At 44.9% G+C, this 1,143,267-nt stretch overlaps 15 protein-coding genes, 7 long non-coding RNA genes and 3 pseudogenes across 105 annotated transcripts; 13 read left to right on the forward strand and 12 right to left on the reverse strand.

Annotated features, from left to right (window-relative positions):
• The first annotated feature begins 3,133 nt into the window (after positions 1–3,133).
• NAA25 (N-alpha-acetyltransferase 25, NatB auxiliary subunit) lies at positions 3,134–74,750 on the forward strand. The gene is made up of 24 exons (XM_082698380.1): positions 3,134–3,842; positions 16,458–16,543; positions 17,543–17,681; positions 20,560–20,678; positions 25,875–25,949; positions 27,130–27,237; positions 27,713–27,791; positions 31,936–32,047; positions 32,652–32,741; positions 34,298–34,467; positions 36,678–36,790; positions 42,752–42,959; positions 43,762–43,851; positions 48,863–49,043; positions 49,665–49,764; positions 54,261–54,412; positions 55,021–55,146; positions 58,815–59,058; positions 59,477–59,600; positions 60,679–60,744; positions 62,224–62,321; positions 63,838–63,948; positions 67,745–67,891; positions 74,400–74,750. The coding sequence occupies exons 1-24, from the start codon at positions 3,785–3,787 to the stop codon at positions 74,520–74,522; spliced, it is 2,919 nt and encodes a 972-aa protein (XP_082554506.1). The 5' UTR covers positions 3,134–3,784; the 3' UTR covers positions 74,523–74,750.
• A 6,613-nt stretch (positions 74,751–81,363) lies between these two features.
• ERP29 (endoplasmic reticulum protein 29) lies at positions 81,364–89,378 on the reverse strand. The gene is made up of 3 exons (XM_082698562.1): positions 88,997–89,378; positions 83,989–84,127; positions 81,364–82,181 (listed from the first exon to the last, which is right to left on the reverse strand). Exons 1-3 carry the CDS (start codon positions 89,135–89,137, stop codon positions 81,679–81,681), a joined length of 783 nt encoding a protein of 260 aa, XP_082554688.1. The 5' UTR covers positions 89,138–89,378; the 3' UTR covers positions 81,364–81,678.
• TMEM116 (transmembrane protein 116) lies at positions 88,571–270,256 on the forward strand. 17 transcript variants are annotated; one of them, XM_082698511.1, is made up of 12 exons: positions 88,693–88,939; positions 106,620–106,666; positions 107,108–107,171; positions 115,278–115,409; positions 146,228–146,332; positions 150,173–150,222; positions 151,385–151,468; positions 151,831–151,966; positions 154,112–154,256; positions 155,193–155,266; positions 194,464–194,515; positions 194,936–195,116. In XM_082698511.1, exons 1-12 carry the CDS (start codon positions 88,829–88,831, stop codon positions 195,022–195,024), a joined length of 1,089 nt encoding a protein of 362 aa, XP_082554637.1. In that variant the 5' UTR covers positions 88,693–88,828; the 3' UTR covers positions 195,025–195,116. The 17 variants fall into 17 exon arrangements, with proteins under 17 accessions (XP_082554631.1, XP_082554637.1, XP_082554633.1 ...); XM_082698507.1 differs by lacking the exon at positions 194,936–195,116 and adding an exon at positions 194,617–194,822; XM_082698499.1 differs by lacking the exons at positions 194,464–194,515; positions 194,936–195,116 and adding exons at positions 98,915–98,944; positions 156,267–162,871 and having other exon boundaries at positions 88,766–88,939.
• On the forward strand, positions 89,530–93,015 carry LOC309847604 (cytochrome c oxidase subunit NDUFA4 pseudogene; annotated as a pseudogene). Its single transcript has 2 exons — positions 89,530–89,603; positions 92,696–93,015. The product of its transcript is annotated as a cytochrome c oxidase subunit NDUFA4 pseudogene (transcript).
• On the forward strand, positions 187,346–188,780 carry LOC309847598. The gene is made up of 2 exons (XR_014302517.1): positions 187,346–187,395; positions 187,807–188,780. It is a non-coding gene; the product is annotated as an uncharacterized lncRNA (long non-coding RNA).
• On the reverse strand, positions 191,205–193,882 carry LOC309847780 (disintegrin and metalloproteinase domain-containing protein 1a pseudogene; annotated as a pseudogene). The gene has a single exon. The product of its transcript is annotated as a disintegrin and metalloproteinase domain-containing protein 1a pseudogene (transcript).
• On the reverse strand, positions 206,072–209,535 carry LOC309848443 (disintegrin and metalloproteinase domain-containing protein 1a-like). Its single transcript, XM_082700023.1, has one exon. The coding sequence runs from the start codon at positions 209,212–209,214 to the stop codon at positions 206,734–206,736; it is 2,481 nt and encodes an 826-aa protein (XP_082556149.1). The 5' UTR covers positions 209,215–209,535; the 3' UTR covers positions 206,072–206,733.
• Positions 227,255–231,356, reverse strand: LOC309848260 (disintegrin and metalloproteinase domain-containing protein 1a pseudogene; annotated as a pseudogene). The gene has a single exon. The product of its transcript is annotated as a disintegrin and metalloproteinase domain-containing protein 1a pseudogene (transcript).
• On the reverse strand, positions 235,615–273,148 carry MAPKAPK5 (MAPK activated protein kinase 5). Of its 6 annotated transcripts, XM_082698469.1 has the most exons (16): positions 272,403–272,969; positions 272,153–272,278; positions 266,033–266,170; positions 259,019–259,092; positions 258,250–258,325; positions 257,590–257,687; positions 255,964–256,072; positions 254,305–254,394; positions 253,453–253,548; positions 246,237–246,317; positions 243,365–243,552; positions 241,453–241,573; positions 237,806–237,936; positions 237,430–237,545; positions 236,325–236,429; positions 235,615–236,000 (listed from the first exon to the last, which is right to left on the reverse strand). In XM_082698469.1, the coding sequence occupies exons 6-16, from the start codon at positions 257,673–257,675 to the stop codon at positions 235,906–235,908; spliced, it is 1,218 nt and encodes a 405-aa protein (XP_082554595.1). In that variant the 5' UTR covers positions 257,676–257,687; positions 258,250–258,325; positions 259,019–259,092; positions 266,033–266,170; positions 272,153–272,278; positions 272,403–272,969; the 3' UTR covers positions 235,615–235,905. The 6 variants fall into 6 exon arrangements, with proteins under 6 accessions (XP_082554595.1, XP_082554594.1, XP_082554593.1 ...); XM_082698468.1 differs by lacking the exon at positions 272,153–272,278 and having other exon boundaries at positions 272,403–273,055; XM_082698467.1 differs by lacking the exon at positions 272,153–272,278 and having other exon boundaries at positions 237,424–237,545; positions 272,403–272,983.
• A 21-nt stretch (positions 273,149–273,169) lies between these two features.
• LOC309847787 lies at positions 273,170–302,508 on the forward strand. 2 transcript variants are annotated; one of them, XR_014302616.1, is made up of 4 exons: positions 273,170–273,359; positions 273,518–273,631; positions 273,747–273,822; positions 274,747–274,887. It is a non-coding gene; the product is annotated as an uncharacterized lncRNA (long non-coding RNA). The 2 variants fall into 2 exon arrangements; XR_014302617.1 differs by lacking the exon at positions 274,747–274,887 and adding an exon at positions 302,414–302,508 and having other exon boundaries at positions 273,179–273,359.
• LOC309847794 lies at positions 293,128–299,105 on the reverse strand. The gene is made up of 3 exons (XR_014302625.1): positions 298,941–299,105; positions 295,729–295,912; positions 293,128–294,474 (listed from the first exon to the last, which is right to left on the reverse strand). It is a non-coding gene; the product is annotated as an uncharacterized lncRNA (long non-coding RNA).
• Positions 302,509–303,721: 1,213 nt separating the features above from the next.
• ALDH2 (aldehyde dehydrogenase 2 family member) lies at positions 303,722–335,158 on the reverse strand. The gene is made up of 13 exons (XM_082698464.1): positions 334,901–335,158; positions 323,708–323,812; positions 321,867–322,007; positions 320,705–320,784; positions 318,214–318,325; positions 317,580–317,708; positions 317,011–317,124; positions 315,238–315,340; positions 314,485–314,669; positions 311,139–311,303; positions 309,398–309,555; positions 307,546–307,660; positions 303,722–304,152 (listed from the first exon to the last, which is right to left on the reverse strand). The coding sequence occupies exons 1-13, from the start codon at positions 335,024–335,026 to the stop codon at positions 304,120–304,122; spliced, it is 1,566 nt and encodes a 521-aa protein (XP_082554590.1). The 5' UTR covers positions 335,027–335,158; the 3' UTR covers positions 303,722–304,119.
• BRAP (BRCA1 associated protein) lies at positions 323,975–424,840 on the forward strand. 6 transcript variants are annotated; one of them, XM_082698437.1, is made up of 12 exons: positions 323,975–323,995; positions 398,196–398,357; positions 399,055–399,253; positions 400,581–400,770; positions 406,312–406,425; positions 408,092–408,240; positions 412,729–412,804; positions 413,460–413,598; positions 413,979–414,088; positions 414,984–415,073; positions 420,133–420,236; positions 422,417–424,840. In XM_082698437.1, exons 2-12 carry the CDS (start codon positions 398,204–398,206, stop codon positions 422,778–422,780), a joined length of 1,689 nt encoding a protein of 562 aa, XP_082554563.1. In that variant the 5' UTR covers positions 323,975–323,995; positions 398,196–398,203; the 3' UTR covers positions 422,781–424,840. The 6 variants fall into 6 exon arrangements, with proteins under 6 accessions (XP_082554563.1, XP_082554560.1, XP_082554564.1 ...); XM_082698434.1 differs by lacking the exon at positions 323,975–323,995 and adding an exon at positions 395,980–396,268; XM_082698438.1 differs by lacking the exon at positions 323,975–323,995 and adding an exon at positions 395,982–396,395.
• Positions 360,387–455,991, reverse strand: ACAD10 (acyl-CoA dehydrogenase family member 10). Of its 7 annotated transcripts, none has more exons than XM_082698418.1 (14): positions 455,864–455,991; positions 436,712–436,866; positions 390,779–390,978; positions 386,074–386,222; positions 383,491–383,685; positions 380,205–380,363; positions 379,009–379,168; positions 377,487–377,628; positions 375,768–375,836; positions 373,384–373,565; positions 367,848–367,998; positions 366,717–366,868; positions 365,178–365,351; positions 360,387–360,975 (listed from the first exon to the last, which is right to left on the reverse strand). In XM_082698418.1, the coding sequence occupies exons 1-14, from the start codon at positions 455,864–455,866 to the stop codon at positions 360,854–360,856; spliced, it is 2,013 nt and encodes a 670-aa protein (XP_082554544.1). In that variant the 5' UTR covers positions 455,867–455,991; the 3' UTR covers positions 360,387–360,853. The 7 variants fall into 7 exon arrangements, with proteins under 7 accessions (XP_082554544.1, XP_082554546.1, XP_082554543.1 ...); XM_082698420.1 differs by having other exon boundaries at positions 360,387–361,258; XM_082698417.1 differs by having other exon boundaries at positions 375,768–375,839.
• ATXN2 (ataxin 2) lies at positions 455,299–569,982 on the forward strand. Of its 37 annotated transcripts, none has more exons than XM_082698323.1 (25): positions 455,300–456,094; positions 491,094–491,127; positions 492,245–492,304; positions 492,842–492,913; positions 493,665–493,815; positions 520,653–520,777; positions 522,854–522,945; positions 523,641–523,838; positions 525,309–525,487; positions 527,286–527,531; positions 529,993–530,175; positions 532,188–532,385; positions 532,749–532,856; positions 533,115–533,185; positions 541,524–541,828; positions 543,312–543,375; positions 543,953–544,105; positions 544,487–544,553; positions 555,461–555,645; positions 555,968–556,100; positions 559,674–559,727; positions 565,046–565,191; positions 565,861–566,088; positions 568,338–568,506; positions 569,363–569,982. In XM_082698323.1, the coding sequence occupies exons 1-25, from the start codon at positions 455,382–455,384 to the stop codon at positions 569,389–569,391; spliced, it is 3,963 nt and encodes a 1,320-aa protein (XP_082554449.1). In that variant the 5' UTR covers positions 455,300–455,381; the 3' UTR covers positions 569,392–569,982. The 37 variants fall into 37 exon arrangements, with proteins under 37 accessions (XP_082554484.1, XP_082554450.1, XP_082554472.1 ...); XM_082698334.1 differs by having other exon boundaries at positions 544,487–544,547; XM_082698345.1 differs by having other exon boundaries at positions 455,301–456,094; positions 527,322–527,531.
• Positions 560,030–563,150, forward strand: LOC309847805. Its single transcript, XR_014302637.1, has 2 exons — positions 560,030–560,254; positions 560,302–563,150. It is a non-coding gene; the product is annotated as an uncharacterized lncRNA (long non-coding RNA).
• A 585-nt stretch (positions 569,983–570,567) lies between the features above and the next one.
• Positions 570,568–608,406, reverse strand: SH2B3 (SH2B adaptor protein 3). Of its 2 annotated transcripts, none has more exons than XM_082698448.1 (8): positions 608,033–608,406; positions 596,968–597,765; positions 575,009–575,110; positions 574,836–574,927; positions 574,655–574,749; positions 574,338–574,552; positions 574,072–574,243; positions 570,568–573,909 (listed from the first exon to the last, which is right to left on the reverse strand). In XM_082698448.1, exons 2-8 carry the CDS (start codon positions 597,736–597,738, stop codon positions 573,614–573,616), a joined length of 1,743 nt encoding a protein of 580 aa, XP_082554574.1. In that variant the 5' UTR covers positions 597,739–597,765; positions 608,033–608,406; the 3' UTR covers positions 570,568–573,613. The 2 variants fall into 2 exon arrangements, with proteins under 2 accessions (XP_082554574.1, XP_082554573.1); XM_082698447.1 differs by having other exon boundaries at positions 574,655–574,752; positions 608,033–608,387.
• LOC309847801 lies at positions 579,158–583,212 on the forward strand. Its single transcript, XR_014302633.1, has 2 exons — positions 579,158–579,310; positions 580,766–583,212. It is a non-coding gene; the product is annotated as an uncharacterized lncRNA (long non-coding RNA).
• A 2,702-nt stretch (positions 608,407–611,108) lies between the features above and the next one.
• LOC309847790 lies at positions 611,109–626,444 on the reverse strand. Its single transcript, XR_014302620.1, has 5 exons — positions 626,362–626,444; positions 615,034–615,221; positions 612,134–612,200; positions 611,852–612,007; positions 611,109–611,422 (listed from the first exon to the last, which is right to left on the reverse strand). It is a non-coding gene; the product is annotated as an uncharacterized lncRNA (long non-coding RNA).
• Positions 617,391–623,796, forward strand: LOC309847800. Its single transcript, XR_014302632.1, has 3 exons — positions 617,391–617,670; positions 617,763–617,848; positions 622,247–623,796. It is a non-coding gene; the product is annotated as an uncharacterized lncRNA (long non-coding RNA).
• A 2,672-nt stretch (positions 626,445–629,116) lies between the features above and the next one.
• On the forward strand, positions 629,117–633,722 carry PHETA1 (PH domain containing endocytic trafficking adaptor 1). Its single transcript, XM_082698569.1, has 2 exons — positions 629,117–629,255; positions 631,082–633,722. Exon 2 carries the CDS (start codon positions 631,105–631,107, stop codon positions 631,801–631,803), a length of 699 nt encoding a protein of 232 aa, XP_082554695.1. The 5' UTR covers positions 629,117–629,255; positions 631,082–631,104; the 3' UTR covers positions 631,804–633,722.
• Positions 633,723–640,308: 6,586 nt separating this feature from the next.
• CUX2 (cut like homeobox 2) lies at positions 640,309–965,951 on the reverse strand. Of its 11 annotated transcripts, XM_082698271.1 has the most exons (23): positions 899,612–899,734; positions 806,268–806,361; positions 739,811–739,921; positions 736,138–736,185; positions 697,832–697,910; positions 679,968–680,102; positions 676,879–677,002; positions 675,036–675,112; positions 674,098–674,164; positions 672,610–672,658; positions 669,032–669,136; positions 665,769–665,960; positions 665,622–665,680; positions 665,090–665,138; positions 664,900–664,999; positions 663,116–663,790; positions 662,145–662,246; positions 658,064–658,851; positions 656,932–657,091; positions 649,942–650,211; positions 648,549–648,737; positions 647,087–647,360; positions 640,309–643,321 (listed from the first exon to the last, which is right to left on the reverse strand). In XM_082698271.1, the coding sequence occupies exons 4-23, from the start codon at positions 736,171–736,173 to the stop codon at positions 642,520–642,522; spliced, it is 4,332 nt and encodes a 1,443-aa protein (XP_082554397.1). In that variant the 5' UTR covers positions 736,174–736,185; positions 739,811–739,921; positions 806,268–806,361; positions 899,612–899,734; the 3' UTR covers positions 640,309–642,519. The 11 variants fall into 11 exon arrangements, with proteins under 11 accessions (XP_082554397.1, XP_082554391.1, XP_082554395.1 ...); XM_082698265.1 differs by lacking the exons at positions 806,268–806,361; positions 899,612–899,734 and adding an exon at positions 965,787–965,804; XM_082698269.1 differs by lacking the exon at positions 806,268–806,361 and having other exon boundaries at positions 739,811–739,918; positions 899,612–899,795.
• A 30,613-nt stretch (positions 965,952–996,564) lies between these two features.
• Positions 996,565–1,004,601, forward strand: MYL2 (myosin light chain 2). The gene is made up of 7 exons (XM_082698581.1): positions 996,565–996,648; positions 998,128–998,217; positions 1,000,306–1,000,381; positions 1,001,488–1,001,592; positions 1,002,198–1,002,276; positions 1,002,365–1,002,413; positions 1,004,414–1,004,601. The coding sequence occupies exons 1-7, from the start codon at positions 996,646–996,648 to the stop codon at positions 1,004,510–1,004,512; spliced, it is 501 nt and encodes a 166-aa protein (XP_082554707.1). The 5' UTR covers positions 996,565–996,645; the 3' UTR covers positions 1,004,513–1,004,601.
• Positions 1,004,602–1,005,320: 719 nt separating this feature from the next.
• Positions 1,005,321–1,034,633, reverse strand: CCDC63 (coiled-coil domain containing 63). Its single transcript, XM_082698463.1, has 11 exons — positions 1,034,545–1,034,633; positions 1,033,978–1,034,147; positions 1,030,941–1,031,130; positions 1,027,029–1,027,148; positions 1,023,227–1,023,408; positions 1,021,995–1,022,176; positions 1,020,168–1,020,388; positions 1,014,462–1,014,536; positions 1,010,847–1,011,039; positions 1,007,641–1,007,844; positions 1,005,321–1,005,523 (listed from the first exon to the last, which is right to left on the reverse strand). The coding sequence occupies exons 1-11, from the start codon at positions 1,034,551–1,034,553 to the stop codon at positions 1,005,378–1,005,380; spliced, it is 1,692 nt and encodes a 563-aa protein (XP_082554589.1). The 5' UTR covers positions 1,034,554–1,034,633; the 3' UTR covers positions 1,005,321–1,005,377.
• Positions 1,034,634–1,112,869: 78,236 nt separating this feature from the next.
• On the forward strand, positions 1,112,870–1,133,154 carry PPP1CC (protein phosphatase 1 catalytic subunit gamma). The gene is made up of 8 exons (XM_082698543.1): positions 1,112,870–1,113,203; positions 1,123,820–1,123,951; positions 1,124,913–1,125,143; positions 1,128,846–1,128,950; positions 1,130,250–1,130,473; positions 1,130,681–1,130,815; positions 1,131,802–1,131,862; positions 1,132,762–1,133,154. Exons 1-8 carry the CDS (start codon positions 1,113,149–1,113,151, stop codon positions 1,132,830–1,132,832), a joined length of 1,014 nt encoding a protein of 337 aa, XP_082554669.1. The 5' UTR covers positions 1,112,870–1,113,148; the 3' UTR covers positions 1,132,833–1,133,154.
• The last annotated feature ends 10,113 nt before the right edge of the window (positions 1,133,155–1,143,267 follow it).

A 1,143,267-nucleotide genomic window follows, 5' to 3' on the forward strand; every position in this document is an offset into this window, starting at 1 on the left:
GCCGAGAGAGAGGAGGAAGCAGGCTCCCTGCTGAGCAGAGAGCCTGATGCAGGACTCGATTCCGGGACCCCGAGATCATGACCTGAGCTGAAGGCAGCAGCTTAACCCACTGAGCCACCCAGGTGCCCTAGACCTTATTTGAATTTCAACTGTTTTTCCACAATGGCCTTTTTCTGTCCCAGGATCCCAACCAAGATACCATATTACTTTAGTTGGCATGTCTCCTTAGGCTCCTCTGGTCTGTGACAGTTTCTCTGTTTCCATAATTTTTCATGACCTTGAAAGTTTTGAAGAGTACTGGTCAGACATTTTGTAAAATAATCACTCAGATTGGATTTGTTTAATGTTTTCCTCCTGATTACTCTGGGATTAGGAGTTTTCTGGAAAAATACTACAGAAATAAAGTTCCTTCTTCATCATCTCACATTGGGGTACATGGTATGAATATGAATTATCACTGGTAATGCTAACTTTGATCACTTAGCTACGGTAGTTCTTACTAGGTTTCTCAACTGTTATTTTTCCTTTTCTATACTTAACTCTTTGGAAACTGGCCAGTAATTCCAGGGTGTGGATTTGGGAGTGAGATGACCACAAATTTCATCCCAGACTGTGTGATCTTGGGCAACTTACCTAATATCTCTATGTTTCAAAATTCTCATTTTATTTTATTTTAAATTTTTTATATTTTATTTATTTATTTGACAGTGAGAGATCACAAGTAGGCAGAGAGGCGGGCAGAGAGAGAGGAAGGGAAGCAGGCTACCCGCTGAGCAGAAAGCCCGATGTGGGGCTCGATCCCAGGACCCCGAGATCACGACCCGAACCGAAGGCAGCGGCCCAACCCACTGAGCCACCCAGGCGCCCCCAAAATTCTCATTTTAAGATGAAGATTGAAAAGGTACCTATTCCACCAGTTTGAAAAAGTGAAGTGAGAAGGTATATGTGAAAGAGCTTGGCACAGTCTCTGGCACAGTGTTCATTAATGTACTTTGATTATTGTTATTATCATCACTAGTTCTTTTCTAGGAATGCATATTTAAATTTTAATAGTAATTGTTAACTTGCTGTTATTGTAGATCCTAAAGACTTTTGATGGGTGCCTGGCTGAGTCAGTGGGTAGAGCATGCTCTTTTTTTTTTTTTTTTAAAGATTTTATCATCCATTTGATGCAGAGAGAAAGACAGAGAGCATGCAGGGGGAGGAGCAGGGAGAGAGAAAGGGAGAAGCAGATTCCCCATGGAGCAGGGAGCCTGATGCAGGGCTGCATCCCAGGATCTTGGGATCATGACTTGATGTGAAGGAAGCCACCTAACGGACTGAACCACCCACGTGCCCCATTTTCTTTCTTTCTTTCTTTTTTATTTTGTGCGTGTGAATCTTGATCTCAGAGTTGTAAGTTCAAGCCCCATACCAGGTGTAGAGATCACTTAAAAATAAAATCTTAAAAAAAAGTAAATAAAAACTTTTGATCTAGATCCTTTAATTAGTATTTTTTCTTTCTTTCTTTCTTTCTTTTTGTATTTTAAGACTTTATTTATTTGTTCGAGAGAGAGAGCATGCACAAGCATGGAAAGTGGCAGGCAGAGGGAGGAGTGGGCTCCTTGCTTAGCAGGGCAAGGAGCCCGATGTGGGATAAATCAGTATTTTCCAAAGTGTGGTCTTCATCTTTTTTTTTTTTTTTTTTTAAAGATTTTATTTATTTGGGGCGCCTGGGTGGCTCAGTGGTTTGGGCTGCTGCCTTCGGCTCGGGTCATGATCTCAGGGTCCTGGGATCGAGCCCCGCATGGGGCTCCCTGCTCTGCAGGAAGCCTGCTTCCCTCTCTCTCTCTCTCTGCCTGCCTCTCTGCCTACTTGTGATCTCTGTTTGTCAAATAAATAAATAAAATCTTTTTTTTTTTTTTTATTAATTTATTTGACAGAGAGAAAGATCACAAGTAGGCGGAGAGTCAGGCAGAGAGAGAGGAGGAAGCAGGCTCCCGCTGAGCAAAGAGCCCGATGCGGGGCTCGATCCCAGGACACTGGGATCATGACCTGAGCCGAAGGCAGCGGCTTAATCCACTGAGCCACCCAGGCGCCCCATAAATAAATAAAATCTTAAAAAAAAAAAAAAAGACTTTATTTATTTGTCAGAGAGAGGGGGAGAGAGCGAGCACAGGCAGACAGAATGGCAGGCAGAGGCAGAGGGAGAAGCAGGCTCCCTGCTGAGCAAGGAGCTCGATGTGGGACTCGATCCTAGGACGCTGGGATCATGACCTGAGCTGTAGGCAGCTGCTTAACCAACTGAGCCACCCAGGCGTCCCCAAAGTGTGGTCTTCAGATTGAATTAGCATCTCTTGGAGTAGAATACAGGAAACTCATGTTTATCAAGTTTCCCAAGGGATTCTGATGTGCACTGAAGTTGGAGAATCATTTTCTTGGACACTGAAAAAGCCAAGAAAGGAAGAGGGAAGGAACTTCAGTAGAAGGGGTCAACCCCAGCTGGTCAAGGCTGACACAGGGGACACTGCAGTGCAGGGGATTACTCTGGTTCTCTACTCAGAAAGACCTGAGTTTGAATCTAGTGACTAGTGTGGCCTTAACTTAGGTTATGACTCTACTGAGCCTGGCACACCCAAGTGGCTCCATCCCTCTCCAAGTCTTTGATAATTAACACTTTATCAGCTAGGATTTCCCTGACCACATTATACATATAAAATTGCCTCCCTCTTCCACTCCCCAGTCCCTGTTCTACTTTTCTCATTATCATTTATCATCATCTAATATGCTATTTTGTCTGTCTCTTCCACTACAAGTAAATCTCCATGAAAATTTTATTTATTGATGTAGCCTGGCACATAATAGGCATTCAATAACTATGTGTTGTATGAATTTAATTACTTTTACCCTCCAGTTTTACTGAGGTTTAATTGACAAACTGACTGGATTACTATGAATCTAGGATGTTTCTTAGCTGGTTGAACCCAGGAGAAGGCTGAAGAGATCTTGAACTTTTCAGGCAGATTTTTAGTGTAGATCAGCATCCCCCCCCCTTTTTAAAAAGATTTTATTTATTTAACAGACAGAGATCACAAGTAGGCAGAGAGGCAGGCAGAGAGAGGAGGAAGCAGGCTCCCCACCGAGCAGAGAGCCCGATGAGAGGCTGGATCCCAGGACCCTGAGATCATGACCTGAGCTGAAGGCAGAGGCTTTAACCCACTGAGCCACCCAGGCGCCCCTCCCTCCCCCTTTTTAAATAAGCTCTCTGCCCTACCTGGGGCTTGAACTCATCAACCCCAAGATCAAGAGTCTCATGCTCTACAGATTGAGCCAGTCAGGCACCCCTGATCAGACCCCTTTTCCCCCACAGTTCCTTGGGTCAGTCTCCCAGAGGAGTTCCTGGTTCCTCAGCAGTTGGGTCACAGACAAGTCTAACTGGTCCTCCTTTGGACACAGGGGATAAATACGACAAGCGGGAGCAGCTGAGCTCAACTTTGACCAAGAGTTTCTTCCCTCCTTTCCTCACTACCCAGTACGTGACTCCGAAGGGATTTCAATACCAACAGCCGTCTCTTCCAACCTGGTTGATTCCATCGGGCAAAAGGAGGAAAGATTCCTAACGAAGAACCCATCGCCGTACCCGTAGCGGTCCAAGGAGCTCGGGAGCTTCCGCTTCCGCGCAAGGGAGGTCAATCGCGGCTCTGCGACTATCGCGATAGAAGAGCGAGATCGGCGCTGGCCCTTTAACAGCCCCTTCCCGAGGGCCTGCCCCGCGCGTGCGCACTGCGGTTCTGCGCTTGTCATCATGGCGACGCGGGGCCATGTGCAGGACCCTAACGACAGGCGCCTCCGGCCCATTTACGGTGAGTGCCTGGGGCCAGCCTGTTATCGGCCGGACGCGTCGAGGGCTGTTGAGGCCAGGGCGAAGGTCCGGGAGGGGCGCTGAGGGGGCGGGCGCGGAGCTGGCGGATGCGAGGGGCTGACCGCGCGGGCCTCTAGGCCGCAGCCACCCGCCTCGCGTAGGCGCCGGCCCGGCCTTCCTGCGCCCTGCGGTGGCAGCGGCGCAGTCCAGGCAGCGTCAGGTCGGCAGAGCCGGCCCGACGTGCAGGCCCTGTGAGACACACACTCGCTGAGACGTGCGCTGCCCGCAGGCTGCGTTGTTAATGCCACATCAAAGAAGACCCAGAATCTCAGATGGAAAGCGTGAGGGTGCGACACTCTTATTTGAGCGAAAATTCCTCACCGAAGACTTTTTTACTTCCGAGAACCCGGTCTAGGGGGTTGTCTAACTAGCTGTACTCGGTGCACATGGAGAAACATGTCCAAAGAGGGGAAGGGGCTGATGCAAGGTCACCCAGATCGAGTCAGGAGCAGGCCGTATTGGAGGCTCCCAATCAAGAGCTCTTTAGTGGAGAAACAGCTGCTCTGGGTGCACGTGGGAGGCGGGGTGGGGGGGGTCGTGGGCCCAAAATAGCGGTGAAGAGACAGTGTTAGCTCTTGTCAGACGGGCATGCAGGGCTGCTGCAGGGCTTTTCCTTTCTGCAGCTTCCCTTGTGCTTGCTAAATGGATCCCCCTCCTTAACGCCCTCAGACTTTAAGACCTTGATGTCACCCTCCTACCCGGCTGTGAAAAATCAAAAGATTTGAGTCAGGGAGAAACACCTTTTCGGTAACCGAGATGCTCTGTAATTGAGCAGTGGCCCTTTTCCTCTCTCTCCTCATAGATGGTTGGTTTATCTTAGTGAACAATGAGGAAGGCTTCAAGGTCAGTGGTTTTTGCCAAATTAGACCTCGAGCTTATAGTGTAAATGTTACTGAATGGAGGTTTCTCCACATGACTGACATCATTCAACTTTTTTGGAGGGGGGGGTGACTTTATTTCTGGCACAGTTGGTCCTGCTTTTAAAATTTGTATGATGCTTTACTCACATCTCATTTGATTTTAGCAGCAACCCTTTGAGGTAGGAAATAATAGCTAACATGTGTAGACCGATCATTCTGTCATTCTCTGTTATTGACCCTTAACATGGCTTATCTCATTTAATATAAACACATTCTCCTGAGGTGGGTAGTTTCTTCCAGTCCTGCAAATCCCTCCCCCCACCTTTTTTCTCCCCACAGATGAGGAAAATGAGGCATTGTTGATGTTGTCTAATTTTCCTAAGGTCACTCAGCTAGCATTTGATGGAGTAGGATCTGAACCCCAGTGTCCCAAGCTCACCCTCTTCACCACTGCTAGAAAATACCTTACTTTGAGCTGAAGACACTGACTTGCCAAAGGTCACACTGGTGGTGAGTTGCAGAGATAGGACTTTCTTTCCATTTCCCCGCGGTGTTTGTTACCATACCCTCCAGTATATATTTTCAGAGGGCAGGAATGAAATAAGGATGATTGAAGGGAGGAACTGAATCTAGCCAGGGTTCACAATTTCTGGCTTATTATGGCTCTGCAGCAGGAACTGTTTGCAGACTTTTTTTTTTTTTCCCCCTTTTAAGATTTTATTTATTAATTTGAAAGAGAATGAGAGAACATGGGAGGGGGAGGTTCAGACTCCCTGCTGAGCAGACAACCCAATGCGGGACTCCGTGTGATCATGACCTGAGTGGAAGGCAGTCGCTTAACCAACTGAGCCACGCAAGCTCCCCCACCTTTTTTAGAGTTTATTTATTTATTTAAATAATCTCTTTACCCATCATGGAACTCGAACTCAACTACCCGAGATTGACCCTGAGATGGAGCGGCTTTCTCCTCCTACTGAGTAGCCAGGTGTGCCCTACCCCCACCTTGAAACTAAAAAGATTCGGTACTTTCCCTTTTTTTAATTTAAATTCTAGTTAACTAACATGTAGGACAGTATTGGTTTCAGGAGTAGAATTCAGTGATTCATCATTTACATATAACAAACACCAGTGCTCATCATAACAAGTGCCCCCTTTAATACCCATCTAGCCCATCCCCTACCCACAAGATTAAGTACTTTTTTTTTTAAGATTTATTTATTTACTTATTTGACAGAGAGAGAGATCGCAAGTAGGCAGAGCAGTAGGCAGAGAGAGAGGGGGAAGGAGGCTCCCCGCTGAGTAGGGAGCCCCTTGCGGGGCTCAATCCCAGGACCCTGAGATCATGACCTGAGCCAAAGGCAGAGGCCTAACCCACTGAACCACCCAGGTGCCCCTTTTAAAGATTTATTTACCTATTAGAAAGGGAGAAAGCACTCAGATGCTTGGAGGAAGGGGGATGTTGGTGGGGGGAGAAGCAGAGGGAGAGGGAGAAAAAAGAAACCCAAGTAGGCTCTGCATATGGAGCCTGACTCAGGGTTCAATTCCAGGACCTGAGCTGAAATCAAGAGTCTGATGCTTAGCTGACTGCGCCATCCTGGCGCCCTCAAGATTCGGTATTTTTGAGAATAATTGGATTTCTAAAATTGGCTCTTGAGGACCAAAGAAAATGCCTTTGGCATCCCATAAGTCATTTAGAAATAAGTGTTTTGAACTACCCAGTAAGAAAAACCTTGTTCATTTCATGTTGCTAAATATTATTATATGTTAACTAGAAGTGACAGGTTGTATTGTCAAAACTGAAGCCAGAATTATGTAGCTTTTGTTAAAGTTAAATGGGAAGAGTATTAGAAGTTTTCAAGAGTTCCAAGGCAATTAATATCAATTGGCAGGAATAGGACAAGAGAGGGTACCAGCTGCCCTTGACTAATGCACTTTTGACCTCCAAACTTTGGGATAGCCCCTGCTTTTGTGTTTGAATATATTAGTACCCCTAAACCACTGTTGTTCCTTGAATTCATTAGCTATTAAATAAAAAGCTTATGTTTAGTAGGTAGTGCTTGCCCACCAGCCAGAAGTTCAACAACTGTCAGCATTAATAGGGTGCTTATTTGTATGCTAACTGTCCAATAGGTAGTAAGATTATTGTGATCCTAGTAGTAATCTAAAGGCTGGAGATTAACTTGCTCAGAGTTGCAGCTGGTGAGTTGTAGATCTGGATTTTGAACACATTTTACTGAGTTCAGAATTAGCAGCGTCACTATCTTTGTACAGCATTATTTGTACTGTCAAGGTTTTAGCATTTTACAGCTGTTGGAAACTTGCCTGTGACCTCAGCTTTTGCTGAATATTGTTTAGGATAGACAGGACTGTACGGGTGATTAACTGTGAAATTGTGGTAAGCTGAGATGTGATGGGTTGAAATTATGTTTTCAGTGTTTAGGTTTGGAATAACTTTTCAGAAAGCTCATTAGTTGAAGCAATTTCAGAGTGCTTTTCATTACTCATAAATTGGTTTAGGTATTATATTTTTAGTGTTTGAAAACCACACCTGACCTTACCAGAACACTTACTTTATTCATTTTCCTTTTGCTAAAATTACTGTCTTGTGCTATGTGGTTCTTTACAGATTTTGTACTCTGACATGACTTGGTGAGCCCAGTGCCTTTTTTCTACCATTATTATTAATTTAAAAATGTTTTTAGTGGTTGGGGGACAAGCAGGGTGGCAGTGATGGTCAGGTATGGCATGTCATAAATTTGTGTAGAATACAGGAATTGCTAGGTAAGCAATTGTAAAATAGGTTTCAAAGAAAAAATATTCCCATAGTTTTTAGAATGCACATACACATTTTTACTTACTTTCTGGCACACAGTCTTTTGTTCTAATCTTTTACTGGCTTCCAGTGTTGCCGTAGTCTGGGTCAGATGTAACATACTTCCTAGCTGTGTTTCCTGAATGATAATGACTTCTTAGTGAGTTAAGACATTTCCCTTTGGTGCCTGGCCAATTCCAGGTAATTATTCTGCTGTAGTTCATTAGTAAATGCTTGTTAAGTCCTCAGTCCAGTGTGGTACTTATTCTGAGCCTTCTGTTGGGCATTGTTAGCCCTGCGAGTTTTGTCCTGTTTTTCATCAGGAGTGGCAGGGCATCTTGGTGAGTGAAGATTAATCTTGCCCTTCTTTAGAAAAATCACTTGGTATAACCTGTTTTCTTTTTTTTGAAATTATGACCATTTAAAAGGGTCTGACTTAGACCTATACATTCTAAAGCATTTTAGACTTAATGATTTGCATGCACAGAAAATTCTTAGAAGAGCAGTGCCTGGTTGGCTCAGTCCTTAAGTGTCTGCCTTAGGCTCAGGTCATGATCCCAGGGTCCTGGGATTGAGCCCTGTGTTGGCTCCCTGCTTGGTGGGAAGCATGCTTCTCCCTCTCCCCCTGCTTGTGTCCCTCTCTCGCTCTCTCTGTGTCAAATAAATAAAATCTTTAAAAAATACATGTTAATAAAAAAAATAAAATCTTAAAAAAAAAAAAAGGAAATTCCTACAATGAGTAGAGCATAGTGGGAGCATAGGGCAGGATTAAGAGACTAATCTTTTCATGCTATGCTCCTATGAACTGTTAGGATTTTTAAAAATTATTATTTTTAAACTGTGGCTTGCGCTGTTTCTGTTATTTAAAAAATTAGTTGGGGCACCTTGGTGGCTCAGTCAGTTGAACATCTGACTCTTGGTCTTAGCTCAGGTCTTGATCTCGGGGTCATGAGTTTGAGCCCTGCATTAGGTGCCATGCTGAGTGTGGAGTGGAGCCTCCTTAAAAAAAACTTAATGGAGGGGTGCCTGGCTCGCTCAGTTGGAAGAGCATGCAGCTCTTGATCTTGGGGTTGAGTTCAAGCTGTTGAGGATGTAGAGATTACTTAATAACTAAAATTTGAGGGGCACCGGGGTGGCTCCGTGGGTTAAAGCCTCTGCCTTCAGCTCAGGTCATGATCCTGGGTTCTTGGGATCAAGCCCTGCATCAGGCTCTCTGCTCAGCGGGGAGCCTATTTCTCTGCCTGCCTCTCTGCCTACTTGTGATCTCTCTCTGTGTCAAATAAATAAATCAAATCTTTAAAAATAAATAAATAAAACTTGAAAAAAGAACAGAAAGCTTTACAAAAATTAGTTGAAATGTGTGTGTGTGTGTATGTGTTTTAAGATTTTATTTATTTGACACAGACAACAGCGAGAGAGGGAACACAAGTGTGGGGAGTGGAAGAGGGAGAAGCAGGCTTCCTGCTGAGCAGGGAGCCCGATGCAGGACTGGATCCCAGGACCGAGGGATCATGACCCAAGGTGAAGGCAGATGATTAACGACTGAGTCACCCAGGCGCCCCTAGTTGAAAGATTTTTAAAAAACTTAATAGTATGAAGCCATCATTAATGATTGGTTCTTGGAACTTACTGTTGTGGTCAATTTTGTATGCATGTCATTTTCCTGATAGACTGCTCAATTTTTAGAAGACTGTCTTTTTCCCCCTTGTATGGTTTGTTCATTTCTCTATTCCTTTCTTCATTGACCTTATTTATTGAGGGCCCAATATGTGCTAGGCACAATGTAGATTCAGGGAATGAGTGAGTACCAAACAGCACAGCAGAGACATGGTTTCTGCTTTCAAGGAGCTTGTTTCTTAAAAATAATGGTACACATAATCATTACACTTGTGTTAAGAGCTTTTTTTTTAGAAGATTTTATTATTTGAGAAAGACTGCGTGTGCACGCGCACATGTGCACACACAAGCACACATGAGTGGTAGGGAGAGGGAGAAGCAGAGCAGGCAGCCATGGGGCTCAATCCCAGGACTTGGGGATCATGACCTGAGCCAAAGGCAGATGTTTAACTGACTGAGCCACCCAGGTGCTGTGTTAAGAGCTTTGAAGGAAAAATGTCGGTTCCCGTGAGTGCATACAATATGGGCATCTGAGCTGTCAGGGACAAGACAAGAAAAGGTTCCCTGTGGAAATGACGTTTTACTTTGAACGTGGAAGAGGAGAGGTTAGGCAGTATGGGGGAAGTATGTAAAAAGGAGCTTGCTCCACCCGAGGACCTAGGAAAAGGCTTGTGTGTTGGCACTGCAGAGATTGGTTGAGATGAGGCTACTGTGGTAGACCGCATGAACTTTGTAAGCCATTTTAAGAATTTTGAAATTTGTTTTAAAGATAAATGGGGAGCAGTGAAGAGATTTAACCAGGAGAGTGAGGTGTTCAGGCTTGCAATTTAAAAAGATAGCTCTGGGGTGCCTGGGTGGCTCAGTGGGTTAAGCCTCTGCCTTCAGCTCAGGTCGTGATCTCAGGGTCCTGGGATCGAGCCCCACATCGTGCTCTCTGCTCAACAGGGAGCCTGCTTCCTCCCCCTCTCTCTCTGCCTGCCTCTCTGCCTACTTGTGAGCTGTCAAATAAATAAATAAATAAAATCTTAAAAAAAAAAAAAAAGATAGCTCTGAATACCCTGGGGGAAATAGTTTAAAAGAGGGCAAATGTTGGGGCACCTGTTAAGCGTCTGTCTTCAGCTCAGGTCATGATCCCAGGGTCCTGGGATCAAGCCCCGCATCGGGCTCCCTGCCCAGAGGAAGGCCTGATTCTCCCTCTCCCACTCCCCCCTGCTTTGTGTTCTCTCTTTTGCTGTGTCCCTCTCTGCCAAATAAATAAAATCTTAAAAAGGGTGGGGGGCAAATGTAGGCTCTGAGGTGATTGGTTAGGAGGCGTCATTCCTTTTTAAATTTAACCCTCTCAGTCATCTTGGGAGTAGTAGGTATTTAACATTTGTTGACTGGAGGAATGTTTAACCTACAATTTGTATTCTTGGTAAAAGCAAGGCTCCTATTCTAAAGCATTTAGAATTTTAAGCAAAGATGGAGCTATGTTATATTCAGTCTTTTTTTTTTTTCTAAATTGTAGCAATATCTTTAGTAGTGTTTGAAGCTCTTCTAGGAAGTGGAAACATTGCAGGTTGTCATCTTAGCTGCTTTAGAGAATTTCACTACAGCTGCAAGCACCCAGAGCCTAAAGCCTTGCTAGCTCGCTTGCTTGCTTACTTTCTTTCTTTTTGGCAAAACTGACTCTCTCTCTCTCTCTCTCGTTTTTTTTTTTTTTTTTTTTTGTAAGGATTTTATTTATTTACTTGACAGAGATAACAAGCAGGCAGAGAGGCAGGCAGAGAGAGAGAGAGAGGAGGAGGAAGCAGGCTCCCTGCTGAGCAGAGAGCCTGATGCGGGACTCGATCCCAGGACCCTGAGATCATGACCTGAGCCGAAGGCAGCGGCTTAACCCACTGAGCCACCCAGGCGCCCTTAAAGTAAGCTCTATGCCTGACATGGGGCTCAAACACATAACCCCTGAGATCAAGAGGCGCATGCTCCATAGACTGAGCCATGAGCCAGCCAGACACCCTAAGACTGGCCTCTTTCTTAATATCAGTATCCCTAATTGTGATTGGACAAATTAATCCCAGGACCTCTTCTACCTGGCAGGTAGAGAGGCCTGCCTGTGTCAGGGTCTACTGTTGTCTGCATATATAAGGAAGCGTCACTTCTCTTCAAATTGTTACCCAGGAAGGTGGCTGGCTCAGTCATTTAACAGATTTTGATAGTCTGTTGCCAATAATTTAACCCAGTATTTCCCAAATTTCTATCATTCTTCTAGCCAGTCTGATGATTCCAGCTTTATTATAGTACTATCTGTACTATTAATTACTTAGAATTTTTCTCTAATTTGATTTTTAACTTAAATTTATTTTAAAATAACCTATCGGGGCACCTGGGTGGCTCAGTGGTTTAAGCCTCTGAGGTCATGATCTCAGGGTCCTGGGATCAAGCCCCACGCCAGGTTCTGCTCAGCAGGGAGCCTGCTTCTCCCTTCTCTCTATGCCTGTCTCTCTGCCTATCTATGATCTCTTGTCTGTCAAATAAATAAATAAAATATTAAAAAAAAAAGATAAAGATGAAAACAAAACAAAGTTGTTAAAGGTTTAACTAGATTCTGATATTTGTGTAGCTGAATCTGAAGTCTGTTCTTTGCTGTTAAAAGAAAAAACATTAGGGGTGCCTGGGTGGCTCAGTAGGTTAAAGCCTCTGCCTTCTGCTCAGATCATGATCCCAGGGTCCTGGGATCAAGCCCTGCATTGGGCTCTCTGCTCGGCAGGGAGCCTGCTTCCTCCTCTCTCTCTCTGCCTGCCTCTCTGCCTACTTGTAATCTCTGTCTGTCAAATAAAATAAATAAAATCTTTAAAAGAAAATGAAAGAAAAAACATTAGTATTAAGAGGTGGCTGGCTCAGTTGGAAGAGCGTTCAACTCTTGATCTTGGGGTTGTGAGTTTGAGCCCATGTTGAGTGTAGAGATTACTTACTTGATTGATTGATTTAAAACGATTTTATTTATTTGACAGAGAGAGAACACAAGCAGGGGGAGTTGTAGAAGGAGAAGCAGGCCTCCCTCCGAGCAGTGAGCCCGATGTGGGGCTAAATCCCAGGACTCTGCAATCATGACCCAAGCTGAAGGCAGCTGCTTAACGACTGAACCACCCAGGCGCCCTGAGAAAGAGAATCTTAAGCAGGCTCCACACCCAGTAAAGAGCTGGACGTGGGGCTCACTCTCATGACCCCGAGGTCATGACCTTAGCCAAAATCAATTTGGAGGCTTAACCTATAGAGCCACCCAGGGACTCTGGGATATCATTTTTATTGACCTATTTTCTCCAAGGGCTACATAATTTATATTCTAGAGTCAGGAATGTAAAATGAAAATAGACTTTTCCCTTCTAGGCATGTAGGAAAGGGGAGCCTGACAGCAGACTGGCTGAATATAGTGATACAGTGGAGTGTCTTAGTTAAACTTTTGAGTGCAAGGAGCAGAAACCCATTAACACAAGCTCTAGTGAAGGGGGCTTGTTGTAAACCCTGGTGGGAGCCTAGAGCATGAATGTAGTATTCAGCGTTTGATGGAAACTGGAGAGAGCTGTCCGGATCTAAAGTTTTAAAAATTTATTTATGTCAGTGAGAGAGCACAAACAGGAGGAGTGGCAGAAGGAAAAGCAGGCTCCCTACTGAGCAAGGAGCCCAATGCGGGACTTGATCCCGGGACCCTGGGTTCATGACCTGAGCCAAAGGCAGACACTTAACCGACTGAGCTGTCCAGGCATTCCTAAAGCTTTTCCCCCTCCCAATTTCCCCTGAACTTTTATCTATGTGTGTTTATTCTCTGCTGGGTTCTTCAGACTACCCCCCCCTTTTTTTTTCCTTTTTTTGCTTACTCATGAGTTTACCAGGGTTCACCATGTTGGCTTTGTGGCCATACCAAGATGTGATCTCTCCCTACAAGCTTCAATTAGTTAGCACTTCCCTGACCCCAATCCTTTGATAAAGATAAGTGACATTTTTAATACTTTTATAAATGTTATGTGAATGAAGAGGTGAGATAACTCCTTTTCTTTACTGCGCAGCAACTAACTTGCATCCCCTAAGGCTTCTTCAAAATGGAAATTCTGGAGCTGCCAATGGTAATGTCAGACTCAAAATATTTATTCCTTCCAGATGAGGTTCCCATAGTTTCCTGACTCTTGCTTTGTGACTCAGTGTTGCAGTTACAGTTTACTAGGGAAGAAACCTGATTTACCCTTAGGTCAAATATCCACCCCATTGGGTGGAGTTCCAAGGTCTAGACATGGTCATCCTATCCTGCTCCTGCAGTAGACGCAGTAGGAACCATTCCCAGAGAAGAGGGCATGGGCAGGTAGGTGTAGAGGGAAAAGTTAAATGCCTTTGTAGTCCTGACTGCTGGTCTCATCTTTTATGGGCACATCTTCAGAACTGGGTTCTCATTACAGATGAAATTACTCTTCAGGTATGTTCAAAGAACCTGGAGTCTTACAGGAATGAGTCAGAAGTACCTTAGAACTGACTCAGAAAGAGATCAGCCCAAGAGAAAGTATCCTTTATTGAGCTGAAATAAATGTCAGGTATTTCCCGTAAGGACAAATGATGGCATATTGGCTGGGCTATTTAAGAAAACTGGTGTTAGATATTTGGGTAGTTAAGCCAAGATAATATGCTTTTAGTGTTTTCTGGTTCTCCGGTCTCTCCACTCGAATATTAGGTGTTTTTTTCTAGACTGCACTTGCATCCACAGCGAGTCGGTCTCTCTTTGACCTTCCTCCCTATATTGTGATTACGTCAAAAGTAGGGCTTCTTAATCTCTTCACCTAGCATTCTTGGTGTTCGTCTGTGTTATGGCATTGAAGAAAGACCGAAGAGATGAAACTCATGGGTTCCTGTAGCTCTGTTTTAAGTTTTAGTCTAGTATTCATTGGAGGAAAATGGAATTCGTTCGGTAAAATGATAGTTTTTCTGTTTTGTGGGGTACTCTGGGCCACCAGCGGCATAGGTTATTTGAGTTGTTTATGCTTCCTTTGTTCCTTGCTGATTTGGGACTTTGATAGAGTGGGACCATAAGAGGTAGTAGATTGTGAACTGGCCTGCATTCAGTCATCTTTCTATAATTAGAATTGACAGCTATCACCTTTGTTGCCCACCTGTAACACTTCTTACTTTCCTTCTCTGGAAATGAATCTTTGTGTGTATGCACACACACGCACACATTTTATTAATGTGCCTTATTTGTTAGAGCAGTTTCAGGTTTACAGAAACTTGAGGGAAAAATGCAGAGTTCCTGTGTATCCCCACAATCCCACTCCCTCCCCCCAGTTTACTCTATTGTTAATATCTTGATTTACTATGGTACTTTGTTTCAGTGGCGGGGCCACTAGGATGGGTCAGTATTGTTTCTTTTTTTAAAGATTTTATTTATTTATTTGAGAGAGAAAAAGCATGAGAGGGGAGAAGGTCAGAGGGAGAAGCAGACTCCCCATGGAGCTGGGAGCCCGCTGCAGGACTCGATCCTGGGACTCTGGGATCATGACCTGAGCTGAAAGTGGTTGTAGTCGCCCAACCAACTGAGCCACCTAGTGCCTAGGTCTTTTGTTCTTTTCTTTTTTTTTTTAAGATTTTGTTTATTTTTTTTTTTGAGAGAGAGTAAGCACAAGCAGGGGAAGGTGTAGAGGGAGAATCAGATTCCTCACTGTGCAGAGAGCCCAATGCAGGATTCGATCCCAGGATCCTGGGATCATGACCTGACCCATCCAGGTGCCCTGATAGGTTATTTTTAACTAATGTCCATAGTTTGCTAGTTTACATTAGCATTTATTCTTTGTGTTGTATCTTCTGTGGTTTTTTTTTTTTTTTTAAAGATTGTATTTATTCATTTGAGGGAGAGGGATCACAAGTAGGCAGAGAGGCAGGCAGAGAGAGAGTGGGGGAAGCAGGCTACCTGCTGAGCAGAGCCGGATGTGGGGCTTGATCCCAGGACCCTGGGATCATGACCTGAGCTGAAGGCGGAGGCTTTAACCCACTGAGTCACCCAGGCGCCCCTTCTGTGGGTTTTGACAAAAGTATGATGAATTTATCCATCATTACAGAATCATACAGAATAGTTTTACTGCACTAAAAATCGCCCGTGCTCCACACATTCATCCTAACCCCAGCCCCTGGTAATCACTGATTGTTTCATTGTCTCTATACTTTTTGCCTTTTCCAGAATGTCATGTAATTGGAATCATAGAGTATGTAGCCTTGTCAGATTGGCTTCTTTCACATAGCAATATGCATTTAAAGTTCTCCAGTGTTTATTTGTCCTTATTTCTTTTTATCACGGAATAATATTTCACTGTATGGGTGTGTCACAGTTCGTTTATTCATTGGCCCATTGAAGGACATCTTGGTTGCTTCCAGGGTTTGGTAGTTGTGAATAAAACGGCCATAAACGCTTGTGTGCAGATTTTTGTATGGAGGTAAGTTTTCAGCTTATTTGGGTAGATACCAAGGAGCACGATTGTTGATCACATGGCAGAGTATGTTTAGCATTTAAAGAAACTGTCAGACTGTCTTCCAAGGTGGATATACCATTTTACCTTCCCAGCAGCACTGAGAGGGGTGCTGTTACTCCATGCACTCACCAGCATTTGATCTGTAACTTATTTTGAGTTATCTGTGCCTCATCTGCCCCGCACTGATTTGGGACCTTGATGAGCCAAGAGGGATCAGGAAGTAGTAGTAGGTTGTGGACTGACCTGTTTTAGAATTGACAGCTACCACCATTTCCCATTTATGACACTTCTCATCTTCTTCTAGATCTTCTAATCTGGAAATGAATCTTTGCTTTTGTTAGACTTGGATAATAATTGATTCTTTTTCCCTTACCACAATTTTATAACAGGTCCGAGAGATGACTACAGGAATATAAGATTGTATTCTGTACCATCCTAGCCATTTAGAGTTAAAATTGGCACCATGATTTTTTTTTTTAAAGATTTTATTTATTTATTTGACAGACAGAGATCATAAGTAGGCAGAGAGGCAGGCAGAGAGAGAGGAGGAAGCAGGCTCCCCGCTGAGCAGAGAGCCCGATATGGGGCTCGATATGGGGCTCGATCCCAGGACCCTGAGATCATGACCCGAGCTGAAGGCAGAGGCTTAACCCACTGAGCCACCCAGGTGCCCCCATGATGTTTTTAATACTGAATTAAAATACTTTATGAAACATCTCATACCAGCCTATGCATTTTTCTTGTCAAAGGAATATAACAACTATCATAATTTGTTTTCATAGATTATCTTGATAATGGTAATAATAAAATGGCAATTCAACAAGCAGATAAATTGTTGAAGAAACATAAGGATCTTCATTGTGCTAAGGTAAGGTCATTTGCTCTGGAGTTACTTGTATTTGGTGGGTTATATATTATAATCTTAAAAGGGAAAAAGTGTGAAATCTGTTTAGTGACTCTGTTTTTTCAGGTGTTTTTTCCCCCCAGGTTTTGTTTTGTTTTGTTTTTTAAGCAGGCTCCATGCTTAGTGTGGAGCCCAGCGCTAGTGTGGAGCCCAGCGCAGAACTTGAATTTATCTCTGAGATAAAGAGTCGCACACTCCACCATCTGGGCCAGCCAGGCACTTCTCTAAGCCATTTATTTTTCTGATTACTTAAATGCCATAAATACTATTTAATTAAAAGCTTACTATTTGTGTCTTTGGATATTTTTGACATAATTTAGCTAATATAATTATCTTATATTGATAGGCTTTATTTTTTAAGCTGTGTTTTGCCTTTATTTTTTTAAAGTAGGTTCCAGGCCCAGTGTGGGATTTAAACTCAACCTTGAGACCGAGCACTGTATGCTCTACAGACTGACAGCCAGGTGCCCCTGTTGTGCCATCTTAATATTACTGAAATAGAAAAGAATCTTTTTTTTTTTTTTTTTTTAAGATTTTATTTACTTGACAGAGAGAGTCACAGCGAGAGAGGGAACACAAGCAGGGCACGTGGGAAGAGGGAGAAGCAGGCTTCCCGCTGAGCAGGGAGCCCAGTGCGGGGCTCCATCCTGGGACCACGAGCCGAGCCGAAGTCTGATGCTTAATGACTGAGCCACCCAGGTGCCCCAGAAAGAATCTTGATGTGCTGAAATTTTTAGTAAAATATGGTTTACTTGATTAGCAGCCTAGGTGTACCTTACAACTTATCTTGTGTTTTCAAGTTGGCCTTCTTTGGCTCATTTTTTTTTTTTTTTTAAGATTTTATTTATATGACAGTGAGGGAACACAAGTACAGGGAGCAGGAGAGGGTCCCCTCTGAGCAGGGAGTTTGGCTTATATTTTCATTTCTGTCCTTTTAAAACTAATGTTTTTCCTGTGTATCAGGTTTTAAAGGCAATTGGTTTACAGAGAACTGGAAAGCAAGAGGAAGCCTTCACCTTGGCACAGGAGGTGGCGGCCCTTGAACCCACAGATGACAACTCGCTACAGGCACTGACTATTCTTTACCGGGAGATGCATCGACGTGTGTTTCTTTTTACTGTTTTTAATACTGAGCTGAAGTTTTTGTTTCTTTCCTTTTCTTTTTTCTTAAGATTTATTTATTTATTTTAGAGAGAGAAAGCATGAAAGGCGGGGAGGGGCAGAGGGAGAAAAGAGAGACACTCTTAAGCAGGCTTCATACCCAGTTTGGAGCCCAAGGTTGGGCTCCATCTCATGACCCTGAGATCATGACCTGAGCTGAAATTAAGAGTTGGACTTAACTGACTGAGCCACCCAAGTGCCCCAAGGTTTTGTTTATTTCTGATTGAGTTCTGTATTTGTTTCTTTTTGTTTGTTTGTTTTTTTAAGATTTTGTTTCTTTGTCTTACAGAGATCCCAAGTAGGCTGAGAGGCAGGCAGAGAGAGAGGGGGAAATAGGCTCCGAGAGCCTGAGCAGAGAGCTGAGCAGAGAGCCTGATGTGGGGCTCGATCCCAGGACCCCGGGATCATGAACTAAGCTGAAGGCAGAGGCTTTAACCCACTGAGTCGCCCAGGCACCCCGGATTTCTGTATTTGTTCATTTGACTAATCACTCGTGTTTTGAGTGGATGGCGATAGGCAAAATAATGCATTGACCAGGATTTACAAAAAGGATATTTTACATGTATAGTACCCTGAATTGGAATGAGAACTTGAGGTCAATTTATGACATTTTGATTTACTAAATGGAAGAGTTACCCTTTTTTACTATTTGATATGGAAAATTTCAAACATAAAAAAACAGAGCAGAATAATAAATCTCCCTATCCACCTTAAGCGATCATGTCACATGGCAAATTTTATCTGTATCCCATCCCCCTGCTAGATTATTTCTAAGCATATTCTATGTAGTCTACCATTTCACCTGTAAATAAAGTTTTTTTGTTATTAATTTCTCAAATCTTTTATTATGGAATGATATATATCTTCCATAGTACATATTATAGAAGGCACATTTTACATAACACACTAGAATACTTGGTATGGAATAATGAACATTCATGAATCCACCAACCAACTTAAGAAACAGAGCATCCCCTATACTGACAGATTCCTGTGTGTGTTCCCTGTCAGTTTCACTTCCCCTTTCACATTCCAGCAGGTACTTGCTTTCTTAAATATATTTTATTATCTTGCTTTTAAAAAATCTTTATCACATTTGTTTTCCTAAGTAATACTTTATTAATTTTGCTCAGTTTTGACTTAAAACGTTTTGCCCTCGGGGCACCTGGGTGGCTCAGTTGGTTAAGCATCTGCCTTCAGCTCAGGTTATGATCCCAGAGTCCCAGGATTGAGTCCACATTGGGCTCCCTGCTCAGCGGGGACTCTGCTTCTCCCCATGCTCCTCACTCAACTTGTGCTGTCTCTCATTATCTCTCTCTCAAATAAATGGGTAAAATCTTAAAAAAAGTTTTGCCCTCAAACTGTCATGTTGTGTACCTTAAAGTATACAATTTTTGTCAGTTATTCCGCAATAAAGCTGGAAAGAATAAAATTTTGCCAACCTAGTGGATAGAAATGTTACTTTAGAGTTTTGTTATTCATTTTTTTAAAAGATTTTATTTATTTGAGAGAGAGCAAGCACACGCAAGCAGAAGGGGAAGGGGCAGAGGGAGAGGGAGAAACAGACTTCCCGTTGAGCAGGGTGCCCAGTGTGGGGCTTGATACCAGGATTCTGGGATCACGACCTGAGCTGAAGGCAGACACTTAACTGACTGAGCTACGCAGGCACCCCTTGTTTTTCATTTTTATAAAAAGACAGAACTTAAGAGTTGGGGATTATATCTGACTATTTCGGGATTATGTTGATTGAGAGATACGGTTTCTCCCCGTGTTTTTTAAAAAAACATTTATTTCACACATAATGTTTCTCTGTGAAAAGTATTGTATCCAAGTCAAAGATGAAAGGGGGTCTCTCTGCCCCTGTGTTACTCACAGTCTATAAGGGGAAATTTCATTGGTAACTGGTTGGCTCAGTCAGTAGAGCATGTGACTCTTGATCCTCAGGGTCGTGGGTTTAAGCCCCACATTGGATGTAGAGCTCAATTAAAAAAAAATAAGGAAATTCATGAAAGGACTGTATTCTACATTATGTGTTAATAAATGTTTTAAGAGACTTACTTACAAAATTTAGAGATGGCAGAAGGAAGCTGTGATCAGACTGGGTAGAGGTGCAGAGACGGTGTTCAGGGAAGGATTACATTTGAACTTTCACAGTTCCTTGCAGTGAGGATAACATTTGAGCTGGGTCTTGGTCTTTTTTTTTTTTTTTTTTTTTTTTAAGATTTTATTTATTTATTTGACAGAGAGATCACAAATAGGCAGAGAGACAGACAGAGAGAGAGATGAGGAGAAGCAGGCTCCCTGCTGAGCAGAGAGCCCCATGCGGGACTCGATCCCAGGCCCCTGGGACCATGACCCGAGCCGAAGGCAGAGGCCCAACCCACTGAGCCACCCAGGCGCCCCTGGGTCTTGGTCTTGGATGATGTTCACTGAGTAGAAAAGAGAGGAAAGGAGAATCCAGGCAGAGGGAACAGAGTAAAGGTATGATACAGGGCAGGGGTTCTGCTGGAGCTACAGATAGTTCAGCGTGCTGGAACACTAAGTGCTGTGGGAAATAAGTACGAAGGAGACAAAGAGACTGAATCCTGAGGGGTCTTACTTATCTTGTAAATGTGTTGGGAGGCCTGAGCTATTTCATGCTTCATCAGCTAACACGCAACCAAGAGAAGAGTAATAATCAGATGAGGCAAAACAAATACTTTCTTCTTCCTTAGTGACAAGAGACCTCTATTTCCTCCAAAGGGGGGAAAAGTTAAATGCTGTTAAGATTTAAGATATGCTTCAATAATTAAAGAATATCCTATTTCTCTTTATCCTAGCGGAGTTAGTTACAAAACTCTATGAGGCAGCTGTGAAGAAAGTTCCCAATAGTGAAGAGTATCACTCTCACCTCTTCATGGCTTATGCCAGAGTGGGCGAATATAAGAAAATGCAACAGGTAACTTGATTCCAAACCTCCTGGACTGTGGGATTTGCCATTAGATACAAGTCTCCTTAAATGCGACTTAATTGTAGGAATGTGTGTCCATGTATGTGGATGTTTGCATCTGTGTGTAGAGCTGAATCTGTGTTTGTGTGTGGAAATCAGGGAGATACTTTCTTTGTGTGTGGGTGTGTTTCTTTGTGTGTTTTAAAGATGAACTATATTCAAGTTCTTTGTTTTATTTGGGGGAAATCTGGTTGTTCTTTGGTGTCCTGGTGGTATGTTTTCTTTGGTTCTGGTAAGTTGGCTTCAGATTGTCCCGGTGCATGAGATTGCTGTTTTATTTTCAGAAAATGAGCAGAAATCCCAGAACAAAAAATGAACAGAGTGTAGAAAGATTGAAGTTTGCATCAACTTTGTAAATTTAACTCCTTGTAGCCTGTTGAGATTTTTAAATCCACCGGGGAAAACTCCCCACTCTTTGGATATTTGTCTTTTTCGTCAGAGGTAGCTTATTCTCCAGTTAGCACATTTTAGATGTTCCATGTATTTAGATGTATTTGGAATAGTGGGTGGGTAAAGTCAACATCCCAGAGAAGTGAAACTGTTAAGCCCATAAAGGGTTATGATGTCAAACTAGTATTTTTTTAGAAATGGCTTTGTTTGTGGTTATGATTTTTTCTGAAAGCAAGGCTTTCTTACTTGTGTTTCTTATTCTTTACTTGAAATATCAGACTATCACAGTAGATAAATTAGGGAGCATGGAAGATACTATATTGATATAAATCCTTTCTCCTTAAAATTAATCCTTTGTATTTGTTTATAAAAGTTTTTAAATTACAAGATTTTTTTCCCCCAAATAACATTTTTTTTTTTTTTTAAAGATTTTATTTATTTATTTGACAGAGAGAGATCACAGTAGACAGAGAGGCAGGCAGAGGGAGAGAGAGAGGGAAGCAGGCTCCCTGCTGAGCAGAGAGCCCGATGCGGGACTCGATCCCAGGACCCTGAGATCATGACCTGAGCCGAAGGCAGCAGCTTAACCACTGAGCCACCCAGGCACCCCCAAATAACATTTTTTGAAGGTGTTTTATTTACTGATGGATTTTGTTCTCAGGAAAAATATGCAGAGATTATAATTTTTCTTTTAACGTAAAATGAGTATATATTTTAAAATTGGCAACAGTAATATGTATTTATGTATGTAAATCTTTAATATCATTTTTACTTCTGTGCTTGCTTTGGTAGCACATACAAAGGAATTTTTACTTCTAGGAATATGTTTTAAGTAAAATATATTAAATGTCCATTAATACAGGTAGAGTTAAAGGAATTATGCTTCATCCACATGGTAGAATAAAATGCAACACCCCACTTCCCCTCGAATAGTACTATGTCTCTGTCTTATATCTCTAAGGGAATGTACTAAAATGTTACCAGGATATAGGCCTATGATACTTTTCTTTCTCTTAATTTCTTTTTTTTTAGGTATATGTTAATTTTATGATCCCACAAAACATATTTTTGAACTATGTTTATTATATATACATGCAGTAAAATAACAAAAAGGACAAGTATGTGCAATGACAATATTAGGGTAAATTTTGAATGAAGGAGAAAGTTGAACTTTACATGTTGGCAGAGATACACATACTTTTGCATCCTGCTCTTTGGAGCCACTGCTTTGATGTGGCTTAATAGTCATTAATCCTTTGTATGTTGTAGCTATAGCTTGTTTTTTTGTTGTTTGTTTTAAAGATTTATTTATTTGAGAGAGAGAGAGTGAGCAAGAGAGAGAAGTGGATCAGGGGGAGGGGCAAACGGAGAGGAAGAAGCAGACTCCTCTGAGCAGTAAGACATGGGGCTTGATGACATGCGGCTGGATCATAGGACTCTGGGATCATGACTTGAGCCAAAGGCAGACACTTAACCAAAGGAGCCACCCAGGCACTCTGTGATAGCGTGTTTTACATTCTTCCATGCTAATATATTGGAAGAATGGAGCATTTCGGTGTTCAGTGTTTCAGAATGAAATGTCTTATTTTTGTTTTCTTCTTTCGCTGCTTAAGATAGTTACAGTTTCTTAGTTTTTGTGTATGTTTATTTTGAAAGTGATATGTCAGTCTGGGTAGAAGGTAGTTTACAAATTAAATGTCATGTTTCTTGAGTGTGAGCATTTTTGTTTTGTTCACTGTGGAATCTTCAGTGCCTAGAATAGCATCTACACAATAAATTTTTGATAATTGAATGATTTGCATTAACTTGTGGAGGTAAAAAAGTGAGGGAAGCCAGGGAATCAGAAAACTTAAGGATTTCTGCTGTCCCAAATGACATCCCTGGCAGGTAATATTTAAAATCATCTTTATTTTTTTTTTTAAAGATTTTATTTATTTATTTGACAGAGAGAGAGAGAGAGATCACAAATAGGCAGAGAGGCAGGCAGAGAGAGAGGGGGAAGCAGGCTCTCCACTGAGCAAAGACCCCGATGCAGGGCTCAATCCCAGGATCCTGAGATCATGACCTAAGCCAAAGGCAGAGGCTTAACCCAGGCGCCCCTTAAAATCATCTTGAATGAAGATTTGCTATGGGTTCAAAGGTGATTGGACTTTTCTTTTTCTATAATGACATTCCTTCGTTTATTTGTTTTTTGGCATCCCTGTATTGTCTCTCCAGTTCACAGCAGTGTTTTTTATTTTTATTTTTAAAAAAGATTTTATTTACTTATTTATTTGACAGACAGAGACTACAAGTAGGCAGGGGGCAGAGAAAGATTGGGGGAAGCAGGCTCCCGGCCAAACAGAGACCCCAATGTGGGGCTCGATCCCAGGACCCTGGGATCATGACCTGGGGCTAAGGCAAGAGGCTTAGTGAGCTACCCAGGTGCCCCCCCCCCCTTTTTAAAGATTTTATTTATTTATTTGACAGAGAGAGAGAGAGCACAAGCAGGGTGAAAGGCAGAGGGAGAGGGAGAAGCAGACTCCCTGCAGAGCAGGGGAAGCCTAATACAGGGCTGGATCTCAGGACTCTGGAATCATGACCTGAGCTGAAGGCAGTGGCTTAAGCAACTGAGCCACCCAGGTGCCCCTCACAGCCTTGTTTTTTAAACTTGTGTGTCTTCAGAAGTTTTCTGTATCAGCAGAGTATCAGTGTTTGCAGGCATGAAATTTTTGTCTTTTTTTTTTTGTATGAAAAGTTCATATTAATTTATATTCTCCTTTTTTATTTCTGTATGTCATTATAAAAATGTTTTCTTTCCCCAGATGGTCAAGTAAAATTGGTTTTCCAGCACTTTTCATTCCATTCCTCTAGGGTTTGATGTTAGAAGCAGGGACCTTAAGTCATCTTAGACTCTCCTTTTGTTCGATTTTCTTTTTTTTTTTAAGATTTTATTTATTTGTGAGAGAGAGAGGGAAAGCAGGGGAGAGCATGAGCAGGGGGAGGTACAGAGGTAGGGGGAGAAGCAGACTCTCCACTCAGCAGGGAGCCTTAGGCAGGGCTCCATCCCAGGACCTTGAGATCATGACCTGAGCCAAAGGGCAGATGCTTAACCGACTGAGCACCCTCCCACCCCCAGGTGCCCTTTAGACTCTCCTTATTCTGTATTGTCCATTTTGTCTCTAAATCATCTTGACTCTTTCTCTACAGTGTCTTTGATCTACCTCATCCTGGTTTAGTTCCTCATTGCCTCATCTCCTATTTTTTTCCTTCATGGTACAGCTAAAATACTCTTTCTAGAAGAATATAGATGTTTACATGTCACTCCCTTACTCTATATAACAGACTCCTTTTTGAGTGCTTTACAACCATGTTATCTGTTACCCTTTGGCCCTTTTCCCCTACCAGTCCTCTTAATTCTTATTTATAGCCAAACATCCTGTTTTTTCTTGTCAACATGTCTTTTCTTTCTTTAATATTTTTGTTCAGATTCATTTTTCTTCTACCTGGAATTGATTCACTCATTTAGCTGCTCACCCCAAATGTTTGTATTTGTGTATATGTATCCTTAACCCCATCTTTGCCTGTAGACATTCTGTTCGACCTTCAAGGTTCATGTGAAAGACTGCTACTTTGAAGAAGACTTTATGATTAAATTCCCTTCCCTACTTTCCTTTAAAGAAAGAAAAAGGAATGAACAAACTTAACCATGCCTTTTTTGGAAACAAAAAAAGCATTGTATTTTTGTATAGGATGTTTATTTTTTTGCCAAGTATTATTTTAGTCATTTGACTATTTGTCTTATCACTTTCCCTAGCTTGCTTTTTTTTTTTTTTAGTAAAGATTTTATTTATTTATTTGACAGACAGAGGTCACAAGTAGGCAGAGAGGCAGGCAGAGAGAGAGGAGGAAGCAGGCTCCCTGCGGAGCAGAGAGTCCGACGTGGGGCTTGATTCCAGGACCCTGGGACCATATCTGAGCCAAAGTCAGAGGCTTAACCCCCTGAGCCACCCAGGCACCCCACTTTCCCTAGCTTTTAAGTGTGTTTGGGACCAGGACTCAATCTCTGTATCATGGGCAGGTATTAATAGACATTTCCTTCCACTTAATAGGGACTCCATGTAATTTTTCAAGTGGATTGAAGATAGGCAAAAGATTAAAAAAATGGTAACAGAGACAATTATCTGAGTTCTTAGAATTGATTACTAATTGGCTAATTATGGGCAGATTCTCAGTTATACACGAATAGATCTATTTTGTTCCTTGTTGCCATGTCCCTGCTTTTAAGTATTTCATATTGTACATTTCACAAAGAAAGGGTTCAGTTCTGGTTAATGGTATTTTGAAAGAACCTGATTGTTTTCCTAACCTAGGAATTACTATTTTTTAAATAATGTCAGAGATAAGTTTTCTGATTTTAAGTTTAAATATACTGTCTGGATTTTTTTATTTGTTTTACTATAACTGGTTTGTACAGAATTTTTAGGTAAGTTTGTTGGTGTACATTCATAAGCCAAATTGTGTTTGTTGGTAGTCTGTCAGAACCATATTGGATTACTGTGCTTTCCAAAAATAATGGCTTTTAATTTGAAGAAATCTGGTTCAAAAGGTGAAATATTCCTGATGATATAAAAATTCACCCTTGTGATTACCTATATTGGTATCCATAGAAAATACCCATCAAATCACTAGGCACTTAAAGTAACTATCTAGATCTTTAATTGCCCTCTGTATGATGTTTTCTAAATTAAGTATTTATGGCTCTCTGTCTTTCAGGCTGGCATGGCTCTATATAAAATTGTCCCCAAAAACCCTTATTACTTTTGGTCTGTGATGAGCTTAATTATGCAAGTGAGTATGGTATTTAGAATGGGATTGAGATTTGTTTTTATTTTTGTGTATAGTTATTTGTCCTTGTCTTCTGAACAGCTTGGGTAATGTGTTGCATCATGTGTCAAACAGAGACTCTACATACTGTCAGTTGACTTTTTGAGTTGGGGGATTTGGTATTTATTCCTCATGAGTTGGTATATTGGTTTATTTGTGTGTAGCACAGACTGTATTTCCCCTGAATCTTAGATCCATTACTGGATTATTTGATTAAGTATGAGCCTCGAAATATTTGATATTTTGCTTGAGGTTTTTCTTTAAGACAATACTGTTTAGTGAACATGTTATTGAACTGGATGGCCTTGTTTTACCAATTCTGGTTTTTGAACCTCAGTTGCTCTTCCGCAGAATAGAGATCCTTATCTCCCAGAGCTACTGTCGGGGTCAAAAGGAGATAGTGTGTAAGAGAAGATGGGAAGGAAAGAGTTAAAATGTAGCAGTTAAGTCAGAGAGGCTCTGGGTGCAGACAGGTTTGCGTTCATATACTGGGTTTAGGACATGTCTTAGAGAGCTGTTGGGGAACCTCTTAGTTTAGCTACGAAATAAGCATGATAGCTACCTTGAGCTACTGAGCTCTGAGCGGAATCTCAGGCAATGTTAAAATTATTAATATGCTTTGATTTTAATTATCAATCTAAGATAATCTTAATTTTCGAAACTAGTTAATACTAGGCTGTATAAATGGAAGGTATTGGCTTTTTCCCTCCAATATGTGAGCATCTCAAAAGGACATCTGAAGGGCTTTTCTCTTCAAACACCTGATGATACCCTTTACATATAATGAGCAGTATAGGCATACCCCCTCTTAACACAGTCCTAGAAAAATGTATGAATAACCCATTAAAAGTTAGGCCATTTAAAAGCTTATTTTAGTTTATATAGGCCATTTATAGTTTATACAGGCCATTTAAAAGTAATGGTGGAAATCCAGTTTGTCAAAAATGTATAGAATAATGAATCTTTAACAAATCTCTTCTAAAGCAAATCTAAAGGATCTTCGTGGTAAGTTCAAATTAGGTCTAATTCTTGACGTAGTGAATGATAATTATCTGCTGGGGTCATGGTAATGGTCTGCCTGGTAATATAAATAGTGCAAGCGGGGGAGAAATTAGAATGAAATATTTATTTTTTTCTCCTATAGTCTATATCGGCACAGGATGAAAACCTCTCAAAAACGATGTTTTTGCCCCTTGCTGAAAGAATGGTAGAAAAAATGGTGAAAGAAGACAAGATAGAGGCCGAGGCTGAAGTGAGTAAGGAAAGTCCTACAAAAGCCCTACTTTGTATTCGCATGAGTTTGATATTGCTACAGTATTATGTATTATAGTATTACAGTATTACGAACTGCTGTCTTACTCCAGTTAGAGAGCTGGGTCCTCATTCTTGCCTTTTTTATAAATATGAAGTTTTAGGCTTAAGTATAATGAACATTCTTACTGCTGATTTCATCTCATTTGAAGATAGTGTTCTTTTCTATTGATATTTTTAAAATTAAATTAAATTAAAATTTAGTTTTTTTTAAGTAGGCTCTACACCCAGCATGGAGTCCAGGGCAGGGCTTGACTTCATGACCTTGATATCAAGAGCTAAGCTGATACCAGGAGTCCGACATTTAACTGTCCAAGCCACCTAGATGGCCCTAGATAACTTTTTAAAAACATGCAAGCGATTGTTCTTACTGAAAAGTTTTGATTGTTGCATTTCTTATTTGTTTTTTCTGTAAGGTTGAACTTTATTATATGATCTTGGAACGTTTGGGAAAGTACCAGGAAGCCTTGGATGTTATCAGAGGAAAATTAGGAGGTAATTTTTAAAGATTTCTTCAAGTTTTTTTCCTTCTATTTAAACATGAAAAAAATATTTTTAAATATTTTATTTATTTATTTGAAAGAAAACAGAGAGAGGAAGCACAGCTGGGTGAACAGAGGGAAAAGCAGACTCCCTGCTGAGCAAGGAGCCTGACTTGGGGCTTGATTCTAGGATGCTGAGATCATGACCTGAGCAGAAGGCAAATGCTTAACTGACTGAGCCACCCAGGGTGCCCCACACATGAAAAATATTTATTGTGGAAAATTTTTTTCTTATACAGAAACATAAAGCTATAAAGACATAAAAAATCACTTGTTTAATGTTCTTCCAGATTTTCCTGTATGATAGACATTTACTTTTAGAAAATATTTTATTTTTTAAAGATTTTATTTATTTGTCAGAGAGAGAGAGGGAGACAGCACAAGGAAGGGAACAGTAGGCAGAGGGAGAAGCAGACTCCCTGTTGAGCAAGGAGTCTGATGTGGAACTTGATCCAGGAGCCTGGGATCGAACCTGTGCCAAAGGCAGACACTTAACAACTGAGCCACCCAGGCATTCCTAAGTAATATCATAAAACTGAAAATAATTCATGGATTCAATAAATTTAAGATAGGTGAAAGAAAGATTATACCCCAGCTCTCCGATCCTTTGTCCTCTAGGTTCTTTGCCAGTTAACTTGTTCTGTGTATCCTTCTATAGATGTACTTTTCCCCTCCTTCTTCTTCCTCCCAGTTTTTTTTCTTTCTTTCTTTCTTTTTTTTTTTTAAGATTTTATTTATTTATTTGTCAGAGAGAGAGAGTGCACAAAGCAGGGGGAGTGGCAGGCAGAGGGAGAAGCAGGCTCCCCTCGTCAAGGAGCCCGATGTGGGACTCCATCCCAGGACCCTGGGGATCATGACCTGAGCCAAAGGCAGATGCTTAACTCAGCCACTCCACCCCCAATTCGCAATTCAAATTGCGAATTGAGAAGGTACTCTACCTAGCTCATAGAGTAATCTTACTCAGCTGACACAATGTTTCTATTAAAAAATTTTTTTCTTGAAGATCTTTTAAAATTAATTAATTAATGTTTATTTTTTAAGATTTTATTTATTTGACAGAGAGCACAAGCAAGGGGAGTGGCAGGCGAGGGAGAAGGAGATTTTATTTATTTATTTATTTATTAGGGAGAGAGCAAGAGAGTGAGTGTGAGCTGGGGGAGTAGCAGAGGGAGAGAGACAAGCAGACTCCATTCTGAGTGTAGAGCCAAGTGCAGGGATTAGTCGTAGGACTCTGAGATCTAGACCTGAGCTGAAACCGAGTTGGATGCTTAAACAACTGAGCCACCCAGACACACCAAACTTTCTTTCTTTCTTTTCTTTTTTTTTTTTTAAATATGTTCGACACCCAACATGGGGCTCAGACTCAGAACCCCGAGATCAAGAGTCACATGCTCTACTGACTGAGCCAGCCAGGTGCCCTATGTCAAACTTTAATATTTTTTAATCTGATAAAACATTTTACAACTTTTATTTAATTCTGAGGGAGGATAATTTTTTTATTTGTTTAAAAGCCATTATATTGGGGCGCCTGGGTGGCTCAGTGGGTTAAGCCGCTGCCTTCAGCTCGGGTCATGATCTCAGGATCCTGGGATCGAGCCCCGCATCGGGCTCTCTGCTCAGCGGGGAGCCTGCTTCCTCCTCTCTCTCTGTCTGCCTCTCTGCCTACTTGTGATCTCTCTCTGTCAAATAAATAAATAAAATCTTAAAAAAAATAAAATAAAATAAAAGCCATTATATTTTCTTTGAGATGCTTTTCTTTTTTCTTTTTTCTTTGGATTTTATTTATTTAACAGAGAGCACAAATAGGCAGATCCACAGGGAGAGGGAGAAGTAGGCTCCCCAGGGAGCAGGGAGCCCAGTGTGCGGCTTGATCCCAGGACCCGGGGATTATGACCTGAGCTGAAGGCAGACACTCAACCCATTGAACCACTCAGGCACCCCATCCTTTGCCTGTTTCTTTCTTTCTTTTTTTTTTTTAAGGTTTTATTTATATATCTGACAGAAAGATCACAAGTAGGCAGAGAGGCAGGCCGAGAGAGAGGAGGAAGCAGGCTCCCCACTGAGCAGAGAGCCCGATGAGGGACTTGATTCTAGGACCCTGGGATCATGACCTGAGCTGAAGGCAGAGGCTTTAATCCACTGAGCCATCCAGGCGCCCTGTTTCTGAAAATGTGGTTAATCGTAATGATTTGCAAGAGCATTTTATATGTTAAAGAAGTTAGCTCTTTTCCACTGTAGTGAAAATACTTCTTCCCTTTTGGTTGGAAAACTTAAATGTAGGAACTTCATAGATTGATCTAACCATTCCCCTTTGAAGATGTTTATGACAAAGATTTAGGTTCCTAACAATTATCCTTTTTTTTTTTTTAAATAGAGGGAGAGAGAGAGAGAGCAGGAATACAAGCAGGGGGAGTGGAAGGGGAGAAACAGTCTTCCCAGCGAGCAGGGATCCCAATGTGGGTCTCGATCTCAGAACCCTGGGATCATGATCTGATTGAGGGTAGATGTTTAACAACTGAGCCACCCAGGTGCCCCACATTTACCCATTTTTGATGATTTCCTTAGGAGAAAGTCCTAGAAATCCAGTGTTGTTTTGACAAACCTGGTTTTTAATTATGCCTTTACAGTCATTGGGGGAATCTAACTGTAGATGAGTAGCCTCAGATTTCTCATTAGGAATCATTAAAACATTTTATTTCAGGAATGTCTGAGTGGCTCATTTGGTTAAGCATCTCCCTTTGGCTCAGGTCATGGCCCAGGATCCTGGGATCAAGTCCCTCATTAGGCTCCTTGTGTAGCAGGAAGCCTGCTTTTCCCTCTGCCTGTTGCTCCCCCTGCTTGTCCACTCTTTCTCTGACAAATAAATAAAATTTAAAAAATAAAATAACTTTATTTCATACAGATATGTATAATCTTTACTTGACTGTGTGTGGTCAAAAAACTAATGCTGTTAACTAATTATATAAAATGAGGAGTTTTGTTATTTCTTTGTTTTTTAAAGATTTATTTATTTGAGAGCAAGAAAGGGAGCATGAGTTGGGGGACAAGAGAAGGGGCAGAGGGAGAGGGAGAAGCAGACTCCCTACTGAGCAGGAAGCCTGACCCCGTGGGCTAATCCCAGGACCCTGAGGGTGCTTAACCAATTGAGCCACTTAGCCACCATCCCCCGCTTTTTTTTTTTTTTTAAGATTTTATGTATTGTTTTAATGTTGCTTATCTTTAATTTCAGCCTCCTCGCAGATGGGTGAAGTCAGCCTTTCTGTTTTTACCCTGCTGGATTATAGTTTAGGATAGTTAAAATGAAGATTATCTGTAGGAAATTCATAATGTGGTTGTTGGTATCTGTAATTTGCTAAGCTGTTCTGAGAGGTCGGGGTAAATCTCATTTGGTCAGAAACAGTAGTCATAGATTTTCTGTTCCTTGCTGTTGGTAAAGTGTTTGATTCATCTCTGTTCATTTTTGTATTGCTCCTAACTTCTTACCTGGCTCATCCCATTCCAGTCCAAGCTCATTCAACATTTATTTTGTATAGATGGGAAGTCTGACTATGGATCAAATATACTAGTTCCTAAAGGCTTTTGGGGTTTTATTTTTTTATTATTATTATTTTTAAAGATTTTATTTATTTATTCGACAGACAGAGATCATAAGTAGGCAGAGAGGCAGGCAGAGAGAGAGGAAGGGAAGTAGGCTCCCTGCTGAGCAGAGAGCCCGATGCGGGACTGGATCCCAGGACCCTGAGATCATGACCCGAAGGCAGCGGCTTAACACACTGAGCCACCCAGGCGCCCCTGGGGTTTTATATATACATGTATCCCATGTATTAGATCCACAACTCAGTACATTCAGTACACTCGGTACATTCTGGATCCTTGTAGTTTATAGGAAAAATTATTATAAAAGTTTAGTATCAGAAATTTATTTTTTTCTTTTCAGGAAAATAGTCTTTAATAAGATAATAGTTTGTATGTACTAGTGGTCCCATTTTCTAAGGGAATAAGAAAATGTGACATTTTCCTTCTTGTGTTTGGACTTTATTCGGTTTTCTGAGGGAAAATGAAACCAGCTTATCAATTTTTATAACTTTTAATTGTAGAGAAGTTGACGAGCGAGATTCAGAGTCGGGAAAATAAATGCATGGCTATGTATAAGAAGCTGAGCAGGTGGCCAGAGTGCAATGCCCTTTCCAGGCGCCTCTTACTGAAAAAGTGAGTAGATGGTTCTCTCTGGGCCATGAGACTGGAGTGGGGCTCTCAGGTGTCACTACTGGATTTTTTTTTTAATCTGTTGTCTTTTATATTTCCTGGGCATAAATCTTGCCAGTAATGTGGCCTAGGTATTTTTTTAAAAGTTTTTGATGAAACTTTATCTTTCAGTAAAGAGGTGTAATGGAACTTAGGCCATCAGTGTGTGAAGTATTACGTCTTCAGAATGAATGCTAAAAATCATTAATTTGTCATAGTATTGGTCTAAAAGAAACATGTGTGTTGTGTCCCCCCCCCGCCCCCCGCCCTGCGCCACCAGCTGCCCATTTTGAGGAAGTACTAACATGAGAGTTTTCTGTTAAAAATACTAGTTTTCTGGACCTGTTTATTTTATTGAAGGAAATAACTTTTTCCTAAAAGTTTTTTACTTTGAACATGCCTCTCGAATTCCCTTTTCGGGTGGCAGAGGAAACTCTGAGGGAGGGTTGGGGTTCTCCTAGTAAAGACTAAAATGTAACCTAGAAAATAAATTGAGTATCATGGTTCCTAGGACAGACTTGTCACAACTTGGGTTTAATCCTGTGTGCACCATTCAATCTGATTTTAGCTCAGATGACTGGCAGTTCTATCTGACTTATTTCGATTCTGTCTTTCGACTGATTGAAGAGGCCTGGACTCCTCCTGCTGAAGGTGAACAGTAAGTTGACTCCTTTCCTGAATTATAGTGGCACTTTTTAGCATGGTGTAGCAAAATGATTTCATTGGAAGCCTAATAGAATTCTTATTTTGGTCTCAGTAGTGTGTTCCTTTGAAAGTAAGATATTTCATTTTTTTACAATTACAAAATAAATGAATGTAAGAAATCTTAAAACTAAGTGCAGAAATGTATGGGGTAGAAAGTGTTCCTAAATATCTTATCACCCCAGAAATAACATTTTTCCCCACTTTTATTGAGATATAATTGACTCAGAGATAATTTTTTTTTTTTTTTTAAGTAAGTTCTATGCCCAGTGTGGGGCTTGAACTCATGACTTCTGAACCCAAGATCAAGTCGCATGTCCTGCCAGCTGAGCCAGCCAGGTGCCCCCAGAGATAACTCTTGATGGCAGTTTAGAGTCCTTTCTTCCAGATTTAGTCAACAAACTAATGTAATTATTCTCATTATTTAACATAAAAATGCAGTTATATTAGACAATGGTTTGCAACTTCGTATTTTCTCCCTTAAAATATATCTTGGGCATTTTCCATATGTGGTATATATAGATTCCTTTCATTCTTTTTAGTGACTTAAGAGAACTCCATTTTAGAGATGTAATTCATTTAACCTGTTCCCCATTGATGGACTAATGAACACTTGGATTGTTGCTGGTTTCCTTTTTTTTTTCCTTTGCTAGTCTAGACAAAAACACAAACATAAATGGGATCTTTTTAAAAAGTAAGGATTTAAGGTGGTGATGAGCTGATGCTTACTTTGTAATATTGACTGAGTGATCCCATTTTTCTCAGCCTTCATTCTTAAAGCAATAAAGTAAAATTTACTTAGATTTTTTTTTATCAGGCAATATTTTATATATATAAAGTTATCCGTTCTTCCTTTTTCTTTTTTTAAAAGGTTTTATTTATTTATTTGACAGAGCGGTGGGGGGGGGGGACGCAGGCTCCCCGCTGAGCGGAGAGCCCAATGTGGGGCTTGATCCCAGGACCCTGAGATCATGACCTGCGCCAAAGGCAGAGGCTTAAGCCACTGAGCCACCCAGGCGCCCCTCCATTCTTATTATTTTTTTTTTTTTTTTAAGATTTTATTTATTTTTCAGAGACAGAGGGAGAGAGCGCGAGCGAGCACAGGCAGACAGAGAGGCAGGCAGAGGCAGAGGGAGAAGCAGGCTCCCTGCCGAGCAAGGAGCCCGATGTGGGACTCGATCCCAGGACGCTGGGATCATGACCTGAGCCGAAGGCAGCTGCTTAACCAACTGAGCCACCCAGGCGTCCCCCCTCCATTCTTATTTTAAAGAGAGAGGTAGAGAACTAGTCACAGATCAGTAATCAGATGCCAGAATTGGGAGTAATCCTTTGCCATGTTAGTTGTCAGAATGTGCTCATAGTTCTCTTTTACTCCCTTACTATTTTGTAATTATCAAATTACAAATTTTTATTTTTTAATTTGTTTCTTGAAGTCAGTTTGGCTTCACTTTTAAGTTTTAGGATGGACAGTAGAGGTACAACATACCTTTTTCCATGTGTGTTTATACCTAGCTCTTTAGAAGGAGAAGTGCATTATTCTGCAGAAGAAGCTGTGAAATTTATAGAAGATCGGATAACAGAAGAATCTAAAAGTTCCCGCCATCTCCGAGGACCACATCTTGCTAAACTTGAACTGATTAGACGTTTAAGACGTCAAGGTTTTAATGATGAGTACAAACTGGGTAAGAGCCCTTAATATGATTTGGGAACTTTGGAGAAGATACAGGGATGCTCTCCATACCCAAGTGCAGTGTTCATTCTCTGAGGTCTGTGATGATAAAGTCATGCTTGGGAAGCAAATACCTTCATAACCTGAAAATATTTACTCATGAATAGATTACTGTTCCATTATCTCTCAATTATGTCTTCAACTCGACACTAGCATCTCTTCCTTTTTTGCCAGCGTCTTTATCAGGCATTCTTTTTTGACTCAACATTAATGTCAAAATCAATTTCACAGTATAATAGCCAGTTTTGTAAAAGAAGTTTCAAGATTTCATGAAGTGGATGAAAGGTTTCTTGAAAATCTGCTTCAAACACTCACATCATTGATGAAAGAACATCTGCCAGAGTTAGAACAATTCACAGTTAAGAGAAAATTTATAAGGACAATGACAGGATAGGAGGAAAACATGATTCAGATGATAAAGCATGAAGAGAGGCCTTCAGGAAAGTTGAGGAACCCCTTAGATGTTTTTTTGAAAATGATGGATCTCATATATGCTAATTCAGTTTTGTTGGAAAATGGCACCCTTCCCCTCAAAAAGTGGTAATTCTTTGCTCATACTAATAATTAGCTTATGGTTTAGTTATAGCCTAAATTTTAAGTTTAAGATAATGAACTTTCTTAATTTTTTATTTTCATTTTTTTAAGATAAAGTTCCAAAGAACCCCCCGCAATTATCGTTATGAAAATTTGGTTCTCATTAAAAGAGGCTGCTTTTTGGCATCAGTTGTCCTGAGATGATGAGCACTTCCAGTATCTAAAGATACTTCTAGTATCTTAGATCATCTCTGTTCATTTTAATCATCTAATTAATGCTCTTTGCAGCTTATTCTTTTTTTTTTTTTTAAGATTTTATTTATTTATTTAAGAGAGAGACAGTGAGAGAGAGCATGAGAGGTGAGAAGGTCAGAGGGAGAAGCAGACTCCCCATGGAGCTGGGAGCCTGATGTGGCACTCGATCCTGGGACTCTGGGGTCCTGACCTGAGCCCGAAGATAGTTGCTTAACCAACTGAGCCACCCAGGCGCCCCCACAAAACTTTTTTTATACAGATCAGTAAGTGATTCTTAGTGTCTTGGATCAGCGTCCTTTGAGAATCTGATTAAAGCCATGGACTTTAGTTCTCTGAAATGTGGATAGAAACCAAGACCTAAAATCTTACAGAAACTCTGGTTTAATTTGAGAGCATTTTATTTTTTATTATTATTTTTTTTAATTTTTTGTTTTTAATTGTGTTTTTAATTTGAGGAAAAATAAAAGGCACTGGTAGCTTCTGTAGATACATGTTTAAATTTTCCACAGTGAGTGATCTTGTTGGGAGTTATTGGCTTGGTACTCTTCCCATTTTCTATTGTGTTGTGCATGTGAAACATTCCCTTCAGTTACCATTTACTACTTCCAAGAACTGTGGAAAGAAGCGTATTTGTTTAATGTTTCTATATAAACTTCAGTCTTTATTTAAATTTTAATGAAAACTTTTTAGGTATTTAAACTTTAATTAATGAAAAATGTCACATTTCCTAAGTGTAATAACAAGTAAACTAGTTGAGATTGTAAGATTCAGCTCCTTTTTAAAATATTTGTTTAAACGGGCAAGCCATCCTGCAGCCCTCATTGTTATTCTCATTCAGGTATTCAAGCAAAATTTTATTTATTTTTTTTAAGTTTTTATTTATTTATTTGAGAGAGAGACACAGAGAGCATGAGCTGGGGATGGGGTAGAGGGAGAAGCAAACTCTCCATTGATCAGGAGCCTGATGGAGGGCTTGATCCTAAGACCCCGAGATCATGACCTGGGTTGAAGGTGGATGCTTAACTGACTGAGCCACCCAGGTGCCCCATCAAGCAAAATTTTAATTTAATTGAAATAAATATTTTTTGGGGTTCCTGGGTGGCTCAGTGGGTTAAAGCCTCTGCCTTTGGCTCAGGTCATGATCCCAGGGTCCTGGGATCAAGCCCTGCTTTGGGGTCTCTGCTCAGCGAGGAGCCTGTTTCCTCTACTCTCTCTGCCTGCCTCTCTGCCTACTTGTGATCTCTGTCAAATAAATAAATAAAATTTTTAAATTACAAAAAAAAAAAGAAATAAAAGAAATAAATATTTTTCAAATCAGACCTCTTAAATTTGCAGAAGCAAATGTAGTGATTTCTTTTTCTCTCACTCTCTTAGGCGATCCAGAAGAATTAATGTTCCAGTATTTTAAAAGGTTTGGGGATAAACCTTGTTGTTTTACAGACCTCAAGGTGTTTGTTGACCTGCTACCTGCTACACAGTGTACAAAAGTAAGTACAGTTCAGAATTCTGTTGGGTACCTATATTACTTGTAACTAGGTTAAATCTGTGTGTGAGTGGTGAACATGAGATGCCAAGGTAACTGCTCTAGTAAGCCAAGGACTCCAGGTGCTAATAGAGTAAGAGATGATTTCTTGTTAAATTTAGCCATGAAGGGGCGCCTGGGTGGCTCAGTGGGTTGAGCCGCTGCCTTTGGCTCAGGTCATGATCTCAGGGTCCTGGGATCGAGGCCTGCATCGGGCTCTCTGTTCAGCAGGAAGCCTGCTCCCCCCCCCTCTCTCTGTCTACTTGTGATCTCTCTCTGTCAAATAAATAAACAAAATCTTTAAAAAAAAAAAAAGGTTAAAAAAAATTTAGCCATGAAGAGAATAAGCCTCTGATGGATAATTGGATTGTCTTTTTGTTTTATGGTGTTTTTGTTTTGTTTTGCTTTAAGATAATTATAGATGTACATGCAGTTATAAGAGAAATAATATAGAGAGCTCTGTATAGCCCATTCCCATTTTGCCCCACTGGTAACGTCTTGCCTAACTATAGTATAATACCATAATTAGGAAATTGACATTGACACAATTCACTGACCTTGTGGAGATTTCAGCAGTTTTACATCTGGGTGTGTACATGTGGTACATTAGTAAGTATTTAATGCAGTGTATTGCACGTGGACTCAGTGACCCCTGCCAGTGTCAAGATACAGAACAGTTCCACCACCAGGATTCCACGTGCTACCCCTTTTTACCCGCTGCCATCTCCCTGTACCTTCCCCTTTCCCTGTCTCTTTGTCCCCTGGCAATCACTAATATGATTTCTATTTCTGTAATTTTGTCATTTTAAGAATTTGTTGTAATAGAGCCATAGTATGTATAACTTTCTGAGACTGACTTTTTTCCTCCCTCAGCATAATTCTCTGGAGTTGCATCTATGTTAATGTTTTAATAGTTCATTCTTTCGTATTGCTGAATAGTATTCTGTCGTATGGATGTGCCACCATTTCTTTATAAACTGTTGAAGGACATCCAGTTTCCTGTTTTTGGCTGTTACAAATAGAGCTGATGTGGACATTGGTGTGTGGGTCTTTTTGTGTGAACTTGTGTCTTCATTTATATGAAAAAAATGCCCAGTAATGTAATGATGGCTGCTTGTTTAGTTTTTTTTTAAAGAAATGGCCAAACTTTTTCACAGTTGCCATTCCAGTTTAAATTCCGGTTAGCAGTAAATGAGTGATCTAGTTTCTCTGCATCTTCATCAGGATTTAGTGTTGTCACCGTTTTTTACTTTAGCCATTCTGGCAGGTATATAGTGATTTTCATGTGTAATTAATTCCCTCTTGGTTAATGGTGTTGAACGTCTTCTCATGTGTTTATTTGCCAGCTTTATATTCTCAGTGAAATGTGTTTCTGTCTTTTGCTCCTTTCATAGTTTGTTTTTGTTTCTTTACTGTTGAGTTTTGAGAATTTTGATATTCTAGATACTGCTCCTTTGTCAGATACGTGGTTTCACATATTTTCTCCCAGTCTCTGCTTGTCTTTTAACCCTTTAATAGGATCCTTTGCAGAGCAAGGTTTTACATTTTGATGCACTTATTTTAATAATTTTAGATTTATAGAGAAGTCACAAAGATAGTACAGAAAGTTACACTATAGTCTTAACCCTTGCTTGTTAGTATCTTAAATTACCATGGTGCACTTGTCAAAACAAGACACTGGTACACTATTATTAACTAACCCCTAGATTTTATTTAGATTTTCCCAGTTTTCCCATTACTGTCCTTTTTCTGTTCTGTGATCTAATCCAGTGTACCACATTGTAGTTAGTTGTCATATATTAGGAGTTTTTGCTGTAAATGAACCAATGTAAATTTCTTACATAATGAAATGGGGAATCTTATCTTTAGACTCTTCATCCACAGCAACATGTACTGGGTCAGATTGCTCACCCGTTGCTGGGTACTTCATACCCTGTTCCACAGTATGAGTTTTTAGTGTTTAGTCCAGAGTGTCCCTGGTAATGGGCAGGTGGAGTACCAGTTGGAAGAACAGTGTATGTGGGGTAGGATAGAGTGCCATGTAAAGAAACAGTGGCATGTATAAAAGAAAGTCTATGATTTGATCAGTTTTACTCATAAATACCTCTGTAATTAGTGAAGGTTGCAGCAAAGCCTTCCTATCACAGGGTTGCCACCACCTGTTATTCCAGAGTGCCTTCTGTCACCCTCATAGTGGAGGTTACTGGAGTATTTGTTTGGTGGTTTTATGTTCAGTCCACAAGGTTTGACGCTTTGCAGTTTTGAGGGTGACATATCTAGGGCAGATGGAGCAGTGCTTTCCCAAACTGGTAAGTAGCCAATGATCTCTCGGTTGTGAAATGACTGTCACCATTCACTTTGGTTTAGTAAAACTATTCTTTTTTTAAAATTTTATTTATTTTTTTATTTTTTTTTAGGGGGAACCAGCTTTTTTTTTTTTTTTAAGATTTTATTTATTTATTTGACAGACAGAGATCACAAGTAGGCGGAGAGGCAGGCAGAGAGGGAGAGGAGGAAGCAGGCTCCCCGCTGAGCAGAGAGCCCTATGCGGGGCTCGATCCCAGGACCCTGAGATCATGACCTGAGCCGAAGGCAGCGGCCCAACCCACTGAGCCACCCAGGCGCCCCTAGTAAAACTATTCTTGGAGTGCTGTGTTTACAGGGCTGAGGTCAAGCTTTAGAAGTTTCCAGATTAATTGTAGGATATCCAGAAAAGGAGTGCTGGGTTGTAGGAGGACTTGAAAGCATAGGAGAGAGAAATGGAAGTGAGGTTTGGTCTGGTGAGGACACAGTCCTTCCTTTCTCATAATTGAAAAGCTCCCGTACAAAAAGGGAATGAGAATTGGGGTCCGTAGGAAGTTGTTACAGGGAATTCAGAATTTGGCCAGTGGAAAAAAGGTCTTTCTAGTAGTTAGAGTCTCTAAAATACAATGTGTGAGTTTCATGTTAGTAGAGCGATTTAAGCAGAATCTAGAACTGTGTGGAAGAGATTTTTTCAGTTAGTATTTGTTGCAGATATTATGTACTAAGTGCTAAGATTTGGAACAATTGATCATGTCTTCCGCTGCTTCCCATCTTAAAAGTTGCAGCATCAACTAATGAAGCTGCATTAAAGGGACATTTAATTGCCTTCAGCTGAGATTCATAAGGGTTTGCTAATGTATATCTAGTATAAGCTCTACTGTATTAGTATGTTTGAAACTCTTAGGTCATCTCATGTGACCTCCTGTAGTAAATAATCTATTGAGTTGAACCCTCTAGAAATGCTGGAATACTAGCAGAGATGGGTAGTCCTTGTTCTGTGAAACAAAGGATTTAAAGCTGTTGGAATGAGTTTTGTAGACCCACATAAATTTTCATTGGGGGGGTAATTTTGCTGCCACAACTTTTTAAATGTAGGATGACTTCAGTAGCTAAAAATTCTGCCTCTCAGCAGTGTGTTTGTCAGAGGATTGCAAACCATTTAAGTAAATTTCAAGCTGAGAGCTATAGTCCCAATCTTTTTAAACTGGGAGGAGCCCCTACAGGTAGGCCACTGAATCCAATTATCCTGAAGTGGCTCATCCAGAGTGATGTTTTTATCTTTTGATTTCCTTTGCCCTGGGGTTTTAAGCTAAACAAATGATTACAGTTTTTAAAGAAGCTTTTTGCATAGCAGTAAAATGGTACAGACTAGAATAAAGAATGAATGCATTGTTTCATGACAAAACCTGTCTGGAAGATTCTTCAGCATTCCTTGAAGAAGGCATTAATGAGGGACGCCTGGGTGGCTCAGTTGGTTAGGCAGCTGCCTTCAGCTCAGGTCATGATCCCAGCGTCCTGGGATCGAGTCCCACATCAGGCTCCTTGCTCAGCAGGGAGCCTGCTTCTCCCTCTGCCTCTGCTTGCCATTCTGTCTGCCTGTGCTTGCTCTCTCCCCCCCCCTCTCTAATAAATAAATAAAATCTTAAAAAAAAAAAAGAAGGCATTAATGATAAGCATCACTAATATATAGAGTAGCTTACAAGAATGGAATAGCTGGCAATAGAAGCTATATAGGCATTTAATCAAAAATATGAAGACCAGGGCTGCAGTCTCTTTGTTGAACATGATTATCTGATCATAATAATTAAAATTCATACATTTGGGGACGCCTGGGTGGCTCAGGTTGGTTGGGCAGCTGCCTTCGGCTCAGGTCATGATCCCAGCGTCCTGGGATCGAGTCCCACATCGGGCTCCTTGCTCAGCAGGGAGCCTGCTTCTCCCTCTGTCTCTGCCTGCCATTCTGTCTGCCTGTGCTTGCTCTCACCCCCCCCCTCTGATAAATAAATAAAATCTTTAAAAAAAAATAAAATTCATACATTTGGAGACAACTTGAAGCAACATTGGTACAGATGCGAGACTGCATGAGTGGGGTTTCCTTTTTTAATTTTTATTTTTATGGAAAAACTTCATGGATAAAGTTGAAAAAGCCGAATGGTACTATCAGGCTTCTCTTGAAAGATAGTAGCAGCTCTTTGCCACCATCTCCCTGCTTCTGGCTCTCTATAGGCAGATCGCTTTCAGCTCCTACCTGTGTCTTCTGTGATTTACCTCAGTATTTCTAAATTACAGATTTGTATAACTTTATTTTTACAGTTATAGTCTTCCTTTGTTGGTGCCCTTCATGGAAGGATGATCATCTCATTTACATCCCACTTCTCTCCTTACGCTCGCCCCTCGATTTAGTTTAGTGTTTATTCAGAATTTGTATCGTTACGAAATTTTATGTATTTTATGGAGATTCCTTACACAGCTTACTTTCTCAGAATTAATCTTTTTTTTTTTTTTTTTTTGATTCACCCCAATCTGACAGAACCATGAAAGTATACAACTGTTCTTCAGTTAGTCTAAGACAGGAGGTGATGGTCTGTTTCATTCTACCGCAGACCTTTCTATCCTCCCACCCCTTACCCCTCACCTCAGAAAATACTTTTTTTTAAAAGAAGGATTTTATGTATTTTTTTTTAAAGATTTTATTTATTTATTTGACAGATCACAAGTAGGCAGAGAGGCAGGCAGAGAGAGAGGAGGAAGCAGGCTCCCCGCTGAGCAGAGAGCCTGATGCGGGGCTCAATCCCAGGACCCTGAGACCATGACCTTAGCCGAGAGCAGAGGCTTTAACCCACTGAGCCACCCAGGCGCCCCTTATGTATTTATTTAAGAGAGAGAGCTGAGGGAAAGGGAGAAGCAGACACCCCACTGAGCAGGGAGTCTGACATGGGGCTTGAGATCCCAGGACCCTGGGATCATGACCTGACCCAAAGGCAGATGCTTAACCATTGAACCACTCAGGCTCTCCGAAAATCATTTTAATGCAAAGTGTTAGCATCGGGAGAAACTGGATGCGAAGGGTACCTGGGATCTCTCTGTATTATTTCTTAAATCATGCATGTGAATCTGTATCTGAAAATAAAACCTTAAAAAAAAGCAACTTAAGGCCACTGACATGACATAACTATTCCTCTCAACATGTAATATTTTCTGTAAGAATTCACTTGTATTTCAGTTGTAATTGTAGGTTCTGTAAGAATTCACTTGTATTTCAGTTGTAATTGTAGGTTTGTTTTTAATAATCTGCTCTTTTTATAGCTTTTCTAATCAAGCTTTTCATTGTCATATCATTATATTATGTTGTGTGGAATAATTTATGAAACATTTTCACAATTCTTTTAATCTGTCAGTTGGTATAGTACCTGGTATTGAGAGATGACTTGTGGCCAGCAGTGAAGGAGAATGCCATTTCCGTTGGCCTTTTATCAGCATTGTGTGCTGTTAGAAATTTTTTTGTTTTACTAATTTTGGTAGATAGAAAATGCCTTCTTCTAGATCACTTCAGCATTTTTTAATTACAGCCTGCCAAAGATGAGTTCTGTTTTGAGATTGGTGCTTTTTTTCTACATTGCAGTTTATTAATCAGTTACTTGGAGTTGTTCCTTTGTCCACACCAACTGAGGAGAAGCTGGCGCTGCCTGCGGACATCAGAGCTCTGCAGCAGCATCTGTGTGTCGTGCAGCTGACGAGGCTGCTCGGCTTGTACCACACTATGGATAAAAACCAGAAGCTGAGTGTGGTCAGAGAACTGATGCTAAGGTATCAGCACGGACTAGAATTTGGTGAGCATTCTTTCAAAATGTGTAGTAGTTGCCTGATTTGCTAAGTTTTAGTCTGTTGGTTTTTGTTTTTATCATTCAGAGCACCTTGTTTTAATGAGTGTGGCAAGGAGCTTATTCTGTCAGATGGGAAGACTGTTCACATATAAAGCCTTTCTTAAGTTTGGAGTTTTGAATAATGATAGGTGTCCATATTCTTCTTGATTGAGCTAACTCTGTCCCACTGGGGCTCATATGAATTACATGGGGCTTATGATTAATTGTGACATTTTCTGCTTATAGGCCTTACTATTTTTAATATATAGACTGAAATTGAACAAAGTGAATGTCATAGATTATGAGATAAATGTTTAGTTCAGAAGTAGATGATCTTTTGCTAGATATATGTGATAAAGTATAAATTATGTGACCAGATGATGTCAGTGTTTCTCTAACTGTAATCTGAATCATTAGGTGAAGTAATGAGTGTACCATTATTTTAGTTGTACATGGCCCTTGGCTTCTGTTCTTCTCTTTACCTGAAACCTCCTTCCAAATCTTGCTGCTCTCCCTTTGGGGCCATTGCAGATAGCACCTTTGTTCTAGAACTCTTCCTTCTGCTCCAGCTGAGTGTGGCCTTACCTTCTTTTGAATCCTTTGATTCATGGCTTACCATTTTTCTTCTGGTATTTATACGCCTCTTATTACTTTCATTTCCTCTTTCTTATCTTCTCCCTCCTGTCACTTTCCTGCTTTAAAAAACTCCTTTGGGGCAGTGATAGTTGAACAAATGTTAAAATACAAATATGGGATTTTTTCCCTACAGGGAAATCCTGTTTGAAAACCGAATTGCAGTTTTCAGACTATTACTGTCTCCTTGCTGTCCATGTGCTTATTGATATATGGAGAGAAACAGGTAAGGAAGAGTGATTTCAGTTTGACTTTATGCTTTGCTTTTATTGATTATAAATCCTGAGACTAATTATTATAATCCAAGAATTTGATTTATGCTTTTAGGTTTTTCCTCCTTGCCCTTCTCCAGGGTACTTCTAGAAGAGCCCATTGCCAGATAATCCCCCTCTCTGTAATCCAGATAATCTTAAATCAGTGCACATCTGTTCTATTTTTATTTTTTAAATTTTATTAAAGTATAGTTCATACACATTACATTAATTTCAAGTGTACAACATAGTGCTTCGGCAGTTCTGCACATCATGCTCTCCTCACCACAGATGTGGCCAGCATCTGTCGCCATGAACCACTGTCGCGGTGCCAGTGACTGTATTTCCTACGCTGTGCCTTTCATCCCTGTGACTTAACTCATTCCATGACTGGAAGCTTATACCTCCCACTCCTCTTTTTTCCCCACCCTCTGTCCCTCCTGACAACCATCAGTTCTTTATTTCTAGGTCTGTGTCTCCTTTTTTGTTTGTTTGTTCATTTTATTTCTTAAATTACACATATAAGTGAAATCCTATGATATTCATTTTTCTCTGTCTAGCTTATTTCACTAGCATAATACCCACTGGGTCCATCCTTGTTGCAAATGGCAAAATGTTCTTTTTTATGGCTGAATAACATTCATGTGTGTATGTGTGAGCGTATGTGTGGACACACCACGTCTTCTTTATCCATTCGTCTATCGATGGACACTTGGTTTGCTTCCGTATCCTGGCTATTGTAAATAATGCTGCATATGCATATCTTTTTTGGGTTAGTATTTTCATTTTCTTTTGGTAAACACCCAGTAGTGGAATTACTGAATCATACGATATTTCTGGTTTTAATTTTTTTTGAGGAACCTCCATACTGTTTTCCACAGTGGCTGCACCAATTTACATTCCCACCAGCAGTGCATGAGGGATCCTTTCTTTCCACATCCTTGTCAACACATGATATTTCTTGTTTTCTGTTACGTTTTTAAACATTTTTGAAAAGTGAATAATGACTGAACTACCTATTACAAAGTTGCCACAGTTAAAATAAGAGAAACTGATTCAGAGAGAGATGTATAGGTCCATGAAATGGAATAGCCCTTTTTATTCACTTAAAAAAATGTTTAGGAGAATGTACTCTTTTGGGAATGTAATTCTAATTAACCTGTTCAGGATAGAAATACAATATATGCTGAAGGAAGCATCATATATCCTTGAGCAAGAAAAGGATGATTCAGCAAATGATACTGAGATTTCCTTTAGGTCTCACTCCTGACATTTTCTTTTACTAGCAGTTTTTTGGGAAAAAAAATTTAGGGTACTTACTGCATATTATTCACGAGAATAAATTGCACAAGAAACAAAGGGCTGGGGAGACAGTACTGTGGGTGGTGGGCACAAGCCCTGCCCTCGAGGGTCGTTTCATGGGCATTTGATTTTCATACCGTCACCCTCGGGCTGAAAACCCTTCAGAGATGCCCTGTTTTCCTGAGGGTAAAGGTCAGCCTCTTTAGGATAGTTAACAGTGCTCTGTATAACCTAGCCTCTGCTTATATCTCTAAATTCTTAGGTACTTACAGCCTCAATCTGCTGGGTTTTTTGCTAGTATTAGTGAGCGTCATGTGCCTCTTTGAAATAACTTCCTTCCTTCATCTAACTTTTACCTCTGATGAGCCTGTCTTGATTTCACACTCCCCCCCCCACCCACTAAAGAGTTTATGCCCCTTCTGAACTTTTATAGGATGTTGTATGTATCCCTGTGTAAGTACTTGTTATACTGTATTATATCGGAGATGGGGCTGAAATCCTTATCAGAGTCTTTGTCATCTGAGCCCCAGAATTGTGAGTTTGCATAGAGCTGTAAAACATCCATGAATGAACTGACCCCTTAGTAATTTGATCCCTACTCAGATACCCTTCCCCACTTCTTCTAGCATCCATTCTTGCTCATAAGTGACTATATGACTTTGCTAATCCCTTGGTTTTTTTTTAGCAACATGCCCAGTGTAGCAATAGCAGCTAACATTTGTTGACCAGCAGGCCCTTGAAAGTGCTTTATATGAATTAGGTAATTTAAACCTCATAATATAGTTAAGGTTGGTGCAGTTTTATAGATGAAGGAAAGACAGGGCAGAGAAAGAAGTTAAGCAGATTTTCCATAATCATACAGTACAGTACAGATACATTGAAAAATTGCCAATATTATAAAGATGCAGGGTTTCTTGCAGTCAGTGAAAGTGAGGTAGCAGTGCTCTAATTAGAGGCATAGTCATTGTCCAGAGTGGATCTGACAGATAATAGAAATTTGTAGAAATTCGGTATGAATGTTGGAAGACTGATTTGAATGTGAAAGATTAAGAAGAGCACTTTTAAAATTTCTTTTAAGATTTTACTTATTTATTTGACAGAGAGAGACACAGGTTGAGAGGGAGCACAAGCAGGGGGAGTGGGAGAGGGTGAAGCAGGCTTCCCGCTGAGCAGGGAACCTGATGTGGGGCTGGATCCCAGGACCCTGGGATCATGACCTGAGCTGAAGAAGGCAGACATGTAACGATTGAGCCATCCAGGTGCCCCTAAGAAGAGCACTTTAAGAAGTTGATGATGCTCTCAGATATTTTGCCAAAAGGCATTTGTTTATGATTCTGCAAAAGTAAAATGGGAAGTTAAGAATATCTTTTTTCCCCTCCAGTTTTATTGAAGAAATGTGATTGATATATTACGTTGTATTAGCTTAAAATTGTATAGCTTAAGATGTATAACATAATGATTTGATATATGTATATCATGAAATGATATGTATATCATGAAATGATTACCACCATAAGTTTAGTTAACATCTGTCACCCCATAGTTAGATTTTTTTCCTTATGATTAGAAATATTAAGATCTACTCTCCTAGCAGCTTTTGAGTATACAGAACAGTATATTAACTGTAGTCCATACTGTACATTAATATATCTCTAGAATTTACATCATTTTGTTATATTACAACATTCAGTTAGAAAAATTTTTCCCCAAAAAGCCTAATGCTCTTTTCTTTTTTTGCTTGATGCTCTTTTGATTTGGTGAAGAATTTGCATAGAGTTGTAGTTACAGCCTACATTTTGCAAAATAAAATAATAAATATCCTTGTAATGGTTTAATAGTTGAGAAAAAGTATAAATTATACTTGTTTTAATGTTTATTTTGAAATTTTGTTTCCATTTTAAGATTTTTTTTCAATACTAGTTATCTTTGAGTAACTAGGATTTTTTTCTTTTTTAGGATTTTTGTTTATTTGAGAGGGAGAGCATGAGCTGAAGGAGAAGCATACTCCCCTCAGAGCAGGGAGCCTGACACAGGGCTAGATCCCAGGACCCTGAGATCATGACCCAAGCCAAAGGCAGACCCTTAACTGACTGAACCACCCAGGCACCCCATTCTTTTCTTTTCTGTTTTAAGATTTATTTATTTACTTTAGAGAGAGAGTGAGGGAGAGCAAGTGTGCACACCAGTTGGGGGAGGGACAGAGGGAGGGAATACTCAAGGCAACTCTTGCTGAGCATAGAACCTGCCGGGGGCTCGCTCAATCCCAGCACCCAAGCTGAAGCCAGGAGTTGGTCGCCTAACTGACTGAGCCACCCAAGCACCGAGTAACTAGGACTTCTTAGAATTATTTATTCCCTTTAATTGTACAGCTCTTTACTCACCTCTGAGCCCCTTGAGACCAGGAACCACCTGTGACCTTTATCCTCCGGTCCTATATCTAGTGTTGCTCCAGAGTTTTAAGTTAATAAGTGTTGAATTCAATAAAATTACAATTGGGAAGACTAGGTAGCAACGTGGAAAAACACTTCAAAGAGCAGAACACAAAATTAGATGATGTCGTGACTGCTACTGTGTAAAAGTAATTCTGATTCAAAGGCAATACATTAAAGTCATAATGGTAGTTTGCATAGATTATAGGTATGCATAGTTTGGGTAGGATTATGGATATTTATCTAAAACCCCAATTTTTGATTATATCGCATTTCTTGTAGAAAAAAACCCACAGCATATAATTTGAAAAGCTCAAGGCATGGAGCTTTAAGTGTTTTAAGTTTTAGTTTAAGTTTTCTCTGACCATAAAAATAACTAATAAGTGTTGGGAAAGAGTTTATTTTAATCTTACTTAAGCTGGAAAGCTTCCAAAACACATTCTAAAAGCTGGTGTATTTCCTTCTCTTTTTTTCTGTGCGTGTCTTATAGACTAAAGATCACTTCTTCATAGTAATTTGAATTCTGTGTGTTTTACTGAACTGTTAGTGTATAAGTATTTTCCCTCATTACTAAAAACTCATTAATACCAAATGGCTGCATAATGTGGGCCTTATTATAATTTTCTTAATCATTCCCTTATTATTAGTACAATGAGTATTTTTGTATATAAATCTTTATCTCCATTTCATATTATTTCCTTAGGTTCATGAAAGAGAAGTTACTTAATCTTTAAGACTATTGATGTATGTAACCTTTTGTATTTTGGTAGGCCAAAAATAAGTTTGTTTTATTAATTTATTAGTGAATAGCTTTTTTCAAATATTATTTGACATCTGAATAGTAGAGTTACATATGGAAGAAAAATGTTGCCTAGAGAGAATATCTTCCTGGGGTCTGGTAAAGAAAATCCTGTATTGGGAAGGTTGGTGGACTCAAATTCTCCTTCAAGGTCTGTCTCTTCAGAATCTAGGATTCTCAGAGATTCTGTAACTTCCTTCCTAAATCTCACAACTTAAAGTTTGCATCACTTTTTGCATCTTTAAGAACTGAGGTAACTATTGAGAAACTGTCTATTCTGGGAAATTGCCTGTCTTGCTTACAGGTGTATATCTAAAATTTGTTCTTTGACACCTAAACTCATTCTTCAGATAGTTAAGGAAGGTGATAATACCAGTAAGTTTTTGTTTTTTGTTTATGAGGAATCTCCATCTGCTGCTAAGTACTGTGGATAATACTGTTACGTTTTGGTTCTAGGTGACGAGACTGCTGTGTGGCAGGCCCTGACTTTGCTGGAAGAGGGATTAACCCACAGCCCTTCCAATGCTCAATTCAAGTTGCTGCTTGTTCGAATCTACTGTGTGCTGGGGGCTTTTGAACCAGTGGTGGATCTGTACTCCAGCCTTGATGCTAAGCATATCCAGCATGACACCATTGGGTTGGTAGTATATACTCTGAATACTGAGCAGCCAGCTACATCAGGGTGGGGTCCTTACACATGGAGCTCAAGCTTTGCAGTTTCTGTTATTAAGCTTTTTAGATTAAGTAATCCCCCCCATGATTACCCATTGCAAAGCGGAAAGATTTTTATATCTTCCAGCATTTAATGGTAATTTTTAAATTTGCACAGTTTTGAAAAGGTAAGAGTTTTCCCCAGAGGTAGCAAATGGCTGTATACTTAGAACATACTTTCGTGAAGTCTTTATTTCTGCTTTGCAGTTGAGATTAATACATGTTCTTTATTTGATGACCTTAGAGATCCTTTGAATTTGTGTTTTGACTGTTCTTTATGATGAATCAAGGGTATTTTCTTTATCCCCTTCTGGTCCATTAATCATACGAGCGTAAGAAAGCATGGCATAAAACTTTAGTCTCCCACAAAACTGAATTAACTTTGCTCTTTAAAAAGAAATTAATTCTGTAAATGGGATGATTTCTGTGGCAGGCTGTTTTAACTTCCCTGTGTGCCTATTTATCTGCTATAATAATTTGAAGTGTAGTTGGTACTGGAGGTGGTAAGTATAACGTATTTTTTTTTCTTTCTTTCCTTCTGACCTAGCTATCTTTTGACCCGATATGCCGAATCCCTAGGTCAGTATGCTGCTGCATCCCAATCCTGTAACTTCGCACTCAGGTTTTTCCACTCCAACCAGAAAGATGTAAGTGAAAAATGCTTTTAAAAAATATGTTCTTGCCTGCTGAATGCACGCGAGTCAGAGAACACCTTCCCTCATGTGGCACGCGTGCACGTTGAATGCACCACACGTACTTGCAAGTGCCTTAGGCCATAGCTTACTGGCCACGTCTGTTAGGTGGAGGTTAAGCGTTTTTATGGTTGCTAGAGTGGGTGTGTTTAATAGAATCCGTGCAGAGGTATAGTTAAAACACTATTAGAGTGGTAAGTGGTATTCCTCTTAGTTCTAAGGGACTTTTTCTAAGGGTATAAGAGGTAACCCATATGTGTTTAGAGCCTGGGATGCCGTAGAAGATTCTGTAACAGCAGTTGCTCTCTGTTACCTTTTATTTCCGAAGTTTATACTACCATGCTCTTTGCCAATAGCCAGTGCACTCGTATTTTCTTAGAGTTACAAAATTGTCCAGTTGAAGGATATTTCAAGAAACTGTGTCAATAGTGTGTTTTTTAAAGTAGCAGTAAATAAGGTAGAGCTATGTGCCATAATGAAAGGATGGGATTTGCACCATATTTTTCACTGCAAGCAGACTTGGTCTCCACTTGTCAGTTAAGCACAAGTTTTGTATAGTCTCTAGTCAGTCAACCAACTGTGTAAATCCACCTTGAACACAGTTGGTTGATTGACTAGAGGTGAACACAGGTGAAAAGAAGGCAAGTCTCTAGGATGGTCATTGCCTGCTTTGTTCTCATGTGCTTCTAAAACTCATTACTTGGAATTCGGCCATGCCAGATATCTGCCCATACTTTTCTCTTTTCATGGTCTAACAGCAACTAAGGAACTTGGCAACAGAGCTGGTTTTTGGGGTGGTTCTTTTGTAACTGTTAACAACTGTGGTTAATCTATCTTCCATCGAATTTTTTAGCCTTGTATTAAACAGAAGGCAGAGCGGAAGCATTTCTGAACAATGGAATACAGGCTTATTGTTGTCAGCTTGCAGTAATTCTGTCCTGGTAAGCCTTATGGCAAGGCCTAGAGGGCTGATGTAGCAAGGGATAGTAAGCTGTGCATCATTTGTCTTTTAAGCCCTATTCCCCTTCCCGCATGGCACTTTCCCGTGTTTGGGATCTCTGTTCATACCTTATTTTGTGCCTTAGTTCCTGATCATGGAGAGAGGGAAGTAGGAATCAGTGTTTGAACATGCTGCCTGGAAAGTGCTGGCCTGGCTTAGAGATCTGAGGGCATCTCTAGGACCTTGGATTTCTAAAATATCTTAGCACAAGTAGGCAGTTGAGTTATGTCTGTGTGTTTGTACTGTGTGTTCAGGTATCTGTGCTTGCCCTTCTCTGTTCTTAAGAATTTTCACTAAGTCAAGGGAAAAAATCAAAAGTGTTTCTCAAATCTCATTATTCTGGCTGTCACTTCTGTATTTCTAAGAAAGAGGTTAAAGAAATATTTACCGATAACTCCTTTTCAAAGTTTTGTTTCTCTGATAGCTCTGAGGCAGAAGTTGGGGTAAATAGTGGATTAATCCTTGCCTGGTGGCTGGTTTTATTCCAGTTTTTAATCACCCAGCATTCTAGAAGCACCACATTGTTCCCGATTTGGTCAATAAGGCACATTTCATATGCTATTGAAAATTCAAACTTTGCTTTCCCCCTTTCCCCCACCAATTACTGTGTCTAAAGAGTTGTTTTGAAAACAAAACACACCTACCCCAAAACAACTCCAGTTACTGTTATAGAGAAAGGAGATCTTCAGGAATGATTTGAGAGGGTATGTTGTTCTCAGTGCCTTTTTTTGTCTCTGAAGTTTTGCTGATGGTTATGTGGGGCAGAAGTGACTAATTGATCTGAGTGTATGTGATGCTGGACCTGATCATTTTATTGATCTGGGAATAGGACTCTCTGCTTGAAATTTATTTTTATTACTACAAGAGAGAGCTTATTTAATCTTACTAAAGTAGATAATCTTTGGGGGGTCCTAGAGGCAAAAGCAAAAACCAGTACAGCAAGGAAAATGCACCTTAAACCTTCATGCCTAGCTTGAGTCCGAAAATAGGGAACTGGGCACTGTGGCATTGACTGTTTCCTATAGGAATTTGAGGATAAGAAAGAGCAGAAGTTTAGTGTTGCCTTGTATGTGTTAACCCTTCTGATAGTATTAGATCTTTGGAAGGCTAAAGCCCTGTGTTCTACATCTTTTATTCTTGGTAGTTTTTGAGCTCCTCAGATGGTTCTTTCTTGATTGACTGATGTATTTCAATTCCCACCTTGATCTTTGAAAGAACACTTTTGCTCCTTAACTGGAAAATCCAGTGTTCTGCTTTGTAAGGCTTCGTGCTATGGGATTGAAATTTATATTTGGAAGGTCTACACAGGGATTTTCTTTTTGGAAATGTCATCATTGTCATCTTACTTTGGAATAGATTTTTACAATGTGAGACTTAGAGACAGATTTTCTTATCTCTCAAAGTTACTTCTGTGTTTGTACTTCAAAAATAATTTCCTGTTACAAGTCTGTTTTAGGTATTCATGAAGATGATCATTCAGGGTTGATGTCCATCTATTTTGTTAATTCTTACAGTGACCAGGGTTCATTTCAGGAATCCATATGGGATATAACTAGCCTCATGGTGCATAAATGAGTAGAAATAGGTACGGACAACATTCTCTGATTTTCAGAAGTTTTAAAGTGCCTGTGGCTTCCAGTTTTGCCTGCAGTTCCAGTAGGGGTTGTCTCTTCAAATTGTGGATGCACAGGCCCTTTTCTAGCTCTGCGGTGATGCTTTGCTGCAGCATTAAAGGAGGACGATCTTAAAAACAGAAGCCAGAGAGCTGCAGTTACCTTCTCAGTTTGTTAAAGGACTGCATTCCCTGTCTGTTGCCCCTTATTTTTCTTTTTTAAAAGCCATTGCCTCTTTTTCAAAAGTGATATTCCATGGACCACTCAGAAATTAAGACTGCCTGTCTACTTGGTAAAGCTGGGTTCTTTTCTTTAATCAGCGTATTTTGGAGCTGTAATTGGTAAATTTGATTGAAATCCCCAGAAGTCCTGTTTTCCTCCTGATTAATTGCTGGATCATTATGTTCGTAAGCAGCTGGTTTTTTCAAGCTGTAAGTTCCTGCCGCAAGGACTGATAGTAAACCTTGCTTTTTCTAAGCCAAGAGGCCATCGGATAGGCCTGTGTGTTTAGAGTATCCTGGCCTCTTCTTGATGGGGCGTATCACTGTCCTTTAATCAGGCTAGAAGGTACACTTGAGCTTTTTCGGATAGTCCTTCTTTAAACCTGCAGGATCACAAGTAATCTTTTTAATTTTCTTGTGTCCGTCCGTCTTTAATTTCTCCAGATACTGCAGGCAAACAGCTCGCCGAGGTGTCCCATGGGGTTTAAAAGCCGCATCGAATGCAGTTGAATTAGCGCCCGTGGCGCAATCCCGCGGCCTGAAATGAACCCTGCGAGGCTGTGTATCAGAGGGTATGTTGTTGACTATCGGCATATTTTCCTACTGGGCAAATTATTTAGTCATAATGGAGATGGGGGCAGAGCTGACTAAGGTGTAAAAAAACTGGCTTTTCTGGAAAGGATCTTTGGGGCAAACATCTGCTTTCAGCTTAACGTTCCTTGGCCCAAAAGGGTACCCTTCTGATTTCTGATCCTGATGGTATAGGCCCACACCCCTGAAATGTTCTTCCCTGAGATTTTCTTCTATTGTGCCAGAATTTCTGTTGAGAATTCTTTCTCTTGTCTCTGTTCACAACATTACATCTGTACATATGTATTACTTTAAAATTAAAGTGCATATGCTGAGTGTTTCCTTCACTTACTTGTTCATGGAATTTTCCAGCATAGGTCTTACGTAGTTTGGATGGACAAGAAACTTGGTTCTTGTAGTCTTTCTGTCCTCAGAGTGGATTCTGATGAATTCTTATGGGTCTTTTGTTTGTTGTCTTCTGTCTTGATACAATGCACATATGCTCTATGTTTGTGATACATAGTACTCAGAAATAAACAAAACCAAGGAGCAGCCTGTCTTTTTTCTGGAAGAGGGTGATTTTTTATTTGGGTTGGTAGTGGGGTGGTTATATTATTCTGGTGTTTTTGGAACCTTTGTATAGAATGCAATTTATCTTAGATGCAGAAAAACATGGAGTAACATCCCTTCCATAATGGCACTAAACGAAATTTTTGACTGACATGGTATCACAAAACCTCCAGTCCTACCAAATTAAAAGACATAACTGCTAAGAGAAAGTCTCTGTGGGTAGCAGCAGCTGGGTGGTGTTGGTGGTAGTAGTGGTAGTAGTGGTAGTAGTAGTAGTGAAGAACACATATGACTGATATAGGAAAAAAGAAAAATAATGTTTTATAAAACTGATATTCTACTTGTGACCTTTAAAGATTAGAGTTCACATCTTAATTTTAGTTTGAGTGTAGTTTGGTTTGGTTTTGCCTGGAAAGTTTTGTCTTCTTTGCCTAATCTGTGAAATATTTATACGGAGGTGATGTCTTTCCTTCCCAGACCTCAGAATATATTATTCAAGCTTACAAATATGGTGCATTTGAGAAGATCCCAGAGTTTATCGCTTTTAGGAACAGGCTGAATAATTCTCTTCATTTTGCACAAGTCCGTACTGAACGGATGTTGTTAGACCTTCTACTTGAAGCAAATATGTAAGTATTTCACAAGAGCTAAAAAGAAACTCAGGGATTAGATCAGATCCTGCGAGCCGTTTATGGGCTTCTGGGTAATAATAGCAGGCCTAGGATAAGGACAAATGGGGAAAAAGAGAGAGAGAGAGAGAGAGAGAGAGAGAGGAAGTTGGTGAGAGCAGAGAAGCAAGGGGGGGGGGAGAGAGAGAGAGAGAGAGAAGAAGTTGGTGGGAGCAGAGAAGCAAGGGGAAATGACCCGTGCACGTCATGGAGAATGATCGCATAGCCAGCCCCATTGCGTGGCTTGTGCACAAACCAGACAGGCTGTGGTCATCACCCCAGTCCATGTGTTGTTTAAAGGCTTTCCCTTCCCCACTTAAACATGGGGTTTCGGGAATTAATGTAGACCCACTTTATTTTAGTTGAGCTTCCAGATGCTTTCTCTTGCTGTGTAGCAGGCCAGCGTGATATGGGCTTGGTTCTGTGTCATCTTCTGTGAACCTTTATTCTTAATAATAAATCTTTCTTCTTCTTTCTTTTACTTTATTTCTAGTAAGACAAAGTTGTGGCTAATATGTTTTCATGGCTGTTTTACTGTTGAAATAATACATAAATTTTCTGTATCACAGATCAACCAGTTTAGCAGAAAGTATAAAATCAATGAATCTTCAGCCGGAAGAAGATGACATTCCATGGGAAGCCTTGAGAGACAACAGAGACTTAAATGTTTTTTTCAGCTGGGATCCAAAAGACAGGTAACTGGAATTAAACCTCAAGTATTTATTTCTGAAGAATTGGGATGAATCTAAGAGTTACAAAAAAAAAATCTCTTTCTTATACAAATAAAATAACATAGTTGTTGTAGGAATAGAAGGCATAGGTAAGCCAAATGAAGAAAATGAATCTTACTCCTAGGTTGGATTGCTGGCTAATCTAAAAATTAGGTTTTCCTTCATAGTGTACATGAAAAGAGAATCCAGATGGATTAAAGAACTCCTTAGGAGTTCTACAAGAAAATTAAAAAAAAACACACACTTTTTTTTGTTTTGTTTTGTTTGAGAGAATGAGGGAGATTGGGAGCAGAGGGAGAGGGAGGGAGTGAATCCTGAGCAGGCTTCACACCCAGTGCAGAGCCTGACGTAGGGCTCAATTTCAAGATCAGGACCTGAGCTGAAATCAAGAGTCAGACATTTAATTGACCATGTCATCCAGGCACCCCTAGAAAATATTTTTTAATGGTTAGGGAAAGCCTTTCTTAGCATTACATCAAACCTGGAAATACAAAGGATTTGGTCTCTGTAAATATTAGCCTTCTATATAGAAGTAAATTTGTTAAGTTCTAAAGGTATGTGGTAGATTGGTAATTTTCTTTGTATATATTAATACCTTTCACATAAAGGAAGAACTTTTTTTTTTTTTTTTAAGATTTTATTTATTTATTTGTCAGAGAGAGAGCGAGCGAGAGCGAGCACAGGCAGAGTGGAAGGCAGAGTCAGAGGGAGAAGCAGGCTCCCTGCGGAGCAAGGAGCCCAATGTGGGACTCGATCCCAGGACGCTGGGATCATGACCTGAGCCGAAGGCAGCTGCTTAACCAACTGAGCCACCCAGGCGTCCCAGGAAGAACTTTTTTTTTAAGATTTTTATTTATTTGACAGAGATCACAAGTAGGCAGAGAAGCAGGCAGAGAGATGGGGGGAAGCAGGCTCCCTGCGGAGCAGAGAGCCCAATGCGGGGCTTGATCTCAGGACCCTGAGATAATGACCTGAGGTGAAGGCAGAGGTTTGAACCCACTGAGCCCTCCAGGTGCCCCAAAGGGAGAACTTTTAACAAACCAGTTAGAAGAAGATAACTAAAAAACAAATTGGACTTAAGCAATTCAAAGAGATGCACCTTATAGTGATAAAGATTTTTTTTAAACTGTTGGACAAAGATAAAAAAGATTAATACTTGTGGTCAGCAAGGTTGTGGGGGTAAAGGTGGTTGTGCATTGACATGAAGATGTAACTTTATATAATCTTCCTATAGAGAATTTTGGTAATCTGTATTAGGATTGAAAATTCCAGGGGTGCTTCGCTGGCTTAGTGTGTTTAGCCTCTGCTTTCAGCTCAGGTCATGATCTCAGGGTCCTGGGATCGAGTGCTGCATCAGGCTCTCTGCTCAGTGGGGAGCCTGCTTACCCCCTCTCTCAACCTGCCTCTCTGCCTACTTGTGATCTCTCTCTCTCAAATAAATAAATAAAATCTTTAGGAAAAAAAGATTGAAAATTCCATATCCCACTTAATTTAGCAGATCACTTTCAGGAAAGTACAACCAAAGGCAGTACGAGCACAAACGTGCAGAGATAAGTATATGAGGTAGTTCTGAATATACGTTTGATCCTTGAACAGTGTGCTGTTGGGGTGCTGACCCCTTTGTACAATCAGAAATCCAGGTGTAACTTTTAACTTCCCAGAAACTTAACTGCTAATAGTGTATTATTGACTGGAAGCCTTGCCTATGACATGAACAGTTGACCAGCACATATTTTGTAAGTCATGTATATTATATCCTTTATTCTTATAATAAAGTAAGTTAGAGGAAGAAAATGTTATTAAGAAAATTATAAGGGGGGGGGGCACCTGGGTGGCTTAGTGAGTTAAAGCCTCTGCCTTCAGCTCAAGTCATGATCCCAGAGTCCTGGGATTGAGCCCCACATCAGGCTTTCTGCTCCGCAGGGAGCCTGCTTCCTCCTCTCTCTCTCTGCCTGCCTCTCTGCCTACTTGTGATCTCTGTCTGATAAATAAAATCTAAAAAAAAAAAAAAAAATTATAAGGAAGAAAAAATGCATTTACAATACTGTACTGCATTTTCCAAAAAAAAAAAATCTTTGTAAGTGGACCCATGCAGTTCAAATCAATGTTGTTCAGATGTCAAGTGCACTGTGATTTGGGGATTGCCAAGACTGCATTCAGTGGTTTGCTAGGACTCATAAGATTTAACCTGTAGTTGTCTTCACAGCTAAGGTCTATTATAACAGAAGGAGAAATGACAGGATCAGCAAGGGAAAAAGACACAGAATCTGGACAACTCCATGCACAGACTTCCAGTGCTCTCTCCCTTCTGCGTTTCTTAGCAGCAAAAAATGCAGTGATGTGTGTGCAGCATTTCTGCCCAGGGAAGCCCATTTGAGATTTGGTGCCCCAGGTTTTTTTTTGTTTTTGTTTTTGTTTTTTTAAAAGTTATTTATTTATTTATTTATTTATTTATTTATTTATTTATAAAGATTTTATTTATTTATTTGTCAGAGAGAGAGGGAGAGAGAGCGAGTACAGGCGGACAGAATGGCAGGCAGAGGCAGAGGGAGAAGCAGGCTCCCTGCCGAGCAAGGAGCCCGATGCGGGACTCGATCCCAGGACGCTGGGATCATGACCTGAGCTGAAGGCAGCTGCTTAACCAACTGAGCCACCCAGGCGTCCCAAGATTTTTATTTATTAATTTAGCAGACAGATACCACAAGTAGGCAGAGAGGCAGGCTGGTGGGGGGTGGGGCGGGAAGCAGGCTCCCTGCTCAGCAGAGAGTCTGATGCGGGGCTCCATCCCAGGACCCTGAGAACATGACCTGAGCTAAAGGCAGAGGCTTAACTCAACTGAGTTGCCGAGGTGCCCCTAGTGCCCCAGGTTTTTACCAGCTGGTTATGTAGGTACCCTCTGTCTATCATGTGTCAACATTCCAGACTCCCAGAAGGAAAGCAGATGTTCACAATAGACCATATGGTTTGTACAAATAGCCTAGGTGTAGTGAGCCACTCTTATCATTTAGGGAATGGTTGGAGTGCCAAGTTCCTAGACATTAGCTAATGGTCAGCCTTGCAAGCTGGCCCTTCTAAAGATCATAGCCTCAGGCTTGCTATGGTAACTCTTTTTTCTATAGACTGTCCAGAAAGTATAAATATCATGAACCCATTTTATTTGTTTAAAATATGTCAAATTATATAAATGTCTTTAGTTGTAGTTTTGTTCATCTGTATTGTAAGAGTGAAAGAATTGATACCAAGCTTGTTAATATTGTAGGTGTTTGGTTATTAGGGTACATTTTTCTATTTTTCAGTTTTCTGTCATTTGAAATTTTTATATTGTGTATTTTGTTGAAAATGCATGATATAAAAATTTTCAGCAACATTTTCAGCAAAATACATAATATGTATTTTGTTGTTATCAGAAATCTCACTGAAGTGGCAAATTGACTTGTTCGGTAGGTTATCATTCCCCATTTTATTAATCCTGAATTGGGGACTTGGGTGATTGGGTTTATGTGAGATCATTCAGCTAGGAAGACAAGTGCTGGGATCATTCAATGGCATCTTGACTGATCGAAGTAAAGCTTGAAAGATGTAAAGGCAACACATTGAATAAAATGGATCGTTTGGGGATATTTCTTTTTAAGGGATGTTTCTGAAGAACATAAGAAACTTTCCTTGGAGGAAGAGACCATGTGGTTAAGAATCCGTTCCTTAACATTGAGGCTTATTAGTGGACTTCCAAGTCTGAACCACCCCATGGAGCCAAGGAACTCAGAAAAGACCACTGAGAATGGCGTGTCCTCCCGGATTGATATTCTTCGTTTACTCCTTCAACAGCTGGAGGTGGCCCTGGAGACGGGAAAGCGATTCATTGAGAAGGAAGTTCAGGTATCATCAATATGTGTTCACCATCAAAGCTGCAGTAACCTATGACTGTCTTTAAAAATAGGAATTTGGGGTGGGTGAATAGTAAAGAACAATATTTTGTCCTAGTTTATGGCACCTGTAGGAAAAAAACCCTGACTTTATAGACTTGGGAATTACAGAGGCTCCCTCACTATCCAAATTGGAGAGTGAGGAAAAGCAAAGTAGCTTTATTTGTAGTGGTATATTTTTAATAGCCAACAAACTAATACAGGGTTTCTGTTTTCACCATAATGATTCAGTTGTTAGTTTAGTTAGATAGTGAATTGCAACTTAATTGCTGAAATAGACTTTTATCCAGTAGTTATAGTCTGCTGTTTTCTTGTTCTTTATAAGTTTAGATTGATTTAAAGGACATTACTTTCCCCCCTTTTTTTTCCAGTATCCTTTCCTTGGTCCTGTACCTACCAGAATGGCTGGATTCTTTAGTTCTGGCTGTTCTCAGTGTCAGACCAGTTCTTTTTATCTTGTTAGTGATATTTATGAGCTGGACACCAGTGGTTTAGGTAAGTGTACATTTGCATGAGTGTATTTACTGGGTCTTTGTCTTTGAAAACTTAGTAAATGTTAACAGTTCACATATTTGGACAGATTGGGAGGAGATGGAAGCTGTTCTGGAAGTGTCTAGTTTAATATCAAAGAAGGTACATTCATAGATTATGAAGTAATGTTTTAGAAATTTAAGTCTTCCCTTTGGGGCGCCTGGGTGGCTCAGTGGGTTAAGCCGCTGCCTTCGGCTCAGGTCATGATCTCAGGGTCCTGGGATCGAGTCCCGCATCAGGCTCTCTGCTTGGCAGGGAGCCTGCTTCCCTCTCTCTCTATCTCTGCCTGACTCTCCATTTACTTGTGGTTTCTCTCTGTCAAATAAATAAATAAAATCTTAAAAAAAAAAAAAAAAAAGAAATTTAAGTCTTCCCTATTTAAAATCACTTGTTATGTCCAAAAGTTGAAAAAAATCCTTAATTTGTTGAAGTATTATTGAATTTCAGATTGAATTCTTTTTTTTTTTTTTTTTAAGATTTTATTTACTCATTTGACAGAGATCACCAGTAGGCAGAGAGGCAGGCAAAGAGAGAGAGGAAGGGAAGCAGGCTCCCTGCTGAGCAGAGGGCCCGATGTGGGGCTCCATCCCAGGACCCTGTGATTATGACCTGAGCCATAGGCAGAGGCTTTAACCCACTGAGCCACCCAGGCGCCCCTCAGATTGAATTCTTTACTAAACTTTGTGGAAATGAGTTTTTTCCTAACTCGGTGAGAATCACACATATTCCATTAATCCCCATCATCCCCCAATCATAAGGTTTGTGGATTCTGTCGTTGAGAGTATTTGAAGCACATGGATTTTAAGTCTTCTTAGAGAATTTTAGGTATTACTTTTGAGAGAAAGGTAGTTAATGCCTCTCTTTTTCTTTTCCTTTCTTTTATCTTTTTCTTTGTCTCTCAGTATTGGAATTTGATGCCTTTGAGTCTTAAGAATAAAGAAAATGTCCTTGTCCGTGAGTTGCTTGCAGGTGTTGATATTAATTCTTTTTCTCCCTAAAAAAATTGAGTGTTTTTGTTTTTGTGTTTGTTTTTCAATTTTAGAGGATACAGTGGAGATCCAGGAGAGAGTAGAGAATAGTCTTAAGTCTTTACTAGAACAATTAAAAGGTAAGCATTCTGACTGTGGAGTCCCATATTTTATTGTCTGACAGGATCTCATTTTTTAGCAGAAATTGCAAGAGTTGCAAACAACAACTTGAAAATAATAATGCATACTTTTGGTATTTTGGTATTTTGTTTTTAACTTTAAAAAGTGTTGATTACAAAAGTAGTAAACAACCTACTGTAAAACAGTTAACAAGTAGGTGTGGTCTTTCTTTCATTCCCAGCCCTATTTCCCCAGAGGGAAATAAATACTTTTACTTACAAGGTAAGTAACACTTTGGGGTCTGTACTTTTAGATGCCCCCTAAACAGTCTTCTATGTGTACGTGGAAATACGTAGTAGTGATTTATTTTTTTAAACACATGAAAAGGTTATAATACATACTTTTTATTTTAACGTTTTGTTGTCTTGAACATTTACCATGTCAGTTACTTATAATCACAGTATTAGAGCAATGTACTGTTAATTTATGTATGCCTCATGGAGTACATAATAGGTTATGTACCTGAGTTATTTATGATTATTTATAATAATGCTGAAATAAACATTTTGGGACATAAGTGTTTGGGTACTCATTTGAGCATTTCCTTGGGATTAAATTCCTGGAAATGGAATTGTTTGGTATAAATGTACATAAGTGCATTTCAAATCTATAAGGGTCTTTCTTTTTAAGAGCCTAAATGGTCTTTTAATTTATTGCCCAACTGAAGAATGATAAGTAAAAGACAAAGATTGTGTGAATAAAACATGGTATTTATTATGAAGGTGAATTTCTATCATGCACCTTAGTCTTTTAGTCCATAATGGCCCACATTCTTTTAAATCATTCATTTGGAGTCTTAATTTTATTGTGGCAGTGGCCTATTTGTGGAAAGGCTAGCTGGTTTTTAAACTATAGAATATGTCATTTATAAGGTCACCTTTTATATTTTGAAGTCAACAGAGCAATAGTTACATGGCTTTTTAAAGAGCTGAAAATAGGGGCTCATGGCTGGCTCAGTTGGTAGAGCCTGCAACTCTTTATCTTGGGGTCATAATTTTGAGCCCTACTTTAGGGATAGAAACTACTTAAAAATAAAATCCTTTTTTTATTTTTTTATCTTTAAGATTTTATTTATTTATTTGTCAGAGACAGAGGGAGAGAGAGTGAGTGAGCACAGGCAGACAGAGAGGCAGGCAGAGGCAGAGGGAGAAGCAGGCTCCCTGCCGAGCAAGGAGCCCCATGTGGGACTCGATCCCAGAACCCTGGGATCACGACCTGAGCTGAAGGCAGCTGCTTAACCAACTGAGCCACCCAGGCGTCCCTAAAATCCTTTTTTTTAAAAAAAAAGGTGAAAATAGATATCCTTTGTTGTTTGGTTCACTGGGGGGGGGGGGGACTTTCTGGATTAATCTTTTTATATTTACTTATTGCGCATCGTATTCCTAAAAATCATTGAAACAAAAGCTGAACGAAACAATAAAATATTTTCCTGTTTTCAGATGTCTTCAGTAGATGTAAAGGTGACCTCTTAGAAGTTAAAGATGGTAATTTGAAAACACGACCTGTTCTTTTAGAGAACTTAGTCTTCTTTGTCGAGGTATGTCTTTGTTCTCTTCCTGAGAAACTCGGTTTTCCTTTATTGAGTGAAGGATTAATTTTTAAAAAATGAACAGGTAATAGGCACCTTACACCTGTAATTTAATCCTCCACCCCCACCTTTTGTTAAGTGAAAAGCAATTTAAGTCATTTTTGAATGAGCTCCTTCCAGGCATACCAAGAAGGTTTTGTTCATCATGACTAAAACTTGCAGTTTGCTTTACCAATCTCTAAAAATTTCTCATATTCACTCCAAATCTGTTCTCTTGTTCACTTTCCTTTTTGACTACACGATTACATATTTTAAGTTAACTCCACCAGCTTTTTATTTATTATTATTATTTCACCATGAATGATTTCTCAGTTTTTATTAACATATAATATATTACTTGTTTGAGTACAGTTCTGTGATTCATCAGTCTTACATAATACCTTGCACTTACCACAACACATACCTTCCCCAGTGTCCATCACCCAGCCACCCCAACCACCAGCTTTTTAAATTTGTTGTTGCTAGTCATTAATTAACCAAGATTCTACCTTATAAAGGAGAATCTGGGCACAGATTTAGCAAAACTCTCTTTTTTTTAATCAGAGGGAAGAGGAGGATTGCAAACATTCCTAATCCATTATCTTATTTTCGTCACGTTTGTTTACTTTTCTCTTCCTCCTAGTCTGTTCTGGTGATTGGCACAGTATAAGTGTCTAAGGCTGAGCAAAACAGTAATAATTGCATGGGTATGTCCATGCACTCTGTAACAGAGAAGAAGCATGGTATAAACACCTAACTTCAAGGAGGAAAACATGCTGACCAAGGAGGATTCTCTGTTTTTTGCGTTTTTTGTCTGTCTGTCTTTCTTCCTTCCTTCCTTCCTTCCTTCCTTCCTTCCTTCCTTTCTAAAGAGAGCATGAGTGCTTTGGGGGTGGAGCAGAGGGAGAGAAAGAACCTTTTTTTTTGTCTAAAGATTTTATTTATTTATTTGAGAGTGCAGGGGGAGGTGCAGAGGGAAAGGGAAAAGCAGACTCTGCTGAGCGCAGAGCCTGATTTGGTGCTTGATCCCGTGCCTCTCTCTGTTTAAGATCTGTAGGGGAGGTACTATTTTACTGGGCTGGGAGGTGAGTGGGGAGAGGCATATGTAAAGAACCTTTGGATTCCAGGCAAGGAATTTGGACCTCTCTTTGAGTGAAAGAATTACTTCCTGCAAGGGAGTGAAAGGAAACTGGACCAAATGTAGGATGGCTTTAGGGCTGGGAGAGCTAGAAGGGAGGGTAAAGATTGAAGCAATTGTAGTATTTCTAGTATTTCGAGCAGTATTCAGATGAAGATCTTCGGGATCTGTGTGGTAATTCTAGAAAGTAATCTAATCTCTCTAATCTGTAGTGGAGAGCTAGAGGAGAATTTGAAAGGATTTGTGTAGAACTGTCAGCAAGGGTTGTTCAATCCATAATCCTTAATTTCCTGAAAGATGTCTTGAATATAATCCTTATTGATAAATCTGCAATTTTTCCTCCTTTAGACCATTTCTATTATCCTTTGGGTGTCCAGTTACTGTGAGAGTGTCCTGCGACCATACAAATTAAATTTACAGAAAAAGAAAAAGAAGAAAAAAGAAACCAGCATCATCATGGTAATAACAGAGAAAATATAACTTGGCTGCATGCTGCTGTTTCTTTTCACTGTTTTACTGCATATTATAAATATCTTAGAATCCTGTGTACATTCGTTTTCCCTCCCCAGCTTGTTTTTGTTTTTAAATTACACACCTATAGAAAAGCAAAAATGCTCCATCCACTTTGTTCCCATTGAACTGAACTGAGACATTTCAAGGAGTCCTGCTTGGTTCTTTTTTTTTTTTTAAAGATTTTATTTATTTATTCGACAGAGAGAGATTACAAGTAGGCAGAGAGGCAGGCAGAGAGAGAGGAAGGGAAGCAGGCTCCCCGCTGAGCAGAGAGCACGATGTGGGACTTGATCCCAGGACCCTGAGATCATGACCTGAGCCGAAAGCAGAGGCTTAACCCACTGAGCCACCCAGGTGCCCAAACCCTGCCTCGTTCTTTTATGGGGAGTGGCATTTCAAAACCAAGATGTAGGTGTTAGGTGTACTGATTGTTTTTTTTTTTTTTTTTTTTTTAAGATTTTTATTTATTTATTTGACAGAGATCACAGGTCGACAGAGAGGCAGGCAGAGAGAGAGGAGGAAGTAGGCTCCCTGCTGAGCAGAGAGCCCAATGTGGGACTCGATCCCAGGACCCTGGGATCATGACTTGAGCCGAAAGCAGAGGCTTAACCCACTGAGCCACCCAGGTGCCCCAGGTGTACTGATTGTTGATGGGGTTTCAAGTTTATGTTAGTGGAAAGAGGAAATGTATGTACACGTGTAAACACACAAAATAATTAATTCTTACTGATACCTCCAGTTTTAGTTCAACATTACCATGTTCTCTGTTCTTTTTCTTCTCTCATTCCAGTTTATAGTTTCCCCCCACGCCACCCCCAGAGTTTGAACACTGGTTCCCTATAGCATCAATGTATTTATTTCACTTGTTTTACAAGAAATACTAAACAGTTTTGGGATTACATTATTATATCATTTGCATTACTAGTTTCAGTAAGCCACTAAGTAAAGTTTAAATTTTTTTGCGGTTGTTCTTGTACCATTGGATACAGAGTTAAGTACTCGGTAAAAACACTGGAATTAAAAATAAATTATATTATTAGCATGGTATAAATAAGATTCATTTATTTTTCTTTGTCTTCAATTTTGGAGGGTCCTTCCATCTATTGATTTAATTTTCGAATGTGTAAAACATTAACATAATTTGTGTACTTTACATGAGCAAAGTTATTTAGGATTCATTCTGCACAGGACATGCTGTTTTTTTTTAATGTTTGAATTTGTCCTGTCATTATAAATGGGAGAGTGTTCTTCACTGTAGCAACATATAGTGACCATTGTCATTTGAAAATGTTAATGGTTTTAGTGGTAATATAGACTTCCTGCATAATTCAGTAACAATTCAGGAATTCTTTAGATTTGACACTGCTTTGCTGGATGTTTCATTCATTTAGAAACAAAGGGTAGTTATATTTGGATGAGGGGCTAAGTGAAGGAACCTTCTCTCTTCTTCTTTCAAGATAATTTAACAGATCATGAGTGTAAACTTTGAAAGTGTAGGTAAAAGTTTCTCTGTTAATCTCTTCTAATGAAAGCCCATGTACCTAGAACATTTCGAAGAGCTTATTGGCATTTGGATTTTGGGGCTTGGGTGGATTGTAGTTACTGCTTTTTTAATTTCTAAAATTGAGAACAGCCTTCCTATTTTCTTGATCATCAAAGTAACCTAAAGATGTGAATAAAGTGAAGTTCACTCATAGTCCCACCAGCCAGTGATCACCACTGCGAACAAACCAGAATTATACTCTATATCGGAAACCTGTTTGTGTTTTCATTTAACAGGGTACCTTAGACACCTCTTCTGGAGATACATGGATGTATCTCATTACCTTTTTTTTTTTTTTTAAGATTTTATTTATTCAATGGAGAGAGAATGAGATAAAGTGCATAAACTGCTCTTTACTAACTGATTGGACAGGTTTTTTGCATTTGTCTGATTTTTAAATTGTGTCACATGTTGCTGAGATTTCTTTGATATATTTTCTGTTCACATATTTTTTTTTTCAAGATTTTTATTTATTTATTTGATAGAGAGATCACAAGTAGGCAAAGAAGCAGGTAGAGAGAGGAAGAAGCAGGATCCTTGCTGAGCAGAGAGCCCGATGCAGGGCTCGATCCCAGGACCTTGAGATCATGACCTGAGCTGAAGGCAGAGGATTTAACTCACTGAGGCACCCAGGTGTCCCTTCTGTTCATATCTTTGCCCAAGTTTCCTGTTGTGGTAGTAATATTTTTCCTAATGATATATTTTAAGCTGTTGGGTTCTTAATTTAATAATGTTATTAATTCTATATCCCTAATGATGCAATTTTTTCCAGTTTTTCATTTATCTTTTAACTTGAGTAATTTTTTTGGTCAACATAGTAATTAAGAAAATTTTTTTTTTTTTTTTTTAAGATTTTATTTATTTATTTGCCAGAGAGAGAGTGAGAGCGAGCACAGGCAGACAGAGTGGAAGGCAGAGTCAGAGGGAGAGGGAGAAGCAGGCTCCCTGCGGAGCAAGGAGCCCGATGTGGGACTCGATCCCAGGACGCTGGGATCATGACCTGAGCCGAAGGCAGCTGCTTAACCAACTGAGCCACCCAGGCGTCCCAAGAAAAATTTTTTTAATGGTTCTTAGTTTGGTGTAATGTTTAAAAAGTCCTTTTCAATTATTACACAAGCCATTAACTAAGTTTTCTTCTGGTGCTTTGATGGATTTTTTAAACTTAGGTGTTTACCCTGTTTGGAATTTATTTTGGTACTTTTTATTTTGTTTATTTTTTAAAAAGATTTCACCCCCTGATTGGGTCACTTGGTTAAGTATTCAACTCTTAGTTTCAGCTCAAGTCATGATATCATGGGTTATTGTGCTTTGTGCTCATTGGAGAGTCTGCTTGAGATTTTCTCCCTCTGCCCTTATCCCTGCTCATGTGCTTGTGCTCTCTCTCTCTTTCTCTCAAATAAATAAATGTTTTTTAAAAATTATTTTTAAGTCATCCCTACACCGAAGGTAGGCATCCCTACACCCAACTCAAGACCACGAGCCCTAAGGTCAAGAGTTGCATGCTCTACTGACTGAGCCAGCCAGGTGCTCCTGTTTCATAATTTCAGATGTCTCACAAGTTATCTCAGTACCATTCATCCACTGGAAACCATTGTTTTGAGATGTTACCATTTAAATTCCCTTACACTCTTTGGTTTATCTTGGGACTTGTTTTCTTTCACTTTTTATCAGTTCACTTATATACCAGTACTGTCTGGATTTCATATAGCTTTATAATATAACCTCATATACTACTTTTTTTCAGAATTTTTGTGATTGTTGTTGTTACCCATTATTTTTTCTGTTGGAACTTAGAAAACTCTATTTCTGTTATTAATATTAGAGGAAATCTTAAAGACATAGAGAAGAAATGATACTTTTGTTCCTCTCATCTTCTTTAGTGTTCCAGAAGATTCTTAGCATGAAGTTGAGTAATGACCACCTAAAATATTTTCTCTTGGTTTTTCCATCTCCAGTTCCCCAGAGTGAATAAGCCCCATTTTTAAAAAATGCTTGTCATTGTTGCTGAGTTAAGCATTATTGGTACCAATTAAATTTACCTTGGTTTGAGAGACTGTCTTAATGTTCAAAACTGTATCTATCCTGCTTACTATTAATAGCATTAAGTAACTGTAGCATGAAGTTAATATAGCTTATGAGATGTAAGCAAAGGAAATATGTTTGATAATGTTTCATCTTTTTTATAAATCTTTTTTCCAGCCACCTGTCTTCACCAGTTTCCAAGACTATGTTACTGGGCTTCAGACTTTAATTTCCAACGTTGTGGATCATATTAAAGGGCTTGAAACACATCTAATTGCACTTAAACTTGAAGAACTTATTTTAGAAGATACTTCTCTCTCACTGGTAAGGGACTGTAGGTGATCACCAATAAGTTATTTGTAGATACTCAAGTGTTTCACTTTATCACAAGGATAAGTTAATTTTAGTTCATCATCTGCTCCATGTAGAACTTGTGATTGGAAGGTGCCTGGCAGCAGTTTTTTGTTGTGTCATTGGTGGTGGTGATTTCCCCTCTGCCTTCACTTCTCCCCACCCCATACCTGCTTTCTGTACATTTTTGGGGTTGTTCCTTTGCTATGAATACTGATGATTAGTTAATGAGGAGTGCAGTTAGAACTATCCCTGTTGTGAGCACCAGAGGAAACCAGCCATTGAGATCCAGGGATAGTCTCCTCGAGTGAAAAGTTATCTGATGCTGGGTTCGCTGGTTTCTTTGCTATCCCAGCGGTTACCAGCTGAAAAAGAGAAGCTGGACATCATAAATAATTATGTCAGTAATAATTAGGCTGGAGAGTAAGCCAGTCAAAAGGGGGAATGGAGCCAAGCATGGAATCAAGGGTACCACTCAATGAGACTTCTTTTGATAATTATTATAGGCTAGTTTCTTAAAAATTTGTTAGCAAAATCCTTATAAAGTCTTGCCTTTAAGATAAGTATTCTTTTAAAAAATGAACTAAGGGGCACCTGGGTGGCTCAGTGGGTTAAAGCCTCTGCCTTCGGCTCAGGTCATGATCTCAGGGTCCTGGGATCGAGCCCCGCATCGGGCTCTCTGCTCAGCAGGGAGCCTGCTTCCCCTCCTCTCTCTCTGCCTACCTCTCTGCCTACTTGTGATCTCTGTCAAATAAATAAATAAAATCTTAAAAAAAAAAAAAAAAACTAAGTAAACTTTCAGTCTGAAATGATTGAAGATTTAATGGTGTCAAGTGAGGTAACATTCATCAGTCCTAGTTGCTCTAGTGATGAAACTTCAGTTGGGAGGGAGTGCTCCCTTGAGTAGTTATCTGACCTGAGCCTCTGCTAGTGAGGAAACTCATCCACTAATGAGAGCAGCCATAATTTCTAGTTCCGGACCTTCCCCAGGGAGGAGAGGGAATGGAATATTGCTTGGCTCACCAGCGTTAAAAGATTATAAGCCCCTCTTTTGTAATGCTTCAACACATTAGAGCTATTAACAAGGGGCTTACTGTGGGAAGAGGCTCAGAGCCTTAAATAACATTTCCGAAGACTGGTTAAAGAAAGCAGATGAGTTCAGAGGTGAAACTAGAAGTTTGGTTTTAGATAGTTAAGCTGTCTTTCCTATATACACATTAGAATGAACATAGACTTCCGTGGTAAGTAGGACTAATTGATGGATTAATTCTTTAGTATTTTTGTTTTATTGATTTACTCTTTCTTTTTTTAAGCTTTACAATGTATTGGTTTTGTTTTGTTTTGTTTTGTTTTGTTTTAATTTATTTATTTGAGATAGAGAGAGAGAGAGATTACAAATAGGCTGAGCAGAGAGCCCGATGCGGGCCTCGATCCCGGGATCCTGAGATCATGACCGGAGGAGTTGAAGGCAGAGGCTTTAACCCACTGAGCCACCCAGGTGCCCCTACAGTGTATTGTTTTATAAAGTAAAATAAGTATATGGTTTAAAAAAAAAAAAAAGGTGGAATAAATAAAGACTATATAGTGAAATGTCTTCCTCCCATCCTAACACATTTCCTAGTTCCATTTCCAAGAAGGAACCTTTGTTGTTGGTAGTTTCTTGTACAATCTTCCTGAGTTCAATAACCCAGCTACAAGCATATGTCTCTTTCATTTCCCACAACCTTTTACTTTTAAACACAAATGATAGCATACTATACATTGGTGGTTCTTTTTTTTTTTTTTTTACATTGGTGGTTCTTTTTTGACTGTCTAGATTATTACAGGTAAGTACTTATGTACCTTAGTCTTCTTAATGCTTCTATAGTGTTTCGCTCTTTCTTTACACACAAAATGTATGTTTAAGAGAATTAGAAAGTAGAGAATAGCAGCTCTCATTTCTCAGCCCCAGATAAGTTCCAGTCTCATCATCCATAACTATTTCCACCTCTTCCCCTTCTGTATTCCTAGAACACATCTGTATCTGCCACTAGCCTTTATGCTTTTGGGCACTTGGGAAGCCAGTAAAGGCCTAGTAATTGAATCCTTGAGAAATAGGTACATCCTAGCTAGGATTCTGGCCTTCTACCTCCTACTTGCACACCATTCTGAAAGAAGGGATACTTGATCGCCCATTTGGAACACTTATTTACATATGGAGAAATATGGTAATTAGTGGCAGATTTTGAGCCATTCAACTTTTTAGGATAAACCCAAACTTACTCTCTGGTCCAAAATCTTATCCCCTTTCCTGAATACTGTAGAACAATAAAAACGTAAAATTGTAGTATCTATTCAAAAAAAAAAAAATCTTAGGGATGCCTAGGTGGCTGTCAATTAAGCATCTTCCTTTGGCTCAGGTCATGATCCCAGGGACCTAGGATTGAGCCCATGTTGGGCTTTCCACTCAGCAGGGAGCCCGTTTCTCCCTCTGCCTGTCACTCCTGCTTATGCTTGCTCGCTCTCTCTCCCTCTGACAAAATCTTAAAAAAAAATCTTAAAGATCACAAACTTGAATGAATGTCACATTGCTTCATGTTACTTGCTTCATTGGGCTTTGCTGGGTATTTGGGTTGTTAATTTTTAGATAGATATAAATATATTGAGGTTGCTGTTCTGGGTAAATGCTCATTAAATACAGTGATCAAAAGAACTGGCTGTAGGGGGGCCTGGGTGGCTCAGTTGGTTAAGCGGCTGCCTTTAGCTCAGGTCATGATCCCAGGGTCCTGGGATTGAGCCCCGCATCAGGCTCCCTGCTTAGTGGGAAGTCTGCTTCTCCCTCTCCCACTCTACTGCTTGTGTTCCCTGTCTTGCTGTGTCTCTATGTCAAATAAATAAATAAAAATTTATTTAAAAAAAAAAAAAAGACCAGCCTGTAGCTGGAAAATAGTATGGCATTTCCTCAGAAAGTTGACAATAAAGCTACCCTAACCCCCAGCAATTGCACTACTGGGTATTTACGCAAAGGATACAAACACAGTGATCACCTGCACCCCGGTGTTTATATCAGTAATGTCTACAAGAGCCAAACTATGGAAAGAGCCCAGATGTCTATCAAGAGATGAATGGATAAGAAAGAGGTGGTATAGCTATATAATGGAATACTACTCAGCCATAAAAATCGAAATCTTGCCATTTGCAACTATGTGGATGGAACTAGAGGTATTAATGCTAAATGAAATATGTCAGTCAGAGAAAGGCGATTATATAATCTCACTCATATATGGAATTTAAGAAACAAAACAGGACCATAGGGGTAGTGAGGGAAAAATAAAACAAGACAAAATCAGAGGGAGACAATCAATCCATAGGAGGCTCTTAATCATAGGAAACAAACTAAGGGTTGCTGGAGGGGAGGTGGGTGGGTGGGAGGGTAGGGTAGGTGGTGGTAGACATTAAGGGAGGAGCCGTGATGCAGTGAGCACTGGGTGTTATATAAGACATGATCACTGAAGTCTACCTCTGAAACTAATAATACACTATATGTTAATTTGAAAGAAAGACCCGGCTGTAAGATGCATACAAATTAATTTGGAGATATGATAGAGGCACAAAAACTGAGCAAGTCAGAAAGAGTTACCAGAGAGGCGGCATTTAAGGATTAAGTTTTCAGTAGGTAAACCAGAATGGATGGAAAGGAGTCCAGAGCAGAAAGAGGCAGACAAAAGCTGGAGACAGAGGTGAATTGTGTGGGGACATCGTAAGTCAGTTGGCAGAGCTGGAGCACATGGTATGTGGGAAGGACTGTCCAGTACAAAGATGACAGGCACAGTAGCCTGCTATTGCTGGTTGTATGGTGGTTGTTAAAGGATCTGTGCCTTCTGATGTGAGGAATGGGATTTCTCATTTTGAGTATTTGTTCTGAAGGTTATCTTTAACCTTGGGGTACTGTGGATTTTTCAAGACTTAACTCTGTCCTCATTTTTTTTTTTTTAAGGTTTTATTTATTTGGGCACCTGGGTGGCTCTGTCAGATGAGCATCTGCCTTTGGCTTAGGTCATGATCTCAGGGACGAAGGATCGAGCCTTGCATTGGGCTCCCTGCTCAGTGGGGAGTCTGCTTCTCCCTCTGCCTATGCCTGCTGTTTCCCCTGCTTGTGCTCGCTTGCTCTATCAAATAAATAAAATCTTTTAAAAACAAGATTTTATTTATTTGAGAGAGAGAGCATGAGCAAAGGGTAGGAAGAGAGGGAGAGGCAGACTCCCCACTGAGCAGGAAGCCCGACTTGGGGCTCAGTCCCAGGACCCTAGATCATGACCTGAGCTGAAGGCAGACACTTAACTGACTGAGCCACCCGGGTGTCCCTCTTTTTTTTTTTTTTTTAAAGATCTATTTATTTGAGACAGAGTAAGCATGTGTGCGAGTTGCGGGGAGGGGCAGAGGGAGAGAATCTCAAGCAGACTCTTCGCGGAGTCTAACACAGGGCTCCATCTCACAATCCTGAGATCATGACTTGAGCTGAAACCAAGAGTCAGATGCTTAACTGACTCACCCACCCTGGTATCTCATCCTCATCTTTGACCTGGGAAGTCACTTAACCTTTCTAGGCCTCAGTTTCTTTATCTGTATCTGTATTAAACTCTTTTATAGGATTATAGTGAGGCTTACATAAAACAGTTATGGAGGGGTATAGGAGGATGGGGTATTTAATTGCTTATTTTTTATTGAAGTCGTAATACCTGTAATATACTGAGCAGCACCAACTACCAAATGTAGGTTCCATATAGTGCTGGCTGTGTTGTCTTTCAGATGAAAAATATTTTTTTCTTCAATTTTCACTAGGTTTGCTTCTTTTTTCTTTCCTTCCTTCCTTTCTAAACTTGAAATACTATGCATAAGGCTTCTGAACTACCACCTCCAGTCATAGTCCATTTTCCTCTTATCTGGATGTATCCACTGAAACTGGTTGTGTGCCAAGAATTTTTTTTTTAAGATTTTACTTATTTATTTAATATTTTACTTACTTACTAGAGAGAGAGAGAGAGAATGAGAGCGAGAACATGGTGGAGCCGGTTAGAGGGAGAAGCAGACTCCCTGCAAAGCAGGGATCCCAATGCAGGACTTGATCCTGGGACTCCAGGATCATGACCTGAGCTGAAGTCAGTTGCTTAACCAACTGAGCCATCCAGGTGCCCCAAGCCAAGACCTTTTATGTTAATTTAAAATGTACTGTAATAGCTGCTATGTTTTTGAAAGTAAATGATACACTGTTTTACACTGAAACTTAGCTTGCTTTTCCGCTTAACCTTATATTCATGAGATTTGTTCAGGCTAATGCTGTTCTTTTAAACAGCTGTATAGTATTCGGCATATGAATGGATCATAGCCATTGGGTATTGTAGGTTGTTTATATACACTTACTTTTACTGCAATCCTGTATGAAGTGTATTTTACATACCTTCTCTACTAATGCACATGTGTACTTCCAAGGTAGACGAGGTCTCAAGATAATATTGTTTGGCCATAAGGTGTGCTTCCCTGGTTTCTTCAGGGCTTCGCAATACTGCTAACTTCATGTAACCCTAACCAGTTCTCAGCCAACCTCCTTTCGATGTTTGAACACTCCATCCCTTTATTTTTTTGTAGTCTCTATTACAAGTCAAGTATGTAGCACATATTTGAGGAAGTCTAGGAAAGCTTTGTTATTTTTTAGCTGTTTGGTCCTGGAACACATGGTCTTTGTCAGTATGGAGAGACACTTCTCAATATTGTAACCAGAGAAGTTGGCAAAGGTAAAAGGTAAATTTGATGCCTTTAAGAAGTGGCTCTGATAATGTCCAAATTAATAATTTCTACTTTTGTTTTATGATGAAATAATCAGAAATCTTAATTTTTCTATTTTGTACAGCTCATAACACAATGGTAGTGATTTTATATCCAGACTTCTTTGTAATAATTTTCTACCCATTTTTTTTTTTTAAGATTTTATCTATTTATTTGGCAGAGAGAGCGCAGGAGAGCAGTAACACAAGCAGGGGGAGTGGGAGAGGGAGAGGCAGGCTTCCTGCAGGCTTCCTGCAGAACAGGGAGTCTGATGAGGGGCTCCATCCCAGAATCCTGGGATCATGACCTGAGCAGAAAGCAGACGCTTAACGACTGAGCCACCCAGGCGCCCCTCTACCTTTTTTTCTGGATGAACATTAATGATCAGAAATCTCAGTTTTTTTATTTTGTATAACTTAAAACAGAGTACTGGTGAAAGAATTGAAATAATGACACTAAAGCAATAGGGTGTCAATGAAAATCACATGGAAAAATACCCATCTCTGATGAGCTTTAAGACTTATTTGCATTTTATGAAATTGAAAATGATCCATTGTATTCTGATGGAGCTTGCTGTGAGACCAAAGGTAATGGTAGTTTTTATTTCCGTGAGAGGAACTATAATCTATCTAAGGGAATGCTTTCAGACCAAGACTGCTAATTCTTATCTTCTTTGTAGGAAGAGAGAAAATTTTCAAAGACTGTGCAAGGGAAGGTGCAGAGCAGTTATCTACACTCACTTCTGGAAATCGGAGAGCTGCTGAAAAAAAGACTGGAGACCACAAAGAAACTAAAAATTTAATGAAGTGGGAACCACAGGCACCAGTGACTTTACACCAGAAAATGATATCATCTTCCCAGGCAAAAGCTCCATCTGGTTGACCATCATTTTAATCCAGAACTTCCTCATAAAATGCATGAAGGACTTTGATTGTGAATTAATTTTTTAGGTATTAAATGTATACAATTGATTAAATTATTGTATATAAATCAGAAGCAGGACCCTCATCTGGGTTTGACCACTTTTTATACATGTTCATATGCATATGGCAGCCACAAGAGAACCCCACTTTTCTTCTTTCCTCCCATCACCAGAAACATCTGGTGGGTGGGTGGGGGTCCTATAAAAGCAGCAATAGAAGTTAAGCATAAAGCATTGACCTCAGAGCAGCTGAATGGCCCTACCATTATCATAGTGGGTGTTTGGTCTGTCCTTGAGCCTTAGGAAGCAGAAAGCAGAAGTAGGGGGACCATAACTGGGAGCAGGCCCTCCTTCCACATTAGTTCAGTTTTGAGGCTTCCTCAGCTGCTTGGCTCCCACAGAACCCAAAGCAGATACCCAAAGGGCCTCAGATGAAATTTGGCATAAGCACCTGTCACTGAAGAGCGCCACTTAGATGACCATAGGCACTCAGTGTTTGGCTTAATAGTCCAATAGCCAAGAAATCCCCATCCTAGCTCCTGTGAGAGTTAAATCACAGATAGGCTTGTGTTAACTTACACCATATGGAAGGGAAAGCAGTGCAGACCACTTAGGAGCCTGCTAAGGACTAGCTTGCTGTCTTTCATCCATCTTTGGGAAAGATGGGAATCACTGTTTTAAAGAGACATGTACATAATTTATGCAGGCAAGTCTGATACCAATGTCATTGGTTTTGTGAGATATATATATATGTATATGCTTTTACATATATATTTTTCAAGCACACAAACACGTGTGTGTGTGTGCTTGAAAATAAAGATTTAATACTTTAGTGTTTTTTAAGTGGGGGGGTTTGGGGAGGAAGGAAGGAATGTATATTGTGGACTTAACTTAGGTTTTAAGTTTTAGGCTGGCAAAGAAATGTTATCCATTGGGTTTGATGTTTGGTCTGCTTTCTTCAAACTTGAGGATTACACCAGGATGGTGTTTACATTATTTACCTGGAGCTCTCCCTAAGACTATAGCTTCAGAGGTTGATCTGACAGAAAAGATAACATTGCTCTTGAAAATGTTATACAGTTTATACAATTGCTTTGATACCTTTTTGTGTTTGAATCTGTGCTTCTGTTTTTGGTTTTTGTTACTCGAACACCATTAAAGTTAGTAATTCTGTAAGAGCAAAGATACGACTTTGATGAGAAAATTCAAGTATCTGATGGAGGGTTGATTGGTCTTAAAGACCTTACAGTTCCCTTTTCTACTCACTTCTCCAGTGAAATGTGATACTTTTTTCTTTTAAAAGGAAACAAGAGAGCTTGGATAATCTCTGTATGCAAAACAATTGCATTTTGTCCCTTTATTGTGACTTTCTTAGATTCAGTTTGATAGGGTGATGAGTAACGGCTTGAACTTCCAAGGAAAATTTTAAGAAAATTACTACATTATCTGTTCAAAGTAAGACTTGCTGGAAATCCTAGTCCATCAAGTAATTCCAAGAAGTTATTTTTTACTGTAAGTTGGTATCCATAGCCATCATACCCCGTCCGAAAAGGAAGAACTGCCTTGAATAAGATGAATTGAAAATTCTGATTGATTCCAAATCTAATTTAATGACAACATAATTTCATAAAACTATTGCCTATTTAGATGGAACTTGGTGTGTGTATGAGGGTGGGGGTATGTGTGTATGGCATGTGTTCTTGAAATGATGTTTCTTTGAACATCCAAAAATATTGTACATAGAAATAGAAATGCTCTATGAAACAAGTCTTCAGCTGACCATGGTCAATCTAGCATATGTGTGCTCAGTGAGCTGGCTTTGGTCCTCAGGGACAGTGCTTGACTCCAGTGGTCTACCTAACTTGTCTTTTGCCTAGGGACACCCAGGACCTTTCCTGGTTTTAGTGACAAATAATGTTAGGACGAGGTTATGCTTCCTTTGTTACTTGCTGACTTTCCTACTAAATGTAGCATTTCAATTAGATCCAACCTCTTACATTTTGGGATAATTGTAAAAAGAATGAAATTATGCAGAGATGCCCAATATCTTTTATTGATCTGTTCTTTTGGAAACTGTTATGCACTATAAATTGTGTACAGTTTAAATATATATATATATATATATATATATTTACATATATATGTGTATATATATATATTTACATGAGTAAAAAGCACCCTCCAGCAATTGTATGTCATTGGTATTTGAAGAGAATTCCCAAATAACCCATTGCTGCTGCTGCTGTTTTTGGTTTGTGTGGGTTTTTTTTGTTGTTGTTGTTGTGTTTGTTTTTGTGTGGTAAATTGATATTTAAAAAAAAAAAAAGAAAGAAAAACACGACTACTGTTTACAGACTGAAAAATTACTGCTTTTTATACTACTGAGATCCTAAGTTAAGATTCTCCAAAGCAAACATTTGGTTTAAATCCTTTATCTGATGTGGATAAAGCATATAGAAATTTTTAGTGTTCTTCACATAATGGAAAATGTACAAATGCCTAGCTGTGTTGCCCATCAATTTTGTATATTTTCATAATTTTAATTGTTCAAAATTGCATTATATTTTGCAATCACTATGTTCAACCTGGATTTGTCTTTCATTTAAACTTTTAATATAAAAAGGGGTTTCAATGTATCTATGGCCTTGTTATTGAAACTCTTCCTACTCATTTGATATCATTTATAATATGGGAAGTATATATTCTTCCTTCAGAACTTAGTGAAACATACGTAGCCAATTAAATTAAGATGGGTTTATTTATTTATTTATTTATTTAGATTTTTAAAATTTATTTGACAGAGATCACAAGCAGGCAGAGAGGGGGGGGAAAGCAGGCTCCCCGCTGAGCAGAGAGCCGATGTGGGGCTCCATCTTGGGACCCTGAGATCATGACCTGAGCTGAAGGCAGAGGCTTAATCTGAGCCAACCAGGTGCCCCTAGATGGGTTGATTTACATAAACTCTTCCATTTTAAGTTGGGATTTCTGCCTGGGTCATTTCTGTTTGGATTCATAGAAGCCACACCTTTTAAGTGAGGTAATTCATCTTAATTTTGTACTGAGTGTTACATTCCTTGGCAAAATGGTAGTATTTATGAATTTAAAAGTTTTATCCCAAGGCCACTAGTCTTTTTTTTTTTCCCTTTTTAAAAAATTTTTATTTTTTAATAAACATATAATGTATTAGTAGCCCCAGGAACTAGTCTTTTTAAAAGTAGTACCTCAAAAAAAAAAAAAAAATAGTGCCTCACATGCTAGCATTCATGAATTCAACATACATGCATTGGATGCTTCTTTACACTTTAGACTCTGCGGTAAATAAGAGCACACATCCTAGTTAGTGGCCCAGGTGCGGGGAAGAGAGAACAACAATAAACATTAGTTTGTAAGTCCGTTTTAGGGTGCACGATAACCGGGGTCCACAAGCAGTGTCATCTGACCTGATTGTCAGCAACCGAGAAAGGAACCCAAGTGCAGAGGCCTCATGTTAGGAACTACTGGGCATGTTCCAGTGACTGACAAAAAAGGGCTCAAGTGTCTGGGCTTAAAGGAGTGGAAAGGGGGAAGTAAATGGGTGCGTGTGTGTGTGTGAGAGAGAGAGAGAGAGAGAGAGAGACAGCGCGCGCAATCAGGACTTTATAGACGGGGAAGGAAGGAGCTTTCTAAATGTAGTGGGAAGTTGCTGGAGGATTTCAGGCAGACTGATGATATGATTAACCCGAGTACTCAGGCCCACAGGCTGAGATCACACACTGACAGTACCGTGGAAGGAAGGAGCTCCTAGTTTCCTTTCTGTCCTAAAGTATTAAATGCCTTTGCGTGGGCCCTGAGAAGTCGGTTTCTGCCTGGGACTCCATCCCATCGTTCTTTTTCCATTAACAAAAGATGAGTACTTGGATATTCCTCAATATACCTCACCACCTTTTTTTTTTTTTTTTAAAGATTTATTACAGTGTGTGCATGTGTGCATGTGCATAGGGGAGAAACAGGGAGGGAGAGAGAATCCCAAGTTGGCTTCCTTCCGAGCGTGAGCCTGATGTGGGGCTGGATCTCGACCCCGAGATCACAACCTGCGCCAAAACCAAGAGTCAGCAGCTCAAATGCCATTTTTAATCTTCCTCAAAATCTTCAGGTTTATACTCTGTTCCATTTTTGGATGCTGTCACTGCCTTGATGCAGATATGTATTTCATATTAACAAGTAGAAGGTAAGCAACCATGAGCCAAATGCTTATAAAAATTACTTATGGGGTACCTATATACCAGTTTATACATGGAAGCACAGCACTCTCTTGCAACCTCCAGCTTCCACGTATCCCAGTAAAAGTGGGTCCCTGACAAGGTACTATTTCATATATGAGAAAAGGAGTTACTGAAGGTAAGGCTATCACCTAAGACTACCTAGCAAGGGAAGGGATTAGGGAAGATTCAAACTCTAAAGCATTGATGAAGCAAGTTGAAATCTAGACCACCCCCAACACACCATCTCATATTCTTAGTAGTCTTGATGGCTATATTCATATTTCCAGACTCTGCCTTATTGACAATCAATCTTTCCTGAATTAATTCTGATGCAACTTTTTTTGGTGGCACCAATTGCCAAGGATTATTTTAGGTAACTTATAAGTTCCTCAGAATGAGGTTCTTCATCTTGGATCCAGGGTTTTATTTGCTTCAGGTTATCTACAGATTCCCTAGAAATTGTATTTGATTCTGGGAAGCCAGTCCATAGCCTTCCTCATAGTCTGGTTAGCAGCACCTGAGCCACAATATTATTTAATTAGAGGAAGAAGAGGGAAGGAATCTATTTGACCTAAGTGTCAGGAAAGATTTAATTTTATGTGGCTTATGCAAATCACTTCAGACTCTACAGTTTAGAGGGCCCATCTTTAATGAAAAATATTTGCTTTAAAGAGCCTCTGATAGGATACTCTAGCCCTGCCCAATAGCTCTTCAAGACCCTAGGCTTATAAATAATACTCAGCCTGGACTCATCCAATTAAGTACCCATTGATGTGCTCCCACCATTTCTTTCCCAGCTGACAGGATCACATTCAGGGACTGTAGATGCATGTGGTTTGAAGAGTTCTTTCCCTACTTGCCATTTGTCTTACTGTATTTCCCATTACGACAGTGAATGCTTAGTTCTTTGGAAGTGAATCTGTTTTATACAGATGAGAAAAAACTAGAACAGCTAAAGCAAGTGTATCAGTGAGAAGCATCCAGAAAGATCTTCCAAAATTTTCATAATGAGTAGGGGAAATAAATATATACAGTTACATCCTTTTCTTAAATGTTGAGAGTAATTATGCTGGTCACCGGCAGGAGTTTAGGTCTGAACATCTTTTTTTTTTTTTAAAGATTTTATTTATCCATTGATGGGGGGAGAGGCAGAGAGAGAGAGAGAGAAAGAGAGAGAGAGAGAATCTCAAAGTAGACTCCACCCTGAGCATGGAACCCAACACGGGGCTCCATCCCATGACCCTGAGATCATGACCTGAGCTGAAATCCAGAGTCAGGCGCTCAACCCACTGACCTACCCAGATGCCCCTGAACCTTTTACTTAGTTGAACTGTGAGCCCAAGCTACCACAATTGTTTTTGTTTTCAGTGAATTTACCAATCCGGCTGAAATGGAGGAACACAAGTTAAGGTTTGACTTGCTAACTCTGTTCAACTAAAGTTTCTTTTTGTGACTGTAATAATAATTATTTCAGAAGCTGCACTTTGGTATTTCCAAGTTGTTAAATACGAAAAGTGAGTTATCAAGAACCTTACCATTACAGGTAGTTGCCCATCGCTCCTGAAAACAGATTCAAGTTAGTACAATGGTCTCCCACTCTGCTTCTTTAATATTGGTAGTTACTGACAGTGAAAAAGTAGCTTAGATGGAAAACAATCCCTTTTTAAAAAACCTTTCAAAACAGACCAAATTGTATCATTTAGCTATCTAAAATCCAACTTAAAAAAAACAAAACATCTGATTTTATCAATAAAACTAAGAATTTGCTCTATGTATTTTTCTTTTTTTTAAAGATTTTATTTATTTGACAGAGAGATAGCACAAGTAAGCAGAGCAGCAGGCAGAGGGAGGGAGAGAAGCAGGCTCTCTGCTGAGCAGGGAGCCCAATGAGGGGCTCCATCCCAGGACCCTGGAATTGTAACCTGAGCCGAAGGCAGCCACTTAACCAACTGAGCCACCCAGGTACCCCTACTCTATGTTTTTTTATGGAGTATGGAAAATGATTACATTGAGCTCCCTTAATGTTGCCATTCCACAGGTGCCTAGGTGGTTCAATCACGTAGATGTCTGCCTTGGCTCAGGTTGTGATCCTGGAGTCCTGGGATTGAGCTCCACTTTGGGCTCCCTGCTCAGTGGGTAGCCTGCTTCTCCCTCTCTGCCTGTTGCTCCCCATTTGTGCTGTCAAATAAATAAATCAAATCTTAAAAAATAAAAAAAAAGGTTGCCATTCTACTTTTAAGGACCAGAAAAAGGACAATACATTTTGCCACCCACAATCAGTCCGTTGGAGTTTGAACACCGGTGGAAAGTAATGAAGGCAGACCTTGAGCTGGGACCGGTTTCTACAGTGTTACAGGATAATCAATTACCCTGGTAGACTGGAGTCCATACCAGCTCAGATTAAAAAATAAATTCGAAGGCGAAAGCAGGTCACAGGCCAAAGTATAATTTGTGAAAGAAAACTGAATGGCTTCAGGTCCTTTTAACCAAAACACAGAAACTTTAATTGGGTCAGAATAACACCTGTCAAGGACCTGGACGGTACACTTCTCTTTATAGCACCAACTCCTTCTAAGGGGGAATTTCACAAGCCATCTGGTAAGTGCTCTGGTTCTACAAAGACTGGCTATAGGGATGTCCCAAGCACGGTCGTTATCAGCTTCAGTGTCCGGGCATGCTCAAATCTTTGGCTTAGTGCCACTTTAACCACCACTCTTACATCCCAGGTCTCTCAGCCAGCAGGGAACTCTCCCCTCCCCACCCCCACCAACCCCTGGAAAACCCGGAGTGCCTTTTTACAGCTCCTCCTTTTCGGCCCCCTTCTTCTGGAAAGCAGTCAAGATGTTTAAGCTCTTCTGGAGCTCTTCCTTCTTCCCATCACTCATCTTGTTCTTCTCAATCAGCTTGGTGATCCGGGTCATTTCTGACGCTGGGAAGTCCTCACCTTGGTCTAAGACCTTCCCCATGATCTTCAGGTACTGCTCAGCCCACTTCTTCTCAGTCTCCTTCACATTTGCAAGGTTGTCCTGCCCCTGCTTCAAGAGGGCCCGGCGGGCCTCCACACCTGAGGCCCTGATGAACTCCCCAGCAAGGGCGTCATAAGTAGGCAGGCAACCAGGCATACCTAGGTAGACTCCTTGCCCCTTCAGCCAGCGCTGGATGGCTCCAACCTTAACAGCCCCACTATACAGGACTGGGTTCTCAAAGTCCCCATCCCGAAAGAGGTAGAAGACCGGGTAGTTATCTTTGTCCAGCTTGTATTTCTCACTCAGTTCCATATTCAGCTTATCACCGTAATCTGTGAACAGAAATCAGGTATCAGGAGCAAGACCACGAGGAGGGAGGGCAGGAGATGGCTGTGAGGCCTATCTGAGCTGACAGCAAGGATTCTGGTTGTGTAGACATCCCTCTTCTGCTGCTTCCCAGACATGCAGCGTTAGGTCATTTATCCTCTCTGAACTTCACTTTCCTCATCTGAAAAATGGGAACGCTTCTGAATGTTTATTCTCGTCTACTACATGCCAGATTCTGTTCTGGGTGCCACAGATCTAGTTATGATTAAGAGTTTACAACTTCTCTGACCTCAAGGAGCTTATATTCTTTTAAGGGTAAGAAGAGAGATGGTAAACAAACATACCTGGTTAGTAGCAAAAAGATAAAAATAAAATGGAGTGATGTGACAGTAGGTAAGAAGGCTTACTCTGGGCGGTCCTGGAAGGCCTTTCTGCGGAGATGACATGAGCTCAAGGACTAGAAGTTTCAAGGGGCCAGACACGTGATAATCTGGGAAGAATGTCTCCGGTAGGAAGGACTGAAAGAGCCAAAGCTCCGAGGCAGGAATAAGCTGGGGGGATTGAAGCCTTGCAAGAGCCGTTCTGGCTGGAGCTTAGTGAGCAAGGGCAACGTGTGGTAGGTAACAGACAGCGTCTCTACCACATGTGAGGTGTTTAGGAGGACCCCGTGAGGAGATAAGTGCACTTGACCTGGAGAGTTCAGAGCAATATGTGGCATTTGCTATGTCCTTCCTAACAAGCAGTAGCAGTTCCAATGACTAAAGCTGTGACAGCAGGTTTCTTATATCTGGCCAAAAAGGGCCAAGGCCGCCCATTACAGGATAGTAGCATAGAAGTGTGGGTTCCAATCCTCATTCTGCCACTTCAGACTGTACGGTCTTGAGCAAGGTACTCTCAGCATGAAGCACAGGGGTCATAATACTTTCTTCCTAGAGTTGTCACAAGGATAAGACACATGGATAACACTTGGCACAGTGGCCTGGCACACTGTACATGTTTGATAATGTCAGCTGCTATTCTTCTTTTTCTAAAAATTCCCAAGGGAGTGGATTTGCGGCTGAGTCAGAACTGACTGCCTGCCCTGGAAAAGTGTGGGAACTATCTCTGCCCAGGATCAGACTCTCAAGCTAGCTAGGGAACCGGGGCATCCCTGCTGGAAGGAAGCGGAGAGAGGGAAGAACCCACTGGACTTGAGAATAAATACTGAGGTGGCGTTCTGGGTGGGCCACTTAGTTCCTTGAGCTTCAGTTTTCCTCAAGTATAAACACGGAGAACGAGTGCCTCACATTTTAGGCAGCGTTCAAGGGAAGATGTGAAGTGCACTGTCAACCACCACATGTTGGCAACTGTTATTGTTAGATTGGTCATTGTGGTAGGGAACGATCCTTGATTTAATGATAGCGCTGATGGATTTGAGTTAAAGCCATAATCCAATCATTTTCGTAAAAAATATCTGAAAAGAAGGTGGAGAAGTGACTATGGGGACCCTAGGAACCGTAATACCTCCTCCTCTGACCACAGTCCCCTGCAAGGAGAGCACCAGATTCTCACAGTAAGTTTCATGTCAGTGTAGGGTGAGGGTGAAGGGTGGGGGATCCCTTTCCCTTGGGCACCTGCAAGGATGAACTGAGGTTCTGTGGTATCAGATCTGCTCAAGCTAAGCCTGTCACCAGTTCCTGGAGGCCATGACTTCACTTACACTCCTGTGTGGCTTAGACAAAACGGTGTTGGGTATCCCACCTACGAGGAGGGAAATGATTCCTAGCTTCCTCCCCTTCTGCCCTCCACAGTCGGGTTTGGACTTGTCCATACCTGAGATCCCCACCTCTGCCACCAAAAGATCATCGCTGGAGGCCGAGTTTTCAGCCAGACGCTTGAACTCATCCTGTTTCTCACCGTAGGGGTACTGGGTGTCGAACTTCACCAAGACGAACTTGCTTTTGGGAATGACCTGAGGGCATAGAGAGCTGAGCAAGTCCAGGATTCCAGGGACCTTTGGGGCTAATTCCCTTTCACAAGGGACCCCTGTTTAAGAAACAGAATGGAAACTATGCCTGCAAGGGAGGTAAGTGCTCACACACTAATATTCATTCATTCATTCACTGACCCACTGAATCATTTAACATTTTACTGGTGTTGGGTACCCCGTTTGGTACTGGTTCACAGTAATCAAAGACATTTACAACCCTGCTTAGAATAAACAAAGCTGCAGAGGTATTAAGGCCTTCTCTTCCAGTGGCCTTTTCAGTAAGATTAAGGGAACCCTTAGAAAACACTACATTGGCCCCATGGCATGCCTATCATCCCAGAGGGCCTTTCTCAGTAAACAATGAACCAGTAATCTGACAAAAACCAACCAACCAACCATCTGTAAAGCGGTTGGCACCCATGGAGGTGTTTTGGCTAGGGAGCCGAGAGGTTCAACTCTGCAGTTTCAGGGTTCACAGAAAGTTGCTAAGAGGCAGACTTGGGACAATGTCCCCTCCCCGACCACCGCTCCCTTTGTCTAGGTCTCCAGGTCCTAAACTGTCAGAGTCAAGACCTTTCAATTGTGGTAAAATTCTCATCACACATCATTTACCATTTTAAAGTGTACAATACAGTGAAATTTAGTCCATTAATAATACTGTGCAATGATCATTAATACTGATTCCAGAACATTTTCATACCCTGAAAAGGAATCACATATCCATACACATTTTAAGCAGTCAACTTCCCATTCTTCCTTCCTTCCCCAGCTCCGGGCAACCACTTATCTGCTTGTTGTCTCTATGATGTCTACTCTGATGGAATCCTACAATATGCAGCCTTTGGTACCTGGCTTCTTTCACTCAGGATCACACTTTCAAGATTCACCCATGCTGTAGCATGTCTCAGTATTTCATTCCTTTTTGTAGGCAAATAATATTCCACTGTATGGATATGCCACATTTTATTTATTTATTCATCAGGTGATGGGACATTTGGGATGATCCCACCTTTTGGCTATTTGTAAATAGCACCGTTACAAACAATTGCCTACAAATGTTTGCACGCCTGTTTTCATTTCTTTTAGGTATATACTTAGGAGTGGAAATGCTGGGTTGTATAGTAATTCTATGATTAAGTTTTAGAAGAATCCCCAAGATCTTTGTTTTGATGGTTTCTCCCAATGCACAGCTTTAGTCTAACAACTGCCCTCTCCTCCTATAACTTTTTTCTTTTCTTTTCTTTTAAGATTTTATTTATTTATTTGACAGACAGAGATCACAAGTAGGCAGAGCAGTAGGCAGAGAGAGAGGAAGGGAAGCAGGCTCCCTGCTGAGCAGAGAACCCGATGTGGGGCTCGATCCCAGGTCCCTGGGAACATGACCTGAGCCGAAGGCAGAGGCTTTAACCCCCTGAGCCACCCAGGCACCCCAACTTTTTGCTTTTCTAATCAAAGTGATCACTTCTTGCCCATTTTTCATCATAGGCAATCATTATCATAATTAAGTCAAGCTGACATCATTCCAGTTTTTGTTAGTCTTTGTTGCTCACTGTGCGTTGATGTCTATTTGGTTTTAGCTTTTAAAAAATATTTAACACTGCCTAGGGACACAAGGAAAGAAGGAGAAGCTATCAGGAGAGTCAATTTTTAAAAAAAGATTTTATTTATTTATTTGACAGAGATCACAGGTAGGCAGAGAGGCAGGCAGAGAGAGAGGGGGAAGCAGGCTCCCTGCTGAGCAGAGAGCCCGAAATCTGCAGGATCTCAGGACCCTGGGATCATGACCTGAGCCGAAGACAGAGCCATCCACTGAGCCACTCAGGTGCCCCAGGGCAGGCAATCTTTTAAGTGATCACTGACCCCCAAAATCTGAGCTCTGGGGGCCTAAAAACAGGTAAGACTTTTTTTTCTTTTTCTTTTTCTTTTTTTTAAGATTTTATTTATTGGGGCGTCTGGGTGGCTCAGTTAGTTAAGCATCTGCCTTCAGTTCAGGTCATGATCTGAGGTGGGACTGAGCCCCATATCAGGAACCTACTCAGCAGGGAGCCTGCTTTTCCCTCTTCTGCTCCCCCATTTGTGCTTTTTATCTATTGTATCTCTAAAATAAAGGTTTTATTTATTTGAGAAAGAGAGAGGGAGAGCATAAGTGGCGCGGGGGGGGGGGCAGCAAGGGAGAAGCAGGCTCCCCACTGAGCAGAGAGCCCAATGTGGGGCTGGATCCCAGGACCTCAGGACTGTGATCTGAGCCGAAGGCAGATGCTTAACTGACTGAGCCACCCAGGTACCCCACAGGTTAAGTCTTAAAATGTAAACCAGATCACATCCCTCTGGCCTGACTGTCCTTATTTCAGTTCCACAAACTCATTTCCACTTAGGGCCTTTTCATTTGCTGTCTCTGTTGGCTGGAATACACTTTCCCCAGCTCCTTCCATGGATGTCTATCATTCAAAGCTCAGTTCGAATGTCCCTCCACCCACAATGGAGAGGCATCCTCCACTCATACCATCCTAGCATTCCTTTATTTCGCCCTCTTCTATCACATTACCCTGCTGTGCTTTCTTCACAGCAATAATCATTCACTAAAATTTTTATCTGCGTATTTGTTGTCTGTTCTCTCCACTAGAACATACACTATGAGTACAAGGACCTGGTCTGACTTGTTGTCTGCTCTATCCCTATTGCCCAAGAGTGCCTGGCATGTAGCAGATGCTCTGAAAATACTTGATAGACGAACACAACTAGGGTAGGCTATGGCAGCAGATGCTACATATGTCTGGGGGAAAATATTTTAAAAGTACAACACAGTAACCCTATCTTCGAAAAACCTACATTTGTATTATGGAATAATTAATAATTATATGGTGGTCTAACCCTGAAACAGAGCTGAGAGGCCTCCATCTTTTATTCTGCCATTTTAGGCCATCAGCAGAATGGTTTTGAATGGCACACATCTGCACACTGGATTTTTTCCTTTTCATTAATTAGCCTGTACCTCTTCATTTGCTTTAGAAATCTGTTTCCTTTCTTTATCCTTAAGGAATCGACTCCACCATATCCTATACTTAAGTAACTTGCTTTCTCAAGATGAAGATGATTTCATCATTCATTCATTCATTGAATAAAAAGGTACCTATCATGAGCTAGACACCACTCTATGTGAACACAGCAGTAAAAAAAAAGCAGGCAGGGTCTCTTATTTCTAGTGATGGTGAAGGGTAAGAAACAAAAGAAGACACTGGAAATTGCAGAAAGACAAAAGCACAGAACAAGGGCCCTGGATGCATTACCAGGTAGCTCTCGTTCTGTTCAGTGGTGATGGAAGAGGATCTAGACTGGAGAAGATATCTGTTCATTCATTCAATAAATTATTATTGAGTATCTTCTATGTAACAGGTAACCAGCTAGGTCGTGCAGATGATCAGTGAACAAAATAGACAAGGCAGTTAGTTCTTCATATTCTAGTGTGGGAGAAGATAAAACAGACAAGGAGGAAAAGGAAGTCAAAGAAGGGCTCCGAGAAGGTAAGTAATATTTAGCCTAAGCCTGAATGAGAAGAAGCAACCAGCCTTTCAAAGACTGGCAAAGAATGTTCTAGTCAGAAGGAACTGCCAGTGCAAAGGGCCCATGTCAGTGAGATGAGCTAGGAGTATTCAAAGGACAGAAAGCATGTGAGGCTGGAGCTGAGGGATCAAAAGGGGGAATGGTCAGGAAAGGCTGAACAGTAAGACCTGCAAGATTACTGTAATGACAGACGAGACCAGGGTGATACCAATAAAAACAGAGAGGCCTCAACAGTGCACAGTTTCCCTCTAAGTCACGCTTGGTCTGTGATGTTACCCCATTCCCCCTTTTTGGGGCTGGGGTGTTATTTTTCCAATAAAGACCCCAAAAGCATAGGGTGCTGTGGGGTGTGCCTGACAACCAACCAGCCATACCTACAGTTTCAAATATTTGAATAAACCACAGATGCCAAATCCAGGACAAGGAAACCTTTTGAGAACAGAAAGAGTTCAACCGCTTGAGACAGATTTAGAATTCCACTTTTTGGTTTCACTTCCCAGCAATGGGTACAAATTAAGAAAATAAAACGAATGGGTTCTCTCTCAATGCTTAGTTTGTCCATCTCGTAGGCGAAGCTGAAAGCTGCCAGTGGGTGAAGACAGGTGCCAGAGGAGGGAGCTGGGACTGCATTCAGCCTTCAACATTTCCAACGTCCACTGACCCAGAGGAATCCTTCCACGTCTTGACCCGATTTTATTCATTTTGTTCCCAGGCCCAAGATATTCCCTATAGAGTTCCCTTATTCTTAACGCTTGCACTTTTCAGCAAGAGACAGGATCTCTGGACATTGTTTGCGTATTGCAAAGCAGGGTGCACTCCGTGCTCCCTCCAAAGGAGGAGGGGCGCAGAAACGCCAGTTAACGAGCGGGCTTTCCAACCACCTCCCTCACTACCCCCGCCCCACCGCAGCCAGGAGCACTTGGTGTCCGCCTCACACCGCCCTCCAGGCCTCCCACTTGGGACTCGAGGATTGGATCTTGCCCGGCACCGCCTTCTCCCCATTGGGTGCGGGGAAGGGGCAGCAAGTTCCCTGGATTGCCTTTCTGCAGCTCTTTTACCAAAGAGGAAGTACAAATACTGCAAAGACAAGCGTGCGCGGGGGCCCTGGCTTGTGTGTGCCCCATGGTCGCAAGATGGTCCCGGCCCAGAGTCCACCGGCCCTTTAGGATGATGGGAAGCCCTGGGATCGTCGCTACAGACCACCTTCTGCCAGCCCTGCCTCCTTCCCCACAGGTGTGCGCTCCCCCGGGCGCTCAGGCAGCACCTGCGCGATTCCCCCACCCCCGTTACCTTGTAGAAAGTGACTGTATCCAGGGGAAGGGCGCCCTTGGTGTGCAGGCCGCTGCCGCCATGCGGAGCGGAAAGGAGCAGGAGGAACAGAAGGGGAAACAGTGGGGAGAGAGAAGCGGCGCGGGGAATGCCGGCAGCCATAACACCGGAATGTGGCAGTAGGAGCTAGGAAGGCTGTAGTGGAGAAAACGCCGAGTCGTGGGTCACGTGACTTGTAAGGCCGGCTCGGCTGCGCGCACGTGTACAGCCTGGGAGGCTCGCGCAGACCTAGGATGGGAGGGAGGGGCCACGTGAGAGGCGGAGAAATGGGGATGCTGCGCGCTCGCGCGCGCTCGGCGAAGCTCGCGCAGGCTTAGGGTGTGGGGGCGGGGCCGCGGGTGGCGGGTGGCGGAAAGAGGCTGCTGCGCACGCGCACTCGGCGAGGCTCCCAGTCCTCCTGCCCTTTTCCCGTCCTCCCCTGCGCGAGGAGAGGCTCGAAGCGCGTGCTTGGCGTCTTGCAGCAATTAGGTTGCTCTTTCTACTCTTCTTCGAAGATGACGAGGCTGGCCACCATTTCTTCCTGCTTTTGGCCCGTCTGGCAGTCCATTGAGACCCGCTACTGCTTTAGGTTAGTCTGTCAGTCAGTCTGTGCTATCGTCCTCGCGAGGTCGGTCATACTCCCCCAGCTCCCTCAGGACCGGAGCAGGTCACGCAGAGGCAGCTGTTAGTCAGCATGGCCGTCAGGGCCACCCCGAACCCTGTCCAGTGGCTCTGTGGTGAGTGCCTCAGTGGCGAGACGCCGGGCTTCTGTCGAGCCGGCATTACTGAAAGCGGAGTATCCGCCCTCCTGAAGGTCTTAAAACAAAAAACTGAACAAAAAGTTCTAATAATTCTATTCCCTAGATATTTGTTCAGGGCGTGGTTCACACCAGATCCTGATTTTGCCTCCGGGAATACGGAATAGAGGTGGAGGAGACAGAGCTCTGGGTGGAAGGACCTGTGTTCGGGAGGAGGTGATAAGACCCTTACAGTGTTGTGAGAACATCAGTGGAAATTCAGTTATCCCTGCTCAGGGCTGTCAGGGAAAGTGAAAGACAGGAAATGACTTTTAAACTGGATCGTGAAGGAGAAGGAGGCATTTACAAGCCAAACACCAAAGGATATTTCTAAAAAGGGGAAAAACATGGTGAATCTGTCAAAAGTAAACCGGGGTACACTGCAAAGGGTCTCATCAAGCTGAAGGGTTTGGAGCCACCACAGGTGTTAACCAGGACAGTGAGTTGGATTTGCTTTCACTTAGGAGTGAAGGGAGTGAATCGAAGAAGGGAGAAGGCGGGGAGACTAGTTAAGGATCAATTGTAGTAGTTTAGGTAAGAGAGGTTAAGGTCCTGCAGTAGCCCATAATGAGAGGGAAGGGTCCAACTGAGAGATTTTGTAGGTTACAATTCACAAAAATTTATGAACAAATGACATTATGAGGGTCTGAGCGTCATATTAACCACTGTATATGTTAATAAATGCGTGTATAAAATAGTCATCAAAGATCATAGGATCCAGTTATGGGCAACCAGTTTATATAGAAAAAATTTTTTTAAGATTTTATTTATTTATTTTATATAGAGAGAGATCACAAGTAGGCAGAGGGGCAGCCAGAGAGGGGGAAGCAGGCTCCCCACTGAGCAGAGAGCCCGATGCGGGCCTCGATCCCAGGACCCTGAAATCATGACCCTAGCGGAAGGCAGAGGCTTAACCCACTGAGCCACCCAGGCGCCCTTATATAGAAATTTTGAAAGAAAGAGTCAATGTGTGTGTTTGTTTTGGGGGGTTTGGAAAAATTTGAGTTTGCTTTAATAAGCTATTAAATGAGCTACATTTTATGATAGACAGTGGGGGGGAAATTATGAGCTCAAGTGGATAAAGAAACCTTCATGTAAGAAGTGGAAATGGAGTTAACTCTTGGAAAAAAGAACATTTTAGGTGGAGAAAAATGAAAAGGGAGCAGAAGTGGGAATAAGCAGATGGTTTAGGGAGACCAAGCTGGCTGGAAAGAGTTCTCACAATGCTAGTTAGAGTTTTAAATCCAAGCAACATAAAGTCTTGAAAAAAATCAAACTAAGAATTTTCTGTTCTGTCATGTACTCAATGGGGAGCTATTAAGAGTTTTTAGACCCTTGGGGCACCTGGGTGGCTCAGTGGGTTAAAGCCTCGCCTTCAGCTTAGGTCATGATCCCAGGGTCCTGGGATCGAGCCCTACGTCGGTCTCTTTGCTCGGCGGGGAGCCTGCTTCCTCCTCTCTGCCTGCCTCTCTGCCTACTTGTGATCTCTGTCAAATAAATAAATAAAATCTTAAAAAAAAAAAAAGAGTTTTTAGACCCAAGGGCACCTGGGTGGTTCAGTGGGTTAAGCCTCTGCCTTTGGCTTAGGTCACAGTCTCAGGGTCCTGGGATCAAGCTCCACATTGGACTCTGCTCAGCAGGGAGCCTGCTTCCCCCTCTCTTTGCCTGCCTCTCTGCCTACTTGTGATCTCTGTCAAAAAAAAAAGAGTTTTTAGAACCCTTTATAAGATGTTTAAACTGTTTTTAAATTATCACTTATGAACTTGTAAATGCTTTGGGTACACTTAATTAGCATAATCAATCAGGAATTACTTTCTAGTTACAGTTTTGAAGTAGGTGTAGAAACTAGTGAAGGAAGAGGATTGGTTGGAGAGGGAAGGGAAATATTGGTACTTTTGCTATGAATGGAAACAATTCAGTGCGATACAGTAATTGTCTCAGTGTTTTACTCAGAGGTAGGAAGGAAGAGGCAAGGCAGGTTAAGTTGATGCAAGATTGTTGAGCCCATTGGTCAATAAAGAATGCTTGAGACATTTTATGGTGCAAAAAGGTGTTTTTATTATAGTGCAGGGAAGGGATCTGTGGGCAGAAATAGCAGCACTGGGGTTGTGAGGAGTGACTGATTATATACTTTCAAGTTGGGAGGGAATAGGGATATGTGTAAGTCTCTAAGGAATTTGGAAGCAAGGTTTCCAGGACCTTGAGGGGTCATTTACTGCAGTCTAGTAAAACCTTAATCATGAGACCCTTCAGGTGTATATCAGTGGGCTGTATCTTTGGAGGATGATTGCTAACCTATATCTTAGGGGGTAGAGATAAAGGAAGTTTCCAAAGAGATTTCCCTCTGTTAAAGTGGATTTGTAGAATCCTAGAAGCCAGGATAATGTCAAGCTAAGGTTGCTTTTTGTCCCAGCAAAGCATTAGCATTGAGGGAGTTGAGTTTCTGGAGGAAGGTCACCCTGCCAGTCCCAAGTATTGTCAATGAGCTGTAAGTTGTAAGGAAATTTAACTGTGTCTATATTTCTTTTACTTTTGTTCTCCACATCAAAAGGAGTACGCACGTAACCCGATCGATGTGGGAGCTGGAGTGAGGAGGAAAAATATGGCATGATCTGCTAAAGCAACTAATAAATAAATTTCCATTTTTTTTCTTCTGACAATCATCAAGCCAGTGTGCCCCCAGTCTCATTGACTTCTTTGCTGTTCCTTGTATATACAAGTCATGTTCTTGCCTCGGGGTCTTTGTATTGGCTTTCTCCCTCTAAAACTTTTCTTTAAAATATTCATATGGCTGGCTCCTTCACTTTCCTGAAGTTCTTTGCTCATTTGTCAACTTCCTAAGATCTGCCCTGACCGTCCTTTAAAAAACTGCTCCTTCTGGTAGGGTCGACTTAGTTCCAGGCCTTGCATATTTGATTTTTACTTCTCCTTGGCTGGAGGGCTCTGCTACAACCAACTTATGCCAGATCCTCAGTCAGGCAAAGAAGCATCCAAATTTAGTCTCCCTTTTCATATTTATTGAGGTAGCAGATACTGGAGCAGTGCTGTATATCTTGCCCCTGGCATTGTGCAATCCAGACGTCAGTTGGGATAGGAAGAATAACTCAGAACCCTGTAAAAGACTGGGTCCTCAGTGATCAATACAAGTTGTACTCAGTGAATGTAAATTACAGCAAACTGAGGAAAGAAGATCTAGACTTCTAAATTAAATGTTTTGAGCACCTAGATGGCTCAGTCTTTAAGTGTCTGCCTTCAGCTCAGGTCATGATCTGGGAGTCCTGGGATCAAGCTCTGCATCAGGCTCCCTGCTGAGCAGGGAGTCTGCTTCTCTGACTTCCCCACCACTTCTCTGCTGCTCTTCCCACTCATGTTCTCTTTCTCTCCCCCTCTCTCATTCTCAAATAAGTAAATAAAAAATCTTTTAAAAAGTGTCTCACTATAAAGCTGCTTAGAATGAAGATGTCCCAGAAGCCATCAGCACAGTTTTCCACTTATCCAGGAAATAGTTCCCTTCTAAATGCTGAAATCATGTTTCTGTATTGTATTGGGGTTTACACTGATTAATAAATATCTGAAACGTGAAAAAAAAATTGTTCCTTCCTCATACTTCCTTGCTTTGTAGCTCCCTTCTTTTTTCCCCTCCATAGCTCTTTTCAGCTTGCTAACATATAATTTGCTTATTTTTCTTTTTATCTGCTCCCAGGGAGGGCTGGATTTATGTTTTTATCTGTTTAGATTAAGGTACTATAGCCCCCTGTCTGGCACATGGTAGGTGCTCAGTATATACTTTTTCAGTGAGTAAATAAATGAGAATGAAATTACTCTATGGCTATCTCTCAAAATTCCATTGGCTCTTTCTACATTCCTTTCTTAAGCCTCATACTGTTCTTCAGAGATATTCCATCCCTTAGAGCTAATTGTCTTTCCCTTGCAAATTTTTGTTGGTTTTAACACTAGTTCTTTTGAGATAGATGAACATCTAAATTGTCTAAAGAACAAAGCCGTTTTCATCTGTTAAAAATTGTTATGGAAAGATTTACCAGGAGTATGATTTTCTTTATGCCCCATCCTCCTCTAAGAATTCTTTGAATATTGGGGCACCTTGGTGGATCAGTCAGTCCATTAAGCATCTACCTTCAGCTCAAAGGTGTGGTATCTAGGGCATGGGATAGAGATCAGATTCCTTACTCAGTGGGGAGTCTGCTTTTCCTTCTCCCTCTGCCTGGCCTCCCTGCTTGTGCTTGCACATACACACTGTCTCTCTCTTCCTCTCTCAAATAAATAAAATCTTAAAAAAGGAATGCTTTCTATATGAAAAGAATTATATCAGTGTTTCAATAGTAACCGCTATTTAGTGTGCATTTTTCAGGTACCGTATACTTTTCTGAGGGTAGGGGTCACACTGGTGAACAAAATAGATGTGCTCCTTGCAGACCTAGTTGGGGAAACCAGCATTAAATAATCATACAAATAAATGTATAATTACAAATTGTGATAATTTCTAGAAAGTAAAGTTGAAGACCTATGAAAAAATATGATGGAGGGATCAATTGGGATTGGAGTTCATGGGAAACTTCTAGAAACAAGTATATGTAAGCTGAAGAAAGACCTAAAAGGATAAATAGGATTCAGCTCTCAAGGAACTTAGGCTCATGTAGTGACAAAAAATATTAATTATAAATCAATATGAAATTGCAAATTGGTGTATGTTAGGAAGGATTTTAGGAAAAGAAAAGAGCAAGTGCAAAGGTTCTGGGGTGAGAAAGAACTGAAATATTTGAGAACTTAAAGAATTCCACTCTAGAATTTATTCTTTAATAGCAAAGTCATCAGCATAGCAGGAGGTTATAAGTGCAGAGATTAGGAATAATTATTGCAGCATTGTTTGTAGATGAAAAAAAGAAGAAAAGAAAAAAACCTAAGGACAACTCACAAGAGTAAGTGTTGGATAAATGATGTTTGTTTTTTTTTAAAGTAGGCTCAATGCCCAGTGTGGGATCTGAATTCAAGACCCCAAGATCAAGAGTTGAACTCTACTGACTGAGTCAGCCAGGTGCCCCTAGAGAAATGATCTTATATAGAATATTATACAGCTATCAGAATGGGTTAGAACTATTTCCATGAAATACTGGATGAGAAAAGAAATGTGTACAGAAATATGTGATCCCATTTTTAAAATCCTGTAACTAAAACATAACATAAACATAATAACCCCTATTATGTATGTATGCATTTGGATGTGTTTTTTTTTTTTTTATTGCATAAAGTAAACTTCATATGCAGCAAATAAAGAGATCATGGGAAATAGCTTCTAAAGCTGTGAATTCACCCCAAGGGAGGGTGAATGGGTGCTTTTTGTTTAGGGTTAGGATGAATAGTTTTTATTTATTTGTTTTTTAGTAACTCTATACCCAACATGAGGCTCTAACTCACCAATTGCATGCTCTCCCTACTGAGCCAGCCAGGCGCCCCAGGATGAATATTTAGATAGGAAAGCCTTGTCACTGTATGTAGAGGCAGGCATAAAATCCTATAAACACTTTGTATGTTACATAAATGAGGTGGAGGCTCCTCCTTAGGCAGAGATTTTAGTATTATAATGAGGTAAAGATAATTGCAGGTTATTCCAGTGGTCACTCCAAGGTCCTTCTGGGGTTTAGCTCAAAAGATCTGGGCCGTCTGGGCTGGTGGGAGGTCTTGTTAGGGTTGTTGCTGTGCCCTGAGGGGTGGTTTTAGTTTTCTTTTTTAGCTGTTCCTTTGTGCTTCCTTCCAGCAACCCAAAGAGGGACTGTGTCCTTTGTCTCTATTAGGATATTTAACAAGCATAGAGAAAGATGCAGAGAAATACGTTAGGCTTTTAGCATTGGTTACAGTCTAGAGGAATGAAGAGAAAGAAATTAAGACTAACAAAAGAGAATAAAATTATTATGGAATAATGTTGAGAAAAATATAGAATATAAAATACTAGCTATACTAGCTATAAAATATGGATAGAAACTGAATATGTATAGGAACAAGGGCTTAAAGTAACAAAAATAAAAAGGACATTCAGACTAGCTGATGAGATTGTAGGAAACACGGATTTCTGTTATTTTAATATTGTTTTTTCAATGAAGTAACATTAAAAAATCTTAGAGATTTTAACATCTGTGGATCAAATTGTTTAAACAGAGATGTTTTTCTTCTTTTTGTTATGCCTGAGTTTTCGTGTCTGAGAGACCACCAAGGAGCCGACACCAATGCGATCACACGAGGGTTTATTTGACAAGCTTAAGCTTGGTCCCAAGTATACCCGACATAGAAGAGTAGGGACTTGGACCTTGAGGTGACATGCTTGGCCCCAAGTATACCCGACACAGCAGAGTAGGGACTTGGACCCCGAACCAGATTATAGTCAGAGTTTTTAAAGGCAGAGTAGGGGTGGACTCTTCGGTGGGTGAGGACAAAGGGGATGATGTAAGTCTCTGTAAGAAATTTTGGAAGCAAGGTCTCCAGGCCCTCGAGGGGGCTAGCTATTGTTGGGAGAAAGGTTATTTGTTACTAGAAATAAAAATCTTCTCATGAGGGGTGCCTGGTGGCTCAGTGGGTTGAGCCTCTGCCTTCAGTCGGGTCATGATCTCAGGGTCCTGGGATTGAGCCCCACATCGGGCTCTCTGCTCAGTGGGGAGCCTGCTTCCTCCTCTCTCTCTGCCTGCCTCTCTGCTTACTTGTGATCTCTGTCTGTCAAATAAATAAAATCTTTAAAAAAAAATCTTCTCCTGAGACCCTTTAGATGTATATCCGTGGGTCATATGCTTGGGAATGATTGCTGACACTATCTTGGAGGTTTAGAGATAAAGTTTCACACTTTCCTATCAAGTGTCCTTGTTAGTGAGATTTGGGTTTAGAAGAAATTTAACTTTATTTACATTTCCTTCTGCCTCAGCCTCCTTCAGTTTTATGGTGGGGAGGGCGACATTAGGGCTTGGGGAACTGAGTTATTTGCCTCTGAAAACTGGGCTGTTGTCATATCTCTAAGACATTTGTTTTTTGTGTGTGTTTTTTTTTTCCTAAAGATTTTTTACTTCTTCATGTAACAGAGAGAGAGATCACAAGTAGGCAGAGAGGCAGGCAGAGAGAGAGAGGGAGAAGCAGGCTCCCCGCTGAGCAGAGAGCCCGATGTGGAGCTCGATCCCAGGACCCTGGGATCATGGGATCATGGGATCATGACCTGAGCCTAAGGCAGAGGCTTTACACTGAGCCACCCAGGTGCCCCTCTCTAGGACATTTCTTTTTTTTTTTTTTTTTAAAGATTTTATTTATTTTTTTGACAGAAATCACAAGTAGATGGAGAGGCAGGCAGAGAGAGAGAGAGGGAAGCAGGCTCCCTGCTGAGCAGAGAGCCTGATGCGGGACTCGATCCCAGAACCCTGAGATCATGACCTGAGCTGAAGGCAGAGGCTCAACCCACTGAGCCACCCAGGAGCCCCTCTCTAGGACATTTCTAAACCGAGGGAGACTCCTGTCTTACAGGATTGTGATCTCTGCAAGTTAACTATTTGTATTTCTTTTAGGGCAGCCAGGGGTGGCTGAGGAATGTCACACATACTACCGAGGGGAGGGGAGCGGGTGGAGAGGGAGTGTAAGGTGCCAGCTTTTGCTTTGTCAAGATGGCTGTACTTAGACTCGAGGTGGGTACAGCCTTGTTTTTCTTGGCCTCCACACTTTTGTCCCACTTTGAATTCATGTTAATTTGTCTTATTTTCATACTCTTATATGCCACCTGAAATACTATCTAGGTCAAAGTGGAATATAAGTAAGTAAATAAAAGTAACCTAACTCTTGCCAATCTCTTCCCCCTTCAGTCTTTCCTGCACAGTGCCAACGTGTAATTATAATCACATAAAATAGGGATAATAGTAATACTTTTCTCATAGGATTGTGAGTGGATTAAATTAATTCACACTAATTTAATTAGTTAACACTAGTTATAAAGCATTTACAATAGTATCTGCCATATAGTACATAATTCGCTTAAGACTACCTATTATGGTTATTATGTCATACCATTTCTTTTCTTGGAAATTTGCTTGATTATAGAAATTTATAGTGACATTTTTGTAGGATAAAATCCAAATGCAAGAGCCTTCAACATCTAGTTATAAATTAAAGAGTCTAAATAAAAATGATATTTATAATATCACATATAGCTACTAAACTCTTGAAATGTGGCTGTTCTGAATTGAGATGTTATAAAACAATTTCGAAGATCAAAATTACAAATGTAAAATATATCAGTGATTTTCTTTCTTTTTTTTTTTTTAAAGATTTTATTTATTTGACAGATAGAGATCACAAGTAGGCAGAGAGGCAGGCAGAGAGAGAGAGAGGAGGAAGCAGGCTCCCCGCCAAGCAGAGAGCCCGATGCGGGACTCGATCCCAGGACCCTGAGATCATGACCTGAGCCGAAGGCAGCGGCCCAACCCACTGAGCCACCCAGGTGCCCCTATATCAGTGATTTTCTATATTGATTGCATGTTGGACAAAATTTGGATATTTAGGTTAAGTAAAATTTATTATTAAAATTTCATCTGTTTTTGCTTTTTTAGTGTGGTCACCAGAATCTTTTATTTATTTATTTATTTATTTATTTTAAGATTTTATTTATTTGAGAGAGAGAGTTAGCAAGAGAGCATAGGCAGGGTAAAGGGCAGAGGAAGAAGCAGATTCCCTGTTGAGCAGGAAGCCTGATATGGGACTTCATCCCAGGACTCTGGGATCATGACCTGACCACAAGGCAGATGCTTAGCTCACTGAACCACCCAGACACCCCCACCGGAAACTTTTAGATTACATCTGTAACTTATATTTTTATTGGCTAGCACTGCTCTAGATTTTTAAAGTAAAATGTTGCTACTTTTCATCCTAATCTTTGTCCAGTTGGTGTTTTAGATGCAAGGACAATATACCTTTATTTCCATTAACTTTTATCTCTTTAAATGAAACTCATTATTCTAAAGTATTTAGGTCTTATTAGATCTTAAATCTGTCATCTACCTCCCACAACTTGAGTACATTCATTCAATAAATACTGAGTACCTATTCTAGGCACTTTTTTTTTTAGGTATTGAAGATACTGGAGTGAATCAGAGAGGTAAGTTGCCTGTCCTCAAGGATGTTCCTTCCATGGGACGCCTGGGTGGCTCAGTTGGTTGGACGACTGCCTTCGGCTCAGGTCATGATCCCGGAGTCCCGGGATCGAGTCCCGCATCGGGCTCCCAGCTCCACGGGGAGTCTGCTTCTCCCTCTGACCTTCTCCTTGCTCATGCTCTCTCTCATTGTCTCTCTCTCAAATAAATAAATAAAATCTTTAAAAAAAAAAAAAAAAAAAGGATGTTCCTTCCAGTCTACTAGGGGAAAGCAGACAGTAAAAACAAACATGATATTTTGGAATTTGATAAATGTTACATCTCAGAGGTAATGACATTTAAGCTGATACTTGAAGGATGAGAAGGAGCTAGTCTTGTGATTATCTGGGGGAAGAACATTGCAGAAAGAGGAACGCTATTATAAATTACCTGAATTGGGAAAGTACTTGATACATTGGATGAAAACACAGTGGCAGACCCTAAGATAGTCTCCAATAATCCCTGCCTTTTGATATTTACCCTCTCATGTGATCCTTTCTCCTTGGCTGTTGGGAAGATATGTGGTCAAGAGAATACAGAAGTGGTGATAGAATGTCACTAAAGTGATTTTGTTGCATAAGGTTCTGACTTCCATCTTGATTGGAAGATATCTTGCAGAAATCCAGGTGGTGAAGAACTGAGTGAAGTGTTTGATCAACAACCCTGGAAGAACTGTGTTAGACCAACAACTTTGTGAACTTGAAAGCAGAATCCTTCCCCATTTGAGCCTTCAGATGAGACTCAGCCCTGGTTGATAATCTTTTTTTTTTTTTTTTTTTAAAGATTTTATTTATTTATTTGAAAGACGGAGATCACAAGTAGGCCGAGAGGCAGAGAGAGGGAAGCAGGCTCCCTGCGGAGCAGGGAGCCCGATGTGGGGCTCAATCCCAGGACCCTGAGATCATGACCCGAGCCAAAGGCAGCAGCCCAAACCATTGAGCCACCCAGGCGCCCCCCTGGTTGATAATCTTGATTAAGCCTTGTGAGAGACCTTGAAACAGAAGACCCAACTAAGCTATTCTTATACTCCTGATCCACAGAAGCTGTGAGATAATGTGTGTTTTAAGTCACTAAATTTGTGGAAAGTTGTTATGCAACTTAACACACACACTGATAAATGTGCCCACTATATTTTCTCTGAAGTCATTAATGAAAGTGTTTTACAGAACTGTGCCAAGTCAGAATGCTGATTAACCCCACTAGAAGTCATTTCTAAGTTGATATTGATCATTTAGTTAACTCTCCCTTAGGCTTATTTGTGCAAGGAATGCTGTTAATTGTGCTTCCACTTGGCCTGTATTTCCTTTTTTTTTCTTCTTTTTTTCAGATTTTATTTATTTATTTGAGGAGAGAGCTGGAATGGAGTAGAGGGAGGGGGGAGGAAGAAGCAGACTTCCCGCTGAGCAGGGAACCCAATGCAGGCCTAGATGCCAGGACCCTAAGATCAGGACCTGAGCCGAAGGCAGATGCTTAACCAACTGAGCAACCCAGGCACCCCCTCATTATTATTATTGTTATTTTAAAGTTTTTTTTAAAGATTTTATTTATTTATTTGATAGAGAGTGAGAGAGAGAATGAAAAGGGAGAGAGTCAGAGGGAGAAGCAGACTCCTCATGGAGCTGGGAGCCCAATGTGGGACTCGATCCCAGGGCTCCAGGATCATGACCTGAGCCAAAGGCAGTCGCCCAACCAACTGAGTCACCCAGGCACCCCTCATTATTATTTTTTAAGATATTATTTATTTGAGAGAGAGAGAGAGAATGAGCAGGGGGAGGAGCAGAGGGAGAGAGAGAATCCCAAGCAGACCTCCTGCTGAGTGCGGAGCCTGATGCACCTATGAGCCTGAGATTACAACCCAAGCCAAAATCAAGATTTGGACACTCAAATTCAGGTGCCTCTCCTTATTTTTATATCATGAAATTTCTCACCAAATGCTTTGTCAAAATAGCTTATATACTATGGTAATTCTATCCAAAGAAAGAATGGGGTAGTTTGGCATGATTTTTTAAATAAATCCATTCCAACTTATTTATTACTTTTTAAAAAATTGTTTAGAAGCACACTTTTTGGATGGTTCATTTTAGAATCTTATTTGGGATCAGTACTGAGATCTTTGATCTATGGTTTGCAGATTCTTTTTGTTTTTTTAAAGATTTTATTTATTTATTGGACAGAGAGATCACAAGTAGGCAGAGAGGCAGGCAGAGAGAGAGGAGGAAGCAGGCTCCCCGCTGAGCAGAGAGCCCAATGTGGGGCTCGATTCCAGCACCCTGGGATCATGACCTGAGCCGAAGGCAGAGGCTTAACCCTCTGAGCCACCCAGGCACCCCTGGTTTGCAGATTCTACCATCTTTTTTCCTTAGAAATAAAAATTTAGTTATCACCAATTTTCTACAATTTGTAGAAATTTCTATGATATTCTACAACTTCTAACAATTTTCCCATTTTTACACAAACTCTCAGATTTTATTCAGTGGTTTATTGGGTTAACCTGCAAGTTTTATTAAAGTCCTAGAGTATACTTTGTTCAGACCAGGAGTGGTGGATTCATTTAGAGCAGTCAGGTGCTCTCTTACTAACTTTATCTTCAGTTCCCTCTTAAAATGTTTGTTTTACACTTTTTATTCTAAATATTATTCTTTTCAGTAGGAAAGACAGAAACATGTTACCCATTAATCATTATACCATGAATTTCAGCAAAGGGTCATTTCCTTATAAAATTTGCCTATTTATAGTTTATCCTCTTAAAGTGTACAATTCAATGAGTTTTAGTGTATTTGTAAAGTGTGAAACCATCACCACTGTCTAATTTTAGAATATTTTTGTCACACTAAAAAGAAATCATGTGCCCATCAGTAGTCACTCCCCATTCTCTCCCAAATTAACTTCCCAGCCCTAGGCAACTACTAATTTTCCTTATGTGTGTATAAATTTGCTTATTTTGAAGATTTATACAAATGGACCCATGCAATATGTGGTCTTTTGTGATTGGCTTCTTTCATTTAGCATAATGTTTCTAAGGTTCTTGATGGTGTGGAATGCACCAGTACTTCTTTCCTTGTAATTGTTGAATAATACTTCATTTTGTGGATATACTACATTTTATCTATCCATTCATCCGTTGGTGGACACTTGTGTTTCTACCTTTTTTTCTTTTATGAATAACAATGTGATAAACATTTGTGTTAAAGTTTTTGTGTGGACATATGTTTAGTTTCTCTTGGGTATATACCTAGAAGTAGAACTAAGTTTATACTTAGCAGCTGAGTCATATAAGGTATGTTTAATCTTTTGAGCAACTGCCAAAGTGGCTGCAGTATTTTACATTCTCACCAGCAGTATATGAGTTTCTATTCCTCCACAGTTTCTGCAACAGTAGCTATTGTCTATCATTTATAGCTATCCTGATAGGTATGAAAAGTTATCTCATTGTGACTTTAATTTGTATTTCCCTGCTGGCTAATGATGTTAATCATCTTTTCCTGTGTTATTAGTCATTTATTTATTTGGGGAGAGAAACTTCTGTTTAAAACCTTTGCCAGGGGTGCCTGGGTGGCTGAGTGGGTTGAACAGCTGCCTTCGGCTTGGGTCATGGTCCCAGGGTCCTGGGATCCAGCCCCGAATCGGGCTCCCTGCTCAGCGGGGAGTCTGCTTCTCCCTCTCGCTCTGCCTGCTGCTCTGCCTACTTGTGCTCTCTGTCTGTCAAATAAATAAAATCTTTAAAAAAAATAAAGCCTTTGCCAGTTTTTAAATTGGGTTGAATTTTTTAAAAAGATTTTATTTATTTATTTGACAGAGAGAAATAATGAGAGAGAGAACACAAGCAGGGGTGGTGGGAGAGGGAGAGGCAGGGGTCCCACTGAATGGGGAGCCTGATGCCAGGCTTGATCCCAGATCCCTGGGATCATGACCTGAGCCAAAGGCAGATGCCCAGTGGCTGAGCCACCCAGGCGCCCCTGTATTGTCTTTTTATTATTGAATTGTAGGAGGGTTTTTTTTTTTAAAGATTTTGTTTTGTATTTATTTGTTTGTTTAAAGAGGGTGCACGTGAGTAGGGGGAGGGGCAAAGGGAGAGGGAGTGAGAATCTCAGGCAGACTCCTTGCTGAGCATGGAGCCTGTCCTGCGGTTTGATCTTATCATCCTGAGATCATGACCTGAGCCAAAGTCAGGAATCAGAGGCTTAACTGACTGAGCTACCAGGTGCCCTTGTAGGAGTTCTTATATATTCTCTATATAAGTCCCTTATCAGATACAGGATTTTTAAATATTCTTTCTATTCTGTGGCTTGTCTTCACTTTCTTGATGGTATCCTTTGAAGCAGAAAAGTTTTTAATTTTGAAAACGACCAATTTTTCTGTGTTTTCCTTTTGTTGCTTATGCATTTATTGTCATATCTAAGAAGCAATTGCCTAATAAAAGAGCTACCTTGATGTTACATTCCTTTTGTTTTGTTTTTGGTAAAGATTTTATTTATCTATTTGGGAGAGCAAGAGAGAGCATGGGGTGAGGGGAGGGGTGGAAGGACAGAAGGAAGCAGGCTACCTGCTGAGCAAGGAGCCCGATGCAGGACTCCAACCCAGGACCTTAGGATCATGACCTCAGCTGAAGGCAGATGCTTGAATGACTGAGCTACCCAGGTGTCCCAGATGTTACATTAATTTTTAAAATTATCTTTCCCTCTCTTCCTATTAACTAGTTCTCCATTAGAATATTGTGTGTGTTAAGAGTGCAAATTATGAAGTCAGAATGACTGGATTTGAATATTGGTATTACCGTTGATGACTCTATAACCATTAGAAGTGACTTCTTTAAATCTCAGTTTCTTCATCTGAAAAAATGTGAACATTAGTGGGGTGCCTGGTTAGCTCAGTTGGTAGAACATGGGACTCTTAATCTTAGGGTTGTGGGTTCAAGACCCACACTGGGTGTGGAGTTTCTAAAACTTTTTTTAAAAATGGGAATATTACTTTTTACCTCAAAATTTTTGTTGACAATTAGAATGCTTAGCATAGAGTCTTATACATAGATAGCACCTGATAATTGGTAGATGTTATTACTAGGAATCTTATTTGAGTTAAGTATAATTGTTGCTTAAATAAAAATATTTTACTAGGAAGGTTAAATGTAATTTAACCTTTTAAATGTAATTTAACCTTTAAACTAAATTTAATTTAGTTTTTTGACTTTGTATCCACAGTTGTAACTTGCTCATGGTAGAAGTTTAAAAAATATCTATTAATTTAATTGATACATGAAATATAGTAGCCCATTACATTAAATGAGCTGTGATGTTTTTGAGCTTACTAAGGAGCTAAGTAAAAAGAGATACTTACTTAAAAGTAAGTATCACCCACTTCATTTGGGCTTGGGTTAGCCCTTGCAGAAAAGAAAGATGGGAAGATTATGTTTCAAAAGATATTTCAGGGTGCCTGGGTGGCTCAATGGGTTAAAGCCTCTGCCTTCGGCTCAGGTCATGATCCTAGGGTCCTGGAATCGAGTCCCGCATCGGGCTCTCTGCTCGGCAGGGAGCCTGCTTCCTCCTCCTCTCTCTCTCTGCCTGCCTCTCTGCCCACTTGTGATCTCTGTCAAATAAATAAATAAAATCTTTTAAAAAAAGATATTTCAAGGGGGAATAGTGCTAAATATACAAAAAGCAGGGTACTAATACAGAGAGGAAAAATGGAAAGGTAAATCCCCAAATGGGAATTTGGTCAGTGGCATAAGACATTTTAGAAGAGTGCCAAAAGTGAAAAGTTCTTATATCAAGAGCAGCAGACTGATTTGGCATGGTTGTTTCTTGAACAATTTGAGATTTGTTCTTGACCAAGACAAGAGTCCTTTGTCCAAAGGCATTCTCTTATCACTTGGTGAGACTGTCATTAGTCCTCTCGCCCTTATTAGATGGATAGATGATTAGAGGCCTCAGAACACTCCCTGAGACCTTATAGTAGGGATTTCTGAACCAGAAATCGACTTGCGTTTTTTATTTGTTTATTTAGTACCTTAAGCAAAGTGGTTAGAACCTGCCTCTAATTTAATAGTTTCCTACCAAAAACCTACCTCTATTTAATGATGTCCCTTCTTCTACTCCACACTATGGTGAACAAATGAATCCTATATTAACCTCCTATGAATAAGTGAATCACATATTTAAATCACTGAACCTATGCAAATGATCCAATTTATGTTATCAGTCAAATATTTTGTAGAGTGTATGAAAGTATGTTTAGATGAAAGCTAAATGGTTACAAAGAAATATTCTCCTTCTGCTTTCTCCTTACTATAGTCCTTGTCCAAATTTTACCAGTTCTTCCAAATATTGTTCAAATGAAAGGCAGTGTATATTTTTTTGTGTGCAGATAATTTAAGATTCTGGCATTCAGGTAATTTTTCCTGCTGTATTATAAGCTCCTGGAAATCTGGGTCTGTCTCTTATTTGTCTTTGTATCTTCTATAGCACAATGTTTTACACAGATTTGATATATAAACAAGTATATTAAATGAGTCATGTAATATATTTCTGGTGGGAATTTTGGTACAGAAGATTTCAGATGTTACTATTAAATGTGAGATATTAACAGCCCATTCTCATCACAGCTTTTCTTGGTATTACTAAAAATTTACTGATTGCTTTAATATGCAGTCTCTCTTTTCCATCACAGGCTTTTATCCCTAAATGGGGCAAGTGTTAAGCAGACCTCCTTTTTCTTCCTTACCTTTCTCTCCTTTTTTTCTGTTCCATTTCTCTCTTGCAGCTCCATTTATCTTTTCACCATTCTCTCTATTTTTTATTATTCCTGTCTCTTCCTCTTATAATTCCTAATACTTTGTTTCCTTGTCACCTGCTCTTTCTATTTTTGTTCTTTCTGCTTGGCTTTCTCCTCCACTTGTCACCACCTCTTTCCTTGTCCTCAAGATACAGAGCGGGATTGGGTAGGGAGGAGCCCAGCAGAGCTGGGGGTGGAGCCACCTTTTCTGTGCTTCAGGATTCAGAACCTGAGAAAGATCGGCCTGCGTAAGCATAGCTGGGGCAGAAGTCCCCATGGCCTTCCTGCTGGAGGCTAGCATTCTGGAGGACAATTGGGACTTGGTGAGATTATAAGTTGTCCCTTTCTTTTTGCTCCTCCTTTCTTCCTCCTTGTTCTGTACTTTTCACTCACAGTATCTCTTTACTACTTCTTCCTATTTCTTTACTCCTTACTATTCTATTTTTTCTCTCTCTAGTTATCAGTCAACTCTATTTAGTATTTGTTTACCTTTCCCTGTACCTGTTCTTTTCACGCATGTCTATTCTCTCAAAATTTAACTTTTCCTTCCTCTTCTCCATTTTATTCTTTTCTTTTAAAATATGCTCATCCAACTCTCTTTTCTGTCCACTTCTCTACCTCTTTTCATTTTCTGTCCACCTCTCTACTCTTTTTATCTTACTGTTTTCGAGAGATGGAGCAGTAAGAGAGGAAACAAGGAACCACCCTGCCTTTCCAGAGGCCTTTCTGCTGTGTCTCAGACTTGTAGGGTATTTTGATTAGGCACTGAAGAGTTTGTGCTCTGCAGAGACAGTTAATAAACAGTGAAATTGGAGTAAGGTTGAATATTAAATGTTAAAGTTTTGGTTTTATTCTCTTTTATGTTTTGTTTAGGTTTTTTCTGCAATACAGTGGATACAATTTGTTATGGCTACTCTGAGGTAAATTTATTTAATCTTATGTTCTATGACTGTTTTAACTAGTAAAAGCAAAACTGTAGAATTCTAAAGTTTCCTGCATTTTTCCCCCTGGGTATTTGTTTTTACTCTTCAGGGAGAAATGCTGTTCTTTACCATGTTGATATTTTCTGATTAATAAAATGTAACATCAACAATAACAAAAAAACAGATTGAGTAATAACATCTGAAAATCAAAGGACTTGGGTCATCAGGACTGATTTGCAAAACCAGTAGGAATGATACAGAGATTAGCATGTCCCCTATGCAAGCATGACACACAAATTCATGAAGCTTTCCATATTTTAGAAAAGTGTGTGGTTTCTTTTTTATCTGTTATATATCAGTAAAGCTGTAAAAAATCATTAGCAAAAATGAGGGAGCCCTAGTAGTCTTCTTTTAATGATTATCTTTTATCTCTGTCAGTGTTATCGGTTCAAGTTCTCTTATTGCCTATGCTGTATTCCAGAATATACAGAAATCTCCAGAGGTGAGCAAACTCTTTTTTGTGTTGGATTTGAACATTTTTAGTGACTTAGCCTTTGAAATAAATAAGAGAAGTATCACCTAAAAATAATGGAATAAGTCTACGAATTACTTGTAAATTTGTCATTATGTTATTACATTGAGATATTTTAGACACAGTCAATAGGTTTCCCTTTTCTTCTAGGTAATTATTTTAACTATAACTTTGAATAGTGAGAGATTGGCTGCTAAAAGTACAATTTTTTTTGCTATGCACTAATTATTAAAGTTAGGAAATAGAGTTGTTTGAAGCCTCTAGTCACTCTAAGCACAGTATGATCCTGCCAAGAGGTAGTTTTCTGATATTGGTATCTTGGCAATATTGCTAGTGGGGCCAAGAAATAGCTCAGACTTTGTTTCCAGAAAATATTAGGTTTGCTGTTCAGGCCTTCTAGGCAATTACAATTTAATGGTGAAAACAGAACAAAAATACATCCTAGGTAAAATTATTCATACCAAAAAGATCAAGTAAAAATATTTTCCTTTTTTTGAGGTTAATTGACAAACAAAAATTATATATATTTAAGGTATAAACAAACAAAAAAACTTTCCGGATTGAGAGAGGATTAGAAAGAGAGAGTATTTCCTAGCTATGAAATAAAAATGTAACAACACTTTCTCTCACTAGGCCAAATGGCACAAAATTAGACAAAATATAGTTCACATATATAGGAGGGCTTTTGTATGTGGAAAATGTGATTGGGTTTTTATTGGGCCCACTTTCCTAATCAGAGTAGTTCCGTATGTTGAACACTTTCTGAGCTCCAAGTATGCTGGGTGCTTTACAGACTTTATCTATTGGTTTTCATTACTTTCCCATGGGAAGGATGGTATTAGCTCCATTTCACAGATGAGGAAATTAAGGCTCAAAGTCATGAAGTAACTTGTTGAAATTTTATAGTAAGTAGCAGGACAGAGATTTTTCAAAAGTCTAACTCTTAACTACAGTCCCCTTTCAAATTAAACACAGTATTTAGTATTTATTTTATTCTAGACAGATGTGCTCAGTGTTTTAAATACATTTTTCATTTAATCCTTAAAACAACTCTGTGAGGCAGATATTACTAATCTGATATTATAGTGAAGAAATGAAATCCTGGTAAGGTTGAGGGACTTTCCTAAGATCTTACATATAGCCAGTAATTTGTTAGAGCTAGAATTTGAGCACAGGATTGTCTTGTTCCAAAGCCATTCTCCATATATGCTTTTTAAGCCACTGAAATATGGTATGTAATGAAAATACGATTTGGGGTGCCTGGGTGGCTCAGTGGGTTAAAGCCTCTACCTTTGGCTCAGGTCATGATCCCAGGGTCCTGGGATGGAGCCCCACATATCGCATCGGGCTCTCTGCTCAGCAGGGAGCCTACTTCCTCCTCTTTCTCTCTCTCTCTGCCTGCCTCTCCACCTACTTCTGATCTCTCTCTGTCAAATAAATAAATAAAATCTTAAAAAAAAAAAAGAAAAAGAAAATAGGATTTTGAATTTCAGGCATAGAATGTGACTATGTAAGTAACTAGAAAGTAGAAGTCCTGGTACTGTATTGTCATTGCCTGCCAAAGTAATCTTAGGCCACATATCTTTCTGTGATTCAGATTTCTCTAATGTTTGTCTCCTTTGCTGAAATTTGAATTTATAGGTGACTAAGTTAATGAAGTATAAGTTACATAGTAGGACAGCTAAGCAGAGATTCTCAGTCTCTGCATTATTTATCTGTTGAACTGGACAATTATTTGTTGTAGGGGGCTCTCTGCACCTTCAGATGCTTTGCAGACTTTGCCCACTAGATGTTAGAAGCAAACCACCTCTCCATACATCTGAGGTTGTAAAAACCAAAATATGTTTAAATTTATTGCCAGATATCTCGTGGGGGAGGCAAAATTGCTCTGGCTCAGTGACCACTCAGGGGGTCTAAGGTGACCTCTGGCATGACAGTGGGTTAGAGCTTTATAAAGATGTAGGATCAGGGGCGCCTGGGTGGCTCAGTGGGTTAAAGCCTCTGCTTTCAGCTCAGGTCATGATCTCAGGGTCCTGGGATCAAGCCCCGCATCGAGCCCCGCATCGGGCTCTCTGCTCGGCGGGGAGCCTGCTTCCTCCTCTCTCTCTGCCTGCCTCTTTATTTGTGATCTCTGTCAAATAAATAAATAAAATCTTAAAAAAAAAATATGTAGGATCTGCTTTGGCCTAGGATGTGACCTTAAGTTTCTCTGGCTTCAGTTCCCATACCTTTCAAAACATAACCAGAGCTTAAAGGACCTTAACAACCACTAGTTCACTGGTTCCCACACATTCTGTTTTCTTGGTGTAGGAAAAATTCCAATTTTTCCAGATTAAGAATATCAGCCATCCTAGTTTTTCTTTTTTGTCCATTAAAGAATTTTTTTAAGATTTTATTTATTTATTTGATAGACAGGGATCACAAGTAGGCAGAGAGGCAGGCAGAAAGAGAGGGGGAAGCAGGCTCCTTGCTGAGCAGAGAGCCTAATGGGGACTCGATCCCAGGACCCTGAGATCATGACCTGAGCCGAAGGCAGAGGCTTAACCCACAGAGCCACCCTGGCGCCCTTAAAGAATATTTTTAATCACAAAAAACTTATGGAAGTCATAATCTGAAAAAGATTTTAAATTTAATTTAAATTAAATTAAAATAAATGTAGTAAATTGGAGAAATCCATAGGGAATCTTTGAGGTGATTAACTGATGAAACAGTGACTCAGAAAGGCTAACTGAAGAGAGAAGAAGGTGGCCAGACTAGCCAGTGTTAAATAATACTCAGGGCAGATATATTTTACTACACACTTATGTGACTTCATTTCCCCATAAAGATCACTTTTGATATTGTTTGTAACCTGATTTCATTTGAATAGAAATATTGGGAAGCAGGATTTTAGAAGAGTATTCATATGAATACTATTTTAGGTCTTTCAACTCACCAGAACCCACTTGGACTCAGAATCTCCCCAGGGAAACCCTTTCCCATAGTGCATGTTCTACCCCTCATCCTGCTCTTGATTTAAATGAGGTATGAATTGGGCATTTTTTTTTTTACAATTTTTTTTTTTTTACAAATTTCTATTTATTTATTTGACACAGAGAGAGATCGCTAGAGAAGGAATACAAGCAGGGGGAACGGGAATGGGGAAAGGAGAAGCAGACTTCCCACTGAGCAGGGAGCCCAATGTGGGGCTCAATCCTAGGACCATGGAATCAGGACCCGAGCCAAAGGCAGACGCTTAATGACTGAGCCACCCAGGTGCCACTAGGCATGTTTTTTTTTTAAAGCAAAACCTTTCAGGGGCGCCTGGGTGGCTCAGTGGGTTAAGCTGCTGCCTTCGGCTCAGGTCGTGATCTCAGGGTCCTGGGATCGAGTCCCGCATCGGGCTCTCTGCTCAGCAAGGAGCCTGCTTTCCTCTCTCTCTCTCTGCCTGCCTCTCTACTTACCTGTGATCTCTCTCTGTCAAATAAATAAATAAAATATTAAAAAAAAAAAGCAAAACCTTTCATATTTAGGACTATGTCTTTTGCTTTTATGTGTATTACAGATTACTGCACTGATTGCAGTTTCCTTAAACCATGGGCTATACCTTCAACATAGTATTTTATAGACATAGGTGGGGTGAAATTTTTCTTTGCTTCAACAATAGGTGCTCAGTTAATTTTTGTTGTTTATTTGACTGACTTTATCTCCTGTTACTAGAACTCACTGTTTTCTAAGTGTGAGTGAAAGTATATAAATCTCTTTTTATCCTCCATTTCCCTGCCAAAGACTTTAGTTATGTTTTAGTTGCAAATAGTGCTCTCTGTAAGGCTATTTATTGAATCAGTGACCATAAATAAAATTGCATTCTTGCTCACAAAAGCCTCCTGGCTGCCTTTCTCCTCCGGAGTTTATTTGGTGTTCACTTTTAATTTTTTACCCATTAACAGTTATAAACTTGTGGGAGGTCATGGGCCAGTAGAATCTGTGAATGTGCCATCTGGCTGGAATTTTAGTAGGCTTACCCAGAGCAAAGGCTATATATGGTAAAAATAATAATAATATCTGATATTTATTAATTATAGTTTAAAATGTAAAAAAAAAATAAAATGTTATTTCACTCGTTTTTGTTTTTGTTAGCCAAAGCAACTTGACCATTTACCCCTGCTTGCAAGGTATAGCATCTGACTTAGCTTTCCTCTCATTTGGAAGAGGGGTATGAGAAAAATTCCCTTTTGTACAGGTGAGATTAGTTTTTATATTAGGTAGTATGTGATAATAACTTTAAAAATTTTTTAATTTACTTTTTCTTGTGATATATATCAGATGTGGATTACAAAGCATAAAACCTGTATGCATTTTTTTTAAAGATTTTATTTATTTATTTGACAGAGAGAGATCACAAATAGGCAGAGAGGCAGGCAGAGAGAGAGAGGAGGAAGCAGGATCCCTGCTAAGCAGAGAGCCCGATGCAGGACTCGATCCCAGGACCCTGAGATCATAACCTGAGCCGAAGGCAGCGGCTTAACCCACTGAGCCACCCAGGCGCCCCTGTATGCACTTTTTTAAAGAATGATTATAACCAGTAAGAATAAGAAATAGAAATCGTTTTTACCAAAATGCTCCTTACTGGTCAACCTACTATGCTCCTTACTAGAAATTGTCTGTACCAAAATGCTCCTTACTGGTCAACCTACTATGCTCCTACTATGCTCCTTACAGTTCTCTTCCTCACCTCTAGAGGTAACCACTATCCTGACTTCTGTGATCATAATTTCTTTGCTTTTATGTACAGTTTTGTCAAGGTATGTGTATTTAAACAATTTAACTCAGCTCACTTTTGAAGTTTTTTGGAAATGGACTAATACTGTATGTATTTTTGTATAGCTTTGTGATTTGCTGTTTTTTGTCAGTGTTATTTGTAAGATTTATTCTTGTGTAAAGCTCTGGTTCATTTAATTTTCACTGATGTTGAGCATTCTCTACTTTGAACACATCATAATTTATGTATCTATATTATATTTGTATGGTGTATAGATATAATATGTATATTATATCTATATATAATATTTAATCTTGTCCGTGTCTTCTGGTGCACACATGCAAACATTTCTCTAGTGTATTTACCTAATGATAGAATTGCTCTAGGAGAGGCATATTCCTAGATAATGCCAAACTTTTTCTAAATGGTTGTGCCAGTTGGGTAGGAAAGGTTTCATTGCTTTTTGTTTCATTAATCCTGGATATTGTCAGATTTAAAAAATTTTTGCCATGAATGTATAATTTATTTTGTGGATTTAATTTTTCATTTCCTTGATTACTAATCATGTTAGGCATATTATCATATGTTTATGGTCATTTGGATTTCCTCTTAACTACCTGTTCACATCTTTTGCCTATTTTTTTCTACTAGATTTTTTTTTAATTGCTTTGTAAGAGTTTTTGTTTTTAATTTTGTTTTGATACCGGTCCTTTGTTAGTTTTATGTGCTGTTAAATAATCTTCTCCCATTTTGTGGCATGTTTTTTCACTTTCTTGGTGGTGTCTTTTGACATATTTTTCTTTTTTCACTGGTTGAATTTTTCAATTACTTCCTTTTAGAGCCTTTTTCTTTTGTTTAGGAAAAGTTTCCCTGGCCAGAAGTCAAAACATTCTCCTCTGTTATCTAAAAAAAATTTTTTATGGGTTTTGTTTTCCATATTTAGTTATTTATACCAGTTGGAACTCATTTCTGAGTGTGTGAGATAGAATATAGGGGTCCACTTTTATTTTTATCCATATAGACCCTAGTTGTTGCAACATCATGGTTGTTTTGTTTTTTAAGATTTTATTAATTTATTTAACTGAGAGAGATACAGAGAGGGAACACAAGCAGGGGGAGCAGGAGAGGGAGAAGCAGGCTTTCTCCTGAGCAGGGAGCCAGAAGTGGGGCTTGATCCTAGGACCCTGGGATCAGGACCTGAGCCAAAGGTAGACACTTAACGACTGAGCCACCCAGGCATGCTGCAACATCATGTTTTGAAAAGACTATCCTTTCTTTCTTGATCCAGAAAGCCACTTTGTGGGATGCCTGGCTGGCTCAGTCAGCAGAGCCTGCAAATCTTGACCTCAGGGTTGTAAGTTTGAGTTCCACAATGGGTGTAGAGATTACTACAGTAATAATAATAATTTTGCCAATAATAATAAAAATGTCCTTAAAAAGCCATTTCTAGGGGCACCTGGGTGGCTCAGATGGTTAAATGTCTGCCTTTGCCTTGGGTCGTGATTTTGGGGTCCTGGGATCGAGTCCTGCAGTAGGGCTCCCTGCTCAACAAGGAGTCTGCTTCTCCCCCTGCTTGTGGTCTCTCTCTCTGTTGAATAAATAAGAATTTGGGGGGCACCTGGGTGGCTCAGTGAGTTAAAGCCTCTGCCTTCGGCTCAGGTCATGATCCCAGAGTCCTGGGATTGAGCCCCGCATGGGGCTGTCTGCTCTGCGGGGAGCCTGCTAACTCCTCTCTCTCTCTCCCTGCCTGCCTCTCTGCCTACTTGTGATCTCTGTCTGTCAAATAAATAAATAAAATCTTTTTTTTAAAAAAAAGTATTATTTTTTAAAAAGCCTCTTCTATCATGTATCAAAAGTTTTTATATATGCTTAGGTTTGTTTGAGCTCTGTATTGTTTCATTTGTCTATTGCTTATCCCTATGCTAGTACCACAATATCTACACTCTAGCTTTATAGTAAGTTTTGCTATGTGTAGGACAAATCTTTCTCCTTTTTTATCAAGAATGTCTTGGTTGTCTTGATATTTTGTATTTCTACATCAGATATAGAGCCAGCTTGTCAACTTCCATAAGAAAATATGTTGAGATACAATTGAGATTGCATTTAATCTATATATCAATTTAGGGAGAACTTACATTTTTGTAATCTTAGGTCTTACAATCCATGAGCATAGTGTTTATCTTCACTCTAGATCTTCTTTGATGTCTCTCAATAAACATTTTATAATTTTCTCTGTATGGTAACCAATACTATTTTTAGAAAAGTGGGAGTTGGGAGGGCAAAAGGGGAAGAATACTAGAAAGTGACAAAGAAGGACAGACTTCACTGATAGGGTCAGAAATCGAAAAACAGCATATAAAATTCATACCAATATTTTTTCCTACTCTGAGTTTTCTTTCTTTTTTTTTTTTTAAGATTTTATTTATTTATTTGACAGAAAGAGAGAGAGAGAGATCACAAGTAGGCAGAGAGGCAGGCAGAGAGAGGGGGAAGCAGGCTCCCTGCTGAACAGAGAGCCCTATTTGGGGCTTGATTCCAGGACCCTGAGATCATGACTTGAGCCGAAGGTAGAGGCTTAACCCATTGAGCCACCCAGGCACCCCCTACTCTGAGTTTTCATTGATGAAATAAGATGAATAAAGTCTGAGGATAATGTGGTAACTATATCTGATAACACTGTTGTATAATTGAAATTTGCTAAAAGAGTAGAACTTAAATGTTCTTACCAAAAAAAAGTAAATGTGTGTGGTGATGGAGGTGTTAACTTGGGGAAATCCTTTCACAATGTACTTGTCTATCAAATCATCACATTGCACACTTTAAATATATCTTACAATTTTTTCAATAAAGAAAAGAATGAGAAAAATGCAAGTTAAACTGTATTAGGATTTTAAAAACCCATTTTTATTTTCTTTGAGTGTTAACCATATCCCTAAACACTCAGCTGATGATCTCATTTCCTATTGTTAGAAGATGTTGGCCGTGCAGCTCGAGTACTTTTAATTTTCTATTTGTGGTGTATCTCCCATCACAAAATTCCATATCTCTCCATTCTTTCCTTTGTCCCTAAATCTGAGGAATGAATGTGTCTATAAGGAAGTAGGTCAATGCTAATCTATCCATGAGTAGTCTTATTCCAGGATAGTTGGGATAGTTGAAATTACAGATTCCTTCCTACGTGGAGTATTCCTTTACATTCCCCACAGTCCACCAATGACAGAGACCCCAGAAAAATGATGCCCAGGTTTCTCCTAGAAAGATAAAACTTAAAAATAATTGATTGTTATTTTCCTAGCTACATCATTTATAAAATGAGGCTCTTGTTGCTTTGACAGATAAGGCCACTCTTTTATCTGAGCTTCTCTGACCTTCTCCTGGGGATATGCTGGCTCATTGAGGCACTTCTTTATGGAACTTCAGTAGCCAATAAGGATGTTGTCTGCTATAACTTGCAAGCAGTTGGACAGGTGAGTAGTACTAGACTGTGACTGTATCTTGTAAGACAGGTATACTTAGACCTAAATAGAAAACAAAGATAATCCATCTTGGTAAGTGGGATCCCTTTGTTTATTGTTATCCTTTGAAACAATAGCTCTTAATTTTTTTCCATATTTAAAAAACACGGCTTGTTGTGCTCACTTCAGCAGCACATATACTAAAAAAACACTGCTTGTTTATTATAGAAAGTGTGGAAAATTCAGAGAAGCAAAAAGATAATTAAAATCACCTATAATCACTCACATATTATTTTATATATATTATGTATGCTTCCAATCTTTTTCTCTGTACATATATGCATTTTAAAACAAATAACACATTAATACTTCATATAATTTGCTTTTATTTTTCAATATATCATGAGTGTACTTCCATGTAATAAAACATTCTTTAACAACAGCTTTTGAGAATATTACTTTTTTTATTAAAAGAATAAGCATTGACCCTGAAAAGAAATAAAATAAAATAAAATGGAAAAAAAAAGAATAAACATTGGCTTTAATTGGGAAATACTATAGATTATCATGTATAGATTATAGATTTTTCACAGATTTTATCAGTAGATTAACCCACACAGTACCATCTGTATATGTTTCTTATATTTCTCAGGCTTGCTGTGGGAAAAGGTAGAGGTTAAAATGCAATCGGTGGTGCCTGGGTGGCTCAGTGGGTTAAGCCGCTGCCTTTGGCTCAGCTCATGATCTCAGGGTCCTGGGATCGAGTCCCGCATTGGGCTCTCTGCTCTGCAGGGAGCCTGCTTCCTTCTCTCCCTCTCTCTGCCTGCCTGTCTGCCTACTTGTGATCTCTGTCTGTCAAATAAATAAATAAAATCTTTAAAAAAAAATGCAGTCGGGACTCACTGCTATGTGTTTCCTTTGACATTTGTTACTAGAGGGAATATTTCTTTCAATTTAGTATGAAAATAATACATGTAATTGGTGGTATGAAATCCATGTACTAATATATATTAAATATCTCGTAAGAATTTTAGTATCATAAAAACATACTTTATTCAGTCCTAATATCTCATAAATTGAGTAACACTATTCTCCGCTAAGGAAATAATATAGTTTTGGAAGTAAGAAAAAAAATCTGTATAGAATTCTGGACCCAGTTAACTTTGTAACCTGAGGCAAATAATTTCTGAACTTTAGTCTCCTAGTCTGTAAAATGATTGTTAATATTATTTACCTTGTGCTTGGCATAGGTATGATTAATGTTACTTTGTTTTTTTATAACTTTATTGAGCTATACATATAATAAATGAGATTTATTTAAAAGATTTTATTTATTTGAGAGAGGGAGAAAACATGAGCAGGGGTGGGGAGGGCAGAGGAAGAGGGAGAAGCAGAGAAGCAGAGCCCCCGCTGAGCAGGGAGCCCGATGTGGGGCTCAGTCCCAGGAGCCCAAGATCATGACCCAAGCCAAAGTCAGATGCTTAACTGAACCCCCTCAGGTGCCCCTACACAACAATATTTAAAGTGTACAATTTTATCTTTTTTAGTATATATATACCCCTTTCAAATCACTACCACATGGGGCACCTGAGTGGCTCAGTGGGTTAAGCCTCTGCCTTCAGCTCAGGCCATGATCTCAGGGTCCTGGGATTGAGCCCCACATTGGGCTCTCTGCTCAGTGGAGAGCCTGCTTCCCCTCCCCACCGCCTGCTTCTCTGCCTACTTGTGAGCTCTCTCTTTCTGTTAAACAAATAAATAAAATTAAAAACAAATCATTACCACAACTAAGATAACAAACATTTCTATTTCCATCACCCCCCAAAATATTTTCAAGTTTGTTTTCTTTTACCTCATGGAGCATATGAATTATAATAGTTGCTTTTAAAAATTTTGGTTGGTGGCCCTGGATGGCTCAGTCATTAAGTGTCTGCCTTCAACTCAGGTCATGATTCCAGGGTCCTGGGATCAAGCCCTGCATCAGGCTCCCTGCTCAGCAGGAAGCCTGCTTCTCCCACTTCTCCCAGCCTGCTTCTCCTCTCCCACTCCCCCTGCTTGTGTTCCCTCTCTTGCTGTTTCTCTCTCTCTGTCAAATAAATAAACAAATCTTAAAAAAAAATTTTTTTGGTTGGATATTTCCAATATCTGGCCATCTCTAAGTAGGTGTTTGTTGATTGTCTTCTCCCATGATAATGGGTGACAAATTTTTGTTCTTTGTGTGTCAAGTAATTTAGGGTTTCATCTTGGACATTGTGATTGTGACATATCATAGACTTGGGGTTCTTTTGTAATTCTTTGGCGAATGCTAATGTTTTTGTTTAGCAGACAGTCAACCTGATTAGGTTTAGAATGTGAATTCCTTTTTTAACAATTTTTAAAATTTATTTGAGTGAGAGAGCAGGGGTGGGGGAGGGTCAGAGAGGGAAGCAGACTCCCTATTGAGTAGGGAGCCTGATGTGGAACTTGGTCTTGGGACTCGAGGATCATGACCTGAGCTGAAAGCAGTCACTTAACCAACAGAGCCATCCAGGCGGCCTAGAAAGTGAATTTCATTTCATCATTTTTAGGTTCAAGTTCTCTATGCCAAGCATATGCCTTAGCTATGCCTGTTTTGGGCTGTCATGTGCGTGTATAGTGCAATGGTTAGGTTGAGACTTATATGGCATCATAGACAGAATTAGGATATCTGCTTTTCTTGCTCTGTCACTTTTGGGTTTCCACCTACACTTTCCTGCCTGAAATGGGACATTCTTTGGTTTATGTGGCCTAGAATATAGGTTTCTGTGAGGGTTTCAGGGGCCTTCATTGAGAAGCATTATGATTGGGATGTACACTTGAGGAAGAGCTATAAGAGAGCAAGAGAGAAAGGTTTGGGAAACTTAACTTTTGTGCAGTTAGCTTCTCTGTATTTGATTCCTTTTTTTGAGTGCTCGCTTCGGCAGCACATATACTAAAATTGGAACGATACAGAGAAGATTAGCATGGCCCCTGCGCAAGGATGATTCCTTTTTTTGATTTTTACTTTTCAGTCTTCAAGCAATTAATTTTTATATTTTCCCAGAGTTTTTGTTTGTAATCAATGGGAGGGATGGGCTGAAGAGGGCTAAAACACAGTAGCTTTTTTAGTTACTCTTATTTATTTAGTGACAGAGAAAGCGCATGTGAGTGGGGGAGGGGCAGAGGGAGAGAGAATCTTTCTTTTTTTTTTTTTTTTTAATGGATTTTTCTTTATTTGAGAGAGAGCACAAACAGAGGGAGAGCGCAGAGGGAGAGGGAGAAGAAGACTCTCTGCTGAGCAGGGAGCTGGATGTGGGGCTCAATCCTAGGTCCCAAAGATCATGACATGAACTGAAGGCAGTTACTTAACCAGCTGAGCCACCCAGGTGCCTGGAGAGAGAGAATCTAAGTAGTCTCCATACTCAACTTGAGCCTGATGCGGGGCTCCATCTCATGACCCTGAGATCATGACCTGAGCTGAAACCTGGAGCCCATGCTTAACCAACCCAGCCACCCAGGCATCCCTAGCTTTTTAAAAAATTGTGATAAAGTGCATATCATAAGACTATTTTAATCATTAAATTTTTTAAAAATTGGGTTAAAAACATGTAACAAAATTTACATCCTGACATTTTTAAATGTACAGTTTAGGGACACCTGGGTGGCTCAGTCAGTTAAGCATCTGCCTTCGGCTCAGGTTATGATCCCAGGGTCCTGGGATAGAGCCCCCACATCTTGCTCCTTGCTCCTTGCTCAGCACGGAGTCTGCTTCTCCCTCTCCCTCTGCCCTGCTTTTGCTCTCTCTGTCTCTCAAATAAGTAAATAAAATCTTTTTAAAAAATGTCAGTGATGTTAGTGATGTTAAATATCTTGTATGCTCATTGACCACTTATATATCTATTGTGAAGAAATGTTTATTCAAGTTCTTTGTCCATTTTTAAATTTGTTGTTGATTCATAGGGCTTCTTTATGTATTATTAATATTAATTCCTTTTCAAATATATGATTTATAAATATTTTCTCCTATTCTTTCAGAGGTTGCCCTTTCACTCTGTTTAATTTTGATGTAGTCCAATATGTTGTTTCTTTTGTTGCCCGTGCTTTTGATTTTGTATTCAGGAAATCATTGTCAAGCCCAGGGTCATGAAGCTTTTCCCCTGTCTTCTGCTAGGAGTTTTATAGTTTTACCTCTTAGGTTTAAGTCTTTGATCTATTTTAAACTAATTTTTATATATAGTGTAAGTGTCTAGCTTCATTCATGTGCATGTGGATATTCAGTATTTTATTTTTTTTTAAAGATTTATTTATTTATTTATTTATTTATTTATTTGACAGAAAGAGAAACAGCAAGAGAGGGAACATAAGCAGGGGGGGTGAGAGAGGGAGAAGCAGGCTCCCCACTGAGCAGGGAGCCTGATAATGGGCTTGATCCCAGGACCGGGATGACTTGAGCTGAAGGCAGAGGCTTAACCCACTGAGTCACCCAGGTGCCTGATATTCAGTATTTTAAATACCATTTGCTAAAAAGACTGTCCTTTCCTCACTAAATGGTCTTGCCACTCCTGTTTAAAATCATATGACTTACATGTGATATTTTATTCCAAGCTTTCTATTCTGTTCCATTATTTCTATTTGTCTGTCTTTAAGCCAGTATCACACCGTTTCAGTTACTGTTACTTTGTACTAAGTTTTGAAACTGGGAAGTGGGAGTCCTCCAACTTTGTTCTTTTTAAAGATTGTTTTGGCAGATATCAAAAAAAAAATCTTGCCATTTGCAACGAAATGGATGGAACTAGAGGGTATTATGCTAAGTGAAATAAGTCAATCAGAGAAAGACAATTATATGATCTCACTGATATATGGAATTTAAGAAACAAGACAGAGGTTCATAGGGGAAGAGAGGGAAGAATGAAACAAGATGAAACCAGAGAGGAAGACAAACCATAAAAGACTCTTAATCTTAGGAAATAGACTCAGGGTTGCTGGAGGGGAGTGTGGTGGAGGGATGGGGTAACTGAGTGATGGACATGTGGAGAGTATGTGTTGTAATGACACCGGGTATCATATAAGACTGATGAATCACAGACCTGTGCCTCTGAAACAATACATTAAATGTTAATTAATTGAATTTAAATTTTTAAAAAAGAAGAAAAAGATTTTTTAGCCAAAACAATCTCAGGGTCCCTTGAGGTTATGTGTGGATTTTAGGATGTACTCTGCTGTCACTGGATGGAATGTTCTATACCTGTTGATATGTCAGGTTGATTGATAGTGACCTTCAAGTCTATTAGATTCTTGCTGTTTTTCTGTCTACCTTTTGTATTCATTAGTGAAAGATAGTGATTTTCCTGATAATTGTGGGTTTATCTATTTCTCATTTTAGTTTTATCAGTTCTTGCTTCATGTATTCTTAAGTTCTCTTCCAAGGAGTATAGAAATTTAAGATTTTTATATTCTTTTGTTTAGATGAACTAGTTGCCATGATGAAATGACCTTTATCCTTGGTAATTTTCTTTGTTCTGTAATTTACTTTGTTTCTGATATTTAAATATCCATTTCACCTTTTGTTACTGTTTTGTTGTTTCACTTTCATTTATCATTGACATGGTATATCTTCTTATCTCCTTGTAAATTTAAATTATTTGTATATTTTTATTTAAAATGCATTTCTTGTAACCAGCATGTATTTAGGTCTTAGTATTTTATCCAGTCCAATAATCTCTGCCTTTTAATTGTGGTTTTTAGGCCACTTACACTTAATTTGATTGTACTGTTTTATTTGAATCTATCATTTTGCCCTTTGTTTTCTGTTTTGCTCTTTTTTCCCTTTTCTTCCTTTTTCCCCCTTTTTGGATTGATATATATATATACATATATGCATATGCATATGTATATATATATATATTTTAAAGATTTTATTTATTTATTTGACACAGAGAGAGAGAGATCACAAGTAGGCAGAGAGGCAGGCAGAGAGAGCAGGGGAAGCAGGCTTCCCGCTGAGCAGGGAGCCTGACATGGGGCTCAATCCCAGGACACTGAGATCATGACCTGAGCTGAAGGCAGAGGCTTAACCCACTGAGCCACCCAGGCGCCCCTAATATACTATTTTTATTATTACCTTTTATCTCCTTTGTTGGCTTATTAGCTAAAACCCTTTGTTGTGTTACTTTAGTGGTTATGTTAGGGCTCATAGTATACATTTTAACTTATCATAGTTGAAGTAATAATCATCTCTCTTCACATGTAGGGTGACAATCTTACAATGTAATACTTTAATTTCTCCTCTCCTGGCCTTTATGCTTATATGTATACTGTAAAGCTCATAATATATTTTTATATTTGCTCAGTTAATTATCATTACAGAGATTTAAATAATAAAAAAATATTTTACACTTATTATTCCCAATGTTTTTCATTCTTTTGGGTAAATTCAGATTTTTGTGTGATACCATTTATCTTCTGCCTGAGGCATACTCATTAACATTTCTTATGTTGTGGGTCTGCTTTTGTATGTTTGAAAATGTCTATTTTGCCTTTGTTTTTGAGAGTATATTTGTGGATTGAGAAAATTTTGGTACTTTAACATATTTCTTCACTGTCTTTTTGCTTGAACAGTTTCCTTTAAGAAATCTGATACTATATCTTTGTTCCTCTCTGCATCTTTTTTCTTCTGGCTGCTTTTAAGATTTTGTCTTAAAAATGAATAATTTGGGACACCTGGATGGCTCAGCTGGTTAAGCATCTGCCTTCAGCTCAGGTCATGATCCCAGAGTCCTAGAATCCAGTCCCACATCAGACTCTTTGCTTAGCAAGGAGTCTGCTTCTCCCTCTACCTGCTGCTCCCCCCGCTTGTGCATGTGGACTCTCTCTCTGACAAATAAATAAATAAAATCTTTTAAAAAATGAATAATTTGATTATGATGGGCCTTGGTGTCATTTGCTTCGTATTTCTTTTCCTTGGGATTAATTGAGCTTTTGTATCTATGAGTTTATAGTCTTGATCAAATTTGGAGAGCTTTTGTTCATCATTTCTTTCAAATATGTTGTCTGTTTCCCTTTTCCCCACTACTTGCACTCCTTTCGGCATCCTATTACCTATATATAATGGTACTTGAAGCTTTCCCATAGTTCACTCATGCTTTTTCAGTTTTTGGATTTTTGTTTGTTTGTTTGTCTTTTGGCTTTGTTTTTCATTTTGAATATTTTCCTTTGTTATACTTTCAGATTCATTAGTCATTTCTTCTGTAGTGTCTAATCTGTATATATTTTTATTTCCTCCATTGTAGTTTTTATCTTTAACAGCTCAAATAAGGTCTTTAAAAATGCCTTCCATGTTTCTACTTATTAAAAATATGAGATAGAATATAATAACTATTTTATTGTCTTTTACTGTTAATTCTAATATTTGTTTCAGTTTTGGGTAGTTTCAGTTGATTGATTATTCTTCTCTGTATGGATCATGTTTTACTCCCTCTTTGCATCTTTTATTGGATGTCAGACACTGTGAATTTTATATTTGGGGTGTACTAGATATTTCTGTATACCTACAACCATTCTTGTATTTTATCCTTAGATGCAGATAATTTACTTAGAAATAGTTTGAATCTCTCAGATCTTCCTTTTATGATTTTTTTAGTTAGTTCTGGAGTGATGCTCAGTCTCAGGCTAATTATTTCTCACAACTGAGCCAAGACCTTCCCGAGCACTCTACTTTATATCCTGTTGAATTACCAGTTTTTTGATATCTTGGTGGTAGGAACTACTTTTGGGCCTATGTGAACTCTAGATACTATTCTGTAATACTTTTAGATAGTTCTTTCAGCTTTGGATAATTCCCTGACACGCACACACATCAATCAGTACTTCGCTGAATACTCCAGGAAGATCTGCAAATATCCAGGGTGCTCTGAGCAGCTCTTTCCTCTCCAGAACTCTGTTCTATGAACTCTAGCAGCCTTAATCTTCCTGGATTCTCATTTCTAACTCCTCAACTCAGAGTTTGCCAAGCCCTCCCTTAGTTTTGTCTTCCTGTACTATAGCATGGAAACTCTTTAGAAAGTAAGCTGAGGTATGCCTGGGTGGCTCAGTTGGTTAAATATCTGCCTTTGGCTCAGGTCATGATCTCAGGATGCTGGGATTCAGTCCCGCATCAGGCTCCCTGCTCAGCCCGGAGTCTTCTCCCTCTACCTGCTGCTCTCTCTGTTTGTCTTCTCTCTTTCTCTCTCTGACCAAAATAAATAAATACATACATACATAATATATACACACAAATATATAAACTTTTATATGTTTATATATAAATTTTTTATGTTTATATGTTTTATATATATTTATGTATAAAAATTTATATATGTGTGTATATATTATTTATATATATGTTCTTATATATGTTTATATATGTTATATATAAAAATTTGTGTGTGTGTGTGTGTTTGTATGTATATATATATTATAAAATAAGCTGATGATGCCTGGGTGGCTCAGTTGATTGAGTGACCTTTGGCTCAGGTCATGATCCCGGAGTCTTGGGATCAAGTCCTGCATTGGGCTCCCTCCTCAGTGGTGAGTCTGCTTCTCCCTCTGTCCCTACCCCTTCTTGTGCTCTCTCTCTCTCTCTCACTTTCTCTCTCTCTCGTAAATAAATAAATAAAATAAAATTTTAAAAAAGTAAGCTGAGGTAGGGGTGTCTGGTGGCTCTGTTGGTTAAGTGGCCAACTCTTAATTTGGCTCAGGTCATGATCTCAGGGCTGTGAGATCAAGCCCCACATCTGGCTCTGTGCTCAGTGTTGGAGTCTGCTTGAAATTCTCTCTTTACCCCTCTGCCCTGCCCTCCCTCATGGGCATGCTCTCTCTCTCTCAAATAAATAGATCTTAAAAAAAGAAAAGAAAGAAAGCTGAGGTAGTTCTGTGGCTTATCTCATGTTTCCATGTTTCAGAGATCACTGACTTTGTTATCTGATGTCTTGTGTCTTGAAACTCTTGTTTGAAATGTTTTAACTGTCTTTTTTGTTTGTTTGCCGGAAAGGTGAATTGAGTTCTTGTTATTCCATCTTGGCCATAGAAATTCATAAGTAAAGCTTGGGACTAAGAATATGCTCAAAGAACTTCAGCGGTTTGTTGTTGTTTTTGTTATTTTTTAAGATTTTATTTATTTATTTGACAGAGAGAATAAATCACAAGTAGGCAGAGAAGCAGAGGGGGAAGCAGACTCCCTGCTGAGGAGAGAGCCTGATGCGGGGCTTAATCCCAGGACTCTGAGATCATTACCTGAGCTGAAGACAGAGGCTTAACCCACTGAGCCACCCAGGTGCCACTAAAAAACTTCAGTGTTTGGATATTCAGGGTTAACTTGGAGCTTTTAGGGGAATATATTATTTAAATAATTCTCAATAAATATTTAAGTTATTCTTTAGAGTAGAAAAATGTCTAGACTATTTCAGATTAATGTTTTAATATTCCCTTTGTCTTCCCTCCTGATCAACTCTGTCAGCTTGGAGGGAAAAAAAAAATGCTATTTAACTTGGGCCTTTTCTTTATGTTGGAACACACAATTCATTTGAATAGTCAGTTGGTCCATTTATTCAGCTTAAGGAGAGAATGAGACATAGGTATCCCTCACTTGTCAATAGTTTGTGTTATACCTCTTTGCTTTTAAGAAAGACCTACATGAGGGGCACCTGGGTGGCTCAGTTAAGCGTCTGCCTTGGGCTCAGTTCATGATCCCAGGATGCTGGGATCAAGCCCCACATCAGGATCCTTGCTCTGCTGGAAAGCCTGCTTCTCCCTCTCACTGCCCCTGCTTGTGTTCCCTCTCTCACTCTCTCTCTCAAATAAATAAATAAAATTAAAAAAGAAAGAAAGAAAGAAAGACCTACATGAATACCTGTCCTTACAAACCAAAAGAAATCCAAGGAGGATTTTGGCTTTTGTGGAAAAAGGCAAAAAAGCAAAAATAGCATCCAGTGTTTGTTTTGCAGCAAGCAATTATAGAGGCAGTGCGTTCCCCAGCCAGCGACCACCAAGCTCTTTCCCCAGGAATACGCTCAACATCAAGCTGCCATAACTATGAACTGCATATGTGGACTTCTATACTCTATCTCTATTTATTTTGTACATCCATTAGAAGATGTTTCCATTAGCAGGTGTATCAGAAATGACAATTATTACTGCATTGTTTTGCTGTTGAGACTTCGTATGATTTTGAGGAAGTCATTTGATTTTTACGACAATTATTATTGCTAGTTGGATATAATTAAGGATAACAGATGAATTGCCAGATAAACGGATACAGAAGTCCAAAAGGATCCTGAATGCAGGAGCTTCAGTCCCTGTGGAGCTGGATGTGTTTACCAGCCCAGAAGCTTTCCAAATCTTGTTTAGAGTTTTTTATGGAGGCTTCATCTTGTAGGCATGATCAATTATTAATTCAGTCTCTAGCCTCTCTCCTCACCCTGGAGATGTAGGGCTGAAAGTTCTAAGTCTCAAGTCACAGTTTGATCTTTCTGGTAACCAGCTATCCAGGAGCCCACCAAGTATCATCTCATTAGAACAAAAGGTGCTCCTATGACGTAGGAAATCTCAAGGGATTTAGGAGCTCTGTGTGAGATTCTCCTATCATTCTCATCACTCAGAAAATTCCAAGGGTTTTAGGAGCACTGTGTCAGGAACTAAGGGGGCAGATACCAAACATATATTTATTATGTCATAAGAGCAAACCCAAATTGGCTCTTTTATGTCTCTCTGTGTTACTGGAGAATCCTGGTTCCAAGTTCAATAACTCTTTAGAGACCTGGAGACTAAAAAATACATTCTTTCCTTAAAAATGGAAAATTTTTGGTTTTTTTGCTTTTCTACATAAAGATTTATTATAATTTATAAAATTAATACATGTTCTTAATAAAAATTAAAACACATGTTTTTGCATACCTGGGGTTTACAAATGAAAAGTAAAAGTTCAGTCCCTTTTCTACCCCTAATTTTCACAGTTCAACCAGCTGAGATTAATGTCTCTCGTTCCCCTGTAATTGGTTCTTGAGAAAAACACTAGGAGTGGGTGGAGGTGGGGCACTCCTTATTTGCACAAGCAGATGAGAGGTCCTAGATTTTCCAAGAGTCATAGTAAGGAAAGGACTTGTCACCTGATCTAAACAAACAAGATATTCAGGTTCCTTAATTTAAATTTCCAGTTTCATTCTTTGAACAGTGAGATCCTTTTATTTATTTTTTTTTTTAGGATTTTTTATTTATTTCTTTGACAGACAGAGATCACAAGTAGGCAGAGAGAGTGGGAAGCAGGCTCCCTGCCGAGCCTGATGTGGGTCTTGATTTCCAGGACTCTGGGATCATGACCTGAGCCGAAGGCAGAGGCTTTAACCCACTGAGCCACTTGGGCCCCAAGCGAGATCCTTAGAGAAAAAAATTTTTTGAAAACAAGTGCCAAGATTTTTAGAAAATATTTAGTAGTTATTAATTAATTCCACTGAAGCAGAATGAAAGAAAATGGGCTTAAGCAGTAGTAGGAAAATAGTATGGGTAGAAACCTTGAGGAGTATTATGCAGGAATAAATCATTAGGGTCAGTTTGGTGTTTCCCTGTCAAATGTATGTGTAATTTTCATCCATGTGAAATGGATTTCCAGGTGATACACCAGATAAGTGGTTCACAGATTCCTGGACTTCAGAGTTTCACAAATGAGTAAAACTAAAGAGAAAAATGTGAGTTTTCATACTGTTGCTATTTTGCTAAATTAGGAATACTTTTAAGCAAATACTACCTAATTTCACAAAAGGAATAACAATTCATACTAAAAAACTAGGCAAAATAGTCTCAGACGGGACCATGGACTCTTTATTTTTATTTTATTTTTTCAAAGATTTTATTTATTTATTTGACAGAGATAGAGTAGGTAGAGAGGCAGGCAGAGAGAGGCAGAAGCAGGCTCCCCGCTGAGCAGAGAGCTGGATAGAATGCGGGGCTTGATCCCAGGACCCTAGGATCATGACCTGAGCCGAAGGCAGAGGTTTTAACCCACTGAGCCACCCAGGTGCCCCAAGAACATGGACTCTTGAAATTAGTAGATTTAGCTATATGAAAAATTTAATTACATCGCTATCTTTTTCTTAATATTTCTTAGACCAATGCCTCTTTTGTCAGGGATCATCACTAATTTTTGAACTAGCACTTGGAAATTACTGCACTATATAGGCCTTCATAGCTCTTTCCAGGTTTCAGATGTTAAAGCTTCATTCAGGACATGTGGATTTTTGTTTTGTTTTGAGCTTTTCCTCCTCCATTGGGTGGGTGTGGGATGCAAATTAGAATCAGGCTTATTCACCTCTTGTGTTATTACCTTATTATGTGTCTGGAGTTACTGAGTTCTTGCCTGATTTAGATAATGAAAAGAGTTTTGTAGGAGACCCAGAGCTGGTCAGGGATGAACACTGGCTCACTGCAGCTCTGGTGCTTTTATGTGTCTTCAGTGAACTGGAACAGAAGAAATAATTTACTAAGAGCCAGTCATTTGTTCTGGAACTTATCTGAGAAGCAAAGTGAGTTTGAGAACTAGGCCATCAGAAATAATTTCATTCTTTGATTAATAAATTAAGATGTGAGATTTTCTAAGTGCTCTCTTTTTAGTAAACTCAGCCAACCAATAAATAGATTTTACCATGCCACCATAACATTGGAATCTGAAGGTTTTGTCTGGCGTATAGCATTTGGGTCTGAAAGATGGAATCTGATCCATAGTCTAAGATGCTGAGAATTTTTAATTCTGTTAGATGATTAGATCTATACCAAGAAGATTAATTTGTATATGATTGTCCCCCTGATCAATCTTGGGATCAGGAACAAATTTCTTGCTTTTTCTAAAAGGGTCTAGGATTATTGCTGTGCTAGTATTTTTGTTGATCAGAGATAACTGTGATAGAGAAATAAGATAAGGGAAAATGACAGTGCCAGACTTTGGGCTATTCTAGTGTTTATTTTGAAGTGTCAGCAGTCACTTTTTCTTCGTGAATGAACCATGTTTCATTTCCTAGAAGAGTATGCTGGTCACATACTTTAGAGATACCAGTTTGGATTGCAGACAACATGAAAATCATGGCTTGGGGTTAAAGCATAGAGTTTGGAGTCAAACAGATCTGGGTTTAAATCCCAGCTCTGGTACCTATTAGCTGTATGATTTTTTTTTAAAGATTCTATTTATTTATTTGACAGAGAGGGATCACAAGTAGGCAGAGAGGCAGGCAGAGAGAGAGAGAGAGAGGAGGAAGCAGGCTCCCTGCTGAGCAGAGAGCCCAATGCGGGACTCGATTCCAGGACCCTGAAATCATGACCTGAGCCGAAGGCAGTGGCTTAACCCATTGAGCTACCCAGGCGCCCTAGTTATATGATTTTTAAGTAAGTTATTTTTCCTAAGTCTTAGTTTCCCTTGTAAGATGTGAATAATGATGGGATTCTTAGGGTTGTCATGAAGACTAAATTTGGTAAAAATGCAAAGTACTTGCCCCTAGTGTGAATTATTGCTGTTCTTGTTATTTTTGGAGGTAAATAGGATATCTGCTGATCATCTTAGGAACAGAATTCACCTGCAGGCCTTTTGTTTCCTCCCCATATTTACTGATCTGTTACCTTCTGAATTTGTCTGGTAAAAAGCAGCCTATTAAAAATATTCTCTTATCTAGGATTTTACTTCATGATATTTGCTTGTTAATACATTCTCACTGCCTCTCTGACCTTTTGGACTTAGCCTACCTAACTCCAAGCCTAAATTTTACAGTGGCTGGTGGTTTGTGTGACATTATTATTGTGATTTTTAGGATCTGGTTTAAATATAATGGGACCTCAAGTAAACTTTTGCTAATTGATAGCTGACTTCTCTGGATTTAATTTCATGCTTAAAGGCCCTAAGCCCTTTTCTATGGGTAGATTTCTGATGCTAGCCCACTTTAGCTGCTATCTCTTTTAGCCATGGTGTACTAACCAACATCTGATTAATGCCATGGCACCATGTCTGATCTGTGACAGAACAGATTTGTGTCATGATCACTCGCCTTTGTTAAGAGTAAATACTTTTAACAACAATAGCAAAAATCCCTTGTATCCTTGGTCCATGTAACAGAAGTAGCTTTACCCAAACTGTTAAGATTTTGGGACATCTAGAATCTACTTTAGAGTATAATTCTCTTACCTTATTTTTTGTTGCTCAGAGAATGTGTTCTTATCTACAGAGACAAGAATGAATTTGTTCAAAAATCCCATCTGAGAGTATTTTTATACTAGATTGTACTATATTTCTATTTTCTTTTTTTTTTTTAAAGATTTTATTTATTTGTAAGAGAGAGAGAGAGAGAGAGAGTGAGAGCGAGCACAGGCAGACAGAGTGGAAGGCAGAGTCAGAGGGAGAAGCAGGCTCCCTGCGGAGCAAGTCCCCGATGTGGGACTCGATCCCAGGACGCTGGGATCATGACCTGAGCCGAAGGCAGCTGCTTAACCAACTGAGCCACCCAGGCGTCCCTATATTTCTATTTTTATGGTAAGTTTGAGCTGCTGTCTTTTCAAGACAAAAAAAAGTAGAAAACCACATTTTAAATTTAGGTATCTTCATTTTGTAAATGAGTGAACTAAATAAGCTATTAAAATCTTGTTTAGTTTCAGGATTCAATTAAAAAAAACAAAAAAGGGTCTGGCTGAAAATTGAGATTCTGGAGTTATCTTTTGGATCTGTTTTAGATTGGTGTAGGAGATATTTGGGGCAAATAAGTTCTTACATTGGTTTTTTACTAATTTAATAATAGCAGTGAGCTTGCTTCTGCTGTTTAACAGACCTTAAATAAGTCATCTTAAAGTACTAGTTTTGTTTTTTTATTACAAAAATAAGATCATATGTCAGTATATATGTAAAAGTACTTTTAAGTTATAAGGCATTATACAAATATAAGGTTGAATAGATGGTTCTTAATCATCTTCCCTATTATAAATTCTTCTTTATACATGGTAGCCATTCTGTAACTGTTTGCCTCACTGGGATATTAGGAGAATAAGGATAATGGATTTGATGAGTTGTGAGTGTCTCAAAAGACTACAAGTAGTTAGGATGATAAATTTATTTTATTTTATTGTTAAAAAGATTTTATTTATTTATTTGAAAGAGAAAGAGAGAGAGAGAAAGAGCACAAGCAGTGGAAGAGGCATAGGGAGAGGGAGAGAAACAGACTCCCCACCAATCTGGGAGCCTGACATGGGGCTTGATCCCAGGATCTGGAGATCATGCCCTGAGCTAAAGGCAAATGCTTAACCATTTCAGCAGCCCAGGTGCGCCAAAGGATGATAAATTTATAATTAGTCACCCCTATTTGATATTGAAGAATGTTAATATTAGTCATAATCATCAAGGTTATTAACAACAATGCTCTCAGGATTTTACAGATTTTTAAATTTGAAAGCTGAGAGAAGTGTCAAATTTAGAATGTTTACATATCTAGTGGGAGGGTGGAGGAATCAGTCAGATACGATGACATCCTGGTTCCCTCTACTGGGCTTAAATGAAATTACTTTTTTTTTTTTTTTTTTTAAGTTTTAATTTTAATTCCAGTTAGTTAACATACAGTGTTATTAGTTTCAGGTGTACTATATAGTGATTCAACACTTCCATACATCACCTGGTGTTCATCATGACAGGCGTAGTCCTTAATCCCCATCACTTATTTTACCCAAGCCCCCAACTCCCTCCCCTCTGGTAACCATCAATTCTCTAATTAAAAGTCTGTTTCTTGGGGTCTCTCTCTTTGATCTTTTGTTTTGTTTCTTAAATTCCACATATGAGTGAAATCATATGGTATTTTTCTTTCTTTATATCACTTAGCATAATATTCTCTAGATCCATCCATGTTGTTGCAAATGGAAGATTTCATTTTTTTTTTTTTGTGGGTGAATCATATTCCATTGTATATAATGGATACCTATTGCTTTTTAAAACTGCCAGTGTTGAATAGGCATGTAATTTAAAGGACACCACTCCCTACTATAGATCATCACTTCTCTCATATGTTTGTCATAGTAATGGTGGGAAGGTTTTAGGGATCTTCCTTTAAGATTTTTTCCTAAAATCTAAACTTTCATCTGCTTATGGCCTTGGGTAAAGGAACTCAGAGTTATTCGATGAAAACTTATTGTTTACAGTGTGGCAGTCATTATATTATACTTTGGAGCACACATCCTCTAAAGTCTGATCATGAGATTGCAGAAATTTAGTCTCATCTTCAGGCTCCACTTCTAGTTCTCTCCCAATTTCCACCACATCTGAAGTACTTCCTTCACTGAAGTTTTATTTATTTATTTATTTTTTAAAAGATTTTATTTATTTATTTGACAGAGAGAAATCACAAGTAGATGGAGAGGCAGGCAGAGAGAGAGAGAGAGGGAAGCAGGCTCCGTGCTGAGCAGAGAGCCCAATGCGGGACTCGATCCCAGGACTCTGAGACTATGACCTGAGCCGAAGGCAGCGGCTTAACCCACTGAGCCACCCAGGTGCCCCAACGGCTCCACTGAAGTTTTAAATACCTCAGAGTCATACATGCGGGTTGGAATCAGCTTCTTCCAAACTCCTGTTAATGTTGATTTTTAAAAATATTATCTTATTAACATATAATGTATTATTTGCCTCAGGGGTACAGGTCTGTGAATCCTCAGTCTTACACAATTTACAGCACTCACCACAGCACATACCCTCCCCAGTGTCCAATGCACAACCACCCTATCCCTCCCCAAACCCCATATTTTGACCTCTTCCAAAGAATCACAAATGTTCTTAATGTTACTAGAATGATGAATGTTTTCCAGAGGTTTTCAATTTACTTTACCTAGATCAGTCAGAGACATTACTATCTGTGACAGTTATAGCCTTATGAAATGTATTAAATAATAAAACTTGAAAGTCTAAATTACTCCTTGATCCCATGGGATGCAGAATGGATATTGTGTTAGCAGGCAGGAAAACAATATTGGTCTCATTGTGTATTTCTATCAGAGCTCTTGGGTGACCCAGTACATTGTCGATGAGCAGTAGTAATATTTTGAAAGGAATCTTTTTGTCTGAGCAGCAGGTCTCAATAATGGGTTAAAATTACTCAGTAAACCATGTTGTAAACAGATGTGCTGTCATTCAGGCAAGCTTTTTTTCTTTCTTTCTTTCTTTCTCTCTCTCTCTCTTTTTTTTTCATTTCTAGAGCACAGGCAGAGTAGACTTATGGGCATGATTCTTAAGGGTCCTAGATTTTTTTCTGAAAGTAAGTGAGTATTGGCTTCAACTTAAAGTCAACAGCTGCATTAGCCCCTAACAAGAAAGTTGGCCAGTCCTTTTATTTTATTTTTGTTAATATTTTTTAAATTTATTTGACAGAGAGAGAGAGATCATAAGTAGGCAGAGAGGCAGACAGAGAGAGGGGGGAAACAGGCTCCCCACTGAGCAGAGAGCCCAATGCAGGGCTCAGTACCAGGACCCTGAGATCAAGGCAGAGGCTTAACTGACTGAGCCACCCAGGCGTCCCCCTTTTTTTTAATTGAAGACTTTATTTATTTATTTATTTATTTATTTATTTGAGAGCGCGAGAGTGAGAGAGCATGAGCTGGGGCACGGTAGGTGGGAAGATATGTGAAGGGAGAGGGGCAGAGGAAGAGGTAGGAGCAAGTTGCTCATTGAACAGAGAGCCTGACATGGGCCTCAGTCCCAGGACCCTGGGATCATGACCGAGCAAGAGGCAGATGCTTAACCAACTAAGCCACCCAGATGCTCCTGAAAGTTAGCCTGTTTTTTGAAGCTTTAAAGCCAAGCATTGACTTCTCCTCTCTAACTAGGAAAGTGCTAGACAGCATCTTCTTTCAATAAAAGGCTGCTTCATCTATATTGAAAATCTGTTGTTTCGTGTAGCCACCATTAATTATCATAGCTAGATCTTACGAGTAACTTGCTGCAGCTTTTCTACATCAACACTTACTACTTTACCTTGTACTTTTATGTTATGGAGATGGCTTCTTAAATCTCATGAACCAACTTCTGCTAGCTTCAAAGTGTCCTGCTATAGCATCCTCATTGCTCTCAGTCTTCATAGAATTGAAGAGTTGATTAGGTTTTGGCTTAAGGCATTGTTGTGGTTAGTTTAATCTTCTATTTAGATCACTGAAGCTCTATCAGCAGTAAGGTTGTTTCACTTATCATTTTTGTGTTCACTGGAATAGCTTTTCTAATTTCCTTTAAGAACTTTTTCTTTGCACTCACAACTTTGCTAACTGATATAAGAGGCCAAGCTTTTGACCTTTCTTGGCTTTTGACATGCCTTCCTCACTAAGCTTAACCATTTCTGGCTTTTAGTTTAAAGTGAAAAACTGGTGCCTGGGTTGCTCAGTCATTAAGTGTCTGCCTTCTGCTCAGGTCACCATCCCAGGGTCCTGGGATTAAGCCCTACATCAGGCTTCCTGCTCATCAGGGAGCCTGCTTTTCCCTCTCCCACTCCCCTGCTTGTGTTGTGTGTGTGTGTCTCTCTCTCTGTCAAATAAATAAATAAATAAAATCTTTAAAAATAAAAAATAAATAAAGTGAGAAACAGGGGTGTCTCGGTGGCTCAATTTGTTCAGCATCTGCCTTCCGCAGAGGTCATGATCCCAGTGTCCTGGGGTTGAACTCAGTGGGGAGCCTGCTTCTTCCTCTCCTCCCCACTTGGCGCTCTCTCTCACTGTCTCTCTCTAAAATAAGTAAAATCTTAAAAAAAAAAAATCTGAGGGAACGCCTGGATGGCTCAGTGGGTTAAGCCTCTGCCATTGGCTCAGGTCATGATCTCAGGGTCCTGGGATTGAACCCTGCATTGGGCTCTCTGCTTAACAGGGAGCCTGCTTCCCCCTCTGTCTCTGCCTGCCTCTCTGTCTACTTGTGATCTCTCTCTCTCTTTCTCTGTCAAATAAATACATAAAATCTTAAAAAAATAATAATCTGAGAAAAATGCTACTCTTCCTTTTGGTTAAACAATTATAGAAGCCATTGCAGGTTATTAAGATGTTTAACTTCAATATTGTTATGTCTCAGAGAATAGGGAGGACCGAGGAAAAGGAGAGATGGAGGAATGACCAGTTGCTACAGCGATCAGGACACACACAGTATTTATCGATTAAGTTCATTGTCTTGTTATGGGTATGGTTTTGGGGGTCCCAAACCATTATAGTAGTGACATTAAAGATCAAAGATCACCATAACAAATATAGCATAATGAAAAAGTTTGAAATAGTTTGAGAATTACTGGAATGTAACAGAGAGACATGAAGTACACAAATGCTGTTGGGAAAATGGTGCCAGTAGACTTGGTTGATAAAGGGTTTCCACAAACCTATTTGTAAAAAATGCAATATCTGTAAAGAGCAGTAAAGTAAGGCACAATAGAACAAGGTATGCCTACTATTCTTTTGGAAATCAGCTAGGTTGGAACATCAGTAGTATTAGCAGGCAACATTTCTTTTTTTCGTTTTGTAAGATTTCATGTATTTGACACAGAGAGAGACAGTGAGAGAGGGAATACAAGCCCGGGGAGTGGGAGAGGGAGAAGAAGGCTTCCCGCTGAGCAGGGAGCCTGTTGTGCAGCTCCATCCCAGGAGGCTGGGATCGACCTGAGCTGAAGGCAGACGCCCAGGCGCCCCCAACATTTTTTACAGTAAAATTGACCCCTGATAAATGAAATATAACCAAACTAGGAAGGTTGTAAATAAAGCATTAATACCTGTTTGGAAATGATAACCTTTAGCTTCTCTGGATACCATGAATCTTAAAATTAGGCATGTTCCTTACAGAGATCTTGGAAGCTAAATTCATGGATTGTAGCATTTCATGGACTGAAGCTAAATTCATGGACTGCCTATCTGGGAAATAAACCAAGGTGGCTGTTATATCTTGATAATGACAGTGTGATTGTGTTCCCTCGTATTTAAGCTGTCATTTTTGAGAGGTCACTGACTATGTAGAGGTCAGTATAATACCATGTATGTTTGATTGATTGGTTGAGCTGGGTGGACTTTGCAAGAGATTAATTTGACCCACAGAATATGTAAATGGGAAGCTTCCAGAAGAAATAAAAAGTCCAATAAGTGAAAAGATGCTCAATCCTTCTAATAATTAAAGTATGAATTAAAATAATAATAAGATGGCATGGCACCTGGGTGGCTCAGATGTTAAGTGTCTGCCTTCTGCTCAGGTCATGATCCCAGAGTCCTGGGATTGAACCCCACATCGGGCTCCCTGCTTGGCAAGAAGCCTGCTTCTTCCTCTCCCACTCCCCCTTCTTGTGTTTCTTCTTTCACTGTGTCTCTATCAAATAAATAAAATCTTAAAAAAATAAGATTGCAAGATTTTAGAAGACATAATACAAACTGATGAGAATACGAAGAAAACAGGGTGCCTGGGTGGCTCAGTGGGTTGAGCCTCTGCCTTTGGCTTAGGTCATGATCCCGGGGTCTGGGATCAAGCCCCACATAGGGCTCTCTGCTTGGCAGGGAGCCTGCTTCTCTTCCTCTCTCTCTGCCTGCCTCTCTGCCTACTTGTGATCTCTCTCTGTCAAATAAATAAATAAAAATCTTAAAAAAAAAAGAATATGAAGAAAACAGGAATATTTGCTGGTAATATCAATTGGTAAAAATATTTTATATGCAATTTTGTGATATCTTTCAAAAAATAATAATTTTCATATGGTGGTTTTACTTCCAGAAATTTATTCTCTGGAAATATTTGCATGACTGGGCAAAAATGTTACTCATACATCATTTTTTGTAATAACAGAAGTTTAGAACTCAAATAACTATCAGTTAAAGAATGATTAAATAAATAATGGAACATGCAAATAGTGGAGAAGTATCCATGCTTTAAAAGTAATGATCCTGGGGGAGCCTGGGTGGCTCAGTGAGTTAAAGTCTCTGCCTTTGGCTCAGGTCATGATCCCAGCATCCTGGGATCGAGCCCTGCATTGGGCTCTCTGCTCCACAGGGAACCTGCTTCCTCCTTTCTCTCTGCCTACTTGTGATCTCTGTCAAATAAATAAATAAAATCTTTAAAAAAATAGTATGCTAGAAACTATAAAATATTGTTGACAAATAAAATCTAAGTAAATGGAAAGGAATTCTATGTTGATGGATCAAAAACAGTATTTTTTTCTTTTTTTATCGAGGTAAGTTCTAAGTCCAATGTGGGGCTTGAACTCACACCCCCTAGATCAAGGGTTGCATGTTCTACTCTCTGAGCCAGCCATGCATGCCTCACAAGACAATTTATTTTGAAGATTTATTTGAGAGAGAGAGAGAGAGAGAGAGCGCGCACAGGCTGAGTAGGGGTAGAGGGAGAGGGAGACAAGTAGACTCCCCACTGAACAGGGAGCTTGACCTGGGGCTCGATCCCAGGATCCTGTGATCATGACCTGAGGCAGAATCAAGAGTTAGTTTACCTAACCAACCCAGCCAGCTAGGTGCCCATATAAGACAATATTTGTTTTGTTTTGTTTTCTAAGTGTTTTTTTTTAATAAACATATAATGTATTTTTAGCCCCAGGGGTACAGGTGTGTGAATCGCTAGGTTTACACACTTCACAGCCCTACCATAGCACATACCCTCCCCAATATTCATAACCCCCCATCCTCTCCTGGTCCCCCTCCCCCCAGCAACCCTCAGTTTGTTTTGTGAGATTAAGAGTCTCTGATGGTTTGTCTCCCTCCCAATCCCATCTTGTTTCATTTTTTCTTTTCCTACCCCCCAAACTCCTCACGTTGCATCTCTACTTCCTCATATCAGGGAGATCATATGTTAGTTGTATAAGACAATATTTTTAAGATGACAACAAGATGATCCCCAAGTGACCTACAGTTTTATCACAATTCCTGTGAAAGTTCCAACTGCCTTTTTTTTTTGCAGAAATTTATAAGTTGATCCAAAATTTGTAGAAATACAAAGGACCCAGAGTGGCCAAAACGATCTTGAAAAAGAACAGAGTCAGACTACTCACACTTCCTGATTTTGAAACTTACTACAAAGTTTCATTAATCAAGACAGTGTGGTACTGGTATAAAGATGGATGTATATGTCATTGGAATAGAGCTGAGAGCCCAGAAATAAACCCTAACATTTTGAACAATCAGCTTTTGACATAGTGGCTAAAACAGTTCAGTGGGGAAAGTATAGCCTTTTCAATAAATTGTGTTTGGTCAGCTGGATATCTACATGCCAAAGGCTGAATTTACATTACACAACACACAAATATTAATTCAAAGTGGATTAGAGGCTTAAAATTTCAGAGCTGAAACAATGAAACTCTTAGAAAAACAAAGGAGTTTAAAAATCAGTTTCATGAGTATATAATGGTGTCAGCAATCAACAAAAAATATTGAGCAAGCTATATAGGGATAAAACTAATCCAACAACTATTTAGTTATTGGGATGTCATGACCAATTGTAATGTATAGAATCCTACTACATTCATTTGTTTAATTTTATTTAAATTCAATTAACATATCGTGTATTACTGTTTCGGAGGTAGAATTTAGTGATTCATCAGTTGCATATAACACCCAGTGCTCATTCCATTAAGTGCCTTCCCCCAGTTACCCCAACCCTCCACCCACTTCCCCTCCAGTAACCCTTAGTTTGTTTCTTCTAGTTAAGAGTCTATTATGGTTTGTCGCTCTCTCTGATTTCATCTTATTCCCTCCATTCCCCTATGGTCTTCTGATTTGTTTTTTAATTTCCACATATGAGTGAAGTCAAATAATTGTTTTTCTTTGATTGACTTATTTCGCTTATCATAATTCCCTCCATTTCCATCCACATCATTGCAAATGGTAAGATTTAATTCTTTTTGATGGATTAGTAATATTCCATTATATATGTATACACATATACATCTTTATCCTTTCATCTGTTGATGGACATCTGGGCTCTTCCATAGTTTGGGTATTGTGAGCATTGCCTATATGAGCACTGGGGATCATGTGCTTCTTCAGATGACTGCATATCCATTGGGTAAATACCCGGTAGTGCAATTGCTGGGTCATAGGGTAGCTCTGTGTTTAATTTTTTTTTAAAATTTATTTATTTGACACAGAGAGAGACATCACAAGTAGGCAGAGAGGTAGGCAGAGAGAGAGGGGAAGCAGGCTCCCTGCTGAGCAGAGAACCCGATGGGGGACTTGATCCCAGGACCCTGAGATCATGACCTGAGCTGAAGGCAGGCTTAACCCACTGAGCCACCCAGGTGCCCCTGTGTTTAACTTTTTGCGGAACCTCCATACTGTTTTCCAGAGTGGCTGTATCAGTTTGTATTCCCACCAACAGTGTTAGAGGGTTCTCCTTCCTCTACATCCTTGCAAACATCTCTTGCTTCCCAAGTTGTTAATTTTAGCCATTCTGACTGGTGTGAGGTGGTATCTCATTGTGGTTCTGATATGTATTTTCCTGATGCTGAGTCATTGAACATTTTTTTCATTTGTCTGTTAGCCATTTCTGTGTCTTCTTTGGAGAAATATCTATTCACGTTTTCTGCCCATTTTTTAAGGTGTTTTTTAAAGATTTTATTTGTTTGACAGACAGAGTTCACAAGTAGGCAGGCAGGCAGAGAGAGACAGAGAGAGAGAGAGAGGAGGAAGCAGGCTCCCTGCTAAGCAGAGAGCCCAATGTGAGGCTCGATCCCAGGACCCTGGGATCATGACCTGAGCTGAAGGCAGAGGCTTTAACCCACTGAGACACCCAGGCACCCCTTTTTGCCCATTTCTTGACAGGATTTTTTTGTTTTGTTTTGTTGGATGTTAAGTTTGAAAGTTCTTTATATACTTTGGTTACTAGCCCTTTATGTACTAAGACATTTGTAAATATCTTCTCCCATTCTGTAGGTTGCCTTTTAGTTTTGTTGACTGTTTCCTTTGCTGTGCAAAACTTTTTATTTTGATGAAGTCCCAGTAGTTCATTTTGCTTTTGTTCCTCTTGCCTTTGGAGATGTGTCTAGCAAGAAGTTGCTGTGGCTGAGGACTAAAGAGGTTGCTGCCTGTGTTCTCCTCTAGGATTTTGATGGATTCCTGTCTCATATTTAGGTCTTTCTTCCATTTTGAGTCTGTTTTTGTGTATTTTTTTTAAAGATTTTATTTATTTGACAGAGATCACAAGTAGGCAGAGAGAGGGGGGGAAGCAGGCTCCCTGTTAAGCAGAGAGCGCAATGTAGGGCTCGATCCCAGGACCCCAAGATCACCACCTGAGCTGAAGGCAGAGGCTTAACCCACTGAGCAACCCAGGCGCCCCTGTTTTTGTATATGGTTTAAGAAAGTGGTCTGGTTTCATTCTTCTGCATGTGGCTGTCCAGTTTTTTCACCATCATTTGTTGAAGAGACTTTTTTCCATTGGCTATTTTTTTTAAAGATTTTATTTATTTATTTGACAGACAGAGATCACAAGTAGGCAGAGAGGCAGGCAGAGAGAGAAGAGGAAGCAGGCTCCCCGCTAAGCAGAGAGCCCTATGTGGGGCTCGATCCCAGGACCCTGAGATCATGACCTGAGCCGAAGGCAGCGGCTTAACCCACTGAGCCACCCAGGCGCCCCTCCATTGGCTATTCTTTACTGCTTTGTCAAAGATTAGTTGACCATACAGTTGAGGATCTATTTCTGGATTCTCTATTCTGTTCCATTGATCCGTGTGTCTGTTTTTGTGCCGGTACCATATTGTCTTGATGATTACAGTTTTGTAATATATTTTGAAGTCTGGAATTGTGATGCCTCCAGCTCTGGTTTTCTTTTTCAAGATTCTTTTGGCTATTAATGGTCTTTTAAGGTTCCATAAAAATTTTAGGATTATTTGTTCCAGCTCTGTGAAAAATGCTGATGGCATTTTGATAGGAATTGCATTGAATGTGTAGATTGTTTTGGGCAGCATAGACTTTTTAACAATATTTGTTTTTCCAATCCATGAGCATGGGATGTTTTTCCATTTCTTTGTCTTCTTTACTTTCTTTCGTAATTGTTCTATATTTTCAGAGTATAGATCCTTTACCTCTTTGGTTAGGTTTATTCCTAGGTATCTTATGGGTTTTGGTGCAATTGTAAATGGTATCTATTCTTTGATTTTTCTTTCTTCTGTTTTCATTGTTAGTGTATAAAAATGGGCACCTGGGTGGCTCAGTGGGTTGAAGCCTCTGCTTTCGGCTTGGGTCATGGTCCCAGGGTCCTGGGATCGAGCCTCACATCGGGCTCTCTGCTCAGCGGGGAGCCTGCTTTCTCCTCTCTCTCTCTGCTTGTCTCTCTGCCTGCTTGTGATCTCTGTCTGTCAAATAAATAAATAAAATCTTAAAAAAAATGCAACTGACTTTTCTGTGCGGAGATTTTATATTCTGTGACTTTGCTGAATTTCTATATCAGTTCCAGCAGTTTTGGGGTAGTCTTTTAGGTTTTCTTTATAGAGTATCATGTCATCTATGAAGAGTAAAAGTTTGACTTCTTCTTTGCCTATCTGGATGGATTTTATTTCTTTTTGTTGTCTGATTGTTGAGGCTAAGACTTCCAGTACTGTGCTGAACAACAGTGGTGAGAGTGGATATCCCTGTTGTGTTCCTGACCTTAAGAGAAAAGCTCTCAGTTTTTACTTATGAAGGATGATATTTGCTGTGGGTTTTTCATATAGTTTTTATGATATTGGGGTATGTTTTTTCTAGCCCTATATAGCAGAAAGTTTTTAATCAAAAAAGGATGCTGTATTTTGTTAAATGCTTTTTCTGCATCTACTGAAAGGATAATATGGTTCTTGTTCCTTTCTTCTATTGATGTGGTATATCACACTGAAACAAGGGCTTTGACTGACACACTGGACCAGATTTATTTAATAGATATATTCAGAGCATTTCATCCTAGAGAACAGAATAGACATTCTTCTTGGGTGCACATGGAATATTCTCCAGAATAGATCACATGCTGGGTCACAAATCACATCTTAACATACAGAAAGACTGAGATTATACCATGCATATTCTCAGACCACAATGCTTTAAAACTTGAATTCATTCACAAAAACTTTGAAAGGATCACAATTACATGGAGGTTAATAAGCATCCTGCTAAAGAATGAGTGGTCCAGCTAGGAAATTAAAGAAGAGTTAAAAAAAATACATGGAAACAAATGAAAATGAAAACACAACAGTTCAGAACCTTTGGGATGCACCAAAGATGGTCCTAAGAGGGAAGTCTACAGCAGTACAGAAATTTCTCAAGAAATAAGAAAAGTCTCAAATACATAACCTAATCTTGCACCTAAAGGAGCTAGAAAAAGAACAACAAATAAAGCCTGCATCCAGAAGGAGAAGAGCAATAATGAAAATTAGAGCAGAAATCAATGATATAGAAATTGGAAATGGAAATGGAAAAACCAGTAGAACGTATCACAAGGAAACTAGGAGCCGGTTCTTCGAAAAAATATAATCTATAAATCCCTAGTAAGATTTAGCAAAAAGAAAAGAGAAAGGGCCCAAATAAACAAAATGATGAGGAGAAACCACAACAAAATGATGGTTGAGAAATCACAACGGACACCGAAGAAATACAAACAACTACAAAAGAATATTATGAGCAATTATATGGCAACACATTAGGCAATCTGGAAGAAATGGATGCATTCCTGGAAACATATAAACTACCAAATCTGAAACAGGAAGAAATAGAACAGAAAATAGAACCTGAACAGACTCATAACCAGCAAAGAAATTGAAGCAGTAATCCAAAAATCTCCCAACAAACAAGAGCCCACTTTGGATGGACTCCCAGTGGAATTCTACTAAATTTTTTTTTTAAAGATTTTATTTATTTATTTAAGAGAGAGTGAGTGAGCAAGAGAGAGCATGAGCAGGGGGAAGAGCAGAAGGAGAGGAAGAAGCAGACTCCCCTGCTGAGCAGGGAGCCCAATGATATGGGGCTAGATTCTAGGACTCTGGCATCATGACCTGAGTCAAAGGTGGACACTTAACTGACTGAGCCACCCAGGAGCTCCCCTACCAATCATTTAAAGAAGAATTAATACCTATTCCTCTGAAACTGTTTAAAAAAAAATAAATGAAACAAAAAATAATGAAAAATCCTCTGAAACTGTTTCAGAAAAATAAATGAAACAAAAAAATAAATGAACTTCCAAACTTGTTCTATGAGGCCAGCATTATCCTGACCCCAAAACCCAAAGACCCCACCAAAAAGGAGAATTACCAGTTTTCATGATGAATGTGCATGCAAGAATTCTTTCCAAGATACTAGCCGATAGGATCCAAGAGTACATTTAAAGGATTATTCACCAGGACCAAGTGGTGGGCTCTAGGGATGGTTTAGCATTTACTTTTAACAGCTTTATTGATATATAATTCACACATTTATTTATTTATTTTTAAAAAGACTTTATTATTTATTTATTTGACAGAGAGAGAGAGAGAGAGATCACAAGTTGGCAGAGAGGCAGGCAGGGAGAGAGGGGGAAGCAGGCTCCCCACTGAGCAGAGAGCCCAATGAGGGGCTCGATCCCAGGACCCTGAGATCATGACCTGAGCTGAAGGCAAAGGCTTAAACGATTGAGCTCCCCAGGCGCCCCTAATTCACACATTTAAAGTATACAAGTCAATGGCAACCATCATCATAATCAATTTTAGAATATTTTTAAAAATTTTATTATGTTCAATTAACCATCATTTAGCACATCATTAGTTTTGATATATAGAATATTTTCATTACCTCAAACCCCATACTTCCTATTCATCACTATCCAGTCTTCTCCTCCCAACCCTCGGTAACCACTACTGTACTTGTTGTCTTTATAATTTTGCCTATTCTGGATATTTCATTTAAATGGAATCATGCATTTCATATAAATGGAATAATACAATATATGGTCCTTTGTGACTGGCATCTTTCACTTAGAACAGTATTTTCAAGGTTCATCATGTTGTGGCATGTATCAGGATTTCATTCCTTTTTATTGGTGGATAATATTCTTTAAATGGATATAGCTCTTTATTTATTCATTCAACAAGTGATGGGTATTTGAGTTGTTTCCACTTTTTGGCTGTTATAAATAATGCTGGTCTGAATGTTTGTGTACATGTTTTTGGGTGGACATGTTTTCATTTCTCTGGGGTATATACCTAAGAGTACATCTTCTGGGTCATATGGTATAACTCTGTTTTGAACCTTTTGAGGTACTGCCAGTTTTCCAAAGCAATTACACTGTCTTATATTCTGATCAATAGTGTATGAGAGTTCCAATGACTGTATCCTTGCCAATACTTGTTATTATTATCTTTTTAGTTATATCCATCCTAGTAGGTGTGAAATCGTAGCTCATTATGGATTCATTAATTGACTTTAAATGTCAATCTGTCCTTCATTCTTTAGATTAATTATACTGTTAGTTATGTATTTCTTTTTATTTATTGATGTATTCAGTTGGTAGTGTTTTGTATCTATTCATGAAGTATATATTGCTCTGTAGTTTTCTTTCTTTGTTTTTGGTAGTATCTCTATAGAAGTTTTATAATCAGCTTAATTCTTTGTTCATAAAAACAGTCTGCATAGTGGCACCTGGGTGGCTCAGTTGGTTAAGTGTCTGTCTTTGGCTCAGGTCATGATCCCAGGGTCCTAGGATCAAGCCCTATGTTGTTGGGCACCCTCCCCAGCAGGGAAGTTTGCTTCTTCCTCTCCCTCTGCCCCTCCCTCTGCTGTGTGCTCTCTCTTGTTCACTCTCTCTCTCAAATAAATATATAAAATTAGAAACAAAAACAAAATAAGCTGTGTACTATAGCCTCCTTTTTTTTCCTGAAAGCACTATGCAGTACTTTCATGATTTCTTTAAAAAAAAAAAAAAAAGATTTTATTTATTTATTTATTTGACAGAGAGAGACAAAGAGAGAGGGAACACAAGCAGGGGGGAATGGGAGAGGGAGAAGCAGGCTTCCTGCTGAGTGGGGATCCCAATGTGGATTTGGGGCTTGATCCCAGGACTTCGGGATCATGGCCTGAGCTGAAGGCACTCGCTTAACGACTGAGCCACCCAGGCTACCCCTAATTTTACTGTGGTTCTTTTCTCTTTTCTTTTCTTTTCTCTTCTCTTGTCTTCTCTTCTTTTCTTTTCTTTTATATTATTTGTTTGAGAGGGAGAGGTAGAAAGAGCATGAGTGGGCTGAGGAGCAGAGGGAGAGGTAGAAGCAGACTCCCCGCTGAGCAGGGAGCTGGACACTGGGCTCAATCCCAGGATCGTGGGATCATGACCAGAGCCAAAGGCAGATGCTTAACTAAGGCACCCAGGTACCTCAACTCTAGTTCTTTCCTGATCTTAGTTTAAATGGTTACCAATTTTACTGGTTGAGTTTCTGTTAGATGCCAGACATTGGAATCTGCTCTGTGTGTGTGTGTGTGTGTATGTATACACATACATATATATATGTATGTATTTTTTGGGGGGGATTGGATGTAGTGAACTCTGAATCTATATGATGCTTTCAAGACTTGCTTATTTTTCTAAGACATACTTTTAAACTTTGATTCAGGCAGTCTTCCATGTACAGCTAATTTTGTCCCATTTGTGAGGCAATACTCTTCTTATGATTCTACCTTATTATGCTGTAATATCTTCATTTCATGCCTATGTATTAGGACATCTTTCCACTCTGAGTGATGGAAACACAAACTATTGCTTTGGAGATTGTTTCACCTATTCCTCTGTGGTTGTTCTGTTCCTGGTCTTCATGGTTTTCAGTCTCACATGCATAGATCAGTACTTAATCAAGGACTTGAGGGTACCACTGCAAATCTCCAGAGCACTATACCTGTGTAGCTACTTCTTCTTTGATAATCTACTTCATATATTATAGCTGCTTTGGCCTCTCCAAACTCTGAACTCTGCCTCTTCACTCACCAAGACAGCCCGTCTGTTGGTTTCCCCTTCATGGCACTCACTTTTTCCTGCCAGTGATTTGGGTCGTTTGCTTGTTTTTCTTCTTTCAGGGATTACTGTTCTGGACTGATGGTTACCCTAATATTTGAAAACAGGATTTTCCATATATTTTCTCCAATTTTTAGTTTTTAAGGCTGAAAGGCAAATTCTATTTCTATTATTTCATCAAAGATGGAAGCGGAAATTTTTTTTCTCTGGGATTTTGTCCTGCTTATCCATTGCTATCTTGTCAGTTCTTTGATCCTTTTAAGGATCTAAAAAATATTTCATCTACTATGTTTTGTTTTTTTTTAAGACTTTATTTATTTACCACAAGTAGGCAGAGAGGCAGGCAGAGCGAGAGAGAGAGGTGAAAGCAGGCTCTCCGCTGAGCAGAGAGCCTGATGCAGGGCTCGATCCTACGACCCTGGGATCATAACCTGAGCCAAAGGCAGAGGCTTTAACCCACTGAGCCACCCAGGTGCCCCCTATGTTTAGTTTTTTTTAAATGGGAAACTGGTTCAAATAATTCAAATTATTAGAAATGGAAATCTTTACAGTCTTTCCAATTAAAAAATAAAATAGAAAAATACTCTAGGATATCTTCGTAAATGTAGAACAGCTGGGTGAGAAAAGGTGGCTAATGATGTGATTTCTCTAAATAGTCAAAAGGATAAAATAAGGAATCCAAGACATAAAATAGGTAGGCCTGGGTAGAATTCTCAGACATGGCCCAGTTTTGCACATTATGGATATTAGATGGTACATTACTAATAGACCATTAAGTAGGATTCTTATGGTAGAAGATAATGTAATAAATTGAAAGAAGTCAGACTATAACAGTTATGAGGTTTTTTTTTTTATTCTCACCTAGATATTCTACATTTCCTCATTTCTTTACACCGTCAATTACATCTGGTATCTGTACAAAGAGTTGAGGATGAGACACAACCAGAATGGACAGAGCACATTTCCACTGGTAAGTTTTATTCAGAGTTGATAGTTAAGAACAGTATGCTACCTGAGCTGCCTAGGTGGCTCAGTGGGTTGAGCCTCTGCCTTCAGCTCCCGTTGTGATCTTAGGTTCATAGGATAGAGCCATGCATGGGGCTCTCTGCTCTGTGCAGAGCCTGCTTCATCCCCCTCTCTCTGCCTGCTGCTCTGCCTACTTGTGATCTCTCTCTGTGCCCAATAAATAAATAAATAAATAAATAAATAAAGTCTTAAAAAAACCCAAAACTATGCTACCCATAATTCTGTGGGCTCACCCCTCCCACCTTCTTTCCTCTGTCTTTAGTGCCACCATAGTGATGTGCATGAATGTCCTGGTACATGCTCTTAAGAGCATTAAAAATGCTGAAAAGAGGGGCACCTGGGTGGCTCAGTGGGTTAAAGCCTCTGCTTTCTGCTCCGGTCATGATCCCAGGGTCCTGGGATTGAGTCCCACATCGGGCTCTCTGCTCAGTAGGGAGCCTGCTTTCCTTCCTCTCTCTCTGCCTGCCTCTCTGCCTACTTGTGATCTCCGTCTGTCAAATTAAGTTTAAAAAAAAAAATGCTGAAAAGAGAGACAAAATCCAGGTTCTTATTAGGCTGTGCTCCAAAGTCATCGTCTGGTTTCTCACTGTGATGATGAAGCATGATTACATTGGCGAATTTGAAATCATTGATGATCACAGAGTGGGGAAAATTGTTGTAAACCTCAGGGGCAGGTTAAACAAGTGTGGAATGATCAGTCCCAATTTAATGTACAACTGAAAGATGTAGAAAAATGGCAGAATAACCTGCTTCTGTCCCACCAGTTTGGCTTCATTGTACTGACAACCTCAGCTGGTATCATGGACCATGAATAAGCAAGATGAAAACACAGGAGGGAAAATCCTGGAATTCTTTTTCTAGGGGTTTAATACGTATGTACAAATAAAATGTCTCAATGGAAAAAGAAGAGTATGATGAAACAAATCCATATATTCTTGATAAACAGTGCAAGCACTCAGGACTGGGTAGGTGAATTCATGGAGCTTAATAAAAGAGAAGTCATGTTTCTATTCTGTTGAAAAGATTCCCTCTTCTCTCTTGTCATCAAAAAAATAAAAAGGTTTTGATTATAGGAAACATTATTTGCAGTACTGTCATTACTGCCTGGTTCCATCCTTCTTAGCTCCATGCCAGTCCGGCACTGCTGCTAGCGTAAAGAATAAGATCTTGGGTAGAGTCAGGGAAGGTGCTCAGTTTGCTCACATGGGATTTGGGCTCCAGGTGTTGGAAAGGGAGAATGTCTGTTTTGCTCTGCTATAATTCTTCAATATGTGTGGATAACAGATGGTGGTTTGCAGAAGAGCAGAAGGTAATCTGTGTTTGGTAATCAGAAAACAAGGTGGATCCAGGGAATAGTTGTCTTCCCTTCTTTGGTTCAAAGAGAGTTTGGTGCACTGTCTAGTATGACATTTATAAAAGAGAGGAGAGCACTAAGTACATATGGATTTTTTGTGTGTGCATACATATTTTACTTATCACATAATTCATTTATTTTAAGTTACAATCCAGTGGTTTCTAAAGAAGACTTACTATCTTGTAAAATAATATCATAAATCAGTTCCAAAATATTTTCTTCACCCTAATTGAATTCTTCATGACCATTTATTGTTAATTTCCTACCCACCCCCTGTACTAGGGAACTGCTAATCTAATTTCTGACTCTGTAGATTTTCCTTTTCTGGACATTTCATATAGATGGAATCATCCAATATATATTCTCTTGCGTCTGATTTCATTTATAAGCTTTTGAAGTTTATCCATTATAGCATATGTAAGTCACTCTTTTTTTAGTGCTAAATAGTATTCCATTGTATAGTTTCTTATTCCTGATTCTTACGGTATATCACTAAGTGATCTTGGTAGAAAACATTTATAGGGGCGGCTTGGTGGCTCCATTTATAGGGGCGGCTTGTACTTCGGCTCAGGTCTTGATCCTGGGGTCCTGGGATTGAGCCCTACCTCAGGCTCCCTGCTCTCTCTTCCCCTTCTTCCTGCTCATGCTCTCTCACTCTCTCTCAAATAAATAAAATCGTTTTTTAAAAAAACATTTTTATGATGTTAGCAATTTTCATTTCTTTGGCTGTCCTTGTATATTTTAATCTTATTGTATAAATCTCACTAAATATTCCAGTTTTCTTATTTCTATAGTATCCATTCTATGGTGGTTTTTTTTTTAATTTTTTATTTTTTATAAACATATATTTTTATCCCCAGGGGTACAGGTCTGTGAATCACCAGGTTTACACACTTCACAGCACTCACCAAAGCACATACCCTCCCCAATGTTCTATGGTGGTTTTTTAAAAGAGTTTATCTTTAAGTGATCTGTGTGGCCAACATGGGGCTTGAACCTACAACCACGAGGTCAAGAGTTGCATGCTCCACCAACTGAGCCAACCAGACACCTCTGTTTTGGTTTTTTTGAAGGGGATTTTTTGTTTAAAAGCATCATGGAGTAAATGAATCTGGAGAACTTACCCACATACCTTTCTCTAGAGCCTACAGATCAGCTCTAGACTTAATGAAAGTGGTATACTATCATATGCATGATGAAACTCAATAAAAATTTGTTGAATGAATAAATGGTACTATTATCTAAGTTGTTTTTAAAAATCAGAGATTCATTGACAGTAAGGTAAGAACAAGAATTAAAAACAGTTTAGCCTGATGGGTAGAGGATAGAATAAAAAGGAAAGACGGGACACAGGTAGGAGAGATCACCCAAGATTGATTTTACTTTTCTCATTTTACTTAAAGTCAACAGTGACTGTTTTACTTGAAATCATTTACTCTTTCTGATCCATAGTTTTTAGGGCAAATCAATTACCCATCTCTGATTATTGATTAACTGCTCACTTAATGCTTATTGATTTTTAACAATGCCATTCTAAAGATTTATTTATTTATTTATTTGACAGAGATCACAGATAGGCAGAGAGGCAGGCAGAGAGGGAAGGGGGAAGCAGGCTCCCTGCTGAGCAGAGAGCCCGATGCGGGGCTTGATCCCAGAACTCTGAGATCATGACCTCAGCCGAAGCCAGAGGTCTTAACCCACTGAGCCACTGAGCCACCCAGGCGCCCCTAACAATGTCATTCTAGAATATAATAGGATCTTTTACCTCAGAACAGAAAAAAGCTGTTTTCTAGTCTATTCTCACTTTAAGGTGTTCTATTCAAATTCTTTTATCATAAACTTCCAGTGGGTAGATAACATTATTCTATAAATTATTTTTCAGTGTCTAACACAACTGGGGGTGTTTAGAATGTTCTTTCTTCTAGAGTCTAATAGATGTTATATCCAAAGGGCTTATTTGACCTCCCTCCTTTATACTAATTCTGGCCTACTAAGCTCTGCTGGTCATTTTATACATAGACTTCTGCTCCACTCTTAAGGTCTGAAAAGTCCACACCTCCCTGGATCTAAAAGAGAATAGGATTGAACTGTTATTAGAAGATGGAGGAGTACTGTATGATTTCATATTTACCTTTCTTTTTTAAAGAATTTATTTTGGTATCCAAGTCTTATATTAAGCTACTTCCCACAGGCTTTCCTTGTGGCTGCTGTTGCTGTTGTACTTTTTAGATTATAGTAATAGAGATAAAATTCTCTTGTCTCCAATGCTAAGGAACTATCTATTTAAATTGAGTTTTATAGCAAATATTGCTTGACAGAAGCAGGCTCTTGGGAATTTTTGTTTGTACAAATGATAATTAATGATCTGATATTTATTTTATTATGATTGACAGTATATTAAGACTTTACTCATATTTATTTTTTTCACAGGTTATAGATTATACTTGTCATGTTGGTCAAATAGCCATCATTTTGTCAAGGTAAGGTTTTTGCTTTCCTTTCCTAGCAAGGTGTAAACTCATTATTCTGTGGTCTAGGTGAGAACAAATAGGACAGTGCCCTTCATTTCCATAGAGTCTATCACTCCTAGGTCCTCACAGAGCCTTACTGAGTTAGAAGCAACAAACATATGATCATTGGAACCATATTCCCAGGTAGAATAGGCAAGCAATTTTAGATTCAGATTTTAACCTTAATTCTGCCATTAACTCTGTGTGATCTTCAACAAATATTTCGCTTTAAGTCTTTGGACTTCTAATTCCGTTTTATATCATAAAGAGTTATAACAGATAGCTTTCAAGATCTCATCCACCTTTATAACCCTGGGTGAGAGTCTTGGAATTATTTACCCTCAGAAGGGTCTGGATCTCACCTAATGTAGTAGTCATGTTAGAGTTGACATTAGAGTTTATAACTTTTACTTCTGGATCTTTCCCTCTTATAGGGAGCTGGCTGTATTTAGCTGGATTAATAATTGGTTATTTAAGTGTATGCTTTGAAAAAGCTCCTAGAAATGGGGTGTTGAAAATTAAGTTATTCCTGGTGGCCATGGAAAGTTAGCACATAACTCCCTGTTAGGTTTTTTCCTTTCACTTTGATCCACACCCAGAGACTCTCTGACACCATTATAGGGCTCATTAATTTAGGTAGGAAATGCATTCTCCACTCCACTTACCCACCAATTGGACAAAAAGTATACATAAGGGGTTTTTTTTTGACAGAGAGATCACAAGTAGGCAGAGAGGTTGGCAAGAGAGAGGGGTAAGCAGGTTCCCTACTGAACAGAGAGCCCGATGTGGGGCTCAATCCCAGGACCCTGAAATCATGACCTGAGCCAAATGCAGAGGCTTTAACCCACTGAGCTACCCAGGAACCCCTATATATAAGGTTTTTGAGGCATTTTTCTTGAAGAAATTATATCTATATAATTTCATATATATATATGAATATATAATATAATATATTTATTATATGTTATATATAATGTAATATATATATATATATATATTTTTTTTTTTTTTTTTTTTTTTGTGGAGAGTGGAGGGGTGATGGAGTTGGAAGAAGAACAGAGTATTTTGTGATGGGGAAAGGCCATGAAAATGCCGGACTATTAGGGTGATGTTTTTTTTTTGTCCCTCCCAGCCTGATACCTCTTCTGTTAATGATACCTGTATTCTGTCTGGGCAATGTTAGTGAATGTTTCCACAACTTCAGCCAGAGCCACAGGTAAGCAAGGGCCAAATCTGTCATTTCTGTGGTAGACTGCACCTTTTCTTTTCTATATATAGAGATGGAAAAGACTTTCTACATACATTCTCGCCAAGTTGCTTGTATTTGGAACAAGGTTCTATGGAACCTTGGTAGAGTCTATAGAACAAGGTATAATCAAAGCAAAAGATACATAAATAGGAATATAATGTGAAGTGACTGGAAGATAATGTATCTATAAGAAAGAATAAGGTATTATGGGCCAGGGTTAGCAGAATGGTAAGTAACATTGGATACTTAATAAATTTTGTTTTACCAAATATGTATCTCTCTAGTGTCATATCTGTAATAGTGGTCCTGTCCATTGATTCTCTTCCTAGGTGTATTCTGATGTTCTCACCACCATCAGCCATGGCTAAACTGCCTTATGCCAACACATCTGTCTGTAGCACACTTTATTTTTATGGGATCACCATTTTCCTGACCAGCTTTCTCCTCAGCCTCCTCACCATTGTGGTATGGTGCCATCTGCTCTTATGGAAAGAGAGGGGATTGGGAGCGATGGGACGTTATTCCCAGGGACTGGGGAAAATGGGATGGAGAGGCATTTCCTAAAGTCTTAGAACTAAGAAAGTAGCTAAGAGATAATTGACAGTTTAATTACCATCTCAGTATTTGGACTTCCCAAGATTAAATGATTAGGGGGGAAAGAGTCTCTAGTCATTACGTGAGAATTATGCTCACTCTAGGACTAATTAATATATGTTCCTGTGGATCCTCATGGAAGACCAGACCAGAAAATTAGTATATGTCATGTATACTCTCTAGTATATGTCAAGTATAACGCTCTAGAACATTAGAAATGTGCTGTGATTTAATTTGATTATTTTCCAAATAATGAGGGAATTTTTGCTAGTGCAGCTGGCACTTGTGAACAAAATAAAATTATGGAGAATTTCCTTTAACAATTTAAAAATAAATTGTGAGATTAAGAGTCACTTATGGTTTGTCTCCCTCCCAATCCCATCTTGTTAATCTCACAAAACAAACTGAGGGTTGCTGGGGGGAGGGGGTTTGGGAGAAGGGGGTGGGATTATGGACATTGGGGAGGGTATGTGCTTTGGTGAGTGCTGTGAAGTGTGTAAACCTGGTGATTCACAGACCTGTACCCCTGGGGATAAAAATATATGTTTATAAAAAATAAAAAATTTTAAAAAATAACAATAAAAAAATAAATAAATAAAAATAAAAATAAATTGTGGAGATAGCTTAGCTCAAATCAGCAACTTTGTAAAGAGGGTGAAATGAATAGTTTATATTAAGATGATTCTGATGATCTTCACTTAGAACTAATTGACAAGAGAGGCAGGTATCCCATAGCCTGGTACCCTGGGGATTCTTTTTTTTTTTTTTTTTAAAGAATTTATTTATTTATTTGACAGAAAGAAAGAGACATCGAGAGAGGAGATCAGGCAGGGGGAGTGGGGGTGAGGAGTTGGTGGGGAGTGGGAAGGGGAGAAGCAGGCTTCCTGTAGAGCAGCGGCCTGATACCGGGCTCAATACCAGGACCCTGGGACCATGACCTGAGCTACCCAGGTGCCACTACCCTGGGGATTCTTTTTTTTTTTTTTTTTTTTTTTTTTTTTTTTTTTAAAGATTTTATTTGTTTATTTGACAGAGAGAAATCACAAGTAGATGGAGAGGCAGGCAGAGAGAGAGAGAGGGAAGCGGGCTCTCTGCTGAGCAGAGAGCCCGATGCGGGACTCGATCCCAGGACTCTGAGATCATGACCTGAGCCGAAGGCAGCGGCTTAACCCACTGAGCCACCCAGGCGCCCCTACCCTGGGGATTTTTGATTGCTTTTTTAAATAATGCAATCTTCAGAACTGATTCTACTAGACATTAATATTCCCAAATAAGTGAAAGCCTTCTTTTGATTCCTATGTCTGTGGAGAAATGAAATTACATGGCTAAACTTAATGAAATAATTGGCTTATTAACTTAGAGAGTGGGTCTGGATGATTAGGGAGAATTTTAGATTTGTCAGATTTGTTACCAAAATTATTACCCAGTTTACTCCCCACAGAAAGCACATTGGAGGTCTGAACTGATTTATATTTGTTTCCTTAGCTTATATAGAGAGCCCCCAGATGTAAGGGGAAAACAGTCCCCTTTTCCATCTAAGGGCAAGAAGAGACTTCCTAAAACTTTATTTTGCTTTGAGTTGAGAATTTCAGCTCAGCCATGGTGCTAATGTATTTATTTTAAGGGTATTAAGCATAGAACACTTTCTAACACAGGCTCTAGTATAGCATTTTAAAAGAGGGCCTGGTTAGATCTTAGCTTTAACTTCCTATATATACTGTGATTAGCCTCAGTTTTTTTTTGGGGGGGAAGCCTGTGAGTTGATGTAAAGTTTATGTATTGAACATGGTAACCACAGGTTTGGCTAATATCTATCCATTTCCCCTGGGCTAGAAAAGTTCACTCTGAAGATGATTTTCTTTCAGAAAAATCCAGGCTTAGATGGTAAAGACAGGAGAACAAGTTTTCCTGCTGTCAGATCCTGAGAGAGGTGATCCCCCTATAACAATAGGAAGCTAGAGCTAGGAAGTTTTACCAAGCCTCAGGCAAACTACTCATTGATGTACCCCTGTTTAGGTCTTACTCATCCAAGCCCAGACCCTTTATAAAAAGTTTGTGAAAAAAACTGGCTTCCTGGGGAGTGAACAGTGGGCAGTGATTCACATTGTGGAGCAGCGAGTACGCTTCTACCCGTTGGCCTTCTTTTGCTGCTGGGGCCCAGGTGGGTATCTTAAAAGGAAGAGCTGGGCAATAATGAGAACACCTATTGGGTTCTGATGAAGCAAAGTGGTCTCACCAAGAAGAATGACTGCAACTTGTAAAATTCCTGTCCAACTGTAAAATCCATGTTGGTCCCACTTTCTTCTTTTTCTTCCTATGTTTTAGACATGAGATGCAACCTTAGAGAGGAAACATTCTGATAGAGTTCAGAGATACTAACACCTGTCCCTCCTAGTACACAAAATATAATGAAGATCAGATTGAATAGTACTTATGAAAGATCTTGGTGAATTCTGAAGCACCAAGAAGTGTAACTTATCTCCCCATAGTGTATCTTAACCAACATTGCTACACTGTAACCTGCAAAGTTTAGTCAGTGAGGAATGGAAGTTGGAGACTGGAGGCCCAGTGGTTCATGTTACTGGTTAATCTCATTCCTAGTCTTCATTATGCCTGTACCCTTATTTATCATGGTGCATAGGCATGTATACTGGGGGATTTTTTTTTTTTAAGATTTTATTTATTTGTCAGAGAGAGAGCGCGAGCGAAAGTGAGCACAGGCAGACAGAGTGGAAGGCAGAGTCAGAGGGAGAAGCAGGCTCCCTGCGGAGCAAGGAGCCCGATGTGGGACTCGATCCCAGGACGCTGGGACCATGACCTGAGCCGAAGGCAGCTGCTTAACCAACTGAGCCACCCAGGCGTCCCAATACTGGGGGATTTTTGTAAAGATTTTTTTTATTAGAGAGAGAGAGCACAAGCAGCGGGAGTGGCAGGCAAAGGGAGCCCCATGCAGGACTCAGTCCCAGGACCCTGGGATCATGCCTGAGCTGAAGGCAGATGCTTAACCGACTGAGCCACCCAGGTGTCCCTATACTGGGGAATTTTATGCTCAGACAGATAGGGATGGCAAGAAGATTTATACTTCGTGTTTTCACAGCTGTCATTCTGGTGATCATAAAGTTGACCAAGCTACAGGACATGAAGCTTCACATGGTCCTCTGTGTTCTCCAGGTAACACCTTCAGTATCCATTTTTACACTCTCTTATCCTGTTCTCTTACACTGACATTACTCAGTAAGCACAGTTTTTTTCCCTTAGTGTATTTATTTCTGTGTTGCAAAAAAGAAAATGTATTATTTATATTCAGTTATGAAAAGTGTTAAGTTTTCCTCACAGATAAAGTAGATACTTCTGTGAAAGTGTTGCCATGCATTCCAGAGCATATGTATCTCTGGTTAACTTCATTTTATTGGTGTGTTTTTAAGGAATGGGTAACAAAAAACCAAAATCTACCAGATAATGTTTTTTATGAAACACTGATAGTGACATAATCTCTCTCCCACCCAAAGCAAATTGAATGGGATAGATTAGCTATTCCAGGTAAATGAGGAGAGAGGAAGACAGAGATAGAACAGTTCTCTCTTTTCCTCTTTTATTAGACTTATGAAGTTTTTTTTGGGTTATTTGACTATACTGATAGGGCATTTTCCTCAAGCCTGACCTGGGAAATGGGGGTAATGAGAAAGGGGATTGAAATCCATTCATTTTCATTATGTTATGTGCCAAGAAGTATGACCAACCCTCAGTCATCCATAACAAGGTACGGTGCAAAGAGTGAGTTCAGGAAGAGCTAGAATGGGATGAAATCAGAGAGGTTGACAAACCATGAGAGTCGGGACCATGAAACAAACTGAGGGTTACAGAACAAAGGGGGTGGGGGAATTGGGTAACCGGGTGATGGTTATTAAGGATGGCATGTGTTATGTTGAGAACGGGGTGTTATATGCAACTAATTAATTGTTGAACACTATATCAAAAACTAATTATGTACTATATTTTGGCTAATTGAGCATAGTAAAAAAAGGAGCTAGAAAAATATGAAAAACTGACACCAGATTTTGCTGTTTGAGATAAAACAAATATAACAGTTCTTTATAAATGAGGGGAATGGGGACGATTCCCTGGATCTCTGAAAACCTGAAGGATGGGTTCCATCACTTCATCTCCTCAGGCTCTAACAGCATCATCCCAGGGTCTTCTCAACTGTGGAGTATATAGCTGGACACAATACAAGTTCTACCAACTAAAGCAACAGGCTCGGCGTGATGCAGACACCCAAACACCATTATTATGCTCACAGAAGAGATTCTATAGCAGGGGCCTAGATACAATGGAGTCTGCCCTTGGTTTTGATACCAGCCCTCCACCATTCTTTGAAACTGTAATACTGGAACATCCAGGAACCAGAATTATTCCACATTAATGGATTGAGAAGAGTGTTGGGGAACAACATCTCAGGTCTTTCCAACCATGCCTTAAACTATGGAAGTGAAAGAGGTTGTAGTGCTGTGGTTAGTAGCTTTTCTTGTTGAATTGGGCAGGATCTCTCTGTTATTCTCAGATTCACTAAAGTCTTTGTTCAGGGAGGTAAAGTCACTTTCCTTTTAAGAGATAGACTCCTATCACCTCAGTGAATACTATATTTTTTTAAATCTCTTCTGGATAATTTCCAAGTTATTACTTACATGTGCCATTTCCAGGCTCTCTACTCTTTGGTCATGTGGGAAGTAGGGTGGCATGTAGCAGCTTGCTGAGATTTTGCTAGTATTGTTATTCTCTCTGAAGTTGGACAAAGAAAGTCCTGGGTTTCTGTTTTTTGAAGAGTTTTTGAAACTCAGAAGAAGCGAGGACAATAACTACCAAAAAACTGACAGTGGGATCCTCAGGCACAGCCTCCTCTCTTATTTGTTCAGTGCTGTTCTAAGTCTTGACAGTAGGAACCATCTGCTCTAGGAAATTAAGGCAAATCTCATGAAGTTACAAGGGATAATACGATCTAAGAGAAATCAGGATTAAAAGAAACTTTAGGTATCAAAAACTCTCAACTCCCATTTATAAGCAGAAGTCCAAAGGTAGGTTTCATAGTCCCTGGATATAGAATTTGGTTGAACCATATGAACTTAGCATTTTTGTAGGTGCAAATGACCTAATATCATCAATTTTGCATGGTTTAACCTAATGGTAGGTGCTCAATGTATGTTTATAGAATAAATGAATGAATAAGTGAATGAATGGCTAGAAAGAACCTTTTGGGAAAGAAAAGATTCCCAGACTGCAGAGCCTCATTCACTAGCAAGAATGTCTACCTGTTTCGTCTTCCCCCTCCCCTCTCCTTCATCATCTTTCTCCTCCTCCTCTTCTTCTAAAAGATTTTATTTATTTATTTGAGAGAGAGCGTGCAAGCAGTGGGTGGAGCAGAGGGAGAGGGACAAGAAGACTCTATGCTGAGCATAGAGCATGACACAGGACTCAATCCCAGGACCCTGATATCATGATCTGAGCTGAAACCAAGATTCAAACACTTAACTGACTGAGCCAGCCAGGGACCACCCTTCTTCTTTAATCACACAACAAGTGATGTTTGATCTCTTTAGTTAAGTTATGAACAAAACCAGATACTAAGAGCATCAGATACTAAGATGCCGAAACAAAGAAGAAAAGCCAAATGGACAAAGTGGCTGGAATGACAATCAACTAAAACACCTGGAACTAATAATGAGATGCTTCGCACCTAATTTACTCCTTTGGTCTGTCCAAGGAAAAATCCTCAAGGTTAGAGATAATTGACAGAGTAGATTACAATGCTGAATTAGATAGGATACTATGAAACTTAAGTTCCAGTAATAACTCTGAAGGAACTCTCTGTAGAACTGTTAGGGAGATCAGTAACAGATCTTTAGGTTTGAGGCCTTACTGTGGAGGGTGACCTGGCCTTTTTACTTCAAGATCACATCTTGAGGCCTGTCATTGCCCCATAGTTCTGGAAACCTGATTTCTGGGTCGCACAGAACAAGAAAGATTGCTTCACATAGGGAGCTTCTTTAAATTCTTTTAATTTAAAAAATGAGTAAGTATTAACATTTGGGGTGGCAGATGGAAAAAAAATTCCTATTTCCGTAGACCTTGAGGGACACCAGAACTACGGAGTGTGATTCTTAAAAAGTTTTTTTAAGTGGGGTACCTGGGAAGCTTAGTCGGTTGGGCATCTGACTCTTAATTTCTGCTCAGGTCATGATTTCTGCATCATGGGATTGAGCCCCACAGCTCTACACTCATTATGCAGTCTCTTTCTTCCTCTTCCTCTGCTCGTGCTTGCTCTCTGTCTCTCTGTCTCTGTCTCTGTCTCTCTCTCACAAATAAATAAAATATTTTTTAGAAAGGTCTTTTTTGTATCATTCCATATTTGGCTTTATTATCAGAAAGAAGGTAATGATGAAATGTTTTTCAGGTTTGTTCATCTTGCTTCTCTGATTAATTTTTTGCACAGACATTGGTTTTAGATCTTCTATGGATGTAAGTAAACAAAAACATAGTAGGAATGAGAGACAGTAAAAGGCTAGGCAAGATCCAGATTAGGATTATAAGCTTTTTGTCATACTGAGAGTCAGAGCAGACACATGGAGCTGGGCCACTATTCAAACTGCCCCCCAAGTCCCTAGATTCACATGTAGGAGGGGTATGGATGTAGACACAGAGATATTCATAAAATTATTGCAAATACCCCTCCATAACACTTGTCCAGGTTGTAGTCATAGTAGATAGAGTATAGAGGTATCTAAGCAGGTTTGATTAATATAGATCTGTAAATGATGTTGGGTACCATCCCTCTCAACAGCTCTGTCCATGACTTCAAAAAATTCTGCACTCCAATACCACATGTCCTACATGGGGAACTGGGTAAGGTTTGATGTTTTTTAATTCAGTCAACAGCCTTTCACATTTTGCAACTTCCCAGGCTACCTTTTTGTCCTTTCCAAAGATTTTAACACACCAATTCTCCAGGCTTCAGCACCAGCCCTGGTAATAGTAACCTGTTCTTTGTAAGGAATGCCACCTTCCTTGTATCTGTCGGGCATTACCTGGAAATGCCATTTCAGTGTTCTGGGAGGTCACACTCATCTACTCTGAGGCAGCAGGGTGTAGAAATATGCTGGGTTTTTAGAAGGATCCCAAATGTTATCTGAACCTTCCTTCACTGGCATGAAGACAGACAGTAGTGATCCTTTTAATAACCAAGGACCCTGCCACAATCACATTCTTTTCCCTTATTAACTGTCTTTTCTTTTCCCCCAGTATGGCTTTCCAAAGGAGCTTTGGAGCTCAGGTTTTTTTAAACAGGCTATACCCTCTGTGCTTATGCAATAGTCATTGGAAGTAGTCAATGGTGCAGTTGCTGAAGCCCTTATCTACAGTAAGAAATTCATTCAGAGGTCAGAGGTTCTGGCCATGACACTTGCAGGCCCACATGGTCATGCTTCATTCCCAAGTTTTGGCCAAGCTTGTGAGCCATAAAAGCTGTAAAATATGTTATATTTTTATGACCGAAAGATTCAACACTGGTTGAATTCTTAGCAATGCAGGTCCCACTAAGAAATGCATGGCTTGGGGTGCCTGGGTGGCTCAGTGGGTTAAGCCGCTGCCTTTGGCTCAGGTCATGATCCCAGGGTCCTGGGTTCAAGCCCCGCATCGGGCTTTCTGCTCAGCAGGGAAGCTGCTTCCCCCCTCCCTCTGCCTGCCTCTCTGCCTACTTGTGATCTCTCCCTGTCAAATAAATAAGTAAAATCTTAAAAAAAAATGAAAAGAAACGCATGGCTCTGGTACTTCCCAAGACTTTGGCCAATGATCATATGAATGACATTTACACCTCACTCTTCTCAAAAGATGCCAGTCTCTCTAGCAGTTAAAATTTTGAAGTGTTTCTTGCAAGTTCAGGGAGATTTTTCACTAGGTTTCTTTCTGTCTATATCTTTAACCTAGTAAATAATACTGGGTTACAGTACATTTAGTTTCTTTTTGTACCTGTTAACATGAACATCTGTTACCATCTGTATTGTCTTGGTAGCATTATTATTCCACACTTGGAACTGCATCCTGTCAACTACAGTAAGTATTTCTGCATGCTTGGGTAGTGACCACATACACGACATTGAAAAGGAAGAGGGTTCTATTTTGCTCTGAAATTGTGAAGTGGTTAAGAGTCCCTCTTGTTTATCTCCACTCACTGTACAAGAATAACCTGATTTTAAAGATAAGCTGAAAACCATATGCCCAAAATTCTTTGAAGTATAGATGGTCTTAATGCCAAAGGCAGTGTCATATAAATTCCGGACTCCCTTTATACCCCTGAGCAAGTGCTGATAGTCACAGAGAATGCAGTTCACCCTCTGAACATCCATTCATCCTGAGTAAAAGGTATGTCTAATCCTAGTATCCCATTTTGATGTGTATAAACATGGTAGTTCTTGATAAATAATCCTTTCTTTTGCTTCATATTAATAAGAGGCTATTTTCCTTATATGAGTAGAATATAGGACAATTTTTCTGCTTTTTCTTTCAGAAGTTTGAATATCATCAAGTTTCTAGGGATGACTGTTTTATAATAAAGAGATTTCCATTTATAATGTACCCCTTGAAGAATAGTTATTATCAGCTATAAATATGTCATGCAGCTTAATGTAGGAAGGGCTCATTCTCAAGTGCCCATTCAAGAATTCTTGGAAGAAAAATCACTCTAAACCTTATCCATGACCACTTGATTTCATAGAAGGAAGAGCAAAAGGGAGGCAAAGTAACTACAGTTGTAATTTTCATGGCCCAGTTGAAACAACTAATAGTCTTCTACCTCTGTCTCAGTTGCCTTGCCTGAGATCCATATCTTTGTCAGTGACATAGTATGGTTAAAGCTCAAAGCTTTGCTGCCTGTGGCAAGGATAGCTGCTCTTATCCTGAGAGTTAAAAGAGGACATCTGTAGTTTGACTGTGCCTCTTCCTACTCCTGTTGTGTTTTCTCTTCTCAGGAGTGCCCTAACTTTGCAACCTTCATGAAAGCACAAAATTTTAGTGCTGCTTAATTGAGCTCCAGTTGTCTTCATAGAGGAGTGTACCAAGGAAAACTTGGTACAGAGAGGAAACTTTCAAAGGTCCTGCCAGTATTATGACTCAGGATCACACACCAAGAAAAGAAAAAGCTATAACCTTATTTGTTTAGTCCCAGTCCCCATGGAAGTCTTCCTCTCCTGTCATTCATTGTTCTTTTGAGTCATTGAAACCACAGATTTCTAGAGCAGGGGTTTGTAGATCTCTGGGTAGGTCATATTTTGTACCATCCCTACTCTGAATCATTCAGCCCTTTTCAAACCTCCAGTTCCTTTTCCTTTCTTTGTCACAATATGTTTATTGGCTAATTCCTAGAATACATGTAAAGTATTAGAGTAACCCATGTCTCTGTGAAAAGCACATATGTAAACTGAAAAATAATATTTGTATTCAATTCTTTTTTTCTCTTTAGCCTTACAGTATGAGGTCAAAATAATGTTTTCTAGAATTATCTAGGTTATACTTCTTTATCTAAACTTATTCGGCATGGTGATATTATTCATTTTGAATACAGCTAAATTCATGTATTACTGTTTGTATTTCATTTTGGGATTTTCCCCACATTTTGGATGATGATGATGTTTTTGGCATATGTGAAATGTTACCATGATTCTAAAACTCAGTAGTGTACTGAAAAAAGTATGCAGAGTATACCTCCTTGAGCCTTTAATCTGTTCCATGTCCTACTTCTTTCTACCCAGCTCCCAACCACCTATCTTAATAGTACTTAGTTTATTTTTCCTCTCTTTCTGCACAAATTAGAAAATGCATGTATATTTTCTTGTATCCTCCTCTCTTTTTTTAGGATTTTATTTGAGAGAGAGAGTATGTGCATGAGAGAGTGAGCATGAGTGATGGGGAAGGGTAGAGGGAAAGGAGAAGCAGAGAGGAGAAGCTCAGCAGAGAGCTTGATGTGGGGCTCAGTCCCATGTCCCTGGGATCATGATCTGAGATGAAGGCAGATGCTTAACGAACTGAGCCATTCAGGCATCTCTATCCTCTTCTTTCTTATAAATAAATGTAGCATAACATTTTGCATTTTCCTCTTTAAGCTTAAAGATACATCCTGTAAATAATCCCATAGCAGTTCAGTGAGAGCGTCTTCATTCTTTCTTTTTCACGGCTGCATAATACTCTATTTTATGGATATAATTTATTCAATCACTCTTCTCTGTATGGGCTTTTGAATTGTAGATATTGTTTTGAAATTACATACAACACATCAACAAATAATCTTGCACATAGGTATTTTTGTGGAGGCACGTTCCTTCACAAAATAGGGAAGCAGTGCCTCTGTAACTAACTGTAAATGTAGCTTTGTTTAATATTGCCAAATTCCCCTTCAAAAGGGTTTTTTCAGTTGCATTCCCACCAGCAATGTATTAGAATGCCCATTTTCCCACATTGTAAGCTACAGGGTATGTTACCATGCCATAAATTTTAATTTTCAGCCATTTAATAGGTGAGAAGGGGCATCTCAGTGCTATTTAACTTGTATTTTTCTACTTTGAGTGAATTTGAACAGGTTTTAATATGTTTAAGGTCATTTAAAAAAATCTTTTAATAGTTATCTTTTCATGTCTTTACCCCCTTTTCTATCAAGGTTTTGGTCTATTTTCTCTTTACCCCCCAGCTTTATTGAGGTATGATTCATGAATAAACTGTGTATATATGAAAGCATACAACATGTTGACTTGATATATATATGGACTGTGAAATATTTATTTACATATAAAACATAAATATATTTGTGTAAATGTAAATTTTCTAAAAGGCAAAGAAACTCATACAGTTAAAATAATTTTGGAGAAGAATAACATATGGGAGGAATCCCTCTTTTCAATTTGAAGACAGTGTGATATTGGTGATGGGATAGATACACTGATCAATCAAACAGAAGAGAGAACCCACACATGTATGGCCAACTAGTTTTTGACAAAGGAATAATATGAACTGCATGGAGGAAGGACAGTCTTTTCAACAAATGGTGCTGGAAAATTAGATATATAGAGACCAAAAAAAGTTACCTCAACCTAAACCTCACATACAAAAGTCACCTCAAAATGGGTCATAGTCTTAAATGTAAAATATAAAACTATAAAACTTTTTAGAAGAAAATATAGAACATCTTTAGGATCTAGGGCTTGGTGAGGAATTTTTTTTTAAGATTTTATTTATTTACTTGACAGAGAGATATCACAAGCAGATGGAGAGGCAGGCAGAGAGGGAGATAGAGGGAAGCAGGCTCCCCGCTGAGCAGAGAGCCCGATGCGGGACTCGATCCCAGGACCCCGAGATCATGACCTGAGCCGAAGGCAGCGGCTTGACCCACTGAGCCACCCAGGCGCCCCTTGGTGAGGAATTTTTAACATGATACCAAAAGCATGATCCATAAAAGAAATCCAAAAAAATTGGACCACATCAAAATAAAAACTCTTAATTTATAAAAGACCCTGTTAAGAATATGAAGACAAGCCAAAAACTGGGAGAAAACATTTGCAAACCACATACCTGATAAAGGACTCATTGAGAATATATAAAGAACTCATACTACTCAGCAATCCAGTTAGAGAATAGGCGAAAGACAAAGAGACATTTCACTGTACAGAATATATGGATGGCAAATAAGCACATGAAAAGATGTTTAACATTAATAGGCATTAGAGAGATGCAACTTAAGACCCCATGAGTGATCACTACAGACCTATTAGAATAGCTAAAATTTGAAAAATAGACAATGTCAAATGTTGGTGAGGATGCAGAGAAACTAGATCTTTCATACGTTGCTGATAGGAATATATAATTGTGTATCAATTCTGGAAAACAAGAAGTTTCTCTAAAAAAACTAAACAAATGGTGTGACTTAACAGTTACAGCTCTAGATACTTATTCCAGAGAAATGAAAATGTATGTCTTTATAAAAACTGTACACGGATAATCACAGCAGCTTTATTTGTAATGGCCCCAAACTGGAAACAATCAAAGTGTTGCTCAATAGGGGAAAGGTTAAACTGCGGTAAGTCCATATCATGTATTAGCAGCAAAAATGAATGAACCACTGATCCACAAAAATTAGCTGGATCTCAAGGGCATTATGGTGAGCGAAAAAAAGCAATCTAAAAAGGTTACATATTGTATGATTCCATTTGTATAACATTTTTGAGATGACAAAATTATAAAAATGGAAAACATATTAGTGTTTGCCAGAGGTTAGGGATAGTGGAGTGGGCGAGAAGTGGTATGACTATAGATGGGTAGCATGAGTGAGAACTTTGTGATAATAGAATAGTCCTCTATTTTTATTGTGGTGATGGTTACAGAAATCTTCACATATTATAAAATGGCATAGAACTATTCACATGTTATCAGTGTCAGTGTCCTGGTTATGATAACCTCTTGTATCAAGGGGAAAAGCTCAGTGAAAGGTATATATGATCTTCCTATGTTATCTTTGCAATTTCCTATGAATTATTTCAAAATACATTTAAAAAAAGAGGGCGCCTGGGTGGCTCAGTGGGTTAAGCCGCTGCCTTTGGCTCAGGTCATGATCTCAGGGTCCTGGGATCGAGTCCTGCATCGGGCTCCCTGCTCGGCGGGGGGCCTGCTTCCCTTCCTCTCTCTCTGCCTGCATCTCTGCCTACTTGTGATCTCTCTCTGTCAAATAAATAAATAAAATCTTAAAAAAAAAAAAAGAACCACAAGACAGCGCCTGGGTGGCTCAGTGGGTTAAAGCCTCTGCCTTCGGCTCAGGTCATGATCTCAGGGTCCTGGGATGGAGCCCCGCATTGGGCTCTCTGCTCAGCAGGGACCCTGCTTCCTCCTCTCTCTCTGCCTGCCTCTCTACCTACTTGTGATCTCTGTCTATCAAATAAATAAATAAATAAAAAGAACCATTTTATTTTTTAATGTCAAGCACATTTAAAAATCTGTTAGAATGTAACAGAGGAGGGGCAGGATGGCAGAGAAGTAGGAAATCCTGTTTCAACGAGTCTCTTAAAATGAGCTAATTATCTACCAGAACACTCTGATCACCCATGAAATCAGCCTGAGATGTAGGATTATACACTTCTGCATCTCTACAGGGGCAGAAGACACCAGTGGAGAGGTAAAGTGGAGTGGGAACCCTTGCACTGATATCTGAAGATAAACAGAAGGGGGCACTGGAAAGTAATACCTCAGTACGAAAGTGCCTTGTGATTGGGGATCAGCATTAACTTGGAATCTTGTTAAAAGCACTCAAAAAGAGCAAAAGAGGGTTCCCCTTTCTCCACATCCTCGCCAGCATCTGTCATTTCCTGACTTGTTGATTTTAGCCATTCTGACTGGTGTGAGGTGATATCTCATTGTGGTTTTGATTTGTATTTCCCTGATGCCGAGTGATATGGAGCACTTTTTCATGTGTCTGTTGGCCATCTGGATGTCTTCTTTGCAGAAATGTCTATTCATGTCCTCTGCCCATTTCTTGATTGGATTATTTGTTCTTTGGGTGTTGAGTTTGCTAAGTTCTTTATAGATTCTGGACACTAGTCCTTTATCTGATATGTCGTTTGCAAATATATTGGGAGGGAGACAAACCATAAGTGACTCTTAATCTCACAAAACAAACTGAGGGTTGCTGGGGGGAGGGGGTTTGGGAGAAGAGGGTGGGATTATGGACATTGGGGAGGGTATGTGCTTTGGTGAGTGCTGTGAAGTGTGTAAACCTGGTGATTCACAGACCTGTACCCCTGGGGATAAAAATATATGTTTATAAAAAATAAAAAATTAAAAAAAAGAGCAAAAGATCTTAAGGGGCAAATGGTGGAATTGGGCAGTCCAGGCATGGGCCTAAGCCCATGGACCCAGGATGGCCACTGCCCGAGACAACCCCTGCCAGAGAGAGTGCAGAGTAGCCCCTGGGGTTGTGTGGCTTGTACCACCCCTTGGCTGGGTGCACTCCTGCCCCTGCATGAGGGAGTCTGGTGATGGCACCAGCCTGCATGCGTTTCCTAGAACTTTTGTGCTCTGCATGCACTGCACGACAGGGGTCTGAACCACTCCCCTTCTGTGCCTGAGAAAGCTCCATTCGGGCACTAGCCAGCAGTCTATGGCAGAGTCTGGACTCTCCCAGCCAGGGCCTGAAGGAACTCAGCGTGATCTCTGGTTGTGATCCTGCAGTGGCAACATTTGCTGTTGTGATCCCAGACAGCAGTCCTGGCAAAGGCAGCCACCGGAAGCAGACTCCCTGGACCAATACACTTGCGGTTTTAGTGGCACAGGGATGCAGAAACAAGTGGGTGACCCCTAAGGGAGTCGAATGGCTCAGTGGAGTTTGCAGAAGGGGAGTCTGTGTTCCGGACCAACCAGAGGGGAGCAGACTGAAGCTTCTCTTTGAGACGGAGGTCTGGGTGCAGCTTGCTTTCCACTAAACCTCCAAAAACCCTCAGAAAGCCACCAAAACCCAAAAACCTCCAGAGAACAAAAGCCTGAAAAACTGGTTTCCACAGAGTGCAGCCCCTCGATAGGGGGCAGAAGGACTCAACCCAAAGCAAGACTGACTCAAAAACAGGGCAGGCCCTTCCTTGTAAAGCCAGCCAAAAGAACAAGAGGACAACCACCACAGACAGGGTCCCCATAAAACTGTAAACCTCCAATACAGGGGAAAACAATATATTAAACTCCCAGTATTGCCCTAAAACCTGTATATTTCATAAATACAACTTTTATTTTTAATTCGTTGTCACTATTCTTGTGCTTTTTAATTTTTTAACTTCCTAACCATTACAACTAGAGGTTTAATACAACATATTCCATAATAATCTTTTCACTTGAACTTTTTTCATACATATACCTGTGGTTTTTTTTTTTTTCTATTTTTAAAACATAGATATAAACTTCAAGTAATCCTCTTTCCTTAATCAATACTACCCATACATATAAACCAGTTTTAATCTCCCTTTATCTCTGGAAAGTTGAGTCCTTTAACAAAGATACCAAGATACACCCAGGAAGAATCAAAATAACCTTCCTCACCCACATTGAGGATTTATAACCACCCTCCCATCTTTTTCTTCTGTTAGTGTTTCTGTGTATTTGTTTTTATTCTGGTATTATATAAATCCTATTCTTGGGGTTCATTTTGGTTGGGTTCTTTTTCTGATTTTTTGTTCTTGCCATTTACTTTTGTTGGTCTTTTTGTTTGTTTACCTTATAAATCTTAACCTTTGGGACCCATTCCAGCTGGGTCTTCTGTCTTCTCTCTCTCTCTCTCTCTCTTTTTCTTTTTTCTTTCTTTTTGGTGGTGACTTCTGATTGCTTAGAAGCATTCCAGGGTGCACCTTGCCTGGATCGTGGTTGATATATTCAGATATACGTCCCCTGAACCACCTCTCACCAGAATGAGTAGGAGGAGGAATGCCCAACAGAGGGAAAATTCAGAGACTGTGCCCTCTCCATCAGAACTATTGGATATGGGTGCTTGGGTGGCTCAGTGGGTTAAAGCCTCTGCCTTCAGCCCAGGTCCAGACCCTAGCATCCTGGGATCAAGTCCTGCATCGGGCTCTCTGCTCAGCAGGGAGTCTGCTTTCCCCCTCTCTCTGCCTGCCTCTCTGCCTACTTGTGATCTCTGTCTATCAAATAAATTAATTAAATAAAAAAAATTTAAAAAGGAACTATTGGATATGGACATAAACAGTATGTCGGAAAGGGAATTCCAGGGTAACAATTATGCAGGCAATGGCTAGGATGGAGAAAATCGTTAGTGACAACATAGAATCTCTAAGAGCAGAAGAGAAAGCTGCCCAGGAAGAAGTTAAAAATGCTATCAGTGAGATCCAATCTAATCTAAATACTTTAACAGCTAGGGTAACTGAGGCAGAAGATAGAATTAGTGATCTAGAATATAAACTGATAGAGAAAAAGGATCAGGAGAAGCCATGGAAGAAACAACTTAGAAGCCATGAAAACAGAATTAGGGAAATAAATGATGCCATGAAATGTTCCAATGTCAAAATTATTGGGATCCCTGAGGGGGTGGAGAAACCGAGAAGACTAGGAGGTATAGAAGATATAGTTGAACAAATTCTGGTTGAAAATTTTCCCAGTCTGGGGAATGGAACCAGCGTTTGTGCCCTAGTGGTAGAGAGAACACCCCCAAGATCAGTGGATCTAGAAAGACCTCTCAAGACACTGAATTATGAGACTGATGAATCTAATTTTAGACAAGAGCTTCTGAGGGCAGCTAGGGGGAAGAGATTCCTTACATACAGAGGAAGGTCTATCAGAATAACGTCAGACCTGTCCACAGAAACCTGTCAAGACAAGAAGGGCTGGCAAGACATATTCAGGGCACTAAATGAGAAGAACATGCAGCCAAGAATACTTTATCCATCAAGGTTACATTTCAAAATGGATGGAGAGATAAAGAGCTTCTAAGACCAGCAAGGTTTAAAAGAGCATGTGACCACCAAGCCAGCACTACAAGAAATATTAAGGGTGGTTCTATAAAAGAAGAAAGAACCCAAGAGTGACATAGAACAGAAATTCACAGAGACAATCTATAGAAACAAGAACTCCACAGGCAATGTGATGTCAATAAAAATGTATCTTTCAATAATCTCTCTCAACATGAATGGCCTAAATGCTCCCATAAAACAGCACAGGGTTGCAGATTGGATAAAACGACAGGGCCTGTCCATATGTTGTCTACAAGAGAGCCATTTGGAACCTAAGGCTACATTAAGACTGAAAGTGAAGGGATGGAGAAGCATCTTTCTTACCAATGGGCCTCAAAAGAAAGCGGGGATAGTGATTCTCATATCAGATAAATTAGATTTTAAACTAAAGACTGTAGTCAGAGAAAAAGAAGGACACTACATCATTCTTTTTTTTTTTTAAGATTTTATTTATTTGACAGATCACAAGCAGGCAGAAAGGCAGGCAGAGAGAGAGAGAGAGAGAGGAGGAAGCAGGCTCCCTGCTAAGCAGAGAGCCTGATGCAGGGCTCGATCCCAGGACCCTGGGATCATGACCCGAGCCGAAGGCAGGGGCTTTAATCCACTGAGCCACCCAGGCACCCCGGACACTACATCATTCTTAAAGGGTCTATCCACCAAGTAGATCTAACAATTGTAAATATTTATGCCCTCAGTAAGGGAGCAGCCAACTACATAAGACAACTGTTAATCAAGATAAAGAGTCACATTGATATGAATACAATAATAGTAGGGAATCTTAACACGCCACTCACAGTAAGAGATCATCCATGCAGAAAATCAATAAAGAAATAAGAGCGCTGACTGATACATTGGACCAGATGGACCTCATAGGTATATACAGAACATTCCACCCTAAAACAACAGAATACTTATTGTTCTCAAGCACACATGGAACTTTTCCCCACAAATCAGGGATCAACCAATACCAAAAGACTGAGATTATTCCCTGCATATTCTCAGACTACACTGCTTTGAAACTGGAACTCAATCACAAGAAAAAGTTTGCAAGGAATTCAAACACTTGGAAGCTAAAGACCACCCTGCTTTAGAATGTTTGGTTCAACCAGGAAATTAAAGAAGAACTTAAACAATTCATGGAAACCAATGGGAATGAAGACACATTGGTCCAAAACCTATGGGATATGGCAAAGGCGGTCCTAAGAGGGAAATGCATAACCATCCAAGCCTCACTCAAAAAAAAAAATTGAAAAATCCAGAATACCCTAGCTCTCTTTACACCTTAAAGAACTGGAGAATCAACAACAAATTAAGCCAACCCCACACACAAGCAGGGAAATAATCAAGATTAGAACAGAGATCAATGAGATAGAAACTAGAGATACAGTAGAACACATCAGTGAAACTAGAAGCTGGTTTTTTTTTTTAATATTTATTTATTTATTTGACAGAGAGAGATTACAAGTAGGCAGAGAGGCAGGCAGAGAGAGAGAGAGGAGGAAGCAGGCTCCCCGCTGAGCAGAGAGCCCGATGCGGGACTCGATCCCAGGACCCTGAGATTATGACCTGAGCCGAAGGCAGCGGCCCAACCCACTGAGCCACCCAGGTGCCCTAGAAGCTGGTTTTTTGAAACAATCAATAAGATTTATAAGCCACTGGCCAAACTAATCCAAAAAAAAAAAGAGGACCCAAATAAATAAAATTATGAATGAAAAGGGAGAGATCACGACTAACACCAAGAAAATAGAAGCAATCATTAGAAATTATTATCAATAGGTTATATGCCAATAAGTTAAGCAACCTAGACAAAATGGATACATTCCTGGAAACCCATAAACTTCCAAAACTGAATCAGGAAGAAATTAACAACTTGAATAGAATATCTAGTAACAAGATTGAAGCAGTGATCAAAAACCTCCCAAAAAACGAGAGCCCAGGACCTGAGGGATTCCCTGGAGAATCCTACCAAACATTCAAAGAAGAGATAATACCTATTCTTCTGAAGCTGTTTTAAAAAATAGAAACTGAAGGAAAACTTCCAGACTCTGATTACCCTGATCCCCCAACAAAGCTAAGACTCCACCAAAAAGGAGAATTTCAGACCAAAATCCCTGGTGAATATAGATGCCAAGATTCTCAACAAAATCCTAGCTAATAGGATCCAACAGTACATTAAAAATCTGATCCACCATAACCAGGTGGGATTTATCCATGGGATGCAAGTGTGGTTCAACATTCACAAATCAATCAGTGTGACAGAACAAATCAATAAGAAAAGAGAGAAGAACCATATAGTCCTTTCAATTGATGCAGAAAAAGCATCGGACAAGATACAGCATCCATTCCTGATTAAAACCCTTCAAAGTATAGGGATAGAGGGAACATTCCTCAACTTCATAAAATCTTATCTATGAAAAACCCACAGTGAATATCATCATCAATGGGGGAAAGCTGACAGCCTTCCCTTTGAGATCAGGAACACAAGGATGTCCACTCTCACCACTGTTGTTCAGCATAGTACTAGAAGTCCTAGAAACAGCAGTCAGACAACAAAAAGAAATATTTATTTGGCAAAGAAGAAGTAAAACTCTCTCTCTTCACAGATGACATGATACTTTATATGGAAAACCCAAAAGACTCCACCCCCAAATTACTAGAACTCATACAGCAATTCAGTAATATGGCAGGATACAAAATCAATGTACAGAAATCAGTTGCTTTCTTATACACCAACAATGAAAATATAGAAAGGGAAATTAGAGAATCTATTCCATTTACTATAGTACCAAGAACCATAAGGCACCTGGGAATAAACCTAACTAAAGAGGTAAAAGATCTGTACTTGAGGAACTACAGAATACTCATGAAAGAAATTGAAGAAGTCACAAAAAGATGGAAGAGCATTCCATGCTCCTGGATTGAAAGGATAAACATTGTTAAAATATCTATACTGCCTAGAGCAATCTATATTTTCAATGCCATCCCGATCAAAATGGCTCCAGCATTTTTCAAAGAGCTGGAACAAGCAGTCCTAAAATTTGTATGGAACCAGTAGGGACCTGGAGTTGCTAAGGAAATGTTGAAAAAGAAAAAAAAAAAAAACAACTGGGGGCATCATATTGCCTGATTTCAAGCTTTACTACAAAGGTGTGATCACCAAGACGGCATGATAACTGGCACAAAAACAGACACATAGACCAGTGGAACAGAGTAGAGAGCCCAGATATGCACCCTCAACTCTACAGTCAAATAATCTTTGACATAGCAGGAAAAAATATCCAGTGGAAAAAAGATAGTCTCTTCAATAAATGGTGCTGGGAAAATTGGGCAGCTATGTACAGAAGAATGAAACTCGACCATTCTCTTACACCATACACAAAGATAAACTCAAAATGGATAAAAGACCTCAGTGTGAGGCAGGAATCTATCAAAACCCTAGAGGAGAACATAGGCAGTAACCTCTTTGACATCAACCACAGCAACTTCTTTCAAGACATGTCTCCAAAGACAAAGGAAACAAAAGTGAAAATGAACTTTTGGGACTTCATCAAGATCAAAATCTTCTGCATAGCAAAGGAAACAGTCAATAAAACAAAGAGGCAACCCATGGAACGGGAGAAGATATTCGCAGATGACACTACAGACAAAGGCCTGATATCCAAGATCTATAAAAAACTCCTCAAACTCAAAACACACAAAACAGATAATCTCGTCAAAAAATGGGCAGAGGTCCTGAACAGACACTTCTCCAAAGAAGACATAAAAATGGCTAACAGACACATGAAAAAATGTTCATCATCATTAGGCATCAGGGAGATTCAAATCAAAACCAGATTACACCAGTTAAAGTACTACCTTACACCAGTTAAAATGGCCAAAATCAACAAGACAGTAAAAACAAGTGTCAGAGGGGATGTAGAGAAAGGGGAACCCTATTACATTGTTGGTGGGAATGCATGCTGGTGCAGCCACTTTGGAAAACAGTGTGGATATTTCTTAAGGAATTAAAAATTGACCCTGCAATTTCACTACTGGGTATTTACCCCAAAGATACAGATGTGCTGAAAAGAAGAGCCATCTGTACCCCAATGTTCATAGCAGCAATGGCTGCAGTTGCCAAACTGTGGAAAAAAACAAGATGCCCTTCAACAGACAAATGGGTAAAGAAGATATGGTCCATATACACAATGGAGTATTATGCCTCCATCAGAAAGAATGAATACCCAACTTTTGTATCAGCATGGACAGAACTGGAGGAGATTATGCTGAGTGAAATAAGTCAAGAGGAGAAAGTCAATTATCATATGGTTTCAGTTACTTGTGGAGCATAAGGAATAACATGGAGGACATTGGGAGATGGAGAGGAGAAGTGAGTTGGGGGAAATCAGAGTGGGAGACAAACCGTGAGAAACTGTGGACACTGAGAAACAAACTGAGGGTTTTAGAGGAGGGGAGAAGGGGGTTGGGTAAGCCTGGTGGTGGATATTAAGGAGGGCACATATTGTACTGGGTGTGGTGCATAAACAATGAATTTTGGATCACTGAAAAAAAATTTTTTTAAAAACTATTAGAATATAAGGAATATAAAGGAAGGTATAATATAAGGAATATAAAGAAGATAAAAACATAATTTAAGAGAAAGGTTTTTGTTTGTTTGTTTTTCAAGATTTATTTATTTATTTATTTATTTGACAGACAGAGATCACAAGTAGGCAGAGAGGCAGGCGGAGAGAGAGGAGGAAGCAGGCTCCCTGCTGAGCAGAGAGCCCAACGTGGGGCTCGATCCCAGGACCCTGAGATCATGACCTGAGCCGAAGGCAGAGGCTTTAACCCACTGAGCCACCCCGGCACCCAAGAGGAGTTTTAAATACAGTATATATCATTCAGAATTTGCCAGTAAACTAAATAATAAAGAATGGTATACATATATAATAGAAACATATAAATAGGTATACATATATAATAGAAACAACAAACTTGATATTTTATACACATATATATATAATTGTTCCCTATAGAAAGTGAGTATTCTTATGCCCATTTAAAAACTGTAGAAATCAGTGATGAAAAAAATAATGAATTTTATAATAAACAGTTTTTTAAGGGGACATTAGCAAGATGGCAGGATAGTAAGCCCTGGGCCCTCATTTCCCTCAGAAACATATATTGATTGAAAGCTCCCTGCACCCCAGGTTAAAATGCATCCAGACTCTGATTGCTGATAGATTGGGGACACCTTCTTGCCAGAATCCCTACCCCTGTAATAGTGCTATATAATCAGAAGGAGACATCCCCCAGCTCCCATCTTCCTTTATGGGAAAGAAGAGGGATTGTTTGCATTTCCAGCACCCAGGTTTTCTGAGAGGGCTCTCCATTGGACTAGCTTCTGCCATGACAGTATTAGAGATCTTACGGGTCTTGCACAGTTTAGTTTCCTTGGGGGAGAACAGAGATGACAGTTTGGACAGGTAGACATCATAGTATCTACCCCCTGCTCATCACAGTGTGAGAAGATGAAAAATCCCACCTTAGCTTCTCCTTGAGGAAGGAGAGAGTTAATCTATATATCATATACCCCATACCCCAACTTTTCTTTCTTTTTTTTTTTTTTAAACGATTGTTTTTTTTTTTTTAAAGATTTATTTATTTATTTGACAGAGAGAGATTACAAGTAGGCAGAGAGGCAGGCAGAGAGAGAGAGAGGAGGAAGCAGGCTCCCTGCTGAGCAGAGAGCCTGATGCGGGACTCGATCCCAGGACCTTGGGATCATGACCTGAGCCGAAGGTAGCGGCTTAACCCACTGAGCCACCCAGGCGCCCAACCCCAACTTTTCTAGGACTGCTCCCAAACTGGCATCAGTCTTGCTGGACTTGGAACCTTGATGATCTGATTCAGTATAGTCACCTGGTGGAGAACAGAGATAAATGGTGATTTGGATTGATGGGCACTATACCTCCTACCTCTGGCTTAGCACAGAGGAAGAAGACAAAAACATAGCTTCCTGGTGCTCCCTGAGGGAGATAAAGAGTTGGTAGAGATGCCCAGAATCTCTGACTAGACTGATCAGTGGAGGTTTTCTGTATGAGGCCAGTCAATGAAGACTGAGGGAGGTGCCTTCTTTGTTTAATACAGAGACACAAACCGGAGAAGTCAAGGAAAATGAAGAATCATGCAGTTAAGTTTCAAATAAAGGAGTAAGATAAATCTCTAGAAACAAACTCTAATGAAATGGAAGCATAAGATTCACCTAATAGAGAATTCCAAATAACCATCAAGAAGATGCTTACTGAGGTCAAGAAAATAATGCATGAACAAAGTGAGAATTTCAACACAGTGGTAGAAGATATTAAAAAAAAAAAAACCAGACAGAAATCATGGAGCTGTAGAACACAATAATTGAACTAAAAAATTCACTAGAAGGGTTTAATATCATAGTAGATCAAGTAGAAGAAAGGACTGGTGAACTCAAAGACAGATCATTGGAAAGAATTCAGTCAGAGGAGAAAAAAAAAAAGGAAAAGAAAATAAATATTAAGGGACTTAATGGATACCTTGGATAAAAGAGCAATAATATAATAATATACACATTGTAGGAGGACAGAGGGGGGAAAAAGGACCAGAAATCTTAAATAAATATAGAGACTGAAACCTTTGCAAATCTGGAGAAGAAAATGAACATACAGATCCACAATGTCAAGATAACACCAAACAGGAGTCCACAGATAGGCACACTGAGACATGTCATGATCAAATTGTTAGAAGTCAAAGACAAATGTAAACTAGCAGCAAGAAAAAGTGACCTATTATATACAAGGGAACATTTATGACTCTAAATGTTTTGGGTTTTTTTCTTTAAGATTTTATTTGTTTATTTGACAGAGATAGAGATCACAAGTAAGTAGAGAGACAGACAGAGAAAGTGGGAAGCAGACTCCCCACCAAGCAGAGAGCCCAATGCGGGGCTGGATCCCAGGACCCTGAGACCATGCCCTGAGCTGAAGGCAGAGGCCCAACCCACTGAGCCACCCAGGTGCCCCTCTAAGTGGTTTTTTTTTGTTGTTTGTTTTTTAGCAGAAGCTTTGTAGACCAAAAAGGAGTTGCATGATATATTCAAACTGAGAAGATCCTTGCCAACCAAGAATATTCTACCTGTCAAAATTATCCATCAAAAACAGAGAGATAAAGAGTTTCTCAAAAAAAAGCTGAGGGGGTTCATCACTACTAGAACTGCCTTAAAAGAAATGATAAATGTAGGTCTTCAAGTTGAAAGGATGCTATACAGCAATACAATATCATAAGAAAATATGAAACTCATTATAAAAGGCAAATATATAAATACAAAAAACTATACTCCTATAATGGTGGTGAGTAAATAATTTTTAATTCTAGTATAAATTTGAAAGAGAAGTGTTAAAAGTAACTAAAAATATATTAAAAGATGCGCAGTGTGAATAGATGCTAATTGCAATGACAATAACAAAATAGGAGGAGAGGACTTAAATGTTGAGTTTTTTATGTGATTAAGCTTAAGTTGTTATCAGTATAAAATAAACTCTTCTATTTTATGTAAACCCCAGGGTAACCACAAAAATATATCAATTGAAGTTACAAAAGAAGAAAGGAATAAAACCTGCCAAATACCAAAAATTTAATAAAACAAAAAAGACAGAAGAAAAGGCCGACAAAAGGAACTGCAAGACTAACAAAAAACAGCAAAATCCCAATGGTAAATCCTTCCCTATCAGTAATTACTTTAAATGTAAATTAGGGGCACCTGGGTAGCTTAGTTAATTATCCAACTCTTAATTTCCGCTCAGGTTATGATCTCAGTGTCCTGAGATTGAGCCCCATGTCGGACTCTCCTCTGGATGTGGAGCCTCTTAAGATTCTCTCTCTCCCTCTGCCCCTCCCCCACCTAAAAATGAAATTAGAAAATACCTAGAGACAAATGAAAATGAAAACACAACATACCAAAACATATGGGATGTAGCAAAAGCAATACTAAGAGGGATTTTGCCAAATCAGTATTGAGAAAAACAACAAAGCTGGAGGCATCACATTTCCTGATCCAAAAATCTTTTATAAAGCTACAGTATTCAAAACAATTTAGTACTGGCATTAAGGCAGATATACAGACCGATGAAACAAATTCACACTGATGTGGCCAACTGATCTTTGACAAGGGTGCCAAGAATACACAACTGGGAAAGAATAGTCTGTTCAACATATGATGTTGGGAAACTAGACATCTATATGCAAAAAAATGAAATTGGACCCTTATTTTACACTATACACAAAATCAATTCAATGTGAATTAAACACTTACATGTAAGAACTGAAACCATAAACCTCCTAGAAGGTTTGACATTGGCCGTGGAATAATTTCATAGATATGCTACCAAGAGCACAAGCAATAAAAACAAAAATGAATGGGACTATCACAAGCTAAAAATCTTCTGTACAGCAATCAAGAGATTGAAAAGTCAGAGTGGGATAGTATTTGCAAACTTGATATCTGATAAGGGGTTCATCTCCAAAATATGTAAGGAATCCTACAACTCAATAGCAGAGTTAATATCCCAATTATAAAATGGGCTAAGGACTGAATAGAGATTTATTTCTCCAAAGAAGAGATACAAATGGCCAAAAAATGTATGAAAACTGTTCAGTATCATTAATAATTGGGGAAATGCAAATCATAACTACAATGAGAAAAAGAAAAAAAAAACTACAATGAGATATCCCCTCACATCTGTTGAGATGGCTGTTATCAACAAAGCAGTGTTGATTAGGATCTGTTGAAATTAGATCCCTTGCACACTCTTCTGGCAATGCAAAACAGTGTGGCCACTATGGAAAACAATATGGAAGTTCCTTAAAACAATTAAAAATAGAACTATCATATAATTCAGCAGTCTCATTTATGGCATTTATTTAAAAGATTGAAGTAAAGAATGCAAAAAGATACTAAATTTCCTTTGTTCAACGTAGCCAAGATTTACAATAACAAGATATAGAAACAGATGTCCAACAGATAAAGAAAATGTGTATGTGTATAACATAGAGTATTATCCAGTCTTAAAAAATAAGGAACTCCTTCAATATGTGACAACATGGATGAACCTTGATGACATTATGCTAAGTAAGGTAAGAAAGTACATAAAGACAAATACTGCTTAATTCCACTTATATGAGGTATCTAAGCTGAATTCATAGAATCAAAAAATAGAATGATGGTTGTTATGGGCTGGGGGAAAGGGATATGGGGATTTATTTATTTATTCATTTTTATTTATTTGACAGAGATCACAAGTAGGCAGAGAGGCAGGCAGAGAGAGAGAGAGGGAGGAGGAAGCAGGCTCCCTGCCAAGCAGAGAGCCTGATGCGGGCTCGATCCCAGACCCTGAGATCATGACCTGAGCCGAAGGCAGAGGCTTAACCCACTGAGCCACCCAGGCACCCCAGGGACATGGGGATTTATTAATCAATCAATGGCATCAAGTTTCAGTTAAGCAAGTTAAGTAAGTTCTAGGTAAAATATTGTAACCATAGTCAGCAATAATGTATACTACACTTAACATTTTGATAAAAATGGTGTGCTTGGGTGGCTCAAATGGTTAAGCATCCATCTTTGGCTCACGTCATAATCCCAGACTCCTGGGATCAAGCTCCACATCAGCTTCTTTGCTCAGTGGAGAGCCTGCTTCCCCCTCTCCTTCTGCCTGCTGCTCCCTCTGCTTGTGCTCAAATAAATAAATAAAATAAAATAAAAAGTTTAAAATTTTCTCAAAAAAGTAGATTTCTTATGTTGTTACTGCAATAAAAAACGAATAATTTAGGAATGTATGATATGGGTATGGAAGAAATTTGAAATTATACAAAAATATTTGTGCAAATCTGTTGTCACTAAATTTGAAAAGCTAAAGGAAAATATAGAAGGTTCTATATAGAGTTAAGATAATCATAATACCCTAACTTTATAAAGATAGCATTTTTTAACTTGATTATCTGTTTTTGGGTATTGAGTTTGAGAAGTTCTTTATAGATCTTAATTATCAACCCTTTGTCTATAGCATCATTTGAGAATATCTTCTCCTATTTTCATTGTTTTGTTGACTGTTTTTATTGACATTATTTTTTTGCTGTGCAGAAGCTTTTTGTCTTGATGAAGTCCCAAAAGTTCATTTTCACTTTTGTTTCCCTTGCCTTTGGAGATGTGTCTTGAAAGAAGTTGTTGTGGCTGATGGTAAAGAGGTTGCTTATTGCCTGTGTTCTCCTCTAGGATATTGATGGATTCCTGTCTCATATTGAGTTCTTTTATCCATTTTGAGTTTATCTTTGTATATGGAAGAGAATGGTCGAGTTTCATTCTTCTGTACACAGCTGTCCAATTTTCCCAGCACCATTTATTGAAGAGACTATCTTTTTTCCACTGGATATTTTTTCCTGCTTTGTCGAAGATTATTTGACCATAGAGTTGAGGGTACATATCTGGTCTCTCTACTCTGTTCCACTGGTGTATGTGTCTGTTTTTGTGCCAGTACCATGCTGTCTTGGTGATCACAGCTTTGTAATATAGCTTGAAATCCGGTAATGTGATGCCCCCAGTTTTGTTTTTCTTTTTCAACAATTCCTTGGTGATTTGGGGTCTTTTATGGTTCCATACAAATTTTAGGACTGCTTGTTCCAGCACTTTGAAAAATGCCAATGGTATTTTGATCAGGATGGTGTTGAATGTATAGATTGCTCTGGGCAATGTAGACATTTTAACAATGTTTATTCTTCCGATCCATGAGCATGGAATGTTTTTCCATCTTTCTTTGTCTTTTTCAATTTCTTTCATGAGTGTTCTGTAGTTCCTCAAGTATAGATCCTTCACCTCTTTGGTTAGGTTTATTCCAAGATATCTTAGGGGTTTTGATGCTGTTGTAATGAACAGGCACTTCTCCAGTGAAAACATAAATATGGCTAACAGACACATGAAAAAATGTTCATTATCATTTGCCATCAGGGAAATTCAAATCAAAACCACATTGAAATACCACCATATACCAGTTAGAATAGCTAATATGGCAAGAAACAGCAAATGTTGGAGAGGATATGGAGAGAGGGGAACCCTTTTACACTGTTGGTGGGAATGCAGGTTGGTGCAGCCACTTTGGAAAACAGTGTGGAGATTCCTCAAAAATTTTAAAATAGGGGCGCCTGGGTGGCTCAGTGGGTTAAGCCGCTGCCTTCGGCTCAGGTCATGATCTCAGGGTCCTGGGATCGAGTCCCACATCGGGCTCTCTGTTTGGCAGGGAGCCTGCTTCCCTCTCTCTCTCTCTCTCTGCCTGCCTCTCCATCTACTTCTGATCTCTCTCTATCAAATAAATAAATAAAATCTTTAAAAAAAAATTTTAAAATAGAGCTACACTATGACCCAGCAATTGCATTACTGCCTATTCGCCCCAGAGATACAGATGTAGTGAAAAGAAGGGCCATATGTACCCCAGTGTTCATAGAAACAATGTCCACAATAGCCAAACTGTGGAAAAAGCTGAGACGCCCTTCAACAGACAAATGGATAAAGAAGATGCAGTCCTTATACGCAATGGACTATTACTCAGGCATCAGAAAGGACGAATACCCGACTTTTGTATCAACATGGATGGGACTGGAGGAGATTATGCTGAGTGAAATCAGTTAAGCAGAGAAAGTCAACTATCATATGGTTTCACTTATCTGTGGAGCGTAAGGAATAACATGGAGGACATTAGGAGAAGGAAAGTAAAAGTATATGGGGGAATTGGAGGGGGAGATGAACCGTGATAGATTGTGGACTCCAAGAAACAAACTGAGGATTTTCGGGGGGAGGAGGGTGTGGGGATGGGTGAGCCTGGTGGTCACCCTTCCTCTCTCTCAGCATCGCATGGAGCACTGTGAGTTATGTGCAAACAGTGAATCTTGGAATACTACATCAAGAACTAATACAGTATTGTATGGTGACTAACATAGAACAAAAAAAATAAAAATAAAAATAAAGCTTTGATTAAAAAAAAGATGACATTTTTTAAGTCAGAGACAAATCTCACTTATTCTGAATGCGGATGCAAACAAAAAGATATATTACAGATCTTGTGAATTGGAGGAAAATACCATGCTCAAAAATAATTAGTGCCAGAAACATAACCATGAATTTGGCATTAAGAAATAATCATAACTCTACATCTAAAGAAATAATATAAAGAAATATTCCACATCTAAAACTAATGATACACTATATGTTAACTAACTGAATTTAAATAAAATAAGTTCAATTTTAAAAAATGGTTCATCATAATTCATCACAAAAACCTAAAGGAGGGGGCGCCTGAGTGGCTCAGTAGGTTGGGACCTCTGCCTTCAGCTTGGGTCATGATCCCGGGGGCCTGGGATCGAGCCCCATATCGGGCTCTCTGCTCAGCAGGGAGCATGTTTCCCTTCCTCTCTCTCTGCCTGCCTCTGCCTACTTGTGATCTGTCTGTCAAATAAATAAATAAAAATATTTTTTAAAAAAACATAAAGGAGAAAAAAATGAACATAAGAATACATGCCAAAAAATTGTTTAAATTCACCACCTATTCCTATTTTTGAAAATTTCATGGGAACACAAAAATACTACATAAACATAGTAAAGACCATTTACCAAAATCTAATGGCAAATAACATTTTAATTATTGAGGGGTGCCTGGGTGGCTCAGTGAGTTAAGCCTGCTTTTCTTGTTTGGTTTTGTCAAATTGGCTCACTATGCTTCCCAGAGAATCTGTTGGATAGGGTTTTTCTTATTCTGGGGTCCAGTTGGCATCTCATTACTCTGATTTCTGTCTGACACATACTAATACCACTTCGGTCTTGGAACTGTCGGTGGTTTGTCTTCATCTATGCATACTTTGGGGTTTGTGAGATGCCTTACCAGCTTTTGTTGTTATTCATAAGTTTTGATTTTACCATCCTAATGCTTTGTCTTTATGGAGTGATTTGAGGAGGTTCTGAAAAGGAGTGCTGTGCCATTTTCTACAAATCTCCCTTCCTTTCTCATAATTAAATATGTGTCCTAACCATTAAAAAGTAGAATGTTGCATTGTATGAAAAATAATTTTTCCATGGACTGCGATATGAAGCTTTACTCAAAAAGTTTTTGTTTTTATTTTTGTTTTGTTTTTAAACCTAGAAAACCTGAATTCAAGCCCCAGTTTGGTTATTTGCAAATTGTTATTTTTGTCATTTAATCTTTTTGAGCATCAGCTTCTTGTTTGTAAAGTGGAAATAACAATATATGAGATTTGTTGATTGTTCAACAGCATTTCTAGAAATGCTTTGCAAAGTAAAAAGTGTGAGGCAATTACAAAATACTGTTACTTCCTTCAAAATTTCCCTTTTGACTAAGAACTTTCCCAGGATTTCCCCTTTACCATGCATGTTTTTTCCCAAAAAGTTTTTTTTTTTTAATTTAAGGAGAATACAACAAAATTCATACTATATCATCAGGAATATTTGACCCATCACAGAGGCTCAGTGAATCAGCCAGGAATGAAATCCTTTGCAGAAATGACAGTGCCATCCCCAGATATAGTGATTCTGCTTTATTTGAATTATATCAAATATAGTAAGCATTTATAATGCCCAGGATCCTACCAGAGCACTTCTTTTGAAGACTTTTGTGTAAAATGGACCCATCTCCAAAATGTAATGAGTTTTTTAAAGCATTATACTATTTATGTTATACATATACTTATGTACATAAAATAATACCCTATATTTTCTACCTAAAAATGGACAAAACTGATAATAATGGTTCCCAATAGGGAGGACTGGGGAGAAGTGATTAAGAGAGATTTAGCCATATATTTAATGTTCTTCACTTTACTTATTTTTTTTAAAGATTTTATTTTATTTTATTTTATTTGACAGAGAGAGATCACAAGTAGGCAGAGAGGCAGGCAGAGAGAGAGGAAGGGAAGCAGGCCGTCTGCTGAGCAGAGAGTCCGATGTGGGACTCCATTCCAGGACCCTGAGATCATGAGCTGAGTTGAAGGCAGCAGCTTAACCCACTGAGCCACCCAGGCGCCCTGTTCTTCACTTAAAAAAAAAATAGCTTGGGGAACCTGGGTGGCTCAGTGGGTTAAGCCGCTGCCTTCGGCTCAGGTCATGATCTCAGGGTCCTGGGATCGAGTTCCGCATCGGGCTCTCTGCTCAGCAGGGAGCCTGCTTCCTCCTCTCTCTCTCTGCCTGCCTCTCTGCCTACTTGGGATCTCTCTCTGTCAAATAAATAAATAAAATCTTAAAAAAAAAAAATAGCTTTACTGGGCATCTCAGTGGCTCAGTCAGTTAGCAGCTGCCTTTGGCTCAGGTCATGATCCCAGAGTCCTGTGATCAAGCCCTGCATCGGGCTCCCTGCTCAGTGGAGAGCCTGCTTCTCCCTCTCCTGCCTGCCACTCTTCCTGCTTGTACTTGCTGTCAAATAAATAAATAAAATCTTTTTAAAAAATAATAAAAATAGCTTTTTTGATGTATAACATTCTAAAAAAAATTACCCATTTAAAGCTTATAATTCAGGGGGCCTGGGTGGCTCAGAGGGTTAAAGCTTCTGCCTTCGGCTCAGGTCATGATCCAAGGGTCCTAAGATCGAGCCCCACATCAGGCTCTCTGCGCGGCAGGGAGCCTGCTTTCCTTCGTCTCTCTCTGCCAGCTTCTCTACCTGCTTGTGATCTCTGTCTGTCAAATAAACAAAATCTTTTAAAAAATTAAAGCTTATAATTCAGTGGTCTTAGAATATTTACAGATTGTGCAGCTGCCATCATAATCTAATTTTAGAACTTATTTATTACTCCCCATTCTCTCTCCTAAACTGCTTCTACATATACTTTCTTTGATTTACCTATTTCAGATATTAATATAGATGAAATCATACAATATGTGAACTTTTGTGACTGGCTTTATTTACTTAGCATAATGTTTTCCTTTTTGGTGGCTGAGTAATACATATATATGCATATATATGTATATGTATATATTACATCTTCTTAATCCACTTATCAATTGATGCCAATTCTAAAATGTATATGGAACCAGGAAAAACTCGAAATAGCCAAAGAAATGTTGAAAAAGAAAACCAAAGCTGGAGGCATCACAATTGTGGATTTTAAGTTGTATCACAAAGCTATAATCATCAAGACAGTATGGTACATGCACAAAGGTGTGGAGGCTGAAAAAAATTAAGGCCATCCCACCTCAAGTTTAGCCTTAGTATAAGTACATACATCTCAGACCCCTATGCCCAAGGGCTGAACTTTCCCCCACCCTGCTTTAGTAAGCCCCACCCTGCTTTAGTTCCAGGAAGGCCCACCCTGCTTTGGTTCCAGAGACCCCCCACCTTGCTTTGGTTCCAGGAATCCCCACCCTGCTTTAGTAACAGGAACCCACAAATACCCCTGCTTTAACTAAGCTCGGGTTCCAAGTCCCTGTTCCACTGTGTCGGATATACTTGGGCCCAAGCTTAAGCTTTTCAAATAAACCCTTGTGTGATTGCATCGGTGCTTGGCTCCTTGGTGGTCTCTCAGAGGTGAAAACTCCTGCATAACAAAAGGTAGACACAGATCAGTGGAACAGAACAGAGAACTTAGAAATGGACCCTCAGATCTATCTTAAACAGAGCAAGAAAGAATAACTAATGGAAAAAAGACAGTCTCTTCCACAAATGATGTTGGGAAAACTGGACAGCCAGGTGCCGAAGAATGAAATCAGATCCCTTTCTTAAACCACACACAAAAATAAACTCAAAATAGATGACAAACCTAAATGTGAGGCAGGAGTCCATCAAAATCCTAGAGAAGAACACAGGCGGTAACCTCTTTGACCTTGGCTGCAGCAACTTCTTACTAGACCTGTCTCCAGAGGCAAGAGAAACAAAAGCAAAAATAAACTACTAGAACTTCATGGAGATAAAAGGCTTTTGCACAACAAAGAAAACAGTCAACAGAATTAAAAGGCAACCTACAGAATGGGAGAAAATATTTGCAAATGGCTTATCAGATAAAGGGCTAGTATCCAAAGTCTATAAAGAACGTCTCACACACAACACCCAAAAAAACCAAAAAATTCCAGTCAAGAAATGGGCAAAAAACATGAGTAGACATTTCTCCAAAGAAGACATAGAAATGGCTAAGAGACACGTGAAAAAGTACTCAACATCACTTAGCATCAGGGAAATAGAAATCAGAACCGCAATGAGATACCACCTCACACCAGTCAGAATGGCTAAAATTAACAACTCAAGAAACAACAGATGTTGGTGAGGATGTCGCGAAAGGGGAACCCTCCTACACTGTTGGTGGGAATACAAACTGGTACAGGCACTCTGGAAAACTGTATGGAGGCTCCTCAAAAAGTTAAACATAGAGCTACCCTATGACCCAGCAATTGCTTGACTAGGTATTTATCCAAAGGATACAAATGCAGTGATCTCAAGGGCACGTGCCCCCCATTGTTTATAAGCAGTAGTATCCACAGTAGTCAAAATATGGAAAGAGCCCACATGTCCATCAACTGATGAATGGACAAAGATGTGGTCTATATACACAATGGGATATAACTCAGCCACCAAAAAGAAATAAATCTTGCCATTTGCAACAACATGGTGGAACTAGAGGGTATTATGCTAATCAAAATAAGTCAGAGAAAGACAAATATACGATTTCATATGTGGAATTTAAGAAACAAAGCTGATGAACATAGGGGAAGGGAAGGAATAATAAGCTAAAAACAGAGAAGGACGTTTGGGTCCCCCCAAAATTGGGTACCCCAATAATGGGTCCATGATTAAAGGAGCGAGACTGATACAAAGCGAAGGTCAAACAAAGCTTTATTTCGCGCCAAGCATCAGGAATCAGACCAACTGTCAAACAGACGGGTCGGGGCTGTCCCTACCCGGACGACCCCTCCCTGCTTTCCAGACTAATTTTTATAGAGCAAAGGCCATGTGGTTGGGCCTAGCCACACACAGGTGGCCAATGAGATTGTAACACACACACAGGAAACTCCACAGTGATGCTAGGCATCCAATTGAATTACAATTTACCCTAGTAGACATTTGAACCAGCCTATCACCTAGTTCAGAATTGGCTCCCAAAAGGTGCCCAAAGAGCGGGGTCCATACTCCTTGGTAGCTAGGAGACCGTAGGCGCCTCCACAGATTGAATACCTACAACTGGCCTGACTCATCCTTGTATTTAGACTTTGTTTCCTGGGACTGGTTTCCCAGACTTGCTTTTAAGTAAGTTCCCCTGGGGTGGGGGCAAGGTCAATTTAAGTTTTACAACAAAATGGCAGTTCAGCCGGGGTGGGGCCACTCTGGCTGAATAGGCCCTTACAGAAGCAAAACATAAGTGACTCTTAACGATAGGGAGCAAAGTGGACACCTGTGTGGACTCAGTCACTTAAGTGTCTGCCTTCAGCTCAGATCATGAGCTCAGAGTCCGAGGATGGAGCCCCCACACTGGACTCCCTGCTCTGCAGGGAGTTTGCTTCTCCCTTTCCCTCTGACCCTCCCCACCCCCTGTTTGGCTCGTGTTTTCTCTTGCTATCTCTCAAATAAATAGATAAAATCTTTTTTATTTTTTTAAAGATTTTTATTTATTTATTTGACAGAAAGAGATCTCAAATAGAGATCTCTCTACTTGAGAGATGAGGGGGCAGGCGAGCAGGCTCCCCCTGAGCAGAGAGCCCTATGTGGGGCTTGATCCCAGGACCCTGAGGTCATGACCTGAGCGGAAGGCAGAGGCTTAACCCACTGAGCCACCCAGGCACCCTGATAAAATCTTTTTTAAAAAATAGGGAGCGGGGCGCCTGGGTGGCTCAGTGGATTAAGCCGCTGCCTTCGGCTCGGGTCATGATCTCAGGGTCCTGGGATCAAGCCCCGCATCGGGCTCTCTGCTCAGCAGGGAGCCTGCTTACCCCTCTGTCTCTGCCTGCCTCTCTGCCTACTTGTGATCTCTCTCTCTGTCAAATAAAATAAATAAAATCTTAAAAAAAAAATAGGAAGCAAACTAAGTTGTTGGAGGGGAGGGGAGTGGGGGCATTGAGTAAAATGGGTGATGGACATTAAGGAGGGCACTTGATGAAATGAGCAGTGGATGTTATATGCAAGTGATGAATCACTAAATTCTATCCCTGAAACTAATACTACACATATGTTAACTAACTTGAATTTAAATAAAATCTAAAATAAAAAATAAAGGCTTCCACAGTAAAGGTAACCATCAACAAAGTGAAAATGCAGCTATTGAATAGAAGAAAGTATTTGCAAATCATGTTCTTAATAAGGGGTTAATATCCAAAATATGTAAAGAACTCCAACAACTAAATAGCAATAAAACAATCCAAATAAAAAATGGGCAGAATAGACATTTTGCAGAGAAGACATACCGGATGGCAAACAGGTCCATAAAAAGGAACTCAGGACCATTAATCATCAGGGAAATGCAAATCAAAGCTACAATGAGGTATCACATTACACATGTTAGAATGGTTATTATCAAAGACATGGTAGGGGCGCCTGGGTGGCTCAGTGGATTAAGCCGCTGCCTTCGGCTCAGGTCATGATCTCAGTGTCCTGGGATCGAGCCCCACATCGGGCTCTTTGCTCAGCGGGAGCCTGCTTCTCTCTCTCTCTGCCTGACTCTCCGCCTACTTGTGATTTCTCTCTCTGTCAAATAAATAAATAAAATCTTTTAAAAAAAAAAAAAGACATGGTATAACAAGAGTTGGCTAGGATGTGGACAAAAGGGAACCCTTGTGCACTGTTGGGGGAAGTATAAATTGGTGCAGCCACTATGAAAAACACTATGGAGGTTCCTCAAAAAATTATAAAGAGAACTATGAAATGATTCAGTAATTCCACTACTGGCTATCCAAAGGAAATGAAAACACTTAATAGAAAAGATCTCTGTAGGGGCGCCTGGGTGGCTCAGTGGTTTAAGCCTCTGCCTTCAGCTCAGGTCATGATCTCAGGGTCCTGGGATCAAGCCCCTCATCGGGCTCTATGCTCAGCAGGGAGCTTGCTTCCCCCCCTCTCTCTGCCTGCATCTCTGCCTACTTGTGATCTCTCTCTCTCTCTGTCAAATAAATAAATAAAATCTTTAAAAAAAAAAAAAAAAGAAAAGATCTCTGTACCTCCATATTCGTGGAGCATTATTTACAATAATCAAGACATGGAAGCAAGCTATGTGTTTATCATTGGATGTATGGATAAAGAAATATATATATTTATATATATATATATAAAATATCAAATATATACCTATATATAAGGGAATGGTATATGTAATATATATACAATATTATTGAGCAATAAAAAGAAAGAAATCTTGCCATTTATAACAATATGAACGGCTCTTGAGAGAATTCTGGTAAGTAAAATAAGTCACTAGAGAAAGACCAATACCATATGATCTCAACTGTATGTGGAATCTAAAAACAAGCAAAAAGCAAAAATATCTCATAGATACAGAGAATAAGTTGCCAGAGGCAGGGCATGAGAGGGTTGGTGAAATGGGTGAAGGTGACTAAAAAGTACAAACTTTCAGTTAGAATAAGTAAGTCCTGTGGATATAATATACAGCATGATGACTAATTAATACTGTGTTGTGTATTTGAAAATTGCTAAGAGAGTAGAATTTAAAAGTTCTCATCATAAGAAAAATAATTGTAACTGTGTGGTGATGGATGTTAACTAGACTTACTGTGGTAACCATTTCACAGTATTTGCAAATACGAATCATGTTGTACACCTGAAACTAATGTTATATGTCAATTATATTTCAATAAAAATAAGCTTAAAAATGAAGTTTGAACATACAAAAAGCTGAATTTTTATCAAACATATGTCTTTGTTGTGGGCATAATTATATTCATGTGAGGTTATGAAGATATGATCTGGGTTTTCGATAAATTATTTTTTTTTAAAGTTTCTTGGGGCCCCTGGGTGGCTCAGTTGTTAAGCATCTGTCTTCAGCTCAGGTCATGATCCCAGGGTCCTGGGATCGAGCCCCACATCGGGCTCCCTGCTCAGTGGGAAGCCTGCTTCTTCCTCTCTCACTCCCCCTGCCTGTGCTCCCTCTCTCACTGTGTGTGTGTCTCTCTCTGTCAAGTAAATAAATAAAATCTTTAAAAAATTTAAAAAGTTTCTTTTGCTTTTCCCTGGGCCCCAGAGAATGTGGTGGAGTCTTATTCCAGGCAATAAGGATATTCTCACAAGCAGTCCTGCAGGAATAAGAGAGGATGTTGGGTCAGGTCTGAGGGGGGAAATGGCCTCTCTAAGTCTACCATTAAGGCATAAGCCCTGGACGCTAGGAGCACTAATACTTATCTTCAGCACCACATTTTCCTTTTCCACTTTGCAATTTCCCTTTGCTCCAAAATGTGGATAAAATTGTAGAGCCTGGATGCGGCTGTGCTTTGAGGAATTAAGGACCTGGGTCTCTGCTGGCCTGAGGCAGCACAGAAGAGACAATAGCCGAGCAGGAAAGACAGGTAAAAGGTAGCAGTAAGTCACCATTAGGGGAGCAGGTGGCTGGTGATTGCTGACACAGATGATTGGAACACGCAAGCATTCGTCAGAATCCCCCAGATGTAATGGGGAGAGGAATCAGATGAAGAGGTATACTTCCTAGAGGCAGTCAGACATAATGCAGAACTGTTGTCACCTGAGCTTTATAAGAAACTGACCCTTGAATGTGGAGATTTCACAACCCAAGTTACATCTAACTTTTTTCCTGCCCACATTAAAACTGGCCTCCTCCCCTACCATAGTCTACCCTAATGTGGGTAAAACTTCATTTCCTGGAATTCAAGATCTGATAAACTTTTTATTATTTACTTGACAATTTATAAATGTTTAGCAATCAGGGTGCCAGGGTGGCACAGTTGGCTAAGCATTTAACTCTTGGTTTCAACTCAGGTTGGGATCTCAGGGCCCTGGGCTCAAGCGCCCTGTCAGGCTCCAAGCTCAGCGAAGTCTGCTTAGGATTCTCTTTCCCCCTCTTTTCCTCCTCCCTCTCTAATATGAGTAAATTTTTAAAGTTTAGTATCAATACTGCATCTTACTAAGATTTTGGTTGTGTTAGGGAGTAGCAAGAGGCATTCTACAAGGGAATGAATCTGGCCCTGTATTTTAAGGTTAGCGCCAGTTAATTACTCATGTGATAGACATTTATTAAGCATTTACAATATGCTGAGTCCAAGCACTGAATAGGAAGACAACATGCTCTTCCATGATGTCAGGATGTCACAGGAGAAAAGACAGTTTCATCAATAATAATGACACAATTTGAGAACTCATAATAGAGTTCAATTAGTGACATATTGAGTGCTTTATCCATCATTTTTACCACAGGAAAAAGCCCATGAGGGAGTGGAGAACGGAGATGGAGTCATACCTGAGGAGTGATAAGGTTCCATCACTACCAGTTCTGGAGCAAATTTTCTTTGCTTCCTCATGAACAAGATGGAGATTTCATAGGAAAGTTGGGAGGATTAAATTGAGAAAATGAATGTGAAGTATTTAACATAGTTCCTACCACAGAATGAATAACGATATTATATTTGCTTTGTACTTCTTCATAGAGAAGTATCTACCACCTCTAAGCTCCTTTGCCTATAATTGGAGAGATTCCTTCTGATATGAGTCAGCAAGTTAATTGTTTCAATAAATTTAAAAAAACAGAACTAAGACAAAATTTTAGTTTTATACATATACTTAGCACTATGGTATGTTGGAGTTGTATACTGTTAGAAAATAAGCTTAGTTTTTTGAGTCTAGGTGATGCTCATCAGACATGAGACATTTAGAGGTCTGAAATTCATCCCATGAAGATTAGTAATGAGTAAAGTTTATGAAATCTTGTCTAGAACAAAAATAAATGAAACTTTTTAGGTGAAAGGGAATATGGCTCTATGAAATTCTTGGAAATGCTGGGAAGTAAACTCGATATACATACATCATGTTAAACACTTGCCAGATTTGAAAAGGTGGATGATTTTAACACTTGCCCCTTGACCTTGGGAAAATCAGGGTCTTCTGGCTTCCCAGATATACTACCTCCCACAGAGCCCCAGAACAAAATGGACTCAATAACTATGCCAAGTGGAATCTGAAGATATGTATAATCTGAATAGGGTTTTATTTATTTTTATGTTTAAACACTCTTCATTTAATGAAAGTACATTTATAAGGCAAACTAAAATGATCACACAAACAACTACCCTCATCATGGGTAGTGGTTACTTACAAAGTGAAAGTAATAAAGGTAGGCAAATGCAGTAGTACATGTCAAACAAGTGAGATGAGAGATGGCATGTACTAAAAAGTTTCTGGTGAATGGAAAAATTGGCCCAAGACAAATACATTGATGTCTACAAATGCCTGTGAAGAGTTCAAATGAAATGTGGAAAAGAAAAAGTAAAATATTTAGTATATTAAATAAATAAAAGCTTAATTACTAAAATGAGTTCCAAAAGTGGATGAATCCCTCCTCCTACATTAGTGTATTTTTATAGATGGTATATTTTTATTCAGGTCCCATTCCCGAGCCATCAATTCCCACTTCACTTGTACTTCCCTGAGCCTCATTCCCACTCAGTGCTTGAGATGTTTGATATATTTAGCTTCTTCCTCTCACTACTTCTTTTATGGCTCTGATTCTTCCTCTTCTTCCTCTTCTTCCTCTTCTTCCTCCTCTTCCTCCTCTTCCTCTTCTTCCTCCTCTTCCTCTTCTTCTGGCTGAACCTCTTCTGCCTCTTCTTTGGGCTCTGGAGGAGCTTTTCTTGAATGTTTACACAAAAGGGCAATAAAAGCAGTTACTAATATTAATAGTAGGAAAAAAAGTACGAGAAATATTATGATCATATTGTCTATGAACTCATGTTCATGTTTGGCAGCATTGAAAGAATTTTCAGATTCCCGTTGTAAAATAGGAGAGCCACTGTCCACACTACCCCCAGTTCCTATAGTTGTGCAGTCAGGAGGGGCATAGCCAGCCTCACAATGGCAGTGCTTTAAATTGTTGCAAACTCCTCTCCCATTACACATTCGTTGTGGTTCACAGTCGTATTTCAGCACAGCATGATCAATGCAGGAGAAATTCAGACAGATTTTTTCTGGAGCACAACGTGTGCCAGCGTCCACATGTCCATCATCAGGGATATCAGTGTTATTGTAGGCATCCACGCTCCAGCACCAGTCATCCCTATGAGGCACCTGGATCATTGTGTGCATGGACTTGACCACTGGTACATGTTTGACATTTGTACATATAATTTTCCCACAATATATATTTTCAGCTGTACACTTTACATATTCCTGGTTATCTGAAGTGGGAAGGCCACAGTTTCCAAACCGGTCCCCTTTAGTGTTCATGGAAATGTAACAGTCTTCTGGGGCAGACCTTGCAGGGTATCCAAAAACATTTACACATTGAAAATCAGCAGTCTTGCACAGACCATCAATGCAATAATGAACTCGTTCACAAGGTGTACCATCTTGCTTGTATGTGTTGGTGGGGCATTTGTCAGAGTTACCATCACAATACTCTGGGAGGTCACACTCTCCAAAAGGAGAACGGCACATGATTCCCTTTTCTAGATATCCACACGTTTCATTACAGCAGAGTCCAGAACTACACAGTGCCGTTGCCTTCAGCCTACAAGTTTCGTCACAGCACAGGTTATTACCACAGTCAGGTCCACAGTCACACTCCTCATACATATCCAACACACCGTTTCCACACGTGGCTTGCCTACGCAGGCGACCTTGGGGCCGCGGCTTGTTAAACAGGCAGGCCCCTTTGTGTTCTCGGAGGAACTGGTAGAAGTGGTCAGAGCTGCAGTTGCTGAAGCCACTTTCTTTAGTGATGTTCTCATGCATGAGGCAAGAGAGTTTATCTTCACAAGTGCAGGCCGAGTGGTCGTGCTGAATACCCAAGTTGTGCCCAAGCTCATGGGCCATGAGCGCCGCAAACAGGAGGACATCTTCATGGTGGAAGGATTCAACAGCGGCTGCAAAGCCTCTTGAACAGGCACCATTGAGAAATGCCTGTCCCACATCGTCTTCAGGGTGATGTCCCACGATCAGGTGGGCAACATCGTGCTTCACCCGGGGGAAGAGCTTCTCCTGTCTCCAGCTATTGAAATTCCTCAGTGTAACTCGCAAGTCCGCTGGGACTTCGATGAGGTCCCCCTCGGTCCAGATCTCCATTCCGGCCAGCACCACCTGGGTGTTTATGCCCCGAGTGAAGATGTTGGCCAGAGCAGTGATGTCCATTACTCTCTGGACTGTCTCATCGACGTTCCTGCCCCACATCTGGAAGCGCTGGTTGCTGACCACGACAAACATCTCCACGTACTTAGTGTGTGACCAAAAGGACGGCAGGGCCTGTAGACTGCGAGGCTTCCTGCTCCCTTGCTGCCGGCTGGTGGACACCACTTGGCTGCCTTTGGAAGTGACGCTGCAGGACACTCGAGCTTGGGGTGCCATGGTGTACAACACATGTTCAAACTGTTTTGAGGTGTCCCTGGGCTCAATGCCATAGGGCTTCCCCTCCTTAATCAGGATGCCCCTGAGGCCTGAACAGGTGTTGAGGGAAACAAAAGAACCCGGGACTCCTTCTAGGTAGCCTTCGTAGTGACAGTCATGAGGGATGAAAGGCACTTCTTGCCCCAGGACCCCATTGTGGTAGCTGAAGACTGGAAAGGCATTCACAAAATAGTCTCTCTTCACCTTCAGTTGTATCACCTGCTTCTGGCCCTGCATTACTAGTGTATAGGATGCCTTTTCCCCTGGGTCTTCCCTTCCCTTGACTGTCAGACTCTTGGGGATGACTGTTTCGTAAGAAGAGTAATACACAGATCCAGGGTCACAGTACAAGCCTGGCAGGAAAATCAGTACCAACACTAGCATGATCCCCAACCTGACACACGAAAGTCCCGGCACTACAGGTGCTCGCCTCCAGCCCTTCATTTGTGGAGCCCAAGCCGGAAGCACTCTGCCAGCCCCATAGGCAGCCACTTGATATTTCTGTAGAGAAGACAAGGAGGAGGCAGACTGTCTCAAAGAAGCTGCCATTGACATGGCCGTTGGGAATCGGTTGATGGTGTCCATCAGAAGCAGCTGTCCCTGACACAGAGACCCTCAGGCGTTAGCTCCAGATCTATGCTGGCCGCATAAAGGGTGGCTACTGCCTACCTGAGAGAAGCATAGCCTCTGGCTGTGTCCTTTCCAGTCTTTCCGATCTGTTATCCTTCAGGTAGTGTCCTTTCTATGTGACTTCTTCCCCAGCATCAACTTCAGTGCTCCCTGGCTAAGGTCCTTTTGACATCATGGACTGATGTAATCATGAAGGACTGCAGGTGCTAAAAGGCAAGACCCTGCCTGGAGAGTGGAAACAAAACCTCCATGCCTTCTCAACTGTGCCACACGGAATGCCCCACCCCCGCCCCTCCTGTCGTCCGTTGCTTGGCTAACTCCGAGTGTTCCAGACCTGAGGGCTTAGACATCTTTGGAGGCACACTCTGTTGCTCATTTCCCCTCCTTTAAAACTCTTGCTCTGTAACACACGGACATCATAACTCAGATTGTTCTTTGTCCATGGATGGCATTGTAGGGATATGCGTCATCTCACAGGCCAGTCTGTTAGAAAAGGCAAGTGGAGTGGCAGCCCTGTGCCACAAGATAGACCCGAGTGTGCCGGTGACTCCCAGGGCAAGGGTCAATACCCCTGTGTTTTAACATCGTCAGAGTTTGGTTTCTCACGTTCTGTTTATAGCACTGTCCAATCGTGTGTATGGGGATGCCAGTAGAGCGGCCTGCCCTTCTGGGTGAGTATCATGGGCCCATTGGTGGGTGAGTCCAGGCCCACACTCTTCACAGGATGGCCCTGACATCCTGGTATGCTAATAGTATGCCTGTTGTAATCTAGGTATCCTGAAAGTCTCTCCTGTGTTAGAATATGGCCTCCGTGTGTTCAGTGACCAGTTCTGTCTGTCCATCTTTATTATACCCTCAGGTCTAGGAGAGTGCTTGTCCGAAAGTAGACAAACAAGAATTACTTACCAAGTGAATAAATGACTCCCAGGTTATGAGTGCTGTGATGTCTCATCTGTTGTGTGTTATTTGTTTGTTCCTGCTTGATGCCTGTCCTGAATGGCTAAAAATGTCTTCAGGAAAACCCACAACCATGCTGACTAACAGCACATTTGTGATCTCAATATGTACCTCTTCCTACATTCGGCCAGCAGGTCACTCTCCTGACTTCTTCTGGCCTTACCTTTGGCTGAGAAAAATAGAAGCAGTCCAAAGAGTGCTTCCACGGGTCGGTGCCGGGTGAGCCCCCCTGTGTCTAGATCCTCTCCTACTATGGTGGATAAGTTGTCCATGCTCCAGTCGAAGGCCAGTCCCTCTGCTTGCATGCGGAGTCTCCTCCCCTTTTTAATTTCTCGTGGACTTTGTTTGCTTTTCCAGTTGTCCCTTCTCCCTTTTCTATCTTAAACAATAAGAAAGAAGAAATAAGAAACAAACAAAGGTAAGAAGTCAAACAAGTAAAACAACAAAACAATAAGCTAAATCCTGAGTGTATTTTGGTTTGTTTGTTAAAAGAAACTAGGTCTCAAAAACAGGAAAGGAAGAAAAACTTACATATATATTTTTTTGTATCTTTGTGTGTATATATCTCTCAACTTGTATGTGTAGGTCTCAAATAAGAAAGAATGAAAAACTTTTATATATAAATATATATAATAAGTATAATATTAATTTATATATAAATGTATAAAATATATAAATATATAAACATTTATTTATATAGAAATAAAAACTTACATGTAAATGTAATATAATATCATAATAACATAATAATATATAGTAACATGTTACTATAGTAACATAGTAACTATATATAATAAAAATGCCATAAAATACAACAGAAGGAAACATAAAGTATATATCACAAACTTTAATAAGAACCAAAAAAGAATTAAAAAAAATAAGAAAATACCTGAAAAGAGTAAAACTGAAAGACTAATGAATAATAATTATTTTTAAAAAGCTGTGAATGCTCTATACTGTCTTTCATTTCAAAAGCTGAAGTCTTCCAGTTCCCTATAATGGGAAAACTTGGTGCTAGCGAGTTGTTCCAGCTGGTCTTCTGGCAGAGGGGTCTGTTGCGGGGATGCTCGGGTATCCTTGCTTGGTGGAATTGCCCTGCTATTACCAGGGAGCAGGGCTCAGTGCAAGCAGCTCCAGATTGCACTGTGTTGCGCACCGTTTTGTTCTCTGAAGGCCTTCAGCACCGATGCGGTTGGGGGTATGGATATGGCCGTGCCCCGATCTCTAGCCACCACCACCCACCCACACTCTTCAGGGAGCCCTCACAGGTGCAGTGAATCACCTCTTGTCTCCCTGGTTTCCGACGGAACTCTTTGTTCACCCAGCCTGTGACCGAGCATTTTTATCTCAGGCACCCACCCAGCTCTGAATCTCCAAACTTGACAGACTCCTGCAGTGCGAACACATGCCATTTTTCCCAGGAAGGGGGGTGCGGGCCTCACTGTACTTCTGCCTGTTGCTGTCCCCTGCCCAGAGAGCAGTCATACCACCATGAAGCAATTCACAGTTCATGGCAACACAGAGCAGAAAGCTGGCCGCTAGGCCTGCTGTTTTCACCTGGCTTCCCAGCTCCTATCCCTGAAAATCCTGCCACACTCTGGCTCCCCACTTTCTTCTTGTGACCTTGGGGATCCCGGGACCACGCTATCCGATGTGGGATTCCACCCCACCTCGTCACCTGAGCATCTTTAAGCCAGGGACATCCCCCACTGTAGCAGATTCCTAAAGTTCCGATTTTGTGCTCCCCTGCTTATAATACTTTGAGGGCGCTTCCTTAAGCAGGCTTCCTCCCTCCGCCCTATCTACCCATCTATTGCCCAGGATTCACATCTTCATACCTCCTACCTTCCAAAAGGTGGTCACTTTCCTATGTGTACAATTGCAGCAATTCTTTTCTCGGAGCTCCGATTAATTTTGCAGGTGTTCAGAATGATTTGGGTAACTATGTAGCTGAATTCCAGGAACCAGACGAAACTAGGGTCCCCTACTCCTCTGCCACCTTAACTTCTCCTCTGTGATTTCCTTTAGAAGAGTTTCCTCAAAAGGTCAAGTTCATAGAGAAAGTAGAATAGAGTTGACCAGGAGCTGGGGAAAAGAGTGACCAGGAGTTATTACTGTCTAATGAGTACAGAGTTTCAGTTTGGGACGATGACAGGTTCTGGAAATGGATGGTGGTGAAGGCTGTCCAGCAGTGTGAATGTACTTAATGCTACCAAACTGTACACTTAAAAAATGGCAAAGACAGTTAATTTTATGTGATGTATATTTTACTGATGGAGGGAGACTGCTGAGTAGGTACAACCCGAATGACGTGATCAACAGTTTTTGCTCCATAGAAATCACCCATGTGCCATTGCCAATCACGAATCTCCTGCATCGGAGATAATCATGATCCCATCTCTCATGGAAACCACTTTCTCCTTTAAAAAAATTGTTTTGCTTCCCAAGTATGCATCCCAGTGTAACTGTGTAATTTTATTTTACTTGTCTTTTAGTAACACCTTTATTGAGATACAATTCACATGGCATGATCATTTTTGTTTAAGCAGTCCAGTTCAAATAAGTCAAGCAGAGAAAGTCAGTTTTCCTATGTGTTCACTTACTTGTGGAACATAAGGAATAGCATGGAGGACATTAAGAGAAGGAAGGGAAAATGAAGGGATGGGAATCAGAGGGGGAGATGAACCATGAGAGACTGTGGACTCCGAGAAACCAACTGAGAGTCTCAGAGAGGAGGGGTGGGGGGTGGGTTGGCCCAGTGATGGGTATTAAGAAGGGCACGTATTGCATGGAGCACTGGGTGTTATACACAAACGGTGAATCATGGACCCTACATCAACCCCGATGATGTACTGTATGGTGACTAACATGACATCATATGAAAATAAATAAATAAAGATTCCAGTTCAGGGGCACCTGAGGGGCTCAGTTGGTTAAGTGTCTGCCTTCACGTCAGGCTGTCATCCCAGGGTCCTGGGATCAAGCCCCACTGAGCAGAGAGACTGCTTCTTCCTCTCCCTGCCACTCCCCCTGTTTGTACTCTCTCTCTGTCTCTGTCAAATAAATAAATAAATTCTTCAGAAAGTAATAAAAAAATAGAGAGTCCAGTTCAGTGGTTTGTAGTATGTTCAGAAAATTATGCAACCATCACCGCAGTCGATTTTAGAACATTTTCCCTCACCCTCTAAAGAAAACTCTCCCATTCATTAGCAGCCCCTCCTCATATCTCCCCTCCCCTGAGACCTTGGCCACCACCAGTGTGTTTTCTAGGACTTTGTCTGTTCTGGGTATTTCATAGCAAGAGAATCCTACAAGTTGTCATCTTCTGTGATGGACTTATTTCACCTCACGTGTTTTCAAGGATGAGCCATGTTGTTGCATGTGTCAGTACTTCCTTTCCTTTGGGCCAAATAGTTGATTTCTTCTGAATAAGGAATATGCCACATTTATTTATTTGTTTGTTTGTTTGTTTTATTTATTTATTTTGGACTCATCAGGGGTTGACCATGTTGGTGGTTTCCATTCTTTGGCCATCCGTTGTTGTGGCACGCGTCAGGATTTCTTTTCTTTCTGAGGATGGATAGTGTTTTGTTGTAAGTATACACCACATCTTGCTTATCCATTGGTCATCCATCGATGGACATTTAGGTTGCTTCTGTGTTTTAGCTATTGTGAATAGTGCTGCATGTGAACCCAGACATACCAACGGCCCTTCAAGACCCTACTTTCAGGGGCGCCTGGGTGGCTCAGTGAGTTAAAGCCTCTGCCTTCGGCTCAGGGCATGATCCCAGGGCTCTGGGATCAAGCCCCGCATCGGGCTCTCTGCTCAGCCGGGAGCCTGCTTCTTCCTCTCTCTCTCTGCCTGTCTCTCTGCCTACTTGTGACCTCTGCCAAATAAATAATTAAAATCTTTAAAAAAAAAAAAAAAAGCCCCTGTTTTCAGTTCTTTGGGGCATATACCCAGGAGTGGAATTGCTGGTTTGTATGGCAAGTCTATTTGTGATCTTTTGAGGAACCAATTTACATTTTCACTGGCAGCTCACATGGGTTCCAATTTCCTCCACGTCCTCATCAACACAAGACGTCTTATTTTCTGTTTTTTGGATGGTAGCCATCCTCATGGGTGGGAGGTGGTATCTCATTGCAGTTCTGGTTTGCGTTTCCCTAATGACAAGTGATTACCAGCCCTTACCAAGTCTTCACGTGACCTGTCTCCATCCACAGCCCTCAACTGCTACTCCACCATGCCCACTCTGTCCAGATAATGCTGACCTCCTTGCTGCTCTTCAGACATGCCAAGCATGCTCCCATCTCAGGACCCTTCCACTTCGACTTCCCTCTCCCTGATGGGCTCTTCCCCTCTCTGACCATTGGCTTCAAATAGAATTCCACCTTCACATCACTCTTGTTCCCCTTGCACAGCTTCATTCTGCTCCATTACACATATTACAGCCTGACGCATCATGGAGTTATCTTTTTGTTGGTACCAGGTTTGCAGTCTTTTTTTTTTTTTTTTCATTGTTTCAGAGGCTTTGTCTTACCTTTTTTCCATGTCCCTAGTACTAGTACAACAGTTCATAGGTAAGGACTCAGCAGTGGTTGAATGAATGAATGAGGAGAGGTGACATGTCAGCTTCACAGTCCAGTTGGACTTGTGTAAAAAGCACCGAGATTGGACAGCAAGCCTCGAATGTGCAAGTTGGCCTGTCCTGAGCCATTTGCACATTAAGGACTAAGGATGTGGTCAGAAGAGGGAGAAAGCTGGAATCTTTGACTTAGGGTCCAAGCAGCAGGTTGCTTTTAATGCCACATGGTCTTGAAAGGAGGGCTCTAAGAAAAGGAAGAAAGTCCTTACCAGGCTTACCTGTAACTGGGCCCAAGGCAGAGATTGCCACATCAGCCAAATCTTACTCCTCCTCACCCACAGAAATTTTCAATTTAGGAGGGGAAGTAGAATGTGTTTGCAAATGATCATGTACGTGATAGAATGTCAGAGGTATAAAGGAAGTTCAGTACTGTGACTCGGTAGTGGTAGATCTTACCATAGCTGAACAACATACAATTCATACATTCTTACATCCATCGACCCAGTTGATTTTAGATCTCCTAAAATCAGTGTTGTTCTGCGTACCCATTGTATTCCAAGCAGTGCACTCGATACCATAACACACATCACCCAACTTAATCTCTCAGCCAGTCTGTGAGAGGCATCCTTTGTGTGGCCATCTTACTGAGGCAGAAACCTAAGCCTGAGGAAGTGAAGTTTGGTGTTTAAGACCAACCAGCCAGAGAGTAATACCTGGGTTTAGAGAGAAGGAAGATGAATCAGAAGAAAGGTGATTTTCTTTCTCTTTTTAAAAAAAATTTTATTTATTTATTTATTTGACACAGAAAGAGATAGCAAGAGAGGGAACACAGCAAGGGCAGTGGGAGAGGGAGACACAGGCTCCCTGCTGAGCAAGGAGCCTGATGTAGGGCTTGATCCCAGGACCTTTTGATCATGACCTGAGCTGAAGGCAGTAGCCTAATGACTGAGCCACCCAGATACCCCGACTCTCTTCTTTTTAGAAAGGTTATTCTTTACTCTCAATATCCTTTCTGGTTGGATTTGTTATGCTAGGAAAACGCAAGACTCCAAGCTTACACAGCTCTCATGTTCTTAGCATCCAAGGAGAAGAAGAAAAGAACTCTCCTACCCTACGACCCAGCAATCCCACTACAGCTATTTTCCCCAAAGATACAAATGTAGTGATCCAAAGGGGCACGTGCACCTGAATGTTCATAGCAGCAATGTCCACAATAGCCAAACTATGTAAAAAACCTAGATGTCCATCAATAGATGAATTGATTAAGAAGATGTGGTGTGTATATATATATATATATACAGTGGAATACTATGCAGCCATCAAAAGAAATGAAATCTTGCTATTTGCCATGATGTGGATGGAACTAGAGGGTATTATGCTGAGCGAAATAAGTCAATCAGAGAAAGACAATTATCATATGCTTTCCCTGATGTGAAGAATTTGAGAGGCAACGTGGGGAGTTTGAGGGATAAGGAAGGGAAAAATGAAACAAGATGGGATCGGGAGGAAGAGAAACCATAAGAGACTCTTAATCTCACAAAACAAACTGAGGGTTGCTGGGGGGAGGGAGGTAGGAAGAGGGTGGATGGGTTATGGACATTGGGGAGGGTGTGTGCTATGGTGAAGTGTATAAGTGCTGTGTAGTGTATAAGTGAAGTGTATAAGTGCTGTGAAGTGTATGGTGCTGTGAAGTGTATAAATCTGGCAATTCACAGACGTATCACTGGGGCTAGTAATACATTATATGTTAATAAAAGAAAGAAAAGAGCTCTCATGGTGCTTAGGAAAGGTAGTCTATTATTGTCTCTTATGCTTGAATTGTTTTGTAAAATACCACTAATGTTGACATAGGTCATAAATACAGCTAATGGGAGAATAAAGATGATTAAAAATTGTATCTGTTTTGGAAAAAGATAATGCATAAAAGGAATAGTTTCTTTTTTTAGGTGCATTGTTACATAAAATATAAGTACTGCAATAGAGACTCTGAATAGTTGGGGGATCTGATGTACTGGTACTTTGATGCAACAGTTTTATAAAGAGATTCTTGGTTTTAGGTTTTCCTTAAAACATGACACATCGGTTATTTCATAGTTGGGGTCCAGTCTGATTTTTACAAAGCATAGAGCTAATTGGTAGCCTTTGCCCTATTTGGCATCTTGTTTACATTTCTGTATTTTTCTGATGACCTAACTTACCTGTGAAACCATAAAGGAAGGCCCTGGTTGGATAAGGGATCAGTGGATGGTGTGAGGGAGAGCCTTCTTTCCTGTCCTCTGGCACCTACACTGTGCATTTTTTATTTCTGTTTACACAGAGGGAAATTGTCTGCACTCACATCCAGCTCGTGATTATTAGGTGACTGAAAATGCATTACTAGGAGAAAGGTTGTGGCTTTGGAGCTCTTTCCTTTTGTGTCTTGCAAGGCTTCCTTTCCATTTCTCCACTAACACATGAGTAGCTCTAGAATTGAGATTCTGAGAATATGTTACGTGAGTAAACACGTTTCTCACAAAGTCCTAACTGGAGATTTCACTCAAGGACAAGGATGGATGGATCCTCCCCTGTTCAACAGAAAGCAATCACTGGATGGTCTGTTGCAGACTGACTGCCCTATCGGACTCTCCATGAGTATCCTCAAAGAGAATCCATGTTTCCTTGAGAAAAGTAGAGAGAGATATGCTGGAGCAGTTTCAAGAGCCTCCCTGGAGGGACAAAGTTTGAACCAAGTAAGGGTAGGGAAGAGTCGAAAGCCCAGAGCAGAAAGTGGCCATGGCATGTAGTGAGGACACAGGTGCTTCCTGTCAGACAAACTGATATGAGGAATGAGGACATGCTTGTTTTCAAGTCACAGGAGACAATGGCTGGTAGTGGTCAGAAAGACCCAGTTGTCAGAGTCCTTTAAAGCCATACCAAGTTTATGTCATCTGCTCTAGATAATGAGAGAGCAGTGGACCTTCCTGAACTCCAGACTGTGGTGACAAGATTACTGTCCAAACAGCATTGGGAAGGTCATTAGAGAGCCTGGTTAGGTAGTTTTCAGCAGTAAAATGGGCATTGGTTTGCAAATACTTGATCAGTCATGATTCCACTTCCGGGTTCCTTTGTAAATATTTAGAAAATTGTTTTCTAACTGTGAGAAGAGTTGGGTGGCTTTGTCCTTCACAAACTAATCCAATGCCTTTGTTATCCTCATACATTTCATTACAGCGTGACCTCCTTAGGTAAGACTGCCATGATATTATTAAATAACAAAAGCCATATTGGACCTTCCCCCCAACTTCTTCCCTGGTCCAAAAAGTTTTACAGCTTAATGTTCAGAAGCAGGGAGAATATTAATTTTAAAGAGTCAACATTTTGCAAACATTCTTGGAGGAAGTCTGCTCTTGGTTTTGAGAAAACACTTCAGTGAGCATGTTTGCCGAAAGGAAACACCAAAATTCTGTTCTGACATTAAGTTTCTCAACACTGAAAGTTTTAATTTTAATTTTTAATACCATGTCAAGAAATTTTGCAGACAGTGAGTGCCTGGGTAGCTCAGTGGTTCAAAGCCTCTGTCTTCAGCTCAGGTCATGATCTCAGGGTCCTGGGATCAAGCCGCGCATCAGGCTCTCTGCTCAGCAGGGAGCCTGCTTCCTCCTCTCTCTCTGCCTGCCTCTCTGCCTACTTGTGATCTCTGTCAAATAAATAATTAAAAATCTTTAAGGAAAAAGAAAAGAAATTTTGCAGACAAGTGCAGAACTTTAGTTAGTGCAGTTGTATCTCTGTGAAATTGATAATGTCACCTGTGTTTAATGTAAATCTTTTCATTTTCCTTCAACTGAGCCCCAGAGGGGAGGTTGGTGTCTGGCTCCGAGTTCTGAGGACATTCCTAAAGTACTCCTACATGGACAAGGAAAGATGTTAGGTTGGGGACATCCAAGGAAAGAGAGGACGTATCCCAGTCTCCCAGGTAGGGGCATGACCTCTGGACTCCAGGAACATGAATATTGGCCACATCCAAATGCATTCTTTTTCACATTGTAGTTTCTCTTTGTTCCCTCTAAGTCTGGATAAAAGTCTAGAGCCTGGACTTGGCTGTGCTTTGGGGAAGCAAGGAAAGGGCTTCAGTGTCCACCAGTCTTAGGGAGCACAGAGAGGACAGTAACCACCCAGGGAAGGCGGGTAAAGGATGGCAAGGAGTCATCGTCAGAATCTCCTGCGGCTGCAGCCAGCTGGGTCATGAGTGACTACCCATGCAGATCACTGGTACATGTAAGCAAACACACCTCAGAATCCCCCAAACATTATGGGGGTAAGGAATTAGGTGATAAGAGTATGCTTTGTAGAAGCAATCACACAAATGCTGAACACTGAACCTTGACTCCGACTTACCCTACTTCCCTTATTTTGCCCACATTAAAATGTGTCCCCTCCTTTCTATAACATATGCTAAACAACTTCAACCAATCCCTGGGATTTGGAGTTTCCACACATTTTAAGATTTACCTGAGAGTTTATAAGTATGTCCAATTTTCTATCACTTTTTCAGAGGAAGTTCATTCAAATAGTGCTGACCTTTGTTTCCTGCTTTCAATGCAATCATAAGGACAGCCACTAAAAATTTAAAATGTTTATTCAACTTCCAACTTGTGTTATTTGCTAAATTTTTGTAAATTTTGTTGTGAAATATTGTTCACAACATTTTGGGTTTTTGTTTTAAAGATTTTGTTTACTTATTTGAGAGAAAGCATGAGTGCAGGGTTGGGGGCAGAGAAAGGAAGAGGGAGAGGCAGAAGCAGAATCCCCACTGAGCAGGGAGTCTGACATGGGGCTTTATCTCAGGACCCTAAGATCATGACCTGTGCCAAAGGCAGACGCTTAACTGACTGAGCCACCCAGGCGCCCCTTGTTGTGAAGTTTTAGATAAGTTTTAATGATTGATTCCAATTAGCTATCTGACTTTTGGTCTTTAAAGAATGCTATTAAATAGCTAAGCATAATTACCCCCTACCTAAATCATGATTCCCTTGTACTTGAGAAGCTAGTAAAACTATGTGATGCTTTTCAGCTCTTGGCATAGTTCCCATCACATGTGCAGTTAGGCAGGCCACCCCTTCTGTTCTCCACTGAAGTGCTTCCTACTAGAAATCCTCCACATCTTTTTTCAAAGTCTCTAAGCACAGGTTTACATGTGGATAAACTTACCCAGTTTTATCCTTATTAGCACAGCTCTTGGCTGATCACCATTTAATGTTCTAATTAGATGGTGGTCTAGGGGTGTTTTCACCATGCATCCTGACATTCTGGCATAAAACACTTTGAGATTCGGCTACCAATAACTCTCATGACCTGGAATCTTACATAACTAAAGTCCTGAGTTTGGATTTTTGCCCTTAAAAAAGTTCAGTTTTGTTCCAGCAAAAGTAATTAATATAAGCTTCTTTAAGGCAGAAGTCGGGTCTTACCATTCTTTTTTTTTTTTTAATTTATTTAAATTTATTTTTATTTATTTTATTTTTTAATTTTAATTTATTTTTAATTTATAGGCAGAGAGTCAGGCAGAGAGAGAGAGAGGAGGAAGCAGGCTCCCTGCTGAGCAGAGAGCCCGATGCAGGACTCAATCCCAGGACCCTGAGATCATGACCTGAGCTGAAGGCAGAGGCTTAACCCACTGAGCCACCCAGGCACCCAGGTCTCACCATTCTTTTTTTCTGTACTTTTCTGCTCATGTAGGTCAGGCAGTTAGAAGAGGAATTCAGCAAATGTATTCTCAGGGACTGATGCTCAGGAACATCCCTGAGACTCAGAACACTCAACCTCTGCACCCAAGCAAGTTTTGGCAAGTGGCATCCATAGAAGTTACCCTCGTATTTTAAGGTTCCCTCTGGTTAAGTCCTTCATTTGGTCAACATTTACTGAGCACCCACAATGAGCTGGGACCTCAGAGCTCCATGATGTTAATGATGTCAAGGTATAATAGGGGAAAAGGCACTTTCATCGGTAATGATTACACCGTGTGATAGGTTCATGATAGCAGTAAGGCATCCCTCTGTAAGGCTTTTGTTTCGTTAGAGTAAGGAAGGAAGAAACCATTATCTGGGCACTTAAAGAACATATTGACCGTCTTTCTGGTCACTTTTTTGTACTAAAGGAAGGGCTCATGAGATAGTGGGGAATGTAGATTCAGTTGGATGTTGGGTGAAACAAAGGTTGCTAGGTCTAGAATAGAACTCTTCGAGGTCTGTTTCCTCATGCAGAAGATGGGAGGTCTCATAGGACGGGAGGTAGGATAAAATTAAGACAACAAATGTAAAGTGTTTAGCACAGTGTCCCATTCTGAATGGATCATGTTTTTGTATAGGTACTTCTTTTGTATAGGTACTTAACTACCCTCCAGAGCTCTGGTCCTTTAGACAGTCAACAGTATATTAACTTAAAAGAATTGAAAATTAAACAGAATCAAACAAGATGAGAATGGGGGCGCCTGGGTGGCTATGTGGGTTAAAGCCTCTGCCTTCAGCTCGGGTCATGATCCCAGCATCCTGAGATCGAGCCCCGCATCGGGTTCTCTGCTCAGCAGGGAGCCTGCTTCCTCCTCTCTCTCTCTGCCTGCCTCTCTGCCTACATGTGATCTCTATCTGTCAAATAAATAAATAAAATATTTTTTTTTAAAGTAGAAAATAGAAGAAAGTAAAATGAGCACTAGTCAAGATCACCTCTTGGCCAGGTTGCCCACCCTTGTCACCCAGAACCAGGGTGATCATACTGCCATGAATTGAATGGAGAACCACAAAATGGAAGGAGACCCAGGTAATAGGCCACATAAAGCCCAAAGTGATATTGTTTGAAAACAGGTATTTATTTACTTTTTAATTTAAATCTTTTTATTTCATGGATACACTTCACAGAGCAATTAGAACAACAAACATAGAAACTACTTTCCTAATGTAATGTGTAGTTTTAAGTGGGGTGAAAAACCTGGACCCTAATAGATATAAACATGTAATACTGTATATCCAACACAGTCGATACAAGATGACATTCCCTAAAAAACAGTTACGTCAAAACTGGACCTACTGAAGACAAAATATTGAGCTGAAAGTTTCATGAGAGAATTTTAAATGTTTCATAAAATATGATAATGAAATATTAAAATATTTTTATAAATGATTTCATCTATGTATACATAATCAGTGAGTACACTGAAGAAGAAAAGCCCTTCCTTGCACAGTAGTACATTTCATAAGACTGTAGAGTCCCTATTAGGGCCACTGCTGCCATTGGTGTGCACTTCATATTTGTTCCACTGAACCTCCATTCCAGGCAGTGCTTGGGTATTGGCTATATTAGACTTCTTCCTATCACTACTTATTTCTTACCTCTACTTCTTCCTCTACTTGGCCTCCTTCCTTTTCTTGTACAGCTTCTTCTTCAGTGTCTTCTAGAGCCCCTTGTGAGCACTGTGATATCTCCTTTCCAGCCCCAACACTGGCACCAATAATCAGACTTAAAAATATTGCCACAAGTAGTAAGGGAAATATGTACAATAGATTGCCAAGACTTTTGCTTTCAAATTTATTCTCACTGCCCCTGCCAAAATTACCACGATGAAAACTAAGACCTCTAGTTTCATCTTCACTGACATTTCCATCATCTGGCTTGCCGGGGGGACCACTGTCCACACTACCCCCATTTCCTGTAACTTTGCAGTCAGGGGGTGCATAGCCCTCCTCACAATGGCAGTGCCTTAAATTGTTGCAGACTCCTCTCCCATTACACATTTCTTGAGGTTCACAGTCGTACTTGAGCACAGCACGATCAATGCAGGAGTAATTCACGCAGATTTTGTTTGGGGCACAAAGGGTGCCAGTGTCCACATCTCCATCATCAGGGATATCAGTAATGTTATAGACATCCATGCTCCAGCACCAGTCATCATTGTGAGCTACCTGAATCAAAGTATGGTGGGGTTTGATTGGTGGTACCTGTGTAATATTTGTACATATAAGTTTCCCACAAAATATATTCTCATCAGTGCACTTAACGTATCTAGGGACAGCAGCAGTAGGACAGCCACAGTTTCCAAACCGGTTCCCTTTCGTGTTCATGGAAATATAACAGTCTTCTGGGGCTGACCTTGCAGGTGACCCATATATATCCATGCACTGAGTATCAGGGTTCCTGCACCGGCCCATAAAACAATAGTGAATCATATCACACGATGTACCATCTTGCTTATAGTGGTCCCTGGGACATTCTCCAGAGGAACCATCACAATACTCTGGGAGGTCACACTCTCCAAGCGCAGAACGACACATGAAACCCTTATGTCTCCACTGGCAATTAAAACAGCACAGTCCGTCACTACACTGTGCATGCTCATTCAGCCTACATGTTTCGTCACAGCACGGGTTATTACCACAGTCAGGCCCACAGTCACACTCCTCATTCACCTCCAACACACCGTTTCCACACGTGGCTTGCCTACGCAGGCGACCTTGGGGCCGCGGCTTGTTAAACAGGCAGGCCCCTTTGTGTTCCCGGAGGAACTGGTAGAAGTGGTCAGAGCTGCAGTTGCTGAAGCCACTTTCTTTAGTGATGTTCTCATGCATGAGGCAAGAGAGTTTATCTTCACAAGTGCAGGCCGAGTGGTCGTGCTGAATACCCAAGTTGTGCCCAAGCTCATGGGCCATGAGCGCCGCAAACAGGAGGACATCTTCATGGTGGAAGGATTCAACAGCGGCTGCAAAGCCTCTTGAACAGGCACCATTGAGAAATGCCTGTCCCACATCGTCTTCAGGGTGATGTCCCACGATCAGGTGGGCAACATCGTGCTTCACCCGGGGGAAAAGCTTCTCCTGTCTCCAGCTATTGAAATTCCTCAGTGTAACTCGCAAGTCCGCTGGGACTTCGATGAGGTCCCCCTCGGTCCAGATCTCCATTCCGGCCAGCACCACCTGGGTGTTTATGCCCCGAGTGAAGATGTTGGCCAGAGCAGTGATGTCCATTACTCTCTGGACTGTCTCATCGACGTTCCTGCCCCACATCTGGAAGCGCTGGTTGCTGACCACGACAAACATCTCCACGTACTTGGTGTGTGACCAAAAGGACGGCAGGGCCTGTAGACTGCGAGGCTTCCTGCTCCCTTGCTGCCGGCTGGTGGACACCACTTGGCTGCCTTTGGAAGTGACGCTGCAGGACACTCGAGCTTGGGGTGCCATGGTGTACAACACATGTTCAAACTGTTTTGAGGTGTCCCTGGGCTCAATGCCATAGGGCTTCCCCTCCTTAATCAGGATGCCCCTGAGGCCTGAACAGGTGTTGAGGGAAACAAAAGAACCCGGGACTCCTTCTAGGTAGCCTTCGTAGTGACAGTCATGAGGGATGAAAGGCACTTCTTGCCCCAGGACCCCATTGTGGTAGCTGAAGACTGGAAAGGTATTCACAAAATAGTCTCTCTTCACCTTCAGTTGAATCACCTGCTTCTGGCCCTGCATTACTAGTGTATAGGATGCCTTTTCCCCTGGGTCTTCCCTTCCCTTGACTGTCAGACTTTTGGGGATGACTGTTTCGTAAGAAGAGTAATACACAGATCCAGGGTCACAGTACAAGCCTGGCAGGAAAATCAGTACCAACACTAGCATGATCCCCAACCTGACACACGAAGGTCCCGGCACTACAGGTGCTCGCCTCCAGCCCTTCATTTGTGGAGCCCAAGCCGGAAGCACTCTGCCAGCCCCATAGGCAGCCACTTGGTATTTCTGTAGAGAAGACAAGGAGGAGGCAGACTGTCTCAAAGAAGCTGCCATTGACATGGCCGTTGGGAATCGGTTGATGGTGTCCATCAGAAGCAGCTGTCCCTGACACAGAGACCCTCAGGCGTTAGCTCCAGATCTATGCTGGCCGCATAAAGGGTGGCTACTGCCTACCTGAGAGAAGCATAGCCTCTGGCTGTGTCCTTTCCAGTCTTTCTGATCTGTTATCCTTCAGGTAGTGTCCTTTCTATGTGACTTCTTCCCCAGCATCAACTTCAGTGCTCCCTGGCTAAGGTCCTTTTGACATCATGGACTGATGTAATCATGAAGGACTGCAGGTGCTAAAAGGCAAGACCCTGCCTGGAGAGTGGAAACAAAACCTCCATGCCTTCTCAACTGTGCCACACGGAATGCCCCACCCCCACCCGCCTGTCGTCCGTTGCTTGGCTAACTCCCAAGTGTTCCAGACCACATCTTTGGAGGCACACTCTGTTGCTCACTTCCCCTCCTTTAAAACTCTTGCTCCGTAACACATGCACATTATAACTCAGATTGTTCTTTGTTCGTGGATGGCATTGTAGGGATATGCGTCATCTCACAGGCCAGTCTGTTAGAAAAGGCAAGTGGAGTGGCAGCCCTGTGCCATAAGATAGACCCGAGTGTGCCGGTGACTCCTGGGGCAAGGGTCAATACCCCTGTGTTTTAACATTGTCAGAGTTTGGTTTCTCACGTTCTGTTTATAGCACTGTCCAATTGTGTGTATGGGGATGCCAGTAGAGCGGCCTGCCCTTCTGGGTGAGTATCATGGGCCCATTGGTGGGTGAGTCCAGGCCCACACTCTTCACAGGATGGCCCTGACATCCTGGTATGCTAATAGTATGCCTGTTGTAATCTAGGTATCCTGAAAGTCTCTCCTGTGTTAGAATATGGCCTCCGTGTGTTCAGTGACCAGTTCTGTCTGTCCATCTTTATTATACCCTCAGGTCTAGGAGAGTGCTTGTCCGAAAGTAGACAAACAAGAATTATTTACCAAGTGAATAAATGACTCCCAGGTTATGAGTGCTGTGATGTCTCATCTGTTGTGTGTTATTTGTTTGTTCCTGCTTGATGCCTGTCCTGAATGGCTAAAAATGTCTTCAGGAAAACCCACAACCATGCTGACTAACAGCACATTTGTGATCTCAATATGTACCTCTTCCTACATTCGGCCAGCAGGTCACTCTCCTGACTTCTTCTGGCCTTACCTTTGGCTGAGAAAAATAGAAGCAGTCCAAAGAGTGCTTCCACGGGTCGGTGCCGGGTGAGCCCCCCTGTGTCTAGATCCTCTCCTACTATGGTGGATAAGTTGTCTGTGCTCCAGTCGAAGGCCAGTCCCTCTGCTTGCATGCGGAGTCTCCTCCCCTTTTTAATTTCTCGTGGACTTTGTTTGCTTTTCCAGTTGTCCCTTCTCCCTTTTCCATCTTAAACATCTGTTTGTCTTCAAAGATCCAGTCTCATTATATGCTGTAATATCTCAGCCTATGAAACCATCCTTCTCAGCCCATGTCACTCTCCAGTCACATCCATTTTCTCTTCTGTTTCATAGTGAGCTCTTTGACGGAGTGTATAAACATTCTTGTTCCAGTTTGCATCACTCCTTTTTTCTTTTCAGAAATGCTTAACTTTGAATCACACCACAAACACATGACATGCATAAAACAGGAATGTGTTTTACACTGAATTATTAAAAAGAGAACAGCTGAGCCAGACACAAAAGGACAAATATTCTGATTTCAAGTACTTAAATTTTTTTAATTTAAATGCAATTCAATTAATATATGGTGTATTATTAGCTTCAGAGTTGGAATTTAGGGATTCATCAGTTACATATAACACCCAATGCTCATTCCATCAAGTGTTCTCCTTAGGGGCCATCACCCCATTACCCCCACACCTGCCCATTTCTACTCCAGACACCTCAGTTTGATTCCCATGGTTGAGTCTCTTATGGTGGGGCATCTGGGTGGCTCAGTGGGTTAAGCCTCTGCCTTCACCTCAGGTCATGATCTCAGGCTCCTGGGATGGAGCCCCACATTGGGCTCTCTGTTCCCCCCTCCCCCTCTGCCTGCCTCTCTGCCTACTTGTGATCTCTGTCAAATAAATAAGTAAAATCTTTAAAAAAATTTTTTTAAAAGAGTCTCTTATGGTTTGTCTCCCTCTCTGTTTACATTTGATTTAATTTTTCGTTCCTTTCCACTGTGTTTATCTGTTTTGTTTCTTTGATCCCACATGTGAGTGAAGTCATATGATATTTGTCTTCCTCTGCCTTATTTCACTTAGCATAATGCCCTCTAGTTCCATCCAAGTCATTGCAAATGGCAGGATTTCATTCTTTTTTTTTTAAGATTTTATATATTTATTTGACAGACAGAGATCACAAGTAGGCAGAGAGGCAGGCAGAGAGAGGAATGGAAGCAGGCTCCCTGCTGAGGAGAGCACATGATGTATGTATGGCTCCATGCAGGGCTTGATCCCAGGACCCTGAGATCTTGACCTGAGCCGAAGGCAGAGGCTTTAACCCACCGAGCCAGCCAGGCGCCCCAGGATTTCATTCTTTGTGATGGCTGAGTAATATTTCATTGCATATATACATATGCACACACACACACACACACACAAATATACACCCCACATTTTCTTTATCCATTCCCCTGTTGATGGACATCTAGGCTCTTTCCATATTTTGGTGATTGTGGGCATCAGTGCTATAAACATTGGTGTACATGTGCCCCTCGAGATCACATTTATATCCTTTGGATAAATACCTAGTAGTGCAATTGCTGGGTCTTAGTGTAGCTCTGTGTTTCACTATCTGAGAAACCTCCATATAGTTTTCCAGAGTGCCTGTCACAGTTTGCATTCCTACTAAGAGTGTTAGAGGGTTCTTCTTCCTCCACATCTTCGCCAACATCTGCTGTTCCCTAAATTGTTAATTTTAACCATGCTGACTGGTGTGAGGTAGTACTCATCGTGACAGTGATTTGTATTTCCCTGATGCTGAGGGATGTTGAGCATTTTATCATGTGTCTGTTAGCTATTGCTTTGTCGTCTATGGAGGAATGTCTATTCATGTCTTCTGCCTATTTCTTAACTGGACTTTTTGTTTTTTGGGTGTTGAGTTTGAGAAGTTCTTTATAGATTTTGGATACTAGTATGTCATTTTTCTGGTATGTTATTTGTAAATATTTTCTCCCATTCTGTAAGTTGCCTTTTAGTTTATTTTATGTTTAGTTCTTTTTTTAAAAAGATTTTATTTACTCATTTGATAGAGAGAGAGCCACAGTCGGAACACAAGCAGGGTAAGTGGGAGAGGGAGAACCAGGCTTCCCGCCAAGCAGGCAACCTGATCAGGGTTCAATCCCTGGACCCTGGGATCACGACCCGAGCCGAAGGCATCCACCCAAGTGCCCCTGTCTTTTAGTTTTGTTGACTGTTTTCTTTGCTGTGCAAAGAAAATTTTTGTCTTTTTGTTACCCTTCACGTTTGAAGGCGTGTCAAACAAGAAGTTGCTATAGCTAAGGCCAAAGAGGTTGCTGCCTGTGGTCACTAGTATTTTGATGGATTCCTGTCTCACATTTAGGTCTGTCATCTGTTTTGAGTTTATGTGTGTGTATGGTTTAAGAAAGAGACACTTCTCCGATGAAGACATACAAATGGCTATCAGACACATGAAAAACTGTTCATCATCACTAGCCATCAGGGAGATTCAAATTAAAACCACATTGAGATACCACCTTACACCAGTTAGAATAGCCAAAATTAGCAAGACAGGAAACAACGTGTGTTGGAGAAGATGTGGAGAAAGGGGAGCCCTCTTACACTGTTTGTGGGAATGCAAGATGGTGCAGCCACTTTGGAGAACAGTGTGGAAATTCCTCAAGAAATTAAAAATAGAGCTTCCCTATGACCCTGCAATTGCACTACTGGGTATTTACCCCAAAGATACAGATGTAGTGAAAAGAAGGGCCATCTGTACACCAATGTTTATAGCAGCAAGGGCCATAGTCGCCAAACTGTGAAAAGAACAAAGATGCCCTTTAACAGACGAATGGATAAGGAAGATGTGGTCCATATATACTATGGATTATTATGTCTCCATCATAAAGGATGAATACCCAACTTTTGTAGGAACATGGATGGGACTGAAAGAGATTATGCTGAGCGAAATAAGTCAAGCAGAGAGAGTCAAGTATCATATGGTTTCACTTATTTTTTTTAAAGATTTTATTTATTTATTTGACAGAGAGAAATCACAAGTAGATGGAGAGGCAGGCAGAAAGAGAGAGGGAAGCAGGCTCTCTGCTGAGCAGAGAGCTTGATGCGGGACTCGATTCCAGGACTCTGAGATCATGACCTGAGCCGAAGGCAGCGGCTTAACCCACTGAGCCACCCAGGCGCCCCTGGTTTCACTTATTTGTGGAGCATAACAAATAACATGGAGGACATAGGGAGATGGAGATGAGATGGGAGTTGAGGGAAATTGGAAAGGAAGGTGAACCGTGAGAGACTATGGACTCTGAAAAACAATCTGAGGGTTTTGAAGGGGTGAGGGGGTGGGAGCTTGGGGGAGCCAGTGGTGGGTATTAAGGAGGGCACGTATTGCATGGAGCACTGGGTGTGGTGCAAAAACAATGAATTCTGTTATGCTGAAAAGAATTTTTAAAAAATAAAAAAATAATAAAAATTACATATAAAGAGCCTTCCTAGGGGGAAAAAAAGAGGTCTGATTTCATTCTTCTGCAATGTGGCTGTCCAGTATGAGTTATGTATCAATAAAGCTATTGTTGGGGCGCCTGGGTGGCTCAGTGGTTACCTGCTGCCTTTGGCTTGGGTCATGATCCCAGGGCCCTAGGATCGAGCCCCACATCAGGCTCTCTGCTCAGCGGGGAGCCTGCTTCCTCTTCTCTCTCTCTGCCTGCCTCTCTGCTTACTTGTGATCTCTGTCTGTCAAATAAATAAATAAAATCTTAAAAAAAAAATAAAGCTATTGTTGAAGGTCAAGACGTATTGAACCACCCTGCAACCCAGGAGTAAATCCAACTTGGTAATGGTGAATTATCCTATTAATGTACTCTTAGATCCTATTAGCCTAGTATCTTGGAGAGAAGTTTTGCATCCATGTTCATCAGGAATATTGCTCTGTAATTCTCCTTTTTGGTGGGGTCTTGGTCTGGCTTTGGAATCAAGCTAATGTGGCCTCATAGAATGCGTTTGGAAGTTTTCCTTCCATTTCAATTTCTTCAAACAGCTTCAGAAGACTAGGAATTAATTCTTCTTTAAATGTTTAGTAGAATTCCACTGGGAGGCTGTCTGGCCCTGGTTTTTAGGAACGTTTTTGATTACTGCTTCAATTTGTTTGCTGGTTATGGGTATGTTTAAGTTTTCTATTACTTAAAAAAATTTTCCTTATTTGTCCAAGAGAGCACAAGCACAAGCAAGGGGAGAGGCAGGCAGAGGAGAAGCAGGCTTTCTGCTGAACAAGGAGCCCAATGTAGGGCTCCATCCCATGACCTGAACTGAAGGCAGATGCTGATCATGACCTGAGCTGAAGGCAGATGCTGAACCAACTGAGCCACTTGGATGGTCCAGATTTTCTATTTCTTTTTGTTTCAGTATTGGTTGTTTATATGTCTCTAGGAATGTGTCCGTTTCTTCCAGATTGCCTAATTTGTTACCATACAATTGCTCCTAATATTCACTTATAATTGTATTTCTTCGGGGTTGGCTGTGATTTCTCTCCTTTTATTCATGATTTTGTTTGTTTGGGTCCTTTCTCTTTCCTTTTTGGTAAATCTGGCTAGGGGTTTATTGATCTTATTAATTCTTTCAGAGAACCAGCTCCTAGTTTCCTTGTGATCTGTTGTACTGTTGTTGTTGTTTTTGTTGTTGTTTTTTAATTTCTTTATCTTTAATTTCTGCTCTGATCCTTATTATTGCTCTTCTCCTGCTGGATTTCAGCTTTGTTTGCTGTTCTTTCTCCAGCTCCTGTAGGTGTAAGGTTAGATTGTGTACTTGAGACTATTCTTGTTTCTTGAGAAAGGCTTGAATTCTTATATACAATATAAGTGCCTTTGGTGCATCCCAAAGGCTCTGAACCTTTAGTTTTCATTTTCATTTGTTTCCATTTATTTTTTAAATTCTTTAATTTCCTGGTTGACCCATTCATTCTTTTGTGGATGCTCTTCAACGTCCATGTATTTGTGTTCCTTCCAACTTTCCTCTTGTGATTGAGTCCACATTTTAAAGCCTTGTTGTCTGAAAACATGCATGATACGATCTCAGTCTTTTTTACCAGTTGAGACCTGATTTGTGACCCACTGTGTGTGACCTATTCTAGAGAATGTTCCATGAGCACTTGAGAAGAATGTGTATTTTGTTGCTTTAGGATGAAATGTTCTGAATATGCCTGCGAAGGCCATCTGGTGCAGTGTGTCATTCATTCAAAGCCCTTGTTTCTTAGTCGATCTTCTGCTTAGATGATCTGTCCATTGCCGCGAGTAAGGTGTTAATGTCCCCTACTGTTATTGTACTATTATCAACGTGTTTCTTTAATTTTGTTATTAATTGGTTTATACAGTTGGCTGCTCCCAAGTTAGGGACATACATACTTATAATGGTTGGATCTTCTAGTTGCATAGACCCTTTTATTATGATATAGTGTCCTTCTTCATCTCTTATTACAGCCTTTGGTTTAAAATCTAGTTTGTCTGATATAAAGATTGCTACTTGTAGTTATTAATCAATGTCCATTAGCATAAAACATGGTTCTTCATCCCCTCACATTCAATCTGGAGGTGGCTTTGGGTCTCAAATGTGTCTCTTGTAGACAGCATATCAATGGGGCCTTTTTCTTTTTAATCCAATCTGATACCGTGTGTCTGTTGATTGGAGCATTCAGTCCATTTATATTCAGAGTAATTACTGAAAGATATTAAGTGCCATTGTATTACCTGTAAAGTCGCTGTCTCTGTAAATTGTCTCTGTTCCTTCGTGATCCTTGTTACTTTTGGGCTCTCTCTGCACTCAGAGGATCCCCTTTAATATTTCTTGCAGAGGCTTCTGGGTAGCTTGGTTAAGCAACTGCCTTTGGCTCAGGTCATCATCCTGGAGTCCCAAGGTGGAGTTCCAAATTGGGCTCCCTGCTCGTCAGGGAGTCTGCTACTCCCTCTGACCTTCTTCTTCTCTCTCTTTCTCTCTCATTCTTTCTCTCTCATCTCTCTCACTCTCCCATAAATAAATAAATAAATAAATAAATAACTACGATTTTTAACAAAATATATTTCTTGCATGGCTGGTTTAGTGTTCAGGAATCCCTCTAGTTTTTGTTGGTCCTGGAAACTCTTAATCTTGCTTTCTGTTCTGAATGACATCCCTGCCAGATAAAGTTATCTTGGTTGCATATTTTTCCCATTTAGCACATTGAGTATATCATGCCAGTCCTTTCTGGCCTGCCAGGTCTCTGTGGACAGGTCTGCTGCCAGCCTTATGTTTCTGCTCTTGTAGGTTACAGACCTCCTGTCCTGAGCTGTTTTTAGGTTTTTCTCTTTATCTCTGAAATTTACAAGCAACACTATTGTAGGTCGAGATGTTGACCTATTTTTATGGATTCTGAGGGGGCGTCTCTGTGCCTTCTGGACTTGAGTGCCTCTTTCCTACCCCAGATTAGGGAAGTGCTCAGCTGTGATTTGTTGACATAAACCTTCTGCACCCCCTTCATCCTCTGGGACCCCTACTATTCGAATATTGTTTCACTGTATGGTATCACTGATTTCTCCAAGTCTCCTTTCATCATCCAGTAATTGTTTTTCTCCCCCTTTCTCAGCTTCTTTATTTTCCATCATTTTGTCTTATATATCACTGATTCTCTTTTCTGCCTCATTTATCGAAGTGGTTAGAGCCTCCTTTTTTTACTGCATTTTAGGAATAACATTTTTATTTTTCACCTGATTAGTTTTTACTTCTTTCATTTCTATAGTAATGGAGTGTCTAGTGTCTTGTCTGCTTTTTTGCAAGCATACTTTTTAAATAATTGTTTTGAATTCAAGTTGTGACATCTTACTTTTATCCATATTGATTAAATCCCTGGAAGTGAGTAGTACTTCCTCCTGTTCTTTCTTTTGGTGTGAGTATCTCCATCTCATCATTATGTCCAGAAAAGAATAAAAGAAAGAGAGAAAAGGCAAAAAAAAAAAAAAAACCCACCAGAAAAATACAAACAAAACTAATCAGAGGAAATAAGAAACAAAAAAAAGTAAGAAGAAATTAAAAACAAGTAAAACAGAACAAAACAATAAACTAAATGCTGAGTGTATTTTGGTTTGTTTGTTAAAAGAAACTAGATCTTAAAAATAGGAAAGAGAGAAAAACTTATATATATATTTTTGTGTATCTGTTTGTGTATGTGTATCTCAATGTATATGTATAGGTCTCAAATAGGAAAGAATGAAAAACTTTAATATATAAATATATATAATAATTATAATATTAATTTATATATAAATATATATTAGTATATACAAACATATGTATTTATACCGAAATACAAAATGCATATATAAATGTAATATATAATATAATATAATAATATATATAACATTATATATAATAAAATTACAATAAAATAGTACAGAAGGGAACATAAATAAAGTATATATTACAAACTTTAATAAGAACCAAAAAGAAATTAAAAAAAATAAAATACCTGAAAAGAATGAAACTGAAAGACTAATGAATAATAATTATTTTTAAAAAGCTGTGAATGCTCTATACTGTCTTTCATTTCAAAAGCTGAAGTCTTCCAGTTCCCTATAATGGGAAAACTTGGTGCTAGCGAGTTGTTCCAGCTGGTCTTCTGGCAGAGGGGTCTGTTGCGGGGATGCTCGGGTGTCCTTGCTTGGTGGAATTGCCCTGCTATTACCAGGGAGCAGGGCTCAGTGCAAGCAGCTCCAGATTGCACTGTGTTGCGCACCGTTTTGTTCTCTGAAGGCCTTCAGCACCGATGCGGTTGGGGGTATGGATATGGCCGTGCCCCGATCTCTAGCCACCACCACCCACCCACACTCTTCAGGGAGCCCTCACGGGTGCAGTGAATCACCTCTTGTCTCCCTGGTTTCCGACGGAACTCTTTGTTCACCCAGCCTGTGACCGAGCATTTTTATCTCAGGCACCCACCCAGCTCTGAATCTCCAAACTTGACAGACTCCTGCAGTGCGAACACATGCCATTTTTCCCAGGAAGGGGGGTGCGGGCCTCGCTGTACTTCTGCCTGTTGCTGTCCCCTGCCCAGAGAGCAGTCATACCACCATGAAGCAATTCACAGTTCATGGCAACACAGAGCAGAAAGCTGGCCGCTAGGCCTACTGTTTTCACCTGGCTTCCCAGCTCCTATCCCTGAAAATCCTGCCACACTCTGGCTCCCCACTTTCTTCTTGTGACCTTGGGGATCCCGGGGCCACGCTATCCGATGTGGGATTCCACCCCACCTCGTCACCTGAGCATCTTTAAGCCAGGGACATCCCCCACTGTAGCAGATTCCTAAAGTTCCGATTTTGTGCTCCCCTGCTTATAATACTTTGAGGGAGCTTCCTTAAGCAGGCTTCCTCCCTCCGCCCTATCTACCCATCTATTGCCTGGGATTCACGTCTTCATACCTCCTATCCTCCAAAAGGTGGTCACTTTCCTATTTGTAGAATTGCAGCAATTCTTTTCTTGGAGCTCTGATTATTTTTGCAGGTGTTCAGAATGATTTGGTAACTATGTAGCTAAATTCCAGGAACCAGACAAAATTAGGGTCCCCTACTCCTCTGCCACCTTAACTTCTCCTCTGTGATTTCCTTTAGAAGAGTTTCCTCAAAAGGTCAAGTTCATAGAGAAAGTAGAATAGAGTTGACCAGGATCTGGGGAGTGATTATTGTCTGATGGGTACGGAATTTCAGTTTGGGACGATGACAGGTTCTGGAAATGGATGGTGGTGAAGGATGTCCAGCAGTGTAATGTACTTAATGTCACCAAACTGTACACTTAAAAAATGGCAAAGATGGTTAATTTTATGTGATGTATATTTTACTGAGAGAGGGAGACTGCTTTGTAGGTGTTAGTTCCGTTATTAAATGAAATGAGACTGAGACAAAGTGAAAGTTATTTAAAGCTTTATTTTTAGAAGTATTAGAAGTTAGACTGATTGGTCAGGGGAACGAGACTGAGACAAGGTGAAAGTTATGCAAAGCTCTATTCTATGCCAAGCATTAGAAGTCAGACTGACCGGCCAGTGCCATCTCTGAAGAGAGCGACCACCCCCAGCTTACAGGCTCAAGAATTGATTGACTGACCGGTCAGGGCCGCCTCCAAAGAAGGCGACCCCTCCCCATCTTACAGATTACCTTTTATAGAGCAAAAGTCTGACCACACATAGGTGGCCAATGAGATTGTAGTCAGGTTAGGTCACACGCAGGTGGCCAATTGAATTACAATTTACCCTATAGTAGCTGTTTGACCTAACCTATTACTCTGGTTAGAATTGGTGCTCAAGGTTGGCACCCAAGCGCACCCAAGCGATGGGGTTTACATTCTTTGGTGGTTAGGGAAAAAGTATGTGTGTTTCTTACTGACTGGATTTCTCTACCTGGCCCAACTCGTCCTTGTATTCTGGCTTTGTTATCAAGAACTGGCCGAACTGGCCTTGTATTCTGGGCTCTGTTATTAGGAACTAGCTAACCATATTTTACTGGTTTCCCAGACTTGCTTCTAAGTAAGTTTCTCTGGGAGGAGAGGGGGCAAGGTCAGTTTAAGTTTTACTACACTAACAACAAAATGGCTTTTAACCAAGATGGAGTTGCTCTGGCTAAGTAGGTCCTTACAGTAGTTACAACCCAAATGACGGAATCAACAGTTTTAGCTCCGTAGAAGTCACCCATGTGCCATTGCCAATCACAGATCCTCCTGCATCACAGATAATCATGATCCTGTCTCTCATGGTGACCACTTTTCCTTAAGAATTGTTTTGCTTCCCACGTATGCATCCCAGTGTAACTGTGTAATTTTATTTTACTTGTCTTTTAGTAACACCTTTATTGAGATACAATTCACATGCCATGATCATTTTTGTTTAAGCAGTCCAGTTCAAATAAGTCAAGCAGAGAAAGTCAGTTTTCCTATGATTTCACTTACTTGTGGAACATAAGGAATAGCATGGAGGACATTAAGAGAAGGAAGGGGAAAATGAAGGGGTGGGAATCACAGGGGGAGATGAACCATGAGAGACTGTGACTCCGAGAAACCAAGTGAGAGTCTTAGAGAGGAGGGGTGGGGGATGGGTTGGCCCAGTGATGGGTATTAAGGAGGGCACGTATTGCATGGAGCACTGGGTGTTATACACAAACAGTGTATCATGGACCCTACATCAATGCCAATGATGTACTGTATGGTGACTAACATGACATCATATGAAAATAAATAAATAAAGATTCCAGTTCAGGGGCACCTGAGGGGCTCAGTTGGTTAAGTGTCTGCCTTCAGGTCAGGCTGTCATCCCAGGGTCCTGGGATCAAGCCCCACTGAGCAGAGAGACTGCTTCTTCCTCTCCCTGCCACTCCCCCTGTTTGTACTCTCTCTCTGTCTCTGTCAAATAAATAAATAAATTCTTCAGAAAGTAATAAAAAAATAGAGAGTCCAGTTCAGTGGTTTGTAGTATGTTCAGAAAATTATGCAACCATCACCGCAGTCGATTTTAGAACATTTTCCCTCACCCTCTAAAGAAAACTCTCCCATTCATTAGCAGCCCCTCCTCATATCTCCCCTCCCCTGAGACCTTGGCCACCACCAGTGTGTTTTCTAGGACTTTGTCTGTTCTGGGTATTTCATAGCAAGAGAATCCTACAAGTTGTCATCTTCTGTGATGGACTTATTTCACCTCACGTGTTTTCAAGTTTGAGCCATGTTGTAGCATGTGTCAGTACTTCCTTTCCTTTGGGCCAAATAGTAGATTCCTTTTGAATAAAGGAATAGGCCACATTTTATTTATTTATTTATTTATTTATTTATTTATTTATTTATTTTGGACCCATCAGTGGATGACCATGTTGGTGGTTTCCACTTTTTGGCTATCGTGAATAATACTGCTGTGGACATTGGAGTAAAAGTTTTTGCTTGGACGAGTGTTTTCATTTTCCTTGGGTAGGTGCTTGGGAGTGGAATTGCTCAGTCATGTGTTAACTCTGTGTTTAGCGTTTCGAGGAACTGCCAGCTCTTCTCTAAAGCAGCTACATACTTTTCCATTCTTGCCAGCCGCGAAGGAGGATTCCAGTTTCTCCACATCCTCACTGACATTCCACGCTGCCTGTTTTTTTATTTTAGCCATCCCAGTGGATTTTTTTTTTTAGATTTTATTTATTTATTTATTTGACAGAGAGAGAGACAGAGATCACAAGCAGGCAGAGAGGCAGGCAGAGGCAGAGAGAGAAGCAGGATCCGCACTGAGCAGAGAGCCTGACGCAGGGCTCGATCCCAGGACTCCGAGATCATGACCCGAGCCGAAGGCAGCGGCTCAACCCACTGAGCCACCCAGGCGCTCCTCATTTTAGTTTTGATGTGCACTTTTCTGACAATTCATGATATTGCACATCCTTTACATTCTCATTGATCTGTCTTCTTTGAAGAAATGTCTGTTCATAGCCTGTGCCCTTTTTAAAAAAAATTTTTTTATTTCTTTTGAGTGTAACAGTATTCATTGTTTTTGCACCACACCCAGTGCTCCATGCAATCCGTGCCCTCTCTAATAGCCACCATCTGGTTCCCCCAACCTCCCACCCCCCGCCCCTTCAAAACCCTCAGATTGTTTTTCATACACCATAGTCTCTCATGGTTCACCTCCCCTTCCAAATTTCTGTCCCCTTTTAAAATTGGACATCTTTTTCTGGTAAGAGTTCTTGATCTTTTCTGGGTACTAGTCCCCATCAGATATATGATCCGCTAATATTTTCTCCCATCCTGTGGGCCGTCTTTTCACTTTCTCAGTGCTGTGTTTCTCTAAGAGTGGATAAGTATTCCCTTTCTCCTTCCAATATATTTTTCACTACTATTGATTTCCAGGACTCCTTTTCATCGTAAAACCTATAACTGGAACTCTACAGTCATTAAGCTGTAAATCTCCATTGCCCATTTGCCTCCATCCCCTAGCACTACCATTCTACTTCCTGTCTCTAGGATTGTGACTACTCTAGGTGCCTCCTATGAGTGGACTCATACAAGACTCATATTTTAGGAACTGGCTTATTTCAACTTGGCATAAGGTCCTTGAGGGTCATCCATTGTTGTGGCACGCATCAGGATTTCTTTTCTTTCTGAGGATGGATAGTGTTTTGTTGTAAGTATACGCCACATTTCGCTTATCCATTGGTCATCCATCGATGGAAATTTAGGTTGCTTCCGAGTTTTAGCTATTGTGAATAGTGCTGTTATGAACACGGACATACCAACAGCTCTTCAAGACCCTGCTTTCAGTTCTTTGGGGTGTATACCCAGGAGTGGAATTGCTGGTTCGTATGGCAAGTCTATTTGTGATCTTTTGAGGAACCATGTTATATTTTCACTGGCAGCTCACATGGGTTCCCATTTACTCCGCGTCCTCACCAACATAGGACGTCTGTTTTTTGGACGGTAGCCGTCCTCATGTGTGGGAGGTGGTATCGCACTGCAGTTTTGGTTTGCGTTTCCCTCATGATGAGTGATGTTGAGCATCTTCTTATGTGCCCGTAGGCCATTTGTGTATCTTCTTTGCAGAAATGTCTCTTCGAGTCCTCTGCCCATTTTTTGAATCTGGTCGTTCCTTTTGTTGTTCGTGGTGGTGAGTTGTAGGACTGTCCCTGTATGTTCTGGATATTAATCCCTTATCAGACAGACACTTGATTTGCAAATATTTTCTCCCATTCTGTGGGTAGCCCTTTTCCTGTGTCAGGAGTGGGTTTTGATGCACAAAATTGTAAAGTTTCATTCAGTCCATTTCGTCTGTTTTTTTGTTGTTGTTGTTGCCTATGCCTTTGGTATCATGCCTCAGAGGGACCTTGGCCAAATCCAGTGCCGTGAAAGGTTTCCTTATGTTTGCTTCTAAGAGTTTATAGCAAGACAAGTCCTCTGAAGGGGGATTTTCTGGGGAACTGCCAGGCATAAAATTAGTAACATCTCTATGGCCATGGTGCTTTTGGGGGGGCTGTGAACTGTCCTGCCCATTCCACGGGGTGTAGGCTGCCTGTTTCACAGCTACCCTGGTTGCTATGATGCAGTTTTTCAAGGCTAGTGGGGACCTGAGGGAGAGGGATATGGGACTAAGGCAATTAAAACTTGACATAGCTCAGTGCTCTTACCAGGATTCAGCCGTTTTATACCCACTTTTGAACAAAGAAGCTTCACTGGTTCAGTGTCTTGGATTAATTCCCACACCTCCAAAAGGTGGGTGTTAACTCTTTTTGCCTGTGAGGGAACTGTTTGTATGGAGGAGGGGATTTCTGGAGGACCTAATTTTAACATTTTGGGAGTGCTTCCCATTTTACCTCTTAACTTCCTACGAATCCGTAGGAATGCAGCGTGGCCTCTTCTGTTCCACGTGGTATTTAAGGTTACACTTACTTACCCTGTTCGGTGCCGCCATAGTTCCTTCGCTGCCACATTGTTCTACCCTTGTATTTCTGTGTGTGGATCCATCACAACGTTCATTGTATTATCTGTGCACACACGGCTCTTTCCTTTTGGAATATTATGCAGAGTCCTTCTTATGACCACTATTGTCCAGTAACGGGATGCACATAAGCAGAAATTTCTAAGGCATTTGCCAAAGAGTAAAAGAGCTAAGTTATAGAGAACTAGAGAAAATAAATGTAACTAGAAAATTGAAAGTGCTATTTCAAAGTGTCATGCCACTTTATGTTTCTGAGGCAGTTTACGAGAGCTTCTGCTCTTCCACAGCAACACTTGGAATTTTTAGTTTTCTTAGTTTTTTTTATTTTAAGATTTTATTTATTTATTTGACAGACAGGGATCACAAATAGGCAGAGAGGCAGGCAGAGAAGGGGGGGGAAGCAGGCTCCCTGCTGAGCAGAGAGCCCGATGCGGGGCTCAATCCTAGGAGCCTGGGATCTTGACCTGAGTCGAAGGAAGAGGCTTTAACCCACTGAGCCACCCAGGTGCCCTGGAATTTTTAGTTTTAATAGCCAGTCTTGTGGTTGTGTAGCAACATCTTTGTGCGGCTATATGATCTGTGTTTCTGTGAATACTGATGACAGTGGAACACAAATGTTTGTTTGGCTCACCCTTGACACTTTGACTCCAGTAGAATAAGCTTTCATTCCCACCCATCCATCCAAACTGCTCTGCTCCAGGATACCGATGAATAACTCTCCATTGTCAAATCAAATGATCAACACTCGATCCTCTCCTTGGACCTACTGTTAAGACTTAAAAGATGATCGGAGTGTTCTGACTTACCTTTGGAAAAGAATCACTCTGTCCATTGGGTGGAAAACAGGATGCTAGGAGGGAGAGCCAGAGTGGAAGCAGAGAGACCAGTTAAAGACTTCTGTGGTTGGAGAAGGGAAGAAGGAGTTGATGATGGCTTGCAGTGTGCCGGAGAGTGGGGGTCGGTGGCAGTGGTGGTAAGAGGTCTCATTCTGGATAGATGTTGAAAGTAGAGCCACGAGAATTTGCAGATGGACTGGTGTTGTTGTGTAAGTCTCTCCTAGAAACACTTTCTTAGTTGGAACCACTGGGACAGCACTCTCTCCTGCTGGTTCCCCTACCATACCAGCCACTTCTCCTCCCCCCACTTCTTTCCTGAGTCCTCATTTTGTCAACACCTACACATGGAGCACCCTGGAGCTAAGCCCTCACCCAGTCCTTGGATCTGTTCCTTTCTCTGTCTGCTGGCTCTGCTCCCTGGGCAGTGGCCACCAGTCCCGTGGCTTGAATATCATCTCTGGACTGGCAGCTCTCAAATAGACATCTGTGGCTGACTTTCCTCCTGAGTTCCAGACCCAGTCTTCTTGCTACCTAGCTGCCATGCCCACCTGGGCATGCTCTTCATGTCTGAAGAGCAGCAAGGAGGCCTTCTGTGCTTCCCATCTCCACTGAAATAGAAACGTAAGTCCTTACCAGCCCTTACCAAGTCTTCACGTGACCTGTCTCCATCCACAGCCCTCAACTGCTACTCCACCATGCCCACTCTGTCCAGATAATGCTGACCTCCTTGCTGCTCTTCAGACATGCCAAGCATGCTCCCATCTCAGGACCCTTCCACTTCGACTTCCCTCTCCCTGATGGGCTCTTCCCCTCTCTGACCATTGGCTTCAAATAGAATTCCACCTTCACATCACTCTTGTTCCCCTTGCACAGCTTCATTCTGCTCCATTACACATATTACAGCCTGACGCATCATGGAGTTATCTTTTTGTTGGTGCCAGGTTTGCAGTCTTTTTTTTTTTCTTTTTCATTGTTTCAGAGGCTTTGTCTTACTTTTTTTCCATGTCCCTAGTACTAGTACAACAGTTCATAGGTAAGGACTCAGCAGTGGTTGAATGAATGAATGAGGAGAGGTGACATGTCAGCTTCACAGTCCAGTTGGACTTGTGTAAAAAGCACCGAGATTGGACAGCAAGCCACAAATTTGCAAGTTGGCCTGTCCTGAGCCATTTGCACGTTAAGGACTAAGGATGCGGTCAGAAGAGGGAGAATGCTGGAATCTTTGACTTAGGGTCCAAGCAGCAGGTTGCTTTTAATGCCACATGATCTTGAAAGGAGGGCTCTAAGGAAAGGAAGAAAGTCCTTACCAGGCTTACCTGTAACTGGGCCCAAGGCAGAGATTGCCACATCAGCCAAATCTTACTCCTCCTCACCCGCAGAGATTTTCAATTTAGGAGGGGAAGTAGAATGTGTTTGCAAATGATCATGTACGTGATAGATCAGAATGTCAGAGGTATAAAGGAAGTTCAGTACTGTGACTCGGTAGTGGTAGATCTTACCATAGCTGAACAACGTACAATTCATACAATCTTACATCCATTGACACAGTTGATTTTAGATCTCCTAAAATCAGTGTTGATCTGCGTACCCGCTGTATGCCAAGCAGTGCACTCGATACTGTCACACACGTCACCCAACTTAATCTCTCAGCCAGTCTGTGAGAGGCGTCCTTTGTGTGTCCATCTTACTGAGGCAGAAACCTAGGCCCGAGGAAGTGAAGTTTGGTGTCTAAGACCAACCAGCCAGAGAGTAACACTTGAGATTTAGGGAGAGGGAAGATGAAAGGCCCCTTAATCAGAAGGTTCTCTTCTTCTGAAGAGAAGAGTTGGATTTGTTAGGCTAGAAGAACACAAGATGCCAAGCTTACACAGCTCTCATGCTCTTAGCATCCAAGGAGAAGAGCTCTCAGGGTGTTTAGGAAAGATAGTTTCTAGTCTTCTCTCTTATGCTTGAGGTTTTTTGTAAAACACCCACTAGATATTGACATGGGTCATAAAAACAACTAACATGACAATAAAGATGATTAAAATTGTATCTGTTTTAGAATAAAAATCATGTTTCTTTTTTTTGGCGCATTGTTACATAAAATGTAAATACTGCAGTAGGACTCTGAATAGTTGGGGGATCTGATGTATTGGTACCATTTTGTTCCAACAGTCTTAAAGTTTCCTGTCTGTAGGCTTTTCTTAAACCATGACGCATAAGTTATCACAAAGTTCATGTATTGTTACCTGTAATTTTAGAGGTTCCCATGAATTGTCAATAGATAAAATATCAACTTTAATATAGAAACTAAAAAATCAAGAGAATAAACAAAACTCAAATGAATTCAACACTGTGTATGTGTCTGTCCCCTGGCCTCCATTGTCTACCCTGCCCCATTCTCCTGGATCCCTGAATCAGATCCAGCTCTTTCCAGAGAGCCCCAATTTTATAAACCCCAGTTCCTAGGCTGCATCGAGTCTGTGGTGAAGCTTCATCCAAAAATTGCCTTTATTTATTTTAAATTACCAGTATTTCATGAATAAAAACTGTCATAGTAAATTAGAGTACTCAGTAGATAACGTTCCTAAAATAATAGGAATAATCCCGGGATAGTTACAGATAATACAGTTGTGTCAAACAATGTAGATGGAAGATGGTATGCCCTGAAAAATAATTTTAGCTCAGAAATTGAGCCAAATGATACAAGGTATTGATACAATGATCTATGAGAAAAGGTTAAATATATTGTTTCATGAAATGGGATAAGGCAATACTACAGAATATTTTGTATTTGATTTCATGTATCAATGTATAACCGAATTGCTAAAGTAAATATTAAAACCTGGGTTGCTCCTCCCAGATTACTATGTTTCTCTATACTATATAGTCCAGTTAGAGCACTGGAGCCATCAGTTCTCACTTCACCTTTGCCTCTATGAGCCTCTCATCTCCCCTCAGTGCTTGAGATATTTGATGTATTTGGTTTCTTCCTTCACTATTTTTATACCTTCGGTTATACCTGTCCTTCACCTGCTACCTCTTATGGTGCAGACCCTCCTGGGACTTCTGGAGGTGGGGCCTGCGGGGGCGGTGGGGCTTCTGGAGGTGGTGGGGCCTCTGGGGGTGCAGGGGCCTCCGGGGGTGCAGGGGTCTCCGGGGGTGGAGGGGCCTCTGGGGGTAAAGGGGCCTCCGGGGGTGGGGCCTCTGGGGGTGAAGGGCCCTCCGGGGGTGGGGATACCGGTTGTTGGGGGACCTCCTGGGGTGGGTGCGCCTCCTGGGAAGGGGGCACTTCCTGGGAAGGGGGCGCCTCCTGTGGTGGGGGCTCCTCTTGTGGCAGGGGGGCCTGCTGTGGTGGGGTGACCTCCTGCGGTGGGGGTGCCTCCTCTGGTGGTGGGGCTTCCTTTGGAGCCCCCTCTGGACCCATCTTTGAGATATCCGTGGGTTTCTTTCCTAAGTCCTGTGGTAAGTCCTCTGTGTCCTCAGTAGTCTCTGTGGTCTCCTCTGAGGAGCCTCCTGGCATCTCTGTTGACTCAATTCCAGCCTTAAAGCTAATGGAAAATACTAAAATCAACAATACTAGCAAAAGAAATGAGGGTAGTATAAAAGTCACCTTGTAAAAAACATTCATTTCATTCTTCCGTTTAGTAAGAATGCCACTTCCTCCTACACTTAGATTTTCATCAGGTGATTTGCCGGGGGGACCACTGTCCACACTACCCCCATTTCCTGGAGCTTTGCAGTCAGGGGGGGCGTAGCCAGCCTCACAATGGCAGTGCCTTAAATTGTTGCAAACTCCTTTCCCATTACACATTTCTTTTGGTTCACAGTCGTACCTAAGCACGGCATGATCACTACAGGAGTAATTCACACAGACTTTGTGTGGGGCACAAAGAGTGCCAGTGTCCACGTCTCCATCATCAGGGATATCAGTATCATTAAAGGCATCCATGCTCCAGCAGAAGTCGTTTTGATGAGGAACCTGGATTAGTGTATGCTGGTGTTTGACTTCTGGTATTTTTCTAATATTTGTACATATAAGTTTCCCACAAAATATATTCTTATCAGAGCACTTAACATATTTTGGACTAGTTGAAGCCCCAATGCCACAGTTTCCAAACCGGTTCCCTTTTGTGTTCATGGAAATATAACAGTCTTCTGGGGCTGACCTTGCAGGTGACCCATATATACCCACACACTGAGTATCAGGGTTCCTGCACCGGCCCATAAAACAATAGTGAATCATATCACACGATGTACCATCTTGCTTATAGTGGTCCCTGGGACATTCTCCAGAGGAACCATCACAATACTCTGGGAGGTCACACTCTCCAAGCGCAGAACGACACATGAAACCCTTATGTCTCCACTGGCAATTAAAACAGCACAGTCCGTCACTACACTGTGCATGCTCATTCAGCCTACATGTTTCGTCACAGCACGGGTTATTACCACAGTCAGGCCCACAGTCACACTCCTCATTCACCTCCAACACACCGTTTCCACACGTGGCTTGCCTACGCAGGCGACCTTGGGGCCGCGGCTTGTTAAACAGGCAGGCCCCTTTGTGTTCCCGGAGGAACTGGTAGAAGTGGTCAGAGCTGCAGTTGCTGAAGCCACTTTCTTTAGTGATGTTCTCATGCATGAGGCAAGAGAGTTTATCTTCACAAGTGCAGGCCGAGTGGTCGTGCTGAATACCCAAGTTGTGCCCAAGCTCATGGGCCATGAGCGCCGCAAACAGGAGGACATCTTCATGGTGGAAGGATTCAACAGCGGCTGCAAAGCCTCTTGAACAGGCACCATTGAGAAATGCCTGTCCCACATCGTCTTCAGGGTGATGTCCCACGATCAGGTGGGCAACATCGTGCTTCACCCGGGGGAAGAGCTTCTCCTGTCTCCAGCTATTGAAATTCCTCAGTGTAACTCGCAAGTCCGCTGGGACTTCGATGAGGTCCCCCTCGGTCCAGATCTCCATTCCGGCCAGCACCACCTGGGTGTTTATGCCCCGAGTGAAGATGTTGGCCAGAGCAGTGATGTCCATTACTCTCTGGACTGTCTCATCGACGTTCCTGCCCCACATCTGGAAGCGCTGGTTGCTGACCACGACAAACATCTCCACGTACTTGGTGTGTGACCAAAAGGACGGCAGGGCCTGTAGACTGCGAGGCTTCCTGCTCCCTTGCTGCCGGCTGGTGGACACCACTTGGCTGCCTTTGGAAGTGACGCTGCAGGACACTCGAGCTTGGGGTGCCATGGTGTACAACACATGTTCAAACTGTTTTGAGGTGTCCCTGGGCTCAATACCATAGGGCTTCCCCTCCTTAATCAGGATGCCCCTGAGGCCTGAACAGGTGTTGAGGGAAACAAAAGAACCCGGGACTCCTTCTATGGTGCCTTCGTAGTGACAGTCATGAGGGATGAAAGGCACTTCTTGCCCCAGGACCCCATTGTGGTAGCTGAAGACTGGAAAGGTATTCACAAAATAGTCTCTCTTCACCTTCAGTTGAATCACCTGCTTCTGGCCCTGCATTACTAGTGTATAGGATGCCTTTTCCCCTGGGTCTTCCCTTCCCTTGACTGTCAGACTCTTGGGGATGACTGTTTCGTAAGAAGAGTAATACACAGATCCAGGGTCACAGTACAAGCCTGGCAGGAAAATCACCAACAGCAACACAATCCCCAATGTAACACACGAAGTTTTTGGCACTGGTCCCAGCCTGAAGTCCCTCTTTTGCTGAGCCCAAGTCTGAAACTTTATCTTACCCTCTTTCAAGGCCCTTTGGTTCTTCCATAGTGAAGGCAATATAGAGGAAGAGTTTCTCAAAGAGGCTAGCATTGACAATGCCATTGTGAGTCAGTTGAAGCTGTGTGGCCTATGTCCCACAGCAACAGCTCTCCCAGGCATGCCGAGACCCGGCGAGTCAGACATCAGCTCCTCCTCTAGGCTGGCTTACTAAGGGGTGGCTGCTGAGACTTTGGGGCTGAATTTCTATTTGGTCTTGGCCTTTGGTAGTTCCCTTACCATATGACTTCTTTCCAACAGTAGAAACTCTAATGTTCCTTGAGTTTGTTCCCTTTACCTTCACAGATATGCCATATAGGCAGACTGTAACGATTCAGACAGTACTATTAACTCGTAATTTGCCTAAATTATCCTTATTCTCAGCCCAGGCCACACTACTCCTGATATCCGTTAATCTGCTCATTCTTTGAAACCCAACATTCTGGCAGGAGGTAGGGGGAGGGGACAGGGATTCTTTGGGGATCTCTGAGCGGGACAAAGTTCTCTGTACCCACTGCTTCCTTTCCTCATTTCTGTAGTTATCAGGATATCGTTTCTCATCCCAACCCTCCTTCATCAGCCTATGTTCATAAGACAGTAGTTTAAACTTTTTGTATCTGTATGTAAACACAATTCTCCCCTACAGTAAGTTTTCCTAATACATATAAGCGATAAATGAACTAAAGCTAGTTTTATCATGGAAGTATACAAGTGACTAGGATCAACATTCAATTCCTCCTAACTGCCCCAACATAAAAACAAACTCTGATTAGATATCCAGTTACCATTTCATCAAGAAAATAAAAAATGGACCGTATAAGAATTTTTAAAATATTTTTTCACTCATAACTAAAATTGAACTGTAATGTCTATTTAAGTCCTTGTCCTTGGATTTGGTGTCAATTTCCTGGTGTATTTAGCAGTAATTTTATTTTATTTTATTTTATTTTTAAAGATTTTATTTATTTATTTGACAGAGATCACAAGTAGGCAGAGAGGCAGGCGCAGAGAGAGGAGGAAGCAGGCTCCCTGCTGAGCAGAGAGCCCAATGCGGGGCTCGATCCCAGGTCCCCGGGATCATGACCTGAGCTGAAGGCAGAGGCTCAACCCACCGAGCCACCCAGGCGCCCCTAGCAGTAATTTTAAAAGGGGGGGGGGGAGTCCTATCTATTTACTTTTCTTGCAGTTATTCTCTGGTACATTCTCTGATAAACTAAAATAAGACTGTAATATCTGTTACCCTGCATAAAAATAATTTTATATCAAGTCAAATATTTACAATATAAAACCTTTAAAATAAAGGTTGTGACTACAAGTAGCACTAAAAAATGGGGATATGCCCCAATTCAAAAAGGAATGGTACAGGGTCACCTGCATGGCTCAGTCCATTGAGCATCCTGACTCCTCTAAGGGTTGTGAGATGGAGCCCTGCATCAGGCTCTGCTCAGTGAGGAGACTGCTTGAGATTCTCTCTCTCCTTCTGTTTCTGGCCCTTCCCCCACTCTTACTTGCTCTATCAAGTCTACGAAAAAGGAATGGTTCAATACCGTAAGATCTCAGATATGAGCAGGAGAGCAGATCAACTCAATAATATTTAATTCCTAATACAGATTTTGAAATTTATCATTAGGATCTGGCAATAGAACTTGCACTGTTATATCACAAATCCACTAAAAAATTTATAGCAGAAAGGTAAAATGATTCCTAGCTGGACTTCTTTTATTTTATATAGGAGGAGAAAGCCTCTCAAAATTATATAATTTGGAAATCATCAGACTTAAGGTATTTCCCTTATTTGAACCACAAACAGGCATGGGCAAATTAGGTAAAGTCATTTTGTAGGATAAAATAATCAAATCAATAATGAAAGAACACTTCTATTTTTTAAATAAAAATTGTAACTAAGCATATCCAATTTTCCGATTCTCAAATTGAAACACATTTTCTTCAAAAAATATACATGCACATAAGCATTCATACACAAGATCTGACTTAGATCACTTGCATTCTTTAACCAATAATTCCTTCAATTTGTTCTTTCTCACATTAATACAACAAGCTCTTTTTAAAACGCTATCTTTTTAATTTTCTTTTTATTTCTATATAAGCTCTATGCCTATTGTGGGGTTCAAACTCATAACCCTGAGATCAAGAGCCGCAGGCTCCACCAAATGAGCCAGCCAGGCGCCCCTAAAAACTATATCCATTTTTAGCTTTGAAGAGCTAAAAAGCAAGGCGCCTGGCTGACTCAGTTGGTTAAGCATCTAACTCTTGATTTCTGCTGAGGTGGTGATCTCAGGGTCGTGAGATCTAGCTCTTGGGCTCAGCATGGAGTCTAGTTGTCCTTCTCCCTCTGTTCCTCCCCCTGCCTGTACGCTCTTTCCCTCTCAAATAAAAATTTTTTTAAGACTTTTTATTTATTTATTTGACAGACAGATCACAAATAGGCAGAGAGGCAGGCAGAGAGAGGAGGAAGCAGGCTCCCTGCTGAGCAATAGCCCGATGTGGGGCTCGATCCCAGGACCTCGAGACCACGACCCGAGCCGAAGGCAGAGGCCCCAGCCCACTGAGCCACCCAGGTGCCCCTCAAATAAATAAATCTTAAAAGAAAAAAAAAATAAAGAAAAAATAAAATAAGAAAAAAAAAAAGCTAAAAAGCTATCCTCTTATGTTTCAAAAAATAAATTTCTGAAAGGTATTCTCCTATGCTCATACAATATATTAACCAGAAAGATATACAAACTGTTTTACATCAAGCAGATCTGTTAACTATGGTGAAGTCCATAGGCATCTGAGTGATAAGTAATGGTTTTAGTTAAACAGAGGGTTAACAAATCATGTGGGAAAACTTGAATATGCTAACCTCCTGCCTACAAAAGTTGTTCTTACAATATGACTTCCTACAGGTATGAGCATTTAGAGATTTTATTATTTATTTGACACAGAGAGAGAGAGAGAGACAGCGAGAGAGGGAACACAAGCAGGGGGAGTAGAAGAGGGAGAAGCAGGCTTCCTGCTGAGCAGGGAGCCAATGCAGGGATCCATCCGAGGACCCTAGGATCATGACCCGAAGGCAGACGCTTAACTGACTGAGCCACCCAGGCACCCTGCAGGTAAAAGCCTTTAGAGGCTGGAAGAGATGAGGACAATTCTGTTTCACTACCAGTTACATGTGAAATTTGCCTTATTAGTCAACCTGACATAAAACAGGGTTTGCTACTAGCCTACAAACTCCACAAATAAAACTCCACTTGGAAGATCAAACAGTGCAGAGTCCTTTGGGGACTACTGTTTTGTCAAGAGTCCCAAGTATGACCCACTTTTATATTACAACAACTGGACCATCCTCCAGGGCATTCATAAACTTCCAGCACAGTACTCTCATGTGGACATGTCTGGACATAGCATTTATTTTGGGGGCCAGATTAATTCAGCCTGGTAAGACTAAGACATGGGCAACTGCTGCTCTCTGAGTAAAAAGAAGCACTATTTTGGATGTCCTAGCTCATGCCTAAAATTCACCACACACTAATGGAAAAAAGTTATCCTGAGCCTTTGGAAGCCACCCAAGTAAAAAATTAAGAAGGGAATGGTAGATAGGGCATACCAGAAGTTTCCTCTAAAGGGTAACAAAGCTAACTATGGCCTTCCTCTCTCCAGCCAATATCTCTACCCTGAGAAAAACAAGTGAACATTCAGTTGTTCTAGAAATAAGTACAGAGTTTTCCTGACTGCAGTGATTTGTAAGACTGCATTTCATTAAAAAACAATAATTTGATTTAGCACTTAATTCAACTCTCAGCTAAGTCTTCAAGTTAGTAAATAAAACCTTTTGTTTTCCTCTGCTGCCTAACTCTTCAACTTTGCTATGTTTAAAAGTATTGAATTCTCAGGGCGCCTGGGTGGCTCAGTTGGTTAAGCATCTGCCTTCACTCTGGTCCTGATTCCAGGCTCCCTACTCAGCAGGGAGTCTGCTTCTCCCTCTGCCCTTCCCTCTACTCATGCTCCCCACCACCCTCAAGTAAATAAATAAAATTGTAAAAAAAAAATACTGAATTCTCCTTACAAGGTATCCATTCACAACAGTTATTCATCACCTAAGATTAGGGAGCCTTACCTCAAAAAATATCTATTACCCAATGTAGTAAGGTAATTCTTACAAAATACTTTGTGTTTTTATCCTACATTTCCGGTCAATCACATACATATGGGGCAAACGAACCAAAGGTCATCCTGAAGACATACTCAGCCGAGTGGAAGAGTTGCAAAAGTAAGTGAGCTCTGTGAGATCAATTTTGGTCGAAGAGAATGTGATGGGATGAAAGCGAAGAACTTGCCTACAGATCGTCTTCCTCTGCCCTAAAATGCAATCTGCCTGCTAGACCTTCTATTTACCAACACAGGCACCCACCAAAAACTGCTACAATAAACAAATAAATAAATAAAACAATAAAAGCATCCGGCCTTGCTTTCTGTTCAAACAGCTGATCTCTGAGCCAGAACTCCCCTTCCTGAAACTGAAAGTATGGAACAAATAAATATAGCCCGGGCATGCCCACATGAAGCACAGGCCAAAGCATTCGACAGTAAAATGGCACATTTGAGAGAAAAAACCTGGTCTTAGCACTGGGGTATGGGGAGTAGACAGAACCAGGTTTTTCTTCTCTTCTTAGTTCAGTTTAAATGGTATGTAACTTTCTCAGAAAAATCATCCAATAAAAAGAGCCAAGAGACCAGAGAAAAGGAAGAAAAAGCAACAGAGCTCGGTGGGGCCCGTGAGGAAGGGGAGACAGCTGAGCGGGATCTCAGATGAACAGAAGGAAGCTCTGGTTCTGCGTGAAAAGAATAAACTCAAAATCCCGTTAAGATTTAAGAAGTACACCGATACCTTTTGAAAGATATAATAAAAAAGAAATGTTACCACTTTTCTTGAAATAATGAGGGACAAGAAAAATGAGGACTCTGCTTCCTGCCGCTTCCGTCATGGGAGCTGGTATCCTGTGGGTTCCAGCAGGCTGTCTACAGTATGAATCCATAAAAAATTTTCGGCACCAGAGGTAATCTACCAATAGTGCAGAAAGCAAATACACAGGGCAAGTGAAACCAGATTCCATGGTACTTGATTCAGCTGTTTACTAAAAAGACAGGTCAGTATAGTCAGTCCTTTGTCTACCACCGGCAAATGGTTTTTGTACACTTTATTACAAATAAAATAATCTTGTTTGACGATACCACCTGTCATCTTACAAACATATAAGAAGCAGTCCTAGGGTAAGAGTATATCTCTAGGAACTGAACTTTTCTTAAAAACAAACAAATGAACTATACTATGAATAAGTCCTGTATCTAAATTTATACAGCGTCTTTAGATAATGTGGAAATGAAATTACGATTTATTAATTTACATAAAAATTACTTTATACATTAAAGAAGAATTTTTCAAATTGTTAAAAAAACAAAGTCTGAAGCTGTCATTATTGGGATTCGTGGGACATGGTTTGCTCTTCTATCACTTGCTTCACAATTTCTGCCAGTTTTAGTCGGTCTACTTTATCTGTGAATCCACGACCTGAAATGTAAAAAAGAAAAGTCAGTCTCCACATGTGTGGAGCTGAGATTCTTGACAGGGACCCAATAAGGTACCAATGTGATGTACGACAGGGGCTCTGCAGGGCTGAATCTGCAGCACACTGTTTATCTGAATTCTGTAAAACAAGTGAAAGGGCCAAACATCTAGATATGCCTATGCAGTTAATGTAGGACTAACCCCCATCCCACAATACCCCTCTCACTTCACCTCAAATCAGCCCCAGCTCAGCCCCCAAAGATCCTTGATGTTCTACACATAGTCACTTCTCTGCATCAATGAAGAAAGGAAGAAGGATTTTCCTACCATTCCAGCTGAAGCTTTGCAGAGTATCTCTTAGAAGTTTGCATTCCCGGTTATACTTCCAAGCCTCCTGCATTACTTCATTCAACTTTTCGTCTTCATTCTCTCCTATTGATAAAGATGAAGAAGTAGTTGTGTTTTCCAGTGGCATCATGGGATTTTAAGTGTCAGAGATGGAAGGACACAATCTACAACTGGTTGAGAAGTGATGACTAAAGGCGCAAACTTTTGACACTGTTGTTACATAACCAGTCCCTACATTACATGTAGGCCACTTCTGGGCTTTGCATTCTTCTACTCTGACAGCCTCACACAAATCTTCTGATGTTCCCAGGGTCTTAGCACTAGGGTATGGGGAGTAGGCAGAATCAGACTCTGCTGCTGAGCAAAAACACATGGTTAATCTAAGAAACCAGGAGAAGAAGGGAGAACAAGGCTGAGTGGACCACCTTCTTTCTCCTAAGCTCTTTTCTTACTTTGGAAGCTATCTAAGTACACTATGTGAATTCTCTGAAAACCCAAGGAATTTAGATAGTTTTCTGGGTGCCTACTTGAGGAATCTCATTCATCTGCCAAGAAGAGCCCATTATACCCCACTGAATGGAGAGTCTACACTAAAAGAAAGCTCTCACTCAAAAGGAGACATGTGCAAGTCACAGCCTGGCCACGATACAAGTAGCAGCAAGGGGCATTTTTGAACGGGAGGCACTCTCTTTATATTCATGAGTTAATGACAGCCTAGCCCTCTAAAGGCTCTAGAAATGTTTCCTGACCTTCACAAGCTGATCCAGACCCTGTCCACATTTTCTGTTCTTCATCTTCTGTCCTGTGCCCTCATTAACAAACCAAGAAAACACAAAACTGCATACTGCACCAGACACTGGTAATTAAACCTCAACTAGCAGTTTCACAGAAAACCAAAGGAGGGGCAGAACTTACCACCTTTCTGAGTTCCCACTGCCGTCTCTTTTTAGTGGACACGGAATAATTTATATAATGTACTTATTCTCTTAGAACACAAAGATGAGGAAGACAACCTCAAATTAACTGCTCCTTCTAGCATGCGCACCCACGTACGCGGAACATTCATAAATGGCGTGACCTTTACCAGCCTGGGGGAGAATACACTGAGCAATCACGTCTCGGAGCTTTTCCAAGGCAACGTTTGAATCCTCGGCTCCGTTCTCACGGTCGTGGATATAAACACCATCCTTTGGCTTGGTGCTTTAAAAGTTTGGAAGAGAGGGAATAACAAGGTGAAATGTCAAAAACCAACTCTCTAGGTTTGGTTAACTCTAAACATAAGGCAGCACATTTTTCAGATAAACAACTACAGAGTGTCTCCAACTTCTGATGCTATTTAAAGGGCTTATCCTTTCCACCCTCATAAGAGGTAGCAAAAGGGCAAACCCCTGGCTGACCTTCTAGAACCCAGCACTCAGTCACACCAGCCATGAAGGAGAATCCACGGAATAATCAGTTACCCGAGTAATTTCCTCTTCCTCAGAATGGGGTTGTTCACAGAGTGAAGGGGTTTGAGGCTGACTTTCAGATCCTGGATTCTCATGTTGGCCAACTGTTCTGCGTGAGCCTGCTGGATTCCTGCAACCACCGCCTGAATGTAAACACTGTCATCAGTTTTCACGCTCACTTCAGGGCACCTAAAAAGCTAATCTAAGAAACTGTGAAGGAGAAGCTCTGAGAACTAAAAAGGCAATTTCGCTGCTATGCTGGCAGTATACACATTTTGATAAGCCAGAGTTCTTCTCCATGGACTAGCAAGCCCAGGGAATACCAGGCAAACCAAGGGTCATACAACAGCTAGCCCTTCCTCCCGCCACAGGGACATTAATGCAAGTTAAGAAACAGTAACAGACTCCTGCTCACAGTCATTGGCAAGAGCAAGTGTAAAGAGCGGCATTCATGTACATCAGGGAAAGGGTGGTAAGCTGTGCCCATGAAGCCTCCCACAGTGGCATTTACTCACTGCCCCCACAGTGTGGACAGTCACTTTAGCCCCGATGGCTCAGAACCCCAACCGCTTCATAAGATAAGCAAGTAGATCCTCAGGAACTCATCTACAAGTCAGTCAATTAATTTACAATGAGAGATAACTGTCATGGAGTCTAGAACTTTTGAAGCCTGTGTCTTTATGACCAGTTCAGGCTCTTACTATGGGCATACCAATTAAGGAAGGTAAATAATCAGCAGAAAGCTTTTTAAGAACAAAATGATTCCACGTTTATATTTTTAAAAAGGACAAATTGAGTAGATGTGTGTCTCCCCAGAAAAAGGGGAGGAAGGATACATTAAGCCAGAGATGACCTCATCTCTGAGGGATGAGATTGAGGCAGAGGAATGAAAAGGAATTTATGCTTTTTAAAAAGATACACCTCTGTATTACTTTAATTTCAACAATAAAATTTGACAATTTTAAAAAGTAGTTAGTTCCCTCTTAAGCATGCAATTAGAGCAGGTAGAGTTTGAACTCATTTAAAGGAACTATCATAGCTGGCTCTGGCTATACTCTACTGGATCCTCACATCACCCCTATCAGCAATGGCCCAACTGAGAGATGAGAATAGCTCCGGTTTGTGAGCTAAGGCTCCATCTCCTAGGCAGGCTTAGATGGATACTATTTAACATCTGCATACGTGGCCATTTTTCTACATTTCACATTTAGTTTTCTACACTTCAACTCACATCAGGACCCCATAATCTTTTACAAATGGGAATATACTGTCACCTTGCAGATCCACTTTATAGGCCTAGGGGCCACTCTTGAAAGATTCTGCACATCCACATTTGGCTTCATTATATACTAATTCTACAGTAACTCCAGAAAGCAATCTTATTTCTTCAACTTCAGGATTTTGAGGAAAGCCACACTGTAACCCCCACGTGCTGAGCTAAGCAATCCCTTAGGATTTTGGATTGATCAAACCAATTCTGGGCTACTAGGCTAATTTATTTATTTATTTATTTACTTACTTACTTACCTTACTTATTTTTTTTATTTATTTAATTTATTTATTTGACAGACAGAGATCACAAGTAGGCAGAGAGGCAGGCAGAGAGAGAGAGGGAAGCAGGCTCCCTGCTGAGCAGAGAGCCCGATGCTCGATCCCAAGACCCTGAGATCATGACGTGAGCTGAAGGCAGAGGCTTAACCCATTAAGCCACCCAGGCGCCCTACTAGGCATATTTAAACCAGAAAGACAACCATACACAAATCAGAGATTGCACAGAACTCTGCTCTTTCCAGTTCTTTCTTTCCCATACTACAGCAAAACTAAGGGAGGTCTTAGGATTCTTTTTTCCTGGGCGTTTGGGTGGCTCAGTTGGTTAAGCGTCTGACTTTGGCTTAGATCATAATCTTAGGGTCCTAGGATTGAAACCCACGGCGGGCTCCCCACTCAGTGGGGAGTCTACTTGTCCTTCTCCCTCTCCCTCTGTCCCTCCCTGCCCCTTGGCTCCTGCTCTCTCTCTCAAATAAATAAATAAAATCTTTAGGAAAAAAATAATCCTTTTTTCCTATCCCCTTACTCTTTCTCATACTTCAATCCCCCTCCCTTCTAAGTGGGTAAGACATATGCCTGTTTCTCTGCCTTTACCTCTCAACCACACTATGGTCCCACACAACACATGTCATTCATCTGTGTGTCCATCTAAGCAATATATAAAACCTGAAAGGGGCACCTGGGTGGCTCAGTGGGTAAAGCCTCTGCCTTTGGCTCAGGTCATGAGCCCAGGGTCCTGGGATCAAGCTCCACATCCGGCTCTCTGCTCAGCAGAGAGCCTGCTTCCTCTTCTCTCTCTGCCTACTTGTGATCTCTATCATATAAATAAATAAAATCTTTAATAATAAATAAATAAATAAATAAAGTCAAGAGACTTCCCTTGACTTAAATGAGCCTCGATCCTGATTTCCCTCTATTTTTCAATGAGATCACTAGATACCCATTATCCCCTTATTATCTAGTAAGTCACCCCAAATTGTAGAAATTTGTCTTCAAAAACACTGAGCCTATTCTCTTGTCTCTACTTCTCTGCTCCCAGAGCTGTCCCAGGCTTGCTCACTACTGCAGAAGTCTTGGGTCGGCAAATCTGCAAGTCTGGCTGACCATCCCTAAATACCTTCCCTGTGGCAAATCTCTTCCCCAAAACTGACAGTGGCCTCTCAGTTATGTGCTATTAAGACTTAAGTCCCGGGGCGCCTGGGTGGCTCCATGGGTTAAGCTACTGCCTTCGGCTCAGGTCATGATCTCAAGGTCCTGGGATCGAGTCCCACATCAGGCTCTCTGCTCAGCAGGGGGCCTGCTTCCCTTCCTCTCTCTGTGCCTGCTTCTCTGTCTACTTGTAATCTCTGTCTGTCAAATAAATAAATAAAATCTTTAAAAAAAAAAAAAAAGACTTAAGTCCCTCTGTGTACTTTCAAAGCCTGGCTCTGCCACATAGATTTCACTGACTTCCCATTAATGAAGCCAGGTGGTTTGCCCCACAGATGCACTTCAGTCTGTACTTGTTTGCTTCTTCCAGAGCTCACTGTGGCTCCACGTGCTCCTGAGGCTCATCTGGCCACGTATGTTCTCTACTCAAATTTTTAAAGGCAGCTCATGCCTAAACTAATGTGAATAGGTTAAAAACTGCCATGCAGTAATTAATAAATATGAGGGGTTTTGCCTTCTCTTTAGGAACCCTTCCCTAATTCCAGCCCTTCAAAGATATTCTCTTCTTCTGAATTCTCAGAGCATTTGTAGAAAATGTAGCATGCAAACCTCTGATATCTGAAATGTTCCCTCCTTATTTCACATAAATTGGTCTTTCCAGTCTTGTTTAAGCCCGTTGGGGGAAAGGAGGTTGTCTCATAGAACTCTGTGCCCCTGCCAACCCCAAAGCACAAATATGGAGGATTTGAGTTTTCACTTAGTGTATATTTACCGGGCCTTGATCTGGTCTTTTACGCAAAGAAGCTTTTATTTCAGATCCTGATTTTCAGGAAAGCAGGGATGTCTCTCTGGGAAAGACTGAGTTCTCTGCATTGCTCTGCCTTTGACCCCGCCCTGAGCCTTGTCCCAGCATTCCTTCTCAACACAGCCTTTTTGGTGAACAAAGTAAGCACATTCGAAACCTTATCCATCATCAGTTGAGCAGAGGGTAGCACATTATCCAAGGCCTCCGTCGAGTTGAGCCACGGGTGGTCCAATACTCCCTCAATAGTGAGTCTTTCCTCTGGTTTGACCTTCAAGAGCCTGTGGAGAAAAGGCCAACAGATTTACTTTCAGAAGGCTAGGAAGTTCCTGGGTCTGGTTCTAACCAGTTCTAACTTTTGCCTTTCTACCAACTCCTACAAGCTTAGGGTTTCCATCTGTTGGCAGGGGTGGGGATCTAGTACCTGACCCCTAGTGGTGAAGGCACTGTGTCCTTTGGTAAGTACTTTCTACACTAGGCAGAGTGTGATAAAAATTGTAGGGTAAGCTTAATCCAGTGATACTGCAGACTGAGTTCTAGGTTTAATAAGCCTACATACAGCTTATAGTTCCTGAGACTTGAATCTTCCACATCTATGTTTTTAGGACAGTGGGTTCCAGTTTCCTAAAGGCACTCAAAGTGCTCTTTTGGCTACAAAATTAGTTGAGGGGGGTCATGTGGTTGTGAAAGTCCAGGTTGCAACTTGTGATAAAACTGTTAGATGTCACCAAATGGCAGGACGTGAACACTTTATTCCAGAAATATTCAAAAGCCAAAAATCTAAAGTCTCTGACAAGGGGATGGCATTTCCTTCTAAGCTGAATGTATTGCTCTGTACCATCTGCTTTTTGATCCTACTTCTTCACATCTTGTCCATTCATGCTGATGCAATTCTTGGCCCACCTCAGCATGTTCTCTGGGGTTTTTAGCCCCTCCTTCCAACTACACATCCTCACACAGTAAATGTCAGTCAGGACAACATGTATACTTGCTCTTTTAGGTTCTCTGCAACCTTCTAGATCATTCTGAACAAAGAGCTTCAGATTCTGAAGAAACAATTATTTAGAAAAGAATCCCAAAGCTGAAAGAAGATAATACTGCTCTAAGTACAGGAAATATATTCTATAGAACTGACAAAGAACCACTTTGAGGATATTGATGTTTTGGTTAAGTAGCTGAGAATACAGTGTGGAAACTGCATGGGAAGACAAGTGATGCTTTAAACATTGCTCCACCATCCTAAAAACTTTTCCTTGTATATTTTAGAAACTAGTCTGTCTTTATATACACAGATTTTCAACCCATAGGACAAGCTCTCTATTGAAAGGGAGTAATCTCCATAGAGAAATGGTTATACTGTCAGGAGAAACCTCCCAGGCATTCCCCCTTTAATGCTTTTCTTTATCGTATTTCAAATGAAGAAAATGAAACCAAAAGAGGAAAAATTACTCAGTGAACACCCAGCAGTAGGAATACAAGAAGAATACCAAATCTCAGGCAGCTGAGCCTCCCACACAGGTGGGCAGGAAAAGAAAATATACATCAAATTTAGGTCTTACTTCTTACCTAGTCCTTCATCTACAAAAGTACTCTGTCAACTCTCCCTTAACCACTCACTAGGACTGAATTTTCTAAATTTATCTTAGCAGTGGGGAGGCTAGAGGCCCACACAATCAGCCACCTCCTCCCCACAGCAGCTAAGGAATGAAAAGACAAAATGTCATTGTCATCTTAGCCCGAGTTCAGTTCCTGGCGCCATGTCTGTTCCACATAACTGGCTAACATTCAGGAAGGGCACACCATGGGGCTTACCCTTTAAGATCCTAAATTAAAGCTCCAAGGGATCTGGATTCACAGCCTGGGGACAAATTCTAAGAATGCAACAAGAGGGAGCAAAGCTCCCATTTTCACCAAGGTGTGGACATGAAGAGCTCTCATCTCAGGCTCCAGGGATAAGATTTCTATGATGCACCAAGGGGAAGGAGCATGCCTAGGAAACCAATGACTTTTCCCTTGCGATCCACCACTTTGAGGCCTCCTTGGCCTCCCTACCCCACAGCCTGGGTACTCACTTCCTCACAACATCTTTGGCCATCTCTGAAATCTGGCTCCACTCTTCTTCTGGGAACTCAAAACTGCCTGTCATGATCTTTCTCCGCATATCCTTTGGGATAGTCCGGCTGTGGTGTTTGGAGTAAAAAGGAGGGTATCCGCACAACATCACGTAGATAATCACCCCTAGGGACCACAAGTCACAGCTCTGAAAAGAAAATTAAAATAGTCACTTACAGCAGAGGCACAGCCCCAAAATAAAGGACCAGCCCAGAAACAGCCCCTTACACAGGCTGCTATCTCCAAATATCAATTAACAAAGAATAGAAAATTTTCAAGTCTTAAGGGAACCAACCTTTCTCTCTACCATAGATACTCTAACCCATGTTTTTGCCTAATACTAATGGATATTTGTAGATGACGCAACCCATGCTACAGAATATAATTACAAAATTATAGAGGTGAGGTGCCTGGGTGGCTCAGCTGGTTAAGTGTCTGCCTTCGGTTCAGGTCATGATCCCAGGGTCCTGCTCAGCAGGGAGTCTGCTTATCTCTCTGCGCCCTCAGCCTGCTCATGCTCCTTCTCAAGTAAATAAATGAAATCTTAAAAAATTATAAAGGTGAGGGCGCCTGGGTGGCTCAGTGGGTTAAACCGCTGCCTTTGGCTCGGGTCATGATCTCAGGGTCCTGGGATCGAGTCCCGCGTCGGGCTCTCTGCTCAGTGGGGAGCCTGCTTCCTCCTCTCTCTCTCTCTGCCTGTCTCTCTGCCTACTTGTGATCTGTCTCTGTCAAATAAATAAATAAAATCTTTACCAAAAAAAAATTATAAAGGTGAAAGGAATCTTAAAAATAGTTCAAACTAGGACAACTGGGTGGCTTAGTCAATTAAGAATCTGTCTTTGGTTCTGGTTATGAGCCCAGAGTCCTGGGATTGAGCCCTACATCAGGCTTCTTGCTCAGTGGGGAGCCTGTTTCTCCCTTTCCCTCTCCCTGTTGCTCTACTTACTTATGCTTGCTCACTCTCTAATAAATAAATAAATAAATAAAATCTTTAAAAAAATAGTTCAAATCCCTCACTTTCCACATGAAGAAACTGATACTACTTTTTTTTAAATTAAGATTGATATAGTTATTTAATTTCTAAAAATTTAATTACATCCGATTACATATTTGTTAAAAAATTATTTGCAAATGTAGCATTCAGTTTTCATTTAGTTGCCAATATAAAGAGGACTATCTCTTAACTAACATATATACACATTCGAAAGTAATATGAGCTGTTTATTATTCCAACATGCTACTCATCTGCAGTGTGTAATTTTTATGAATGTTATGCTAATTCATGAGCACCATTAGGCTCACAAAATGGAAAAGGAAAAGAAGACAAAAATACTACTGGAAAATAATATATAACATAAGAATCCATTGCATGCATGCTGAGCAAATTTTGGCAAGTAAATTAAATGTCATCTAAGTGCTTCTACCACTCACTTCCTGCACACATCAAGAAGCAGGAAGCAGGGGCACCTGGGTGGCTCAGTGGATTAAGCCTCTGCCTTTGGCTCAGGTCATAATCTCAGGGTCCTGGGATCGAGCCTCGCATCGGGCTCTCTGCTTAGCAGGGAGCCTGCTTTCCTCCTCTCTTTCTGCCTGCCTCTCTGACTACTTGTGATCTCTGTCTGTCAAATAAATAAAATCTTAAAAAAAAAAAAAAAGAAGAAGAAGCAGGAAGCAGTTTATGACTCTGATGCTGTAATCAGCACAGCCCTCAAACCTTTACTACATAAGGGTAGAGCTGACTATGGTTTTGGGTTTGCAGGGCAAGAAGGTATGGAGCAGTGATTTCTTGGAAACTGACCAGAGTTACTGATGAAAGTAGATGTTTAGGGTTTTTGGACACACTGTCCCAGGGACAGGGTGGAGCACAGGACCCTGAATGGCAGAAGAGCCTGTGTGTTCTTTCTTACGTATGCTTGTGTGTATATGTGTGCACACACTATAGGAATATGTGGGGCCCTCTAAGTGTGGGACCCAAGAAGAGCCGATCTACTGCTTTTTACCACCCTCAGGTCCCTCTCTGTCACCTGTATTCAGCCATGAGTCCCCAAGAAGCATCTACTCAGCAACTCCAGGACCTGCTTTTAAGAGGCCCTAATCCTCTTGTGTTTTAGAACAGAGATACTTGATGTGTAGGCTACAGAATGAGAACTGTAGGACCAGGAACATTTGCGGTGTGCTGTAGACACTGTTCTAAGTTGGCTATTTTATGGGAAGAATGGTACCATAAATGGCCATGGAATGATCAAGAAATGGCGTCCAACTCAAAAAACAAAACAAAACAAACACACACACACAAAAAAGATAACCATGTCTTTAGATGTGGTCAGTGAACTACAACTATCCAGGTAACCTACAGGTGATCATTGCCCTTGGTTCCTGCTGCAAAACCTCAACTGTTAAGAACCTTATTTCCTACTTCATCAGACAAAAAACCTGAATTCCAAGGAATTTTCTGAATGGTTGGCTGCTGTCAGCCTTTTGGGCAAGAATATTAAGGGATAAGAATTCCCTTAGAAGTCCAAAGAATTGGGGTGCCTGGTTGGCTCAGTGGGTTGTGCCTCTGCCTTCGGTTCGGGTCATGATCTCAGGGTCCTGGGATTGAGTCCCACATCGGGGTCTCTGCTCGGCGGGAGTCTGTTTCCCCCTCTCTCTCTCTCTGTGGACCTCTCTGCCTACTTGTGATCTCTGTCTCTCTGTCAAATAAATAAATAAAATATTTAAATTAAAAAAAAAAAAAAAAGAATTCCAAAGAATTCATTCTCAGAGAACCACAAACACTTCACAGAAGAGGGGCTATACCTGAAGGGCGCAGGAAAGTATCTCCTCCCTTACCTTGTTGTAAGTGTAGGGCGTTGGCGAGGTAGGTATGATGCCAGATTTCTCCTTCTGGTGCCTTCTCTGTGCCTCCAGTACCTGTCAGAGTCAGACAAAAGGGGACAATTTACTGAAGACCACGCCAATGACCTATAACCTGAGAAAGAATGTTGAAAAAGAATGCTGAAAGAGAGAAGAAACTGGCAATTTTGACAATTAAAAAAAAAAAAAAAAAGACCCTCCAGAAAATACAAACTTTCAAAAACCTCTTAAAACCAGCAATTTATCAGTTTTTGCCCAGGTCAAGGACATGAAGATCAAATCCTTGGAAGAGATTTAACTCTTCTTCCTGCCCATCAAGGCATCCAAGGTCATGGACTTTTTCCTGAAAATACAGACATCCCTTACGCCTGTATAAAAGCAGACCAGTGCTGGCCAGTGGATCAGGTTCAAGGACTATAACAGTCACATTGTTCTGGGTAATAAGTGTTCAAGGAGGTGACCACTGCCATTCATGGGGCCATGATCCTGGCCAAGTTCTCCATTGTCCTCTGACTGAGAACCCTAGGGGAACAATACTGGTGTACCCCACAGACTCCTTGCAACTGCAAGGATGCTGCAACTCTGCACTGGTCTGCTTTCTCCTCTCACCCAGACCCATGCTATGGTCTTAGCCCCATGCCCACAAAGCTGCTGATGGCAGATGTTGACAACTGCCACACCTCAGCCATGGGCTGCAATGTCACCTGGGGGCAGTTTTGCCATCTCCAAGACCTACAACTGCCTTACCCCAACACTCTGGAAAGAGACTGTGTTCACCAAGTCTCCCTGTCAGGAATTCACTGACCATCTTGTAAAGACCCACATCAGAGTCTCCATGCGGAGGACCCAGGCTCCAACTATGGCCACCACATAGTGTTTTTATACAAGAAGAGTAAAGCGAATTAATAAACCTGAAAAAGAAAATACCATTTATAATAGGACCATAGAATAAATCTAACAAAGATGGGAAACACCTGTACACTAAAAACCACACAAATATTGCTGAGAAAAACTACAGGCAAAAATGAATGGAGAAATACAGCTTGCTCATGGGCTAGAAGGCTCAGTATTGTCCAGATGTCAGTGTCCCCATATTGAACCATAACTCTAAAACAACCCCAGTCAAAATCCCAACAGACTCCTTTGTAGAAATTAACAGCTGATTACAAAGTTTTAAGGGGGTGTCTGAGTGGCTCAGTTGGTTAAGCATCTGCCTACAGCTTAGGTCATGATCTCATGATCCTGGGATTGAGCCCCACATTGGGCTTGCTGCTCAGCACAAAGCCTGCTTCTCCCTCTCCTCCCCACCTGTATTCTCTGTCACTCTCTGTCTCTCTCTCTAATAATTAAAATCTTAAAAAAAAAAAAGTCTATACAGAAATGCAAAGAAATTATAATAGCCAAAATAACTATGAAAAAGAACTAAGTTAAAAGGCTAACTCTACCTTATCTCAATAGTTATTATAAAGTCACAGTAATCAAGACAGTACAGTACTGGTGTAAAGACAGACAAAGAGATCACTAGAACAGAACAGATAATCCAAAATTAACACACATTCTATTGATCTTTGACAAGACTCAAAAGCAATGCAATGGAGAAAAGACAGCCTTTTCAACAAACGGTACTGGAACTGGATATCCGAATGCTAAAAAAAAGAACTTAGATCCATACTCCTATATTATATAAAAATTAAATCAGTGGGGCACCTGGGTGGCTCAGTGGGTTAGGCCTCTGCCTTCGGCTCCGGTCATGAACCCAGTGTCCCGGCATTGGGCTCTGTGCTCAGCGGGGGGCCTGCTTCTTCCTCTCTCTCTGCCTGCCCTTCTGCCTACTTGTGATCTCTCTGTCTCTGTGTCAAATAAATAAATAAAATCTTTTTAAAAAATTAAATAAAAATGGATCATGCATATACATGTAAAACCTAAATCTATAAAACTTGTACGAGGAAATCTTGGTGATCTTGGGTGAGACAAAGATTTTTTACATAGGAAACCAAAAGCTGAGTCCATAAAGTACTTTTATAAATTGATAAATTGGGGGCACCTGGGTGGCTCAGTGGGTTAAGCCTCTGCCTTCAGCTCAGGTCATGATCCCAGGGTCCTGGGTTCGAGCCCCGCATTGGGCTCTCTGCTAGGCAGGGAGCCTGCTTCCCCCTCTCTCTCTGCCTGCCTTTCTGCCTACTTGTGATCTCTGTCTCTTAAATAAATAAATAAAATCTTAAAAAAAAATTGATAAATTGTGGGGCGCTGGGGTGGCTCAGTCAGTTAAGCGTCTGCCTTTAGCTCAGGCCATGATTCCTGTGATCGAGTCCCACATCAGTCTCCTTGCTCAGTGGGGAGCCTGCTTTTCCCTCTGCCTGCTGCTCCCCCTGCTCACGCTTGCTCTCTCTCTCTCTCTGACAAATAAATAAATAAAATCTTTAAAAATAAAAATCTTTTAAAAAATCAACTAATTCACCATATTAACAAAATAAAGAAGAAAAATATATTATCAGCCCAACAGATGCAGAAAAAGCACTGGACAGAATTTAACACATTCCCTTTCAGTAAACTAGAAATAGACAGAAACTTCTGAAAAAGGGCATCTACAAATATGTAACAGTTAATATGGTTAATGGTAAAAGATTGAGTATTTTTTTCTAAGATCAGGAATGAGGCAAGGATGTCTGCTCTAATCCCTCATATTCAGCTAGTGGTCCCAGCCAGTACATAAGACAAGGAAAAGAAATAAAAAGCAAACATACTGGAAGAAGCAAAGTAAAACTGTCATTATTCACAGACAACATGACTTTATATACATAGAAAATTTTAACAAATCTACAAAAATATCTATAATTGATAAGTGATTTTATCAAGATAAAAGGAAACAAAAGTCATTTGTACTTCTTTAAACAATCAACAACTGGAAAATGAAATCGTTAAAAATATAATTTCCAACAGCATCCAATAATATGAAATATAGGAATAAACTTAAGAAAGTATGTATAAAACCTATACACTAAGAAATATAAACATTTCTGAAAAAAATTAAAGACCTAATAGAGAGATCTACGATGTTCACTGATTGAAAGCCTTAATAATGTTAAGACGTCAACTCTCTCCAAATTCATCAGCAGATTAAATACAATTCAGATCACAATCCCAGGAGAATTTTTCTGATACAGAGAAGTGAATTCTAAAATTTATAGACAAGTACAAAGGGTTCAGAATAATCAAAACAATTTTGAAAAAGAAAAAAATTGAAGGACTTCTTACACTATCTGATATCTAAGGTTAAGACTTGATAGAAAGCTACAGTAATCCCACATGATACAGCTGTAAGAATAGGCCAATAAGCAGAATAGAACAGACTAATGCCTATATGATCAATTGATTTTTTTTTTAAGATTTTTATTTACTGGGGGGGTGCCTGTGGCTCAGTGGGTTAAGCCTCTGCCTTCAGCTCAGGTCATGATATCAGGGTCCTGGGATCAGGCCCCACATCAGGCTCTCTGCTCAGCACAGAGATCTACTTGTGACCTCTCTCTCTGTGTCATATACCTACTTGTGATCTCTCTCTCTGTGTCATATAAGTAAAATCTTTAAAAAAAAAAAAATTATTTATTGGGATGCCTGGGTGGCTCAGTTGGTTAACTGTCTGCCTTTGGCTCAGGTCATGATCCTGGGGTCCTGGGATGGAGTCCCACATCAGACTCCTTGCTCAGCAGGGAACCTGCTTCTCCATCTCCCTCTGCCTGCCACTCCCCCTGCTTATGCTCTTTCTCTCTGACAAATAAATAAATAAAATCTTAAAAAAAAAAAAAAAAGTATTTATTTATTTATTTATTTGAGGTGGGGAGGGGCAGAAGGAGAGGGAGAGAGTCTCAAGCAGACTCCACATGGAGTCTGATATGAGGCTCGATCCCATAACCCTGAGATCATGACCTAAGCCAAAATCAAAAGTGGGATGCTTAACTGACTGAGCCACCCAGATGCCCCTGTTCAACTGGTTTCTGACAAAACTTCAGGATAATTCAGTTCAACAAAACTTTAAGGTAATTCAATGATACAAGGTTATTCTTTTCAACAAATGATGTGGAAAATTGACATCTGCAAGGAAAAGAAATCTTGACCCTTATTTTATATGCGCGCGCACACACACACACACACACACACACACACACATACACACACACACACACACCACCCCTCAAATGAATTACACTCCAAAAGGTAAAGGCTAAAACTATAGGGGTACCTGGGTGGCTCAACTGGTTAAGCAGGTTAAGCATCCTGATCTCAGCTCAGGGTCATGAGTTCAAGCCCTATGTTGGGCTCTGTGCCCAGTATGGACCTACTTAAAAAAGGCTTGGGGGGGCAGATGCACCTGGGTGGCTCAGTTGTTTAAGTATCCAACTCTTGATTTTGCTCAGGTCACAGTCTCAGGGTCACGGGATCAACCTCTAACTCAGGCTCCATGTTCAGTGGGGAGTCTGCTTCTCTGCCTCTCCCCCTGCTTACTCACACTCTCTCTAAAATAAATAAATAGGGGCACCTGGGCGTCTCAGTGGGTTAAGCCTCTGCCTTTAGCTCAGGTCATGATCTCAGGGTCCTGGGATCAAGCCCTACATCAGGCTCCTTGTCAGCAGGGAGCCTGCTTCCCCCTCTCTCTCTGCCTGCCTCTCTGCCTACTTGTGATCTCTCTCTCTCTCTCTCTCTGTCAAATAAATAAATAAAACCTTTTAAAAAATAAGTAAAATAAATAAATCTAATTTTTTTAAAAAGCGAAAACAATAACCTTTAATAAGGAGCCATGAGAAAAATCTTCATGTACATGGGTATGGAAAGACCTCTTAAGAACAAAATCACCAATCATTAAAAAAAGAAAAAAAAAATGGGTGAGGGGTTCCTGGGTGGCTCAGGTGGTTAAGTGTCTAACTCTTATTTTCAGCTCAGGTCATGATTTCAGGGTTATGAGATCAAGCCCTATGTCAGGCTCCATGCTGGACACAGAGCCTGCTTGGGATTCTCCCTCTCCCTCTCATCCTCTCCTCTTTCCCTCTCTCTCTCTCTTCCCGTTCCTCTCAAAAAAAAAAAAAAAAAAAAAAAAGGATGAATTGGATTTGATCAAAATAAAAAACCAGGGTGCCTGGCTGCCTCTGTCAGTGGAGCATGAGACTCTTGATCTCCGATTGTGAGTTCAAGCCCCATGCTGGGGGTGGAGATTACTTAAATAGATAAATAAACTTTAACAAAAATCTAAAATTTTTAAAATAAAAAAACTGATGCTATTCTGCAAAGCAAGCCACAGTCTAAGAGAAATATTCATAATATGTATGTGGTGAGCAGAATAATGGCTTCCTAAAGATGTCCATGGAATCTATGAATGAATATGTTACCCTACACAGCAAAAGGGACTTAGCAGATTTTATTAAATGGAGGCTCTTGAGATGGGGAAATATCCTGGATTATCTGGGTGCATCTAATGTAAACACAGTTATGAAAGGGAAGCAAGAGGGTCAGAGTCAGAGAGACCAGGAGATGCTATATAACTGTCTTTGAAAATGGAGAAAGATGGGACACCTGTGTGGCCGTCAGTTAAGCATCTGTCTTTGGCTCTCACTCGCCCTCCCTCTCAAAAAAAAAAAAAAAAAAAAAAAAAAAGGATGAATTGGATTTGATCAAAATCCAATTCTGATTTGCCGCTCTGCCTGCCGCTCCCCGTTTGTGCTCTCTCCCTGACAAATAAATAAATAAAATCTTCCAAGAAAGTAAGGAAATGGAGAAGGAGGCCACCAGCCAAAGAATGCAACTGCCTCATGAAGCTGGAAAAGGCAAGAGAATGGATTCTCCCCCAGAGATTTCAGAAAAACACAGTCCTGACAAGACCTTGAACCGTTTGACTTCTAACCTCTGAAACGGTGAGGAAATAAATGTGTTCCTTAAGGCACTAAGTTTGTGGCAATTCATCACAATAGCAATAAAAAGTAATACATAAACACAACAAAGAACTTGTATCTAGAAAATAATAACTTCTTATACCTCACAATTATAAAACCAAAAATGGGCATGTAAGATTTATATCCATACTTCATGGGTTATTGTAGAAAATGCTGTACCCATATTTCACAGTAAAATATCTAATAAACACATGAAAAAATACAGAACAGTAACCATTAAGAAAATGTTATAATTAAATCCATAATGAAATAATACCAGACTTACCAGAAGGACTAAGAACATGAGCTGATGAACATACTAAGAACATACTAACGAACATGAGCTGACGGTAAGAACATGAAGAAACTGGAACTCTTATATATTACTGGGGAATAGGTAAAATGGTACAACCGTTTTGGAAAAGATGTCCCCCCAAACTTGTAAATGAATGTTCCTAGCAGCTTTATTCGTAACAGTCAAAACCAGAAAACCCAAAATGGCCATCAGTCAATGAATGGATAAACAAACATGGTTTAGTCCTCTATAAAAGAACACTACTTAACAACAAAAAAGAACTAACTGGTGATATATGCAGCAACATGGATGAATTTCAAACACATGCTGAGCAAAAGAAGTAAAACACAATAGGTAAGGGCGCCTGCGTGGCTCAGTGGGTTAAGCCTCTGCCTTCGGCTCAGGTCATGATCTCAGGGTCCAGGATTGAGTCCCACATCGGGCTCTCTGCTCAGCAGGGAGCCTGCTTTCCCCTCTCTCTCTGCCTGCCTGCTTGTGATCTCTGTCTCTCTGTCGAATAAATAAATAAAATCTCTAAAAACAAAAAAAAACAAAATATAATAGGTACATGAGTTCCATTCATATGAATTTCTACAACAGGCAAAACTAACCCATAAGGACAGAAAGCAGATCAGTGGTCACCTGGGGCAGACTGACTACAAAGATACATAAGAGCTCCTGACATGACGGAAATGTTTCGTACCTTGATCATGGTGGTAACCATGCAAGAGTATCTGTTTGTCAAAAGTCATCAAACTACACTTAAAGTAGGAGTATTTTATTGTACACAAATTTTACCTTGTTTTTAAAAGAAGCTGATTTTAAAATAAATGCCTGCACCTAATTAAGCAGACTGTTGGTTTCTGAAACTAAGCCCTCCCCTTCCCATTGGTAATACATGCCCGCTTATGCTGTCAAAGAGGACATGCCTACACACAGCCCAGTGATATAAGCTGTGGCAGAAAGAGCAAATGCTTACCTGAGGTGCAACATAATAAGGGGTGAATTGGGGTGTCATCAAGTCACCTTGGTCAATTTTGGCAAATCCAAAGTCACACAACTTCACTGGGGCATCCTGAAATAAAATACACGGGAGTCATTTCTCCAGAGTCCTCAGTAAACACCAGCGGAAAATCCAGGTGGAAGACAGGTTACCTTGAGCTCGCTCTCACGAGTTTCTGGCTGACACTCAAGCCTATGAATAGCATGTCCTCACACCTGAAGAAATGATTCATACTGAGGAATTTTTCTTACTATCACAGAGGTAAAGAATTTCTCCCCGCTCACAGCTGGCCTTGTTTCATGACTGGTATACGCAGTACTAAAATCAAGATCTTAGCCAACTGTCCCCTGACTCTATCTACTGGCCCATCGTCTCCCATCCAGGGTGCGATTTCACTTTTAGCATCAGCTTCAAGACTCCCAGAGCAACTTATTTGTTGGAACATGATACACGGGGCAGGGGGTGAGACTGGAGAGAAAAAAACACCTTATCAGCATTAACAAACAGCAAATACAACTGTTACATTTCAAGGTAATATTTAACATCTTACAGATTCCTGCCCCTCTCCAAAGTACCTGCAAATCATATCTAAAACCTAAAGTCTTACAAATGCATATCAGTACCATCCAACATCAATGCCAGGGGTATAGCAGAATGTCTCTGAGCTTCTAGCAAGGAAATGAGTGGGGAAAGTAAGCTGTTGGAAGCACTCTGGCTTCAAGCCTCTGCACCATGGATTCAGAGAACTCTGAATCTACACCTACCCACCCATTCCCAAACTGTGTTGAGAGTGGCAGCACTAAAATGCAGAAAAATAAGTCATCTCACCAACGAGTTATCCTTGAAGAGCAGATTTTCAGGCTTGAGGTCTCTGTGAGCAATGTTTAACAAGTGACAGTGCCGTAGAGCCAAAGCTATCTGGAAAAGGACATAATGGAGCAACCACATCTTAGAAAAGATAGCTCTTTAATACCCCTGGCTTAGAGAACTCAAGATATTAAAAAAAAAAAATCCTTAATTAAGTCCATTCAGACTGTGGTTGGTTTTCAATTTTACAGCAGAAATGAAATAAGACTTTGGGTACCAAGAAATAGAAATGAATTCAGCTTAGTTTAGCTGCAACCTGTATTTCATTAAACAAAATAAGTAAATAAATAAAACAGTAAAACACTTCTTTGTCCAAGTAAACTAATGCTTAAATCCTGTACAAAATGGGAATTCTACTCCTCTGAGATGCAACCAGCACAGCAGAGTAAACTCTATGCCGGGCAGTCTTCAGCAGGCCTGGGCTCGCCCAGTGAGGCAGTGGGCACTAACTCCTGGCTCCGGAGAGAACCTCACTGTCCGGGGGGCTCAACTCCAGGCTCTGCCTTCAAGAAAAATGGAAAGCCACTAACTGCATATTTTCCCACCTGATGGTCCAGTTTGCTCATCTCTTTTGCTGAAATGAAATGTCACCTGTTTAGGTGGGTTGGAAGGGTTTTTGTTTTATACAAGATTCTCAGAGTACATCCTAATATTTGAAACTTTGAAAAATACAAGATGTAACTGTTAAAATTAAATAGAACAAGTTCTACCTGTTCTTCAACTCTCAGTATGGAATTGTCTTGGCATTCCAAATATCAGCTCCTTCCTACCAGAAAGGAGTTGTCAAAAAATGTCTGAGGCTCCTGCACAGTGCCAGGGCTCACAGCCAGTGGGCTACCCGAAGGACAAGTCCTCCACTAACACCACAAGGGGCTCCTGCCCACTGAGCAGACTTTAATAGGAATTCTTGCTTTAAGGGAGAGAAAATTGCTTGAGGCTCATGGAAAATTTGGAAGAATTTTGTATTTAGAACAAATTGAGCTCTGATTTCTTCTTTTTGCCTTGCTTGCTTAGCCTGAAGATAACCCTTGTGCAGTTAGCTTTTCACCTCCTCAAGAGGTTATTTCCAGTTAGATTCCTAGTACCATTTGTGACATAAATCAATTTTCTAGCAATAAAATGTGATGTCAAAATAGAAAGACTATAATCAGGAATAACCCAGAATTACAAAGACCTTAGAATTCTATTAAAATCTGATAAGGTAACTCATAAGCAAAAAAAATCTTGTATACAGTTGTCCCAGAAGATATTTTTATCCCAATCTTTCAGGTGTTATCAATAGCAATTTATCTCAAAGTCCAACAGTGCTTGGACACTATGTACTCAAAGATATCTACAGTCTACACAGGATTTAAAAGATTACCTTCCTTTAAGAGTTTATTTAAGTTTTTTAATAGGCAAGCAATTGACAACCACTTAATAATACAGCCCCCCCCCCCCACCAAAGCATATAAGGGGTCACATTTCTCCTGTCAAAGCATCTTTTCTGATTACATAACAAAGCAGGCAATGAGAGATCAAATAGAGCTTTTCTTCAAGCTTTCTTTTATCCCCCCCAATGAAATTGTGCTTGTTAACCAACGCTGTTGGCAGTTTGATTGGTACCCGGGGTTAACTTGCCTGCTTTGTTACTTGGCTGGCTTGCTTCTCTGTAAAGTGCCGGTGCTGGCTGATTCTGTGAAATAGCTCTCCCCCTTCCATCATCTCCATTACAATTAAGAGTCGAGCCCTGTTTGAAAGCATTTGATTTTGTTAAGTTAAAAAAAAAAAAAAAAAAAAAAACTGAAACATCAAATAGCTAACCTAAAGATACCTCATCTACAAAGTGTGCAACTACTTTCTAAGTCTAGCCCTACCATGCCCCTTGGAGTTGGAACTCTTTGATAAGTAATAAGGAATATCCTTCATCCAAAATTTTCTAGGAAGCTAAAATGAGAGTAAAATCATTAAGTTCTGAAGACAATGATCCTTTTGAAGATACTGTACTTAACTTGTTATTACTAGATATTAAGGCGAGGGGGGAGTGATCCTTTAAGTGACATGTTTTTATATCATATTTAGGGCACCTAGATGGAAAGTGTATTGAAAATAGAATATGACTTTGTGTAGGACATGAATTTCAACTTGGCTGGTATTGGGCTACCCTGGTTATTCACTCATTCTGTGTCTGTGTCTGTCTCTGTCTATGTGTGTCTCTCTACACTCCTTCTCCCCACTATGCTAGTTTTCCATGTGACCCACAGCATACCCAGCAAGACAGCTGCTGGACAGGGTTACACAGGTACTAAAGAAAAGCAAAAATTCTCATGTTAAAAATTCTCATGAAAAAAAAAAAAAATCGGAACTCTGGTTACCATTCATTCTTTGATATAAATGCTTCCAGCTTCTATCCAAATGCTTTCACCAACAGAGCACAGTTGTGAGACATGGTCATAATTTCCCATTTGTTTTTACAAATCCATCTTCTTTCTCCACCTGGAAGACTCCTACCCACCCCCTTCAAGTCCTAGCCACGACATAAGCACTCTGTGAGACACCTCCCCTGCCCAGCCTATAGTCAGCAGCTCTCTTCTCCTTTATAAGCTCAAAATATGTTATGGAGGCCTCTTCTTGGTGCCTATCACATTGCTATGATGATAGGTTTACATCTCAGTCCCCAGTAGAAATCATACCTTATTTAACTTTGAATTCCCTGGAAGACACTTAGAATGCCACCCAGTGGGCTTGCCAAACATTTGGCAGCTAAAAGAATAATGTTGATTTCTGCCTTTAAAAGGATGTCAGACTAAGCAATAAGGGCTTGTTGCCATAGCAACTCTAAGCCAGTGCCTAGTATAATCTGGTCCCCTTTCACTAATTTGAAATAGAATCTGTTTTAATTCCACACTACATACTTTTTTTTTTTTTTTAAGAGGAAGTAATCACAATAATCAGGGGGTACCAGAGAGTGGTGGGGCAGAGATGAAACAAGACTGGCAATGAGTTGGTAACTGCTGAAGCTGGGTGACCGCTACCTGGGGATTCATTATACAATTCTGTCTGCTTTTACAAATGTTTGAAGATTTCCAAAATAAAAAGAAGAGAAGAGAGAAAAGAGGGAGGGAAGCAGGCAGGCAGGGAGGGAAGGAAGGATGGAGAAAAAGGGGAAGGCAGAAAAAAACAGCACAAAAGAGAAGAAAACCCCACTATACCTTGGCCTATGTGTAAAGAGGAGGACATGTGGTGATCACCTCCATGCGGTCTTACCTGGGGCTGGACTCATGAGGAAACTGTACACTGTTAGCAAACACTTCAATAATTTGAACTATATTTGGGTGTGTGGCACACATCATGTGCAGACGTACCTTAAAGAGAGCAGAGGAAACATACACCTCACCAACAGATTTACTTTCTGCTACCCCATTCATTAGCAAATGAAAATCTGGTGACTAACTTATTTTGTTTCAGAAATTATTCATCTATCTCTAAGCAAAAGAATACATCTTCCACTGCACATATTACTAGTATGTCTTCACCAGACCCAGATGACTTAAAACAAATGTATATTTTTTAGAACTAGAAACACATCCTCACAGCCCTCCTGCAGCACACTTGCAAGACACTAGTCGCCATTCTCTACTCTTCAAGGATTTTGTCCAATAAGTACAAGCTGAGGTAAACCTGAACACTTCAGGGTATAAGAACCACATTAATTGAAAAAGAACAAGAGGTGGTTCAAAGAAATTAAGACTGACAGCCTCTGGGACCACTTTGTAATGATAACAGGAACAGGAAAAAGGGGTATTTGTGGATATAAAATTCTTTGTGCATCTCTGTATTCCCTCCAGGAAGCTGCCTTACTTGTAAAAAGAATACTTCATAGGCACTTGAAATATTTAGGCAAACCAAGGCAATAAAGGGTCATACCTCATTTCTAGCTTTTGGACGATCAAAAAGAATTTTCAGTGCAAACCGTTCTTGAGTAGATTTCTTTACACAGACTCTAGATTTAGAGGAAAAAAATTCAATCAGAAATCATCTGTTATACTGAAAACTAATTTAACAAGTTTGTTCTTTTAGAATTGTACTTTTAATCAAGAATATATCTGGGTGCATTTCCAAACTTGCCCTGAGGGCTAGCAGGCAAAAAAGCCATTTCACCCTCCTGGCACAGGCCTCAGCTCCTGAGCCATGTGGAAGCAAACTGAGGACGGCCAAGGAAGGATTGGCCAAGGATGGCCGCTGCCAGCTAAAGGAAACTCTCATGGTAGCTCCATAGTTTCAATATCCTTTTCTTTCTTTTTGAGAGAGAGAGAGAGAGAGAATAGGGATTGAGGCAGAGGAAGAAGGAGAGAATCTTAAGCAGCCTCCACACCTAGGGTCACCCCAACACAGGGCTCGATCTCACAACCCTGAGATCATGACCTGAGCGAAAATCAAGAGTCAAACACTTAGCCAACTGAGTCACCCAGGTGCCCCAGTCTCATACCATAAATGATTCTATGTTACAGATCATGTGTATCAGTCATTTGAATATATTTCGAAATGGATGAGGAAAAATCTTACATAAATACATCCACTTGTTAAATTAAAGCTATTTCACAAATCTGGCACACCTGATGCTTCTAAAGTATAATATATGTCAAAAGGCCCTTTGCAGAGTAGTTCTCCCATAGTTTGCACGTGGGTCTCTTACCTAACTGGACCACTAATTCCAGCTCCCAGCTTCTGAGTCCAATTGATATTGTATTCCTCTAAAATGGAGGTTTCCTATTAAAATAGAAAAGGAAGAGGCAGACAATGATTCTCCAGTTAAAAAGCTGAATAACTGAGCAGGGTGGAACAGGTAACCTTATCACTCAGGATTTCATTTTCTTTCTTTCTTTTTTTTGTTTTAAAGATTTATTTATTTAACAGAAAGAGATCACAACAAGGCAGAGAGGCAGGCGGAGAGGGAGGAGGAAGCCAGCTCCCCACTGAGTAGAGAGCCCGATGCGGGGCTCAATCCCAGGATCCTGAGATCATGACCTGAGCCAAAGGCAGAGACTTAACCCACTGAGCCACCCAGGCACCCCAATATCTCATTTTCTAAGAGAAACTGATAAGCAGTGCTTTGCATTCTTTTGGCTTTATAGTTAGGTATTTCTTCTAAATGACTAAGTCAGGAACTGTTTTCCAGCAAAAGAGAAAGCAAACACTTTTGGGTAAGAAGAAATTCTTCAGCTCACCCACAAGATACTCAGTGTTTTTCAGGGGCTGGGGGAGTGTGAGAGGAAGATATTCTTTCAAAATGCTTCACTGCTGAATACTCAATTGCTAAAATGAAATGGTCAGTGAATTTTCTGAAGTTCCAGAAAGACTGCTCTGATACAGGCTTCTATGATATAGTAGCCTATATCCTTGAAGAAGTTAATCAAATTGTTGAAATAACTAAATAAATTGAGACTTTTAAAAGTTCAAATAAGGTAGTAGTGACTATAATAGTAAATTTATCTAATTTTTAACAGCTTCGTCTTCAGTACAAAAGTAGTCATATTCACTGTGTAACTACTTTTTTCCTACTACTACTACTACTTTTTTCAGTTTTTTATTTAGTTTTAATAGCTTTCAATAGTTCCCGATGCAGCCTCTATGATTTAGTGAAAGTTTTTATGGAATTCCTGTCTAATTACTATATGTTGAGCTTCCACTTACATAGGCTTTCAGGCATGAAAGCCATATATTTAAGTTATGGCAGGTTAAAATTCATTTTTCAGGGTTCCACAGGAAGAAAAGGAAACCAACAGAGACCTTGAGAAATTAGGCTGTTAACTCATGAGATTTTCAAACTGTTTTGTTGCATGAGAATCTAATAGAATCCCAATTCCCAGTATACAGGAACAGGATATCTGTCCATATAACACACACTCGTTGAGCAGTTGGTGTGTGTGCCAGACACGAGGCTAAGTTCAGAGATAGAAAAACTGAGCTTCTGCCCAATTAATATGCAAGTCTACAAAATAAGCTTACAGGGGCACCTGGGTGGCTCAGTGGCTTAAGCCTCTACCTTCTGCTCAGGTCATGATCTCAGGGTCCTGGGATCGAGCCCCGCATCGGGCTCTCTGCTCAGCAGGGAGCCTGCTTCCCCCCTCTCTCTGCCTGCCTCTCTGCCTGCTTGCAATCTCTCTCTGTCAAATAAATAAATAAAATATTGAAAAAAAAATAAACTTACAATAGTTATCTCCACTTTTCTGCTGTCCAGTTCTTGATAAAGGTTCTCATCATATAATAAGTGCTCAATAACTGTGTAATATGAGACTAGAAAGGTAAACTAAAGCTGGATGATAGAGGGATATTGATTTGAAAAAGATCAGTTAGATCATTACACAACTTTGGTTCTAAAAAGCTTCGGGCTTAAGGAGCTTGTCAAGGTGACACAGTGAGTTACAGGGACTAATAAGACTAGAGTCTATAGCTTTGGCATCTTCCCTAGCTTCATTCCAGCTATCAAAGTTAACTTCCTTACACTAAAGATTAGGGACAGATCTTGCCCAATCAGGGAGGTCCCAGGCTCTGTTCCCAGTCACCACCTCCTAAAAGAATTCAAACCTACCCATTTAACTTGCCTATCTCCTTCGTGTTTCTAGCGCATGGCCTTTAGAAGTGTTTGAGAAGACAGGGAGGAATACAGGATTGGGAAGGAGGGAGTTGAGAGTATAGTCTAAGCTTCATGGTGGAATAAAACCATTTGCTATACCCCTCCTTTTCCTCAACTCTAATGAAAACATACACTCAGAGGAAATTCATGGAAAAGAGATTTGTTCCATGGAATTATTGGACTGTTCAAAGGACTGTTCATTCACCCAGTTGCTAAGAAATAACATTAGACCAAATTCTTCAACTGTGCTGGTGCTTATTCCGATGGTACTCTGCCTGATACACAGCCAAAACTGTTCAACTTGTAGAGGCTCTGATGAGGCTCTGACAGGAGGTTTAGCACTTGACATTACAGAAAGTAAGAGAGGCCTCTCTACAGCCCTGATTTCTGAACTCTGTTTTCCTGATACCTTTTGTCCTCTTTGGGAGGTTTCATTCCTGCACCTCTGTGCACGGTGCCATAAACACTAACCAGTCTAAGCCCTCAAGAAGCCTGGCTGGGGAAGAGAAGCAACACTCTCTCATCTGTCAACTCTTATATGTGTAGATGGCCTATTTTCTCACATATTTTAATGACAAGGAGAATATAGTAAGGCATGGGTCAGTTAAAACCCTTCACTGAAGTAAATTATGGACTACTTCAAAGGCATCAATGACAAACACCCTGACTGAATTCTGCTAAAGAAATATATATACTGCCTTAAGTTAATAAGGATATAGATACATAGAATAAAGTAATTCTTCAGAATCCTTCTAGACCAAGGGTCAGGAAACCACAATCCACAGGCAAATCTATCCGTTGTTTATTTTTGTAAATAAGAAACAAAATATATTTGTGATAGATATAAAAATAATGATAGAGTAAAAATGTTAACATTTACTGGATTAAAAAAAGAAGATACAGCCATAGCTTTCTATAAAAGATATACTTTGGAATCAGAGAAGCAAACAAGTTAAAAATAAAAGGATTTAAATTATTATGCTGAGTAGACTGGGTATCCACATACAAGCAAAAGAACAAAGCTGGAAACTTAACCCCATATACAAAAGCTCAAAATGGATCAAAGACCTTAATATAAGACCTAAAACAATAAAATTGTTAGGAAAAAACATATGACACAAGTTTTGTAACATTGTATTTGGCAATGATTTCTTGGATAAGACACCAAAGGAACAGGCAACAAAAGGAAAACTAGACAAGATGAACATGAAAACGTAAAAATTTTGTGCATCATAAAGCACTATTAACAGAGTAAAAAAGGCAACCCACATAGTGGAAGAAAATATCGCAGCTCAAGTACCTGATAAGGGATTAATATCCAGAATATACAAGAATTCCTAAAACTCAAAAACAACCTGTTTCAAAAAATGGGCTGAAAACTTGAGTAGACATTTTCCCAGATACACAGATGGCCAATAAACACAGGAAAAGGTGCTCAGCATCACTAATCATGAAGAAATACAAATAAAAACTCCAATGAGATAAAACTTCACACCCGTTAGGATAGCTACTATCAAAAAAAAAGAAACAGTGGTGCCTGAGTGGCTCTGTTGGCTAAGCGTCAGACTCTTGATCTCAGCACAGGTCTTAATCTCAGGGTTTTGAGTTCAAGCTCCATGGTGAGTGTGGAGACTACTTAAAAAACAAACAAAATAACAAGTGTTGGTGAAGATATGGAGAGATTGGAACCCTTGTGCACTGCTGGTGGGAATGTACAATGGTATATTACCAATGTCATGAAAAACAGAATGGCAGTTCCTCAAAAAAAATTAAAAACACAATTACCATGTGATCCAGCAATTCCACTTCTGGGTATATACCCCAAAGAACTTAAAAAAGGGTCTTCAAGAGATATTTGTATATCCATGCTCATAACAACTATTCATAATAGCTAAAACATGGAAAGAACCTAAATGTCCATATACATATGATGGAATATCACTCCGCCTTAAAAAGTAAGGAAATTCACAAATATGCTACAATATGGATGCACCATGAGAATATTATGCTAAGTGAAATAAGCCAGTCACAAAAAGACAAATACTGTATAATTCCATTTTTCTGAGGTGCTTAGAGTAGTCAATATTATAGAGATGGAAAGTAGAATGGTGGTTGGTAGATGCTGGGGGAAGGAGGCAGAGGAGTTACTATTTAATAAGTACAGAGTTTCAGCTTTACAAGATCAAGAAAATTATACAGATGGATGGTGGTGATGGTCGCACATTATATATATATATATATATATATATATATATATATATATATATATATATAATACCAGTGAAGCGTACATTTAAAAATAGTTAAGATGATAAATTTTATGTTATGAGTGATTTTATTACAATTTTTTAAAAAGATTTTATTTATTTATTTGACAGAGAGAGAGAGCACGCACAAGCAGGGGGAACAGCAGGCAGAGGGAGAAGCAAGTCCCTGCTGAGCAAGGAGTCCGATGTAGGACTCAACCCCAGATCTCTGGGATCATGACCTGAGCTGAAGGCAGATGCTTAACCGACTGCCAGGCACCCCTTTTTACAACTTTTTAATGGAGAATAAAGTAAAAGGATGGAAAAAGATATACCATGAGTAACCATAAGAGAACTGAAGTAGCTATACAGACAATAAACAAAATAGACCTTAAAACAAAAGAGGTTAATAAAAAGGCACTTTTTATAAGGATGAAAAGGTCAATTCAACAGGAAGATAAGATGATTATAAACATTTATGCAACCACCTAACAACAGAGTCCAAAAATATATGAAGCAAAAATTGAGAGAATATAGGAGGAACATAGACAATTCAAAAATCAGTAACAGAAAACCATCAAGATGGAGAGGATAACACTGTCAACCAATTTGACCTGACATCTATAGAACACTGCATCCAACAACAGGAAAATATACATTCTTCCCAAGCACATATGGAATATTCTTCAGGATAAAGCATATGCTGAACCACAGTCTCAGTAAATTTTTACAAACTTAAAACATATAAAGTTCTTCAACCATAACAGAATTAAGCTATAAATCAATTAAGCTAGAAATCAACAAAAATTTTAAAATTACATAATACTACTAAATAATCAATGGGTCAAAAAAGAAACAGAAATTAGGAAATATTTTGCTCTTGGGGCACCTGGGTGGCTCAGTCATCGAGCGTCTGGCTTCAGCCCAGGTCATGATCCCATGACCCTGAGATGGAGCCCCATGTCGAAAGGAGCCTGCTTCTCCCTCTCCCACTCCTCCTGCTCGTGTTTCCTCTCTAGTTGTCTCTCTCTGTCAAATAAAAAAATAAAATCTTTAAAAAAGAAGTTTTGATCTGAATGAAAATAAAAACACAATACAGTAGTCACCCCTTATCTGTGGGGTTTCATTCCAAGACTCCCAGGGAATGCCTGAAATCAAAGCTGGTGCCAAATCCCATATATAAATTATGTTTTTCCTATCATACATATCTATGATAGAGTTTAATAATTTCGTTTATATAACTTAACATTATAAATTACAATTTATAAATTAGGAATGGTATGAGGCTAACAATAATTAATAATAAAATAGAACAACTGTAACAATCATCTGTAATAAAATTTACGTAAATGTGATCTCTCTCACACACACAAATATCTTTTTATACCACACTCACTCTTCCTCTTCTTGTGATGGTGTGAAATAATAAAGTACCTATGTGATCAGATGAAGTTAGGTGAATGACATATGCGACAAGGCATTAGAGTACTAATGACCTTCTGATGGCTCAGAAGAAGAACTGTCTGCTTCCAGACTATGGCTGACCATGGGTAACTAAAACCATGGAAAGCAAAACCATGACTCTGAGGGAATTATATGCTAAACTTTATGATGTGCAGGTAAAGTGGTGTTTAATGTAAATTTACATCTCTAAATCCCTAAATTAAAAAGATTACAAATCAATAACCTAAGCTTCCACCTTGAAAAACTAGAGAAAAAGAAATACACTCAAAGCAAACAGAAATAATAAAAACTAGGGTAGAAATTAAAACAGAAGACTGAAAATTCAAAACCAAAAGTTGACTCTTCAAGATGACAAAATTAACAAACCTTCAGCTAGACTGAAGAGAGAAAAAAACACAAGTTGTTAATATTAGAAATGAAAGAGGGGGCATCACAATTGACTTTATAGGAATCAAAGCATTATAAAGGATCACCATTAACAATTTTATGCCAAGAAACTAGACCACTAGATGAAATGAACAAATTCTAGAAAGACATAAATTACTAAAACTCACTCAGAAAGAAATAGAAAATCTGAATACATCTGTAACAAGAAACTGAATTAATAACAACAATAAAAATCTTCCCACAAAGCAAAGACTTGACCCACAGTTTTGGTGGTAAATTCTACCAAATCATTTAAAGTGCAGTTTCTCATCTCAGCATCACTGACATTTTGAAGCAGGTACTTCTTTGTTGTTAGATTGTCCTGTGCATTATTAAGATGTTCAGGAGCATTCCTGGCCTCTACCTGCTAGATGCCAGAAGCATCCCCCACCTGCACTGAATAATCATAATGTCTCCAGACACTACCAAATGTCTTATGAGGGACAAAAATTGCCCCCTATTGAGAACTATTGATTTGATGAAGTAATACCAAACCTCCACACAAATTCTTCCAGAAAATAAAGAAGGGTATACTTCCCAACTCATTCTGAGTCACGTATTACCCTCATACCAAAGCTAGACAGAGGCATCAGAAGAAAACTAGAAACCTGTATCTCTCATGAATACAGATACAAAAATCCTCGGCAAAATTATTAGCAAACTGAATACAGAAACATGTAAGAATAATTTTACATCAGCCTAAGTAGGGTTTATACCAAGAATGAAAGATTGGTTTAATATCTGAAAATCGGTTACTGTTACTATATACCACATTAAGAGTAAAGAACAAAAACTGTATGATCAACTCAACAGGTGAAGAAAAAGCATTTAACAAAAATTCAATACCTATTCCTGGTAAAAAAAAAAAAAACTCTCAGCAAACAAGAACAGAAGGAAACTCCTCAATTGGACAAAGGACATCTACAAAACCACTTACTCAGTGATAAGGCTTTAATGCTTTCCCCCTGAGATCAGGAACAAGGCAAGATGTCCATTTTTGCCACTTTCATTCAACTTTGTACCTGAGGTTCTACCCATGGCATAAGGCAAGAAAACAAAATTAAGAGCATACATCCTGTAAAGGAAGAAGTAAAATGGCATTTATTTGCTGTGAAAACATGATTTTTATATGTAGAAAATCCTAAGAACCTACAAAACAACAAAAACAAAATCTAGAACTTAGCAACTGTGATAAGGATGCAAAACACATTATCAAAATATATAAATGAACTATATTTTTATACACTAGTGACATACAATCCAAATGAAATTAAACAACTCTAAATAGCATCACAAAGAACAAAATATTAGGCATAAATTTATTAAAAAGTGTAAGATCCATACACTGAAAACTACAAACACATTGCTAAGAGAAACAGGAGAAGCCCTAATGAAATGGAGAGCTATACCATGTTCACAGATTAGAAGACAATATTGTTAAGATGGCAACTGTCCCAAACTGACCTACAGATTCAACGGAACCTCTGTCAAAATCCCAGCACTCTTTTTTGTAGAAACAGACAAGATGATTCTAAAATTTGTCTGGAAATACAAAGAACCTGAAGAGGCAACTTAATTTTGAAAAAGAGAAACCAAGTTTGTTCTCATACTATCCAATTTTGGAAATTTTACTATAAAGCTTCAGTAATCAAATTAAGTATGCTACTAGCATAAGGATAGTCCTATCAATCAAGAACAGAACAGAGAATCCAGAAATAAACTCACACCCTGATGATAAACTGATTCTTGAAAAAGGTAATACATAGTAACTGTATAGGCAAATGACAGTGTTTTGAACAAACTGTCCTGGAACAACTGGATATCCATATTAAAGACAAACAAACAAAACTTTAGACCTATATGTAACACCACACGTAACAGTTAATTCCAAGTGGATATTAGACCTAAATAAACAACTAAAAACTGCAAAATTTCTAGAAGAAAATGTAATTGAAAAGTCTTGTAAACTGAGGCTAGGCAAAGATTTCTTAGCTATGACACCATAAGCACAATCCATTAAAAAAAAGAAAAAAAAAGATAAACTGGACTTCATCAAAATTAAAACCATTAAAAGTGAAAAGATAAGCCATAGACTGGGAAAGATATTTGCAGATCATATATCTGATAAATCACTTTTATTCAGAGTTTAGAGAGAACTCTTCTAACTCAATAAAAGCAGCTCAATTTAAAAAATGAGTAGGGGTGCCTGCATGGCTCAGTGGGTTAAGCCTCTGCCTTCGGCTCAGGTCATGATCTCAGGGTCCTCGGATCGAGCCCCGCATCGGGCTCTCTGCTCAGCGGGGAGCCTGCTTCCCCTCTCTGCTTACTTGTGATCTCTCTCTGTCAAATAAATAAATAAAATCTTAAAAAAAAAAACTGAGTAAAAGATTTTAATACAATTAAATACCAAGAAAAAAATACGTGAATGCCAAACATATGAAAAGATGTTCAATAGCATTAGAATTAGTTTTTACTCAGAGCATGTAAAGAACTCTTACAACTCATTAATAAGACAAATAACCCAATTTAAATATGGGCAAATGATTTGAATAGACATTTCACCAGAAAAGATACACACGGGGCGCCTGGGTGGCTCAGAGGGTTAAGCCTCTGCCTTTGGCTCAGGTTATGATCTCAGGGTCCTGGGATTGAGCCCCACCTCCGGCTCTCTGCTCAGAGGGGAGCCTGCTTCCCCCTCTCTCTCTCTGCCTGCCTCTCTGTCTACTTGTGATCTCTGTCAAATAAATAAATAAAATCTTAAAAAAAAAAAAAGAAAAAAGAAAAGAAAAGATACATAAATGGCAAACAAGCACATGAAAAGCTGACCAGCAATATTAGTCATTATTGTCAGGCAAACGTGATACCACTACACTACAGAAACAATCATTAGTGAAATGCACACTAAAACCACAATCAGAACAACTACACACCCACTAGGATGGCTAAAATGGAAAGACTAACAATACCAAATATTTGTCAGAAGGGAAACAAAAATAAAAACAAAGACAAAAAAAAACAAAAAACAAAAACGGCCCCTCAAACACTACTGGTAGGAATGAATAATGGTAAAGCTACTCTGGAAAAGTTTTGCAGTTTCTTAAAAAGTTAAGCATAAACTTACTGTACCACCCAGTAATTCCATACCTCAGTATTTACCCAGAAGAAATTAAAACAAGGGGCGCCTGGATGGCTCATTGGGTTAAGCCTCTGCTTTTGGCTCAGGTCACGATCTCAGGGTTCTGGGATTGAGCCCTGCATCAGGCTCTCTGCTCAGCAGGGAGCCTGCTTCCCCCTCTGCCTACTTGTGATCTCTCTCTCTCTTTCTATCAAATAAATAAAATCTTTTAAAAACGTAATTAAAACAAATATTTACACAAAAACTTGTATGGGCAAGTTTATCATTTTGTTCATATTAGCTAAAACTGGAAACTAGAATCTAAATGTCTTATCAACTGGGGATGAATAAACAATAAAGATTACACGACAATAAAAAAAAAACTCCTAATATATGCACTAAAAAGTATTGTAAGTAAAAGAAGCCAAATACATAAGACTACGTATTCTACAGTTCCATTAACTTGGAATTCCTAGAGACAAAACTAGTGGCAGAAAGTGTATCAGTGGTTGTCAGGAGTGGGGAGAGGGAGTAGAGGCTGACTACAAAGAGGCAAAAGGAACTTTCTAGGGGGATAGAAATATTTTTATTTCTTTTAAAGATTTTATCCATTTATTTGAGAGAGGAGAATGCAGGGTTGGCACGGGGGAGAGGTCTGGAGTGAGGAGAGGAGAGGCAGAGAGAGAGAGGGAGAGAATCCCAAGCAGGCTCTACACCCAGCACGGAGACCAAGGCAGGGCTTGATCTCATAAGCAAGATCATAACCTGAGTCAAAACCGAGTCAGACACCCAACACACTGAACCACACAGTTGCCCTGGGATGGAAATATTCTAAAACTGGATTGAGATGATTGTGATGATAGTTGCACAACTCTGTAAACTTACTAAAAAGTCTTCAACTACACACTTACATTGAGTGAATTTTAGGGTATATAAATTATACTGCAATTTTTAAAATATTTTTTAAAACTAAGGAAATGAATTTTCACTAAATTCATCAAATATTAATAACTCTGCCATATACGGGGTGCCTGGATGGCTTAGTTGGTTAAGCGTCTGCCTTTGGCTCAGGTCATGACCCCGGGGTCCTAGGATCCTGTCTGGCATCAGACTCCCTGATCAGCGGGAAGCCTGCTTCTCCCTTTCCCACTCAACTTGCTTGTGTTCCCTCTCTCACTGTGTTTCTGTCGAATAAATAAATAAAATCTTTAAAAAAAAAAAAAGAAGAAGAAGAAGAAGAAGAACTCTGACATATACCAGAGAAGGCAAATACATAAGCGATCCCTCATTCCAAAATGCTTTCTCCAGGTTTAGCTAAGTGCCTTAAGAATAGTGAGGTCAGGGCGCCTGGGTGGCTCAGTGGGTTAAGCCGCTGCCTTCGGCTCAGGTCATGATCTCAGGGTCCTGGGATCGAGTCCCAAATCAGGCTCGCTGCTCAGCAGGGAACCTGCTTCCCTCTCTCTCTCTCTCTGCCTGCCTCTCCATTTACTTGTGATCTCTCTCTCTCTGTCAAATAAATAAATAAATAAATAAAATCTTAAAAAAAAAAAAAAAGAATAGTGAGGTCATGGGGCTAGAGGAGAAGAGACAGAAATGAGAAGACAGAGCCTAAGGTTGTTGCCTTGGCCATATCCTAATTATTCTGAAGAGAAATAGGATGAGATGTTAATCAGACTGCTCTTACGTAGTCAGGCAGCAAAAGTTTTTTTGTTTTCGTTTTTGTTTTTTAAGATTTTATTTATTTGTCAGAGAGAGAAAGAGAGACGGAGCAAGCATGGGGAGCCACAGGCAGAGAGAGAAGCAGACTCCCTGCTGAGCAAGGAGCCCATCCCAGGACCACGGGATCATGACCGGTGCCAAAGGCAGACACTTAACCAACCAAACCACACAGGTATTCTAGGAAGCAGAAGTTTAAATGGTCTGATTAGCCCAGGAAAACAGCTTTTCCAGCTAACTACACTGGTCTGACTTCACCACTGAGGGACAGTCTCAAGAAAGCAAAACAATGAATATAATACAATGCCACAGAGAAGTTCTATTTGATGTGATGCTGGCATGCGTGCAAGGGAGTATATCCTAGTCAGTACTGGTTGTCAGATCTGATATTTTCAACTCCACTTATTTATGTTGGTTGGACACACTCAAACTAGTAGGCAGACTCACCAATGACTGTCAAGTACATGAAGAAAAGCTAAAAAAATTTAAGAAAGTCAGATTGGGCAATAGTGATCAAGTGAAGAAATTAAGACTTTCTTAAAATACTCTTTAGTTGCTATGAGCTAATATTCATTAAGTTCCTACTAAATGTTAGGGATTATTGTAAGCACATTTAGATATATTTGTTCATTAAATACTCAAAAAACCCTATGAGCTGTGGAGTGTTTTATCTCCTTTCTATGAGTGGGGAAACTAAGGGACAGAGAAGTGAAGTGACTTACTCAAGGACACAGCTAATGAATGGCAAGGCTGAGATTTTAACCCTTGAGTTTACCTAGAGAAACAGTGGTAACCACTATATAACATTGCTACATTGCCTCCCCATTTATATATTTATCCATTGCAACTGTGTCCCTCTTCTGTTCAAAATTCCCTAGTGTTCCTCTGTACTCAAGGTCGAAGCCAAAGTCCCTACAATGGTCTACATTGTTCTCTAGCTTTCCATCATCTCCCTAAAACATAATCACTGACCTACTGCGTTCACTTTGCTGTTCCTGGATCACGCAAGACTTCTACCTACCTCAGAGCCTTTGTATCTGCTGTTCCTACTGCCTGTCATACTATTCTCTGAGAGAGTGGAAGATTGCTTCCTCGTTCCCTTCAGACCTCTACACAAATGTGACCTCCTCAGAGAGGCCTTCCCTGATTACTCTTCCTAAAATAATACCCCCCACCCTTCTCATAATTATAAGCACTTCGCAATGTTTATTACCTAACTCCACCATCTAGAATATAAGCTCCATGAGAGCAGGGCCATCTGGGAGTGTGGCTTTGCACCACCAGTGCCTAAGACAGCACTTGGCAAAAAACAGACAATACCTGAATTTAAAAATCTGCCATATATGTTTTGAGTCACAACCCAATCATATAACTTTAGGTAACAATTCATGACCCTGTACCAATAAAATCCAAACCAAAAGAAAAAAATGCAGTCTTTTATAACCTTTATTTCTATTACTTAAGATTTGATCTTCCTTAATGTGTATGTGTATATTTCCATGCCTTCTTTAAAAGGTGAAGTTCCTCTGGAAAGACAGATGACTTCTATAACTTTGCTAAACAAAAAATTATTACAAGTGTGACTTTTTAACTGTGTATCAAAGGGGGAAAATAAACCTAAGTTGCCAATGGATGCCTGTCCTTCAAGGGAAAATGAAATTCTTAAATACACTTATTTAATACTGCAAAATAAGTAAATGATACATATTGAACTTCGGGCTCAATTTACACAAGATTCTAATTTCCTAGAGACAGCTAGATGACTTTCTGACTATTAATACCTCAAAGTTAGCCTATTAAAAAAAAAGAGTAAAAAGCACATTTTTTAAAACTTTTCACTTTATTTGGGTCATTTTAGAACACACGTATTTGCTTTGCTGTGGTTGTTAACAGAGCAGTAAGTCACAGAACACCATGAGCTCTTCCTCAATAAATTAAATGCTCCCTAGGAGGAGAGGAAAAAGGAAAAGGTGAGGGAACATACGCAAAAGTAAACACAGTATGTGCCAAAAGACAGATTTTTGTAAGAAGGCGAGCCACCCCTTCTGAAACTCCAAGTTTTGAGGAGGCTGGTTTCAAACGGAGAGCGATGGGTAAAGTCCAACTCTCCAAATACTGTTGTAGATCATCCGGAAACAAATACTGGAGGCACTTGGAGAGTGATCGAAAGTGGAGTAGTAGGGCCCTCTCCTTCCCACTCATAACAAGTATCTCCACTCCACTCACCTTGCGATTTAGATGAGTACAAATCACATCCCTACTTTAATCAGGGAAGTCAGAGGGAGTCGGACATCCCTCCCTATATATACACAAACCATTCGCCCCAGGGCTGTAAAACGCAGTCCACGGAATCTGGAAAGACAGAAACCCGGAGTCGCTGGCATCTCTTACTCCAAGTTCTCTCCGCTTTCTGAGGCTGAGCCGAGAGGAATGCCACAGGGACAAAGCGGGGAGGAAGGGGGCATCTCCCCCTTACCTTGATGGCTTTCTCCATGTCGCTCTCCTCGGACATGCTCCGTGGCGCCTCTACGGCCGGGAGCGGCGGAGACTGCGCACCGTAGTCCCACCGTAGCCGAGGGAGCACTGGGCTCGGCGTTCGGGCCCCCGGACCTCGGGGAGACGGGCAGCAGCCGCCCCCAGGGACCGGCGGGGATGAGGGCCCCGGCGCCGGTTCCGCTTCGGTGGGCGGCTCTAGGCTGGCGGCGGCGGCCCCCGGGGACAAGCCTTTGTGCTGGGCCCCGCGCGGCCGCCTCCCGGCTTCATCCCCGGCCGGGGAGGCAAGCTCCCGGGGCAGGGCGAGGCGGGGAGGGTCCCCGTCCGGGGCGCGTTGTAGAGGCCTCGCGGGGCCGCCGATTAGGCCTGGGCTCGCCAGGTCCTAATGAGGAACCTGCGCCTCCGTCTCCGCCGCCGGCACCGCTGCGAAGCCGAAGCCGAGGCCGCCGCCGCCGCCGCTGCTGCTCCCGATGCCGCTTCAGCGCCACACATCGCCGGGACACCCGCGCCGGGCAGCCCTGCCGGCCGGCCGCCCGCCTGCCGGCTCTGTGTCCCGCCTGAGCTACGGGCCGCCCCTCCTGCCGCCCGACTCCTTTCCCCCACGGCTGCACGCGCTGCTCGCCGCCGTCCGCGGGGGTTTCCGAGCGCCCCCAAATCACGAGGTTGATTTGCAGGCGTCTGCCAGGGCCCCCTCAAACTGCGCCATACTCAAGACAGGCCCCGGGGCCCTCCGCAGCGCTGGCGTCGCGCTGATGGCGTAAGACGGGGGCGGAGCCACTGGAGAAGGCAGCCTGACTGGAGTGGCGTTCGCGCTGCTTGAAGACTCTCCCGCGGAGAAAGAGGTTTGTTCCGCGGCAAACAGACTTCGCGAAGGAGCCGGGGCGGGATGTTTCAACTCCGGATGAAGAAGAGGAGACGGAGGTCCTGGACGCGTCCAGCGGTAAGAGAACAGAACTGTGTATAATAATAGCAGTCATCGTTATATGTTCGGAGGGCTAATTTTACGTGAGGCTCTCTTAGCCCACCAGGTTCTTTCTGCTTGACAAAAGAGGCATTTGGTGCTGCGAGGTAAGTATGTTCTTATCCCCGCGTTTACAGGTTACATAGCTGAGAAGTGGTCAAGTCCGGATTGGAAGCCACGTTTGTGCCCCTTCCACTACACCAGCCACCTGTCCCAGGACCTTGTACGCGCTGTCGGCAGATCGCCTCTTGGTGGGTCTTCATTCGTTCAGTTACGTACTGAGCACCACCGTGTACCAGCCCTGCCCAGCACTTGGGAAACAACCGAAACAAGAGTCGGTACCTCCTCAGTGCATCTTACTTTCAGGAAAGCCAAGCAGCAAATAAACAGAGGGAGACACAGAGTTTGTAGATACTGAGAAGAAAGTGAACAGGATGCTGAGGTAAGAGGATAACTGGAGGTGGGGACTTTTCCTGGTTGATGATAGGGGAAGGGTTCCTAGGAGGTAACATTTAAGCTGAGACCCCTGAGAAACGAGAAGGAGCTGACCGCTGGAAATCTGAGGAGGAGAGTTCTGGGCGGGTGGAACAGCAGGTGCAAAAATCTTAAAAGGGCAAATAAGCTGAATATGTTCAAGGACCAGCAGAATGTTTGCTGGAGCAGAGCAAGTGGAAGGAGAAAGTGACCAAGAATGAGGTTGGAGAGGTGGGCAGGGGCTGTATCATACACCCTAGGGTCATGGTAATGACTTTAGATTTTATTCTATGTCACTGGAAGGTTTTTAACCAAAGAGTGATGCGGTCGAAGTTAGTTACGTTTTGAAAGATCATTCTACTAGATAGAGAAATATGGGCAAGCAAGAGTGGAGACATGGAGAGCTGTTGAGAGGCTATTGGCATAATCCAGATGAGCGATTATTTTGATGCTTGAACTCAGGCAGTGGCAGCAAAGATGGGGTGGACGGATTTATGGTATGTTTTGGGATCGAGTGGACAGTATTTCCTGAAGGATTCGATATGGAAGGTAAGAATAAGAAATGAAACAAGAGTAACTTATCCTGAGTCTGGCTTCAGCAACTGGAAGGGTGATGGTGCTGGTGAAGGTGGGGAATCCACAGTCTTTTGCTTTCGAGGATAATTTGAGGATTTTGTGTGATATAGCAGAGGATAACTCAAGTAATTGGATATATGTTGTGGTGCGGATGTCGTCGTTCTCTTTGTTGGCCATACGCCTCCTGTGCATTTCTCAGCCCCCTTTAAGTAGCAACCAGTGCTGTGTTCTTCCCAATGAAAAGTGAACAGGTGTGCACCATTGTCGGGCTGGGTCCGGAAAATTGGTCAACAGGTGCTCTTACTTACTCTGCCAGCTAGACGATGATGAGAAGGTTCTGGAGAAGGCAAGGCTTCAAGATGGAAGATTCCTGAGTAGTGGAGAACCTCTGCTCCATTGACTTATATATCCACCCAGGACTGTTATATGGGAAAAAAATAAACCTTTATTGTTTGGATCTTTTATGTATTTGAGTCTTTTTGTAATAGCAGCTTTACCTGTGCTAACTAATATAAATAAAAGCAGTGGTCCAGCAGCGATCTTTGGGAGGACATTTCTAGATGAATTGACATTATCCATAATAGGAAATAAAAGGTGCTTGGATTTATCCATTTGTTGCTTCCATAATAATTTATCAGGTGCCTTGCTGTGTCAGGCACTGTGTTACATATAGAAATCCAGAGATGAAGAGCTCATACACTGAATCTGGCAGCTCAACTCATTGACGATTACTCTACGTGTTCTTCAACCACATTCCAAATACCATTTTAGGGGCACCAGGGTGGCTCAGGTCATGATCTCAGGGTCATGCGATGGAACCCATGTTAGGCTTTGGGCTCAGCGCAGAGTCTGATTGAGATTCTCTCTACCTCTAGTTCACACTATCTCTCAAATAAATAAAAATAAAATCTAAAAAAACAAAATTTTTTATCAGAAAGACATGTCTAATTCTTACCCCCAATCTAAGTCAGATTTTCTTATTGTCTCATAACTTACTTTCTTGTACTTACCACAGTTTTTATTTATGTGTTTATTTGTTTGTTATTCTTATGGTGTTCTTTCCCCAGCTAGGCTGTAAATGATCTCAAGAGAAAGAATCTTACCTGTACTATTGACCACATCCTCAAAACTTAATCCATTGCAGGTGTTTAATAAATATTTGCTAAAGGAATCAGTGAATGGAGAAAGCAGAGCCCAGAGGAAGAAGTTTCCCCTGTTTTTTGCTGGGGAGGTGGCTGTGGTAGGCAACTTCTAATGTAGCCATCAATGATGCCCACCTCTAGGTATTCATGATCTTGTGTAATCCCCTCACCCTGCTTATGGGCTGATCTGGGGACTTGCTGCTGCTGCTTTTTTTTTTTTTTTTTTTAAGATCATACTGCTCTTTTTTTTTTTTTTTTAAAGTTGTTTGTTTGTTTGTTTGTTTGTTTTTTAAAGAGAGAGAGCATGAGAGGGGAGAGGGTGAGAGGGAGAAGCAAACTCCCCGTGGACCCAGGAGCCAGACGTGGGACTCGATCCTGGCACTCCAGAATCACAAGCTGAAGGCAGTCACTTAACCAACTGAGACACCCAGGCGCCCTGGGGACTTGCTTCTAATGATGAGATGTCCTGCCCCAGATTACATTACAGAAAAACTTTTATCTTCCATCTTGGGCACCCTCTTTTACTCTCTTCCTCATTTGCTCTGAAAGAAACCAGCTCAAATGTGAGGTCCTTTATTAGTTTCCTGGGGGCTGCCATAATAAATTACCATAAACTGGGTGATTTAAAATAACAGGAATTTTATTTTCTCACTGTTCTGGAAGCCAAAAGTCTGAATTCTATGTGTTAGCAGAGCTGTGCTCCCTGTGAAGTCTCTAGGGGAGAATCCTTCCTTACCTCTTTAAGCTTCTGGTGGCTTGCAGCAGTCCTCAGCATTCCTTGGGCAAAAGGAGTGCCTTACTCCAGTCTCTGTCTTCACATGGCCTTCTTCTCTGTGGCCTCTTCTCTTATGAAAACACTATCATTGCATTTAGGGCCTGCCCTAATCCAGTATGTTTTTTTTTTAAGATTTTATTTATTCATTTGGCAGAGAGAGAGAGCGATCACAAGTAGGCAGAGAGGCAGGCAGAGAGAGAGAAGGGGGAAGCAGGCTCCCCACTGAGCAGAGAGCCCCATGCAGGGCTTGATCCCAGGACCCTGAGATCACGACCTGAGCCAAAGGCAGAGGCTTAACCCACTGAGCCACCCAGGTGCCCCTGATTTTGTCTTAATTACATCTGCAAAGACGCTGTTTCTAAATAAGGCCACATTCTGAGGTTCCATGTGGACATAAATTTGGAGGGGAGGATACAAATCAGCCTACTATAGTTGCCTAGTAGAGGGACCCACATGTCAAGGAACTACTGTCTCTTGCCAACTAACAATGAGAACCTGAGACCTGCCAAAGACCAAATAAATGACCTTAGAATGGATCGTCCCCCAGTTGAGCCTTGAGGTGATTACAGCCTTCTGTGCCAGGAGGAGGTACCCAGCTAAATTGTGCCCAAATTCCTGACCCACAGAAACTGAGATAACAAATGTTGTTTTTAGGACATCAAATTTCGGAGTAATTTGTCATGCAGCATGGATAACTAATATAGATTTTGGTGCCTGGAAGTGGGATGCTGCCGTAACAACTACCTAAAATGTGGGAGTGGCTTAGAACCAGGCAGTGATGGGGCACCTGGGTGGCTCAGTGGGTTAAGCCTCTGCCTTTGGCTCAGGTCATGGTCTCAGGGTCCTGGGATCAAGACCCACATTGGGATCTCTGCTCAGCAGAGAACCTGCTCCCCCCAACCTCTGTCTGCCTCTCTGCCTACTTGTGATCTCTCTTTATCTCTCTCAAATAAAGTCTTTTAAAAAAAGAAAGAACCAGGCAGTGAACAGAGGCTGGAATGATTTTTAGGAGTGCATTAAAGAAAGCCTATCTTGAAGAAACTTATTAGAAATGTAGGCTTTGGGGGCACCTGAGTGCCTGGGTCGGTTAAGTGTCTGCCTTTGGCTTGGATCATGATCCCAGAGTCCTGGGATGGAGCCCTGCTCAGTGGAGAGCTTTCTTCTCCCTCTGCCCCTCACCCTGAGTGCTCTCTCAAATAAATAAAATAATTTTTAAAAATCTGGACATTGAAGATACTGTCAGTGAGGGCTCAAAAGGAAGTAAGGAACATGTTACTGAAAACTGGAGGAAAGGGGATCCTGGATATGAAGTAATACAAGGTTTAGAAACAGTGCCTTCAGCCATTATGTGGAAAGGGAGAATGTTCCCAATGAAGTGGGTGTTCTAATATGGCAGTTTCTTTTTTTTTTTTTTAATATATATTTTTTTAATTTTTATTTATTTATTTGACAGAGTTCACAAGTAGGCAGAGAGGCAGGCAGAGAGAGAGAGAGGAGGAAGCAGGCTCCCTGCCAAGCAGAGAGCCCGATGCGGGACTCGATCCCAGGACCCCGAGATCATGACCTGAACCGAAGGCAGCGGCCCAACCCACTGAGCCACCCAGGCGCCCCTAATATGGCAGTTTCTAAGCAGAAGGTACTGCCTGGTTTTTATGAAACAGGAAAGAACCAGGACTTGACAGTTTTGAGATTTTAGTCTCTAGATAGCATCCAGTGCTAAAATTTAGCAGTGGCTTTCAAGCAAGGATCAAACCCAGATTACTGCAAGGAAATCTGTCTATCTTAGGGGTGCTGTTAGAAAATACCTGGCCCCCAAAATTCATGTCCCTGCACCCAAAATACATTCATTCTATTTCAACAGGCTCAAAAGTTAACTCTCCTACCTCACCTCCAATGTCCAAAGAACCTAAATATCATCTAAATCACATGTGGGTGACACTAGGTATAATTCATCTTGAAACAAAATTCCTCTGTGAAATCAGATAAGTTACATGATTCCAAAATACAGTGGTAAGACATGTGCAGGCTAGCCATTCCCATTCCAAAACGGAGAAATCAGAAGAAGGAAAAGGGTGATGAGTGCCAAGCAAGTCCAAAACCTAGTAAGGCAAATACCATTAGATTTTTATTTTAAGGCTAGAGAATAATCCTCTCTGGACCCATTGGGGTTGCAGTCCTACCCCTGCAGCTTTGCTAGACGAGGTCCCACTCACATGGCTCTGCTAGGTGGCCCAGTCCTGCCCCCAGGCCTCAGATGAATCCTCTCTGGCCTGTCAAAACCAAGGCATTGGCCCTGATGATTCTGAATTGCCTTTGGGGTCATCTTTCTCTTTTCTTGAAGAATAGTGCACATTCACAGCCACTTAACTTTGTTGCCCTGTTTTATAGAATCTAAGAAGTCCAGAAGCCTTCCTTCATATCTTCCTGTCTTGGTTCCCTTCAGTTCAAACAAGCATTGTTTCTGCTCCTATAATCTCTATCATGTTAGTCTCTACTAACAAGTTTAGATGTATAATGTGTTATCTCTACTCATGATAGTGTCTATCATGTGATGGTCCAACCACATCCTTCGGTGTTCTCTTTCAAACACAGTTTCTAATTTTTTGGAATATGGACAGGCTGAGGATTTTCTTTTTTTTTTTTTTTTTTTAAAGATTTATTTATTTGACAGAGAGAAATCACAAGTAGACAGAGAGGCAGCCAGAGAGAGAGAGAGAAGCAAGCTCCCTGCTGAGCAGAGAGCTCGATGCGGGACCCGATCCCAGGACCCTGAGATCATGACCTGAGCCGAAGGCAGCGGCTTAATCCACTGAGCCACCCAGGCGCCCCAGGATTTTCTAAATCTTTAGGTTCTAGTTCCTTTTGGTTTAACAATTCTTTCTTAGGCTCATCTCTTTCCTTTCACATTTTATTAGTAGGAGGAGGAATCAAGCTGCTGTTCAAACACGTCTTAGAAATCTCTGTTGAGTATCCAGTTTCATTGCTCTCAACTTCTGCCTTCAAAAGCACTAGGACACAGTTCAACCAAGTTCTTTTCCATCTTGCAATAAGGATTACCCTTTCTCCATTGTCCAACAACATGCTCCCCATTTTCCTCTAAGCTCTCACCAAAATGGACTTTCCCATCCATATTTCTAGCACACACCCCTTGACTCTTCCAGTCTCTCCCCATTACCCAGTTCTAAAGTCACTTCCACATTTTTAGGTATTTGTCACAGCAACACCCTCACTACTCAGTACTAAATTCTGTCTTCATCAGCTTGGGCTACTATAACAAAATACCATAGACCGAGCATCTTAAAAGTAGACATTTATTCCTTACAGTTCTGGAGGCTGGGAAGCCCAAGATCAAGATGTGGGCAGATTTGACTCCTGGCAAGACCCTGTTCCTGGCTTGCGGATGACCACCTTCTTGATGTGTCCCTCACATGGTGGAGAGAAAGCCTCCTCGAGTCTCTTTTCTTGTAAGGACACTAATCCCATCATCCTCATGACCTCCTCCAAACGTAATGACGACCCAAAGGCCCTACCTCCAAATAACATCACGGTAGGGGTTGGAGCATCAACATATGAATTTGGTGGGGACCATAACATGGCCTAAAGGTAAAGTAGAAGGTGTGACTATATAATAGTTTGTGAAGACTTCAGACAATCAAAGGTGGTACCTCAGAAGCCTGTTCAGTCATGGAAAGGGTCCTCTAGAGACACTCAGGGTGCTTCTCCCAGATCCTGTCAAACATAAGGCCTCTAGGATGCTTGAGGTCATTGTTCCGCAGCAATCACAGCAGAAACTGAAGGTAGAGGAGGACTTTGTTCAGGGAGATTTGTGGGTGTGGCTTTGATTTAATGGTGTGAACACCCATTAAGATTCCAGGAAGCCCAGGAGTTCTTGAAAGAGTCATATTTGGACTCTTGGACTGAAGGAGAAAGAGACAGCATAGGCTGAAAAGAGGCCTTCAGACCTCCAGGATTCTGGCAGGAAGCCAACTGAGGTGCTCAGCTGCACATATGTGCTACTTTTTATGAAATAGGATGACTCAGAGTGGAGCCAAGAGCCATGGATAATCATTCTCAGGCTCTGAGAACTCCTGAGGGAGTTGCCAAAATTTGCCCAGCTGTGGGACTTACTGTGGGCCAGTGACTCCTTTGTGCCTCTCAGAAGAATGTCCATCACTGTTGTCCTCGGCTGGTCACACTGTAGTATGCTGGGGAGACAAATAATTTGCCTCCTTATTTTCATAAGTCTACAGATTGATAAAATCTATACGTTGAGGAAATGTACTTAAGGAACTATACTTAAGGGATTAATTTACACCTAGACTTGATTTATTTTTGAGATTCTGGACTTCCTGCTGATGCTATAGTGGCATGAGGTTTTTGAGGCCCTTCAGAGGGAGATTTTTCGTTTTTTGCATATGCAAAAGACATGAATCACTGTCTCCCAGAGGACAGGTTGTAGAGAGGGTAGCCTCTGGGGTGGTGCCTGGTGATACCTTTGTGTAGTTCCGCGCCCCCCCCCCCACTTGAAGGTGGTCTGGACTCGGTGATTTGCTTTTAATTAACAGAATATAGCAAAGTGATGGAATATCCCTTCTAGGATTAGTTTACAAACACACTGTGATGTGTGTCTTGGGCTCCCTCTCTCTTTTTTGCTCATTAGCTCTGAAGGAAGTCAGCTGCCATGTTGTGGGCTGTCTTAGAGAGGAGTGCACATGGCAAAGAACTTGTCTCCAGCCAGCAGCCCACAAGGCCCTGAGCCCCACCAAGAGCCATGTAAGTGAGCTGGGAAGTGGATCCTCCACCGTTTGAGCCATAGGATGACAGCAGCTCCAGCCAACACCTTGATCGTTGTGATGTTGTGAGTCCAAGCCCCGTACTGGGTATAGAGATTACTAAAGAAGAAAGCATTGTGGGTTTTAAGCTGCCACATTTGTAGTCATCTGTTCCATAGCAATAGGTAACTGATACAGGTGGTTAAAAAGAGGAAGAGGCATGCAGGTGAGAGGTCACAGTGACCTGGACTGAGACGATAGCAGCAGACCTCAGGGAGAAGGGAACAGATCCGAGATGTATTTTGCACATGGATTCGGCAGGAGTTGGTGATGGACTGGATGTGGAGGAGGCGGGGGAAGGCAGTGGCGAGGGTCATGCCTCGGTTATCCCAGGGCACGAGCTTCCAGTGGGGAGGGGTGACTTCCTAAGAGCAAACTCCCTGGGAGTAAAGAAGTACTTGTAGGGGCTCAATGAGTGAAATGTAAGGGTAGGTGGATAAGAACCTGCAGTCAAATGACACCACGTGTCATTTTCTCTGAGGCACGAGTGCTCTTCATCAGTTTCAGAAGAATGACCCTGGTAGGTTAGGGTTGGTGAGAATGTGAGGAACCTGGAACCCTCCTAAACTCTCATATATGTTTTTTTTTTAAGATTTTATTTATTTATTTGACAGAGAGAGAGATCACAAATAGGCAGAGAGACAGACAGAGAGAGAGATGAGGAGAAGCAGGCTCCCTGCTGAGCAGAGAGCCCAATGTGGGACTCAATCCCAGGCCCCTGGGATCATGACCTGAGCCGAAGGCAGAGGCTTAACCCACTGAGCCACCCAGGCACCCCTCATATATGTTTTATACTGGTTAGTGTGTAGATGATTTACAACTGTGGGAAACAGTTCGGCAGCTTCTCTGAAAGCTAACCATAGAGTTCCCATATGTTCCAGCAATTCTATCCTAGATATATACCCCCAAAGAACCAAAAATAGGTATTCAAGCAAATACTTGTAAACAAATGTTCATAGCAGCACCATTCACAACAGCTGGAGATGGAAACATCCCAGATATCTATCAACACGTGAGCAGATTAACAAAATGTGGTATATCCGCATGATGGAATATTATTTAGTCATAAAAAGGAAAGAAGCACTGATTCCTGCTACTAAACCTCAAAGACATGATGCAGAACAAGAGAAGCCAGAACAAAAGGTCACATATTGTATGATTTCATTCATATGACATTTCCAGAACAGGCAAACCCATAGAGACAAAAACCAGACCAGTGGTTGCCAAGGCCTGGGTGGAGAAGGGAATTGGGAGGAACCATTTCATTGATACAGAATTCCCTTTTAGGGTTATGAAAATGTTTTGAAATTAGATAGAGGTGGTGGTTGTATAGCGTTGAGAATGTGCTGAGTGCCACTGAATTGTACAGTTTAAAATAATGGTCAATTTTATGTTCTGTGAATTTGACCTTAATTAAAAAAAAACATTATTCTCAAAAGGATCTTTCCTTTTTAAACTGAATTATTTCATAACACAGTTAAAAGGCCAGTTAAAGTATTAACAGACCCCGGCTACTAGATGAATTTTCTAAGTGCTTGGAACAAGGGTGGTGAACTTGTGAGTCTGACGTGTTTAGTCAGTCACTTATTGGATAATCTGCTTGAGTAATTGCCAGGGAGGTATGTTCACTTTCTTTTCCTTTGGTGGCTTGGTATAGCTCTCATTCCAAGTGGGGTCTTTGAAGATTTGAGATAAGGAAGCAGTTGAAAACCATATAGCCTTTCTCCCCGGCCCCCATGTTTTCCCTCTAGTTGGAGTTTCTTTTCCAATTTCAGAAGCATTGTGTATGTCATCAGTTTTTAAGAGCTGAACAAGTATAGGGATGCCTGGGAGGCTCAGTTGGTTAAATATCTGCCTTCAGCTCAGCTCGTGATCCCAGGGTCCTGGGCTCAAGCCCCATGTTCGGCCGCAGGGAGGCTGCTTCTCCCTTTCTCTCTCTTTCAATCTCTCTCTCTCTCTCTCTCTCCAGCCCTGTCTGCTTGTGCTCTCTCTGTCAAATAAATAAATAAAATCTTAAAAAAAAAAAAAGAGTTGAGCAGTATAGCAGTTAATGCAAACAGTGGAAATCTATGAACTCACTACCAGAGGCAGCCTTTGTTAACTCTTTCCTACTGCCCTTCTCTGAAACCAGGTTTGCATTTACCTGCCCCTAGCATAGCACCTGTAACGGCAGCTAGCTTTTGTGGAAACACAACTTACCTCCTTTCCAGAAACTCTGCAGAAACCCAAGCTTTATTCTGTGGTAGGAACCAACACCTCTAAGATAATCTTCACCTACCTTATCTCATTGAACCTCCTAGCAGCCCTGGGAGGTGGGTGCAGACAGATAGATGACTGTCGTCATCCCTGTTTTATAGATGAGGAAGTAAGACTAATCGAGATTAACTAAGCTTAACTAATCTTCAGTAATTGATCTAAAAATGTTTATTGACAACCTACTGTGTCCAGCAATGAGCTGGATCACCCAGCTAAGTGGCAGCTCATCCTGGAACCGAGAACAGACCTGATTCTGGTGCCATAGCCCCATTTTCCAACCCAAGCACCATCAGTATAGCTGAGGCAAGGGTTACTACGATGTGCTCCTTACTGCGCCTTGCCCAGAAGCTTTCCCACCTACTCAAGACAAGAAGAAATTGGTCTGAAGGCCTAGCAACACCTCTTCTAGCACAGAACTTCCAAAACCTTAAGGTGCAGACAGATCCCACGGGGATCTTATTCAAATGCATGCTTGGGTTCACTCTGCCTGAGCTGGGGCCTGAGAGTCTGTATTTCTCGCAAGTACCCAGGTGAGATCAGTGCTGCTAATTTATGACCCATTCTTTGCCTAGCAGGGTTTCAGTGCTCCCTTAGCCACCGTCTTCAACCTTGAGAGGCCGTTTTCCATGCCTCCATGTCCCAGGCCCATGTTCCTGAGTTCAGAATAATGCAGTCTTTGAGTGGCACCCCAGTTCAGTTTTGTAAGGTATCACTTCAGGCATTGTAACACATATTCACTGAGCATCTACTCTAGGGATACAAGTTGGTCTCTACCATCAGAGAATTCAGGGTCTAAAGAAGGAAACAGGGGGCACCTGGGTGGCTTAGTCTCTTAAGCCTCTGCCTTCAGCTCAGGTCATGATCCCTGGGTCCTGGGATCGAGCCCCACATCAGGCTCCCTGCTTGGCGGGAAGCCTGCTTCTCCCTCCCCCTCTGCCTGCCTGTCTGCCCACTTGTGCTTTTTCTCTCGCTGTCAAATAAATAGATGAAGTCTTTAAAAAAATAATGAAGGAAGCAGATCAAGTAAAAGATAATATAGGCAACACGTGGAAGTCTGGGCTAAGTGCAAAGTGCGCTTGGGCTGGAGGAAATACCAGGTCCTGAAGGAAGTGAGTTGAGTACCATTCCAGAGAAGACATGGGTTGGGGACTAGCGCTGATGATTTAAGACATTGCAGTGAGAGTGAAGGGACCAGCAGCATGTTTGCCAGGCAAGTCAAATGAAGGAGAAGCTCCAGGACTCAGTGCTCAAGAGTTGTGGGGTTATCAGATCCAAGGAGAGCTGGTTCTCTAGTGCAGTCAAGTTCTGTTCCAGCTTGGACAAGTCGTACAATTCCTCCGAGCAGTTAGAGCCTGGTGAAAGCTCACCATCAGAACAGAAATGCTTTGCTCAATTTTACAGAAATAACGTGCCCAGAGGCGCACTAATCATCACACCCCTCTCCAGGTGACTTAAAAGTTCCAGTGATAAACTGGAAATCAGCAGGAGAAACCGACTGAACACTGGTTTTCCATTGTGGTGATGTCTTCCTTTTTTTAACTGTGATTTTTCAAAATTAAATTCTCCCTATTGTGTTTGCTGGTTATAAAAGTTATATTACCTGAATATCCATTAGTAGGGGCTCGTTCAATAGCTTATAAACACTTATGCATTAAATAACAGGGCAGCCATTGGACAAGAGGCCTATTATACGCACTGAAATGAAAGATGCTCATAGTAGAAAAAGTGAAAAGCAGTAAGATACTAAGCATTCGAGATAAAGGCAATGCTTCTCGTAAGTAATAATGAAGGATTGTATAAAAGTCTTATTATTGACACACACACAAAGGTTTATTATTGACACACACACAGTTTTCTATACTTCAGATGTTTTTATATGCACTTGTAAATGTGTATTTGCCTTGAGATAGGGATGTGCAGACCAGCAGGAAGTACAATTATTTGTGGCAGGTGGTTGATTTATCTGTTACCACTATTCTCCAGGAAAGGTCCTTGATTTGCTGAACAAGTTTGGAGGTGAGTGAGGGGGAGCAGAGTGTGCCCAGCTGGTCCTCTGTGTGGTGGAAAAGGATGAGTCAGGAGAATGCTGGGAGAGAGGAAGAGGAGGGGCCATGGAGAGTGAAGAACAAGAGAAAAGGAAACCCCTGGGCTAGGGGAAAGGGAGAGGATATGTATTAGGGTAGGAAAGGACTGGACTGATCGTTTGAACCCCGTGTGACGTGTCACTTCCCCTTGTTCCTCTAAAAAGCTTCAGTAAGTTTTGCTTTCAGGCATATATTTGCTTTGGAGCAGATGTACACAGTTCTGAGTCCTGTTTCAAGATTAACACTGGGTGATACCAGAAGCTGCCCAGCAGGGCCCAGTCACATCTGAGTTTGTTATGTGATTTTTTTTTCCCCCTACAAAAATGGAAGTCTAACCCAAGAGAAATGAAAATATGTCTACCCAAACACTTGTGCGTGAGTGTTCCCAGCAGCATGATTCATAATAGCCAAAAAGTGGAAACAGAAGATGAATGGACAGACAAAATGTGACCTGTCCCTATGCTGAAATATTGGGCCATACAAAGGCAAGAAGTGCTGATGCACGCTACACTGTGCATGAATCTTGAAAACATTCCACTACCTGAAGGAAGCCAGACAGAAGAGGCCACATACTGTACGACTCTATTTATATGAAATGTCCAGGCAGGCAGATCTCTAGACACAAGGTAAATTAGTGATTGCCAGGGAGGAGGGGAACTGGGGGAATGGGGAGGGGGCAGTTGGGAGATGAAAGCCAAAGAAAGCCAATGGGTTTCTTTTTTGGATGATGAAAATGTTCTACAGTTGGCTGTGAAGATATGAACATACTAAAAATTTGAATTATGTGCTTTAAATAGTTGAATTGTATGTATGACCTACAGCAATCAAATTGTTCAAGTAAGGGATGGAGGGAGGGAAGGAAAGATGGGAGGAAGGAAGGAACCAAAGGGGAGCCAACCTTCCGTTCTTGTGATGAACCAGTGTCTGTCAAACTTCAGTAGACATACCAACCACTAGGACCTTGTTAAAATGATTCCTAGGTGTGGGGGTGGAACCTGGGGTTTTGCATTGCTTGGAAGCTGCCTGGTGATGCAATTGCTTCCACATGGTCCTAGGTGGCTCTGATGAGCGAGTGTAGACACCTCCACGGTGCCCGTCACTCAACAGCCCCCCCCCCCTAGGTGATGGGCCTAACTACAAGCGAGTGCCGTATGATCTCATCCTCCAGCCACAGTTGACTGGCTCAGGAATAGGCATCTGACCCAAGCCGGGCCAACAGGAAGCTCCTGGCAATTGAGACTTAAACATTAAGCCAGTCACAGGTTGTAGTGTCCAGGCTGAGGCAGTCATTGTCTGTCCCATGAATATTGAAGTGGTGAAAGCCCTTCTGCGGAGCAAGGAGAAGGCTGTGGAGAGAAGCAGAAAGGAACAGTATTCCCAGCTTACTGCACTTCTTGTCCCACAGCCTTCTCCAAACATCTCCCTTTTGCTTAGAGTGGCACCTCGTCCCTCCAAATGCTATCAAATGGCCACTGTTTGGGTTTTTTTTTTTTTAATGGACATTTAAGTTGTTTGATTTTTCTGCTGTAGAAATAGCAATGACATGTTTTTCATACTTGTCCAGTTGTTTTATTGGGTACATTTTTAGCAGTGGATTCCTACTGGAGAAGTCGTACTAGGTTATATTCTCCCATAGCAGGAGAGCACACGCTGGTGGTGGTGGTGTTTGTTATTTCACCTAAACTTCTGTTCTTCAAATATATCACAATAAGATCTTACAGTCTGTGAATGGAAAATTTAAGCATTTGCTGAACTTGACTTGGCTCCAGTCCTTCAGCTTCTCAGAGTTGGAAGGAACCCTAGCAAACCTGTCCTGCATTTCCTCAGCATCCCTGCTTTGGAACACTTCCCTTGACCCGGTCTGAACCATCTCACACACAGCCTTTTCTGCCACTGGCTTCCCTCACTGTTTGCCAGTGGCCCAGGTCTCTCCTTTGGGAGCCACAGAAACACCATCGCTTTCCTGGGACAGATTTTCATATGTCTCACTTGATAGCCTTGTTACTTACTGTGATAAAAAAACAAAAACATGTAAGGTAAAATTTACCATCATAACCATTTCTAAGTATATAGTTGAGGGGATCTAAGTATATTCGCATTGGTGTACAATCAGTCTCCACAGCTTTCTCATCCCACAAAACTGCAACTCTGTGCTTATTAAACAACAGCTTCACTCTTGAAGCCCAAATGGAAAAGTGGATTTGGAAAAGGCACACTTACTAAAGAATTGTAATACCTCACTTGACAGTCGTGATTTCCACTTTCCAGCTGAGAAACAAGACACAGAGGTTACTCAAATATACAGGAATAGGACACTTCCATGTAGCCTAAAAATAAACTGTCAGACTCTCCATTTTTATCACCACCACCATCATCATCGTCATCATCTACCATCACCAGATAATGTACGGAAGTGACTTCCTTTCCACCACCCTGGCAATGGGATTAAAGAGAGGAGTCTTGGGGCGCCTGGGTGGCTCAGTGGGTTAAGGCCTCTGCCTTCGGCTCAGGTCATGATCTCAGAGTCCTGGGATCGAGTCCCACATCAGGCTCTCTGCTCAGCAGGGAGCCTGCTTCTCCGTCTCTCTCTCTCTGCCTTCCTCTCTGCCTACTTGTGATCTCTGTCTGTCAAATAAATAAATAAATAAATCTTAAAAAAAAAAAAAAAAGAGAGGAGTCTCCTCCCTTTCCCTCTCCCTCTGCTGCTCCCCGCTTGTTCTCTCCCTCTTTCTCTGTAAAATAAATAAGTAAAATCTTAAAAAAAAAAAAAAAAAAAAAGGAAAGGAAAGAAAGTAAGGAAAAAAGGAAAAAGGAAGCAAACACCAATCTTTCTGAAGGAATTTCTGGTCCCTCTTTTATTACGTGCGGTCCCCAAACCAGCGGTAGCAGCAGCATCTGGCACTTAGTAGGAACCCCTTAAATATTTTTTCTTGGGGCCACAAGATTGGGAGCCGGATTTATATTTCACTGATTTTCTTCTTACCATGTGTATTTCCTTTTGAAAAAAGGTTCATAAAATCAGTATGAATCAATATTAATAAATATCAGTCCCCTTTTATCCTTCACAAAATTGCTGAATGAGAGCTGGAAGTGACCATAGGGGTTACGCAGCTTGCCGGAGTTACCCCAGACAGCTCTGTGACTCTGGCTGCTGCTTTATTTTTTTTATTCGAGGGGAAATTCATAACCTAACATTGGCCATTTAAGGTTAACAATTCTTTGTCATTTGTAACATTCACAGTGATATGCAACTAGGTTTTTAAACATTACAGTTCCAAAACATTTTCATCATTCCAAAAGGAAACCCCACACCCATTAAGTAGTCACTCCCCAACCTCCAGCCTCTGTAACCACCAGTCTACTCCATCTCTATGGACTTGTCTATTCTGGACTTTTCATATACACGGAATCCTACACTATGTGGCATTCTGTGTCTGGCTTCTTTCTCTCAGCCTCATATCTTTGCGGTTCGTCCATGTTGCATCATGTGTCAGTGCTTCCACCTCTTTTCATGGTTGAATATATTCCATTATGTGAATAGACCACATTCTGTTTATCCCTTTATCTGGTGATGGACATTTGGATTGTTTTCCACCCTTTGGCTACTACCAGTAGTACTGCTATGAACATTCGTGTAAAAGTTTTTGCTAGAGTCTCTCTGTTCAGTCATTTGGGGTATGTGACCCTGGCCTCTTGAGTCCCTCATTGCATTGCCTGCCAGACGTAACTAATGGACACTGTGTCCTAACACGGTCTTTTTTTTTTTTTTTTTAAGATTTTATTTACTTATTTGATAGAGATCACAAGTAGGCAAAGAGGCAGGCAGAAAGAGAGAAGAAGGCAGGCTCCCCGCCGAGCAGAGTCCAATGCGGGGCTCTATCCCAGCACCCTGGGATCATGACCTGAGCTGAAGGCAGAGGCTTTAACCCACTGAGCCACCCAGGCACCTAACACGGTCTTTGAAAGACCCCCACCAAGTAGGTCTATCAGCTCTTGGAGAAGATGGCGCTGTAGTTGTACCTATTGCCCACGAGGTGGCGGTGACACTTAAAACAAATTTTTAAAAAACTTCCTGGCCAAGCCAGTTCTCCAGGCTACCAGGAAATTTCCTTGTGTCCTTTATTCAACCAGAAGCCAAACGTTTCCTCTTGGATACTCAGCAAGACCAAAGGCAGAAACAGCAGCTTTACACCCAATACTCCTGTGACTGACCCATATACAAATACCCAGAGAGATTAGGTTGTTCATAACCTGAGAACTTTGTTTTTCGTCAGACAGCTACTTAGGGGATCTAATTGGTTCCTGTCCCTGAAAACACGAGGAGATTAGTAAGTGTCTAGGATGTCTAAGTCTCAACATTATATAATTTAGTTTTGGAATCTAGGTAAGATTTGGCAGGATGAGGTCCAGAGACGACAATCAAGAAAGAATTCTTTGAAGCAAAATAGGGTTTTCTTAAAGCACCGGGACAGGACCCCTGGACCAAAAGTGCTGCTGCCCCAGGATTGTGAGGAGTGACTGATGCTTTACTTGGGATTTGAGGGAGGTGAGGAAAAGGGAGATTTTCAAAAGAACTTGCATATGCTTAAGAGGATTTACAAGACACTGGAGACGTCACCATTGTCAAGTTAAGGTGGTTTTTCCCTCCAGCAAGGCATTAACATTAAGACAATTATGAGCTTCCTGGAGGAATGTTATACTCTGCCTCCCTCAAGCATTTGTCAATGGACTGCAGATTATAAGGGCATTTAATTTTTAAAAGATTTTATTTATTGTCACCAAGAGAGCATGGACAAGCAGGGAGAGCAGCAGGAGAGGGAGAAGCAAGCTCCCCACCAAGCACAGAGCTCAATCCCAGGACCCTGGGATCATAACCTGAGCCCAAGGCAGACCCTTAACCGACTGAGCTACCCAGGTGCCCCAAAGGCATTTAATCTTATCTACATTTCCTTCTGGAAGTTAAGTTAGAAGGATTTTTTTGATTTTTTAACTTTTTTAATTTATTTAAGGCAGGCAGAGGGGGAGCGGGAAGCAGGCTCCCCACAGAGCGGAGAGCCCCATGCTTGGCTCTATTGTTGGGTCCCCAATGTTGTGTCCCCCAATAATGAGTCAGTGATTAAAGGAGTGAGACTGATCAAAGTGAAGGTCAAGCAAAGCTTTATTTCACACCAAGCATAGAGAATCAAACCAGCCGGCCAGGGCCACGCCTCTCACAGACTAACTTTTATAGAGCAAAGGCCATGTGGTTGAGCCTGGCCACACACAGGTGGCCAATGACATTGCAACACACAGAGAAAACTGCAGTCATGCTAGGTCACACACGGGTGGCCAATTGTACTACAGTTCACCCCATAGTAGCTATTTGAACTAGCCTATCTCCTTAGTCAGAATGGGTGCCCAAAAGGCACCCCAAGGGCGGGGCCCATTCTCCTTGGTAGCTAGGGAGACAGTCTGCGAGCTCTACGGATTGGATGTCTCCATCTCTGCATTCGGGCTGTTATCTCTACCTGACCTGACCCACCCTTGTATTTGGGCTTTTTTACCTGGGACTGGTTTCCCCAACTTGCTTTTAAATAAGTTCCCCTGGGGGCGGGGGGCAGGGTCAGGGTAAGTTTTACTGCATAAACAACAAAATGGCTGTTGAACCGAGGTGGGGCCCCTCTGGCTGAATAGGCCCTTACACTATTCTAGGACCCCAAGATTATGACCGGAGCCGAAGGCAGAGGCTCAACCCACTGAGCCACCCAGGCGCCCCAAGAAGGCTTTTTTCTTGTAAATCACTTAAGATCTTGTAAACCGAGGGAGACTCATGTCTTACGGACTATAATCTCTATAAATTAACCCTTTGTTTTTCCTTCCCTTAGCTTTAGGACAGCCAGGATTGCCTAAGAAATGTCAACTCATGTCCCATCCAAAGTGGGGGAGAAGGTTATGGGATTTTAGCTCGTGTTTTTCCTTAGCTTGCCTTTTGCTCCCTCGTCATTATAGACGTCTTCTTAGCTAGCATTTCCTTGTTTTTCATTGGTTTAAAGAGTAGATGTTCTTAAATTTACAGTTAAATTTGATTCACAGGACCCCAGGAGCAAGAAACCTTACAGTTCTCTCTTTTTTTTTTTTTTCAACACATTCCTAAACGGGTTCTGGGCAAAATTGTTTTTGCCACACATGTGGACTGGGAACAAAATCAAGGAGTGTGAGTCCGAACTCAGTGAGAGACACCAAAAGAGCTAAGTAAACATTAGCTTTCCTTTCATCATTACTAATACAATATTCCTTCTAAGCACTAAAACCAAACATTAAGTATTTAGTCCATGGAGGGTGATGTAAGCTCCCCACAGTATAATCCCACAATCTGGGGTTGTCTGTCATCCCATTGTGATGCTTCATTTGATGCACTCACTTGTTTCATTATCGCCACGGCTGAATACACAGTGGGACAGGTCATGTGCCTAGCTCCCTCACTGCAGAAGCAGAGCCCAGCACAGAACCTGGCCTAGGAGATGTGTTACTGAAGACTTACTAGAACAAAGAATAGATGAATAAATGGGAAAAAATAAACCCAGCATTCTTTGTGAAAGTGTTGCTGTAAGGAGATCCCCAACTCAAGGCTCCTTGATGAGGTTCTAGAACATAGGTGAGGTTTGGTGGGGTGAGGTCTGGATCCGATGACCAAGAAAGAATTCTTGAGACATCTTTGGTGCAAAATGGTGGTTTATTAAAGCACGGGGACAGGACGGGTGGGCAGGAAGAGCTGCTACTTCGGGGATGTGAGAAGTTGTCTACTATATACTTGTAAATTGGGGAGGGGATTAGGGATGATGTAAGTCTCTAAGGAATTTTGGAAGCAAGGTTTCTAGGACCTTGAGGGGCTAGCTATTGTCTGGGGGAAAATCTATTCATTAACAAAACCTTCACGTGAGACCCTTTAGATGTATGTCAGTGGGCCATATGCTTGGGAATGATTGTTGACACTATCTTGGAGGTTTAGACATAAAGTTTCCAAAGGAATTGTTCAATTAGACTTACAGGAGCCTGGTTGGTGGTAGGGGGTCAGTCAGGCTAGGATTGTCCTTTGCCCTTAGCAAAGCCTTAAGGTGGGGGTAGTTGAGTCCCTAGAGGAGAGTCACTCTGCCTGTTTTAAGGGCTTGGGAGTAGGTAAAGAAATTTAATAATTTTTCTTCTGCATCTGTTTTCCACACCACTCCTCATGTACCTCCACCCACATTGGCTTGGGCGGGTCTTAAATCTTATAGGTAGAAAAGAAGTAGTGAACCAAAGGTTAGGAATTGTTTAATCCGAACTGCTGGAGGGACTTTCTTGGAACCGTGGGAACAAGTAATCCTGCTTCCCAAAGTAAACTTCACCCAACAGTGGTGCTATAGGGATGATTTCAGTTGGATGGTAGGCAAGCTTTTGTTTTGATGATTGTGTATTTGTAAATTATCTAAAAATTGCAAATGTGGCGCCCGACACTAGCAATGTCTATCTCTTCCGCATCATGCCAAAACACAGTTTAACAGGCCTACACAGTGATCTCATTCTCTAGGACAAAAGTCAGCAAACTATGGCTGTTGGGTCCATGGTCAAAGGAGCAAGACTGATACAAAGTGAAGGTCAAGCAAAGCTTTATTTCACACCAAGCATGGAGAATCAAACTGACCGGCCAGGGCCGTCTCTTGCAAAGAGGCGACCCCTCCCAGTCTCACAGACTAACTTTTATAGAGTAAAGGCCATGTGGTCGAGCCTGGCCACACACTGGTGGCCAATTGAATTACAATTCACCCTATAGTAGTTATTTGAACTAGCCTATCACTCTGGTCAGAATTGGCGCCCAAAAGGCAGGGCCCACATTCTTGGGAGGTTAGGGAGGTGCTTTCCTGATTGGATGTCTCCAGCTGGCTTGGCTCAGCCTTGTATTCTGGGCTCTGTTACCTCCCCCTGACCTGACATGTCCTGGTATATGGGCTTTGTTATCAGTGGCTGGTTAGTCATATTTTTCTGGTTTCCCAGACTTGTTTATAAGTAAGTTCCTCTTGGGGGGACAGGGTCAATCTAAGTTTACTGCATAAACAACAAAATGGCTCGCTCTGGCTAAGCAGGGCCTTACATTCCCCCCTTTTCTTTGGAGATTAGTCAAATCCTTGACTTTTAGCCTAGTTCTATGTTCTTCTGTTGTAAGGGGTTATATTGAGCATGTACGACTAACATTTTTATCGCTCTAATTTTCTTTTGTACAAATGACATTAGGGCGTTTATAATGCAGGGTCCAAAAAGTAACATTAGTAATTATAAAACCAGGAGGCCTGCAATTGCTGATTTTAGGGAAGTCGTCCACGGAGACCAGTTGAACAAACTTTTATAGCATCCCTGTTGTGCACAATAGTACTCTGGTGGGCCCCCAGGCCTTTCCCCCCACTGCATTGGGGAGGCCCAGTGTTAGGGCACATGTAAAACTGTAAGGCATCTAAACAGGGGTTAATGGGTACCAATTTGCATAAAGTTACATTAAATTGCACAGTCAGCTGATGAGTTAGCCATTTACCACTTTGTATAAACCTAATTCCATTCGTTTAATTTCCCACCTATACTTTTCTGTCTTATGAGGTGACTTAGAAGCTCTTACAAAAACAGGTAACAATAGGAGCAACAATGAACTCATAGTCTTTGGAGTCTTAGCTTTAGTCCACGGTCAGCGGGGTCCATCAGCAGCAGCTTCCATCTGTAGGGGGTGTCCTCGTCCTCAGCTCTTTGAGGTGACCCACATGAATCCAGGCCCGGATGCCTTCTACTTTCACTGCTGTGGGGGTGGTCAGGCTGACAGTAAAGGTTCCTTCCAGCGAAGCTCCAGGTTTCCCACTTGGTGGTAGCGTATCCAAACCAAGTCCCCGGATTGATAAGGATGTGGTTCCAGCTCTGTCTCTGTCTCAGTGTGGGCAGTTCAGATCCCTGTGTGGGCTAGACAGACTGTAATGCCTGCAGTGACTGGAGTACAGACTGACCAATCATTTTTGCTAGGGCAACCTCTTGTAGCCGAGGGCAGAGCGGGGTAGGGGTGGGGGTCTCCCGAACATTATTTCAAATGGGGTCACCTTGTTTAAGCAGGGTGTACCTCATGCCCTGAGGAAGGCAAAAGGAAGGTGATCCACCCATCCACCACCAGCCTCCAGAATTAGCTTTGTCAGGGTCTCTTTAAGAGTCCAGTTCATCCTCTCTACTTGCCCAGAACTCTGGGGCTGGTAGGCACAATGTAGTTTTCAGTTAGTGCCCATGGCCTTGGCCAATGCCTATGAGATTGAACTCACAAATGCAGGGCCATTGTTTGACCCAGAGGTAACCCAAACCTCTAGTAGTTTTTTGGCTACCACTTCTGCCGTTTCATGTTTGGCAGAAAAAGTCTCCACCCAGCCTTAAAAGGTACCACAAAAACTAACATATACTTGTGTCCATATTTCCCCAGTTTCATCTCTGTAAAATCCATTTCCCAATAAATTCCTGGTTCCTTACCTCTTTTTCTCTTCCCTCTTCCCATTCTAGTTCTTCCCACATTTACTGCCTGACATTGAGCACATCTATCAACGACACCCTGAGCCATAGGCCATAATTTAGAAACCTGTAACTGCTTGCCCATAAGCTCCTTAAGCTTGCATGTCCCCAAATGAGTGCCCTGATGTATTTGGCTTACTAATTTCTTACTAGTCTTCAAGGTAACTTTTGTGTTCTAGTCTCAGCCCAGTCCCCTTCATAGTCTAGTTTAACCCATTTTTGTAAATACTTTAAATCTTCTTCTGAAGTTTGCCTCAAGTTGTCTAGCTTAGGTAAACAAACATATAAAGACAACCAAATCTAGAATTTAACATCCATAAATGCATGTTATTAAAATAATTTTTCTCTCTAAAATAACCCTCATTTCCAGAGATAGCCAAATTAGGACTAATTTATTTGAAAAACAAGTCCGGTTTTAACCAACTTGGCCTAATTATTTACATAAGTTCAGCAAGAACAGTGAATAATCATATAGATCTTCTAGAATCTGCTTTGCTGGAAATTCTTATAAGGAGACTCTAGGTTGAACTTTTAGTAGCCTCTCCAGGCCAGAAGCCAAGCCACATACTTGCCTTCAGACATGCCTGCAATACCTGTCGATTTGGGTGAATTCCTCTTTCTGAGGTTCCCAAAGTATCCTGCCAGGAAGCGACATTCTTTACTCACCTGGTGAGGCTGCTGGGAACTCTGTAAGCAAGGTATCAGGCCAACAGTTCCAAAGGGCTTTACAGCTCCAGGTTTTATAAGGTCAACCTTAGTTCCTTTAAGTTGTCTGGTCATATCTGAGTCTTTTCAAATATGACATTCCAGTCAAAGCCTTGGTAAAATAGCCGGTGTTTCCAATGCTGTCCTGTTACAAGGAGAACAGATTCTTGTTGAACTTATGCAAATAATTGCCATGGAAGAAATAATACTTACTGAGACCTTTTGGTTTCAGAAGGTTTAGATAGAGAGAAAAGTTGAATGCCTTGATTTGTTTGCAAATAAATATTTTTACATTTCTGTAAGTTATAGATAACTTTAGAAAAAGTTTTCCTAGTCTGGGAGAGCAAACATTACAGAACCAGTAATTGTTTAAAATAAGATGAAACATTAAGAGACACAACATTACAATCTTTCAGTTCATCTAGTCCCATGTTACTAATTCTGGTTTAGTCTGAATGCAGCTCTTACTTCTGTAAATTCTTACCCATTTCAGTTCCAGGATTTTAATATATCAAAGACCTATATTTGTCCTGAAAGTCTCCCAAATGAAGTTCTTTTAAGGCAGAATTTATCTTACAAGAGAATTAAAACAATTACAAATGGCAAAAACTCAGGATAGATATGGTTAAATTACCAGGTGATGACCTTATCAAAACATTAAAACTTTAGGAAATGCATAGAATCTCTAGAATAGTTACAGGATTTACCCAAATGTAACCCAAGGTTTATTATTGGTTTAGCAGTACTTACTGAGTAACTTAGTATACCAAGGAAAAGTCTAATGAGTCAAAGAGTTCTCATTTATAACTCTGGGCAGGCAAAGAGAAAACCCTTTACATTTCAATTAACCAAAGAAAACTTTGCCCTTTTAAACAGAGAGAAAACCAACTTTTCTATACCAGTGTCTTTCCCTTTTTTATTTTTAAGCGTGCAGTCTTAAGATATGAGTTTTCCCTCCCATCGTGAATGACATCGCAAACAAAGGGAGGGGGATCTTTCAGATGCTGTCCTGTTCACGTCCCTCGTGGGATCTTAGAAGCATCTTAGCTAAGGTCTGTCCGTATATACCCCGCACCAGGCTACTCTGTGGAGTAGATGCGTTATTCCATATAGACACATTCACAGTCAGGCATTCTTCAGATTCAAACAGGTTGGACACCTCACCTCTGGGTATCCCCGGCTAATGGGAGGTGGTCAGTCTCCCCTTCCATTCTTTTCGAATGGGTCTGGCTCAGACAGTGGCCCCTTGGCTTTCCTGGTTCAATGGGCGGATTGCGGACAATCTGAGGTGACCAAGGAAACCCAAACAGCACCCGGAGAGATGGGAGAACACAGCTTTATTAATGCTAGCGGGCTCAGTGGGATCTTTCCCAAAAACTGAGTACCGGACAGGGTTAAGAGTGAGTTTCTATCATTACAGGCAATGGGGGATGGTAATGGGGTGTTTTTGCAGTCTCTCAAGGCCCCACTGCTTTCCCAATCTCTCAAGGCCAAGTGGCCCTTTCACTTGGAAGTATAATCTATGTGGAGGTATGTCAGGAGAGTGCTAAATCACCTTGGGGGCTGTTTTTCTTTCTTTTCTTATTGAAACAGGATCAGGCATCTGGTTTTCTCTCTCTCTCTTTTTTTTTTCCTTAGTCCGTCCTGACCATATCTAAAATTCCTTTTCTGAAGATTTCCCTTCACAAATATTTTACAACTTTCCTTTGCATTCAGGTTTTGTCCCAAGCCATTTTTTTTTCAACATTTTATTTATTTATTTGACAGACAGAGATCACAAGTAGGCAGAGAGGCAGGCAGAAAGAGAGGGAAGCAGGCTCCCTGTTGAGCAGAGAGCCTGATGCGGGGCTCGATCCCAGGACCCCGGGACCATGACCCGGGCCGAAGGCAGAGGCTTGAACCTACTGATGTCGAGAGTGGATGCTCCAGGGGCCCGAAGATCCGTCAATTGCAGAGCTTTGCAAAATGGCGCCTGGCGATTTGCCAGAAGGTGTGTCTAGAGTGACTGATCGTAAACAGGAAGTACTACCTATTGGCTGTTGAACTATTGCTATGCTGTGGGTACTTGGTAACAAGCTTAAGATTGGTGGATGCATATCGCTGTCTATGCTGATTGGCTTAGCTCCCCTATATAAGCGATGGCCATATGAAATAAACGCTTTCATTTTTTTGAAACCCAACCGGACGGAGGGTCATTATTATCGCTGCTGGACAGCGATACACTGAGCCACCCAGGTGCCTTTTTTTTTTTTTTTAAACCCAAGCCATTTTTTTTTTTAAGATTTTATTTATTTATTTGACAGATAAAGATCACAAGTAGGCAGAGAAGCAGGTAGAGAGAGAGGAGGAAGCAGGCTCCCTGCTGAGCAGAGCCCGATGTGGGGCTCGATCCCAAGACCTTGGGATCATGACCTGAGCCGAAGGCAGAGGCTTTAACCCACTGAGCCAATCAGGCACCCCAAGCCATTTTTTTTTTTTTAGATAACCATTTCATTTAGGACAAAATTACCTTTTTTTACTTTCAACAAAGTGTACTCCCATTTCTTAAATCTTTCTTACATATCATCTACTTTCCTACATGCAGAGTTGTTTCCCTTATTTCCATCAGTCTTCGTTACACTTAGCAGAATTTTGTACTCTTAGAAACACCTTAATCAGTTATTAACCAATTGTGAATGGCCCCAGAATTCTTTAGAGGGCAAATGTATCAATCAATTAAGCACAAAACATGCTTACCAAGATTTAAATACTCTTAGTTTCTTTGCAGTAAGGAGTCAAAAGCATAAACCTACATCCAGTAATTAATGACTTAGCATTTTTTCCTGTTTGGTCAAGACCTAGATGTCCATAATTTAATTCCATTTGTCATTCAACCAAAACTTTAAAGTTTCAGGTTACCAAAGACTTTGAAAGTTACTTTAACAAAATACCCATTAAAACTTTGAGACAGACAATTAACCACCAGTTCAGTCATCTCTTTGCTAATAGATTTTAGCACAGATTTTAACAGAAATAACATGAGCTTATTTGATCTTAAGTAAACTTTGATTGAAGTTTCACATTTACTGCTGTTAACTCAAAAGACATGTTCATCCTAATTAACCCAACAAACTTAACTTAGTTCAAATAATGATTTACATTCCACCTGGGCCCACTCTACTTCGAATGTTTACCTGAGACCTGGTGGGAAGATCTGGAGTTGGGGGTGTTGGGTCTCAGGGCGGATTTCTTGTTTCCTGATAGTGAAGAACAGAAGTAAGTGCCGCCAGAAGGCAGAGGAAGGGTTCCTAGTTTTAGAGCTCATCAGCTCCAAGAGAGGAGCAGACACCATGCTTTCCTGCCAGCAATGGGAAGGGGTTAAGCAGTCAGGGAATTTCCCCGAAACAAAGGGAGTTTCAGCAGCTGCTTGGGAATATTCCTTACGGTCTCTGTCTGGAGTTAGACTAACCCCAGTTGGCTCCAGTTATAGTGTAGTGAGTACGAACCTTTAATAAATAAAGTGTAATAAATAAATGAATAAATAAATAAATAAATAAATAATATGTAGTAGGTGCGAACCCCTACTAAATGTAAACAGGCAAAAGGAACAAAATACAAACTAACCACATAGCAAATAAGCCTAGACCGTATGCGTGTAGTGATAAGATAGTGCGGAGTAACAAGTTGTAAATATTTTGACTGGTGCGAAATATCGTAAACCAAGACATGTTTACGACGTGTTTATGTTTTTGGTGTGTAAGCATAAGAAAAACAAGTGATGTGATGTGTTTATGAAGGAGACTTAGCACAGTATATAAAGAGGCATCGGGTTGGACTGAGGTGAAGCGAGTTCCCTGTCGGGAGAACATCATCGCCGATGCTACCGATGCCCCGACAGTTTTGTTGCCAACCACTCGTTGGTTCTCAGTCTCAACTTCTGTGGTGACCTCTCTGTCTAGATTGTGAGGCGACGTCTCCTTCTCCGTGACGTCAGCGGACCGTGACCGGGCCACGATAGTGGTGCGGACCTCGTCCCAATAAAAATCAAGTGAGTTACATCATATCCATCTCTCTCTCTCTTCTTTACACGTCGCGACCTCCTGGCGGGACGCAGGGGTTTTGCTCACGACCTATAGCCATTAACACGGGAAATGAGTGAGGGAGAAGCCCCACATCTATTAGGAGGAACGGAGAGATGAAAGAGCCCCCTTACTCTCTACCTGCCCCATTTCTTTAAACACAACAAACAACACAGCAGACAACCAAAGACAAGACAAAGACAGCCACAGACCCAGCGGCCCTTCGTCGACCAGATGTCAAGCCCAAAGGTGTGCAAGATATAATCCCAACTCAAAAACGCAACCTGCCGCTGGAGGGGATTTTCTTGGTCCCCTGACCACCTGGGAGGGCCTGTACCCCCTGCCGATCCCCGCCCCAGAGAGATGGGGCGTCCCCACATCCACTCCAGCCCTGGAGAGCAGTGCTGCGACCAGCTTCTCCCCGGTGGGCTTTACCCAGGAGCTCTGCAACTAGACAGACAGACAGACAGACAGGATCTCAAGGGATCTTGAGATCTTACCTCCGGAGGCTTTTCCCAGAAATTCTGATGCTGGCTCAGTTCTCGTCGTTTGATCGCGGACGAGCCCCCAGTGTTGGGTCCATGGTCAAAGGAGCGAGACTGATAGAAAGCGAAGGTCAAACAAAGCTTTATTTCGCGCCAAGCATCAATAATCAAACCGACTGTCAAACAGACCGGTCGGGGCCGCCCCTTACAGAGAGGGCGACCTCTCTCTCTTTCACAGACTAACTTTTAAAGAGCCATGTGGTTGGGCCTGGCCACACACAGGTGGCCAATGAAATTGTAACACACAGAGAAAGCTGCACAGTCATGCTAGGTGACCAATTGAATTACAATTTACCCTAGCAGACATTTGAACCAGCCTATCACCTTGGTCAGAATTGGTGCCCAAAAGGTGCCCAAAGGGCGGGGCCCATACTCCTTGGTAACTAGGGAGACAGTATGCGTCCCCCCACTGATCGGATGTCTCCACCTGGCCTGACCCACCCTTGTATTTGGGCTTTGTTACCTGGGACTGGTTTCCGGGACTTGTTTTTAAGTTCCCCTGGGGTGGGTGGGGGGCAGAGTCAATTTAAGTTTTACAACAAAATGGCAGTTCAACTGGGGTGGGGCTGCTCTGGCTGAATAGGCCCTTACAGTTCCCTCATTAATTAATAAGTAAAGGTTTGATCTATCTTATATTCGTTCATGAGTCATGTTTTTAACTTGTGAAAATCAGACTTTTGACGTAGTTTTTAGAGTGTGTGGTTGGGGTCCAGAGTTGATGGCTAAGAAAGAATTCTTAAGAGGTCTTTGGTGCAAAAAAGGTGATTTTATTAAAGCACAGGGACAGGACCCTTGGGCAGAAAGAGCTGCCGCCCCAGGACAGTGAAGGGCAACTGATTATATACTTTGGGGCTGGGAAAAGTAAAGCTAAGGAATATTCCAGAAGGATTTCATATGCTGAAGAAGACTCACAGCATCCAGAAAGTCTTGCATTGTCAAGCTAAGGTGGAGCTTTCCTAAAGTAAAGCATTCACATTAAGACAGTTGGGAGTTTGCTGGAGGAACGTTATACTCTGCCTGCCTCCTCAAGTATTTGTCAGGCAGCATGTTAGAAGGTGTTTAATTTTATCTACATTTCCTTCTGCCTTTGTGTCCTACATCACTTTCACATGCCTTTAGTATAGCTTAGGGTAAATACTAAGCAGATAGTAGTGGTACTCCTGCTTACATAACGGGCACAAGTTGTAGGGCAATAACCCAGGCTCAAGCCTTCAGGAACTGAACCTCTGCCAAGAAGCCTGGAAAATAAGTAAAGACAGCGTGAGTGCCCTCTAGGGAGCTTTCTTCTGAGCCTGCAGTCAACAGGGGCCCTTCTTGGCTTTCCATGACAATATCTGATCACGGTCATTGCACCCGGCACCTGTATTCTGTTATAATCACCTCTTTTTTCTCTTCCAAGATTTTATTTATTTATTTGACAGAGATAGAAGGTGAGCGAGCACAGGCAGGGGAAGCAGCAGAGGGAAAGGGAGAAGCAGGCTCCCTAGTGAGCAGGGAGCCCAACTCAGGGCTCGATCCCAGAACTCCAGGATCATGACCTGAGCTGAAAGCAGATAGTTAACTATAATCATCTCCTTGGAGAGTCTGACTGGGCTTACCAGATTCTGTGCTTCTGGAGGTGTAAGTGTGGCTGATTCATTCTTGCATTGCCAGTACCTAGCACTCAGTAACCTCCCAAAAAATGTTCACCGTGGATGAAGGTTAAGTGTGAAGGGAGTTTGTGATCTCTCCCTCCAGCTGGCCAGCTTGGGTCAAGCATCTCCCTTTCACACTCTCAGAATACCCTCTTCCTTTTATGTTCCTATGTTTACTGCCGCCCCTGCGCTCCCCCACCCACCCACCGGGTGTGTGTGTGTACCCTGACGGGCTGTCCAGGTTCAGCTGACCACCCCACCCCAGCTACAGTGGGCCCCCCTCAGCCTGGGAGGCTCCTGCAGATTGGGAGAACAGGGGCAGGTTCAAAGCTTTGCTAGCTTCATGTGTCCTGACACTGTTGTTGCTGGTTAGCATCAACGCTAAAATACAGAATCATTTTCTTGGCAGTGAACCCCATCTCATCCTGAAGTAAGAAGAAGAGGAATGTTTCTGCCCACTGGTCATCAAATCCTAGGCTCCTCATTGTGGCACACTGACTTCAGGTATGAACAACTGTGGAAGGAGTATATTTATGTGTGTGTGTGTGTGTGTGTGTGTGTATGAATATGTACATAATCCAAGTTATTTGTATTTTCTTATTTTAAATGTAGTCACATTGTTTTGCTTTCCTCTTTTTTGATGAGGCCTTCTATTTATGGCAGTTGAATGCAGTTTTTTATGTATGGCAATAAGGTCCTTCATTTTTTGTCTAAATAAGAGTCGATTTAAAGAAAAAAGTGATACAGGTATATGCATATGACAAAAATTAGGAAGCACTATTCAAATAAGTCAGATTAGTTTTTAGTGGAATAGGAATTGTTGACCAAGATGTGGCTTGGCCGGAGTGAAACCGGGAGTCAGGCAGCGTGCGCCACAACACCTGGACACTGTCGGCAAAATGATACAGAAGGCGGGTTTTCTTTAGGAGAAATGAGACTCGTCCTCACATTGTTAATCTGTGACCCACACATGATCACAACCTTGACAAACTACAGCTATACGGCTTTTTGCCGAGTCCATTACTCACCAAGGAATCTTCAGATTCCTCATTTACTAATAATCCTAATTACAGGTCCCTTAACTAAACTAGGGCAGTGTTCTGGACAGATTTGCGAGGTCTGGTTACAGGAATACAGGCCTCACTTAAGATGAATAAACAGACATCTGGCTTCCAAATTAATCTCGTGAACTTTATCAGCACGAACCTGTCTCATTTTACTTTGACCCAAGTTTTTCAACTTAAAACAAGGACAACAGGGGTGCCTGGGTGGCTCAGTGGGTTAAGCCTCTGCCTTCGGCTCCTCATGATCTCAGGGTCCTGGGATCGAGCCCCGCATCGGGCTCTCTGCTCAGTGGGGAGCCTGCTTCCTTCTCTCTCCGCCTGCCTCTCTGCCTACTTGTGATCTATCGAATAAATAAATAAAATCTTAAAAAAAAAAAGACAACAGACATTGGATGTGAAATGTGTCTTTCCTGGTTGACCGCCCCTTCTCTGAGGGCAGGGCTTGGGGGTCCTGTTTTGGTGCTTTCCCTAGGGGCCTAGCACAGGGCCGGCCCCAGGTAGACAGGATGGAGAGAGGAAACAAAAGCGATTTCCCCACAGGAGGGGAAGGGCAGTAGCATATATATGGTGTGACACACACACACAGAGGACAACATCCCTGTGTGGTGGTATTTCCATGGGTTACTGAGAGGCACAAAGACTTAACCAAAAAGTTAACAGCAGCATTGTTTTTAATGAATTTTAGTCCAGAATACAGAGGAAGGTACTAGCTGTTGCCCAACTTGTTAGTACAAGTATAAACAATGGCTTTTTGTTCCCCATTGACTCAAGTTACAGAAGTCTCTCCGATGGACAGGATAAGACACTTGAATCTAGTTTTGAAAACCCAGCCTGAAAACTAGCCGTACTGCTGCCAGGTAAAACTCTTCCCAGTACTCTCTGCCCCACACCCACTCCCATCTAGCAATTCAAGTTCTGAGACTTTCTTGATCAAGAGATTTTTTGAGAAAATTTCTCTTTCGAGACTTTTAGTGTGCCAGGGTCATTCTTCTTGATTTTGCTGCTGACGTCCTTGACCTCCGCTGCTGGATGAGGGAGTCGGCACAGTTCTTCAGGAGTTCTTCTGAGGCACTTTGATCGTGACCTGTAAGAAGAGTACAGAGCAGCTGTTCAGTCTTCATGCTTCCTTGCAATCTGTGGACACTCTCAGCTGGCGTGCTGCCTGAGAACGAGCACAACAGCTTCCTTTCCTTCTGATAACTTGACAGACAACTGGCCAATCCCAGGGACATCGCCAGGACCCTGTTCTGCATAACACTCTCTGCCTCCCCTTAACCCAGTCATTTTTTGATTGTCAGCGGGCAGAAGAGGGAAGGATCACTATGGCATCTAGTAGGTAGAAGTCAGGAATGCTGCTCATGGAATATCCTACAGTGCACAGGACAAACCCCACAAGAATTACACAACTCCTGGGGCACCTGGGTGGCTCAGTGGGTTAAAGCGTCTGCCTTTGGCTCAGGTCATGATCCTAGGGTCCTGGGATCGAGCCCCGCATTGGGCTCTCTGCTCAGCAGGGAGCCTGCTTTCTCCTCTCTCTGACTGCCTCTCTGCCTACTTGTGATCTGTCAAATAAATAAATAAATAATCTTTAAAAAAAAGAATTATACAACTCCAAATGTCGATAGTGCTGAGCTTGAGTGACCCTGACCTACCTCTGTACTTTCCTCCAAAACAATCAAAGGAAAAAAAATAACACGCTGATAGTTCATGGATGTCTCAGTGTGTTAAGTGGGAAGATTCCAGACTCAGGTGCAATTGGGGTTAAATCCCTGTTTTAACTCCCATGGGGCAAGGGCTTCACCTCTGTGTGCCTTGCTTCCTCATCTGTATGATGGGGTAATGACAGAATCTCCTTCCTGAGCCTGTTGTGAGCACTGACCCAGACGACCTGCATAAGGAAGTCTAGCAGATTCTGGACAAAGTAAGCTCTCTGTAAGGATGACTTCAAAAGAAGACATCTCATCAGTCCCCCTTGCAAACTGGATTTCTCTTCTGAACAGTTTTTATTCCTATCTATTTTTTTTTAAGATTTTATTTATTTATTTGACAGAGACACAGCGAGAGAGGGAACACAAGCAGGGGCAGAGGGAGTGGGAGAAGCAGGCTCCCCACCAAGCATGGAGCCTGAGGCAGGGCTCAATCCCAGGATCCTGGAATCGTAACCTGAGCCGAAGGCAGACGCTTAACAACTGAGCCACCCAGGCGCCCCTTTAATCATATTTTTGTCAGGATTATCACGCAAGGTCCCCAAACTCAAAATACAGGAATCGTTAGCATCACGCGCACAAAGCACAGTGCCTGGCATGGAGCTGAAGCAGCTGTGCCTCCTTCGCCTGCCTGCAGCCTCCACACTCCAGCCATCAAGTCCTGCCACTTCTTTTCTTCAAAAAGCTTCTTCCCATTCTCCAATATCCCAGTGCCCGAGCCCTCCAGCATCAGCAACTTACATCTGGATTCCTGCACAAACCACCTCAACTCAAGCCTCCTCTTTTCGGGCTCTGCCTCCCACTGCCCTCAAGCAATCCTGCTGCTGTGACTCCTGGGGCTCAGTCCTAGCACCGCCCCCCTACACCGGTCCTAAATAATCTTATCACTGTTTTGATGAGCAGTTACAGGCCAGTGAGTGTCATGGTCAAATCTGGGTCTTGCCTCTTATATGGGACAAATTTATTTATTTATTTATTTATTTATTTATTTAAGATTTTATTTATTTATTTGACAGAGAGAAATCACAAGTAGATGGAGAGGCAGGCAGAGAGAGAGAGAAGGAAGCAGGCTCCCTGCCGAGCAGAGAGCCCGATGCGGGACTCGATCCCAGGACCCTGAGATCATGACCTGAGCCGAAGGCAGCGGCTTAACCCACTGAGCCACCCAGGCGCCCCAATTTTATTTATTTTTTAAAAAGGATTTTTTTTATGTGAGAGAGAGAGAAAGTGTGTGAGCACATGAGCAGGGGCAGAGGGAGAGGGAGAAACGGACTCGCCTGCTGAGCAGGGAGCCGGACACAGGGCTTGATCCATCCTGGGACCATGACCCAAGCTGAAGGCAGAGGCTTAACCAACTGAGCCACCCAGGCGCCCCTGGGCAGTTTTAAATGAACAGGCAAACAGATTTATGTTAATCCAACGAGCTTCTCGAGAACACAGGTTGTGGCTTACCAGATGACCGAGGGAAGTGCCCATCGGCCCTTCTCACCTTGCTCCTCCTGGCTGGGTTGCATGCCCTGAGCCTTCGCTTTCCCAATCCCGGGAAAGTCCAGCTCCGCTGTTACTCTTTTCTTTAAATATCACTTGTGCGTCTGTTGCCTAGTTAAACTGTAATTAGTGTCCCTTGTAGAAAAAACCATTTTCGCTTTGGTGCCTTTCTTTGCTATCTTCTCCATAATTTAAAATAAAGGTACCTAAGTGTATATGTATGTATATATAGTCTTTATAGTGGGCTTACACTGCATGTATGGCTTTGTAGCCTATCTTTTCACTTTAAAGGATGATGATTTTCCATGTCAAATATCCTACAAAAGTATTTTTTAAAGGATTTATTTATTTATTTACTTATTTGAAAGCAGGAGAGAGCCGAGGCGGCCCACATGGGGGACGGGGCAGGGTAGAGGGAGAGAGAGAGAGAATCCTCAAGCCAACTCTGCACTGAGCAAGCAGCCCAACGTGGGGCTCGATCTCACGGCCCTGAGATCATGACCTGAGCCGAAACCAAGAGTCAGATGCCCAGCCAACTGTACCACCCCAGTTACCCCCTACAGAAAAGATTTTTAATGGCTACCTAGTAAATCATGATTTGGGTGTTCCATAATTTACTGGGCATTTATGTTACATCTGACTTTTCCATATTTGAGAGACCATGCTGTGATGAACAGTTAGGGAATGTCACTTTCTTTGTACTTCTGATTCATCCTTCAGGCTATATTCCTATCACCGACATTATAAAATCAAATGATATTGGTATATTTATGGCCCTTGGTCTCTAACATCTCACAGCTTGATTCTCTCTCTTTTTTTTTTTTAAGATTATTTATTTGACAGACAGAGATCACAAGTGGGCAGAGAGGCAGGCAGAGAGAGAGAGAGAGAAAGAGAGAGGAGGAAGCAGGCTCCCTGCTGAGCAGAGAGCCCGATGTGGGGTTCGATCCCAGGACCCTGGGATCATGACTCGAGCCAAAGGCAGAGGCTTTAATCCACTGAGCCACTCAGGTGCCCTTCACAGCTTGATTCTTATTAGAAGCTTTTCCCTTACTGCTTTGGCCCACTGGGATCTGTCCTTCTCTCAAGTCTTATGAAACTTGGAGTGTAACAGCCTAGCAAAGGAGTGTGTAGGCGTAGTGATGGCCAGGTGCCAAGTACTTCCCATGAGACAGAGCAGAGACTGGGTCCTCACCCTTTTCTGTGGCTTAAAACAAGAAATAAGTAATAAGTGCTGATGGGAGTCAGGCACCAGAGAGAGCTGAGAAGGTGCCCATACTCACCGTTTTCACTTCAGTGTACGCCTGCAGCCCGTACTCGCCCAGCTCCCGGCCGCTCCCAGACATCTTGTAGCCACCAAACGGGGACTGGGCCCCAAACACATCATAGCAGTTGACCCTATAATTTGAAACAAGATTTCAGTAGTAACTTATAGGAGATAGGGTGTCATACCCCTCCGACATCCTGAATGGCTCTAAAATATTACTGAGGAAAAATAGATGGGTCGACCTGTAGTTATGAACAGCCACGTAGGAGCTAAAAGCAAACCACATGAAAAAAGCTGTTAAGTCATCACCCCTCATGGTGTGGTCAGAGATGAATGTTAGTAACAGGGTGCACACATCAGAGCTTCCTGTTTGAATGAATCGTTTGTGCTAACCAGGTACTTTTTTTTTTGCCATTTAAAAAAATTACTAAATTAAAAAAATTTTTATTTCAGAGCACTAGCCACAGAGGGAGAGTGAGAGGGTGAAGGAGACTCCCTGTTGAGCAGAGAGCCTGATGTAGGACTTGATCATAGGTCCCTGAGATCATGACCTGAGCTGAAGGCAGACACTTAACCCACTGAGCCACCTAGACGCCCTTAAAAATTATTAAACATTAATTGAATTTGAAATTCACCACTTACAGGTGCACAGTTGAGGGGATATAGCAGACTCAGCGTGGTGCAATCATCACTTCCATCTAATTCCAGAATGTTTCTATCACCGCACAAAGAACTCTACCCAATAAGCAGTTATTCCCCACTGCCCTCCTCTCCTAGCCCCTGGAAGCCTCTAATCTACTTTCTGTCTTTATGGATTTGTCTATTCTAGACATTTCATATAAATGGTATCACACAGCATGTAGCCTTTTGTGTCTGGCTTCTTTCACTTACTATCATGCTTTCAAGGTTCATCTCTGTTTACAGAATGTATCAGCACTTTATTCCTTTTTTGGCTGAATGATAGTCCAGTGACAGACCACGTTTTGTTTATCCATTCATCAACTGATGTCCATTCATGACCTGATGGACATTTAGGTCATCTTCACCTTTTGGATATTATCAATAACCTGGTATGAACATTCAGGTATACTTTTTTGTGTAGACAGATGTGTTTTTGTTTCTCTTGGGTATATATACCTAGCAGTAGGATTGCTGGGTCCTATGGTAATTCTACATTTAACTTGCTGAGGAGCTGCCAGACTGTTACCCATGATGGCTCCAACATTTTATATTCCCACCAGCAACATGTAAGGGTTCAAATTTCTCCACATCCCTCATCAATACCTGGTATTTTGTTTTGTTTTGTTTTTTAAAGATTTATTTATTTATTTATTTATTTCACAGAGAGAGAGAGAGATCACAAGTAGGCAGAGAGCCAGGCAGGAGAAGAAGGGAAGCAGGCTCCCTACTGAGCAGAGAGCCCGATGTGGGGTTCTATCTCAGGACCCTGATATCATGACCTGAGCTGAAGGCAGAGGCTTAACCCACTGAGCCACCCAGGTGCCCCTTGTTTTAAAATTATAGCCATCCTAGGGTGTGTGAAGTAGGTGCTAAGCTCATAAGACCAGTATTACACATAGCTCTAGACCCTTAGCTCCGGTCTCCTGCCCTTGTTCACTTGGTAAGGAGCCCCCATCCCAGTCATCCACCTGTTTGCCCAAGAACAAACCTACATGGGCATATGTACTGGAGGGAAATTTAATCTGCTACAGGAGAGGGGACGGGAAATCTCTGTCTGCTATACCACGCCCTGACCCAGGAGGAACTGAGACCACGCCCCAAATTTTGGGGTGTGAGCACCAGATTCCAGAAGACCCTGGCTTGGGGATCCCTGCCTAGGTTGTGAGGGGTTGCCAGGAGGCTCTTACCACACAGTGCCTGCCTGGAGGGCTTGGGACAGATAATTGGCCTTGTCCAAGTCCTTGGTGAAGACAGCTGCAGCCAACCCATACTTGGAATTGTTGGCTCTCCCAATGACTTCCTCTATGGTCTTGAACTTCAGGATCTGCATCACTGGCCCAAAGATCTGCGGTGAGAGAGTGCACAGTTGGGAGGGTGTAGCAGACATGGAAACCGCCTGCCATCTAGCTTTCACAATGCTGAGCAGATCATTCCAGACATAGCCCAAGAGTTCCACAGGAAGACAACAGCTCCTGAGCTCAATGAAACACAAAGGGAAGGAAGCTAATGGCGATTGGTTACATTCTATATGCTATGTATTTACATAGCTGGTTTTATTACCAAACAGTCCTGCAAGGTAGGGGCTTCTGGCATGTTGTTACACATAGATTTCGTTTCAGAGAATTTACACCAGTTTTTCAGCAAGGCACACACTAAAAGCTGAAGAAGTAACTGTGAAAGAAACAGGGTCTCTGCTCTCAAGACATCCAAGTTTATTTTGTATTTTCTCTGCCCTATTCCTGGCATGAGCTATTTCTTCAAGGAATCCCTGTTCTTTTTAGTGGAGAATGAGATTCAAAAAACGAAGTCACAGGGGCCAGATATGTGGGCTGCTGGGGGTGTGGGAATGCAGTGTGGGTGGTTCTAACGTAGTCAGGGCCTTAGAAGGAACCGCTATAAGCAATGTAATGAGTGCTGGGAGCTCCTAGAAAGGCCAAATGGAGAGCAAGGGTGAGGCTTTGACGAAGTGACAACCAACCAGTGACACTAGCCAAACCAGAGTCCAGGTGGGGACCAGGGAGGAGGGAACAGAGTTCCAAGCAGAAACACACCCAGCGCCCATCCTCAGGAAATCCCACTTTTCACTAAAAGGAAGTAGGACTTCTTGAAGAAATGGCTGATTACAGGCCTGCCTGGGGAGTGTCGAGGCAAGAGGTGGGAGAAGGGTGCCAGGAGCTCATCATGGTTGGAGCAGGACTATGGGATGGGGCGTCATGTGCTTCAGGTACTGGCCAAGCAGAAGCACCCCCCATCCTTCTGGAGAAGAGGTATTTGAGATTTCAGAAAAAGCCTCAAATCGTCATGATGGGGAAAGAGGCAGAACTCTGTTGGACTTCCTTCCCCTGATTTTGCATTTTCATATTATTTTATTTTGAATTATATACGAAGAGGAAATGCTGTCCCTGTATACATGAAGGGGAGCGTGTGTGGACCCTAGAAGGGCAGGGAACACGTCTTGGATACCTCTGCATCTCCAGTGTCCGTTGAGAGCCTGGCACATAGCAGGCACTGAGTATTTGTGAAATGAATGAATGAGTGAGCCAGAGCTGCTCTCCTATGTTCATAATGAGTGCTAAGGGGAAGAACATCGGGAACCTTGCCACGTGGAAAAATCATAGCCCTTTGGTCAAGTCCAATGTCCTGCTTATATAAAGAGCATAAAAGGGCTGAGCAAAACCACTCCTTGACCCATGGCTTGCAGGGCCCACAACACAAAGGGCCTGGAAACTGTGCAAGGGAATCTGGAAGTTTCCCCCAACAGCCATAAAGGGTGGAAGAGGGGGACAAGATTAGATAGAATTTAAATAATCTGTCTCAGAGAGCCAGGATTTGGCCCAAAGCCAGAGGATGGGTCATGGTACAAAGACACCAGACTTAACCGTCCACTTCTCCTAAGAACATTCCCCGGAGTGCTGGCCCCATGCTAACCTCCTCCCTGGCGATGGTCATGCTGTCTTGCACGTCTCCGAACACGGTGGGCTGAATGAAGTAGCCACGGTCCGCAGCTGCCCCTCCACCACACAGCAGCTTCGCCCCCTCCTCCTTCCCAGATTTGATATAACCAAGGACCTTCTTAAACTGAGTTTCATCCACCTGTGGGGAAAAGGAGTCCAAAGTTTCAGAGACGGCTAGAGTCAGACCTCTCCTAGCTTTAGGCTTAGAACTACACAGGCAATGAATGACACAACTGAGCCACCGGAGAAGCTTAGGAATAAGCAAGGCTCAGAAGAGGAACTCCCAGGGGCCAGTAAACGTTAAGAAAAGGGTCAACCAATCTCGTTAGCCCTCGAAGAAATGCATATCAAACCCACTGTTTTTATTTTCCAACTATGAATAATTAAGAATTTAAAACGGTGAAAAAAAATAAAAATAAAAAAATAAATAAAATAGTGAAAAAATTAATGTGCTTGCTTCAGCAGCACTAAAATTGCAAGCATACAGAGATTAGCATGGCCCCTGCCCAAGGACAGCAGATTCGTAAAGCATTCCAGATCAAAAATAATAAGAAGAAAAAGAAGAAAATACATTGATAGCAAGGTATGATACATAATTCTCATATTCATATGCTCCCAGAAGGACTAATACAATGTCGTATGTCAGTTGTATCTCAGTTTAAAAAAAAGGCCTATAGAGTGGTACAGCCTTTTTGGCAGGTAGTTTATTAATACTGGTCAAAAAATGAAATACTCAGGGCACCTGGGTGGCTCAGGGGGTTAAAGCCTCTGCCTTGGACTCAGATCATGATCCCAAGGTCCTGGGATCAAGCCCCACATTGGGCTCTCTGCTCAGCAGGGAGCCTGCTTCCTCCTCTCTCTCTGCCTGCCTCTCTGCCTACCTGTGATCTCTGTCTGTCAAATAAATAAATAAAAATTTTTTAAAAAGCTCAGTTTAAAAAAAAAACAAAACAACAAAACACTGATCTGTGGACTGACACAGAAAGATACCCTAAGGTATTCTGTAAAGATGAGGGAAGCTTGTAGAATGTTATATAATCCTGTTTTTGTTCAAACAAATATACAGAAACGGAATTCTGTGTGTTTGTGCACCTGTGCACATATGTGGTTATCTCTGGGGAACAGACAGAAGGGAGCCAAGAGGGTTTTATTTTTTCCTTTAAACACTTTTTATCAAAGATTTTATACAACTTTGTATCACCTTACTAATTAAATAGCCATAAACTACAAAGAAAAACAGGAGAGGGAAAAAAAGGTGTTAGGATTCATAGTAGCACTATTCCCAATGGCCAGAATGTGGAAAGAACCCAAATACCCATCAGCAGGTTAAGTAGGTAAGGAAAATGTGGTATGTCCATGCAATGGCAGACTCCTCAGCCATAAAAAGGAATCAGCATCAAGTCACCAAAAAATATGAAGGAAATGTACATGTACATTGTTAACTGAAAGAAGCCAATCTGTAAAGGCTACATAGTGTACGATCCCAGATATAGGATATTCTGGAAAAGGCAAAACTATGCAGACAGTAAACAGATCAGTGATTGCCTAGCATTGGTGTAGGGGAGGTTTGAATGGGTGGAGCACAGGGGAATTTCAAAAACTATTCTGTATGCTACTGCAGTGGTGGATTCGTGTCTTCGTATGTCTGTCCACACCCAGAGAAAGCAACACCAAGAGTGAGCCCTGAAGTAAACTATGGACTTCAGTTAATAATAATGCAACACATTGGCTCATCAGTTATAGCAAATGTACCATACAAATGCAAGATGTCAGCAGTCGGGGAAACTGAAGGGGAAGGGTGGGGAGTGAAAGGAACTTCATACTTTCTGCTCTTTTTTTTATAAACCTAAACTGCTCTAAAAAGTAAGTCTATTAATTAGAGATGCCTGGGTGGCTCCCTCAGTTGAGTGTCTGCCTTCAGCTTGGATCATGATCCTGGGGTCCTGGGATCGAGTCCTGCATCGGGCTCCTTGCTCAGTGAGGAGCCTGCGGTCTGCCTCTGCCTGCCTCTCTCCCCAGCACTGACCAAAAAAAAACAAAAACAAAAAAGACTGGTTTTGACCAGGCCTGGAGCCTGGGGAGAGGATGGTCACTAGCAGCAGACACCCTCAGGAGGATGGGACCTGTACAGAGGCACCCGTGACCCCAGAAGTAGGTGTAGGGACCGGTGGGAGCTGGGAGCGCCCCTGGCCCTGTGGATTCCTTGCTTCTTGAGGGGGTAACGGGGGAAGGCCAGCACAGAGAGCCCAGGACAGGCGGGGTCTAAGAGCAATGCTGGAGTAAGGCTCAGGACGTGAGGAAATGGGCAGAGACACTATATTTCTTCTTGTTGTAATTACTGTTGGCTGTAGCTTTGATTAAAATGAGTATGTCCTCGGGCACCTGGGTGGCTCAGTGGGTTAAAGCCTCTACCTTCAGCTCAGGTCATGATCCCAGGGTCTTGGGATCAAGCCCCACATCGGGCTCTCTGCTCCCCGGGGAGCCTGCTTCCTCCTCTCTCTCTCTGCCTGCCTCTCCGCCTACTTGTGATCTGTCAAATACATAAATAAAATCTTTAAAATGAGTATGTCCTCATGGTAAAAAATTACATACATATATATTTGATATATGTAAAAATATAAATATAAATATAAATATATATGTATATATACACATATATATAATTTTTTTAAAAATTCAAACATTTCAGAATAGTATAAAGTCAAGTCCAGGCCATGGCTCTCTGGCCCACTCCCCAAAGATAACCACAGTTAACAGATAACGTGTGTCCTTCTGGAAGATGCATTTTTTTTCCCCTAAAGATATTATTTATTTATTTGACAGGGAGAGACACAGCGAGAGAGGGAACACAAGCAGGGGGAGTGGGAGAGGGAGAAGCAGGCTTCCCACTGAGCATGGAGCCTGATGTGGGGCTCAATCCCAGGACCCTGGGATCGTGACCTGAGCCAAAGGCCGACGCTTAACAACTGAGCCACCCAGGCGCCCATGGAAGATACATTTTTATGGATGGCCAAGGTCCAGGAAGCAGGCATTCCTTTTTACACAGATCCTCCTGATATTTATTATGTGTATGAAGTTTATAAGCTGGTTTCTATTATTGATTTCCATTTTAAAGCCAGCCCGTGAGTTCCAGAAAGGTGATTATTACAGATGAGAGAACGGTGGCGCAGAGAGGGTATGTGGCTTCCCAGGGACACACAGCTGGCACATGGCATAGCTGAGACTTGAAGCCAAGCCTCCCTGCCTTTGAGTCTGAGACCCCTTCTGTTCTTCCGTGCTGGCTCTGGACACCCAGACCCTTCTGCAGCAGCCGGGCTTACCTGTGGCCCTTGCTCAGTCTGGCTGTCAAAGGGGTTCCCAACTACACGAGACTTGGCCCGGGCAACGCTCCGCTCCACAAACTCGGCATACACGTCTTCTTGCACAAAGGTCCGGGAGCCTGCACAGCAGCACTGGCCCTGGTTGAAGAACAGGGCGAAGTGGGCCTGCTCTACAGCCCAGTTCACTGGGGAGGCAAAAAAGCCACCATGAGAAGAAACCGAGGATGAGCCTGGCCCCAGGGTCTGCTTATCCTCTTAACCCGTCCATGCCACCAACAGCACCGACCAGCACAGACCTGATCTCTCCTTCCCTGGGGTCTGGACACCCAGTGAACAAACACAAAGAGAAAGGAGGTCACAGCCCTCTGTGGTAACAGGCATGAGGGTGGTGGCAGGACCCACCCAGCCAGCCCACAGCAGTCAGGGAGGGGCAAATCAGGGGGCGCCCCCGCGGGACTGGGAAGCGGGCTAAGGAGGAGGCGGCGCGGTCTGCTCCGAGGGCAAGCATGCGGTATGGCCGGGCGACTGAGCACTGCGGCCCAGCAGCAGTGGGGAGCAAAGAGGAGAGAAGCTGGGGAGGGACCGGGTCATGCAGGCGGGAGGGCCATGCTGCAGACTCTGACCTTCCTCCTCGGGCCTAGGGGGCAGACACTGAGTCCAGTGGTTGCCGAAGCTCAGTAAAGTGAGAGGAGCCACGGTATGGACAGCGCGTGGCCACCTTTGTCCCACACCTCCTCCCTGAAAAAACCTTACTGTCTGCATCTGACATGATGATGTTGGGGCTCTTTCCCCCCAGCTCCAGGGTCACTCTCTTGAGGTTACTGCTCCCTGCAGCAACCTGGATTAGGTGGCCAACCTGTGGGAAAGCAGAAATACAGAAAAGCTCTCAGGAGGAGCAAAGAAGAACCAAGTGCTCTTCTAGATGCAACAGAAGGGAGCAGCTGGACTACAAGAGACCCGGAGAATTTCACCCAGTCTAGCTATTCATGTACCACTGCTGCTTCACCCCTCTGCAGTCCCAGGACAAGAATGACTGGAAACCGTGGGAGCAATATGACTTCTCTATACCGAGCGCGCCTACATACCAGACACCGTGCCAAGCGCTTCGTGTTCATTTAGTTCAATCCCTGCAATGACCTCAAAGGTAGGCACGACTCTTTGCCTTGCTTCAGAAATGTGGGAGCTGTGGCTCAGAGTGGTCAAGTCACTTGCCCAAAGTCACACAGCTGGTGAATGTGGAATCGGAATTCACACCTGGGCAGCGTGAGTCCATCACCAGGTCAAACCGCTATCCCGCCCCCTTCCCACAGTGTAGTTGAGTGTGGTCCCCCAGCCCATGGCACGCTCTGTGGGGGCAATGATGAGGGGCTCCTCACCTCCTTGGTCACAGAGCCTGGCACATCTGAACCTATCTGAATGAACAAATCTGTCTCTGTCAGAAAACCATCCCCTCGGTGAGAATCTCAGCAGCACCTCAAGGCATTCATCTGGGCAAAGCAAGGGAAGAGCTTGGATCATGCTCTCTTGGGCTCTGTCCCGGCCCTCCCAGAGCCGCCGCCACTGCGCACGGATGGAATGCTGGGCCGTATCTACCTCTGGGGGAACGATCTGAGACCACATTCCTTATGGTATTCAGTGTGCCTTCTGTGGAGCCATGTGATGAAGTCTCGCAGAAATTCAAGGACAGGAAAGGCTACTCTTCAGAAGGAATTCCGTCCTTGCTTCGAAGGAGATGATCACCAGACCTCTTACCTATCCCTGTTTCTCCCGGGCCTGGCACAGAGCTGCACGACATTCCTTACTCATGCATTCCCTCCCTGAGCACTTACTCTGAGCTAGACCCTTGCTGATCGCGTCGCAAGCTTCATCGCCCTTACTCCAATCCTGTGAGCTGGATGCACTTATCATCCCCGTTTTACAGATGAGACAGAGGCTTCGGGAGCCTGAGTGACCTGCCCAAGATGGCAGAGCTAGTAAGTGCCACTGAAACAGTAAGACTCTGGAGCCCCTGATCTTCCCCACTACACTACACGTATTGTCTCCACTGCCTCCACTGTCTCCGGATTGCCATCCTCATTTTAAAGAGAACAAATGAAACCCCGAAGGCATTCAGTGAATCACCCCATGTCATATTGGCGAGGCTGGGATTTGAACTCATGTCTTCCCAAAGTCCCTGCTCTGTAAATGTCAGGGCAGTGCTGGTTCAGGAGCCTGACACCGCCAAAGGGCTTTGAGCCCGGACAGGAGGTCCACTCTGGCCTTCATGAGGTATAGACGGTCTCGGCCTCTTTATTCCACGTGGTGTGCTGGCCCCTCAATTCAGCCAGAGTGTCAAGCGACCCACAGAGGGCTCCACCCCAACAGCCACTACTGGCCACGTGGGGCCCTCACTCAGGCTCCCCAGAGGCCATCTTGGGGAATCCTCCACGCAGTACCCAAAGGCGAATTTTCAACGCATCATCCTTGGAGGACAGTGGGAAATTGGGTCGAATATGCCACAAGCTTGAGGTCCTGGTGATGCCTTACCTCGGTGGAGCCCGTGAAGGCCACTTTGTCCACATCCTCATGGGAGGCAATGGCAGCCCCAGCTGTGGGGCCAAATCCAGGAATAATATTGACCACGCCAGGGGGAAAGCCAGCCTGTGGGCAAACAGACAGGGACACTGGGTGTCATTCTCCTGCTCCAAAGGGCTTGGACCAAAGAGCACACACCCCTCCCGGAGAGGCTAAAGTAGCCTGCCCAGTACCCAGACAAGCAGTTACCAGTCTGTGGGGCACTGCTCAGGAATTCCAAATGACACAGCAGAGACCCTACTTTTCAGGGTTCCTTGGGGCTGCCACTGCTCCCCTTTGGCATTCACCTAGAACAATGCTCATTCTTCAAAGGGGTCTGACAGTGAAACTCAGTGTAGAAAACAGGTAAGGGAGGGCCATTTCGGCTGGCCTGTATGAGGTACAGGGGGTGGGGGCAGGCTCAGTCCCTGCGCTGTGAACACCTGCCCCACTTTGGGGCCCCCAAAGCCCCTCTTAAGAACCCCCAAAGAGCAAGCCTGTACAAGGGCGTTCAGAGGTCAAGACTAACACAAACCACACACCTCCTTAATCAGGTTGGCCACATAGAGGGCGGTGAGCGGAGTCTGCTCGGCTACCTTCATCACAACCACGTTGCCAGTTGCCAGGGCTGGACCCAGTTTCCAGGCTTGCATCAGGAGAGGGAAGTTCCACTGCAATAAACAGTAACTCCTCTTGGAACCGAAGCTGAGATCTGCGCTGGCCAGGGCAGGGGGTAGCCCAGGGAGGAGAGGCTGCACCGACTTCTCTGAGCCCCTTGCGCTACCCCCACAACTTGGCTGTGAGCCGAAGACAGATGGACAAGGCAGGAGGATGGGAGCAAGAGCGACTCAAGCTCATTAGAGCTTTTTCCGTACTAGGCTCCATGCTGCGCTGTTGCATTTTATACCCCCACCCCCGAGACAATGCTGTGTTCCCTTCCACTTTTCAGATAAGAAAACTGAGTCTTAGGGAGATCAGTGATTTGCCCAAAGTCAGAGTCCACACACGGCAGCACCAGTTGGCTTTCTTAAAGCCTGTGTTCTCACCCACCACCCAGGCTGCCTTCCGACAGCATCCACAGACCCCACCACCTGTACAATCAGCCTGTCTGAGATCGCTGCATCTCAAGGCACTCCTGATAAGCTTTCCTGTGTTTATTAGGAGCCCAACACTCACCGGAATGATCTGCCCACACACCCCGACCGGTTCATGGCGGGTATAGCTGAAGAAGTCCCCATCGATGGGAATGGTTTGCCCGTGGTACTTATCAGCCCAGCCAGCGTAATAACTTAAAAAAAAAAAAAAAAAATCCAAGCTTAATCAATGACTGGCAGGGACCCCTGTACACCCTGGCAGGAAGAGAAGACTCAAACAGGCCCAATTATGTCCTTCTGATCATTGTTCTTGCTCTTGGCTTAATCCGAGAAAGACTTCCTGGGTAACTGCTAGGGTCACAGTAACCCGCTCCAGATAACTAACATCTAAGCCTCAGAGTCACCTGGGATGCTTCTAAAAAACACCACGTTTCAGGTGCCCACTTCCAACCTACTTAATCTGGAGCTCTGAGGCTGATCCCCAGGAATCAGTATTTTTCATAAACATTCAGATTTATGAAAAACTGTGACTGCTGAACCAGCCCTGCACCACAGATTAGCATTTGAGAACCATGGGTCGGATCTGGTAAGGAAGTGAAAACCTCTCTAACAGCCAGCACTTCCTGTATGCAGACAAGGAAAGACTGAGGGAACAGCCACCAGAAACAAATCTTCAGCTGGCCTCACTCCTCGTAAAGCCTTCTGTCTAGACTCACGGACGGAGGGGACAGTAAAGCCCAGCACACTGGAGAGAGGGAGAAAAGAGCAGCGTGGGTTTCCAGCACGTAAAGGTGATGTTTTCAGGGAAGTGGGAAAAACGAGAGAAGGGGAAAGATGAAATGTCGGGGAAAAGGAAGCGTTCTGAAATGATCGGGATGGCCACGGGAGTCGGAGCTCCACGCTGACCAGGCTTCAAACACAGGTCTGTGAACCTGGGGAGAAAAACAGCCAGGGAGTTGCCAATCTCTACAAGGAAAAGCAGTACCTCTCTCTCCCTTTCTCCCAGTCTGTGCGACGTGTGTCTTGTGAGCCCCGAAATGGTTACCTAATCAGCACAAAGGCATATTCCTAAAACTCAGGAGGGCACAGAACTTAGCCCGAGCTTCCCCAGGCTGCTCTCTCTGGGGCATCCTCACAGAGTGTTCTAATCTTGGCACTAAGATCATGCGGGGCTGGAAAATTCTTTGCTATGCTGGCCGTGCTGTGTACTGTAGGCTTTCTAGCAACCTCCCTGGCCTCTATGCAAACCGCCCCCCCCCGCCATGCTGTGATAACCAAAAATGTCTCCAGACATTGCCAGCCATCACCTGAGACACATGACCAATACCCTGGCTGAGAACCCATTATGTTGTCCAACCCCTACTTTCCCAGCACGGCTTCTTCTCTATCTCTGTCCACAGGGTCACAGGGAAGTACTCATTATTTGCACACTGATCTGTCCACCTGGACCACAGCTGGTCAGACTCGAGGCCAGCCAATCAGGGCGGCATCTGGCCTCTGAATCTGGCATTAAGACTCTGGCATTTGGCACTCGGAGAAGGACTGCAGTGTACTCGGTAGGATCACACAGACAGAAGCGAGCCCACATTCCAGCATGCACACGGGCCCTGACAGTGGCCAGGGGGTCACTGAGAGAAGATGAGGCAAGAGGGTTGACATAAACCATAGTGGGGCTCAGCAGCCTTCTGGATTTAAGGCCCCCGACCCTCCACAGTGCCCGAGTCAGGCCAAGGCTTTGTTACCTGCATCCCTAAAGATCCCAGCAGAGCTCTTTTTCCTCATCCTGTATTTCTTGGGCATTAAGATGTCTGTCAAACTAATTCCAAAGCTAGCAAGAAGACTATGGCAGCCGGGCACCTGGGTGGCTCAGTGGGTTAAGCCTCTGCCTTCAGCCAAGGTCATGATTTCAGGGTCCTGGGATCAAGCCCTGAATCAGGCTCTCTGCTTAGCAGAGAGCCTGCTTCCCACGCCCCCGCCCCCGGCCTGCCTCTCAGCCTACTTGTGATCTCTCTCTCTGTGTCAAATAAATAAGTAAATAAAATAAATAAATAAATAAAAATCTAAAAAAAAAAGAAGAAGAAGAAGACTACAGCAGAGACAGATGAAATAGAGAACAGGAAAACAACAGAGGAAATCAACAAAACCAAAAGTGAGTTCTCTGTAAACTCACTAGATTGACAAACCCTTCACTAGACTAAGAAAAAAAAAAAAAAGAAGAAGACACAAACTACTGAAAAACGAAATGAAAGCAGGGACATTACCACTACCTTACAGAGATAGAAAGGCTTATAAAGAGAATTTATGAACAACTATAGCCCACAAATGAGATAACCTACATGAAATGGACAAATTCCATCTAACATAGAAATTACCGTAACTGCCCTGAGAAGAAAGAGAAAATGCTTACAAGTTATAACTTTGGTACTGAGGGATTTTCTCCTAAGATGGAGTCTCACAGAACATGTTTCTCCAACTCCTGTGATCCTGTTAAATTTATCTAATTTCTGGCCCCCGCAAAACCTGCTCCCCTGGGGCACGGCCAGAATACAAGAGCAGGAAGCCTGAGCCCATACCGGATGCATTTGAGGACCATGTCCAGATCCACCAGGTAGGAGATGACATAGGGCTTGCCGTTATCCAGGGTCTCCAAGGCCTGAGAAAAGAAAACGGTCAGCACGGACATGCAGGCACAAGACTGAATCACAGCAGTCAGTGGCGACCAGTGCTGAACCTCAGCACAGACCAAGAAGGGCAGATGGGCCACTTTGTGCCACTGAATGCTGTGGCATTTCTGGCCCATCGCCCCTCCCTCTCCAAAGGCAGGAGAGCGAGGGGTGGGGAGAGGAATGGTGCCACCACTTCTCATGCAGTCACTTCACAGGCAGGTTCTGCTCTAAGCCAAATCCAGAGGCTGGGATAAGAGACAAACATAGGGGCTGAATGAGCAAAGCGCCAGTGACTCATGACCTGAAGCCTCAATTGTGAGTGTTAAAGAGTGCTAGAAAGGAGAAACCAGGCTTCCCAGCCCAGTCTGAGAAACCCTCTAGCCTAAACCTGAAGGATATGTAGCAGGTAACTAAGCAAAAGGGAAAGTACAAATGATGACAAAGCAAAAGCACCCCAAGCAGAGGGAACAGCATGTACAAAGGCCCTGGGGGCTCAAAGAAGCCAGGTAGTCAAGACGCTGAGGGAAGGCTGCTGAGCTGAGCTGTGTGCGTGTGAGGGCCACAGTCCAGCATGAGTTGGGAGATGGAGTCAGATGAGGCAGGGCCTTGTAGACCATGTTGAGGGAACAGGACTTTATCCTAAGAATATGTGGGATACCGTGGAAGGCTTCAGAGGGGAACACCATGGTATAATTTGCCTTCTAGAAGATTCACTCTGGCTGCTATTTGCAGATTGGACTGGGGAGAGGAGAGGGTATTGCCTCTTGGTTTCTTCAGCTTCTAGCAGCCACCCCACAGAGGGGCTCCAAGGGAGATGTCCGTCCCTGGAGGTCTCAGTAACGCCTCTCCACTGTGGCTCCCCTCCCCATCCCCAGTCTCCTCCTTTTTTAGCCATCATAGGAGACAAGGAGAAGTTCCTCTGGTTGGTACAGGGGCATACCCCCAAACGCCCAGCCTATGCCATTCTGACCAGCGACATGTCAGCAAAGCAGCCCCCTCCTGGCTGGCTGTGGGATGCTCGGAGCCTATTCACCAGGTGGGATGAGAGGGGAGAGGGGTGAGAACTCACCGCTAGGTAGGTCCGGTCCCGCTCAATCAGATCGGCCAGGCGGTTCAGGAGGCGGCCCCTGTCGGACGCATTCATGCGGCGCCAGGGGGAGCCCAGCTGGAAGGCGGCCCGCGCAGCCTTTACTGCCCTGTCCACGTCTTCCTGGAAAACACCCGCCGAGGAAGCTCAGGCCTTCTCAGCACTGTCTCCACCCTGAGGCGAACACACCTATGGGACTTCAGTCAATGCTTTGTGGCAACCTGACCCAAACAGCCCTTCCCCACCAGGAAGGGCTCTCCTGTGGAGTTTCAGACTCTCCCTTACAGGACTCACGGAGGGAGTGAGGATCCTGACTGTTAACGTTTCTGGATTTTCACCTCTGTGTTTAGAGGGTGACCATTTCCCCCCGTTCCTAAGAAAGCAAGCCCAGAGAACTTAGACATTCCTTCTCCGATGACTGGTAGTCTCCACCAAATGCAGGTTTAACCAGCTTCTCTCTCCTTGGAGAAGCAGTAAAATCGACACAGCTAGCATTTTTCATATAGGGAGATGTGTATCAGGAGGTTGGAAGCATGGTTTCCATTAATATTAAATATATTTACCGTCAGACTACTGTAAAAGTAGACTACCAAGAAAGTACTATATTCACATTTGCTTTTAGGAGAGGAAGCAGGGCTTTATACATGAATATAGAAAACTGTCTTAAAGCAGAGGGCAAGAGGCCTTCTTAAAATATTTTCAATGCTTCTTCTTTTTTAAGATTTATTTTTGAAATCAAGCGAGCATGAGTCGGGGAGGAGCAGAGGGAGAAAGAGAAAACCCCCCACTGAGCAGAGACCCCCCCCCCACCCGCTGTGGCACTCACTCTCACAACCCTGAGGGGCACCTGGGTGACTCAGTCGTTACACGTCTGCTTTCAGCTCAGGTCATGATCCCAGGGTCCTGGGATCTAGCCCCACATCCGGCTTCCTGCTTGGCGGAAAGCCTGCTTCTCCCTCTCTCACTCCCTCCGCTTTTGTTCCCTCTCTCGCTGCCTCTCACTGTCAAATGAATAAAATCTTAAAAAACAAAAACAAAAGCAAAAAAACCTCACAACCCTGAGATCATGACCTGAGCCAAAACCAAGAGTCAGATGCTCAACTGACTGAGCCCCCAGGCACCTCTCAATGTTTTTTTTTTTTTTTTAAAGAAAATAAGGAAGGAAGATAGATTTTTACTGAAAGTCTAATTTTTTTTTTAAGATTTTATTTATTTATTTGACAGACAGAGACCACAAGTAAGCAGAGAGGCAGGCAGAGAGAGAGGAGGAAGCAGGCTCCCTGCTGAGCAGAGAGCCCGATGTGGGGCTCGATCCCAGGACGCTGGGATCATGACCCGAGCCGAAGGCAGAGGCTTTAACCCACTGAGCCACCCAGGTGCCCCGAAAGTCTAATTTTTAAGTTGTAAAATTATTACTACTATTTTTCACTGCAAGTATATATAATTCCAACAAAGTACACTACCAACACTAAACTAGATCTCAGGAGACCCAAATTCTAATCCACAAGATGCCTCTATCTAGATGTGTACCTCCCTTCTCTGACCTTCAATTTTCAGGTCTAGAAAAGAGAGACTGGATTAGATGTTCCCAAATTTAGTTCCAAGTCTACAATTCTACTGCTGTGTGTATTGAACCCGGGTATAATCTAGCACCATTGTCTGAAGGAAGAGTTCCTGTTGATTCATTTACTCAAAAGATATTCATTGAGATTTTTGAGTTATGAAAATAATACACTCCTGGTAAAGTTTCAACCCCATAAAAACATAAAAAGTAAACAATGAAACCATCCTTGCCTGCTCCCGGCCCAAGGTAGGTCACTTACCTTGTCTCCTTCAGCTACCTGACATATGACTTCTCCGGTGGATGGATTGATGGTGGGGAATGTCTTCTTGCTTACAGCATCATGCCACTCATTGTTTATGAAGATCTACGAGAAGGAAGAAAGTTCTCAGGACCGGCTCTCGACCCAACACCGACAACCAGCGATGTGGGAAGGTAAAAAAAAACCAGAACACATATGAATTAGCCTTAGAATGATGTGGCAGGAGATTTAAAGCCCCAGCCCTGGAGACAACCAAATCGGAATGCCTTCTCTGCCAAGCAACCTTGGGTAAGTCATTTGCCCTTGGTTTCTTTTACCTGAGAAATGAAAAGAATGTGGGACAACAGTATGGACTCGGCAGCTTAAATGATCCATCTTTCTCTCACAATCGTGTCCACTGATTGAGCTCAGCTGCACAGGGCTTCCCTGGGCTGGCTCATGGGGTTGCAGAGCAAGAGTGCGTGGGGCTGGATGTGCACGAGGGGTTCTGCACCACAAACATGTCTGCTTAGGCCTCCTGACCGTATGGCAGACCCAGGTGTGTCAGCCTTCTCCCATGACAGCTGGCTTCCCCAGAGAGTGTTCCGAGAGACCCACGCAGAAGCTGAAAGGCTTCCTAAAATCCAGCTTCTGAAGATACACAGCCTCATTTCCACCACCAAACTCCACAGGTCATTGTGAGTCACAGGCCCAGTCCAGATCTCAGGGAGGGGAGAGACCTGCCACTTACTCCTTGGAAGGAGTGGCCAAGAATTTGGAGCCATCTCTCCTCTAGCACACTACTGCACAGGGTTGTCATGAGAATGAGGTCAGAATATTCTTTAATGATTCCGTAAACGTGCAGTGAACCCCTGCAATGGGCCAGGCACTGTTCTAAGGCTGAGGACACAGTGGAAACCAAACCAATAAGGACCTTTCTCTCTCATGGAGCTGGTGCTCTGATGGGTACAGACAGTAGAGAAGCAAGTAGAGAAGAAATACACAAGACAACCTCAGATTGCAGGGGTAGATACAGTGGAGGAAAACAGGATCCACAAAGAAAGTGGGGGAAGACAGACAACTTTACATGGGATGGTTGGTAGGGTCTCTGTGACAAGCAGATACTTCACTCAAGCCCTAACTGGTGAAAAGGAGCCTGCCACAGGAAGCGTAGGAGGATAAGCAGGCCAGGCAGCAGGGATAGCAAGTGCAAAGGCCCTGGGGTGGGAATTAAGACTAATGCATTTGAGAAAGAATGAAAGTGGCCAGCGTTAACTGGCTAACCAAGAAGGAAATGCTAGGAGATGGGATCAGAGAGGAGGGGGGGCATCCTGTGAAGCCCTCTGTTCAGCACCTGTCACCAGTCATTGCTGTTGCTGTTGTGAGGTTTAACAGCAATCAAGTCTGGAGAGGGACTGTATGCTGGTTTAATGAGGCCAAAGTAGTGGTGGCGGGGCAGGAACGGACAGAAGCCTCTTCATTCAAAGAAAAGGTCCTTATCCAAAGCTGCTTAGTCAAGTGCCAAAATTCACTCTCTGCTTCTAAAAGCCAGGCAATGGCCTCAAGGGAGAATAGGGAAGAACTCTCCCAGCAAGCTGTTCCCCTTCAGGATGGGGAAGCTGGTCCGGGGGTCAGGGACACTTGTCATTTTAGCCGGGCTGCACAAATGTCATAGTCAGGGTGAACATCAGTTCAAGGCTACTCCCACTTCCTTCCTCAAGGGTTCCCCTTGGCCCCACCATCCCAACATGGCCTGGCTCTGGCTTAGGACCCTGGGGAGCCATCCCCAGTTACTCTGGGCCAGAGTCTAGGACCACAAACAAGACCAAGCCACAAAGCAAAGTCTGGAGCTTGGCCAGGGCCAAAGAGTTTGGGGCCAGCAGGGCCCAGGGAGGACTGGCCCGGCTCCACGGTCAAGAGCAGCGTCAGGAAGAACACCTGGATAAACCCGGGCTCCTCTGATCCTAGTTGTTTCACACGGGGCAAGGAACTTCACCTCACTCCGTAGTAAGAATCATCACAGTACCCCTCATGACGTGGCATGTGAGGGCCCCAGGTGTATGCACAAAGTTCGGGAGGAGCAAGGCTGTGTCGGGGCCCATGGGACCGGGTGGTGCACGAAGGAGCTCATTAGGAAAAGGTCTACCAGGGGTCACTTTCCCAGGCTCAAATTTGGTATTTTGGCACCATCCCCACCCACCATCAGGGCAGAATCCGCAGCTACGCACCTACAGTGAAAGGCTTTTGGCATCTAGCAGGAGCACATAGGTAAACATCATCTGGAGTCTTTGGAAGTGTGCAGTGTGGATTCACATTAGCCGGCTGATCGTGAATCTTGAGGGACACAGACACCTTTGTTGCTGGGGCGTGGCAGAAAGAGGTCTGGCTCGGAGCCCAGTCGCCCTGAGTTCCAGTGGGCCCAGCCCTGCACACGTGCTCCCTGAGAATCGGCTTCCTCCTACTGGTGAGCTCTTTACCTGGTTCTCCTCCCGCTCTGGCCTCCAGTCAGAGCCCAAGTATGTGCCTTTAAGGAGGTGAGAACTCTTGTTTCCTAATCTCCATCTCCATGGTTTACATACTGCCCAAGTGCAGGTCTGATTTGGGGTTTTATTCTGGGGGGTAAAAAAGCACCAACCTCTAAGCCACACAGACCTGTGTTGGAAGCTCACCTCTACCCCTCACCAGCTGTGGCTAATCCCTGCACTTCCAGATGCTTCACCAGTCCCTGGGGGAGAATCTGTCTGGGGCTGATGTGAAGATTAAATGTAACAACGGGTATAAAGCTCCCGAGCCAGGAGCCAGGACTCTGCACACAGTGGCTCTTATCACAGCAGTCACTACACGTACGACAACACTCTGGACCCTGTGGCTCTCTCAGGCCAAAGATTTTTCGAAGCAAAAGCCAGGCAGATCCATATACCTCTGCCTGTGTTATTCCCTGTACCACAGCATACGGAATTAGTTTGTCCTGAAAAAGTTTTGATTGTTATTTTTGCAAAGATCAGAAGTATGAAGCAAGCAAGTAGGCCAGTCAGCCGAACCCCCAGGCCTCACCCCTTCCTCCCTGGGCCGGGCCCACACCATTGCCCTGTTCTTACACTAGGACCGGGGTTCCCCGGCACTATTTGCCTTTCAAAGCCTTGAACTTGCTGGGTCGTCTCCAGTGTTGAATTTTCAACAATCTACCCTTCTTTCTCGCTGATAAAATAAGCCTGAATGTGCCTGGTAGGAACCCAGAATCTTCCTTGTTTTGAGTTCCCATTTCCCTGCTTCTAGAGCCAGCGTTCAGTGGTCTCCCTGACCAACCCTCAGTCAGGGATGGGCAGCAGCGTAGGAACTGTTCTCACTCTGAACCTTGGCCAAAGTTCTCCTTCAAGCGAGCAGAGTTTCACTTAAGTAAACAACTGCTGGTATCAAGTCAAAAGCTTCGTAACCTCTTCGCCCGAAACCCAAAGCTTCACTCCCTAAACAGGCTTAAGTCAGTCACTGTGGGCGGTAGTTTTCCCAGCTCACGCTTCCAAACTCAAGTTTCCAGAGGCAGAGCAACATGCAGAGGGCTATCCTAGAGACATCCTAGCAACATCAGGAGCTAACGCTCAGAATCTGGACTGTGGGTAAAACTCCTAGGGCTCTTCCATCGACATATTTTAATAAACATGTCTCCCTTCATGTTGGACAAGTTGGACTCACTCATCCACGCAGTCCATCAGTTTTAACAGAGTGCCATGTCCATGCTGGGCACTGAGTGAAAAAGCAAAGTCCTGGCTCCCTGGGCTAAAGTCCTGAGGAGGAGAGAGGCAATCAGTACGCAGACCAACAAACCGAGAGACACAAACAAATAGGCAACAGTGAGGAACAGGCCAGGGAGTCAGATGACACCAGACACGGGACCTGAAGGAAGAGCTTGGGGACAGGAGGAACCCAAAGGGCTCCATGGCTGCAGAGTAAGGGTGAGGGACAGGAGAAGGGGGCGCTGGATCCCACACCTGCTGTGTGCGGGGAGCTGTGCTGGTGCTGGGGTGCGCAGGGAACGGAACAGAGGCGGGAGTGTCTGCTCTGAGTGGGATCATCGACTTTCTGATTTCTTCACTTGCCTTTCTCAGTAACGGTTTTTCTTGGACATTATTCCACAAGCAGATCACCCCATTATTTCAAGCAACACAGCAGTTCTCAGTATGAACAGACCACATTTTATGTTAGCACTTCCCACACGTGTGCTTTCAGGATGAATTTCACTATTCCTGACGGTGCTGCTGTAGCAAACAGCCTTGGACGTGCGTCTTTACAAACCTGGGACCGATGACCCTATAAAAATTAGAACTGCTGGGCGCCTGGGTGGCTCAGTGGGTTAGGCCGCTGCCTTCGGCTCAGGTCATGATCTCAGGGTCCTGGGATCGAGGCCCGCATCGGGCTCTCTGCTCAGCAGGGAGCCTGCTTCCCTCTCTCTCTCTCTGCCTGCCTCTCTGTCTACTTGTGATCTCTCTCTGTCAAATAAATAAATAAAATCTTTAAAAAATAAAAATGAAAAAGAGAACTGCTGAGTTAGAGTAAAACGAGATCCTTGGGCTGCCTCCAGAAACCTGGGTGGTGTGGTCAGTGCCCAGAAACTGGTGACCCCAGGGAGAAGGCCTAACCAAGGCGAGGACAGAGTGACATTCCAGTGCCACCCCCAACCCCAAGACACTGGACAGTCGTCATCTGTGCAGGGTCTCCAAGAACAGGTTTGGTGGTGTTCAGCAGCCCCAATGTAACAGGATGCATTTTGGAAGTTTTTTTTTTTTTTTAAGATTTTATTTATTTATTTGACAGATAGAGACCACAAGCAGGCAGAGAGGCAGGCAGAGAGAGAGGAGGAAGCAGGCTCCCTGCCAAGCAGAGAGCCTGATGTGGGGCTCGATCCCAAGACCCTGGGATCATGACCTGAGCTGAAAGCAGAGGCTTTAACCCACTGAGCCACCCAGGTGCCCCGCATTTTGGAAGGTTTTAATTTGGGCTTTGATGCATGAAAGAATTGGGGGTCTGTTACCTAGGAAATATATGTCCCTAGAGTATGTTCCTTTCCCCAAGGGTGAGGGAGGAAATGGGGCAGACTCTTGCTGGCATTTGCTTTTTCAACAGCAGTTAGATAACTTGTGTCCAATAGAAAATGGATGTCATCTTTCGTATTACAAGATTCTGAGGAGCTAAGTTCAAGAGAAACACGGAATGCCACAGCGTTCACATTTCTGAAACCTCGGGGTTAGTTTGGTGACAAGGCCAAGGGCAGCCAAGGCAGCCACCTCCCCCAGGCTTGCTGGCAACAGTCTGGCACCTGACCCAAGCCCCTGCCTCCTCTCCTCAGCTCCCAGGGCATTTTATCCTGCATTCCTGGATTTTTGGGGGTTCTGCTGCGGACTGTCTGCCAAGCAGTCACGCCTTCAGTCTGTTGATGTCCTCTGGGCTCATGACACAGCAACCTCTATCTTGCTGCAATCACTTCCCTTGGATAATTTTAGCCCTCCCTGCATGTTTTCACATTCTTTTCTTTCTTTTTTTTTTTTTTTTAAGATTTTATTTATTTGACAGACAGAGATTACAAGTAGGCAGAGAGGCAGGCAGAGAGAGGGGGAAGCAGGCTCCCCATTGAGCAGAGAGCCCAATGTGGGGCTGGATCCCAGGACCCTGGGATCATGACCTGAGCCAAGGCAGAGGCTTTAACCCACTGAGCCACCCAGGCACCCCATGTTTCACATTCTTATTCACACTCCCCTTCTGAGTGGAAATACTGTGCTCCTAGAACAGAAAATTATAAACATAGTTTTCATTCATTGCCTTCAATAAATATTTACTGAGCAGCAGTCCTATTTCTGATCTCGGTGCCTAGGGGCTACGAATACACATGTGAACACAAACACGGCTCCTTCCTTCTGATTGCAAATGTGTAAGATCAGTAATCCAAATATTCAGTAATCTAAATATTAACATCCTTCGGGTGCCTGGGTGGCTCTGTTGAGCTCTGACTCTTGACCTCGGTTCAGGTCATGATCTCAGGGTTATTAAGTTAGACTCTGCGCTCAGCGGGGAGTCTGTTAACTCTCTGCCCTTCCCCCATGTCTCTCTCAAGTAAATACATCTTTTTTTTTTTTTAAGATTTTTATTTATTTATTTGTCAGAGAGCACATGCACAAGCAGGCAGAGGGAGAAGCAGGCTCCTCTCTTCTGATGCGGGGCTCCATCCCAGAACCCCGGGATCATAACCAGAGTCGAAGGCAGATGCGTAACTAACTGAGCCACCCAACTGTCCCAATAAATACATCTTTAAAACAAAAAACACTGACATCCTTTTTTGACCATAGGGCCTGGCCATGAGGTACCACAGAATGTGGCTAAGGACATACACATCACAGCTGAACCCTGGTTTCAAACTTACTACTTAATGTTAATGTGCCCTGCCTGAGCCTTAGTTCCCCATATCTGTAACAGCTACAATACCTGCTTCATCCAGTTGCTGGAGGGATAAAAGGTAAAAATGTAGTTATACATCCTCAGCATGGGGACTGACAGAACTTAAGTGATCAGTAATTACAATTTATTCGATCAGGGGATCTGTACACATGTCCACAGCACACACAACTCTCCTCGCCACCTGAGCTCAACATCACAAGCCTTAGAGCCTGTCGCTTGTAACTCTGTGTTTCCACAGATGCACAGATTCTGAAGAGGCGGGAGGTAATAAAAGGCATTTTATTTATTTGTTCATTTATAATATAATTATTATTAGAAGCAGAGGTTCCCGGGGTGCCTGGGTGGCTCAGTGGGTTAAGCCTCTGCCTTTGGCTCAGGTCAAGATCTCAGTCAGGGTCCTGGGATCGAGCCCCTGTGTCGGGCTCTCTGCTCAGCAGGGAGCCTGCTTTCCCCCCCTCTCTCTGCCTGCCTCTCTGCCTCCTAGTGATCTCTCTCTCTGTGTCAAATAAATAAATAAAATCTTTAAATTAAAAAAGAAGAAGAATCAGAGGTACCAAGGAAGGCCTGGTGAACTCTTCTGATTAGCTGGGTTACCTGAATCTATTATTTCACAAGCCATAAAACCAGTATGGTTAGTGTGGAGGGAGATATTTCACTTGACTCATTCAACCCAAAGAGTTCAAACCACTGCTTTACCCAACATAAGTTGTGGCTCATTATGTAAGAATCTCCCAAGGAAAGCAAGGAACATAAAATTTGTCTTCTGTATATACTAACTGTTAGCAGTGATTATCTGCAGGTGTGGGCTATCAGAGGCCTGTCACTTTCTTTTTTCTTTTTATATCTGCTTACAGGTTACTTACCTTTAATGAGGTAAAACATTTTAACTAAAGCCAAAGTTCCCTTTAACCACTACCTACAAAGAGATTCTCCATGTAGCTCCCCTCCCTCAACCCTCACACCAATGTGCATATCCCTTACAAGTCTACTCACATTCAGTGTAAAAGTCTGTTTGGGTAGTTCAGTAAGTTTTATATTTGCAGAATCCCAGACCCTTTCCTGCCTTGACACATTGTTTTTTGAGACCCACGACTCATACACCTCCAGTGAATTCCTATAACCCCTGCTGGAACTGAATTATTCCTTCCTATAACCACAGCACCCGTTCTATTTCCCTATGGACGGCAAGCTGGCTTCCTGGGTCTTTGCTAATGTAAACTACTCGGCAATGAACATCTGTGCATGCCTACATGTATTTCCAGTGAGTTTCCACCTCACAGACTTCCATAATACTTGTCTTTTCATACTGAGGACGTATTAATATTGTAACCACAAAATTCTATACAGGGAGATCCTTTCCTGATTTCCTTTTTGTCAGTTCTGTCTTTCGTTCCTGAGTGCTGTGGTCAAAAAACTAAGAACAGAGACACAAATTTAACTCACCCCAAATTCAAGTTTACCAGGACCTAGCTCACCCCCTTCAGGAAACAAATTACAACTATAATATCTGTGGAATGAATGAACCTGCCCAAGTGAACTCCAGTGAGTGGCAGGCGGTCTGAGTCCGGAGGGCAACATGGTATCTAACAATACGGTCTTCATAATTATTATCAACCAACATGGGGAGTCTGGAAGATGGCAGAGTGGGAGAATCCTGAGCTCACCCTGTCCCACAGACATTCCAAGATAACAGCTACATCTATGCAACTGCCTCTGAAAACACCTGAGGACTGCTAGAACAGACCTTCCACAGTTCATCTTAGACAGGAGGCCATACTGGAAGGGTATTAGGATAGAAACAGAGTTGGAAATCAAACGTCTGGCAAGAAAAAGGGAAAGGACACCACAAACACGGAGAAGCAAATGCAAGAGATCAGACCCTACACTAGGCAAACCAGGCACTGGCAATCACATCGGGAAGACAGTCCCCATAATACCTGGCTTTGAAAAACCAGTGGGGCTTAACTTCAGGAGCTTCTAAAATCAGCAGGGCTTCACCTGGGGTACTTATTATCAACCAACATGAATTGGTGATGTCAAAGATGAAAGTAACTGTCACACTCCAGCCAGGGAGGTTATTTGCTGAAGCCACAGTCCCTTGGGTTTTCCTTTTAGTTGTCCTTCCAGATCTTGGTTACTCTCCAAATCAGGAAAGAGAAACTGAATGAAAAATGAAAATCAGTTTGTTGACAGAGATGTGTCTCTGAAATCGCCAAGGATAAGAAGTGTTCATCTTCAAGAAGCTTGGCCCTCCCCCCACAGGTCCATGTTTGTGAGCGGGGGAAGAAGAACGTGTTCTGAAATCTTCCCAACCCAACCAGTAAGTTTACCCTACCCTATAGCCTCACCCAAGACAAGTAGAGGCAAGAGGACCCCAGGAAGGTGGACCAAACCACCCTCCTCAAACTCTTTTGGATTGAGAGGAGGCAGGAAGGAGAACTGTTGCCTGCACCCCTCCCACCCATCCAGGTGAGAGAGCCAACAAGCCTGAAGTGGGACATTCCCTCAAAAGCCCACATGCCCCTGCAAAGGCCCTTGGCAAGAAAACCTAGCCTGCAGAATTGCAACTTCAAAGCCTACTGGACAAGCTCCTTTTTGGGAAGCTTAACTCAAGACCAGTTCATTGAAATTCAAGGACTCAATAACACCCTGGGAAATGTGCAGGAATATGATCTGATTTGTACCGGAGCTCCTGGCTCTTAGAGACTCAAAATACTCAGATTAGACTTTGTCATCCTTGCCAGCAGAGTTAGCAACAATGCCACAACTGAGAACAGCCCAAGGAACTTTAAGAGCCAGCCAGTTCCAACATGGTGGGATGCACTGCAACCTTGGGAAGAATAAAAAAGATATGAATGTGCTGAGCAGGATAACTCAGATAACATTGTTCAATGAGACAGGGCTTCGGAACAGTAAGTGCTAGTATCTCATTTATGAAAAAAAAAAAATCTGGTGCATGCCTGCTCACATGCACACAAAGAAAATGCAAGATCACAGACCTCCCTGTTAACAGTGCTCTTTGGAGGTGTGCAGTGGGAGATGGGGAAATGTTATTGTACTCTGTAATTTTACAGTGAACAACTGTTACTTTTATGATCTCAAATGTGATAAAGGAAAGCTGCTGCAGGGAGACTGCAGTCCTTTCCAACTTACACTAAGTCTGGAGAGCAGGACTCCTGCTATCTACAAGACCCATGTGCATGTGCATTTGGATGACATTTCCTCACCTCCATGTGACCACAAAGGAGGAAGATCTTAATTAGATCTTGTGTCCACAAAGGCCCGGGATGCTGGCACCTCTCCCTTAAGGATAATTCTGTGTGATCTTTCTGATGTTCAGTCTTCCAACCATGAACTCCTCATTAAGCAACCTACCAAAAGAACAAGAGCTGCTGCCTTTGGGGCTTGTGTTAAGCAAAGGGCATTTTATCCTGTTTTTATTCCCTCGCAAGTGACCATTTGTAACACTCCTTACAATCACAGAGATGTGCCTTTTCCCACCACCTGTGTGCAGATCTGCAGCCCAGCTCTGGGCCAGAGAAGCAAGTCCACTGCTAAAAGCAGTCAGCCAGGGATCAGCTCTATGGTGTCCTAAATCGGCAGTGACCCCTCTGTTCCAACCCTGAGTCGCATCAATAGTAGCACGGAACGTTCTAGTTACAGGCTTTCCCTTGGGAGTCTAGATGTGAACCCCAACTTTGCCAGTGGCTGCAATCTTCGGGCAACTCGCAAAATCTCTCTGTAACTCAGGCTGTTCATCTATAAAATGGAGATGATCACAGTGCCCGCCTCACTGGGCTGTTGTAAGGATGAAACTGACAAAACAGAATGGTGGCAGGCGCACAGAGGACAGCTGTTATTGCTTTAAGAGTTCACCAAAAGTAAGAGGCCGGGTGCTCACCCTCTCACCCACTTCCCTCTTTACAGAAAGAGAAATCTGAAGCTCACAGAAGGGCGGTTTGTTGCACATACAAAACGAACCCTTTTCACAACGGCTTCCTGCTCTGAGAATTCCAGCACTTTACCCAAACTCAAAGATCTAAAGAGGGAGTATTCCGAGCAAGAAATTGGCCTCTGGGAATCGGTATTATCCCGGAAAGCCCCTTCTTGGTTTGCTGGAAGAAAACCAGCTCCTTGGAGGGCTGACACCATTTGGATGGTACCCGGGAGGGCCGACACCATTTGGATGGCACCCGGGGGTGAAGGTCCCGTAACCCTTTCCGCATTCCCCGGAGTGGACGTGAGCGCTTCAGGTCGAGGGGCCTTGGCCTTTTCCTTAGCGAATGGGTGAACTTCAGCTGAGAAGGCCCCCTCCTTTTCTCGTTTTTCCTTGGGGACTTCCTTGGACGTGGGCAAGAATGAAGGGATAAGAAATGGCCAAGAAAAAGACAGAAAAGCTCCCGCTAAGACGGATTTTGATGGAAACGTCGTCTGGGTGGGCGATGAGGAAAGCCCAGTGCAGACACTGCAGCGACGAAGAGACCGAGGGGCGGAGACTGGAACCCCGAGTGGGCGCAGGGAAACGGACAGCGGGGGGACAAGAACAAATAAGCAGCCCAAGTCACAGCCGGAGGATGGAACGGGGGCCGTCAAAGTTGGTGAAGGGGCCACAATGCTAAGGAAGGAAGGCTAAGGGGTGCGTAAAGCCCAAACGCAGCAAACCTCTCAAGCCCCAACTGGGTAAAATGGGGCCCAAAAAACCTCAGGGCCTTCCCACTCGGCGGGCTCCTTCTCCCTGAGAGAACAAAGCCCCGGGGCCGGCGGCCTTACCTGGTTGTAGAAGACTTCAGGCTGCTGATTGGGGGCCGGCACCACTTCGGTGGCGGCGGCCGACAGGAGACGGCGGCCCAGGCGGGGCCCGAGGCCGGCGGCGGCGAGCGCAGCGGCGCGCAACATGCTGCGGAGGGAGCGGGCGCGCAGAACGGTGTGTACCCTGCAGCGGGCTGGCGCAGCGGGGGCAGGAGTACTGGGTTGGGGGGGTCACTGCGACGGCGACCTCTCCCCGCCCCTGGCGCGGCCGCCAATGGGCGAGCGCGGGGCGGGGCACGGGGGGGGCGTGCCTGCCACTTACCCCCCACCACCCCCCCGCCGGGTCCGCCGCGAGACTGCCCGGCGGCGCCCCCTCCGGCTTTCGGCCCTGGGCTCATTCCCCTCCGCTCCCTTTTGTGCCTCGCTACCGACCCCCGCGCGGCGCACCGGGTGTCAGCAATAACCCGACCTCGCAGATTCAGCGTGCATTGGACCCCTAATGTGTGCGTGAACCCTACGTGAACAGGCCTGACCTGGAGCAACCCTAGCCTTGACTTACGCAGGCTTACACTCTCGTCAGAGAGGCCGACCTCAAACTAAACGCGAGGTCATTTCGGAAAGTGGTAAGGAATGTGAAGACACCGAATGGAGTGAAGACAGGGTTGGAGCAGAGCACTGCTTTTAAATCCTTTGATCAGGAAGTGACAAGTGAGACCTGAATTGTCTTCAGAAGATGTTACGGTGGTGAGGAGTTCGCAGAAGGATGGAGTGCTTGATTTGCATCTTAAACTCACTGGTTTCTCATTCTGTGCAGAATGCACTAAAGAGAGCAGGGGTGGGGGCAAGGATCTTGCAGATCGTTTGATTACAAGAACATCCTGGAGCAGGGCACTGGGGAGCCGGGGAGGAATCGGAGCAGCTTAGCTAGGAAGGGGGATGGATATAAGGTCAGCCGTGTGCATTGCAAACAGAGGATCAGCCAAAGTCCGAGAGGAGTTGAAGAAATCTGGCAGGAAGACCTGGGCTGTGTTTTGCCAGCAGAGAAGCAGAGGGAAGGGGCGGATGTAGGCAGCAAGGGTATGGGTTGCTACTGAGACTCCAGTCACTGGAGCTAAGGCTGAAGAGGCTGACCAATACCAGGTATTAAGTGCCAGGCAAAGGTGTTCTAAGGTCTGATGGAGATTCACATGGTCTATGAAGTGTGTGCGTGTGTGTTTCGTTTTGCGTTAAAGAGCTAATGTGATATCAAAAGGATAACAGGGTGCCTGGGTGGCTCAGTGGGTTAGGGCCTCTGCCTTCCGGCTGGGGTCATGATCCCAGGGTCCTAATGGAGGCCCGCATCAGGCTCTCTGCTCAGCAGGGAGCCTGCATCTCCCCCTCCCCTCTCTCTGCCTGCCTGTCTGCCTACTTGTGATCTATGTCAAATAAATAAAAATATTTAATAAAAACAAAAAAAACACAAAAGGATAACACATGAATTAACAGAGCTCCTGTAACAGATACGCCAGGAAATTCCAGTGACTACCTACAATAAAGTCCCTGCTCGCACTGTGACTCACACAGATGTTCCCCTCCAGGCAGGAGCCCAGGGACCCAGTCTCTTTTCCTTGTATGACTCTGAGGTTAATAGCTGATTCCCAAAGCTACCGTGGAGCTCGGAGCTCGGCGTCATTTCAGACAACCAGAGGCAAAAAGAGCATTCAAGATGGCACAGAGGAAGTTTTTATGACTGAGCCTGTTTCACTGGCTCTTCAGTCACTTGGCCATTCCTCCGCCTAAGGGAGTGTGGGAAAAGAGCAGTGTGCCCAGGAAGAAGGGGCAATAGGTTTGGAGATCAGCTTTATCAGCTGAGACAAACTGAAAAGTGAATCTCCCTTTTTTCGGAATGCGGCTCTCAGCCCCCACTTCCCCTTCCCCAGACATCGTGTGTTAGGAGATGGTTCTGTATTGCAAACAGAGGATTTAATCGTGTGTTAGGAGATGGTTCTGTACCAGCACACAGTAAGTGTCCCCATTCTCTTTAACAGTTACAGGATTGATGTACCATTTTTATTTAAGGAATTTCCGGTAGATGGGCTTTTAGATTGTTTCCAGACTTTTGTCATTATAAACAGTGCCAAAATGTATATATCCTTGACTGACGTGGGAAATTCAGAGAAGCAGAGCTGCTAAATCAAAGGATATTTGCACCTTTAATTTTGTGTTGGATCTTGAACAATATGGATTTGAGCTGTGCAAGTCCACTTCCACGAAAATGTTTTGCAGTACAGTAAATCTATTTTCTTTTCCTTATTTTCTTAACATTTTCATTTGTCTAGCCTACTTTACTGTACGAATGCAGTACATAATACATAGAACATACAAAATGTGTGTTAACTGACTGTTTATGCAATCAGTAAGTCTTGTTAACAATAGGCTATTAGTTAAGTTTTGGGGAGTCAAAAGTTGCATGTGGATTTTCGACTGCGTGGGGGTAGGGGGGTCAGAGCTCCTAACCCCTGCATTGTTCAAAAGTTAACTGTAGGGCACCTGGGTGGCTCAGTTGATTGAGTGACTGTCTTCGGCTCAGGTCATGATCCTGGAGTCCCAGGATCCAGTCCTACATCGGGCTCCCTGCTCCGCAGGGAGTCTGCTTCTCCCTCTGACCCTCCCCTTTCTCATGAGCTCTCTCTCAAATAAATTAAAAAAAAAATCTTAAAAAAAAAGTTAACTGTAGATAATGCTGAATTATCCTCCATTGAGGTTTGACTAATATACAATGCCTTCCCCCCTGCCACTGTCATAGAGGAGTTTCCTCACACCCTCACCAATACAATTTATCAAGTTTTTTTTTAAGCCACGTTAATCAGATAGGTGAAAAATAGCATTTCACTATCACATTAATTTGCATTTCCCTTTTCAGGAGTGAGTAGGAACATCTTTGTCTACATGAAGTCATGTGTCCTTCCTCTGCTACAAACTGTACCTTGCTCATTTTTGCATTGAGTTGTTGTTGGTTTCTTTAAAATTGATTTGTAGGTGCTTTACATATATCAATGCAATTAACATTTGGTCATTTCATGTATGGTGCACATATTTTCTGCCAATCATCACTGATCTTTTCACTTAGTTGATGCCTTTTCTGGTTTTGTTTTTGTCTTAAGGGTTTGGGGTTTTTTGTTGGTGGTGACTGTGGTGTTGTTTTGAAAGGGGGGTGCCCAGTGTTTTCTTTTCTCTAATTTATTTATATATTTAAGTAATCTCCACACCCATCGCGGGGCTGGAACCCATGACACAAGATCAAAAGTCATGTGGTCTTCTGATTGAGCCAGCTAGGCACCCCTGTCCAGTGTTTCATGTCGCTGGCTTTTATGCTATGCCTAGAAAGCCTCTTCCACTCAGATTATTTTTTATTTTCTGCCTTATATATATATATTTTTTTAAAGATTTTATTTATTTATTTGACAGACAGAGATCACAAGTAGGCAGAAAGAGAGGAGGAAGCAGGCTCCCTGCTGAGCAGAGAGCCCTATTCAAGGCTCTATCCCAGGACCCTGAGATCATGACCTGAGCCTAAGGCAGAGGCCTTAAGCCACAGAGCCACCCATGCACCCCAACTGCTTTATATTTTTTTAAAGTTTTATTATTTATTTAAGAGGGAGAGCGAGAGAACACAAGCTGGCAGAGGGGCAGAGGGAGAGGGAAAAGCAGGCTCTCTGCTGAGCAGGAAGCCTGACGTGGGGCTAGATGCCAGGACCCTGGGATCATGGCCTGGGCCGAAGGCAGACGTCCTAACCAACTGAGCCACCCAGGTGCACCTCAGATTATTTTTTAAATGTCTCCTGGGGTTCCTGGGTGGCTCAGTCATTAAGCATCTGCCTTCGGCTCAAGTCATGATCCCAGAATCCTGGGATCGAGCCCCACATCAATCCCCACTTGGGCTTCCTGCTCTGCGGAAAGCGTGCTGCTCCCTCTTACACTCTCCCTGCTTGTGTTCCTTCTCTCGCTGTCTCTCTCTGTCAAATAAACAAAATCTTTAAAAATAAATAGGGATGCCTGGGTGGCTCAGTTGGTTAAGCCGCTGCCTTCAGCTCAGGTCATGATCCTGGGGTCCTGGGATCGAATCCCGTATCGGGCTCCTTGCTCCTCTATTTTTTCTGTTATTTTTCAACTTTATGGAGATGGACTTGATATATAACACTATGTAAAGTTCACAGTTGGCTCCCCTTACGTATTGCAAAATGATGGCCGCCATTGCATTATCTGATTCCTCCATCATGTTACATAATCACCATTTCTCCTTGTGTGTGGTAAGAACATTTCAGATGTACTCTCTTAGCAACTTTCAGGTATATAAATATAAAATGTAGTACTGTAATCACCGTGCTGGACCAGTTCCCCAGAACGTACTAATTTCACAAATAGAAGGTTGTACACTTTGACCAACATCACCTAGCCCCAGGTAACATCGTTCTGTGAGTCTGGCTTTTTTAGATTCCAAATATAATAGAGATCATACAGCCTTTATCTTTCTATCTGACTTACTTCACTTAGCATAACACCCTCAAGTTTCATCCACATTGCCGGAAACGGCAGGGTTTCTTTCCTTCTCACAGCAAATCGTATTCCATTCTATGTATATGAATTTTCTTTATCCATTCATCGGTTGCTGGACGCTTGGGCTGTTTCTGTATCTCAGCTATTGAGAATAAACCTACACTGACTATGGAAGTGTAGCAATCTCTTCAAAATCCTCTTTTCATTTCCTTTGGATATATATTTGGAAGTAGGATTCCTGGACCATATGGTAGTTCTTTCAAGAACTAGCTTACTTTTTTCCTTCCTTCCTCTCCCTTTCTTTCTCTTTCTCTTTCTTTTTCTTTCTTTTCTTTTTTTTTTTTTTTAAGATTTTATTTATTTATTTGACAGAGAGAAATCACAAGTAGATGGAGAGGCAGGCAGAGAGAGAGAGGGAAGCAGGCTCCCCGCCGAGCAGAGAGCCCGATGCGGGACTCGATCCCAGGACCCCGAGATCATGACCCGAGCCGAAGGCAGCAGCCCAACCCACTGAGCCACCCAGGCGCCCCTTTCTTTCTTTTTTTTCTTTCTTCCTTCCTTCCTTCCCTTCTTTCTTTCTTTTGATTTATTTATATATTTTAGAGAGAGAGGACCCTGGGATCATGACCTAAGCCAAAGGCATAGGTCATGATAACCGACTGAACCACCCAGGCATCCCTGTAATATCATTTTTTTTTTAAAGGTGCTGTTTATTGCAATTCTGTATTAGTTTTTTTTTTAATATTTTATTTTTATTTATTTGACAGAGAGAGATCACAAGTAGGCAGAGAGGCAGGCAGAGAGAGGAAGGAAAGCAGGCTCCCTGCTGAGCAAAGAGCCCGATGTGGCGCTCGATCCCAGGACCCCGAGATCATGACCTGAGCTGAAGGCAGAGGCTTTAACCCACTGAGCCACTCAGGCGCCCTGTAATATCATTTTTATCATTTCTCTTAACCAAGATATTTAAGCCTTGAAGTGACAAGTTTGCATGGGTGCTTTGAGGGATCCTCTGGAGACGACATAAAAAATTGGTTGTATGGGACCCCTGGGTGGCTCAGTTGGTTAAGCCACTGCCTTCAGCTCAGGTCATGATCCCAGTGTCTTGGGATCGAATCCCACATCTGGCTCCTTGCTCAGCGGGAGCCTGCTTCTCCATCTGCCTCTGCCTGCCACTCTGTCTGCCTGTGCTCACTCTGACAAATAAATAAATAAAATCTTTAAAAAAAAAATTGGTTGGAGAGAGGAGACAAGCCAGTGGCAGAGAGCTGACACGAGAGATGACAAGGGCCTCGTTAAAAGCAATGGGAATGGCTGCAGGAGGGAACAGGTAGAGGTAGAATTAATGGGTTGCCACTGTGAGATCAAAGTGTGGGAGAGGTGAAAGATGGTGCTGACGTTTCCACCCTGTGCTGTTCACCAAGAAGGGGAAGCCATAAATTTAGTTGCGGAGAAAGGGAGAAATTCGTTAGCTTACAGACATCCATATATGTTGAGAGAGTGGAAAGTGACATGCTTGGGTCCCTGCCAGCGTGCATGGTTCCGGGTCTCGCTATAGCATATATATTGGTTCACAGATTTATTTAGTTTAGTTTGTTCATCTGTGCTGCTCACCAGCTCCCATCAGCAGCTTTCCTGCCCCTGGTCTCATGTGCATCCTACCGTCTCTGCTTAAAGAAATCTTACCTATCAAGATTCTGGCCAGGGGCGCCTTTGTGGCTCAGTGGGTTAAAGCCTCTGCCTTTGGCTCAGGTCATGATCCCAGGGTCCTGGGATTGAGTCCTGCATCCGGCTCTCTGCTCAGCAGGGGGCCTGCTTCCCCCTGTCTCTCTACCTGCCTCTCTGCCTACTTGTGATGTAATAAATAAATAAATAAATAAAATCTTAAAAAAAAAATTCTGGCCAAATGCTATCCTCTGGGGAAGTCTTCCATAACAACAGCAGACTTCGTCAGCTTCCTTCACACAATCTTCAATTCCAAGTCATCCAACCACTGCAGACCAGTTGACTGAAACCCTAATATACTTGCTGCTCCGTGCAGCTCAGTGTGACTAGAACATTAACTAGAATGTCACTCTCCCCCTAGGTTTCTCCTTGACAGCGTGTGTTGGTCTTTTCTTTCTTTCTTTCAACTCATTTTCTTGCTCTTAAGTCTTTGTTCTGATTTAAAAAAAAAATTTTTTTTTCTCATTTTCTCTGGATCCATCTTTCTCTCTTGCTCTCCATTCCCCTTTGTCTGTGAACTCCTTACCAGGAACTGAGCTGACAAAAGCAAAGAATCTTTAAAGGGCAGAAGAGTGAGGCAAGGAGAGGAAGGAAGGAAGCACAGTGACATTTCTTTTTAGCATGATGAGGCAGGGAAAGATGTGGACTCTTGGATCTGAATTAGTGTTGTCCTTCCGCTGAACTGAGATCGCTAGGAGAAGCAGCAGGTTGAGGAAAGCTCCCTTCACTTGCTCTGAGAAGACAGACACCCTCTGAACTTTGCAACACTCTGAAGCATTTCCTGTTAGAGCCCAATTGTATGTTTTCACGTTGAAAATAATCTAGTTCCATTCATTCTCTAAAACAGCTGGTAACTAAAGTGTCCTTTGGAGTCACTGGAGGGTGAGATTTTAGATATTTGGTTAGGGAGTGTCCATCCATTCTGGGACACTGATTCTATCTAAGGGAAGGTCCCCCCCCCCCACCAAACAATAGATGTGAGGTGGGCAATTCAAAGCAACATTTATTTATTTATTTTAAAGATTTTTATTTATTTATTTAGAGACAGAGCAGGGGAGAAGGAGGAGAGGCAGAGGGAGAGAAAGAATCCCAAGCAGACTCCCTGTTGAACGCGGAGCCCAACATGGGGATTGATCCTGCAACCCTGAGATTGTAACCTGGGCCGCAATCAAGAGTCAGAGGTTCATCCGACTGAGCCACCCAGGCGCCCCCAAAGCAACATTTAAACAGGAAGATATTCTGCCTCAAAAGCAGGAGGAAATGTGGTACAGCCCTGGGCCCCGGCTGCTATCCTTATCTGCATATACACAGAAACCTGTGACACGTGTGGTATTTTTTTTTTTTTAAGATTGTATATATTTATTTGACAGACAGAGATCACAAGTAGGCAGAGAGGCAGGCAGAGAGAGAGAGAGGAGGAAGCAGGCTCGCTGCTGAGCAGAGAGCCTGAGGCGGGGCTCGATCCCAGGACCCTAGGATCATGACCTGAGCCGAAGGCAGAGGCTTTAACCTACCGAGCCTCCCAGGCAACCCCTGTGACACGTTTCATGCTAGCTCACTACCCCACACATGCAGCCAGGTGCACAGAGCAGATCCCATCTGCTCCGTGCCCGCTGTCCTCGAAAGGTGGTGAGGAGGTAGTCCCAAGATTATCAGCTTTGACAGTAGAATCAATGGGAAAAATTGATATACTTTCTTTATGGCAGGACATGCTACCCTTGACTCAATGGGGCTTCCTTTACTTCTTCCTCCTTTTCCAGGTGAGGCAGTCAGCACCTCTCAGGAAGCCCCACAGAGACCATAAAAATCCATGCCTCAGAGTGGAAAGAACTCTGCAGTCTCTGAATCTAGGTTCAAATTCATTGACCTTACACAAGTCTCTTTGAACCTCAGTCTCCTCACCTCCAAAACGGGCAGAGAAAAAGTAGTGACCAATTATTGTAAGGGTTCAAATAATATATAGATGGTTCTTGCACCTCGTGTACACTAAATACTCAGTAACTGTTATTCTAGTCACGTGGGGCAGCCTCACTCCCAGGGTGGGGGTCGACCCCGGAGCCCCCGCAAGCCTAAATCTCAGCTGAAGCACAGCCTGCTCTTTAACCCCCTGGGGAGCCCCCTTGGGACTCTGGCCACATACCAGCACGCATGCGCACTGCGTGCACTGCGGGCTTCTTACAAGCCATGCCTCCTCTCATCTAATCCCCAGACAGTCCTAGAGGGGAAGTGCTGTTCTCCCCATTTCTCAGATGAGATGAGGCAGAATATCAACTCAACCAGATGAAAAATGGCTTCCCAACATTGGCCTGCTAGTCTGTCATGGAGGCAGGTTCAAACCCAGGGCTGTTTGAATCCAGATCCGTAGCTGACAAAGATCCTCTTGGTCACCAAACTCCGCTCAGCTTCTCTAGGATTTCTTCTTGAGTAGCCCTCAAACTAGGCCTGTTAAAAACTGCAGACTCTCAGCACAAAAGATTTATGAATCTAGCCTCCACCCCCACATTACCACATCAAAAAAGATTTGAGCAAATTGCAGCAAAGTTTCTCACAACTCAAAGCTGCATCTCTACAGTGACCTCAGCCCAGGAAAGTGCTGCCTAAGACAATTCAAGACTGCCCAAAAGAAGGTATTCTGTTCCAGCCAACACTCCAAGGAAGGGCACTTGTCTCCCAGTCTCGGGTAGGCTCCGAGCCCAGCTTCAATAAGCGAGTGCCAGTCAGCAAACCCAGGTGGGTTTCACATGGACCAGCCCCCCACTTCCCGCTTTCTGTAGATCAGAAGGAAATTCCCTGTACAACCCTCTTCCCCACTCCTTCCCTTGAAAATGCTCATTCTAAAAAATAGAGGTTGGGAGGGCCTGGGTGGCTCAGTGGGTTAAACTGCTGCCTTCGGCTCAGGGCATGATCTCAGAGTACTGGGATTGAGCCATGCATCTGGCTCTCTGCTCAGCGGGGAGCCTGCTTCCCTCTCTCTCTCTGCCTGCCTCTCTGCCTACTTGTGATCTATTTCTCTCTCTCTCTGTCAAATAAATAAAATCCTTTAAAAAAATTAAAACTTAAAAAAATGGAGGTCAAGGGCAGTTTTTATGCTGCACCCTCTTCCCTATTGCAATAATACATTATTGATTAATGTCTCTCCTTCCCACTGTCATTAGCATCTGCCTTTCTCTTTGCCAGCCCTTTGCCCCGTGTTACCTATCTAGTGCTGATATGATAACAGAATTCCCAGAAGCTGTTCCTCTACTCAGCCATCTTGGTTAGAACAAACAGTTCCGGGAGTCCTTGTCCAACAGATTGCCGATTTGGACCCCTGGTTGCTGGAGTCCGAGACGCCTCCATCCGTGTGCTCTGATGCTCGCACACATTAGCGAGGTTGACGGAGGGTACAAGTCTGTAGCCGTGTTCCAACATGGAGGACAGTATAAATACCAACTCTTATGTCTCAGAGATGTTCAAGCATTGTTTCAAACCTGGGCTGGCACAGGGTTTCACAATGACCCAGAGGGGCAAGCTGCAGCACGGCCTGGCCCGCCCACGTTACCCCTGGGGAGCTCTGCAGCCCTGGGTGCTGACAGGCAATGGGCATCTCCAGGCAGCCAGTGGAGACTTGGCGGGGGTGGGGGGCATGTGGTGGAGCATACGGAGCCTATGCTCTGAGATCATTTCCAGCTGCTGTCTTGGGGGTGCCCCAGCCAGGCGAGGTGTCTGGGATTCAGTCTTTCTTCCAGCCTCTATAGGGTTGTTATGGAATTGTCTGATAGTATCTGAAATCAGGGCTTAGGGGAGCATGGGCGGCTTGTGGATGTCATGCCCACAATTTGCTGCAGGGAGAATGAGGAGCTGAGAAAACAGGAGGGGCTGAATGCCCCCCACCCCCACCCCAGAGTCCTTAGTCCTGATGGAACCCTGTGAATGTTTGACTGTCACAGGATCACTGGGGAGGGTTCAGCCCTACAGAAATCCAGCCCCTAATGCTGGTCAGGAGAGGAATGGAGGAATGTGCGTTCAGTTACTTTGGGATAGAATATTGCTGTGACAAGGGAAAAATCTTTAGCATGTTGTGATCACATGCTGTTCCCTTTCCCCCGGCTAAAAAGAGGACAGGTCTAGCCACGTAAAGATGGTAGCAAGATGATTAATGTTTCACAAATAAAACTGGTCAGGCACAATCATTACCACACCAAGTTTGCTCACTTCCAAGTGTGCACCTGCAGCCACAACACACTTGCGTTCTAGAGAAGCACAATGCTGACATCATCATCCCATTTTTACCACATTTGGCTTATCAGAAACGGTAACTGTTGGAGGTGGGAAAGACCAGGTTAGGACCAGGTTAGATTCCTATGTCCTCTGGATCCTTTGCGTTCTATCTTCTTAAGGCCCTGCCCCCACTTCCTTTTCTCTCTCTCCCTCCCCCCCCAACCTCTCTCTCTCTCTCTTTTTTTTTTTTTTTAACTTTCGCAGGTGATTCTTTTAGAGCCCTGTGCAGTGTTAGGGACCTTTAAGCCAGCTGTAATCCTCCTTTATTCCTTCTTCATTCGTTGAAGTTTGGAGAACAGAAAGATCTTGTCAAAACTCAAGTCATATCACACCACTTTCGAAATTCACCACTTTGTTATGCTTATTATTTTCTTAAGGTTTTACTTATTTATTTGACAGAGAGAGAGCGCACGTGCACACAAGCAGGGGGAGCAGCAGAGGGAGAGGGAGAAACAGGTTTCCCATGGAGCAGGGAACCCAACGTGGGGCTCGATCCTGGGACCCTGGGATCATGACCTGAGCCGAAGGCAGATGCTTAACCGATGACGCCACCCAGGTGCCCCTGTTGCGTTTAGAATCAGCACCAACTCCTGACCAAGGCCACTGAGGCCCGGCATGACCTGGCATCTCTAGTCTCTGCTTTTCACCCCAACGTACTGAGTTGCTCACCAGGGCACCCTTGCCTGTTCTTGTCATGCACCAGTGGCTCAAAGGCATCTTCTGGAAAGAGTCCCCTAAGCTCCCAAGCACCCAACCCTCCACATGCCCAGCAGTGCCTGCCACATCTCCCACCATTGTCTGGGGATACTCTTCACCATCCTCTGGTGAGATGTGAGATCCCGTTTTGTTTACCTGAACATTCTCCAGTGCCTAGACCATGCCAGGACCACTTGACATTGAGAAGTAGGATTTTTAACAGAACTAGAATCGTTGAGGGAGGGGCTGCTGGAGGTTGCATCCCAGAGACTTCTGTGACTTATCGTTCTTGGCACAGCATTCGAGGACCCAGAGCTTTTGCAGCCAAGGATCTGAGCGAGCGGTGAGGCTGTTCCCCAGCACTGTTTCTATTTTTATCCCTGCAGCTACCATACTTAAGAAGCAAGATTAGCCCCAGAGGCCATGAGAGCCAGTGGAGGGCCACCTGATGCGGCAGGCCACCACCCCAGGCACTTCCTTATTTTTAAAAGCCCGCCTCCTCCTCCCTCCTGTGGCCAGAGGCAAGAACCGGGGCTGTACTCTGACCCTGCGAGAGTTTGCAAAAGACTTTGCCTGGGCGGCTGGTGTTGAAATAGACATTCATTTGGGGGCCCAAATCGAACTTGATCTTTCCAGAGCAGCCAGCAGTATAGCTGGGGAGGGCTTGCGTCCCCACACTGCTGGGGTGCGAATCTCTTGTGAGCCCTTTCCCAAGGCACCCAAGCCTCTCCTGTTCGCTGATAGCACAGCCCTGGCTGTGGCTGGTGGCCATTCTCCTGGGTAAAGCTCTGCCCTTGAGGAGGGCGAGTCTGCAACACAGCAGATTTGAGCAGTCCCTGCCCATCTGGGCCAAGCCGGGAAGGGCAGCTAGCTTTTGGCCACATCCTCACAAATTATGAGATCAGCAGACTGGGTCCCAATAGCCAGTGGCTTCTCTTTGCGTGCCACCCAGGCCCATGGGTCACCTATTTCTCAAAGAACTCAGACCTCAAACAGTGAGCATTTCTGCCTTCCCCAGAGAGGGGAATATTGCTCTCTGAATTGTGATGCTGTATGGTCTACCATATATTCTCCCCCCAAAAATGACTATGAAGCAGATAGAAGGGTGTGGAAGTCGTAGGGGCCCTCACACACAGCGAGCATGGTCCTATGGTAACACGTAAGTGTCAGCGAGGCGCTGATTCAGGATGTACCAGGGCTCACAGCATCCGCACCCCCCACACGTATAGGCCAGTGCACTTTGTAAGATCCTCTGTAAACCCAAGGATCAGGAAGGAGCAGAGGCACTGAGACTGAGGGGCTCTAGTATGAACCTTTATTCTCAGTTCCTTTTGAGAACGTTCACTAAGTCTCTCTGGTGTGTTTTCTTACTCCTTTGTGTCCCCAAACGCCGTTTCCAAAATAATATCTTAATTAGCATTCTGGGCTATGGACCTTCCAATGAAGAACATCAGAAACCAGTGGCTTCATGATTTGGGCTCATTTCATTTTCCCAGGAGCATTCTGGTCCTGGGTCCTTAGGCTGTGGCCAGTCGTGGCTGTCCCTCTGCTGGCTGGGGAGGGCCCCAAGGAGTAGGAAGTCTGCGGGTTTGGGAGTAAGCACAGGGCTCCTAATGTGGGGCCACACTGCCACAGCCTTTACAGCCCACAGCCAGGAAGGAAGGGGCACAGCTTTGGAGATTGGAGACCAGCTTTCCAGGCTCTGTACACAACCCATTCAGCTCTCGGCGCACCCCCTTCCTCCTTGCCCGAAACAGCAAACTCACAGAAACGCCTTCTGTGGGGACATAAGAAGGTTGAGTTGGCAATGACCATTCCAGGATAGAGAAGCCGGGCAGGGTGCAGAGCACATCACTTACCACTTGGGGCACTGCAGGCCCGGTGCAGACCACTTCCACCTGCCACCATCCTCCAGCTCTGTCTTGGCCACTGCTGCCCGGCGCACCTAGTCAAGGCTGCTGGCAAAATGCAGGCAGGGGCCCAGGCAAAGAACAGAGCCGAGAGGTAGTTGCTGCTCAGCCGTGTTGCTCTGAAGGCCTGGAAGACACAAGGTGGGAAGGAAGGAAGCCCTGGGTGAGCCCTGAGCCCGGAGGGCCCCAGGAACAGGTGCCTGACTCAGAGTGGCTCAAAACAGCTCTCTTCCTGGGGATGTACCCTGACAGCTGTGTGATAACGAAGGTTCTGGAAGACTTCAGGTGAGACCATACCTGCTGTCCACTCTGCTAAGTGAGTTCTGCCACCAGGGGATCTCTAGGTTAAGTTTTGGGAAGGAGGCATGACTGAATGGTTAAGAGGCCATGCGCTGGTGTATTAAGGACCTAGAATTCCTAAAACTCCAAGATCAGATAGGCTGAGTGACCTTAAACAAGTCACTTCACTTTTCTGGGCCCCTGTTTCCTCATACTTAAAATGGGGTAGGATTGGGGACCCCTTATAGGGTTGATTCGAGGAGGAAACAGAAAATCACATCGTGGTAATCGGGCAACAACAGGCAGCTGCTGGAGTTTACAGGAGGTCGGGCAGCTGAAGGCAAAGGACCTTCGAACGAGCCAGCAATCCACAGTCTGTGCTCGCCGGATTAACACCATTGGTCATCTGGGAGGCCACGGATGGGGCCACAGTTTTCATCATGTCAATATCTAAAGCTGCAGCCTGCAAGGACTAGGAGGAGACCTGGGTAGAAGGGCACACCCGAGAGCAGACTACTTGGAAGAATCATCAGTTTCACGAGGAGGAGTGGAAACAGCAGCTCAGAACAGAGACCCGAGGTCCGGCTGGACCACAAGCTCCGTAAGCAGCCCCTGTCTGGTGCGTGGGCTGTGCCCGGCAGCTAGTGAGACGGCGTGGAGGACTCGGTGGTGACTGCAAGGGTGACCCAGGACGTTGTGTGAGCAAGTACCGGGCCAAGGACAGACTCAGGAATGTGGGAAAAGGGACATCTTCCCAGATGGCGGGGACCATCACCAGCACACACAGCACAGAACGGGGAGTGGCTTGTACTCCACTCAGGGTCACAGCCAGCCCTGTCTCCAACGTAACAAGGGACCAAGGCCAGCCAGGACTCTGGGGAATCAAGCTGCAAGGATCTGCCCTGGGTCAGGCATTCGAGGGGGGGGCCCCTGCAAGCCTCCCCTGTATCTGGCATTCGAGCTCCCATGAACCGGGACGTTGAGATTCTCAGCTGAGAGGTGGTAGCTACCCTGTGAAGAGTTGGAGAAGACAGGGGTCACTGTAGGCATCATGCCTGCCCACGAGGGATACTCAGACAGAGCCGCTTAAGGAATCATGTCACACTTGAAAAATCAATCTCTTTTGTTTAGTTCTTTTTCTTCCTCAGTTTGCCTGATACCTGCACCCCACTGGGCAGAGCTAAGGCCTGGCAACTGTGTGGCCCCCTGGCCCCGCTGCCTTAGAGACAGAAGTTCACCAGGCCAACAGACAGAACGTTCAGAAGGCTTTTATCGTCCCTTTTTCATTTTGAAAAGCTGCCCAAATACATCCACGCAGAAGTAAAGCAAAGTTATTAATGTCGAGGAGCCAAGCTCTTTCTCCACGATTAGCTGCATGGGGAAGGAAGTGTCAGTGTCAGGCTGGATTCCCTCGCTTCGACCTCACAACCTGTCATCCTTGGGGGCCCTTCGGCCTTCCGTCTCGTTTCCTGCCACGTCCACACGGTGGGTAGCTTTCTGCACCAGCAGCCGGGACTGATGCATCTCCATGGCCACTGGGCGATGGATGTCTGCCAGGAGTTTCCCGAAGGCCCCACGGGACCTCACCTCTGGACACAGGAGACACAGCCAGAGGGGCGACGCTGGTGCCCTGCAGAGGGGGTGGGTGGGAGCACACATGGGAGGAGACAGGACAGGGAAGGGAGAAAAGCAGGAGCCTGTCAGCCCTGTAGCCACAGGCAATTTCCAGGGAGAACAGCCAGACGCAGAAGGCAGTAACGTGCTCTGCGGGAGCTAATCACCATGGTGACTGCACAAATTACTTCCAGGAATCCCTTTCCTCCCACAGTTCAGCCCCCTCTGGGCAGGGCTGGCTGCCCGACAGAGAGCTGAGCTGGCCACTGGCCCAGAGCTTCTGGAAATGAGGCAGTGACTGTGGGGTCCTCCCAGGCTGGCCCAGCTTCGAATCCTCTGGACGCCAGGGAGCCAGGTTGGAGAAAGGTGCCAGAGCCCCCTTGTGGGCAATGGTTATTGCAGTGAGGATTCTAAGCCTGAAACTCACTAGAGAAGGTTATAAGGGATTCTTTTATTTTTTCCATTTTTTAAAAACTAAAATATACAAAGAATGTATGTCATGGCAGAAAAGGTACACATTTTCACATTTTAAAAAGGGAGAACTTAGGGGTGCCTGGCTGGTTCATTTGGAAGAGCCTGTGACTCTTGATCTTGGGGAGGTGAGTTTGAGCCCCACAGGTGGATAAATATCACTTAAATGAATAAATAAATAAAAACTTTTGTTGTTGTTGTTGTTTTTAAGGAAGATCGGGACTCCTGGGTGTCTCCATATGTTGAGTGTCCGACTCTTGGTTTCAGCTCAGGTCATGATCTCAGGGTTGCGATTTGCGAGTCAGCTAGAGATTCTCTCTTCTTCTGCCTCTGCTCCTACTCCCCCCTCCCAAATAAATAAATAAATCTAAAAAAAGAAAGAGTATATGGCGAACATCTATGTTAAGGAATAGATTTCCCAGGGCGCCTAGGTGGTTCAGTTATTAGGTGTCTGCCTTTGGCTCAGATCGAGCCACGCATCGGGCTCCCTGCTGGGTGGGAAGCATACTTCTCCCTGTGCCTGTATTTCTGCTCTTGCTGTGTCTCTCTCTGTCAAATAAATAAAATCTTTAAAAAAAAAAAAAAGTAACTTAAAAAAAATAGATTTCTCCAGCATCATTTTGGAATTTCACTGTAGCTCACACCTGGATTTATCTGACCAGGCTCCTTATAGGTTATCCTCACAAGTTGTTCCCAGCATTTTGGTGTTACAATCAGTGTTGCAGTGAACCCCTAGGATCAAACCTTTTGTCAGCTCCTATTTACTCCCGTCCTACCAAGTTCCATGAGTGGAACTGCCACTTCGATGCTGTGTACCTTCTGAAGACTTTTGACCGTGATGGTCAAACAGCTCCCCAGGAGGGCTGGTCTGAGCTTCAGCACAGGATGGGGCTATCCTACCGTATCTGAACCCTTAAACAGGAGCACTTTCTTTTTGTTTTTTAATTTTATTAAGTTTCTAATTTTACTTACAGTGTAGCATACAGTGTTATGCTAGTTTCAGGTGTACTATATAGTGATTCAACACTTCCGTACATTACTCAGTGCTCATCATGATGTGTGTACTTTTTTTTTTTTAAGTGGGCTCCATGTTTGCTTATTTATTTATTTATTTATTTAAGATTTTATTTATTTATTTGACAGAGAGAGATCACAAGTAGGCAGAGAGGCAGGCAGAGAGAGAGAGGAGGAAGCAGGCTCCCCCCCGAGCAGAGAGCCCGATGCGGGACTGGATCCCAGGACCCTGAGATCATGACCTGAGCTGAAGGCAGCGGCTTAACCCACTGAGCCACCCAGGCGCCCTATTTATTTATTTATTTATTTTTAAAGATTTTATTTATTTATTTTATTTATTTTATTTGAGAGATCACAAGTAGGCAGAGGGGGAAGCAGGCTCTCCGATGAGCAGAGAGCCCGATGCAGAGCTCGATCCCAGGACCCTGAGACCACGACCCGAGCTGAAGGCAGAGGCCCAACCCACTGAGCCACCCAGGTGCCCCTGGGCTCCATGTTTTATGTGGAATTTGAACTCACGACCTCGAGGTTGAGAGTCTCATGCTCTACTGGCTGAGCCAACCAGATACCCCTTGAAAGTGTACTCTTTTTTTTTTTTAAGATTTTATTTTTGGGGGGTGCCTCTGTGGCTCATTCACTGGGTGTCTGCCTTTGGCTCGGGTCATGATCCCAGCATCCTGGTATTGAGCCCCACATCGGGCTCCCTGCTTGGTGGGGAGCCTGCTTCTCCCTCTCCCGCTTCCCCTGCAAGTATTCACTCTCTCACTGTCTTTCTCTCTGTCAAATAAATAAATAAAATATTAAAAAGAAAAGATTTTATTTTTTTATTTATTTGACAGAGAGAGGGAGATCACAAGTGGGCAGAGAGGCAGGCGGAGAGGGGGAAGCAGGCTCCCCACTGAGCAGAAAGCCTGATGCGGGGCTCGATCTCAGGACCCTGAGATTATGACCTGAGCTAAAGGCAGAGGATTAACCCACTGAGCCACTCAGGCACCCTGAAAGTGTACTCTTTAATTCTCATCACCTTGTTCACCCATCTGCTTAGTTACCCCTCTGGTAACCATCAGTGTGTTCTCTACGTTTTAGAGTCTGTTTCCTGGTTTGCTTCTCTCTTTTTTTTTTTTCCTCTTTGGTCATTTGTTTTGTTTCTCAAATTCCACGTATGAGTGAAATCATATATTTGTCTTTCTCTGAATTATTTCACTCTAGCTCCATCCATGTCATTGCAAATGGCAAAATTTCATTCTTTTTTTTTTCTTTTATTTATTTTCAGCATAACAGTATTCATTATTTTTGCACCACACACAGTGCTCCTCTCTAATAATTTCATTCTTTTTTAATGGCTGGATTATATTCCATTTTATATATATATCACATCATCTTTTTCCTTTCATCTCTCGATGTATATTTGGGTTGCTTCCATATCTTGGCTATTGTAAATAGTGCTGCAATAAACATAGGGGTGCTTGTATCCTTTAGAACACTAAGTTTTTGTATTCTTTGAGTAAATACCAGAATGTGATTACTAGATCATAGGGTAGTTATATATATTTTTTAAGATTTTATTTATTTATTTGACAGAGATCACAAGTAGGCAGAGAGGCAGGTGTGGGGGGGGGAAGCAGGGTCCCTGCTGAGCAGAGAGCCCGATGTGGGGCTTAATCCCAGAACCCTAAGATCATGACCTGAGCTGATGGCAGAGGCTTTAACCCGCTGAGCCACCCAGGTGCCCCTGGTAGTTCTATTTTTAACTTTTTGAAGAACCTCCATGCTGTTTTCCAGAGTGACTGCACCAGTTTGCATTCCCACCAACAGTGTAAGGGGGTTCCCTTTTCTCTGCATCCTCACCAGCACCTGCTGTTTCTTATGTTGTTGACTTTAGCCTTTCTGACAGGTATAAGGTTGGATCTCATTGTGCTTTTGATTTGCATTTCCCTGGTGCTGAGTGATGTTGAGGATGTTGCACATCTTCGTGTGTCCGTTGGCCATCTGGATGTCTTCTTTGGAGAAACATCAGTTCATGTCTTCTGCCCATTTTTAATTGGATTATTTGTGAGTTTTCGGGTGTTGAATTGTGAGAAGCCCTTTCTTTTAAAAGGAATAAGAACTAGTCAGTCTCAGCTCAAACGGGTGTGAATCGTAGAAGCTTTTCTCAGTAATCCAAACACACAGGACCACCTTTGTTCTATCGGTAGAGAGGTACATGTGAGACATTGTTGGGTCTCAAGGGTTGGCTTCATTTTTGTGAAATCGACACTACTGATTTGAATTACCGCTCCCAGGGATAGCTCTCTTTTGCACGGGCTTCCAACGTTTGAGGGGATCAAGGAATAAAGTTTTCTGAGAACATGTTGGGGTACTGGGGTAGGATAGGGCTAGACACAAGAACCCCAGGTCCAAAAGCCACCAATGTGGGCTCTCTCTGCTATCTGATGTTTAAAAATGAGCTAGTAGCAGAAGTGGTCCTCCGCAGCCCCATGACCTTTTGGACCTTGGAACTTTGCCCCCTTCTGCCATAGAGTCTGGCCTTTTCCTTCTGATCACCTTGACAGAGGGAGACTCATTCTGTTCTGAATTTCACCAAAGTAATAGATGCAAAGCAAAGACAGGGACACAGCTTCCTGGCAAGAACATCATCTTGCTTCACCTGCTAAGTGCTCTCAGAAAACGATTAGGATTTGAGGTCCAAAAGCAAAACAGACGGGTGGCTCCGGGTCAGATCTGGCATAAGGAGAAGCGCTCAGTGGGCATTCCCGAGCACTGGGACCCTCTGTGACGACCCGGTCTGCTGTATGTCTTGGTGGATCCTGCTGGGCTCCAGTCTGCTCTGGGTGATCTCAAAGCCTTGGTCAGGTCAGCTTGCCCACCTGTTCAAACAGGACTTCACCAGGGCCCCTGAAACACCCGGAAGATTTCCACCGAGCAGTCTGTCTACCTGTTTCCCTTGGATGTGTTTATCCCTTGCAACAGTTCAGGTCACTGGCTGGCAATATTCCTGCCCTTTCCTCAGCCTCTAACTGGGACATGATTGATGGAGAAGGGAGGCCTGGAAGGAGCCTATTGAAAACGGAAAATAAATCACTGATTTGCAGTGTTAAATGAATGACTCTACCTTGAACTGAAACTCCTTGGTGGGATGCGACTCTAACAGTATAGTGATCCTTTGGAAACACTGAAAATAAAAATGCAAATGCTGTCAGTGGAGAGAAAGAGCCCCAGTGGGAGGGGCTCCAAGCCTGGAGGTCGGCTGAGTACTGCGATCTAGAAGAGAAAGTTTACAGTGCACGTCCCACCTACTGCTTCTGTGTTGTGTGCCCGCCTCATCTCACAGATTCTTGTCTTATCTTCCATGTTCAAAAGAGGGAAAAAAAAAAGTATAAAAATACCTGTCTGAAATTTGCCTTGGGGCCTACCAAATGTCATCATATTCTTGGAGGTTTTGTGTGCTGAGCTTGAGCAAGGGCTGCCCAGAGCCACACACAGAAGTGAGCTGCTCCTGGGATCCTAACCTGGACCTTCCTCACAGCCTGGATGGTTTCCGTCCTCGAGTATCCTTGGGAATGTGACTGCTGCCAGGGCTCGGGGCCTGTAGGTCTGTTTTTCCCCTAAACACACCAAGGTGGCAGCGAGGATCCGGGATGGAGAGGAAAGGAGAGAGCCAGACCCTCTCATCTGCCGCCGGAGCCACCAGCCCTCTTCTCGGATGCAGTCTGGCCCAGGAAAGCCGCAGCCAGCAAGCAGAGCGAGCTCAGGGAGACCTCACATCATCAGACTAGAAATGAGAGCTATTGGTTTTTGTCCCAGTGAGGAATGAATCCAACATCATAAGAGCATTTTTTTTAAAAAAAATCAGCACATAGAGTTGAAAATATAATTTAGAGACAAGAGTGACAACTGCTATGTTATCACTATCACAGCAGGTTCTTTTGTTCCCACAGGCTCTGTCAACGTCGTGGGCACAGGCTTCAGAATCAGGCCAACCCTGCACTCTCCAGTTCCCTACATGGGGGGCAGGGGGCTAGTACCATAGGCAAGTGACTCAAGTCACTTCTCGGTCCTGATTTCCTCCTCTGTCCAATGAGAGTGATAATTCGTACCTTCTGCGGAGGTGAGGTCCACACAGCCCTTAGAGTGAAAGCATGATGAAGGGCGGGATGATCACAGGCCCCTGTGATGTTGCACACCTTGATCTATCCGGAGGGAGAAGCCCCTGACATCTCTGCCTTTCCAGTGGAGAGGCCGGGGGGCACACCGAAGACAGTGGGGGAGTGACGGGGGTGGGTGGATTCCCGGCGCCTCACATGTGTGATGCCTCTGTTGACCCGTGTGATCTGGTGACCATGTCAGCAAAGAGCTGGCCAGGCTCCCTGCCAGCAGAGCTCAGAGGGGCCCCGCAGGGGTCTGGCCTGATGAGGAGGAGCCCCTGGGGCTGGGTCCTAGCAAAAGGGGAGCCAGCCTTTCCCTCTGGGAACAGAATCAGCCAGTGGACCTTTTGCTCCATATTCCCTGAATCTGGAACGGAACAGTTAAAGAACTAAAAAGGCGAGAAGGCGTTACAGTGACTCCCATGTCCATATTCAAAATTTCAAATCCCTGGAAGTGTGACCCAGCGCTCCTTCCAAGTCATATTCTCCTCTGGCACCTTCATGAAGGTTATTCCAGAAGCCCAGCCATAAACCTCCTTTGATAGGGGTGCCTGGGTGGCTCAGTGGGTTAAGCCTCTACCTTCGGCTCAGGTCATGATCCCAGGGTCCTGGGATCAAGCCCCGCATCGGGCTCTCTGCTCGGCAAGGAGCCTGCTTCCTCCTCTCTCTCTGCCTGTCTCTCTGCCTACTTGTGATCTCTGTCTGTCAAATAAATAAATAAAATCTTAAAAAAAAAAAAAACCTCCTTTGATGAAAGAAAACTGACTGGAACTGGGGAGCCGAAGACTCTAGAAGCAAGCCAGGCCCAAGCCTTGCATGGCTCCCATCTTTTCTGGAAGACTCCCATCCTGAGTGGCTTTCTTGCTCTGCCTCCAACCAGCTGCTGGAAGCCATCCTCCCTTATGAGAAGTTTGAGTTCGGATCAGTGTTCCTGCACCCCATGAAGCCAGAGGGAAGCCCGCGAAGCCGGAGGGGGACTGGCCTTCTTGTGGAAGACTAGAATATCCTTGCACGCTCAGGAAAATTGTAAAGGAGGAAACTCGGGAGCACACAGATGCCCAGGAGTTCACACAAATGTGCGCACTCAACATCGGTCAGTCCTGCTCCATATTGTTTTCTCAGGATCCATCTCCAAGGGTAGGAAAAGCTTCCAAAGTCTTTCAGCCTTGGCTTTCACCTAGCCCAGGAAAAATAAGTCCGGGAACTACAGTGGATTTTGGCCTATGGAAAATCGTGAAAGGGATTGGAAGGAGGAAAGTAGACAGCCAGAAATGAAGTGTGTGCCAAAAATAATGATGTGAGTCAGCATCACTGGGCTGGAGAGAAAGCCTGCAGATTTTTGGGTGGGGTGACCACGAGGAGGCCTGGGGTGCGGGGTCCTAGCTGCCATGGTGGCTGTCCGTTCACTCCGTGCAGGCTCCATATCCCAGACACCGCACATACCCGCCCCTCCACTGTTGTTAGCTTTCCTAGGGTTATAATGAATCTTCCAGAACATGCTCTGAGAACACAAGACACTGAAGGATCTATTAGTGTGCCTGGTAGGAAGCAGGCCCAGTACCTGTGCCTGCGACCTCAGCGGCTCTTATATGGTGCATAAGCAGACCCCCGAACCAGCTTCCTTGATGAGGGGCAGCTATGTTCCTTAGACAAGGAACCCCAGATTTCTAAACAGAGCTCCCGGCTAGGTAACTAGGAAGTCTAGCGTGAGGGGCAGGAACTCCGGCTTCAGTCAGATTACCTACTGTAGCACCACTCCTGCCGGGCGAGGTATTTGATCATTTTCTTCATCTGTGCAACAGGACATGGCAACCCACCAATCAGTCAGGAATCAGTCAGGACTACCGAGTTATAGCAGTAGACACCAAATGTCACTAACGAAAGGGGAAAAAAGGAACTGAATGGAAAGGTTCTTAGGAGCTCAGGTTAGAGAAGGAGCCTCCAAAACAGACATCCTAGAGGATCACAGGGGACGGGGCGCTCAGCAGTCCTGCCGGGGAATGAGTGAGTGTGCCAGTGTTTCTTCTCAAAAATGCTGTTCAGTCTCCCAATTCCAGAGAGTCTGGCTGGCCTCACTTGGCTCATGTGCCCATTTCTTGGCCAGCGAGGGCTGGGCTGTCACCCTGAGAATGTGGCCACTGTGTCCAAAGGGGGAAAGGAGTGCCCCCAGATGAAACTAGGTGCTGCCATTGAGAAAGGGAACTGACCACTAGGCAGCCGAAACCCAAGCAGGGTCTAGAACGCTCACCGGACTGGGCTGCTGTAAGGGTACATAAGATGACACAGGGAATATAAAGTGTCCGGCCCAGAAGCCAACAGGCTGCACTAAATATTAGTGAAATATAATTGCCATCACTTCTTCTCATGGGGAGGGGACCAGCTGGCCTGACTTTTACATTGATACTGGGCCTGTTCTGATGATGTACTTCCAAAATCAGTACATGCACTGGTCTCACTGTTGGTATTGAACTCATTAGCTCAGAGTGCAAGGAGCAAAAGGGAAGATTAACTGGAACAAATAGAGGAGGCTGGAGGCATATAGTAAGAAGCAAAGGAGTTCTAAATAGGCAGAATAAGGAAATGGATCTAATCATGTCCTTGTTATATCTGGGGGACCCACAGAATTTGAACCTAGGAGCTCTGGACAGGAATCCAGACGCTAGTATTCCTAGCTGTGTCCCTGGACTAATCTGTTTCCTACCTTTAAATCAAGGTTAACAATGTGTACCTCACAGGATTTGTGAAATGCACAAAGGGCCAAATGCATCCTCCTATTTTGGGGAATAAAGACACTTGGGAGGAATGTCATGAGCTACACTTTCACCTCTTTACCCACAAATCTTACCATCATGTTCCCATGCAGGTATAACTGGAAGTGGAATGATCCCTAATCTAGGTTTTGCCTCCGCATTCCTTTTAGAGTCCGGATGTGTTTGATGAATGTTTTCTTTCCAGTATTTCCATGCCCTTGACGGGCTTACATCACATGCACGAGGATGAGGTGTGTTGGTGGGAAGCAGTGGAGGGAAGAGCAGTTCATGCATTAATGATGGGGGCATAAGTTAGTGAGCAGCTTCTTGATCAAAACTCGGTAATATTTGGGTGCCTGGCTGGCTCAGTGCGTGGAGCATTGTGACCCTTGATTGTGAGTTCGAGCCCCATGTTGAATTTAGGGATTACTTAAAATTTTTTAAATCTTTAAAACAACTTGGCAGTGTTTCTTAAAACACTAAATGGTCTCATTCTTGGACCAGTGTTGTTTTTTTTTTAAGATTTTATTTATTTATTTGACAGAGATCACAAGTAGGCAAGAGGCAGGCAGAGAGAGAGGGGGAAGCAGGCTCCCTGCTGAGCAGAGAGCCCGATGTGGGGCTCCATCCCAGGACCCTGGGATCATGACCGGAGCCGAAGGCAGAGACTTTAGCCCACGGAGCCACCCAGGTGCCCCTGGACCAGTATTTTCACTTCAAAGAATTTATCCTGTTGAAGAAACAGTAAATATACATAGAAGTGTGTAAGAGCGTTCCATGCACCTTGCTTGCAAAAGAGCCAAACCACCTTCTTCTTCTTCTCCTCTTTTTTTTTTTTTTTAAGTAGGCTCCATACCCAGCATGGTGCCCAACTCAGGGCTTGAACTCATGACCCTGGGATCAAGACCTGGGCTGAGATCATGGGTGAGACACTTAACCGAAGGAGCCACTCAGCCACCCCAAATCACCTTCTTATCCTGGAGGACTCCCTCACTACATAAAGTTTAATGGGATCAAGACAGAGTCTCCCACTGCAGAAGGTGACGGGGGCCAGACATGCTTTCCTTCTCCCTGCTTCAGGGCAATGAAGGCGTGGCCTTGGGGCCTACTCCCCGGATTCCCTGCCCTCTGAAAATCCCCATCTCAAACTCCAGAGTCCTGAGGAAGCTTAACGAAGAGACCTCCCCGCCGGCAGCTCTTGTGACAACCTTGGCACGCTCTGTGGCCTGCCTTCCCTTGACTTCTAAAGCTGGGTCTCAGCTTCCCTGTCCATGTCAGCAGCTAGCTAGTGTCCTTTGCTGCTTAAGTGATCCAGAAATGACCCAGCCTGCCAAATGAGACCCTCACCGTGTCCCTCAGCCAAGGGGAGGGTAGACGAATTACGTACACCTGGACTGCGAACACCTTGGACGGTCCACCTCCAGGCGCTGATGTGTCATTAAATTAAATAAGCAAATGGGACATTTGAGTGTATACAACAATCCCATACAACACAGGAATATGTTAGTTTGTGATAGAGAAAAGCAGCTGGGAGCCTTATACACCAAACTTTTGACAGTGATTATCTCAGACAGCAGAGAATTTTAGAGAAGTATTTCTATGTCATGAACTCTTTTTTACTCTTCATATTTGAGCTTTAGTTATTTTGCAGTCGGTTTGTAACCAGAAAAAAAGTGATAATGCCATTTTCTTAAAAGCTAGATGATGGTTGGGGCACCTGGGTGGCTCAGTGGGTTAAAGCCTCTGCCTTAGGCTCAGGTCATGAGCCTAGAGTCCTGGGATCGAGCCCCGCATCGGGCTCTCTGCTTAGCAGGGAGCCTGTTCCTCCCCCTCCCCTGCCTGCCTCTCTGCCTACTTGTTATTTGTCTGTCAAATAAATAAATAAAATCTTAAAAAAAAAAAAAGTAGATGATGGCTGCATCATGGGCAAAATGTGTGCTCCTGAAGACTTCAAATAACTTAAAAACAAGCACAAGCTAAGACTCCTCCCGACAGAGAACAGCAGGAAATTTCCATCATCAGCTAAAGGGGTGTCCTTGTCTGTCAACAGTTTGCAGCAGACTCCAGCGCTCTGGCTTTGATGTTATGGGTTCTTCAAAGAGAGACTTAATGAACTCTTAATGAACGCATTTTATTTCACACGGCTTCACATTTATATCATACAAATATGCATAAAATAAGGAGCCCAGGAAGTGAGAGCTGAGTCATCTTGAGCTGGCTCTCCCCGATGACGATGCAAAGCCAAGATGAATTCACCTCGGCCCTCCTCTCTCTTCCCTGCTTCCAAGGGGAACAGACGTGTCCGGTCAGTGAGCTGAGGTCCTGCCCTGTTGACATCTTACTGGCTCACAACACGCTGCTCTCCGTCCAGCAGTGCCGGTGGTGGGGAGGCCGTGGCTCTGACTCCGCAGGGTGCCGTGGTCACTGGGGCAGGTCCCTGAGAGGTGCGGAAAGACTCTCTGGACAGAGAACCAGAGCATCCTTTGAGGCCCAAGCTGGGGAGGAGTCTGTGAGCTGCTCGAGCGGGTGGGGGGGTTGCTCAACAGGGGCCATGACCGGCCCGAGTGCGGCAGGACCTCAGTAGTGGTTTTGTGGTGGCATCTCTTTGAAAACCCGGAACCCTTCCTTGACTGCAAAATCCCAGGCCAGGTTAGACACATACTCAGTCAGCTTTTCAGCGGCTGCCAAGCCTGCTTGCCCTAAGCAGAAGCAAAGAAAAACAGTGATTACTCCCAAACGACCCTCCATAATAATGCTGTTAGCATCTCCTAGCATTTGCTGAGCACCTGTCACGTTCCAGACACGGTGCTAAGTGCTCTGCGTGTATGATTATAGCTCACTGAATTCCCGAAGCAACTGGTGATTTTATTCCCCACTTTATGGACAAGGATCTGGGTCTCAGAGAGAAGGCGTGCCCACGCTTACGTCAGTGGGTGGGAGCCAGGAGTCAGGCTCGGCGGGACTGCTCCCTGCTCCTCTGGTCTAAAGAAAATAAATGAAATCAGGAAGATCCCCAATATTTCTGCTGTTGCCGCTGAGCTTAGATTTTCTGTCATCCCCACCCTCACTGCCCTGGGTTTTCCTGAAGTAAATCTATGAATACTTCATTGATGTCTAAAATCAAAGACTTAAAAACACAGAATATCATCATCACGCTTAAAAAAGTTAGCTGTTCCTCCTTGATGTCATCAACTGTCCAGACGGTCCAGTGAGAATTCAAATTTCACTGACTATCCCGTTAATTTTTTATAGAGATCTAAAGATTCAAATGTTATAATGGCTGAGTGTCTTTTAAATCCCCTCCCCCGCCCCTTAAGAGATTTTATTTATTTATTTTACAGAGAGAGAGAGCGTGAGGGTGTGCCAGAAAGGAGGGAAGGAGGAGCAGAGGGGCAGGGACAGGGAGCGAGAGAATCTGAGGCAGACGCCTCACTGAGCGTGGAGCCCGGTGTGGTACTTGGTACTCGATCTTATGACCCTGAGATCAACCTGAGCTGAAACCAAGAGTTGGAGCTCAACCGACTGAGCCACCCAGGTGTCCCTTAAGTCCCTTGTGATCTTCAGGTTCCATTTTCATCCTTTCTCTTTCCCCCTGACATTCATTTGTTGAGGAATTTGTGAAGTGTCCAGAATCTGGAGTTGGTGAACGGCTGTGCCCGGCGGGTCCTGTTTAACATGCTCCTCGGAACCCTCTGTTTCCTGCGAGTTGGCAATTAGCCAACTATTAGTCGGATCCAGGTCTGACTTTCTGGGAGAAGCACCAGCCAGTACACAATGTCTGGCCGTCTCTCTCTTCCTGATGTTAGCCCCGTTGATGCTTATTTTCCAGATCCATTAATGTATTAGGGGTAGAAAACTGGTGATCTGTTAATTCTGCCATTCTGTCTGGGATGCTCTCCTAGAGAGAAACTTCCCCTCCTCAGTTACTTGGTTAGCCTGACCTAGAACTTGTACACGACAGGCAGGATAAATCCTTGATTTTCCCCCCTTTCTTTATCCATTTTTAGAATCACGGATTGCTTCCCTGGTGTCCTCCAAAGCCATCAATGAGATTTTGACTCTGTTTTAGCGTTGCTCTCTACTCTTGGATATAAATACACTTGATGAGTTCCCATCCATTTCAGCTTTGTCCTTGCTGGCGCTCAATGTCACCTGTCGTTAGCCAGTGGGGGCCTATTCAGGCTGACTCCTGAGTGCTGTAGAGATGACTCCAGTTGTCCTCAATAGCTCCCTAGCTTATTGGTACAACAGGTGCTCCAGGCTCACTTGTAGACATCCTGCCCTCAACCTGAACACAACCACTTTTCTAAGAAGTCCCAGTTCTTTCTGGTGGGAATGGAATTTAGAGATTATGACATAGGGAAAACTGGGAGTACATAGTGCTACTAGGACTTTTCTAGAACTTTCTGGGACTTTCTAGGACTTTCTGGCAGGGTCTATGTGCTTTCTTTCTGCCTGTCTTCTGTTCCACAGAGGAAGCAAACTATAATCTGCCTAGAATTCTAGCTTCTTAACTAATTTAGGAGAGAGATGATTTCATTTGCTATCCTGTGAGATTTAGAATTAAAACAAATAAGATTGTGCTACATACTCTCATATACATGTGAACATTCTATAGGTGATATGTTCATGTATATATACATATCCGATTCAACCGTCAACACTTAACTTTTCTTCCGAGGAGCTCAGATGCACAAGATATAATGCATAACTAACTCCCAGCTAGTTCAATAAAGCATTTCCCCATGTATGTAGACGCACCATGTAAGAAAACACAATCTTTTTTTCTCCTTCAGAAGTCATCTTACTGGACAATTTGGAAACATCTACAAAATTTTAAAATGCACATACTTTCAGGAATTCCAATTCTGGGGGTTTATCCTTTAGGTATATTCACAAATGTCTGAAAAAGGATGTTCACCATCCATCATTTGTGATTGCAAAAATGTGCAAACCATCCAAGAATACCTCAATAGGAGAATGGGTTAAATGAATCACACTACATCCATACAATGGAATGTTCTAGAGAAATCCGAAAGAATGATGTATATCTGAACATACTCATGTGGAAAGGTCCCTCTCAATATTGTTGTTTTTTTTTTTTTTTAAGATTTTATTTATTCATTTGAAACAGACAGAGATCACAAGTAGGCAGAGAGGCAGGCAGAGAGACAGAGAGAGGAGGAAGCAGGCTCCCCGCCAAGCAGAGAGCCCGATGTAGGGCTCGATCCCAGGACCCTGGGATCATGACCTGAGCTGAAGGCAGAGGTTTTAACCCACTGAGCCACCCAGGTGCCCCCCTCTCAATATTGTTAAGTGCAAAAAACAAGCAGGGAATATATCTTACATTGTTGTGAAGTATATCTATGATAATCATATATATCCTATACATATACACATCATATCTTATATATGTACATACACAAATATTTCATAAGAACTGTTAAGCATAAAATTTTTTTTTTTAAGATTTTTAAAATTTATTTATTTGACAGAGAGATAGAGTACAAGCAGGCAGAGAAGCAGGCAGAGAGAGAGGAGGGGAAGCAGGCTCCCCGATGAGCAGAGAGCCTGATGTGGGGCTTGATCCCAGGATTCTGGGATCATGACCTGAGCCGAAGGCAGAGGCTTTAACCCACTGAGCCACCCAGGTGCCCCAGCATAAAAAATTTTTTAAAATCAAGGTACTAAAAATGCATGTAGGCTAGTCACATTTTTATAAAACTTAGAGGAGGGGAGCCTGGGTGGCTCAGTTGGTTAACCATTAGCCTTCGGCTCAGGTCATGATCCCAGGATCCTGAGATTGAGCCCCACATCAGGTTCCTTGCTCTGTGGGGAGTCTGCTTCTCCCTCTCCCTCTGCCACTCTCCCTGCTTGTGTACTCACTCTCTGTGTCAAATAAACAAACAAATAAATAAATAAATAAAATCTTTTAAAAACTTAGAAGACAGAGACACAAACAAAATTGGGGTCGGGCGTGGGTCTGGGTGGCTCAGATGGTTGGGCATCTGCCTTCAGGTGGGTCCTGATTTCCAGGTCCTGGGATTGAGCCCCGCCTCGGGCTCTGGGCTCAGCAGGGAGTCTGCTTCTTCCTCTCCCCCTGCCTCTCCCCCTGCTGCTGCTTGCTCACTCTCTCTCTCACTCTGTCTCAAGTAAATAAATAAAATCTTTAAAAAAATTGGGGGGCCCATTTATCTTTGAGAAATGATACTGAGAAGAAAGGAAAATAATTTTATATTCTTTTTTTTTTTTTAAAGATTTTATTTATTTATTTGACAGAGAGAGAGAGATCACAAGTAGGCAGAGAGGCAGGCAGAGAAAGAAAGACGGAAGCAAAATCCGGGGCTTGATTCCAGTTCCCTGAGATCATGACCTGAGCCGAAGGCAGAAGCCCAACCTACTGAGCAACCCAGGTGCCCTAATTTTGTATTCTTTATGATTTAATTCTTGCCATGTAGGTTTTTGCTTTATTTTTTGTATGTTAATAATTTTTAAAAGTTTGGGGCACATGGGTGGCTCAGTTGGTTGAGCGTCCGACTCGTGATTTAGGTTCAGGTCATGATCTCAGGTGACGAGATTGAGCCCCAAGTCGGGCTCTGTGCTCAGTGGGGAATCTGCTTGAGATTCTCCCTCTGCCTCTGCCCCTCCCTCCACGTGCACATGGTTGCTCTCACTCTCTCTCATAAATAATTAACTCTTAAAAAATAATTTTCAAAAGTTTAAATATTTTAAAGAATACACACATGCCATTAATGACAGATGGAGGAATTAACCGAATCTTATAGAATTCTGGCAAATTGGTCCTTCTGAAGCCTCTGTGGCCACAGTGGTGGCAGTGGGAGGGGGCCTTCCTCCGGGGAGAAGCTGCGTGGCTGTCACTCAGACCCTAAGGCAGCATTACCTGGGAGCGAGCGCTTGTGGACTCCTTGCAGGATTATGGCCATTCGGAAAAAAGACAAAGCCATGTAGAAGTTCCAGTTCTCAGGGGGAGGGATCTCCGAGTGACAGCAGTACATTCTGAGATACTCCTCTGCCGTAGGGATTCCCAGCTGAGTGAGATCACAGTCACGCAAACCTGGGGCGACAGACAGAGCCATCTCTGTGCGGGCAGTCAGTGACCGCCCACACCCCTGTGGCTGCAGGGATCTCAATTATGAAAATCACTTTCTCCCTTGGCAATGAGCTTCATAGCTAGTTCACAGCCTCAGCTCTGTATTTCAGCAGCTCTTCTGCCCTCACGAGGCTGGGATCCCAGCACGAAGCTATTCACAAATCGGCCCTCAAAAGTTTCATTCTAAATTGGCAATAAAGGTGGGGTGCCTGGGTGGCTCAGTCGGTTAAGCATCTGACTCTTGATCTCAGCTCAAGTCTTGATCTCAGGGCTGCGAGTTTAAGACCCACACTGGGCTACATGAGTGGGGGTGGAGCCTACTTTAAAAAAAAAAAAAAAAGGTCCTGCCAAATTATGAAAAAAAAAATTAACAACAAATAATGTTTTTTACTGACTTGCTTCATTTGTAATCTTTGCATGGCTTAGAAGCATGTAGCACGTTTTGTTCCTAGGATTTTGTCCAGGAGTATACTTTATAATATAGGCAAGGTTATTCCTACAAAGATGTTCACTGCTTTTTGGTGAGGGCTCGGGGGAGGTAATAGAAAGAAATAAGAAATAAATTAAATATCTAAATAGGAATCAAACATCTTGATTAAGTTAATTCTATTCAATAAAATCCTATTCCATGATTAAAAATGATGTTGTAGAAGAAATACTTAATGGCATGAAAACATGTCCAAAACATGTAATTAAGTAAAAAAAGCCATAAAATCGTTGAATCACATTTTCATTTAAACAAACGTATGGGGACGCCTGGGTGGCTCAGGGGGTTAAAGCCTCTGCCTTCAGCTCAGGTCATGATCCCAGGGTCCTGGGATCGAGCCCTGCATCGGGCTGTCTACTCTGCGGAGAGCCTGCATCCTCCTCTCTCTCTCTCTCTCTGCCTACTTCTGATCTCTGTCTGTCAAATAAATAAAATCTTTAAAAATAAATAAATAAATAAACAAACGTATGTATGCATGCAGAAAGATGAAAATGTTGACAATGGTCAGGTCTGGGCCTATCCACGACTTTAACTTTTTCTTTCGTTGTCTGTTGGCTGCAACGTTTTAAAATAAATTTGTATTTTTAATTTAGAAAATTAAATAGAAATTAGTTGTGTAAAAACACAAGAGGGGTCTATGCACATACCCTTCTCACTTAAAATACACCCTATACCCATCTCCCCCTGCGGACAGAAATGCATTCCAAGTGCACTTTCCACCCAAACCACCAGCACCTCAATTTCACTCACCCAGGCCACCAGCCATCACCGCTACTTTTGTGCCTCAGGTGCTTTGAGAATGGAGCTGCCTCTTCCCTCCTCCCGCCAACCCCAGTTCCTACCTCGCAGCAGGGAGCCGGGAAAACTGGACGGCAGGTAGTGAGCGAGGCAGCTGAAGGCCACGTCCGCAAGGGGGTCGCCTAAGGTCGAGAGCTCCCAGTCAAGGACAGCAAGCACCTCGGCCCTCTCTGGGTGGAACAGCAGGTTGTCCAGCCTGAAGAAGGAATGTGGAGAGACAGCTCTAAGGAAACTGAGCCCTGGGGTGTGTTCTGTGCCGAGGGTCTTCTATTTGGCCCTCCCAACCCGCTCAGCCCCTCGGTGCCCCTGTCCGCGAGCTCCCCTGCCCTCTGGCTCAGGTGGACCTAGCCAGTGAGGACACCAGCAGGAGACAGGACGGGGGGCAGGTGGCTGAGGGGCTCGGTATCCCTCTCCCAGAGCCCAGTTTGGGTCAGGTAGCCCTCTCCACATAGCGATCCTCTCTGCGTTCTGGTAATTCCTCCTTCCCTGTGAAGGGTTCAAACAGGTCTGGAGTTCTTGGACACGCCTTCCACAAAAGGAAGAGTCTAATTCTTTGCCGGTTGAAGCCTTTGGCTTCTAACAAATAGAACCGGCAAGTGAGACTACGTGAATGCAGAGCCTCAGAAAAGGGGATCAGCTTCCAAGCAGCCCGGCCTCTCTCGGAACGCACACCTTTGCAGCCCCGAGCACCCCCAGGGTCGAAGGAGAAGCTTCGATGCTGGAGCAACCATGCGGGGACCACAAGCAGACAAGAGAGGCCCAGGGAGCCCAGCTGTTCAGTCTTCTCTGCCCCAGTGCCAGGCATGTGAGCGGCCCCCAGCCTGACCGCCACCCCAGCTGAAACAGACTTCGGATTCGTGAGCCAAACGACGGCTGTCTGTCTGCAGCCATGTGGTTTGGGAGATCTGAATGTAGTCGTAGTAACTGGAGCATGCGTGTGCACTTTCAAACCTGGGGGCAGTTAGGACAGCCCACCATCATTACCAATTATCTGGCCCCAAATGTCACGGGGTCAAGGTGGAGAAACCCCACCTTAGAAGGCCACCGACAGGGAGATCTTTTGTAAAGGGAATCACCCGCCACTGTACGTCAGGCTCAGGCCAGCTGCTTCATTTCCCCTTCAAGTGTCCCGCCCACCATTTGTCACATCTAGACACTGGCTGCTCCTCACAGACCTGAAGTTCCCGTGCACCACTGTCGTCTTCTGTTGCTTGGGAAGATGGCGGGGCAGCCACTGGATGAGCCTCTCCATCGCCGGGATGGTGCCGGGTTCTGAGGCTCGATACTGCTTAATCCAGGTTTGCATCTGCTGTGGAATATAGTCCTCTGAGGGAAAGAGAATTCGAACATGGTAGGCCACTCTAACATCCTATCCTCCAAAGGTTCCAGAAAGTAACCAAAACACTGAAAGTGCTGGTAGTGCTCTGCTGATGACCGAGGCATTTCTCACAGGACGCTCCTGCCACCCTGGCTGGATCAGTGGGACTCGGGTGTTGCTCCCCGCCACAAGGCCTGTGAGCCTGATCCCTGGCCTCTCAGACATCCTACCAGCTTCCTAACAGCCTTCAAGAAATCCCTTTTTGGGGGCACCTGGGTGGCTCAGTGGGTTAAGCCGCTGCCTTCGGCTCAGGTCATGATCTCAGGGTCCTGGGATCGAGTCCCGCATCGGGCTCTCTGCTCGGCAGGGAGCCTGCTTCCCTCTCTCTCTCTCTCTCTGCCTGCCTCTCCATCTACTTGTGATTTCTGTCAAATAAATTTAAAAAAAAAACAAAAAACAAACAAACAAAAAAAAGAAATCCCTTTTTGGCTAAACAACAGTGGTTGGCTAAGCGCAGGGACTGGGGCCAGACTCCCTGGGTGTGATTCCCAGCTCTGCCATTCTCTGTCTTTGTGATCTCAGACACATCACTTGACCTCTCTGTACCTCAGTTTCTCTTCATCAGAGAGATGCTCCTTAGAGTTGCTGGGAGGATGAAGTATATAAAGCCCCTGGAAATGTTTCTGGCATGAAGTAAGTTCTACATGAGGATTTGCTATCATTACTCAGCTGTTTGCTAAGAAACCCAAGAGATTCTACCATTGAGGAACTTGTGAGTTCTGTCTGGGACTGGACACTGGAAGGAATTCTGCAGTCAACTCGGCTCACAGTCAAGGTCTTCAATGGATGTAACTGCACCATCCTCCCTTGGTGGTTCTGTATGAATGTACGGATACTTCCATAGGACTATTTTTGTGAAGGCTAACCAAATTCCTTCCTAACGGGCCAAATACTGAGCTGCACAGAAGGCCACTCAATTTGTCCTGATTTATTGTCAACTGACAATTATTAATTGTCCCTATTAATATAATTAATAAAAGTGTCAGGACCCTGGCTCTAAGCCAAGCCCTCATTTATCAGCTGAGAGAAAAATGGTCCACAGAGGCTGATGGGTTTGAAGACAAGGAAAGAAAGATCAGGTTCTTTCTGTGGAGTCCACTGCACAGCTGGACCATCTAGACACTTGCCCTTTGCAAGATCTTGCTGGACCATGGGAAGTGGAGATCAAAGTCCATAGGAATTTAATCCAAAACAAATCAAGCCTTTAGAATTATATAATTTACAGAAGACAGAAGTAAATAAAACCATAAGGAAATAATCGAGATAAATACATAACACACTGACTTGGTCTGTTAAAAATTTCATTGAAAAAAAGAGATGGGAGGGACTGTTCTAGATTCTTTGATCAGATCCCAATTGAGGGGGGGGAACTCATTTATAAAAGATTTAAGGGGAGGGGCGCCTGGATGGCTCAGTCGGTTAAGAATCCACCTCTTAATTATGGCTCAGGTCATGATCTCAGGATCCTGCAATCAAGCCCCACATCTGGCTCCACGCTCAGTGCAGACTCTGCTTGAGATTCTCTCTCTCTGTCTGCCCCCACCTTCTCTCTCTCTAAAATAAAGAAATCATTTTTAAAAAGATATAAGGGGGTAATTGATGAAATGTATCTGAATATGGAGTGGGTTTTAAATATTCAGGGAAAGTTATAAATTTTCTTTAATGTGAGAGTAGTACTGGGGATCGTCCTTATTTTTAGGAAATGCATACTGAAGTATTTAGGAGTCAAGTGCTAGGGTCTCTACAGCTTTGTTAAATATATATAATTATATACAGAGAGAGACAGAAACAGAAGGAGAGGGAGAGGGAAAGAGAGGCGAATATGGCAAAAGTTAACCCCTGTTAAAATTAGTAGTGGGAATATGTCATTATATAATGTACATAGTACAATAGTACATATGTACTATTCACATTTCTGTAAGTTTGTAAATTATAATCATAAGTTAAATACAAAGACCATAGGAACTGAGTTAGGCGCCTGGGTGGCTCAGGTGGTTAAGCGTCTGACTCTTGGTTTTGACTCAGGTCATGATCTCAGGGCTGTGGGATCGAGCCTTGCCTCAAGATCCATGCGCAGGAGAGTCTGCTTAAGGATTCTCTCTCTCTGCAACGCCCCCCCCCCCAACTCACACACAACTATGCACACTCTCTCTCTCTGTTTCTGTCTAAATAAATCTTTAAAAAAGAAACACACACACAGGACCTGAGGCTTTGTGAAAGGAGCCTTTCACGAAAATCTCCTATACTGGGACGCCTGGGTGGCTTGGTCGGTTGAGCATTCGACTTTTGATTTAGGCCCAAGTCATGATCTCAGGGTTGTGAGATCAAGCCTCACGCTGGACTGCTTAGTGCAGAGTCTGCTTGTCCCTCTCCCTCTGATTCTCCCTCTGCTCTCTCTCCCTCTCTCTCTTTCTCAAATAAATAAATAAAATCTTTTTTTTTAAAAAAAGGAAAATCTCCTATACGGTTTTGGGAGCTCCCACCCCAAACACACCAACTAACGCTGCACACATTCTCTTCTCCTGGGAAACAGACGCAGCTGCCCCTGTCTCTGGCTCTGTTGGCCACTGGCCGCTATCAACCCTGCCAAGGCACTGAAACATTTTTCCTCAAGCAGACTGCCCCTCTGGGATAAGAAAAGAGGATTATGTGCTCTTTGTAGGTCACTGGTGATGGAAAGGTTCTTTGTGGTAACTGGACTGTATCTAAAGGATCTTTGTCAAAAGTGCCACCTTTTTTTTTTTTTTTAAGATTTTATTTATTTATTTGTCAGAGATAGACAGCATGAGCAAGCGGTGGCGGGGGGGGGAGGGTAATGCAGGCTCCCCACTGAACAAGGAGCCCAATTCGGAACTCGGTCCCTGGACCCCAGGATCATGACCTGAGCCGAAGGCAGCGGCTTAACGGACTGAGCCACCCAGGAATCCCATCAAAAGTTCCTCTTAATTAGAAATCATGTTTGTGTGCAATCTCCCTCTCTCTTATTATTTTAACAAACGTAAATGTGTGTGCTCTTGAATAGATAATACATACATGGCTTGGAATAAAGTGACAGAAGGGCACACGGTACTCTTTCTCGCACCCTCTGCCAGCCACTCCGCTCTTTTTCCCAAAGGCAACCCACGTGATGAGTTTCATGGAGATAATCACTTGCGCAAGCAACTATTTAAATATATTTGAATATGTAAATTTATTCAAATATGCCACCCTGTGCACAAATGGTGGTGTCTATTTATAGCCAATGCCCTGCCCAGCAGCTGGATTCCTGACATCACCAGAGAAATTGCAGGTTTCTTGAAAAGGGAGAGCTGATGCGTCCCTCATCAGTGAACCCGAAGCATGATGAAGCCGCTTTATGCTATTAAGCTCAAAACACAGCTCGTGGCCCAGGATGCCGGCCCTTGGCTCATGTGAAATCACATCAGATTTCTGCTCTGCCTCTTTGCGCTAAGAGGTCAGTGAAAAGAGCATCAAAACAGTCTCCTTTAAAAGTAAAAGGCAAAGGATCCACTCAGCACAGAAGCTGCTGTCTGTCCAGGGCAGGACGTCACACTGCCCATCACTGCACCTGCCTGAGGCTTTACCTTCATTCAAAGCACAGGGACAGCTACCACCTGTGAGGGAGGGAGTGCAGGACATTTTGTTTGTTTGTTTTTTAACCCAACTTTTACTACCTTACTATAGAGAAAACTATAACAAAGTAAGGAGACTTGTCCAAGATCCCTGACAAATTAGCATCCAGCTTCTGCTCCAATGCTCTTTCCATCTTGAAACATGGATCAATATGGACAACATGTGTTGTCTTTGCCTATTGGCCATTTTATTGGGGATGACGGCTGCCAGATCAAATATAGGATACCCAGTTAAATGTGAATTTCATATAAACAACAAATACATTTTTATTTCCAAATGAGGTAGAGGGGAACTCACACTGAGTTGGTATCCCTAGTCAACAGGTTAGAATATGGGGGAGATGGGGGCACCTGGGTGGCTCAGTGGGTTAAGCCTCTGCCTTCGGCTCAGGTAGTGATCAGTCCTGGGATCGAGCCCCGCATTGGGCTCTCTGCTCCGCGGGGAGCCTGCTTCCCCCACCCCTGCTTATTTGTGATCTCTCTCTCTCAAATAAATAAATAAAATCTTAAAAAAAAAAAAAAAGAATATGGGGCGAATGGATCTGGCTGTCCTTGGAAGGGATGGGGAGTACCCCCCTCAATTTGGGCTGGGAAGTCAGTAAGCTTTCTCTTTTGTAGAAAAGTGTTTCAAACTGATCACTTGTGGGGACTCAGCTCATGTGCCTGTGGAGAGGTGGAACTTTAGGTGACTTGGCAGAAAGGGCAGGAGGTTGATGTATGCGGGAGATGTACATGGGAGACTACAGCTTCTGATGTGGTCCTATCGAAAACACATTTTGGCTAAAAGCAGAGAATGAAAATACAGCTTAGCTGGAAGGTTCTTTTTGACTAGAGCCAAGCATACATATTGATCAAGAGTCAGATACTCTTGAATTTTCCAGGGAAGAAAAAGTGAAATTCTTTGGCTCGTGCTAAAGTTGGTGCATGGAGACAGTGGTGATGGTGGTTTTAAAATTATGTGTGTTTGTCAAATATATAGAATGTTACACTTCAATACACCTGACTTCAAAAAAGAAAAAAAAAAAGGAAGGAAGAAAACTGACAATAACAGTGAGGACGAGGAACAACTGGAACTCTCAGACAGTAAAAGACAAGCAGAAACACACTCTACCAAGAAAATGCCTTGGCATAATGGTATTTTAAAAGTCTATCCCTGTTGAAAAGAGTATTTAGGGGAAAGAGTATAAAACAGTAGAAAGTATCTTTTTAAAAAAAGATTTTATTTTTATTTATTTGACAGAGAGAGAGAGAGAGAGAGAACAAGTGGGCAGAGGGGAAGGGAGAAGCAGGCTCCCCGAGGAGCAGAGACCCCGATGCAGGACTCGATCCCAGGACCCTGAGATCATGACCTGAGCCGAAGGCAGAGGCTTAACCCACTGAGCCACCCAAGTGCCCCAGAAGAAAGTATTTAAAGTACTCTTGGCCAGTACCAGAAAAAATAAAGATTGAAATGGTCCAACAAGATCAAAGTTGCACGGGAGAGAGATTCTATAGGCCAGGAAGAGACATAATGAGGATAACGTATTAGGTAAATGACACCTCCATTAAAATGAAACTGGATGTCCAAGGAGGGGGCTAAGAAGCCCCCCTCACAGTTAGCAAACACCAGATGTGTGAACACCCTGACATCTTGCAAATCCTGAGGGTAAGGGCACCAATGAGGAACCCGTCAGCACAAAAGACAAATGGCGGCCTGCTCACCGTGTTTCCCGTAGTCTTCTAGGCCGGCAGCCTTGAGGTCCACACTGTGAATTTTGCACAAGACTCTGTTCATGGCAGTGTATATGGCCCGCCTCTGGCTGGGGTCCAAGCCTGGCAGAGAGGGGTCTCTGTAGATGAGGCCTGGGCAGTACTCCATCAGATAGAAGGGCATGCCGATGACCCTGGGAGGGACACAGGTGGGGAGTTTCAGCCCAGCTTCAGGCTGTTAGGGTATTGCTCTTTTTCTTTTTTTTTAAGATTTTATTTATTTATTTGATAGATCACAGGTAGGCAGAGAGGCAAGCAGAGAGAGAAGGAAGCAGGCTCCCCACTGAGCAGAGAGCCCGATGCGGGGCTCGATACCAGGACCCTGAGACCATGACCTGAGCCGAAGGCAGAGGCTTAACCCACGGAGCCACCCAGGCACCCCTCTTTTTTTTTTTTTTTAAAGACTCTTTATTTTAGAAAGTGCGCGTGCATGAGAGAGAAGGGGGAGGGGCAGAGGGAGAGAAAGAACTCTGAAGCAGGCTCCCCACTGAATGTGGAGCCCAATGTGGGGCTCGATCCCACGCCCCTGAGATCATGACCTGAGCTGACAAAAGCCAGCCGCTCAATGGACTGAGCCACCCAGGCATGTAGCACTGCTCTTTCTGTTTGTGCTAAGTGCTGGGGAACGAGTTCAGACCCAGAGTGCTGGACACTTCCTTTCCTTCGTACATAAGCACAGAGGGTTGGAAGTACCCCATCCCCAAACCACCACACATACAGCCCCGTCTATACGTTTTTGCCAGCATGTCTCTCTTGTGTTTGGTCTACTCATGCAAGCGACAGGAATGAAGTGTTAATGGAGGAAAGCGCCATGTTGAGGCGGGTACTTTGGAGCCACACAGAACCAGGTCTGAATCCTGCCTCTGCCTTTTCCTAGCCGTGTGATTGTGAGAGATTTACTGACCCCCTCTGGGCTTTGTTGTTTTAATCTGGAAAACTTCAAAGGGTTGTTATAAGAATTAGGGGAGCAAATATACAAGGATTGCCTGGTTCCAATGAGGCTTCAATAACTATTCCATCTCATTGATGTTATTTCTGTCATTCTCTGCTGGTGTGAGTGGCACATACACTCCCCTGTGGTATTAAGGTGATACACCAAACTCTCATTAAACCATTTTTTAGTCATTATTAGAAATCAGTTTACAATTCTAAAAAGTTGTTTTGAAAAGGCTACCATTAAAACTGTTTATCCTGGGGCACCTGGGTGGCTCAGTGGGTTAAGGCCTCTGTCTTCAGCTCAGGTCATGATCCCGGGGGTCCTGGGATCGAGCCCCGCATTGGGCTCTCTGCTCAGCGGGGAGCCTGCTTCTCCCTCTCTCTCTTCCTGCCTCTCTGCCTACCTGTGATCTCTGTCGGTCAAATAAATAAATAAAATCTTAAAAAAAAAACAAACTGTTTATCCTGTCTTAACCATGGGCTAGATATTAAATTTATTATTAAATTATTGTTAATTATCTTAAGTATAATAACACTGCTGTGGTTATGAAAGAAAATGTCTTTATTTTTAGGCAGTTTATGCTGTATGCAAAGCACTTCAAAAAATTCAGCCAATTGGGGCACCTGGGTGGCTCCATGGGTTAAGCCTCTGCCTTCAGCTCAGGTCATGGTCTCAGGGTCCTGGGATTGAGCCTCACATCAGGCTCTCTGCTCAGCGAGGAGCCTGCCTGCCCCCATCTGCCTCTCTGCCTACTTGTGATCTCTGTCAAATAAATAAACAAAATCTGTTTTAAAAAGATTCAGCCAAAAATAACTGATATAAAGTGAGAGAGAAAACAGTTATTTATTTATAAAATGTGTAAAGTTATAAAATTATTAGATTGTATAATTATTGCTATTAAAGTTATTCACATAAAATACATCTATATACATACATCTATAAATATAAAAAGCAAATATGGCAAAATTTTAACAATGTTTTAATCTAGATGAAGGACTCTTTATACTATTTTTTTTCTTCTTTCAACTTTTCTGTATGTTTCAAAATTTTCTTAGATAAAAAGTTGGGACAAAAAGAGATAGATTCAAAAACCTTATTACAAAGCAGTTTAGAAGGACCATAATAAAAAAATTAGTAAAAATAAGCAATATGAAAGTAGATGGATATAAATTTTTAAATGATAAAGAATGTTTTCTACCAATTTTCACAAAAGCAGGCATTTCTTTCAGGACAACTTAAGGACCTGTGAACCTCCAGGGGAGGTTGCTATAAAGTCTCTTTTCTCTCCTACCCCAAATGTATTTGTCTTCACTCTAACAAACTGGTATTTGAGTTACTATATGGGCTTTTCTCTTCTGTAGTTTGAATATGTAATAAAAGAAATAAATCAGAACATTACCCTGAATCTTCACAGCGGTCAAGAACTTTGGGAACAGGCACTCCAGCATTGGCAAGTGCTTTCATTATCCTGCTGGAACAAAGAGAAATGAGTAGCAGTGCTGGCTCAATTGAGATTTTCTTGAAACTATTTTTCTGAATTAAAATCAGTACATCCAGAAATTAAAGCAGAATTCTAAAAAATATTCAATTGACCCCAAGATAGTCAAGAAGAACAAAAGACCTGGGAAAAACAAGAAACAAATAGCAAAAATTATGGAACTAATTCAAACATCGATAGTTACATTACATTTATTAGACTAAACATTTGAGACAGAGATTGTATTACTGCCTAGAAAGGCAAGACTTAACGATATGCTGTCCACAGGAGACATTCTTTTCTTTTCTTTTTTTTTCCTTCTTTCCTTTTTTTAAGATTTCATTTATTTGACAGAGAGAGAGAGCACAAGCAGGAGGAGTGGCAGGCAGAGGGAGAGGGAGAAGCAGGCTCCCCACAGAGCAGGGGGCGCCCCATATGGGACTCAATCCCAGGACTCTGGGACCATGACCTGAGCCAAAGGCAATGGCCAAACCATCTGAGCCACCCAAGCGTCCCATTCTTTTTTTTTTTTTTTTTCTTTTTTAAGATTTTATTTTTTTAATTTGAGAAAGCGTGCCTAAGAGAGAACAGGGAAAGGGGCAGAGGGAGAGAGAGAGAGAGAGAGAGAATCCCAAGCAGACTCCATACTGAGCGTGGAGCCTGACTTGAAGCTCAATCTCATGACCCTGAGATCATGACCTGAGCTGAAATCAAGAGTCAGATGCTTAACTGACCGAGTCACCCTAGGCACCCCCAAGGAGGAAATTTTTAAATGTTTTAAACAGAAAAATAATTACTCGGTCTTATCACCAGTATTTGGCATTTTTAAGTGTTTTAAATAGAAAAATAATTACTCGGTCTTGTCACTAGTATTTGGCATTTTTAAGTGTTTTAAATAGAAAAATAATTACTCGTTCTTGTCACCAGTATTTGGCTCCTGCTTTTGCCTGCCTGGTGTCCTTTCCCTGCTTCATGTTCTGATATTAATACCTAGGGTTTCCTTTGGGAAACGGCTCTCTGTAGCTACTGTCAGTCCACAGAGTTTGGATGGGACTGACCCAGTGCTTGTTTCCAGGGATGGGCACAAGAGCCAGATTCGGCCAACCTGAACAATGCAGCCTCCTGACCCCAGATGATGGTTCACCATCTCCAGGAACTGAAAAGTCCCAAGGACAGAGAGTAAACTGTACGAACAAGAAGGGGCCAAGAGACATCACATTTCCTTTCCGACTCTGCAGCTCTCCTTCTGCAGAGCATCGAGGGCTGGAAGGGAGAAGGGAGCAGAACAGGAGAAAGGCGTCAGGAGAATAAGCCCCCAACCAACGGATCCCATCCAGAATTTTCTAGTTTGGAACTAGGTTTTTCAACCTACTATGTTTAATATTTCCGATTTCAGGAACATTCTTTTTCACCCAGAGGTCCCCCCCCCCCAAAAGTCTGATTTTCTAGAGGTGTAGGTCTAGAAAAGCAAAAACAAACTTCGGGATAAAATTAGGTGACATGTTCTTATTGGAAATAATTTTGGAAATTCACACTTGCACATGAAATGTGTCAGGGCTTTCTGATGGGGCGCTGGCTTGTTAGTTCGGGGCTGAGCTGTGGAGGCTGGAGGGTGAGGACACCCCGGCTCTGAGAAGTTACCTGAACTCCCTCTCTACTGCATGGGTGGACGGAACAAGTGTCCCCAGGGGTTTCCTTTTCAGAACCAGCTGGTGGTTACCGAGCCTGACATAGTAGGTTGGACTGGACTGCCCATGATCAAACCGAAGGAGTTCCAATGGACCTGCAAGTTTGAAAACCAAGAAAATGAAAGCAGTTCTGGAGGAAAGAGCTGGGCATTCCTGCTTTCTAATGAATACCACATTTGGGGTGTGCAGAACATTCTGATTTGGGCTACACCTCCTCCTCGGGCACCAGAAATGACTGAGGGCCAGGGGTACCTGCCTCCCCTGCCCCAGCTCAGGGCCACTACCATGTGGCAAAGGCCACTCCGTTCCTACCACCGTCCTTCTCACTTTGTACAGGTGTCCGATTTTGTCCCTCTGGCCCACTCCCGTTCTGCGAAGAAAAGCTTTTTTGATTCTGTTTATCAGCCACCAGCACAATCGTGACAGCCAATCAGGCGAAATGGGATGCTTTAAGCCTGAGGATGAGCCGTGCCCTTGTGTGTCCCTCAGCCCATACCCGGCCAAACCATGCCTGACACTGGCATGACGGCTGAAAGCAGCTTCTGCAGAGGCCAACAGCTGAGCCAAAGTGCTTTCACGGGACGTGCTCTCCCACCCCAGTGGGCTGAACTCTGGGGCTCCCTCCCAGGAAGATCCTGATGAACCCTCAGCTTCATCGTAAGACCGAACTCCGGACATAGACTCGTCTCACATGATCAGAAGAAGAGGCAATGGGAGTTTGCCTGAGTTCATGGGTCTGCTCCGAAAGGAGACCCTAAGCACAATCCAATTCCTGGAGAACAGAACTGTGAAGCACAACACAAAATGTCTTTTTCAAGGACTGAATGTATGGAAGCAAGGCTTTATTACCATGTGGGAATGTCTTCCTTCCCTGGGTGGCTCAGCCTTCAGCTCGGGTCATGATCGCAGGGTTCTGGGATCAACCCCTGCATCAGGCTCCCTGCTCTGTGGGAAGCCTGCTTCTCCCTCTCCCACTCTCCCTTGCTGTGTCTCTCTCCATAAAATAAATAAAATCTTAAAAAAAAAAAAAGAGCCCCTGAGGCAGCTAGCTGTCCCCCCCCCACCCCCCACCCCCCCAGCCCAGACTGAAATTCAAAGAATAAAAGAAGGACCTTGTCCCATTGTCAACTCAGGGAACTTCTTAAGTCACCTTCACAAAACAGGCTGTTGCCTCAGAACAATTAGACACACTCCAGTGCTCCTGGGCACATACCACTGGCTCCAGGTCCCAGGGGACCCCCGTAAACCTCCCCCCAAACATACACACACTCAGGTGGAAGAGGGGGCACATGACCTTTTGGGGTTAATGCTTTTTCCCAAGCAAGACTGAAAGCTGCTTTCGGATCCACTGAGCCCAATAGCTGTTTACCTCATCACACCGCCTGTCTCCAGCATATTCCACAGGGATTTCAAAGGGAGAGCCAGACTGAAAGCTGAGCCTTAAGAGAGTCAGCAAAATACAAACACAGAAATACCTGTGCTCTGGGTCCCCAGTAGGTCTCTGAGGTACTTCTCCAAGGACTCTCGTGGAATTTCCACTGTTTCTCTCACAGGGCCAGTGTTTGGAATAATCATTCTCATCGTAAAGCCTAAAAGGGTTTCTAATTCCTTTATGGCAGTTTCTGGGTCATTAACCTGGTTTCAAAGAGAATATTGAACATGTATCACCAGTCAATCCTCACCTGGCCTCCTGCCTGTTCTCCAAAAGGGTAGTTTTGTGGGTTTTTTTTTTTTTAAAGATTTTATTTATTTGAGATAGAGACAATGTGAGTAAGAGAGAGAGAGCATGAGCAGGGGGGGAAGGGGCAGAGGAAGAGGGAGAAGCAGATTTCCTCCTGAACAGGGAGGCCGATGTGGAGCTTGACCCCAGGACCCTGGGCATCCTAGGACACGAACACAGGTGCTTAGTGGACTAAGGCACCCAGGTGCCCTAACAGGGTAGTTCTTTAGAGGGAAATAGCCAAGAAGTCAGGTCTTTGGGCAAGGGCCTTGAAGGCCAGGATAGTCAGCTAACGAGGAAGCTGTAGAATGAGCTTCCTCTTCCCATTTAATTCCTAACCACATTAATCATTCTTCTCCACTGGGAAGAGTGCCAGTGAAGAGTCCGTGATGCTCCCTCACACCAGGAGGCCAGCATACAGCAGCATCCAGCACCCAGCACCCAGACGTCACAAGCCAGTCAGAGACCTCCTCTTGTGGCTTCTCACCCTTCACAGCCATCACCTGGGCGGTCCGTGTGCCCTAACCCAGAACAGCATTACTAGGATAGCCTAACTGCCATCCCAAATGTCCTAAGCCTGCCAGCCACGTCCTTGTGTAATTCCTTTTTTTCCCCCTAAGATTTTCTTATTTTTTTTTTGAGAGAGAGAGAGAGCATGCAAGGGGAGAGGGTCAGAGGGAGAAGCGGACTCCCCACTGAGCAGGGAGCCCAATGCGTGGCTCGATCCTGGGACTCCGGGATTATGACCTGAGCTGAAGGCAGTCACTTAACCAAATGAGCCACTCGGGTGCCCTTCCTTGTATAATTCTTTCCTCAAACTGACTTTCTGGTAAGTGTTTGTTCTCCCTCCCTTTGGAAATGTGAGTGGCTCGTCACATAGATTTCCTAATGTGCCTGTTGCACATTAGTGCCTGTTGCACAGCCGGGGTTCCAAAAAATGGTGACCGTTACCTGAATGGTGCGAATGCCAAGGCTGGCAGCAGCTTTTAGATTTGGTCCAAGATCGTCAAGAAAAATGGACTCCGACGGCTGCAGGCCGAGCCGCTCCAAGCACAGCTTGTAGATCCTGGGGTCTGGCTTACAGACCCCTTCTAGGCAGGATTCCACGACCTGAGCAAGGGACAGGAGTGAGAGGTGAGTGTCTCTAAAAGGCGGTGCTCCCACATGCGTCCTGCTATAGTTTTTGAAGAGAAATAATACAAGGACAGTTGAGATTTGTTGTAACAAGTAACTTAGGAGTTTTATGATGTAAAATGATGTTGCTTTTTAAAGTTGGACATGGAAATCCTGGATTGCTACCTGGGAGCAAGCTTGGAAAACCGGAGTTCTGCTTCAGACACAGTGACCTTTGGCAAACAGTGAGGCCATGATGGGCCTCTGTGTCCTCATCAGTAACACGGGGATGTGAACAGCTATCTTACCTACAGTAGCAATCGTTGAGAACTTTATTTTTTTTTTATTATATTTTTTAAAGATTTCATTTGTTTATTTGACAGGGAGAGAGAGAGAGAGTACAAGCAGGGGGAGCAGCAGGGAAAGGGAAAAACAGGCTCCCCGCTGAGCAGAGAGTCAGACATGGAGCTCGATCCCAGGCCCCTGGGATCATGACCTGAGCCTGAAGGCAGAGGCTTTAACCCATTGAGCCACCCAGGCGCCCCTGATATGTGGGTTTTTACAATAAAAAACAATGTAAAAGCTTTTTAAATTAAAAAAAAATAGATGAAAAAAAATTCTTAAAGCCAAGACAGATTCCTACAATACTGAAGAGTTCAGTCTCTAATGCTGTTAGACATTTCAGGATTGCTTACACTATCTTTATTCCAAGAAATATGTGTGTGTGTGTGTGTGTGTGTGTGTGCGCGCGCGTGTGCCCGTGCACGTGTGTGTGTGTGTGTGTGTGTGTATGTATGTATGTATTTAGAGCCTTAGAGAACAAAAATCTAAATCGTTGCCCTTGAGGAAATATTTTTAAAACTCCAGGTCTCCCCACCAGAAAAGCTGCTGAAAGCACATGCCAGAAAGCCTGTGAACTCTAAATAAACAAGTCCATTTTTTATCAAGAAGCTCAATAGGTCTTTTAAATTGTAGCTTCCCTTGGAGGGCTCAGTGTGAACCTGACCAGCTTCCGTTGTCCAGAGGACGATATCATTCCTATAGCTGCCCTGGATGGAAGGAACCTCTGAAAATAACTGCCATGCGCCCGGACCATGCAGGGAGCTTTGCATGCATTATTCTGTGGGGGGCACACAGCTACCCTACAACTAGAAATTGCTATTCCTGAATTACAGATGAGAAAACTGAGGTTCAGGAGAGCAAGTTTGCAAGCTGCAGAAACAGGACGGAATCTGGCCGAGGTTCGGAGCGCTCACAGGGGAGGGAGCTTGGAAGAGGTCTGTATGTGTACTGCAGGGAAATTAACCATCTAAGCAGGTGGGGAGCCAGGCATGATGTCCAGGGAGGTGAGGACTTCATGTCTGATGGGCTTTCTACAAGAAGGAAGGGGGGTGTGGCAGGTGAAAACAGTATGGGCTGCGAAGCTAATTTCCAACCTTCGTGCTCTGAATTTCTGCCTGTCCATGCGACTAGATTTCATGTTCTGAACTAGCACTATCTGATAGAGCCTCCTGCAGTGATGGAAAGGCTGTATCTGCATTGTCCGATATAGCAGCCACTAGCCACATGTGGTGAGTGAACCCTTGAAATGCAGCAACTGTGTGCTCCAGCAGGCAAAGATCATCCGTCACATGCGACACGGTATCCCTTTGTGCCTCGCCAACACCCTGCACAGAGTAACGGCTCAATGAGAATTTATTCTCTAACTGAAGTTTAAGCAGGTCATCTAAAAATAATTCGTTATCTATCCTAGGATAGTACTCTATTTTCTCTTGGGGAAATGGGGAATCCTTTATAGGTACAGTAACTCCTAGCCCAGAAGACCATCTCTGCACTCAGTATGTCCTCAGTGTAGTTTGACAGTCTAGCACTGGGCTAGCCAATACAGTATGTGATTATTTACATTTTTTTAAAGATTTTATTTATTTATTTATTTGACAGAGATCACAAGCAGGCAGAGAGGGGGAAGCAGGCTCCCTGCTGAGCAGAGAGCCCAATGCCGGGCTAGATCCCAGGACCCTGAGATCATGACCTGAGCCGAAGGCAGAGGCTTTAACCCACTGAGCCACCCAGGCGCCCTGATTATTAACATTTAAACTAATAAAAAATGAAATAAAATTCAGTTCTTCAGTGATGCTAGCCACATTTCAAGTGTTTAATAGCTGTGTGTGGTAGTAGCAACCATATTGGACATTTCCATTACTGCAGTAAGTTTTGTTAGCACTAGTCTCAGGATTAATGCCACAGAAATAGAGAGCAACATCACTGGTCTTTTTTTTTTTTTTCTTTTTTGAGGGGGAGGGCAAAGGGAGAGGGAAAGAAAGAATCATCTTAAGCAGGGACTTGAGCTCACAACCCTGAGATCATAACTCTGAGACCATGACCTGAGCCAAAATCAAGTGTCAGACGCTTAGTCAACTGAGCCACCCAGGTGCTCCTTTTTCTTCTTTTTTTTTTTTAAATATTTATTGGGATGCCTGGGTGGCTCAGTTGGTTAAGCAGCTGCCTTTGGCTCAGGTCATGATCCCAGCGTCCTGGGATCGAGTCCCACATCGGGCTCCTTGCTCGACAGGGAGCCTGCTTCTCCCTCTGCCTCTGCCTGCCATTCTGTATGCCTGTGCTCGCTCTCTCTCTCTCTCTCTCTCTCTCTGAAAAATAAATAAAATCTTAAAAAAAATTATTTATTTAAGTAATCTCTAGACCCAACACAGGGGCTCAAACTCATGACCCTGGGATCAATATTCACACACCCTCCCGACTGAGACAGTCAGACACCCCAACAGGACTGGTCTTTAAAAAGGTCAGCAGGCCCTTTAAGACGTGAGGCCCAATGGAAGTTTGTGTGTTATATGACGAATAAGGTTCAAATTCAGAATGTGAAAGAGTCTCTAAAGCTGAGGTTTCAACCATTTGTCAAATCCCATAAATACTGGACTTTGCTGAGAGCTCAGTGACCTTTTAAATGTCCTCTTTTCGTCCTGTTATGTCTAAACCTAGTTTAGTCAAGTTAGTCTGGATAAGAAAACCCATTCACTCAAGATCAGCTAAAAGGCAGCACTTAATGATGACTCCTGAAGCAAGGACAGAGTCTCTGTTTTGATAGTTTGGGTCACTTCAAGCTTACCACATCAAACTGTTTCCGGTCCAGGGGCAAAAAGCTTTTCCCATTGGGAAGATAAAAATTATTGCTCAAGACTGCAGTCCGAAGGCCTTTTGCCCGAATTTGAGTTATGGCCTCAGTCATCACTGGGAACTGCTTTGCCATTTGGTCACTGGTCAGCAGAGAGAAAAAGGAGCCCACGGGTACAGAGGTCTTCACCTAAAAGCGGGGAGGGGAGAGGAGAACTGATAATAATTAAGAGTAGGAGGAAGAGCTTATCACCAACAGAGAAAAATATTGTTGCCTAGGGAATTCTCCTTTGGCTGTTGTGCAGAACCTTGCATACAAGGTTGTAAAAACTGACTTTCCATGCCAATGGTAGAGGCTGGAGCCATCTATACCAATATTCCTGATAAGTGAATTCCCTATTTTACTCATGGATTGGCAATCTTCAGAAGTAACAACTGCAAAAGTATATGAGGCAGATCTGATTTAATCCTTAATGATCCAGAAGACATGTAATGATTTTCTTTTTTTATATATAATTTATTTATTTGATAGAGAGAAAGAGAGATCACAAGTAGACAGAAAGGCAGGTAGTGGGAGAGGGGGAAGCAGGCTCCCCACTGAGCAGAGAGTCTGATGCGGGACCCGTTCCCAGGCCCCTGAGATCATGACCTGAGCCGGAGGCATATGTTTATTGCCTGAGCCACCCAGGAGCCCCTGATTCAAAGTTTCTTGTTTGATTGTTTGTTTTTTTAAGATTATTTATTTATTTATTTTGAGAGAGAGACAGAGAGAGAGAGCATGAGCGAGGAGAAGGTCAGAGGGAGAAGCAGACTCCCCATGGAGCTGGGAGCCCAATGTCGGACTCGATCCCGGGACTCCGGGATCATGACCTGAGCCAAAGGCAGTTGTCCAACCAACTAAGCCATCCAGGCATCCCTGATTCAAAGTTTTTAATATGTTCACAAGGTTGTGTGACCATCACCACAATCAATCTTAGAACATTTTCATCACTCTGAAAAGAAACCCCACATACACTGGCAATCATTCCCCATTCCACCTCCCATACCCCAATACTCTCAGCCCTAGAAAATTAGCAATTTACTTTCTTTTCCTATAGACTTCCCTATTCTGGGCATTTCATATAAACGGAATCATACAATATGCGGTCTTTTTTGATCAGCTTCTTTCTTTCGTTTAGCACAATGTTTTACATACATATTTGAAATTGTGGTAAAATATACCTAACACAACATTTACTATTTTAGCCACTTTAAGTGTCTAGCTGGGTGGCGTTAAGTACATTCATTATTGTGCAACCAATACAACCACTGATCCACAGAACTTTGTTTACTATAATTTAAATCATTTTAGTAGGATTACTGTGAAGTCCACACTTGAGTTAATGTAAATAAAGAACTTAGAACCAGGGGCACCTGGGTGGCTCAGTCAGTGAAGTGGGTGCCTTCAGTTCAGGTCATGATCCTGGGGTCCTGGGATCGAGCCCCATGTCAGGCTCTTTGCTTGGCAGGGAGCCTGCTTCTCCCTCTCTTTCCCACTAATGCTTGCTCTCACTATCTCTGTCTCTCTCACTCAAATAAATTTTTAAAATCTTAAAAAAAAGAACTTAGAACAATGCCTAGTACAGAGAAAAGGGTCAATATTATTACTGCTTTTTAAAATTTTTTTTAAACTTTTTTTTTTTTTAAGATTTAATTTATGTATTTGAGAGAGAAGAGAGACAACATGAGTAAGAAGGGCAGAGGCAGAAGGAGAGGGAGAATCTCGAGCAGACCCCATGTTGAGCACAGAGCCTGATGCAGGGCTCAATCCCAGGACCTGATCACCAGATCACAACCTGAGCTGAAACCAAGAGTTGGACAATTAACGGACTGTGGCACCCAGGCACCGCTTATTATTGCTTTAATTAAGCTTTCCAATCAAAGCTGTTATGCAGACAGCTCCTTTTACAGATGAACAAGAATTGATAGAGCTCAGTAAGGAATACTTTTACTTATTCATATCTGTAGCTACAGTTGAGTTCCTGGGAATGGAAGAAATACATTAAAAACTTTTACTATAGGGGCACCTTGGTGGCTCAGTGGGTTAAGCCTCTGCCTTCAGCTCAGGTCATGATCTCAGGGTCCTGGGATCGAGCCCTACATCAGGCTCTCTGCTCAGCAAGGAGCCTGCTTCCCGCCCCCGCCCCGTCTGCCTCTCTGCCTACTTGTGATCTCTGTCTGTCAAATAAATAAATAAAATCTTAAAAAAAAAACTTTTACTATAAATGGGGGATGGGTGTTAAGGAGGGCACTTGTGATGAACACTGGGTGTTGTATCCAAGTGATGTATCAACTCCTCCTGAGACTAATATTACACTGTATGTTAACTAACTAAAATTTAAATAAAATTTTGAAAAAAATCAACCAAACAAAATAAATAAAAACTTGAAATATTGAAAAAAACCCAAAGAAATGAAAAACTTAAAATAGATTATTAGGTTTTACCTCTTTATCTGCAGTTTAATCAATTTACCGGGTGAGTGGGGCGTCCCCTATCTGGCAAAAATAATATGTAAATTCAAGTGTTTTTATCACTCACAATTTCAGAGCAAAGTCTCCCAAATTCTTGCAAGAAATCCTCTGTTGATATCTCTCCCCTCATAAGTTTCATCCAGGGCCCATTCTCGCCACCTGAGATCCAGGCCTTCCGTATAGTTCCAGGAGGGATATCATTTTGTAGTTCCCATTCTATAGGAAGTAAAATATGCAGTAAGTGAAGCACGTGGACCGATGGCTCGATGGCTCGGCTTTGGGAAGCCTGGGGGAATTAGCATCCCCGACCCGAGGCACTGCCATGGTGCCAGGCGGATTCTGCTGGGAATCTGCAAATTCAGGAAATGCAAAATCTCAGTGGGAGGCCTCCAAGGCGACAGGGATACTGAGTGAGGGGACACCGCTGCTAAGTGTCAGGTCTTTACCGGCTGCTTGACTGGACTCGACACTGCATTATGTCTTTTATTCCCAGGTCTCTCATTAGCCGGCTCATTCACACGGGCCTGGCAGGTAGTAAGGGAATAACATGCATAATAATCCGGACGCTGCCGGCACTCGTGAACAAGCCTGTCATTTTGTAAACTGTAGTAATCCTGTATGGCAGTGGGGCTGGTGGTACACGGAAATGTTTGCTTGGGGGATGCCGTCTTTGTGGACTAAAGAAGGAAATTTATTTTTTTTTTAAAGCGTTTACTTATTTATTTGACAGAGAGCCCAAGTAGGCAGAGAGGCAGGCAGAGAGTGAGAGCAGAGAGCGGGTGCAGGGCTCCATCCCAGGACCCTGAGATCATGACCTGAGCCAAAGGCAAAGGCTTTAACCCACTGAGCCACCCAGGAGCCCCCAAGGAAGAAAATTTCTATCCACAAGATGCTCACGCAGTGAACAGATCAGCATTTGTCTACACTGGGGACCTTTAGACAGGGGCTGCTTTTTCTTGTACAAGGTTGTTTTTTCTTTCTAAAATATAGCTGCTAGGGGGCAAAAATACATAAAGCGGGGCGCCTAGGTGGCTCAGTTGATTAAGCAACTGCCTTTGGCACAAGTCATGATCCTGGAGTCCCAGGATCGAATCCCGCATCGGGTTCCCTGCTCAGTGGGGAGCCTGCTTCTCCCTCTCCTCCCTGCCCCCCCATCTCTCACTATCTCTGTCTCTCTCTCTCTCCAACAAATTTAAAAAAAACAACAAAAAACAAAAAACCTTAAAAAATATATAAAACTATTGTAATTGTTTCTAAGACATAATATGCTTTACACATTTTTTTTTTGTTTGGATAAAATAAGGCCTGTGCACTGAAAATATCTCACCATAGAAAGTATAAAATAAGAGAGTAAAATGATAATCTCATTCTTCAGAAATAATCAGTGTTACTGATCTGATCTATTTTTCGAGAACTGCAAGACTTTTTTTTTTGAGAGAGTGCAGGAGAGTGGGGAGGGCTAAGGGGGAGAGGGCAAAAGAATCTTTTTTTTTTTAAAGATTTTTATTTATTTATTTGGCAGACAGAGATCACAAGTAGGCAGAGAGGCGGGCAGAGAGAGAGGAGGAAGCAGGCTCCCTGCTTAGCAGAGAGCCTGATGTGGGGCTCCATCCCAGGACCCTGGGATCATGAACTGAGCCGAAAGCAGAGGCTTTAACCCACTCAGCCTCCCAGGGGACCCAGGGAGAAAGAATCTTAAGCTGACTGGACCCTGAGTCAATGAGTGGCTCAGTCCTACCACTGTGAGATCATGACCTGAGCCAAAACCAAAAGTCGATGCTTAACTGACTGAGCCTCCAAGGTGCCCCAAGAATAGCAAGGCGTTTAAAGCTCAATCCAAACAATCCTACTTGTTTAATCTGAGAACTAAAGTGTGTCACATTTTTTATGGTCTGAGAATTGGCAAGTACGTAAGGGAGCTGGCACTCTCATATACTATTGATGGGAGTGGGAACAAGCACAACCTATATGGAAAGCAAAATTTTAAATGTATATCCAATGCAGTAATCCTACTTTCTAGGAATCTCTCCCACAGATAGATCTATAAAAGTCAGCAAAGGATATGTACAAGGCTGTGCAGAATTACTTGTAATAAAAAGAATCAGAGGGCGCCTGGGTGGCTCAGCTGGTTAAGCATCTGCCTTTGGCTCAGGTCATGATGCTGGAGTCTCTTGGGATCAAGTCTTGGGATCAAGTCCCGAGTCTTCCTCTGCCCCTCCCCGCACTTGTTTTCTCTCTGTCTCAAATAAAGAAATAAAATCTTTTTTTAAAGATTTTTTTTTTAAATTATTTGACAGACAGACATTACAAGTAGGCAGAGAGGCAGGCAGAGAGAGAGGAGGAAGCAGGCTCCCTGATAAGTGGAGAGCCCAATGTGGGGCTCGATCCCAGGACCCTGAGATCATGACCTGAGCCAAAGGCAGAGGTTAACCCTCTGAGCCACCCAGGCAACCCAAGAAATAAAATCTTTTTTTTTTTTTTAAGATTTTATTTATTTATTTGACAGAGAGAAATCACAAGTAGATGGAGAGGCAGGCAGAGAGAGAGAGAGAGGGAAGCAGGCTCTCCGCTGAGCAGAGAGCCCGATGCGGGACTCGATCCCAGGACCCTGAGATCATGACCTGAGCCGAAGGCAGTGGCTTAACCCACTGAGCCACCCAGGCGCCCCCAAGAAATAAAATCTTAAGGGGGGGAAAAAAAAAAAGAGAAAGAACCAGAAACTTAAATGTATATTAATAAATGGCTTGTTAAATCACCTATGGTACATTCATATAACGGACTACCTCACAGATGTATAAACTAAAGCAAGGGTTTGCAAACTTCCAGTTTGAAGCAAGGATGGCCTGGGAACCAACTCTGTGTCCCATGTGTTTTTGTGAGTAAGGTTTTATTAGAATACAACCACACCCACTCATTTACTGCTGTCACTGTTTTCTTGCCACAACAGCAAAACAGAACAGTTGTGGTATGGCTTGCAAAGCCTACTTAGCCCTTTATAGAAAAACCTTGCTAACCAAAACATACCTTGGTAGAGGTTACACTGACATGCTAGCCAGGAACATTCTACCCAGGGAGGAGGTCAGAGAAGGCTTCCCAGAAGCGAAGTCTTAAAATCAATACTAATAATCACCACAAGATGTAGTGAGTGTGCAAGACTCCAGGCACTGAGCCAGTAATACACTGCTTCACTTACCATCAAAAGTACCGGGAGGATTTGAACAGGTAGACAGGACGGGGAAGGGCAGCTGCCAGCAGAGGGGAGAGAACTTGCAAAGACACAAGAGTGTAAATGTGTTTGGCAAGTTTAAAGAACAACAAGTCAGTCCATCGCAGCTGAAATGTGGGCGATGCTGCAACACAAGGACAGGAGGGCTAATCTGCAAGAGGCCTTCGGATACCAAGTGAAAGCTTCTGGACTTCATCTAAGGGGCAAAGCACAGGCACTCAAGGATTTGAAGCAAGGAAGGGAGGGGATAAGATCTGTATTTCAGAAAGGTAATTCTGGGGGCTGTGTGGAAGGTGGCACAAAACCCAGAGTGCTGCAGGTGGGGGGGGGGGGGCAGAGACTGACAGCTTAGGAGGCTCACGTGATGGTGCAGGTGGGGGAAGATAGGGAGCTAACCCTGGGCCGAGGCACACGGAGAGGACAGAAGCGAATACTCCAGATACTCCGGAGAAAGTTAAGAAAACTTTCATTTCTGTCCAATGATCTTGGTCAAAAGGAGACTCGGCTGCCGGTCAAGGAGGCAGGTTTGTGGCGCGGGGAGTAGGATGGCTGTTGGGAAGGTGGGAACTGCCCGGTCGTAAATGCCAGTGGAATATGAGCAGAGGAATAGAGAAGCTAAGGGCCCAGCTGCCGCTGGAGGTCAAAAACTGCTGAGTCCGCTTGCTTATTAGCTGGGTCATGTGAGAAGGGAAACCTTCCTGAAATGAAGCCAGGCGGCCAGAAGGGGGAGCCCTCACGCCCTTCCGAGTCCCGTCAGTTACAGAACCCAAAAGAACCATCTTCAAAAGGAAAGGATCATCACTTCCCGGCCTCAGCAGGAGAAAGATGTGTGCTTAACTCACTACCCCAGCACCTCCGCTGATGACAAATCATTGTCGCCCTGAACTCCTGCCTTTCTCCAGTGGACTTTTGTTCAAAACAAGCCCTCCCAGTTTCCTCCTCTTTCTCCACAAAATAATGTTCCTCTCCTTTGTGGGACTAGCCTGTGATGTTGGCCATAGCTTGCTTGTCCCAAACTGCAATTCTCTTGCTATTCCCAAACAAACTCATTCTCTTTTTAAGATTTTATTTATTTGACAGAGACAGAGGTCACAAGTAGGCAGAGAGGCAGGCAGAGAGAGAGAGGGGGAAGCAGGCTCCCTGCTGAGCAGAGCTGGATCCCAGGATGACCTGAGCTGAAGGCAAAGGCTTTAACCCACTGAGCCACCTAGGCACCCCCAAACTCATTTTTGCTGGCAAAATAACTGCTTCATGTTTAAGGTCAATAGGAAATATTTACTCAGGGGCATGTAAAACCTGTACTTGGGTTCGCTTAGCATGGAAAACTGCCCAAGCAGCCACCACAGGAGGTCAGTTCTTCTGCCTTTTTTCCTTCCTGCTGGCTGGAATGAGAACGTGATGGCAGGAGGTGAAGCAGCGAAGACAGGCCATGAGGTGACATGGAAATGAAGAGCTGCCCAAACGTTCCTCTCAGCCTCCCCTTACACGCTTCATTCCCCCTGCGCCGACCCTAGTTTCCAAAAGTGAAACAGAATGAAGAGCTCACCTGCCGCCACTCTCCCTGGAGAAGGAATGAGAACTCCACTCATGTCAAAAATCACCGCTCTGTAGGTGCCGCCTCCAGAATGTGTCCATCGCCTGGCTCGCTGGAGCCTCCCCTGGCTGTGTTTCGGGAAGGTTGCCCTCCAAGCCCACTGGAGATGTGAGGACCGGAAGAGCTGCCTCATGTACATGTTGAGGCCAAGGCTGCACGAGAAGAAGACAGGGCACAGCTTGCTTTCTCTGCCTCCAATCCAGACCTCCATCCGGGGGCTTAGGCGTGCCAACTGGACATCTCCACTGATCTCCCGCAAACACTTCAAACAACCACTAGAATTGAGCCCTCCCGGACTACTCTGTTTTCTAGGCTCCTTAGCCCAGGAAAAGGTTCCACCATTCAGCTAGCTGCTCAAGCTACAAAACTGGGATTCGCCCCTGACTTCTCTCAGTCAATTCCATGTGCTCTATGCTGTTGTCTTCCTTCTGAAAATCGCCATCTACCTCTCTCCACTTACTATCCACAGATGGTCTTGCCTACAGATCGTTGCAACATGTTAGCCTCTTATTGGGTTCCCTTGCTTCTTCTCAAACTCTTCATTCTTTCTCCACTCTTCAAGCAGAGTTGAGTGTGCCTTCAAAATTGCAAATTTGGCCACATCTTATTCCCATTTAGAACTTTCTTTTTTTTTAAGATTTTATTTATTTTATTTATTTACTTATTTACTTATTTGACAGACAGAGATCACAAGTAGGCAGAGAGGCAGGCAGAGAGAGAGGGGGAAGCAGGCTCCCTGCTGAGCAGAAAGCCTGATGTGGGGCTCGATCCCAGGGCCCTGGGATCACGACCTGAGCTGAAGGCAAAGGCTTTAGCCCACTGAGCCACCCAAGTGCCCCCCATTTAGAACTTCCCCACTGCCCTCAAGATAAACTCTCGGTTTCTTAACCTGCCCCAAGAGGCCCTTTAAGATCTGTCCCCCTCCTTGGCAACAACTCTCCCTCTTTTTTTCACTTTAATCTGGATGATGTGGACATGCAAATCTACATGCAGCTTCTTCAAACACACGATGTTCTCCTCCAGCTACCATGCCTTTTCTTGTGCTGTTTCCTTGCCCCGACTGCTCCCTTCTACCTGTTACCTGGCTAATTCCGAAGTGTCCTTTAGGTTGTAGTTTACCTGTCACTTCCTTCATGAAACCCCCTCTGGCTACCAGAAAAGACCGATGAGAAGCCTTTCCTGTATACTCCCAGAATGCCTGGTACTGACCTCCTCCTAGTACTGACGGTGCCTCCCATCACATCAACAGGCTCCTAACTGTTCCCCATTTGTCTCTTTTCTAAACACACTTTCAAAAGGTAAAAAAAAAAAAAAAAAAGCCTATACACACACAACACACACACACGTATATAGACACATATCTATATATGGGGGTAAAGATAAACCAAATGTGGCAGGATTTTTAGTCAATCTCGGTGAAGGGCATATGATTGAGAGTATATAAGAGATCATTCATTGTATGTTCTTTCAACTTTTCTCTATGTCTGAAATAAAAAGCTGGGGTGAAAAAAAAAATGATGAAAGCAAATTCCATTTGCAGTCAGTTCCACATGAAAATCTTTGCTTTTCTATAGCTTCAAAGCTTACTAAAAATCAGGTTTGAACAAAATACTATGGGAAGACAGCCTCTAAGTTTACAGGAGTCACTTCCGTGAGGCCATGAGTGTTCAATAAAACATAGAAAACTCTAGGGGCGCCTGGGTGGCTCAGTGGGTTAAGCCGCTGCCTTCGGCTCAGGTCATGATCTCAGGGTCCTGGGATCGAGTCCCGCATCGGGCTCTCTGCTCAGCAGGGAGCCTGCTTCCTTCTCTCTCTCTCTCTCTCTGCCTGCCTCTCAGTGTACTTGTAATTTCTCTCTGTCAAATAAATAAATAAAATCTTTAAAAAAAAAAAAAAAAGAAAACTCTAAGGAAAGGGTTCTTGAGCAGTAAATCTTCAAGATGATACTATGTTTTTCATGTAATTGGAAATTTGCAGAATGGGGGGGGTTTAGGTTTTGAAATGAAAAACTCAAAGGTTGATTTGCATTTTCAGTTTTACTTAGGTTCCCATGCCACGGCCAGAGTTTATGATGAAAGGAGTTTATTTATAGGCTCATAAAAGCGTCAAAAACTTTGTGTCAGGGCTTAATGGCGACGAAAGGCGTCTCTGGGGCCTGAAGGGCTGACTTGCATCTCCACGGAGGGTACTAATGGGTGAGTGGGCAATGCTCCCATGACCAGCCTGGTTATTCCTTCCAACTAGAGATGACAGTTCTGTTCTAGCCACTTCCCAGCACTCTCTTCAGAGAGGCCAAAACCCTGATCTCTCCCACCTCCAGGCTTTGGTACCTGCGCACTGACCGTGACGGCTTTCCCTGCTTCATCTGCATATACATTTCCACTTGTTTTTATATCACAGCCTCAGCTTTATCTCCTCTGCAGAGGCTTTTTAAAATTATTATTTTTAAAGATTTTATTTATTTGTTTAACACAGAGAGAGATCACAAGTAGGCAGAGAGGCAGGCAGAGAGAGAAGGGGAAGCAGGTTCCCCGCTGAGCAGAGAGCCCAATGCAGGGCTTGATCCCAGGACACTGAGATCATGACTTGAGCCGAAGGCAGAGGCTTAACCCACTGAGCCACCCAGGCGCCCCTAAAATTTATTATTTTTTTAAGTAGGCTCCACACCCAGCATGGGGCTCAAACTCAAGAGTCTCATGTTCTGCTGACTGAACCAGCCAGGCACCCTGAGGATTTTTCTTCCCAGGCAGCCTCTAGTACTACTTTTTTTTCTCCCCTTAAACTCCTATTGTTTCTTCTCCATACCTTCACTAGAGCATTTACTCCACGACACAGTAACTGTTTGCAAACTCATCTGCTCCTATCGTTATAAGCTCCTTAAATCAAGGCCCATCTTGTTTTTTCATCTTTGTATATATTTCATTTTTGTATATACCCATCCCCCTGGGGCCCAGCACTGTATCTAGACACACAGCAGGTGTTCAGTATAAATGAGCAGGAAGGATGAATTACACTGGATGAATGAGAAATTAGGGAAGGCAGCAGGACAGGTTTAGTTGTTGATCGCCACAAAGACCGGTAACAAGCCCAACTTGCCCGTCACTAGTCAACTATTCTCTGGAACTAGCGTCTTCCTTCTGTACCATTCTGACTTTCAGAATGAGATTAGTATGATAATGTAGCCTTACTACTTAACTCATGCTTTTATAAATATGCACACGTGTGTTGTCACATATTAAGAAGATATTTCAGTAAAGAGGTTGAATGTGGCTCTGGAATCAGACTGCCTGGGTTTGAATTCTAGCTTTGCCACTTACTGTGAGATCCTCAGCAAGTTTCCCCAAGATTCAGGTTCCTTCTCCCTCTGTAAATGGGAATAATTATACACCAGTCTCATAAAGTTGTTACTATTACATGAGATAAAGTATGTAAAGCACGCAAGTTAGTAGCTGGCACACTATTAAATGTTAGTACTGCTGGGGCTCCTGGTGGCTTAGCTGGTTTAGCATTTGATTCTTGGTTTTAGCTCAGGTCATGAGTTCAAGGTTGTGAAATCAAGCCCTGCGTGGGGCTCTGCTGCTGGTCATGGAGACTGCTTAAGATTCTATCTTTCTGTAAGACTCTTAATCTCACAAAACAGTGGGTTGGGGGGCGGGAGGGAGAGGGTGGTTGGGTTATGGACATTGGGGAAGGTATGTGCTATGGTGAGTGTTGTGAAGTGTGTAAACCTGGCGATTCACAGACCTGTACCCCTGGAGCAAATAATACATTATGTGTTAATAAAAAATAAAAAATTTTTTAAAAAATTTTTAAAAAACACACTAAAAGAAAAAGATTGTCTCTCACTCTCCCTCTTCTCCCCACCCCCTTCCCTAAAGAAAAGAAAAGAAAAATGTTATCTACTACTGTAGTATACTCTAAAAGGTTCATGAGGTCTCGCACGTTATACTCACATACTATGTGACTATGGCATATGAATTTTCACAGCCATTCTCAACAAGGTGTGATTTTGGTCCCAAGGGGTCAATTGACAATGTCGCGGTCCATTTTTGGTTGTCACCATTTGGGGGGGTGCTACTGGTATCTAGTGGGCCAGACCAGGGAGGCCATTAAATATCCTATAAAGTATAGAACACACACCCCAAAGAATTATTGGGACCCAAAATGTTAATAGTGCAAAGATTGAGAAACCCTGATCTAAACAGTGTGTATTGATTGAAACCTATTTCGTAAGATGCAGTCAACATAGCATGGGTTAATGTTATATGTATATGTAGTCCATGGACCCACACGTGTCCAGGATGTGCTGTGACACATCTTAGAAATCCTTATAGCGTATGCTTGGAATAGCATCCTATGTCCGACGTTTAGGTATTGATTGTGGCTTCCAGTATCTATATGCTGAAGGCAGTCTGACACACCGGAAAGAAAGCTGAATTTAAGAAAAAGCGATACATGTAGAGCCACAGGCTCTATTTCATGCGCATGACTGTGTATCATCCAATTTTATGTCAAAACCTAGCTCAAGGTCATCCAACCGATCAAGGTCGACTCCATTTGAGCAGGAACTGTGTGCTTATCACGAAAATGGGACCACCCCAGCAGTGCTTAGGTTCTCAGTAAACATTTGTGTTATGGGGCGGGGAGCAAGACCCAGATCTTACTCCCAATACCATGCGCTAAATCAGCCCACCGCCCTATCTCGTCAGAAACTCCGCAATCGAGTCCCTATTCCTCAAGGGCCTTCAGAGAGGCGGAGACCCCTCTCTGCACGTCTCTGAGCTTTGGTGTACCTATGTGTAAAGGTGGCTAACACAAAGCAACCCCTCCAGCGCTACAGCGAGGGGTCCGACACAACAAAAGGGCAAGAGCTCGCCACAGGTCACGGTTCCTCCCACAATTCGGGGACCTCGCGGACTCGGGGACCCCTCACCATCGGGAGGCAGCCTGAGGGTAAGACCTCTCAAAGAGGCAAACTCGAGCCTGGGCGCAAACCGACGAATCCGCCTAACGATGCACCCAGCTCCTCAACCTTCTTAAGCCTCCTCCTCCCAAACCTCCTCAAGACCCGGTCGGGGAACGCAGACTCACCTCCGCGCCGTTACGCCAGTCACGTGGCGGCCACCCTAGCCAATCAGAGCGAGCGCTGCTCCGCGCACGCGGGTCGGCGACGGCGGCCGGGAGGCGGAAGTGAGGGTTGTTGGGGCTCGGAGGGTAGCGCGCGGAACTGCTGCTACTGAGGCAGTGGCGGCGGCGCTGAGGCGGTGGCAGCGCTGCCGACCCTGGGCCGCTCGGCCTCTCAGCTCGCCTCCCAGCGTCGCCTGAGCCCGCCGGGGCCCGTGCCGGCCAGCGCCTGCCCTATGAGTGTGTCACTGGTTGTCATCCGACTGGAGCTTGCGGAACACTCGCCCGTCCCCGCCGGCTTCGGCTTCAGCGCCGCCGGTGAGTCCCGCGGCCTCGGCAGCCTTCCGTCTAGCCCCGCTCCTGGGCCCGAGAGGCTCGCCCTTCCAGAGTACCGGCCCGGGGAAAGGCGGCGGCGAGGGCCTTTGTGTCAGGAAGAAGCCCGGAGGTAGTTGAGATCCGTCTCATTCCATCGGTCCAAAATAGGCCTCTCGGATGTCATCTCTGGGAAGCCCTCCCGGTCCCTCCCTCCCGGTGCCTTCCCACGGGCACTCTGTTTATACCTGGCGCGTCGCCCTCTCCGCCCAGGGTTGGAGTCGAGTTGTGTAAGTCGCTCTCCTCCAGGCTTTGTGAAGGCAGCAGCTGGATCCCAGAGATGGTGACGGTTCGTGGTTTAATGAAATCGTTCCTCTTTGGGAGAATTTCTGTTTAGGCGCCCTGCAACTCCAGTAGTGACTGTAGCTAAAGTCCGCACACTTGCTGTGTCGCAGCACTGGACCGAACACCTTGTGTGCATTGTCGTCTTTCATGATCTTCACACCAGCCCTGTTGGGTAAATGTACGTGCTTTTTACAGATTGAGAAACCGAAGCCCAGTGATTAAATGACTTGCCCATAATTGTGTGTAAGGGACGAAACTGGGCTTCTAACTCAGAGCCGGACTTGAGAGTCTGACCAGCCCCGCAGCCCCCTTCCTGGGGAATGCAGCTGTGACTGTGTTCCTTGGACCTTAAGCAATTTCCTAACAATAACATTTATTCAAGAAGTAATTACCCAATGCTCACTCTCTGCTAGGACTTTAGTTGTTTGCAGAATCACACATGGTCCCTGCTTTAATGGCACCACCAGCTCAAATGAGGTAGACAGATGAATTAAATAATTACAGAATGAATGTGGAATTACATCCATGAAAAGCTGTGAAGGAAAAAAAAAAAGTCTGGAAAGCTATCACAAGAGGATCTTTTTGGTTTGTGAGGTAGCCTGGGGCAGGTAGAGAGGGTGTCCTTAGAAACTCCCCCTGAGTGTGTGAATTTTGGAGCTGCAAATTAAATTGAAAATGACTTAAAAATTTTTTTTAAATTTTATTTATTTGACAGAGATTACAGGTAGGCAGAGAGAGAGAGGAGGAAGCAGGCTCCCTGCTGAGCAGAGAGCACGATGCTATCCCAGGACCCTGGGATCATGACCTGAGCCGAAGGCAGAGGCTTTAACCGACTGAGCCACCCAGGCGCCCCTAAAAATTGAATATGACTTTAATGGGTTACAAGCATCTTTCAAGTACAAGTGATCCCTAAGTTGTGAAAGTCAGCTAAATTGACATTAGGCACGTATACACTTCTACACAGGCCAGTCGTTGATTCACTGATTCAGCAAAACTTCAAAGACCTTCCAGGGTGTGCTACGTGCTGTGGTGTAAGTGCTGGGGATAATACAGTGGTGGGCAAAACAGGCCTGGTTCCTGCTCTCGTAGAACTTATAGTAAGAGTATTTCAATCAAGTCTCCAAATTCCTTTTCCATTTTTACATGATCACAGATTTTCATGGTATGATTCATGGCTTGAGACGAATCCAGGGTTTTTAAGAAGACTGCTGCCAAAGGTTTTTCACATTTTTATTTAGGGATTTAAGACCTTCATTTGGTGCTCAACACAGTTTCACTTTACTAGAGATTACTTAAAATGTTGGTTCATTGTTGACATTACTGCTGAACCTTCTTTAAAGCTCTTATTTTCATTGATTTGCTTTAAAGTGCATGATTTCACGAAAACAACCCCGCATTTCTGAATTTATTGCACTGGGTGTTTATTACTGGGTACTGAGGAGCCCCAGAGGTGAGTGAGAGATGCAAAAGCCCCTTATTATCTTGGAGGAGGGCAGCAGAGAGAAAAGGGAAGCTTATCGATGGATACATTGAAAGTGTAGAAGAGCTTGTTTTATTATCAGATATTAATCATTCATGTGTTCCTTAGCCGGGGAAATGTCTGATGAGGAGATCAAAAAGAAGACACTAGCTTCAGCCGTAGCCTCTTTAGAAGGGAAGTCACCAGGGGAGAAAGCAGCAATCATACATCAGCATCTTGGCCGTCGAGAAATGACAGATATGATCATTGAGACCATGAAGTCCAATCCAGGTATGCTTTCTAAAACCCCAGACTTGTGTAACATAAGTCCCTGGTTGCCTGTCTTATACATGTTATTCCATGAATCCATGATTTTGACCTCTAGTGTACTTTTATCTTTCACTACCTGTGTGCCTTACATCAGATTGTGAGGCCACATTTCAGCATCTCCAGACATTTCTCCTAAATTAATACTAACTAGGTAGGTTGACAGCTTTATTCAGTGAGGAGAGCTTCTTGCCAACTAGGTTAGTGGCAGATAACCACTGAATCCAGATAAGCATGTTGTGTCTCTCCCCTCACCCTGTACACACACTGCCAGCTCACTCCAATCCAGAGACTGGCTGTGTACTGTATCTCCAGCGTGGAAGTGAACAGAGCTGGTAGATGTGTTTTTCCAAATTAATAGCCCTGAATATCCCATTTAGGAGCACATGATGGAAGACATCTGTTTTTATTATGATACTGCTAAATGTAAGAGCCACCCTTAAGTTTCTGCGGGTATTAGTGAAATTTTTATGGGGCAAAGAGTGCTTTCAAGTTTAGATGCTCCTAAAAACTTGGCTGCTCTGTAAATATAGTTCTTAATGCAATACATTACACTTTCTCTGTTGAAGTATATTTTTCTGACTCAGAATTTTAACCTAATTAGAATCCTTCCACGTATTTCCTATCAGTTTGTAATCTGCTAATTTTTGATTTATGAAAGATGAGCTGAATGCCACAGTGGAAGAAAGGAAGTCTTCAGAAGCATCTCCCACTGTACAGAGAAGTAAAAATCCAAGTGTAGAATGCATAAATGCTGCTCCCGATTCTCCATCCAAACAGCTTCCAGACCAGATTTCGTTCTTTAGTGGAAACCCATCAGTTGAAATAGTTCATGGTATTATGCATCTATACAAGACAAAGTAAGAAAAACCCTTTTCCTCTTGAATTGGTCTGGTGGGGTTTTTTTGGTTTGTTTTTTTGGGGTTTGGTTTTTTTTTGTTTGTTTGTTTTTGGGGGGTCTCAGGACAGTGAAGAATGTCTTGCCCTGCAGAGCAGTGGATATTTTAAGGTTCAGACAGAGAGTACCTTTCATATAATGTGTGTTAGAGAATTCTTAGATGTTTTACATTTGGTTAATCTTATAGATTGGGTCAAAGCTTCTTAGAAAAGAAACATGTGGATACACTTGAAGAAAATACCTAAGAAAATATTCCCTGAGAAGGTAGGCATGCCAGATGACTGGAAAATTAAAAGGAAGGAAGATAAAAAGGATAAAAACATTAGAAATGATTCATAATATCATTGCAGTCTCATATCCCCTCATATGTTTGCTAAAGAAGCTGTTAAGTCAATTAATGGACTACATTTTCATTGTCTCTTTTACTCTTTTTTGTGGTCCACACAAAATTTAAAAGAAGCCAAGGGAAAAAAAAGTGTTTGGCTGGGTAATCTATAAGCTGGGTCATCAGCCCCTTGGATAATTGGTAGCTGATCTCTTTAAAACCTGTCCTCCTAACATATTTGCTAGGTCCCCACTGGGAAACAGTGAATACTCAGGTCACCTTATGGGATCACACCTGTTGAAGTAAGTTTGCAGCATTTCAAAAGCAAATTGCATTGTGGGAGGTTTTTTCTATTTCCTATTCCAGCTATTCCAACCCAGCTACACTTTCTGTAATCTTCAGCGTCACATCTTCATGGTTCTGGATGCTCTTATATTTAGAACACTCCTGTTCTAGACCGCTTGAGAGAAGTACATAATTAGAGGTGCCCATGAACTTGTAGATTGATCTGTACTCTAGGTGTCTCTCTGCCTTTGTGGGAGTTTTCTTTAACTTCCAGAATAGTGATTTTAAAACTTAAGGAAAAAACATAGAGTTGTGCTTCTGAGTTACCAAATGAGAGATTTTTATTGAAAAGCTAATGAGAATAAAACACAAATTGCAGATTTATATTTGTAATAAGCTTTTAACTGAAGGTTAAGAATTTCAGTAAAGTTTCAGTGGTGGGTGTAATCCAGGCCACTGCATAGCTTGCGTTAAGCTCTATTGTGGACAGTGTTGAAGGTATTCTACATTTACCCAGGTCGTGTGTGTTTTCAGGTATTGTAGCACTCTGTTTAAATCAATCTGAGAAGTATAAGGTTTATTTTTTTCTATTTTCTTGGGCATAAAAGTTGTCTGATTAGTGTTGTCTGAACTAACCATACCTCATCCATTCAAGACAGTCTCATTGTTGTCTTATTAGTAAGATGACCTCCTTAAAAGAAGATGTGAGACGCAGTGCCATGCTGTGTATTCTCACAGTCCCTGCTACAATGACCAGTCATGACCTTATGAAGTTTGTCGCCCCCTTTAATGAAGTCATTGAACAAATGAAAATCATCAGAGATTCTACTCCAAATCAGTATATGGTGCTGATAAAGTTTAGTGCACAGGTAAAAGTTAAGATATTAAAAATCTCTTTGTCACAGAAACTGTGTTTTTGAAACTGTGTGATGCTATCTGTGCGTGATTTATATTTTGCTTTTAAGACTCTTGATATACCTATCTTCTAGGGTATTGTTATTCTAGAAACCTTTCTAAATTCAGTAGCAGACACTCAATGCTAATTCGTACCCATAATGTTTTTATAAAGCAGATTGGGTATGAAATCTAGGGTTGTATGTGTTTGGTTATCCAGTAGTAAATATGCCAGTAGAGTAGTAGTCCCCAAACTTTTTGAAATTGATGCTATATTATTATCTGCCCTTATAACACTGTGCCCTGCTTCTTTCATTCTCTTTTTATTTTATTTTTATTTATTTATTTTTTTAGATTTTTTTTTTTTTTTGACAGAGAGAGATCACAAGTAGGCAGAGAGGCAGGCAGAGAGAGAGGAGGAAGCAGGCTCCCCGCTGAGCAGAGAGCCTGATGTGGGGCTCGATCCCAGGACCCTGGGATCATGACCTGAGCCAAAGGCAGAGGCTTTAACCCACTGAGCCACACAGACGCCCCTCATTCTCTTTTTAAAAGATATTCTCTGGCACATTTTAGAAAATAAAATGTTTTATACTTTTAATTTTGGTGATGAGGGATTTGGGGACATTCCTTGAAGTATTAAAGATGCTTTAAGAGTTCTGATTGGAAATCACTGCAACAGAGACACAGAAACAGTGAAAGGATGGTGATATTTTCAGTTTTGAAAAGTACTTGCGCATGATTATAGATATTTTTGATGTAAGAAGATTTTGACATTGGCTTCATTTCACTCTTCACATTAAGCAACATTTTCCGTGTGCCTCAGTTCTAAAGATGTTAGGAAGACAGTCTCTTGGTTTTACTTATTCATTCTTTTTTTTTTTTTTTTAAAGATTTTATTTATTTATCAGAGAGAGAGGGGGAGAGAGCGAGCACAGGCAGACAGAATGGCAGGCAGAGGCAGAGGGAGAAGCAGGCTCCCTGCTGAGCAAGGAGCCCGATGTGGGACTCGATCCCAGGACGCTGGGATCATGACCTGAGCCGAAGGCAGCTGCTTAATCAACTGAGCCACCCAGGCGTCCCGGTTTTACTTATTCATTCTTAATAGTACATGTATTTCTGTATGAATTTAAGAGTGAGGTAAGCTTTAGCTGTTACCCCGGTTGTTAAAGAGACATCCTATCTGTAGGTTTTGGTTTGTTGTTGTTGCTGTTGTTGTTTTAATGACCTGTTTTATTTGTTCATTCATTAGGTTTTGAAATGCACCTTTGTCAAAAGTTACTTCTTTCTTATCTCCTTGGTAAACAGCCTTCCTGAATTTGGCCCAGATAAACAGTTCTTGCTTGCAGATTGGCAAAGAGTTGGTCTGCCTTTAGATTGTTTGCCACTGCCTCTGACCGGTTACCAAGATTTGTGGGTGAAAGGGAGTCCATGACACGAGGTCCATTTGTCATCTCCTTCCTCCGTGCAGAAATCCAGAGTTGACCGCAGTAGCAGCCATTCATTGGCCATGGGGAGGAAATTAAGAGAAGCGAGAATTGGATTATGTTTATGCCTATTCCACGGGGCACAGAAAGAGAACCCTTAGTGTGGCGCTCTATGTATGAGAGGGGACACAATTGGTATCTTTAACCTTTACAAAATATCCCCCCCCCATTGAGGTGAGACGTTTAAAATAGGTTTGAACTTTCCTGCACACAGACTTAGACTTCACAAGTTGACAGTGAGAATGGAAAAGCACTTCAGCAGCTGTGTTCACTGACTGTCAAGAGACCTTCCAAGGTCATTGAGGAGCTTTGCAAACAGTGGGCAAGTGGTATCTTTTAAATATGGTAGCACATGTAATAACAAGGATAATGATGATAATTTGCAGTCTTACTGCTTGTGCTATACCACTCTCTGCTAAGTGCTTAATGTGCATTATCTCATGTAGTCCTCACTACAGCCCTTTGAAGTAAGTAAGTACTGTTATTATCCTTGTTTTACAAATGAGGAAACTGACTGCGGAGAGGTTAGTGATTTGCCCTCAGTGACTGAGCTGGGATTTGAACCCTCACTTTTAATCCTAGAGCATACTCTTCTTTTACTAGGAGGGGTTAAAAGTGTGGGGAGGGGGAGATAATCACTTGGCAAGAGATTGTGTAATGCCAGTATTTTAGTTATAGCTTCTACTTGACAGGACAGTTAGCAAATGACACAGGAAAAGTCATTGAAACAGATCAGGGATAATGAATCATTGAATGTTACATCAAAAACTAATGATGTATTATAAGTTCGCTAATTGAACTTAAAAAAAAAGATTGGGGGGACACCTGGGTAGCTCAGTCGGTTAAGCCACTGCCTTCGGCTCAGATCATGATCCCAGGGTTCTAGGATCAAGTCCCGCATCGGTCTCCTTGTCTAGCAGGGATCCTGCATCTCTCTGCCTCTGCCTGCCGCTCTGCCTGCTTGTGCTCTCTCTGTGACAAATAAATAAAATCTTCAAAAAAAAAAAAGGGGAAAAATGTTTAAAAGCGTATTAGACTTTTTAAGTAGTCTAAAGTCTTCTAAACCCACAAACTGTAGCAAGGACCACCCTTTATAGTGTGCAGGTAATGCTGTGGAAATTTTCTGTTACTATTAATGGATTTTTCCGTAGTCTCTTCACCTCTGCCTTTTGACCAAGTGCATGTTGTATGAGCTTACGGATGTTAGAGGCTATGAAACATTGTACTAGCTCTTCCCCATGGGGTTAGAACCCTTGACCTACGTGAGTTGTCTTATTTATTGCTAATGCTGCATCTCAGGGTCTGAGCTTATCCTATCAGCGATTTTCTAAGGTCTAAAAATACCCTCCTAGTATAAGACTTTAAGTTGTTAAATTAATACTGGGCCCTAATGAAAAAAATTGGCTCAAATAGGTACCAGCTGTTGAGCACTTATTAGATGCCAGGCCTATTAAGTGCTTTTCATGCATTGGCTCCTTGAGTCCTCTCAACAATGCCGTGAGGTAGGTGTTGTTACTTTCATCTTTATAGTTGAGGAAACAAGCATGGATAAGTCACTTGACCAAAGCCACACAGCTAATAAGTGTCTGAGTTAAATTTCAGAACCACGCAGCCTGACTCCATAGCCTAGGCAGCTGACTATATTCTTTTTCCTTTCTTTTTTTCAGCAGAGAATTTTTATTGAAAGTAATCCCTTCTCTGTATCTCTTAAAAGCTCTGGAATTTCTGTTGGCCTCGGCTTTATGCTATAGTGTTCTAATGTGATAACTTTACACAGTTGTACTGTGATGCTTAGGAAACTTAGTCTTTGGGTAAGGAATTTATAATTCATCAGGACACAGGAAGGCAGGAGGGGGTTCAGTTTTGTAGTTCTTGGGGACAAAAAAAGAGAGAGAACTTCTCAGTAGAGTGTGCAGGCTCACTTTCACTCGCGTGCTGAAGACAGCCCAGCAGACCTCTCTTTTGAGAAGTAAAAACATGATCTTAACACTGTAGTCGATCACTGTGACAGTAAAGGAACACGGATCATAATGGATTTTTCTTTTTCTGAGTTTATCCTGTGAAGAGGACAATTAGAACAAAAGACTCCGGGGGATAAAAAAAAACACAACCAAAAACAAAACCAAAAGCAGGGTTTCTTAAAATGTTGGGCTCTGTACAATGCAAGCATTTTTAAATAAAAGAGCTGTTTCTTCTGTGTTTTTTGCAGTTAGCTTCAGGCTTTTGTTTTGTGCATTTCAGTGGTGGGTTGAAGTAGGAACCATGCGTATTTTGTTCTCTCCTCTGGTCCTAGCACATAGCACAGTGCCTGGCAGATGCTGGGTGCCCAGTAAATACTCAGACAAGCTACATTTCCAATACAAGATTTTAAACAAAGAGATCCATGTGTTCAAAAAATACATTTCTTTGTCATGGATAAACAACTCCCCTAAGAAAAGAGCCATTTATCTGGTAGTGAGTAGATTTTGACATCTGCTCAGTATCACAGACTTTGTCCCTTCCTCCAAGGAAGTGTGCTTGCTTAGCAAGCATTTACAGAGCCGGAGGTCTGGGGAGGGGTCTGCCTCTCCTCACTGGCACAGGTGTAGCCAGCTCCCGGTGGCCTTATTTCTGGGTAGTCACTTCCCTTGGTATGCAAACCTACTTGCTCACCGTACTGCTTACTCATCCAAAGCATTTCAAGAAAAAGACGTTGCTCTTGGAGAATGGGGGAAGCCAATTTAGGTTGCCTCATCTTAATATTAAAGACATTTATTAACTGCACTCCTCACATTTTGGAGCTAAAATGCACTGTAGCCAAGACCGGTTGTTTCCTGAAAGGGAGGCTCCCCGCCCCACCCTCCAAAACGAAACAAAACTGTGTCCAGAATTGATTATCTTTCCTCAGCTGCTTAGCTCATCTGGTCATATTAAAAAAATATAAATAAATCAAGAATCCACACTTGAATTACATCATTGAAGTAAAATTAAAAGCTACAGAAAAGCTCACAAACTTTTGCCATAAGGTTTATAATCCCCTGAGGGTAGACAGGCAAGACTTTTTGCATGGTGCAGAGGTGAAACTCTTCCTAGAGGTTGACAGTGTGGCATTTCCTTTGGCAGAACACCCTTCTTCCCCCCAGGCAGCTTGTCTGCGTCGGTAGGGCCAAAGCACACGACTTGTTATGTTTGGGTTAATGTCCATGTGGGATTGAAATCTAGACAAACCTTGGCCTCCCACCTGCCTCTCAGAATTGCTGAGTTTAAAAACTGGCATCATGTCTTTGTTCCTTTCTACTAAGGCTATTCTAGAAGTTTGGGTTTACTTGTGCTCATATTCACAGATGCACAGGTGCCTTTAGAGCTTTATCTGCAGGGGCCTGTTTCCCCTGACTATTTTCCACTCCAAGTATTTTAAAGGCTGGTTCATCTTGGGCCTCTTGATCTTGGCCAAGGGTTTTGCTTTTGATATCATGTACTAGGTTGTTTAAAACCTCCTTATTTGTGATGTATTATTATTATTATTTGGTTTATTGAAGAAAAGGAGTTGGCTTTTCACTCCATACCAGTCCCTCTGGTCCTTTATTCTCTCTAACATAGATCCTGATGTTTTTTAAAAAGAAATCTTTCCTAACAGTCGTCCATTATGATTGAGTTCTAAGCTTTGCAAAAACAACTGTTTGTTTTCAGCTGCTGAGAAAGTGCTGATTCAAGGAAAAAATACTGATATCAAGGGAAATGATGGCCATTGCTGGTTGAGTATTAAAGTCGAATTGGCTGTCAGCTTATTGCACTTCAGCAGCTTCTGCTGGTTTAAGCAAGACTGCGGTAGATCGGGAAACATTGTAGAAACGCAGGATATTGACTCGCAGAGTTTGACTCACCTAATGAGCCTGCTTCCTTAGATGGTGCTTTTGGTGGTTGCTTTCTCTCCACTAAGTATAAATTTTAAACGCTGTTGAAGAGAATAATTGAAGCTACGCATCTTGAATCAAAAGCACATTTGCAGGATGTTTATTTTAACTTTTTCCTTTTCTCCATTGGTATACCTAGGCTGATGCAGATAGTTTTTATATGGCGTGCAATGGCCGCCAGTTCAACTCAATAGAAGATGATGTTTGCCAGCTGGTGTATGTGGAAAGGGCTGAAGTACTGAAATCTGAAGATGTAAGTGTACATCTTTCTTGTGTTTTTGTGTGTGTGTATAGCACACACACATATGTGAATGTCATAGGTTGAATGTTAGGGTACCTGTGGAAGTGTTTAGAGTATGCCAGTCCATAGAGACAGAGGCAGGTGAGTGGTTGCCAGGGCCGAGGGAAGAGAGAGATGAGGAGTGACTGCACTGAGTACGGTATCTTTTGGGGATGAGAAGGATATTCTAGGATTAGTGGTGAGGGTTGCACACCCTTGTGACTATACTAAAACCTGCTGAATCGAACACTTAAACATGGCAGATTTTATATTAAATGAATTTTATCTCAGTTTTTTTAAAGTATCCCAAAATGTTAAAATCATCTGTGTTATCAAAATTGACTGTTCATCTATTCAGATGGCCTGGATCCTAAAAGAAGCATTTTTACTTTAACTATCAACCCTTGGTCCCGGTGCTAATTTTTAATTCTGTTTGGATAACAATCTATAGTTGTTTTGGTTGGCCACCCTCCGTGGAACCTTTTCCTACAAAATGTGTTCACTTAAATCATTTTATAAAGTAAGTAGTAGGTTCAGCTCTATTATATTTTTAAGATTTTCTTTCTTTTAAGGTAGACCTGAAAGGTGTTTTTACTTTGAAATCGGCTTGATGGAAATAAGTTTTGGTTTGATTGTTCTATCATTAGATTAGGTAAAATAAAAATTGACAGATGATATAATCAGCCTTCGTTTGTGCCAGTTTTAGAGATTTTTTTCCCTCTAAATGAATGTGGCTTCTTGAGAGAGTTCCTGTGAAAAGCTGCTCTTCAGGGACCATAGAGAAATGTGATTTTTTTCAGCATGTCCTTCTGTGCATACCTCCCCATCTTTGGTTCAGTGATTCCTGCTCATTTTCACCTGGTGGGCTCATGTCAGTTACCTGTCTTGGGGGGGGAGCAGGGGTTGCCTACAGACCATTATGCCCCCTATTTCACACCCTACTATAGCTTCCTAACCTTTTTTCATAGCACTTATGACCACTGGTACTTGTAATTATAGCATTATGATTATGATCACTGGGAATTTTAAAAGTTTGATTTTTGTCTCTCTATAGCAGATTTTAAGCTCTTTGAGGACAGGCCTGACTTGGTTGGTTGGGACTGAGTGTGTCCGTTTTGCTCACCATTGTGCTACAGCTAGAACAGTGTTGGGCACACATAGCAAGGACTCAAGTGTGTATTAAATAAATGAACAAATCAGTGTTGTTGATACTATTATCACTTCATAGAAAGTGTTAAGTCTTAACTTACTCTGTGGAAAAATCATTGCTTTTATTCATGTGTGTTCTGTTCTAGTTACAGAGCCTTAGAAGTAGGGCCAAGGGTCTGGTAACACTTTAGATTCTCTTTCAAGATTTTGGTGGTAGTCTCCCCTCCAGAGTACCAGCTCCGTGAGGGCAGGGATCTTTGTTGGCTTATTGGCCACCCTGTCCCCAGTGCCTTGCACAGCGCCGGGAAGATAGGTGCTCAGTCAGTATTTGTTGTGATGAAAGTCTTACCAACGTAAGTTATTTGCACAGAGCAAAAGTGTTAGCAGCATCCTGCCAGGAGTCAAAAAGCAGCAGGAAAACTAGTGTTAAAACCATATATATTAGAACCACGGATGAAGAGTGAGGCTTACATGAGGTGTTTCCCTGTAGGGCGCCAGCCTCCCCGTGATGGACCTGACCGAGCTCCCCAAGTGCACGGTATGTCTGGAGCGCATGGACGAGTCCGTGAACGGCATCCTCACTACGTTATGTAACCACAGCTTCCACAGCCAGTGCCTGCAGCGCTGGGACGACACCACGTGAGTGTAGGAGCTAGTCCCCCACCTCTCAAAGCCCATTATTCCCCTTTCCCAGAATTAAAAATAGCCACCACCAAAAGGGAACCATTCCAAGTGCTTGACTTTGTTCACGTGAGCACCACAGCAGTGAAGAGGTTACCCGGAAGGGCCTTCCATTTTACTTCCCTTGCCTCCGTTCATATGGTAAGCAGTCACCTCCTCCTCAGTATGTTGATTCAGAATCTCTGTGGTATTGCCAAAAGCAGCATGAATTGTTTGCTTCCAAGAGCCTTTGAGGCTCTTCTACCTCAATGAAGTCTAGGTCTAAAATCTCCTTTATCACCTGATGTTGACTGTTTACTTTGGTTTTCTTACCATTCGGACTGTGGTCTAACATTTCAGATTTGTATGCTGGTGGCGGCACAGTGGCCAGTAGTAATAGCAGTCACTAAGTCTGAAGCACCCATACGCCACCCATACGTCCTGTTTCCCACTGTAGAAGGGGCCTTATTTGTAGGGTGGCATGGCGCAGGCAAAGAACTGAGGTGTAAACTGTACCTTGGTTTTTGTTCTTTTAAATCAAGAGTTGTTCCTTTTATAAACTGTGCTGTAGGGCTTAGCTAGAAAAGTAAATCAGCTGCTGGCCTGGGTCTCCCACTACAGAGAGGAAGACAGAATCAAATAATCAAGCACACAGTTGTGGCCATAACGGGTTACGAAGGAACAGCATGCAGCATTATGACTGGAGAACTAGGGCCCTGAGATAGCCAGGGCCGCCTGAGACGTGCAGTCTCCAGGAAGCTGAAGAGGTGTCAGCCCGGGAAACGGGGGCACCTGAGAGAAGGCAGTGTGAGGGCGCGGGTGTGCATGGGAAGGGGAAGATCACATGTCAAGGCCCAGAAATGAGAAAGGCAAACATCCATAGGAATCTCTTTTCTACCCTGACGTGACCAAAAGAATGGCAGCTTTCACAGAGCAGGGACCTTGTCCGGCTTGCTCACTGCTGTGCCCTCACCCTTGGCAGGAAACCTGGCACATAGTAGGAGCTCAAAAAATACTCTTGAGCAGATAAACAAACCCAGGGTTTTCTCTAGCCTGTTTAGCTTGACATGAATCTTGCCCTAATTCTAAAGCTCCCTCTGGGGTTTCTTGTGGGGGCTCTTCAAAGAATTGTCCAGGTTTAAATTCGCCTTGAATAAAGCCACACTAAGATGTGTGCATTCCACAAAGTGTTCATCTGTATTTTGTGTCCGTCTGCTATACCATTTAAGTTTTGGACACTTCTTTGTCCCCTGCCACTCCAGTTTTACTCTCAGTGCATGTTAACTGCCCCAGAAGCATGGCATTTTAAAGTTTAAAGTTTAGAAGTTTGCTCAGGAACCATATTGTCCAGCCTCCTCGTTTTAGAGAGGAAGTAACAGATCCAGAAATGAAAAAACAGCATGTTGAAAGCGTTTTGCAGAGAAGACCAGACCGGGACTAGAATTCAAGCCTCTGAATAGACAGACCTGGCAACTAGCCTCAAAAATACACAGTTCCTTCAGCAAATATGTTTTGAGCCTCAGCACATGCATTGTATACTGCTGGCCGCTGACGGGAGAGAATCAAACATAGATCGTCCTCGGGGAAGTTCAGTCAGCTAAGGGAGCTGATATAAGTGCGTACAATTCAAGGTAGAAATCAGAGGAAAATAGAGATGGCTTTCCCACTGGGGATATTCAAGAAGGGCTACATGGAGGAGGCAGCATTGGTATGCAGTCTTGAAGAGTAGTTTTTGAACACATGGCGATGTCAGAGAAGGACATTCTGGGAAGTTTTCCCCATATATCTCCTCAGGAAAATAAGATGACAACTCAAGTTATTTTTAAGGAGAAGGAAGCATTTAGTAAACTGTTAATGACCTTGTAATCAATGAGATGGTATGTTAACAGAATACGACATGTATAGTACAGATAAGGTGACTTTTGTAGTTTTTTCCCTTTTTTTCCTCAGGATCATACTTACACTTTAGAAAGATCATTCTGACATAATACAGGAAATAAGATTTCAAAATTCATGTTTTGTTTTTTATCCAACCACTACTGCAGCTGCCACACAGACCAAAGGAATGACACAGAGCTAGTCTGGACCTTGGACAAGACAGCTCACTGCTCGTTACAGCTGCCATTTCATTGTTTCTTCACATTTGTCTTCCAGCTTCTCTCTTTTTGAAGTTTTTATTTAAATTCCAGTTAACATACTGTGTTACCTTCGTTTCAGGTGTGCAGTGTAGTGACTCAGCACTTCCATACATCACCTGTGCTCATCACAAGCGCCCTCCTTCATCCTGTCACCTAGTCCACCCGTCTCCCCTCCCCCCTTCCCCTCTGTTGCCATCAGTGTGTTGATCTCTGTGGTTAGGAGTCTGTCTCTTGTTTATCTCCCTCTCTCTACCCTTTGCTTGTTGTTTTCTTAAATTTCACATATGAGTGAAATCATACGGTATTTGTCTTTCTCTGACCCATTTTGCTTAGCATTGTACTCACTAGCTCCATCCACATTGCTGCAAATGGCAAGAGTTCATTCTTTTTGATGACTGAGTAATATTCCATTGTATGTATATGTCCCATCTTTTTTTATCCATTTATCTGTTAATGGACACTGCTTCCATAATTTGGCTATTGTTGATAATGCTGCTGTTAGCATCATGTCTGGGTGCATATCAGGCTTCTCTTTTGATACTAAACGTAGAGACTAGGTCATTTAGCATTTAGCTTTCTCTTAGGAAATATAGATCAAGCTTTGTTATATGTGATAAGAACCTCATGTTCTTCCTGCTAATTGTCTTTACTTGGTTTTGTTTACTCAGTTGGGTAACAAATGAAAACTAGTTATATCTTAAGTATTCTTTCTTCTTAGAGCTAGTTCATAATTAGCTTCAATTATAACCTGCTTTCTATCATTTTTGCCCATCTGACAGAAATATTCATGACTGGTACTTAGTGTTACTTGTCTTGAGTATAATAGAAAGGCATTAATGGAATTTTTTTTAAGGTTTTATTTATTTTATTCGAGAGAGAGAGCATGAGAGGGAAGAAGGTCAGAGGGAGAAGCAGACTCCCCACGGAGCTGGGAGCCCGATGTGGGACTCCATCCAGGGATTCCAGGATCACTACCTGAGCCAAAGGCAGTGGCTTCACCACTGAGCCACCCAGGCACCCTATTAATGGATTTTTTAATGGCCATTCCCCCCAGCTTTACTGAAGTATAATTGATCACCAAAAAATTATATGTATTTAGGGGTGCCTGGCTGGTTCATTCTGTAGAGTGTGTGACTCTTGATCTTGGGGTCATGAGTTCGAGCCCCATGTTGGGGTTAGAAATTACTTAAAAATGAAATCTTAAAAACAACTGTATATTTAAAATGTACAACCTGGAGTGCCTGGGTGCCTCACTCAGTTAGGCATCTGCCTTCGGTTCAGGTCGTGATCCTGGGGTCCTGGAATCAAGCCCTGCATCGGGCTCCCTGCTCAGCGGGAAGTCTGTTTCTCCCCCTGCCTGCTGCTCCCCCTCCTTATTCTTTCAAATAAATAAATAAAACCTTTAAAAATAAATAAAATGTACAACCTGATGACTCAGTATACATACACTTTATGAAGTGTTCACAACCAAGCTAATAAACATATCTTACCTCACACCTTTACCATTTTCCTATTTTTCGTGTATATGTGTGTGTGGTAAGAATACGCAAAGTCTATCTTCTTAGCAAATTTCAAAAACAATATAATATTGTCAGCTGCAGTCACACTGAGGAACAATTGTTCTCCAGAATTGATTCAGTCTGGCATAATTGAAACCTTGTAACCTTTGACCAACACCTCCCAATTGCCGCCTCCCCCCAGACCCTGGTATCCCTCTACCTTTCTGCTCTCTGTTTCTGTGAGCTTGCCTTCAGTGCTATTTTAATTGACTTCTTGTAAATTGAAACTTGAGTACTTGGCACTACTGTCCTCTTCCACGTATTTATTGTATGCTAACATGCCATGTGTGTTCCAGTATTCACTTACTTTCAGTGAAATTTATTACAGATTTTAGTTTTAACTCTTGGGAGCAACCTAGAGAAGACAGAGTACCTTTTGAGTGATTTAGATCTTTGGGAAATAAGGTAGATGATTTGAAATAAAAATACCTTACAGATACCTGGACATAAAATTAACTTACCTAAAGTCCCTAATTCTAACGTGTACACATTTAATTCTTTGATCAAGCTTCAGATGGAAAAATGGAAGAAGGCATGAAGCAGATTAAGACTCATTCCTTTCATTCTTCTTTCATCAAGATTTTGTTTTGTTTTGTTTTTTCATTTCTTTGGAGAGTAACTTGCAAGCATTCTTGAGTGATACCATTAGTTATGATAAACATGTAGTATGTAAGAGACCAAAGATTTAAAATGCAGTTTTTGACTTTTGATTCTGTAACAGCCATCTCTTGTATTCCGTCTGTACCATTCTCGTTTGGTGTCCTGTCTAGGTGTCCCGTGTGCCGGTACTGCCAGACACCAGAGCCAGTGGAAGAGAATAAGTGTTTCGAGTGTGGTGTGCAGGAAGTAAGTATTGGCCGACTGCTGGGAAAGAAGTGAGCACGGCTTTCATGGTCTGGGGTTTGCTTCAATTCTTTTTCAGGCTGAGTCTTTTTTTTTTTTTTCTTTTTGTCTACAGTCAGGCAAGATGTGTAAATTAATTATGTTATATTCCTAAGCAAAATACTCTCTGCTTTTTATTCTTTGGTTTTTGAAGAGGACTAGACTTTTGCTGATAAACTGTGAATATTTGTCTTGCTGTTTACTTAGAATTCCTTAAAACCCAGAAGGAGAAAATGATTGGCCCGTAAAAGCATCCTTGCTTGCTTTTTGGGTTTTAAACATAGATTTAGGGGCGCCTGGGAGGTTCAGTCATTAGGTATCTGGCTTCTGCTCAGGTCATGATCCCATGATCCCATGGGTCTGGGATCGGGTCCCACATCAGGCTGCCCACTCTGCGAGAGGCCTGCTTTTCTCTTTCCCACTCCCCCTGCTTGTGTTGCCTCTCTCGTGTCTGTCTCTTTGTGTCAAGTAAATAAAAATTTTAAAATAAATAAAAATGTTTATTCAAAACTCCTGTAGAAACAGCTCAGCTTCATTCTCTGTCAGGCCCCTTCCCACTCTGAGTGAGCCAAGTCATGTGTTTTTGTATAACTAACGAAGGTCTTACCTTCTCTGACAGAACCTGTGGATTTGTTTAATATGTGGCCACATAGGATGTGGACGGTACGTGAGTCGACATGCTTATAAGCACTTTGAGGAAACGCAGCACACGTATGCCATGCAGCTCACCAACCATCGAGTCTGGGACTATGCCGGAGGTGAACATGGTCTCATTTCCTAATTCGGAATCATTCTGCATGACCATCTCTCCCTCAGAACCTCTCCGCTTTCTCTTCCAGCTTGAAATCTTCCTGACAGCTGTGGCAAACTCAAATTCTCATGGTGCCCCATAGGGCACTATTTCCTATGAATGGCCTGAATTGCACATTATAAAAAGAGTTAACACTGCCACACTTGCCCTCTCACTCTTGCTTAAATTCAAATGATTTAGCCCACTTGTACAGAAGTATCACAATGCATTTAATTTAGAACACATAAAAACAAAAATTTGTCAAAGTTCAGAGTGTATGCAGACTGTTTTCATTGTGAAGAAAGAAGCCAAACCAGCCTTGATTGATGCATTCATTCTTTTCTTTAGATAACTATGTCCATCGACTGGTTGCAAGTAAAACAGATGGAAAAATCGTACAGTATGAATGTGAGGGTGATACCTGCCAGGAAGAGAAAATAGATGCCTTACAGTTAGAGGTAAGATACTTTATTAGTAATTACTAAGTATCTTTTTACTTCTTTTTACTGTCTTTCTGAAATGCAGATGTGGTGTTGCCACTCCCTGGCCCACATTTCTTGACGTAATACCCCGGAGCCTTCCATAAGGCTCCATCTGCTCCATCTGTCCATACCTTGCACCCTTGCCTCATTGATGTGACTGCTTCATCTTGAAGAGTTCCTGAATGTCTACAGCTCACACATGCGGCCAGTAGTTCTCTGGAATCAGCTCTGTCTTTACCTTCTCCTGTCTGTCGAAAGCCCTTCCAAATCTCCCCTTTTCTCAGAAGCCCTGCCAGACCCTACTGTCATAAGCCATCTATCTTTTCTCTGCTGTTACACTGCACTGTTCATCCACCCATGCAGTCAGATGGCAAACGTTTCTTGACGTCCAGCATGTGCCAGGCACTGGGACTACAGAAATAAGGGTAGAACTCTCACTTTGAACAAGTTGATAGTCTTGTCAGGGAGACCTGGTGGTTAAGTGCTGTTAATGTTAGGCACCGTACTAAGGGAACTGAGAGGACTGCTTAACCCAAGGCCGGGTGGGACAGGGACAGCTTCCTAGAGGGGGTGAGCAGTTTTCACTTACACTTTGATTTAAAAACGTGTGGTTCTTTAAGTTAGCCTGAACAGAAACGTATTTGTTAACATGCATTTCTCTGCTTACTTGTCCAGACTGGATGGTAAGCCCCAGGACAGGGTGTAATTGACATCTCTATATTCCCTGGTTTGTTGAGTAAAGTGTAACCAAGATGTAATAGACATTCTGATGGTTACACCTACTCTTCCTTTGGTGATTAAATGTTGAGTTTTAATTGAATTGAAGAAACTTAGTGATTAATGTTTTGGTGTCTATTCTCTATGTTTCTAGTATTCGTATTTACTAACAAGCCAGCTGGAATCTCAGCGAATCTACTGGGAAAACAAGATAGTTCGGATAGAGAAGGACACAGCAGAGGAAGTAAGTTTCTGGTTTGGTGCTGCTGACGTGCCACATGGCAGGGCTATCTGATGTTGGGGTGGGAGAAGGCAGGGTACAAGAAAAGAGGAATGCTGGAATCTTCCTTACTCTGATACAGAGATAGAGAATTGTTTGGCTTCTAAAAAGAAACCTTTGTTATACTTTAGTTATATCTCAGTAAAGCTGGGGCACGGGGGAGGGGAGGATGCAGTGTGCCGAGAGAAGAAAGAAAGATTTGGAATCAGTTGTCTCACCCCAGTAATCTAACTTTAGATCAGAATTCCAAGAGAAGTGGTTGAAATGAATCATCATTATATTACAGACTTAGCCCCTAAAGGCAGTTTTAGGCAACAAGAAATTCTAGACCACAATAAGAAAGAAATTAGTCAAAAAGAGGAAAAGGAAGAGACGAAAATATGCTGTTGTAAATGCAGCCAGCTGAACATTATTTAAGAAGGGGAGGGAAGCCAACATGTATTCTTACCTAGGATCAGTAAATCAAGACGAATAGATTAGAATTGTATGCTGAGCTCGATATTACATTAAATATGAGGTGAGGAAGAAACGAAATACCTGTTATATATCCTAAAAAAGGAAAACTTGGGCTTAAAGACCTGAGTATTTTGGTATTTTTGAGTGGGGAAAGATTTGTTTAATTTCTGTCAGGTTTTCTAGTGCCTAGTGCAATTCCATTAAAAAAAAAAAAAACAGAAGTATGTACACGAGGGCTTGTAATTTGAGTCTGCCAGTTGGTTTGTCAGCTTGGGAACAGCTGCTTTGAGGAGCTGCGTGTGGGCTTCTGTGGCAGTACGATGGTGCCGAGCTCTTCGAAATCGCAGAGAAGAAAGGAAGACAGAGGTGCTAGAGCTTCTGTGGTTCCCATGGTTCCTTGTTTATCTAGGGCAGAGGTTTTTAGATGTTAACAAAATCCTTTAAAGAAATTGCCAGTCCACTGCTCCAGCAGGTGAAAGAGAAAAGTGGTATGATTTTGGTGGGAACCCAGACGGAGCGCACAGAGCTCCACTTGCTTTTTTCCCGTTGCCTCCAGCACGTACAAGGAACCCTGCCAGTTCCAAAGAAGGGAGTTTGAAAACTAGTGAGCTCTTCAGGGGACTCCAAGAACCTTCCTCAGGTTCTAAGAACAGTGTCCATACAGGCTTTTAAATTATTTTTAATGATGATTTTAGTAATTTTGTGTGTCCCTAGCACTAACTAGACCTTCATATAGGGACTGCAGAGCCAGGCTTGGGTCTCATCTGTGTGGTGGCTAGGATTACCCTGGAATTAGGCAGGCAGGGCCAGGCTTACACATAGGCCAAGTCCTTTGGCCCCAGTTTCTGGATATGCCTACAAATGAGGAGAAATCGGGCTTCTAAAATAAAAGCTTAACACCAGCTTTGACATGATCTTTAGTTATAAGTTCTTGATATAGTTCCTACAAGAACCTTCCAAGTGATGAAAGTGCCTTTCCAGAGGCACTCAGGGTCACTTAATGGACTAGTTCTGAATAGGCCTTGATTGGAGCACATATGAGAAAGACATGCTTCCAGCAGCACTCAGGAAGCAGAGCACGGTCACTGCCACTTGGTGTCAAGTTATGAAGTCCCAGGGACTAACATTGGCAACTCTGCACAGCCTGAGTAATGGGTTTGTGCACAGGGGATATACCTGAAGTGCTTCACGTAGACCCTTGAGAGCTAAGCCTAGGGTCCTCTCCACCTTTTCAGATTCCTTAGGATTAACTGCATTCCCTAACAAATGCCCATGAAAAGCAGGTCAAGGGGCAGGAAAGCTAAACGCTGAAACTTTTGGGGTTTTTTTGTGTAGAGCTAAGATGGAGGCAAGGGCAGCCCTCCATAAAAGCTGGAAGGGCTTGAAAAGGATGTTTTGTTTTCTAGTAACAAATGTCGCTTATCCATAAGTTAATGGATGCTGCAGGCTTTTTGTTCTGCCAGGTCCTCCTTTTGACCAGTCCTCTGTCCACTGGCACCTCCAGCAGGAGAGTGTGTGCAGAGAGATCCAGTAGCAGACCGTGGGTTTCACTGGTGGAGATTCTTGTTCATGGGCCTCATTGGGGGCTTGTTACAGTGCTGTTCTGCCCCTACCACCAGCATCCTTCAGGGAGTACGATTACTATAGCATGTGAGAGTCTGTTCTAGAAGCTCATGTCCACTCGAAGGTTCTTGTTTTAGTGGGGCCATGTAGGAAGAACACAGAGCAGGCAGACAGGACAGTGAATTCCCCTGAAGATCTGTCTTTTCTCATTGGACCTGGAGCTCCATGTAAATCAGTATTTTTCCAGCTGTGGATCATGAAATGAGTTTGATAGCTGGCATTTTTATTAAACAGGTAAGGTGGATATAAAATATTAGAGCACATTATCATATTTAATACTGTTTTGTGAAGCTCTTGGCGTCAGTTGTGTGTATACTGAGTATTTCTTACTGCGGGCTCATGGTCAGAAAGGTTTTAAAAAGCACTGATTTAAACCATTGTAACTTTTTTGTCTGTAACAATTTTAGAGAGCTTTTGGGGGCTACTTGGGTTTCATCTTGATTCAAGTGCATTTGGCCTAAGTATCTCCAGTTAACAAAACACAGTTTGGTTCCTTTTGATAGTCATATTTGTCCTCTTCAATTTCCCTAACTAACAGGAGTCAGTTTAGAAGATGTATAAAGATTCTAATGGTCTTTTATTTTAAAACAATTTTGGGGAGGAAATTAATACCAAATTAGAATTAGAGCAATTAAAAAAATTTTTTTTAAAGATTTTACTTATTGGGGCACCTGGATGGCTTAGTGGGTTAAAGCCTCTGCCTTTGGCTCAGGTCATGATCCCAGGGTCCTGGGATCAAGCCCCACATCGGGCTCTCTGCTCAGCAGGGAGCCTGCTTCCTCCTCTCTCTCTCTCTGGCTGCCTCTCTACATACTTGTGATCTCTGCCTGTCAAATAAATAAATAAATCTTTTTAAAAAAATGATTTTACTTATTTATTTGACAGTGAGAGAGAGAGAGAATGCGTGAGCACAAATGGGGGGAGGGGCAGAGGGAGAGGCATGCTCCACGCTGAGCAGGGAGCCCAGCATGGGGCTTGATCCCAGGAGTGTGGTATTATGACCTGAGCTCAAGGCAGACGCCCAACTGACTGAGCCACCCAGGCACCCCAAATTAGAGCAATTTTTTTTTTTAAGATTTTATTTATTTATTGACAGAGAGAGAGAGAGATCACAAGCAGGCAGAGAGACAGGCAGAGAGAGAGGGGAAGCAGGCCCACCACTGAGCAGAGAGCCCGATGCGGGACTCAATCCCAGAACCCTGAGACTATGACCCGAGCCGAAGGCAGAGGCCCAACCCACTGAGCCACCCAGGTGCCTCAATTAGAGCAATTTTTAAGCTATTTTTGTTTTCATGACATAGAGGAATCTTGCTTTAATTGTTCTTCCAACTTAACAGAAGTTGGCTATAAAGTTAATTTCTACAGTTATTTTCTTATTTAAAAAAAAACAGTGCTGTTAGAAATCTGTTAGACCATGTGGCAAGTTTTTAAAAGTAAGTATTAAAAGCAGTGACCCTTTTCCTAACCTGATGGACAATTGCTGAGAGTTTGCCTCTGCCCAAGGGTCGTTTTTCCTTTGCTGTATGGCTGTGGCCTCCAGTGTAGTACAGAGAGGTCTAGAGCTTGGCTCTAGATTCAGACTTGGTGCCGAGTCCTGGACCCACCATGCTCTGGTTGGGTGACCTTAGGCAGATTGCCTCACCCTTCTATAAGCCTGTTTCTGTAAAGCTTCTTGAAAGATATAAAGGGATATTGCTTACAAAACACTTGGCTGGTATGTGGGCCATAGGATTTAAATTCTCAGTCCCTTTCAGTTCCTGTTATTACTGCCTCATGATCCACACAGCCTTGCTACTTCTCCTTCCCATCTAATCTTCTCTCTGTGTCTGTCCGTATATCAGTAGAGCTGAAGCACTTCTCAGTTGTGTAGATCGTCACACCCAAGTGAATCCAGCATCTGCTTAGCTAGACTTCAAAAGTCTCTTGGTTTCCAACACAGAATACACCAGAATTTTTAAATTCTCTTCAGTTTCTTTCTTTCTTTCTTTCTTTTTTTAAGATTTTATTTATTTAGTTGACAGAGAGAAAGATCACAAGTAGGCAGAGAGTCAGGCAGAGAAAGGGGGGAGGCAGGCTCCCTGATGAGCAGAGAGCCCGATGCGGGGCTTGATCCCAGCACTCTGGGATCATGACCTGAGCCAAAGGTAGAGGCTTAACCCACTGAGCCACCCAGGCACCCTCTTTCAGTTTCTAAGACAATGTAGCATGAATTCATTCTCTCTATATTGCATTTGCAAATTAACTCAAAACAAGAACCACTTATGTTCCATGTCACTTTATGTACCTGAGAAAATTAGTAAGGAGTTTGGGAAAGGGGGAGCCTGAACAGTTAAAATCAGTTATCCCCATTTTCTTGGATTAGATTAGTTTGTTAGATTATTTGAATAGTAATTTTTGGAATGTGATCTCAGGAGGAAAAAAAAATGACGAGTTAAGAGGAGGATGCTCTGGGGGCGCCAGGGTGGCTCAGTTGGTTAAGCGACTGCCTTCAGCTCAGGTCATGATCCCGGAATCCCGGGATCGAGTCCCACATCAGGCTCCCAGCTCCATGGGGAGTCTCTCCTTCTCCCTCCTCATGCTCTCTCACTCTGTCTCTCTCTCAAATAAATAAATAAAATTTAAAAAAAAAAATAGAAGAGAATGCTGTGGTCTGGCCTCCGACAGACCATCTCCTGCTTGACTGCCCAAGTCTACTTTTGAGTCTTCCGCTTGGCATTCCGCTGCTCCTGATTATCCTGGTATAGATAAACAGTAAGGGGGAAAAAGGATTTCTCAAAATGCTTATTTCAATTACAGGAATTCTTTCAAATGATTGTCTCACCTTTTTTTAGTCCGGTTTGTCAAAGTTATAGACAGGTAATTGAAGAAACAGTGGTGAAGTTAGCCCCAGAGACCAGGAGCTATGCCTCTGTGAAGTGAAACTGACCTTTGTTTGCTCTTCCAGATTAACAACATGAAGACCAAATTTAAAGAAACAATTGAGAAATGTGATAATCTGGAGCATAGACTAAATGATCTCCTAAAAGAAAAGCAGTCTGTGGAAAGAAAGTAGGTGTAATTGGCCTCTTTTAATTAGCTTTTTCATTGTAACAGGCTCATAAACAGGTAATCTCCTTCACTAACACTTTCCAAGTGTGTCTGTCAACTAGGTTTTCAGGGGTCTCCCTATATATGAAGCAAACTTACTGTGACTTTGCATTTATTAAAGACGACAGCGTTTCACACCAGGTGGATGCCATGTGGAATGCAGCGCTCTCCTCTGATGTCTGTGCTTCTTGTATGTGCAGGTATCTTTCATTTTTGCCACGAGAAAGCAACAGCCTTGTACTCAGAGCTTCAGCTTCTCTGAGCCATATGGCTGAGAACTGGCACTTAAGAGAGCGACTGTCTAAGCCAGAGGTGGTGTGTACTCTGGGATTAGACAGGAATTAAAAGCCAAATTTGTAGACTATGGTGTGAAAAGCTCAAGAACAGGGTGGCAAGAACATACTCTACTATTACTGTATGGGAAGATCGTTGCTGCTGATTGAAATTACCTTTCTAGCTTAAGTATACTCACAAATATAATGGTTTTTTTTTTTTACCTCCAGACAAATGGATAAAGGTAAGTTTATCCTAGCTTTAAAAGTTGTTTTTTATTTTGTTTTTGTTTTAAATAAACCTTTACTCTGGAAGAAATTCAGCTTTACAGAGGCTGCCAAGATTGTGCAAAAAGTTCCCATTTCCCCTTTACCTGTTTTCCCGCTATTCAAAAGTAGGGATTATTGTAATAGTTTTTTGTTTTTGTTTTTGTTTTTTTGTATTGTGGCAAAATCTACATAACATGAAATTTGTCAGTGACATTGAATGGCATTCACGACATCCTGCTCCTATTGCCATTATCGGTTTCAAAATTTTTTCATCAGCCACAATACTCTTCACCAAAGTTGTCTTGTTTTGTTTCTTTTAAACATTTTCTTTGTAAGCAGTCTCTGCACCCAACATGGGGGCTCAAACTTAACAACCCTGAGGTCAAGAGTTATGTGCTCTTGAGCCAGCAGCCGCTCAAAGGCTTTTTGTGTGTGTGTGTGTTTTAAACTTCTGTAAAAACACTACGGCATTAAGAGAAATTAAAATACTGTCCTAAACTTTCAGCTCCCTAACAAACTACATGAAAGAATTAAAACTGGAAGGTTTTTTTCCAACCTATAGATCATGCTGTGTATCTAAAGGTTACCATTATTAATTAGTGGTACCAGTAACTATTGCCTCTTCCAAATCTTCTGCTGTATCTGTATAAACATCTCACATACACTATCTTTTCTCTTAAAAAAATAATATTAAGTATTCTGTTTGGTAAAATACTTCATTTTAGATATTTTTTTTTTCATATTGGCACATCTAGAGCTATCTTGATCTTCATAAAGGCGGCACAGTATTCCATTGTCTGGAGGTCCCATAATAATTGATGGACAACTTACGTTGTCTCAAGTCATAGACTACTGTAAACTCTGTTGCAGTGAGCATTTTTCTCCGTTTCTTTCAGTGTGGTCTGAAATAGTGCTGTGGGATATATTCTGTAGGATAAATTCCTGGAATAGGTGTGGCAGAGGGCACAGTGAAATTTTTATTTTTATGGGTATTGCCAAGGTGACTTCCAAAGAGTTTGTAGCAGTTCCTGCTCCAGTGCCAATGTGTGCAAGTCCCTTTTTCCCCACATCTGAGCTCTCTGGTATTCTGATACATAAAAATGGTATCCCAGGTGGTATTTTAATTTGTAATTTTTTACTTATGAGTAAGATTGAGCATCGAGAATAGGGCGCTCCTATCCTTGAAAACTCTCCTCCAGCAAGTGCAGTGAGATCAGAGCACTTGACTCTCGGAGAATGTTACTTTTCCTCATAACTTCTTTATCGTAGCTGTTATCTCTGAGACACCTATTTAACCACAGACTGCAAAACAGAGAAGCGGTATGAGTTTTATCATGAATCACAGAATTGTTTCTGCAATTGAAAAATATCCGATGCTTAGAAAAATTGTCCCGAAGCCACGCTGTTAACTTGAGCAAAATCCTTGCTTTGTAAAGCTGTTGCAGTGGCAGCAAACCAGTCCCCTTCCACCGCAGGAGGGAGGAGTCCAGTCCCTCAATGGATTCTGAGATCACAGCGCCTCTGTTCAATCCCAGAGCAGAAGGGGGACCGTGTCAGCAAATGAAAACCATGCTTTTGTCTTCCTTTGTCTTGCAAAAGGTGCACCCAACTAAACACGAAAGTGGCCAAACTTACCACAGAGCTCAAAGAGGAGCAGGAAATGAACAAGTGTTTGCGAGCCAACCAGGTCCTCCTGCAGAACAAACTCAAGGAGGAGGAGAGGGTGTTGAAGGAGACCTGCGACCAGAAGGATCTGCAGATCACGGAGATCCAGGAGCAGCTGCGTGACGTCATGTTCTACCTGGAGGCACAGCAGAAGATCAACCACCTGCCTGCCGAGACCCGGCAGGAAATCCAGGAGGGACAGATCAACATCGCCATGGCCTCGGCCTCCAGCCCCCCGTCTTCGGGGGGCAGTGGGAAGCTGCCTTCCAGGAAAGGCCGCAGCAAGAGGGGCAAGTGACCTCTGGGAAACAGACGTCCCTGAGACTGTTTTCCCTGGCGCGGCGGGGGTGCGCTGGGGCTCCAGTGTGAGGGTGGACCTTGAGCAAGTACAAGTGAGGACGGAGCCGCCGTTGTTTGGGTCTTTTCTTTGCGGGCACATGCTGCAGGGACTGCAGCCTGGCGGCTGGCGGAGCTGGCGAGACGGGCTGGGGCTTCAGAGCTGGCTGCCGTTGCCCACCATGATCGTTCACTAGCCTCAGGCGCTCTCATGGCCATTTTGCCTTCCTACTTGATAGAAGCCCCAGCTCTGCTGCGCATTTTTCCATTGTATTTATTGAGTTGGTGTATTTGACATTCACTTCTGGGGTCTGGTTCAAGATGACGATTTTTTTTTTTTTTTCGGGGAACCTCAAAGGTCACATTACCTGAGGTCATAGCAGCTGCTTTAAAGAGAAGTTTGCACTGGCCACTGAGGATTTATGCAAATTCCCTAGCATTAGTCGCCTGTCACGGTCATCCCTCCCTGCATCTGGGCATTGAAGAATTGGTTAAAGGTCCCATGAGACGAGGCCGGGCCTGTAAACCGTTGGTCACTAGCCTGTCACCAGTGGCCACCTCTTGCTCCAGGGCTAGCCAGGAAAAACAAACATCCCCCGCAGGCCGAGCAGACCCAGGGTAGGAAAAATGGTGGCGCTTCTAGGTTTTTTGATGACTCCACACCACATTGTGAACTTCACGTAAGGAGGAGGCTGAAGGCTTGCTCTAAGACCCAACTCTGAGAGTGGATTTCCTAGCATCCAGCAAGAATCAGCAAGCAGATTAATCATCCGTGTGAAAATGCGGAGTGAGGCCTCTGACTAGCTGATTGTGTATTTTGCTGGGATCAGTGTTTTCTGAATGTTTACAGAAGATCGGGCTGCATGTTCAGGTTGCGGCTAGAGGGACCTTGGGCAGATTTTCAGTGATGCTTTCAAGATACAACCAAAGGCTGTTTCTAAATCCGAAGATTGGCATTTTAACAGAGCCCCTTTAAAGCAGTCATGCGGTACTTGTTGTGAGCCAACAGAGGGGCTGTGTACTTTCTCTAGAAACCTCAACCTCAAGTAATTAAGTATAATCAAGTAATTAATAATATACAACGACTGAGCGAAATTAAAGTAAGACCTGTGTTGGAATTGAAGCTTCCAAAAGAGGTAGCTAGATAGGTTAACAAGACATGCTGTTAAATGACGGGGTTTGTTTTCTGCTTCAGAGTTAGCCAGAGTTTTCAGATGATCATATTTTCATTGTTTTTTAGCCTATGGTTAGGCCTCATCCCCTTTGACCTAAATGTCCTACATGTTACTTGATAGCACACAAACTGTATTGTTAATCACCATCCATTTTTGTGGGATGTGCTATAGCATTTCCCAAAAAACCTCACCTGTAACTTTGCAAAATGAATGTACCTCAGACATTCTCAATTTTTACTTAGGGTAGACCCACTCTACAAGTCCCCCTTGGACTTACATATACAGAGATCTTAAAGCAAGAGCGGGAATGTAAAGCATAACCTAATTCTCTTTCCTATAGAGATTCTATTTTATTTAAAATCTATTTTTACACTAGTTAGAATCCTGCTTTTTTGGCCAAGTATTTGTCTTGCATGTCTGACCTTGCAGAAGCTGGGGTGGATTGTAGCATACTAATTAAGAGAATTAGAAGTAGTTGACAAAGCTTGCTCGCTCCTCGTTTTCCCATGATCACCTCCATCACGCAGCCTTACCACCAGCTAGAAAAACAGAGATCTTCAGGACAGGTGAGCTAAGTGGTCTGAAAGGCTGTGCCCAGAGGAATGAGCAAATAGGCAAATGTTTCCAAACTACTTGAAGGTTTAAAAAATTTTTTCCAGAATAAAGAATCTTATCAAGATACATTAAGAAAATGTCTTTGATAAAGGTCAAAGAGTCATGTTTGAATTTGACAAAATTACAATAAGATAGAAACTGTTCATGTTTTCTTCAGGATGGAAATGAACCACTTAATATATCCATTCTACTTTGAACAATGAAATTCGATTAAAATAATCAAACTTTGAAATGGTTCTGCCCTGTGTGAAATTTGTGTCTCTCTGATTGACATTTTCTTGGGAGCTTCTATCTACATAACCTAAGAAGGTATCAGTGACCTGGATTTAAAAGAAGCATTAAAAATCATCGCCTCAGCACTAGAGTGAGCAGCTAGATCATTCATCTCTCCACCCCTTTGCTCCAACTTCCCAAACTCATAAAAAGTAGAATAAGGAGAATTATCTGAATTTGGAGGCTCGGGATAGGCTGAGACCCAGCACCCAACTCTTTGGCAAACCGAAAGCAATCAATATACGCACTGGAGACTTTTCCAGGCCCTATCGCAAACTGAGGCCACTCTGTGTTTTGAAACTGCCCCAGGCGTGTCTGGTTAGGATACACTGGGTAAGGCAAAGCCCCAAAGCAACTCCCGGCTCCATGCTTGCCCAGGGAGCTTGTCCTCAGCAAGAGGGCTAGGAAACGAACCAGCCAGCCAGTAGTGTGGAGCGCTTGGCAAATCACAAATGAACAACCTTCTGTCATCACTTGGAAACCCCTCTCCTGGTACAGTCTGGATACACAAGTTACAAATACTACCCTTGAGATTTGGCTGCTGTGCGCTCTGCCACGTTGCTTGGGCTGGTGGCAGACAGGCTCACGTGATGAAGTCAATGCGCTTATCTATAAAAGGAAAGTAGCTCTCACATTTGAGGAAAGTGATTTCGTCTTCTCCAGGATAAAGCTGAATTAACTGCCGCAGTGAATTCTGCTGCGTTAATTTCTTTCTTGGCAGCAGAAGGGAGATTTTTCAGGAGTCTCTCATGACCCAGCTCCTGCTCCTTCGTGGTGCTGGGGGATGCCTACACTGCTCAAAGACCTGGCTGTCACCTTAAGTGAGTTTAGGAAGACACCAAGTGCTCTCTGACAGGCTTCTCTGCCTTTGGCCAGCCCTTTTCATTCTTGCCTGTGAAGGTTCTTGAAGTGGGAGTCCGAGAATATCTCCATAGTGTCTACACCAACAGATGTACCTTTTTTTTCTCTTTTTTAAAGATTTATTTGAGAGAGAGCATGCGTGTGGGGGTAGGTGAGGGATGGTGGGGGAGGGGGAGGGAGGAATCTTCAAGCTGATGGTGGGGGAGGGGGAGTGAAGGAATCTTCAAGCAGACTCCCGGCTGCTGAGCACAGAGCCTGACGGGCTGGATCCAAAGACCCTGAGATCAGGACCTGAGCCAAAACCAGGAGCCAGACACTCCACCTACTGAGCCACCCAGGCGCCCCCAGATCTAGCTTTTATTTTTTTTTTTTTAAAGCTTTTATTTATTAATTTGACAGAGAGAAATCACAAGTAGATGGAGAGGCAGCCAGAGAGAGAGAGAGATAGGGAAGCAGGCTCCCTGCTGAGCAGAGAGCCTGATGCGGGACTCGATCCCAGGACCCTGAGATCATGACCTGAGCCGAAGGCAGCGGCTTAACCCACTGAGCCACCCAGGCGCCCCCAGATCTAGCTTTTAAAAGTTAAAAAATTTTTAGGGGTACCTGGGTAGCTCAGTCATGAAGCGTCTGCCTTCAAGAGCTCAGGTCGTGATCCCAGGGTCCTGGGATCTAGCCCTATGTCGGGCTCACTGCTCAGCAGGAAGCCTGCTTCTCTCTCTCCCACTCCCCCTGCTTCTGTTCCCTCTCTTACTATGTGTCTCTCTCTGTCAAATAAATAAATGGAATCTTTTAAAAAAAAATTAAAAATTTTTAAATAGCAGGCAAGAGTGAAGCAGTACTAGGGAGAAAAGCCTTTCCCTTCAGGAACCTCCCCACCCTGTTTTGCCCCAAAGCCAAAGCCAAGTGTCTCATCCTGTGCAGCGTGAAGTTCATTTCCACCCTGCACTGCCCTCAGCCTGGAGCAAACAAACATTTTGGCATTGGTGCATTAGGAGACCTCAGGGAAGTTATATAAAACTTCTTTTATTTTTTACCCTCTTTTGAAGAGGGATATGGGGAGGGCTTGTGGCCTCTTTATCCTGATTAATGTAGTAATCGAGTCCTTTATGCCGCCTTTTCATCTTTTAAAGGTAATGGTAACCATTTACCACTTACTGGTAACCCTTTTTTCCCTGTCTCCATGGGATTCCTGCCCTCCCCAGAATGCTCAGACACTTAACAGTATTAGATTCTGGGGGCGCCTGGGTGGCTCAGTGGGTTAAGCCTCTGCCTTCAGCTCGGGTCATGGTCTCAGGGTCCTGGGATCGAGCCCCACATCTGCTCTCTGCTCAGTGGGGAGCCTGCTTCCTCCTCTCTCTTTCTGCTCTGCCTGCCTCTCTGCCTACTTGTGATCTCTCTCTATCAAATAAATAAAATATTAAAAAAAAACAATATTGGATTCTGTTAGACATTCATTTTGAAAGCTGCACTCCCAGAAGCCAAAACTATCTCAGCATTATTTTAGCTAGTATACTTTTCATGCACATGGAACAGTCTCTTACTGTCATTCTGAAAGCTTAGGCGAGTGTGAAGGGGCTCTGCATTTGGTTCTTAATCTGGATTTTGCATTCTTGATGTACTAAAGAAGGCCAGGGAGAGATGAACAATCTGTTGTTTTATACAAGATGATTGTGGTCTTTGGGCCCCAATGTTGAATTGCTTCGGGTCAGAAACTTCTCACTGGAATCATCTGGAAAATGTGGTTTGGGTACTTGGCACGGAGCTATGCTGGTGCAGATAACATTTGTTACTCTGAGGCTAATTACCAAGCGCACTAAGTGAACTAAAGCAGCTTTGCTTTTTTTCAGGCTGGGTTCTAAATCCCCTGACCCAAAACTCCTTTCAAACCCAGCCTCGTAATAAATGCAGAGAAGCTAGTATCCTTGTATAATATGGCTGATGGTGAAATTCTTCTTGAAAGATAAAAGCAGGGGCACCTGGGTGGCTCAGTGGGTTAAAGCCTCTGCTTTCGGCTCAGGTCATGATCCCAGGGTCCTGGGATCAAGCCCCACATCGGGCTCTCTGCTCAGCAGGGAGCCTGCTTCCTCCTCTCTCTCTGTCTGCCTCTCTGCCTACTTGTGATCTCTGTCTGTCAAATAAATAAATCAATCTTAAAAAAAAAAAAAAAAGAAAGATAAAAGCAGAGCTCTAGCACTGAGCATAAATGCTGAATGCAAGAAACACTACTGGCCTGGCCTCTGGAGATCTCTTTCGCTATCTTTCATCTGGAAGGAGCAGAAGGTCCCAGATCAAATCTGCCCTTATGCCCATTTCCTTACTGAGACCCCTCTAGCCGAGTCGATTAGTGATTGCAGATTCTCAGTCCCTTGGGTATGGCCCAACGGGCCAAGAGTCCAGATTTTTCCCTAGAGGGCTGGGCACAGTTGAGTGCCATTAAAAGAATGATGAGGGCGCCTGGGTGGCTCAGTGGGTTAAGCCGCTGCCTTCGGCTCAGGTCATGATCCCAGGGTCCTGGGATCGAGTCCCACATCGGGCTCTCTGCTCAGCGGGGAGCCTGCTTCCCTCTCTCTCTCTCTGCCTGCCTCTCTGCCTACTTGTGATCTCTCTCTGACAAATAAATAAATAAAATCTTTAAAAAAAAAAAAAAAAAAAGAATGATGAGTCTCCACCACTTGGAAAACCAGACAGTGTCACTTTATATCACTAACCTAACAGTTAGGCTCCAAAAGACCTCGGTGCTAGCTGAAAAGAAGGAACACGAACTAATTTCGGGGGGCAGCAGAACAAGATCACAGAGAAAGACCGAGAAGTGAAGGAGAGTCCATGGAAAATTTTAGGAGGGACAAGAGAGCCGCTCTCCTGGAAAGCCTCCAGCGGAGAGCAAACAAACCGTGACTTATCACACACAGCCAGAGGGTCCTCCAGCAGCATTTTCCAGGAATTATCTTTTGTGAAAGACTTAGCCTTAAGTTGTGGCCATGCCCCCTCACTCATTCTAGCTGACACATTTGTGCTCACACAGAAGCTATGAGCGCAAAAGCGTTTGCAGAAGAGACAGCAACAGAAGAGCCACGTCACAACGCGCCCCCCAATCCCAGCCCCACCTGTCCTTGGGGAAAAAAATTAAAATCCTCTTTTCAAAATGCATGCCTCAGGAAAACAGCTTCGTTGCATTTGTTTCCATGCTGCAGAAAATCAACACTCACTGGCTTCCATCCCAAACAGGGCCAAATGCAGACCGCGGAGGTTCAGCCACCAGGAACTCCGAGGCCGCCTCCATCCTCCCTCCCCCCAAGCACATTCGACTTCAATTATGTGGGAACATGCCTGGGCCGGGGGCTGCTGCCAGAACTCTCCTGGCCCCGATGGAGGAGGCCCCGTGCTGCGGCCCAGAAGCTTTCCTAAAAGTCCATACAGGATCTCTCGGCTGCTGCCAATCGTGCACTCTCCCTTTGGCCAGATTCCTAGCTCTGGCCAGAGAAGCGCCAAAGCTCTCCCTTCTCACTTTCTTCCTATACGCTCTCTCCCCACGGCCCCCCTTCCCCTCGCTCTTGTAAATAAGAATGTTCCGCTGCTTTTTAGAACCAGAATAATCCTGAGAAAAGGAGCCTACATCTAGCCCCGCCTCTCTCCTCTCTGAGCCCTCAGGAGAGTGCTTTTTGGTGAAAACTTAAAAACAGTTTTCTTTTCACCTGCTGAGATAACATTCTTGTGAGAAGGGAGGTAATTGACGCTAAGAACTCATTGAGTTACTGTAGACCCGTGTGAACCCATGCTGACTTGGAACAACCTAGAAGAACATCCCCAGGAGAGACCTCTTTTCCAGCACCAGTAACTCCCAAGTAGGCGAGCCAGAGGGGCAGACCCGGAACCTCTGGTTTCTTTGGTAGGACCCAAAGCCGGGAGAGACTGAGAAGCGCAGATTTAAGAGGATTCTCCTCCACTCGCTGAGCGATAGAGACGGGGAGCATGCTCTGCCCTGATGTGATGCACCTGATTCCAGGGGCTAGCACACGTTTGTTGAATTCCTGCTGACCGGACCACAGTTCCTGTGCATGGTCCCGTTCAGTCGCGCACGCCAGCCTGTGAGGTAGGTAGAGCTACCCCGCTGTACCAACCGGGAAACCGAGGTCCAGCCGGAGGCATCTCAGAACTGGCTGAGCTCGCATCGGGGATCCCTGATTAGGGCCGTGCTCAATCCCAGCATTGCCTGAGTCCAGACTCTGGGCTCCTCGCCACCCCACTCGACTGGCCCCTCTAAGCTTGGGACGTGGGGACAGAAAGGACACAGCTCCCAAGTCCCCATTTTGTGGTTGCCTTGGGAAAGGAGCCGAGTACGGAGTTGAGGCCACTTTGGCGTGAGTAAAATGGTCTCATACCCCTGCCTTGTGCAAGCCTCCCCCTCCCCACGGAACTTTCTAACTTTTGTCTCCTCTCCCATTTCAATGGGGCCTGAGCCAGAGCTGATAAAGGAGGAGGAAGAAAACCACACCAGTGGTTTTCCCCCAATCCACCCAAGGGCCAGCTTTGGGAAATCACTACTTTATTCCAACTAGCCCCGGAGAGGCTTGGGCCTAGTTCATACCAACCATTTAAGCTGACATCTCAGCTCTGTTCTATAGAGCTTCATGGGGACGCCTGGGTGGCTCAGTTGGTTGGACGACTGCCTTCGGCTCAGGTCATGATCCCGGAGTCCCGGGATCGAGTCCCGCATCGGGCTCCCGGCTCCATGGGGAGTCTGCTTCTCCCTCTGACCTTCTCGCTCATCCTTTCTCTCACTGTCTCTCTCTCTCTCAAATAAATAAAAATAAATAAAATCTATAGAGCTTCATGGAAGCCGGGGTGCTTCCCGGCTGGAAAAGTTGCTTCTGGAACAAAACTGTCTAGACCCTAAGGAGTCCTTTCTTTGAGAGTGTAGACTCAGTTACTGCCCCCAGAGGCAGGAGCAGGAATAAATAGGCTAACTGGAAACTAGATTCTGAAGGGATCAGTTTAGCTTGTGGCTTCAGTTTATTACAGAATCAGTGGAAAGGGAAAGCCTGGAACACATTTTTTATGAACTCCCGGCGGGTGGGGGGGGGGGGTGTTACAAAGCGGTGTTAACTTGGCAGGTATAGACTGGTCTGTGTGTGTCCGTGTGTAAAGGTCATCCAAAACCTTTTTCTTCTTTATTTTTTTTTTTTTGATATTGTAACAAGTGAAATTTAATTTAGAATACAGATGCAATACCTGTTATCCTGTTTATATATTTTAAATGCTGTAAGATAATGGCAAGAGCATTGTATTTTGAGATATACACGTGTATTATTTGTATATTACTTGTATGGTTTTTTTAAATTTTTGAGATATAATTAGCATATAACAGAATGCAGGTCTGAAGCCTTCAGTTGGATGAGTTTTGACAGTTGTCCACGTCCACGTAATCACCACCCAAATCAAGATACAGAGCATTTCCATCTCCCCCCAAAAATAGGATGTTTTATTTTTAAAGCAGGAAAATATAGAGAGGAAAAGTAAAAGCAGTCTCATTTCTTTCTCTTTTTTTCTTCTTTTTTTTTTTTTTTAGAGAGAGAGCGCGTGCGTGCAAGCACAGGCAGAGTGGCAGGCTAGAGGCAGAGGGAGAAGCAGGCTCCCTGCCCAGCAAGGAGCCCGATGTGGGACTTGATCCCAGGATGCTGGGATCATGACCTGAGCCGAAGGCAGCCGCTTAACCAACTGAGCCACCCAGGCGTCCCAAGCAGTCTCATTTCAATAGAGGAAACCATTAACACGTTGGGGGTGTTTCTTCTAGTGTTTTCTAGGCATATAGTTTCTATATGGTTGATTTGTTCCCTCAGTAATTACTTGAGGGCCTACCTACTAAGTGGCAGACCCCGTCAGGATTCTGGGGCTCCAGCAGCGGATACAACTGTCCCCGTCATCGCTGCCCTACAAACAAATGAAATTGTTTGAAATTTTAGAAAATGTAAATGCTAGGATGCAATAGTGTCAGGGGGCAGGAAGGAAGAGCTGCTTCAAGGAGGGTAAGGCACAGATGCCTCCGTGGTTGACTGCATACAAAAGAGGCTTGCTTTGGACTTCTGGCCTCCAGAACTGTAAGAGAATCAACTTTTATTTGTCCTAAGCCCCCTAGTTCGTGGTACTTTGTTATTCTGGGACACTGACCCGTGGGTCTTTGCTTCCATTTCCTCTGACAGCTTGGCAGCTGCTCCCTTCCCCGGCCATTTCGTATTCCTGCAGTCCACCTAAGCACTGTGTCCTCCTGGGGGAGGGAGTCTCCGGGCTAAGCCTGGCCTCCCCAGGCTGCGGTCTCTCTCCACACCAGCAGTCATGATTCATTCCTGGTCATCTCCACCAGCTCTCAGAAAGAGAGGGGTTCTCAGCGAAGGGCCCTGGCCTCCGTCTTCCTTATCCTCTCTCAGTGAGCTCACCAGGTCCTGTGGTTTGAAAGACCATCTTGATGCCCTGAAATCCCATTCCCAAATTTCTACCTGCGGCCTCGACCCTGCCCTGAGCTCCAGTTGCCGCGGCTTCCTTGCTGGTCTTTCCACCGTGACTCCTACCCCCTTCCAAATCATTCTCAACACCCCTACTTACGGCAGTTATAAAGCCCATCCGTGATTTTCTGGATCTCAGAGTAAAATCCAAAGTCTTGCCTGGGCCTACGGGTCTTGCGTGATCTGGCCCTGACCTGCCTTTCCAGTCTCACCTCACAGTTCCCTCCACCGCCTCCTTACCTCCCAGCTCCCTTGAGACCTTCACTGGTGTGTTTGTCTGCTAGCACACAGCCAGCAGAGTGCCACAAACTGAACTGCTTCAGCAACAGAAATGCATCGTCTTGTGGTCTAGAGGCAGAAAAGCCCAAGATCCGTCTGCGGCCGTGCAGGAAGGGTGGGCTTAGGGCCTCTCTCTTTGCAAATGGAGATCTGGCCAGTCTGCCTCCGAGCTGGACAGGCAGAGCATTTAGAGGTTTGTGCCCAGGGCCTGGGTTCAAATCCCAGCTCTGCTACTACCTGGTTGAGTGATTTAGGGAAAGTTACGTGACATCTCAGAGCAGTGATTTCATCTCCAAAATGGCAATAGTAGTAAGAGCTGCCCCTCAGGAGATCTGTGGGAGGATTAAAGGAACCAGTGCTTAGCTTAGCTCGGTGGGCACAAATAGTGGTCTCCATGTCAGCATTTCTCACCCCAACCTGTTTTAGTGGCCGCTGTGCTTATCTCTGTCACTGTCCCCTGGCTAGATGAAGGTGGGGACCATTTTCCCTCATCTGCACAAGGTCTGGCCCAGAGAAGCCCCTCAACAGGGGACTGTTGGATGGAATGAAGGAAGGAGGGAATGGACAAGGGCCAGGCAGAGTAAAACCAACACGCTCTGCATGATAGAAGGCACGCAAGGGGCAGCCTCGCCTGGACAATGTGGGCACCCAGCCCCTCCCCTAGAATCTGCAGGACTTTAATAGAGTGAATGGGGACAGGCAACAGGAAGAAGGAACAAAATGTCTGAGGGGTTCAGGAGAGGTCAGGGTGATTGTGACCAAGCTTGCCAGGAACAGGCTGTAGGGACAAGGTGGCAACTGAGATGGACCTTGGAAGGACAGAGTGGGCTGGCCTGCCCTGTGGCCTCTGTCTTTGGAGCAGGAAACCAAGTCTGGAGAAAACTGCCTGGACCAAATGCTGCTGGGTAGAGGAATAAGTCTGTGAGATGCCTTCAGGTACAAGTAACAGAATCCCAACTGAACAGGATGGGGGATTTATCTCACGAGGTAAGAATGGAGGTAGGTCCAGTTCTGGATTGATTAGATGAGCGGCTCAACAGCCTCACCAAAGATCCAGTCCAGAAGCCCTCCAAGTGACTTTCCCTCACTTTCTATGAGGCCAACCATGGTTCATCTCCCAAGAATGGGGTTGGGCCTCGCCACCCCAGAAACTCAAAGAGGTTGACTTTTGAGACAGTTGTGCAGCTCTCTTAGCAAATAGATGAAATCAGAATTGGTTATAGCCAGTCATAGGACTGGTATGGACAGGGATGGTCATATGGTGAGATTATGGCCAATGAGATGGAGAGTGAAGTCTGCTGGGGGTTTCTGGAAATGATTTTACCCCCTGAGATTAAAAAAGGTGAAAGTGAGAAAGTTCCTTTTGTTCCTGGCTCCTGCCTTCCTTCTTTCTTTCTTTCTCAGAATGCTGCTGTTGTGAGGCTGTGATGCTTGGTGTCACGGCAGCCATTCTGTGACTCAGAGGGACAATGTTGCAGACATGCTAAGGATGGCAGAGCAGAAAGTAAGAAAGAACCAGGTTCTTGATGACGTAGTTGAATCACCAAACCAACACTGAAATTGCTTACCTCCATACAGCTAATTCATGCAGTAAATAAACCTTTATCACTTAAGTCCCATTAGTAGGTTATTCTATTACTTACAGACTAACGCATTCCTAATTGATAGAGTCCCTTACTTTCCGCAATACATTTCACATTCCTTCTTTGCTGGTAATAAATTTGGAGCTGGTGGCCATCTTTTCTGCTATGTGGAAAGAGAGCACTTGAGAATAAAATCAATACAGCAAAAAGGAGTGGGGAGAAATGGAGAGCCCTATTCCTGGCCTTTGTAGCTACATAAGCCAATAAGTTCTATCCTTCCTCTCCCCCTACTCTTTTTTTTTTTTTTCCTTAATCCAGGTTCTTTTGATTTTCTGTCACTGAAAGTCTTGACTAATATACTGTGTCCCCACGTGCCATTTCAGGGTGTTCCCCCAGGTCACAGATCATCACAAAGTATTTGTCAAGGAAATGAATTCACTACTTTACCTTCTCTTTCCTGCATCCCAGACGTTGGGAAGATACCCAGCCCAACTGCAGTCCTATTGCTGGGTGTCTACAGTGGACAGCATGTTAGGCCATGATATCTTACAAACTTAAGGCCTGTATTAGTCGGGATCATTTGGGCACAAGTCAGAAATCCAACCCCAACTGATAAAAGCAAAAAAGAGGATTTGCTTAGCTCTCATTAAGAGACGCTTAGGGGTAGGGGTGGCCTTAGGGACCGTGGTCCTACAGCTGGCCAGCTCATTAACCCCCGGAGCTCCGTTTTCCTTCAGATTGATCTCACTTTCCCATCCACACGCAGGCTTCCTCCAGGTGGAGGCCGATGAGGAGGGCGGGGCCCCGCATGGCTCTGGGTACTGCTCACACTGGCTCACCAGCATCCGTTCTCTCCATCCTCCATGTAGAATCCCATGACTTCATTTCCTTTAGCCCAGTCTGGGGCACATGCCCCTATCTGGGATAACCACCCTGACTCTGACTGGCCGTACCTGGGCCATCTGTCACAGTGCTGTGTCCTTTAGGGCAATGGGACTATGACCACCTTGTGTGGGGAAGAGAATGCTCCCCAGAGAAAGGAAGGGTGCTATTGTGCAAATGCAGGGTCAGGAAGGTAGGGCCTGGTGGATGGAAGTGCTGCCATCTGTCATAAAGCCATCCCACTACAAACTGGAACTTCAAAAAATCTTGATGGATTTCACGAACTGCTTTTGGACTCACTAAATACTTCCTTTGCACCTGTTAAGGGCCACGAGCTACGTGTTAGGAGCTGGAGAAATAAAGATGATCAAGCAGAAGTCCCTACGCCTGCAGACTTCACAATCGAGTAAGTGACCAGATGTGTAAACCGGTATATCATGGTTCGCTGTCATAAACTGTTTGGCTCTGGGAAAGTGAGAGAGGGTGTGCTTTGTTCTCCCCGGTTGTCCCCACGGTGGGGGAGCTTAAGGAAAGCTACAAAAGAGAAGTGTCATTTTGAGCTAAGCCTTGAAATCCAAGCATGGAGATTGGCAGGTAGAAGGGGGTGGGCCGGTCCTTCAGCAGAGGAAACAGCAGGAGCCAAGGAACAGAGGGAAGGAAGTGCCTAGTGGACCCCGAGAGCTCGCAGGGAGGCCCAGCTGGTCGGAGGGGGCCGTTGTGTGTTTGGTACCATCGTGGCCAACCATGGCCACACCCTCATCGCCTGAACCTGTGCATATGGCCTTATATGGCAAAGTGGCCTCTGCAGATGTGATTAAGTTGATGATCTTCAGATGGGGAGAATTGTCCAGGTGAGACCTAAATGCAGTCACAAAGGTTCTTTTCAGAGGGAGGTGGGAGACCAGAGCTGTAGGAGGTGGTGTGGGACCAAAAGCAGAGGGAGCAAAGGCCATGTAGGGCCAAAAGCCAAGGCATGGGAATGGCAAGCAGAAGAAGAAAAGGTAAGGAACAGAAATTCTCCCTAAGAGCCTCCAGAAGAAACGAGGCACTTGGAGTTAGCCCCATAAGACTCACTGTGGACTTCTCACTCCCATAACTCTAAGATGTTGTATGTGGTTTTTATCCACCAAACTTGTGGCAACATGTTACAGAAGCAACAGGAAACTAATATAGGCAGAGGGGCCGATGGAAAGAGAACAGGATCAGGTTACGAGGACCTTGTCTATATAACTCCAAGAAATTTGGCCTGGCCAGTCCACAGGTTCTAACCCCCTGGCCACAGAAATAGGTTAATAAAAGAACATGGGACCCAGTTCTGCCCGATAAGCATTGGCTCTAGGAATTTTGTGGTGATCCTGTCTTCGGGGATTGCCAAGCCGGTCAGAATGGAAGCTTGGAGCTGTAAGGGGCCATCTTTGCTACGATGTAAGGAGGACTTGTCTGGGGATGTAGTTAACACAGAGGATAGCAGAGCTAAGAGATGGAGAGGAACTGGGTCCCCAAGTCTAATACATTCTTCAGCCAATTTGTATAATAAGCCTTTGGTGCCACTTGAAATGGAGACTCATGGGGAGGAGTGGGGATGATTTTTTTTTATTTTTTAAAGTAGGCTCCACACCCAGTATGGGGCTTGAACTCAGGACCCTGAGACCAAGAGTCACATGCTCTTCCAACAGAGCCAGTCAGGCGCCCTGGCTGGGTGTGATTTTTATTGGATGGGGATGACACCTGTTCTTCTCAAGCTCATTCAGGAGCTCCCACTGGCCGGTGTCAGTTCCTCCCTGGCTGTGGCAGGAGGCTTTGGTTCTCACTACGTGGGCGTCTCCATAAATGGCCGGAGTGTCCTTCTGACATGACAGCTGGCTTCTGCCAGAGTGAACTGTCTGAGGAAGAGAAAGTGAGAGCGCCTGACCAAGATGAAAGCCGAAGACTTCTTAGTAACCAAATCTTGGAAGTGATCAACCACCATTTCTGCCATGTTCCATATGTTTGAAGCTAGTCACGAAGTCCAACCCAGTCACAGGGGGACTAGAGTTAAGCTTCACTTTTTTTTTTTTTTTTAAGTAAACTCTACGCCACACATGGGGCTTGAACTCATGACCCGGAGATCAAGAGTGGCATGTTCTACCTACTGAGCCAGCCAGGCACCCCCAGCTTCAGCTTCTCAAAAGGGAAACCTATCAGAGGATGTGTAGGGCATCATTTTTAAACCAGCAGACCACCAAACTTCTCCCTGATATCTCATTCGTGAGATTTGGGTCACATGGTTGTACCTGAGCCAGTCACTGGTAAGGGGAATGGATTCTCCCAAGACTAGACATTTCTGAGGGCTGGGCTCAGTTTCCTTGGGGCTCAATGCCGCGTGGGGGAAGGGAAGTGCCTGAACAAAACCAGTATTCTGGGAGACAGGAAAGAATGGGTGCCAGTGTGGGACCGGCGGGAGTGTGCCATAGGCAGTACGTGGGCTGGGGTAACTGGGAAAGGCTAGGGGGACGTGTCAACGGAAGAGGAGCTAAATTTAATACTTAATTAAGTCTCGGGTTCTTTAGCGGTATATATTTACCAGAAGAAGAAGGAGAATAAGATGAATGGTGTTTCCTTCCTGAGTTGGAACCCTGTTTTGTCCCCTCTGCCCTAGAAATTTTCTAATTTGTGTTCTCTATGGAGACACAATAATCCTTTTTATCACTGAGTCTTTGCAAAAATGCTAACTATTTCATAATGAAAGTCAAGGTTGTGCTAATTAAAAGATCCAACGTGAAGCCCAAACAGTTTTTTTTTTAACTGAAGTGAAATTCACATAACACAAAATTAACCATTTGAAAGTGAACCTTCGGTGCCGATTCGTACATTCACAGTGCTGTGCAAACACCACCTCTGTCGAGTTCCAAAATGCTCGCACACTTCTCCACCCCCAGAGCAACCCCGGACCTATTAGCAGTCACTCCCCGTTCTCTCTTCCCCCAGCCCCTGGCAACCGCCAATCTGCCTTCTGTCTCTATGGGTTCGCCTGCTCTGGGCGTTTCATATAAATGGAATCATACACTCTGTGGCCTTTTGCGTCTGGCTTCTGTCACTTACCATCCTGTGTTTGAGGCTCATTCATGATAGTGTGTGTCAGAATCTCACTCTTTTTTATGACTGAATGATATTCCATTGTCCAAATACACATTTTGTTTATCTGTTCACCCACTTAGGGACATTTGGGATGTTTCCATTTTTTGGCTACCGCGAATAGTGCTGTTATGAACATGTATGTACATATATTATTTTTGAGTTCCTGTTTTCAATTTTTTGGGGGGTGTACACCTAGGAATGAAATTGCTGGGTCGTATGGTACTTCTGTGTTTAGCTCCTGATGAGCCGGCAAACTGTTTCCTTTTTTTTTTTTTTTAAAGATTTTATTTATTTACTTGTCAGAGAGAGAGAGAGAAAGCACACAAGCAGGGGTAGTGACAGGCGGAAGGAGAAATAGGCTCCCTGCCGAGCAGAGGCTTGTGACCTGAGCCAAAGGCAGATGCTTGACTTGACTGAGCCACCCAGGAGCCCCTGCTTATGATTTTCTTAATAACACTTTTTTCCGTCTAGCTTAGTCTATTGTTTTTTTTTTTTTTTAAGTTTTATTTATGTATCTGACAGAGATAGAAGAGAGCACAAGCTCGGGGAGCAGCAGATGGAGGGAGAGAGAGAAGCAGGCTTCCTGCTCAATGGGGAGCCCAATGCAGGGGCTCGATTCCAGGACCCTAGGATCATGACTTGAGGCAAAGGCAGACGTTTAACACTGAGCCAACAGGTGCCCCTAGTTTACTCTAGCGTAAGAATACAGTGTATAATACATATAACCTATGAAATATGTGTTCCCTATGTTACCAGTAGGCTTCCAGTCGACAATAGGATATTGCGGGGGTTCACGCCCCCACCCCTGCATTGTTCAAGGGTCAACTGTATATTGCTTTTACCTTCTCATTCATTTCCCTGGTTCTCTAGGAGTGTGTTAAAATAAATTTTTTTGGGGTGCCTGGGTGGCTCAGTGGGTTAAGCTGCTGCCTTCAGCTCAGGTCATGATCTCAGGGTCTTGGGATCGAGTCCCGCATCGGGCTCTCTGCTCGGCAGGGAGCCTGCTTCCCTCTCTCTCTCTGCCTGCCTCTCCATCTACTTGTGATTTCTCTCTGTCAAATAAATAAATAAAAATCTTTAAAAAAAAAAAAATTTTTTTTTTTTTTTTTTTTTTTTTTTAGTAATCTCTACGCCCAACATAGGGCTGGAACTCAAGACCCTGAGATCAAGAGTCACATGCTTTTCAGATGGAGCCAGCCAGAAGCCCCCAGGAGTGGATTTAAAAAACACAACACATAGGGGCACCTGGTGGCTCAGTCAGTTAGGCATCCAATCTTGGTTTCTGCTGGGGTCACGATCTCAGGTTCTTGAGATCAAGCCCCATGTAGGGCTCCATGCCCAGCGTGGAGTCAGCTCCAAATTCTCTCTCCCTCTCCCTCTGCCATTCCGTCTGCCAACCCGGCTCCAAATACATAAATAATACATACATACATAAATAAGCATAAATAATACATAAATAAGCAAGATCTTTTTTTAAATAAATAAGCAAAATCTTAAAACAAAATAGAACAATACATACACATACCACACGGGTAACTCCACTTAAAATCTGTTAATTAGGGGCGCCTGGGTGGTGTAGCCGTTTGGGCATCTGCCTTCTGCTCAGGTCATGATCCAGGGTCCTGGGACCAAGTCCCACATTGGGCTCTCTTCTCTGTGGGGAGCCTGCTTTTCCCTCTTCCTGCTACCACCCCCCTTCCCGCTCAGGCTCTCTCTTTCTCAAATAAATAAAACCTTTTTAAAAATAAAATAAAATCTGTTAAATATCTGTTAATTCATTTAAAATATCAAGCAGGCTGCCTGGTTGGGTCAGTCGGTTAAGCAACTGACTCATGATCTCAGCTCAGGCCTTGATCTCAGGGTCATGTGTTCAAGCCCCACACTGGGCTCCATGCTGGGCATGGGGCCTACTTAAAAACAAAAACCAAACAAACAAAAAACCAAGCATCTATTAAGGGTCAGGCAGTGTTCTAGCCTTTATAACTGCAAACAATAAAGTTCCTGCCTTTGTTGGGCTTACTTCTAGTGGAAGGAAACAAGTAATAAAGAAACCACCAAATATATATCTAGTAGTGATAAGTGGTATGAGGAAAGATAATGCAGATTATGGGGGTAAGTGTGAGGAAGTAGGGTGCTGTTATACACAACAGGGTGCTCAGGGAAGCCTTCTCCACTAAGAAGGATAAAAAATGAGCCCGAAGATCCAAATAAGGTAAAGGACTGAGCCACGTGTATGCCTGGGGGAAGGGCATCCCAAGCAGAGGGAGCCACAAGTGCAAAGGCCCTGAGGCAGGTGGGGGGGGGGGTGTGCTTGACAGGTTGGAAGACTGTCAAGGAGGCCAGCGTGTGGAGGCTGGAATAAAGCACAAGAGTGGAAGGAGACAACCGAGGAGGTAGTGAAGGTCCAGATGTTTAAGACCTTATAAGTCAAGGTAACCATTAATAAATTAAGATGTGAGAACTATGGGAGTATTTTTTAGCATGGGAGCCATAGACTATGACCTGTGTGTGTGTCTTTTTTTTTTTTTTTTTTTAAGATGTTGTTTGAGAACCATACCCAGGGGGGAAGATTGTAAGCAGACAGATAGAGGACAAGCAAGTGCAGGGCAGGCCTGGGGGAGAGAATGGGGAGAGAATGCAGCTGAGATCAGGAGGGTGTGAGTCCCTTCAGGGGAGAAAAGCAAGGTGGGGAAGGTAAGCGGGGCTCACGGGGGAGTTCAGGGCAGAGAGCCAGGTGGCAGGAATGTCTCTGGAAGGAGGAAGTGAGGAAGTCTGCTGCTAAGGCCAGGAAGGCGGGCTTCTGCAATGGGGCCGCCACAGCAGACATCGAGGAAAGTGTTTCTTTGAAGGGGTGGGGCTCAGGAGAGAAGGCGCCTGGCGGAAAGGGAGGTGGGGGCAGGCACTCTGCTCGGTGGCAGGCAGGGCGGCAGGCAGGGCGGGAAGGCAGAGGTGGCCCAAGGGGGGTGAGCACCAGTGGAGGGTTACTTTTGTAAAGATGAGAGGTACTTGTAGTGCTTACTTAAAAACAATACATTTTTAAAACATTTAGAGTTAAATTTTAAAAGAAAAAAAAATAAATATTTAGGGGCCCCTGGCTGGCTCAGTTACTATATATAGCATGTGACTCCTGATCTCCAGGTGGTCAGCTCAAGCTCCATATTGGGTGTCGAGTTTATTTAAAAAAAATAAAAAATAATGACTTGGGTGGCTCAGTCAGTTAAGCATCTGCCTTCAGCTCAGGGCATGATCCCAGGATTCCAGGATCGAGACTCCTTGCTCAGCGGGGAGCCTGCTTCTCCCTCTCCCTCTGCCTGCTGCTCTCTCTGTCAAGTAAAATAATAATAATAATAATAATAATAATAATTAATAATTAAGAGTTTTTTTTTTAAATGAGAGCTGTTACAGCATGTTGGTTTGCTGGAGAGAATGAGCCAGAAGAGAGCTGAGCTGAGCACTGGGGCTGTCCCTCTCAGGAGAGAGATAGTAGGATTTAGATCGAACAGTGGACCCTTCTACAAGCACAAATAATGTTTCTATGGGTGAGCCTGCTACTGAACTTTGAATTTGAACTCCTTAGGGTTTATCTAATAACCTAAGAACATCACCTGTGTTCTCTTAGCTCCAAAGCCATCTGGCAGTAGTTTGTTTCTTAGTACTATTTTTTTTATTATGGCAAAATATACATAAAATTTACCATTTTAATCATTTTTTTAAAAAGATTTATTTATTTGGGGGAGAGAGAGCTTGTGAGCAGAAGGGAGGGGCAGAGGGAGAGAGAATCTCAAGCAGATTCCCTGCTGAGCGGGGAGCTGGATGAGGGGCTTGATCCCATGACCTTGAGATCATGACCTGAACCAAAATCAAGAATCAGGTGCCTAACTGACCGAGCCACCCAAGTGCCCCCATTTTAGCCATTCTTTTTTTTCTTTTTCTTTTCTTTTTTTTCTTTTTGAGAGGGAAAACAAGGAGAAGCAGACTCCCTGCTGCGCAGGGAGGCCCACATGGGGCTCCATCCCAGGATCCTGGGATCATGACCTGAGCTGAAGACAGACACTTAACTGACTGAGCCACCCAGGTGCCCCCATTTTAACCCTCCTTAAGTATACAGATCATTGGCATTAATTACCGTGTTCTGCATCCATCACGACTATTTTTTTTTAAGATTTTATTTATTTATTTGACAGACAGAGATCACAAGTAGGCAGAGAGGCAGGCAGAGAGAGAGGGGGAAGCAGGCTCCCTACTGAGCAGAGAGCCCGATGCGGGGCTCGATCCCAGGATCCTGAGATCATGACCTGAGCCGAAGGCAGAAGCTTAACCGACTGAGCCACCCAGGCGCCCTCAAACACTGGGCTTTACCTAGGGGTTGAGAATTTAGGAATCTACCTCCTCAGTTCCCCACTACCTAGGCTTTCCCAAGAGGCCAAGTTGTCACCAGCCCAGCCTCGTTTTTGTCATTGTAGGCGAGCCTCTCGTCTCTGCCCCTTCAGTCTATCTGCAGAAAGTAGCACAAAACACTCAGGGCTCCAAATGCCAGGACACCCACCACCTCTTTAGGCGGGAGGTGAATAAGGCCAGAAGGGGAAGGGTCTGTGGGAGACACATGGGCACAGGCCCCACATACCCATCATGACTCCCTTCAACACAGCCTCTTGCCTTGCTTTCCCTCTTGGCCAATATAGAAGGGTAAGCTTCCATTTGGAAGGGGATGGAGATGAGTGGGAATGGGTCCATTACTCGATTACTAGAGGTCAGTCCACAAAAAACAACTTCCAAAGCTTGGAATGAAATAGCCTATGTGGGGGCGCCTGGGTGGCTCAGTGGGTTAAGCCTCTGCCTTCAGCCCAGGTCATGATCCCAGAGTCCTGGGATCAAGCCCCGCATCAGGCTCTCTGCTCAGCAGAGAGCCTGCCTCCCCCTCCCTCTCTGCCTGCCTCTCTGCCTACTTGTGATCTCTGTCTGTCAAATAAATAAATTAAAAAAAAATAGCCTATGTGTAAATGCAGTCTGTTCATTCAGTGGAAACCTACTGAAAAGGGAAGGAAATTCTATAATATGCTACAACGGGGATGAATCTTGAAGACATTATGGTGAGTGAAGGTAGCCAGACGCAAAAGGTCAAATATTGTATGATTCCACTTCTTTTTTTCTTTTATTTGTTCATTTGAGAGAGAGAGAAAGCGAGCACAAGCAGGGGGGAGAGGGAGAAGCAGACTCCCCGCTTAGCTGGGAGCCTGATGTGGGGCTTGATCCCACGACCTGAAGATCATGACCCAAGCCAAAGGCAGACGTTCAACCATCTGAGCCACCCAGAAGCCCCATCTGATTCTACTTCTATAAGGTACTTCAAGTAGTCAAGTTCCTAGAGACAGAAAGTAGAAGGGTGCTCACTGAGGGCTGGGGGCTGAGGAGGGTAGGGAGGAAACAGGTAATTAGTGTTTAATGGAGACTGAGTTTCCTTTCGAAGAGGAATGGTGGTGTTGCCTGCCCAACCATGGGAATGTATCTGATGTCACTAAGTTGCAAACTTCAAAATGGTTACAATGATAAATTTTCTGTTATGTATATTTTGCCACAAGAAAAAGAAATAGCCCAAGGGGCAGAAAGTAGATTAGTGGTTGCCAGGGGCTGAGGAAGGGGGAACAGGCATTGATTGCCAATGGTTATGGGATTTCCTTTCGGGATGATGGAATGTTCTAAAATTATACTGTGGTGACAGTTGCACAACTCTGCAAATACACTAAAAACCACTGAACTGCACACACATTTGAATGGGTGACTTACAGAGGACGGGAATTAGATCTCAACAAAGCTGTTAAAAGAATAGTCCAAGTTGGACATCTTAGGAAAAGTGCTAAATTAACAGATTCTTTTCCTTCATTTGCTTTCGCTCTCCCTCTCCTTCCTGCTTTCTTGGCCTTCATGTGTTTGGACAATTTTAAGAAACTGCTGTCTGCCTTTCTCCTTTTTACGTCTAGCATTGTTGAGAATTCTGCTGACTTTTAATGCCCTTTAAGGCCCTGGGGAAAGGAAAGTCTGTTAAGGTCAGGCTGGAATAAATGGGTATTTGTAAAGTGGTATAATAATATTGCCCAATAAAAATGAGATCAAAGGGTTTAACAAGGCTTATGAGGAGGAAAAGTTGAAAATCATAGTCTTACAAGACCATACCAAAAATCTGGGTGAAAGCTGAAAGTTCCAGCCCCAAGTCTAACTATCTTCTCTCTACAAGCAGGGGTTGGGCTATTCAGCACGTGGCCTGTCTTTCATTTTCCTGCAACTTTCCTCTGAAAGTTCCCTTCCTGGTGCCTGGATGGCTTAGTCTGTGAAGCATACGACTCTTGATCTCCAGGCTGTGGGTTCGAGTCCCACACTGCATGTAGAGATTCCATAAAAATAAAAGTCTTTAAAAAAAAAAAGTTCTGGGGCACCTGGGTGGCTCAATGGGTTAAAGCCTCTGCCTTCTGCTCAGGTCATGATCCCAGGGTCCTGGGATGGAGCCCCGCATCGGGCTCTCTGCTCAGCAGGGAACCTGCTTCCCTTCCTCTCTCTGCCTGCCTGTCTACTTGTGATCTCTGTCTGCCAAATAAATAAATGAAATCTTAAAAAAAAAAAAATAAAGTTCTCGGGGCACCTGGGTGGCTCAGTGGGTTAAGCCTCTGCCTTTGGCTCAGGTCATGATCTCAGAGTCCTGGGATCCAGCCCACATCGGGCTCTCTGCTCAGCGGGGAGCCTGCTTCCTCCTCTCTCTCTGCCTGCGTCTCTGCCTACTTGTGATCTTTGTCTGTCAAATAAATAAATAAAATCTTAAAAAAAAAAAGTTCTCTTGCAACTTGAGAACATCTAGTGCCTCTCTCATCATCCATAGGGACAATGAGGATGACTTTCCCAAGGTCATATGATGACATTTCTGGAGTATCAGTATGTTACTCAGAGTCCCCCAGAGAAACGGATAGATAGATATCTATCTATCTGTCTCCTTTTGGTAATGTTTCTCTGGGGGACCCTGAGTAATACGCTGATACTCCAGAAATTCATTATATAATTATAATTATAACTATATATATATATATATATATATATATATATATATCTCCATAAATAGATTTATTATAAGGAATTGGCTTGTGTATTTGTAGAGGCTTAGAAGTCCCACAATCTGACATCTAAAAGCCAGAGACCCAGGAAAGCTGATGGGGTAGTCTAATTCTAAGTCCAAATGCCTGAGAACAAGGAACATTAATGATATTAGATCCCAGTCTGAGGGCAGAAGACCAGTGACCCAACTCAAGTGGTCAGGGAGAGGACTCTTCCTTCTTCTGCATTTTTGTTCTAGTAAGGTCCTCAATGAATTGGGTGGTACCCACACACAACTGGAGAGGGCAATCTGCTTTACTCAATCTACCAACTCAAGTGGTAATCTTTTCTGGAAACTCCCTCACAGACACACCCAGAAATAATGTTTCATCAAATATATCTGGGTATCCCATGGCCCAGTCAAGTTTATAAATAACATTAACCATCACAACCAGCTTTGCAGAAAACTCATGTGGTGCTATTTTCATCAGGATGCTTCTAGCAATTCTGAATGAGATGACCAAGAATCTGGAGGTTTGATAGTCATCAAAGGGTTAAAGGTAGGCTTCTCCGCTTTCTTCCAAATACTGGGCGTCCTCTTGTTAAAAAAAGATTTAAATAGATTTTTCTAATTACCCATCCCTGATTGTGATAGATTCCAAAAAAAGGGGAAAAAAAGCTACAACATCTTTCCTCCCTGCATGCTTATCCTTTGCAAAGTCATTTTGCAGCTTGTTGCCTCGAGAGATGGAGTCTCTGTCCCCACCTCTCAAATCTAGGCTTGGCTTTGACAAATGTGACATTAGAAAATGTGACGCAAGAAGAGACATGAAAAGTGCCATGGGTTGAGGCTTGCCCAGTACATGCTGCTCTGGGGCCCGTGGTGACCACTGCCACGTGAATGAGGCCAGGCCAGCTGCAGGATGATCCGAGTTATGTGGCCAAGTTGTGCTTCCCATCCCCAGCTGATCCAGAGCCAATGGCCAGACATGTCAGTGAGGCCATTCTAGACCATCCACCTCCAATCACGCCAGCCCAGAAGAGAAGAATCATTCAGCCAACCTAAGAATTTTAAGGGGAAAAAAAAAAAAAGCTTGTTGTTTTCAGCCACCATGTTGGGGGGCAGTTTGTTGCAGGGCAAATGCTAACCAATACACAAATATTTAGGATGTTCTTAAAAAACACTGAACGACAACTTTTTAAAAAATGTGTTGAGATTATTAGAAACAGGGGACCCTGAGTGGCTGAATCGCTTAGGTGGTCGGCTCTTGGTTTTGGCTTGGGTCATGGTGTCAAGGTCATGGGATGGTGCCCTGGACTGGGCTCCACGCTCAGTGGGGAGTCTGCTTGGGTTTCTCTCCCTCCCTACTGGCCCAACTCACAGGCACATGTGCACACACACTCTTTCTCAAATAAATAAATTCTTTAACAAAAAAAAAAAAAAAAAAGGAAAGGAATTGCAATAACAGGATTCCTGAGTCATTTTCAGGATACCAGAAGCCTATCCGTTGCTTATGTGACGGATGAACAGTTATCCGGTATTGACACGCTGAGGACAGAAATGAGCTATTTGTGTGGTGGAAGAGAGAGGGGTCCCGATCACAGGAGGGTGAATCCAGCACCCCAGCACCCCAGCAGTCCCCTCTGCAAGCCCTGCTGAAGTCTGGTGACTAAGAGTAGTTTCCCAGGAGGCCCCTTGTGGTTTTCTGGCTTCAGCGTCTCTGATGAACTAGGCTGGCACTTTCCCGAATGCCCGTATCACAAGCTATTAACTGGAAGAGAAGTCAGCTTTATCCACGAGGGAATGTGAACTCCGCCCAAATCACAGGCGATGGCAGCGCGTGGGTAAAGCAGGCTCGTTGTCCAGCCGTCCTCTCCCTGCCTGGAAATGCTTGGGTCATTAGGGGGTGGCCTTGGATGTGGGCCCCACCATTCTGGCCTGGGGCTGGTAGTCATTAGCAGGTTTAAATAGGAAGCAGATGCTGTTCCAGGCCCAAATAAGCAAATGTGTATAAACCGAGAGCGAGTCTCTATCAGATCGAGTGAGCTCAGGTTTATTAAGTGCCTACTGTGGACTGACTGTCGGCGCTGGCGGTGAGCGGGTCTACCTGTTTCCCTGGCTCCTCTGTTTGGCTGATCTAACATTTCAGCACTAAACGATACAAAAGTGGCAGAAAGGGAAGAGTGTGTGTGTGTGTGTGTGTGTGTGTGTGTGTGCGCGTGCGCTTAAGAGAAAAGAGCTCCTGAAACTGGCCTTTTCTCTTTTTATGGGAATCAGGATTTTCTGCTAGAGTTTGTGAATGACAATTTGTGGTGGAATAAAACAACAGTTAGTGGTGGGGGCAGTGATTGATCTTTGGGAAACAGGGAAAGGAGGTAGGTGAGGGAGTCCGTGGTGGGTGACCTTGGGTGGCTCAGGCCACCTCTCTAATCCAGGGTCACTGTCTCTGCAAAGGTGTGAACACCAAAGGAAATCCTACAAATAAAAGTGCGTTATATAAACAGTAGTTATTCTTACTGATGCCCTAACAGTCTATTATTTTTTTTAATAAAAGGTAATATATGCACATGGTAAAATAAATTTCCTTTTTTTTTTTTTTAAGATTTTATTTATTTGTTTGTCAGAGAGAGAGGGAGAGAGAGATAGAGAGCAAGCATAAGCAGGCGGAACGGCAGAGGCAGAGGGAGAAGCAGGCTCATCACTGAGCAGGGGACCCAGTGCGGTACTCCATCCCCGGACCCCGAGATCGTGACTTGCTAGCTGTAACAATGAACGTGACTTAAGGCAAAGCGACTTAACCTTGTTGTGCCTCAGTCTCCCTACCTGTCACATGGGAATAATAATCCTGTCTACTTCACAGTGTTATGCAGGTTTTCCCAGCCAACCTTGGCACTACTGATATTTGGGGCTGGGTAATTCTTTGTGGTGGTGGTTTGGGGGAGGGGCGCAGTCCTGTGCGCTGTAGGTGTTCAGTAGCTTCCCTGACCTCACTCACAAGATGCCAGTAGCATTTCCTCTTCATTTGTGACAACCAACAATATCTCTAGACATTTCCAAATGTTCCCTGCCGGGGGAGGGGGCAGCGCAAAATTCTCCCGTTCCATTGAGAACCAGTGGATATTGTGAGGATTAAATGAGTGAGTTATTATGTAGAAAGCACTTAGAACAGAGCTGGCCCATAGAACACTGTGTAGTAAGGTCTTGCAATTATTCTCATTCTCTTGTCCTGGCCTACCTTAGGGAAAATGGATAGTTTTGATAAAATAGGGTCTTGAGCAAGACAATGAGTATTGTTAAGCCCCTATCTGATTTCACTCTGAAACAAACAGCCAAGTCCTCCTTCTAAGATGATAGGTCAGCGACGCCAGTATTAATTATAGTCTGATCCCTCTGGGGGTTCCACTGTGGGGTTCCCCATCTCTTGTAGCAAACTTAACACCATCCCGTGCTAACAGCACTTGAGTCATCTCCAGTGCGGAGCACATCAATTTCAAATTCTCTCCTGTATTCGCCACATGGTGCGTGCTTCAAATCTCGGGTTTTCCATAAATCCATGGCCCCTGGAACAACAGGCTGCCCCCCAAATCCACCGAAAATAGGGGGCGAGTGAAAACAGAAAGAGAGAATGAGGAAAAACAAAAGGCTGCGTTTCTTTAAATTTCTGGCTCTGCGCAGCACAAGCATTTCCAATGAAAAATAAAGAATTCTTTCTTCTGTGTCCATTTCAGCTGGCATCCAGCTTTTGCTTCGTGAATAATGTCGCCGCATCATTATTCTGTCCCACAAGGTAAAACAAAATGAGCAACTTAACAACCAGAAGGGTGCTTGTGTGGAGGAAAGGCTCATTTAAAAGCTTTTCAGATAATCTGGTGGTTGTTCCCCTAGAACTTTGCCACACCCCCCCGAAATTTTTTTTTTTTTCAAACCTATGGGAAAGTTGTTACTTTGTACACAAGGTGTATAAATTATGCCCTCCTGGAAGGCCTCCGCACCATACACGTTTTCTTTTTTTACTGCTTTTAGTCTTTTGGGATTCCTGGAGTGTCTACAAATAGATTAGCCTCTAAGAATTCTGAGTAACCATGGTTAGAAAAAAACACTGGTTTAATTAGCCATGGTCCTATTTTTGAAATTACATCTGCTCTTTTTTTTTTTTTTTAAATGAGGATTGATCTATGCGAAAACTTGAAGAGGATGGATGGGGGGGGCGCATGTTACTTTTGATTTGAATTAATTTTCATGCTTTTGAAAGTGAAATCAAGAGTATTGAGTGAATAATGTATCATCATACATTAAACATGCTCAAATGAAGAGAGTTGAAAAGAAATGATTGGAGGAAAATGAATGGCTGAAAATACTGGATCACCTGATGTGTGCTGCCGTACTGAGAGGTAGCAAATCACCCTCCGCATTTCGGCTTTGTGGGGCTGCCTCCGTTTTTTCAGCCCCATATCCTCAGACTTGATTAATCATTGAAGTGATAAAAATTAAAGGGCCATACGGCTCGCTGAAGGGTCATTGAAAATCAGAAAGCAAGTGCGGAATTCACAGGACTAGGTTCCCAAGTTTGAAAGTCTTTCTGCTTCCTCATTTGACACATTCTTCATTTCTGAAATCGTGTTTGAAATGTCCACAACTACTTTTGAAATTTAAATTTTAGCAACATTTCTCAATGTCAGAACTCTTTCAGAACAATGTTCTTCATCGCCCTTGATGACAACTCACCAGCAACACTTGTGGATTTGGTTTAAGTGGCTGCCGGAAGATCATTTAGGAAGCATTCAGAAATTTAAATTCTATTGGATATAACATTTCTGATTTCAGCATTTGTCTTTAAAGAATTCTCTTTTTGCGGGGCAGGGGCTGGGTGGCTCAGTTGTTAAGCTTCTGCCTTTGGCTCAGGTCATGATCCCAGGGTCCTGCTCAGCGGGGAGCCTGCTTCTCCTTCTCCCACTCACCCTGCTTGTGTTCCCTCTCTCACTCTCTCTCTCTCTGTGTCAAATAAATAGATACAATCTTAAAAAAAATTCTTTTTTTTAATTTTAAAGATTTTATCTTTTTTTAAAAAAAGATTTTATTTATTTGAGTGAGAGAATGAGAGAGCACAAGTGGGGGGAGGGGCAGAGAAGTGGGGGAAGCGTCCCCACTGAGCAGGGAGCTGGCCACAGGATTCCCCAGGGATCATGACCTGAGCAGAAGGCAGATGCTTAACTCACTGAGCCAGCCAGGCACCCCTTAAAGATTTAATTTCTTTTTAAATTGCTTTATTTTTAATTTTTTTATTTTTATTTTTAATTTTTAAAAGATTTTATTTATGTATTTGCCAGAGAGAGAGAGAGAGAGAGCGAGCAAGCACAGGCAGGCCGAGTGGCAGCAGAGGCAGAGGGAGAAGCAGGCTCCCCGCCGAGCAATGAGCCCGATGTGGGACTCGATCCCAGGACGCTGGGATCACGACCTGAGCCGAAGGCAGCTGCTTAACCAACTGAGCCACCCAGGCGTCCATGCTTTTTTTTTTTTTTTTTTTTAATATTTTATTTATTTGAGAGAGAGAGACCGTGGGAGAGAGCATGAGAGGGGAGAAGGTCAGAGGGAGAAGCAGACTCCCCATGGAGCTGGGAGCCAGATGCAGGACTTGATCCCGGGGCTCTAGGATCATGACCTGAGCCGAAGACAGTTGCCCAACAAATGAGCCACCCAGGCGCCTTTAGTAATGTCTACACCCAATGTGGGGCTCAAACTCACAAACCTAAGATCAAGAGTCACATGCTTCACCAACCAAGCCAGCCAGGCGCCCCTTTAAAGAATTCTGAACGCACGTGGAAATCATAGGAAATGCACTTTTTGCTTCATCTGTATTGGCTATCTTTTGCTGCATGAAACATTATCCCAGAACTTATTGATTGAAACAACAAAAAGGCTGGGAATCTGGTGTGGCTAAGTGGAGGGTCTTTAGCTCAGGGTCTCTAACAAAGCCTATTAATGTGCTTTGATCAGGACTGCAGCCACTTCAAACCTTGGCTGGGGGATGAGTCATTTCCAAGCTCACCCACATGGCTGTTGACAGCCATCAGGTCCTACTGCAGTGCTTGTGGACAGCAATTCCTTGCCATGGAGATCTCTCCATAGGGTAGCTCGCCACATGGCGCTAGCTTCTTTCAAACAAGTGAGAGAAGGCAGTCCAAAATAAAAGCCACAGTCTTTTTATAACTCAATATTGGAAGTGGAAACCTATAGTTTTTTCAAATTTTTTGTTGGAAGGAAGCCACTAAGGTCCACCTCATATTCAGTTGGTAGAAATTCTGGCCACCAGGTGAGCAGGATCACATGGGGGTGGTCTTTTTTTTTTTTTTTTTTTAAGATTTTTTTTATTTATCTGAGAGAGAGAGTGACAGACTGCAAGCCAGAGTGGGGAAGGGGGAAAGCAGAAGGAGAGGGAGAAGCAGGCTTTCCGCTGAGCAATGAGCACGAAGCAGGCAGGGCTTGATCTCAGGACACCAAGATCATGACCTGAGCTAAAGGCAGAGGCTAAACCGACTGAGCCGCCCAGGTGCCCCCACAAGAGTGGTCTTACTGGGTGCCTACCACACCTTTTTTTTTTTTTTTTAAGATTTTATTTATTTATTTGACAGAGACAGACACAGAGGAAGGGAACACAAGCAGGGGGAGTGGGAGAGGGAGAAGCAGGCTTCCCCACGGAGCAGGGAGCCCGATGCTGGGCTGGATCCCAGGACCCTGGGATCATGACCTAAGCCCAAGGCAGATACTTAACAACCGAGCCACCCAGTTGCCCCAGATTTATTTATTTTAAAGGAAAAGAGAGAGAGCTCGAAAACACATGTGTTTGAGTTGGAGAGAGGGGCAGAGGGAGATAGAGAATCTCGAGCAACTCCCCCCACTGAGCACAGAACCTGATGCAGGGCTCAATCCCAGGACCCTGAGATCATGACCTGAGCTGAAATCAAGAGCTGGGTGCTTAACCGACTGAGCCACCCAGGCATCCCACAAACCATTTTGTCTTAAGGTATATTATCCTGACATTTACTGAAAGATAGAACATGCTGATGTCACAGTTGCTGTTACATAGCTACATTTTCAGATGTCTGGAATGGAGGTGAAGGGTTTGCAATAAAACATATTTCTTGGTTTTGGGTGGCGATCTTCCTTGGACAAAGAAATAAAAGGGTGTGTGTACAGAATGGACTCCATTATGTAGAGGTGCTTTCGGTTTCCATTTTAATATAAAAGCAGAAATTTTAATCAGAAACCCTCAAACATTCCAGGTGTAGATGTAAAATGGCAGTCACTTTAGAAAAAAGTATCTTCTTTTAAAAAAAAATTTTATTTATTCACGTGAGAGAGAGAGAGCACAAGCAGCAGGAGAGGCAGAGGGAGTGGGAGAAGCAGGCTTCCCCCTGAGCTGGGAGCACTTCATGGGGCTCTATCCCAGGACCTGGTGATCATGACCTGAGCCAAGGGCAGACGCTTAACCATCTGAGCCATGCAGGTGCCCTGATAGTATCTTTTAAAAAGTTAAATATAAATTCACCATACCAGCCCAACATTCCATTACTAGGCCTCTGCTCAAGAGAAATATATCCACATGAAGACATACATGTACAAAAATGTTCATAGCAGCATTATCCATAATAGCCTTGAACTTGAAACAATCTAAAAGCCCACCAACTGATGAGTAGATACACAAAATGTGATACATCCATACAATGGTATACTACTCCATGATAATAAGTAATACTACTCCATGATAATAAGTAATGATACATGCTAGGACATAGATAAACCTCCAAAACATTAACATATGCTAAGTGAAAAAAGGCAAACATTGCCTATTGTTAGATTCCATTTATATGAAATGTCTACAATAGATAAATCCATGGAAAATATATTAGTGTTTGCTGGGGCTGAGAATGGGAACCAGGAGTAACTACTAATGGGTATAAGGATCTTTTTGGGGTGATCGAAATGTCCTGAAATTAATGGCGATTGTTCCATAATTATGCATTTACTGAGAATCATTAATTGTATACAGAATTGATAAATTTTATAATATGTAAATTATACTTCAATAAATTAAATATATATATATTTTAAAGATTTTATTTATTTATTTGACAGGGAGACTGTGAAAGAGGGAATACAAGCAGGAAGAGTGGGAGAAGGAGAAGCAGGCTTTCTGCTGAGCAGGGAGTCTGATGTGGGGCTCCATCCCAGCACCGGGATCATGACCCAAGCTGAAGGCAGGCGCTTAATGACTGAGCCACCCAGGTGTCCCATATTATTAAATATATTTTAAATGATAGTGAGTAAAAACTTTCTCATCCTAAATGAAATTAAGTTCAGCTGTCAGCTTCAGGTTTTCTTACTCAACTTCTCTTTTATCTCCCACCTGTCTGCAGTTTGGTCCTAAGATTGAATTCTGGGATCATGTTTCCAGATATGGTTAACGATCAAATCATTAAACCAGAGGAAGTTGATGTATTTTTATTATGGTCCTTTAAAACACTTTTTTTAAAAAAAGATTTTATTTATTTGAGAGGGAGAGAATGAGAGGGCAGAGGGGCAGGGTAGAAGGAAAGCGTTCTCACTCCTGGCTGAGCCGGAAGCCCCTTGTGGGGCTGAGTCCCACCACCCTGAGATCAGGACCTGAGCTCAACGCAGAGGCTTTTTTTTTTTTTTTTTAAAGATTTTTATTTATTTATTTTACAGAGAGCAATCACAAGTAGGCAGAGAGGCAGGCAGAGAGAGAGGGGAGGAAGCAGGCTCCCTGCTGAGCAGAGAGCCCGATGCGGGACTCGATCCCAAGACCCTGAGATCATGACCTGAGCCGAAGGCAGCGGCTTAACCCACTGAGCCACCCAGGCGCCCACAACGCAGAGGCTTAATCGACTGAACCACCCAGGCACCCCTCTCTTCTGTTTTTTTAATCTGTTTCCTTTGGGTTAATTTTTAAAGGATTTTGCAACTGTTGGTTTAAAATGATACTTTTTTTTTTTTTTCTTCTCAACTTTTTTACCTCAGTTGGGAGTTAAAGCTGACTTCCTATTTTTCAAGTATTTGCAGAATTAATGTTAATTTTTGCCTGGACTATCTAGGAGATTAATTTCAATTTGGCTCCTGGAGACTTGTGGTTTAATCATTCTCCAAGGTTTTTTTTTTTTTTTTAAATAAAGTCTGTATCTGACAATTCTGGTCAGACTCCTTAACTAATTTTACTTAAAAAACAAACAAAAAAAAAACCAAAAACCTCAATTCTTAACAAAAAAAATCTATTGGCTTCCAGTTTAATTGCCACACATTTAAAAAACGGACTACTGTGCTGGCTAGCAATCTAAGTTAAAGTAAAACTTCTAAAGGGGCCAAGGTCTAAAGTTCACACATTCTTGTGAGGTCTGTTCTGTCTCTACCAAGGGAGACCCCATTATCCATAGCTCTACCAATCACGTACATTTCCTTTGGAGTCTCATGAATGAGGAAAAAAGAAGTTCAAGTGAGGGGAAATGGGTTCAAATGAAGGTCAGATACCCAAAAGAGTTTTCTGGCTCCTGTGTGCTGCTGGGGTGGAAAAAAGTGGGGAAAAGGTAACCAGATGTAGGTGGCCCGGAGAGGTTGCTCGACTCCAACCTCGTTGTTAGTCTTGGCAAGGGAAAAAAGGGTCTGCCTTTTAGACATTCAGTGACGCGGTGAGAACCTACTGTGTGCCCGGTGCTGGGGATACAAAGACAACTATGGGATGCCTGTGTTCTAGATGCTTCTTACGTAGCAAGACAGAGTCTCCGCCCTGAAGGGACTCGCAGTCCACGTTCGAGGTTGCATCAGGTGGGGGTAAACACCGACTCTCCCAGTACTCTGAGGACGCCGGAGGATTACTGGGGGGCGGGGAAGAAACGCTTCCCTCCCGTCCTCTAGACTAGGCCGGCCCTGAGGGCGAAGACAGACACGCCCTCCCGAAGGGCAGACCCGCCTCGAGGAGGGCGGATCCGGGCAGGGCCGCCAGCCGGGCCCTCACCCGACCCCCGCGAACGCAGCCCAGCGCGGCGCCCGCTCCTCACGTGTCCCTCCCGGCCCCGGGGTCGTCTCACGTTCTGCTTCCGTCCGACCCTTCCGACTTCCGGTAAAGAGTCCCCGTTCCGCACCACCGCGCCCACCCAGCATCGCCACGAGGCGCCTCTGTGTGCCCGACCCCCGATGCGCTCGGCGGCCGCAGCTCCTCGGGGCCCCGCAGCGGCCATCGAGCCACGCCGCTTCGCCGCGGCCAGGTGGCCCGGGCGGCGCTCGCTCCCGCGGCCGGCGCGGCGGGGCGGGCGGGGCGGCGGCGGCGGCGCGGCTCCGGGCCCGTATCCCTCCGCCGCCCCTCCCCCGCCCGGCCCCGGCCCCCCTCCCTCCGGGCAGCGCTCGCCTCCCTCCGCCTCAGACTGTTTTGGTAGCAACGGCAACGGTGGCGGCGCGTCCCTGCCCGGCTCCCGGCGGCTCCTCGGTTTCGGCGGGCCTCCCCGCCCCTTCGTCGTCCTCCTTCTCCCCATAGCCGGCCCGGGCGCCCCCCCGGCCGCGCCATCCCGCGCCTCCCCGCTCGGCGCCCGTGCGTCCCCACCGCGCTCCGGCGTCTCCTCGGCGCGCCCGGCTCCCGGCTGTCCCCGCCCGGCGTGCGGGCCGGTGTATGGGCCCCTCACCATGTCGCTGAAGCCCCAGCAACAGCAGCAGCAGCAGCAGCAGCAGCAGCAACAACAGCAGCAGCAGCCGCCGCCCGCGGCCGCCAATGCCCGTAAGCCCGGCGGCAGCGGCGGCCTTCTCACGTCGCCCGCCGCCGCGCCGTCGCCGTCCTCAGTCTCGTCGTCCTCGGCGGTGGCTTCCTCCTCCTCGGCGGCGGCGAGCGCAGGCGGCGGGCGGCCCGGCCTGGGCAGGTGGGTGTCGCGCCCCAGCTCCCTCCGTTCCGGGCCTGGACGAGCTCAGGCCTCCTGTCCCCTCCCCCGCGGCCCACACCGTCGTCCCCGCCCTGTGACCGGCCAGGCTTGGGGTGGGCTGGGGGCCCGCAGTGGGGGTGGGGCTCCCTCTCCCCTTTGGAGCCCCGGGGTTTGGATGGGGGGGGCACCGCGGGGTCCCTCCGGGAATGTCAGGTTGTGTCCAGCCTCCTGCAACATCCCCACCCCCTCCCCCAAACGGTCAAGATGGAAGGACTGGGCAGCCTCCCCCTCTCCATTTAAGTGTTCGGGAGGGATTTACAGGTCTCACTAATTGTCAGCCCCTGTCCCTCTTTTAGCCCCAACGTGGAGGGGATGCTTGGGCAGTGCCCGCGCCCTCCCCCCCGCGTTTAAATATTAACGTGGAATGGTCTTTAGGTTTTGGTTCAGTCTCCCGAAACTTGCCAACTCCCCCTTTGGGGAATAACAAGGGAGGGGGAAAGTTAGGGCAGCGTCCCCCCCCCTGTCCGTTAAAGGGGCAGCCACGGGGCTCATCTGGAATCGTTAGGGTCTGTCTGGTGTGCGTAACCACCCCACTCCCCTGCCTTGGGAAAGCTCGAAGAACCGGATTGAGGTGGGTGGGTAGTGGTCCCCGCTCCCCTCCCCATTTAAATCTGAGGTAGCGGCGGGGGCTCCAGAACTCCAGGAATCGTGGGGCTCTGTGCAGTCTCCTGCAGCGTTCCTCCCTCCCCCACCTGAGGAAGGGGTGGGGAGTGCCCGGCCCCCTCCCGGCCTCCCTCCTTCCCCCGCAAGGCCTCTCCGCCGCGGGTGGTGGCCGATCCGCAATGCTGTCGAGGCCGAGAAGGCGCCTTTGAATAGTGGTGGGCGAGGGCCGGACCCAGGCGTGCGTCAGAAGTCCAGGCCAGATCGGGGACAGAGGGGGATGGTGGTGGCAAGGAGCGGGCACGCTGCGCATTTTCCCCAACCCCCGCCCCAATTCATAGAATTTCGAGGGGAGAGGGATTGCAGCAGGAGACCTGGTGGGCTTCCTGAAAGCAGAAATGCGGGTGTTTACTTGCGTCGTCTCCTCCTCTTTCCCCATAAACCTAGGCTTGTGGTAGGGACTGGGGGCTGTGTGCTGTCTCTCTAACCGGGTCTGACTTTGGAGGGTGTGTTTGTGCGGGAAGGCCTGTTGGGGAGGGTGTGTGTGTCGGGGGTGGTTGACAGTTCGTATTTCACGAACTAAGAAAATGCTTAGTGTTCAAACGGGGCAGCAAATGTCAATAGACTCCATTCCATTGTGGCCAGTGTCCTTAACTTGGGAAGTGCCGCCAGAGCTCACCAAGGGCACGCAAGTCTATTTCCCCTGTGCCCCGAGCCCATCCGTGTTCGGCACTGCCTTGCCTCCCTTAGACCTAGGCGGGGTTGGTAGTCAGTGACGAGGGTCCTCCGGAAATAGACATCCTGGGCTTGAGAAGGTGGGATAGGTCTCTCCCCCCCCCCCCCCCACGCACTGAGTTTTCGTTTTGAAAACAGGTTTTCAGCGATCCATTTTCAAAGAATTTTCATTTATGGCCCGAGAAGTTACCCTTCAGGATGAATCCGGGCTGATTTTTAAGGAATCCTGCTTTCAAGGGGGGAAGGAGGAACATTGTGTTTTTGTTTTTGTTTTTTTTTACTTCTACCCTACCTCCCCTTCACAGTTGTCCTTTCTCTGAACCACCCTCAAACGTTAACCTTACCCTAACTAGTTCAGATAAAGTGCTTATTTTCCCAGCTCTTTCCACTTAGGATTCTGTAACTTCAGTTTCCCTTTTTCAGTGGCATCCACAGTGAAAAATGGACAAATTTTGTACCTAATTTTTTACAGAAAAGGATCCACGGTATTTTTCTTCTTAGGTATCATAGAGATTTGGCAGATGTATTTTACTTGTTCATATAATTAGAAATTAAAACTTAGGCTTTTAGGTTGTGACCGCTCTCCTTAGGCTTAAAAATTATAATCTGTTGCAGAGTAGCTTGAATGATCAAAAATATTTGGAATGTTTTAGTACCAAAGAGCCTTTTCTGTTCTTTGAGGCTTTACATTTAAGATTAATTTAAATTCTTCTTTGCTTTAAGTTCTTTCATTTGAGACATGAATTCTTGCCCTTGTTCTTTTTGATAGATACGTGAAGTTCTCTTTATTGGATTCATGTAATGTGTACTTTTATTACATAGATCTCACGTAGAGTTCCTTTGGATTTTGAACCACTGCTGCTGGGTTCTTTGTAAACTGGTTACAGATTTTAAGGTCTCCTTACATATGTTTGTGTTTGTCAGCAGTTAAAATATGTCCCTGAGGCCAGGGGTAAAGAAAGAAAATGCAGCACTGGGTTTGATGTGTTTAGAGATAGTAGAATATTCTTGAAAGTCAAGAAATTCACATGTCTTCTTTAAATAACATTTCATTATGTTTGACGTTTTAAAAAATAGTGTTTTTTTATGGCTTTCAAAAATTTATTCTGCCTTAAATTATCATATATGTTTTAGAAGGTTACTGTTTTCTCTTAGAACGACATACCCATAATATTAAAGTCTGTTAATCAAAATCTTGTTTTTGGTTTTTACCTTTTCATTTTTATGTAGTTTTAATGATTGTGCAGGTTATTTTGTGTTTTTTTTTATGGTTTTTTTTTCTGTTTAGCATTGTAATATAAATTTTCTTTAGGTTTTTGGTTAACCACTCAACTGTTGGGATTTGGGTGTCTACATCTTTGTTATTATAGTTAGTGGTACACTAAACATCTTTATACTAATAGCTTTTGACTTTAGTCTAATTATTGCCTTAGAGAAAGTTCCCAGGAGTGGTTTTACTGGGTCAAAGGGCTTCAAGGTTTTTATGGCTCTTGCTAGCTGTGCCATATTACTCTTGAGAAGACTTGTGTTAGTTTCCATTGCCAGGAAGGTGGCTCTTCTATAGAATGGTTTCTTTGTCAGACACTGTGGGGGATTTTCAAGGGAAAAGTTGCATTTACTGTCAAGTGAATACATTATTAAGTACTTTTGTTAGCTACCTGATTATTTATACTTGAGTTTGAATTTGGTTTCTCTGAGGACTTAATGAAATAATATAAGGGAAGATGCTTTGAAAACAGTAACTGTTAACACTAATGAGGATACATGGTTTAACTATTGTGCTCATACTTCTCTAAGTAGAGGAGTGAAAGTCCTGAGAAACTTGTTCTGAAGCTTTTGTTGTTGTTAATCTCCCTCATTCATCTAAAAGTATTTTTTATTAGCTGTTAGCCTGTGACCAAGACACTTTTGTTGACTTTTATATAATTTCATGGCACTGTTGGGAATTATTTCTGGCTAACCTATATCTCTTCCTCTCCTACATTCCCTTTCCTGTTTAAAAAAATAATGGGATTACCCATTCTGTTACCCATTCCTAAACCTAAATAATACAACATTAGAATGTCTTTGGATACAGGATTAAATGTTAGTAAAAACTTATTTTAGTCATTTTCAGCTTAGTACTTTCGTAACTGCTTCTTTCTTTCAAGGCATTGCAACTTCGAAATTACGCTGCAATTTAGTTTAAGTTTTCATTTAAGAATCTGCGAGACATTTGTCTCTTTAAATATAGTCTAGAAGAGCCTAAAACATTGACACCATTGAACATAGAAATTTATTGAAAATCCATGTACAGGCAGTTACAAGTGTTTGGGATATACCAATGAATAAAACAAAAAGATAACTGCTCTCCATTCTAACTGTTTCCATTCTAACATGATGAGTCAGACATTAATTGAGACATGAAATTAGCAAACTATGTATAATATTAGGTAAGAGCTATAGGATCGGGGAGAGCAGATTAAGGATATAATATGAGAGTGTGAGGGAAGGGAGTGGGTTTCACTTTTAAGTGGATTGGGGAGGCTTTTTTGAGGAGGTAACATTAGAGCAGAGTTTTGAGGTAGTTAGCCATTTGCTTTATTAAGTGGGTATTGATAAAACCACATTTGCAGTTGGACCAGAAAAGTTAATTGACAATCGAAGTCATCAGAGGTAAGCTGTAGATGGCTATTAAAAGCTGTACATTTTTGTTTTTCTAATGGACTTATGTATTTTAACCTAATTGACTTAATTTTCATCCTAAGTACCTAGAGAAAATAGACTTTTTTTGATTGGGCAAAAACCTATATCAGGGAGCGCCTGGGTGGCTCAGTGGGTTAAAGCCTCGGCCTTCGGCTCAAGTCATGATCTCAGGGTCCTGGGATGGAGCCCCAAATCGGGCTCTCTGCTCCGCAGGGAGCCTGCTTCCTCCCCTCTCTCTCTCTGCCTGCCTCTCTGCCTACTTGTGATTTCTCTCTCTGTGTCAAATAAATAAAATCTTAAAAAGAAAACAAAAAAAAACCCCAACAAACCTATATCAGATCTTTGTCAGAAAAAGTAAGCCTATGGTTGCTTAAAGATTTTGCATTTTGAAAAGTCAAAACATTAATGGTGTCAGTTATGGTATTCCTTTTTTGGTTAAATGTTAAGTTTGTATTTTCCGTGTCTAATTAGACTTATAATTTTGCAGATTTTACACAAGGGATGTTAACTCATATCATAGCTATTTAATAGCCATATGTTTCGACTTAAAGGAGGATCTAATTTTTTTATTGTTTTGTGTAGCTACAGCTGTGTTAGAATTTATTTTCACTGTGGCAAAGTGTGTTCTTATTTATTTATTTATTTATTTTTATTTGACAGACAGAGATCACAGGTAGGCAGAGAGGCAGGCAGAGAGCGAGGAGGAAGCAGGCTCCCTGCGGAGCAGAGAGCCCGATGTGGGGCTCGATCCCAGGACCCTGGGATCACGACCTGAGCTGAAGGCAGAGGCTTTAACCCACTGAGCCACCCAGGTGCCCCCAAAGTGTGTTCTTATACCTTGAAAGGGATTTTAAGTCTCTATAAGATTTTTTTCCTGGAGTTGTAGTTTTCCATTTTGGATAGATAGTGATAGCGTTTTGATATGTAAAGAGTTGAGGCTGAACAAAACCCTGTTTTTGTAGCTATTTGAAATCATTGTAGTAACTTCAGCTGCAGTATAGTTGATTAACAGGCCTGGCTGCTACTGTATCTTTTTAAGTGAAAGTACTTGTTTTTGTTTTTGTTTTTTTGTTTTTGAAGCACATTTGGGTCATTTATGACTGTTACCATACCGTGATTTTAAGAGGTCTGTACAGTGGTCTTTTTCATGTTTTAGCAAGAATGTTACTAAAATAAAAGTAGGGTGCTCTTTCCTCTTGAGTCTTTTTTACCTGCTTAGATGTTAGACTTCAAAAATAGGGATGTTTTTATCAGAAGATTGGCTTATCAGTGACTGTGAAGCTGGTTATCAAGCCTTTGAAAGGTTGTAGCATCCAAATCTCGAATCTGTAATGTAGGCACCTTTGAATGTGTGACCTTTACTAGCATTACTTAGGATAGGTTGAGCTGCATTTTAATGTGTTTTTTGATATCCTTAAAGTATATTTTTCTACTCAAAAAGAATTTCTTCTGCTTTTGAAGATAAATGTTCTATGTAGAATAGTAGTAGTCTCCATTGAGGTGCTTGCCAAACAAAGCAGATTTGCAGTTTTGTAGGAGTGGTGTCATAAACCGCTTTTCTGTTATTTAAAACACCAATTAATTCAAGAGATTTTTATGTCATATATATATGTGTATATATATATGCATATATATATATAAGATTTCAGGCTTTGTGACTTGAAGATATGTATAGAATATGGTTGTGGATCTTCAGCAGATCTTAACCTGCCTGTAGTATAATGGAGAGAAGAAATGTACTTGAACCGGTGTCCAGAACAGATTTCTTCTCTGTCTCTCTCTCTCTTTTTTTTTTTTAAATTTTTATTTATTTATTTGACAGACAGATTACAAGTAGGCAGAGAGGCAGGCAGATAGAGAGAAAGGAGGAAGCAGGCTCCCCGCAGAGCAGGAAGCCCGATGCGGGGCCAGGACCCTGGGACCATGACCTGAGCCGAAGGCAGCGGCTTTAACCCACTGAGCCACCCAGGTGCCCCGATCTTCTTATTTTTTTTGAGTATAGTTGACACATATAATGTTACATTAGTTTGAGGTGTAGAACTTGGTGATTGGCTAAATCTATGTATTATGTCATGTTTACCACAAGTACAGTTATCATCTGTCCCATTACATCACTTTTAAAATATCATTGACTATATTCCTTACGCTCTTTTTACTCCAGTGACTGACTGTATCTCCTCCTCCCCTTCACCCATTTTGCTCCCCCACCCTCTGCATATAGTTCTTATTCTGCTCTTTGTTTATTCTTTTTTTTTTTTTTTTTTAAAGATTTCATGTAAGGGGTGGAATCATATGGTATTTGTCTTTCTGGGCCTGACTTATTTTCACTTAGCATAATACCTTCTAAGTCCATCCATATTGACTCAACAGAACAGATTTATTCTTGAAACTAATAGAGAGTGCCTGGGTGGTTCAGTCAGTTAAGTGTCTGCCTTCATCCCGGGATGGAGCCCAAGCCCCCAATGTCAGGCTCCCTGCTCAGCGGGCAGTCTGCTTCTCCCTCTGCCCCTCCCCGCTGCTTGTGCACCTGTGCTCTCTCTCGTGCATGTGCAAAAATAAATCTTTTTTAAAATAAAAAAATTTAATAAATAGTCTTTGTACAGGTACTGCCTTATCTATATATGAAAGTTTTGTCTCATAATTTGAAAAACAGTAAGATTTAAATACTCATTGTAGAAAAGAGTACAGAGAATCAGAAAAACAAAGCCAAAACTCCTTTAAAATCACCCACAATCTTTCCTTTGACATACTATTGTTGGAAGTTTGGAGCTCATCTTTTCAGACTCTTTGTGAACAGATATAGAATAAACAATGGAATCATATGGTACATAACTGTTGCAGCTTCAAGAGTATATATTGTCTGTCTTTTAAAATATTTTCCTCCTAAAACTAGAATTTTAGAGCAGGAAGAAATAACAGAAAATCTTAGAAGGGAAGAACCCCTAAGCTTTGAGAAGTTGGGGGACTTGACCAAAACAACTTATTTGTAGAATTTTATTATATTCTTCTCTTTAAATAAATGCAGACATAGACCTAAATAAAGTTATGGTATGTATTTTAATTTTATTTATTTATTTGTTTGTTTATTTGAGAGAGAGAATGAGAGAGAGACCGAAGGGAGAAACAGACCCCCTGCCGAGCAGGGGATCTCTGTCTGTCAAATAAGTAAAATCTTAAAAAAACCCCAAAATTATCTATTTATTTATTTATTTATTTGACAGAGATCACAAGTAGGCAGAAAGGCAGGCAGAGAGAGGGGGGGAAGCAGGCTCCCCGCTGAGCAGAGAGCCGGATCGGGGCTCAGCTCAGTCCCAGGACCCTGAGATCATGACCTGAGCCGAAGGCAGGGGCTTTAAACCACTGAGCCACCCAGGCGCCCCTATCCTGTGTATTTTAAAGAATACGACAATCACAGACGGTCGACCTTCAGGGTATCTTTTTGTAACCTTGAAGTTTGGCTCAGTGAAATAGGAGATCTAGTTTTTTATCTTTTTGGAAGACACATGCAATTTTGTACATATGTGGCATGAAATCTACTTAAATGTTAAGTCCTTGGTTTCATGATTATTATTACTATTATTATTATTATTATTTAAAGATTTTGTTTATTTATTTGACAGGAAGAGAGAGCACAAGCAGGCTGAGAGGCAGGTAGACAGAGAGGGGGAAGCAGGCTTCCTGCTGAGCAGAGAGCCCGATGTGGGGCTCAATCCCAGGACCCTGAGATCATGACCTGAGTGGAAGGCAGAGGCTTTAACCCACTGAGCCACCCACGCGCCCCCCTTGGTTTTACTATTTTTAATTTAGTATTGTTATGAATCTGTGGTTGCTTATGAAAATTTGCCACAAGTTGGCACCTGGGTGGCTCAGCTGGTTAAGTGACTACCTTCAGTTTAGGTCACGTCATGATCCTGCGGTCCCGGGATCCAGTCCCACATCAGCCTGTCCTTGCTCTGCAGGGAGCCTGCTTCTCTCTCTGCCTGCTACTCCCCCTTGTGCTTACTCTGTCAGATAGATGAATGGAATCTTTAAAAAGAGAAAAAAGAAGTGAAAATTTGCCACAACTATTGGCCTTAGATTTTATTTGCTGAAAATTGTTTGCAGTTGTCATGTGAAAATTGGAAATTCCTTTTAATTTAAAAATACTCTGATGTAGATTGCGTATATTATGAGCCTTGAAGTATCTATAAAATAGCAATTTCATGCCATGATTAATACGTAACTGCATTTTGGAAACTGGATAAAATGGCATTCTATAATGGCTTTGTAAATCCTTTCACTTTGTGGCATGAAACTTGTCTGTCATGTAATTATAAATGAATGTAGCCGATTTTTAGTAAGCATATAAGAACTGTAGAGTGTCGTACTTGACAGTTTTGTCAGTAGTCAAATATTTTTGATTGGCACTTTATGTTCTTACTGGTTTTATGAATTATTAAATTATATTATCAATAGTAATCTTGTAAATAGGCAAAATTAATCCTGATTATAGTTTTAGTTTAAAAAGAAGGGAAAGGTTAGTTTTGAATCAAATTGCGCATTTTTCCTTTGGGGCTCAAAATCATTTTTTCCCCAAAAATCCTTTTTGTGGACAGTGTGTAGTTACCTATTTTCATTCCTGAAACACTTGAAATTAGGTAAAGACCTATGGTTTTTACATTGAAGATTGTGTAGATTACAGAAAGGGGAGCTCTTCAGGGCCTCTTTCAGAGTTTTATTTGCTTTTACTTTACACATGATTGTACATAGCTTACATTTTTGATTTACAGATTGCCAGCAATAGAGAAATAAAACTTATTTACTTATGTTTTAAAGAGTTTATTTGTTTGAGAGATGGGGGAGGGACAAACAGATTCTGTGAGCGGGGAACCTGACACAGGGCTTATTCTCACGACCTTGAGATCGTGACCTGAGCTGAAATCAAGTCAGATACTTAACTAACTGAGCCACCCAGGTGCCCCAGAAAGGGGTACATTTAGAGGCAAACATATTGACAGCAATAAGAAATACTAATTGTGTGACAAAAAGTGAAGAGATTGGAAAACTATAAAAAACACAAAAGAACTCAAAGAATACCATTTGACTCTAAGTTATAGCTGTATGCCTTCTATAGGCATTCAGCCTGAGGCATTACTATTTTATAGCACAATATAGTTAGTTGATGGGCTTATAATAGTGACTCAACACAAAGGTAAATTGTTTTTCATATTTTTCAAGGAAGTATTTTTCGAGCTGTACATCAGGACCCCCTAATAAATTGTAAAAATCACTTTAGTGAGTCGTGACAGGCATTTTTAGAAAAATGAAAAAGAATAGAAGATACTAGAATGCATTGTATTCTTAGAGGTAAGAATGATTTTAAAGAACTGTTTGACTTAATGTATATGTACTGTGTTGTGATATAAACTGTAATATTTTAGAGCACTGAGATGTAGTAAAAGGACTGAGGAAGGGTTTTATAGTTAAGCCTCTGCTAGGGTTGCCAGATTTAGCAAGTAAAATATAGGATGCCCAGCTGAACTTGAATTTCTGATCAACAGTGACTGATAACTAAAGTATAAATGTGTCCCAAACTGCATGGAACAAAACTATTCATTTATATGAAATTCAGATTTAATGGGGCATCCTTTATTTTATCTGGTAACCCCAGTCTAGGCTAGAATCAAGGTTCACCCCTTGGTAACTAAAATTTAAGAGCAGTGAGGGCAGAAACAGTTTCTCGGTTGAAACAGTCATTGGCCCTTAGAAGTGGTGAACTATTTGAATAATTGTGGCAGGTCACTCATTCTTAGTCTCAATTTTTTTATTAAAAACTTTTTTTTTTAAAAGATTTTATTTATTTATTTGACAGAGTGAAATCACAAGTAGATGGAGAGGCAGGCAGAGAGAGAGAGAGAGGGAAGCAGGCCCCCCGCTGAGCAGAGAGCCTGATGCGGGACTCGATCCCAGGACCCCGAGATCATGACCTGAGCCGAAGGCAGCGGCTTAACCCACTGAGCCACCCAGGCGCCCTATTAAAAACTTTTTATTTGTGACACCTATTAAAAGGAGAGGAGGCACCTGTGCCTCATTTGGTTGGGTATTCAGCTCTTGGTTTGAGCTCAGATTATGATCTCAGGGTTTTGGGATCAAGTCCCAGGTCCCCCTGCTACCCGTATAGACACTGGGGGCTCCGTGCTCAGCCTGCTTGAGATTGTCTCTCTCTGCTGAGCAGGGAGCCGGATGCAGGGCTCAATCCCAGGGTCCAGGGATCATGACCCGAGCTGAAGGCAGCCACTTAACCGGCTGAACCACCTAGGTGCCCCAATTAAATCTTTCCAAAAAAGGTGGAAAAAAAATACCTACCTTAAAAATTGAGATACTGTTTTTTTGTTTTTGCTTTTTTAAAAGATTTTATTTATTTATTTGACAGAGATCACAAGTAGGCAGAGAGGCAGGCAGAGAGAGAGGAGGAAGCAGGCTCCCTGCGGAGCAGAGAGCCCGATGCGGGGCTCGATCCCAGGACCCTGAGATCATGACCTGAGCCGAAGGCAGAGGCTTTAACCCACTGAGCCACCCAGGTGCCCCGATACTGGGTTTTTATAACATTTCAGTCTTGGTACATGGAAAGCACTCAGTATTTTAGGATCATACAGATTTGGAGCTGGAAACTGGCTCAGGTGGATTTTTAGTACTGATTTTTCTTTACGGGTGAGGAAACGAAGGCCACAGAGCTTATTTGCCAGGAGTCGTGTTCCCTTTTCTTTCTAGGATAACATTTTAAAAAATTTATTTAACGTCCAGTTAGTTAACCTACAGTGTAATATTAGTTTCAGGTGTATGATATAGTGATACGAATATACAGTTTTTAAAAAATATTTATTAGAGCGAGAGAGCGAGCACATGCTCATGGAGTGGGGAAGCAGCGGAAGAGGGAGAAGCAGGCTTCCCACTGCCGATCAGGGAGCCTGATGCAGGGCTCCATCCCAGGATCCCAGAATCAGGACCTGAGCTGAAGACAGACAGTTCATCAACTGGGCACCCAGATGCCCCTAATAGAACCTTTTTCTTAAGACTTATTTTTAAAATTTGGTGTTTATTCAGTAATCTAAGAAAAGATTCACCTATCCTCCCCAAAAAACAAACAAACAAAAACAAAACCCATAAAACATTTCTGAAGTTTTCCGAGTTAGCAAAGGCTCTACTTTACTCTTGCTCTTGTTTTGTCATGTTTCAAGTGAAAGTGTGTCTCCTTTTAAAAAAAATTTATTTGAGAGGGAGCGCTTGAGAGGGGGAAGGAGTAGAGGGAGAGAGAGAGAGAGAACCCCAAGCAGGTTCTGTGCAGAGCCTTACCTGACTTGGGCTTGATCCCAGGACCCCAAAAGCATGAACTGAGCTGAAACCAAGAGTTGGATGCTTAAGTGACTGAGCCAGCCATGTGCACTCTTTAGTTCTCAGTAAATGAATTTCCTCTATTGTTTCTGCCAGGGATTCTTTTCCTTCCTTCTGTGACTATCCATTTCTCATACTCATTCTATCTACATGGCAAGTCGGTTTTACCTGATACACCAATTCTGGTTGGAATGTTATGTAGAGGATTTGTCTTTTTTTTTTTTTAATGCTTTATTTATTAGAGAGTGATTAAGAGAATGAGTGGGAGGAGGAGTAGAAGGAGAAAGCAGACTCCTGCTTGAGCAGGAAGGACTTGATCCCAGGACCCTGGGATTTTGACTTGAGCTTCTGCCTTTAGCTCATGTCAGCCACCCCGGGGCCCTGTGCAGAGGATTCTGAGATTTCTTTTGGCCTTAGGGAAGAAAAGTGGATAGAAGTGGTGAGGGGAGTCTTTATATCATGGGCACCAGACATTATCTGTTGCCTGGAGCCTAGCAGGCTTCCCAGTTGGTCTCTTCATGTCCAGATACTTCTTCCATACTCCATAGCCATAAGAATCTTCCCCAAACATCTTTCACTTACCCACTTACTACTGAGAAACTTTCAGCGGCTCTCATTACTAGCTGAATCGAATCCAGATTCTTTGGCCTGCCAAGTCCCTCTGCAGACTGCACACTGTATTTATTCTCCAGCATAAATCAAATCATGCCAGTGTAGTCCTCTCATCCTCTTCAGCATAGGTCTTTAATGGCTTAGCCCAGATCTTCTCTCGTTGTGTCTTACCATATGTACCTTTGGAAAATGTGGTTTCTCCTGTGCTGCTAAAGCTTTTGGCAGGTATCATTCCCGTGGTATTGAATGCATAGTGCCTTATATTTAAGTGCAGTAGCTTCTCCCCTTACAAACTCTCTTTCGAATGAAATCAGATGGTAGCATAGCTACTGCCCAGAACAAAAGTGGGTTAAGTCTACCAACGGATGGGTGGTATTTTTTGGGGAGGGGGAGGTTATTTATGACTGTGGTCATTTCATAGTCAGCCATCCCTGATGTTTATACTTACCATTCTTAAAGCTGTCATGTTCAACAAGTGCAGCAGCAGTATTGACAGTGCCAGTCAGAATAAAACATTTAATTATGGTAGAAATGAGATATTGGGGCACCTGGGCTGGCTCAGTCAACAGAGCATGTGACTCTTGATGTCAGTGTGGTTCAAGCCCTGCATTGGGTGTAGAAATTACTTAAATAAGTAAACTTACGGTAATGAGAGATTTTTAAAAAATTAGTAGGAAATGATTGCTGGGGACAGGATGAATTATTCTGAAGGACAGAGAACGAAAAGTGCCATGGTTTAGTCAGTAATGATCAGCCAAAAATAAAGATAATTAATGGATGAAATGGGAAAACTTGGAAGTTTGCGACTAACCATGCTGATTTGGGAGAAGGCTAAAATAAAGTGCTGCTGAAACTGGTGTCAGGACTTGCAGATAGTGCTCCAGGTTCACGGTCATTGAGTACATGGTCTCAGGTGACACTAAGGAGGTTTCTTAAAAAAGGCTGGGGCGCCTGGGTGGCTCAGTGGGTTAAGCCGCTGCCTCCGGCTCTGGTCGTGATCTCAGGGGGCTGGGGTCAAGCCCCACATAGGGCTCTCTGCTCAGCAGGGAGCCTGCTTACAGCACCCCCCCGCCCCCAGCCTCTGCCTACTTGTGATTTCTTTCTCTCTGTGTGTCAAATAAATAAATAAATAAATAAATCTTTGGAAAAAGAAAATATTGTCTTCTGGGAAAAGACACCCAATAGAAGTTCATATACTGGGTCTGTAAGCTTCAAAACCTCCTCCTGTCCAACCAAACATGTGGATGATACACAAGAGATTTTAAAAAATGTGTTGCTCAGATACTATGGTTTAGCTCAGGTCGGTAGACAGTTATTCCTTATTGTGGTAGGTTGCATTTTAATTAGCTATATTAAATCATGATCTACGTAAAGTTCACCCTTTTTAGTGTATAGCTCTTGAGTTTTCACAAACAGCTGTGGAGCCACCACCACAATTAGAATGTCACTTGAAAGTTTCCTTGTGCCTCTTACCCATCGGTCCCCATTGTCTAATCCTGGCAATTATGGTCCTTTTCCTGTTGTCATAGTTTTGTCTTTTCTGGAATGTCATTTAAATGGAATCGTACAGTATACAGCCTTTGTGATTAGCTTCTCTCATGTAGAATAATGGGTTGAAATTCATTTGTGTCATTGCATGTAATAAGTTTCTTCCCCACAGTTTGTTCATCGAGTATTGGACAGTCGTTAGCAGTTTTGGCTATTATGAATGAAGCCGCTATAAGTATTTGTGTATAGGTTTTGTGTGGTCATTACAATTTCATTTCTCTTGTGTAAGTACGTAGAAATGGAATTGCTGAGTTGTATGACAAGTGTTTAGTTTTAAAAGTAATTGCCAAACTGTTAAAGTCCTGTCCTATTTTGTATTCCCCTCAGCAGTGTATGAGATTTTTTAATTGCTCTAATTCCTTGGGAACACTTGGGATGTTAATCTTTAATTTCAGCCAGTCTAGTGGCATTTCATTGTGGTTTGAATTTACATTTCTTTATTGCCTAATGTTATTGAACTTCCTTTCACATGCTTGTTTGCCATTTATATGTCATCTTTGGTGAAAAGGAACTATTTGGGCTCTAACTTGTTTGGAAGTGAAAGAGCTTCTGAATTTGTATTGCCTACTAGGTTTCGAGCATCTTTATTTATTTATTTTTTTAAAGATTTTATTTATTTATTTGACAGATCACAAGTAGGCAGAGAGGCAGGCAGAGAGAGAGGGGGAGGCAGGCTCCCTGCTGAGCAGAGAGCTCCATGCGGGGCTTGATTCCATGACCTGAGCTGAAGGCAGAGGCTTAACCCACTGAGCCACCCAGGCGCCCCTAGGTTTAGAGCATCTTGAGGACAGGGACAAGTGCGTTGTACAATTTAGCATACTCAATAAGTGGTAAATTCCTTATTGAGTGTATGAGCCTGGGTTTCATTGTTAAGCAGATGAATTTACTCTGTCAAGGAATAGCTGTCATCTCAAAAAGGAACATGCTATTTATTTTATAGGCATACCTTAGTGACCCTGGGGATACTGTAGTAATCAATCCAGATGAGGTCTCTTCCTTCCTGGAGCTTACCTTCTAACTGAGGGGAGATAAGGCAGAAAGTTCTAACTGCCTCCTCATGATATGTTTGAGTTGCTAATGCTTGCCTCTTGGAAGGAAGTCTCTTAGATAAGGGGAAGAAAACATGCTGCTTTCATCAGAATATAGGCCCTCTTATGAGTAGTCTAGTATTTTTTTAATAGCTAATATTTTTTAATTTAAATTTTATTTTTTTAAAGGTTTCATTTATTTATTTGAGTGAGTGCAAGGGCATGAGTTTGGTGAGGGGCAGAGGGAGAGAAACAGACTCACTGAGCGCACCCAGCCACTCAGGCGCCCCTAATATATATATATATTCTTTTAATTAAGTAAGCTCTGTATCCACTGTGGGGCTTGAACTCAAAACCCTGAGATCAAGAGTCCAGGCTCTGTGGACTGAACCAGCCAGGGGCCCTGAGTAGTCTAGTATGTTGCTAATGTTTTACTCCTAATGCTTTCGGGGCAGCCACTGGCTAATCACAGTAATCAGTAGGTTTGAGAATCCTTGTGGTCTAAGCTTGTGAAAGCTGAGTAAGGTTATAATTGAAAGGGAGGGGGGAAAATTACTGAGTGGAACCCACCTTGAGATTTTTCTGCTTGGGCATATACACTTAATGTAAATATATATGTGTATACATACATATATTTTTTTTCTTAATTGGTTATCACACAATGCTATTAGATAACCTGTTGCACTGTCCCATTTTACCTGTGAGGAAGGTGAGGCCCACTTAGCTTCTCGCTAAGTGCCTGTTTAAATTTACTCTGCTAGAAAGTGGCAAAACTGGAATGACTTAATATTGTTGTCTCAGGATCTCTGAAAAGGTCTGCAAGTGAGGTGAGAAGAAAACTGGTGATGGATTTTTTTTTTTGTTTAATATATATTTTTTTATTTATTTGACAGAAACAGACATAGAGGGGGAGCACAAACCGTGGGAATGGGAGAGGGAGAAGCAGGCTTCCTGCTGAGCAGGGAGCCTGATGATCCCAGTACCCTGACTTGAGCGGAAGGCAGACGCTTAAAGACTGAGCCACCCAGGCACCCTGGATTTTTTTTCTTTTTTTTTTTAAGATTTTATTTACTTAACAGAGAGTGAGCACAAGCAGGGGGAGTAGCAGGGAGAGAGAGAAGCAGGCTCTCTGCTGATCAGGGATCCCCACGTGGAGCTCCATACCAGGACCCTGGGATCATGACCTGAGGTGAAGTCAGATGCCTAACAGCCACCCAGAAGGCCCTGGTTATGGATTTAAGGGAAATTACAATTAGCTTCTTATTTTAATTGAATTTGCTTCACCTGGTGAAGAAATGTACTTCAGAGGCTCCTTAGGATGAACAATGGAGAGGAAAGTGATGAATTTGCATTTGTGATGGATACAGAATTTAGTTGTTTATAGTCTGCAAATGTTATAGGAATTATTTTTAACATATTTTTAACCCAGTCTGAAAGGTTAGAGAATAAGAACCTCTGTTGACAAAAACTCTTTTCCTATATAAAACGTGTTAGGAAAAAGCTAGAATTTCTGAGTTGTGTGGTAGTAGTACTAGTAGCAGCCATTTTTCTGAAAAAAGTTTAGGTATCTGTGATGTGAAAACAGTTTATGGAGAACTTTGTTTATATAATGATAGTTATCATTTATTGTGGACCTGTTAGGTTTCAGGAACCGTGCCAGGTGCATTACTTCTTCTTCTTCTTCTTTTTTTTTTTTTTAAGATTGTATTTATTTATTTGAAAGAGAGAATGAGAGAGAGAGAGACAGCAGGTGCATGTCCTTATCCTTTACTCCTTAGAACAGATCAGCCTGTCAGGTTGATAGTGCCATATCCATTTTACAGATGAGGAAGTGGTAGTTCAGGGAAATTAAGGAACTTGCCCAAGGTCGAAGAGCTAGGAAGAGATGAAGCTGAGAGTCTAAGCCTGTGAGACTTAAGCACTTCTGCATTTATTTATTTATTTATTTATTTTTAATAGGAAAACCAAATTTAATTTTGTAGGTACAGAAGCCCCACAAAAATCTGAGACTCAGAGGCAGTCAGGCAGTGGAGGCTCACACGCCATTCTGAGCTGAGGAAAGAGACGGACGGGGCTGGGGCTTCAAAGGGAAGGAGGGCAATTTGCAGGAAGATGAAAAGAGCAGATGTTTCCTAGGCAGATGTTGGCCCTGCCATGTGGGTAAGTCTTTCAGATTAAAAAAAAAAAAAAACACCTCTGGTAATAACTCTTTTTCTGGACCAGGCTCCCCATCTAAAATTTCTTTTAGGCAATTTCTTTTAGCCATCATCAGTCAGTTTTTCTTGAGTCTACTGAGACTTGATTGAGACTTGATTGCCTTCAAGTTAAAATAATTTACATGCCAAAGTGGCATATTCTGTTCCCTTCAGTCTCATCTTTGAAACTTTCCAGTTTGTAAGTTGAGTTGGTAAATCGCCCTATCTCACTGGACAAGTCTCTTAGTCCAGAGAATAGGCCAGTTCAGTTAAACACTTGTGACTCAATTTAGGAGGCAGAAATGCAGGTTTGTTTCCAAAGTTAGGTCTGTGGTGCAAGCAATTAGATATTTATATAGAAGCATTTCTATGGAAACAAAAGGAAAACAACAGTTAATGCCTGGAGAAGATTATACTCCTGGTTTCTGAGTTCTGAAGGCAGCCAGTCGAGAAGACTTTTAGATATCTGACTCCAAACCTCTTCAGAAGGAGTGAGAAAGGACAGTAGCAACCTGACAGATTTTTCTAGTTGACAGTTCGAATGTCTCTGGTGACCCTTCTGTGGCGCAGAGGCATTAAGATTGTCCGTACATGAGCTATTGTGATTTCTTTGAAGTTTATATCAAGTTGTCCAGCTCTAGCTTGTTTGCCTGGCTTCTGCGGTGTTCTCAGCTGCAGCTGCCCTGGAGGAAGCTGTGTCCAGCCAACGAAGGTCCCTTTGCAGGTCACCAAACTGTCACGGGGTGCGGGGTGGGGGAGGGAGAAATTTTACTTCTTTCTTTCTAGGTTCTTTGGTTTCTCTAATACGCTGTGGTCATTTGCTCAGGGTCAGGCATCCTTGGTGAACTCTTGGCTCCATGCACGTGGGGATGGGTGGTTTTGTCCGCCATTGTACCTCCTGCCACCAGCACTGTTCTGTGTCAGTGTTCTCACTCCTTCCCCAAACCCACAATTGGAGGTAGCAAGTTACAAACTACCGTCGTAATTTGCGGAGCTGTCTTTTCTTTTTCTTTCTTTCTTTCTTTCTTTTTTTTTTAAGATTAATTTATTTATTTGACAGAGATCACAAGTAGGCAGAGAGGCAGGCAGAGAGAGGGGGGAAAGCAGGCTCCCTGCTGAGCAGAGAGGCCAATGGGGGGGCTCGATCCCAGGACCCTGAGATCATGACCTGAGGTAGAGGCTTAACCCACTGAGCCACCCCCTGTTTTTTCTTTTTCTCTATTGCATCCCAAAACTTTGTAAAGAGCTACTTGGTCAGCTCCTGCGCTGAGGCGTATAGACCGAGGAAACAATTTGTGGAGAGAAGGCCTCGGGCTTTCCTGGTGGCCACTCGCTCCCACTGCACCCAGCCCCACGGTCGGGGCTTGCGAGGGAAAGTGGAGGCGCCCCGCCCTCCCCGCAGAGGCCGCGAGCGCGCTTCCGCTTTTAATAACTGTTCCGCTGCTTCTAGTGTAGCTGTCTGACAGGGCTGATAAAAATCCACGGAAACAATTCAGTCATTATTGTTAGCCATAAAATGGCTTCAGTTATCCATGCTTTAGTCCTAGCAGTTACGTTTATTTATAAAGGAATCTGGATCTAAAAGTTCATGACTTTTATTTTAAAATCTGTAAACAGTATTATAAATGGTGGTTAGTTTTCTACACCTGCCTATTTTGTCAGATTGTCAGTTGTAACCCATAATTAATTTGAACTAAGTATTGTATATATCATGGGTTGAGAAGGTGTTTGTGGTTTGAACTAAGAACCCAAACACCACTTATGATGTTTCTATAGGAAAATTAGTGTAGAACCCACTTCTCCACTCGCCCTTAGTCAAGTTAGAGGCTGCATAGCCCTGGGGCTAGGACACACTAAAGAAGACTTAGCACACATTAGTCTTCCAGAGAGAAAGGATTAATAGTTGAGGAAATGATTGCTGACTTCAGGGAAATTACTGCTGCAGTTATGTGTATGGGTCAGACCATCATTTTAGGTGATCATACATTTTATTCTTCATTACTGCAACACATTAATTTTGTCCACCAGATTAACCTAGCCTACCTTTTGCTGTTAGACTTAAACTCTTCTTTTGTTCAGAAATCACCCTGTTCCCAAGCCCAAGGTCCTCTTCACCTTTCCATGATCTAACCTAGGGATTGGCAGGCTTTTTTAGTGATGAGCCAGATGACTTGGGCTTTGCATGCCACATACAGTCTTTTTTGTGTATATATTAAACCCTGGGACATATACAAACAGAGCATTTGCTGACCCTTTATAAAACCCCATTTTATGTTTTTGGTCCTATTTTTCATCAGCTCTTCAAACATGACCCATTTAAATCACTAAGGTCTCCTTTCTCATCACCTCTGCAGGTACCAGGCTCAGCCTTCATTCCCTTCTTGCTTTTTCCTCATTGTTCTGTGTTTCCATGTCCTTATATTTATCCTCATCCTCATCCTTAGATCCCTTAGATCTAGCCTAAGTCTTCCATTGAAACAAATTCTCGTTTTTCTTTTTATTAACTCCTGTAGAACTTAGCTTGTCCCATATGTTAGTGTTTGAGAACATTTCCATATTTCTCTGTAGTAGTTTGCTATGAAATACAAGAATAAAGATTGACATTTTCCCTCAAACTATTTTATGGAGAATGCCTAAAATTACTTTTCTTTTCACAGATCAGTGTTCCTTCTATTTGGCATCCTATTCCCTTCCCACAAATCTGAATTTTAAAATTGGAAGCTTGCGTTTCAGATCATCATGACTCATCTTCTTTATTTTACACAGGAGCAGGCACTTTAAATGACTTGTCCAAAGTCATACAACAATTCGTTTAGCACCCTAGCTCCTTTCTTTGTGACGTAAGGTCGGCTGTTTCATTTGTGCTTGGGTTTCTTCGTCTGTGAAATGGGGAGTATGAAATGAATTATGCATGTAAAGTGTTTAAATCAAAGCCCGGTATGTAGTAAGTGCTAAGTAACTTTTAGCTGTTAATTAGCATTTTTGGAAATTGGTAGAAACTACGTGAGCAAGTTAAGGCTGGGAAGTGCTTATTGGTAGGTTTCGGGTAGTACTGGATGAGTGTATGCAGTTAAGCATTTTGTTGAGCTTGTATGTATACTGTTCATTAATTCAGTAAAAGTTTTTTTTTTTTTTTTTCTTTTAAAGATTTATTTGACACAGGGAGAGAGAGAGGCAGCAACAGGTAACACAAGGTGGGGGTAGAGGGAGGAGCAGGGAGCCCGATGCGGAGCTCCATCCCAGGACCCTGGGATCATACTTGAGCCAAAGGCAGATGCTTAAGGACTGAGCCACCTGGGCACCCCTTTTTGGTAAAAGTTTGAAGATGTGTCTGGGAGAATGATTCTTGAATCACTATACTGTATGCCTGAAACTAACTCTGTATGTTAACTAACCGGAATCACATTAAAACCTTAAAAGATGGGGCGCCTCTGTGGCTCAGGGGGTTAAGCCGCTGCCTTCGGCTCAGGTCATGATCTCAGGGTCCTGGGATCGAGTCCCGCATCGGGCTCTCTGCTCATCAGGGAGCCTGCTTCCTTCTCTCTCTCTCTCTCTCTGCCTGCCTCTCAGTGTACTTGTAATTTCTCTCTGTCAAATAAATAAAATAAAATCTTTAAAAAAAAAAAAACCTTAAAAGATGAATGAAACATCTCTGCTTCCAGGTTTCTCAGTGTAGTAGGGAAGGCAGGCATTCAGATAGTATAAGCTGGTAGCACTGAGGAGGGAGTGAGTGACTGCTGTGGGTGGGCGGTTAGGAAAAAAAACCTTGAAGAAAGCAGGAGGGTTGAGATGGATCTTGAGGAATGATGAGCACTTTTCAGTGAGGCCGTGGAAGAGAAGAGAAAGTTCCTGGCAAGGAAGTTTCTGCTAAAGCAGAAGATGCTATCAACATGGCATGTGTAGAAAGATGTGGTTCACAGTGTGGCAGAAGAAATGTAAGGGAGGCACTTACTGAAAGCGGGGGGCCAGATTTGGAAGTGCCTATAGTTAGAGAAGGAATGAAGTGAGTTTGGAAATAAATACCAATGAGAATTTTTTTAATAGAAAATTTCAGCATATGTAAAAGTAGAAGAGTTTAATGAGCCCTGTTTAGCTACCACTCAGCTTTAGCAGTGATGGCTCTTTTTTTATCACCTGTACTCCCCTCTTCCTCATTATCACTTGTTGTCTTTTGAAGGGGATTAAAGTTGTTTTGAGTCCCCAGGAAAGATTAATGACCAGTGGGTAAAACCATTGGGACAGAGATTGAGTTTACCATATGGAAGCACTTCTGGTCAGAGGGGATGATGACTGCTTTGGAAGGTGGATAGGGCCTTGTGTGGAGGAAGTAAGCTCAGGGAGAGGACTGAAACTGTACTGTCCAGTATGGTGGCTGTTATCCGCATATGGCTATTTAAATTTACAGTTAAGTTAATTAAAATTAAAATTCAGTCCTCAGTCACACTAGCCATATTTCAATTCCTTACCCATCGTGTGTGCCCCTGGGCTACCATATTGAGCAGTACAGGTATAGAACTTTTTTTTTTTTTTTTTTAAGATTTTATATATTTATGAAAGAGGTAGTGAGAGAGGTAACACAAGCACAGGGGAGCTGGAGAGGGAGAAGCACTAAGCAGGGAGCCTGAATGGGGCTCAATCCCAGGACACTGGGATCATGATCTGAGTCAAAGGCAGACGCTTAACGACGGAGCCACCCAAGACACACACACCCTTTTTAATCATTATAGAAAGTTCTGTTGGACAGCACTGACCTTGAGCCCTGAAACTCCTTTTTATCTGAGTCTTGTGGAACTTTTGGTGTGTTTCTAGGTTGTATCTAATTGTGTATGGCTTCATGTTATGGTCAAGCCCCTTATCCCTTCCTCTAAGTAAAACTTCATTTGAAGAGATAACTTCTTTTTTTTTTTTTTTTTTTTTTTTAAAGATTTTTTCTTTATTTATCTGACAGATATCACAAGTAGGCAGAGAAGCAGGCAGAGAGAGAGGAGGAAGCAGGCTACCTGCAGAGCAGAAAGCCCGACGTGGGGCTCTATCCCAGGACCCTGGGATCATGACCTGAGCCGAAGGCAGAGGCTTAACCCACTGAGCCACCCAGGTGCCCCAAGAGATAACTTCTTTTTAAAAATTTTATTTATTTGAGAGAGAGAACAGGCACGTGAGCAGTGGAGGGAGAGGAGGAAGCAGGGAGCCCAATGTGGGGCTTGATGTGGGGCTTGATCCAAGGACCCTGGGATCATGACCTGAGCTGAAGGTAGACACTTAACCTGCTGAGCCACCCAGGTGCCCTAAAGAGATATATTTTTACAGCTTTAGTTTGTTCTGTAATATGAGGAAAATAATTGTATTAAGCCAACAATTATTAAGCATTCATTTAACGTACCAGGCGTTATTCTTAAGCCAGGCTGTCCATATGAATACTGGTTTTTGGTTTTGTTCTTTTTCAGAAGGTACTGTATTTATCACCATTTTACAGATCGTAGATTGAGACACAAACAGCTGAAGTTACGAGGTTAAGGTCACAGAGCTAGAAGTGATAGTAGGGTCAGATTTTTTTTTTTTTTTTAAGATTTTATTTATTTACTTGATAGATCACAAGTAGGCAGAGAGGCAGAGAGAGAGGAGGAAGCAGGCTCCCCACTGAGCAGAGAGCCCGATGCGGGGCTTGATCCCAGGACACTGGGATCATGACCTGAGCCGAAGGCAGAGGCTTTAACCCACTGAGCCACCCAGGCGCCCCAGTAGGGTCAGATTTTTAATCCCAGCTGTTCGCATAGAAGTTGTATTAGTTCTTATGGGGATGGTAGTTTTTTTTTTTAAATGTTGATTCTAGATGATTATGTAACTGCATTAATCTGACAGTTGTTTTGTGTGAATTTAGACTTGCCACTTCACATTAGTTTGCTAAATAGAAAAAAAACCCTAGTTTTACTCATCTTTTCAGTGAGGAAATAGTTGTTCAGTAAGTACTAGTTACAGAATTTCCCTTTCTAATAAAAAAACTAGGGAGGAACAAAATGACTCACCTAAATGAGTTAACTGTAAGAGCTGGAATTAGATTTCTAGGTTTTAGTTGTCCTTTCTCTTGACAACTGTAGTTACTCTGTACTATAAAAAGAAATTGAACTAGTTGATACTTGTCATAATTCACATAAACTGTTCTGTATACTTAATTAACAATTTAGAGTACTTACTGTGTGCCAGGCTCTGTTTAGCTGTGGGCACACAGAGGTGAAGGAGACAAAAGTATTTGCCCCCATGGAGTTTATATTCTGGGAATGGGAGGTAGACAGAGAAATTAAATAGATGAACACATAATAGAATTTCAGATATTAAGTTCTATGATGCACTAAAGATTAGTTACTAATAAGTACTAAAACGGTTTTATACTGTTGGGGGAGCTACTTTTGATAATATGGTCAGGGCAGGCCTTACTGAGGAGGGGACATTTAAATTGAGATCTAAATAACAAGCAGGTGGCCATGTGAAAACCTGAGGAGAAAGAAGAGCATTATTACAGCTTCTACTGGAAAGGGATTGGAGGTATGTAGTATTATTTCTAAGTGTGTCAGAGAATATTAGTTACATCCAGACAACAGTTTCGTTCTAGAAATCTGGGTCAGTGAAATATTTTGATTGCATTTACTCAGGCCTGTTGAAATAGTTGTAGAAACTAGCAAATGACATGTATAGCTACAGTGTTGAAAGATGGTAATGAAGGAGCAGAATGGTAAAAAGTGAAGAAATAAAAAGTTCCATAATTACATTGTAGATGGCAGTTCCAATGGAGATTGCGTATTTCCTGGACCCCCAGAATTTTGAAATGATAAGGGAAGGAATTTTATTCATAGCTAGATTTTTAAATGTGTTTCAGTTACCAGGAGTGTTCTTGGGGGTCATCTGGCTGGCCCAGTCAGAGTATGCAACTCTTGATCTCAGGGTCATGTGTTCGAGCCCCATGTTGAGCCTACTTTAAAAAAAAAAAGGAGTGCTCTTGGGTTGTTTTTATGTTTTTATTTATTCAAGTGGTGAAGGAAACAGATAAAATATGCATATGAAAAGACACATTCTAAACTTTCTGTCCTAGACATAACCTCTGAAGTGTAAGCTGCCTGAAGACAAGGCTGTATTCATCTTGCTGTTTCAATAAATATTTGTCAAATATAAAGTTAAAAAACAAACTAGTTTTTGAGTGTTTCCTGTGTGCCAGACTTTATTTTACACCTTTAATGAAGTTTAATTGACATAAAATAAGCTTATAGCTCTGGTCCAAATGAGAGTGTGTATGTGTACACATATGTTTATGTATGTACATTTTGAGAATTATTTGATCCTCAACAACCCTTTTTTTTTTTTTTTTTTTAAAGATTTATTTGAGAGAGAGAGAGTACATGTGAATGGGGGGAAGGGGGTAGAGGGAAAGAGAGAAATTTGTTTTTTTTAAAGGATTGATTTTATTTGACAGAGAACAAGTGTAAGCAGGGGGACAGACAGAGGGGGAGAGAGAAGCAGGCTCCCTAGCAAGCATGGAATCTGATGTAGGGCTTCATCCTCTCACCCTGAGATACGACCTGAGCTGATGCCAAGAGTCGGATGCTCAACCAGCCGAGCTACCTAGGCACCCCCAACCTTATGACTTTTCTTATTAGCGTTTTACAGATAAGAAAATTGGGGACCAGAGTGGTTAAATAACCATTCTGGGGTTCCTGTAAGTGGCTGGCCTAGGATTTGAAACTGAACTGTCTAAAAGGCAGTAGAGTAGAACTTTGGGTGTTGATATGGTTGCCCTCTGTTTTTAAGGAGTGCACTCTGGAGTCCTGTGCTTTTGGTTTCCTGTGTTAGGGGATATCTGAGATCTCTTCCATAATTTATTCATAGTCCTTCATATTTCTGGTTTTTCTTTTTCATGTTTTTGGTTTTGGAGTTTTTTGGCTATTGTTTTATTGATGTCTTTTGCAGCAAAAAATTATTTATTTATTTATCTTTTCAATAAGTAAGCTCTATGCCCAGTGTGGGGCTTGAACTCTTGAGATCAAGAGTTGCATGCTCTACTGACTGAGCCAGCCAGGCACCCCACATTTCTGATTTTGATCGAATTCCATGTAAAATATATATCCATGGTTTGTGCTTTTAGAGTCTTATCTAAGAATCCATTGCTAAGGGCACCTGGGTGGCTCAGTTGGTTACTCACTGCCTTCAGCTCAGGTCATAATCCCAGGGTCTTGCGAGCCCCACGTCAGGCCAGGGGAGCTTCTTCCCCTGTCTCTGCTCAGGTGCGTATTTAGGCTGTCCCCTTCAAATAAATACATTTAAAAAAAAAAAAAACAACCAACCAACCAAACAAAAAGAATCCATTTCCAAATCCAAGGTCTTGAAGATTTAACCCTATTTTTTTTTTTCTCCTAAGAGTTTTTATAGTCTTTACATTTAGGTATTTGATCTGTTTTGAATTTTTATATGTGGTATGAGGTAGAGGTCCAACTACTTCTTTTGCATATGGATAGGTAATTATGCCAGCGCTGTTTGTTGAAAAGACTATTATTTCCCCAATAAGTTGTTTTGGCTCTTCCTAAAAGTCATTGATCATAACTATAAGAATTTTGGGGGGGGTGGTGCTTGGGTGGCTCACTTGTAAAGCATCTGCCTTCGACTCAGGTCATGATCCCAGGGTCCTGGGATCAAGCCCCACATCCGGCTCCCTGCTTGGTGGGAAGCCTGCTTCTCCCTGTCCCACTCCCCTTGCTTGTGTTCCTCTCTCACTGTCTCTCTCTATCAAATAAATAAAATCTTTAAAAAAAAATTTTTTTTTTCTTTTTGGACTTTGCTGTTTCATAGCTCTTTTATTTGTCCTTATGTCGACATCATATTATCTTGGTTAATGTAGTTCCCATATTATTTTAAAGCAATATTTCAATAGATATCTCTCTAAGAGAATGAAAGTTTTAAAAACAACACATGTATGGGCACATGGGTGGCTCAGTTGCTAAGTGGCTGCCTTTGCCTCAGGTCATAATGCCCAGGTTCTGGGATCAAGCCCCGTGTTGGGCTCCCTGCTCAGATGAGATGCCTCTCCCTCTCCCACTCCCCCTGCCTGTGCTCCCTCTCTTGCTATGTCTGTCACTGTCAAATAAATAAATAAAATCTTTAAAAACAGAACAACAACACATGTAGTGACACCTGGCTGGCTTACTCAGTAGAGCCTGTGACTCTTGACCTCAGGGTCATGAGTTCAAGCCCCTTGAACATTGAGGGTAGAGATTACTTAAAAACATCACATGTAAAAAATTAAAATTCTCAAGTATTATTTAATGTCTGGTCAGTTCAAATTTTCCCAATAGTGTGTCTCTTAAAAAGTAAATCAGCTTTACTACTGAAGTATAATTATATAATTATATACAGTAAAATTCACTAAATTTATGTTTGCAATATAATCAGTTTTTAAAAAGTTTTTTTTTTTATTCATTTGAGAGAGAGCACAAGCAGGGGGAGAGGCAGAGAGAGAGGGAGAAGCAGACTCCCCACTGAGCTGGGAGCCCCACATGGGGCTCCAACCCAGGATCCTGGGATCATGACCCAAGCCGAGGGCAGACACTTTACCATCTGAGCTACCAGGTATCCCAGTATGAGTGTTTAACATCAGATTAATTTTGTTACAAAATTCAACCTTTTTTTAGGTATATGTGTTAGGAGTTTCTTTTTTCTTTGGATCTGCCTTTAGTTTGGGGAGTGGCAGGGTTTTGAGGTATAGTTTATATGCAGTAAACTCATCCTGTTCAGTGTAAAGTTCTTTGAGTTTTAACAAATGTTTATAGTCATGCAATCACTATCACAATTGAGATACCACCGCTGGGCGCCTGGGTGGTTCAGTGGGTTGAGCCTCTGCCTTCAGCTCGGGTCATGATCTCAGGGGCTTGGGATCGAATCCCAAGTCAGGCTCTCTGCTTGGTGGGGAGCCTGCTTCCTCCTCTCCCTGCCTGCCTCTCTGCCTACTTGTGATCTCTCTGTCAAATAAATAGATAAAATCTTAAAAAAAAAAAAAAAAAAGGTACCACCCCTTAAAGTTCCCACTGTACTTTTATAATAAATATCCTTTCTTCTCCCTTAGCCCAGGGTAGTCATTGATCTGATTCTGTATCTATAGATTTGCCTTTCCAGAATGTCATATAAATGGGATCATTTGTGTCTAATTTCTTTCCTTTAGCACAGTGCTTTTGAAATTCATCCAAGTTGTGTGTAGCGTGTATCAGTAATTTGTAACTTTATTACTGAGCAGTATTCCTCTATTAAGGATGTACTATCACAGTATGTTTATTTATTCATCAGGTAATAGACATTTGAACTGTTTCCAGCATTTGGCTATGTGAATAAACCAGCTCTGAACATTCACATTCATTTGGTCTTGAATAATTGCCTGGGAGTGGGATTGCTAGGTTGTATGAGTATGTTTAACTTTATTTAAGTATTTTTTTTTATTTTTTTAAAGATTACTTATTTATTTATTTGACAGAGGGACAGACAGCAAAAGAGGGAACACAAACAGGGGGAGTGGTTGGGGAGAGGCAGGCTTCCCGCCAAGCAGGGAGCCCGATGCGATGATGCAGGTTCATCTCAGGACCCTGAGATCATGACCTGAGCTGACGGCAGATGCTTAATGACCGAGTCACCCAGGAGCCCCTAAAGTAGTTTTATTTATTTGTTTGTTTGTTTGTTTGTTTATTAAGGATTTAATTATTTATTTGACAGAGAGAGAGAGATCACAAGTAGGCAGAGAGGTTGGCAGAGAGAAAGGGGGAAGCAGGCTCCCTGCTGAGCAGAGAGCCTGATGGGGGGCTCAGTCCCAGGACCCTGAGACCATGACCTGAGCCAAAGGTAGAGGCTTAACCCCCTGAGCCACCTGGGCGCCCCATTTTTATTTATTTTTTGAGAGAGTGAGAAAACGAACTGACAGGGAGGGGAAGAGAGAGAAGCAGACTCCCCAGTGAGCCAGGACCCTTGGATCGTGACTTGGGCCAAAGACAGATGCTTCACCAACTGAGCCACTCAGGCATCCTAGTATGTTTAACTTTATAAGAAAATGTCGGACTCTTTTCCAGGAAAAGAAATCTGCATTTCCTTTTCCAGCAGTGGTGTGTGAGAGTTTCAGTTGGTTGGCATCCTTCCTCGTGGTTAGTATTATCAGGCTTTGATTTTATGAAGTCTTACTTGGTTAAACGACTGTGTAAGTCTTCTGCCCACTTCTGGGCTATTTATCTTCTCTTACTAAGTTGTAGGAGTTCTTTGTATATTCTTGGTGTAAATCTATTATTAGACATTTTGCAAATATTTCCTTGTTTGGATTGACTTGATTTTCTTAATAGTCTTTCAAAGAACAGAATACTAAAAACTTTGATGAAGTCTCATTTGTTAGTTTTTGCTTTTATGGTTTGCATTTTTTGTCCTGTCTGAAGCTTTCATCTAACCAAAGGTTATAAAGATTCCCCCCCCTATTTTCTTTTAAGTTTTATTTAACCCTTTTATGATTAGGTCACTGATCTGTTTGGAGTTAGCTTTGCTAAGCTCTTATTTCTTGTAGTTTTTTTGAAGATTCTCTTAGGATTTTCTGCATAAATGATCATGCTGTCTTTATTACTAAAGACATTTTCCTTTTTTCTGTCCAATCATGGAGCCTTTTCTTCCTTCCTTCCTTAAGGTTTTATTTATTTTTTTTTGACAGAAAAAGGGAGAGAGGGAACACACGCAGGGGGAGTAGGAGAGGGAGAACAGGCTTCTCGAAGAGCAGGGATCATGACCTGAGGCAAAGGCAATTGCTTAAGGACTGAGCCACACAGGCAACCCTTATTTCTTTTTCTTACCTTGATATAGCCCAGGCTAGAACCTCCAGTTCAGATGTCTCATCAAATTTTTTTTTTTTTTTTTTTTTTTTTTTATAATTCTAGTCAAGATTCTTAGGAGATTCGGGGCACCTGGGTGGCTCAGTGGGTTAAAGCCTCTGCCTTCGGCTCAGGTCATGATCCCAGGGTCCTGGGATAGAGCACTGCTTCTGGCTTCATGCTCAGTGGGGAGCCTGCTTCCTCCTCTCTCTCTGCCTGCCTCTCTGCCTACCTCTCTGACTATTTGTGATCTCTTTCAAATAAAATCTTAAAAAAAAAAAAAGATTCTTATGAGATTCACAAGGTGATATGTCAAGTTTGTCGTATAATCTACCATTTACTGTTTCATTAGTTTGTGCTACGTGCTTTTGATTCAGCAATTGATACAAAGTCCCTGGCTTCGTGAAACTTGCTTGTATTGACATCAGATGTTAGTAAAATATGTTGATTTTTTTCAAAATTTGGATCATCCTCAATTCCATTGTGAAGCTTAAAAATAATTAAGAACAAGAGCACTTTGATGACATTTTTTCAATTATGTTTGCATTAAACTTCCATGATAAAAGTATTTAATAAGGTATCAGATTTGTTTTAGAAGTAGTGGTGTAAAATAGCAGTAAACTTTTATTTTTATTTATTTATTTTTTTTAATAAAGATTTTTTTTTTTAAATTTGTTTGACAGAGATCACAAGTAGGCAGAGAGGCAGAGAGAGAGAGGAGGAAGCAGGTTCCCTGCTGAGCAGAGCCCGATGTGGGGTTTGATCCCAGGACCCTGGGCCCATAACCTGAGCTGAAGGCAGAGGCTTTTAACCCACTGAGCCACCCAGGCGCCCAAACTTTTATTTTTTAAATTGTAGTTGTTGACATCGCAGCCACTTTTTCAGTGCAGAGATCAGCAGATTTTTCTTGAAATGACCCAGAGAGGTAGTATTTTAGGTGTTATAAGCCATACAACTTCTCTGTTGCATATTCTTCTTGGCTTGTCCCTTCCCTCCTCCCTCCCTCCCCATCTTCCTCACTACCTGAAAACATACTTAGCTCAGAATCTCAACAAAATCAGGTTGTGGGCTATATTTTGCTGACTGTTGATTTGTGTGATGATTACTTTGAAATATTTCTCCATCTTTTTCTTTGTTTTTGGCTGGGCTCATTAATTCATTATTTATTAATTATATGTCAGATGTGAGCTATGGTTCTGTGCTGATTTTGGTAGATGTTACTAAGATGTGTAAGATACTGTCTGCCAGGCTTGGTTTAGGTTTTATTTCATCCAGGAGCTTTTGGCCAAGGACATGAATGCATGTTCAAATCTAGCAGTTTTTGGGGCACAAAAAGTGCCTTTGGGGCTACCTCCATTTCTGGTACCTCTTCTGATTTTCACAAAAGCACTGGCTGCTGATCACACTCTTTTCTCTAGTGTGGGGTTTGACTCCCTGGAGGAGGCATCATTTTCTGATTTGGTCAGTTGATGGCCCTGAGTAGTCGGCATATGATAGGTCACCAGTAACTATAATACAAATCTGGTTATGTCAGAGTCCAGTCTGGAGAGTTGAAGAGAGCACTGTGTGTTTGATTCGGAATGGTGTAGTCCAAGGAAGGCTTCGTGAAAAGGTGGCGTTTGAATTTTAAGGCTGTGTAGAATTGAGGTTTTTTTTTGTTTAATTTAAGAAATTAAAGACGTCCTGGACATAAAGTAGATAGAAGTTAATAAATCACAGTTCTTTTTTGTTTTGTTTTAAGATTTTATTCATTTGAGAGAGAGCAGCAAATGAGAGAGAAAGCACAAACGGGGTGGGGGGTGCAGAGGGAGAGGGAGAAGCAGACTGCCCACGCAGCAAGGAGCCCAATGTAGGGCTAGATTCCAAGACCCCGGGATCATGACCTGAAATGCAGTCAGACAGTGAACTGATTGAGCCATCTAATCATCCCCAGAACCCTGCTTTTGGTTATTTTGGGTATATATTCTGATGTGGTACTGGATCATATGGTAATTCTGTTGAATTTTTTGAGGAACTGCCATCCTATCTTCCATAGTAGTTATACCATTTTACATTCTCACAGGTAGTGCAGAAGGGTTTTGCCAGTTTTTTGCCAACACCTGTGATTTTTTGTCTTTTTGATAATAGCTACAGTAGTGGGGGTAAAATGGTAGCTCATTGTGGTTTTGATTTGCATTTTTCCTGGTGACTAGTGATGTTGAGCATCTTTTCACATGCTAATTTTATGACTTCTGTCGAGGAGTGCTATTCAAGTCTTTGGCCCATTTTTTGAACTAGGTTGTATGTACTTTTCTTACCAGGTTATAGTTTATGTATTCTGGAATGAACCCTTTATCATATCAGATACGTGGAATGCACATATCTTCTCTCATTCTGAAAAGTATTGTCTTTTCATTCTGATAACTGTGACAATCCTTTGCACAAAAGCTTTTAATTTTGATGAAGACCTTTTTACTGTTTTTTTTTTTTTATGTTGTCTATTCACTTTGGTATCATAGTTGAGAAATCATTGCCAAATTCAGAGTCATGAAGACTTGTCCCCTCTTTTTTCTTCAAGAGTTTCGTAGTTTTAACTCTTAAGTTTGCATCTTTGACCCATTCTAAGTTAGTTTTTGTGTATGTTATAAGGTGTAAGGGTTCAGCATATTTGTGAGGGCTTATTTCTGGACTCTCTATTCCATTGGATTTTATGTCTGTCCTTATGCCAGTATCACACTATTTTGATCACTAGCTTTGTAGTAAGTTTTGAAATTGAGAAGCCACACTTTGCTTTTGATTTACGTGTAACCTTAAATTTATAATTTTCTCTCCCTCTGCACTGTTTTTCCTTTTTTTTTTTTTTTTTTTGTTCTTCTCCTGTTTATTTGTTGAGGATGCTGTAGTTTTTCCGGCAAGATAAACACAACACCAGGCAAAGTGGGTGCAAGGCAAGATTTATTAAAAACACTCTCTGGCGAAGTTTCAGGGCTCAGGAGAAGGGGAGCCGGGCAAGTTGCACCGGGAGGAGGTGGGCACCCTCGGGCGAGGTTCCGCGACTCTGGAAAGCAGAGTGGCGGAAGTCGCTCCCAAGGCAGGGAGGAGGGGGGCTTTTAAGGGGTTTTGGGGAAAGCTCAGGGGTCTTTTGGCAAGTTTCTCTTATTCAGATATCCCGCCTGCTCGTCGGGATCCCATTGGTCCACAGGAGCCCAGGGCGGGGGTCTCAGATTCCTGAGTGGGCCTTTGTTCTCCTGTCCGAGCTCAGGTCTTGTGGCGGGAACTTTTCGCCATCTTTAGTAGCCCTTCCTGCCAGCCCAAGAGAAACTGTTACTTGTTATGTCATATTTACTGCAGTCTTGGTTTAACTGATCATAAACTCATGGTAGCAGTTAACATATTCTCCCACACCATGTTTCCTGTAAACTAGTAGATCTTGATTAAATCTGGACTCTGATTGCATCATATCAGAAGGTACTTTTTTTTTTTTTTAAACTTAAGGAAATTGTAAAAAGGCAGAATGATATATTGAACCCCTACACACCTGGCACCTAGTATTAATGGTTAGCCACTCATGCCAGTCTTACTTCAGTATAATCCCTGCTATTTCCTACCTCTGTGTTATTTTGAAGCAATACAAACTGTTATTTTAAAAATTTCTTTATATAAATTTGGCATCTTGAATGACACCTTAAATTCATACTCAGTAACAATCCTGAATATGGTTATTTTGTTAAATCTGATCCACCTAATCATAAGTATATTTAGGAGTAGAGTATGATCTTGGCTTTTTTTCCCCCTTTTAAGATTTTATTTCAGAGAGAGAACACCCAAGTAGAGGGAGTGGGAGAGGGAGAAGCAGGCTCCCTGCCTGCTGGGCCTGATCCCAGGATCATGACTTGAGCTGAAGGCAGACACTTAATTGATTGGCTTCTTTGAAATTCTGTTTTTGTTTCTATAAGAAACATTAAGATGCTTTATTCCAAAATGTTAAAGAAGAAAATGAAAAGTGAAGCATAATCTAAGTGGATCCTAAAAGGGGGGGGGGGGGATGAATTTGGATTTGTAGCACAAGCTTCAGAAAATGCTATTATGGTATGCTAACATTCCCCTTGGTTATTTGATTTCCTGGTTTGGTCAGTGGAAATCTGTTTCTACACTCTGTACCACTTTATACTGCTGTGGGTCTTCTGTTATTTTCTTTGTTGCATGATTTGTTCTAATTAGTAAACTGGATTGTCAAAACAGTTCTTTGTTAGTCAAAGATGTAATTATATAATCAATAAAAAATAGTGTGACTTCTATAGAGGGTCTGTAAATTCTTTTAAATAGCTTTATGGGGATGCCACATGAATTTAAAGGTACTTAATTGGGGGGCGCCTGGGTGGCTCAGTGGGTTAAGGCGCTGCCTTCAGCTCAGGTCATGATCTCCGGGTCCTGGGATTGAGTCCCACATCCGGCTCTCTGCTCAGCAGGGAGCCTGCTTCCCTCTCTCTCTCTGCCTGCCTCTCTGCCTACTTGTGATCTCTCTCTGTCAAATAAATAAATAAAATCTTTAAAAAAAAAAAGGTACTTAATTGGTGGCATTTCTTTAAGTCTTAACCGTTGCATCTCAGCAACCACCAAGATAAGATAACCCACACAGGATTTTTAGCTATTTGGTAGCCTTTGGTTTTAGACTACCGATAATTAGGAAAACCCAGTAAATTCAAATGATGTTTAAAAAAAAATTAAAAATTTGGTTAGGTTTAATTGTGAAATTAGTTTATTCCTTGTAATGCAATTTCAGAGAGGCGGAATATAACCTAGAAATGAAAAGCCTAGACTTTGGTCACCTGGTTAAAATACCAATTCTACTGCTCATTAGCCAGATGGTTTTGGTCAAGATAGTTAACTAAGGTCCAGTTTCTTCACCTGTAAAGTTGGGGTGAGAGTTTGACATAGTGCTTACCATAGTATATGGTTTGTAGTATTATAAGTGGTATTATTAGTCCTATTCCATGGAGTACAGGAATTTTTCTGTGCTTTGTGTGAGGCAAAGAGTTACAGAATCAGAATGTTAGAAATGGAAGGACTTTCAGAGGTGCTTTGGTCTAAGATGTTATTTTCTAGTTGAGAGAGGGTTACTGAGTTGGAAAGCAAACCAGCCCTGTCCTTGGCATTCTAAGATCAGTGCCATTTTACTGGGAATTGGCACATTCATACTATTAGACTGTTTAGACCTAAATTGTGCTTCTCTTTGAATCTGTGACTTAATTTGAGTATCTTGATTATTTTGTTAAAATAAGATTCTAGGGTTTCCTGGCTGGCTCAGTCAGTTGAGCATCTGCCTTCATTCGGCTCAGGTCATGATTTCAGGGTCATGAGATCGAGCCCTTTGTCCAGCTCCACGGGGAGTGTGGAGCCCACTTAAGATTCTCTCCCTCTACCCTTCCCTAATCACACTTTCTCTGTCTCTCTTACAAGAGAAAGAGAGAGAGAGAGAGAGAGAGAGAGTGTCTAGCTCTATTATTCCAGTTTTATTATTATTCCTTTATTCTGTTATTTATGAGGAATATAGCATTTTATGTTAATGTTTTTATCATTTCATAAGGGGCCTAATCTTTTCCAGTGGAATAAGCCTCAGCTTGTATTATGCTCTATAACTAAATTCACTTGAGTCCACCTTACTGGAAATAACTTGACAGCTGACTGGTATACTGCGTTGTTTCAGAGGTAGGGGATTGGCAGAGAAAGGTACTTGTTACATAGATCCTGATGGAGGTACTTAGAAGTGAAAGTGCTTTGAATGATTTAACTTATTTTCGGATGTTTTTCTGCAGTTGTAAACATGGTGCCTATTTTTAGAGGCAAGAGAAAAACACAGGAGGTGACTTTGATGTCAGTCAATAATATGTCAGTTAAATCAGGAGTGGAATTTATATTTTATTCCTAAGTAGCTTTCTGTAACAGAACAGTAGGTTACTATGGGACTAAAGATTATTATGTTTGGTATTGGTTATTTTTGCAGTAGGCTGTTTTTATTTTTACTTCATTTATTTTATTTTGATCATGTTCACATTCTTCCTTCTTTTTCCCTCCCATGATACACACCTGTTCTGGGTCTCTGAGCCAGTGATGCCATAGGGAACCATTCTTAGGTAGCCTTTATACTTGGTATTAGATGAGCCTTCCGCACAGGTTGCTTGTGCTATATTTGAATGGAATTATAAGATGATTAAATTTGAAAATATTTGAATTTGAAAATATTTATGAAACTTAAATTTGAAAAAAAATTTTAAGCTTGTTTCTCCTGTTGAACTTAATAAACGTTTTATTTTTTCAGAGGTCGAAACAGCAAAGGACTGCCTCAATCCACGGTGAGTAATTTTAATGTCACTTGTTTGGAAGAATTGGTAACTAAAATGTTATTTCTGCACCATAGACGAAAGCCAGGATGAAAAGAAATCTTGGGTTTTATACCTCATACAACTTTTGTACCTCAGTACTGTTTGGTATAAAATTATTAGCTATATGTGTTTTTGGACATGATTCTTCATACAAAATGTAAAATTGTTTGTAAATAGTATTTTTCATGCAAAGTAATAAGTCATTTGTTATTTTATAAATGGCTAAAGGCAAATCTAAATGATTAATACTCCAAAAGATAAGTGGAACAGGACTGGAGTTTGCAGAGTTCTTTGGGGTTTTGATTTTGAATTAATGCTATCTTTTAAGTCCTTTCATTTTTCTCCCTTGGAAAGGGCCGTCTTATTTTAAATTTTAGAACTCTATCAATAAAATTAAACTGGGAATGAAGGGAAGTTCCATGTGATGGAAAAATAAATGAGAAACTGTCATTTATCTTTCAGATTTTGGCATTACTGGACAGATATTCTTATTTCAAATCAGAAGGACGCATGCTTTCGTAGTATGTAGTAAAGAGTGGTGTGACTGATGAGACCTGAGAGCACTAGTGTTGATTCATATGTACTAAGAGGGTCTTTGACAAAGGTGCACACTCCTGCACTCCGTTTATTTATGTATATATGCTTAGCCCTGTCTAGTGTACAGGTCTTTGAGTTTTGATGCGTACAGCTATGTAACCACCATCACAGTCAAGATGATGGGACCTTCTCTCACCTTGAAAAATCACTCATGCCATTTAGTAGTGATCCCTCCTCCCTCTGCTCCCCAGCCTTTGCTCTGTCCTGTTTCTGTGGTTTTGTTATTCCTCATATATGAAAGTTCACTTTTGCTTTTTTGTATCACATGTAGTCAGAAACATTGTTAGATGGTATGACTGTTTTCACTGTTGAAAACTTAAGCTTCTGTTCTCTAAGGAAACAAAGATCGCAGTAAACCCAAGTCTTTCTTTAATGCGTGTAAGGCATTGCAGACCTAACTAAACATTTTTTAAGAAAATAAATGTTAATTTTAATATATATACAAGGATAAATACTAATTGCTAATAGTGTTTTTTTCTTAATATTCCAGATTTCTTTTGATGGAATCTATGCAAATATGAGGATGGTTCATATACTTACATCAGTTGTTGTAAGTTACCAGATTATTGGGGAGAAGCTGCCTTGGGAGTGTAAAGTAATTTCGTGATGCTAAAATGTAGACGAATGATTTTCAAAATAACATTTCTTAGGTCACATTTAATCGGATTATTTAGGGAAAAAAAAAAAGCTTAGAACTCCATCCAAACTATTGTGACACACTATAAAAGTATTCCTCTTAACCCTGGTATGTATAAAATAATAGTAGTAGTTGATTAGTGCATTATTTTGTCACCTAATAAAGCCAGAATCAGAAATCCTTAACTTTAGTATTTATCTATCTATCTCTCTATTTATTTATTTAAACTTCAGTGTTTAAATTCATACTGCAATCTTTGAGCAGTGCCTCCTGAGGAATTTTGAGAATTCAATGTATTGTTAATATTTTAGAATTTATTGTTCTGTCAGTGAATACCTGATATGCTGAGTGAAGCCTGGTGAGCTATATAAAAAAAGTAAAATGAAAACAATTATCCCTCTTGACTGGATAGCACACTGTTTTTTTGATAAATTAATTGTATGTTTTTAGGGATCCAAATGTGAAGTACAAGTGAAAAACGGAGGTATATATGAAGGAGTTTTTAAAACATACAGTCCTAAGGTAATTTTTACTCTTTTCCTTTTTGTTAAATGTAAAAGCCCGTGAATCATCAACTGCTGTATGTTTGTATGCCATCCTGACACTGTGTGTTAGTTCCTGATTTAGCAGTTTGTAGTTGTTTCTGATATTTTCATGTTCTTTAAAGCACTTTTAAAAATTTACACTTTGGGGATGCCTGGGTGGCTCAGTAGGTTAAGCCTCTGCCTTCAGCTCAGGTCATGATCCCAGGATCTTGAGATCAAGTCCCGCATCGGGCTTCTTGTCACCAGGGAGCCTGCTTCTCTCTCTGCTTCTGCCTGCCACTCTGCTTGTGTGCTCTCTCTCTCTCTGAGATAAATAAATAAAAAATCTTAAAATTTACACTTTGGTTTTGCTCTTTAGTTTGAAATACTGAGTATTTTGTAGACTGGTTCATATAATTAAACTTGCTCTGTGTGCTTATTAAAATATCTTGACCTTTTCAAGCATTGGAGGTTAGAAGACATATTGAGTGGTTCATTATTTTCTTCATCATCACCATTAATGTACCTACAACAGACTATGGTAGCAAGGACCAACTTCCAGATAAGAGGATTTTGAATGATGGAATAAATAATTGGTCATATTTTTGAGAAAAACTTATGATTATAAGGTTCTTTTGAGATAGATTATTTTTGTCAAAGACATAAATAGTACCTTGATGTGCTGAAGAATCCCTGTCATATTTTATTTTATAAGTAATTTGAATATTTACTCATGCTTTTCATTTTAGTGTGATTTGGTACTTGATGCTGCACATGAGAAAAGTATGGAATCCAGTTCGGGGCCAAAACGTGAAGAAATAATGGAGAGTATTTTGTTCAAGTGTTCAGACTTTGTTGTGGTACAGTTTAAAGATATGGACTCCAGTTATGCAAGAAGAGGTAAATTTTGATTTCCTAAATATGCTTCATGGTTTATAAGATATATTTAACCAAGGACTCTATACATCAATTATACAGACTTTTTTTAAAGAATTTTTTTTTTTAAAGAATAACCAGATTAATATTAAAGAATAATCTGTTTAATGACAGATGGAAATTTTAATGCATTTTTGTTGAAAAATACTTAAAACTTCAGAGAAACAGTCCTTAGTAATTTTGGTAGGGTAGATAATAAGAGTTCTATTAAAGTTTGTAAAGGATTTTCTAGTTTCATGGTCAAGAATGCTATAGATCATATTCAGCTGAAATTTCTTATCCTTTTTGGCTTACAGTTCTTTAGTTTATAAATTTTTAGTTTTAAAATGGTTATAAATCATGCTTATTTAGTTTTATTATGATTTTAGTTCTATAAATGTTTTAGTTTTGTGACCTGGAAATAGAGCACAGGTCTCAGGGAGAAAGCCAAAGAACTGTAGATGGAGAAACAATTGTCCAATGAAGATGAAAAAGGTAAAGTAGAACATGCATATTAAAAAAAAAAATTCAGAGTATGGGAGTATGTTTTGACGATATAAAAGGGGTGATATAGTTATATTAAAATTTAATCTGTTTCAGGGGCGCCTGGGTGGCTCATGGGTTAAAGCCTCTGCCTTCAGCTCAGGTCATGATCTCAGGGCCCTGGAATTGACCCCTGCATGGGTGGGGGGGGCTCTGCTCAGTGGGGAGCCTGCTTCCTCCTCTTTCCCTGCCTGCCTCTCTGACGATTTGTAATCTCTGTTGATCAAATAAATAAAATTTAAAAAAAAAATTAAAAAATATTTAATCTTTTTCAGATGTCCACTGAGGAGGGAAATATGGGAATGCTGTTACTTGTTTGGAGAGCATTCTTTGCAGTGTTGAGTGTTCATAACATGTTGAAAGGCTCTTCTGGGCAGTTTTGAACTTGGTTCTAAAATTCTTAAATTGATTTTCTTTTTCCTGGTCAAATTCTGTAGTCCATTCTCTTTTGAGTTTTAACTCACCACAATTTTTGATTTTCATTATTCAGTCTATACCAACAGTTGTTTTTGTTGTATTCATTTTTTTACACTGTTATTTAGAAATACAAGCCCCTAGAAAGTTAAAGCCTTTCTCTTGGACCCTTAACAAGGCTCTCACATATAGTTAGATTGTTCTTTTCAGAGACTAGGTACCTTTAACCGCTTTGCCGTGCTGCAGAAAGCACTGTGTTCTGTTTTTTGTACCTTGTACTCAGATGTCTGTGTTTCTGATTCACAACTCTGTCTAAGAGTCCTTCAATGGCCCATTCAAGGAAACAAGTCTTTTTTTTTTTTAGTTTCTGCCTTTGGAGTTGATCTTGTTTATGCCTGGGACCACAAAAATACAGTTACAGTTGAATGTAGTACATAGTACTCTAAAAAAAAGTATGGGCCACAACAACAAAATATTTCTTACTCTGTTGGGTACCAGGCTGTTTAGCTAACAGCCATTCACAATAGACTTTTTTTTTTTTAAATTAAAGATTTTTATTTATTTACCCAACAGAGATCACAAGTAGGCAGAGAAGCAGGCAGAGAGAGAGAGAGGAGGAAGCAGGTTCCCCGCTGAGCAGAAAGCCCTATGCAGGGCTCAATCCCAGGACCCCGGGATTATGACCCGAGTCGAAGGTAGAGGCTTTAACCCACTGAGCCACCCAGGTGCCCCTTGTTTTTTGTTCTTTTTTTTTTTTTAAAGATTTTTAAATTTATTTATTTGACAGACAGATCACAAGTAGGCAGAGAGGCAGGCAAAGAGAGAGAGAGGAGGAAGCAGGCTCTCCGCGGAGCAGAGAGCCCGAGGTGGGGCTCGATCCCAGGACCCTGGGATCATGACCTGAGCCGAAGGCAGAGGCTTTAACCCACTGAGCCACCCAGGTGCCCCCCTTGTTTTTTGTTCTTAAAGTGAATTGGCATTTCCCCAATTTGGAAGGATAAATATTACTTGGAAGTATCTATGGTATCCTATTTTTTGATCCTCTTCAAAATAATGTCTTTAAATTTTTTTTTTTTTATGTCTTTAAATTTTTTATTTTTTTATTTTGTTATGTCTTTATTTCTCAGAAAATTTGTGTTCATTGTAGAAAGCCAAGAATATACAGATCAGAGTGACAGCTTTGACAGTGTTCAGTACACTCATAACGGGCTGGATGTATTTTGCTATATACATAAAAATACAGTTTTTTTGATGAGGACATCCCATAGTGGGGTAATTTAAAGTGTTTTATATAAAGACTATAGTGGTTTAGTGAATTACAAAGTTGTGTCTAGGGCATAGTATCCTGAATAAGTCATGTGTTTAGGATTTCAGATCTCTTTTTTTTGTTTGTTTTTTATTTTTATTTTTACTTATTTATTTTTAAATTTTTTAATTATTTTAAATTTCAGGTCTCTTAAGCCAGGTTTTTAATACTGTCTGGCAGAAGTTGCCCTCTATAAGTATTATTTTGGAGATAGTAATTAGTATAAAGAAAAATTTTTAGAGTTATTAATTGGCATGGTTCATTAATTACAGAAATTAAGACACAATTCAGTAACTTGGTAAAGTGATGACACAAACCTAGCACTCAGTTCGTGATCCTGTGGTCCTGGTATCAAGTACAACCTTGGGCTCCTTGCTCAGCAAGGAGCTTGCTTTTCCCTCTGCCTCTGCCATTCCCCCTGCTTATGTTCTTCTCTCTATGACAAATAAAATCTTTAAAAATTTATTTATTTATTTATTTGACAGAGACAGTGAAAGAGTAAACACAAGCAAGGGGGAGTGGGAGAGGGAGAGGCAGGCTTCCCTCTGAGCAGGGAGCCCAGTGCAGGACTTAGTCTCAGGATCCTGGGATCATGACCCAAACCGAGGGAAGGCACTTAATGACTGAACCCCCCCAGGTGTCCCCCAAATCATGTTCTTAAACATTGTACTACTCTGACATAAATTATGTGGCCTCATTTGTTGTTTAGCTGTGTCAGAATAAATAAAAATAAATGTATTTACCTTAAAGGATTTCCCCACAAATAACGCCAAAGTATAAAAAAAAATATTCTTGTTCAATATAAATATGCAAATTATTATATTATTTAAGATTCTTTTTTAAATCTTTGACTTTGTTTTTGGGGAGACTTTTAAAAGTTAGGTTATTATGACTTTTAACTTCTTAATGCTGACTATTGATTTTATAAGTTTGTTTTTTTATTTTAATACATTTATAAGGTTGTCCTGTTCATATATATGCAAGTGAATAAGAGGCCTAGAAATAATTTTTTTTTATGATATGGTGGATAAGTTTAGTTTGATCTCGTGAATGAATACGTTACCAGATTGATTTGCAGCAAAATGAAAAGTAACTACGATTTTGTAAGCTTTGGGTTCCTTTTGCACATCCATAGTTAGACCATTAGATTATCACTGGAAAATTAGTGTGTGTTTTATACTTTATCTGAATTCCATTGCAGACAGAGCTGGGATGCTCTCATTTTACCCACTTCATTTTGCTACCTATTTTTTAGGGCATTCAGTTGCTTTGGTGTCTGCATTTTTCTACCTTGGAGTTGGTGTATTAGATCTACTCACTTTTTACTTGGCTTCTTTTCTCTTTCTAGTGTTTCTCTGTCTGCTTTTCTCCTTCACTCTCTTTCTGCTTTTTCTTTTGCTCCTTTTCATATTTTGCTTTTTTTTTTTAAATTTTTTTTTTTTAAAGATTTTATTTATTTATTTGACAGAGAGAAATCACAAGTAGATGGAGAGGCAGGCAGAGAGAGAGAGAGGGAAGCAGGCTCTCCGCTGAGCAGAGAGCCCGACGCGGGACTTGATCCCAGGACTCTGAGATCATGACCCGAGCTGAAGGCAGCGGCTTAACCCACTGAGCCACCCAGGCGCCCTTTAATTTTTTTTCCTTCTTTCTTTTCTTTCCTTTTTAAAAATATTTATGTATGTATGTATGTATGTATGTATGTATGTATTTATTTATTCATTCATTTATTTATTTATTTGACAGACCGAGATCACAAGTAGGCAGGGTGAGAGAGGAAGAAGCAGGCTCTCCACGGAGCAGAGATCCCGATGTGGGGCTTGATCCCAGGACCCTGGGATCATGACCTGAGCCGAAAGCTGATACTTTAACCCACTGAGCCACCCAGGCGCCCCTCATATTTTGCTTTTGATTTAATACCCCAACTCAACTACATTTTAGTTCTGTGGTCTCTTCCTTCTTTCCTTCCTTCCTTAGATATTATTTATTTATTTGACGGAGAGAGGGAGAAAGCACAAGAAGGGAGAGGAAGAAACAGGCTCCTAGCTGAACAGGGACTCTATCCCAGGACCGAGGATCAAGATCCCAGCAAAAGGCAGATGCTTAACTGACTGAACCATCCAGACGACCCCTGTGTCTACTTTTTTTTTTTTTAAAGATTTTATTTATTTATTTGACAGAGAGAGATCACAAGTAGGCAGAGAGGCAGGCAGAGAGAGAGAAGAGGAAGCAGGCTCCCTGCTGAGCAGAGCCTGATGTGGTGCTCAGTCCTAGGACCCTGGGATCATAACCTGAGCTGAAAGCAGAGGCTTTAAGCCACTGAGCCACCCAGGTGTCCCTACCCTGATTTCTTTTGACTTCTGTTTACTTTGATGCTACAGTGATAACATTGAGTAGTTGTAATAGAGACTATGTGGCTTGCAAAGTCAAACCAAATTTTCTGGTTCTTTACAGAAAAATATTGCCAACTTCCGTCCTGGATCTTTTTCCTACTGTCTTTGGGTTGTTAGGGCTGATCAAAAATACATTCTGTACTCTTTGGTGAAATCATTTAGAACATACTTTGTCTCTAACTTATGCTTTGGCTCTAATACTGTGTAATTTCATCTATTCCTTATTTGTGACCATTGAAATTGGATTTAGTTTGAAGAGTCAGTTTTCTTACCAGCTTTTTGTCACAATAACTGAAAAAATCACAAATGAGGAAAGTAGTTATTGGGAAAGCCCTCCATCATCAACCAGCTGCTCCCTCCCCCACCTTCAACTTTATCTTCCCCTTGCTATCATTGCTCTCTTGCCTTTGGTTTTAATAAATGGGATGTTTCACTTCCTGCTGAATCCCAACTTCTCTGGTCATACCCTTGATACTATTTTACCATTCCTGGGTTCTTGCTCTTTTATGTCACCTCTGTTTTCAAGACTCTTCAGTCTTTTCCTCTCCAGTTAGTCTTTCCCGTTAGCCAGAACACCTGTACAAGTCCCTCCCTTCCTGAAAAGGATTCCCTTTTATCCTGAACTCCTACTTACTATCCTTTCTTCGTTTCTAATCCAAATTTTCTTTTTTCAAAGATTTTACTTATTTGAGAGAGAGCATGGGGGGAGGGGCAGAGGCAGATTGTGGGACTTGATCCCAGGACCCCCAAGATCATGACCTGAGCCGAAGGCAGACCCTTAACTGACTGTGCCACCCAGGCACTCCATTACCTAAGCATCTTAACTCTTAATAGTTTCTTTTGACTCCTGCAACATAATCTGACTTTTATGTTCACCACTGGGGAACTACCTGGAATTAACCTCTTATTGCTCAGTCCTTTGTAGTCTTGCAGACTTCTATTGTTTTTTGACACTGTTGGTTTTATCCTCCCTCAGAAGCTGCTCTTCTGTTTTTCGTGTGTGTGTGTGTGTGTGTGTTTTAAGATTTTTAAAATTTATTTGACAGAGAGACAGAGAGGGAATACAGCAGGGGGAGTGGGAAAGGGAGAAGCAGGCTTCCTGCTGAGGAGGGAGCCCAGTGTGGGGCTCGATCCCAGGACCTGAATCATGACATCATGACCTGAGCTGAAGGCAGATGCTTAACAACTGAGCCTCCCAGGCGCCCCTGTTTTTCATGTGTTTTATCCATCATTTCTTCCCTGACCATTTTTAGGCTTCATTTCTGTTAAAGTGGTCTTCATTGTGTCTGTATTTCCAGTGTTTGTTTCTTTGCTCACTGATCTTAACTGCCTGTCAGTTGTTTAATACTCTTCTAATGTCAGCAGCCACACATAAGCCCAGCATCTTTTGTATTGCCTTTATGCCATGTTGTTTTATGTAATTAGATGTTTCTCTCTCCCCTGTTATACTTTGAGCTCCTTGCGCATGAATACTGTTTTGTCTTATTTTTGTTTTTTTGAGTTTTTACTTGTTTATTTGACAGAGATCACAAGTAGGCAGAGAGGCAGGCAGAGAGAGAGGGGGAAGCAGGCTCCCTGACAAGCAGAGAGCCTGACTCGGGGCTGAATCCCAGGACCCTGAGATAATGAGCTGAGTGGAAGCCAGAGGCCTAACCCACTGAGCCACCCAGGCACCCCTGTTTCATTTTTTTTAATCCTTGTTGCCTCGCTTAGTATTTTCCCACATAGGACAGGCACAGTGTAAATGTCTCTTGAATGAATGAAATTAGGACCTTCCTGTATTTTTAAAAAACTATTTTATGCAAAGAGTGAGAAAACTAGAAGTGGTCTTATGTATACAGCCAGCCAGCAAACACTTACTGGGCCCTGGAATGTGTTCATTGCTCTACTTGTTTCTATAGACAGTACAGAGAAATTCAAGACTTAATCTATTTTGGGTCCCTTTTGAGAACTTCGTGAAACTGTATACCCTAATCCTAGAAAAAACACGCACACAGACTTTTATATTTAATTCTGTAGTGTTCACAGTTCCTTAGGGAGTTCATGTACTCCATGTTAAGAAGCTCTGCTTCAGGCATTTTCACAGTTGGAAATACCAAGGCACATGAAGGAATTCAAGAAAAATGGAATGTTAAAATTGGTGGCATTGAATTCCAAATAGAGTTCAGAGACAAGTAGAATTGTAGTAGTTGGAGGAATTCGGGGTGTGAATGTGTGATTAGAGGTAGAGTGAAATAAAGTAATACGTGATACTATTGTCGTTCTCATGTGGTTGTTCTGTAGCTCTGATAGGGCATGGTCCTAGGAGTAACAGAGAATGATCTCTTCTTCTTTTTTTTTTTTTTTTTCCTTAAGATTTTATTTCTTTATTTGAGTGAGAGAGAGTACAAGCAGGATGAAGGGCAGACAGAGAGGGAGAGGCAGACTTCTTGCTGAGCAGGGAGCCCAACTAGGGGCCGATCCTAGAACCCTGAGATCACAGGCCCAGCTGAAGGCAGATGCTTAGCTGACTGAGCCGGCCAGGTGCCCTGGGAATGATCTTTTCTGAAAGGCATGACATTAGGAAGGCCGTATCAGTCATATCTAAGGAAGAGACAAATCTCTGCAGGCTGTGACTTGGAAAACCTTGAATTCTGAGGAGTCTGAATGTGTTCTAAATTCTTTCATGGGTGGTCTTATAGTAGGGTGATGAGGCCACAAGCCTTGCAGCTGAAGAGGCACATTCTTGGAGCTAGGAGTGCAGTCAGTAGGCTCTGTAGATGGCCAAGCCATGCTAATGTTGGACAGGCAAGCAGCTGTAATGCTGGACAAGTACTAATGATCAGTCTGCCTTTTGGCAGGAGGGAGGGTAGGCCCTCTGGTGAGTAGGCAGATGGGGTGATGGATAAGCAGGTGGTCTTAGCTGGGGGATATCCAGGAAGTGGTGCAGGAAAGCCCAGTAAAGAGATTGGCTTCGGCCTGTGGGCTTGTGGACTAGTTTTAATGTTGAGCCAGCTGAGTAATTTTGTGCTCTTAATGGTCTTCTGTTAAAACTTGAACCATCAAAAAGTTGACTTCCTCTGCTGTGGGCTAGTAAGAGAAGGTTGTGTGTCCATGCTGGGGGAAGTGGTTGAATGGAAACTAACATTTACTGAGGCCAGTATGGAGGTGACACAGAGATTATTTTATTGAGATTAAAAAAAATAAACACATATAGTAGAACAGATAATGAAACATTAAACAGTAGTTGGAGATATGCAATAGGGAAGTATTGCATGTTTATTAAAATATCTCTGATATGTTAAAATTTCATTTCCTCATATGTTTTTAGAGCATATAAAAATTCTCTGCTGTATTCTTCATGTGTATGCAAAGATCAAAACAGTAATTCTTCATTTAAAAAACAAAAGAAAATAAAAAGCAAATGAAAACCTAGAATAAAATAGAATTTTGTTTATATAAAATAGAAATATTTAGAACTAATAAGAGTAAGGTGGACTGATTGAAGATATATGAAAACTGTTGCTAACTATTGGACAGCATTCATCAGCTAGATATTTTATTTATTTATTTATTTATTTATTTATTTTTTCAGCTAGATGTTTTAAAAGGAAAACGTCTTCACAAAGGAACAAGACTTAAAGTGTAGAAATAAGCATAGTTTATGTGAATAGGCTGAAGACTTCATAAAAACACTACTGAAGAAAATAAAAGTAGATTAGACTAAATGGAGAAATGTGCCATACTTGCAATGGAAATATGTAATACTGTAAAATTGTCCTTTTTCCTCAAAATAATCACTAAAGATAGTATCTCTGTTTTTGTAGAAAGTGATAAAATGATCCTAACATTTTATTTATTTTTTTTAAGATTTATTTATTTATTTATTAGAGAGAGAGAGAGAGAGAGATTACAAGTAGGCAGGTAGAGAGAGAGGGAGAAACAGGCTCCCTGCCAAGCAGAGAGCCCAACACGGGGCTTGATCCCAGGACCCTGAGACCATGACCTGAGCCGAAGTAGCATTTTTGAGCTCTTCTGGCAGGTAATTCAGATGAGTCCAGGAAGACCATTTACTTGGCAGTAGTATGTAATGCTAGTATACCCAGTTACTGTCTGGTTTTAGTTTTATTTTTTCTGTTGCTCTGCACACAAGTGAAGTCTTCTTATGAATAGCACATATATTAAAAGTAGTAATAAAGCAGGGCAGTGAGGGGATGTGGATAAATTGTCTGTGTTTTCTTTTCCATTTGATTTTTCTGTTGCTCTGCACACAAGTGAAGTCTTCTTATGAATAGCACATATATTAAAAGTAGTAATAAAGCAGGGCAGTGAGGGGATGTGGATAAATTGTCTGCGTTTTCTTTTCCATTTGATTTTTCTGTTGCTCTGCACACAAGTGAAGTCTTCTTATGAATAGCACATATATTAAAAGTAGTAATAAAGCAGGGCAGTGAGGGGATGTGGATAAATTGTCTGCGTTTTCTTTTCCATTTGATTTTTCTGTTGCTCTGCACACAAGTGAAGTCTTCTTATGAATAGCACATATATTAAAAGTAGTAATAAAGCAGGGCAGTGAGGGGATGTGGATAAATTGTCTGTGTTTTCTTTTCCATTTGACTGCTTTTTTACCCAGATCAGTCCTGGCAGAGTGTTAAGGGAGCATGTGCACTTGAACAGTAGTTCTTCTAATTTACATAAGAAAAGAACGGTCTGATTTGTATTTTATATATTTTGCAAAGAAACAGAAAGGTGTTTGTACAGCTGTAAAAATTGGAATTAATTCTATTCACTAGCTTTTTCTTAACCTTGGTCTCAACATTTTGCTATAGAATCGAGAGTAAATTGCAAAAAGAATACTCTATTGGCTAATGGTATTGGCAGTTAGTTCCCAAATTCTTTTTTTGCTTCCTAAACATTTCTGAATTTACTCCCCTCCCCCCTAAATTTTCAACAAAATCACTTTCTTTCCATTTTTCCTTCTCTCCCTTTAACTTTTTTTTAAAGATTTTATTTATTTATTTGACAGACAAAGATTACAATTAGGCAGAGAGGCAGGCAGAGAGAGAGAAGGGGAGAAGCAGGCTCCCCACTGAGCAGAGAGCCTGATGCAGGGCTCGATCCCAGGACCCTGAGATCATGACCGGAGCCGAAGGCAGAGGCTTTAACCCACTGAGCCACCCAGGCGCCCCTCTCTCTTTAACTTTTGAGATAAGAACAGTTACCTTTTATTAAAAAATTGCTCTAGCAGTGATTAGACAGATTTCATTTTTTTCTGATGGTATAGACTAAAGACTCCCCCTACCCCTTCAAAATGGGTTGTGAACCAGGAGTCTAATGGAGAGGCTGAAAACAGAATGTCACCTCCTGATACCCCACAAAGTATCTTTCTGTTGGCATCTTTGTTAGAATTTCTTCTGATTTCTTTTGGAGATAATATAGAAAATAGAAGTCTAACATTTTCTGTAATCTGTCACCTTGGGTTTTTTTGTTTGTTTAAGATTTTACTTATTCGAGAGAAGAGAGAGGAAACAAGCAGGGTGGAGGGGACTAGGGAGAGAGAGAAGCAGGCTCCCTGCTCTTCAGGGAGGCTCCTGTGGGGCTTGATCCTGGGACCCTGGAATCATGATCTGAGCTGAAGGCAGATGCTTAACTGACTGAACCACCCAGATGCCTCTATCTTTTTTTTTTATTTTAATAATAATAAAGCAAGCCTCACAACGTGGGTTTCCATTTTTCTCTTGTTCTGTTACATTACTCTGGCTCTGGTGTACATTTGATTCTGTGGAGTCTTGGCTATTGATCTTCATTTAGATCTTTTCACAGAAGACTATGGTTTGTGGGTTTAAGAGTTTTTTTTTTTTTTAAGATTTTATTTATTTATTTGACACAGAGAGATCACAAGTAGGCAGAGAGGCAGGCAGAGAGAGAGGAGGAAGCAGGCTCCCTGCTGAGCAGAGAGCCTGATGCGGGGCTCGATCCCAGGACCCTGAGATCATGACCTGAGCCGAAGGCAGCGGCTTAACCCACTGAGCCACCCAGGCATCCCTAAGAGGTTTTTTTATTTGTTTTGTTTAAAGATTTTATTTATTTGAGAGAGAAAGTGAGTTGCGGAGGGGTGGAGGGGGAGGGACAAGTAGACTCCATGCTGAGTGCAGAGCCTGTCACGGGACTTGATTCCATGACTCTGAGATCATGACCTGAGCTGAAATTAGGAGTTGGATGTTCAACTGACTGAGCCACTTAGGTGCTCCTGTTGGTTTAAGTTTTTACCCCCAATACTTGGTTGATTTTTAAGTCTTGTACAGCACTATATTAAATGGTAAAGTTTCTTTTAAAAAAGTAGGATTTCTGAAAAATTTGGGGCGCTTGGATGGCTCAGTCATTAAGCGTCTGCCTTTATCTCAGGTCGTGAACCCAGGATGGTCCTAGGATTGAGCTCCACATCAGGCTCCCTGCCCAGCAGGAGGCCTGCTGCTCCCTCTCCCACTCCCACTTCTACTCCTTGTATTCCCTCTTGCGCTGTGTTTCTGTCAAATAAATAAAATCTTTAAAAAAATTTTTTTTCTGAAAATTTTAGCTCAACTTCTAATTTTGCTAATTAAGATTTTAAGAAAATTGCTTCTCAAATGTTATATTCAGTGTTTTCATGTTATATAGCAGGTGAGTAAAAAGATAAAATAGTTTGTCTAAAAATATTTTGCCTTAAAGTTTAAATTAGAGAATCCAATATGTACATTTTTCAGAGTTTATTGGTAAGGAAAATAACTGCTTTTTCATATTTAAGTTGGATATATTTTTGGATATATTTTTCTTCAAGGGATTTTAGTAATATAGTTCTGTAAAATACTTTATATAAGAAGAATATAAGACTTCTTCATTATTATTTTTTTTAAATATTTAATTTATTTATTTGACAGATATCACAAGTAGGCAGAGAGGCAGGCAGAGAGAGAGGAAGGGAAGCAGGCTCCCTGTCAAGCAGAGAGCCCGACGTGGGGCTCGATCCCAGGACCCTGGGATCATGACCCAAGCCGAAGGCAGAGGCCTTAACCCACTGAGCCACCCAGGCGCCCCAAGACTTCTTCATTATTAATACACTTTGACAGAATTTGGTGCTGGCCAAGTAGAGCTACTGACTAAGCAATTTATTTAAACTTTTGGTCAAATACTGTAACATGAAAAGCATTTATAGGGCTGTTTATTGTGAAAGGCCTATATTGTGTGCCCTTTCAAAGTGGTGCATTGATTCACGTTACCCGGTTTCCTGCTTGGAGTCTAGGCTTACCTGTTGGGCTCCATAAGAGTGACAGAGACACAAATTGAATTTAACAAGAACAGTATCTGGGCTTTGCTTTTTCACATCTGTTGATTCTTTCCACACTTTAGTCAAAAGGGTGCCTAGTCCAGATGTCAGAAAAGAACAAAAGAAAACGACTTTGGTGGTTTGATTTGATGCTGACTTAGAAAACCATGAAGTCTGTTTTTTTAGTATTTGGTTTATGTACTTTTAACACAGTAGGTGATGCATGGACTAAAACTGAAGTCTCCCAACATGATACACTCTCCTTGTCCTTGGAGCAGCATTTTGCTCAGGAAAGAATTTTTTCAAGGGGCTCAGCCATGTTTTAAAAAGCCCGTGACTGGTGCTCTCCCTGCACTGTATTCGCGGTTTGGAGCTGCCGTCCTCTAGGTCCTTGCCTACCTTATCTGGTCAGATCACCTCCGTCTCCGTTTTCTTGCTAAGGATTTGTCATTCTTCCTTGGGTGGTAGTAAATTTACTTTGAGTACTAGGCCTCAGAAGTTTTTATGGAAATCACAGTTAAAAAGTAAGCACTGTTTTAGGCTATATTATTTTGTTGTCAGAGAACAGGACATAATGACATTTTTTTTTATAGCAGCATATAACTTGTCAGGAAGAAAAGATCCCCCTCCCAGGTCTTTTTTTTTTTCTCTTCTTAAAAGCTGCATCTTGAAATTGTGTAAGCTTCATAAAAAGTATGTTGCTGTGCTTTTAAATGGGTGACATCCCTTTTTTATTCTTTCCAAGGTGGCTCTTAAACAGTGTAGTCTTTATTTCCAAATGACTAAATGATGTCAGATCCCAAGAGTTACATCCATCCACAATAAAATCTGATAAAATACAATCTTTCTCCTAAAGGGATTTAGGAATTTGGGGCTTTGTAGCCTCGAAGCTTTTATGATTTTTGCCTCTTGTTTGTCATTTCAAAAGAGATACCGCTGGGGCGCCTGGGTGGTTCAGTGGGTTAAGCCGCTGCCTTCAGCTCAGGTCATGATCTCAGGGTCCTGGGATGGAGCCCCACATCAGGCTCTCTGCTAGCGGAGAGCCTGCTCCCCCCGCCCCCCGCCTCTGCCTACTTGTGATCTCTTTCTCTCTCTCTCTCAAATAATTGGTAAGCACTGTGTCTAAGAAAGTCTGTTTTTTATTACCAGCTTTAAACAGGCAATGTGCAAAGACATTATTTAGCTTTATTTCAGGTTAAGATAAAGCAGATGATTTGGGTTATATGATCACTGGTTTGATAAACTATCAGTCAAATATGCATTTGAATGCAGAGCAGTATGCCTGATGGAAGGAGCAGTCGACAGTTTTGTGACCAGTGTTATTTGAAAGTTGTCAAAATGAGTCCAGTTCAACTAAGGTTAGACAAAAAACTTTTTGTTAAGAATCTATTTATTTATGTATTTATTTGACAGAGCACAGGTGGGGGAGTGGCAGAGAGAAGGAAAAGCTGGCCCCCTGTGGAGTAGGGAGCCCAATGTGGGGCTCGATCCCAGCACCCTGGGATCATGACCTGAGCCAAAGGCAGATGCTTAACTGACTGAGCCACCCAGGTGCCCCTAAACTTTATTCCTGTGGATAGTTGTATTATTTTGAGTCATCAGTATAACAGGCATCAAGCTCCAGATCCTGAAAACTGGAATGCTGCTGTTCATATATGCCGGTCTCTTGAATTGCATGCCTTTGATGCAAGACAGTGTAGGGATTCTGGCTAGGGTGAAGTTTCCCAGAAAATACAGCTTTCGCCTCCTTATGCCGTATACTTTGCAAAGAAGTAAAGATTTTATCTGTTGTAATACTGGCATTTTTCTTTGTTGCTGACTTATGAGACAGCATTGTAGAGATAATAGATTTCAAGCCCTGAAGTACCTCCAGCTTTTGAGTTGCCTTTCAGTGAGGTAATTGGGGGGGCTGGGGGCAAGGGGACCACTGTCACATATTCCTTCTCTTTTGGACTGTTAAGAGCAAAATTAGATTTTTCATAAAAACAGTTTTATTGATATATAATTTCACATACATTATAGTTACTCATTTATATTATACAATTCAGTTTTTAGTATATTCATAGAATTGTTCACTGTAGTGAATTTTAGAATATCTTCAGCCTAAAAAGAAGCCTCGCACTCTTTAGTGTCATTCTGTACTTCCTTCCAACCTACCCAGCCTTGGACAACTACTAATCTTCTCTTTGTCTCTGTAGGTTGCCTTTTGTGGTTATTGCATATAGAATCACACAATATGTGGCCTTTTGAGACAGGCTTGTTTTACTTAGTGTGGATATAATGTGTTCATCCATCCATCTATCAGTGCTTCTTCCTTTTCACTGCCAAGTGATATTCCATTGTAGGGCTAGACTACATTTGTTGTAGACTAAATAACAGACATATATATATATATTTAGATTTTATTTATTTATTTGACAGATCACAAGTAGGCGGGGAGGCAGGCAAAGAGAGAGGAGAAAGCAGGCTCCCCGCTGAGCAGACAGCCCAATGTGGGGCTGGATCCCAGGACCTTAAGAACATGACCTGAGCTGAAGGCAGAGGCTTTAACCCACTGAGCCACCCAGGCGTCCCTTAATCCTGTTTATCTATTACACAACCCCCGCCCCCCCTCACCTCCGCTTAGGCAACCACCAGTTTGTTCTGTTTAGCATGGGTTTTTGTTTTTTTTTTTTTTTTTTTTTTTTTTTTTTTTTTTCTTAAAATTTTATTTATTTATTTGAAAGACGGAGATCACAAGTAGGCAGAGAGGCAGGCAGAGAGAGAGAGAGAGGGAAGCAGGCTTCCCGCGGAGCAGGGAGCCCGATGCGGGGCTCGATCCCAGGACCCTGAGATCATGACCCGAGCCAAAGGCAGCAGCCCAAACCACTGAGCCACCCAGGCGCCCCTGTTTTGTTTTGTTTTTTCTTTTCTCCCCCCCCCCCACTTCACTTAGCATAATGTCCTTTTCATCCATTCTGGGTATACATTTTATTTATCCATTTATCAGTTGATGGACATTTCAGTTTCTGCTTTTTATGTTGAGAATATGCTGCTAAGATCATTCTTGTGCTGATTTTTGTGTGGACATTATGTTTTCATTTCTGTTGGGCATGTACCTAGGAGTGGAATTGCTGGATCATATGGGATGGTTTGAGGAAACTGCTGGGATGGTTTTTCAGAGTGGCTATATCATTTGACCGTCCATCAGCAGTGTGTGAGAGCTCCAGTTTCTCCATATCTTCATCAGCAGTTGTCTCTTGGATAATAGCTATCCTAGTGTGTGGTTGTGAGGTAGCATCTCATGTGGTTTTGATTTTCATTTCTGTAGTGATTAATGATGTGAACCTCTTCCTGTGCTTACTGTACTTTTCTTGTGTTTTTTGAGATGTGCACATTTCTCTTGGAGAAATGTTCTTTGCCTACATTTTTAAATTAGTATGTCTTATTATTGAGTTGTAAGAATTCTTTAATTCTTTAAATATTCTGGATACCATTTATCCCTTAGCAGAAACGGTTTGCAAATATTTTTTCCCCATTGTGTGGGTTATCTTTTCACTCTTGCTGGTGTCCTTCAAAACACAAAAGATTTCGGGGCACCTGGGTGGTTCAGTAGTTAAGTGTCTGCCTTTGGCTCAGGTCCTGATCCCAGGGTCCTGGGATCGAGCCCCGCATCGGGCTCCCTGCTCAGCGGGAAGTCTGCTTCTCCCTCTCCCACTCCCCCTGCTAGTGTTCCCTCTCTTGCTGTCTCTGTCAAATAAAAACAGAAAATATTAAAAAAAAAACAACAACAACACAAAAGATTTCAAGTTGGATGAAGTCCAGTTTATCTGTGTTTGTATTTTTTCTTTTTGTGTCGTATTTTTAAAAAGTTGCTTACTCTGAGTTTATAAAGATTTGTTCCTCTGCTTTCTTTCAATATTTTTATAGTTTAAGGTCTGATAGTTAGGTGTTTGGTCCATTTTTCATTTAAATTTTATATGATGTGTGAGGTAGAGCCCCAATTTAATGGTGTTACATGTGGATATCTACTAGTCCAAGTACAGTCTGTTGAAAAGACTCTTCTTTTCCCATGGAAGTATCTTAGAACCTTTGTTGAAGTTCAGTTGACCATAAATGTAAAGATATATTTCTGTATTCTGTTATATCCTATAGATTATATGTCTCTCCTTATGTCAGTATTATTCTTTTTTGATTATTGTACCTTTTTTTGTTTTGTTTTTTAAAGACTTTGTTTATTTTAGAGAGAGTGTGCAGGGGTGGGGGAGAAGAGGAGAGCAGCAAAAGGGGGAGGAAGAGGGAGAGGATCATGAGTAGACTCTGCGCTGGGTGCAGAGCCTGATGCGGGGCTCAATATGAGATCATGACCTGAGCTGAAGCCAAGATTTGGACGTCTAACTGACCGAGCCACCGTGCCCCTTTATTATTGTACCTTTGTAGTACAATTCAATTCACTTTGAATTCAAGTGTTAGTGTTTTTTTTTGTTTTTTTCTGCCGAAGATTGTCTGTTCTGGGTCCCTTGCATTTCCATGTGAATTTTAGGATCATCTTGTCAATATCTGTAAATGATAGCTGGGATTTTGATAGAGATTGCATTGAATATGGAGATCATTTGGGGGAATGTTACCATATTAATGATGTTAAATCTTCTAGTTCAAGCACATGGTATATCTTTCCATTTATTTAGGTCATCTTTAAATTTATTCAAAAATGTTTTGTAGTTATCAGGGTGTAAGTTTTATACTTCTGTTGGTAGCTTTATTCCTCAGTATTTTTATTTTGGTTAAAAATGTTATCCAAAATGGAGTTTACTATTGTAAATATACTTTATTTATTTGTAGAGATTTTTATTTAGTTATTTGAGTGTGAGAGAGAGCGTGGGGGGGGAGGGTCAGAGGAAAAGGTAGACTCCCCGCTGAATATTGGGGAGCCTCACGTGAGCTCAATCCTAGGACCCCAGGATCATGACCTGAGCCAAAGGGAAACACGTAACCAATTGAGCCACCTAGGCACCCCATTGCAAATGTATTAAAAAAAAAATTTTTTTTTCATTTTTAGATTAGAGCAGTATTGTTTTATAGTCTTTATCTAATATAAATCTTTGACTCATTAGTAGGATAGGTACTAAGCTTTGAGCTTGTCTGCTCTGCTACCTTTTCTGATTTACTAATTTTCCACTGATAGTAGCATTTATGCATGTCTACTTTATAAAATTCGTTTTCTATAATAATCAGAACAACTTTGTAATTGGTATTTTGGCAAGGTCAGATTTTTACCGTATTTCAAAGTAACAGTGTTTTATGAAACAACTTCTTTCTTTCCTCTGAAGCAAATGATAGAATGGTAATTCATTCTACTGCAAGAGTGGACACATAAAATACCTATTATATAGATTGAGGCTTAGAGGCTATGTAACCTGAGCTGGACTTATTCTTTTAGCTTATAATACACTTCCAAACAAGAGTCACATCTTTTTTTTAATCCGTCCTGTTCTTCAGCAGCTTGTAGGGAAATAACATAGATACAAGGATTATTTTGGCTTCTGTTGGGGAGAAAGTTGTATTCTTCCTTTTACCTTGCTTTGTAAAGTTTTCCTTGGTTGTCACATCAGCATTCTTTTCTTCCTCACTGTTTCTTTTCCTGTGATAGTTTGTAACCAGACAGTACTGGAATCGCCTAGTTAACTTCTTCCATATCCCATCACTTTCAGCTAGTCCTGGACATTAGTACAAAGAATTTTTTTTTTTTTTTTTTTAAATTAAGAGAGAGGTGAGGCGGCAGAGGAGAGGGAGAGAGAGAATCTCAAATAGTCTCCATGCCCAGAGGGGCCTGATGCAGGGTTCAGTCTTAACCCCTAAGATCATGACCTGAGCTGAAATCAAGAATAGCACACTTAACTGACTAAGCCACCCAGGCACCCCAGCACAAAGAAATGCCTAAGCATTTTTTTTTTAATTAAAGATTTTATTTATTTATTTGACGGATAAAAATTACAAGTAGGTGGAGAGGCAGGCAGAGAGGGGAGGAAGCAGATTCCCTGTGGAGCAGAGAGCCGGATGTGGGGCTCAAACCCAGGACCCCGGGATCATGACCTGAGCTGAAGGCAGAGACTTTAACTCACTGAGCCACCCAGGTGCCCCTGCTTTTATTACATCATCTCATTTCTTGTTCAAAAATCTATTATTTATTCAAAAATAAGGCAAAGCCTAAGCCTCTGCCTTATGCTCCGGTCATGATCTCAGGGTCCTGGGATCAGCCCTCCATCGAGCTTTCTGCTCAGCAGGGGGCCTGCTTCCTCCTCTCTCTGCTTGCCTCTCTGCCTACTTTGCCTACTTGTGATCTCTCTCTCTCTTTCTCTCTGTGTCAAATAAATAAATAAAATCTTAAAAAAAAAAATCTTCAGTAGCCTTTGTAGCTTACCGAATAAAGTTGGGATGCCATACCTGGGCATTCAGGGCCCTTCCCTTCCCTTCTCTTTTTCAACCTAAAATCTCATTATTCCTCAATATTAATCCACTTCTTACCCAAGGAGGCAGTTTCTGTATGCTACACATTCCTGTGTTGACACCTTTGAGCTTGCTTACCTAACTGCTGGATTTACTCTGCCTTAAATAACTTCCTTCCTTTGTAGATTTTTTTTTTTTAAGATTTTATTTATTTGACAGATCACAAGTAGGCAGAGAGTCAGGCAGAGAGAGAGGGGGAAGCAGGCTCCCTGCTGAGCAGAGAGCCTGATTCGGGGCTGGATCCCAGGACTCTGAGACCATTACCTGAGCGGAAGGCAGAGGTTTAACCAATACAGAGCCACCCAGGTGCCCCTTTCGTAGATTTTTAAATACTTTTCTAAAACCAAGTCAAACCTCCTTTCTTCTTTATAGTGTTCCTTGACCTTCCCTGCTCACTATGGTCTGATTATTTTGCCTACACCAATGGCTACTAAAATTTACTACATTTTATTTTTAGCACAGAATGGTTTGTTTCCCCCTTCACCCCATGAATCTCATGCTGAATTCCAGTTACTACAACAAGGTAGTGGTGAGGGAGGAAAGTTGGGAGGAGGGTGTCCTAGAGCCTTAACTTACTCAGCTTTCCATTTGTCTGCTGAGGTACCCCCTAAGAAATCATAGGGTTACATGGAGCATAGTGGGAAAGCCAGTTGTCTACCTCATGTCCTGAATGCTCAGCATTACAAAGCAGTGTGTGACATTTTTTTCTCCTAATGCATTATAATTTTCTGCAGTTTAGAAACATGTTTATAGAACTAGGTAGGGATGTGTATTCCCCGCGCTGTCTAGCATAATGTCTCACAGAGAGTAGGTACCCAGCATATATTTATTTTTCAATTAATATTTTTTAAATATTATGTTTTTAAATTTACTACATTCAGATCAGGGGCCAGCTTTTTTTTTTTTTTTTTCTTACATGGACATATTGCCATAGATGATTAGAAACTGTAAGTACCACTCATTTTCAGGATACTAAAGAAAGCAGTTATTCCTAGTCAAATCAAAGAGCAGCTTTCCTACAACATGACATATTCAGAATGTGTTTTTCTTATAGGAGGTTGCTACTAGGAGGCGTTTTAATAATCCTTTTAAAGTATTAGAGAAAACAAAATCCCAAGTATTAAATTTAAAAAATAAGGTCCAAATGGTGCGTATACAAGCGAGAAAAGTCAGAAACACAAATAAGGGATTTAAGTATAAATGCATACCTACATATAGGCTATTTGAAATTCTCTTAAAATAATTAACTTGCCTTAGGTATTGTGTGTGTTGGAAATGCATGCATTTTTGGGTTTATATCCATGTATGCAATATATTCATTTGTGAAGATTTGTATCAAATCAGCGTTATCTGAGTTCAGATTGAAACCCTAAGAGGAAAAGATACATACTTTAGAGATTAATGCATTTCATTTTGGTGCTAACCAGGGTAAAAACAACCCCCTTTCTGCTTGTGGGTCACAAAACTCATTTTCCTTGCTCAGTGCTCAGGAGGCAAATACAGGATTAATTGGTTCTTCTCTGAAAAAAATGACATCCTTTTCTATTAAGGTAGGAGTTTTTTTAAAAAAAAGATTTATTTAAATACCCCCTATGCTTGTGGGGTCCATGGATGAAAGAAGAAAGGTTATGAATTTGTAACCTAGATAGAGGCGGCTCCTTGTGCCTCATTTCCTTGCTTTTCTCTCCTTATTATTTTATTATTATTATTATTTAAGTAAGCTTTGCACCACTGTGGGGCTTGAATGAGCCCATAATCCCAAGATCAAGAATCACATGCACCATTGACAGCCAGCCAGGCCTCCCCTTCCCCATTTCTCTCTTACTCCTTTTTCTCCCTCTTGCCTGAGAATAATGCCTCCACTTATCCCTTTGTTACTATTGTTCCTTTCCACACACCTCTGCCCTTATAGTGTTATCCCCATCTTTTTCCTTTTTTTTTTCTTTCTAGCCCGTTTTAATAGTTTATAGAAATATATGTAGATAAAAACTTTATAAAAAACCTTATAAAACATAACACCTTAATCTGTAGCATGTGCAATCTTTGTATAATATACTGTTATTTGAAGATTTAGCATTTTCAGGGAACACGTCAATTGCTTCTTGTGTGTATGTGTGTGTGTGTGTGTGTGTGTGTGTGTGTGTGTGTGTGGTGTATTCCAGTATGGTTAACATACAGTGTTAGATTAGTGTTAGATTCAGGTGTACTATGTAGTGATTCAACAGTTCCCTACATTACTCAGTGCTCATCATGATATGTGTACTCTAACCCTTTCACTTTTCAGCCATCCTCCTGCCCGCTTCCTGGTAACCATCTGTTTGTTCTCTAGAGTTGAGTCTGTTTCTAGGTTTGTATGTGTCTCTTCCCCCACTCCCTTTGTTAGTTTGTTTCTTAAATTCCATGTCTGAGTGAAACCATATAGTATTTGTCTTTCTCTGACTTATTTCACTTAAAATTAAACTTTCTAGATCTATCCACGTCCTTGCAAATGCCAAGATTTCATTCTTTTTTATGGCTGAATGATATTCCATTATACATATATATCACATTTTCTTTATCCACTCATAGTCAGTAGACATGTGGGCTGCTAATATGGCTATTGTAAATAATGCTGCAATAAATAAAAAGTGCATGTGTCTTTTTGCATTAGTCTTTTCATATTCTTTGGGTAAATACACAGTAGTGGAATTACTGGATTGTATGGAAATTCTATTTTTAATTTTTTGGGGAACCTCCATACTGTTTTCTGCAGTGGCTGTACCAGTTTATGTTCCCACCAACAGTGCATGAGGGTTAAAAAAGGGGGGGGGGCGGGGAGAAAAAATTTTTTTAAATGGGGGTGGGGTCCATGGTGGCTCAGACAGTAGAACATGCGACTTTTGATTTCAGGGTCATGAGTTCAAGCCCCATATTGGATGTAGAGATTACTTAAAAAAACAACAACAAAAAACAGTGCACAAGGGTTCTTCTTCATTTGTTTCTTACGGTTTTGATTTTTAGCCATCCTGACAGGTGTGAAATGATATTTCACTGTGGTTTTCATTTGTATTTCCCTGATGGTGAGTGATATTGAGCATCTTTCCATGTATCTGTTGGTCATCTGTGTGTCGTCTTTGGAGAAATGACAGTTCGTGTTTTCTGCCCATTTTATAATTGGACTGGGGTTTTTTTTTTTTGGGGGGGTGTTTTCTAAGTTCTTCATTATTTATTTATTTATTTATATATATGTTTTTTAATTTATTTGACAGACAAAGATCACAAGTAGGCAGAGAGGCAGGCAGAGAGAGAGGAGAGAGAGGAGGAAGCAGGCTCCCTGGCTGAGCAGAGAGCCCGATGTGGGGCTCGATCCCAGGATTTGGGGATCATGACCTGAGCTGAAGGCAGAGGCTTTAACCCACTGAGCCACCCAGGCGCCTCTCTTCATTATTTTAAATGCTAACCTTTTATCAGATATGTTATTTGATATCTTTCCCCATTCAGTAGATTGTCTTTTAGTTTTGTCATTGGGTTTTTTTTTTGCTATACAGAAGATTTATTTTTATGTAGTTCCAATAGCTTATTTTTGCTTTTGTTTCTCTTTCCTCAGGAGACATATGTAGAAGAATGTTCTTGCAGCCTGTGCTCTCTTCTAGGATTTTAGGGTATCAGGTCTCATATTTATTTTTTGAGTTTATTTTTGTGTATGGTGTAAGAAAGAGATCCAGTTTCATTCCCCGTTTTGTTTCTTTATGCTATTCTTTAATCTTATTTTTTTATAAATATTTATTTTAGAGAAAGGGAATATGAACAGGAGGGGGAGAGGGAGAGAGAATCTCAAGCCGACTCCAAGCTGATCGCAGTGCCCAACAATGGGGCTTAATCTCATGACCCTGAGATCATGACTTGAATGGAAACAATGAACCAACTATACCATCCTGGTACCTTGAGAAAATATTTGTTTAGTTTTTGAGAAAATTCACATTATTAATTCATCAAAACAGAAGAACAACACATAAGTTTTAAAAAATTGATCTAGAATTTCAGTGTTTGAGAAAACATGATCCCAGGGTCCTGGGATCTAGCCCTGTGTCAGGGTCCCTGCTCAGTGGGGAGTCTTCTCTACCTGTTGCTTGCTCGCTTGCTCTCTCTCATATAAATATAATCTTTAAGAGAAAAAAAAAGATTTAATTGAGAGAGGAAATAGGTAGAGGATTCTGGTGCAGACTTTTCTGGAAGTGCATTTGAGGGCTTCTGATGTTAAGTCTGATACAGATTTTTAAATTTTCATTTATAACATTTAAAAAATTTTTTTTCAAGATTTTATTAATTTATTTGACAGAGATCTCAAGTAGGCAGAGAGACAGGCAGAGAGAGAGGAGGAAGCAGGCTCCCTGCTAAGCAGAGAGCCTGATGTGGGGCTCGATCCCAGGATCCTGAGATCATGACCTGAGCCGAAGGTAGAGGCTTTAACCCACTGAGCCACCCAGGTGCCCCTAACATTTAAAAATTTTTGATGTTTTTTAAGTTTCATCTAGTTTTATGTCATTTTGTGGTTTGAATAAATTTAAATTTGTATTTACTAATTTATAGCATGCCACTAGCATTTTATTTCACCACTATTCTAATCCTTCAAAAAGTTCTCAGACAACTTTGAGGGATTTTTTGGAGTCTTAGATGAGCATAATTGAGAGGTAAAAGAGGAAAAGCTAGGAGCAGAACATGCATCTTGTTTCCTGGGTGTGGGGCCCTGGGCTACCCACAAGAGGTGGTGCTTTGGCTGAAACACTTCTTTCTGATTACCACCAGGTGTCGCCACTGACCCAGGGTGACGAGACTTCTGCCTAGAATCAGAAGGTTTTGAGAGCCCATCTTCTGTTGGGGGTGGTGACATTGAGGGGTTTGCAGATGTGTGGGTAGGGGGATACTTGTGTATTCTTTCCCCTCAGTCTAGAGATTTTGGTAAACTGAAGGCAGGGAATGAAGCACATGAATTTAAATATTTATTATCTTTATAATTTTTATTGTTTCTATTTTCTATACCTGTTACTGCTTCAAAAACAGGTAACATTTTCCTAGCATCCTTTTTGTATTCTTGCATCTTGCTTTTATTATGCTTTTGTTTCTTGCATAGAGGATAATGGAAAATTAATATACTCTCACATGGCATTGGAAAAATCTGCATACAAATTCCTACAATTGTAATTAGATTATGGCCAGTTGATTTCTCGAACTTTGCAGAAACTTGGCTACAAACTGTATTATTTAATACCAGCATTGTTTTTTTAAAAATCCGAACATGGAATTTTCAGAATTTACAGCATTAGATATTGGTTACAGTGTAGAATGAAATATCCAGGTCTTGCTTCCTTCTAGCTAATAATAAAACACAGGGTTGACCTGAAATACAGTATTTGTGGCCAGAGTTTCCCTTAGCATCCTGACTGTATAGCCTCATTTTTGTGCTCCCTCTCTACCTCCGCTCATTTCTTTTTCTTTTCCCCCACATCTTTCTTTCTTTTTTTTTTTTTTTTAAAGAATTTATTTATTTGATAGAGAAAGATCACAAGTAAGCAGAGAGGCAGGCAGAGAGAGAGAGAGAGAGAGAGAGGAGGAAGCAGGCTCTTTGCCGAGCAGAGAGCCCGATGCAGGACTCGATCCCAGGACCCTGAGATCATGACCTGAACAGAAGGCAGATGCTCAACCCACTGAGCCACCCAGGCGCCCCTTCACTCATCTTTAAAAAGAGACTTTCTTTGGAGGAGGTCTTAAAATCGAGGAATATCATTCTTAATTAAGGGAAACACACCTTTTGTCTTTTCTCCCTCCCCCCCATTACTGCCTCAAAAGAAAACTATCATGCTAAGTAACAACATGTGAGTAGTTAATTCCTTTTATAATATTGATACTGTAAACAGAAACTTATGATAAAAATATAATGAAAAAAATAGGTTACTTAATAATGTCTTGTTAAATTTGAGAGATAGGGCCGGGGGTTGTGGGGGTAAGGAAAGGAAAAATGAAACAAGATGAGATCAGGAGGGAGACAAACCATATAAGAGAATCTTAATCTCACATAACAAACTGAGCGTTGCTGGGGGGCGGAGGGGAGGGATAGGGTGGCTAGGTGATGGACGTTGGGGAGGGTATGTGCTGTGAAATGTGTAAGCCTGATGGTTCACAGACCTGTACTCCTGGGACAGGGGTTTTTCCACACTGACTTCCATTCAGGGATCCTTTTTGAGTTTATTTAGAATAACTGATAAAAATATATTTATCAATTTGAGGACGGCTTGGTTCAGCCCGTCTTTCCTAAATATTTTCACACACACATGCACTCACATGTACATACACATGCTTAGTGAGAAAAAGGCAATTTATTTCATTGTGTAAAAATATCTCTTGCTGCTTTGAGCTTTAATTTCTTGGATAAAGAGTATCATCTTTAGTGCTGGGATTCCATGTAAGTAAATATTTACTGAAGTAGATGCCTTTCCAAGAACTAATGTGATTACAACATAGGATCAGCAGTATAATAGTAATCCTATTGCTTTTTCTTAGAAGATGACATGACTGGTTGGGAATTTTCCTGTAGTGTAGTTTTCTGGAGAAAATAGGGAATTTCAGCATCCTAATGTAAGTTATTATTGATGTTTTCTTGAAGCATTTCATGGTTTTAAAAATAAACTTGGCAGAAATAATTTTTACCAAGAATTTGTCCAATTACAAGGTGGTAGAGAGTATTGCTTAACTTAGGTGAATGTCACAGAAAGCCAAGTTTCTAGGGCCCTTAGTGGCTTCCAGCTGAAAGTGGCATTATGAAGACAACACCAGTCTATTAGAAGCTCTTAGAGAGCTTTACCAAAGTACAGTAACCTTTCAGTGGATGCTCCATCCTCCTTTAAGCTGAGGCCTGCTGTTCTTGGGGATTCTCCTTGGTACGCTCTTCGCTTTTATAATTGCTAGCAGCAGAAGCCATGCTGTTGGTAGAGCTAGTGACTAAGCCCACAGGTGCAGTTATGCTTTTATTTCTTGGTTTGCATGTACACGCCCATCTACCCCTACTTTAGGATGAGAGGAGGCAAGAGCTAGTTAGGTTTGTAGTACCAAGCTGGCTTAAGTTTGCTGGCTCAAATTTTTTATTTTGGTTATCACGTTGTCCACTAGGGAACCAGTGACTGTTAACAGAAGTCATACCAAATAAAAGATCCCTCTGGAATTGTCTCTATTAAAAGAGCCACAGTTTTTGATTCTTCCCTTCTTCCTACTCCTTGGTGGCCACTTATAGTATGGTGAGAGCACTATGACTGGGAACTAGTATCCTTTGACAGAGCCAGATCAGCAGAAGTATTATCCCCTGGCCCTGTGCTTGGTGATACCTTATGGGCCCAGCCATTAAATGCAAGCCTGTATCTCCAAAGCATTTTCTAATACTGTTGTTAGCCAAGTAGATCTTTACTTAGCTGGTCCTAACACCCACCTAGAGAAAAATTTTCTTTGTTGGATAGCAGCTATGAGATATTTCCTATCAGTTATACATATTGATGCTCTCACAAGCTACTGCTTCTTGGTAACATTAGAGAGGAAGAGAGGACACAATAATTATAAGTAAGTGTTGGTGGGAAGTTCAGATAGATAGGCCTGCCTCCTGAACCTTTTGGGGACAGGTGACACTAGTGCCTGAACTGTGTAACAAAGTGGCTATAGGGAAAAATGGGTTTTCTGAAGGATTTGTTCATTTAGAATGGCTTCCGTTACTAATGGCAAGATTATGTTAGGATACTGACCCCTGCATATAGACATGGCTTTGGAAAGTTAAAATATCTGCACATGTTTAGATATAGGAGCTCTGAGCTTTTATTGAATTACTGGATCCGTTAAACCAAAAACATCCCATTTTATTTATTTATTTATTTTTAAAGATTTTATTTATTTATTTGACAGAGAGAAATCACAGTAGGCAGAGAGGTGGACAGAGAGAGAGGAGGAAGCAGGCTCCCTGCTGAGCAGAGCCCTATGCGGGGCTCAATCCTAGGACCCCGTGATCATGACCTGAGCCGAAGGCAGAGGCTTAACCCACTGAGCCACCCAGGCACCCCAACATCCTATTTTAGATGGGTTGATAGTTTCTGGGTCACTTCTGAAATATAAAGTAATTATTTTTAATATAATTTAGTGACCTGTGTGAATACATTAAAACATTTCATGTGGCTTAAAATTATATGGGAAGAACATACCTTACTCAAAGTGTTAGGAAGATTATTGTATTAGAGGCATTATACATCTGAAAGCATACCATTAGTGAATGTTACACCTTCTATATCATAATTATTTTTAGCATATCTCTGTTGATAATTTATGTGTGTATATTAGAGTCACCCATTGTCTGGCTATATGATCTTTCAGCTAAGTCCATCCTTTGCAGATGCTTTTACTGACTCTGCTATCAGTGCTAAAGTGAATGGTGAACACAAAGAGAAGGACCTGGAGCCCTGGGATGCAGGTGAACTCACAACTACTGAGGAACTGGAGGCTTTGGAAAATGATGTAGTAAGTAAAGTGTTTTTGCTGAGTATCAGACTGTGGTCATGTGATGTGGTGTGATATCATTTGGTTTTAATTTAAGTATGTTGTCATCATTCCGGTGGGTACATTTAAATCAGCAGTTTTTATTGTCTATATAGAGACCTCCCCCCAGGCAGTAAATTTAGACAAATCTTTCTTTGGGATGCTTATGAATGATTTCCATGTTTTTAAATAGATCATAATCAACTTACAAATTTAAGTTGGGAAACATGGGAAAGTGGAAAAACTGGCATGTTTTGTTTTGAATGCTTTACAGAATGAGGCAGCCTAAGGAAATTAGTGTCTTAATTGACTTTTGACCTTTCCTAGAGGTAAGACTCTTGGGCTTCTTATATGAGGAAGACGTACTCACTATTAAGATATATTGTTAAGTTGCATTAGAAATAAAGCAGTAAGTAGATTTCTTAGTCTTAAAATTAGGACCATTCTCCACAAAAATTACTTTTTTTTTTAAAGATTTTATTTATTTAACAGAGATCACAAGTAGGCAGAGAGGCAGGCAGAGAGAGAGGGGAAGCAGGCTCCTTGCTGAGCAGAGTGCCCTGGTGCAGGACTCGATCCCAGGACCCTGAGATCATGACCTGAGCCGAAGGCAGAGACTTAACCCCACTGAGCCATCCCGGTGCCCCCAAAATCTGCTGTTTCTTTCTTTCTTTTTTTTTTTTTTAAGATTTTATTTATTTATTTATTTGACAGATCACAAGTAGGTAGAGAGGCAAGCAGAGAGAGGGGGGGGAAGCAAGCTCCCTGCTGAGCAGAGAGCCTGATGTGGGACTCGATCCCGGGACCCCGAGACCATGACCTGAGCCAAAGGCAGTGGCTTAACCCACTGACCCACCCAGGCACCCAAAATCTGCTATTTCTAAAAGCTTTTTAATGTGTATTATTTTTACTTTTCTGTTAACACATCATATATAAATCAATGCTTAGTAGTAAAGACTATCATTAGGATTCTATAAATTATGTGAAACATAATTAGAATAAGGTAAAGAGATAGAAAGCAAAGTCTTTTGCCAAAAATGAATGTTTAGGTACCAAAATTTGAATCGGATGAAGAATCTTCCATTGACTGTTGTGGAGAAGTCTTTATAACAAATCTGTTTTTAGGGGCGTCTGGGTGGCTCAGTGGGTTAAGCCACTGCCTTCGGCTCAGGTCATGATCTCGGGGTGCTGGGATCGAGTCCCACATCGGGCTCTCTGCTCAGCAGGGAGCCTGCTTCCTCCTCTCTCTCTGCCTGCCTCTCTGCCTACTTGTGATCTCTGTCTGTCAAATAAATAAAATCTTAAAAAACAAAAACAAAAAAACAAATCTGTTTTTAATGTTTAAGTCCAGCTATTAAACTGAAAATATATAGGCAGAACATCATTATTCATTTTCAGACTTTTATTAAAGAATTCAATATAACCTAATAGAGAGGTTCTCAGGTCTATGCACCACGTCACCTACGTAGGATACAAATCAGGTACTCCTTTTTTACTGATAGTAAGGTGGATAAACTGTTAAGTTGCTAGAGAGCATTCTGACAATATTTATAAAAGTTTAAAACACACCTATAGTTTGTCTCACCTCTGAGAATTTACTTTTGTCTTGGTATATCCATAGGACTTGGAAATAATGATGTGTAAGGATTTTTTTGCAGCATTATCTCTGATAGTGAAAAATAGAAACATCCTGTCCATCAGGAGGACATGAGTTAGATTTATTGTACTTCCATTCAGTTGAAACACTGTGGTTCCACTATAAAGAATGGCATTCTGGTATGGAAAGGTACTTAAGACTTATTAAAAGACCAAGCAAGTTATAGAATAAGAAGATCCTATTTGAATTAAAAAGGAACTTTATCTAACTGATCATGTTCTTAATGAATGCATAGAGTGCATCTGGAATTATGCCCAAGAAGTTAGTAGTGGTTAACTTTTGTGGATAGATTTTGCTATTACAGATGATATTATTAATGTTAGATACTGATTGTGCTTGAGTTAAAGCAATTTCCATGACAAATACTTTTTCATTTTATAAAATGCTTTATTTTCTTCTAGTCTAATGGATGGGATCCCAATGATATGTTTCGATATAATGAAGAAAATTACGGTGTAGTGTCTACATATGATAGCAGTTTATCTTCATATACGTAAGTTTAAAAACCTGGCTTTTATTTTAGTACATTTGTCTTTGACTTTCATCAACTTATATTAGGATGTTGAATAAATTTTTCTGTTGGATTTTTTTTTTTAATGTATTTTATTTAAGAGAGGGGGAGAGGGGCGGGGCCAGAGGAAGAGGGAGAGAGCGAATCTTAAGTGGGTTCCATACCCAGTGTGGTGTGTGACATGGTGCTTGATCTCACAACCTTGAGTGGATGATCTGAACTGAAAACAGGAGTTGTATGCTTAACCGACTGAGCCACTTAGGCGCTCCTCTGTTAGATTTTAAGTTAAACAATTATGTGAAAGAATTAATCCTGTTACTGCTTAAGCTGATAAATTCTCTTTAAAACAGGTTATAAATATAGTTTAGTTTACCTGTATTCTAATTTTATGCTCTAGATAAATTTTGTTCTTGTTTTAAGTTGTAAAAATTCTTAAGTTTGCAAGTGTAGATGTTATGGGAGAATAGTTTATTTAACCAGTTTTGGAAATTTATATTCTTCTAGGGAAAAGTGAAACTTTTAAAAAAAATTTCTAATTTTGATTTATACATGAGTAGATCACTCTAAGTGTTTTATATTTTTATCAGTCTTTCAAACTCTAAACTCTCTTAATAGGACAGATATATAAACTGTGCCTTCAAAATACTCACTTTGCTCCCCCCCTCCTCTTGTTTCAGGGTACCCTTAGAAAGGGATAACTCAGAAGAATTTTTAAAACGAGAAGCAAGGGCAAACCAATTAGCAGAAGAAATTGAATCAAGTGCCCAGTACAAAGCCCGGGTGGCCCTGGAAAATGATGATAGGAGTGAAGAAGAAAAATACACAGCCGTTCAGAGAAATTCCAGTGAACGTGAGGGCCACAGCATAAACACTAGGTATTTAAAGGAAATCATGATGCAGTATTTTGGATACACAACTCAAGGTCTGTGTGAGAAGGTGTATTATTATTATTTCATCTTCCTTTAATGTAGCTTAGGTAGAGAATGCAAGGGGAATTGGTTTAAGATTCTTTTAGAGAAAAGATTGTAGTAATTTTAGAAAATATTTTTTGAGCATCAGCTCTGTGAAGCCAGGTGTTAGAGGTACAGTGATGAGCAAGCCAAGCTGTGAAGGAGCTGCTTACAGAAGAGCAATCAGGTGGGGGGATGCTGCACAGAACATGATAGCAGTTCAGTAGGATTTGCTGGATTAGAGGTGTATTCAGAGTGAGAAAGAACTAGCATGTATCCAGTGGGGTCAGAGAAAGCCTCACAGAAGAGGAGAAATTTTGTGATAGGATAGTAGCATTGTCTGCTGCCCATCGAGAAGCAAGAGAGAGGCATTCCTTGTATGATGAAAACACATGTGAAAGAACCTGGCCAACTGAGGATGAGGCTGGTTGTTTCATCTGTCTGGCATATGGGTGATGTGGAGGGTGCAGTGGTGGCAGCTGGTAATAGGAACTGAGGTCCTGAAGGGTTTGTGTCCTGCTAAAAAGCACCCTGTAGGGAGCGGATGGTGTGAACGAACTCTGGGACATTTGAGAATTGGCTGAAACATGGAGATCAGTTAGTGTATTGAAATTGTTCAAGTGTGAAAATTTGGTAACCATCTAGACCAGGGCTGGTGAGAGAAAGTTAGAAAAATCATGGGTGAGCCTGAGGTTTATTTGATAAGTTGATTGGTAATTGTACTGGAGATAGAATGGAGATAGAAATGGAGATAGAATGGAGATAGAAAACAGAGCAAATTTGAGGGGAGATAGAACGAGCCCTTTGTTAAATTTATTGCATTTGAGGGGCTTGCAGGTCTTTAATTTATTTGTAAACATGTTGAGAAACAAGTACTACATACCTGGTGGAGTAAGATACAGATTCTTTCTTGAAGATGCAGCTTAGAGTGATGGTTTGAATGAAAGTGTTCAGTTGGAGATGTTGAGATTGTGGGACTGGAGTGCGGATTTAGGCTTGTCAGCATTGCTGATAATTGAATGAAAAAACCAATGAATAGGTATAAAAAGAAGAGTTCCAAGAGAAAACAAAGCAGAGAAGGCCAAGGACAAAGAAAGTCTTAAGAAGATGGACCATAATTGATAGACTCAGCCATTTAGAGGTGAAGTAGGATGAGAATGAACACAAATCTGTTAACCTTTTTGCTTAGGAGGAGAATCTGAGAGAAAGGAAAGGCCAGAGGCTAGACTTCAGGGTAACATGGAAGAATTAGGGGTGTTAGGGAGTGAGATATTTTGGTTTAGTGTTTAACCTTTTTATAACAAGCATTCACTTCTGCCTAAATTATTTTTAGATTTGTTTCATTGGCCTGATATCTGTTAGGATAAAATAATTTAGAGAATCTCTCATTTTCAGGGAAAATAAATATATTCCTCCCGGACAAAGAAATAGAGAAGTCATATCCTGGGGAAGTGGGAGACAGAATTCACCGCGTATGGGCCAGCCTGGATCGGGCTCCATGCCGTCAAGATCCACTTCTCACACTTCAGATTTCAACCCGAATTCTGGTTCAGACCAAAGAGTAGTTAATGGAGGCAAGTATTTTGACCAAATTTGTCAATGTCCTCAATCAAATATACAGTTTTCTGAATATTTAAGTTTAACATAATTGGTAAAAGCATGCACATCTTCAGTGTTTTCTGTGGAGTAGTTTTTACTTCAAAACTATTTAAAATTTGCCTTTGTGGATATCAAATTAGTAGAATTAGTATAAATCATTGGCATATATAGTATTTAGTGTGATGAAATACTCACATGTTAAGGTAAAGTGCTAAATTTAACCAAAGATAATTCACTTGGCCAGAAAACACTCCACATACAAAGAAATTGGAAACTTTGGGTAGATTCTCAATTTAAAAACCCTGTATGATAAAATTACTTGAACGTAGTTTATATGGGAAATCCTAGTTTGTGTGAAATGCTCAGTAGTTAACACAGATTAAATTCCTAACTGTTTGCACGTTTATACTCTGCTTATTCCAAGAAACAATTTGAGGTAATTTGCTATACAAGACATGACCAAGAGTCATATGAAGAAGATGAAGAAAGAAAAGTGCTTAAAAAACAATAAAAACGACCGGTTTTTGCAGTTAATCATAAATACAGTGAAAGAGACTTGCATCTTCAGGAGGAAGATATTTTTCTGCTCTACCTCTAAATCTAAGATTGAATATAGCTCATAGGTCATGGATCTTTCATGTGAGTCAGGGATACTGGACGGAAGTGCTATAGGCAGTACGGAAATACCGTAGCAGAACTATGTTTATAACCTAGGGAACAAAGTGGACATTCAGTTTAAGATATTTAGGTTCAGAAAGTTAGAAAAGTAGAGAACACTTAAGTTTCCAATTTCAGTTGTTTCTGTTGAGTCTCCAGAATTCCTCTCCAAATAAACACTCTTGAGTATTTTCTGTACTTAGTATTGGGGGTGAAATTTCTTTGCTCTCTGAGTAAAGAATTTTAGTTCATGAACAGAATTTTCAAGGAAAAAACATGAAGGGGGCTAGGAAATGTGTAATACTCAAGTGTGTGGAACCCTGTGGAGAGGAGACCTGGACTGTTTTCCTAAGATTAAGGTAAGTGATATGTAATGTTACACATTAGCTGTATCTTGACCTGTGCATATCCATCAGTGTCAGCTTATGTGGTGATGACTGCTTTCTAGTTGCATTGCTTATTAAGCAGTCACTTAAGTAAGTGTTAACTGCATAAATTAGCAGGTCTCCCCTCTTTTTCTAATTTGGTAAGGTTAAAATGATTTTTGAAAAGGCAATGAATAGTAACCTTTTTTATGACGCTAAAAAATAGAAGTAATGTTATATTTCTACTAAATGGGCTTGCTTAATGAGATTTAAAACTAAATTTTACCTTCAAATACAAATTAGATGAGAATCACAAATGGTTATATAAAAAACAGCATTTTTAACAGGATATAATAGCTCCTGCTTATTTTCCTGTTTCAGAAGCTAAAATTAGTAATCTTATTCCTGAGTTTTGTCATTTATTGTGTGAAATTATCTAGTTTATGTTAATACTCCTTTTAATAATTGATTATTGAGAAACCGTTACAGAAGCAGGATTAATAGGCAAAGTCTTAACTGTCTTCTTCAATAGTATGTGTAGATCCTAATTAACCCTTTGGGAACGTATGTTCATTTAAACAGACTTAATTTTAAGGAGGTTAAAGTAAAATGTGAATTTATGTCAGTTAAGTTATGCTAAAACTTATCACAAATCAAATGACTGTCCTCAAAGGGTTAAAATGTACAAGAAATCATTTTTGTCATTTTACTTTTTTTTCTGTTTACTTTTTTCCCTCATTTTTTTCTTTAGTTTTTATACTTTCCTTCATATCATTTGTTCTGTCAGGTGTTCCCTGGCCATCGCCTTGCCCATCTCCTTCCTCTCGCCCACCTTCTCGCTACCAGTCAGGTCCCAACTCTCTTCCACCTCGGGCAGCCACCCCTACACGGCCGCCCTCCAGGCCCCCCTCGCGGCCATCCAGACCCCCGTCTCACCCCTCTGCTCATGGTTCTCCAGCTCCTGTCTCTACTATGCCTAAACGCATGTCTTCAGAAGGTACAATACCACAATTTGTTCATGTTTTTGTTTGTCTTTGTTTAACTCCTATGTGAGTTTATAATTACAAAATAGTTTCCTCTTCATTATTTAGTAGCCTATAATTTCCGTGTTTTAACTTTAGTTTATTAAAACTATTTCTATTAACCTTTTGTTCATTGGAGAGAAATTTGATAAATGCTCTGTGAAGCTATGAACTATCCTGGATTTTAAGAATGGGGGTTTATCTCTGCCTGGTAAAAATGATGTTCCTTTACAGCCCCAGAAGGTCTGCCCCAGGTTTTTGTCCCTCTCAATATACAGTATAAATAGTGGTTAATGATAAATGATGAACTTTCTTCACCAGTTTTGGACTTACTGTAGAACCTTCATTTTATAGCTCTTTGGCCAATGTACTCGTGAACCTACCTGTTGGCCATAGGCAGTAATGGTGATTTAGGGGTCCTTTTTGAAAAGGACATTCCATGCAGCTGCCTTTGTGTGACTACTCTTAGATTATAATACAGAGATTCGGGAATTTAAGAAAATTAGCTTTGTAATATTTTCTAGTGAAAGTCTAACCTGGCAGTCTTTGATCTAAAATAAAACATTGTTGTTAAAGACCATTTGCCCTTGTCAAAAAAAAAAATCCTGTAATTCTCATGCAGTGTTTGATGCTAAGTCTACCGTTACTACATATCAAATCATGGAGGTATTGTAGACAAATGAGACTTTAATATAAATGCAGTGAATATGGTAAAAACCTATTGTCTGAATATGTATTTTTGATATTATTTCAGGGTATAATATATGTTTACATTTTAGTCCCGATTTATTCATTAAAATCGTAGTTGATAGAACTTATGCTGAGATTAATACAGTTTTCTGGCATAAAGTGCTTCCCTGGAGAAAACCCACCTTGGCTGCTTTTTAATAAATTGTTGCCATCCAGGCAGGAGGGAGGTCATGTGATCCTGACTAAAGTGGCTGACCTTGAACAGCATGTTGCACTGATTTTCAAGGTGACTTCCTTGCTAGAAAGTGCTTGTGATGGTGGCTACTAAGTGAAAAGTTAAAATCTGTTGTGGTATTTGTTGTGGTTCATGTTTGAGTAAAGCAGGACTCAGTGAGTATGAACGTCTTCACTATAGTAAATTGTACACTGCTTGTAAGAGGGACCGTTCACGTAGAAAATAGACCTTCTGGGTATTCAGAGCTGCTACATTATCCAGTTTTTCTTTTTAACTGATCTGAATTAAAATGTCTTCCAGTCATGTAGTTAGGTGAACTTCAAACGTAGAACTATGAAATTCAGTGGTTTTCTGTGTTTAATATGGGAGAGTATTTTGTATTTTATGTATTACCAAAAAGAATGAAATTTCTTTTAAGTTAGAGTTTGATTTCATTGAGCTATGCCAACTGGCTTTCTTACTCTTTTTCTCTACGTGGGTATAAAAAATTGATGATATGCATATATCTAATTCTTTAATTTTTTTTATATAAATCACCTCCAGTTGAAAACTATAATATATAACATTAATATTTCTTTTTAGGATTGTGTCCATGATTAAATTCCTACTGAGGGTACAAATTTATTTGACATTCTTAAGATTTTGGCAGGAAGGTAAGGGTGAGAACCCTTGGCTATGACCTTAAGGATGAGTTTTGCTGAGTATTAGCACTGTCTGGCTTTTCTACTGAGAGCCATTCTGTCTACTGATTTCACTTGATTGATTGTTTGAATGCAGAGTAGACTTCTTTAGAAATAGAAGGCACTAATGGGGTGACAATTAATGATCTAGAATTTTTGATGATTCATGTAGTGCACATTTCTTCTCCAAATGCCAGTTATTTTAGTCTTTCAGGTCATGCCTTAACAGTAGAATTTTCAGCTTATAGCCTGTCCAGCCTGAGAAACTGCTTACAGGTGAAGACTGTTTTAAGGCATGGGTTGTAAAATTTATTGCCATATTTCAATAATATAAAAGTATATAGGGATTAATAGTCTGTTTCAGAATCTTCTTCTAATTTTAGAAATAATAAAGTTTGAGGGGGAAAAGCAAAAAGTATGTGGTAAAATAAGACTGATCCTATCATGTAGCGTAACTTCTGTTAACATTTTATAATATATTTATTTTTATATGCCCACAAGTAATGAATATAGATGAAACAAATGAATAAAAATTTTTGAAGAGTTACAACATCTGTTTGATTTCCTGACACCAACTTCATCCCTCCCTTTCTTTAAAAAACAGGGAAATAATATAAAATTTATTTATAAAACTGTTTGTGGCATTCCACAGAATAATTCTGAAGGAATATGGCCAAGAATACGTTTTTCTGTTTTTGTTCTTTCTTTTATAACCAAGGAGAAGCTAGAGAGAGTGTGTGTGTATGTGTGAATAGGGTCTGTGTAGTTAGCAGAAAAGTTGTACTGATGGACGTTGAAGCATTTATGTGATGTTCACTGTTCCTTTCTTAGGGCCTCCAAGGATGTCCCCAAAGGCCCAGCGACACCCTCGAAATCACAGAGTTTCTGCTGGGAGGGGTTCCATTTCCAGTGGCCTAGAATTTGTATCCCATACCCCACCAAGTGAAGCAGCTGCTCCTCCAGCAGCAAGAACTAGTCCTGCGGGGGGCACATGGTCATCAGTGGTCAGCGGGGGTAGGTAACACTTGGCTCGGGGCATAATGACAGTGGACATTTTGTAACTCTGCTGCATGTAAGAAGGGCTGAGTTCAGTGTATATATTAAAATTATTGGAATAACCAGGAATTGGGAAACCTATATTTTTATTCTGGTTTCCACCGCATATTCACCATATGTTAAAGCAAACCATATGATCGTTCTGAATTTCAGTTTTCTCAATGAATTAGAGTAATTTTTGCCTGTTCTACTTTATGGACTTGTGATAAGATTCATATGAGGTTCATAAGTTCAGGAATATACATCATAGTTCTATAGAGTACCACCCAAATAAAAAACAAATAAAGTATGTAACATAATATGAACAGACTGTATTTCCTGTCTTCTTAGCAACAGACACTTACTTTGGGCTTACAGTGCTGTGTATTCCTGTAGCATCTGTATATGGTACTAATTCCTGATTTTATTTCCCTAATAAGGAATATCAATACATGATGGGCCCAAGTTTTACCTGTGATAAGCCTGAAGAATGTGCTGACAGCAGCTATAAAAGTATAAAAGATAAATAAAAAGACTAACTGTAAGCTCAGTCCCAAACTGCTTTTGCTACCTAATGTTTTGCTTCCATGATAACTGTGGAGAGTTAGAACATGCAGTGATTGTGATTTTTAGTCATAGTCTGTCTTAATCAGCAGATAGGATTTTTAAAAGAAAAGATCTTCAGGCTTAAACAAAAACATACCTAACTCTCTAAACTTCATCGATACACATTGCTCAGCATCATGTATGCATAATTTTATGGTCAGTTACTTTGTATATTCTGTTTTCTTCTTTGGTCTTCAAGGAAGACCAAAAGAAGTTAGGTATTAGAAATTAGATATTTTATTAACATAATCTAATTAGAAATTAGGTGTTAATTATTAGAAGGAAATAATTCACTTAACGAGAAAATAGAATTTCTAAAAATCTTTATTTCTTCAGTTGTACCATTCATCATTTGACATTGCTTAGAGAATTTGGAAGTGAATTTTGAGAGTAACAACGTAATAATAGAAGTGAAAACAATAACTGTTATTAGGAATACATGCAGGGTGGTGTTGCAGTTTTTTTTTATACTAATTAGAAAAATAACAGTTGTTGGATAGTTTCCTTCCATGATCCTATGACTTAAGAAAGTAAAGAACCACTAAATTGTAATTGGAACCATTTTCTTTAAACCGTTGGGTTTTGTTTTTTTTTTTTAAGATTTTATTTATTTATTTGACAGAGAGAGATCACAAGTAGGCAGAGAGGCAGGCAGAGAGAGAGGAAGGGAAACAGGCCCCCTGCTGAGCAGAGAGCCCCATGCGGGACTCAATCCCAGGACCCTGAGACCATGACCCAAGCTGAAGGCAGCGGCTCAACCCACTGAGCCACCCAGGTGCCCCTACAAATGGGTTTTTAATGGATTAAGAAACCTAACAGTTGTTTACTTGAGGTCAGGTGGAACAGGAACCCTGGTGAATTATCTTCGGCTTTTGGCTAAATTGGTTCCTTGATTTTCTTAGTTCTTCTAAAGTGCCTCTTGAGGTGGCTGGAAAGAGCATACAGGATTGGCTGCAAGCTGCCAAAAGGTGTTTGAGTTTATTATTTGAAGGAGAAACAAGTAAGCCTTTTTCTTTGGGATCTGCCACCCCACTGTTAAAGAAACACCTCACTTCTTAGTGGAGAATGTTGCTGTCTTCATCTTAAAAAATGGGGTTTATCCTGTCTTAAAATCCAGTTTCTAATTTCATTTAAAGTACTGCCTTTTGGAATTAATCTGATCTATTTAGTTATAAGAAAGAACTGCAGCTGTACTTAGGTGTTAGTAATTGCTGTCATTCTTCAGCTATTTGTGTTTTCAGTTACCACCACTGTGGGTGATGGGATAAAGAGTAATAGGGATGGTAGTTGACCAGGAGTATTTTACCTAAATATTCTAAGAAGCCTCTTTGAAGAAGTGACATTTGAGCTAAGAATGTAATGGATCAATTTTCTCTTTCTTGTAGTTCCAAGATTATCCCCTAAAACTCATAGACCCAGGTCTCCCAGACAGAACAGTATTGGAAATACTCCTGGTGGGCCAGTTCTTGCTTCTCCTCAAGCTGGTATTATTCCAGCCGAAGCTGTTGCTATGCCTGTTCCAGCCGCTTCTCCTACACCTGCCAGTCCTGCATCCAACAGAGCTGTCACCCCGTCTATTGAGGGTATGTAAGAAGGGGCTTCCGGCTCCATGTCATTTGTGAAGTTGAGTGTTAAAAGTGTTACACTAATATGAAAAATGCTGTATTTATTCATAGGTATGTATTTGAGTGTAAATTTAAAATTTGTGTAAATGAAGTATAATACAGTTTTATATTTATTCTTGAATGTCTGTTGTTATAAGGGTTAACATTCTTAGGTAGCGAATATCAATATAAATAAAGTTGTTGGTGTTTCATTTGTCTGCCAAGGGAAAAGCTTCTGGTTAAATGGAAAATTTTTTTTCCACAAACCATAGGAAATTAAAATTGTTGAATATCTCCCCATTTTACTTTACTATTATTTTTTTTAAATACGTATTTTTTTAGCTAAGGATTCCAGGCTTCAAGATCAGAGGCAAAATTCTCCTGCAGGGAATAAAGAAAATGTGAAGCCCAATGAGACATCACCTAGCTTCTCAAAGACTGAAAATAAAGGTTAGAGCTTTAAAAAGTCTTTCAGTATAAGTACAGAAATAGGAAGGAGATGTCTAAGCTCATGCTTAGTACAGATTGGTTTTGGTCAACACTTTTTCTTAGGATTATGCACATTTTAAATGCATAATTTGACAAATATCAAAATCTATAAATAATATATTGAATAAAAGCTTATTTTTATTTCCAGTATCTCATCCTAAAGAATTTTAAATTAAAGATTTGCAGTGAATTTATATTTAACAGTTTGTAATTTTATAGGTATATCACCAATTGTTTCTGAACACAGAAAGCAGATTGATGACTTAAAGAAGTTTAAGAATGATTTTAGGGTAAGTGTTGTTATTGATTAATGAATTAGAACTTTAAAAATGAATAGTAAACATGATTACAAATTTTTAGATCCTTCATTTGCAAAAATGCGTTATATGCATACTCGGAAACAGTGAATCATGTCTGTAGAAAGCTAAACGCTCTTAAAGTTGTCTTTGTGCTTTAAAATTATTTATTGTATTTACTTACTTTTAGAGAGAGAGAGACCTTGCGGGTGGGGGGAGGAATAAAGGGAGAGGGGGAAGAGAGAATCTTGAGCAGACTCTCAGCTGAGCAGCGCAGAGCCTGACTCAGGGCTTGGTCTCATGACCCTGAGATAATGACCTGAGCCGAATCAAGAGTCAGTTGCTTAATGGACTGAGCCACCCAGGTGTTTCTGCTTGTGCTTTTGAGTAGGTAACTAAATCAGCAGCTCGAGAACTATACAGATACCAAATGAAAGAGAATATAATTTTGACATTTAAAGTCAGTCATAACATAAGTTATTATTGGATCCCCATTTGATTACTTTATTCAGTGAAGAGTAGAGCAAAGCCAGGGTATTAATTATCTGGTAGGGCTAGTGGGAGATGTAATGGACCCTGGTGTTCTGGATAGTTGCAGATGTACACTTTGTACACAAATGTATTGTGGTAGAAATTGGTCTTTATTTATTTATTTATTTTTAAAGATTTTATTTATTTATTTGACAGAGATCACAAGCAGGCAGAGAGGCAGGCAGAGAGAGAGGAGGAAGCAGGTTCCCTGCTGAGCAGAGAGCCCGATGGCGGGGCTCGATCCCAGGACCCTGGGACCACGACCTGAGCCGAAGGCAGAGGCTTTAACCCATTGAGCCACCCAGGCGCCCCAGAAATTGGTCTTTAATACCAGTTATCTGTCTTAGGACTCTGAATATTCTCCCATCTCTTTTGGATGAACACTGTGTTCTTTTGTACACGTTTATTATAATACACTTTGTATATCAAGTCATTTTGGGACCAATGCAAGAAGTTATCCTGAAACTTAGCTTCTTAGAGGAAAAGATCTGATTATCAGCCTTTGGAAAATATGGTTGACTTAAGAGATGAATCAGTCAAAGGGCAGCTTTGTTATAGTCTGTGTTAGCTTCCTAAAAATTAATGATTTTTTGGTGATAGCTTCATATTTATTGGCACCATTCAAAATATTACATACCACATTTTTTCACAATTTATCTATTCAGCTTTAATGCTGTTAGTGATTATGAACTTAAATTTTAATTTTTTAAGCCATAGCTAATCCATGGACATGATACGGAGAATTACAACCAAATGCCCAGATAGCCAGTTTAATATGTCATGTATTCCCAACACAGTTAAAGCTCTTTTATGTACTTGGTCTCCTCAGCTGCATGCTTCTGCCAGAGGGGAGGGTTTCGTTTCTGTGCAGTTCTTTACACTGCATCTGAATAGATTCCTAAAGAATAGATGATACTATTTTGCATAATCTTCCATTTGACGTAAATGAGCTCGTTATAGGTATTGCCTATTCCCTTTTATTTTCTCACATTACTTTTTAGACTCAAGCATTCAGTCCTTTCTTATGTTGAATTTATCATGTTATGAAGGAAAGAAAATTTTTACTCTGAAACATATGGGTTAGTAGTATCAGTCTTACTGAGATAAAATTTACGTGTCATACATTTTAGCCATACAAAGTGTACAATTCAGTGGCTTTTTATATATTCACAGATTTAAACGACCATTACCACAGTCAGTTTTAGAACATTTTCTTCACCCCCAGAAGAAACCCCATACCCCTTAGCAGTCATTCCTCTTTTGCTTTTAAACATCTCTCCCACACCCCTTTCCTTAGGTCCTAGACAGTCTGCTTGCTTTCTCTCTGCAGTTAGTTGCCTCTTTTGGACATTTCATATGAATGGAATCTCGTGATATGAGGCCTTTTGAGTCTGGCTTCTTTACTTAGCATAATATTTTCAAAGGTCATCCATGTTGGAGCATCTGTCATTGCTTTTTTTTTTTTTTTTTTTTAAGATTTATTAGAGCACATGAGAGCGTGCGAGCAGTGGGAGGGGCAGAGGGTGAGGGAGAGAGAATCTCAAGCAGTCTGTCTGCTGAGCAGGAAACCCAACATAGGGCTTGATCCCACAACCCTGAAATCAGGACCTGAGCTGAAACCAAGAATTGGTCTCCTAACCAACTACACCACCCAGGCACCCCAGTACTTCATTGCTTTTTAATAATACTCCATTGTATGAATAGACCACATTTTATTTATCCATCATTTAATGTCTCTTCGAGTTTTTCCCATATGTTGACTGTTACGAATAATGCTGCTATGAATATTAGTATAGTTTTTGTTGTGGACATATATATTCATTTCTTTCGGGTGTATATACATAAGAGTAGAATTTCTGGGTCCTATGGTAACTCTGTCTTAAACCGTTTGAGGAAAATTTCCAGACTGTTGCCAAAGCAACTGGAGTATTGTGGTTTCCATCACCAGCACATAAGGATTTCTGTTTCTCCACATCCTTGCCAGCATTTGTTATTGTCTCTTCTGTTGTAGACATCCTTGTGGTATCTCATTGTGGTTTGATATTGGCTAACAATGTTGAGCATCTTTTTATGTGTTCCTTGGCCACTTATAAATCTCTTTTAGAGAAATGTCTATTCAGATCCTTTGCCCATTTTAAAATCTGAGTTGTCTTATTATTGAGTTCTTTATTCTGTGTACAAGTCTCACATGAGATACATGGTTTGCAATTTTTTTCTACTATTCTGTCAGTTGTCTTTTCACTTTCTAGATGTTGACCCTTATCCCAAAATTTTTTATTTTACTGAAGTCCACTTTATCTCTTTTTTGTTGTTGTTGTTGTTGCTTGTGCTTTTGGTGTCATATCTCAGAAGCCATTGCTTAATCCATAGTCATAAAGATTTACTCTTATTTTTTTTCTAAGAGTCTAATTTAGGGCTGTGATCCATTTTGAGTAATTGTTATATATAGTGTGAGGTAGGCTTCCAGATTTACTCTTGTGCTTGTTGCTCTTACTTGTCCCAGCACCTTCTCTTTTAAAAGATACTGAATTGGGGGTGCCTCCTGGTAGCTGAGTTGATTGGTTGTCAGGTTCTTAGTTTCAGTTTGGGTCATGATCTCAGGGGTCATAGGATCAGTCAAGCCCCATGTTGGGGAGTGTGGAGTCTCCTTGGGATTCTCTCTCTGCCCATCCCCCTGCTTGTGCTTGCTTTCTCTCTCTCTTTAAAACAAACAAAATCTTAAAAAAAAGAAAAGATACTGAATTGAATAATCTTTGCATTCTTGTGGAAACTCTCATTACTGGGTTCTGAATTCTCTTCCATACATCTCTCTGTCTTTACTTATGTCAGCAACACACTGTCTCAGAATTAGTGTTTTTGTTTTGTTTTGTTTTGTTTTGTTTAAGGTGGGGAGGGAAAAGGGGAGAGGGCGAGGGAGAGAGTCTTAAGTAGGTTCTATGCACAGTGCTCCATCTCACAACACAGGGCTCTATCTCACAACCCTGAAACCATAACCTGAACTAAAATCAAGAGTTGGGTACTTAACCAACTCAGCCACCCAGGCACCAATAGAGTTAGAGTGGTTTTTTTGTTTTTTTTAAAGATTTTTAAAAATTTATTTGACAGACAGAGATCACAAGCAGGCAGAGAGGCAGGCGGGGGGTGGGGTGGGTGGGGAGCAGACTCCCTGCCAAGCAGAGAGCCCGATGTGGGGCTCGATCCCAGGACCCTGAGATTATGACCTGAGCCGAAGGCAGAGGCTTTAACCCACTGAGCCACCCAGGCGCCCCTAGCGATAGTGTATTTTTAATAAGCTTGTAACTTCATTTAGTAGAAAACATTTTGTTTCTCATGTTATCAGTTCACAGTTTTCTGTAAATCTTCTTTAATGCTTGACTCTTAAAGTCCAGGTGGTTGTAGGATTAGAACACTATCTTTTTAGGAATTCTAATCTATTACTATTGGGAGCTTGAAAAATTTAATGTAACATTAAGTCTTGTATAAGTAACTTTTTTGTCCATAAAGGAGTTCTGAAAAGCAAGGAGATGGTATTAAAAAATGTCTGAGAGTGAACTTTATACTTCAATTAGGGTAAAATAACATTAGTAGTTTACACATTGAATATTACCTATGTATCCTATGCTGTCTTAAATGCTTATGTGATCAATCTTTTATTGTCCTATCATCCCTTTGAAGCAGCCTCTATTATTATTTCCAGTGTGTATATTAGGAAACTGAGGTAAAGACAAATTAAATAATTTGCCAAGAATCACATGGTTAGTAAAAGATAGGCCCAGCCATTTGTGTGTTTAAGTTTCTAGTAGTGCTTTGGATAGTACCTAACACATAGGCTGTACTCTGCTATTCAGTGAGTGAATTACCAGAGCCATCCTCATAGAATACACGTGGCCTCAAACTATGGTGATTCACGGAAATCTCTAGTCTTTCTTTGAGACAGAGGTTAAGAGTACTCTGTGGTTTTCTTTTTTCTTTTCGTTTTACTTGACAGCCATCTGCAGGATCTAATATAGCTATGTGCACGATGCTGATAACTTTATTTGTGTACGAATTCCTAGTAATTTGATCTGTACAGATTAACAGTATGGGGTTTGGAGGTAAGTAAACTTGTCTGATTTGAATCATTCCTTTACAAATACCCTGTGTGGGGACGCCTGGGTGGCTCAGTTGGCTGGACGACTGCCTTCGGCTCAGGTCATGATCCTGGAGTCCCGGGATCGAGTCCCGCATCGGACTCCCAGCTCCATGGGGAGTCTGCTTCTCTCTCTGACCTTCTCCTCGTTCATGCTCTCTCTCACTGTTTCTCTCTCAAGTAAATAAATAAAATCTTAAAAAAAAAAAAAAACAAATACCCTGTGTGAAACACTACCAAGCTGAAATGGGATTATTGTAGAACCAATTTCATTGTTCTCATGAAAATTAAATGAGATACTAATGTGAAGTGTTTCATATAGTACATGACACATCCAGTATGTATTCAGTGAATATTAATTCTTATTAGCAAAAACAAAACAAAACAAAACCCCAGTGTTTTACTGGCAATCACTTGTCTTGTTTGTTAAATCACATAAGAATTTCAGTTTTCCCATTAAATGTCCATACTACCCAAAGCAACCTAGAGATTCAGTGCAGTCTCTATCAAAATTGCAATGGCATTTTTCACAGAAAATGAACCAGTAATCCTAAAAATTGTGTTACCGTAGTATATTTCAGACAGCCAAAGCAGTCTTGAGAAAGAAGAGGAAAGCTGGAGGCATTATGCTCCCTGATTTCAAACTATATAATAAAGCTGCAGTAATAAAAGTATGTTCTTGGCATAAAACAGATACACAGGTCAGTTACACAAAAATAGAGAGCCCAGAACTAAAGCTATGCACATATGGTTAATTAATTTATGACAAAAGAGCCAAGAATATAGACTGAGAATATAGACTGAGCGGCGCCTGGGAGGCTCAGTTGATTAAGCATCTGACTGTTGATTTCGACTCAGGTTATGACCACGGGGTCCTGGGATTGAGCCCCATGTTGGGCTCCGTACTCAGCAGGGAGTCTGCTTCTCCTTCTGCTCCTCTCCCTGCTCTCTCTCTCTCAAATAAAGAAAATTAAAAAAAAAAAAAAAAAGCATAAGGAAGGGCCAGTATCATCATTAAATGGTGTTGGGAAAACTGGACAACCACATTTAAAAGAATAATACTAGGGCATCTGGGTGGCTCAGTTGGTTGAGCATCTGATTCTTGATTCCAGCTCAAGTCATGATCTCAGGGTCAGGAGATTGAGCCCTGCATCAGCTCCCCGCTCAACGCAGTCTGCTTGGGATTCTCTCTCTATCCCTCCGCTCGTTCCCCTGCTCACATGTGTGCTGTCTCCTTCTCTCTCAAATAAGTAAAATTTTAAAAAGAATAAAACTGGACTGTCTTACACTCTACATAAATATTAACTCAAAATGGATTAAAGACTTGAACAGAAACTCCTAGAAGGAAACCTAGAAAATTTGTTATTTTTAAGAAAATAACAAGTGTTGGCTAAGATGTACAATTTTGGTAGAAACATAAATTGCTGTAGGTGCTAAGAGGTTCCTCAAAAATAAAAAAATTAAAAATAGAACTACCATATGATCTAGCAGTTCCATTTCTGGGTATTTATACAAAGGGAATGAAAATACCAACTCAGAAATATAGCTGGTTCCCCATTGCATCATTGCAATCATTGTATCATTATTTACAGTGGCCAAGACATGAAAGCAACCTAGGTGCCCATTGATGGGTGAATGGATAAAGAAAATGGGGTGTGTATATATATGTATATACAAATACATATACATATTTATGTATATGTTATATAGATACAGGAATATTGAGGCATAAAAGGGAGATCCTGTCATTTGTGACAACATGGATGGACTTTGTGGTTACCATGCTAAGTAAAATAAATCAAAGACAAATAATTGCATAATCTTGCTTATGTGTGAGATCTTAAAAAAAAAAAAGGCCCTTCAGGTACAGATTGGTTATCACAGGCAGGGGACAGTGAAATGTGTGAATGGGGTCAAAAGATAAAAACTTCTATTTATAAAATAAGTCATGGGGGTGTAATGTTCAGCATGGTGACTCTAGTCAGTCATACTGTGCTGTAATATTTGAAACTTCCTAAAAGAATTGATCTTAAAAGTTGTCAAAAGAAAAATTTTTAACTGCAGTTATGGCTGTTAACTAGACATTGATTATTTTGCAGCATATACGTATATTGAATGTGGTGTATGCCTGAAACCAATACATTTATATATTATGTTTTATTGGAAAAAAGTGGTAAGGGGAAGGAAAAAATCTCAGTTTTCACTTAGGCTTCTTTAGTGTACTGCAGTTGGAAATACAGCTGAATGCTGAAAAGCATGAATTGTGCCTTAGTTTATCAATTTACAAGGTGGTGGTAAGTGTCTACATCACATAGGTCTGTTGTAGCAATTAAAGGAATGAGTTAAATCATTTAGAACAGTGTCCACACCATAGTGAGTACTTTAGGTATGTTTTCCATTATATATGAGTAACATAAAAAAAAGTCTCATTTTTGTCTCACTCAAAAGACTTCTGGAAATACTCAAGAGATCTCTGCAGTATGCAGTTGGTCTCTTAATGTAGGTAGCTGCTACTAAAAATTACCTGAACAAATGCTGGCTTAAACATTAAATGCCTGTTGTAACTTGAGTTGCCACTGGGTTCAAATAAATGATCCTATCATCACCTTTCGGCATGAGCTGCTTGTGGATTCTGTGACTGTCTTGGTGATGTGGTGAAGCTGGAGATACTCTCAAGAAGCCAGCCTGCCAAGGGCCTGAGCAGTGAGACCTTGACATTTGTTTGCCCATCCTGAGGCTGGGGAGAGACCCTTTTTTTCTGTCCAGCTCGTGCAGTCCCTTCTTGATGCCTGGGGCTGCTGCTCTATTCACATTGCCACTTCGGCGGCTTTTCCTTGGTGTCTTTTTCCTTCTCTTTTTCTTGTCATTTCCTTCAGCTGCTTCTCTTACCTTTCTAGAGAGTATGGCATCTTAAATCAATCATCTTCAGACAGTAGTAGCATTGATTTCTTCTAGCCTGTAAACTTAAAAACCCCAGCACCTACTTCACTAACATCTTAGCCTTCTACTCGTCTTGGTACTTGTGTTTTGCACTTTCCTTCTTCGATAAGGTTAGAAGATCTAATTGACCAACCTTCTATCGCTCTGAATCCACCTGCTTCGGACTTGCCAACCCACCACTTCTGCAGTCCAGGCCCAGGTCCTAGTCCACTAGTGCTTTTCTGTTTCTCCCTTTCCCTTGGGTTTTTAAGCATGTTGTTTCTTTAGCTTAGATAATTCCATTTTCCAGGCTACTCTCACCCCCAAACTTTTATACCTTAGACTACATGGCACTTCCACTGAGAAACCTTTTTCTATAAATTGCTTTTCCTTTAGGATCCCATTTCATTTACCACATTTTTGTTAGGTATCTGATCTCACCCAGGTGGTAAGGGTGAGGATAGGAACTATTCGTATTTTCCATACTCAGAGGGTACAATTTCTGACACATGGTAGGCAGTTAGTAGATATTTAACTTTTGAGGTTAGGATATTTGAGTGCCTAGATGACTATGGGTGTGTTGTATATATGTTCTGTTATTATTGCTTTATAGTAAGTACGTTACTCTTAAAATGTAAAAAGCCTTATTTGGTATATCATACTTATAAATAGTATTAGTTTGCTTACGCTCATGGAGAAAATTGATTATGGAGTTATTTAAAATATTTAAATATAATTGTTTTCTTTATTCAGTTACAGCCAAGTTCTACTTCTGAATCTATGGATCAACTGCTAAACAAAAATAGAGAGGGAGAAAAATCAAGAGATTTGATCAAAGACAAAATTGAACCAAATGCTAAGGATTCATTCATTGAAAATAGCAGCAGCAATTGCACCAGTAGCAGCAGCAAACCGAACAGTCCCAGCATTTCCCCTTCAATCCTCAGTAACACGGAGCACAAGAGGGGACCTGAGGTCACATCACAAGGGGTTCAGACTTCTAGTCCAGGATGTAAACAAGAGAAGGATGATAAAGAGGAGAAGAAAGATGCAGCTGAGTGAGTAAACTTTGAATTGAGCACATCCTGTTACTTACTTTTTCTTAGAGTGTACAGGGGCTTTCAGCTCAGGAATCTATCTGGACTTTTGGACTGCTTTCTGAGTACCCCCCCCCCCCAGGTTACAAACAACTGTAAACAGATGACTTCTTAAGTAAATTAAGTCTTTGTACTCTGTACTCTGTTTCCTTCCTTCCCCAGTTTTGTTCCCCATAGCCAAAATCAAGACTAAATTTAGAAGAACTTTTTTTTTGTAAATATACAGGGAGTTTTGGGAAGTATATCCCCTGAATGCTGGTCAGTACCCCCTCCTAGCCCTGCTGCTAGAACCAAGAACTGCTGCTGCCAGAAAGAGATGACAAGTTATTATTGACAAGTTGGCAGATTATTATAATAAATTAATTGGCAAATTTAACTTTCTACCCAAGTGCTTTTCCTTTTGAAATGTGGAAATTTATTTTCTAAAACTTTTTTTCATTAAAAGGCACTAAAAGCAAATAGAGCTTAGAAAGATGAGAAAATTCAGTTTTCAGATTGAAATAACAGTGTCTGGCTCCTACTTGGAATTCAGCATGTTTTCCGTCAGAAAACGTTTTATTAATTGTTAGATTTCTTAAGATAAACTTAATCCTCCACATTTGATATGTCATTTCAGCCTAACCACTGTTAATTTATCTATTCTGGGTTCCATACAATCCATTTACAGCCGAACTTTTGGAATGCAGCCTGTTCATCTGTCAGAGAGTGCTTATTCTTAATATGAGGCAAAAATTTTTATTTGCCAATAGTGGTATGTGGGTGGTATGTAGGAAAACACTTGGTTGCATTAGAAAATACTGCATGCAAGGGGGCACCCAGCTGGTTCAGTCTGTAGAGCATGCACCTTGATCTCAGTGTGTGGGTTCCACCCCATGTTGGGTGTAGAGAGTACTTAAAGTAAAATCTTAAAAAAAAGAGAGAGAAGGAAAGAAAATACTGCATTCTAGAGAATTGGTATATTAGGGATTGCCTTTAGCGATATTTTATTTTCTCAGTTGATTTGTTGATTGCCTTTGACAGAAGATATATTAACACTTTTTTTAGGATTTATTTATTTGCTGTACACATGCGTATGCATGGTTCGGGGATGGGGAGAGGGTGAGAAAGAATCCTCAGGCAGACTCCCACTGAATGCAGACCTCCAGGTGGAGCTTGATCCCAGGACCCTGAGATCATGACCTGAGCCAAAATCAAGAATCGGATGCTTAAATAACTGAGCCAGCCAGGTGCCCCCACTTTTTAAAAAATTGCCTTTTTTGGGCATGTCTTAATCTGATTAAGGTGTGGGAAATACATGTATGCATTTTAATGAAGAGAATTCATGATCTAGTAAGAATTGTTTAATGTATGTTTAGCAGTTTTTTTAAAAAAGTGTAGAAGACTTGAGAGAAACACAAGTTCCATGCAAATTTTATTGGCCCCTTTTAATTTTCCCCTGGTTTAGGCAAGTGAGAAAATCAACTTTGAATCCTAATGCAAAAGAGTTCAACCCTCGTTCCTTTTCTCAGGTAAGTTTATTTCTCTCTTTGAAGTAATCATTTTCTCTAAAAAAATTAATTTATTATTGGTAATAGTATTTTCCACATACCTGCCATCTAAACTCACAGGATGTTGAAACAACTTGTAGTTTAAGTTCCTTTTTCTTATATGGTCATTTATGAATATTTTTGAGTCACTAAAAAGATTTTTGTTTTGTTTTGTTATCAGTTAAATGTGGTCTGGGGTAAATCTTTGACTCTGACTGGCTGATAAGCTAGGCTCTCAGGTTTATAGATAAACTATTTTTATTCTACTGAATTTATAATACACTTAGTAAATTTTAAAAATACTTTAGTTCATTAAAAATCACAACTGTTTTAAAGTATTATTGACAAGTTGGCAGATTATTATAATAAATTAATTGGCAAATTTAACTTTCTACCCAAGTGCTTTTCCTTTTGAAACGTGGAAATTTATTTTCTAAAACTTTTTTTCATTAAAAGGCACTAAAAGCAAATAGAGCTTAGAAAGATGGGAAAGATCAGTTTTCCGATTGAAATAACAGTTGGCCTTTCACCTTTAGATGGTTGATTTTTATTTTTGTAGCCAAAGCCTTCTACAACCCCAACTTCACCTCGTCCTCAAGCACAGCCCAGCCCATCCATGGTGGGCCACCAACAGCCAGCTCCAGTTTACACGCAGCCTGTTTGTTTTGCACCAAATATGATGTATCCAGTCCCAGTGAGCCCAGGCGTGCAAGTAAGTCCTAGATTTTGATGTTCGTTTTCCCTCCTTAGTTATTTGTATTCACACCAAGCACTCTGTCAGTGTGTGGTGACTTAAGGCAGTAGTGGCAAAACAAAAGTACTTGAAAGGGGGAGGCATGCAATAGCATGGTGTGTTGTTAGTATAAAAACCCAAATCTGAGAATGTTTTCTGGTGAGAAAGACAGTTCAGGTTTACTGCAGTTTGGGGTTTGTCCTTTTAGGTATGGGGTGATTTTGTTTTTTTAATAATTCCTGGAGAATGAGGAAACCTCAGTGCTAGCTCTCTAGCAATATACAACTAAGCGAAAATAGTAAAATATATTCTTACTATCTGAAAAGTTTAATCTTTTTTTTTTTTTTTAATTCCCTCAAGCCTTTATACCCTATACCTATGACGCCCATGCCAGTGAATCAAGCCAAGACATATAGAGCAGGTAAAGGTGAGAATAATCCTGCCTGTGTTTGCTTGTAGTCAGCATGCTGCATGAATTCGGGAACTGATTTATAATGAATGAATATTTGTCGTTGAGCTTTCATTTTTGGTCAGCCTGTGCATTGATTTGTGATACCCAATACTAGGTAAGGTATTTGATGCACTTCCCCCACCAAGATTGGTTTATTAGAGAGAGAGAGAGAGAAAGGGGAGGGGGCAGAGGGAGAGAGAAACTCAAGCAGACTTCTCACTGAGAGCAGAGCCGATCTCGCAACCTTGAGACCATAGCCTGAGCCAAAACCAAGAGTTGGATGCTCAACAAACGGTACCACCTGTGTGCCCCTCAGATGCATTTTAATAAACAAGACTAGGGGAGGAGAAAATGTTCATCAGTTGTGATTGTTTAAGATCCTTTTCAGAAAGAATAAGTGATTTTGAAGTTTTCATTACTAAATTTGAAAAGTGTTTGCTAAATTAGTTTACCAGGTTGTTGACCTTTTGTTTCATAATAACATACAACCCCCCCTCCCCCCCGCCGCCCAATCTGGAATTTCTTTTTGAGCTGAGGGCAGCTCATTTCAGAAACCATCAAAATCTTCATAGTAGAGGGATATTTCCTCATCTTCAAAATGAGAATATTGTGGGGAGCCTGGGTGGCACAGTCGGTTAAGCATCCAACTCTTGGTTTTGGCTCAGGTTGTGATCTCAGGGTTGTGAGATCGAGCCCTGCGTTGGGCTCCCTGTAGAGTATGCTTGGGATTCTCTCTCCCTCTGCCCCTCCCCACCCTCAAATAAATAAATCTTTAAAAAATAATAAAATGAGAATGTTGTGTAATCTAATATTCTAGACTTGTGGTTAAACAGCCTTTGTGGGAAGAAAACACATACTGATCTTAAAAGGAGATCATTTAATGTGGGCAAATGTTAAAAGGTGTCCTTTTTTGCCATCCAGGTAGTTGAGAGCTAGTTGATAAGTTACTCAGTGCCTAGCAATATTCTCCTGACCTAAAACTTCCAATTCTTAAATGAATAAGCTTTCCTAAGTATTTGAAGTAATCATTTTTGGATGTTGATTAAAATTCTTACTTTTTTCTTTTTAAACAAGTATGGTATTCTTTGCCTTGGAACACTGGAACATGCCAAAAGAACTGTAGCTTAGATAATTCAAAGTTATCTAGTTTTAGGATTAATCTTATTCTGTGGATCTAAAAAAGTTCATGTGGAGGAAAGGTTCTTCTAGTGCCATTTTGAGTGAGGTTAATATTAAGATATGTCTTCCTCTCAAACTGTTGGTAGGAATGCAGGCTGGTGGAGCCACTCTGGAAAACAGTGTGGAGGTTCCTCAAAAAGTTGAAAGTAGAGCTGCCCTATGACCCAGCAATCACATTGCTATGTTTTACTGCAAAGATACAAATATGGTGATCTGAAAGGGGTACCTGCACCCCAGTGTTTATGGCAGCAGTGTCCATAATAGCCAAACTGCGGAAAGAGCCCAGATGTCCATCAGCAGAAGAATGGATAAAGAAGATGTGGTGTATATATATACAGTGGAGTATTACTCAGCCATCAAAAGAAAAATGAAAGGGCGCCTAGTTGGGTCAGTCGGTTAGGCATCTGCGTTTGGCTTGGGTCATGGTCCTGGGGTTCTGGAATCAGGTCCTGCATCAGGCTCCCCGCTCAGTGGGGAGTCTGCTTCTCTCTCTGCCTCTCCCTGTGCTTGTGTTCTCCCTCTTTCAAATAAATAAATAAAAATTTTTTAAAAGCGTAGGTGGTTCAGTCATTAAGTGTCTGCCTTTGACTCAGGTCATGATTCCAGGGTCCTGGGATTAAGCCTGCATCGGGCTCCCTGCTCTGTGGGAAGCCTGCTTTCCCTCTCCCATTCCCCCTAATGTGTTCTTTCTCTCGCTGTGTCTCTCTCTCCCAAATACATAAATGAAATCTTTAAAAAAAAGAAAAATGAAATATCTTGCCATTTGCAAGTATGTGGATGGAACTAGAGGGTTTTGTGCTAAATGAGAGAAGTCAGAGAACAACAAATACCATATCTCGTTTGTATGTAGTATTTAATTAACAAAACAGAAGATCATAGGGGAAGAGAGGGAAAAAATAAGATGAAATCACAGAGGTAGACAAACCATAAGAGATTCTTTTTTTTTTTTTTTTTTTTTTTTGAGAGAGAGAGTGAGAGTGAGCACAGGCAGACAGAGTGGAAGGCAGAGTCAGAGGGAGAAGCAGGCTCCCTGCGGAGCAAGGAGCCCGATGTGGGACTCGATCCCAGGACGCTGGGATCATGACCTGAGCCGAAGGCAGCTGCTTAACCAACTGAGCCACCCAGGCGTCCCACCATAAGAGATTCTTAATCATGGGAAACAAACAGGGCTGCTGGAGGGGTGGGGGGGTGGGGGCCATGGATCAACTGGGTGGTGGACATTAAGGAGGGCACTGAGTATTGTATAAGACTGATGAATCACTGACCTCTGTCTCTGAAAGCCATTTCTAGGAAGGTGGAACAGGCACACTGCAAATAGCAGCTGTAAACATAGTCTGTGCTATGAAGGTGGAAAGTGACAACATAATTGCTTTGTCCATAGTTCAGATTTGGTGATTATCAAGATTTTGTCATCTTTATTTGAGGGGTGCTTTGTTTCTTTGCTGCAGTATTTAAAGTATCATGCCATTGATATCATGCCATTTTATTTCTATATACTTAGTGTTTATCCTTTTGAATATGGACATTTTTCTTAGCCAGAGTGCTAATTACCACACTTTATAAAAATAGTAATTCCAGAGCGCCTGGGTGGCTCAGTCTGTTAGGTGTCTCCCTTTGGCTCAGGTCATGATCCCTGGGTTCTGGGATCAAGTCCTGCATCGGGCTGCCTGCTCTTCAGAGAGTGTGCTTCTCCCACTACCTGCTGCTCTGCCTACTTATGCTCTCTTTCTCTTTAATAAATATATAAAATCTTTAAAAAAAAATTATAATTCCTTTTTATCTAATAATCACCACAATCGCATTATCTTGATATTTTTTTACAGCTGGTTTGTTTTGAATATGGATCAAAGTAATAAGATCTATACAGTATGTTTATTACATGTCTTTCTAATTCCTCTGCTGTTTTTTCCCTGCCATTGTTTTGAGACAGAAACCAGTTGTTACATAGGAATGTCCTGTATTCTAGATGGTCTCTTCACTTCTTGTGATGTCACCAATTATATTAGGTTTAATTTAATTTTCTTGTGGCAGAGAGGTAAGAATATTTAACAGATGATTGTGAGATATTTAACAGAAGATGGTAAAGAATCTTTAACAGATGATGTTGGATCGTTTAGGAGATGCTCATTATCTGGTCCTACTTTGATAATTGGTAAAATTAAGGGCTCAGGTGGTGATAGCTCAGTCCTCCCCTCCCCAGATATAAAGTTTTCTGAAATTTGTTAGGACTCTGGTTCTCAAATTTTAGTGTGTATTAGAATCACTTGATGAATTTGTTAAAACACAGATTGCTTGGCCCCAGCCCCAGAATTTCCAATTTAGTAGATTTGGGGTATAGCCTGAGAATTTAAATTTCTAGTACAGCTTATAAAACCAGCTCCCTAGTGATACTGAAGGTCCGTGATCATATTTTGAAAATCATTGGTTAGGAGTTTGGAAACAGTAATTTCTGAACTCCTAGCATTTCTTTTCTATGTATTAGCTAGAATCATTCTGTAAGGGGCTCTTCTTTTCAACTAGGGTTGGATATGATTATCCTCAAATAGTTGGTACAGGAAAGTAAGAATAAATGCTTAAATTTAAGGGCTTAAAATTGCCTTAAGTGCCAACTTTCAGTGAGGAGTTTTTGCCCTTGACACTTTTCAGTAGTATCTAATGAAGTTGCTTTGTTTTGAAAGATGTGACTGTCCCCCCCTTTCTTTTATTATTTTTAAAAATATCAGGAATGCATGTATTTTCATATACTTTTGTATATTCGTATGTTTCAGGTTTTTGCTGCTCCTATTGCCCCATCTTTTTTTTTTTTAAGGTTTTATTTATTTATTTGATAGAGAGGCAGGCAGAGAGAGAAGAAGGGAAGCAGCTCCCTGCTGAGCAGAGAGCCCGATGTGATGTGGGGCTGGATCTCAGGACCCTGGGATCATGACCTGAGCCGAAGGCAGAGGCTTAACCCACTGAGCCACCCAGGTGCCCCTGCCCCATCTTCTAATCAATGCCACTCCCTTCAAGTTGGCTCCTGTGTCCTTTTAGTACTATTCCTTTGTCTTTGTTTTTGTTGTTGTTGTTGTTGTTTAAGATTTAATTTGTTTATTTGAGAGAAAGCACAGAAGAGCAGGGAAGAGATGCAGAGGGAGAAGCAGACTCCTGCTGAGCAGGGATTCCCGACATGGAACTCAGTCTCAGGACCCTGAGATCATGACCTGAGCCAAAGGCAGACACTTAATTGACTGAGCCACCCAGGCTCCCCTATTCATTTGTCTTTGATAGCTTTCTTAGTTTCTGCTGTAAATAAGATATGTCAGGCTAATCTGTGTCTAAACCCCGACCTGGATCCATATTCCTTCAAGGAATCCTAATTCTTTTTGCAGAAAAAGTATTTATAAACCATTTTCTGGTCTTTGAGTTATTGTGTCTTGGCCTTTTCAGTGGACAAAATTGGGAAATTTATAATGATACATCTAATTCAACTTAACATTGCAAGATTTTTACAGTGACTTTTTGCTTGCATCTTTTTCTTTTCCATTGAAAACCTTGTAAAAATAGTGACTGTATTATCCCTTTTTTGGTTAAAAAAAAAAAAAAAGAAAAGATTTTATTTATTAGGGGAGAAGGAGAGAATCTCAAGCTGACTCCCTGCTGAGTGTGGAGCCTCCTGCAGGGCTCAGTCTGATGACCCTGAGACCATGACCTGAGCTGCAACCAAGAGACACTTAACTGACAAGCCACCCAGGTGCCCCTGTATTACCTATCTTTTAACAAATTACCACAGAGCTTAGCTGCCTAAAACAACAAACATAAATTATTTCACACAGTTTCTCAGGGTTAGAAAATCAGGTGTAACCTAACTGGGTGGTTCTGTCTCAGTGTCTAACGAAGTTGCAGTCAGGATATTAGTTAAAACTGTAGGGTCTGAAGGGATACCTGAGTGGCTCAGTGGGTTAAAGCCTCTGCCTTCAGCTCAGGTCATGATCCCGGGGTCCTGAGATCCAGCCCTGCATTGGGCTCTCTGCTCAGCAGGGAGCCTGCTTGCCTTTCTGCCTACTTGCGATCTCTGCCTGCCAAATAAAATAAAATCTTAAAAAAAAAAAAAAAAAAGAAAAGAAAGAAAAAGAACTATAGGGTCTGAAGGGTTAAATGGGGCAGCAGGATCTGCTTCCAGTTCAGAGATATCGACAGGATAAAGCTGGTCATAACATGGCAGCTGGCTTCTCCCAAAATGAGTATTCAGAAAGAGAAATTGATGTAAATGGAAGCTAAAGTGTGTTTTACAATCTAGCCTTGGCAATGTGGTATGTACGCTGTAGATCACACAAAGCAGACCTGGTACAGTGGGAGGGGACTTGACAAGAGTGTGAGTACTAGGAGGCGGGACCAGAGGGGCCCATCTTAGAGGTGGGCTTATTTACATTTTGATATAATGTGTATAATAGATTTTAAAAACATTTGTTGTCTAATTGTTAACAATAAAATTTAACATTTCTATGCAGTATTAATTTCCTTAGTATCTAGTTCATTTAGAAATCTTTAAGTAACAGTTTTGAGTGAGAAGTTGTTGGTGTTTTATATTTTTATGCTGCTCTTTCAGTGTTTTAAAATTTTTAAACATTGTTTACCAAGTATATAGAGATACACTTGATTTCTTAATACTGACTTTGTGTCTTGCCACTTCACTAAATACATTTATTGTTTTTAGTAGCTTCTTTTAGACTTAGAATTTTCTGTGTACATAATTATAGGCCAATCACTGTATATTTTTCTTGCTTTATTGCACTGGCTAAGTCTTCTAAGTGACATGACCCTTGCATTGCTCCTGTTCTTAGGGTGGAGCCTTGTCTTACAGTGTTAGGTCCAGGCGTACTTCTTCAGTTACACTCTACAGGTACTGCTTTTTTTCCAGAGCGACAGTTTGTGGCAACCCTGTTTTAGGCACCATTTTTCTTTTTATTCTTTTTTTAAATTTACTTATTTGTCAGAAAGAGCGTAAGCAGGCAGAGGCAGAAGCAGGCTCCCTGCTGAGCAAGGAGCCCAGTGTGGGACTCGATCCCAGGACCCTGGAATCATGACCTGAGCTTGAAGGCAGCCACTTAACCGACTGAGCCACCCAGGTGTCCATGGCACCATTTTTCTAACAGCATTTGTTCAGCATTTGTCTCTGTCACATTTGGTAATTTGGTAATTCTCTTTGTTTGAAGCTTTTACATTATTGTTTTATACATATATAAAATATGTGATCAGTGGTTACCACTCACTGAAAGCTTACTGTCATCCAAAATCCACCTTTTTGATTTATGTATCTCTCTTAATGATAAGTCTCTCTTAAAGTTTTCCCTTTAGTTTTTGGTTTCTTTCCCCTTTACATTTTACTTAAATCTAGCTGCTTTGTTCTATATATATATATTTTTTTACAATTTGAATTTCAGGAATTGCATCTCTTTCGTGGTGTTTAAAGTGGCCGTCTGTTCTCTGTAACGCTCGCAGACTGAGAGTAAATGTCTAGGGAGGCTTGATAAGATCAGGTTGTAGTTTTTTAAATTTAATCTAGAATGTTGCATAGGTGAAATGTATACTGTCATGAGGAGTCGTATGATGTCACCTTTTTGTGATAATAGAATAGCTGTATCTATTCAGAATAACATTTCCTACCAGCCCTTGTCTGTTTAGCAGCCACTGACAATCATTGTCTAGCCCTAGAGCCATCATTTCATTAAGGGGTTGCAAAATGGTGACATTCTCTATTATCCCTTACTCAATTATTAGTTGGAATATTTCTATAAAGAAAATTTTTAGGGACGCCTGGGTGGCTCAGGTCATGATCCCAGGGTCCTGGAATCAAGTCTGCATCAGACTCCCGGCTCAGCAGGGAGCTTGCTTCTCCCTCTGCCTGCTGCTCCCCCTGCTTGTGCTCTCTTCTTCTCTCTCTCTGACAGAATCTTACTTAGAAAAAGAAAAACTGGTTACTGTGAGGTATAGTTTGTGTGATTAAAATGTTATCATTTCAAGAAAGTTCCCAAAATAATGAGTTGATTTCATACTATCCTCTAAAGGTTGACCAGTGATGGTTTTTGTTGTTCTTTTAGTACAAACTCATTGTTTTTAACATTCAGTTCTCCAGTTGGCATTTTTATTGGAATGATACTAAATTTATAAATTAGGGGCGAATTACTGTCTTTTTATTTAGTCTTCTTATGCAAGAACAATTACGCCTTTCTCCTTTAAATCTGCTTTTGTATCTTTAGTGTTTTTTTTAAAGTTTCTCTTAGAAGATAGTGTGTATTTTTTCAGTTTATACTTAGGTATTTTCTTTTTTTATTGTTATAAAACCAGTGTGTTTTCCACTGCAGTTTAAGTAGTTACTTATGAAGTAAGTTTATGAAGTACTATATATGCAGGCTATTTCTGTCTTTATGTTAATTTTGTATCATGCTCTTTCATTTGTCAAGAATTTGCTTCCGAAACACAGTCATGGATTGTATAAGGCATATCATTCCTGCATGATAGTAAAGCCTTTGCACAAAACCACTTTGTCTTCTTGGTACAAATGTAATGGTTTTCTTTTGCAATTTGTGAGAAAAACTTTGTTGTTTTTAAAAATATGCCAAAGTCAAGAACTTGATTAATGTAGACATTAAGACATTATTATTATTATTATTATTATTATTATTATTATTAATGTAGAACATTAGCCTTGGTTCTTAGCCTTGGTTCTGTTGACATTTTGGGACAGATATTTTTGGTTTATTAGCATACCTGGCCTTTACCCATTTTTAAAAACTTTTTTTTTTAAGACTTTATTTATTTGAGGGAGAAAGTGAGTGGGAGAGAGAAGAGAGAGAGCGTGAGCAGGGGCGAGGGGTAGAGGGAGAGGGAGAAGCAGGCTCCCCGCTGAGCAGGGAACCCCCACTCCGTGTGGGACCAGATCCCAGAACCCTGGGATCATGGCCTGAGCTGAAGGCAGATGCTTAACTGACTGAGCCACCCAAGTACCTGGGCCTTTACCCATTTGATGCTAGTAGTACTCCCCTTCTCCCATTTGTGGCAACCAAAATGTTTCCAGAATTGCCACATGTCCCTTGAAAGACAAATTGCTCTCAGTTGAAAACCGTTGGACATATGGAAATCATTAAACTATGGTCCATCTAAGTTATAGTGGGTTAAAGCCTCTGCCTTCAGCTCAGGTCATGATCTCAGGGTCCTGGGATCGAGCCCCGCATAGGGCTCTTTGCTGAGCAAAGAGTCTGCTTCCTCCCTCTCTCTCTGCCTTCCTCTCTGCCTACTTGTGATCTCTGCCTGTCAAATAAATAAATAAAATCTTTAAAAAAATTATATTCAAGCATTTTCTGTGTATAACTAGAATTTTAATTTTTTTAAAGACTTTATGTATTTTATAGAGATTGCGTGTGCACAAGCAGGGGAAGCTGCAGAGAGAGAGGGAGAAACAGGATCCCCATTGAGCAGGGAGCCCGCTGTGGGGCTTAATCCCAGGACTCTGGGATCATGATGTGAGCTGAAGGCAGATGCTTAACTGACTGAGCCAACCAGGAGTTCCTAGAATTTTAATTTTAAAAAAGATGGTACACTTGACTGGCTTTTTAACTTCAATTAATTATTTTAATATATGAGGGTTATAATCAAGTATCAAATAGTAAAAAGGGTTATAATCAAGGGTCAAAAGAAATCGTAAACTTTCATTTGTTAAAAATATTATAGGAGTTTGAGGGGTGCCTGGGTGGCTCAGTGGGTTAAGCTTCTGCCTTCGGCTCAGGTCATGATCCCAGGGTCCTGGGATTGAGTCCCGCATCGGGCTCTCTGCTTGACAGGGAGCCTGCTTCCTCCTCTTTCTCTCTCTCTCTCTCTCTCTGCCTGCTTGTGATCTCTCACTGTGAAATAAATAAATAAAATCTTTAAAAAAAAATGTTATAGGAGTTTGAGGCAGCTTTACTGAAAGGAATTGCTTTTTCAATATATGGACTCTCAAGATCAAGTTCAGAAAAATATTACTGTATACACATTTCTTCTATTTCCACATTTCCTTCTCTAAATAAATAAAACTCTGTATTACCAGCTCTCTTAAATGTCAGCAAGTCATTAAATTTTTAGCAAGAAAATTCAAATATTTAAACAAATTCTGTCTCTAAATTAGTAAGTACTTGTGTAATTAGTTCTGATGATTTTATGAACATGCCAGGTGACACATTCTTTGTGCCTTCTGCCGTGTTGTAAGCAGTGGTTCATGATTCCTCCCCTCAAGTGGCTTTGTTGACATCATACCACCCACCCATTACAGATGACAGTCAGTGCAGGGCTCTAATAGACGAGTGAGGAGAAGGTACACAGAGCATGCAGCTCGTCGTTTTGGGGGAACTGGAAAAGATGTTACAGAGGAGGTGACAGCTGAATTTTTTTTTTTTAAGATTTTATTTATTTGAGAGGGAGAGAAAGTGATAGATAGCATGAACAAGAGGGAGAGGGAGAAGCAGGCTCCCCGTGAGCAGGGAGCCGGGTGCGGGGCTCCATCCCAGGACCCTGGGATCGGGACCTGAGTCAAAGGCAGATGCTTAACAGACTGAGCCACCCAGGTGCCCCTGAATTTCTTTCTTTTTTTTTTTTTTTTTTAAATTTTTATTTATTTATTTGACAGAGAGAGATCACAAGTAGGCAGAGAGGCAGGCAGAGAGAGAGGGGGAAGCAGGCTCCCCGCCGAGCAGAGAGCCCGATGCGAGGCTCGATCCCAGGACCCTGAGATCATGACCTGAGCCGAAGGCAGAGGCCTAACCCACTGAGCCACCCAGGCGCCCCCCTGAATTTCTTTTAAGTAATCTCTACACCCAGTGTGGGGCTTGAATTCACACCCCAAGAATAAGAACTACATCCTCTACTGACTGAGCCAGCCAGGTGCCCCAGTTGAGCTGAAATTTTTTTTTTTTTAGCTGAATTTTTAATTAATTTTTAGAATTTTAACACTGGGAGAACCATGAGGCAAAAATCTGTGTGGAATAATAAAATACATACAGTAGGGCTGCCTGGGTGGTTCAGCTAGTTGGGCATCTGCCTCCACTCAGGTCATGATCTCGGGGTCCTGGGATTGAGAGCCCCATCTGGGGCTCTCTGCTCAGCAGGGAGTCTGCTTCTCCCCATCCCTCTGCCCTGCTCCCTGCTCATGAGCTCACTCCCTCCCTCTCTCTCTGTCAAATAAATAAAATCTTAAAAGTAATAAAAGACTTAACAGTAATTTTTAAAAACAACTATTAGAAACCTGCTGCATGGTACTATGTGTTGTTGTGTTTTGAGAAAGAGCAGAAATTGTAGAAGAATTCAGTGATGGGAAAAGAGTAAAGCTTAGTGTTGGGTTTTGGCTTTTTTCTTGTACTGTTGTTTTTCTTTAAATAATAGCCTTCTGTAGCAAGTGGCATAATTTGGTGTGTCAGACAGGGATTATCTCAGAAAGTAGTATGTAGGAAACTTTTCATAGTGCTGTAAGTGTCAATGTACAGGGACTCAGTCAGATCTGGGGGTCATTGGAGAGAGTCTCTGTGGAGGTTGCTTTCAAGCTGACTCTTGAAGGATGAGTCAGAGTTGTGCTGAGAGTTGGGCATTGGTGTTTGAGGTTACATGAGACACGTGTAAGAGCATGTGTCCGATGCTATGTGCATGTGTCTGATTCTGAGGAGAGGGTATTTTCTAATACTCAGTCATCTTTTCTTCAGTACCAAATATGCCCCAGCAGCGGCAGGACCAGCATCATCAGAGCACCATGATGCACCCAGCGTCTGCGGCGGGCCCGCCGATTGTGGCTACCCCACCAGCTTATTCCACACAATATGTTGCCTATAGTCCTCAGCAGTTTCCAAATCAGCCTCTCGTTCAGCATGTGCCACATTATCAGTCTCAGGTAAGGCTGCCGTGACCTCTTAATTTTTGTTCCATTTAAATAGCTTTCAGTTTTAACCTTTAATAGGGTAAAGGGCTCTTCCTTTATATTTTGTGTTCTGTGTCATGGTAAGGTAGATAGCTAAGGATTTGGGGGCCTTTTTAGTGTAAGAAGGTTGCTGATCAGCGTTAAGTATTTCAAAGGAAATAGCCAAAAACAGTTTTAGGATTTTCAGAGTTGTTTCTCTAAACCTGGAAAGTATGGAGTTAAGACGTCTGACTGAAATTTGCCTGATTCTGTTCGATACTTTAATGTGTTTTCTTTATATTTTGTTTGAACACAGCATCCTCATGTCTATAGTCCTGTGATACAGGGTAATGCTAGAATGATGGCACCGCCGGCACATGCCCAGCCTGGTTTAGTGTCTTCTTCTGCAACTCAGTACGGGGCTCATGAGCAGACGCATGCGATGTATGGTAGGAAGCATTTTGTTTGTCTTTTTCAGTGTGAGTGACTATTAATTGTTTTAAAGCTCTGAAAAGAAATTTTAAGAATAACTTAGCCTTTTGTACCAATGAGGGTCAAGAATCTAAAGAAAAGATTAACCCATTTCTTTAAGTCTTGTCAAATCATTTCAACTTCTGTTGCTGAAATTTGTGTTCAAACGTCTTTCCTTATTTTAAGTGAAATTGAATGACTGGTATAACGGAAAGTATCATTTGTGGAGAAAGGCATCTTCCTCCTCTTCCTCATCAGTATTACAGCAGTTTGGTATGGCCTGCCTAAGGCATCCAAGAAAGTTGTGACACAATGAAAGCTCTCTCTGACAAGAAAACATTCTGCTCCACTCCTTCCTCGGGCAGTCATTGGCGTTACATATTTTTATTGCTGTTTGTTAAAATGAATGCTACTGTGTGTCTGCCTCATGCTGATTTTAAGAGGTCAAAATAGTATGATACTGGGTCTCCTTTAGACATGAGTCACACTTTAAATATAATCATATAAGCAGTGGTAAAATGAGAAGTATCCTATGTAAAATAATTAAAACAATATATAAAGGAATAATAGACAAAAATCTCCATCTTAGTTTTGTGGCTGGAGAGTTTTGTGCAGGTCACCTTTGCATCCATCTAAAGTACTAAAATAATGTGGTTTTTCAATGTTGAGAATTTAAAATGACATTTCCACTCATATCTTAAAGTAATAGAGTCTGTGAGTGGACCCATATTTTTCAAAAAAACTTTAATTCGTTCTAGTTTCATTAAGATGTAAGTTTTGTTTTGAACCTTCCTGAGCACTCCTGTACTGTCATTTAGGTTTTCCCATTGGCATTTCAGTTTTTTGGAGTGGGAGGAGAGAAATTTAAATTTATTCATACAAATGGAAAGTACACCACTCTGAGAAAGAAAGTACCATTACATGGACATTGCATTTTTTTTAAACCTTTTAAAACTTTTAAAATGACTATGATATGATACTCTGTAGGTTCATAGGAATAGGCCTCAGGCAGCAGCAGTCAAGTTTCTTGTCATCCATGACCTGCTGCTCGCGCTTTCTTCCCGGAGGCGCGCTCCCACTGCCCACGCACCGTGACAGGCATGTTAAATGATTAAAGGCATTGTTTTTGTAAAGTTCCTAAACCCAATCTTTATACCTTACCACTTAAAACCTTCTGCTGTGGATTATGCCCTTTAAGTTAAAATGATGTAATTGCCACGTTTGGGGAAACTTTCTTACAAGAAACTCATTCATAATTTAATTGAATAAAAAAATACCGATAGACTGATTTTGGCTTATGATTTTGGTTATAATTGTTTTTTATTGGCTTGTCTTAACCAGGACTAAGTATATATGAAATTGCATAAAAGTGTATTCATCATACATGCTTCTACACAGTTTGTATACATTTTAACAGTTTTTTGCTAAAGGCTTATGTTTTGCTAAAGGCTTATTATGTGAAAAAGTTTATTATGATTCTTTATATATTTCTGATAAATACATCATGATTTTAAAAATAGAAAAAACACTTCTTCCTTCCCGTTTTCTGGCATACTCCCCTTGGAATAAGGTCTAAAACTTTTGAGTTAAAATTTCCATTACTTTTTAGAGAATAGCTGTTTGTGTACCCATGCTTCTGAGACATTGTAGTAATACTGTGATGTTGAGAAGAATCTTTCTCCTCAGTGTGTTCACTAACTGCCAGCATTTGGTTTTGTCTTTTGGATGGATGTTCATTGGTTTGAAATGGCCTGTATCGTAAATACTGTGTTTGATACACTAATGGTTTTATAATTGCTTTCCCAAAACATTTCCATTTGAAAAGTAGTTGTCCTTGGACCCTGAAGTCTATTCAAATGTGCGTAAATAAGAAATACTGCAGATAAAACACTAGATCTAATGTCCAGTGAAATCTGGAATGATTTGTCATTAGGACTAGTTCTTTATTGCTGGGAGAAAGTTGCTCAGCCAGATTTGAAACTCCTCTCTTGATAAGGGTAGGCTGAGGTGAGGCTATGGACTTGATATGGTTGTTGCTATGATATGGTTGTTGATACGGTTGTTTACTCAGGGTGTCGTTTTGATATTTCATACTCTAAAAAGAACACTAGAAAATGAAATATTTTATTCTTTGCCATCATAAACCATAATTTAATCTAGTAAAGCAAGGTCATTAATTCTTCAGTGATTTACTTCAGTTATTTTAGATCTTCCAAGACTTAATTATGCCAGATATAGACACTTTGTCTTAGTTTAAAATAATGTACTTTTAAATCTGTTGCATAGAAATGCTAATTTTATACTTACTTCCCTTGAACAGTTTATATTTCATATTCCCAAAGGAACCAAGTATTTTGAGTATGAATTATGTCTATTTTTAAGCTTCATTCTATCTAAATATTTTCAACTTTTTATGCAAATAAAAGAATATGCACCCAGATGTTGGCAACAGTTCTATGTCACCCTTTTGTCATTCATTCGTTGTTAACAGCCACAGCAAAAGGCTTTAAGAATAGAAAGGACACTAATGACTACAAAATAAAAGTGATTATTTTCTTTAAATGGTTGGTGTATTTAATATAAATATGCTGACAGATTATTGAACAGCTAAATTACTAGAGATACTAAACATTCTAAATAGTTATTGACCTTGTTCTCTTTCTAGCTGTTATAGAAAGGAGTTTGATCACCAACTTCATCTCTGACCTTAATCTAACTTAAATCATTGCGTTTGCCCCTTCCCTCCTAAGAAGTTACTTTTTGTTTCCTTGTCTTCTGGTTCACCTCATTTTGTTCTATGGCAGTGGTATTTTCCCTTTCAGAAATAGTAGTGATGAAACTTTCTTTACTAACCGAAGCCGTCAGGAAGAATTAGATCTAGAATCCTCTTTGAGTTTATTTGAGTTTGTTTTTGGTAGTTTAATGCAAGCAAATGAGAAAATACATGAGGCAAAAAGATTTAAAATAGACCTATTATCCCCAACACCTGACAACCACCAGTTAACATTTTGGTGCATATCCTTCCAAATGTCCTTTCAGACACACAGATTTATGTAGACATTTTAATAAGAAATGATACTATACCCATGTTTAATATTACCATTATTATGTTTCTAAATTTGGGGGTTCACTTCCAGATGCCTAATAAATATCTTACAGAATAATGATGTTTCTCTTCATGATTTACAAAATTGTTTGAGTCTTTTGAATTAAACTTGGTAAATATTCTCTTATTTTGGTGCATTATTTGTATTCAGGTTGTTCAATGGAATGCCATACTGCTCTTTGATTACATAATGATTTTGTACCTTTTATTTAAGCAAGTCAGAATGTGGAAGTCGACACATTAAGTACAGAAGAAAGTGTCTTTTGGTTCAGTCCTTTGTATAATTTTGTAGCAATGTTTAAAGTGCTTGTCATCTCTTGTAAAATAAGAAAAATGATTTATGCATGAATACAAAAAGAAATTACTAAATATGTCAACCTTTCCAGAAAATTAGGAAAATGCACACCTCAGAAGGCTAATTTACCTTTCTATTTCCCAAATTCAGCATGTCCCAAATTACCATACAACAAGGAGACAAGCCCTTCTTTCTACTTTGCCAGTGAGTTGGGTTTTTTATACTAATTTTAATTGAACAGTAAAACACTTTTTAAAGAATACATGTTAAGGGAGTAGACTTGTTGAGCAATATTTTCCTTGTGCCAGCCAAAATTGTTGAATATATGTATATTTGTAAACAATTCAGAGTTTAAAAAAAAAATACAACCCAGCTTAAGAAAGCTGGAGTTAATTTAAAAACTGAGTTGCGTCAGAAATTAATTTTTGCATACCAAGCAAACATGTGACGACTGTTTTGGAAGGGCCTAATATTTTCCTTGTTCAAAGAAACTTCTGCTGAACTGCCTTTTTTTTTTTTTTTTTTTTTTTTTTTTTAAATCCAAGCCACAAATTTAGTATAGAAGGCTTAAAATAGCAGGCTTTTTCAGTATCCTGGTAAGAAGAAATTCATCCTTACAAGGATTTTTTAATTGAATAGGGTTGAAATTCTAGGGAAGAAACATTTCTGTCTTTTCAGTCTTTGCATGACTGAAGAAGGTTTAAGATATTCGGGTGTAGACACCCCAGGATGTTTTGAGCTTCACCAGGAAAGCAATATTCGGGTGTAGACACCCCAGGATGTTTTGAGCTTCACCAGGAAAGCGCTGCTTTGCTGCTGGATTATGTTTGGCAGCACCAGCCTCTCTCACCAGCAGTGAAAAGGTAAATAAACAGTGGCTCCTAAATGGAGAAAGTCTGGGCAGGGCTCTGTTTTAGAAATGAATGTGTAAGGTGTGTCTTCTTTATTTTCTAGGGCAGTTTTTGAATAAGGCTAGTCGCAGACTTTCAGTATTTGGAATAGAGAGGTACTAACTTGCACAACAAGTCCTTCAGAAATGTATGTCAATAATGAGTCATTTTATGTGCGATACTATATTTTAAGGGATATTAAGGATTAAGATTTTAAATACTAAATTTTGGATTATTTTAGACAGACTTAATGTCTCAATTTACTAAATGCCAGATTTTAAAAAGTTGAGAAAACATTTTGACTTAAGTTTTCATTGACTGTGTCATGACTTGGTATCCAAAAATAAGTGTGTACTTGTTACTCATTTGGTGCTAGGAATTGTTAACAAATTTAATCCTTTAATAGATGCTCTTTAAAAAGGAGTCTTGCTGTATATCTATACTATTAAAGGGAAACTTTGTATGTGATACAGTTTGTAAAAGACAGTGTCAGTAATTAATTTTATTATGTACTCAATTTGAGGTCTCAAATGTAGTTATCCTCACCATCTTACTGTCTCTGATAGTAAATTTGGAGTCAGTTTCCTGGTAAGTAGCTAAAAGGTCCTTAATCATCAAACCTAAATATTAACTGCCTTAGTACAACTCCCCCTGAAAGGAATTAATAGTTTTTAAAAGAAACTAACAGTGGGGCTGCTGTTTGTAATTTAATTTGCTGCTTTGGACCACCCCCTCCCAAGAAGCCATTTTGTCCTGGTTTGATCTAGTTGCCTGTTACTCCCCTTTAAGAGTTCAGTTTTCTTCACTTGCTTTTTTCTGAATTTAATAGCAAATTGGAAGATTTTGTTTTCATTTTTAGTTTTGCAGTGCTGGTGATCTCTCATGACTTGTGCATCCAAGGTCAAAATGATAAAACCTAGTTAAAAATTAAACACACAGCCTTGTGGACTGAATTGGCTTCAGTAGGATCATGGCTTAGGAAACAGTTTTTATAATGTAGTTATTAGTGTTAGGAGGATTTGACAAGTCATACATTTAGAGTTTTAAACATTTGTATCAGGGAACACAGTGAATGGGAGACTTCTGGACCAGGTAAAACCCAGAAAAGCAATGCTTCTTTGCTTAGCCTGAATTCATCCAGGTTTCATGAAGGCAACTTAATTTTTATAAATCGAAGTTTAACCAATGAATAGCTAAATCAGAATTTTGAAGAAAACTTATTTTTAGTCTTTGGAATCATTGGCTAAATTAATGAACTAATTGGACTCAGTACAGCCTAGCTTTTACTGTCTTCCACTCTCCCCTTCTCCCTTTCCCTGAGTCTAGTAAATTTTCCTCATTTATTTTATCTTGGTTCCTTCCTCTTGGCTCTCTTTTCTTCCAACCTTTATGCCCCTCAACCTTTGGATATCTCTCCTACCCCACCTTTGTCCCATTCTTAACTGGCCTTTCAAGGAACCAGACTGAATTTTTTTGTTATATAAGTATTGAATTAAAATGTGTCAGTTTCACGTTTTTTCCCAATTAGCTGCCCAGTTTTCGTATTTGAGTGGGGGTAAGAGTTCCTGGATGAGGCCCTTGCTTAGCAGATATCTTTTAAGCAAGAAGATAAAGGAAGTTATTTCTAATTACACCTTTCAAAGTTTAATTTGCAGTTAATGATGCATGTTTACAGGGGCTTGATTTTTCTTAGAATGCATTGTAGTTTGCTGTTACTTATGTAGGGAAAGGATTTTTTTTGTTGTTTTTAAATAACATAAGGTATTACTTGTTTCAGGGGTACAGGTTTTTTGTTTTTTTGTTTTTTGTTTTTTGTTTTTAAACAAAAGCCTGTGTAGATGCGCACAGTTTGGGTTACTTGAAGTATTTGTGCTGTGAATGCAAATGAGATATAAATTAGAATATAGCCTTTTGATACCTTTTATTTTTTTATTTTTTATAAACATAAACTGTGAATCACCAGGTTTACACAGTTCACAGCACTCACCAAAGCACATACCCTCCCCAATGTTCATAACCCCACCCCCCTTCCCCCAACCCCCCTCCCCCAGCAACCCTCAGTTTGTTTTGTGAGATTAAGAGTCACTTATGGTTTGTCTCCCTCCCAGTCCTATCTTGTTTCATTTATTCTGCCTTTTGATACCTTTTAAAAGTGCATGGTAAAACATATTTCATCTTTAATTTTTTTCCAAATAATTTCAAGATTTTAACCTTTTTAAATGGATGAATTACTTCATTATGAGACATCATGGATGTAATTATTCTCCTTGTTGGAGGTAATGTTATTTTGTCAGAAAATTAATAATATAGCACCCAGCTAGAGTTTATTTTTTATTTATTGTTTTTTAAAACTTCACTTAGAAGGTTAAAGTACAAACCTCTCTTGAATAAAGTTTAAAAAATAGAAATTCTGAGATTCTGTACTAGGTCTTGGTATTCAGGAATTGCTTTCCCCTAGATATATTTAGTATTGTTGCAAATGAAACATTTAAGCTTGGGATAGGGAGGATTTTGATGCTAATAGTGTGAAAATAAGGAGCGTGAGGGGCACCTGGCTGGCGCGGTGGAGCACGTGACTGGATCTCAGGGTCATCATCGTCAACTCCACACTGTGGCTGTGAGTGACTCTAGACAACATTCTCCAGTAGAACTTCAGTGATGATAAGTGTGCTGTAAATTGTGCTGTGTAATCAGAACCACTAGCTACATGTGGCTATTGTAGTTATGTAAAAATAAATTTGAAGAGTGAGTATAACATTTTTATAAGAGCAGAGTTGGGTTCGAAATTTACATCAGGTCTTTTCGACCAAGTCAGTGCCTAGACAGTTTGGGGGGATCTGAAAGTTAACGAAGTGAAGATGATGGTGAAGAATGGCTGCTTAATAAGCAGATGAGTTCGTAGAAAGACACTGACACGTGGGGACCAGGGAGTTCAGGGAAAGCAGTTAGCACATTATTCTTCCTAGCTCCCAGAAAACAGGCATGGACTCTTCCTAAAAACACCCAGAGACTATCTTGCCACAATCTTCCTTGTTAATATGTTCCAGTGTGTATTAACTCTTAGGGAAACTTTTTCACTGTATAAATGAAAGTGTTTTGTTTAATCTGGGTATTAACAAATATTAATGCCTGCTATGACATTGGCAGTGGATGCACAGGTGATCCTAGCACTGGCTTTTTGCCTCACCCTTGCCTCGTTTAAAAGATACGTGTATGGGGTGCCTGGCTAGCTCAGATAGTAGAGTGTGCAGCTCTCAAACTCAGGATTGTGAGTTCAAGCCACATGCTGGGCATAGAGTCTACTTTAAAAAATACATACAGTTGGGGAGATAACCACTTAGGCTGGAATATTGGTGGCCTTTGGTCCTACAATGTCAGGCATAACAGAATTGCTTCATGTGCCTAACCCTCTGCATAACATTTCTTTGGGACGTGCCGGGTGTCACCTATGCTGGTGACTCTTGGCCGTCTTGCCTATTAGACTGTTGGAGTTAGAGTGCCCGTTCTCATAGCAGCGCTTGTTTCTTCCTGTCAGTCCCCTGTATGTCTGTATTTGCTCACGTGTCATAGGAGGAACATGAGGAGCTATTTTGGATTGTTTCTGTGTACGAACTTAGCTTCTCTGGAATTTTAGGATGAATTTGGGAGAATGCTGAAGTCCTGTGTTGCTAGGGATGTGTCTTAAGAACACTGTGCTCAGCTCATTGCCACATCGTGGTTAGATTTGTATCTGTGCTGCCAGGAGTTACTAGAAGCAGTGAACTCACTGTGATTGTGATTCTCAGATTGCTGTTTTGGGAATACATGAACAAACAAATTTATATGTAATCTCCTGTTTGGTATCAAGGTATGGTCTTGCTGAGATCCGTAAAGAATTGGCATTAGGTTCTCAGGTCTGATGAACACATTTTTACTTAGAATGGCCCATCATACTTCCTTTGAAGTTATTCTAGCTAGTAAAAATCTTCCTGAAGTCTGGGATGCTTTGAAGGGAGTTCATTTTTCTACACAGTTTAGGTAATTCCATTTAGTAGATTTTTTAAAGCAAAGGTGAGGCAGATCCTTGAGTAGGGAGGATCCAGGGTATGAACTGAATGGCAGAGGGACTTCTCTGATCCGCTGAGACTGATTATGGTCATTTGCTGTGAAGATAGAGCCCTGGCCTTGCCTCGCTCCCAGCCCCATTGCAGTCCGTGCCCACGGGACACTGTGTCTGCTCCAGGGCAGTAGCATGGTGAGGTTAGCCAGATGATGGCCTTGAGCTAAAGAGAGAGAGAGAGAGAGAGAGAGTGTGTGTGTGTGTGTGTGTGTGTGTGTGTGTGTGGATTGTTTTTGCTTATCTGTTTAAGTTGCTTTTTCAGGAAAATATGGTGACTGTTTATAAGAATAAATTTAATTCGATTTTAATGTGTACAGCTGTGTTATAGAAATAAAATGCTAGTGTAATTGGTAAGTGATAACGTCACACTTAGATTTTCAAGAAAATGGATGGTTTAAGTGGAGTCGAAAACAGATTGGTGAAAGCCTAAGTTAGGCGTGGAGTATCACGAAAGCTCAGCTGATGAGGCACAGAGGAGCACTTGAGATGGTCCTACATGTCGATTGTACGCACACCTTTCTCTTTCACTTCAGTTTCCACTGGCTCCCTTGCTCAGCAGTATGCGCACCCTAATGCTACCCTGCACCCACATACTCCACATCCTCAGCCTTCAGCTACCCCCACCGGACAGCAGCAGAGCCAGCATGGTGGCAGTCATCCTGCACCCAGTCCTGTTCAGGTAAGGAGATACCCAGGTCCTTGTAGAAGTGCGTCGTTCTGTTCACTGGGCGTTTCCACTGCTGAGGAGCGCGTTGGGTATCGCTTGATCAAAACCCCTCAGAGCGTTGCTTCGCGGCGCCAGCAGACAGCTAACTCTGCCCGCTGTGGCCCTGGCGTTTGGTTTTTGTTGTTACTGTTTTTAAGGCATATTAAGATACATCTTGAGAATGAAGTGATTTGGGTAAGTTCTAGAAATAATTGATTGAAAAATCTAATTTAACATTGTGTAAGAGATTTGCTTGGGATTTTTTTTTTTTTGGACAGTTAACACAATGAGGTCTTTTCCATGTTAGTTTCTGTAGTCCTGTTTGTTAACAGGGCACTCGAGGATCTCTTTGACATCTTTCAGTTCCCGGGGCAGTGGACTTGCTTTACCTCTGCTTGGTTGGGGTCTTGCCACCGCCAGGCTGAGAATTGGGCTTGTGCCCAGAAGGGAGTGTCTCTGAATGGGGGTGCCCCCCAGGCCTGCCCTTCCCACCCTGTACATTCTCTGGTACTTGCCACTGGCCTTCATCTTCAGTGGGCCCAGTGGAGCCTACGCTCATGTATGGAGTTCAGCTTTGTGTGTGACCTTATCTGCTTTTCATTGAAGAAATGGTTTTCTCAGTTCTTTCTTGTCGCTTTGCAGCACCATCAGCACCAGGCCGCCCAGGCGCTCCATCTGGCCAGTCCACAGCAGCAGTCAGCCATTTACCACGCGGGGCTCGCACCAACCCCACCTTCCATGACCCCTGCCTCCAATACGCAGTCGCCACAGAATAGTTTCCCAACAGCACAACAGACCGTCTTTACAATCCATCCTTCTCACGTTCAGCCGGCATACACCAATCCTCCCCACATGGCCCACGTACCTCAGGTAAACCAGCTTTAGCCAACTTTCTGTGGAGATCAAGTAAGAAATAAGAAAGTTATTGGAGAAGCAGTGAAGAGCCAGGTGCTCTGCAGGCTAGGAAACCCTGTGTGTGATGCCATCTGCCTGTCTCCCTTCCCCACTCAAATACATGTGATCTGGCCCTAACTGAATGTTGGTGTGGTTTTGTAATGAGGTCAGTGAAGTTGTTGATGGGTCAGTCCTTCAGTGTTTCCCATCTGAGACCTTATAAATCTCTCTGATTTTGGAATGCAGCCCAGTCCTTTCCTTCCTGTGTCTGCTTTGCTATGTTTGATACAGCTTCACTGCTATATGTGTATACATAGTCACACATTCTTTCTCCTCTTCTCCCTTCCCTCTCTCTCTATCCCTACCCGATTCTCCCTCCCTCACTCCCCCCCCCCCACACACACACAAACACACACACAGAGAGAGAGAGAGAAAGACTGGCAGGGAGGTTGGGCCTTCACAAATTCTCAGCTCTCTGAGGTGACTGCCCTGAGCCTGTCCGCTTGACTCTTAGTTACACGAGTTCCAGAGAAATCTCTCCCCTTGTTTTCCTTGCCTGTCAGTACATCCGCTTTGACCATATGTTGTACTTCTTGAAAGGGCTTGGCCTTATACATTGGTGAGTGTAACTAGAAGTTGGAAGCACTCAGGCATTCCCATTTTTCTTAGCATCCTGGCTCTCTGGGGCTCTCCTCCAGCGTGAGCCTCTGATGGTTGAAAGGTGTGGTTGCCATCTCCGTGGTTGCCGGCTGCATCAGCTGCTGACTTAAGTCCCTGCAATCCAGGGCCAAGTTAGATGATCTTAATAAGGAGCTGCACTGACATTGGGCTCTAACACTGTCCTTGAGGCCCTCCCTGGAGCTGTTAAGGGTGAATCGGCTGTATTTGATGGCTCTTTTTGCTGCTTTCATAACAGAACTGTCTGAGGCAGGTGTAGGCTAGCCTGCTCACTGAACTCCATTTCCTGTTAAACGGTGCGCCCCCGAGGCGCTGGCATGCTGGGGGCTGGAGCTCCCTCTCAGAAGGCGACATTGTGACTAGAGTTCTGCAGCTCTGGGGAGTTTGGGCGTCCTCCCCTGCACAAGTGAGGAAGGTCCTGTGGTGTGGCGCACTGCATCGGATGGTTGGTTTTGACAGTGGGGAGGGGGCCGGTCTGGTCAGGTGTGGGCCAGCGTGGTTTGGCTGAATCAGGAGCTTCATGAGAGCTGGGTCCTTGAGGTGGTTAGCAGAGGCTGGTGGCTAAGTAGATACGTGAATTTACCTTAAGTTAGAGTTCCCAAAACCTCACTTTTGTGTTTTTGTGCTGAACGAGAAAAAGGTTAACACTTCCAGGGAAGTCCAGATACGCCATGGGCCCACTGGAATATGGAAGACAGTAAAAGCAGCATTTCATGCAAGGCTTATTGTGGTCGAGGACAGTGCACAGGGAGGCAGGAAAGGAGGGCTCTTCTGGGCCTGCCGTGTCTCCCCAGGGCTGGGATCCAGCAGGTGGGCTGGCTAACCCTTTTCCAGCTTGACAGACCAGGTTGCACTCACTATCACTTGGTTTAGGGACACGGGGCTGGCCCAGATAATTTCACATCACTCCTCCCCCACTTCATTGAGCCATTTACTGCAGCCTCCTCCTCCTGCTCAGTCAGCACGTCTCTTAGAATAAAGGGGCCCGACTGTCTCTTCTCTCGCTGCCCAGACTCATTCTTCACAGAGATGTGCCGGTGAGCAGACAAGCAGAGGGGAGGGGCAGACCACAAGAGGGCGAAGGAATCCATAGATGACTGTCATCGCCCGCTTTCCTAATTAAAAGGGAGGTTACCTTTAAAACTGCTTCAGGCCCCACTCAGACGCCAGATCCTGAAGCATCGTTGCATCTCTTCCTAGTAAGTCGAGAAAGCTTCCCTCGGATCAGATACCTAGCTTTGTGACGGTCTTGCCTGACACACACAGAATCCAGCAGTCAGAAATGTTGAAGGCTAGGATGTTGCAGCCCTTACTTTTACCCAGGCTTGCTGGGCGCCTGCACCCTCAGCCTTGCAGGACCTGCTAAAGGGTGACGCATGTCTGTAGGTCAATGGATGATCCACTAGGGAGTGTCCACAGGGGAAAGAAAGGGCCCTGAGGGCCCCCCTGTTGGCCTTTCCTGCCCCAGCCCAGCTAAAGGAACACAGTTGACATGTTGTTTAAGCTGGAGATGTTGCCTGTATGCGTAAAAGAGCTCTCTGTTTCAGGCTCATGTACAGTCAGGAATGGTTCCTTCTCATCCAACTGCCCATGCGCCAATGATGCTAATGACGACACAGCCACCCGGCGGTCCCCAGGCCGCCCTCGCTCAAAGTGCACTACAGCCCATTCCAGTCTCGACAACAGCGCATTTCCCCTATATGACGCACCCTTCAGGTGAGGCGTGTGTGTGCAGGGGCCGCCGGGCACCCCAAAGCATTCTGCTCGCACAGATCGAATGGCAGGCAGGGCCAGCGCTTCAAGCCCCGCATTTGAGAACTAGGCAGACCCGTCAGAGTGTGCACAGTAGGGACTGTGACAATCAGTTCAGTGTCAGGGCCTGAGGCTTCCAGGAGCCGAGTCTGTGTGTGTTCTGATGGTATACAGGATTTGGCTTGATGAGAAGCAGCAGCAGCATTCTGTGTGGCTGACGCATGCTTAGGACTCAGTTGGCCTTCCTTGTTACAATAGGCTGGACAGGGCAGCGTTCGCCTTCCTTAGTGCCCCCCTGCCCCCCACCCCCAGTCTGACGGGGGTGGTTACCACCATGGCAGAGTTTGATTGTAGCTCTGGAGAAGACTACTGATGAGAAAGTGTGCTGTGTGTGGATTGGTTTTGAGTGTAGCCTTAGCTCCAGCCTATGCCCTGACAGGGAGAGAAGGCCCCGTGATTGTGCTCTAACACTTGATGGCTGCCATGGCGATATTTCAGTCTAACCTGTTACTCTGAAATCAATACTGGTGCGTGGCTAGTATCTGGGGAGGGGGTATGTTAAGGCCTTTTTCTCTACCCCATGAGCAACAAATCTTCTGGGAGTTTTACCTGAAGTGGTTTTACATCTGACTGGTTTGTTTTCTACCCACCCACCTACCCCTCCCCTTTTTGGTGCAGATGGGAGGGGGAAGAGTGAATTGAATTTTGAGTCTTGTTCAGCTAGCACAAGGATAGTTTACAGGTGTGTGCTGCAGAGACACTAGGCTGATGTACGGTGTTGCCAGTTTTCTGTTTAAATATCCACTTTTCTTTCTTACAGTACAAGCCCACCACCAACAGCAGTTGTAAGGCTGCCCTGGAGGAACCGAAAGGCCAAATTCCCTCCTCCCTTCTACTGCTTCTACCAACTGGAAGCACAGAAAACTAGAATTTCATTTATTTTGTTTTTAAAAAATATATGTTGATTTCTTGTAACATCCAATAGGAATGCTAACAGTTCACTTGCAGTGGAAGATATTTGGACCGAGTAGAGGCATTTAGGAACTTGTGGGCTGTTCCATAATTCCATATGCTATTTCAGAGTCCCGCAAGTACCCCAGCTCTGCTTGCTGAAACTGGAAGTTATTTATTTTTTAATGACCCTCGAAAGTCATGAACACATCAGCTAGCAAAAGAAGTAACAAGAGTGATTCTTGCTGCTATTACTGCTATAAAAAAAAAAAAATCAAGACTTGGAACGCCCTTTTACTAAACTTGACAAAGGTTCAGTAAATTCTTACCGTCAAAATGACGGGTTATTATTTATAAATCAAGTTTGATGGAGTGATCACTGTCTACAGTGGTTCAACTTTTAAGTTAAGGGAAAAACTTTTACTTTGTAGATAATATAAAATAAAAACTTAAAAAAAAATAAAAAATAAAAAAAGTTTTAAAAACTGATATCAAGTTAGTGTGTGTTTGTATAAGCTTAAGATATTTCTATTATAGGATACTTCGTATCAAGGCAGGAGGGCTGAGTGTGCTTTCTTAAATAATCCTGGAAGGTTAGTTGTCAAATGACTTTTCTTCTTCACCTTTAGTTCTGGTTCAAGGTATCTCTAGAAAGAGACAAGACTGAGACATTCTCTTTGGTGGATAAAGGTCCGCTCCAGGAGGAGGAAGGCTGGCCAGAGCTGGGCAGCACTGAGATACCACATCCTCAGCCTGATGCTGGTTCTGTAAGCTTCCTTTTTAATATCTCCTGAACGCAGATGAGTGTTGTTAGTCAGAAGTCGTCCTGATTCACACACCTATTTTACCAGAAGGGGGCAGGAGACACTTTTTAAAAAGAAACTGATAAATCCAGAAGACTGAAAAGCTAAAACACACAGCGCTGTACAGAGTCGCATACTGCTGTAGACTCACAGCGGTGCTCACGCTGCCGCGCGAGGGAGCAGAGGGAGGAGCGAGCAGTGGAGCGGAGCAGGGGTTGTGCAGAGACCGCAGTCCTGTAATGATAGAGCCTTTAAAGATTGTGGCAACGAGTCAGTTCTGAAAACTTTTAATTCATGTGTAGCAATTTGTACATTATAGCAAAATTTGCATTATTCAAGAATAAGTTACTTGTACAGTACATAAACAATACATAAAAATTTGCCAAATATCTTCTGCCTATAATGATACAGAATGGATCCATTTACGCCGTTGTCATTACAATGTGCTGCTTATTCCAGCCAAACACTGGGTGTCAGATGTGTCCTTGTTAATGGTGGATAATATACTATCAAGTTCCTCAAGCCTGTGGGAGATGTTAGAGCTCACGTGACATTTGCAATAAGAGACGTAGCCCTGAATTAAAAGCATGAAGGAATCTCAGGCAACACTTAGGGAAGAGTTCAAGGCCTTGATTTTAGGTTAAGAAACTGTTATGTAAAAATAGTGTTTTCTGGCCTAAGATTTTAATGATTGCTATTCCTTTTTCCTACACGGTCCAGAAATGATCAAAGGCAGAAGATTTATACCAGATAAAGCCATATGGATTGCTGGTCTAAAATTCAAGGCAGGTTAGTTGACTTAATTCTTTGGTGCTGGTGACTGTTAGTATGTAAAAGTTCATTCAAGACAGAAGGAGGAAGTGATGGTGCTGGGAGCAGTCAAGCTATCCTTGTTGTCTTGTCCTTAAAGCTAACTGGAGGGATCATGGTGCTTACTGTCCCTGTGGCACTCAGAGCCCGGGCTCTCGGTGGAGGCTGCTGGCTTGGCTTCTTGCTGCCAGTCACCCTGGGGCCAGGAGGGTGGTGGGGTGTGCTGTGACCATGCTGGGCTGACTGTAGCCAGCAGGGTCACTGCCTGTGAAAGAGGCATCTAGCCCAGGGGACCCACGGCTCCTTTTCTCCATCTCGACCTGCTCTAGCAGAAAGAAAAGGCAGTGGCTCAGTGTCACTTCTTCTCAGGCCCTGAGGGGGCTTTTTGGGGGGCCGTATTTGAGCTGTCCTGGGAACTTGGACATGTTTTTAAAGGAAGTGTTTTTCTTGAGCGTATTAACTGAAGCAGTCTGGAGGTGGGTGACTTCCAGTTTTCTGTCGCTGAGTCTGGACTTGTCCTTCATAGACAGTGGGTCAGAGCTGCTAGTTTACTGTGCCTGGCTTGCCTTTTCGTATTACCTGAGAATTGTATGGTGAGCAGCTAAGCAGTGAGGGTCCCTGGCTTAACGATGTCACATTCCAGGTGTTTCGATTCCATCCCTTCTGGCTAGAGGGACCGGACTCACGTGGGTTGTGCCTAATTGGCCCCTTTCCTGTGCAGCCAAGGGGACAATCTGTACCAGTGCCTTCTCAGCACTTTCTTTGATGAGTTTTCTCTAGGAGAAATTCAGAACATAGAAAAAAAACCACAAATCTGGATTGGATCTGCTTTATAATCTACTGAAAACACCCAGGAGTGTTGGTTTTTAAAGTGGTGAAGAGGTGACTGCTTGGCCCCCTCGACGCCCCGCCCCCCCAAAAAAAGAAAACCCCAGAAAATTCTAGAATCAAAAGTCTGACTTCTGGGAATACAGAGAATGGCTTGAGGGAGCAAACCGAACAGTCCCCCCAGATAAGGCAAGCAGTAGTTTTAGGCCCGGGTTTAAATTTAGCCTCTGACTGATGTATTTGTAAAGGTTAAGCTGTGCTGGACTCCCAGTTTCCTAGAAGCCACATGGGTGAGCCTGCTGCTGGCACCCGGGAGCAGCTGGCTCCACTCTGTCACTGCCCCCTTGTTTTAGAGCCTCTGCGTGAAAGTCCTGGGGGGAGCCAGCTCCCCTGTGAATTGTATTACTGGTGAAAGGCAAGTATAGAGGGAGGCTCGACCGCAGGCCCCTGGCTGGCGGAGACGCTGTGTGCCCGCGAGTGTGCCCGCGAGTGTGCCCGCGAGTGCGCGCACACATTCCTCATCAAGAGAAGCAGTGAGTGGCTGGCACAGAACGCTGATTGTGGCTGTTAAAGGAGTTTCTCATTAGCTGTGGCACCAGATTCCCAGCTCCTCTTTTGGCTCAAGAACGAGCCTAAAACCTTGTGGGAAAGTTTATAAGCCATTAGATGTCTGGGGTTTCCTGAGCCAGCCCCGTTGGTGAAGGATGGCCCGGGAGCCCCTCCTCCCCTTTTACTTGTCCCTTCCCTTACCCCTTGGTTAAACTAGTTTAACTCTCCCCATAAAACTGCTATTCACCAGAATCCAGTTTTTTATTCATAAGGCACCAGGGTAGAATTATTCCTTGCCACCCTCCTATTTCAGTAATTGCCTGAATTTCCCTGAAAGGGTGACGTATTTCACTTCTCTTCATTAGTAAGGACAGTGGCTACTCAGCAGCAGGTGACTGTCCTGAGGATGAAAGACGTGGAAGCCAGGCGTGCTGGCTCAGACTGGGAACTAGTCAGGTAGGGTTTGCATAGCTGTCTCTGAACTACAAAATCGCATGGGTATTAGTTTAAAGAGTGCAATGACATAAGCAATAAATGAGTTTGAAAACCTGAATCCTTTGAAAAATTAATCTGAGGTAAAATGTTTAAAAAAAATTTTTAACCTTGAGCTTTGTCCTAAAGCTGCAAGTCAGAGCAGGAGTGGTGTGTTCACCTATGACGTGGGTGACGGCAGACCTGCCACGTGGCCTGAGGCTACAACAGGCAAACCATAGGAGAATCCAGGGCTTGTTAGTGTTTTGGGCTTCCTGACAACCCCCCCCCCCCGCCCCGAAAGTCTGCCATCAGCTGTGACAGTGTCAGTGAAAAAGAGAGCCCAGATTCTGCCGCCAGCTCTGGCCCTCACCCACCACCTCCCATAAGAGGATGGGACTGGTCCTGGGGACTCAGGGTAAGAACTGGTGGCATCTGCGAACAAGAACTACATCTGTAAACAGGTGGTGGACGATGAAACTTACAGGAGGCCCTTTAACAGGCCAAATAGAAGGGTCACATCGAAACTGGAGCAGTTCACAGTGTCCCTTAACTCTCTCTCTGGAAGGAAGGAAAGAAAATTACATTCACAAGTTCCCATCTCTGCTTGCTTGTGCTCCTCAGGGCCACGTGTGAGGCCCGGGATTCCTCACCGCCGGTCAGAGAGGTGTGTACTGATTGTCTATGGCCCGTACATGGCTCCGGGAGGAGGAGTCCATTTCGTAGTCTGAGTCCCGGGCTCGACTGGCAGCTTCAGGCTCCAGGTGCCGCAGGCTGTTTTCCAGCTCCTCAGGCGAAGGCAGCAGGTGGAATATCTGCTCTGGGGGGGAGGCCCGGCTGGGGGGACCCTCCGGGCCATGCCCTCGCGGACAGCCAGAAGAGCTAAGGTGGGGAAGGCCCAGCTCCGAATCCCAGTGAGCAAGGGAGAAAGGGAACAGGACGGTGTTGGAGGAACCTGGGGGACAAGTGACCAAGAGAGAGACCAGCGCAGTCAGTCTTAATGTGATGGGGCAGATGTTGGAAGAACACAAAAACAGATCTCTGTGCCCCTGGGTTTGCAGCAAGCTTTTACCCTCTGGTTCCCTGTGCCACCCACCCCCTTTATCAAGGGTCACACCTGGTGGCTGGGAGACGACGACCACATAGCTGGACAAGCGGACGTCACAGGCAGCCCCGCACTCGAGTGGGATGGGAGAGCGCTGGAAGTGGTGGAGCATGTCCACGACGGAGGGGAAGTGGAGGTGCTGCACTCGGCACTGGCCTCGCTCGGTCAGCGACAGGCGCAGGTGCTGGAGAGGAGAGGAGAGCAGGCTCAGCCACTGGCCATGAGGGCTTCGAACTTGGGGGTGGCGGAGGTGCAGCGCCACCTACTATGGCCCGTACCTTGGCTATGCCTTGGAAGTTGAACGTGAGCACATACTCCCCTCGCCGTGTCTCGCTCTGCCGTACCAGGAACACTCCGTGAGCATCGGGACCCTGCAGCTGAACCAGCTGGGCTGCCTTCACCCGGGAGATGGGGCCATGGAACCAGGGATAGCAGGACAGGAAGTGATCTGTTTTCTGACAGGCTGGGTCTGGCAACCCCCCAGGAGAAGCACCTGGTAGACAGGACGGGTGATGGTCACCCCCGGTGGGTACCTCACATCCGAGGCGGAAGCTGGTTCCGACTTACCCGGAGAACGGAGGCCTGACCCACTCACCTTGGTTCAGGGAATCGGTGCTTCCCCGTGGGGAGTTGGATGTGCCAGACTCCGGGGCTGAGGGAGTGTGCGTCTCTGGGTCTGTGTTCTCCAGCCTGCTGAAGAGGCTGAGGTTAGGATCTGGATAGACCAGGGCAGTAGGGAAAGGTCAGGAGTGGGGCCCTATGGTCTGGGGCCTCACCTTTGGCCTGTGCATTCCCGGAGCTCGGCCATCCAAGAATTCAGCTGCTGCTCGTCCCCCACCTCAAAGATGATGTCTGTCCGGTCCTTCACCTGGCAAGGAGGAAGGGAGTGGCTGTGTGGGTGCCTTGGGTGTGTAGGTGTGACCCCCGGATGGGAAAAGCCATTACTTACCTTCAGGACAAAGGTATAGAGGTTGTCCGGCATCTCGAGACGTGTGCACCGCCGAACCTCCTGGATACTGGAGCAGGCTGCTTGGAGCTTGGGCTTTGAACTCTAGGAGACCAAGGGAGGGCACTCGAGGCTTGTTCCTGATGGCCCTTCGTCCACCCAGGCCTCTCCTTTCCTGCAGTCTCCCCAAGGGCTTAGTTGGGTGAGTGAGTGCTCGTGGTGCTGCCAGGCGGGCACCCCAAGCCTGGACCAAGGTCTAGCATCGTGGCTTGCTGGAGCCTTGCGGAAGCCCTTCTCCTATAGCCTCTGAGCACTCTTCCCGTGCCCCAGTATACCTGAACCTGTCTCTGACAGGTGTGCCTGCTGACCTGTCCCTCCTCCACCGGTGGAACAAAAAGCGCCCCCCACCCCACAACCCCGCACAACGGCTGCTGACCTCATCAAAAGAAGCGCCGAGAGTGGACATGAGGGCATCCAACCCAAGTCACATTTCCCTCCGTGGCACTGCCTGTGCCGGGGGCTCAGCCCTTTCTCCTGCCTTTAGTTTATCCCCATGCCATCAGTTCATCAGTGCAGGCCTCTCCGGGCCTTGTAGGAAACATGCTCTCATCACATCATAAAGAGAAGCAGCTCAAATCTTGAAGGTGAAGTCTTTTGCCTGAGGGAGGGTAGATCAGGTTTTCACCTCCGTCCACAGCGTACAGCCTAAAAGTTCACACTGCCACGCCCAGCTAGTCTGTCTACAAGGCTGAAGATGCGGGGTCGGATCTGGCTGCAGGGTGGGGGTTGGCAGAGCGGCTTAGCCACAGGTTCTTGGGGCTCCTGCCAGCATCCCTAAAGGAACAAACCTTGGTATGGCTGGTCCCAGGTAGAACCAGCTGGAAACCTACACAAAACCTTGGACCCAGGAGTCTCCCATGACATCCAGCATACACGGGGTTCAGAGTGCATGGGAAGTGGTCCCCTACCCCTTTGCAAGCAAGGGCTCCTCTCCCAGGTCCTGAATGAACCTGACTGAAGCAGGGGCTGAGCTTGCAGATGCCTGTTCCCAGGGAGCAGGAAGCCCTGGGGCTCTAGAGCACAGAAGCCAGCATCTCTAGGGCAGCAGCTTCTCAGAATGCAGGTCTCCCCTCTACTGCCCCCCCATCTCCTCCTCTTCCTCTTGTGATCAGGGTAATAAGATTATTTCTCGTGAGGTCATGAGATGATGGATGGCTGCTTCCAGTAGGGGCCAGAAGCAGATAAGAACAGCGGAAGGAGCCAAAGATGATGAAGGAATGGACAGGGAGCCTAGTTGGGCCCCGTCTCTCAAGGACCGGGAGACCGCCAGGCCCACCTAGGACCAGCCCGACCAAGCCAACACAGGGCAGGGGCAGCGGAATGGAAACAAGGCAGGCCCAAAGGCTTGTTCCTGGCACTGTGACTTTGGGGGAATCTGACCTCTGCATCTCGAGCAGAAGCTGCCTTTTCAAGAAGTGGTACAGGAGCGCATCCCCAAAGCCACGTGTGTGACTGCTCGAGACACACAGGCACCAGGCATCTCTGATAGAAGGATGGTGACCCTAGGGCCAGGCCACCTGCCTTCAGCTACTCCTACCTGCAGGAGGGCTGGTGAACAGTGAGGGATGCAGCCGTCTGGCAGGAGAGGTTTGGACAAACGGGGGCTCTTCCCAGTCCAGGCAACCCCTGCCCCCAGCAGTCCAGAGGAAAGAACAACTCTAGGAGCCCCGGACGTTGGCCGTGGTGGACTACCTCATCTCACTAACGTGACAGCAGGCACAGAGATGTGGCCAGCCAGTCCCAGCCCTAAGTGACCACCAGCCAGGGTTTTTTTTTTAATCTTTCCGGTTTCTCTTACTTCTCCCCCATACCCCAGTTTCTCAGCCTGGGAGCCCGTGAGATGTGGGGAGCACAGGAATCCCATGCGGTACTGACACGGGCCCTGGCCGTGCTGGAGTGCGCACGGCTCCACCTCTCAGAGCCGGTGTTTCCTTTCTGCACAACGGGTACGGTCCAAGTGCTGTTCCTTCCTTCTGCTGTTGCAGTCGGCTCTGCCTGGCCCGCAAGCCTCCCCCCTGGCTCCAGGCCCTCAGGATCACTGGGAGGAAGTAGGCCAAGAAGGAACAGAACTAGTCTCCCTTTCAGTTCCGCTCTGGGCCTGGCCCCAGGGTGAATGCTGAGATTAACCAACAGAGCCACTGGTTTCACTCTGAATGTGGGGCCTCCATGCCAGCTCTGTCCCCAGAAGCTGCGGAACTGCTGACCTGGCAGGCAGTGGTGAAGAGGATCGCCCTCCTTCCCCACAGCCAGCCCTGCTGCACAGATGCTGGCCCCCAGTTGCCCACAGGCTGAAATACAGGTTCTTCCCGACTCCTGTCAGGCAGCTTGGGGGACAGCTGTCCCAGCCAGCCCAGTCGTCTCCCCTGTTGCCACACAGCTGGGGGCACAGCCAGGATCTGAACCCCAGAGTTGGTGTGTCCAGGTACTGTGCTGTCTGATGGTAGAGGCCAGAGGCTCTGCTCAGACTGGAGTGGTGAGCGAGCACTTGGTGCGGGATAAGCCCTGCCTGTGGCCACAGCCCTAGCTGGATGGTCCAGGGCAGGACTCGAGAGCACTGGTCACACGTGGAAGGACCAATGGGTGCCTTCCTGGTTCAGAACAGCTGGGATGGGAAGCCGAGCCCAAACCCTGGGGCTGGATCAGCAGCTATAGGAACACGTTCCCCACTCTAGCATGCGCTTTGTCGCACCTGAGTGACTAGAACGGCCAAAGCACTCCAGACGACGTCGTGTAAGCAGTATCATGTCACTCACTACATCCCCTCCTGGGAAGCAAGTTGCGTCTCCCAGCATCCACAAAGCTAGCTGCTTTCCTATGGCCCCTCAGGCTCTGGGGGAATAACCATTTCTTTCTTTGCCCTGGCTGCCAGGGAGCTCAGAGGCAAAGAAGCAGATAAGCTCTGACACTGTCCCCACAGTAGGGCTTGCATTTCTATACCTGACTTTATCTAGGCTCTACACTTTCTTCTCTCTCTGGATGGTAGTGTTCAGTCTTGATTGTGCTACTTCTGTGGCTCTGGCCAAGTGGCTCAGCTCAGCCCTCTGTCGGTGTTGTCATTTATAAAGCAGAGAGATTTTAAGAGTCACTCTCTCCTTGCACAGCTGCTATGGTGACTGGGCGAGCTACTGCAAGTGGGAAAAATAATGTCCTGACAAACAGCTGTGAAATTTCCAGGCTGGGGCCAGCCAAGGTGGGTAAAGCCCGGGGTCCCCTGTGGTTCCAGTACGACAGCTTCCCCTCCATGTGACCCAGGGATCAGACACACATGCCTTCCTTCGGCCCATGCTGTGGTGAAATCCACGTGTCCCCTAGCTTGCCTCTGTAAGTGCCCTAGTGAAGGTAAGGGAAAAACAGCAGGGTGCAGTTTATATGAAGATGTGCTTCAGGGGCGCCTGGGTGGCCCAGTCAGTTAAGCGGCTGCCTTCGGCTCAGGTCCCTCTCCTCCCTGCCCTGCTTGTGCTCAGTCTCTCTCTCCAATTTTTTTTTTTTTTTTAATGTATTTCAATGTGACTATCCAGACAACACAATGAACCACTCAGGTGCTTCGAGTTTGTTTTAAAATGAGCCTGAGAGCAGGGTAAGCCCTAAGAGAACAGTTAGTCTATTCAGGGGACATAAAAACTGGGCAGAAAGTTCCATGTGCTTCTGTAAGACTGTACTTCTCGGGCTCTAGGTTTGTCATCTCTTACACTTTTAGAGGGTGGCATGGACATCTCTGCCTCAACCTGTGGGTTTACCTGGTCCTTCCTGACCCCCACTGACCCATGGGCCCGCCTGCCTCTGGTGCCTCTGCCTCTGCCTTCAGAGGCTTCAGATCTGCCTGGGGGCCGGAGACGGACAACCGGAACCAGACTTCCTTTCCCATTGCTCTCAGCCTTGTTTTCCCCTCGAAGCTGTCCCATGACCTGTTGCTGTTGCCCATGTGCTAAGTTAGGGTAGGGCCACAAGCAGTGGCCAGTTTCTCAGGGTAGGGCCACAAGCCTGGGCTGAGGGCAGGGGTGGCCCAGAGCTCCAAGGCTACATGCTATATCCCACTCTGCCATGTCCTCGCAGGCACCGTGAATGGGGCCTATCACCATTTGTTCTTTCAAGACCCCAGCGCAGGGACCGGCCAAGCCCTCACTGAACACTGAACTCCGGGTGCAGTACCGCAGTGGAAACAATACCCAGCCCCTGACTCACAGCTTACATTTTAACAAGGGAGACAGATGCCCAGCGAGAAGGAGACAGGAAGGACCCAGACAGGTAGGTGGGGGAAGCCGTGAAGGGCCACAGAAACACGACGGGCTCCCCTCAGCTCTGAGGAGAGCTCAGCTGAGGTTCCCAGGCACCAGGATGGCCCTTGCAAAGGCCCTGAGGTGGGGAAGCACATGAGCACCTGAGGAGGCCGATGGGACTCCTGTGCACAGTGAGGGGTAGAGGAGGGTGCCCGAGTCCCTGCGCGGTGTGCAGGCTTTGAGGGTCAGTTGGCGCCTAAGTCAGAGATGGGGAAATGGCAGCTGGATGTGCACTTCAGAGGCTCCGGGGAGCTCCTGCCCGACAGCAGCACCCCTGCTAGTCGGGCCGGACCGGCGCTTCCCTCCTGCTCCCTGGGAAGCTGAAAAGGAAGGCACCACTTCACTCCCACCCAGGTAGCAAAGGGCCGGGCCCGGAGGGTCCAGAGGTGTGGGGAGGGCAGGCCCTCACATGTTCCATCCATGGCATCCCCCCCGGCCACTGGAGAAGCCCTTACCCAGCGCCAGCCTAGGGGAAGGCGTCTCACCCGCGGGAATCCCCTCAGACCATCGCGTGCCCCCGGCAGACTTCTCTCTCCCAGGGCTTGGGGCCCTCCCTCCGCTCCTACGAGGAACAGCAGTGGCACAGGAAGGAGGAGACCGTGTACAGTTGGGAGGTCTAGGTCCGAGGCCCGTTTCCACCCCAGCACCCCTGCCCTCGCTGCAGCCTCTCAGCGGCCTGGAGCCCTGCTCGAGGGGGTTAGACGAGTCCTCACTCCACCACTCGGTTCCTCTGGGATCTTGGGCATGGCACTAACTGCAGCCTCAGTTTCCTCTTGGTGACCTGGGGACAGTAAAAAGATCTTGCTGACCTCCCAGGAATAGAGGGAGGTTGGGAGGTGGTCTTGGAGGACGGCTTGAAAACTTAAAAGGCTCAGAGCAAATTGCAGATCTTGTCCTGGGTGAATGAATGAATGAAGAAAGGATGAAGCATCCCCATGGAGAGTGCTCAGTCTAGTGCTCAGTCAAGTGCCCAGTCAAGTGCTCAGTCTAGTCTTACTGGCGGTGTCGAAACAGCAGCCCACGCACAAGGTAAAGAGAATACCCTGGCTTATTTCCCCCCCTACGCCTCCAAAGAAGATTTTAGGATCTCTCAGTGGGAGGGAGACAGCTGCTAGAACATAGAGGAGAGTTCTACTTGCCACTTAACTGTCGCTGAGGCACCTGGCAGCCCGTGCAAAAGAGGGACTCTTCCCAAGAGAGGGCAGCCTCCTGTGCCCGGGAATCCTACGCACAGTCCACGGAAGGCTCTGGCCGTGCTGGAGCCGGGAAACCTGAGGGACGCGTGTGTTCCCGTGACTTCAGCATGATTTCCCGTGACCCGGTGTCCCACTCAGACACCTCTCTGGGGCCTGCATAACAGCCACACGGCAACCTTCCCATCCTGGGCCTTGGGTCTCAGCTCTGCCTCGTCCTCTATGCACAGGTGACACCTGTCCGGCTTGTCTTCCCTCTCGTAAGAGCCGACAGTGCCACACCCTCCCACGAGAAGCTGGGGACGGAGTGTGCACGGTGGGTACGGGAAGGCCCCGGAGGGCGGACGCAGACCTTCGGAACAGTCCGTCTGCGCGGCAGCAAAGGCTCCTCTCTGCGAAGCTTTCCTCCTGTTACTCGCCACCCCCCTTCTCACTGCAGTCGGCCCACGTGCCTGTCTCCCCACTTTATGCCTAAGCTCTGGAAGGCTTCGTTTCTCTCCAGCTTTGCCTTCAGCCAGGCGCAGAGTCAGCGGCTCTAAGTGTTTGCAGAGCACCCCTGAGTGGCAGAGGTGGAAGGAAAGGCGCTGGAGGCTAAGAGCACAGCAAGAGCCCCTGCTCAGAGGCCAGAAGGTACGGCCAGACCCAGAAGACGGCAGGGGAGTTGCCTGGGGCAGCAAATGCTGGTGGACCCCCTTTGGAAGCACCCCCGTGTCAGGCACTGCGGCCTGGGCTGTCCCATCAATGGCTTCAGGACTATTGACTTCATAAGCCACCACCATTTAAAACTTTTCTCCAGTTTCACAGAAAAGAGCACCATATTGAAGAGATGCCAGGACCAAGGAAATAGGAAGGTCACTGTCCCAGTGTAAGGGACAGCCCTAATTAAGTGTGGAGGGAAGACCTTCATGCCCTGCTCTGGGCTGTCTGTCTGCTGGAGGAGCAGTGGTGGCGGCCTTCCGCGCCCCTCCAGCCGCCCGGGGGCCCGGGCTTTATCCCCGCTTCACAAGGGCGGCGCCAAGGCTCAGAAAACCTCCGGGGGTTACTAATCACAACCCAAGTCTGGCCTGTAACCCGTGCAAGTGAGCCTGATGACTGTGTTTTCCCCTGAGCCCTGGGTGGCTCTGAAACTCACTGGCACCTGAGGGGAGGCCTGGGTCCCGCCGCCTCCTCGCCCCTCCCCAGGCTCCTCCCACAGACGCAGGCCGAGGGGTGCCGGGGGGCCTGGAATCGAGGAGGGCGGCTGCTGGGGGCAGAGTAGGTGCTCCGGGGAACCCCTGCTACAGAGTGAGAGCCGAGAAAACAGGGTGACCTCCCGAGCCCCCAGGAGGTGGGCGGCGCGGAAACAGAGCTGCCACCCACCAGTCCTTCCCGGGCTACCCCCGGGTGCATCCAGAGGCCAGCTGCTCCGCGCCCTGTCCTCCGCTCAGCGCTCTGTGGGCCTCACCTCGCCCCCGGAGGAGCGCCAGTCCTCACCGCGGCCCGCAGGACCCGGCGGCGCCTAGTCCCTAGGACCGCCCGGAGCTGGCCGGCTCCCGCTCTGAGCACAGCCCTGGCCTCCGCCTTCGGGAAGTGGACCAAGCGCACCCCCGCCTCAGGCCGCTGCACCTGCCGCCCCTCGGGGAGGCGATCCCCCTCGGCTTCACAAATCTAGCGCTTCGCAGATTCGGGTCTCAACCCATGTGCCACCACAGGAAGGCCCTCCCTGATCCCAGTGACTAAATACACAGTCCCCGTCACAGAAACCCCCGTACTTCCTTCCCCGCATTTATCATCCTGCGAAACAGGCTCCGCTGGGGCCTTGGTCTAGTCACGCAGCCACCCTGGCACCGAGTCGGCCCTGAGTGCCGGGGCCTGGGGGACACAGGCCGAGGTCCCTCCTCCACTGCGGAGCCCCACCCAAGGGTACTTGGAGGCGCTCTGTGGTCCGGGGCGGGCAGGGAGTCAGGACGTGAGCTGGGCCTCTCCGGGCTGCAGCTGGCTGGGGGAGGGGGGCGCTGGCCGCAAGCAAGCAAGACTCGGGGCGCTGCACCCGGGCACCGGTAACGCGCCCCGGTACAGATGGAGCGCGGGAGGGCCCGACAGGCGGAATCTGCTTGCCCCGGGCCACACAGAGGAGCTGCGGAGAGCCAGGGCTCCGACCGCCGAGGTGCCTGATCGAGAGTGCGGCCTCGGCAGAGGGAGCCTCCCCTCCTCCAGGGAGCCTTCTCTGCTCGCTCGGTTGTGGTTAGTGCGATTCCCGTGCCTCTCCCTCCTCGCGGGTCTTATCAGGCCGCGCCATAATTTCCTGATGAGGCAGCTGCCCCCACCGTCCGACTGGGAGTTCCTCTGGGGGTGGGGACAGGGCACCAAGACCTTGTTCGGAGGTGGGGCCCAGCCACCGGGCGGGCCCGAGGACATGCTTGGGCTGGGTGCCCGGGTTCCCGTCGGTAGATGTGGGGGAGCAGAAGCAGATATGGGGTGTGGCGAGTTATCACACCCCCTCCCCGGTTCCCCAGCTCCTTTGGGGGCAAAGTGAAGGCAATGAGCCTGTTCCCGGGCTGAAGGCTGAAGAAGTGTTAGAACTACAGACCACAGGTCCTTCCTGGGGCCCCAAACCCCACTCCACAGGCCCTTCAAAGGCCTGCTTCAGCCACTTCTCTCTGGGGTGACCCGGAATAAATCACTTCGCTTTCCTGTGCTTTTGGTTCCTGCTCTGTAAAACAGGAATGACCATGGAACCCGCAGCCTGGGGCTTCGGAAAGCAGACCTGCCTGTGACCTGACTACACAGGAGTCCCCCAGACACACCAGTTCACTATGAGCCAGATCTCCCCCTTGGTCTGGTGCCTTTGCCTTATGCCCCTCTCAGAGGAACAGGAAAGGGATGGGAGACACTTCTGGAAAACCCACATGGGTCAAGTCAGCTTCCCCCCTTCCCTGGCAAGCAAGAGTCCCCAGAGCCCCCAAAGGGCAAGCACAGACACAGTGACACAGTTCTGCTAGAGACACAGTCCTCCCCTTCGCCCACTCTTGGACCCTAAGAAGCCCCAAGAAGCCCCTATAGTGTAGGTGATTAGCCAGAGATGCTGAGACAGGGCCTGGGGGCCTATCTAAAGCCCCACCTGCAATGAGCTCCCCTTCATGCCAGACTCACAGTGACCCAGTCACAAAGCCCCCTCTCGAGATGACCCCCACCCCGCCCAGAATCCCAGGAACAGGGACACAGAGCTCCAAGATGCTAGAGCAACCTCCCCCTGACAAACACCTGGAGATAGAGACCCCCCCCCATAGAGAGGGAGACAGCCCCCCAACAAACAACTGGCCTGGGATCTCCCTGACACTCACTCGACTCGCTTCCGAGATGCAGGAGTCCTGGTTGACACAGAGTGCCCGAGTGTGGAGGAACCATCTGTGAGGACAGGCGTGAACCTCCACTCCAAGGCCTGCCCATGGAGGGGCCACAAGACTAGGGGGCCGTGGCTTAAGAGGGGCCACTCCCGCAGGTTCCACACCTGCCGTACCCACTCGTAGGCATGACAGGACAGATGAGCCAAGGAGCCAGTCAATCCGTCGGCACCTTTGTCAGCTGATCTCGCCCAGCAGGGTGACAAAAGTGACCACACGTGGCACCACCCAGGACAGAGCCTTACAGGGCAGGAATGGAGGAAACCAGTGCCCCCCACCCGCACTGGCCAACACCTCCTCCACACCTGTATTCAAGCTGCGCCCCCCACGCAGGGGCGTTCCTGGCATTCCTGGGCGTTCCTGGCCCAAACCTGGGCTCTCAGGGTGGCAGGTTAGGATCAACAACTCTCCAGACCCTGGAACTGAGCAAAGACCCTGAGGACCTCACGGGCTGGTCACCCACCACCATCTTCAGTCAGTCTATGGCTGGCCTGGAACATTTTTGAGGACAGACATGGCCTCTCAGTCTGGGAGTGCTCAGCAGGCAGCCAGCAGGCCCAGAGATGGTCCTGAGTGGGGTCGGGACCCAGCCAGAAACCCCCTCTACCCTGCCCTCCCCATCACCCGCTGCAAACCAGCTGCCACCAGCCCACACCTTGAGCGACCACATCCTGCTCCGGGAGACCCCGCCAGGAATCGTCCCTGCCCCCACATGACCGCAGAGCCCCAAGACCAATGCACCCCATCCCCACCCACCCTTGCCCCAGGCCATGCCCTCCCGTCACAGTGCCACTGCTCCTGGCCACCTCCGTCCTGGGGACACCCCAAGCCATGAGTGCGGGGCTGCGGTCAAGACAGAGCCATGGCTCCAAGAGTCCAGGCCGTGTGTCCAGCTGTGCCCAAGCGTCAAAGCTGGCACTGCCCACCTGGGCCTTCCGGCCGCACGGTAGGGTGCACCTGCAGACTTGGACACTCCTGCCCCCAAACACGGATGGGCCACTGGAGTCTGCAGGTGATCACCATGGGTGTCACCAGGCCAAGGAGTCCCGGGCCCCAAGGCCTTGGACGAGGTGCCCACCAAGGGCCCTGCTGTGAAGCCAGAGCAGCGGGGGGAAGCCCCTCACCTCAGCAACTCGGGCTTCAGCTGCAGCCCCAGGGCCCGGTGGCTGCCGAGCCGGCTGAGGGTGGAAAAAGCTGTGGTTGAGAACTAACAGCCTCTGTCGGCGGCCTGGGGTGGGGGAGCATCGGGGCGGAGGGGGCTCGTCACCACCGAGACCCACCTCCTGCCTTCGAAGAATGGTGATTCCGAAGAGGCAGGAACGATGGCCTCTGGGGCGGGGCGGGGGGGGGGGCGGCAGAGGTGCCAGGAAGGCTCGGAGCCCCCGAACGGATGGAAACGCAGGCGAGAGCAAGGAGCTGGCTGGGTCGCAGCTGCAGCCGCAGCCGGCACGGCACCCGGCACGGCACCCTGCGGGCCCCCCACGCCTCTGAGCGCGTCCGACGGACTTGCCACCCTTACCTTGAGCCTGTTCACCGAGCGCTCCCCAGGCCATGTGCCTGCACACACAGCATCTCACGGACATCAGAAAACAACAGGAAATCACAGCAGCCAGAAAGAAGAGAAACCGGATGGGTTAAATAATTAGAAGTGAAAAATAAAGCGCGAGACAAAACTGGAATAGAACCCAAGTAATGATCCGATTCAGGGTGGGAGGGGCCTGAGGCAGGAAAAGCGAAGGACAGAACCCCGAGGAAAAAGGTCACGTATTTTATTGCCCGGCCTTAAAAACCTCCAGAGATGAAGAACCTCAGGATAGAAATTGAAAAGCCAAATGGCGAATAGGGGAATGTTATTAGCAGCATGTGACAGCTTATGCTCATGTAAAGAGCTCTTGCAAATCAACAAGAAAAAAGGCAGACAGTGTTGTAAAAGGCCTGTAAGTCACAAAAATCTTTATGACCAAGAAATGGAAGAGAAACGGTCCAAATCCACAGGGACAGAAAGTAGACTAGTGGCTGCCAGGGGTTGGGGAGGGTGGGCACGGAAAGTGGACTGAAGCTAACAGGTACAGGGTTTCTTTCTGGGGCGGCGGAAATGTTCTGGAATTATCAGTGGTGATTGTGCACACAGCGAGTATAGTAAAAACCAATGCACTGCACTCTCCTGTGGTGAAATATTATGTGAATTCAATATTTTTATTGGTTTTGGAGAAATGGTCTGTTCCACTGCAGTCAGAAAGAGCAAGATAACCACTTCACCTAGAAGTTGGCAGAAGTCTTAAATACCCAGTACTGGGCCTGCTGGTGGTGAGAAGGTGAGCGGCCCCAGCCCTTCTGCAAGGCTATCTGCAAAGGATCTAGCAGAAGCATAGAAATGGCCAGGTCAGCACCTGAAAAAAATGCTCAGCATCAGTCGCCATCAGGGAAATGCAAACCAAAACCCCGTGAGAGAGCTCTTCACACCCACCAGGATGATTACAATAAAAAAAAGACCGATAACAAGAGTTGGCGAGGATGTGGAGAAGCTGGAGCCCTCACCCGCTGCCGGTGGGAACAAAACGGGGCAGCCGCCGCGGACAACAGTCTGGCAGTAAAATGTGAAACCGAGAATTACCATGCAACCCGGCGGCGCCACTCCTAGACAGACACCCAAGGGAGATGAACCCACGACGTCTGCACAGAAGGTTACACACGAATGTTCACGGCAGCCCAGCCCCGTCCGCCCGGGAGCCACGCCGCGTGCCAGAATGGGGGAGCGACACAACGTCCGTTCACTGATGGACAGACGGAACGTCGTGTGTCCGCACGGTGGAATACGACTCAGCCATAAAAGGGGTGGGGCGCTGACACCTGCCACAACATGGGTGAACCTTGCAGACGTGACACCAAGTACAAGATGCTGGTCCCAAAAGACCGGCAAATTCTCGGATTCTACTTCTATAAAAACAACCTAATGGGCAAATGCAGAGAGACCGAGAGCAGACCAGTGGCAGAGGGAGGGGACAGTGGGGAGTGCCTGCTGATGGGTGCAAGGTCTCTTTCTGAGATGACGAAAGTGTTCTAATAAAATCAGATCACGGTGATCATTGCGCAAGTCCATAAATACACCCAAAGCTGCTGCTGTACACTCGAAATAAGTTCATTTTCCGTGCTTGTGAACTGCATCTCGGTAAAGCTCAGAGGGCGCCTGGTGGCTCAGTTGGTTAAGGGCCCCCCCTCAACTCAGGTCATGATCTCAGGGTCCACATGGGGCTCTGCTGGGGGGGGGGGCTGCTTCTCCCTCTGCCCCTCCCCCTGCTCGCGCGCTCTCCCTCCCTTGCTCTCAAATCAATCAATAAATAATTTTAAGAAAAAGCAAACAGCTCAACGAGCGTGCTGTAGAAGCTGTCATAAAGCCTTCGACTCAGCACTTCCCTTTCTAGGAAGTTAACTAAGGAAATAATGAGAGCTGGGCACGAAGATTTATGGACGAGCTTATGTCGTGCAGTTCTCTCTCCAAGCAGGAAAGTGAGAAATGGCTGAATCAGGAGTCTGGATAATATTAAATACATCACAGCCTCTCTGTGTAAATGAAATATTGCGTAGTCAGTATAAAAAAAGACATTTTTGGAAGATAATTCAGAAAAATGTCCAAGCTCTGTTAAGTGGAAAAAAAAAAAAAAAAAGCAGGTCACAAAGCAGAACGAGGCGTGTGCGTCCCCCGGGGCTGGGGTTTTTGTCCTAAGGTGTGTGCCCGCGCCCCGGCGCCTGGCGCACACAGCGGGCTCCAGAGAGAAGCTCAGAAAGAAGAAGGAGCAAATGCTCGAAGAACTGCAGTTGGGAGAAAGTTAGGAAATGCAAGAAGAAAGGTCACCGAGCCTTCTGCCAAGATGGAAAATGCTGGTTCTCTCCAGGTACGGGGCTCGGAGGCGGTTTTCAGGGAATGTTCTACAGTCTCTGCCGTGAGCTCTATGAGCAGAAAACGCAAAACCAAAACCCGGAGGAGCTCAACCGTGGAGGCTCTCGGCAAATGAGAGTTTCCTAGATTACGTGAAGGTTCCGATGAGACAGAGCAGGGGCCCTCGGTGCCGCACGATTCCCTGGAGACCGGCTTCTCCGTCCGCGGCTGTTCCTGCAGGCTCGCAGCACCCCCGCCTCGGCCAGCGCTGGGGCCCCCGCTTCAGCCCCCAGTGACGGAGGCTCCCGAGGCCTGGTGGCGGGCGCCGCTTCGGTCGTCCCCGTGGACGGTGTCACCCGCTGGTGTCAGACCCCGAGACGTCAGTGGAGTCCACGGCCGGAGGACGACACTGGCCTCGTCCCCAGCACAGAGGGGAGATAGGAAAAAGGGGTGTGGGGCCCCCAAAAGGAAGCTGAGGCGGCCCCTCCTGCCTTGGGGAAGGAAGCGCCCACCCCCCCCATCACCACCGAGGGCCGGCGGCTCAGAGCACGGAGATCTCTCGCGCATTTTGGTTTCCTTTTCCATTCACACCGACGTGGGTGGGGGAGTTCCAGCAGCGGCCTGCCTGGCTCGCTGGGGCTGCCGGCTGGTGCCCAGGACGGCCACCGTGGGGGCCAGCCGGGCTGTGGCCCAGCCCCAGGACAGCAGCCAGGGACCCACCTCCGGGATGCGGCGCCCCCTCGGGTGGGAGCACGCTGTGCCATGGCTGAGCCTGCTTCTGACTCAGTCACCCCCGAAATGCCACATACTGACATTCCGCTTTGCAGAATGGGAAACTGAGACTCAGAAAGGTCAAGCTCTCAGCCCAAAGTCACATATCAAGGACAGGAGAGCCAAGATCTGAGCCTAAACCCGTCCCCCTGCTGCCCTTCTTCCCCGCGGCCACGCTCCCAGCCCAGACTACTGCGATGGTCTTGTCCCAGGCCCCTGTTCCCCGAAAGAACGAAAACCGAACGCGCACTTCCAGGAAGCTGGCGAAGGGCCCTGGGGAGCAGGTGAAGCACCCCCAGAGGCGCTGGGGTCAGAGGGTGAGGATAAACCAACGTGGTCCGCCGCCCTCCCCTGCTGGAGTCAGGAGCACTTTCTAGCGTGTGGATTCACAGAATTTGAGCTGAAAGGAAACACCGATACCATCTGCCCGCGGCGTCAGCATGGTCAGGGGTTTCTTGTGAGCGGCAAACTACTCTTCAGAAATGATCGGACGCGGAGCCCCAGTAAGGGGCAGCTGTGTGTGCCTCCGGGGCCCCCGCGGGAGCCCGTCCCACCCCCACCCCTTCCTTCCTACCCCCACCAGTCCCGGAAGGCCCAGACCAAGCCCCTTTGTTGCCCATTTCACAGCTCAGAGAGGGGTGGGGACCCGCCGGGGCCCAAAGCAGCCCAGAGCGTTGCAAGGACAGGAACCCCATTCTCACTGGGGGAGCCCTCGCCTCTGGTCATCCTGGGAGAGGGTGGGACTGGGGCGCCACTGGCCTCTGGCACTCCCCATCTGTCCCCACGGGAACACGGGGTCTCTGCCTGGCCCACGAAGATCTACAGGGCTGGCCATAAGGGGTAGGTGACTTCTCCACCTGTTGGGGGACCGAAACGCAAACCCCTGGCCTTGGCAGGCCTATAGCAGATGCTGTTCCTGGCTCTTCCGCCTCCCAGCTGTGTGGCCTTGGGCAATCGTTCTACCTCTCTGTGCCTGGTTCCTCACTGGTGAGATGGCTTCATCGCCAGCCCCCGCCCCCACAGTGTGTCAGATCGACAACCAATGTTGGTGATGACACAACCACAGCTCAGCTCTGCTGGCGGCACAGGGCGCCCTCAGGTGCTTCTCGGACAGCAGCTCGGCCGCCCCTCTCAGCTCCCCACAGGTGAGGGCCGTCGCGCCACTAGTTTTAGGAAATATTTGAGGAAACTGAGGCACAGTGAGAGAGGGCTGAGTGCTTTTCCCAAGGTCACACAGCTCGGGGCGGGGGGGCGCCGAGGCAGGACTCAAACCGAGGTCTGTCTGAGCCAAGGGAGGGTGCCCCCTCCCGCCTGGCCGCTTCCTGCCCGGCCCTCCTCCTCTTCCTCCTCTTCCTCCTGCCTCCGAGAGGAAACCGCCAGGCCTCCGGCGGACATCCCTTTCTCTCTGCTTCCTCTTTCCCACACTCAGGGGCACGAGCTCCAGGCTCAGGCCCCTGGCATCCACCCTGTGGCTCCCTCTGCCTCTCCCAGCCTCAGTTTCCCTACCTGGAAGGCAGGTGCAATGCCAGTGCCAACCTGATCAGACAGTGAGCAGCTACAGGCTCCTACAGTGGCGCCCTCAGCCGCAGTGCGCCCCCCGGGGGTGGGGGGCCCCCGGCCAGCACCCAGGCGGCCAGAGCCCCTGCAGCTGCACAGGCTCCGAGAACCACCAGACCTGCAACTCCGCCTCCTCCCGGACACACAGTGGGCGCGGCTGAGGAGCCGAGGGGGCTCGAGACCTGGGGGCCTCTTGTCACAAACTGGGTCCCCCAAACTGTCCCCCCGCTGGACAATGGGCTCTGTGACGGCGGGGCCGGAGGGGCTTCCAGGCACCCTAGGGAGGTCTGCTGCCTGGATGTAGGGGCCTGAGGCCGACCCCCAGCCACCCAGTCCGTGCACGCTGCATCCGTGGCCTCTGCCACATGAGCAGCCCCACAGGCAGGTGCTGTGATCGTCCCCATTTCACAGATGGGGAAACCGAAGCCCGGAAAGGCTGAGTCGCTTGCCCCAGGCCGCCCAGCTCAGAAAGAGCAGAGTGGGAACGGCTCTGAACCACAGTGTCCAACTGGCCCACCCCAGCCGCCCCAGGAGCGGCAGCACAGCTACTCCCAACCAGACCACTTCCTCCTGGGGCTAGTTGAGGCCTCTAGTGTATATGGGGGTGCGCAGGGCTATTGGCTGAGCTGTCCCCCACCTCCTTCCTCTACCTTTCTCCAGGCCAGGCAGCAGAGGCCACGGGCAGAGCATGCAGGGGGAGGAGACACTGGCCGGCCCCCTCTAGGGGGCAGCACTGGACAAAGTGGTCACAGGGAGCCTTTCTCGGGCTGCGAGCTCCGAACAGCGGCCCCCCCCAACCCTGATGGGGCCACTAGTGATAGTAAGTCCTGCTGAAGGCCCACTCGGCACCCGGGGCAGCCTGTTTCCCCGGGTTCCTATCCCAATCCGGCCACTCACGAGCTGTGTGACCTCAGCCAAGTTCTCATCTGTGAGATGGAGGCAGCCCCGGAGCTCTCACGGGGCCGCTGTAAGGGTTCAGCAAGCCGGGTCAGTGAAGTCCCGCGTATATAACAAGCGCCAAATAAATGTCGGCGAACAGGTTACTTTCCGACCACAACTAGAACTCCACCATCACCCCCTTGTGCGGAGGAGAGAAACTGAGGCTCAGCCCCCAGACCTGACGGGGCTTTGAGACCATTTCAGCCAACTAAGGCCTGGATACATGGGGAAACTGAGGCCCCAAAGAGCAGAGAGCCGGCCCAAATGCTATGGCCGGCCTGGTTGTGCTCGATCTGAAAACGCACCGAGCTCCAGGGGAAGGCCTGGCCCGGTGGCTGCTTCGGTTCCTTCTCCCCTCCCCGCCCCGTCCGCCCACCGCCTCCTGCCAGGCTCTCCCTCCGCAGCCCATAGGCTGGGTCCACGCCCTGTGATGCCGGCCTGGCTCTGCGGGACCCACTGACAGGTTTGGGTTTTTTCTTTCAGGATTATTTATTTGTTGGGGGGGGAGGGGAAGGAGAGGGAGAGAGGGAGCAAGAATCTCAAGCAGAGGCCCCGCCAGCAGGGAGCCCAATGTGAGGCTTGAGCCCGTGACCCTGAGGCCACGACCTGAGCAGAAATCAAGAGTCAGACACTCAACCGACTGAGCCACCCAGGTCCCTGCTTATGCACTGACTTTATAAGAGAAGCCAGAAATCTATGGGGCGCCTGGGTGGCTCAGTGGGTTAGAACCTGTCTTGAGCTCAGGTCATGATCCCAGGGTCCTTGGATCGAGCCCCACATCATGCTCTCTGCTCAGCAGGGAGCCTATTCCCACCCGCCCTGCCTGCCTCTCTGTCTGCTTGTGATCTCTGTCAAATAAATAAAATCTTTAAAAAATTTTAAAAAGAGAAACCAGAAATCTGGATTCTTCTGTGAAATCTCTACATTTTATGTTTTTAAATATTGGTAACCAATCCAACTTTGTTTTTTCTTTTAACTGCTGAGTACAATGGCATGTCCCAGGCCTGGCCTGGCGGGGGGGCTGACACTCCCCGGGCTCGGGCTCCAGGGAGCAATTGAAGACCGTGGCCAGGGGCTTGGAGGTGGGAGCCCCTTGTGATCAGGGTTCCTGTCTCCTCAGGTGCATGGCCCTGAGCGAGTCCCTTTGCCTCTCCCAGAACTTAGCTTCTCCCCTGTCAAATGGGTCAGTGGCCTTGACCTCAGGGGTAGGGACTTCGGGTCAAGTGTTTAGGGCAATGGTCAGCACAAGCAGGTGCCCAGGCAAGATAGTAAATATGCTGCCCCGCCCCCCACTCAATTCTAGCCCAACTCTGGGACTCAGATGTCTGAGGAGGGGGAGTTGCCATAGGATGAGTGGGGATGGAGACCAGAGGGTCTCGTAAGAGAAGAATCACGCCACTGCTGATAGTGTGAGACCCCCAAGTCCTCCCTCTGGCCACATGGCCCCCACCTAACCCAGCCCCAGCACCTTTCCAATCTTTTCTGTGCTTGTTCCCTCCATTGCAGCCCCCGCCACTTGTTCATCCCTCGAACTCTCCTGGTTCGTCGCCGCCCCGGGGCCTTTGCACTTGCTCTTTCATTGACCTGGGACTCCTACACCCAGATCTTTCAGAAATGGCACCTTTCCTCATCTCAGACATCACCTCCTTCCAGGGGCAGGACTACTTTGAGGACCACCCCCCAATGTGGTGAAACACACATTGTGCTTCTCCTGAAGGTGAGCACCCGGAAGGGAGGCCCATCTCCCGCCCACCCACAGGGTTGCCACTGAAACCAGAGATGGCCATAACCACCCATCTTTGGACACTGGAAATAGCCACAAATGTCTCCTCCAACCACCCTCCAGCCACACCCCCCCACCCCCCGCCAGCAGCCCGACTCCGGCCTCCACTTACACCCCCATTAGCAAGGAGCTCCCCTTGAGAGCCTCATCATGACCCTGAGGGGCTTTTACCCCTGCTTAGAGGTGAAGGAGGCTAAGTGGGGACGAGGTCAACCAGGGTAACACAGCTGGTCAGAAGCAGAGGTGAATCTTGAGGACCCATGAGTCCTTGGTTCCCTGGCCTCAGATTCTGGGTGGCATGTGCTTGGCTGAGGCCCAAGGAACATGCCTCTGGGCAGCTGCCCTGTCTCAGCTCGTGTCCTCCAAACCTCTGCCTGCTCCAGGCAGCGGGATCTTCTCCAAGCTGGGGCTCAGCACCGTGCAAGGGCCATGGTGTGGGCGTGAGCCCAGGGCCCAAGGCCCTTAACCACCACCCACTGGCTGTCAAAGCTGCAGCCTTCCTTTGCCTTCTGTTCAAAGCTGCTCCTCTGAACAACTCCAGGCTCAGAGGTCAAGACTGCCCACCTGGCAGGCACACTCCGTCAAGACTTAGAGTCTAAGAATCCTCAGCCTGGAGCCTGGACACTCCAAGTCATTCCAGGAAACATTCAGGAACAGCCCCTAGATTGTTCCAAACACAGTGAGTGGGAGGCTGCTAGAAGCTGCTGGAGCTGGGCTGCTCCATCAAGCCAGATACTTGGTGCAGGGGCTGGGAGAGGCCCTAACAGGGCAGCTCACTTTGTGGGGGACACCCCAGGTCTTGGACCAACCACCGAGCCTGCGACACAGCCCTAGGGCCCCAGCTGCCCTCCCCCAGGCCTCGACTTCACCAGGGCCAGAACACGACACACATTTGTGCCTCCCAGTTGGGCAGTGAGGACCCAGCCCAGCACTGGGAATAAAACTGTTCTCAGTCCCAAAGTCATTACCATGACCACCACCATGACAAGAAGAAGCACTCACACTGAGTGCTCCCTGGGCCAGTTCACGCAACAACTCCACAAGGCGAAACTGTGAGTACAGTTGTACTGTGAGCCCCCGTTGTACAGAGGTGGCCACTGAGGCTCGGAGAGGGGCTATCACTTGCCTATGGCCCCAGAGCTGGGAAAAGGTTAAGTCATGATTTAAACTCACTCAGGTCCACTTGACTCCTGATACCTGGTTTTCCAAGATGGTTTGTTTTAAGCAGAAGTTGTTTTTCAAATTTATTTTTTACTTGTATTTTTGAAAGTATTTATTTAGTGTTCTCTACCCCCAACATGGGGCTCAAACTCACGACCCCGAGGATCAAGTGTCGCTCACTCCTCCGGCTGAGCCAGCCAGGCACCCCAGAAGCTGTTTTGAAAGTGAAGTTTTATAGGGACCCCATGCTGTCACACAGATAAGACCACGTGTTTGCCTTTCACGGTGTCATAACCTCAAGACTTTAAAAATGATGAGAAAACAGTTTTTATCTGCACTTGCATTTTCCAACAGCTTCCCGTTGTGTTTGGAATAAAACGCTAACTCTTCACGGGACCCTCTAACCACACATACGCCCCATGCCCCATCTTCCCTCTCTGTGTTCCCACCCCCCAGGCCTCTTCTGTTATATTCTTCAAAACACACAGAATGCCTACCCACCTCAGGGCCTTTGTCTGTGCTGCTCCCTCTGCCTGAAACACTGAGAGTTTTTTTTTATTTTAAAGATGTAATTTTTAAGTCATCTCTACACCCAAACTGGGGCTCGAACTCATAACCCCGAGATCAAGAGTCACATGCTCTACTAATGGAGCCAGCGAGGTGCCCTGACACTGAGAAATTCTTCACTCAGGATTAAGACTGGTCCAGAAGTCACCAGCTCAATGCTCACTAGGACACTTTGGTAATTAGGACAGGGTAGTGTTGGCCTAAGGACAGACACATGGGCCAGTGGAACAGAAGGGAGAGTCTTCCAGAAGCACACCAATGGACACTGGATTTAGGATAAAAGCAGCACTGCAATCCAATAGAGAAAAGATGGTCACATCAGCAAATCGTGCTGGAACAACTGAAAGAATCATGACCCCTACCTCACGCTGTACATCAAAACTAATTCCAGATGGATTTTGGTCCAAAATGTGAAGGCCCAAACAATAAAGTTTCCAGAAGAAAAGATAGGAGATCTTCATCACCCCGGGGGTGGATAAAATGTTCTTAAAACAGGACATAAAAAGCAATAACTGTAAGGAAAGCAGCTGATAAGACGGACTTAAAGAAGTTGTGTTCATGGAAAGATTCCATTAACGAAGAAAATAGAGAACCCACAGAGTTGGAGATGATATTTACAAAACAAGGAAGTATATCCAGCATATATGAAAAGTCCTATGAGAAGAGACAACTCAATAAAAACAATAAGCAAACATAAAAGAGTTCAGTCCAGGGGCCAATAAACATATGAAAAGGTGTTTAACCTCATGAGTCATCAGGGAAATGCACATTAAAGCTGCAGTGAGAACCCGGTATACACAGCCACCAGGAGGGGGGCGGAAAAACACTCTCATACACTGCTGGTGGGACAGAAGATCTTGCAGCCACTTTGAAAAAAATACAGACGTTTCTGATAAACATGCACTTGCCACATGACCTAACAAGGCCTCTAGGAATCTCCCGGAGAGAAATGGACGCACATGTCCACACGGGGATCTATTTGCGAATTTCATAGCTTTTATGAATTTTATTCCTAAAAGTCCCAAAGTAGAAACGATCCAAATACCACCGACAGGTGGGTGTAAGCTCCCTGCCGTACGAGATAGGAAGGGGCTCCTGACGCACAGGAGAGCACGAACAAGCCTCTATAACATTCTGCTGAGCCAAAGGAGCAGACGCAAAAGGCAACCTGCTGCGTGATTCCATTTGTATCAAGTTCAGGAACAGAGAAATGTAATCCGTGGAATAGGAGTCTGTGGGAGGAGGGGGGTGCCTGGGTTACTGACGGGCAGCGGGAGGGAGCCCTGTGGGTGTTGGGTGACTTGGGCGTGTGCGAACATGGCCACCACCGTGGGGCTTCCCGTCCGCTCACCCTCTGCCCTGGATGTCCGAGACACAGCGCCGAAGGTTAGGTCACACAAGGGGATTCTTTGGCAACACCCAATCCCAACCACCAAATCGGGACCCTTCAGAGATACTCCCAGAGGCCCCACTGCTCCTCCTTTATAACATTGTGCAGAATTTATGACTCCCTATTCGGTTGTATGTTTCTTGCCCAGTAGCTCCCACTAAGATGCCAGGACCCCAGCATCAGCATCTGTGTACACGGTCCATGCTCAATAAACATCTGTTAAATGAATGAATAAGTCTCCTCCATTCAGACCGGGACCCTCCAGGGGCTAGGATCACATGTGCCTTGCTCACTTTCCAGCAGCATGACAGAAAGAGAAAGGAATCAAATGAAAGCCACGTGGTTGCATCAATTTGATACAGCTGAGTCCAAGATAGAGCTTGTCAGGTGTTTGGAACCCCTTAAGCCTCCAGCCTCACCTGCAGAGCTGAATTAAGTCGTGGAAAAACACAGAATTTTTAACACTTTAAATAAGACATCCACCAATCATGAGACATGCAAAGGAATCAAAAGGACGGTTTTCAACCCCCTAGAGAACCCCCTCCTCTTGGTCATGGTCCACCTGGGTCAGGGGTGTCAAGGACCAGAGGGACCTGTCACAGTCCACGTGATGCCCATCTACGGTGTCTCTGCACTTTCTACAAAATCCTTGACCACTACTCCTCAAAACCCTCAAAACCATCATCAGAAACAAGGAAAGCCTGAGAACTTGTCAAAGCCGTGAGGGCCCTAAAGAGACACCACGACAACCGAATCGAATATGGAATATGCTGGAACAGAAAAACCGCCGCGAGCCGCGCAGTCTCGGTTAGGCACATGCCGCAGTACCGCGAGCCGCTAAGGTCAGGCACGGCTGCGTGGGGCGTCCGAGGGAACCCCGGGCCATCTCTGCACCTTCTCTGCAAATCCAAAACCGCCTGAAAGAAACGCCTCACTTTTTCCAAGGCATGCTTTCCGTCGGGGCGCATGTGGCCGCCCGCGGGGCTGTCACGCGGGGAGCTTACCTTGGGCGGGTCGAAGAGCTCCAGCACGCGGTCCGCACCGCTGTCGGGGCCCCGGGCGCGCCGCAGCGCCAGCCGCCCCCGCTGCCAGCGCGCCCCGCTGTCCATGGACGCCTCGTCTGCCAGGCTGTAGCGCAGCGCCGCCTCCTTGAGGGCCTCGGGCGGCGGCTCGCGGGCCAGGCTCCAGGGCAGGAGCTTCCTGGCCAGGCCGGAGCGGGCCGGGCCCTCCCCCGCCTCCCCCGCGGCCCCGGTGGCAGCCGGCAGCTCCCCGGCCGAGCCGCGGCGCAGGATGTGGCGCAGGCTGTGGCGCAGGTGCTGGAAGGTGCAGGCGGCGGACGGTCGCGGCGGGGCCAGCTCCTCCGAGCTACGGGCCTTGGGCAGCGCAGGGGCGGCGGGACCCGGGCCCGACTCGGCCGGGGCTGCCTCGGCCTTGGACGGGGGCCCGCGGCCCGTGTCCCGGTAGTCGCGCGCGGGCGGCGCGGCCCGGGTCCCCGGTGGCCCTGGTGTCCAGCCCTCGCGCACCTCGCGGCAGAAGTAGCGCTGGAAGAGGTCGGTGAACTGCAGCGACACGAGCTCGGCGCGCAGGGGCGCGTGGTGCGGGTGCTCGCGCGCGAAGAGCCAGTACTGCCGCGCCAGCTCCCGGGCCGCGGCCACCGCGTGCAGCTCGCAGAACTCGCTCCAGCCCCGCGGGGACGGCGACGACGTCGCGGCGGTCGACGAGGAGGGCGAGGACGCGGAGGAGGCCGAGGAGGGCTGCAGGGTGGGCCCGTTCATGGCGGAGACCGAGGTGGGGCGGCCAGGCTGAAAGACACAGAGGGGTGGGCAACTGAGCAAAAGACTACTTAAACCCGCCACCGCGAGACAGGTTATTCACCAGGCACAACGTCAGAAATCGGAAGTCACCGATAGTACCCGGTGCTGGTGAAGGTGCAGCGAAATGGTCCCTCCCCTACAGTGCTGCTAGTGCTCGGAGTGATACAGCCTTTTTGGAGGGCAGTTTGGCAGGGTGCATTTCAGACCCAGGAACTCCACTTTCAAGTATTCGAGAGAATGCTTGCTGCATGTGCAGAGAGGTAGGTACAAGACAATCCCCAGATGTGTCCGACCGGTGTTTATACAACTTAAATGCCCATCACAGACTGGTACAGCAAACGGCGCTGCATCTGCAGGCTGTGGTATTCTGCAGCAGTGGACGAGGTAGGGGAAGGTCTGCGCTGCCACCCCAGGGAGATCCCCAAGGCAAACCATGAAACAATGCAGACCCTGTGGTCCCATATAGGTGAACACACACAAAACCGAACTACCAATTTTGATGTCCATGTAAATGTGTTTAAGTGGCGGGCAAGAAAGGTGTGGCTGGCGCAAAGCTGCTGAAAACAGTGGTGACTTCTGGGGGAAGAACCGGATTTGGGATTCAAGTAACCAAGGAACACTGCTGCTACATGTCTCTCTGGTTGAGAACACTGAGCCTGGGTTCAAACGCCAGCACCACCACTGACTCGTTACCTGCCTTTAGGTGAGTTACTGACTTCTCTCTTGTTTCCCCATCTGTAAAATGGGGAACACGCTTGTACCTGCCTTATAGGAGTGTTATGAGGATTCACTGAGTTAATAAATATAAAGGCGTTAGAACTTAGGAAAAGCCTACCAAAGGCTGGCTGTTACTATTTAAATATTACAATGAGAGTGTATCACTGGTGTCAATAAAAATAAATATAAAACGACAAATAAAAAGGAATTAACAAGACTCACAAAGGAGTGCAAAGGTTATTTCCTGCTCCGATGAGGGGGGGATGTCAGGACAGGCAGACCCTTGCCTACGCATCCCTCTGGGGCTCCCTTCTCCTCCTACCCCCATGGCTCCTTCTTCGGCACCACACAATGGAAATGGTAGAAGCCCCCCACCCTCTGCTGTCCGAGGTGCTGAACCCTGGACCTCTCTAGTTACAATCAATGCTGTCCTTCCAACTAAGCCTGGCTGGGCCTGGGCTCCTTTGGGGACAACATAATGACAGCTGCTCATTCTGCCACCATGCCCCCTCCCCAATAAAAAACTATTACTGAGAGTCTACTCTGTGCCAGGCACCAAGCTATACTATACACATATGTGGAGGCTGTGTGTGAGAGATCTGACTGGATCTCTCTGAACCCCACTTCCCTCATCTGTCAAATGCGGAGCACATGGTACCCACTTCATTAAATGGTTATAAGGAGTCCTTGAGAGGCACTCTAGGTGGAGACCAGAACCTGGAGACCAAGGTTCCTCCTACCACACCGCACAGCACACATACCTTCTATCTAGGCAGGGGGCGGGGGGGGGGGGCAGGCCTGCAGGGAAGCTACAGGACAGTGAGGAATGCGCCGCCCTGCCCTCCCTGGGCCATACTGGGGACCCTGCAGTGACTGCAGTGGGACGCCCCAGGCAGTGTAGAGCAAGTGTCTGCATCAGTGAGGAAGGCGGAGACCTCGTCGCAGTAAGCGCTTTGCACACAGTAGTCAACGAAGGCTGCCAGGCAGAAGGGAAGGGAGGGGAGGAACATGTGCCCTTGGCCCCCACACTGCCCAGAAAGCCGCCCTGCTGCTGAGGGCCTGTGTGTGATTTGTCCTTAGTTAACCCCATGGCCACCCCCATGCAGTCACACAGGCGAGGCAAGCACTGTTCTCGCAGGTTAGGGGGCCCAGAAAGCTCTAGGATTCCAGACCCAAGTTCCTGCTCCTCTAGGAGACCCTGTGTGGTCTGCAGCATCGCGTGCTGGCCGCAGCCTCTGGGCCTTGCCTTCAGCGTCCCCTCAGCCCTGCCTGCTGAGCTGGCTTCCAACTTCACATGCGAGAACCTTCTATGAGCCCACAAAGTCCTGAACTTGACCTTCAGCACACCCGTCACATGTTAGCATTCAACAGCAGGCGCGGCTCAGTCAGCGAAGCGTCCCACTCTTGATTTCAGCTCAGGTCATAACCTCGGGGTTGTGAGCTCCAGTCCCCCCAATCGAGTCTGCGTGAGATTCTCTCCCTCTGCCTCCCACCAAGTGCGTTCACTACCTCCTCTGAAATAAATAAATCTTTTTTTTTTTTTAAGATTTTATTCATTTATTTGACACAGAGAGAGAGAGATCACAAGTAGGCAGAGAGGCAGGCAGAGAGAGAGCCGCTGAGCAGAGAGCCTGATGCGGGGCTCAATCCCAGGACCCTGAGATCATGACCTGGGCTGAAGGCAGAGGCTTAACCCACTGAGCCACCCAGGTGCCCCTAAATCTTTTTTTTTTTTTTAAATAGCTGTTATTTTTTTTTTTTTTTTTTAAAGATTTCATTTATTTATTTGACAGAGAGATCACAAGTAGGCAGAGAGGCAGGCAGAGAGAGAGAGGAGGAGGAAGCAGGCTCCCCGCTGAGCAGAGAGCCCGACACGGGACTCGATCCCAGGACCCTGAGATCATGACCCGAGCCGAAGGCAGCGGCTTAACCCACTGAGCCACCCAGGCGCCCCAATAGCTGTTATTTTTTAAATTAGTGGCTATTTCCGCACCAGACTATGAGCTTCCCAATCTGGTCCCTGCTCCAGCCCCAGTTCCTAGCATACAGCGGGAGCTCAGTAAATGCCCACTGAATGAATGAATGTACGAATGCAAGCGATCAGCTGTATTTGCAACCCATAGTCCCACAAGAGATGCATTGGGGCCAGTCCCCCCTCAACAACCACCTCTCATCGGGCCAACCCACCTCCCAGGCACCCCCGAGTCCCGAAGCCCAAGGGCAGGGCCCAACCTCGGCCGGAGGCTTCCTGGAACAGTGTGCCAGCTCCAGGCTTCCCCACTGCCTGGGGGATGGCTGGCAGCCCTCCTAACCACACCTCCTACAGTTCCCCCAACAGAAGAGCAGTGTGGACCAAGTACTTGCTAGACATCAGGCCTCGGTTCTGCTTTTGCAAAGCATTAACTCTCCTAGGCTTCATGGAAGCCCTAAGAAGTTGGGCCTATAATTGCTCCCATTTTACAGACAGAGAAACTGAAGCATGGGAGGTCCCATTGCTGGCAATAGAAATCCCCACAGAAGCCCTCCCAAAATGCCTGGTCAGTGCCAGAATGCACACCGTTAGGAAGACTCACTTTCCCAGCGAATGTATATTGAACGAAGGAAACCCAGGGGAGGGACATAAACCTCTCATTCAGCCCCTGCGGAAGTCAGGGGGCATCAGCTCCCCCTGCCCAGGTCCCAAAGCCACCAGGGGGTCAGGAAAGCAACCACAGGGTACAAGTTTAAAAAGAATGATTTGACATTTGTATACATTGTAAAATGATCACAGGAAATCTAGTTATTATGTTGTATCCTTGAAACTAATGTTTGTTGATCATATCTCAATTTTATTTCTTAAGATTTTATTTATTTGACAGGGAAAAAGAGAATACAAGCAGGGCGAGCGGCTGGGGCTCCATCCCAGGACCCTGGGATCATGACCTGAGCTGAAAGCAGACACTTAACCGACTGAGCCACCAGGCACCCCAATCGGATCTCAATTTTAGAAATACAATTTTAAAAACAAAAATAAGAATAAATGACACTATTTCTGGCTTTTTAGATGCCCTGCCGTGTGCTAAACACTTTGCATTTATACTCACTAGTTTCATCTACACTGGAGGGTAGAGGGGAGACCTATCAATACATCCAGTTTATAGATAAAAAAGCCAAGACATGGGAAGATTAGCTTGCCCAGAGCCCCACGGCCAGTGAGGTGTAGAGCTGGGATTAGAACCGCTCTCTGTCCTGTGCGCTCAACCAGGGCTGTTTGCCCCTGGAAGGTGCAGAGGCCATCTCGCTCGGGTCACCCCCACGGCCAGGTCAGAGTAGATGCTCCCGAAATAGCACCTGTATGAGTTAATGAACTCCTGGGATTGGGGCGGGCTGCGGTTTGGTAGTCCTGCTCTTGGAGTCGTACTCCTGACCGACAGGGACAAACAGAAGGGCTGCAGGGCTCTGAGAAACGCACCGAGATCCACCACCACCACCCCCCCAGCCCAGACAAGCACTTGTGGGACTACCAGCCAAACTTGGGGCCGCCTCCTGCCTCTGCCACTTCTTCGCTGTGCGGTACAGAAAAGGGTGCTCGTCTCTCTGAGCCCGTGCCCAATCTGTAAAATGGGCCAGTGTTCAGCTCTCGGCAGTCACTAGGAACATTCTGAGAATGGAGGTCTGCGAGGCGCTGGGCACTGGGCTCAGCAAACAAGTGGTTGTTGCTATTTTATTACTCTTACTGCTAGCAGAGAAGAGCACCAGCTCCAGAGAATTTCAGGCCTTTGATCACAGAAGCCAGAGAGGGAGCCTGCCTTGTGAGCTGGGCCAGCAGGGAGCATCAAGGGAGCCTGAACAAAAGGCCTTCTCAGGGGAGAGGTGGCTCCAGGCAGGAGCTCCGGGCAGGAAGTCACCAGTCAGAGCACTGAGTGCTCAGCTAGGGCCCACGTCTGGGAGGGGGCGTGCCTCGGAGGTTTCCTGGCTGGGCCGGCAGCCAGGCGGCTGGAAGATGGTCCTCTCCTTGGGCCCGAGCCCTGGTGGCAGCCATTTATTGAACACTTACTATATGCTAAGTAATTGATCAGATCACACCCACTGTGGGATTAAAGCCTGAAAACCTCTTAGCAGAAAGCATTTATTAATCACCTGAGGAATTCCCAGGAATCTCCAGGCTTAGGGTGGGGGGTATAAGTAGGAGGGTGTTTGGGTCCCTTCCACTGGCCCCTCCTCCCCCCTTCCCCCACCTACCAGAGCACAGGGATCTGCAAATCTGCAGAGTCCCTCCCACCTGATGCACTTGGGCTTCTGGGGCGGGGAGTTCCCAGCTATGTGTGTAGAGGTGGGGCGCTGGCATTTCCCAAATCCCATGGTGGGGTGAGGGACAAGACGGATGTTATGGGATATTATGCGGAGCAGGAAGGTTGAATCCTGGCACCCCCTTCCCCCAAAGTCCCCACAGCAAACACATGAAAATCACGGTCCCCCTGCCCATCCTAGGGCCCTGGGCTGGGCTGGGGGTGGATCTGCCTCTCAGGACTCCATATTCAAGACAATTACGTCCACCAGAGTGCCTGCGGGCCTTAAAGCCCTAGCCCGAGCTTGGTGTCCCCCGCTGAAGCAGATCCAGCCTAAGCAACCCTCAAGCCCCTACCAAGTTGGAGAGAAATGAGGCGCTGAACAGCTGGGAATCCTGGCTCTAGGCCCACTCTAGCCCGTGACCCCAGAGACTGGGGCTCCTCAGCCCCTCTTCTATCTGATCACCCTGGGTAACAACATAATCTGGGGAAACTAACATTTCCCACTTAATTATGAGGCCCAGGTGCAGACAAGACCGTTACCCACCTGTGGGAATTTCACCTGCCAAGGCTTGGGGAGAATAGTTTAAATTGTGGTAAATGAAGTTAAAATGAGCCAGTCCAGAGCTTCCATCCTCCCCCAGGTCCACAGCTTCCCCTGCCCCCAGCTCACAGATGTTTGAGCAGGAAGTCCCATATTTTTGGAGGGAGACACCTCCTCCAGGGAGGCCTCCAGGTTGACTATAGGCCACAGCAAGCATTTTGTCCTTTCCCACCTATAGCACCAACTTCTCCAGCAGCCCAGACCCTCTGCCCAAGGAAGCCCAGAGAGTTGGGGGGGGCGGGACTCCAACATACACGTCTGGGAGTCAGGCCACTGCCCTCTCACACCATTCAGGCTGTCCAGACTGTGGAGAAGCCCCTGGAATGTAGGGAATAAAGGTTCTGAGGTCCTGGGGAGGCTGAGAGGTGGGTTCTGCCCTATATCACTGAGCAGTCCGTGGAGTCCTGAGGCACCCTCTCTGGGGTCACCTAGTGCCCAGGGACATTCAAGTCCTCTGTGCCCACACCCAGCCTGACACCCCAACTACCTACCCAGCTAGGCTTCAGGAGAAAGCCAGGGACTATCCCCCCAAAAAAGGGCAGTACTCCCCAGCCCCAGCACCACCCCTCCATACCAGCGTGTGACTTCTGCTCACTGCCCCCGAGTTGAGAAGGCTGAGACTCTACCAGGGGACACCCCCGCGGTGTCCTGCACCCTGCAATGGTGTCAGGAGAGGTGAACCTCTCCCCACACTCACCTTCTCTGGCCTGTCCCGTGAGAGGCCGGCTCTCAGAGGGCGTATTCATGCCCAGGGCCCTGTTTTGTGACCACCTCCCCCAGTCACATTTCCAGTCCTTCAGCTCCCCAAGGCCGGCACCTCCATCAGGCACCCTGTGAGTCAGCTCCCGGTGAGCAGGGCACACTTCCTCCCTCCCAGGCCCCCCTGGGGACACAAGGGGCAGTGGCAGCCTGCCCTCGCTCACCGCGCCCCCCCCCGCCAATGGGGGTGGGGGCCCACATCCGGAAAGGCCCCCAGAGGCTCAGGGCCTGGCTCACGAGGAAGCCTGCAGCCTGGCCCCCCTCCCCGACCCCTGACAGGGTGGCGTGGGAGGACAAATCTTCCAGCCATCTGCTCAGCTGCTGGGCTTCCGGTCGAGGCGGGGCCGGGGGACACCAGGAGGACTTGCTCTCCTGGGGAAGTGCCCCTTGCCCTTGCTGGGAAGAAGAATACCAGGTTGCGAAGCCTAGGGGTGGTCCATGGGACCTCAGAGCCCCGGCTGAGGAATGGTGGTTCCCCAGGGGACAGGACCCAAGTGAGCTGTGTCCAGCTGTGGCCTTTGGACCTGCCCAGTTTCCAAGGGACTACAGGCCCCCGGAAGCCAGGGAGCTGGGGTGCAGGGCTCCTGGGTCCAATTAAGCCTGACTCAGCGAGTGACCCCAGCTGAGTCACTTCCCCTGGGCAGACTGCCCGCCTCAGTTTCCTCAGGGAGGGAGGGTAGCTGGGAGCAGGGTCTGGCTGGGAACAAGAAACTTGTATTACACCTCTGGACTCTGAGGCAGGCTTCTCCCATCTGCCAGATGGAAGCAGCTTCCTGCCCCGCCCAGCCAAAGATGCTGAACACCCGGGGCGGGGGGGGGGGTGGGTACGGGTGGCCCTTGGGACCATTTTCCCAGGAAACCCAGCAATGAAGTATTAGCCCCCTCTAGGGCACTCACAGTAGCAGCTCACACTTATTGAGCACCGACTGCATGCCAGGCATTGTGCATGCCTCTTTTCAATATAATCCAGGCATTAGTACTCCCATGTCATAGAGGAGGACAGCAGAGCTCAGAGAGGTTAAGGGACAAGCCCAGGGGCACAGAGCCATAGCAATTACAGCCAACGCCTTTCAAGTTCCTACACTGCGCCGGGCTCACACACTCCATATATTACCTTACGCACAGGTTCATATACCCCTGAAAGGCTAAGACTCTTGGTCCCCATTGGGCAGATGAGGTCCAGAGAGGTCCAATAATTTGCCCTCGGTCTCACAGCTAGAACCTGGCAGATCCTGGATTTGGCTCCAAAATCCATGTCGCTACCAAGGAGAAGTGGGAATTTAACAGGCGAGGCAACTCATTTAATAATACTAATAATAATATCCTTACCTATTATCGTCAGGGGAGGCCCAGCTCTGACTGCTTCATGTGCATCTCCATACCCCCAACCCCCAAAGTGGGCTGCACTGGGACTGGGAGGTCTTCCAAGTGCCTCCAGCCCTGCCCTCTTTGTCCTTGGAGAGGTTCCATCCAGGAGGTGGAGGGTGTCCTGGGGTAACACGGCTGGACCAAGATATCCAAGGGCCCCCAAAGGCTGACCTGCTTCAGTGTCTGCTGGGCCCAGGCTCCCCCCATATCTGGAGTGGTTCTACAGAATCTGATTTGTACTAGAAAGCTCTATCTAGCAGGAAGGATTAAGTCCAGGGTTTACAGGAACGGCAGGGGAGGGGGGAGGGAAAACAGAGGATCAGGAAGGAAAACAATCAGAGCTGACACCCACAACAAACAGTAACAGTCTCATCACTATTGCTATTATCACTCCTGATCAAAATGTTCTAAACGCTTTGCAAATTCGCTCATATGGTTCCAATGACCCTAAGAATTAGGTACTCTGATCACACCCATTTGACAGACGAGGAAACTGAGGCTGGGATAGTAAAGCAAGGCTTTGTAGCCAGGAAGCACCATCCCCTCATCCTGCCTGCATCTTTCCAATTCTTTTCCTAAAAACTCAGGACCACCCCCCCCCCAGAACCACCCACGTGCTGGAAATGCTCTAGGGATGCTGATGGACAAACATTCCACGGCCAGAAAAATCAAGATATTGATGGTAATGATAATAATAAAATAACCACCACCATCTGTAATTGAACCTTTTCTCTGCCAGGCAGCAGGTGCTTCTCACACAATGACTCATTAAATCCCTACCATAAACCTGTTATTATCCCATTTCACATGGGGAGGGGGGGGACTGAGGTTCACAGGTGTCACTTGGCCATGCCCTCAGCTGGACAGAAGCAGTGGGAGCATGGAACCTCCGCCTCCAGGACCCTCCTCTCCCACTGCTAAACCCCGGAAGGTCCTCAGACCCCAGCAGCTGGTACTTCAGTCCAGCTCCTTCCCAGCTGGCTGCCTCTGTGGTCCACAGGGACTCGCACAAGTTCTAGGAATGTTCACCCTTTGGCTCAGAAGGATTTTCCCTCCCAGAGGAGGGTTGTGGGAAAAAGCTCAGAAAAAGTGTATTAAAAACCCTTCCAACTTCCCAAGCGGGCCCTGGCCTCTCATCGGCTGACCCCAGCCTGCCCGGGAGGCCTCTGCCTGCTCTCCCCCCATTAGGGCTGGGTCTCCAGCCCCCGCAGCCCCAGGGAGCCCTCAGAGCTGTTTCCGCTCTGGCAGCCAGGTCAGTGATGAGAAAGCCAGACATGACTCGCGCCCCTAGCCCTGGAGACCCATGTGCCCATCGCCTGGCAGGGGCCTTGCAGCTGGACTGTAAAAGGGAAGGCAGGATGGGCTGGCTGCCCTAGCTGAGCCTGGCAGCTGGTGGGGGTCAGGGGATGCTCCCCTCCCAGGAGAGGTGCATGGGGGTCAGATCTCAGCCCCTCCTGCCCCCAAAGCTGGACGTTGGCCCTGCAGACATTGCTTTGCCAGGCCCTCTGCTCCAAAGCCCCCACCGCAGCCCAATTTCACTTCCTCCCGCTCAGTCAGGCCTGGCCATGCCCCTCCCTGGAGGCCTCCAGCTGCAGGCAGTGACCTCCTCACCTACATCATCTTGGCAGGGAATGGGGAAGAGAAACAGGAGAATGAGGAAATTAAAGAAAAAAAAAAAAAAAAAAGGCAGGACAGGCAGGAAGGCCCCCCTCCCCAGTTCCTCAAATGCAATCCCCATCATCCCAAAAGCCCCCATGGGCAGAGGGAGGGAACGGAGGGGATTTCTGCACCAAGCATTAAAGGCCTCTGAAATGACCCTCCCAGCCGTGCTGACCTAAAAGGCAAATCACCCCCATCCCGCCCACTTTTTTTTTTTTTTTTCTTAGATAGGATTCACCTGAGCTCCAGGTCTGGGGTGTGAAGGCACCAACTCAAAGAGAACTGAGCGCCAGGACTCTTGAACCCTTGGGAAGCCCCAAACTCAGCAGCTTGGGGGCACCTGGCCTGGCCCACCTCTGAGGTATGGTGACTGGGGAGAGGGGCTTCTAGAATCCAGAGACACCCTCCTAGCCACATGGTCTGGGCTGGGAGAATGGGGAGGGACAGGTGGCCCCACTCCCAGAGGGCTCTTCCATCCTCACAGCCCCGTCTGACTGCTTTCACTTTCAAGGTACCAAGGCTTGACCCTGGACCCCTCCTCACCACACACAAGTTGAGGGGGACTGCTGCCCTCGACTGACTGGGCTACTTTAAGGGGTAGACTGGGGGTATTAACCATACCCTCTCAGCGCCTTCCCCACTGCCTCCCCTATTACATCGCCAACACGTGTGTGGGTGGGGGTGTCGGCTGGGAGGGTGTCGCAGGAGCTGCAGAAGGGCCGCCCCTCCCTGAACACCCCATCCGGGTCAGGGGCAGGACAGTATTTCAGGCTGTTGTGGAAGTGCGCAGACACCGGGCAGAACCGGACAGGGGGCCTCCTCTTCCCCCATCAGAGCCCTCCCAACCCGGTGGAGGGAGCGCCGGGAAAGGCGGGCTTACCTGAGAGAGAGGGGGTCCGGGCCCGGCCGGCCCATGGCGTCGCGCGCCCCCGGCCCCCCGAAATCCCGAGGGGGCGGGCGGGCCCCCGCCCCGGGCGCGTTCTCTCCCGCGCGCCGGCTCCTGGCTCGCGGCTCGCTCGAGCGGGGCTCAGGCAGGAAACCCGGGCTCGGAAAATGGCCAGCGCCTCATCATTTCCGCCGCCAGCGCTTGACAGTTGCGGGGGGATGCGCCCCCGGGCCGCCGCCGGGGAAACTTTGCTGCTGCCGTCGCCGTCGCCACCACGGGCCGCGACAGTCCGGGCGGGCGGCCGGGCGGAGGCGGTGGCCCGAGCCCATGCCGCCTCGCGCCGTTATGTAAAGAGGAACCGGCTGTGCGAGCGGAGCCCAGCGGGGGAGGGCGGCCACGGCAGAGGCGGGGCCAGGGTGGGGCGGGACCGGAATAGACCACGCCCCGGTCCTTCCCCGAGCCAGACTCGGCCGGAGGGGGGCGGCTCCCAGAGGCGGGGTCGGATCTGGTCCCGCCCATTAATCCGGATCCGCCACGGCTGACTGGGTCCTGGAGTCTCAGAGGAGAGCTCGGAGAGAGGCGGGCCCTATCAAGCCACGCCCACACCTCGCCCACCCGAGGTCGCATCGCGAGGGCTAAAGAAGGGAATGAAGGACCGAGGGGCGGGGCAACCTTGGCCCCACCCACCTAGCCCCTGCAGACCCCCAGGTGCCTCAGCGCCGCGGGGGCGGGGCCAGATGGAGGAGAGGCGGGGCCTGGGGCGGGGCGGGGTCGAGCCTCTTGGCCTCGAGGGGGCGCGCCCCTGCGACTCCCTCCTGCAAGGCCTTATCTGCACGCTCCGGGCGGGTCCGTGCAATAGCGACCACAGCTTTCGTCACCCCCCGGGGAAGGATCCCAACCCCGCCGGGTCTCGACTATTCCGCGACTCTGCTGAACCGACCCCCCACGGCCGTAGCCCCGCCCCACTCGGGTTCTGTCCTCACCCTCGGTTCTGCTCTTGCGGTTGCCGGTGCCTGGGTAGGCCGAGCTCCCCTGGGCCACTACTATCGGGGCCACACCTCAGGAATACATCTTTCTCCAGGAAGCCCTCCCGGACCTCGGACACCCATGCCTCTGGGCCTCCCTCTCTGCTCTCCCCCGTGCTTTCATTTTCTCTGCAGGCCTTACCTGGGGTGAGGTTGACAGTGGGGTGCCCCCTAGTCTGAGGTGGAGCATACAGTCAGCGGGCCCTTCCCCCAACACGGGGCAGCGAGGTGAGAGAGGAATGTCTACTCTTCTCTCCCTCCCACAACAGGAAACTAGTCGATTAGGCCCCAAGCTTGCAGGAACCTCATCACCCCTTCCCAGACAACACACTGTCCGGTCTGCTGCCTCCTCCTCTTACTAACCTTGGGCAAATGACTTGACTTCTCCATACCTCAATTTCCTCATCTGTGAAATGGAAATAGTAAGAGGACCCACTCCACTGGATTACTGTGAGGATTAAATGAGTCAGTGCATTAAAGCACTTAGCGTTGGGCTTTGCCCAAGGGAAAGCACTACTACCTGCCTGTTCGTTAATCAGGCTTGAGTTCTGCCCCTGGAGATGCAGAAAGGGGTTCCCCAGAAGATGGGGATTTCCAGACTCCACCCAGACGGGGATCAGGGCTGGTCTGCTGTAGAATCCTTGAAATCACATAACCTTGAAGGACCTCTAGCAATGAACATGTGCTTTCCCACAAATACTTGTTAAATGCCTCCAATGCGCCAGGCACTGTTGTAGATGCTGGAGACACAGACGTGAACAAGACAGACAAATAGGCTGCCCTTGTGGAGCTGACATTCTGGCAAGGGGACACACAGCATAAGTACTTGAATAAATGTGATAATGGATTGAGAGGAAGATAAAACAGTTAAAGATAGACAGTAGGAAGGGGCTGTCTTAGCCTGGAGGCTTGGGGAGGACCGCTCTGAGGAACTAGCATTTGAGGTGAGACCACCCTTTCCCCATCCTGTAGCAAGAAGCATCTGGGCATGATAAAGTCTGAGGGAAGGGCATTCCTGGCCAAAGGAACAGTGAGTGCAAAGGTCCTGAGGTGGGAATAAGCTTGGTGCATTTGAGGAAAGTCCAGAAGGCAGTGTGATACCCAGGCTTACAGATGGGAAGAGATGAAGTTGGAAAGGTAGGACTGTCACATGGAAACTTGAAGGTCCTGGCGTCAAGTTTGGCAATTATCTTGAGAGCAATAGGGAGCCACGGGGAATTTTTGAAGGACCTGTTGAGTTTGGATTTGAGCTGCAAAGTCTGGAGTTGGCAACCCATTAGAAGGTGCGCCAGTAACATTCACACAGCATCTGAGGATGTGGGACAAGGGGTGGGGGGTGAGGTATTAGGGAAGCCTAAACCGATCACTCCATATTATTATCTCTATATGGCATCTGGGGAGACTGAGGCCTAGAGAGAGCAGTTACCTGCCTGCAGTCACACAGCTGCCAGGTGGTGCCAACAGAGCAGCAGGTACACAGCAGTTGTCAAATGGTTGCTGAAAGCTGCCACAAGCACTTTCCCTCTCACTGCCCAGACAGCAGTTTTGCTGACTTAAATGGAGACTTGTGGTTCTTCCCCTTTTTAATCACAGTGCAAGCCTTCTCTCGTGCCAGATTTCTCTGAGGCCCAAAGTGGTTTCCCTTCTCGCTTAATTTCTTCTTGCCAGGCGTCCCCTCGAGTCCAAGTTGGTTGTTTCAATGCTCTCTCCGCGAAAGACTTCTCACTCTGCTCATGCTTTTCCTTCTAAAGGCAACGGGTTTACAACGAACACCTCTTCTGTCGCCTTGCCCTAGATTTGAGAGCACCCCCGCTCTGAACTGCGATTTTCCTCTTCTTGCCGTGGCTCCTCCCACTTCATAGGTCCCTGGGGCCCAGAGTGAGAAGGAGGTTTATCCGAATTGCCCTGAAGCAAGGGAGGTAGCCTCAGCCAGCAGGTGCCACCGCCCTTGCTCTCAAACCGTCGGGGAGAACGCCTATTGCCTGCCAACGAGGGGCTGGAGACTCTCAGGATTAATAACAGTAATGAAACAGCAGCCGATGACAACATTAGTAAATGCTTATTAATACCATTAACATGATATTAACAACTGGTACTGATAACAACACAAAAGTTAACCAGTATGGAATTAATAAAAGAATCAATAACAATAGAATAATAATGTAACAACTGTTAATAGATCTTGTTAAAAATAATAAGTTACTGGGGCACCTGGGTGGTTCAATGGGTTAAAGCCTCTGCCTTCAGCTCAGGTCATGATCCCAGGGTCCTGGGATCGAGCCCCGCATCGGGCTCTCTGCTCGGCAGGAAGCCTGCTTCCCCCTCTCTCTTTACCTGCCTCTCTGCCTACTTGTGATCTCTGTCAAATAAATAAATAAAATCTTTAAAAAAATAATAATAATAAGTTACTGTTAGTTATTACAGAATTAATAGTAAATATAAAATAACAGTAAGATATTAGTAGCAAAAATAAATATAATAACAGGTCTAGGATTCATAGTTACCATAACAGTACTGGGATTAATAATAATAAATAAAAACTAAAGTAGAAGAGTAATAAGATTAATAATAAATGTAACATGGGGCGTCTGGCTGGCTTAGTGGAAAGAGCATGAGGTCGTGAATTCAAGCCCCACCCCACACTGGGTGTAGGGATGACTAAAAAATAAACTTAAATAATAATAATAATAACAAACATAATATAATAATAATATAATCATAGTTAACAGCCCCAGGACTAATAATAGCCCTTAATAGTTACAGGATTTAAAATAATAAATAGGGGCACCTGGGTGGCTCAGTCAGTTAAGCGGCTGCCTTGGGCTCAGGTCGTGACCCCGGGGTCCTGAGATCAAGCTCCGTGTGGGGGTCCCTGCTCAGCGGACGATCTGCTTCTCCCTCTCCGTCTTCCCCTCCCTCCTTCTCGTGCTCTCACTTGCACTCTCTCAAATTAATAAAAACATTTAAAAAAATAATAAAGTAACAATAGGCTAGAAAGAGGACTAACAGTAATAGAATAATAGTGTAATCATAAGAGCTAAGGATCTAGGATTAATAACAATAGGATTACCAGTTGCGGAGGCTCGCGTGCGTCTGGTCGGGCATTGCTCCACGTCAGGGCTGGCAGAGGAAACTTCCTGTGATGATGGAGAGGAGCTGTCTGCACTTGTCCACAATGTCACCACGAGCCACCTGAGGCTATTGAGCATTTGAACTCTGGCAAGGGTCACTGAGGAACTAAATTTTAATTTTCTGTAGTGTTAATGAATTAAAATTTAAATAGCCTCATGTGGTCAGTGATCTCTGTCCTCGACGGCGTGGCTCTGGACATTTTCCATCAGTTAACTCATTTCGTTCTCATGACAGCCGTGGGCTAGGTACTCTTACTGTTGTTATTATCCCCATTTTATTTTATTTTTTTAAAGATTTTATTTATTTATTAGACAGTCAGAGATCACAAGTAGGCAGAGAGGCAGGTAGACAGAGAGGGGGAAGCAGGCTCGCCACTCAGCAGAGAGCCCGATGTGGGGCTTGATCCCAGGACCCTGGGATCATGACCTGAGCCAAAGGCAGAGGCTTTAACCCACAGAGCCACCCAGGAGCCCCGTTATCCCCATTTTATTATGAGGAAACTCAGTCATTGAAAAGTAAAGTCATTAGGCCCGATCAGAATCTCCCCACTTCAAAGACAGAACAGCATTGTCTGAGGGGACCCCAGTTAAGAATGAAGGCTCTGGGGTCACCCCGACAGGTTTAGAATTCTGTGTTCGGCATCCTCTTAGCTGGGTGATCACTTGGACTCCCTAGACCTCAATTTCTTTGTCTGTAAAACGGAGACCGTCACAGGGCTGGCTTGGTTGGGCTGTGCGGGAGAATTTGACAAGAAAACTTACAGTGATGGCTGGGAGTTTGGATAGCGCTTCTGTATGAACAGTACGTGTCCGACAGTGTTGATTATAATGTGTAATTGGATGTGTGTCATAGGTCCCTCAGGGAGTAGTTGCGAAGAATGGTGGCCACAGAGATCAGCTTTGTGGGCATGAGAGCCTCATACCCATTCTACAGATGAGGACACTGAGGTTTGACAGTAAAGACTGTTGCCTGAGGTCACCCAGCTAGTGAGCAGAGACCTTGGTGTTCACATCTATAAAATGTGCTTCTGCAGACCTATCCTTTCCCTATGGGAAACAAAGTCTGGGTCACAGGATGAGGCCTGAGCGCTTGGTCTGCCCCCTATGGACTGAATGTTTAGATCCTCCAAAGACTCATGTTGAAATCCCAACCTCCTAGGGGATGGTGCTAAGAGGTGAGGTCTTTGGGAGGCAAATGGGTCATGAGATCAGAGCCTTCATGACCTATATAAAAGATTATAAAAGAGACCCCAAAGAGAGCCCCCTCTGTTTCTGCCAGGAGAGGTTACAGCCAGAAGCCACAATCTCTGAGCTGGAAAGGGAGCTTTCACAAGACGCTGAATCTGCCAGGGCCTTGATCTAGGGCTTCCCACTCCGGAGTTGTAAGGAATACATTTCCGTTGTTTCTGAATGGCCTAAGCTAGAACGTCCATACTGAGAAGTGGAAGCTGCTGTAGCAAATACCTAAAAATATAGAAGCAGCGTTGGCACTGGGTGATGTGGGTAGAGGCTGGAAGAGTTCAGGGTGCCACGAATAGACCCTTAAGGGTGATTCCGCTGGAGACCCAGAAGAAAAAGAGGAGAGCCGCACAAGGTCCAAGATGTTAGAAGAATGACCCCAGAGGCCCTTCAGAGGTCATCAAGGACCTGGGTGGCCCGAGGATTTCAAGGGAGGGGCCGCCATTCCGGGCTCCCCCACCCCCACCCCCATCATGGGCGGCCCCAGCGGTGGCTCCAGCTGGTCTCCAGCGTGCTGGGCCCTGCACAGCTGAGAGGGTATGGCTGCCTCCACCCAGATTTCAGAGGAGCTGCACATGCACAACCCAGGCAGAGGGCCACGTTGAGCACGGGGCCACCGCAGAGAGCCCCCACCAAGTCAATGCCCAGCCGATTCACAAGAGCACGGTGCCCGGCGTCCACCCCAAGGGCCCCCAGCCCGTCCTTGGGGAGCTACGAGTTGTCTCCTCTGCCCCCAGAGAATCTGGTTTCGGAGGGGAAGTGACTCAGTGGCCTAAGGCCCAGTAGATAATTATTCACTTCCAATCCCGGTAATTAAAGGCCCTAATGGCTCCCCACAGGACGTACAACCTTGCCACTTCCGCAGTCCTACCCCTGCCCCTGGATCCGCGCGCCGCGCACGAGCTTCCCTGGCGCGAGCTTTGCCGCCGTCCCAGGCTGCGGGTCAGCGGCGGCGGCCGAATTGCGCGCGGCTCTGGCGCCCTCTGGTGGCAGCCTTGGGGTGGCGGCCTGGGAAGCGGCGTCCTGAGCAGGATTGTAGTGAAAATTAACTTAATTCATGTAAAAGTCCCTGCTACAAGCGGTAAGTGCTCAATAAATGTTATTGTTAATTTCCAAGGCACAAATTTGGTTATGTGCGACCTCTCTCCCCCTCTCTAAACCCTCCAAGGTTCTTATTACCTTCTGAATAAAAGCCTCACCCTGACAGGCCAGGCTCCTTCACAGTCTCATCTTCAGCGACCTCCTCTTGCCACATATCCACCAAACACCCTGTGCTCTGGCCACACCAGACTTCTTTCTGACCCCGCTTCCCGTTTCCAGACCTTTGCCCACACTATTCTCACTGCCTGACATTCCCTTTTCCTTTCCTCTGCTTGGCAAACTCTTATGCATCCTTCAAAACCCCCTGAAACATGATCTGTGCTCAAAGTCTACTCCGGTTCCCTAGGGACATTGCCTCCTCTGGCCTCCTTTGGCTCCCTCTGCCACAAGCTTCTGAGGGAGAGCGGGCTTGTCTCTTATGGTGCAATTACTCATGCATCTGTCTGCATACCCTCCCAGACTCTGAGCTCTTGGAGGGGGAGGCAATGTTTTTGCTCACCTTTGAACAGCTGGGATGGAGCAGGATTCGCGCACACATCAGGTGCTTCAAAACCTTGTGCTGAGACCAAACGAAAGGTAGGTGCTAAGTGATTATTGGTGGATGGTGACTCCAAAGCACACTGTTGTTACGCGAGCCTTGGTTCTGTCACCTTCGTGCTGGCTTGATCTAAGTCTCAGTTTCCTCATCTGCAAAATGGGGATGAGAATAATACCTACTGCACAGAGTATTTGTGAAGATTGAATGAAAACATCTGTGTAGCACAGGACACTTGATCAATGATTCTTATGATGAGCTAAACCTGTTCTCAGGTCCCCCCCCTTTACACTGAGGGGTAGGGGACTGCGAACACCTGAGAATGCGACCCTTCCCTATCTACACTACAAGATGCATCAGAATGTTAGCTACAATACAGCCCCAAAGAACTGGTGACAGGTACTCGAACAGACACTTGTATTTGAATGCCCACTCCGTGTTCACAGAGGCAAAAGGTAGAAACAACCCAGATGTCCATCAGTGGATGAATGGACAACCAAGATGTGATCTATCCTCAACCATAAAAAGGAAATACTACCATATGATAAAACATGGGTGGGCTTCCAAATAATATGCGGAGTGAGGGGCGCCTGGTTGGCTTGGTTGGAGGAATATGCGACTTTTGATCTCGGGGTTGTGAGTTCGAACTCCGGGTTGGATATAGAGATCACTTAAATAAATTAGCTTTAAAAAAGACAAATTCACATGGAATTAAAAAACAAAAAGAAAACAAAACAAAACCCCCTTCCACACACAGAAAAACCCCGATGTGCTGAGTAAAGGAAGCCCGGTACAGAAGGTCCCATAGTGTATAATTCCATTTCCGTGAAATATGCAGAAGGGGTAATTCCACAGAGACAAAACACAGATTGCTGTTTGTTCTGGGTCAGGGGAGCGGGGGTTGAGGATGGGGAGTCCCTGGTTCTAAGTATGGGGTTTCCTTTTATGGGGATGAAAAGGTTTTGGAACTAGGAAGCTGTGGGGGTAGTGCAACATTGTGAATGTGGTAAATGGCACGGAATTGTTCTCTTTAAAAGGATTAATTTTATATTATGTGAATTTTTCCTCAATTAAAAAAAAATGTGACCAAAAAAGGGTTAGGTAGAGGACTAAGGTTTGGAGATGTGTCTCCCTTATTCCTCCAGTCCCCCACAGGCTGGTCTTTACCCCAAAATGGGCTGCTGGAGCCTGGTCTCCTACCCCTGGCCTGGCAGAGGCTGGGGATGGTCCCACAGAGGATGTGACATGAGTGTGGGTCACTCCTCACCTGCAGATCACCCAGGGTGCCTCTGAGACCCCAGGGACCATGCTAGTGGCCACCTGAGCCCCTGGCCAGCCTTTAGGTGACTGAGCATGGCTTCAAAGTGAGCCAAAGCAAACATGGGAAGGTTGTCCAGCAGCAGCTCTATGCTCAAGGATGGCCACAAGGCAATCAGGTCCTTTCTGGGGAGAAAATGGAGCCACAGGGCAGGTGCATATTTGAGGGCAGAGATGACTGGTGTGAAGAGGCTGCAGTGTCCTCTGTGCACTGTCTGGGGCTGAGCTACGGTAGCACCTTGGCCTTGACTTAGTCCTGAGCCCAGAGCAGGACTTTGCCGTCAGCTGCCTGGGACGCTTCTGGACTCTGCCACATGTGCTGGCTGTGTGACCTTGGGCAAGTTACTTCACCTCTCTGAGGCAGCAGGAGCCACGGGACCAAGGAGAGAAGGAGCAGAGAGGAGGCGAGGAGAGAGGGAAATATTCAGTAATACTCTTGGAAACAGAAGTAGGAAGCTGAGGGCGTGCACAGAGAGCAGCTGAGCCCCACATTTCCATTTTCCCCAAGCTGGGCTCTCTTCTGTTTTGGGGTGATTGCCCATGACTGGTGGCCATCAGGGTGGCCTGGCTTCCCCTTGCTATGGCAGCAGCACCTGGTTTTCTAGGTAGCCTCAGATCAAGATGTCCTCTGGGGCTGACCTTCCCATCCCTGCTCCAATGACTGGTTCAAGGATGTGCAGGGACCTGTGAGAATCAATTTCGGACTCAGGCAGAACAGTAAGAAATTGTCCTATTCCACTTGAAAATTTGAGAGCTGGGAAGACATAAGCTTGGAGCTTCTGGAGGGCCACTGTGTCTCAGAATGAATACACTCAGAGCAAAGCAAAACTTGGAGATGGAGACACTGAGAACTACTGATGTACACAGCTAGATCCAGCCATACCTGAAACGCTGTTACTCTTAGACTTCTCAACCAGGTGCGTCAGTTGGTTGGCTCTCATTGGCTGAAGCCCTGTTTGTGGGCAGGCTTTTGGTCACTTAGCAACGGAGAGACTCCCACCCAAGAACAACAGTGGTGCCTCCCAGGAACCATCCCCCACAGAAGGTCCCTTGTGGGTTTCTCATGGCTGAAATAGGAGATGAGGACATGGTCTTGGGGTTGGAAGTAAGGAGTAGCAGGTGCCGGGCAGGCTGAGAGAAGCTGGGGTGCCACGGGGGGCAGGAAAATACTCCCCTCATCAGGCTGAGATCTTCTGAGCCCCTACTATGTGCCGGACACTGGGGATCCAAAGGTGAACCCTACAGACACCGCAGTCTGTTCTCGTGCTCGGAAACAGATCATTGGTAAGTGACCTCTTAAATAAATGGACAGTAACAAGTGCAAGGACCTCAAAGTTCATTGAATTCTTCCAACAACCCTTATCTCTGTTTTCCAGGTGAGGAAACTGAGGCCCAGAGAGGGGAAGGTGACTTCCCTTAAGTCACGTAGCTACTCAGATTCCAAGCCAGGATTCAAACCCAGGTCTGGCATCACAGCTTTTTAGTTCTTATTAATTTTTTAAAAATCTGTTACTTATTATTTACTTTTAGTTTCAAAAATTTTATTTACTTGAGAGAGAGCACAAGCAGGGGGAGCAGCAGAGGCAGAGGGAGAAGCAGGCTCCCCACTGCGCAGGACGTGGGGCTCGATCCCAGGACTCTTGGATCATGACCTGAGTCGAAGGCAGACACTTAACTGACTGAGCCACCCAGATGCCCCTGTTTTTTTTTTATGTTTTCTATTTCTCGAAGGTGTGAACTGCCAACAAAACTTGTGAACAGAAGGTGGTAACACCCCACAGTTACGGAGGATTTACTATCTGCCAACCCTGTTCTGCGGGCTTTTTATTTATTTTATTTTATTTATTTATTTTTAATTTTATTTTATTTTTAAATTTCCTTAATTTTTACATTTTTTTTATTTTTTAAGATTTATTTATTTATTTGACAGACAAAGATCACAAGTAGGCAGAGGAGCAGGCAGAGAGAGAGGCAGAAGCAGGCTCCCTGCTGAGCAGAGAGCTGGATGCGGGGCTTGATCCCAGGACACTGGGATCAGGACCTGAACGGAAGGCAGAGGCTTTAACCCACTGAGCCACCCAGGCGCCCTAGGGCTTTTTATTCTTAACCAGATGGGGCAGCAAGATTTAGACTCAAAGTGGGACTGCCTGGATTTGAACTCATTTTGCTCGCTGCATGAGTCCAGGCCATTTCATCTTGGTTTGTTTATCTGTAAAATGGGGATGGAAAAATCACTCCTACTTCTCAGCGTTGTCCTGACAAGTAAAACACACAGCACAGCTCAGTGAACATGAGCCATTTTTCCTGAACCCCCTCCTAACACCTTATGAGACATGGGGGGTGAGGGTAGGAACGGGATGACGTGATGCTGTTATTTCTTCTGTTTTACAGATGAGGAAACCAAGGCACAGAGAGGTTAAGTGACTTGCTGGAGGTCACACAGCTTGAAAATGGAAGAGTGGGGATCGGAACTCACTTATACACATTAAGCCCATTAATTTTGTTGGCAAAATTAAGGTGCAGCTCAGGGACCAGGCCAATCTAGCCTAGGAGGAAGAAAAACAAATCACACTTCATATACAGACTAAAGGCAGCCATTCTGTTGTTCTGGGAATGGGAGTGGCTTGTATCAAGGGAAGGGATTAGTGATTTGCAGGTTTTGCTAGTGCAGGGTCGGAATAAGGGGAATAGCGTTTCTTTGGACTTGAGGTGGAGCCAGCTGCATGGTTAGGCTGTGATATCCAACAGGTCTGGGTAGTAATGCCAGCTCTGCCCCTTCCTGTGTGACCACAGGCGTGTTACTCACCTTCTCTGAGCCTTGCAGATTCTATGTGAGGGACTGGGGAGAAAGAACTTGGCAGATCAGCAGTACACCTTGCAGGGGGCTGCCTGGCTGGCTCAGTCGGCAGAGCAGGTGACCAGATCTCAGGATCACGAGTGTGCCAGTGGAGCGTCCTTTTAACTAACTAGCTAAGGAGCTGGAGACACTGGGAGGAGGCTTAAGTCCTTGGGAGAAAGAATTCAGTAATTCGGGGGTCAGTGGCAAGGAGAGGCGTTAAGGAGTGGGGAGAGGCCCCGGAAGGGCTGGAGGGGACAAGGAGAGGAGCTGGCAGTGCTATGGAATGAGCTGGCAAGACCTTCCAGGTCTCTGTGCTTTCAGCAAAATTTCGCTCATACCCAGGACGCGGCTTCAGGCCGCTGGCGCGGACACCAGAGGAGGGGCCCTTGAAGTCAGGGACTCTGGCCCTTCCGGTCACTCCCCTTGCCCCATGTGCCTCCCAGCCTGCCGTGTGCCAGGCCCGCGAGTTGTGGTGGAGGACAATTTCAGTTCCTTCTTGGGGTTGGCAGGTCCTGCCCACTGCTGGGGTGGGGTGGCCGCTGTGGAAGGAAACTCTGCCTCAGACGCCAGCTTGGAGCGGGTCTTCCCCTGCTCGTGGCTAAGGCGCGGGGGCGGTGAGAACTGGAAGTGAGATGGCAGGTCCTGTGGGCACCTTCCCAGGAGGACTGGCTCAGGCCCTGAGTCATGGGCCAGTCACCCAGCCCGACTATGTGCCCAAAGCTGTGCCAGGCGTGGGGACGCAGGTGCGAGAAAAGCAAACTCCCTGCCCTCGTGGACCTACCATCTAACGGGGGCTGGGGTAGTGACAGGTTCGGCACAGAGTCCTCAGCCCCAAGTACACGGTCTACAGTTGGTTTCTCCTGCGGTTTTTTCTGCCCCCCCTCTCCATCGCATGTGCCCTCTGGCCTCCTGGCGAGTTCCTCCTCATCTTGCCTTCTGAGAAAAGCCCCCGGGACTCCTCATCTCATCTCCGCTCTCTTCTTGCTCTTTCTTCTCCAGCCACACTGGCCTCCTTACTATGTTTCTTGCCTCTGAGGCTTTGCATTTGCTGTTCCCTCTGCCAAGAATGCTTTTCCCTCTGGATAGCCGCATGGTTTGTGTCCTTATTTCCTTCAGGCCTTTCCTGAAAAGCGCCTTCTCTGGGAGGTCTTCCTGGCCCCTCCTAGCAACCCAGGAGGGCAAGCTCATTATCACGCACACTTCTTATGTTCTTCCCCTGCTTTATTTCTCTCCTTGACTCCTAACTTCATCTACTGTGCTGTGTGAATGTTGCTTCCTTTTCACCCCCCTCTAATAAGAGAGGGGAGGAGCACTTGTCTTTCTTTCTTTCTTTTTTTTAAACATTGTATTGAAGGGGGCACCTGGCTGGTTTAGTCTGTACAGTGTGAGACTCTTAAGATTTTATTTATTTATTTGACAGACGGGGATCACAAGTAGGCAGAGCAGCAGGCAGAGAGAGAGAGAGGCAGAAGCAGGCTCCCTGCTGAGCAGAGAGCCCAATGCGGGGCTCGATCCCAGGACCCTGAGATCATGATCTGAGCTGAAGGCAGAGGCTTAACCCACTGAGCCACCCAGGTGCCCCAAGACTCTTGGTCTTGTGCTTGTGAGTTGGAACCCCACGTTGGGTGTACAGCTTATTTTAAATATACCCACCCCTAATTTATTGAGGAGAAATTCACATGGCATAAAATTGACCATTTTATTTATTCTTATTTATTTATTTACTTATTTTTAAAGATTTTATTTATTTATTTGACAGAGAGAAATCATAAGTAGATGGAGAGGCAGGCAGAGAGAGAGAGAGGGAAGCAGGCTCCCTGCTGAGCAGAAAGCCCGACGCGGGACTCGATCCCAGGACCCTGAGATCATGACCTGAGCCGAAGGCAGCGGCTTAACCCACTGAGCCACCCAGGCGCCCCTCTTATTTATTTATTTTTTAAAGTTTTTTGCCGGGGAGGGGCAGAAGAAGAGGGAGAGAGAGAGTCCCAGCAGACTCTGTGCTCAGCGCTGAGAAGAGCTCTATGCAGGGCCCAATCTCACAACCCTGAGATCACAACCTGAGCAGAAACTAAGAGTCGGACACTTAGCCATTAGTACCACCAGGTGCCCCCTAGACATTTAATTTTTAAGTAATCTCTATACCCAACCCAGGGCTTGAACTTACAACCCCAAGATCAAGGGTCAGGCGACCTACCAACTGAGTCAGCCAGGAGCCCCAGAACTCTATTCCTTAATTATGGCTGAGTAATATTCCATTTAATGGATGCACCGTATTTTATTTATCCATTCATCCGTTGATGGACACTTGGACACTTGGGTTGCTTCCAACTTTTGGTTATTGGGAATATTGCTGCTATGAGCAGGCATGTACTTATTTTTACCTTGTATCTCGATAAATGCTGGTGGAAAGAATGACTGGAGGAAACAAAGAATGACTTAGAGGAAACCAAGGCACTGGACTCAGTGGGGTGGGGCTGGGAAGAGGGGATGGCTGGGTGAGGACTTGAAGGGGGAGCCTGGAAATGGGCCACATGTGCAAAGGCCCTGAGCACGGTGCGTTGCTGGAGCAGAAGGAAGCCAGGTGGTTGAAGCTGAGGGAGTGGGGATAGGACACCAGGCATGAGAAGCATGAGAAGCTGGAGGGGTGGGCAGAGGACCAGTAGGACAAGTAGGACCTTGTCACTCACAGGGTGGAGGTGGACGTGCTTCTGAGGCAGTGGGGAGCCACGGAAAGGCTCTGAGTAAGACAGTGCTGTGCCTTGGTTTGCCTTAAGTTTTACTAGGATTCCCTCAGAGGAAGATGGATGCACCAGGTGCGGGGGTTGGAGGGGCAGCCGGGAGACGGGAGAGGAGGCCATAGCAGCTGTCCTGGTGAGAGCTGAGAGTTGATGGTGGCCTGGGATGGGGAAGTGGTGGCGAGGATGGAGAAGTGACAGACTCAGATACGGTTCGGAGGTAAAATCATCAGGACTGGTAACCGCAGCCACAACTCAGTTCTGGTTCTCAAATTCCCCTTTCCAGGCCGTCTCAATCACGGCCTCTTCTCCAACCCTCCCCAGTCCCCAGCCACAAAGCTGCTCAGCCATTCAGAGCCGCCAAAGGCTGGAATGACAGAATATCCGCAACAGATGAAAGAATAAACAAAATGTAGCATACCCGTACGGTGAGATACGACTTGGCCACAAAGAAAGGAAGTACTGATTAATGCTGTAAGGCTCATGGACATTGAAAACACTATGCTAAGTGAAAGAAGTAAGGCACAAAAGGCCCTATACTATGATTCCACTTACATGAAATATCCAGCATCGATAAATCCACAGCAACAGAAAGTAGAGGCAACCTACTGAATGTGAGAAGATATTCCCAAATGATCTATCCAATAAGGGGTTAATATGCAAAATATATAAAGATCTCATGCGACCTAACACCTCAAAACCAAATAATCCAATTAAAATAAGCAGAAGATATAAATTGACATGTTCCCAAGGAAGACATCCAGATGGCCAATAGACCTATGAAGAGATGCTTCACATCACTCATCCTCAGGGAAATGAAAATTAAAACCACAACGGGATAGCACCTCACTCCCATCGGAATAGCCAGAATTAAAACAACCACAACCACAACCAGAAATAACATATGTTGCTGAGGACGTGGAGGAAAAGGGACTCTCTTTATGGTAGAAATGTAAGTTGGTGCAACCACTGCAGAAAACAGTGTGGAGATGTCTCAGAAAATTAAAAATAGTAACACAGTATGGTTCAGTCATCCCACTCCTAGGTATTTATCCAAAGAAAATAAAAACACTAATTTGGAAAGCTATATGCAATCCTGTGTTTAATGCAGCATTACTTATAACAGCCAAGATATGGAAGCAGCCCGTGTCCACCCACAGATGAATGGATAAAGATGTGGGGTAGATACACAAAATGGAATATTAGTCAGCCATAAAAAAGACTGAAATCTTGCCATTTGCAACAACATGGACGACCTAGAGGGTATAGTGCTATGTGAAATAAGCGAAACAGAGAAAGACTATCTTCATACAATTTCACTTACATGTGGAATCTAAAAAACAAAAATGAACAAACAAATAACAACAACAACAACAACCAGAAACAGACCCATCAATACAGTGAACAAACTGGGAGTTGCCCTTGGGGAGGGAGGTGGAGATGGGCAAAAGGGGTGAAGGGGAGTGGAAGACACAGGCTTCCGGTTGTGGAAGAGAAGTCACAGGCATGAAAAGGACAGCACAGGGAGGACCATCAACAATACTGTAATAGCGTTGCACGGTGACAGATGGCCGCTGCGCTTGCGGTGAACAGAGCGTAAGTACATTGCTGAATCACTATATTGTATACCTGAAACTAATGTAGCATTGTGTGTCAAGTACACTTCCATAAAAAAAAAAAAAAAAAAAAAAAAAAAAGTAGATTGGGTGTTGCCAGGGGCTGGAGGGAGAAGAGAAAGGGGCGTGATTGCTAAAGGTTGTGGGGTTTTCCTTTGGAGTCACAGGAATGTTCTGAAACTAGATAGTGTTGGTGATTAAACATCATGAATGTATGAAATGTCACTGAATTGTTTCTTTTATTTTGTGCTGGTGACTTTTCTTAAAGAAGTATTTATTTATTTATTTATGAGCAAGAGAGAGAGAGATTGAAAGCATGCATGCCAGGAGGCAGAGAGAAAGAATGTGAAGGGGACTCCGTACTCAGCATGCAGCCTTATGTGGGGCTCGATCCCACGACCCTGAGATCATGACCTGAACCGAAACTAACCAACTGAGCCACCTAGGCGCAGTGTTGATGACTTTTTTTTTTTTTTAAGATTTTATTTATTTATTAACAGAGATCACAAGTAGGCTAAGAGGCAGGCAGAGAGAGAGAGAGAGAGAGAGAGAGAGAGAGGAGGAAGCAGGCTCCCTGCTCAGCAAGGAGTGGGGCTCAATCCCAGGACCCTGGGATCATGACCTGAGCTCCATGTGTGAAGGCGCCCCTAGCGTTTCTTTCTTTCTTTCTTTTTTCTTCTTTCCATGAGAACATTTAAGCTCTACTCTCTTAGCAAATTTAAATTATACAAACTGTGTTATCAACTGGTCACCGTGCTATATATGTATGTACACACACACACACACACACACACACACACACATGCTTTTAAAGATTTTATTTATTTGTCAGAGAAAGAAAGAGCACAAGCGGAGGAGTGGCAGGCAAGGGAGAAACAGGCTCCCTGCTGAGCAAAGAGCACAATGTGGGACTCAATCCCATGACCTGAGCCAAAGGCAGATGCTTAACAGACTGAGCCACCCAGGTGTCCCTCACCATGCTATATATTATGTTTACTTTAAAATGGTTTATTTTGAGGGCACCTGGCTGGCTTGGCTCAGTTGGTGGAGCATGCAACTCTGGATCTCAGGGTTGTAAGTTCAAGCCCCATGTTGGGTGTAGATATTATGCAAAAAAAAATTAAACATTTTTAAATAAATAAAATGATTAATTTTTTGTTACGTGAATTTCACCTCAATGAAAATTACAATAAACATTGAGGAATTTTTAAAAAAAAAGATGCCAGGTGGTTGCTTTCTGCCTCTTTCACCCATGGAAAACCCCAACTGCAGCATGAGGGGCTCTGAGAACCAAGGTTCACAGACTTCTGGGAAAATTTCCCCACATCAAGACCTAGAAATCTTTGTGCCTGGCATTTTCCTAATCTGGTGAGTGTTTACAGTTGCAGAAATTCGGGCTAGGCTTTCCTGGCTGAAGAATTATGGCAGCATCCAGTATAGGTGGATTCAAGGGTTCAGTCACTATCAGATGCATTTAGGTATCTGTCTCGCTCCATGTTGTGGGTCTTGGTCTTACTTTCTCCAGTGCTGGCTTCACTATCAGGTAAGCCCTAGAATTCAACTGCTCTTCTCCACCCACCCCTGCTTTTGCTTTGCTCTAAGCGGCAACCATCACTTGCTTAGACTAATATAATAGGATCCTCCTTGCTATCCCGCCTCTACCCTTCTTCTTGTAGTTCATCCTCCTCACACTAGCCATGTTGAACCAAGACAGACCATGTTTCTCTCCTGTTCTCAAAACCCTCCCATGGCTCCCCATTCTTCTCAGAGTAAAAGTAAAATCTTATGATCCACAAGGCTCTAAGCCACCTGGTTCAACCAATACTCTCTGACCTCATTTCCAACGATTATTTCACTGGCCTGCTTGGCTGCAGCCCCACTGGGCCTGTTCCCTGTTCTCTAAACATGCTTGGGATGGTCCAACCTCAGGACCTTTGCATGTGCTGTTTCCTCTGCCTGGAACAATTTTCTCCCGGACATCTACATGGTTCTCTCCCTCACTTCATTCAGGTCTCTGCTCCTCAGAGAGACTTTCTCTGAGCACCTTGTCTGAAGTTTCACTCACATTCTTTCTACCTCACCATGGCTGACTGTCTTCCTAGCACAGATCACTTCCAGAACTCAGTTGTTGACTGATTAAGGGACAGCACCTGAAACATAGTAGGTGCTTAGTAAGAGGCTGTAGAACGAATACATGATCCTGGTCTGTCCTGGTCCTCTCTTGTCCTCAGGCCAGGACCGGACAATGACTGAGTCCTGGAGGGTGGCAGCAAGAGCCAGAAATTTTAAAAAGGTCCAGGAGGTAGAACAATGGTATTTTGGGTGGAATAAAAAGAACAGTAGTTCCTGTTTGCTGAAAGCACCTACTGTGTGCCATGAACTTTATATTCACTGTCTTTACTTTACAGACGAGGAATCAGAGACTTAGAGACCTGAACTGACTTCTCAAGGGCCCACAGCAATCAAACGGCTCTGTGGGACCTGAACCCCATGCCCGCCCAACTCCAGGACTTTCCCTCTTCACTGGGACAAGGGGTAGGGTTGCCAGGCACCCTGTTTATATAATACAGTTCTCGACTGACTTTGTCAAAACGCCCGAAATGTGCTGTATTCAGATTTTTTGTTTTTTAATTAATTACAAATTTTTAGCAGCGTTTTTCAGATTTGGCTAGGAGCTAAAATTTCTAAATCTGGCGACGCTAGTCAGGGAAGAGCTACGACTCCAGGCCTAGGGCTGCAGGACCCCAGATGATTTTTCCCCTGCAAATCGGCCATCGGTCCTTACCCCTAGAAGGGCGCGGTCTCCCGGGCCTAGGCCTCTTTCCTGGGATAGGGCGCTGGGGGTTGGGAATTAGGCGCGGTCCCTTTAAGAGCGGTTTCAGGAGCCGGCCTGCGGAGGCGTGGCGAACCCAGGGGCGTGCCGAGTCGGGGCAAGCCAATCCGGGGCCGGGACGAAGGCGGGGCGGTCCCGGTGTGGGTGGGTTGCGAAGGGTTAAAGGGGCGCGCCCGGGGGGTCGTGGACCGTCCGGCTGCTCCCGCCTCCTTCCGCCCGAGTGGCGCTCTCCCGCGGCTGCGCCAGCCCCGCCACCCAGGAGACAAAGCGCCACCGCTGCCGCCGCCACCCAGCGGGTCCCGGGCCATGGCCGGGCCGCCCCGGGGCCCCGCGCCTCCCGTCCCGCCGCTGCCGCCACCTCCCTAGGCTGCACGGCGAGGTAAGGCCGGCCTGGCGAGGGGGGACCTGCGGGTGGCCCTGCGAGGGGACGCGAGACCGGGCTCGGGCCGCCGTGGGCCTCGGGATCCCCGGCTGTCTGGGAGACCTCTGCTGGAGAGAGCTGCCCATCTGCGATAACACGCCACTGGTAATTTACCCTCTGGGGACCCCGGCTGCCGGCCGAGCTTGGCCGCCAACCCTTGGCCCGCCCCATAGGGGACCTCCACTCGTGGTGGAGCTCTGGTTCCCACCTTCGGCGGTAAACCACCTCATCTGGGCTCTGGCTGTCCTTTAAGGAGCACACCAGACACAAAGAAAGGAGCAGAGAGCAGCCAGGAGCAGTGCCAGACCTGGAGAAGCAGCCTCTGCAACGGGCAGTGGGGCTGCTTCGGGCCTGGGCGGGGGCCCTGGGCTCTCTGTAGCCCTTGGTCTTGGAGAGGCCCTCTTCTTCGGGGTTCTCAGCACGTTTTTCTGTCTGTATCTGCCACACCCTCTCCCCCATTTCCACGACTGGGGACACTTGTGCAGCTGGATTCAATCTCAACACCTGCGGTCTGGCTTCTTGAATTGAATGCCAAATGTCATGCCTCAGTTTCCCCAGAGTCCTGGATTCTGGGCCAGCTGTGTCCCTGGAGACCTTGAACTAACTAATTTGCCTTTTGGACAGCTTCTTGGCAGAGTGCTCACTGCCTGGTAAACATTTTGCCGAATGACTTCTTGGGATTTATTCAATCCTTCCCAAAGGGATAGAGATTAATATTCTCACTTTATGATGAGGCTCACCCCGATGCCCAGCGGCAGTGCTTTTGGTTCCTTTCCCAGAGTTTGCCAGTGGGTTTTCCTCATTCTAGTCCATGCAACCCACTCTGCAGCAAGTTTGGCAGATGGGAAACAGGTTAGGAAAGGTGAAATGAAATGTTTTAGATGGAGGAGAGAACTTGGCCCTGGGACCAGAGAGAGGCCAGGCTCCCTCTAGCTTCCTGCTTGGCCAAAGGCTGTTGAATCAATAGCAGTACCCGGAGTGGACTCTGAACTTGGAAAACAGCATGAGAGTGAGGAGATAAGTGGGTGACCAGGCCCTCCCAGGAGCTGGAGGTTGCACGCCTTCTGTTTCCTGCCCTCTTTTTTTTTTTTTTTTTCTTCCTGGGCTGGAGGAGGCAAGAGTCATGGGCAGAGTGGGGTTCTGTGCTGGGCCGAGATCGTGGGCCAGGCTGGCCCCATTTGGGCAGCAGCAGGGGGACAGCTGCTGAGCCATGAGGGAAACTGCTCTTCCTTGGGTCTTAATGGGGTGGGGACATCTCAGGATCAGCCCCTTTGTGCTGGCTGCCTGGAGCATGTGACTCTGGGCACAGCACTGTGCCTTTGGACAAGTTACTTAACCTCTCTGTCTCCATTCTCTACATCTATGAATGTGGGTTGGGGATGTAGAGAGATTTCAGAAGATAATTGTCTGATTCATTCCACAGGTATCTGACCATCAACTACATGCCAGGCGCTGGAATTCAGGCAGGAAACCCCTGCCCTCCCAGAGCAGGCAGAGATGACTCAGGTAATTTCAGGTTGGGGTACAGGGGAGTGACTGGGGGTGTGTGTCTCTTGCGTACAGGGTGGTCAGGGACTGCTTCCCTGATGGTCATGCTGACACTGAAGGAAGAGAAGTCAGCCATGTGAAAACAGAGGGCCATTCCAGGCAGAGGGAACAGCCAGGGCAAAGGCTGGTGTGTCTGGGGAACAGCAAGGAGGCTCGGGTGGCTGGAGCTGAAGGAGCAAGGGGGAGAGAGGGAGGGGAAGGCATTTGGAAGCCACGGGTAGGACTGAATTTAATACTGGGACAAGCAGGGAGTCATGGGAGTGTTTAGAGTAGAGGAGGGGCGTGGTTGGACTTTTCTTAACAGGATCCCTCGGTGGGGAATGGATTGTAGTGGGGCCCGGGGAGGGGCCAAGGAGGGAGTTTGGCTCTTACCCTGAAGAGGATAGCGAAGGGGCAAGGGTGGAGGCAGGGAGACAACCAGGAAGCTGTGGCAGCTGTGAGGTAAGTGAGGATAGGGATGGAGGACAGGGAAGGGGTCGAGGGCAGAGATATTAGACCAGTGATTTGGAAGAGGTTGGGATGGGGGGGCATCAACTGGGCTTGATCAGTGCACAGTGGGGGTGAGGGGGCGAGGCAGAATGCTGAGGGGAGCATTTGGTGAGGCCGAGAAGAGTATCAACACTACCACTGCGGAGGGTGTACTGTGTGTCCAGCACCAGGCTCGGCACCTTCTACAGAGTCACTGTCACATCGCAACACCCTGATGTAGGTGCCGTCATGATCCCATCTTACAGATGTGGAAAAGGAGGCCCAGAGAAGCTTAAAGGTTGCCCGGCTCACACGACCCGAACACTACAGAGCTGACATTTGAACCCAGAGAAGAGCAAGCCAGCACCAGACCGGGCAGAGGGCAGGGAGGCAGGCGCTGGCCTGAGAGGTAGGAGGGCGATGGGGCAAGTAGGGTGGGTGGTTCTTGTGTGAAATGGAGCCAGGGTCTGCATGGAGTTGTTGGGGTGTGAGGAAGGACGCATGAGTCCTTTTTTGCAGAGAGGAACTGAGGCTTAGAGCAGGGCAGCCTGTGTCTAAAGTCACTCAGCTCAGGTAGGCAGAGCAGGGATTACATGCCCTGAGCCTTCCGGGCCTCTGTCTGACCTTGGTCCCACTGCTAGGTCAAGACAGGCTGATCGCTACTAAATCACAGCTCGTGTTGTCTCTTCCAGGAAGCCTTCCCTGACTGCTCAGGCAAGTTAGATGATGTGGATTCAGTTGGGAGCGGTCATTCTGCTGCTCTGGGTCAGGTTGCCTGGCTTGGCAGATGCTCCCAAGAGAGTCACCAGCCGTACCTCATTCCTCCAGCCCCTGAGTAAGGCACCACCCAGGCTGGGGAATAAATGTTAATTGAGTACCTTCTGCAGTCCAGGGATTTTACATGCTTTGCCTCTTGAAAAATACAGCTACTGTCCTGTGCAGAGTGGGGCTGTGAATCCCAAACAAACTGTCCATGAAATACTCCAAGGGAAGGTATGGGTATGTTGGGGGCCCAGGTTCCACCTCCCAGTTAATCCCGTCTGGCCAGTGTTGCCCCCATCATGTACTCTTTGGGGGAAAGTGGATAAAAATCACTGGCCAAATGTATAGAGTTGGAGTCCTCTGCTTTAAGGGGATATTAGGTGCGCTCTGCATCCCTTTCCTTTAAGTGAGGGCCAAGCCCTGGGCCTTTTATCTGGGTCACTTCATAACAGTGTTTTCTGCCTCTTCCCTTCCCCCTCGGCTCTGGCCTCACCAGCCTCCTGGCTGTTTCTCAAGCATAGTAGCAGGTTCCTACCTCAGGGCCTTTGCACTTGCTCTTCCCTCTGCTTGGTATGTCTCTGGGGCTCCTTCCCTCACCTCTTCAAGTCTTTGCTCAGATGTTACCTTCCCAGTATAGCCTTTCCTGACTTCCACTAAAGTCAAACATTCCTTTGGTCCCTAACACCCTTGGCCCCTTCCCTGTATTTTATTTTCTATAGCACTGAAGACCACCTGGCAGACGTACCTTTACCTGTTTGTTAATGGTCTGCCCTCTTCCCCTGCCACTAGCACGTCAATGCCACCAGGGCAGTGGCCCTCTCTCGTTTATGGCTGTACTCCTCGTGCCTGGAACAGTCCTCGGCACATAGAAGGTCCTTAACAAATCTGATGAGTGAAGTTTGATGAATGAAGGCCCTACAGCCTTCCAAAATAAGTTCTGTTCATATCCCCATTCCACGGATAGGCAAATCAAAGCCAGTTGTAAAAGCGGTGCTGGGACCTGGAAGGGACCACAAAGAGACAGCCGGCCTGGTTTCTGGGGAGCTGAAAACCTCCGGGCCTGAGATGAGGCCTGGGTTTGAATTTCAGTTCCGCCCAACCTGCTTTGTAACTAGCTCTCTGTCTTTGTCAAATAGGGGTGGTGCGAGCCCTACCAGCGGGGGTTTGCTGCGAGATGAAATGAGTTAATACATACAAAATGCTTGGCCTGCGGGAATTACGCTCCGCCTTACCTTGGGGAGACTTCGGGGGCTAGTTAGCCCTGCATTTGGGCCCTGGCTCTGATCCTGAAGAGCCGCGTGAGCGTGGCCAGGCTGCTTCTGCTCCAGGAGCCTCAGTTTCCTCAGCTGTGCGGGGGTGGGGAGGAGTTGAGGGCCTCTGGTGGCCAAGGGTGGCAGTAAGGTCACAGCGAGGCGCGGTGCGGGGAGGGACCTGGTGGCCGTGGCAGTCACGGTGGGCTGTCCTGGGGAGCAGGGACAGGCCCCTGCGTGGCCGCCATGAAGCTGAACGAGCGCAGCCTGGCCTTCTACGCCACGTGCGACGCGCCGGTGGACAACGCGGGCTTCCTGTACAAGAAGGGCGGTCGGCATGCGGCCTACCACCGCCGCTGGTTCGTGCTGCGCGGCAACATGCTCTTCTACTTCGAGGACCCGGCCAGCCGCGAGCCGGTGGGCGTCATCATCCTGGAGGGCTGCACCGTGGAGCTGGTGGAGGCCGCCGAGGAGTTCGCCTTCGCTGTGCGCTTCGCCGGGGCCCGGGCGCGCACCTACGTGCTGGCCGCCGAGAGCCAGGCCGCCATGGAGGGCTGGGTGAAGGCGCTGTCGCGGGCCAGCTTCGACTACCTGCGGCTCGTGGTGCGCGAGCTGGAGCAGCAGCTGGCCGCCATGCGGGCCGGGGACTGTCCGCCGCCGCCGCGCCGGCCGCGCGCGCTCCCGCCCAAGGAGAACGGCTGCGCCGTGTGGAGCGCGGAGCCCCCGGCCGCCAGCCCCGCCCCCAACCCCGCCCCCAGCTCCGCGGGCGCCTCGGCTGCGGGCTCCCGGCCCGGCCCCGCGCCGCCGCCCCTCCCTCCCCGGAGGCGGGCCTCGGCGCCCAACGGGCCCCTCTGCGCAGGCTCCTTCGCCCGGCTGCACGAGCTGTACGGGCAGGAGGTCAGGGCGCTGAGAAGCCAGTGGCTCAGGAGCCGGGCCCAACCCTGACGTCACCCCTGGGGTGGGGGAGCTGGTTCCAGCTGGACCCCAGCCCCAGGCCTCAGTTCTGACAGGCCCTGCCCTGGGAGACCAGGGTGGAGGGGGGTTCCTGAGGGAAGTCAGGGTGGCCTGCTTTCCGGGACCCGGCTTCGAGGGGTGCTTTAGGACTGTCGGACTCAAAGGGAGCCCTGTGCCTTCTTCTAGGGAGCCTCCGGGGCCTCGGTGAGCCTCAAGAAGCTGGAGTCCTGGTATCCAGGGAACTCTGGCCCCAAGCCGGCCGGAGTCACCCAGCAAAGGCCTGTTGCTGTTAATAGGCCCCCACTGGGGTGACTGGGACCACGTGAGGATCTGGGGCCTGAAAGGCAATGCCAACTCAGCCCTGGTCCTGGCCGCTGGGACTGGCCCTGGACATGGACAGAGAGAAGCCTTGGCCTGGCGGCACCACACCTGGGTCTGACCTTTTGCTCCAGGGCCTGGCTCCAGGCCGCCTTCCTGACTCCCCAGGCGGGTGCAGAAGGCTGCGCAGGCACGGGTTTTCATGCGCCACCGGTATGCTGAGATGGCCTGCTCCTGAGGCAGGACTTTGCCCTGGGACTCAGCCAGGCCTTGAGAAGGTACTGCTAGCACAGCAGCGGCCCTCTGGTTTGGGCCATGCGTGTGTCCCTGTGGGGGTTCTCACATGCCTTCCCGACACTCCTTAACCACATACTTCAGTCTCCTTCAGAAGTGGGTTTTCCCTCTCAGGAGCTCGCCTGACCTTGTCCAGCCCTGAGCTGGGCAGGTGTGGCCTGAGCTGACTTTCTAGCCGGGTTCCCCAGGGATGGGTGGCCAGGAGCTGACTCACCACCCAGAAAGGGCCTGGGTGCTGATCTGGTACTGCAAAGAAACAGCTGCCACGCTGTGTTTAGCTTCTGGAAGCCCCTCACTCCACAGTCCCCGCCCACCTCCACCCCCAATATTCTGATGGGGAGACCAGGTCTTGCTTTGCCTGGAGGCCGACTGCTGTTTTACGTACTCACCACAGTGGCCATTCTTCTTCCAGGGAGAATCTCGGGGGGCTGGGACACCCCTGGCCCTCAAGCTGGGTTTTGTTTACAGTCCTCAGTGCCCCACACTGGGGACCACCTGAGGACACATATGACCCAACCTGTATTTCCCCAGAGGATCCCTCTTGGTGACAGTGGGGCTTGGTCCTGAGGCCCCTTCCTGCTGTCTTTGAAGACCCTGGGGCTTGGGGAAGAATGGGGGGGGGGTGTCTGTGTCTGCGGTCACCAGCTCACTGCTGGCTCAGTTGACTGGGGCTTCAGTTTTAATTTAATTTTTAATACTTTAGGGTGTTTTCCCCCCAGCAACAGAACCTGGTGTTTTCACTGCTTTTGTTTCTTGTTCGCTCGTGGGAGGGGGTGAGGTGCCCCAGCTCTGGGCTGGCTGAGGGTCGGCGGTGGGCAGTTGGCACGGCTCCCAGGGATCAGGATCAGGAGCCTGGGCTGGAGACCGTCACCTCAAGAATCTCACCTGGTTTTCTACCTTCTTCCCAGTCTTTACACGTCCTGTTCCGCTGACAGGTGCCTCTGGGGTGTTCCTACGCTTCCCATGCCCCTCCTTTCCAAGTCCCCAGTGGAGGGGGTAGGGATGGCTGCTGTTGTCTATAGGCTCTGGGTCTCCAGGGATGTTAAGATCTGCCCAGAGCCCAGGTACTGGCCAGACCCAGCTGGTGGGGTGAGGTGTCAGCCCCCATCCTGGTACAGGTTTACAAGCTCTGTAAAGGTACAGTGCCTACCATTGCTCCCCTTTATCACCCCACCCCCACAAAAAAGCACAAGATGGGGTCAGGCTGCCTCTGGAGTTGGGTGGGGACAGAGATATCTGGCAGCCTGGGAGGGGCATGTAAAGGCTAAAATTAAAAAAAAAAAAACTGGTCAAAAAAATGGCTGATTGTCTAATTTTTCCCCATCAAAATCCTTCATTGCAGAGCAGACCCTACAGGAGAAATGACTTACAGGAGAAATGACTTGCAGATGCGAGTGCCCATGGCTGATGTTCTGCCGGGCACATTCTCAACATCTTACAGCAGATAACAGCTCCGTTTTACAGATGAGGGAACTGAGACTTGAGTTGAGAAAGCTGCTAAGTTCACACAGCTGTAAAAGTGTCAGAGTAGGGACATAAACACCTAGAATCCTGTGGAAGAAGGGCAGAGCCTTCCAGAGGAAAATGGTGGGGGAGGGGGGTGGAGTTGCAAAGTTCCTTTTCAGAGGGAAGAGGAAGGAGGGGGGAAAGGTGAAGACTTAAAAGTTAACTGTGGGCTAGGGCTTGACAGTTGGGAGGGACGTCAGGGATGGCCGATGGAAGAGTCAAAACCTGCCTCTTCTCACAAATCAGTTCGTGGTGGCTGCCTAGGGCTCTGGAAGAGATTTCTGACATCAATGCTGGATCAGAGAGAAAGAGCCTGTGATGAGTGATGTCTTCTGTGAGCACAGGGTGGATGGTGGTGGTGCTCAAACAAGACTCCTCGAGCTTGTTTGCTGGGCTACTGGGGGATTCACAGATGGGAAGGGGCTGGCCCAAGGGGGTCCTAATGTGGTTTCAGAACTTGAGTCACGTGTCTCCCTTGCCAGCCTGGAAAAACCGTGCACACTCAGGAAAATGTGGCTTAGGATGAGCAACCTACCATCCTCCGTCCTCCGAATAAGTTCATGAATAAGAAATGAAAATGATCAGGGTCAGGGAATCATGCCACCCTGAGCACTGAGGATGTGCTGAGTAATTACTCCCACCTCTCCTGGGACCACAGCTGACATGGGAGCCAGGGAAGTGGTTCCCCACACAGGCTGAGTCAGGGCGCTCCCTGTGGTGTTTGTGACCACAGTCTCTGCAGGGCCTGGGCTGTAGGATGGGGGGAAGTCGCAGGAGAGAGACAGCCCCAAGAGGGAGGGTCACAAGGGTGTCCTCACGTGCCAGGCTTTTGAGGGCTGGAATGTTTTCTTGCAACCCGCTGAAAGGGGAAGGGGAGACAAGTCGGTCCATACCAGAGCGTTGGACATCTAGTCAGTGTTTCCGCCAGACCGAGGGGGGATGTTTGGGGCATGTGTCTAAGGGTGAGTAAAACATCCCCGAAGCAGGACAAAGTAGAGGAAATTGTCCTCACCAAACAGTCTTTTGGGGGATAGTGTATATATTCAGAGGGATATTCTGAGAAGCCACTTGGGGTAGGGGTGAGAACCTCAAGGACGGCAACCAGGCCAAAAGCTATGGGCTGGCTGCCCACATCCATCTACCCTAAATGGTTAATTGTGCTGCTCCCTCTTAACTTTCAGGGATCAGCTAGACTTTAGCTGCTAAAGAATGGCTGTGTGACTGAATTTCAGCCAATGAGATGTGAGTAGAAGGGTCTTCTGGCTTCTAAAAAGAGATACAATGAAGAGCTCTTCATTGCTCTCTGGGGATAGGTTACATCTGATGCCTGGAGCTGTGGCAGCCATCTTGTGATCATGAGTAGGCCACGCTAAGGAAAATCTGCCCTGTTGGGTTGTACATATTTGAAGATATCCTTGAACTGACAAATCAGTGGACCAGAAGCCTGCCCTACTCCTGGACATCTAGTAATTTGAGGTATTAAATGTTCTTGTTTAAAGGTTTGAATGGACTTTTATTTTTTTTTTTTCTTCAGCCAGAGGCTTCCTGACAGGTAAGTTTGAATGACTGTAGCTGTTCCCTCTAAGGAGCATGGCTCTAGGTGACTAAGTATCGGGCTGTTCTCAGCTCAGTGGGGAGAAGGTTAGTGCTGGGTGGTATTTGCTGGGACATCCGTCTCCTCTTCGGAGCAAACAAATACTGAAAGAATAGCACTGTACTTATACGTTCTAAGAGGAGCTGTTTTGTCCCAACTGTCCACTCCTCCCTACCCATCCCCAGACACCTTAACTCATGTTACACAAACTTGGTTATTGAAAAGTTCCTACTACTTGTCCCAATTTCTGAATTCGCGGCATCTAAAATGAAACTCTTCAAGAGTAGAAAAATGATAAACTCCTTAATTAAGCCCAACTCCAAATTTGCATTTCCTGATGAAGACTTTTTAAAAGGTGGGTCCCATGAACTGTTTTTTCACTTAGGGTTTCAAGACGGTTGCCTGCTCCTGACAGAGGGGTCAGAGCTGGCTTGGTCTGATCACACTTTTGGGGCCACAGCCATGGCTGTTCTTACCAGGAGGGGTTTGGGAAGCACTTGCAGGCTGAGTGCCACTGCACTCCCTTCATTGTTCGGGGGAACTGTTGTTGTTGTTTCTCTGGTTGTGGGGCCGAGATCCAGGGCAGTGCACCCAGGCCTTCCAGAAGGTGCAGATCAGCTCTACTGTTGGTGTGCATCCACCCAGGGCTTGGCACTGAGATGCCAATCGCTGCCTCCCGTGCCCCGTGAGCTCACGTGATTCTTCTCTCCCCAACTATGGTCACCAGGCAGCAGTTGGTCTCAGACGCAGGCTGAGCCAGGCAGGGTCCTGGGAACTTTGAATTTGGAGGAACAGACTCAGGTGTGAGGGGGTCTGAGAGAGACCATCTGGTACCCCAAAGCCTGGCTGAACCTCCTGCCTCTGGATTTCACAGGGTCCTCTCCTGATCTTCCCAAGAAACCGTTCGCACATCTCTAAGAGGATCCATATTGCTCTCAACCCAGCCGTTCCCGATGATGCCAAGACACCCAGCGGATGTTTGTTTCACACACCCATGCTCTCCTGTTGTACCAGCATCTGGGGCCTGGCACACCCAGTGGGGCCAACAAAAAATCAGCTCTTCCTCCCATCTGCTGATACCTGTGATGTCCTAGTCACCTCGGGGTAGCCATGGTTTAAGAATGCAGGTTCCTGGGCCCTGGCTCCCAGAAATCTGGGTCAGGAGGTTGGAGGCAGGGCCCAGGAAGCTGCATTTTGAGTAGGAAACAGGGATTTTAGGGCCACAGTGTAGGAAATGCTCATTTAATCTTCGAAGAAAACTTCTAAGGTGGTGTGGTAGCCAGACCCCATGATGGGCCCCGATGAGCCATGCCTCCTGGTGTCCGTACCTTTGTGTTGTCCCCTCTCGCACTGAGTCATGGCAGGCCTGTGTGCCAAGGGAATACCGTGGGAGTGACAGTAGGACTTACAAGTCTGGGAAGACACCGCAGGCTCTGCCTTGCTCCCTCTTGGCTGGCGTGCTGTAGGGACCCTCAAGCAGCCCTGACAGAGGAACGGAAGCCCTCAGCCAACAAGCCAGCCCCAGCCTGCCAGTCATGGAGGGCGCCATCTTGGGATCAGATTCTCCCACCCCAGACCGCAGCCCCGGTGGTTGGCAGCTTCCTGGTACCCTCATGAGGGATCTAGGACCCAGAACCACCCGGTTACACCACTCCTAAATTCCTGACTCAACAGAGACTGGGAGGTAAACATTTAGCGTTTTAAGCCACTAAGTTTTGGCATTGTTGTGTGGTAAGAGACAGCAAACACAAGTAGATGCTATTATGATCTGGTCCTATTTACAGATAAGGAAACTGAGTCTCATTGAAGGACCCTAGATTACCTGATAGTGGAGAGTCAAACCCAGGCTAGGCTAAGTCCAAAACCAGTGCTTTTAACAACACCCTGAGGGCCTGGAGAAGGTCATGAAACCCGTGGTCTTATTCCTTCATTGTGGCAGATGGGAACCCGACCTGGGGTGAGGAGTCACCTTGGCTAAGGTCACTCAAGGTGCTGTTCCCTGCCCCTTCCTTACTGCTCTTGGGTTTACGGGAGTGACGTTAGCCTCCAGGGTGCCCGCAAAAGGTGCCTAGATTCTTTTTTTTTTAAAAGATTTTATTTATTTATTTGACAGACAGAGATCATGAGTAGGCAGAGAAGCCTGCAGAGAGAGGAGGAAGCAGGCTTCCTGCTGAGCAGAGAGCCCGATACGGGGCTCGATCCCAGGACCCTGGGATCATGACCTGAGCCAAAGGCAGAGGCTTTAACCCACTGAGCCACCCAGGTGCCTCAAGGGTGCCTGGATTCTAAAGCAGCATATACGCTGTGCCTTTGGCTATGGAGAGCCTGGCCTTAATCTTTATTTATTTATTTATTTTTACAAAAATTTTATTTATTCATTTGAGAGAGAGAGACAGAGAGGAGCAGGGGGAGAGGAGAGAGCAGGGGCAGAGACAGAGGGAGCAGACTCCCTGCGAACCTGGCCTTTGGAATGATCTCTAGAATAGCCAGCCTGGCAGTCCTGGGCTAATCAGCCAGGTCAGGTCTGGTTTCTTCACTCACCAGTAGGTGATGGGAAGTGGGGCTGTTGGCCCAAGGCAGGAGCTTAACTAGGAGCCAAAGGGGGGCAGGAGTAGGAGGCCAAAGAGGCCTGAGGCTCAGGGCCTATGTAGGGGTGGGCCTGCTCCTCTCCTCTGGCTTGCCACTTCCCCAGGCAGATGGAACCTCCTAACCTCCTAAGAATGCAAGTCTGACCACAGCAACAGCCTGCCTCACACCGTCCATGGCTCCCTGTACCCTCAATAGAAAGGCATATTTCCCACCATGGCCCAACGGGCTTCGGGATCTGACCTTCCTCCTTCCTCAACGCACCCCATCTCAAGTTCAATCTCTTTTGGACCTGTTCCCCCAGGTTCTGGCCCCTGCTTCTCCTCTAACTCCTGTAATATTTCAGGTGTCTGCTGAGATGTCCTCTCCTCCAGGAAGCCTTCCTGGACTTCACTACTCATACTGTCACGGTTCCCATGTTTCTGCCTTTGGATCACTGAGCACATGTAGGCATTTGATAAATTCGATAAAAACCCGGACAGTCACCCAGTTTCCCCCAACTCAGTGCTCTCTGTCTCCCCTGTCCCCTGATTGGAATCTACCACCACCCTCTTCCAAGGCCTTCCCTGCCTTCTCTTATCTTTCTGGTCTCTCCAACCCCCACTCACCTATGCTCCCTAGTTCAGCATTCCATATGTCTGTGTTTTTTACTGCATTGTCCACTCCAGATGGGCAGCGACTGCAGACAATATCAACACCAAAGATGACGGCCCAGGATGGAGCTTTAGTTCCCAGAGGCCGGGGGCACCTGCTTCTGCAGGTTCTTAGGTGGCTTGTGGATGTCAGATGTGGCTTCTTCTCTACTCCAGTCCCCACCTACACCACCACGGGGCCATATCCTGGGAACTTCTGCCTTCCGTTTTTCCAGAGCTGCGAACCGAGGTTCCAAAGAGTTAGTCCGTGGCGTTGCCTCATTTGAACCCTCACAACCACCTTATAGGGAAGCTGCCATTATTATTCTTTCCACTGTACTGCTTGGGAAGTTGAAACGCAGAGCAGCTTTGGCTTATACCCAAGGTCCTATGGCTCCAATAGACGGAGCCAGGGTTGAACCCAGGTGGTCTGCCCTCCCCTCCCTTCCCTGGAGCTCTTGGCTGACTCATCCTTCTCTCCAACTCTGAACAAAGGCCAGCCCTGCCTGAGATGTTACCCTTAAGGGCTAGCTCAGAACCCCCATGGATGGGGGCCTTGGCCTTACGTGATGCCGCCCTCACTGCCTTGATGGGGTGCTTAGGCATCCCAGGGGGCAATCCTGCTGGGTTTGGAGTAATTAATTATCCTAATGAAGGTGATTAATCATTTGATTACCACTTTAAGGACTTGTGGAAAGTTTCCAGAAAGGAGAGGTCTGTCTTGGGACACCATGTGGCCTTGGCTCACGGGTGAGTAATGCCATCTCAGGGACTCTCCTGACATTGCTGGTCAAGAAAACCCCTGCAGCTTGAAGCAGAGACTCACCATCACGGGTTGAAAGAACCCGACCTCTGCTCGTGGGAACAGGTCACGTCGAGCCATGATGTGCGGCACTAACATAATTTACACGCGTGGTTTTTCTTCATAACCACCTCCCGAGCTGGCTGGTTGCTGTGATAGCCCCATTTTGCAGACAGGGAAATCAAGGTCCGAGTTACACAGCGTGGAAAGGGGCGATGCTCTGTTGGTTACTGGGAAGCCCGTTTGGGCCTTTTCATATTGGGAGGCCGGGGACACCTCCTCACTCCACTGGGTGATCCTGGGGCCATGAACTGTGGCCACTGATTTGGTGGCAAGGCATGATCGCAGGCCCAGAGTCTAACTTGCTTCCACCCTGCTGCACTGAGGACAAACATGGAATCTGATCCTTCCATTTTCCTTTGCCGGAGCCCATAGCACAGTCACCGACAGAGATGTCCACGGGACATAGGCAGGTGGCACAGGCGAGGACTGAGGTGCATCACAGGCAAGTGTCCTGTCTAAAAGGGGGGAACTGCTGTTACCTTAGAACTTGGATCCAGTGTGGCCAGATCTTATGGTTTTTAAGAGAAGTCGGTAATTAAGATTTTTATGTGACACGTCCCCATATTTTAATGGTGGCAAACTAATTTAAAAGCCAGTCCCCCCCCCCCCCAAAAATGTCTTGTAAAACACCTCTGAGGGCCAGCTTGGACCTCCAATTTGCATCCCCAGCTCCAGAATAAAGCAAACAGGACACCCAGACATTATTATACAATTCTGTATTGAGCGACGCGTTTACAGAACGTGTTCTTTTTAAAATTTTAAACAAAGTTCATCAATCTCTCATAGAAACGGTTTTGTGGGTTTTTGTTTTGTTTTTACCGTTATAGGACGCGAACCGGACAAAGTTGTTCATGGGTCTGCTAGCTTTCAGTACAACAGGATTTCCGTGTTCAAAAGACTATATGCTAAGTGCTTAATCAAATCCCGTCACACAAAAGCCAGATTGAGTCCTCTAAGATCTGTAGCCTGCGGGTGAGCCTGGGTTTCAATGTTGTGTGGGTTTCAACAGTAGAAAGTTGTGTGTTTCCTCACGGTCGTCTTCATTGAGACAGGGCGGTGGTGGCTAAAAGGAGATGTTTCGTTTGTTCCAGATTTGATTACTCTGAAAATTGGTCAGTGTTTCCTATTGTCAAAATATAAAAATACCTTCATCTGGATAAAAATGTATACAGTGGAAAACTCTTCAATGCATAGCCTGGGTGTACAGAAAAGGATGTTTTCCTGCAGGGTTTGTGTTCTTTTTCATTGATTGTGGAGTCTGCAGCCTGGCCTGGGTGCATGAGAGTTGAGATTTCTGGAACAGCCCTCAATTGTCCCCTCTGGTAACTGGATTTTGCTGCATCCTTGAAAGCCCTCAGCCATCTCCCCCCAGGGCACTGGATTGGCACCGATTGTGGCCACGTTTTCATCGTCATTCTGGTTTCAGTTGGGGAGTCACCAATTCAGCCTTCCCACGGAGAGTTTGACAAAGGAAAAGAAATAAAAACGGGAGAGAGAGAGAGCGTCGAAAACCAATATGGTGGCCGTTCTATCCACACTGGGAACTCTTCCGCCAGAAACCCTGGCGACGAAGGTTCTAGAGGAAGGGCTCCTCTGAGTTTGGGGGGATTGAGTTTCCGCTCCCGAGAAGGTCATGTGTCAGAGGCAGGAGGGTAGACTTAGAGCCTGGGATACAGTGGTCATGCTGTGGTGAACTCAACCTTCTTGCTTTGTTCTGCCTTAACTTGGGAGTTGCGGAGGCCTTCCAGAAACAGCACCTGGGTCAGCTTGAAGTGAAGATGGCAAGAAGGGGAACTGGGGTCTCTAGTTGGAGGAATCTACTTTTTGGTGCTGGGTGCTTGTGGGATGACCAATGCTGTTATTCTCTTAAAACACAGGGAGGGGGAGATGGCAGCCGCAGTCCTGCTCTGGAAAGCCAGTGGGGAAACGTCCTGTGCCAGGGCCACGATTCAGGGGAGCGGGGTCACTCTGGCTCAAGTGCTGCCCTCCAATCACCTGACCCCTCGCCTGGCTTCCCGGAGAATCCAGAAACACATCTTGTCTAGAGATGGACAGGCTGGGTGTCCAAACTTGGCAGCCCCCAGGTTTCGGACGAAAGGGCGAGGAAGCAGTTTTGTACCATGTCACGTCTTGGGGAGGTGGGCTGGCCACGGCCCACGCCTCTACAACATTTACAACAGCACGGGACGCTCTGGGTTACTGAGGCTGCACGACAGACCAGCAGAATGGAACACATCCTCAACGGCATCGAGGTTTTCATTTAGAGTCTTTTGGACTTTCTCTTTTCAACACGGTTTCTGGAAGGGCAGTAGCAATGTGCTGTGTCTCACAGACAGATACGGAAAAAAAAAAGCAGTTCAAGGGTTATCTAAATTTTGGTCAGTCTTAGAGTGTTTTGTGATGGCTTTGAACAATTGTCTTCTTTTAATCTCATCTAGTGGCAAAAACGACACAACTTCAGTGTATACTTCGCAACAGTTGTGACAGCATCCTGATTTTATAACTCTCTGTAATATCAAAACAGCATTGGCTGGGAATAAATTCCAAAGGATCCTTTATTAAAATATCTAAAAGAGGTCTATAAATATTTATTTTTCTAAAAGAGTTTGGAGTTTCCAGGTGAACGTGTGGTGCCACATCGCTTCCGCCTCCCGCAGAGAGGCCAGGGTGGAGAAGGGGGTGCTCTGTGGGGCGGGGGTGCCGGAAAGAGGAGGCAGTGGCACGTGCCCCGCCTGCTCACTCACGTCAGAGAACTAGGATTACAACAAAAACCGTAAACTGCATACCACTGCTGTCCCCATTTGGATGGTTGAGTTCCTTCCTTCCTTCCCCCACCCTGTCCGGTCCGGGGGAGTGAGCGGGGTGGGGGGGCGCTGGCCCCCGGTACGCCCCACGCCCTAGCGCCCCTGCCTTCAGAACTCCCACTCCAGGGCCTCCTCCCGGTTGGCAGCTCTCTCTAGCCGGTAGATGATGCTGTTCAGGTTGGCCATCTTCTCGTGTCGCCGCTGCAGGTTGGGGTTCACCTTGGCGCTGGGGTGCAAAGCCCCGGCCGTGTCGGCGGTGGGGCTGGCACTCGGCACTTTGGCAGGAGGGGCGCCGGGTGGGGACGGGGAGATGGGGGCTGAGGAGGAGGGGACGGGTGACACAGACATCATGAGGCCCGGTGAGGAGGCAGCCGAGGGTGAGTTCAGGGACACCTCCAGGCTACAGCGCGAGGACTCTGAGACAGACTTAAAACTTAGAGGGTCCGGGTGGAGCCGCTCCCCGCCTTCGCTCTCCTGGGGGGGCTGTAGTGAGGGGCAGTCTGGCGTGGTCCCGCCTGGAAGGAGGAGCCCCGGGGCCACTTTAGGGAGTCTGTCGTTACCCGGACGGTCAGGATGCGCCTCTTTGGGGGAACCGTGGCCTTTGTCAGGCTCCCCTGAGTCCTGGAGCTGGTTGCCCGCCTCTTCCTCTGCGTCCTCCTCAGTCTGTTCCTGCTTAATCCTCACCTGGGCCTTGTCCTGGGGGGTCGGGGGTGTGATGCTCTCCTCGGAGCCTTCCCGAAGCTCCAGTTCCTTCACGGTAGGCTTCTGGTCCTCAGCCTCAGAGTCGGGGCTCTGCGGGGTAGGGTCTGGGTGGGAGTGGCCTGGCGGTAGGACACCAGGACCCCCACTGGGGTCGAGGTCTGGTTCGTCTTGGGTCCCCTCCACCAACATCTCCCGGCGCATCCGGGACCTGGGGCAGAGATGGTGGTGAGCGAGGGGCCGGATGGGGGACCCAGCTAACCCCTGGACTCCATCCAGTCAAGTGGCCTTGTGACCCCGCCCACTTTCCCCGGGGGTGGGGGGGTCTTCACATGCAGCGTCTTAGTAAGTCCTGTCAACAGCCTTACTCATGGGTGCTGTGCTGTTATTAACCCTCCTTCATATAAGAGGAAGCAAGCCTCACACAGCCAGTAGGTAGGGGAGTCTGGGCTTGAACTCAGGATTGTTAAAGATTCCAAAGTTCTTGATCTAGACCTGTGCTGTCCAGTAGAGGAGCCACTGGCCACACGTGGCTCTTGAGCACTTGAAATGTGGCTAGTCTGAACTGAGGTGTGCTGTACGGGTTAAAATACACACTGGGTTTTGAAGGCTTAATACAAAAAAAAAAAGTAGAAGTTCTCATTAGTAAAGTTTTTATATTGATTACACACTGAAATTGTTACATTAGGCTAAATATGCTATTATAATTAATTTTGTCTATTTCTGTTTTTTTTTTAACATGGCTACTAGAGAATTTCAAATCACATGTGGCTTGCATGGTTTCTTTTGGACAGCACTAGTCTAGAACACTTCTTGAAGCCTAACCCAGATGTGGGTTGTGGCAACATCTCTCTGCTTCTTTCCTGTGGGGACTCTTAGACATCAGCCCAGAAGGGGAAACTGAGGTGCAAAGAGTGACTTGTACGGGTCACCATGGCCTTTATTTGAAAGTGAGAGAGAGTGAGAGAGATCACAGAACCCACTCATCCTCTCTTCACTTCTGTGGTTTCCCTGCCACCGGAGGGCAACTCAGTCTTACACTAGTTTTAGAGCAGACAAACCAGGATTGGGACTAACCCCCGTCATTATTTTCTTGACAGCAAAGGAAGTCTAGAGAAGTGAAATGACTCATTCAGGGTCATAGAAGAGAAGGGCTTCCTCAGCTACCTGCTGTGGCCCTCTGCCCATCTATATTAATAATAAAGTATATGTGATTGATATGTAATACTGACAATTATAAGTTATAAACATCACGCTAAGAGGTGCTTATCATGCATCAGGCACCATGACAAGCACTTTTTCCAGATTATTTATTTTTCAAAATAACCTTAGGAAAAGGATATGAGTCTCATTCCTTTGGATACAGGAGACAAGACTGAGAGAGGCACAAGGATTGGTAGGATCACAGGGCAAGCAGTTGGGCTGGGGGTCCCATCTCAGTAGCCTTGACCTAGAAGGACTCTGAGGGGTTATCTGGTTCAGTCTCCAGTCCCTCTACATAGGAGGCCTTAGTCCACCAGCAAGGGGACTCCACCTTCACCCTCAGTCTCCTTGTGGGTTCCACTGAGGTGAGCTTGGAGGGGGGTTTAGGATGGGTCAGTGTCTGAAGTTCCAGCATTAGACTGTCCAAACTGTAGAACAGATATAAATATGAGGCTAATAGTCATTTACATCATAGTATAAATTAGTCTCTCTCTTTTTTTTAAATAAAATTCCTGACTCCTGAATCTATACCAGGGTGTACCTGGTAGTTCTTTTTTTTTTTTTTTTTAAGATTATATTTATTTATTTGAGAGAGAGACAGAGTATGTATGTGTGTGCACAGGAGCAGGGGAAGGAGCAGAGGGAGAGGAGATAATGTCCAGCCGACTCCACTCTGAGTGCAGAGACTGACACGGGGCTCAATCCCACAACCCTGAGATTATGACCTGAGCCGAAGCCAAGAGTTGGGATGCTTAACTGACTGAGCCACCCAGGCTCCCCTCCCTGATAATTTATTCTCGAAACATCCTGTTGTTCACCTTTCCCAGAGCTCACTGCAATTTGTAATGATGCATTCATACGAGTGCTCGTGTAATAGTGTCCGTCCCTGCGGGTCTGTAGGAGATGATAAGGGCAGGGACTTTGTCTTGTTCTCGTCAGTGCCTGGTACAGACCAGGTGCTCAGTAAACATTTACAAAATGAAATGATATATTCTCCTCTAACTTTTTGAGACCAGTTTCTTTCTTTTGGGAGTGGAGTTCTCTCTGCTCCTCAGTGCAAGTTCCTAGTCATCTTTCCAAACCCAGCTCAAATGCCACCTCTTTTGTGGAACGTCCCCGGACAGAACTTCCTTTTCCCTCAGCCCCTTAGTTCTCCCTCTTGTATAGTAATTAGGCTGTGGTAAAATTATCTGGTTCATAATTTTAAACTCTCTAAGGGCAGGGGTGATGGCTTTTTAAAAGATTTTATTTATTTGAGAGTGAGAGGGAGTGAGAGTGAGAGAGATCATGGGGGGGGGGGGATCAGGCTCCCTGCTGAGCAGAGAGCCTGATGTGGGGCTTGATCCCAGGACCCTGGGATTGCGACCTCAGCCAAAAGCAGGTGACGCTTCACTGACTGAGCCACCCAGGCGCTCTGGGATGATGGCTTTGAACCCCTGTATCTCCAGATCCTGGATAGGTTGTGCATACATTGTAACTATCTGTTGGAGGAATATGTTGGATAAAAATGGAGTGCTCAGTTCCTACAGGGAACAAGAAGGGAGAGGACATCCCCATATCCCCCAGGAAGGGAGGAGAACGTGAGGATTTAGGGACCTATGTCGTTTGCTGTTTGGAAGGCCTTGAGTCAGATCATAAGCAGAAATATTTCACAATATTTTTATGTCTAAAGTTTTTTCATTCACTCCTTGATTCAGCATTGTGGGGTATTAGATTTCTTGTCTGCCTTGTCTGTAAACAGGGATGAGACTCAGAGAAGTACAGTGACTCTCCCAAGAACATACAGCCAAGGTGAGACTGAGCTCAAGTCTTTGAGGTGCCCATGCCTGGGCTGTGGAGAGAGATTTCAAACGTTCCACCTTTCCAGGCTCCTCCTCCTTCCTCTTCTCCCTTGGGGAGCAAGAAACCATTTCCCTGCCCCCTGGAACACATGGAGGTGCTCTCTCTGGCACTGCACGGACACCAGAGACCCTTCCTGCTCAGGAAGCTTGGCTGGGGAGGGAGGCTCAGAGATGGAATCCCGTCAAGTCTTCCCTGCAGGGCTCTCTGCTGAGCTCAGGAAGCCCCTCTGCCATCTCCTTGGACACTGCTGAACCAGTCACCGCCCCCAGCCAGCCCCGGGACTGAACTCCCTGGAACCCCAGCCACTAGAGACCAGTGACCCCCAAGACTAGGGAGCGATGAGTGGGAGGTAGCCACAGAAATAGGAATCGCCCACTCCCCTGGGCAGGCGAGACTAAGGAGACTGAGGGTTCTCCTTTGGCCTTGGAAGTGGGAGAGGCCAAGAGCCCCAAATCAGGGCTCCCACATGAGGCTCAGTAGGTAGTTAGGGCTCCTGGGGCCTGTGCCCCCAACACCATTCCCTGTCTCTTCACAGAAGCAGACGCAAACTGGGTGAAGCAATAATTCAGACAGGTGACACCAATATCATCAGCTACCCCATACTGCGTGGCCAGCATGTCCTGTAAATATGGTAGCCCCCTGAATCAATCCTCAAATCCAGGAAGCAGATCCCACTACGGTTCCCATTTTATAGGTCAGGAGACTACAACTCAGGGAGCTGAGGTGACGCGCTCGGGTGCTCACAGCTGGAAATGCTGGGACTGGGGTTTATACCCGGGTTTGCCTCGACTCTGAATCTAAACACCAGGCTGCAATGGTCTCCCCGCGCCACCCCCACCCCCAGACTGAGCTGGGTTCCCCCTGGGCCTGAGATGGGGCAGGGGGCCCGCCGGCACACGACCCCTCCCAATGGGCACGCGCCGCGCCGCACCTGTAGTTGTGGAACCAGTTGATGACGGTGTTGGTCTTGAGGTTGAGCTGGAAGGATAGGAGCTCGATGGTCTGCTGGGAGGGGTAGGGCTCCAGCTGGTAAGCCTTCTTCAGCGCCTCCTTCTCCTCGGGCGCCAGCACCACTCGGGGCTTCTTGATTTGCAGGAGGCTCAGGTCCTGGGGCTGCAGGCAGGGGCTGGGGCACTCTGAGCGGGTGGCCGGGGACTCGCTGTCGGAGCCGGTGCTGATGAGGCCGTACCTGCGCTTGAGGTAGGCTGAGGCGGGTTGGGGCCGGGGGAGGAAGCGCTGAGGGGCTGCCGACCAGAGGCCGGGCCCCTAGTGTTGGCAGGAGCAGGGGGCAGGGGCAGCTCCAGGCTCGGGCCCCACACTCAGGGCCACACTGCCAGTCTCATCCTTTCCTCCCTCCGGCTTGGGGTTCCACATCCTCCCAAACCCTGCGCTGAGACGCTGGTCTGCCTGCACCTGCCCCTGACGTCTGGTCTGGTCGTTAGCACGCAGAGAGCGTGGCTGGGCCCTCACAGAGGGGAGTGTTTAACACTGGGGGCTATGCCGTGCTCTCTTGGTTGGTGGAAGGGTCACTGAAGGGCACTACAGTCTTGGGGGCGAGGGCAGGACATTCATGTAATGGACCCTGTAACTGCATGGTGCCTCTCCATCCCAAATCTCCAAAATGGGGGAAGAGAAGCCCACTTCAGAATAGAGGGTGTAATTCAATCCCTCCAGCAATGCCCTGAAGCTCTTCTCTTCAGATGAAACAGCATGAGGCACAGAGAGAGGGAGCAACTTGCCCAAGGTCAGAGAGCCAGGAAGGGGTAGGTCAGTTCTCAGTTGCAGAGTTGTCTGATGCCAACAGCTCATGTGCCCTTGGCACCCTGCGCCCTCACTGGGAACTGCCTTGCTGCCCTGGGTGACAGCTTTCCAGCTGGTTTTATCTCACCTCCCAACCTTGAGAGCTTTTTTTAGACTCCCTTTGGTACAGCACGAGACTCGGTGGGCACACAGCAGGCGCTCAATGTCGGCTCAGTTTTTCAGGGATATAACAGTGGATGACGGAAGAATTTGCAATCTTCTCGCCCACCCCCAGGAGGGAGAATTCCTGTCCGCTGGGCCACTTTTGTGCCGTGTTGTGTAGAGTCTGGGTGACAGGCCAAGGGGAATTGGAGAGAGAGCATTCTGGGGAATACACGGTTGGGGCTGACAAAAGACCTCGAAGCAGCCTCGGGTGGAAGGAAGGATACCGAGAGAGGCGGGGTACGGGGGCTTTCACGGGAGAAACAGTAAATGGTTTGGTTGCTTTCAATTACGTGCTGGGGATGGCTGTGTTTTGCAGGCCCACACCCGGCTGACATAGGATCCTTGGGGCCCTGGCTTTCCTTGGGTTCCAACTAGATACGGTTCCAAAGGAAAAACCTGAAGCCATGCCCAGAGGACCCAGCGCTCACCTTTCTTCTCCAGCTTCTTCATGTCCCTCAGCTTCTCCACGTTCTGGGGGTCGTTGAGCCACAGCTGCATGCGTACAAAGGGCTCCCGTCCCTTCAGGCTCAGCTTGTGCCAGGGCTTGGGGCGGGACAGCAGGTCAGACACGGAGCCCTGTGTCAGCCCCAGGATGCTCTCCCCGAACAGCCGCTGCCCTAGGGACAGGGGGGGGCAACCTGTTACCCCAGGCTAGCCCCAGTGTGCCCAGGAGAGACAAGAAATAGAGGAGAACCCGGGACATCTCCATGAACTCAGAGGGACGGGTCATACACCCAGTGGGATGCACACCCAGTAGCAGTTTGGAGGGAACTTTTCTGCCAAATAGGAGGTTGCGGGTAAGGGACCCGACAGTTCCCAACAAAAATGCTTTCATAACTCAGATTTCCTTCACTTCGAGGAGATCCCCGAATAGGTCAGAAAACTTCGTGTGTACAAATTAGTGTCACCTCATTAGAAAGTAATCTGACAGACGGCATCAACATTTCAATGTGCGTATTCTCTGACCCTGCAATTCCCTCCAGTTGTATTTGCTCAACTGGAGGCACAAAGATACATACTGGTGCGGTTTCAGAGGCGGAAGGAAACTGGAAATAAGCAAATGCCCATCAAATGGGTCAGAAATGTGGGACATCCCTGGCCTGCAACACTGGGCCACAGGGAAGAAGCCTTTCTGGTCATTCTAATGTGGAAGGGTGTCCACAAAACAGGGTTCGCTTTTAAAAAAGCAGGTTATAGGACAGTATGCATGTTAATTCATCTACATAGAAAATATGTAAAAAATCAGGTATACCTATATTCTTGCATGTTTTCAGAAAGTATCAAATATATATAAAAATTATGGCGTATGATTGGGGGCTTGGGGAGTTTTACGTACTTTTTAGTCTTTTTTTTTTTTTCTGCACTGTTTGGTATTTTAAAATAAAGAACATGTCTTAATTTTCTAATAGAAATTATAGTGAAGAATCTGGGTTTTGTGTGCATCTCTCTGGGACAGGGGCACGACCCGTAGTGGAGACTCAGAGGAGTTCGTGATCCATAGAGTGAAAGAGTTCTAGAACAGGGTTCTCCTCTGTGTCCCCTGAGGGTAAGGGGCTCGGCACTGGGTCAGGACTGTGCTAGAGTGTCACTATCACTATGGGCTGAGGATTTCCGGTCACATCAGACCCGTACTCACCCCGCTCTGTCCTACTCTAGGGTCAGAGTCAGATGCCTTCGAGAGGATCCTGGAGACCTGTGGGCTGATGGGCTCCTGCAGGCTGGACCCCGGACCCCAGGATCTCATTGTGGGCACTCAGCTTAAGGCAAGTAAGAGCCAACCTGGGGACGAGGGCAGCATCCCTGATTCCCACCACCCTGTACCTAGGTTGTTGTCCGTGAGGACCTCTTTGACTCTCTTGGTGATGGAGTATGTGTCCAGCTCAGGGGACATGGCCACAATCTCCTGGATGCCCCCCGTGGTCTGGCTGCCCGAGTACATCTTCCCCCCCAGCGAGGAGCTGGAGCGTCCCTCCGGCTGCTGGTTCTCCTTGCTGCCCTCCAGTGCCAGGATCAAGGGCTCCTGGGAGCTCCTCTCCGGCTCTGTGGGGCTAGGGGGCGGCGATGGCGAGGACCTCGGTTCCGTGGGACTGGCTGTGGGCCACAGAGAGACAGAGAAGGCAGTTACTGCCATTTGGAACAGACACACAGGGTTTGGGTGTTTGTGTGCTGGAGCCAATGTGGGCAACCGTCCTGGATGCAGAAACTAGCAGACGAGAGGCTGATGAAGAGTAGGGTATTTACATGGTCTCAAAGTATCTCCCTGTAAGATACTTATTAATTACAAAGGGAAAGACTGTAACTTTCCAGCACAGCTACTTGGCAGACATCCCCTTAACCAAAGGACCAAAGGTAACATCACCAATCGAAGGACAAATCAACAGTTAGTGCCTCCTGATGCAATGGAGTGAGAAGGACACAGTGTCACCTCTGTGACAGTCCTGCTCTGAATGTGGCCTGAACCTAATCACACGGAGGCAACCGACAAAGCCGGACTGAGACAGTTTGTAGAATAATTCAGAAATGTTAAAACTGGAAAACAAACAGAGGCCGAAGACTGTTCCAATTGGGAGACTAAAGAGACAGGACTACAAAATACAAGTGTTCCTGACTCTGATCCTGGACAGGGAGAAACAACATTATATAAAGGATGGGGCGGGTGCCTGGCCGGCTCAGCCTGTGGAGCACGTGACCCTTGATCTGGGGGTTGTGAGTTCAAGCCCGAAGTTGGGCACAGAGTTTACTTAAAAAAATGATATAAAGGTTGTTATTGGGACAACCAAAGAAACCTGAACATAGCTAGTGGGCTACATCAATGGTATCATACCATTGTCAGCTTTCTCGTTCTTGGGCAATGCTTTGTTGAAGTATTTAGGGATAAAGGGACACGAAGTGAACTAACCTCTCCAATGGTCAGGAGCGAAAGGGCACAGACGTGGCAAAATTAGCAACTGATGAGTCTGTGTGGGGGGTACAGGGAATCCGTGGTCCTATTGTTTCAACTTGTCAATTAATTAGAAATTACTTCAAAAATGAAAAGTTCCAAAAAGTAAGTTGGGAACCCTTTATAAGCCCAACTGACAGAGATTAACGGAATAAAATATGGTGATTCTCAGAGCAATGAAAGAGGATGTAATGAAAAGCTGTCCACAGAGTAAGAGTCCGTTCTGGGGATCTAATATGCAGTGTGGTGGCTGTGGGGACCAATTGGGCATTATACACTTGACACTTGGCTATAGGAGAACTTCACTCTTCCCGACAGAACAACAAAATGGTAATTATGTGAGGTGAAGGATGCATTAGCTAATCTTACTGTGGTAAATATTTGCAATATATATGCCTATCAAACCATCACATTTTATGGGCACCCGGGTGGCTCAGTCATTAAGCATCTGCCTTCAGCTCAGGTCATGATTCCAGAGTCCCGGGATCGAATCCCATAACAGGCTCCCTGCTCCTCAGGAAGCCTGCTTCTCCCTTTCCCCCTCCCCCTGTTTGTGTTCCCCTCTTGCTGTCTCTCTCTCTGTCAAATAAACAAATAAAATCTCTCTCTTTTTTTTTAAAGATTTTATTTATTTATTTGATAGAGAGAGATCAGAAGTAGATGGAGAGGCAGGCAGAGAGAGAGAGAGAGAGGGAAGCAGGCTCCCTGCCGAACAGAGAGCCCGATGTGGGACTCGATCCCAGGACCCTGAGATCATGACCTGAGCCGAAGGCAGCAGCTTAACCCACTGAGCCACCTAGGCGCCCCAACAAATAAAATCTTAAAAAAAAAACCAAACACAAAAAACCATCACATTGTATACTTTAAACTTATACAATGTTACTATGTCAAATGTATCTTAATAAAGCTGAAAAAAGAAAAAGAAAAGATGTCCATGGTACGCTGGCATATTTAAAAATTGTGTTCATAAGCCACAGTTTTCATTTGGCAAAAGCCATTTGGTAGACCCGTTGGGTGGGACGACCTTGCCAACCCCCCAGCCCCCGAATCTGTTACATGGCACCACGGAGCACGTGGCACTATGCCTACAGCAGCCCTCCTCGGGGCCATCAAGAGGCCACCACCTGAGCAGTCAGTCACCCACTGGGCTTTCGGGCATGAACTGAGCCTCCCGTCTATCCCGGGAGTAGGGGAGAGGACTGAGCTGATGCCCTTAAAGGGGTGGGGACCAAGGTGGAGGTTCGAGGAATCCCAGTGCTGGTCCACATGGCACCTTCCAGCAATTTAGAAACAGGTACCTCTTCTTCAAGACATTTGGCTGCGGCCAGCCAGAAATTCACTAAGTATAAACATGTATGATGCCTAGAAAGTGAAAAGTGTCTCACAACCGTCCTGCAGTGGCTTTGATTCTAGAAAGAATATTCTGAGCTTCTGCTCTGGCTGGGTTCTTCCTTCCCTGTGGAGAGCAGGTGAATTACTGTGTTCCAGAATCTGAAACGGCTCCTTATTGACCTTTGCACGAGAAACGCGTTCTCCCTGTTCTAGAGTTTAAGGCTCTGGGCTCTCTTTGAGGACCCACCGCACAGACCTGGAGCTACTCTCACAGCCCCAATCACCCACCCACCACCGCCCGCCCCAAAACTCCCAGGTTCTTCTATGCCCCTATGACTTTGCCATCCTGAAGGTCTTCTCCTTACCCTTGACCTCCTATGCATCCTTCAAGACCCAGTCCCAAACACCCCTTCTCTGAGGTACACTTAAAAGGTTTAATAGCACCTTGACTACATTGTTACACTTCACTGTAATTTCCTTCTTGTGCCAGATCTCACCCCTACCTGATGACAGCGATGATGATGATGATAATTAGTAAAACTTCCTTTTATTGGGTACTTATGACATGCCCTGCATAATGCTATGTGATCTCAAGTGACCTTCACAGCATCTCTAGGAGGTAGCTACCATGTCACCCCATTTTGTAGAGGAGGAAACTGAGGCTCAGGGCAGTTAGGCAATGTGTCCAAGGTCACACAGGGACTAGTGGCAAGCTGAGATTTGCTTATATCTGACACTGTCTTCTCGTCCACTATAAGTCCCTGGCAGGCCGGGAACACACATTAGTCATGGGTGAGTTTTAGAGGGTGGGGAGGAAGAAGCCACTGGGCAGGTCTGCTGAGTGAATAAATAAAATAAATAAATTTTGAAACAGGACCCCTGTGTTCCCTCGCAAGGTGCAAGGTGAACCCTTAAAGTTCCGAGCAGTGGCATCGCAGTGGCATCGCAGCCCCATGGGCCCCACACTGGGCATCATGAAGACACTGCTGTTCCCCGGCCCCGAATCAGGCTGATTCTGGTCATCCAGGTGGCCTCTGTGTGGTGCTGGAGATGATGTGTCCCCCCGTCACTGTCACCAGCAGAGATACAGAGCTGGTGGGGAAGGGCCAGCCTGGGAAAGCAAGAGGCTGTGTTAAGAGTCCATCTATCACGGGTATGGAAGAGGAGCTGGGCTCAGCTGGAGGAGAATCGGGGGTCTCCAAAGGCATCTGCCTCTTGGAACACCTGCACCCCCTCCTAAAGGGCCAGATTTCCAACTGGAGAGGGAGTGGGATGTGACGGAGGGAGACCCCGATGATAAGCCTGAAATCAGCCGGCCTCCAGGCGGAACGCCAGCCTTTTCTGACTCCAGATTCCAAGGACCACTTCTAATAAAATTATTGAAAGATTCAGAAATCAACGCTATCAGGAGGAACACACTAATCATAAGGGGCAGGGGTTGAACATCAACAGTCAGGCGGGCTGGGGCTTGAGCAAGGGTGTTGGACAGGGATGTTGGTGGGGCACAGCTGGGACAGCAGGGTAACACCTGTTTGCCCAGGACTGTGCTGGTTGCAGTATAGAAAGTCCAGTGTCCTAGGCAAACAGGTGTTACCCTGCTGTCCCAGCTGTGCCCCACCAACATCCCTGTCCAACACCCTTGCTCAAGCCCCAGCCCAGGACTGTGCTGGTTGCAGTATAGAAAGTCCAGTGTCCTGGGCAAACAGGACAGTGGTCGTGATGGAGAGAGACAGTGAGGGAGAGATGGAAGGAGAGAGATGGAGAGACAGGGGGACATGGGGGAGGGACAGGCACAGAGTGGGAGAGAGGGACAGGGAAAGAAGGGGCTGGGGTGGGGAGAGATTGGGACAAAGAGACACATGAGAAAGACAAGGGAGGGGGAGAGAAACGACAATGACCATAGGGGAGACTCCGGAGGGCGGGGGAGACCACTCTGGGGGAGCTAGAGCATTCTGAGAAGCAAGCCGCAGACACAAGTAGCTGCAGTGCCCATGTTGACCACCGTGGGCAGTGCTGAAGAGCCCATCACTGAACCAGGTTCTGTTGGCGGGCAGCCGGTGTCGGGGAGGCCATGCTTTGGAAGTTTGGAAGCCTCCCCTGGCATCAGGCTCACCCCCGACTCCCGGGCCATGGATGTTATGGCTGGAACAGGTCCATACCCAACCCCGTGGCTAGACTAGGCGGGACCTTGTGGGCAATGGATCCTCTCCTGCCTCTAGGCTGTGGACAGCTGGTGGCTGTGGGGGCCTTGGTTGGATCAGCCACGCCCCACCGAGCCAGCAGCCAGTGCTCACATCTCTGCCTCCATGAACATGGGCCCTGGCTTCCCGGTCTGTGGGAGAGAGGGGTGGGGGACAAGGTGTCCATGCTCACCGGACCTCACTCCTTTCCTAATCTGTGAAGGATCCTTTTCCCTAGCCTCTGCTTGTGCTGTTTCTTCCACCAGGAACACCACTCTTGACTATCTTAGCCTAACCCTATCCTTACACAACAAAGACGTTTTGAAAAACCCAAACAATCTGACACTGGGCAAACGCAAACCAGAACTGCAACGAGATGCCCACTCAGACCCACAGGGACGGCTTCAGTCAAACACGGAGAATGGCTGGCGTTGGAGAGGATGGAAAGAAATAGGACCCCTCCCCCACACTGCTGCCTGGGGTGTAAAATGGTGCAGTCACTATGGGACACCTCAGTAAGTCTGGAAGGTCCTCAGTAAGTTACAGAATTATCACCCGACCTAGCAATTCCCCTCTGAGGTATGTATCCAAAGGAATCAAAAACAGGTATTCAAAACAGGTACGTGAAGTTCAGAGCAGCATTATTCACAGTAGCCAAAGGGCGGCCTAGCCACATATGGAAATATTATTCGGCCACAATCAGGAAGTACTGAGACAGGTTACAACAGGGATGAGCTTGGAGAACATGATGTTCGGTGAAAGAAGCCAGACACAAAAGGCTGCACAGCATAACAGTTCCATTGATCTGAACGGCCAGCAGAGGCAAATCCACACCGACAGGAAGCAGGCTGGTGGTTCCCGGGCCTGGGGCAGGGCTGGGTGGGCACGACTGATTAATGCACACAGGGTTCCTTTTGGGGGGCTAAGAATGTCCTGGGGTGCTGGAGAGCTGGGGGTTGCACAAAGTTTTGAATGCACTACATGCCACTGAATTGTACACTTTTGAAGCGGTTCAAATGGTAAATTTTACGTGATGTGAGTTTTACAACAATGAACAGATTAATTACAACACAACACAACATGACACAGGGATGAGAACTCTTTCACAGCTATGGGCTCTGGGGTAGGCGCTCCTAGGGACCCTAATGGCTGAAAGTCTTGCGTTCTGATCCTGGCTCTACCACTAACTGGCCAGTGACCTTGGGCACATCCCTGCACTACTCAGACTGTCCGTTTCTTCTTCTGGACGGTGGGAATGACAAATAATTCCTCCAGTGAAGACTGATGTGAGGATTAAAGAAGCAGCTACTGCAAGTGCCCAGCCTTGGGTGTGACCAACGGCAGCCGTCATTAGAACGGCAACATCAGTCCTCACAACTGCCTCATGGAACAGGGTTTTTCAATCAAAAATTTTAAATATAAAGTATTTCAAAGTATAGAAATATGCTGAAAAAAAAACATCAATCCCCCTTCCCTTCCTCAGGTCCATGCCCTTAATAGATGTTAATACGCCCTTTTTTGCTTCAAATCTCCCTGTTTCTTTTAAAGACAAAAAGCCACAGAGACAGCCAGAGCCTCTCCTCCCCCACGGAACCCCTCTTCCCAGGCTGGAGAGTGGTGGCTCTTTTTGACTTTTTTTTCCCCCCCAGTAAGCTCTATGCCTAACATGGGGCTTGAACTCATGACCCTGAGATTAAGAGTCACAGGCTCTACTGATGGAATCAGTCAGGAGTCCTTCTTTTTGACATTTTAACGCACAGGTTTGTAGCCAATGCGGCAACAGTGTGCTGTCTTGTCTTGTGGGCCTGAACTTCTGCAATAAACACCATCCCCTGGGATGCTTTGTTGTCTGACATCATGTTTCTTGTTGACCTCTGCACTTCATCCGGACTCCAACTGACCTGCCCACTGGGCGTTGCAAGGGAGGGAGTGTGGGCTTCCTAGAGTCCCTCCCCGGACTCCATGCTGCCATTTCTGCTCTGTGACATTGGGCAACTCTCTGAGCCTCAGTTTCCTCACCCGGGCAACGTTCAGACCCCACCCTGCCTGTGCATCACGAATGGACGGGTAACAGCCCAAATTTCTGTGCTAAGGTTTCTGAGGCTGCGTGTTGCCTTGCTGGGAAAAAGAGGTCAATCGGTGATTCTGGTCAGGGGATGGGAGGGCGCGGCCCCAGCTCCACACGCTAAGTATTCCCTCCACTTGCTCTAGGCGTAGAGTCTAAACCACCAACAGAGGGCATTCCTCTGGTTGGAGGAAGGATGGCACTGCTGTCTTCCAGAGAGAAGTAATGGCCGCTGGGAATGGCAGCTCTGGGGGGCAGGCAGCATCCTGCGAGAGGGCCCCGACCACACTCACCCTGGGAGGCGCTGGGCTGCTGGCTGACGGCTTGGCCGAGCTGGTCCGAGAGCCACAGCTGCATGCGGATGAAGGGCTCTCGCCCCTTCTGTGTCAGCTTGCTCCAGGGCTTCGGCCGGGACAGCATGTCGCTCACACTGCCCTGGGACAGGCCCAGCACCTGGGGATGGGTGGGGCAGGAAGGGTAGGGAGGCAGGCTCCTGGGCCATCCCCGGGCCTCCCCTCCCTCCCTCTGTAGAGACCACTGTTCACTCTGATTCTCTGGGAGACCAGGGCTGCCTTGATTGTTCTTCATCTCCTAGGTGCCTGCCGTGGGCCTGGGCCACGCCCCCCATCGGCAGTGCCCTTCCAGATATCCCTGCATGTAAGAATCCTTCCTGACTTTAAGAGCCCGCAAATGCCTCCTCCTCCAGGAAGTCCTCCTGTGCCTTCCACTTAGGTCACTCCTATCTCTCAACTCACCTGACCCTTTGCCTGCTCCTCTGCTGTGGGCAGAGGTGCTATTAAAAACTACTTAACCGGGCGCCTGGGTGGCTCAGTGGGTTAAGCCGCTGCCTTCGGCTCAGGTCATGATCTCAGGGTCCTGGGATCGAGTCCCGCATCGGGCTCTCTGCTCAGCAGGGAGCCTGCTTCCCTCTCTCTCTCTCTGCCTGCCTCTCTATCTACTTGTGATTTCTCTCTGTCAAATAAATAAATGGAATCTTTAAAAAAAAAAAAAAAAAAAAACTACTTAACCACTGGCACTGCAGGGCACCCTTTGCTGGGCTGAGCCTTAACTCTTTAGTGGTCAGATCATTGGGAGGGATGGAGGGTTCTGGAAGACGGGAGGTAAGTAGCTATCCCTAACCAGATAGAAACATTTCACTGCTTGAACAACCACAGGACTGAATGTCAGTCCTGCCTATGGCTCTCTTCCCACAGGACCCAGAGACAGGTGGATGCAGGAAAAAGGGTCTGGGTCATGCAGACCTGGGTTCGAATCCTGCGTTTGCCTTGTTCCTATTCATACACACAACCTCTCTTTCCAGACCACAAGCGCTGGGGGCTGGGTCCTCAGGCGGTCCTCCCTCCCCAGGTCCCATGGGCCCCATGGCCCCCTGAGCTCCTTGGGGGTGGGCCCCACTGTCTTCACCTTCTCCCCAAAGATCCTCTGGCAGATTCCGTTCTTGGCTAGCTTCTCCTTGACCTGGCGCGTCAGCTCCAGGGTGTCCACCTCCCGGTACATGTAAAGCTCGTACTGCTCGGGGGTCAGGGGCGGCACGGTGGGCTTCAGTGTGCGGGGCACGTACGCGGGGTAGTAGGCCAGCCGCCCACCGCTGCCTGCCTCGGGGACGCCCCCTTCAGACTTCAGCTCGCCCATCCTGGGGGGCTCCTCCTCGCCCCCCGCCGACTCGTCCTCAGGGGCTGCGGGGGCCTCATCCCCACGGGGCCAGGCCCTCCCATTGGGCTGTCCAGAGTAGCTGGAGGAGGAGGAGGACAGGGAGGGCGAGACGGAGGCATAGGGGCGGCTGAGCAGGCCGCGGTCCGAGGCCCAGTGGTGGTCAAAGTAGCCAGCATCTCCGATCTCCGACTTGACCTTCCGGATGATGCTCTGGACGAAGGCCGCGGGGGACAGGACCGTGAGGGACGTCTGTGTGGCACTACTGCTGGTTCCCCCGCCACCACCGCCACTGCTGTCCTCCTGCTTGACGTAGGTTGGGGCCCCATTCTGGCTCACAGCAGCCAGCGAGGGCCGCTCTGGAGGTGAGGGAGGGACCGAGCGGCCCCGGGGCCCGGCCTCCATCTCCAGCAGCGCCTGCTGTTGTGCCTGCATCTCGCGGCGTGCTTGCTCCAGAATGTTCTTGATGGCATCTTCCGACGTGCTGGCGGGGGCTGTGCCGTTGGTGATGCTGAGTGGGGCTGTCGCGTTCTTGGAATCACCTGTCGGGAGGATGACACAGGGTGGCCAGAGGCCCACGGTCAGGGCAAGGCTTGACAAGCAAAGGTGTTCACAGCATCAGTCAAAGCATGCTTTGGAGATACTGTGAAGATACTGCAACAAAGTGGTTAAATGAAGTTAATCTCTCTGCCACAGGCAATCACACAGAATAGCCTCATGTATTGCCTTCTGCTCCGCTTTCTAATCTCACACACGGGAGATCATGCTTGATGTGGGATTGCAAGCCTGGCGCGTCCCCACTTAGTATCAACACGAGCATTTTTTTCTCATGACTCAAAGTCCTATGTCTCACGGCTGCCTCTGCCACTTGAAGGGATATTCTCTGCTGTGTTTACCTGATCCCCCACTGCTGGACACTTACGCTGTTTCTAGTTGGTCACTGTTGTGAACACCGATAAAGGAACAGCTTAAATATAAATCTCTGCCCCCATCCTGGGTAGTTCTTCAATTCCGAGAGTGGAGCTCTCGAGTTAGCAGTCAGCATGCTCACGTCCTCCCTGGGGGGCTGCTGGTTGCTCTCTACATAGCATCCACTCTTGTCAAGGGTGTGGAGCAAACACCCGGATGTTTATGTCTCTTGCTACCTCTTCAGAGACCCTGAATGGAAACCCCCCTGGCTGGCCCACTCTGCTGTGATGTTGCCCAATATTTTTGTCTTATTATTACTAGTTTTTAGAGACAGAGACTGTGCATGGGCGGGGAGGGGCAGAGGGAGAGATATTTCAAGCAGGCTCCATCTCACTACTCTGAGATCATGAGCTGAGCCCAAAATCAAGAGTCGGACGCTTAACCAATTGAGCTACCCAGGCGCCCGCTGATGTTGCCTTTTTGATTTCTCTGCTGTCTTCTTCCTGACACCCCACCACCGCCTGTGGGAGTGCACTCACTGTACAGGGGTCAGGAGACCTGGGTTCTCCCTTGGTCTCTGCAAGCATGTCTCCTCCTCTCTGCTCTCAGCTGTCCCGTTTATTTAGTGGGAGAGTTTGATGAATCTGTTTCTCATGGTTCTTTACACTCCAGTGCTGTGTCCTGTCTGCAGCTGTACCTCGTGTCCAGCATGCAGGAGATGCTTAGCCAATGTTTACAGAATGACTGCCTCTCTTGCACAGGAGCTCAAGAAAGAATTCATCTGTACACAGCAGGGCCTCAGAGGATTATTTGGGGGGGGGCAGTGTAGGGCCCTGGGGCGGGCTCCTCCGTTCCTCCCAGGGACCCGGCAGGAGGACGGGCCCTTGCTGAACACTTGGCTCCCAGCCACATTCAGACGCTGGGGAAGCGGGACAGTTTGCTCCGATTTGCCACCAAGGGGCAGCAGACACCACAAAGTGGGAACGTGAAAGCCAGCATCAGGTTCAAAGTCAGCAGCAATACAGCGGTGCTGGGTGCAGGGGAGGGCACTCCGCCCGCCCCCTGCTGCAAAAAGCCCTCTGACAGATGGGTAGGAGGCACAGACGTATCAGCAGAGGTATTTGTAACTTGAACAAATGTAACAACAGAGACAAAAATGTAACATTACCTGTAATGATAGCTACATTTTCAGGGGCACCCTCTACATGCCAGGCCCCCAGGCTGAGTGCTTGGCAGGACTGATTTCATTTGACCTTATACAACCTTAAGAAAGGAGTACTGATATTGTGCCCATTTTAAATATGAGAAAATTGAGGCAGAGAGAGGCTAAGAAACTTGCCCAAGGTCACACAGCTAATAAACAGCAGAGCCAAAATTTGCAGCCTGGCCACTCTGGTTGCACTGAATCAAGCAATGTAGGTGACTATGGGGAATCCAAGGAGGGTCAGTATCCAATCCATCTGGATGGGGGTGGGGTGTTTCCTGGACTAGGTGACTTCTGAGTTGAACTGTTAAGCAGGAGTTGGCCAGGGGTGAGGATGGCATTAGGTGCACAGGGAACAGCACGAGAGTGGATGTGGCTATAAGCAACTCGTTCGAGAGGTATAGGGAGTCAGGAGAAGTCAAGACCTTAGGGTCTGGGGCCTTGTCGAGGAGTTGGCATTTTTATCTTTGGGGAATGGGGAGCTGTGGAAAGGGGAGTAGTGACATGACCATTTGTCTGCTCTAGAAAGATCCCTCTGGCCTCTGTGGAGAATGGGCTACGCTGGGACCTAGAATATCATTGGTAAGACCAGTGAAGAGGCTAGCGGGACAGCTCCAGCAAGTGATGGCAGTCAAGGACGGCCGCTCACCCACCTGGGCGCCAGGCACCTTCTGTGACAGGCTCCCAGCCTTGAGCTGGTGGGTATGGGGAGTGAGTGAGGGGCAAGGGAAGACAGTAAGTTCCATCTCAGACATGCTGAGTCTTAGATGCCAGTGGGGGACTCTGGTGGATATGTCCAGCTAGCAATTGGTGTAGGGCTCTGGAACTCTCGAGAGGTGTGGCCTGGAGAGGGGGTGTTTTGGGTGTTGGTGGAACTTCCAGGAATGGACGAACTCATCTAGGAAGGGTAGCAAAGTCAGAGGGCCTGGTGGGGGGAGCCCTGGGGGACCCTGTGTTTGAGGGGCTGCTGGAGAAAGTACACTCTGTTTGGCTGAATAATGGTGTCCCAATGGTATCCCTGTCCCTGGACCCAGACTATGCTACTTCACATGTCAAAGGGGATTCTGCAGACGGGATCGAGTAAAGGATCTTGAGATGGGAGATGATCCTGGGCTACACGGGCCGGCCACACATCATCACAGGGGTGCTTGTGAGAGGGAAGCAGGAAGATGGGAGAGAGAGCAGAAACTGCTATGCTGCTGGCCTTGAGGATGCAGGAGGGGCCACAGGGGAAGGACTGTGGGCGCCTCTAGAAGCCGGAAAAGGTAAGGAAATGGATTCTCCTCTGGAGCCTCCAGAAGGAACACAGCCCTGCTGCCCCGTGAGGCTGACTGCGGACCTGTGACTTTTGACTGAGTTCCTGTGTGATTACGGATCACTGTGTCTCTTCAAAGTCGAAGACACCAGGACAATCCAGACCGGGGTGTTGGCAGTAGCTTGGCTGTCCCATACGGCTGCCACTCGTCACTGTGCAGAAAACTGAAGCTGTAATTTTAGTTAATTTCCAGTAATTTGAGTGGATATAGTCACACACGGCTAGTGGCTTCCACACTAACAGGGACCCGGTGCCTTCCAGGCCTCACATGGCTGCAGGCTGGTTGGCGAGGAGGTTCTGACCTGCTTGGAATTCCCGATGTGGTGGATGAAGGCGGACAAGGGCTCACCTCCTGCTCAGGGCAGGTCCTGGAGGCCTCAGGCCTCGCCTGCGGCAGTGACACTCACCCCCCTTCTGGGACTCGATCTCCTTCTTGGCCTGTTCCAGGATGCTCTTGATGGCGTCATCCGAGCCTGTCTCTGGTGTACGGATTCTTGGGGTGATACTGCCTGGGGGAGGCAAGGGGGCATCTGTCGTGGGGACCTGCCTGCTGTGGGTCAGTTCCTGGAGCTGGGCAGGGGGAAGGGTGGGTCCCTTCCTCCCTCAGGGGCTCCAGGGCCAGACCTCGAGTGTGTGTGGCAAGACCACCACTTGGCCAGTCTGTGTGACAGGCTGGATCTACAAATGATTTTGGCTTGAACTAATATTAATAGTACCAATCATAGTGGTGACAACAATAATAATAATAATAATACCAATCATAATGGTGACAACAATAATAATAATAATACCAATCATAATGGTGACAACAACGATGGCCACCACAGCTAACAGTTCTCAAGCAGGTACTAGGTTTTGGGGCCGTGCTGAATGATTTCTACTCATCTAACCCTCAGAGGTGCCTGACAGATGGAGATGGATGGGGAAACTGAGGCACAGAAACTAAAGTCAGCTGTCCCAGGTAACCTAGTGCGTGAATGGCAGAGCTGGAACTCAAACTCAGGTGTGTTTGGGAGGTCAAACCTTAGGCCATTCACATGGGATACCCTCAAAGTCAAGTCTGGCAAGATTGGCAGGAACCCGGGCCATTTCACGGATGGGTGAGCTGAGGCTTAGAGGTCCTCAGGAAGTACCTACCTGCCAGGGCAGCCCCTGGCCCAGCCTTCTCCCACCATGATCAGTCTGAGTTGTCCCACTAGGGCCAAGTGGGGAGCAAGGGGTAGCCACAGGTCCCAGGAAGAAGGGAGAGAGGATATATTTCCTTGTTCTATAGAAGGGGAAACTGAGGCACAGAGCAGTAGAGCTGGGAGGTGGCAGAGTCCAGCTCTGAGGCCGGAGCCTGTGCCCTCAGCCCCTGTGCCCTGGGACGGGCCCTCACCTCGCTGCCGCACCTGGATGGTCCTCAGAGCCAGCACGTTCTGCTCATCTGACAGGAACTGCTTCATCTTGATGAAGGGCTCCTTGCCCTTCACCGTGAGCTTGCGCCAGGGCTTGGGCCGGGCCAGGATCTCGCTGACTGAGCCCTGTGACAGCCCCAGCACATAGTGGCCGAAGACCCGCTGCCCGATGTTGTGTTTCAGCAGCTGCTCCTTCACCTGGAACGCGATCTCCGCCGTGTCCAGCTGCTCCTCCTCGGCTCCGGCCCCCGCCCCGGCTGTGCTGCTCCCACCCCCGTCCACTGGCTCGGGGGCCCCAGGCGGCTCGGGGCCAGGAGCGGGGGTGGCAGGGGCCGTGGGGGGCTTGGCGCCATAGAAGGCCGGGGGGAACACCAGCAGGCCGCCTGCCTCCCCCTTGAAGGTGGCTGGGGGCATCATGTGCTTGGACAGCAGTGCGTCCCCTGCCAGTCTGTCCCCAGAGGCCAAGCTGGGGAAGGGGGACAGTGAGAAAGTCCTTGGGCCATCGGGGCCCAGGCTAGGACCCAGCAGGGGCTGCCCAGGGCTGGGGGATAGGGGGTCTTCGGGCCCTGGTGGTGGAGGGAGCTGCGGAGGGGATGGGTAGGACTGCTCCGTGCCCAGAGAGTCCTTGATGGAATCGTCCTCCGAAGGGTCCTCTTCTATAACGTCGAGAGAGACGGACAGATGGAGGAAGAAAGGAGAGATAGAGAGAGAGAGAGACAGGGAGAGAGATATTGAGAGTGACAGAGAGTGAGAAAGATACCAGAGAAATGGACACAGGGAAACAGAGAGGCAGAGAGAAACAAGAAACCAGGCATACACCAGGCAAACAAGAAACCAGGGAGACACAGACAGAGGCAGAGACAGAATGAGAGGCAGAAAGAGAAAGAGGGACAAAGAGACAGGAGGTGGGAGGCAGAGAGACACATACATGAGAGAGCAGTTCGGGGAGAGGAGCGGGGGAGAGGGCAGGGGGGGAAGGGAGAGAAGTGCTTTGGGCGTCCAGCAGCACTAGGAGCTCCTTTTCTGACCCTCAAATCCCCATCTGTGCAGGCCTGGCCCACATGCCAGTCCCGGGGACCCTTCCCTCCTACATTAACATGCACTGAGCACTTGTTCTGGGCCAGCCCCTGGCCCCCGGGTGGTGCGCTGGGACCAAAGCCCGCCGCGGCAGGATGCGCACTCCCGGTGCCCGGCCACCCTGATGCCCTCCTCTTCCTACACGTCCCCCGTGCTCGCATTACACAGGTGAGTAGCACCCACGGAGTAGATGTGTTATTGTCCCCATTTCACAGATGAGGACACAGAGGCAGCACAGAGAGCCTTGGCCGGGGCCCCAGAGGTCATGGAGCCACTGCGTGGGGAGGAGGCCCGAGCAGCGAAGGTGATTTGGGGAGAGAGCAATGTCTGCGGGGTTTACGATGGGAACACCCTGCTCGTGCCCTGTGACCTCTTCCTGCCGCTCATCGAGACTCGGAGATGAATGGAGCCTTTTGTGGAGGGTTCTTGGGAGGGCCTGAGTGAGCTACGTGGGGTAGGTGTGTGTGACACTCGGGGTTGGGGGCGCTGCCAGCTGGCTTCGCCCGGGGGAACCCCCAGCTCAGCACCACCACACAGTAGCTGCCCATCCAGTGTGCACCCCTTTCCTCCATCTCTCTCCTGCCCACACAGGAGGCAGTGGTGTGTGAGCCCAGAGAAGGCCAGAGGCAGCCCCTATCATAGTCCCTATCATAGTCCCTCGGCCCCAAGAGCATCCCGTCTCCCCTACCAGGGCTGGCCAGAAGACCCGGCTTTTCCAGAAGGAATTTCTGCGTGGGGAAGAAGGCCTCCTTTGCCATGAGCAATGAGTCTTCGGGCTTGGCCATGCCCTGAGGAGACAAGAAGCCGGGCTGAGAAGGCACGGGTGGCAGAAGGCCCGAGGGCAGCCTGCACTGCGGCGACAGTGGCGGAAAGCTCACCTGCGGGAGGCTGCAGGTGCTGGAGGCCAGCTTCATGGCTTTCAGGATGCTGCCAGAGAAAGCGCAGAGAGTCCGAGGCCAGTCAAGTTTGCGGGGCTTGAGGGGGAGGTCTGAGAGGTACTTCCTCTCGCTCCTCTTCCCTGACTCAGAACAGCGGCCCCACCCCGGAGACCCCACGGAACACTGCGCCCGGGTCAACCACGGCTCAGGCTGTGAGCCGGCTCCAGTGAGAGTTGGAGGGGTGCTACCCTAACCAAGCCCCGCGGGCCGGCCTGAGCTCATCCGGTGCAAGCACCATTCCGCCAGTTCCCGCACGGGCCATGAGCCGCCTTGCAAGTTCTCGGGTAGGTGGCTCTGGAGGGCAAAGAGCCAAGTGTGGTTCAGTTCGGAGACCCAGGCTGCCCTGGGGGAGGGACAGGGGTATCACCAAGTGGGGTGTGGTGGGAGGAAGGGAAGATCATGAACTATGTCCAGGGTCCCTCCTCACCCAGGAAGAGGGCTGGGGGTGGTGGGGTCCCACTCCCCATGGTACCTCAGTTCTGTTTTAATTTCTTCATAGTCAGACTGCGCCTGGAGCTTCTCTTCCAGCTTCTAGAGGAGAAAGCAAAGATGGATTCAGGCTGGCCCACATCCTTCTGCCCCGCCCGTCTCCTGTCTGCACACCTCTCCCAAGACCTACTTCTATGGCCTCGGACTTAGCCGTGAGCTGCCGCTCCAGGTCCGCGATCTGGTTGGCCGAGGTCTCCTCCAGTTCCTGCAGAGAGTTCTGGAGGTGCTGCACGTCCTTCAGCAGCCGCAGGATCTCCCGATCCTTGGAGGCCAGCGCTGCTTCAAGCCGGGGGCCCGAGCACAGCGCGAAGTTCACCTTATCCTGAAGAAAAAGTGGGGCTTTGAGGGGCTAAGAGGTGTGGGGCAGGGGGCTGGAGGGCTGGCTTCCCCACCCCCGAACCCCAGACAAAAGGGGAAATCCATCCATGGCATCCTCCCCCACCCCTGGTGCTGTGCTCCCCGGAGTGACTCAGCCCCTCTTTCCAGGCTCTGGCTTTCCTCCTCCTGTCTCTGAGCCTTTGCTCAGGCCAGTTCTACCAGCCCCGATGCCTTCCCTCTAGTATTCAACCTGGGGTGCGGGAGGAGAGTGGGTAGGGAAGATTTTCTGGAGGCAGATGTGTATAAACTGTGCAGAAGTTCTAGAACAAGTTAGTGACTTGAAAAGCTGCTTGGCAGCGTCCGCTAAGGGTGGATATGCGCACTTCTGCCTGGTGCATATGTCGGGGGGAAGCAGGAACCACGCACAAGGCACACATGTGAACACCAAGCTAACGGTCGTAGCAGCCCTCTCTGACAGCCCCAAGCTGGAAACCCTCCTCTGGCCACCAGATGCCCTCCAGTGAGAAGGGAGGATCGGGTTGGGGCACGCCCACACCATAGAGAACGCTACAGCTCTGAAAACGGATAATCCACAACTACTAACACAGCACGGACTAGGCTCTCAGAATATGAAGGGAAAAGAGCCAGACCGCAAAGCGTGTGTGCGGGATCTGACTCTGACCAGATACAAAAGCAGGCAAAGCCCAGCTGTGCGGTTAAGAGGAGAGTGGCTCCCTTGGGGAGTAGGTCCCGGATGGGGACCCCAGGGGGGCATTCTGAGGGCTGGGGACATTCTACCTGCTCATCTGGATGCTGGTTATGGCATCTCTGAAAAATTCAACATGCTGTACACTTAGGATATGCACATGTGTCCTTACACATATTATATTTCAATAAAACCTCTGTTATGAAAGGACCAAAAAAAGGGAAGTAGTCTAGTGAGGAAAGGGTGGGGATTGGGTGTTCCCGGCAGAGAGAACATCAAGATCAAGGTTTAGGTTTCTAAATCAGGCACAGGTCCTATCCCAGGGAGGGGTTTCCACTCATTCCAGGCAGACCCCTCAGGATTATACCTGAGACCCCACAGCCACAGGCCATGTGAGCGGTGGTTCCTTTCTCTTCCTAATTAGCCCCTAGCCCCAAGCCCCATGGCTTCTCTAGGTTTTAGGAGATGGTCCCTTTGTCCTGGATGAAGAAGAAGTTTATGTTTGAGAGGACCTGAAGTCGGGCTTGTCCTAAGCAGCTGCAAATGAATCTAAGAAGCCTTACAAAAAACAAAAAACAAAAAAATGGAGCAGAAAACACAGCCTACCACTACCAATACCGGCTATTCTTCCAGGGAGATAAATGCCAATTAAAATAGGAAGCGGATGCCATTAACACATTAAATTAATTAGCATCGAGCGCCACTGTGGTGCTCAGAAAAACTTACCCCCCAAACCAGCAAAATTCCCCGTGGCTGATTAGCACAGGCATTTGCCGGGTTCCACGGGGGTTAATTAAGAACCATCGGTAAATTCCGTCTAAGGCGACCCCAGGAGCCCTCTTGCTCTTGGTCTCTCTCACGCTCGCTCGTTGTGTTGTGCAGATATCCAGGCACACTGACGTCTACACACACTGCCTCCTGGGACACAGACACACATACAGCACACCCTGATACATGTACCTGCGGGAGTACTTGTGCTGACACGCAGATACACAGAAATACCTGGGCACCAAAGAGATGTGTGCACATGGACAGGTCACTGTGACACACAGATCATGTGTGTGCTGAGAGATCACATGCGATGTGGGCAAAACCACCTCAGGCTATAAGCCAAGAACCATTTTAGGTACTTTACATGTAATCCGCTCAACAGCCCTATAAGGTAGGTCTTACTTTTCAGGTGAGGAAACTGAGGCAGAGTTAGATTAAGGATACAGTTATCTGCCCAAAGGCCATATACAGATATACACATTCATGGTGACACACGTCAGGGGAGACACAGTCCGACACTAAAACAGAAAGACCAATACGGGCACAGTGGTCAGTGTTTTGGGGAGTCCGGTGGAGTGAAACCTATGCTGGCCACTTCAGGTGTGTGCGGGGAGGCAGCAAATCACCCTGGAGCAGGCCTGTTGATGTAAGGAGTTGGGAATCGAATCCCTTGGTATGCAGAGATCTGGAAAGAAGGTGGACCAGCTGACTAAGGAACCTAAGGCTTCCTGGGAGAGGAGCAATGGCGACTTTTTTTTTTTTTAAAGTAGGCTCCACACCCAATGTGGGCCTTGAATTCATGACTGTGTGATCAAGTTGCATGCTCTACTGACAGCCAGGTGCTCTGCGATGAAGACTCTTAACACAGGACAGAGGGGTCGGTTGGGGTGACTCTGACTGAAATCCCTCTGACCCCAGGACCCCAGGCGGCCCAACCATGAGGAAAGAGAAAGGTGCGCTAAGCTGGCTTAACACAGGAACCTCAGGATTGATGACTAAAGACTGGTGCTTTGTAGCATGTGGCTGTTTGGGAAAGCCTACTGGAATCACACTGGCATGTTCTGGGACCCAACTGGCTGATAGGACTGTTTACCTCAGATCTTGGTTAAGTGGTCCTACTGCGGTTTGGTAGGACTTGAGAACCAGTGGTCAATGGCGACACCTGGTGGCAGCTACCAGAACTGCACCTCTGCTCAAGAGCTCAAACTTACCCTCCCTCCCACCCAGTCTTGCCAGGCATCTGGCCATGGAAATGGTCCTCTTTGGCCCGAGTAAGTTGCTGGCATTCTTGGACAATTTGGGGTAAAGGAGAGCCTCCAAAAGAAGATGCTGGACTTCCTATTAATCACACATGGAAGCTTGAGCTTGCAAAGACCTGTGGCTGTATTTTGACCTTTAGCTGGTGAAGCAAGTCATATTAATTATAGTTAACAATACACTGATGTTATTAAGATGCTATGCCCACTGTATCCACACACTTTCATGTGCCTAATTTCACACAGAGGTACATGACTGATCCACAAAATGTCATCCACATATTCATACTCACCAACATGGCTTTTCCCAACCTTTCCCTCTGGCTCCCGTATCATCCTTACCCCACTGGGTCCCTGGGGGGAGCAGCAGGCCAGGCGGATAGAGCTGTTAACAGAGGCGAGTTGTTCCCGAAGACTTTCTACCTCCCGCTGGGCAGCCTCAGCTCGCTGGGGGAGGAGAGTGGAGGCGAATGTGGTTAAGAGGGGAGCAGGGTCACACTGGATCCCACCCTGGCCTTCTGCCGTCGCCCGGCACACCTGAGGAGGACTGGTGTTTGTCTCCAGCTCCCCTGGCACCTAGTGCCACCTGGATGGAGTGTCTGCAGAGTGTTTCCCAGCCCATGAGCTGCGGCAGGCCCCTGGGCAAGTCGCTTCCTCTCCCTGGGTCTCAGTTTTCCTCTTGTGAAATGCGGGCAATGAAATACATCTAAATTGGGATGCCGGCTTACCAAACTCGGTCTATGGTAGAACTTAACTCCTCAAAAATTTCTAAGAAAAAAGCCTGGAAGGAAGCCTCCAAATGTTCACAATGTAGCCTTGTGGCTTTTGAGAGAAATTTGTACTCTGTCATTCCCTGGTTGTGTGACCTTGGGGAGGAGATGTCATCTGCCCAGCCTGTTTCCCTCTTTATAAAATGGGGATGATAAAAAGAACCACCTCATCGATTTGTTTTGCAAAGTAAGTGATCTGGTAAATTACAACTCATTAGGTATTTCAGGTATCAATAGTTGGTTAACTTAATGAAAAAAGCTATGACTGAAATTTTTATCCTCAGCTGGTGACACAGGTCATAACGATTATAGTTAACTTTCGTGTGATGTTGGCAATCAAGATGCCACACCTACCACACACATACGGAGACCCACACACATCCACGTTCACATTTTGTTAATTAATTAATTAATTTTCGTTAATTAATTTTTTAAATTGATTTGTTCACTTACTAGTATCCTGCCTTGTTCCAGAAATGGCTCAAGTAAGCTTTGTTTTGGGAAAGGTTTTGGGTGTACGGGTATAGAGAAATACTTTGATGTTTCTGCACAGCTGGGGCTTCCCAAGCAAATCTGACTAAAACAGGATGGGGCTAAATGACAAGCCCAGAAGTCAGTTTCTGACATCTGCTGGTGAGAACGGCAGATGTTCCTCTCTGAAGATATGTGTTTACATTTCAAAGCGGGAGGAGACCCCGGCCATGGACACAAACCCTGGGTTGGAAAGCTGGGTTTATAGCTACTAGAAAGTTATAAGTCTTATCTACCCCATGGAGAGAAATATTTGCTAAAAATCTAGGATCCTTGCCCTTCTGTCTGTTAGGACACTAGGGAGCTAGTTTTCTCCCTCTCAAAGAGTTCCCTCTCCAATAATAACCACCTGGATTCACGTCTGGGGGTTCCTTGTCCCCAGTAAGAAATCTGGTGCTTGCAGGACGATGACTGATTGTCACCCCCAGGGGAAAGAGCTGGGGCAAACTGGCCGGGTTATTACTATGTAAACAGTAATAATAGTAAATACTATTTACTATGTAAATAGCAATACTGATCTGCTCTGCTCCAGAATCCTCTTGTTCACATTTTGGATAGTCTTAACACAGATTAAAGAAACCGTCATACGATGACATTTATTTTCTTCTCCATACTTTCTATAATGAGGTTTTACTTTTATACTCAGAGAAGATGAACATTAAAAAAATTGTTTCCTGTTCAAACTGCTCTAAGATCTCTTTCCTCAAGCCTATTAAACTGGTGAAGATCCAAAAGTTGGTTGACACACAGTACTAGCGAGGCTGCAGGGGAACAGGCCCTCTCTTCAACTAGCTGCAGGGAGGGTAAACTGAGCAGTTTGGTCACATCTGTCAGATAAAAATGCACAGATCCTCCGCCCAGTAGTTCCACTTCTCAGAATTTATCCTATTTATTGGTTCATGCAGGTCTGAAATAGTGTCTGTGCCAGGGTGTTCCCCGCGGGACTGACGATGATGGTATGTGGCTGGAAATACCATGGTCTTCACCAGTCAGGGACTGGTTAGACCACGGGCGGACAAACTGCAGCCGATGCCTGGTTTGTGTACCAGGTTTTTCTGGAACACAGCCACATCCATTCGCTCGCATACAGTCTATGCTTTCACGTACGGGAAAGCGGATTAGCTGTGACAGAGACCTACAGAGTTGGGCATAGTTCCTCTCTGCCCCTTCACAGAATGCCCCCCACCCCGCCCGGTTACGTGGCAGTGCGGCCCTGTAGGGCAATACGAACGGCCATGAATAAACTATTTCTATACAGACATGGAACAAGTTCTAAGATACACACGTGGAAAAAAGAAGGTTCAGGAGGGTGGGTACAGTATGTTATAGTTTTTTCTTTTAAAAGGGGTAAAAAATCCATATTCATGAGCTTGTGGATGGAGCTCTACAAGGAGACCCTAGAAACCAGAGAGGCTGGCTGCCAAAGGGAGGGGAACTGGCAAGCTGAGTTGGGGAAGGAGATGGGAGCTCCCCAGGTATGAACTTTTCTGTGCTTTGAACTATGTAAATGGATTATGTATTCAAAAAATGGCCCTGAAAATGCTACCGCTTTCTACGTTTCTCTGCAGGTGGGAGGGTCCTGCCCTTATGCCCGCACAGCCATGCCTCTGGGCCTTTGCTCCTGTGGTGCCTTCTACCCGGAATGCCCTTCCTCCAGAGAACGGCTCCTGGACTTCTAAGTGTGTTCCTCCAGAGCAATGACCCACTTGTGACCAATGTGACCCACTTGCTGTCACACTGCTTGGCCATGACCCTGGCTGCTGGGTTTGCCGGGAGCCGGGTGCGGGTAGAGACTGTAGACCGGAGCCCATGGTTACATTTCAGGCTCTTGCCAGCTTTGCCCACCAGACGGCAACAGGTCTGAGGCCAGGAGAAGGCAGGGTGCGGGACCTCATTCACATATGTGAAAACGGGGACTCGCAGAGTCTCACAGACTTTCCAGGACCTGGGCTCGGACTAGAAGATGGGGAACCCAATGAAGTTTGGGGTCTGCCCAGCGCTTGGCTGGTGGGGCTGGGGTCAAGGGAGAAGGCTGCAGGAGACCTGGTGGTGGGGAGGGAGGGAAAGAAGCAGCAGGGGTTTGTCCCCTGTCACCACCACAGGCTCTGGGGAATACGGTTCCTCACTTGGTCTGCTTGAGAGAGACCCATGTCCCAGCTAGGCCTGCACTCTAGGCTCACCAGTCACTGCTCTGCCGCCTTCCTCCCGTTGGAGAGGCCTCCTGTACAGCCACCAGGGAAGGCACCGCTGTTCTCTGTAGGTGGCCTCCTGGCCTTCGCCCAGGCTGTTCCCTGGCCCGGAATGCTATCCGGGCATCCGTTTTCAATTTGTTCATCAGATCTCAGCATCACGGCCTTTCTCCATGATGTCTCTGACCCTTGAGTCTGGGTCAGGCGTCCCTCCCCGCTGCTGCTTTCTCGTCACCCTATTTCTGAGTGTCCCGTCAGCATCCTTTCCTCCTCCCTCTGGGAGCTCAGGGTCCGGGCACCTCCTGGCCCTAGCACTCAGCATGGCACACGGCACTGATATCAACAGATATCAACTGGGTTCAGTCCCTCCCCCACCCCAGCCCGAGCCCCCAACCCTAGGCAGAGTGAGTGTTAGCATACATCTTCTCACCTGATTAGCTTTCTCCAAGTTGGTCATGATCAGGCCGACTTCATCTGCCCTGAGACAGAAAGAGAAGATCCTGAGAAGGGCTTCTGGCAGCCCCTGGGCCCCTGCCTACCCCGAAAACCCCAGCCCCTGCCTGAAACTAAAGGCCCGCCACAGGAGGTCAAGGAGGCTGCCGTCTACACTTCCTGCTGGAGAGAAACGGGGCTGGGCACTAAAGAGCCCAGTATGTCTGGAAATGGGACGGGGGCCTCAGCACAACACCCCTTCCGGGCAACCTGGCCCGCCGCAACCCCAGGTGGGGACAGAGCTACGCCTCCCAGCCTTTGTCCCTGCTGTGCCTTCTGCCTGGAATGCCCTTCCTCAAGAGGACAGGACCCTGAGCTTTAAAAGCCAGCTCCAAAGTGTCCTCCGAGGAGGCCTCCCTCAGCTATCTCCGTGGTGCTCCTTTGTTTATTTGCTGCCCCCCCCAACCCCCACGGTCCCAGCACTAAGGGGGCCAGGACAGGCCGTATCCACCTCGGTCGCCCCTCTGCTGAGCATGGGGTTGGGGGGGGGGCACAGGAGGCCTGCGGGGAGCATTTGGTGACTAGAAGCTGTGCGTGTGCTTTAGGTATGTTGGGGCCTTCTTTCATGCAAGCTGTTCCCCGCTGCCCAGAGCACCTGACCTGGCATTCTCCACGTGGCTATCTCCGTCTCATTCTGAAGGCCATCTCCTCAGGTAAGCCCTCTGTGACTATGCTGGATAATAGGACCCAACCCTCCCTGTGATTCTCTCTTGCTGCTCTTGGTTCTTCCTTTCTCAGCATTCACCAGGCACCCAGAACAGTGCCAAGCATACAATAAGTGCTCAATATTAATCTGTGAAGGAATGCATTTATCTCTGTACATTATCAGTTATTGTCTGTCTCTTCTCCTCAACTGAGGACAGCATCATGTTCTAGCATTTCTTCCAGGGACCAGCACAGCACTGGGTAAACAGTAGGTGTTTAATAAGTGTCTGTGGAATAAATGATGTCTTTTTTTTTTTTTTAAATGATGTCTTAAAGCCATGTTGAGTCCAGAGTAATTTAAGTGAATTGACACTCAGCCCCTGAGGGTTGGACTGTGGAGTTGTGGTGGAGATAGTTCTAGGAATTTGGGGTAAGGTGAAGGCCCCCACTCAGCAAACCTGCTCAGCCACGACCCAGAACGTCATTTATAGTCTGGCACATGAATGGCACAGCAAATGACCAGTGAGCAGCTGTGTGCCTACGGGGCTAGGGAGCACGGGGTGCTTAATGAAATAGGTGTTTCAGGCAGTGAGTTAGAGGGAGGAGTCAGGAAGGAATATTTGAGAGGGCCCGAGGGTGGAGGCAGGCATGGGGGTGTTGGAGGGAGGAGGCATATTTGAGAAGGTCAGAGGGAAGAGACACATCTGGTAGGATAGGAGGGAGGAGGGATGTCTGGGAGAGCCAGAGAGAGAAGACACGCCTCAGCAGGGTTTTCACTTACTTGGATGCTGCCTCCTCATCATATTTTCGCCGCAGTTCCAGCAGCTCTGTCTGTGTGGCCTTTAACGCTGGGAAAAATTAAAGAGCCAGGGTGAAGCGCCCCCCCACTTCCCCCAGGACCCCATTCCTTCTGCAGGGCTCAGAAGGCAGAATGAGGTTCAAGGTGGTAAGGGAAGACCTTTCTTTTGGTTAGAACCAGTGACAGGTAGAGTTTCCTGCCCATGGAGGGGCTTCAATCTGGTTGGAGGGTGGACAGGATGATCCTCTAGGGGTCTATGAAGCTTAGAGGACCCATGTAAGCAGTAGGGGTGTTCTGTCCCATGGCCTTGGGTATAAGCTGTCCCACAGGTTACTTCAGGACCTGGGTGGGGCCATCCATCCATGAGCTCACCTATCCCAAGGTCCAGACTGGCAAGTGAGGGGGACAGAAAGGAGCAATGAAATCAACAGATATATGTATATTACAATAAATGAGGAATTTCTTATAAAATTCCAGATTTCTGATTTCTCCAAGAAAATTGAAGGCTTGCTGACACTGGGTCACATGGCCATGCCTGGCTGGTGCTCACAGTGGCCATCTCTTTAGCCAAGGCCCAAGTGGTCCAGTTTGCCTCAGACCCCACCCTGCCCTAGTGCCTTCCCTAACTTGGCTGGCTTGGTTGTGAGTCTGGCCCCTGCAGGCACTGTGTTACTCCTGATTTAATTCTATTTCTCAAACCCTCTCTCCACAGCAATGTGGCCTCTGGAGACTGGGCTCAGACCCCCACTGGGTAATGCTGAACTATCCCCTTCCTCCTCAAACTCCCCCACTGCCTTCCTGATTCCAAAATACCTGAGCCTGAGTTCATAGTGTCACTGACTGTCCCCTCCCACGCCCCTTCCTGGTCTTACTGGGCTGGGGAGCTGCACGGGGCCAGGGAATGTGTGCCAGATACATACCTGAATGTAGGACTTTGATCTTTTCCTCTGCCTCCCCCAGTCTGGCTGCCAAAGTGATTTGTACTTCTTGAAGGCCCCTGCGGAGAGACCGGGCCTGCTCACACTGGCTCTGCACACGCCCATGTGCATGGGCCTTGCCTGGGTCCCCGAGTCAGCCCTCCTGGCTTCCTATTCCTCTCACCTGCTCTCTGTAATCACATGTACCACTGCCTTGTTACTCAGTCCTTAAACATGACCTTCAAGCACTTGGCTGCCTTGCTTTTTGCTAACTGTGTGGACCTGTATTAGTCAGTGACTTTGTCTCTCCGGGCATCAATTTCCTCATCTGTAAAATAAGGTTCCTGATGGTCTTTGCCTCCATGGGTGCTGTGAAAATCTCCAGCGTGATGCTGGTTCTCCCTCAGTACCATTACTTACTATTCCTGTACCCAGGGAGGCATTTTTTCCCGTTTCTGGGTCAGTTGTTTGGGATAGTCACCCAGCCCACTGCAGCCAAGAGTTTTGGTGTGACGCACGTGTTTCAGCAGAGACAGAGGGGCCACAGCTGACCTGGGGGAGGGTTTATACAAAGCCTGGGCCTTATGTTGTCTGGCTCAGAGACCCTAGGGAAGGAGCCCCTTTACCTCTGGTCCTATATCCTGTCCCTTCCCCTCTCTTACATTCCTCCAATCACACCACCTCCTTGCTGGTCAAATGCACCAGGCATGTTTCTACCTCTGGGCCTTTGCACTGGCTGTCCCCTCTGTGTGTAACACCCTTCCCCTAAATATCTGTAAGTTCCCCTCCCTCACCTTCGTAGGGCTTTGCTCACCTCCTCAGTGAGGCCTCCCCTCATACACTATTTAAAACTTTGGCTTCAATCTCATCCCCTCCCCCCCCCCCTTTATTTTCCTTCACAACCCTTATCATCATGTAGCAGACCATTTATTTATCTGGTTTATTTGTGTCTTCCTCATGAGAAAGTAAACTCCAGGAGAGTAGGAGGTTTGTCTCTTTGTTCACTGCTGTGTCCCTAGGACAGTGCTTGGCACACAGCAGGTGGCTCCATAAATTCATGGGACAAACAAATGATGAAGTAAGTGAGCAAAAGGATACATGTAATGACCACCATGAAGCTGGTCTAGAAATGCCCCAAGGATCCAGATTTATAACAAGCAGGTATTCAGGTATTATTATTCTCACAACAACTGTAAGGGCAACCATTTACTGACACACTTCTCCAAGTGAGTGCCGGGCTAAGCACATGCATTCACTCTCACAGCAGACTAGGAGTTGATAGCACCTGTCCACCTGATCAGGCTACAGTACCCAGTTATTCAATCACACACTAATCTTGGGGTTGCTGTGAAGGTATTCTGTAGTTAGGGTTAACATCTACAGTCAGCTGACATTAAGTAAAGGAGAATAATCTCAATAATGTGGGTGGGCCTTGTCTAATCAGTTGCAGAGCTTAAGAATAAAACTAAGGAAGAAGAAATTCTTCTCAAGATTGCAGCACTGACTCCTTCCTGACAGTTTGCAGCCTGCTGGCTGGCTCTACCGATTCAGACTTGTCAGTCCCACCAGCGTGAACTAAGTCTTTAAAACACATGTCTTAATTAAAATAGAAAAATTTCTTTTTTTTCTTTCCCCCTCTGGGGAATCCTGACTAATACACCACCATTAGCCTCACTTTCCAGCAGGGGAAACTGAAGCTCAGACAGGTGATGTGAGCTGCCCAGGGCTGGCTGTTGAGCTGCTGAAATGGGCCAGGCCTGCATCTCTACCTCCAACCTACATCTGGATTCCCTGACGGTCCCACCTCCCAGCCAGGTGGGGGGCCCACCTGCTCCTCCCCACTCACTTTTGTTTCTCCGCCTCATTTCTCTGCAGCAAAGTTTCTGTCAGGAGGGCTTTGCTGGGAATGCCCGGGAGGCGGCTCCCCTCAGTCAGCGTGGGCCCCGCCGGAGACGTCCCCTCTCTCTGCTCTGGAGGGAGAAAAAGAGGGAAAACCACCCATCGCTGGAAGTGGCACGGCAGCCAGAGCTTGTTCTGCAAATTGGAGGGTCTGGGAGGGCTGGGACTTAGTTTTCCAAACTCAGGTGATGGAGAGAGTGCAGCTGGAGAGACCTGCCATCACCATGGTCAACTGGGTTGTTGCCCTTGGAGGGCGTGTGTGAATGAATGCCCAGTTCCAGTGTGCCAGCCACAGCCAGCACGCCCAGAAGCTTCCTTTACCCTCTTGCACCTGTTCCTGCCTCCTCGGCCTTTTTACTTTTTTAAGGGTCATGGTAAAATATACGTAAAAGTATACAATTCAGTGACATTTAGTACATTCACAGTATTGTGCAACCGTGAGCACTAATTCCAGAATGTCATCAAAAGGAAGCCCGTCCCCACTAAGCAGTCACTCCTTTTCCTCTCCCCCCACCCTTGGCAATCACCAATCTGCTTTCTGTCTCTGGGGACTTGCATATCCTGGATATTTCTTATCACCGGAATCTCACATAATACATGTCCTTCCGCGTCCGGCAAAATGTTTTCGAGGTTCATCCAGGTTGTAGCATGGATCAGACCATCACTCATTTTTATGATTCACTAATATTCCATTTCATGGACAGGCCACATTTTGTTTTCCCATTCATCTGCCGATAGACATCTGGTTTGTTTCCACCTTCGGCAGCTGTGAATAGGGCTATTGCGAACATGTGTGTACCTGTGTTTGAGCACCTGTTCTCAGTTCTCTGGAGTAGACACCTAGGAGTGAAAGTGCTGGGCCATGGGGTTGCTGTGGGTTTAACTTCCCCTCCCCACAGCTGATGGCGCACACTCAGAGGCTCGGTCACAGCCCACTGCACCTGCAGGAACGCCTGCACAGGGCCCATATCAGGTCTCGCTTCGCAGGCCCGTGGGATTCTCCTTCAGGGAATCAGTGTGTGTGTGCCCCGGGCACTCAATTTATCATGGGGACAAAGGGTGCTCAGGGACCAGCCATCAAGGGTGTCCCAAGAATCCCAAAATCTGGGCTTCTGGCCTTGGGTCCGACGGACTCCTTTAAGCTCTGTCCTGGTTTTAGGCTCCTCTGGTGAGTGCAGAGCTGGGCAGTTTGCAGAGTGGGTCCCTTGAGGGCCCGACAGTTTTCAGGCCCTGGCTTGTTCACAAACACACACACACACACACACACACACACACACACACACGGGACGTTCCAGGGGCTGAGGACACAGCAGCGAACAAATAGGGTTTGACCATCGTGAGGCACAGCAACAAGTGTTCTCACGGAGAAACACAGCCCAGGGCCAAGTCAAGAGCCCTTGGTTTGAATCCCCGCTTGACTGCTTGCTGCCTCTAAGACTGTTACCCCGTTTGTCAAATGGGGCCAGTGACACCCCAGAAAGTTAACAGGAGGAGACAGTGGGAAACCGTGTGACAGGCACATGGCACAGAGTAAATGCTCTCAAGAGGCAGTTCCCACAAGCGTCATTATTCTGATAGAGGGAAATTCAAACCCTAGAGGGACCTCTGAGGCCACACAGAGCCATCGCTGTATGAGCTGGTTTGTCAGGGAGGCTGGAAAGGCATTCTGAGTACAGGAACAGAGCCGGCAAAGTGCTGCATTTTAGTCACCATTAATCTTCCCCAGAGGACCCTGCCAAGGACCAGGCATACAGTAGGTGCTCACTGGCACTGGAAGGAAGGGAGGGGCTGTGAGATGGCGAGTGCGCCGGAGCAGTCAGACTGACTTGGTGGGCCTCAGCCCATGATCTCCACGACTCTAGGAGGTAGACCAGGGGTCTGCAATGACAGCTCTTGGGCCAAATCTGGCCCACCTCCTGTTTTGCCTATCAAGTTTTATTGGAACACAGCCACACCCACTCATTTCCCCAAGTTCTACGGCTTTTTTTCCACACAGTTGAGTAGTTGTGACAGAAAATATGTGGCCTGCAAAGCCTGAAGTATGTACTCTCTGGCCCTTTACAAAAAAAAGAAAAAAAAAAGGTAAATTTGCTGAACTTTGAGGTAAATTCTCCTCATTTATTCCTTAGTCTCGTCCCCTTCTCTCTGCTTCATTTGTCCCCCAAAACATTTCTTACACCGGAAGTACTGTATATTTAACATTTATTGGTTGACAGTCAGCCTTACATTCTAGAAGGTCAGAGCCACGAGGGCAGGGATTTGGGCCTTATTTGTTCCCGGCTATGTCGCCAGTGCCTATGACAGTGTCTGGCTTGAAGCTCAACCAACACCCAAGACTCAGATGGTCACCAAGAGCTTTCAGGGCCGCATTTGCTCCTCCCCAGAGACCTCCTCCTTCACCTGCCATGGGTAACCACTATGCTCGCTTCTGTTCATCATTCTCCTGCTTTTAAACATTTTTAATCATCATATATGTATATCTGAACTCTATTTTTAGCTCTCCCAGTTTCTTGACTTGCCTCGCTAGATGCCGGGACAGTGCTGTGTTCCCCACATCCTGTTTCCCTCCCCTGTGGGGGCACACAGTCAGTCTGCCCTTCCTGGTTCCCCTGCAGCTGGGCGGGGCCCCATGACGGAGTTTGGGTCACCGGGATGTGGCTGGGGGTGCTGTGTGCCACGTCTGAGCCTGGACCCATAAACCTCGGTATGATCCTCTGCAGTCTTTCTCTTCCCGTTGGCTGGTTGTAACAGTCACTGTCATGTGTTGAAGACGGCAGGGTCTCCACAGCTTGGGTGTGTGAGTGACCACATGGAGTGTCCCCTCCAACCTGCCACCCTTTAAATATATTATGCTTCTGCGATTTGGGATTGGCTTGTTTCAGCAGTGGTATACCATAACCCACCCTACATGGAAAATGATAAAGTCAAGCTCCTAGGTGTCCCTACCCCATCCCTCCAAAGATGGCCAAGCCAAGCTGCTGAAGATCCACAGCCCATTTGTTTATTAGGGACATCCCATGAAGGCCTTATCAGTACCTTTGGGGCCCAGGAGCTCAGGGTGCCTCTTCCACGAAGTGTGGAGGTCTCGCCGCGGCTGCCCAGTAGAGTCGAAGCTGGGGGGCTGCAGTCTGTCGTCTAGGCTGCGTGTCGCTTCAAACACAGGCACGGGGTCTGCATACACAGAGAGAAGAGCCCAGGAGTGGGTGGGGGGGAGCCCCGAGGGCTGCCCAGGCTGAGGCTGTAGGGCCTGGTGGGCTCCCCTACAGGGGGTGGAGGGGACCATCCACGAGAACCTTCTGGAGTTGCTCCGATGGCTTAGGAGAGCAATGTGGAATTTCTGCTCTGTGAGGGAGTAGCCTTTTTCAGGTGCCTGCTCAGGGGAGCGTGTGCCAGCCCCATGGGTGTGGGTGTCTTGCCCACCTGGGAATAGTAATAACAATAATTGTCACAGTAACTGCATTTTCTGGATTCTACGGTGCCATCTGTGGTGGCCATGAGACCGTGCCTTGTACACCAACCCCGGGAGGTGTCAGTACGCAAGGACCCCGCTCCTACAACCAGCCTTCCCCTGGTGTGCAGGTAGCTGGTGGGGAGGGGACAGACTCCTGAGGGATACAGGACTGCACTGACGGCCAGCGACTCCTCCAAGGCCTGCCCGGCGCGGACAGATGGTCAAGACCAAACCAACCGGATGCTTCCACCCAGGTCCCCGCCCTTCCCTCCTCTGAGGCCTCCTCTGCCTCGCTCCCTATTTTCCTTCCCCTGCACTTCCTCAATACGCTCTATCTAGCTCTTCATCTAATCCTTGGGGTGCCTTTCAATGGACCTGGACCAACACACCATCATTTGTTATATGCAAGTTCTATCTTTTAAGAAAATATTTATTTGAGAGCGAGCGCACATAAGCAGGGGAAGGGGCAAGGGAAAAGGAGAGGGGGAAGGAGATTCCCCGCTGAGCAAGGAGCTTGATGGCAGAGGCTTTAACCCACTGAGCCACACAGATGCCTCATCTTTTAGCTATTGAGAAGTTGGAAAGTGTCTTACGTCCAGCTTTTCACCCCTACAGAAGCCATTATTTAATTGGCCATACTTGGGGGGTGACTGGGTGGCTCAGTTGCTTAAGCGGCTGCTTCGGCTCAGGTCATGGTCTCAGGGTCCTGGGATCGAGCCCCGCATCGGGCTCTCTGCTCGGCAGGGAGCCTGCTTCCCCCCCTCTCTCTGCCTGCCTCTCTGCCTACTTGTGGTCTCTATCTGTCAAATAAATAAAATCTAAAAAAAGAAAAAAAAAAGATGAGGCATCCGTAGGTCCTTCCGTATGGAATTCTGTCGTCCCCCCACCCCTCATCTAGTAGGCACTTCCTCTTCCTTCAGATCCCAGCAGTTCTTCAGGTGACTTTCCCCAGCTGCCCACCGGGGGCAGGTACTAAGAACACCTGGATAATGCCAGAGCTTGGTGTGGCTTCTTCTAGGTTACAAAGCTATTCACGGGAATGGGTTCCCCTGATGCTCCCAGCATGCCCCGGGGCTGGTGTGGATTCAGGAAACCAGCTCAGAGAAGCCAGTTGACTTGCTAAAGGGTGGAGGTGAGGTTCAAGTCTGGGTCTCTTTCTCAGATGCCACAAAGGCTTCCTGTCCCAGAGGTGTGGACATTTCCACCCAAGCAGACCAGGTGGGTGTTCATGGGGGCCCAGGAGAGCCAGGGCCTCCTTGCTCCAGACCAAGGGGCCTGCGTCTGGTCCACAGTCCTTTCAAAAGCACCAGAGCCCTCTTTCTTGCTGGTCCCTTTCCTGGAGCCTCCTGCCACCATCCACTTGGTGACTGCTCTCTGTTGGGGGCAGAGGCATTTCCAGTGTGGATCCTGGTTACTGGTCTAATCTATACTTGCTTTTCAGGACTGCAATGTGACTCTGGCAAACAAGTCTACCTCTCTGTGCCTCCCCATAAAAGCACCGACCTCACAGGGCTGGGATGAGGATCCACACATACAAAGATTTCAACACAGTGCCTGGCATTTGGTCACCTTGGAACAAACAGAAGCTTTGGCTATTCCTGCCTTTCTGAGCTCCAGTCACAGTGGCTTTCTCTTAGTTCCTCAAATGCACCTTCCTACCCCAGAGCCTTTGTCTGGGCAAGAGCCACTGCCAGGAACACCCCGCCTTCTCCTTTAACCTCTTTCAGCTAGTTAATGCTTAATCACCTTCCATATTGCAACTCAAATGCCACTTCTTCCAGGAAGCCTGCCTTGACCAGCCGGTCATTCCTCCACCTGAGCTCTCCCAGCTCCCCGCACCTTTCCTTTAGAGCACTCACTGTACTTACAATTTTCACTGATTTGCAAGTCTACCTAATTAACACCCACTGGACTGCCAACTCCACAAGGCAGGGCTGGGACTGCGTCTGTTTTCACTCCCCACTGGACCCCTGGTGGGTGAATGAAGTCCAACACACAATCTGACCCAACAAACATCTGCTGAGGGAAGAAATGGGGCAGTGCCTACACACAGGAGCCTTCAGGTCTGGCTGGAACAAGGTCGCCTCTGCATTTTATCCCTCTCCTCCTGTCTGTTTGTTTAGGTGGCGGGAGGCTCTGACAATGGGCGTTTGTGCCGAGGTAAGCAGGTGCGCGAGAACGCTGCCTTCTTTCCCCTGTCAGCACTCCCCCCACGCCCCGTCATTAGGCAGGGCCTGCTCAGCGGGGTATGCCATTATGTCTCCCCGGGCTGATGTAATTATACATTGACATAATTAACCCAGCAAGCGCATTAGGCAGGCCAGCTAAAAATTCATCTATAATTATTTGTTGTGTGCATGCTAATGAGTCCATCTGCACTGCCTTTGTACAACACGGACAAATTAATTTACAAGTCTGGATTTTTTAATAAGTTCAAGGAAACGCTTCCTATTGTGTCCTGGTTTTTCAGAAAGAAGAGAAAGGCCGTGAGCACTTGCCAGGGTCAGGGAAGTTAGATAAACACGGGAGGGTGCAGCTCCGAGCGGGCCACAGAGGGCTCACTCTGGTTCCAAGGAGGTGGAAAAGATCTAGCTCATGGCTTGGGGGCGGGCTGGCCACGAGCCCGTCTAAGCCAAACGATTACACTTGGGTGATAAAGGGTGTCATCCACCCCATTTCCAGCCATCAGGGATTGATGCTTCCCTCCTTCACTCTGCTCGGAGGCCCTGTGGGCCACTCCTTGCTGCCTTGTGCCCTCTGTCCAGGGGGAGCTGCCCTGAGGCGGGGCCCTGGAGAGGCTGGAGGAGCAGGGTTGGCCGGATCCCTGCTTAATAGAGGCTCAGCGATTCTAAGGCTCCTGCTTTTCACCTTCATTTGCTGCTACAGGGTAGAACATAATGGCTAAGCTCACAGAAGCAGAAGCCCAGCTCTGGATCCAAATCCTCCTTCCAAAGAGCCATCAACCTCATTTTCCCTCTAATACAGTGGGAGAACTACAACAGTTCCTAATTCCCAAGAATTATTACTGGGAAGATAAACAAAGATACCAACAGAAGCAATATGTTCCAAGGGCTGCTGGTGCCAGGTCTGGCTCCAAACTGGCTAATAACTCTGGACAGTTAATTAACCTCCCAGAGCCTCCATTTTCTCATCTGTAAAATGGGGCTACGTGTGTAGGGTGTGTTTATGATGTCTGGATGAGAGAAAAACGGAGATCTGCACAGTGCTAGGTGCCTAGCTGGGCTCGGGAAGGGGGCTAAGGCTGCTATTACATGAGGGGAGGCAGCAAGCCCGGTCTTGAGGTGATCTGGAGGCCAGCTGTCTGCTTGGTGATGCTCTGTGGAGTCTCGGGACCAGGGATGGCCTCAAATATTCTCATCAATCCCCAGGAGATCCAGAATCCAACAATCCTGTTTTGAATCTCCTCTGGGGCCCCAAAATTCTAGAGTGGAAAGTCATATTGGGGAGGGACCAAAAGGTTCCCCAGTGCACAGAGAGGTTAAAGTGGGATCCTGTGACTTCCCCGAAGTCCACCAGTGAGTTGGTGGAAGGACCAAGACAGGCTCTTGGGCCTCTTCTTCCCACACTTCCTTCCTAGTTCCCCGATTTGAGGGAGAAAGTGGCAGGGGGATATTCTGATGACTCAGCCAAAGTCAGACTGTGACTGAAATATAACAACGAAAGCACGTGACACGAATTACAATTCCCATGATCTTCACCACAGCACTAAGAGATATGTGCTGTTGTGTTCCCATTTTACAGATGGGGGAACTGAGGCATAAGCAGTAGGGTGAAGTCATGTCCCCAAGGTGAGGCCCAGTAAGGAAGATGTTGCTATTCCCCATTTTCTGGACAAGAAAATGAAGGCCCAGAGAAGAGATATCATGTGCTCAAGGTCACCTGGCTCAAAAGTGGCAGAGGTGGGACTTGAACTCAGGGTACCAGGTGATTCTTTGCAGTAGGCCAAGCTGCCTTGAGGCAGGGCATGGGAATTTTTTACTATTAGGCTAGGAGCATTAGACTGATGGTTCTGTTCTTGGCCTTGCCATTGGCCTGCTGTGCGGCCTCGGACAGAGCACCAGACCTCTCTGGGCTCTCCACTTAAATTCCTATTACAAGTATATTAACCCTGGATGTCAATCAAATAGGGGCGGGGTCCTGTCAAAGTGAGTGCTTTTGGCTGTGGAGTATCCCTAGAGCTGGGATGTGTGGCAGAAAGTTTATATTAGACAACTTCACAGGCTAGCCTGACCCAAGAAGTACGAATGTTGTGAATTCCCAAGCCATCCTGAGACAAAGCGGGAGGGGGCCAGGCTGGGACACGGAGAGTGTTTCCTGCTGTGACATCTCCAGAGACAGCTGCTTAGGTTTTGTGTGTCTCAGTTTCCCCAGTGATAAAATGGGGACAGCAGACCTACTGCGTCTGGGCTGTGCAGGGCTCCCAGGAGATGCCGAGCCCCGTAACGGTGCCTGGCACTCAGCAGACTCTGAGTGTTGCCCTTCCGCTTATTATGAAGACTTGTGGCAGCCATGGAGACTCTTCTGATCTACTATAGTGTCAGCTCAGGCCACACCTGCCTGGGGCTGCTCCCAGCCTAACCAAGCATGACAGAGGGTGCAGAGTGAGTCTGCTCCTGATGATGCTGGGACGGGCAAACCTTGTATCATGGACTGAACTGTGTCTCTCCAAATCCATGTAGTAGAGCCCTAACCCCCTGATCCAGCCACATCTGGAGAAAAGGGCTTGAATCCTATAGGACCAGTGCCCTTATATGAACAGGAAGACGGCAGAACTCTCTCTGCACGTGAACGGAGGAAAGGCAGCTTTGCTGTGAAGTCAGCAAAGGCAGCCACCTGCAAGCTGGGAAGAGCTCTCACCAGAAACCAGGCTGCTGGCACCTTGATCTTGGACTTCCAACCTCCAGAACTGTAAGAAATAAATGTCTGTTGCTTAGGCCACCTGGTCTGCGGTCTGGTCAGAGCAGCCTGAGCTAACTGGTACACCTTCTTTGGCGCTGCCTGTCAGCCCAGTCGAGACCTGCCCGGAGCTGCACTGCAGTCCGAGGGTCTTCCCGCCAAGCTCACCCCCAGGTTCAGACCACTTTGCCGTCTAAAGGCTCTCGGCACCTCCTCCTCTCCCTCTCCTTCATCCTACACAGCGTCCCCCCCCGCCCCCGCCCCCCGCAAAAAACCTCTTGCCTATCTAACGCTGTTCTGGTATCTGCCTGCTTCCACAGGACCAAAACCAACATGTGACTACTTTTTCTCCTCTTGGACTCTTAGTTTTCCCATCTGTAAAATGGGGGTAGCCATGGGGCCTCTCCTGCAGAGCTGCTGCTAGAATCAGAGTCTATGGATGTAAAACCCGTGGTGTGGTGCTGGCACTTTCCAGGGAGGAGTCTGGAGTGGGCGGAGCTCAAAGGGGGACCTAGGGGTCCACGTACAGGCTTCGCTCAGCATAAATTTGTTGAGCTCTTGTCTCTGTGTGACGGTCATCCCAGTCAGCTGTTGGGGGGGGGGGGTTGGGTTTACCCTAAGGGCAGTGGGGAGGGAGTGACCGGTTCTATTTCGCCTTTTTCACTCTCGTCTGAGCTGCTGTGTGAGAAACGAGCTGTAGAGGGAGCCCGAGGGGAAGCTACCAGGACCGTCAGAGCAGTGATGCCGCGATGAGGGAGGCGGCAGAAGTGGAGAGTGCTCAGAGGTAGACAGGAAGAACTGATGGGGTGTGGTGTCCTAGGTTGAGTAGTGTTCCCCGAAATTCATGTCCATCCAGAACTTCGGAACTTGACCTTATTTAGAAACAGGGTCTTTGCAGAAGGAATCAAGTTAAGGTGAGGTCATCTGGATTGGGGTTGACTAATGACTGGTGTCCTTTTAAGAAGAGGAGACAGCACAGAGAGACACACAGAGAAGTCCCAGAGAAGACAGAGGCAGAGACTCAAGTGATATATCTGCCACCAAGGATAGCTGGCCACCACCAGAGGTAGGACAGGGGACTGGAACCGGTTCTCCCTCAGCAACTCCCGAAGGAACCGAGTGATCCTGTCAACACTTTGATTTTTGGCAGCTTTGGATGCCTCCAGAACTGAGAGAATAAATTTTCATGGTTTCCAACAACCTAGTTGGTAGGCAGCTCCAGAAAATGGTCTGGAGGACACAGGTCCAAAGTCTGCTCTCCCCTAGTGCTCCACACCTTTATCCCAGCTCCTGGCAATCCTTGGCGTTCCTTGGCCATTGTTTCTTGGTCTTGGCTCTGTTTTCACAAGACTTTCTCCTCTGTGTCTCTCTCCTCTTCTTATAAGAACCCCAGCATACTGAATTAGGGTCTACCTGATGACCTCTTCCTAAGTTGATTACATCTGCAAAGACCCTTTTTCTAAAAGAGGGTACCAGAGGTTAGGACCTCCACATATCTTTCTGGGGCACATAATTCAAACCATAACATGTGCTAACTGACTGAATACCAACTGTGAGAGAGGCAGGACTGAGGCACTGCCAAGACTCCAAGTCCCATAGGAAGAAAGTCCTCACTTAAAGTCTAATCTATTTCTCTCCTGCTGCACCATGTTACCTGGCATCCGGGGAACAAGCCCATTGTGTAAGAGAAAGTGTCGGGACCTGGTTCTCACTCTATTGAATTTTTATCCTCCAGATCTACTGAGGCATTGGGCCGTGGGTCGAATAGGGTTCTGGAAAATACACAGCAACGATGGTCTCTTACTACCCCGGGTATTTTTTTACCCTTTATTTCCTCCGCACTGGTGCATAGTGGGAATTCCTAGGTTTGTGAGAAACTCATTTCTTTCCACCTCCCCTATCTGGGAGAAATCCACGGAGCCTGAGCTATGCTGCCAGGGGCTGAGTTATGGAGGAAAAAAATGACTAGCACCCAGACGACTGGAAGATTTGCCAAATCACACAGAGGTAAAATGCTCAGCCTTGGGGGCTGGCAAATTCAAGGCTTTCCCCCTTCCCTTGTCCAACAGCATTATTCGATCCATCAGCTACATGTCACTGGTCTGGCCACTCTTACAAACACAAACTGAAAGAGAGAAAAGTGACAACAGATCTTTAAAATGTTTGGAAGAGGTTTTTCAGAGAACCTGACAGCCACAGGGAAGTGGGGAGTGTCTTGCTTTCATTTCTCAGTCTTCCCTTTCCCCTTGGGGCCCTGCCCTGGCATTTCACATAGTAGGTGCTCAATAAATGTGGATTGTGATAAGCTTCTAAGTCTGCGGTCATTGGTTATAACAGCAATAGGAAGTGAATAGTCACTAATGCAGTCACTATTCACCAGTACATTTTTACTGAGCATCTACTATGTGTCAGACACCATTAGTTCAGTTGGCAAATATTTTCTGAGCACCTGCTGTGTGCCAGGGAGGTTTCTGGGCCCCGGAGATAGAGCAGTAGATAAGAGGGAATTTCTGTCTTCCTGGGGTTGACACTCTAGAGAGAAAGATGGATAAAGGGATAAAGGACAAATAAACCAATGGCAGTAAGGGGACAGAGAAGAAAAAGAAGGCAGGGTCCAGGCAGAGAGAGGCCTGACATGCTTGGTGGGGGGAATGCTGCTAATGGAGCAGGGAAAGCTTCTTGAAGGAGGTAACATTTGAACAGAGCCTTGAAGATGAGGGAGCCAGCAGCGGGGAGAGAGAGAATAATCTAGACACAGGAATCACCACCAGGAGAAACAGCCCCCACCAGACCAAGAGAGGGTGGTGGACCCTTGTGACCAGCTGCCCACCCCCCGCCCCAGGTATTGTCCCAGAAACACAACTTAGCTTAATCTTCACAACAACTGACCCATTTTAGAGATGAGGATGTGGGGCTGACAGAGACTGGCAATGTCCGGGGACTTCCGGTGCCAGCCTCCCCTCCCTTCCCTGCAGGCTGCTCTGGGTGCTGCCGCCGAGGGTGGAAGCTGGGTTCAGAGCAGGTTCTGACCCTCCAACCACTAGTTTCTGGTCTTTGTTTCCAAAACCCCAGCTACCATGGATCCTGAAGCAGGTGGGGCACCCACATCTGGGGAACTAGGTTCTGGGGTAGATATGACCTCCACCCAGTGTCTTGGGCCAAAAGTTCCCTAGCAAAGGGAAGCCATTTGTTCAAGGCCACCAACCCAGAACAAGGCAGAGCTGAATCTGAACCCAGTACAGCCCAAACGCCAGACATTGACATACGCACTTCACAACTTCTGCTGAATCCACCTGCCCCTAAAGGATTACCAACATGACATTTGTCCTTATATGACTCAGTTTTTTTTTAACTAAAAATATTTTAAATTATCGTAAATAGATCATTGGGATCCTATATCATAAATAGAAGGTGCCTAAAACCATAAAAATAAACACAAAGAGGGGGCACCTGTCTGGCTTGGTCGGGAAAGCATGCAGCTCTGGATCTCAGGGTTGTGAGTTCAAGTCCCACACTGGGTGAAAACTGATGTTATTAAATTCTAGTTAGACTCTCTTGTTACCTAAGACTGGGATCCCAAGGCTGGCTCTCCCTTGGCTAAAAAGGGAGATGCACAGGTATTCTATAGGTGTTTAAGGTGCTCTAGCACCGGACTGAAGTTTATCTAGAAGGAAGGAGGTGACACCCGGCATGCAATGTGTTCAAAGTTTCACTGCTGTGCCAGGTACACTGAAGCTGTTTCCCGTGTCAGGTGACCCCATAAGGGGAAGTGCTGGGTCCCACCAAGCCCCCAATCTTCAAAGTGACCCATGTCCCCACTTTGGTGTTTGGCAAGCCTCCTATCCTGGTGTCAGGAGAAGTGACCAAACATCCCCGCATCTCCTCGTCTGGAGCAGGGAGCCCAGGTTCTGCCGGGCTCAGCACTACCAGCCGAACCTTTCAGCCAAGACCCACAGCTGCCCAGAGTTGGGCGCGGGACTCCCTCACTTCACTCCTGCGACAGACACACAGTCGATACCTGGATGAGGGCAGTGGCAGTGGGAAGCCAAGGGCCTTGGATCCAACCTGGACGAAAAAGCCCCAAACAGGGAGAATCCCAAATCAGAAATGTTTGACTACAACAAATCTTTTGGATTAATCGAGCACGATGGCAGACACGGGAGATCAGACGCGAGCCATCCGAGGTGGCAGGTCCCGACGGGAGCGCAGGGAGGGGGACACTGTCAGGAAGCGGAGGGCCTTTGTCCTACAGTCATCAACCTGCTCTTTATGCATAAACTGCTTAATAAAATGACTAATTCATTTTGGTTACATTGGATCTAACCCCTTAGAGAATACTGCCAGCGGACTTGTAATATTTTAATACCACACCGGGCTTCACAGAGGCACTTGGTCTATTCCCTCTCCCACCGCTAGCTGATGCTGTGGTGTTTCTTCAGAAAGCGTCTATGGGGTTTTTGGTTGGGGGGGGGGGGCGGGGAGCTAGGAAAAGCTGTCTCATTCCTCCCACTGTGTCCATCTGAAGGAAAGTGGCATTCAGAGCTTTTTTAGGAAAGCTGGAGCCGCGAAGGCTGTCCGAGAGGCTGTTTAGAAACACATATATGCAGAAGTATGCGTGCGCCCCTCCAAAATATCTTGGAGACAGAAGCCTTCTCCCATCTGGGCCCAGGCTCTGGGCGCCTGCATGGGCGGGAGGCTCGGGCTACTGACGGCGGCAGAGAGACTAACTCTGATCCTTTAATCTTAACTTTTCGAGAGCAGATGGGGTGTGGGGCCCGTCCACACAGCCGTGAGCCATGTGTCCGCCCACCCGCTCTTCCATCCACTGCCAGGACCGGCTGCTCCGGGGGGTCTTCTGGCTGAAGGACGGACAGAGGGGCTGGGGAAGGTCTTCCTTCTTGGCACGGGGTGATGGTGGGAATTCAACACCAGCATAGCTGCAGGGACTGTTTACTGAGCACATACTAGGTGCTAGACACCCAGAGGACCTTCTAGAATCTGCACCACGGTTACTCCTCTCTGAGGTCCCAGGAGGTAGGTGTGCTTTTCCAGACCAAGAAACAGGCTGAGAGGCAGAACCAGCCACTCAGGGTGGCCCAGCCAGGGAGCACCAGAGCCCGATTCAAAGCCAAGTCCATTATAAAACAAATAAAGTTCCCATACAAGGAGTTTCACAGAAAGGCAGGCAGCGACAGTGTGTTTTGCCTCACATTGTGCTCCTGGTGGTGAGTGGAGGGTCCAGCAAACAGTAGGCGCTCAATATTTGTCTCATGAATTGCATGGGGCTGCTACTCTGTACCAGGCACCATACTCAATGTTCTTTCTCTCACCAAATCCACCCAATTGGCCTATAAGTAGGTACGATTATTGTCCGTGTTTTATAAATGGGGAAACTGAGGAGCAGAAAAGTGAAGAATGACAAGGGGAGCACAAGGCAGGACAGGGATTGGCCCTGCTCTGTAGGACGGCCCTCTGGCCTGGGGTCCTGCTTGTGCTTCTCCTGGTATCACTCGGCTCCCTGAATTTGGAAGCTTGAGCCGGGAGAACGAGGAGTTCTTAGCTGGGGGGAGGGGTTAGCTTGTTCCTCTTCTGGGTAACACACTTGTATTTCAGCAAAGGGCCCATCCTCTCAATCTAGAACCTCTTAACCTACCAGCAACAAAGACCCTCAGCTGTTTGTCACTCTTTTTGGAGGCCAAATGTCCAATGGTTTTGTTCAAATCCTTTCAATTTTTTAAAATGAACCTGCAAGTAGGTTAGGAGTCCGGGTCAAAATTCAGACTCTACTGTCTCTCTGCTGTGTGACCTTGGGCAAATGCCTTGATCTCTCCGAGCCTGCATTTTTTCAGCTGCACAGTAGGACAGCTTAGCTGCTGTCAAGGGGACTAAGGGGATCATAGACTCATTTCTGTGAAGGGCTGTGCTGCATAGCCTGACGCACAGGCACCCCCCAACCACCCCTGCAAGGGTGGCAGCTGATGCTTTAGGTCCACGTTCAAAGCCTGCTTTCTCTGAGGTGCCTCCTCTGGCTGTCCAGCCGTGGGGCCCTTTCTCTGGCAGTCTGACTTTGGGTCATGATGGCCCTGCCAGCCTCCCAGTCTCTGAGGGCAGAAGAAGGATCAGGCTTGAGCTCCCACAGGGTTCAGCTCTAGTAGGTGCCCTAAATGAACCGATGAAAAGCCACAGCTGATGTGCCTGGCTTCCCTTCTGCAAGGGAACAGCCGTGCATTGAGCACCTACTGGGTACCAGTATCATGCCAGATGCTTTTGTTTAATCTTCCTCCAGTCCTTGGTTACCAAGAATACTTAAAGTTAGACGGGCCGCCATGGTGGGGGAGCACTTCTGGCAGGGGAGAGGGTGGTGTAATGCCTTCTAAAGTCAGCTGCCATCTTCGGGAAACTCTGACCTTGTTTCCTACGGGATCAAGTGAGCAGAGGCATATTCAGGGAGAAGGGGATGGAAGTGAGAGCAAACAGAAACAAGAGTTTCTTGTACTAAAATCTTTATTACCTGTGTTTGTGAAGGTGGCTTATCCACTAGATGGCGGTAGAACTAGTCATTTGGGACAAAAGCAAAGCTAAATTCTTAACCTCCCTTGCTACTTCCATCAAAGATTCATTCTCTAAAAATTAAGGTCACAGAAGTACTAAAAAAGAAAAACCCAAAACTTTCAAGCAAGAAGGGGTTTTAAAAAATATGACATGAAATCCAGGAAATATAAAAGCAAAGGTTTGATAAGAATTTCTACGTTTCTGCAAATATTTTTTGAAAGCAAACTAGGGGAGAAGATATGAGACATGTTGACCAGGACAAAGATTATTATCTGTAATATATAAAGAGTGCCTACAAATCAATAAGAAAGTGATCTCTGACATTAAAATGGGCTGTAGATACATGAACCAGTGATTCACAAAAGAATATGAGAGGCTCATAATATTTGAAAAGATACTTAGTGTAACAAATGCATGAGTTCAGAATAAATTCTGGGTTTGGGGCCAATGCATGGCTACAATCTATTTTCCTTCCCAAGTTCTCTTCCTTGTCCTCAGAACTACAGCACAGTACCAATAAGCTGCTCATTCCTGAGCACCCTAAATGCCCAACATTGGAGAGGGCAGTCCAGAAAATTACAGCACAGCCACACAAGAGACCATTACACACGATGAACCAAAGTTACTCAGGATTTTTAATCACACAGGGAAATACGTATGCTCATATTGGGTAAAAGGAAGGATGATTCAAAATGGTACAAGCAGAATGAACTACTGTTTTGAGGAAGTACATAGGGAAAAGGTCAGAAAGAAAAATAATGTTCCCACTGCTTCTCTAGTAGGGAGTTCTGTCTCCTTCTTTCTACTTTTCCGTATTTTTTGAAGTCAAAAGCATGTATATGTGACTTTTATAATTGGAGAGAAAAAAAAAATTAAGCCCCAAACACTGTAAAGTATTTTCCTATTCCAGACTCAGTCACCCTGTTGCCTAAACTGCTCACCCCATGTCCTCGATAACTGACAGAACCTTGTGAGATCAGCAGCAAACGCTTGTGATCTATGTAGCTTACACTCTGATGTCAGCTTTGCAGTGGGCTGCTGGTTATCAGAGCCTGCCAAATACTTTCACACCCAGCACAGTGAACCTTCGTGTCAAATAGTGAGTAGCTGCTATTATTACCCCTCTGCTAAAGACATAGAACTCAGAGCTCAGAGAGGTTCGGGCCCCTGCCCAAGGTCACACAGCTCAAAACTACCGAACTGAGAGTCCTACCCTGCTGTGTCTGACTCTGCAGCTGGAACACCTAAGCTGACCAGCTTTGCCTCCTGAAAGAAGCAGGGAGAGAAACACCTGTCAGGAGTTGCCGTCTCCTGCACTGGATTTTTAAAAAACCAAAGTAAAGCAGAAAAACCCATTTTGGGGGCACTCACCTCTCTCTTCTTATCTCTTCAGCAGTCCTCTTCTGCCTGCTCTCTTACTTGCTCTCTCCTTGTTTCCTTTCTTTTCATTTTTTTCTTTCTTTCTTCCTCCCCTCTTCCCGCCTTGTACTTTTAACTAAGCACTCAGTTAACAAGTTAGCTTTGTGAAGCTCGGGTTGGTACCTGGTGACTGCGAGCGCGATAAAGAAATCAGCCGCCACCGATACAGAAGTCAGAAAGGTTTAAATCAAACCATCCTCCACAACAATGACATTAATTATGCTTTTAACACGTTTTACTGCTTTTTTTCTCACTTCACGCCACATCTGTGTGAACAATATCCAAAAGATTTACGGTTTTCTTTCGTAATTACAGACATACAGGCTGCACACTTATCAAAATACTTGCTGAGCAATCACGCCATATCGCATTCTCTGCCAAAGATTTGTGTTGGCAGCAGTCATTCAAAACAAAAATGTTGAATCAGGACTTGTGTGGCTTTGGAGGGGGGTGGAAAGTATTTCGACAAATAATTTGCCTGTCAAGAAATATAAAAACAGGAGAGTGTGCATCCTGGCAAATTTTCCAGGAGTGTTATTTTTCTGGAGGGGGTTGGAACAGCGTGTGTGTGGGGGGGGACAGTGCGCCGGGAAGCTCCAAGCACCAAAAACACATCTGACATTTGGTTCTTGTGTCTGAGGATAAAATTTAATGAGAACAAAAATATGTCTTCCTAATTCCCCTAAGAAATCATTAAAACATTTTGTTATTCTTAAATGTCTCGAAAATGAATTAGAGCCCCTAAAGGGGCCGTTCGAACAGTATGTCTCCATCAGTTAAGGCTCCTTGTTCTCCAACTCAGTGACAGCTAGGGACGTACGTCTCCCCCGCCTCTCCATTTCTGGGGAGCAGAGTTGCGAAATCAGATGCGTGGAGTCAGCACCAGACTTGGAATGACCCCTTTGGGGGGAGGGGCAGGAGGGCACGAGGACCTTCTGGAAAGCTCTGCACTGGTCTTGGGAACTCTCGCAGTCCCTGGGGCTGGCACTCTGGCCCTGTGATTGTGTTAACCGCCCTATCTAGAGAAAGATGAGGGTTTCACAGTGAACCCTGGAATTAATGACTCTTTTCCAAGCAGGGGCCATAGCCTCTCTCACCCTCAAGCGCTAGGCTTGCTGGAGCTCCCCTAGGTTCGCCATAAGCAATGGTTATTTGAGGGATGATCTGGTCACCTGCCAGCGGCATGCAACCTCCCCGAGGCCTGGGCCCCTGTCTACATTTGCAGGCTCATGATTAGGTTCTCAGTGTCTAGCAAGTGCCAGGCACAGAGCAGGCACTTAATAAATGCACTTAAATAAATGTAAATAAACACGTGATAGGCAGAGGGCTCTAGGTCAAAGAGCGCCTTGTCATTCAAATAACCCTTCTCCCCATTTCTGCATGTGAGTCTTGTTTCTCATTCATTCAACAACTATTAGGTGCTTACTGTGTACCAGGTTCTGGGTATACAAAACTGATATGACCAGTCAGTACCAGGCTTAGAGAATTTCACTTCTAGGAAAGCCAGACACATACATGATGACAAGTGTAGCCCAGTCACTAACTTATACAAGAGGAGGGAGGGGCTCGCGAAGTCAATTAATTCATCTGCAGTCACCCAGCGAGTGAGTGGTCTGGGTAGGACTCCAGCCTGAGCCCCGAATCACAAGCCCATCTCAGAGCTGCCCCCTGGTGCTACAGGGGAGGTACATGGGGTCTAGGGGAGGAGCCTTGTGTGGAGACTCCTAGGAGACATTTTTGGGGTCTATTGTGGGTCACTTTCCAATGTCACTTGTTGCTGATCTTGTGGGACCGTAAGGACTGAAAAATGATGGTAAATATGAGGGTTTATTTTCCCAATTATTTTTTCCAGATAGCTCTAATGAGGGTAGAGATATAAGCAGAGCATCTGCTACATGCCCAATGTGGTCCTTAGTGATGGGGACAATGGCCAGGGCTGTCTTGGCCTCATGGCCCGGGGGCCATGTCTTCATGGTGGGCATAGAACCCCAAGGGCTATGCTGCCCAACTCCAGCCACTCTCACTGCCCAAACATCCTCCTTGAGACACACACAGCATGCTGCCTTCCAGGGAGTGTAGGACCAGGGCAAAGAGGATGGAGTGTGCACATCCCTTTGTGGGGGGCTGAACGGGCCCCTGAACATATACCCATGTCCTAATGCCTGGAGCCGGGGAAGTGACCTTATTTGGGAAAAGGGTCTTTGGCAGATGTAACTCAGCTAAGGTCTCTGGAGGAGATCACCCTGGATTATGGGGTGGGCCCTAAATTCAATGGCTAGTGTTCTTATAAGAGAAAAGAGCTGGAGAGTTGGGACCCAGACATAGGGAGGAGGGAGCCTCGTAAGGACAAGAGGCAAAGACTGGAATGACGGGGCCACAGGCAAAGGGACACCTGGAACCACAAGAAGCTGGAAGAGGTAAGGGAGAAGCTTCCCCTAGAATCTTGAGAGGGAGCACGGCCCTGTGGGCACCTTAATATCGGATTTCCGGCCTCCAGAACTAGGAGACAATAAACATCTGTGGCTTGAAGCCCCCCAGTTTGTGGTGACTTGTTACAGGAGCCCCAGAAAACAAACACAGCCTCCCCCACGCAGCCGAGTTGTGACACGGAGCAGCCACTCTGGACATAGCAGCGTGTGTGCGGAGACCTGAGCCCCACTCTCCTGGCTGTGAGACCTCAGGCGCCAGACTCAACCTCGGGGTACCCCGCGAAGGGGGCTGGTTGGCCTGTTCCCCTGGAGCTGTAACATGCAGACGGTGGAGCGGCCTCAATGCTTTCTAAACTCTGAGGCGCTCCCAGAGCTCGGGAGCTTGTTTCATCCTGTTCCTGGCGGCCTCAAGCCCTCCTTGGCTTGTAGCCCCATCACTTCAGCCTGAGCCAGTCTTCACATGGCCTTCCTCCTGGGTCTCTCTGTGTCCTCTCCTCCTCTTACAAGGACACTAGTCACTGGAGGTAGGATCCACCCTGTATCCGCATGGTCTCATCTTGAGGTCCTTAACTAGTTACATCTGCAAAGACCCTGCTTCCAAAGAAGATCATGTTCCAAGTTTCAGAGTAGACATGAGTTTTGGGAGGACACCACTCAAGCCACCCTAGTTGCCCAAGACAGACGGAATGAGGGACTTCCCCACCCACAAACACAAAGATCCCACAAACGATCTCCCCATAGAGTAGAAAGGACTTCGCCTTCTCCATGACTCGGCTTAGCTAAGATTTCATGTTCTTCCTCATAAACCCCCAGCCCTGGTCACCCGATAGCATTGATCCCTGTGGTTGTGTAGAAGGGCCCCAGAAAGGACCAGAGGGCTGTCCGGATGGCGGGAGTTGGCAGAGGGTACCCTCCCAGCCCCACCATTGTAAGCGAATCACTTACACCTCCCTGGGCTCCTGTTTCGGAGTCATGAAATGAGAAGGTGGCAGAGGAGGGGCCATTTTGGAAATGGGAGACTTTTTTACAGACGTGTGTCTGCATATCTTAGGCACACACCTAAGTGTGCTCAAACCGCTCACAGCTCTACAATCCACACCAAGATCAAGAAGCAGCATCTTTGGCCCCCAGAGGTCCCTTTTCGGAACTATTGGCTCTCCAACAGAAACCACTCTCTTGACTTCAAACAGCACAGGTTAAAATTTTTTTTTTTTTTTAGTTGAGAAGAAATTCTTAGAACATATAATCTACCATTTTAAAGTGAACAGTTCAGTGGGATCTGGCACATTCATGAAGTCACATAGCCATCACCCCTATCTAGCCCCAGGGCATTTCCATCCTTCCAGAAGGAGACCCCACACCCATGAGCGGTCACCAACCCTCTCCCACCAGTCTGGTATCTGTCTCCTTAGATTTGCCCATTTGGGACATTCCATTTAAGTGGAGTCTTGGATTATGTGACCTTGTGTCTCGCTTCTTCCACTCAGCACCGTGATCGTGAGGGCCGTCCCTGCTGCGTGTGAGCGCATGTGAGCGTGTCTCTCCTTTTTATGGCTGAATCAACCACATTTTATTTATCCATTCATCCATTCATGGACATTTGGGTTGCTTCCCCATTTTGGGCATTGTGGATAGTGCTGACAGATTCATCTTTGCCTGTCTTTATATTGCATGAAAAGAGAGTCAGGTAAGTAATGTGTTCTTTGAGCTGAAGTTGGCTGCGCCATGGTGGGGAAACATTGAGGTCTTTCCTCCAGTGCCCTCAGCTGGCAGACAGCCCTGGGCACCATGTGTCCTTTGTGGCAATGGGATGGGGGTTCTGGCAGGTAAGGCACTCGGCTCCCCAAGAAGGTCCAGGTGGGAGATCTTGCCAGGAGTCCCCCAAAGCTTTCTAGCTAACATTGGAATGTGGTGGGGGAGGATGGAGGAACTGTGTGGGGACATGCCACACCAGGCTGGGTGTGCACCTCTCACCGCCCCCAACAACCCTCGCCTGTGGAAGGCTCAGCCTTGCCCAGGAGCCTTCGCTTGTCCCTAGATCCCACTGTGGGGAGGCCCCTGTGTAACAACCAATAATGGCTAGCTCTTCAATGTCATTAATTATCCAGTTGTGGAACCCAAATGTTTCTTACCTGGTGCTTCAATTAACTGCTTGTAAACACTCAGGAAAGCTGCCTCGGCCTCCTGACTTCTCTTACTAAGGGCCACCACCTTTGGAAACAAGAGAGAGAGTCATGTGTAACCATGGCATCCGAGTCTACAAGGAAATATGATCACTTTCCTACATGTGCAAACATGGGATGGGGGGAAGTGAGGGGAAATGAAAGTCAAAAGTATGGAGTTAGAAGGTCCAGGTTCGGGCACCTGGGTGGCTCAGTGGGTTAAGACTCTGCCTTCGGCTCAAGTCATGATCTCAGGGTTCTGGGCTCGAGCACTGCATCAAGCTCTCTGCTCAGCAGGTAGCCTGGTCCCCCCCAACTCTGCCTGCCTCTCTGCCTACTTGTGACCTCTCTCTCTCTCTGTCAAATAAAAAAATAAAATATTAAAAAAAAAAAAAAAGAAAGTCCAGGTTCAAATCCTGGCCCTGCTGCATTTTAGCTGTGTGACCTCGGGCACGTCATTGGCCCTCTCTGATCTAAGGTTTCCTCATCTGAAAAATGGGGGAAAAATGGAACCTACCTTCTGGGTCTCTTCTGTGGATGGAATGAAATTGCATGTAAGTGCTTAGCACAGGGCCTGGCACACAGCAGGTTAATAGCTATTATTATTGTTTTTGTTATGAAAGGGTCCTGCTGGAGATGCAGATATGACACGTTCTGGGGGAAAGTGGCACACATCTGGGGAATATTTCTTGCCACTGAAAATTACAGAGAACTCATTAAAGCTCTCGTGAGATGTCAAACAGCTCAACAAATGCTTCCTGGCTGATGAAGACACAAACGGCTCTGTAACCCCATTGTGAAGAGCTACCTTCCTACGTTTGTTCTCTTGCTCACAGACTTTTTTGTTCGGCCAGTGATGTTCCTTAAGATAAGGTGGGCAAGACATTTCTGGGGCTCAGCACCATCTCATCCCTCCCTGTCCTTGACTAGGAATTCCAAGCTCTGGCCTCACAGCTGCCTTGGTGCTAGTTCTTGGTAGCCAGTTTCCCTGGCATCATCCTGGGCCTCCCTGGCACATGGCTGGTGTGAGCTCCTGGTACCTACAGGTCACCGTCCCTACATCCTCGAGAACACCCTGGGTGGGGTTATCTCCCTTTGCACTGGAACATCTTCATTCTCCCTGACAATGATATACTTCTCCCTCTGGTGCCATCTTCTTCAATGATGAATCTATGGGGAGGATCTATGTGTCACTCTCCCTTTTTCAGAGGTGGGCTTCTCTTACCAATCCCAGGGACGCCACTTGGGGGAGTGTCTGTTATCAAATTCCTTCCCTTGACATGAGCTCTGTGAATGCACTGTGTGGTGCACAGAAGGTGCTCAAAACAATTTGGGGGATGAGCACATATAAGAGGGTTGGTTGCCCCAACTCTAGGTCCCGTTTGTGACACCATTTTGGAGAAATGACAAGGGCCAATTCTGAGATGGTCTATTCAGAGAAGGGCCAACTAAGGCACAAGCCTTGGATCTAGGCCACCTGGGTTCAAATCCCAGGTCCATCACTTACTATCTTTGTGTCTTTGAGCGGACAGGTCATGGCAATCCCTGTGCCTCTACTTCCCCCTCTGTAAAATGCAAATAATAACACCACACCCTCCCTTGCTGGAGGGTCAGATGATTTAACACATACAAAGCCCTTTGTAAATCTTACGGGATACATTAAGCCCCATATAGGTCACCTCTTGGTATGACCAACCCCTTCCTTCTTGCCTGTTACAGGGACAGGTTCTGTCCAGTGCTGGGTGATAAACCCCAACTGTGCTTTTCTAGTGTCCTCCAAAGACCACCTAAGAAAGGCTCCGCCTCCACACCTCGCAGTGCATACTGGGAAGAAGAATGTGAAAACCACAGTGGTTCTTGTAAGGCCTCTAATACGGCAGCCGCAAATCACAGGTGGCTCTTGAGCACTTGAAACGCAGCAAGCACAAATTGAGATGGGCTGGGAGTGCAAAGTGCACACAAGGTTTCAAAGACTTAGCAAGAGAAAAAGAATGGTCAACAGCTCATCATGTATACTGGTTACATATTGAATTGGTAACCTCTTGGATATGCTGGGTCAAATAAAGTCCTTTATTAAAATTCATTTCACCTGTTTCCTTTTACTTGTTTTTCAATGTAGATACTACAACCTGTAAAAATACATCCATGGATCACATTATATTTCTATTGGACAGCATAGCCTGAAGGTTTTATGAAGTCCACAGAGAATTCGTTGTTTAAGAGAGGTGGAGGGAAATGTATGGTGGACGTTGAGCAAATGCTTTTAAAAAGGTCAGTTACTAAAACTCCCTAAGCTCTCTTGTTATTCTGTGAACAGTGTCTGGTCTTTTAAATTCCAGAGGGAATGATAGTCTCTCATTCACTCAACAAACATTTCCTGAGCACCTACTATGTGCCCTGTGCTGGGAGCTCATCAATGAATGATGCAGACTGGAGCCCCGCTCTCATGGGACTCAGTCCAGCAGGGAGACTGAGATCAAAGCAGATTCTCCAGTTTACTCATTAATTACAAATGCTAAATGCTTCAAAGGGAAAGTACAAAGGGGCCTTGAGAGTATGTTAAGTGGGGAGAATCTGGCCCAGTTTGGTGGAGGGAACATTACGCATTGTCTCCTGGAGAAGAGAAAGACAACAGCAGACATAAAGAATGTTCCAGGGGCACCCGGGTAGCTTAGTGGGTTAAAGCCTCTGTTTTCAGCTCAGGTCATGATCCCAGGGTCATGGGATCGAGCCCCACATTGGGCTCTCTGCTCAGCAGGGAGCCTGCTTCCCTTCATCTCTCTCTGCCTGATTGTGATCTTTGTCAAATAAATAAAATCTTTATAAATAAATAAATAAATAAATAAATAAATAAATAAAGTAAGTTCCAGGATCTAGGAAAGGGAAAAATCAACTGCAGGTCGATTTTTGATCTTGCTGAGATAGACAAGGCACAGTTCCTGTTCTGGGGACTAGCTACGTCCAAGAGGAACCACAACATGGGAGAAGGTGATGCAAACACTAGGAAGCAATTAATTCTGAGTTTTGGGGGGGCAGCCTTGATGGGTCAATAGTAATTATTATAGTTGTAATATTCAGCATTTACCATGTCCCAGATGCTCTTACTCTCCATGGACACACCAATCAGTAAAGGTAGCTGCTGTCATTATCCTACTACATAGATGAGAAAACCTCGATGACACTGAATAACTTGCCAAAGGTCACCCAGTAAGTAGACGGCACAGTGGTATTCATACGAGGTCTGGGGGTTCAAATTCCTGCTCTGCTCCAGATGCTGGGCCCTTTCTCCTGGAGAGAAAAACCATCCCACTCAGTGGGGATAGTTGCTTGGACCCCATATGTTGCCTCGTGACATCATCTACGGCTGTACCAGGTCATAGGCTGCTGTGTTGCTGATCTGAAGCCCAGAAAAGCCATGAGAAATGAAAGCAATTCATCTTCTGAGCCCTAGATGGGAAATTATCAGAGATGAGCCAGCAAAGTCTGAATGTTTCATTTCATAGCATCTATGCTGAGCATGTGTGGGGCTTGGGAAAAGGCATAAGAACATTCCATTGACTTGGGGCCCCTGGGTGGTTCAGTTGCTTAAGCGGCCGACTCTTGGGTTTCAGCTCAGGTCATGATCTCAGTGCCGTGGGCCTGAGCCCCGCGTCCAGCTCTGCGCTCTGTGCACAGTCTTTGGATTCCCTCTCCTTCCAGCTCATGCACGAGCCCTCTCTCTCTCTCAAATAAATAAATAAAATCTTTAAAAAAAAAAAAAAAAGAAAAAGAATGTTCCATTGACTGCTAAAGAAGAACTGTGAGCAGGGTTGGGGCAAATGCCAGAAGATTCCTTCAATGCTTCCCTGTCCCTGCCTATAGTGCCTTCTGCTTTCTTCTCACGGTGCTTATCAGTTCGTAAGGGCATGTTGTTTACCAGTGTGACAGTCTCCTTCTGATATTGGTCTGCCCACTGGAGCTACACTGTCCAATACAGCAGCCGCTGGCACACGTGGCCACTGAGCACTTGAAATGGGACAATTCCAAATTCAGATGGGCTATGGGTGTAAAATGCGGGATTTTTAAGTCTCAGGATGAAAAAAGGGTTGTAAAATACCTCAGTACTTTTTTAAAAAAGATTTTATTTATCTGAGAGAGAGAGAATGAGCAGGGGTGGGGGGAGGCAGGACAGAGGGAGAAGCAGGCTCTCTGCTGAGCAGGGAGCCCGACAGGGTGCTCAATCCCAGGACCCTGAGATCATGACCTAAGCCTAGGGCAGATGCTTAACAGACCGAGCCACCCAGGCAACCCATCTCAGTAACTTTTTATATTGATTTTATGTGAAATGATAACACTGTGGAATTACTGGGTTCAGTAAAATATATTATTAAAATTAAATTCACCTATTTCTTTTTACTTTGTAATGTAGCTATTAGAAAAATTTAAATTACATATATGGCTTGTGTTATATTTCTACTGGATAGTGTTGGTCTAAACCAAGGGTTGGGGTTGGCGAACTATGGTCCTTAGGCCAAATGTGGACCTTCATCTGTTTGTGTAAATAAAGTTTTCTTGAAATACAGTTGCAGCCATTCTTTTATTTATTGTCTATGGCTGCTTTCATGTTACAATGGTCTAGTTGCATAGTTGTGACAAAGACACCGGCTGTAAAATAAAAAATATGCAGGGGCACCTGGTTGGCTCAGTCAATAGAGCATGTGACTCTTGGTCTCGGAGTTGTTGAGTTTAAGCCCCATGTTGGGGGTAGTGATTACTTAAAATAAGATAAAATAGGGGTGCCTGCGTGGCTCAGTCGGTGAAGCGTCTGACTCTTGGTTTTGGCTTGGTCGTGATCTCAGGGTCATGAGATGGGGCTCTATGTTGGGGGGGGGTCCATGCTCAGCGGGGAGCCTGCTTGGGGGTTCTCTCCCTCTGCCCCTGCCCCCTGCTCACACATGTGTGCTCTCTCTCTCTCGTTGTCTAAAATACATACATACATACATACATAAGTCTTATAAAATAAAATTAAAAAAATATTTACTATCTGGCCCTTTATAGAAAATGTTTGCCAATCCCTGCTTTCGAGACTCATCTAATGACTGGGCAATATTTTCAAAAGCAGAGATCAAAAAACATCTTGGAACGGCTCTCAGTTTTAATCAGTTCAAGTTCAGGGCTTCCCACAGTAAAGATGACTTGCAGATAGGGAGCCATGTGGATGCCCTGCCTTGTTCAGTCTTGGTTTAGAACAATAATCCTGTCTGTTTCTAGAAGGCCAGGTCAAAATTTCTAATGGCATTACAGCCTGATCTGGTGCTGGGCCTAATGTCATTAAGCATTTCTTGGCCTTAGTTTGTTCAGCCATCAAGTGGGAAAGATACTCTCCATCTGCCTAGGAAGCTACTGGGAAGGAATGGGCGAGCGTGTGGCAAAGAGTGGCCACAGAAGTTGGCAAAAAGCTTTCTAATAAGGCACTTAATTAATTTTTCTTCTGACCACACAGGATGTCTTTTCCAAAGTCTGCAACTTTAGGGTGTTTCAACCACGTGCCCAGACAGGTGAGCTTGGCACAAATAAAAGGCCATGTGTGTCTTTGCCTCATGGCTGGGCCCGACCACACAGAAGGGCGGGAGAAAGTGTCCAGGATGACAGATTTGGCTTGTGACAGGCAGATCTTTGAAGGCCATCTGGGGAAGGAGGAGGAGGAGGAGGTGGCGGCCAGCTACAGACACCAAGAAGGTCACCATCAGAAATAGCTCAGCGTCTGATGGAGCACGTGGCATTTCCACTACCCGCTATAATACGAGGGGTGAAAACGTGTTTGGTCCCCCAAGTATGAAAATAACAGGTGCAAAGCCAGTTAAGTCAGGGGAGAGGCAAAAGTCTGTTCTGGCTACTTGGCTCTCATCTGTCAAGTGGTTAAAAGTAGCAAATTTGGGGGCCTCCTGAAGCTGAGCTTCCACGAGCTGTCCGAGCTAGTGGTGACAACAGCCGCTGGCTATTGAGAACTTCTCTGGCCAAGCTCTTTACAAAGAATGGTCAGAACTTCTGGGAACTGAACCTTATTCTGCCTTCAGTGCTTTATTTTTGGATTCTCCGCCAGTTCTCAGATGCGAGCCTGGTTAAGGACCCCTGTTCTACAGAGGAAGAAACGGACAGAACTAGTCAGTGGCAGAGATGGCCCAGTCTTCTCATTCCAGGGCTCAGACTTCAATCAGAAACCAGTGCTTCCCAAAGCATGTTGCATGGTCCCCTGGGCATGGACAGGAGGACTTGTGATCAAGTCCACACACACTTTCTGCGTGGATATGTACAGAATATACCAACAAAATGGACACTTTGACAAGAGCTGCTGGAAAAAGTCTCCTTTGATTCAGCGTAGCCCAATGTTTTCACAAATGCATTTAAGCCACAGAACTTTTTGTTTTGGAGAGTGAACCTGGAAACTAGGGTTCTGTGGAACATACTTTGAGAAAAGCTTTCCTTTACCACTGGGTCCCGGGCTCTGGGGAGGGTGGGTGTGGTGGTTCTGGGAGACAGAACTGGGTGTGTCCGATGTGGCAGAATTCTGGAAGAAACTGAAGACTTATGGACAATGGAGAGGAGGCGGGATGATCCGATGATCTCAGGATCAGGACCTTTGAGGAGGATGAAGAGGAATTGAGATCTGGGGAGAGAAGGAATCAGCTCAGGAAGGCAAGGGGTGTGGGGCGTGCCCTTAAATGCTGAGGCCTGGTTCTCCCTCTGGAGGCTGGGGGTGCAGATCTGAGGGGATGCACGGGGAGTAAAGGGGCATGGAGAACTCTGGTGCTCGTGGGCACTGGGAGGAGCACAGAGAAGGGGGTGTGGAGGGCTGCGGTGTTCGTGGGCACTGCGGGGAGCACAGAGGGCTGCAGTGTTTGTGGTCACTGTGGGGAGCATGGAGAAGGGGGTGATGGAGAGTCAGGGAGGCACCAACATGGGAGGGAGCATGGAGTAAGAGGGTACGAATGAAGAGGGAGCATCGAGTGGGGGCACAGACCCTAAGGGGAGAAGTATGGGGGTACATGGAGAATGAGGGGGGCAGAGGCATGAAAGACAGGAAGAAACCCAGAAGCTGTGAATGGGGGAAGCAAGTTGTTCACCGTGGGGGCTGCTCAGGGGCTGGGGAGGTTTGGTGCCCAGGTCCAGGGGGTCCTGGAGAACAAATTCGAAAGATGATCAGGAGATAAATTCCTGATTCAGGACAAGGTGGAGGCAAAAGATGGGGAGGGCTGTGGGGTATAATTAGCCAAGAGAGAGGAGCAGATTCAGGGGGGCATATCCAAGAATGGTATGTAATCAGCTAAAGATCTTTCTGGCCATTACGTTGATAGCTGTAAATATTCCAGAGGTGGGGTGGACCAGGGGTGAGAGGATGAAGGAAATTTCAAGGAGGCTCCGTCTTAGAAAGCTCGAAGTTCTCAGAGTGAGCTACCTTATGAGATACTGAGCTCCCCATGAGGTGAGGCATCGAAGTAGACAACGACCCATCTGGGAGGCTGTAAAGGTACTCAGGGAGACCTGCATATGGAGGTCTGACTCGACTATCCAGAAGACTCACATGTGATTCTAAGATGAGTCTTAGATAAGTCTGATAGATCGATCCCTTTTCTTTATAGTAATATTCTGGTTTTCCACCACCTGTAGAACAGGATAACATTTATCTTGGGCTGGTATAAGAACTGGTATCATTAATAATAGCAGTGACTACCGAGCACTAACTGTCAGGCACTGTGTTATGTGCTGGGCATATATTATCTCACTTAATCCTCATAACTGAGGAGGTGGTGTTACTGCCCATTTAATGGATGAGGATATTGAGGCACGGAATGGAGAAGGCCATAGCCTGTGGGAGTTGGGAACCAGATTCAGCTTAGCTGGACTCCAAACCCCATGCTTCCAATCCCTGCTTGGCACTGACTCTAGTGGGAGTTTTGTGGAAGCAGCTAGAATGTCTGAAAGAGTGGGAGGAGCTAGATGGTCAGGGGACTGGGAGGCCAGGAGGAGCCAAGCACCCAGGTCTTCAGCAGAACTTGACTCCCCCTGCCTTACACAGTGTGTTTGCTCGGAGCTCCATTCCTGGGTTGAGTGCTAACGCTCTCTCCGCTGTAAGTCACTGATGTGGCTGAGCAAGTGAAAATGACAATTTAATGTTAGGCTTAAATAAGAAATAAGAGTTTGACTCTTATTTTTGTTGGCTATTGTTGATCTGGGCTCTCTCGGCTCCTACCCACACGAGGCAGAAGCCTGAGACCCTCTCTGGCCTTCTGAGATCATGGGGGGCATTTCCTGGAGGTTCATGGGGGTCCGAGAAAGACCTCATTCTAAGGGCTCAGAAGTCAGCATCAGACACTTCCATATCCCGACAGGATGGAGCAGAATTAAGGCATCTGGCCACCTATCACTATTTTGAATCCTCAGGTGTAAATTGCTAATTCAAATTCCATGCTTGAGCTCTGAGACGCCCCCCTCCTCTAGGGCTGCAGGTCCAGCTTCTAAATACTCCCCTCAATGCCTCAACCTGCAACGGTGATGGACATGGGCAGGAGCTCAGTAACTACAACAATAACAGGTGGTATTTACTGAGCACCTACTATGTGTGTGCCTGAGGGGAACCATCTCGCCCCCTCCCCAGGTCCCTCAAACACATACTCAGCGCTGTACATGCATTAACTCACTTGATTCTTGCAAAACTCCCAGGAGGTGGTGGTGTTCCAAAATGAACTGGGTTCCCCTGAATCTGTATGTTGAAGACCAACCTCCAGTGTGACTATATTTAGTGATAGGGCCTTTAAAGAGGTATTTAAAATTAAATGATGTCAAAATGGCAGGTCCCTGATCCTATAGGACTAATGTTCTTTTTTTAAAAAATTTTATTTATTTATAAATAAAGATTTTATTTATTTATTTGACAGAGAGAGAGACAGTGAGAGAGGGAACACAAGGAGGGGGAGTGGGGGTGTAAGAAGCAGGCTTCTTGCTGAGCAGGGAGCTCAATGCGTGGTTCAATCCCAGGACCCTGGGATCATGACCTGACCCAAAGATTTTACCTTTTCAAAATGTAATCTCTACTCCCAATGTGGGGCTCAAATTCACGACCTGGGGACCAATAGTCACATGCTCTAACAACTGAGCCAGCCAGGAGCCTCAAAACTAATGTCCTTATAAGAAGAGGAAGAGCCCCCAGGGATGTAGGAGCAAAGAGGTACATAGTGAGAAGGCAGCTGTCTATAAGCCAAGGAGAGAGCTCTCACCAGAAACCAACCGTGCCAGCACCATGATCTTGGACTTTCTGCCTTCAGAACTGTGAGAGAATAAAATCCTATTGTTTCAGACACCCAGTCTGTGATATTCTGTTAGCCCGATCTAAGGCAGGCGGGCTCTATGGTTATTCCCATTTTAAAGATGAGAAAACTGAGGTACAAAGAGTTTAAAGAGTGACCAAGGATGCAGCAGCTCTTCAGGGAGGGATAGGGTTTGGGCAATCTGCCGTATTGGGGACTAAAATATTACTTTGATAGGAGGCAGAAAGAAGCCAGCAGGCTGGGGCCCTTTTACTGAGAGGACGGACAAATGGTTGTTAATGGGACCATATGACACATGCCAAAAGGGAAAACAGCTGTCTGACAGCAGAGGTTTGATATTTTAGAAACCAGGCCTCTTGCAGCAGGTTATACTTTTAGCCCTAGCTGGTTTCCCCTGAATACACTGGTGGGGTGAGTCATGCAGGCACCCCTTCCCTGAGGAGTCATTCCTAGACTCGCCCAGCTCCAGAAGCCATCTTCTCTAGCCGGGATTTGTCAGCTCTTAGGTCTGAGCTCCCCCATGGGAAAGTGGGTCTGTGCATTCATTGCTGTGTTCCCCTTCAGGCAACTCTGTGCACAGCAGGTACTCAATAAACAACTGCTGAATAATGAGCCTCAGTGTTTCTATGTTGTCCTTGGGGGTGATTCTAAGGCTGGAGAGAAACTGGTAGAAGTGGGGGTCCCTCCTTACTGAGCACCTCTTAAAGATGGAGGCTGTTCTAGGCATTGGGCATTAAGCACCAACCAGGACAAAATGGAACCCGTACCCTTGTGAACCTGACACTCTATAAAGGCAGAGATGGGCAATAAAATAAATCATATTATAGAATGTGTGAACATGATCAAGTGCAGGAGAGGCAAATAAAGCAGAGAGAAGGACACAGGTTTGGGGCAGGGTGTGCACTGCCTAGCAGGGTCAGGGAAGGCCCTGGGACTAAGTTGTGCAGTGATCTGGGGGAAGAGTATTCCAGGAAGCGAGAACAGCAGGTGCAAAGGCCCTGGGGCAGAAGTGAGTTTGGCTTGAGTAACAGCAAAGAGGCCGCTGTAGTGGTAGAAGGTAAGTGGAGGGGGAGAGAAGAAGGGAGGGGTGTAGCCTTGCAGGCTACAGTGAAGACTTGGGACTTTTTCCTCTAAGGAGGATGAGAAGTCATGTCAGGGTTTGAGTCCAGAAAGAGACATGATCTGACATTCGTTTTAACAGGGTGCCTTTGGCTATTGCGTGGAAAATGGACTGAGTCTGGCTCTGATAGAAGAAGACCAGAGAGGTGGCTACTGTAACAGTCTGGGCAAGCAAAAACGCCAGCTCAGAGCAGGGTGCTGGCAGCGGAAGTGGGAGAAATGCTCCGGTCTGGATGGATGTGAATTCAACCACAGGCTTTGTTCCTCAGGAACACAGAGATAATTAGGGGTGGTGGTGGTGAGAGGGGAATCGGAGGGGCTCCGCAGTTGGGGGCACGAACAACTGGATGATCTTAAATGGCCACTGCTATGATTTTTCTCCCCCCTTTGCAGCCCAGCACGGGGCAGGTCAGGAGTGGGCACTAACCCAACACTGACTGAATGAACAAATGAATGAATGAGATAAGAGGTTCTCTGAGCTAATCTTACAAATTACAAACTTAAAAAAAAAAAAATCCACCCTCATCAGGAAGGATAATGAATCATGCCCCCAGAGCAGACCAAACTAGGCTGTGGTCTTGGAGGTTCTGCAGGAGGTCTCTTGCGGGCTCTCTGATGGATTAACGGAGGAGCTCAAGGTGGGAGTGGTCAGAGGCCCAGGATGGGCCCCAGAGAACCCCAGTGCTTGTCTCAGGGAAGCCAACAGCTGGGTAGAAAACGGGAGAAGCTAGACCTCGGAGTGAGTAGATGTGGGTTTTGGCTGGGGCCTCGAGACCCTGCTCATCTTTGAGAAAGGCATACCCCCTTTCCGAGCCTCAGTTTCCCCATCTGTAAAGTGAAGGTGCTGGCCTTAAGTTCCCTTCCGACTTTGTTGTGCGATGGTTCTAACTCACCTAGGCAGACAGAAAGACAAGACACTCTCCTCCCCACACACTGATCCCCACCCCATCGGTATTTTAATCAAAGGCAGTGCAAGGCTTAGGAGCCCACCCAGGTTCTGACTGAGGGGTGGGTCTGCTGGGAGAGGATGAGGCAGGGGAGAAAAACACTGTGCAATTTTATTCTAATATTTGTAATTATTCCCAGGCTAAAAATAAGGCACAGAGAAAAGTGTTTTCAAATGTCGGCATTAATGAACACTTTTTATCCAACATAATACAGGCCCCCAAATGCATTTGATGTCAGGCTCCCTGAGATCTTGTGAGCAGCGCCCCACGCCGGGCTGGCTTTCATGGCTTGGAAGCGGTGCAAAAATGAAATGTCCCACAAGTGCAGGTTGGCAGGCTTGCTATTAGCAAGAGTATAATCATCAATTACGTCCAATCACAAACTACTGATTTTATAATTATCAAATGAAGTTCTAACTTCTCACCTCTGCTCAGTGGCAACTAATATAATCTCTCAGTTCAAAAAGGAAGCTTTTTTCTTTTTCCTTTTCCTCTCATGCTCTCTCTTCTGGGGAAAAGAATTTCCAGGCCTCCACGTAAGACTGCATTTAAATTGCTTGTCACTCAAAACAAAGGCGAACCACTCATTTGTAATTCACCAGCCACCTGAACAGACTGCCTGTTTTCCTTTAAGCATCCATGCACTGAAGCACAAAGATCATTTTTCTATTGTTAAAATTGTATAAGCCAGGGCTTTTTTTAGCAGCGAATACACAATTTCACTTCTCTTCCGAGGGCTCCTGGCATAAAAGGGACAGGAGGCTTTCTTTAGTGCCTTACAAATAAATTTTGCTTTGGGGTATTAAAAAAATAAACTATATGCTCATATAATAAGCCACAAAGCCATATATATATATATATACATATATATATATATATATATATTCAGGACAGGAGTTGTGTTTCTTGTCCTGCCCGCCGGGGTGTGGCCAGTGGATGAAGCTGGATGATTGAGATTCATTCTCATGGGTGCTGGAAGCATCTGTGTCCAATTTCCTCTTTTTGGGAGCTGCCGATACCGCAAACGTGGCTCCGTGCTGATTGGCATTTGGCCGGCAGGCTATGAAAGCAGAAACAACCCAGGGGTGGGTGCCCCCAGCTCAGCCTTGCTGTTCTAGCCAAAGGCAGGCTCCAGCTGTGTGTCTGACTTCCTGGCTACCTCACCCCAGAGGGACGAGCTATGGATGGCTGTCACGCAGCCCCTGCATGCAACTGACTTCTTGTGGCTCAGCCGTTGAGGGCCAGACTTGCTTCGCTAACAGCTCAGTTTTTCTGCCTAACTGATTATAATCATAATACTTCCAATTTTAATCTAGAGCTTTTTATAATGTACAAAGACCTTTCACAGAAATTAGTGCGTCTGAGGCTCCACACACTCCCAGGGGTGTCCCAGGAGAGGGAGTGTGGTTGTTCGAGAGGCCCAGAGAGGCCCAGAGTGGCTCCAAGTCACACAGGAAGGGCTAAACTAGGGTGTGAAAGGGGTCTTTGGATTCAGAGCCAGCTGTGGGGCAGGGAATTGGGGGCTGGAATTTGTGTGACTCCCAACCTTAAGTGGGAACGTAGCTTCCATTTTGGGTAAATTAGAACAGACTCGGGTTCACCTCTAAAATGTCCCCTCATGTGCCTGAATGTGCGACACTTCCTGAGTGGGAGAGTAAAAAATGGGGTTCCTGCCAGCCCACCAGAAGTTATTCATAAGCTACAGCCGGTCTTTCTCTGCAGTAGCCGTGGGGACGAACAAAGATTCTTGATTTAAAATAACAGTGGAACTATTCTGTATGATGGTGGACAGACGTTATGCCATTCCTCAAAACCCACAAAATGTGCAACACAAAGAGTGACCCCTAATGTAAAGGACAGACTTTAGTTGATAACAATGTATCAATGTTGGTTTAGCAATTGTAACAAATATATCTCATTAAAGGAGGATGTTAGGGGAAACAGGGTGGGGGTGAAGGGAAGAGGGAGTGTATGAAAGCTCTATACTGTCTGTTCAAATTCTAACTGCTCTAAAAAAAGTCTATTAACTTAAAAAAAAAGTAGTAGTGAACATGTATAAAGCAGTTCTCTGTGCCAGGCACTGCTGAGTGTTTCCCACATTAAGTCATTTAATCCAATAGCTCTATGAGATTAGTATCATTATCTTTCTCATTTTATCCGTGGGGAAAACAAGCATCAGAGAGGTAAAGTAATTTGCCCGAAGTCACACAGCAAGTGGCAAGGCTATTTCACACCCTGGGCTCTGGAGTCTACGCCTTAGACGTGAGAGTAATGGGGTTATCACTAAGTCCTCACCCAAAGCCTGTCCCCTTCTCCATGGGATATGGTTGTGTAAGCATCCCACCATGCTCATGGGGGTCACAAAATACATTAGACTAGGGGTCATGAACGGTGGGGTCCAGGGCCAGATGCACCCCAAGGGCATATTTTCTTGGACCCTCCAGTGTTTTAAAAATATTTGAGGCATCAAAATTCATCAAGTTACACACTTAAGATTTGCGCATTTTACCGTATGTAAATTACACCTCCATAAAATACTGTGAGCATGAAAATATGTGCATATATATTGAGCCAGCATTTAAAAACCAGAAGAGATCCAAATTGCTGGCTTCTCTTGGAAAATCAGAGGATCTGGCTACCCTAGGCCTACGTTTCCACTGACAACCATCGCCTGGAGCCAACTAGCTGTCTCCTGTTGAGACAAGCTGGGGGGTCTCAATCCCCCCAAGCCTCCCGGCCTCCTGCAGTACAGGTGTGGGCCTATCTGGACCCCCAAAGGCATCAGCATTTCTCTCTGTCCTAGACAGACACTCCTTTCCCCCCTTGCTTTGTCTTCACCACATTCTTCTTGAGTTCCGTCCCCTTCCTACCTCCTTGCCCTCTTCAAATTGTGATTCTGCAGTCTGCTGAAAACCAGGAGTGAGGGGCAGAGTGTCCCATACTGGTCCTACTTCTCGTTTCCATGCAGGCCCATGTGGCAGGCAAACTGCCTTTCCCAAATGCACCATGATCTTTGTGTGAGCCCTCCATGGAATAAGTACAGAATGGTCAGGTCCTCCCACTCAAGTCCACCCGGGCTCAGAGAAAAGAGGCCATTTAGAGCATCTGGATGATTCTGCTTTCCTGATGGTGAGGGACTCATAGGCAAAGTTGAGAAAGAACTAGCAGGGCTTGGCAATCTGTATGTTCTGGTGGGAGTGGTGAAGCCAGGTTGGGCCTGGAGAGGAAGGGGTGAGTTCACAAGTCGGGGGGAGAGAAGAGCAAGGGGGTGCATGCAGCAGAGGCTTAATAAAGGGGCTTCAAGGAAGGACCACAGAGCACAAGGCTGAGTGACCGGGGTCTGAAGCCTGCATCCCTGGCTGTGTGACTCTGAGCCAGTCCCTGAACTCTCAGAGTCTCAGCCTTCATAACTGTAAAATGGGTATAATGATATGAAGAGCTACTGTGGCATCCAATCACTCAAGGCAGTAAAAGAGCTGGCATGGTGCTCACCTAGCTCGCTCTACATGAATGTGCAAGGGATGGATATGAACATCCTTTCTTGACCTCTGTGTGCCTCCTTTCTCCACTTAAGAGACCAGCTTGGGTATGAAGGCACAGCAGCTAAAAGAAAAACTTTGTTCACTCTTAATACGGAATGAAGATGGCCAAGTCATAGATGGTTCTGGGGATTTCTGGGCAAAGGGCTCCAACAGTGTTAGAAGTTGATGCTTTCCACAGGGAATGTGGGAGGTGGAAGCTGCTGGAACAACAGGGCCAGAGCCAAACTGTCAGTGTGGGCAGAGGGTCAGGGATGCCAAGAACCACCCCAGGCTGCCCCCCTGAAACAGCCACCAGCACCTTCTGAAATGCGGAGCGGTCCAGGGGTCAGTGCTCCCAGCTCCAATGACAGCTGCTGCCTCCTGAGCCCACTCAATGGCCCTGAGCTGGGCCCTGAGCTCTCTCTGCCCCATGCTCCATCAGCCATGTGCCGTGGCATCCTTGCACCCAGAGGGAGGACTGCAAGGGTCCCAGGTGGCTGCGAGAGGGGAGATTGTGGAAGTTCTCCAAAATGCCAGCTCCGAAGAGCAGAGTTAAAAGAGCATGCATGCCCTTTATGGAGAGGCGGCCACCCAAATGTCATGAAGCACCACCCTGCCCGGGCTTTTAAATATAGCAATGTCCTTTCTGGATGTCTCTGAGGAGTGTGACTCGAGACAGGCCCATGAGGCCTAAGCTGGACACTCAGGGCACTACTCAGCCGGGGCCACTCTGCCTGTAACTTCCAGCCGTGGTTCTCAGGGGCCGCTCAGCTTCCTGAAGGAGGCTGATGTCATTTCCAGTCCCTCTTACTTCTTTGTGGCTCTGGGTGGCTGCTGGCCATCTCTGAGCCTTTGTTTCTATATCTCAGCGATACAGTAAAGATTAAAGGTAATATGCATTAATATTGCTCAGCTCACAGGCTGGCAAACAGACGGTGCTTAATAGAGGTTGATTCTACTGCTATGCATTATGATCTTCAGTGTGCCAAGCACTATGAGGGGATGATGAACCCCAAACCCAGCCGACAAGTCCTACAGTAAGAGAGACCATGGAAAAGGGCAGAGAGCAAGAAGCACTTTGGAGAAAGAGTCAAGGAGGGAGTGGCTTATCTTGCAGGGGCACTGCCTAGAGGAGGGCTTCAAGGAGGAGGCACCGGCTCACAAAGGATGAGCAGGTCATTGATGTGCAGAGGAGGGAGAAGGGGGTGAGTGCCAAGGTGGGAGGTGAGAAACAGCCTAGAGTAATCAGACGATGCTCATCGCCCCTCCCTCCAAGTCTGAAGTAGCTAACAGGGGGTCCGCCCGTGGTCCAAATCCCCTCATGAACTTGGTTTTGTTCAAGTTTAAAAAAATGTTCATTTTAAGCCAAAATTAAAAAATCAAGAGGTTTTTACATAAAAATTGAGATTTCCAGCTTGTCTGGAAAAATTAGAAAACGTGGCCACAGCAGGCTTACATTCCTGCATAACAACCCCCCAGAAAGAATAGCGAATACTTACTGAGTACCTAAAGTGTGCCAGGCACTGTTCGTGTTTCACACACACACTAAGTCTAAAAATGCTCATCATAAAAGCCCTAGCAGTACTAGCAAAGGTTTAACACCTGGTTATGTGGTTGGGGAAAAAAGGCCCTGCTTTGTAGTATTTGCCAGTTTCTGTGGCATAAATAATCCCACTGTGGCAGATTCAAGCTACCTCACTGAGCAAAGGAAGGCACTGTATAAGCCCCTCCAGCACATCAGTGGTAGGTGAAGGTATTGTTTCTAGTCCCCATTAGAGGAAACAGAAGCACAGAGAGGTCAAGACACTTGCTCAACATCACACAGACAGAAGAGTGGGCAGAGCAGGGATCTGGAGGCAGGCAGCCTGGTTTCCAAGTTTGTGCTCTCAGGCTACATTCTGTGCTGCAAGACCAGACTTCTACAGTTGGCTCGAGCTGGGCAGAGGCCGCTTCTTAGCGCAGGCTTGCCTCTCTCCACTCCTGTCATCTTAGCTGTGTCTGCATTGCTCATTCAGCTTACCTGCTGGGCCCCTGTATCCCTGCTTTGGGGTATGAAATGGCACCCTGCCCCCAACATTTCCCCCTACTATACTGGGAACCTCATCAGGTACCTGGACACAAACAGAAGGCACCCAGGGTGGGGGACAACCAGCTTCTTTTCCTCTATCCCGACCCCGTCCACTAGCACCTGGCACAGGATGCCAGTGCAAATCTTTAGTTCAAATGCTCTCTTCACACTTTCTCTTATTCTCTCTTTGCCAGGGGGCACTAACAGAGTCAATTTAATGGAAGCAATTTTTCTCTTCCCCTCTTCGCCTTTCCCCTACCCCATACGACAAAACTTGGGAAAAACCTGATTTATAGGGAGAAAATATAAAAAAAAAAAAACAGTTCACTTTAGGTTAGACATGCAAAGGTTGCTGCATCCTCTGCACTTTGTTGGGGGAAGGCGCTTCGTTTTTCAGGGGGAGGGGGCTCAGATGGGGAACCCCATCTTCTTTGCTCTTTTCTCAAAGACAGCCAACCCTTGCAAAGCCCCCGATAACTCTCATCCTCCCAACTGAGAGCCCAGGATGGCAGCAAATGAAGGACAGGCATATGTTTGGTGGGAAACGTGGAAATAATCAAGTGAGAGTAGATTCATGTAAATAATTTAATTACCATGCACAGCTATGAAATCTCTTGGTTTCCGCTTCCATTATTAATGATGAATGTTAACTATCAGAGGACATTGGCTGAGGTTTCTTGACATACTGGGGGAAGGGGCTTAGGTGTCCTCAGGCAGCCATACCTGGCTTGTCACTGATCAAACTGCTCCCTGCCTCCAGCTGACCCCCACCCCCATCCAGGGATTGACTGGAAGGTGTGTTGTGTATCTCGTGATGGAAGCACCCAGCACCAGCTATGGATAGACTTACTGAAAACACAGCTCCTGAATGTGATCAAGTCTCCAATCCAACTGCCCGTGCACGGCAAACACAGGGGACAGAGAAGCAAATCAGACCATACCATGGGGACACAGTTAGAGCTGAGGGACGTCCTCCAGGTCCCACAGCTAGTGGTGGAACTGGGACTTGAATCCAAGCCCACGAGCACAGCACTCTCCTGAGACCATACGAGGGGCTAGAGAAAGCGCAGCTGGGCTTGCCAGAGGGTGGAACAGGGAACCAGAAGGAATCAGAAGTGAGTTAGGAGCTTTTGCTACAAGGGGCAAGGTCTGTCATCCTGTTCTTTGTCTAGGCCAGTCTCAAATTCAGACTCCTGAGATAATGAGTATCGTTGGCCTTGCTTGAGACCAAGGATGGACAAAGGTTCAATCAGCTGTGATCAGGGGAAAGTCTTGAGGAAAAATGGTCCAGTTACTTCCACACGTAAACTGCCAAAAAAATAAAAAAATAAAAAAAAATAAACCTGGGGCTGGAAAACGAATTTACAGATGAGAGGGAGGAAGTAGTGTGGCCAGCCTGTCCCCGGGGCTGTCCCGGTTTTAGGCCAAAGACCTTCCCAGCTTTTTGTACCTCAAGACCTTCCCAGCTTTATAACTGGAAGTTATTATTTTTTTTATAAAGATTTTTATTTATTTGACAGACAGAGATCACAAGTAGGCAGAGAGGCAGGCAGAGAGAGAGAGAGAGAGAGGAGGAAGCAGGCTCTCTGAGGAGCAGACAGCCCGATGCGGGGCTCGATCCCAGGACCCTAGGATCATGACCTGAGCCGAAGGCAGAGGCTTTAACCCACTGAGCCACCCAGGTGCCCCTATAACTGGAAGTTCTGCAGCCCAGTCCAACCAGGACAGCTGGGCCCATCAACCAATCCCAACGGGCCCTGTAGGAGTCATGATATGGACCAAAAAAAGATTTAAACAACGGAGGAGCCAATCAGGGACACTGAAACATCACCTGGATATTAGGGGATACCGAGAAACTACTGTTAGGAAACAAACAAGTAACCACGTGTGGTAGGCATGTTAACTAGACTTAATTGTGGCAAGAGAGAGAGAGAGAGACACATAGCGCACCTGAAACTAATATAAGCTATATGTAAATTACATCTCAGTTAAAAAAAAAAAACTGTTAACAAATTTTAAGTATCTGCAGGACTTAGTGACTCTAGTACAGTGAAGGCTGAGGTGAGAGGGAGAGGTGGGCAGTGGGTGTGAGCACAAATGGACCAAACTGCTAAGAGGTCAGAAGAGGCCCGACAGGCAGCTTGCCAGGCTACGATCTTTCTTCTTCCCCTGAGATGGGCCACGATGTTTGTACTGAGACATCTTTCCACAGCTGACTGCATTAGGGGCCGACACTGGTCTCAAGCGAGGCTAATGATCTTCCTGATTCCAGGGGTCTGAATGTGAGACGGGTTGCTTTTGATTTGTCTGGGTTGTCGGCATCAGTGGTGGGGTGAACCCAGAGGCCGAGATGGTTGTTATGGGGGCCACCTTCCATCTATCATGTGTGAGAAAGCTGGCCTAGGGAGGCAGGGCGAGGGTCCTTGCCCCTTGTGTCGCAGAAGCGCCCTCCTCGTTTCGCAGCCCTTCTGGTTCCTCGTCCACCCTCTTGGAAGCCCTGCTGAACTTTCTCTGGCCCCTCATGTGGTCTCAGGAGAGTGCTGTGCACACGGGCTTGCGTTCAAATCTGAGCTCCACCGCTAACTAGCTGAGGCCTTCTGGCAAATCCCCTCAACTTGATGAGCTACAGTTTCTTCTGTAAAATGGGAAAGAATACCAGTTCTTCCCTCATAGGACTGCTAGGATTCAGTGGCACAAATGTGTGCCTGGTGTACAACAGATGCCCCATAAATATCATCACAATTAACGTAGTAATAAATTCTCTTTGTGAAGGCTAGCTTCAGTGGATGTTTGTTTTTTTTCCCCCCCCAATCCAAGGTTTTCTCTTAAAACAGGCCTCCCAGCTCCCCTCCACACGGACACCTCCCACTCCAAAATTTGGGTGGAGCTGGGGTTCTCTTCTCCCCTGCTCAGGCCTGGGACAGAACTTAGGCGGAGACAGAACACAGACGGAGGTACTGGATGACTCCTGATGGGCCAGGATCCCCGGTGTTGCTGTTCCCCCACCCTTCTCATTACAAAAAGCAACAGGCAAGGCAAACAGATGGCTGAGAGATGGCTTTTTTCCTCTCCTCCTAAATAACAAGGTGAAAAAAAAAAAAAAAAGGGAAAGGAGATGAACAGATTTCTACCATCTAGATCAGAGAGAAATGGCCATTTTTGCTGATAAACTTCACTTAGATGCTGTCCCCGCGCCCAGGCACGTGATCTCCTGGGGCGGGGCTGGGAAGGGTCTGGCTTGCTATTGCCTATCGATGTATCATTAATTTCTTTTTGTTTCCCGCTATGGCGTACACCCGACTCAAGGTGAGAGAACGCAACTGGGCTGCGACTTCTCAGATTGATAGATTGCATTTCTGTGCTGGGTCCGTTTCATGCTTGGTGACTTTGCAGCAAAGCAATTATCACTGTGGAATGCATAATGGCCTAATTAATAACTAATGTCAGGTTGGCCTCTGAGCCATGATTATACCTTGGCAAGCCAACTTTTTTTTTTGTTTAAACATTCCAGGAGAAAAATATTATTATAATTGACTGGTTAAATTGTCAAAGTGTCCCTACCCCGTGGACACAGGGTGTAGTAGGAAGCACGTAAAGCCTGGAATAAAGAGAGGTGTTCTGCTGCCAACTGGCTGTGAGACCTTGCTCAGCATCTCAGCATCTCTGCGCCTGAGTGTCTGTACCTATAAACAGAGCCACCTTTCTGGAACTGAGAGGGATACCTGTGTATATATATATTTTATAATATATATGTGGGCTATGTACCTCTTATTTATTGCTATATCCCCATGGCATGGCACATAGTAGATGCTTACTAAATAATGGTTAAAGTAAAGGACTCCGGAGCCAGACTGCCTGAGTGCAAATCTTTCTTCTGCTCCCTCTGAGCTGTGTGACCTTGGGCAAGTTACCTAACCTCTCTGTACTTCATTTCTCTCATTTGTAAAATTACGATAATAACATCTACCATAAGGTGGTCATAAGGAATAATGAATTGGTATCTGTAAAGTGCTTAGAATGCTGCCTGGGACAGGGAAACCACCATGGTCATGTTTGCCAATCTCTCTATATGTCAACATTCATGGAATAAATATTCATGTAGCACCCACTGTGTGTCAGGCTCAGTGTGGGACCTGGGAACATAATAGTCTACAATTAGTGCTCCCTCTTTCCTTTGGTTAAGTGGGAGGGACAAGCATTATTTGAATAATTAGAAATATATATATTTATAAACCATGCTAAAGATTGTGAAGGATGCTGTGAGTGTAAGGAACAGGGAAGTGTGATTAAATTGGGGAGATCATAGAGCCCCTCCCGAGAAAGTGACATCTGGACAGCAATCTGGAAGACGCGTAGGTATTAGGTCAGTGGATCTCAGCAACTGTGCTGTCTGCAGGCACTTTGGCTGTCCAGCCGCAGAGGGAGGTCCTTCTGGTATCTAGTGGGTCCAGGCCAGGGATGCTAGTCCGCATCCCATAATGCACTGAATGGCCCTCACAACACAGAATTACCTGGTCCAAAATGCCCAATGTGCCAAGGTCAAGAATCCCTGCATGAAGTGGACAAAATTGGTGGAGTGAGAGCATCAAGTAGAGGGAAGAGCAGGTGCAAAGTCTCTGGGGTGGGGAGGGCAAGTGTTCAAGAACGTGCATAAAGGATGCAAAGAGGGAAGGGGAACGGGGTGAGAGATAAGGCGGAGGCTGGGGGACCGAGCGCCTCATTGGTCAGAGGTCTGGATTTCATTCCGGGCTCCAGTGGAAGTTACTGGAGGGTTACAAGCAGAGAGGCATACCATGTGTTGTCTGCCTTCTTAAGAGCTCACGTGGGCTGCTGGCAGAGAGCACTGGATAAATTAATTTGGAAAACAATGGGGCTGGATTATGTGATAGCAAATTTTCAGAAGAGGCAGAGATGTCAAAACATCATCCCTGCCCATTAAAAGAACCTCTTCCAGAGGGGATGGCAGAAAGGCCCAGGGGGCACAGGTGAAGATAGGGACCTGGAGGACTAGGACAGCACAGTCAAGGTCACATTTGGGTGGAGCCTTGAAGGACAAGCAGGGATTTGCTGGGAGCTTATGGAGGAAAAGCATTCTGGGGAAGGGAACAGAATGTGCAAAGGCTCAGAAACCCTGCACAACAGTTCTCTGTCCAGGATAACTCAGAGTCAAGCTATCTGCAGATGGGGATGAATACAGTGACCTTCCTTTGTTTTGTATGCTGGAAGAGTTTTTGCTGCTTTTAGAAGGCAATGTGTTTTTTGGCAATTATTTGGTATTTATCTTTGTAATTATTATAGAAAAGAAAATTAAAGCAGAGAGATTTAAAAAAATCTTTTTATGACTCAAAGATCCTCCACAAGTGACAGATCAGAATTTGAACCCAGGTCTCACACACAAAAAATAAAATGTTCTGGGCTTTTCTCTTGAATCAGTGTGAATCAGGCTGTAGCCACTAGTCCTTTGGGTTCTTTGAGACTCTCTCTTCCGTCTCAGGGCATGAGGTTAAGAGCTGGGCCTGGCACTCCTTGGGGCCCAGAGTAGGGCCCATAGTAGACTTATTTACCTCCCAGGCAGAGCTGACCTCCAAAACAGAAGCTCCTGGGCTCTTCACCCAGTCTCCTAGTTGTTTGACCTTCATGCCTCAGTTTGCTCATCTCTATGACAGGCACAATAACAACCCCTATCCCAGAGGGTTGCAGTGATTCTGTTAAAGATCAATACTTTTAGAGGTTCTGGAAGAATGCCTGGCATATACAGAGCACTCAGGAGGGTTTGGCTGCTACTTTGTTTGCTGATGTTGTTATTAGTAATAGTATCCTGCAGAGTGTCTGAGGAACCCACTGGTTCAGCACCTGCCCTTTCTTAACCTAGTTTTGGTCTGACTCAATAGGAAAAATGATGGTGCGAACAAGGACCATTTCATGAGCATCTACTATGTGCTAGGCATAATCTTACAGATTCCTTCAATAACAACCCTATTAGGGAGGGATAATATTATCCTTGTTTTCCAGATGAAGAAGCTAAGGCTCAGGGAGGGCAGATGACTTGCTCAAGGTCACACAGCTGGTGAGAGGCAGAGCCAGGTTGAGTCCAGGAGTCCCTGGCTGGGTGTTCAAACCAACTGGGATTGTTTTCCCAAAACCAGCTCTGCCTCTGGCTCTTCTGCTATGCTGTCATGTCCTGTTGTCCTTTGGGGCCTGAGACCCAGGCCCTAGATCTCCATCTGCCACATTAAGTCTGGGCCCCACCTCCAAGCTCTTTCATACCAGCCTTGTCTTTGCCACTCTTCTGCCCCTGCCTCAGGACAGGACACCACTATTGCTGTAGGTCTCAACTGCTCCAGATTTTGCTTCTTGAGTCAACCCCCTCCATGCCACACACCTCCAGAGGGATCTTTCTAGAAAAGGCTTCTGGTGCTGCTGTCTTCATACACCAAAAGGAACTCTGCAACCCCTTCTCTGGCCAGGAGGTGAAGTGTGGACTAAGCCCAGCACTCAGGGCCCCTCTGTTGTACTCGAATGTCTTCTCTAGCCTTGTCTTCTTCCCTGATGCCCATGGATCATAGCTCCAGAGAGGTTCAGTGGCACCGTCGCTAAATGACCATCTCATTTCATCCTCATGGCAAACCTCTACGGCGGGCACCAATTTACCGATGAGGAAACTAGAGTTTGGAACGAGAGGAAGTGACTTGCTTGAGATCACCTCTCTAGTGATCCAGCTGGGGCTCAAACCCATGTCTGCTGACACCAAGGCCTGTGCTCTTCACTGCCACACCTCATTCTCCTCTCCGTGCTCCATCCTATCTGTCTTCCTCACCTGAGTGCAACTTCCCCTCCTCCAGGAAGTCTTCCCTATTGCCTGCCTACAAAGCCATCACTTTCTCCATGGCACACATAGGACGTTTTCCTCCTACTTCCTTTCCTAGTGCACTGTGAATGTGGGCTCCTCAGGAGTGGCTTGGCCTTCTTGTTGGACAGAACTCATTTCTTGCCTTTGCCAGTCCAGTGCAGAGCAGGACACACAGTAGGGGCTTTATAACACCTGCCAAATTATTGAACTCATTCCTTGCTCTTGCTTTTCTGCCCCCCACCCCCAGATTCGGAAGACCCTTGAATTCCATTTCCTAATCATCTGTCCCAAATGCATTGATCCTGCTGTGGACAAAACTCTGTGTTCTGGGCCCCATCCTGTTCCCCAGCAGCTAAGGAGGGGGGTACTTTCTCAAGTAGGGAGTTCGTAGGGTAGCAGACAGGGTTACACGCTCATATAACCCTGAGTTTTTCTCCCCTTCTTGGGCATACCATGTTAGACTATTGTTTCAGCCTCCCTTGAAATTGGACATGGCTTTGTAATTGAGATTTGGACAAAGGAATGTGGGCAAAAATGATGTGGCCACTTCCAGGTCTGGACCTTGAGAACCGCCCAAGAGATCCACCATGTTTTCCTTTTCCCCCCTGTATCAACCAAATGAAGGGGACTCTGGAACACAGTGGAGGACAGAGCTGGAAGATAGGACATGCCTGGGTCCCTGAATGACTACGATGAGTCACCTTCCCCCTATCAACCAGCACTAGATCGTGATGTGAGAAATAAACTCCAGTCGTGTTTGATGTTTCCATAGGAATGAGCCTACTAGGACTCATGCTGACACACATGGGTTCAAACCCCAGCTCTTCTCGATGGCTAGATGATCTTGAAGTCTCAACCTCTCTGAGACTGTTTCTTCCTTATAAAGAAAAGCAATAATCTCTACTTTAGAATTTCCTAGACTATTCCACAACATCCCAGATATCAGACAACCAGCATGAAATGTGGTACCCAGAAGAAATGGAAATACCCTCCTGCCCCTTGGCCCCACCTCTGTGTCTCAGGGCAGGGTCTCAGCTTGGTTCTAGGACATAGGATTTGGCTAATCTTAATCTTTGTTGGTCCCCACTAGTATTTGGTTTTATTTATTTTAATTGTTATTATTTTGTGCTTGTGCTGGGAATAATTTTATTATAGGGCAGGAGTTTATAAACCTCAGGGAGAAAATAAATATGAGATCTTTGTCTGCGGCAGTGTGGGCTCTAGGGCCAGGAGGGAAGAGAGTGGAGAGACTTTAGGAAATGGCCTTTGAGGGTGGAGAGGCAATGAGTACCACCATGCCAAGGTGAGCCTGATTTAAGGTGATGCTGTGCTTGGCAGGGTGGATCTGGGGGTGGACAGATGCCAGGGCACAGGTGAGGGCCTGGGGACTCAGGATACCTCTCCTGCCTTTTAGCCCTGAAGGTTTCACTTCCCTCCCACCTCAGGGCATTTGCATATATTGTTCTTTTTACCCAGAATGCCATTCTTCCCTTCCTGGGGTTTTAGCCACACTCTAATGTTCCTACTCTTGCTTTAATTCACAGGTCATTTCCTCCTGGAAGCCCTCCCTGACAACTCAGAAGGCTCTCATAGCCCCATGGAGCTCCCCATCACAGCCCCTGCTGCAGATGTTAATTATGCTATATTTACTTGCTTTGTGAGTGTCTGAATTATGACTGTCATCTCCCAGAAGGTCACCTCTGGGAGGGAATGGACTTTGTCTTATTTGAGCCTGTGCCTAGAACAGTGCCTGGCATACAGAAGCATTCTGCAAATATTTGCTGAGTAAACAAATGAATGAATAAGTCGATTCAATCTCTTCTACTCCCTATACACCTAAAAGCAGGGGTCAGCAAACTTCTCCAGTAAAGGGTCAGATAATAAATATCTTTGGTTTTGCAGGCCACAAAGGTTTTGTTGCAGCTCCTGAATTCTGCTCTTGTGATATGAAAGCAGCTATAGATGACACATAAATGAATGAGCAGGGATGTGTCCCTATAAAACTTTATTTATACAAGCAGTCTTTGGCCCAAGGGCCATCGTTTGCTGACCTCTGTCCTAAAGCCTGCCCTGTTCTTACTTAGTACAGGGATTACTTAGGGTCCTGTGCTGGGGGCTGCCCTGTAGCAGCGTGCAAAAGCCAAGTGTTAAATTTTCAGGAATTTTGCAAGCTGGTTGTTAAACACAGCCATTATTAAAAATTAAATCAAATGAACCTATAATTATAATAAATAATTTATATTAAAAATAACGATACCACAAATGGATGAATCTTGAGGACATTATGCTGAATGAAATTAGCCAGCCACATAAAGACAACAACTGTGTGATTCCACTTATACGAATTACTTAGAGTCGTCAAAGTGAGATCTAGAAACGAGTGTTGGTTGCCAGCCATGGGGAATGGGGAATTTTTGTTTAATGGGTACAAAGTTTTAGTTTGGGAAGATGAAAAGAGTTCTGGAAATGGATGTGACTACAGTTGCACACAGTGTGAATGTATTTAACGTCACTGAACTGTACTTTTAAAAGCAGTAATATGGTCAATTATAAGTTATGTGCATTTTGCCACAAAAATTTGGGAAAAAAAGGAAATACATATTCAGTACTCATTACTTCGTAATTATTTGACTGTATTTCACTTGTCTCTGTGCTTTGAGGCTACTCACATCTATTACGTCTGCATGGTGAGTGGTGCAGCTCTTCCCAACTCCGTGCTGAGAGGATTTACACCACGGAAAGTGGCAGATGACACAAGTCACTCACCCCGTGCCATTGTTCAGCATTGACAAGCATGCCCTGGTTATTTTCCCTGACAGCCTCCTCCGATAGATGGTGAGCCTCTAAGGCAGAGTTCCTCAAACATTAGAATCACAAGCAGAAGCTTTAAAAACTCTGATTTTCCTAGCAGCAATGTCACAATAGCCAAACTGTGGAAAGAGCCCTGTTATCCTTCAACAAACGGGATAAAGAAGATGTGGTCCATATATACAATGGAACATTACTCAGCCATCAGAAAGGACGAATACCCACCATTTGCATCAACATGGATTGAATTGGAAGAGATTACGCTGAGTGAAATAAGTCAAGCAGGCAAAGATAACTAACATATGGGTTCACTTACTTGTGGAACATAAGGAATAGCAGGGAGGACATTAAGAGAAGGAAGGGGAAAATGAAGGGGTGGGAATCACAGGGCGAGATGAACCATGACAGACTGTGACTCCGAGAAACCGACTGAGGGTCTTAGAGGGGAGGGGTGGGGGATGGGCTGGCCCGGTGATGGGTATTAAGGAGGGCACGTATTGCACGGAGCATTGTGTGTTATATGTAAACAGTGAATCACGGACCCTATATCAACACTGATGATGTACTATATGGTGACTAACATAACATGATAAAAAAAAATCCTGATGCCCAAGACTCATACCAGACCAAGAATGCCAGCTACTCTGGGATGACTCCCAGATCTTGTTTTTTTTTTTTTTTTAAAGCTGTCAGGAGATTCCTTTGGGCAGCCAGGGTTGAAAGCCAGTGGGCTGGTCTAAGGCTGAGCATCTCAAACTCCAGCGTGCCTATGAATCACTCCAGAGGACTTGATTCAAGGGTAGATTCTGAGTCAGGAGATCTGGGGAAGGTGGGAGGCTGAGACTGCCTTTTCACTGAACTCCCAGGGGATGTGGATGCTGCTGGCCCACGGACCACACTTTGAGTGGCAAAGCCTTAGAAGGAAAGATGCTGCTGGTCAGTCAGAGGGAAAGGTTTCCTTTCTGCCTGGTGACCACGTGGCAATCTGTCTGTCTCTCTCCCACCACCCCTCTAGTAAACACAGTGAATGGAGTTACAAGAACCATTTTACAGAGCAGAAGACTGAGGCTGGTGAAGTGATATGCCCAAGACCACAGAGCCAATGAGCACTGGTGGGACTTGGATTTGGTTTTTTTGGAGACCCCAAGTCCAGTGCCCTTGCCTTCATCAACTGCCTGATTGAGGCCACTCTGGGTATGGGGATTAGATGGACTCGAAGCTGCATCCAGGCCTCTCCTTTCCTTGGCTGTGTGACCCTAAGTGGGTTTCTTAACCTCTCTGGGTCTCATTCCTGATGCTCAGGGCACAGGGAGGGGCAGACTGTGATACTGGATGCTTGAGGGCTTCTTGCAGGGCTCGCCTCATGGAGGACACCCACATCCAGGAAGGTTCCTTCTCCAGTACCTAAATCTGGGGATGACACTTTAGGGGCTCCACCTTGGCAACAACCCTAGGGGGTCATGCTTCTCTGCTAGATCAAAGGGAAGGCAGGATTGGGGCCATTCTGGGTGCAATTGTATTTGCCTTGGCAGCTCATCTGTCATTAGTTAATACACTGCTGGAGGATTTCAGATTCAGAATATTGTCATAGCCATGGTCAGCGCTTAGCCTCTGACACAGCTCTGTTTTCTTTGCACCAGTCATTGCTTTAAGCCTTTTATCTATAACCTCCTCTGAGCCTCATGCTTACCTTATAAGGTATGTATGAGTCCCATTTACAGATGAAGAAATCAAGGCACATGGAGAGAAAAATAACTTGCTCCAGGTTATTTGCCATGCAAGTAGCATGGCAGGGATTTGAACCCAGGCGTCCGGCTCCAGAGCTGCTCCTAACTGCTGCACATACTGCCTTTCAAATAATTTATGTGCAAGATGTAAATGCGCCATGTCCCCCAAAGTACTCTGAGTGCCCCAGGGCCAGAGGTCCTGTCTCTCTTGTTCCCTGCCCCACAGTAGGGGCCCTCAATAGGGTCTGCACACAGTGGAGGCTCAAGAAATAGTTTTGGAACGAGGGAATGAGTGGTCTGGTTTAATCTCTCCCATCCCACATCCTGGCCACGTGAAACTCAATCATAGCCATGACTGGCAGTGGTACTGAGGGGCGTGTGTCCATCTGTCTCTCCCACTAGGCTCTGAGTGCCATGAAGATAGGAATAGGATCTGGGGTGCTCATTGCCATATCCCTAGAGCCTGGCACTCACTCTGGTAAACAGTAGGGGCCAAATAAATGTCTGCTGGAGAGTGAAGTTCTCAATGGAACTGAACAGGGAAGCAAGGGTGTGCATATGTGTTCCGGGGTGCTGGATGGAGAGCAGCGATATCAAATAATCATGATTCTACGGTCCCGCCTCTGGGAGGTTCACACCACATCGAGTTCTTTATCTGCATGGATCCCTGGGAGGATCCCTATTTTATATTTATTACTACCCCTATTTTGTAGCCAGGGAAACTGAGGTTCACTGAAAACCCTGCCAAAGGACAGAGATTTGAACCTAGGTCTATGCATCTCTCAGCTTACATCCAAGGGCGCCCGATGATTAAGTAATTGGTGTTCACCCTCTCACTGTCAGTACTTGGCACAGTTCCTGGCACATAGCAAGTGCTCAACTATCTCTTGAACATGAGTGAATACTAATGCTCACCACCTCATGTTGGGACACGTAGTAGGTGCCTGGCACATAGTAGGTGCTCAACAAACATCTACTGGATGGACGCATGAGTGACCGTGAGAATGGCCACACGTCCCATGATGGCATTGTGAGCCTTCTGTTGCGGCAGCTTCTGCTTTGCTCCCTGCCATTCCCCAACCCCGGGCAGATCTGAGTGCGAAGAGACACTGGCTGACAGTGCCACAAGATGGATGCGTGCCCGGCGGCCTCATCTCCCCACCGACTGGCCCCGCATGGCCTTCCATAATGCAGTCCATTAAAAGGCTTGTAAATTTTCATACACGAAAGCCTACCATGGCGTCAGCATAGACTAATTGTTGTTAAATGTGCGGGAATGTTACCGCCACGCCGCTGGAGCGATCACTCTTCCCAGCCCAGCCCAGACGCCAACCCATTCCTCTGCAGGCGGAAAGCTTACAACGTTTGCACAAGGCCAAAAAGCAATTCGTGTCAAAAAGATCAATAATATAAAAATAAAGCATGAGAATTCTAGTTAAAGGGAATGTCATATAAATATGTGGTTCACGTCCATGATTCCAAGATTAAAAAAAATCAATCAATATCGTTCTTTAGATGATGTTATTTCTAATGAGAAATACCCGGAACAACTGCAAATAACTGCTTAACTGGGGGGAAAAAAGCATTAATAATTTACTTTATAAGGCATATGATACCGAGTGAAAGAGGATCGCTGCTGGTTCTTAATTTGGTTGTAATGCAGCGTGACAGGTTCAATGACGCTTTGGCGGGTTCTTAATATTAAATTCAGAAAGATGTTTAGTTCATTCTGAGTTTTACCCCAAGCTGGGCAGGGTAAAGCCAAAGGGGCAAGACTCGTTATGGGAGCCAAGCAGGACTGCACCATCAAGGTTATTAAGTCATCAAAGAGGAGATGGTAGGGAATGTGTGTGCATGTATGCGAGCCAGGGGGCAGTGAGAGGGATAAAGTCCTCACGGCATCTTGTACGTGACACCCTGTTTACTGAGCAATTATTATATGCTACACTCTGGGCTGGGTGTGCAGACCTGGGTTTGAATCCCAGCTTCCGTTATGGGTCAGGCTTCCCTAGTGGATTCTAGCTGAAAAAGCTCAGCGAGGTCACATCTGAAAGGCATGCATCTGGCTGAGCAATGAGGTCCTCCCCGGTCCTAACCACCTGCAAGTGTCCAATTTTAGCCCTCAATCTAGAATTTATATCTTCAGTGCTTCCTGCAGCCCCAGACCTCTGTTCAGCCCTTCAAGCTGAGGTTTGCCTCTCCCATCCTCTGCCCTGCTGGTGAAGAGCTGAGTGAGCTCAGGCCAGCAACCCACGTCTCACCTGGAAGAGAGGCCGATACCAGCAGCGCCTCTCTCACCTGCTGCCGACAGGTAGGGATGCATGAGACACTTTGCTAAGGGCTCAGTAAATCTGCTGGCTGCTGAGCCTCAGTGACCTCATGTGAGGAATGGGTGAGACCAGAAGCCTACTCATGAGGCTTGTGGGAAGAATAAACGTGATGACACAAGTCTCAGCTCACCCAGGTGGAACGCCGACTTATGTTCAAGAAGCGCGCACTACGTGCTGGGCTTTATTCCTGGGGCTTTTCAAGTATCGGCTCAACCCTCACATCAGTCCCATTAGGGTGGTGAAGAGGGGGTCAGGTAGAGGGTACAAGGGGCACAGCCGCCTTCTCTCAGTCATCTCTGAAAGGCCAAGCACACCCTACCTCATGCCACGTGATTAGCAGTTGGGAAGGATCCTATTGAAATCCTATTAGGACTGATGTGAGGGTTATTTCCATGAAAAGCAAGAAAACTGAGGTCCAGAGAGACCGAGTGACTTGCCCAGGGACACACAGCCAGGAAGCAGACAGCTAGGAAGTAAGTTATTGCCAACCTGGCTCCAGAGTCCACGCATGCCCCCAGTGCTTGTCTTTCTCAGTGGGTTCCGGTTAGCGAGGCCATTTCTTCCTGATCTTGCTGGTCAGGACTACATGCATCTAATGTTAGTTGTGGCCCTAATAAACCTCACTTACAAACGATGGTCATGCCAGTGCTCGGAGCCTCTTGACAAAGGGTAGTTTGGGGAGCAAGGGAATTAGGACAGCAAAGATAGCTGGAAGAGCAAACAATGTAAAAAGGCCAAAAAAGGGGGGGCCCTGTAATTAAATTTCAGCTCAAAGGGAAGGGCAGGAGTCTGGCAGGTACATGAAGAACAAGAGGAGAGCATAGGGACCAAGTTACAACATGGCTTGTAGGGCCGGCTGGCGGACTGTGGCCCCGGGCAGGCAGAGACATGTCTGTCTTAGGTGAGCTGAGCCGTGAGGAACCCCTCCATGCCCTCTCAGGCAGCTTGGCTGCAGGAACACGGATTGACCTCCTTGGAATCTTGTCCTGGGTTAGGACCTCCTTCCCTGCCCCTGAGTGCCTGGGAGGGAAAAAAGATACTCAGTGTTTGGGGCCGGAACAGGTGGTGTTCCTTCAAGCCAACAATGATTTCAGGTTTTGGGCACTGGATGGAGGTGGTGAAGAGGGGGTCAGGTAGAGGGTACAAGGGGCACAGCCGCCTTCTCTCAGTCATCTCTGAAAGGCCAAGCACACCCTACCTCATGCCACGTGATTAGCAGTTGGGAAGGATCCTATTGAAACCTGAGTCTGACCTGGTCTGCTCTAAAGTCTCCTATGGCTCCCAACTAATTCTAAGTCAGAGCCAAAGCCCTGGAAGCAGCCCCAAGGCCTGAATGATCCGGCACCTGGAAATGTCCTGCTGGGTAAGTGTAAGGGCTGTGCTGTGAAAGGTGGCGGGGGTGGGGAGCTGGTTAGGGAGGGCTTCCTTACTCCCGGAGGATCTGACACTTGAAAGGAGTGAATCAGGCAAAGAGAACAGCAAATACAAACACTCTGAGGTAGGAACGAGTCAGGCTGTCTGCTTGCTGAGGGGAGAGGCAGGCAGGGGCCGGTCAGTGGTGGGACCCAATGACCTGGGGTTTCTGCCCTAAGGACTTTCATCATCCTACATCACCCTCCTGGGCCTGAATCCATGCTCCCTTGCTTCCCTCCTGCCGCGGGTGCAGACCGAGGCACTGGATGGGTGCTGGCTACCTCCTCTGTGAGCCCTTGGTTTCCTTAAACGTAAAAGGGGATAATCACAGAACCTCTCCCTGACAGACATATTATGGAAAACACATGACATAACCATTAGAAAGTGTGCAGCATATAGTCGATGTGCAAGGAAAGTCACGTGGAGAGACTTCTCTAACAAATGCAAGGTTCTCCTTTAGTGCCAAGGCTGGCTGCTTACTAAATGATAACAGTGGACAATGAGGCTTTAGAGTCACCCAGATCAGGAGGGGACACCATGGGCATCGTGGCCCAGGTCTGATCAACCACAAGATCCTGGCAAGCTGATGTGGGCAAAAGGTGGCATTTCTAGCTGTGTGCCCACCTCAAAATGAGAGGGACTCAGGGGAGACAGTGTTGGCACCTTTGGCCTTGGTGAGGCCTGCAGGGAAGATTCTGGAAAGCTTCGAACTACAGCAGGTCATAATATCTTGTATCTCTGACCATTGTGGCTCCCCTGATCCCATGTGAATCGGGGGGACAAGCGTCCCCATCCCACTTCAGAGATGACATAGTAGAGGATATCTGACCGGACTACAGGTAAACATATTTACTTGCTCCTTGATTGACTAAATTGTCCACTCACCCAACAAACATCCACAGAGGCAGAGCCGTCAAGCTGGAGGTCACAGTGCTCTATTTTGCCACCTACATGAGCTGCAGGGGAGGCAGGGAGACTCCATCTTTTGCTTTCTTGCAAATCTCTATTTCAACACCACCTCTCTGCTCCTCCATACACAAACCTTCCACTGGGTCTGCTCTAGACTCCTTTGGCCATTGGGGTTTGTCTCAGAGTTGTCCCTCAATCCCATCAGAAGAAATACAAAGGAGAAGAGACAGAATCTTCCAAACTGTTGACCCTCCCCACCTCAGTGTCTGCAGGGCAACATGAGGCACTTTGTTCTGGGAGCAACCGGCCCTCTCCCTCTGGAACTGGAGGGGCGGGGGGCGGGGAGGCTGTGCTCTCCAGAGATGGACGCCAAAGAACTTGGTGCTGGGGGAAATGTTTTGAGAAGGCTGAAATCTGCTAAAAGGCTGAGGGAGGAGAGGAGAAGGTGGAAGAGAGAGGGGAGAGGAGAGAAGCAGAAGACAGCTGAGCATCAGGGGAAAGAGGGGAAAGAATTTGGCGCTCTGCGAATCCTGGCTATTCTGGTGATCTACTGCTGTGTAACCAGCCGCCCCAAAATGGAGTGGCCCAGAGCAATTACTTCTTATTATCTCTCATGCTTTTATGGGTTGATGGGGCTCAGCTGGGCAGTTCTCTTGTCATCTCTCAGGCAGTCACAGCCAGGTGGCTGCTACAGCTGTATTGCCTGATGGCTCCACTGAGCTGGATGGACACCATGGCTCCTTGACTGGTGCTGGGGCCTTGGTGCTCCCTGCTTTTCTCCTGCATATGGAGTCTCATCCCCCAGGGCCTACATACAGGTGGGGCTGGAAGACGCAAGAGACAGCACTACCAGTCTGCTGAAGGCCTCCACCTGCTGCTGGCAGAGGGTCACCTCCATCAGGCCCAGATTCAAAGAATGGAAACCAAGCTCCATCTCTTGTGGGGGAATGTCGGACAGAATGCAGTTATGCAGGGCCTGGGAGGTAGTGTGTGAGGTTCAGCAAAGAAGCAGAAGCTCTGGGAAGAAATCAAGAGGCCTCTCATGAGCTCTTGACATGACTGGGCATTATTTCTATCACAGGTACTCAATGAACCCCTAATGACATTCCTTAAGGGCAGCGATGGTGTCTCACCATCTCTGGACCTTCCACAGCTTTCGTTTACAGCCTGGCACATAGTAAATGTTCCAGGAGTATCTGTTATGTGGACCTGTGAGGCGCCCAGTAGAAAGGCGGCCCTTCTGGAACTGACACAAATACTTGCCCACTTGCCCTCCCCCACATCAAGAAGCATCTAGTTGACTGCCAGGTCATGACCTTCACTGTGTCCAGCACCTAGAACACCACCTGGTATGCAATAGGGATTACATGAAGGTTTGTTGAGTGAATAAGTGATTGCAAGGATTCAACAGATGATGAGTATGTCTCTTATAAGTGGTAGCTCGGTCTCATCTCTACGCTCTGAGAGGGTGGTCATGCTGCACAAACTCCTTGGGTCCTGAGAGAACAGAGAGAGCATATCTTGGCTCCGTGCCACCAAACACACCCCCCCATGATGAGAACCAATGACTTGCCAGCCACCTGACAGAGGATCTCACTGAACTCACGCAATCCTAGGAGCTGTCATGAGGAATCAGTGGCTCAGAGACGTGAAGGCACCTGCCAACGTCACGTGTTTGTCAGTGTTTGATTGGGACTTAGACCCTAGGGGGTCAGAGGAGGCAGCAGCCCCCGTGGGTCCCAAATGGCAGTGTTTCCATCAGGCCCTGGTTAATGTGTCTGCTCTGACTCCGCCAAAGGGTTTTCTATCTCACAGGCCACATCCCCTTCCTGGTGGAAGAAGAAGGAAGCAGAGAGAAAAAAAAAACCCTTGCAGTGGTCCTGCTGTCTTCCTGGCTGGGCCAGCACACACACTCCTTAGAAAAGTTTCACCTCTGGTTTAGCATAACAAAACTTTTAATTTAGATGTTTTCATCTCGCTCTCCAAGTAAAAATAAGTTTAAAATAATGACTGTAATAAATGAAGGTAATTAATTGTAGTTTGTTCCTTTACTGTCTAGTCAGCTTAATTTTACCTTTTCAACTAATAATGAGAAAATAATTTTTGTGCTCGGAGGGTTAATGATATGTAACTGCGAGAGCTGCTAATTGCATGTTGCAATCCATCCATCAACAACCCCATCTGTGCGACTTGATTATGTTTGCTAAATTATTGCTTTGAATTATCTTTCATAAAGCAACTTTTGTAATTAGCGGGGCTTTCGTCTTGCTCTTTTCTCTGCGCGCAAGGATATTCAAACTTTGGCCATTTCAAGCTGTCTCCATTAAGCCACCTTCTCTGGCTGTCTTTGTTTCCCTGAACAGGGGGAATCAAGACTGTCCTTTAAGCAATCAAGGCGGAGAGAAAAACCTTCCTTGATTCACAGCAGGGCAAATTCACTTCCTCTCCGCACCCCTCCCACCAGTGTGAGTGCGTGACACACACACGCACATGCACACACATACACACGAGAAAGAAAAAAAAGGCCACACACATACGGAAAGAAGAGATAAAGAGGATGCCCAGATTCTTTATACGCCACGGCCGGTGAAGTGAAATTAAGGAATGAACTTGAACGTGTTATATTTCAACAAGAGGCTCACACTGGGGAAGAAGGAATGACGGGTACGATATTCAGCCCTGGCGTTTTATGGGCTACTTTATGTGACTTGAGACGGTGTTTGCCTCAGGGAATATTCCTGGGAGGTGATTAATGCCCACTTGGGAATCCTCAGCTCTGAGCCTGGAGCCTGGTGGATCGCGAGAGGGAAGTGGCATAAAGGATGAACCCTCATTAAAAAAATTAAAATGAAAATCAAATTTGGATTATAAACGGCTTGTGCGTGAGCAGTTTGTTCTGGACGAAGAAGATGCTTTTTATTAACACCTTTCTTTGGCGCCGTTTCTCCCCTGAGGCACGGGGAGGGACCTGGCGGCTGCGACGGATTAGTCAATAGATCATCAGGAAAGCAGGGGTTTCAGGAATAAAACTCCAGACAAATGTAGTCTTTTTGGTACATTAAAGGGACGATGGAAAGCCCTCTTAAGAAAATTAACGAAGTTATTTGGAGATCCTCAGCTATTAAAACAGTGAATTCAACATGCTACATAGATTTGGAAATGAGAATTCAGCTTCGTCTTCCCTTTCGGACCCACTAAAACTTGCTCTCTCTCAGTGAGTTACTGAATACCAGCTGTGTGCCAGACACGGTGTCAACTGCCTCTACCCTTAGTTCTTTGAATCCTTACTGCTAACTTCATTGGTGAGAGGAGAAAAGCTGAAGCTCAGAGAGGTTAAGGAACTTCTCCCCAGCCACACAGCTAGGGAAGCAGCAGGACTGAGATTCAGGCTGGGCCTGTCTCAGTCTGATTTGCACGTGCTTTCTGCCACGTGGCACTGGGGTAATCTCTGGATCATTATCCAAACGTTAACACTGAACTCTTTCTCCTATTGAAAAGGTGATGTAAGTCACGGCTGTTTCCTTCAGGGATAGCAAGCCCCCTCTTTTGGAGAAAAGCCTTGAACACATACTCAGAAAGAGGTAGAATCCAGTCCAAGACTAGCAGAGGCACTGGAGGTGATGGATAACAGGAATAATAAAATAACCAGGACCACTAAAATAAACCAATGTTCTAAGCACTTTGTTCTTCCTCAGTCATGACCCTATGAAGGAGATAGAATGATTACCCAGTTTTACAGATAAGAAGACAAAGTAACAGAGAGGCTAAGGAACTTGTCCAAGGTCAAACAGTGAGGAACCGGCAGAGGCAGGGTTCATCCCAGGTTGGCTCCGAAGTCTGCTCTTTACTGCCCGGCAGCTCTCTGTGTGCCAGGCATTACATTATTTCTCAGTCCTTATACAACACAAAAAAGATCAGGAGTGTCTTTATTCCCATGAACAGATAGGGAAACTGAGGCTTTAAGTGGCTAAGAGAAGCTCTGTCCATACCAGCCGAAGCAAGGGCACAGCTGAGAAAGTGACGCTCAGTGCCTATCTCTGGGCTGCCCTGAGGGATCAGCTGCCTGAGAGGGCTTGTGTACTGAGAGCCCCTCATGGGACCAGGGCCTGGCAGATGGGAACCTCTTTTTTAAAAACACAAAGCCATGACAACAAATTCCCAACAATATTGGTCTTTCTGGTATGTTCCCCCAGCTCCCGCCCCAGCCCGCCGCCGTCCTCTTTCAGATCAGGCACCTCACAACCAAATGAATCAATCCTGGATGGCCCTATAAATAAATAAGCACATCAGTCAACTGAGTAATAAAATGAAGGGATGAAAAATATGGAAATCAGCGACATTTGTGTAAATCTAGTTATTGTTTACTTTAATATTGCCTTATGCGCTTACGCGGTTCCAAAGAGACAGATTTAAAGTAATGTGGTGCTTGGCGGACGACAGACTTAAACTGCATCTCCACCGGAGAGCTCGGAGAAGGGCCAATCCTTCCCAGGTCCTGCCTGAATCCAGGGAGACTGAGAAGAGCCCCCCTGAAGATGGAACATTTGACAAATGGCTTCCCCTTGCACTACCCTGCCTCAGTGTGACTCCATTCTCTTCCCCGCCTGCCTCCCTTGTCAGCAGGACAAGCGGACATGTTCAGAATCCTGGTCGCAAAGCCAAGCCAAGAGGAGGGGGGGAGGTTCAGCCGCATGACAGAGGTCTAGGAAGGCCAGAGAAATAACCGGCTGAAGACAGCCCAGCTACTGCCGAAGGAAATAGGGACTGATGCGTTGTCAGGAGAGAACGTCAGTAGGGTTGGTTTTATACTCAGATGGTGGGTCAGTAGAGAGGATTTCAGGGTGGGCTGGCGACTACTTGGACTTCTCTGCAAGACCACTTTAGAGAATCAAAGCCAAGCAGAATGCCAGGGGACAGCAAAAGTCACCGATTTCAAACCTCTTGATTTTAAAAAATGGGAAACCAAGCCTGGAAGGTGAGGTGGTTTGTTCAAGGTCACAGAAACTGTATATAGCAGAGCTGCTGTAAGGCTGGACAAAGTCTAGGGAGAGGGAGATTTCTTGGGACCAGACACAGAATCCCATCCAATAGAACAGAGAACCCGTTCTCATCATGTCACCACTGGCTGATCTGGAAAGAATGGGGTGGAGTCTGCAGTGGGGATGGGCAGGTTTCTCCTAAGCTTCCAGAGGCTGCTGGCTTCCTCTGGCAATTCCAGGGGGGACAGGAAAGGGAAGCAGGGAATGTTTCTGTGGCATGCCATGGGCCTTGGGTCTTACCTCAGCTTGGAAGCTTTTTAATACAGGAGCCACCATCTCTCTGATTTCCTGAAAAAGAGATCAGCGAAGAGTTCACCACAGTGCCAGGTGGGATACCCCCTTGGCCCCTGCTTGCAATGCACTGTTGTCCCCCAGGCCAGCATTGCCCAAAGGTATCCCGTGGGACGTGTGCTCCATGGGATTTCCTCAGGGGTTCTCATATTTCCTCATATATACACCTACACACAGACACACGCACGTGTACACACACATAGGGTGCCAAGCCAAATCAGCCTAGGAAATAAAGTCCAACATCAAGTTTCTTCCCTGCAGGACTTTTTGGAGCCTTTAGTATAATGCACATTGGGAACTTCCAGAAGAGGAGGGGAAAGAAGGAGTGCTTCCCAAACAGATCTGACCAGGGAACTTTTTTTATGTAAAGCGCTCATGGGACTAGTGGTGCGTTCTATGACTTGACACTTGCTGAAGAGGTGGGCTCGACTCTCTACACCCAGCAGCATGTCACCAAAGTCCCTTCATAAAAACCTTCTGTCCTTCAAACATTTGCTCAGGGCTGTCTCCTTCAGGTGGCCATCTCTGTCTGCTTCCCCACCCAACTGCCCTTCTCTGGAAAAGACTCCATTTTACATTTTAGCAACATCACTTCTGTACTTGTCTCTCTTTCTTCTCCAGAACAAGCGGTTTCTGGCACCCCCCTGGTGCCCAGCTCAGAGGAGGGGCTCTGTAAATGTCTGATGAACTCTGTGGTAGTGAGCTGTCTTCAGAAGGGAGTCTTCTGTTTCTGGACCCTAACTTCTTGCCTTTCACAAGTGACCATGAGGTTCTCAGCCCCAAGGGCTCCCTTGGTTGGCTCCTGTGGGTTCTCCCCAGCACGCAAGAGGGAAGCCTTTTAGAACCTAGTGTCACCAAGATTCCAACCCTAAATGCTTCAGTTTCCTGAGACCCACGAGTGACTCCATGACTGCTGTCAGTCACGTCCCACAAGAGACCCCTGCGGAAGGAGTTGAGGGGGGCTCCAGAGCGTGGGGAGAGGGGACAGTAGAGAGAAGCAGGGAAGGAAGACGTAGGCACAAGAATACATATGTTCAGGTAAAGAATAAATCTCTTAATTACAAGATAAGGTTGTGTTTCTGTCCCTGAAAATGATCCCGCCTCTGGGTCCTGGGTACCCCTCCTCACTGATTAGTGTCCCCCAGGGCTCCTTGGAGCTGGTGATATACTGATGGTATGTTTGGGATCTTCAGGGGGGACACAGGGAGAGTGTGCGAATCTAGTGGATTTGATCACAAGGAGCTATGAGTGCATGTGCTGAGCCATGGAAAAGGAAATGCATGAAAACCCAGGTCCCAGGTTGTGAACTCAAGTGCCCACAGAGGCCGGGGTGCAGGGAATGGACATGCGGGAGGCAGGCTGGGAGGCAAGGATCGGGCGAGCCCCAAGCACCGTGTAATGGAGGTAGCAGCTGCTCAGCTCTAGCTGGTGACCGCCATGTGGGCATTGAGCCCCTGTGTGATCAGATCCACCAAAGAGTCTCAAAAGATACTAGAAATCTGGGGTTTTGGGTGAAATCTACTGAGATGCCAAATGTTGGTAACTTATTGTAAAACCCAACTGACTTTACAGACTAAATAAAACGTATCAGCAGGTTAAACCTCTGGTCCACGTTCAGGAAATGTTGCAGTTGGAAGGGGCCTCAGAAATCATCTCTCTTGTCCCCTGATTTTCTGAAAGGGGAGACCAAGGTCCTGAGATAGGCTGGCTTTGGATGCAGGTCAACAGGCAACCCAAATAAGCTATCTGCATAACGCCACACTCAAGGGAATTCAAATCTGAGGGCCTGGGGTGGGGGTGGGTTGGCAGGACTTTGGGCCAATGCTGACCATTTCTAGAAGCCCCCTGTCCTGTATGCTTCACCCCTGGGAGGGAAGCTGAGCATAGGCACCAGCAGGAGGTGAGTTGGGCACCAGCCAGATGATGTTCTTAAATAAAGCCTTGGCATGACTCTCCCAATCAGGAGAGACTAGTTCCAAAAAAGAGAATTTTCAGAGGCGCGACTATAATAGGAATGGAAACTTATTCCTCCTAATTACATAATTGCATAATTATGCAGTATTAAAATTATGTAAGCTGAACTCAGAGGCTTAAAACCTGGCCTGGATTTCCCTCATCACCTGGGGGCTCCCATGTGGCCTGGGAGAGGAGGATGAGATGGAGAATCTGTGCTGACCAGAGTGAGGGCACGTAGGTCTGCGAAGATCTAGGGCTGCTTCATCTGTGCATCCCACAGAATGGAGAGTCAGAGGCCAAGCTTCTGGCATCCTCTTTCTGGGCAGAAAATCAGCTTAAATACCAAATTGTTCTCTGTTCCAAGAAGGAAGCAAAGGGTGCTCACCATCACCTATGCCTTCTTAGCTCGAGGAGTCAAGCCCAGGACTTGAATTGGCCTTTTTGAAGGCGTGACATGGGAGACACTTGGACCTGAGACTCTTACTCCTTCTCTCACCTCGCAAACCTAGGATTCCTTCCATACTTGCTCCATGGGCAAGTTCTAGCTATAGTCCACTTCCCTCTCTTGCCTTGAAGAACTGAAGGTCCTTATGACTTGTGAGGAGAATTTCACAGCTAGAAGACTTGACCACTCTGTGCTCATGTAGCCCAATACCTGGGTTGGCCTGCCTCTTCTCCATCTTTCCATGGCCTCCTCCTCTAGCAGGAAGAGGGCAGCAGGACCCCTGGGTGATTCTAACAGGCAGAGTGGAATCAACATCTGATATTTTCAGAATGCCACATGCTGCCCCACCCTCCTCCAAGATCCGGGCCTCCCAAGTAGGTTAGGACAGAGAGGTCAACTATTAACCTCTGCTGACCACAGAGAAGCAAAGTTGGTTTTGGGGGCAGTCAGGGTCTCTGTTACCCAGTGGCTCTGATGTGTCACATCTTTGATAACATTACATGGAATCAGAAGGCTTTATTATTCCTCTTTGTGTTTATTTCATCCTTTTTTTTTTTTTTTAAAAAGATCTGAGCAGCAACAGGGGGCCTGACAGAGAAAGTAAAGGAATTAACACATTCGCTCCTGTAAAGAACAAAAACATGCCCATTCTAGTCTCTTCCATTGGGAGGCCCTTATGCTATGGGGGCAAGGGGACAGGACTGCTCTGTCTGGACCACCCTTAGGGCAGCTGGGAAAGTCAGAGCTGGTGGCTGGAGCTGCAAAGCAAGAAGGGAAGGGGAAGAAGGAGGCCTCTTTATGGCAGCGGGAGGTGTTTTAGAGGAGACTGAGGGAAGGCCCAGAGAGGGTGGAGGAGCCCAGAGCTGTCCTTCCCCGACACCAATGGAAAAGGAAAATAAGATCACGAACCCTAGACAAACTGTTTTTGCGTCAAGGCCAAGCATTTGACTAGAGATGAATATCAGGGGGTAGTGGATGTTTTAGGGAGCCTGCAGAAACAAAGACTTCAAAGGAGAAGCATCCTGCCCTCACTTTAGATAGCACCACTGAGCGCCACTATACCAAGAAACACCCAAAGGTTGGGGGCTGTAATGTCTCTTTGTGGCTAATTAGCTTCTTTTCTTGTTAGTCACTTATGTCTACAGTTTCCAAAATACAGTTTGAACAGAGAAAAATCTGCATTCCTACTGAGTTAATTCTATAACAGCAAATATACTGTACCTCAGGTACATTTTTCTTAAATTCCCGGCGGAGTTCAATTAAATGTTTATGAGAATGTTCACTCTCCTCCTGCCGTGCAGACAGCTCGGAAGCGACGGAATTAAGCTCCTTCTGAAACAATACAAAAAAAAAAAAAAAAAAAGGGAGAGAGAGAGAGAAAGAGAGAAAAGAGAAAGATTTTTTTCCCCTCCTTTTCCTTTTTCATCATCGTACAAAACAGCATTCTGAACAAGTTTTCTTAACTTACAAAGCTGAGAGAAAAGACAGGATATTGACTCCTGGCACAAATGAATAATTTACAAAACGGGATGCAACTGAAAAAAATCCAGGACAGCTTTTTTTGCTCATCGGAAGATCAATAATCTCCCATAAAGTTGGGTGGAGTTTTTTTTTTTTTTCACTCTCTCCCCCACCCCTCTGCCCCACCTCTTAAATTTCCAAAGGAGTGATGGCATAAGCTTGTCAGTAACTGTAGAAAACATCTCCAAACCGTGTCAAAATAGTAAAGTGCGGCATATTGTATGGGCATATTATAGTGTAAGAAAGTGCTGTCGACAGCTTTCATATATCAGAGGTGGGAACTGTTCCAACTATGACTTACTTACACTTAAGGGTTCATAAATACGCCTTTTAAGATATAGATGGCTTTTTAATTTCAGTAGATTTTGGAAAAATGAAGGTGCCAATAAGAAGCAAGCTGACCTTTTGTGTATCCTGCAGTAAATCATTTAAGGTTCACTTCAAGTATAAGAAATATTTCACTGAAGACTCCTGGATTCAGAAGAAAGGGATTGGAAGGTGCCTAGCCTGCTTATGTGCAATGAAGGTGCCAGACCAGGTTTTTACAGGACGTACCGTCGAGGGGAAAAAAAAAAGAGTGAGGGATGGAAGGGGGGCCGCTCCAGCTCACACACATCACAGACAGCGTCTGCTGGTTGTACATGTATATTTGATCACCCCTCTCTTGGCTTTCTTCGCTTTAATGGTGGCAGTCTCACAAGGGGAGTACAATTCACCATGAGTTGTTATGGGTTTCATTTGCATAATTCAAGAAATGCTCTGTTTATGTGGTCTGCTGCTTTCTTGCACCATCCCGAGATGGGCTTTTTTTCTGGACCATAACTCGAGGAGCATTTCTGTATATATCACCCGATTATATTTGCAGCAATCAAGCCCCATAATTTCCTAAATCCGGTGATGCAATAAATTTCTGCAATCAGATTTATTAAAAACACACACGCAGATGCAAGAGTGTATTTCTAGGGTGAACTCTTTAATCTAACATATGTATGATGAGGCCCGGCACCGTGTTGAAAGACCCCATTTGTCATCGCTAATACGCATTCATCTTGCACACACAATGAAACACTTTTACCATTAGATAATGAAATAAAAGTACTATTAACCCGCTGCAAATCCTTTTCCCTGTAAGAGACGAAATGCATGGTAATTGTCTTATATCATGTCTGAGTCGGTAAATCTGCTCTATAGCAGTTCACCGTAGCACCATAAACCTCATACCCATCAGAGGCAGGAGAGCCTACCCCAAGCCCAGTAGAAGTGTCTCTGCCTAGGGTGCCTTAGGGAGAAACTGGGAAGGGAATTTCTATTTCTGGAGAAATGTCTAACCTCTTGGAGAACCACGGGACTAGAAGAGAGAAGGCCAAGTCATGAAAGTAGTGAAATAGAGTGGGGCTTCAGAGGTGTGGTGCTCTCCAAGGTGCTGAAGTCAATTCTATGCCACAGCACTAGACACACCGACTTGAAGGTGCAGGCGCTGCTGGTACAAATGCTCAATGGAATTTTAAGCCCGGTAAAGAAGAAGGTATCATTAGAGAGGAGAGACAGAAGCAGTTTCTGACAGTCCACCAGAGTGACAGGAGAAAAAAGGCCACTTTAGATTTATCATTTAAAAATAGTTTCCAATAAAGACACTACAATCGACCACAACCAAAATATTGAGTGACTAGGGAGAAGTCTGCAGCAAAAGGACTGATCAAAGGTAGATAAAATTCAACCAGGTGGTGCAGCCAGGTGGACAGAACCTCACTTGGCAGGAGAGAAGGAACTGGAGTGTCATGGTCAATGCGAGTTGTGATAAAATGCTCACAGGTTCCCTTAGTTTTTCTCATCTGTCTTGGAGACAAAGATGTGATTTTATGTTGCTGCAGAACAAGCAGAACAGGGACTTGGGCGGACATGATGTGGTTTTGGATTATCAAGTTTCTGACATTATGTTCTAATCTCTGGGACACTGTCCTTCCCCACACCACAGCAAACAATATACCTGGTTGGTGTTGGACTTGGACTCCTCAGTTAAACAGCAAACCCAGGCCCTGAGAGGAAATTTCACAGCAGGATAAGTCCAATGACTTGAAGTGTTGTACCAGACAATTATGCTGTGTGACTGAATCCCTTCACCAGAACCTCCCAGGATGCTGGTGGGTATAAATCTGTCTGCTGCATCCACACTGAAGTCACAGCAGAGGCAACACCAGGCTGGGGAATGTTGTCAGAACCCCCAGCCCCAAGCCTGCTTAAGCCCAGCTCATGGTGTCTTTCCTGTTGAGCCAGAGAAGAGCAAACAATGTCTATGTTCTTCTCAACTTTGCCTACTTCTAATGCTCATACTTCAACCCTAAGTTCTTGCCACATTTCTATGGTAAGCTCACTAAAAACAAAATCATCAATAACAGTAATAGTAAATAATAATCATAATTATCATTCATTGGGTGCTTATATGTATCGGGTACCATGCTAAGCTCCTTACGTACCTCACCTCATGTAATAAGCACATCAGTGTGTCTGTTTGGGATTCACGAAGCAACTAAGAAATAAGTTACAGTCAATTCTAATAATACAGGTGTGGATTATCCCGTTGGTGGATAATAAAGGCAAAATTATAATGCCTGGCTCTTCGTAGGACTTCTGCTCCACTTTTCCACTAGCCGGGGGATATTCAGGGAGCTTGTTTTAAATGGTATAATTGTATAAACCATCAAGCACAGGACCAAGTGTTCAATAAATGTTGAATGATATTATTCTGTTATTTGGATAAACTGAGAGTTCAGAAAACATCTCAGGTCTCATTACTAGATCAGTGATTCTAAGAGTTCTGGGTTTCACAGGTCCATAAAAATATCACCAAAGAAAGAAAAAGGAAGATCAACAGAGTATAGCCAAGTTTTACTGCATCAAAGAAAAACATTAAAAACCACTCCCACTCATCCTAAAAGATAGGGCATTTGAACACTAACAAAGCAAAGGGCCAACAACAGAATCAATGAGTCTTTTAAAATAAATATGCCTGGGGTGCCTGGGTAGCTCAGTCAGTTGGGTGTCTGACTCGATCTCAGCTCAGGTCTTGATCTCAGGGTTGTGAAACTGAACGCTGGGTGAGGAGCTTATTTAAGATAACAAAATATAGGGTGCCTGGGTGGCTTAATTTTTAAGCATCTGCCTTTGGCTCAGGTCATTTCCCCAGGGTCCTGGGATGGAGCCCTGCATCGGGTCTGCTCACCGGGAGGCCCGCTTCTCCCTCTCCCACTCCCCCTATTTGTGTTCCCTTTCTCATTGTTTCTCTCTCTGTCAAATTAATAAATACAATCTTAAAAAAAAATAAGTAAAAACACTTAAAATAAAAAAGATCCCAGCACTGTATTTATTTTAAAGGAATGGAAAAAACTCTCATAAACGTAAACCAGAACAGGTCTGAAGCTGAGTTTTAGAAGCAGAGTTTTAGAAATGAATGTCTGAGCCACTACACACATACACGACTAGCAAGGCCCTCCTTTGATGATCAAGCAGAACTCCATTCCTCTCCCACCCTGGCCCTCAGCCCCCAGCCCTAGGGGAGCCATGATTAACACAGCCCCAGACTTTGGACCAGGCCCAGGCCGGGAGGAGACTCATCTGATTAACCTGCCATCAGCAGCAGACAGACAGCCCGGAGCCCAGCGCAGACCATTCAAATAATGATCATCATAAACAGCCCATTTGCAACTAAAAAGAAATAATTTTAATGAGCTTGAAGCAGATGATGGATGCAGCTGAGGCTCGGGCCAATGCACAGAGAAAAAGGAAGCTGGGATTGAGCTGCACCCAGGACCAGGAGCAGCAAGAAGAAGCTGGGGTGGGATGGAAGGGTTCTTCTGTGGGAAGATGGGCTCTACAGTCCTGCTGCTTCCCCACCGTAAGTGCCCACTGCCCAGCAAGTGCCCCGAGCTCTGAGAGGATCTGCCATCAGTGTGCTGGGCAACTTTGAGACTTAGATCTTCAAAGCACTCAGAGTCTCGGAACGTATGAACCAGAAGGAAACTTGGGTCGCCCGGTCCATCATTGTTCAAACTTCAACCACACACACCCCTCTGGCATGCATTTTGCCATATTAATATACCACATGAATTACTATTTAATATTTATCTTCAAATTGACTCCTATTTCTTTCTTTTTAAGACATGTATAACTTTAAGCTCAATTTTAAGACTGAATTTCTACATGCTTGCAACCACTGTCCAGATCAAGATATAGAATGTTCGTGTTCCCAGCACCTTAGAGGCTCCCTTGTACCTCCTTGTGAATACATTCTAAAGGTAGCCATTATTCCGACCCTAGCATCATAGATTAAGTTTGCCTGTTCTTGACCTTCATAATAAACCTCCCCTCTTCTTTTTGACCTAAGTAAGTACATTTGAAAAGGATACTTTTTTTTTTTTTTTTTTAATCACTAGAGAATCCCAGGTCATAAACAGATGGCAGCCATTGAAATAAACTACCAATAAAACAAAGCACTGCTATGTGTCTTTGGTATAAAAGGAGGTTAGTTACCAAATGCTAGAGAGATGTTAAAGGTAGTGTAGCACCAGACAGACTTTCTTCTTGTTAGAAGGAATGGAAGAGCACTGAGAAGGAATACATACTCCTGCTGACATGAGTAGATCCCTCTAAAGCCTGGTCTACTGACTGCTTACAATCATCTCATGTCCAGCAGTCAGTCTACGTCCCACACTTCAAAATTACCTGAATCTGATTCTGCCATTTTAAAGATGAAGAAACTGAGAACACAGACAGCCTAGACTACCTGCTCAAGTCACACAGCTGTTTAACAGATTGGATTTGCTCAGGGAGAAGGGTGGGTCTTAGGTGGGGAAGGAGTACGGTGAATTATCTCCAGGGAGGCAGGTGGAACATTCTGAGCTAAATTGTGCCTCCCAAGCAGGAGGGAAGGGGAATCTTACAAGAGTTGCTTTTGAAATTCAACACGTGATCTTAAAGTGTCAACTACATACAAAACTTCGGGCTAGATGCTATGTTCTCACAGAAGAAACACATTAAGACGCAACCCAAGTTATGTATATGTATGTCAGTTCCCCCGTCATATGTCCTGGGGGGACAGCACATACAATGTGTCAGATTCAAAGACAATCAGCTCCAAAGACAACCACACTTTTGGGGGATTCAGACATGTCCTCCCAAAACCAACTCTAAGAAGACACTTTCTAAAAAGAATGCAGTTATTATTGAGGATCGGGCTTTAGGAAGTGAGGACCTCAGGTGTCACTGGGTCCCTGTCAGCTCCTGCCATCCTCCCTTCTCCTCCTCTCCTTCCCAGCCAGACTGAATTCTTTGCAGGAATCCAAATGCAGCAGGGTCTCCCAACTGTATGGCTCCACAGACTTCATTCCCTCAGCCTGGATGATTTCATTCTTTCTTTGTGAGTGATCTTATTCATCCTTTTGTCTCAATTTAAATGTCCCCTCTTCCAGGAAGCCTGCATAAACTCTCCCTTCCAAGTCCAGGCATCTCTTTTGTGTTCCTGCTAGTCTTTTCAAATATATATTTGTCCTATTTGGAAATATATGATAAAACATCAGATTTCATTTTTTAAAGCCCTAGAACCTTGTCTTCAAATGAAATCTTACACAGAAAGAAGTTCCCTATAGAAAATAAGAGCTCATAGCTAACATTTCTGAGTTCCTATTAGTATATTTATGCTAATATTTATGGAGTGTACTAAGTACCTTACCTCCTATAAGGATATGTGGCCAAAGTGATGGTTGAAATTCTAGGTCAGGCCTGGAAAACCAGGATGAGCAGTCACCAACTTCCCCAAACACACACATGGAACTCCGCTTTCTCTTTACTGCAGGGAGATCCGGCCAGAGATGATGGACCCTCTCCATCCATTCACCTGTCCATCCACCCATCCATGGTCTCCAGTGTGCTAGGCATGAGATAAGGGGGAGGGCCATAATGAATCAGATACAGCCTGTATTCTCCAAGAGCTCAGAAACCAAGGTAGACAAGCTAGGGCCTAAAATAATTCTGGTAGAAGGGGACAAAGGCCAACATGTGAAGACAAGATCTCCAGAGCATGCTTGGAAGAATGAAACCCTAATATATCTTCTGTCTTGCCTCTGAGGGGTTATGGAAACTGATGGGACAAGGGAGAGGCAGAGTTTTACCTACCCCTTCTAATGAATCACTATGTGGTGCCCACCTTGGGCAAGGGCTGCCAGTGCCCAGGAAGGTGTTACCTAGGATGGAAGCCCTTTACCCACACCCGTCCAATCACCCATCCACTTATCCACTCATCCATCCATAATCCATCTAATTAATCATCCACCCACCCACCCACCCCCATCCAATCATCCCTTTAACTAATTACTGAGCCACAATTCTGTGCCAGGTACAGGTATGCAGAAACCAGCTAACATGGTCCCTGTCCTTGAAAAGTTCACAGTGCAGTGGAGAAGACAGGTCGATTCCAACACTGTGTGCCTAAATACAGTATAAAAGTGTGAAGAAAATATAACGGGAAAAGACAGCAAGATGACTTACTGTGACTGGGGGGAAAGGGTCACCAAGATGGGAGTATTTGACCTGGGGCCACAAGGATGTGTGTGTCAGACAGAAGGTAAGCATTCCAGGCAGAGGAATGGGATTATTGCAATAACACTTAACTGGTCTCCCTGTTCCTGTATTTGGTTTTATTCTCCTTAACATGTATCACTATCAAACACACTGTGTATTTCACTTATCTTATTTGAGACAATGAAAACTCCACAAGAACAAGACAGATTTTGGTCCTTTTTACCTTACTATATACTCATTGCCTAGAACAGTTGCCGATACATAGTATGCACTCTAGAAATGATTGTTGGTCCAATGAATGAATGGATGAAAGAATGAATGGATGAATGGATGAATGAATGAATGAATGAATGCTACGTGTCAGAAACTCTGAAAGAGTCTTGTCTGTCTGGGAAACAATGATATAATTTAGAGTCCACAGACCTGTATCCAAATTTTGGCTTTGATACTTTACTAGCAGCGTAACCTTGGACAAAAGACTCAACCTTAGTTTCTGTGTCTGTAAAATGGAGGTAAAAATTTGTGCCCATAGATTTATTTTAAAGATCCCTTGAGAACCAGATTGCAAGTAGGTAAAGTGATGGGCAGAATGTCTAGTATCTTCAGTGTTCACACTCTTTAACGGAATTTCAGTCCCTTAGGGTGGGGACTGTACCTCTCTCATTCACAGCTGTAGCCAGGGGTTCTAGCTCAGTGCTGAGTGCATAGTAGGCACTCAATAAACATTTGTGAATGAATGACTCTTAGCAGATATAAGCATGAGAAGTCCTTTGTGGCAGAAGCAAGGTAAGACCCTCTCTGTGCATACCAAATGTCTCATTCTGCATCTTTGGCCCATAGAGCCGTTCAGGGCTTGACCGTCAGAGTCTCAGCCGAACACTGAGTAGAAGGGTTTCAGGGGATACTGTGGAGCATGGTGGGAGTGACGCCTGCAGGAGGGCCTCCGAGGCCAGCGCCGGGAGGAGGCTGCAGGATGACCCGGGTTGGAGGGCACATGCCGGCCTGCCACGAACAAGGAGACAAGACGGATGGCTCCGCAGCCTGCTGAGATGGATAACTGAGCCGCAGCTGAGAGACAGCCCAGTTACCAGAGCCATCCATCACTCCCTGCACCGTATGTAAATTTCAGATGCCAAGATGTATCGGGCCAATTATCCGAGGCTGGGGCAAGGGGTGGTGCCTAAGAGAAGCAGTTCCCTGCCAAGCTAGCTTTACTGCATTCCATCAGCTGGGCTAGGGGTGACAGACAGTTCACATTCGGGTCAAAGAGCCCATTAAGGGGAATGTGGCCAAACCTCGAGGCCTGGATGTGTGGGTGAGACTGCCAACACTTCTTAGCAAACTCCCAGTGCAGTGATAACAATAATACAATAACCGCCCCATAGAGGGCTTACTATGGAGATACTAGGTCCATGCTAACTGGCACACGAAAGTTCATTTAATTCTCCCAACAGTGCTTGGCACACAGTGGATTCTCTAGAAACATCTGTTGGGGGAGCAAACGAATGGTCTGTGATGCAGGTGCCATTTTACACAGAGTATCTACTCATCCAAGGTCACATGGCTGGGAAGTGGCATCGTGGGGACTTGAACTTGTCAAGTTCAAGTTTCTGGATTCTTTCCTCCAGATACTGACGGGATAAACTTGCCCTGACCTGTCTGTCCTCCACAAGCACCCACGTGGCCTGAAGACCAGGAGCATGGCTGGGCCTCTGTCCCTCTGTTTGTCTGTTCCTCCATCCATCCATTTATACGCATTTACTCACCTTTTAAGCACCTACAGTGTTGCCTGGAACAAGCCAGACCCAGGTCCTGCCCTTATGGGGTGATGGGTCACAAAGAGAACACAGATAATTACAACTATAGTCCATCAGGCCCTCCTAGCAGCCCTCACGGGTCTGGCTTCCAGAAAATCCCGGTGGCAATTTGCTTCTCATTGGAGGCAGCCCAAGAACTGACATTTGGCAGACAGAGTGGGTTTAAATTCAGACATTCTTGCTCACTGGCTCTGTGAGCTCAGGCAGAGCCCCTGGCCACTCTGCCTCTAGGGTTCACCAGTGTTAAATGGGCTTATGGCATCCAATCCCCCTTGGTGGCACAGGCAGGGTGAAACACTTGTGGCTGGCAGGGGGTCCAGGTTGCAGGAAGTGCCTGTAAGGGCTGGGTGCTCAGGGGCCTCAGGTGTTGCTTGGGTTGGAGCCAATGCCAACCTAAAGGCTCCAAGAGAGTAGCAACTTTCTATGTCCTGAGGCCCAGGGCTGTGGTGGGGACACTGTTTTTATCAGCAAATCCTACCAGTCTGATCTAACCACATCTCATCCTGTCTACCTGGCCGCCCTAGGCCAGGCCACTGTCATCGCCTGCCTGGGTAACCCAGGAGCCTCCACACTGGGCTCCCTGCTGCTGCCAGTACCTTCCCCATCCAGCAGCCACAAGGATGCTATTAAACCTAAGCAAATCTTGTCCCTCCTCTGCTCAAAACTCTTCCATGGCTCGCCCCGACTGGGAGCCAAGACCAAAAGTACTCACCAAAACATCACGGCTCCATGTGATTCATCCCTAGCCCCACTTCCTGCTACTTCTCCTTTGCTCACACTTCTCCAGCCACATGCTGGCTCTTAAACTCATCAAGCACATTCCTACAACAGGGTCTTTGCACTGACTGTTCCTTCTGCCCCAAATGCTATTTTCTCAGAATTCCACATTGATTTTTCCTTTGTTTCCTCTGGTCTGGGCTCTTACATCACCTTCTCACAGAGGCCTGTCTCACCATCCTATTCAAAACAGCAAGCACCTCCTTCCTACTTTACCTGTCTCTCACTCTGCTTACTTTTCTTCATGCCACTTGCTACAGACACATGTATGTAGTTACTTCTCTTGTTTGTTGACTGTTTATTTCCACTGCCTACGCCCCTCCAATGTCAGCTCCAAAAGGACAAGAACCTGATCTGTTTGGATCATATAAGTATCTCCAATGCTCGGCTCATATTTGGTGTTCAATACTTATTGAATAAATGAATGTATAAATAAATGAATGAAAGACAGGCTGGCCAACCCTGGGCCTCAACTCCCTTCCCCCTGTAGTTGCCCCCAACTCAGTGCCTTGCCCCACCTTCAGGGCCCTACCACATCCCTAAACATCAGGTAGGAAAGCACGCCGGCTCTTCCAGCAGGCAGGACCTGGAGGTGGCTGTCCTTAAGAGAGGATGCCAATCAAACACCTAATTATCTCGCCACGAGCCGGGAGCCACATCCGATCACTTCCTCCTGCCCTTGATTGCTGCTTTATATTCTGGAGTTCTCTGAATGTAAAACCTCACAGTGCCAGGAAAATAAAGTAGTCCTCACCCTAGCGGGTGTCAAGTGAGGAGTCAGGGACACCTAGTACCCCTCTCTTAGGGCTAACACGTCTGGTCCAGCTGGGCGAGTTGGTCGGGCAGCTACTCCATTAAGGAGGGGGAATCACACTAAGTAATCATTCATTCATTCACACATTCATTAACTCAAGCACTTATTGAGCTCCTACAATGTGCCAGGCACTTGCTGGGGCCACAGTGGTAGTGACTCATCACATCACAGGAACTAAGCGCTTACATACGGTGTCACTTTTCTTGTCTTGGTTCATCTCGTCTCCTGCAGCTGGGGAAAACTAGTCTTAAAGAGATGATGCCTCTCCTCACAGTCAGGCAAAAGCAATGCTGGGCCTTGAACCTGAAATGGTCTTCTCCAAACCAGGGCACTACCTCTAAAGTTCGTGCCGTTTTCAATGTCTTTTCTCAAATTCAAATTTCTGGGCAGCTTCTCTCGAAGTAGGGGTGCACTGGTTGTAAGAAGGTCTGTGGGACACTCAGAAAGCTCTGGAAAAAATTCACTGATGTACAGGGCGAAGATGATGACAGGTATACAGTCTAGGTAGAGAAAAAAGCATTTATGGAGAGCCTACTGTGTGCTTGGAGCCTGGAGTAGCTCAGTGGCAGAAGACGACAGGCACACAAGAACACAGGCGTCCTAAGGGACATGTGCAGGGAGAAAACCGTGGCTAACAGCTACATGGGTACTGGCATCTGGGGGAAGGCACCTGAGGAGGAAGATGCATGGGCCAGCGTGTGGAGGGGGGAAAACCCAGGCTGTGCTGGGGAGTGGCTGACCCCTTGGAAGCATGTTAGAGACTCATGGGGATTAGGGTCAGAAAGCCATGAGATTAAGGTGAAAGCAACTGGGAGCCAGAGAAAACTGCTCAAGCAGAGAAGGGCATTTGCTTCAGGCAACTCTGGAAGCCACACTGGCAGGAGAAAAAGCCTGGAGGCCAGGAGAGTAGCCCACCAACTCCTGCCACCTGCCAGGTTGGTGAGGGTGAGTGGGGGCAGCAGGTAGGAGAAAGAGGGAATGAGTCTTCAGAACTTACTGGAAAGGAACTGATGCCACTTAGCAACGGCGAGGTTGAAGGGAAGACAGAGGGAGAGGGCCCTCAAATGGGGGCAGCGATTCACACTAGGGATACTCAGGCCCTACACTGGCGCGTCCCTTAATTTGCTATTGACTTTGGCAAGTGCCAGACCTCCCACTGCCCCACTGTTTCGTTGGTTAAATAAAGGCAACATATCTCGAGGGCATACTGGGAGGATCTGAAGAAATTTATAGATGCAATTTCTTCCTAAACAAATGGGAGGAATTCGTGTTAATAAGGGTCTGGTAAAGTCTAATTTTGAATGTGTGAAGATGGAAACATTTTCAAAGAAAAATATTTTGTAGGGATGTTAAGGGGGAAGAGGGAGCCAGAGTTCAAAGTAAATGCTGCCCCCTTCCATTCTGTGGGTGTAACTGACTCCCGGGGACATCCCTGAAGGCCTGCCCTAATTTGGTTACATTCCATATCCCATGGCTATTCTCTTTACGATTGCAAAATATTTATTTACTTGAGATGCCGCCTCCAGGAAGGCGTTCCTGATTGAAGGGGGGGCTGCCTAGGCAGGGTCACCTGACGGTCCCTGCACCCTTCTGCTATTCAGATGACCCCGCAACTAAATCTCCTGTCTGAGACTTCCCTGACACCTCAATAAACAATCTGGCTATTTCCTGTTCAGGGTTCCAGTCTTATATCAACACCAAGCCCTATTGGGTACTAATATACAATTCTTCCACTTCCAAAATGGAAAGAACAAAAGGGGTTGGAAGAGAAAAAAAAAACAACTTTTTTGGGGAATCAACATCATCTCTTTTTACCTACCTATTTTTTATGAAAATGTTTATGAACAACATTAGTGTGAAATTCCCATCAAGCTGATTTTAATTACCTGAAACTGACCGGGGGCCCTCGACTGCCTTCCTGGTGCTCTAAGTAGAGTGATGGACAGGGATGTCCACACGAGACAGGCACTGATCTGATGGGGAACGTTCTAAGACGAAACTCAGACCCTCACTGCAAGATGGGGTGTCTTGCTCTCTCCCTAAACCACAAAAGCCATTTTCCAAAATGATGCTGCTGTTAAGGCCCTTCTCTTCAATGTTCCCTCCTCATACCAGAGAAGACTTTAATCTCCATACTTTGAGGCATAACAGAATATCTCTCTACCAGAAGACACACAGTCTGTACAGAATTGGGTTTTTACTGTATTCACTGACAAAGAGGAAACTCAAGAGTGACAGAATGGCCTGACCTAGACTAGGGACTGTGGACATCCTTTCCCTTCTTCCTGCTCATCTTGTCTGTTTTCTTTTTCTAGAGCCTAGAGAGGTCCAGCACACGGGACACACATTTTCGAGCAGTGAGCCTAGATGAAGACTTCGACGTAGGCTGGGTTTGAATTCCTGCTTCTGCTGTCTCTAGCTGGGAAAGCCTAATAATGCCTGAGCCTCAACCTCCTGATCTGTAAAATGCGGATGCTGCTGCTTTGTGAGCAACATTTGAGCTGGAGGGATGGGAGATGGACATCAAGCCCAGCTACCTACAAGGAAGTACCAAGGAGCAGGATGGAGCACGGGGCTTGAGGTATCAGTGCAGCCCTGGGTTTGAATCTTGCCTGCTGCACTTGCTAGCTCTGACCTCGGCAAGTCACTGCCCCTCTCTGAACCTCAGTTTCCCCACCTGTAGCATGAGGATAATAAAAATACTGAATGAATCCCAGCCAAGTATCTTAAATATCTCTAACTTGTCCAGAAATAATAACCGCCCCCCACTGCCGCCTTCGTCCAAGCTGCCACCATCCCTCGCCTGGACTATTTCTGGGGCCTCCTTCCTTCTCAGGCTGCTCTCACCCTTACCTGCTACAGTCCCATTTCCATATAGCAGCTGCACTGAGCTGTTCAAAACGTGAATCAGTTCTTGTCTTTCCCAGGCTTGAAACTGTTCCATAATTTATTTGTGATGGGCTTAGATTAGAATCCAGACTCTCCTCATTGGGGCCAACAGGATCCAGCCAGTGCTCAAGGCTCTGGCTTTATGTGTGTACGTGCAGAGGCATCTCTCCCCAACTCTAGGCACTTTGAGTTTTCCAATGCACCAGCCTCTCGCTCACCTCAAGCATTTGCAAAAGCCTGTTCCCTTTATCTGCAATCCCTTCCCCTTCCCCCAACACCTGTATCTTGTCAGTGGGATCCTCCCTGTCCCCACTCCTCCCAATTTTAAAGTAGATCCACCCCTTCCTTGCTCCTTTCCCACACGGCATTCATCATTTTTTGCAAGGATAAGCTTATCTGCATATTTCATCCTCAGCCTCCTCTCCCAGACTAAAAGCTTCAGGAGGGCAGGCACTAGGTCTGACTTCTTCTCTGTATTCCTGGCACCTAGGTCTATGACTGGCATACAGCAAAGCTTAATGGACATTTCTCTTTCTTTCTTTTTTAAAAGATTTTATTTTTAAAGTAATCTCTACACCCGATGTGGTGCTCAAATCCACAACCCCAAGACCAAGAGTTGCATACATGCTCCACTGACCGAGCCAGCCAGGTGCCCCTAGACCGACCAACCTTCCTTCCTTCCTTCCTTGTGCCCCTAGACAGACCTTCCTTCCTCCCTTGTGCCCCTAGACCAACCTACCTACCTTACCTCCTTCCTTCCTCTGTCCTTCCCTGTCTTTTTATTTTTATTTTTTAAAATATTATTTATTTATTTATTTGAGAGAGAGAGTGAGAGAGACAGAGCATGAGAGGGGAGAAGGTCAGAGGGACAAGCAGACTCCCCATGGAGCTGGGAGCCCGATGTGGGACTCGATCCCGGGACTCCGGGATCATGACCTGAGTCACCTAACCAACTGAGCCACCCAGGTGCCCCCTTCCCTGTCTTTTTAAAAAAGATTTTATTTATTTTACTTGGCGGTGGGGAGAGCGCGAGAGAGAGCGAGCACACCAGCATGAGCGGGGTAGAGGCAGAGCGGGAGGGAGAGGAAGAGGGAAGGAATCCTAAACAGACTCCGCTCTGAGCACAGAGCCCAATGCCGGGCTTGATCTCACCACCCCCAGACCGTGACCTGTGTGACTTGAGCTGAAATCAAGAGTCTGGATGTTTAACCAACTGAGCCACCCAGGTGCCCTTCCCCTAGACATTTCTTGAATGAGCATTTGCCTTGCTGAGTTTCCTTGTGCTTCCAATGATTATAACACAGATGAAAAGACTCTGATAACTACGGAATGTTTCACACAAATAAAAATAACAATTCTATAAGAATGAAAAGAACTCTGGGGGCCAACAGGCAGGAAAGGAAGAGCAAGAAGAATTAGGAGGAAGAGGCGAAGAAAAGCAAGGGTGGGAGAAAATTCAGGATCAATGAGATGCGACTAGTGGGCTTCCCGGGACAAACCTGTGGGGCTGGTGGTAGGAGGGGGTGTCCCTGGCTGACAAGCTCTCTGGGGGCATTCCAGACCAGCTTCCGCTGTAGTGCGTTCCTGCTGAATTGAAGCACTTGTTCCAGAATGGGAAAGCCATCTCTGCCCCACACAAAACAGGCCACTGCTGGCACTGAACCTGTTATTGTTGTCAAGCTAAACTTTCTGAAGGGGCGTGCTGTTTTCTCAGGTTCGGGGGAGCAGATTTTGGCACCCCAAGATATGCCTCTTTGGCTTACTGAGTATTTTAGGTTGATTATTTTTAAGAAACTGAAGACACAAGAGAAACTCTGAAAACCAAGTAGAAGTTACCCTATTGTAAGAGATATTTACACTTTTAAGGGAAATCTCCATTTGTAAAGGTGTGTCCCTTTCAGTACCAGGAAGAGGGGGGAAGACTTTCAATCTCCAGAAACTACTAACAGTGGAAAAGGCAGGAACTTAAATCTGTATTAACAAGCTCACTCTCAGGATGCCTGGGTGGCTCAGTGGGTTGGGCATCTGTCTTTGGCTCAGGTCATGATCCCAGGGCCCTGGGATCGAGTTCCGCATCAGGCTAAAAACAAGCTCACTCTCCTTTACTGAGTCACCTCCCATAACTGACCCCTCCCCCATCCCCACCCCAGACATCTTTTGCCATTAGCTAAAGATGGTTTTTAAGGTGATGGCTTCAGACATTCAGGGAGTTACTCAGTATTCCAGGGTTTTCCATGTATATAGGACACGTACAAGTTATTAAACTTTTGCTTTTCTTCCTGTTAATCTGTCTCATGCCAATTTGATTCTTACAACAGCCAGAAGAATCTTGAAGGGTAAAGAAAAATTTTTTTCTCCTCAACACAAGGAACCCTCATGTTGCTTCCATTCTGCTCATTTGCAAGCCAAAGACATGCTTTCATTCATTCATTTATCAAACATGCATTTGAGCACCTACTCTGTGCCAGGTACAAGGTCACTCATGGCCTGTGGTACTCACAGTCTAGCACCTTAGGTTTCATGGGTGAGGATGTGAAGTCAGGACTTACATGACATTTCTATAGACCTGGGGACCAAATTGAGTAACAAAACAATAAAGACAACAATAACAGAAACTGATATTTTTCTGCATGTACTAAGTGACAAACACTGTGCTAGGGGAACTATAGTCATTGTTCTTTGAGTCTTAAGTAGCCCTTCAAAAGTGATGTTAATACTTCCTCTTTCAGATGAGGGAACTAAAGTTCAGAAAGGATAGGTCACCTGTCCCAGGTCACAGCTTGGTTTAAAGTGACAGGGCTGGGATTTGGATCTGGGTTCTTCTGGCTCCAGAGACCATCCATGTTCTTTTCCTGACCCCACAGCATACCTGGACCTAAATTCCCAGAGCAACTTCTGCTACTTTCCTCCTCATCCTGAGGTACCGCATACTATCTAGACATCATATTGCGGGATACATGCAGACCTACAACTCCTGAGCCCAATCCTTATCCCAGATATCTGTGATTAAAAGATCTGAACTCTGACATTTCTCAGAAAGATTCATCAAGGACCTAAAGCCTACTGAGCAATGATCTTGAACTTCCAGAATTGCACTAACATGGTAGTGATTTGCTTCTTGTGATTATTTAAATTCAGTACATCTAAAGTAATTTATTGGGCGCCTGGGTGGCTCAGTGGGTTAGGTCGCTGCCTTCGGCTCGGGTCATGATCTCAGGGTCCTGGGATCGAGTCCCGCATCGGGCTCTCTGCTCAGCAGGGAGCCTTCTTCCCTCTCTCTCTCTCTGCCTGCCTCTCCATCTACTTGTGATTTCTCTCTGTCAAATGAATAAATAAAAATCTTAAAAAAAAATAAAATAAATAAAGTAATTTATTTATATTTTAAGATTTTATTTATTTATTTGCCAGAGAGAGAGAGAAGTGAGAGTGAGCACAAGCAGACAGAGTGGCAGGCAGAGGGAGCAGCAGGCTCCCCGCCAAGCAAGCAGCCTGATGTGGGACTCGATCCCAGGACGCTGGGATCATGACCTGAGCCGAAGGCAGCCGCTCAACCAACTGAGCCACCCAGGTGTCCCATCTAAAGTAGTTTAGATGAAATACAATTACGAATTCAATTCCTCAGTTCTACAAACCATATTTCAAGTGCTCAACAACCACCAGTGCTAGTGGCTACCATATTGGACAGTTCAGATATACTTCATTTACATTATTGTAGAAAGTTCTGTTGTAAGAGCTGTTTTAGAACATCTAAGACATGTGGTTTTTGTCCCATGCATCCCATGGTCCCTGCCTGCCAGCCATCTCTTCAAATCTCTTCAGGTCACTCAAATCGCTCTCAGAATTTCAAGGTCAAAACCTAACTGAAACCAAGGACCAAAAATACATACTCAAATCTCAAGAAGACACAACTAAGTGCTGGTGAGGATGTGGAGCAACTGGAATGCCCAAATGCAGTGGGAAAGCATTGTCCAGCCACTTTGGAAGACAGTTTGGCAGTTTCTTAAAGAGTTAAACATAAATTTGTCTTACGACCCAGTAATTCCATTCCTCTACCCAAGAGAATTGAAAATATATGTTCACATAAGACTAGTACATGCAAACTCACAGCACCGCTACTCACAACAGCTAAAAAGTGGAAACAAAACAGCTGTGCATCACCTGATGCTGAATGGACAAACAAAATGCAGTCTACCTGTACAATGGAATATTATTTACCAATAAAAAGAACAAAATGATCATAACTGTAAAAACATGGATGAATACTAGAAACATAATATTAAGTGAAAGAAACTGACACAAAAGATCACATATTATGTAACCTACTTATATGAAATGGCCAGAAAAGGTAAATCTATAGACAAGGAAAGTAGACTCATGGTGTCCTGGGGCTAGGAGTGGAATCAAGAAGTAATTGCAAGGGCAAAAATTTTGGGGGGCAATGGAAATGTTCCAACACTGGATTGTGGTGATGGTTGCACAACTCTATAAATATTAAAACCACTGAAATGTATACATATAATACGTAAATGTTATTGTGTGTACATCATACCTCAATAAAGGTGTTTTTAAAAACTCAAAAGAGGGGCAACTGGGTGGCTCAGTGGGTTAAAGCCTCTGCCTTTGGCTCAGGTCATGATCCCAGGGTCCTGGGATTGAGTCCTGCATCGGGCTCTCTGCTTAGAAGGAAGCCTGCTTCTTCCCCCGCTACCCCCCGCCTGCCTCTCTGCCTACTTGTGATCTCTGTCTGTCAAATAAATAAAATCTTTTTTAAAAAACTCAAAAGAAATCAGAAATAGGTAGGGAAAACTATGTTCAGCTGCCATTTATAATCATAAATCTCATGGAGCTTCCTTTTGGGAGCCCTCTTTGTCTTTGTACTGGACCATCATGACAAACATTTATGGACAAGTCACTTGGTGTGAGGCTTCATGGTCAACATTTTACCTGAAGTGATTAATAGTATCCCCATATCATAGACAGCAAAACTGAGGGCTCAGAGAAGGTACTACACTGGCTTAAGGGCACAGGATGTGGCACAACCAGTGTTCAGAAACATGTCTGTCCTGCCTCTCACAGTCCACAGGATGCAGCATCCAGTTCTCCCAGCAATGCTGGTGGGAGCTCAGAAGAACAAATTGCATTCTGTGCCCTTGAAACCTTGAGCAGGTGCTGGTTTCCCTCCCTTGTGTCACCTGACACCTTGCCAGCCAGGGCCCATGGGGTCAGTTTCAGATGATTTCCATTCTAAAGCAATGTTTTGTGCATTTCTTCTTCTTCTTTTTTTTTTTTCCTTTTTTCCCCCGTAGGGGTTTATAAACTCTGTCTTTTCTGTATCAGGTTGAAACTTAGAATACAGGTTGTCAGCCAACATGCCAGGCATTTTTCTAAAAATAACCCAAATTGGTTAAGCCATTTTTAAGCGATGGAACAGTCAGGAGAGGGGGGAAAAAAAAGTTGTTGGGCAGGAGGAGGAGGGAGGAATTTTAAAGGTGATTTCAGAGGCTGTTTTGGAATAGTTTCAAATCAAATATAAAAAAAGGTCTTGTCTGAATGAGAGGAATATGGACCAGTGGCCGCAGATGCCCGCCACAGGATGGATGGTATGTGGCCTTCTATGGTGTCCTGGCCATCAGCCTGGTTCCTCAGGGTGGGCATTTCAATACCCCTGTTTATGGGTCTCCAGAACATCCCATGTAGAAGGGTGGGGAGGAGAGGTAGAGGTGGAGAGGGGAAAGGGGCAGAAGAGGACTTTCTTCAGGAGTAAGACGTGGGAAGTGGGGGTATTCCAAAGGGCAAACATAATCAAGGCTGGAGATCACTGTTCTCTCTCAGGCAAAGCCGCCTAGGGGCTGAGGGTGCTGCCCATTGAGTCAAATTCTCATCTGAATGCACATTCATCCAAATGTGCTAGCAATTCCCAGCACAACTCATGGAAGGCAGGGGCCCGGCAGGTGCTATTAAGGAATGAAGGGGTGGGGAGGACATGGCAAACAGGACAAGTGTCCCCGTGCATGAGGGCAGTGACAGCTCTGGCTGGTGCCACGTGGACTGTGATTGGCCCAGTAGGGTGAGAGAGTCTGATTCGACAGAAGAACCCGAATCCAGATTTTTAATTTGTAAATTTCCTGATTTTTAATTGTTGGCAACAAATTCAGAAAAAATTTTTTAACAATGCAGTCTGTGCCAAACAAAACAGATTTACTGGGGGATTTGGACCTTGGCCTGCCAGTTTGCAAACTCTGGTCTAGCCTGTTAATTACATGGGACGGAGAGAATAGTAACAAGGAAGACTGACGTTTAGAGTGTGCTTGGGGTATTCCTGGTCCTGTGCTAAAGCAGCCCTGTGGGACAGGCTCTGTTACTTCCCTTTTAAAGAGGAGCACATGGAGGCACAGAAAGGTTAAGTCATTCACTCAAGGTCACTCAACTGAGGTATCAGGGCTGGATTCAAGCCAGGCGTCTGGCTGCAGAGCCCAAGCTACGTGGCCATTGGTGTGACATGGGGGTCCTTAACACTGTCCAGATTCTTCACTCTCAGTTTTTATCGCCCAAAGAGGCCGAGAGTAGCATGCAGAATGTGGGTTTATCTCAGTGTCCACTCCATCCTGGATGACGCAGGCCCAGCTGACCCTAGCAGGTCTTCGGGAGGATCTACACGGCTTTTCAGAGGGGAGTCCCTAGTTCATGCATGCGGCCCAGGGGAGTCAGCTTCCTCCCATCCCAACATTCTACAGGAGTCAGGGGCAGAGGCTAAACCACAGGGTACGGCTGACCACTGACTCTGCCCTCCAGCCAGCGTGAGGTCCCCAGGCCCAGCTGGCTCACCACCCCCACACCTCCAGTTCCTTCCTCCCAGGATCCCAAACAAGGAGCGGGTTTACAGCAAAATGCTCATTACCATTCCCGTCCCGCCTTTTTCTAGCAGATGTGCGGCCATTACAATAGCAGGGAGAAAATAGAAAGAAATTTCGGAATTTGTTCTCCAAAGATATTCAAATTAGTTAATCAAGGGGCTTATTATTGCTCCCCCCCCCCCCAGCTATCCATGAGGATAATTGATCAGCTGCTAATAACTGATTATACTTCACAAGTGTTTTCTTATACCCATTACCAGCGTGTTTTGTAAAGTTCTAATTATTTCAAATTGTTCCACTGTAGAAAACACCTTTGCAACAGTCTGTCATTGGCCTTGTCAGGGATGCCTGTACGGGGTCAAAGCATGTTTGGAGGCAATGACGCGCAGCCTGGAGAATCCCATACCCTTCCTCCTCTCCTGGACTTCTGCGTCCCTCCTCACTCCCTGCAATCCATTCTCCACGGAGCCACCAGGATGCTGGCCCCCAACCACCATCCCTAAAAGACAGGCCAGCTCCATACTCCTTCGCACACACTTCTTTCATTCATTCACGCAATCACGGATTCATTCCCTCACTCTTGTCTTCACTCACGCGTTCACTTTTTCATTTAACACCTAGTTCTCAAAATTGTTTTGTGTCAGGACCTGGCCCCGAGTGCTGGAGGGTCATGGGGGTGCCCCAAAGGAAGAGGTGGTGTTGGCCCTGGAGTGCGAAGAGGGAGGGGCCCAGGTGGAGAACAGGGGAAGTACATTAAAGGAACAGCAAGTCCAAAGGCCCAGGGGCGAGGACGGGCACAGCAGATTTCAGCAGGTGAGAAGAGAGACATGGCAGTGAGCGTGCCTGAGCATCGTAATAACAACAGCACTAAGAACAGTAGGTAGCTACATCTATCTGTCCACTATGGACTGGACATCTTCTTAGTGTCCGTGTAGCCTCCCCAATAGCCCCACCAGTGATGCACCACTGTTACCCCTGCTGTGTGGCTGGGGAAACTAGAGCTAAAGGCAAGTCAGCACCTGCCTGGCACTTGCCCAAGGCTAGCGACGTTCAAACCTACACGGGCTGGCTTCAGAGGCTGCAGGCCCAGCTTCTCTGCTGTTTGTTTGCCAGCGGTGCTATGCGGCAGGAGAAACAAGGCCCTTGATTCCCTCCCAGAAGCGGGATTCCTTCTGGACCTGTGACACCAGACTCTCCCTCACGGCACTGCAGGGGCAGGGAGTGAAGGCAGTGAGAGGTCTGTGAGAGGAGGTGGTAGGGGATATAAGGAACACTGCGGTCGTAGCGTGGGGAGAGACCCTGGAGGGCATGGGGTCTGGTCACAGGATTCACGCACATGCTGTACTAAAAACCAAGCACCAGGCTGCCGGGGGGCAGAGCAACGGTGAAGGTTCTAAAGCGGATCATGAGTCAAATCGGGCTCATGAGGACATGCACTTGGAGACATACACAGCCTACCCGCCTCTCTTTTGCTTTGACTCCTCCAGACTGTGGGACTGGGATCTACCACCTTCAGAGGTGTATCTTTGTGAAGACAAAGGGTCAGGGCCTGGCTTACAATGCCAGGCAACTCCCTGGATGTTAAAAAACAAACAAACAAACAAACAAACAAACAAACAAAAAACCTGAGCTAATCTAGTGGACAAAACACCAGAGGCAGAAAGACATCAGATGCCAAAGTATCAAGGTAAAGTGAACCTTGGTTTGAGCAACTTTGGGGAAGTAGGGGTAGCAGAGGAACGTCTACCATGAATGTGGGAAGAGGCCCTCCCTTTGGAAGGCCAGTGACAGGAGTGTGGGTATGTAAATGAGCAGGAAGCTGAAAGGATGATCCTTCGGGGAGCAGGCTCTAACTTGGTTATGTTGGACAAAGTGAGAATCTGTCCCCATTCGCTGCAAGTTCTGAGTGGTAACTATTGAATTAAAAACAACAAGGGGGGAAATAGGACTACAAAGGAAAAGCCACAGAGTGGGGGGAAGGTATATGCAATTCATCTAATAAAGGACTATGTCCAGAATTAAAACCTCCTGAAACCTCATTAAGAAAAATAGAGATGGGCGCCTGGGTGGCTTAGTCGGTTAAGCCTCTGCCTTCAGCTCAGGTCATGATCCCAGGGTCCTGGGATCGTGCCCTGCATCGGGCTCTCTGCTCGGAGCCTGCTTCCTCCTCTCTCTCTTCCTGCCTTTCTGCCTACTTGTGATCTCTGTCTGTCAAATAAACAAATAAAATCTTAAAAAAAGAAAAAAAAAAAAAGAAAAACAGAGATGATGTAATAGGAAAATGGGCAAGACACTTGAACTAGCACTTCCCCAAAGAGAAGATTCTAATAGCAATAGGCATAGGAGACGTGCTCAGCCTCATTAGTCATCAGGGAAATGCAAATTTAAACCACAACGAGCTACCTCTACCATATTTAACAGAATGGCTAAAATGAAAGACAGATAATACCAAGAGTCGATGAAAATGTGGGGCAACTGGGACTCTCAAACATGGTGGAGACATCAACCGATATCTAGAAAAACAACTTGGCAGTGTCTACTAAAGCTAAACATGCTGCCCTATGACCCAGCAGTTCCACTCCTGGGTACATCCTTCAGAGGAGTATGTTCACCAAAATACAGCCTTGCTATTTGAAATACGGTCATGGGCCAACAACACGGCTTTCATGAGAACTTGTGACAAAAGCAAAAACTCAGGACCCACTCCAGACACTGGGGTCTTTATCTCTGCAAGATCACTAGCTGATTCATGAGTACATTAAAGTTTGAGAAGTGCTGGTCTGGAACATTCATAGAAGCACTATTCATAATAGCCCCAAACTGGAAACAATCCAAATGCCTATTAACAATAGAATGGATAAATAAATTTGAAATATATATTTACCCAGTGGAATACTACAGCCATAAGCATCAATGAACTACAAAGATAAACAACAGTATTGATAAATCTTACAAATGTAAAGCAAAAGAAGCCAGATGCAGAAGATCAGCTACTGATTCCATTCATATAAGGTATGAAAACAGGCACAGTGATTTGTGTAGTCAGAAATCAGGAAAGTAGTTATATTGGCGGGGGCGGGAGCAGAGGGCAATAATTGGAAGTGGTACAAGGGATGCTTTTTGGTGGCTGGGAATGTTCTGTTTCTTGATCTTGGTGCTGGTTCCGTGGATGTATTCAGTTGTGGCAATTTGTTCACCTGTATGCTTATGATTTGTACATTTCTCTGAATGATTGTTCTGAGGCATGGGGAATGAGTAGAGGGAGAGTCAAGGGGTGAGAGGATAGGCTCTTTTTTTTTCTTCCTCCCTGTCCAAAATACTCTAGAATCTGTCCACTCTTGACATCTCCACTTCTACCAAGCCTTAATCATCCCGTGCCTAGACTGGTGCACTAGCTAGTCAGGGACTTCCCAGTGCCTCTCCCTCTCAACAATCGGTTCTGCCATAGTACCCAAGGGTGCATTCACAAACATGAATCAGACCCCACCACTCTATGACTGAAAACTCTGCAGAGATTTCCCACTGCTTCTAAGGCTGATGCCCTAGATTCTGCCCTGGGCCAGCAACCACAGTGTGGTTGGCCCTGCTACCTCTCTGTCTTTATGCCTCCTGCTCTCTATGATCCAGCCACTTCCTAGGCCAAACACTGGACTATCTCAGGGCCTTTGCACTGCTATTCCTCTTGCCTGGACCTCTCTCCCCCTAGATTTTCCTACAACTGCTCTTTCAGGCCTTCCCTGATGATCAGGACTAAATAAGACTCTGTTCTTATTCTCTCTTGGTCTCTGGTGGCTTCCTTCACGGCACTCCTGCTATGCCTCTGTTTCTCCTTCTCAACGTTGATAGCAAGGTCCATGCCTGTCTGATTCAGAGTTGTGTCCTGGCCTGTAATGGCAGCTAGCACACACAATGCTTGCCTCCTTGGGCAGAAGGCAAAGAGCTGGCCCTCCCCATAATCCATACTTTTCCTCTTTCTCCATCACTTCTCACCTGCTCTTTATTTCTGATGTCCTGGATACTTTGTGTTAGTAACTTATTTACAGAGGCAGAACATTCCTTCAGAAAAGTGCATGCAGCAGGTGCTCAATAACTACCTGCCAAAGGAACAGGCAAGAGGGGCTCAAGCTCCAAAAGACATATTTACAAAGCATTCCCAAGCACCTCTTGACATGAGTTGTCAATGATTTTAATGGCTGTGCCAGTTTGGTTGGCCTACCGTTAAGGTTTTGAAAATATGTCCTTGAGGGACATAAGAAAATGAGACAGAAAGGCCAAGTTTAAAAACAGAGTGACTCAGTGAAAATATATGACTGATGGCTTTTAGGTTGTAGGGTGACTGGCAGCTGTGCCTGCCCAAGGCTCTGTGAGACCTGGCGCCCTTAGCTGACCCAAGTCAGGGGCAGTCCTGCTGTGGGAAGAGCAGGACATATGCCCAAGGCAAGGGGGCGGGTCTCAGTGAAGGTCCTAGGGGGTCACCCGGGCTTCTAGAGAAGGACTAGAAATGGCTTTCAGGAGCTCTAGCCTGAGGGTTCAGCCCTGGGCATGATTAGCTGTCTTAGAGGGTACAATAATAACTTCTATAAATAATTTGTTCTCTTTCTGTGGTTTACAAGTTTCATTAGGAAGTGTGAGTTGGGTAAGATCTTTTAATATGTCCTTTGAGAAATCCTGCCCCAATTTTGAGGGTGAGAAGGTCCCAGAGACCCCTTGAAACTCTTCATCAAAATCGTAGAAAGGAATACTTCTTTCCTGAGCTCTCCCAGCAAACACGGCACTGTGCAAGGTTCAGTGTGTCTTATATATATTGACCACTTACTATGTGCGAAGCCCTGTGGTAAAGGCTTAACATACATGATGCCATTCACTGTTACTAACCTCATTTCAAAGATGCATAAGCAGAGGCTCAGGAAGGCTTGCTGTAGTGCCAGAAATGGGCAGAATCGGAGGTTGAACCCAGACCCGAGTATGCCCGGCTCCACATTGCTAAGGCCTGCCCTGCCTACCTGCCTCATGGGATACTGTGAAAATGGGCTGTGATGTCCTAATGGCAGGCCACTGTCAAGACCACTAGGGCTAATCTGAAGGGGCTCCCATGGGCGAGAGGTAGATTGATTTCAGCATTAAGAAGGAAACTAATTGCAATGGCTCAAATCTATCAAAGAGGTTTAAATCTAGGAATTCATAATAATACAAAATGAAAACCTTCCCTGGTCACTTTGGAGGATGCTGGAGAACCAAATTCATTGCTTTGAGTCTGGGAAATGAAAGGAAAGACTCAACTTTACATCTTGTCCTTACTGCGCAAACTGCACCCTGGGGTGACCAAACAGCAGAAGAAGAGAAGTTTCTCTCGTTAGATACATTCCAGCTAAATAACAGTAAGGAATAACCGAATTAGACCATTGCCGTCCAGCAGCTCCTGAGGAGCCCTGAGTCACCCCATCGAATCCCACCAATGCTCACTCATTCCATCAAACACACAGCCTATTCGGTGCCAGACACGGTTCCAGGTGCTTTCCACACTGGCTCATTGAATCCTCACAGCTCTGCAAGGTGTTATTATTGTCCATTTCACACACAAGTAAGCTAAAGCAAGAGAGGTCAACTTACTTGCCCAAGAGCACTCAGCAAGCGAGTGCCAGCACTGGGATCTGAAACCCAGGTAGCTTGGCTCCAGCTCCCAGGCATTTAGCGACCACCCTCTACTCCCTCTGAACAGACACAAAGATCAGCAACATTGTGGTCGGAAGCTTGGGCACCAGGGAGGTATGTGGCCAAAGCCCTCAGCCAGGTCTGTGGTGGTAGCTAGCAGCAAGGCTTCCAGAAGGCAGGGCCCCTGAACACCTGCAAGGTGGGTGTGACTCTATCCATTTTATAGTTGCAGCCAGAGAAGTAACAGTGAGGGGTGTGACTTACATAAGGTCTTACCACTCTTGCCACTGTTACCTCCAGGATGCCTGTTTGCAGCTGAGCCCAGTGGTGAAGAAGCAGTCACTTGAAGAGGGGGCTATGGAAGACATTTCCAGCCAGAACCCAGTGTTGACAGACATTGTATAGAAGACTTGCTGACTGATGCCTCAGACGACCCACCCAGCCAGTCTCACACAGACAGAGCCAACTTTGGCTGTCACTGACCTGGGGGATGATCTCCTCTAAGGGCTGGGTGGGGGGCCCAAGGCACCCCAACCCCTACCTAGATTTCTACCTCAAGAGCAATGGGAGCCACTGACATAAAATTTTTTCCCCAAAAGATTTATTTCTTTATTTTAGAGAGAGAGCACAAGTGGAAGGGGCAGAGGGGGAAGAAGAGAGACTCTCAAGCAGACTCCATGCTCAGCACGGAGCCTGATGCGGAGCTTGATCTCATGACCCTGGGATCATGACCTGAGCTGAAACCAGAAGCTGGACGCTTAACTGACTTTGCCCACCCAGATGCCCCCACTGAAATGCTTTTTAAGTGTGGAGAGGTAGAAAGAGAAAACAAAGCCGGGAAAGGGGCAAAGAAGGGTGAGGGTCAGGGTGAAGTGTGATTTCACAAAGAACAGCCAGGGAAAGCCTCATGGAAAAGGTGAGTTTTTGGCAAAGACTTAAAGAGGGCAGAGAATCCAACCATGTGGCTGGGGAAGAGCTTTTCACTGAACGGAAACAGCATGTGCAAAGGCCCTGGTCCTGATGCTGGTTTCAGGGAATCCCACTGGCTGTTGCATGATAGAGATTCCGGGCAATGGGCACCACAGAGCAGGAAGCACAGATAATGTTACCAAAAGTATAACACGCATGAATACCTGGATAGCCCGGGCTCTGTGCCTGGTGTGTTTCCAGCATTCGTGCACATTCATGCAGGTATAACTCAGTGACCCCCTCAGGTATACGCGAGTACCATCTCCACATTATAGAGGAGGAAACAGGCCCAGAGAGGGCAAGGTCGCCCAGGATCAGAGGTCTGGCAGAAGCTGGACCTGGGAGACAAATCCAGGGACTTGGTCAAAGTTCCATTCTCCCACCCCTACTCCGCACAGCCAGGAGGCCCAGTCCATGGAGTCGCCCTCCTCTCTCTGAGGGACCGTGTGGGGATGTGGTTAAAATATGTTCAGTTCACTTTGCACAGGCCCTTCCCTCTGCCTGGAATGCTTCCTTCCCCACTCTCTGCCTCACTAATTCGTGCTTGGGGTCTCAGCCCAAGTGTCACTGCTTCTAGGAAGCGCTGCCCCTGCTCCCGCTTGCTGAAGCTCTGAGACAAGAGCATCTCGTCCTCCCCATCAGGGCCCTTGTGACACTTCCGTTACATCTGGGTCCCCGACTGGAACGTCCACCCACGGAAGGCAGGGCCTGGGTCTGTCCCCTTCCCTCCTTTTATCCCCAGCAGCTGGCCCAGTGCACACAGTCGGTACCCGAAATTGTCCACCTGCCTTGGCCCTTCGGGGTGACAACCACAGCAACCTTCAGATCGCTGATGTGGCAAGGGGAAGAGCAAAGAGAGGATGAGCGATAAAGGACCGAGAGAGACTGAGAAAGGAAAGGAGAGGAGGGGAAACACTCACACTAGGGCAGCGGGAGTGAAAAAGAAATTCAGAAAGGGAGAGAGAGAAGGGGAGAACAAGAGAGACCAGGGGGATGGGGAGCGAGACAGGAAAGGGAGAGGGAGAGAAAGAGATAGAGGGAGAGCACGAGAGGGTGAGAGAGACAGATCCAGAGGGAGGGAGGGGAGAGAGAACCCATGGCCCCTTCATGGCAGGCAGCAGGCACGTGGGCAGCAACCCTGCCCCTGTCAAGCCCCTGCCCGGTCCCTCCTGTCTGGGCAGAGCTGGTGACCAGGCCGCATTACAAGAGCTTTGAGCGTCAGGGGATATCCACGACCAAGCCTTCCAGATGCATGGGTTCAGGGGCTTTGCTCAGCATTGTGTGCAGGGGGTGGGGTCGGGGCGTTCCCCGAGGGGCTCAGGGAGCCGTCTCCATCCTCAGCACCCTCCCCATGAGGCCAGGACTGGTTCTGCCACAGAGGGCTCTGGGCCCAGCACTGCTATCAGTGGCACCTCCTTTGAGCGTCAAAGCTGGTAACAGTACCCACTAATAACTGTGGATGGCACGGACTGGGTTATCGGATTACACGCACAGTCTCCCTTAGACCCGTCACCACCCCCATCGTGTCACCATTTTACAGATGAGAAAATGGAGGCATAGAAAGTCACTACTGCTGGCAGCCAGTAAGTAACGGGGCCAGGCCAGTACTTCCTAAGCCTGATTCCAAGAATCCAGGTTCTTCCGTTACACTAATTTCTTTAAATAGTAAAATTTTCCCCCTGCTGAAGTAATACATGCATATGATACAAATGGCAACAGCACGGCAAGGCTTAACACTCAACAGTCTTCTGTCCCCAGAGGGGCCCACCATTATTCTGTGTCCTTTCGAAGATACTCCATTCATACTCAAGCACGTGGGTAAGCAACGCCTCTCTCTTCTTTTGTCTGACGCAGATACAAACATGCTACGCGCCATTTTCACAAAACTTACCTTGCCTGCTCCTTTTATCAGCACGTGGGGTGCCATCTATCTTTATTTTCACAACCACAGAGTACTCTCCCGCATGGAGAGTAGCTGGGCCCTCACTCATGGACAATTAGCTTATTTCTGGGCTCTGCCATTGCTAACAGATGTCGGACCGCAACAATGTACTGAGACAGTTATCTTGGTGCCCCTGTGTGGTGCGTCAAAGGCTAAGTTCTTAGATAGACAAGGGCCGGGTCACAGGGTAGGCACGTTTGTAAATGTGATCGAGGATACCAGCTTGCCCTCCAAAGGGACTGGTTCTTGCTCCCACAATTGCATGAGGGACTGCCTCTCCCCTCGGCTGGCCACACTTTTATCAGAGGGTCGGGACAGCTGACACAGAAAAGGAGGAGGCGCATGCACAATGGGATTTTGTCAGAAGAGGGTGACAATGGGTGACAAGAAGATGTGGAATGTATCAGGGACTAGCTCTGTGATTTCAGAGGTTATTTGACACCTCCGCCCCTGACCTCGAATTCTTCCTGATCCAAGAGCTCGTTAGTCACATCCGTCCATGGTGGGTGCTGGGTGTTCCTGAATGTCCTAGACCAGCAGTCATCGCCGCCTACGGCATGTGCAAGGCACAGTGTCTGGGCTGACATGGATCACCTCACTTCATCCTCATAGTCACCTTGACAGGGAGGTCATACTATCAGCCCTATTTGCATATTGGGAAAGTGAGACCCAAAGAGGTTCAACTCCTTGCCTAAGGTCACACAGAGCTGAGAATGGGCTTTGAACCAAGATCTACCTGACTTCAGGGTTCAAGTTCTTAACCACTGTGTTATCCTCATCAGAGGCTGTCCCAGTCTGTCCCAGCCAGATGACCACTGAGCTCCTACCCGATCCTGACATCCCATTGGTGTTCCTTCCCATTGCTGAACCTCAATCCTGAGATTTCTTTGCATGGAAGCTTCCTGGCGACCTCATACCTATTCTTCTAACTGAAGGGACTGGAACTTGGGCACAGCTCTGTGCCAATGAGGAGGAAGCAGAAGCTGTTCCCAGCAGTCTGGGAAGCCCAAATACCAGGCTAGCCCATGGAGGTCACTGAAATTTCTCTATTTCTGGCTTCTGCTTTTCCCCCCTGAAAAGATAGCCTGCCATCCTTAGCTATCCAGGAGCCCAACTGAGTCCCCAATGGAGGTATATGCTCCATTCATTCATTCATTCAACAGATATTGAGTATTCTCCATTGGGGTTGAGAGCCCAGACTCCAGAAACCAACCTGAACTTGACTTTCAGCCTCATCACTTCTTAGCTGTGTAATCTTGGGCAAGCCACTCAAGGCCTGTGAACCTCAGTTTCAGCATCCACCAACAAGTGGTGGTTACCAACTTCCTGAGGGAACTGGGCAGCTTGAAGAAAGGTATATCTGGAAATCCTTGGCACAGGATCTGGGGCAGTTGGTGGTGAACAAGGGGCAGGTGCTATTCTGGTTATTACTGAGTAAGAGTAACCTCTTCCCTGCCCTCGGGGAGCTTAGAGTCACCTTTACCACCAGCTCCCTTGAGCATTCTCAAAGGGGCTTTTGAACATGTGCCTCTGGGCAGGCTCAAGGCCTCTCCTTTGCTGACTCTTGCCATGCAGATCAATGCCAGCCTTCTAATTGCTGCAGAAACTCCTCGGCAGACCCTAGAGCTCAAACTGCCACCGCCTCCTTCTCCACCCTCCACTATGAACTTTCTAAAATTAGCTGGCACTTGCCAATTCCAAGCAGAGCTGGCTTCTGGGAGCTGGGAGGCCTTGGCACTGTCACCTGAGCCTTTTCCCCCATCCCACCATGTAATGAATCGTCAGTCTTGGCTACCCCACGACGGTCTCAAGTTTACAGCTGTTTCACCATCAAAGACGCTGGGGCTAATGGCTCTGAGATGAGAGATCAACTGGAGAGCGCCAAGATGATGGATGCAGGTGCCCAACGCCAGGATGCTAGCCGCTGGGCCGCATGTAAAAGGGAATGCCTAATTTGTTCATACCCACAATTACCTGCAGCCTGCTTTTCAGGTATGATTGAGTGCGGAAGGGGTCCCAAGTGCGGTCTCTGTTTGCGGGAATTAATTATTTCAAAGTGGCGCCAACCTTTGAGCTCGGTTGCTTGGATAACTTGCCCTCCCTCCCCGCTCATCGATAGGGATGCATCCCTGCTTAGGTCCTGCTTGATGTGGACGGAAACAAGGAGAACTAAAAACATAGGCATTCTAGAGGGCTTTGGAGATTGTTTTTTATACCTCACCCTGCCCTAAAACATTTTTTTTTTTTTGCATCAAGCCTGCACACTTTTAAACAGATGTAAAACCCCCCCAGTTAACTCCCCTCCCCCCGAGATTATGTGCACCCCATCAGAGATAATCCAGTGAGCCGGCGGGCCATTGCACCCCTGCTGAATTACAAGGATTTCTCCTGCCAACCAAATATTTCATCCAGCTGTAGATATCATGAGGAAACGGCAAACAAAGAGAGAGATTTAATAACTGGAAATAAGACTAAGGATACAGATAGTTTAATTTTTTTTTGTATTGCATCTAATTGCAATCAACAGTAGACATCTGACACAGTGACAGCCTCAGCAAAATTGCTGCTGAGAGAACAGAATCTTTGTCTAAAAATAATCAGACATTCTGTGCACCACTGTTTGTTATAACGGTAATCGATGCTGGAGGCTTTGAATTCCATCAATTTATAGATCTGCGCCAGCCTGCCTGGCGATGGGGCGCGGTGCACTGGGGCCCTCGCCGGCGCGGGCAGTGCTGGGGCCCGGTGTGTGATTAAGATAAGCCCCGATTCCTTTCATACATTCCTTATCAGGGTCTAATTCTCCAGCAGGTAGAGATGTTCACAACAGTTAAAGATTAGTGCAGCTTCTCAGACGCCAAATTTGAGGGTATTGATCAATAAATCAAATCAGGCCAATCAATGGCCCAATCAGGAGAGTCTAGCCAGTGCATTATTACCGGCGCCTCCAAGCCAAGGCTTTTCATGGGTTTCATCAAAACAGCCTCACCTTGGCTTCCCGCCAGCTGCTGGCTTGCCTAATAGACTCCACAGCCGAGAGGGGCTCCTGCCCAGCGGAAGAGCAATAAATTTCTCATCAAACAGCCGATGGAGAAACAAGATGAACATCTGTTTTGCTGCAATGAAACTCCTGTGTTCTTCAGAATGCGCAAACCGCCTCTGACAGACCACCCCAAAGGCGGCTTCCCTGGCACGCGGCGGCCCCACGGAATATTCCGCCGGTTATTTCAATCAGGTAATTTAAGGAGACTTTTGCAGTCTTCTCTCTGCAGCTACCGGAGCTCTGCAAAGGCTGTTCCGGCACAGTCGATAATAAATGCCATCCTGGGACCCTGCAGTATGAAGGCAATTTTATGATGCCCATTATGTGGCAATGTAACTTCATTAAAAGCTGTTTATTCCCCCTAAGCATTTTAAGCACTTTGCCTCACCCATAAAGGAGGAGCCGGGAGGTTACTTTTACAGAAAGGGTTCTAGGCCGTATTTCTTCCAATAACATGGAGGAGCCTCGCCCACTGGCCTTCTTCTTCAAGGAGAAGAGGCAGCCCCAGGGTCTAGGAAGTCTGGGTGACGACTCAGTTTTCCCCCAGGACGCTGGGGCTGAGATATTCAGGAGAGGAGAGGCACGGGAGGCCTCAATCCTCAGACCTTTGTTCTGGGTCCTGCAAGCTAGAGGGATGAAGAAAGTTCTGGAAGATGCCAGCCAAAGGCAGCATTTCCCAAACTGGGGGTCCCCTGGACCATTCCTTTCGCTCTTTCATGTTGACACTAATCCAAAGAAATTATTGCTTGGCCTGTTGGGACGGCCCAAATTCTCTTTTGCGGAGATAGCTGGCGGCTGAGAGATCATTTCATAGCCCAAGATTTGAATGTCACATGTCAAGGCTTCTTTGGCAGAGGTCTGCAGACTCCGGGGATGAGGGAATCAATTCTCAAGGGTCCGCAAGATTTGTTTCTCTCCCTTTAAGGAGATCTGTTCTTGTCGTGAGCCAGAGAAGCAATGTAGCGGAGACTGTATTTTGGCCTCTGTGAAAGCAGAGGGGAGGGGAGGAGAGTGCGTGTTTCTGCAATGGTGAGTAGCCTGCAATTATCAGAAAGATCAAAGGCACGGTTGTTCCATTCTGTGCCTCAGTTTCCCCATCTGCCAAGTGGGGCTGATGATACTCACCTTTGGGTTCTGCTGTGGTGCAGAAAAGGCCCCGGGTCAGTGAGTGATCATGAGGCTCCTTTAGTTTTTTTTTTTTTTTTAATTTTTTATAAACATATATTTTTATCCCCAGGGGTAGAGGTCTGTGAATCGCCAGGTTTACACACTTCACAGCACTCACCAAAGCACATACCCTCCCCAATGTCCATAACCCCACCCCCTTCTCCCAACCCCCCTCCCCCCAGCAACCCTCAGTTTGTTTTGTGAGATTAAGAGTCACTTATGGATTGTCTCCCTCCCAATCCCGTCTTGTTTCATTTATTCTTCTCCTACCCCTTAACACCCCATGTTGCATCTTCACTTCCTCATATCAGGGAGATCATATGATAGTTGTCTTTCTCCACTTGACTTATTTCGCTAAGCATGATACGCTCTAGTTCCATCCACGTTGTTGCAAATGGCAGGATTTCATTTCTTTTGATGGCTGCATAGTATTCCATTGTGTATATATACCACATCTTCTTGATCCATTCATCTGTTGATGGACATCTAGGTTCCTTCCATAGTTTGGCTATTGTGGACATTGCTGCTATAAACATTCAGGTGCACATGCCCCTTCAGATCACTACGTTTGTATCTTTAGGGTAAATACCCAGTAGTGCAATTGCTGGGTCATAGGGCAGTTCTATTTTCAACATTTTGAGGAACCTCCATGCTGTTTTCCAGAGTGGTTGCACCAGCTTGCATTCCCACCAACAGTGTAGGAGGGTTCCCCTTTCTCCGCATCCTCGCCAGCATCTGTCATTTCCTGACTTGTTAAATTTTAGCCATTCTGACTGGTGTGAGGTGATATCTCATTGTGGTTTTGATTTGCATTTCCTTGATGCCGAGTGATATGGAGCACTTTTTCATGTGTCTGTTGGCCATCTGGATGTCTTCTTTGCAGAAATGTCTGTTCATGTCCTCTGCCCATTTCTTGATTGGATTATTTGTTCTTTGGGTGTTGAGTTTGCTAAATTCTTTATAGATTTTGGATCATGAGGCTCCTTTAGAATCCTTAGATGAGCTTAGTGTCTGAGGGGAGGGAGAACACTGACTCAGAAGGTCATGGCCAATGGGTGGCAGGCTGTGGGGCCCAGCTTCTGTGTGGGATGCAGTGGAGCACACACGGTGGAGGGGAACAGCTGGGGAGGCATGTCTAACGTGGTAGATCCTGAATCTGGATGAAAACTATGAGCCCCTTAACATCAACCACATGATACGCGAAGCTATAAGAAACGGAGGATAACAACAACAATAATAGTAATGGCGGTAACAGCCAAAGCGATGAGCCCAAGTTCTGCACCAGCCACCATTCTAACTCATTTATTCCAGTAGTATAATTATTATCCTCATTTTGCGATTAGGAAACGGGCCCAAAGAGATAAACTTGGTCTTCCCAGGTCACAAGGCTGGTAAGCGAAAATTAATCATTAACATTTCTCTGGTACTTACTGAGTGTCAGAAACTGCTCCCTGGTCTGTGTACCTGACAGGCATTCTCTTGATTTACCTTTGTAACACCGCTCCTGGGGAGGGGGGGGAGGTTATTGCTATTACCACCATTTTACAGGTGAGCAAACTGAGGCTCAGAAAGAGAGAACGTGAATTAAGCAGTTCATCAAGGGTGGCGCTAGGACTGGAACACATTCCACAGGCCTTGAAGTCTTTTGGGGACTGTTTCCTGGCCTCCCAGGGACCTTGTGAGGCAAGAAAGGGACAAGGGGAGTTCACAAGCCTGCATGAGACTTCCGGATTCCACTATTAAGAGGCAGCCAGAGAACCGTCTTGCCCGTCTCAGTCTCCCTTGGCCCTGGGCTGTCCACTGACCTCCTTGTGTCCTTCCCTGCCTCAGAGCCTGGGCTCTTCCCTGAGCTTGGTAAGTGACCACCATTTTCCAGGGAGCCTTAAGATGCCACTTCTTCAGGAATGTTCACCTAGGGGCTCCACAGCCCCTGCATTTTCCAATCAGAATCCTCAGCACAGACATAAATAATTCAACTTTGTTACAAGTGACTATATCACAAACACCCATCTCTCCCACTGCACCTCACCTTGTTCACCTTTGTCTATCCTGCCACATAGTAGGTGCTTAAGAAATATTTGTTGAATAATCAAAGTGGGGCTCCCTGCCCTTTCAGTGTCTCCCAAGGCAATGTGGTCCACATGTGACAGAATCATAGGGCGCCTCAACTCCCCATGAAAAGAACCCAGGTGCACTTTGAGTTTCCAGTGGCCTTCCCCCTTCCCAGATGTGTACTGTTCAAATTCAGACCTGGTTCTAAGCCAGGTCTTAAATGTGGGGAGGAGGGTAGCTATATATGTGGTTTTGTAGAAAAGAAAGAGAGGAAGAGATAGAGGGAAAGAAAAAGGAAGGAAGGAAGGGAGAAAGGGAGAGAGGGAGAGAAGAAGGAAAAGAAAATGTTAAGGACAGGGGACAGGGTCCTGGGTCCATCCTGAAGCCAGGGAAGTTGTGAAACAATGATGACCCAGTCAGAGGGCTGGACTGGTCAAACCAAGAGCAAATTATAATCCTCCAGACCGTGGGGCTGTCCGCCAAAAATACAGATCTGTGAAGGGGTATCTCATACAGAGAGGCCACAGTATATTAGATTTATCATACACTCCAGCCAAGATGTGCTGCTGAGATTTCGGGGCAAGATTTATTACACTGGCTGGTTTTTAAAATGAAAGTGAAAAGAGGATATTCTGGCAAAACCGCGGGCTGTTAATGGGGTGAGAATCACATAAAATGGATCATCTTCAAATCTCCTCGTATGCACAGACAGAACTTTGCAAAAAACCCTGGAGTTTTTGGAAAAAATATGCTCAAACCAGTTTTTTCATACTGATCTTAAGTGAATTATTCTCATTCCTTGGAAGTGTATTTCTTATTTGCAAATAATAGCATAATACCACAAAATAGAAGCCTTAATTTATTGCCTGATTATGCAGGTCACTGTGGGTCACTCTGCTGAACTGGCAACAACGCCTCAAGACAGTGCTATTCTTGTCCCCACAACACAGATAAGAAACTGAGGTTCAGAGGGGTGTAGTCAGTCAGTGCAAAACCAGATCGCTAACCCAGACCTGGAGCCAGCTGCACTCAGAATCCATCGCTGACCTCCTGTTCTGAAAAGTTAGCTCTGCCCGTTCAGATGAAACCTATGGGATAAACTCAGACCTCATCATTCCCGTTCTCAAAATGGAGATTCCAACAAAAAAGGCCCAGATACCTTCTAGTCCTGGTGGTGTCTGCCTTTTGCAGAGAAAGCTGCAGGGGGAAGAAAAAGTGGGTGATTTTATTTTGATTTCTCCTGATCTTTGGTTTCTTCTGAGCTCTCTGAACATTGGCAGGTTCAGCTTGTACCAGGTAAAAGTGGGCTCTGCTCCCAGCAGGCACAAAAAACATTTTGGAGCCATAAGCCACAGGAACGCTCACATGCCAGAGGGGACAGAAACGTAAGGATGTAAAAGCCTCCCAGGTGAGGTGTCATGTCTGGCTAAAGGGGTCCAGGATAGGGAGAAGCAGAAACTCTAGAATAATGGTTATCAATTTGGGGGGGGCAGATTTTGCCCTCCAGGCACATTTAGCAAGGTCTGGAGATACCCTCCAATTGTCAGAACTGGGGGGTACTGCTGACATTTAGTGGGTAGAGGCCAGAGATGTTGCTAACCATTGAAAATGCACAGAGCACCCCTATCACAAAGAATTATATGGTCCAAAATGTCCGTAGAGTGTGGGGTTGAGAAACCTGGATCTACAAAGAGCCGCGGGGGACATCTGGCCCGGAGTACAGAAGTCTCAGAGACAGGGGGCATCCTTACATATTTGATAGAAAGGAGAGGAACTCAGATCTGTGTGGGCAGAGGAAGTTACACATAAACAGGTTTCAGTTCACCATAAGGAAGACAGCCTTGATAATGATTAAATGAGTTCCTGGTCCTCAAAGGTTTCCCAGCATAAAGTGGTCAACTCCTGGGCCCAGTAGAAGGGAAAGCAAGCCTGGAACAGGGACCTGGAAGAAATGACCTTTCTTTTTCCATCCAAATCTGACACCAGATACAGTTCCCAGGAGAATAGCAATGAGATTTGAAGTTCCTTCTGGAACCTTCCATAGATGATCTCATTTAACCCTGACTGAGGCCCAAAGAGGTAAATCACCTGTCGGAGCTTTCTGAGCTCAGGAAAAGCGGGAGTTAGGGTTCAAAACCTGTGTCTGTCTGTCTGTCTGTCTGTCTATCATTAGGAAGATACTCCTCAAATGCAATAATTGTCCTTGCACTCTTGAAAGCACAGTCCCTACCCCAGGGCCACGCACCCACCCAACCTGTCACTGCCTTGATTTAGCATCAGTCAGAAAATCTGGACCCAACACTTGAGACCTAAGTTCAACAGTTCAGCCCTCTCCTATGTTAAAGACACAAAAACAAGTTCCCTAAATGGCCCAGCCCCCTGCTTATTTTTTTAAACAAAAACACTGCAACCGGCAATGAAAAGACATTGTCCCAAGCGCACACTTTAATTGATGTCCCCGACCATTCAGGAATATGGATGAAAGAAAACTTGCTTTATTAATACGCCCTCATGCTATAATTAGCACAACTTATTGTCAGGGAGGCTGCCCCTGCCTTCTGCAAACGTTACGAGTGTGGACAAAAAAACTTTTGTCACGAACTCAACACCATACTGCCACATGGCCAAGACTGCCAAGCCGGCCACAAAGAGAGAGGAAAAGCACAGGCTTAAAGAGGCCGCTTTGAGGCACTGGATTTTGACCTATACATTTATGACATAACTTGATCATTTCCCACTGATAAGAATGACCCGAATTTAAATGTTGGCCGCTTCTGTACGAATATACATATTTCCTGCCACTTTGAGGAAGTTTCCGTAATAACTGGGAAGCTTTGTGGAAAAGTGGAAAAAGGTGTGGGTGAGGGGGTGGGGGAACCAAGGGGAAAAAAAACCTTAAATGTTTAATATTCAATAAATGTGTCAATTTTACATACAGAGGCAAATGGGTCTTTATTGAGGAATTGGTAAATTTCCTCCGAGAAAAGTAAGTGCATTTTAGCCTTCAAGGAGTCCCAGCTGAATAGAAATGGAATGTGATTTGTGATAAAACTCAGCTGCTCTATAAAAGACGTTAAATAAATGTTGCTGTTTCACCAGGGATATACAAAATTGATTGCATTATAGACTGATTCTAAGATGCTGCATCCCTGTACGGCCCCTCACCAGCTTCCGTGTGTGTGGGAAGCTGCTTTCAGAGACAATTTAGACTACGTTGCAACTCCTATTCCTCATGCTGCGGCAGAATTTTCTAGAAATGCAACATTTCCCCTGCATGCTTTGTTTTAGGTTGAACCATAGGAAACTGCTGATATTGAACCATTTTGTATTTCAGAAAAATGACAATTCCTTCTATATCTATTTAATATTTCTGGTGGACTGGCCCTATCATCCTGGGTGAGACCCTTGACCCTACTAAGGGAAATCCGGTCACCATCTAAGGTTCAGGCCAGAGGGCATTCTAGGCCTGGGTGAGACTCTTGCCTTTCTTTCAGGTGGGTGAGCCTGGGAATATCTCCTGCCCTTTCTGAACCTTAACTTGCCCCATCTGCAAAATGGGTTCAATTCTACCTTTTGCTCAGGGTACCTGGAAAATCAAATGAGGTAACAGATATGACCCTAGCTAGTAAACTGTCAATCATTCACGACGTGCTAATTATTTTAAGATTTCTTTATTTATTTGAGAGAGAGTGTGTGTGAGTGCGGGTTGGGGGAGTAGAGGGAGGGGAGATGAAGAATCTCAAGCACTAAGTGTGGAGTCTGACATGGGGCTTGATCTTGCGACCCTGAGATCATGACCTGAGCCAAAATTAAGAGTGGGTTGTTTAACTGACTGAGCCACCCAGATGCCCCCACAACCTGCTAAATATTATAAGGTATTTGTTGTATATCCAACCAATGGGCTGCAGGTGGGCTACAGGAGGCAGATATGACACACACAGTCTCTCCCTTAAGGAACTGATAAGGCCAGTGTCAACATATAACTCCTTCAGGTAAGAAATTAGGTTTCAGGGATTGATGGATGAGTCCAAACTGATCAGGAAGACTTTCCAGAAAGGGGGTGCCTAGACTCAAACGCTCTCAGACATGTCCATGCTTTCCATGCTCGCTGACAGCAGAGGGTCTAGCCACCTCCGATTCCTGGCCGGATGCCTACAGAGCTTTCTTGTAAGGATCCCTGGATTAATGCCAGCCACTCTTCTACCATCCCATTCCTGCCTTGGCAGCCAGAGAGAGTATTTCAAGATACAAACTGGATACCGACACTTTTCCTGCTTAAAACCTCTCCAGGTTTCCCATCTAATTTCACATAAAATCCAAACTTTCCAGTCGGCCTGTAGGGCCTCTAGGGGCCCAGGACACTGTGCTCCCGTTCCGCACTTCCTCCAAAGTCCTCCTCACTTTGCTGCTACCATTCTATCCCTTATTCTGTGACTGGAAACTGCCAAGCCAGCCACAGGGCCTTGTAAGGAACTGTATCCACAATTCCCACTACCCGACTGCCCCCTCTTTCCAGTCTTTTGCCCAGCTTGGCGGTTCCCAAAGTGTGGTCCCTAGACCAGAAGCGGCAGTGTTACCTGGGAACGTATTAGAAATGTAAATTCTTAGACCAGCTCCAGACCTGCAAATCAGAAACCCTGGGGTTGATGCCCAGCAATCTTTTTAACCAGTCCTCCTGGTGATTCTGATGCGCACTCAAGTCTGAGCACCGCTGGCCTAGCTCAGTCCACCCCCTGTGTCAAGTTTCAGCGCAGACATTACTTTTGTAAGAACTGCACCCCAGGAGAAGGTCAGGTTCTGACGGTCATGAGCTCTTACTCCCTGCTCCTCATTTCTATGAAGCTTTACGACTGCGCCTCTTCATGGCTAGACTAGAAGCTCCTATGAGGGCAGGTACCAATGCGCCCCAGTACCTCACTGTGCCTGGCCCAGAGAAGGTGCCCAGTAACTGTGTGTTGGATGAGCAGATAAACGAATGCACAAAGGGACAAATGAAGGGAGCCCTGGAAGAATGACAGATGTTCATAAAGAAAACAAGCCTGGGAATCCTATTGTCCATCCACCCAGCCACAGAACACTCCCATTCCCATCTGATTTTCTAAATATCACCCCAGTCAAATCAGGAGCCAATTATAGTAGTGCCTGGAAGTGACCGTCAAATTAGAAAGAAGGAAAAGATGGCAAACCAGCAGAGGGGGGATTCCCATCCTGTGGATGAACAGCACAGTGGCTAAGCTGGGAACCCCCCTCCACCCACCCCCTCAGGGAACCACAGACCTCTCCCTCTTCCCCAACAGTGACGGGCTGTGCAGGAAGCTTCCAAATAAAAACCTGGAGACTGACAACATTGCAAGCGGGAAATCTACCTGTCAGCTCGGAAGATCCAATCCCACAGCTGTCCGAACCTGCCGGCTGAGACAGAGTCCGTCCTAAGCCCTGAGTTTACTGGAAGCTTCTTGATGCTCCATGCCAGTGTGCTCTGCTCTCTTGGAGCTTAAGCTAGAAGGGAAATCACTTCCTTTCCTATAACTCAGAGCAATTATATTCTCTTAACGTGGACAGCTGGCTCGCTGCTGCTCTCCTTACTTATGTTTTCCAAATGCTATCAGTTCTGGGAAGATCAATTATTACTGAAAAGTCGAGAAACGCTCACCGGTTATTTGCATTGATTTGGTTGACAAGACACAGGTTCCTTATGAACTACGGATGTCTGTGGAGGGGACAGGGAGGAGAAAAATGCAAGAATCTGGGACAGCTCTGGCTTCAGTCTCCAGCAACTGCAGGCATCCGAGGAGGAAGAATGCCTTGCCCAGGATGGGGACACCAAAACACCCTCCCTGAGCCCCTAAAACAAAGCCATTTCCGTAAAGACAAATGGGTAGCTGGCGTTGGCCTGCGCTGCAAGCAGCCACGATGATATAATTGGCCTGTTACCGCATCATCTTTAATCAATAGGATCCGGAGTTTCCACAGCTTGTACAGCCCAAATCTCCCTGGCAGCCAAGAACCAGCGGGTTGTTAAAAGGCCCGATAGTTCTGCCTCGCTAATGGGTGGCTTGTTCCCTCAACCCTGCTGATTTTTTAAATAAACCTAAATTCCAATAATTGTTTAATGTTTATTTTTATTTAGTTCTGGTTCAGATGCTCTGCGTCTCTCTGACAGAAATTGATATCTGGCTCATGGTGAGCTTTATTAAAACACACACACAGACACAAACACACATACACTCACGCAGATGCCACACACCCACTGGGAAGTGGTTTACTTATTTGGTTATTTATCTAGCTGTGGTCTAGACCCACGTATCTAGAGAAGAAGATGGACAAGAGGACAAATTTGCCAAGCTACACTTTCTCTCTGGCTCCTTCCCTGCTAATCCTTCACCAGGGAGCCCTATTCTCTACGCGGGCAACCCACAGAGGTGATGTATGGCCTCTAATTGTGGCCTGCATTTCTGGGCACCATCTCCGACTTCTTCTCAGTGTCACTGCGGCCACATGCTGGAACGACTCACCAGAGAGGGCACCCTGCGCTGTTCCTCTATGTGCTTAAAATAAACAGGACCCACTGCCCCCACCCCCAGCTACCTGTATACAACAGGGACATGGGGACAGAGGCTTCCCTGTACCCCAAGGAAAGCAAGAGGCAAAAGGCTTAAACTGCCTGCCTTGGCTGGAGACAGCCATCCTCACCCTTACACAAGCCCCTCTCGTCTTTCCATCTGGTGCATCTCAGAAAAGCCGAGGTGAGTCTGAGCTAAGGGCAAGTTTTTCAGTGATTTCTCGTCCTTTTGTGGGTGCTTGCATTGCAAGCTTATGCTGTGCCTTTCATCCCAAGGGGCTCATGCCCTCCTTCCCTGAGTCACTGCAAACCAATGACCTGAAAATCAGGCTATCAAACTACAGACGCTCCTTCCCTGCACCCCGTATTCTGTCCATCAAACTGGGGACTTTGTTATCTCCTTCACCGCCAAGTCAAACCAGCCACGGAGACCTGTGATGTCCGCAATGGATGGGGTATCAGCAGCATCCGGTCCTTCCTCCTGATGCCAACGCCACCTGCCGGTTCAGACCCATGAGGCTCCACCAGGGGTCCTGTGAAACCTCTTGCTGGCCTCTCCCTGCATCTTCCCCTCCTCCACTGTGATTCCCAGATATCCCCTGGCATCACTGATCCCAAACACTAGCCCGATCTCATCACTCCTGATCCCACTCCCTTCCATTCTTGTCCCCCCCTCTCCCCGAGCCTTTCCAGCACATCTAGCCATAGGTCAAGGACCCAGACACTAAAGAGGGACAATGTGCAATTTGCAGCTTTCCAACAAACGAAACATAAAAGGAAATAGTGTTAAAGTGCCTCTTTCCATTGGGAAAAGGGAAGGTTGGAATGACCAAGAAGTGAGTACAGAGGAATGTTTTAAAGAACCCAGGTCCAGTGACCAGAAGAGGTGGGTCTGCCACAGCTGAAGCCACTTTCCAACTGTGCGTCCTGGGCAAGTCACCCCATCCCTGTGATCCTGGTGGTGGCTGTCATGTGACTAATTAATAATCTCATCTTGGGAGGTTTGGGCCGGAAGCTCAGGTTCAGTCCGTCACCACTGTGGGGGCTGTTACTGTTGGTTACCCCCCCTCAAAATATTCCTTCCGTTGACGCATTCAAGTGCCCCCCGTCTGTACCTGGAGTTCACGTCCATCCACAGCAAGCCACCACAAACAGTCTCAAGCAGGCCCTCCATCTTCTTTGGAGGGCCCATGGGTCATCTTGCGGCCACCCTGACCCTTGCCCCCCGGATGATGCAGCCCTGTCACTGGCCACAGCAGCAGAATGACGTTTCTGTGCAGTCCCACAACCTAATAATTGTCCCAATACATACGGCGTGTACTCAGGATCTATTATCAGCTAATGAGTAAATAATATTCTGTTCTAAATCCAAAAGCGCTATTAGATACCAGAGGGGGACTAATGGGTGTTTTAAGACCCCTTTAATCACATATTAACGTGCCGCGAAGCAGGCTGCGGAGCCCATATGCCAGTCGCCCTGTGACTGAGGAATCTTCTTCCCTTTAAAGAAAAGAACGAAGCAGGGGAAGAGAGCAAGCCCTTGTCCTTGGGTCTGGTCAAGCAGCCAGGACAGCCCTGAGGCTGGAGGAACCCCTCAAAGCTGCTTTGCTGTCTCTGAGTTAGGATGTTGCCAAATCTTGGTCTCCTTCTTGGAGGTGTGATGGGTACAGGGGAGAGAGTCAGTGTCCTCAGGCTGTCGTAACAAAGTGCCATCAAATGGGGGATTTAAAACAACAGAAATAGGGGTACCTGGGTGGCTCAGTGGGTTAAGCCGCTGCCTTCGGCTCAGGTCATGATCTCGGGGTCCTGGGATCAAGTCCCGCATCGGGCTCTCTGCTCAGCAGGGAGCCTGCTTCCCTCTCTCTCTCTCTCTGCCTGCCTCTCTGCCTACTTGTGATCTCTCTCTGTCAAATAAATAAATAAAATCTTTAAAAAACAAAAACAAAAACAGAAATATGTCCTCTCACAGTTTTGGAGGCTGGAAGTCCGAAATCAAGGTGTTGGTAGGGCTGTGTTCCCTCTAGGACAGGGAAGGCCTCTAGGAGAGGAGGCCTCCTTGTTCCTTCCGGTGTCTGGTGGCTGCTTGCTGTCCTTGGCTTTGCTTGGCCTGTGGCTATATCCCTCCCTTCTCTGCCCCCATTGTCACAGAGTCTTCTCCCTGTGTGTCCTCTCCTCATACGCAGGTCATCAGATTCAGGGACCCCTCTAATGCGGTATGATCTCATCTTAATTATATCCGCACAATCTTTCCAAATAAGGTCATATTCTCAGACTGGGGGACACTATTCAACATAGTAAAGGGGTGAGGGACTGGGTGTCGGAAGGGGGAGGAAGAGGCTCAGATGTGGAACCTTAACTCTGAGTGACTGTAACACAGAGTTCCTGACATTTTGCCCTCCCCGGTCCCTGCCCACCACCAAACATTCCAGAAAAGTTCAAGCACCCGACCCAAATTCCTCCCACCGATCCATCGTGTCATATTAGCAACTTAGTTTCTTATTAGCCACTTCCCATCGAATCACATTAATATTTGTTTTCCCTAATACAATGCAGGAGTCTTCTCAGATTAGCAACTTTCTCATCACATTAGTGGAAACAACTACTAATACAATACAATCCGAACATGACACAGTCTGATGGAGAATTGCTAACACAATCCGACTCCCCTCTGCCTTGGTCCAGGAATGTCGTCCTGTTGTTGAGCAATGCGGGGACATGCTGAGACAATCAGTCCCTGGTGAGCAAAGCCACACAGGCCACCCTGGACAGATGGGATGAGATCCAGGTATAGTAGGAGGTCTCCCCTGGAAGGAACCAATTTATGGGTCTCTCCTGTTTCCAAACACCCCCTACTCCCATAAGGAACATTCTCACTCTTCTCCTTAACATCTAAGCAACCTTGGAATCTTCAGGGAAAAAGAGACAGATGGAGAGAGGGGTCCGTTATACTTTCTACAGCCTCGTTCTCTGCAGCACTAACTTTATTGGTGTGACAAGGCAAGGCCAGCATTGCCAAGGTTAATTCATCAAGGATGTGTGGACACAGCAGAGCTAGGGTGAAGTGAGGAGCCAGACTGTTGTGCTGACAAGGCTGCTGGGGGCGGGGGTAACGACACTGAGCTAGTGATAGGCTCTCACAAAGTGGTTTACGGAAAGCCCCCCTCAAGCTTGCTCAAGCTCTAGACTGGATTTTTTTGTTTGTTTTTTAAAGATTTTATTTATTTATTTGACAGAAAGAGAGAGAGATCACAAGTAGACGGGGGGGGGGGAGCAGGCTCTCCACTGAGCAGAGAGCCTGATGCGGGGCTTGATCCTAGGACCCTGAGACCATGACCTGAGCTGGAGGTAGAGGCTTAACCCACTGAGCCACCCAGGTGCCCCATGGACTGGCTTGGGTTCTTATCTATCACTGCCATGTCCTAGCTAGGTGATCTCAGACATGTAACTTAACATCTCGGTGCCCCAGTTTTCCCCTTTGTAAAATGGTAAGGAAACAAGTTCTACCCATCTAATTGTTAGGAGTCAATGAGATAGGAATAGAAAATAGAAGCTTGCACCGCATTTGGCATGTGATCAATCAGCCTTAAAGACACAGAAATGGTGATGACTGCAAATCCTAAAGTAAGTCAAGTTCAACCCCATGTTCTGAGTGAGCTCTGGACTAGTCACTGTGGAAAAACAGAAAGTTGAGTCTGTCCTGTGGAGACAGGATGCCGAACCAGGAGACAGGGGTCACAGCCTAAGTTCTCAAGCCAAATCAAGTCATCTGAACTTCATCTTCAGGGAAACTGGGAGCTATGGAAGCAAAAGGCCCCAAGTTTTAGTAGAGTTGAGGGAAGGCAGGTGTGTGGGGACAGGAGACATTGCTTCTCTTGCTGCCAAACCACCTGTCTTCTTACTGGCTCCTTAAGTCCTGGCAGAGAGAGAAGCTAAGAGGTGGCAAGAGATGGAGGCAGACAGAGGCAGGGAGAACAGCAAAGAAGCTGAGTGTAGGCTTCTCTATGGCGGCGCTTGCTTTCTTGGTCTCTCCGCCAGTTTGTCTGAGAGACTGGCAGAGCCCCCAGCCCACTTTAAACTATCCCAGGCAAAGTTGCCGAATAATTCTCACTGCCTCCAAACGGCGCTCCACGTGGTGGCCAAGAGCCTGCTGCCAAGAGGCAAGTGGCCAAGATTCTCTTCCAACAGAGACATCCCCTTGCCAATCAGAACCCAGCCTGCACACATCTAGTAAAATCAGACTATTTGCCATGAGCCAAGCAAATGACTAAGTCAAGACTTCTAGACCCTGCCCACGGCCTTCCCCCATCCCTAAAGCCTCCCAACAAGGAGGAAGGTCTACATCCCAAGGACCTAAGCACCTGCCCTCTCCTCGTTTGACCTTCAGGATCCATCTGCTGAAATCACAGCCTCTGGAGTCAAAATGCACAGATTCAAAGACCAGCCCCTCCAACTGAGCTGCTGTGCAATCTGGGGCAAGTGACCTAACCTCTCTGAGTCCCATAAGAGTTTCATAACAGGTTCATAACAGTTTCTGTCTCATAGAGTTGTTAGGAGAATTAAATGAGATCATATATGAAGAGCACTTTCCTAACTCCGGGCATTTAGTCCATGCTCAATAAATGTTCATTTGGGATATCTTTAAGAAACTTCATCTATCTGGAACTCAGCTAACTAACAATATCAGCTATCCAGAATGGGGCTAAGGGCCAGATGATTTTCAGAAAAAGCCTCCAAGCAGTTAAAATAAATGTCAGAGCCAACACATGGAATGTGTAATCATGAAAACCATTTTTTATATTACTAGGAACATTATGGTCCTATAATTAATACAATAGTAAGGTAGTACTCAGTAACCACTACTACCAAGCTTTGGGCATGGCAATTAAATACATCTTGTCATTTAACCAGTGGTATGCCAGTAAATGCTTAACGACCAGTTCACTGGAAGGAAAGGGGGAGTTCTGATGTGTACCATTTCTGTGGTGTAGACTTTCCCCACTGTGGTCAACTTCTAGCTCCCACTGTTGTCACTACACCTGGGAGTGGGAAGGGAAGCTAAGAGCAGGTTCTTGTCAGCCAGCTTGGGTTACCGCTGCATTAACCGACCCCAGGTCCCTATGAGGTCAGTGCTATTTTAGGCCCATTTTCTAGACAAGGTAAGCAAGGCTCAGGGACACAAACCTGAGATTATATGGTGAGCAAGCTGCGGCAGCACGGGGATTCAAACACAGGTCTGTGTGGATTTTTAAACTCCTGCTCTCCGCATTTGGCCTAGCCCCCAGCCTTGTTAGCACAATAATACTGATTACTTGGTAAAGAGGGATGATAGTGAGTGTCCTCCCTCCCAAACTCATGCCCACCTCTGTTCAATCTGGAGGCCACTTTCCTGGTGAGGTCTCTCTGGTTTGGTTCTGCAGACCCTCCTGCTGTCCCCACCCGCCATGCCACAAACCCCTCCGCAGCCATGACCTTCCCCTGTGCCGGACAGCCAGACACCTTTATAAGATTTTTTTAAAGTCATCTACATGTTGACGTTCTATAAAGAGCCCCACACTGGGCTCCCTGCTCAGTGGAGAGCCTGATTCTCCCTCTCTCTCTGCTTGCCTCTCTGCCTACTTGTGCGTGCGTGCGCGCACTCTCTGTCAAATAAATAAATAAAATCGTTTAAAAAAAAGTCATCTACATTTCATCAGAATTTCAGTTGATAAAAGAGGATGGGGAAAAAGAAATCATATCATATATGATATTGCCAGCTACATACCACTGATCTACTATTAATGTTTGCACAGAGTTAGCAAGCCTATGAAGAAGGGACTGAGGGAGAGAGGGACAGGGAAACGCAAAATATCGCCTTATTTTCATTTTAGTTTTACTAAGTGAAGCTGGGCACCCTTCTCATGGTGGCAGTCGTGGCAATGTCAGATTCCACTTACTGGAAAAGTGGTGGGTCTGGGCATGTGTGACCACCCACTGTGCCAAAGGGTGGAGCTTCCTAATGACCGAGATGACAGGCCCACGTCTCCCACATCCTCACCTCCACCAACAGTCCCTCAAGACACAGGGGTCATGTCTGCAGCAGCTGCCTGTCGTCTCCACTTCTCAGATTTTCATGGGTACAAGAATCACCCAACGGAGATTCTGACTCCAGAGGTCCAGTGTGGGTCTGAGTCCCTGCATATCTAAATAGGCCTTCGGGTATGGGAATGTCACCAGTCCATGCTGGACCACCCTTCAGGTAGCTAAGGTCTAAATCCCAAACACTCAAACTGCTTAACTGCTTGTGGACCCCCAACATTCCTCTGTGACTCAAGGTCTTATAAACCCCTGAAGCAATTATAGCTTGACTCCTAATCGCAAACACCTCAGAGTTTGCCCCAATCCACGTGGGTCTCTCATGGTCACTCTCTGTGACAAGCCCCATCTTGTACTAACTCCTCTTCAACAAATACCGAGCTCCTACCCAATACTGGGCATGTGCAGGTGCTGGGAATATGGAAAGACCCAACGCCTGCCTGATAGTCTCCTTCACTTGTCAGGAAAATGCCTAAAAGCTATGGGCTCAGTTTCCGGGTAGTAAGAACAGCAGACACGTAGGTAGTACTTAGCATGTGCAAGGGACTGTTCCAAGCACTTTATAAATATTAACCCTTTTAACCCACCCTAAGCAGTAGGTCCAGTGATTAACTTCATTTTATAGGGGAGGACCAAGATTCATGGAAATGAAGTCACATATCTGCAAATGAAACGATTTAACACCTCACCCCAGCCCAACTCCAGAAAAGAAAGTTATATACTTGGGACTAAAGGATACTCTTGGGTAGTATCATGAACCTGATACTACCGGCAGGCAAGTTAAGTAGTTATTACCTGAGTGGGACAGAGAGGCATAAGCAGGGAGAAGGCTTATATAATTCAGGACTCTTGGTTGTAAACAGCAGAATCCCAACTCAAAGTAGCTTAAACACAAAGGGGAAACTGTTGCTTACATATCTGAACAATGCAAGAGCAGCTTCAGGCATGACTAGATAGATCCAACAGCTCAAACAAGACTGGCAGAGTTTGATTTCTCTCTCTTGGCTCTGCTTCCCTCTGTCCTCCGTTTCCCTTACCATGGCTGGCTTCCCCAGTAATTTGGGGAACATAGCTGCTGGCAGCCCCAGAGTCACATTCTCCCAGAGGAAAGAGGACTTTGCTCCCTGTCATGTTCATATATAAGTCACAGGAAAGTTTTGTTGGAATACATCCACACCCAAGCATGTACATACTGTCCACGGCTGCTTTCCTGTTACAATGGCAGAGAGGAGTAGTTGGAACAGAAACCATGTGGCCCATAAAGCATAAATGTTTACTCTCTGCCCATTTCCAGAAAAACCTGTTTTAGACGGCAATAGTGACAACAATAACACTTAGCTAACACAAACTGAGTACACAGCATATACCAGATACACTTCGAGGCACTTGTTTTTCTCTTAAAACAATGCACTGAGGTGGAGAAACTAAAAACCTGAAGAGGGTAAGAGCAGTCAAGCTCAAGGTTAGTCAGCCAGCAAGCAGGAGAGCTGGGTTTTGGATTCAGCAGCATGACTCCAAATCCCATAGTCTTAACAGCTCCGCTAATCAAATAAGGGTCTTCCGGAAGCTTCAGTAGATAGGTTTTTCTAAATCAGGGTGTGATTTTCCAACTACTGGTTCAAGAAACACACACATACATGAACATGTATTTTCTAAAGTCTAAATGCTAAAGAAAACGGTGAATCCCACACAGAGCGCACACTGTTCGTGAGCTGTTTGGTGCTGCCCCATCAATGCTCCGATGGACACAACTGTCCCAATGAACCACTGGGGTCTTCCAGTGGGCAGAGGGGCCCCAAGCCCCATGAGCTGGCTGAGACTTCATGTCCCAGAAGTTGCAGCTTTAGTGCTACTTGAGTCCAACATGAATGCCAGCCCTTGCCCACTGAGGACCCCAGGCAGGAACTCCAGAGATAAACCTACCTCTTTTGAGATGGGATCTCAGCAGGTCCCAAGAATTCTGAAGAGCCCATGAACTTTTGCTTTTTCTCATTAATTTGTAAAGCCCTGCTTAGGAAGTTGCTGGGGCAATCCCAAAGATCGAGTCTTGTCTCTTGCCCTCAGTGGGTCATTGGGACACTTTGGGCTGGGGGGATAGGGGGACCCTCACTGCCAGTAGAGGGAGGCAGGAGCTGGTGTTCAGAAGCATGTCTCATGTCCAAAAGAAAGTTCACAGCTTCTTAGTCTTGGATTCAAATTCTGATGTTGCCACTTAACAGCTGTGACCATGAGCTAGGTGTTTCCTCTCTCTGAGCCTCAGTTACCCCTCTGTAAAATGGGTGTGATGGTCATCCCTGCCCCCTTGAAGGGTACATGTGACTTTAAGAGACATTTTAGAGCAAGCATTTGGCACAGCATATGAAAGTGAAGAGAACAGGCTTTGCAGCCAGACTGGCTTAGTTTCAAATCCTGTCTATACCACACTGCTGTGCAACCACTGCTTTGCTGAACCTCAGCTTCCTGATCTGTATAATGGGAGTCAGTGCAGAACTTGCCTCTTGAGGTTGTTGTGAGGATTAACTCAGTTTATGGGTGGTTAGGACTGACACAGTAAAATGCTCAGCAGCTTTAGCTTTTTTTTTTTTTTTTTTTTAACTATCAGATGGGTAATTGCTGAGGTTGTAATAACGTCTGAGGGGGGCACATGTCACACAACAGTGTGAACACCCAGTCATCACACTTATGAAAAGGATCAGCTTTAGCTTTTAAAGATTACCTTCAACCAAGGCACCCAAGAGATGATCATCTTAGCAATGCAGTGTATCTTTACTTTCTGAGCTAAAGGTAACACCAACTGGCCTCTAGAAAGACTGTCCCAGCCCCTGGGGGAGCCAGCCCTGCGAATAACCCAGCTTCACACAGCGCCCAGCTACTGCGGTTTGGGACTAGGTCCCCAGAGCAGACATCCTTCTAATGGGTTTCCTGCATCAGTGCCCCCAGGGCTGTGCAGAGATAACGGGCAGGATGCTCTGCACGGCGCCCCAGAGCCAGGGACAGGTGGTCTGCCCTGTCCCTGGACAGAGTCGGGTCCTCTAAGGGCCCCGCCCAGGTTTCTCACCTCATCCCAATGGCACACCCCCTGCAGAGCTCCCCACTCTTTCTTCCAGTGTCTTCCCATCTCAAGAAAAGGTGGCACACCCACTCCAGGTGTTCAGGCCAGGAGCCTGGAAAGCATTTCCATTCACTCCATTCTGCCGCATTAAATCACCCACGCATGAACCCCATTAGCTCCACTTTTCTTGAAGCCCCAACCGAGCCTCCTCCTGGCCACCTGCTTGCCCCCGTAATGCTATTTCAGAGGTATCCCCAATAACACTGTCAGATGGCATGACTTCTCTTTGTACCCTTCCGTCAGCTCTGCGGGCACTAAGTCAAAAGCCCAGACCTCCTGTGTGGCTAAGGAGGCCTGTACATCTGGGTGTAGCCTAGCTCTCCTCCTGCACCTCCAACCCCAACGGCTCTGGTCACATAAGCCCTCTATCCTGCGGCAGCCTTTCCTGATACAAGCCACACACACATGCACATGCGCACACATACACACAAACCCAGACACGCAGATATTCAGAGGTCAAGAAGCACACGCCCAGACACAGAGATAAAAACACACACGCACCCAGACACATCCCACACTACCCAGGCCCCCATGCTTCTTCCCATGGCAGACGCCTTATATTTCATAATCCGGTTAGGAACCTCCTTGCCGTGCTGCTCTATCACTGCACATTCTTGATTTGCTTTGCAGGATCGCAATTTGTGATTCTTTTATCCTGTCTGTTGACATGCTTCTTATTGGTCCCCCAGCCCTCTGCTACACTGTTCATGCCACGACAGACCATTTTTCTTTTGTTCGTCGCTGTATTCTCAGTACCCAGCACACAGTAGGAATTTTTTTTCATCTCTTTTCTATTTTAGTAAGGGGGCTGCACTTGCATGCTTGTCTATGGGTTAAAGTGTCTTGGAAAAAACAAATAAATGTGGAGTAACCAAAAGGGGGTTAAAAGTTCAGGACACTTACCATTCATTCTATGCTTATCTTTCATTTCTCAGTTTAAAAGATTACATGTATGCTGCTTATAGAAAAATGTATCTTTGAAAATTAATCTTTTAAAATAGGATACTCTCTAGTGGTTCTCCAAGCTGGCCCAGCATCCCAGCTGGAAAGGCCAGGCTGGGTTCCCAGGTGGGTGCTGTCGACATCTTTTTGGGCAGGAGTGAGAGGTCCAAACACCAGCTGGGTTTGAGAGCTGGGGGTCTGCATGGCTCTCCCCAGGCCTGAGGGGAAGCGGCTGGGGTGGAGGCCTCACGTGGGTCCCATTTCCTGTGCCCTCTATCTTCCTGGCCTGTGCGCCAGTGAAGGAAATTAAGTTTGTCTAGGGCTGGATGTTCCCGAAGCCACAGGGCCAGCTGTGGGAACCGAGACCATAAAGACAAGGATTGCAGTTTGACAGTTTTTTCTCAACTCCTTGCAGGAATGGATGCTGAAGAGACTGGTGTATAACCACAAAGTCTGTCCTTACACCATTTCTTTTAAATAGGAAGTTACACATTACACGTAGAGCCCTGTTCAATATCGTTATCTCAAGATTTTCCCTTATCCTGAAAGATTTAAAAATATTTTGCAATGAGATTCACAGGTCCCCCAGAACTCAGTCTTGCCACATTCTCATGTGGGTGTCCCAAGCTTTTAAAATGGCTTTTGCCTCCCAAAGTCCAGTTCACTGCCCAATCCCAAGCTAACTTTTTACCCTGCCCAATCACATGACGACTGACTTTCTCCAAGCGTCTCATCTTCTTATAGAAGACAGAGGTTTATAGAAGAAGAAGGAGGAGGTGGGGGAGAAGGGTGAGTAGGGGGAGAGGAAAGGGAGGGAGGGGGAGGAGGAGAAGAAAAAGAAGGAAAAGAAGGAAAAAAAAGGGGGGAGCTTCCAGTTGGTCATTTGCTATTAATTTCCCTGCCCCCGACCAAGACTGCTGAGTCCTTCCTATTTATAGGGTGGAGAGAAGAAGGAAAAGCCTCTGATCCTGTTTTCGCCCGAGATAATTAAAAACTGTTTTCCTATTAACCTGTTCCACTGATGTCTGTCTGCTTAGCCTCTTTTCTTTGAACCTCCCTGACTGTGTCTCTGTGGAACCATGTTGGTCCTTTGCACAGGACAGATGCATCTGACTTCTGAAGGTCCCATTTGCTTACCGATCCCTGGACAATCTCAGGCTGAGACAATGTGGCAGTCCCCCCACCCCAGTGTCTGCATGGACAGCCAATGAATACTCCCCTTCAAATGCACCTCCTGGAACATGTGTTAGTTGTTAGCTGTTACTAAAGCCACAAATTACTATCCCTGAGTGACCCTTTCATCCTCTCCAACTCTCTTGACCAGCTAAAACTGATTTATAGGGTAGAAATGGAAAATACGTAGCATTCAATTGGCCACTGTCACGTCGTAGGCCAGTGGCAGACATTACTAATAGATTGCCCACTCCTACCCTGCAATCCAGCCGCTGATGAATCGGGTCAGATGGATCTCTACAGTAGAGCTCAAGTCAAATCAATTGCTGCCTATGCTCCATCCTCCACCATTCCTTGCTCAGATGCCTAAAAACACCTTGAACCTGGTCTTTCTAGCTTCTCCCTCTGTTCCTGTTCCCAGAGTGACTATAAAAAAAAAAGCTTTGATTTTTAAACACAAACCAGATACTGGCACTTCCCTACTGAGAATCCTCCAAAGGCTTCCCATTGCAATTAGAATAGGATGCCAACTCTCTCTTGTGCTCAAGCCCTGCATGACCTGGTCTTATCGGTATCGACGATCAGCTTCTCCTAACTGGAATGTGAATTCATTTTGGGGAGGGATTTTAGCTGTCCAGTTTGAGGCAGTGGCCTTGTGCCTTCAGCAGTGCCTGGCACACATCAAATGTTTACAGACTGAATCCAGAATGTGGTCCAAGAATCCTTCTCACTGTGACATTCCAGAAAGCTACTGCTGAACTGTCAAAAGTTTGCATGCAAGATGCTACCTACATTCAAAGCTTATCTGAGCAAGTCAACCTACCTCCAGTTATTTGGGAATGAGGTAATGTAGAAATAAATAAATAAATCATTTTAAATAACACTTTTGACCAGCTTACTTGCTTTCATTATACGTACAGAAAAATTTAATGCTTTATTCTTTGCAGTGGAAAAGGTCTGGTGAGGCTAAGCTTTTGGTCCAACAGGACTGTTGATGGGATGCTTTAGGTTGGGTGTCTGATGACAGGTACCCTGCTGAATCTGTGAGGAACTTCATCATCTTTGTTGGGACCAATGCATTAATGAGGCTGCACTGCAGAGAAAGATGCTCAGGAAAGACCTCCTTAGAACATGACCTTCACAAAAGGTTGAGTCACCATGATGGCTCGAAACAGGTTTTAGAAAATCTAAACTTCTGGAAGGCCCGGGAGTCCCAGAACTAAAGGAACTATGGGAGGCAGAGGAAAAACAATCCAAGAGAGGGAGCCATGATTGGAGTGAGCTCTGGTTTCCCTCTGGTTTTCCAGGGACATTCTGGAACAAAAGGTGAACATTTCTGATGATTCTGCCAGGTTTCTTGGGGAACAGGGATGCTGGCAGGAGGAAAAGTGGATGGAGGAGAGAAGAGTAATTAGTGCTATTAATTACATCTCAACCACAGCCTGTGTTTCTGCCCCGGGATTAAAAAAACATTCATTTGGAACGACTATTAAGGTCTTAAATTCAATGCTTCACAAATCAGGGTGGTGGAATGAAAATTCTTTCTCTGTAGGGACCAGGAGGCAGAGAGTAGAGAATTTCCTATGCAGGTTGCTGCAGCCCGGCTGGAAAAGTCCAGGCTTGTGAGCCAGGGTGGAAGACGGTTTGCTGGTTATTGTTGTTGGCGGTTTTGTTTTTTTTTTCCCCTAAAGCTGCTTCAGGCGGGGATGTGTTCCAAATGTATAATCTAATATGCTATAAAAATCACTAATGTGATTATACTTTTATATCATATTAGAGAAAATGAATACTAATTCAATATCAAACGCTAATTCGGTAGAACCCCAAATTGTTGAGAGGCTGCAAAACATTTACTGGGCTGAACTTCCCACGGCTGATGCCTGAGAGTCGTGGTGCTTTTAGGACTTGCTACTTCCAGTTTGTGAGCTGGGCAGTCAGCGATTCCGGGGTCTGCTGGGGTCTGCCATCTCCCCTGCAGCGGAGAGAAGCCAGGGTAGTTCCCCGGAGAATACATATTCTGCCCCCTTATGGGGCACTTCTCAATGCTCTGAAGAATTTTTCAAATCATAAGGAATGCAAATCCATTTAGATTTTTAAATTAAGCATGTTGTTCGACAGGACAGCATTGGCAGATGGGAGACAGCCTGCCTCTAAATCCGAGTCAAGGTTGGGAACAGCTTCTCAGAAGGAAGACTGCCAAGAACTGTGTCCTAGGAACTTATATTAATGGCCAACATTTCCTGAGCATTTACTGGGAGACAGGCACTGTTAAATGCTTTCCTTCCATTCATTCATTCAAGGCTCAAGAGGACCGTATTAAATGGCATCTTTTTTATGCCCATTTGACAGATGAGGAAAATGGAGGTTCAAAGAGATGAAGTGACTGGTCTAAGGCCTAAGAGCTGGGACGCCAGGCCAGGCTATCTGGTTCCAGAGCTGCGTTCTTAGTCACGCAACTTAACTGCTTCTAGGTAAAGAGTCGGGCCCACTGAAGAGACAGTTACACTGCACGTTGATTTATTATTAATCCTTTTGTACAGATGAGCAAACCAAGGTTCAGAAAAGTGACCTAACCTGCACAATGTCACAAATTACAGAGGAAGTTTCAGAGCCAGGACTCAAACTCAAGGCTGGCCTGATCCAAAGCCAGAGTTCATGACCACTTTACTACAAACCTCCCAAGTTCCCAAAACCAAGGCAACAATCTTCGCAAGACCCGCATCCCTTCCCCTGCCCGAAGTACTGTTCAGTGGCCCCTCTCACACCAGCCTCTCTATACCCTGGAAACTTCTCTCCTCCCACTTCTGACTTGGGAGTCCGGGGAAGGGCAGTTTGGGGCAGCTTCTGGGACAACTCTCGTTCCCTGAAATCTCTCCTGTGGGATGTCACACTCCTTGTTCTTCCCACACCTCCATCTCATGGGTACACGGTCCCATTTTATTATCAAACATCACCCACGTTTCCCCATCCTGGCCAGCCACATCCAGAAACGCAGGGCCAGAATTACGACGTGTCGGCTCACCTTCATAAATAATATTTTGCAATTTCCTCGTCTGGGGGCATGGATAAATTATTCTTCTGCGTCAAGGTTACGATGATCAAAAAGGTGGCCCGGCTGGCCTTCCTCGAGAGTGGGGATAAAAAGGAGGCTCTGATTACATCGAGGCGCCAGGCTGAGGGGGGAGCCCCAGGCCCTGGGCTTCTGCTTTGTGGCTGCACAGCAATCAGATATCTGAAAATGCATGAACTCTGATTTTAAGGTCCTGCTGGAGAAGGAATTGACGTGACAAGCAAGTCTGACTTTCACATCATTCATAGGGGTTGACAGAAAGAGCCTTCTGATTAGAGCGCAGTTAGCACTGTTTCCTTGTTCCCTTCACTGAGAGCCTCCATCCACCCTGCCACAGTCTCTCTCTCTCTCTCTCTCTCTCTCTCTCACACACACACACACACACACACACACACACACACACACACACACGGGTGCTCTCTCTACACAGGGTGTTATGGACTGAATTGTGTCTTCCAAAATTCCCACTTTAGAGTCCTAAGGGTCATTACCTCAGAATGGGACCTTATCTGGATATTTGGAGATAGGGTCTTACAGAGATGAGCACGTTAAAATGAGGTCCCTAGTCCACTATGACGGCTGTCCTTCTAAAAAGGGGAAATCTGGACATAGACATGCATAGAGGGAGAACTGCCTGGTGAACATGAAGATGGCCATCCGCAAGCCAAGGAGAGAGCCCTCAGAAGAACCCAATGCTGCTGACACCTTGAGCTCAACCTCCAGAACTGCAAGAAAATAAATTTCTGTTGTTGAAGCCAGCCAGTCTGTGGTACTTTGTTGTGGTCGCCTAGGCAAATGGATCCACTGGGACATACTTAAAAAAAAAAAAAAAAAATCCAGAACCAAGGTACCAAGTGGATCCTGTCATCAACACTATCTGAGACTGATTGGTGTTCTTAATTATATACCTGCTTACGGTCCATCTGTCCCTACTAGAATAGAAGCGTCCTGAGGGCAGGCATATCTGTCCACCCCTACACCCGCAGAAGCTAGCAGAGTACCTGGCTGAATGAGTTCACTGAATGAATGAGTCAGAGAATAAATGAACAAATTCCAGAAAGAAGGAGCTTTGCTTTCCCACACTGCAATCTGGAAGACTGGATCCCTCTACCTGGAAGGGCAGCAGGCAGAGTTGCCTCTTAAAACAGAATTCAGGGGCCTACGCCAGCAAGAATATCCCTATACCCTGAGCTGCTTCATGGGCTGCAGAGAATAAAAAGCACAGGTGGGTTTTGCCCCCAGCTCTAAGAGCCACCCGCTGCCCACTCCTCCACTGCATTTCTTTAGGTGCTCAATAAATATTCCATGAAAAACTAACCAGACGGCAACACAAAGCCCAGTTCTTGATAACCACTTAGAAATGGCCAAGAAGAGGGCCAGGCGAAATCCATGGGCATCGGAGGGTGGGAGAGGGCCTGGTCAGACTTCTGTGACTTCCCGGCCAGCCAAGAGATCTCCCTGCTCTCCCAGGGAAGGCCTACAGCACCCGGCCCCTCTCGGGCTGGCCGTCAGCACTGAGGGCTGGCGACAGCATGCCCACCCCTCCCCGCGCACACTTATGACAGCCCCCCACACAGTCTCAGCAAGATGGCACCAGGCTACAGCCTCCCCCTCCGCCGCCTGCTCTTCATGCATCCAGTAGGCGCCCAATTCTCACTGCCCTCCCAAATCCGGACGCAACTGCGAATTCTCCCTGTCAGTGCTGTATATCACTTTGAGATATATACCATATTAGCAGAAAGAACTGAATTATATTGCATTCATGATGCAATTAAACACTTCACTAGGAATCAATGTAAAACTGATGAGGCCTGAAAGTAGTGCATATGGCTTAGAACATTATAAAACATTACCTTCACTCAAATCCTTTTCAGTAGCAATTTAAATCTTCTTACAGTTACTGCTGCCAATGGTAAACCATCTACTGATTCATAACAGTGCATGGTAACGAATGAATTTTTTTAAAAATTTATTCAACTACTAAATTACCCATGAAACCGGAATAGCTGACAGGAGTAATCTGAATTATTATTAGCTCTGCAAGTATTCTGCATTAGCCAATTTAAAACCACGGTTCTCAGGCAGGAACCAGTTAGTACAGCCAGAGTGTTAAATGGCGGCAATAGTTCTTCATTTTACTGCTGCTTACATTTAAAGGTCAAGAGATAAAAATTACATATGACTCCAAACATGGGAAGGGTGTTTATCTTCTTCTACGAATCGGGTCAGTTGTAAACTTTAAGAAACATCTGAGATGCTATTGGAGAAACTCAAAGGCCTTTGGAATATTCAGAGATCGGGAGGCTGGGGGTGGGGGTGTGTTTCTTCTCCCTCTTGTATCACTGCAAAAAAAGATGACATGCCCGTCTTCTTTGTGGTCCTGAAACTTGTTTCCCCCCAAAATCTAGTTCCTGTTTTTCTTCTCCGACTTCCACATGCCCCCAAGCTTCTCCCAGTGCCTAGGCAGTTCTGGAAGGACTCTCACAGGCAAGGAGAGAGGAAGTGACCGGAGTAGAAGCTCCCTCTCTACCAAGGGGTCACCTGGTCCAGCCCTCTACCTCCTGCCTAGGATAGCAGCAAGACTGAACTTTCCAGGGCCCAAACCCCTCTCTGACTGCCTTCCTGTCCATGCCCACTGCCTGTTGGTCTCCCCCACTCCACTTCAAATGCCCAGGGGAAAAACCAAAGTGAGAGCAATAAATATAAAGAAGCAACTTTCTTTGGGAGTCCAATGTTATCAATGCATGACTGAACAAGGACCATAAAGCACAAGCCTTGCTTCTTTCCCCGGCTCAGGCAAGATGGGCGCGTGAGTTCTGAGCTCTGTAGAAGGAAGAGAAGAGCTAAGCAAATTCAAGGCATCTTTTTTTTTTTTTTTTTTTTTTTTTAAATTTCCTTTCTTTGGGGACTCAGGGGGAAGTTTTTTCCCCCTTTAGCCACAAAATTAATATATGCTCATTACTAAAAACTTCGAATGACTGGGTGCCTGGGTGGCTCAGTGGGTTAAGCTGCTGCCTTCAGCTCAGGTCATGATCTCAGGGTCCTGGGATCAAGTCCTGTATGGGGCTCTCTGCTCAGCAGGGAGCCTGCTTCCCTCTCACTCTCTCTGCCTGTCTCTCTGCCTACTTGTGATCTCTCTCTGTCAAATAAATAAATAAAATCTTTAAAAAAAAAATTCAAATGACAGAGAAGCACACAAAGAATAAAGTTTGACAACCGAGTCTTTCAAACCCGACTCAGTTATTGAGAATGATTTAGTACCTACCGTATGCCAGGGCACTGGGGATACAGATGTGAACAAAACTACTGGAACATTCTGGCATCTACCCTTCCGGGCTTTTCATTACACATGAACTAACAGGTACATTCATAAGTAGAATTTTCCCCCCAAATTGGATCCTATTCTACCACTTTCTTTATTCATCCAGCAAAGTGTCCCAATATCTTTAATTGAAAGGCTACAATGCCACTATGTGTGTAGACCATCTACATACACATACCTGCACGGACATTTTTTTCCTCACTTGAGCCATTTTACAAATGAGCACTGTTGAAGCTACAAGTAAGGGTGGGCCCAGCTTCATGCCAAAAGGGATGTTCAAGCTGTCTGGACATTTTGAGCATGAGGGGGTCTAGGCAGTACGGACTCTCCTGTGAAAAAATCCTTTCCATAGGGAAGAAAGCATTTGTGCCCCCTACCCACCCCAGTGACCTTTTGTGAACATGCTGATTTCCATCCATTGATGTGGCTTTAAAATGTGGGTTCTCATGAGCTTGAGAGCAAGCAGTCACTTACAGGCCAGTGAATCTACCTTGGTGACAGCGACAGCAACTGTCTGATATTCTCTGGGTTGCCAGGAGGCCCCTGTTAAGCCAGTGGGTCTAACTGGGGGTGATTTTGCCCCCTTGGGGATATTTGGTAATGTCTAGAGACATTTTCAGCCATCTCACTTTGACGGGTGGGAAGTGTGTGCTATTGGCATCTAGTGGAAGAAGTCCAGGAACGCTGCTACACATGCAACAATGCTTAGGATGCCTCCCACCCACAACACAGGATTATCCAACCCAAAGTGTCAAGTTCAGCCTTGCTTTAATCAAAATCTGGGGCAGACTAGGGTGGTATGGTTGAAAGACTGCATTTTGCACACACAGACATGTGTCCCAAGCCCAGTTCAGCCATTTGCTAGTGGTGTGACCTTGGACAAATGTATTAACCTCTCTGAACCTCAGTACTGTTCGTGTCCTTAACTACTTATTAACGGTGTCCACTTAGGGTTATTGGAAGGATCCCATGTGATAATTTGTGTCAAGTATGCAGTGCAGCATCATTTATTATCACTGGTATTACCAGTAGTAGCAGCAGTAACAAAAGCAGTATTTTTATTGTGGTAAAATATACATAACATAAAATTCACCATTTTCAACTATTTTTAAGTGTACAATTGAACAGGATTAGTTGTGGACCCATCACCACCATCTACTTTGAGGACTTTTTCATCTTGCAAGTGAAAACCAGTACACATAAAACACTAACTCCCCAGCCCCTGGCAGCCACCATTCTACTATCTCTATGAACTTGACTCCTCTGGGTGTCAGTCACATAGTATGATACAGCAGAATCATATAGTATCTGTCTTTTTCTGACTGGCTTATTCACTTAGCTTAATGTCCTGAAGATTCCTCCATATAACAGCACAGGTCACAACTGCCTTCCTTTTCATAAAACTAATTAGTTTATTTTTATGAGAGAGAGAGAGAAGACATGAGAAGGGGTAGGGGACGGGCAAAGGGAGAGACAGACTCTCTGCTGAGCAGAGAGCCCAATGTGGCTCTCAATCCCAGGACACTGGAATCATGACCAAGCTGAACAACTGCCTTCCTTCTGAAGGCTAAATAATACTCCATTGTATGACTAGACCATATTTGTTTATCCACTCATCTGGCGATGGGCACTTGGCTTGCTTCTATCTTTTGGCTATTATAATTAATGCTGCTGTGAACATGGATATAGAAATATCTGTTCAAGTTCTTGTTTCTAATTCTTTTGGGGATATGCCCAGAAGGGGAACTGCTGGACTACATGGTAATTCTGAGTGTTTTGGGGGGGCTGCCATACTGTTTTCCACCACAGCGGCACCACTGTATTAGAGGAAGTATTTTCAGGGACAGGCCAAGGACCATGGTCCTTGACCATGTGTCCGGGGATCTGGACCACCCAAAAGTTCTCACTTACCGAGCCCTCCTGGATACATCACCTTCCAGGACATGTCTACCTGGGTCTTTTCCACATTTGGCTATAGGATCTCAGGGTCTGCTATAGGCCAGCAGCTGTGCCTTCCTCCTCCTCTGCCAGGTGACCCCCAACGACAGCCTTATAGGCGCTCGGCTCCGAGGGAGCACACCATCCACTTTCATATGGTCTCCTCTCAATACCAGAGTCTGTTATCCAACTTGGCTCCATGTGATCTCACCATCGGGGTCCCCAACCTCCAAGAGCTGGATCCTGGAGCTGGGAGAGTGAGAGGGCCCCAGGCTTCTGCTCAGCCCCTCACTCCACCCCCTCACTCCAGGGGGCTTCCCAGGGCGGACAGTGCACAGTGGATGCCCTTTGGGCTGTGGGAACAGAGACAGAATGGATCATGGGGACAGAAATCCCAGCCATTTCTGTGCTGCTCTGACCTGGCTACCCTCCCATGGGAGCAGAATGCCAGGCCTGGGAATCAGACAGATCTGGGTTCCAATTTCAGCTCTGTGAGCACCTACGAAACGGTGTTACACCCTGGGCACTCTATATAATTCCCCAATAGTCCCTCTCATTTATAACTCTCATATCAGCTCTGGGAGATCAGAGCTACTGTCACCTCCATTTTACAGAGGAGGAAACTGAGGCTCGGGGGAATGAAGCAATTCAATCACAGCTGCACAGAAGTGTGAGTGGTAGAGCTGGGATTCAAACCCAGGGGGTCTCTGTCAAAACTCTGACCATTATACTAGACTGCGATTGTAGCACCAGGCTTGTCACTGACCCTGACTCTCTTTACTCTTCTGTAAAACAGGATAACCAGAAAACCCACCTGTGGCATGGACAATACATTGGCTCCCCAAAAGCTCTTCCAATCCCTTTCTCCTTTATCATCTGCATTTGTTTGCTAGGGCTGCCACAACAAAAGTACCACAGACTGGGTAGCTTTAAATAACAGAAAATTCTTTTCTCACAATTCTGAAGGACAGAAGTTTTAGATCGAGGTGTTGGCAGAGTTGGCTTCTTCCGAGGCCTCTCTTCTTGGCTTGTAGATGGTTGTCTGTCCTGTGTCTTCACATGGTCTTTCTTCTGTACATGTACATCTCATCCGAACTGCCTCTTCTTATAAGGACACCATTCATACTGGATTAGGGCTCACCCCAATGATCTTATTTTAACTTGACTACCTTTTAAGGTCAAGGTATTTACCTATCTCCAAATAGAGCCACATTCTGAGGTCCTGGGGGCTAGGACTTCAAACTGTGAATTTTAAGGAGGACATAATTCAAGCATTATACCACCTTCTACCAGAGGATGGAAAGCTACAAGGATTGGTTTCCCAGCCTCCTATGTAGCTACAAGTGACCAGTGAGAGTCCTGGACAATGAGATGAAGATTAGATGTCCCCGAAGGGGGCTTCACTTCCTGACCTAAAAGGTAAAATCCTCACTGGAAGAAAACCTTTGCCCTCTGTCCCTTTGGCCTTCCCTTCTTTTCCTTCCTGGCCTGCAAACATGAGACCAGAAGGAGAAGCTGCCATCTTGCAGCTATGAAGATGGAGGCCGTTATGGCAGAATGGAAAGACAGAGGATCACCTACCTGTGAACTTTGTCATTTGAGAAAAACAAACGCTCAAGATGTCCTTTGGTTGGTAAGTGGATAAACTGTGGTGTACCCAGACAATGGAGTATTATTCAGTGCTAAAAAGAAATGAGCCATGAAGCCATGTTAAAAGACATGGAGGAACCTTAATGACATATTATTAAGTGAAAGAAGCCAATCTGAAAAGGCTACATACTATATGATGTCAACTCTAGGGCTTTCTGGAAAAGGCAAAACCAGGGAGACAGTAAAAACACTAGGGGTTGCTGGGGGTTAGCAGGAGGGAAGGATGAACAGGCAGAGCACAGAAGATTTTTAGGGCAGTGAAAATACTCCATATGATATTCTAACGGTAGATACATGTCGTTGTACATTTCTCCAAATACACAGAACCTACAGCACGAATACTGAACCCTGACGGAAACTATACAGATTTTGGGTGATGACATGCCAGTGTAGGTTCATCAACTGTAACAAATGTACCCCTCTGGCGAGGAATGCTGATGTGGGGGACTACACATATGTGGGGGCAAAGGTTGTATGGGAACTCTCTGTACTTCCTGCTCAATTTTTCTGTGAACCTAAAACTGCTCCAAAAATAAAGGTCTAACGACAACAAAAAAATACACCCATAAATTTAAGGCATCACTGGCCAAGTTTCCAGTTGTTTGCAGCTGAGTGCATTACTAACAGGAATAGTCCTTCTGGAACCTCATGATCTGATGACAGGGATAAGGCAGTACAGGTACCAGGCGGTGGGAGGTTCACTGTGGGTCACACAGGCCTGAGAGGCGTGCACTCAGGGAAGGTGGGCTGGTCCGGGAAGACCTCTCGGGAGCAACAGCGGTGCCAGAGCAGAGCCTTGAATGCCAAGTCAATTTGAACCAACAGCCTCCATTAGGGATGCCAGGCAGGCACCAAGGAAACTCAACAAGGTTTTGAGCAATAACTAGTCAGTCAGTCCTGAGCCGCACTGGATGAAACCCCCAAGAGGAATTGTAAAAAAAAAAAAAGAGAGAGAGAGAGAGAGAGAAATTATGGGAGGTGCTGACAGAGGGAAACTAAGAGAGTATGTCTGCACACACACCCCACACTACACATGCTGGGACGGCGGGTGCCGGACAGCTGCTTAGCACATGTGTGCACATCGATGGAGAAGGCATTAGGCACTGAGGTTTCTGGAAGAAGAAGTGGGCTCCAACTTGGAAAGGAGGCATTGTCTCTTTAAGTGAGCATAACACTGTATCATCCTTTCTCTTCCTATTTTGGGTTTTATTAGCAAAGCAGTACAATGTTTATACTAGTGGGTATTACATTTGCCAGAACAATTACAGTATGACAAATGGTACATCAATGTAATCCATCAACCTCGCCAAGACAGAAATCCTTTACTCGGGACTGCCATTAATTCTGCGCTCCTGTCTCTGGGGTCCTGGGCCCGTGTAGCCATGACAACGCGGATGACGCCTGGTGTGAATGCTAGGCCTCAGAGAAGGATGGGCACCTTCTTGGTGCACTGGAATTTAACCTCCGACACCCGCATATTAGTCTACTCGGAGCAAGAAATTAGAGTTTGGGCCTGGAACAATGCACAGCACTTGGGGGGGGGTGTTTTTCTCTCCATCACAGCACAGTATCCCAGAAGTGGAGAGGGACACACATCTATGGGTAGTGTGGCCTGCCTGTCACTGGTTGCTGGACACCAGTTCCAAAGCCAGGAGCGAATTCAAGCAGGGATATGTCAAGTCTCACTAGCAATGGCAGCTTTTAAGGAAAGGGAACAGGGTCTCATGGTACAAAGACAATGAGCATTTGGAGAGTGGGAGAAGGGAAAGTCATTTTCTGATTTATATTTATATAAATCAGAAAAGGAAAGTCATTTTCTGATTTCTGATTTATATTTTCCAAGATCTGGAAAAGCAAACACCTATCTAGGCCCATGGAGGAAAGAATGATTTGATGCACAAAAGGCCCAGATCTCCTCTGACTGGTCAGCTCTAGTTCCAAATGGTTGATGTATAATTTCTTGTCCCTCTACTTCCCCCAGCTGTGGCTTCTCGGGGCAGCTAAATCCCAATGGTTACACATGCCCTCAGATAAGACTGCAGCCATCAGCTGCAAATTCACCAGGAGTTTCAGAGTTCCCCGATTCATCCCAACCGGCAAATTACAAGCCGGGAGCGGCTTTATAAAATATGAAACGGCTGCTGTCAGTTTTTCCATCAGTTCTACATATTTTGCTGTTAACAAAAGGAACCGATAACCACTTCTCATAAGGAAAAACAAGAATAAAATCAAAGGCCCCTAATGGAGACAATCTCCAAAGTGCAACAACACAAGCCCATTTCTTTTCTTTCTTTTTTTTTTCTTTCTTCCCTGACAAATCAATCTGGCCATGGTCCAAGGATACAGGCAGACAGACGGAGCTACCTCACCTGTTTTATTAAGCCATTACCAGAATCATTTTATTCCCATTTATAATGTTCAATACATGGTCTGAAGACTTTTCTAATATAGTAATTAGATGGAACACTAGATAGATGGATTAAATTGGGACGATATTTTATGCCATTGTACACTGCTTTACAATATTCTGCCTGGCTTCTGAGATACCAAAGTGTGAGCATGTATATATAAATATATCCCTTTTATTCTAGTTGGGAAGGCCGTACTTTGCATGTGGCTCATCTCAGCATGAGACTTCCCATTTGGAAATCTGATGGAAATTTATGAATCCATGATAGAACTCACCGGGAAACCCATCCTACATTCTGTCCCCTGCCCCCAAGCAAAGGTTGCCCAAGCATTACCACTGTTGTCATGGTCACCGCAGCCGATATTTAGTGGGTGCTTACTACATACCAGGCACAGAGCTGCGACCTTGACATTTATCAGGAGGTCACATAACTTGGGGCTCAGGAGCCCAGGTTTTGAAACTGCCCACAGCTGAGACTTAAACTCTGCTACTTACCTGCTGTGTGACTTGGGGAAAGTTACTTTACCTCTATGAGCCTCAGTTTTCCCTACCTGAAACATGGGGATAATGTAGGTACTCACCTCACGGGACTGTTCATAGATGCTTCGATACTTAGATGATGCTTAGCACAAGGCTAGACAGAGAACAAGTCCTCAGCAAACACCATTTTTATTATCATCTCACTTAGCCCAAGGAGATGGTATCGTGCCTCTCTTACAGATGGGGAAATTGAGGCATAGAAAAGGAGAACACGTAACCCTAGTTACCAAACAAGTGGCAGGCACAGGTATCTGTGTCCAGAGCCTGCTCACTTAATAATCGCAAAACACTGTCTCTGTTGTGGGGTGCCTGGCTGGCTCAGCTGGCATAGCACAGGACTCTTGATCTCGGGGTCATGAGTTTAAGCCCCACATTGGGTGTGGAGTCAACTTAAGAAAAAAAAAATTGCCTCCTTTGAAGAGAGGAGGGACACTTCTGCCAAGAACCGTGTGTCATAGTGTGCTGGGGAGGGCAGATATTAAACTAGGTCCCTGAATCCCTAATTTGTGCCTAAGCCACAGGTTTAATTATAATTTTAATTCTAAGGGTCTAAGGAATCGAGGCTTGGTGACCAACAAAGTAGATCTCCCTTCATATGCCGTCTCCTCTCATCTCTTGAGATGATTAAAAATAATAATAATAAAATGAAACTGGAGACATGTGTCCCATAGGTGTCACCTGGTCTCCCTTACTTCTCAGGCACTGTACGTAGGTGGGAAAACTGAGCCACAGGAGAGGCCAACTTGGAACATCAGAAAAGATATGATGCCACTTTATAGAGAAGAATACTGACGCTCAGAGAGGTGGTATAACCTACCCAAGGTCACACAGCTTTTGAGGTCACATCAGAGATCTCCGCAGCCTTGGAGCCCCAGTCAAGGTATGACAAGGGGTGCAGATCCTTGCAATTCCTATTATGCAAAACAAAACAAAACAAAACCCTAAACAAACAAACAAACAAAACCCAACCCACCCCAATCCTGCCCTCCTCAGCCTGCCTACGCAGGGACCGTATTTAGCTGTGGCGTTTTTTCTGGTTTTGTGGGTAAATAGAAAACATCAACTAAATGAAACCGATTAACATGAAAGATGAGGACACACCCAGCCAAAGCTGGTAGCTGATTACTTCTGAAGACCTGCCTTCACCATGGCCAGGAGAATAAAATTACTCTCTGTATACATTTTTCTGTATCAAGAAGGAGTTCTCAATTTGACAGGCTGTATTATAACTCTTTGTTTAAAAAAAGAAAGACCTCAATTAAACGCCAAAAATCTCTTTGCTGCCAGCTCAATTTACAATACTGATGGAAAAGTGAAACTTGCTTCCAGAACAATTGTCCCCCATCAGCAGAATCCTGGACTGGCTGTTTCCACCCCTCTGCTCAGGAAATCTGGCCCCTCTAAAGCCCTACATGGGTGCTTGGAAAGTTGTTAACTGGGTTTCCAGCTCACCCTAACTCTTCTACTGCTTTTGCAAGTATAGTTGACAAAGAACATCTCAACAATGGAAATTTTTTTTTTTTTAAAGATTTTATTTATTTATTTGACAGAGAGAGAGATCACAAATAGGCAGAGAGACAGACAGAGAGAGAGATGAGGAGAAGCAGACTCCCTGCTGAGCAGAGAGCCCAATGTGGGACTCGATCCCAGGCCCCTGGGATCATGACCTGAGCCGAAGGCAGAGGCTTAACCCACTGAGCCACCCAGGTGCCCCCGACAATGGAAAATTTTTGGCCAGGAGCAAAGTGAAGGAGGGGGAGCTGAACCAGAATAGGATGTAAAGAAGAGAAGTTACCTGGAAATGCCAAATACTGACAGTTATTCTGGACTTGGCCCCATGACCACCTCACTCCTCCCAACTGCTCTGTTCATAGCTCCATTTTACATATAAGAAGATGGAGGCTCAGAGAGGTCAAGTGACAACTAAGGTCACACAGCTAATTCAAGGCAGAGTCCATCCAAGTGTGTCCGATTTTAACACCCAGGACCTGTAACTACGAACAACCCTTCGGCAGATTGAAGGTGGGCCCACGCTTTTGACACAACAGGCAGTTTCTTAGAGGAAACCTTTCTTTTGAAATCTTATCCTATTTGAAATGACCTTGGGAAGTCGAGCACTGTGCAAGAAATGGATGAGCCTGTGTAATGCATATACAGTCATCCCTTTGTTCATCTACTTTGTATAGTAGATTTTCTTCTATCAGGTTTTCTTTGCCACAATACAAAGCCTCCAAAGGAAGGAGAAGCAATTGGCTGGTCTGACATGTGGTGGGAAAATAGATCAGATAAAGCCAGGAACTCCCACTGCCATAGGACAAGCACCCGGTGAGCATCCAGGAAGCTTTGCCCCAGTGCAGAGCTTGAACAGCAACCATTTCGTTAACCATGACCTCAAAAGCCAGTATTTCTGAACATAAGCCTGTTCCTGAACCAGCTGTCCAGGGGCTCCTTCCTGGATCACTGGGTCTCCCATGGAGGGGAATTTAACAACTGCCCAGAGACCCACTACACAGGCTATTCTTCTTAAGTCTGACTTTGGTGTTTCTTGCTGCCTCACTTCTTTAGAGAAAGATATGTGGTGATGACAATATTACTTTATTGAGCCCACAGTGTAGACCCTTTGACTGTCAGTGGCAGGAGAGATGTTATGATTGTTCAGATGAGCAAACTAAGGACCAGAGTGACTTGCCCAGAATCACACAGCAAGTAAAGGCTATTCTTCTCCCCAAAACGAGCACCGACCTCTTCACCGGGAAGGCTCCCAGGGGTATGAGGAGATTCCTGCATCCCAGGAGGGGCTCCATCCCCCACCTAGCCCTCCAACCCTAGAAGTCGTCCTTGAGTATCCCTCTCTCCTCTCTATATCTACTTCTAAAACCCCAACATTCTGTTTCCTAGATGTCTCTTGAATCTACCCCTCTGCCCCCCACCCCCACACCTCTCTCTTTTCTCTCCCCAAACCCTCTCCACTCTCCTTCTACCAAGCACACTTGGACCACTCACACCAACAGAGCCTCTAATTGGCAAGAAGGAAAGTCATACCCACAATTCTCCCCGCTTCTAGCAAACAAACAAAGAAGTGGGGCCTATCTTATCCCGTGTGCCCCATGCGGCTCAGGGAGGCTGAAAACTGGCAGGAGATCACACAGTACTGAAGACGGGACTGGAGTCTTGATTGGGTTCTGTCCTGGGCTGGATGCTCTCCCAGCAGAACCTGAGGTGGGGATTCTCGTGCAGGTGACTCACGGAGGGAAGGCACTCAGAAGGAACCTGGAGGGAGTGAGGGAAGCAGGTGGGGGCAGGGGCAGAAGTTGGGCAGACAGCTGGGCTCAGCAGGAGTCGAGTCCCAACCTGATCCCAGGGGGAGCTCTGGAGGGTGAATGGTACCAAAGGGAGGTCCTGCCTTAAACGAAGGAACCAAGCTCTTGGTCCCCTGAATCAGTCAGGAGTGAGGTGGGATGAGACATCTTCGGGGCAGGCAGGCTGAGAGGTTGAGAGGTTGAGAATTCCCTGGAAAGGGGAAGAGTGGGAGCTGCTACTTGCCAGCTCACAACAGCTGGCAGCACTAGCTGGCGAAGGGAGCTCGAGGGGTGGGGCAGGGGGCACCACCAGCATCCCCGACGGATCCACGGCCTTCCTGCTTCCAGCCATGAAGGGTGGCAGGGTTGGGGATTCCTTGCCTAACCCAAAGCCAAATGGTAGCAGTCCGTCTCCTTGGAAGGAGTCCCTGGGGGCTGCTGTGGGGAACTGAGGTTCAGAAAGGTTGAGCAGTCTGATGAAGGCCACACAGTGTTTCATCCCATTTACACTGAGCTATGACCCTCTGTAATAATGAAGGGCTGACAGGCAGCCTCTCTGCTGTTCTCTCCACTCCCCTGCCCCTACCCGTCACTCCCTCCCTATCCCCACGTAGCTGCACCTCCCCTTGCCCACTCCCCAGTCTCCCCAGCGCCTGCCCGGGTGCTGGATGGGAACAGTGACACCTTGTCAAACAGGCTTTTGATAAATGCAAATCTCTCTTAATTTGAATTTAATTATCAATGAAGTGAGTGACTCCCAGATCGCTTCTCCCCATCAGAAACTGGCAGATACATCTGTGCGCAGAGCGAGACTGGCATCTGCTGGTCCTCATGCCAAGCCCCTCCCGCCGGCCGGCCTGCCTGGCTGTGGCCACTGTTTGGGGGACTGGGTGGGAGGGGGGTGAAGAAGGGTAGGGGTGTGGGAGTCCCGACAGCTGGAGCCCCAACCTCTGCATCTTTCTCGACAGCCCAGGCTAGAGCTGTCTATATGGCTGCCGAGGGAGGTTAAGGCACTTGTCTAAAACCTCACAGCAGGGCTGAACCCATCTGACCTGACTACTGGATTGCATGGTGGCCAAAGCTTGTTTCACTGGCTGGTGGCTCCACACCTCATTCCTGTCCCAGCCCCATGCCCATCCCCGAACACGGGAGAGAGGATGCCAACCCAGACACCAAGCACCGTATTGCACCTTAATTCACACTAGTTCATTCCATTCAGGCAAAGCAGCCCTCTGGGGCAGCCCTATGGCTGCTGTGACAATCTCGACAAACAGATGTGGAAACAGAGAAGCTGGGAGCCAGCACAGGGTCTCCCAGCCAGTGGGAGAATGTAGGCTCTCACCATGTCATGTGTATGTACCTGCCAGGTGGGGGAGGCCGAGAGGGCAAGGAGATGGTGGTTTCGAACAGAGCAGCTCCTGTTCTGGCAAAGAGCCGGAAAACAGAATCTACAACTTAAAAATTATACCTCACTCAAAATAATAGCACAAACAGCAGGCCCTATGCTGTGGCCTGTGTCAGCAGGTTACAGAGATGAGCTCCCTGACTCCTGTGAGCAGCCCCATTTTACAGATGAGGAAACAGAGGTGCCCAAAAGTTCAGCAATTTTTGAAGCCAGACAAAAATATACATCTCGTGCGACAACATGGATGGAACTAGAGCGTATCATGCTTAGCGAAATAAGTCAAGCAGAGAAAGACAACTATCATATGATCTCCCTGATATGAGGAAGTGGTGATGCAACATGGGGGCTTAAGTGGGTAGGGGAAGAATAAATGAAACAAGATGGGATTGGGAGGGAGACAAACCATAAGTGACTCTTAATCTCACAAAACAAACCGAGGGTTGCTGGGGGGAGGGGGTTTGGGAGAAGGGGGTGGGATTATGGACACTGGGGAGCGTATGTGCTTTGGTGAGTGCTGTGAAGTGTGTAAACCTGGTGATTCACAGACCTGTACCCCTGGGGATACAAATATATGTTTATAAAAAATAAAAAATTAAGAAAAAAAATATACATCTCTGTACACAAATTAGGAAATCCAGATGAATCAAAAATAATTATCACTCAAAATCCCACCACCTCCACCTATGAGTGCAACAATCTCTCTGAGGTTTTCAGAATATTCTAGGAAAAAAAAGTGGAGGGGGTCGGTTGGATAAATGAGACCAGAACAGCAGGCTGCTGACAACAGTTGGTGTTGGGTGATCAGGACAAAGGGGTTCATCGTCTTTTCCTGTTACTGTGGATGTCTACAATTTTCCATAATAAAATCTTTTGAAAACTCTCACCACCTTGGAAAAACCTCTAGTAAACTCTTGGTGATTTTCCTTCCAGAAATTTCCCTCCTCCAAAGGGACTGACTTTAATCTAATTTGACAATAACAATAATTATAATATCAGCAGAATAAGAAGGAGGGCGATGAGACTGCCTTGGACCAAAGTCTCTCATCTCTGGCCCCGAGCTGCCCCTACTGCCCTTTCCACGGAGTATTCTTAGGCCAAATCCTGACCCCTCCCTACCCACCTGCGACTTTGGACAGCAAGAACCTGCAAATTCCAGCATTGCCTTCAAAGATACTGGCTCTTGCCCTAAAAAACATTCCCTGAAAAACAAGTGATGGGTCCTGGAGCCACGTTCCCAGAGGTTAAATACTGGCCAGCCGCTTACTTGCTGGGTGACCTCGGGCAAGTCTCTTAACTTCTCTGAGCCTTCCATGCCCACCTATAAAATGGGTTAACAGCTGTTCCAACCTCAGAGGGAGCTGTGTCCCTTAAATGAAATGACACAGGCCAAGAGTTCAGCGTCTGGCTCCCAATGAGGGCTTGGTAGAGTCCCATCACTTTATTTTCGGACACAAAACTCCCTGACCCTGCTACCCTTGCAGCTTTTCCTGAGGCTGCTCAACTGCAGGCCTGACCCCCTCCCCACCAGACCTTGCCTACCATCTGCCCTGGCGAGGTCAGGGCAGAGGCCTACTTGCCCGGAAGTCCACAGCCCCAGAGCTGAGCTGCTGCTCTCCTCCATACAGCCACTCCTCAGGGATGGCAGCGCCATCCTTCACTCAGGTCTGGCTAAAACCTCAGTTATCCCGGATGCCCCTCACTCTCTCACATCTTACATGTGACCCATCAGCAAGCCCCGCAGGTCTGACTTAAATTATAGCCAGAAATTACATCCCTTCTCACCCCCTCCCCTGCCTTCTCATCCCCCCATCGCGACATGTGTAGATGGCTATGGTGGCCTCCCCATGGGCGTCCTGGCTCCTGGGCACAGTCCCTTGAGTTTAGCCTCCAGTGGCTGCCAGAGCCAGCACCTAAGTCCATGACCTCACTCTTCTGCTGCAGACCTTCCCTGGCTCCTACCTTATTGGCAGTAAAGACCAAAGTCTCCACCCAGGACCTATGTACATCAGCTTCCTTGCTCTCCCTTCAAGCAAGAGGCACTAAATGTGGTAGAGTACACATAACACAAATTTAACATTTGAACCATTTTATGGATGTATGCGTTAGAAAGATAGTGGGAGAGCACAAGGGGAAAGAGAGGGACAAGCAGATTCGGGGCTGAGTGCAATGTGCCGAGTGCAACTCGGGGCTGGATCTCACCACCCTGAGATCACAGTCTGAGCTGAAATCAAGAATTAGAGGCTTAACGGACCGAGCCACCCAGGTGCCCTGCATTTGAACCATTTTGTGTTTGGTTCTGTGTCATTTAGTACGTTAAGACTGTTTTGCAACAGTCACCTCTATCTAGTTCCAGATCATTCTCATCACCCCCCAAACCAGTAAGCACTCATTTCCCATTTCCTCTCCCCGCTAGCCCCTGGCAACCCTATGTTCTGTCCCAGTGGATTTGCCTGGACATTTTGTGGAAATGAAATTATATACTCTGTGGCCTTTTGTGACCGGCTTCTTTCATCTGGCACACTACTTTCAAGGTTTATTCATGTTGTAGCATGTATCGGTGCTTTATTCCCTTTTATGGCTGAATCATATATTCCATTGTATGGATAGACTGTGTTTCGTTTATCTGTTTGTCTGTTAATGGACACTGTTGTTTCCATCTTTCGGCTATTGTGAATAATGCTGCTATGAACATTCATGTGCATGTTTTTGTTTGAACAGCTGTTTCAATTCTTTGGGGAACATTCTTGGGAGTGGAATTGCTGGGCTATATGGTAATTCTATGTTTAATTCTATGAGAAACCACCAAACTGTTTCCCACAGTGGCTATGCCATTTTGCACAGTGCCTTGGTGGCTCTCTCAGCTAGGAATGCTTTCTCCAAGCTCTCCTCATGGCTGCTGTATTCATATCCGTCAAGGGCCCCAAAGTCACCTTCTCAGTGAGCCACTATTTAAAACCGCATTAGCTCTACCCTGACTCTGTTCCCCCAACACACACACTTGGCCCCCGCTCTTCCTTCTCATATCACTTATTGCCAAAGAATGACCACACATTTCACTTTTCTATCGCTTATGGTCCTATTCTCCCTGTAGAATGTCAGCTCCACGAGGGTAGGGACCTCCTCTGTTCTCACTACTGAAACCACAGGACCTGGCACACAGTAGGTGCTCAGTAAACAACCCCCAGAGCAGTTCCTAGTATACACTGCCACTCCCCTGCTTGAAGCGCTGGATAACTCCTATGGCCCTCGGGGTGGCCTGTCTACCTCACTCCCCACTTGTGTCCCTGTCATGTCCCCACACTTATCTTGGTTTAGGTCACACTGAACTAGATATAGGAACCCAAGCACTCGTGGTCTTTACGCCAGGAGTTCCCATTCCCACCCAGTTTTCCTGGCAAACCCTTCCTCATCCTTCACAACACAGTTCAAGTGTCACTTCCTCCAAGGAGCCCTTCCTGACCCCTCCGAGCAGATTTCAGTTGCTCTCCCTGGACATTTCCTTCACATCTCTATCAGAGCCTGCATTACTCTGAATGTATTTGGTTCAACTACACATTCAGCTCTCCTGGGTCTCTAGCTTGTGGGACCTCTCAGCCTCTATAATTGCATGAGCCAATTCCTTATAATAAATCTCTTTGTGTGTACACACACACACACACACACACACACACACACTTCTTGTTGCTGGATCTATTTCTCTGGAGAACTCAAATGCAGATTTTGGTCCTGAGAATGTTTCTAAAGGAACAGAATTGTAAGGATGCGTTTTCTGAATTGATACAAGGCTTCTTGGAACTGGCTCACTAATCTGATTAGATTTAAGGGCTCTAATGAGTCTATTTCCAGAAGTTAAGAGAGCACGGATAGTCCACAGTGCAATATGGCAATACAGACATGCAAAATATCACCACTGGGTATTCCTCACCAACCACGTTATAAGGAGCAGGGGTCTGAGTGACTGTGTATATGATACTTTCAGTATTTTTGGCAAAATAATGAATTATAATGAGATTAGCTGGTTATTCCAATGTAGCTGGACAAAGTAAGGAAAGAAAAGGATGAGCTCGGGGATTTGAATTCCCAGCTCAAGCACCACATAAATGATCTGAAAGCTTCTCTGTGCCCCCAGAAAGAGACCCTTATAGTCTGTGGCTGCAGGGCTGAGACTGTTGAAAATCAACACCGAAATTTCATCCGGCAACTTGCTGAATTACAATGCAAGATGAAGTCTCAGCCTTGTAGTGTGGCTACTGTTTTCTTTTTGTTTTTAGGAGAAAGGGAATTCAGTTAAAGAATATATTAGGTGGGGGCGCCTGCGTGGCTCAGTGGGTTAAAGCCTCTGCCTTCGGCCTGGGTCATGATCCCAGGGTCCTGGGATTGAGCCCCACATCGGGCTCTCTGCTCAGCGGGGAGCCTGCTTCCCTTCCTCTCTCTCTGCCTGCCTCTCTGCCTACTTGTGATTTCTGTCTGTTAAATAAATGAATTAATTAAAAAATTTTTTTTAAAAAAGAATATATTAGGTGGATCATAAGATCCCATAAGGATTAGAGAGCTTTGTTTATAATGTGTCTGCTGTTGAAGTGAGGGCCTCAATGGGGAATAAATGAGATCCTTGAAGTCGGAATGGGAACATACAAGAAGACCCTGATGAAATCCGGGACACTGAACTCCTAAATTCTGATGAGGCTTCTTTACTAGTGAAAGAAGTCCTCCTTGCCCATAGTGGGAATGGCTTCCCCATCCTCTTTATGTGAGGGTATCAACCCTGCATTGCCTAAGAAACCTGTAATGGTCTTCCCTGAAGGAGTTGCCATTTGAGGCAAAGCCAATTCTCCCCAGGACCCACATCCACCAACCCTCTTTGCTCCTAGACTTATAACTAGGCTCAAGTCCCAGCAGGCCACTACAGGTAAGGTACAAAGTACAACCCATGAAGAGTGCTACACCCCAAAAGAACTACTTGACTTTTCTAAGTTATGCAGACAGGAATCTTACAAATATATGTGGGAGTGGATATTAAGAATGTGGTATAATGGTGGAAGGAACATAAAGTTGGATTATTGATAGAAGCTCACTAAGCAGATTCTAGATCTCCTGTTGCTGCCTGGGACGTCAGAAAGGGCTCTAACTGGCTAGTTGGTTGGCTGAAAAGTGGACCCAAAAGTGGCCCACAGCGAGTGAACTGGAAATGCCAGGCTTGCCTCAGTTTAATGTAGGTAAAGAGATGCAAGGAGATTGGAATGTTAGAGTGGATTTATCATTTAAAACCTACACAACCGGGGCACCTGGGTGGCTCAGTGGGTTAAAGCCTCTGCCTTCGGCTCAGGTCATGATTCCGGGGTCCTGGGAGAGCCCCACATCAGGCTCTCTGCTCAGCAGGGAGCCTGCTTCCCTTCCTCTCTCTCTCTGCCTGCCTTTCTGCCTACTTGTGATCTCTGTCTGTCAAATAAATGAATAAAATCTTTTAAAAAAATTAAAAAAAAAAAAAAAACCCAAACCTACACAACCATCCTGGGAGGGTTCAGAAGACACACTTTTCACCACACCTATGAGAAATAAATTTGCAAGAGGAGTCTTGGCTATCTTTTTTTTTTTTTTTAATTTTTTAAAGATTTTGTTTGTTTGTTTGTTTTTTGACAGAGATCACAAGCAGGCAGAGAGGCAGGCAGAAAAAGAGAGGGGGAAGCAGGCTCCCCACTGAGCAGAGAGCCCGATGCAGGACTCAATCCCAGGACCCTGGGATCATGACCCGAGACGAAGGCAGAGGCTTTAACCCACTGAGCCAACCAGGCACCCCTTGTCTTGGCAATCTTGAAGAGCTCTGTGATTGCTGTTCTCTGTAGGCCAGACCTCACAGTAGTAACTGAAGTCACTGAATTAGGAATCATAAATGCAAGATTATTAATGGATCCCGGTGCAGCAAGGGCCAAATGATGGCACTCAACTGCCAAAGCAAAGATGAGCATGGTTACTGTAATGGACAGCAGAGTCAAAGCCACAATTAGAAGTCTCACCCAGACCTATGGTGTTGGCTAGTTGGTGAAGATGTTCCTAGAAGTGAAATAGATAAGACACTTAACTAAATTCTAACTTGATCTGTGTAAGCAGAAAGTTCTAGGTCAAGTAAACATAAGTCTAAATCATAAAAACAGAGAAAGTTATAGCATCCCCTGAATGAAAGGGAGGCCGAGTCTCCTTGAGAAAGGACTCTGGTATACTATGGAAAATGTATACTGTGAAATCTTTCTTTGGCCTTTTGACCAGCGTGACTATACACTAGGGAAAAGCAAATAATCAGACCTTTTAGGAACTACCGGTTACTGGCTCTGAACTGACACTGAACTGAAATGTCACTATGGTTCACCCAGAGCAGGGGCTTCTGGAGGTCTGGTGATCGATGGAATTTTAGCTCACGCCTGCCTCACAGTGAGCCCAGTTGTGGTTATTTCCCCAGTCTTGGAACAAAGAGTTGGAACAGATATACTCAGCAGCTGTCAGAATCCCCACCCTGGCTCCCTGACCTATGGACTGAGGGCAATGATGGTGGCGAAGGCCAAGTGGAAGCCACAAGAACTGTTCCTACCTAGGAAAATCTCAAATCCAAAGCAATACAGCTTTCCTGGCGGGACTGCCAAGATTAGTGCCATCATCCAGGACTTGAAAGATGCAAGGTGATGATTCCCACCACATTCCCGTTCGATTTGCCTATCTGGCCTGTGCAGAAGGCAGATGGATCTTGGAGAAGGATGGTGGATTATTGTAAGCTTAATCAAGCAGTGACTCCCAATTGTAGCTGCTGTACCAGATGTGGTTTCATTGTTTGAGCAAATTAACACATCCCCTGGTACCTGGTATGCAACTATTGATCTGGGAAACGCTTTTTTCTCCATACCTATTAATAAGGTCCACCAGAAGCAGTTAGCTTTCAGCCGGAAAGGCAAGCAATACAACTTCACTGTCCTACCTCAGGGGCATATCAACTCTCCAGGCCTACGTCATAATTTAGTTTGCAGAAGATGTCACTCTGGTCCATTACATTGATGGCATTACGCTGACCGGACCTAGTGAGCAAGAAGTAGCAATACTCAGATTTATTGGCAAGACTTCTATGTCAGAGGGTAGAAAATAAATCTGACAAAAATCCAGGGTCTTCTTACTCAGTGAAATTTCTAGAAGTCCAGAAATGTGGGGCATGTTGACATATCTTTTCTAAGATGAAGGATAATTATTGCATTTGGCCCCTTTCTTATGGTTAAGTAAAAGGGGACAACGTCTAGTGGACCTCTTTAGATTCTGGAGGCAACATATTCCTCATTTGGGCATGTTACTCAGGCCAATTTACCAAGTGACCTGAAAAGCTGCTGGTTTTGAGTGGGGCCCATTCCTCGCCCAGAGAGGAGTGAATCTTATCTAGGACATTATCTCCTCTTTTGGGGAAGGGATTAATGCATTTTTGGTTGTACATAGGATAGCTGTGTCTTGTTATGTGGGAGTATGACCTTGTTATTGTCTCTATTTGGAGATTAAATGTGGTTTAAGGAGATGTATATGGTGCCAAGTTGACAAGAGGTAGACTTATGATGGTTAATTTTATGTGTCAGTTTGACCAGATATTCAGTAAAACACTATTCTGGGTATGTTTGTGAGGGTGTTTCTAGATAAGATCAACATTTGAATTGAGAGAGGCAGACTGCCTTCCCTGGATGGGTGGGCCCTGTCTAACCAGTAGAAAGGCTGAATAGAACCAAAGACTGAACTTCTGGCTAGTAAGGGGGGATTCCCCCTGCTTGACCGTTGAACTAGAACACTAGCTTTTTTCCTCTTGCCTTCAGATTCAGCCTGAAACACTGGTTCTTCTTGGATCTTGAGCCTGCTGGCTTACAGACTAAAACTTAAGCCACTCGCTCTTCTGGTTCTCAGGCCTTTGGATTTCAATTGGATTTAAACCAGTGGATCTCCCAGGTCTCCTGTTTGCCATCTGCTGATCTTGGACTTCTCAGCGTTCATCTTGGTATGAGCCAATTTTTTATAATAAAGGTCTTTATACACACACACACACACACACACACACACACACACACACATTCTGTTTCTTTGGAGAACCCTGACTAATACAGTTTATATAACCTGGTGGCCCATTTGGCCTTTGTAAATGTGTTTTGTTTAGTTTCTGCTGTATCTTAAATGTCAAGGATTTTATACAAAGATCCAGATTTCCAGTTCCTTTTTAAAAAATGGGGTGATCTGACCATACTGTGCTTGCATTCCCACCTGACAATCATTAGTTAGAGCCACTAGCCTGGGCACCCACTCTCTAATTAATTAGCTACAGTCTCTACCACTCCTTATAATCTCACATCTGCTCCTCCTCCCTCATTAAGTCTACCTACTGGACACCTGCAGGAGTTTGAACTTGCAGTTTCTACCTCACATGTCCCCTACATCTCTAGACTATGAGGCTTAAAATGCAGGGGCCATGAGTATGTTCATCAATGTGCTTCCTGTGTCTGCCATAAAGCTCATACTCAAAATATATTTGCTGAATGAATGAATGAATTTGTTGAAGTAATGAATGGATGGATGGGTGTCTCCTACATCCAGGACTAAAAGCTAGAAGTGCTCCAACACACGGCAACATAGCTCCCATCCAAAACAACTGGAAGGAGGGGCTACTGGAGTGTGAGGCTGTGAGGCTGTGATGGCTGTGAGGTTTCCTTTTGTGGGGGATAAAAAGGTTTTGGAACTAGATGGAAATGGTGGTTGTACATTATGAAAGTACTAAATGCCATTGAACTGTTCACCTCAAAATCATTAATTTTTATGTTATATGAATGTCGCCTCAATTAAAAAGTGTCAACAGGAGCCAGACTGCCAAGGTTCAAATCCCAGTTCTGAATTTGCTGGCTGTGAGCTTCACCCCCCTGAGCCTCAGTTTCCTTATGTATAAAATGGGACCAAAAATAGCACCACCCTCCATAGGTTTTATAAGTTAAGGGAGTTAATGTATACATAGCGCATGAGATCTGACACATTCTATGTGGTGAATGAACATTAATTCTTCCCATTGTTGCTCTGAGGTTAACTTTTCCTCAGTTCCTCCAGGACTGGGTCAGCCAGAGACACAGAAGGTTCCTGGGAGCCCAGGAGGGACCGTCAGGACTCCCAGACCCCTTGGCTGCATCTGACATCTAAGGAAGGGATCAAACATTTCCTGCCCATTAAATTAAAGCAAAGGCCATCCATCTAGGAAGAAATAAAAACTGTAAATATCAAAGCCGATGCCTAAATTTCCCGGGCTTCTGTTGCAACTTCCTTTCTTTAATAATTATTGTTTTAGAGGAGTCTGGGACAGAAGGGGGTAGGGGTGGGTAGATGGGTCCTCAACTCCATTTAAAGTTTACTGCTTGCACGACTTGGGTCTCCCTATCAAATATCTGCAGTCACAAGGAACTAGCCAGTGGCTGTTTGCTCTTCGGACATTATTTATGGCTGGTGTAAATTGGCAAGAGCTCCCCCGGTACATAACTTTTTTTTTTCCCTGACTTGTTTCTTTCCAGAAGATCCCAGACTGGGGGGCCAGCCTCACAGACGCCAACAGAACAATCTTCTTTCAACAGCATTAATTATCTGTATGGCTTTCCATAACAACAAAAGAAAAAATCTTGACCCTACTGCCTGCCAATATTTAAGGCACTTGGAGAGGGAAATCCATTTTATCTTTGCATCTCCCAGAGCAGTTCATTTTGATGAAACATCCTTCCTACCATCCCACCCCCCTCCTTTTTTATATTCTGAACTTTCTGGCCTGATTAATTCTCCCCATCTCTGCAAAGGGCTGTGTGTACTCTTGAGTGTTGACTTGATTTTCTTCTATAAAAACATCCTTGCAAGAAATTAAAACAGTTTAGCCCACCCTTGCTCCAGAAGCTACTATATTCGTAGAGTCTCATTCCTCACTAACGGGAGGGGCAAAGAAATGAACAGATCTGTAGGGGAGGAAAAGGGTGGGGGCGGTGAGAGAATGTGGAAAATGGAATATGAGTTGAGATTTCTTTAAATTAAAGTTAAAGATTAAAGGCATCAGGCTTTCAAGAGTTATCGTGAAAGGCTTTTTAGCAGTCCCAAGTGGACGGGCCATAATCTTCTTTTTAAATGGCTATATTTAGAGCACAGAGCACTCGGGCGGTACAACCAGAAACTTCCAGCAGGGGACTGCATGCAGGATGGAGGGCAGTGTTTTGATAGTAGCTGCAGAAATGTGATTTACTCACCTAAGAGTGATTTGTTTTCGAGGAACATATAGCACCTGGAAAGAGCACATATATTTTAAATATTGGTGGAAGGGGTTCACTGCCAGAGCCATCTAAAGAGTAAACCTAAGAATTTGGGAAGGCAAGGCCTCGCCTCAAATGCTCCACCATTCAAGGGGTGTCTGATTCATACCTGTAACAATAACCTCTCATTAAAGCAACCATGGGTTATAACTTACACTGGCGTTTTTCAATTGGAAAAATTTTCTTAAAACCATGCCTCTCTTAGCAGACCAATTAGTTGATAAGGAAAATAAGATGGAATTATATATAGGAAATATATTTATTTCATTCTTTGCTTTCCATTTCAAGCTCTCTGATCATGTTTACTAAATCTGAAATCTGACCAAGTTCATGGCTACCCCGGTTGAGAACTACTGGGGGATTTACAGTGGTTACTTGAACACAGCCTGTAGTCCACATTAAATCAATATGGTAAAGAACAATTCACCCCAAAACATAAGGTACTAAGTTAGGGAGATCACAAGTAGGCAGAGAGAGAGGAGGAAGCAGGCTCCCTGCTGAGCAGAGAGCCTGATGCGGGGCTTGATCCCAGGACCCCAAGTTCATGACCTGAGCCGAAGGCAGAGGCTTTAACCCACGGAGCCACCCAGGCGCTCCCCCCTCCCCGCTTTTTAAAACAATTTTAACAGGGTTTGTTTATGTCTAAAATAAACCATCAGTGTTGATGCAACGCAAAGCAGAGCCCTTAAAAGTCTGGTGGGCAACAGGCGGGAACCCAGACATAGGAGTTCAGTGGAAACAAGAATACTTTGGGCTTCTGAGACAGCAGGACCTCCTGGGCTGGTCTCAGTGGGGTTTGGTCTTTGCTCATTACTGGAAACACGAGAAAGTGTTCTAAAATCAAAAGTGACAAAGACCCAACTTGCAAAGCAACATAATCCTCTCCTAGGAAGCAAGAACACGTTTCTCACATTTATCTCAAATTGCAAATCAAAGTGGACCACTGACATACTTTCTCCAAGCTAATCTCCAGAAGCCGGGTAACTTTTAAAGGGGTTTAAATTAGATGTGATTTTTTTTGTGGTCACTCCCTTCCTCACAAGAACATGAGAGATAAAGCGTCAAAGAAGCACTGGGCAGTGCTGGGGTGGGAGGAAGCTAGATTCTTCTTCACGTGACAGATGCCACCAGGCTTCCCCCATATACCCGTCTCATTAACAACCCAACACCTAGCAGTGGAGCCAGAGAGCCAACAGGGTTAAAAAGATCTCCAGGGATTTTGATATCCCCTGCAGATGCTGAACCATGACAACTTGTGGTTTTAAGTGGAAAGAATCATGATTTAACCCACAATATTATCAAGTCTATGTAATTGCTAGTGAACCTGCTAGAAGTCTATAAATCACGAGCTGGTCATTCATTCTTTCATTTATCCAACAATGTTCACTGAGAGCACCTACTACATACCCAGCCCTGCTCAAGCACCAGGGAAACCTTGTACAGGCTAATGGAGATGGTCCCAGTCCTTATGGAGTTTAGAGAAACACAACCAAGCAACTTCATTGCAGTGTTGGACCTGAGAGGTATAGAATGGAGATTTTCCATACTATTTTCTCTTTTTGTTGACATTTGAAATTTTCTATAAGGTTTTTATAAAAAAAAAAAAAAAGTAAACATTATTTCTTGGACCAATGTGTTCATCCAACAAGAATTTGTTAAATGGGGTCCAAGGGTCAAGCACTAGGCCAGGAGAACAGGACAGAGGGATCCTCACCTTAAAAGAACTGTCTGGCAATGGTAGATTTTTGCATATTAGACAAGTAAAAACAGCCAAAACTGTTTAAAGTATTTTTAGGGAACTGGAGGAGTATTCAACCTGTCAAGTTAATGGGATGAACATTCAAGGTGATTTTATGTATAGATTTTAAGAACACTTTGCACAGGCATAGCCACCATTCAAAGTAACACCACAGATAGTGGCTGGCAAACTATGGACTGTGGGCCAAATCTGGCTAACCTCATTTGTAAATAAAGTTTTATTGGCACAAAGTCATGTTCATTCTTTAACATCTTATCTACGGCTGCTTTCACACTACTGAAGAGTTGAATTCTGTGACACAGCCCATATAGCCCACAAAGTGAAAAATATTTACTATCTGGCTTTCTAAAGACAAAAGTTTGCCATCTCCTGTCCTGTAGTGTTCTTTACAGAATATTGTTGGGAAAATCAAGAAAGCTTTCTAGAATTAAATCATCAACCCCCCAGGTTTTTCTGTGGTGGCCCAGGTTTTTCACACATTGGGTTTACTTAGAGCTATAAATCTCTGGCTGTAGCTGGAAAGCTTTTAAAAATCCTTATGCCCAGGCCACACACCAGCCTAATTAAATCAGATGACCTGGTGGTGTGACTTGTAGAAAATCTATGTTTTCTGTTTGTTTGTTTGTTTGTTTTTAAGAATTTTATTTATTTTTTTATTTAATTATTTGAGAGAGAAAGAGAGGGAGTGCATGAGCTGGGGGAGAGAGAGGGTCAAGCAGACACTGCACCAAGCACAGAGCCAGATGCAGGGCCCGATCCCAGGTCCCTGAGATCATGACCTGAGCTGAAACCAAGAGTCAGATGCTTAACTGACTGAGCACCCAGATGCCCCCCAAATCTGTATTTTTTAAAGTTCTCTTAGGTAATTCCAATGGAGAGCCAAAGTTGAAAACCAGCAACCTGAACAGAGAGGCATCAGCCTTGTATTAAATTTTCAAGGGTAAATGCAGACTGTTAGTCCAATGCAGTGGCCTTGTGGAAGCTGGCCCAACCCAGGACCCAGGGCCACTAGGAGGGCGAGCAGGTCCTAGACTGACACTGATGGTATTGCCCACTGGTAAAAGCAGGCAGGCTGCAGGCAGTGGTATGCTAGCAACTGTTTAACAACTGGAGAGAAAAAAAAAAAAGAGAAGCCCTGATTGCTAGTGTCTGCTCATTTCTGTGGTATAAATACTCCCACTACAGCCAACTTCAATCTACCAACTGGACATCAGTGACTGCAGGGCAAGGCAGAGATGTACAGTAGCATATCATTATATAGTATCTCCTTTATACTGATGTGATAGGTGTAATTAAACTTAAGAGCATATAATAGGAAAGTAATTAGCCAGTGAGGAGTTTTTATATTTATCATCTTGGTTTGAAATAAATATAATTCATTAAACTGTAGTAAGTTCGTGTAACTTTCCTTTTAATATGTCTTGCAAAAGTCCTGGAAATTTAACATTTGGCTCTCGTGGGCTAGCACAATACTCACTTCAGGGACTCACAAGGTCAAGAGAGAGTTTGGAGTTGTCCATACAGGAAAGCAATGAGGGGAGAGATAACTGGTAGTTACTAAAAGAATTTACATGGCAAACAGACTAAAGTAAAGGAACTGGGGTTGCTTCCTGGTAGGATGCCCTTGGCAGGTTGGTTCATTTCCTGAACCTCAGATTTCTCACATTTTAAATGGGGTTATGATAATATGGGCTCTGCGCCCAAGACAGCTTGGGTTCAAATACTGGCTCCACCACTTCCTACTGTGTGACCCTGAACAAGTAACTCACCTCTCTGAACTTCTGTTTCCTCATCTGTAAAATGGAGATAATTATAGTGTCTACCTGAAGCAGGGGCTAAATATTCTTATCTAGATAAACAGTATCTGGTACATGGTAAATAATCAATAAACTTCAGCTCCCATGGTTATCTTACATGTCTGTGTAGGATTAAATGAACTACTTCTTCACTGAGTCCTATGGCAGTCATTAATGCTATTTGCCAGATACTTCTGTGCACAAGGTAGTATTGCACTTCTTGACTACGTGTGACCGAGTGAGGTCATGTGACTAGCTTTGGCAGTGTGTTGAAAGTAGAGGTGATGGATGTGTCACTTCCAGGATGGAGTTTTATTTTTGCCACAGGAAGCTCTATAGCAGTCCATTGGCCTGAGTCCTTGAATAATTGTGATGAGTAGAGCCCCCTGCCCTACCCACAATGGGTATGAAACCACTGGACATGTCAGGTAAGCAAGAAATATGCCTTTGCTGTGTTACGTCATGGAAATTTGTGAGTCTTTTGTTACTGCAATATAATATAGCCTATACTGACTGATAGCTAAATAGATAGCATTCATTACTATTAGAACACCTCCAGAGTCTCCAAAACCACAAATGTCACCCCAAAACTCTTACCCTATCCTCAACATGGATCAAATGCCTTTAACAGGAAACTTAAACTAGCACTGGATCACTGGCAAGATACAGAGAATAAGGTCTGGTATTAACTGTCCAAAACCTACATCTGAATCTGTCACTTGCTAGATCTGTAATCTCAAACCAATCACATCAGTTCTCTGAAAGTCAGTTTGCTCATCTGTGATATGGGAATAATAACAATGATCATGTTTACTGTTATGTTTCCATATGTACAACTAAAATGAGAGAGAGTGCTTTATCTAAAACACAAGCTATTACCACTGGAGGAAATTATGATCTCTGATTATGATAAAGTTGGATTATTTCCACTGCACTTCATCATCAAGCCCCCCAAAAATTCCAATCAAGTTTTTGTTTTGTTTGAATTAATTATCTCTAGATCTAATTCAGAGTAAACTGTATCTCTGATCTCTTGCTGCAGAGAAATCTACATTCTTGTATCTCTCTCTCTCATCTTGCTCTAAATCACTGACATTCTACAATATGCCTTGGCCACTTGTCTGAACAATTTCCCTCCTTCTCAGAAAGTTCTTCCTAAAGTCTTCCTTAGAAATGCTTACCCTGGGGATTTAATTAACATCAGGGCCTACATATTGACTTACAATCAAAATGCAGAATGAAATCTATATATCCAAGTGATGTCCATAAACCAATTAGTTAACAACACAATGCCCCTCAGCTGCCAACTTCTTAAACATTACAAAAAAAAAAAAAAGCTTCTTAATTTCATCACTTTGTTCTCACCACTTCTCAACATTGTGCAGGCCTTGGCATTTCCTAATTATGAGCACAGCCTAATTCAATCAAGATTCTGCCACCGGTTTTTCAAATGCTCCAACTAATGCAGTGAAAGCAACACCTTTTTTCCCCCAAACAAATTAATCCTCTGTATAATAATCATGATCTGAAATTTTCACTTAAAAAAAAATCATAACTACACACATCTACCTGTCAAGTTCTCAACATACACTGCATGTCAACAGGAACTAAAAGTTAGGCAGAAGGTCTAGAAAGGGTTTGGAGGGTTAGACCTTGGTTTCTTCATTAGCAAGCAGAGACTAAGGTGTGCTCAGATTGTGAATGACAACAGTCAGTGACCTGTAGATGTGTGTCCTAACAGCAGGAAGGCATTTGTTCCTTTGTAAACCTTTATTGAAAACTTACTGTGTGCCAGTCTGTGAATAAGACAGACCTGATCCCTGCCCTTATGGAGCTTATCATCTAGAGAAGGGAGACAGACATAAAACAGATAATCATGCAGATCATTATTACCATTGTGATCAGTGCCAAGGAGAAAGAGAGGAGGCACCAGAGTGTACAACAGGAGCTATATCATCTAATCGGGGGCAACAATGACCTCCTTCAGGAGATGGCACCTGAAAAAGGAATAGAAGTAAGCCAGAGGAAGAGCAGGAGAAAGAAAATGGAGACATACCATGTTCATGGATTGGAAGACTCAACAGTGTTTAGAAATCTTATTCTCTCTAAATTGAGCTACAGATTCAATGCTGTCCCAACCCAAATCCTAAGATATTTTTGTGTCTATTTTTGTAAACACTGACAAGCCGATTCTAAAATGTATATGAAAATTCAAAGGACAAAGAATATCCAAAGAAATCTTGAAACAGGAAAACAAGGGTGGAGGACAAGCTATCTGACTTCAAAACTTACTGTAAAGATATAATCAATAAAGTATAGTATTGCTGTACTATACTAAATCAATAAAGTATAGTATTGCTGTACTATACTATAGTATTGCTAGACATATTGATCAATTTAACAGAATAAGGAACCCAGAAACAGACCCACACATAGACGCTCATTTGATTTTTGAAAAAAGGCACCAAAGCAATCTAAAGGGAAAGGAAATTCTTTTAAACAAGTGGTGTTAGAACAACAGGTTATTCACATGGGGGAAAAATGACTGTCAAATCTCTACCTCACACCATACAAAAAAATTAATTAGAGATGAATCAGAGACAAACGTGAACACTAAAACAATACAGATTTTAAAAGAAAATATACACGAACAGATTCATGATTTCGTAGGACACAGGGGAAGGAATATTCCAGAGAGAACACAGAGCAGGGGCAAAGACACTGGAGAAGAAAGAGTCTGAGTATCTTGGGGGTAGAGGGGATCAAAAGAAGGCCAGCCAGGCTGGCATGTGGTAAGTGAGGAGGAGGGGCACAGTTAGAAACACCACTTGCTATAGTGATCTTTATAAAAAACCTACACTTCTACAGATGAAAAACAAGGTGCAGGCTGGGAGGAAACACCAGCAAATCATGTATCTGACAAAGGACTTACCTCCAGAAAATATAAAGAACTCTCAAAACTCAACCATAAGGAAACAACTCAAGAAATGGGCAAAATATCTGACTGGACATGTGACCAAAACAGATGCACACATAGCAAATTAGACATGAAAAGATGTTCAACACCATTAGCCATCAGAGAAATGCAAATTAAAACCACAATGAAATACCATGACACACCTAATTGAATGGCTAAAATTGGAAAACAACAATGACAAAAACCTGATATACCCAATGTTGGTGAGCATGTGGAAAAACTGGAACTCCTACCCATTGCTGGTAGGAATACAAAATGGTACAGCCACTTAAGAAAAAATGTTGGCAGCTTCTTAAAAAGTTAAATATAGACTTATCAAATCAGCCAGCAATCCCCACCCCCCACGTATTTACCCTGGAGAGATATAAACTATAATCACACAAAAAGCTGTAAGCAAATGTTTATAGCAGCTTTACTCATAACTGCCAGAAACGACAAACAACTCAAACATCCTCCAACAGGTGAATGAATAAAAACTCTGATAGAACCATACAATGGGGTACGACTCAGCAATGGAAAGGAACAAAGTTCTGAGGCACACAACTACATGGAGAAATCTCAAATACAATGCACTGAACAAAAGAATGTCGATTTAAAAGAATGTGTGTGGTTTTATGTCTGTATCTGTATCTGTGTCTATATCTATGTGTCCTGCATTATTCCATTTATACGACATTCTGAAAAGGGCAAAGCTATAGAGACAGAGAACAGAACAGTGCTGCCAAGTGTAGAGGGTTGGTAAAGAGTTTGAATATAAGGGAGCGGCATAAGGGAATTGTGGGGAGTGATGAAACAGTTCCATATTCTGATTATGGTCAGAGCTCAGAGGACTATATACTACAACAACAAAAATATACTGTTTGTAAATTAAAAATAAAACTGCACTGGTCATCTCATCTCCTACTTAAGCATTTTGCCATCTTCTCCATTACTACTAGAGGGAATTAAAAGTTCTTAGCCAGATGTTCAAGGCCTCAAAATACCTTCCCAGGCACCCTCCCAGCCCTTCTCTACCCATCCATGCTCCCAGGCTTCTTCCTCCACTCCAGCTAGCGGAGCTTCAGGGCTCTAGCCCAGGGCCTTTGTGCATGCTGTTCCCCCTGCCTGGACTGTCCTTACATCTGTCCCCCCCCCCCTCCCTGACAACCTACTATTTGTGTCCTTCCAAACATGGCTCAGATGCCACCTCCTTGGGTAGTCTGCCCAAAGCAGTGCCCAAACTACATCTTGGGTCAAGGTGTGCACATTCCAAAAGGGTTAATATGTGGGAAAAGCAAGAGAGCCAAGGGACATTTGTCCAGCTGAAAAACACACACTTTCTTAATAAACCTTATTTAACCTAAAGAAAATGACGAGCTGGAAACTCTCAGGAGACGGAAGGCTGGACAGGGTCCAGCTATTCAAGAGGGAAGTGGTCCTTAAGTTCTGCCCTTTTGGAGCCTCCAAAGCACACAGCTTGTCCTGTTTCCCATGTCCCTACATCTTCCCGTGTTAGGATCCACAGTGAAGCAGCAGTTCCTTCTCCATGCCCAGACGGATAAAGGCAACAGCACAGCCCCAGAACACCACTTAAGAGAGATTTCTTAGGCCGCGGCTCTGCGAGTCAGAAATAAAAAAGTGGGGTTTCAGCATCGTGCAATTAATGCAGCAAACATTGATTTCTGCACTGTAAGAGGCTGGTTCATTAATTCCAGATGCTCCCACCAGTCAAACCGAGGCTCGGCTTCTTTGCAAGATGAGGCAAATGAGAATACTGAATTTTAAAATTCCTTTCTGCAGCAACCTTTATTACCAAACAGAGCATAAAACCCACCCACCCAGACTGCTTAATTCTTCCTAAATAATTAACAGCACCTGCTCACCTCCCCATTTACATGGGCAAAAACTCATCGTGCTGCTTGATGCCCAAGCGGACACTTTCCGATGAGAGGAGAGATCAATTGGCCACTGACCTCGGCTACCCCCACCCAATCCTCAACGATCACTGTATCGCCCAGTGGAATATTCTTCCATGCTTCCCAGCACAAGGACCTCTTTGCTGGTTTTAGATTTTTCTCTGAATCACCTTGGGAAGGTAAACGCCCAAAAGGGACTTCCTAGGAAAGATGTCTGAGGGTCCTTCGAGGGGGAAAAAGAAAAAAGGAAGCCCCCTTGGGAGAGCCATTTTCCTTTGGAAGAAGCTTCAGCAAGTTGAAAACTTTTTTTTTTTTTTTTAAGGGAAATTCTCTTTTAAAATCCTTGGCAGGGCTACCTGAGTGACTCAGTCGGTTGGGCATCTGACTCTTGGTTTCAGCTGGGGTCATGATCTTCTTGGGATCATGGGATCGAGCCCCCTGGGACTTGGTGCTCTGCACTTGTTGCTCAGCTGGGAGTCTGCTTGTGCTTCTTCCCCTCCCTCCGCAACTCCCTGCCCCCCCCCACCTGTCTGTGTGCCCCACGAACCTGCTCTCTCTCTCAAATAAATAAAAATCTTAAATAAAAATATATAAAAATTAAAATCCTTGGCGGATTTAACAAGGCTCAGACTCTGTAATTCAAGTCCAAGAAGGCACAGGAACAGGCCAACCATATCACTGCATTTGTTTGCTATTCAACAGAGCCTTGATCTCCAAAGTGTGGTCCAGGAAGGTAGCTCACTATCACCCGGGAGTCTGCTGGAAATGCAGACTCTCAGACCCCACCCAGTCCTGGTGAATTAGAATCTGTATTTAAACAAGATCTGGAGGTGATCCATGTTCATATTAAAGTTTGAGAAGCACTGGCGCAAGTTGTCTGTTTCAGAGAAGTAATTCAGGAAAGACCACTGTCATCTCTGTTGGGAGAGTAAGAATGCCTTTTGCTTCCCTCCTGTAAGCTAAGACATCCAGCTCTGGCATTCCAAGAGTTGCCATAGACCTCAGACAAAACCTTCCTATGAGGCGACCAGCTAAGGTCATCAGGTCACTGACCCCATGATGATATCATATCTTAGCATGGTTCAGAAAACCCCAAAAGATGAAGTGCTATTCAAAGGGTGGTCCCCAGACCAATGGCATCTGCATCACCAGGGAACTTTGTAGACCTGCTAAATCCCAGGGCATTCCAGGCCTATGATTCCCCAGGAATCAGACAAGCTCTCCAGGACAGTCTTGTGCACACCAAAGTTTGAGGACTCCTGACTGAAATCTCTTGCCAAAAGGATTCCAGTGAAGTGGACATCTGAAGTCCATACTGACATCCGAAGGCTGTATTGTTTCAATGGACTCCCTCAACTGGACTGCAACTCATTGTGGGCCTTGGAGTTGTGGGGAGACCCACCCTTGTTCTCTTTCAAATAAAGAAGAAGTTGGGAGAGCAGAGTCAGAGTGAATAAACGGTTCCCACGAGGTTATTAACCTGGGACAGGGCTGGGAAAGTGATGAGGTGTCTGGGATCCACGTTCAAAGCCACTGCCCTGGACCAACGATGAGTTCCTTGGTGAGGGGCATCAACAGGCCCAAACCCTCTCCTCGCCTGTAGCCCTCCCCAGTCACATGAACAGTTTCTTCATCCAAGAGGAACTCACGGATGAAACACTCAGTCTTTTGAATGTGTGGGTTCCCCCCTTTGCACCTCCCCAGCCTTCTCCGTCATCCTGGGGAACGCAACGAAGATTTCATGCACCAAATACCATCCAGCTCCAATTGTCATTTCAGGATTCGCACCGTTTTAATGAATGCCAAAACTGTTTTTTCACTTGATAGAGCCTGACAAGACCAACAATCACAGATTAGAGAGAAACTTCTTGCTTTTCAACAAAGGTTAATAAATAGTGACAGCATTAAGTCTATTCTGATTAACTATGCTGAAAGATATTATTGCTGTTTGTAACATGAAATCATTATTGGATTAAGCACAGCATATAAAAATGAAATGTGAGTTTTAATCTCAAACACAGACATTCAGGCTGCTCAGATAAAGGCGGGGATAACACTCAGAGGCCCATATTAATTTTTAAGTTGTTCTGGTGAAGGGATATTATCTGTCGTTTGTCTGGTCTGTATTTGATGGTCCCTCAGTGAACTCTTCTTGCCCGCCCACCCCCCGCCCCTCCAAAGATGCAAAGAGCAGTGACAATCCTCCTCTGCTAAATCATATCACATTGAGTGTTAAACGAAGCATGGCAGGATGCAAACAGGCATCCGGGGACAAGTGGCCTCAGCCTTCTAAGGGTTCTCTGACTTCAAAGACCTTCCCCAAGAAAAATCCAGTCCCAAGGAGGGGATGCATTACAGGCTGGCGAGACCCACCCACATTTTCTAAACGAAGACATTGGGGGAAAAGAGTAAAAGTAAGGGGCTCCTAGTGAGTCATTCACCTGGGATAGGGCTGAGAAAGGGATGACCATCCCATCTACTGTGGATGAAAAGGCCCCTCATTCATTCATGCAGCACCTAGAATGTAATCTCTAAATACCATTTCCCAGTGAAAGGATCCAGGGCTCCTATAGCTGAGTCCACAGCTGAAGTGGGAAATATCCAAGGAAATGTTTCCTTCCTGGAAAGCAAGGAGGCTGTCCAAGACCACTAGAGGAGTCCAAAGGATTCAGAAGCTGACTTGCAGAGGCCCCATGCACCCGCATCCCATCAGAGAGCACGAATAAGGATAAGAACTTAGATGAAGACCCTTCAATTATGCTTGCACCCATGGGCTTATATTTTAAAAATAAATGAAAAATCCCTTCTAATTGGTCCCTTTTGGAGGATGCCAGGGAGCCAACTCTTTATTTTGAAAACTGGCAAATAAAGGGAAAGAATTAAACATTTATTTTCCCTTTCCTGGGCACACTTTCATTCAGCAAATAATTGATGAGGGGTGGTTTCTCTGCAGAGACATCTTCCAGCTAAGAAAGAGGGAAAGAGTCAGTGTATGAACATTTTACAACCTTTAATGAATTAATGGACCTAGGCAATGATTATTGGTGGGCATGAAACCCAGTGGATGAAGAGCTGATAGGGAACTTGACAATGGATGGATTAGGCTGACAGCTCCTGAACCCACGGATCAATCTCATTGTCAAAGAAAGGGAGACAGCCAGACCTCGTGTGCCTCCTGACGACAGGGCACACTGCCACCTGTGATGTGGTCTTGCCAAAAACATTGAACCGGTATCTGATCAAGCCTCGGGGCTACTGCCAGTTCACAGGAGACCCAGGCGATGGAGGAGAGCGTTAAATGACACCATAGGTACATGTTCGGCCAGAGCCAGTGGAAGGAAACTGTGAGACAAACAGCCTGACTTCTTTAATAGGAAAAAAAGAGGGGAAAACAAAGCGGGAGAGCAGGAAGCTGGGACAGAAAGCCTGGAGAGATGCAGGGGAAGAGAGAGAGGGGACAGAGTGGGAGGAGGACACAGAATAAACTATGAATCCAGGAGTCCCTAGTGACATAAATAAATAAGTGGATAAACAAAAGAGCGAGAAGGTAAAGCTCTTCAACTAATAAATGCAGAAGTAATGATGGAAAGAGAAAAATCACCATTTGGCAAACACCACGGCAGTAATTGTTTCAGGCGAGAAGCATCAACATATGCTAAAATTAGTGGGCAAAAGAACGATGAGTAACCGAGTATTTACATTGCCTCAAAGTGTTTCCCCACAAGATACTTATTAATAATGAAAAGGTAATAATAACTTCACAGTGGAGATTCCCAGCCCACCTCACCTTAAGTAAGCGACCAAGTTAACCTCACTGGTAACGGGACAAATGGACATCATGTGCCTCCTGATCTGATGCACTGAGAAGGACACAGTAACACTCTGTAGGCATTTCTGCCAAAAATGCAGAACCTGAGGCAAACATGAGTAACCATCCTACATTTATAAATTAAAGGACATTCTACAAATGTTATAAATGGCCAGTCCTCATCAAAAAAGTGTCAAGGTCATGCAACCACAAGAGTGCTGCCCTTTTGAGAGTGGCCTTAGATTTGCCCTCACTGGGACACAGTCCCTGAAGAGTCCATTTGAGATTCACATATCAAACAGTTGTCCTTTTCACGTGGCCCCACAAGGCATCTACCTGCATCCCAGCACTGAGTGTGGAGATAGTCACTGAATAAATAATTCAATGAATAATAACAATTGAAACAAAAAAAGGATTTTTACTGGCTCACATGACCTGAAAGTTCCAGATCAGATAGGTTCAGGTATGGCTTTATCCAGCTGCTCAAATGATGTTGTCTCACCCTGCTCATCTCCTGGCTTAGCTTTCCTGTGTGTGGGTGGCTTTGTTCTCAGCCAGCGTTTTCCTCTGGCAGCTCTGTTTCACCAGCTTGGGAACTGCCAGGGAAAGAAAGTACCTCTTTCCCAGTAGTTTTAAGCAAAAGTTACAGGATTCACTCAGATTGGATCGATTTAGATACATACGCTTTAACCTGTTCTAGATTATTAGGAGGCTAAAGGGACATGATAGCTAATGCAATGCATGATCCAGAACTGGACCCTGGACCACATCAGTGGGTAACTGACAAAATTTGGGTAAAATCAATATACAAGATTATAGTATTGTGTCAGTGTGAATTTCCTGATTTCATAATTGTCCTGTGGTCATGCTGAATATTAACATTCAGAGAATCTGGGTAAAGAGAATATGGGGAATTCTTTGTACTATTTTTGGAACTTTTTGTAAACACTTTTGAAACTATTTCAAAATGCAAAGTTAAAAAATAAAATGTCTGAATAAATTAGGTATGAAGCCTTCCCTAACTGCCTTACCTCAAGAGGTTTCCTCAAGACATTTCACAACACTCTTATCTTGCAACACTCAGAATTATAAATTCATTCTGGCTTCTTTGCTGAATGTAGTCTCTCTCCCTGGCCTGTGGGCCCTCTGCACCCAGGGCACTTTCTTATCAGAGGAGATCACTGTATTTCCTTCACCACCCCCTTCTTTTCCCATGTAGTTTGTATCACATGTTCCTCTTCTGAATCACATGTTCCTCTGCATTTGGCTCAGTCATTCATTTGTCCAGTCGATAAATATCTGAGGGCACAGGTGTGCTAGGTAAACAATAAATGTTGAGAACCCAGTAGTGATCCGAACACACCCGCTGTTCTATGTCTATCAGACTGTAATCTCCACGGGGTACAGCCCACGTCTGCTTTGTTTCCTGCTCTGCCTCTGGTGCCTGTCACCCAGCCGGCTTTCAGAAAGCACCTACTGAATGAATAAATGGCTGCATGGTGTTCGCGCCACCGCTACCTCCAGCACCGCAGCAAGCATACCGAGTGATCCCAGAACTCTTTCCCTTTGAGCTTGGCCAAACAGGCATGCAATGCCTTTGCCCAAATGCACAGAAACAGCCTTGGTAATCATCCATTTTAGAGAAGGAATGAGAGTCAAAAGGTAGGAGAAAGAGACTGGCCTTCGAGCACTGACAGACCCCCGGCCCCTGATATCCAGCCCTGTGCAAGTCCTGCTGTCCCATGAGGTAGGAGACAGTTCTACAACAGCTGCCAAGTTAGAGATAATTGCTGGGCCTCCTCCGACCTCACACCAACCTCCTTCCCGGCCCCTCCAGTACACTGCCCTCCCCTGGTTTACTCCAGCTCAGGGGAGCAGGCAAGGAAACATTTCCCCACAAAAAGTGTTACTGTGTTCATGTTTCAAAGAGCAAAGAAACTGACATGAATATGACGTCATAAGCTGAGGACTGCCAGCTCCTGATGCTCAAACATGTCCTGAAATGGGGACCAAGAACAGCTTGCCCATTGGCTGTGCCACTGCATGGCACTTAATCACACTTTATTTTCTATTTGCCTCCATTTGTTTCCTGGGTTTACAACCAGGAACCCTCTCCCTCCCCAAGCCATGAGGTAACCCATGGTTGCAGGTATGGATTAAGTTCTACCTCTGAAAAGCAAGCAAGTCCCTGTCCTTTTCTGGGCCTGTTTCCCCATTTGTCAATGAAAGAGGGTGGTTTGAAGTGAGAGAGCCCTGGGTTCAGGTCCCAGCTTGGCCACTTCCTCAGAGACTACGTGGGCAAGTACAGAACTGAACCCTGCCTCAGTTTCCCCATATGTGAAATGGGTCTATGCTGTGAGGCTCATGAGGGATGGTGGCTGGAAAGTGTCAAGCTCACAGAGCAGGTGTGTGACAGATGGGAGATGCTCCTTCCATCTAAATTCTCATTTCCCACCTTGTGGGGCCCTCTGGAATCACTGGCTTCTCCATTACGCTGAGTGCATCTGGCAGGAGGGGGTTATCTGACAAAGATCCTTGGAGTTGAATTTAGCCTTGAAGTGGGTGGTCCATGTGCTGCCCAGATGACCTCCTCAAGGATGGAGACGTCCCTGCACCGTCACTGTCTTGGGCACTGCTTGGCACAAAGGGATTTGGGGCACAATATCATTTGTTTGCTTTCCATCGCTGTGTATATTTTTAATTTCAGGCATCACAGGCTCCCTCCCTGACCTTTCTGCTCCCTGCACCCTCCGGCCCCACCTAGACAGTGAGCATTCCACTTGCCAGGGCAGATGCCGCCATCCTCCCAAGTGCCTAAGCCAGGTCACATCTAGTAAATACGGTGGCAGCTGCATCATGAGGCTCTGCCCAGGTGAAGCACGTGGCTCCCCCAGAACTCCCGGAGGCAACAGAAGAACTCAGCGGGGAACACAGAGAGAAGAATTGTAAGTGACGTCTACATGACATCTTTGCCTGACTGAATTAGGGAGGGAATCTGGAGGAAGGATGTACGTGCCCCAGTCAAATGTCAAAAAAAAATTCCCACAGAGAAGAAACTTGGGTGGCCCAAGGACTCAACAACCCACATCTGGTGGGTGGGCTGTGTGAAGGGTCTGCAGGCTGGCCATGGAGCTGGAACACTGCCTGGTCGCACCAGGCCAGAAGCTATACGTTTGAATGCACCAGTAGATGTTACGAAGGGCCTCAGTTTCCTGCTCTGTAAAATGAAGATACAGCGCAGAGTCAATGAGATACTGGAAGTCAACACTTAGCACAACGCCTGGCATGTAATTAGTGCTTAGCCAAAGGACGGGGAGTCACATGTTATCGCTGCTTCTGAATTTCAAAAGGAACAAAAGTGATACGTTGGGCTCATCCATCACCCATTTCATCTCACCTGCTGGAACAACTTTTCTACCACATCCCTGCCCTTCCCTGTCCGCCTCCCCTCTCTGGGACATACTGGACAATAGCTAGTCCCCATCTCACCAGATGCTCCACACCTCCCCCATCTTTTGGCCTAAAAATTCCTGATACAGAAGAGTTGTTCAGCCCCTCCCCTTTCTCTCGCATCAGAAGTGTCGTCATTCAAGGCCCTTCTCTTGGAAGGCTTCCAGGGTTCGCTCCATCAAAATCCATCACCCCCTCCCTGGTGCCTCTCAGGCTTCTGAACAACTCCCCATAGCAGGGATTGTTCTCTCCACTTTACAGACAAGAAAACTGAGTCAACAAAGAGGGGAAGCCAGTTGTGCAAGGTCCCCTAGCCAGGAGGCAACAGAGGCAGACTTCAGCCTCGGGGCTGTCTACATGGCTCCAAAGCCCGTCCTTTCTTCCATGCAGGTGAGAGGCTGCATGCCCCATTTCTTGGAGGTCCTGAGTAACAGGCCACGGAGGGAGAAACAGAGCCGCACACAAGAGAGCGTACACACACAGACACACAGCTTTCTGGCTTCCCACAGCAGCTCTCCCCTGAATTTCAAAACATCTCCCCTTCACTGAGTCACCTTCCTGGGAAGAGGGGGAGAGAAATCAATACTTGTTGCCTATCAACTCAGTTATCAAATCAACCAACATCGGCCCCCAAGGCCACAGCCGATTATTCCAAAACCCCCAAACCCCATTTCATTATAGTTAAAAGAACATTTCCTTTTAATCACCCCCAAATATTTCTGAGGCAGCGGAAAGAAATAAGAGTGCCGGGGGAGAAGAGCAGACGATGCATCTTTACACAGACGGGCACGGCGCCACGTGGGGGGGCAGCAGGCCCTTCTCCGTGCAGGGACCGCTCAGTCCTCGGTCTGTTTCCCTGGTCTGTTCTGGGGCAGTGATGAGATGCTGACAGGGCTGATTGGTCAAAGGCAGCTGCTTAGAGGACAGTCGGCCATAGGACATGGCAGTGGAAACCTGGCCAGGAGAAACAGTGTTTCAAGAGAAGCCACCAAGGCTGAGGTCCCATTCACCCTCTGCATGAGCCACAAGGCCCCCACACTCCAGTCCTTCCTTGTGAAGAAGCACTGACATGCTCTGAAGGCCACGGTGGCTACCAAAAAGACAGTCTGGGTAAAGAGCAAGGGCTGAAGCAGAAGTTAGGGTCGTAAGTGGGGCAGGGGCCCACTTGGTGCTCTGTAATCTTGGGGTGTCTCTGAAGCTCCCTGGGCAGCTGTTTCCTCCTGTTAAATCTATCTATTGAGTTCATAATCCCCCTTTCTATTGTGACTCTGAAAACAGTACAGCAGTAACAGTACGGATAACGCTGGAATCAACAAGCACCAGCATGCACTGTGGGCTGGGTCCTTCCCATACATGCGCTGTGTGAATTATCTTATTTTACAAAGGAGGAACTCGTAGCAAAGAGATCTTGGTGAAGCAACTTGCCCCACAACACACAGCCAGAGGGCACAAAGCCAGGATTTGAACCTGGGAGAGCCTGGCCTCTGAATAGGACACCTTCCCCCATTCCCACCTCCCCAACTGGCCTGGGTGAGGTCAAGGCTTTGGGACTCAACCAAAAATGGCTGGGTTCAGCTAGACAATTCCTGGGGTTCCCTTTGGACCCTGCTGACCCACCCCCCATGAGTCATCCTGGGATTTGGCTTCTAAATTCAATACCCCAGGTCCATCAATAGGCATTATTAGGCACCCTTCCTATCTTTTATATCGGGCATGGGGTGGGGGAGAGGAAAGAAAGGCAAGAAATGAAACTCTGGTCTGCTAGGGACCCTGGCCTGATATGAACACAGTGCGGGTAGAACATAGCTGAATTAGATACAAAGCAAAAAAAAAAAAAAAAAAGGTGTCCTAAGAGAGAGAAAAAATACAAAAGACAATAAAGGCAAAAAGAAAAGGTGGCAGCTATTTCAAGGGCGTGCAGGTTTGAGATAGGTGGAAGAGAGGAGGAGGACACTCCTGGTGGTCAGAATAGCACAGGCAAGTGCATGGTCTCTAAGGTGGTACAAATACAATGGATCGTGGGGCTTTTGTTAGACAGAACTACTGGGAAGGAGGTACTTTCTTTCCCTGGCAGTTGCTACGCTGGTGCAACATAGCTGCTAGGAGAAAACCCTGGCCGAGAACAAACTGCACCTACACAGAGGAAAGCCGAACCAGGAGACGAACAGGATGACAGAACATTGTTTGAGCAGCTGGATACAGCCATGCCTGAAGTTAGTGACTTGAAACTTTCACGTCATGTGAGGCAATAAAAATCCTTTTCTGTTTAAGCTGTTTCCAGGTGAGTTTCTCTCACAACCACAAGAATCCTACCCATGATAGTAGAGAGTGCCCCTGATTCTCCCTCACTGTGACACTGTCCCTGAAAAGTCTATTTGAGATTCATGCATCAGTTCTTCCCTTTCACTTGGTCCCACAAAGTGTCTCCAGGTATCCCAGCACTGAGCACAGAAATATTCATTGGAAGAATGAATGACGTTCCTCCTCCCCCAAAGTCACTGCACCGCCTGTCTGTTGAGGTCATGTTCATTGCCTCAAACCCACCCCCTGGTCTTGGAGTTATGTGTTAATGTCTCAATTTTCTGCCAGCTCCTCTACCTCTGGCCATCACAATCATAGTTAGGTGATTAACTCTAGGAGATGTTCCAGGCACCCACAGCTCTGCAAAGTGTTCATTGCTGGAGGACAGATGTCCAGATCCGGCCCCCACCTTCTGTGGGAAGCTACCAGATTGTGCCTGAATCCAATCTTCCCTTTCAGGGGAAGATTAAGCTCAGGAACACAATCCATCCACTCATCTAACAAGCATGTACTCAACAACTACTACACAGCAGACCTTTTGATCCAAGTGTCTGAATGAGTCTGGTTATAGGACTGGGCACTGGGGCAAAAACCCGGCAGAGCTTCTTCTCAATGAGATAGAAGAGGTTCGATCCCCACAAGCCAATCAAACCTTTATGATAGGAATATTATCTCCTCTAGGCAGGAAACTCACAAACTTATCTAGTGATATAATAAAATGTTTTGAACTAAAACAAAAATAATCCCCCCCATCCAGTCCCATAGACATCAAGGCATCAGAGTTGAATCTTGTCAATATTTCTATTATACTGGCAAGGACTGCCTTGCAAAAAGGTAAAACAGTAATAATTACAATAGTCTTTTAAAAGAAATCATTACCATGCCAGATGCCAGGCTAAATGTTTTATCTATACTGTTTCATTGAATCCTTGCTGCAACCCTAAGCAATGGGAACTGGAGGCTCAGAGAGGTTAAGGAAGTGGCCCAAAGTCACCCAGAAACTGGAGGAAGCAGGATTTCTACCCAGATCTGAAAGATTCCAAAACATCTCCAAACCTCAGCTTTCTCCTTTGTTAATGTAGAGAGAAGCAGGACGGACTTCAAGGGGTCTTCTACAAATGCTAGATGAGCTAACTCGTACAAAGTGTTGTAGCACATGGCCTTGTCCATGTGAAGGGCTCCGCCCCTCTAGACCAGGTAATTCATCCTCAGCGTGTCTGACATGGTATAAGGCAGGTGGGCTCCGGGTACCATGTGGGGCCCGGCTCAGTGGAAATTCCCTTCCATACGCGGCTCTCCCTCTGCTGTCTGACACGGATGCTCAAATGCCAGTCGCCTTTTGACAAGTGCACAAAACAGTTTTGGGTGCCTACAGCCTGCTGGATTCACCCTGGCAGGGAGAACTGCCAGGTGGCTCTCTTGCCGGCTGGCTCCTGCCCCTGGCTACTACCCAGAGTGGGTTCACCCAAGACTGTACCTGCTTGCCAAATCGTCGGAGGAAAGATGAGCAGTAGCATGTGGCCCAGCTCCCCTCCCCCATGGGACAAGCACCCTAGAAGCCATGCCACGTGCCCCCTGGCACTCCTAGCCCGGTGCCTGGCACATAGCAGCCGCCTGACAACACAGAGGGGGCAAGACTGCAGAAAGAGCAGGTTACAAGTTGGGTTAAAAAAAAATGATGATGATATCGTGTGCCGATGGAATGTTTTAATCTGGATTCAGGCATTCCAGAAATAACAACAGCTCTAGCTCTACAGCACTCATGCTAACCTTTTATGTAAGGTAAGGACTTTAACCCTCACAACATCCCATGCAGTAGACACTATTATTAGCCCAATTTTACAGATAAGCAAACTGAGGCACAGAAAAAATGACCTGTCTACGATCACACACAGGTAAGATACACCAAACTGAAGCTGTTCAGCCCACACAAATCAGCCATGTTCACGAAAGCACCTGAGGTAACCAGTCAGAGACAGCCTTGAGGCTGCCACTATCATGCTTCCTGTTTCACAGACAAGAAGACTGAAGCTCAGAGAAGCTGAGCAACATGCTCAAGGCCACACAGCCTTTGAAGCCAGGCTTCAGATCTGCATTCAAAACTGGTTTCCGGGGCGCCTGGGTGGCTCAGTGGGCTAAAGCCTCTGCCTCTCCCAGAGTCCTGGGATCGAGCCCCACATCGGGCTCTCTGCTCAGCAGGGAGTCTGCTTCCTCCTCTCCCTTTGCCTGCTTCTCTGCCTACTTGTGATCTCTGCCTGTCAAATAAATAAATAAATAAATCTTAAAAAAAAAAAAAAAAAAAAAAAAAACTGGTTTCCGATTGCATTAAATTTTGCACAGCCCCTGGTTTCTACTCCATAAAATCTGACTCCTCCACACCAGCCACTTCACCTTGCAGAGGTGTTACCACAAAAGACAAATCCCAATGATGAAGAGGTGAACCAGATGGGGACAGGGACTGAAAAGAGGTTCCTCTGGCCCCATGGAAAAGCCCCACAGCCACCAGGTTCCCTGCAGGGCATGGGTTTTCTGCCCTAGAGAAATGACTGTGGCTGGCTGCGCCATGTTGGGGGGAAGGTTCAGGGCTCCTCTTGGGGAGCCCTGGCCATCTCTAGGGCTGTGGCCAGAGCCCCCACCACCCGGCACAGAGAAACCAGCCCAAGGCACCAGCCTGCCCCGGGCCAGACCTGCAACCGTCTAGCAGGGGCTCCCATTGTTGGGTGCAGGTATGCCTTGAAAAGCACATTCTGTACCATAACTTTATATTGAGAAAGCAGCATCCCTTCCACAAACAAAACACCCATTGCTGTATGGCCCAGAGGTAAAGCTGGAGCAGGGTGGGTTAAAAATGCTACAAACCCCAGAGGCATCTGGAGGTTCCCTGAGTCTCTGACCCAAGCCGGAGCCAGCAGGAGGCTGGTTGCCTGTCGCCAGTGCTGCAGTGCTGTGTTCCCAAACCGGGGAGGATCCCGCCAGGCTCTGACCCAAGGATGGCTTTTCTGGGGGCTCCATAGGCCAGAGGACAGGACAGCGCCATCCACGCTCTCACGTGCCAGTGGTCACCACACACACGCTCGTACATTCTCTCACACGTGTGCACACACGGCAACACAGTTCAGGCTCACACAGTGTGCGCTCACACACGACACACTCCCACATGCAACATGGTCACGACACATGCTGTCATGTATTCTCTCCCAGTGTATACCCACGCATAGCCTGGCTCACACTCTCACATGCCATGTATGCTCACACACGACATGCTCTCACATTGAGTGTGCCTGTGCACACCACACGCTCCCCATGTGATGCACTCTCCCACGCATTCCCACATGTTCAAATGCATTCTCACATTCTCACATGTACACACACCTTCCCTCACACTCATGTGCACACCCATACACACACACACGGGCATATAGACCCATGGTCACACACGCATGTGCTTCCCCAAGATGCCCACACACATTCACACACAGAAAAAGCCATGTAGAGTCCCGAGAAACACGCCCAGACCCACACCCAGCCACACCCAGTCACACCCATGGCCACCTCCCAAACACACACACACAACTCAAGAACATAGACCCACAAAGATCCACACTTGGTCTTGCGCGTGGACAACCCCCCAGAGACACGATGCACAGAGAAAAATGCCCAGGGAGCCACCCGTGTCCACACACCGGGCTGGACGCACACACAGACACATGGACACACACACACAAAGTCACAGCCTCCTGCTCTCACACCCCCAAGATCTCCCAACCGAAGGCAGGCCCTGGCACTCACCCCGGGCAGGACGGTCCAGACACAGGCGGCGGTGGTGTCCTCCCAGCCCCGGCCTGGCAGCCAAGCCCACTCTAAGGGCCTGTCAAGCAGCACCACCAGCAAATAAAAAGCGAATGTGCAAAAATAAAACCGAAAGGCTGCGATAAAGCAGTCCCCTTCCCACAGGACTCCGCGCTGACGCAGGTTCTGCTCTCTGCAATAAACATTTTCATTCTAATTTTAAAAGACATTAGCATTACCTCTTTGGCTCTCCATCCAGCCAGACGGTACCTCGCCTGCTGGGCCACTCGCAGGCCAGCCTGGGTGGTGAGGGGATTCAGGGTCCCAGGCCTTACACCCCAAGCCTGCAGCTCACCCTGCATGAGGGGTGACGACCTAGGGACCTGCCAGCCAGCTGGGTTTTATTTATGCCAGGGATGACATATTGGATCAAGCAAAGCGATAGCCCCAAACCTCCCCTAAAGAGCGCTCTCCCACTTCAGTCAGGATCCAACCCTGACCTCCGATATGAGCACCCCACACAAGAACAGCAGCTTTCAAATGGCGGGCCTACCCCCCAACGACCAAGGGGCTGGGTGTGAACTGGGGCGCTGTTCCCCCCACCCACCCACCCCACAGCTGGCCCTGCCTGCAAACTCGCCTGTAAACTCGAATCTCAGCTCACACCCCCTGGTAGTGACCCAATCTGATTTCTAGGCTTGGTGAGGACTTAAGGGAGAAGGGAAACCACATGCTAGTCTGGAGAGGGAAATGAGCTATTTTTATGAGCTTAGAGGGCCAGACCCCAAAATGTATAATCTAGCCTCCCGCCTCAGCTCTTCCCTCACCATGCTCACGCCAGAGGCCCGAGGCACGCTACACAGGTGACTTCTGCAGAGCCCACCTCTGAGCCTTTGCCCTCGCTGTTCCCTCCTCCCACAACCCATGTTCCCATCTCTCCCTCAAAGCTGTGCCTGATTTCTCCTTCAGGTCTCAGCTTCCAGTTGCTTCATCCCAGATTGTTGGGGTCTGGGGATCCCATACTGAAGGGGGCAGCCCAGTTCCCGCTTTCATGGAGCTATAATGCAGGCAGCCTCCTCGGGCAGCATCCTCAGCCTCCCAGATTTTGTTGAGCACCACTCCTCAGCACCCACAGGCCCCTGGGCTCCCTGTTTAGGGGACAGCTCTGCACCAACTGCTTCCACCTGCCTGTCTGCAGTCTGGCTCTGGCAGCTATGACTGGGGGCTCCCCAAGGGCAGGGAGCAGTACGCCGTGCTCACCAGGTCTCCCTGTGCTGGGCACAGCATAATAAGCCCGAGAGGTGGATGCTGAGAACATAAATGAACAAACAGCTTCTGCTGGCGAGGGCACCGCTCACCGTCTTCCTTCTTTGCAGTTAGTCGCACAGAGAAACCAGGAAAGGAACCCAAGTCCTTGCTAGGGAGAGGACAAAACATTGGCTCCCAGCTCTTCTAAACCCTGCTCTGGGGCTGGGGCTGCAACCCCCTCCAGCCATTTCCAACTGTTTACACATCACTCTCTTACCAACTGAGGCTCCATAGATCCCAAGCGTAAAACTGTGGGGTGGGAAAGAGAAATGTCAGCAGATGGCTCGCAACAGCCTCCCTCCAGGGCTTCCTGAATCTCCCTTTGAAACATCCCTACACTGGCCTTCTCCTGGGCGGCCTAGTGCCACCACCGGGCCCAGGCCCCCTTGACGCAGACCTAGATGGCAGCAGAAGCCCCTCCCCAGCTTCCTGATGGTTTTTACCTGAGGATCCCTCCTCCCCACAGCAGCCTGACATCTCTGCAAAAGTCAATGGGTCTTGTTACTGCCACTCCCAGCTCAAACCCCTACATGGCTTCTGTAGCTCTTAGTACTGACATCTGCCTCTGCTGCCCCCCACGCCCCGCCCCGCAGTCCTCACCCTGAGCCATCAGGAAAAGCCCAAACCTGACTGAGTGGCCTGAGAGGCCTGATCTGAAACCCACCACCTGCTCCAAGCTTATCTTGATCCCCAATTAAATGATCCACCAGTCCTCAATGCCCCTGGTTCTCAACCTCTTTGCGAGTGCCCAGGCTGTTCCCTATGTCTGATACTGTTCCTTGGTGTAGAATGGCCACGCTAATTCCCTGCCTGGCAAACTCATTTTTCCAGCCTGCTGCAAACAGTTCCTTTGCCACTCCTTCTCAGCTCCTGCCTCTCCATGAACCCATACAGTGTGTAACCTATGCCACAGAAAACCTCCATCTTGGGCTGGGGGGGGGGGTCTTTGTTGGGGGGGTCTTCTCTCCCTGGTGACCCTCTTGAGAGTAGGAGTCCCATCTTATTTAACTAGGGGTTCTGCAGATCTGGCCCAGAGTAGACACATTAATATGTATTAGTGATTACTGCTGTGATGAATATAATTTTTAAGCTCCCCTTGCGGCCTGGTGCCTTGCTATAAGCACTCATATTAGTTTGTTTCTCATAAATCAAGCCAAAACGAAAGATCCAGATGCCTCTGCTTCATCCCCAACTCTTCGTGCTCCAGTCTGGAAGTAGAGGGCTTAGGGATCAGCATGTGAGCGGTGGGGGGAAGGGTCCCTCAGAGAACACAGAGATGGGGGAGGGGTGTGGGGTGGGTGGGGAGATGATGGGGCTCATCCCCACGACACAGGCATGTGAGTATCTGAGCTGCTCACACTCAGCCCGGAACAACACGGGTCCGAGTTCCATGCTGCATGCCCCCGTGACCCCCACTACTATCTTGCTCTGTCAGCAGTAGTCAGGACAGGGTTAGCATGAGGCTAACCTCATGTGTAGGTTTGTTTTTTTTTTTGTTTGTTTGTTTGTTTGTTTTAAAGATTTTATTTATTTTATTTGACAGAGAGAGATCACAAGTAGGCAGAGAGGCAGGCAGAGACAGAAGGGGAAGCAGGCTCCCTGCTGAGCAGAGGGCCCAATGCGGGGCTCGATCCCAGGACACTGAGATCATGACCTGAGCCGAAGGCAGCGGCTTAATTCACTAGCCACCCAGGCGCCCCTCATGTGTAGGTTTTTAAAGACAGGTGGGACCCTGAAAAGGCGACAGGAAAGATCCTGAGTACAGACACCCAGGGGTACTATGCTCTGTCCACTGGGTTGGCAAAACCCTACTTTCAGGACTTGATACTTTATCTTGAGGAAAGAAACTCACCCTCTGAAGGCAAAACCTTTGCTGCGCTCCCACCCTGCCTCCTCTGGCTGGGTCTCCCGGACAATTCCAGCTCCACTCACAAAACGGAGTGCCTTCCAAAGGGAAGAAGGAAGCTGGAGATGGGCTGAGAAGTGGAGACTTAAGACATCAGAGGACAGACGATTAGAATGCCATGAGGCCTGGGGCAAGGGACTTCATCCCTCTGTGCCTCAGTTCTCTCACCTGGAAAATGGGTGTAAATACTAACTCCTGAGATCCCACACAGAGAACACCCAGCATGGGGCCTGGCCTCCTGCTCTGCTCCGCTCTATGTGTGGGGAGCATTACGACAATAATTTAGGTAAACCTAACTAGCTTCTGGAGAGCAGGAAGAAAGGCCAGAGGGGAAAACAGCAGCTCACGATGGACAAAGAGACTTGGCCTGGGCAGTTAGGGAACTTGAGACCATGGTCCCAGCCCCCATACCCACCCAGAAAAGCTCCGCTTTGCACCCTCTGAGTAGTCACAGGAGTGCTAACCGGCCTCTGGTGATAATGTTCAGAGTGCCAGGCAGCTCCTGAGTCTCCACACTGGGGAGTTAGGGTGTGGGGTGGAGGGTGGGGGGCACACTGTGGGGAGCATGCCCAGTGGCTAAGCCAGGAGCTGGCACTCATCCATGAGCAGCTCTCATCGTGCCTCGGGCCCCCGGATTGCTACCAGCTCTATCTTGTTCTGGGGGACATGAAAACTCCCAGCCCCTGTGCCCTTCCTGGAGGAAAGGGTGGGGGTTGGGGGCTCAGGGCCCGAGCTCTGGAGGCAGATCACAACTCCAGCAAAGAGCTTTTTGTGAAGCAGAGAGCTGCCACAGTTTATGGGCCCGGGGTGGGGGGGGGGGTGGGGGAGTGAGGGTGGGTGGCGGGGGAAGCGGGAGTGGGGGGTTGGGGGGAGGCGGTGGCTCATTCCAGGGCACTTCCAGGGCCAATCACTTTAGACCAGCGTTTCCTGACTCTGTACAGGTCTCAGCATGCCCCCCATTATGGTTTTCAGACCTTGAAAGACAGCAACAGTGCTCAAAGCAGACAAAATGGACAGAGGCTATGAGTGCCCTCAGGTCATGAAGAGCAAAAGTAGTGATGACTGTAACAATAGTGATATTAATCAAACACTCATAATAGTGACAGCCATAAATACTGAACACCATCTTCATACTGGACCTTATGCTGGCTCCTCCACCAACATTCTCTCATTTACTCTTCAGTAGAACTTTCAGGAAGTTACCATTGTTAAACTTATTCTACAAACAGGAAACTGAGATTGAAAAAGGTAAAGTCATCTCCCTCCTTATCCCTTCTTACAGACAGGGAAACAAAGACACAGAGAGGGCAACCACTTGGCTAAAAACACACAGCAGGTAACAGACCAGAATTTGATCCCAAAGTCTGACCTTCATGCTCTTAACCACAATTCTTTCCTCCTCAGCAAAAGCCACGCCAATCATTCAACTCAAGGTAGTGTTTGTTCAGGGCTGGGGACACTGTGGTGAACATGAGGAGTCCCTGCGCTCTTGCAGCTGGCCAGCTAAAAACAGAAAACTGAAAAACAGAAACTAAGGCTCCATCACTCCTGAGGGGGTCCTGAGTCCCCAGGTAGGGGACCAGGAGGGGACTTTATAATAAAAAGAGTTCACCACCTCCCAGAGATCAAGAAAGCCCTCCTGGTTAAACAAGATGCATTCCAGGCTGCAACAAAATTTCTGTACAGAGGGGCAAAAGAGGCCCATCGGACAATGAAGTAAATCCCTTCTATTGCTTAAAATGGTGTGTGCCACCGAACAGCTGAGCACTGTTCTAACCGGGGCCCAGTGGGAAGACACACACCTCCACTCCCTGACCCCACAGACCCTTCAACGTGGAGGCGACCGAAGGTACTTACTTGGCAGGAAAGCCAGGCTCTTGGCATGACCCTTGCCTCCCCCTGCTAGCTCCAGGCCCCTGTAAACTTCTCCTGACCTTCCAGCTACAACGGGATGGCTGGAGCTGCTTACTCGTGGCCCAGGTGCAGCCTCTGCTTCCCCTCTTCCATGAGGCTCTCGGAATTATCGATTCTGCCACTGGAACGGCCAGGATGATTTTGCTTAGCTTCAAATACCTGGTCCTCATGAATTCCTTGGCCAGAAGGTTATAAAGCTTCTTCTAAAACATGGGGGAAAGATTAAGCCTGCTTATGGTTAATAATACGCTGTACCCTGTCCATCAAGCTGCCTGTCTGCTATTGAAAGTTCACTATTAGATACTTATTTAAACAGCCTCGCAAGACCTCCGCGGAAAGTGCAGTTATGCATTTTTCCCCTCCTTGCTGGCGCGAACGACTATAGATAAACATCAATTCGCTCCTGCGGATCACAGTCACAGTAAATAAATTTTTCAGGAAGCTCGAGATCCGCACAAAGGCTCCACCAAGCTCCCATTTCACACAACATCAATGTTTGGCCTCCAAGAAATAAAAGCTGTAAGGTGCCCAGCACTAGGGCAAAATTATCAATTGTCAAGTCATTTTTAAAAGAGAAAGATGATGCAGCATCTCAGGGAGACATTTCCCTAATGCTTGGGGGTAAAAAAGGTAGACAGACAGTCATCTCACCTGCAAACTAACCACTGGGACTTCTCCCCCTAAAACCTCAGGGGGCCGTCCCCAAATTTCTGGGCCCAACTACTGCCCCTTGGCGTGCCCAAGCAGCCACAGCCAGGGCAGCCGGTTCCGGCTGAGTTCAGTGACTTCAGTGACTCAGCCTCCAGGTTATTTTTACTTACTCAAAGTGGGGTTTTTTTTTTTTTCACTACTTTTAGAAGTGGCAGACGAGGCTTGTCTATTATAAAATATTTGTTGCAAACACACACACACACACACACACAGGCACACATATACACACGCTTGTTCTCCACACACACTTCCCGTCTGTGTAAAAATCTCAAGTTGCTGTGGTGTAAGGGACAGGGGATGGGGAAGCTGAGATACCTGTCTGGGCAAATGAGGATTTATGTAACCCTTTGGGCCTCAGACTCAGCACAGTTCTGCCAGAGCTGGGGTCCTCTAAGCGGGGAACCTGAAGGAGACACCATTTTGGAGATGGGGGAAACTGAGGCATGGAGGAACTTAAGTCAGGGAAAGGGAAGCATAGAAGTGAACTTGAATGTACCTGTATTTGAATTTCAACTCTACCACCTTCTAGCTGTGCAGCCTTGGGCTGGTAACTTAAATTTGCCCAAGCCTCAGTTTCCTTTCCTGTGAAAGGGGACTTGCGGCAGTCTCTGCCTCACAGGGTCACTGAGAAGATTCGCTTCTAGATTCATACTCATTAATTCTACTTAAAGGGCTCAGCCCCTCCTTGCCAAGGGCTGGCAGAGACTAGGGCTGGATCTGATAGGAGGGAGCACTGCTCTTAGAGCAGTACAGCCAACCCGGTTCTAGGCACACCACTTCAGGTCACGGCCTTTGCCCCGGTTCCAGATTCTCTTTCCAAACAGTAAGACCTGGGACTCGGCAGTCTCTAGCATTAAAGTCATATGTGATGTCTTCACAACCACCTACAAGGGAAGGTGCTGTTATTATCCCCAATTCTCAGAGTGGAAAATTGAGGTTCGGGTCAGAACCGAGTTGTCAAAGACCAAGGAAGGATGAACGGCGCCAGGCCTCAGTGCAGCCCCACTGAGAAGCCTCTTCTGCTCCTCTTCCTGACTGACCAGGCCAACTGCACTGAAGACTTCAGGTCTCAGCTTTGCTGTCAGCTTCATATTTAGGACTGACACTTCCTGGCTGTGGGGGGGCGGGGGTGGGCACCATCCCCATACCTCTTCCTCACTTCTCCACAGAACTCCATACAAAGCTCAGAGCAAGTAAGATCCTCACAACATTTTCTAAAGAAGTTTGTACTGGGAAGAGTAGCGTCACCCCAGAATTTACATCTACCTGGAACCTCACACTGTGACCTCACTGGGAAAAAGGGTCTTTGCAGACACAATTAGTAAAGATGAGCTCATACTGGATTAGGTTGAGCCCTAAATCCAATGACAAAGAGAACAGACACACAGAGAAGACAGCCACGTGACAACGGAGGCAGAAACTGGAGCGGTGCAGCCACAAGCCAAGGAATGCCAAGGATGGCCGGCGGCCACCAGGAGCTAGAAGGGGCAAGGAGGGATCCTCCCCTACAGCCTTGAGAAGGATTCCAGACTTCTGACCTCCAGAACTATGACAGAATACATTCCTGTTGCTTTAAGCCCCCCAGTTGATGGTATTTTGTCGCGGCAGCCCTCGGAAGCGAATACAGTGCTATCCTATAAATGTGCACAGAACCACGGTGACAATTGTCTAGACTTTTGGTTCCAGACTAGCTGGGATGAAAATAAAAATGGGCCCTCTTGGCTGGAGAACCAGGACGAGGTTCTGGGGCCGCACAGGCCATCCAGTCTGCCATGGCCCCTGCTGTGTCTCCTCCAGGCCTTCCTGGAAAGGGCACGGCTGAGTCAGGATATCCACTATAGCAGCTTTGGGGCTATAAATCTCACTTTCCTCCTCTGAACAGGAACAACAAGGCTAGCCTCACCGGTTATTTATTGTCAGTTGCCTCTTACAGAAGCCATTCTCTGTCCCAGGCACTGTGCCCAGTCACCTGGTTCCTGTCAGAAGCAGGAGCACTATCTTCTTCAGCCACCTTCTGAGGTGAGACTAGAGGGACCCCTTACACAGATGGGCAAATTAAGGCTGGGAGTAGCTGGAGTTAGCTAGGGCATGGCACAGATAGACACAAAGCCCAGTCTGTTGGACTCCATCACTTCTTAATCTAGAAGAAAGAGAAGCAGGTATCACAAAGAAAGGCCTTGGCACACAGTAGGTGCTTCATAAATGCTGGTTTGGGGGCACCTAGGTGGCTCAGTGGGTTAAGCCTCTGCCTTCAGCTCGGATCGTGATCTCAGGGTCCTGGGATCGAGCCCTGCATCGGGCTCTCTCTTGGCAGGAGTCTGCTTCACCCTCTCTTTCTGCCTACTTGTGATCTCTCTCTGTGTCGAATCAATCAATAAATAAAATCTTTAAAAAAAAAATAAATGCCGGTTTGCACTTGCTGCGGAACCTGCTATTTGATGAGGGTACTATTTCTCAATAAGCAGGAAAAGGGAGGAGAGCCCAAAGCCAGTCTTCACCATTAAAAGAAAGAAAAGAAGCGATAGTTGGTATATCTGTATTATGCTGGTCAGGTTGCAGCACATTTGGAAAACCACCGGACAAAATAAGAGAATTGTGTCTTCAGCATCAAGGACCTTGTTCCCCTGGGGACAGTCAAGGCCTCTGGGTGGGGTCTGGGATTTGGGGTTTTTGTTGCTCCCTGTGGGGCAACAGCACCAGGAGCATTTCATTTGACCCTCACAGAGACCAAAGATGCCAAGAGATGGGGAGATGGGAACTACCCCTATTTTACAGATGAGATCATGGAACAGAAAGGTAAGAGGGGCCTCCTGTAAGTGACCTCGCCTAGAATGCAAGTCAAAAATCTGGTTCACCCAAGATGCTCCTTCTTCTGGTCCCTCGCAGAGCTCTGTCAATTCCACAGACTTTGACCCAAGTTTCCTCCCACAATACTGCTCCAGACCCCTGTGGCTGCTTGCCAAGAGCAGCCCCCACCCTGGCCTCCTAGCCTCCACTTGAGGCTTGCCTCTGCTCCTCTCCACTCCACAGGACAGCCAGCGTCACTTTTCTCAAGTGTAGGTCTAGCTGTTATCACTCTTCTTTCAAGTCCTCCATGGCCCCCCCTTAGCCCTCAAGATGAAATCTAAATTCCTTACCTGGCCACAAGCACCCTGGGATCCCTCCAGAAGAGACTGAGGGCCAGGGTGACTGAGTTAGGCTTTGGGCCTATTTACTGTTCAAGCATTAATGCCCTGGTGTCAGTTTCCCAAAGCACCTGAAACTTCTGACCTCTGAGCCTTTGTATCTGCTGTTCCCTTTCCCTGGAATTCCTTTCCCTCTCTTTCCTCTCACTCACCTGGCAACACCCAGTCATCTTCCAGCTTGCGGCTTAAATGTTGCCTCCTACAGGAAGCCTCCCAGATTCTCTGGGTGGCCCCTTTGACAGCATGTGCCTCCTACTCAGGAAACCAACAGCTAAGGAGAACTCAGGTGAGGGGAACACGGGCCCCAAGGAGCCATGCCAGGGAAGATTATCCCGGGAAGGAGCACAGATTATCTGGAGAGGAGCAAAGCTCCTCTCAGCTTACTCTGTTCAGAGCTCTGCGCCCCAGGGCAGACAGATCAGAGCTCCCAATTAGACCACAGACACTGCCAGGGACTGCTGTTCCCTACAAAATGTTCTCTGTTTTCTTATTTAATCTTCATTATTACCCCCATTCCCAGATGATAAAAGAGAGCCTTGGAGAAAAAAAAGCACTTGTCCTAGGCTTTGCAAAGTCTGGTGATGTGCAGGACAAACACTTGATCTCAGCAATGCCAGACTTTGCCTGTGGCTCTGGCCACCACACCACGGGGCAGATGTGCTGGAAACAGCAACGGTACAGCACAGATAAAAGGAACTATGATCAGCACCCATGTGCTAGAGCTGGAGAGGACCATACTTGTTCCACTTGAAATAACCCCCAGTTCTTCTTCTTTCCTGTGCCTTCGTCTCCCCAGCTGTAAAATGGGCACAAAACACCAACACTGTACACCTGACATCCTCACATAAGGCAGGGAAGGTCTGGAAGGGGATCAGGACTCCTGAGTCAGCAGGTCATTTAGGAGCAGTCAGGCTTCTGGGGAAACCCAGGCCGACTCTCAGCTATCTCTTTCCTATAGAGCTGTCAGTCATTTAAGAGACCAGCTATGGTACCCAGCTCCGTGGTCAGACATCATATGATGATGCACGAAGGAGGTAAGCTTCTTGGCTCTGCTTGGCATCTAAACCACACAGACTCAGAGCTGCAGATCTAGAGGAAAGAACTCAGGGTTTTGGGCCAGACACTCCTAGGTCTGAGTCCCATCTCCACCATCTGCCAGCTGTGTATCTTCAGACAAGTCCCTTAACCTCTCTAAGCCTGTTTCCTTCCCTACCTACTTCGTGCAGCTGCTGGAAAGATCTGAGTTAATGTTAAGGGGTTAAGTCCATTGCATTTCCAATATTTGATGAAATGCTTTTACTCCTTTACTTTTAAAAAAAATTGAACATTTTGGGGCACCTGGGTGGCTCAACTGGTTGAGCATCTGCCTTCAGCCCAGGTCATGATCTCAGGGTCCTGGGATTGAGCCTTACATCGGGCTCCCTGCTCAGTGAGGAGTCTGCTTCTCCCTCTCCCACTCCCCCTACTTGTGTTCCCTCTCTCTCTGGCACCCTCTGTCAAATAAATATATAAAATCTTTAAAAAAAAAATTGAACATTTTATTGTGAGATCATTGTCGACTCATACATAGTCATAGCAACAAATGCAGAGCTCTCCTGTACCTTTTATCCACTTCTGCCCACGGTAAAAACTTGCAAAAACAGTGGTACACAGTCAGTTACAATCAGGATACTGACATTGATACAGTCGAGATACAGAATATTTCCATCACCACAAGGGTCCCCCACATGTCGTCCTTTTATAACCATACCTGCTTCCCTCCCTGTTCCCATCCCATTCTCTATTTCTATAACCACTAATCTGTTCTCCATTTTTCTGGGTCTTAAGAATGCTATATAACTGGAATCATCCAGTATGTCATCTTTTTGGGGACTGGCTTTTTTTCACACCATAGAATTCCTTCAAGATTCATTCAAGTTGTTAGCTTATCAATAGTTCGTTCCTTTTAATTGCTGAGTAGTGTTCCATGGTACGGATGTACCACAGTGTGTTCAACCACTGACCTGCTGAAGAACATCTGGGCTGCTGTTTTAGGACTATTATGAATAATGCTGCTGTGAACACACATGCGCAGGTGTTGGGGTGAGATTAAGTTTCCACTTCTCTGGAATATTGTCTTTCAGTTTTAAATCCTACAGGCATATGATCTCATTCCTTTGACAAATATTTACTGAGCACTTACTATGTGTAGGTACTGTTCTGACATTAAGGATAGAACAGTAAATGAAGGAAAGACCCCTGCCCTCCCCAGTAATGCAAAACTGAATAACTGAGCAGATGATTTCTAGCGAAGTCTACTCTCCAGCAATACACAGAAATGGATAAAGTTCACTGATTAGTGATAAATTTAGTAACTGCTTCTACGAGGAGGGTCAAGTGATAATCATTTGAGTCCATTACCTTCTTGTTAAACCTGTACTGCCTCAAGATGAAGAGCCAGAAAATTCTGTAGCAACTTTTCATTCAGGGCGTCTTCTTTAGGAAGGTCCTTGTTATACTGGAACAAGCCTACAATGTTCCCATTTCACAGGTTTTGGAAGCACCAACGCCATCTCCTGACAGCTCAAATAACAGCAACATTTCTTGAGTGTTGACCAGGTTCTGAATTGTTCTGAGATGTGTCATATACAGCACTTTGAATCCTCTTAAGGATTTAACTTTTAACTATAAACTACTTCCTGAGACAACTACACTATTAGTTCATTTTACAGAAGGGAAAACTGAGTCATAAGAGGCTAAACAATTTGACAAAGAGCATATAGCTGGGAAGAGCAGGGACAGGATTTGAACCCTCAAAGACAGAGGGTAGTGATTTCATGGCCTCAACAAGGAGTCATCTTCCTCTTTGGTCTACACACACTTCTGCGATGTTAACAGTCTTCTCCTCCTGTTACCACACACCTCATTAAGGGTCCCGGACAGTGACTGTTTCCAATATAAAGTGGACAGTTCCTCATTAACTATGAAAGACCTAAGTGCTGATCACCTCACTCAATGTTCTAAGCTCTCGTCATTATAAAACGAAATAATCAGGTCAGTCAACCCTATTGCCTGGGATCAAAATGTTTTTCTCTCCTCAATGTGCCTTTGGCCAAATGGTCCCAGATGCCAATAGGCTGGGTCCTTTCTCCATCATGAAATAAACTTCCTTTTATGTCTTAAACTCCTGACATCCACTGCTCTCATGACAATGAAGATGCCAGTCATGATGTAATAGGAATATTTAACCTCCAATGTTTCCAAAGTCTTCAACAGGAGCGAAAGCTTGATCTTTCTCACTGACAGGGGTTGACAGCTGGGGGACATGATTATTGTGCCCATTATTAGAGAAGTCTCAGCTTGCTTCCACGTTGCTTCCAGGTTAAGTATAAGGTACCTAAGAATTATGCAACCAGAATTGGGCTGGACCCTTACTGGAAGGTAAGAAGACAGCAGGGAGCAAGAAAATTTCTCAGAGCTTACACTTCAATAGGGGACACAGACTCTAACTTAATAAATAACCCAATATCCAATTACAAATTGAAACAACTACTAGGAAGGGCACCAGAGGGTGCTGATAAAAGAATAAAGAGGGGAAAATGTGCTTTAGCAAAAAAAAAAAAAAAAAAAAAAAAATCAGAGAGGGCCTCTCTGGGAGGAGATGGGAATTGAATTAACCAGCAATTGAAGAGCATCCGGGCAGAGAATACCATGTGCAAAGGTCCAGGGCCACAAACAAGCTTTTCAGAAACCAAAAACATTTAAGGAACTCTCTAGCTTTGTCTCCTTTCACATTCCCTATTACTCACTTAGTCCCATTCATGATGTGCCTCAAGTCTTCCAAACACATTCCCCCATAGGGAATGCCTGGAACATCTCCCAGGCTTTCTGCATGACCTGTTCCACATGTGTGCTGGTAAATGCTTCATAAGCAGCTCTCTGGGAAAAAAAAGTCCTCACTTGTAGCATCTGCCATTTCCATGGTGTAAATACTCCCACCACGGCGGAAGCCAAGCAACCAGCCAGATGTCACTGAACAAGAAGCCGGGAAGAGTTGAGGGTAATTGGCTCTCATGACCCTGCACAAGCCAACTCTAGCACATCACCGGCTTGCTCTCTCGCATCAATTCAAGCCTTTAAATGTCGTCTCTTGGAGCGCCTGGGTGGCTCAGTCATTAAGCATCTGCCCTCAACTCAGGTCATGATCCCAGGGTCCTGGGATCAAGCCCCACATCAGGCTCCCTGCTCAGCAGGAAGCCTGCTTCTCCCTCTCCCACTCACCCTGCTTGTGTTTCCTCTCTCGCTGTGTCTCTCTTTGCCAAATAAATAAATAAAATCTTTAAAAACAAATAAATAAATAAATAAATAAATGTCGCCTCTTAATCCTGTCCTAATACCCTCCCCCCCATCAAACCAGCACCCCTCCCCACCCTCTCACACCCAGTGTTCATCTGTTTCCTTGCCACCCCTCTCTCTTGAGCAGCAGGGCAGCTCCGCGAGGACAGGGAATTCTGCGGGCTGGCCCGCTCACTGTTACATCACCGGGGTCCAGAAAAGGATTAGCACATAGGAGAGGCTCCCTAACATTCAGAGCATAAAAGGACGACGAGAAGGCCTGTGTGGCTGGGCTGCAGTGACATGAGGGACAACAGGGCTAGGTCAACAGGGCCAACTGCCCATGGCCTGGAGCCTCTGATGTGAGCCTTGACTTTCCTCTGAAAGTTTCTCAGCAACTGAGTGACAAAACTGCTTTGTGTTTTAAGAAGCCTCCTTTGGATGCTGGGTGGGGAGCGGTCACCCCAAGGGGCAGAGAGGGGGGGCGCTGAGGGACACTCTTGAGATGCATTCTGGGGACAGAGATCCTAAGGACAGAGATCCTAAGGCTTCCACAAATCCCCTGTACCCAGCAGGAGCCTCTCCAGAAGGGGGTCGCGGCGGGCCGTCTGCCAACCCCCCAGCACGTGGCTCCTCATTATACAGTGTAGTTGCTGCTGCCAAGCCTCCACAGCCACTTGCATACCGTTTTGCTTTTAAAATAGAAGTTTCCTGTGAAATTGCAAATAATTCATCGCCAAGAGTCCTTAAAACGTTCACAGGTATTTAAAATGCTATATAATCAAGTTCGCAAAAATATAAAGTGTAAGCGTTAAAATACTTTAATGTTCTAATTAAAACCGACCACTTATGCCCTGGCGCTGACTCCTGTTTACTATTTCTGAAATAGCCGGTGGCCTGCTCTGGGGAAAAAAAATTTTTTTAAATTGGTCTTATTAAAAAAAAAAAAAAGCAGGGGGCGGGAGTTAAGTTTTCTCTCTCCAGCAGTACACTGAAGGAACTAAAAACCACGCTCTCTAAAATATCCACAGGTTGCCAACTGCTAAGGTGTAAGGGGGCAGGGGGTCTGTGGGCCCCTCCACCTGCTCCCTTGAAAACACAGACTAGGTAGAGATGGGAGAAAAGGAGAGGAAAAAACCAGCATTCTGAGAACACCCACCGCCCCAGATACAACCAACCACACCAAACCACCAATTAGGTCCTCAATGTTGGAAGCCCGGAGGGAAATCATATTTATTTATAAGGTTTAAGGAGATGGGTCAAGGCTCTATTTCCTCATAAGCCCTGGTCTCTGCCAAGCACAGCTATGATACCTTTGCATTTGTTGTTCCCTCACACTTACCCCTGCAAACTTCTACTCAGCTTTCTGTTCTCGGCTCCTCGAAGCTTTCCCTGGTTATTCCCAGTACTCATCCTGTTGTCTGCTCGGCTCCCACTGTTCTCCTGTGCCACGGGTGGCTTGTCGCTCTGCTCCCACCAAAGCGACCTTGAATGAGCAGGTTCTTGAGCCAAATGTGGGCCACCCCATTAATGGCAGCCCCTGACCAGCTGCTGGGCTGGTCCCGACCTTGGCTCCCATCACATAAGCTCCTTCGTGCTTCCCTTCCTTGGCACTGAGTGCCATCCATTACCACGGATTTATTATAATCTAGGCGTTTGCTTGTTCAGCGCCCCCTCCTCAACTGGGCAATAATTTCAGGAGATCAGAGGCCACACAGGTCCCCAGGGTCCATCTACGTGCATCCAGTAGGTATGCACTAATGGCATAGAAAACAGTCTTTAAGTTTCCTCCTGGATTTCAGTCCTTTTAATAAAAAGCTTCATTCATTCCTTCATTCAACAATACCACCCTCCCCCCTTAGCAAGAATCCACTTTGTATCAAGGCCCAGAGATACCCCAAGATGCATGGGTTCTGGGTTCCCCAAGCCCTCTGCACCCCAAAGGTTCTTCTTCCTTTTCCATTTACCCCTAGCTCCATGGACCCATGGGGCTCTGGACCTTGGATCCTGGACCCTGGGACACCAGACTCCAACATTCTTCTTCTCCATGGTCTCCCTGACCTTTTCATCACTGGCCTTCTAGTCCTGTTCTCAAAGGCCTTGAGCACCTGCGTCCTCCCTCTCCATTCCTGCCCTACTTCTGGGCTCTATCACCGTTCACCAGCATGCTGGCTGCTCCCTGGCTGGACTCCCTGCTCCCCCTCAATCTGACACAGTGGTTCTCAGGTGAGGGCTACTGTGCCCGCCAAGGGACACTTGGCAATATCTGGAGATATTTTTGGTTGTCTCATTTAGGAGGAAGACAGTAGGTAGAAATCAGGGATGCTGCTAAACATCCTACAATGCACAGGACATCCCCCACAACCAAATGGTCCAAAATGTCGCCAAGAGTGTGGAGGTTGAGAAATTTTGTGATCAAAAGAACCTTTTAAGCAAAGCTCCAAACATTTCACTTTATTGCTCAAACACCTTCTAGGGCTACCTATGGCCCACAAAGCTACTTAGCATCTCCTCTTGACATTCAGGACCCTCCCTTCCCGCAGCCTAACCCCCATCTCCCTTACATGCATGAGCCAAGCTGGCCTGTTTAGCGCTTCCCAGGCTTGGTCCTGACCTTCCTACCTCCAGGCCCTCACCCATGCTGTACACGCCTCCGTCTGTCAGCCTGTCAAGCCTTCCAGCTTTCAAGGTTTGTATGAGGGCCCTATCCTTTCTCCCAGGCCCCCCAGCTGATCTGTCTTTCCTCTGCTCCTGTGCCCTTGGCTTCAATTTCCCCTAGACCACATGCCCTGTCCACTCTGCTCACTGCTGCTTATGGGTTCTCTCAGACTCTGGAAAACCTGGCTGGTCTCGGTCATCTCTCCCCGCAAATATACCCAGCACAATATTTGTCATACAGTAGATGTCCAAGAGATAATGAACTAATTCAAACACCTTTTTTCACTGAAGTTTCGAATCCAGAAAATCCCCTAAAGGCAAACCCAAGTTAGGCCATCAGTCTTTTGTTGGACTGATTCCAATCCTTTAGTTTTGCCTTAAATGATCCGTTGTGATTTCCACTTTTCCCCTTCTCCTGAACTCAGTGCAGAAGCCTGAACTGCTCTGTGCACAGCGTGAGCAAAAACAGAAATGCTACCAAGCTCCACGTTAGCCCCACCGGCAACCACCCCAGCCTTTCCAGGGATACTGCTGCTCTCTGCAGCAGGTCAGCTTCAACATACAAAAGAACACATTCCCAGGGCTGAAAACCTAAAAACCTCCTTAAGAAAGCCAAACACAAAAATCACTTATAATCTCCACCACCTTAAAAAAAAAAAAAAAAAAAAAAAAAAAGCACAAAAGAGACCTAGGAGCTATTCCACTCAGGGGTGAGGGAGCTGGGGTATTTATTCACCAATTCCTGGACTGAGAACTACTCCCAGGGGTTATGTCCCAGCACTTCTGGCCAACCCCACTCTCAGACAAAGTGGTCTTTGTGGTTTTAGACAAAACCCCCAGGGCACAGAGATGAATCATCAGCAGGTGGAAGCTTGACAGAAGACACTGAAAAGTCCCAGGGGACTGGTGACAGCATCTGCTAATCTGCTTTTACCTCTGCCTCAGGCTACATAGTGGATGACCAATGTCCCAGCACCAATTCTCAATACATCTAGCAACCACCCCTTTTTTTCAGCTGGGGATCCCCAGCCCAGCCCATCCTACTCCCTTCCGACTGTTATGAACATCTGTCATGCTCTTTTGGCTTGCCAGTGTCGGAAGCTTCTTATGGTTGGAGAAGTCCCACCTTATATAAGTCTTGGTGGAAGGCTGTGTCCATTTCTGCTTCTTGCAATTAAGAGTCCTGGATGCTGGTTCCTCCTCCATTCTTGGGGTGAAGCTCAAACCTGGGACCAGGCCAATGAACAAATCTTATTCCCCTGGCCAGAGTGGGCTCTGCTCTTTTGGATTTACAAAACTTACACATTACGTGCTGCTCAGGGCTGGCTTTTATCCACATAGCAATACACAGAAGACGGTTCCTTGGAACCTTAAATAGTAATTGGTCTTTGCCTTCTTAAAAGACAATTTCCACACTTTCAAAAAAAAAAAAAAATGAAAACAAAATCCAATGCATTTTGCTTGGAATAATACTCCTTGAGAAAGCTGGAATCAGGAGGTATTTGCAAACATTGAGTGGGCACTAAGTAGACAGCAGCTAAAGGCAAACCAGAGGAGACTCCCTCCCCACCCCCAACACTGTAGTAGCTACTCAGGCCAGCGATGGGGTGGTGAGGGCTGATCTCTGGATCCCAGGCACTGACTGCACTTCTTGGAAATGCAGCCATAACCAGGGGGCCTTCATTACTCATTTTGAACTTATAACTATAATAGCTTCTATTTATTAAAGAATTACTATGTTGGGAATTCATATTGAGCTTAAACTCAATAACCACATCATTGCAAGTTCACAACAACTCTACGATAGCTATCATCAACAGCACATCCATTTTATGGGTAGGAAACTGAGGCTCAGGAAAGCTCAGTGGTAAGAGTAGTAATAATAACTCAGATTTATTGAGTCTTACTATATACCAGGTTCTGTTCTAAGTGCCTTCCATTGATTTACTTCGCTCATTTTTTTCAACAGTTATTTGCTGAGCACCTACTATGTACCAAGCCCCATTCTAGATGGAAGTCAGAAGAAAGCAGGACAAACAAAAATTTTTGTCCTGCTGGAGCTGATATTTTATTTTTTTTAAAGATTTTATTTATTTATCAGAGAGAGAGAGGGGGAGAGAGCAAGCACAGGCAGACAGAACGGCAGACAGAGGCAGAGGGAGAAGCAGGCTCCCTGCTGAGCAAGGAGCCTGATGTGGGACTCGATCCCAGGACGCTGGGATCATGACCTGAGCCGAAGGCAGCTGCTTAACCAACTGAGCCACCCAGGCGTCCCTGGAGCTGATATTTTAATGGGAGAAATCAGTGAACAAGATAAATGGTTAAAAGATATACAATGATCAATCACGTTAAGTGGTAAGGAAGAAAAATAGCAGGGAAAAGAATAGAGAGAAGGAATGGTATGTGTTTAAGAGAGAGAGAGAGAGAGAGAGAGAGAGTGTGTGTGTGTGTGTGTGTGTGTGTGTTGTGAAATTTTGGTTAAGGTGGGCAGAGAAGGCATCCCCAAGAAGATAACTTTTTTTTTTTAAGATTTTATTTATTTGGCAGAGATCACAAGTAGGCAGAGAGGCAAGCAGAGAGAGAGAGAGAGAGAGAGAGAGAGAGGAGGAAGCAGGCTCCCTGCCTAGCAGAGAGCCCGATGCAGGACTTGATCCCAGGATCCTGAGATCATGATCTGAGCTGAAGGCAGAGGCTTAACCCACTGAGCCACCCAGGCAGCCCAAGAAGATAACTTTTGAGTAATGATGAAATAAGTGTAAGGAGGAAGCTATGATGATGACAAGTAAGAAAAGAGGGAACAGTACATGCAAAGGTCCTGGGGTGAAGTGTGCCCCACCTGTTCAAAGCAATAAAGAGATGATATTAACATCATTTCCAGATGAGGAACTGAGTTGTTGCTCAAGGTCACAGGCAAGCAAGTAGATGTGTCAGAACTAGACTCCAGGACTTCTGGCACTACATCAGATGGCTCTTTCTACTAAGATCCCTAGCAAGCAATTACTCTGTGCAATGCCTGGATTAAAATGTTTGTAAAACTCCGCTTGTCACAAAGGCAGCTGGCAAGTGAGGTGTCCTCCCCCAAGTCCCAAAACCACATGGACACTCCCAGTCCTGCAGATACACACATAGGTGTACAAGCAGGCCCTTCTGCCCTACCCCAAAAGACAGATAGTGCAGGTACAAGAACAGCGGCACTGAGGGATGTACAAAGATTAAACTAATAAATAAAGCTGCCTAATCGATGGTTCTTGGAGCAGAGCACTAGGGAATGAGAAATCGCTACTCCTGCTGGGAAAGTCTAGCTCCTCCATGTCCTACCAAATCCACAACCTCAACCAGCAGCAACAAGAAAGACAAGCTGAGCTGGGAAGAGAGAAGGGTCAGGGCCCACCAGGTATAACTGTGTGAATGTAGGCAAGCGACTGCCCCTCTCTGAGCCTCAGCTGTAAATCAAGGATGCTAATACCAGTCGTTGACTCTAAAGACCACTGCAGGCCTATCCTGGTGAATGTCGCAGCGTATCTATCACAAATGTTACAGAGAATTTTGGCCAGATAATACTTGCCTATGGCAAAAGTTCAGAGGCTACAAGGGGGTATAGAGGAGAAAGTCAATCTCCCACCCACACCAAGTCCCCTTGCCAAGGACGATCACTATTGGCAGTTTCTTATGAGTCCTTCTGGAAAGTTCTATATCAAAAATTATTCTTACTTGCTTATATGTGCAAAGAGCAGCCTGTCTGAAGTCACGAGCTTATGAAAGGCAGTGCTGAGACTGTAAGCCCTCATATCTACCTGACTCCATAGTCCGTCTCCAACCTCTGTACCACCCTATTCCTAGCTCTTCTTTTGAAGAAAAGTCTGGAGGACCAGTCCACAGATGGGCCATGTTCTGCCACAAAGGATCCCTCCACTCTCATGGGACCAGGCCACCACAGGCCTAGGGCTATAGGCCTCATCAGGCTGGGCCAGGGCCCCACCCGGCCAAAGCACCACCTCCTGTTCCTGAGCCACCTGGCCACGGACCAGATTTGGAGAACCCATCCCTTCGCCCTACTCCATGCTGTGTCCCTGGTCCACATCCCCATCACTGCTCACTGCATGGCTGCAGTAGGCCCTGCAGTGGTCTGCCAGTCCTACAGCCCCCTTTCCTCAGAGCGACCTTTTCTAAGGCAAAACTTGAACAAATCACACCTTTGCTCAAAACCTCCCCAGGGCTCCCCATGGCACTACAGATAAAACCTAAAGTCCTTCCCTACGTCCCGCAGCCCCTGTTCACCTTTCCAGCCTCCCTTCCATCTCTCTCTCTCTCCCTTTGTCACCCACTCACCTGCCCCCTGGCCTCCCTTGCCGCCCCCCCCCCCCACAGCATGCCCACCTCTAGGCCTTCACCCCTGCTTTCCTGCCTGCCTGATGCTCGTTTTTCATTTCTCTTTACTCACAGAGACCTTCCTGGACCACAGTGGAAACTAAGTATTCTTGTTATTTTTCCTCAGAGCTTCCTCACAGTACTTCGTCACTTTGTAGTTATACGCCTTGTTTCTCCTCCACCCCCTGCCTCAGCTGCTCTCCAGAACATACGCTCTGGGTAGGCAGTAGGCAGCAACGGTGTCTTTCTCAATGACATCTTCAGCCCTGACGCCGAACACAGAGCTCGGTACTCACTGTCGGCTCGACTGTCTGTTGAATGGATAAATAAAATGATCAGAAGAACTCCCTTCCACCACGAACCTGTACGCATCCAGTTTACTCATCTGCCCGCTTCCACAGATTTTCAGTTCTGAAAATTTGAGTGCGGGTCTGGAAACCCAGCTACCTCCGGAGCTAAAACGCCGTTGCCACCTTTGGCTGTTGCCCAGACTCCCTTTGTCTCCTCCCTTGCTGTTACATTAAGCAAAACTTCTCCATTGGCAAATAAATGCTTTTTCCATCAATAACCACGGATGACTAAATCAAACCTTTAGCTGCTGTTCTTATCTCTTAAACAGACCCATGGATTTCCCAACTAATCAGAAGGTGAATCAAATGCTGCCATTTGAGGTGGGAGATAATCCGGTCAATTTCTTCCAGGAGGAGGGATCTGGGTGGGAATTTGCGTATGGCCCCCAAAAAACAAACACTCTTGTAAATAAAGCCGCCCTCCATCCTGTCTCCACAATGCAACTCTTATTGAGTGAGTCAGGTGTTTGGCTGATTAAAAATTGATCCATTTCAAAATCTAATCAACAGAATAGGATTCTTTCATACGTTATCAAGAGAGCTGCTGACATCGAAAACCAAACCTGTTATTAACCCATGAACTCCAGTGACCCGCCGCTCGCCGCTCTGCGGGACCGTAAATTATTCAGTGGTCCAAGACTGGGGCTAGCAAGCCTGATGGATTTAGACAGGGGCGCAGTCCAGGGAGTTCAGGTCGATGGCGTGGCCCCACTGGTCCCCAGAGGCTAGGGTTCCAGACACTTGGGGTCTTCGTATCATGACTGCGAATACATTAGCCCCATCCGGCTGGGTCTTACCATGGCTGTGCCTTTGACGGAAAAGCCTCTCTCAACTCTCCATGCAGAGTAGGCAGGTTGGCCGGGGCCTCGGGTGGCTGTGGGGCTGGGGTACGATATTATCCCTAATTCCCAAGTTAATAAATTATTTTCCTTGAACTACAGAAAGGGAAAAAATAAACAAAGATGAGGGGTGCTGGTTGCATTTGCAAACAGTTAGGAACAGGCAATACAGTCAGTTTAAATATTTTACCTCCTCGTGCAAGGAAGAGCTCTGTTGCAATGGGACTGTTTAAAAGAGGAGATGAAAAAAGCCAGCCATTGGCTGTTTATGTGTCTGGTAGGGCCCAGAGGGGCGACGGGCTTTCTTGCCAACTTCTAGACTCTTTGACCTTGAATTAAAGCCTCGTTAAGAGTCATATCTTAGAAAAACAAGAGCAGAGTAAATAAAGGGTTTTTTAAAGGACACATACATACCCACGCCAAAGTTTCCATCCTGCTAAGCAAGCAGGAAATCCAGCGGTTGCACTGGCATTATTATTTTGGGGCCCATATTCCACAGCTGACCTGATTAGAGAGGATGATTTAAGAGGGGAAAATATTAAGTCTCAGGCAGGGCTGGAAGGAGACTGGAAAGTGGAAGGAACTGGACCACCAGCAAGGGCTCTACAGAGCCACCTGTGGCAGAGCCAGGAAGGTTCTGGGAGCTGGGCAGGCAAGCTACAGTCGAATCCCAGCTCTAACACTTCATGGCTGTGATCACGGGCATGTGAATCAGTCCCTCTCAGCCTCAGCTTTCTCATCTGTTAAATAGGAATAATAAAGACACTATGTATTTTAATTTCTGCAGGTTCTCCCTGTACCTGTATGAGAGGTACAATGGAATTACACTGGAATTACTCAACAGATGGGATCTGTTGTTATTGTTAATATTATGGCTATTATGATGCCAAATGTTTTGCATTCCTTAGGGGAATATATGATAAAGTCAGCAGTGGATTAACATCCTTCTCAACTGCGTATTTCCCAACCAAATGCTTGACCTTCCAACCTGCCTCTTTAGTGCATGAGGCTTTAGCAGGGACCCAGAAAGAACCTATATAATATGTGCTTGAGCCTGAAAGCCAAAGTCTTGGGTTCAAATCCAGTCCTGCCGATTGATAGCTGTGTGATTTTGGGAAAGTGAATTCATTTTTCTGAACCTTAGCTTTCACAACTTTAAAAAAAATGGGGTGATTATACCAACTTCCTGGAACTCACTTAGCATGGTGCCTGGCACATAGTAAGTCCTCAATTAATACTAGCTGTTATCACTGTCATTATTATTCAGACTCAGTTTCCCATTTGGTCAAATGGAGACTCTTTTTTCCACTTGCTAGCCACAGCTGAACCTGGCCAGAGCCTCCTACTGAGTGACCTGGGCAAGTTACTCCATCTCTCTGATCCCTGGGTTCCTCTCCAATAGGGGTAAATAATGAAGACTACAAACTCTGAAGGGCAAGCCCCCATCTGGCGTGGCCACAACACTACTCCCTCACTCGACAACCATGCCGAGCCTACAACAAACAAAAGAAAAAAGAAAGATAGCACTATAATTAAAATATTTGCTTGACGAGTTCTTCCCCCCCAAACGTCTGGGCCCAGCACAAGCTCTCAGCCACAAATAAATGTAGAAAGAAGGCGAATATTTCCTCCTTACACCCAACCCCTGAGAAGCCCTCACTGCAGGGGCAGAAAGCACCCAACCCACTCCAGCCTAAACTGCTTTCACATGTTGGCTCTGCCCCAGAGAGTATCCAAGAGGCTAGAGAGAGGCTAACTCCCCAGCTAACAGACTCGTATAGATCACCAGGAATCCTCTCTTAAATAATAATATATTTATAAGTCTGAGGCCCCTATGACCTCTCCTCAAAGCAAAATCATCTCTGAAGGCTCCTCGACCTGATCATATTGATCCTGTCTGAGCTGTGTAATTTTGTGGCTTTGAGTTGAGGAGACAAGGACGGCCTGCCCAGCTGGCTGTGGCCTGGCGGCTCCAGGGGTGCCTGGCAATGGCTGAGATGAAGAAGAAATCAGATCTGTCCTCCAAAGTCAGAGGAGCGACAGCTCCTGCAGGCAGGTCTCAGGGAGGGGATAGGAGCTCGCAGTGAGCATCGCCTCTGTCGACCACTGTCCTCAGGCCCAGCCTGCCCCAATCCAGACCACAGAAGACCCATGGGGACTGAATGAATGGACCATAAGTCCCTGAGGCTCCGGCCAGGCAGAGACAGGGTAAAGGCAGTGATTCCACCCAGGCCCTGCCGCGCGGCCAGGCCCAACCTTACCTGGCCAGACAGCGGAATCTCCAGAGGCCTCAGGTTTGGGCCCAAGGGGCACCATGCCACCCACAGTAGCCGCCAGAACCTGGTGGGCACCTTGAGCTGAGACAGGCTCCCAGGACCACCAAGTCCTCCCTGCTGCTGATGCCGCCTTTCCTGTTTATCCACTGTCTGTTTTCCTCATGACAGGCCTTCCAAGAACTGCAGACAGAAATCAATGCAGCTGGTCCTAGTGCCCACACTCCCGCCCCTATCTAACCCTCCTGCTGCCAAAGTTCAGTGTCACTTCCTACAGAGCTGGGGCAGGCTCTGAGCTGAGCTTGAGGGGCAGCCCGAGGTAGGGATACCCCCTCAACCCCTGAGCCAGACTGGAGGCCTTGAGCAGAGGAGTCCCAGGAAAGCCGAGGCCAGGCCAGGCCCTTTATCTTCACCCAGTGGGGAGAGCTAACCGGGGAGGGAGCAGCAAGGAAGAGTTTTTCCTGCCCAACTGTCCACTTAGCACATCAGAAACATGGGTAACAGGAGTTTACCCTAAAGTTTTGGTTCTTAGTTACCCGGAGACTCTCATCCCAGCCTTGGAAATTCAATTTCAAGAGATCTGGGGTAGGGCCGGGATTCCGCACTTTAACAAGCCTCCTAGGTGATTCAAATGGGAAAGTTAGGTTGGGAAACACAATGTGTGTGCTGCTTCCAGGATGCTAATCACTGCAATGCTCAGCAGAGAAAGAAACTGTAATTAAGAGGATAACTAGATAATGGGGCGCCTGGGTGGCTCAGCTGGTTAAGCGTAGGACTCTTGATTTCTGCTCAGGTCGTGATCTCGGGTTTGTGAGATGGAGCCCCGAGTCAGGTTCCACGATGGGCACCTGCTTGAGATTCTCTCTCTCCCTCTCCCTCTGTCCCTTCCCACCACACTCTTACACTTCCCACTTACACCATATGTAAGCGTGTGCACACGCTCTCTCTCAAATTAAGAAAAAAAGAAAAAGGACAGTTCGATAAAATAAAGGACTCCTGGATAAATGTGAATTCAGATAAACAATGTATATTATTTAGTATAAATACATCCCAAATATTATATAGACTATACATAGATTATTATTTGTTGTTTATCTGAAATTCAAATTTAGGCATCTGATATTATTTTTATTTTTTGCAAAATCTGGCAACCCCTGCACATGCTGGATCTGCCCCAGAAGAGCATCCAAGAGGCCAGAGAGAGGCTGATTCCCCAGCTAACAAACTCTAAAAACACTTACCATCCAACACCCAAGGCTTACTGACATAAACTGAGAGAATGTCATATAGCCTCTAAAATGGACAGGAGCAGTCCACACAGCATTCACCATGCCAAGCCCTGTTCCACACACCTCACACATACTACTCAAATCGTGTAAAAATCCAAGTATTTATCATCCAAATATTACCCTTCAAATAACAAGAGGCAGGCATTATTGTCCTTTTTGACAGAAGAGGAAACTGAGGCACAGAGTGACAAAGTGACTTGGCTAAAGACACACAGCTGGAAAGGCAGACCTGGATAACAAACGAAAGGAAGTCAGACTACAGAGTTAAGGCCCACCACTTTACTCTCTCTAATGGGAGAATAAATGATAAAAGACAAGATCGCGGGATCTAGCATGGGGTAGAACAATAGTTACAGCATGGTCTCATTCCATAAAATGTGTATATGAATTACATATAAAGGCATTAGAGGAGTTGTCAGAAGGTCACCCACAGCTGGCAGAAGGGTAAACTGGTACAAGCACGTTGGAAAACCATCAAAGTTATGCCCATCCCTTCCGCGTAACCCAGCCATTCCATTCCTTGACACACAGCTTTGAGTCTCAACCAGAGGGGATGTCTGCCCACCTCCTCTGGGACACTAGCAATTCTTGGAGACACTTTTGACTGTCACGAGCTGCGCGATGCTACTGTCTTCCAGTGGGTAGAGGGCAGGGATGTTGCTGAACACCCTACAATACCCAGGGAAGTTACCACAACAAAGAATCATCCAGCCCCAAATGTCAACAGTGGCAAGAAAGAGAAACCCTGATATGTTCCCAAGAAAAATGTCTGCACCTCTACGCTGAGGGATAATCGTGCATCAATATTCCTAACAGTGCTCTCATAGGAGCCCCGAACTGGAAGACACCCAAATGCCCATCAACAGGAGAACGGATGAATAAATTGTGGGCTACTCACACAAAAGAATGCTAGATGGCAATGAGAATGAATGAACCACAACTGCACACAACCTGGGTGGTAATCTTGAGAACACAATGTTGGTGGAAGAAGCCAGACACAAAACAGCACGTGCTGGCTGATTCCCTTTACATAAAATTCACAAACAGGCAAAACTGATGTGTGCTGTTAGAAGTCAGAATGGGTCACATCAGGGCACCTGGGTGTCTCAATGGGTTAAAGCCTCTGCTTGCGGCTCAAGTCATGATTCCAGGGTCCTGGGACTTTTTGCTCAGCGGGAAGCCTGCTTCCCCCACTCTCTCTGCCTGTCTCTCTGCCTACTTGTGATTTCTCTCTCTCTCTGTGTCAAATAAATAAATAAATAAATAAAATCTTAAAAAAAAAAAAAAAGAATGGGTCACATTTGGGGGGCAGGTTGACAGGGACAGGAGGGAGCATGATATGGCTTCTGCAGTGGGAGCAGGGACGTTCTATTTGTTAATCTGAGTGGTTTTTTAAAAGATGTTATTACTTTATTTATTTGAGAGTGTGTGTGTGCACGCACGAGAGAGGGAAGGGGGAGAACACGCGTGCGTACACGAGCTGGGTGAGGGGAAGAGGGAGAAAGAGGATCCCAAGCAGACTCCCTACTGAGTGCAGAGCCTGACTCGGGGCTTGATCTCACAACCCTGAGATTACGACGTAAATTGAAACCAAGAGTCGCACACTTAACCAACTGAGCCACCCAGGTGCCCCTGATCTATGTTCTTTTCTGTGTATTTGTTACATTTGGATAAAATGTCTAATGAAACAGTGATAAAGATTTATCTCAGAAGCAGGTGATTTTTATTTTCTTATTTTTGCTTATTTGTTTTTCCCAGAATTGCCACATTGAACATGTCTTACTTTTTTAATGACTGAGTAGGCCCACAGCAAGTGCATTCATTCATTCATCAAAAATGTGCTGACCCCTACAATGTGTCACTGGCCCCCAGCACAGGGCACCGGAGGTGGTAAGGGAAGAGCTCATGGTCTTGGTGGGGGCGAGGAGAGGACGGAACTACTACCTGGGTCTGAGCCAGAGGCAGCCAGCAGCCAGGGATTTCGGCCGCCCAGCCCAGTGTTTAAATCAATTTATTTCCTCAGGGTAGGGTCACGTCTCCCCAGCCGTCTGGCACCCCTACTTCCCCACCAAACTTCCTCTTGCTTACCAGGGCTGAATCCATCATTAATGTTACTGTCTGCCCCTCCAGTCATCGGAGTTAGCTGTTCCCTGAATTAGATATTACAGTCAGCACTGTACTCTGACAGAGAGAAGGAGAAGGGACGATAGAAACAGAGGAAGCAAAAAAACGTATGGGGGTGAGGAAGCCCAAGGGTCAGGTAATTTGTTCTTGATGGGAACACAAACACATGGACAAAATACCACTATATAATTAAAGCAGGGCTTTATTTGTGGTCAACCCTGGGGCAGAGGTGTTGCCAAGAGTGAACACTTAAAAGAGAGGCAGGTGTTGACAGACGAATAAGAATCCACTGCGTAGACCAGGTATGGAAAACTACTATGACAGGGAAACAGCATGGAAGGGAAATAATGTTGCTCTCATTTTATTTTTTTTAAATTTTATTTATTTATTTGAGAGAGAAAGAGCACACAAGCAGGGGGAGGGGCAAAGGGAGAAGCAGACTGCCCGCTCCCTGGGATCGAGACCTGAGCCAAAGGCAGATGCTAAATGACTGAGCCATCCAGGCGCCCCCACACTCACTTTTTTTTTTTTAAGATTTTTATTTATTTATTTGACAGACAGAGATCACAAGTAGGGAGAGAGGCAAGCAGAGAGAGAGGGGTTAGCAGGCTCCCCGCTGAGCAGAGAGCCTGATGTGGGGCTCCATCCCAGGACCCTGGGATCATGACCTGAGCCAAAGGCAGAGGCTTAACCCACTGAGCCACCCAGGCGCCCCTCACACTCACTTTAATATGGGCCATAACGGAGGGTCAGCCAGGGTGTCCAGGAAGCGAGCATCAGCTATAACTTAGTAAGCACTATATGCCAGGCACTATGCTAAGTGAGTTTTGCCTTATTATCTTCACTAAACCAAATGACCCTATTCTACAGATGGGAAAACTGAGGCTCAGAGAAACAACAGGACTGGCTCAGTGAGGATGGCAGACCTGGGATCCAGAACGATCCACATTCATAACCCCGAGATCGTCCCCCACCCCTCACATAGGAGAGCCATAGGGGCACTGTCAGCACCCCTTCTCCTCTCCTCTCAGGGATCTGCCTGGAGCTACTAGACCCCCTGAGGCAGCACACAAGTCAGCAAAGAAGGGAACAGAGTCGAACCGGGAAAGGCAGAGCAGGTGAGCTACAAAGCACTGCTGCAGGGCCCTGCTGGGAACATAGTAGAAAATACCAGCTGCTCCAACCAGCATCGCCTTTAATCTCTTCAGAAAATGGATGCTGCTCCTGGGTCCCCGGAGAGCCTAAAGTTTGGGCTGAAGGCTTTCTGGAAAAAAAGCTCACTGTTGCCAGTGTCTCCACAGTCACCCCGGGTGACGTCTGACACTCCGGCACCGACTCGCTGACAAGCATCTTCAAAGGACAGAAATCGGCCAGCTTTGCCATCTTTTCATACAGATGTCATTCACCCACAGGAAGCGCCATGCATTGTGAGAGTTATTTTGGTTGGAGGAAACCAACCCCAGAGCAAATCCAAGAAAGAAATAAAAGGAAAGGGAGGGGGGAGAACAACTCGGGCAAAAATGTGAAAAAGTGGCATTTGGCTAAACTGCACACAAAATAATCTTTTTCAAGATGATCTTTTTTGAGATCAAAGATGAGCGGGGAGAACTGTGCTGAACGTCAGCAGGTGCGGCGGGCTGAGAAGACGTTGTGGGACTTTGCAGGTATCTACGGGCTGTACTTAAACAGGCAAAATACAGGCCCAATGAGTCACCTGCTTGGCTCAAATATGATCAGGGAGGAGCTACAGGACTCCGGCTAGGGGATCCCAACAAGCTCCTCTGAAATGAATTGGGAGACCCGAGGACAGGAACAGCCCACATCTGCTGACACTCTTGCAGGACCTTATTTCTCTGGGATATTTACTGATATGACTATGGCCAAGTCACTGCCCAGCCCCTCTCCAAAAATTCTTGTGGAGAAAGAGTGTTCAAAATCCCACAGACTGTGGAGTGCTGCCCAGGGCTTTGTCCTGGCACATCGTGTAGCCTCGCTCTGTCCCCTTGTCCTCCACATGATGTTCTTCAAACAACAGGGCACATCCTGTACCACGTGGCAGGTCAATACCAGGCCATTGGCAGACACGACGTGTGTCTGCTTCACCTTTGTAGAAATTTGGTCTTGCAGAATGAAATGGACAAAAGTTTCCAGAACCTTCCATAGGTAGATGTTTTAGGGGGTATTTCTCATTGCAGGTGGTGGGAAGTTAATCTAAGTGAGCCTAAATAAAACAACAAAAAACAACAGGGTGGGCACCCATGATCAAAAGATAAAAAGAGAGGAGAAGGCAGCCTCCACAATGATTCAGCCAGGGTTCTGTCTTTCTTCTTATCTTGACTCAGCATCTCTGCAGGCTGCTTGCACTCTGTCCCCATGTGGCTGTCTACAACCGTAGCTACAGGCAACTCTAGGCTTCTATCCTTTCAGCATCTCAGCTAGAGACAAAACAGACTCCTCTCTCTCTTCTAATTGAAAAATCCCAGAGAAGCTCTCTGACTGGCGCAGACTGAGCCATGCAACTTCCCTCTGGACTAATCACCATAGACAGGGGTGGGAGTACTATGAGTGACCGCACCCCCTCTTCCTGGGTTGGGTGAGGTGACTGAGGGGAAGAGGTAGAAAGCATGAGGAAGGCCACTCCAGGAATGATAAGGAAGAGAGTGCTACAATACGGTGACCAACGTCTCTGTCCCACTGCCTGATTTTACTATTCCATGCGCACTTGAGGACTTTGCCACCTCCCCAGCCCAATTTCTCCAAGTCCATTATCATGAGAAGCAGACTCATAATGACCATGTGGGTCACAGAAAGGACTATTCATTGAGCATTCCCCAGGTCCCAGGCATTCTGCCAAATGCCTTCCACGAATGATCTCACTGGATCCTTTTGGCAACCCTTCGTCATCCCATCTTATAGTTGGAAAAGTTGATGTTCAGAAAAGGTCAAGGGCTCACCCAAGATCACACAGCTTGTAAGAGGCAAAGCTGGGACTTGAGCCTGATTTTAGTGGACTCATAGCCAGTGCTCTTAATTGTGACCCCATTCTGACACCTAGAATAAAACACTTTAAGGAATTAAGCTCCCCTAGAGTGGCACAAAGGGAATTGCATGCTGGGATAGAGGAAGGTCCCCAAGTATGACCATGGGTGGCATTCCTTAACACTGATGCTTGTCACCTGTACAAAGCTGAATCCCCTTCATCCCACATCCAGGGCCTAGCACCAGTAGACGCAACAATGTTGGCCAAACTGGATGCAAGCCCTGGACGCAGGCTAAGATGGAGAGATTCCCCAGGAGATACCTAGTCTCTGGTCCCTGGGAGTGACAATGTGGGCCCTGGCCTCAAGGGCAAGTGACAGGTATCAGTTCACCTGAAAAGCATGGTGCAACCAGACATTCTAAAGAAGATTCTAATGAAGAAACTCAACTTTTCATTGCACTGAAAGAACTTCTGTGTCTAATAATATAGGAGACAAGACAACCTAAAAATGTTCCCCACCACGAAGCACCCAGAAATGCTGGATAAAATATACCAGCATCCCTTTAAATATATAGGTCAGTTCAGTAAGAAAGTAAGAAAAATTCCCAAGGGCCAAAACTGAAAAGGAAACTCAAAATCAAACTGCTAAGTATGTGAACTGATACTTCAGTGCCCTTGGCAATAAGGGGGTGGGGACAGGTGCCCACGGTGGTAGTCCAGAGACCTTCACCCTCAGTCAGAGTGGATTAGAACACTTCTGTCCACTAATACAGGAAGAAGAGGAGACAATTTGATCTGTTTTAGCCTTGCCTCTAGACTGGAAAATCAGAAAGTAGCCTCCCTTGAGAATTTGTAACCATAGGTCTGTCTTCACATGAGTTTGAAGTCTGATATTATATTACCCTTGGAATTCTCAGATTTATGTGCATCAGAATCACCTGGCTGGCTTGTTATAACACAGATTGATGGGTTTCACCCCCCAAGATTCCTGATTCAGAAGATCTGGGATGAGGCCCAAGAATTTTTCATGTCTAAGTTCCCAGACACTGTTGGTCTAGGGAGCACACTTGGAGAACTAATACTCTCAGTCAAGCAGTTAACATTTAAAAAAAACAAAAACCATTCTTCTCTGGTAATATCCCTGGACATTATGCAAAAGCAAATACAAAATCTCTCTAGAGCATGAGTGAGTGAACTGTGACCTGTGGGCCAAATCCTACCTGCCCACAGGCCAAATTGAGCCAAACCCACTCATGAATGTATTTATGGATGCTTTCGTTGCACAACAGCAGAGCTGAGCAGATGTATTAGGAACTATAAACTGCAGAGCCAAAAATACTTATTATGAGGTCCTTCACAGAAAAAGTTGGCCAAATTCTACTATGGGAGTAACTCAGGCCACTCCAAATCTCCAAAGATTTAATCCTACTGAAGATGAGCTCTCAATCTAAAATTACAAAATACACAGGGAAACATTGTACTGTGTGTGTGTGAGAATTAACAGACGGGACAACTAGCAGGATCAGATTCAAGAACTTCAGGTAGTGGAATTATATACAGATCTATAAACATAATAGAAGGGAAGAGCCTACATCTAGCAGCTCTCAGATCCTCAATCAAGGGGAACATTGATATTGAAGATGAGGATATTTACTGAAGGGCTGCTATGTGCCAGGCTTTGGATCAAGGGCCTTTATATGGTCCAAATCCTTTTCAGGTAAAGAATTCCACATCGTGTATGAGACCAAAGCTCAGAGATGTTTCTTCACTTGCCTAAATTTACATAGCAAATATGAAGCAGAGCCAAGATGGAAACCCAAGTCTTGGCTAAAACTGAGTTCTAGAAGATTTTGAAGCCTATAACTCACTTCCACTCCACAAGGTGGTACATGACAGAGATCAAGAGTGCTTAACTTGGAGTAAATGGCCCCAAGTTTGGAGGACTCAATAACTCCCTGAAACTATATGCAAAATGCTGTGTGTCTCTATCAGATTCGGGAAGAGAAGATCCACAGCTTTCACCAGATTCTCAAAGTCAAAGAACCCCTGAGACCATCCTATCCAAAAGGGTATCTTTTCTCCACACCACACCAGAATCATATTACTAGCAAACATTTCTTACACACAATGCCAGATACCATTTGAACCTTATAAGTATATGCTTGTATAAATCCCACACAACCCCATAGGAAGTACTTTTATCATCCCCATTTTACAGATGAGAAAACTGAGGCCACAGAGGAGTCAAGTAACTTGCCTGGGGTCCCATAATTAGCAAGTGGCAGAACAGGGACCCCAGAATGGAACACACTCACCTGCACATTTAATCTCTACCAAACTGCCTCCTGATGCCCACAGTAGCCAGCTCTCCAGTTCTGAATTCAATCATTTGTCTATACATGCATGGAGGGCTCAGGGTCTTTCTTGTCTACCCTGGAACCACTTCCACATGCACAAGAAACATGAGTGTCCTACCTGCACTTCAGGGCAATGCCCCATGCCTAATCCTAATCTCTAGGTCCAGAGCAACGTTTCCAAGGCCAGCCAGACATGAACTGGATATTTCTTGGGAGTGTAAGTATGCCCCCGTCCCCCACCACCCCGCCTGGCACCAACCCAGACACCAACTACCTCCTTGGCTGGTGCCTTGCTCATCGCCAGCATAAACACACATTTACCCAATTTCTCAGAATGAGCAATATTTACTCAACAGCCCAGAATGGCTCATATGGAACTATTAAACCCCATTGCCTCAGTCTGCAGCTCAGAGCATGATAATGAATCAGTATTTTGGAGTGATTACGATGCTAATAAGAATGTGTGAGGCACAGAATATCACTATGTAGGGGCAGCCGCCAAATCCCCCGGACTCCCTGCCTCATTCGGGAATTCCGCCATTCCAGAAACCAGCCTGCCTGAGAAACTCCAGCCCCCAAGGCAGGCCACGCTTGAGTTACTGGAACACAAAGCAGATGAGAAATAGAGCCCACCATTTTGCAGAGGGCGGGTCCCACATGCTAGCCCTCCCTGGGGATGTGGAGAGAGACAGTGCCCCCTCTTGACAGCTCTGAAAGGCCCCGGAGCCCCCTATGCTGGTGGAGCTTAGAGTTTTAGCATGGCATTTCACACACTCAGACATGTACAAACATTGGAGAAAAAAAGACTTATTCCCTCAGGCTGCATGCCTGGAGCAATGTTAGATTTGGTGGGGGTTTTTTTGGTGTTTTTGTTTTTTTCTTGGATCTTTTTTTCACTTGCCCCTAGGTAAATAATAAATGGCAGAAAGGAAGCATATATTTGAGGTCTTTCCTACCCCCTCCCCATTTGCCTAGGGAAACTGTCCCTCGCTTGACCTGCTCCATCTTGTACAATGCTGAATTTTATGAATGCCTGGAGAGGCCCGGCATACAGTCTTTGGTTAGGAGACGGGGTGATGGGAGCAGCTGGGCCTCCTTATCTCGCCACTTCTCCCCCACCAGTCTCTACACCCTAAGACCTCCTCCTCTTTCATCCCTCCAATCCCCCTTCCCCAGGCACTGTTTCCCTCTGTTCAGGATAAAAGCCTCAGTAAGACCGTAAGCCCTATTTAAGCCAACCCTGTCTATCCTCCCCAGCCACACCCCACTTCTCTGCCCCTCACCTCCTGCTCCAGCAACACTGACCGTCTTTCACTTCCTAGAGCCAAAAATGTGTCCTTCCACCCCAGGACATTTGCATGCGCCACTCCTATCCTCTACCTGGACAACCACAGTCCCTCTTCTCCTAGCCAGCTCAGGAGTCCTTCCCTAACTTCCTAACTAAATCTGTTATACAATCTCATCATTCCTGACTCATTTCCTCCACAGCCCACAGCAAGGTTTGCAATTTCAAATATGTGTGATTATTTGATTAATGTCAGTCTCTTAAGGGATTTTACTTCCACATACCATGGAGACCAACAGTGCCACGAGGGCAGAGAATACATTCGTGTTGATCACCAGGGCGTCTCCAGCACATGGCCCAGGACCTGGCACATAGCAGGTGCCAAAGAAATATGGATGAGTGACTGACTGACTGGATGAATCAATGAATCCCTGAGCCCCAGCCCCCTCCCCACTCTGCTCTCTCAACTGGTTGCCCCTTCACTGAGTTGAGCCCCATAGCTTTTCATGGCTTTGCTACATGGCCCTGTCTTATCTACTGCAAGGACCAGGTTCACATTACAAGCACCTGAGAAATATCTGATCACAATAAAATGTTCACGGACCCCCCAGTCAGAATAGCGCTTTGCCCTCCCCCTGGTGAGGAGGGAGAGGGCGCTCTGTGGGTTTATGAGTGTCCATGTGTGTGTGCACACATCTGTCTATTTCCACGCGAGATTCCCCAACAGACATGTACACAGGCAGAAAAGCACCTATGTGTGAACATACCTGCTATATTTATTCGACAGGGGCTAAGTGAGCACCCACTCCATGCCAAGCATGACTGCTGGAGAAGAATAGCAAATAAGACAGACCCATTCCTGTCTACAAAAGAGGTGTAATCCTTAACAGGTATTACTATATGCCAGTCCCCAGTTAAACACTTCAGGTAAGCTTACTCATCTAATACTAGTAATATTCTTGTGAGACAGCGTACCCATTTCACAGACATGGAAACTGAGGCACAGATGGAACAACACTGGCCAGAAGTCTCACTGAACCCCACCTCTCCAACTCTGGAGACAGGTTCTTGGCCACAAGGTCCTCCCTCCCTCATTGCCAACCAAGAACAGGGCCAAGAACATAAACCCAGAAACACAAATTTTTTTCATCACTGGTGTCTTTTCAAAGCAAGAAGAACCAAAAACCAACCTGGAGATGCCCAGGGACAAGGTCTGGCTGAGCGGAGAGTGATCTATTTGCTTCCTAACATACCAGGCTGGAAAAATACTTGTTCTACAGACAGCAAAATGCTGTGCAAAAGTCTCCTGCCAACGTTCAGTGAAGAGACCAGGAAACAGGCTCAGACATCCCTGATGGGAAACCAGGGAGACAGAGGAGCTAGAAGCACACCGGAGTGTTAACAGGGGCTGCATTCTCGCCATCTTCCCCACCCCCAGCTTCTTTTCTGTATTTTTAAAGCCCTCCAATAATGTGGCAACACGGCTTTCATTAGACAAAATTAATTTTTTAAATCCCTTCTTTCCCTTCCAGTCATGGGATTCCATGCCTGTGCCTCCCTGCCCACCCTGCAACCCAAAATGCCTTCTTTGGTTCCTCCGGGTCCCCTAACAACTCAGTAAGAAGGCAGAGTAAAGGCAGCCATGGTGCTGTTGTGTGTCAGGATCCTGGGGATGGCAGGACTGGGAAAACCTGCCTCCCCTCCCTCCTCCGTGTGTATGTGTGTGTGTGTATGTGCACGAGGGTGTGAGCGCACGTGTGCATGTGGCTGAGGATGCCCGGAGCCTGTGGCTCACCAAGCAGAGTCTCCCCAAACAGAGCCTGGTGCCCACACGGCCACAGCGGAGAAACTTCCTGGGGCCTCCCTGGGGAGGGGGCAGCAGGGCAGGCCGAAGGCCCCTGTATCCCAGTGCCAAGAAGTGGCAGGTGTCACCATTCGCTTTCTTTTAAAACATCGAGCCCTTCGTGGAGGAAGATAACTGTGTCATTCCCCTTCATCTTTATCACTGGCACCTGGCCATCCACAGGATTAAGCGGATAATAAGGAGGAAGCGGGGAGGAGGCAGCAAGCCTTCCTTCTCTTTGCTTCTGAGCACCGCAGTCTTTCTTTGGCTCTCAGAGAAGCAGCCTTGTCTCGTCCTCTTCGTGGAGGTCACTGGCTCCCAGAGACCTTCCCAGAGCTGCGGGCTGGGATGGGCCGGGCGGGGCTGTGTCTGGGGCAAGTACAATTTGCTCCTCTTAGCCTCTCCAAACCAAATTAAGCTGATGCTTCCCGTTGGGGTCCAGAAAGTTTAGAAGTGAGATCCACGCTCCCCAAACTTTCTGGGAGCAGCACAACTGTGGTGTCAACACCAAGCCTGTGCTGTGACAAGAGTCAACAACACAGACAAAAATACTGTCCTCAGGGGTCTTGAAACAAAAAAGACAAGCCCAACAACCCAATGAACTATGATGCATTTGTGGGGGAGCCCCCCTAATCCTGCCAGGAGGTTCTGAAAAGCCTCCCAGATTAGAGATGTGAGAGAAGCTTGCCTGGCAGAGCGAGGACCAATGAGTTCCTGGCAGGGGGACTAGCAGAATCAAAGGTCTGAGGTAAGAAAGCATAAAGCAGGGGTGCCTGGGTGGCTCAGTGGGTTAAGTCGCTGCCTTCGGCTCAGGTCATGATCTCAGGGTCCTGGGATCGAGTCCCACATCGGGCTCTCTGCTCAGCAGGGAGCCTGCTTCCCCACCCCCGCCCCCACCTGCCTCTCTGCCTACTTGTGATCTATCTCTGTCAAATAAATAAATAAAATCTTAAAAGAAAAAGAAAACATAAAGCATCTGTGGGTCAAATAGCAATTTAAGTCTGCCTGGGGGAGCTGGGAACAAGGATATCTAGTAAGAGATAAGATGGTGGAGCAGACCAGGGTGGAGAATGTGATCACAACAGGCCTTGTAAAAGCCAAGGTAAAAGCTCAGACTTCATCCCACAAGCCATAGGGAGCCATTGAAAGTTTTTAACTGGAGGAGTAAGTGTGGTGATCTGATTTTGTTTTTTTATAAAGATCACTCAAGGTGGAGCTCAGGGTTTGTGACTCTGGATTTTAATCTCAGAATCAAGCAAGGGCATGCCACTGCTACCTCCCTGCGATGATTTCGTGGGGCTCCTTCTACGCAGAGTCTTATGACCTGCCAAAAAGACCACATGAGTTGGGAATCTGAGGCCTACGGTTCACATCCCAGGCATCGCTCTCTGACCCTTGGTCTTGCCCATCTGAGAAATGGAGGTAAGACTCCACCTGCCTCTTCAAGTTGTGAGGATTAAATGAATTTGTACCTATCAGGAGCTCAGCACGGTGTTGGTGCTAGGAAAATAGCTGCTAAATAATCAATATTGAGATGATTCTTTTCACCCAACTTAAAGCCCCCTTAAGCAGATGTGGAGACCCAGAGACCACAGGTCCTGCCTGGCATTTACAAATAAGTTTGATCCATTTGCCCAGAATTTAATTATTTTCCATTTCTTTCCTATATTTACATCATAAAAGAATGTTCATAAAACCCAGGTTTCTGGCTTCTCTTGAAAATCACAACCATCTGCTTAAACCCACTGCTGTGCTGCCCCTCGAGCACCCCCTGAAGGCGTGAGCCATGTCTTCTCCCCCAGCTCCAACTGTCAGACCAGCTGGGGGTTGACCCCCAAAGTAGGGAGCTTCCTAGAGCTCAGGGCTGAAGATGCTAAATCTGGGTAGAGAGTTGAGGGAGGGAGGGGCTGCTTGGCAGAACCCACCCTCTGGCACAAATATCCCCTCCTTCTTATCCCCAGCAGCCCCTCCAACCACCTTCTCTTTGGTAACATCCCTTCCAAGTCATCCCTCCTTTACTCCAATATCCGAGGAGGTTTTGCCCTTAAAAAACAAAACAAAACAAACAAAAAACCCCAGCTCCATGCTGTGGCCCTCAAGGCCCTGTGTCATCTGCCCTGGCCATCCTCTCCCATCTTTATCTCTTACCTCCCCACCTCTAGATACAGAAAGTTAAGGTTAGGGGGTGAGGGGAACCAGGAAAGTAAGAAGAGGTTGGAAGTAAGTTGCCATTTTGCAGATGGGGAAAGAGGAGGCATAAATGAGGCCCTTCCTGGAAACAAAAAGGTCCAGGAATCAGCCTGGGGTCATACTCCCCTCACTGGGAGAGGCCAGCGCTCTCTAACTGGAACCCCCCTGACAGGGATCTCTGTCCTAATCAGGACGTTTGGGGGGCATGGTCCTCTCTACCCACCACCCAATACGCTCTGCACATTTTTTCAGAGACCAAGCCCAACTCCAGAAATGGAAAAGTAACCCTCCGGACCCAGAAACCCTGCAAAGAGGGGCCTCCTCAGTTTATGAGCCAGCTCTCCAGTCAGCCCAGCACGGCAGGTGCCATGATCTGCGAGGACGCAGTGACACATCCCCTTGGGCCTCACGCTCTCGGGAGCTCTCCTCCTTCTCTTGCACCTCCTGTTTGAGAATTGCTCTGTCTCTGTCTCTGTGTCTCTCCTATGTTCTCCCTTCCTCCCCAGCCAGGGAAATGAGGGTGGGGGGAACCTCCCAAGATCCCCAATTTAAAATAAAGTCAGATCTTTTTCTCTCCCCTTCCTCACTACCTAATAACCACACTTGTGTGAAGTTGATGCTCTACATAACGAAAAGAGAGGCCTCCTTGGAGAGGGTACAATCAGACAATTTTTAAGATCATGGAGCATTAGACCATTCCCAACTGGGTTTACTAATCAAACAGCCAAATCCTTCATAACCAGCCAATCCCTACAGGGCAATTAAATCCTTCCCCTTTAAAACACTTGCCACACTGTCTGGGGACAGAAAGAAAAATTTGCAAAATTCATTTGATAAATTAGCCAGGGAAAAGAAAGGAGTGAATCAAGCTTTGTTCTTTTCATTTTTTTTAATTATGGAATTCACAATGCCTGAATAATGTTTAATAAGAACTATGAAAATTCCTAACAGTATTACAACACAACACAAAAGAATTAACCTGGTTACCGTGAAAAATTGCATATTTAATTAAGAACAGAGAGTTCAAAACTATCCAGAGATTTCAAAAGTGCTGTTGCCTGAGGGGCCAAATTACATGCTTCCAGGGCTGCTAACGGAGTTAGCGCGTTCAGTCATTACCCAGGCGTTCCCATTAAGTGACTCTGGGCAGATGACATCAAATTCATTTCAAAAGCACCAGGAACTGAAGCATTCACTTGGGTAGTTTAAGGGAAAGCAACTATCCTGCTGGTACAAATCAGACCCCTTGTTGATAAAGGCAATAATTAAAGAATAATGTTAATTAGCTGCTTTTATTTGAAGAAAAGTACGGTAGTTGGAGCGCTTCCAGGCTGCTGAGGTGGGAGCCGCTCTTTCTGGAAGAATGGGAGTCTGCTGGTTGGAGTGGGGAGCTTGGGGGTCTACAGGAAGAGAGGGTGATGGTGGAGGCTGAGGCAGGGAGCAAGAAAGATCCAGTTAAAGAGGACACTAGCCTGGCCTGCCTGATGCCTGAGTCCCCATCTTAGAATCAGCCTGGTCAGTCCAAGGTCTTCAAGGGGACAACCTGGCAAGTGAGAAAAGATGGTGCAGTCGCTATCAGGCCCACTTCCATCCTGGCAGACTTGGGCCAACCCAGATCGCCCTGTTCGGCTCTTCCTGTCATGCCCAGTCCCCTCATATGGCCCTATTTGTCACACCTACCCCCCCTTACACAACCTCCTGTCACACCTACTCCCTATTTGGCCATTTCCTGTCTCACCCACTCTTGTCATACAATCTCCCGTCTCTTCACGGTCTGTCACACTTGGCCCTGAATCACCATTACTGCTCTTACTGTAGCAGTTTCTCCCAAAGATGGCCACCACAATCTCTCTCATCACACATGCTCTTCTTGCCCTGTGACCTTGACATCTTTTCCATTGACTGCCAGTGTCAACAGCCTTTCCCTCTGGGCCCAGGTGGTCCTTTTTAACTGCCTTGACCAGCAGAAAAAACGGAAGTGAAGCTGTGCGACTTCCAAGGCTAGATCAGGAAAACACCTTTCCTCCCCTGCCTTGCTCCCTTGGAACACTCACCCTTAGAGCCCAACCATCTTATTATGAGGAAACCCAAAGCGATGTGGAAAGGCCACACGCCGGTGTCCTGGCTGGGAGCTGAAGGCCCCAGCTGACAACCAGCATCAACCACTAGATGTGTGACTTCTCAAGTTTCCCCCAAACTGAATCTTCCCAGCTGAAGTCCCAGATGCCACAGAGTACAGATAAGCTGATGCAGTCGGGCTCCATCTTCATTCCTGACTTGCAGATTCTGTGAGGAGAAACAGCTGTTTACCCCCACTAAGTTCTGGAGTGGTTTGTTACGTAGCAATAAATGCCTGATACGTTACCATAGACCTAAACAGTCACACATTTGAACAACTGTCTTCATCCTCAACATCTCCCCTTCCTTGCAGACTCACCGAAGAGACCCAGCATAAGAAACGGGTCGATGGATATGACGACCAGTGACAAAAACTTCAAAAGGAAACCATAATTAGCTTCTGCCTTCTGCCTCTTTAGTCAGCTCTCGACAGCCCCTGTGCTCTCCAAGCGCATGCTGTGTGGGGCAGGAAGGACGCAGCAGGCAGCAGGGTCTCGTGTGGAGGAGGGAGAACGGAGGAAGCCCCACATGGCGGAGGACAAACTGAGGCCCCCGTGCCGCTGCATGGTCTGCGCAGGACCCATGGCTGGTTCACCGCAGAGCCAAGCTCAAGCTCAGATCCACCTAACTCCCAGTGAAGTGGTTTGATTCTCATTAGCAAGGTGCTTAATTAGGGCAGCTCATCAATACGTCCCAGAGAAACAAATTACATTCTGGCCCCAGCCCACTCACTGTTGGCTGCCGGTCCAGCCCCAACCCACTAAAGGGGCCATCCCAGGCAGGCACAAGGTAATGTGCACCGAAGGGGCTGCCGAGGCATCCAGGCAGCTCTGGGGGTTAGGGGGCTGAGGAGTGCCTCCCCCAGAGTGCCCCACAGTGGCAGCCAAGTGGGAAGCCCGAGCTGGGCCTGGGTTTCTCTCCTCCCACTCTGGGGATGCAGAAGGCCTCAGAAGACCTCATCTACCACAAGATGCCAAGATGCTCTGCTCTCCTCAGAAATAATTTCTTCCGGAGATGAATTTCACAAAGTAGGCCATGGGCCGTGGGACCAACCCCCTCATTCACAGAGGCTGAGGAGGATGCCCTCTGAGGGATGGCACTGTCTCTGAGAGGCTTCCGGGCTGCTGGCCCGAGAGGCCCAGGGTCTAGCTACTCCTGGAAGTGAAGGGCAGGAAGTAGGCCTGGCTCCTTCCAGAGTCCCTGGCATGGTCACCAGCTCTGACCTTGGCCCTTGGGACCCTGCATCCCAGCTGCCTGTCAGTGCCCACTCCCAAGAATTCAGGCCCAGGCTCCTCCTGCCAGCCAGTGCTGCCCATCACGAACAAAACGCTGTCACATACGGAGGCAAACCTGCACATACCCAACTATGCATAGTATCTGCTCTGAGTCTTCTCAGAAGTAACAAGAGGCAGGACAGCCTATGAACTCAGGCGCTAGAGTCAGAATGCCTGACTCTGCTGAGTGACTGGGCACATTGCTTAACCTTTCTATGCCTTAGCTTCCTCCTCTGCAAAATGGGAACCTTAATAGTATCTACATCATAGGGTTGTTATGGTAATTAAGTCATTTAAATGAGGAAGTACTAAGAGTTGTGCCTGGCACATAGCCACCCATGATAAGTGTCCATTAAGTTAAAAATAAATAAAATAAAAATTAGTAATAATTTAAAAAACCTCACAGCTCCTCTCATTCCTGAATGGTCATGTAAACTCTGCCTATTCTCTGGAATGGCTACAGTGAGGCCAGAAAAGCAGAATCACCTCCACACCATTCACAAAGATGGCCTGGCTGGTCCTGACAAGCCTACAGGGGCCACACATGGAGCATCGATGGAATAATTGGGCTCAACCCCCGCTCACCTCACCACCTTTATCCAGCTCAACTAACTGCTGCTCTGCAGGAAATGCAGGCCCAGGGATGCCAGCTCTTCTGCTGAACAGAGGCCAGGAATGTGAGGTTTTAATAGGTGGCCTCTATTACAGCACGAGGCACAGCTGCCGCAGCTGTGATGCAGAGAAATGAGTTCACCATCTGATGGGGGAGACCAACAAGGAACCAGGGAATCACCTGGCAGCCCAGCAGGGGAGAGAGGATGTGTTCCACCTAGCAGAAGAGCGGGAACAGCAAAGGGAAACAGTGTTCCAAGCAGAGGGAACAGCAAATGCAGAGGCTGGGAAGTGTGAAGAACACAGCAGTTTGGGGATAGGGAGGATGAAAGTGTGTAGGGCGCAAGACAGAGAGCTGAGGTTCGAGACTAATGGGAAAAGCTGGGAGATTTCTAGAAGCCAGAAACTCCTGGGGCAAAACCCCATCTCTACTGGGGAAAAACAGATGTCTAGAAGCCTCTGAACCCTGAGCACCTGTGGATTAGCATGTTGTTCTCACTGAAGAGGGTTATGTAGCCCTTGGATAGCTCCAGAGAAGTCACTTGGAAGGGGACCAGACCCTGGAAGAGAGTTTCTTCGTTATTTGCCTTTATGCCACAGCCCGAAATCATCTCTCTCACTGCCAAGGCAAGAGCTGACAGGGAGCAAGCAGGACCCCAGATGACAGAACATTTACGGAGGGCCTCAAACATACCAGACTCCATGCTGGGCCTTTCCTTTGTGTTATCTTACTTCCTCCACACTATGACCCCAGGAGGGGTCACACTGTTATTGCTGCCACCATTTCACAGATAAGGAAACTGAGGCATGGAAAGGGGCAATCCTCTGGCTGTATCACACGGTGCTGAGAGGTGAGCCAGTCTGTCTGGCAGGGGCTCCACTCTGCCCCTGCACCAACCTGCCAACCAGGGTTTTTTCCCTTTAAGGGATCGAGCTGGGGCTGGGAGGGGCATAGCAGGAGCGGCAGCCAATTCTGAGGAGGCAGCGCCCACCAGCTGGCCCCACATTACCCCGAGTAACCTCCACTGCAGGAGGATCAATACCTGGGGGGCCATGCTTAACTTTGGGGAAATCATTAAATGTTACATCAAACTAGTCAAAAAATATTGTGTGGCAAGGAGATGTTGAAAGGAGCTTTTGCCCAAGAGCATGAGCACACAAATGTATGCACATACACAATAAGGTGTATTTGTGGACATAGATACACACTGATACACCCATGAGCACACTCACAGAGACACCTACATGCGGATGCAGACACACAGACACACACACTAAAAGACACACACTCACACGCACATATACAGAAACATGCTAAGATACATACACAAGGACACAGACACATACAAATGTGCAAAGACATGTACTCAAAGATATGCACATGTAAAGATGCAGTTGTACATGTCAATGTAGAAATATCAGTGCGCTGTACTCACATCCGTCTCTATTCATCTGACTGATACTTTTTGTGAGTCTACTATGTGCTCGCCCCTCTGCTGCCCAGTTCTGGAGACAAGCTGCTCCATACCTTCATAGAGCCTAGAGTTCACACAAGGAGGAAGGCATAACTAATAATCCACAGGCCGATGTCTGATACCTGCCATGGTTAAGTATAATAGAAGGCTGAACTACCATCTCAGGGGGTGGGGTGTGGGAGGAGGGAAGTGCCCCAGGGAAATGACATTGAGTAGGTTCCCAGGGTGGAGGAGGAGTTAATGGGGAAAGGGGAGAGAGGGAAGACAGACAGGTATGTGGGAAGAGTGTCCCAAGCAGAGGAGAGCAGGTCATATATAAGGGGATGTGACGCACAGGAAAATGAAGGAAGATATGTCTGGAACATGGAAAGCACTGGGAATGTGACTCAAGATCAAGGTCAAGAACTAAATAAACATTAAAACTTAAAAAAAAAGAACACACTAAAATTAAGCTAGTATAAATCTGAAGCTGATTCTGATGCGATGTACATGGTAAACCCTTGAGCAACTGCTAAAAAAAAAAATCTCAAGAGATTAGTTAAAAAATAATTTAAAAATCATTAACTAAATTAAAGGTGCTACAAGAGAAAAAAATCACTAAAAACCAGAAAAGGTAGTAAGGATGAATAGAAGAACAAAAAAGACACGAGACATATAAAAAACAAAAAGCAAAATGGTAGACATGTCTAATTCTATCAATAATAATATTAAATATGAGTGGATTAAAAATCCAATCAAAAAACAGATTTTTCAGACTGGAATAAAAAAAAAAGAAAAACAAGATCCAACTATTTGCTGCCTACAGAAGACACTTTAAATTCAGAGACACATTGAAAGTTAAAGGATGAAAAATGATGCATCGTGCAAACAGCATCATTAGAAAGTAGGAGTGGCTATACAGATATTAGACAAAATAGACTTTAAAACAACAAAAAATGTTACAAGAGATAAAGAGAGATTTATAATGACAAAAGGGGTCAATTTGTCAGGAAGATATAATAATTTAAAACATACATACACTAATTAAAGCACCAAAACACATGAAGCAAAATTGATGGAAATGAAGGGGAAAATAAATAATTCAACAATAATAGAAACTTCAATATCTCACTTTCAACAGCAGTTAGAACAACTAGCCAAAAGATCAACAATCAACAAGAAAGGAGAAGACTTGTAATACTATAAACCAAAAATGGTGGGCAGGGTCAGCAGGGCTAAGCCTGTAAGGTTATATTGGGGCCTTTGCCCCAAAGGCAATGGGGAGCCACTGTACCGTCTTAACAGGTTTTTAATAATTTCACTAAGCTGCCATGTGCCAAAAAAGAATGGGAGAGGCCGGAGTGGGTACCGGGAAGCAAACTGGAGACCAAAATCCAGGGGAGAAGTGATTGGGGCATGATGGGTAGCTGGGTGGTTGAGTGGATGAATGCATAGATGGGTGCATGGGTTGATGTGGACAAACGGATGGATGGAAAGATGGATGGATGGATGGATGGATGGGGTCAGTAGGAAGAAAAAGTAGACAGGTGGATAGGTGGATGAACTGCTGAGTGGATGGATAAAAATGGGTGAGCGGGTTTATGAAGAGATGCAAGAATGTTGGATGGATGGTAGACGGGTAATCACTCAGTCCCTGCTAGACTTAAGAGTACGTGGGTGCTCACAGATTGGACAAAATTAGAGTGAGAAAAGTCCTCTTTATTCTGTATTCCAGACCATATCGTCTATAATCCCCCATGAAGACATCTAACCCCTCTTCCGCTCAATAGCATCTCCATATAGGAAGCCTAAGACATGGATAGAGCACCCTCATATGGTCTGGGTCACCTCACCTGTTCATTGTCCTTCCTCATGAGCAACACTTGGGAAACACTAGGAACCAGATCCACAAGGCCAGGGTGCAAAGAGCCCTTCTCAGACCGTAACTCAAGCCCTGGCCCCCCTGCACCAACTCTATTTCTGAGGAGGGGGACACAACACCCCTGGTCCACTGCATAGCTGCCACTTAGAGGTCTCCAAAACCCACACCAGCTGGCCACTTGCACAGGGGAAAGAGCACCTGCCACCTTGCTGGGAGGCATCAGGCATGTCCCATGCAACCCTCTCCCCTCTGCCACCACTGAATGGTGTTGATCTTCTAAATACTTGTGTGCCCAAAGCATCCCCATAGCTAAGACCCTCTCTGGGCAGAGATAACGCATCAGTTTGTCACAGACACTCCTCTATCTGTTTCCCAAACAGCCCTTCCCTAAGCCCTTATCAGGCTAAACCCAGTAGGAACCAAATATACCTTGGATCCAGGGAATGGACTCTCAGCCTGCACTGGGCAGCAAACGGAAAAGTGAGGGCAGATCTGTCCCCCAGGGGCCATTCCAGACCCAGCCATGGCCTTTAGTCTTAGCTTCCAAAAACCACAGTGACAGGGGAAAGCTCCACCAGGAAAAGAGAGAGCTTACGGAGCCAAATACAAAATGTAGAATATGGCTGGTATAGCCACAGAAATGCGGGCTGGACTTAGCTTCTAAAAGAAAAAAAAAAAATCTAAAAAACTTTTTTAATAAAGCCTACAAGTCTATACCCTTCCTTCTTTATCAACGACACAATTTATTGACCAGGGAGGCCATATTGACTAAATAAATCTTGATAATGACCAAGGCAGCAATCAATACCTGCTTATTATCAGCCCAGGCCGAGAATTCCATCTTGCGGAACGCAGGCCCGACGACAGGGCGCGCCACGCGGCTCTGCACTCCAGCGCGCAGGCTGGGGATGGATGGCCAAGTGGCCCTCATTTTCCAGGCCAGGAGAAGGGAATCCTTCTTGTGTTATTAATAAATCCCACACCCCAACCCCACCCATGCCTCTCAGGCTCGTGAACCTGGATTCATTGCCATGAATTGACAGTGGTAAGGTGTTTTAAGAGGTTTAAAAAAAAAATAAAGGAAAAAAGACAAGCATAGTGACTATAGATGGGGAATGCCAGGTTGGGGGTGGGGGGCAAGACTGAGGGGATGGGCTCTGGGAGAGGTATGCCGGGTCAGGGGCAGATCAAGAGCTGGGACATGTGTGGCCAAAGACCTGGGAGCTGGATTTGAGTCCAGGCTCTGCTACTTCCTGGCAATGAGGCCTTGGACTGAGCCCTCTGTGCCTCAGTCTGCCCAGCTGTAAGATGGGACAGTAGTAGCTTTCCCTCCCTGGATTATTGTGAAAATCAAATGAGATATTGTTCGTTAAGGGCTCTGACTACTGTCTAGCATGCAAAAAGGGTTCAACAGATACCTGTTAAAGAACTGCCAGGCTTCCCTTCTTATGCTCCAAAGCTTGCAAAAGCCAAGCCTGGCCTCGCTAAGGCTAGCTGGGGAGTGTCTGGAGGGGTCTGACCTCCTATTCAGTGCTTCTCTGCAAGGAGCTACTCCACCTAGCTGCTGGCCAGTGAGGCCCACCAGGAGGTCCCACTGCCCCATCCCCATGCTCAAACCCTTTCAGGGGTTGCTCTCAAGGCACCTGCATAATTATTATGCACCTGCATAATTATTGTTGTTGTTAATAAATATACTAATTAATAACAGTCACTACTTCAGAAAGGCTTACAGCATGCTCAGCCCTAAGCTAAGTGTCTGTATTGGGTTGTTTCTCTTTACTTCTTAGACCCTTAAAGAACTTCTCTCTCCAAACAATTATAAAGTAGGAACTTTATGATGCCACACCCCCAGCACCTCGTACTGCTCCTAACACAGAGTGCAATTAATGAATAAATGAACAAATGACCTGTCTCAACAACCCAGGGAAGCTCCATTCTGGACAGAGAAACTGAGGCCCAGACATGGTCCTTTGGTCATGGAAGGGAAGCGGAGACTTCAATCCTGGGCCGATAAGGGAAACATCATGAACCAGGCACTGGGAGAGTAACATCTTCTGGGTTAAAACATGAACTGGCTGTTCTGTGTCCCCCATAACAGTTGTCCCATAGGCCACAAGGACCTGCTTTGAGTTGTCTGTGACTGAGGCCACCAAACCACTGCTAATGGTCCACAGCCTGCTGGCAATTAATTAATGGATTTATTAATTAGGATGGGAGCCGCCTCCCAGGCTGGAATTGGGGTCACCAGTTTCTAAAGCGAGACTGACGGAGCTAAAGATAAACCCTCATTCACTGCCGGCCTGAGGCCTGTGCTCAATTCCCAGGCGAGGAGTGGGCGACTTTCAAGAGCCAGTGATGGGTGAAGCAGCTGGGGTTCTAGGAGGGGCTGGTGCCCCCAGGGCCACTCCCCAAGGTAGAGTCAAGGCAGCTGCCCCACATCACCCTTCCTGTGGCATTCATCCACTCGATCATTCAAACACTGACTGAGAACTTATTATGTCCCTACCCTCCCCAGGGAGGAAGGCAGACAGTAAAGGAACAAATAAATACACATTATCACATTAGATAAAGCAGGTGGGGTTAAGGAGATGGGAGAAGGCTATTTTGGAAAGAGACGTTAGGGAGGACCCCTCTGAAAAGGTGATATTTAAGCTGAGGGCTCAGCTTAAAAGAGCTAGAACTACAGAAAACCTGGGAAGAGGGAAGAACAAGTGCAAAGGCTCTGTGGCTGGAATGGGCTTGACATGTTCACAGAACAGGGAGAGGTCAGAGGGGCTTGAACAGAGTGGGAGAGTAGCAGGAGATGAGAGGGACAGACAATGGCAGGACAACCGAGGGTAAAGGGGGACCGAATCACGCAGGGCCTGTGGACCAAGCCAGAACAAGCAACCAGGAAGAGGCAATGCTCAGGGTGACAGCTCCCCAGGCTCCCAAGACACAGCAGGTACCTCGAGTGCGTGCCTCTTGTGCACTGGGTGCCTTAGGTAGATGTCCGAATCTCACTTCCTTCCTGCTGGAGACTGTGGTCCTCCAGGAAGCAGATGTAAAGCCAGGGCTAACAGGTAAAGAGATTTATCAGATCAATGCCTATGCCTGTGGGAAGGAGCCAGAAGGAAGAAGACAGGGAAGGAAGGAAGAAGAGCCAGAAGCAAGATAGGAACGAAGGGAGGGAGGAAGGAAGGTTGGTCGGTTGGTGGTTGATTGGTGGAAGTGTCCTAGATTGCTGAGGAGTCTGGAGCCAGCAGAGGAATCTTTGTGTCCCGGAACAGGTCTGCGTGAGACCTGCACTCACTCCCTGGCTGGGGCTGGATCTCTAAGAACAGCATCTGGGGCACCAACCGATCATGTTTCCTATGGTCAGGGATCTGCAAGGTGCACTCTCACGGCGCTGTTGGAAAGTCACCGTTACCACATACATCTTATAGAGGGAAGCAAGTCTCAGGGGAAGTAACTTGCTCCGGGACACACAGCTAGGAAGGACCAGAGCTGGGATTTGAAACCTGGCTGCCCTGTGAATAATCACAAGATAGAAACAAGAGATGGGGGTCGGGAGGAGGCATTCTGCAACAGAGCAAAGAATTGGGCTGAATATCTAGTTAAAAAAATAAAAGCATTACCCAAAGCTTTTACAGTGTTTGCTTACATGGTGTCCAGTGACAGAGCATTCACTCTGAGCCACATGTGTGCTCAGCAACATCTTATTTCATTCTCCATCCTCACCCTCCAATTGACCTATGACAAGAGTAAGGATGGGGCTGGGTCCACCGGCCTGCTCAGGACTTGCATGCAGCCTGGCCTCGAGGCCTTCCCACAGCTCCTCACACGCACTCATCTTCCACCTACCTCATGGTCTTAGCACATGTTATTCCCTCTACTGAGATGCTTTTCCCTGACCTCATCCTTGAGATCTCAGCTGAAGGGTCACTTCTCCCAGCAAGAATCTCAGGACCTCAGAATTTAATCCTAGTGCAATGACTACATACCCGTCTGTCCTATGCATCCACAGTGAGAGCTGTCACTTTGCCTTCTTTGTTCCGTGACATCTCCGGTATATAATTGTTGGTTATAATATTCATGCTATTTATTGTTAATTATTGTTATTTATATAATTATTAGTTTTAATTCTTAATTATGCCACAAAGTATAGGGTAGAGGATGACAGCAATGATTAACATTATATGGAACGTCTACATGCTGGGCACAGATATCACAGCATTTGCCATGTATCTACCCACTTAATCCTCACAACAATCCTTACGGAAGTGATGCTACTACTATCCCCATTTGACATATGAGAGAACCAAGGCTCAAAGAAGTTAAGTGACTTGCCCAATGTTACACAGCTGGTAAGTGGGAGAGCTGAGACTTGAGCCCAGGCCACCCGGTTCCAGAGCACTCACTATGTCTTTGGGAGGCGGAGGGTACCAGGCTGGATTCTGCAGCCCATGCCACACCCCCCTCAGATACCTGGACCCACAGGCGTTCATAACAGACAACAGGTACCCCAAATATGTGCTCTCAGCAGAGTGGCCTCTGAGTGGCTGCCCTGCCCGGGGAAATCTGCTCCCGACCGAGCCACCTTGGCGACCCCTGTGGTCTCCCTGCCCGCAGCACCCACGCTCCAAACAGGTGGCTGAACAAGTCAATCGACCCTAATGGTTCCCGGGGAGCCATTCACCCTATCCAGTTTGAGCGACGGCGGCTCGGAGAGTCTTAAGCACTGCTCGGCTCCGGGCGTCTCGGGCAGACAACCAGCTCAGGCCAAAGAGGCCAAAGGATTGATTTTCTCTCTCTTTCTTTCTCTTTAATGACAAACGCACATCCTGGAATTGCTGTTTCATTTGGCTGAACTGGAGGATGGCAGAGGCGGGGGTGGGGGGGTTAGTAAAGGAACTGGAAAGGAAGGAGGGGCAGCCACAGGCCCCCTCTGGGGGGTGTCTGAGCTGCTAAGAAGCAGAGACAGCAGGCTCTGTGCTCTCCTAATCCTGTATCTTCATGGAGCTGGTCAAGGGCCTTTCATTTTTTCTGGAGATACAGACTCTTCTGACACTAGGCACTTAGGAAAAGGCAGCCAGTGGCCCTGACATCTCACCTTCCTCGTGACCTGCCTCATGACCCCTACAGCTGGTCTGATCTATTGGAGACCTTCAACCCAGGCCCTTGGCACTGGCTGTTCCCTCTGCTTGGCATGCCCTCCCCAGGTCTTCACTCCCTGCCCAGTGTGGCCAGAGCTCTTCATTCGTAAGGGACCCTGGACCTCCGGATTTCATAGATAACATCTCCTGGGTTGTAAATGCTGACAACTTACACGACAGTGTTTTTAAATATTGCACTAATTTAAACAGACACATCTGTGGACCATAAACAGCTCCTAGTCTGCAACCTCTGTGATCACAGCTCCCAAAATATAAGACATTACATACAATATTAGTAATGTATTAATCTATGCAGAAAGAAAGAAACCTTACCCAGAAATCTCTGAAAGAGCTTGCAGGTCCAGCAAGTTCTAGGAACTGCTGTTTATTTGGTTTTCCACCCTGTCTTACAAGCAAAATAACCACCGAAAATAAGCCGTTAGGCACTTGCAGAACGATAGGTAACTGTGTGCCCAGTATGTGTTTAACACCTTCGTGTTCAAAGTGCTTTAATCTTCAACAACAACCTAGAAGGTGGAGACTATTAGTAGTCCCATTTAAAAACAAAGACAGCAAAGCTCAGAGAGGTTAACTGACCCATCCAGTGTCACACAGCTAGTCGATGAGACAGTGGCAGGATTAGAAGCCAGGCAGGGGCCCCTCACCATCCTGGCTCCTTGTACTTTCCTCTTGAGGTAAAGACTAAAGAACAAATTCCTGTAATTAGCTTTGATCCACCTTAATACTCTTAACTGGCAAGTGAAAAACTTCAGCCATGCCACAGCCTGTATGACAGCCATCCCATAAAACCAGAGGACCAGGATCAGCAACTCTGGCCCACGGGGCAGATCTAGCCCTCTGCGTGTTTTTTGTGAAGTCTGATGGGAAGACAGCCATGCCTGTTCATTCTCACTGTGTACGACTATTTTCATGTTACAGTGGCAGAATGGAGAACTTACAGAAACCAAACGGCCCACAAAGCCTCAAGTATGTCATTATCTGTCTTTTCATAGAACATTTGCTACCTCTGAGGGCCATCTAGATGGTTTCCTAGAGTGTCTAGAGATGCCACACCAGGAGAAGGTTCCTAGGTCAAAACCCTTGGGGAAACATTTTCCTTAGAGACACAGAAGCACATTTGCATATTAAAGAATACAAAAGGTTGTAGAAGCTTCTTTAGCTCTCTTTAGGCTGAGTGATCTTAATATTTGGGCTGAGATTAAATGAAATGAAGAAGCCAGCCAGAGAAGGATCTGGGGGAAAAGAGCCTCACTTGGGTGGAGGGAATTGTAAGTCCAAAGGCCCTGAGGTAGGAAAGTGCTCAATGCCAATGAGGGACAAAAAGAAGGCCATTGTGACTGGAGCAGAGTGAGGAGGGGGAGAGAGGCTGGAGATGAAGCCAGAGAGATAACAGGGGGGGCAGGTGATGTGGAGACTTGCAATCAGGGGAGAAGACTTGGGATGATCGTCGTATAATGGGAATATTGTCCTGGTCCTACAAAACACTACAAGCCATTTCTGTGAATGGTTCTTCAAGGCTTAGAAACCAAGAACTCCATCCTGAACATAATTTCTTGTCTCCTAAACTGCTTAGAAAGTCAAACCCTCCCACGCATCAACACACAGTGGGCCCCAAGGTCATTAGAAGACAATGCGTTTAACCGTCAACACAAAGTGTGTCCGCTTCCTTCACCTTTACAACAATCTGATATGGCAGACCAGATGGGTACAACCGGCCTATGTGATGGGTTAAGAAACAGGACATTTGGGATATTGGATGATTCATCCAGGAGTGCCAGAAGCTGCACAGACAAGAGCTCTTGGGGCATTTCCCCTCTGCCAACTACCTCCACCTTCCCTGACACCTGCAATATAAACCACGGTCATAAGTAAAGAGCACACCCCAGTGAGAAAAATCAAACAGGAGAGTGTATCCTGAATTCCCAAACCAGGAACAAAGGCAAGCTACCACCTGAGTCCCCTTCCCACACTCAACCTCTGCCAGACTTGGCCTGTGAATTAGATAACTGGAAGCCACCAGAAATTGAGCCCTTTCAGGAACCAGTAGAGAAAACCAGTCTCTGGACAGCCATGTCCACCAATATAATATGCAGGACCAAAATCAGCACCAGGCAAGGTGTTCATGCTTACTATCCCATTCACCAGAAGAAAGGTTATTATGACACAAGTCCAAAGACAGAATCCTCTTTTTAACAGGAGAGAAGAAGGGGGAGGAGAAGAGGAAGGAAGGAAGGAGAAACCACCACCACCACAACTAGAAAAGCTAAATAGCACCATGTTCATCTGAAATAACCCACCGAGAAGCTTATTTACTTCTTTAGGCTTGTCTGTGGTTTCGCAATTTTCTACAGTGAACCCAGGTATTTACAAAAGAAACTTCAAGATCTCCAATAGCAAAGGTGGTCAGAGATGAGACAGTGCTTGTTTTTCTTCTAGCAAAGACAGAGCCCATCTTGGGGAAGCAATTTCTGTCGAGATGAGAAATCAGAATTTTGGGATGCCCAGAAAAGACTGCTGGGTTCTTTAAATAAATTCTCTAACACCTGTTTCTAGCTCCTTCTGCAAAAAAAGGCCCACAGGGTATGGGTTCCAACGAATGGGAGAGGAAGAGAGAATGGGCTCCCCCACTGGTTGGATTTGTAAGGGTCCAGGGGGCCATCCAATTGTCTGGTCTTATTCACAGAGCTGCTATTAGAAATCTCCCCTCACCCCCTGTGCCCCCCACCTCCCCTCGTCCTCCTCCCTCGGACCCACCCACAGCCCTTGCCTAATGCCAACCTATCTCATGGCCCCCGGCTATGGCAAGCCCAGTCTGCTCACGCTCCCCACCCCAGCAGCAATTCTATTACTGCGAAGTTTCCAAAGTTAGGATTCCGCCAACAGGGCTGATAGCTTATTTACTGCTGTCATCTATAGAAAGAGGAATTTTGACACATTGTTAAATGATAGCACATTTAGATAAGTCAAGCTGTCAGAGGCTCTAATGGATGTCTAAACTCTCTGTGGCTGATATGTAAAATTTATGCACTTCAGAATATCATAAGGTTATAATATTTTAATCACATCCACGCTCTTTCTAAACTTTGAGCAGGCAAAAACATTCCATCAAGCACCATCTCCCATGTGCACCTTCCCAAACGTTCCTCTAAACTCCTTTTAAAAGCCTAGCCTCTCTTGCTTTCCCTGTTGCTCTTCCTCCCTGAACACCCAAACCCTAAGCAGAATTTGCCTCTTCCTCCAAAACTTGTCCTATCTGGTCCTTCCAGCCAAACTCTTTCCTCCTAAGAAACACAGATGTGAATTGGGAGTGGGAGCCCTCATTTCGCCTGGACACTGTCAACTCTCATCAGCTTGATTAGCTCTCTTAAAGGAAAAAAAAAAAAACAAAACCAAAAAGATAGCACAGGAGACTGGACCGGGATCATCATAAAAAAAAGTGGCAAAGTAAAGCAGAAAAAGAAAATCATAAAGGTATGAATCCGGTTACAATGATTATACACAGAAAAGCCATAAAAAAATACTGCATTAGTAATGTTCACCATAAAGCAATCTTATAACCAAATGAAATATGCCTAGCATTATCTTTGGGATGGAATTTTATTTCTTGTCTCTGGGACTGCTAGCAGCAGAGGGAAAAAAAGGAGAAAAGAGAGGGGGAAGCAGTTTCGGGGGTCCTGGAATAGGGTACCACATGTCAGAGCATCTTTACCATCAGCCGTAAGTCATTAAGACTCGCTGACTGACTTCCATCCTAGGAAAACGGCCCTGCTGTGTTCAGAGACGGCGCTGGAAGGAATAACTGGACTGCTTCCATATTTGAAAAAATATATACTTCCGGAGGGCTGTATGCTGGGCTGGTACAAGGTCACCTTTCTTGCCAGGATTGGGGTGGCGTCAGCAGCATGGTCTGGCCTGGGGACACAGGCCGCCTTTGCTGCCTCGGCCACTTTAACACTCGGCAACCAGGCTTCGAGAAACCACTGAACCTGAACAACCAAGAATTGAAGCCACACACCTCCTCACACTCACAGGCAGCTGGGCCGCGTGACGAGTGGGCTCAAAGCTGTCGGCCTGCACAGGGCCTGGGGTGGGGGCCCGCCTCTCCTACCGGGATCTCAGAACAAGCCAGCAGAAGTTTTCCTTTCTGGTTATCTCCCCTATAAGAGGAAAGTGGGAAGGGAAAAAAATGAAAATAAAAGTGTGGCGTAGGAGTCATTAGCATTATGCACAAGAGATGATCCTGGGCAAAAGTGCTTAGGCTCATAATCCGTTTCCAACAAAAATGCCATCAGTGAGAATGCAGGTTGAAGCCACAGGCCTGTCGGGCAGGGGAGCGAGCCACTGAACACTTCAGGCCGAGGGTGGGGACCGTGGCAGATGTGAAGGTCTCAATGTTTGCATGCAGCTAAGGCTGCCACGTTTATTTCTCTGCTCTCTAGAAGTGTGCAGCCTTTCAGACTCCCTCAGGGACACCCCCCCACACTTAATATCCATGTAAATGAGCTTACCCCCTTCCCTGAGAGCCTGCTCCTTTTGTGCCAGACACACCAGCCATTTTCTTAATAAACACCACCACCGTTCTCCTGTGGGGGTGGGGGTGTTGGTCCCATTTCCCCTTCACCTGAACAAGACTCTCCACCCCTCCACCTTCATCATTTCCAGTTCAAATTTGCTTTTCTACCTCAGCATCTTCTAAAACCCTAACAAAGGGTTCCTAGATCAGTGGGAGTCCAAACGGAGTCCAAATGGAATCAAGATTTGGGTGACCTCAACAGCTCCACAAAAGACCCAGGAGCTGGAGAAGGAAGCGAGTGAGGTTCAAACCCCCTCCCCCCAGCTCGGAAATCGGCCCCCTGGGAGCCGCACCCACCCCTCAGCACCCAGCCCCAGCTCTAGCCACCCCTCCCGCTGCAGCCGGAGCTCCCTGGATTGAAAACGAGTTATCTAATGAAAATTGTGTTAACTGACATTCTGGCCAACCGGGAGCAAATACCAGCGCTGTAAATCTCGACGCGGAAATTTTCTCCAGCCCAGAATAACAATAGGACCCTGCAAAGGGCTTTCGCCAGCCCTTCTGGTTCCTCTCCTCTTGTCTGCCACGTTCTTGTCATTCCTTATGTTACAGAACATCAATCATAAATAAAGACGCTGTCCCCCAGCCGTGCCCCGGTCTCATTTACAAACATTAGCAGGGAATACGATTACCATTGGCCTTCGTGCCAAGCCCAATGTGGCTGCCCAACTCCCTCTCTCCCTCTTTCTCTATTTCTCTCTCTCTCCCCCCTCCCTCCCTCCCACACACACCCCCCACTCTTCCAGAAAGGCCACTTTAGCATCATTTAAACGGGCAAGCACAGCTCACAGCCTGGCCCGCCTCAGCTGGTCACCAAACTGTAGCCCCAACTCGAGAGAGGACCTGGAATTGCAAGGCACTTGCAGTTATTAACTGCATGCCTGAGTGCCCCGATTTTCTCTCAGCTCAATGGCTGGGGGAGGGGACGAGTGGGGGGTTAGAAAGGAGGGGGCTGGGAAGTGGCTAGGAGGAGGAGGGTATAAGAACCACTTATCAGAAGAAACTTAAGAAGATCTGCAGGCGGATTTTCAAAAAAGAAATAAGTGTGTCCCTTTTTATCTCCAGACTGATGCTCTCACTTCTTCTGCGAATGTCAAGGCCAAGGCAGGATGTTCTAATCGCCTGGTTCTCAGCAACACTTCCCCGCCCCTTGTTCCCACTGCATGCCGAGACTTTGCAAGACTCCAGGGTTTGGGAGGACTTGGCAGGAGCGTCCTGGGGCACCCCAGAAAGTACAGAGCCTAGAGCAGTACCTTCCGCGGGTGTTCTCTGAGATTCCACCCCCAGTCCCACCTCCTAGGGGATTAGCACAGAACACCCCCAAATCTAGGAGAGACATATAGACTTCCAGAGAAAGGTGGAGTGGAGAATAAAGCGCTGGTGTTTGGGAGGGAGTAGCCCTGGGGAAAGAGGGAAAGAGAAGAGAGAAAGAAGAAAAGAGGGGAGTGGCAGGAGGGAAAGCAGGAGGAAGAAGACTGCAGGGGAATCTCCCATTTAAAAGTTCCCATGGGCCCGAGAGCCGGGAGTCACCTGCTCTGCGCAGCTCCAGGCTCTCCACGGCCCCGGAGGCGGCAGCGCAAACTTGCGCGCGCCCCGGGCCCATCTCCACCGCCCGCCCCATTTGGACTTAAAAAGAGGGTGGAATGGGGGTAAAGGCAAGAAGCAAAGACGAACCCCGAGAACCCGGCCCGAGGAGAGGTCTGCCGGCGCAGGCGGCCAGTCCGGTGATGGTGGCAGCTGCGGCTGGGGCGGCAGCAGCGACGGCCCTTGGGTGGCGGCGCGTCCGGGCTGCGCAGCCAGGCAGGCGGCGGCGGCCGAGGTGCCGGCGGCCGGCGGGGCGCGGAGCCGCCTCCACGCCAACCCCAGCAGCCTCCTCCTCCTCCCTTCTCCTTCTCCTCCTCCTCCTCCACCTCCCTACCCACCAGCTCCCTCCCTCCCTCGCCTAAGCCCCAGCCGGCCGCGGACAGGCACGCGGCGCGCTCCGCGGCCTCCCCGGGCGCCGCGAAGTTGGGAGGCGCGCAAAGTGCAGCGCAAGGGGGGCTGCCGGGGGTCCCGCCGGCAGCCCCCTGCCCGGGACCGCAGCCTCTGCTTTCCCCGTGCCTCGCTCGGCCGTTCTCCCGCCGGCTTGCTCCCCGGGCCGAGGGCTCACTAGCGCTTCTCCATGGTCGCGGCGGCTAATCGATGATTGAACCGAACAAAGAGCAGCGGCGAGATCAATTCCTAATACCTATCGATGGGCAGCGGGCAGCCGAGCCCCAGCGAGCCCCAGCAGCCGCCGCCCGCCGCCCCGGGGCGCCCGCCCACCCTCCCGGGGACCTCCCCAATGCGCCCAGGGCGCGCCCTAGGGCTCCCCACGGCCGCGCGGCCGGCGCTGCCCGCACTAACCTGGAGTCGCCGTAGATCAAATCGCTTCCAATATTGAAACATCGATCCCACATTGGCGGCCATCTTGGGGGCTATTCGAGACGCACACACACAAGAGTTTGGCTTTTCTCAATGGCTGCACTCAATATCCGGGCTGGACTCCCCCCAGCCCCGGGGCCGCCGCCGGCCGCCCGGGCCCTGAGCGCCGCCGCCCGGGGCCCCTTGGGCGTCCCCCGGCCTCCTTCCACCCGCTGCCCCTCGGCGCCGCCGCGCCGCCGCCGCCGCCGGGCCCGGGAGTCGTGCGCCCCCCCGACCCCCGGAGGGCGCGGGCGGAGCGCGCCGGGCGGGGAGCTCGGCGCCCGCCCGGGGGAGGCGGCCGAGGATGGGGCGGGAGGGGAGGGTGGGGGGGAGGCAGCCTCTTCGAGAGGCGACGGCGCCGCCGCTGCCCTGCCTGCAGCCGGCTCCCGGGCCCGCGGAGCGCTCGCTGCATCTCCCCCCCAAGTCCGGGGTCGGTGTGCCGCGCGATTGCACTTGACTTTGGCTTTTTGCAAACTTATCAATACTGACGTAACGTGCTGATCAATGCAAAGGGAAGTTTGGGAGGGGGGGCTGCGGGAGGCCGGCAAGCGGAACGCCAACACCCCCCACTTCGCACCTGTCTACCCCCCCACCCCCTACATTGCATACTTAAAAAAAAGTTAATAGTTTGCGATGATTTTTTTTTTTTTTTCTTTTGCAATCAGAGGACACACAACACGTGCCTCGGGCTGCTACCGCTCCTCCGCCAGCTAAGCTTCGGATCGGAGGGTTGCAGCTCGCAGGTAGGGCCGCGTAGACTCGCGGGCCGGCGGGCATGTGGGAGCCTGCCAGCCGGCCGGTGGAAGCCGCCCGGGGGCGCCACTGAGTCGTGGGAAATATCACCACTGCCGCGCGCAGTTTCCAAGCCATTATATTGTTTTGATTATTATTGGGGAGCGGCGCCTTAGCCAGAGATCAGGGTTCCTTGCAGGGCGAGGGGATGGGGGCGGGCTTCAGATCCTTCGCAATAGGAGTTCTTATAACTGTTATTATTTGGGGGTCTAGAGATAAAGGCTCCTCATAACTTTAGAATGGGAGGCCCTTTTACTGTTTCGGTGATTATTGGAAGGGATCCTTAGCCAAATCTCTGGAGCACTTTAACCCCCTCAGTGAGTTGGCTTTTATAATTTGCGTAGAATGGGTTAGCTTTTATTGTTATGATCTGTTGAGGGGGCCGTAGCCCTGCTATGGGGTCTTTAGGATTCTCAACAACTACAGAAATTTCTGCTATTGTTATCATCATTATTATCCGAGGGGCCTTCTAGCTGGGAACCTCAGGTCCTTTGCAGTATGAGGCTCCTTTATTACGACTGTCTTTTGGGAGAAAGTCTTTAGCCCAGCTCGAGGGAAGTTACCTCTTCTGCAATTTCTGACCTTGGAAAATAGGGATGTGGGATAAGTTTCTTTCTTTACGTTTTTCCCTCTTTTTGCCTCTGTGCAAGCCAGAGGTTCCCAGTCCCCTCCCAACATCCCACCCCCAGGAGGATCTCAGACCCCCTAAATCCTTCCATCACTAACCCACTTATCCCACCCACACTCTTGACCCTGGGGTCACCCTCCCTTCTCTGGCAAGTCCCCTGCCAAATCCCAACCCACCCTCCTCCCTACTCCCCCCAAAAGAACGCTTCCTCCCTCTTTCTCTGGTCAAAAGATTTGCTTTTATAGACAGCAAATGGAAATTATATTCACTTTTTATGACCCAGCTTGGACTTCTGACATCACTCTTGGTCTGGGACAATAGATCAATACAGAAGGTTGTAAAAAAGATAAAGTTTAGAAGAGTTGTAAAGGAGAGAGAATCGTGATGGATATTTTTGATGATTTTCCAATATTTGTGTCTTGGAGCACGTGCTTCAAGGCAATTAAAGTTTTTAATGTAATGTAAATAATTGTTTCATAAATGCTTCAGAAAAAGGTGTGATCTTTCTGAGCAATCACTTGAGCTGTTTAAAAAATGTAATGTGATTTAAACAAGGATACAGTATTTCTGTTACCATCCCCATACATTTTCCATGAGGCCTGGGTAAATATATTAATGCACAATTTGAAAGACTCGTAAGACCAAAAGTACAGCATTCACCAAGATGTAATGAATTAGGCCTAGTTAGCAATTCCGAGTGGCCTGTTTCCTTGCCAGATTAAATTGCACGTGATGTGTGGTTTATCTCAGCTCTCGATAACTTCACGTTTAAATTACAGCTCTCATTCTGCAAAATGAATTTAGAGAAATTTCATAACTATCACATTGCAATTTTTTTTAAATGGCTACATTTTCTCCTGAGCATCTGTAAAGCTTGCAGTTTCCTTGTCTTTGAGTCTGTTTTTTAAAGACCTGTAATAGAAAATCTGGAGTGAGTGTGAAACCCTTCAAAGCAATTTTTAACAAACCAAGGTTTTGATGAAAGATAATTTTAAATTTATGTCTGACTTTGCAGTCATGGAATAAATTGACATTGTGTACCTCCTGATATGATGTACTGAGAAGGACACAGCATCATTTCTGTGATATTCCTGCCAAAAGTACATAACCTGAATCTAATTGTGAAGAAATATTAGACAAACCCAAGTGAAGGCGGAATTCTACAAAATAGCCTGTTTTCTTTAAAAATGTTGATGTCACATGAAGCACATAGAAAGATGAAGGAACTATTCCAGATTAAAGAAGCAAAAGAGACTTGACAACCAATTAAAACATATGACCCAGGATTTTCTTTTACTGTATAGTGCATTAATTAGAGCCAATGAGAAATTTAGGATAAAGTCAATAGATTGCATAATGGCATTGTATCAATGTTAATTTCCTGGTTTTGATTATTGTATTGTGGCTATATAACAAAAGAGGCTTGTTTTTAGAGAACAGAGTGAGATATTTAGGGGTAAAGGAACAGACCTCATCATGTCTGCAACTAACTCTCAAATAGTTCAGGCAAAAATAATATGCATGTATTTGTTTATATACAGCAAATGTTGCAAAATGGTACACCTGAGGACTCTAGATGATGTGTACACAGCAATTTGTACTTTCCTTGCAGCATTTCTGGGAATTTAATATTATGTCAAAAGAAAAAGTTAAAAGAAAATATAAATTTATGTCTGACTTTTTTTCAGTTGTTAGGACTATTGGGCTTCAGAATAAAAATTCTGCATGGAACTTTTCTACTTTCCTGACTGACATAGGCTGCACCTTTGACCGAGCAGGAAATTGCCACAGCAAACATGCTTACTGAAGAGCAGCAAGAAAATCCAATAATTCAGATTGTTTTAAGTCTGTGATATTTTTAAATGACTTAATGCAGTGGGTCTCTGAAGAATTCTGACAATTTTAATGGTAGAAACTTGCAGTCCCACTGAGGAACGGGTTGCTACATAAATACTGAATGATCGTGTCTTTCTGCCTGGGCCGAAACATATTAGCTTTGCTTACTGGCTTATTGCTTTATTCACAAAATAAATTTCAGCCATCTCTCCCCACCATATTCCAAGCGCATCGTGAGCCAGTGCCTTATTAGATGTGAGGGCTTATATTCCAAAGGCATCTGTTACCATCTCAAGCTCAGCAATAATGAATTAAGCAGTTAAGTGTTTACCCCCAAACAGAGTTAGCTGGGGAAATGATATTATTATGGGTGGTCCTTAATGAAAGACGGTAAACCAGGAAACACTCTTTTAGTAATCAGCCTCAGATTTAAAAACTAAAGTACTAAAATATTAAATATTTTTGCAAAAATCTGTTTTTCATGTTCTTCATGCACACTCCCTGCCCAAACACAAACACACACGTGCAGATATAAAAATACTTAAGCAGGTTCCTTGTTGATTCCTGATTCTCAAAGACCAACTTATCAAGGTAAGTATTTTAAAAATTACAATGGAAAAGATGACACCCTCTCCCTGCCCCAGAGGAAGAAGAGTGTGGCTTGGGATAGACTATCCTGAAAGCAGAAGCAGACAGAGAGCTGAATCCTTTAGGAAATTCATAAACTGTGTAAGAATCCCAGGGAAGATAATGGCAGGTCCTTAGCCATGAACATAATGATATGCGAAATCCCCAGCATCAAAGCTGAAACAAAAGAAAATGTCCTTCGGTAGCTCTGTACTGCCCACCGCAGCTGCCAGGCAGAGAGAAAGACAGCTAGAGACCCCAAATTTATCTGGAAGCATTAGACAGCCCTCCGAATGGAGTAGGGGATATGGTACTGCCTGGCTGACACCTGCAGGGGTGTGGACTCCTGGACGTGGGCCCATGGTTAGGTCCCAGATCCAGAGGTTGGAGTGACCACCTCTGAAGACCAAACCACCAACTCCTTATGTGCAAACACAATGCTGTCAACCTCTACTATTACTAAGCACCTACTGGTTTTTGGATGCTTATAAGTAAATCTTTAGCATAATATATTGTTAGAAGCAAGACTCTGGAGTCAGACTGTCTGGATATGAATTCCAGCTCTGCCACTTACAAGCTCTGTGGCCTCGAGCAAGTGACTTTACCTCTTTGTGCCTCATTTTGCCAGGTGTACAATGGTGCTAATAATCGTACAAAAATGTTGAGGATTAAAAGAGTTAATTTCTGTGAAGCACTATGTAAATGTGCCATATCTAGTAGCTATCGTTGTTTGTGGTCTCACGATGCATGGAATAGCAATCTGCATTCCCAAACTGCAGGTGAAAAGAATAAGGTTCTGAGAGAGAAATGGTCAAATGATTGTGAAAGAGCAGAGCCAGGCCTGACACCTAGTTCACTCACATCAGGCCTGGGGCGCTTGAGCTTGCCCTGTCTCTTATGGGGAGGAAAAATGGGTGAAAAAGCGGATGGCCAGAAAGCAGAGCTGCAGTGTTACCCAAGTCCAACTCTCATTGACCAATCAGACTGGAGAGGACAACACAAGAGGGTCAGTCTCCCTTTGCCTGACTCCTGGTGGAGACTAGTTAAACAAGTGTATTTGTAATGTGCTGATTATTCTCCTTTTGTCCCTCCTTCCCCATTCACTCTACCCCTGCCCAGGGCCCCAGGAAGCCAGCCTCTGTGGACTCTATCTCCCAGGCTCCCTTGTTCTCTGGCATCCAGATGGATTTGGCCAATGGGGGACCTGTTTGGTAGTAAGAAGGTGGGAAGAGGGAAAGGTTAGGGTATTTATTTCCCAGCCCCTCCCCTACCTCACTGCAGTTCTGACACCCTACACAGTCCCTTACAGACACAGTCTGGTCAAATTGTCTTTCTGCTCTCACTAGGCTCTCTCCCTCCCCACACTCTTTGAGATCTGAGGTGGAAATGTCTTCCTCCTCTTGTAAGCATCTGGGTGCTTCAACATTCTCCTGCCCACAATTCTGTAAATGGTCTCATTTACAAATCCTGGCTGAGTGTACCTTCTGGGACCCTGACCTACCACACAACACTATTCAATTATTAAGAAATGTTAATGTGATTTATATGTGTTGAAGTGATATCTAGGATATAAGACAAAATAAACATATCTAGGCTATAGGATATTAAGAAATAATCCCATCTCTGCTTAAAATGTGGTACTTAGGAAAAAGTTAAAGAAAACTCGATATCATATAGTTAACAGAATTAGTACTAGAAAATGGGTTTAGAGGCCACTAATAATTTTCACATTATTATCTAAAATTTCTTATGATCACAAATACTTTATCATCAGAAATCTTTATTCTTTTGGGGTGGGAGGGAATCTGTTTTCTCCTGAGACCCTGACAGATAAACATACCACAGAATGCCATATCCATCTGAGATGTCCATGAAAGAAGAATGGACTAAATAGAGAGGCAGTCCATGAACATGGACTGTTCATGGGCTGAAAGACTTAATACGGTGAAGATGTCATTTCTGTCCGAATCAATCAATAAACTTAAGACCATTCCAATAAAAATCCCAATAAAGTGTTTCACAGAACAGGCCAAGCCCATCTTGAAATTCTTATGGAGATGCAAGGGCCAAGGTCAGGGCATTTAAAGAATAATAAAGTATAGGAACTTTTCCTATCAGATATTAAGACTAATTATAAAGCTATAATAATAAAAACAGTGAGGCAGAAGGACAAATAGACTCAGGGAACAAAATTAAAAGCCTAGGATAGGGGCGCCTGGGTGGCTCAGTGGGTTAAAGCCTCTGCCTTCGGCTTGGGTCATGATCCCAGGGTCCTGGGATCGAGCCCAACGTTGGGCTCTCTGCTCAGCGGGGAGCCTGCTTCTTCCTCTCTCTCTGCCTGCCTCTCTGCCTACTTGTGATCTTTCTCTGTCAAATAAATAAATAAAATATTTTTTTAAAAAATAAAAAATAAAAGCCTAGGATAGATTCATACAAATACAGAATGGACTTACATCGCAGAGCTTGCCTTATAAACTAGTGGTGAAAAGACAACTTCATTTTCAATATGGTGCTGAGCCAACTGACTACCCATATGGGAAAAAGAAAATAGAATCAGATCCCTACCTCACACCCTACACAAAAATCAAGCCCCAGGTAGAGGTGTCTGCATGCTACAGATTTAAGGAAACAAACCAAAAAAATGTTCCTTTTTTACCAACAGCACAAAACATTTTAACTGAAAACTATATCCTTATTAAAATGACTTGACTATGCCATGTCTGGTTGTTTGTTTAAGCATCCTAACAGCTCTGCTCATGTAATAGCCCAGAGTCCCTTTCAGAGCTGTAGTTATAGCAGAACCAAGACTGATTTTCTTTGAGCATCCCCGGAATGAAACACCACTTGGCACTTGGCAGCTTCCAGGAGATTTAGAAACATTAGCTAATTAGAGTTTCTAAAACTCTGCTCTTCACTGGCACAGGCTCCTCTTCATGCACACAGCTTTGCTGAGCCCCTGAGAAGCTGGTCCCTGGGCAGGAACCTGCCTTCCAATTCTGCATCCCATTTTAGCAGTGGAGTGTGCAAACCAGACAGTGACCTAAGACCTCCCAAACAACCACCGCGGAACTGAGGGAACCCATTTGGCTCTCCATCTCTCCTAGGTCCCACATCTCTGGCACGAGTGTCCCCATTTGGCTTCATGCCCACTAGGGCACTGATTCCTCCATCGGCTCCCAAGACTGTGAGCTCCCAAGGACAGCCATGGGTCTTTCCTGTGCCCTGAGAAGAACTGAGCACCCCCACCAGCACTCCCACCCACCCACTTAAATAAAACTCCACAAATTGTACCCCTAAAACCTGATGAAGAGTGTAGACTGTTACTGCAGCTTTTCTTAAGGGGCAAGGTATGAAGCACTTAACATCTTAACAATCCTTTTTGCTTCTTCCCTGAAGTTCCCTTCATTAAAACAGCCACTCTAGTCTCTATTTGTAAATCCTCTCCCCTCAAATGTCTCGTCCATCTTTTCCCACTCATCACTCACTCTTACTTGCTCAGTCTTCCCTGGTGCCTCCTCCCTTGTCCTCCATGTCTGCCCCTTCCCTCTCTCATTGCTCCTTCTTCACATCTGAGGTTCTCACATTTCATTTAGTCAGCAAAATAGGAAGCCAAACCAAAAAAAAAAAAAAAAAAAAAAAAAAGAAAGAAAGAAAGAGAGATAGAGAGATGTGAATCGTTACAATTTTCATTTTGTCCCTGTGTTACTGCTGCACTGTCATCATCACGGTCATATTGATGCCTACTATGCACCAGGGACCTTTCTAACGTTCTCCCCAAATCTCACATCTATCATGGCTGTATCCATTCTGCCAGTGAGAACACTGAGCATCAGGAAGACAGAAAGCTTGTCCAAGTTCACTCAACAGGACAGTGGCTGAGCATGGTTTAGAAGTGCAGTGAGAAACTATGCACTTTTACAGTCCTGCTACAGAAGCCCTGACCCTAGCTTTAGCTTTTTCTGCTGGCCCTGCTCAGGGCAGGAGGGAGAGCAATGTAGGTACTTCTGGAAGATGCCATTCAGACAAAGCGTAGCTAATAGGGGTTGTTTCTGTCACCCCAGGAGCCAGTCCCTAAATTACCACTCTCTCAGCCTCCTTAAACCTTCTGATTTCTTGGCTCTTAGGTTCCCCAAAACAAAAGATGTTCCACTCGTCCCCAAAGGACAGGAAAATAATAATGCTGCCCTTTATGGCCTGCTTTCCCCAAGCTGGGCTCGCTCTGCCCATTATCTAATTTCCTCTTTGTAACAGCACTTGGAGGTAAGTATTGTCATTTCCTCCCCTTAATAGCTGAGGAAACAAAGATTCAGAGATGGTAAGTGACTTGCCCAAGGACATCCAGCCTGTAAGCAACTGAGCTGGGGGTCAAATCCTGTTCTGTTTGATGTCAAGGTTGAGGTTCTCAACCCTGAATACCACCCCCTTCCCTTTCTCAGCTGCCTGTAAATCTCTGTGGGGCTTTGAATTCACTTTGAATTTTTTTTTTTAAAGATTTTATTTATTTGACAGAGAGAGATCACAAGTAGGTAGAGAGGCAGGCAGAGAGAGAGAGAGGAGGAAGCAGGCTCCCTGCTGAGCAGAGAGCCCGATGCGGGACTCGATCCCATGACCCCGAGATCATGACCTGAGCCGAAGGCAGCGGCTTAACCCACTGAGCCACCCAGGCGCCCCTCACTTTGAATTTTTTAATTCAATTCCCAGCTGGCGAGGGGCTCAGCCTGGGTTGAAATTCAGAGCCTTCCCTTAAACTCACAGTCTCCAGCCTCTCTCCAGAGCTCAGGGGGCCCAGGATGAAGATTCTGGAAGCTCTCCTTTGAGGTTGGGTCTCCATCCCTTCAACCCCAGAAACCTCTGTGAACCCCTCAGTGCCTGGGGGAGCAAAGCCTCCCCTCCACTTCAAATGCTCCATGACGCAGGAAGCAAATCTAACCATCCTGCATGAGCCCTTCTGCTCCAAACCCTTGGGGTCCATCAGGATCTTTGGCAAATGTGCCAGGCAGCGGGGGCCCTGTCCCAGACCCTGCCTGTGAAAACAGCATACGAAAGAGACTTTTAAATGATCCTCAGTACCTCAGGCCAGGGTCTAACCTGCCACCCATGTACCATCCCCCCTTTTGTGCACACACATATACACACCTGCTCTCACAGACATAGTTTGTATACACCCCTATGCCCACTCTCATGCATACACCTTTACATACGCATGCGCACACACACCTGCATGCACACCACACATTCATTCGTGCACATCTGAACACAAGCCAGAAACATATTCTCTGGGACACACCTGTGTGCTCACACACAGACTTACACAGCCTGTGTGTGCCTTTGAATGAGCATACAGCGGTGATACATGCGCTTGTGTGCGCCCAGTGCTACCTTCCAGGGTGGGGCAGCAACGCCTCTGCTGGGGCCTCCTGGAGCCCGGCCTTTGGCAAAAGCCCCACCTGGTGGACACTTGGTGTATACGCCAACCCCACCTCCAAGCCAAGTGCCCTGGGACCACTGAGGCTCTGGTGAGTACCCAGGCTGGCTAGTAGGGACAGATTGAACCCAAAGCTAGACTTCGGAGCACCCCTGTTCCTTTAGAGTTGCCTTCTCTCCTCCTATTCCCTTCCCTGGGCAACAATTTCCCTGGCCAAAGTCAGGGAAAAGAACACTGGGTCCAGGAGAAGGAGCTTAAATCACTGCTCTGCCATGTGCTAGTTTCTCTCCCATGCCTCAGTATGCTCAATTATAAAATGAGGGTTCTCAAACAGGCATTTGGAAGAACTAAATGACATCATGGACACAAAATCAACTGCCGTGTATCTCAGCATTGGACAGCCTAGAATGAGTCTGAAGTCAGACCTGGGTTTTTTTTGTTGTTTTTTTTTTTTAAGATTTTATTTCTTTATTTGAGAGAGAGTGAGCTAGAGAGAACAAGTGGGGGAAGGAGCAGAGGGAAAGGGACAAGCAGACACCCCACCGAGCAGAGAACCTAAAACGAGGATCGATCCCAGGAGCCTGGGATCATGACCTAGCCAAAAGCAGCCGCTTACCCGACTAAATCATCCAGGAGTCCCTTGTTTTTTGTGTTTTTTTTTTAGATTTTATTTATTTACCTGAGACAGGAAGAGAGAGAGAGAGTGAGCATGCACACAAGCACAGAAGCAGGGAAAGAAGGAGAGGGAGAAGCAGACTCCCCACTGAGCTGGGAGCCCCATGTGCGTCTTTATCCCAGCACCCCAGGATCATGACCCAAACGAAGGCAGATGGTTAACGAACTGAGCCACCCAGATGCCCCGGACCTGTGCTTAAATGGAGACCAGGGCTTAAACTTTCCTGGGTGTGGGCCCTTGGGCAAGTCACTCCCTCCCTTGAGTGGGCTTCATTAACTGTGAGGTGGGGGAAAGTCCCCAACAAGTGGTTGAAAGAAGGAAACAACGTCATGGACGCAAAATCCATTACTCTCTCCATTTCTCTCAGACCAAAGACAGGAATAGTTCAGCAGGGCAGGAATCAGAAGGACCCCGGTCCAAATTCTTTTTTTTTTTTTTTTTAAGATTTTTAACTTTTATTTATTTGACAGAGAGAGATCACAAGTAGGCAGAGAGGAAGGCAGAGAGAGAAGAGGAAGCAGGCTCCCCACTGAGCAGAGAGCCTGACACGGGGCTCCATCCCAGGACAGTGAGACCATGACCTGAGCTGAAGGCAGAGGCTCAACCCACTGAGCCACCCAGGCGCCCCTTGGTTCAAATTCTTAATCAAATCCTGATTCTGCCACTTTTGAGATGTGACCTTGAGCAAGTCACTCCCCTTGTCCAACCTGTTTCCCCATATGCACAGTGGTACCTCTTAATGTTGTGGTGAGAATTAACCAGATAATGCATGCAAAGAGCCTGACATCAGTAAGCATTCCATAAATGCAGACTGCCACTGTCCGCAGTGACGTTTGGGGGAAACAAGTGATATCTGGAGGCCTGGGTGATAGATGACCCTCAGGAGCTCCATATAATATCTGTATGTTTAGAACTAACTATAATTTAATCACCATGTGCCAGGTGCTGTACTAAGCCTTTTCTAGGAATTAAATGATTTAATGTCACAACAACTCCATTAAGTAGGCATTATTATTCTTCTCATTTTACAGATGAGGACAGTGAGGCACAAAACTTGCCCACGGCCACAGAGTCAGAGAGCGGATTAAGATCCAAGCAGAGTCCTCTGGATTTCTCCTGTTCCCTAATCCTACAGAGCTGTCCTATCAGCTCTGACCTCCCAGCCTCTCCTAAGAGAGGGAAACTTCCCCAGAGGCTGAAGTCTGCTTTTCGAGGGCAGGTGCTCCCCAGCAAGTCCCCCAGAGTCCCACTCTTCCTCCCAATCCCAAGGGAGGAAAATGTCCGTGTTCGAGATGTGTATCCTGGAGGGCTATAAAATTACGATAATCTTGGGGAGGCGATAAATGCAATGGAAATAAAGCTAACTAAAGAGAATGTGCTAATCATGGGAGCCTGTGTCAGAAAACTTGCATCTGCTGGAGGTTGCTAAGAGGCATGAAGGTGGAAGGAACCTGGCTGGCGAGGCTTCGCCCCATTGCTGAAGCATCACCACAGAGTGGAGGGACAGATGGTGGCTCAGACAAGAGACGAATGTAGAAGAGAGATTAGGTACAGGAAACTGGGTGCTCCACATTTTATTTAAAAGTCAGTTGCTGGGCACTGGCTGCCTGATGATGCCAGCTCAAGGGAGACACTTTCGGATGTGGCATGGCGTTCGGCAGAAGCCTTGACTCCAGGCTTTTTTGTCTGAACCCTGAACCTCTGGCTCCCTGGCTGTGTGGCTTACATCCAGGAGCTTTGCCTCTCAGGAGCTTGAGTCCGGCCACATGACCTGCTTCAGCTAACAGAACGAGGTGAAGCGTTGCTGTGCCAGTTTGAGCCTCCATCTCAAGATATGTTGTATGTTTATACCTGTCCTCTTGCATGGTTGCCTTTTACCATGGAAAGAATATGCCTGGGCTGGCCCAGGAGGATGCAAGAGTCAAGCGTAGGGAGGACCCTGATTTCCTGGATGACACATGGAGGACAGAACCCCTCACTCAGGAAAACCTGCTAAGGATTATCCCATGACTTCGAAACACACCTCTCATGCTGGACCACTGGGGCCTACTTATCACTGCAGCAAGTGGTCCTAGTGCTGTCCCACTGACAGGCCAGACCCTGCACCCCTTCCTGAGCCAGTTCTGTGGTTTCACCCAACCTGGATGCCATGTGGCTTTGTGCTCTCAGCCTGACCTAAGACTCTGAGCTCCCTGAAATCTGATGAGCCCCGCTATTAGGCCATCCAACTGCCCTGACAGGATCCACCTTGGCCCGCAAGTGAGGTTCCCTGGTGCTCTCTTCAGTGTTCTTGGTGGTCTCCACCCCTGGTTCTGGGTTCTGGGATCCTAGCAGGTTTTATACCTGAGCCACTCAGTCCCCATGCCATGTGGCCTTGGGCAACCCACCTAGATCCTCCCAAACCTCATTTTTCACATGTGAGAAAGGGGAGTGCTGCTTCCTTCCTGACTCCAGAGTGGGAGCATGAAGATCCCAACCGAAACGTGTGAATCCTGTAAAAATAGCTAGAATGAGGCCCATCATTCAATGCTGACTCTTAAGTGGCATCACTGAGAGAAACAGAGAAGAATCCCACTTCTTTTGCCTCAACTTCCCCTTAGCCCTCACCCTATTTCTCTTCTTTGTTAAGGTTTTAAATGTCAACTGTTTTTGGCAAGTTGGTGCTTCAAAAGAAACAAAGACTTACATATCCCAAGACGACCTCGTGTAAAGAGATTTCTTTCTAGAGCTCCATGTGACAGCCCCAGACATGTATTTCACAGAAGAGGACACTCAAATTGCCAACAAATACCCAAAAAGCTCAGCCTCCCTAGTTGTTAGGAAAAGCTCAGATTAATACCAAAATGTGATACCATTTTGCACTCATCAGATTGACCAAAATTTTAAAGCCAGATAATACTAAGTTATATCAAAAATGTTTGGGGCACCTGGGTGGCTCAGTGAGTTAAAGCCTCTGCCTTCGACTCAGGTCATGATCCCAGGGTCCTGGGATCAAGCCCCACATCGGGCTCTCTGCTCAGCGGGGAACCTGCTTCCCCCTCTCCCTCTGCCTGCCTCCCTGCCTGCTTGTGATCTCTGTCTGTCAAATAAATAAATAAAATCTTAAAAAAAAAAATGTAGAGCAACTGGAACCCTCATGTACTGCTGGTGGGGGTGTAACTGGTACAACTACTTAGAAAAGAATCAGGCAGGCAGAATCTAGCGAAGTAGAAACCACGCATGCCAATTGCCCCAGCAATCGATTTCTAAGGATAAATTCACCAGGAATTCTTGTCCAAGTGTATCCAGCAGGATATAAATGATTTGTATCTTTCCATAAGATTGTTTACAAAAGATTGCCCATAATAGCAAAAGAACAAAACAAATAAACAAAAACAAAGGGGAAAAAAAGTAACAACCCAAATGCCCATCAATAGTAGGCTGGATAGAATAAATCGTACTGTATTCACACAATGGAAATCTATAAACGGAGGGAATAATGATTCAGAACCACACTATTCAACATAGACAATTCTCACAAATAGTGTGCTTAGCAAAGAAAACAGGTTACAGATTACAAACAGTACAATATTATTTATGTAAAATTTAAAAGCAGGTGACCCTATACTGTATATTGTTTAAGGATGCATTGTTTGACTTCATGACAAAAACCAGGGCTAAACCTGTTGTGTGCCACTTAGCATGTGGCCCTGGGAACATTTCATTTTTCTGAACTTGGGTTTCTTTGCAGGGCCACTGTGAGGGTCTTGAAATCATGTAGTGAATATACCTGGTGCGCAGTGAGTACACAGTAACTGTTGAAGATGACGGTTTGATTATTTGGGTAGGTTCCAATTTCCAAATGTCAGTTTTCTTAAGGCAAGGTGCCTTGGGGTTCCCAAAAATATGAGCATTGAGGAGGGCAAGAAAGAAGTGGCTACTGTCTTGGTGAGCGCTCCGTTTTGTAGTCAGTCCACACGCAAGAGGTAGTACCTGTGCTGAAAAAAGGTTCAGTCCCTGCCCACAGCATGCTCTAGACTAAGGCCTTTGATAACCCTCTACAGTCTCCCCCTCTCCCTTCTTCTTCCACAACAGACTAGGATGGTCAAATCCACTGAAATTAGTTGTTTTTCCTTGAGGGCAGGAAAGGCTTAACTATTAAACCCTGCTAGTGTGGTAAAGAATGAATGAAATATAAAACAGTTACATTTATTTATTAAAATGGTCTAAACATGCATAGTCTTCCATGTAAGTTCTCCTTTGCTACTGTATCAGGCACGGCTCTCCAGACACTGAACCAGTAGGAGATACACACAGTAAGAGATTTATTGCAAGGAACTGATTTATGCAGTTGTGGGGCTCAATAGCCAAGTCTGAAATCCTTGGGATTTCCATGACGAAGGACAGACTGGAAGTCTATGGTGAAGCTGCTGTCCACAGGAGGAAGTTTCTTTTCTTCAGGCAAGTTTCAGTTCTGCTCCTAGGACCGCTTCAACTAATTGAATCGCCAGAGAAAAATCTCCCTTAAAGTCAACTGATTATAAACTTCAATCACATCTAGGACATACCCTTACAGCAACACCCAGACTAGTGGTGTGAGTAATGGGCACCCTCATTCAGCCGGGCTGACCCATCAAACTGACCTCACCAGAAAGCTTCTCAGCAGCGCCCTCACGTTTGGTGCAGCTTAATGATCAGCTCGTGTCAATGCGTCACGGCTTTTTCAGCTGAGCTGCCTCCCGTCTGCTTTTGTCTAGATGTCAGCTTGATCTTGCTCTTTCTACTCTGTCCATGAGTCTGACATCAAGGCCTCTAGGAGCTCTGGATCCACATCCTTACAGGGTCATGGCCAAAAATGAAAGGGAAGGGGCTGATCAGTCAAGGTTGGATCGTGGATGATAGGGTCTGTCGTCCAAGGGCAGTAGGTGGACAGCAAATGCACAGACACCATGCGGTGGCTGCGAGCTGGCAGCTGCTCAAGTGTGCAGAGCTCTGTATTTCCCGAAGTGTGGTCTATGACCTTCAGATATTTCTAGAGCATGCACAGGACATTCTAAAACCTCAAATCCCACGGGGAGGAAGATGGCTATCTTTCAAGTGTCTCTCAGCCTTTCTGATCACTCCGAAGCCCACAGTTCACTGAGGGGCTAGAATGCCTATAATACCTCTGTCTCTGGAAAAAGAATCTCCCTTTTAAACAGAGAACACGTCTCTGGTTCAGCTCTTCTGGCAGCCAAGGCTTTAATTCATTACTTTACTCTCAATGTATTTATTTACATGTAGCTATTTTCTATTTATGGCAGGAGATGCCAGATTTCCATTTAGAATGGTGATGGGAAGTTTCCTTTTACAAAGACATTTATTTAAGCAAAAAGTGAGCCAGGTTAGAGAAAAATATTAAGTAAATAATAATATAAGGCACATAGGTCCAGGAAAAATGGTGCATGTGGATGTGAAAGATTAAAGCGTTGTATTGGGTGGTGGTCTTGGCTTTGACATTAGACATCCCAAGTTTAAATCTAGGCCATACTCACTATGTAAACTTGGGCAAGATGCTGAACTTAGCTGCGTCTCAGTTCTTCATCTGTAAAATGGGAATGATGATACTCATCGTCAAACTTCATAACCAGCTTTATCCAAACCCCGTGGGACCAGATGTATTTTGGAATTCAAATTCCCTCAGGTTTTCAGAATACCATATACTGTATATTATATGCAAGGTCTGGGAAGCCCTATGTGGCCCAGTACATCAATATTTCTGCAGCAAAATGTATGATTGTCCACAGTAAGTGGGTTGTTGCTGTTGTTGTTGTTTTTTAACTCTACACATTGTACCAGTCCTGGGCAGATTTTTGTCGCCAAATGCTTGCCACAAACTTGAAAATAAAAACTTTCCATATTCCAGAGTTTGGGGGCTTATTGATTATACATAAGGGCTATAAGCACGGAGCAGCTTCATATAAAGTGGGCAGGGAGTCGACAAGACTAGTGAAACTTGAAATTGCCTTAGTCAAGCCCATGCAGGGAGGTGGCAGAAGGATCAGGGAGCAGCCAGGGGCCAGGAGGGAGCATTTAGGAAGAGAAGAGAGGCAATCAGCAAAATGTGCACCCGTCTCAGGAGAGATTATAAAGAGAAAATTACACAAGCTCTCCAAGACCTCTCTGATTTCTCCTTCCCCGTGGCCCAAATTCCTTCTCCTCTTCCTCCTCCTTCTCTGCCTGGTGTTGCTCCACTCATTTCCCTTGCTGGCGTCTGGCCTCAGAGTGGATATGTAATGAAGTTATAGTCAAGAGATGTGAGGTAAGGGCTGCAGAAGTGCTTCTAGGAAAGGTTCTTATGGACATTTCTGTCCCTAGATGTGATGTCTGGCGCAGGGGTAGCCATATTGGGGCCGTGATGGAAAGCAGGCTGAGGGGAGAGGCCACACAGAGGATGGCAGGGTAGAAAATTGATATCATGTAGCCACCGATCACACCAAAATTGGACCCAGCTACCTCTGTACTTCTTGTATGAGATAAAGAATGCCTATTATAATTTTAAACAGAGTTGCAGTTATCTGTTATTTATAGTGGAAGGGTATTATTTTGGTTATTAAAAAAAAGTATAAATCTGGAAGATGAGAAAATGTGGGGAGTCTTAAGTTATAAGATTGTAATATAAACAAGATCGAATTTTTTTTTAAAAGATTTTATTTATTTATTTGACAGAGAGAGATCACAAGTAGGCAGAGGCAGGCAGAGAGCTCGATGCGGGACTCCATCCCAGGACCCCGAGATCATGACCTGAGCCGAAGGCAGCGGCTCAACCCACTGAGCCACCCAGGCGCCCCAACAAGATCGAATTTTAAAGACTTTAATACCAAATAGCATGATAGATAGACAGGCAGGCAGGGAGGCAGACAGGGGGTGTTCAGAAAGCTGGTGTGGGCTGGACTGGTAAGAAAATGGCTTTCATTAAGGAGGCTGGAAACTTCCTCAAACTGCACTAAAAATCTTCCTGGTTCCATTTCTGTATTCTCGGGGGGGGGGGGGGGCAAATGATTCAGCTCAAGTCTAAGAGCACTTAAATTCCTTCCCGGGATCATAGATGTTCCTCTACCAGGAAAGAAAGCAAGGCTGTGTGGTTTGGGAAGATTCTGGGTAGACGCACAGCCTTAGCAGTGTTCTGAGCTTGTCTGGCCTTCAACGTGTGATTTTGAGAGTTGGAAACGAGAAGATTATAACTCAGAATGGCACGCGGGTGTGAAGCCGACTGCCTTGCCAGCTATTTGCCTGTATTTAAAACACATATGGGTGATATTTTTAAATATCTTTGCTGTGTGATTGAAAAACATTGCAGTTGCTACTTCGTGGACGTGGGTTTTTATGCAAACCCAGGGATGGAATGATGAGTGTATGTTGTACCTACGTGGGCTTTGCTGGAGAGAATGTAAGGACAGAATGGCACAGCCTGCATAAATGTCGGGCCGAGAATTGCGGCTGGGCCATTCAACATTTAACTTGGGTGTAGGGGCTCCTGGCAAAGCTCCTTGGTTTTCTTTGAGATCCTTCCCTCTGCACTCTTTCCAAGGGGTCTCAGTGGAAGTATTCAGCCCAGCTCTGGGAATACACATATAACCCAGAGCTGGCCAGTGGAGTACTCCAGGCCCAGTGGTTGGGTGAGGGGCAAGCTCGTGTCCCAAGGCAAGCCAATGAGACCAGTGGGAAAGAAGCACTTTCCTCCTTCTTATGTTGCTAAGCTGAGAGGAAGTATATTGGGAACTTCCCAAGGTCATCTCTGTCATCATCTGAGGAGAGCCTCCTGGGAATAAAATCAAGGCAGTGGAAAAGAAAGCCTGAGAGATGGAGAGAATCCTGGATCCAGCCATGCCTGAAATCTATGCCTGGGTCCTTTTTTTTAATTTTTATTTTCTTCACTTTAAAAAAAAAATTGTAGTGATTGTCAGAGGGGGAAGGAAGAGCGGAGAGGAGAAAAAGGTGAAGAGGATTAAGAGAAACAAACTTTCGATTATAAAATAAGTCATGGGGATGAAAATACAGCATAGGCAGGGCGCCTGGGTGGCTCAGTGGGTTAAAGCATCTGCCCTCGGCTCAGGTCATGATCTCAAGGTCCTGGGATCGAGCCCCGCACTGGGCTCTCTGCTCTGCAGGGAGCCTGCTTCCTCCCCTCTCTCTCTTCCTGCCTCTCTGCCTACTTGTGATCTCTGTCAAATAAACAAATAAAATCTTTAAAAAGAATAAAAAGTACAGCATAGGCAATATAGTCAATAACAACTCTGTGTGGTGAGAGATGGTAACTATACTTGCCGTGGTAAGCATTTTGTAACGTATATAAATTGTGAAATCACTTTTTGCATACCTGAAACTAATATAATATTATGTCAACTATACAGAAAAAAATTGTGGTAAAATATATTTAACATGGGGCGCCTGGGTGGCTCAGTGGGTTAAAGCCTCTGCCTTCAGCTCGGGTTGTGATCCCGGGGTCCTGGGATCGAGCACCGCATTGGGCTCTCTGTTCGGCAGGGAGCCTGCTTCCTCCTCTCTCTCTCTATTTGTGGTCTCTGTCTGTCAAATAAAATAAATAAAATCTTTAAAAAAAAAATATATATATATATATATATTTAACATAAAATGCCATTTTATTTTTTAAAGGTTTTTATTTATTTGTCATAGAGAGAGAGCACAAGCTACAAGCAGGCAGAGGCAGAGAGAGAAGCAGACTTCTGCTGAGTGGAGGGTCCGATGCGGGACTCAATCCCAGGACACTGGGATCATGACCCAAGCCGAAGGCAGTGGCCCAACCAACTGAGCCACCCAGGCGTCCCATAAAATGCCATTTTAGGGAAGCCTGCGTGTCTCAGTCAATTTAGCATCTACCTTCAGGTCAGATATGATCCAGGGTTCTGGGAGCAAATCCCAGTTGGGGCTCCCTCCTCAGCAGGGAAGTCTGCTTCTCCCTCTCCCTCCCTCTGCTTGTGATCTCTCACTCTCTCAAATAAATAAATATCTTAAAAAAAAAAATAACAACAAACCATAAAAAAGCCATTTTAACTATTTCTAAGCATACAATTCAGTGGCATTAATTACATTCACAATGTTATGCAACTATCATCACTATCTATTTCCAAAAACTGTCACCCCCCCAAACAGAAACTCTGTACCCATTAAGTAGGTACTCTCCATCTGACCCCAGGACTTTTAATTTAACGTTTTTAGAGTATAATATGCATACAGCAAAATTCTCCCTTTTCACTGTGGTTCTATAAGTACTGACAAACAAATACATTTAACTAGCACCATAATGGAGATGTAGTACAGTTCTAACCTCAGCTCCCAAATCCCACATTCTCCTGGTCATCTTCTCTCTGCTCTCCCCACAACTCAACCACCTGGCAACCACTGAAGTGCTTTCTATGCCTAAAGTTTTGTCTTTTCCAGAATGGCATATAAATGAAATCGCACAGTCTGTGGCCTTGTGAGTTTGACTTCCTTCACTTAGCATAATGCATTTGAAGTTCTTCCATATCATTGGTGTATCAGTAATCTGTTCCTTTATATTGCTAAGCAATAATAAAACATTGCATGACTGTACCTCAGTTTACCCTTTCACCAGTTGCAGGACGTTGGTTTACTCCTGTACTCTGAACTTCCCTTTCTCTTAAGCAGCTGGAGTTGGGCTTCTGTCACCTGCACCCAGCCAAAATGACCTAGACAATAAAAGGGGAGAAAGCAACTTCCCCTCTCAGAAATTACCTCTGTCATCTATAAAATGGGAGTGCATTGCTCACAATGGTTCTGAGTGTAACAGAAATCTTTACTCCAAATTGGTTGAAAGAGATGACTGTTATCTCCCATTCTGGGGAGTCTTGACATAGGACATATCACAAGGTGGCTAATTTAACGGCTCAACCCCAGAGGTTGGCACTTTCCAACTTTTTGTTTTGCAGTGAGTGCCTCAGGATTTCCTTCTCACCACGAAGCAAGTTCGCGGGAAGTTTTCTTCGAGGACCCCAGACGTGGCGCTCGGGAGCCCCACCCAGCAGGTTTCTCCTCACGTCTGAGTGGTCAGGACTGGGTCACGTGCCTGCCCTGATTCAGTACTTTAGGAAGGGGTGGGACCACCTGACTTGCAGATGTGGGTGGGGGGGCACCCATAGTGCCTACCATCCCCAAGAACAGTGGCTCTGCTATCTTACTGGGTGTTGTGAGGGTCAAGGAGGGTATTAGTTCCTGACACCTATGAGATTTTGGACACATTACAATTCTCTTCTGCACTGAAAGGCAGTGTGGCGCTTCCAAACCTGAGACAATAAGGTGACATGGGCACAGGTGAGAAACACCAAAAATAATTTATTAGTTTGTTTAACTGGAAAGTTTAACAGTGCAGTGGGCTCCTGGCACAGCCTAGAGGTTCAGTTTCAGACACTGTCATTCTCCTTCTCTGGGCTCTGATTTCTTCTGTGTTGGCCTCATCCTCAGGCAGACTATTCCCTCGGGTGGCAAAGATAGTTGCCCAGGGGTCCAACTTCCCAGGTTCTTATCCCCAGGGGAAAGAGAAAGTCTCCTCCCAAAGGTTCTGATGGAACCCAAAGTTTCCATCAGATATCCTGGGGAAGACTCTCATTAGTCTAGGTGAGATCACATGCTTATGTCTGAGCCAATCACCCCACTCTCCTAGATTGGGCCCAGATGACACACCCCATTTCCAAGCTGGGGCAGGGTGGTGGTGGAGGGTAAAGCCACAAGAACATAAGCTGATCAAAGGAAAACCAAAAGACTGCTTGCACAAGAAAGAGGAATGGCTTGTGGGCATAAGCAGCACTATTTTCTACAGTCGGAATTTTACTGATAGAGAAACTTACACCCAGAGAAGGTAAGACACTCAGTGTCACAACAGTGAATCCTAGCCATGAATTCTAGCTCCTGAAGGTCTAGCCATTATACCAACGGTCAGGGCATGCCACGAGGGTAGGTGGGCCTGTGGTTTCCTAACAGTGCCCACTCCAAGCTCTTTCACTCCCCATCCTCCTTCTCCAATGAGTCTCAACCACTTTTCTCACTTTGAGATTTGGTCTACTTTACACCTGAACTGCAAATTGATTGCTGTGGGCTGAATTCTGTCCTCCGCCATTCAATGTGGACGCCTTAACTCCTAATATCATGGTATTTGAAATGGTGTCTTTGGGAGATAATTAGGTTTAAATGAAGTCATGAGGGTAGGGCCCCCATGATGGAATTAATGCCCCCATAAGAAGAGAAACCAGTGCTCTCTTTCTTTCTCTTTCCCTCTCTGTCATGTGAGGACATAGCAAGAAGGCAGCTGTCTTTAAATCAGGAAGAGGGTTTTCACCAGTTGACCATGCTAGCTAGCACCCTGATCTTGGGACATCCAGCCTCTGAACTGTGAGAAAATAAATGCCTGGTTTTAATGTACGGTATTTTATTATGGCAGCCCAAGCTAACCAAAACAGGGATGAATTTAGAGCAATAAGCGCTGATTCGGTGCCTGCTGAGTGCCAGGCCCTGTGTGGGATACTAAGGTTCATTAGCTGGGTCTTCACCAACAAAGAATTTGGAATCTAAAAACAATGTTAAAATATTAATAATAGATCTCCTCTATCTTTTCTGTAAACTTTGAGATCACTTTTATTTAAGAAAAGAAATTTCCAACACAACCAATAACCTCCTTGCACTTTCTTCCTCTCCATCTGTCTCTAGAGACAGAATAGCACGTAGACCACAAAACTTTGCATCCTTCTCTACATACTTATTTCCGTGCATGCCAAGAGGGAAAAAAAAAATGACAGCTATAAAGAGATGGCAGATGCTCTTAAGTGCCCTGTGTTCAGAGTTTTCCATGTATAACCTCATTTAATCTTCAAGTTAGTTGATGAGGCAGCCATTATTTCCCAGATGAGGAAGCGGAGAGGCTCAGAGAGGCAAGTGTCTTGTCCAAGATCACACAGCTGGGAAGCAGAGGTAGGATTTGAACCTAGATCTGATTTTAATGTCCAAACGTTTAACTCCCATTGAATCTCCTTGGCTAATCAGTCCTGTGGATGGATTCACAGAAGAGATACTCATCTAAAGCTGAGAGATTATGATGACCTAGATTTCTCCATGGTAAGGGCAGCTACCACCGAGGAAGCTAGCTGTGATATGAATGGATATATTAAGACTTTTTATTGACTCTCAAAGAGTTAGTAATGATATCACTTTTGTTATTCATATGAGCTTACAGTTATTGAGTTTCACTCTGTGCTAGTCATTCCACATGTTTTAACTTTCTTCCCCTCACAATCCTGTGAGCTAAGTCCTACCATCATCCCCTGCCTTTTCCAGGTGAGAGATTTGAAGCTCAGTGGAGCTAAAGCAATGAATGAGTGAATGAAATTAGAGAATCTCACAAATCTTTGCGGAATTAGTAAATTTTCCAAAGTGGAAGGTTTTCTCCAAAACCCTTGAGGTGCTAGAATCTTCTGAGTCTGTATTCAGAGAGAAAGGGGCTAGAGGGAAATTTAGAACAAAATTCTCCTCTCATAGGAGGAAAATGCTGAGTGTCAGCTGAGAGTTCTTGGGAAATGTCATTCCCCACCAACCCCTGCCATACCCACAGGGACTGTGGTTGGACCTGAAAATTCTGGAAGTTTCTCTGAACTGAGAGCTGGTGGAGGTGGAAGAGAGTTGGCTTTTAATGGAGTCTCACAGAAAATGCAACAATAGCAGTGCTATGCCCTGTGAGAGCTGCAAATGAGGTCCTTAGCAAGAGGGAATACAGAAATGCATATGCTTGAGCTGTTCTGCCATCTAAATGTGCATAATGAAAAAAACTTGTATAAAATGTAATAAAACAGGTCTGTGAATTCAGCCTTTAAAAAATCATGTGCATCTGGGTTTTGTCCTGAAGAAGACCAAAAAAAAAAAATCCAGAATTCCACCAGTTTGGTGAAGTTGGATGAGAGGAGTGATTAAACAGTTATTATTTGATTTTGTGTTTTTCACAAAGATAATACATATTTGCTATTATAAATTCAAGTAATGTATAAGTAATGGTGTATCATTTAGGACAAGTAACAGTAAACTTAGTAAGCTTGGCCCAAAAGATGAAAGTATATGGTTAATTAGCAGGAAGCCTGAAGGTAGATGATTCTGGACTTGGTTTAGGGAGTCAACAATATTAACAAGAACCTAGATTCCTTTGTTCTCTCTGCACTGCCGTATTCAGTGTGATGAATGTGGTGATGTCTCCCTTCTGGTCACAAGATGGCTGCCATAGCTCCAGACATCAGGTTCTCATGTCACAGTCTCAAGCAGTAAGGGAAGGGGTATGATGGGGCTAAAAAAAAAAAAAAAAAATCTTGTCTTCTTTAATTAAATTTCATTTTATTTCCCAGAAACTGCATTCACAAAGTTGTGTGGACTTCGGTTCAAACCCTAGCTCTCCCACTCAATCTCTGAGCTTCAATTTCTCCATCCTGGAAAAGGGAATAATCATAGTTTCCTTATAGGGTGTTGTGAGAATTAAACGAGAAAGCAAGTCGTGTATAATAAACACTCAGTAGCTATCTGGGTATCTTCTTTTTGTCTGTCCAGATTCACTCTCCTTTACCTTTCTCCTAATTCTGTGCTGCTGTGGAACTGCAACAGCAGTCTCCCTTATCTTCCGGCTTCTGGTTGATTTGGTCAATGGAAAGTATCAACAGGAGACAAGGGGGGAGTAGATAGGTCAGCTATTTATTTTTATAGCTTCCTCTCTGTGGGATGCCAAAGGAGGCTGAGTTTCTCTACTGAAAGCTATAGCTTCTCTCTCTCTCTCTCTCTCTCTCTCTCTCTCTCTGCCAGCTGCTCCCTCCAGGTCCCAGTAATGCCCAGATGATAACAGCTCCCCAGGTTACTAGTCCCAGGGGGTTGTACCATTACTTTTCTTAAACCTGCTCTCACCTTACTTAATAGTCTCTTTATTAAACTTTTCTCAAAAATACCAGTTTGAGTGTATCATATTTGCCTGCTAGTACCCAGACTGATTCAAAATATTCGCTTTTCTTCCAAAGTAAACTGTTTGCAAACTTCAGGATTTTATTAGTAGTGATAAGTAGTGACTTATGTCACACCTCATGATTGAGAATCACCAGTTCACTTGGTCAAAAGGTCGGTCAAGTGGAATGTTCAATTGAGATGGTGGTTAGAATTGTGAATTAATTCTAAATCCGTGGGTCTCTGGACATATCCAAGGCACAGTATCTTTTAAGTGATAATGATTTTGAAAAAAAAAGAAAGGAAAAGACATAATTTCACATTCACATGCCCTGAACTCAAGGCTACATATTCTTGACATCTTTCAGTTAAATGGAAAACACCAGGTTTTGAAACTGTATTGATTTCAGTGGGCATATATTATTTTACTGTAAGTACCAATGTCTGTTGTACTTAATATACAATGGATTAATTTAAAATGCATTAGTTTAATAAAAATGCATAAAATAGAATAGAATTGCATTAGCTTCAATAAAAAATTCAATTTCATAAATATTATCTCGTGTTAAAATGCATTGATTTCCAGGAAAATATATTGGTCAAAGGTAATTTACATTGGTTTGAATGGAAATGCACCAGTCTCCATACATATGTATTAGTTTAGTCAAACGTATCCAATTGTGTAAAATATCGGTTAGGCTGAAATGGATTCTGACCCTGTTGTTGTCGTTGTTGTTGTTGTTTTATTCTCTTTCACTGCATATCTATCTCCCACGCTGGCTTTACTGTGGTTCAGTTCACTTGAAGGAATGCAGGTGGCTGAGCCTGAGGAACATTCTGGTAACTCATGGGTTTGCAAATGGATGTGCTGACTTCCACAGCTGTTAAAACTCCCTTGGTGGCAGGTGAGGTGCACTCATCATCCCCACTGAGGCTGGGTGTGGGAAATGAGCTGGAGATCCAAGCAAAGGCCCGGAAGTAGTATGTCCTGTCCTCATAAGGACTGACTGGAGCCACCCTAGGCCAGGAAAATGGTTGTTGGCCTTGACTAGGGCAAGAGGAGCTGGAAAGGAGACTGTGACCTGGAAGCAAATGGAAGCCAGAACCAGAAGGTGAGCTAGCTCAGGGTCAGCAGGACACAGGATCATAGTCTCTTTGTTAAACTTTTTTCAAAAATATCAGTTTGAGGGCGGCTGGGTGGCTCAGTGGGTTAAGCCTCTGCCTTCGGCTCAGGTCATGATCTCGGGGTTCTGAGATCAAGTCCCGCATTGAGCTCTCTGCTTGGCAGGGAGCCTGCTTCCTCCTTTCTCTCTCTCTCTCTCTCTCTCTCTCTGCTTGCCTCTCTGCCTACTTGTGATCTCTGTCAAATAAATAGAATCTTTAAAAAAAAAAAAAAAAAAAGGAGGGGAGGAGAAACCAAGAACTTCCAATGTCTAATGTTAGTACTTTGGGAAAATAATTTAACTTTTTTCTAAATATTCATTAAAAATAAAATACCAGTTTGAGCGTATCATATTTGCCTGCTAGGACCCAGACCAGGGTCTACCAGGCCTGGGTTCAAGCCCTGAGCCTGATACTTCCTCTGTTGCTTTGGCCAAGTGACTTAACCTTTCTCCATTGCTCCCAGGCCTTGTGTCAGCCACTGCTGTAAGTAAGGTCTGTCTAGGTACTGATTCTCACCACAGCCCTATGGTACAGATAAGTAACTTGTTCCAGATTATGCAACTAGCAAGTAGCAGAGATTTGACTCCAGAGTCCCTGTTCTCAGCCACTAGATTTTCTCCACTGTTTTGTGGCTCCCAAAGCAGGCGTATCATGGCAATTAAGGAAGGTATCCCTACCCCTGCTCTGTAGCTTCCTAGGAACCTTTGGATAAGTGACTTTGCCTCTTTGAGCCTAAGTTCCTTCATCTGTAAAATGGGTAGAACGAACACCATCCATCTCCTAGGGCTGCCAGGTATACAAGGGACATAGCAAGGCTCAAGGAACAGTAGTCCTTCACCCCAATGAAAGCATTCCACCCAAAAAAAAAAAAAAAAAAAAAAAGCATTCCACACATTTTTGTGGCTGCAGGACTCATCAGAGCCTTTGAGATGCTAACATAGGCACTAAATCTCTCTGAGGAGAATGAAGAGGCAGAACCTACTAGGAAGAAGGTAAGAACTACAGAAGGCAAAAGAGAATTAGAGATGGAGAAACCGCACACCAACTGAGTAATGTTTCCTAAAGTATGGAAACCTCCTCCCTTGTGATGTGTGAGCTCCTTTTGCTCTCCTCAAGCAGACATTTTTCACAACTTTTATTTGGAAAAAGAATTATAATGGAAGAGTTGCAAGAAAAATAAAATGAACTCTTTGAACTTTTCCAGATTTACCAAATGCTGACATTTTGCCACATTTGCTGTATTTCTGTGTGTGTGTGTGTGTGTGTGTGTGTGTGTACACTTTCTCCCCTGAACCATTTGTGACTTAATGTAATCACTACCCAATTCTTTACACACACAGTTCAGTATGTATCTCCTAAGAACAAGGTCATCCTCTTATATAATTACTATATAAGTATCACATTCAGGGAACTTAACATTAATATGGTTCTAGAACCTGAATTTTAGGTTCCATGTTCAAATTTCATCAACTGACCTAAAACTGAACTGTATTTTGTAGCAATTATTTTTCTAGTCTAGGATCTAATCCTAGATGATTTGTCATGTTTCTTTAATCTTCTTTAATCTAGAACAGTGCCTCAGCCTTCCCCTTTGTCTTTCTTGACCTTGACATTTTTGAAGAGTCCGTTTTGGAACCTGCCCCTCAGTTTAGGTTTGTCTGATGCTTCCTTGTAATTAGATTCAAGTTGTGCACTTTCAGCAAGAATGCCATCAAAGTGATGCCAGGTTCCATGGGTGCATTGTTTCAGGAGGTAGCTCATGGGAATGTGTCCCATTTCTAGTGTTGCAATCTCTAACCTCTTGGAATGGGGGGGGGGGGGATTTCTGCCAGGTTTCTCCACGATAATGTTTTTCCCTTTGTAATTAGTAAGAAATCTGTGGGGAAGAAACTATAGATAAGACTGTGCCAAGTTGGACATTAAAACATTTTAAAATTTAATATTTATATATTTATTTTCATGTTACCTTCTGTTCCTGCAAAGGAAAATTACTGCTTTATTTACAGTAGCGACATAATTTCCCTCTCCAAAACACAAACTGAAAGTGGGGGGGGGGGGTAGGGAAGAAAAAGTGAGTCAATCTGAAGAAAAGTATAGGTGGTTCGTGGATATGGCAAAATACAGCGAAGTATGGTACCCAAATAGCTATTGTAGTGACGCCGGACCAGTGTGGAGACTGCCACTGTAGGGTGCTGGAGCTAAGCTGCTGGGGCAGAGAGGGTTCGTTCCCAGGGTCTTGAGAGCCTCGGGGTGTTTTCTGTGGTGTGTGATGTTCCCCCAGGCCCACGGACCCTGTGCCTGGCCTCTGTTTGGCCCTGAAGGCCTGGTGGGCATGGTTATTTCAGTCCCCAGCGGGCAATGCCAGGGAAGCCACCAGCAAGTCTGGAAGCTTTCAGAAATTCAGTGTGAATCCTGGTTCATGGAAACCCACCCAGCAGTCTATATAAACTGGGGCCCTGTAGAAAGAGTCCCTCCCAACCCCTTCTAGAACCAGATGCATGGGCAACAAGGAAGGCAGACCAGTTTGGGTGTTGCTCTTCTGAGCGCAAACTGGAAGGTGGAGTCTGGCAGAGAAGGAGGAATGCACGAAGAGGCAGGGCCACCAAGAAGGTGGCTGGTGGCTGGTGAGGGTATGGGGGGCTGAGGAGGGAAAGTCCTGCAGACTGAGAGGAAGAATCAAATGCAATTTAGCACCTCTTCTTTGGGTATTTGAGGCCCACACACTTCCTGAATTCAGGTCTAGTAAGTGGCCCCTTGAACTCAACGAAGACTGAGCCTTCAGAGCCTGGCCCTGGCTTGACAATAGTGCCAGAAGTTGCCCACGGGATGCCTCTGTCACGCTGAAATCTACAGCTAGAATCCATGTGTGTCTACGCAGAGCCCCAAATTCAGTTAACCTCACGATCTGGGAAGAACCAAGAGTAAACAGACCCACTCTTCATTTCCAGAGAGGGCAGCTGGTGAGGCACCGACCTCCTGTCAAACCCCAGCTCCATGCCAGCCGTGAGGCTCGGGCACACTCACCCCACTGGAGGCTCAGTCTTCTGATCTGTAAAAGGGACTGATAATATTGCCTACACCCAGGGCTGTTGTGAGGGCCACATCAGGGGAATGAATAAAGAAACCGGCACAATGCTAGACATGTTATAAGCAGGCATTAGATCTGTAGCTATTATTATTATTATTATTCTCATCATTGTTGTTTTTGTTCATCAAACCAGTTTCTTGGAATAGCCCAAAGAGAAGTCAATCAGGTGAATGGGAGCTCCTTGAAAGGAACAATTTTGTCCTCATCTTGGTTCCCCCACGCCTGCCAGGGCCTGGCCTGGAGAGGGGCACAGTAATAACTGTTCACTAGAACAATCACAATTGCTCATACTTTTGGAGTGCTTCCTGTGTTTCAAGGCCTCGCTAGGCCCTCCACATGTATTACTGCATCAAAACCTAAGAGCCACCCCAGGCCCTCCTACACAGCTGGTAAAATGGTGCATTTTACATTTCCAGTGTGGAAACCAGTGGCGGTTCTCAAATTTAAACATAAGGTCACCTGTGTGACCAGCCACTCCATTCCTACCTACCTCCCCCAGAGAACTGGAAAACAGATATCCAAACAAATACATGTATGTAAATGTTCACAGTAGCCCTATTCACAATAGCAAAAAGGTGGGAACAGTTTAAATGTCCATCATTTGATGAATGAGTAAATAAAATGTGGCCTGTCCGGACAACGGACTAGTACTATTCAGCTGTAAAAAAGATCGAAGCACTGATTCATACTACAACAGTGGATCAACCTTGAACGCATTACACTCAGTCAAAGAATCCAGACATGAAAGATCACATGTTGTGATTCTATTTATATGAAATGTCCAGAACATGCAAATCCATAGACAGAAAGTAGATTAGTGGTCATCAGGGTAGGAGGGAGCGGGGAAGGAGAGTGACTGCTCAGTGGGTATAGACTTTCCTTTTGGGGTGATGGAAATGGAGAAAATGTGTTAAAATAGTAAATTTTATATATATTTCGCCACAGTAAAAACAAAATTTTCCTAAGCTGAGAGTTTTGCACGCACACACACACACACACACACACACAACCACTTAAAAATGAGCATCAGTCTCATTTAGTAGTTTCACAATGTTGTGTGACCACTTCTATCCAGTTCCAGAACATTTTCACCACCTCAGATGGAAACCCCACACCCATTAGTCACTCCCCATTTCTTCTTCTCCCCAAGTCCCTGGCACCCAACAATCTAATTTCTGCCTCTGTGTGTTCATCTATTCCAGATATCTCGTACACAGGGAACCATACAATATGGGACCTTTTGTGTCTGGCTTCTGTCACTCAACATCATGCCAACATTCATCCATTGTGTAGCCTCTCTCGCTCTTTCTTATGGCTGAATCGTGTTCTGTGGTGTGGATAGACTACAACTGGTGTCTTCAGTCATGTGTTGATGGGCATTTGGGTTGTTTCCACCTTTTGGCTAGTGCTCATAGTGTGCAAATACTGGTTTGAGTCCCTGTTCTGTTTTTCGGTTCTCTTGGGTCTATGTGGTACCAATGGGTTTTAAGCAGAGCTCAGGGTGGCTGCCAGGGGAGAAAGAACTCTGTGTCCACAGGGTGGGGTAAGGAGGCATCACGGCAGGATGCCTGAGAGGTGCCACCCAGGACTGTGATCGTGTCAGCAAAATGAAAAGCAGAGGATGGAAAGGGACATGTTTTGGAAGGGTAGACAGGGTCAAGGCGCTTTCTTCTCCCAGGCCTGCCAGCTGCAGCCACCAGATGTGGAGCCCTGAACCTCCCAGAGGCTTTGCTGGCAGCCACAGCGACACCTTGCCACACGGAAGTGCATTCAGTGCGGGCCGTGCACGGGGAATCAGCTTCCCATGAATGGACAATGGCCTTGAGACCAAAGGGGTGGGCACCAGCAAACAGATGATTTGCAGTAGCTGTAGTGTTGGAAGTGCATTTGGGGTTGGAGAACACAGCACATGGCTGGTGGGGCCAGGGGGAGGCGAGTGGAGAGGAGGGACAGAGAGGCTCTGGACCTAGCTGAGTCCAGTGAAGCTCTCTGGGAAAACCGGGGGCTGGGGTCTGTAGTCTGTCCAGGTCCGGAGGCTGCTGGTCTGACTAAATGCAACTGAGGTGTGCTAGAAGGAGGGCACTGCAGCCAACCAGCTGTGAGGCCTTGGGCAAATTAATTAGCCTCTCGGCCTCAGTTTCCTTGTCTTTAAAATGACACTGACAACCCACCAGCTATTTCATAAGGCTGTGGTGAGAACAGAAGAAGGAGTGTGTGAGAGCCAGCTGTGCATTCCAGCACAATCATTTATCAACTGCTTCATGGCTTGTGTGTGCCCAGATCATGAAGTGGCCACACAAAGCTGGAGCCGAATCCCAGCAGGGCCGCTTGCTAGTTATGCAGTTCAGGCAAGTCTCATAGTCACTCTGACCCTCAGTTTTTTCATCTGTAAAATGAAGTAAATATTCTGATCTACCCCATGGGGTTGCATGAGGGCTGAGGGAGGAGGTGATGCATGGAAAGTTCCATCACCAGCCCAGTCCCCAGCACGAGGTAATTGCTCCATCCGTCCACTTGAGCCACAAGGGTTAGGAATTTCCTCGCTGTTTGATTTTACTAAACCCTGAGCTGGCAATAAAGAAGAGAGGTTCAGAATCCTGAGTCAGACCTGGAGTCAAATTCTGGCTTTGGTTTTAATTTTTGTGTGGTCTTAGAAAGTTATAGTTGGGATACCTGGGTGGCTCAGTCAGTTAAGTGTGGACTCTTGGTTTCAGCTCAGGTCATGATGCCAGGTTCGTGGGACTGAGTCCTGTGTTGGGGTTGGGCTCTGTGTGGAGTCTGCGTGTCCCTCTCCCCACTTGCCCCTGCCTCAAATAAATAAATAAAATCTTAAAAAAAGAAAGTTACTATATTTCTCTAAGTCCCAATTTCATTCTTTGATGTCTCCATTCATTCATTCAACACTTACTGAACAATGACTACATGCGGCAGTATTTTAAGCTCTTCGCTTGTAGCAATTGATAGGACTCTGACAACAATCCTAAACAAGGAAGGTGCTGTTATTATCTCTCCATTGTACATATGGGGAACCCCAGGCCCAGGAGAAGTCGCTGTTCCTAGTGACACAGCTGGTAAGTGTCAGGGTCAGTATTCAGATCTGGGCCGCTTGGCTTCGGTGTCCATGTCCTGTACTCTTTGGGACCAGACTTCCTCTCTGCAAGTTGGAGGTTATAATAGCTCTTTCCTCCTATGATTGTGTGAAGGATTAAATGAGATCTGGCCTTTATATACCTAGCACAGTGTCTAGCCCCCAGGAAGGGCACAAGAAAAGGGAGCTATTATTTTAATGTGTTATTTCTTTTAGCTTTTTTTTTTTTTTTTTTTGGAAGTAAGCTCTAAAATCAGTGTGGGGCTTGAACTTGTAACTGTGAGTTCAAGAGTCTCATGCTCTACCAACTGAGCCAGACAGGCACTCCTAATTTTTTATTTTTTATTTTTCTTCTTGATACACCTTTTGCCTTTGCACTTGACTCCACTCCCTGCCTGGCTCACTTCAGATTGTTTTTCAAGCCTCTAATTCAAGGGTCACCTGTTCCAGTAAGCCTTCTCTGACCTTGCAAACGGGCTAAATGGCCCTCTATGGAGTTCTCATAGCCATGGGTCCACCAAACCGCAGCAGTCTTGACCACACCACTCTACAGTTTCTCACTTCCATCGACAAGAGGGTAGAGACTGTGCTGTCTCCTTTGTACTCCTGGCTTCTAGCATGGTCCTGAACTAGCATGGATGCTCCTTTAGGGAATGGGTACTCATTCATTCAGCGTAATGTTTGAGGAAGGATGTATATCAGGCTCTAGGGCAATAGCACATTGTTGAATGACTAAAGGGACCCTCCCTACGTTCTGTGCTCACTTGGCCATCTCGTTGTTACTCCCTGTGTATAACCTTTTAAGGTGGTACTTTCTGGAGGACCTCCATACCCTCCTGGGAGTGGACCAGGGAAAGTTCCAGGCCCAGGCCAATTTAGTGTGAAGTTCCCAGTTCCAGATGCCCAGCAGCCTGGCTTCTCTCCTTGTGTCTCCCTGAACCTGCCAGGCTTCCCCTGAAATAGAGTTTCTTATGACTTCACATTTCATCTCCCCAGACCACAGTCTCGTTTCTCTAGTCCGCCACCAGACTTACCAACTCTAGGGGCTAAAAATACCCCTGACATTTTTGAAGGCCTGTTAAGGCTGGAGCTGCTCTCCTGAAGAGAATGGGTTTCTCTAAAAATCGAAATAGGGAGTGCAGCAGTCACAAGCTACCACAATCACACTTGGTCACATCAATGGGCCAGGCTGCCAGCTTTCCTGATGTCCCTCCTGGACACTGAGATCCTGGAGACTAGCGACCAGGGCTGAATCATCTCCATGCCTCCACACAGCCTGGCACATAGTACATGTCTGTGGAGTGTTGCCTAGTAGTTAAGAACACACACCTGGGCCCAGATTACTTGGGTTCAAATTCTGGCTCTACCACTTTCTGAGTGACCTGACCTGTGAAATGGAAGTGATAAAAGTGCCTATCTCCTAGAGTTGTTAGAAGGACCAAATGGATTACAACAGGTGCAGTTTCTAGAGAAGAGCTCCACGATGGTAAGCGCAGTGCTGAAGTCAGCCGTTACTATTAGTAGGATTACGGTCATCACCTTTATCATCACTAGGAATCTGGCTTTCCACCACTCCGCTCTGTTTTCCTCTCCGGTCTTTATTCTCAGGCAGGTTCTCCCACATGGTGGCAAAACGGCTGCCAGGCTCTCAAGGTTATATCCAGCCCCCAAGAGTCCCAGCCTAAGGAGAGTTTGTTTTTTTCTTCCCTAACAATCCGGCAGAAATTCTGGAGTGGCTTTGTTCAACCTGGCTTTAAACTCTGCCCTCTCTTGTGCCAAACTCTGGGGCTAGGTACCTGAGCTGTTTTTATTAGCCAGTCCTGGGTCATGTATCTCTCCTGGAAGCAACTGCAATAGCCAGAAGGAATGCACACTCTGGTTGGTCAGGTCTAAGTCACATGCCCATCCTTGGCACCAAAGGTTGAGGTGGGCTTTAACCAAGTGCTGGGACTGCATGAGGGAGGGGTGAGGGGTGCGGTTCTCAGATACAGGAATGTACAGAAGACAGGCAGAAACAGCTGCAGCAGACTACAGCAACCCCAAAGTGGAACAAAGCTGTTTGTCCCTTTCCCCCAAAATATCACCCACTGGAGATTGTCCTGGATGCTGGCTTTTACTGGACATGACAGCTGCAATGATGTGTGTGTGCATGTGTGTGTGTACATCATCTATTCTTAAAAACCCTTGAGTCTTTCTCTCCTAGTGTTAGAGAACAGCCCCCTGTTCCTCTCTTTCTCTGATTTGTCCTTAGGGGCAGGCGGTTTACATTTTTTCCTATCTGAGTCCATACCCATACTCACCTACATCTGGCCACAAGAGATGGATTTACTGGACAAACTGGCTACCATATTATCCCACTTCAGGTCTCCTCTCTCCCTATGGTTTCTCCTTCTGTGCGTTAAGCAACAATTTACTGGCAGGATTTATAAGTCAAACCTCTTTTCTCTATGAAGGTCTCCCCAGCATGAAAAAGTCACATCACATCTTGGCGGGGGAGAGGAGGGAGTCATGAGATTTGGAATAAGAAAGTTCCAAGAGAAATACTCCCATAGACCCTGGGCATGGCCTCTCAGCTTCTCAAATCAGGCAAACAGTTGTCTTATTTGATTAGGATTAACAGATTTTCCAAAGATAACCTATTTTGGTTTTATGATTTTATCTCTCCAGGCAGTGTTTACAATATGTATTTGCAGAAACAGAGAATGTATGCCAGGAACGAGGAAAGGGCCCTTGCCGGAGCTCACACAGTCTGTCATAAATATAATATTAGTATGACGCCTGAAATTAATGTGAATCATTTCCCAATAAATATAGTCAGTTAGTGAGGTGTTCCAGGACTGCTGATGGGAGATATATTTTGGTAAAATATGGTTTTTTTATCGGTTGGGAACTGGGGGTGGGGGTGCGTGGAGGGCATAAATCTCCATGGAAGTAGTATCTTTTATGATTATTCAATTCCACAGTAGCTCTAAAAGCCCAAAGTAGATTCATATTTACAGTTCCTGGAAGCACCTGGTTTTATATATTGGGGGAAGAATTAGCATCAGGGCCTCCTCACAGAAATCACTGACTTCCATCCTTGGATGGGCGAAGGGGAGAGCACCTCCAGCTGGGCTACTCCGTGGGGCTGAATTAATTCCATCTGCATTCGGGTGTGGAGCTAAGGAGACTGCCTGCAGCAATCACACAAAAGAAGGGGCTGCTGGGAATGTGGGCCCAGCTGGGCTGGGCACAGGAGGCAGACCTGAGGGATATGGGATGCGTGGGGGGCTTAGGGCCACTAAGCTGGAAAAAGAAAGTGCAAGGGAGAAGGCAGAGGCTAGCTAGAAAAAGTTGCCAGTGACAGGGACATAGGGGCTCCTGCCCCTATGACTCAGGTTAAGTGTAAACATCCGCGCCTCGACCCACCTGCCCAGATCCTCTAAAGCCTGCAGATGGGAGAAGGAATTCTGATCTTGTCCCTTGCCATGAATTTCCCTGCATGAGCCTTTATTTATTTAATTTAAAAGTAATCTTTACTATTTTTTCCTGCCAAAAGGAAAAAAAAAAGTGATAGAAACAGGTCCACAGTCTGTTAGCCAAAATTCTAAAGTCCAAAAAACTCTGAAAACTGTGAGTTTTTATTGCTAACACATTTGGTGGCAAAACCTGAATTGAAAGGATGTGAGGCTATTTATATTCCCTATTCATCCCACTTTGTGGGAATGTTTATACTTTTCACTGCAGAAATATTAATGTGTTTCAGTAGAAGAGGGCTGCCCCAGACTTCCTGGGAGTGTTAGATAAGCCACATGGAGCCCGATGCCTTTCCAAGAGCCAAACAGATTCTGAATTCTGAAACACATCTTCTCCAAGGGTTTTAGATAAGGGATTGTAGATTTGAACTAGCTAGTTGTAATAAAAAAAATCAAATGACATCATGTAGAAAGGGAAAGCCTTAAGGAAACAGAAGAGCCTCCCCCTTAAACAAAAAATAGGCAAAGCATAGAAATAGTCACAGAAGAAAAACCACTGGTCAGTAAACTTAAAAAGAATTTGACTACTCTTACAATGGAAGACGGCAGACTGAAACTGTAATAAGCTTCATTTTTATGAAATTAAAAATTGGGAGATTATCTGGCGTTGGTTGAGAATGCGTGGAAAGTTATTTCCCATCCACGCTGATGATGGGGGTAAATCAGAATAAACTCTTTTGGAAGACAAGTGAGCAATACCTATCCAGATTTTGAGAGTGTATGCCCTTTGGAGCAACAATTCTGCTTCTGGGCGCTTGTCTTGCAACACTTATACACCCCTGTGCAAAGATAACTGTTCAAGGATATTCACGACAACATGGCTTATAACACCAAAAAACTGGGAACAACCTAAATGTTAACTTTACACAATAAAGGACTGATTAAATATACCTGAAGCATGTAAGTAGTAGACTATTAAGAAGCAGTTGAACAGAATGAAGTAAATTCATATGAACTGACTTGGAAAGATGCCCACGATACGATGTCCATGGACAGACTGAGTAATTTTACAGTTGGGTTTTCCCTTTCTGAAAGTATTTATATGCATATTATTATGTGCATATGTGCAAAGAAAAACACGTGAAAGCATATCTCCCAAACTGAGGCTATACTTCTATAAGATGTTTGTGGGGGTCAGGGCTGTCTCTAGATTTTAGATGTTTTTGTACATTTGGTAATTAAATTATTTGCAGTGAGGGAAAGGAAGTAAAATTTCCTCATAATTCTATCCTCCTACCTAAGGATTAGTTTTTGTTAAAATTTGGTGTTCTCCCGTTTCGACAGCTAAAATGCAGAAGTGACGCGGATGCCATTAGCAGCTGAAAGAATAAGAAAATGGAGCAAGTCCATATAACGGAACATTATTCAGCCTTTAAAAAGGAAGAAAACTCTGACACTTGCCATAACATGTGATGAGCCTTGATGACATTACACCAAATTAACTAAGCCAGACACAAAAATATATACTGTATCATTCTACTTAGACGAGGTGCTCGAGTAGTCACTATCATAGAGACAGAAAATAGAATGGTGGATGGCAGGCGGTAGGGGAGGTAATGGGGTGTTAGTGTATAAAAGGGACAGGATTTCAGTTCTACAGATGAAAAGAGTTTGAGGACGGATAGTGGTGATGGTTGTGCAACATTGTGAATGTATTTAATACCACTGAGTTGCATACTTAAAAATGGTCAAGATGGCAACTGTATATGTATTTTACCACAATTAAAATATGGTGTTCTTGGGGCGCCTAGGTAGCTCAGTTGGTCGAGCATCCAACTCTTGGTTTCAGCTGAGATCGTGATCTTGGCGTCATGAGATCAAGACCCACATCGGGCTCTGTGCTTGTCGGGGAGTCGGCTTGAGATTTTCTCTCTCCCTCTGCCCCTTCCCCTACTCACACACATGTGCTCTCTCTGTCTCAGATGAATAAATGTTTTTTTAAAAAATGGTGTTCTTTTAGAATTGTTTCCGTGAACACATCTATATCTACATTCTCACATGTTTATTTCTCTTCTATGAGAATGAGTTTGTTCTGTCCAAATTCTTCTGCAATTCTCTTTTCCAACACCACATCCTGGCCATGTTTCCCTGTCCGTGCCCGTCGGTCTCCCTCCCTGGCATGCTACCAGGCCATCACCTACTTCACCAGCCACCTGCTGATGGACATCTGGGCTGGCTCCAACTTGGGGGCCTTATGTTTTGAAAGATTTTTGTCAACCGAACTGAATTTATTAAGCAATAATTAATTCGTGTCTCCATTTTTTATTCATCAAAGACACACAAACTGCAGACCAGGGCTTCCGATGAGCAGGAGGCTCCTGTCAGCCAAAAGCAGAGACGCTGGGGTCTGAAGGAGCCTGGGTAGCCTTATAAGAAGATGAATGTGAGAATTTTCTTTGTTAGTTGGGTTTCTGCTTTTTAAATTTATTTTTATTTTTTAAAAGATTTTATTTATTTATTTGAGAGACAGAGATCACAAGTAGGCAGAAAGGCAGGCGGTGGGGTGGGGGAAGCAGGCTCCCTGCTGAGCAGAGAGCCCGATGCAGGACTCGAAACCAGGACCCTGAGCCGAAGGCAGAGGCTTTAACCCAAACAAACAGGGGAGAGATGGCAAGAACTTTGGGAGCAGAAAATTCTGGTGGAAGGGTTTTCAAGGCAAGGGAAACAACAGTTACAAAGGCACAGAAGAAAGATTAAAAAATGGTTTTAACTTTCTGAGCCTTTGTTTCTTCATCTGTATGATGGGGTAATCTTTCCCGTGTCTTCATACAGGTATTCTGAGTTTTTACTCAGTGGCACATAGTAGGACCTTGATAAATTCAATTGGTGGCAAAGAACAACTGAAAAGGGGTGAGACTCCCGGCTTGTGTTGTCTCAACAAGCATTGTGCTCAGGGCTGAGCACTCGGGATACAGGAGTAAGCAACACCCGGCCACTGTCCCACAGGAACCCAGGTCCTGGCTGTTTTGTGTGTGAACAAAGAATGATTTCCCTACAGGGAAGTGAGGCATTGACCCATAGAGGGGAACTGGAGGCTTAACAGGACAGGCAAAATAACTAGGAAAATGCAGGCAGGTGGATGCCAGGGGCAGGGGGAGGGTAGGGCGGGGAGTGACAGGGTACAGGTTACAGGGGTTCCTTTTGGGGTCCTGAGAACGTCCTGGAACTAGACAGAGGTGGTGGCTGCATGACACTGTGAATGCGTTCATGGCCACTGAATCATGCATTTCATATGGTTGATTTTATGCTGTTTGAATTTCACCTCAATAAAAACAAAAATCAACTGGGAACATGTAGGGGCAAATGTAGGGAATCTGGACCCCAACTTCTTGGGTTCAAATCCCAGTTCTACTCCTGCCAAGCTGTGTGAAGAGGGGCGTGTTATGTAGCTCTTGATGCCACAGTTTCCCCAGTTTCCAATTTGAGGTCCTAAAGTTCCATTAAATCAGGTCACATTTGTAGAGCTCTTGGCAGAGGCTGGCCAACAGTAGGCAATAAATGGTGGTAGTTTTTATTGCTGGTGAGGGGAAAGGTGTTCAAGGCAAGGGGAAGAGTCATGGCAAGGGCAGAGAGTTAGGTGGAGATACAGCATAGGCTGGGAACTGAAAAGTGCTTGGTTGGACTGTAGATGCCTGTGAGTGTGTGGAGGGGGAGGAGGGAGAAATGAGCCTCTCTCCTGATCTAGCTTAACATGCTAGGGGGAAGTTCTGGGAGTCCTCAGATCTCACTTGACCATAATATTTACATTTTTAAAAGATTTTATTTATTTATTTGAAAAAAGAGAGAGAGAGAGAGAAAATCAGTAGGGGGGAGGGCAGAGGGAGAGAGAGAGAAGCAGGCTCCCTGTTGAGCAGGGCATCTGATGTGCGGCTTGATCCCAGGACCCAGGGATCATGACATGAGCAGAAGGCAGAGGCTCAACCCACTGAGCCACCCAGGCGCCCCTTGACCATAATATTTATTGCATAGAATAACTATGTAGTTTCCATGTCATATTTCTTACCAGACAAGAAAAACAGCCATTCTGCCAGGAACTTGAATGTGTGTGACGTTTTTAAAGGGACCTTGACAAGAGCAAGTTTTCAGGTCACTTGCAAACGTCCCACTGTTCCAAGTGACCTCTGGTAAGTACCCATGAACTATCTCCATTCTGTCTTTATAGAAAACTAATTATGCCTTGTGGTCTGTACAATAGATGGAGGATTTTTAAAAAATACACATTGGTGACTACTCTATTTTTAAAACAGAAGTCACAGAGCCTTTGGTTTTCCCATAGATTCCTGGCTTCATGAGAGATGCTGGCAGAGCTTTTTGTAGTAGTGCTCCATGAAGGATGTATCAAATGTGAACTTAGCCCCTAAAAATATTCCTAAAGGCAATCAGATTGGTGCTATAACCCTCCAGGGTGGTAGCTAAAGGATGGGACTCAGGAATGGTGTGCATCAGGGGCTTGGCTGAAAATAGATGCTTTGTGAGGAAAGAGTTTCTCAGTCAATTAAGTTTAGGTGACAGGAGGATCAACAAAGTTCCACAGTTTTCTTTCATGCAGGAATTGTCAGAGCCTTTAAAATCCTAAGGTTCGTTTGACTTTTCCAGAAAGAGACAGACGGGTCAGTGTTTCCCAGATTGAGTTGTACAAGGAATTGTTTTCTCCCAGAGCAATCTACAGAACTGGGGCTTCAAGGATCTCACTTTGGGAACTGCTAGGTTACAACTTCCTTTTCAAGTTTACTTTCTTGCAATTGAGAGTACAGTCTGATAACCTTGATTGGACTTAAATATGCCAATTAAAACATTGGTTGAACTGTTTATCAGTGACTTACTTTGTTAGTGCTGGGGAGGCAGCCCAGAAAAGACATAGTCCCTACCCTTTAAGAGAACACAGTCTAGGGCTCAGTGGGTTAAGCCTCTGCCTGTGGCTTGAGCTCAGGGTCCTGGGATCAGCCCTGCATGGGCTCTCTGCTCAGCAGGGGGTCTGCTTCCCCGCCCACTACTCCCCCCACCAACCGACCCCGCCTGCCTCTCTGCCTACTTGTGATCTTTGTCAAATAAATAAATAAAATCTTTTTTAAAAAAGAGAACACAGTCTAACAGGGGGAACACTTGCAACAATAACAATACCCATAATAGTAGATATTATTTATTGAGTATGCCAGATACTGTGCTAAATGGCTTATTTAAATGAGCTAATTTAAACATCGCAGTAGGGACACGAGTGTTGTTATTCGCATCTTACAAGTGAAGATAGGAGGTTCAGAGACAGCAAGCAACATGGCTAAGGGCACACAGCAAAGAGGTGGTACAGCAGTGCTTTGAGTCAGATTCTCTGGATCCTGAAGCCACAGACTTCATGTTGTGCATGCTAAAGACTCCCTGGTCAAAGCAGAAAAGCAAAGGAGTTAAGCCACCAAGTTGGGAGGGGACAGCAGAGATTTATGGACACCCTCTCTAACAGTAGAACAAGATGTTTATGGCCTGGAATGTGCTCTAGGGTAAGGAAGACCAGGGACTGGATGAGAGCTGGGGAGAGCACGATCTCTACACAGAAATATCTCTGAGGAAGGGAGCAGTGGCTATGGGTTATCCTGGCAGCAGGAAAGCTGGGGGGAAAACTTGGGAAAGGAGGAGCCCGGGAGGCACAGTGGCAGGAACGTGCACTAGAGAACCAGGAGAACCAGCCTCTTCTCTGGATCTTGCTCTGATTTACTGTGCAGCCTTGCAGAGGTCACCAAACCTCTCTGGTTTATACAGGTCTCACACACCACTCTGGGACTAATGCTCCAGTTGTGAATCTGCTCCCTCCAAAAGACAGTCCCTTTCAAGAGTAAGGTGAAGCTGCAATTCACCTTCTATTCCCAGTGCATGGCATAGTACCCCCACACATTTTAGGTATTCTATGAACGTTTGTTGATCGAATGAGTGAGTGAGTAGAAAAAAGTAGGTGGAACTGTAAAAGGAAGAGGTTTGGTGTCATTGATTTAAATTGGCACCAGAGTAGCAGCCCCTGAGACATATTTTCCCAGCTTTCTACTAAAATACCTAAGAAGACAGCAAGAATTGAAAGCTCACAGTGCTGACACCCAAGACTGACAGGCACCTGTTGCCAGAATCTGGGAGGAATTTCCATAAATATAAGGCAGATGGAGCTGGGTTGAGATAAACAATCGGGAACCTATTCAAGTTTTATCGTCTGAAACAGGGCACCCCTCCAGGACAAAAGGAGGGAGGAAAACACTCAACTCCTTTCCCACTTGCAACCCCAGACTCTGAGAGCCAAAGTCTGTGCCAACCAGAAAATCAGGGTAGCGAGGAGGAGAGGGAGTTTTCTCCACTGTATGAGGGACAATTCTGTATGGAAAGTACTCTCCCTTCTTGCTGACCTGTGCTGCCACCATTTAGAGACTGTAATTTCCAGAAGACAAAAATTCAGGGGGTATGGGTAGGAATGGAGGGAAGAATGTCAAAAGTATTTTATTTCCTGAGAGGAATGGCTTCCAGGAATGTTACAGGTGAGGGAGGCGCAGAGACAGAGTGTCTGGGGGTTGCCATTTTTAATGTTCTCCCGTAGTTCTTTATGGCACGGAACGGATTTGACCCATTGCTGGACTTCTCACATAGTTGCTGGCTTCTTCCAGAGGGAACATTATAAAAGGATCCAACTAAGCTTCAGGACTTCTTATGACCTAACCTCAAATGTCACCACTTTGTTCTATTGGCCATATCAAAGGAGAGGAGGAAGAAAGATTCCACTTCTCAATCTGGAAAGATGTATGTACAAGGAAGGAAGGAAGGAATTGATATTGCCCATCTTAAAAACAAGCTCCCACACACACTGACATACACTTGACAATATCTGAAGGAAAACCCTATAAGGATCCAGATTGCGAGGTACAGGTTACCTGAGAAAAATAAAAATCAGATTCCTCATATGCAACCCTAAATGCTAAAACAACATTCTCAAAATCATGGAGGAAATAGTATGTGTGTGACCCAGTAATTTTATACTCAAATGATGATTTGTGTGAAAAGGCAACAAAAAGACACTCTAAGAGAATGAAAGCTTCAAAGTATATAATGCTCATGTAATCTTTTTGAGAAAGCTACTTGAAGATATACTCCAGTCAACCACGAAGTGAATCCCAATCAAAGGTGCCTGAACTAGAATTGTTCTCTGTTTTGTGGCAATATCTCCAAATAATATATTAATAATATATTAATATTTGCTGTTGATCTAATAAAAGGGGACTAAGAAAATTCTAAAGAATCTGCAGGACTGCTCCTTCTATTTGCATGCATCTCAAGATACCGTCTGGATGCATTTGCATGCATCTCATGATACCATAGAGATATGGGACTCAGAAATAATACCTGACCCTTAGGAGAGAATGAAAACACTACAAAGTCTCTGGATCAGGGGTCCCAGACCAGAATGCTTTAGGGGCCAACAGAATTAATACAGGATAAAGTGGGTCAAGTGCAAGATAGGGAGTTGAGGAGAATTGGGGGACTGGGCCCTTCAATGTCCATTTTACAGAGGAGGAAACAAAGGATTAGAGAGGAGACTGACCTGTCCCAGGTCTCAAAGTAGTTTGGATCAGGGAAGCTTCTTCATTCTGGAAGCTTCCTCAAAGGAAACTGACAGAGTTGCCAGCCCTGTCAGAAGGCAGGAGAGGTCTATGTTTCTGAGAAGTAGAGGTGGGAGCAGCCATTGGCCTGGGGCTCACAACTCTGTCACTGGGCTCACTGATCTGCTGTCATTCACCCCAGGCAAGGAGAGATCCCTGTTCCTCTTGGAGCCAAGCAACCTTCTCTGCCTCACTTCTTCCTCGTTGTCTGTCCTTCCATATTCTCTTCCTCTCTCATTTCCATGTCTCTCTCTCCCCAACCTGGTCTTTGAAATTTTGTCCTGCCTCAGAAATTTCTATTCTGAAATACTGTCATTTACACTTGAGAAAGAGCTGGTTAGCAAGAGTCACAGCCTTTCAATGAGCCTGCAAGTAGGTGGCCTCAGAGGAGGCAGGGCTGGGCGTTGCTTTGCAAGGCTTGCTCATTTTGGCCCTGGTGCTAACAGGGGTCATACCTTTGATGTTTCTTTCTTCCACTGATGCTCACAAGCTGGGGGCTTAGGTAAAGGAAGAGTTCCATTCCAGGACCTTGAGTCAGGCTCAAATTTATGCCTTATATAAGACTACAAACTCCTCTGTGATGGTTAATTTTATGTGTCAACCGAACTGGGCTGAGGGCCTCTCTGAGAGCTGGGGAAGCATGACTTCGAGGTAAATCTGTAAGGATGTTTCCTGATGAGATTATCACCTGACTCGGTGAGCTCAGTAAAAGCAGATGGTCCTCCCCCAAGTGGATGAACGCCATTCCATCCACTGAGGGCCCAAACAGAGCAAAAGGCAGAGGGAGGAGGAATTCACTCCCTTTATTTGCTTCCTGCATGGTTCTAAGAGTTGGGACATCTTGTCTATCTTCTCAGGCATTCCAGCTGGGAGTTAAATCATCAGCTCCCTGGGTTCTCAGGCCTTGGGACTTGGGCCGAGTGATACCACCAGTCTTCCTGGGGTTTGCAGATGGCAGATGGTGGGACATCTCAGCCTTCATTATTTTGTGAGCCAATGTGTCATGACATATCTCCTGTTAGGTATCTACCAGTGCTGTTGCTCTGCAGAACCCTGACTAATCCACCCCTCTTCCTCTACCTCCTTTCTTCCTTCTACCCTTTTCCCATCCTTAGCCCCCTCTGGCAAGGTCTTGATGTGTTATTTGCTCTGGGATTAAATTAGGCGCACACTTCTGGTTCCCTCCATCACTGCATCCAAATGATGCACTACGGAGAAGGCACCAAGTGTCCCAGCTTGTTTCAGTTATTGCTTGGCAGAGGGGACTTGCGGATTACAGGCCTCCCTTTCCAGTCCATGCCTCCTGTCCACCTCTTCACTGGGCCCAGCTGGGGCTGCCACTCCCACAAATTGCCCGTTCAGTGTACGGCATGAAGAGTAGCCGCTGTCGGGTACTGACCTTCAACTGCATGACAGGACCTTGGCTAAATGCATTAGTAGCAGGTTCTCTCGTGAGCCACAAGGCAAACACGTGAGGCAGGTGCTGGTGTGTTCCCATTTTCCTGACGGAGCAGACGCCATCAGGGCTCCAGCTGTCTACCTTCATAGCCCTTCTCCATTCTAACGCATAGTCTCACCACGTGCTTTATTCCTGTCAGTCTTCGTCTGTTCTCCTGGTCCAAGCACTGCCCTCAGGCTTCCAGAAATCACTCAGCTTGAGTACCTGAAGAGCCTCAAGTGCTTGGGAATTTATTACATGGCCTCTCCTCTCTCCTCCACATCCCATCCCAAATCCAGCTCTTAACCGATTGCTGATGACATGGGTACAAATACTCGGGCTCCTCCCTCTGGGGCCATGTGCTAGGGAGGGTGCTGTGAAAGTGGGGGAGATTTTCCACATCCCCAGGAAGCTTGTTGGCCCCTTCTCCTGCCCATCTCCCCTGGCTGTCCAGGTTGGTGGCAGTGGTCAGGAGGCCAATCCTAGATCCCTCCAACACCCTGGCAACTTGACTTATACAAGTGTTGACCCCCTAGAGCCAGGGAGAAAAGTCAGAGGTCTATAGTGTTTAAAAGACCCCAAACATGCATATTTTACACAAAACTACAAACCTCTCCTTCTTCTGTCCCCTTTCTTCCTTCCACCCCAGTTCCCACCCTTAACCTCTTGAGAAGTTTTAATGTGGGAATGTGCACTTTGCTCTGGGGTTAAATTAGTACCAAACTTCTGGTTCCTTCCATCATTGCATCATCTTGCTACAGAGGTGGGATTCATTGTCCTAAACTGGTTTGGGTTCTCCATGTCCTTTCTTGGTGAAAACCATTATTTTAATGTTAACTTTTTCTCTTAAGTTTGTGCAAATCACTTTGTGCTTTATGCAGTAATCAAAACCATGAGAGACAGAAATTATGTTGAGTGAAAGAAGCCAGACACTGTATGAATTCATTTATGCAAAGGATAAGAACAGGCAAAATGAATCAAGGTTAAAATAATGATTCCCTCTAGTGAGGTAGGGATGGGTATTAACGGGCAAGTGAGGTGAGGGAAACTTATGAGATGCTGGCACATTCTATACCTTGAGCTGAGTGGTGGTTATAGAGGGTACAGATTTGCCAACATTCATTGAACTGGGCACTCAAGATATGTTCTCTTTATACGATTATACCTTAATTTTAAAAATATATGATGTCTAGTCTCTTTCTAATGCAAGTTAGTATAAAACCTCTCTATTTTCTGCTGTCTTTTGTCCTATTGGGTTTGCTTTATTGGCAGAGAAGTGTTGTTTTTTACTTCTGTCAACTTATTTTTATGGAACACGATGTTAAGTTACTTTTATAGCTTGCCCTTCCCCAGCATGACATGATTCCCCATAGAGTTCACCATCCAGAAGGGAAGCTGAGATTCGCATTCAAGTAATAGTAATAGAAAATTTCAGTGGGAATTAGGGAGTGGTGGTGGTGAGAATCTCTAAGAATGAATGTAAGAGTGCAAATAATGTTCTCAGCACAATTAATCCAATCTAGCTGGAACAGAAGAAGAATAAACTGGGATTCCACAAGGCTGAAGTCAGACATGGAGGGCTTGGATGCCAAGCTATAGCTTATTTTAGCAGACAGTGGGGAGCCACTAGGATTTTTGAGCAGGAGAGGAGCATTACCAAACCCACGCTTCCCTAAGAGAAATATGGCAGTGTGACCAAGATGAGGCAAAGCCTTAAGGCTGAGAAAGCAGTTTAGAAGACACTGCAATAGTCTGGGCAACAAGTACCAGGGCATGCAACAGTAAAGAAATTAGGTGATAGAGGCCTTAAATAATATGACCAATGGGTGTAGAGGTCAAGGAGGAGAGAGGAGTTGAAAGGAGGAAGCAAAGGCAAGGCGGCTGGAAACACGGCTCTGGAGTGAGATCGCCGGGGCTTGAATCCACTCTCCTGACATACTAGCTGTTGATTTTATTTTTTTATTTTATTGTATTTATTTATTTGAGAGGCAGAGAGCATGAGTGGGGGGAGGGGCAGAGGAAGAGGGAGAAGCAGACTCCCTGCTGAGTGCAGAGCCTGCCAGCAGGGCTCAGTCCCAGGACCCTGAAATCCATGATTTGAATAGAAATCAAGAGTCAGCTGCTTAACCAACTGAGCCACCCAGGCGCCCCTCTAGCTGTTGATTTTAGAAAGTCTCTCAACTTCACAAAGCTTTCTGTCTTCTGTCTTTGAATTGCTGATAATAAGAGCACCTGTTGCACAGGCCCAGAAGGCACTATCACAATGTCTGGGACTCATTAGGTCCTCAGTAAATGAGACTTAGTCTAATTATTTTCATTATCATTATAATTATTCAGGATAATATTAACAATGGCTAAAAGACAGCCAATGGAGGGAGGAGCGTGAAAGGATGGGGTGATGATGAGTTCGCGTTTCTTTTCAACAGAAGCTTTAAGAGCAAACAGGGCTCGCCATGTTATTTTCTTCTTCTGCCACGAGCCCAGTGATGCCCCAGAGAGAGGCCACTCCATCGGCCTGGATCCCAACAAGGAGACAAGGAACAGAGACACAACTTGCCCGTGACCAACATATAACATGTGTTGCTGTAAGCTGTGAAGGCAGGAGATGTTTGTTACTGCAGCATACCCAGTCTCTCCTGCTACAGGGGGCCTATGAATCACCAGTGACCCCAGGCTGAGATATCAACAAAGTTACAGCAGGAAATTCCCACAAGTTCCTCCAGAAAGGCTTACAAATAAGACAGGGCTCCAATCTTTTCCATCGTAACAACTATCATAGCATCAGACTGTTAGCACACGCCAAGGGGGATAATTTGGGTGGAGTGGGAAGATGCTCTGTACCCAGTATTTTACTGTTAAGGGCAAATTTGCAGAGATTTGGAAAATTGGGTGGTGTGTGGAGTAAACATACCGAACAAGTTTTCAGCTACAACACAGCTGAGCTCAAGGGAATGGGGTTTGATAGTTAGTGTCAGCATAATGAATTAAAAAAAAGAAAAAAACCCTTTCCAGAATGTCTATGAAACACTGTCAAGTTAAAATTGTGCCTGCAGGGTTTTTTGTTTTTGTTTTTTTTTTTAAAGCAATTTCTCTAACCACTACAGCTAATAATATCTCATTTTGTTAACTTTGAAAGAAGATCTTTTTAAAAACACTGCACCGTGTCATTTCCCAGCTTAACCTCAGTGACTTCCCATGGCCCTGAAGATCAAGTTGAAATTCTTCAAATGACCTGCAAGGAACCTTCAGGCCTGGGCCCTATCTTCCTGTCCAGTTCCACACTTGGCTGCTTTCCTCTCCCATGCTATGATCCCACCACTCAAGGACTAAAAAATTCCAGGAAAAGCCTGCCCATTCTGCCTCTGAGCTTTTGCACTTACTCTTCCCTCTGTCTGGAATATTTTTCTGATTGTCGTGAAAAGATTCAGTTCATGCATAGGACACCAGCAAAGCAAATGTTCCGAGTGTTTGAAATAATTTAAATGTTTATCTTTCTCTGGAAAAGCATAGAACACAGAGGAAATAACATTTTTTAGTGTTCCCTTGTACCTATTTTGCTGTTTAGTATTATTTTTCTTTTGAGCCCTACATACAGCCCTCTCATAATCTCTTCCATGCTCAGGTCTGAGGTAAAGTTCTTAACCTGACCTGGTTTCTGGCTCTGGTTAGTTTTCTTTATTTTTCAGGTTTTAGAGTAAATGCAACTTTCCACAGGAAACCTCCTGGGACTACATCCTGTATCCATCAAGGTTAGTAACTTTTTTCTAGGTTACCAGAGCTCTTGATACTTCCTCTAAGCCCAAAGTGATAATGCAGTAATTTTTTAAAAGATTTTATTTATTTATTTGAGAGAGAGAGACAGAGACAGAGCACAAATAGGGGGAGGGGCAGAGAGAGAGAGAGAGAGAGAGAGAGAGAAGCAGGCTCTCCACTAAGCAGGGAGTCCAAAGCAAGACTCAATCCTAGGACTCCAGGATCATGACCTGAGCCACTCAGGCACCCCTATGCGGTAGTTTTCACCTAGTACATAAATTCCAGGAGGGCAGAAATGGTGTGAGTCACTGCATTTCCACCAACTGGCTCAGCGCTTGGCATACAGTAGAGGTTCAACAAACACTGCCCTGAATAGAGAGACTAAAACATGCATTTCTACCCCATTCCAACCCTAGACAGGGCCCTAGGGCCCAATTTGGAGGTAAATTAATGTGGCTGATTGCATTTGGCAATCCGCGTTTATATGGTCACCAAATGAAATGTTGAATTCGAAGAGAAGAGGTGAGTTGTTTGAAGTAGGCATTCCGCAATCAGAACTCACCCTCACCCCATGTTTTTTGAAAAAATATTTTATTGTGAGAGTGCCTGCATGGCTCAGTCGGTCGGGTGTCTGACTCTTGATTTCCGTTCAGGTTGTGATCTCAGGGTTGTGAAATCAAGCCCCATATGGGGCTCCCTGCTCAGTGGGGAGTCCGCTGGAGATACTCTCCCTCTCCCTCTGCCCCCCTTCTCTATTTATTAAAATAAATAAATAAATATTAAAAAAAGAAAAAGAAAGGAATATACTTTATTGCAGTAAATATATATAACATGAAATGTGCTATTTTAGCCCTTTTTTTTTAGGATTTTATTTATTTATTTGACAGACAGAGATCACAAGTAGGCAGAGAGGCAGGCAGAGAGAGAGAGGAAGGGAAGCAGGCTCTCTGCCGAGCAGAGAGCCCAATGCGGGACTCGATCCCAGGACCCTGAGATCACGACCTGAGCCGAAGGCAGAGGCTTAACCCACTGAGCCACCCAGGTGCCCCATGCTATTTTAGCCATTTTTTAAAAAGATTTTTTTATTTATGTATTTGACAGAGATCACAAATAGGCAGAGAGCAGGCACAGAAAGAGAGGGGGAAGCAGGCTCCCTGCTGAGGAGAGAGCCTGATGTGGGGCTCGATCCCAGGACCCTAAAATCATGACCTGAGCCGAAGGCAGAGGCTTAACCCACTGAGCCACCCAGGTGCCCCTGTTTTAGCCATTTTTAAGGAATATACTTCAAGAGCAGTAAGTATATTCACAATGTGATACAACTATCATCATTATCAATTTCCAAAACTTTTTCATCACCCATGAAGCCATAATTCCTCCCTCCCGCTCCCCCCAACCCTTGATCACCTCTAACCTGCTTTCTGTTTCTACGGATTTACCTGTTTTGGACATTTCATGGAAGTGGAATCCCACAGCATGGGGCCTTTCGTGTCTGGCTTCTTTCATGGAGCATCACATTTTCAGGGTTTAGCCCCATTGTAGCAAGTATCAATGCTTTCATTCCTTATTATGAATGAAGAGTATTCCATCGTATGGCTATGCCACGTTTTGTGTATCAGTTCATCAGCTTATGGCCATCTGAGTTGTTTCCGCCCTTTGGCTACAGTGAATAATGAATGCTGCAGTGAACACCAGCATACAAGTATTTTTTGTCCATTTTCAATTCTTTTGGGGTCTCTATCTCGGGATTGCCGATCACCTGGGAATTCTCGTTTCCATCTCCCGACTGTCAGGCGAGAGAAGTATTGGTCATGGAGCCCTGGCTCGGGGCTGGGACATTTATCTGCATCACCTCCTCAGAGCCTTTGGCAACCATCCGCTATATATGTACTGTACCCATTTTCCACATGGGGAAACTGAGGTCTAGGTAGGTTCTGCAACTTGCCCCAAATTACAAACCCATGGGATAGTGGAAGGGTTTGAACTCCAGAGTCTCTGCTCCTGACCACCACCAGAGACAGCCTTCCTCCCAAATCTCACAGTGTGGTGGCGGGAAGGGGACACAGGAGGCAGCTGGGTGAGACCCTCTTTCTCATGGTGCTGTTCACCCAGTTATTATCGAGAGCAGTACGAATCCTTGGTTGGTAGTCCAGAACTTAAATTCATTCGAAGGCTTACTACTGTTTTGATAGAAATTTTACCATTTGAATATTTTATATAAGAGAGGAGAAGGCTCGTACTATCATGCAGTGAGACCAACACTTGTTATCAAAAATCAACATGAAAATGAAGCAAACAACCAAGAATACATTGGAACCAATGAAAACAAAAACTACTTGGGGCATCTGGGTGGCTCAGTGGGTTAAAGCCTCTGCCTTCAGCTCAGGTCGTGGTCCTAATGTCCTGGAATGGAGCCCAGCATCAGGCTCTCTGCTCAGCGGAAAGCCTGCTTCCCCCTCTCTCTGCCTGCTTCTCTGCCTACTTGTGATCTCTGTCAAATAAATAAATAAAATCTTAAAAAAAAAAAAACCTACTGTTGCACCTACTCAGAAGCTATCACTATTCACACCTTGGTGCCAACGATTCTTCCAAACATTCTTCTGTGCGTATGCAAACATATGGTGATTTTCTTTTTTAATGAGATCATACAGAATATATGTAACATTTCCTAACCTTTTTCATTTACTGTATCACAACTATATTCCACATTAAGCAGCCTCTCTCTCCAACAGAAATTTATGGTTACCTAGTATTTCTTTTTCTGTGTGTGTGTGTGTTTACCTAGTATTTCATTCGTTCCCTCGGCGAGTATTTATTGAGTGCCTAAAATTTTGTCTCAGAAAGCATTTAGCTGAGCCTCTGTTATTGTAAATAGGTTCTTCCCAGCTTCTTGATAGGATGAAGAGCACTGCCCTCAATATCCTCATAGCTAAATCTTTGGACATATACTTTGGCTCCTTCTGGAAATAAATTCCTAGAAGTGGAATTGCTTGGTCCAAAAATAACACCTTTCAAGTTTTTATATTCTCTTAGCCAGGCATATTTGGTTGTTGGGAACAGACACCTTCTTTAACTAGCTCAAGTTCAAGGTAGGTTACAAAAAGGGCACACGTGCCTCAGGCACAGGGGAGAACAGAGTTTCCAAAGGCTTCCAGCAGCCAAAGTGTGAAGTATGTGGTCATTCAGTCTAGTACTCCCACTGACATGGCCCCACCACCAACTCAGTCAGTCTTGATTTCAACCTTATCCAAATTCTTAAGAAAGAGGGAATCCGGTTGGTGTTGCCTCAGGCTAAGGCACCGGCTTCCCTGGGTCAGGGAGTTTCATGATGGAACTAGGGCCCACCTGAAACCAGGGAGGTGCAGGGAGACCCATCTGATGAAAAGGATCTTAAAAATAGCTTGAGACTAGAAATGTGTCAGTAGAGGAAAAAAAATAACCTCCTTTTCCTTTGTAAATGGATCTGCATTCTCAGAGCATTGATTAGCCAGAATTCTTTCGGTTGTGAGTGACAGAAACCCGGTTTAAACAGGCTGAAGCACGAGGATGTGGAAGAGGATTTGGGAGAATCGGTAGCCCCAAGGTATTAATGGTGACAGCTTCATCAGAGCTAGATCTGCTACCAAATACAGCTGGATCTAAAAGTGTCACCAAGACTCTTTCCCTGTCTTTCTCTGCTCTTCTTCTGCAGAGAAGTCCCTTGTGGGCTGACTCTCCAGGATAAGCTATGACGGCCACCTGTATTTCCTGGCTTATATCCCACCACTTTGGCAATCCCAACAGAAAGAGCGTACCCTTGCCCACTGATTCCTGCCAAAGTCCCAGAGTTGACGCCTAACTGGCCAATAAGATTCAACTGATGACCAAGGACAAGGGAAAGGAATATTTCAGTAGTTCAGGCTTATGTCCTTCCACTGAAGGTAGGCAGGGAGGTCAGCCCCACCTGAACCACACAAGAGTGGGTGAGTAGCAGGTAGGAGAGGGGTGTCTCCCAGAAAAAAAATCAGGATGCTTTTACCAAAAGAAGGGGAATAGTGCTGGGCAGGAAGCACCAACAAGTGTGACTGCAGAAATATAGTAGGGTCCTGTCTTTTTTCAGGAGAGATGGCTCGTATTAAGCCATCCTGACATCCTTTTCTTATTGCTCCCAAGGTTTTGTGAGCTCATTGAAAGAAATGGTACTGTCCAATAGAGCTTTCTGTAATGATGGGAATATTCGCCATCTGTGCTGTCCAGTACAGGAGCCACTAGCCACAATGTGGCTACTGAGCACTTGAAATGAGAGCAGATTTTAAATTTTAATTAATTTAAATTTAAAGAGCCACACGAGGCTAGTGGCTACCGTAAAAGCCTGCTACATTTTCCTGTTAGCACTGTATAGAAATGCTTCCTGACTTCAGGAACAGAAACTCTTGCCCTTGTCTGCTGGCAGGGAAACTTTCTGAGTCTCAGGGAGTGTTTCCAGGAGAGCCATGGGAGGCCCGCGCCGTGTCCGTGGGGCCGGCGGTGAATGAGGCATCTTGTAATGAAATAACTAAAACGTCATTGTGACTGTAGAATCAAGGGTCTTCCCTCCTTATCTCCAAAGTGCCCGTGTTTTACATGAAAAAGCGTTTCTAATTAATAGGCCAGCCCCTCTTGAGTTTGATAAAAACAGAGGAGAAAAGGATTTGATTAACCCACAATCTTTTCAATTTGGCGTGTTCTGCATGAGTGAAGTGTGTTTTCTGCAACGGAGCCAAGCCGGGCCCATCCTGGTTTACCGTGATAACATTCTTCCCTTTGTGCAGCCCTGATTTACCCCCAGCCTGCCAGGAGAGGTTGGTATGAAGAGATTCTCAGAGGTAATCGCCAGCGCGGGCTGCAAGGGTAATCTGGATTCTCATACAGATGGTGGCCCACCCGAGGAAGGGAAGGATGATGTAGGCTTCCATTGTTCCCAAGTAAGAGAGTCTATTCGGGCTGGAGACTGAGGGCAGGAGGTTTGCAGGAAGCAGGGAGGGAAGGAACCGAACAGAAGGATGGGTGGCGCACTCAAAGTCAACATGTCAGGGACTGAGATGGGGCAGAAGGGGGAAAATCAGCTGTTGCCATGTCCAGTGCTGTGATCGGGTGTCCGCTGGCTCTCCCAGCAGCAGCATGGCCAAAAGAAGCCCTCACTGCCCGAGTAAAAGCAGGTCACAGCAATGTGTTTACTGAGTAACGGCCCAATTTCATTTTTCTCTTTGCAGAGATGAGAAGCTTCTTTTCTCCTCTCTCCTTCTCCTGAGGAAAATGGGCTAGATAATGTCTCTCTGGATGGGTGGTGGTTTTAAAATGTGACCTCAGATTCTTAGATGGTTCTCCCATTGAGATGTGGTGTTCCTCTGTCCTCTCCACTGAAATCTGGATGGGCTTGTGACAGCTTTGCCCAGTGGAGCCTAGAGAAAGTGATGTGTCTGTGACTTCTGAGGCTAGCTCATGAAGGTTCATCACCTTATTCCCTGGGATCCTCATGCTTGGAGGCCTGAGCTACCTCGCAAGAGCGCCCCCAGTTTGAGATATTTTGTCATGGCAGCCCTAACAAACTGAGCACCCTACTTCAATCTTATTTTGGTGTTGTCACATGTTTTTTTGGTCTTTTTCCCTCCAATATTTTATTATGAAAAACTCTAAACATACAGAAAAGTAGAAGGCGTTGTGAACACCCAGGTACCCACCTCCCACATTCTACAATTAACATAAGGTTATGTTTGTTGCATTACATGACTATCAACTTCTCCATCCTTCTATCCAACTAGCCATTCATCTTTTTTTCTCCTTCCCTTTGAAATAAGTTGCAAGCAGCATACACATCCTTTTTCAACATTTCAACCTGTGCTTCAGGTTGTAGAGTTCAATATTTGTTTTCCATTTTTTGTATTGAAATACAGAGAAAGGTACAAATCTTTTGTATGTCATTTTTCATGAGTCTTGGTAAACGTCTAAACCACATAACCTTAACCCCTATAAGATACAGACCATCACCACGACCAGAAAGTTCCCTCCTGTTCTTCCCAGTCAATACTGGCTCCTGCTTGCCCAAGAGGACACTGCTCTTCTGGCTTTTCTCAATATGGTTAGTTTAGCCTGTTCTAGAACTTCAGATATATGGAATCGTATGATATATACTTCTTTTGTATAAGCCTTCCTTCACTTGATACAATATTTTTGATTGATTTTTATTTTAAGAAAGCCATAAGACTTGGTTCAAAGTGTTTTAGCACCCTGCTGAGAATGAGGAATAATAAATAAAAAATACATGAAACAATGACTAGGAATATGTGTTCCACCTGCTCCATGCCAGGCAATGGGCTAGGTGCTTGGGATATAATGCTGAATAAAACCCAGCCCTGCCCTCAAGGAGACCGCAAGTACCAGAGCCAGAAGGAAAGGAAAGAGGCTAACCAAGGTATAATTCTGAGTAATAAAGATAAGTACAGAGGAATGGGGCAAAGGGACTGGATGTTTCTTAAACTTGGTTCCAGCAGTATTCTTGTCTATTTAATATTTGTCTTTAAATCTACTCCTTTTATTTCACTAAGTTATTTCTGAAGTCTAACCAAATTTGTCAGGCAAGCAGTATGCCTGGTTAAAAATGCCTTGCCAGACTCCCTTGTAGCTAGGAGTGGTCAGAGAACTTAATTCTAGCCAATAAAATGTAGGCAGAAGTCCACTGGGTGGAGCTCCTAGAAAACTCTTTGCTTTCCTAATTAAAAAAACTGATGATGAAAGGGGTGCCTGGGTGACTCAGTAGGTTAAGCATCTGCCTTCGGCTCAGATTGTGATCCCAGGTCCTGGGATGTAGCCCCACATTGTGCTCCCTGTTCAGCAGGGAGCTTACTTCTCCCTCTTCCTTCTGCTCATGCTCCCTCTCTCTCTCTGTCTCTCTCTCTGTCTCAAATAAATAAATAAAATCTTCTTTAAAAACCTGATGATGATGATGATAATGGTGGTGGTGGTTATGGTAGACACACTCAGCTGGTACAGCCTTTTCCCTTCCCCCTTTTTCTCTTCTTCCTGCCTGGAATGAGGGTGCAATGCTTGGAGGAGAGCAACCAACTTGAGGCCATGAGGATAAAAGCCTCATGCCAAGGATGAAAGCAGGAGATTAGAAAGAGCCTGGATCTTTCACAACATATTTGGATAGCTGCACCTGCCTTGGACTGTTGATGTCCAAAAATCCTGGTAATTGAAAAAAATTTAACTCCTTACTTGTTTACACCACTGTTGGTTGAGTTTTCAGTTATTTGAAACCAAATGCATCCCCAATTAACACATTTAAGTTCGATGGGCTACTTTTTTTTCTAATTTAATTCAAACGAATATGCAATTGTTCAAATAAAATTGCTTTTGAGTACCATCTGAAACTGACCCTATAAACCAGAGGAGGGTCACACTTTTAGAAATTGCAACCTGGTAGGTCATAGCTTTGATTATTTCAGAATTCACTATAATTTCTCCATGATCCTTTATTTTGATCTTCACTACAACTCCATGAAGTAGATGAGACAGATACTGTCCACTTGTTACAAATGAGGGAATGGATGGGGCTGAGAGGTGTTAGGTGATTTGCTAAGGATCTCATAGCTGGTGAGCAGGGAAGCCAGGAGAAGTTCACAGTGTTACTGTCACAAAGGTTCATTAAGCACCTACTAGGTGCCAGGCACTGTGGATACAATGGAGAATAAGATACAGAACCAGTCTCTGCTCCCCTGGCATAAGAGGGAGGATGGACATTTAACCAGGTGTTGGCAACCAAATATGAACAAGAGTATGACAGAGGAAATCTAGAAGTCCGAGGAAACATGAAAGAGGGTTGCTGTCTTAATTTCTGTTCCCCAAAAGCAGACCCTGAGGTGAGAATTTGAGACCCGATAGACTGGAGGGAGGTGAATCCAGGAAGTGCAGGTAGAGAAGAGAAGATAAAGCAAGAAGAGGATATGTGCTGGGGTGCCTGGGTGGCTCAGTGTGTTAAGCCGCTGCCTTCGGCTCAGGTCATGATCTCAGGGTCCTGGGATCGAGTCCCGCATCAGGCTCTCTGCTCAGCAGGGAGCCTGCTTCCCTTCCTCTTTCTCTGCCTGCCTCTCTGCCTACTTGTGATCTCTCTCTGTCAAATAAATAAATAAAATCTTAAAAAAAAAAAAAAAAAAGAAGAGGATATGTGCTAACAAAGTTATGGTAATAAGCAAGTTCTACCCAGAGGGCAGCCAGGGCTCACCTCCCCCCTCCACTGGGACGCAGAGCCCTCTGCAGAACTGTGTAGAAGACAGCTCAGAGCTGCCTTAGGCGGGTGAAAAGCTGGACTATTCAGCACCACTCCTCCCAGGTCGGTTGTGAGCAGCTCCTGGGGGCGTTACCTCCCGGGCGCTCTGGCCTGTCCTACCCAAGGGCCAAGCATCCGGCGTCCAAAATAAAGTCCCCAGACAAGAAACCCCTATCCTGCGCCAAATCTGGGTGCAGGGGACCCCAGGGTGGGGTGGAGGAGTCAGGCACCAGCAAAGACTGCCACAGGGACCTCCTCTAGCGAAGAAGGGCTCAAGAGGCTTGGGAAGGAAGTGACGCGCAATCCGTCCTCCTTTCGCCACGCAACGCTGCGATCTGACAACACGAGGCAGCGTCTAAGAAGGGCTGGCTGCCTGGAGGGAATTAAACGCCTCCATATCGTGACATTTGACCCGCTGGCTCGCCCACGAGGCCAAGCCAGGTGGAACCCAAACCCCACAGCGAGGCTCCAGGATAGAGACAAGACCAAAACATACCTCCTTCCAGAAATCTCCTCAGGAGCCTGGCCTCCCGTGAGGGACGAGGGAACCGGCAGCCGGTTTCCAACTTCGCCTGGGCTTCCTGCGGTGCGTGCTTCTGTCCTCGCTGACACGCCGAATGTTCTCCCCCAAATTATTTCTGAGTTCTCCTGGCAGCGGCTCTGCCTCCCCCGCCTCCCCTCCCCGCTCCCTTTGGCAGATCTGTGTTATAAAATAAGAGGCTCGGGATTATGTCTGTCTGACAACTGAAGAATGAGCAACGGAGCAGATGCAGAGTCTTACAAATCCCGTGAATTATACATGGCCATCTGCAGCCTCGAGCCGTCCAGGATTTCCACCCCACACCACGGCGTTCCATATGGAGTCATATGTTTTTAGTATCCGAGCCATGCTGTCAACGTCCAGCAATCCGTCATGTGGCACATGTGTGATGCAAGCGCCCAAATAAATGTTATCTCGGGCCCAGGAGCGCTGCGCAGAGGAGCGCGGTGGCTCCCGCAGCCTGGTCTTCGCGGAAGGGCGGTTGCCGGTAGAGGGTTTTGGGGGGGAAATTTGGACGATGTTCTTAAATCTCTTTTCTATGACCAGCAAGGCAAACCGCACACCCTCCACCTCACGAATACCCTCAGGAAGGCTTGCTTTTCAAATAAAACGTAAAAAGTCACCAGCTTTAAGTCTCAGGCTGGCGGATTTTAATGGATACTCCGGGGACGGCTTCCTGGTTGCCGCCACTTTGTTTTAAGAGTCCGGGTGGTCTCTCTCGCGCTGGGGCCTGAGATCACATGACCTGACCCTTCCGGAGCTGATTGGCTCAGGCTGGGGCTTCCTGGCCGTGGCTGCGCCAATCAGATTCTCTCGTCCAAAAATCAGAGTTAGGGGAGCTACTCAGGCTGTGCTAAGACGTAAATAGAGGAAACAGGGCAGTGGGGAACCCTGGCAGGGCCATGTGCGTGGGGAGAGAGAATCGGGTGCAAAGGATAGTGAGAGAAATGGAGATGGAGAATAGGAAGGAGGAGGGGGAAGGAGGATCACCATTTCTTTGACAATCCCTTCTGCTTATTCACATTCTGACCTCAGCTACCCTCTGGCCTCCGTCTAAATTCTTCTTGCCCAAAGGCTGTTTATTGGCTAAAGGTTTGTGGTGAGAGAGAAGCAACCTGTTCAAGATGTCTGGGTTAATCAATTAAAAGGCAGTGTATCTAGGGGCGCCTGGGTGGCTCAGAGGGTTAAGCCTCTGCCTTTGGCTTGGGTCATGATTTCGGGGTCCTGGGATCGAATCCCACATCAGGATCTATGCTCAGCGGGGAGCCTCCTTCCCCCCTCTCTCTGCCTGCCTCTCTGCCTACTTGTGATCTCTGTCTGTCAAATAAATAAATAAATAAATAAAATCTTAAAAAAAAAAAAAAAAAAAGGCGGTGTATCTAGACAGAACCTCCCCGCCTCCCAGTTGGGAGAGGCAAGGGATGGAGAGGATAGAGGTCAACGTTTTCAAGCAACCGGGAAGAGGGGCTGATTTCACAGTTACTGGGCCCTGGTAACCTCCCCTCAGAAACACTATGGGAGTCTGACGAACTGAGGTGATCCTGCTCTTTGTTGCTCCAATAATAGGAATATCTGGGTCTTGCTGCTGTTTTGCAAATACCAGTTTAATGTCCAGAGGGGATATCTGTTGTCTAGCCTCCTGGACATCTCCTTGCCCTCCTCTGGTAAAAGTGATGAAGTTCTAGAATATAGGTGAGGTGAGGTGGGGCGAGGTCCGGAGCCAACAGCTAAGAAAGAATTCTTAAGACGTCTCTGGTGCAAAAAGGTCATTTATTAAAGCACGGGGACAGGACCCATGGGCAGGAAGAGATGCTGTCCTGGGGTTGTGAGGCGTGGCAGTTTATGTACCATGGGGTTGGGGGAAGGTAGGGGAAAGGGAGGATTCAACAGAACTTTGATATGCTAAAGAGGATCTACAAGGTACCAGGATACAGGAGGTCTTGCTGGTGTCAAGATTGTTTTTCCCTTTTAGCAAGCCATCAACATTAAGATAGTTGGGAGATTCTTAAAGAATGTCACTTATGTCCCACCCAGGAGTGGGGGTGAAGGGGAGATTGCAAGGTGTCTAATGGGTCACTGAGATTTGGCCTGGGACTTTTCCCAGAGCTATTAGGAAAAAAGTGCTCTCTTTCTATAGGAGTGATTGAGCTGATTAAGTTGTAGGCATGGAGCTGTTGGTGGCCACTTTTGCCATTGCAAGAGAATAAGTCAATACAGAAGAGAGGAAGGAAGAGATCTGGGAAGCAGGTGGAGAGAAGAGTGAATGACAACAGGAGAGAGAGGGTCCAGATGACATAGTGTAATGCCTGGATCCAGCTATGCCTGAAGTCCTTTACACCAGGACCTCTCAGTTACATGAGTCAATAAATCCTCTTACGCATGTAAGCCATTGCGTGTCACTTGGAATAATGGAGTCACGAATGATGCAGCATTTTATACACCCCAAACCAGTACCACCTCCTTGAAGCTAAAGAAGAAAAAGGCTTTTGAGATAATCAGAGGATAGAGGATTCTCTGGAGAGACCAGTGCAGTTGGTGGTTGGGGGTAGGGGGGTGGATGGGTGGAGAACCAGGCTGGATCATGTGATGTGAGACTGAATCTTAGGGCTCTCCCACATCATCAGGAAGCTCTCTCAGTGATCTCTGCCTCTTACAAGTGTGGATAAATGCCTGAAGGGTGTAAAAGTAGATTTCATGGTTCTGAAGAAGTTCAGTTCCTATGACAGTGACAGCCAAGAAAACAGAAATAGACTCGAGTAGGCATCTCAAGAACCAGGACTGGGCCTTGGACCCCAAGCCTTATGGGTAAGACCTGGATTTGAATTTCAGTCCTACGACTTCCCAGCCCTCTTTCCTAGGCAAGTCCTTTACTCTGTGAGCCTCAATTTCACCTCTCTAGAATGGGGATGATGATGGAACCCACCCTGTGGGAGCATGGTGAGGTATAAAGGAGATAAAATCCTACCCTGGCTAGGTACATGATTGGCAGGTATTAGAGGTAATTATGAGTTGGACAGACATTGACAGTTCTTATTTTATGTTTTAAAGATTTATATTTTTATTTTAGAGAAAGAGAGTGAGCCTGAGTGGGAGGGGCAGAGGGAGAGAGAATCTCAAGGAGACCATGCTGAGTATGGAGCCTGATGCGGGGCTCAATCTTGGGACCTGGAGATTGTGACCTGAGCTGAAACCAAGGGTCAGATGTTTAATCAAAGGTATTACCCAAGCACCCCAACAGTTTTTACTTTCATAGTTGTTTTTATTTTTAAGGTTACTGTCTGCTTTTAGCAACTGACACTGGTTTTTCAGTGATGGCAATGGTGTAAAGTTCCTTTTCAAATACAATTTATTGAAATAAAAAGGAGGTCAGTTAGGGGGCACCTGGGTGGCTCAGTGGGTTAAAGCCTCTGCCTTCTGCTCAGGTCATGATCCCAGGGTCCTGGGATCGAACCCCACATCAGGATCTATGCTCAGTGGGGAGCCTGCTTCCCTTCCTCTCTCCCTGCCTGCCTCTCTGCCTACTTGTGATCTCTGTCAAATAAATAAATAATTTTTTAAAAGGAGGGGTCAATTTAAAGAAAATACTAAGTCAAAAATAGTACAGCTAGAACTTACAGAAACTCTGAAGGGGAATTTCAATGACTGCAGTTGGCTAAACACCACAATAATGCCTGATGCCTGGCACATAGTAGGTGCTCACTAAAGGTGGATAGATTGAGATGAGATGGCATTTGGCCCTAGCCACAGGAGCAGGAACTTAACTGGATGGAAACCCATGAGAGGGAAGATTCTAGAGGCACATGACCTTAAGGGGTAGATGCTTTGATGTCTGACAAAGTGCCAGATTCACAGTAGGTGACCCAAGTGGTTCTTAAAGGGAATCATGAATCTCAAAGTAAATGATTACAAGAGAAATCAGCCCCAAGGCAAGCCCTGAAACTTGCAGCCAGCAAGTACTAATCCCCTCTTTGGGTCTGGAAAACTTCCCACTTCGAATGCCTGACCCCTCTTGACAGCTGTCATCACACCCAGCATGCAGGAGGGGAAAGAAGCCGAGGGCAGAGTCCTACAAGATGAGCGAGTGTGTTAGCAGCTGCAGGAGGCCACACGTCATCTCTCCCTTGGAACATGGAGACAGAGTCTTACCTAGAGTTGGGAGTCTATGGGGTCCCAAATTTAGAGGACTTTTAGGAGGCCAGACAGGGAATTAAATGAATAAAGTTACCACATGTGAAACAAGAATCCTGGGGGTAATGCCTCACTGGAGGGGACATGTGCCCCACCCAAGGTAACAACTTCACTGACTTGCTTTCCAGATCACATTAGATCCTGTATGTAAATGCTTGGCACAGTGCCTGGTTCCCAGACCTTGCTCAACAAATGGAAGCTATGATTATTGTTGTTGTTCCTCAGTCTAAAGGAGAGTTCTGGGGGCACCTGGCTGGCTCAGTCCATAGAGCATGGGACTCTTAATCTCGGGGTTTTGAGTTCAAGCTTCATGTTGGGTATAACAATTACTTAAAAAATAAATAAACATAAAAAAAAAAAAGACAAGTCCTGAACCAAAGACTGCCAAGTCCCAAGGAAGCCCAATGCCCCATCAATTTCCCAACTTCAGCCACAAAGGAACCTACAGAGAAGAGCCAGGTGTTGGAAAGAAAGGACTGTCCAGCAGATACAGGGGAATCCAATTTCTTTTCCCTCTCTAATGAATTCTATGAGTCATTCTTCAGCAGTAAAATAGAGATTAAAAAAATAAAAAAAACCTGCTATCTTCTGACAAAGGGAGAATTAAAAGGACAATCCAGTAGTGCTTGGAGCTGAAAAATAACCAATGAATTACTTGAAGTGCTTGATTGTATTGAGAGATTTGTACTAATAGTAGAGTCTGTAGTAAGTTATTGATAAAAACAGAAAAAGACCCCCTCCCAAGAAAAAAGAGAAAAAGAAAAAAAAAAGAGAGAGAGGCAGGGAAAACAAAATGTTGTAGTCTTAGTACATAAGGACTTGTTGTGAACAATACAAGCAATCATCAGAATATAAACATTGAATATTAATTCAATATTTTAATAGAATTTCTTCTTAGAAAAGTCTTAGATTTACAGGAAAATTGATAGTATAGAGAGTTTAGAGAACTCCCATATGCCTTATACCCAGTTGCCCCTATCACTAGCATCTTCTATTAGGCTGGTAAATTTGTTACAATTAATTGACCAATATTGATACATTGTTATTAACTAAAGCCTATAGTTTATTCAGATTTCCTTGTTTTTACCTAATGTCTTTTTCTGTTCTAGGAAATCAACATTGCTTTAGGTAGTTTCATCTCCTTAAGCTCCTCCTGGCTGTGAAAATTTCTCAGACTGTCCTTGTTCTTGATAACTTTGACTGTTTCGAGCAGTCCTGATCAAGTATCTTATAGAATGTCCCCCAGCTGGGGTTTCTCTGATACTTCCTTCATGAGTAGCCTGAGTTGTAGACGTTGAGAGGGAGACCTACAGGGGTGAAGGGCTATTTTCGTCATATCATGTCAAGAGTACATACTACCACTGTGATTTTTCACTGCTCATATTGACCTTGATCATATGATAAAAATAACATCTGTTGATTATTTTTAAATGTTAAATTTAATATAAAAATAAAATATCATTTGAAAAATAAAGTAGTACCATAACTATACTCAGAATATGAAGTGGGGGGGGGGCCTGGTTGGCTGAGTGGGTTAAAGCCTCTGCCTTCGGCTCAGGTCGTGATCCTAGGGTCCTGGGATCAAGCCCCGCATCAGGCTCTCTGCTCAGCGGGGAGCCTGCTTCCCTTCCTCTCTCTCTGCCTGCCTCTCTGCCTACTTATGATCTCTCTCTGTCAAATAAATAAGTAAAATCTTTAAAAAAAATATTAAGTGGGGAAGTCTGTGTGTGTCTTTGGCATGTGGAGTAATGGGGGAGGGCTGAAGACAAAGAAATCTTTACCTTCTATAGTTGAGAGTCAATAGAGGTCTGTCTGGAAAAAGAATAAAAAAATAATAGAGTAAACATTGCATTTAGGAAAATGCAGATAAAACACAGAGGAAGAAGATACCATTAAAAGAGTTGAAAATAGTTGCTTCAGAGAGCTGAGAGTTCAGCGTGAGAAGATATGGGACAAGGATGATAGCAGAAGACACTGAGGGTTGACCTGCCTGACACCCATCCCAACCTCCTTCTCTTTGCCTTTCTTCTGTAGAGGCTAAAAAACTAAAAAAGAAAAACTCTCATCTCCTAGACTCCTTTGCAGCTAGGAGGGATCAAAATACCCAGTTTTGACTGATGACATAATCTGAAACCTGTGGGGGATCTCTGGGAAAGACTTCTGCCACCTTCCTTCTGCCTGGAACACAGATGTGATTGATGACTTGAGGAGCTCCCACAACAATTTTGTGGTCATGAGGAAAGACCAAGAAAGGAAAGACACATCTGACCTAATGCCATTGAATACCTTAACCAACTGCTCACCTCTGGACATCTATTTGTGAACAACTAAAATATTTAAATCAACTCTTCCAGTTTATGTTACCAGCATTTGGGTTTTCTGTTATTTGCAGTCATGTGCAAACCATGGCAGGTATAAGGGCTATTTATCAACATGTTTGCAATATTTTGATAAACATTAAAATTAAATTTAAAAATAGGTAGCGTGTTTGGATCTGGCTGCAGAGATTGCCTGGCACACACATGGTTCCTGTCACTTTTCCATCCCCTTATAGTTCCCCACAGCTCCTGGGCCAAGCCCTCCCAGAGTCTTTAGTCAAACACGTCTCTGATGGGTGGTGGAGAATACTGCAGATGTAATAGCCCCTTTGACAATCCCCACTAGGTTCCTGTGCTGCACATCTTGACATGTATAGATTTTACCTAATGCTGTAAATTAAGATAATTGTGCTGAAGTCCAATTAATTCAGTTAACTTCCCAGGACAAACACAAGCCAAGGCTTGATTATAGAGCAGAATCCTGAGTTCTTCTCCATTGCTTGCTTCTTTCTTTCTGATAAAGTCATTGCATAAAGTCTCCAAAACACTTTCCTGAATTCCCCTCTGCCCTAGCACTACTTCTTGGAGGTGAGACCGAATAGTCAAGAATCAGAGCCTGGCCTGTCATTTTTGACGCCTCCCTCATCTACTCTCTAAAGTCTCATCTCCTCGGATCTCTCAGCACCATCTCCTTTCCACCTCCCCTGCTAGCTCTCTGGTTTAAGCTGCCATCAATCAATAAGTTGATGTCCTTCTGTATTCAAAAGCCTGCAGGAGCTCCATCACACTCAGTATGAAAGCTGGTAGGCCTGCAGACCCATGTGATCTGGCCCCACATAACCCCTCTAGGCTCTTCTCCACTCTCCTTTCCTCTCCCCATTCCAACCATGGGTTGTCAGGTCTCCTCCTACCCTAGGACTTTGCCTGGAATGTTCTTCTACCTACCCAATGCTGCATGCTCTCTTTGCCTTTCACCTTTTCAATTCCTACTCATTCCTTGGAGCTAATTTAGCACCCCCGCCCCAGGAAGCCTTTCTGGACTCCCTTTGTTATAGAATGAGAGCTCCCCAAGGGCAGGATCCAGCATTGCCTATTATGGCCCTAGCATTTGAACAGTTTTTGATACATAGCAAGTGCTTAACAGATGTTAAGGAAGGAGGGAAGGAATATTGGTAGAAGAAAATGATATACATAAGTTTATTAGTGCTAATAGCAATGAGGGCTTGTGAACAAAGCTGCATTTAGAATGAGAGACTGCCCTCCAAGGCAGCCCATATATACTGTTAGAAATAAATGCTTTGGGTTCGGGGCGCCTGGGTGGCTCAGTGGGTTAAGCCTCTGCCTTCGGCTCAGTTCATGATCTCAGGGTCCTGGGATCGGGCCCCACATTGGGCTCTCTGTTCAGCAGGAAGCCTGCTTCCCCCTCTCTCTCTGCTTTCCTCTCTGCCTACATGTGACCTCTCTCTCTCTCTAATAAAAATAAATTTAAAAAGAAAAATAAAAAATATTAAAAAAAAAAAAAAAAGAAATGCTTTGGGTTCAAGGAACAGTAAATTCAGGAAATATGGCCAAAAATAAGGGTTGGCCCACAGGGCAAATTTGTGGCACCCATGAAATTTCGAAAACAAAGTTTTATTGGCACACAACAACATCCCTTTATTAACATATTGCCTATGGCTGATTTCATGATTCAACAGACTTGAATCATTGCAATGGAGACCATAGGGCCCACAAATTCATATCTGAAATATCTACTATGTTTGGGGTGCCTGGGTGGCTCAGTTGATTAAATTTCTGACTATTGATCTCAGCTCAGGTCTTGATCTCACGGTCAGGAGTTTAAGCCCTGTGTTGGGCTCCACACTGGTCACAGAGCTCACTTAAAAAATGAAAACAAAAAACAAAAACAAAACTACTATGTGGTTCTTTATAGAAAAAGATTTGCCAGACCTTGGCCTAAATGAACAGGGGTTGATTTTTCTCATATAACAAGAAATCCGGGGAAGAAGGCTCCCAGGGTTGGTTTGAAGAATGGCAAATACTCAGGGCCCTGGGCTAGTGTCTGTGTCATTTTCTTGGTCTTTCCCTTATGGTCACAAAATAGCTGCCACAGCTCCAGGCATCACATCTTCACACAACTACATTCAGAGGAGGAAATAACCAAAGTCTTAAAACAGAGAGATTCTTCTATAACTTACTTTCCCCTTATTAAGAAAGATAAACTTCCCAGAATCCCCCAAAGGTTGCCTCTTGCAAGAAAGAAAAGAGGGGTGTGCTGTCAGTGGGCAACTGCCATACTTGCCATAACTCTCCTTCCCACTACATTTCTCTTATTCATGGCACCTGATACTGCCACCACCACCACCCACTGGCATTCGGACCAAATGTGGAATCCATGGTAAACTGAGGCACCTTTCTTCTCCTCCTCAGCACCAAGACCCCATCCTTTATTAATAAATAGTAACTATCAGTTGTTGAATGCATACTATGCATCTGGCGTCATTTCAAGCACTTATAGGAAGGTACTATTATTACCATTTCACAGGGGAGGCTATGGAGGCACAGAGAGGTCAACTCACTCACTTGAGGTCACACAGCAGGTACCAGCACAGTCAAGATTGGAACCAACAGTGTGGCTCCAGAGCAGCCCACCATGACCACTCTGCATGGCCAAGGCTGTTCCCTAGAATCTCAGGAGGGAGTTCTTTCGATTATAAGCCAGGATGGGGCACATTCCACTTTGCCTAGGAGGCCGCATTTGCTTGTCGGGAGGCGATGGACCGAGGTACTATTCTCTTTAGGCAACCTGAACTGCCACCAGAAATGTGACCCATAAATTCAAGATGGAGCGCTGGCTTCCTCTGTGGATTCCGTCCTACTTTACATCCCTCCCTTAATTAATTAATAAAGCCCCGCGCCTCTCTCCGCCTCGCCGCTTCCAGCCCTCCCCACCTCCGCCGAGACTCGCCTTTCCTCCTTGTGGCCCAGCCCTGCTGTTCTCTGCCTCTGTTGTCGCTCCTTGCGTGGAAGCAGTTGGAGGCAGGGACAGTGGACAGAAGGGCCCAGCTGGATTTGTGCAGCCCTTCAAATGCCGTATCTGTATTGCTGAATCTCAATTTTGGGAAGTCCTGTGCTAAGCCTGGCATCTGCTCCAGATTTAACCCAACAAGCAGACTTACCAAAAAGAAGAACGGTCCCCAAACGGGGTCAGGTTGAAATGGGGTTCTGAGTTCTCTCAGAGGATCCATTACCTTCAGCTTCCTACATGGGAGGTGTATCATTTTTGGATAGCCTGAGTCCCGGTTGAGAATGTAGTTACAGAGCCCAGGCCCTTCATACAGACAGATCCATGGTTCCAGTCCCAGCCCACCAATTCCTGGTCAAGTGACCTTAATCTCTGTGTCTCGGTTTTCTCCCTTATGAAATGGGGATGAGAGCAGAAATCAGATGATGTTTGGGAATTAACACGCCAAGATGTGGAAATCACTTAGCACAGAGCCTGGTACAAAGTAAGTATTTGATTTTGTAGAAGTCTACTGTTGTTATTGGAATCATTACAATTTTTTAACGACTCTCCAGGACAATTAGCACCTTGCCCCTGGGGAGGAAGCAAAGAGGTAAAACTAAGAACACGGGCTCTGGATCCAGTCTCCACGGCTTTAAGTCCTGGCTCTGTCATTTCTCAGCTGTGTGACCTTGGGCAAATCACTCTACTTCTCTCTGCCTTAGTTGTTTGATCTTGAAAATGGTATCCACCTAACGGGGGTTTGTGAGAAAGAAATGAAAGAAGGTACATGAAGGACTGAGACTAGCACCTGCATGGAGCTAGCATCCAAAGAGCATTAGCTATTACTATTTCTGACCCCCACTAACTTCCCCCTTACTTACTCTTCCGGTGTTAGGATTTGATCAGTGGTGGATGGTAATAACTGGTTCTCCTCAAAAAATGTAGGCAGGCATGTACAGTTACATGCATTTTTAAAAACATATTTTACTTATTTGACAGACAGAGATCACAAGTAGGCACAGAGGCAGGCAGAGAGAGAGGAAAGGAAGCAGGCTCCCTGCTGAGCAGAAAGCCCGATGTGGGGCTCGATCCCAGGACCCTGGGATTAGGACCTGAGCGGAAGGCAGAGACTTTAACCCACTGAGCCACCCAGGCGCCCCCGTACATGCATTTTTTAATCATAAACTTAAAGAATAAAAGGATGTATAACACAAAAGTTACTGATAACATTCATAATACATATTAAATGTTGTCATAAATGATAACATTTCATCGATTTTTGCCAAACTCTGTTTCCATTGTCCACCTGAGGCTGCAAGTCCATCGTGATCTGACCATCGGCATGGGAGGTACTCCAGCCACGAGCGGAGTTCTGAGATGAACGTTCCTTGATTTTCCACTTACGTAATGGAGAAGATGGCAGTGGAACGAGGAACACGAATAGAACGTCACTCATCCATTGATGACTTGAGCCACTACAGTAGATAATAGTTTTTGAATACCGGGAGACTATTTTTGATGGGACGCCTGGGTGGCTCAGTCCTAAGCAACTGCCTTCAGCTCAGGTCATGATCCCAGCGTCCTGGGATCGAGTCCCATATCAGGCTCCTTGCTCTGCGGGGAGCCTGCTTCTCCCTCCGCCTCTGCCTGCTACTCTACCTGCCTGTACTCTATCTCTCTGACAAATAAATCAATAAAATCTTAAAAAAAAAAAAAAGAATATTTTTGGTGTGTACAACACCTGCATTGCTAACACATTCTCTGTGTCTTTTCTTAGCACTAGGCAAGCAAACTCACAAGTCCTGATTTGCAGCAAGTACCAGTTTCTGTTGTGGGAATGTTCCCACTCTGGCCAGAGGCAAGCTACCAGAGCAGAGTCATTGAATGTGGACTTGGGAAGGGGCGCTCAGGGATGTACCATTGAACAGAGGTTCCACCACATAGACACGACAAACTACTTAACCTCAAGAGCCTCGGTAAGAGCAAAATTTATAAAATAATTATAAAGTAATGAGTGTTGCATATTTTTTACCTGTTTTTAATTTAATCTATTCCAGTGTGAGATTATATAATGTAATTTAAAATAATTGCTGTGTTTAACAACCAGCATGCAGAATTCCTGAAAATTTTACAATCAGATTTCAGGAGCCGGTGTGAGCTACTTCCAACATCCCACTAGTTTTGATACCTAAATCCCCAGAGGAAGTTGCAAGAAAGACAAAAGGAGGAAAGGCACAAAATAATTATCAGATGTGGGAGGGTTTTTTCCTTTAATTTTCATAAGTGAGGAATTTTCATCAGTGAGGTGTTTCCTTACTATGTCAGATTGTATTTTGCAAAGACGGCCACAAAAATATCTCTTGTTGCCGATGCTTTCCTAGAAGCTTGCCGCTGCAAAACATGGAGTCAATGTCCTCTTGCCTTGAATTTGGGTGAGCTAATGATTGTTTGGATCTATATAGCATGCTGGAAGTAGCTTCTATCCACACGTCATTTCCAAGGTCATAAAGATGGCGCAGTCCCTTCCTTGTGAGCTGGAACCCTCACACTTGAACATTCAGCTCCCGGCCAGGCTGTCTGGCTGCTCTGAGACAGCCATGCGGGGAGGAAGTCCCAACTAGCCTATGTGGGGAGCCCCCACGGGACTCCGTGATGAGGGAGAGAGATGTCCCCTGCCGGTCCATCTCCAGCTCCATCTGTCTTCAACTGCACAAAAGACCCTGAGCCCAAACAAGCATCTGAGATCTTTCCAGGGCCTTGGAGATACTAAAAGTCTATGAAGCTTTGTGGAGGACATCAGAGAGGACCTAAGGAAAATGCTGTTTGAAACTGAAAGAAGGGGAAACCTTCTGGTTAGCAGCAAGATTGTCACCAGCAGTAATGTGGAAAAGAGAAAACCTATGTAATGAATTCCATGATAGAGCAGAATACTGAAAATGTCGCCAGGCTCTTTCTTGCTACCTATGATAAATGCTAAAGGGGAAAGATGTCCAAAGAACAATATATTAAATATAAAGGAGCCAGGGCCTGCTGGCCCCCAAACAAAAGCGTTTCTCATTCCCAGCCTCTCCAGATGCCCCCCACCCCCCAAAAAAATTCTCCAACTGAGAAAAAACCTCAGGCTTTTATTACTTGATTTTAAGACTTACTATAAAGCTATAGTAATCAAGACAGTGTGGTACTGGTGAAAGGCCAGACACATAGATCAATGGAGCAGAATAGAGAGCCAGGAAAAATAGACCCACTCATATGCGGTCAATTGATTTTCAACCGATGTGCAAAGGCAATTCAATAGAGAAAGGGTAGTTTTTCCAACAAATAGTGCTAGAACTGGATGTCCATCTGCAAAGGAAAAAATAAAAGCACATCTCTAGACAAAAATTAACTTGAAACAGATCATAGACCTAAATGTAAAATCTCAAGGTATAGAACTTCAAGGGGAGGACATCAGAGAAAATCTTTGTGGCTTAAGAAAGACTTCTTGTATAGGACACAAATCATAAAACTGGTAAAGTGGACTTCATCAAAATTTCAAACTTTCTGCTCTTTCAAAGTCACCGTCAGGAAAATGAAAAGCCAAGAAGCTACATACAGGGAGAAAGTACTTGCAAAACACATTTTTTTTAAAAAAAGATTTTATTTATTTACTTATTTGACACAGAGAGAAAGATCACAAGTAGACAGAGAGACAGGCAGAGAGAGAGGGGGAAGCAGGCTCCCCACCCAGCAGAGAGCCCGATGCAGGGCTCGATCCTAGGACCCTGAGATCATGACTTGAGCCGAAAGCAGAGGCTTAACCCACTGAGCCACCCAGGACCCCCTCAAACACATATCTTAAGAAGGATTGGTAACTAGGATAAATAGAGTAAAAAAATTCTCAAAACTCAATTTTTTAAAAATTGTTTTATTATGAAACAAACAAAGCGATTTAGAATGGGCAAAAGACTATCTGTTCTCTATTGAATTGCTTTTGCACTTTTATTAAAAATCATCTGTCCGTTTATATGGGGGTCTATTTCTGACTCTATCCTGTTTCATTGATCTATGTGTCTATCTTTGCACCAATATGACACTGTCTTCAATACAGTAGTTTTATAAGTCTTGAAATCAGTAATGTTAGTTCTCCAACTTTGTTATTACTTTTCAACCTTATTTTGACTATACTAGGTCCTTTGCATTTCCATATGAATTTTAGAATCAGCTTGTCAGTTTCTACAAAAAGCCTGCTAGGATTTTTTTTTTAAGCCTGCTAGGATTTTGATCAGGATTGTATTAAATTTATAGTTCGATTTGAGCATTGACATCTCAACAAAATTGAGTCTTCTGACCCATGAACAAGGTTGTATCTCTCCATTTATTTAGGTCTCTTAAAATTTTTCTCGATAATATTTTGCAGTTTCAGTCTGAGTCTTATGCATCTTTTGTCAGATTTATCCCTAAATATTTCTTACTTTTGATATTATTGTAAAGGGTATTGTTTTTTAAGACTCCAATTTCCAACTGTTTATTTCCTGTATAAAGAAATGCAATTGAGTTTTGTATAATGATCTTGTATCCTGCAACCTTGCTAAACTTACTAGTTTTGGTAGCTTCCATCAGGCCTTTCTTTGTGGGTTGATGTCATCTTCAAATTTTACTTCTTCACCAATATAATGTCTTTTATTTCTCGTGTTTGCCTTATCAAACTATGACCTCCAGTACAAAGTTGAATAGAAATGGTGAGGTGATAGGGCGCCTGGGTGGCTCAGTGGGTTAAGCCGCTGCCTTCGGCTCAGGTCATGATCTCAGGGCCCTGGGATCGAGTCCCGCACCGGGCTCTCTGCTCAGCAGGGAGCCTGCTTCCTCCTTCTCTCTGCCTGCCTCTCTGTCTACTTGTGATCTCTCTCTGTCAAATAAATAAAATCTTAAAAAAAAAAATGGTGAGGTGATAGAAGACATTCTACAACTAATCCATATCTGTTTATCATATATATATGTGGATATATAAAAGTGTATATAGTGTATATATATACACACACATAAAACGGTTCCCAGGCCTAAATATAAAACTACAAAACTTTCTGAAGAAAGAAATACTTTTGAGACCTTGGATTATTAAGCAAAGATTCCTTAAATATAACACCAAAATCATGAACCATTAAAAACCTGGTAAATTAGATTTTATGAAATTTTTATATTTCTTCTCTTTAAATAACACTATTGAAAAAATGAAAACAGGGGCACCTGGGTGGCTCAATCATTAAATGTCTGCCTTCAGCTCATGTCATGATCCCAGGGTCCTGGGATGGTGCCCTGCATTGGGCTCCCTGCTTGGCAGGAAGCCTGCTTCCCCCCTCCCACTCCCCCTGCTTGTATTCCTCTCCCAATGTGTCTCTCTGCCCAATAAATAAATGTTTAAAATCTTAAAATAAAAACACTTCAAGGCATAGACTAGGAGAAAATATTTGGAAGTCACATATCTGAAAAATAACTTGTATACACAATATATAAAGAACTTTCAAAATTAAATAATAAGAAAATAAGCCATGCAATTTTTTAACTGGGCAAAAGATTTGAACAGACATTTCACCAAAGATATGTACAGATGGCAAATAAACACACGGACAGACGCTTAGTATCATTAGATTCCTGGGGGAAATGCAGATTACAAATGCAGTGAGATGAGGCACCTGGGTGGCTCAGTGGGTTAAAGCCTCTGTCCTAATCTCAGGGTCCTGGGATCGAGCCCCACATTGGGCTATCTGCTCAGCAGGGAGCCTGCTTTTCCCTCTCTCTCTGCCTGCCTCTCTGCCTACTTGTGATCTCTGTCTGCCAAATAAATAAATAAATGAAATCCTTAAAAAAACAAACAATCAAATGCAGTGAGAAACTACCAGCCACCTACTAGAATGGCTAAATTCAAAAGACTAGTGGGTTGAGTAGTGTCCTTCTAAAATGCATGTCCACTGAAACCTCAGAATGTGACCTTATTTGGGAACAGAGTCTTCACAGATATAATTAGTTATAGCAAGGTCCTACTGGATTAGGGTAGTGCCTAATCCAAGGAGTGGTGTCCTTAAGAAATGTGAAGACACCTTGATTCCAGACTTCTAGCTTCCAGGTCTTTGAGAGAACACATTTCTGTTGTTTTAAGCTCCCCAGTTTGTGGCAGCCTGTTACAGGGACCCTTGGAATCTAATTTATAGACCAGTCCACATGTTGGCAAGGATGTGGAGGGAACTGAAACTCTCACACAGTGCTGATGGGAATGGACGATAGTACAACCACTTTGGAAAACAGTTGGGCAAGTTTCTTAAAAAGTTAAATATATGCCTGCCATATAATCTAGCCATTCTGCGCCTAGGTGTTTACCCGAGAGAGAGAGAGAGAAAAGTTGTGGGAGGCAAAATAATGCTCTTCCCAAAGATGCCCATGTCCAAAGCCTCAGAATCTATAAATATGTTATGTTACATATCAAAAGGGACTTTGCAGGTCTGATCAAGTTAAGGACCTTGAGACAGGGAGATGGGCGTGGGTGATTCAGGTGGGCCCAGTGTAATCTCAAGGGTCACTGTAAGTGAAAGAGCAGAGCAGAAGAGTAAGTATCAGAGTGAGGCCTGGTGAGAAGCCTTGACTGCCCATGACTACCTTTGAAGATGGAGGAATGACCAATAAGTTTTATTTTTTTTTTAATTTTATTTATTTATTTGTCAGGGGGGGGGGGAGTGAGAGCGAGCACAGGCAGACAGAGTGGCAGGCAGAGGCAGAGGGAGAAGCAGGCTCCCTGCCGAGCAAGGAGCCCGATGTGGGACTCGATCCCAGGACGCTGGGATCATGACCTGAGCTGAAGGCAGTCAATTAACCAACTGAGCCACCCAGGTGTCCCTGGACCAGTAAGTTTTTTTTTTTTTAAGATTTTATTTATTTATTTGACAGAGAGAGATCACAAGTAGGCAGAGAGGCAGGCAGAGAGAGAGAGAGGAGGAAGCAGGCTCCCTGCTGAGCAGAGAGCCCGATGCGGGACTCGATCCAAGGACCCTGAGATTATGACCTGAGCCGAAGGCAGCGGCTTAACCTACTGAGCCACCCAGGTGTCCCTGGATTAGTAAGTTTTAAAAAGAAATTTCTGGTGGCTTCTAGAAGCTAGAAAAAGCAAGGGAACAGATTCTCCCCCAGAGCCTCTAGAAGGAATGCACATTTGCTGACACCTTGATTTTCACCTAGTGAAACCCATTTCGGACCTCTGACCCCCCAGAAATATAAAATAATAAATATGTGTTGTTTTAAGTCACTGCATTTGTGGTAGTTCATCATGGCAACTATAGGAAACCAACATGAAGACACGTATCCATACAAAGCCTTGTGTACCAATACCATACAGCTTTATTTGTAATAGCCAATTACCCATCAACAGGTGAATGAATAAAAGAATCATGGAATATCCATGCAATAGAATTAGCCATATACCATATGATTCTTTCCGTATGGCATTCTGGAAAAGGCAGAACTAGAAGGACAGAAAACAAAAGAGGGATGGGGTGTCTGGCTGACTTGGTTGGTAGAGCATGTGACCCTTGATCTCGGGGTCATGAGAGCCCTAGTTTGGATGTAGAGATGACCTAAAAATAAAAACCTTAAAAGAAATACAAAGCAAAGAGGGCTTCCAGGGCTGGGGTGGGTAATGGAAGTGATTCAAGAGGTGTAACAGAACAATTTAGGGTGATAGAAATGCCCTATACTTAAATTGTAATGGTAGTTATACACTTTTATGCATTTGTTAGAATTTACACAACTGTACCCCCAAAAAAGGTGGGTTTTACTGTATGTAAAGTCTGCCTCAATAAATCTGACTTAGTAAAAGGAGAGGGAAGAGGGGCGCCTGGTTGGCTCAGTGGGTTAAGCCGCTGCCTTCAGCTCAGGTTATGATCTCAGGGTCTGGGATCGAGCCCCACATCGGGCTCTCTGCTCAGCAGGGAGCCTGCTTCCTCCTCTCTCTGCCTGCCTCTCTGCCTACTTGTGATCTCTGTGTGTCAAATAAATAAATAAAATCTTTAAAAAAAAAAAAAGGAGAGGGAAGAGATGTAGTAAAGGTGGTGGGGGGGGGGGACAACTGAAGAAAACAATGGAAGGAAGGAGAGGGGAAGAAAAGAAGAAGAGTCTTGGGCCAAATATCAAATCCAGGTTGGAACTATGAGTTCCTTGGTTAAGGCACCGGAAATATACAACACAGTGCCTTATTGAACCTTTTAAGTAGACAAAAGCCCCTTTAGAGATAAAGGCCATGCCTCACAGATACTCTCCTCTGTACAAACAGGCTTCTAAGAATCTTAAAGGTAGTTGCCTCAATGAGAGCCTGAGGTAGAGAAGGGTTTATCTTAAGGTGTTGTTATTTTGGCTTTTCTTGCATGGTATGAGCCTCAGTAAGATTTGTAGAAAACTCACAACGTTTTTAATAGAATTGCACTAGTGGAAGCAGCACCAGCTGGGACTAAAAGGAACAGAAACACTGCAAAATGAAATGAGGTCTTTGGATTCCAAACCTTCTATGGGTAGGAAGTAAGCTGAGAAAATAACTCAGCTGCAAACACAGGCTATATTTTATGGAAAAAGAAGGACGGCTCAGAGTCGTACCCAGGAAGCAATACTGGGTCCTAACCCAGGAACGGGCAACATCTGCCCAGCTGGATTCAGAAGTGCTATGGACCAGTGACTGCTGTATACCTCCCATTTCCTCCCTCTTTGAATGGATATGTCCATATCAATTATCCTATGCAAGTCCCCCCATTGTATGTTGGGTGCGGGAGGCAGATGACGTGCTCTTTAGTTCACATATCTTCAGGTCAAAAGAAGCTTTCTAGGAGCCATACCCAAGGCATTATGTTTGGAAATTTTCATCTGTACATGGACTTGAGATCCTGCATCTTGGCTCTGAGCCTGAATCCTAACGGGTTAAAACTTCAGGGAAATCTTGGAGGGATGTATTTTGCATTTGAGTGGGGTGTGAATTATTTGAACCAGAGAGAAAACTTGGAAGATTATATTTTCAAAAAATGGCTGCAATAATATTTCCCATTCCATGTGCTCTTCTAGCATGCTGCCACTCCCCCATCAACAGGTGGAATCTATGCCCTATCCCCTTGAACTTGGGTTGGCCTTTATGACTGCCCGGACAAATGAAGTACAGCAAAAGTGACTGTGTGACTTCTGAAGCTAAGTCCCAGAAATACCATACCCTTTCACCTTTATCTCTTGGGATACTCCCTCTTGAAACCCATCCACCATGATGGGAGGAAGTCCAAGTGGCCCTAGCAGAGGTTCCCATGGAGAGGACCTGACATTGTCAGTCTAGCGCCTGGCCGAGTGGCTAGCTAACAGCACCAAGATGCCAGCCACATGCGTGAGCTGTCTTAGAAGGATTCTAACACTGAGCTACCTCACCTGAAGCCCCTTGGAGCAAACATAAGCCAACCCCACTGGTTCCTGTCCAAATTGCTGATTCATGAGTGATAGAAATGAGGACTGTTTTTTTTCAAGCCCTTAAAGTATGGGGTGGTTTGTTACATAGTAATAAATAAATAGAGTCCTTACTTAGAGGTATAGAGCCAATGCAATAAGAAAAGATTAATAGATGAATACTTCAAAATGTAAAACGTCTGCATATGAAAGAAGAAGTCATAAAGCTAAGAGGCAAAGTTAAAAGTTAAGGACATTCACTTCGGGGGACATACCCCAAAGAACTGAAAGCAGGGATGCAGACACAGGTTTCTACGTCATGTTCATATTAGCATTATAGACAACAGCCGAAGTTCACTGAGGCCTGAATAGATAAACTAAATCTGGTCTAGCCATACAGGGGAATATCATCTAGCCTTTAAAAAGAAGGAGATTGGGGCACCTGGCTGGCTCAGTGGGTTAAAGCCTCTGCCTTTGGCTCAGGTCATGGTCTCGGGGTCCTGGGATCGAGCCCCACATCGGGCTCTCTGCTCAGTGGGGAGCCTGCTTCCCCCCACACACTCCTCTCTCTGTCTGCTGCCTGCCTGCCTGTGATCTCTGTCAAACAAATAGATGAAATCTTAAAATAAAGAAATAAATAAAATTATTTAAAAAGAAAAAAAGGAAGGAAACTCTAACCTATGCTACAGCATCTATAAGCCATGAAGTCATTATGCTAAGTGAAAGAACCCAGTCACCAAGGGACAATTATGGTATGACTCCTACCTACTTGAGGTTTCTGGAATAGTCAAAGTCAAAGAGGCAGAAAGAAGAGTAGAAGTTACCAGGGGCCGAGGGAAGGGAAGATTGGGAAGTCGGTGTTTAGTGGGTACAAAGTTTACTTTGGGAGGATTAAAAATTTCTGGAGACAGATGGGTGTGGTGGCCACTGAGCCCTCTGCGTGCGCCGAAGGCCCCTGAACGGTACACTAAAAATGGTTACAACGATATATTTAATACACAAATGTTTTACCGCAATAAAAATGAAATAAAGACACGGAAAACTGGAAAAATACTTGCAATGTATTTGCAAAAAGAAAAAAATAACTGTAATACAGTCCTTTTTTTTTTTTTAAATGTGAGATGTGACAGAATGCTGCAATGCAATACAAGAAGAATGAGGACGTAGAGGAGGGGAAATCAAGATGGCTAAAAAGCACTTTGGAAATATATTCAAGCTCTCAAGTAAGCGGTTTTAGTGAGGGTGTGGGAGAATGTAGAGCTGGTGTGTAAATGAGCATCTTTTCTGGAAGGCAGTTTGGTTCCATGCATCAGATCTCTTTAGAAAGTGCCATTACCCTCACAATTGCACTACTAGGAATTAATTCCAAAGAAGTAGTCAGATAAGATACAAGGGTAGCGATGGAGAGTGGCTTATAATCGGGCAAAAATTTGACTCAGCCTAGAGGTCCAGGCAGAGGGGGCTTGCGAAGAAATGCCGGCACATCGGATCACAGTGCAACCTTTCGAAAGGATACATTTAAAAAGGATACATTCTGCTCTATTTATTGACATGCAGAGGTGTTCATGACATATTTTAAGTGTAAAAAAATGCAGAATAAGAAGCAATATGTACAGTACGGGGGCGGGGGAGGGCATGAGTCTGAATACATTAGAAGTCTAGAAGAAATGCTCTTTTCTGGGTGGGGGAGCTCGAGACAGTTTTTTTTTTCTTCTTCTTCTTTAGACTCATCTGCATTTTCTAACCTTTATTTGGCTATGAGCATATATTACTTCTATCAGAAAATTTTAGGCAGACCTTTTTTCTTTCTTTCTTTCTTTTTTTTTTTTTTTTTTTACAACTAAAGAAAAGCACAGATGTGGTTCTGGCTGGAAACTGAAAACACTCCTATGAATCCCACGGCTGTTCTCATCTGTGGATCTCAAAACACGTCCTGAAACATCTGCTGAAGTCTTGGCAGACCCTAAAGTTGTCTTGGGCAAAGTCGTCTTGCCTGGGAGTGTCCTTGAAGGAGAGCCCCTGATCTCAGGTCTGTCCCCACAGCTCACTTACGGACCTTCCTGGAGTCTTCCAGCGACCGGGGGGCGGTGCAGTCAGGTTCCTGAGGATCCACAGTCTCATTCCCTGCCCCTTCCCGGTGCTGTGCTCACTGCTTGCTGTTGCTTCTTCGTGCCTCAAGTTGGTGGCACATAGCTGCCCTGAGCAGAGATGGTCAAACCACACCTCCAGATGCCAACCTTCTCCGAGCAGCCCATTTCTTTGTTCTCTGGATACCGGATGCTGGCTCCCTGGGAATGCTGGGAGTTCCCATCCTGGACATCTGGGGGAGCTCATCAAGGCAGGGAAGGATGCCGTGGGAGAAGCTGAAGGAGTCTGGGAATGTGGTGCATCTCTGAATGAGTTCTTCTTTGCCACGTGTGCGTTCTGGGTTATGTGACCCCGCTGGTGGCCTTTTCCTTTAACCTCTTGATCTGTAGAATGTGCATACTGGACTTCTCTCTAGCGGCTCATCGAGGTAGAATAGCAACGCTGCTAGAAATACCACCAGCACGAATATTAACTCCTACTTCCTGAAAACCTGCTATGTGCCCAGCCCTGGACCATACACTTGCAGAAACTGCTCACTTAATCTTCATGATGCCGTGAGGTGGGGACTGTGATTGCACCTGTCTGACAGATGGGGAAACTAAGGCTCCAAGAGGCGAGGTGTGCTGCCCAGAGTCTCACATGGAGGAGGGAGTACAGAGTGGGCTCAAGCCCTGTTGCCTGTCTCCCACCCCCACGCTGGGACCATGTTCTGCTCTCTCCTTCCTCTTCCCCCACCAACCCCCCTCACCGCGCTCCCATCTCATGCCTTCCTCTGGCTTGTCTCTTCCTTTTGCCCCTCCTTCCTGAACAAGCTCGAAAGTGACGCCCTCTGCTAGGAGTGCGGAGCCCACAGAGAAGGGAGCTGCTGAAGTCTGTCTCCCTGCCCAGCCCCGCTCAGTCTGATCCTGCCCTCGACGAAACGCTCCATGCAGCGTTGTTTATAGTGGCCGAACCCCCGGCTGTCCATCCGCAAGGGATCGAATAAATAACTCGAGACTTCTGCACCATGGAAATCTCTGCAGCCGTTGCAAAGAGCAAAGTAGCCCCTTAGAGAACAATATCGAAGATATATTAAGTGAAGAAAGCAAGAACAGAAGACATGTTTTAAACTAGCCCTTTTGATTTTTTTTAAATGTGTAACATGATCTTAATTTGATTGATTGATTGATTATTGTTATGACAGTATTCTTTTTTTAATGAGGTAAAATTCACATAATATAAAATTAACCCGTCTTAAAGTAGAAAACTCGGTAGCATTTAGTACATTCATGATGTTGTACCACCATTGCCTCTAATTCCAAAACATTTTCATCATCCCAAAGGAAACCCCATACCCATTATATAGTCCCCTCCCCCAGCCCCTTGCAACCACCAATCTGCTTTCTGTCCCTATGGCTTTTCCCAGTCTGGGTATTTCATATAAAGAGAATTATATAGCATGTGACCTCTTGGGTCTGGCTTCTTTCACAAAGCATCCTGTTTTCAGGGTTCACCCACGTTGTAGCAGGCGTCAGCGCTTCCTTCTTCTTGAAAGCTGACTAATATGCCATTGTCTGGGTAGAGCACATTTCGTTTGTCCATTTCTCAGTCGCTGGACCTTGGGTTGTTTCCACCGTTTGGCTATTGCGAATAGTGCTCCTATGAACGTTTGTGAACAAGATTTTAATCAAGGACCTGCTTTCAATTCTTTTGGGTCTACGTCTAGGAGTGGGACTGCTGGGCCATATAGTAATTCTGTTTAACTTTTTGAGGAAATGCCAAACTGTCTTCTGCAGCAATTGTGCCATTTTACATTCCCACTAGCAATTTGCAAGGGTTTCAAGTTCTCCACATCCTCATCAACACTTTCTTTTCCGGGTTCTTTTTTTTTTTTTTTTTTTTTTAACAGCCATCCTGATGGGTGTAACGTGACATTTCATTATGGTTTTGATTGCATTTCCCTAATAGCTAATGATGTTGGTATCTTTTCATGTGCTTCTTGGCCATGTCTATTCAAGTCTTTGGCCCATTTTTAAAATTGGGTTATTTATCACTTTGTTGTCGATTTGTGAGAGTTCTTCATTTAGTCTTCAACCATATGCATGTTTATGTATGTCCATTTAGGGAACAGCACTCATAAATGTTTAATGAGCACCTTCTATGTGCTAGCACCCGGACAGTGGTAGACAAGACAGACAAAAATCCTTGCCTATAAGGAACTTCAAGTCTAATAGGGGAGACCGAAAATAAGGAAGCAAATAAATAAGACAAGACCTGTTCGGATTGCCCTATGTGCTAAGAAGGAAGTAAGCAAGACAACGTGATTGAGTCAGAGGAGGACTTCTTTACTCTGGGGGTCGGAGGGAGGGGCTCTCTCTCAGGAGGGGTCCTTTGGGCTCAGACACACAGAGGACAAAGAACCAACTGAGTGAAGATCTGAGAGAAGGGCTCCAGGGCCCAAGGACAGCTGGTGCAAAGGCACTGAGGCCAAATGAGCCTGGTGTTCTTGAGGACAAGCAAGAAGGCCAGTGTGACTAGAGCAGAGTGAGCACAGGGGAGAGAGATGTGTCACTAAAAGTAGAAATGTGGACAGGAGCTGGACCATGTCTAAAACCTGGACCCCCATAATCGATTATGGCAACTTCTGCAGAGATAGGACCCTTCCGTTTCTACTTTCCACACTTCTCTTGTGTTTGGTTTTTATAAGAAGCAAATATTGCTTTGGTGAGAAAAATTAATATAAAAAGCAATCCATGCCCAATATAGAAAAAATTAATATAGAAATGTGTAAAGAAGAAAATTAAAATAAAAATTACCCATATGGCCAGCCCCTGGAGACAAACCCTCCTACAGGATATTTATTTTTCTTCAGAAAAGGCAATTTCACACGAAGGATCACATCTTCAGGCCACCAGAGGGTCCCCCTGAAGCCGGCCCAAATGTCTTCATGACAAACACATAGATCTCACATATAAAAGACTTCAAAGGGTGCACGAACTTCGGGCCAGCATTTTGTAGAAGTGCTTCCTAAGGAAATAATCAGATACTTGGACAATGAAAAAATGTTACAGGAATGGTGGCTGCATCACCATTTTATAAAGAAAGATGGAAAACAGTCAAAATGCTATTACAGGGGAAAAATGAATGAGTAAAATATGGGGTATCCATAAATGGGACATTTTAAAGCTGATATGTGGATCAATATTTATTGACACAGAACAAACTTCTGGTTACATAAGTAAACAGACAAGTGGCTGTGAAACGAACTGTATGAGTGAAATGCCTCCCCCTGTTTCGTTAAAAAAAAAAAAAAGGAACATATATGGACATCTGTATAACCGTGTGCTTAAAAATAGACCACAAAAATATACACCAACAAGTTATTTCTGAGAAGAGAGATTACGGATGATAATTTTCTTCTTCAACATCTGATTTTCCCACAGTAGGTAAATATCACTTTTTGCACTTCTTGAAACTGTAAACTAGATTATGCCAGCATGACCTTGGTCCTCGCCGTTAGGTCCCTCTGCCTAGAATGTTCTCCGTCAGCTGTTCTCCACTTCCTCCAAGTCTTAGCTCAAACGTCATTTTCTCCAGGAACCTTCCTGACCACTTTATTTAAAATCATGCACACGCACCTCTCTCACTTCCCTCTTGCTATATAGTATTTCCTTCTTTTATTCCACAGAAGAACATAAACATTTCTAACCTAATATGCAATTCGCTTATTATGTTCAGCACCTCTGATCTCCTCCCCACTTCTTCCTACCTAGATCAGGTCCAGAGAAATAGGTATCTTTGTCTATTTTGATCCCTCTTGATTCAGAGAGTCTAAAGCAGGGCTTGGAGCATAGTAGGAGTTCAATAAATACTGGAGGGATGAGTGAATGAATGAAAGAGAGACAAACAAGCAAATGGTTTTTCTTTACAAGAACTTTCATCCTCGCCCTTCTGATTTTCAAAAGTGGTGGAATGAGACGGGTCTGGCTGGCCTGCGAGGGACAGGGGGAGAAAAGATGTCCCTCTCATCTTTCCATATTCCTTCTCCCTGAATTTGCCTGTGAGCAGACCCAGCTGGGCTGAGCCCTAAAGTTGCACCGCCCCCTGCTGGGAAATGTGAAGAACTGCAGTGCTCAGCTGATGGCCCAGATGCATTTCAAATAATTAAGCCTGAGAATTTGGAAAGGAACCGGGTGGAGGAGGCTCCTGGGTTCTCCTCTGGACCATTAGATAAGTCTGTGGGGGACTTTCCAGGCTGGAAGAGGGGCTAAGAAGGAATTGGGGCCCAGTTGCACGGCTCTGAGTCCTAATTCAGGCCAAGTCCATCCCTCACAATGGATGGATTTCTCCTGTTGAAAAATTTGGTCTGGCCTGACCTTGATGGAAATCAGCCATAATTCTCAGTCAATCAAGCCTCCAGTAATCTTTTCTTAAACTTCTGGTTTCTCTAGAGTCAGTTCAAGTCCAGAGTTTTTCCCCGGTTTTGCGTTTAGCATGTATTCTTCTATCCAACCCACGCCACAAAACAATAATTTTAAACCCAATTTTTACCCAGACTTGTAAATGGATGTGCAAGTCCAGTTACAGAAGAGGAAGTGGATTGGCCAGATTTGTTCACTGACTTGGCATTTGTACGGGGCAGTCACTGTGGGCGAGACATGGTGCTCCGAGCTGGGAACACAGCGAGAAAAAGACAAAAATCTCAGCCTCCATGAAGTTGATATTCTAGTGGGGAAACAGAGGCTTCTTCCATAAATAAATTCCAATATCTAATTTAACTCTGTAGTAAGGGGTCTGAAAGGGAAAAGCAGGATGTTGTGAAAAAGAGAAGCAGAGGTAGACTTTGATTTGGGTGGGGTCCACATGAGGACATGATATTTAAATCTGAATTCTTTTCCTAGTAGCCAGAAGCAGTCTTGGTGGAGGAAATTTCCAGGATTTCAGCCTCAGCAAAGCATCTCCTCAGAGAGGAATAATTTGTCCATTTTAGTAAATGTTTGCTCTGTGGGATACGGTTTAGCAGAGTGGTCTAGAATCGGGATCTTGGGTTCATGTTCTGGCTTTGCCGGATTCTTTAATTTCCACATCCTTTGTCCCATAGACTTATGAAGGATTTAATGAGATAATAGAAATAAGGCAACTAATACAGTGCCTGACAAGTAGTCAGGACTCGGTACATATTAATTGTTATTCTAAAAAGGCTCTGAGAACTTTTTTTAAAAGATTTTATTTATTTATTTGACACAGAGAGAGAGATCACAAGTAGGCAGAGAGGCAGGCAGAGGGAGATGGGGAAGCAGGCTCCCCGCTGAGCAGAGAGTCCCATTCGGGCCTCGATCCCAGGACCCTGAGATCATGACCTGAGCCGAAGGCAGAGGCTTTAACCCACTGAGCCACCCAGGCACCCCTGAGAACTTCTATAATGGAGGAACTTATTTAACTACACGCTTTGGCTAGAGAAACTTCTGGTTACAGAACATCTTATATTCCACCATATATTTCTGGGAAAAATTACTTCAGCTGTTTTGTAGGGGATGGGGTGAGCTGTGCCTACCCCAAATCCATTTGCCACCCTTTTTCTTGCTAACAGAACTCTGTCTCCATTCAGGTTTTGGCCAAAGAGCCTTTGATCTCAAGGAAAGTAGGCCAGGCTTGGTCTAGACATGGGCACCTCACCTTGTTTTGGTGGATGAAATGTATGGAGACTCTCCTGGAGGGCTTCTAAAAAAGATATTTCCCTCGGGTGCCTGGGTGGCTCAGTGGGTTAAGCCGCTGCCTTTGGCTCAGGTCATGATCTCAGGGTCCTGGGATCGAGTCCCGCATCGGGCTCTCTGCTCAGCAGGGAGTCGGCTTCCTCCTCTCTCTCTCTGCCTGCCTCTCTGCCTACTTGTGATCTCTCTCTGTCAAATAAATAAATAAAATCTTTTTTTTAAAAAAAAAGAGATTTCCCTCCTTGACCGGAAGTAGACAGGCTACTTGGATCCGTGGCCACTGTCTTGGTAGCGTTAAGGGAAAGCCAATAGAATCACAGAAACACCACCAGGATCTCTGATCCCATCCAGGTACCAAATGGCCATGGAACTCCCTATTCCCAAACTCCTTGTTATAAGTGAAAAATAACTGTCTGTTGGTTTAAGCTGCTGTTAATGGTCTTCTGTCCCCTGTAGCCCAAAGCATCCCTTACTCATCCAGGGGTCCCAGCTCTATGTTCAGAATTAAGTTCAGCCTGTTCTCTCCATTTGTATTAACACTCACTCACTCACCTTGAGGACAGTCTCCGGGCATTGTACCAGGCAGAACCTTTGCCTTCTCTGGGGCCTGTTCCCCTGGTACGACCAGGATTCACCTCAGAGGCCCTAATTGGCCTCACACCTTCATTCCACAGCAGATTCTGTGATCTGTCCCTCTTTGTCTTTCTTGTCTCTCCTGTCTATTTTTGTCTTTTGTAAAATGCCCCGGACCCTGGCTGGGATACAGGAATATTAGCATGTACTCCTCCTTAATCCCTCAGGCTCCTGTTTGCTTGTCCAAAGTCACCTAAGAGAACAGGGCAAACCTAGCTTTTCTGTCCGGCTTTTCCTGGGGAAATAGCATGGCTCCATTATGTGTCCCAACCCCCAAATTCTCTCCTGTTCTCCTCAACACGCATAGCCCTAGAATTTCTCTTTCTGTCTCAGGTCTCAGAGGATACCTACAAAGGAGGAATAGCAAATACAGGAGCATGTGGCATGCGCCACCACTTTCTCATCCAGCGCCCACGGCAGACATTGCTAATCAATCACAGCACTCTCTCTTCCTGAGCCAGGATGGCCATGCTAAGTTGGAGTTGAGCTGGGAAGATAAGCTGACATCTTTGGTGGTCTAGTTAATTTATTCATTCTTACCCAGTTCCCCAGATAAAGGTCTCCAGCACCAGGCCCCTCTCTCCCTCGCTTAGCACAGTTGGATTTCACATTTATTTTTCTGATTATCTGATGAGCATCTGACTGTTTGCTTGGACTACAGGACAGAGATGGTGCCTATCTTGTTTATCATTTTCCCCCAGCACCCAACACAGCCCCTGGCACATAGTAGCCCCTCAGTAAGTATTTGTTAATTGACTGAATGCCCTGTTGCTACATTTACTGCATGCTGTCTTATCATCTTGCTAGTCTGTCTCTTTCTCTAGAACCTTCCAGGACAGAGACCAGGATTCATTCATCTTTCCAGAGCCCTCCATCCTGGCACATGATAGGTATGCCTATAGACTTGTTCCATAAAACTGAATATGAGGGGCCCCTGGGTGGCTCAATCAAGCATTTGCCTGCCTTTGGCTCAGGTCATGATCCCATGGTCCTGGGATTGAGCCCCACATGGGGCTCCCTAGTTGGCTGAAAGTTTGCTTCTCCCTCTCCTACTCCCCCTGCTTGTGTGCCCTCTCTTGCTGTGTGTGTCTCTCTCTCTGTCAAATAAATAAATAAAATAAAATTTTAAAAAACTGAATATGAAAGGGACTGAAGACAGTCCTAGAGTGATTCCAGAACATTTGTGGGAAAGGCCTGGGCACTCTTTTATCTCAGAGTGAGCAGAAAAGCCATGAGCAGACATGTGGCAATGTCTAGAGACATCCTGGACTGTCACAACTGGGTGGCATCTAGTGGGGAAAGGCCAGAAACACTACTCAACATCTTCCAGTGCACAAGTCAGCTCCCCACAACAAAAAATTAGCTAGTCCCAAATGTCAATAGTGCTGATGACCTCACTCTATCCCCCACATGTTGGAGGGGTCAAGGATGTCAGCTCATCTCCCCTGCCAACTCCAATTTAGCATGGTCATCCTGGTTCAATTAGAGAGGGTGCTGTGATTGGCTAGTGATGTCTGCCATGGGCACTGAATGAGATAGGGGTGGTGCATTCACTATTCCTCCTTTGTCGGTACCCTCAGAGACCTGAAAGAAAGTTCTAGGGCCATGCATGGTGACACTGAGAAACCCTGATCTAGATTGAGAGAGAAGGGAAGAAAGGTCTAGACGAATGGAAGAGTCTTTATCTTAAGAGCGTTGGCAGTCATTTAAAAGTATGGGTGGTGACAACCAGCTTTGATTAGGTCCCTCTGGCTGCCTTGTGGCAATGGTCTGCAGAGGGCCAAAGGCTGAAAGCAAGGAGACACTTGGGAAAGTTTTTGGAGCCACCCAGGTCATGGTGGCAGAGATTTGATCGGGATAGCTGTGCAGTCTCTGCAGGCCTGAGCTGAGGGACATGAAATCAAGGGAGAAGTTTTGAGCTGGGCTCCCATTTGGGGCTGAACATTCTAAGTACTGAAGTAAGACTGCTGGGGATTAAATGATCATAGGGCTGTCCTTTACCTAAGAGTGAACAGAAAAGCCCTGAGCAGAAAAGTCTTGCCTTTTCATCTAAGGGCAGGCTAGAATACCACGGGAAATAGGAAGGCAAAAACAAAGTAGCCTTTTGTTCAACATGATCTCAATGCAGCCTCACAGCATTGACCCCATGGGGTCAGTAATCTTACCAACCCATTTTACAGATGAGAAAAGAGAGGTTGTACAAGGAATACTTGCCATCCCTCATCCAGCTAGCTAATGGCAGAGGGAGCATTCTACCCCAGATCTCACTCCAAGTTTCCCTTCTTCCTTAGCGCTAGATGACAAGACACCAGGAAGAAGGGCCAAGTTGGGGGGTTGGTGGACTTCAGTACCCCAAACCACCCTCAAACTCTCTACTGTCAGGGAACCCTCTCTCTCATCATAGTAATAATTCTCTAGGTCAGTGGTTCTCGACCCAGATCATTTCCCCTCTAAGGGGGACAGCTGGCAGTGTCTGGAGGCATTGTGGGTTGTCCCAAGGCAGGGCAAGGGGCGGGGGTGTTGTTACATGCTAGCCTCTACTGGGTGCAGGTCGGGGATGCTGTTTTGTGTCCTGCAATGCCCAGGACAGCCTCCCTGCCCTTATTAAAGAATGACCTGACCCCAAATATCAGTAGAGCTGAGGCAGAGGCTCCTTCACCAGAATCAAAGCCCCATGAAGACCTATGTCCGTGCAGGGAAGGGACAGGGGCCCCGGGCCTGCAAAGCTGTGTGTTGGCTGAAGGTCCTTCACCTGAGAACCTCAGGTCGGATGACGAATGAGCCAGGAGTGCGACCTTTATATAGCTCCAGAGTGGGGCCATGGTGACAGGTTTGGCTGTCACGATGCCATGGCCTCAGCAAAGGGGCTCTGACAGGCGGGCCGTGGAGGGTGCAGAAAAGCTGGTGGGGGGAGGCTGGGGCAGCAGCTGCTGCTGGAATTTGGGCCTCACCGAGAGGAACAATGCCCCCGGAATGCCAGGCATGCCACTAAGACAGCTGAGCCCGTGGGGCGGGCGGGTGTGGGGAGGCGGGCATCTGAAGGGCACCAGTAAAAATGGAATTGTCTGGGTGCTTCTGTCCCCCACACAGGCAAGGCAGGTGACCTAGAGCTAAAAATACCAGGAAAGAAAAAGCCACCAAAGGGCTGTCTGGCTGCCTGGGGCCAGATCCGACCTCTGGGTTCCCTGTTGAGTGGCGAGAGCTGGGGCCCAGATCCCCAAGCCCAAAAATCAGAATATCAGGGTGGGGAAAGGCGCAAGGGTAGGGTCTGACATTCTCTTTTGAAACCTGGCAGGCACTTGAAGTGGGCCCTAAAGACTGACCGCTCCTATCTGAGCCTTTGTCTCCTCATCTGGAAAATGGGTCGAATATTAGTACCTTCCTCAAACCTTATTTGAAGATGAACTAAGATGATGGGTAGAGCACTGAGCACAATTCCTGTCACACAGAAAACTCTAGATAAGGGAGAGTCTGGATTCGTTGCGGACCTCTGATTGGCAAGCTCAAGGGGCAGTGACTGGGGACCTGCTCAGACCTCCTATCCCCAGTCTTTACTGCCTATCCCTAAGGACCCACCACCAGATTTTACAGCCCCTCCAGGAGCCAACACATGGCTGCTGTACTCAGCCAGTTCAAGGGTGTCCTTTCTCCATCATGAAGCTGTCACGGAAGGAGGAACAACTCAAAAAACAAGCACATTTTCCAGGCATCACAGAGTATCTTCCTGCAAGAGCTCTGTGTGAGGAGCCTAGCAGGTGTGTGTGTGGGATGGGGGTTGCTGGAACAGTAAATGAGCCTGGAAAGGTAAACCATAATAACCACACACACACACATGCACGTGCATAGGCATACAGGAACCCACACTCACCGTGTGTGTACTCGATGCCCAGCATTATGTAAAGCCCCTCACACACACAGCAGGAGTTGCCATGTGGACGGCACTTGGAACAGTGCCCAGCACAGAGTCAACACATAATAAATGTTAGCTGCTATCATTAGTATCACAATTTTCTAGTTTTACTTTAAAAACCATCTTCCGAGGTCAGCATCACTGTTTCTCCTGTTTATCAAGTAAGGAATCTGAGGTTTGGGGTGATTAAGTCATTGGCTCAGTGCGCTCACAGTTAAGGAAGTAGAGGAGCTGACCTGGAACCTAGCTTTCAATCATTGCACTATTCTGGTAGAGCAGGGTCAAGTGGTAAAAGATCTCCACTGTTGAGCCAAGGAGGGGAGATTTCTTCCCGATGTGGTGGGGAGCCATTGAGGGTTCTGGAACATGTATGGGTCATCAGAGTGAGGCATGGAGGAAAGTATTTAGACTGGGGGTGTGTGAAAGATAGGGGTAGAAAGTCATAAGAGGACAGGTCTCAAACCAAAAGAGATCTATTAACATAGTCCAGACCTGGGACAGGACTGGGGGAAGTGAATTTGCAAGACATTTTACATGCAGGGCACCTGAGTGGCTCTCCCTCTGCACAGCCCCACCACTCATGCGCACTCTCTCTAAAATAAATACATCTATTAAAAAAAAAAAAAAAAGACATTCTAGAGACAAAATAGATAGACTCTGTCACCGGTGGGGCAGAATGAAATTGGCTGAGGATTTTGGTCTGGGTGCCTAAAAGAGCAGTAGTCGTTAATAGAAAAAGGGTTTAGGAGAGGAAGGGGAGAAAAAAGGAACTCGTATTTGATCATGTTATCTCTTTGACTCCCATCTCCCCGGATCCAGGTGACAGCCTAGAGTAAGAGCTGACAGTTTCTTGAACGCTCCCTGTATGCCCAGCACTGTCCTAGCACTTTCCAAATATCAGCTAACGATACTCATACTCATTCAAACCTCCTCAGAACGTTGAAGGGAAGGACCACTATTTTCCCCATTTCACAGATGAGGAAACTGAGGCAGGCTGAACTGATGTCGCTTGCCCAAACTGCAGTCTGCACACAGCGAGTGTCCCGGTTAATGTGGCTGGCCCGTCTCTACTGGGCACGAGGCCTGGTCCCCCCCCCCCGCGTCCAACTTGCTGGAGAAGCTGCCTTCCCCACTTGGTGGCTCTCGCTGACGCCTGCGGGGCCTTGACACAGGGAGATAGGTGCTATCACTTGATGACAGAGTCTATCAGCCACCAGGCTTGGGGCTGGCAGGGCCTGGTATGCCTTTGTTCTATCTGGAGATGGTTGACTTCACCACCCCCCTTAAAGGCACATGACGCCCCAAGGCATGTTGACCCGCTAAGCCAGTTACTTCCAGTGGTAACATAGTGAGCGTGTATCTGGCACTTTTCTGAGCTAGGTTCTGTCCTCAATTTTAATGTGTTACTAGATTAACTCTTTAACTCACTGATATTAATATATGAACTCATTTGGTTTGTCAAAGAATTTTACAAAACAACCATATGGAAAAGGCTTTCCTGTTTACCTTACAAGGTGGGGCATAACGGGTTGGATCTGAAATCCGGGAGCTAGAGAGGAGAAAGCACCCTACAAAAGAAATTAATTTTAAAATACCCCCAGCTGGGGCTGGATGAAAACTTCTGAAAAACCTAAAAACAGAAAAGACGCTGACTCCCACGGCCTCATATAAAATGAAAGATAAAAACAGTGCGTAATGGTCAAACTAGCGTAAGAACATCCCACGATGTTCTGATTTTCCCCCACAATGACTGTTTTAAACCTTTTTAAAAATACAGCTAATCCTTTCCCAAAAAAGTTTGTGGAGTTTTTGTTTTGTTTTTGGCGCCCCGCTCAGCTGGCGTTCTAAAGAGCACGTACTAAGTGGGCTGGCTGCGCGACCCGGCCCTGTCGCCAGCCCCTCAGTGGGGCACAGAGGGGAAGACATGCATCCCATTTCATTAGTGAGGTGAGGGCCAGGATTCCTCTCAAGGTCTCCAAGGTTTGTCCTGGAGAGGAAAGGCCCAAGTGGCGCGTGCGTGTGTGTGTGTTTTACCATTTGTGTGAAAAAGTGTATTTGTATGTTATGCATGTGTGTGGCATGATATCAATGTGAACAAATGTCTGTTTGCATGTACAAAAGAGCGTGGACATAGGCAAAAAAAGCTCGTTGCCCTAGACACTTAAGAGACACGCAGTTTCCCACAGGGGCCACTCAGGTTAAAAAAGCAAATGATTAAAAATATATCTGGAAAACATAAGTATTGGTGAGGATGTGGAGAAAAAGGACCCCTCATGCCTTGTTGGCGGAAATGCAAACTGGTGTGGCCACTGCAGGAGACAGTATGGAGGTTCCTCAAAAAATCAAAAATAGAACTGTCCTATGATCTAGCAATCAATTACACTACTGGGTATTTCCCTAAAGAATACAAAAACTTTAATTTGAAGGGATACACGCACCCCTAAGCTTTGTTGCAGCATTATTCACAAGAGCCAAATGATGGAAGCAACCTAAGTGACGACTGACAAATGAATGGATAAGGAAGATGTGGTTTACATATGTGTGTATATACCTCTCTATACTGGAATATTATGCAGCCATAAAAAAGAATGAAAAGCACAGATGGATCTAGAGAGTATAGCAAAATAGACCAGAGAAAGGCAAATACCATGTGATTTCACTCACATGTGGAATTTAAGAAACAAACAAAAAAAGTGAACAAAGGAGAAAAAAGAGACAAAACAAAAGACAGACTCTTAACTATGTATAGAGAGCAAACTGGTGGCTGCCGGGGAGGGGTGGAGAGGAGAAGGGGCTTGAGAGCACACCTATCACAATGGGCACTGAGTAATACACAGAATTGTTAGATCACTATATTGCACTCCTGAAATTAACAGAACACTGTATGTTCACTACACTGGAATTAAAATAAAATAAAAAATTATAAAAACACAAAAACAAAAACATATAGTCTGGAAGATTTTATACCAAACAAAGACATTCATTCCCTCCAGGGAGGATTTGGCCACAGTGATAGAAAGGAAGCTTTGTAGTCGATATATTTCTGTGGTACTTTCAAATTGTTTTATATTAAGAATGCAGTCATTCAGGGGCACCTGGGTGGCTCAGTGAGTTAAAGCCTCTGCCTTTCGCTCAGGTCATGGTCTCAGGGTCCTGGGATGGAGCCCCATATTGGGCTCTCTGCTCAGCAGGGAGCCTGCTTCCTCCTCTCTCTCTCTCTGCCTGCCTCTCTGCCTACTTGTGATCTTTGTCTCTCAAATAAATAAATAAAATCTTAAAAAAAAAAAAGAATACACTCATTCACATAGCACTGATTTAACTTTTTGTGGACATGAAACATGGACACAGAGAAGGTCACTGACAGAGAAGCCCAACCTCCACAAATCCTCCCAAACACAGTACATCTGTGGAACCAGCACCCAGATCAAAATACAGAACATCCCCAGCACCCCCCAAACCCCCCAATTACTCGTTGCTTATCTCAAATTCTGATTTAACTGGACTTTCTATATATATATATTTTTGCTAAATCCAGAAACTCCGTAGATTCATTTTGCCTATTTGACCGTGCATCGTTTTGAAATTTAAATTTTGTTAAGATTTATTTTTAAGATTTTATTTATTTATTTATTTATTTGAGAGAGAGAGAGAGAGAACACAAGCAGGGAGGAGGGGCAGAGGGAGAGAGGGAGAGAGAGAGAGAAGCAGACTCCCTGCAGAGCAGGGGTCTGGACGCAGGACTCCATCCTAGGGCCCCAAGAACATGACCTGAGCTGAATAAAGTCATATGATGCTTAACCAACTGAGCCACCCAGGTGGCCCTGACACTTAAAATGTTAATGTTTACTTTAGGAGAACATCAGGAAAGCCCTGCTTCAACTCCCTGTTCAGCGGCTCTCCCTCTGCCCCTCTGCCTTCCCTTCTGACCCTCCCCCTGCTCATTCTCTCGCTCTCAAATAAATAAAAAATAAAACCCTTAGCCTCCCTTCTACCCACTGAAAACACAGTCAACAAGGCAAAGGCATGAAATCCAAGTAAATTCAATCCAAGTTCACATGGAGACATGGACCCTGAGACACTCCCTGGTGCTCCATGGCGAGGCTCCAAATGGTCAATGGAAAAAAGACTGTCTCCCTTTCAAAGATTCCTGCCCCTAGGCCTGGGAAAAGGCTGGAAACTTCCTGGACCCAAGTGGCGGTCTAAAATCCAGTCAAACAGCTAGCATTTATGGAGTGCTCACAATGGCCCATTGATTCAAACCTCATCAAAACCCTACGAGGTGAGGGGCGCCTGGGTGGCTCAGTGGGTTAAGCCGCTGCCTTCGGCTCAGGTCATGATCTCAGGGTCCTGGGATCGAGTCCCGCATCGGGCTCTCTGCTCAGCAGGGAGCCTGCTTCCCTCTCTCTCTCTCTGCCTGCCTCTCCATCTACTTGTGATTTCTCTCTGTCAAATAAATAAATAAAATCTTTAAAAAAAAAAAAAACCCTATGAGGTGAATGCTGTTATCATCCCCATTTTACAGATGGGGAAACTGAGACTTGGGAAAAACTGCAGAAGATCACACAGGCAAGCTGGCCTGAACTCAAACCTCATATTTGGATCGAAGTAGGGACCACCCAATTTTTGCCATTCATCCACTTAAATTTTAGCTTAGAAATCAGGTCTTAAAGCTCTAGGAAGTCACTTTATAGAGTTTCACTTGAATTTCCCTTGGTGTTTTGTTTTATTTTGTTTTAGTTTTAGGGAGTAAACCACATACGCGATTTAAAAAAAAATAATCAAATGAATACACTGCTACATTTTTAAAAGAGAATATTGTGCCATATTACAGTTGAAGATAACTACCCACTCTTCTCAGACTTATTATATATGTGTCTCTGCTTACCTGAATGAACTTTTACTGATATCAGGCCCTGGAAACAGGACCTGGCACATAGTAAGGCTTCAATAAATATTTAAGTAATTAATATCCTTCAAATTGGGGATCAAAATCATTCTTGCTTTAAAACAGAGTCCATCTACAAGCACTACTTACATTTTTTTCCCCTCTCCTCTACCTCTTCTCTTGAAATTGTCAATGGGTAATTTTTTAAAATTACCATTCAATAAAATTGATCTTTTTCTGGTGTATAGTTGCATGAATTTTAACTTAACTTTTATCGTTGTAATTAATATTACTCAGCGGTTGATCTGTTTTTCTCCAGCTGCTCTGTTTCTCCAGATGCGGTATGCGGGTGGCATCAAAGTTTCCCAAAGGCATCCACACCCTAATCCTTGGAACCTGTGACTATGTTAGCCTACATGACTTCTGCCGATGTGGTTACTGAGGGAGCAATCGGGGAAGTGTCTTGGATTACCCAAGTGGACCCAGTAGAGTCTCAGGGGATCCTTAGAAGACAGGACAGAGGCAGGAGGATCAGAGAGTTTGGAGTCAGACACTGGAGGGATGCGGCCCCCAAATGAGCCAAGGGACGTGGGCAGCCTCTGGAAAAGGCAAAGAAAGGATTCTCCACCCCTGCCAACCCAGTTTCCATTTCTGACCTCAAGAATGGTGAGATAGTAAACTGGTGCTGTTTGAAGCCACCAAATTTATGATAATATTTTTATAGCAGCAATAGGAAACCAACACACTGGGTTTGTTTTCTGATTGTTTTAAAAGTTGCTATTCTTTTTTTTTTTTAAAGATTACATTGTGAAATGAAATCTTTTTTTTTTTTTTTAAGATTTCATTTGCTTATTTGACAGAGATCACAAGTAGGCAGAGAGGTGGGGGAGGGAGCAGACTCCCCGCTGAGCAGAGAGCCCGATGTGGGGCTCCATTCCAGGACCCTGAGATCATGACCTGAGCCAAAGGCAAAAGCCCAACCCACTGAGCCACCCAGGTGCTCCCAGGAGTTGCTATTCTGATTCACCTGCCCGGCCTTCTTCTCGGGCTTCTGGGCACCTCAGGTGGGCTAGTTATTTTTCTCTTTGGCTCCATGGGATTTGCCTGATGGGGGAACACTTCTCAGCTATAGGAATCCCACAGGCAGTAGAAAGGTAGAGGGTCTCCAGGGGGTCTTGGGTCTTGTGAGCCTATGGCTCATAGGTAAGATACAGCCCTCTCAGCCCTGAGGACAGAAAGGTTCCAGCCCACCCACTCTCTCCAATGCACTCTCTCTTTTTTTATATATATAAAATATGTTATTTATTTATTAAAGATTTAATTTATTTATTTGTCAGAGAGCAAGCACAGCATGGGGAGCATCAGGGAGAGGAAGAAGCAGGCTCTCCGATGAGCAAGGAGCCTGATGGGGGACTCCATCCCAGGGTTCTGGGACTGTGACCAAAGCCGAAGGGAGACCCCTAACCGACAGAGCCCTCCAAGCATCCCTCTCCAATGCACTCTTGAGGTTGATGCTGAAATGCCTGAGAGTCTACATAGACCCAAACCCCAAGTCTTCCCAGATTCTCCACTCCTAGGACTTTGTCTCAGGGCTCCGGGGGGTGGGGGTGGGGGTCTCCTCAGTGGTGACCAACCCACGGGCGGGGGGGCACCTCTGGGTCTCCAGTTCTCTCAACAGATCCCAAGGCCTGACACATGACCTATGGGCCGTAAGTCCCAGCAGCCCCCGGGGCTCTGTGCTATTCAGGCCGCCATGTTCCCAGAATCCACCTGACATACATAATCTCACTCACCCCCCCAGTAGCCTCATGGGGTGTGCACTATTATGGTCTCCATTTTCCTGAGGAGGAAACTGAGGTCCCAGGAAGTTTACAGCCCTGTTTGAGACCCTGCATCTCTAGCTACTGAACCAGAACTCTCCCCCAGCAACACCTCCCAAAGATCCAGCTGAATACAACATGTCCACTGAGGACTAGCTGTGTGGGTGCCCTTCGGGGGCACACTGACACACCCACCTACCTCTGGAGGGCCTGAGCCCATCCGAACCCCTGAACCAGGAGCCCCCCAGCCCCTGCCACATTCTGCACAGCCACAGCGGCTGCAACAACCATGTTGCTTGGCTATTTATCGCCCCTGACTGCTCACACAAGGGTTTTAACGAAAATCCATGGTATGCCTATTAGCTAAGGAAACATTTATTCTGGGGTTGTCAGAGAATCTTGGACAGAAAAGCTCTTCTTGACTGAGCTGTGTACACAGGCATGGGTGTGGGAGCGTGTGTGGGGGTGTGTGTGCACCCGTGTGCGCATGAGTGTGCGTGTGTATTATGTGCTGCGTGTGTATGCACACGGATACGTGTACACACACCTGCACACGCACAGAAAAACATACCTTCTGTTATCAAAGATTCTGTTGGAAGATGCTCCTGGGTAATTCTGACGCACGTGTGACTGGAAAGAGGGAAAAGAAAATTTACATCTTTTTTTGTCACGGCAATAAACGGTTCCTGGGTTCGTGCCCTTAAAACCGAATTTTGTTTTCAGCTGAGAGGGGTGGTGGGTGAGGCCTGCCTGGGCCTCATCTCTTTCCACCCTGCCCGAAGCCTCATAAGGGAGGTCTTTTTGTCATTCCCACTTTATGCACTGAGAGAGGTGAAGTCACTTGTCCAAGGTCACACAGAGCTCAGGTTCAAATGCAATTGTGTCTGCTTTCCCAGCCTGCGGGATACATCACTCCACTCTTCCTGCTTCAAACCTTCTCAGGTTGGAGACATTCTAACAGCCAGCCCCCCTGCCCCCCCGTCAGGCCAGAAGGGCAGAATTTGCCTTACTCCTTTATTAACTAGATTGTTCATTCCTGGGAGTCAAGGGTCTTTTGTCAGTTTTCTCCCTTCATCACCCATGGAAGGTTCCAGAACATCAGAGCAGCTGAGAAGGTATCTGTAGATTCATTTGCTTGATAGGGTCTCTCCTTCCACGGTGGTGCTTGTTAGCCTTGTTCCCAAATCAGTATGTCCCGGGGCACTGGCAGCCCCCAGGACAGGTTAGACAAAGGGTCTCCTGCTCTGAACTCCCTTAGGGCTCTCCTTGCATCTGGAATGAAATCCCAAGCCTGTGATCAGCCCACCTGCCTCACTGGCTTCACCTGGTCCCCCGGACTCCCTCACTCCCTCAGCTCCAGCCACACAGGTCCTTCTGCTCCTCAAAGAAGCCAATCAATTCACCTTCTGCTCCGAGGCTTTTGCTGTCCCCACTGCTAGGAGCTTCCTCTTCCAGTCTCTGCTCAGAGAGGACCCTTGAGCCAACGAGAGGCAGCTCCTGCATGTTACTTTCACATCTATCTCATTCCTATGTAGGATGAGTTACTACCTGAAACTACCTGGGTTATGCATGTCTTAGTATCTCTGTCCATCTACTCCTTACTCACAGTGTCACCACGGCAGGGAGTTGGTCACTGGGCAGCAGTCCCCCCTCACTAGCACGGTGCCTGGCACACAGTGGGGGGGGATGAAAGCTGGGGACCCAGACAATAAGGTGGTCTCTACCCACAGCGTGTCTGGAAAATGAACTATGAGCATGAGACGTGTGTGCATGGTTCCTGGCACAGAGCAAGCACTCGGTAAGTGAAAGATGTTATTTCCTCAATCAACAAGTATTCATTGAGCAGCTGCTGTGCACCTATCATGAGCGAGGAGCCAGGGAGGGAGCAGTTGGGAAAACTGAAAAGGACCCTGCTCTCCTGACCTGCCTGTTCACTGACACTGAACAAAATAAATAAGTGAATTCCATAGTATGTCAGGAAGGGATAAGTGTTCTGCAGAAAAACAAAGCAGAGAAGGGGTTCAGGAAGGCAGAGGGTGAGTGGCTATTTTAAACAGGGTGATGGGGGAGGTCTCTCTGAGGAGGGAATACCTGAGCGAAGATCTGAGGGAGGCAAGAGACAGAGCCTCGCAGAGGTCTGATGGGAAAACACTCCAGGCGGAGGGAAGTGCAGGTGCAAAGGCCCTGGGGTGGGACCCTGATCACGTCAGAGAATTGTAGCAGTCTCCTCTCTGCAGTTTTCTTTCTCAAAATTGACAAGCACAAGTGCCTGCCGCCCAAGTGTTGCGGAGAGCGTGCTGCATCTTTCCCTGTGACCCAGCCGCCTGTCTCTTTAACCTTGAGTGCCTTTTTGGGCCTCATGTGTCACTGGGTGGAGAATGAGCTCCCCTTACTTCAGAAGAACGGCATGGGCTGGGGGGGCCTTAGGTGGTGTCCGCCTCACCTATTACTGCCAAAAGTGGTCATGGGGTTATTTTTAAACATGGAGAGGAAGTATTTATTGTTCCCCAGCTGAGGAGAGCTAGGCAGCCCGAGGGATTCTTCTTGGGAAGCAGTGCAGTGTCCTTTCCAAAATGGTGAGTAGTGAGGGCTCTGAGGTGTGATGCCGCGGGGTGGGGGTGGGGGTGAGGTGGGGGGGGTGGGGGGGTTAGGAAACAGCACCTGTGAGTAGAGGACAAGAGGGGAGGGGGCGAAAGGTGGCTTTTGAGGGCTCCAGACCCTGGGGAAAAAAGCAGTGCTTGGTATGTGCGCACAGAGGAACCCCAATCAATGCCCCGATAAGCCACAAATAACAGCAGCTCCCAGGGACTCGCAAAAACAAAATAAGAGAGTTGGCTTTTTTATGGCTTGTCTACTGACCTCTCGAGGAATCAATAACTCCCAGGGCTTGCAAAATGGGATTGAACGCTTTTAAGGATCAAATTGTAATTCTTTTCTCTTGTTCAGGCAGCTGGGGAAAAGAATCTTTTTGTTTTCACCTTTTGAACTTGCAAATTTAAAACCTCTCTCCCTGGGTTGTTTGGTTAGGTGTCCCCCGCCCCCCTCCCAAAGCAAGGAGCTGCCAAATCAGGGCCAGCCTGGGGGAATGGTTAAGAGCACAGACTCCAGAGTGCAATTCCGCTCTGCCTTTCTGTGACTGTGTGACCTTGGGCAAGTGACCCAACCTCTCTGAGCCCAGGCTGACTCTCCAGTAAAATGGCTATGGTAGTAGTAGCAGGGCGCCTGGGTGGCTCAGTCAGTTAAGTGTCTGCCTTTGGCTCAGGTCATGATCCCAGGGGTCCAGGGATCAAGGTCCGCGTAGGACTCCCTGCTCAGTGGGGAACCTGTTTCTCCCTCTCTTCCCCTCTCAGTCTCTCTCTCTCAAATAAATAAATAAAATCTTTGCCAAAAAAATCGCATCTAGTTGACTGGGGGATTAAATTAAATCACGTATGGATGGTGTTCAAGCATTTGCTCTATTTCACATGGGGCAGGGTGGGGACAAAAGTTACCTCGGCTCTGCTCTGCTCTGTTTGCCTATGCAAGGACAGAACATTTACAGCGGAGATTTGGAGATTTCGCTGCCGCTGGGATCAAAGGAGAATGGGGGTGGGGGGAGCAGTGGGTTTTAACACCCTGAAAAAGTGTCATTTCATAAGGGTGTCCCTCATGGTTTAGCGAGCATGATGTTCCCCGCCCCCTCCAATCAATCCTCCTTCTGTGCATTACGGAAATTTTGTGACATGCACAGAAACAAAGGCGGCTGGATCTTGCTGGGGCTGGTCCGAAAGTGTTGCCTCCTTCCCCGGAGACGGAGACGCTTCCCCACCTCCCCTAGTTTGCAAAGGAGGTTCTGCAAGGCTTACAGCTCCAGCAGAACCAGCGTGCTTAGGGACACATGATTCCGTGTCCTCTGATCCCTCCAATATCGCCGTTTGGAGATGAGTGTGGGCCTCATACCCCCATTTCACAGATGAGCAGCTGAGGCCCGCTCAGAGCTAAGACCACCTGACCTAGTTCTCTAAGTCCCCAGCTTCTGACTCCTTTCACTGATGCTCCCTCGCAACCCCCTCCAGGCACCAAAGAAAGCCAAGAAGAGAGCAGAAGGCGCCAATTCCAACGTGTTCTCCATGTTCGAACAGACCCAGATCCAGGAATTTAAGGAGGTGGGTGCAGCTGTTGAAAACTCCGCCCAGAGGGAGATTCCCACCTGTTAGAGAGAACGCGCTCCCGGAAGGAACCTCGGGGCTAGATGTTTTTAATCCTCCAAACGACGCCAGATCCCACCTCAACATGTGCGTGGACTATTTAAAGAAATTATTTTTAATATTTTTTTCGATCATCAAAGCAAAGCCCGTTTCTTATTGAAAATATTGGCGGGGTGGGGTGTGGGGGAACGACCTACAGTTCCACCACCCAGACATAATCAGTTAACATTCTGATATTGTCATTTTTGTATTGCGCGTATATACTTTTAAACTGTTTTGCTATTTTTCTTTGGGCAATTCCTCAGCAACATTTTCTATCATGTATTGAAACCACCCCCTACGGTTGCAGGTTACCTTTGTTTAGACTGTTTTACGATTATGAATAACACATCTTTGCTTGTTTCCTTGGGGTAAATTCCTAAAAGCAGAACTGCTGGGTCAAGGAACTAAAAACCAGACCCAACAGTCCTCTAGAAATGCTGTACTAATCCCTGCCCCCATCAGACTTTTCAAAAGGAAAAAGTGCCATTTGCCCCCATACCTCCGTCAACATTGGATATTAATAGCCTAAAATATGATTTCTGCCAAACTGAGAGATGATAAAGAGTATCTCTTGGATTTTAAATTATATAGTCCCCCATTGTTGAACACTAGCCAGGTGGAAACGCCATCGCATTCTATGGGAGTGAGCCTTATTAAGTAAACCTAAGTACCAATTAGGCCAAATTAAGCCACTGCCCGCAGGCTTAGAAGGATAGACTCTGAATTAATTTTCCTGCAGTCGTGATGGCTCACACTGAGTCATCCACACTCCCACCTGGGCCTTTAGAGGAAAATACACCGCAGAGCCAGGTGGGTTCTGTATCAAAAGGGAAACAATTTGGGGCTCCAAGTGGGCCGTGAACACTTGTACCCTTTTGTCCTCACTAATGTTCAGATCACAGGAATGTTGTGTCCCATAGGCCACCAGGGAGAGAATCCCCAGGACGAAATATTCATATCTGAACTTGAAATTGTCACCTTGCAGGGAGAAGACGCCACGCCCCTTCCCCCTCACCCTGTCTCAATCTCTGAATGAGATCAGCTGCTGAGGGGCTTGGGGAGGGGGTGCAAATACTTTCAGAAACAGCTGCAAAGAACTCAAAAAACCATGCAAAGGATAAATCGTTTGTAAATTGACCTGGGCATTTAAAAGGCTCTTGGGAGTGTTCCTGGGTGCTCCCTGGGAAAGATTACCAGCCCCGTTTTATAGCTAACTGGGCTCTGGTGGTAGGGGTCGGGGTGGGCGAGGAGACCCAGGTATTAACTTGATTTTTTAAATAACAATTTCGTGGAGATGTAATTCACACAATCCCAAATTCACCTTTGTATGCTACGAGCACGATTCGGTGGTTATTTACTGAAGTCGCAGAGCTGTGACTTCCAAACAGTTTCCTCACCCCAGAAAGAAACCACGTACCCATTAGCAGTCACTCCCCTTGCCCCCCTCCCCCAGTCTCTGGCCACCGCCCATCTGTTTTCTGTCCCCATGAATTTGCCTGTTCTGGGCATTTCGTGGAAATGCATCGTACAGCACGTGGCCTTTTGCCGTGGCTTCTCTCACTCAGTGTCCTGAGCCAGGCTCCTCCGTGTCCTGTGTCCCAGCAGGTGTCAGACTCTCCTCCCTTCTTCTCGCTCAGGAGGAGTCCATCACGGGGCTGGACCACGGTGGATCCATCCGTCAGTTGATGGTCACGTGGGCGGTTTCCAGGTTGGGGCTATTGTAAATAAAGCTGCTAGGACGTTCAGACACAGGTTTCCATGGGGACAGATGTTTTCAGTTCTCTTGGGTAAACGCCTAGCCCTGGAGTTACTGAATCCTATGGTAACTCTATGCCTAACATGTTAAGGAACGGCCAGGCAGTTTCCAGTTTTTGATTCTCGATCTCATGGCCTTCATGCTCCCTGAATCCCAGAATCTCCTTTCCCCCAGACTATAGCCCAATCTCTTGGGCTCCTCCATTCAACTACTCCTGGGCTGACCAACCAACCTCCCCCCTTCCACAGGCCTTCACCATCATGGACCAGAACAGGGATGGCTTCATTGACAAGAATGATTTGAGGGACACCTTTGCTGCTCTCGGTATGTCCCCCTGCCAGGCCTGCAGGAGGGTCTCCTTAGCCCACCCTCCCGAGGGGTGGAAGGGAAGACCACTGTAAAGGTCAAGAGCTTGTCATTTTTCAAAGAAACAGCTCAATCATGGCTGGCCTTTAAGACAAGCTTCGGAAGACAGCAAAGTGTTGAGGCTTTTAAGTGTCTTGACATATTTTTCATTTTTCTTTTAAAATGGTTTTTTGTGTGTGTGTGATTTTGAATGCAATGCCAGCTCGCTGTAGAAAATTTGCAAAATTCAGAAAAGTATAAAGAAGAAAACCATTAGGTCACATTCCACTGTCACATTTCAGCCTCTAAGTCTTTTCTAGGTACATCTGGTTTTTTGTGGGTTTTTTTGTTGTGGTTGTTTGAAGATTAGAATCATTCTATTTTGGATTCACCTCTTCAACATCTCAACAGTGTGAGCATGAGTATATGGAGCTTTTTCAAAATATATGTGTCCAACCTGCAACCACTCACCCCTCTCCACTCCCGCTCCCAGAACTCAGTGCCACCATGAACAGCTGTGCAGGTTGTGCACTACACCATTCTACAGATTACTATTCATGTCTGAAGCCACTGCAGATTTTTATATTTAAAACATAAATTATCTTAAGAAGGAGTGGCTTTTAAAGATTTGCACAAAGGCACTATATGGGCTTGTGGCCAATGCTAATATCAGAATCTCTAAGGCTGTGTGGGTTACAGCAGTTATAATCAGAAAAAGTTCCCTCAGGTGATTCTGATCTGTCTTTCTCACCTCCAACTGAGAGGGATAATTTATAATATGAGCATTTCCCATTTAAGTAAAAAGTTAAAATATCTGTTTAAAATGTCCTGGGTTCTGAAGACACTATTATAAAAATAGCTAGCCCCTCCCCTCATTTGGATGTTTGGGCTGTTTCCAGCTGTCTGGCTATTATAAATGACACTGTGGAGAACATCTTTTCCAGTGAATCTGATCATGCCCACTCCATCTCTGATTGTCCCTATTCTAGATTCCCTCCAGTGTAATTACGAGGGCAGATGCCAGGGTCCTCAGAGCTATTTCTGACCCAGCCTGGGGGGCTCTGACTGTGTGTTTCCTGATGTAGGGCGTATGAACGTGAAAAATGAGGAAATTGATGAAATGCTCAAGGAAGCTCCAGGTCCAATTAACTTTACTGTGTTCCTAACAATGTTTGGGGAGAAACTTAAGGGTAAGTTCATGTGTAAGTCCATATATGTATATTCATGTGTGTCTGCATTTGTGCATCTGTGTGTGTGTGTATGTGTGTGTGTGTATTTTCATCTTTGGGCATGAAGGGCACCAGGAGGGCAGACAAGGGTTGGCAGGAGATGAAGACAGAGTAACCCTGGGGGGAGAAAAAATAAAAGCAGCAGTTCCCATTGCTCCAAGTCTTACCCTGAGCTAGACCAGACCTCATGCCACGCACGTTGGATGCATTCCCTCGTTTAGCCTCTAGGAGGAAGGTTCTCTTCTTACCTCTGGTCTAAGGCTCAGAGATGGAAAGCCACTTGCCTACAGCCACACAGCTAGCAAATGCTGGAGTTATGATTCAAATCCCAGCCTTTCTAAATCTAGATTCACGTTTCAGCACGAGTTTGCTCAGAAGTGACTGGATTCCCAGCCCACTCTTTCTCATTACCAAGGTTCAGCGCTCAGAGGAAGGCAGGGCCTTTCCTCCAAGCAAAACAGCCTGGGTTTGGCCCCTCCATCTTTGGAGGGAGCTGGGCCCTGCCTCCTGGGGTACCGTGGGTCCCCAGCCACCCACGGCATGTTCAACCCTGTTCTCTCTTTCAGGGGCAGACCCCGAAGAGACCATTCTCAACGCATTCAAAGTGTTTGACCCTGAAGGCAAAGGAGTGCTCAAGGCTGATTAGTGAGTAGGATGTGTAGGGGCGGACGTGGGGGTTCCCTGCTTCCCACAGACACACCTGGTGCCAACAACTGCTGTTTTCTCTTGACAGCATTCGGGAGATGCTGACCACACAGGCAGAGAGATTTTCCAAAGAGGAGGTAATGGCATCTTGGACACACAATCACCTTAGCTCCTGTGTGACCCTCTTTCTTAAAACACCCCTGACCCCACACTGACAGAGACCCTGTTTCTGGGCCCCTTACCTCATATCATTCTCTCAACCACCCTATGAAGTAGGGACTACTAGTATTGTCCCTTTATAGATGGGGAAACTGAGGCCCAGGGAAGTTAGTCACTTGCCTGAAAGGACATCACCAGTGCTAAATGCGGGGGCCTAGATTCAAACCTAGGTCTGTCTGACTTTAGGTCCACCTTCTTCACAGTGCTCGGAGCCCTGGTTTGAGCACCAATTTCCTGATGGAGTGAGGGTCATTTGCAGGGGGCCACATACTGTCATGTAGGTTCCACACTGTGCAATTCTTCTGGCTGTTATGCTCGTAAAATACACTACCCAGTTATCTGCTGGTTTCAATTGTGTTCCAGCAGATGGCAGTAAAGTGTCTGTTTTATACACACACACACACACACACACACACACACACACACACATTAAGCCGTATATATGACTTTTTCTGGTAGGGGCAGTAATATGCCTGGAAGAAGGGGCACTTTTGCTAATTTGCCCGAAGTCCTGTTAATAATATCAACGGCCCTGTTGATATTATTAGTGAAGTATTTAAAATAACCCCTTCTCAGGCTTGAAGCCATCAGTTTCCACATTTCACTAAACACTGTATTTAGGTTTCCCCCGGAAACTCAAGCACTTGAAAGAGCCTGCCTTCACCTCCTACCAGCCTGGTGACTTGGGTCAAGCTCTTTAACCTCCCTGTGCCTCAGTTCCCTCATCTATAAAGCAGGAAGGGTAATAAAACATTCCTGGTAGTACGCTGTGAGGATTAAACCAGTTAAGGTGTATAAAGTGTTGAAGTATATGACAAGGACAGTGTTAAGTGTTAGCTAGTATTGGCTGAGAGGTATTTTTTTTTAAGATTTTATTTATTTATTTGACAGAGAGAGTGAGATCACAAGTAGGCATAGAGGCAGGCAGAGAGGGGGTGGGGAAGTAGGCCTCCTGCCTCCTTCCGAGCAGAGAGCCTGATGCGGGGCTCAATCCCAGGACCCTGAGACCATGACCTGAGCCAAAGGCAGAGGCTTAACCCACTGAGCCACCCAGGCACCCCAGCTGAGAGATATTTTAAAAAATAACTAGTCCATACTTTTTTTTTTTAAAGATTTTATTTATTTATTTGACAGACAGAGATCACAAGTAGGCAGAGAGTCAGGCAGAGAGAGAGAGGGAAGCAGGCTCCCTGCTGGGATCATGACCTGAGCCGAAGGCAGAGGCTTTAACCCACTGAGCCACCCAGACGCCTGTCCATACTTTTTAAATGTGGAAATTGCACGTTGAAAAAAAAATCTAGATTTCTCATTTCCCTCCAAGAATCAAATTCCCTCAAAAAGTCTGACCTCCTAGCGCATTTGGCTGCATTTGGCTGGCTCTGTCTGGATGGGTTGTACGACTGTTTTTAGCCACAGTCCCCAGCAGGCCCCCTTGCTCCCTTACACAACCTGCTCAGCCCCTTTGTGTACATGCATTTGTCATCCTCGCTTTACCTGCTATGGGCTGGGTTCCCAAGAACATCCCCGCAGGACAGCCCGTGGGGTCAGCACCTGCAGACAAGCAAGGGCGGGCAAGGAAGGAGGGAGGCACGGAGGGAGCTGCTGACCCCCCAGCTCAGGCCCAAAGAGTGTCTTGGCTGCACCCCACCTCCCAGGGAGCCATGGAGCGAGGCCCCCAGGTTGGATCCCACCCTGATCAGTTGGCTGTGGGCTGCCCCGCCCAGGAAGGCCATGACCTTGGGGCTGACAGCTCTCTGCAGCAGTGGGGTAACAAGGCCTTCCTGGAGGGGGAACGGAGCGTCGTGTCCCCACACCCACCCCACCCTGCTGCCTCTGGCTCGGCATGGGGACCCGCACACGGTGGTCCCTCTTGCTTTCCCTCCCGTAACACTGAGCACGTGCTGCTGCCTCATTACAGATTGACCAGATGTTCGCCGCCTTCCCCCCAGATGTGACTGGCAACTTGGACTATAAGAACCTGGTGCACATCATTACCCATGGGGAAGAGAAGGACTGAGAGGGGCTCGCCAGCCAACCCTGGGCTTGTCTTCGGTGGGGAGGTGGTCCCTGCTGTCTCTCATTTTGCCCGGTGATGCTGCCGTCCCTACTACTGGCCTGTCAGCTGTGTGGCTGCCTTGTTAACCATTTCCATCTTCTTTGCAGCCTCAGTGGCCTATCGATACCACGCGGCCACACATCCCGCAGCTAAAAATCCATCCCGAAGCTGTGTTCAAATAAACAGGATGTTGTGTATTTGTTCCTGGTGTTTCTCTGACAGAAGTGCCTTGAATAAAGAGAATCCTTTGCTAGTTCCCATGAAGGCAGAGTATGAGCGAGTGATGCCCCTGCTGTCATTATTATTGAATCCTTGTAACTCTTTATTTGAAATAGATCTTCCACAGCCACTCAGGACTGTTTCTATCAAGGGCCACGATTTATTGGAGTGTTAACTAGAGGACCACAGCCCTTTTCTGCAGAGCCTAGCTTCCCTGCCATCCTCTCCTTTAGGATGAATGTTTCTCCCATAGATGTGCTTAGACAGGCCCCGCGAGAAATGAAGAAGAGGCCTCACCTTCATTCTAAGAATATGGCTCATTTGGCAAAAAAAATCACATCTGTTAACTATCAGAGGTTAATTTCTAATTTCAGAAGTACTAGCTGTTTGTTCTCGTCCCAATCTCAGGGCGTTTCAGGAGTCATGGTGACCTCATACAAGTCTTGCTTTCTGTCTCAGCTCTTCTGTCCTAATTCCTCTACCCCATCCCAGGGTGGCTCCCAGAAGCCTAGTCCAGTCTCTTTGTAATGAGTGTGAGGAGGCACAAGGATTATGGAAGAAAACATTTATTCTCTCTGGTTAAGGTACAAATGTAGCCCCGTCTGTCTCAACCCGTTAACTTCTTCCTGAGCCTTGGATCATCCCCCTTCTCGGGTGTGCTCTCTGAATGTAAGTCCCTGCTTCGAAACTCTCTTGCAATGTAGTTGCTGAACACGAGCTGCTGAAGGCTGCTGTGGTCCAGGGGCTGCTCGACTGCATCAAAGACAGGACGTGTGTGAGGAGTTTGGAAATGAGTCCCAGCGTGGGGTGGGTGTAGATAGCTTCCCTCCCAGGGACGGTGCTTCTCTGCCCCATTCATGGACGCCCAAGGCAAGGATGTCCAGGTGTGGTTTGGGGACTGTCCACACTGCTGGGAGTGGAGTGTGTGCATTCTTGAGGTTCAGGGAGGAAAAGCATCAGTAAAGATGTACTGCACAGGGATGCACAAGACAGTGATTGTTTTTTTATCCCAGAAGAGAATGTGACGGTGAGTTTAGTTTAATGTCAAAGAGAGAGGGCCACCATGTGCAGTTGTTCAGGATGTAGACTGCACAGACATCTGGTGGAGACAAGTGAATGGATGGGCTGAAACCAACCCCCACTCAATTGCCAAACCATGTCCACACAGAAGGGGCCCCTTTTCACAATCTGTTCAGAGGGGGTATCCCTTTGAATTCACACATATGGGCCATAGAGACTAGTGTTAAGAGAACCCAATGATTATCAACATTCCCTTGAGCAGAAGTGAAGGCATCATCTGCAAGTTCCTGACCTTGTGAGGGCAGCATTACGAGCAGCTGGGTCCTGCCACCCTCCTCTTAAGAACTCAAAGGCCCAAGGGAAGCGGTGTTAGGGTGGCTAATGCCAGACCCAGCTTTTACTCCTGCTAAGTTTTGGTTGCCTCGACTAAATCAAACAGGAGGGGGTGTGTGTGTGTGTGTGCATGTGCGCGCACACATCTGTGTGTTGGCACTCTTCCCCTACTCCCCCACCCCATCACTGACACACCCGCACGCCTGAAGGGCTACTTAGAGAAGTGGGACAACTTTTTTTTTTTTTTAATCCAGTTTCCTCTGATTACTAAAGATGTTCAAGATCATTGTAAAAAAAAATTTTTTTTAAACAATACAGAATTGTTTAACTTAGAAATGCAAAGTTCTCTGTAAATCACAAGAACCCACTGTACGTCAGCCTATAAATCCTTTGTTTTTACATGTGTTATCAGATATGATAACATATCATACCTTCCCTTCTTCCTTCCCTCACTCCCCCTCCTCCACCTCCTCCTCTCTGTCTCTCTCTCTCCCATTATATACATCTCTCGCCCTATTATACATCAGGGCTGTCAAGGGCTGTCTTGTACACTGTAGGATTTTTAGCAGCATTCCTGGACACTAGATGCCCACAGCACCCCCCACCTCCCAGCTGCGCCAAACAAAAATATCTCCGGACATTGCCAGAAATCCTCTGAGGGGTAAATCACTCCTGGTTGAGGACTACTGAATATATATATATATATATATATTCCTATAATCCATATATATCACAATTATATCTATAACTTATATACCCTGTGTGTATAAGAAAGGGAATGTATAGGGTCCCAATGCATTCTTTTCTGTGTCAGCATAGCATTCCCATGCATGGATCGGTGAACAGTAATTCCAGAAACATTTACTCAAGTAGGACGATGGGCTGCAGTGAACATCATCCTACTTGAGTAAATGTTTCTTGAGATTAAGGGCCTAATGGGTGTATCCAGGTCTCAGGCTTGTCACCCCTGGGGCCACACTGCCCCCCCAAACCCAGATGGGGCTGATTTTCTCTCCACCTCCAGAAAGAAGGGCTGCCTCCGGCAGTGAGGGGAGCGTCATGAACTTCTGCCTGGGAAGAAGCCTGGCCTTGGGGGCCACTTAGGCATCTGGGTCCAGTCACTAGCCAAGTCACAGCTGCTTCAGCTAGGAGGTTGGGGGACACGGTGGGGGCGGCCCAAGGGTGGTCACAGGAGGAGTAAGACTCAGGGGCATGGGTGAAAGGCGGGATCAGGGATTCTCGTGGGCTGCCAGTTTGTAGACTGTGGACATTTTAAGGTTCATTTTAAATGGTCACAAAGTAGTGATTTAAAATATGTATATATCCAGGATCTCTAAAGTCCGGGGTCTTCATTGGGCTGTAGGGAGAAGCATCCCCCCGGCGAAACAGGTCCAGGGCCACAGCCACAGTGGAACCCAATGAGGCTCAAAAAGGGAAACTGAGGCTCTACACTGCAGACTCTCCCCAGCACAGGTCTCCTAGCAACCTGCGCAGGTCGTGGGAGGACAAGGACTCACCTTCATCCAACCTTTCGCCCAAGGGGTCAGCCCCGAACACTGGGGGGATGACCTTGATGGGTTCTGCAGGCTTAAGGAGGGCCGAGCCGCCCCAGAAGGGGTTGACGAAGGGCGGCTGCGTCTCGGTTTCTGCCCCTTCCGTTTCCAGGATCCGCTTGTAGGACTCCAGCAGCAGCAGGTCATTGGTCTTCTTTTCGATGATGGCTGGGAAAAAAAACTGATCAGAACCAAGATGGCAGCCCAGAGACCTGGGTCGGGGGTGGGGGTGGGGGGGTGGGGGGGGTAGGATTGGGGGTGACGCCCCCTGCTGGAGAGGAAGGGAAGGGACAGGATGAGGCGTCTCTCACTGGCTACGCCTTGCATTCTCGGGGGCGGGGGGGGGGGGGGGGGAGGCAATCTCATCCCAAGAGGAAAACTTGTTTTGAGACAAACAAAACAAAAAACCCCACCTGACTTTATAAAACAGATATACATACAGAACATAAACGACTATATAGTGTACCAAGAGTGTTAAAACTGCCTGAGGACCACAACTGGGGAAAGCATGTCTAAAAAGACTCCTAAAGAGGCAATAGTGAGGGAGGTTGAGAAACACTGGGTTACGCCGAAAACTAGGAGCCCCGGGCAGCCCCTTAAATGCCTGATTTTTCTCTCTCTTTTTAAAAAGATTTTATTTATTTATTTGACAGAGATCACAAGTAGGCAGAGAGGCAGGCAGAGAGAGAGGGGGAAGCAAGCTCCCCGCCCAGCAGAGAGCCCAACGTGGGGCTCAATCCTAGGACTCTGAGATCATGACCTGAGCCGAAGGCAGAGACTTAATCCACTGAGCCACCCAGGCACCCCTACAACTGATTTTTCTCCTGTACACACTCTGTCTCAGGCTTCCCCACCTTTGCTCATGCAGGCTATTCCTTCTGCCCAGAAGGCCTTTCCCTACACCCCTCCCCCAATAATGCCTCTTGGCGTTTTAAGACTTGGATCAGGGCTCTGCCCCCTGCAGGAACGTTTCTCTGAGCAGCCTACTCTGGGGACCTGTCCCTCCTCTGTGTTTCAGTCACCAGAGTGGTGCGCTCATTCACCCACTCAACAAATGATTATCAGACACCTGCCGTGCCAAGCGCAGTGCTGGAAGTTCCCCAGGCATGAGGAGAACCAAAAGGACAAGAACAGTAACTAGAAAGATGCAGATCCTGACCTGATGAAGCCCATAAGCTTCAGTGTGTGTGAAGACGACGGAGAGAAAGACAAATTTACCAAGGAACCTTGTTATCCTGATGATCATTATCTAGATTGTGTAACCACTGGATTTGGATACGATGTGGTTTTTTAAAAAGATTTTATTTATTTATTTGACAGAGAGAGACACAGCGAGAGAGGAACACAAGCAGAGGGAGTGGGAGAGGGAGAAACAAGCTCCCCACTGAGCAAGGAGCCCGATGTGGGACTTGATCCCAGGAATCGGGGATCATGACCTGAGCTGAAGGCAGCAGCTTAACCAACTGAGCCACCCAGGCATCTCTGCAGAAAGGACATTTAAACTGAGATCTGAGAATTCTAAGACAAGGATACCAGGAACAGCTTGTGCAAAGGCCCTGAGGTGGGAATGCGTTGAGCGGAGGGTTGCAAGAATATGCAGGAGAGTGTGCCATGAGGTGGTAAGCAGGGACGGAAGTAGGATGAGGGAGGAAGGGCCAGGCTGTGCAGACCCGGATAGGCAGTGGGCAGGAAAGAGTTAACACAGCAGTCCTGACTGCTGTCCTTTGAAGGGCCTGCTTCCCAGGTTGGCCCCAGGCTAGCATCAGGGAACTTGGGTTTCAGGAAGGTTCCTATCATCATTAACTGATAATAGCAGCTCCATGTGCCTAAACTGTGTATACAAAACATGTTTCTGCTAAACACCTGTTGTTGTTGTTGTTGTTGTTTTTTCCCCACACTGTGAGCTTCTCTAGTGAGCCTCCCTGGTGGACAACATTTCACCCACATTGTCACAACACAGTGCTGGGGGGATTAGCACATCCCGTGTGACTCTTGGAAGCTTGCCCCTGGCTTCCTCCAGACTTCACCCCGGGCCCCTCTTGCCTTTTGCTGATGTTGCTTTTTATCCTTTTGCTCTAACAAATCATAGCCATGAGTACCACTATATGCTAAGTTTATAAGGCTCCTAGCAAATCACTGAACCTGGCAGGAGGTTCATGGGGGAGGGGGCATGATGGGAAACTCCCAAACCCAGACTGTATTAAGAACCGTAGGTTTTATTCGAAGAGCAGGGTAAGCCATTCATTTCAAATTGTCACGATCTGTGGGAGGTGCCTCCCTCCTCCTCCACCCTGGGCTCAGGCCTATGGCTAGAAATGTGTGTTCTAGTTCATAGGTATCGGCTACATCCCAGGCACTGCTCTGAGCACTTTATTTCTTCCTTTCCAACCTGTATGCTTTCCATTTCTTTTTCTTGCCTTATTGCATGGCTTAGGACCGCCACTGTGATACTGAGTAGGAGCAGCGAGAGCAGACATTCTCGCCTTGTTCCTGATCTTAGAGGGAAAACACTCAAATTATCACCCTTAAGGGTGAGGTTAGCTGTGGGCTTTTTTGTTGTCGTTGTTGTGTTTTCTTAAGAGAAAGAGAGAGCACAAATGGGTAGGAAGGGCAGAGGGAGAGGAGATAGCTGACACCCCGCTGAGCAGGGAGCCCCATGTGGGGCTTGATCCCAGGACCCTGGGATCATGACCTGAGCTGAAGGCAGACACTTAACTACCTGAGCCCTCTAGGTGCCCCCAACTATTGGTGTTTTGTAGACGCCCTTCAAGGTTAAGACAGTTTCCTTCTAGTTTCAGTTTGTCAAGAATCTTGACCATGAACGGATGTTGAATTTGTCAAACACTTCTTCTGTCTCTACTGACATGATCATATAGTTTTTCTACAATTAAATTTTATTTAATCTTCCCAACAAACATTGAGGTGTGTATTGGGCTTACTCCTCATTAATTTTTTTTTTAGATGAAAAAATTAAAACGCAGATTCAAAAAGTTGCCAGTGGCAACAGAGCTAGTAAGAGTAGAACCAGGATTTGAACCCAGGCGGGCTGGCATTATGGCCCACGTGCTTCGCACCAGGCTCACCGCCACCCAAGAATAAGCCCTCATGCCTGCTCATAGAAAGCTCTGGAAATGGATCCTAACGGTCCAGTGGGCCCCAGCTTGACTCACCAAAGTACTGTGGAAGGTTGTTGTCAGTGATTTTCCCTGTCTCCCCTAAGTGCCCCAGGATGGTAGTGGCATCACAATTAATCTTTTTAAACAGATTCTCCACCGAGGTCTTGAGATACTCCAAGGTCTTGCTGATTTCGTTGTAGCTGTTTTCATACACGTCTGCCTCCTCCGTGGTCTTCTTCAGTTTCTCCTGGTGACAGACCCCCAATTCCCAGCCCACATTAGCCAGACTGCTGCCCTGGACTCAGTGGCCCCATGAGGACTTTCAGTGCAAATGGGAGTTTGGGGTCCTCTGGAAATGGGGTCTCTGAACTACAGGATTTCAAACCACTCAGGAGGTACAAAATCAATCTACTAAGCATTTTAATTAATAAATGCTCAATTAGCATTTAAAGAAAGAAAGTAAATAGAACAGAAGAGAAAGGAAGAGAAAATACTAGTATGCATTTTAGGTAAAGAGGAGAAATACTGTTAAATGCACATTTTGTTTCACTTACATGTACATGTGTCAACATGTGTACTGGATTACTACGTCTTTTCATTTTTTTTTTTAAATAGGCTACACACCCAGCATGGAGGCCAAAGTGGGGCTTGAATTCACAACCCTGAGATTAAGACCTGAGCTGAGACCAAGAGTCGGATGCTCAACGGATTAGCCACACAGGTGCCCCAGGATTACAGTATCTTCTAGAAACTGATGATTCACTTTTTTAATTGTGACCCCCAGGAAGGAATAACATTTTAAATCACAGCCCAATGCATGCAACATACATACATATGTCCGTACACGTGCGTATGTTTATATGTATTATCTAATCAAATGAAGTAAAAGTTTCACTAATCAATGCTCTATGGCGTGTTTTAATATTTTCTGTTCTGTTTCATTACTTTTGAATGATTTGGTTTAAAAAAGTGATTTTACCACTTGCAGTTTAAAACATTATCACTCTAACCCAGTGGTTCTCAAAGTGGGGTCCCGGGACCAGGAGCATTGCTTTACCAGGGAACTAGTTAAAAATGCAAATTCTTGGGCTCCAGCCCAGACCCTGACCCAGAGGGTCTGGGGATGGGCCTGGCAACGTGTGTTTTAAAGAACGTCCAGGTGACTCTCACGCACGATAAAGTTTGAGAAACCCTGCAAGTCCATTGGCTCACAATCTTGGCTTCTCACTGGTATCACCTGGGAGCTTCAAAACACCTGCTGCCCTGACCAACACCATCCCAACCCCCCGCCCCAGAGATTCCAATGGTTTGGTCTGGGGCACAGCCTGGGCCTTAGGAATTTTAAAGCCTCCGAAGTGAACCTGAATGGCAGCCCCGGGCTGACAATCCCTGCTCTGGGGTGAGAGCTTCTGGTGCCTTCCTGTCTCTCCCTCTGAGTTCCTGGCTTGCTGAGGTGAACTAGGCCATGTGAGGAACCATTCCCCGTGACTCCGTATGCCTCACCCCAAATAACAGTCCTAAGGGGCAGCCCTAGCCACACACTGCATTTTCCAGGTGCAGAAACGAAGTTTCCAACCCACACGGCCAGGAGAGGGAGGCCAAGCTCTGAACTGTCACTCCACCACCGCCACACCAGGCAGCTTCCTGTCCCCAGTTCCCAGGGCTGCGGGTCCTCGGGGACAGCAAGAGCTGCCCTCTCCTTCTTAAAGGTGGGTTAAGGAATCCCATGGTTAACAGCCTGATGTGATGGTGACGGCACCTCACAGTCACGGTCATGGTCACACACGTTACCTCAACACCTCCTCACGACTGCTTCAGTGTCCAGATGAGGAAAATTATGGTTGGAGAAGAAAAGCGACCTTGTGTTTAGCTTCCTTCTACTGAGTGGCCTAAGTATCTGACCTTTAGTCAGGTGACTCAAAATACCTAAAATGACCTTCAGGTTTTATCTCTTGAGCAGTCATTTTGAACCAAGGCGATGGTGACTTGGAGTTTTCGCTCACAGGACTACCACAATGAAAGCCACGTTTAGGATTCTCTACCCTACAGTGTGCCTAGCGTGTGCACTCGTGACTTGATGTTACCTTTGTGGCCCACTGCAGCGAGGATGGTCATTATCTCCATTTTACAAGTGAGAAAACAGAGGCTCAGAGAGGTGAAGTCACTTTCTCAAAGTCACGCAGCTAGGAAGTGACTTTTGGAGAGTCATACCCAAGCATTTGTTCCCAGGGCCCAAGGAAGCATCTGGACGCTGGGTGGCCCTGAGCCAAGGACATGGGACCCCCAAGCACGTGCTCAGCTTGAGGAGGGTCTCCTTGGACTTGGGCCCTGACTGGAAGGTTTTTTGTTTGTTAGTTTTGAAAAAAAAAATTTTCTGCTTGGAAGTTTAAATCCTCTTATCTAGGTTCCTGGGAGAGGCCGCTTGCAATATAGGTGCCTTATGCTTTGCTGCCCCCCGGTGGTCAACCAGAGAATGGCACTGCCATCCCTGTAATCAGGGGCGTATCAACAAAGAACAAAATAGGTCACAGAGAAGGAAAGAGAAATGACCCTGGACCTCAGTTCCTGGGCCAGGAACTGCTGCATTAGAGCAGGGCTATGCGGCCACACACTCTGGGTTCATATCTTTGTCAGACGTTTGCTATCCATTCTCCCCTTACACCTTAGTAACAAACTCCTGATCGTATTGGGGGGTGGCAATATGCCTAGCTCAAGCTCTACTTCCAATCCTCCTCTGCAATAGAGACGGTCAGTGAGATGTAAACGCAGAAGGCATTGGCTGAGTCTTCACAGAAAGAAACATTTAAGCTGCCTAACCTTCAGCAAAGTTGTTTTTGCCTTCCTGACTTTCTTCCTGCCTGGAACATATATGTGATGGCTGGATCTTTGGCAGCTACATTACAACCATGAGGCATCCTTGGGAATGTAAGCCACATACTAAAGATGGCAAACAGGAGCAGCCTGGGTCACTGATGACATCATGACCCTCCCTAAAGGACCTATCTCCAAACTTATTTCTTAACAAAGTAAATAATGCTACCTTGCTTAGGCCGTTGTTACTTTGGTTTCTTGTGATTAGCAACTAAATACAATGTTAAGCTCTTATACAGCATCCCAGCTCCATAACGTTGGTCAAGTGACTTTACCTCTCTGAACCTCTTTCTTCATCTGTACAATGTAGAGATCATAGCAACTACCTCATGGGACTGTTGTGAAGATTAAATGAGATAGTACAAGCAATGCACTTAGCCCAGTGTCTGTTATGAAGTAATTGCTCAAAAAAATGTTCCTAATAATTGTTATTGATTGAAAGTAGGCCACAGCCAAGACAAAGGGGAGAGAAAAAAAAATTACTGAGTCAGAGCTCTGTCTGGGATTTGCCAGTCTGGGATGAAATTAGAGACACAAGTGCCTGGGCTAGGCTCCCTGAAGTCAGGGAGTCTTTAAAATGGACAAAGAGGCTTTAGGGACAAAATTCTGCAGCAATATCTATAGCAGAGGTGGCTCGAGACAAAGGCTCAGGACATGTCCAGACATGAGCCAGGCCGATAGTCTCATGGGGAGATAAGGTACTCCTCCGGAGAACCACCGGACAGACCGGACAGACCGCCTGACAGACAGACAGACAACAGAGACTCCCACGTCCCTCCCTCCCCACCCTTGTCTTACCTCCAACTCTCTCAGGATGGAGCGGTTGTCATCATGGGATGATTTCTGCTGGGATCTCAAGAAGATTATCTCATCCTGCTCACAAGAGAACCAGACCATAAGGAGGAGTGGGTGCCCCCCTCCCCACCACACCTGCAGCTAAGCCTGCGCCTTGAGGCGATGAGGGGGATTTAAATTATGTTTCCAGGAGCCCCCAAACCCCTGAGCCCCTCTTATGCCCATGGAGGTTCTTTCTCATGTTTCTTTTTTAAGATTTATTTTTATTTTAGAAAGAGAGAGAGAATCTCAAGCAGACTCCACACTGAGCGTGGAGTCCAACGCGATGTGGGGCTCAATCCCGGGCCTCTGAGATCATGACCTGAGCCAAAATCAAGAGTCTAGCATAAATCAGAACCATCTGGAGGTTTGTGAAAACACAGACTGCTGGGCCCCTCTCCCAGAGGTTCTAGGCCAGTAGGTCTGAGTGGGGTCCAAGAATGTGTGTTTCTCAAAAGTTTTCAGAAGCTGCTGCTACTATTGATCCAGGGACCAGATTTGAGAACCCCTAGGGCTAGAACAGTGTGTCCAAATGCAAAAGGCTACCTTTTGAGTTAATTTTATCTCTAGGACTCCGTCCCATGGAAATAGTAGGACATGTGGGCTAAGTGGCTGCTCAGGGCTGTCTGTCATGTTATTACTTATTATGGCCCCCAGTTAGAGACGATCTTAATGTGTACGGATAGTGGATCAGTTAAATCAATGATGGTACATTCATGTCATGAGGGGAATGGGTCTTAAATAAAAATATGGTTCAAAATGCAGATTCCTAGACAATTCTTAGGGAATCTGGGTTTGTAGGTATGGGATAGAACTTGGGGAATCTGCATTTTTAAGAAGTAGCTTATGATTCTACTACAGAGCATTCAGGGTCTCCAGAAGCCACTAAAAAGAACATAGAAGGGCGCCTGGGTGGCTCAGTGGGTTAAGCCGCTGCCTTTGGCTCAGGTCATGATCTCAGGGTCCTGGGATCGAGTCCCGCATTGGGCTCTCTGCTTGGTGGGGAGCCTGCTTCCCCTTCTCTCTCTCTGCCTGCTTGTGATCTCTCTCTCTCTGTCAAATAAATAAATAAAATCTTGAAATTAAAAAAAAGAACATAGAAGATGTTGGGATATATCTATGATGAATTTCAGGGGAAAAAATTTCAAAACAGCATGAACAGTCTAGAATGATCCAGTACTATAAACAGGCACTTTTCTGCCTCAGGGTCTTTGCACTTGCTGTTTCTTCTCCCTGGAACATTCATTCCCCAGGGATCTGCATAGCTATTCCCTCACCTACAAGTCTGCTCAAATCTTAGCTTCTCAACTTCCCATGCCCTCACTTAGCTCCAGAACCCCTCTTTACCTGTTACACTTTATCTCTTTTTCCACATCATTTCCAATTTCTTTTTTTTTTTATTAAAAGATTTTATTTATTTATTTGACAGAGGGAGATCACAAGTAGACAGAGAGAGAGAGAGGAGGAAGCAGGCTCCCTGCCGAGCAGAGAGCCCGATGCAGGACTCGATCCCAGGACCCTGAGATCACGACCTGAGCCGAAGGCTGCGGCTCAACCCACTGAGCCACCCAGGCGCCCCTCATTTCCAATTTCTAATGCACTCTATAATTTATGTATTTATTAGGCTTGCCACTTATTGTTTGTTTCTCTCTGTCAGAACAGAAACTGCTGGAGGGCAGACCTTTCTGTCATTTTGTTCACTGTGCCATACTAAGTGTCTAGAATAGTGCCTGGCACATAGTAGTTGCTCAGTAAATACTTGCTAGATAAACAAAACCAAAAGAATATTTTTTGCAATCAGAATATATAAATCTCAGAGCACCTGGGTGGTTCGGTCAGACCTGCCTTTGGCTCAGGTCATAACCCAAGGGTCTTGAGATTGAGCCCCACATTGGGCTCCTTGCTCAGTGGGAAGCCTGCTTCTCCCTCTCCCTCTGTCTCTACCCCCTGCTTTGTGCTCTCTCTCTCTCTCACTCAAATAAATCAATAAAATCTTTTTTAAAAGAATATGTAATTCTCTTTATACTATATATAATCACTATGTTAAGTTTTAAAAGCATCACCCCCCCCAAAAATGAAGTAAGAATGAAATAGACCAAAATGTCAACAATGATTATCTCTAGGGAATGGGATAATGGATGATTTAAAAAATACAATCCGGGCGCCTGGGTGGCGCAGTGGGTTAAGCCGCTGCCTTCAGCTCAGGTCATGATCTCAGGGTCCTGGGATCGAGTCCCGCATCGGGCTCTCTGCTCAGCAGGGAGCCTGCTTCCTCCTCTCTCTCTCTGCCTGCCTCTCCATCTACTTGTGATCTCTCTCTGTCAAATAAATAAATAAAATCTTAAAAAAAATAAAAAAATAAAAAATACAATCCTTAGGTATTTTCCAAATTTTTTATAATGAACATACCCATCTAAGGTTTTTAAAACATAAAGCATTTTCATTAAAAACAAGCATTTTCAGGAATTGTTCAGCAGGTAGTCCATTAAGTCCCAAAAGCCACTGTTCTATAACTTCAAAGAAAAGCTCAGAAGCTCCTGTTCTGGTCCAAACATCATTCTACAAATGAGGATCCTGAAGCCCAGGGAGATCACGGACTTGTCTGTCCTTCAGCAGACACACTCGTGTTAAGGCCAGACACAGGCTGTGTAGCTTAGAGAGGGGGTACTATAATGGTGAATGGGAAAGATCAAGGTCAATTTTGTTTAGTAACCATTTCTTGATCGAGTCAGTTTCTGACTAGCGTTCTCACATCCCTCTCCTATGGTCTGTCCTTGTCATCCCACTGGGACTAGTAAGACGCTGTCTCCCAGAAAATGAGATTCAGTGTCCTGTCCACTTCCCAGGTCCCAAATGGACCCATCATCCATCCTTTCATCCTTGAAATCTCTGTGCCCGAAGACTTTCCATGCAATACTGCGCGTGGCCACCTGAGGGCAGTGGCGAAGCGTCTACCCCGGAGGCAGAAGGTTCAAAGGCCTTCAGGGCAGCGGGCCTGAGACTCGAGAGCAGATGGGATCCAGCTGGTGTGGGTGGATGAGCGCCAGCTGCCTTCAGCTCCCGGAGCTGGAGCTGTCAGATCCGATTTTCCAAGAGAAACCAGAAATCCAGGTTTTCATGTGGAATACCCGGATTTTTAAATGTTGGCAACTAATAATTTTTAAATTTGGGGGGTAGGAGAGACCAAGCCAAAGAAGAATGAGAGTGGGGTTCAACCAGTTCAACCACCTCTGACCCTGGTGCTCTCTCCAGAAGGGGTGAAGTCGGTTGGTAGAATCCTAGTTGTTTGGGGTTTATATATTTTTCCTATCTGAGCCCTAGTTTGAGCAGAGGTGCCACAAGAAAACAGGGAGGTAAGGGTCCAGGCAACCCCTCCAGCCACCCCTCCCGTACCCCAACCCCTTCATCCCAAACTGCTCCATTTTACCTGTTTTCTATACCATGTTTCCTCACAGCCTGGGTTTAAATGAAAATGTTCTGAAGCTTTATTCATTCATTCATTCATTCATTCATTCATTCATTCATTCATTTATTATAAAAGTTTGGAAAGTACTGCTCTAGTCCAAAGAGATCATTCTATAGTTGTGAAGACTGAGGCCGGGACAGGGCAGGAGTGGCCACCTGTCATCAGACACACTGGTCCTGACAGAGTTTGAGTGGCTGAAGGAGAAAAGGGTACTATCCTCATGGTGAGTGGCGAGGTCAAGGTCAGTTACTGTTTTGGAGCTACTTCCTGGTGCCTCCCCCTGTGTGCAGGGCTATCCTGGGCATTGGGAAAGCAGAGGGAATACACGTTTGTGCCTAGAAGACACAACTAGGGGATGTTTGTACACTAGAAGATCACCTTCCAGAAGGGAGACATAGGCCTCTTCAAGCTCATCTCCCCCAGCCCTGCCCCCTCTACACACACTGAGCTGAACATTCTCCTTTTTCCCCCAAGTCCATCTGCCTTGCTTCCTCACCCTCTGCTGCAGACCCAAAGGCTATGGCTCTGGACTCCCTTGTCCCCTGCCTTGGGTTGCACCCAGCCCCTGGGAGGCGCCAGCGGAGATGGAAAGAGGTGGAAAGAGGTTGGGGGTACTTGCCCCCTCCCCACTGTCCTCCGACCTTTGCAGATCACTAGCTTGGCCACAGTCCCTCTAGGATAGACACAGAGACACCCTCCTCCACACACCTCATTCCTGATTCCAGAAACAGCTCTTTCCTCTCACCTATTCTAGAGCTCTTTCTCGCCGGTCCTGCACTTTCCATTGTGATTTCCTTAAACCTTTGAAATAGTCCCTCTTTAAAAAATCCTGCCTCCATGTACCCATTTGGGGCATGCCCTCTGTTTCCCATGACCACACTGGTACCACCACCTTCCATCTCATCATGTTCGCATGCCACCTGTACAATTATTACCTATCCCAATCTATTATTGTCTATTAATAGTTTTCTTTCAATCAGTCAAATTGTGTTCGTTTTATTATGTTCATCATTATTTTTTTTACTGTTATTACTACTTCTCATCCTAAATAATAGTACCCATTAAATCACAAAGTTGCAAGCTATGTTTGTCCTACTCCTCATAAAAATTAATTCACCACTAGTAAATTAAAATGTCTTCACCTGTATTCGGGCTACTAGCTATCTGTACATGACCAGTGCACCTGCACCATATTCAGGAGACAGTGACACTGCAAAAGGTTCCCTTCACCATACAAACAGCACGGGGACCCCCAATGGGAGGAGTTATGAATTCCCAGTGGTGGTGACATTTGTGCGGGTCAGGACTAATGAGCAGTATTTGGTCAGAAGAAAAGCAGGAGTCGGGGAGGAAATGGCATGAAGAAAGCCTCAGAAGAGGGAAGTGCACAGGACAGCGGAGACTGGCAGCCATGGAGGGTACCTTTGGGGTCGTGAGAGGAGGTGAACCTGCCAAGGCAGTTTGAAGCCCAATTTTGAAGGGCCCGAGTGTCACACTAAGGAGTTTAGATTCTATGCTATACAGACAGTTCCAAAGGCTGTTTATGTGTGTTCTGGAGAGTAAGCAGCCCAAGGAGCCAGTAAAGTTTGGGAAACTATGGTCTCAACAAAGGTAAATAGGTTTCTTTACTACAGGACTTGTCAGAGCCTTTACTATGCTCAAGTACATCAGTTCTCTTCAAGATGGATTGACCATCTCTCCTCAATTCTGTGAAGCTGTTGATTAATAGGGTTCAGCACACTCTTAAGGCAAAGGGCCAGATAGTAGATATTTTAGGCATTTCAGGCCACATATGATCTCTCCTGTGTATATCCTCTTTTTATTTCTCCTTTTAACTCTGTAAAAATGTAAAAGCCGTTCTTAGCTCATGGCCTGTACAAAAACCGACCACAGGCTGTATCCAGCCATGGCTCTAGTTTAGGGAACCCTGGATTATAGAACATGCCACGGATTATAAGTGTCACTATTGGGGGTGTGGGGGCAGGACCACATTGTGTGTTTGCGTCAACTGGAAGACAAAAACCAATTTCAGAAAGGTTAAAATGCAGGGAGGATCCCTGGAGGAATATAGTGTTTCCCAAACCGACTAGACCTCAAGGCCCTCTTTATAGGGCATTTCGAGGAGTGTTTCAAGGAAGCTGCTTTGAGAAAGGCTGTGGTGAGGATGTGCAGGTCCCAGGCCTAGGAAAGAAAAGCCACCTGACCTGGATTCTCTGGGTCTTCTTGTGCATCATCTCCATGTCATTGTTGAGCTCTGTGACGTATGTGAACCTGGCGAAGTTCTTCTCCTCCTTGGCTAGAAAGTCCTCGACAAGCTGATTCAGGTTCCCGTCCTCCGTCAGCTTGAGCAGCCGGAGGTGGGCCACCTCATAGCTTTCGAAACTCTCACCCTTGGTCTTCTTCCTGTGCTTCTTTCTCTTGAGAGCTAGAAAGGAGAAGCCAGCAACCGTGAATCTGAAGGGAAGTCTCTCAGAGCAGTGCTGGGCAGGGAGACGTGCTCCGTAATATTGTCACTGTGCCCTGGGGAGGAGACTAGACTTCTCCAGGAGAGGGGGCAAGCGCTTTACTCCTTAGTCATGCCACAGATGTTTAACTGAGCATCTACTATGTGCAGACATTGTGCTGGGCTCTGCAGACACAAAATCCATGTCCCATGGAGCATGCAGTGGAGGAATCAGACAAAACGAGGAAAGAAAAGGAGATACCCATGGAAACAGAAGAAACACATCACCATGCTGTGGCTCCGGTCACAGAAGAGCAGTATCAGGGGCTGTGATGGGGGAGCTGTGTGGCGCGGCAAGGCCTCTCAAAGGAGGGGACATCTGAGCAGGATGAAGGTCAAGGAAATCTTATTGGCAGGCTCAGACCTTGGCAAATTTAAGGAACTAAAACCAAGAACGTATTCCAAGCTCTGCTCTCTCCCGCCTAATGCCTGTCACACCTTTCCTGAACTCAGTCTTGTCTCTGAGTTAGCCTCCAAAGGGCCATCACAAAGATCTTTCTAGATCTTCCTAGGCACAACTGGCCCTGCGACTCCTTTACCTGTTGTTATTTAGAGAGTGAGAGGTGGGGTTTCTCAGAAACACACTTTTTGCAACGCCACAGTCCCAAATGAAAAGGCAGGAGGAGACAGGAGATGCGAAAAGAACGAAACACAAATACAGCTTCCACGGGGTGTGGTGGGGGGGCTCTCTGAAGAGCTGACTTTTCAGTCTGTTCAGGAGAGAGTAAAAACAACAGCCGTGAGACTGCTGGCCTCAAGCTGGCCCCTGGCCGTATCTGGGCACTTAAATGGTAAATGGTCCCGTGGATTGTTATCAGACATTCCCTCAACGCTAGGAGTGCCTCACTGTGGTTACACCGTGCAGATGGTGTGTATGGTTTATGCTGAACACGTGCTTTCCTTCCAGGAGGCTGAACTGGGGCACACAAGGGAGAGGACCCCTACATGGCCAGCCCCCAGTGAGATCTTAGGGATGGAGGCTCTAATGAGCTCCCCTAGTAGATACCTCTTCATAAATGTCACAGGGGGATGCCGGAGCAATTAAGCATGTCCTATGTGACTGCCCTGGGAGAAGATTCTGGAAGCTTGTGCCTGATTTCCTCCAGACTTTGCCCCATGTGGCTTTCCTCTTTGCTTGCGTGTGCTTTGGGTCCCTACCGCGTAGCCATGCATGTCACTGCATCCTGACTCTTGTGAATCTTCCTAGCCGATCACCGAAGCTGGGGACCCAACACCCAAGTCTGCTCCCCCAGACAATGGAAGGGGAGCCTCAGAGTAAGGACACAGCCCGTGGGTTAGGGTTGGTGGATAAAATACAGGACACCCAGTTAAATTTCGATCAAGTATAATTATGGCTTAATTGTAGATAGGCAACAAATAACTTTTTACTTAATCTTAAAAATGTATTCACTGTTTATCTAAAATTTAAATTTAACTAGACATAATGTTATTGGCTAAATTTGACAACCCTAATCAGAAGGGCTCCCTCAGTTGAGAGAGAGCGACAAAGAATGCCTGGAGAGTGTACCTTCTTCCTTTTTGGCCTGCTCCTCGAACTCCAGACGGTCATTCAGCTTGATAAGCAAGAAAGACTTGAGCTTGGTCTCATGGGCATAGATGCGCTCCAGCTCTCGGATCTCCAGATTGTACTGAGAAATGTCCTTCTGCTGGCGGTCCTTCATGGCGGCCATCCGAGCCATGGCTTCCAGCCTGTGAGAGGTGGGGCCCAGTCTGGGTGTCCAGAGGCTCCCTTTCCCCTCCCTTCTCCCTACCAGAGTGGAGGGAATTGCTGCCGATGACCATCACTTCTTTTACTCATGGAGGCTCTGGCGATGGAGGCTCCTTACCTGAGTCACTGGAGCTGCCAGCTCTAGACCATAACCAGGAAATGATCTATCATCATCATCATCACCACCACTATGACCACCACCACCACCATGACCATTATCACCACCACCACCACCATCACTGCCACTGTCACCATCATCACCACCACCACGACCATCACTACCACCACCATCACCATTATCACCACCACAACAACCATCACCGCCACCATCATCGCCACCAACACCACCATCACCACCACGACGACCATCATCACCACCATCACCACCACCGCCACCACAACCATCGCTACCACAACCATAACCTCCACCACGACCACCATGATCATCACAACCACCACCACCACCACTACAACCACAACCATCACCACCTCATCATTATCAGCACTTGTCAATTACTGTGGCCCAGCCAACCCTTATATACATATACTATTTAATCCTCACTAACCCCCAAAGCGTCCTACAATAATATAGTAGCGACAGAACCAGAATTCAAATCCCGATCTCTCCAAGTCCAAAACCTATGCTCTTCACAGCCCAACTAATATTCCTCTTACCCCTACAAGAATGAAGCCAGGAGCTAACCCAGGACTCAAAGCAGGGGCATCTGGAGGAGAGGGCCCAGAAGAAAGGTTTGAATCTCAACCCTCCACTGTTTATCTAGCTCTCGGGTTCAGTATTTTGGCAGCTCAAAGCCTTCATATCCTGGTCTATAATAAAAGATGGCTATAACCACCCAGGCAGCTGTGAGGGTTGAATGATCCCCAGAGCATCAAGCACTGTGCCTGGCACACAGTCAGCGCTCAGAGTTATGATGAAGAGGTAAGATCCCTCAAGACACAAGCCCATGGGCAGAGGTGCTTAGCAGGGGGCTAAGAGGCATCTCTGCCCCTACGGTCTCCCCCCAGCCCACCTCTGCTCATAGGCCTGGGCAGACTGCTCAATAGCCATATTCATGGTTTTCTTCTGCATCAGCAAGCGTCGCTGGAGGTGCTGGTACACGTTGTCGTAAGCAGCCTTCTCGTACCGCAGGTCCTCGATCTCCTTCCGGAGCTTGGCATTGGTGGTCAGCATCTTGTCAAAGTGCACGGTGACCTGTGGGCACGGCTGTGCTTCAAAACTGAGCTCCCTCCTGGGGCACGAGACAGGCTTCCAGGAGGCAGCCAAAGGGTGGGGAGGTCTCCCCGCCACCTCCCGCCGGAGGTCCAGAGCACAGAGGCTGGAGTGCTAGGTGAGAGGCTGAAGTTGACCCCCAAATGGCTAAGTGGTCTTTTTTTTTTTTTTTTAAAGATTTTATTTATTTATTTGACAGACAGAGATCACAAGCAGGCAGAGAGACAGGTAGAGAGGGGGGGGGGGGAAGCAGGTTCCCCACTGAGCAGAGAGCCTGATGCGGGGCTTAATCCCAAGACCTTGAGATCATGACCTGAGCGGAAGGCAGAGGCTTAACCTACACTGAGCCACCCAGGCGCCATGGCTAAGTGGTCTTAGGCAAGTTTCTTGCTCCCCCCTCCCCAACTCCCTAGATTTTAAATTTCTTGATGACATGTATACTTAACTTCCAGTTTTTAGCAATGGCAGGGGAGAGGGGAAAAGGTCAATGACACCACAAGGAAACAATCAGCCAAATCCAGAACTTTCTATATCACAGCGGACCCAGACTCTTCAACTGGTTGATGGCTGGGAAAAGCTGTTGGGGGCCGGATGGTTCTTTGTGGTGGGGAGTTATCCTGTGCTTGAAGTGTTAAAGAAGCAATCTCTATGTTCTACCCACTGAATGCCAGCAGCACAGCCCCCAACCCAGCTGTGACAAGCAAAAATGTCTCTTTGGATACAATGTCCCTTTAGGGGCAAAATCATCTCTGCTTGGGAACCACTGCTGTCAACCAGATAAATTTAGGAGACCTAATGATCACGTGAAACTTGATTGGCTCCGACTTTAAAAGACATTTTGGGGCCAGCCAGAGAAATTTTAAGGTGGGCAATATTAAGGAAATAGCATTAATTTTGTAAGGTGTGATATGGTTTCATGGCTATGAAAGAAAATGCTTGATCTTTAGAGATGCAAGCAGAAGTATTTAGGGGTGCAATAGCACGATGTCTATAATTTACCTTAAAATACTTCAGGGGAAAGAACAGTGAAACAAATATAGTAAAATGTTACCGATTATTAAGTCTAAGTGATAGGCATGTGGGTGTTCATTATTTCATTCCCTCCACTTTTCTGTACATCTTATTAAATTTATCTTAAAAAAAAGTTTTTTATGCAAAGTGCTCACGTAGACACGGAAAAGAAACAATGGCAGAAAATATTCCTAATGGATATAAAGTAGCTTCGAGCAGAGTTTTCCAAAGCATGTTCTGAGAAACTTTGGGTTTCTGCAAGAAGGGGGAAGGCGAGGTACGCCACCAGAATGCAAAATGTGAGAAGGTACTCGCTCTCCCAGTGTCAGCCCTGCATTTCCATGAGCCTAAGAAGGAGTGCCTCAAATTTTGCATCCTGGGCTCTTTACCTGCCTAGCCCTAGTTCTGGCCCTGTGTTTCTCTGTAGGATGTTTCTGTGGCCACCACACCATGGAAGGGAATCCAGGAACAGAATCATTCTTATTCTTTCTCTGTCTTCTACTTATCATTAAGAAGATATTGGTCAGTAGTCCTTCACACTTTAGTGTGAATTTTACTCTAGGACTGTTGATATGCTACCTATCCTCCGATTGTGGGATAAAAATGGGAGGGCTCTCAGACCCCACTGAGTAAGTGGAGGAGGCTTTAAGTCCTGTGGTATTCTGGGACCCTGAAATAACCTTTAGAGATGGCTACCTAATCTACCAAAAGGCACAGCCAGACCTGGTCAGGGAAGGGGGTAAAGTGGATCCGTTTGAGAAGTAAAATAGCAGCACTCCTCTCAGAAATGGAAGAAGGGACATTACTATAGGCCTTACAGAAATAAAAAGAATTATAAGGCAATGTACTAAGAACAGCTGTAAAACAACAAATTAGGATAACTGAGATGAAATGGACAAATTTCTAGAAAGAAACAAACTACTTAATTGACTCAGGAAGAAACAGAAACTCTAAATAGATCTATTACAAAAAAGCACAGCTCTGTAGACAAGTCATCATTAAATCATGAATGCAAAAAAGAAAATCATGCATGCATTTGTTCATTCATTCATTTGTTCATTCCATCAATAGATGTTTGCTAAGTACCTACTCTAAGCTTCACACTGTACTGGGCATTAATGATTCTTAACCAAGGGGACCTTCAGTTTCACTGAGGTTGTTTAATAGTACAGAAACCTGGGTCTAAGCCTTACAGGTTCTGATTCAAAACCAGTGAATCTAGAGAATTACTGACTCAAAACCAGGAATCTACTTTTTAACACACATCCTAGGCCCTCTGAGGCATGGGTGCAAATCACTGGGCATGGATATTAAAAAGACACTGCCTTGCGTTCAGTCCACTTCCAGGTAACTGGGAGACAGAAATCAGATCCAATTAACTTCAGCCATCCCTGGTTAAAGCCTAGTGGTCAGAGTTTGGGGGAAGGTAAGTGCTTTGTACAGTGAGGCACTGACCGGCTTCCCTCCAAATCAATTCACTTGTCCTCTCTCCTGGATTATGTTGTGGGAACTATTATTTCACTAGTCAGACTGGAACGTGTTTGTATGTGCTCAGCATTCTTTCTTCCCTTCTTTTTGCTTTTTTACCACTTCTTCTCAGCTCTCAGTCCACATTCTTGGATAGAGCTGTCCTCTCTTGACTTGGGGGAGGGGGAGTGATCCAAAGGTAGTCATGTGACTCAGGTCCATGTATTCTTCTCAGCACAGTGATTGGCTGAGGGATGAACACTTGATCCAAGATAGCTCAATGGGAACCCTCCCTGGAACTTGTGATTGAACTCTTAGGAAAGAGATGGTCCTTTTCTGCTGGTGTTTGTTCACATTGGGGGCTGCCCAAGAATTAAGTCATCTCCATCCAAAGGAGAGATGGACAGAAAAAGTATCCTGAAGACACGTTTGGAGCACCTGGATCCAGCTATGCCTGAAGGCCCCACTTTGCCCCTAAATTTTTCTGCTCTATGGGCAATTCATTTTTTATGTGTGTGTGTGTGTGTGTGTGTGTGTGTGTGTGTAAGCCAGTTCATAATTCAGAGACTCCTGCTTAATGCACAAAGTCACTATAAATTGAAGTTATCAGGAAACATCACTTTTCTCTTTACCAACTTATGCATGTCTATGCTGAATATTTCCTAGAGACAATATCAACAACAACCAAAAAGCACTAGGTCTAATAGAGGCATGAGCAGATTGCAATGGGGGAAGAAAGTCTTACTAATTCTCTTGCTGAAGGGTAATATTTGAGCTGCTTTTTTAAAATGAGCAAGTTTTTAAGTCAAGGCACTAAAAATAGTCATCCTGGGAGAGGTGGGGGATTAGAATAGAGGACGTGGGGGCAACAGCATGGTGCATAAAGTGCAGAGAGCAAGGAGAAAGGCACCTTGGGTAACAATGGGCCGAGTGGGTGGAACAGAGTGGGTGGCACAGAGTGGGTGATGAGTCTAAAAGGCTGCCTGGCTTGTATGAACGCCATTAGTTCACCTTCTCCTGACTCAACCAACAGGATGGGTAGGTTCGCTCCACAGACATCATTCTCTACTCTGAGCAAGAGAAGGCAGAGCTGTTTGCAAAGCTGCAGAGAACACCTTACGTACAAGATTCAAACGCGTTTCCAGAGCGTGGATCTGCTTCTGCAGTTTCCGGGGGTCATTGGCTTCCTGTATCTTTGCGAAGATCTGTTTTTGGTTTGTAATTTTTTTTTCCATCTGAACAATCTGGAAAAAAAAAAATGAAGAGAGAGAAAGAAAACCCCCAGCTGTGTTAAATTAACATCTGTATGGGTACAAATTATACCGTTCACTAATGTAAGCATGCTAAAATAAAAACTGCAATGTTCCTTCTTTTCCTACAAATAGAATTTTAATTTCTTTCTTGAATGCATGTTCAACTCAACTACACTTAGCCAGTTTGGGTAAAATGAGGCAATTTAGAGGTTTTGCTTTTACCTGCGCACATGAATTTCACTCACCTTTTGGTCTAAGCTTCTTTTGGTTGGGTTTCATATCACCTGTGGTCAAAAGGATTCCTCACACACCAGGCCCTTAGGATCATTGATTCTGACTTCAAGTAAGTGACATACACTCTTGCCATAGCTGGCAGGAAAGAATTTGGGTCTACCCCAAACCAACGATAAGAATTTCATTTCCCTTTGCCAGTGATTGATCTAGAAGTAGATATAGACTCTAGCCCTGGCCAATGAAGGGAAATCAGCTGGAAAGATTTTGTGAAATATTCTTTTCCTCATTAGAGTGTAAGAACCTGCCCCTCAGCCCTTCTTCACATCACTGAATGTGATGATATGAGAAGCCACACCAGCTACGCTTTGGCAGCCATCTTGAGACCAAGAGGATCAGAGAGAAAAAGACCAACCCTCCTTACAGAGCTACTAAAAAAATTCCTGGAATGACCTTTGTCCAGACAGACTTATTATGTGAGAAAAACAAACTTCTATTCTTCCAGCCACTTCCAGTCAAGAACTACATTGCTTGTAGCCCAATCTGTTCTCACCAGTACATCAAACAAGATGGCCGCTCAGATGATCAGGCATCAAGGGAACCACTGGGACTCATAATCTCATAAGGCATGTAAAGGCTGTTTAGGAGTGATACTAGCAGCCAGGGTTTGGTTCAAGTCAGTCAGAAGTCTGTTCTGTTTGGTTCTCTTCTCCTGGGCTCTGCACAGGCGGCACCCAGCACCTTCAACACAACGTTGGCTCAGTAGATGGGGGGGCAGCCTCCCGGGCCTACAGCGTTGCCTGTCCTGAAGGCATACCCGCCCCTGCCTGAGCTGCCCCAGAGACCTCAGGCTCCAGCTCCTCTTCAAAGGAAGGTGTAGGTCAGCACGTCCCATTCAGCCTCCTATTCCCTTCGGTGCCTTTATGTCAGATGTTGCTTTTGTGATGCTGAGAGTAATTAGGCCTCTAATTTGTCTTTGGGAAGACAAAGACAAGGCCACCAACAGGAATATGTTGTCTATGTGAGGTGCTCTCTTCAGCATAAAGGCACAGGCTTATTTGCTTTTTGAGGCCAGGCAGGGCCCCGGGAGGTCCCTGCCTCCAGTGACCGCTAGCAAGGAAGCAGCTCTGGAAATTGTGAGGTGGGCACAGCAGCAGGGGGTTCTGGGACCTGCCCACCCTGAGATGGAACTCAGCAGAGAGGGTTTTTGTACAGGTCAGTGAGAACCATATTCTCTTGAGGATCCCAACATAGTTGGGATGCCTGGGTGGCTCAGTCAGTTAAGCATCAGTCTTCAGCTCAGGTTGTGATCCCAGGGTCCTAGGATCGAGTCCTGCCTCGGGCTCCTTGCTCAGTAGGGGGCCTGCTTCTCCCTCTGCCTGCTGCTCTCCCTGCTTGTGCTCACTCTCTCTGACAAATAATAATCTTTTTAAAAAGTAGCTTGCCTACTGTTTCTGAGGACCCACATCCCCATCTTTTCTTCAATTTTCTACTTTCTTCACTGTTATTGCCTTTCTCTTTCATTCATATAATCATTCATTCATTCATTCATTCACTCATCATTGATTATTAAACACCTGCTCTGTGCCAGACAACAAAGGGTATGATGGCAATCAAGACAGTATGCTGGTTTCTGCCCTCACAGAAACTTACAACCTAGGGCTAGAAACAAGCTATAAAGCAGAGTTAGTCCTGGGAAAAGGGAGATCAATAAAGTATTTTGGACACGGACAGCAGGGGCATCTGGAGAGGAAATGAAGGGACAACCCTCTGGCAGAAAGAGCATTTGGGCTGAGACCTGAAGGATGAAGAGGACCTCCCCAAGCAGAGAAGATGGGGAAGGGCAATCCAGGCAGAAGGAACAGCAGGTGCAAAGGCCTGCACCTGAGAGAAAGCACTATGGGCTCATGAAAGTGGCCAGTGTGGAAAGAACACGGGGGCGGGGGTGGGGAGGGCAGGAGTGAGGTGGGAGGGGCAGGAGGGACCCAAGGCAGCCGAGCCAACAAACCAAACCATTGGAGTTTGGCTCTGAGCTCACGAACAATAGGAAATTACTGAAGGGTTGGAAGCAGAGGAAATATGGGATGATAGTTCCAGATTCTCTGTCAGTAAATACTTATTGAGGACCTACTACGTGCCAGGCAATGGGATAGGCGCAGGATGGGTAGAGAGAGGAACAAAACAGACATGGTCCTTGCCATTCCTGGAGGTGACAGGTTAGAGACAGATGACTCCTGTGTTAAAGTCTAATTACCACTGGGAGAAGGGCTATGAGGGACATGACATGGGATGTCATGAGCGGAGGTAGGGGAGTTTGGGGAGATCTTCTGTGTGCCCCCACAAGGTTCATTCTCCACTCTCTCCCACCCACCCGGTTCTGGGCCCCAGGAGGCTGATCCAGAAGGAGCCCATGAGGACCCCCTTGCACTGGGCGAGAAGAAAGAGGCTGGGGTATTTATTGCCCCGGCTTGCTCTCTGTCTTCAGGTTCCAGAGTGTTCGCCTTGCCCACTGCGGCTAACCCTACAGGGTTTTCAGTGTCCCTACTCTGGGCTCACACCCTTGTAAATAGAGCCTTATAAAACTCTTCTCAAAGTACTGTTGAGCATACTTTATTTATTTATTTGTTTGTTTGTTTGTTTATTTTGGCCAGGAACCTAACTAATGCAAGGGGGATACCCTTTAATCAGGAGAAAGGGTACAGAAAAGGCGTTCCTGAGAAAGTCACATTTAGGCTGAGCCATAAAGGACAAGAAGCAGGGACCAGGGTAACATGTGCAAAGGCCCCGAGATATGAACAGTTTTTGCATATTTGGAAAAAGACAAGTGTTCTGCAGCTGAGGGAGATGAGTTGAGAAAGGAATGACATGGGATGAGGACAGAGGGGCAGGCTGGGGCTAGACCACACATAGTAAGGGATAGGACCATTAACACGGCCCAGCAAATGTCTCCAGCTCTTTGCCTTCTGGATACACGCACTTCCATTTGTGGATGGGTGGAGTTGACCATTTAGCGGATGGGCTGTTGGAGTATATATGGATTTGGTAGACAATTTTGAGCCTCTGGGTCATGGGCAGAAGTGACGTGCCACTCCCAGGATGCCGTATTCAATTGCCAGTATGAGACTCTCCAGAACTCTCTTTGTCACAACATCTAGCGATATTCAAGATGGTGGATACCCCATCCGCCTGGTCCCAGATGAGAAGATACAAGAGCCCATAGCCAATCCATGAGAGACACAGCATGAACAGGGAAGAACCCTCTATTGTTTTAAACCACTGGGTTGAGGGTGGGGGTGTTAATTGCTGCATAACTTAACCTCTCCTGATCGGCACAGTAGGGTTGGGAATTTACTCTGAGTGGAGAGGGAAGGTGCTGGAAAACATAGTGGAGGAATGGACTGGGAGAGTAGAGGTCACAAGGCTGGGGAGGAAGCTCGGTCACTTTTAGAACATGGGGCATGAAATCTGGCCAAAGGCATCATGGGTACTCCCCCCCCATTCAAGCCCCCTCCTCCCCACACTCCAGTAAACCCTCCAAGGGAAAGACCACACCTTCTCATCCAGTTCTGCCAACAACACTTTCATTGATTTAATCAGGGTCTCATAGTCGTCCTTGGTCTGCAGCAGGAAACATAGCTCCATGTAGTTTTTCTCATTCAGATCCAAGTTCTTTGAGGACTTGATGAGACCCAAAAGCAGAGTGATCTCATCCTGCTCTTCCTGCAGGGCCTTGATTTCCTTGCTGTTGGGAAAGCAGCACGTCATTAACCCTGCGGCCCGGAGTTCACACCCTGCGCCCCGGAGTTCACCTCACTCTGCGGCTCCAGGCTCCTTAGCGCTGCAAGCACAGGCAGACAAATCACCTTCCTCCCTGGAGGGTGGCAGGGGGCTTACTGCAGGTCTCGGGTCTGGGTCTAGAGCTCTGGCCATCTGCAACCCCAAAGCTCTGCCCCCTCGCTAGGGGCCTTTTCTTCCTAGGGAACAATTTGCAGCTGTGCCTGTCAAAACCCATTACCTACGGGGGTGGGGGGAAGTGTTCTTTCTTTTGCCAGCAGCTCACAGGCATCTGTCTGATTTTGCTGACTTTCTTTCTAGACTTCACAGCCAATTATCTCTGGTAATGAGAGGCAAGCCCATCAGGCAGGCATTTTCAATTTCGCATCAACACAGAGGTGCGCAGTAACCTCCAACCTCCCCCAGTTTCTCTACGCAGGGTGCTAATGATTTATGAAATCGGCTGACAGAGTCCCCTCCTCTCTCTCCCTCTCCCTCCTCTGGAGAGGACAGCGGTAGGACTGTGGACAAACAGGGACTTTTGAATGAAAAAAAGGCTCGGGCGATGGCAAATGAACAATGGGAAATGGCGCTGAGGCCGAGTTTCTGGCAAAGTCTGAGCACCTGACGCAGCAGACAGCATGGTCCACAGCCTAGCTGCCTCGATGTCCTTTGGGAGCTTGGAAAAATGCAGAAGTTCAGGCCCCAACCCAGGACCTATTGAATCAGAATCTGCTTTGTAACAAGATCCTCAATCAGGCATATGCACATTTTTAAAAAGATTTTATGTATTTGAGAGAGAGCAAGAGCAAGGAAGAGGGAGAGAGAGAGAGCGAGCGAGCACAGAAGAAGGAGAACCAGGCTCCCCGCTGAACAGGGAGACCCATTCTGGGCTGGATCCCAGGACCCTGAAATCATGACCTGAGCTGAAGGCAGACGCTTAACTGCCACCCAGGTGCCAATGTTCAGTAGAATTTCTATAATGACAGGAATGTTCTCTATCTACTGTCCAACAGCATCCACCAGGCACCATCAAGTGCTGTTGGGCACTTGAAATGTGGCTAGTGAACTTGCAATGTGGCTAGAGAACTTGAAAGGTGGCTAGTGCAAGTGAAGAACTGAATTTTTAATCTTCTTTCATCAACTACAAATGTACATAGCCACATGTGGGGGCGTACCCCTAATTCTAGAGCTGCTTGTCTTCTAAACCAGCTGGGACCTTTCTCTCCCTCTTAAGCCCTTCTTGGGAGGGGGTCTTTGTTAAGATGAAGAGAAAAAAAGAGCAGGAGAGTCCACCAGAGTTGGGAGTTCGGAGGGCACAGTAAAAGCAAAAGGAAGGTTTGTCTGTCTCATCAGCAGGGCTGGAACTGGGGGTGAGGTGCCCCTAAGTTTAAGGAAGCCTTCACTCTTGGGGGGTACAGGTGCAGGACGAGCACTGAGGAAAAAGCACCTCCTTAAATACTGCAACCTCACTGAGCTCTTCTGAGTCCTGGCCCCTTTACAGGTGTTGCACTAGAAGAATCTAAGATCTCTACTTTTCCACCCACTTCCTTTCAGGTCCATCACAGTGAAACCAGATCAAATGGACTGCGGTAAAAGTAGAACTAAGGGTAAGATTTAAGAAAAACTGTCAGAGACCCACCAGGGAGGAGGCTTTTCCTGATGCTCACCAGGGGTAGGCTGTGAATCAGGCCTACCAGGCACAGAAGTGCAGGTTGTGGACTGCACCATCCAAAGGGAGTTCTATCTGCTTGAAAAACAATCATTGATTGTTTATTATTATAACTTATTATACTTTCCTGGGGGATGCTTCATCTTGTTCGAAAAAAATCCCTACGTAATGACAGTGTTTCCAACAGATGGCAGTAAAGTGTCTTAAGAAAGGGTGCATTTTTATAATTTACATGAATCTCCCCTATGGACTAGCTCTGTGTGAATTAAATCTACTGAAAATCTGAACCACCCCACTTCCCCTACCCTCTGAACTTCACACAACATCCAAGATTTGTTTTTAATAATTTTCTTTCTAATAATGGGAAGTTTCTGTCTGTATAAATGTTACGGCTGTAACTAAGGAATTACATTCCTTTGAAGGGAATCTGAAGATGTTTATTCAACCCCAGGGAACACTTTTCTATTGTCTAAAAAAGCTATCCACATCATAATTTCTAGGACAACCCAATTTCAAATATTTGTTCTTGCAGATTCCATAACGACGCACAGCAGGAAACATCTTTTGGGATAGCCGCAGCCTGGCGATTTCCTCCTCTCTGGTAACCCCTCACTCCAGTTGCTAGAACCATGGTAGCAAACCTCAAGAGCCATTTTTGTATGCTAAGTTCCAGTTCCCGCCCCCTGGCCACAGCTGATTGGGCCAGGCGTAGACACCTGACCAAAGCTAAGCCAATCAGATTCCCCCCTTCCTGGGAGCGTGGGATTCGAATTGAGTCACCGCAGCCGTGGCCTCTGGGTGTCGTCCTGGGTAGCTCAGGAGTTGGGGCAGCCATCCTCCACCAGCCAACGCTGAGATAAAGACGCGGAACAACAAAATCCACGTGTAGAAAGAAACAGGAACCGGAAGTTTTCATTTGGGTCCTTCCCTGAGACATGGGCGTCCTGCTCCCCCTTGGGGCCCTGCTGACAGGCTGGCTTCTGAGAATAAATCCCCCCTGCCACTGAAGCTGGCCCACCTAGGTACCCAGGAGGGCTTCAGAATCAGATCCCAGCCCAGAGGCGACATGAGAAGGCAAACTGCATGAAACCAAATCCAAAGTTTTCTCCAAGTTCACTCAGTATGAAACTGAACATCACTTACCGCTGGTTCGAGATCTTCTGCTGGGAACGGAAGTTAAAGGACTTCCGACTTTCCACCATCTTCCTGAACTGCTGCTTCAGCTTCCGAAGCTCAGCCTCAGCCAGCTGCTCTTTGACCTTCTCCGAAGGTTCCGGGATGGTTTCGGAGCTTTTTCTCCTGTGCTTCTTTGGCTGGGTGAGATGGGGAGAGGCATTGAGCAACTGGTTAGGTGATCAGAGAAGCCTACATGTCAGCTCAAGGGCAGAGGGCAGGAGAGCATCTGGGGGCAGGACTAGAGGTGGAAGATCACCCTTGGGTGATGTCAACTGCTTATCTGTTACACGGAAAACCTGCTCTGGGTTGCCAGGGTAGAGAGGAGGCTGGGCCTCATTATTGCATACTGAAGAGGCGGCCTTGCTGTGTGACCTTGGGTCAATCACTTAACGTCTCTGAGCCTTCAGTTTCTCATCTATAAAATGGGTGCATATAGATTTGTTTTCAGGATTAGATGAGCTAATATGTGTATTTAGCGGCTATCACAGTGCCTGACCCACAGGAAGCGCTCCATATACAAGAGCTGATACCTACCATCGGCATCTTGAAGGACTTGTGCTTTCGCTATGCTTAGACACCGGGTAGATCAAAGCCAGTGAGTGCTCCTCTCTCTGTCTCTGCAATGTCCTGTCCACATCGGCAAAAGGAAGACAATGTGTGAGCTACCCGGCTGGCAGTGTGGGACCCAGTGGCCCCTTTTCCCGCCCCCACCCCCTGCAGTCCTTTCCTCCTCCCACTACTTTGGCACATGTGGAGGACACGGCAGATGGCGGCGGGTATGAGAAGAGCCTTCTTCTTCTTCTTCTTCTTCTCTCTTTTTTTTAATAAGCAATGCAAGCCTGAAACCCGTTCCTCTCACAATTTATTATTAGGAGCCAGGCAGATGGTTCTGGCATATTGGTTACCCTCCTGCTCCCTGTGTTCCAGAAGAAGAGGGGGCAAATGGCATCAGGGCAATGTGACCTCTGATGAGTTAGTCCATGCAATTAGTCCAGCATCAGCTTCAGCTAAGGATGGAATGCACACTTATATACACCTGCCTTTTAAAGCAGGATCCAGAGGTACTAAGAGGCACGTTTATCAAGTCATAACTTGAACTTCATCTGGGCCATGAATTCAGAGGAGGGGAAGACAATGTTAACCCTACAAGACCCGGAGGGCTGTGAGATCCACGGCACCCCGACTCCCAGACTTGAAGGGCTAGATTTCTAAAGCAGAAACTTCTAGCTTTGCCACCCACTGAGGGTGGGTGGGCAGTCCAGTGGGTTAAAGTATTAGTTGTGTCAATCGTCAGATCTCGGCAAAAATTCCTCCTCCTCCACTTACTAACCTTGGGCAAGTCATTTCCGTCCTCTGGGCCTCATTTCCTCCTCTGGAAAATAAGAGAAGTTCTAGAAGGCACCTCATAGGTTGGGAAGCCTTAAGGCACCTCACTGAGCCTGGCACATAGTAAGTGCTCAGCAAACAGGCTGGAATGATAATGGTATTGTATGGAGTGTTTCATCTGGTGAAAGTCCAGTGTAGTAACTGTTTATGAGGGCTGAGGAGAGTGCGGTATTCCTCTAGCTTCTGGTGACAACACCTGGATTTGTTCTGGGAAACCATCCTCACCTTCACTCGCCGTCATTTTTTGACCCTGGGACTGACCCCACCCCTTCCTATCAGATTGGAATATGTGACTCTGGAAGGGCCAATCAGAATGCCAGATCCCTAGCTTATCTGCATAATCCCCACCCCCCCCCAACCCCGTCAGGGTGATCATTATAGGGTTGGGAACTTGACACAGACTCATCCCAGCAGAACGAATAGTGGGGTTTAAGCTTGAACACTCAGAAGAGAAGGATTTTGTTTCCTGCTGTTCTTGAACCTATTGAATGAGGTAGAGAGTGGCTGGCAACGTTCTTGCCTCTGCAGGGAGCCTGAAAATAAAGCTAACATGGAGAAGACAAAAATGGTGAGAGATTGAAACTTGGGAACATCATTCAAACCCCTGGACTTAACCAAGCCTGAGAGATGCCTCTGGGTCATATCCAGTTACACAAATAACATACTCTCTTAAAACAATCTGAGAGGAGTTTTCTATTGCTTGTAACCAAATGAGTTCTCCTGCCCAAAGTGCTTAATTCCATTAGCACACAGACTAAACCCCTACCGTGTGCTAAACATTTTAGGGAATCCAGTGGTAAGTTGGCCTTCAAGGTGGTATGAATTTTGTCTAGGGTAATACAGTGGAAAGGGCTCTACAAAGTAAATAAATTTTAATTTGGGTTTTGAAGGATGAATAGGAGTTCAACAAGAGGAGAGGAAAAGTGGGGAAGGAATTCTGGGTAGAAATTACTGGCTGGCCCAAGGTTGAGAGGCAAGTGGATGAAAGGAATATTCAGAGTGGTGTGTGATCTAATATAAGTGGTGACATCCAGGGAGAAGTGATTGGCAAAGAAGTGTGGAAAAGTCTGGAGGTTCCTTAAAAGCAAATCTTTTGAATGGGGATACTCATACCGAACTCTCAGCATAAACTAATGTGTATAAAGCTCTTAGCACAGTGTCTAGCACATAACAGGTATTTGATGAATGTACCTTGTTTGTGAATCAGGACTGTCAAGTATCAGTTTATCTTGCCCTTGAGTTATTTGGTTGTGTTGTGTGTTTTTCCCGGGGAACTGGAGGCACCATCCACTTCCCACCTTTTTGCTGATACCCACTCCACACACCCAGAGCCAGGCTCCCCTAGAGAGCTAGGCTCTCCCTAGCTTCCAGACACCAACATAGATCTTTCTCTGTCTGTGCCCCCTGGGCTGGGCCCACTGTGTTCCCTACAGAGAGCTTCATCCCCATTCTCACAGCTGAGCCTTCAGAGCCCCACCAGTATTCCAGCCCCTGGCTCACCTCTCTCTCATTCCAGGGTCTCAAACTTGAGGCCTATGGGTGGGTTCAACCTTCTTTCCATCCTGTTTAGCAAGCAGTGTTTTTTTTTTTAATTTTTAAAAAGATTTTATTTATTTATTTGACAGAGAGATCACAAGTAGGCAGAGAGTTAGGCAGAGAGAGAAGGGGAAGCAGGCTCCCCGCTGAGCAGAGAGCCCGATGCAGGGCTCAATCCCAGGACACTGGGATCATGACCCGAGCAGAAGGCAGCGGCCCAATCCACTGAGCCACCCAGGCGCCCCTTAGCAAGCAGTGTTTTAAAATACGAATGTGGGTATTGTACTCACTCTCCTGGCTGCAGACTTCACTGCTCCCTAGTGCCTACCTAACTCCTCTCTCCAATTCCCACATTCTCTGCAACTGCCCAGAGCTAGCAGGAATTTGACTTTGCGATTCCAGAGAGGAAGCTCAAAGCCTGCCCTCAAGCACATGCCCTCCGCTTCCCTGGGCTTCAGTCCAGCCACTACAGCATCTATAGTCTGGGGCACAGGATAAGCTCTTAGGAAATAGTGTTTGAATGAATGAAGAGATCACCTTTCCCAACTAACATTTAATTAGCAGGGGCAGGGAAGGCAGGCTCCTCCTCTGCTGCTGAATTTTTACAACTGTCACTAAAGGAAAAGCCAGACCCATGACTGCATGGGTTATAAAATGCCAGGTCTGAGAGAGGAGCCTATAAAACCTGAACAAAGGCCGCCCAACCTGGTGGTAAGTTAAAGATGTACTTGGGGCATTAGCCAAGTAGGGGTACAGAAATACAGTTTTTTTAAATGGGATATTTATAGGGCGAAATGGGAGTTTGTTGAACTTTCTTGAAGTTATTTTAAGCATTGTAGTTGATGTTTAATTGAGGGAGCTTACGATATTTTCCAGCTTTAGGGCAGCTTAAAGGAAATGGGCTGGGGGGCGCCACCAGCAGGGGGAGCTGTGGAGCAGCAAGTGGTGAAACTTACCCGGGGCCGCCAGCCCCAGCTGCGTGTCAGATGGCGGGGGCAGTTCCGAAGGCACCGAGACCAATGCTCACTGCGCGGCCCCGCTGCACCCACCCCCAGCCCCGCGTCTGGAAGTTCTCGGAGCCCTGGAACTGGCGCCTTTGTGACCCGCACAGACAGGCGTTCTTCCCTGGAAGGCTCTGGAAGAGAACCCAAGCGAATGGCGAGAAGGTGGACGGTGGAGGACTGACACACCTCTCAGCGACCCCTTTCCAGAGTAGCTACCTTCACGATAGTCAGTAACAGCCACTCCCACCGCCACTCAGTCGCCCTCTCAGGGGCTCCCTCATCGCTGGCACCTGCATTCACACTCTCCCCACAGCCTTACCGCAGCTGCGATGGGTACACCCTCCACACGCACCAAAACGGACCCATTTCTTCCTGCTCTGCAAAACAAGAGAGAAACAATTTAAGACAACACGAACTTCACCAGCAGTGGGGACATTGCCTGTCATTTTCTTCAGGAGGACCCATACCCACCCTCTGTGAGCATGACACAGGGAACCCTAGTCTGACCCAGGTCACTCCTGGCAGGAGCATTTTTCACAGGCCAAATGGAGTAGTTTAAAGATAAACATTTTCCATACAAATGGCCCCAAAACACCAACTGACCACTTCTTTCTGGGCTAACTTCAAGAAGCAGCCACATTGCTCAAGGCAAATGATGGGGGTATTGGTTTTCTAGGGTGATCATGATTCAATGTGATTTTTACCTTACCCACTAGGCCCTGGAATAACTGTATGTAGCTCAGTCACACTAAGATCTCCATTGTCTTATCCCTAAACTCTCGGGACAAGATGTGTTTTAGAACTTACTGTATTTTTGGCTTCAGAAAGTTAATGTGGTGCACAAGGAAACATGTTGTCCCTGATGTTGCTGGCAGCCACGTTGTAACCATTAGGAAAGTTAGTGTAATGGTATATCATGTATGGGGTTTGGGCAACATGTCCTAACCAGGGACATTAATGTTTCTTCAAGGAAACGTGAATATTCATGCCAAGTAGAATGAAGATTTTGGGCAGCCTCCTGTCAGGCCTTGATGACTCACATGAAATGTTTTGGGGCAAGTGTTCCCATCCTTATTTTACAGATGAGGAAACAGGCTTGAAGAAATAACGACTGCTGCAGTAAGTGGATAAGCCAGGACTGGAATGCAGGGCTGTCTGTCTCAGGGGCAACCCTGAGTGAAGCCATAGCCCCAGACCCTAGCAGCTCTTCTGGAAGCTGATAGCTACCATCTCTTTGCTATTTAAAGGGCCACCATAGCCCTCAGCTCCATACATAGCCTAGTGACTCACACATTTCAAGTGTCAGCGACTGAAAAACGATTAAGTTCAATTAGGTCCAGGACTTGTTAAAAATAGGTTCTCCTCTGAAGAATTTACTCTCCCTGCCTTTATGGATGCAGATCTCAGCAGCCCCCATGCAGAGAAGTGTGAGGCTTTTTAAATTAGAACCTGCCAGAACTGATTCTGCTAAAGGGATCTTCAGCTCCATCAGCGGGGCTTGGAGCAGAGTGAGATACCAGCTTGCCAAAGCAATGAGCCAGCGGTGAGAAATGTTGGCGATAACAGAGTCCACAGAATGGAGGAGGAAATTAGAATCAGGCTACAGAGGAGCTGGGCAAAGGCAATTGGCCAGAGACCAGGAAGCTGATTGTCCAAATGACTCTTTGGCTACAAGGATCAGACATCCACTCAAAATAGTTCAAAATGATTTTTTTTTTCCTTCTCCAGCATCTGTTCCCCCTTCTTCCTTCCTGGCAGATACCAATTTGTTCAGGTAACCAGCCCTCTCCCATTCAGCCGATGGAAATTGATTTGTACGTGTATCTCCAGGGTAGATCTCAATTAATTACCCTTAGCCAATCCTTTCCATCCTCCTCGCCAATGATTGGACCAGGAACACAAATGCAAGCCAATCATGGCACAGCATTCTCCTGGAGTCTGCAAAGCGTCAAGAATAGGTATATAACTGACAGTGACCTAATCAGACAGAAAGGAAGTATTTATAGTCTGGGGTTGGAGGGGAAATGCTTTTTCTAGCTGCATGGATGGGAACAGGAGGCGTGTTGTCCCTGTTGTTGATGGTCCCTCTTGTAACCATGAGATAAGCCAGTGTGAGATCAAAGCCAATACTTGATGGAGAAAAAGGGCCTAAAAAGAGTTGCAGAGCAATATAGCAGGGACTCTGATTATACCATGCCTGAAATCCATGTTGGCTCTGTACTTCCTGTTACAAGAATCTGTAAATTTTCTTACTGCAGCCAAAATCATGCTAAATTATATGAATACCAAGGTTATCGTGTGTAAACTGGAGACACATTCCTATGAAGAACAAAAACTAAGAACTAGAAAGCTATCAGAAACCAAATCAGCTCTTCTCTCCAACTCTCCAACTCTGTCTTTCAAACTACCTGGTCTCTCAACCTGACCTCTTGTTTTTATTTTTATTTTTTTAAAGTAAACGTTACCTCCGATGTGGTACTTGAACTTACAACCCTAAGGATCAAGGGTTCCATGCTCTGCTGACTGAGCCAGTCAGCCATCCCTGACCTCTTATTTTTGAAGACTATTTTCTTTCTCTTCTCCTGCCAGCTTGCTTCTTTTGAGTTCCCACTTTGGAACCCAGTTTAAAAACAAAATAAAACAGAGGCACCTGGGTGGCTAAAAGAGTTAAGCCTCTGCCTTCGACTCAGGTCATGATCTCAGGGTCCTGGGACCGAGCCCCGCATTGGGCTCTCTGCTCAGCGGGGAGACTGCTTCTCCCTCTCTCTCTGCCTGCTTCTCTGCCTACTTGTGATCTCTGTCAAACAAATAAAATAAAATTTTTAAAAAACAAAACAAAAATAACAACAAAAACACATTGATGTTTTAATCTCAACTGAGGAAAGAGAATCCAGTTGGCCCGGTCTAGATTTAATGTCCACTGTCGGCCCAATCACATGGGGTCTGGGAAAGATGATGAGAGAACACAATCACCTCTTTCGAAGAACCGTGAAAGTAATCTCATAAATGGGAGGACAGGCAGGGAGGGCACAGTGTTATAGGGGAGAGAACATTGGACAAATTGTTCAGAAATCCTGGTTCTAGGGACGCCTGGGTGGCTCAGTGGGTTAAGCCGCTGCCTTCGGCTCAGGTCATGATCCCAGCGTCCTGGGATCGAGTCCCACATCGGGCTCCTTGCTTGGCAGGGAGCCTGCTTCTCCCTCTGCCTCTGTCTGCCATTCTGTCCGCCTGTGCTCGCTCTCTCTCCCTCTCTCTCTGACAAATAAATAAATAAAATATTAAAAAAAAAAAAAAAAAAAGAAATCCTGGTTCTAGTCCTGGCTCTGCCACTGATTTGCTGTGTGCCCTTAGGAGAGTCAGTTGACTTTTCTGAGCCTTAATTTCTTGAGACTGCCAGGGTCGAACTGCAAACTTGAAAACCTAAATGGATTGCTAAATATTTCACTCCATCTATGTGTTCAAAATAAAAACAGTAGTAACCCATAAGATAAGGGTCAGGCAGTCTGATGGGATTTTGACTTCTGCCAGAATGTTTTTTGTTTTTTAAAGATTTCATTTATTTATTTATTGGACAGAGAGAGATCACAAGTAGGCAGAGAGGCAGGCAGTGAGAAAGGAGGAAACAGGCTCCCTGCTGAGCAGAGAGCCCAATACGAGGCTCGATCCCAGGACCCCGGGACCATGACCTGAGCCAAAGGCAGAGGCTTAACCCACTGAGCCGCTCAGGTGCCCCAGAATCTTTTTTTTTAACAAAATAACAAATAATTTTTGAAAAAGTACATATGGTTTGGGTGTCCCTAATTCATATTTACAGCTTCAGAATCCTCCCCAGCAGGATTCAAAACTGACTCCCTCTTGCCCTTCCTTTCAGCCCAAAACATTGACTGTGATCTCAGTGGTAGGCTTCTAACATAGGGAGTGATGAGAACCACACATCCTTCAGAAAGTAATGTGGCCTCCCACAACATGAGTTCTAAAAATGTTTATACCCTTCAACCCAGGAAACCTAAATCTGGGGGTTCTTCCTAAGAAAATAAATCAAAGGGGTCCCTCGGTGACTCCGTTGTTTGAGTATCTGGCTCTTAATTTTGGCTCAGGGCCTGATCTCAAGGTCCCAGGACTGACCCCAGCAATAGGCACGCCGCTCAGCAGGAAGTCTTCATTTCTCCCTCCCCTCCGCCCCTCCCCCTGTTGTGTTCTCTCTCTCTTTCCCAAATAAATAAATCTTAAAAAAAAAAAAAAGAAAGAAAAGTCACAGACAAAAACAAACAAACAAACAAACCATAGACACAAAGATGCCCCTTGTAATAATATCTCTGCAGGGACAAGTGGAAATAAGTTAAAAGCAACAACAACAAAAAAAATATGTAGAGTGAAAGAAGCCAGACTCCAAGAAGCTCATGCTGAAGGATGCCCTTTATATAAAATACAAAATTGGGGCGTGCACCTGTACAATTAGAAGTCAGAATACAGGTTATCTGCTCAGAGGGAGTTAAAGCAGACATACTGACAGGCAGTCGAGGGACTTCAAATGTTCTATTTCTTTTATTTTTTTCTTCTAAGATTTTATTTATTTGTCACATAGAGAGCACAAGCTGGCAAAGTGGCAGGCAGAGGCATAGAGAGAAGCAGGTTCCCTGTTGAGCAAGGAACCCGATGTGGGACTCAATCCCAGGACCCTGGGATCATGACCCGAGCCCAAGGCAGTGGCTTAACCCACTGAGCCACCCAGGTATCCCCGAATGTTCTATTTCTTGAACTGATTACATGGATAAGCTCACTGGTGACAACTCATCAAACTGCATTTCTGATAGGTATCTCCTCTATACATATATTGTGCTTCAATCAAAAAGTTTTCTTTCTACAGAGATGAACGAGAGAGGGATTTTTTTAAATTTTTTATATTGTGGCATATCTATTAATGGGACATTCTGAAATATTGAAAAATAATTACAAATATAACCACCTCTCTTGGGCCTGCGCATAACACCCCTGTATCGCTTGCCCACCCTACCCATTCTTTCTCTACCCTTCTCCGCCTGCCCTGAGTCCTCATCACCCACGGGCTCCCTTGTCTTCCGGCTTCCGGGTGGGTGTAGCCGATGGGAGGGACCCGCAGGAGATCAGCAGGCTGCGGGAGACGGAGGTGGGGCATTTCTTGCAGACTCCTTTGTTGGAGGACGGTGTCTCCGCAGCTGTCTGGATGGCTATCCCCGCAGCCCCAGCCCTCTCTGGGCTTCCGTCACTCTGGTCCCTTCCTATCTTCCTGTCAACTGTTGAGTTGATAAGCCAAAGCTGGGGCTTCCACCTCAAGACTTCTGTTAGGTCAGACTGAATTAAGCATCAATCATATTTCTTAAGCCTTTATTAAGGGTAGCCATGACTTCCCTGTGTCGCCACACTCTGTGCATCCACCTCCCTTCCCTTGCCCCTAACCCTGTCCACACTCTGAAAGAAGTCTCTTCTTTAAAGTCCCTTGACCCACTTGAGTGGGAGTCAGTTCTCTACTGGGGCTCTATGTCATGGCCCCTCCCCCACCCCCTCCTGTGACTAGCAAGTGACCTTCCCAGACTTGGTTGCTGCAGAGAGTCTGCCCTCTGGAGGGGATGGGAACCAGCCTGGGAGTGAAGCCAGCATTGATTTCAATTTGACACCAGGAGCGGTGCCAGATCCTTCCATCTTTTTTAAATAACTGAGCCCTCCCCCATCCCATATGTCTAACCATCCTCTTCCCCCTCATGGTCCTGCTCCCCCACCCAGGGGAGGTTATGGACAGGTAGAGCACGCTGAGCTAGGGGGAGAGAGAGGGAGAGAGAAGACTCTGGGTGCCTTATGTTAGCCTGGTGCTCCAAGAAGTATGAATACCCACCATGCCACCCCGTTGCTCTAACAAAAGACCGGCTCTGTCTGGCCTCTTCTTCATGGGACACTGAAGCTTGCGTGAGGCCAATACCACCAGTTGTCTCACCACCTCCCCTCTCTACTTTCCCTTCCTGCTTTTACTGAGAGTGGCAGGTGACCAACTCCAAAAACTCCCCTGGAATTGGAGCTGGCCTTGTGACTGGCTTTGACCTAAAGAATGCACTAGAAGTGAGGCCTTAAGAAAGCCCTGGCACACACAAACTCCCCACCCCCACCCTTTTACCCTGGATGCCCTGGGAGGGGCATCTGATCACTCCAAGACCACCATGTGATGCGGAAGCCCAAGCTAGCCATGGGACGCGGGACCACCCAGAGGAGCATCCAAGCCCTAGACACGTGAACACAGCCTCCTTGGCCCTTCCAGCCTAGCCCGGCTGCCAGCTGAAGACAGTTCAGTGGATGGCCCCACTGCCATCCTGTCCCTACACCACGTGGGACAGAAACACCGTCCCGCTGTAGTCACCTCCACCCGCGGAGTGCAAGAAATAATGGCATTGTTTTCCACTACGAAGTTCTGGCATGGTTCCATGGCAACCGTCCCTGAAACCTCTTTCCTTCTTGGGACCACAGGGAGAGAGACATCACCAACATGCTGGGCAGGGAAAAAGGCAAAGGAGAGAAACGGTGTGTGTCCTGGATGATACTGTGGACTTGACAAGCTAAAGCTGGAAGCTTCCACCTCAAGCCCTCTTGGTATGTCACATTGAATTAAGCATCTTATTTCTTAAGCCTCTCTCAATCAGTTCTTCTGGTACTAATGGCCGAAGTCACTCCAACCGGTCCAGCAGATCGGTTACAGAGTCGGAGTGAACTGATGCTTGTAGGCGCTGCAAGAGGAAAGGACTGCCTCTCCCAAGGTTAGCTCCTTCCAGGGAGAACCAACAACCCACTTCCAGCGCACCTTTCACATGCAAACCAGCCAGTCACAACACCTACCTTATCAAGCTCTTAGCTCCCAGCTGTTATCCCCCTGCCCTAATCACCCCAGGCGACAACTGGGGACAGAGCCTGCACCCCTGGGCCTGCTGTAATTATTCAACTGAGCCAATCTTCATCCTTCCCAGCTTGCTGACCCTGGCTTGCCCATTCCTTCCTGCAGAAATTACAATAATGTCTCTTGCCTGTGTTTTCCCTGCACTCTCTCTACCTCCTGCCTGAGCCTGGTGGCTTCCCCATGTGGCCCCCTGTGGAATCATAGAAAATATACACAACACACAGTGGACCCTTGGACCACACGAGTTTGAGCTGCATGGGTCCACATATATGTGATTTTTTTCAATAAATCACAGTACAGTGCTATAAATGTACTTATGATTTTTAACATTTTTCCCTCTAGCTTACTTTATTGTAAGACTATAGTATATAATATATATAATATATGAAATTGTATTAATCAACTATATTATCAGCAAGGCTTCTGCCCTACAGTAGACAATTAGGAGTTAAGTTTTGCGGAAGTTAAAAGTTATACGGGGATTTTTGACTGGGGGGGGGCAGTGCCCCAACCCCTACATTGTGCAGGGGGCAGTCAACGGTATTGGTCGCTGGCCCCAATTTCTGACACAGAACTCCTAAAACCCCTGGAATTTCCTAAGTGACAAGAGCACCAGAAGCATCTTTTGGTCTTTGAAATCCTGGTTCCTAACACAGTTCCTAAAGCCTTTGGAACTGACATATTTGCATTGATATGTAGTGCTTTTCACTACAAGGCTGACACTGTGCTGGGCATTTGCAAACATTCATTTAAACATCTCTCTGAGGTGGGTACCATTATTATTCAATTTTACAGATGAGGAAACTGGGGTCCAGGGAGGGGAAGTGACCTGCCCAAGGTCACACAGCAAAGAAGTGGAGGCAGGACCCAAATCCAGCTTGTCTGGCTCTATTCAGTGACAATCAGCTAGCATTGGTCATAACTGACCCCTTGAGAAATGCATGAACTCCCAGCTCACTCCAGCGGCAGCCCCCCAGCAATTTTCTATTTCTGTTCCTCTCAGACCCCTCTGAGCTTTTTTCCTGCCCCCCCCCCCACACCCTGAGGTGTCTCAACCACAATGGCAGTTTTCCTAAATGACCCCAGTAAGCAAGCCTCAGGCCACTATGTCCAACTTCCGTTTTCTGGGTCCCAGGATTTCTCGAAAATCATCCTCTGCTCTGAGAGGTTTAGATTAATCCCCTTATTCAATGGCTCAGGATCAGGCTGACAGTCAGGTCACCTGCTTCAGCCTAGCCGGACTGGATTACCTGCCATGACCCCAAAATTCACTCAGGCACACCTGCTACTGAGCTGTTGGCTGATTAATAACAGCAGGGAGTTTGGGGAGGGAGTGTTTTTTGCCTTCTGGGAACGTCTATGGCTTGAACACAGAGGCCACCCGATGTAGGGCTGTAGTTAAACGTGCATCTCTTCACTCCTCATCCCCAGCCCCTCAGCTGCCCACCCTGAATTGGCATCACTTGGAAATGCCACCAAATTCCACATCATTTAAAAACCCAGAAAATAAAAGCTGGTTGAGTCAATAGTTGTCAAACTAAAAAATTTGAGAGTGACCAGAATGTTTTCAAATCATGCATGTGATGAACATATTTGAGCCTTCCCTACCTTCTTCTGGTAAGAGCACCCCAAGTTCCCTTTTCCCACCCTGAGCCTGCCAGCTTTTTTGGGGGGGGGGTGCCCCATGCTGTCTGAATGTAGGTGGTTTGGTTCAGGAGGCTGCGTTCCTCCACCTTCAGCTCAGCTCCTGTCCCCTGTGATACCCTAACTCCTACACCAGTGGCCCTTTTGAAATCTGCTCTCATCCTCAAATCTCTCTCTTTTTTTTTTTTTTTTGGCTTCCTTTACCTCTTTGCCTCAAGCCCAAGGACTTATCTGCTTCCCTTTCATTGAAAATGCTGCTCTAACCCTCTTCCTTTCCAGTTGCCCTCGGACACTTAGCCTCAAGGGGGGATTCAATTTCCCAGCAGTCCTCTTGTTCACCACTCTGAGTTACTTTTCCTTCCTTCCTTCCTTTCTTTTTTTTAAGTTGGCTCCACGTCCAATGCAGGGCTTGAACTCATGACCCTGAGATCAAGACCTGAGATCAAGAGTTGGACACTCCACCGACTGAGCCACCCAGGCACCTCACTATGAGTTAATTTCCACTGCATAACAGGCACTGTGCTCGGGATTTCTGCAGGCATGAGCTCATTTGTTATGTGAGAAAATCACGTGGGGAAGATACACAGCTCATGCAATCTCCCGAAGTTCCAACGGTCACGGACACTGAACCGCATCCCCGATTTGATAAACCAGTGGTGGGCAGGAGGGGATGGTGCTTATAGGCTTGGGCTATGGAATCATACTTGAGCTCAAATCCTACCACCGCCAGGTGCTAGCTGTGCGACTTGGGCGAGTGACAGAACCTCTCCCGGCCTCTCCGCCGTGTCGCCTAACTCCAGGAGCTATCATTCACGTTGGTGCACCAGGGGGCGCTATTTACACGGACAACAGTGAATGACACCCCTGGAGTCCTGCAGGGAGTGGCGCCCACCCCACCCCTCTGATCATTGTTGTCCAGGTTCGCCCAGCAAGAATGAGCACTCAGCAATCATCCCAATCACCTACTTCCCCACCCCCAATTTACAGAACAAGAAACTGAGGTTCAGAGAGGTTAAATGATACGTCGCAGGTTAAACAAGGGACTGAGGCAGGATTTGAATTCAGCTTCTTTTCCCAGAGCCTGTGAGCTCTCTAGGCTGCTGTCCTGTCTCTGTGAATATCTCCAGTTTGGAAAGCTGCTACACTGCGTGTCTTCACAGCCACGTCCATGTCTTTCCCCTCACCTGTCATCATCTCCAGAGGTTTTGGATTTTTTTTTTTTAATAGTTTTCCCTGACGTGCAAACTCCTTCCTCCCCTCCCACCTCTGTAGAGCTTCAAACAGACCCTCACTTGCTTTTTTTTTTTTTTTAAGATTTTATTTATTTATTTGACAGAGAGAAATCACAAGTAGGCAGAGAGGCAGGCAGAGAGAGAAAGAGAGGGAAGCAGGCTCCCTGCTGAGCAGAGAGCCCGATGCGGGCCTCGATCCCAGGACCCTGAGATCATGACCTGAGCCGAAGGCAGCGGCTTAACCCACTGAGCCACCCAGGCGCCCCCCTCACTTGCTTTTGAGCGATCTCATTCCAAACTCTACCCGGGCTGTCTCTAACTCCAGACAAGGCTGGTACTTGGTCCCTGAATGCCGCTCCATGGCAGACATTACTAATCAATCCCGGCACCTTTCTCTACAGATCCGCCATGCAGTAGTCCAGGTGGGCAGGCATTACTGATTCAGGCAATAGGTCAAGGAAAAAACAAAACACACTTGCCATTATTTCTTCTCAAGACTGTAATCTCATTGAGAGCAGAAGTGGAGTTTTAATCAGCTCTGCCTACTCTCTGCCCCAAAAATAGTAGTAAGTTTCCATAGATAGCAATTTTTGGTGGATGGAGAAATCTGGCTTTCCTTCTTACTAGCAAGTGACTCTGAATGAATCCCTTTTTCTTGCTAATGTCAAACAGAATTGGAAGCTCAGAAAATGAAGGGACTTGCCCAAGGTCACATAGCTGGTAAGAAAGGGAACAAAATTATGTCAAATAGAAACAGTAAGTTCTCCTTCACTATATGCTATTGGAGGCGGGGATCCATGTGAAATTCTTAGTACAAGGCTTGACACATGGTCCAAACTCAGTAACATCAGACTTTTTTTGTATAAACAGGGACTGGCTCTGTTCCCTGGCCCCAGCCTTATATAAAACTGTTCTCTGTCTCTCTGGCCAGAATCCTTCCTTAATATAAGACCATAGAAGGCCCCCAGAAAACCCAGGTTATTGGCTCGTAGATATTGAGAATTTGCCCTCTAGAAAACTGGGGCAGAGTAACTGAGTACTTTCCAGAATCCTGGGCCAGATTCAGGAGCTGTGAGATTGTACTCCTGACACGCTAGTTTGCCCAGCTAAGAAGCACAGGTTGGAATGCAGATCCCAAAAGGTTCCTCTGACATTCAAAACTGTCTTCTCCGGCTCCCTCCCCGTGGCCCAAAGCATGCTGGTGGGTGGCATGTTATGTAAGGAGCTTCCCAGCCCGTTGTGCAACCCTGGGCTGCCACACAGCTGCTGGGAAAGCTGCGACCCAGGAGGCTGGGCCTGGCTCTGAAACAGATCACTTCCTGCAGGGTCTGGCTGGCCACGGAATGCACAACCACGGATGAGGGCTTTCTTCCTTCCCATCTGCCCACCTCTTTCCTCCCTCCACATCGCCCATCCCTCCCTCCCTCCCTTTTCTCTCCCTCCTTTTCTTTCCCTTCCTTCCTAGTCCTCTTTCTCTCTTTCTTTCTTTCTCATAGCCTACTGATAGAAAACCTGGATCATGGAGCCATGGGTTCAAATCCCAGCTCCACCACTTATCAGCTGTGGGACTTTGGGCACGATGCTTAAGCTCTCTGTGCCTTACTTTCCTCAACTATTAAATGGGGATAATAATAATACTGACCCTTACAATACAGCCTCACAGTCCCTGGCCTCACAGAACCTAGAGCCTAGGAAGGGAGAACCAGCATTGAATAAATAATTCTGCAATTAACTGATAATTAATGATTATTGTCATGGGTCTGGGGAGTCAGGGAATGTCTCCCATGCAGTTGTGACTTGTCCATTAATTGTCTCTTCTACGAGTTTATAAGCTTTGAGAGGGCTGGGATCGTGTATGTTTTATTCGCTAATGTTTGCCTGGCATCAGGAGGCACTCAGTAATTATGTTTGGATCAATGGATGAATGAATGTGTTCCATTGGAGACCAGACGGGTGGGTAGGAGTAAACCAAGGGACAAGAGTAGATGGAAGAACATCCCAGGAACAAGGAACAGCAAGTGCAAAGGTCCTGTGGCTGGACGGGGGTTGGAGTGTTGGAGGAAATGAAGCAAGGACGATATATCCAGAACAAGCAGAGGGACAGGGAGAATAGAGCAGGCCACATGGGTTCTTGGAAGCCACACAGTGGATTTTCTCCAGCAAGTTCCCAGCTAGGGCTGTAACTGGGGCCAAGCTGGGTGGCAGTGAGGCCTGGGTGCAGATCCCAGCTTCCCCACTGTCTGGCTGCGTGACAAGCTGATTAGCCTCTGTGGGCCCCAGATCCTCATTTGCAAAAAATTCATAAGAATAGTAATCTACTGCTTGGTACTGGGAGAGGCCTGTGGATAGTGCCTGCCACAAAGGTAGTGCTCAAGAAATGGAGTTGTGTTTATAATAATATTGCTACAATTGACTCAAGTATCCAGCTTCTCTCTCACTGCCCCCTGCAGCTGGGTCTTCCCCTTAAGGAATGTCTCCTCCTCTAGGTCCTCCCAGGGACATAGCTGTCCTTGTCCTCCCCACTCCTTCCTGGGTCCCTCAGCCCCCCCCCCCCCCGGGGCTGTTCTCCCTGAAGTTCCCACAGCCAAGAATGAGGAGATGGTTCCCTTGGCTCAGGGCAGAATCTGTATCCATGTTGCTAAGCAACCAACCCTCATCCAGATGCCAGCTGCAGCATGGGCAGAGGAAAGAGGAGAAAAGAGAATCGTCAGCACTCCGGGGGAGCCTCCTGGGGTGCCCCCAAGACCTCAGCCTCCAACCAAGGCTGTGACATGAGAGAGACAATGCAGATGACCCACGTGCCACCCCCTGGATCACTGCCCTCCCTGAGAGTCAGCACACAACAGTGGAAAGCCCCTGCGGTCAAGAGCAAATCCAAATGCATCCAGACCCCAGCTCTACAATCTACCAGCTGTGCAGTCTCAGTCAAGCCAGTGAGCCTCTCCTAGCCTCAGCCTGCTCATCTCTACAATGGGCGCAGACCTAACTACACACTCATCATAAAGATTACAGGGGGTGATGTACATGAAAATGCCCCACAGAGTAGATACTCAAAGAATCCTAAAATACGGATGTATAGTCAGGGATGAGTCCACTAATCTTGTCACCCATCAGGACAATAAAGTTCGAACTCCTTAGCCTGCCTTTCACGGTCCCCTCATTGATCTCCAACTTTCTTCTGTCAGCCTGATTACCTATAAGTTTAGGGTCTGTCAATCTCGTCTACTGATCTAAAAAAAAAAAAAAAAACTCTATTGGTATATAATTCTCATATCTTCCATTCACCCATTTAAATGCAGAAGCCAGTGCTAATTGGTATATGCGGAGTTGTGTAACTATGATCACAATTTTAGAACATTTTCATCACCCAAAAAGAAAGCCCACATCCCTTAGCAGTAACTTCCCATCCCCCTGGGGTTGCTGCTGGCAACCACTATCTACTTTCTGTCCCTGTGGGCCTGCCTATTCTGGGTACATCACATCAATGGAATCCTATAGCATGTGGTTTTTGTATCTGGTTTCTTTCACTTAAAATAATGTTTTCAAGGTTCATTCATTTGGTAGCATGGGTCAATACCTCATTCTTTCTGATGGCTGAACCACAGTCTACGGTAGAGATAGAGCACATTTTCTTTGTCCATTCATCGCTTGAGGGACATTTGGGTTGTTTCTATGTTTTGAATCATGAATAATGCTGCCACGAACATTCACAAGTTTTTGTGGGGACGAATGACATTTTGAACCCGATAAGTCTTTGTCTGGCAGGGAAAGGGTGGAGGGTTGTCCTGTGGGTGGAAGGATGTTTAACAGCATCCCTGCTCACCCCCACTCCTCCTGCAGTAATGATGACCCAGAATGTCTCCAGACATTGCCCATTGTCCCACAGGGGGCACCATCACGTGGCGGGGAACCACTACACTCATCGGCTCTTAGCAGTTCCCAAAGTCTGTTCCCTGAGCAGAAGTACCAGAAGATGCTCTGAGGAAAATAACCTTCTGTGGACAAGTCAGTTTAGGGAAGACATACAGCCTGCTTACTTCACTCCCGTCCCTGAAAATTAGTGGTAGCCTATTTGCATTTTTGAGGTTCCCAGAAGGCCTGCGACAGTGACAGTAACACAAACTGTGGGTTGGGCAGCTCAGCCCCTTTCTTAAACTCTCCTGACCAAAGAACCCTGTTTTTAATCATCCTGGGACACCCATGACAATGACCCTGGGAAACGTTTTCCAGGCCCAGCTTCTCCTCTCTGACCACACTGGTCTGCTTGCCACTTTCTTGGATACGTGTTGTATATTTCAGCCACGGAAACCCTGTTCATATCATGTCCCCAGTGTGGCAGGAACTGTCCACAATAGCCACTCCCCACAACTCGCTTGCTAGAGGAAACTTGGTTTTATTTAGGCAGCAGTACACCCAACCTCAGGGGACAAATCACGATTAGTCAAAGCCGAATGTGCCAATCTTACTTCTCTTTGCCGATGATTGGTCTAGGGGCAGACACATGTCTTAGCCAATGAACTAAAGATGGAAACTTCTAGAAAATATTTTTATACCTGATAAAGAGCTGTACAAAATGAAGGCTCTCACCTGCTGAGTCACAACTTCATGCTTGGGATGCTGCCTTGTGAGGACATCATGTGTGGAGCATAGGGCAGCCACCTCGACAACAGGAGGGGACAAGGGTAGGGAATAAAGCAATACACTGAAGATGGCGGGCCAGACAGAGAAAACCTGGGCCCTTTATGGCATCACTGAACGGCAGTATCAGCACTGCCCAGCCCACCTCCAACTCCTTGATCTGTGAGATGAGGAATGCTATCATAACTTGTAGCCAGAGCGTATGCCCACGGATACCCCTTGAGCCAGTCAATTTTTGCTGAATAACAAAACACCAAAAGACTTAGTGGCTTAAACAACAAACATTTACTATTTCTCATGACTCTGGGTCATTGTGTCCTGGAGCGGCTTATATGGGACTGAAAGATCTAGAAGTTCTTCACTCACATGCTCAGTGGGCTCAATGCTCCCTCATCCATCAGACTCGCCGTAGCTCAGCTCCCTCAGACGGTGATTACAGGGTTCGCAGCAGGACCAGACACTTCCCAATGCACAATGGCTTTCAGGCCTTTGCATGCATCATGTTTGTTATGCCCTAATGGGCCAAAGCAACCCACATGGCCAAGTCCAGAGTGCAGGGCTGGAGAAATGGACTCCTCTTCTTGATGGGAGGGACAGCAATGCCACAATGCCAAGGATAAAGGAATGGGAAGGCCTGGGGGCCCCACTGCAATTCCCCAAGGCCCTTACCCAGAAGGCCCAGCAGTGCACACAGGGCTGGCCCACACTGTGCTCATAAACATCTGTGGAATAAAGGAATAAATTCCCTCAGCCTCCACTGCCTGTGGCCTCAGATCGTTCCCCAGATTCCACATCGGATGGGTCAGGCTGAGGACCTCTAAGGCATGACATGGAATTTGGCTCCCGAGTTCCCCATACCAAGGTGGTACCTGTTCCACAGGGTTATGGGATATAACCCCACAGCTGCAGTTAGGTTAGCCAGACCAGTACAGATAGAGGCTCAAATCCCAGCTCTGTCACTGTGTTTGATACTGAGGTTGGCTCAATTAAAAAAAAAAAAAAGTTTAAAGAAGAAAGGAGCTTATTTCTCTCTGATGAAAAAGTCCAGGCCAGGCCTGATGATAGTGTTGGGCAGGGTGAGCAGCACAGGTTTGTCCCAACCAGACGCACTTTCACTTGGGGCCCTACCTCACGGTCCAAGATGGCGGCACTTGGGTTCCAGACCGCAGGTAAAAGAAGGGACAGCAAAGGGAGCACATCCACTTCTCTCAGAGTTCTCTAGAACCCTTACTTCCTTTAGCCATAATTCAGTCGCACGGCCCCACCTACCTATAAAGGAGGCTGGAAAATTCCAGGCGGCCATGTTCCCTGCTAACAGTTGGATTTCTTTTGCTTTGAAAAAGGACGTGGGGAGACACATAGCACTCAGGCCTCAACTTGTTCTTCTGTGAATTGGGGGTGACCACAGTTCTGCCCCAAAGGTCCTTGTAAGAATTAATTACGTTAATTGGGATAAAGAGCTCAGTAAATTGGCAATTGTGATAATGAGTAAAATATCATGGTAGCAAATAAGCAGCAAGAAAAAGAAGTCAGTGTCTTCTGTGCCAAGTAGGGGTGTGCCCAGATCCAGCAAGGTTCACGGACTGAGTAAATGACAGGCAGCTGCCCCAAGAGAACACTGGGACTTTTTTTAACACCCAAAGAGCAGTCAGAGGTAAATTAGTGTCTCCTTTTGTCTCCAGGAAGTGAGCCAAACTCCTCAAGAACACTTTGTACTCCTAAGAGGTCAACAGTCAAGGTGGCCCTTGAATTAATTTGCACAATCCATGACTTCTCCAGCCTGTTGTTGGAAGCGTGGATGAGGCAGGACTTGGCCTCTTTGAAAAAGGGAAGAGCTTGAAGACGGTAAATCAAGGTGGGGGCGAGTGGGCACTGCCAACTGAGGAGACCCCCAGGGCAGGATTGGATTCCCCAGCCTTTTCAAGGGTGCAGGGAGTGACATGTCAGTGTTTGGGCCCTGAACTTGGACAGGAAATCCTCTTCTCAGGAACACGGCACGTTTTTCTCGGAGGGGGCAATGGTTATTCTTTTCTGATCTCAAAATGACCCAATTGTCTTAGATGCCCACAAACTAGCAAGTATCCAACAGGACCCAGGAGGAACCTGGAATTCTGCTGGGGGGCTCTCATATTTAGAATCCCCCAGGGACTTGTTAAAAATGCAGGTGGCAGAGCCCTGACCCAGGAAATTCTGAATCCGTAGGTCCAAGTACAATTTTTTTTTAGTGTCCACTTGTTTCTATACCTTCAGAGAGAAAACGCTTATATGGGATTTATTACATGCTAGACTTAATGTAAGTGCTTAATAAACAGTAGCTGATGTCATCTCTTCCTTGAGATTATTACCCCCACTTTACAGATGAGGGAACCGAGGCCCAGAGAGGTGAGTAATTTGCACCCAGCCCTGGAGCTAGCAAGCAACAACACTAGGATTTGAACCCAAGCAGCCAGGCTCAGAAACCAGGCCCCACTTCCTACCTCCTCTGCTTCTTATGGTTCTTAGAAGCAACTTCTGTTGGCATTTCTGTTCTGCTCCTTTCAGATCGCTAGAAACTATCCAGCTTTCAGATTCGCCTTATCAGCATGCGGATGTTGAGGAGGACAGACAGACATTCAGAACAGGGTTACCTGGGTTGGGAAGTAGGGCAAACGGATGGAAATTGGGCAGCTGGGAGACAGAAAATGGAGGGAAATTTTCCACAACACCTTTTCAAAGAGTTTGGTTTTTTTTTTTAATCATGTGAATGCATTTCCTACTCAAAAAAATAAATATACTGATTTTTGCTTGAGTGGGATAATAGCACTTAAAGAGTATATTTTTAACCCTACATGGGGTCAAACATATGCTTCTATGTTTCCCACATATCTAGGCAGTCTGCATAGTGTATCTGGAATCAGATACATCTGGGTTCAAACCCGTTTTGCCACTAACCAGCAACAGGCCGTGGGCTAGGGACGTTGCCTGTCCGAGCCTCATTTTTGCACCTGAAGATGAGGATTATAACAGTTCCTACTTCCTAGGTGAGCTATTGCCTAGAAAGCCTAGCAAAGGACTAGCCTATGTGAAGTTCAATCAAAATGTGCCACACACATGTATATAAACAGATGGACACTTGATTCTCCACTTGATGGTAGGTCTTGAGCCACTTCTCATGTCAATGTCAACAGCTCAGGCTTGGGCTGCTATCTCTCCCCATCACATCCTCTAGCATGCTTATTTATTTATTTATTTTTAAAGATTTTATTTATTTGACAGAGAGAGATCACAAGTAGGCAGAGAGGCAGGCAGAGAGAGAGGGGGAAGCAGGCTCCCCACTGAGCAAAGAGCCTGATGCGGGACTTGATCCCAGGACCGAAGGCAAAGGCTTTAACCCACTGAGCCATCCAGGCACCCCATAGCATGCTCATTTAAAATGCAGGTTCCTAAGCTCCACCCAAAACTACTGCATCAGACCTGGGTGGGAGGAGGGAGAAGCAATCTGCATTTTACAAGTATTTGCAGGTAAAGCTTGTATATGCTAAAATTTGAGAATTGTGAAAATACGTCTACTTTGGTGTTTTGGGGGGGCAGATACACCCTTATTAACCAGGTCTTATTGGTGGAGAGCTGTTTCCACTTGTTCATAAAGAGTGCCACAGTGATGATCTCCTCCCCCCCCCCACCCCCCCGCCGCAGTGACCACCTTTATGCACATGTCTCTATCTCCTCGTGTGAGTGTTTCTAGAGGGGTGGGTACAGAGTATAGTTGCCTCCTCATCCTTATGCATGTTGCCATTTCATTTCCAGCTGAGGTCCTACTGTCTTTGATCAGGGCCCTGGCACCTTTCAATAAAAAGATAAAAGAAAGATGAGCGGGCACGAGAATGGGCAGACATCTCCCAGCAGTCAAGGCAAAAAGGGAAACAGGATGAATCACATGATACCTATGGTATGCTCAGTGCTTTCCTCTGCCCAACAGACACTGATAAGTCTCCTGGATCCATACTCAGCACATGGCATCCCTAGCTCTATTATCATACTTATCAGATGGTACACGAACTATTCCCTTCTCTCCCCACTCCCCCGTTTGCTGGTGATTGCTTGATGGCTCCTTGATTCCCCTTTATAGCTCCGGTCATTAATTCAGAAACATTTATAAGGCTCCTAATAAAAGTCAGGCACTGTTCTAGGTGCTGGGGAAATACCTGCAAATAAGACAGACCAGCTCCCTGTCCTCAGAGGGTTTATACTTTAATGGGAAGTCAGACATTCATAAAATAAGCATACAGATAAATAATTAGCTCTATGTAGGAAAATCCTAGGAGGTGGTGGCAGTTCATAACTGGCGGGGAGGAGGGGGTCGGATGTAGTTATGGAAGGCTTCCTGGAGGAAGAGACATTTGAGATAGAGAAGTGAGTGTTACAAAGGCAAGCGGAGGAAAGGGTATTCAGGCAGGTAGCAGTCAGACAGCCCAAATCACTGGGCCCCACCATGGGAGAGAACATGATCAAAGTTGAAGCTGGAGGTAGAAAAGACTAGACAAGGCAAGTCTGATGGGCTGGGCTGAAGTGGGGATTTGAGTCCTCCTAGCCATACTAAGAAGCAAGCGGGTGATGTGATCAAATTTGGAAAGAGCACATTGGCTGTATTGTGGAGGATGGATGGGAAGGGGTAAGAGTCACTGGCAGGAGACGCCTTAGGAATGATGGCAGTGTCCACAACAAATTCCCAGGGGAACTTGGACTTTGCAGGTGTCCCAGAATATACTCCAGGGCATCCTGGGAAGGACCCTTCCCTGAGCCTAAAATACTCATAAGCCACTTCTCCCGCCCCCTCTCAACCAATTTCTAGTGCCTTGCTCTATTTTGCTTTTGTTTTAATTTTCATTGCCATTATTTCTTTCTCTCTATTATATAGTTCTCATTTACTTCCCTGCTGTCATCCCCTCCGGCATGTCAGCTTCTCAAGAATGGGAACCTTGTCTATTTTCCTTGCTACAGTCCTGCCCCTGAACCTTTCAAAGTACTGCACACACAGTAGGTGCTCAGTAAAGGCACTGCATGAATGTGCAAGGGAAGAAGTTGGGATGTTAGGACTGCTTATGGCAGTGAGCTGGATCCTCTGCCCTCCTGGCGATGATGGTGATTAATAATAACTCTCACTTCATGGGGCTCCTGGGTGGCTCAGTGGCTTAAGCTGCTGCCTTTGTCTCAGGTCATGATCCCAGGGTCCTGGGATGGAGCCCCGCATCAGGCTCTCTGCTCAGCGGGGAGCCTGCTTCCCCCCCCCCCCCCCGCTCTCTCTCTGCCTACTTATGATCTCTGTCTGTCAAATAAATAAATAAAATCTTAAAAAAAAAAATCTCTCGCTTCAATCCTGAAATACAAGAACTCAGAATTCTCAAGGCTAGTTAGGGTTAACCTCCTTCTGAGAAGGTCTGATTAGCCAGAGAGCTGGGGAAAGGTATCCATTTGGCAGAGGAAGCCGGGCAAGTAAAATGACTTGGCAGAGAATAGCTCAGACCCAAGGAGCAGGGGGAGGAGTAAATTTGCCAAAAGTGCTCAATTCTTTCAGCTCTACACACCCACGGGTTTGCCATAGATAATGAGATGGTGATGGTAACGATGTTGACGGTGATAGCAAACATGGCGTAATTCACACGGCTTACCAGATGCTGTTGTGGGTGCTTTTGCTACATTAACACATTTAATCTTTACAATAATCCTACGAGATAGGTAATGTGTTTATCCCCATTTTACAGGAGGGAAAATCAAGGCCCAGAGAGGTTAGGCAATGTGCCAAGGTCATAAGGCTCAGAAGTGGTTGAGCAAAGGTTGGAACAGGTGATCCTGGACACTGTGTCAGAGCAAAACATCTTGTTATCATCCTACCACCCAGCCAGCCAAAGTGCCCCAAAGGCTTCTCGTCAGATCAGAATTGGGTGAACCCACTCCTGCCCGCCTATTTCATAAATTCCCATTCAGACTACAAATTTGTCTTCATGTCCCAGAGACAGGATAGTGGCTATGGCCTGGGTGCCAGTGTCACTGTCTCTCCAGCTATGTAACATGTTGCTTGAGCTCTCTGTACCTCAGTTTCCTCATTTGTAGAATGGGGGTGAATGTATCAGCCTCATAAGAGTGTTAGGAGGAGATGACACATGCAAAGGTTGAGCTCATAGTAAGCACTCAATGAAAGTAGACTGTAGAATGAGAGCGGCTTTGCACATGCTGTTCCCTCTCCCTAGAATGCCTTTCCCCCTTCTTTGCCAGTCTTAAGCCTGCTCATCTTTCCAGGATCTGGTCAGAAGCACCTCCTCAGGGAAGTCCTTCCCTGCCTCCCTCCTCTTCCTCCTAGAGGAATTAGTGAAATGGAAGAGTTTATTAAGTGGTCTGTTGGCACAGGTGTGGATAGCTTTGGGACGCCTATAAGAGCAGCGCAGGGGCGTCTGGGTGGCTCAGTGGGTTAAAGCCTCTGTCTTCGGCTTGGGTCATGATCTCAGGGTCCTGGGATCAAGCCCTGCATCCGGCTCTCTGCTCAGCCAGGAGCCTGCTTCCCCCTCCTTCTCTGCCCACCTCTCTGTCTACTTGTGATCTCTGTCTGTCAAATAAATAAATAAAATCTTTAAAAAAAAAAAAAAAAAGAGCAGTGCAATAACCCGGGGATAGCAAGAGCAAGGAGCCATCCCACACTAGCCCTGAGCCAAGAGGGGAGGGGAGGCTACCAGAACAAGGATGTGGCAGCTACCCTGGTGGTGAAAGAGGCCTGGCTGAAACAGGGGCCTTTAGTAGAAGAATGCAAGGGGTCCCCTGGAAGGAATAGAGAAAATAAATACCATCTCCTCCCAGGCTCCCATTGGCCAAACAACAAGAAGCAGAGGGCAAGGGAGCCTGCTGCCTCCTGGGTGCAGAAAGCCGGTGAGGGGAGGGAGAAATGGGTCCAGATGGGGCAACCAAGAGAAAATCATCACTGCCCGAGGGCGCACTACAGGGTAACCGCATTCAGAATGGGGACTCAGGCTTTCTGGCTCCCGGCATGCATCCAGACATTTGCTGATGGTGAGGTCGAAAGCCCACCCAACAAACACAGAACAGACCCAGCATGGACCCGGCATAGCCTCCGTTATGCCAGCGGCTGGGTCAAATCGCACCCTTAGACTCAAGGTTTTTTCTGGAGCTCTCCTGATCTTATTTGCAGTTCCCTGGGAGCCTTATTGGCTAAGCACCCAGTACACACCGGTCAGATTTGGGTTCAAATCCCAGCTCAGCCACTCCCTAAGAATCCAGGGATAAGTGAAGTCGTGCATCTGCAAAATGGAGCAAATGGAGTTTCACCCAAGGTGGGTTGGGAGGACGGGTTGAGGAAACCCCGCCAAGGGAGCGCCTGCAGGTTGAGGCATGTCTGTGCGCGGCGCCAAGGGGTGTGGTTTTTCTTCCCTTCAATCTTGACCCATCTGTCTTCTTGCGACTTCCTACCAGCCTACCTCCACCCCAAACCTGCAGCCTGCTTGCTGACCTTGCCAGAACCCTCCTGCCTTCTAGTGGATCAAAGTCGAAGAAATTAAAGGCCCAGCGGGATCCCTCCAGACTCCCCCAGCTTAGCAATGCAGGCAATTAAAGAAATCTCTCGGATTTGAGTTCTGAGCAAATCGGATCTTAAAAAAAAAAAAAAAAAAAAAAAAGTCCCAAACTCAAAACCCCACGGAGGAGATAAATCTGGTGTCTCATAAAGCTATTGTTTCAAAATCCTCTGGACATCAGCATTATTGGGAGGTAAGAGTTTTGAGCATCTGAGTCCCAGACAGGGCTGCCCAATCTTTTTCAAAGGGCTCAAGGTCAATGGAGGTGTAAGCAATACAGCTAACCAGACAAATGCAAACCAAGAGACCTTCTACCAAACAACTGGTGTAGATGCTTGGAAAATGTCAAGGTCATGAATGACCCCAAAAAAGAAAGGGGGCTGAGAAACTCTCAGATTAAAAGCGGCGCCTGGGTGGCTCAGTAGTTTAAAGCCTCTGCAGGTCATGATCTCAGGGTCCTGGAATGGAGGCGGTGGGGGCGTGGGGTCCGCTGCTCAGCGGGGAGCCTGCTTCCTCCTCTCTCTCTGCCTGCCTCTCTGCCTGCTTGTGATCTCAGTCCGTCAAATAAAAACTCTTTAAAAAATTAAATAAAAGGGACAAAAATAAATGACAACTAAAAGTACTCTGCGATTCTCAATTATTAAAAAAGGGGGGACAAGTCGAGAAATTTGCTGTTTACTGTAGATTAGATAAGAGTATTGTATCAATACTAAATAACCCGAATTTGATAATTATGCTATAGTTACTAAGACAATTTCATTGTCCCTAGGAGATAAGCAAAGGTAAAAGGCATCACATTAGCAACTTCTTAAATGGTCCAGAAGGAAATAATGTGGATACTTATCTATGGAAAAAGAGGGATGATAGAGGAAAGGGATGTGAATCCTTTGTAATAGTTTTATAACTTTTCTGTAAGAGTGGAAGGGTTTCAAAGTGAGAAGTCTTGTAAAATGCAGATTTTGGAGAGGCACCTGGGTGACTCAGTCTGTCAAGCACCTTCTCTTGGTTTCTGGGGGGGGGGGGGGGGTCCAGGGATGGAGCCTGACTTGGGCTCCACACTCAACATGGAGGCTGCTTGAGGTTATCTCCCTGTCCCCCTGCCTTCTCCCTCTGTTCCTCCACCTGCTCTCACACACGCTCTCTCTCTAAAATAAATAAAGTCTTTAAAAATAAATAAATAAATAAATAAATAAACAAACAAATAAATATATTTAAAATGTAGATTTCTGAGTCCTCTCCTCCTGGAGAGCCCAACTCTTGGATCTTCAGAAGGGCCCAGAATCTGCATTTTTTGCAGCCTTCACCCCCACCCCCACCCCTGGGATTCTGGCACACAGAAAGCCTGACTGTAATTCCAGCTCTGCAGAAAGCTGGAGGCTTCTTTGCCAGTCAGAGGGCAGAAGCACAGCCCCGTATGGTTTTTGCCCTCCTTTCCCCCTGTTTCCAGCAACAACCAGAGCCGATAATGGAGGGGTTTGCAAACCAACAGCATGAGAGGTTCCTCCAGACTTTTGCCAAGAGCAGCGCTCACTCGGAGCTCTAACCCACTTATAATTACACGACTTAAAATACAATTTGCTAAAGACAATCTGCTGGAGAAGGGAGATAGAAATGAACTAAGGGGAAAGGAGCCTGCCTAGACAGGATAAAGGGCGTGGGGGGGGCGGGGGGGTGGAGGCTGGAGGAGCAGAGGTCTCCTGTGTGTGCGCGCTTCATCGGGGATAATGACATTGCTTGGCTTTAATCCTCCTTAGTCGTTTTCATTTGGGGACATTGGCAGCAGCTGCCATTCCTTAATGCATGGGGGGCCCCAGCAGCTTGGCTCGGCTTTGGTGTTCAAATGGGCCAGGCGGCTGTCTCACCAAGACAGGGCTGCCTCTCACAGACGGAGCCTTGGGAAAAGTGACTACACCCCAAAAGGTAATTAGGAGGAAAACAACTCAGGTGGATGTGCAACCCAGCCCAGCCAGAGGCCTCCAAACCACTCTAACTAGGACCCACGGTAAGGAATGCATTTGTAAGACAGCCTGATTTAGCTTATACACACACACACACACACACACACACACACACACACACACACACAATGATGGACAGGAAATGGTCCAGTCTCCTCCAAGGAGGGCTTTGTTAACTTCTGGGAATGCTGTTTCCAGAAAGCCCCCAGCTGTCAGGCCCTTGGGCTGAGTCCCTGCTCACCTGACGGGACCCACCTTGCCCAAGGTCACACCCTTTTCTAGGCAGTGCTCAGATCCAGTGATTTTCTGGGGGAGTGGGGAGGGATAAAGGCCTGGCTGTCTTGGCCCAACGCAGCACAATTCTGAAGAGCCATTTTAACTCCCACGTTCCCTGTGGGGTTAGTCAAGGTCATTGCGGGGCCTCTGTCCCAGCTTGACCTCTCCCCACTGCCCACTCCTGCTTCCTTCCTCTCCCTTCCACAGGCGTTGATCTCAACAATACTCCCTAATAAACCTCCTAAACACTAAATCCTGTCTCAGGACCTGCTTCCTTGAAGAACCTGACCTGGCACGCACATAATTAAAAGCGAGAGTTCTACGAAAACAATATTTATCCTGTGTGCCGTGCATTCTCATATTATCTATTCTGTTTCATTTTTTAAAATGTTGGTCATGACCCACTAAATGGATTTCATGAGTCAGCCATGAAAATTCTAGCCTGGACTACACCCAGTTTGCTAACACTAGCCTGAACGACGCCCATGAAGCATGGACATGGTCAGTGTGTCCTTTGAGCTGTCTTTGGCTGAAAGTAAAAGAATGCCTGAGTAAACATGAATAAAATAATAGATGTTTTCTTTTTTACATAAAAGACATGGCAGCGAGTTTGTTCATAACTTAACAACCTTATAAAAACGCAGATTCCTTCTATTTTTTTTTTTTTTTGTCCCACCATCCTTAACATGTTGGCCATATCTCCTCATAGTCACAAGGTGGTTGCCACTGCTCCAGGCATCATGTCCTCATACAACCACCTCCAAGGGAAGTTGGGGTGGGAAGTATCTCTTCATACATTTCTTTTTAATTCAGGAAGAAAAAAAAAATCTACCGAGGTCCAAGGATCAGATGTCCCCTTGTTTCTCACCAGCCAGATCTAGGTCATTGTTTATGTTTTAATTGGTCTCTGATATCCAATACCTAATTTTCTATTAAAAAGACAAAAAGGTGGATGAAGGTTGGTCAGCAACCAACAAAGTCTACTACAAGTCACATCAGGTATTCCATTTAGCCCTTACTTTTTTTTAGGGTCCAATGTCAAAGACCCTGGAATGAGGGCAGAGTCATTGATCTTAGGCAGATCCACACCAATCATACCACCACTTAGCATCCCATACCAGTGATAGACGACAGTAGCCAACCACAGCAATTTTTTCCATGAAGTAGGAATGTGATATCACAATGTGTTGCCACAAAGTACTCCGTGCACCTGTTACCAATTTATTAGAATTTAGCTGAGATAAAATCTGGTTCCTACTTAGGCCTCTAGACCAGAGGATAACAGTGGAAGCTGATATGAGGAAGATTAACCAGTTTTTGCTCTACATTTTCAGAACACCCTCTGGCTCATGCTATCCACCCTTCCATCCTCACTCAGAATATTTCCAACTTCTGCTGACCTGTCTAAATCTCACTCGTCCTTCAAAGGTGTCCAACTCAAGCCTGACTCCTCCAGGAAGTCTCCCAGGGTATCTCAACCTTGTCTAAAATTATTCATTGAACCCACTGATCGATCTTAACATTACTCAAAGCGGGATGACCAGACAGTGTGTGTCCACTGGTATAATGCAGTGGCCATATCCCTAGGAAGTATTCTTACCCAAAACCAACCTGAATTACATCCATCCTCAAGATTAACTGCCCGTTTCCAAGAAATATAGAGACTAACATTAAATGACACATGGGATGCAATTAGAAGAAGGCTTAGAATGACAAAAACCAAAGAACCAAAGACCTCGCGTCTTAAGCAAGTAAATGACATTTTTTAAAGGAGGAGAAATTTGGTAGATTTGGATCAGTTGTTTGCCACAGTCATGCTAAATAATACACCACGCTAGAATATAGCGATTTAAAATAACAACGGATTCTTTCTCATGAGCCTGTGGTCAGCTGGGTAGCACTTGGGGTCGGGGCCAGGCTGCGCAGCTCTAGGCCGGGCTTGTGCGTGTATCGAAGGTCTGCGGGCAGGTCAGATGAGGACCAGCTGGTCTGGAACGGCCTCATTCGGGAAAGTCCTTCTGCACAAGTTCTCTTACCTCACGGCAAGCTGCCTGAGATGGCTCTTCCGCGGAGGCTGGGGTCCAAAAGAAGAAGCGGCTTTTGCAGGATAACTCACCGGCTGGGCCCGGAAGTCACGCAGCATCACTTCTGCATCCCATTGGCCAAAGTGAGTCCCGTGATCAAGCCCAGGCTCCAAGGGCGGGAAATAGACTCCACCTCTCGATAGGAGAAGCCCGGAAATCGCTTCGCTAAGGCGGTGGCTGTGGAGTGAGGACATTTAGCTCCATCAGTCCAACAGTGGGGTTCATAAGACTACGTGCCTGTCAGCCAAATGCAGTGTGTGCTGGGTTCGGATCCAGCTTTCGGCCCATCATGTGTAAGTAAACCTCACTTTGGTGATCATTAGGGAAAATGGAACACAGACTGAGTTTTAAGTACAACGTGGTATTTGCTTTTTAAATACATTTTCTTTTTAATGTCCTTATTGTTAGAACTATGTACTAAAGTATTTGTAAGTGAAATTATATGGTGTTTGGGTTTTATTTTTAAATATATCAGAGAGGGGCTCCTGGGTGGCTCAGTGGGTTAAAGCCTCTGCCTTCGGCTCGGGTCATGGTCCCGGGGTCCTGGGATCGAGCCCCGCGTCGGGCTCTCTGCTCAGCAGGGAGCCTGCTTCCTCCTTCTCTCTCTCTGCCTGCCTCTCAGCCTACTTGTGATCTCTGCCTGTCAAATAAATAAACAAATAAATCTTTAAAAATAAATAAATAAATAAATATATCAGGGGAAAAAAATAAACACGTGTATGGGAAGGCGGTTAGTGGATGTATAAGGATGGCCAAAGGTTGTAGCTGTTGAAGTTGAGAAATCCACACGCAGGGGTTATATTATTATTCTCACTGCATTTATGTGTGTGTGTGTTTGCAGTTTTCCATAATAAGAAATGTTTTTAAATTGTTCAGCTCTCTTTTGTTCTGGTAGTTTCATAGCGTGTGATGTGATTATCCCTGGTGTTTCCGGAACATCAAAGAGCAAGTCTGAGTTTGGTACTAGCCTGTCTTTAGCATCTATCAAACCCACGTTAATCTCTCCTTATGACAGAGTGAGAGCTGGTCTCAGGTTCCAGAGCCCTCGGTGGGTACAGGATCCAGCAAAAATTTCATATCATTGGTTGATTTTCAGTGCATTTATTTTTTACCATTACCTTCTCTCTACCACGAGTGATGCTGCTTTTCTGTTCACAGATACTCTTTTAAAATACATTTTTAAATACATTTAAAGCTATAGGGATGCCTGGGTGTCTCAGTTGGTTGAGCAGCTGCCTTCGGCTCGGGTTGTGATCCCAGCATCCTGGGATCGAGTCCCACATCGGGCTCCTTGCTCGGTGGGAAGCCTGATTCTCCCTCTGCCTCTGCTGCCACTCTGCCTGCCTGTGCTCGCTCTCTCTCTCTGGCAAACAAATGGATAAAATCTTAAATAAATAAATAAATAAATAAATAAATAAATTTAAGGCTATAAAGAGCGAATTGGATTTCTTTTAAGTAGTTAAAGCCACAGTGGTACCGATGGTAAAGGTTATGGCTAGGATGATGAAGGTGATTGCTTTTGTTAAGGTCAGATACCGGCTTCAGCGAACGATTCCAAGTCTTACCCAGCTTTACCCAGCAGAGTTCTATTTCTTAAGTCACAGCCCGATGCAGGGCAGTCTGAGGGCAGAGGGAATCTCTGCTTCATGGAATCATTCAAGGACCCGTGCTCCCTATGGCTCTGAAACCCTCCAGGCCTTGGAGTCCACTTGGACTTTGTATTCAGCTTGCAGGCTGGAGAAGTGAGAACAAATCCACAGTGTCACGTGGAAGGATTTGGGGACCAGGCCTGAACATGCACACTTCCTTCAGCCCACATTCTATCAGCTAGAACATCATCACATGGCCACATGGGCTGCAAAGGAGGCTAGAAATGTAGCCACATGCTCGGGAAGAAGGGAGTTTGGGTAGCAGCACTACCTGTGTCACGGTGGCCCTCAAATGTAATTTGAGAAGAAGAAGAAAAAAAAAAAAACAGGCTAAAAGATGGAGCCCAAACTCCTCAGCGTGGCTCACAATGGTCTATATGATCCTGGCTGTATTAGTTACCAGAGAATCACTATGAATGACACAGAAAAAAGGATTACAAGGATGAGACTGCACACAATTATGGAAGCTGGTAGAGGCACCTAGGCAATGACCTTGTCTCTGCATCACTTAGATCAGCTGTCAAGGAGGAAGGCTGGGCATGAATGGGACCAAGGCCAAAATGGAGCCTGGGCGGATGAACTTGGAGCCATGAGAACAATTGAGAGAACCAACTGGAATCTGTGTCCACAGTCCCTGGGGTCCTGCACCAACCTTCTGAGCATAAAAAATCATGGCTTCATTTCCACCTTCCACATCTCACACAGATCTCTCTGTGGCCAGCCCAGAACCATATAGGGAAGGTAATCCTGGAAAATGACTTCTAGCCTAGCTGAACACAGTAGAAGCTGTACTGTTCACGGACCTGTCGAACACTCTGGCTTCATCCTACACAACTCCTTGCACTCCAGACCATACCTTCCGTGTTAGCCATGCCAGCTACTTCCATTTTTTCAACTCTACCAGGTGTTTCCTCACTTTATCTAATCTGTTCCCTCTCCCTGGAATGTTCTTTCCTGTCCTTGTCTTGTGCCTAAAACCTTCTCAACCTTTAAGATCAGGTCCAACATCACCTCGTCCAGGAAGTCTTCCTTGTACTCCCAAGTAGAGATGGGAGAGTTGTACAGCCATGAATACAGAGAATTTTGTGCATTGTGCCATGTGATCCTTCTCCATAAGCCTTAAAATCTGCAGCAAAGTTCTGAAAAGCACTAAATGTGACCATGATTGAGTTTCTTCTCAAAATTAGCAACGAGGCTTGACTTCTCACCTCTGTTTGGCTCAGGATGGAGGCAAGAGAGCTCAGACAGGCTCAAGAGCTCTGAGACAGGGAGACACATGGGGAAAGAGAGAAGCAGGAATAAATAAAATATAGGAACAGATAGAAATTGTAGGGAGCCCTTCCCAGACCTGGAAGTTGGGTCTATAACATATTTAACGAAATCTCTAAAGGGGCAAGAGCAGCCCATTACACACGTGATAGATTGGATTATCCCTCTCAGTTCTTCACTCTCTTCCCCCATATAGACTTGAAGTACACAAGAGTGAGGCAAATATATTTCCCTGTCCTGTTGATGTTGGACTTGGACACATGATTTTTTTTTCCAGGCAATGGAATGTGGGTACAAGGGACTAGTTCGAGTGCTAGTTCTGAGCCAAAGTGTTAAGAAACTTGACATGCATCTACTCGCCCCCTTGCACTTCTCCCATTCCCCACGAAAGGAACATGCCTAAGCAGTTGCTGATCCAGACAAGATGAAAACATGTAGCTAAAACATGTGAACTCAGCTGCAGCCAGGAGCCAAGCCCAGGTGATTCTGCAGGGCTGCAGTTCACCTGTAGACCAAATGAGCAAGAAAATCAATGTGCATGGTGTTGTTGTTGAACAGCTGAATTGAGACATAATTAACATTCAAGATAATTCACCCATTTAAATAGAATAGTGTTTTTTCTTTTTTTTAGTATATGCACAGTTGTGCAACCATCTCTATGATCAGTCTTAGAACATTTTCATCCTCCCAAAAAGGAAACTCCCATCCATAGCATTAGTGGTGTTTTCCCATTTCCCTGTTTACTGTTACACAGTGTTATCGGGGCAATAGCGGACACATACACGGGTATCAGAAATGCGTCCAGTGCAAACAAGTCCACATTTTTTTAATTAAAAAAAATTTTTTTTAAGTAACTTCTGTGTTCAATGTGAGGCTCGAACTCATCACCCAGAGATCAAGAGTCGCATGCTCGACTGACTGAGCCAGCTGGGCACCCCAAGAAGTCCACAATTTTGTATTCTTGTAGGAGTTCAGGGTAGGAAAGCTTTACATGCACACATCCATGCAGACCTCCGGACACATGTCCACACAACATAGGCTCAGACACACTTCTGCTTTCACACATTTAAATGTATCACACTCCTATACTCAAAGACTCACACTCATCTTCACTGATGGAAAGATTCATATACAAGACTCATTTGCACACACTCACAATTACACACTTGTAGACACACACCCCTGGACTGCACTTGCCTGAGCTCCAGTTATTTAGACAATTTTTTCCATATCCACATGTAACACATTTTTTTCCTTAATTGTTTTCTTTAAATGACTAACATTTTTATTTAAGTAAATTTGTTTTTAAAGGAAAGTGCTGTAAATAGACGGTCTTCATCTTTCCCATTGGCTCTTGCCTCTGCTTTTGGCCACACCCAATCCTACCCAGTATATGTGGGGGTGGGGGGATCCTGGGCCACTACCTCCAGGAAGCTGCCTGACCAGTGACTTGCAACAGGCAGCTGCACAGGACCCAGCACTTAGATGGACCTCTTGCTTACATTAACGCTCTACTGTAAGCATTTGGAAACTCTTAATAATTTATTAATTAGAATGACAATGTATTTTCATTTTGGAGGGGGCCCCATAAATTCTGTAGTCTCTCCTGCCCACGACCACTGAATATTCCAGCTTCTGGGAGGCTTCCTGAGGTAGCAGCTCCTCCCGTGCACTGAGTCAGGGAAGGTCACAGCTTACACAGCCCAGGCCTCGGAGTCTAGGCAGATAGGAGTTTGAATCTTGGCTCCATTTACTGGCTGAGGAAGCTTGGGACAGCCTGACCTGACACCCACAGGAACCAGGACAAGAGTACCCATGAAGGCCTGCAGGCCATGTGTCTAAAATTCTTCAGGGTATAAATCAAGCTTCCAAACTGTCAAATAAAATATATTCTAACGTCCTATTTGAACAAATACACCTTCCTTATAAGAAAGGGAAAGATTATGTGTAAACCTATGGCTTATGTCCTCAAATTGGCAAAATATCCATGATGAGTGGATTAAATATCAATGATGAGTGGACTGTGCATGCCTGGATATTATATTGATGTGCCAGTGTTGTCTAAATTAATGATTTTAAAAGACGTACATAACTGGGGCACCTGGGTGACTCAGTTGGGTAAGCGCCTGCCTTCAGCTCAGGTCATGATCCTGGGGTCCAGGGATCGAGTCCCACATCGGGCTCCTTGCTCAGCAGGTAGCCTGCTTTTCCTGCTTGCTGCTTCCCCACTTGTGCACTCTCTGTCTCTCTCTTTCACACACACACATGTGCACACACACTGACAAATAAATAAATAAAAATCTTAAAAAAAAAAAAAAAAGGCAAACAGGTGTGGGTCAAGGGTGGAATCTCACCAGACATTCAGCTAGGGAACAACCTGTTTCCAGGTGGTAAGCTAGGATTCAATTCTTCATGGGCTGGCCGACCCCAGAGCCTCAGTTCCTTGCTGGGTGCTGTCTAGAGGTTGCCCTCAGCTTTTTTTTTTTTTTAAACCATGTGGGCCTCTCCATATTGTGGCTTACTTCATCAAAGCTAGCAAAGGAGAGCATCAATCTAGGAGAATCTGCAAGAAAGACAGTGGTTACAGCTGATGCAAGGTAATTACAGATGTGAAATCCCATCACAGGTGCTATATTCTCCTGGTTAAAAAAGCAAGTCACAGGTCCCATCCCCACTCCAGGGGAGAAGACGACACAGGAGTATGAATTCCAGAAGCTGAGAATTATGTGAGACATTTTAGAATCTGCTCCCTACAGAGGCCGTGTGCAGTTTTTACAGAAATGGCTCTCGTGTGTATACCTCCAGAACCACAAAATGGAACGCAAAAAGCAGCCCAAGTTCCTTCTGCATTCCTCCTGTCGGAGAGGAGAGATCTTGCAAGTTAATTCATTTGTCTTTGCTTTTATCTAAGTGCTTGCAACTCTCCATTATCCCTGTGCTAGAGGCAAAACTGGAAAGCCCATCTCCAATTTGGCAACCACATAACCCATGACCCCGAATTCGGACACGACTGTTATTTTGAGGTCATGATCTAAGAGATGTGGAAAAGCTTTTCCCCGGGCCCCAAAGGGTGTTCTTCGGGAGAGTGGATGTTTAGGATCACAAAGTGGTTCTGGAAGAGCTCTGCAGGCCAGAGTTTGAGTGACAGAAGCCCCATGGATTTTTAGTAAATTCTTCCTTTGCATGTGTGTTTGTAAGACTCATGGCTTCTTAAGCATCCTCAAACATGGCGGCTATTTCCCCCAGGAGGGGTGATCCGAGAGAGAGAGAGAGAGAGAGAGCGCGCGCAAGCGTCCAAGAACAGGAAGCCACAATGCCTTTTATGATGAGTCTTGGAGTTCACACACCATCGTGTCTGCAATATCATTCTGGTTCAGACCCAGGTCAATCCTACTCAAGTGGGAGCATCCCACACAAAGGTATTGTAGTAACAGAGTTCTAAAATCGTCCCCATGCTTACTATTCCCTCGTGTACATGCGCTGTGGAATCTCCTCCCCTTGAGTGTGAGTGGGACCTGTGAATACATGGATGTCACTCATGATTATGTCCGGTTACAGGGTAGAAGAGTTTTCTGCAGATGTAATTAAGGTCCCTAATCAGTGGATTTTGAGTTCCTCAAAGGGGAAATACTCTGCGGGTTGTGCTGACCTGATCAGGTGAGGCCTTTGAAGAGATCAGACTGATTCTGGAGGAAGCAAATGGCTATGTTTGAACTGCCTGTGAGGGAGGCCATGAGGCCAGGCTTCGAGAAGAGCCACCGGGAGCTGAAGGTGTTGCCCTGTGGATAACTAGCAGGAGAACAGAGCCCTCCATCCCAAAGCCAGAAGGAAAAGAGCTCTGTCAACCACCCATGTGCTTTGAAGAGATCTCTGAGACTCAGGGGAGATCACAATCCCCACCAACACCTTGATTTCGGCCTTGGGAGACCCTGAGAATAAGCAAGTATTGTTTTAAGTTGCTCAATTTATGTCAATCTGTTACACAGCAGTAGAAAACTAGTATCAGTGTGACTATTAGAAGGCAACAATTTTGGGGGGCTGTCCTAAGGACTAACTGCCAAAGCTCGATATTGTCAGACCTTTGAATTTTTGTCTGTCTTGCTGGTGTCCATGCACTTTTCTTCCCTCTCTTTCCTATTCACAACCTTCTTTACACTTCACTCAGTCACTCCTGTCTTGATTCATTCATTCCACAAACAATTCTGGGTCCCCTACTCTGTTCACACCCAGAACAGATTGATGGGGACATAGAAGTGAGTCGTGTGTGTTCCCTGATCTCTAGGACCTCCAGTCTGGAGCAGCAAGCATTCCGTGGTCTTCCTCGGCCCCCTTAGGATTCCTCCCAGCATAACTCACATATGGTTCAGACCCCAGAACCTTCCAGAGGCCCGTTTCGGTACATTGTTCCACACCCAAACCATAAATTCAGCCCCAAAGCATTAGGTACAACAGATTTTTCTCGAATTCCAAGTTGAGACCAAGGACAGTATTATATTACATATTAGAAGCCAAATGTTACCAAACTTCTATATTAAACTTTTCTCTCTCCCCAAGCTCTATTATTCAGGAAATCGTCTCCCACTCACCGCAGCTAAACATCTTTCTTATTTGGGCAAGTTCTGTTTTATTTTCATATCCCCCTTGGCAAAACAGAAGTCTTGCGAGAAACCAAACCAATGCGGAGGTGGGTGGATAAGGGGGTTTGCCTCCATAGTTCTGCAGACAGCTCCACCCCTGTGACCTTGAATGAGGTACTCGCTGTCCCAGTTTCCTGGCCTGCATTCTGCCAAAGGCCCTAAGGGAGGAAGAGCAACTCCCTGGGGACCCCAGCTAAGCTTTTGAAGTTCTTGGAAGAAGGCGTTAGGTAAACAGCAAATCCGGGTAATGCTGTCTGAGGGCCTTCAGAGTGAGGACATTGGAGCATAAGGTCTAAGGCTCTGTGGACGGTGTCGAACATCTACTTCCAGAAACCACTACAGCCACCCGAGCCAGAGCCCCTCAGAGCCCTTCTGGGTTTGAGACGGAGCGGCTTGCTGGGTGTCCCACCACCATTCTAGAAGCCAGTCCCCGCCTCGCCTGGTGACAAGCATCATCACCCTCTTGTCTCTTGAAGAGGGATCTGTCTTCACTCACTCCCACACAATCTCATCCAGTCTTGTGGCTTTTAATACCGTCAACGGGATGATTCATCAGTCTCCTGCCCCGCCTTCTCCCCTGAGTCCCAAGCTCATTATCCAGCCACTAACCAATATGTCCACTGGGATGTCTAATGGGCAGAGCACACTTCCTGGGTCCAAAGTGGAACTGCATTTCCTCCTCCTCTCTCCCCAACCACCCCCACTTGAACCTGTCCCCATCCTCCCATCTCAGTAAATGACTCCATCACCATGCACCCAGCTGCTGGATTCAGAAACCAAGGAGTTGTCCTTGATTCTTCTTTTTCTCCCATCACCCAACCATAATTCATCAGCAAGTTTTATCAGCTCTCCTTTCAAAATGCTTCCCCATTCTGTTTGTTTCCAGGTCACCACCCTCTCAGGCCTCCTCAGTGTGCCACCTTCTTCCTCTCTTGCAACCCCAAGATCTATTCTCCACATAGCAACGTGAGAAAATATTATTCCCGTACTTAAACCCTCCAAGACGTTACTCGGCTGGCAGGACCAAGTGTGATCTGGCACCTGTCTTCATCTTGAACTTCATCTCTGACCAATCTCCTTTGTATTCTGCTCTAGCCACACCATGCTAGCCATTCTCTCTGTTCCCTAAACAAACTTGACCCAACCTCAGGGCCTTTGCATATACTGTTCCCTCTGCCTGGAATCCTCTCCTCTCTACCATGTGTTTGTGTACCTCACTCCCTGCCATTCAGATTTAGTCCAAAGGTCAGCTCCTTATAGACCCTGTCTCCGTCTGAAGTTGACCCACCCACCTTCACTCTTCTCCAGCCACTGCCTAGTAGCTAAATTCCTAATACTATCTAATTATATTATCTTTGTTTGCCTACTTATTTGTTTAGACTGTCTTCCTCACTAGAGTTTCAGCTCTGAGGAGGCTGTCTGGTTCACTGTTCAATCCTCAGCCCTCAACCAATGCCTGACATACAGGACCTGCTCAAGAAACAGCTCTCAAGTTCACTCATTCATTCAGTCAGCATATATACTTTGAGTGCTTACAGCTTAATGCATAACCACAGATAACCAAGGATAACCAAGATGTCTGGCATCAGTGGTTTCAAAATCAGGCTGTACCATTACCCAGCTCTGGCCTTCCCAATCAGAGACTGTTTCCTCATCCATAAGATGGGAATGACAGTGCCTATTTGGCATGATTGCAATGAGAATTAACTTGTAAAAGGCTACCGGGCAGCCTGACACATAGTAGGGACTCATTACATAATGAGTACTTTTCATCAATGACCAAGGGTGAACTTGTCTGCTAGAGTAGTGACCTGGTGGTGACCAGGCCTGGAGGCTCTGAGGCCCCCATGGAACAACTGATTGCTCACATGGGAGGGAGATCAATGTGGGTGAGGGGACACTAAGATCTACCAGTCACCCACTTGGACACAGGAACAAGGGGGAAAGGACTGTAAGCGATCCAGAGCACCTTCTTGAAATAACAGAGTGGAAACATCTTCCAGGACACTGAATGGCACCCCAGAGACAATGGCACCAACCTCCTTGACTCCCCAGTCAAGCCAAGAAATATTTCCCGTTCTTAGAGCCCTGCTTCCCACCCAGCCCACCTAAGGGTGGGCCAGCTGGGGCAGAGAGATGTCTGGAGGGAGTAAAAGATACCAGACTTCTGGGCAAGGTTTGAAAATAGAAGTTGTTCTTCCACTCAGTAGAAAGCTGAGCAACCACCAAAAGCATAAGGATGCTTTTTTTTAAAGCTTTTTTTTTTTTTTTTTAAGTAATCTCTACACCCAACCTAGGGCTTGAACCCAGAACCTGAGATCGAGAGTCAGATACTCTACTGACTGAGCCAGCCTGGCACCCTGGGAGGACACTCTTTATGCACTGATGTGAGTGATCACTCAAAATTTTAAAAGGACTATGAAATATAACATATGTACATGTGCTATATTCTCTGGAAGAACACATAAGAAAGTTAGTGGTGTGGGGCGCCTGGGTGGCTCAGTTGGTTAGGAGGCCACCTTTGGCTCGGGTCATGATCCTGGGGTCATGGGATTGAGCCCCACATCGGGCTCTCTGCTCAGCGGGAAGCCTGTTTCTCCCTCTCCCACTCCCCATGCTTGTGTTCCCTCTCTCACTGTGTCTCTCTCTGTCAAATGAATAAATAAAATCTTTAAAAAATAAAAAAAAAATTTAAAAAGTTAGTGGTGGCAGCTCTCTCTTGGAGCAGAAATGAATGGTTGGGACATAGGAAGGAAGGTAGACTTCACACTAAATGCCCCTTCATGGGCATTTTGAAGGTCGAATCCCTTGAATGTAATACTTATTCAAAAATACTTAAAATTTGACAAGAAAAATGCAATTGCTACCCATGTTGGGGAATTGCTTTAGCCCTCCTCTCTCACCCAAGGGATTAAAGGAGAGCATACTTCCAGAATGATCTATCTAAAAAGTAAAACTGTTTCTATTCCTCTTTCTGTCACTTCTCTGGTTAAAGTCCTTTAATGACACATCACTGAACATGTTGTATAACCTCAAAAAAAAGTATTTGTTGGATGAGTGAGTAAATAAGTGAACCAATCCCCTTTCATCTCTTAATTTTTATGTACTGATATGGAAAAAATTCATGTTAAGTGAAAAAAGAAAATTGCAAAATATTAAGTCAAGGCTGATACCATTTTTGAAAAATAAGATAATTACATATACATAAAATTATATTGCATATTAGTATACTCATGTATATATTCACATATTAGCATAAACATGTATATGATTGTTGGTGTAGAAAAAGAAAAAAATCTAGAAAGACCCCGAACTTGCTGGTTCTATATATTGATCTTAGTAATAATTATATGAGTATAAATGTAGGTAAAATTCATCCATCTGCACCTAACAATTGGAGATATATATATATATATATATATATATATATATATATATATATAATTATAGCTTAGTTTTTAAAAGGAAAAAAGATATACCCCAAATATTATTAGATGCCATCTTCTGGGCCAGTTGGGATGATGGGGGACTTCTGATCTCCAATGTATAGCTGAGTATTTTACAACAAGCACACAAGTATGAATCCTCCCTACACTGAGTCAAATGCTCTAGAAACACCTTAGAGTTGATTCTATCACAACACCTGACTCACTTGTCCATCTCACCATTCACCTGTGAACCTCTGCTGACAGAGTAGAGTAATAGGGCCACATAAGTCACAGACTGTCTGGAGCCACCAGAAGCTGGAAGAGGTAGGGAAGGATCCTGCAGTCCCCCCTCCCACCTTGGTTTCAGCCACATGACACTGATCTCAGACTTCTGGCTTCCAGAAGAATAAGAGAGTAAATTTCTGTTGTTTTAAGCCACCAAGGCTGTAGAAATTTGTTACAACAGCCTGAGGAAACAAACATGATTGATATCTCCTTTCTAGAAAACAGTTTGGCAAAACCAAATTATAAAGTTGGTTATGTGCATAATGATGAGCCAGCAACTTTACTTGGGATAAACCCTGAAGAAACACTTGTTCACATCCACCAGAAGGCATGTGTAAGCACGTTCCTTGCAGCATTGTTTATACTGACAAAACCTGGGGACAGGTTACATGCTCACACCCAGAAGAATGGATCACCATGGCATACCCACATCATGGAAGAAAGAGTACACAGCCGGGAAATGAACACACTGCAGATGTTTGTGACAACAAGCAAAAATTTCACATACCTAAAGCTAAGTGAAAGAAGCAAGTCACACACAAAAAATATGAACGGTATGACTTTGTTTACATAAAGCTCAAAAACAGGTTAGAACTAAACAATACATTGTTTTGGTGTTTGAACTATAAAGAAAGGAGAGGACTAATTAAAACAAATTTCCAGGGTCACCTGGGTGGCTCAGTGGGTTAAAGCCTCTGCCTTTGGCTCAGGTCATGTCCCAGGGTCCTGGAATCAAGTCCCGCATTGGGCTCTCTGCTCAGCAGGGAGCCTGCTTCCTCCTCTCTCTCTCTCTCTGCCTGCCTTTCTGCCTACTTATGATCTCTGTCAAATAAATAAATAAAATCTTAAAAACAACAACAACAACAACACATTTCCAGACAGTGGTTATTAGAGGGAAGGAAAGGTCTGCGGTGAGGGTGGGGGAACACACCAGAGGCTTCTGGGTAAGTTGACCATGTATTTTGTTGCCTACCTAGCATCCCCCTTTGGGGGATGAAAAGGAGGGTGCTAGTTACAATTATGGCAGAAAACAGGTACAAATCTAAACTGTCCCAAACAAACCAGAACATACGATCACCCTACTTCTGGGACACATAAGATTTTCTTGCATTGCCTGGTTGGTGTGGATATGGGTATTTGTTTTATTAGTGCTTTTCAGCCTACACAAATTCATTATATGACAAATTTCAGAATCTTTTTTTAATAACCAAATGAATGAATAAGGTGGGTTCCAGAATCAGTTCAGTTTTTAGTCACAACTCCAGATACAGAAGCCCACTCTTGACTAAATTCAGCAGAAAGGGAATTTATTACAGGGAGAGTGCTGAGCTCACACAATTGCCAGGAAGGCTGGAGAAAGAGGTCAGAAAATAGGCACAAACAGAAGGCAGGCTCACAGCAGGGCCCACGGCCAGAAGCTTGCCTGCACCAGGCTCCAGAGGACACAGGGCTCCTCCCACTGCGGCTGGGGCTCCTCACCCAGCCCGGCCAGGCCAAGGGACACTCCTGGCCAGGCCAAGGGACACTCCTGCCAACCTCCCTGCTACTGCGGTCCCTGGAGTCCAGATGGCGTTTCCATTTCTACATACACTCTAAATTTCGCCTTGTCCCTGTTGCTTTGCTGACTCCACGGTCAAATCCCTCAGTGGGTGCATCAGACTGGTCGAGCCAGCTGCCAGGGATGCTGAGACAGTGAGTACTGGCCAACTTCTTTGGGAGCGGGCCCTGCCTGCCCCCAGGAGAGCCAGTATCTGGGGAAGTCCCCGATTCACGATGAGAGTGCAGAGAAAGGCTCAGCAGCTGTAAAATGGAAAGCCCACGATGTTTGGGGGGTGCGTCAGAGACTAGGGACGGAAGCCAAGATGGAGCCGAGTGGATCGAGAGGGTCTTAAAGGTGGCCAAATTCTAGAATTTTAGAATTCCTCTCACAAGCAGGGCTCAGATTAAGACTTAGAGTGAGGTTACTGCAGTTAACACTTGAGTCGGTGTTAGGGTTACTGTTAAGAGAAGTGGCCAGACATTGAAAACAAACCGCTATAACCAACCTGCCCCCCTCCCCCTTCTCTGGACCCTGTGTCTAGACCGACTGGGTCACTGATTGGATCAGACCTGGTCACCTGACCCAAATCTAGTCAACCCATTGGCTGTCCAGTAACCAATTAGAGACGCTGTCTCCCCCAGGCGCTCCCTAAGTTCCACAATGGGTGCTATACCTGCTGTCTCTGTCGTTTTGTTTTGTTTTTATATGACAACCTTAGGTGAAAAGAAATACCGTTCATTAAGTAGCTAGTGCCAGACAACGTAGTAAGTCTCTATGGCCCAATAACTTAGACTTTGAAAAGGTAAATTGAAAGAAAAAAATTTTATTTCCTTCTTAAATAGCCACAATTGCTGTCTACTGGGATGAATGTGCCTGTTGGGGCACTGCACGAATTCTCAAATCTTGGAAGTAGATTGGTCTACACCTTCTTTCCTGTTCCAGGTTGATTTTCAAGTAGTAATTGCTTTTTATTACAACAGTCATAGAAAATCCACCTTGCAAAGATATGACATCATGGAAAGGAATGTCTTGCGATCTAACACCGAAACTCGCTTGAGCTACCTGGAGCTACTAGTTCAAGAGGCATCAGAGAGGTGTCAACTATCCCTGGTTTTGCCTTAAAAATGCAAAATACGACGCGGTGCCCCCGTGAGCTTGCTGCGGAGCCCCTGGGTGTGTTGGCACACAATTTAAAAATTGCTGCTTTAAAGCATAAACTAAGAAAGGAGCTGGTCAAATCAGAGTAAGGTCAGATGTTTTCATGCTGACAAATAATCAGAGACGACTTATTTGCAAAGAGGAAAGGAGAATCAAACTACAGACAAGCCAATAGGCCACAGAAGAAGCAAAAAAGAGAGGGCAGTCACCTGAGGGCAGCACTGCCTGCTATTGGATTCCATGATCTCACCCTAGCATCCATGTCTGACCTTGAGCTCCTGATCTGTTGCCCTAAACGAGTGCCTCCCGCCATCTTTCTCAGACTCAGGGAGTGGTGGCAGCTCCATTCTTTCATTGCTCAGGCCAAAATTTTGGCTCATCCTGATTCCTTGTCCTTTTGGGATCATCCTTAACTCGCTTATTCTCTCTCACATCCCACACCCAATCCAATCTTTAGCAAATCCTGTTGTCATTTGCCTTCGACATCTATCCAGAATCTGACCACTTCTATCTCTGTGTGATTGATCTAGCCACCATCACCTCTCATTTGGAAACGCTGTGACTGCCTCACTGCTTCTACCTGGTCTATTCTCAATGCAGCAGCCAGAGGGTTTTTGTTTTGTTTTGTTTTGTTTGTTTTGTTTATCACACATGATTTTTTTATTTCCTGCTTCATCATAGTCATATAGGTTAATTTTACATTCTATTTTGTAATAATACATATATACCTTTATTTTACTATTAAAGTAATACTTTTTAAAAGTTAACAATAGAAAATTTATATGTATAAAGTATATAGATATAATACATATGCATATATATATATATATATATATATATATCAGTAGAAAGTTTATATATATTACCTATAATCAATATTGCTTACTTGATATTTGGGAGGTTTTTTTGTTTTATTAGTTTTTTTTAAATTTAAATTCAATTAATCAACATATAATGTATTATTAGTTTCAGAAATAGAGTTTAGTGATTCATCAGTCTTATATAACACTTATATAATTCCAGTGTTCATTACTTTACATGCCTTCCTTAATGCCCATCACCAAGTTACCTCCTCCCCTTCAGCAACCCTGTTTGTTTCTTATGACTGAATCTCTTATGGTTTGACTCTCTCTCTGAAATAAAACTGCTTGTTTTATTTTTTCCTCCCTTCCCCTATGATCCTTTGCTTTGTTTCTTTGACACATCAGTGAGATCATATATTTGTCTTTCTCTGATTGATTTATCTCATTTAGCATAATACCCTCTAGTTCCATCCACATCATTGCAAATGACAAGATATCATTTTCTTGATGGCTACATAGTATTCCATTGTGCATATATACCATATCTTCTTTATCCATTCATCTGTCAGTGGACATCTGGGCTCTTCTCTAGTTTGGCTATTGTGGACTTGGCTGCTATAAACACTGGGGTGCATGTGCCCTTTTAGATCACTACATTGTATCTTTGGGGTAAATTCCTAGTAGTACAATTGCTTGGTTGTCGGGTAGCTCTATTTTCAAATTTTTGAGGAACTTCCATGGTAGTTTCCAGAGTGGCTACACCAGCTTGCATTCCCACCAACAGTGTAGGAGGATCCCCCTTTCTCCAAATCCTCACCAACATCTGTCATTTCCTGACTTGTTAACTTTAGCCATTCTGACTGGTGTGAGGTGGTATATCATTGTGGTTTTGATTTGTATTTCCCTGGTGCTGAGTGATGTGGAGCAATTTTTCATGTGTCTATTGGCCATTTGTATGTCTTTGGAGAAATATCCATTCGCATCCTCTAACCATTTCTTGATTGGATTATTTTTTCCTTGGGTGTTGAGTTTGATAAATTCTTTATACATTTTATATACACTAGCCCTTTATCTGATAAGACTTCTTCTTTTTTTTTTTAAAGATTTTATTTATTTATTTATTTGACAGACAGAGGTCACAAGTAAGCAGAGAGGCAGGCAGAGAGAGAGGAAGGGAAGCAGGTTCCCTGCTGAGCAGAGAGCCCGATGCGGGGCTCAATCCCAGGACCCTGGGATCATGACCTGAGCTGAAAGCAGAGGCTTTAACGCACTGAGCCACCCAGGCACCCCTATCTGATAAGACTTTTGCAAATGTCTTCTCTCATCCTATTGGTTGTCTTTTGGTTTTGTCGACTATTTCCTTTGCTTTGTAAAAGCTTTTTATCTTGAAGTTGTAATAGTTCATTTTTTGCCTTTGTTTCCCTTTCCTTTGGAAACATGTCTAGCAAGAAGTTGCTGTGGCCAAGGTCACAGAGGTTGCTCCCTGTGTTCTCTAGAATTTTGATGGATTCCTGTCTCACATTTTGGTCTTTCACCCATTTTGAGTATCTATTGTTGTGTATGGTATAAAAAAATGATCCAGTTTCATTCTTCTGCATGTGGCTGTCCAATTTTCCCAACATCATTTTGTTGAAGAGACTGTCATTTTTCCATTGGATATTCTTTACTGCTTTTTCGAAGATTAGTTGACCATAGAGTTGAGGGTTCATTTCTGGGTTCTCTATTCTGTTCCATTGATCTGTGTGTGTTTTTGTGCCAGTACCATGCTGTTTTGATGATTATAGCTTTGTGATTGATCTTGAAGTCCAGAATTGTGATTCCACCAGATTTGGTTTTCTTTTACAAGCCTTTGGCTATTCAGGGTCTTTTCTGGTTCCATACAAATTTTAGTATTACTTGTTCCCTCTGTGAAAAAAGCTGCTTGTGTTTTGATAGGGATTGCATTGAATGTATAGATTGCTCTAGGTAGCATCAACATTTTAACAATATTTGTTCTTCCAGTCCATGAGCATGGAATGTTTTTCTTTTTCTTTGTGTCTTCCTCAATTTCTTTCATGAGTGTTCTATAGTTTTCTGAGTAGAGATCCTTTGCCTCTTTGTTTAGGTTTAGGTTTATTCCTAGGTATCTTCTGTTTTTTTGGTGCAATCATAAATAGGATCAACTTCTTAATTTCTCTTTTTTCTGTCTCATTGTTACTGTACAGAAATGTAACTGATTTCTGTGCTTTGATTATATCCTCCCACTTAGCTGAATTTCTGTATGAGTTCTAACAATTTTGTGGTAGAGTCTTTTGGATTTTCCACACAGAGTATCATGTCATCTGTGAAGAGTAAGAGTTTGACTTCTTTAACAATTTGGATGCCTTTTATTTCTTTTTGTTGTCTTATTGCTGAGGCTAAGACTTCTAGTACTATGTTGAACAGCAGTGGTGATAGTGGACATCCCTGCTGTGTTCCTGAGCTTAGGGGAAAACCTCTCAGTTCTTCCCCATTGAGAATGATATTCACCATGGGCTTTTTGTATATAGCTTTTATGGTATTGATGTATGTTCCCTTTATCCCTACACTGTGAAGAGTTTTAACAAAGAAATGGTGTTGCACTTTGTCAAATGTTTTTTCTGCATCTATTGAGAGGATCATACCCTTTCTTTTATTAATATAGTATATCACATTGATTGAACCACACTTGCAGCCCAGGAATAAATCCCACTTGGTCGTGGTAAATAATCCTTTTAAAGTACTGCTAGATCCTGTTGGCTACTATCTTGGTGAGTAGTATTTTGGCATCCATGTTCATCAGGAATATTGGTCTGTAATTCTCCTCTTTGGGGGGTCTTTTCTGGTTTGGGTTCAAGGTAAATCTGGTCTCATAGAAAGAGTTTGGAAGTTTTCTTTCCATTTCAATTTTTTGAAACAGCTTCAGAAGTATAAGTATTAATTCTTCTTTAAATGTTCGGTACAGGGGCACCTGGGTGGCTCAGTCATTAAGCATCTGCCTTCAGATCAGGTCCCAGGATCCTGGGAACGAGTGCTGCATCAGGCTCCCTGCTCAGTGGGGAGACTGCTTCTCCCTCTCCTGCTTCCCCTGTTTGTGTTTGTTCTCTTGCTGTCTTTCTCTGTCAAATAAATAAATAAAATCTTAAAATAATAATAAAATGTGAAAAAAGTCTTCATTTTTTAAAGTAAAAAATGAAATGGCCCTGGATTCTTGTTTGTTGGGAGATTTTTGATTACTGCTTCAAATTCCTTGCTGGTTGTGGATCTGTTCTGGTTTTCTATTTCTTCCTGGTTCAGTTTTAGTAGCTTATACATCCCTAGGAATGAATCTGTTTTTCCAGCTTTCCTAATCTGATGGCATATAGTTGCTCATAGTATGTTCTTATAATTGCTTATATTTCTTTGGTGTTGGTTGTGATCTCTCCTCTTTCATTCATGATTTTATTTATTTGGGTCCTTCAACTTTTCTTTTTGGTAAGTCTGGCTAGGGGGTTATTGATCTTATTAATTCTTTCAGAGAACCTACTTTCATTGATCTGTTCTACTGTTCTTTTGGTTTCTAGTTCATTGATTTCTGTTCTAATCTTTATTAATTCTCTTCTCATGCTGGGTTTAGACATTATTTGCTGTTCTTTCTCCAGATCCCTCCAGGTATAGGGTTAGGTTGTGTATTTGAGACCCTTTCTTGTTTCCTGAGAAAGACTTGTTTTACTATATATGTCCCTCTTAGGACAACCTTGCTGTACCTCAAAGGTTTTGAATGGTTGTATTTTCATTTTCATTTGTTTCCATGAATTTTAAAATTTCTTCTTTAATTTCCTGGTGGACCCATTCATTCTTTAATAGGATGCTCTTCAACATCCATGTATTTGAGTTCTTTCCAAATTTCCTCTTGTGATTGAGTTCAAGTTTCAAAACAAAATTGTGGTCTGGAATGTGCAGGGAATGATCCTAATCTTTTGGTATCAGTTGAGACCTGATTTGTGACCCCGCATGTGATCTATTCTGGAGAATGTTCCATGTGCCCTTGGGAAGAATATGTATTCCATTGCTTTAGGATGGAATGCTCTGAATATACCTGTGAAGTCCATTTGGTGTGTCATTCAGAGCCCTTGTTTCCTTGTTGGTCTTCTGCTTTGATAATCTGTCCATTGCAGTGAGGGGGGGCATTTAAAGTACCCTATGTATTATTATCGATGTATCTCTTTAATTTTGTTATATTTATATTAGGGGCATGTTAGAGGCATAAATATTTACAGTTGTTACATCTTTTTGTTGGATAGACCTTTTAATTATGATCTAGTGTACTTCCTCATCTCTTATTACAGTCTTTGGTTTAAAAACTAATTTGTTTGATATAAGGGTTGCTACCTCAGCTTTCTTTTGATGTCCATTAGCATAATGAATGGCTTTCTACCCCCTCACTTTCAATCTGGAGGTTTCTTTGAATCTAAAATAAGTTTCTTGCAGATAGCATATGAATGGGTCTTGCCTTTTGACAGAAAGAGAGAGAACACAAAAAGTAGGCATAAGAGTGGGAGAAACAGGCTCCCTGCAGGACTTGATTCCAGGACCCTGGGATCATGACCTGAGCCAAAGGCAGACGCTTAACGACTAGCCACCCAGGCGCTAGGGTCTTGCTTTTTTATCCAATATGATACCCTGTGTCTTTTAACTGGGGACATTTAACCCACTTACATTCAGAGTAACTATTGAAAGTTATGAATTTAGTGCCATTGTATTACCTGTAAAGTCACTGTTTCTGCATATTGTCTTTTTTCCTTTCTGGTCCATGTCACTTTTAGGATCTCTCTTCACTTAAATGATCCCCTTTAATATTTCTTACAGGGCTAGTTTGGTAATCACAATTTCTTTTAGTTTGTGTTTGTCCTGGAAGCTTTTTAATCTCCCGTTGTATTTTGAATGACAGCCTTGCTGGATAAAGTATTCTTGGGTGTCTATTTCTCTCATTTAATGCCCTGAATATACCATGTCCATACTTTCTGGTCTGCTAGGTCTCTGTGGATATGTCTTCTGCCAGTCTAATGTTTCTACCCATGTAGGTTATGGACCTCTTGTCCTGAACTGCTTTCAGGACTTTTTCTTTGTTTCTGAGATTTGGTCAAGGTGTTAATGTTTTTATTGATTTTTATTTATTGATTTATTGATTGATTTATTGATTTTCTCTATTTTTATTCATCGGAGGGATCCTCTGTGCCTCCTGGACTTGAATGCCTCTTTCCTTCCCCAGATTAGGAAAGTTCTCTGTTATAATTTTCTCCAATATACCTTTTGCCAAAGGGATCCTCTTAAAATATAAGTCAGATCTAGGCTTTGAACCTTTTGATGGCCCCCATCTCGCTCAGAGTCAAAGCCGAAGCCTTTAACATGCCATGCAAACCTATAGGAGTTAGTCTCAGGCACCTCTCACAATAGTACCTGCTACTCTGGCTCTCACACACTTCATTCCAGCCACCCCCGCCTCCTCACTGTTCTTCAAACACATCAGGCACAAACCTGCCTCAGGGCCTTGGCACTGGCTGTTTTCACTGGCCAGATATCCTCATGGTATGCTCCCTCACTTCCCTCAGTCTTGGCTCAAATGTCACTTCGCCAGTGAATCCTTTGCTGACTTTGTGTATAAAACAGAAACAATTCCCCCCTCCCCACTCACTTTTAGGATGGATCACTGAGTTATAGGACCTGACAGACTCCAATGAACTCATGTAGAAAAAAGTGTATTTCAATAATTCATTTTTTAAAACAAATACTCAGTGTGCAATCTATGTGCCAGACATCAAGCCAGGCATTGAGGATAAAATCACTGCTTCAGTTCAAAGGTGACCATCTCAAGTCACCCACAGTCAGTGTCTTGGACCATGTTCCCCAGGTAATTATGCTTCTCTACTCAGGAAATACACTAGGAGGTGCTTAGAACTGCCTGGGAAGCCTGAGTTAGATTGTCTGGGTGAGGCCCCATCCCAATCACCATTGCAGGCCGGGAACCCTGCCCTGCCCTTCCCGTCCAGCTGCCATTCAGGACTGTAGTGGTGAGGCTGGGCGAGGGAAGTGCTCAGCTCCGTTAGTCTATGGGCTGACAGGGAAATCCCAGGGGTGGGCCACCAGGGACACGAGTAGGAACATAGTCCAAGCCATGGGTGCAACTTGATTTCAACTTGTAATATATTTAGACATATGGTATGTGGCCTCCATTTGAACTCCTAGTCCAATATTTCACACAGGATCTACATTCTGGTATAAGAATAGCCAATAATGGCCGCAATGACTGTCCCCTTCCAGACCGTGACAGACATCAAAAATGGATTATAACATTCCTTCTCCCTGAGGTGTGGTCTCAGTACTCCTTCGCACACAGTACTCTGGGAAGCCATCAGCATGAGAGGGGCAAGGGAAGTTCGTTCCCTGTTCTAGCACTTTCTACATGGCAGTCCACTTTGTGCCTTCCAGTGTTAATCAAGAGGCCTCATTCTTGTCCGGAAACTTTTTTTCTCCTCCAAAAAGGAAGCTGCTGATGCTACATGTTTGTGGAAAGTAGATAAACTCTCAAATGCTGTCTTTGGTAGCTCCTCAGAATGTCCTGATGTTCTATGGAGAAAAGAAAAAAATGAATAAAATAATTTCCCATTTGGGGAGCAATTACTTACATCAAGGCCATTTTTTAAAGCCCACTCTTTCCTCTGGAGGGACTAATGTTTTGCATTAAGGCCTAACACAACACATTCTGACTCCCAAGATATTTTGGCAGAACAGAAAATCCTGACGGCTCTTTTTGTTTGAATGGTTTATTTTCCTCTCCTCGTGGATCTGTTTCTTTGCCTTTTTTTCTCTGTTTGTCTCATTCTCTGTCTCTTTCTAGTCTCTGCTCTGTATGTGTATTTGTCTCTGCCTGTCCCAGTCTCTCTGTCCCTTTCCACCTCTGTCCCTCTCTTCCTCAGTGGATGGGGAGCCCATCTCTCCATGTGAATCTGTCACTTGGAGTATGTCTGAGTGTCTGTGTGTCTGGGTTTCTTTGGTTCCATCTCTGCACGTGGGCCTCTCTGCTCCCAATCTGTGTCTCTTTCTCTCTCTCCACTCTGTCCATTCGTGTCTTACTTTTGCTGCATGAGTCTTTCATCTCATCTTTCTATCTCTTCCTGTTTATGTCCCTGTCTCTATGTGAATTTCTGTATCTCTGTCAATGTGTATCTCTCTCCATTGCACTGCTTGGGTCTCCTCCCCCCTCATTCTCTTTCTCTCTCCCTCCCCCACCCCCATCCGTTCCCTCCCTTTGTCTTTCTGTCCATCTCTGTATGCTTGTGTCTGTCTCTCTCTGAGTATATCCATCTGTCGGTCTCTCTCTCTGCCTTTCAATCTCTCTCTCGCTGCCTCCCCCTCGCACCCCTTGCCACCCATCTACCCATGTTTCTCTTTTTATTTTTCCCTTTCTCCTCCTCTAGAGCACTAAGGTTGAGTCCAAATGCCTAAACCGTGACTATAAAGTGAAAAGTCACCCAGAGGTTTCCAGGCCACCAGATGTGCAGCATATTTAGACAGAACAGCTGGGTAATTTAACAACTTCCTTGTTTCCCTTCTCCCTGGAATGCTGGCCACCAGGACATCTCAGACAATGTGTCTATGTGGGGACATACGTGTGTCTGCATCGGAGTATTCCCTCCTGAGATTCTGTGCAAAAGTCACCGTTCTCTCGAAAGCTCCATGTGTATCCTTTACTGTGATCTGATTCAGATTTCCTTCCCTACAACTGCCTTCTTTTTCTTTCTCCCGGAGAGTCTGGCTTTAGAAGCCTGGTGCCGTTCCTGTGATCTTCACCATGATCTCATGAGTGAGGTGTTCGGGACGGTAAAATCAAAAGAGGTAGTAAGGGTCTAAAGGAAGCCCTGGAGAAAGCTGGCAAGAAAACCGTTAAAGGCAGGGCACTGTGTTCCTCTTGGCCCTATTTTACTGCTGACTGGAACCACAGGCCAACTCTGGGGTCCAGAATCTCAACAGAACTAGTGCTCAAAGCCAGAACGCTCAGCTCCCAGCATGCAACTCACCCCCCAGCACCATAGAGCAGCAAAGCTGGGCAAGACCCACGGATGCGGCTGTGTGGTACAGTGGACATCGCCTCAGTCCTTTGCATGTGGCAGATGGCTCTGAGCTCAAATCCCAGCTCTGGGACTTAGAAGCTGTGTGGCTTTGGGCAAGCCTCTGTTTCCTCATTTGTAGAAGGGAAATGATAATAGCATCTGCCTCAGAGGGATATTGTGAAGATCCAGTGAACTAAAACATAGGCAGTTTCAGGATGATGACAAGTATCCAAATATGTATGTTGCTGCTGTTAATATTAGAATTAGTGTTTGTATAAAACTGAGGCCCAAGTTCATACAAACTAGTTACCTGCAGATCCAGACTCCACATTTGGGTTCCCCAGCTCTCACATCAGTGTATCTGCCCCAGGAGTTTCCTGCTACCTTCTCCCAACCAAAAAACAGATCATTTTTTGAGCACTTTCTCTGTCCCAGGCATGATCACAGCACCTTACACATGTTCACGTCATTTAATCCTCCAGACATCCCAGTGATCTAAGTCCCCTTATCATCCCCACTTTATTAAGAAACTGAAGCTCAGAGAGCCTAAGAAGCTTGTTCCAGGACACACAGCTGGTGGGTGACAGGGCCGACTGGCACCAGAGTCCACCTTGTACTTCCCACACCTGTCCTATTTTCCATTCAAATTCTTACAGATTTACCCCAAATCATGGTTACGTTTACCATTCTCTTTCTCTCTCACGTTTTGCTTATATAAGTAACACGTGAATACATTCTCAATGGAAAAAAATCGGGAGCATAACTATAAATTCTGCATTGATATTACCCCTAAGTTCCACTCTTAACCATTTGGTAAGAATCCTTCCAGACTTTTTCCTGTATATTTGCATAGGCACTTACTGCTGCTTGTCAGATCCCTTTTGCTGAGCCTCTAGAAAACAGTAGCTGAAGCAGGGACCCTGAGACTGAAGGAAGGTGCTGGGGCCTGGAGATGATCTCACTTCCTGTTTTCCAGAAGTCGGTTACTTTCAAATATTCTGAAAGCTTCCGGCAGGTTGACTTGGCAAGATCGCAATGATTTGGATGCATAGTAACATTTCTTTGGTTCTACACAGAGACAGTACCAGAGGAGGATGGGTTTATCTTGTTCAAACAGCAGCTACTCCCCACATAAAATTCTGAGCCCTTGGATGTGGCTGGTCCAAACTGAGACTTGCTGTCAGTGTAACATACCCACCAGCTTTTGAAGCCCCATGCATTAAAAAAGAGGGTAAAATATTTCATGAATACTTTTCTTAATACTGTTTACATGTTGAAATATTTTGGATATATTAGGTTAAATAAAATATATTAAAACTAATTTCACTTATTCTTGGGGCACATGACTGGCTCATTCAGAAGAGCATGAAACTCTTGATCTCAGGGTTGTGAGTTCAAGCCCCATATGGGGTGTAGAGATTACTTAAGTGAATAAATAAATAATTTTAAAATAATTTAAAAAATTAATTTCACTTGCTATTTCCACCTTTTTAGTGTAGCTACCGGAAAAATTAAAATTCCATCTATGGCTCATATTCTATTTCTAATGGGTTGTACTTTTCTAAACAGTTGCTCAAAGAGATGCTCTATTTAAAAAAGAAAAAAAAAGATTTATTTGTTTACTCCAGGGTGGGGGGAGAGAGGCAGAGGGAGACGAAAAGAGAGTCTCAGGACCCTGAGATTGCAACCCGAGCTGAAACCAAGAGTCAGATGCTCAATCCACTGCACTGGCCCTGAGATACTCTGCTTCTTTTAAATTACTGAAAAAAAGTCATAATAGTTAAATTGTGTTGAGTGCTCAAGACCAAGCAGCAGGCTAATCTGTCATCTCATCCATCCCCTCATGTAGCTGTATAAGATAGCTACTACTGTGACCTTCATTTTACAGAGGAAAGAACTGGCACTGAAAGAACCCAAGAAATAAGGTGGTATTTTAATTAATGATGGGAGAGAGCTTAGTTAGTATTTGTGACCAAGAGGGCAGACATAGTAGATTGTATTATTTCCTCAATTTTTCACTCCTTCCTCCTTCCCCTGTAAAAGGATTGCAAGTCACCACCCCCACTTGGCCATACGACGTGCTTTGGTCAATAGAATTTGAGGGGAAGGGTGCCTGGGTGGCTCAGTGGGTTAAGCCTCTGCCTTCATGAAGCTCAGGTCATGATCTCAGGGTCCTGGGATCGAGCTCCGTTCTGCTCAGCAGGGAACCTGCTTCTCCCTCTCCCTCTCTCTGACTGCCTCTCTGCCTACTTGTTATCTCTCTCTCTGTGTCAAATAAATAAATAAAATCTTTTTTAAAAAAAAGAATTTGAGGGGAAGTGATGCACATCACCTCCAAGAGAGAGTTTTAAGGGGTATTGTTAGAGTTTTCTCCTTCTTTCTTGTATGTTCCATCTGCCACAAGAATGGAACAAGAATGAGAAGGTGCTCTGAGCACAGCCCAGCAGAAGCACAGACATTAACAAGACAAGAAATGTGCGCATGTGGTAAACCACTGAAATCTTAGGGCTATTTGTTATGCAGCAAAACTGACTTACAGGGACGCCTGGGTGGCTCAGTTGGTTAAGCAGCTGCCTTTGGCTCGGGTCATGATCCCAGCATCCTGGGATCGAGTCCCACATGGGGCTCCTTGCTGGGCTGGGAGCCTGCTTCTCCCTCTGCCTCTGCCTGCCATTCTGTCTGCCTGTGCTCGCTCGCTCTCCCTCTCTCTCTCTCTCTCTGATAAATAAATTTAAAAAAAAATCTTTAAAAAAAAAAAAAAACTGACTTACACATTCACCCCCAGCTTCTGAGAAGGGTTGAGTCCTTTGGAGGACGGCAGGCCTTGGTTCAAACTCCAACTCTGCCGAGTATCCAATGTTTGGTGCCATTGAGCAAATAAGTCACTTCACGTCTCAAGGCCCCATTCTCCTCATCCGTGGTATGGAAATAACAAGAGTGCTTCTACTTCATAGGTTATGGTGAGGATTAGATAATGTACACAGGGGCTTGGTGTTGAGAAAGGGCTCTGGTTCAGAGGAGAGAGAAAAGTCTGAGGCACAGTCTTCTCTCTTAGGTGCAAGAACCAGTTCAGCTGACATTTCAGATCCCAGGCCTGACCGATGCCTGATCCTGAGCTTCAGACTGGGACTGTCACCTCTCTGAATCAGACTCTGACTGGAAATAACCTGGGAAGAAATTATGTAAAATTTAGGTTGACAAGAACCCCACAAAAGCATCTAGCTTAAGCTACATCGGCTTCCTTCCTCCAACCTCTTCTTCCCAGCCTCGGGTCTCTGAAAGAAGCCCTCCCCGCTCAAAACCCACAAAAACAGAAAACCCACAACTGAAGGTGCTCTGGGTTGAACTCTGAAAACTCACAACAAATGGCAAATTCATTTATGCTGATCTTATCAATAGATGCCCTTCCTGTTAGGCTGTTTGAAAAGAGAAACTGGTCCCTAGTCAAGTCAAGTTTGCCTGCTCTCAGCTGGACTGGATGACCTTGAAGTTTCAGGCAAGTTTTTATGGTGTGGAAATGGCCCATCTAAGAGGTCTGAGAAGACAGAACGTCACACTTGTGTGAACATTCTCACACATATACACATATGCAGGACAACATATACACTTGGACTTGAGAACTTTCCTTGGGAACCGGCAGATAACATAGTTCTTCCCCCACATCAGGCCCAGAGCATAAAAAATAATTTAAAAAATACACAGTAGGTTGTATACCATAGAACTGATTTTATTTAACCAGTCCAGTGTTTTTTCCTACGTTGCTTGTTTTGTTTGCACTTACAAACGACATTGATATATACAGGCAGAGTGTAGCGGTTAGGACTTTAGATGCTACTTAGTTTGAGTTTCCTCTAAAGAGACTCAGAGACAAGGATTCTACTGCAAGTTATTTAAGAGGTGATTCCAGGAAATATCAGAAGGGGAGTAGGTAAGGAAGCAAGTTAATAAAATGTGCACTTCACCAAGCAAATTACCACTGTGGGCGCTGGGACTCATTCTTGCTGGGAGCACTGGGAACCATAGAACATGCCTCAGAGCTCTCCCAGAAGTGAGGAGGAGGAGGAGTACACAACCTCCAGAAGCCCTTCTGTCAGTCATTGGCTGAGGGAGGTTCCCATGCTTAACCCCCTGGCACTTCTCATTGGCCCCCACACTTGCTGAGCTGGCCCTGGTGGACAGAGCCAAGTCTGAGGGCTGACAGGAGGTCTGGGACCTGAGGGAGCCAGGTAAGGTGCCTAGGTTGCAAAATCTAAGGAGGTACTCACTTTTGGGGTTGTGCAAGCATGGGGTGGGAGGTTTGAAGCATCAGATGGGCTTGCACAGAAAGGTGATTGCTTGAAAGAGGTCAGGGAGGCGCTGACAGCATCTGCTCCAGGCTCTGCAGCCATGCTGCCTGAGTCTGAATCCTAGCTGAGCCACTCAAGAGCTACATACTTTACTCCCCTGTGACTCAGCTTCCACATCTGTAAACTGGGATAATTATAGTCCTTACCTCATAGGACTCTTTGGGAGGGTTACAATGGAGTCGTTCACATAAAACTCTTAGAACAGAGCTGGACATAAAGTAAGCTCAGAGTGTTAGCTCTGATGACATTACCATGAATATTGCAGCACATATTTCCTGATATAGATCTTGAGAATCAAGGAAGCAAAATCACCTAATGGTCAAGAAAAGGACCTTTCGAATCAATCAAATGAGAGTCCAAGTCTCTGATCCAGCATTTACTGTGTGACATTAGATAAGTCACTTAACATTTCTGGGCCTCAGATCCCTGATGTTTAAAATCATTACTAAGTAATAACATACTTCACCACAACTAAAAACATTTTTCCCTAGTAAATAAAAAGATGAATGCAAGATGCTTCTGTAAGCATTGTGACTGACTTGAAGTAAAATGTGCGATAAGTCTTAGCTATGAGGGGAGCCTGGGTGCCTCAGTGGGCCAAAGACTCTGCATTTGGCTCAGGTCATCATCCCATTGTCCTGGGATTGAGCCCCCGCATTGGGCTCTCTGCTCAGCAGCAAGTCTGCTTCCCCTCCCGCCACCTACCTCTCTGCCTACTTGTGATCTCTGCCTGATAAATAAATAAATAAAACCTTAAAAAAAAAAGATCTTAGTTATGACTATTGCGTGTTCAATTTTCCATACAAGCAGGAAGCTGCTGCTGTGTTGGAGGAGCCAGGAAAATATAATTCACTCAGCAATATTTACTGCACACCTGCAAGTTGTAAGATGCTAAGATGGCAAGTGAGGGCTATTAGAAAGAAGTGTTAACACTCCATCTTGGCCCTTTTGGAGTACTGGAGTATTTTCGTTTCTACTTTAATAAAATCATACATTCATGCCCTTTGCTTTGTTCCTCGCTCCAGTGGGCAGAATAAACTTACCAGTGGTCCTGAGATCATAAGCCAGTCCAAAAGAGGGCAAAGAGAAAAGCTAGCAAACCTTGGTCTCTTGGTCTCTTTTTTTTTTTTTTTAAAGATTTTATTTATTATTTATTTGACAGAGAGAGATCACAAGTAGGCAGAGAGGCAGGCAGAGAGAGAGAGGAGGAAGCAGGCTCCCTGCTGAGCAGAGAGCCCGATGCGGGACTCCATCCCAGGACCCTGAGATCATGACCTGAGCCGAAGGCAGCGGCTTAACCCACTGAGCCACCCAGGCGCCTGGTCTCTTGGTCTCTTGATCCACTTCGTGGGTCCCCCCCGAAAGCCCTGAGCTGCCCACCCATGAACCTGTTTTCATATGAAAGAAAGAGTAATATGTGCTTGAGTGTCTGTTACATGCAGCCAAAATTAATCCTATGGTATACAACTCTCTTTGTTTTTTATCTTCTTATTTTTAGGCTCTTTTAGGGTATGGCATGGAGGAACGGTGTTACCTGGAGGTTATCAGGGAAAGTTCTCAAGCCTGGCAAGGAGGAAACAGTTTCCAGGCTGACTCCTGCAGAGTTTCCCTGCCCTGCCTGGCCTCTGCAGTCCAGCCCCTCCTCTTAATCTCTTATCCCCGTCAGAGGCCTCCAACCCCTGTTCTGCTACAACCTGGTGCCTCCTGCTTTCTCTAAAGACATGCAGCAGACTCATCCATCTTTCAGATCACGCCTGAGGCTGGAGAGGGCGAACAGCGGTTTGAACTACCCCCACACCAGCTCGGCCGTCTTCCCTCTCCTCTCGTTCTGTCCACACCCGGGCATCGGTTCTACTCAGAACACACCCGTCCATCTTCCTGCCAGGCCCATTAGTAGAGCACCTGGGCCTTTAGATCCTGACTGATACTTTTTTTTTTTTGGCAGGAGATGTCAGACTGCTGGACAATTTTCAGAAATAATTTTCTGGTTCAGCCAAGGACAGCCAGGTTAGAAATTTGGAGAAAGGAAGGCAACCACCATCTTCAAACTCAGCAGCCATTTACTGTTCACCTATTCTGTTTCTCTACCCACCCACGCCTCATCTTTTCACCCTTCTTCAAGGAACAACACCTTGATTGTCTGAGGGACATTCCCCTCCCGGAACAATGGTTCTCTTTTCCTGCATGACGGCAATGCCACTTCCTATGCCCACGAGGGTCATGTGACCCGGTCCTGGCCAATCAAAGCCTCACATGCTCTCAGCACAGTGATTGCCGCCCCAGGTTGGACCACTAAAGAGTCAGACAAGGACTTTTGTTCCATCTATTAGTCAAGAGTTGGCTCCCTTTTCAGCTAGTCTTGGAGTTCTGAGATGGGAGAGCTGCTAGCAGCCATCTTTCCACCCACAGGGCAGCATCTGATGAGGAGAGTGGAGTTAGCACAAAAGGAAGCTAAAACTGAGTGGAGACACAGGAAGCCTGCCCTGTTAGCATCATTTGAGCTCCTGGATCAAGCCGCACCTGAATGTTTTCTTAATTATTATGCACTCTTCATTCAGATAAACAATTAACTTCTTTGCTTAAGTCACTTGGATTTCAGTTTTCTGATTCTTGCAAATAAAATTCACAATTTTCTATCCCCTTTCCCTCACTACGTCACCCTACAATATTCTATATAGTTTACTTATTTATCCTGTCTATTGTCCCCAACCTTCCCCCCCAAGTGCTGCATAAAGGCAGTAATATTTATCTTTTTGGAATGAAGGAGTGGGGTTCTGTTTTGCTGACTGACATAGTCTAGATCACAAAATGGTGCTTGGCACATAGCAGATGCTCAATGAATATTTTTCAGTAGAAAAAAATGAAGAGTCCTGCATAGTCCTGATAGGAGCTATCTATATATAACTTCATTTGGACCTTGTTCCCATTTTGCAGATAAGGAAAACTGAGGCTGTGAAGTTTAATGTGTCCAGAGTGACTGGCCTAATAGTGGGCAATCTAACATTTACACCAAATCTTTCTGGCTCAAAGTCCACTGCTCTTACATTATATTGCACTGAAGTTCCCTTTATCATTCTGAAACAACACAGTCACCATGTCACCATGACAACTACCATTTACTGAACTCTTGCTGCTGCCAAGCAGACTCAGCTCTCTGCATGAATTGTCTTATGGACTTAACTCTCCACTCCCCACCCAAGGAGATGCCACTAATTATCCCAGTTTACAGAGAAAGAAATCGAGTTTCATAAATGGTATCAGTGCCTTTATAAGAGACCCCACAGGGAAAAAAAATAAGAGACCCCACAGAGCTCTGTCAACCCTTCTGCTAGGTGAGGACACAGCAAAGAAATAGCCATCTGTGAACCAGGAAGTAGGCTCCCACCAGACGTCCATTCTGCTGACGCCTTTCTCTTGGACTTCCGGCCTCCAGATCTGTTCGAAATATGTATTTGTTTTCTATAAATCCCTCAGTCTATGATGGCTTTGTTATAGGAGCCCAAAGGGACTAAGACATATATTATATGGTCAGAATATTAAAGCAAAAGACAGAAATTTAAAAGTAAAAAATAAAATAAAAGTACCAGGTATTCCAAAGGCCAGTGTTTTCCAAATTTCCTCATAACATTTGCCATATCTTTATGCCCTCTATATTATTACACACTGAACATATTTAATCAACTTATAATTCTTGTATTTAAAATCTATTTTACAAAGAAAATTTTCATAAGTGAAAATCCAGTGTCACTTACCACAAGTAGAGTATAATTGTGTATATATATATGTATATATATATACATATATATATATACTTTGAAGATAAAACAATGTCCTTAAATTCTAACTGGATGTTTTCTCACCTAACAACTGGACCTGAGGTCTAATTGCTCTTTATTATCAGGGTTAGGACACTGTTAAGGACTTGGCAACACCAACTGAGACTTTCTCTTTAAGTTCACCCTTCCTAATTAAAATATTAAATTAAAATTTAAAAGTAACCCACCGTTCCAAACAAGGATTGTCGGCATAGGCCCATGGGGCTGGCAAATGTTTTTGTAAATAAAGTTTTATTGGCACACCACCACACTCATTCATTTCCATATTGTCTCTGACGGCTTTCATTACAGTGGCAGGGTTGAGTAATTGCAACAGAGACTGGCCCGTAAAGTAAAAAATATTTACTATCTAGCCCTTTATAGAGAAAGTTTGCCAATCCCCTACTCTAAATCAGGTCACATTCAAATTCTGTGGTGTGGATTTTTACCACTTTCTAGGAGAAGCACCTCCTTTTAACCAAAAACCCATTGCAACCTGAAAATGTCAAATACCAACATCAGATGCCATCCTGTTTGTGTTGAAAGAAGCTCTTTTTTTTATTTTTTTTTTTTAAGATTTTACTTATTTATTTGAGAGACTGTGCAAGAGAGAGAGAGAAAGGGCACAAGGTGGGGAGAGTCAGAGGGAGAGGGAGAAGCAGGCTCCCCACTGAGCAAGGAGACCAACATGGGGCTTGATCCAAGGACCCTGGGATCATGACCTGATCTGAAGCAGCAAGTTCACTGATTGAGCCACCCAGGTGCTTTATTCATTTATTTATTTATTTATTTATTTATTTATTTTAAGATTTTATTTATTTATTTGACAGAGATAGACACACAGCAAAAGAGGGAACACAAGCAGGGGGAGTGGGAGAAGGAGAAGCAGGCCTCCTGCAGAGCAAGGAGCCCAATGTGGGGCTCGATCACAGGACTCTGGGATCATGACCTGAGCCGAAGGCAGACACTTAACAACTGAGCAACCCAGGGCGGCTCTTGAAATGCAAAATCCCTCCCAGCTTTCTGAAGGCAACAGGCCAAAAATGCCTCCCTGATCCTGAGTGGGGAGGTAAGAAGAGCGGTCAGAACCCCTTGTTTCCAGTGAATGGGTTCGTTGGGTGGTAGAATTGGGTGTGACTTTATTCTTTTCACTTCTCTATATTTTCCAAATATTTTACATGTTGAATTACTTGCTTAGGCTTCCATAACAAAGTACCACAGACTGGGTGTCTTAAGCAACAGGTGTTCATTTTCTCACAGTTCAAGGCTAAAAAATTAAGATCAAGGTGTCAGTGGGTTGGTTTCTTCTGAGATTTCTCCCCTTGGCTTATACATGGATGTCTTCTCCTCATGTCTTTCAAAGTCTTCCCTCTCTACCCATCTGTGTCCAAATCTCCTCTTTTTTTTTCCAAATTTCCTCTTTCTTTAGGACCCCAGTCATGTTAGATTAGGGCTTGCCATAATTACATCATTTTTACCTTAACTACCTCTTTAAAGACCCTATTTCCAAATGCAACCACACTGAGGTAATTGGGGTTAGGACTTCAAAATATGAATTTTACAGAGACACAATTCAGCCCAGAGTGCACATATTATTTGCATTCTTTAAGAATGGACAGTAAGGGAAGCCTGGGTGGCTCAGTGGGTTGGGCCTCTGCCTTCAGCTCAGGTCATGATCTCAGGGTCCTAGGATTGAGCCCCACGTTGGGCTCTCTGCTCAGCAAGGGGGCTGCTTCCCCCACCCCTCTGCCTGTTTCTCTGCCTACTTATAATCTCTCTCTGGGTCAAATAATAAATAAAAAGCAATTAAAAATGAACAGTAAATTGCTAAATATTTTTAAAGGGCACACTAACAATTGTAGCAAACATTTTAATCTGAAATTTTTATTATGTAAGTAATGTGGGTCTAACACTTTAAAAACTCAAAATCATGCAGAAAGGTGGCGAAAGGAATATAGACACTCACCCACACTCAATCCCAATCCTCCCAGTTGGCAGTTTCCTGATATCTTCCAGAAATTTTCTCTACCTAAACAAGGATATACAATATTTTCATAATTTTATTTTACAAAAATAAGATTATTTTATATATTACTCTACAACTTGCCTTTTTACACCAAACAATAAGTAAATCATTGTGTATTTTCAAAAGAGTACACACATCTTGTACCCCAAACTCCACCTCAACACTTGCTTTGGGAAAACCCAGATTGCGAGGGGGTTCCTTGGAAGCAAATCCCAGACATCATGTCATTTCACCTATAAACATTTCAGTAGCTATCACTAAAAGATCAGTAAAAGATTTTATTTTTAAGCATATCTACAAAATAAAACCAGAGGAAGAATATGGGTGGTGGTTTGGGGGAAGGAGCATAATTATTTTTTTAATTTTTATTTCTGTTATTGATATTGCAAGGTTGATTTGGGGACTTTGGAATATAAGATTAGTAAAGAGCCATTTGTTTCCTACTTCCATTCTTACCATCGAAATAGACAAGGTTTGGGGTGCCTGGGTGGCTCAGTGGGTTAAAGCCTCTGCCTTCAGCTCAGGTCATGATCCCAGGGTCCTGGGATTGAGCCCTGCATCGGGCTCTCTGCTCAGCAGGGAGCCTGCTTCCCCACCCCCCTCTCTGCCTGCCTCTGTCTATCTACTTGTGATCTCTGTCAAATAAGTAAACAAAATCTTAAAAAAAAAAAATGGACAAGGTTTTATAAGCCCCAAATATCACTTTGGTGCTCAAACTTCCTTAACCTGTAAAGGGGCGAGGCCAGAGAGAGTAAAAACTGCTTTCTTATCCTTCAGTGATTGGACACTTCAGGGGCAGGCAGAGGCCTGTTTTGCCCCCCCATGGGGTGCACCACAGATGGTCCCTGCTCCCCACTGTCCCCACATGCCGTCCTGCAGGCCTCAGCCAGACCTGTGACAAAAGACAAATAGCAACCTTACAAGGCACACCGCCTTGGTGCCCAGTACTGTGTTAAGCATTTACCGAGATCATTTTATTGACTCCTGCCCCTGACTATTATTGTCCCCATTTTGCACCTATACTATTAATAGCTTCAATTCATTTCTTTATTCAACAAATTTTTAGTGAGACCCTGGTGTGTGCCAGGCACTGGGGAAACAGCGGTGAACCAAGCAGATGAAACATCTGCCCACACCGCGACAGAAAATGGGCCGACAAAGACCTAATACAATGGCAGATGATGAAGAGTAACATGGTGAACAAGAGAGCAAGGTAAGGGGAGAGAGCATGATGGAAGGGTTGGGGAAGGGGGGGCTATTCTAGGCAGAGTGATCGGCGAAGTCCTCTCTGACAGCTGAGGGGGACAGTTGAGTAAAGACTTGAATGGAGCAAGAGAACAATTCTCTGGAGGAAAAAGCATTTCTGTCGAAAGCTAAGCTCTAGGACGGGAGTATGCCCGAGATGTTCAAGGCATAGCAAGGAGACCGGAGTGTCTGCCGGTGGCAAGCAAGGGAGAAGGTGGTGGGGACCCAGGCTAGAGTGGGGAGGCAGAGCCTGCCCAAAGCTGTTCATACCAACTCCGAAGAGCTGGGGGATATTACACTAGTAACTTGAAATTGACCACGGTGAGAGTCTTTACACCAGGAAAATTGGCCAACACTGTAAATCAGGGCTTTTTTGCTTTCTTTCTTTCTTTTTTTTTTTTTTCCTTGGAAAGTGGACTTACCAGCACGCCACTGTTTGTAGACCACAATCTGGAGTTTAGATCTTACTCCAAGTTTGAGAAGAATCCATGGGAGTCTTTGGAAGCAGAGGAGGGCATGAGCTTATTTCTGTTTCTAAGACCCTGCCAGGGGGAGAAGAGAGGGCAGGAAGGCAAGAGTAGAAATAGCTAACTTTGAAGCATCTTCCCAGAGCCATAGTGCAGTGGAAAGATCCGTGTGTCACCCTGAAGACGCAGATGGCTAGCTATGTCGTCTTCAACAGTTTGGACAGTTCACATCCACACAACGATGACAGGACCTTCTAAGTACTATAACTGCATAATAGTAAACTTCGGCAAAACATATGGAAGCAACAAGACTTAATATATACAATGATGAAAAGTTAATTTATGTGTTTTGCTGAGATTGGAAGTTTATCCTCCTCTACTTTCCAATGGATCACTTGTGAATGTTAATAAGTAGTTATTTGACTTCTGTTTCTGTCATTCAACCAATAAGGTTCTTACTGAGGACCTCCCTCCCCACCCTAAACAAAATAAATAGTTAACTTTGGTCCTGCAGACAAAGGATGATGATAGTGGCTTGGACTTGAAGGGGCTGAGTCTGGGATGGGTTTGCATTTGCTGATGGGCGGGAAGTATGAAGTGGGATCAAAAGAGACACATGAATATTGAGATTTACTGTGGCTGTTCGCGTGTTCTGGTTACCTATTACTGCATAACAAAACATCCTGAAACATAGTGGTTTAAAACAATCACGGTCATTGATTCATCTCTGCTCTACTTGGCCTCAGCTGGGCAGGGAGGGCAGCTCAGAGGACTCCTTGGATGCTGCACTCATCTAAAAAGTCTTCACTCCAATGTGTGATGGTTGGTGCTGGCTGTTAACTGGGACCTCGCCCGTGACCAGAACATCCTCAGGGGCCTTCTGCCTGCAGCCTGACTTCCTCACAGCACAGTGGCAGTTTTCTCAGAATGAACATCCCAAGGGAAAGAGAAAGTCTGGGGAAGCTGTGCTACCTTTCTCTCCCCCAGCTTGACTGAGATATTATTGATGTAAAACATACATAAGTTTAACATGTCTAAGTGATGATTCCATACATGTATATATCACAAAATGATTACAATTAGGTTAGTTACCACCTCTGTCATATGTGTGTGTGTGTTGATAATATTTAAGACCCATTCTCACCAGCTTTCAAGGATACAATACAACATCACTAACTGTACTTACCATGCAATGCATTTGATGCCCAGATCGGATTTATCTTAAAGCTGGGAGTTTGTATCCTTTGACCAACATCTCCCCACTTCCCCCACTTCCCCCAGCCCCAGGTCATCACCATTTTACTCTCTTTGAGTTCGGCATTTTAAAATTCAGCTTATACATGAGAACATACCGTCTTTGTCTTTCTCTGTCTGACTTATTTCAGGCCAGGAGAGAGTGGGATGGCCTATTGTACCTTCTGAGACGCAGCCTTGGAAGCCGTGTAGTGACTTCTGATGTAGGCATGGTCCCAGTTTCATGGGTCAGGAGCCTGGATTCCATCTCTTGGCAGGGCAGTGGTAAGGTTCTAGAAGAGCAAGTGGGACTGGAAATACTGTCATAGCCAATTTTGGAAAATACAGGCCGTGACATTGTGTTTTAGGTACCATGGGAAGCAGCCCACGTACACGGTCTCGTTCAGTCTTGCACTATTCTCACTTCACAGATGACACAAATGAGACTCAGAGATGTCACTTGCCTGAGGCCACCCAGCTACTAAGGGGACACACAGGGGTTTGGGTCCAGGTAATAGGTAAGCACCAGCCAAGCTGACTTGGAAGTGGCAGAGAATGGCATTCGGAGGGGAAGTCAGAGACAGGGAGGCCAATTTGGGGGACACTGGCTTCTCTGTGCCCCCTCGCAGCCCCCCTGGCCTCCCCAGGGTCAGCCTGTGTTTCCCACATGGCTCCAAGGCCTCAATGTTCCACTAACTACCAAGCTGTGAAGAAGAGATAAGCTTTGAACATTCACAGACAGAAAAGACAATTTGCTCTGGGGCAGGACCTGGGAGCCTGCTCTGACTTGGCTCTGGAGGGCCCCGAAATCTGGACAGAGCTTCCTGGCCAGGCTGGGTGGGGGCCAGCGTGTGGGCAGATGGAAAGGCTAGTGGAAAGCACTTATTCCAGAAAGCATCAGCGTCTGGCTCAGCTTCTCAGCAAAGGAGCTGGAGGGCCAGGCATTCCAGGCCACACAAAATTCAAGATCCACAGAAGGCTTTCTAAGCTAAGCCCGCAGCCCCCTCAGGGCAGTCGCTACTTCCCAGGAGAAGAGGCCAGGCCAGTGCAGAAACCAAGATGGTCTCTAGGGAGCACCGGTTTCTCTGCCCTGTTGTCCCACCATCAGCTTCCAAAGTGGGCAGCCTCCGTGGTTTGCCAGCATGCTGGCAAGGAAACGTTGGCCTGCTGCTGGCGAGGAAGCCCTGGCTTGGGGTTTGACACCAGAAAAAAAACTGCCAGAATAATATGGGGACAGGGGGCCTCACAGAGCTTATTATTATTGCTGTTCCTTGCATTTCCTTTTTCTTCTTATTTTTTTAAGCGATCTCAAATTGTTTAGATTTTTTGTTTTTTGTTTTTTGTTTCTTTAGTAGGCTCTGCATTCAGGTGGAGCCCAACACAGGGCTTGAACTCACAATCCAGAGATTGAGACCTGAGCTGAGATCGAGAATCAGATGCTCAACCAACTGAGCCACCCAGGTACCCATATGTGTGTGTGTGTGTGTGTGTGTGTGTGTGTGTGTGTGTGTGTGTATACCTATATATATTTTTAATAAACCATCTCAGGTATTTAAAAAAATGATATTAAGCCCCCAAACTACACAACCCAAGTGCCTCCCAACAGGTGAATGAATAAACATATTCTTCTCTACCCTTCTCTACTATGGATACATCTCAGGAATAAAAAGATGTGTTCTATCGACACACATGATCTATATGAATCGTAGGACCACTGTGCTAAGTGAAGGAAACCAGATGCCAGAAGGGCTCACTCTGTGTGATCCCATGCATCTGAAGCGCTAGAAAAGAGAAATCTAATCTGTCATGATAGGAAGCAAATCAGCCGTTGCCAGGAACTGGGTGGAGGCAGACTGACTACAAAGGGCAAGGAGAAAATTTCGTGGGCGACGGAAATATTCTGTATCTTACTGGGTGGTGGTTCCATGGTCGTAGTCATTGGTCAAAATTCATTGAGCTGTACACTTAAAATGGGTGCATTTTATCATACCTAGGTTATACCTAAATGAAGTTGTTCTTTTTCTTAAGATTTTATTTATTTATTTGACAGACAGTAAGCACAAGCAGGGGGAGCAGCAGGCAGAAGGAAAAGCAGGCTCCCCACTGAGTACACAGCCTGACATGGGACTCGATCCCAGGACCCCTGGGATCAGGACCTGAGCCAAAGGCAGACGCTTAACCAACTGAGCCACCGAGGTGCCCCAGTAAAATTGATTTTAAACACAGTAATATAATAGGCTCCCACATAACCACCATTCCATTTAGAAAATAAAACATGAGAAAGAAAATTGCACTCGGTGTGTACCCGTCCCCAATTCCTTCCTTTCTCCTTTCCCACTGAATATGATGTGGCCTTTATATTTTTACTACATGGATGCACTTTCCTGAGTATGACATATATTTTTCTCATGTGTCTTTATGCCTTTACTGCATCGTGTATATTACTAAACCAGTATTTTTCAAACCTCAGGTTGCAACCCTTTGGTAGATTTTAAAATCAATTTAAGGGTCACACCAGCATTTTTATTTCATTTGCTAAAGATCCATTTGTTTATTTGAGAGAGAAAGAGAGAGAAATGAGGAGGGGGGCTGAGGGAGAAGGAGAGAGAGAATCCCAAGCAGACTCCCTGCTGAGCATGGAGCCTGACTCGGGGCTGGACCTAGGATTCGATCTCACAGTACTGAGATCATGGTCTGAGATGAAATCAAGAGTCAGAAAAGAAGCTCAACCAACTGAGCCACCCAGGCACCCCGCCCAACCAGCATTTTAAAAATTAGGATGGGGGTGCCTGGGTGGTTCAGTCAGTTAAACATCTGCCTTCCACTCAGGTCATGATCCCACGGTCTTAGAATCAAGCCTCGAATCAGGCTCCCTGCTCAGCGGGAAGTCTACTTCTCCTTCTCCCTTTCCATTCTGCTCCCCCTGCTTCTGCTCTCTCTCTGTGTGTCAAATAAATAAATAAAATCTTTTGGGGTGCCTGGATGGCTCAGTGGGCTAAGCCGCTGCCTTTGGCTCAGGTCGTGATCCCAGGATCCTGGGATCGAGTCCCTCACCGGGCTCTCTGCTTTGGCGGGGAGCCTGTTTCCCCTCCCCCGCCCCCGCCTGCCTCTCTACCTACTTGTGCTGTCTGTCCAATGAATAAATAAAATCTTTTTTAAATTTTTAAAAAATAAATAAATAAATAAATAAAATCTTTTAAAGAATTAGGATAGACTAGGGTAAGATAGGATTAAAAAATAATAAGTGTGTTATCACAAATAGTAAGGTCAGGATTGTCTTCTGAAACTTTTGCCCTGGTTTTCTTTTTTTTTTTTTAAGATTTTATTTATTTATTTGACAGAGAAAGAGAGATCACAAGTAGGAAGAGAGGCAGGCAGGGGGTGGGGGAAGCAGGCTCCCCTGCTGAGCGGAGAGCCGGAAGTGGGGCTCCATCCCAGGACCCTGAGATCATGACCTGAGCCAAAGGCAGAGGCTTAACCTGCTGAGCCACCCAGGTGCCCCAATGCCCCCATTTTATATCTGTGTGTATGTGTACTGCATGGGAACATAAGATACCTTTCTTACAGCACAATGTGGCCCCAAAAAAGTCTGAAAAACACTGTCCTAAATATACAATACTGTTTTGTCATTTTATACTTTTATGTAAATAGTCTCCTACAGCACTCATCCTTCCCCAACTGGCTTTTGCTCCCCTGGACATGAGCTTCCAGATAGACCCATATTGCTCCCTGTAGCTTGCTCTCATTCATTTCCAGCATTGCAAAAACATGCCTGAGTTATCTTTCCACCCTCCCATTGGATTTTTTTTTTTTTTTTTGCCAAATGGGACATTCAAAAAATAGCTATCTGTCACTATCGCCACCATTTCATACTGGAAATGACATTTTAATATAAATAAAGCTGGAAAGCCCTACCCTGGGAATCAAAGGCAATCTTTTAAATTGAATAAATCTGGCTTTATGAAAATGCATTCGTTTAGCCCCTGGGAGTTAAGATTGTTGTTTTTCTTCCTTGTTGACCATTAGCTTGTTCGCATGTTGTTGTAAACTAGGATAAAACATAGTCATCCACATACACAACGGTCTTGGGCCAGCTACTTCTGGTGAGGAGGAGGAGAATGGAGTAGAATGGAGCCAGGGTTCCAAAGGAGCCTCAGCTATAATGTCTCATTTCCTTTGTTCCCTAAAAACAAGTCTGAGACAGACATGACCAAAGGCTAACATTTGTTAATTCTGGAGCATGAACAGGGTCATCCAAGCTTTGCTCTGAATTTTAAATAGTTCACCAAAAAATTTTTAAAGAATAAAAATTGTTTCAAAAATTATCACCAAATCGTACTTGCTCTAGTTTCAAGTTTTAGTTTTAAGTCATTCATTGAAAATATTTCGTCATCGGGTTGCCTGGGCGGCTCAGTTGATGAGTGTCTGACTCCTGATTTTGGCTCAGGTCATGATTTCAGGGTCGTGGGGTCGATCCCACAGCAAGCTCCACACTGGGCATGGAGATGACTGTTCGGGGTTCTCTCTCCCTCTCCCTCTGTCCTTACCCCCCAGCTCCCTGCTGTCTTTCAAAAAAAAAAAAAAAATTTCATCACCAACCAGAGTTAGGAAACGTACCTTACATTTAAAACAGGTAAAAGACAGTTTGGTCTTCATGGTTTAAAATCCAGAACTGTCAGCTTGTTGGTTTACTCTGTGATCTTGGGAAAGTCATTTAACTTTTCTGGGCCCCGTGTACCCCCATCTGAAAAAAAAAGGGGGGGCTGTGACAACCCAAACACCCATCCACAGATGAGTGGATAAACAAAAGGAGGTATATCCATATACAAAGGAATATTATTTGATTACAAAAAGGAATGAAGTACTGATACCTGCTAATGTCAGTGAACACCAGAAACATCATGCTCAGTGGAAGAAGCCACACACAGAAGGTCACACAGTATTGGATTCCACTTAGATGACATGTCCATGATAGGCAAATACAGGGAGACAGGAAACAGAATGGAGGGAGGCAGGAGTTGGGAGGAGTCACTGCTAACAGGTTTGGAGTTTCTTTTTGAGGTGATGAAAATGTTTTGGAACTAGGTAGAGGTGATGTTTGCACAAAAGGCCATTGAATTGTATACTTTATTTTTTTTAAGGGGCACCGGGGTGGCTCAGTGGGTTAAGCCTCTGCCTTCGGCTTGGTTCATGATCCCAGGTCCTGGAATCGAGCCCCACATCAGGCTCTTTGCTCGGCTGGAAGCCTGCTTCCCCCCTCTCTCTGCCTGCCTCTCTGCCGACTTGTGATCCCTCTCTCTCTCTACCAAATAAATAATTATTTTGAGAGAAGAGAAGAACACCTACAAGAGCATGAGGGGATGTGGGGGAGGACAGAGGCAGAGAAAGAGAGGGAGAGAGAGAATCTCCAGCAGACTCCGAGCTGAATGTGAAGCCAGATGTGGGGTTCAATCTCATGACCCTGAGATCATATCCTGAGCCAAAATCAAAAGCTGGATGCTTGACTGACTGAGCCACCCCTGAATGGTATACTTTAAAATGGTTCATTTTATGAGAAAATTGAGAATCTCAATTTGTAAAGGGGGAGGTCTGTGCCTCCTAGTGTTACTGAGGATGAAAGTACACATGAACACATAGAAGAGGCTCCCAGCACTGTCTGGCTGGGAAGCACCATCGTTGCTCAAAGGGCCATCACTCCCTCGTGGGGGGAGGCGGGGCGGGGCTTATGTTTCACCCACAAAGTCAAGCTAGTGACTTGCCCAAAGCCACGCAGTGAATCACCTATGTGGACTTTGCACTAGAGCTTGGCTTTTACAATCTGTGAGTGCAGAACAAGTTCACTCCATTCTGCTTCTCCGGCTTGATAGTAGAATGGCATTTTACTCTTTGTAAAATGTTTTTCCCCTGGTGATTTTCTAACAGCTTTTCTTCAGAGGTTCAGCATGGCAAAATGGTTAGAGATTGTGGCCCCTGGACTCGGACAAATCTGGGTTCAAATCCAGACTCTGTCTCTTCTCAGCTGTGTGCCTTTGGGTGAGTCATCTAACCTCTCTGGCCCTTGATTTCTCCGGGTATAAAATGGAAATAATGAGTTATCCTATGTATTAAGTGAGAATGAATCAAAAAGATAGATATATATGAAGCAAGAGTCAGGTCAATGTCTAACACATAGCAAATTATCAGTAAATGATGGCTGTTGGGGCGCCTGGGTGGCTCAGTGGGTTAAAGCCTTTGCCTTTGGCTCGGGTCATGATCTCAGGGTCCTGGGATCGAGCCCTGCATCGGGCTCTCTGCTCGGCGGGGAGTCTGCTTCCTCCTCCCTCTCTGCCTGCCTCTCTGCCTACTTGTGATCTCTCTCTCTGTCAAATAAATAAATAAAGTCTTTAAAAATAAATGATGGCTGTTAATAGTCAAAGAAGCTACTCAGACAAAGCACTGAACACATAGGGTTAAAGGTGACAGAAGAACAAAACAATTTCAAAGCCACTTTGTCACAGGCCCCAAATGCTTGAAAGCAGTGGTCCCTGACAGAGGGATGAGAGAGGGAGTGATTTTGACTTTGCAGGGGATGTGCAGTGGTATCTGGAGATATTCCTAAATGTCACTCTTGGGGAGGGGTGTGTTTCCGGCGTCTAACAAGTAAACCTCAGGGATGCTGCTAAACATCCTACAATACACAGGGCAGCTCCCCCGCAGCAGACAACGATCTACCCCAAGGTGTCAACAACACCCAGATTGTGAGACCCTGCTCTAGCCTGAGCCTTTCATTGACAGACTTAGTTCCAAAGGATGGGGCAATCCACTATCCAGGAGAGCTTGCACAGTGAGTCATTTTGTGAAGCTAAGGAACTTTAAGCAAGGTGATAATCATCATAATTTCTCTGTTGAGTAAGTCTGGATGGAAGTGCGTTTGAGGCCTTCTCTAAGAGAGACACACACCCAACATCAACATAAACTCCATGAGGCCGGGTGATGAACATTGGGGAGGGTATGTGCTTTGGTGAGAAAATCAGTTATAAATAAATAAATAAATAAATACACTCCATGAGGGCCAATGATGGTTCAAGAGATTTTGAAAGACCCACGTAAATCCTTCTTGTCAGAGGCCTATGGGGACATCCCAAAGAATCTGGTCTCCTTAATTGTCCCTGGGGGGCCTGAAGACAGAGACTGGCACACAGTAAGCCCTCAATAAATGCTATTATTATCATCATCTCCATTGCCACCTTGTTCCTATTATCTCCCCAAGTACATTGAAGGTGTCTCCTCACAACAACCTTCTGAGATGTGTGATGTTGTCCCCATTTTTCAGATGAGGAAATGGAGGCTCATGCCACATTTTTCATCAGTCCCCTCCCTAATCTCCAACTGCCACTCATTATCCCCACAGACACTAAAAGGATCTTTTCCTTATTCTTTCTTTCTTTTTTTTTTTTTAAGATTTTTATTTATTTATTTGACAGGGAGAGAGATCACAAGTAGGCAGAGAGGCAGGCAGAGAGAGGGTGGGGGAAGCAGGCTCCCCCCTGAGCAGAAAGCCCGATGCGGGGCTCGATCCCAGGACCCCGGGATCATGACCCGAGCTGAAGGCAGAGGTTTTAACCCACTGATCCACTCAGGCGCCCTGCTTTTTTCTTTTTTTTTTAAGATGTATTTAGTTATATGAGAGAGGGAGCATGGAGTGGGGAAGCACAGAGGGAGAGGGGGAGAGAGAATCCCAAGCAGACTCCCCACTGAGCAAGGAGCCTGATGAAGGGCTTGATCTCACAACCCCAAGACAATGACCCGAACTGAAATCAAGAGTCAGATCTCAACAACTGAGCCACCCAGGTGCCCCCAAATCTCGAAATCAGATCTTATTTAGGAAAAAATGCTCTCTGGGTAACAATGTACCTAATTTTTTTTTTTAATTTTCATTTTTAAATAATCTCTACACCCAGTGTGAGGCTTGAATTACAACCCCAAGATCACGGGTTACAGGCTCTACCAAACAGAGCCAGGCCAGGTGCCCCTGTTATGCAGTATTTTCTGATCCAATGTTTATGATTTAGATGTCTTAAAAAATGAAGAGCGATGCCATGGTTGGGTTAGATGTTAACATTAAAGGGAAACTGAGTAAAAGGTATGTGGGATACCATCTTTGCAACTCTCAGTAAACCCCAAATTATTTAAAAATAAAAAGCTTATTTTAAAAAAATGAATCAGGGGTCACCTGGATGGCTTAGTTGGTTAGGCAACTGCCTTCAGCTCAGGTCATGATCCCAGGGTCCTGGGATGAGACCCTCATCCAACTCCCTGCTCAGCAGGAAGCCTCCTTCTCCCTCTCCCCTTGCCTGCCACTTTGCATACTTGTGCTGTCAAAAAAAAAACCACAAAGAAACAAAGAAAACAAAAATACTTTAAAAAACAAATCAGATCATGTTACTCGTCTGACTAAAATCCTGCAGTGATTCCCCACTGGTCTTAGAATAAAATCTGAATGTCTTCCCTTGGCTTCCTAGGCCCTGAGTGGTTGGCCTTTGCCCATTCTTCAACCTCCCCTCCCAACACTTGCCCCTTACACTATCCTTTGGCTTTTTTTCAGTCTACCAACACTGGAAAATTGTCCCTGCCTCTGGGCCTTTGCACTTGCTGTTTCTTCCATTGAGAAGGCTCTTCCCCTATGTAGTTCTTCCCATGACTCTCTTTCTTATCCTTCAGATATTGATTCAAAGGTCAAAGCCTCAGAGTCCTTCTCCCATGTAGTCATGTGACCCCTTCTAATTCTCTCACAAAATTTATCACTCTGAAATTACCTTCTTTGAATGGTTTCTCTGTTCCTGCCTATCTCCTCTAATAGACTGGGAATTTCATGAGGGCAGAGACTATGTTGGTTTGCTTACTGCTATGTCCCCAGATTCTTACATGGGGCCCAACACAGAGTAAGGCCTCAATGAACATTTGCCAACAAGAATACCAGTGTCTGCTGGTAATACCACAGGACATTGAAACAAAGCTGTGGACCTTGTCAAAGGCTTTCACCCGTATTTTTTCCTATGGTTCTCCACTTTGTACAAATCCACAAGAATACACAGGCAGGTCCAGATTTGCTAGCAAACCTCATCATCATTTATTTGTATCATTTAACAAAATCCTGATGCTCACTAAATTGAGATAAGGGAGGGAAAAGAGTTCACCCCCAACTTTCTGGAACAAAGTTCCAAATTTTTGATTAAGGGCCAAATGTAGCCCAGGTATGTTTTTTCAGTCTTATATTGTGTTTTAGAAGCATTTGAGGGGTGCCTGGGTGGCTCAGTGGGTTAAGCCTCTGCCTTCGGCTCAGGTCATGATTCCAGGGTCCTGGGATTAAGCCCCAAATCAGGCTCTCTGCTCAGTGGGGAGCCTGCTTCCCCCTCTCTCTGCCTGCCTCTCTGCTTACTTGTGATCTCCCTCTGTTAAATAAATAAATAAAATCTTAAAAAAAAGAAGAAGAAGAAGAAGAAGAAGAAGAAGAAGAAGAAGAAGAAGCAGCACTTGAATTCATGACCAGGCAGTTTAAAAATTGGAACTTTTCACTGAAAAGTGGAATGTCCAAGTTCTCCTGAAAACTCAGAGGATCTGACCACATTAAGCCTGTTTCTCACATGGCCTCAATGGATTCCAACTGAAAGTGGCTGGCTCCTTGGGTGGATGGGTGTGGTCCCTCCAGCTCACCACAGTCTCTACTCTGTCCACCTAGCTCAATTCTTTTATGGTGCCTGAATCCTTCTCAAAGCTGAAGTATCCCTAGAAATACAACAGAGTTTCCAAATAATTTGGCCATGGCCCCTCTTATGTGGAAGCTCAATATATAAAACAGATCACAGTAGTAATAGTTAATATTAAGTGCTTACTGTGTACCATAGTGCTGCTCTGGTTGACACAAGGGATGGGGGACAAGAAACCCATCAGTTCCCCATCATGTCCAGCAGCCCCCTAAGAAAGCTCTGTGAATCCAAGGAAGAGCTTTCAAAAAGCACATTTTAATCCAGTCCTCATTATGTAGATGGGCAAAGGGAGGCATAGAGAGGGGAGGGGACATACCACCTATTAGACGGTAGGTAGCCTTTGAGGCAAATACTTGCCTGTTGTCCTTAGGGAGGCCATTAGTATTGATAATGGCACATGGGGGAAGAAGGGGACCAATTCTTTCTTCCAAGAGCTGTTTGCTGGTTTCTGGGAGCCATTCAGGCCTACTCTGTGAGTCCATGCCATTCTCAGGCTCTAAGCCAGCTAATTCCTGTAGACATATGCCACCAAAACCGGACTCAAGGGGGGGTTGTTCAAAGAAGAATGGCACGTGGATAGAGACCCTCCCTATGCCCTGGTCGTCTGAATTCTTCCTCCAGCCTGATGATGTCAACAGATATTAACAGACCAGCCATTTTCTATGTGGAAAATCATGGCACTCTTTTTGTGTTAGAGACTTGTTTAGATCATTCCACCTGGTTCCACATTCATGTGTCAGGGTTGTGCTAGGTATAGGGGATTCACAGTGGTGGTTTGTTACATATGAACAAGGGCTTTGATTTCTAGCTGTCCCAGGTACCAACCTGGCTCTGCAACTTACTAGCTGTGTGACCTTCAGAAGACAACCTAGCCTCTCTGTGTCTCACTTTCTTCATCTGTAAAATGGGGATGACAGGAATAGTACATAATTCCTAAGATTGTCTTAGGGATTTGATGAGATAATTTTTGGCACATACCAAGAAAACGAGTGTAGTGTTTGTTTTCTCCACTGCACTTATCAGCAGCTGATATTTTTATTTGCATCTTTGTTTATTGTCTGGCTTACTAAATGACTCTCCATGAGAAGGGCCTTGTCTGTCTTACTCACCCCTGCTTTCCAGCCTAGAACAATGCCTGGCACAGAGTAGGTGCTCCATAAATATTTGTCTGCTGAATGAATCGCTGTCTTTCATATTACTGCTCTAATTGCCACTGAGATGATGCACCCTGCCCTGGAGGAGCCTAGAGTCTCGTGAAAACCAGCGAGAGCCACCCTGACCTCAACAGCCAGCTGTTCACAAGTGCTGGGCATCAACTCTGAATGTCACCAACTGGGCCCTGTGCCCTAGGGTGACAAACGACACTTGTGTATCTTCTGGTGGACAGAGCTACAGCACGGGAGAATGAATTCAAAGGGGAAAGTGCAGTTAGAAGCTGAGCCAAGGTGTGTGGGGGGGAGCCCTAACCCTCAATGCTCCACCCCAACCCACCTCCTGCCAGTAGCAGGGAAGTGCAGTCCACTGTGCAAGGAGCCCACCCAGGGAGGGCACCCCTGTGGAGGACTGGTGCCTGGGCGGCGCAATCACCTTGATGGCATTTGGGGATGGGATAGGCATCCTGTGTGCCTTGAGAAACAAAATTAATTTCTAGGGGGTTGGGAAAGGGCTTTGCTAAAACGCTGCAGGAGCAAACAGACAAATGTACAGGTCAGGAAAGAGAGATGTTTTCCTGAATGTGGGCTGCATTTCCAAACCCAGCTAAAGGGAAGGTGCAGCAACCCTCCACCCCCAGTCCCGGAGGTGGAATATTCTGGGGGCTTCTTGGAGAGGGATGCACTTGGGGAGACCGGGAAGCCGAGGGGAATGGGTCAAAGTCTCCTAGGATGCCTGCAGAAGCCAGGATTGCCTGCACTACCCGCACTGCCGGCCCCTGCAAACTCGCTCCTCTCTTCTGGCCCCGATCTCCGACGCGCGAAATCTGCAGATTTTCCCTTTATCTGCTTGCACACGCTTGTTCTGTTCACCTTCGTTTTGGCTGGAATCAGGGTAACTGTTCCGAGGATTATATAATTTGCCGAGTTCAAGAAAGATAATCCAAAGATAGGAATGATGAAAAATTTTTGAGAGGATTAAAAAGAAATTTCCCCAGGGGCGCCTGGGTGGCTCAGTGGGTTAAGCCGCTGCTTTGGCTCAGGTCATGATCCCAGGGACCTCGGATCGAGCCCCGCATCAGGCTCTCTGCTCAGCAGGGAGCCTGCTTCCTCCTCTCTCTCTGCCTGCCTCTCTGCTTGTTTGTGATCCCTCTCTGTCAAATAAATAAATAAAATCTTTTAAAAAAAAAATTTCCCCAAATGTAAAAGTTACAGAGGACACACACACACACACACACAAATACCCATAATCCCACCGCGCAGAATGGGTAACTGCTAACCTCTTGACTTATCTGGAAGACGACTTTTTAAATTAGTGACCAAATAAACCTTCCCCTTCCCCCAAACCCCAGCAAATCTGAATCCAAAATAAATCAACCTACTTCTCTTCAATACTCTGTCGCCACCTCTACCGCATATTTCTATTAGAGGCTAAATTACAGAACCCCCGAATTCTTCCGGTGGGCTTTCACACGGCCAAGCCTGCAAACATCCGGCCTAATGAACTGTATCTGGCGGAGGCTGCAATCCCACGAGCGTACAGCTGCATCTTCCCCTCATCTCTAACTCCCGCGTGCAACTTTGCAGCTCCCGCTCCCGCCAGGGGGCCTATTTGCTCGGCCGGTTTGGCGGAGGGATCCCGCGCGCGATCGCAGTTACGCTCAACCGTCTCCTCTCATTCCCGCGCTCTGGCCCCGCCCCCTCCCCTCGCTCTGGTCCCGCCCCCTCCCGCGCGCCTTTTGGCCCATAAAGAAGTCCCGGCCGGGCCGCTGCACTCCCCCGCGCGCATCCGTGCGCCGACCGAGACTGGCTAAGGAGTCGGCGGCCATTTTGTTCTTCTCGTGGTTCCAGTGGGGAGAGAAGGAGGAAGCAGGGAGCGGGGCGGCTGGGGGGGACCCGCCGCGGCTGCTGCCACCGCCGCCACCACCGCCTCTGTGCTCGAGGCGTGGGAAAGGAGGTGTGAGTCCCGGGCGCGAGCCGGCGGCGGCGCCGCTGCGGGAGGGCCGGCGGTGGGAAGGCGATGGCGGATATAGATAAACTCAACATCGACAGCATCATCCAACGGCTGCTGGAAGGTGAAGGGGTCGGCTGACGCGCTGTGGGGGGGAGGCGGGCGGTCCCGGGAGCTCGCGGGGGAGGGGGGAGTTGGGAGGCCGGTTGGGCTTGCAGCGCCGACGGGAGTGAGCCCCGCGAGTTGGCTCGTGGAGCCAGGTGCTGCAGCCGGAGGGAGGCCGGCCGGGGTCCCGCACTTGGCCCAGCCCGTGGACCCTGCCGGCTCCGCTCATTCATTGCTCGAAGGTGCAGCCTTCTTCCCGGAGATTTGAAAACTCCGCTCCCCACCCCCACGTTTCCGGTCCGTACTCCCCTTGCGCCCCAGAACCGGGACCAGCCCTTGGACGAGAGAGGGCTGGGGGCCCCAGTCCGCCCTACAGGACGGCGTGTTCCTTACTTTCTGGTACCCGTCCTCTCGGAAAGCAATTTGATGGGGCTGTGGATTCCACCGGCTTTGGGGACTTCTTTCCTATCATGCTTATTTTTTGTGTGGGGCTGGGGTCGGATGGCCCATTTCTTGTTACTTGGTGGCGAACGTTCCAATCTGCTGAGGGTGTGGGAACCCATCTCCTTCTGCCTTCCCAAATACTTAATTCTTAAGTTACCCTATCTTGAAGAGGACTCCGCGCTCTTTTCTGAACGTGCCGCTAACATGAAACCAGCGATGATAACAGTCGGGTTATCTTTCCAGTGTGCCAGGCTCCGTATTAAGCGCTTTGCGTTCACCTCATGATTACATTCATAGCAATACTCAGCGTTTCTAAAGCGCTCACTGTGGGTCAAACATTCTTAGAGCCGTTTACACACATTTCATAAATTGTCCCAACAATCTTGAGAGATGGGTGCTATTATTTTTTTCCCGGTTTTCAGAAGAAGCGAAGACAGAGATTAAGTCATTTGACCAAGGTCACACATTAGTGACAGGTTTCAAAGCCAGCCGGGAGCTAGAACTTGCTACATGCCACCCATCTTATGTTTGAAGGAAGGAGGTTAAGCTTAGGTTAAAAGAAAGCTTTAATTTTGGCTGACCTAAGACTCCTGAAGTGCCTGACAGTCGATTCACATTGATGGCGGATACAATTGAAGTTTGGATTTTAAACAAGGTAGTTGAAGTGAGCGTCCCCCACCCGAATTTCCAAGCCTGTGTACTAAATCTCGTTTTCTGAGATTTTGGAAGAATTTGGATCTCTTGATTTGGGCACTGGATAATGAAGATTTGGCTGAGTTTTAACCAGCTTTTGCCTTTATACTGTGCTCCTAAAATGTTGTACTGGAAGTGCTTGAGAGATGGAGTCCAGAGCAAGTACACTTGGGGCAGCTCTGGTACTAGAATTTGTAGATCTTTTAAATTAAGTCATAAAAATGAAATTCTGAAAATATCTTAATCCATCTTGAATTTTTTTTTTTACTTTTATATTTTCTTAAAAGAAATATGTCTATAAAGTCCCCTGAAATGCTCTTGAGATGTCGGCGTTATTTGTGGGTGAAAACCTTGTCACTCATTCAGGACTTGGCATTTATTTTAAGAACTATATTTTTCATATATTTTCATGATAGTTAATACAGTTCGTTGATTTCTGTGAGGCCACAGCCAGAAACCGATTAAAACAGTTTGCAGTAAGAAAGGATCTTTTCATTAAATATTTTCATTTTAAGCCTTTAACTTTTACATATCTATACAGGGTTATGTATGGGCAAATTAGCTGGGCTTTCTTTCACTGAGGAAACAAAAAATTGGAATCCGTGTTGATTAGAATCAGGACTTTAAAACCATTTAAGTCTTGTTAAGACCTTTGTTGCTTATAACTTTATTCACATAACAGATTTGTTCATTTAGTCTTGGTTTTTCAATCATGCTAAGAAATGTACCGTGATAAACTTGGATCATCTAAAATGAGATTGTTTCTTAATAGTTCCTCTTTACATGTTATGTTGCACTAAAAACCAGATTTTTTTATTTTACCATTTTTTAATTGAAATTAATAAAGCATTGCATTTTAGTGTCTCTGGAATAGGCTAATTGCACAATACTGTATACTTCAGATTTGCTTTTTTCTTACCAGTGTTAATTGGGCAGAGGAACGGTTGAAGATGATCCATTGAGAATACAGATTAAACACAGGCGTGCGCACGCACACATCCATGTTAGAAAATGTTGATAATAAATTTTCTGATTTTTTTTTTTTGTACTGTCCCCAAAACCTTTTTTCCTAAGTTGTTTTTGTTTTGTTTTGTTTTTTAATTTATTTGACCAATGGTGAGAGAGGGAACACAAGCAGGGAGAGTGGAAGAGGGAGAAACAGGCTTCCAACGGAGCAGGGAGCCTGATGCCTGATGCCTGATGCGGGTGGGGCTGTATCCCAGGACCCTGGGATCATGACCGGAGCTGAAGGTGGACTCTTAACTTACTGAGCCACCCAGGTGTCCTTTCCCTTAGAATTTTAATTAAGATGTAAGTATATCTGAATATGGTATATGAGCTTTGTGATCTTTTTTGTATGTTCAGAATTGTCTTTTTAAGACTGAAGTTTAGTTGAGAAATGGCTAGGTAATAGTACTAAAAAGGCAAGTCAAAGTGAGGTCTTCTTTAAGAAAACCATCATGTTGATTTGGACTACAGCTTTGCAGTTGTTGTCTAGTCTAAATTTTAAGTAGTTTTTCTGTAAGTGAGGCATCACTTAGGTAACCTATTTTGGAAGCTTTTTTAGGCTCCACCTTGCTAATGATAAAACTTGAAACTCCTTAGTTTAACATTCAATAATTTGAATAACTAACTGCACAGTAAAACTTGGTAGATTTAGAGAAAATAAGCCAGCTGTTGATTTGGTCTGATAGCCCCCATGTTGGAGAAAAGTGAGAGGGCAGAGTTTTACTTTGTAAGTGACTAGTTTGGGGAGCAGAGATGGCCAGTACTTTCCTTACATAGCAGGTGGTATAACTTACTTCACTCCAGATTTGCAAAAAAAGCATCTGTGGTCTGAAGATGATGATTGTCAAACTAAGACCTTGTCGGGCTCTGCGTAATTGTCCTATTTAAGTGATTGAAATATGACTTCTTCCTTGGCCCTCAGAACACATCTAGTACTTAAATCCTCTGATGTGTAAGAGTTCATCTGAAAGTAGGGAGTGTTCAGATACTCTGAAACTATAAAATTAAGTGGCCCATGTATTTAGCTTTTTGATGTAATATGAGACGTGTTTATGAAGGCAGTAGAGCCTGGTCTTGAGGATCATACAAAGGACAAAAAAAAGTTCTTTAAATTTTGATCAAAGAAAACAAAGTAATCTTCTAATGAGACCTCTGCAATTACTATTTTTTAATTGGTCTGATAATTTAGCAGTTGGAGGCTTTTCTTGAAAACAATTATGGGGTGTTTTGTTGATAAAGACAGTAATATCAAAGCTTGTGTTTCTAATTCCCTAATTTACAAGAAGTCTGTTTTGAGAGACCCACTGTCCTTCCCTCCCCTTGCAGCATGTCAGTAGTAGGCCTCATCCTCTCCCGTAAGGTGGGAGAGGAAGGATCTCTTGGAGACATGATCTGCAACCACAGCGTGGAAAGGATTACTCTCCTTGTACCCAGAGTGCCCCCGTGTTTGTCAGTAGCAGGAGGCATCAGTGAAATCTAACAGGATGGCGTTTGTCCCGAAGTGCTCGAGGGAATGTGAGCCACCAGAGCAGAGGCCAGCCTTCCCTTCTCCCTCGCCCGTGAAATGGAGGCTGTGCTGGGCCGCGCATTAGTAATCCGTTTTCAAAGGTAGAGGTTGGTCAGTGAGATTGTTTTATGTCTTTGATATTGCGGTCCTGTAATCTTTGACCTGTTCTGCAGATTATGTGCCTGTGCAAGTGAGTTTACTTGAGGGAAGTGAGGATTACTGATCCTGAAGCTGGGCAGTGGTTGATGACGGTTATACCAGCTTGGCGGTTCCACTTCATTTACAGTCACAGCAATTAGAAGACTTTAAAGATGGAAGTGTGAAGGAGACAATATTCTGATGTGAATTGCTTTAAAACTGGAAGTCTTATTCAAGATGAATAAGGAAAATTTTCATATTTTTGGAGCTTATGGAATTCTGAGATGAATTATTAAAATTTAGGATCAGACCCCTGTTTCCAAGCATGTAAGAACAGATGATTTACCTAACAGGTCTTGATTATGCACCTTAAACTTCCAATGTCTCCACTCCTCTAGGGTTTGCTGGCACCCAGAGTGGGTGTCACTGGTATTAAGCCTTATGAAAATGTAAATTACTCATAAAATACAGGGTCAGACTTCAAGTCTAATTAGTGGCATTTTATCAAAATGGGTTGTTAGGCTGAAAAGATAAACACCTTTCAATAAACTGGTTTCACATTAGGTGTAGAATACTCAAGATACTTTGAGAGCAGTAGTGTTTTCCAGCTATATCCGGAGTATTTGTCTTAAGAAAATTGGTATCACTTCTTAATGTCCAAAGTATGTACTGTTGTAGCATTATGTGCCCCCCCCCCCAAAAAAATGCACAAAGTATAACAGTAGCAGTTAAGAAAATCAAGATGCAGGGCGAATGTGGTGCAGAAACAATTCAGGTAGTCTAAAAGTAGCAAGTCTTCCTGCTGGTGACTGCTATGCAGTTTCTAGTTTGTGGTTTCTATTTTGTGTAGTTGTTTGTGGGGAAGTTTTAATGTTGCACATATTTGCTGTTTTTGTCTTGGTTTGAGGTCTTTCTTTCCTAAATCTATCATGTAGTGTGAGGTTACTGATACTCTGTCGCTGAAATGAATATGATGTGCAGTAGTTTTAGGATTACCACCAACTTTAATTAAAGATTATCTTAAAAAGCAAAATCTGCGGCAGTTTATTTTTATGCTGGTTATGCCATTCTTAGGTGCTCTCTTTGTGTATACTGTTTCTTTTAATTAGACTTACTTCAACAATTAAGGGACTCTTAATTAAAGAGCAAGAAGAAAACTTTTTTATTACTCCTAGATAATCCCAAAGTAGTCTTAAATTCCCTTGCATGGTTTTCATTTCTGCTTTGCTTGCAGCCAGGCTGTTAGAAAAGTTAGTGTTGCTTGTGAGAAAAAGCTGTCATTGCAAATAATCACCGATTACATTCTTTTACTCTTTCAAGTTTTTGTCAGTTTGGTTTTGATACAATTGCATGGAAGTTTGGTTGTTGTTGTTGTTGTTGTTGTTTTTAAGATTTTATTTATTTATTTGACAGAGAGAAATCACAAGTAGGCAGAGAGGCAGGCAGAGGGAGAGAGAGAGAGGAGGAAGCAGGCTCTCTGCTGAGTAGAGAGCCCGATGCGGGACTCGATCCCAGGACCCCGAGATCATGACCTGAGCCGAAGGCAGCGGCTTAACCCACTGAGCCACCCAGGTGCCCCTGCATGGAAGTTTTTATCATACACTCATTTTAGTGATTTTCCAGATAGATAGATAGATAGGTTTTTATAGACCATCCTTGCTGTTAACAGCCATAATGCAGTTTTCTGAATCTTTCTAGCCAGATAAAGGTTTTTACTCAAAAGTCATAAGTTTAAGATTTAAATTGATATATTAATGTATTGATCACTAACCCACACATGTTTGCGATGCCTGCTGATTTCCACGTAATGCCTAGCATCTGGGTTTGTAAGAAACACTCCCATCTGGAAAATGAAATTCTTATTTGTTGGAATATTTTGGATTCCTTTGGCGATTGTTGAAATAATTTGCTGTTTACTATTTGAACTCCCATAGCTCCTTAGGAAGGTAACATGACAGCTCTTGAATTTCCTACCAAGGGTCTTGTTTTTGTGCATGTTTCTCCCATTGCATACACAGCACAGTAAGGGCTTTAAACCTCAAGGTAAGTATTGGTTGATGTTTATTAAGTAGAGCTGCACTGTTTGTAATTAGAGAGGTTTTTATTTTTAAAAAACCTTTGTCTTTTTAATGATACTGAAGATAATATCCTTACGGTGAACTTTTAGTTTTATAATCTTTATGAAGGGATACTTCTAGTCATAGCCTTTCTAATGAGCTGCAGTTACAAGTCTTGTTTTCTCTGTCTTCCACAAGAGAAAGGACAAGGTTCTTGTCCATCCTGTTTACCAGGGTATCCCCAGCATCCATCAGAGGGTCTGGCACATAGTAGATACTCTGCAACTATTCTCTTGAGTGTTTGAAGTGTGGTTAGTAATAAGTATTGATAGTCTTAACAAACAGATTGCCTAAATTCGTTCTAATACTTCTCAGTTGTAAGGATGCTTAATGATTTTATATCCTGTCTCATAATTTTCTTAGGAAGCAGTGACCACCATATATTAGGGTTTTGGTAGTTTGTCCTGTAAAAACTCCTTGGTTTGGAAGTTCAAGACGAACAAATCCTTCATTGGGAGGGGAGTAGTATGGTAGCAGCACCACCAGACCTAGAGTTCATAGGGGCCTGGTGTCGTTATAAGCTCTGTGACCTTGGATCAAGTCACTGAACCTCTCCCATCCCAGACTAACAGAAATGACAGAGCATAACTTCGTAGGATTTTTGTGAGGGTTCAGGGGCAATGTAAAGTGTGCGAGTGTGGTGGCCAGCACGTGGTAAGTGCTTGGTAAATGTTAGCTGCAGCTACTAGTGAGTGATTATTTGCTGGACATTGAAAATAGTGAAGTAGATTTATGCACTAGTGACCAGTACGGCTATTTTAAAGAAATATCTAGTGTTTATTTGAACTGCTAAAACCCATTTTGAAATCTTTATCTTTTAATTGTTAGATCATCTTCAATATGAAATTTAAATTTTAATTTAATTTAATTTAATTTTAATTTTAATTTAGTAATCCTAAATTTTTGCAACTAGAAAAATGTTCTGTTAAAGGCTGATAGGAAAATGACACTGTTGCTTTTTTAATTTTAAAGCAGAGACACGGGTTTTTTGCTAATCAAAAGCATGTAGTCTGGAATTCATGTTTAATTCTAATACCACATGTCATCAGTACTCAAGAGATTTATCCAGATTTCGTTCATACAGCAGTTTGAGCCCCTGCCACGTCTAGCGATGGGCATGTACACTGCAGAGCCAGTCGTGTGGTCTTGGGGTTTACAGCCTACCAGAGGGTCCAGATGAATAGGTGGAAACAAGATGGCATTTATGGTACAAAGTATGATGTGTGTTGAGTGGTAGCCAAGTGTTGTGAGAGCATTTCAGAAAGCATAAACTAGGCTTAAGAGAGGAGAGGAGGTGGATAGGAGAGGCTCTCCAGGGGAAGGTAATAATGTATAAGCAGTCTTGAAGGGTGAGCAGGTATTTGCCAGTTGGTAGATGATAGTTTTCGCAGAGTTCTATTTTCATAATCTTACTGATTGAGCTAATTGTAGGGAATTTAAGATGCTTTGGGACCATGTTGTTTTTAATGAGCACTGTTCTCCAGGTAGAAAATCTTGATTTGTTCTGGAAAAACTGCATTTAATCCTTATTGCACATTAAGAATAATTTCTAGAGGCGCCTGCGTGGCTCAGTGGGTTAAGCCACTGCCTTCAGCTTGGGTCATGATCTCAGGGTGCTGGGATTGAGCCCTGCATCAGACTCTCTGCTCAGCAGGGAGCCTGCTTCCCTTCATCTCTCTCTGCCTGCCTCTCTGCCTACTTGTGAGCTCTGTCTGTCAAATAAATAAAATCTTTTTTAAAAATTTTTTAGATTGTTAGCAGTATTGCTTTTTACTTAATCTGTATACTCCACTCAGAGGACAAACAGGAAAACAGAATAAGGAAGCTATCATAAACTATGTCTAAAGATGGTAGTGGGAAACCCTCCAAAAGCAGTAAAATTTATATTAGCAACATTAACTTAATATGGTGGCATTGATTTAATGGTAGCATTTACATTAACAGTACAGCCTGCATTCCATACAGGTGTAGAATAATTATTACACACTCTTGAAAGACTTAAAGTGGACCATTCATTCACAAGTGTGCGGCTCTGCTGAAAAAGATTGAGGTTGAAAACCAGAACCTTCTAGGAGTCCCTTCCTAGCCAAAAATAAAAGTTTCCTGCTGGGCAGTCTGCCCAAGCTTCTGGCTGACTTGTGGTATAATTGCTAATGATTGGGGTTTTCTGGCCAGTGAAGCAGGAATCCCACCGTCTTTCCATCAGCAGTGTTTCTTGAGTACCCTACTGTGTGTGTCAGGAGAGAAAATTATTGTGGTTCTGGAAAAACCATTTTTCATTGCTCAATTGCTATAGTATTATAGATGTGTCTGTTTCATATCTTCCCTCAAATTATCATTACTGTACTTTCCTCTTCATTACTTCTCATTTCATAATATTTTGATCAGAAGGAGACTGGTATTGGTGTACTTCAGTTACATATTTTGGGGTCCAAAGTAGTAATTTGTTCAAGGCTATAGAACCAGTAAAGAAACTTAAGGCTGTAGTTCACTGCTCTCAGCATTTTCTCTTCATTGTGTGCTTCAAGAGTTTGGCCCTTCTCTCTTGTCATCTTTTCTTATGTACTGTCTTTCATTGAAAAAGCAAAACCCTCTCTACACAGTGTTGGGTTTCTGTTCAGAACTTGTTCTCCAAGAGAACTCAGCGATTCAGTGGCTATTCAGACTGAAGAATGGCTTTGCCTAGGACAGTATTTGTCAGACAGTATTTCTCAGCCATTTTTTTTTTTAAGATTTTTACTTATTCATTTGACAGAGATCACAACTAGGCAGAGAGGCAGGCAGAGAGAGGGGAAGGGAAGCAGGCTCCCTGCTGAGCAGAGAGCCCGATGCGGGGCTCCGATCCCAGGACCCTGAGACCATGACCTGAGCCGAAGGCAGAGGCTTAACCCACTGAGCCACCCAGGCGCCCCTCTCAGCCATTTTTGATGGAAAAAATTTTTCAACAGGCATCAGGTTTTTTACCTGTAATTTTGGACACTCTAACATTAATTTCTTACAGAACAAAGCTAGATATAAAACCAGTTAAACTTACTGTTTTTATTCACTTATCAGGCTGAATGAGTACAAAGTCTCCAAAACTGATAAAATTTAAATTCGCAACAATAATTTAATCTGATGGATATTGTGGTTTTGCTAAAACTAAATCACTTTATATTGGGTTTAATGGTGGAAGGATATAACCAAACAGTCTGTATTTAGTCTGGTCCTGTGATTTTGGTTCAGTTCTAATTCATAGAATGCTTTCATAAATCTTTTGTACAAAACAAGTATTAAGACTGCAAGTTGAGAAGAATCAGTCCCTGTATTTAACCATACCTTACCAGCAAGCAGGCCACTTCATAACTGTAAGGTTAAGGTAAAATTAGCAATTCAGTGCTCTTTAATCTGTACTTAAGGACTGTCTAATCTGCTATAACTGGAATCAAAAAAGAAAATTTTATTTCCTGCCTACCTGCTGATAAATGAACTCTTACAGGGCTGGAGTGCTTTACTTTGATAGTGAGTAGAACTCAAGGGTGCTCAGATGTGGGCAACACACAGTGCTGTACCAATACTTCTTTCTCCCTTTTCTTTTTTTGTTTTGTATCAGTTCAGATTACTAGGAAGCCTTCTTTACAGCATCTCTGACATTCGTTGCCCCGTAAGGGCATAATCGTATTCACAGATGCAGTCCCAGAGATTGTGCAGCAAAATATGTACAATGAGCCTAAAGTGTTTCAGTGAGATACAAACAACACTTAAATTTTTTCATAGAACTCTTGAGGAAATACGGATCATCCTTTGAAAAACACTGATGGAGGGAGAGTTCTGAGCTTTTCCAGTCTCACCTTTATTTGTTTGTTTGTTTGTTTAAAAATATTTATTTAGAGGGGATCTCAAGCAGACTCCTCACTGAGCCCAGAGCCCAACACAGGGCTCGATCTCACGACCCCAAGATCACAACCTGAGCTGAAATCAAGAGTTGGACACTTAACCGATTGAGCCACCCATGTGTCTCTCCAATCTCACATTTTTAAAGATTGTGATTGATTGATTGATTGATTTAGACAGAGATCACAAGTAGGCAGAGAGAGAGGAGGCTCCCCGCTGAGCGGAGAGCCCCATGCTGGGCTTGATCCCAGGACCCTGGGAACATGACCCGAGACGAAGGCAGAGGCTTTAGCCCACTGAGCCACCCAGGCGCCCCTAATCTCACATTTTAAAACAAGAATCCTTAGAACCAACTCAGTAATGTGACAGTCTCTGAAATCTGTACGAATACTAGATCATTTATAAGGTTGGAGAGGAGAAGACAGGAGGCAAAAAGAGATGGCCTGGTGGACAGGTTGTAGGTGAACAAGGCCAGTTTTGTGGCTTGGATACAGAACTGAGGCTGTCGGCTGTGCTACAGCGAGTCTGATTTCAGTAAGTAGCGAATGAATACCTTTCTAACAGTGTTCATACACGGAATGTGGCTCCTTGTTGAAGATACTCTAACAAGTCTTAAACTTAGTATAGAAGATACAACTAAATATTTGATGAAAACCTGAGATTTTACAGTTATAATTAGGAACTAAAACCATATTCTTTAGAAGGGTTATTAAAATAAAGTCAACCAGGAAGCCGGTTAAACTATATTTTTGCCTCCTCCTCATTAAACCTTGTGCCTTCTCAGGTATTTTTAATTTGTATGTTAAATTGTATTTTGACTTCATCTGACTAACTGGAGTTTTTCTCCCCATACAGTGAGAGGGTCCAAGCCTGGTAAGAATGTCCAGCTACAGGAGAATGAAATTCGAGGACTGTGCTTAAAGTCCCGAGAGATCTTTCTCAGTCAGCCTATCCTACTAGAACTTGAAGCACCACTCAAAATATGTGGTAGGTTTTGGCACATGAACAGTTGCCTTTGATTATGCCATTGATTGAGTGACTCGAGAATATACAGGTGCCCTTGTATTAGCCAGCAGAATCGTTTGCTGTTTATGGATAATCGGTAACTACTTAAATAACTTTACTTTTAGAATTAATACCTCTAATTGACTTAGTTTATTTAGATGTGCTTCAGATTTTCTAAAAATTATTTCACTAGAGGAATATAAGCATCGCAGCAGAAAGGAAAGAAATGACATCAAACAGAGCTAAGAAAAGGTCTCTACTATATGAATACATAGGAATTACAATTAAGCTTAAAGCGAGACTGGTTATGCTTAAAACGGACTTTTCCTGGATACCATTTTGCAGTCTGTTTCTACAGGATAGATGCAGATAATCTGTATAAAAACTGAAGATAATCTGAGTAATTCTAAATATTCTAGCGTTTTTTACTACAGTGATAAAGCTTATATATATGTTTTTAAAGTAAAATGTTCTTTGGCATTATCTAGCAGGAATTGAGAGCTGAATGAATGGGGTGTGTGTGTGTGTACCTTTGTTCACACAGGTCTGGGGCTCACTAGCAACGCAGCCGTTTTGCTGACACAGTAGCCCACAGGCTGAGCTGCCGGAGATCTGATAGTGGTCAGCAGACCTGAAAGGAATGCCATGTTACTTGGCAAGAAGGCCTGCCTGGGCATTAATAATCCTTTCCACAAAATTAATTCTTAATTAGTTGACTTTGTGTGAGATTCTAGACATAAGTATATGCTTAAAATTGTTATTAAGCTCAATTGAACTAACATGATACAAGATTGGAATTTAATGTTAGCCATCAAATTTAACTCTGATTATTAGGGGTCAGTCCCATTATGCAATGCATGTTTAAAGGATGTCTCTCCAAAACTTTGTTAGTGGATTGAACAGTAAGTATGAGGGCACTGTATAACTAAATATTTGCTTCTAGGTGATATCCATGGGCAGTACTATGATTTGCTTCGACTTTTCGAGTATGGTGGTTTCCCACCAGAAAGCAACTACCTGTTTCTTGGGGACTATGTGGACAGGGGGAAGCAGTCATTGGAGACTATCTGCCTCTTACTGGCTTACAAAATCAAATATCCCGAGAATTTTTTTCTTCTCAGAGGAAACCATGAATGTGCCAGCATCAATAGAATTTATGGATTTTATGATGAATGTAAGTACTTTCTACATCTAATAAGACTTACTTAAACTGAGATACTTGATCATAAACTGCATATACTTCTGTTATGATTTGTGAGCATTTAGATGAAGTGTTATAATCTCTCGTTTTCTGTTTCATTAACTTGCTTTTACCTTAGTTTTTTTCTTAAGGTAAAAAAAAAAAAACCACTGCCACTGTAGTATAATAATGTCCTAGATTCTTTTGTGATGTGACTATTAGATTAGATTAAGAAGTAGTGGTCGCAGTGCTGGCTTCTTTAAGATCATTGTTGAACTTAATTCTTAGTACACCTCTGAGGACCTTTCCAAATGGTTTTATTTTTAACAACTTTATTGAGATATAATTTCTTTCCGTAAATCTAAGTATACAGTTCAGTGATTTTTAATAAATTTATGGAGTTGTATAACTATCACCACAGCCCCAGGCAGGCACTAATCTGCTTTCCTTCTTCATGTAAATGGTATCTTGAAATATACAAATAATTGCTTTTTTGTGTGTGATTTTCCCCCCCTTGTGGCACATGCGCACCCAGGACAAACAGCAGTTATCCTAAAATGTGCTGAAAGAAGAAAGCGAAATTAAAAACAAAAAAATTATTTGTGTAATATTTTATACATGCTGTGACCCCATTTTGGATTGTTTAGTTGAAGGTATACTTTGAGTTGTTAATTAACAAAAAACAAGATTCTTAAAGCCTTAAAAATTGCCAGGTTTGGTGGAATTTTTGTTGTTGTAGTGTTGTTCAGTAAGTATAAAATGTTTAAGGGGGGATTGGGTCCTTATCCTCCTTTTGTGCTTATTAATTTCTGCCGGGAGAGGCTTCAGACAGGGAGGAGAGAGGTCGTTAAGGAATTTGAATCACTACATTTGCCAGTGATGATAACAAGGCCAGTAAAGAATTGTCACTGTGTTCCTTCCCTAAACTGTAGTCATAACTGATAGTGTGGTGTTTCTCCATCTCAGTTCCACACAGATGTGTGCAGCTAGCTCATTTGTTAGAAGTGCACTGCTAGAAAGATGATGTTTCTAGACTTTGCTCTCCTACTCTCACCCTCTCCCATAATTGTATGTTTGCCTAGTCTGAGGCCCTGAGACCTAGCTGGTAAGATGAGGTGGGGAGGGATCACCAAAGAAAAATATTCGGGGTTCTGAACTGACTAGGGCAACTGAGTCTGTGGCCAGAAAGGTTGTTGTTGTTTTTAAGTAATCCCTACACACAACGTGGGGATTGAACTCACCACCCCAAGATCAAGAGTCAGATGTTCTACCAACTGAGCCAGCCAGACGCCCCAAGAAAGATTCAATTTTGACAATGAAAGAAATACTAGTCGAGCTTATTCCTAAGATAGTGAGATGAGAGGCAGCAAGTTTTATCACTTGTGTTTTTGTTACAACTAATACTTTTTAGAACAGGTTAAGGAAAGTTTCCTTTTGTATGCTGTTCAGCAAGTACTTTGATGTTTTCATTGATGAAGTTCAATTCCAGATAATCTCTTTGTTGTGACGTATATCCAAATGTGAGGATATTAGCGACATTGTTTTCAGTTTCTATTTAATGCCGAAGACTTTAAAAATTATTTTAAATGGTCAGCATTGGTCGATTCTTGTTTGGTCCTCAAGACTTACCGATTAACCTTGTGCTCAAGCTCCCCTCACCCCCCATCAGGCAGGTATAACTTGCCATCCAGTCTACTTGTGAGCAGAAAAGTATCCTTGACGTAGGTGGCTTTTGATTGATGGTTTGCAGACTTTTAAAAAAACTGATGATAATTTTATTAAAGTTTTCAAGTTACAGTGAAAAGCTTTATTAAAATGCAGACTTTCATGGAATAGTTTAAAACCACTGCTTTGAGTGATAGGCTTATTTCACAAGTACAACAAGCCCTCTTATGTGCTACTGTTTCTCCCTCTGACCCCCACCCCAATTTTTTTGTAAGGAGAGCAGTCCTGGAAAAGCTGGTATAAAACGTTGTTAGATAAAATGCGAATGTATGTTATCCTTTTCTGATACCAGAGCTGTCTGATCTGTAGTAATAGGAAACTGCCTTAGGGGTTCTGGCTCAGAATCCCTGGATTTGGAAGCTCGAAGAGACCTGGCAGTTATCCAGGCTAAACCTTTCTGGAGCCAGATGTTCCTACTGGTCTGGAGTGGCCTTAGGGAGGAAATACAGAGGACAGAAAGGGTCCTAGGACTTAAGATTCTCAGAGGCAACAGAAGGAGGAATCCTAATTTCTGTTGAAGGAGCCAGCAGAGATAGCAAGGGAGTCTGCAAGACAAGCTGGAGTGTGTTGCATGAATAAAGAAACGGGGAGCAAAGCAGACTTCAAGAAGGAAGAGGCTTCGTCGGCACTGGCAAATGCAGCCCGTGGACAAAGGAAAAATCCAAGTGAGCCATTGGACAGTCATTCAGAGATAGACTTCGGTAGAAAATAGGAGACAGAACCAAATCACTTTTATGAATGGAGGTTAGGACCAGCCCAGCCTTGTTCTTCTGTTATTTTACTTTTTAAGTAAAAGGTTCCCTTTCAGCCTCGGGCTTTCAGAACCCTCCAGTGAAGGAAGATCAGGGATAGGGAATTAGTGTCCTCCAAAGAAATATGAAACAGGGTGAACCATGGTGAGAGTTATACCCAGTCGTAGAACAACAAAGTATTAAGAGGAAAGACGATAGTCCTGTGCAAAGGGAGAAGTCAAGTATTTGTTGAATTTGTATTACTTTCCAAAGCCTGTGCTGAATTCCATACCTAACTGACTTTACAGTGGAGTGGAAGGTGTAGTTTGGGGACCTGCTGCTTGGGCCACTCTAACTTTCCAAAAAATGTTCAGCTTTAAACCTGTAGGTGTCCCTAGAATAAGAAAGGAGAGGAGATGAAGGACAGACTTGGCTTTAGGAATGAAGATTGTGCTTTGATCTTTGGGTTTTCTGGTATGGAGGTACAGGAGACAAGGCTCCTCACAACTGGGCCATTCTCAACCCAATTCAGACATTTGTGCTTCCAGAATTTATAAGTAGCTTTTTAACTCAGAACATAATTTGCTTGCAGGAACAGTGCCCTAAAGTCGTGCTTATGTCCAAATCACACTGTGACTCCAGAATACATGGCATACAGGTGCTGGTGGGGGGAATATAACCACCCTATAACGTTGTTTCTGGGGGAACGTTCTGAGCCTTTCTGGAGTGTTAGTAATAGTTATCCTGGAGCACCTACAGTAAGGAGTCTGTATTCCCCTCTATTTGTTTATACCTGCTAACTCGAGTCTGTAGGGCTAGGAGTTACCTGGTACCAGTAAGCTCTTAATGATCGTGGTAGATGGGATGGGTGTTAACTCTCAGAAGCTTCCTCAGAAAGAAGATGGTAATGGCACATGTGTAAGCTGTTCATAATTGCCTCTGGGTTGAGATTGGAATTGGGACAAAACCGGCTAGATTCCAAACAGTCAGAGCTGCCAAATTATTATTGAGGGTTAATGATAATCCTTAATCATTACAACTGGGATTCTGATTTCAATCTTCTGTGGGATTTTAAAGTATATCTAGTTCTGCTAAACCTATCCTCCAGGGAATTTTTAATAAATCATAGCTCTTGTTTACTTAAAAAGTAATTAGCACCTTACTTTGGGAGAAATTGTCCTGAGACAGTGAACCTGTAGAACACCAGTCTCTTATTTTAACCATCCTAAAATTTTCATAGGTAAAAGAAGATATAACATTAAACTATGGAAAACTTTCACAGACTGCTTTAACTGTTTACCGATAGCAGCCATCGTGGATGAGAAGATATTCTGCTGTCATGGAGGTATGTGGGCTAATTTTAGTTGCAGATAGATTTTGTTCCCTTCTGAAGGGGGTACACTTTGACATTTGAGTTGTCATTGGGATGACTTCTCTGTCAGGTGACTCTCCTTTATTGATGTGTTTACCATGGGTCCACTTCGGCACATCCAGGATCATTTGGATAGAAATCTAAAGTAAGGAATTGATTTGTTACAGGGAATTCTAGGCTCTGTAACAGTTTGACTTGAAAATAGAGCAGAAAGTGTTTTTTAAGTATACAATGAAGAGTGATTAATATGCTGTATCATAAATCCTCCAGAATACTGAAAATGTGAGTAGACTTTCCTTGGTCTGTTTTTGATCCTCTCCTTTTAGAAATTTTCTGACTTGGATTTTAAAAGCAATTTTATTTTTCTCCGTGATTGTGCTTTTTATAACATAATTAAAATAGTAATTACGAAAAGGATTTCTTTTCACCCATGGTCAGAAGTTAGACAACTGTGGAAGAGCCAATACAAGGTATTTTAATAAAGCCATTATCCCTGCCCTCCTATACTTCAGATGGATTTGGTAGAGCTGGGCAAACTATTTTATTTATTTATTTATTTATTTATTTATTTATTTACTTTAGTTTCTTGTTTCTGTTTTTGGTGTGGTTTGTGTTTTTTTTGTTTTTGTTTTTTATTTTTGTTTTGTTTTGTTTTGTTTTTTAAAGTAAACTCTACCCCCAACATGGGGCTTGAACTCACAACCCCGAGATCGGGAGTTACATACTCTACCCACTGAGCCAGTGAGATGCTCCTGGGCATGTGATTTTAAACTCAGATGATAGTCAACTACATCTCAGCTGGTCTGATAGATTTGATGGTCCTTGGACAGCACAGGTTTCCTGGAAAGCTGCATCACACCTGAGCATCTGCACCCTCTACACTCAGTCGTTACAAATGGTCAATAATAAAATCTAGAATGTACATTGTTCATTATTATCATCAAAGAAGTTGAGGAGTAGTTGTCTAATTAATTTTATAGGGCTTTGTATGTTGAGGTAACGGATTCCAAATACCTTTTAGACATACTATGCCTGGCAGATTGGTGCATATAATAAATTCAGTGCTTTTTCAGTTGGGGTTTTTGGTGTTTTGTTTTTTTGTTGTTGTTGTTTTTAACCAAAACTAAATAAAAAAACATAGCCATTAAAAAAAAAAAATCATAGCCATAGATTTAATTTAAGCCTTCCATGTTAGCGTCATTTAGTCTCTCTAAGCAGATGGAACTGTTAAAGTGAAGTTCTATTTTCTTCCAATTTTTTTTCATGTGATAGGTTTATCACCAGATCTTCAATCTATGGAGCAGATTCGGCGAATTATGCGACCAACCGATGTACCAGATCAAGGTCTTCTTTGTGATCTTTTGTGGTCTGACCCCGATAAAGATGTCTTAGGCTGGGGTGAAAATGACAGAGGAGTGTCCTTCACATTTGGTGCAGAAGTGGTTGCAAAATTTCTCCATAAGCATGATTTGGATCTTATATGTAGAGCCCACCAGGTATTGATTTTGAATTTTACATGTACACTTAAGAGCATGTGTGTGAGCACAGATTCTCCTTATTGATTTTAGTGGGTAGGTATTGCTTATTCTACAAAATGTCTCTGCAGATGACCTGTAGGAGATCAGGCTCAATGGGAAACTGAAAAGTGGTTTTAGTCACCTGCAGTTTATACCTACTTACACTAAAAACATTTTCTCTCCAAGGTGGTTGAAGATGGATATGAATTTTTTGCAAAGAGGCAGTTGGTCACTCTGTTTTCTGCACCCAATTATTGTGGAGAGTTTGACAATGCAGGTGCCATGATGAGTGTGGACGAAACTCTAATGTGTTCTTTTCAGGTAGAGGATGTTTTCAACATTGTTTTCCTGCTATTATGTCTGAATTTTACTTCTTTTTTTAAAAAATGGCTGTTTTCTGCCTACTGTTCATTTATGTTTTTATCCTCCCGTGTAAGTGTTTGTCCTAATTCAGCAATCAGGGAACCCCTTTTAAGGGGGAAAAAATTGTCAGCTTTTCCTGCCATGTTGAATTTAACTGTTCTTACATTATTTAAATGGGGTAAAAAAAACAGTTGGCTCCTCATGCTTACAGTTCCTTTACTATAAATCTAAAACTTATGTCAGTGTAATGTTCAGCTAAAATTAAATCCCCACTTATATGTGAGAATAGAACGAACTGCCGTGAGCCAGATGTGCTGTGTGATTGTTCCTTCTCCCACCACTTTTCCCTAATTTCCCTAAGATTGATTCACCAGGACATCATTTGGCCTTCACTTGGCATAGAAGTATCATTTATACTTAAAGCCTGTCTGGGTCTTCTTCTCACTCTCTCACTACAATTAAACTTACACAGTTTTAAGCTAGCCCAGTCATAATCATAAATAAAGCCACTGAGGTCAAGTGGCAGTCATCAGTTAAATGTTTCACCAACTATTGGGGAGAATTTGCAGCTCCCCGAGATTATGAGAGGGCCCCCTGTGGGATTGAGGGAGGAGGGTGAGGGTGTAGGGAGCTTTCCACCCCCATGCTGGAGGGAATGGCCTGGAGATGCTACAGGATCTGACTTCAGAAAATTGTCATTTTATCCAGAGGCAAAATACTTCATCCCTGTATTTCATTTGTTCGTCATAGCATTTATTATCAAAATGTTTACATATTAACTATTAACATGTTTATGTTAATATGGTAGTGGGCCTTTCAGAGTTGTTGGGTCAGCTTTAAATGGTCAAACTTTCTGAGCAAAAGATTTGAGTGAGATTTAAGAAATCTTAAGATTTGGGGTTAAGAATATTTCCTAAAATGGATTTTCCTTTGAATCTTTGCAGATTTTAAAGCCTGCAGAGAAAAAGAAGCCGAATGCCACGAGACCTGTAACACCTCCAAGGGGTATGATCACAAAGCAAGCAAAGAAATAGATGTCATTTTGACATTGCCTAGTTGGGACTTGTAACATAGAGTATATAACCTTCATTTTTAAAACTGTAATGTGTATTGGTCAGCTTGCTCAAATAGTGTGTTTGTGGGGCCCCCCCTTCCATTTTTTGAGTTAATGAATGGCATTTGCTGAGTTATAACAGCAAATGAAAGACTCTCCATTCCCAAGAAGAAATGTTTGTTTTTTTTTTTAACTCTGTATTCCTTTTGCAAACAACTTTAATGATGGTGTTAAAGCTGTACACCCCAGAACAGTTTATCCTGTCTAAGGGGTAAGTGTACAATTGATCTTTTTAAAATTCAGTTCAGCCCATGAATAATGTAAATGCTCGTTTTCTTTAGGATATTAAGAGAGCCCTAGGGTGCTCAATCTGTACATGTTATTGTCATAAAATGCATACTGTTGATACAGACCACTGTGAACATATTTTTTTTTTAATTTTGTTTCAAAGGGATTGCTTTTTTCTCATTGTCTTGTCATGTACAAACTAGTTTTTATAGCTATCAACATTAGGATTAACTCAACCCTGCCAGCATCACTGGTATGATGTATATTTAATTAAAGCACACTTTCCCCTACCGTATACTGAAAATGACAATTAAAGCCATTATTTTAAATGTTTGTGACTCTTTCCTAAAGCCAAAGTTTCTGTTGAAATATGTATTGACACACCCCTAAGTACACGGCGGCGTGGTCGTGTACGCCTGCCACCTTCTTGGGGACTCAAGAACAGGTTTTTGGTTTTGAATAGCAGTTAGTAATATAGTGCTGTTTAAGCTATTAATGATTAAAGTTAATAACATTTTGTACAATTTCCATATAGTCTATTCATTAAGTAATCTTTTTACAGTTACATCAGGCCTGAACCCGTCCATTCAGAAAGCTTCAAATTATAGAAACAATACTGTTCTATACGAGTGACCGATTATGCTTTCTTTGGCCTACATTCTTTATTCTGCGGTGAAGTTGAGGCTTATAAGTCAAAACAAAGGAACTAACTAAATATCCACCAGTTTATACAGAACTCACAGTATCTATGACTTTTTTAAACTAAGATCTGTTAAAAAGAAATCTGTTTCAACAGATGACCGTGTACAATACCATGTGGTGAAAATGAATTCAGACTTATTAAACGACGAACTTGTTAAATCCTCTCAGTGTCTATTTATCAGCACAATACACACAGGAGAACTGTTGATGGCATATTGAATAGATTTTAATGAATAAATTGCTCTGGAAACCACACAGTTTCAATTTGGATTTGTTTTCCTTCAAAATAGTCTGTTTTCCAAAGATGGATTGTAACAGGGATGCTCATGTTTGTGGAGTTGTGACCCGACGTAACTGCGTTTCTGAAGCCCGGTGATGAGACGGCGCTCTCTTCCGCCCCTGCTGCTGGGGAGGTGTGGGACTTGGTGCACTGCGAGGTCACCTGCATCCATAGTTTTCTGTGGTCCTGGCTCGGTTGAACAATGGCTTTCTTTCCCAGACTCAAAACACCAGTGTTCGCATGCATAGGTCTTTGCTTTCTTCTCGGTTCCCTGATTCATATGGAACACAGCGTTGTGTCATATTTCATGTGTCACGAGTGTGTCAAGTGGATATTAATTTCTTGAGGTACATTAAAAGTGAGTGAAGACATGTTGCTTGCAAAGCACTTTCTTCTATCAAAAATTGGCTTCTCTCAGGGAGTTGGGAGGAGAGCCTCCTAGTAAGAGACTGTTGGAGCCAGTGGTGACGCGTGGAGGGAAAAGCACAGGGCTGCTGGGGTCCAGTCTCCTCTCCGCACTAATGGTCTCTGGTTCTGAGACATCGGCCACATCTTCCCCCTTAAGGATCTCCTGACCCTCTAGTGCTTTATTCCACATTCTGTGACAAATCCAAACTTGTTTTATTTTACTTTCTTGTCATAGTCTCCCATCTCCCTCTTTAACTATAGGAAGGAAGATGAGCAGTGATTATGGCAAAGGCAAATTTCATGTGTCATTAATCTGTGCCCTGGACATTATCAATCGTGTCACTTTGAGGATTTTGAAATTCTTTAGTTATAAAATTGGGCTACTCTACTCAGGTGATAGAGCATGGAGTGTGGTAGCTTGCTTCAAATTCTTTCAGAAAAGGGGCTTCTGAGTGTCTCGGTTGTGTCTGCCTTCAGCTCAGGTCATGATCGTGGAGTCCTGGAATTAAGCCCCACATCGGGCTCCCTGCTCAGGCAGGGAGTAGTCTGCTTCTCCCTCAGCCTGCTGTTCCCCGTCCTTACATGCATGTGCACTCACACTCGCCCTCTCTCTCTCTCTGGTTCTATCTCAAATAAATAAAATCTTTAGAAAAATAAAACTAAAAATTCTTTCAGGAAGAACACATAGCACCAGGTAAGTGGGAAACAAAATCGAGTCTTAGGAGAGGTTCATAATTCGAAAGTAGTATGTTGCAATAATACTTGAGTTCTTCCCTTACGAATCCTGGTCTGCATTAACCTTACTTTCTCGTTTGTTATTTCTCTTCATGTGCGCCTGAAGTCACATCTGCCTTTGTAAACCATTGGTTAAATTCTGTCCAGGTTCTGGCTTCTTTCCTACCTGTGTGATTTGAGTGAGTGACTTAAATGCTGAGCTACGATGTCTCTTGTAAAACAGGGAATGTATTTGCCTCATTGTGAATCTTGAATGAAAAGATGTGATATGCTCAGAGCAATGCTTGACTCATAATAGTATTATTCACTATTTGTTGTTTCATAATTAATCTCCGTTTCACATGGTTGAAAACTCAGCTGGCCGGGGCCTATATAGCGTCTGCCTATTACATAGAGCCCTCTAATGACCTGATACTAAGCCATGGACAGACAAGCAACTGTGAGCACTGACTGCACACAAAACACCTAGGTATTCAGCAAATACAAAAGAAACAACCAGGAAACATGAAGTTGTTGAAATTATTAGTCTAATATATAGAATTCTAGTTTTTTTTAAGTATTCTTGTTCTCAAGATGACTGCACCTGTATATGACCATTCAGAAGGGTGATAGCTGTTCTTATGTAGCTAAATAGTCTGTATGATATAGTTGAAACCCATCATTTGAAATCAGTGGTTTGTACCTACTTGACTAGGCCTGCCCGTGTCTAGCTGCAGTAAACAGCACAGATGCTAACATGGCATACTTTTCAAGTCACAGATACATAAATGGAATGTGGGACATGGGGACTAGGAACAGACAGTTGAGTGTTGAGTCATCAAGAAGGCACAGAATTCAGACTGAGGGAAGAGAAATCACCCGAGATTTCCACTGTGGGACCATGATGGGAGGTTAAAAGGAAACTGCTGGGAAGTGAAGATAAAGTAATAGCTGGCAAACGGAGGCGGAATGGGCAAGAGCACTTGAAAAAGGGTTAAAAGGTTTGAAAGTCTATATGCCCATTTCCCCTCTCCTATGGAAAGACAGACCCATGGCTCCTTCAGCCTTGCAAACCAGCGAGCCAGAGTTGGCAGGGATCATGATTGGCTTCTCTCAGCTCTGAATCAGATGCACGCAGCAGCCTAGAGCGGAAGAATGGGACACCCCAGGCTTTGTTTTCCTTGTGTGTAAGAGAACCAGAATACTGAGGGATCGTGAAGGTGGAAAACCCACAGAAAGTACCTAATATTTGGCTTACACATACTGAGCATTCAGTGAGCAGCTATAAGACACCAACTAAAGATTGTTTCTAAGACTTAAATAAGTGCCCCCTGCCCCCCAAAAAAGGAACTTAATTGGGAAAACTTGTCCAGGCATAGGCAAAAATCAATTTTCATTCATCCATGCTGGATTATATATGTGAGCTTCAGATGAAGAATAAAAATGAAGACCTGGTATCATTGCTTTCAGCCTCATCCCAAGACCAGTGAAATGACCAGAGTTCCTGGCATCCCCAGATTAGTACATGATGAACAATTGGGTGGCCACAGAGAGGACTACTGTTTATCTGATCAGCACAATAGCTGCAGAAGCTTGAACAGGCACAGCATTTGGATTTATTGCCTAGATCAGTAATTTCAAATACAGGTCAGTATTTCAGTTGTGCGGGTTATGTCATTTTTTGGTCAGTCATTGAAAATGTATGTTAGAGGATGAGCGCACTTCAGTTCATTGTGAACACTAATCAAAAATTAATGCAATAAATAGGAAAATAGATGTTATCTAGATAAGTTAATCTAGATCAGTTTATCTAGATGTTATCTAGATAAGTTTTATCTAGAACTTTAACAAAAATTTCTAAGCATTAAATATGAGGCATGAAAACGATAGGAAATTGATCAGCATGGCGAAAATCTTAAGTGCTTCTGAAGATACTCAGAAGCTTCTTGCCGTGCACGAGGCTTGAGATGGAGGGATTGTATACAATTAAATCATCAACCAGGTTTTTTAAAGTCTAAGTACTGGGGAAGATGGAAGTCCTTGTCTTAAAGTTACTAGGACACAACACTCAGGTTGGTTGTAGGGCTGGCCACAAGACGCCTTGCTCTTCCACCAACATCAGGTAAAGGTGAGCCATCCACTTACTATGACAAACGTGCAGATGGCGCAGGAGCAATATAGCAACTGATGGTGCTAAGAAAGTTTCGTTCCTGCCTGAGGTCAAGCTTGGGAACATTCTGACAGTTCAAGATATTTTTTCTGTCTAGATTTCACATTCCTTGTGTCCCAACCAAGCAGTTCTCTAACAGTGACATTTGGCTGCAACCAAATGCAGAATTTTAATAATCATTCAGCCAAGATGTATATTTGGGGCAGCTGCAGAAAAAATTGTAAGGATCCATTTTAAAATGTATTCCTTTTCTCTTCTGGCCACCCAATTAGCACAGTATCAAATACCATGTCTCCCAGAGAGGACCAGCCCACACACCAGTTGTTCAGGGCTGGTGTACAAGAGAACAGTAACCAGTCATTATGTTCTGGGACAGACTGGCTGCTTGACCTTTCCAGCAAAACCCTGGCAAGTTAGGTAGGTGTGGCAGGAGAGCGGGTGGGGTAAAGATGTTTCTGCTGAGCTTGGCAGAAGTTCATTTGCTATCTGCTGGGAGATTGGTTCCTTCCACCAACTCTAGGAGCCTTCAGAGGAGTCCCAATTCTTTACCTGTTAGTGACCAAAATGAAATCACATCTTTCCGAGTTTTGATGACCCGCTCACAAACACCTCTATCTCCCTTCTCCTATTTAGCACTAACCCTAATAATTAAGGGATAGCTGGAGTTGACTCAATCTCTTAGTTGGGAGGCCGTGAACGTGAATGAGAAGATGCATGGATCCGTGGATGAGGGGCTGGCTGGTTTTTCACTAGCTTGGCCATGGGGTATTTCTCAAGACTGGAATAAGGACAAAAGAGGAAGGAAGGCCAACGAAAGGTTCGCTGCAGTGCAAACTGCTTGTTGGGTGCACATTTTGGTCACCTGCTTTTACATTGATAGTTGCCAACTCCAGAGAGCTAGGATTCCTCTTAGACAATGCTGTTCATACTCTCTTGACAGGTGGAATCCTTCAAACAAAATTCTATCAAAGATATCCATAAAGTGAATTAAAAATCAGAATGGCTCTAAAAGCAGAGGCTAAGGGCTCAGGCCTCACCAGCTTCAGTTCCCAAGGCTTGAAACCACTGTTTTAAGAGAACTACTCTGCTTACAGGCCTGGGTTTGTAGACCAGCTTTGGTAAGACATCAGTACGGCCTTAAACTGTTAGAGCTTTCTCAGCTCTGTGATGCCTTGTCCGATAGCTAACTGGCTAAGAAATGTAATCCAAGGACTCTCCCGAAAGAAAATCAAATAGGTAATCACTTCAGTATTATTTAGCTGGCTTTCCTTTCTTAGCATCACATTACAGGACACAGGTCAGGAAAGCTTCCTGTAGATTGAACAGAACATCACGTAGGAGGCCAGGGTTTTTCGTTGGGGGTTCCAGTGCCTCTGTCTGTTTTCTGATTGTGTATTTGTATAATTTCATTAAATGTATTTCACTGTGTGTATATCCAGGTATGTCACCATTTTATGTGTCGTTAGAGACAGTATTTATGTATATTCCTCTAAGTATAATAACCATGGTTATTTTCTATTCCATCTGATTCTTCCAATATCTGAATCTCTGGGGGTCTGTTTCTTTCATTCCTACTGGTTTTTCAGTGTTTCCATGTGTTTGTGACCTTTAAGTGGGAGTTGCCCATTTTTTTTCCTTGCATCTTTACCCATAGGCAGTCTCTGGCCTGGATGGAGGTTGAGTTCTGTCAGTCAAGATTGAGTTTGCCTCCACAGGTAGACTGGGACACTGATAATATAGAAACTTTAAATTCCTCGCTTGAAATTTTTCAGATCATACAGGTATCGTGAAATTAGGCCTCAAACCTATACGTCCTAATTGTGAATTCTCAGGAGAAAGCTTTTTATTTCCCTGTACTGAGTGCCAGGGCCAAGATAGGCAGGTTTCTTTACTGTCTCCTTGTGTGTGGCAGGGTTGTTTCTTCTTTAGTTTTATGCCATATTCCTAACTGTATTCGGGGTTCGCTCTAATTAGGTTGAACCATGGGATGCCTACAAACTTCAGCAGTGTCCTAAAGTTTGGAGTTTTAAAAAAAAAGCAACTTCCTAATAGATCTGGAGTAGGTCCTGGCCTCTATCCCCTTTGAGACAGAAACCATTTTGGTGTTCCCATGCCTCCCAAGCTCAAGGCTCCTATCTCCACTTTGTGTAGGGATCAGTCTGTTACTGCCAGCCCTGTAGTTTACTTGTTAAAAACAGACTTTTTATGGGATGCCTGGGTGGCTCAGTCATTAAGCGCCTGCCTTCGGAAGGCTTGAGTCATCATCCCAGGGTCATGTGATCAAGCCCCGAGCCTGTTTCTCTCCTCCCCGCTTGTGCTCTCTGTCGCTATTGCTCTCTCTCAAATAAATAAAACCTTTTTTTTTTTTTTTAAACCAACATGCTCTTTATATTTGATTTAACATTTCAGTAGTTTTCATCAGGAGTGTCTCTCAGGGTCTCTCTCCATACTTTGGTCTCTCCAAGTTTCTTAGCTCACTTCTATTTCTATATCTAATTAAGTGGAATCCTTGGCACTGTTTTTACTGCTGTTGGAGGAACCCAACATACCACGACTAACACCCGACTTTAGAATCCAAGGTGCCTGTCAGCTTTCTCTTTAATAGTCCTCTCATCCTTTGATCCTGGATCTCACTTCAAATGGGAATTAGTTTTTACTTTATACTTAAATTGTTTGAAGTTCCACCTGCAAATCCTTTTAAGGTCAGAATGTGATACAGAAAATCGTTTACTGGGTAGATGTATTGTTGTGGTTATTTTTAAAACTCCTGTTGCTTTGCCATGCAGTTTTCTTCCTATAAGAATTTATTGACCACTTGGCTTCCACACCAGGAAGTGAAGCCGCTGTCGTGGAGAGATTAATTATCAGGACTGAGGGAAGCCACACAACAGGCCAGACAGCGGAGGCTCCTCACCCCACAGTTCCACAGTTCAGCTCCGGGGTTATTGAGCTGGGTCCGTGAGCTCCCTGAAATTGTATGCAGTGTATTACCTCTGAGTGCACGTGTGACTCTATCCAAGGAGAGGTCTCATCAAGTTTGATTAATTAGAGAGCATTTAAGTGGTGGTTTAAAATGAGTGAGTGTGCTTGGGTCCTACCTCAAACTTCATTTGACTTGAAAGTGGCTATTCTTATAATTACTATAATTCTAGAGAGTTTCTAAAATACAAAGATAAATTCTTAAGCCTAGAATTTAATTATCTCTCTCCTCTCCCCCTCTATGGTGTCATGTTTTAAAATGATATTTATGCACTCTGCCTGGTAATTATCTTACTTGTGGTTCCTTTGCCAAGAGTAACAGAGATCCCGTTGGGAATAACTGGTCTTTACATTGTGCGCGTTTGTGTTCATTTTGAGGAAACAAATAGAATCATCCATATTCCAGCCATGAGGGAATTTCTGAGTTGTTAATAGTTTCTCAACAATATAGATGGGTGAGATTCAGTTTAAGCTTTCTATTCCTTTAGGAATCATTTGTTACAAAGAAGTAGGAATGCAAATTCAGTATTAAAAGGTTTTCTGCAAAAGTATGCTGCCCCAGCATGAACAGAGAACAAACTCATTTTTATAATGAGTTTGTGGATCGATGTGGCCTCTGGCTGGTTACAGTAGTCCCAAGTCTGCAGAAGCCCACGTGGGCAGCAGTGGCTCCTCCTGAGGGTCATGCTGGGCAGCGGTTAGAGCACCAGTGTTGCAGGCTTGGGTCAGGGTGGGGATTGTCACCACCGCTTCCAGTTGTGTGGCTTTGGGTGAGTCTTTTAGCCCCTCAGTGCTTCCCTTAGAACAGGGATACTAACATCTACATCAGGGAATGCTGTGAGATTAAACTAAAAGCTAATACATGGAAAGAACTGAGGCCTAGCCCTATTATAGCTGTGCAATGACTATGAGGCATTTTTTTAAAAAGATTTTATTTATGTATTTGACAGAGATCACAAGGCAGGGCAGCAGGCAGAGAGAGGGGAAGCAGGCTCCCTGCTAAGCAGAGAGCCCAATGTGGGGCTCGATCCCAGGATCCTGAGATCATGACCTGAGCCAAAGGCTTTAACCCCCTGAGCCACCCAGGTACCCCGAGGCATTTTTTTTTTTTAATATTTTATTTACTTATTTAAGAGAGAGAGATCACAAGTAGGCAGAAAGGCAGGCAGAGGGGGAGGGAGAAGCAGGCTCCCCGCTGGGTGGAGAGTCATGCAGGACTCCATCCCAGGACCCTGAGATTATGACCTGAGCTGAAGGCTGAGGCTTAACCCACTGAGCCACCTCGGTGCCCCAACTATGAGGCATTTTTATTGTAACTATTTCCTGCCACCAAATCCAGGTAGCATTAAATGAATGGTATAAAACAGTTAAAGTAAACACCAAAAAAACCAGTGGTGTCTGGGTGGGTCGGTGAGTTAAGCATCTAACTCTTGATTTCAGCTCAGGTCATGATCTCGAGGTCATGGAATCTAACCCCACATTGGGCTCTGCACTCAGCACGGAGTCTGCTTCTCCCTCTCCCTCTGCTCCTCCTCCAGCCTGCACACTCACGCACTATCTCTATCTCTCTAAAATTTGGATCAATGAAACCTAAGCTGCTTTCATCATGAAAAACAAACAAGAAAAAATTCACTCCCTCACCATCATGTACTTGATAGAATTTGTGAAAAGCACAGAACTGTCAGTATCTGCCTAAAAACATTTGTTCTTAGAACAAGCCACATTCTCAGCCCGGGTTCCTCAAGTGCGGGTTAAGGAGAACCTACTGATTTGTTACCAGAAGAGGGAAAAGAGCTCAGTGGGCTCTCTTACAGCTCTGTGATTGTGCCAGGAGGAAGCGGAAAGGGCCACACCCCCAAAATGAAGTGAGGACCGGACCTTGAGGGCCCTGGTGGGCCTGTGGGGGCAGCCGCTCGCTCAGAATAGCGTGAGCTACTCCAGTGTTCATGGAACCCAGGTGCTAGAGCAAGGGGAGATGTTTTTCACTGTCTCTATGTAGTTAGTGGTCGTGCATGTGATCAAAAAGTTGTTTTCCAGGGTGGGAAAGGAAAGGGTAGGCAGTGGACGGTCTCCTGAGCCTCAGTTTTCTTCCCCAGAGACAAGGAATCCCTAATTCTGTACATTCATAAAGATAAGTTGATCCTTTTTTCCTAATTTTTTGCACACTTCTACGTCTTGCTTTACGTAAGTCTACTAACCTAAACTGAGTAGTAAATCTTGGGGATCCTCCTATATTCTGTGTATATACCCATGCCTTATTCTTTTTAGAAACTGCCCAGGATTCCTTTACATAGCTCTCCTGTTACTTATTAGCTTGTATGGATGGACTTTTAGGTTATTTGCAACTATAAATCATGCTGGAATAAAGATTGTTGCCCATACTGAGGTATGCCCATGTTTAATTCAGGTGCTGGGAGTTGAATAAATTCCATGAAGTAAAATCATGAATCAAAAGGGAGGTCGGTTTTTTTTTTAACTATTCACTCTGGGAAAATGTCACATATGCATCCCAGTAGACAGAAGAGTACCGAAGCCCCAGCAGTTGCCAGCTCAGAGCCAAGCCTGTGTGCTCTCTTTCCCTCACTGACACGATCGTTGGGGAAGATGCCCGAGCTATCGCTGTACCTATAGACACTTCGGTTTGTACCTCTAAAAGATGATATTTAAAACCGTAACTGAATACCATTATCCTACCTAATATCCAGTCAGCAAAATACTGAAATCCATGAGTTCATAATGACACGAAAATATTAGATGCACAGTGTCCATACTCTGTCATGCCTTCTTCATTTGTTAACTAGAATATGCCTCTGCAGAGAAACTTCCCTGAAGTTTCCCTGCTACTTGATTATCCTGAATTACATAATGTTAGTAGTCATGTTGTTAATAATATTCATATTATTGGGGCGCCTGGGTGACTAGTTGGTTGAGAGTTCATCTCTTGATTTCAGCTCAGGTCATGACCTCAGGGCCCTGGGATCAAGCTCGTGTGCCTGAGTGTCTGGCTCCTCGCTTAGTAGAGAGTCTACTTCCCCCCCTCACTCTCCCTCTGCCCTTCCCCTGCTCATGCCCCCCCCCCTCTAAAATAAACAGATCCTTAAAAAACACACATATACACAAAATAGGGACACCTGGGTGGCTCAGTCAAACATCTGCTTTAGGCTCAGATCATAGTCCCAGAGTCCTGGGATCAAGTCCCGCATCAGACTCCCTGCCAAGCAGGGAGCTTCTCCCTCTCCCTCTACCTGCTGCTCCCCCTGCTTGTGCTTTCTCTCTCTGTCAAATCAATAGATAAAATCTTTACAGTAAAAAAGAAAAGAAAAAAAATCTCAAAATAAAAGCCACAAAATAATATTCCTATCATTACTCTGAAACCATTATATATACTGTAGGATGAAGCATGATTGTGTTACTATTGCTAGGAACTAAGATTTTCACTAAGGGAAGAGATAAAACAACGTAATATCAAAAAAGTAAAAATTGTGTAGTCCTAAATCTGGACTGGAAATATCAGCATAATTATTAAAGATGTATTTATTGGGGTGCCTGAGTGGCTCAGTCTGTTGGGGGTCTGCCTTCAGCTCAGGTCATGATCCTGGTGTCCCGGAACTAAGCCCTGCATTGGACTCCCTGCTTGGTGGAGAGCCTGCTTCTCCCTCTCCCACTGCTGCTGCCCCTGTTTGTCCTCTCTCTCAAATAAATCTTTAAAAAAAAAAAAGAGGTATTTATTTATTTGTGGAGGGGGAGGGGCAGGGAAGGGGGAAGCAGAGTGCCTGTAGAGCCTGGGGCCAGACACTCACATGGGACTTGATCCC

Source organism: Mustela nivalis, assembly GCF_964662115.1.
Source record: "Mustela nivalis genome assembly, chromosome: 14".
Lineage (NCBI taxonomy): Eukaryota > Metazoa > Chordata > Mammalia > Carnivora > Mustelidae > Mustela > Mustela nivalis.

Excerpts from the sequence above, each read along its gene's own strand:
- TMEM116 (XM_082698505.1), top strand. The coding sequence starts at position 88,829 with ATGGTCGCAAGATGGTCCCGGCCCAGAGTCCACCGGCCCTTTAGGATG. Across the intron at positions 150,223-151,384 it reads ATAGCCATCATTTTGTCAAG|CCTGATACCTCTTCTGTTAA; the intron begins GTAAGGTTTTTG and ends TGTCCCTCCCAG. Across the intron at positions 151,469-151,830 it reads AACTTCAGCCAGAGCCACAG|GTGTATTCTGATGTTCTCAC; the intron begins GTAAGCAAGGGC and ends TTCTCTTCCTAG.
- MYL2 (XM_082698581.1), top strand. Across the intron at positions 1,000,382-1,001,487 it reads GGACACCTTTGCTGCTCTCG|GGCGTATGAACGTGAAAAAT; the intron begins GTATGTCCCCCT and ends TTCCTGATGTAG. Across the intron at positions 1,002,277-1,002,364 it reads GGAGTGCTCAAGGCTGATTA|CATTCGGGAGATGCTGACCA; the intron begins GTGAGTAGGATG and ends TTCTCTTGACAG.
- PPP1CC (XM_082698543.1), top strand. The coding sequence starts at position 1,113,149 with ATGGCGGATATAGATAAACTCAACATCGACAGCATCATCCAACGGCTG. Across the intron at positions 1,125,144-1,128,845 it reads TTATGGATTTTATGATGAAT|GTAAAAGAAGATATAACATT; the intron begins GTAAGTACTTTC and ends AAATTTTCATAG. Across the intron at positions 1,131,863-1,132,761 it reads ACCTGTAACACCTCCAAGGG|TTACATCAGGCCTGAACCCG; the intron begins GTATGATCACAA and ends ATCTTTTTACAG.
- ACAD10 (XM_082698417.1), bottom strand. Across the intron at positions 375,840-377,486 it reads GCAGTAGAGAGGGAGTTCAG|CAGGATAATGAAAGCACTTG; the intron begins GTAACTTCTCAG and ends TCTTTGTTCCAG. Across the intron at positions 365,352-366,716 it reads TCCCGGCTCCCTGCTGCGAG|GTTTGCGTGACTGTGATCTC; the intron begins GTAGGAACTGGG and ends CTGTCGCCCCAG.
- CUX2 (XM_082698268.1), bottom strand. The coding sequence starts at position 899,674 with ATGGCCGCCAATGTGGGATCGATGTTTCAATATTGGAAGCGATTTGAT. Across the intron at positions 665,681-665,768 it reads CTAAGTCCGAGGCCATAGAA|AAGCTGGAAGAGAAGCTCCA; the intron begins GTAGGTCTTGGG and ends TTTCTCCTCTAG. Across the intron at positions 650,212-656,931 it reads GCAGCCCAGCGCCTCCCAGG|CCAGTCCCACGGAACCGAGG; the intron begins GTGAGTGTGGTC and ends TGTGGCCCACAG.
- BRAP (XM_082698434.1), top strand. The coding sequence starts at position 396,187 with ATGAGTGTGTCACTGGTTGTCATCCGACTGGAGCTTGCGGAACACTCG. Across the intron at positions 399,254-400,580 it reads ATGCATCTATACAAGACAAA|TAAGATGACCTCCTTAAAAG; the intron begins GTAAGAAAAACC and ends TTGTCTTATTAG. Across the intron at positions 413,599-413,978 it reads AGTCTGGGACTATGCCGGAG|ATAACTATGTCCATCGACTG; the intron begins GTGAACATGGTC and ends TCTTTTCTTTAG.
- MAPKAPK5 (XM_082698465.1), bottom strand. The coding sequence starts at position 272,438 with ATGTCCGAGGAGAGCGACATGGAGAAAGCCATCAAG. Across the intron at positions 237,546-237,805 it reads AGGAAGAGGAAATTACTCGG|CACCAAGCCAAAGGATGGTG; the intron begins GTAACTGATTAT and ends AAACTTTTAAAG. Across the intron at positions 236,430-237,423 it reads TCTCCCCCAGGCTGGTAAAG|GAGAGAATGAAGACGAAAAG; the intron begins GTCACGCCATTT and ends CTTTATCAATAG.
- LOC309848443 (XM_082700023.1), bottom strand. The coding sequence starts at position 209,214 with ATGGACACCATCAACCGATTCCCAACGGCCATGTCAATGGCAGCTTCT.
- SH2B3 (XM_082698447.1), bottom strand. The coding sequence starts at position 597,738 with ATGAACGGGCCCACCCTGCAGCCCTCCTCGGCCTCCTCCGCGTCCTCG. Across the intron at positions 574,753-574,835 it reads CGGGAATGCACAGGCCAAAG|CAGGCTGGAGAACACAGACC; the intron begins GTGAGGCCCCAG and ends CAGCCTCTTCAG. Across the intron at positions 574,553-574,654 it reads CACCGATTCCCTGAACCAAG|GTGCTTCTCCTGGGGGGTTG; the intron begins GTGAGTGGGTCA and ends CCTGTCTACCAG.
- PHETA1 (XM_082698569.1), top strand. The coding sequence starts at position 631,105 with ATGAAGCTGAACGAGCGCAGCCTGGCCTTCTACGCCACGTGCGACGCG.
- NAA25 (XM_082698380.1), top strand. The coding sequence starts at position 3,785 with ATGGCGACGCGGGGCCATGTGCAGGACCCTAACGACAGGCGCCTCCGG. Across the intron at positions 59,059-59,476 it reads TCATTGAGAAGGAAGTTCAG|TATCCTTTCCTTGGTCCTGT; the intron begins GTATCATCAATA and ends TTTTTTTTCCAG. Across the intron at positions 67,892-74,399 it reads AAGATACTTCTCTCTCACTG|GAAGAGAGAAAATTTTCAAA; the intron begins GTAAGGGACTGT and ends TCTTCTTTGTAG.
- ALDH2 (XM_082698464.1), bottom strand. The coding sequence starts at position 335,026 with ATGTTGCGCGCCGCTGCGCTCGCCGCCGCCGGCCTCGGGCCCCGCCTG. Across the intron at positions 323,813-334,900 it reads CTGAAGTCTTCTACAACCAG|ATCTTCATAAACAATGAGTG; the intron begins GTAAGGCCGCCG and ends TCCTTCTCGTAG. Across the intron at positions 317,709-318,213 it reads TGTGTGGGCAGATCATTCCG|TGGAACTTCCCTCTCCTGAT; the intron begins GTGAGTGTTGGG and ends TGTTTATTGCAG.
- ATXN2 (XM_082698323.1), top strand. The coding sequence starts at position 455,382 with ATGCGCTCGGCGGCCGCAGCTCCTCGGGGCCCCGCAGCGGCCATCGAG. Across the intron at positions 520,778-522,853 it reads AGGCTTTGGAAAATGATGTA|TCTAATGGATGGGATCCCAA; the intron begins GTAAGTAAAGTG and ends ATTTTCTTCTAG. Across the intron at positions 527,532-529,992 it reads TAAACGCATGTCTTCAGAAG|GGCCTCCAAGGATGTCCCCA; the intron begins GTACAATACCAC and ends TTCCTTTCTTAG.
- CCDC63 (XM_082698463.1), bottom strand. Across the intron at positions 1,023,409-1,027,028 it reads TGGAAACGCGTTTGAATCTT|GTCACCGTGCACTTTGACAA; the intron begins GTACGTAAGGTG and ends CCGTGCCCACAG. Across the intron at positions 1,011,040-1,014,461 it reads CCATCCTGAGAGAGTTGGAG|GAGAAACTGAAGAAGACCAC; the intron begins GTAAGACAAGGG and ends GTCTGTCACCAG.
- ERP29 (XM_082698562.1), bottom strand. The coding sequence starts at position 89,137 with ATGGCTGCCGGCATTCCCCGCGCCGCTTCTCTCTCCCCACTGTTTCCC. Across the intron at positions 84,128-88,996 it reads ATACAGTCACTTTCTACAAG|GTCATTCCCAAAAGCAAGTT; the intron begins GTAACGGGGGTG and ends CTATGCCCTCAG. Across the intron at positions 82,182-83,988 it reads GGCAGAGGTGGGGATCTCAG|ATTACGGTGATAAGCTGAAT; the intron begins GTATGGACAAGT and ends TTCTGTTCACAG.